Consider the following 1147453-nt stretch of genomic DNA (forward strand, 5'->3'; position numbering starts at 1 on the left):
AATTATAACATTGCTCTGTTGTTATGTGCCAGTTTACCCAAACATGTTTTGCAGAGGGATAAGTCTTATAAATACGTACCATATGTGGTAGAAATGGACAAGTCTGCAGTTACTGCCTTATGTGTCTCTCTCTGAAAGCTTTCTATGCTGTGAGTGAATGTGAACCCTGTGCTATATGTTACCACAACAAGAACATATCTATTCTTATTGTAAATACAAGTCTCATTTTTTAGTAAGCTGCTAGCAACCCTATCCCTGTAAGAAGTGTCCCAGACAGAAGACAACATCTGTGAGTACGGTAAGTACTTTGTAAGACATTAATAGAAATTCTCTGTAAGCTTACCATCTGGGAGTCTCTACTCATTTTGTCCCTTATATTTTCGGATACAGAGCAGCCTCCATATGGCAGGAGACCCAGTTTTCATTTTCTGCTTAGAAAACCCTAGTGAAAAATATAAATACATATTTAACCCCTTAATGACCGGGGTTTTTTCCGATTTTGCATTTTCATTTTTTGCTCCTTGCCTTCAAAAAATCATAACTCTTTCAATTTTGCACCTAAAAATCCATATGATGGCTTATTTTTTGCGCCACCAATTCTACTTTGTAATGACGTCAGTCATTGTGCCCAAAAATCTACGGTGAAATGGAAAAAAAATCATTGTGAGACAAAATTGAAAAAAAAAACGCAATTTTGTCAATTTTGGGGGCTTCCGTTTCTACGTAGTAAATTTTTCGGTAAAAATTACAGCAGATATTTATTCTGTAGGTACATACGGTTAAAATTATACACAACTTATATAGGTTTGATTTTGTCATACTTCTGGAAAAAAAATTGTAACTTCATGCAGGAAAATTAATACGTTTAAAATTGTCATTTCTGACCCCTATAACTTTTTTATTTTTCCGTGTATGGGGCGGTATTAGGGCTCATTTTTTGCGCCGTAATCTGAAGTTTTTACGGTACCATTTTTGTATTGATAGGACTTATTCATTTTTTCATGATGTAAAAAGTGACCAAAAATGCACTATTTTGGACTTTGGAATTTTTTTGCGCGCACACCATTGACCATGTGGTTTAATTAATGATATATTTTTATAATTCAGACATTTCCACACGCGGCGATACCATATATGTTTATTTTTATTTTTATTTACACTGTGTTTTTTTTTTTTTATGGGAAAAGGGGGGTGATTCAAACTTTTAATAGGGAAGGGGTTAAATGATATTTATTCACTTTTTTTTCACTTTTTTTTGCAGTGTTATAGCTCCCATAGGGACCTATAACACTGCACACACTGATCTTTCACATTGATCACTGGTTTCTCATAGGAAACCAATGATCAATGATTCTGCCGCTTGACTGCTCATGCCTGGATCTCAGGCACTGAGCAGTTATTCGGCGATCGGACAGCGAGGAGGCAGGTAGGGACCCTCCTGCTGTCCTGTAAGTTGTTCGGGATGCCACGATTTTGCCGCGGCTATCCCGAACAGCCCACTGAGCTAACCGGCATGGTTTCAGTTTCACTTTAGACGCGGCGTTCAACTTTGAACGCCGCGTCTAAAGGGTTAATAGCGTGCGGCACAGCGATTAATGCCGCGCGCTATTAACCACGGGTCCCGGCCATTGTTAGAGGCCGGGCCCGACCCGCTATGATATAGATCGGGAGCAGACACATGACGTTCCAGTACGTCATGTGTCCTTAAGGGGTTAGGGGTATTCCAGGCAAAAACTTTTTTTTATATATCAACTGGCTCCGGAAAGTTAAACAGATTTGTAAATTACTTAAAAAATCTTAATCCTTCCAATAGTTATTAGCTTCTGAAATTTTCTGTCTAACCGCTCAATGATGATGTCACGTCACGGGAGCTGTGCATGATGGGAGAATATCCCTTGCATGATGGGAGAATACCCCCATAGGAGCTGGACAGCTCCCGGGACGTGAGTCATCAGAAAGCAGTTAGACAGAAAACAGCAACTCAACTTCAGAAGCTAATAACTATTGGAAGGATTAAGATTTTTTAATAGAAGTAATTTACAAATCTGTTTAACTTTCCGGAGCCAGTTGATATATATAAAAAAAGTTTTTGCCTGGAATACCCCTTTAAGATAAACAGTTTTGAGACACAATAAAGTCAGCTGCTGTTGAGGTTACTCATAGGTTACTGTGCTCCAGTATAACATTCCCTCTGTGACATTAAGGCATACCCCTATAATGTGCATCTCAGTGTGCATAAAAAACAACATAAAAAACAAGAAATATTAGTAACAGTATATAGACTTAAAAGTAATGTGATCCTATACTTGTATTGTATATTAGAGAGCAAGCCCTATGGTTAAGTGTTAGTAACAGAATGTCATATGCCTTGTTTTTATATTGGTTTCATAATGTTTAATACTTTATACAACTGTAATTATGAATGAACACACACATACACACAGAGAGGCATATCTACTGAAAATGGCACCCATGATAAGCCCTGAAATTAACCCCCCCAGTCAATGGGACTTGATAAGTGAGTGGACTCCACTCAGTTCTTCTTCTCTTTACATTCTGCTTTGCTACCATGTATGCTCAGCGGAGATGCCAGGAGCTGGAACATGATATAGCAGGGCACATGTGGGAGCAGAAGAGGAACGGAAGAGCTCCGGCTTTCTTCACGGCTTCTTAATTGTTTTAGTACAGGGCAGGCACATTGGCAATATGAGTCACTTCATAGGGAGCCCTGAGGCAGCTTGGGTCCCTATGGCAGATTCCCTATAGAGTCCAGCCTTGCGGTCTATACCTGCCATGCCTGTGAAGAAATTTCCTTCCCTCTATTACTCAATGTTCTACATTAATTAAAAGGTTTATCAAGCGCTCAGAGAAGCAGGACACATAGCACACAGTTATATGCTCTGATCATTATTTCTGCTATTTATTGGTTGTGTCACTATTATATGGAGTATTACACAAAGAAGGCAATGGGGCAGAATACAATAATATTTTTACATGGAAACCCTGCTGTTAGACAATTTGTCCTTGAAAGCAGGATATCTAGGAAGCTTGTATAGTACAAAATATTATTCAAACTCTTTATGTTGCAAACTCAGCAAACAGGCCCTCTTAAGCTGGTGGACTACATAGAGGCTGTAAAATAACACGGAGATTACAAAAGAAAATGGCTTCCCTCACATGCCCTAGGTAGGCCACTGTACACACACACACACACACACACACAAATGAGGAGGTGCTTTCTCAGATCCACCCTCTCTAGTGGGAAGAAGTGGGGAAACACTGAGCAACAACATACAACAACATATCGGCCAACTTGGGTGGGGCTTATAGCCTTTCTCCCACCTCCCATTGCACGTGTACCTAGCCAAACTGGAGGTAACCCGAGAGCAGTCTGTGAGCCGGACTTAATGCTGCCGTAATTGCCCACTGGCCCCTGGTTTTGCTTATCATGCACAGGTAGGTTTAGTGTTAGGTCCCGCGCCACTTGAGAAACCTTGGTGTTGGTGTGAGGGCTCTGGTATGTCCTTCATCTAAGGATATACTGGCAAATGTCTCAATTTTAACATCAGTTTTGAGGGTTAGCCAATGTCATTGTTTACATCTACCACAGCAGGGGTGTGGAAATTTTATAAAAAACTACTTGTCCACGGGACTAAAATGGAGCAAAATCTACTTGTCCCTCATGACGATCCACTTGTCCGGCCAATTTTCGCTTTTACGCTCTCGTTTTTTCCTCCTCGCTCTATAATAGCCATAACTACCTACTATAATGTCACCTTTTAATTTTTCAATAACATATTCTCTGAACCAAAAAAATATTTAAATATATATTAAGGGAAGTGAAATTGAAATAGTAAAAGATAATTTTGCAGATTTGGTGTTTTCTTTTCTGCGCCATTTACCTTGTGGTTGAGGTAACATGTTAGTTTTATACTTTAGGCGCCTGGTTACAGCAATACCAGATTTGTATCGTTTACGTCATGTTTTACTAATTCTGGACTTTTTCTAATTTTTTTTAATTGCCATTTTTTAACCCCGCATACAAGGCTGTATGAGGGCTCATGTTTTGCGTCATAATCAGTTTTTTGTATCGGTACCATTTTGGTATTGATCTGACTTTTTAATCACTTTTTAACTTTTTTTTTCTGGGATATTATAAAAATTTCAAATCTGTGGTTTGGTATTTTTTTTACATTTACCGTACGGGATACATAATGTTATATTTTAATAGGTTGTACAATTACGCACGAAGTGATAACGAATATGTTTATTTTTATTATGTTTACATGTTTTTATATAGCAAAAGGGGGTGATTTGAACTTTTAACATGGAAGGGGTTAATGCAGTGGTCTTCAAACTGTGGCCCTCCAGATGTTGCAAAACTACAACTCCCAGCATGCCCGGACAGCCAACGGCGTGTGGAGGGGCACAGTTTGAAGATAATATGTGTCTTTCAAACTTTTATTAAAACTTTTATTTATTATTATTATTTTTTTTGACACTTTATTAGACTTATATGAGGAATCATTAGATTCCTCAGACAGATGAATAGAGATCTATTGAACTCCATTAATCTGTGTGCTCTGTGATCCATTGATAGAGCCCGGCCCAGCCAGGATCTATCAATGACAGAGCGGGACAGGAGGAAGCAGAGGTAAGTCCTCCGGCTACCTCCATAATGGATCGCCCCCCTGCGATCGCGCTGTGGGGGGGCGATCCACCCTACTAGCCCACCAGGGAGCGTTCACATCTCCCTTTAGATGTCGCTGTCAGCTTTGACAGCGGCGATCTAAAGGGTTAATAGCCAGCCGCGGCGATCGCCGCATGCTGGCTATTAGCGGCGGCCCCCGGCTACTGAGAACAGCCGGGGGCAGCAGAGTATGGAGCGGGCAGGAGTCCCGAGCCCGCTCCATACATACTGCAGAGCGCTGCAAGCATCTCCCCGTGCAGACGCGCGGGGAGTGAAGGCAGAGGATGCAGGTCTGCATGGGGAGAAATAAGCCACGCCCCCTCATCTCCCCCCGCACGTCTGCAGAGTAGGGGAGAGAAGACACATACACAGCTTCTCATCTCCCCTGCTCTGCTTCCGAGGACACAGGCTGCAGAGTATGGAGCGGGCAGGAGTCGGCAGCCCGCTCCATACAGACTGCAGATCCGCCGCACTTGTCAGGTCCGGCCCTGCTTGCCCGAAGCCGGGCTAAGGGCCGGACAAATTCACCTGCCCGGCGCCCAAAACTGCTAGTCCCGGGCGTCGGGCGATAGAAATTCCACATCCCTGCACAGTAATGCATCTAAATTCCTGTTCTGTATTATTCTAAGTGTTATACATCAACACCTTTTTATCTGGTGTAGGATGCCATTGTGGTACTTGTGGTCTGCTGCAGGAATCCTCTATTGTATGCATTTTATGCATACAAGTGTAGGATCTGCTCCCCCAGTATATATGCACAACTGCATCCTGCCATTTGAGGCCACGTCTTTGTTGTTTTTGTTTTCAAAAAGCTTTAAAAGAAGATTTCCCATTTTGATCATGGCCCGGAAAACATCTCGGTACACAAATTGTTTTTGGCCGCACTACATGTATTTATTTAAATACACAATGGGGTACTATGCACACAGACAAACTGATAAATACACATGAAGGTTTCTGCTGACTTTACATCATTAGATTTTCTGGCAGCAGAAAGTTCTTACGCTCACTGCCATAGCCTTAGCATGAACCGAAGCTGTGCCAGCATGCTTAATTTTCGAGGTTCCATGTGCTCAGCCAGCTGGGGCCTTTCACAAAGGGACCATAAATGCCGGCAGTGAAAACAACACTATTATTTGTTTGTTTTTTTATTAATCTATAACAATTATAAACAATAATATATTACATAATACATGAAAGATAGATCCAATAACCCTTTAACCCAACCCCTAACCTATCTCCCGTGGAGGGGAAAAAGAGAAAAATAACCCAATAAATCAACATAGAGTTATAATACCAGGCATCTCTTTCACAATGTAATAAGTATTCATGGTATGTAAGATCCAAAGAGATTGTTCTAGCGTTTTCTAGCATACAGATGTAGCTCCAAATAAAAAAGAAGAACTCCAGCCGAAACTAACTTATCCCCTATACACAGGAAAGGGGATAAGAAGCTGATGGCAGAGGGGGTCCTACCACTGGGACCTGCGTTCTCCGAAACAGGACCCAGCGCTCAGTGAGGAGCAAGTCCTGCAGACGACATGCACTTCATTCATTTCCTTGGTAGCACCGAAGAGACTCAAGTACAGAACTCCGGCATCTCCGGCGCTCCCATAGAAATGAATGAAGAGTGCACCGTCTACCGCTAGACGACACGTGCTCCTCACTGACAGCCGGGGTCCCTTTCTGGAGATTGCAGGGGTCCCAGCAGTAAAACTCCCTGCAATCAGCTACTTATCCGCTCTCCAGTGGATAGTGGATAAGTTAGTTTTGGCTGGAGTTCTCCTCTAAGAAACTGCTTTTCAGTTCTTCACAGATTCATCCAGGATTTCCCTGCAGCAACAACGTTTTCTGCATCCTCTTCTGGATGTGTTGCAGGACAATAATATCACCTACTGCTAGGGGTTTCCTTTTGTAGTGATGAGCAATAGGGGTCATATTCGAATTTGCGATATTTCACGAATATATTCATGATTATTCATCCTATGTTCGTGAAATTCGCATATTCGCTATGTTCATTTCCTTTTTGTTTCCATGCGAAAATTTGCTTGAAAAATTTGCATGCAAATTCGCATAAAAACTTGCATGTGAAAAAAAACTAAAAAAACGAATATTCGTCATTACGAATATATAGCACTATATTCTAAATATTCGCAAAATCGCGAAGTGCCAATATTCGCAATAAAAATTTGCATTACGAATATTCGTGCTCAACACTATCCTTTTGTAATGGTTGCTCGGTGTGATGGCTATTCTGCTACATGGTATTCTGCAAATTACCTCTCCTACATTACCAGACCGCCTGACCGGGACCAGCTGACTCTTCCACCTCCACTGGCACCAGCCTGGACAGTGCATGAATCTGCCTTGAAGAAGCAACATGTTCCTGTTCTGCCCACATATGGCCTTGACTTACTTGTCTTCTGTTACTTAGTTGCCTCCTTAGCCCTCTGATGTGGGGTCCCTGTGGTGCCTTCTGTCGGTTAGGCGTGCTACGTTGTTGTTACCTTTTTCTTGCATATTGTTTTATTACTTGATATAGTGGAGCAAAAAAGTATTTAGTCAGCCACCAAATGTGCAAGTTCTTCCACTGAAAAAGATGAGAGAGGCCTGTAATTTTCATCATAGGTATACCTCAACTATGAGAGACAGAATGAGAAAAAAAAATCCATAAAGTCACATTGTCTGATTTTTAAAGAATTTATTAGCAAATTATGGTGGAAAATAGGTATTTGGTCATTAACAAAAGTTCATCTCAATACTTTGTTATATACCCTTTGTTGGCAATGACAGAGGTCAAACGTTTTTTGTAAGTCTTCACAAGGTTTTCACACACTGTTGCTGGTATTTTGGCCCATTTCTCCATGCAGACCCTCCTCTAGAGCAGTGATGTTTTGGGGCTGTCGCTGGTTAACACAGACTTTCAACTCCCTCCAAAGATTTTCTCTGGGGTTGAGATCTTGAGACTGGCTAGGCCACTTCAGGACCTTGAAATGCTTCTTGCTAAGCCACTCCTTCATTGCTTGGGCGGTGTGTTTGGGATCATTTTCAGGCTGAAAGACCCAGCCACGTTTCATCTTCAATTCCCTTGCTGATGGAAGGAGGTTTTCACTCAAAATCTCATGATACATGGCCCCATTCATTCTTTCCTTTACACGTTTGAGTCGTCCTGGTCCCTTGGCAGAAAATAGCCCCAAAGCATGATGTTTCCACCACCATGCTTCACAGTAGGTATGGTGTTCTCTGGATGCAACTCAGCATTCTTTCTCCTCCAAACATGACGAGTTGAGTTTTTACCAAAAAGTTCTACTTTGGTTTCATCAGACAATATGACATTCTCTCAATCCTCTTCTGGATCATCCAAATGCTCTCTAGCAAACTTCAGATGGGCCCGGACATGTACTGGCTTAAACAGGGGGACACGTCTGGCACTGCATGATTTGAGTCCCTGGCGGCATAGTGTGTTACTGATGGTAGCCTTTGTTACTTTGGTCCCAGCTCTCTGCAGGTCATTCACTAGGTACCCCCATGGGTTTCTGGGATTTTTAATCACCATTCTTGTGATCATTTTGACACCATGGGATGAGATTTTGCCTGGAGCCCCAGATCGAGGGAGATTATCAGTGGTCTTGTAGGTCTTCCATTTTTTAATAATTGCTCCCAAAGTTGATTTCTGTCAGGATCCGGACTGGTATGCGGAGAGGACACGGGTGGTGGATCCTCTGTGTCAGTGAGGTGATGGCGTGGTCCGTACCAGGGGAACGGAATCTAAGGGGTTACTGGTTTTCACCAGAGCAAGGCAAGAGCAAGGTCGGACGTAGCAGAAGGTCTGGGCAGGCAGCAATGTTTCGTAGTCAGGGGCAACGGCAAGGGTCTGGATACACAGGCAATGGAACACACAGAAACACTTTCTCAGGGCACAGGGAAACAAGATCCGGCAGGGACAGGAAGGGGAAGTGGGTTTATATAGAGTGGGGAGTGTTAGGAACTAATTGGGCCAGGCACCAATTAATGGTGCACTGGCCCTTTAAATCTGAAAGACCCGGCTCGCGCGCGCCCTAGAGAGCGGGGCCGCGCGTGCCGGGACTGAGCAGAAGGACGGGGCTGGTGAGTGACACGGGATGCGACCCGCGGGCTGGCACGTCCCGCCACGGGGATCGCATCCCTGACGAGGGACACAGAGCAGCGCTCCCGGTCACACTCGCTGACCAGGGCGCTGCAAGCAGGGAAGTGATGCCGTGAGTGCTCCGGAGGGGAAGCGGGGCCAGGAGCGCTTGGCGTTACAGTACCCCCCCTTTGGTCTCCCCCTCTTTTTGGAGCCCAGGAACCTATGGATGAGCTCCTTGTTGAGGATATTGTCCTCGGGCTCCCAAGACCTCTCTTCAGGGCCACAATTCTCCCAGTCAACAAGAATTTTTTTTTTACCTCTGAGGCGAGGATTTCTTTTACCGAGAAGACGTCAGAGGACCCAGTGACAGGAGCAGGAACGGTGACCTTGGGGGAAAAGCGGTTAAGAACGAGAGGTTTGAGAAGGGATACATGAAAGGAGTTAGGAATACGAAGAGAAGGAGGAAGATGGAGCTTGTAGGAGACAGGGTCGATTTGACTTTTGACTCTAAATGGCCAGAGGTAACGAGGACCCAACTTGTAGCTAGGGACACTCAACCGAATATATTGGGCAGAGAGCCACACTTTGTCACCAGTGGCAAAGACAGGAGGAGTTCTTTTCTTCTTATCCGCATTTTTCTTCATGCGAGAAGAGGCCAGTGAGAGCGACTTTTGAATTTCCTTCCAGATAGTGGAGAAGTCACGGGTCAATTCATCTACGGCAGGAACTCCAGATGAAGTGGGGATGGGGAGGGGGGGAAGCAGGTGACGGCCGTACACCACAAAGAACAGAGACTTGGCGGATGACTCAGAGTTTTTGAAATTGTACGAGAATTCAGCCCAGGGTAACAGGTCGACCCAATCATCTTGGCGGGAGGAGACAAAATGTCGCAGGTAGTCACCAAGGATCTGATTCACTCTCTCCACTTGTCCATTGTCTGCGGGTGGTAGGAGGACGAGAAATTTAATTTTATCTTTAATTGATTACAGAGAGCTCTCCAAAATTTAGACACAAATTGAACGCCTCTATTTGAGACAATATGCGTGGGAAGCCCGTGAAGACGGAAAATCTGCAGAAAAAATTGCTTCGCCAACTGTGGCGCAGGAGGAAGGCCTGGAAGCGAAATAAAATGATCCAATAAAGAAAAACGATCAACGACCATCCAGATGACAGTGTTGCCATGGGATACAGGAAGATCAGTGATGAAGTCGATGGCTATGTGGGACCAAGGCTGTTCAGGCACCGGCAGCGGATGGAGAAGACCAGAAGGCTTCTGACCAGGGGTCTTGTCACGTGCACATACTGCACAGGCTCGTACGAAATCGGTCACATCCTTTTCCAAGGAGGACCACCAATAGTGTCTGGCGATCAACTGTAAAGTCTTTTTGATTCCAGCGTGACCAGCCAGAAGGGAGGAATGGCCCCATTTGAGAATCCGGAGGTGAAGACGGGGAGGAACATAAGTCTTTCCTGGAGGGGTAGGCACCAGAGAGCAGGGGCAGAAGAGATCAAACACTCAGGGGGAATGATGTGCAGAGGAAGGGCCTCGGCTTCAGAGGCATTGGTGGTACGAGATAGAGCATCAGCTCTGACATTCTTGTCTGCGGGACGAAAATGGATCTGAAAGTTAAAACGGGCAGAAAACAACGACCTACTAGCCTGGCGAGGATTTAGCCGCTGGGCGGATTGGAGATAAGATAGATTTTTGTGATCAGTATAAATGGTGATGGGGTGAAGGGATCCTTCCAGAAGATGTCTCCACTCCTCAAGGGCCAACTTAATCGCCAATAGTTCACGGTCTCCAATGGAATAGTTTTTTTCTGGAGGAGAAAAAGTTTTGGAGAAAAATCCGCAAGTGATATTTTTTCCTTTAGCGGATTTTTGAAGGAGAACAGCTCCGGCTCCAACAGAGAAGGCGTCAACCTCGAGGAAGAAGGGCTTCTGAGGATCAGGTCTGGACAAGACAGGAGCAGAGAAGGCCGCTTTGAGGTGGTTAAAGGCTTTCTCCGCCTGTGACGGCCAGGCTTTCGGATTAGCATTTTTCTTAGTTAGTGCTACAATAGGAGCAACGATGGTGGAGAAGTGGGTGTTACGCCGAGCGCTCCGGGTCCCTGCTCCTCCCCGGAGCGCTCACGGCGTCTCTCTCCCTGCAGCCCCCCGGTCAGACCCGCTGACCGGGAGCGCTGCAATGACATTGCCGGCGGGGATGCGATTCGCATAGTGGGGCACGCCCGCTCGCAAATCGCATCCCAAGTCACTTACCCGTCCCGGTCCCCGGCTGTCATGTGCTGGCGCGCGCGGCTCCGCTCTCTAGGGCGTGCGCGCGCCAGCTCTCTGAGACTTAAAGGGCCAGTGCACCAATGATTGGTGCCTGGCCCAATTAGCCTAATTGGCTTCCACCTGCTCCCTGGCTATATTACCTCACTTCCCCTGCACTCCCTGGCCGGATCTTGTTGCCTTGTGCCAGTGAAAGCGTTTAGTGTTGTCCAAAGCCTGTGTTACCTGATCTCCTGCTATCCATATTGACTACGAACCTTGCCGCCTGCCCCGACCTTCTGCTAAGTCTGGCCTTGCCTCTGCCTAGTCCTTCTGTCCCACGCCTTCTCAGCAGTCAGCGAGGTTGAGCCGTTGCTAGTGGATACAACCTGGTTGCTACCGCCGCAGCAAGACCATCCCGCTTTGCGGCGGGCTCTGGTGAATACCAGTAGCCTCTTAGAACCGGTCCACCGGCACGGTCCATGCCAATCCCTCGCTGACACAGTGGATCCACAACCCGTAAGCCGAATCGTGACAGTAGATCCGGCCATGGATCCCGCTGAGGTGCCGCTGCCAAGTCTCGCTGACCTACCCACGGTGGTCGCCCAGCAATCGCAGCAAATTGCCCAACAAGGACAGCAGCTGTCGCATCTGACCGCCACGTTACAGCAACTTCTGCCACTGCTACAGCAGCAACCATCTCCTCCGCCAGCTCCTGCACCTCCTCCGCAGCGAGTGGCCGCTCCTAGCCTCCGCTTGTCCCTGCCGGACAAATTTGATGGGGACTCTAGACTCTGCCGTGGCTTCTTGTCTCAATGTTCCCTACATATGGAGATGTTGTCGGACCAATTTCCTTCAGAACGTTCTAAGGTAGCGTTCGTAGTGAGTCTTCTATCTGGAAAGTCCTTGTCTTGGGCCACACCGCTCTGGGACCGCAATGATCCTGCCACAGCCACAGTCCAGTCCTTCTTCGCTGAAGTCCGTAGTGTCTTCGAGGAACCAGCCCGAGCTTCTTTTGCCGAGACTGCCCTGCTGAACCTGGTCCAGGGTAATTCTTCAGTAGGCGAGTACGCCATCCAATTTCGTACTCTCGCTTCCGAATTATCTTGGAATAACGAGGCTCTCTGAGCGACCTTTAAAAAAGGCCTATCCAGTAACATCAAGGATGTGCTGGCCGCACGAGAGATTCCTGCCAACCTGCAAGAACTTATCCATTTGGCCACCCGCATTGACATGCGTTTTTCTGAGAGACACCAGGAGCTCCGCCAGGAAAAAGACCTAGATCTCTGGGCACCTCTCCCACAGTATCCTTTGCAATCTACGCCTGTGCCTCCCGCCGAGGAGGCCATGCAAGTGGATCGGTCTCGCCTGACCCAGGAAGAGAGGACTCGCCGTTGTCACGATTCGGCTTACGGGTTGTGGATCCGCTGTGTCAGCGAGGGATTGGCGTGGACCGTGCTAGTGGACCGGTTCTAAGCGGCTACTGGTTTTCACCAGAGCCCGCCGCAAAGCGGGATGGTCTTGCTGCGGCAGTAGCAACCAGGTCGTATCCACTAGCAACGGCTCAACCTCGCTGACTGCTGAGAAGGCGTGGGACAGAAGGACTAGGCAGAGGCAAGGTCAGACGTAGCAGAAGGTCGGGGGCAGGCGGCAAGGTTCGTAGTCAGGATGGATAGCAGAAGTTCAGGTACACAGGCTTTGGACACACTAAACGCTTTCACTGGCACAAGGCAACAAGATCCGGCAAGGGAGTGCATGGGAGGAGATCAGATATAGCCAGGGAGCAGGTGGAAGCCAATTAAGCTAATTGGGCCAGGCACCAATCATTGGTGCACTGGCCCTTTAAGTCTCAGAGAGCTGGCGCGCGCGCGCCCTAGAGAGCGGAGCCGCGCGCGCCAGCACATGACAGCAGGGGACCGGGACGGGTAAGTGACCTGGGATGCGATTCGCGAGCGGGCGCGTCCCGCTGTGCGAATCGCATCCCCGACGGCCATGACAGTGCAGCGCTCCCGGTCAGCGGGACTGACCGGGGCGCTGCAGGGAGAAAGACGCCGTGAGCGCTCCGGGGAGGAGCGGGGACCCGGAGCGCTAGGCGTAACAGTACCCCCCCCCTTAGGTCTCCCCTTTTTTTTGTCCGGTGACTGCCTCCCCTGGGATGAGGACACCGGGAAAGAATGGAGGGTTTCCTCAACGGCAGGCAGTACAGCAGGAGTTGGAATGGGGAGGGAGGGCAGAGGGTGAAGCTTGGCACGGGGCAGGGAGACACAAGGACAGGAGCCATGAGGAGGCACAGAGGCTTGCCTGACGGGACTGGGAGGGGGGGAGAGGCACTTCCTGTGGCAGGCAGAGTCCCAGTTCCTGATCTCCCCGGTGGTCCAATCAAGGGTGGGAGAATGAAGCCGGAGCCATGGCAGACCGAGGAGGACCTCAGAGGTACAGCCGGGGAGAACGAAGAGCTCAATCCTCTCGAGGTGGGGTCCAATAGACATCAGGAGAGGTTCTGTGCGGTAACGCACGGTGCAGTCCAATCTGGCTCCGTTGACCACGGAAATGTAGAGCGGCTTGACGAGACGGGTCACCGGGATGCTGAATTTATTCACAAAGGACTCCAATATAAAATTTCCAGAGGCACCAGAGTCCAAGCAGGCCACGGCTGAGAGGGAGGAGTTGGCTGAAGGAGAAATCCGCACGGGCACCGTGAGACGTGGAGAAGCAGACTTAGAACCAAGAGACGCCACACCCACGTGAGCTGGGTGCGTGCGTGCGTTTCCCAGACGTGGAGGACGGATAGGGCAATCCACCAAGAAATGCTCAGTACTGGCACAGTACAGACAAAGATTTTCTTCTCTACGGCGATTCCTCTCTTCCTGGGTCAGGCGAGACCGATCCACTTGCATGGCCTCCTCGGCGGGAGGCCCAGGCGTAGACTGCAAAGGATGCTGTGGGAGAGGTGCCCAGAGATCTAAGTCTTTTTCCTGGCGGAGTTCTTGGTGTCGCTCAGAAAAACGTATGTCAATGCGGGTAGCCAAATGGATGAGTTCTTGGAGGTTGGCAGGAATCTCTCGTGCGGCCAGCACATCCTTGATGCGACTGGATAGGCCTTTTTTAAAGGTCGCGCAGAGAGCCTCGTTATTCCATGATAACTCGGAAGCAAGAGTACGAAATTGGATGGCGTACTCGCCCACTGAAGAATTACCCTGGACCAGGTTCAACAGGGCAGTCTCGGCAGAAGAAGCTCGGGCTGGCTCCTCGAAGACACTCCGGACTTCAGCGAAGAAGGACTGGACTGTGGCTGTGGCAGGATCATTGCGGTCCCAGAGCGGTGTGGCCCAAGACAAGGCCTTTCCTGAAAGAAGGCTTACTACGAACGCCACCTTAGACCGTTCTGTAGGAAACAAGTCCGACAACATCTCCATATGCAGGGAACACTGAGACAAAAATCCACGGCAGAGTTTAGAGTCCCCATCAAATTTGTCCGGCAGGGACAAGCGTAGGTTAGGAGCGGCCACTCGCTGCGGAGGAGGTGCAGGAGCAGGCGGAGGAGATGGTTGCTGCTGTAGCAGAGGCAGAAGTTGCTGTAACATGGCGGTCAACTGCGACAGCTGCTGTCCTTGTTGGGCAATCTGCTGCGATTGCTGAGCGACCACCGTGGGAAGATCAGCGAGACTTGGCAGCGGCACCTCAGCGGGATCCATGGCCGGATCTACTGTCACGATTCGGCTTACGGGTTGTGGATCCGCTGTGTCAGCGAGGGATTGGCGTGGACCGTGCTAGTGGACCGGTTCTAAGCGGCTACTGGTTTTCACCAGAGCCCGCCGCAAAGCGGGATGGTCTTGCTGCGGCAGTAGCAACCAGGTCGTATCCACTAGCAACGGCTCAACCTCGCTGACTGCTGAGAAGGCGTGGGACAGAAGGACTAGGCAGAGGCAAGGTCAGACGTAGCAGAAGGTCGGGGGCAGGGGGCAAGGTTCGTAGTCAGGATGGATAGCAGAAGTTCAGGTACACAGGCTTTGGACACACTAAACGCTTTCACTGGCACAAGGCAACAAGATCCGGCAAGGGAGTGCATGGGAGGAGATCAGATATAGCCAGGGAGCAGGTGGAAGCCAATTAAGCTAATTGGGCCAGGCACCAATCATTGGTGCACTGGCCCTTTAAGTCTCAGAGAGCTGGCGCGCGCGCGCCCTAGAGAGCGGAGCCGCGCGCGCCAGCACATGACAGCAGGGGACCGGGACGGGTAAGTGACCTGGGATGCGATTCGCGAGCGGGCGCGTCCCGCTGTGCGAATCGCATCCCCGACGGCCATGACAGTGCAGCGCTCCCGGTCAGCGGGACTGACCGGGGCGCTGCAGGGAGAAAGACGCCGTGAGCGCTCCGGGGAGGAGCGGGGACCCGGAGCGCTAGGCGTAACAGCCGTAGGGAAGAAAATCTTTGTCTGTACTGTGCCAGTACCGAACATTTCTTGGTGGATTGCATTATTCGTCCTCCACGTCTAGGAAACGCACGTACGCACCCAGCTCACGTGGGTGTGGCGTCTCTTGGTACGAAGTCTGCTTCTCCACGTCTTACGGTGCCCGTGCGGATTTCTCCTTCTGCCAACTCCTCCCTCTCAGCCGTGGCCTGCTTGGACTCTGGTGCCTCTGGGAATTTTATTCTGGATTCTTTGGTGAATAAGTTCTGCATCCCGGTGACCCGTCTCGTCAAGCCGCTCTACATTTCCGCGGTCAACGGAGTTAAATTGGATTGCACCGTGCGTTACCGCACAAAACTCCTCTTAATGTGCATTGGACCCCATCACGAAAAGATTGAATTTTTCGTCCTTCCCAACTGCACCTCGGAAGTCCTCCTCGGTCTGCCATGGCTCCAGCTTCATTCTCCCACCCTTGACTGGACCACCGGGGAGATCAAGAATTGGGGCTCTGCTTGCCACAAGAAATGCCGGGTCGGGCCTCAGTGTCTCCTCCTGTGCCTGGTCTCCCCAAGGCCTATCGGGACTGTGCCGTGCCTCCTCATAGCCCCCATCCTGGTGACACCCTGCCCCGTGCCAAGCTTCACCCTCTGCCCTCCCTCCCCATTCCCACTCCTGCTGTACTGCCTGCCTTTGAGGAAACCCTACAATCACTCCCGGTGTCCTCGTCCCATGTGAAGCAGTTGCCGGACAAAAAAGGGGGGAGACCTAAGGGGGGGGTACTGTTTAGCCGAGCGCTCCGGGTCCCTGCTCCTCCCCGGAGCGCTCACGGCGTCTCTCTCCCTGCAGCGCCCCGGTCAGACCCGCTGACCGGGAGCGCTGCACTGACATTGCCGGCGGGGATGCGATTCGCATAGCGGGACACGCCCGCTCGCGAATCGCATCCCAAGTCACTTACCCGTCCCGGTCCCCGGCTGTCATGTGCTGGCGCGCGCGGCTCCGCTCTCTAGGGCGCGCGCGCGCCAGCTCTCTGAGACTTAAAGGGCCAGTGCACCAATGATTGGTGCCTGGCCCAATTAGCCTAATTGGATTTCACCTGCTCCCTGGCTATATCACCTCACTTCCCCTGCACTCCCTGGCCGGATCTTGTTGCCTTGTGCCAGTGAAAGCGTTTAGTGTTGTCCAAAGCCTGTGTTACCTGATCTCCTGCTATCCATATTGACTACGAACCTTGCCGCCTGCCCCGATCTTCTGCTACGTCTGACCTTGCCTCTGCCTAGTCCTTCTGTCCCACGCTTTCTCAGCAGTCAGCGAGGTTGAGCCGTTGCTAGTGGATACGACCTGGTTGCTACCGCCGCAGCAAGACCATCCCGCTTTGCGGCGGGCTCTGGTGAACACCAGTAGCCTCTTAGAACCGGTCCACCGGCACGGTCCACGCCAATCCCTCGCTGACACAGTGGATCCACAACCTGTAAGCCGAATCGTGACAGTGGGGAATGAATTGACAATAATAATTTGCAAATCCGAGAAATCTTTGGATTGCTCGCAGACCAGTGGGACGAGGCCAATCCATTACCGCAGAAAGTTTATCAGGGTCCATTTGAAGACCTTGTCCAGACACAATGTATCCCAGGAAGGGAAGACTGCTGTATTCGAATAGACACTTCTCAATTTTAGTGTAAAGTTTATTTTGACATAATCGTTGGAGCACTTGACGAACATGGAGGCGATGTTCCTCTAGGTTGGTGGAAAAAATTAGGATATCATCAAGGTAGACTACCACACAGGAGTACAGCACGTCCCGAAAAATCTCATTAACAAAGTCCTGAAAGACTGCTGGGGCATTGCATAGACCAAAGGGCATAACTAGGTAGTCAAAGTGACCATCTCTGATATTGTCGTCGCCTGCTCGAATACGGATGAGGTTATATGCACCCCTTAAATCAAGTTTGGTGAAAATCTTGCCACCTCGCAGTCGGTCGAAGAGTTCGGAGATGAGAGGCAGAGGATAGCGATTTTTTACGGTAATTTTATTGAGGCCGCGGTAATCAATACAAGGGCAGAGAGATACATCTTTTTTAGCGACGAAGAAAAATGCAGCTCCAGCTGGGGAAGAGGATTTCCGGATAAAACCTCTTTTGAGGTTTTCTTGTATGTACTCAGACATAGCTTGTGATTCCGGGACAGAAAGTGGGTAAATCCTACCACGGGGCGGTGTAGTACCAGGGAGAAGGTCGATAGGGCAGTCATAGGGTCTATGCGGAGGTAAGACCTCTGCTTGTTTTTTACAAAAGACGTCCGAAAAGTCCAGATAGGCCTTAGGAAGACCTGGCAATGGAGCAGCCATGGGGACTTGGCAGGAAGAAACTGGGTGGAGACATCGCTTGTGGCAAGATGATCCCCAGCTCTTAATGTCCCCGGTGACCCAGTCGAGGCTAGGCGAATGATGTTGGAGCCAGGGCAAGCCCAGAAGAACTTCAGAAGTGCAGTTGGGTAGCACAAAAAATTCAATATGTTCATGATGGTGAACTTCAACAGACATGAGTAGCGGTTGAGTGCGGTAACGCACAGTGCAGACCAGTCTCTCTCCATTGACGGAAGAAATGAAGAGAGGTTTGACAAGACGGGTGACTGGAATGTTGAATCTGTTGACTAGGGAGGCTTCAATGAAACTTCCTGCTGAACCCGAGTCCAAGAAGGCCACAGCGGAGAAGGAAGTAGCTTTAGCGGGTATAGCAATCCGCACAGGTAAAGTCAATCGTGGAGAGGTAGAATTCACTCCTAGCAACGACTCTCCTACGTTGACTAGGTGAGTGGGTGCGTTTCTCAGACGCGAGGACGAATAGGACAGTCTTTTAGGAAATGTTCGGTGCTTGCACAGTATAGACATTGGTTTTCATTCCTACCGCGAGTCCTCTCTTGTTGGGTCAGGCGAGACCGATCCACTTGCATAGCCTCCTCGGCAGGAGGCACAGGAACAGATTGCAAAGGACGTTGGAGGAGAGGAGCCTGGGAGGAAAACCGCCTGGTGTGAACAAGATCCTTTTCCTGACGAAGCTCCTGGCGTCTTTCCGAGAAACGCATGTCGATGCGGGTGGCCAAATGGATAAGTTCAGGAATTTCTCGTGCGGCCAGGACATCTTTGATGTGACTGGATAAGCCTTTCTTGAAGGTCACGCAGAGGGCCTCATTATTCCAGGAAAGCTCAGAGGCGAGGGTGCAGAACAGGATGGCGTATTTGCCCACTGAAGAACTCCCTTGGACAAGATTCAGCAAAGCAGTCTCAGTTGAGGAAGCCCGCGCTGGCTCCTCAAAGACACTACGTACTTCTGAGAAGAAGGACTGGATTGTAGCAGTGGCAGGATCGTTGCGGTCCCAAAGCGGTGTGGCCCATGAAAAGGCCTTTCCAGACAGGAGGCTGACCACGAACGCCACCTTAGACCGTTCTGTAGGAAATTGGTCAGACATCATCTCCAGGTGTAAGGAACACTGGGACAGGAATCCACGGCACAGTTTAGAGTCCCCATCAAACTTGTCTGGAAGAGACAGGCGGAAACTGGGAGCAGCCACTCGCTGCGGAGGAGATGCAGGAGCTGGCGGAGGAGATGGTTGCTGTTGTTGCGGCAGAAGCTGTTGCAGCATAGCGGTCAACTGAGTCAGCTGTTGTCCTTGTTGCAAGATCTGCTGTGATTGCTGGGCGACCACGGAGGTTAGTTCAGCGACACTGGGCAGCGGGACCTCAGCGGGATCCATGGCCAGATCTACTGTCACGATCCAGAGAGGACACGAGTGGTGGATCCTCCGTGTCAGTGAGGTGATGGCGTGGGCCGTACCAGGGGAACGGAATCTAAGGGGTTACTGGTTTTCACCAGAGCCCACCGAAAAGCGGGATGGACTTGCAGCGGCAGGTAACCCCCAGGTCGTTCCACCCGATAGCGACTCAACCTCACTGACAGCTGAGACAGGCGCGGTACACAAGGACAAGGCAAGAGCAAGGTCGGACGTAGCAGAAGGTCTGGGCAGGCAGCAATTGTTCGTAGTCAGGGGCAACGGCAAGAGTCTGGATACATAGGCAATGGAACACACAGAAACGCTTTCTCAGGGCACAAGGCAACAAGATCCGGCAGGGACAGGAAGGGGAAGTGGGTTTCTATAGAGTGGGAGTGTTAGGAACTAATTTGGCCAGGCACCAATTAATGGTGCCCTAGAGAGCGGGGCCGTGCGCGCCGGGACTGAGCAGAAGGATGGGGCCGGTGAGTGACACGGGATGCGACCCACGGGTGGGCACGTCCCGCCACGGGGATCGCATCCCCGCGGAGGGACACAGAGCAGCGCTCCCGGTCACACTCGCTGACCAGGGCGCTGCAAGCAGGGAAGTGACGCACCGAGCACTCCAGAGGGGAAGCGGGGCCCGGAGCGCTCGGCATTACAATTTCTTCACACCAAGCTGCTTGCCTATCGCAGATTCAGTCTTCCCAGCATTGTACAGGTCTACAATTTTGTTTCTGGTGTCCTTCGACAGCTCTTTGGTCTTAGCCATACTGAAGTTTGGAGCGTGACTGTTTGAGGTTGTGGACAGGTGTCTTTTATACTGATAACAAGTTCAACAGGTGCCATTAATACAGGTAATGAGTGGAGGACAGAGGAATCTCTTAAAGAAGAAGTTACAGGTCTGTGAGAGCCAGAAATCTTTCTTGTTTGTAGGTGACCAAATACTTATTTTCCACAATAATTTGCAAATAAATTCTTTAAAATTCAGAAAATGTTTTTTCTCATTATGTCTCTCATAGTTGAGGTATACCTATGATGAAAATTACAGGTCTCTCTTATCTTTTTAAGTGGGAAAACTTGCACAATTGGTGGCTGAGTAAATACTTTTTTGCCCCACTGTATTTTCTCCCTTCCCTCCACTCTCCTTGTAACATTTCCCCTATGGTTGGGGAGTCTCTTTTCCACACTGAATTACATCATGCACCATGTCCTTCGGGATAAATGTTGTGTACTACATTGTTGATGTTTTGTATCTTTTTCTTCTCTCTCTCTCTTTCGCAAGATGTTCCTTTGACGGCACATTCTCCCTGCTGAGTCTTTTTTGGAGTATTTGTTACCCCTCTCTTAGCTAATTTTCTTTCGACTTTTATCCCCAACAGACACATACAAATAATTTTTTTGGTAATCTTCTTACTCTTCGCTCCTCTACCTCTGCCTCTTTGGGTCCTATCTCTTGATCAGATGACAACCCTGTTCTGCTATATCTCGTTTTCTGTGGCAACCATACGCAATTTTTACTGGGGCTTACATGAGCACTTATTGAAGCCTGTAGATGCTGTATTTATTGGCATTTCACCAGAGGAAGGACAGGCTGACTCGTCTTTAGGACATTAAGGCCTGTATCCTAAAATTGGAGGTGTCTCATTCCTTACCCCTCGATTCTGCTTTTGAATGCCCTTGTTGAAGACCAATCCCAGCTATGGTAAATTTCTTTAGCTGTAGTCAAGAAGCTCCAGTTATCCAAATGATTCTACTGTGAGAGAGGCAATAAGGCCCACTTTCTGCTGGCGTATCAGTTGCGGGATTGACAGGTTCAAGTTTCAATAAATGCATTTTTTATTCCTACAGACAAATCCATGACCTGATCTGTCCCAAGTTTTTCCCCCTTGAAGTCTCTGTCTAAGTGGCTTGTTGACCAGAGGCCTCATCTCTCTCTGACACTTGTTATAAATTTGGGTACATGCCTAAATGGAAACGTGATATCTGGGAGTTGGTACTCACTACCTATATTGACCTTGCAGGTGATCTGGAGAAAGGCTTTTAAATCCCCTGTTTGTATTCAGTATAAGGAGATTCAATACAAACTATTTATGAGCTTCCTTGTTACATATGTGGTGTCCCGGTACCGTATCCTATCCGATACCTGTGTATATAGGTCCCCTTACCCTGAGTCCCTAGGATGTCGGGGTCCTTATTGTTTAGTTCACCCCTAGTCGCCTCTCATCCAGATAGTAATTATCCAGTAACCATTTGGGATTTATATCTATAGGATTGTATTAATGTAAATAAATAGTTAATTACCTGTCCATGGCGTGGCAGGAGCTGCGGGTCACGTGATCAGGTGAACTCTATGTTTTTGTGCTTCAGGACCTTTGGAGGCCCCTATGACGTATATCTCCCATCACTCCTTGTAACGGTAAGTGACAGTTAATTAGTTAATTGAACCAGTGAAAACGGCCCTGCCCATATAAGGGAGTGGCGGCCATTGCTCTTCGTCTTTGCTCCTGCTCTCCTGACGAGGAAGGACCTATGCAGCTATCTCCTGCAGTGAGTAAGGCCCGAGCCTTGCGGCAACGGCTGATCGATTGTAAATTGAGAGTGTATCAATCCCTAAGCACTCTGCAAGATCACCGGACCTTATCTACCCCCTAAATCCAGACGGATCTGCAAAATTACCCTAAATTCAGAGACTGTATCTAAAGTCAAGGTCCGCAGCAACTGTCAGTCATTGCACTATATAGAGACTGTATTCTTGAGACTGTTATTGTGCATTGGATGTACCGCAAGCTGTTCAGTAAAGTTATCCAAGTTCAAGTACCTTGTGGACCTTCAGTCATTTTATACATGCACCTATCGTTACTGGGAAGGGCTGCAATATGCCGGAGAATTACCTCAGCATACTAGCCCTCAGCCTGGCGTCACGAACTATAGGGTTAACATTAACCCCTCATCTACCGAAACAATACCCCAGCTACCATACACCCCCCAAGGCCTACCACACATATATTTCTTTTTTGCCTTCCCAATACTTGCTGGCAAGATGGGATTGCTTCAGACACTCTTCTCTATTTTTTGGGGGATTTTGCCCTCAATAAAGGCTGCTGGAGTATGGAGCGTTTCACCATACGTTTGGTTCTTGATGTTGATGTCTCCCTCACTCCCTTGATGCCTCCGCTCCTTTTAAGAAATGAATGTCTTTTTTTTATTTTATTTTAAAATCTTTTTATGTTTCTCTTTCTCTGTGTTGTGGTTCTCCCACTCTTATTTGACTGGTAGGAGATGTGTTCTTTTTGATTTGCTCTACGTGTTTTTTTTCATTTTCTTGCCCACTGTAAATGTTTGTTCACACTGCTTACATAATTGCTACAGTGCCGTTTATTGCTGTTGTTTCTATGCATTATCTATTGCCTTTGTTTTTTTTCATATTTTGTGAATTTAATTTAAAAAAAAATTATCAAAAAAGGGGACACTAGAGATGAGCAAATTTTTGAAAAATTTGATTAGGCCGATTCTCCAAATTTTTCGAAATTTTTTTGGTTCGATCCGAGTTTCCCATCTGGTACTAGTATAGGAATTCTCTGTCTATGGTTTGTTGTGGCTCATGCCTTGTTCATTATTGTCAACTCTTATATATATTGTGTATTGTGTTTAAGGAGGGTCACTGGTCATTTATTTAGTGATTGTTTTATGCTTATTTGCTTCCACAGTCAGTATTGTTTATATATAACCTGTACCTTGTAGACAGGATTGTGTGGAGGGGGGGTTCATGGCCCCTCTCCCATGTTGTGTACTCTAGTTCATAGAGTTTTTTAAGTGATTTTAGCCTTGCTCTTTTTCTAATGTTATGATACAATTCAATAAAGTGTACACATTCTTTCATAATTGGTGTGCGCTTTTTGCAGTGGTTACTGTTGTTGGTTTAGACTGTGTTTTCAATTACTGATTAGCAGCACCCATAGGATTCTTACGAATAGGTTGAGCCCTCCTCTATACACTTACTTGCAACCACCTGATGACACCCTTGTCAAACACAGGTTTGGCCCTTCACTTGTTTTCCAGCTGACCCCTATTTGTCCTGATTTCTGCAGTCATACAGCATCATGAATTTACAGCGTGATACCAGACAAGTGTAGCTTCAGGGGAGCTGTCCTAAAGGAAAGAAACAATTCTAAAAACATCTTGAAGGATTTCTGGAATAGCAGTAAACAGTGAAGGAACTGAACATCAGTTTACACAGGTGAATTAAAAAGTGCATCATAACATGGCAGAACTTCAGGAGCTTTGTATAATCAGAAGAAAATTGCATTAGGATCATGCAGACACCCACCTGTGGCAGCTTCACAGAGCGATGTTCGCTTTGTGCAGCTGCCACAGGTGGGTGTCTGCATGAGATAATGTGGGGGTCCCCTGCGGCGGGACCCCTGCAATCACACATTTTATGCCCTATCCTTTGGATAGGGGATAAGATGTCTTAGGGCCGGAGTACCCCTTTAAAATGCAGATATGCGCTGCCAAATTTCTGCGGGATAAGCTCCTAGACTGGCATGCAACTTGGCAAGACTTTAGGGGATTATTTTGCTGCAAATCAGGTACAACCACTTGGATTACTTCCTGGTGAATGCTCAATAAATTGTGGGTGCAACAAGTTACTGTCAGCAGCTTCAGCATATAAAGGACATCATGGGAACCTGTTTCATTTAATATGAGATGATTCAACATCTTAACCCCTTAAGGACCAGGCCATTTTACACCTTAAGGACCAGAGCGTTTTTTCAAATCTGACCACTGTCACTTTAAACATTAATAACTCTGGAATGCTTTTAGTTATCATTCTGATTCCGAGATTGTTTTTTCGTGACATATTCTACTTTAACTTAGTGGTAAAATTTGATGGTAACTTGCATCCTTTCTTGGTGAAAAATCCCCAAATTTGATGAAAAAAATGAAAATTTAGCATTTTTCAAACTTTAAAGCTCTCTGCTTGTAAGAAAAATTGATATTCAAAATACAATTTTTTTGGATGCACATATACAATATGTCTACTTTATGTTTGCATCATAAAATTTATGAGTTTTTACTTTTGGAAGACACCAGAGGGCTTCAAAGTTCAGCAGCAATTTTGAAATTTTTCACAAAATTTTCAAACTCACTATTTTTCAGGGACCAGTTCAGTTTTGAAGTGGATTTGAAGGGTCTTCATATTAGAAATACCCCATGAAAGACCCCATTATAAAAACTGCACCCCCAAAGTATTCAAAATGACATCAAAATGACATCAAAATGACATCAAAATGACATTCAGTAAGTGTATTAACCCTTTAGGTGTTTTACAGGAATAGCAGCAAAGTGAAGGAGAAAATTCCAAATCTTCATTTTTTACACTCGCATGTTCTTGTAGACCCAATTTTAGAATTTTTGCAAGGGGTAAAAAGGAGAACATTTTTACTTGTATTTGAAACCCAATTTCTCTCGAGTAAGCACATACTTCATATGTCTATGTTAATTGTTCGGCGGGCGCAGTAGAGGGCTCAGAAGGGAAGGAGCGACAAATGGTTTTTGGGGGGCATGTCACCTTTAGGAAGCCCCTATGGTGCCAGGACAGCAAAAAAAAAAAAAACACATGGCATACCATTTTGGAAACTAGACTCCTCGGGGAACATAACAAGGGGTAAAGTGAACCTTAATACCCCACAGGTGATTCACGACTTTTGCATATGTAAAAAAAAAAAAAAAAAAAATTTACCTAAAATGCTTTGTTTCCCAAAAATTTTACATTTTTAAAAAGCGTAATAGCAGAAAATACCCCCCAAAATTTGAAGCACAATTTCTCCCAATTTAGAAAACACTCCATATGGGGGTGAAAAGTGCTCTGCTGGTGCACTACAGGTCTCAGAAGAGAAGGAGTCACATTAGATTGCATGCGCAGTGCCCCAAATTGGAAGTAGGAGGACCGACCAAGCATCTTTTTCCATCTCCCAGGTCCTAAAATTGATGCCATATACACGTCCACTGATAGGAATAGTACTACTTAACACACCTTATAATAACGCAGAGAGAGGCAACGCTGAGAGAGGAGTCTGAAGAAGAGGAGTCAGAGGAGGAAGGTGGCTTTGAGGAGGTGGAAGACCAAACACAGCAGGCATCCCAGGGGGCTTGTTGTCACCTTTCGGGGACCCTTGGTGTTGTACATAGCTTGGTGGAGGAAGAGACCTTCAATGACATCAGTGAGGACAAGGAACGGGACATAGTTAGCTTGGTATACAACCTTATGCAAATGGGGAGTTTGCAATTGTGCAAATGGACTGTTTGCTGTGCGTTAAACGGGGAGTTTGGTCTGTCACCGCGAAGCGGGTGTAACCCTACCTGATCGATACAACATCATACCTGATGTTTTAAAGCACGTTATTATGATTTATGCCCTTTATGGATTAAAACCAGACTCTGCATCAACTATGTAATTTTCCATTGGAGTTTTGCCATGGATCCCCCTCCGGCATGCCACAGTCCAGGTGTTGGTCCCCTTGAAACAACTTTTCCTTCACTATTGTGCCCAGAAAGAGTACCTGTGGGTTTTAAAATTCGCCTGCCTATTGAAGTCTATGGCGGTTCGCCCATTCGCAAACTTTTGCGGAAATTCACGTTCGCCGTTCACGAACGGAAAATTTTATGTTTGCGACACCACTATGAAGAACCAAGGCAAACGGAGAGACTCACAACCCCACTAACGGAGGAGACTCAAAAGACCCAGCCATCCTGTCCAGAGACAACTCTTTAAGTAGTTTCTCCTCCACCGCCTCCAGGCGAGCCAACGCCGAGACCAGATTTCGCACTACTCCCCCGGCAGGTGCCGACCCCGAAAACGGGATACGAAACCCTTCCGTAAAACCACTCCGCAACAGCTCCGCAGCCGCCCAATTTGGATAAATGGCGAGGAAAGGCTCCATCCTTGCCCCCTGTATCTCCCCTCTTCTGGTCAGCCTCTCCCTGCCTACCTTTCCCCCCGACGGAAACAGCAGGACAGCCCAAGCCCACCTCCGCAGCCGGAGCACTCATGCTTGAAGCAATTGGCCTCAAACTTGCAGCTCCCTTCATTAAATTGCCAACACACTCCGCTCCCCAATCCAGCCAACTGCCCAGCCCCGGTTCCTGAGCTGCCGTCACAGTCTTGAAAGGACTGCAGAGCTCCTCTCCCACGTGGAGCCGTCATAAACCGCATCCACAAACCTATATCCTTATGGTCCCACCGCAAATTGGGGCGCACCGCCATCCGCTTAAGGAATTGTTAATCTTACCTCAGCCACACCGTCCCCCCGTAAACCTGGTACGCCTCTCCAACTGTGTCCATGTAGCAAGAGACCAGAACAGTGCTCCGGTGACTTCCCTCCCACAACGCTGGCCAGAATCGCAAAGGCCTGAAGCCAATTGGAGAAATTCTGCGGTATCAACCGATTCCACCAATGCTCTTCCTCCTCCACTTTCTCCATCCGTTTAGACCTATCTGGCCGGACCCTATCTAGATTGAATTACTCAAGCGGCAGCAGAGAAAAAAATATCAACGTATTCCTGCTTCCAAATTTTTTCCTGTACCACCACTTTAAGGTGAGCCCCCAAGGAGGCCCTCAAAGCACTTGTACATCCGCCCCTAGCCATGTCCGCCAAGCGCACACCACCCCCTGTGTCCGAGGCTGCCACCACAGGGGAATACGCCGCTTGCCTTGCACCAACCATGCCAAGTGGAGCCGCCCCCGCTGACACTGCTGCCGCACGCTGCCCATCCACCGCACCAGCAGCGTCCCACACCAGAACCGAGGACCCCCATGCTCCCAGCCCACCACCCCACAACAGGGCCTGCATACCATTAAGAAAAAATTGCAACCCCGCCAACCCACCCGGATACCCCCATGAGCCTGCAAAAAAGGAGACAGTGGTACACTCAGCCGATCTCACCGGCATCGAACCAGCGGCCGTATCTCCAGCAGCAGGGCGACTCTGGACATCCAGTACTTGATTCTCGCCGGAAGAAGGAGGGGCCAGGGGAACCCTGCCCGTATGCACAGCAGCAACTCCAGCCGAGGTCCCGAGGAACAGAGGTAAGCAGAGGAAGACCTGCGGACCTCGCTACCATCCACACCCGCATCAACCACCGGGGAGAGTAGGGGAACACTCAGTGGGTCCATGGGCACATCAGGATCATCAGCCAGGAGAAGCTCATCCCCGCTGACGTCGCTAGGGGCAGGGCTGACCTCCCCACCACATACGGCAGCAGCCCCCCCCCCTCAACAGCAGCAGGAGCATCTTCATTTTGGGCCTGCCGGCCTCCCCAAGACGAGGAGGCCGGGGGACAGCATGAACCATGGCCCAGGTTACAACCAGGCCTCTAGGAACCCGCCCCCTCTGCTGCCAGAGCATGTCCAGATGATCCTCGCCGGGCTTGCCCTCACAGTGAAGTCCCTCCCCTTAACCCCCGGCCTTTTAACACCTCCCTAACTCCTCCTTTTCCTCATTTAAAACTCCTGCCAACTATTAACCCTTTCCCATACCTCATAATCCCCCTATCATCATGTGCCCATCCTGTCCTATTCTATCCCCTTCAGGGCTTCCTTTCTCTTAACTTTCTCTTCAAGATGGCGGTCACAGTGCAGTGCAAAGGGTTTACCTTCTAAACCCACTATGTTGTTTCCTGTGTGGCCTGGGAGATGTATGTCACATAATGGAAGCAATAATTGGAGTATGTATGCTGGGCTACCCTGGCATCACCTCAGTTTCTAGTACTTTCTCCATTCTATCAGGCACCAAAACGCCATGTGTTCCTTCTGCTAATAATAGCACCAATGCCAGGCTAAACAATTTTACCCTTAAGTTCTGCTCATCTCTGATCACAATGTACAAATCTATCAATGGACAGTATAGAGATTTTTTAGTGATATTTTTATACCTAGGCCGGGAGACTCTCTATGTCTAGAGGAAAGAAGGTTTTACGATCATTACAGACAGAGATTCTTTACTGTTAGAGCAGTGAAACTATGGAACTCTGCCACGTGATGTTGTGATGTCTGACTCAGTAAACCAGTTCAAGGGGGGCACGGCATGTTTTTCTAGAAAGATATAATATTACTGGTTATGGATACTAGGATTCTGTTGATCCAGGGAATTATTCGTATTGCCATAATGAAGTCAGGAAGGAATTTCTTGTTCTCTGCTTTGGGCAATTGGCATCAACCTCCTATTTTGTTGCCTTGCTCTGGATCAGCACAGTTGGGTTATAAGTTAAACTTGATGGATTTGTGTATTTTTTCAACCTTGCAAACTATGTATCCTAAAGGTAGGCCATCAATATAAAAACCCCATTAAAGGGGTAATTCAGGATATTTTTTATTTGACTATGCTACAGGTGCTGTAAAATTTTGAACATAATATAGTGTCTGTACCTGTGTTTGATGACTGGCAATTATTATGTGATCTTTGTCCCGATGTTTACTTTTAACAGCATACAAAATGAGTTGCAGTGCGTCCCGAGACATTACATCATTAGTCAGGTATGGAAAGGAAGCCTGTCTGCTTCAATGGGTGGAGCAACTGCTGGGTGGGGGAGATCCTTGTCCACAGGGTTGCAGGAAATTGTAGTTCATGAACAGCCCGCATAGCTCAGGTGTGCTGTTGTGGGTAGGTTTGCTAATGTGAGGAAGAAAGGTGACCTTAAAGGGGTACTCCGCCCCTAGACATCTTATCCCCCATCCAAAGGATAGGGCATAAGATGTCTGATCGCATGGGTCCCGCGGCTGGGGACCCCCGCATTCTACAATACGGCACCTACCTGTAATGGCTTCCGGAACCACTGGAGGCCTGTCATGCCCCCTCCCATAGACTTGCATTGAGGGGGCGGGGTGTGGCGTCACACGGGGGCGGAGTCGTGACATCATGATCTTCAGTCCCTGTGGTTCGGATGGTATTAACCTGAGGGCCTCCAGCGGTTCCGGAAGCCGTTAGAGGTAGGTGCCGCATGGTAGAATGCGGGGGTCCCCAGCGGCGGGACCCCCGCCATCAGACATCTTATCCCCTATCCTTTGGATAGGAGATAAGATGTCTAGGGGCGGACTACCCCTTTAAAATTACAAACAAGGGATCCTGGGACTTTTAGTTTGAGGGAGCGAACTCCAACAGGAAATAGCCATTTCACAAAAAGAAAGGAGCAGCGTTATGGGGAACTCACAACACAGCCACTGAACCCAAAGACAAGCACGGATCCTTTCTAAGTATGTTGATTACTGTCTGGCAGGTAAGTACTAAATTCACCTTATGGTGGATAACCCATTTAAGTATCTATTACAACGTTCTTCATGTTCCCAACCCATAGCTATGAAGGTCGGATAGCTGACCCATGATCATACTCTTTTTTAAAGATACAGTGGGATCAGTGAAAATGTCAAATATTTTAAACAATCCAGGTAGAAAAATTAGTAGTTGAAACAATGTCTAAATAAAGTAAATAAGAGTTACTTTGATGCCATATTACAGTGGTCCCCAAACTGTGGACCTCCAGATGATTCAAAAACTACAACTCCTAGCATGCCCTAATAGCCAATGGTTGTCCGGGCATGCTGAGAGTTGTAGTTTTGCAACTTCAAGAAGTCCAGAGTTTGGAAAACACTGTCATATTACATTCACATAATGCCATCTGGTGGCTTCAATTATAAAAGCAGTGTCTTACAATGTAATTCACTCCCACTTAAATTTACAGTATATGCCGTACAACTACTGTAAGATTCTGTGACAAAAGAAATTGTGTTATGTTCCTTCAAATATCATATACAGAAGTGGACAAAATTGTTGGTACCCTTCTGTTAAACACAGAAAAACTCCGAAATAACTTAAAACTGGCAAAAGCAATAATGCATAAAAAAATTGTGAAAATCAGACATTGCTTGTGAATTATGTTAATAATGAACCTGTCCTGGACAAAAATTATGGGACCTAAAAGTGAGGCAGTCACTACCATCCAGCAATTTCTGAATCTCTCAATATGACTTGTGGACTTGTCTCTGTGTATCTTGGCTCACTCCTAAGATTGTGCTCCAGCTGTCTCAGGTGTGAAGGTGTCTTCTCTAGACTGCAGGTATCTTGTCCCACTCCTCATAAGATACTGCTCCAGCTCAGGGCCAGATCATCATTGGTGCTCCTGGAGCGCCTGCTCTGGGCCCCGTGCCCGCAGGAGGCCCCGTCACATTCGGGACATCCCTGCTGGCTGCTCAGTAGTGGATCGGGGGGGACTGTTTTAAAGTGGCCAACAGTGACCAGCGGCGGCTCCTGTGGGCCCGGACACTTCTCCCCCTACTTTTTCTATTTTTCGTATTTCCTTACCTGGCCGCACTCGGCAGGCTCAGATAATGCATCGGGTCTTGTGGGCTGTGATGAGTGACGTCTCCTGCGGCTCCTCTGTGCAGCGTCAGGGACGTCACTTATCATTTCCTGCAGCCGCGCTGCAGGGAATGAGGAGTGACGTCCCTGACACTGCGCAGAGGAGCCGCAGGAGACGTCACTCATCACAGCCCACAAGATCTGATGCATCACCTGAGCCTGCCGAGTGTGGCCAGGTAAGGAAATACGAAAAATAGAAAAAGTAGGGGGAGGGGGAGCAATGAGCAGGGGAGGATTATGAGTGGGGGAGGGGAGATGAGCAGAGGGGAGGATGATGAGGCAGAGGGGGGGTAATGATGAGCATGGGGGGAATGATTGGCAGGGGGGTAATGATGAGCAGGGGGGAATGATGAGCAGGGGGGGTAATGATGAGCAGGGGAGGTAATGATGAGCAAGGGGGTAATGATGAGCAGGGGGGGAATGATGAGCAGGGGGGGTAATGATGAGCAGGGGGGGTAATGATGAGCAGGGGGGGAATGATGAGCAGGGGGGGTAATGATGAGCAGGGGGGGAATGATGAGCAGGGGGGAATGATGAGCAGGGGGGGAATGATGAGCAGGAGGGTGGAATGATGAGTAGGGGGAATGATGAGCAGGGGGGGGAATGATGAGCAGGGGAAAACACGGGAAAGGAGGTGGGTGGGGGGTAAATGTGGCACAGGGGCTGGTAAAAGGGGAGGAAGGAGGGGGGGCAAATAAGGCAGAATGGGGTAATGATGAGCATGGGAGGAATGATGGCAGGAGAGGTAATGATGATCAGGGGGGGTAATGATGAGTGGGGGGGTAATGATGAGCAGGGGGGGTAATGATGAGCAGGGGGGTAATGATGAGCAGGGGGGGGCAATGATGAGTGGGGGGGTAATGATGAGCAGTGGTTGGAATGATGATCAGGGGGGTGGAATGATGAGCAGGGGGTGGAATCATGAGCAGGGGGTGGAATCATGAGCAGGGGGGAATGATGAGCAGGGGAAAACATGGGAAGGAGGCGGGGGGCGGTAAATGTGGCACAGGGGCTGATAAAAGGGGGAGGAAGGAGGGGGGGCAAACTGAGGAGCAAGGGGAATCAAAGTTGGGGGGAAGATGAGGCATATAGTTCAGAGCTTCCAAGTCATTTATTTTCCTTTTTTTTTTTTCCTCAAATTTTCCTGTGGAAACGAGGGTGTGTGTGTGGGGGGGGGGGGCAGTGCGTGTTATACGCAGATAAATACTGTAATTCCCCACCCCCCTCACATTCAGCAGGACATCCCTGTGTCCTGAAAGATCTTTTTGGGACACAAGGATGTCCCAGTTACCTTTCTGCGGCCCCACGTTAACTTTTAAAAACGCAGGGGGCGCTGGGAGGTAGCATGCGCCCATAGGAGTGGTGCAGCGAGGACGCACGCATGATAACTTACCTGCACGTCACCTTCGGTGCTCCGACCACCGCTCCTCCGGTGGTCAGAGCACTGAAGTGGGGGCAGTACACAGACATACAGTCTCCAGCCATACACTGTATATGGCTGGAAGCTGTATGTCTGTGGGGGAACTATACTGCCAACCTAATGTGGGGGGACTACAACCTAATGCAGGGGAATTGCAACCTAATGTGGAGGAACTGTACTGCCAACCTAATGTGGGGGAACTGTACTGCACCTAATGCGGGGGAACTGTACTGCACCTAATGCGGGGGAACTGTACTGCAGCTAATGTGGGGGAACTATACTGCACCTAATGTGGGGAGAACTATACTGCACCTAATGTGGGGAACTATACTGCACCTAATGTTGGCGAACTATACTGCACCTAATGCGGGGGAACTGTACTGCAGCTAATGTGGGGGAACTATACTGCACCTAATGTGGGGAGAACTATACTGCACCTAATGTGGGGAACTATACTGCACCTAATGTTGGCGAACTATACTGCACCTAATGCGGGGGAACTGTACTGCACCTAATGCGGGGGAACTGTACTGCACCTAATGCGGGGGAACTGTACTGCACCTAATGTTGGGGAACTGTACTGCACCTAATGTTGGGGAACTGTACTGCACCTAATGTTGGGGAACTGTACTGCACCTAATGTGGGGGAACTGTATTGCACCTAATGTGGGGGAAACTACACTACACTGGGGGGGGGGGGGTTAGGGGGTGCAGTAAAGTGGAATAGTGGAGAAGGACCAGAGAAGGCAAAAGCACAAGAAAAAAATGCCAAAAAATTACCGTAACACAGGAAAAAGCAGTAGCAGTTTTTCTGTGTTTTTGCAGGTAAAAAAAAGGGGGAAACCTAGCCTTAGGGGTCTCTGGGAGCAGGAGTCTGGAGGAGGAATTAGGGGTCTGGGGGGCCAGAGGGGTCTAGGGGAATTAGGGCTCATCCACACTACGAACTTCTGCCAGCAGAATATGGCTTGTTTTCAATGGGATGCTGCTGCTCTGTGCACACTACGGAAGACACAGTTTGTGGTAGTATTATTTTTAGAGGGCATGATGTTTGGCAGTATAATATACAGGGTACACAGGGTTTGGCAGTGTTATATTTAGGAAGCACAGTCTCTTGAAAGGTTATAATGATTGTTGTCTTTATACAGAGGATGAGGATCGGCTGGCAAAGTGAGGAACCAATGGTGTCCAGGCGTCGAACTTTACAGAGGAAGATGGAGCTGGAAGAAGACATGGCGTCTGGACCAGATGAAGAAGAAAAGGTAGACGTCTCCTGTGAGTCATTTTATGTTTGTGTATTCTCATGACTGTCCCATTAGATCTCTCGTCACTTCTAAGTTTTGCAGTAATAATGGATGACACTGTACCCCAATTTGAGGCTCTAGCTGTTACAAAACTACAACTCCTATAATGCCTGAAGCTCTCCAGACATAATGGGTGTTGTAACTTTGCAACAGCTGGAAAGAGTGACTTGAACTGAAGTGATTTTAGACCATGCAGCCCATTTTATTTTAACGGGGGCCTGACTCCTGTGACACCCACCAAAAAAAAAAAAAAAAAGGCGACATGCCTAGGCCTATTTTTGGTCTCAGTCTTTTCCTTACTTGAAAGGCCCGCAACAAGTCTCAGTGGGGGGGGGGGGGGGTGCATCACAATGAAGTTCTCCATCTTCCAGGCAGTCTGGCCCTGCTCCAGCTGTCTCAGGTGTGATGGTGTCTTTTCCAAACTGCAGGTAACTTGACTCACTCCTCGTAAGATACTGCTCCGGCTGTCTCACGGGTAAAGGTGTCTTATCCAGACTGCAGGTAAATTGACTCCTCATGAGATACTGCTCCAGCTCTCTCAGGTGTGATGGTGTCTTCTCCAGACGTCAGGTATCTTGACCCACTCCTCACAAGACACTGCTCCAACTGTCTCAGGTGTAAAGGTAACTTCTCCAGACTGCAGGTATCTTGGCCCACTCCTCTTAAGATACTGCTCCAGCTGTCTCTGGTGTGAAGGTATCTTCTACAGACTCCAGGTATCTTGGCCCACTCCTAATAAGATACTGCTCCAGCTGTCTCAAGTGTAAAGGTGTCTTCTCCAGACTGTAGGTATCTTGACCCACTGCTCATAAGATACTGCTTCAGCTGTCTCAGGTGTAAAGGTGTCTTCTCTAGACTGCAGGTACATTGGCCCACTCCTCATAAGATACAGCTTTAGCTGTCTCAGGTGTAAAGGTGTCTTCTCCAGACTGCAGGTATCCTGGCCCACTCCTCATAAGATACTGCTCCAGTTGTCCAGGTGTAAAGGTGTCTTCTCTAGACTGCAGGTACATTGGCCCACTCCTCATAAGATACTGCTCCAGCTGTCTCAGGTGTAAAGGTGTCTTCTCCAGACAGCAGGTATCTTGAACCACTCCTCATAAGATACTGCTCCAGCTGTCTCAGGTGTGAAGGTGTCTTCTCCAGACTTCAGGTATCTGGGCCCGCTCCTAATAAGATACTTCTCCAGCTGTCTCAGGTGTGAGGGTGTCTTCTCCAGACTTCAGGTATCTGGGCCCGCTCCTAATAAGACACTGCTCCAGCTGTCTCAGGTGTGAAGGTGTCTTCTCCAGACTTCAGGTATCTGGGCCCATTCCTTATAAGATACTGCTCTAGCTGTCTCAGGTGTGAAGGTGTCTTCTAGAGATGAGCGAACTTACAGTAAATTCGATTTGTTACGAACTTCTCAGCTCGGCGGTTGCTGACTTTTCCTGCATAAATTAGTTCAGCTTTCCGGTGCTCCGGTGGGCTGGAAAAGGTGAATACAGTCCTAGGAAAGAGTCTCCTAGGACTGTATCCACCTTTTCTAGCCTACGGGAGCACCTGAAAGCTGAACTAAGTAATGCAGGAAAAGTCAGCAACCGCCGAGCCGAGAAGTTCGTGACAAATCGAATTTACTGTAAGTTTGCTCATCTCTAGTGTCTTCTCCAGACTCCAGGTATCTTGGCCCACTCATCATAAGATACTGCTCCAGCTCCAACTAGGATATTTAAAACTGAGCTTTCTATAGTGTGAAAGTGGCCTAAGAATACTAAAACCAGACAAAAGTACTAAAACAAAGCAGGCTAAAACCTATATATCAAACAGCACAGATAACCATAGTTAAAACTTAGGATACATATGCTCAGACAGACATAGCGAACATAATGCAAACATGGTCAGAGAAACAGGTGTAATTACTAGCCCAGAGCAGCACCTGAAGTGGCCTTATAAATCCTCCCAGTGCTAAAGGGTTAACTCTTTCCAAACCAGGGAGAATAAACACAGAAACTGTTCAGACACAAAGCTAATGTCTGAACAGGACCAAAAGCAGAAAACGTGAATTTGTTCTCTAACAGATTAAGCGTTAACAGGCAGCTGTATCCTCCTCTTTTATCTAGACTGCAAAATACACCAGCAAATCTTACTGCATAGCTAATAAGAAAAAAACCTGGTTTCAAATGGCAGGGAACGCTCAACCCCAAATGCAGTTGTGCATTTATGCTGGGGGAGCAGATCCTGCGCTTGTGGTCCGTTGCTATGGGCAATGCCCAACATAAAATGAATACAATGGGGGATTCCTGCAGAAGTGCCACAGTGGCATCCTACACCAGATGAAAGGTGGGGATGTGTAACATATAGAGTAATACTTACATTTCGGTGAACTACTATGATAGATATAAACAGTGACATATGACTAACCCTCAACACTGATGTTAAAATTGAGACATTAGCCAGTATATCCTTAAATGAAGGACATACCTGAGCCCGCACACCAATGCCAAGGTTTCTCAAGTGGAGCGGGACCTAACACTCTTATACTTGGAGGCGTATAAACTCCAAATCTAATGCACATTAATCACTATTATAGGCAACATGTAGGTTCACCTGTGAGGCCGGCAACATATCAGCCTACTTGGGTGGGGCTCATAGTCTGCCTCCCTCCTCCCATTGTATGTGTGCTCACTCACACTGGAGGTAACTGGGAGCAGGCTGTGAGTCGGACCTAATGCCGCTGTAATTGCCCACTGGCCCCTGGTATTGCCCATACAGCACAGCTAGGTTTATTGTTAGGTCCTGCATACTTCAGGCCAGAACAGAGCAAAAGGCTCCATTTTTTTTATTCAGATAGTCTATAGAATCAGCCCCTTCCTTTCACAGTCGGTACCTTTCAGAGAGGAAGACAGACTCTCTGCTAAAGTTAAAATAAAACCTGTTTCCCTGTAATATGAAGAGAAACCATTGTTAGTGCAGCATTCTCTTCTAACATTTGAGATAAGGCTTTGGTGCCACCTGCTGGATTTCTGTGATATTGAACACATGATTTTATCATAGAGCAAGACTATTAGTCATGCAGCCTCGAGTGCCTTATGATGCGGCAAATAACTCACACATTTTCCTTTGCAAATAGAGACAAGTTACTGAAATGTAGGTTTTATTAAAGGTACTTAAAGGGGTACTCAATGTCAATGTCTAAATGTGAAAATATTACATTGTAAATATTTTACTGTAATTAACCCCTTCAGGATGGAGCCCATTTTGGCCTTAAGGACCGGAGCGTTTTTTGCACATCTGACCACTGTCACTTTAAACATTAATAACTCTGGAATGCTTTTAGTTATCATTCTGATTCCGAGATTGTTTTTTCGTGACATATTCTACTTTAACATAGTGGTAAATTTTTATCGATACTTGCATCCTTTTTTGGTGAAAAATCCGTAAATTTGATGAAAAATTTGAAAATTTCGCATTTTTCTAACTTTGAAGCTTTCTGCTTGTAAGGAAAATGGATATTACGAATACATTTTTTTTTTGGTTCACATATACAATATGTCTACTTTATATTTGCATCATAAAATTGATGAGTTTTTACTTTTGGAAGACACCAGAGGGCTTCAACGGTCAGCAGCAATTTTCCGATTTTTCACAAAATTTTCAAACTCAGTATTTTTCAGGGACCAGTTCAGGTTTGAAGTGGATTTTAAGGGTCTTCATATTAGAAATACCCCATAAATGACCCCATTATAAAAACTACACCCCCCAAAGTATTCAAAATGACATTCAGTCAGCGTTTTAACCCTTTAGGTGTTTCACACGAATAGCAGCAAAGTGAAGGAGAAAATTCACAATCTTCATTTTTTACACTCGCATGTTCTTGTAGACCCAATTTTTGAATTTTTACAAGGGGTAAAAGGACAAAATTTTTACTTGTATTTGTAGCCCAATTTCTCTCAAGTAAGCACATACCTCATATGTCTATGTAAAGTGTTCGGCGGGCGCAGTAGAGGGCTCAGAAGGGAAGGAGCGACAAGGGGATTTTGGAGAGTACGTTTTTCTGAAATGGTTTTTGGGGGGCATGTTACCTTTAGGAAGCCCTTATGGTGCCAGAACAGCAAAAAAACCCCACATGGCATACCATTTTGGAAACTAGACCCCTCGGGGAATGTAACATGGGATAAAGTGAACCTTAATACCCCACAGGTGTTTCACGACTTTTGCAAATGTAAAAAATAAATAAAAAATTTTGCCTAAAATGCTTGTTTTCCCAAAAAATTTTTATTTTTAAAAAGGGTAATAGCAGAAAATACCCCTAAAAATTTGAAGCCCAATTTCTCCCGATTCAGAAAACACCCCATATGGGGGTGAAAAGTGCTCTGCTGGCGCACTACAGGTCTCAGAAGAGAAGGAGTCACATTTGGCTTTTTGAACGCAAATTTTGCTCTGGGGGCATGCCGCATTTAGGAAGCCCCTATGGTGCCAGGATAGCAAAAAAAAACCACATGGCATACCATTTTGGAAACTAGACCCCTCGGGGAACGTAACAAGGGGTTAAGTGAACCTTTATACCCCACAGGTGTTTCACGACTTTTGCATATGTAAAAAAAATTTTTTTTTTTTACCTAAAATGCTTGTTTTCCCAAAAATTTTACATTTTTAAAAAGGGTAAAAGCAGAAAATACCCCCCAAAATTTGTAACACAATTTCTCCCGAGTACGGCGATACCCCATATGTGACCCTAAACTCTTGCCTTGAAATACGACAGGGCTCCAAAGTGAGAGCGCCATGCGCATTTGAGGCCTAAATTAGGGATTGCATAGGGGTGGACATAGGGGTATTCTACGCCAGTGATTCCCAAACAGGGTGTCTCCAGCTGTTGTAAAACTCCCAGCATGCCTGGACAGTCAACGGCTGTCCGACAATACTGGGAGTTGTTTTGCAACAGCTGGAGGCTCCGTTCTGGAAACAGTGGTGTACCAGACGTTTTTCATTTTTATTGGGGAGGGGAGGGGGGCTGTGTAGGGGTATGTGTTTATGTAGTGTTTTTTACTTTTTATTTTATTTTTTGTGTTAGTGTAGTGTAGTGTTTTTAGGGTACAGTCGCACGGGCGGGGGTTCACAGTAGTTTCTCGCTGGCAATTTGAGCTGCAGCAGAAAGTTTGCGGCAGCTCAAATTTGCAGCCGGATACTTACTGTAAGCCTCCGTCCATGTGAGTGTACCCTGTACGTTCACATTGGGGGGGGGACATCCAGCTGTCGCATAACTACAACTCCCAGCATGCCCGTTGGCTGTCGGTGACTGCTGAGAGTTGCAGTTTTGCAACAACTGTAGGCACACTGGTTATGTATCACGGAGTTTGTGACCTAACTCAGTGTTTCACAACCAGTGTGCCTCCAGCTGTTGCAAAACTACAACTCCCAGCATGTACGGTGCATGGTGTACGGTGACTGCTGAGAGTTGTAGTTTGCAACAGCTGGAGGCACACCGGTCGTGAAACACTGAGTTAGGTAAAAAAAAACTCTGAGTTTCACAATCAGTGTGCCTTCAGCTGTTGCAAAACTACAACTCTCAGCAGTCACCGACAGCCAACGGGCATGCTGGGAGTTGTAGTTATGCAACCAGCAGATGCACCACTACAACTCCCAGCATGCACTTTAGCTGTTTGTGCAAGCTGGGAGTTGTAGTTATACAACAGCTGAAGGTACACTTTTCCATAGAAAGAATGTGCCTCCAGCTGTTGCAAAACCATAAGTCCCAGCATGCCCATAAGGGAATGCTGGGAGTTGTGGTGGTCTGCCTCCTGCTGTTGCATAACTACAGCTCCCAGCATGCCCTTTTTGCATGCTGGGAGCTGTTGCTAAGCAACAGCAGGAGGCTGTCACTCACCTCCAACGATCCAGACGCTGCAGGTCAGTCCCGCCGCCGCAGCTGCTCCTGGGGCCCCGATCCCAACAGGGGCGCCGGGGATCGGGGTCCCCAGCACCGGGGGTCGTCTTCCCGCACCCGCTCACGTCCTCCGGAAGAGGGGCGGAGCGGGTGCGGGAGTGACACCCGCAGCAGGCGCCCTGATTGGTCGGCCGGTAATCCGGCCGACGAATCAGGGCGATCGTGAGGTGGCACCAGTGCCACCTCACCCCTGCAGGCTCTGGCTGTTCGGGGCCGTCAGAGACGGCCCCGAACAGCCAGTAATTCCGGGTCACCGGGTCACCGGAGACCCGATTGACCCGGAATCGCCGCAGATCGCTGGACTGAATTGTCCAGCGATCTGCGGCGATCGCCGACATGGGGGGGCATAATGACCCCCCTGGGCGATATGCCGGGATGCCTGCTGAACGATTTCAGCAGGCATCCGGCTCCGGTCCCCAACCGGCTAGCGGTGGGGGCCGGAATTCCCACGGGCGTATGGATACGCCCTCGGTCCTTAAGGACTCGGGATTCAGGGCGTATCCATACGCCCTATGTCCTGAAGAGGTTAAAGGGGTACTCTGGTGCTAAGACATCTTACCCCCTATCTAAAGGATAGGGGAAAGGTGCCTGATCGCGGGGGTCCCGCCGCTGGGGACCCCTGTGATCTTGCACGCAGCACCCCGTTACAATCAGTCCCTTGAGCCTGTTCACTCCGGGTCTGATTACTGGCGATCACGGGGCCGGAGCAGCGTGACGTCACAATGCTCCGGCCCCGTGATCGCCAGTAATCAGACCCGGAGCAAACATGCTCCGGGGACCGATTGTAACGGGGTGCTGCGTGCAAGATCACAGGGGTCCCCAGCGGCAGGACCCCCGCGATCAGGCACCTTATCCCCTATCCTTTATATAGGGGATAAGATGTCTTAGCACCAGAGTACCCCTTTAATTACGGTAAAATATTTACAATGTAATGTTTTCACATTTAGACATTGACATCTTAATGGAACATTAAACAGAAAATAGACTAAAAAAAAGTCAATACCAGTTAATCCTTTCATCTTATTTCCTTTGATAGAGAAGATGTGGTTATAGTAGAAAATAGAGAAGATGGTAAAAAAAAAGTCTGGGGTCTATATTTATAAGAGTTTGATCTCTGGTCTACATACAAAATAAAATAAAAAGTTAGAATAAGGGAGGCGTAGCTCATATCTTACCTACTTTTGTCTAAAATCAGTAAGCAGCAAAGCATAGAGCATCACTACTCATTGTAGAGGAGGAATACAGACCTCAATGAACATGACAGAAGGCCCTGCTCCTCTCTGTTAAGTCCATGGCACCATACAGTGGGACAACATGGAAACTATATACTGGGCAGTGGGGAATACTGGTAATGGGCCTTTTGTCTAGAACAGCAAGCAGGGATGCATAGAGTATTACTGCTTAGTGTAGAGGAGCGGGGACTCCTGTCAAATGATAGGGATCCCTGATCTTCTACATAGTTACTATGGTGCCTTAAGCTAAGGCTCCATATAAACTACATACTTAGCCGCGAGACATTGTATGTCTTGCTACCCACGGGACACACATTAGACTGGGCACAGAGCTTATTCCATTGTTTCTTACCTCTGGACAGCACACATTCACTAGGCAGGCAATATACGCTCAGCCAAGTAAATGTGCACTAAGCTCAAGGCATACCATATATGCCTCTTCAGGAGCTGGGACTTCTGTCTTTGATAAGAGTCCTTGCTCCAGTCCCACTTTGTTTAAAATGACAAAAAATGTAATTAAAGATTCTGAATAATCAGATTGTTTTTTTTAAATCAGGATGTATTGCATAAATTCTCTTATTTTTGTTGATATTTTTTTTAACTTTACTTGAGTTGTGTACCACCTGTATAGGAGTTTTTTTTATTTTTTATTATTTTTTTTTTACATAATTTTAAGTAGCTTGGGCATTTTAAAGTGAACCTGTTATTGCAGGTGACTTTTCAGAAGTACCTACTCAACATGTGATCATTAAATGTTTTATATTTTGCATTTATAACCAGGCTGTGTGTCTAAATGTGTGTTCTGTGATCCTAGCTCCACATTAGGTGGACACTAGCTGCTATGATGTCTCCCATACACATAGTTACATAGTTAGTACGGTCGAAAAAGGGCATACGTCCATCAAGTTCAACCAGGGAATTGAAGGATAGGGGTGTGGTGGGATATTGGGGGAAGGGATGGAATAAACACAGCACACAAAGAATAAAATATTGTGCACCCCTCAAAGCACACCCTCAAAAGCAACAACCACAGCATGGAGGACAATAAAGAGGAGGACTGAGTAGTGTAAGCTGTAAATCCAGCACTCGGGTGAAGCACTAACACTAAAACTTACTGGAGCTCATTTCTCCATAAACTTCTATTGGCAACAGCATTTACCCTAAACCCTTAGTGAAGCTTAATATTAATATTCTCTCAAAACAGATTTTACTGCTAGATTGAGAGAAAATAAGTAGTCTGAAAAGCAGGGAAGTGGATCTGGCTCATCAGCGAAGAAAGAGCTTATCCTCTAATATGATATTATTATCTGTTTTGGGGCTACTGGCATATCCTCCTGGTATGTGGCAATCTGCATTAGCCTTATAAGAGTTTTTTTTCATTACTCTGGATCAACACAGTAGGGACACAATAGGGATATGGGTTGAACTTGATGGACTCTTGTCTTTTTTCAACATTATGAATTAGGTAACCATGTAACTATGTAACATGCTTCCAAGAGAAGGGAGACATTGATAATGCAATAAGTGCAGGATTATTATTATTATTTTTTTTTTTTAAACCTATCACTTGCCATACTACTATAATTGCTTAAAAAAGTAGGAATGTAAAAGAACACAGCAAAGCTCTTTAGTTTTATACCATCTGCCTAAATCACCATTGGAAATTGGTTTGTATACAATATTTGCTTTAACTTTTGGTTTAGTTTTATTACAAACAAAAAAAAAATTAGGATAGGATTAAGATAGAAATTGGAAAAAAAAAATTTTTTTAAAGTGGAAAGGGTCTATAGTAAAATGGGTATCTTTACTTTTGCTATTACTTTAAATATTACTCACTTCTTTATTATTCATGTTCTTATTTTTAAATAGTTTTGATTTTGGAACTGAGACATAGATTCTTAGGTATACACTAGATTAAGGAGCCATTCAAAGCTGTGTCTGGATGAAAGAACAATAACCTGTAAATCCTCCACTATTAGGCTAGGTTCAGACTACGGAATCTCTGGGCAGAAAATTTCCACCCGGAGATTCCGAGTGCGGCCAGCGCTGGCTGAATCAGTCGGCGCTAGGACCGCGCGGACACTGCAGTCTCCAATAGACTGCAATGTGTTCCACGCGGATTTCCGCCTGAAGAAAGAGCAATGCCTTTCTTCAGGCGGAAGTTTCCAAGCGGATTTTCCGTTCACAAATTCCGCTTCACAAATTCCGAAGTGTGAATTTGTGAACGGAAAACCATTCACTATACAGTACATTTTAGCAAGCGGAATTTCCGCCTGCAATTTCAAAACAAAATTGCAGGCGGAAATTCCGTAGTCTTAACCTAGTCTTAGGATTAGCTCTATATAGTCCAGGTTTCAGTTTGGCCCAAGTTAGCCCAGGTGTGGAAGGGCAGCTTATTGGTGGGATAACAAAAGGTGCAACAGGATCTTCAGGAGAGGTTGTGAGAAACATGTACTCTGCTGGGAGTTCTGCAGCCTTCATGGAACAGTACTGCTGGTGTGAGGTATTGCATATTGTTTTGGTTGGGTTACTGGTATGAAGTCACCTGTATTGTTAGGGAATAGGATCTTAAGCTAATGCTTTGATGAGCAGGATTTATTTTGTATGTTGTGTGCCTGAATGGGAAGGCTGTATTTTATTCAGAAGTTCTGTTTTCACCTACAGTCAAATGTTGGCACCCCTGAAATTTTTCAAGAAAATGAAGTATTTCTCACAGAAAGGATTGAGTCAGAAATCTGGGTTTGCGTCCGAGATCTAGAGTCTTCCACCAGGACAATGATCACAAACATACGTCAAAAAGCACCCAGAAATGGATGGCAACAAAGGGCTGGAGAGTTTTGAAGTGGCCAGATCTAAATCCCATTGGACACCTGCGGAGAGATCTTAAAATTGCTGTTGGGAAAAGACGCCTTCCAATAAGAGAGACCTGGAGCAGTTTGCAAAGGAAGAGTGGTCCAACTTTCCGGCTGAGAGGTGTAAGAAGCTTATTGATGGTTATAGGAAATGACTGATTTCAGTTATTTATTTCCAAAAGGGTGTGCAACCAAATATTAAGTTAAAGGGGTTATCCAGGAAAAAACTTTTCTTTTATATATCAATTGGCTCCAGAAAGTTAAACAGATTTGTAAATCACTTCTATTAAAAAATCTGAATCCTTCCAATAATTATCAGCTGCTGAAGTTAAGTTGTTCTCTTCTGTCTGACAACAGTGCTCTCTGCTGACACCTCTCTCTGTCTTGGGAGTAGAAGAAGTTTTCTTTGGGGATTTGCTTATACTCTGTACAGTTCCCAAGACAGGTGTCATCAGAGAGCACTGTGGTGCAGTGGTCCATGAAAATGAAAAATTGCATTTTTCATTTGCACAGTCCACTGTTCCAAAAGTCTGTAAAACACCAGTGGGGTGTAAATGCTCACTGCACCCCTCATTACATTACATGAGGGGGTAGTTTCCAAAATGGGGTCAGATGTGGGGGGGGGGGTCAACTGTTCTGGCACCATGGAGGCTTTGTAAACGCACATGGCCTTCAATTCCAGACACATTCTCTCTCCAAAAGCTCAATGGAGCTCTTTCTCTTCTGAGCCCTGTTGTGCGCCCGCAGAGCATTTTTCTTCCACATATGGGGTATTTCCATACTCGAAAGAAATTGAATTACAAATTTTGTGGGTCTTTTTCTCTTTTGAAATCTTGTGAAAATGAAAAGTATAGGGCAACACCAGCATGTTAGTGTACATTTTTTTTAATTTTTTTACACTAACATGCTGGTGTAGCCCCCAACTTTTCCTTTTCATAAGGGGGAAAAGGAGAAAAAGCCCCCCAAAATTACGGAAATACCCCTTAAGTAACCCTAAACTGTTGCCTTGAAATATGACAGGGCTCTGAAGTAAGAGAGCACCATGCACATTTGAGGACTAAGTTTGAAGTTTGCAATAGGGGCGGACCCGGATACAAGAATGGTGCTTGTCTCCACCAAAATCCTATGGCGGTGCTTCCCAAACAGGGCGCCTCCAACTGTTGCAAAACTCCCAGCCTGCCAGGACAGTCAATGGCTGTCTGGCAATACTGGGAGATTTTGCTTTGCAACAGCTGGAGGCTCTGTTTAGGAAACACTGCCGTATGAGAAGTTTTAAATTTTTATTGGGGGGGGACGACGACGTGTAAGGGTGTATGTATATGTAGTGTTTTAGTTATTATTTTGTGTAGTGTAGTGTAGTGTTTTTAGGGTACATTCACATGGGGGTTCACAGTGAGTTTTTCGTTGGGAGTTTGAGCTACAGCGGAAAATTTTCCACAGCTCAAACTTGTAAAAGAAAACCCACTGTAAACCTGCCCGTGTGAATGTACTCTGCACATTCACATGGGGGGGGGGGGGAGCCCCAAACCTTCAGCTGTTGCAAAACTACAACTCCCAGAATGCACTCACAGACTGTACATGCTGGGAGTCGTAGTTTTGCAACAGCTGTAGGCACAATGGTGGGGAACCACTGAGTTAGGAAACAGACTCTAGCTCAGTGTTTCCAACCCGTGTGCCCACAGCTGTTGCAAGACTACAACTCTCAGCATGCACTGACAGCCGAAAGGCATGCTAGGAGTTGTAGTTATGCAACAACTGGGAAAGAACAGTTTGGAGACTGCTAAGCAGTGGTCTCCAAACTGTAGCCCTCCAGATGTTGCAAAACTAAAACTCCAAGCGTGCCCAGACTGTCCTGGCATGCTAAGAGTTGTAGTTTTGCAAGATCTGAAGGGCCAGATGTTGCAGCACTACAATGCTCAGCATGCTTGACTGTCTGGGCATGCTTGGAACTGTAGTTTTGCATCATCTGGAGGTCTACAGTTTGGAAACCACTGTTTAGTGGTCTCCAAACTGTGTGCCCCTCCAGATGTTGCAAAACTACAACTCCCAGCATGCCAAGACTGTCCAGGCATGCTGGGAGTTGTAGCTCTGCAACATCTGAAGGGCCAGATGTTACAGAATTACAACTCCCAGCATGCCTGGACTGTCTGGGCATGCTGAGAGTTGTAGTTTTGCAACATCTGGAAACAACAGTTTGGAGACCATTGCACAGTGGTCTCCAATCTGGGGCCCTACAGATGTTGCAAAACTACAACTCCCAGCATGCCCAGACAGTCAAAGCAGGCCACAGTGAAGATCACTCACCAAAGAGTGCAGTCTCCTCCTCCGCCGCCACAGCTCTTCCTGTGCCTACTGCCGCTGCTCCAGAGCTGCCTGCCACTGCTGCCTGCTTGGTAAGACCCCCGTGCCCCTTTACAGCACCCCCCCTCCTCGCTCTGCCCGGACTTGTATGGGTGGGGGGAGCTAAACTTTAACCCCCCCCCCTCCTGCCATTGGTCAATCAGTCCTGACTGACCAATGGCAGGGGATAGGAGGAAGGAGGAGGTGGTGGCATTCCTGTCACCTCACTTCTATCCTTTAGGATGATCTGGGCTGTCTCTGACAGCTCCGATCATGCTTATTTTCCAGGCGATCAGGTCACCAGAGACCCGATCAGCCTGGAAAAGCCGTGATTCGCCGGTCAGAATTGACCAGTGAATCACGGCGATCACCGTTATGGTGGGGTCTCAGGACCGATATCAGCAGTCATCCCGGTCCCATTACTGCCCGGAAATACGGAGGTCGTACAGGTACGCCCTTCGTCCTTAAGTACTGGGCCGCGAGGGCGTATCCAAACGCCCTCCGTCCCCAACAGGTTAAGGACCCAGGGCGTACCTGTACGCCTGTGGAAATTCTGGTCCCACCGTGCTCCAGGCGGGGACCGGGAGGCCTGCTGAAATCATTCAGTAGGAACCCCATGCAAACTCTTGGGGGGTCCTGAGACCCCCCATATCAATTCAGATCGGCGATTTGTCGCTCCTTCCCTTCTGAGCCCTCTACTGCGCCCACCGAACAATTAACATAGACGTATGAGGTATGTCCTTACTCGAGAGAAATTGGGTTTCAAACACAAGCAAAAATTTTCTCCTTTTTACCCCTTGCAAAAATAAAAAAAATTGGGTCTACAAGAACATGCCAGTGTAAAAAATGAAGATTTTGAATTTTCTCCTTCACTTTGCTGCCATTCCTGTTAAACACCTAAAGGGTTAAAACACTTACTGAATGTCATTTTGAATACTTTGGGGGGTGAAGTTTTTATAATGGGGTCATTTGTGGGGTATTTCTAATAGGAAGGCCCTTCAAATCCACTTCTAAACTAAACTGGTCACTGAAAAATAGTGAGTTTGAAAATTTTGTGAAAAATGTGAAAATTGCTGCTGAACTTTGAAGCCCTCTGGTGTAAAAACTCAAATGTAAAAACTCATACATTTTATGATGCAAACATAAAGTAGACATATTGTATATGTGAACCCCAAAAAAATGTATTTTGAATATCCATGTTCGTTACAAGCAGAGAGCTTCAAAGTTAGAAAAATGCAAAATTTTCCTTTTTTTCATCAAATTTGGGGATTTTTCACCAAGAAAGGATGCAATTTACCACAAAAAATTACTACTATGTTAAAGTAGAATATGTCACGAAAAAACAATTTTGGAATCAGAATCATAAGTAAAAGAATTCCAGAGTTATTACTGTTTAAAGTGACAGTGGTCAAAATTGCAAAAAAAAGCCGAGTCCTTAAGGTGAAAAAGGGCTTAGTCCTTAAGGGGTTAAAGGGGTACTCCCGTGGATTTTTTTTTTTTTAAATCAACTGGTGCAACAAAGTTAAATAGATTTGTAAATTACTTCTATTAAAAAAAATCTTAATCCTTCCAGTACTTTTTAGGGGCTGTGTACCATAGAAGACATGATTTTGTATTTCTCTGATGTCATGGCCACAGTGCTCTCTACTGACCTCTGCTGTCCATTTTAGGAACTGTCCAGAGCAGGAGAAAATCCCCACAGCAAACATATGCTGCTCTGGACAGTTCCTAAAATGGACAGCAGAGGTCAGCAGTGATCACTGTGGTCATGACATCAGAGAAATACAAAAAGAAAATAATTTCCTCTGTAGTATACAGCCCCTAAAAAGTACTGGAAGGATTAAGATTTTTTAATAGAAGTAATTTACAAATCTGTTTAACTTTCTGGCACCAGTTGATTTAAAAAAAAAAAAAGTTTTCCACCCCCTACTCCACCCCAAGAGGAATATCCAAAGTCTAGTGTTAGTCCTGGTACAGGCTGGAGCTCGTCTCCTCAGCTCTGCTAACCTGAGGAGACCGATTCCAGTCAGTGTGAGCACATGCTTTGCAGGTCTCTAACCATCTGAGGTTTGCCTACATTTCTAGCACTGTTCCAGTCAAAGTTTCCCGGACGTCATGTCTCGGTAAAGCATAAAACACAAAATGGGAAGGGATCCTTTGAAACATTTTCCATAGACCACCCTTGTGAAAACCTCTGATAGATTGCTAAATTAATTTGGACTTAAGCTAGAACAGTGTTAGTGTACAATTTACAAGACCTAGTGAAAACACAGCAACCAAGTTACTATCCAAAGTATAGTGCAAGAACGAATCGGGCTATGCCTAGTGGGACCATGTAATTCCCAGGGTAGAAGGGTAACCCTAGCTTCTGAGTCTAAATGCATACTGCAAGGGAGGCACTTCACCAAAGGGCAAGTAGATCTACAAGTATCAGCACAACCAACATAAATATCTGCATGTTTTCCATAAACCCTGGCTTTAATTTAATTTTATTTTTTCCAGAGCCTTGCGTACAGATTACCGCTTCTTTGAAAGTGGTTTGTAGGAATATTTGCTGAAACACAGGGTTGCACTTCTCTTACCGGGTGATACTACAATCCTCATCATACACCTATACTACAGTTTATATAAACAACCCTATTTCTGGGTTCACAAACTTAACACTTTAACACTGGTTAGCTTGGCACACATGCCATATGTACAATTCCCTGGCACACAACACACATTTTGTGCATCTTTTAATCAGGGATTGTAATTCTGTGTGTATATAGTCCCATAAATGTTATTTCTCTATTAAAAACAGGCTAAACGCATTTCAGAACCCAAGAACGGCCTCTTCTTCAGTAGACACAGTTATAATGTAATCAATTATACTGTGGTTACTGAAGAAGGCACTGTGATAGGGTCACAAAATCAGTTTAGCCTATGCAACTGTCATACCCCAATTTATTACAGGAATACCATCTATAGTACTCATAGTACGCATGCATCCACCATCTAATGCCCATCTAGTAAGACGCTGCTGAATATGGCATTAGATAAATGCCATATGCCAAATGCCACTAGATAAAGACATCCCGGAAGTTAGCCTCCTGCAACCACAGACTTCACTGTCGTAATGACTAGTTTAACAATATGAAAATACATTGTCAATATAGTTAGCATTGTGATTTTATTTTCCTTATACTATTATTATATTATACAGCTATTAAGGTCCATATAAGTGTTTGAGCTATCCCTCATTCATCACATTATATGCAATGCATTTGACAGGTGTTACTTATGATTTTATCGTATGGTAATTTTATATCCTTGCATATTCAAACGTTTTTTAACATGCTTCAGTTGGTATCTTGAGAGGCAAGTTATTCCAGTATTATGTGTCTGTATTTAGTAGTTCAGTAGTATACAGCAAAGGAGAGAGGAGTGTAGAGGTAGAGAATTTAGTGTGCAGAGGTGAAGCCTGAACTGAGCCTTTAGTCATAAGGACCTAAACTCTAGTAAATAGTACCAGATACCCAGGTTTCCAGTCCTGTCCTAAGGGTTCCTAAAGAATTGCTTAAAAAATAATGTTGATCTATTATATCAGTCAAGAGATCTGAGGTTCTGCTAGACTGCAAGATTAAATCCCGAACCTTTTGGAAAAACCAGGTCAAGTAAATGTGGTTGGTGAGGTCACTAGTCAGCCTACATCTCACAGCTGGAAATTGTAGAGACAGAGAGAAAATGTCTTTGAGTGTTTCAAAGATGCCTATCTACTAGCTGACAATGTCTCACAAAAAGATATACTACCAAATAGTAGCCTCTGAGAGCCTTTCAGTTAGGTTACAATCTTACATCCTTGTGTTAAAAGAATCAGTGTTTAATCAGACCACACATCATTTACATATCTGCCTGAGACAAAACTACATGACAGATCTTGGAGCAATCTGATATTTCTATCTGGCTATCTGGATGCAATATTTATAAAAAACAATATTAAGAGGAATTGATCCTCTATACACTGTATGATTAACCACGGTATGTGTATATATATATAAATACAATACAATACAGGAATGTGGGTGCACTACTGTGGTAGATGTATACAATGACATTGGCTATCCCTCAACACTGATGTTAAAATTGAGACATTCACCAGTGTATCCTTATATGAAGGACAGGGTGTGTCCTTCATATAAGGATGCACTGGCAAATGTCTCAATTTTAACATCAGTGTTGAGGGATAGCCAATGTCATTGTATACATCTACCACAGTAGTGCACCCACTTTCCTGTATTGTATTGATCTTATTCTTACACATCCACACCGTTTATCTGGTGTAGGATTCTATTGTGGCACTTGTAGTCCGCTGCAGGCATCCTCCATTGTATGCATTTTTATGCTGGGGATCGCCCCTAGCAACGGACTACAAGGGCAGGATCTGCTCCCCCAGTATAAATGCACAACTGCATTTGGGGTTGAGCACCTCCAGCCATTTGAGACCATGTTTTTTGTTGTTTGTACGTGTGTGTGTGTGTATATATATATATATATATATATATATATATATATATATATATACGAAAGACAAAGGTGGTTTTGCAGCACTACTTAGCTTAATGAAAAAATGGTCGGGTGCCAGCTCCCAATGAACTTGATCAAAGTCCCAAAATTAATCCATCCAAAGAAATGGTGCAGCACTCCATGAGTAAATCCAAGGTGCAAAAAGATTTATTCACTTCACATATATATATATATATATATATTGTTACGCCGAGCGCTCCGGGCCCCTGCTCCTCCCCGGAGCGCTCGCGGCGTTCACCTTCTTGCAGCGCCCTGGTCAGACCCGCTGACCGGGAGCGCTGCATTAATGTTACCGGTGGGGATGCGATCCGCGTAGCGGCTCACATCCCGGTCTCCTCACCCGTCCTGTTCCCCGACGGCTCAGTCCCGGCGCGCGCGGCCCCGCTCCCTAGGGCGCACTGGCTCTCTGCAATTTAAAGGGCCAGTGCGCCACTGATTGGCGCCTGGCCCAATTAGTGCTCACACCTGTGCCCTCTCTATATAACCTCACTTCCCCTTCCCAGTATTGCCGGATCTTGTTTCCTTGTTGCCAGTGAAAGCGTTTCCTTGTATGTCCCAAGCCAATGTTCCAGACCCTCTGCCGTTGCCCCTGACTACAATCCTTGCTGCCTGCCCTGACCTTCTGCTACGTCCGACCTTGCTCTTGCCTAATCCCTTGTACCGCACCTATCTCAGCCGTCAGTTGGGGTTGAGTCGCTATCGGGTGGAACGACCTGGGGGTTACCTGCCGCTGCAAGTCCATCCCGCTTTGCGGCGGGCTCTGGTGAAAACCAGTAACCCCTTAGACTCCGTTCCCCTGGTACGGCCCACGTCATCACCCCACTGACACAGAGGATCCACCACCAGTATCCTCACAGTATCCGGATCCTGACATATATGCTACACTGTATATTTTATTTGTGTTTTTTGCTATGGATGTACGTGTATTCACTATGATATCTGCTTAATTATGTTAATTGCTGTTACCAAGTGGGTGGATATATAAAGCCCTTCCTGTTCACTATTTTGCACTTGAAAATGGTGGCGTGAGGCTACTGAAACGTTGTAACTACTTTTTTTGCACCATGGAAAAAACACTTTATTTTTGGGATTTAATTATCTGGTGTGCTGCACTTATCCTTTGCTTGGATGTAATATATGTATATATATATATATATATATATATATATTTGTCAATGAGTGCATTTTCTTCACAAGTATCTATATTTACACATTAAGACTTACACATATATCCAACTCATCAGTCTTTTACTGACAAAATTGATCCTATAGTGTCGAATAAGGTAATTTTTGTGTCTAATGCCGACAGTTTTCCTGGGGAAACATTGCATGCAACTTTGCAAAAAGTTGTGTTTTTTTCTAGTAAATGCATTGAAGCTTTAGATTGATCCCAACCTGGGCTGTAAGTGAACGTTCACTTCTTTTTCACAGTCTCGCTTTAAAAACTGAAGTTCCGTCAATAACTTTAACTGTAAAAGCCGTCAATAGACACGATGGGCTGCGTGTGGTAAATGATTTAGAAAATGACTTTCCCATTGAACAGCGTGATTGGAGGTCAACAGATGTCATTAAATCTTAAGACAGCATGGAGGCAAAAAATCAAAACACTCACCACATGAAAATGACTGGTTCTTGCCTTTGACTTCCAGAAATGTGATTTCGCCACAAATACCTGTTGGGAAAGTAAGAAGATTAATGCTAGTTATCCAGAGAACGACTTTCCCTTTCTTCACTCCAGAGAAAGTGGCGATTGATTCAACCCATTAGAGGGAGAACATTATGTACCATCAATTCTAGGGATGAGTAGCCTCTGTGATGAATCATTGAGAAACTTATGAAATGTTCAAGAAATTGATTATTTCTGTGTCAGGGATCCGAAAACACAGTCTTTAGGGGCAATAATTACTGGGGTGATATAATTATTACAATGGTACAAGTACAATTTAAAAGTATTGTCGGATGAAGACAACGTCTGTTCATATGCCCTATTAGGACATAGATTTCATAAGGATATGTCCCCTGCTCATGACCCCATCCAAGAGCCAGAATGACACAGAGAACTATTAATCTGAATGCTCACCATGTACTGTATAGTAACACTACATTCCTTGGTTGGCTGACTGCCTTGGGAGTTGATGATGTCTGCTCCCCTCCCTTCCCTCCAACCTGTTTTGACTGTATAGCACTTTGTATTCACGAATAAACCCGGATTTGAAAACCTCCATGCTGTGTCTTGTGGTGAGTGCAAAATAAATTTTTCTATTACCTGTATGCCTTGGGGCACTGGATTGGGACCTGCTTTGACCCTAATAGAGTAACGGCTTTACAGGGGTTTAGTGGTACCCCAGGGTGGGGTTAATGTTAGCTCTTGTGAGGGTTTTTTGTTGGATGGGGGTTCTCAGGCCCTGGACTGGTTTACAAGGTGGGTTTAGGCTGGAAACCACAGGGCCCCGGTGCAAAAATTGCCCTGGGCCCCCCTGTGCCAGGGTCTGACTGGGATCAATAAATTGGTGTGGGCATTTTAGAATAATCAGCATATATTTTTGGTGGTGGTCTGACTGCTGGGACCCCCAACGATCACCTTGTTACAAGTGGCTCTAAAGCTGTTGCAAAGCTACAACTCTCATCATGTCTGGAGAGCTTCAGGCATGATGAGAGTTGTAGTTTTTTTAACAGCTGTAGAGACACAGATCAGAATACGGTTTCATCCATCATGCCCACAGAACTTACAAATGACTACAGCTCTGATGGGACAGTCAGGAGAATACACAATGATATTGGTGACTTCAGCTCTGATGGGACAGTCAGGAGAATACACAATGGTATAATGACCTAAGTGACATCTTCTCTGTTCTTTCTTTTTCCTTTCTTCTTCATCTGGCCCAGGGGCCATGTCTTCTTCCAGCTACATCTTCCTCTGCAGAGTCTGATGCCAGAACATCATAGGCTCCTCACTTTGTCATTAAATACCCATTCTCTGTATGAAGACAATAATCATTATAAGCCTGCCACTCATTGTGCCCCCTACCCCAGTAGAACCCTCCCACACATTGCGTCCTTAAAAATAACCCTGCCACACACTTTACCCTCTGGATATAATACTGCCACACACTGTACCCCCTGAATATAATACTGCCACACAATGCACCCTCTGAATATAATACTGCCACACCCTGTACCCTCTGGATATAATGCTGCCACACACTGTACCCCCTGAATATAATACTGCCACACACTGCACCCTCTGAATATAATACTGCCACACCCTGTACCCTCTGGATATAATACTGCCACACACTGTACCCCCAGAATATAACACTGCCACACACTGTACCCCGTGAATATAATGCTGCCACACACTGTACCCCATGAATATAATACTGCCACAAACTGTACCTTTTGAATAAAACCCTGCCACACACTGTTTCTTCTCAGTCTAGCTGAATCCCATGCTGCACTGTCCTCCTCCAGATCCCTCTATCCTCCTCCTTCCAGAGGCTCCTCTATCCCCCCCCCAGACCACTAAGTCTTCTTCCTGGCTCCTCTGTCCCACCCCCAAAGTCCTTTCCACGCTCCTCTGCCCCCCTCCCCAGACCCCTAAGTCCTCTCCATGCTCCTCTGCTCCCAACCCCAGACCCCTAAGTCCTCTCCATGCTCCTCTACCCCCCTCCCCAGACCCCTAAGTCCTCTCCACGCTCCTCTACCTCCCTCCCCAGACACCTAAGTCCTCTCCACGCTCCTCTTCCCCCCCTCCCCAGACACCTAAGTTCTCTACATGCTCCTCTGCCACCTTCTTTATGCCCCTAAATCCTGCTCCAAAAGGCTGTCAGAACATAATAGGAGTTGTAGTTGTGCAACAGCTGGAGAGCAGCAGATTGGGGTACATCAATCTAAGCCAATATTCCCCAACTCATCAGTGGTGTATTTTAGTTTTGCTCTGCCCTAGGCTCACCCGCACCCAATCGGGCCCTGGCTCTCACCCCTCCGCATTGATGTTCAGTAATGGTATGTGTGTATGATAGATCTGTATATGACTGGTGGATGTATGATAGATGTGTGTATGAATGATAATTGTATGTACAATAGATGTCTGCATGTATGATAGATGTATGATAGATGTGTGTATGCATGGTAGATGCATGTACGGTAGATGTGTTTATGTATAATAGATGTCTGTATATGATAGATGTGTATGTATGATAGATGTTTGCCTGATAGATGTGTGTACATGATAGATGTGTGTATGTATGATAGATGTGTGTATGATTGATGTATGTATGATAGATGTGTGTATATAATAGATGTGTGCCATATAAGTCCCAGTCTGGCTTCTTTTTACAGCAAAGACAGAGATCACACTGGGAGTTGTTGTCCTACATTGTCTATTTCCTTTCTGAGATACAAAGTTAAAGGGGTATTTCAGAGGAAAACAATTTTTTTAAATCAACTGGTGTCAGAAAGGCAAACAGATTTGTAAATTACTTCTATATAAAAATCTTAATCCTTCCAGTACATATCAGTTGCTTTGTGCTCCACAGGAAGTTCTTTTCTAAATCTATTCTGCTCTTGACAGTTCCTGACATGGACAGAGGTGTCAGCAAAGAGCACTGTGGTCAGACAGAAAATAAATTCAAAAAGTACTCCTCTGGAGCATACAACAGCTGATAACAAGTACTGGAAGGGTTAAAGTTTTTAAATAGAAGTAATTTACAAATCTGTTTAACTTTCTGGCAGTTGATTTAAAACAAAAAAATGTTTTCCACCGGAATACCCCTTTAAAAGGGTACTTCAGAGGAAAAAGACATGTTTTCAAATAACTAGAGCCAAAAATATACACAAATAGGTAAATGTATTTTTATTTAAAAATCTCACACCTTCTACGACTTATCAGCTGCTGTATGCTCTAGAGGAAGTTGTGTCATTTGTTTCAGTCTAACCACAGTGCTCTCTGCTGACACCTCTGTCCATGTCAGGAACTGTCCAGAGCAGGAGAAGTTTACTATGGGCATTTGCTCCTGCTCTGGACAGATCCTGACATGGACAGGGGTGGCAGCATTGAGCACTGTGGTCACACTGGAAAGAACTACACAACTCCCTTTGGAACATACAGCATCTGATAAATACTGGACAGATTGAAAGTTTTAAATAGAAGTAATTTGCAAATCTGTTTAACTTTGGTGCCAGCTGATTTATTTTTTTCCCTCTGGAGTACCCCTTTAACTTATAACCCTGCAGCTCATGTGGGATGAAAAGACTGATCCTTGTGAAAAAAATTATCACTGATACAAATCCTTCCTAGAGACTAAAATAGTTTAAAAAAAAGTATAGAAAATCCCCCATAACAAAAACTCATCCCCTTTTCCTATTATTTTATTTTTAATTCCAAACTACAAGAAAATTTATATAACTGGTATTATCACATGCACAAATTCCCAATTTTTAAATACTATGTTATTTATTTATGCTGCCAAATGAACCCCCCCAATCCAACAAAATAAAAAATGGATCATAAACTTCTATCTACCCCAAAATACTACCAATAAAGAGTACAGATCATGTCACAAGAAAAGAGCCCTCAAATAGCCCCATAGATGTAAAAAATAAATAAAAAACTCATATAAATCAGAGCATCACACTACAAAAACTGTATATGAATGTAGTTTACCACTGTGCAGTTGCCAACAAAATGGCACTGCTGGTTAAAAGTTTCAATTGAAATATGTAAAAGTATTATTTAATATGCCATATTTCCTGACAAGAGAAAAAACAAAAAAAATGTATAAACTCCAAATATTAAAAATCAGAAAAATGTATTTAATCTCTTGATTAAAATTTGAAAAAATGAAAACTATTGGGTGACATATTCACAGCTAAACATCCTGCCCAATCTCTAATACAGTGTTTCCCAACCAGGGTGTCTCCAGCTATTGCAAAACTACAACTTCCAGCCTTTTGCCGTCCAGGCATGCTGGAAGTTTTAGTTTTGCAAGGCACCCTGGTTAGGAAACACTAATCTAATATCGTTATGAAATGCACCTTTATCAGTCCACCACTTGGTGGCAGTGCAGGACTTTTGTATTATATGCTTTTAGAGTAGAAATTAAACTATTCATGTTTTAACTATTTGATAAGATGAATTCATTACATCTGTACTTTACAAGAAGTTGTGCACTAAAAAAGCAAAATCCAAATAAAGACTGGAAACGAAAAAATAAACAATCAAGCTATCTAAGACAACTCATAAAGACATCTGAAGCAGTGAGGGGACAGGAAGCTGTTTGCATAATAGGTAGATTTAAAGGGGTTCTCCAATGGAAAAACATTTTCTTTTTCTTTTAAATCAACTGGTGCAAGAAAGTTAAACAGATTTGTAAGTTACTTCTATTAAAACATCTTAATCCTTCCAGTACTTATTAGCTGCTGTATGATCCAGAGGAAGTTCTTTTCTTTTTGAATTTATTTTCTGTATGACCACTGACCAGGAACTGTCCAGAGCAGGATAGGTTTGCTATGGGGACTACTCTGGACAGTTCCTGACATTTATAGAGGTGTCCGCAGAGAGCACTGTGGTCAGACTGGAAAGATCTACACAACTTCCTCTGGAGCATACAGCAGCTGATAAGCACTGGAAGGATTAAAATTAAGATTTTTAAATAGATGTAATTTACTGTTTTTTCTGAAGTTTTTTTATCTTTTGTTTTAAAAAACCACCACAAACAACTGCCCTGTCATTTTTGCATTTCCAAGATCTAAGATCCCAAGTTAATGTGGCTTTTTTTTTTTTTTTTTTTTCCCTTAAATAGTGGGTTTTAGTCTTGGTGTTTTTTTTTTTTCTTACATCATGTGACTTAAGGATTTCTATTAAAGTGGGAAGAAAAAAAAAAAACTAAAAACACCAGGAAGAACACCAATGCTAAACCCACATGGGGTTTTTAATGGCATTTTTGTTGCTCCCAAAAACTTCTATGGGTGGGAGAAACGCCAATATTTTTTCCATAAAAAGCTATAGTCCCAGCTTGCTGCGATTCTTGAAAACTGCCACTGAGCCCAACACCACAGAAAAATGGCAAAGTCGAGTAAAAAGAAACACAAAAGATAAAAATGGTAAGTGGGTTTGGAGTTTCATAAATCCCTACTGACTTTTCACTAACATCTGCCATGCGGCGAATTTGGTGTTTAAAAAAAAGTGGTAACAAGGCCCCAGGTCTCAAAAGGGCAGGAAAAGTCTACAGGGCAGATATATCAAAACCTGTGCATAAAAAGAGTGGTGCGGTTGCCCATAGTAACCAATCAGATCGATTCTTTCATATTTCAGAGACCTTTTTTTTTTTTTCTTTTTTTTTTTTAAGATAGAAGCGATCTGATTGGTTGCTATGGGCACAGGTTTTGAAAAATCTCCCCTGATGGTAGCCTTTGGTCCAAGCTCTCTGCAGATCATTCACCAGGTCCCCCCGTGTGATTCTGGTGTCCTTCGACAGCTCTTTGGTCTTGGCCATTGTGGAGTTTGGAGTGTGACTGTTTGAGGTTGTTGACAGGTGTCTTTTATTCTGATAACAAGTACAAACAGGTGCCATTAATACAGGTAACGAGTGGTGGACAGAGGAGACTCTTAAAAAAGAAGTAACAAGTCTGTGAGAGACAGAACTCTTGCTTGTTTGTAGGTGACCAAATACTTATTTTCCACCATAATTTGCAAATACATTCTTTAAAAATCAGACAATGTGATTTTATGGATTTTTTTTCTCATTATGTCTCTCATAGTTGAGGTATACCTATGATGAAAATGACAGGCCTCTCTCAACTTTTTAAGTGGGAGAACTTGCACAATTGGTGGCTGACTAAATAAGTTTTAGCCCCACTGTATGTGATGTACTTTTTTATGGTTTCTGCTCACCTCAAGCTGTTTTGCTCACCTCAAGCTGTTTTGTTAGGAGCACTCTGTGGCATCCACAATGAACTCCCTGTCTGCTGCTCCAGTCCAATATCTCAGAGCCATAAGGGATCATGGAGGCAAGAAATGCCACCAGACTGAGGGGAAACTCATTTTTTAATAGAACAATGCATCTTAACACTGTGTCAGTCATGTTGGCATGACCTGAAAAAGAGAGACTACCAAACAAGTGCACCTTCACCATCACTTATTACCACATCAGGTAAGTGCACCTTCACTGTCACTTTTTACCACACCAGGTAAGTGCACCTTCACCATCACTTATTACCACATCAGGTAAGTGCACCTTCACTGTCACTTTTTACCACACCAGGTAAGTGCACCTTCACGTCACTTTTTACCACATCAGGTAAGTGCACCTTCACTGTCACTTTTTACCACATCAGGTAAGTGCACCTTCAATGTCACTTTTTACCACATCAGGTAGGTGCACCTTCACTCTTACTTTTTATCACATCAGGTAGGTAATTTCGCAAAACCAGAGAGATCTCATGTGTTATAATAGATTTGAAGAAAAGGCAGTGATTTAATAATTTTCCTATTTGCATAGCAACAGTAAATTAATCTCCAAACTAAGACTATTGTGGTTACTATGGAGACAGTGGATAACTCCCTCTGTGCTGAAGGCCTGTCACCCAGGGGACTTAGCCTCTTAAATTCTGTTTTTGAAGCGATGAATAAGAAACATAACATTTTATATGAAATGTTCTCTACTCGCTCACTTTCTATACCATTATCAGTCAATAGTACAGAGCAGGAGTCTCCAACCTGCAGATCTTAAGCTATGCACTTGGGACTTCAGGCTCATTTATGTTAAATGCTGTGATGCTGTATTTTGGCTGTGGTGATACACAGGGCCGGATTAAGAGCATCATCGGCCATCATGGATGCTAAAGATTTTGATGGGCCTTTTTATTGAAGTATATAAAATGAAAATGCAATACAAAGCAATTTTGGCACATGTTTTATGCACATTAAATTACCAGGATGGCTGAATATATGTTAGTTTATGGAAACTTTGCATATCTGTATAGAATCACAGCATAGAACACACACACCGTGATGTCACGGTGCAGCAGCTGGATGCGGAAGTGCTGGGTGCAGGCGCGCAAGGGCGTCTACCGGAGGCTGACACGGACAGGTAATTGGCACTTATATAAATAGCGGTCGGCTCCCGGAATAGACACCGTGCCCTGTGATCAAGCCGCACGCGAAACGTGTTAGGGTGGTGTCACGCACCTGAATGCGGGCTGTCACGGAACTGGATGTGGATCCTCTACCTGTGTGGCTGATGACTCAGACCGTATCGGGGAACGGAGTCTAAGGTTGCGCTGGTCTTCACCAGAGCCTGCCGCAAGGCAGGATGGATTTGCTGCGGCAGGCGACACCCAGGTTGCTACCTCCAATACGGCTCGACCACACAGGTAACTGGGCAAAGCGAAGTACCGGAGGATGAAGCAGAGGCATAGTCAACGTAGCAGAAGGTCTAGGCAGGTGGCAAAGATTCGGAGTCAAAAAATGTAGCAGGAAGGTCTGGAAACACGGGTTGGCAAAACAGGCAATGGGAACGCTTTCTCTTAGGCAATGAGCACTGAAGATCCGGCAGGGGGGCGTGGGAGGTGCAAAAACTTATAACATGGTGACAGGTGCATTAACTAATTATGGGCGCACTGGCCCTTTAAATTTCAAAGCTCCGGCACGCGTGCGCCCAGAGGGACGGGGACACGTGTGCCGGGGCTGAGAAGAAGCAGCAGGAGTGGAGAGAGGTAAGGGACGGGCCGCGATTCGCATGCGGACGCGTCCTACGATGCAAATCCCGTCCCCGCCGGGAGTCGGGGACGCTGCGCTCAAGGCCGGAGTGAGCGGCCGGAGTGCAGCATGTTACAGTACCCCCCCCCTTAGTTCTCCCCCTCCTTTTATGGCTCAAGAATTTTTTGAGAAGATACTAATCCAGAATGTTATCCTGTGGCTCCCAAGACCTCTCTTCAGGACCGAATCCCTCCCAATCTACAAAAAAAAAAAGAAATGTCTACCTCGGATGAGCTTTTACTGTTAACGTTGTTGCAGACCTATTTTAACCCCTTAAGGACACAGCCCATTTTCACCATTTTTTGAGCATCTGACCACTGTCAATTTAAGCATTAATAACTCTGGGATACTTTTACTTATGTATTTGATTCTGAGATGGTTTTTTCATGACATATTCCACTTTAACATAGTGGTAAATTTTCGTCGATACTTGCATCATTTCTTGGTAAAAATTCAAAAATTTTATGAAAAAATGAAAATGAAGCATTTTTCTAACTTTGAAGCTCTCTGCTTATAAGGAAAATGGATATTCCAAATAAATTATATATTGATTCACAAATACAATATGTCTACTTTATGTTTTCATCCTAAAGTTGACATGTTTTTACTTTTGGAAGACATCAAAGGGCTTCAAAGTTCAGCAGCAATTTTTCAATTTTCACAAAATTTTCAAAATCGGAATTTTTCAAGGACCAGTTCGGTTTTTATGTGGATTTGAAGGGCTTTCATATTAGAATTACCCCATAAATGATCCCATTATAAAAAACTGCACCCCTCAAAGTATTCAAAATGACATTCAGTAAGTGTGTTAACCCTTTAGGTGTTTCACAGTAATAGCAGCAAATTGAAGGAGAAAATTCTAAATCTTCATTTTTTACACTCGCATGTTCTTGTAGACCCAGTTTTTGAATTTTTGCAAGGGGTAATAGATGAAAAATTCCCCCCAAAATTTGTAACCCAATTTCTCTCGAGTAAGGAAATACCTCATATGTGTATGTCAAGTGTTCGGCGGGTGCACTAGACGGCTCAGAAGGGAAGGAGCGACAATGGGATTTTGGAGAGGAAATTTTGCTGAAATGGTTTTTGGGGGGCATGTCACATTTAAGAAGCCCCTATGGTGCAAGGACAGCAATAAAAAAAAAAAAAAAAAACACATGGCATACTATTTTGGAAACTGCACCCCTCAAGGCATGTAACAAGGGGTACAGTGAGCCTTAACACCCCACAGGTTTATGATGACTTTTCGTTTAATTTGGATGTGTAAATAATAATTTTTTTACTAAAATGCTGGTTTTCCCCAAAATTTTACATTTTTACAAGGGGTAATAGGAGAAAATGCCCCCCCCCCCCCAAATTTGTTAGGCAATTTCTCCCGAGTACGGAAATACCTCATATCTGGCCCTAAACTGTTGCCTTGAAATACAACAGGGCTCTGAAGTGAGAGAGCACCATGTACATTTGAGGCCTAAATTAGGGATTTGCATAGGGACGGATCCGGATGCAAGAATTAGAATTGCCTCCAATACCAAAATTACCGTACGGCAGTGTTTCCCAAATAGGGTGCCTCCAGCTGTTGTAAAACTTCCAGCATGCCTGGACAGTCAATGGCTGTCCGGCAATACTGGGAGTTGTTTTGCAACAGCTGGAGACTCCGTTTTGGAAACAGTGTCATACGGGACATTTTTTTTTTATTTGGGGGGGGGGGGGGGGGGTGTATGTGTATATGTAGTGTTTTACTTTACACTTTTACACTTATTTTGTGTAAGTGTATTGTTTTTAGGATACATTCACACGGGCTGATTCACAGCGAGTTTCCCGCCGGGAAAATTTGCTGCATCTCAAACTTTAAACTCTCTGTAAACCCAACCGTGTGAATATACCCTGTACAATCACATGAGGCGAGGGGGGGGGGGGCAGGGGGGGCCTCCATCTGTTGCAAAACTACAACTCCCAGCATGTATGGTCTATCATTGCATGCTGGGAACTGGAGGCACACTGGTTGCGAAACGCTAGGTAAACGTTAGGTAACGAACTCTTAGTGTTTCGCAACCAGTGTGCCTTCAGCTGTTGCAAAAACTACAACTCTCAGCATGCAGTGACAACTGAAGGGCATGCTGGGACTTGTAGTTATGCAACAGCTGGAGGTATACTACTAACACTCCCAGCATGCCCTTTGGCTGTCCGTGCATGCTGGGAATTGTAGTTTTGCAACAGCTGGAGGCACACTGGAAAACACAGAGTTTGTTACTTAACCAGTGTGCCTCCAGCACACCAACTAAGTTTGTTTCCCAACCAGTGTGCCATCAGCTGTTGCAAAACTACAACTCCCAGCATGCACGGACAGCCGAAGGACATGTTGGGACGTGTTGGACATCGCTGTCTCCCACGATTGCCGGTCCCGGTACCTGCCGCCATCTTCCCCCCGCTCTGCCCCGACATCCAGGGGCGGGCAGAGCGGGGATTTCAACTTTGACCACCCCGCTACCAAACGCCGACCAATGACAGGGGATAGGAGCGAGGTGGCACGGCTGCCACCTTGCTCCTATCCCTAAGGATGATCGGGGCTGTCTCTGACAGCTCCGATCATCCCTATTTTCCGGGCAATCGGGTCACCAGAGAACCGATCAGCCATGAATCGCCGCGAACCCGGCAAATCCTTGTCCTTGGTCAGTCACTTACTGACTGGCCAACAATCAGCAGTAGTGTTGCTCGCTAATATTCGCAATGCAAATTTTATTCAGGAATATCGCATATTCGCAAATTCACGAATATTCGCGAATATAGTACTATATATTTGCAATTACGAATATTTTTTTTTCACAGTACATATCACAGTGATCATCCCTCTCTGCTTCCAGCTTGTGTGGTGTAAAGAAGGCTCTAATACTACTGTGTGAGACTGGCGTACAAATCTTTTGCATATGTGAAAATTTGCATATGCAAATTTCCGTATATGCGAATTTTTGCTTTTGCAAATTTCTGCATATGCGCATTTTTGCTTATGCAAATTTCCGCATATGCTAATGTTTGTATATGCGAATTTTCGCTGAAGCAAATTTTTTCATACGCAAATTTTCGCATAAGCAAATTTTCGCTTATGCGAAAATATAACGCGAATATTATGGTTATGCGAATTTTGCAAATATAGGACGAATATTCGTCCATATATTCGCAAAATATCGCGAATTTGTATATGGCCTATGCCGCTGTTACGCCTAGTGCTCCGGGCCCCCGCTCCTCCCCGGAGCGCTCACGGCGTCTTTCTCCCTGCAGCTCCCCGGTCAGTCCCGCTGACCGGGAGCGCTGCACTGTCATGACCGTTGGGGACGCGATTCGCACAGCGGGACGCGCCCGCTCGCGAATCGCGTCCCAGGTCACTTACCCGTTCCCGTCCCCTGCTGTCATGTGCTGGCGCGCGCGGCTCCGCTCTCTAGGGCGCGCGCGCGCCAGCTCCCTGAGACTTAAAGGGCCAGTGCACCAATGATTGGTGCCTGGCCCAATTTGCTTAATTGGCTTCCACCTGGTCCCTGACTATATCTGACCTCCTCCCATCTACTTCCTTGCCGGATCTTGTTGCCCTAGTGCCTAGTGAAAGCGTTTTGTGTGTTTAAAGCCTGTGTACCAGAACTTCTGCTATCTCCCCTGACTATGAACCTTGCCGCCTGCCCCCGACCTTCTGCTACGTCCGACTTTGCTTCTGCCTACTCCCTTGTACCTCGCCTATCTTCAGCAGTCAGAGAGGTGAGCCGTTGCTAGTGGATACGACCTGGTCACTACCGCCGCAGCAAGACCATCCCGCTTTGCGGCGGGCTCTGGTGAAAACCTGTAGTGGCTTAGAACCGGTCCACTAGCGCGGTCCTCGCCATCCCTCTCTGGCACAGAGGATCCACTACCTGCCAGCCGGCATCGTTACAGCCGCTCAATACTAATCAGCAGCAGGGGACCATTCTGATTGGTCCCCAGCTGCATAGTTTCATCGGTCAGCTGTTCAGAACAGCTGCAATGACTTTTCTATCACCATGCCAACGGACAAGGTGATAGAAAATGTATTGAACATGTATACATGTCCATTTGCGGGAAGGGTTTAACGTAAGGGCCTGGAGCTTCCGCTCCATCCGCCCCTACGTTAATCCGGCCCTGGTGATACACATGAGAGTAGTTAGTGCCATTTGGGCTTGCCCTCTGCATGAAGAATACAGGGATATTTTAAGTACAGGTCAGCTGGGAGTAGTAGTACTACAGATATTATGTCACATGGCAGGGTGGTGTAGCTAACTCGATGTTCCCTGTGAACTCAACTATCTTTTGTTAAATTAGTTATTTCCATAGTGCAAAGTGCGGGAATTAGACTTTACTAAAACACCGTATTCAAATCTTATACAATACAGTCTCTTTAAGGGTGGTTTCACACCACGTTTTGTACTTACGATTCCCGTATATGGCTGGGAGGAGGGGGCCCGCACTCAGCCGTATAGGGGAACCGTATTTAACGCATGTCTATGAGCTGACCGGAGTGAACTGCAGCCTCCGGTCTGCTGCGTTTTCGGCAGTATGCGGTTTCCCGACCATAGGCAAAAACGAATTCGACCACGTTTTTGCCTGCGGTCGGGAAACCGCATGTGGCCGAAAACACAGCCGTCTGGAGGTTGTGGTTCACTCCGGTCGGCTCATAGACATGCATTAAATACGGTTCCCCTATACGGCTGAGTGCGGGCGCCACGATTAAGCCCCGCCCCTCCTCCCAGCCGTATACGGGAACCGTAAGTACAAAACGTGGTGTGAAACCACCCTTACACAGTATTGGATGTTACAGTTTTCAGCCCAGATGAGCAAATATTTGGTTACTATCCCTTTAAAGTTATTTTTTCAGCAAATTTACTGAATTCAAAATCCCTGAGGTGCTCTTAGCATGTGGAAGTAAGTGCAGAGGTGAATGTAGATATAGACAGACTACAGATTTTGGCAGTCCAATAAGCCTGTTCTCTAAGGATAAGCGAATCGAATCTCACAAATCCGAATTCATTACGAAGTTCAGGAAAAATTCGATTTGCAATGAATGCGAATATTGCCGCGATTCGATCGGACAGATCGCTTCATTAAACTCCATTTAGTGCAGTCCAGGCTCCAGGGCATCTAAAATTATGGATCCACATGTGAGGACATGGGGCAAGGAATCCTGGGAAGGCGGGAGCAAGGGTAGGCTGGATGACCCTGAATCAAATGCAGGATGCAGCCTATCAGCAGCCATCCACCCCTGTGATGTCACAGCCCTATATAATTGGCAGCCATTTTGCGGCCAGTGACTTCAGCCTTTCATTCCAGAGAGATAGATAAGGACAGACAGCGCTGTGTGTTGGCCAGAAAAGCTTTTTTCTAGCAGTGATTAACCTCCTAGTCACATCAGTAGTGTTGCTCGCGAATATTCGCAATACAATTTTATTCGCGAATGTCGCATATTCGCAAATTCGCGAATATTCGCGAATATAGCACTATATATTTGTAATTACGAATATTAGTTTTAGTTTTTTTCACAGTACACATAACAGTGATCATCCCTCTCTGCTTCCAGCTTGTGTGGTGTAAAGAAGGCTCTAATACTACTGTGTGAGACTGGTGCTCGAATTTTCGCATATGCAAATTTTTGCTTGTGCAGGTTTTTCGTGTATGCAAATTTTCGCATATGTTAATTTTCGCATGCGCAAATATTTGCATATGCGAAAATAAAACGCGAATATTCGCGAATACATGACGAATATTCGTCCATATATTCTCAAATATTTGCAAATTCGAATATGGCCTATGCCGCTCAACACTACACATCAGCGTTCTGTTGCACAGAGGGACACAGAGCAGTGTGTGTTGCACAGAAATGCATTCTTACTGCAGCGATTCACCTCCCAGTCACTACAGTGTTCTATTACAGAGAGGGACAGAGAGCAGTGTGTTGCACAGTGTGTTGCACAGAACAGAAGCGATTCAGCTCAAGCACAAATCCTGCCTAGAGGCACTAATAGGGAAGGGAGTGAGATTGAGAGAGAAAGTCCAAATTTGGGTGTAGTACACAGCAACTGTGTGCTGCAGCACTGGTGTGTACTGCTGGTGTTGTACACAAATACTTTTTTAAGCATACTGGAGCGGATTGTCCTCCTCTCATAAGTGCACACCACATACATACATCTAAGTGATGTACTATTTTGTTTCTATTAAAGTATCAAGGGCCTAGATACTGTGAAAGGCCAGGAAAAGCTCTCACCGGCTGGTGTTTTACACAAATACATTTTTAAGCGTACTGGAGTGCATTCTCCTCCCCTCAAAAGTGCATACCACATATGTACATCTAAGTGGTGTACTATTTTGTTCCTGTCAAAGTCTCAAGGGCCTAGATACTTTGAAAGGCCAGGCAAAAGCTCTCACCGGCTGGTTTTGTACACAAATATCTTTTTAAGTGTACTGGAGTGCATTCTCCTCCCCTCATAAGTGCATACCACATACGTACATCCAAGTGGTGTACTATTTTGTTTCTGTCAAAGTCTTAAAGGCCTAGATACTTTTAAAGGCCAGGCAAAAGTACCCACCGGCTGGTTTTGTACACAAATACCTTTTTAAGTATACTGGACCGCATTCTCCTCCCCTCATAAGTGCATACCACATACTTACATCTAAGTGGTGTACTATTTTGTTCCTGTTAAAGTCTCAAGGACCTAGATACTGTGAAAGGCCGGGCAAAAGTACTCACAGGCTGGTGTTGCACACAAATACTTTTTTAAGCGTATTGGAGCGCATTGTACTCCCCTCATATACGCACTAAGTATGTCAGGCAGAGAAGTTGTCACGATGCCGGCTGGCAGGAGGTGGATCCTCTGTGCCAGAGAGGGATTGGCGTGGACCGTGCTAGTGGACCGGTTCTAAGTCACTACTGGTTTTCACCAGAGCCCGCCGCAAAGCGGGATGGTCTTGCTGCGGCGGTAGTGACCAGGTCGTATCCACTAGCAACGGCTCAACCTCTCTGGCTGCTGAAGATAGGCGCGGTACAAGGGAGTAGACAGAAGCAAGGTCGGACGTAGCAGAAGGTCGGGGCAGGCAGCAAGGATCGTAGTCAGGGGCAACGGCAGGAGGTCTGGAACACAGGCTAGGAACACACAAGGAAACGCTTTCACTGGCACAATGGCAACAAGATCTGGCGAGGGAGTGCAGGGGAAGTGAGGTATAAATAGGGAGTGCACAGGTGAACACACTAATTGGAACCACTGCGCCAATCAGCGGCGCAGTGGCCCTTTAAATCGCAGAGACCCGGCGCGCGCGCGCCCTAGGGAGCGGGGCCACGCGCGCCGGGACAGGACAGACGGAGAGCGAGTCAGGTACGGGAGCCGGGATGCGCATCGCGAGCGGGCGCCACCCGCATCGCGAATCGCATCCCGGCTGGAGACGGTATCGCAGCGCACCGGGTCAGTGGAACTGACCGGAGCGCTGCAGTAGCGAGAGTGAAGCGAGCGCTCCGGGGAGGAGCGGGGACCCGGAGCGCTCGGCGTAACAGTACCCCCCCCCTTGGGTCTCCCCCTCTTCTTAGAGCCTGAGAACCTGAGGAGCAGACTTTTGTCTAGGATATTGTCCTCAGGTTCCCAGGATCTCTCTTCAGGACCACAACCCTCCCAATCGACCAGAAAAAAGGTTTTCCCTCTGACCTTCTTGGGGGCCAGTATCTCTTTTACGGAGAAGATGTCCGAGGAGCCGGAAACAGGAGTGGGAGAAACAAGTTTGGGAGAGAAACGGTTGATGATGAGTGGTTTAAGAAGAGAAACGTGAAAGGCATTAGGAATACGAAGAGAAGGAGGAAGAAGAAGTTTGTAAGAGACAGGATTAATCTGGCACAAGATTTTGAAAGGACCAAGATAGCGTGGTCCCAATTTGTAGCTAGGGACACGGAAGCGGACATATTTAGCGGAGAGCCATACCTTGTCTCCAGGAGAAAAAATGGGGGGAGCTCTTCTTTTTCTATCAGCAAACTTCTTCATGCGTGATGAAGCCTGTAAAAGAGAATTTTGGGTCTCTTTCCATATGGTGGAAAGATCACGAGATATTTCATCCACAGCGGGCAAACCAGAGGGCAAGGGAGTAGGGAGGGGGGGAAGAGGGTGACGGCCGTACACCACGAAAAATGGGGATTTGGAGGAAGATTCAGAGACTCTGAAGTTATATGAGAATTCGGCCCATGGTAGAAGATCTGCCCAGTCATCCTGGCGGGAGGAAACAAAATGGCGTAAATAATCACCCAGGACCTGGTTAATTCTTTCTACTTGCCCATTGGATTGAGGATGATATGCAGAGGAAAAGTTTAATTTAATCTTGAGTTGTTTACAGAGAGCCCTCCAGAATTTTGACACGAATTGGACGCCTCTATCCGAGACGATCTGCGTGGGCAACCCGTGAAGACGAAAAATGTGTACAAAAAATTGTTTTGCCAACTGAGGCGCTGAAGGAAGACCAGGAAGAGGGATGAAATGTGCCATCTTGGAGAATCGATCAACGACCACCCAAACAACAGTGTTGCCACGGGATGGGGGTAAGTCTGTAATAAAGTCCATACCAATCAGAGACCAAGGCTGTTCGGGGACAGGCAGAGGATGAAGAAGGCCAGCGGGCTTCTGGCGAGGAGTCTTATCCCGGGCACAGACAGTGCAGGCTCGTACAAAATCCACAACATCCGTCTCCAGAGTCGGCCACCAATAGAAACGAGAGATGAGTTGCACGAATTTCTTGATACCCGCATGACCTGCGAGATGGGAGGAGTGACCCCATTTGAGGATTCCGAGGCGTTGGCGTGGAGAAACGAAGGTCTTCCCTGGAGGAGTTTGCCTGATGGAGGCTGGAGAAGTGGAGATCAGGCAGTCAGGGGGAATGATGTGTTGCGGAGAGAGCTCTACTTCCGAGGCATCCGAGGAACGAGAGAGAGCATCGGCCCTAATGTTCTTATCGGCAGGCCGAAAGTGAATTTCAAAATTAAATCGGGCAAAGAACAGAGACCACCTGGCCTGGCGAGGATTCAGCCGTTGGGCAGACTGGAGATAGGAGAGGTTCTTGTGATCGGTGTAAATAATAACTGGAAATCTTGATCCCTCCAACAGATGCCTCCATTCCTCAAGTGCTAATTTAATGGCTAGAAGCTCTCGGTCCCCGATGGAGTAGTTCCTCTCAGCCGGAGAGAAGGTCCTAGAAAAAAAACCACAAGTAACAGCATGCCCGGAAGAATTTTTCTGTAGAAGGACCGCTCCAGCTCCTACAGAGGAGGCATCAACCTCCAATAGGAAGGGTTTAGATGGGTCAGGTCTGGAGAGCACGGGAGCCGAAGAAAAGGCAGACTTGAGCTGTTTAAAGGCGTCTTCCGCTTGAGGAGGCCATGACTTAGGATTGGCATTCTTTTTGGTTAAAGCCACGATAGGAGCCACAATGGTGGAAAAATGTGGAATGAATTGTCTGTAATAATTGGCGAACCCCAAAAAACGTTGGATAGCACGGAGTCCGGAGGGGCGTGGCCAATCTAAGATGGCAGAGAGTTTGTCTGGATCCATTTGTAGTCCCTGGCCAGAGACCAAGTATCCTAGGAAAGGAAGAGATTGACATTCAAACAGACATTTCTCCATTTTGGCATAAAGTTGATTGTCACGAAGTCTCTGAAGAACCATGCGGACATGCTGGCGGTGTTCTTCTAGGTTGGCAGAAAAAATCAGGATATCGTCCAGATATACAACAACACAGGAATATAAGAGATCACGAAAAATTTCATTAACAAAGTCTTGGAAGACGGCAGGGGCGTTGCACAGGCCAAAGGGCATGACCAGATACTCAAAGTGTCCATCTCTAGTGTTAAATGCCGTTTTCCATTCATCCCCCTCTCTGATGCGGATGAGATTATAGGCACCTCTTAAGTCCAGTTTGGTAAAGATGTGGGCACCTTGGAGGCGATCAAAGAGTTCAGAGATGAGAGGTAGGGGGTAGCGGTTTTTTACAGTGATTTTATTAAGACCGCGGTAGTCAATGCAAGGACGTAGAGAGCCATCTTTTTTGGACACAAAGAAAAATCCGGCTCCGGCAGGAGAGGAAGATTTGCGGATAAAGCCCTTCTTTAAATTTTCCTGGATATACTCAGACATAGCAAGAGTCTCTGTGACAGAGAGAGGATAAATTCTGCCCCGGGGTGGAGTAGTGCCCGGGAGGAGGTCAATGGGACAGTCATAAGGCCTGTGAGGAGGTAAAGTCTCAGCTTGTTTTTTGCAAAAAACATCCGCAAAGTCCATATAGGCCTTAGGGAGACCGGTTACAGGAGGAACCACAGGGTCACGGCAAGGAGTACTGGGAACCGGTTTAAGGCAGTCCTTGGAACAAGAGGGACCCCAACTCTTGATCTCCCCAGTGGACCAATCCAGGGTTGGGGAGTGGTGTTGAAGCCAGGGTAGTCCAAGGAGAATTTCGGAAGTGCAATTGGGGAGGACCAAAACTCAATTTTCTCATGGTGAGGTCCGATGCACATTAGGAGGGGCTCCGTGCGGAAACGTATGGTACAGTCCAATCTTTCATTGTTAACACAATTGATGTAGAGAGGTCTGGCGAGACTGGTCAGCGGGATGTTGAACCTGTTGATGAGAGAGGCCAAAATAAAATTTCCTGCAGATCCGGAATCCAAGAAGGCCATAGTAGAGAAGGAGAAGGTAGAGGCAGATACCCGCACAGGCACAGTAAGACGCGGAGAAGCAGAGTTGACATCAAGGGCTGTCTCACCTTTGTGCGGAGTCAGCGTACGTCTTTCCAGGCGGGGAGGACGGATAGGACAATCCTTCAGGAAGTGTTCAGTACCGGCACAGTACAGGCAGAGATTCTCCATGCGGCGTCGTGTCCTCTCTTGAGGTGTCAGGCGAGACCGGTCGACCTGCATAGCCTCCACGGCGGGAGGCACAGGAAAGGATTGCAGGGGACCAGAGGAGAGAGGAGCCGGGGAGAAAAAACGCCTCGTGCGAACAAAGTCCATATCCTGGCGGAGCTCCTGACGCCTTTCGGAAAAACGCATGTCAATGCGAGTGGCTAGATGAATGAGTTCATGTAGGTTAGCAGGGATTTCTCGTGCGGCCAGAACATCTTTAATGTTGCTGGATAGGCCTTTTTTAAAGGTCGCGCAGAGGGCCTCATTATTCCAGGATAGTTCTGAAGCAAGAGTACGGAATTGTACGGCGTTCTCGCCAACGGAAGAATTACCCTGGACCAGGTTCAACAGGGCAGTCTCAGCAGAAGAGGCTCGGGCAGGTTCCTCAAAGACACTTCGAATTTCCGAGAAGAAGGAGTGTACAGAGGCAGTGACGGGGTCATTGCGGTCCCAGAGCGGTGTAGCCCACGACAGAGCTTTTCCAGACAGAAGGCTGACTACGAAAGCCACCTTAGACCTTTCAGTAGGAAACTGGTCCGACATCATCTCCAAGTGCAGGGAACATTGAGAAAGAAAGCCACGGCAAAATTTAGAGTCCCCATCAAATTTATCCGGCAAGGATAGTCGTAGGCCTGAAGCGGCCACTCGCTGCGGAGGAGGTGCAGGAGCTGGCGGAGGAGATGGTTGCTGAAGCTGAGGTAGTAGCTGCTGTAGCATCACGGTCAGTTGAGACAGCTGGTGGCCTTGTTGCGCTATCTGTTGTGACTGCTGGGCGACCACCGTGGTGAGGTCGGCGACAACTGGCAGAGGAACTTCAGCGGGATCCATGGCCGGATCTACTGTCACGATGCCGGCTGGCAGGAGGTGGATCCTCTGTGCCAGAGAGGGATTGGCGTGGACCGTGCTAGTGGACCGGTTCTAAGTCACTACTGGTTTTCACCAGAGCCCGCCGCAAAGCGGGATGGTCTTGCTGCGGCGGTAGTGACCAGGTCGTATCCACTAGCAACGGCTCAACCTCTCTGGCTGCTGAAGATAGGCGCGGTACAAGGGAGTAGACAGAAGCAAGGTCGGACGTAGCAGAAGGTCGGGGCAGGCAGCAAGGATCGTAGTCAGGGGCAACGGCAGGAGGTCTGGAACACAGGCTAGGAACACACAAGGAAACGCTTTCACTGGCACAATGGCAACAAGATCCGGCGAGGGAGTGCAGGGGAAGTGAGGTATAAATAGGGAGTGCACAGGTGAACACACTAATTGGAACCACTGCGCCAATCAGCGGCGCAGTGGCCCTTTAAATCGCAGAGACCCGGCGCGCGCGCGCCCTAGGGAGCGGGGCCGCGCGCGCCGGGACAGGACAGACGGAGAGCGAGTCAGGTACGGGAGCCGGGATGCGCATCGCGAGCGGGCGCCACCCGCATCGCGAATCGCATCCCGGCTGGAGACGGTATCGCAGCGCACCGGGTCAGTGGAACTGACCGGAGCGCTGCAGTAGCGAGAGTGAAGCGAGCGCTCCGGGGAGGAGCGGGGACCCGGAGCGCTCGGCGTAACAGAAGTGTTAGGATGTGAACAGAGGAGAGGCAGAGGCCTAAATTCATCAGGCAGAGGTCGCAGCAGACTAGGGTCGAGTGGCAGCAGGAGTCGCAAGGAGAGGCCTGAGCTCCCGATATCAGCTAGCGGTCGTGTCTCGACCAACAACCCATCTGCTGTCATCGATTGGTTAACATGATCATCCACTTCATCACAAGTGACATTTGATACCCCCAGTCAAGAGTTGATGGGTTCCTCAGACACAACCATCAGTTGGCATGGCCTGGGAGCAGTCCCTATCCTCCAATTGCCTCTGTCCTATGCTGTTTTCATCCCCCATGGAAGTATTCTATGCTGTGGGTTCAGCTCCACTTTTTAATAAGGCGATCTACTAGAGGATAGTCAGCAGCCCAGCCAAGAAGTGGAGGAGACTTCCCTGCTTCCTTCGCTAGGCGGGCAAGTAGTGATGAGGAGAGTGGCATGGTAGGTGGTGTTGGGAGTGTTCAGGCTCCTGAAGCACACACTGTTGAGGAACCTGAGGAAAACATAAATGACGTGCTGACACAACTCGATGATGAAGCCGATCGCACTTGGGAGCCATGTGCAGAAGGGGCTTCATCATCAGGAAAAGAGGGGGGCAGGTTGCCCATGAGGCAGCAGATGAGCCTGCAAAGGTGGTAACATGGTTGTGAGTCAGCATGGTGGCAGCAGTGGAAAGTCTGGAACCAAATGTGCCCGGGGTAGACCACCTGCTTTGCAGCAGCTCACCTGCCCTGGTGGAACAGGAATCCCTGGAGTCGGCAGCAGTAGCAGACAGTCAATGCGAACTGTTGGGGGGAATATCAGCTACTCTGCAGTGTGGCAGTTTTTCATCAAGTATCTGGAGGATGTTAACATAGCCACATGCAATTAAAAAAAAATCTTTAATCATTTACATTTTGAGGCTCTTTGGTCTGGTCAGGCTGCCGCCACCTCCATGCTGTATCATTCTGTCACCATATGATCTAATCTTGCTGCTGCCACCTCCAGTCTTGGTTATTCTGCCACATTTTGGTCTCCTCATGCTGGTGCCACCTTCAGGCTGTGTCATTTTGCCACCATGTGGTCTTCTCATGGTGCTGGGACATTACCTAAAACATTTTGTGGTAGCACTAGCTAACATAAATCTTGAATTAAAACTTGAAAATGTATCTTTTAATCTTAGGGATTGTGAGGCCCTATGGTCTAATCATACTGCTGGGACATTACCTAAAAATATTTTATGGTAGAACTAGGTACCAAAAATCTTCAGGAAAAATTTGAAAATGTATCTTTTAATCTTAGGAATTGTGAGGCCCTATGGTCCCCTCATGCTGCTGGGACATTACCTAAACAAATGTATGGTAGCACTAGCTACCAAAAATCTTCGATAAAAAATTGGAAATGTATCTTTTAATCTTTGGAATTTTTAAATTCGGACCAAACCAAATTTTTTCGGAAAATTCTGCGAATCGGCCAAATCTAATTTTTCAAAAATTCACTCATCTCTACTGTTCTCTGCTATACATGTTGACTTACTTGTTAACTGATGACATAATAACCACCCAGCACTACATCCAACCATAGGTCACTGAAGAGATTAGTGTACTGCAGGGGGACCCTTGTTCAGCCTTGTTTTTCTTTAACTAAAATGAAAACTACTTCTTGAAGCTGAATACTTGAGACAATTTATCCTCACAGCATGGACTGCAACAGGAACAGGGCAGTAATTTGCTTGTAGAACAGGATTTGACATGGAAATAACAATTTTGCCTAGGTGTCGGAATGCCTAGCAAGAGCAATGCTAGGAGATGTTGCTCTGGCAAAAGCCAGGCCTAGACTGGGTTTAAGTCCACCCCTTCTCCTGGGAGAGGAGGCCTGACTGAGATTTATCCCACAGTCATTGGCTTAGGAAGGATCATGTGCACAAGAAAGTCTAGTAGTACCAAATCACTAAGCAAAGGGGTAGTCAGTTTAGCATACACAGGATATAAGGAGTTAGTGCAAGAACAAAACCTCTATTGCAGACATTTTTGCAGTGGTAGCAACTTTAAAAAAAAAAATGTTCACAATTTTTTTTGCAATCTCAAACCAGCCTGGAACACACTTAGAAACATGTCTACATCTAAGCTACTTTGCTATTTATGAAGAACATGCATCTCTTTGATAAATGTGTGCAAAGTACACATGTAACATATGCCCAGGCAAATTTGGGTAAAAAGAACTTGATTTAGACAGACAATGATAAATCCCCTCCTTTAAAGGGGTACTCCGGCGCTAAGACATCTTATCCCCTATCCAAAGGATAGGGGATAAGATGCCTGATCGCGGGGGTCCCGCCGCTGGGGACCCCCGTGATCTTTCACGCCGCACCCATTAACGTGCTCGCTCCGGGTCTGATTACTGGCGATCACGGGGACGGAGCATAGTGACATCACGGCTCCGCCCCCGTGTGACATCACGCGCCATCCCCTCAATGCAAGCCTATGGAGGGGGAGTGTCCCACGAGCATGCTCCAGGGGCTGATTCTAACTGGGTGCGGTGTGGATGATCACGGGGGTCCCCAGCGGCGGGACCCCCGCGGTCAGGCATCTTATCCCCTATCCTTTGGATAGGGGGATAAGGTGTCTTAGCGCCGGAGTACCCCTTTAAGGCTAGAATTCTTCCAAAACATTATTTGTATGTTTCTGTATATAATATATATAGAAGTTTGTATTGTTCACACAAATAAACAACTCCATTAAGTATGGTGATGTTTTTTCAACCTTTTCATGGTCTTTTCGATTGCTTCTGACATAGTAGTGTGTGCAGACTTTTACAGGTGATTACAAACAGTACCAGAATGATGGGATTCAAAGTGACAGCCATTTGATGCCATTCTTGAGCTCAGATACCTGAAGCTTAATCCAGATGGAATCTGCAGACAAAGAAATCTGCTACTTACATACATGACTGACTGAGAATCAGGAAAATATTTTTAGTGTGTAAATATTTAAAACTTTACTGTGGCAGTAGCAGATATGAATAAAAAGGAAACACAAATAACCATTTAACTCTAATAGCTGCGAAGAAGACGTTCAGATCCTGTTATTTAGTCATTTATCAACAGTTTTGTCTTGGACATTTCTGAATCTCGATAAATAATTTAGTTTTTGCAAATGGGATATTCAAAGCTATTTCTGCAACAAATTGGACAAAAATATATTTCCGATATGTTTGATACTATTAACATATTAGTGCTAGGCCACTTATAAACCAAGTAGACTGTTGTCCCACAATTTCTCCTTTACCAGTTCTTTATGGGCTAGGCTCTCCCTCTATCAGTGTGCCAGACCATAATTTCTACATTTATATACTATGTCATATTACTTCTTTCCTAACTGTACTATTAACATCTTCCTTACCTGTCTTATGCATCCAACAACTTCTACCCTGACTGTCTTTACACCATATGTTCTAATTCTCCATTGGCTTTAATATGGTTGGGACAAGTCTTTCTGAACCATTCTGTATACAGGACTTCTTTAGCTATTCTAGGACTTTCTTTGCCAGCTCTTGCCTTCTCTTGCAATACCAAAGGTACGCTATTTGTTTCATCTCTCAGTCAATTCTGGTGGGCATATGCCCATGATTCTAAGTGCCAACAAGTCCTAGCCAGGGTGTTTAGATGCTGAGCGAGAGCAGAAAATACGTTTTTTCCTGCTCCTGTGCCTGCTGTTTCTGGCTCAGCCTATACACTGTGAGTAGTCCCCTTGCTGTTTCTTATACAACTGGCATGCACACTTAAAGGGAAACTGACAGTTTGGTCATCCGCACTAAACCCAATAAAGAGGGTTAAAGTGCGGGTGAACTGGATTAAAATTATGTATTACTTACCAGGATCCGTTGTTTGGGTCCGGAGATGCACTCTATTTTAGCCCTTGCTAATATGCTAACCTAATTTGCGCAATAGTGGGGAAAACTATGTTCTAAGCTTCCTGTCCTCTCTGCTCTAATATGCCCGCCCATCTCATAATTATTCATAAAGTATTTACCATTGTGAGTGTGAGGTGGGTGGACATATAGGAGGCAGGGAAGCTCAGATACACTGGCTCTATTGCGCATAGGAGTTAATTAATGTATTAGCAACGGGGGATAACATAGTGTGTATCTCCGGAACCTGACTTGGGATCTGGGTAAGTAATAAATTGTTTTAATCCAGTTTACTTGCACTATAACCCTGTGTATTGGGTTTAGTGCGAATAAACCAGCTGTCACTTTCCCTTCATACCTGTCCCCAGCCAATTACCAAAGGTCAATTCCTAATTAAGCAAAGATTACTGTAAAGGCATGATTCTTTTCCAGTCTGCCTCCTGACTTCTTTGCTTGATCCTCTGTACCTTGTTGCATCTCCTGTGTATGACCTGGACTATTGACCCTGAACCTAAGCTTCCACAAACCTTCTGCCTGTCTCTGAGCATGCTACTTTATTACCAGCCTACGATCTATGCCTGGACCAGCCCTCTGCCTGACTCTTTAGTGCCTCACACCAATATCTCCTGGCCTGCTGGGCCAGCTGTTAACCACAGTTGGACCAGTCATGTAGTAGAAAGTTAGTGGCCCAGCTTCCACATCCTAGAGTTGTAAAAAGGTTGACTACCAAGGGGCTGCTTACATTCTGTTCTCGACATTGGTTTAGTTAGTTTTGGTTTATAGTCTAGTTAGGTAGTACAGCGGGTCCACACCCATCAACTGTTATAGATTTATTCATGTTTAACTCACAAATAAAGAAATTATATCAGACATAGTATTTAAATAGCTGTTTGAAGACAGACTTCAACCCTCCAAAGAATGAATGGTGTCCCAAGAAGAGCCATACTGGTTCAACAAGAGCATGACACATTTTCTTTTATCAAGTTTTATTTCTGGACTGAAAAAGTCAGAAAAAAGGACAAGAAATGTTGAGAATTATTTACATTGTGTTTAATATATATATTTTTTTATTTCTCTTTCACAAAAAAATCCCCTTAAAATCCCAAGACAATTTTTCATAGACATATTTATTTTTTAATAATTCTGGGCAAAACAGGATTTTTTTTAACTTATCATACAATCACCATCTCCCAACACCTGATTTAATATTCCCTGCTTTGCACATAGAGAAGTGTTTTCATGTACATTGCACTTGAAAGTGTCCATCATTGTAGAAGAACTAAATATACAAGGCCTGTTCCTCAGAAGGTATGTATAGAATGGTTAGGCATGGATATGGATTTTGGTGAACTTCCCGTTCTGGTTTTATGCTTGTCCACATTTCATTTAGCTTTGAAACAGTCAACCACCAGAGAGCTACCGGGTATTCATTACTAGGTTAGAAAATCATTCCAGTTCCAACACAATATATATTTCACATAAACAGTACAACAGCCAATACCATTTCCCCTATCTTAACTTTTTTTTTTTTTTGTTAGAATTTTAGAGACAAGGTTTGCTGATTTACTGGCTAGGGAATATCTATCACAATAAACCAATTTGTCACATTTTTTGCACCAAGCTTCAGATGATATGTTGCCCTTTTTGCCCTATATTTGAAGCATTAGTAACCAATTTTAATGTAATTTCACATTTCAGTATTTAAGTGATCAAATCTAAAACTTAGGCAGGGGATCAAATTGTTGATGCAAGAACATTGAAGGTGTACTGCAAAATATTTTATTGTTATACTATAGTATTAGTGCTCCTATATTTGCTGAAAATAGGGCATTAAACAGCAAAGTGCTGGAAAGTGTAATTCATTCAAAATAGTATAGGCTACACCTCTAAAATAAGAGATTTTTTTTTCTTTTTGAGTGATTAACACAAAAAAAATTCAATAGGTAGCCAGTGCACTAAAGGGAAACATACTTTGACTGACAGGTAAGCAGGTTGTTCATCTGGACAGATAACAGATAATGCAATTTTATAGATCATAGCATCAGCAGACATTTTAGGGATCACAGGTGTTAGGAGAAGATCTCTGTGAGGGACAGTGATCAGTGAACGACAGATAGGAGTAGAACCATATACACAATCATTGTAATTAAAGCTGCACCACAGAGATAGTTCTGCATCTGTTCTGCACCTAATTTATTTGCAAGTTGAGCTTGACAGTTTTTTTTTTTTTTTGTGGTACACTAATTGTTGTAAAAAGCTTTTCCCAAAAAGGTGCTGTATCATTTTACAACACTGGGAAAAAGCATTTGCTTCTTCTGATACCTCTGAGTGCATATAAACACCAGCAGGCATATGTCAAAAACAAACACATTTTGGACCTTTTTTTCATCTAAAAATAATAATAATAATTACACTAGTGCAGTGTTTTTTTTTTTTTTTTTTTTTTTTAACAAGCTGTTACTTAACATCACCTGTTATTTATCCATTTAGGTTTAAATGAACTTTTCCCTTAAAACTGATCAAAAGTAGTTGGATACACTTCTAGGTGATCTAATAGTGTTATATAGGGCTTTACAGGATCTTAGACATTGATAAACACATAAATATTAGGCTACTGGGGAAGTAAAGGTATGGACCAAACCAAACTTTTTGGTGAATCGACAGAACTGAATTTTTGAAAAGTTTTCTCATCTCTAGTTGCTTCTAATACATATAACATGTACTGTATGGGTTTACTTAATTCCAGGACATGGCAAAAGCATCCACAACGTGACGATTACAAATGTTACAAGAAGAATGGCTTTGTATAATTTCTTATACAAATATTTTCTTATAGATACAACAGGTGCGGCACAGCTCACTTGGTCGCCCCTCCCGCTCCATGGACAGGACTGGACCACAGTCCATATAAACGTAGAGAAGAAATACATTTGTCCAGCGCAGGATATCAAGCAATACGGTTTTATTCAGGGGTAATGGTAAGTGATGACAAGGTGACGCGTTTCAGCCGCGTTCAGCGGTCTTAGTCATACATTAGTCATTTTCTTAGTTCATTATGGCATATAAAGTAAAACTCTTCAGAGTCATATGCAAGAAAATACATATCACAAAAACTTCATTATACAAATCTGCCTATAACCCTAATAAACTATATAGAGTCTGGGCCATCATAGACATAATGCAATATGGGGTGGGTTTTATCTGTGTTTGATAAATTAATGTATTTTGTAATAAGATATTTAACAGTTTTGGTGTGTGGAGTTAAGTGGCATGGGATGGGTTGGGCAATGGTATGTAACTTAAAGGGGTTATCCAGGGAAAAACTTTTTTTTATATATCAACTGGCTCCAGTAAGTTAAGCAGATTTGTAAATTACTTCTATTAAAAAAATCTTAATCCTTTCAGTACTTCAGAGCTTCTGAAGTTATGATTGTTCTTTTCTGTCTAAGTCCTCTCTAAAGACACTTTAGGAAACGCCCAGTTTAGAAGCAAATCCCCTTAGCAAACCTCTTCTAAACTGGGCATTTCCCGAGACAGGTGTCATCAGAGAGCACTTAGACAGAAAGGAACAACCTTAACTTCAGAAGCTCATAAGTACTGAAAGGATCAAGTTTTTTTAATAGAAGTAATTTACAAATCTGTTTAACTTTCTGGAGCCAGTTGATATATATAAAAAAATGTTTTTCCTGGATTACCCCTTTAAACAAAAAACAACTGAAGGTTTCTAAGTCTAACAAGAAATACTTTAAAGCATTTCTCAGTATGTAAATTCAAGTATTCAACCCAAAAAATGAGTGTAGTTTATTCACTAGTAGGCTGCACACTTATGTTAATTTGGTAAGGGGTAGAGTACGGGGAACATTTTATAACTGCAGCCTTTTACCCCCTAGCCCCCCAGAGATAGTTAAAAAAATGGCATATCTAATGCAGAGAATTTGGATAGGATAAAGACAGCACTGGATTCCTCCATCATGCTTGTGACCATCTAAAAGGGCCAATCCAGATACACATACAGAAGATCCCGGATTACAGCACCAGGACTGGAGACTCAGATTCTTAAATGGGACTGCTGTTTATTCAGTTCCCTATAGTGTAACTTTTGACATTAAAAATGCTTGATAAAGACATTTTTATGCTGAAATGTTTCACTATGGGGAGCTGAATGAATAGCAGTCCTATTTAAGAATCTGAGTATCAGGTCTTGGCGCAGTAATACAGAGAACTTGCTAGTTAATAGTCCTGTGATTACAGCAGCCTCAGCACTGTTGCATGTAAACTTTCTATTCTGTGTGAGAGGGTAGGGGGTAAGTTATATGAGCTAGCATTTCAGTGCAAACTATGACTGGTGACCAAGCTCCTCCTTTGTATCTATAACATGGCAGACATAGATAACTTTCAATTAGTGTAAATCATGAAGAAAATTAGGTCAGTGGAACAAACAATTGAGCTATGAGGATCTAGATGTACCCTTAAGTTTTTATTCTTCCTTGGCTATGTTCATGGAAACTCATTTGATAAGAACTAGTCTTAGCTGTTTTTTTTTCCCCAGTAAATTTTAAATTTTAAATGCAGTGCAGCAAAAACTGAAAAGGTGCATTTATTTAAAATATAAATGAAAGATTCTAAATTAAATGTGTTTTCCAGAACTTTAATATTGAGGGTCTTTCCTTGAGACAAGCCACCATTATTATGTTACACCCAACATTTGGCAGCTTTACATATTACCTGATTGAGAGCTTATTGAAGCTCATACAGACATAGTGCCTGATAAAGTCCCATTCACGTGAATTAGACTGAGCTGCAAAAAGCTGAAGTATGAGTAAAAAATTAAAGTGATAAATGAAGAGACCAGAGGGCTCGATGTAGCACCATGGCCCCTTCAATAAGCTGATTAACAGGGTGCCAGTAGTCAGATCCCCACCAAATTCATATTGAAAGTCTAATCTAAAGATAGATCATCAATATATAAATACCATGAAAAAAAAAATCTAAATTGTAATTTTGGATTTAATTATTCCCTTGAATTATATTTACTTTTCCAAGTATTAAACAAAGGACGAAAGTGTTGATGTGTAATAAATTTATGTCTAACATATTTAGAGAATTCTTTATACTTATAGGCCCATGCAAAGTGAAGCATGCTTATCCTTTAACTGAAGCAAAAACAAGTTTTGGTAATCTTTCTACATACAGTAAGTTTCCAGGTATTTTTATATTTCCACTTGGTTTCAATGTGCCAACTATAATACCCTCAGACTAGCTAAACCTTAGGGTGAGTAGGGTTAGGAAGATTTGGATACAAACAAAAAATATATAGATTTTCATTGTCTTGTACAATGACAAGGGCTTGTAGGCTCAGAGAATGCACTTAACATAAAGCCAGAGATTCATACCTACCTACGTACCGCAACCAACCAACCATCTTTGCATATCACTGTTATATAATCATCACACAACTGCATAAGAAATCCTTTAGTAGACTGGATCCATCGATGAACCCAACCTAATGGCTGTCCATTCAATCAACTTACCAGTCTGACAAATTGTCTTGAACATTTTAGAAAGTAGTTTACTTGATCAAGGGTTGATCACTTTGGCAGATGATCAATTGTCAATATTTGAAAACTCAACTTCTAGTATTGGCAAATGATAGCAAAGTATCAATCTATAGTGAACTCATGATAGGCAGTGATTTCCACAGCCTTCGGACATATTGTTGACCACTCACTTCCAGTATTCCATTATGGGCATATGCTTCCATGCCTCCCCTTTAGACTCTTACATTTGTCTTCATGACAGTTTTTTCACTTTTGGCACAAGATATAATAATGCCGGCATCAACCGTTTTTCATGGTATTGCCTGTACTTGTAGTTTAGGTAAGGGGATTGGCAGTGAGTGCTTTGGGGCTCTTCTGGAAGAAGCTCAGAGATGCGATGGAGGGGCCATTGAAATAATATCTGCTGTTGTGCAGCAAGCATGCCCCACCTTCATTTAACAACGATCATCCTCTTCTGTGTCACTTAATTCACGAGAGGCTATCACAGGTGGTATTCCTCCCTTTCTTCTACGACGATAGTGACCATTGGGCATCTGCCATCCTTGTCGTAATGGAGCACCACCAATGGTGTTAGAACGACCTAGACTGGTAGCCACAGCAACCTCAAAGGTGAGTGTGTCCTCAGTTGGACAGTCTGAGCTTTGCATCTCCTCGTGTAGGGCCAAATATGGCTCTGAGATATAGTGCTGAGGAGTTGACTGAGAGCTGTGATGCCCCTGGAGGGAGCAGGAAGACTCGCTCAGGCCTGGTTCACTAGGAAGAGGTGGTATATCATCGTTGCCATTGCGTGGAGGTGAGCTGTGTTTCTGTCGACGGATTAAAGAAGAAAAGGAAATAAGAGGTCTTGGGGTTGCAGGCACAGAAGGAAGTTGGCGTCGCCCACGTCTTGGGGTGCTGGTGTCAGAAGGAATGCAAATTTCATTCAATGAGTCAAGGATCTATTGGGAAAAAAACACACAAAAATGTAAATCAGGTTCAAAACAATTTAGATAATCACAAACATATCATTAAATTTAGGACAAACTTAAGTCATCATTTTATCTTGTTAGGATTTGCCGTCACTTTGCCATCAGTGTGCTCCAACCTATGAGACCACCACTGATCATGAGAATGAAGGGGATGTAGTGCTGGCCTAGATCTATATCCATTTTACAGGTTTACACAGGGACCTTCAGCCACCTGGCTTTAAATATAGCTAAAGTGTGGCCCAATTTGCATAGAAGGGACTTGCTGTAGTTCTCTGTCCAGCCATGTGGCTAAGAACCCTGCTGTGAAGAGCAACTAAAACAAAAGAGACACAGCGCTCCGTAGTGTGAGAACGTCAGGAACTTGGATATAAAGCCAGAATTAACTGGTGCTCATCAATGTTGGTTGTACTTGGTGTCTGCATAAATAGATAGATAATCGGGACCCTGCAGCCACTCCTGGCCTTGTAAACAGCAATAGCAAACACAGGCACTGGGACTCTTCTTAGAACAAAGGAAATTTGTTACCCATAATGCAACGTGTTTTGCGGAACATACGCGTAATCAGGCATGCCTGATGAAGTGGATATTCTGCAAAATGCTTTGCATTGTGGGTAATAAAGTTTGTTTGTTCTAAGGAGAGTCCCAGCACCTGTTTGATCCTGACGATTCCTCTGGAGGTGTGTTCTTTGTTACTGCTGTAAAGAGGACAACACAGAAGAGGATGTTGTCCCAAAATGTGTAATATGCTATTACTTAATGATATGAGAAAAATCATTTAAAGCCAGGTTCCCTTTTATCACTCTGGCAACATTCCAGGCCTTATGTACTATGTCATCTTTTATTCGATTGATCCATTTATCTTGCTTTCCCTGTTACTAGCAAGAGTCCTTTAGTCTAAAGGTTGAAGTTACACGCAGCAATTTCTCCTACTGTCTAATTTATCCTTGGGAAATCCATGTGTTTGCTTCCAAAACAACCCTATTCCAACAATAGATAAATGGAACTAATTTTCGGACAGAGAAAGTTCTGCAACATTCTGCCATGTATAAATATTGCTGAGTAAAAATTACAGTGTTGACATGGCCTAGAATCCATATAAAAATCCACAATAAAACTTATTACGGGAATAAGACTGCAGTGAACTGCTCATTGTTTACTGCGGTACCGTTTGGACTTTTGTTGTCCGGTTGGACTGCTTATACTCTAAGGCTGCTTTCACACTACCGTTTGTGCCCGGTAGTGTGACGCCCGTTGGAAGATAGCGGGAGAAAAATTTGTGCTTGTGACGTCTTTTTCTCCTGCTATCTTCCGGCAGAATAATGGGAGTCATAACGGACATTAGAGGAATCCCATTCAAATGAATGGTGTCTTCTTTGCCCGGTATGACTCCCATTAGGCTCTGTTTCAATAACGGATGTTAATGGTATTTAAAGTGGAAAAAAAGAGCCCTTAACGTCCGTTTGTATCGGAGCCTCATACATAGTGTGAAAGTAGCCTAAGAGCAGAGTCACTCATTTCCCCCTCTCCCTAGACATCTTGGATACTGTTTACCCTTCCTGTCAATTCAGCACCTGCAAATGGTTTAAAGGAAAATACCCGTACAGTGGGGTTTATTTACTAACGTGATCCCGACTCTTTTTTGTCAGGTTTTGCACCCAAATTGTGTTGCACGTTCCATGCAGCACAAATTGCGACCAAAAACAAAACCCTCCATTTTACAACAAAAATCCGAAAGGGGGCATGGTCATGGGATAAAGTAAGTGTTGCCACAGCAAAAGGGACGTGGCCCTGACATTTTTGAAAAATCCCAACATATTTACTAAGGTTTCCTCAGAAAATGTGGTGGATTTGAGCTGAGGAAAACCCAACAGATCAGAGCATGTGTAAAAAAAAGCAAAACATAGGGAAAAGTGCAAAATATAGGGAAACCTTAGTTAATACTTTGGGAAAATACCTGTCAGAAATCAAAACCCACAAAGAAAACTACACTCCACTCTTAGTAAATAAACCCCAGTGGAGTGTTGCCATATATGTATACGAGTAGCCACCTCTTGCCCAAAAACAAGAATTGCTACTATATTTAGTACAGATCCCACTGCAAGATCCATACACCAGTCTGACTGAAGCAAAGTCTTTTCCTTTTTCCTGTATTCTTACCTGCACAGTGCTATGGGTATGACCAGGTGATAGCTGGTGATCCCTATGCTCACATGCAGCTTGGGGGTTTCTCTCCTCTGAATTACAACGTGAAGGATCTGGAGATAAAAGGTGCTTCCTTTCCTTAGATCGACCCCTCTCTCTTCCTCCTGAACGGTGAGAGTCTAATCGATGGCCTGCAAGATAAAAAGAAGTCTGTTGTCTTTTTATGTCCTCTTAAAGGGGTACTCCGCCCCTATACATCTTATCCCCTAGGATAGGGGATAAGATGTCTGATTGCAGGGGTCCCGCCGCTGGGGACCCCCGCTCTCTCAGCTGCGGCACCCCAGACAACCGATGCACGGTGCAAACTTTGCTCTGTGCAGGATGACTATCAATGAGGGGTGGAGGCTTGTTATGTCACGGCCATGCCCCCTCAATGCAAGTCTATAGACTTGCATAGAGAGGGCGTGGCCGTGATGTCACCAGCGGGCACGGCCGTGACGTCAAAAGCCTCCGTAGTTGCACCAAGCGCTTTGAACAAATGCCAGTTGCAGCAGGGAGATCGCGGGGGGTCCCCAGCGGCGGGACCCCCACGATCAGACAGATAAGATGTCTAGGGGCAGAGTACCCCATTAAAGGGGTATTCCAGCCAAAGACATCTTATCCTCTATACTTTGGATAGGGGATAAGATGTCTTTTGGCCAGAATACCCCTTTAACTCCTGATGCAGTTCAATACAAAACATAAACTGTACTTTAAATGTAGCTTGAATTAGTACAGTCTGATGTAGTACAACTTAGATTAAGGAGAGGTAGAATCTATTCACTGTCTCTTTTACAGATTTTGCTTTTTAGCAGAAATATACTGTGGTGCTTTTGCACAAGAACTTTAATATATCTAAAGGCAGATGTGTAACACTCTGATGCACTACCTTAAAGTCCTAATTACTTTAGTGAACTAAACAAAACAAAACTGTAGAACTCCCCTCCACTTACTTTTGTGGCAAATTGGAACACTCTGAGTAGCATATCCAGGTGAAGTTCCTTGGATTTATAAGATAGGGATAAGTCCGACCAGAGGCAAAACTAGATCTAGAACTTAAAGGGGTATTCCAGGCAAAACCTTTTTTATATATATATCAACTGGCTCCGGAAAGTTAAACAGATTTGTAAATTACTTCTATTAAAAAATCTTAATCCTTCCAATAGTTATTAGCTTCTGAAGTTTTCTGTCTAACTGCTCAATGATGATGTCACGTCCCGGGAGCTGTGCATGATGGGAGAATATCCCCATAGGAACTGCACAGCTCCTGGGACGTGAGTCATCAGAGAGCAGTTAGACAGAAAACAACAACTCTACTTCAGAAGCTAATAACTATTGGAAGGATTACGATTTTTTAATAGAAGTCATTTACAAATCTGTTTAACTTTCCGGAGCCAGTTGATATATAAAAAAAAGTTTTGGCCTGGAATACCCCTTTAACTTCACTAAACCCCTTGAAGACAATGCTGGAAATCTTATTACTCTTTGCAGTGGAACTTTACTTGCTAGGCAACAGGCTTGAACATGATGGAGGTATGCCTGACATTAGCTATATCTAGGCTTACAGAACTCAATTTTTCCATGAATGAGTAGCCGATTAAAGCCAGGGCTAGAATACTTGAGAATCTGCTGTACATAAAAAAAAACTGTTGAAAATGCAATGTAAGACAAGTTTTAGCAGGATTTAACTCCCTACACACTGGAATTCAGGGAAGACACATTTAGAATCATGTACAATGCAGAAAACACGGCTACCTAGGCCTAAGGCATCTGAAATACACAATTTGCAATCTAGAAAACCTTATATTAATTTAAAGGGGAACTCTGGTGGAAAACGTAATTTTTTTTTTATTCAACAGGTGCCAGAATGTTAAACAGATTTTTTAATTACTTCTATTAAAAAATCTTAATCCTTCCAGTACTTATCAGCTGCTTTATGCTCAAGAGGAAATTGAGTTGTTCTTTTCAGTCTGACCACAGTGCTCTCTGCTGAAACCTCTGTCCATGTCAGAAACTGTCCGGAGCAGGATAGGTTTGCTATGGGGATTTGCTCCTGACAGTTCCAGAAATAGACAGAGGTGTCAGCAGAGAGCGCTGTAGTCAGACAAAAAAAAAACTCAACTTCCTTTGTAGTCTACAGCAGCTGATAAGTACTGGAAGGATTAAGATGTTTTAATAGAAGTCATTTACAAATCTGTTTAACTTTCTGGATCCAGTTGATTTAAAAGAAAAAAATTCCACTGGAGTATCCCTTTGAGCCACCCAAATAGGTTTGTTCATCTGGTACATCTGTGTTTGGCCACTACATAAGGATGTAAAAAAAAGCCACTTCTGCCTTCCTAGCAGAGACACTGGCAGACCAACCAGGTGTTTTTACTTTTTTGGTGGTTAAGCAATCTGCGAGTTTATAGGGCCTATCCTTTGCTTTTTATATTCTATTGTAGTTGTCAATCATTACTATGTAACTGAATGTATGAGATTATTTTTTTTAGATCCAAATATAGTACAGTCCACATGTGTCTGCAGTTTATAGTTTTATATTTAGTAATGGTGAATGTGGCCAATTACAGAAAAAAATTCAGGCAACAAAAACAGCAACACAGCTCTTAGCATTTGTTCATTCTCTGATCACTGAATATTTGTCAATTAGACACAGCAAAGCATGACAATTTTTGTTTGAGCGCAAAGAAACAGGCTTGTGGCTTCTTGAACCCAATAAGCTGCCTGCATTTTTATTGAGACATTAAAGGGGAACTCCGGTGGAAAAAAGTAGAAAACAAATGTTTTCAAATCAACTGGTGCCTGAAAGTTAAACAGATTTGTAAATTATGTCTATTAAAAAATCTTAATCCTTCCAGTACTTATTAGCTGCTGTATAAAACAGAGAAATTAGTGAATTTATTTTCTGTCTGACAACAGTGCTCTCTGCTGACACCTCTGTCCATGTCAGGAACTGTCCAGATTAGAATTACATCCCCATAGAAAACCTCTCCTGTTCTGGACAGTTCCTGACACGGACAAAGGTGTCAGCAGAGAGCACTGTTGTCAGGCTGGAAAGAACTTGACAAATGTTTGCTATGGAGATTTTCTCCTGCTCTGGACAGTTCCAAAAATGGACAGCAGAGGTCAACAGAGAGCACTGTGGTCATGACATCAGAGAAATCCAAAAAGAAAAACATTTCTACTGTAGTATATAGCCCATAAAAAGTACTGGAAGGATTAAGATTTTTTAATAAAAGTAATTTACAAATCTGTTTAACTTTCTGGCACCAGTTGATAAAAAAAAAAAAAGTTTTCCACGGGAGTACCCCTTTAACCCCTTAAGGACCCTTGATGTATGCGTATGTCATGACACCCTGGTACTTAAGGACCCATAACGTACGTGTACGTCATGGAGAATTCCGGCACCTGCCGCGCCGGGCGGGGATCGGACCGAGATGCCTGCTGAAATCGTTCAGCAGGCATCCCATGCAAACGCCCAGGGGGGTCATCAGACCCCCCCCATGTCGGCGATCGCGGCAAATCGCAAGTGAATTATTACTTGCGATTTGCGCAATTCCGGGTCATTACGGGTCTATAGTGACCCGGAATATAAGGGGGATCGCGGTTGTCTAAGACAACCACGATCCCCCTGAAGGCATAGGGTTGAGGTGGCAGGGGTGCCACCCCTCCTATCCCTGCTATTGGTGGTCTAGACGTGACCACCAATAGCAGATCGGGGACGGGGGGGTTAACTTTAGTTTTCCCCATCCTGCCCACCCACAATAGGCGGGGCAGAACGGGGAATGAAAGGAGACCGGCGCCAAAGATCCACTTACCGATCCGGGCGGGCGACGGAGGCTGCGGGCGACGGAGATCGGCGGGCGGCGATGACGTGCGGCTGGATCGGACGGAAGCCGGTGAGTTGCCTAGCAACATCTGGAGGGTACAGTTTGAGACCATTATACAGTGGTCTCTAACTGTAGCCCTCCAGATGTTGCAAAACTACAACTCCCAGCATGCCCAGACAGCTGTAGTTTTGCAATAGCTGGAGGGCTACAGTTTGAGACCCCTATATAGTGGTCCCTAAACTGTAGCCCTCCAGATCTTGCAAAACTACAACTTCTAGCATGCCCAAACAACTGTTTGCTGTCTGGGCATGCTGGAATTTGTAGATTTGCAACAGCTGGAGGACCACAGTTTGGAGATCACTTTGCAGTGTTCTCTAAACTGAAGCCCTCCAGATGTTGCAAAACTGCAAATCCCAGCATGCACAGACAGCAAACAGCTGTCTCGGCATGCTGGGAGTTGTAGTTGCGTACCTCCAGCTATTGTATAACTACATCTCCCAGCATGCTCTTCGGCGATCAGTGCATGCTGAGAGTTGTAGTTTTGCAACAGCTGGAGGCACACTGGTTGGAAAATACTGAGTTAGGTAACAGAACCTAACTGAAGGTTTTCCAACCAGTGTGTCTCCAGCTGTTGCAAAATACAACTCCCAGCATGCACGGTCTGTCAGTACATGCTGGGAGTTGTAGTTTTGAAACAGCTGGAGGTTTGCTCCCCCATGTGAACGTACATGGTACTTTCACATGGGCAGGTTTACAGTAAGTTTCCTGCTTCAAGTTTGGGCTGCGGCAAATTTTTTGCCGCAGCGCAAACTCCTAGCGGGAAACTCACCGTAACACACCAGTGCGAATGTACCCTAAAAACACTACACTAACACATAATAAAGAGTAAAACACTACATATACACCCCCTTATACAGTCTCCCCCAATAAAAATGAAAAACGTATTGTATGGCAGTGTTTCCAAAACGAAGCCTCCAGCTGTTGCAAAACAACAACTCCCAGCATTTCCGGAGAGCCACTGACTGTCCAGGCATGCTGGGAATTTAGCAACAGCTGGAGGCACCCTGTTCGGGAATCACTGGCGTAGAATACCCCTATATCCACTCCTATGCGATCCCTAATTTAGTCCTCAAATGCGCATGGAGCTATCTCATTTCGGAGTCCTGTCGTATTTCAAGGAAACAGTTTAAGGCCACATATGGGGTATCTCCGTACTACAAATTTTGGGGGTCTTTTTCTCCTTTTACCCCTTATGAAAAGGAAAAGTTGGGGGCTACACCAGCTTGTTAGTGTAAAAAAATAAAACATTTTACACTAACATGCTGGTGTTGCCCCATACTTTTTATTTTCAAAAGCGTTAAAAGGAAAAAAAAACACCCAAAATTCGTAACGCAATTTCTCCTGAGTACATAAATACCCCAGATGTGGGCATAAAATGCTCTGCGGGCGCACAACAAGGCTCAGGAGTGAGAGCGCACCATGTACATTTGAGGCCTAAATTGGTGATTTGCACAGGGGTGGCCGATTTTACAGTGGTTCTGACATAAACACAAAAAAATTAATGTGTAATATGTGACCCCATTTTGGAAACTACACTCCTCACGTAATGTAACAAGGGGTGCAGTGAGCATTTACGCCCCACAGGTGTCTGACAGATTTTTGGAACAGTGGTCCGTGAAAATGAAAAATTTAATTTTTCATTTGCACATCCCACTGTTCCAAAGATCTGTCAAACGCCAGTGGGGTGTAAATACTCACTGCACCCCTTATTAAATTCTGTGAGGGGTGTAGTTTCCAAAATAGGGTCACATGTGGGGGGGGGTCCACTGTTCTGGCACCACGGGGGGCTTTGTAAACGCACATGGCCCCTGACTTCCATTCCAAACAATTTTTTTCCCAAAAGCTCAATGGCGCTCCTTCTCTTCTGAGCATTGTAGTGCGCCAGCAGAGCACTTGACGTCCACACATGGGGTATTTCCATACTCAGAAGAGATGGGATTTCACATTTTGGGGGCATTTTGTCCTATTACCCCTTGTAAAAATTTTAAATTTGAGGGAAAACTAGCATTTTAGTGAAAAAAAAAGTCGTCAAACACCTGAGGGGTGTTAAGGCTCACTGGACCCCTTGTTACATGCCTTGAGGGGTGTAGTTTCCAAAATAGTATGCCATGTAGGTTTCTTTTTTGCTGTCCTGGAACCATAGTGGCTTCCTAAATGGGACATGCCCCCAAAAAAAATTTCAGCAAATTTTGCTTTTCAAAAGCTAAATGTGACTCCTTCTCTTCTGAGCATTGTAGTTTGCGCGCAAAGCATTTTACATCCTATTATGGGGTATTTCCATACTCAGAAGAGATGGAGTTACAAATTGTGGGGGTCATTTTGTCCTATTATCCCTTGTAAAAATTTTAAATTTGAGGGAAAACTAGAATTTTAGTGAAAAAAATAAAATAATTTTCACGTCCAACTTTAACGAAAAGTCGTCAAACACCTGTGGGGTGTTAAGGCTCACTGGACCCCTTGTTACATGCCTTGAGGGGTGTAGTTTCCAAAATAGTATGCCATGTGTTTTTTTTTTTGCTATTCTGGCACCATGGGGGCTTCCAAAATGTGACATGCCCCCAAAAAACCATTTCAGAAAAACTCACTCTCCAAAATCCCACTGTCGCTCCTTCCGTTCTGAGCCCGCTACTGCGCCCGCCGAACACTTGACATACACATATGAGGTATTTTCTTACTCGAGAGAAATTGGGTTACACATTTTAAGAAGATTTCTCTCATTTTACCACTTTTAAAAATTCAATAGAATTTTCTCCTTCAATTTGCTGCTATTCCTGTGAAACACCTAAAGGGTCAACAAACCTTTTGAATGTCATTTTGAATACTTTGAGAGGTGCAGTTTTTATAATGGGGTCATTTGTGGGGTATTTCTAATAAGAAGGCCCTTCAAAGCCACTTCAAAACAGAACTGGTCCCTGAAAAATTTTGATTTTGAAAATTTTGTGAAAAATTGGAAAATTTCTGCTATATTTTGAAGCCCTCTGATGTCTTCCAAAAGTAGTCGTGCCAGAAAGTTTAACAGATCTGTAAATTGTAAATTACAGCCAGGGACCTGCTAGTAAAGGCAGACATCAGCAATCATGCTGATGTCGCCCATTAACTCCTCAGATGCCGTGATCAATATAGGTCATGGCATCTGCAGCAATGCGTGTGTTTAAATTGATGATTGGATCGCCTGCAGCACTGCCAGGGGGAGTTAATCATCTAGAATGGTGGACGAAGGTCCCCTCACCTGCCTTCGTCTGTCTCCTGGGGCCTTCTGCTCTGGTCTGACATTGATCAGACCAGAGAAGAAGATCGACAATAATGCTGATCAATGATATGCCTATGCATAGCACTGAACAGTATTAGCAATCAAATGATTGCTATTGATAGTCCCCTATGAGGACACAAAAAGTGTAAAAAAAAGTTACAAATTTTTTTTTAAAAATGTTACAAAAATGTAAAAAATTTGAAAAATCCTCTCCCCCAATAAAAATGTAACTCATCCCTTTTTCCCATTTTACCCCAAAAAAGCGCAAACAAATTTAAATTGGGAGTTGTTTTAAGCAGTACAATAATAGAAAAGTAGGTAGTTATGGGTATAATTTTAATCATAGATAAATCATATGTGGATGTACTCAATCTGTGTGGAGGTCCGAGAACTTTTACCTGGTGGTATCCTCAACCCACCTTAAATATTTAGAAAAATAGAAAGTAGAGAAATGGCCAACCCCCAGTCCTTGAGAACCTCGCCATTTCTCTACTTTCTATCATTTTAATCATATTGACCCACAGAATAAAGAAAACATATCATTTTTACCGTAAAGTGTACAGCATGAAAACGAAACCTTCCAAAATGAGTAAAATTGCATTGCTTTTTTTAAATACCGTATTTATAGGCGTATAACACGTACTTTTTAGGCTAAAATATTTAGCCTAAAGTCTACCTGCGTGTTATACACCGATAAGCCGCTGCAGTTCAATGATTTAAAGCAGGCGCTTTAAATCAATGAACTGCAGCGGCTTTGCAGGTGCAGAGACCTGCCATCGCTGCCGGCTTCTCTGCCCCTGCCTGTCCTGGGGTCTAGAGCCCTGCTGCCGGCCCTTCTCTCCCCTGGCTATCGGTGCCGCTGCCCGTTCTCTCCCTCTGGCGGCCCGCTGCCGGCCCTTCTCTCCCCGGTGCCGCTGCCCTATTGCCGGCGCCAATAGCCACGGGGAGAGAAGCGGCGCCGGCAAAGGGGCAGCGGTGCCGACAGACAGGGGGAGAGAAGGGGCAGTGGCACCCATTGCCGGCGCCGCTGCCCCGTTGCCTCCCCCATCCCGGTTGTATAATTACCTGTTGCCGGGGTCGGGTCCGCACTGCTTCAGGCCTCTGGTGTACGTCCCCTGCGTCGTTGCTATGCGCTGCGAGATGCAATTACATAACTTGTCATTGCGCCGCACTGTGCAGTGCATAGCAACGACGCAGGGGACGCACACCGGAGGCCTGAACCAGCGCGGACCCGGCAACAGGTAATTATACAACCGGGGATGGGGGAAGCAATGTGCGCCGCTGCCCCTTCTCTCCCCCTGGCTATCGGCACCGCTGCCCCATTGCCGGCGTCACTTCTCTCCCCCTGGCTATCGGCGCCGGCAATGGGGCACTGATAGTCAGGGGGAGAGAACAGGCAGCGGTGCAGATAGCCAGCGGGAGAGAAGCGGCGGCAGCAGGGCTCTAGACCCCAGGAAAGGCAGGGGGAGAGAAGCGGGCAGCGACGGCCTCTCTCCCCCTGCCTTTCCTGGGGGCTTCTGCGGGGTCAGAAACAGTGTATCGGGGTATACGCATGCACAAAACTTTTTTTACCCAAATATCCTTGGTAAAATGAGGGTGCGTGTTATAGGCCAGTGCGTGGTATACTCCGATAAATATGGTAATTTTTTTTGGATTGTGCCATACATTTTAAGGTAAAATGAGTGATGTTATTACATAAGATAACTGGTCGCTCAAAAAACAAGCCCTCCTATGGATCTATGGATGAAAATATAAAAGAGCAGTGATTTTTAGAAGGCGAGGAGGAAAAAACAAAAAAGCTCAAATAAAATTGGCTGTGTCCTTAAAGGAGTAGTCCAGTCCTGAAAAACGTATCCCCATCCTAAGGATAGGGGATCAGTTTCAGAACACGGGGGGTCCGACCGCTGGGGCCCCCTGTGATCTCCTGTACGGGGCCCTGGCAGCCCAAGGGAAGGGGGCGTGTTGACCACCGCACAAACCGGAGATTGCCGAAGGCAGTGCTCTGGCTCTGCCATAGAGTTGTATTGAGGGGGCGTGTCAGCCGCTGCTTCATGCGGTGGTCAACACGCCCCTCTTCCCGCGGGCTGCCAGTGCCCCATACAGGAGATCTTACCCAGTGGTCGGACCCCCCCCCCCCGCCCCCCCCCCCCCCCGCGATCTGAAACGTATCCCCTATCCTTAGGATAGGGGATACGTTTTTCAGGACTGGTATATGGTGTCTCATCTGATTACAGGGATTTAGCAGGTCATGTAATGCAGTTATTTTTCTTATCTACAGCAGAATAAGCACCACATAACACCCCCCCCCCCCCCCCCACTGACCTTTCATTGACAGCTGTCCATCTATACACCATCTATATAAGCCAATAATTTCCCATTTGGGGAAAAGCAAACTACTACATAGCATACTACCTATATAATGACTGTAAAAGCAATCTGTGTAGACAAATACAAAATATAATTATCATATTAATGTACACTGCAGTGTCCAAATTGTTATCAACTCATAATTTCCATGTTATTCCCACCAACCTGTATCTGTATTGAGTCGATGAGTGGATAGTCTTAGAGAAGCATGGTAGCTGCGACGCTGCTGCTTGTACCCACTATCTAAACCACTTCTATCTAAAGTGAAGTCTTCTAGCCAGGAGCTACGTGCACGTTTATCCGCTGTTGTGGAGAATGAACGTCTCATGGAGTTGACATCAGATAGGACCTGCAAGGCCAAAATGAGCCAAAAAAAGGAAGAAAATATCTGCACGCATAACTCCTAAACAATACACAAATGTTCAATTATTGTGACAACAGTTCAGGGAACCTTTATTGCATTACAGCTAAGGTTTTTAACCTGCTCCATAGGCAAACAACACCTATAAAACTACCAGTTAGCGGCTTTGTCTACTACAGGTTATTAAAGGGATACTCCACTGCTGCAGTATTCGGAACATTTCGTTCTGAACGCTGGGTTCGGACTGCAGGGGTCGTGATGTCACGGCACGCCCCCTCAATGCAAGTCTATGGGATGGGGCATGGCAGCTGCTACGCCCCCTCCCATAGACTTGCAGTGAGGGGGTGTGGCCGTGGCGTCACAAGAGGCATAGCCATGTTGTCATGACCCCCGCAGCCCGCACCCAGCGTTCGGAACAAAATGTTCCAAACGCTGGGGCAGTGGATTACCCCTTTAAGTGAGCTGCCGTTTTTTTTTTTTAATTGTTTACCATATTAGCAAACTCAAAATTAAAAACTTAATTTTTGGAGTTTTTCATCAGAACTTTGTCTGAAGATTGGACCTCAATGAACTCTACTGGACATGCCATATTAGAAGATGGTGTAGATTAAAGAAGGGCTCCCCAAGGTATGCACCATAACAACACCTTCTGCAAACCTTCATTTTCATGTATCACTGCAGAAATTACAGGGCTGCAGAAAAGGTTTTCATATCACGAACTTAAATGGGGATTTCTGGGACTTTGTACATTGTTTAGTGGGAACCTCAATCACAGAGCCAGGGCTTCCAGGTCCTGTTCACTGTGTAAATTTGGGCATGGTGTCTCTGTTGTGCAGCTTATCAGCAGAGTGCCACTTGTTGGCACCCCATGTGTCAGATATAGATGGCCTATATTGAGGATAGGCCATCAGTCACAAAGTCCTGGAAAACCCCTTTAAAGTACTTGGGAAAAAAACTATGGGATTATTGATGGACAATTCCAAGAGAAAAACTTTATATTGGATCTACCATCCCCTTTTCCTTAAAGATAAACTTTTGGCTGGGGAGGAAAAAAAACACTTTTCTTTTCAAATACCTTAAAGAGGTACTCCGGTGGAAAACACATTTTTTATACTCCACAGGAGGTTCTTTTCTTTTTGAATTTCTTTTCTGTCTGACCACAATGCTCTCTGCTGACACCTCTGTCCATTTCAGGAACTGTCAAGAGCAGGAGAGGTTTGCTATAGAGATTTGCGTGTACTCTGGACAGTTCCTGACATGAACAAAGGTGTCAGCAGAGAGAACTGTGGTCAGACAGAAAGGAAATTAAAAAAGAAAAGAACTTCCTCTGCAAAGTACTGGAAGGATTAAGATTTTTAAATAGAAGTAAGTTACAAATCTGTGTAACTTTTTGGCACCAGTTGGTTTAAAAAAAAATGTTTTCCACAGGAGTACCCCTTTAAACCACTAATATACAGTAACTACAATTGTAGATAATTAATAAAATGAATGAAATAGACAGGTTTCTGATCCTGATAGACTCAAGTTATTCATAGAGATTTATTCCATCTATTATATATATTACGGGACATGCTCTAATATGGCTTTGCCATGTCAAGGGAGATCATACAGGGGCAAAATCAGTTTCTATAGGATTCTAGTATGTGCTGTATGTGTGCACTCTATGCAGGAGATTCATTAAAACTTGTGCAGGGGTCTTGATGAATTTCCCCCTTGTACATTTCATATACATACATAAGAAAAACCTTAACATACCTCTACATTAAATTAAAAGCATAGTGAGGTGCAGAATGGGTCCACAGGTCACTATGACTGGCCCATTATTAATCAGATGTTAAAGATTCACAATACATTCGTGCATGAGTCCTAAGGGAACTTAAAAGGGCGACAGTATTTGGCCATTTACAATGCATTCGGAAAGTCTTCAGACACTTTCACTATTTTAACATTTTGCTATGTTGCAGACTTGCGCTTATTTCAAAATACATGTTTTCCCCATCATTCTGCAATCAATACCTCATAACCTCAAATGTTAGAAATCTTTGTTAATTTATTGAAAAAGAAAAACTAAAATATTGTATTGACATAAGTATTCAGACCCTTTACTCAGTACTTAGTTAAAGCACCTTTGGCAGCAATTACAGCCTCATTTCTTCTTGGGTATTAGACCACAAGGTTTAGATTTGGAGATTTTCTGCCATTCTTCTCTGCAAATCCTCTCAGGTTGGATGGAAGCCATCGGTGGAAGCCATTTTCAGGTCTCTCCAGAAACGTTCAGTTTGGTTCAAGTCAGGGCTCTGGTTGGGCCACTCAAGGTCATTCACAGAGTTGTCCCTATGTGTTGTCTTGGCAGTGTGCTTAGTGTCATAAGTGGAGAGTTATCAAAACCTGTGTAGAGGAAGAGTGGTACAGTTGCCCATGGCAACCAATCAAATCGCTTTTTTCATTTTTTAAATGGCCTCTAAAAAAATGAAAGAAGCAATCTGATTGGTTGCTATGGACAACTGCACCACTAACAGAGTTGTTGATAATCATCCCCAAATGTCTTCTTTGGAGCTCAACCAGATTGACCATAGGGTTCTTGGTCACTTCTCTTACCAAGACGCTTCTCCTCCAATTACTTAGTTTGGCAGGTGGCCAGCTCTGGGAAGCTAGGTCTAGATCCTGGTTGTTTCAAACATCTTCTATTATGGAAATATGGAGGTCACTGAACTCTACAGGCAGTTCTTTCCTACTCATTGCTTGGTTTTTGTTCTGATATTCAATGTCAGATGTGAGACCTTTGATAGGGCTATTTCCATACAAAATTTAAGTTTTCATTTTTTATAAATTGTAAAAAAAAAATCTAAAATTTAGTTTTTACATTTTCATCATCAGGTAATGAATGTAGACTAATGGGGGGAAATTAGAATTTTTTTTATTTCATCACAAGGACTCAACATAAAATGAAAATTGAAGACTTCCCAAATCCATTGTATAAAATATGAAATTAAAATAAATGCTAAAATTATTTTCCAAAAATATCCACAAAAGGAATATGATAATTAAAGGGGAACTACTGAAAATTGAATTAACTTTATTTAAAATTCTTTCAATATAATTTCAGTATCGTACTATTGTTTTCAATTAACTTATTTTTAATTCATTACCAACATGTCAGTTTCATTGATTTTTTTCTAAAGGAAGACAAATAATTTTTGGTGTCGGTACTGTAGTTTCCCACTAATTATAAAGTGTAAAATAATTTTTTTACATGGTCCTGTGACCAAAAAACAAAATTGTCTCCATAAAGAGGGAGAAAACAAACTCAGAGGAACAAACAGAAGTACAAAACAACAAAAACAAGCAAAACAAAACCCTTGAAAACAAACAAAATGATAATTGCTTAATTCAACAAAAGAGCAGATAGACAAACAGGAAAAGCAGCAGATCATGTGTCTTACTGGTTGGATCGGGTTGAAACATAGATGAAATATCTTGCAGGAGATTGTTGGTTTGGAATCAAATAAAGTAGATATTGTGCCTTGTGGTTGTGTAACTTAGTAGACAACACTTGTGGTTGAGCATAGAGTGGTTGTGTTGTGTTGCTGTATTTACCTGGGGGTTCTCTGCCAGCCGTGGCATTGAAGAAGCTCTCACAGACGCTGGACGTTCCAGCATCTCCACTGGGGTGTAGCTGTCTCGGCTAGGGAGTTGCTCCCTGCTAAACTTTCTAACCTCTGGCTCCTGGAAATAAAGATACAGCCAGCTCGTGGGACCAGCTTTCCATTTCACATATTGTTTCCATTACCTGGTAGAAAAATGATCTCCATTCTGGTAGACAGCCACCCACTTCAGGGTCTGTGCCAGATATTCCATGATTAAAGTCACTAGCTAATATAGCCTACGGCACATTGTTACTGTGTGCACCAAGCAGGAACAATTTATAAATCTTATTTAATTCTAATTGTCCACTGCAGCGAGCTGGAGAGAGCTCACAACTATTGTCCACCTTCATGGATTATTCCCAAATGGAATTGTATGTAAGACTTAAAGGGGTACTCTGCCTATAGACATCTTATCCCCTATCCAAAGGATAGGGGATAAGATGTCTGATAACAGAAGTCCCGCTGCTGGGGACCCCCGTGATCTCAGCTGCGGCACCCCACATATCCGGTGCACAGAGCGAACTTTGCACTGTGCCGCATGACTGTCAAGGTGGAGCGGAGGCTCGTGATGTCACGGTCATGCCCCACTGGTAACATCACGCCCACACCCCTTCAATGCATGTCTACGCCCTCTCCTGTAGACTTGCATTGAGGGGGTGTGGGCGTGACGTCACGAGTGGGGCGTGACTTTGATGTCACAAGCCTCTGCCTCTGCACCCGGCGATCTAAACGAATGCCGGTTGCAGCAGGGAGATAACGGGGTCCCGCCACTGGATAGGGGATAAGATGTCTAGGGGCGGAGTACCCCTTTAAAATGCATCCAGTTACTGTTTCTCAAATGTGTCATTTTGATTTGGGGTCATTCCATTTGAGGTGTTTTTATTAACATTTATTGGGTTTCCTCTGTTTGCTTTTGATGTTAATCCTGTGTATGCAATTGTATGGTGAATCAGTATTTTTCACAGTAATGTTGGTATGTATATCTGGATGGATCATTTGAAGAATTTAAGTCACCATTTTGGAGACTATAAAGAGAATGTCCAACTTTGAGCACAATTTTTATGAGGTATTTCAGTGACCCCAAAATCTTGGTATAATGCTGGTGCTGTAAAAAAAAAATAGCTACACTCACCTGCCCCCAGTCCCTCACAGGTCCTGCAGCAACTCCTGCTTGGCTTCTTCTGGTTTCCTAATGCTCGTCTCTTCTTCTCACTTTCAGGATGAGAGGTCAGTGTAGGACCTGCCCACTTAGGCATCCCCAATGCTCATCTCTTCTTGATTCTGAGACAAGAGGTCGGTGCAGGACCTGCCTGCACCGCCAATCACTTGCCTTTGTGGCGGCCACTGATTGGCTAAGTGGACAGATCCTGCTCTATCTTGAAAGCAGAAAGAAGAGACAAGCATCGGGGGGCAAAAGGTACCAAATGGGTGTTGCAGAGTTACCTTATTGTTCTACAGCCCCAGTATTATATGAAGATTACTTCTGGAATACTTTTTTAAAATGTATCTATAGAATAAATCTACATATAAATTTGAGTAACATTGCGCATACATTACTTAACCTATCTTGTACTGATCCTGAGTTATAGTTTGTATAATAATGCAGAACTACGTTCATAATTTTGAAGGCTTGGGACCTGAAATGTTTTATCAGTCTCTACTGTTCAATGTCTGATCCGAGCTGATCTGGTGATTTGTATTCTAGGAAATGTTGTCTTTCCACAAGACACTGTAAGGTAATCTGATGTTAAGAATGGTAGCTATACTACTGCTTTGTAGGATCTCATATTAACTGTTCAAGATATTTCTAGTAATATTTTTTTGTACTTATTATGTAAAATACAACAATATAAATTAACTGCTCCATAGTGTTCATAAGTGGACATACAATTAGCAGTATTACTTTGCAGTGTCTTGGGCAATGACATTACATGGTGGTTACTTTGATCAATAGAAGAAGCCTTTAAATTTTCATCATAGGTATACCTCAACTATGAGAAACCTAATGAGAAAAAAAATCTAAAAAATCACATTGTCTGATTTTTAAAGAATTTATTTGCAAATTATGGTTGAAAATAAGTATTTGGTCAATAACAAATGTTCATCTCATTACTTTGTTATATACCCTTTGTTGGCAATGACAGAGGTCAAACGTTTTCTGTAAGTCTACACAAGATTTTCACACACTGTTGCTGGTATTTTGGCCCATTCCTCCATACAGATCTCCTCTAAAGCAGTGATGTTTTTGGGCTGTCGCTGGGCAACACAGAGTTTCCACTCCCTCCAAAGATTTTATATTTGGTTGAGATCTGGAGACTGGCTAGGCCAATCCAGGACCTTGAAATGCTCCTTACGAAGCCACTTCTTTGTTGCCCGGGCGGTGTGTTCGGGATCATTGTCATGCTGAAAGACCCAGCCACATTTAATCTTCAATGCCCTTGCTGATAGAAGGAGGTTTTCACTCAAAATCTCACAATACATGGCCCCATTCATTCTTTCCTTTACATCAGTTGTCCTGGTCCCTTTGCTTAAAAACAGCCCCAAAGCATGATGTTTCCATCCTTCATAGTAGTTATGGTGTTCTTTGGATGCAACTCAGCATTCTTTCTCCTCCAAACACGATGAGTTGATTTTTACCAAAAAGTTCTACTTTGGTTTCATCTGACCATATGACATTCTCCCAATACTCTTCTGGATCATCCAAATGCTCTCTAGCAAACTTCAGATGAGCCCGGACAAGTACTGGCTTAAGCAGGGGGACATGTCTGGTACTGTATGATTTGAGTCTCTGGCAATGTAGTGTGTTACTGATCATAACCTTTGTTACTTTGGTCCCAGCTCTCTGCATGTCATTCATTAGGTCCCCCCGTGTGGTTCTGGCATTTTTGCTCACTGTTCTTGTGATCATTTTGACACCACTGGGTGAGATCTTGTGTAGAGCCCCAGATCGAGGGAGATTATGGTCTTGTATGTCTTCCATTTTCTAATAATTGCTCCCATAGTTGATTTCTTCACACCAAGCTGCTTGCCTATTGCACATTCATTCTTTCCAGCCTGGTGCAGGTCTACAATTTTGTTTCTAGTGCCCTTTGACAGCTCTTTGGTCTTGGCCATAGTGGAGTTTGGAGTTTGACTGTTTGAGGTTGTGGACAGGTGTCTTTTATACTGACATCAAGTTCAAACAGGTGCCATTAATACAGGTAGGAGGACAGAGGAGACTCTTAAAGAAGAAGTTACAGGTCTGTGAGAGCCAGAAATCTTGCTTGTTTGTAGGTGAACAAATACTTATTTTACCGAGGAATTTACCAAATAATTCATTCGAAATCCTACATTGTGATTTCCTCTATTCTTTCCCCCCATTCTGTCTCTCATAGTTGAAGTGTACCTATGATGAAAATTACAGGCCTCCTTTTAAGTGGGAGAACTTTCACAATTGGTGGCTGACTAAATACAGTACTTTTTTCCCCAATGTATTTTTTATAGTTTGGTCATTTTCCCACGTGTTGATACCAAGTATGTTTATTGTTACGCCGAGCGCTCCGGGTCCCCGCTCCTCCCCGGAGCGCTCGCTTCACTCTCCCCGCTGCAGCGCTCCGGTCACATCCTCTGACCCGGGGCGCTGCGATTCCGCTGCCAGCCGGGATGCGATTCGCGATGCGGGTAGCGCCCGCTCGCGATGCGCACCCCGGCTCCCGTACCTTACTCGCTCTCCGTCTGTTCTGTCCCGGCGCGCGCGGCCCCGCTCCCTAGGGCGCGCGCGCGCCGGGTCTCTGCGATTTAAAGGGCCACTGCGCCGCTGATTGGCGCAGTGGTTCCAATTAGTGTGTTCACCTGTGCACTTCCCTATATCACCTCACTTCCCCTGCACTCCCTTGCCGGATCTTGTTGCCATTGTGCCAGTGAAAGCGTTCCTTGTGTGTTCCTAGCCTGTGTTCCAGACCTTCTGCCGTTGCCCCTGACTACGATCCTTGCTGCCTGCCCCGACCTTCTGCTACGTCCGACCTTGCTTCTGCCTACTCCCTTGTACCGCGCCTATCTTCAGCAGCCAGAGAGGTGAGCCGTTGCTAGTGGATACGACCTGGTCACTACCGCCGCAGCAAGACCATCCCGCTTTGCGGCGGGCTCTGGTGAAAACCAGTAGTGGCTTAGAACCGGTCCACTAGCACGGTCCACGCCAATCCCTCTCTGGCACAGAGGATCCACTACCTGCCAGCCGGCATCGTGACAGTAGATCCGGCCATGGATCCCGCTGAAGTTCCTCTGCCAGTTGTCGCTGACCTCACCACGGTGGTCGCCCAGCAGTCACAACAGATAGCGCAACAAGGCCAACAGCTGTCTCAACTGACCGTTATGCTACAACAGTTACTACCACAGCTTCAGCAGTCATCTCCTCCGCCAGCTCCTGCACCTCCTCCGCAGCGAGTGGCCGCTCCTGGGCTACGCCTATCCTTGCCGGATAAATTTGATGGGGACTCTAAGTTTTGCCGTGGCTTTCTTTCCCAATGTTCCCTGCATCTGGAGATGATGTCGGACCTGTTTCCCACTGAAAGGTCTAAGGTGGCTTTCGTAGTCAGCCTTCTGTCCGGAAAAGCCCTGTCATGGGCCACACCGCTCTGGGACCGCAATGACCCCGTCACTGCCTCTGTACACTCCTTCTTCTCGGAAATCCGAAGTGTCTTTGAGGAACCTGCCCGAGCATCTTCTGCTGAGACTGCCCTGTTGAACCTGGTCCAGGGTAATTCTTCCGTTGGCGAGTATGCCGTACAATTCCGTACTCTTGCTTCAGAATTGTCCTGGAATAATGAGGCCCTCTGCGCGACCTTCAAAAAAGGCCTATCCAGCAACATTAAAGATGTTCTGGCCGCACGAGAAATTCCTGCTAATCTACATGAACTTATTCACCTAGCCACTCGCATTGACATGCGTTTTTCCGAAAGGCGTCAGGAGCTCCGCCAAGATATGGACTCTGTTCGCACGAGGCGTTTCTTCTCTTCGGCTCCTCTCTCCTCTGGTCCCCTGCAACCTGTTCCTGTGCCTCCCGCCATGGAGGCTATGCAGGTCGACCGGTCTCGTCTGACACCTCAAGAGAGGACACGACGCCGTATGGAGAACCTCTGCCTGTACTGTGCTAGTACCGAACACTTCCTGAGGGATTGTCCTATCCGTCCTCCCCGCCTGGAAAGACGTACGCTGACTCCGCACAAAGGCGAGACAGTCCTTGATGTCTACTCTGCTTCTCCACGTCTTACTGTGCCTGTGCGGATGTCTGCCTCTGCCTTCTCCTTCTCTACTGTGGCCTTCTTGGACTCTGGATCTGCAGGAAATTTTATTTTGGCCTCTCTCGTCAACAGGTTCAACATCCCGGTGACCAGTCTCGCCAGACCCCTCTACATCAATTGTGTAAATAATGAAAGATTGGACTGTACCATACGTTTCCGCACGGAGCCCCTTCTTATGAGCATCGGATCTCATCACGAGAGGATTGAACTTTTGGTCCTCCCCAATTGCACCTCGGAAATTCTCCTTGGACTTCCCTGGCTTCAACTTCATTCCCCAACCTTGGATTGGTCCACTGGGGAGATCAAGAGTTGGGGGTCCTCTTGTTCCAAGAACTGTCTAAAACCGGTTCCCAGTAACCCTTGCCGTAACTCTGTGGTTCCTCCAGTAACCGGTCTCCCTAAGGCCTATATGGACTTCGCGGATGTTTTCTGCAAAAAACAAGCTGAGACTCTACCTCCTCACAGGCCTTATGATTGTCCTATCGACCTCCTCCCGGGCACTACTCCACCCCGGGGCAGAATTTATCCTCTCTCTGCCCCAGAGACTCTTGCCATGTCTGAATACGTCCAGGAGAATCTAAAAAAGGGCTTTATCCGTAAATCCTCCTCTCCTGCCGTAGCCGGATTTTTCTTTGTGTCCAAAAAAGATGGCTCCCTACGTCCTTGCATTGACTACCGCGGTCTTAATAAAATCACGGTTAAGAACCGCTACCCCTTACCCCTCATCTCTGAACTCTTTGATCGCCTCCAAGGTGCCCACATCTTTACTAAATTGGACTTAAGAGGCGCCTATAACCTCATCCGCATCAGAGAGGGGGATGAGTGGAAAACGGCATTTAACACCAGAGATGGACACTTTGAGTATCTGGTCATGCCCTTTGGCCTGTGCAACGCCCCTGCCGTCTTCCAAGACTTTGTCAATGAAATTTTTCGTGATCTGTTATACTCCTGTGTTGTTGTATATCTGGACGATATCCTAATTTTTTCTGCCAATCTAGAAGAACACCGCCAGCATGTCCGTATGGTTCTTCAGAGACTTCGTGACAATCAACTCTATGCCAAAATTGAGAAATGTCTGTTTGAATGCCAATCTCTTCCTTTTCTAGGATATTTGGTCTCTGGCCAGGGACTACAGATGGATCCAGACAAACTCTCTGCCGTCTTAGATTGGCCACGCCCCTCCGGACTCCGTGCTATCCAACGCTTTTTGGGGTTCGCCAATTATTACAGGCAATTTATTCCACATTTTTCTACCATTGTGGCTCCTATCGTGGCTTTAACCAAAAAAAATGCTGATCCCAAGTCCTGGCCTCCTCAAGCAGAAGACGCCTTTAAACGACTCAAGTCTGCCTTTTCTTCGGCTCCCGTCCTCTCCAGACCTGACCCTTCCAAACCCTTCCTATTGGAGGTTGATGCCTCCTCAGTGGGAGCTGGAGCTGTTCTTCTACAAAAAAATTCCTCCGGGCATGCTGTCACTTGTGGTTTTTTCTCTAGGACCTTCTCTCCAGCGGAGAGGAACTACTCCATCGGGGATCGAGAGCTTCTAGCCATTAAATTAGCACTTGAGGAATGGAGGCATCTGCTGGAGGGATCAAGTTTTCCTGTTATTATCTACACCGACCACAAGAACCTCTCCTACCTCCAGTCTGCCCAACGGCTGAATCCTCGCCAGGCCCGGTGGTCTCTGTTCTTTGCCCGATTTAATTTTGAGATTCACTTTCGTCCTGCCGATAAGAACATTAGGGCCGATGCTCTCTCCCGTTCCTCGGATGCCTCAGAAGTTGAACTCTCTCCGCAACACATCATTCCACCTGACTGCCTGATCTCCACTTCTCCTGCCTCCATCAGGCAGACTCCTCCAGGAAAGACCTTTGTTTCTCCACGCCAACGCCTCGGAATCCTCAAATGGGGTCACTCCTCCCATCTCGCAGGTCATGCGGGCATCAAGAAATCTGTGCAACTCATCTCCCGCTTCTATTGGTGGCCGACTCTGGAGACGGATGTTGTGGACTTTGTGCGAGCCTGCACTATCTGTGCCCGGGATAAGACTCCTCGCCAGAAGCCCGCTGGTTTTCTTCATCCTCTGCCTGTCCCCGAACAGCCTTGGTCTCTGATTGGTATGGATTTTATTACTGATTTACCCCCTTCCCGTGGCAACACTGTTATTTGGGTGGTCGTTGATCGATTCTCCAAAATGGCACATTTCATCCCTCTTCCTGGTCTTCCTTCTGCGCCTCAGTTGGCTAAACAATTTTTTGTACACATTTTTCGTCTTCACGGGTTGCCTACGCAGATTGTCTCGGATAGAGGTGTCCAATTCGTGTCTAAATTCTGGAGGGCTCTCTGTAAACAACTCAAGATTAAATTAAATTTTTCTTCTGCATATCATCCCCAGTCCAATGGACAAGTAGAAAGAATTAACCAGATCTTGGGTGATTATTTGCGACATTTTGTTTCCTCCCGCCAGGATGACTGGGCAGATCTCCTCCCATGGGCCGAATTCTCGTATAACTTCAGGGTCTCTGAATCTTCCTCCAAATCCCCATTTTTCGTGGTGTACGGCCGTCACCCTCTTCCCCCCCTCCCTACTCCCTTGCCCTCTGGTCTGCCCGCTGTGGATGAAATTTCTCGTGACCTTTCCATCATATGGAGAGAGACCCAAAATTCTCTCTTACAGGCTTCATCACGCATGAAGAAGTTCGCGGATAAGAAAAGAAGAGCTCCTCCCGTTTTTTCCCCTGGAGACAAGGTATGGCTCTCCGCTAAATATGTCCGCTTCCGTGTCCCTAGCTACAAGTTGGGACCACGCTATCTTGGTCCTTTCAAAATTTTGTGTCAAATTAATCCTGTCTCTTATAAACTTCTTCTTCCTCCTTCTCTTCGTATCCCTAATGCCTTTCACGTCTCTCTTCTCAAACCACTCATCCTCAACCGTTTTTCTCCCAAATCTGTTCCTCCCACTCCTGTTTCCGGCTCCTCGGACATCTTCTCTGTCAAAGAGATCTTAGCTTCCAAAAAGGTCAGAGGGAAAACTTTTTTTTTAGTGGACTGGGAGGGTTGTGGTCCTGAAGAGAGATCCTGGGAACCTGAGGACAACATCCTAGACAAAAGTCTGCTCCTCAGGTTCTCAGGCTCTAAGAAGAGGGGGAGACCCAAGGGGGGGGGGTACTGTTACGCCGAGCGCTCCGGGTCCCCGCTCCTCCCCGGAGCGCTCGCTTCACTCTCCCCGCTGCAGCGCTCCGGTCACATCCTCTGACCCGGGGCGCTGCGATTCCGCTGCCAGCCGGGATGCGATTCGCGATGCGGGTAGCGCCCGCTCGCGATGCGCACCCCGGCTCCCGTACCTTACTCGCTCTCCGTCTGTTCTGTCCCGGCGCGCGCGGCCCCGCTCCCTAGGGCGCGCGCGCGCCGGGTCTCTGCGATTTAAAGGGCCACTGCGCCGCTGATTGGCGCAGTGGTTCCAATTAGTGTGTTCACCTGTGCACTTCCCTATATCACCTCACTTCCCCTGCACTCCCTTGCCGGATCTTGTTGCCATTGTGCCAGTGAAAGCGTTCCTTGTGTGTTCCTAGCCTGTGTTCCAGACCTTCTGCCATTGCCCCTGACTACGATCCTTGCTGCCTGCCCCGACCTTCTGCTACGTCCGACCTTGCTTCTGCCTACTCCCTTGTACCGCGCCTATCTTCAGCAGCCAGAGAGGTGAGCCGTTGCTAGTGGATACGACCTGGTCACTACCGCCGCAGCAAGACCATCCCGCTTTGCGGCGGGCTCTGGTGAAAACCAGTAGTGGCTTAGAACCGGTCCACTAGCACGGTCCACGCCAATCCCTCTCTGGCACAGAGGATCCACTACCTGCCAGCCGGCATCGTGACATTTATGTTTATTTTTGTTTACATTACTTTATTTAAATAACAAAACTCAACTTTTATTATGGGAGGGGCTTATTCACTTTTATAAGCACTTTTTTCCCCTCATTATTTTATAGTCCCTATAGTGGACTATTACATGTTATGCCATAGAATCAATGCTCTGCTTATACAGGCTGCCAAGGCTGTTTGTATATTAAAAGTTTTGTTTTAACAGTGTGGAGGCAGTTGAGGGCCCTTCGACCTTCATGTCAGCTGCTCAGGACCCCACAATCATGCCAAGGAGGTCTTGATCAGCCCCCTGAGTTAGCTGGTAACAACATTTTTTTATTTTAGAGGCCGGAATTAACTGTGATCACGTCATCTGAAGGGTTAATGCTGATCAATCACACTGATGTCCAGCATTAATGGCAAGTTTTGGCTGCTGATAGCAGCCAGTACTCCCCTGGTATAAAGCATGCTGCCCTTTTGAGCACGCTTTATACACCCCACCCCGCGACCAGGGTGCACATGTATACCCTGTGTTGTTAAGGTGACAGAGATTGGTGGGGGTCTCAGCACTAAGTTTGTCTGACACATCAAAAGTTTTTAGAAATGACAGTAACATCTTAACGTGGGTGAGACCTTAACTATTACGGTGTTGTCTTAAGATAGACATTTCTCACCAGGATAGGTGATAAGTGTCTGAGATCGCTAGGAGTCTAAACACTGACCTAACCATCTAACCATCATGTAAAAGAAGGGTGTCTCCATTTGAATGGGCAAAGGTCTAGCATGCTTATTGACATTAAATTTCTATAGGACCAATGGAGATAGCCAAGTACAATTTAAATATGGCAGATATTTAATAGAGTGGCCAAGTGAATGCTTTTCTGCCATTTTACATTACATGTCTACATTATATGTAATAGATTTGCATATTTGGCAGTCTTTAAGTAGTAAAGAAGTGATATTTAATATAAGGTTATGCAATGGGTAGTGCTGAGTGGTCATTTTACCCTGACGGTTGAACCCTTCTGTGTGTGCATGGAGGCACTCAACAAAATGCTTGAGACTTGAAGACACACAGTGCAATGACACTGCAACAGGGACACACTTCAGCACTAATACCCTATGGTGTGGACAAAGCTGTACACTGCAGTGACCAGGCAGAATCAATGAGCTGACAACATGTTTCACATTGAGAGACTTAATATACTTCCATTCTTGTTGCAGACATGACAACTATGTACCAGGTGATAACATACTAGTGACAAAACATCTGGCACCAAACACATCAACATACTGCAAATTGTGGATGAGTACATCTCATGATATTATAATGTGGCATGTCTAGCATAATCTCATAACACATTCAAGATGTAATTCATGCAAGATACAAAACAAGACATTTCACATGTATTAAGAATACGTATAATTGTTAGAAATGCTGTCAATTAAAGGGTTACAGAGATTCTGAACCAAGGACCAGTTGTAATGGTGATATTGATACTGTTTAAATTACGAGGGTCTGACTTCTCTAGCAACCAATGAAACAACTATGCAAATAGTTTGGGGGAAAAGATTTCCTATCGACAGCTTGTATGCAACACCTTGTGTCTTTATGGTTACAGTCTACAAAACAAACTCTATATAGTAAGGTGCTGAAGTCCTATTCCCTTCTATCTATCCTTTATTAACATACATTCTAATGATAAGAATAAAGAACTAATCAGATGGAAAGAAGTATGACTGCAGGATCTACATAGGGTGTTTGTAGTCTGTTGCCATGGAAACACCTTGGTCTGCAAGGGGATTTCTAATTAAAACTATTTGCAATCTTGTTTCATATTTTATTTTAGATGTATTGGGGAAATAAAAACAGCACTTCAGGTTGGGTGTGGTTCTGCAGCTTAGTTCCATGTAAGTGAATGAAGCCAAGTTGTAATACCACACACAACCCAATGACAGTTGTGGTGCTGTTTTAGAAGAAATTTGCTCTGCTTTTCTATTCCTGGATAAAAATGAATGATCAATCTCCATGCTCTGGGATCTTGGCTAAAGGAGTGGAAAGAAAAACTGGTATAGGAGAGAAAAACACTTGCTTACACAAAGTCTCCCTTCACCATCACTTATTGCAACATTAGCCAATGTTCTGTGCTTTTTTTTTTTACTATAACCCAATGTGTCAGAAGTATATGTACCATTTGGGAGTTGTAGCAGACCTAAAGGCTTTATTAGAGGAGCAGACTGCTGCCTTATACGAGTGCTGATCGACAATGTAGAAATCAATGCTCATTTAAAGTGCCCTTCAAATGGGTCAAAAATTCATGAAGAGCCCATTTGAGTGGCTCTTCCACCATTGTTTACATGGGGAGATGTGCTGACAATGAACAATGATTTTTAATCCAACAGTCAACAAATGAATGTTTTTGGTCCATCAGCCAATCATTGGGTCTATTACAAGGGGCAATTGTTGACCAGTCTGGCTATTAATCTCCCCATTTAATACAGCCCTCACTCATTTATAGCTTTCTATTTTCAAGGTTGTTACTCTTTTAGAAAGATAATAGGGCAGATTGTCTTAAACTTAGCATACACTTAGATAAGACAGTCTAAGGATGCCCAAATTTTTGTCACGTTTTCTGTTTTACACTAACTATTAGTTGGCTTAGTTTGCGCTATGAATCTATTGAAAAAGTTTAGTCCAAATGTGGATTTTGAATTTAAAGGGGTACGCCACTGGCCAACATTCGGAACATTTAGTTCCGAACGCTGTGTGGGCGCGCTGCGGGGGTCGACCATGCCCCCTCATGACATCAAACCACGCCCCCTCAATGCAAGTCTATGGGAGGTTGTGTGGCATGATTGCACGAGGGGAGTGGTTCCCCCGCAGTGCGCACACAGCGTTCGGAACTAAATGTTCCAAATGCTGGCCAGTGGAGTACTCCTTTAAGGCCAAGCTCCTGCAAGTTTAGCCATTCTCCTTTCTCATAAAGACACATCTCCTTGTTGCATGAGCTTTAAAAAAGTGTCTACACTAAATAATACATTTGTGTAAAATGAGAGGTGCAATTTTTTTTTCTGGCACACAGCTCCAAATAACCTGCTTCTTTTAGTCATAGAATAGAAAGGACATGTCATTGAGACACGTTAAAAAGTATACATTGATGAGGATTCAGGCGCTGATACCCCCCACTAATCGGTAGGATGAACGGGAAGAAATGCTCAGCTGAGTGCTGTTTTTCACAGCTGTTCGCTGAAGATGGGCCCATAGACTTTCCATGGAGGTCACAGCGTACACAGCAGGGAGTAAAAGCACCAAGCTGAGCGCTTCTCTCCATTCTAGTGATCATCTAAGAACCTGGACCTCCACTAGAGAAACCTTTTGACATATCTCTTTGATATGTTTTCTGAAATGACATTAAAACTATAAAGGTGTATTCCAGCATTTTTTTTTCTTTAAATAAATATGCCCAGGTTGTTTGCTATAAAAAAAAAATAAATAAGAAAAAAAAAAACCTTTACTTACTTCCCATGCTCCGCTGGTGCCTCCGGGATCACTGCTCCGGTCCCTGGTACAATTCTGCCTGCAGCAGTGTCCTGCATTAGCAAGTGATTGGCTGAGCAGCAATGTGATCTATTGATTAGTGACCTGGCCTTCTTCCTGGTGCTGGGGCTCAATGTGATGCCGCTCAGCCAATCACTGACTGAGGTGGGACACCGCTGTGGACTGCAACCATTGGCACCAGAAGGTGGATCATACCAGAGACAAGAGAAGCAATACCAGAGGCAACAGGTATAAAAAGTTTTTTTTTTTTTTTTTTTGTTAAAGCAGACAGCCTGGGCATCTTTATATTGGAAAAAAAAATTCCGCCAGATAACTCCTTTAAGTTAAAAATACAAGTCACATGCAGAAAGCTCCATTGTTCCCCAATGTTGACTGCAGAATGGTATCATTTCTAGCTTAAAGGGGCCCGTAATCACAGCCAGAGCAAATGGGACTAGAAGAGGATGGCTCACCACCCAGGGGACTACATACGTGCCATAGGGGACACCTTTCAAATTTATTATGTTAACCATCAATGTCGGCAGGAACGTCTTTCTGGGATGGTGAGGAAGAAGATTTTACAATATATAACATGTTGTCATGGGACATATATAGTAAAATCTGATGACAGGTTCCCTTTAATGTGTATGCTGGGGATTTGGAGCTCTGTATCATTAAAAAAAAAAAAAACACCTAAATTCTTTAAAGATATAAAAAATTTATGCAAAATATAAAAGCTTTTTAGATAAAAAAAAAATAATTCACGGTGTTCACGGGTGAACGGCTGTGCACACTTGGCTTTTTGTGTTGGTAAAGCCTAATAAATACACATTGACCGTGTCATCTCCCACTCTTTACATGCCCAGATGCTCCTGAAACCTGTCAGGTTATCATTAAAGCCCAGAATAACAAAGTTAATGGGACGCCCTGACTCTAACTCTAAAAGCTATGTTTACCAGAGACAGCTGCTCTTCAAAGTCTTCATCATCTCTGTCCAGACACGGTGGTTGAAATATTTCTTCAGGGGACAAGGGACTGAGTGACGGGAAGGCGCCCCTAAAAAGACAGGCCACGTGACTCCGAGCAGTTAAACAGATCCGCCTCTGTAGCTACGTCTATTATTACTATGTGATAGATATACTGCTACACAGCTAACTCACAGGCCCGACAGAGTATCCTGCTGGAGGTACGGTAATGCTTTGGCATTGGATAAGATCTCCTCGGGTAATGATGATGCTTCCATTCTCTGAAACATTGGCGCATTTTTCTGTTTAGAAAAAAACAATTATTTTGATTATTCAAAGATAGGGCAATCAACCCAGACCCAGAATGGTAATATAGATAATAGTGCAGTTTTACTGTATTCATGTCCTGAAAATAATGCTTCATCTGTAAACATAGTGCCTTAGAGTCTTATTAAGGTTGCACTAAATCTATATTTAAAGGGCTAGAAAGTTAAACAGATTTGTAAATGACTTCTATTAAAAAATCTTTACCCTTCCAGGACTTATTAGCAGCTGTATGCTACAGAGGAAATTCTTTTCTTTTTGAATGTATTTTTCTAGAGTGCATCAGGAACTGTCCAGAGCAGGAGAAAATCCACATAGCAAACCTATGCTGCTCTGGATAGTTCCTGACACGGACAGAGGTGTCAACAGAAAGCACTGTGGACAAGACAAAAAAGAAATTCCAAAAGAAAAGAATTTCGTCTGTAGCAAACAGCTGCTAATAATTACTGGAAGGGGTTTAAATAGAAATAATTTACAAATCTGTTTAACTTTCTGGCACCAGTTGATTTAAAAAAAAAAAAAATGTTTCCTACCGGAGTACCCCTTTAAGTACTTGCTGCAAAGCATGAATTGATTCCAAGCTCTAAATTGGTTAAACTTTTATTTTTAAAGGGGGCAGCCCATAATAAGGCAAAGAGGGGGTTCATCTGCTTGGGATGTGCTAGAATGCTCTACCTGTCCATGTTTTAAAGGGGTACTCCGGTGGAAAAAAAAATTATAAATCAACTGGTGTCAGAAAGATATACAGATTTGTAAATGACTTTTCTTCCAGCCTTCCAGCCTCATCAGCTGCTGTATGCTTCAGATGAAGTTGTGTGGTTCTTTTCCAAATCCTTGTGTTACACTATGCGCTCCGGCCTCACATGCTGACCGTGAGCGCATGGTCTCCTTACCTTCTGCTGCCGACGGGGCTGGGACTTGCATCGCATGCAAGCCCCAGTCCATCACTCTCCGGGTGTTTCTCCTGCCTCTGCCTCCACCTCTCTGCTCCAGTGCGTGTGTCCCCGTCCCTTAGGGCGTGCACGCACCGGAGCTTTGAGATTTAAAGGGACAGTACGCGCATTAGTGTAACCACCTGTGGCTTGTTTATAAATTCCTCCACCCTCTTCATTTCTCTGCTGGATCTTTGTTGCCTTGTGCCCATGAGAAAGCGTTCCATTGTATTGCCTTGCCGTGTACTAGATCTCCTGCTCTTGTGACTTTACCTTGCTCCTCTGTCGCCTGCCTACTGAACTCCTGCTACGTCCTGACTACGCTACTGTGCCGCCTGCCCTGACCTACTGCTATCCAGACTATGAGTTGCATCATCCCTCCTGTGCCTCGCATCTCCTCAGCCGCCTGTGTGGTCGAGCCGTGCCAGGGTAGCGACCTGGGTGTCGCCTGCAGCTGCAAGCCCATCCTGCTTTGCGGCAGGCTCTGGTGAAGACCAGCGGCACCTTAGACTCCGCTCCCTGGTACGGTCCGAGTCATCTGCCACACAGGTCCAGCGGATCCACATACACCAGAGTTCCTGTCTTCAGAAACGTGAGTGTTACACCTTGTAGTAAACCTTGCCTGCTCCAGACAGTTCCTGACATGGACAGAGGTGGCAGCAGAGGGCACTGTGGTCAGACCAGAAAGACTACACAACTTCCTCTGAAGCAGATGAGAAGTAGTGAAAGGATTAAGATTTGCAAATAGAAGTAATTTACAAATATGCATAACTTTCTGGCAGCAGTTGCTTTGAAAATATTTCTTCCTCCAGAATACCCCTTTAATTGTATGCAAATGAACTCTCCTCCAGAAGATGGACCACTGTCTCTTTAGTGCCACCTATTGGAGAAGCCTTCCCAGTAAATCAGTGTCTAACCCAGTGTTTCCTATTCAGTGTACCTTCAGTTGTTGCAAATATATATTGGTTAAATAATTTGTATATTTATGGGTGAAAAAATGCTCTCGCTGCAGCTATTGCCTATGTGTCTCTGTGAGAAGACCAAATACAGGAAGGGAGGGTGGGAAAAGCAGGGCTCTGTGCAGGTTCCTGCTGTGTGAGCCGGGGGCATGTCACAGAGCCTCACTGCACAGAGCCCTGCTTGTCCTTAGTGTACAGATCCCTGCTTGTCCTCAGTGCACAGAGCCCTGCTTGTCCTTAGTGTACAGAGCCCTGCTTGTCCTTAGTGTACAGATCCCTGCTTGTCCTCAGTGCACAGAGCCCTGCTTGTCCTCAGTGTACAGAGCCCTGCTTGTCCTCAGTGTACAGAGCCCTGCTTGTCCTCAGTGCACAGAGCCCTGCCTGTGCTCAGTGTACAGAGCCCTGCTTGACCTCAATGCACAGAGCCATGCTTGTCCACAGTGTACAGAGCCCTGCTTGTCCTCAGTGTACAGAGCCCGCTTGTCCTCAGTGTACAGAGCCTTGCATGTTTCCCTACACTTCCTTTATTTGCTCTCCTCAACGAGACACATAGGCAATAGCCACAGGGATACAAATATACACATTTTTTAACCAATGAAAATGACAAACATACATATGATGTTATTTTCTACATTATAAAGGTTTTTGACAAATGACAAGTACACTTTAAACTGATTATGTATAGTCTTTGCATGGCTTCACATATGACCATACTTGTTTAAGCATATAAAAGAAACAGCAGCCTTTACATCCCTCCATTCGTGTTCTCTAAGTACACATATAATTACTCATCTAGCCGTACACATGCAGGTTTCCCAGAGGCCTTGCCATGTTGAGACAATTTCTCACCTGTTCCTCCAGCTGTTGTCTCTGTTTCTTTGCTTTACTCTGCTTATAATAGTCCATGATCATCATAGCAGCATAAATCTTGCCCACGGTCAGGTCAGTGGCTGGAAGAAACAGTTCAAAAGTCATCACTGACAAGTGTAAAATTATTATATCGCACTTGTATTGGGATTCCCTGTGTAGCCAGGTCACTGGACCTCTGATAGTCTAATCATTACAAGTAAATCACGATCAAAGAAACACTGCACTAATATATCATCTATTTATGGAATATACAGTCATGGCCATAAATGTTGGCACCCCTGAAATAAAAAATGATGTATTTCGAGCAGAAAAAGATTGCAGTAACACATGTTTTGCTATACACATGTTTATTCCCTTTGTGTGTATTGGAACTAAACCAAAAAAGTAAGGAAAAAAGCAAATTGGACATAAGGTCACACCAAACTCCAAAAATGGTCTGGACAAAATTATTGGCACCCTTTCAAAATTGTGGATTAATAAGATTGTTTCAAGCATGTGATGCTCCTTTAAACTCACCTGGGGCAAGTAACAGTTGTGGGTAATATAAAAATCACACCTGAAAGCAAATAAAAAGGAGAGAAGTTCACTTAGTCTTTGCATTGTGCGTCTGTGTGCCACACTAAGCATGGACAACAGAAAGAGGAGAAGAGAACTGTTTGAGGACTTGAGAACCAGAATTGTAGAAAAATATCAACAATCTCTAGGTTACAATTCCATCTCCAGAGATCTAAATTTGCCTTTGTCCACAATGCGCAATATTATCAAGAAGTTTGCAACCCATGGCATTGTAGCTAATCTCCCTAGGTGTGGACGGAAGAGAAAAATTAATGAAAGGTGTCAACGCAGAATAGTCTGGATGGTGGATAAGCAGCCCCAAACAAGTTTCAAGCTGGTCTGCAGGCTCAGGGAGAATCAGTGTCAGCGTGAACTATCGGTCGACATTTAAATGAAATAAAATGCTATGGCAGGAGACCCAGGAGGACCCCACTGCTGACACAGAGACATCAAAAAGCCAGACTACATTTTGCCAAAATGAACTTAAGTAAGCCAAAATCCTTCTGGGAAAATGTCTAGTGGACAGATGAGACCAAGATAGAGCTTTTTGGTAAAGCACATCATTCTACTGTGGAATGAGGCCTACAAAGAAAAGAACACAGTACCTACAGTGAAATATGGTGGAGGTTCAATTATGTTTTGGGGTTGTTTTGCTGCCTCTGGCACTGGGTGCCTTGAATGTGTAGAAGGCATCATGAAATTTGAGGATTACCAATGGATTTTGGGTCGCACTGTACAGCCCAGTGTCAGAAAGCTGGGTTTGCGTCCGAGATCTTGCGTCTTCCATCAGGACAATGACCCCAAACATATGTCAAAAAGCACCCAGAAATGGATGGCAACAAAGTGCTGGAGAGTTCTAAAGTGGCCAACAATGAGTCCAGATCTAAATCCCATTGAACACTTGTGGAGATCTTAAAAATGCTGTTGGGAAAAGGCGCCGTTCCAATAAGAGCAGTTTGCAAAGGAAGAGTGGTCCAACATTCCGGCTGAGAGGTGTAAGAAGCTTATTGATGGTTATAGGAAGCAACTTATTTCAGTTATTTTTTCCAAAGGGTGTGCAACCAAATATTAAGTTAAGGGTGCCAATAATTTTGTCCAGCCCATTTTTGGAGTTTGGTGTGACATTATGTCCAATTTGCTTTTTTTCCTCACATTTTTGGTCTAGTTCCAATACACACAAAGGGAATACACATGTGTGTAGCAAAACATGTGTTACTGCAATCCTTTACTGTGAGACATACTTCATTTTCTTGAAAAATTTCAGGGGTGCCAACATTTATGGCCATGACTGTAATTTTTTGTCGCCTTTAAAGTGGTATTCCCATCTGGGACATTGGAACTCCCACCTATCGCAAGAGTTCCTTGGACCCCTCCAGCATGTTTTTGGCCACTGTAGGTGGCTGAAAAGCCAAAATCAGCTGAAGTGGTTGAGTTATGTGTCTTGCGTTACTCCCAGTTGTTTACATAATTCCTGAAATTACGTAAAGAACGAAGCACGAAGGGGCTACAACATTTGTGCAATGCCACATAAAGTCAATAAGAGTCGCGTAAATTGAGTAACCTAACTGTTACGCCTAGCGCTCCGGGTCCCCGTTCCTCCCCGGAGCGCTCACGGCGTCTTTCTCCCTGCAGCTCCCCGGTCAGTCCCGCTGACCGGGAGCGCTGCTCTGTCATGGCCGTTGGGGATGCGATTCGCACAGCGGGACGCGCCCGCTCGCGAATCGCATCCCAGGTCACTTACCCGTTCCCGTCCCCTGCTGTCATGTGCTGGCGCGCGCGGCTCCGCTCTCTAGGGCGCGCGCGCGCCAGCTCCCTGAGACTTAAAGGGCCAGTGCACCAATGATTGGTGCCTGGCCCAATTAGCTTAATTGGCTCCCACCTGGTCCCTGACTATATCTAACCTCCTCCCTTGCACTTCCTTGCCGGATCTTGTTGCCCTTGTGCCTAGAGAAAGCGTTTTGTGTGTTTAAACCCTGTGTACCAGAACTTCTGCTATCTCCCCTGACTACGAACCTTGCCGCCTGCCCCCGACCTTCTGCTACGTCCGACTTTGCTTCTGCCTACTCCCTTGTACCTCGCCTATCTTCAGCAGCCAGAGAGGTGAGCCGTTGCTAGTGGATACGACCTGGTCACTACCGCCGCAGCAAGACCATCCCGCTTTGCGGCGGGCTCTGGTGAAAACCAGTAGTGTCTTAGAACCGGTCCACTAGCACGGTCCTCGCTATCCCTCTCTGGCACAGAGGATCCACCTCCTGCCAGCCGGCATCGTGACAGTAGATCCGGCCATGGATCCCGCTGAAGTTCCTCTGCCAGTTGTCGCTGACCTCCCTACGCTGGTCGCCCAGCAAGCTCGTCAGATCGCCCAGCAGTCGCAACAGATAGCGCAACAAGATCACCAGCTGTCGTACTTGACCACCATGACACAGCAACTCCAGTCACAACTACAGCAAGTACAGTCGCAGCTACAGCAGCAACAACCATCTCCTCCGCCAGCTCCAGCACCCCTTCCGCGGCGAGTGGCCGCTCCTAGCCTCCGCCTGTCCTTGCCGGACAAATTTAATGGGGACTCTAAGTTTTGCCGTGGCTTTCTTTCGCAATGTTCCTTGCACTTAGAGATGATGTCGGATCAGTTTCCTACTGAAAGGTCTAAGGTGGCTTTCGTAGTCAGCCTTCTGTCTGGAAAAGCCCTGTCATGGGCCACACCGCTCTGGGACCGCGATGACCCCGTCACTGCCTCTGTACACTCCTTCTTCTCGGAAATTCGAAGTGTCTTTGAGGAACCTGCCCGAGCCTCTTCTGCTGAGACTGCCCTGCTGAACCTGGTCCAGGGTAATTCCTCCGTTGGCGAGTACGCCATACAATTCCGTACTCTTGCTTCTGAACTATCCTGGAATAATGAGGCTCTCTGCGCGACCTTTAAAAAAGGCCTATCCAGCAACATTAAAGATGTTCTGGCCGCACGAGAGACTCCTGCTAACCTGCATGAACTCATTCATCTAGCCACTCGCATTGACATGCGTTTTTCTGAGAGGCATCAAGAGCTCCGCCAGGAAAAAGACTTAGATCTCTGGACACCTCTCCCACAGTCTCCACTGCAATCTGCGCCTAGGCCTCCCGCCGAGGAGGCCATGCAAGTGGATCGGTCTCGCCTGACCCTGGAAGAGAGGAATCGCCGTAAGGAAGAGAATCTTTGTCTGTACTGTGCCAGTACTGAACATTTTTTGGTGGATTGCCCAATCCGTCCTCCACGTCTGGGAAACGCACGCTCGCACTCAGCTCTCGTGGGTGTGGCGTCTCTTGATGCCAAGTCGGCTTCTCCACGTCTCACGGTACCTGTTCGGATTTCCACTTCAGCCAGCTCTCCCCTCTCAGCCGTGGCCTGCCTGGACTCTGGAGCTTCTGGGAATTTTATTCGGGAGTCCTTTGTGAATAAATTCCGCATTCCGGTGACCCGTCTTGTCAAGCCACTCCACATTTCCGCGGTCAACGGAGCCAGGTTGGATTGCACCGTGCGTTACCGCACGGAGCCCCTCCTAATGTGCATCGGACCTCATCACGAGGAGATTATATTTTTTGTCCTTCCTAATTGCTCTTCTGAAGTTCTCCTTGGACTACCCTGGCTTCAACACCATTCCCCAACCCTGGATTGGTCCACTGGGGAGATCAAGAGTTGGGGTCCCTCTTGTTCCAAGGACTGCCTTCAACCGGTTCCCAGTACTCCCTGCCGTGACCCTGTGGTTCCTCCTGTATCCGGTCCCCCTAAGGTCATTAAGGACTCTGCCTGCCACAGGAAATGCCCCTCCCCCCCTCCCAGTTCCATCAGGCAAGCTTCTGTGTCCCCTCATGGCCCTCGTCCTGGTGTCACACTGCCCCGTGCCAGGTCTCGCCCTCTGCCCTCTCTCCCCATTCCTACTCCTGCAGTTCTGCCTGCCGTTGAGGAATCCCTCCATCCTTTCCCGGTGTCCTCATCCCAGGGGAGGCAGTTACCCGATAAAGAGAAGGGGAGACCTAAGGGGGGGGGTACTGTTACGCCTAGCGCTCCGGGTCCCCGTTCCTCCCCGGAGCGCTCACGGCGTCTTTCTCCCTGCAGCTCCCCGGTCAGTCCCGCTGACCGGGAGCGCTGCTCTGTCATGGCCGTTGGGGATGCGATTCGCACAGCGGGACGCGCCCGCTCGCGAATCGCATCCCAGGTCACTTACCCGTTCCCGTCCCCTGCTGTCATGTGCTGGCGCGCGCGGCTCCGCTCTCTAGGGCGCGCGCGCGCCAGCTCCCTGAGACTTAAAGGGCCAGTGCACCAATGATTGGTGCCTGGCCCAATTAGCTTAATTGGCTCCCACCTGGTCCCTGACTATATCTAACCTCCTCCCTTGCACTTCCTTGCCGGATCTTGTTGCCCTTGTGCCTAGAGAAAGCGTTTTGTGTGTTTAAACCCTGTGTACCAGAACTTCTGCTATCTCCCCTGACTACGAACCTTGCCGCCTGCCCCCGACCTTCTGCTACGTCCGACTTTGCTTCTGCCTACTCCCTTGTACCTCGCCTATCTTCAGCAGCCAGAGAGGTGAGCCGTTGCTAGTGGATACGACCTGGTCACTACCGCCGCAGCAAGACCATCCCGCTTTGCGGCGGGCTCTGGTGAAAACCAGTAGTGTCTTAGAACCGGTCCACTAGCACGGTCCTCGCTATCCCTCTCTGGCACAGAGGATCCACCTCCTGCCAGCCGGCATCGTGACACTAACCAATATGGCTGCTTTCGACTTCCAGCCACTGACTTTAAGCAGCAGGGACTCACCATCTATTAAGTGAGCGCAGCGCCTGCTCTTACTGCATAGATTGTTAATTCTTCAAAGTGTAAATGTACTCTTTGGTGTGTTAAGTCCTGGGCAGCCAGGGCATCCTGGATGACTTCATACCATGAAACCGATCACAGTGTAGAGGTTAAATGCTCCATTTCAGGAATAACTCTAGATTTGTGAACTATTGCTTGTAAGCCGAGCAGTCTGTCTTCCATGCATTCAAGTAAGAAGCAAATGCCAACAAGGTGGGGCCAATCACATAAAGTGCCCACAAGGCTGAGCTGATTCCCTAAATTGCCCAGCATTTCCATCTCCTACAGAGGCAGACAGGCAATGACAGGATGGAGGACACTTGAGAGACAATAGAGCCTGCCCTGTGGGCATTTGTTGTGTCAGCAACAAGACTGATGGCATTCAACTAAGTTACAGCATCAGTGTCTGAAAGGTCTGCAATATCCATCAACTGCTAGAAACAATGAGGGGCATTTATCAACCCTTTTACCCGAGTTTTTCTGTTTAAATTTGTCGCAAAAAAGTCGCTACTGCGACACCGTGACTTTTCGTGCGACAATCATCTATCAGCAAGAAGAGGAAGTTTTTGTTTTTTTGACTACGGTACGTGGGTTTGAAAACTTTACTTGGTTTAGTCAGGTATTTATTAACTGCGACAGTCACAGCTGCACAATAAAATGTTGCAACGGCCGTAAAAATGACAAAATTTACTCCAGCTCCAACATGGAGCAGGAAAAGCTACTGCCGCCCGGGCTTCGACATACTTTCTCCCTGCTACCTTCACTTCGCTACAGGGACACTGCCAGCGCCCTGCCACTCTCACCTGCCAGCGCCACACAACTCCCATCTGCCTGCTAACTGTGGCAAGACTACAAGTCCCAGCATGCCCTTACAGTGAGGACACACTGGGAGTTGTAGTCTTGTAGCAGCGGGAGCTGAGTGGCGCGGGCGGGAGACAAGGGGGGATGTATATCAGTGTCCCCATCATTATTAAGTGAGGGTAGCAGGGAGGCCGTATGAGGAGCCCGGGCAGCTGCACTGTAATGTCAGCCCGGGCTCCTTATAACATATACCGGCGCCGCAGATTCCAAAACCTCCTGCTGTCATTTCACATTTCCCGCTGGGTTCTGTGATTGGCCAGGACCAGCAGCCAATCCAGGACCCGACCGGAACAGTGACATAACATTAGGGGATATAGGAGTCTGTCGGGGGGGGGGGGGGGGGGGCGTCAGCTCCCCCCCCGTGCCTGCCCCCCCCACACGCCTTCACCTGCTCTGTGCCCGTGAGTAACCCCCCCCCCCCCCCCCCCCGGCCTGCACCTGCACTGTTCCCGGCCTCCGTCCCCACCAGCACCCCTCCACTCCCCCCAGCCCCCGGCCTTCACCTGCACTGTGCCCGGCCTCCGCTCCCACGTCTTCGGTTGCGCTGGCCTGACGTCCCTCCGTCAGTGACGTCACTCGCAGGGCGCCCGGAGAGAAGGATCGCTGCGCTGGATGGAGTGTGTGTGCCTGTCTCTCTGTCTGTTTCTATCTCTGTCTGTGTGTCTCTGTCTGTGTGTGATTGTCTGTGTGTGACTCTGTGTGTGTTTGTGTTTGTGTGTGTGTGTGACTGTGTGTGTGTGACTCTGTGTGTGTGTGTGCCCGGGCTCCTTTTGCAGGACTACAACTCCCAGCATACCCTTACTGTAAGGACATGCTCGGAGTTGTAGTTGTGCAGTGCAGGCGAATGACAAGCTTGTCCCCTGCCCCCAGCTGCAGGACTATAACTCCCAGCATGTCCTTACTGTAAGGGCATGCTGGGAGTTGTAGTCCTGCAGCTGGGGGTAGGGGACAAGCTTGTCACTTGCCCACACATCTCCTGCACCACACAACTACAACTCCCAGCATGTCCTTACTGTAAGGGCATGCTGGGAGTTGTAGTCCTGCAGCTGGGGGCAGGGGACAAGCTTGTCACTTGCCCACACATCTCCTGCACCACACAACTACAACTCCCAACATGTCCTTACTATAAGGGCATGCTGGGAGTTGTAGTCCTGCAGCTGGGGGCAGGGGACAAGCTTGTCACTTGCCCAACATCTCCTGCACCACACAACTACAACTCCAAACATGTCCTTACTGTAAGGGCATGCTGGGAGTTGTAGTTGTGCAGCTGGGGGCAGGGGACAAGCTTGTCACATGCCCACATATCTCCTGCATCACACAACTACAACTTCTAGCATGTCCTTACTGTAAGGGCATGCTGGGAGTTGTAGTTGTGCAGCTGGGGGCAGGGGACAAGCTTGTCACTTGCCCCCACATCTCCTGCACCACACAACTACAACTCCCAGCATGTCCTTACTGTAAGGGCATGATGGGAGTTGTAGTCGTGCGGGACGGGAGATGTGCGAGCAGGTGATAATAAATGTACTAACCCATTTTTGGGGGGTTTTTTCTTCTCATTTCAGGTCCGTGTATCCTGTGGACTCCTTGGGATTCGGTGGACTACTTCGATGACCAGCGTTTTTCTTTGTTTGATTTTAATAAAATGGTTAACGAGGGCTTGTGGGGGAGTGTTTTTTGTAATAAAAGTTTTTTTTTAAACCCGTTGTGTTTTTTCCTTACTTTACTGGACAGGCTTAGTAGTGGAAGCTGTCTTATAGACGGAGTCCATTACTAAGCTGGGCTTAGCGTTAGCCACAATAACAGCTAGCGCTAACCCCCAATTATTACCCCAGTACCTAACGCCACAGGGGTGCCGGGAAGAACCGGCACCAACAGGCCTGGAGCGTCAAAAATGGCGCTCCTGGGCCTAGGCGGTAACATGCTGGCGTTATTTAGGCTGGGAGGGCCAGTAACAATGGTCCTCGCCCACCCTGGTAAGTCAGGCTGTTACTGTTTGGTTGATATTTGGCTGAGAATAAAAATAGGGGGGACCGTATGCGTTTTTTTTTTTATAAATAATTAAATATTTAACAAAAAAACACATAGGGTCCCCCCTATTTTTATTCTCAGCCAAATACCAATCAAACAGTAACAGCCTGACGTTACCAGGATGGGCGAGGACCATTGTTACTGGCCATCCCCAGCCCAAATAACGCCAGCATGTTACCGCCTAGGCCCAGGAGCGCCATATTTGACGCTCCGGGCCTGTTGGTACCGGCTATTCCCGGCACCCCTGTGGTGTTGGGTACCGGGGTAATAATTTGGGGTTAGCGCTAGCTGTTTTTGTGGCTAAGGCTAAGCCCGGCTTAGTAATGGACTCCGTCTGTAAGACAGCTTCCACTACTAAGCCTGTCAAGGAAGTAAAAAAAAAAAAAACACAACAGGTTTAAAAAAAAATTTATTACAAAAAAACTCTCCCCCACAAGCCCTCGTTAACCATTTTATTAACATCAAGCAAAGAAAAATGCTCCACCGAATCCGAAGGAGTCCACAGGATACATGGATCTGTAGAAGAAGTAACAAAAAAAAAAAGTAAGTACATTTAGGGAGAAAAAACTGTGTTAAAAAAATGGAATAAACACACATACACACACATATTATATATGCACATCTTTTTTCAAAGCTGCAAAGTGGTGTTCTGTAGTCATTATTTGGTTATTGCTTATGTGTGCTAAAAAAAATTTAATTTAAAAGTGATTTCTTGGTTTTTGCTCATGTAAGCCAAATTTATCAACCCCCTGTGATAGTATGATAAATATGTCGTACATAAGCAAAAAACAATAGCAAGAAAAAAATGACTACAGAACTTGCTTACCAAAGCAACGATGATAAATGTCCCCGAATATTTACCATGTTATGTCCCTTCATAACATGTTGTCCTTGTAGGCTGAATGGTCAGCTTATTATAGTAAACAGCTAACCAAAAGCTAAGCAAAGCCAAAAAGAGAAGATACAGCACTTTACTAGTACTGTCACTTTATACTAGCAATCAGTGGGTTGGGGAGGTGGGGGAGTCACTGGGGACCCCCCATGATCAGACATGCATGGTGTAGCCTATATGCCAACAATGTTTGTGCTATGACAACCAATTACATTTCTTTTATAAAGTATACAGTGATCCCTCGACTTATGATGGCCCCGACATATGATCATTTCAACATATGATGGCCTCTCAGAGCCCATCGTATGTTGAAGGCAGTATTGACATATGATGCTGCTGTGTGTCGGGGTCATCGTACAAACAGCTATCTGACAGTGCTGACAACTTCAGCAACTGACAGATAGTTGTTTAATGTGCCCCATGTGTCCCGTTCTGCCTCCTGTTACTCACATGCTGTCCTGCTAGCTCACGGAGGCTTCCACTGTGAGCTCTGTGTAAGCCCCGCCCCCCCAGAGCAGCCATAGCCAATAGCCTGCAGCATCTTGCTGCAGGCATCCAATGAGCTGCTGGCTGCCCTCCCCTTCCTTTCCTATAGAGCTGTAGTCACATACAATACATATACACACTATACTCCCCATACATCAATGTTTCCCTATCAGTGTGCCTCCAGCTGTTGCAAAACTATAACTACCAGCATGCCCAGACAGTCAATGGCTGTACATGCATGCTGGGAGTTGTAGTTGTGCAACAGCTGGCGGCACCCTGGTTTGTTAAACACTCCCCATACACTTCACATACAATGGTCATCCCAGAACCAATTGGCAGTTTCCCATAGAGATATGTATTCAACATACAATGGTTCCGAGGCCCCAGAACCAATTACTATTTTTACATAGACATATGTACTCGACATATGATGGTTTCAACATATGATGGTTCTCCTGGAACCAATTAATATCATATGTTGAGGGACCAATGTAATGCTCTGGATAAAGGTATGAGAATTAACTCATAATGGTATGGAAAATAGACATATATACAGTGGGGATCAAAAGTTTGGGCACCCCAGGTAAAAATTTGTATTAATGTGCATAAAAAAGCCAAGGAAAGATGGAAACATCTCCAAAAGGAATCAAATTACAGATTAGACATTCTTATAATATGTCAACAAAAGTTAGATTTTATTTCCATCATTTACATTTTCAAAATAACAGAAAACTAAAAAATGGCGTCTGCAAAAGTTTGAACACCCTGCAGAATTCATAGCATGCACTGCCCCCTTTGCAAAGCTGAGACCTGCCAGTGTCATGGATTGTTCTCAGTCATCATCTGGGAAGACCAGGTGATGTCAATCTCAAAGGTTTTAAATGCCCAGACTCATCTGACCTTGCCCCAACAATCAGCACCATGGGTTCTTCTAAGCGGTTGTCTAGAAATCTGAAACTGAAAATAGTTGAGGTTCACAAAGCTGGAGAAGGCTATAAGAAGATAGCAAAACGTTTTCAGATGTCAATATCCTCTGTTCGGAATGTAATTAAGAAATGGCAGTCATCAGGAACAGTGGAAGTTAAAGCAAGATCTGGAAGACCAAGAAAAATATCAGACAGAACAGCTTGCAGGATTGTGAGAAAAACTATTTGAAACCCAAGTTTGACAGCAAAATCCCTCCAGAAAGATCTGAAAGACACCGGAGTTGTGGTACACTATTCCACTATAAAGAGATACTTGTAAAAATATGGTCTTCATGGAAGAGTCATCAGAAGAAAACCTCTTCTACGTCCTCACCACAAAAATCAGCTTTTGAACTTTGCAAATGAACATATAGACACGCCTGATGCATTTTGGAAGCAAGTTCTGTGGACTCATGAGGTTAAAACTTTACTTTTTGGCCAGAATGAGAAAAAGTACGTTTGGAGAAGAAGGGGAACAGAATTTAATGAAAAGAACCTCTGTACAACTGTTAAGCATGGGGGTGGATCAATCATGCTTTGGGATTGTATTGCAGCCAGGGGCACAGGGAACATCTCACGAGTAGAAGGAAAAATGGATTAAATAAAATTTCAGCAAATTTTGGATGCTAACTTGATGCCATCTGTGAAAAAGCTGAAGTTAAAGAGAGGATGGCTTCTACAAATGGACAATGATCCTAAACACATCTCAAAATCCAGAGGGGATTACATCAAGAGACGTAAATTGAAGGTTTTGCCATGGCCTTCACAATCTCCTGACCTCAACATAATTGAAAATCTATGGATAGACCCTAAAGAGCAGTGCGTGACAGACAGCCCAGAAATCTCAAAGAACTGGAAGACTGTTGTAAGGAAGAATGGGCAAAGATTCCTCAAACAAGAATTGAAAGACTCTTGGCTGGCTACAAAAAGCGTTTACAAGCTGTCATACTTGCCAAAGGGAGCAGTACAAGATATTAACTCTGCAGGGTGCCCAAACTTTTGCAGACGCCATTTTTTTATTTTGAAAGTGTAAATGATGGAAATAAAATCTAACTTTTGTTGACATATTATAAGAATGTCTCATTTGTAATTCGATGTCTTTTGGAGATTTTTCCATCTTTCCTTGTCTTCTTTATGCACATTAATACAAATTTTTACCTGGGGTGCCCAAACTTTTGATCCCCACTGTAGTCTGTGGTGTTGACAGACTGATTGTGTTATATATCAATGGGATGACAGGCAGGGAAAACATGTGCCCACAAGGCCTTTACATATACCTACAACTTGTAACTGTCAATGAGTATTAAGGGCATTCATATACTTTTGAGTTAAGGGTTAAAGGAGTAGTCCAGTGGTGATTCAGTGGTGAGCAACTTATCCCCTATCCTAAGGATAGGGGATAAGTTGCAGATCGCAGGGGGTCCGACCGCTGGGGCCCCCTGCGATCTCCTGTACGGAGCCCCGACAGCCCGTGGGAAGGGGGCGTGTCGACCTCCGCACGAGGCGGCGGCCGACACGCCCCCTCAATACAACTCTATGGCAGAGCCGAAGCGCTGCCTTCGGCAATCTCCGGCTCTGCCATAGAGATGTATTGAGGGGGCGTGTCGGCCGCCGCCTCGTGCGGGGGTCGACACCCGCTGTCTCGGCGGAGAGCCGGGGCCCCGTACAGAGAGATCGCAGGGGGCCCCAGCGGTCGGACCCCCCGCGATCTCAAAATTATCCCCTATCCTTAGGATAGGGGATAAGTTTTTCACCACTGGACTACCCCTTTAAATAATCACTGTTGTTTCAACAAACTTTGCATAAATCAGTAGTACAAGCCAATATAAGACAAATTTGTAACATTACATTTTTTGTCAGAGAAAAATGTCTCTTTTTCCTCTAAGAAGGCTATTTTCCTGCTTCCTCCCCTAAACTCATAGTTCACTTTTAAAAACAACCTAAAGGTGGGTTCACACTACATTTTCACTGTACAGGTGCCGGATCCGGTGTGGGGGAGCGAAAACCGGGCGCTCCCGTATCCCAGCTGGACGTGGCCCGTATCTAATGCATTTCGATGAGCAGACCGGAGTCAAACGGTGACTCCAGTCAGTACATGTTACCCTGTATCCGGTTTTCTGACCGGACCTAAAACCGTAGTATCATTGAAATGCTTTAGATACTGGACGGGTCTGGCTGGGATATGGGAGCGCCCTGTTTTCGCTCCCCCCAACAGGATCCGGCACCCATACAGTGAAAACATAGTGTGAGCCCACCCTAATTCAGGAGATTGATAGTCAGCTCACTGAGGGAAGGGGTTATAGGGAGTCGAAAACATGGAGAAAGAGGTGGCTAACAGAGATCCAGAATTAGAAGGAGAATACAGAGGGAATGTCATAGTTTACAGTGAGTATTAGAGAGCACTCAGTGATTGATTCACAGTTTAGACTGATCAGTAATATTCTATAATGTCCTCCCTCCTGCTGCTGCTTTTCAGGTTATGCTATAGAGATAAAGGAAAGCAGGCTACCCTCCTATGGGTGTGTACATACTCTACCAACTAGCTCAGGAACAACTGCAATTTAGAGATGAATCCTACAGAGGGGAAAACTGCAGAAAAAAAAAACATATACAAGTTATATAATGGCCAGAAATAACGCTTCTAATGGACACACATCAGGTTATCCTGAAAAGTTACCTGAAACAACAGGCATGCTTAAAGCATTCCTCCAAATTCTACATTGAAATACTTAAAGGAGAACTCCAGAATATAAAAATTGTCCCCCATACTACCAGCAGTAAAAAAAATAAAGATGTACATGCCTTCCTTCACTCCCCCCGGGGCCTCCGGTAACCAGCTCCGGTCTCCGCCACGATCCTCTTCCTGGTTGCTGGTGGTCGGCGAGTCATACTTGTTACGCCGAGCGCTCCGGGTCCCCGCTCCTCCCCGGAGCGCTTGCAACATCCTCGCATTTGCAGCGCCCCGGTCAGACCTGCTGACCGGGTGCGCTGCAATACCTCTCTCAGCCGGGATGCGATTCGCGATGCGGGAGGCGCCCGCTCGCGATGCGCATCCCGGCTCCCGTACCTGACTCGCTCTCCGTCGGTCTTGTCCCGGCGCGCGCGGCCCCGCTCCTTAGGGCGCGCGCGCGCCGGGTCTCTGCAATTTAAAGGGCCACTGCGCCACTGATTGGCGCAGCTGGCTTAATTAGTGTGTTCACCTGTGCACTCCCTATTTATACTTCACTTCCCCTGCACTCCCTCGCCGGATCTTGTTGCCATTGTGCCAGTGAAAGCGTTTCCTTGTATGTTCCTAGCCTGTGTTCCAGACCTCCTGCCGTTGCCCCTGACTACGATCCTTGCTGCCTGCCCTGACCTTCTGCTACGTCCGACCTTGCTCTTGTCTACTCCCTTGTACCGCGCCTATCTTCAGCAGTCAGAGAGGTTGAGCCGTTGCTGGTGGATACGACCTGGTTGCTACCGCCGCTGCAAGACCATCCCGCTTTGCGGCGGGCTCTGGTGAATACCAGTAGCAACTTAGAACCATCCACCAGCACGGTCCACGCCAATCCCTCTCTGGCACAGAGGATCCACCTCCAGCCAGCCGAATCGTGACAGTAGATCCGGCCATGGATCCCGCTGAAGTTCCACTGCCAGTTGTCGCCGACCTCACCACGGTGGTCGCCCAGCAGTCGCAACAGATAGCGCAACAAGGCCACCAGCTGTCTCAACTGACCGTGATGCTACAGCAGCTACTACCACAGCTTCAGCAATCATCTCCTCCGCCAGCTCCTGCACCTCCTCCGCAGCGAGTGGCCGCTTCCGGCCTACGATTATCCTTGCCGGATAAATTTGATGGGGACTCTAAGTTTTGCCGTGGCTTTCTTTCGCAATGTTCCCTGCACTTGGAGATGATGTCGGACCAGTTTCCTACTGAAAGGTCTAAGGTGGCTTTCGTAGTCAGCCTTCTGTCTGGGAAAGCTCTGTCATGGGCCACACCGCTCTGGGACCGCAATGACCCCGTCACTGCCTCTGTACACTCCTTCTTCACGGAGATTCGAAGTGTCTTTGAGGAACCTGCCCGAGCCTCTTCTGCTGAGACTGCCCTGCTGAACCTGGTCCAGGGTAATTCTTCTGTTGGCGAGTACGCCATCCAATTCCGTACTCTTGCCTCCGAATTATCCTGGAATAATGAGGCCCTCTGCGCAACCTTTAAAAAAGGCCTATCCAGCAACATTAAAGATGTGCTGGCCGCACGAGAAATTCCTGCTAACCTGCATGAACTTATTCATCTGGCCACCCGCATTGACATGCGTTTTTCCGAAAGGCGTCAGGAGCTCCGCCAGGATATGGACTTTGTTCGCACGAGGCGTTTTTTCTCCCCGGCTCCTCTCTCCTCTGGTCCTCTGCAATCCGTTCCTGTGCCTCCCGCCGTGGAGGCTATGCAAGTTGACCGGTCTCGCTTGACACCTCAAGAGAGGACACGACGCCGCATGGAGAATCTGTGCCTGTACTGTGCCGGTACCGAACACTTCTTGAAGGATTGTCCTATCCGTCCTCCCCGCCTGGAAAGACGTACGCTGACTCCGCACAAAGGTGAGACAGCTCTTGATGTCAACTCTGCTTCTCCACGCCTTACTGTGCCTGTGCGGATATCTTCCTCTACCTTCTCCTTCTCTACTATGGCCTTCTTGGATTCCGGATCTGCAGGAAATTTTATTTTGGCCTCTCTCATCAACAGGTTCAACATCCCGGTGACCAGTCTCGCCAGACCCCTCTACATCAATTCTGTTAACAATGAAAGATTGGACTGTACCGTGCGTTACCGCACGGAACCTCTCCTAATGTGCATCGGACCTCATCACGAAAAAAATTGAATTTTTGGTCCTCTCCAACTGCACTTCCGAAATTCTTCTTGGATTACCGTGGCTTCAACGCCATTCCCCAACCCTTGATTGGTCCACAGGAGAAATCAAGAACTGGGGTACTTCTTGTTTCAAGGACTGTCTTACACCAGTTCCCAGTACTCCCTGCCGTGACCCTGTGGTTCCCCCTTTTACCGGTCTTCCTAAGGCTTATATGGACTATGCTGACGTGTTTTGCAAAAAGCAAGCTGAGACTTTACCTCCTCACAGGCCTTATGACTGTCCTATTGACCTCCTCCCGGGTACTACTCCACCCCGGGGCAGAATTTATCCTCTGTCTGCTCCAGAGACTCTTGCCATGTATGAGTACATCCAGGAAAATTTAAAAAAGGGGTTTATCCGCAAATCCTCCTCTCCTGCCGGAGCTGGATTTTTTTTTGTGTCCAAAAAAGATGGCTCCCTACGTCCTTGCATTGATTACCGCGGACTTAATAAAATCACGGTAAAGAACCGCTACCCCCTTCCTCTTATCTCAGAACTCTTTGATCGCCTACAAGGTGCCCACATCTTTACCAAACTGGACTTAAGAGGTGCTTATAATCTCATCCGCATCAGGGAGAGGGACGAATGGAAGACTGCATTTAACACCAGAGATGGACACTTTGAGTATCTGGTCATGCCCTTTGGCCTGTGCAACGCCCCTGCCGTCTTCCAAGACTTTGTTAATGAAATTTTTCGTGATCTCTTATATTCCTGTGTTGTGGTTTATCTGGACGATATTCTGATTTTTTCTGCCAACTTAGAAGAACACCGCCAGCATGTCCGCATGGTTCTTCAGAGACTTCGAGACAATCAACTTTATGCCAAAATGGAGAAATGTCTGTTTGAATGTCAATCTCTTCCTTTCCTAGGATACTTGGTCTCTGGCCAGGGACTACAAATGGACCCAGATAAACTCTCTGCCGTCTTAGATTGGCCACGCCCCTCCGGACTCCGTGCTATCCAAAGTTTTTTGGGGTTCGCCAATTATTACAGACAATTTATTCCACACTTTTCCACTATTGTGGCTCCTATCGTGGCTTTAACCAAGAAAAATGCCAATCCCAAGTCCTGGTCTCCCCAAGCGGAAGACGCATTTAAACATCTCAAGTCTGCCTTTTCTTCTGCTCCCGTGCTCTCCAGACCTGACCCATCTAAACCCTTCCTATTGGAGGTAGATGCCTCCTCAGTGGGAGCTGGAGCTGTCCTTCTACAAAAAAATTCTTCCGGGCATGCTGTTACTTGTGGGGTTTTTTTTAGGACCTTCTCTCCGGCGGAGAGAAACTACTCCATCGGGGATCGAGAACTACTGGCCATTAAATTGGCGCTTGAGGAATGGAGGCATCTGCTGGAGGGATCAAAATTTCCAGTTATCATATACACTGATCACAAGAATCTCTCCTATCTCCAGTCTGCCCAACGGCTGAACCCTCGCCAGGCCAGGTGGTCGTTGTTCTTTGCCCGTTTTAACTTTGAAATTCATTTTCGCCCTGCCGACAAGAACATTAGGGCCGATGCCCTCTCTCGTTCCTCGGATGCCTCGGAAGTAGAGCTCTCTCCGCAACACATCATTCCTCCTGACTGTCTGATCTCCACTTCTCCAGCCTCCATCAGGCAAACTCCTCCAGGGAAGACCTTCGTTTCTCCACGCCAGCGTCTCGGGATTCTCAAATGGGGACACTCCTCCCACCTCGCAGGCCATGCGGGCATCAAAAAATCCTTGCAACTCATCTCTCGTTTCTATTGGTGGCCGACTCTGGAGACGGATGTTGTTGATTTTGTGCGGGCCTGTACTGTCTGTGCCCGGGATAAGACTCCTCGCCAGAAGCCTGCTGGTGTCCTTCATCCTCTGCCTGTCCCCGAACAGCCTTGGTCACTGATTGGTATGGACTTTATTACAGACTTACCCCCATCCCGTGGCAACACTGTTGTTTGGGTGGTCGTTGATCGATTTTCCAAGATGGCACATTTTATTCCTCTTCCTGGTCTTCCTTCAGCGCCTCAGTTGGCAAAACAATTTTTTGTACACATTTTTCGTCTTCACGGTTTGCCCACGCAGATCGTCTCGGATAGAGGCGTCCAATTCGTGTCTAAATTCTGGAGGGCCCTCTGTAAACAGCTCAAGATTAAATTAAACTTCTCTTCTTCTTATCATCCCCAATCCAATGGGCAAGTAGAAAGAATTAACCAGGTCCTGGGTGACTATTTACGGCATTTTGTTTCCTCCCGCCAGGATGACTGGGCAGATCTTCTACCATGGGCCGAATTCTCATACAACTTCAGAGTCTCCGAATCTTCTGCTAAGTCCCCATTTTTCGTGGTGTACGGCCGTCACCCTCTTCCCCCCCTCCCTACTCCCTTGCCTTCTGGTTTGCCCGCTGTGGATGAAGTGACTCGTGATCTTTCCACCATATGGAAAGAGACCCAAAATTCTCTTTTACAGGCTTCATCCCGCATGAAAAGGTTTGCCGATAAGAAAAGAAGAACTCCCCCCATTTTTGCTCCCGGAGACAAGGTATGGCTCTCCGCTAAATATGTCCGCTTTCGTGTCCCCAGTTACAAACTGGGACCACGCTATCTTGGTCCTTTCAAAGTCTTGTGCCAGATTAACCCTGTCTCTTACAAACTCCTTCTTCCTCCTTCTCTTCGTATTCCCAATGCCTTCCATGTCTCTCTCCTTAAACCACTCATCATTAACCGCTTCTCTCACAAACTTGTTTCTCCCACTCCTGTTTCCGGTTCTTCTGACGTCTTCTCCGTGAAGGAGATTCTGGCCTCCAAGACGGTCAGAGGGAAAAAAAATTTCTTGGTGGATTGGGAAGGCTGTGGTCCAGAAGAGAGATCCTGGGAACCTGAGGACAACATCCTAGACAAAAGTCTTGTCCTCAGGTTCTCAGGCTCCAAGAAGAGGGGAAGACCCAAGGGGGGGGGGTACTGTTACGCCGAGCGCTCCGGGTCCCCGCTCCTCCCCGGAGCGCTCGCAACATCCTCGCATTTGCAGCGCCCCGGTCAGACCTGCTGACCGGGTGCGCTGCAATACCTCTCTCAGCCGGGATGCGATTCGCGATGCGGGAGGCGCCCGCTCGCGATGCGCATCCCGGCTCCCGTACCTGACTCGCTCTCCGTCGGTCTTGTCCCGGCGCGCGCGGCCCCGCTCCTTAGGGCGCGCGCGCGCCGGGTCTCTGCAATTTAAAGGGCCACTGCGCCACTGATTGGCGCAGCTGGCTTAATTAGTGTGTTCACCTGTGCACTCCCTATTTATACTTCACTTCCCCTGCAGTCCCTCGCCGGATCTTGTTGCCATTGTGCCAGTGAAATCGTTTCCTTGTGTGTTCCTAGCCTGTGTTCCAGACCTCCTGCCGTTGCCCCTGACTACGATCCTTGCTGCCTGCCCTGACCTTCTGCTACGTCCGACCTTGCTCTTGTCTACTCCCTTGTACCGCGCCTATCTTCAGCAGTCAGAGAGGTTGAGCCGTTGCTGGTGGATACGACCTGGTTGCTACCGCCGCTGCAAGACCACCCCGCTTTGCGGCGGGCTCTGGTGAATACCAGTAGCAACTTAGAACCGGTCCACCAGCACGGTCCACGCCAATCCCTCTCTGGCACAGAGGATCCACCTCCAGCCAGCCGAATCGTGACAATACTGTGCTCAGCCAATCACCGGCTGCAGTGAAGTCCTGACTTGGCCGGCGATAGGCTGAGTGGCAGTGTGAGAACTCTTCAAGACACAAAATTCTTCACTACACCGGCACCTGTTGCCGGGGTCGAAAACGTCACACTGCCGCTCAGCCTATCGCAGGCCGAGCCAGGACTTCACTGCGGCTGGTGATTGGCTGAGCGCAGTATGACTCGCCGACCACCAGCAACCAGGAAGAGGATCGTGGTGGAGACCGGAGCCGGTTACCGGAGGCCCCAGGGGAGCGAAGGAAGGTATGTACATCTTTATTTTTTTTTACTGCCGGCAGCATGGGGGACAATTTTTATATTCTGGAGTTCTCCTTTAACTTAACTTGGGACATCAGTCCTATGAGCTTCCGGGGAGTTGTTCCACCAAAATGTCAATGTCTTTTGTTCACAAATTGGTACTTTATTTCCCATTTAAACCCAGCTTCTCCATAAATTAAATTCCTTTATGAATTGTTATTTCAATGACTTATTATAAAAGCAGCATTCTAGCAGGTTCTTTGCTTCTTATCAGGTTTTATGCTTCTTAAGCCATTTTTCACATATTTTGCTGTCAGTCTGACACAGCAGGCAAACAAGTGAAAGTGCAGAAGGAGCCTCAACTAATTTCACACTGAATTAAAACCTGCTGTGCTTCAAATCACAGTGCATTGAATTAGACATAGCTGGTGAGGCTGACAAAGCTTACAATTCAATTTTCACTGCCACTGTAGAGGCTTTTACTGTAATGTCAAACATATTTTCATTCCCTTTATGGCTAGGATGAATAGGAGCAGTTTTACAACTACTCTTAAGGGGGTTTCCGAATCAAGAAAACAGGATGAATAGCCAAGGATATCGTAATAAACACATAAGTTAAGACTTATTGAGACTGGTGTTTTAGTCACCAGTTTAAACTGAAGTTTGTTGTGGCAATATCCCATGTTTTTATCTAATATGAGCAGGCATAAATTAAGCAGGTATTTCAGCTAATGCTCATTCTCTTTATTTTAGGGGATGGCAGAAGAGGTTGTTTGCCAGCAGTACTCATAACTGCACTTACTTTCCCTTACTTTAAGGGCAAACCAAGGACAACACCTACTCTTAGTGCTGCTAAAAGTAAACTGGACTTAACAGGTTGACACTGTGCTGGGGGAAAACTTACAGGACACTACTATATATGGCCTATGAGGGAGGAGAAAGGGTTATTGAGGCACCTCCTGCAAGGTGCTATGTGAGTGGAAAGAAAAGAAGCAGCAGCACAGCAATGAAATGGCTATACTAAAGGCTGAACTGCTGCTGCTGCTGATAATAATGATGATGACAAGCCTGCAGACTAAAGCGATGGAAGTTGGGGAGATTACATTTAGGAAGCAACACTGTGTACATACAGTCATAGGAAAACTAGTATTTATAGTAGGGACAGCTGTCCAGAAGCCTTATAGGAAACAGAAACCTTGATTTACCTTATATGCACAATGTGGGTATTCTGGAGAGAACAGATAGATTTACAGATTGTAGGTACACAGCCCAGACTCTCTCACTCTCTCCTGTGCATAGCACTAACTAAGCCTGATCTCCACTTTCTGTTATTCACTTTGGTGTCTCTGTTACCAGAGATGGACTCTGCCTAACAAAAGGCTGGGGACAGACATTTGTGGGGATGTGAGACACCTAGTGGCCAAGAATTTAAAGTTTTATTTTTGGTAAATGAAGTGACAAATATGAAATCATCTATACTATCAAACTGAGGGAAGCAGTTTGAAACAACAGTGACCATTTAAGTTTTAAAAATGTATCAGACAGATGGAGATCATTCTCACACTCAATAAACCCACAGCAAATTTTGCACCATTTTCATTGTCTAGTTAAACTTTGTTTGTTTTTTCTATAAATAATACAAAGAAAAAATCATGCCAGGTCCTTCCATTAGTTACTTCAAAGAGCAACATGGATCTGTTAAAAAGAAACCTTTTTAATAAAGTGACCTGACCTAGGTCTTCTACAACTGCTGTGCCATCCTCTTTTATGGTACGCTTACATGTACGCAGATTTGATGAGATTTGATGCGCAGGATTTAATGCACAGGATTTTCTGCTGCAGATTTCAATGTAAACTAAATGAGGCAGGGTTCACATCACATTTTTTAACCAATACGGGACCGCATACGGCTGGGGGGAGCTAAAACCTTGCGCTCCCGTCCCTGCCGTATGTCGCCCGTATGTAATTCATTTAAATGATCCAAGCGGAGTGAAACGCTGACTCCGGTCGGCTCATTTTTGCCCCATATGCGGTTTTCCACTGGACCTCAGGTGTGGGGGGTAACCACATACTGGGCAAAAATGAGCCGACCGGAGTCAGCGTTTCATCCCGGTCGGCTCATTGAAATGAATTCCATACGGACGGCATACGGCAGGGATACGGGAGCGCAAGGTTTTAGCACCCCCCAGCCGTATGCGGTCCCGTATTGGTAAAAACATGATGTGAACCCAGCCTAACTGAGCACAGTTTGTAATCGGCAGTTACAAATTCTGTGCATCAAATCTGCACAGGATCCTGCATGTGTGAACATACTCTTAAGAATAGAGCCAACTAATGACTTTCCAACTTTTTTCATCTTCCAAATATTGCTTCATTATTGGCTGTAAGCTCATATGGACAGGATGTAGTTTTCAATTTCTATTTTGCATTTGCATCATATAATGTGTGATAAGGCATTGCGCCATGGCTGCCACTGCAGCTTAGTTTCACAATTGTGGCATATTTCAGGTTGCAACACAACCACGTTCCCTTTCATTGCAATGCAGACATACAAATAGTGATCTTATCTCTAACCAAAGTGGCAGCAGAACATTAAAGTCAACTCATCCATTAGGGCCCTCATTCAACTAAAACTGCAATCTCTGAATCCTTTAAATAAGCAGAGCAACAGTAGCACAGCTAGGCTCAGTTGGTACATTATCTACTAAAATGCCAAAATGTAATATTTTCCCAATTGTTATAAACATTATGGGTTGCCCATAGCAACCAATCAGATCGCTTCTTTCATTTTTCAGAGGCCTTCTCAATAATGAAAGAAGTGATCTGATTGGTTGCTGTGGGTAAGTCAGCAACTTTTCCTCTGGGTGGGTTTTGATAAATATTAACGTTTTGCACTAGAAAATTCATTAAATTCTCACATCTTGGCATGGGCACAAGTAGGTCCAACATCTTTTGAGACAGATTTGGCCAAATTGCCAGGATTTCTTTTTGCAGCTCTGCATCCAGTTGTTGTCGGTCAGCTCCACCTGGAAGAACAAGATTGAAAAGAACCAATGAATGCCAAAATTAACATCAGATTTTGGGTGAAATAAGTCCCAGCTCAGTACCAATTGAGATGTACGTTTAAAACTGGACTACTTGCTAAGAACATGCAGTCTGATATCCTCCTTTAAAAGGTTGTACATATCAAACTGTATGTCCCTAACAATCTGAATGTTTCCGATTAGTTCAAACTTTAAGTTTAGCCCACATTAATACTAAGATTTTCCTAAAAATATTATATTATATTGTTTTATTATCCTTCAAACTTTTTTTTAAAACATCTCTATGGTTCAGGACTACAAACACATGAGTTGTCTGATACTGTAGACATTCGTCTTTCCAGGTACCATACAGTACACTTCATAGTTAGACTCTATCAGCTATCGACAAGTGGGAGATGCACAGAACATCCAATTAGGAAAAAGGGAACATACTTCACATTACATCTATTATGACATTTTTGGAAATTATTATTTTTTTTAATATCTTACCTTTGGCTATTTTGACATCCAGTGCTGTCCGGATTAGAGCCATAAGGGTGGATGTGAAATGCACTGTCATATCCTCTGTTACTGGCATATTCATCAGCACCAATCTCTGTACAAAAACACCGGGCGCCCAAGATATGGGATATCGACAAGGGGTCCCAAAGCAAACAAGCACACATAGGCACATAATCACTACACCATACACAGAACGAGCATGAAGACATCACTCTCCAAACTTCCCTCCTTATCCCCCAGCTCCACCCTACACCAGATAACTAAAATAGGTAAAATAACAGAGGGAGCATGCATGTTCTAACCTAACTATAGGTCATACCCAGCTATTTAAAGGTAAAGGGTGTTGGTATTGCTGGACAGCACACAAACAAGGCAAAGGTTAAACTGTCCAGAACCAGCTGGTTAGAGACTTATTTCCTAGTGATATAATTATGGTCTTGCAGTCATCAAGTCTACAAAGTAAATCTATGAGATATTTAAAAAAAAAAAAGACATTTAAGGTGCAACTATTAGAATATTAAAAATAAAAGTAATGGCAATGCTCAAAGGAAGTTTGTCAGCAGTTTTAGCCGTGAAAACTAATGGTAGTCCTGAACAGAGGCCAGGGAAAGGAGTAGAACTCGCAACTTGCACAACCAACAAAAATGTTTACTCTCCTGGCTAGTTCTCTGTAGGTGGGCTTTCCTTCTTAGATGTGCTAAACTACAGTATTGAGTGCCTCCTCTTAGCCATTATTGACAGCTCTAGAAGTCTTCTGATTGAACACTTGAGCTGTGAATCATAGCTGAGGGGAGGGGCTAGAGAAACTCAAATACAAGGAGTTTGGTGCAGCTAACAAGAAGAGCCCACCTCCTGGACACTTGCCTTGGTAGTGGTTGGGAGATTAAAGGGATACTCCCCTGCCCCAGCATTCCGAACATTTTGTTCTGAACGTTTGGAGCTTGAGGCGGGGGTTGTGACATCATGACCACGCCCCCTTGTGATGTCACACCACGCCCCCTCAATGCAAGTCTATGGGAGGGGGCATGACTAGCATCACGTTCCCTTCCATAGACTTGCATTGAGGGGGCTTGACGTGACGTCACGAGGGGCATGGCCGTGATGTCACGACCCCAGTCGCCCACACTCAGCATTCCAAATGAACGCCGGGTGTTGCACAGAGATCGTGGGGGTCCCAGCGGCAGAACTCCTGCGATCAGACATCTAATCCCCTATCCTTTTGATAGAGGATAAGATGTCTAGGGGCGAAGTACCCCTTTAAATAACATTTTTCTTTGGCATGTAGGTTTCATGACCAAAACACCAGGTATGGTTCAACTTCCTTCCAAAATCTCTGTACAGGGCTAAAAAATGATTTTTAAAAATGTAAACTAAGTGTTACCTATCAATGTTTTTGTATATGAAAATTTGGACATAACCTTGGCTTTTTTTTTTTTGGGGGGGGGGGTGTCACAAAAAAGTAAAGTTTTCTTTTAGTTAGCTTTAAAATGTAGTCTTGTTTAAGCATTTAACCAATAGTCTCCCTAAACTATTTATTTTTATCCAAATGGGTTGACAGGTCTAAGTTGATTCATTAATATATCTTTATAATAGTAGTAGCTCTATAACTGATCTAGAACACAAAATCCTCTGAATAGAATTTAGAATGCTAAAGGAGCATATGAACCTTCTGCGCGCTGTGTTATCATTGTTATCAAGATAAAAACAGATGTATTAAAGATACGCTCTAAAAATATATGCAGAAACTAAACGGCACAGAACTATAGACTTAAAAACAAGATGGTATAAAATTGGACATGCGGCCAACCCTCTAAAAATTAGATTGCATTATCATTAAATAGCTTAGGGTGCCCTGATCACACGCCTTTTTACAGTTTTTAATATGCCCATGAGGGTTTTTAATTAGTCTGACAATTCAGGGAATCAGTCAGATGGGCATGAGCTGAAATTGAATAATGAGAGTGAATATCCGGTGATGGGCGGGATTCTACAGTCAGGCATACATGCCCCTCAGTGTACAAGTCACACACCCCCTGACTGTATAATCCCTCCCATCACCCGATAGCCCCATTTTAAAAATTTCAGCTCACGCCCACCTGACTGGTTACCTAAATTGTCAGACAAACTATAAACCCTCATATCTCAGGAATCTGAGGACATATCAAGAATCTGTAAAAAGGTGTTTAATAAGGGCACAGTAAGCTATTTAGTGACATTGTTTGGGGTTAGCCACAGGTCCTCTTTAAAGGGGTACTCCTCTGCCCCAGCGTTGGGAACATTTTGTTCCGAACGCTGGGTGCGGGCTGCAGGGGTCGTGACGTCATGGCCTCGTGATGTCACACCATGCCCCCTCAATGCAAGTCTATGGGAGGGGGCGTGGCTGTCACCACACCCCCTCCCATAGACTTGCATTGAATGGGCATAGCATGGCAACCCCTGCAGCCCGTATCCAGTGTTGGGAACAAAATGTTCCCAATGCTGGGGCAGTGGAGTACCCCTTTAAATGTTGTTTCCATCATGCTTGCTAAAAGAACTAAGCATAGGTGTTACTGTAACCTCTTGTTCTAATTCTATGGCAGAAAACCCTTTAGCAATCAAAGCTATGGAGCCCTGGCCTTAATACAAAATAAGATGCACATTCGTGACTGTTTGAACATCCTAACTATCTAAGGATTATAGTAAAGGGACAGCTGTTCGGTACTTCTACAGAGTAGCCAGAGATAAAAAAAAATTGTCCAGTAAGTTGACATTTTAAGGAATTGGGCAGAACACTCATAGGGATATGTCTGGACTGTATTGTATTCTTAATGAAAGTTAAGACTGACAAACAAGAAATGCATGATAATACAATGTATAAACCAGGGGCATACACCCAACTTCCCAGCATTAAAGTATGTGCTTGGATTCACCTCTACCTTATAAGCCACTTTATTGGGACATCTTTTTCCAAGGCCTAATGGCGGTGACATGAGAGTCAGCATGTCATACATCTCTGTATAATGGATACGGCCACTGGTTATGGACAGGAGGAGCCAGAGAAGGAGGAAGGGAGTGAAGTGAGAACAATGGCGCAAGCAGTGAAGGGACAAAAGAAGAGCACGGCATATCCAAGGAAGCAAAAACCAAACCAACAAGAAAAGAATAACAAACAAATGTAAAAACAAACAGAAAACAGAAAAGAAAGAGGGAAACAGAAGAGAAGACGAAGGGGTTATTAAATGCCTTAACCCCAGGAGTAGATTCAGGCGGGGTTATACCGCACTCATGCCCTCAATTAGACCTTTTCCACCCACACCCAATTCGTCTCTTCTGTTTTTTTTTTTTTCGAGGAATCCTACTTCTCTATTGCAAGGATGTTGCAAGCAAGTCAGATACTTGTCTCCAGGCTCAGCTTCAGCAAACAGCTTCTCACGTACCAGCCGTCTCCATAATACTTACAGCCAGCTGCTACTACTGAGCTGAGAATATTGGGGGAGCCGTGTATCCCATCTGGGTATCAGTTAACTTTAACCAGAGGGTGCAGCTGTGATAATAGACTGTAAAGTAGGGAACCCGCAGTTGCTTCCTCCTGGCTGTGTGATGCTTCCTCCTGGCATGCACCAGTGCAAAGCATGCTCCGGAATGCATATAAGGAAAGTTTTCATGCCTTCTTCCTAAAAGTTCCTTCTGCTCATGCTAAGTTGCAGATTTCAGACTCAACCAGCTGCTGCCCAACACCAGTAACCCTGGACCTCTGGGTAGTGTGGATTCTTGAGATTATTAATATACATCTCAGATTCACAGACCCTAAGAATGATCAATTTACTTCTATTTCCATCCACATAGTTCAGTAGTACAGTTTTAACTGGCTATCAAAGCTACTTTATACTGTTCCCTATAATATTCCTAAGGTTAACAGGTACTCCGCTGCCCCAGCGCTGGGGATTCTTTTTCCAAATGCTTGGCGCAGGCGGCAGGGGGGTCATGATGTCACGACCATGCCCCTCGTGATGTCACATCATGCCCCCTCAATGCAAGTCTAAGGGACGGGGCGTGGTGGCTACACCCCCTCCCATAGACTTGCATTGAGGGGGTGTGGTGTGACATCACGAGGGGCATGGCCATGACATCACAACCCCAGCCACCCGCACCCAGCGTTCTAAATGAGCTTGCAGGGGTCAGACATCTTATCCCCTATCCTTTAGTTAGGGGATAAGATGTCTAGGGTTGGAGTACCCCTTTAACCCTTCTTTCTATACCACTTTGTCCTGATACATTAAACCTATAATCTCAAAACAATTACAGAACTATATTTGCATGTTCTTGAGTCCCAGGGCCTAGCTTGGGTGCAGCTGCTGATTTTGTGGGGCTGTTAGGGTGTGTATATCACTATATAAACCTGGAGGCAGCAGCCCGAGGTCCCTGGCATGGTGCAGTAGTGGAGCGGTGGAGGGGAAGGGACAGTTAGGTAAAGGGAGAGGTGGGAAGGTAGAGGTAAGCTATGCCCTTGCTGAGTGGAAAGGGCTGAGAGACTGGGCACCAAACCTTGCATGCCACCCTGTAGGGGCAGTTCTCTCCTAGGCCGAGCGGAGGCGAGATGACTCGGACTAATTTGTACATATCCTTATAGGGTATCCTGCCACTGGAAGAGAAGCACAGGCATGTTAAACAGAGCACAGCTCAAAATCATGAAGCTGGAGATACTGCCATGGCCAGAGGCAAACCCCCCCACAACTTCAATCACTGCACCATGAGAGCTCCTGGGGCAGCAATGTCAAACCCAGATACTGCAACAAGGCTGCAGGTGATTCTGGGACATAGACAAGGGCATTGACAAGGAAAGGAAACAAATAAAAAGTAATCGATACTGTGGAATAATACAGTTTGTAAAATGAAGACTAGTAAAGAAATATTGGACACTTGTTTGAACGTTTATAGAATCTATACTATACATTTAGGGGGAGATTTATCAAAACCTGTGCAGAGGAAAACTTGCCCAGTTGCCCATAGCAACCAATCAGATCGTTTCTTTCATTTTTCACAGGCCTTCATAAAAAGGAAAGCAGCAAGCTGATTGGTTGCTATGGGCAACTGGGCAAGTTTTCCTCTGCACAGGTTTTGATAAATCTCCCCTTTAAACTTTTTGGAAGCTAAATATACTGTAGCAATTTTAGGAAGGTAAAATTATTTACCATGCTGCTCTGTCATATTCAGCCCAGATCCGAACAAACTCATCCAGATGATGCGGACCCAAGATGGAAGAGTCTCTTGTCAAGTATTCAAAGTTGTCCATTATGACAGCAACAAATAGATTTAACATCTAAGGATTACACAAAAACATATATACATTTATAATAATTATATATGTTTATTACAATATTGCAACATACTACATGGGATGGGTCATTTTTGGAGCTAATAATAAAATCAAGAATGTCAATCTGTATGACTCAAATAACTGTTTGGAAAGTCCAACCAAGTACATTTCACTGGTGAAAGATTGAGAAATCAACATATCATATCTCTCTACCTATGCCATGTGCACTCTACTACTCTCTACTAGCACTACATGTATATTATGTCTACTGTTCATGTACTACTCTCTATATTGTGTACATGTGCAGTGCTGCTCTCTACCTTCACTATACTTACTGTACCTCTAACCATCTTAATTACATGTACTGCACTGCTCCCTACCTGAACTACAGGTACAGTACTGCTCTCCACCTGAACTACATGCACAGTACTGCTCTCCACTTGAACTACGTGTACTGTACTGCTCTCCACCTGAATTACAATGTAATGTACTACTCTCCAACAGAACCGCATATACTGTGTTGCTCTCCACCTGAACTACATGTACTGTACTACTTTCCACCTGAACTACATATACTATACTGCTGTCCACCTGAACTACATATACTGAACTACTCTCCACCTGGACTACATGTAATGTACTACTCTCCACCTGAACTACATGTACTGTACTGCTCTTCACCTGAATTACATGTAATATACTGCTCTCCACCGGAACTACATGTACTGTACTACTCTCCACCTGAACTACATATATTGTACTACTCTCCACCTGAACTACATATACTGTACTACTCTCCACCTGGACTACATGTACTGTACTACTCTCCACCTGAACTACATATACTATACTGCTCTCCACCTGAACTACATATACTGTACTGCTCTCCACCTTAACTACATGTACTGTACTACTCTCCACCTGAACTACATATACGGTACTGCTCTCCACCTTAACTGCATGTACTGTACTGCTCTCCACCTGAATTACATGTACTTTACTACTCTCTACGTGAACTACATATACTGTACTACTCTCCACCTGAACTACATATACTGTACTTCTTTCCACCTGAATTAAATGTACTTTACTACTCTCCACCTGAACTACATGTACTGTACTGCTCTCCACCTGAACTACATATACTGTGTTGCTCTCCATCTGAACTTCAACTAGATACACTGTACTGCTCTCCAACTGAACTACATGTACTTTACTAATCTCCACCGGAACTATGTGTACTGTACTGCACTACTCTCCACCTGAACTGCATATACTGTACTACTCTCCACCTGAACTATATATACTGTGCTGTTCTCCACCTGAATTACATGTAATGTACTGCTCTCCACCTGATGTATATGTACTGCACTGCTCTCCGCTGGAGATGAGCAAATCAAATCTGACAAATCCGAATTTGTTACAAATTTCAATAAAAATTTGATTAGCAACAAATGCGAATATTGCTAAGATTCTATTGCGCGAATCACTTCATTAAACACCATTTAGTGTGGTCCAGCCTCCAGGGCAAGGAATCCTGGGAAGGAGGGAACAAGGGTAGGCAGAATAAACCTGAATCACATGCAGCATGCAGCCTATCAGCAGTCAGTCACCCCTGTGATGTCACAGCCCTATATAATCGGAAGCCATATTGCGGCCAGTCACTTCATCCTTAAACTGCAGATAGATAGATAGGGACTGACAGCCCTGTGTGTTACAAAGAAAAGCTTTTTCCAGCAGCGATTTACCTCCTAGTCAAGTCAGTGTTCTGTTGGATAGAGAGCAGTTTGTTTGTAACACATTCTTACTGAAGCGAAACACCTCCCATTCACTGTCTACAGCATTCTATTATAAAGTGGATCAGAAAGCAGTGTGTTGCACAGAAAAACAGCAGCGATTCATCTCAAGCAAAAATCCTGCCTAGAAGCACTGATAGGGAAGGGAGTGAGAGAGTGAAATTTTGGCTGTAGTACAAAGCGGCTGTGTGCTGCAGCACTGGTGTATACTACTGGTGTTGTGTACAAAACTTTTTTAAGCATACTGTAGCTCATTTTTTTGCCCTCATAAGTGCATACCACATACGTACATCTAAGTGTTGTACCATTTTGTTCCTGATAAAGTCTCAAGGGCCTACATACTGTGAAAGGACAGTCAAAAGTACTCACAAGCTGGTGTTGTATACAAAAACATTTTTTTCACTAAAATGTTGGTTTTCACCCAAATTTCACATTTTTAAAGGGTCAATAGCAGAAAAGACCCCCCAAAATTAGTAACCCATCACTTCTGAGTATGAATGTACCCCATAAGTGAACCTGAAGATCACTACGGGCGAACTACAATGCTCAGAAGAGAAGGAGTCATATTTGGCTTTTTGAGAGCAAATTTTGCTCGGGGGGCATGTTGCAATTAGGAAGCCCCTATGGTGCCAGGACAGCAAAAAAAAACACATGCCATGCCATTTTGGAAACTAGACCCCTTGAGGAACGTAACAAGGAATAAAGTGAGCCTTAATAGGGGTTTTACGACTTTTGCATATGTAAAGAAAAAAAAATTTTCACTAAAATGTGGGTTTCCCCCCAAACTTCACATTTTTGCAAGGGTTAATTGCAGAAAAGACCCCCCAAAATTTGTAATCCCATCTCTTCTGAGTACGGAAATACCCCATAAGTGGACCTGAAGTGCACTGCGGGTGAACTACAATGCTCAGAATAGAAGGTGTCATATTTGGCTTTTTGAGAGCAAATTTTGCTCGGGGGGGCAAGTCGCATTTAGGAAGCCCCTATGGTGCCTGGACAGCAAAAAAAAAAACACATGGCATACCATTTTGGAAAATAGACCCCTCACAGAATGTAATGAGGGGTACAGTGAGCATTTACCCCCCACTGGTGTCTGACAGATCTTTGGAACAGTGGGCTGTGTAAAATTTTTCATTTTCACGGACCACTGTTCCAAAGATCCGTCAGACACCTGTGGGGTGTAAATTCTCACTGCACCCCTTATTACATTCCGTGAGGGGTGTAGTTTCCAAAATGGGGTCACATGTGGGTGTGTTATTTTTTGGGGGGTTGTCAGAACCGCTGTAACTATCAGCTACCCCTGTGCAAATCACCTCAAATGTACATGGCGCACTCTCCCTTCTGGGCCTTGTTGTGTGCCCCCAGAGCACTTTGCGCCCACATATGGGGTACCTCCGTACTCGGGAGAAATTGCATTATAAATTTTGGGGGGGGGGCGTTTTTCCCTTTTACCTCTTGTGAAAATGAAAAGTATAGGGCAACACCAGCATGTTAGTATAAAAATTTTTATTTTTTTGCACTAGCATGCTGGTGTAGACCCCAACTGTTCCTTTTCATAAGGGGTAAAAGGAGAAAAAGCCCCCTAAAATTTGTTAGGCAATTTCTCCCGAGTACGGCGATACCCCATATGTGACCCTATACTGTTGCCTTGAAATACAACAGGACTCCAAAGTGAGAGCGCCATGCGCATTTGAGGCCTGAATTAGGGACTTGCATAGGGGTGTTCTATGCCAGTGATTCCCAAACAGGGTGCCTCCAGCTGTTGTAAAACTCCCAGCATGCTTGGACAGTCAATTGCTGTCCAGAAATGCTGGGAGTTTTTGTTTTGCAACAGCTGGAGGCTCCATCTTAGAAACACTGCCGTACAATACGTTTTTCATTTTTATTGGGGAAGGGGGGTGGTAGGGGGGGCAGTGTACGTGTGTATATGTAGTGTTTTACTCTTTATTTTATGTTAGTGTAGTGTAGTGTTTTTAGGTTACATTCCCACTGGAGGCAGATTACACTGAGTCTCCCGCTAGGAGTTTGAGCTGCAGCGGAAAATTTGCTGCAGCTCAAACTTGAAGCGGGGAACTCACTGTAATCTGCCGCCAGTGTGAATGTAGCCTGTACGTTCACTTGGGAGGGGGGTCAAAACTACAACTCCCAGCATGGACTGACAGACCATGCATGCTGGGAGTTGTAGTTTTGCAACAGCTGGAGGCACACTGGTTGGAAAACCTTGAGTTAGGTTCTATGACCTAACTCAGTATTTCCCAACCAGTGTGCCTCCAGCTGTTGCAAAACTACAACTCCCAGAATGATTGCGGAAGGGCATGCTGGGAGATGTAGTTATGCAACGGCTAGAGACACGGAAGTACAACTCCCAGCCGTTGCCTTATGCTGTTCCTGAATGCTGGGAGTTGTAGTTCAGGTTCAGGTTGTAAATCACTGTCCAGTGGTCTCTAAACTGTGGCCCTCCAGATGTTGCAAAACTACAACTCGCAGCATGCCCAGACAGCAAACTGCTGTCTGGGCATGCTGAGAGTTGTAGTTTTGCAACATCTGGAGGGCTACAGTTTGAGACCACTGCTACAGTTTGAGACTACTGATCTACAACCTGAACCCCTCTAAATATTGCAAAACTACAAGTACCAGCATGCCCACACAGCAAACAGCTGTCTGGGCATGCTGGGAGTTGTAGTTTTGCAACACCTGGAGGGCCACGGTTTAGAGACCACTGTAAACTGTGGCCCTCCGGATGTTGCTAGGCAAAAACTCACCTGGCAGGACCCGCATGAATAGCTGCCGCCGCTGCCGCACGTGGGGGATCCCCGCATGGAGGATCGCGCTCCGGGATCGGGGATCCAGGTAAGGGACCTTCGGCGCCGATCCCTGGACAGTTCCCCCGTTTTGCCAGGACACCGATAGGTGGGCAAAGCGGGGGAACCGAACTTTAACACCCCCCCCCCTCCCCTGGTCTGCTATCCGTCGGTCGCTCGGGCCAAACAATAGCCACCAAACTCCTATCCCTTCAGGGGGATCGAGGGTATCTCGGACACCCCCGATCCAATCGCGCAGATCGCAGGTCTGAATTGACCTGTGATTTGGGCCCATCGCGGTCATGGGGGGGGGTCTCAGGACCCCTCTCGGCGATGTGCCGGGATGCCTGCTATTAGATAACAGCAGTCATCCCTCCCGGAACCCCACACCGTACATGTACGTCGCTCGTCGTGAAGGGGTTAAGCATACTGTAGTGCATTTTTCTGCCCTCATAAGTGCATACCACATACGTACATGTTCGTGATAAAGTCTTAAGGGCCTAGTTACTGTAAAAGGCCAACCAAAAGTACACACCTGCTGCTGTTCTAGACAAATACTGTTTTAAGCGTATTGAAGCATATTGTATTCCCCTCATATACACACTAAGTATGTCAGGCAGAGGAGAAGTGCCAGGACATGCACAGAGGAGTGACAGAGGCCGAAATTCGTAAAGTGCAGGCAGAGGTCGCAGCAGACTAAGAGAAACAGCAGGAGTTGCAGTGAGAGGCCTGAGCTCCCAGTATCAGTTAGCGGTCATGTCTCGACCAGCAACCCATCTGCCGTTATCGATTGGTTAACACGGTCATCCACTTCATCACAAGTGACATCTGATACCCCCAGTCAACGGTCAGTGGGTTCCTCAGACAACCCTCAGTTGGCATGGCCTGGGAGCAGTCCCTGACTTCCCATTGCCTCTGTCCTTTGCTGTTCCCTCCCCTACAGAAGTATCTTCTGCTGTGGGTTAAGCTCCACTATTCATTGAGGACGATCCAGAGGGAATTCAGCAGCTACTGCCCAGCCAAGAAGTGGAGGAGACATCCGCCGCTTCCTCCGCTAGGCGGGCAAGTAGTGATGAGGAGAGGGACATGGGAGGGGGTGTTGCAAGCGTTCAGGGTCCTGAAGCAGACACTGCTGAGGAACCTGGGGAGGACATCAGTGACATGATGATGATGAAGCTGATCGCAATTGGGAGCCAGATGCAGAAAGGGCTTTATCATCATCAGGAGAAGAGGGTTGCAGGTTGCCCGTGCGGCAGCAACTGAGCCAGCAAGGTGGTAGCATGGTTGGCAGTCAGCATGGTGGCAGAAGTGGAAATTCTGGAACCAAACGTGGGGGGGGGGAGACCACCTGCTTCGCAGCAGCCTACCTTTCTTGGAGGTAGTGGAACAGTGGTTGCTGGAGACGGCGGCAGTAGTAGTCAATTAGTGCAGACTGTTGGTGGGAAAATCAGCCACTTGGCGGTGTGGCTGTTTTTCATCAAGCATCCGGAGGAGGTTCACATAGTCACATGCAAGATGTGTTGGCAGAAAGTGAAGCGTGGCCAGGGTCCCAATGTTGGCACCACGGCCCTACGTCAACATATGCTGCGCCACCATAAAGCGGCCTGGGAAAACCGTGGCTCTGATGTGATGGTCCAGTCTGCTGCATAACCCAGTGGCATGCCGCTCCCTCTTTCAGCCAGCCAAGGCTCCACCACCTCAGCAGAAGGGAGCTGTGTCATACCCTCTTTCTGTTGCTCCAGATGCTCCTGCTCCTCCTACTTTTATTCAGTCATTCTGCAAGCAATCCATCAGCGAGCCCATGTCCAAGAGACAACAGTATGTGCCCACTCATCCAATGGCGCAGAAGCTGAATGTGCTCCTGTCCAAGTTGCTCGTGCTGCAGTCTCTCCTTTTTCAAGTGGTGAACTCTTTCAGAGAAATGATGGCTTGTGCCGAGCCGAGGTGGAGAGTCCCAAGCCCTCATTTCTTTGCAAAGAAGGCAGTACCCACCCAGCACAATTTTGTGGAAGAAAAGGTAGGCCAGTCCTTGAGCCTATCGGTGTGTACCATAGTGCATGGCAGTGCCGATGTCTGGAGCTGTAACTATGGTCAGGGACAATACATGTCCTTAACGGCCTGGGTGAATGTGGTTCATGCACAGCCACAACACCAACTTGGACAGGTCACGCCGCTTCCTCCTCTTCGCTCTCAGACAATTAGTCCTGTGACAGTGTGCGACTATGCCTCCTCATCCTCCACCGTGTCCTCAGCCTCCACTGCCCAGACAAGTCTCAGTGCCCCTTCAGCATACCATGTGTGCAGGGCACGGCGGTGTCACACTGTTCTTCACATGGTTTGCCTTGGAGAATGGAGTCACACAGGGGAGGAACTGCTAAAAGTCATTCATAAAGAAATCAGAGCATGGCTTACTCCACGAAAACTGGAAATGGGAACCATGGTGACTGACAACGGGAAGAACATCTTGTCTGTGCTGGGACACATGTTCAATCTGGTTGTGAAGCGGTTCCTTAAGTGTTCTCCCCATTTGCAAGACATCCTAACAATGGGAAGGAAACTTTGCATGCACTTCAGCCACTCGTACACCGCAAAGCACACCCTCCTTGAGCTGCAGCATCAGAACGGTATCTTCCAACATAGTCTGATTTGCAATGTTGCCACATGTTGGAATTCCACCCTCCATATGTTGGACCGAGGACAAACTGACTTACTACAGAGGCATCCTACGTAGTCAGTTTTCCGCCAACTCCAGGCTGTGCTATTCAGCCACTATATATGGTCTCCTCATGCTTCTGCCACCTCCAGGCTGTGTCATTCAGCCACTAAATGGTTTACTCATGCTGCTGGGCCTGGGACATTATCTAAAAAAAAAAATTATGTAGCACTAGCTACCATAAATCTTCAATTTAAATTAGAAAATGTATCTTTTAATCTTAGGGATTGTGAGGCCATATGGTCCTCATGCTGCCACCAACTCCAGGCTGTGTCATTCCGCCACTTTATGGTCTCCTCTTGCTGCCGCCAATTCTTGGCTATGTCATTCTGCCAGATTATGGTCTCCTCATGCTGCTGCCACCTCTAGGCTCTGTCATTGTGCTGCCATGTGACTACTTGTTAGATTGGGTTTTGTCATACACTATTAGTCATACAGTATTAGTTCAAAGTAAAAACAGGGACATTAAATTTGGGAATCTAATCTAAATCTTAAATTAAAAAAAAATCAATGTAAGCTTTTCAAGACTGAGGCCCTATGATTGTCGACATCATATTACATGTGGAATTATCACAAGAATCCAATGAAACAGTTTGGAGCGATAACAATGAACCATAACTGATTAATTGAAACATTTGCACTTCCAAAGTAAGGAGGGCACTGAGAGACAGGGGCTGGAACAGGTGGTATCTCATGCAAATAAATTTGGACCGAACCAAATTTCTTGGGAAAATTCAGCGAATCGGCCGAATCAAATTTTTCAGAAATTCGCTCATTTCTACACTCCACCTGAACTACATGTACTTTACTACTCTTCACCTGAACTACAACTATATGCACTGTACTGCACCCCACCTGAACTACATTTTCTGTACTACTCTCCACCTGAACTAGATGTACTGTACTGTTCTCCACCTGAAATATACATACTGCACTGATCTCCACCTAAACTACATGTACTGTACTACTCTCCACTTAAACTACATGTACTGCACTGCTCTCCACCTGAACTACATGTACTGTACTGCTCTCCACCTAAAATACATGTACTGTACTGCTCTTCACCTAAACTACATGTACAGTACTGCTCTCCACCTGAACTACATGTACTGTACTGCTCTCCACCTAAACTACATGTACTGTACTGCTCTTCACCTGAACTACATATACTGTACTACTTTCCACCTAAACTACAAAATTGTAATGCAAATCCACAGTTGCGCAGAAAAAAGCACTTGAATCTGTAAGTGCTGCTGTATTTTCTGCTGTGGATACTAACAAGTCCTGGGACTTGGGCCTTTGTTCAGCCTGCACCGTGCACCTTGCTTTATCCTGAATGTACTGTTCCTCTTCTGAACTCTATCTATCTATCTATCTCTATCTCTCTCATATTCTATCTATCTATTTATCTAGAAATGAGGAGATGAACAGCACACCAAAGTAGTAGAAAAAATTGCTGGCGGTGCACGCAGATACCGGAGCTCACCATCCATATCATCAAAAAAAGGAAAATTCTGCAGCACACAGATAAAGTGCAAAAAAATACGTTGTTTGCTGTGAAAACACTTTTTAATATGGAATAAATCACTTATTTTTTTGCACTTTATCTATGTGCTGCAGAATTATCTTTTTTTGATGATATCTATTTATCTTTCTATCTATGTCTGTCCAGGGATGTGGAATTCCTATCGCCCGACGCACGGGACATGCAGTTCCGGGCGCCGGGCAGGTGAGGACCTGACAAGTAAGGCGGCGCTCAGCAGTCTGTATGGAGCGTGCTCCCGACTCCTGCCTGCTCCATACTATGCAGCCCCCGGCTACTGAGAACAGCCGAGGGCTGCATAGTATGGAGCGGGCCAGAGTCGGGAGCATGCTCCATACAGACTTCTGAGCGTGAGGTGGAAATTTGCGACCCACGCAGACTTGCGACAGCTTCTCCCCAAATTTCCACCTCACACCGCCGCTAGTAGCCAGCATGCGGCGATCACCGCGGCTGGGTATTAACCCTTTAGATCACCGCTGTCAAAGCTGACGGCAGCGTCTAAAGGGACATGTGAGGTGGGGGGGCTCATGAGGTGGATCCCTGCTGTCCCGTGGCTCTGTCATTGATAGAGCCTGGCTGGACTCGGCTCTATCAATGGATCACAGAGCACACAGATCAATGGAATTCAATAGAACTCTATTGATCTGTATGAGGACTCTAATGATTCCTCCTAAAAGTCTAATAAAGTATAAAAAAAAGTTTTAATAAAAGTTTAAATGACAAAAATTAACCCCTTCCATGCTAAAAGTTCAAATAACCCCCTTTACCTATATAAAAACATGTAAACATAATAATAATAAACATATTTGGTATCGCTGCGTGCATAATTGTACGAACTATTAAAATATAACATTATGTATCCCATACGGTAAATGATGTAAATAAAAAAAAATACCAAACCACAGAATTGCAATTTTTATAATGTCCCAGAAAAAATTATTTAAAAGCGATTAAAAGTCAGATCAATACCAAAATAGTACCGATACAAAAACAGATTATGGCACAAAAAATAAGCCCTCATACAGCCTGGTATGCAAATGTTAAAACATGATGGAAACTATACAAATCTGGTATTGCTGTAATCAGGCCTAAAGTATCAAAACAACTTGTTAGCTAAACCGCAAGGTAAATGGCGTAGAAAAGAAAACCACCAAATTTGCTAAATTTTCTTTTACTATTTCACTTCACCGATTATATTTTTTGTTTCGGAGAATATGTTATTGAAAAACTAAAAAGGTATCATTATAGTAGGTAGTTATGGCTATTATAGGGCAAGGAAGAAAAAACAAGAGTGTAAAAGCCCGTACAAGTGGATCTTCATGAGATCGTCAAGTAGATTTTACTCCATTTTAGTCCAGTGGACAAGTAGTTTTTTTAATTATATTTCCACACCCCTGCTGTCTCTCTCATATTCTATCTATGTATCTCTGTCTCTCTCATATTTATCTATATATCTTTCTATCCATCCCATATCTATCTTGATGTCATTCTGTATTGTAGGATAACATGTAAGGTGTGTAACCCTATTTCTTTCTTTCAACAATAGACAATATGTAATATTTATTGTCTGTTGACATCCATATTTCTTGAAGCACCGGCTGTCATTATTTCACAGACGTGAGCTTCCTAAATTAATAAATAACTGAACATTTTTTTTGTAAATATTATCTAATGAAATGTTTCCAGACAGCTGTCTCTTAGTCTCTCAGTCTCTCATTCCCCGCTCTGGACTGTTGGGTGAATAAACCCAGTGCACAGACCTTAGAGGCCTCATTATATCAGACATGAAAAGGTTTCGCACTTATCTGTTTAAAGTGTCATTCTTTCTATGTCTGCTAGATGTTAGAGCGCTTCTGTCCGGTGGCAGATGCAGTTGAAAGGGTTTATGTGAATTCACACATGGCAGAAATTTCTACATCTACCTTATTAATCTGAAATATTCCCATTCTGATGAATGGACCTAGCGTTTAGTCACAGAAATGTTTACATAGAACAGCTAAACATAGGAGCAGAAAAGTCCCTTCTAGGTTTTCACCCTATATCCACTCTTGGATATAAAAGTTGGACTTTGTAACTAGATGGTACCAGGTTGCCTTTTAAGATTTTCCCCAATGTGGGTAGTGGCTGGCTGGAGGATCAGAAGACAATGAGGTGAGGCACCAAAGGGCCAGGCAAAGGCAAGTCAGGGTCCGGGGCAGATGGCAAGACAGTATAGTCAGGAACAGGCAGGAGGCACTTATTCAGGGTAAACTGACAGGTCAGGCATAGGAGAGTCAAAAAAGGACAGAAGATTCAGGCAAATATGCCACTAAATGGGTCAACCATGAATCAAAGGGCCAAACACAGAATAAAAGATCACCTTTACAGAATACCCCTGCTAGGGAATAAAGCTCAATATTTCTCTGGCATAGGTAAGTGGGTGGAACAGGTTTTAATTTGTAGTGTTGGGGACAGATAAAGAGTGTGTGCGCTGTCCCTTTAAGTGAAAGGGAGAGCTCATATGTTCTCTATGGACCAGACCAGGAACTGTAGGAGAAGAAGCAGCATGACTGCAGCTGACAAAAGTGAATGGGGCACGGACTGAGAACCGATGGCATTGAGTCACAGTACACTGGCAGGTGCCAACCTCCGCCATTACACAGGATTCATTCTCCAGAAACAGTGCTCTGCACAGTATTGGGGTTCAGTCACATTTAAGTGGAGAAGGTAGAGCTCCCAGGTACAGATCATGGACAAGAATGCAGCTGGTTCCTGCAAACAAGGTTTATCCTAATCCAACTCTTGTGGAAAGTACTGTATATTATGTATGTTTAGTATAATATGTTATGTATATTTAGTGTAATATGTTATGTATGTTTAGTATTATATTTTATGTATGTTTAGTATAATATGTAATGTATGTTTAGTTGTTTATGTTATGTATGTTAATTATATGTAATGTATGTTTAATATAATAAGTTATATATGTTTAGTATAATATGGTATGTATGTTTAGCAAAATATTTTATGTATGTTTAGTAAAATATGTTATGTATGTTAATTATAATATGTATGATTAGTATAAGTTCTATATTTTTAGTTGTATATGTTATTTATGTTTGTATATGTTTGTATGTTTAGTATAATATGTTAGGTATGTTTAATATTATATGTTATGTATGTTGTATGTTTAATATTATATGTTATGTATGTTGGATGTTCAGTATAATATGTTATGTATGTTTAGTTGTATATGTTATGTTTGTTAATTTTAATATGTTATGTATGTTTAGTATTATAAGTTATATATGTTTAGTATAATTAGTTATGTATCTTTGTATAATATGTTTGTATGTTTATTAGAGATGAGCAAACTTTCGAAAAATTCGATTCGGCCGATTCGGCGAAAAAATTAGTTTTGGGTCGAATTTATTTGCGGCAAATCTGTATTAAAAACGGCTATTTCTGGCCTACAGAGAGCCTCAATAGGGGTGTTTGCTTTGTTTTAACACATAGAGGGAGTGTGCTATGTTAGTGAAATAATACTGTTATTCAGTATGGCATGCATATTACAGGCATTGCTATTAGAATAACTGCTGCAGAGCGTCGATGTGGCAGCAGGGAGACCATATGGTGTCAAAATTGAAGAGGATAAAGAGATTTTTTCATGTCATTTTTATTTAATTTAATTAGAGTTTATTTTAATTTTTTGAGTACCCATTCTGGTGAGCATCGAGCTGACAGTCCTCCGCCAGGCGAGATATCACCTGTTCCAGCCCCTGCCTCTCAGCGCCTCCCCTGACTATGCAGTGCAAATGCTTTTTTTTTTTATTTAATCAGTTATGGTTCATTGTTATGGCTCCAAGCTGTTTCATTGGATTCTTGTGATAATTCCACAGGTAATATGACGTCAACAACCATAGGGCCTCAGTCTTGAAAAGATTACATCAATTTTTTAAATTTAAAGTTAAGATTTATATTAGATTCCAAAGTTTAATGTCCCGGAGGTGACAGCATCAGCATGAGGAGACCATAGAGCAGCATAATTAGAGTGCCTGGAGTTGGCAGCATCAACATGAGGAGACTATAGAGCAGTACCATGAGAGAGCCCGGAGGTGGCAGCATCAGCATGAGGAGACTACATGGCGGCACAATGACAGAGCGTGGAGGTGGTAGCATCAGCATGAGGAGACCATAGAGCAGCACAATGACAGAGCTGGAGGTGATAGCATTAGCATGAGGAGACCATAGAGCAGCACAATGACAGAGCCTGGAGGTGGCAGTACCAGCATTAGGGCCATTCCAACTGAGGGTTGAGTCTGAAGAACCCATTGACTGTTGACTGGGGGTGTTGGATGTCACTTGAGATGAAGTGGATGACCTAGTGAACCGATCAATCACGGCTGCTGGGTTGCTGGTCACGACACGACTGCTGGCTGACATCGGGAGCTCAGACCTCCCACTGCAACTTTGGCTGCCACACACCCCTACTCTGCTGCGACCTCTGCCTGTGCCTGATGAATTTAGGCCTCTGCCACTCCTCTGTGCACATCCTGGCACTACTCTGGCTGACATACTTATTGCGTATCTGAGAGGAGTACAATACGCTTCACTTCGCTTAAAACAGTATTTGTCTAGAACAGCAGCAGGTGTGTACTTTTGGCTGTCCTTTCACAGTATCTAGGCCCTTGAGAGTTTAACAGGTACAAAATAGTACACTACTTAGATAAAGGTATGTGGTATGCACTCATGAGGGCAGAAAAATGCTCTACAGTATGCTTCAAAAGGAATGGTAAAAACTTACATTGATGCGATCTAAGGTGATACAAGGTGCTCAACTCCAAGTGCAGTTGTGCACCTACGTTGGAGTGGAGGACCTGCACCTATGGATCACAATGTGGTTTCACAACTGGAATGGTGTAAAACACCAGCCAGTGCTTACTTTTGGCTGGACTTTCACTGTATCTAAGCCATTGACAGATTAACAGTTACAAAATAGTACTCTACTTAGATGTACATATGTGGTATGCACTTATGAGGGCAGAAAAATGTGCTACAGTAAACTTTAAAAAAGTATCTGAGTAAAAACACCAGCGGTGAGTACTTTCGCCTGGACTTGCAAAGTATCTTGGCCCTTCACAGATTAACAGGTACAAAAGAGTACACTACTTAGATGTAGGTATGTGGTATGCACTTATGAGGGCAGAAAAATGCTCTACAGTATGCTTAAAAAAGCACTGGTGTAAAACACCAGCAGGTGATTACTTTTGCCTGGACTTTCACAGTATCTAGGCACTTGACAGATTAACAGGTACAAAATAGTACACTACTTAGATGTAGGTATGTGGTATGCACTTATGAGGGCAGAAAAATGCGCTACAGTACACTTAAAAAAGTATCTGAGTAAAAACACCAACCGGTGATTACATTTGGCTGTCCTTTCACAGTATGTAGGCCCTTGACAGATTAACATGTACAAAATAGTACACCACTTAGATATAGGTATGTGGTATGCACTTATGAGGGCAGAAAAATGTGCTACAGTGCGATTAAAAAATACGTATTTTTGCACAACAACAGCAGTACACAACAGTGCTGCAGCACACAGTCGCTGTTGAGTTAAACACCAGCCGGTGATTACTTTTGGCTGTCCTTTTACAGTACGTAGGCCCTTGACAGATTAACAGGTACAAAATAGTACACCACTTAGATGTAAGTATGTGGAATGCGCTACATTACGCTTAAAAATACGTATTTTTGCACAACACCAGCAGTACACACTCTGTGTACTAAACCCCAAATTGCACTCTCTCACAGACTATTAAGAATGGACCGCTGGGTATTAAACCATCTACAGGCTAGAATAACCAGCAGATTTGTTGTGGAACAAAGACACAGAATTGCGCTGAAAAATTATTCCTGCCTTCTCTGCTAAGGTTTATGAAGTTGAGGCAGCTTGTTGAAATGTATGAGGCAAAACAGCTCTCTGCCCCTCTCTGTAATACAATGCTGTAGAAAGTGACTGGGAGGTTAATGGCTGCAGTTAAGGGTTTGTAAGCTTCAATTCGCTCATCTCTAATATTTAGTATACGATATTATTTATATTTAGAATAATATGTTTGTATGTTTAGTATTATATGTTATGTATGTTGTATGTTTAGTATAATATGTATTTGTTATGTATGGTAATTATAATATGTTATGTATGTTTAGAATTATAAGTTATGTATGTTTACTATAATAAGTTATGTATGTTTAGTTGTATATTTAATGTATGTTAATTATAATATGTTATGTAGGTTTAGTTGTTACGCCGAGCGCTCCGGGTCCCTGCTCCTCCCCGGAGCGCTCGCGGCGTTCCTCTCTCTGCAGCGCCCCGGTCAGACCCGCTGACCGGGAGTGCTGCACTGACACTGCCGGCGGGGATGCGATTCGCATAGCGGGACGCGCCCGCTCGCGAATCGCATCCCAAGTCACTCACCTGTCCCGGTCCCCGGCTGTCTCGTCCTGGAGCGCGCGGCTCCGCCCCTTAGGGCGCACGTGCGCGTGCGCCAGCTCTCTAAGATTTAAAGGGCCAGTGCACCAATGATTGGTGCCTGGCCCAATCAGTCTAATTAGCCTCCACCTGCTCCCTGTCTATATAACCTCACTTCCCCTTCACTTCCTTGCCGGATCTTGTTGCCTTGTGCCAGAGAAAGCGTTATAGTGTTTTCCTCACCAGTGTTCCTGACCTCTTGCTATCGCCATTGACTACGAACCTTGCCGCCTGCCTCGACCTTCTGCTACGTCTGACCTTGCCTCTATCTAGTCCTTCTGTCCCACGCCTTCTCAGCAGTCAGCGAGGTTGAGCCGTTGCCGGTGGATACGACCTGGTTGCTACCGCCGCAGCATGACCATCCCGCTTTGCGGCGTGCTCTGGTGAAAACCAGTAGCAACCCTAGAACAGGTCCACCGACACGGTCCACGCCAATCCCTCGCTGACAGAGGATCCACATCCAGCCTGCCGAATCCTAACATTAGTATTATAAGTTATGTATGCTTACTATAATTGGTTATGTATGTTTGTATAATATGTTTGCATATTTAGTATTATATGGTTATGTATGTTAGTATAATATGTTAAGTATATTAAGTATTATATGTTATATATATATTTAGTATAATATGTTTTGTATATTTAGTATAATATGTTGTATATTTAGTATAATATGTTATGTACGTATATTTAGTATAATATGTTATGTATCTATATTTAGTATAATAAGTTATGTATATTTAGTATATGTCATGTATGTTTAGTATAATATGGTATGTATATTTAGTATAATATGTTATGTATAACGTATTTATCGGCGTATAACACGCATTTTTTAGGCAAAAATTTTTAGCCTAAAGTCTATCTGCGTGTTATACGCCGATAAGCCACTGCAGTTCAATGATTTAAAGCGGGCGCTTTAAATCAATGAACTGCAGCGGCTATTGCAGGTGCAGAGACCTGCCATCACTGCCGGCTCCTCTGCCCCTTCCTGTCCTGGGGTCTAGAGCCCTGCTGCCGCCGCTTCTCTTCCCTGCTATCGGTGCCACTGAACCTTCTCTCCCCCTGGCTATCGGTCACTCGTCATTGCGCCGCGCCATGCAGTGCATAGCAACGACGCAGGGGACGCCACACCGGAGGCCTGAAGCAGCGCGGACCCGACCCCGGCAACAGGTAATTATACAACCGGGGATGGGGGAGGCAACAGGGCAGCGGCGCCGGCAATGGGTGCCGCTGCCCCATCTTTCCCCCTGTCTATCGGCGCCGCTGCCCCATTGCCAGGGGGAGAGAAGGGGCAGTGGCACCAATAGCAGGGGGAGAGAAGCGGCGACAGCAGGGCTCTAGACCCCAGGAAAGGCAGGGGGAGAGAAGCGGGCAGCGACGGCCTCTCTCCCCCTGCCTTTCCTGGGGGCTTCTGCGGGGTCAGAAACAGTGTATCGGGGTATACACATGCACACACACGCACCCTCATTTTACCAAGGATATTTGGGTAAAAAACTTTTACCCAAATATCCTTGGTAAAATGAGGGTGCGTGTTATAGGCCGGTGTGTGGTATACCCCAATAAATACGGTATTTAGTATTATATGTTATGCATATTTAGTATAATATGTTATGTATGTTTAGTATAATATGTTATGTATGTTTAGCTGTATTTGTTATGTATGTTAATTATAATATGTTATGTATGTTTAGAATTATAAGTTATGTATGTTTACTATAATAAGTTATGTATGTTTAGTTGTATGTTATGTATGTTTAGTATTATAAGTTATGTATGCTTACTATAATATGTTTTGTATATTTAGTATAATATGTTATGTATATTTAGTATAATATGTTCTGTATGTATATTTAGTATAGTATGTTATGTATATTTAGTATATGTTATGTATATTTAGTATTGTATATTATGTATATTTAGTATTATATGTTATGTATATTTAGTATAATATGTTATGTATGTTTAGCTGTATTTGTTATGTATGTTAATTATAACATGTTATGTATGTTTAGTATTATAAGTTATGTATGCTTACTTTAATATGTTATGTATGTTAATTATAATATGTTATGTATGTTTAGAATTGTAAGTTATGTATGTTTACTATAATAAGTTATGTATGTTTATTTGTATATGTTATGTATGTTAATTATAATATGTTATGTATGTTTAGTATCATAAGTTATGTATGCTTACTATAATATGTTATGTATGTTTGTATAATATGTTTGCATATTTAATATTATATGGTTATGTATGTTAGTATAATTTGTTAAAGGGGTACTCCGGTGAAAACCTTTTATTTTTTTTATTTTTTTTTAATCAACTGGTGGCAGAAAGTTAAACAGATTTGTAAATTACTTCTATTAAAAAATTTTAATCCTTCCTGTACTTATTAGCTGCTGAATACTACAGCGGAAATTCTTTTCTTTTTGAAACACAGAGCTGTCTGCTGACATCATGAGCACAGTGCTCTCTGCTGACATCTCTGTCCATTTTAGGAACTGTCCAAAACAGCATATGTTTGCTATAGGGATTTCCTTTTACTCTGGGCAGTTCTTAAAATGGACAGAGATGTCAGCAGAGAGCACTGTGCTCATGATGTCAGCAGACAGCTCTGTGTTTCAAACGGAAAATAATTTCCACTGTAGTATTCAGCAGCTAATAAGCACATGAAGAATTAAGATTTTTTAATAGAAGTAATTTACAAATCTGTTTAACTTTCTGGCACCAGTTGATTTAAAAAAAAAAAAAAAGGTTTTCTCCGGAGTACCCCTTTAACCTGTTGGGGACGAAGGGTGTATGCATACGCCCTTGCGTCCTGGTACTTAAGGACGAAGGGCGTATACATACGCCCGTGGGAATTTCGGCCCCCGCCGCGCGCCGGGCGGGGACCGGGCCGGGGTGACTGCTGATATCTATCAGCAGGCACCCCGTGCAAATGCCCAGGGGGGTCATTAGACCCCCCCATGTCGGCGATCGGCGCGAATCGCAAGTGAATTCACACTTGCGATTTGCGCTGATTCCGGGTCATTACGAGTCTATGGTGACCCGAAATAGAAGGGGGATCGCGGGTGTCTAAGACACCCATGATCCCCCTAAAGCGATAGGAGTGAGGTGGCAGAGTTGCCACCCCTCCTATCTCTGCTATTGGTGGTCTAGACGCGACCACCAATAGCAGATCTGGGGCGGAGGGGTTTACTTTCGTTTTCCCCGTCCTGCCCTCCCACAATAGGCGGTGCAGAACGGGGAAAACGAAGAGGAGCGGCGCCGGAGTCCACTTACCCCTCCGGAGGCAGTGGAGCGACGGGGATCGGCGGTCGGCAATGGAGATCTGCGGCGGCGTGCAGCAGAAGAGGACGGCTCCCGGATGCGACGGAAGCCGGTGAGTAGTTGCCTAGCAACATCTAGAGGGCTACAGTCTGAGACCACTATAGTGGTCTCTAGACTTTAGCCCTCCAGATGTTGCAAAACTACAACTCCCAGCATGCCCAGACAGCTGTTTGCTGTGTGGGCATGCTGGAATTTGTAGTTTTGCAACAGCTGGAGGTCTGCAGTTTAGAGACCACTGCACAGTGATCTCTATACTGCCCTCTAGATCTTGCAAAACTACAACTCCTAGCATGCCCACACAGCTGTTTGCTGTCTGGGCATGCTGGGAGTTGTAGCTTTGCAACATCTGGAGGTCCACAGTTTGGAGATCACTGTTCAGTGGTCTCTAAATTGTAGCACTCCAGATGTTGCAAAACTACAACTCCCAGCATGTACTGACAGACCGTGCATGCTGGGAGTTGTAGTTTTGCAACAGCTGGAGGCTCATTGGTTGGAAAATACTGAGTTAGGTAACAGAACCTAACTGAAGGTTTTCCAACCAGTGTACCTCCAGCTGTTGCAAAACTACAACTCCCAGCATGTACTGACAGACCGTGCATGCTGGGAGTTGTAGTTTTGCAACAGCTGGAGGCTCATTGGTTGGAAAATACTGAGTTAGGTAACAGAACCTAACTGAAGGTTTTCCAACCAGTGTGCCTCCAGCTGTTGCAAAACTACAACTCCCAGCATGTACTGACAGACCGTGCATGCTGGGAGTTGTAGTTTTGAAACAGCTGGAGGTTTGCCCCCCCCCCCATGTGAACGTACAGGGTACATTCACACGGGCGGGTTTACAGCAAGTTTCCTGCTTCAAGTATGAGCTGCGGCAAATTTTTTTCCGCAGCGCAAATTCCTAGCGGGAAACTCACCGTAACCCGCCAGTGTGAATGCACCCTAAAAACACTACACTACCCTACACTACACTAACACCTAATAAAGAGTAAAACACTACATATACACCCCCTTACACTGTCCCCCCCAATAAAAATGGAAAACGTATTGTACAGCAGTGTTTCCAAAACGGAGCCTCCAGCTGTTGCAAAACTACAACTACCAGCATTTCCGGACAGCCACTGATTGTCCAGGCATGCTGGGAGTTTAGCAACAGCTGGAGGCACCCTGTTTGAGAATCACTGGCGTAGAATACCCCTGTGTCCACCCCTATGCAATCCCTAATTTAGTCCTCAAATGCGCATGGAGCTCTCTCACTTTGGAGCCCTGTCGTATTTCAAGGAAACAGTTTAGGGCCATATATGGGGTATTTCCGTACTCGGGAGAAATTGCACTACAAATTTTGGGGGGCTTTTTCTCCTTTTACCCCTTATGAAAAGGAAAAGTTGGGGTCTACACCAGCCTGTTAGTGTAAAAAAAAATTTTTTACACTAACATGCTGGTGTTGCCCTTTACTTTTTATTTTCACAAGAGGTAAAAGGAAAAAAAAGACCCCCAAAATTTGTAACGCAATTTCTGCTGAGTACGGAAATACCCCATATGTGGGCGTAAAATGCTCTGGGGGCGCATAACAAGGCTCAGGAGTGAGAGCGCACTATGTACATTTGAGGCCGAAATTGGTGATTTGCACAGGGGTGGCTGATTTTACAGCGGTTCTGACATAAATGCAAAAAAATAAATACCCACATGTGACCCCATTTTGGAAACTACACCCCTCACAGAATGTAATACGGGGTACAGTGAGCATTTACGCCCCACAGGGGTCTGACAGATTTTTGGGACAGTGGTACGTGAAAATGAAAAATTTAATGTTTTTGTTTGCACAGCCCACTGTTCCAAAGATCTGTCAAACACCAGTGGGGTGTAAATGCTCACTGTACCCCTTATTACATTCTGTGTGGGTGTAGTTTCCAAAATGGGGTCACATGTGGGGGGGGGTCCACTGTTCTGGCACCACGGGGGGCTTTGTAAAGGCACATGGCCCCCGACTTCCATTTCAAACAAATTATCTCTCTAAAAGCCCAATGGCGCTCCTTCTCTTCTGAGCATTGTAGTTCACTGGCAGTGCACTTGACGTCCAAACATGGAGTATTTCCATACTCAGAAGAAATGGGGTTACAAATTTTGGGGGGCATTTTCTCCTATTACCCTTTGTAAAAAAGTAAAATTTGGGGAAAAACCAGCATTTTAGTGGAAAAATATTTTTTTTTCATTTACACATCTGACTTCAACAAAAAGTTGTTAAACACCTGTGGGGTGTTAAGGCTCACCGTACCCCTTGTTACGTTCCTTGAGGGGTGTCGTTTCCATAATAGTGTGCAATGTGGGGTTTTTTGCTGTCCTGGCACCATAGGGGCTTCCTAAATGGGACATGCCCCCCAAAAACCATTTCAGAAAAACTCACTCTCCTAAATCCCATTGTTGCTCCTTTGCTTCTGAGCCCTCTACTGCGCCCGCCGAACAATTGACATACACATATGAGGTATTTTCTTACTCAAGAGAAATTGGGTTACAAATTTTGAGAGGATTTTTTTCCTTTTACCCCTTGTAAAAATTCAAAAACTGGGTCTACAAGAACATGCCAGTGTAAAAAATGAAGATTTTGAATTTTCTCCTTCACTTTGCTGCTATTCCTGTGAAACACCTAAAGGGTTAACACACTTACTGAATGTCATTTTGAATACTTTGAGGGGTGCAGTTTTTATAATGGGGTCATTTATCGGGTATTTCTAAACAGAAGACCCTTCAAATCCACTTCAAACCTGAACTGGTCCCTGAAAAATTCCAATTTTGAAAATTTTGCGAAAAATTGGAAAATTGCTGTTGAACTTTGGTGTCTTCCAAAAGTAAAAACTCATCAATTTTATGATGCAAACATAAAGTAGACCTATTGTATATGTGAATCAATATATAATTTATTTGGAATATCCATATTCCTTATAAGCAGAGAGCTTCAAAGTTAGAAAAATGCAAAATTTTTGCATTTTTCATGAAATTTTTGCATTTTTCACCAAGAAAGAATGCAAGTATCGCCGAAAATTTACCACTAACATAAAGTAGAATATGTCACGAAAAAACAATCTCGGAATCAAATTTATAAGTAAAAGCATTCCAGAGTTATTAATGCTTAAAGTGACAGTGGTCAGATTTGCAAAAAATGCTCCCGTCCTTAGGGTCATAATGGGCTCCGTCCCCAAGGGGTTAAGTATATTTAGTATTATATGTTATGTATATTTAGTATAATATGTTATGTATATTAAGTATAATATGTTATGTATGTATATTTAGTATAATATGTTATGTATATTTAGTATTATATGTTATATATATTTAGTATATGTTATGTATGTATATTTAGTATAGTATGTTATGTTTATTTAGCATTATATATTATGTATATTTAGTATAATATATGTATATTTAGTATTATATTTTTGTATATTTAGTATAATATGTTATGTATGTTTAGTATAATATGTTATGTATATTTCGTATAATATGTTATGTATATTTAGTATTATATGTTATGTATATTTAGTATAATATGTTATGTAAGTTTAGCTGTATTTGTTATGTATGTTAATTACAATATGTTATGTATGTTTAGAATTATAAGTTATGTATGTTTACTATAATATGTTATGTATGCTTGTATAATATGTTTGCATATTTAGTATTATATGGTTATGTATGTTAGTACCGTATAATATGTTAAGTATATTTAGTATTATATGTTATGTATATTTAGTATAATATGTTATGTATATTTAGTATAATATGTTATGTATATTTAGTATAATTTGTATATTTAGTATAATATGTTATGTATGTATATTTAGTATAATATGTTATGTATGTATATTTAGTATAATATGTTATGTATATTTAGTATTATATATATTTAGTATAATATTTTATGTATGTTTAGTATAATATGTTATTCATCAGAATGGAAAATAAAAAAACATACAATATCGTTTGTATCCTTAGTATGGAGTAGATTTCACATTCGATAAAAGAGCAGATTGATAGTCAATATGCAGTGAGTGAGCTCAGCGTTTAAGAAGCACAAGTTCTCTTAACTTAAGTGTTTATGACACAGGGTAAGTACACATAATGTGAAAGAAGCGATAGACGTGCTGAACAAAATAGGTTAGTCATTTGCATTTGCCTGTCAAGCACTCGGAAAGAACAGACTTGGTGGAATAACACAATTCCCATTATCAGACTCTGCTGAATGTCATTGGTTGTGAACTACAGGCCTTACATTGAATCTCATTTGAGATAAACATACAACTGAGCGTAAAGTATTTAGAAAATTGAAACTATTACAAGAAAACCTAAGGTACCTTCCTATCTGATGCCTCTTTCTCTATCAAAGCATGAATAATACAGAACATAAGTAATGATATGGAGTTCATGTCAAGAAGAACTTGTTTCCCACTTCACTATTCACTGATTGGTTAATGGCTGGATAACTATAGTTCACCTTGGATACAACACACACAGCTAAATGCTAGTCCCACATTAACTCTAGGACTAAGGGGGTAATGTTTCTCCTTGTGTGGAGAATTATAGGTCATTTATGCTCCACTGGGAATTCTTGGAAGACTAGACAGGTAAAAGAGCTCTGACGTCACTTTTATCAATTGGTTTTCTCTTTAGGGCTTGTCTATATTGCGGACATTTACCCAGGGGAATTCAGTGGAAGTATGCTTGCAGCAGGTGCCGCCGGAGTCATCTGCGGTAGGACAGCGCGGATGTGTACCGTCTCATACTCGGTAATGCAGTCTTTCGGTGGATGTCCATTTTGCCAGCTAAATTCTGCTGCAGAATTCCACAGTATGCAAAGAGCAGGTGAATGCCATTGCTCTCTGCTGTAAATGAAATTCTGCAGTGGAATTCTGCCGGTTAAGTGTCTGCAGTGTAAACAAGCCCTTACAGTAAGTGTTTCACTCCAACCAGGAGTCTTGGAAGTTGACTGGGATTGTATGCCCAGTCAGAAGGAGAGAATTCCCATCTACAGAAGGTGATTACCCCTTGTCAAAGTCTTTATGACTCCCTCCTTATGGAGAAACAGTACTCCTTTAGTTCAATGATAGGATTCTCACTAGCCAGCCAGCACCCTGCTCTGTACTGACGAGGGGTAAAACCCCAAAACAGGCTGGAGAGACTTCTGGCTTAACATGCATTCCTAGTCAATTTCTAAGAATGCAAGTTGGAGTGAAACTCTGACTTTTCAAGGGAAAGAGTGGTGTGAGGGCTGCTTTTCATATCAATACTTCACATTAAATCTGAGCACAAAAGATAAAGATTCTGGAAGCTGTTCATGTACTCTCACTACCTCGGGGACCCTTAAAAGAAATGGTTGTCCAGAAGGTGCATACATTGCATACATTGTTTACTGATAAATAGCTGGCCATGCATGTCTGTGGCTATCTTCTAAGGAAGTCTTATAGGGGTATCCCAAGCTCAAAATATTATCTCAACATATCATCCCCCATCCACAGGACCACACCATTCATTGCTGGGACATCTTTTTCCCAGTATTACCCTGTGGATATAGGATAAAACTGTTGAAATGGGAATACCCCTTTAAGTAGTCACTGGCTCAGCTTTCTCCGTAACTTTTAAAGGCTATTTAGTTTTACTTTATTTGGTGATTTATTTTTCCAATTTAAAGGTAAGTATTTAACAATAATAAACAATACATCCAAGGAAACTTACCAGAAATGAGCAAAAGAAGATGAAGGAAACAAAATAGACATAGGCCAAGTCAGTCCCACAACGTTCATTCTCATTGTGCCCAGAGGCTGCACTAGTGTCTGGTTCACAACCCTTATCACCAAGACACGACAACATGATCTCCTGCCAGGCTTCACCTGTGGCACTCCTAACATCAAAATATGGGTAATACAGTTATTTTATAAATTTAACAATCAATATAAATGTACTTATATTCATTTACCACCCACCACTTCTCTGTCGGCATTCTTCCTACTGATCAATTGATGAGGAAAAACCCACAAATACAAGAGAACACAGTACATAGATCAAGTCCAGCACCTGTCTCTATGGAGCTGTAGTCGGGTGATTGTATCCAACTTTTTTTTTTTTTAACCATATTACAGTTTATATAAATTCATAAAAAGTTGAGTAACTCTGTATATACATTGCATTACTTATGGTCTAGTGATCCACATTTACAGTCTGAATTATAAACTCCTCAAAATTGAAATTGCATCACCTACTAGGAAAGGTCATGGGATTGTGGAAATCACTGAACTGATAGACATGTTAATGATACCAAATCATTAAAAAAAACATCATCTTGTTAATGTACCTGGAACAAAGACTAGAGGGGTTTGTACATTATGTCCTCCACACAATAATCCCAGTAACCAGTCCAGTACAAAATTCCAGGTCCAGTGTGACATTCCCTTGTGAAAGCCTCTTCATGGCATTGCCCACGTAGTCACCAGACAAAATTTCAGGTATCATTACATACAAAACAAAAGCTGGACTCATCACTAAAGAGGTCTTCTTTCCGGCCTTCATTGCTGAACAGCTCTGGCAATGACAGGAGGTCAATGGAACACTGGACATCTGACTTATAGCCCAAAGTCTTGTAAGCAACTTCTGATGGTTTGTGTAGACACTCTTCGAGGCCTTATCCTTGATATGTGATGTTCAATTTCACTCACAGAATGGATCACTATGCACAGTTCTTCTAATCTGATGATCGGTCCATGTGGGAGGTTCTCCTCTGTGCACCTCTTTCTGTCATTCGAGTTTGTTGCTAATCTCCCGACTTCTAGGACATGTAACATTGAACACTGCCAACATCTCAGCCATCGCACTTCGCAATCTAAATCAAGATTTTTCAGTACTAGGATTCTGCCCCTCTCAGTTTGCCATAACTGGCACATTGGCAAACAGAAGACCTGATCCAATTTCTGAGGTTTCCTGTGGCTGGAAAAATGTGCTTTTGATCTTAAATGCCATGGATTGGTGCTAGATGATTAAAACTTTGATCATTTGCAGATATTGGCAACACCTGCTACTTTCTCAATTTGCATAACGTGCATGGTGTTGCAAGTTTAATGTAATGTAGAGTTGCACATATATCTCTTGTGAAGTCAGAACAGTGATAAAATATTGTGTCCCTCTGTCTGTACATACTGTAGATCTCTGTATAGTGCCTGGTGTAAGGTATTCTCTTTCTGAAATATGAATCTCCAATGCAAGCAAGGAATGCTGGGAGATTAAGGTTTGTAGCTTGCAAAATTATGATTGTTGCACTGGCAAATACAAGTGACAATAATAAGGTTTGAAGTATCTCGTCCTTTATACATTCCATATGGGAATTGAAAAATGGTGATCAAAGTGGACATTCTTAAAAAAAAAAAAAAAAATTACGTATACACCAGTGGATAGCACTGGATGAGAGTTTATATGTGGAAAACCTTTATGGCTACTTTATCAGTCCTAACAACACTTTAAAGGTGATTGCGCTCCCTAACAGAACATGGTGACTTCTGCTTTTCTTAATACATACATATGTAATATTCTATTCTGACCAACCTGAAGAGGAGCATTAGAGAACTGAAGAAACTCCTAAAGTTGTTGTGTCTGTTGATGTGGCTGTCTTCTTCTAGACGGATGTTTCCAAATACCTAAACATATAAGGAACAGAAATGAATATACATAGTTATAGATTAGCGTTACCAGAGCATTCCGCAGTCACCTGTGGTCAGATACCCTTCATTACATGGTTGTAGCACATTAGTATGGTAACTTTTTCTACCTGAGCCATCGGCCTTGTGCTTCTTACAACTTAAAACATGATAGAAATAGTAGATTCTGTTTTCTTTACATAACATTATAAACTGTGTGTAGAAATACTTCATATAAAATCTAAGACTTTGAATATTTTTTTCCTACAAAATATATTCCATCAGAATGTTGTTGTGCTCCGGTTGTGCTGCTTCTACCTGCTCTTTGCATGTAACAGTAGCATATGTTTTCTATAGATATCTGAGAGTATTGGCCTCTCCAAATTGACATAGTATTGGCCCTTCTGCACTGGTTTTTTTAAGTCACCCCCAAAATTTTAATGATTATGGTATCCGCAGAAAATGGTGAAAATAGTAAGGGACCAAAGGAGTATACATTTCTTTATTAGCGATAAATCAAATTTAAAAAAGACTGGAAATGAGAACACTCCTTTTTCGGATTTAGTGGTAAAGATATGGGCTCAGTTTAACCTCTTGGGACACAGAGCGCATGCATACGCCCTGCATCCCCAATCCTTAAGGACTCAGTGCGTACCTGTACGCCCTGGTCCAGTATAACAAGTTTAAACCGTTCTCACCGGTGGAGAACGGGTTAAACACCGTGGGTCCTGGTTGCTACGGGCAGCCAGGACTCACAGCTAATGCCGGGCATGGCTGATCAGGCCGATGCCCGACACTAACCCTTTAGATGCCGCGATCAAAGTTGATTGCGGCGTCTAAAACGAAAGTAAAAGAATCCCGGCAGCTCAGCGGAGCTGATCGGGACTAGTACGTCAAAATCGTGTGGTCCCCATCAGCTTAACGGATGACGGGAGGGTCCTCTCTAGCCTCTCCGTTGTCTGATCGGCGATCTGCTGCTCCATGCCTGCGCAGCAGGCTAGAGCAGCAGATCGCCGGTTACACTGATCAGTGATGTGCAATAGCATAGCACTGATCAGTGTATGCAATCAGAAGCTTGCATGTTTTAGTCCCCTAAAAAAAGTGTTAAAAAAATTTAATAAAAGTTAATTAACCCATTCCCTAATAAAAGTTTAAATCCCCCCCATTTTCACATTTTTTAAATAAAATAATGTAAAAAAAAGAATAAAAATAATCATATGTGGTACTGCCACGTGCGTAAATGTCTGAACTATTAAAATATTAGGTTAGGTAAACCACAAGGTCGATGGCGTACACGTAAAAAAATAATAAAGTACAAAATTGTGCATTTTTGGTCACTTTACATACCATAAAAATATTAATAAAAAGCGATCAAACAGTCCCATCAAAACAAAAATGGTACTGTAAAAAAACTACAGATGACGGCACAAAAAATTAGCCTTCATACCACCCTGTACATAGAAATTTTTTTTTATAGAGGTCATAAGATGCCAATTTTAAAATAACTAATTTTGGTGCATGTAGTTTATAATTTTTTTAAGTATTAAAATAAAATAAAAACAATATAAATTGGGTAACCTTGTAACCGTATGGACCTAAAGAATAAAGATAAAGGTGTCATTTTTACCAAATATTGCACTGCGTAGATGCGGGAGCCCCCAAAATTTACTAAATGGCTTTTTTTTTTTTTTTGTTTCATCCCACAAATAATTTTTTATTTTATTTTTTTCGCCGCAGGTTATATTATAAAATAAGTGATTTAATTGCAAAGTACAATTGGTGATGCAAAAAAACAAGCCCTTATATGGGTCTGTAGGTGCAAAATTGACAGCGTTATGATTTTTTGAAGGGAAGGATGAAAAAAGCGAAAATGCAAAAATGAAAATTTGCCTAGTCCCTAAAGGGTTAAAGGGGTACTCCAGTGAAAAACATTTTTTTGGTAAATCAACTGGTGCCAGAATGTTAAACAGATTTGTAAATTATGGGGTATAAAAGCAGCGTTCTGGCTTCTTCTCAAGGTCTAGATATAACTATAAATGAATATGGATGAGGTTATAATATGGTTAATGAGTGGTTAGTAAGAAATTGGATGAGTGGAAAAGGAGATGAAAAGGGGGGAAGTTGTGAAAGGTGTAATTAGTGTGTTGAGGTAAGGTGCAACTATGTATGTGGAAATTGGTTCGGTGGTATATGGTAATGTGGTAGATGTATATGTAACCTAGTAATATGGTATGTGTATATGTAATTTAGTAATAATAAATAATTCAGTTAATGGCTATGTCCAAGGTACAACAATGTTTATTTAAACTAGATACAATATTAGAATAAAGTTACAAATAACTGGAAGTGCAGGATCCTTGCACTTTAAATATAATTTTAAATAAAATTTCAAATAAAATAGTTTCAAAATATTAATATGTCATATCATAGACAGCATTCAACAATAATATAGATCGAGGTGGTATATAGAGCAATTGGGGTAAATGCAGGCGCCCTGCAGTGCACTTGCAGGTGCTTGGAGACCCCCAAAATCAAGCCCACTGTCAGGGAAAATAAGCTCTATTGCGATAGATGTTATTCCAAGTCAATAAAAGTTAATCCTCCAATGTTAGTCTAATTCACACAGCAGATGGTCACAGAATCCGTGGAAGAATAGCACGGCGGCTATATAGTAGCGATCGGCACAGCGGCCTGCGGGGAGCGGATATGGAGCGGCACTGCGGCCGTCAGATGGTAGTAGAGACACGGCACGGCGGCCGAAAAAATAGGTATGGTACACTGTACCGCTTACCCTTAGATGTCCAAGCGTCTCCCAGCCGTGACAGCGATTGTAGCGGTGTCCGGGATTGCCGGCAGGCAGTCCTTTCATCCGGGGATGAGTCACGGTACGTTCGGGAGTTGGGTGCAGCAGTGTAGTGATGTGGAGCTCCTAGTTGAATTTCGAGCGCGCGCTCCTGGTATCCACGGCTGTGTGTGCTGTGACCACGGTGCGTGCAGCAGAGATGATACTGTGGTGTAGCTGATAGGAGTTGTTGGTATGGTGCTGTCAGTGATAATGGTCGATGGTGGTGGGGATCAGACGCGTTTCGGTCCGTCTAGGACCTTCCTCAGTGATCATAATGAATGCAATGTATATGGGTGCTATATATGTGCAAAATTGGCGGTAAAAACAGTCTCAGACAAAACCTGGTTAAGACTACTTGGACATAGACAGGTGTATAAATTGGAAAAACAGGAGTGGAGTTAATGAATTAGTGTGAAATGCTGGAATCTTGTGTGGCAATCAGTGTTGTCTATACTTTGTAATTGTATATATGTATATATGTATAAATGTACATGTATGTATGTGTATAGGATAGGAGAATGAATGTATGTATGTGTTTAGAATAAAAATAGAGTGTAATAACAAATGGATTGCATATTTATAATGTAGATGTAGCAGTTCATTAAATTAAAAGGCAGTGTGGGTGTATGAGGGTAAGAGGGATATGTATAATTATTCTAATGTAATGATTCAGTTGAATAATTAGCATAATTTAATACGGCCGCCGTGCCGTGTCTCTACTACCATCTGACGGCCGCAGTGCCGCTCCATACCGCTCCCCGCAGGCCGCTGTGCCGATCGCTACTATATAGCCGCCGTGCTATTCTTCCACGGATTCTGTGACCATCTGCTGTGTGAATTAGACTAACATTGGAGGATTAACTTTTATTGACTTGGAATAACATCTATCGCAATAGAGCTTATTTTCCCTGACAGTGGGCTTGATTTTTGGGGTCTCCAGCGCCTGCAAGTGCACTGCAGGCGCCTGAATTAACCCCAATTGCTCTATATACCACCTCGATCTATATTATTGTTGAATGCTGTCTATGATATGACATATTCATATTTTGAAACTATTTTATTTGCAATTTAATTTGAAATTATATTTAAAGTGCAAGGATCCTGCACTCCTAGTTATTTGTAACTTTATTCTAATATTGTATCTAGTTTAAATAAACATTGTTGTACCTTGGACATAGCCATTAACTGAATTATTTATTATTACTAAATTACATATACACATACCATATTACTAGGTTACATATACATCTACCACATTACCATATACCACCGAACCAATTTCCACATACATAGTTGCACCTTACCTCAACACACTAATTACACCTTTCACAACTTCCCCCCTTTTCATCTCCTTTTCCACTCATCCAATTTCTTACTAACCACTCATTAACCATATTATAACCTCATCCATATTCATTTATAGTTATATCTAGACCTTGATAAGAAGCCAGAACGCTGCTTTTATACCCCATTTTTTACCTCGAGTGTTGAGAGGATATCACTCCCTGGCTAAATTCTCGATCAGATTCTTGTGGCAGATCGAGTACCTCCACATTTTTAGATTTGTAAATTACTTCTATTTAAAATTCTTAATCCGTCCAGTACTTATCAGCTGTTGTATGCAGCAGAGAAAGTTATTTTCTTTTTCAATTTCTTTTCTGTCTGACCACAGTGCTCTCTGCTGACACCTCTGTCTGTCTCAGGAACTTTCCAGAACAGGATAGGTGTGCTATGACAGACAGACAGACAGACAGTGGTGTCAGCAAAGAGCACTGTGATCAGATAGAAAATAAATTAAAAAAGAAAATAACTTCCACTGCAGCATACAGCAGCTGATAAGTCCTGGAAGGATTAAGATTTTTTAATAGAATAGTTCTCTACAGGACATTTATTTAAAGGGGTATTCCGCGAGTTCGTTCTGTGCGTAATGACGGGCGATACGGGGGACGGAGCAGCGTGACATCATGGCGCCGCCCCTCGTGACATCACGGCCCGTCCCCTTAATGCAAGTCTATGGGAGGGGGCGTCTATGGGAGGGGACGCCCCCTCCCATAGACTTGTATTGAAAGGGGCGGGCCGTGACATCACAAGGGGCGGAGACGTGACGTAACGATGCTCCGGCCCCTGTACCGCTCATCATTACGTGCAGAGCGAACTCGCTCTGTGCTGTAATGATAGCGCAGTGCCGCATCGGGGATCCCAGGGGTCCCCAGCAGTGGGACCGCGGCGATCTAACATCTTATCCCCTATCCTTTGGATAGGGGATAAGATGTCTAGGGGCGGAGTACCCCTTTAAACTGAGTGAGGTTTTCATCGCTTTATATATATTTATGTTCAAACATATGTTATGATTTTATTTGTTTTATACTGTTTTCTTTTTGGCCATAATGTTGCAATGGCTTTGTCTATTGTATTGTAAAATTTCTTGAAAAAATTCAATAAAAACCATTTGATCATAGAATTAATTTTCAAAAACTTTTTTCACCGGAGTACCCTTTTAAGGAGATTTCTTTTTAATAAGAGGTTATATGAGTTCTATAAAATCTCTAAAAAGACTGGATAATAAACTCACCTGCATTCCAATAATGGCATAGATGAAGAAAAGCATAGCAATCAATAGACAGACGTAAGGTAGGGCCTGAAAAGAAAGATGCATAATTATTTATGAACAGAAGCGTAACCTAGGCCCCAAAGCAAAAATGCCCCATACTGGGGTCTTATGTCTGCACTATAGTTTTAAGCAACGTGAGAATCCTGTTTTTTTTGCACATGTAATATTACCTTGAAAGACTGGACAAAAGTCCATAATAGAATCCGAATCGTGTAACCCTGCCGGAGAAGCTTTATCAGTCGAGCAGCTCGAAACAGCTTCAGGAAACTCATATTAAAGCTGCTTGTGTTCACCAACTAGTTGAGACAAAAATAAAGACATTCACCATTGGGGAGATTTATCAAAACCTGTGCAGAGGAAGAGTGGTGTAGTTGCCCATAGCAACCAATCGGATTGCTTCTTTCATTTTCCACAGGCCTCTTTAGAGGCCTGTGAAAAATGAAAGAAGCAATCTGATTGGTTGCTATGGGCAACTGCACCACTCTTCCTCTGCACAGGTTTTGATAAATCTCCCCCATATGCCTATGATTTCAGTAAATATATTTGTCAAGTTGTTACCTATGCCTAGTATACCATGCTCCTATACATCATCATGAACAATGTAGGATGAGGGAAAAAGATATATTTCTACTGAAGGCTAGGTTAATACATTAGGGAAAATTTACTATTGAAAATGTTCCAGAATTCTTTCTACGAAAAAACTGTGCACATGCTGTTAGACTCTTACGCCTCAGACATATTTTGAGTCTCATCCAATTCTGGCATCTGACTTTGCTAGAAAGATGCATGCTTTTCATAATGCAACTTTTAGACATTTCTGCAATAAATAAAATTCTAAAGTTACATTCCAATATTGGAATAAATACTCACTATACCCCATCCTCCCGCTGGTCCCCTGCAGCTCCTGGTCACCTTTGTCCAGTTACCAAATTTTCTGTCCTCTTCTTAGCTGCAGCGGTGTCCCGTTTTGGCCAGTGACTGGACAAGCCGGCAGGTCATGTGACAAATGCTTGTCTCAGAAGGAGGAAAAAGACAGAAAATTGGGAAACCAGGTGGTGCCAAACAGGAGTTGAGGAGGACTAGGGCTAGGTACGTATAGTTTTTTTTTTTTTTTCGATTTTTATCCCCGGTCCCAGTAGGAAATACATTTTTTTCAAAATGCCATATAACTCCCTATTTTCTACTGTAGTGTCTACAGTAGTGCAACATTGTGTAGCACAATTTTAATGTAGCACTGCTTAGCATAATAATGAATAATTTGGAATAATTATGAATAATTAGGATATGTGGACAAAATCCCCTATTCACATGCAGTGACTAATGCCCGCACAATTTGCACAGTAATATATCAATTTTACAGGCATAATCGTGCTCCTATTGGCCACTGTGGTTTTGGCACCAAAAGAACCATTCTTATCATGGGACCAAATCCATAAGCAAGCAAATAAGTCCATCTTCTTAGGTACAGTCCATCTTCTTAGGTACAGTCCATCTTCTTAGGTACAGTAAAAGAAACCATATTGTCAAGGAAAACTTCAAATTAACTTGTTACGTGAAAACAGGCGAAATCTGAGCTTGCTCTTATGTACACAACCAATAGAACATGTATGTGTTGAAACTGATGGGACCATGATGTACCTCCTTGTGCACCATATATGGGCCCAGAAACACAGGGACTTTGTACTGATATACAGGCTCCATGCACGGAACATTCCAGTAGGTATTACACCTAAAGTTTTTTGGAATGTTATAAACAAATCTACAACCAGGCACCCAGCATCTTAACCTTAAACCATATAAGTGTCCAACAATAGATAATAGTAGGAGATATCAGTAACTTCTCACCTTACTGTCGGTAAGAATGATCTCCGTGATGCTGCCGATTACCGTAATAAAGTCAAAAATATTCCAGGTGTCTCTGAAATAATTCTGTGAGAAAACAGATATCATCTCGCATTACATGAAATGACTCAATATAACTAAAATATAGCTCTCAGCTGATACAACAAGCCTTGTATCACATCTAAAAAAAACATTATTTCAGAGACGATACATAAGTAATGGTTACATACCAAGAATCCAAACGCAATAATTTTCAGGATGCACTCCAGAGAAAATAGCATAGTAAAGGCAATGTTCAGGTATTTTAATGCCAGCTCGTACGTGTATGGAGCCGAGTAATACTGAAAGAAAGAGAAACAATACATTTGGGGAAGTGTATTTGACTGGTAAAGCTACTCTTTGAGATGACCGCCCAACAATGTCATTGGTCTTCTAGGAAAGGTCTATTCAAAAATGCAAAATAAGGCTATGTTCCCACACAGTTTTTTTCTGGCATTTGTTTTGGAAAACTGCCACTAGAGTTTCTAAGCCAAAGTCAGAAGTGGATCCAGTAGGAAGGAGAAGAAGTGGATCCAGTAGGAAGGAGAAGAAGTAGATCCAGTAGGAAGGAGAACAGTCCTTCCTTTATATTTCCCATTTCCTTTTAAATACACTTCTGGCTTTGGCTCAATAACTTCAGTGACAGTTTTCCAAAAAAACACCAGAAAAAAAAAAACCTGTGTGGAAACCTAGCCAAAAAATGGAACTGAAAATCTTTCACAGGAAATCTTGTCTAGTTAGGTGGTCCTCTCAAAGAGGTGGTATGGGAATTTTAATATTTACCTTATGAATCCCCACTTGATATCTTCCTTAATATACTATACAGCACAATATTCAGTATTTTTGATGAGCTCTTGGCTCAACAATCTGTTACTACCAGAATGGGTGCCTGACACTGTACACCGTATTGAACAACACATTCTAGGAGTACATTGCACCCAAATTTTGTCTGCCAATGTTTAAGACATATTTATGATATTTTAACACCAGAAATAATGCCTCTGTATAACACTTCAGACAGTTTTATCCAGTCTTACCCACAGTAAGTCCCAGTGCTTGACATGTCAGAGGAAGTGGTCAGTCCTGGGTCAGCTGACTTTCTGTGAACTACAGGATGACTTTATCACCTATGAGATTTCTCCTAGCGGTTCACAGACCCCTCCCCTCCTTACTCAGCTCTATCTGTATACACCTGCTGCTATATCTATGGGATCAGAATATACAGTAGTTATACACCTCCTCTCCAGCTCCATCTGTATATTGCCGCTGCTGCTGTGCTATCTCTATGGGATCAGGATATATAGCAGTTATACAGCTCTCCAGGCTGTGTTTACTCTCTGCATTCTTGCTGCATTTTTTTCTGCAATTTTTCTGAAATTGCAGAAAAATTGCACTATTTTATTACAGGTGCACAAATCGCAATAAAAATGCATCATTTTTACAGTGATTTTGGAAAATCACAGCAAAACATAGCCAAACTCAGTTAAAACAAAGCTACAAAAAGGCAGTAAAAATATGCAACATAGCCAGAAGACTTTAAACCTTCATAAAACAAAAACAAAAAAACCTCAGTTGTGATTATAGATCAAATCACTTTAGCCTCATGGCAATATTTCTCTAATATTTCACTTTGAATAATAAAACGGATACAAAATTGCACCTATGTGAACTGACACCAAGCCACTAATGAGTGTTAGCTGCTGATGTCTAGCCAGGCGATTAGATCACATAGCTCCACACCTACTCTGTGCAAAACCAAAGGATTCATAGGAGACATAGGCAGCATTAGGAAATCCTTTCTGGGATTCTGTGTGCAAAGAAGATGGCAGAAATCTCATGTCTACCACATCAGCTAAAACAGGTAAACACAGGGCTGGCCCAAGACATTGTGCTGCCTGGGTCCAGGAGTGAAATGCCCCCCACCAAAAAAAAAAAAAAAAGCATTAGGTAAACAGCAGTTCCCCCACATTAGGTAGGTAGCAGTTTCCCCACATAAGGTGGCATTGTTTCCCTCCATTAGGTAGCATAGTTTCCCCACATTAGGAAGCATAGATTCCCAACATTAGGTAGCATAGACTCCCCACATTAGGTAGCAGTTTTCCCACATTAGGTAGCAGTTTCCCCACGCCTTTGCATTCACGTCCAGGCAGTGGAAGAGAGAAGTGGTGTCTGGTAACTATAAAAGAAAGTATACTAAGCGATTGTCTGAGCTAGTAATTGGGTAATTGACTGCATACAATAGTAGGAAGTATACGAGTGTAAGTATAAAAGTGAGAGGGACTTAACATTCAGGTAGTTTAATTGACATTTTTTTTATTTTTATTACTGTTAAATTTTGCAATCCCCAAATCTAGGGTGGCCTCCATGTTTGAAAAGGCAGTCCAGTGTGCATCTTTCACAATGTATGCAATCCTTGAACAGCAGTTTGAGGGTGCATATTGTTATGAAAAATGTGTGCGAGTTGTTCATTTGAGGAGCAACTGGCAGCACTGAGATGCATTGAAAACTTGGAGAGGAGTCTGCTGCTCATTGAGTAAGTACTCTCTGGGGTAGAGGTGGGAGAGGATAGTGGGATGGAGGTGCAGGACAGTCAGGCAGCTAGCTGGGTTACAGTTAGAAAACGGGGTAGAGGGAAAAGTGTCAAGGAGGCTAGTCCTGAAATGACAAACCCCAACAAGTTTGCTCGGTTGGCAGATGAGGGGGATGCCATTTCAGAGCTAGCAGTACTGACCACCAGGGGCGTGTCTACTCCAGTAAGGAGGGAGGGAGGAGTGCAGGGAAGGCCAGACAGGTACTGGTAGTGGGGGACTCAATTATTAGGGGGACAGACAGGGCAATCTGTCACAAAGACCGGGATCGACGAACACTGTGTTGTCTTCCTGGCGCTCAAGTTCGGCACATTGCAGATCGGGTTGACAGGTTGCTGGGTGGGGCTGGAGAGGACCCAGCAGTCATGGTACATATTGGCACCAATGAAAAAGTAAGAGGTAGGTGGAGTGTCCTTAAAAATTATTTCAGGGACTTAGGCCGCAAGCTTAAGGCAAGGACCTCCGATGTAATATTTTCTGAAATATTACCTCTACCACGAGCCACACCAGAGAGGCAGCGGAAGATTAGGGAGGTAAACAAGAGGCTCAGAAGCTAGTGTAGGAAGGAGGGGTTTGGGTTCATGGAGAACTTTGCTGTCGGATATCGGCTCTACCGTAGGGGGCTGTGCTTGGGGAGAAGATGGCTAGAAGGGTGGAGGTTTAAACTAGGGACCGGGAGGAGGGAACCTAAAATCTAGAGGGGGAAGTTAGTGTAGATAGAGAGGGGGGACTTATTAAAGTACCTGGGGGTGGAGCGGAGGGAGGGGTTAGAATAGTTAAAGGACATCTGCAGCGCTCATACATTAAAAAAAACTTTACCTCATCTGATAACTCTTTCAAAGACCTTTCCAACGATACCTCATTTGACAAATTTGGCCCAGCCATTCTCTTGTAATTGCCACCTGTAGCAGTAAGCAGCCATGTCATAAAGACTACATTTCCCATGACTCCCTGCGCCAGCTTCCTGTTAGCTGCTGCTCTCCCTCCTCCCCTTCGCTCTCCGAAGTTTTCCGAATCTAGAGCGGGGAGGAACGAGGGCAGAGGCGGAGATTGCACGTCTGCAGGACATAAGCCACACCCTTTGGGTTCGGATATCTCACTTCACACCCCCCCGCTCTTACATTACACAAGAAGCAGGGGGAGAGCGGGGACGTATACAGCTCTGTACACAGCTCCATTCCCCGCACACAGCTCGGTACACAGCTCTATCCCCCGTACATAGCTCCATTCCCTCCCCCTGCTCTGTCTCCCCAGAATCTCATCTACGACGGGGAGGCTGCAAGTTTGCACGGGGAAAACACAGAGCGGGGGAGGGGAGAGAGGACATCCGTGCAGAGCTCCTTCACCTCCATAATGATGTGTGAGGAGGACAGACTGTACTGCACGGGGCTGAGGATTTCTGAGTGTGAGGAGGATAGACTGCACAGGGCTGAGGATTTCTGTGTGTGAGGAGGACAGACTGTACTGCACGGGGCTGAGGATTTCTGTGTGTGAGGAGGACAGACTGTACTGCACGGGGCTGAGGATTTCTGTGTGTGAGGAGGACAGACTGCACTGCACGGGGCTGAGGATTTCTGTGTGTGAGGAGGATAGACTGCACTGCACGGGGCTGAGGATTTCTGAGTGTGAGGAGGATAGACTGCACTGCACGGGGCTGAGGATTTCTGTGTGTGAGGAGGACAGACTGCACTGCACGGGGCTGAGGATTTCTGTGTGTGAGGAGGATAGACTGCACTGCACGGGGCTGAGGATTTCTGTGTGTGAGGAGGACAGACTGCACTGCACGGGGCTGAGGATTTCTGTGTGTGAGGAGGATAGACTGCACTGCACGGGGCTGAGGATTTCTGTGTGTGAGGAGGACAGACTGTACTGCACGGGGCTGAGGATTTCTGTGTGTGAGGAGGACAGACTGCACTGCACGGGGCTGAGGATTTCTGTGTGTGAGGAGGATAGACTGCACTGCACGGGGCTGAGGATTTCTGAGTGTGAGGAGGACAGACTGTACTGCACAGGGCTGAAGATTTCTGTGTGTGAGGAGGATAGACTGCACTGCACGGGGCTGAGGATTTCTGTGTGTGAGGAGGACAGACTGCACTGCACGGGGCTGAGGATTTCTGTGTGTGAGGAGGACAGACTGCACTGCACGGGGCTGAGGATTTCTGTGTGTGAGGAGGACAGACTGCACTGCACAGGGCTGAGGATTTCTGTGTGTGAGGAGGATAGACTGCACTGCACGGGGCTGAGGATTTCTGTGTGTGAGGAGGACAGACTGCACTGCACGGGGCTGAGGATTTCTGTGTGTGAGGAGGATAGACTGCACTGCACGGGGCTGAGGATTTCTGTGTGTGAGGAGGATAGACTGCACTGCACAGGGCTGAGGATTTCTCTGTGTGATGAGGACAGACTGCACTGCACGGGGCTGAGGATTTCTGTGTGTGAGGAGGATAGACTGTACTGCACGGGGCTGAGGATTTCTGTGTGTGAGGAGGACAGACTGCACTGCATGGGGCTGAGGATTTGTTGGTGAACTACAACTCCCAGGAGACTACTGAGATACAATATAGGTGTTGGTGAACTAAAACTCCCAGGAGACTACTGAGATACAATAGAGGTGTTGGTGAACTACAACTCCCAGGAGACTACTGAGATACAATATAGGTGTTGGTGAACTAAAACTCCCAGGAGACTACTGAGATACAATAGAGGTGTTGGTGAACTACAACTCCCAGGAGACTACTGAGATACAATATAGGTGTTGGTGAACTAAAACTCCCAGGAGACTACTGAGATACAATAGAGGTGTTGGTGAACTACAACTCCCAGGAGACTACTGAGATACAATAGAGGTGTTGGTGAACTACAACTCTCAGGAGACTACTGAGATACAATAGAGGTGTTGGTGAACTACAACTCCCAGGAGACAACTAACATACAATATAGGTGTTGGTGAACTACAACTCCCAGGAGTCTACTGAGATACAATATAGGTGTTGGTGAACTACAACTCCCTATATTGTATCTTAGTAGTCTCCTGGGAGTTGTAGTTCACCAACACCTATATTGTATCTTAGTTGTAGTTCACCAACACCTATATTGTATCTCTGTAGCCTCCTAGGAGTTGTAGTTCACCAACACCTATATTGTATCTCAGTAGTCCCCTGGGGGTTGTAGTCCATACACCAATCCAGGGTTTCCCATTCAGGGTGCCTCCAGATGTTGCAAAACTACTACTCCCAGCATTCCCTGGTTGGGAAACACTGGCATACACACACATAACAGGGACTACAAATCCCATCATGTGTCATTCAGGGGTCTCCCCCTCCCCCCCCCCCCCCCTGCAGTCTGTCCTCCTCACACTCAGAAATCCTCAGCCCCGTGCAGTGCAGTCTGTCCTCCTCACACACAGAAATCCTCAGCCCCGTGCAGTACAGTCTGTCCTCCTCACACACAGAAATCCTCAGCCCTGTGCAGTGCAGTCTATCCTCCTCACACACAGAAATCCTCAGCCCCGTGCAGTGCAGTCTATCCTCCTCACACTCAGAAATCCTCAGCCCCGTGCAGTGCAGTCTATCCTCCTCACACTCAGAAATCCTCAGCCCCGTGCAGTGCAGTCTATCCTCCTCACACACAGAAATCCTCAGCCCCGTGCAGTGCAGTCTATCCTCCTCACACAGAGAAATCCTCAGCCCCGTGCAGTGCAGTCTATCCTCCTCACACACAGAAATCCTCAGCCCTGTGCAGTGCAGTCTATCCTCCTCACACACAGAAATCCTCAGCCCCGTGCAGTGCAGTCTATCCTCCTCACACACAGAAATCCTCAGCCCCGTGCAGTGCAGTCTATCCTCCTCACACACAGAAATCCTCAGCCCCGTGCAGTGCAGTCTATCCTCCTCACACACAGAAATCCTCAGCCCCGTGCAGTGCAGTCTGTCCTCCTCACACTCAGAAATCCTCAGCCCGTGCAGTGCAGTCTATCCTCCTCACACACAGCAATCCTCAGCCCGTACACATCATTATGGAGGTGAAGGAGCTCTGCACGGATGTCCTCTCTCCCCTCCCCCGCTCTGTGTTTTCCCCGTGCAAACTTACAGCCTCCCTGTGGTAGATGAGGTCCTGGGGAGACAGAGCAGGGGGAGGGGATGGAGCTATGTTCGGGGGATGGAGCTGTGTACCGAGCTGTGTGCGGGGGATTGAGCTGTGTACCGAGCTGTGTGCGGGGGAGGGAGCTGTGTATAGAGCTGTATTCGTCCCCGCTCTCCCCCTGCTTCTTGTGTAATGTAAGAGCCGGGGGGGGGGAAAGTGAGATTTCTGAACCCAAGGGGTGTGGCTTATGTCCTGCAGACGTGCAATCTCAGCCTCTGCCTTCGCTCCTCCCCGCTCCTCCCTGCTCTAGCTTCGGAAAACTTCGCAGGGGGAGTGAAGCAATCCCCCGGCGCATTATGGGCATTTGTGACGTAGCGTCGACCAAGATGGCGGCTCCATGGAGAATAATAGGTCGACGCTACGTGAGTTAGGGGACCAGGAGGTGACTTCCGGTGGTGGCATAGCGGAGAAACGGGACCAGCCAGGTAATGGATCCCATTTAGAAACTTATATAGCTTGTTTTATTATTACATTTGGGCCCTAATTTGCTAGCGCTGCAGTTGTCCTTTAATAGGGATAGGCTTCATAGGAAGAAAAAAACATACACCATTGAATTGCATGTTGACTAATGCCAGAAGTCTGCCTAATAAAACAGAGGAACTGGAGTGGTTGATGTCGGAGAAAAATTATGACATAGTGGGTATAACAGAGACTTGGCTGGACGATGAAGACTTCCAAGGGGGTGGGTTTCAACAGCGCTGATCAGGAACAGGCACATCAGGTAAAGCAGAAAGATTTATTGGATAAAAGAATGCAAAGCTTTTCACCGCACGTTCACGGTTTCATCAGGCATGACAAGTAAGGTTAGAGGTGGATCTTATATATTAGGTCTTATTAACCCTTTCATAGGTCTATTACTTCTCAGAAAATATAATTATTACACAAGTTCTACCTATATACTAAACAGATACTTGCAAGGAAAATCTATAGTTATATACATGTACCATATATACTTGAGTATTAGCTGTTCCGAATATAAGCCGAGGGCCCTAATTTCACCCCAAAAACCTAGGAAAACGTATTGACTCGAGTATAAGCCTAGGGTGGGAAATACATCATCCCCCCTGTCATCATCCATCATCCCCCCCTGTCATCATCCATCATCCCCCCTGTCAATATCCCCCCTGTCATCATCCAGACCCCCCTGTCAATATCCCCCCTGTCCATGTGACCCCCTGTCATCATCCAGACCCCCCTTTCGTTTTCTTCTCACCTCCCCAGTTGTTGTTCTAGTAGCTGCAGGGACCGTCCAGAGAGGGTGAGCTGGGCCGTCCATCTTCACAGCAGGGACTGTCCGCATTCTGGTGGGAGGGTGAGCCGGAAAAGGCCGTCCATCTTCACCGAGAGGCCTTCTTCTCTGCTCCGGGCCATCCTCAGGACTAGTGACGCTGCATTGACGCCACCACGCATGGACGTCCGTGCGCAGCAGATGTCTGTGCTTAGGGACACCCCTGACGTCACATGTCTGCCCAGCATGGACATCCTTGCATGGGAGCATCAATGCAGCATCACTAGTCCGGGGACAGCGCGGAGCAGAGAAGAGTGCCTCCCGGTTAAGATGGACGGCCCAGACCAGCTCACCTTCCCCACTGGAATGCAGATAGTCCCTGCAGTGAAGATGGACGGCCCGAAGCGGAGAAGAGTGCCTCCCGGTTAAGGTGGACGGCCCAGACCAGCTCACCCTCCCCACCGGAATGCGGAAGGTCCCTGCAATGAAGATGGATGGTCCGGCCCACCCCATAACTCCCCCCCCCCCACCGGTATGCCTAAAGCAATATATTTTTTTGTTCACTCGAGTATAAGCCGAGGGGGCTGAAAAACTCGGCTTATACTCGAGTATATACGATATCTATAAAATATATATACCAAATATATAGAGAATCAAAAATATGTAAAAAACATACATATAGAATATATACCTATTAAATAGAAAGAAAATATAAATACATGAATGCATATAAAAGCATGGCAGTATAGCGGATGCACATATCTATGACTATAACAGATGTATTTTTATCCCACTAAACGAGATCAAAAACAGTTGGGTAGATCTATAAAGATGATCTGGCTATATATCAAATCCATTATCCATATGGTTTATTTTATAATGAATATTCTTTAAAACAAGACTTCAGAAAAAATAATAATGAAAGAAAAACACATAACTCTATACGCATCCAAACACATAACTCTACGCGCGTCCAGACATTGACGTAGAAATAATCCAAAATAAGAAATGAAATAAAATAGCTATACAAAAAACTATAAGATATGAACCCACAAAAAGGACCCAAAAAACGTGAAATCAGTAAATATCACAATATCGCTGCATGTGAATAGAGACCCAGGATCAATTTTAACACACATTTTCAATCATCTCATTAAGTCCCTGAGTTATCAACGTTTGTGGATCCAAAAAAAAAAAAGATTTATAATTAAAGATTGTGTCAATTGTGCCACACAATGGCCCTCATTTACTAAGAGTGGAGTGTAGGTTTCTTTGTGGGTTTTAATTCCCTACAATTTATTTTCCATAGTATTTACTAAGGTTTCGCTACATTTTCCACTTTCCCTCCCCTTTTTAAATTTTTTTTAATTTTTTATATACACATACTCTGATCTGTAGGGTTTTCCTCAGCTCAAATCCACCACATTTTCTGTGGAAACCTTAGTAAATATGTTGGGCTTTTGTGAAAAAGTCTGGAACAAGCCCCTTTTAGGAGACCACGCCCCTTTCCCCGGCGGTCAAGCCCCTTTTTCGGGTTTTCTTAGCAAAATGGAGAATTAGTCGGGTTTTTTTTTCGATTCTGGCGCAAATTCTGGCGCAGACAGAATTTCTGGCGCAATGCGACAGAATCTGGCGCACAACCCGACAAAACATGTCAGGTTTGCAATAGTAAATGAGGGCCAATATGCAATCTACCTTTTATCCTGCAGTTGCTGTTTGCAATACGTGGGACACACTGTACAGATGGTGCGTTCCCGTATGTGCAAACATAGATCAAATATAAAAAATAATTTTATAATGCACAGTGTCTCACGGCATTATTCGGTGGTACATAAAAATGATATAGATTCTCTATGTCTAATTATCCTTGAACAAATCCCAGAAGATTGCCCTAATAGTTTTCAACGTTTAATTAATCGTGAATCGTTTTGGATCCATAAACTAGCAACACTGATCCCTCAGGGACTTAATGAGATGATCGAAAATGTGCGTTATAATTGATCCTGGTTCTCTATTCACATGCAAAGATATTGTGATATTTACCGATTTTACATTTTTTGGGTCCTTTTTGTGGGTTCATATGTTATAGTTTTTTGTATAGCTATTTTATTTCATTTCTTATTTTGGATTATTTCTATGTCAATGTCTGGACGCGCATAGAGTTCTGTGTTTGGATGCACATAGAGTTATGTGTTTTTATTTCATTATAATTTTTTCTGAAGTCTTCTTTTAAAGAATATTCATTATAAAATAAACCATATGAATAATGGATTTAATGTATAGACAGATCATCTTTATAGATCTACCCACCTCTTTTTGATCTGGTTTAGTGGGATAAAAATACATCTGATAGCTTTATGCATATATATGCGCGTCCGCCATACCGTCATACTTTTATATGCATTCATGTATTTATATTTTCTTTCTATTTAATAGATATATATTCTATGTGTTTGTTTTTTACACATTTTATTCTCTATATATTTTGTATATATATATGTTATAGATAAATGTATATAACTAGAAAAAAAACAGATAGAGCAGCACTTCAATAGAGTAAACCAGTAGGGGTGCACGTCGGTCTCTGGGACCCTGGTCCTGGATCCAATTCACAGCATGAAAAGAAGGGATGACCCCAGCACTCCAATACGTAAAACAGAAGTGTCTTTATTCCATGAACAAAACTTGGTGCGACGTTTCTGTGTCCTCACAACACCATTCTCAAGCTAACAATAGTGATCTTTACAAAGTTTATATAGGATGAATCATGTCAAAGTTAATTACAAACAATTAAAAGTGTATACAAAATATTAAAGTGCAAACAGTGCATCTCATTACTATTCCTTTATTTTGTATGAGATACACTGTTTGAACGTTAATATTTTGAATATACTTTTAATTGTTTGTAATTAACTTTGACATGATTCACCCTATGTCACCAAAGATATATATAACCCTACATGTATAGTAGGTAAGGGTACGTATTTAAACCTCTAACACCAAAAAGAGAACCATACCACAACAACCAAAAAGTAAGAAAGTAATAGGATGTAAAAAATAAACTTTATTAATGCAATTTAATGAAGAAAATAATAAAAGATAAAATTAAAACAAAGAAGCAGTAGCAATAAATAGGCACAAAGATGTAGGACAATGGTAGGACCCAAGTACATAAAAATATACAAGTATAAAGAGTACATGCCACAGTGGCTGGTAGGGTACAAGAATAATACCTCCCAAAAGTATACAATAAAGGGTGCCAAACCATACCTACACCTGAACCCCTTTCTTACTTTTTTGTTGTTGTGGTATGGTTCTCTTTTTGGTGTTAGATGATTCACCCTATATATACTTTGTAAAGATCACTATTGTTAGCTTGAGAATGGAGTTGTGAGGACACCAAAACGTTGCACCAAGTTTTGTTCATGGAATAAAGACACTTTTCTTTTTTAAATGTATTTAACTATAGATTTTCCTTTGCAAGTATCTGTTTAGTATATAGGTAGAACTTGTGTGATACTTCTATTATCTGAGAAGTAATAGACCTATGAAAGGATTAATAAGACCTAGTATATAAGATCCTCCTCCAACCTTACTTGTAGTGCCTGATGAAACAGTGCAAGTGCAGTGAAACGCTTTGCATTCTTTTATCCAATAAATCTTTCTACTTTACCTGACGTGTCTGTTCCTGGTCAGCGCCATTGAAACCCATCTCCTCCTTTGAAGTCTTTACCTGCTATTGTTTGATTGGTTGGGGAGGCTGAAGACCTGGTCTCATTGCTCATCCACGCTGACCATTGTTGTGTGTGATCTCATACAACCCCCTATGGTAAGAGCTCCTATTCACATTGGTGGATTTCCTATAGGCGGTTTTATGCTATGGAGCGCTCTTCCATTCTTTTTTAGTTTTCTTTTTTGGTTGGACGATAGCTGTGACTGATCGGTCAACATAAAGGGTTATAGTCTATTCAGGAAGGATCAGACAAAACGGAAAGGGGGAGGAGTTTGTCTTTATGTGAAATCGAGTCTGAAGGATATATGTAAGGGAAACGATAATGTGGAGTCATTATGGGTAGAAATCTATGGAGATAAAGATAAAAAATTCTGATAGGGGTTTGCAATAAGCCACCGAACATAATGAAAGAGGCAGAAGATCAATTAATGAGGCAAATAAACAAGGCAGCAAATCAGAATGAGATGATAATAATGGGGAACTTTAACTATCCTGATATAAACTGGGAGACTGAGACCTGTGAATCTGTGAAGCAAACAGGTTTCTGACTATAGCTAAAGACAATTATCTGTCCCAAATGGTGCAGGGCCCAACCAGAGGGGTCGCCCTAATAGACTTAATATTAACCAACAGACTTGACAGAGTAACCAATGTACAAGTAGAAGGACACCTAGGAAATAGTGATCATAATAAATATCTTAAAATATCTTAAACTCTCACTGTAAGATGTACATACCTTTTGGGAATAAAATGGTCAGAAATATAAGAAAACCAATATGGATGAATAAAAATTTTAAGGGGGCAATAAACAACAAAAATAAAGCATTTAAACTACTAAAATAGGACAGCAGTGAAGAAGCATTAAAAAGCTATAGAGAAAAATTTAAAATATGTAAAAACGATAAAGAAGACATTATAAACGGGGATCAGGAGAAAGCTAATATATTAAACAAATTCTTCTCCACTGTATTCACAGAGGAAAATGAAATTCCAGGTGAAATACAACTCCCCATTACAGGTCACCTGTCTAACCCAGGAAGAAGTACAGTGCCGCCTACAAAAAATCTAAACAGACAAATCACCAGGTCCAGATGGCATTCACCCCCGTGTTCTAAAGGAATAAAGTTATGTAATAGACAGACCCCTATTATTAATATTCAAGGACTCTATAGTAACAGGGACTGTTCCCCAGGACTAGTGCATGGCAAATGTGGTGCCAATATTTAAAAAGGGGACAAAAGGTGACCCCGGCAATTATAGACCTGTTAGTTTAACCTCTGTTGTATGTAAATTGTTTGAGGCTTTTCTAAGAGATGCTATTTTGGAGAATCTTGATAAAAATAAATGTATGACTCCATATCAGCATGGATTTATGAGGGATTGGTCCTGTCAATCTAACCTGATCAGCTTTTATGAGGAGGTGAGCTCCAGACTGGACGAGGGAGAATCGCTGGATGTCGTATATCTGGATTTTTCCAAAGCATTTGATACGGTGCCACATGAAAGGTTGGTGCATAAAATGAGAATGCGCCGACTGGGGGAAAATGTGTGCAAGTGGGTAAGTAACTGGCTCAGTGATAGGAAACAGAGGGTGGTTATTATTGGTACTGATTGCGTTACTGTTACTAGTGGGGTACCACAGGGGTCAGTCTTGGATCCAGTTCTATTTAATATATTCATTAATCCCTTGCTGCAAAACGCTGTTTATAAACGGTGCTGCGGCACGGCAAGGTGATGAAAAAAGCTCAGGAGCTGAGCTCGCATCAGCAGCCAGAACCCATGGCTAATGCTGGATATCGCCGTTCAGGCAAATGTCCGGCATTAACTCTTTAGATGCGGCAATCAAAGGTGATCTCCGCGTCTAAAGTGAAAGTGAAAGCTTCCCGGCCGCTCAGTCGTGATGTCCCGATCAGCTAGGACGCATCAGTAGGGCGCCTTACCTGCCTCCTGCGTGTCCGATTGGTGACTGATTGCTCCAAGCCTTAAATCCAGGCTTGAGCAATCGACCGCCAATAACACTGATCAATGCAATACAATGCATTGCAATGATTGAATCAATGTACTGCATGTTATAGTTCCCTATGGGGGCTAAAACATTGCAAAAAAACTGCAAAATTGTAACAAAAACTTCAGATCATGTTGCAAAAAATGAGCCCGCACACTGCCCCGTATGTGGAAAAATTAAAAAGTTATAGTGGTCAGAAGATGACAATTTTAAACGTATTAATTTTCGTGTATATAGTTATGATTTTTTCCAGAAGTACGACAAAATCAAACCTATATAAGTAGGGCATCATTTTAATCGTATGGACCTACAGAATATAAATAAGGAGTCATCTTTACCGAACAAATGTGCTGTGTAGAAACGGAAGCCCCCAAAATGTACAAAATGGCATTTTTTTCTTACATTTTCTTTGCACAATGATTATTTTGGGTTTTGCCGTAGATTTTTGGGTAAAATGACTGATGTCATTACAAAGTAGAATTTGTAGCGCAAAAAATAAGCCATCATATGGATTTGTAGGGGCAAAATTTTAAGGGTTATGATTTTTAAAATATAAGAAAAAAAAACAAAGTGCAAAAACTGAAAAACGCTATGTCCTTAAAGTGGTACTCCCGTGGAAAACTTTTTTTTTTAATCAACTGGTGCCAAAAATGTAAACATATTTGTAAATTACTTCTATTAAAAAATCTTAATCCTTCCAGTACTTATTAGCTGCTAAATACTACAGATGAAATGGTTTTCTTTTTGGAAAACAGAGCTCTCTGCTGACATCATGACCACAGTGCTCTCTGCTGACATCTGCTGTCCATTTTAAGAACTGTCCAGAGTTGAAGAAAATCCCCGTAGCAAACATATACTGCTCTGGACAGTTCCAAAAATGGACAGAGATGTCAGCAGAGAGCACTGTGGTCATGATGTAAGCAGAGAGCTCTGTGTTTCAAAATGAACACCATTTCCTCTGTCCTACTAAAAAGTACTGGAAAGATTAAGATTTTTTAATTGAAGTAATTTACAAATTCGTTTAACTTTCTGGCACCAGTTCATAAAAAAAAAAAAGTTTTCCACAGGAGTACCCCTTTAAGTTAATGACCTTGTAGAGGGTTTGAATTGTAAAGTATCAATCTTTGCAAATGATACTAAACTCTGTAAAGAGGTAAACACAATAGAGGATATTGCACTCTTACAAATGGCTCTGGATAGGTTGGAGGTTTGGGCTGGGAAGTGGCAGATGAGGTTCAACACTGATAAATGTAAGGTAATGCACATGGGGAGGAAAAATCTCGGCTGGAATTATGTGATAAATGGGAGAACACTTGGGTCGACTGACGTGGAAAAGGACTTGGGAGTCTTAGTTAACAGTAAATTTAGCTGTGGTGACCAGTGTCGGGCAGCTGCTGCCAAGACAAATAAAATCATGGGGTGCATCAATAAGGGCATAGATGCCCATGACAAGGAAATAATTCTACCACTGTACAAATCACTAGTCAGACCACACATAGAATACTGTGTACAGTACTGGGCACCAGTGTACAAGAAAGATATAGTTGAGCTGGAGAGGGTTCAAAGACGGGCAACCAGAGTAATACGGGGAATGGGAGGAATACAGTACCCAGAAAGATTATCAGTATTAGGGTTATTTAGTTTAGAAAAAAGACGGCTTAAGGGAGACCTAATAACTATGTATAAATATATCAGGGGACTGTACTGAGATCTCTCCCATGATCTATTTATACCCAGGACTGTATCTATAACAAGGGGGCATCCTCCACGTTTAGAGGAAAGAAGATTTCTACACCAGCACAGACGGGGGTTCTTTACTGTAAGAGCAGTGAGACTGTGGAACTCCCTGCCTGAGGAGGTGGTCATGGTTAAAGAATTTAAAATGGGTCTGGATGTATTTTTGGAGAATCATAACATTACAGGCTATGGATTCTAGATCTATAGGGACAGAAGTTTGATCCGGGGATCTATTCTGATTTGGATATTTGGAGTCAGGAAGGAAATTTTACCTCGAGTATGAGGGATTTTTTACCATTCCTCTGGATAAACTCAGTAGGGACTCATTATGGTTATAGGTTGAACTTGATGGACTCTGGTCTTTTTCAACCTTATGAGCTATGTTACTTTAGGTAGCAGTTTCCCCACATTAGGTAGCATAGCCTCCCCTCCCCAACACACAGACACACACAGACACACACAGATAGACACAGAGACACAGACACACTCACCTGGCCTGCGCAGCGCTTCTCCTCTTTGGCGGTGGCCTGACAAGTGACGTCCTTCTGCGCGGGTCTGAGGAGGGACATCACTTGTGCGACGCCCGTCGTCAGACACGCAGGCTCACTGTGTTAAAGGAGAACTACGGGATTGAAAAATGTATCCCCTATCCTGTACGGGGCCCCGGCTCTCTAGTTAGAGAGGGCGTGTTGACCACCGCACGAAGCAGCGGCCGACACGCCCCCTCCATACACTGCTTTGGGAGAGCCAGAAATTGCCGAAGCAGCGCTTCGGCTCTACCATAGCAGTAAATGGAGGGCGCGTGTCAGCCGCCGCCTCGTGGGGTGGTCGACACGCGCTCTCTATGCAGAGAGCCGTGGCCCCGTACGGGAGATCGTGGGGGGCCCAAGCGGTCAGACCCCCGCGATCTGAAACTTATCGCCTATCCTTAGGATAGGGGATACATTTTTCAATCCCGTAGTTCTCCTTTAAAATAACAGTGGCAGCAGCAGCGCAACGGCAGGGCCGGCCTGACCATGGACCCAGGTGGCAAAAAAAGTGCCGCCCCTGAAAAACTGCCGCCTGGGACCATGGTCCCACCAGTTCCCAAGGTAGGGCCGGCCCTGGGTAAACACAAGGTATATACAAGAACCTTAGCAAAAAAAATCCTTAGCTGCTTCTTTGAACTTTCTGCTACTTGACTGGAGTGGAAAAATGTGACTTTAGATAAAAATCAATGATCTTCCAGAGAGAATCCTGTCCGGACTAGCAGTGAGCTGACTCTTGTTCTTTTTTGTCAGAACTTGCTAGAAATAAAAGTACAAGGCAACAAAAGAACCACATTGGCATTCTTACCTTCATCATAAGCACCACAGTGTTGAGGGCAATCATAGCCATGATGGTGTATTCAAATGATGGAGAGACCACAAAATGCCACACGCGGTACTGAAACGTATGGCGGTTCTGCGGCATGTAGCGGGTAAGAGGCTTGGCACTTATAGCAAAGTCGATGCAGGCTCTCTACGAAACAAGGTTACACATTTCTCAGCACAAAGAGAATAACATATTCCTATAATGCTATTGCACAGTCCTTTCAGCAGCCATAGTGTTATGTCCATCACTACACTATGATTCACATAGCATCTGTGGGATATTCATTAACCTCGAATACATGTTTCGGACCACAGTGTATCTAAATTTAGAATTGAAAGCGTGAGCGTTTATTTGTATTATCCATCTTTTTCTTTTCATGCAACCCAAATGTGTTCAGTGCGGGTTAGTTCTAGCATGCTGGCTCTTATTGGCATGGACTGTAATATAACAAAATATAGTCCCAGGAGCAAAATTCACTTGAGAAGGGAAATATACTGCAGAAAATAAACTTTACCAAAAAATCATGTGGCCCAGTAAAGACCAAGTCCTTCCTAACAAAGCCTTATACTTTATTAGCTTCCCTTTTAAAAGTACAGGTCTAACAACAGAACAAAACTCAGTAGTTTTTATTCTTATTGTGCACATTATTGATGCTTTATATGCACTTAATATTAAATATGTGTTGGAATCCAGATTTCAAACCAATGGTTGAAAAACTCTTTTTTTCATTCAAAACCCCACAATGTTTCCCCATAAAAACAGCTTATTCAGAGGTTTGGGACAGAATGTAAATAGCAACACTTTATGGTTAGACCAACGCTTTTTAAACTGAAGTTAATAAATTACACCATAGGGCTTTAGTAAACACTTGATAGGAAGGACTGGTTCTTTACAGGGCCACACTCTTTTGGTAAAGTTTATTTGCTGCGACTCTACATTTCTAGCAGGAAATACTACAAACCATGAGTATCCAAGCAGTGGGAAAAAGTTTTTTTTTTTTTTTTATCACAATATGGCTGTACACTTGGGGTAACATTTATCAAAACCTGTGCAGAGTTAAAGTTTATTTAAAAAAAAAAAAAAGAACTTCCTGTGGAGCATACAGCAGCTGATAAGTACTGGAAGGATTAAGATTTACATATACAGTCATTGCCGTAAAAGTTGGCATCCCTGAAATTTTTCAAGAAAATTAAGTATTTCTCACAGAAAAGGATTGCAGTAACACATGTTTTGCTATACACATGTTTATTCCCTTTGTGTGTATTGGAACTAAACCAAAAAATGGGAGGAAAAAAAGTAAATTGGACATAATGTCAAACCAAACTCCAAAAATGGGCTGGACAAAATTATTGGCACCCTTAACTTAATATTTGGTTGCACACCCTTTGGAAAAAAATAACTGAAATCAGTCGCTTCCTATAACCATCAATAAACTTCTTACACCTATCAGTCGGAATTTTGGACCACTCTTACTTTGCAAACTGCTCCAGGTCTCTCTTATTGGAAGGCACCTTTTCCCAACAGAAATTTTAAGATCTCTCCACAGGTGCTCAATGGGATTTAGATCTGGACTCGTTGCTGCCACTTCAGAACTCTCCAGTGCTTTGTTGCCATCCATTTCTGGGGGCTTTTTGACGTATGTTTGGTGTCATTGTCCTGCTGGAAGACCCAAGATCTCTGACGCAAACCCAGCTTTATGACACAGGGCTGTACAGTGTGACCCAAAATCCGTTGGTAATCCTCTGATTTCATGATGCCTTGCACACATTCAAGGCACCCAGTGCCAGAGGCAGCAAAACAACCCCAAAACATCATTGAACTTCCATCATATTTCACTGTAGGTACTGTGTTCTTTCTTTTGTAGGCCTGATTCCATTTGTGGTAAACAGTAGAATGATGTGCTTTACCAAAGAGCTCTATCTAGGTCTAATCTGTCCACAAGACTTTTTCCCAGAAGGATTTTGGCTTAATCAAGTTTATGTTGGCAAAATCTAGTCTTGCTTTTTTATGTCTCTGTGTCAGCAGTGGGGTCTTCTTAGGTCTCCTGCCATAGCATTTCATTTCATTTAAATGTCGCGCTGACATTGACGCTCCCTGAGCCTGCAGGACAGCTTGAATATCTTTGGGACTTGTGTGGGGCTGCTTATCCACCATCTGGACTATCCTGCGTTGACACCTTTCATCAATTTTTCTCTTCCATCCACGCCCAGGAACATGGGTTGCAAACTTCTTGATAATGTGAATTCAGGTAGAAGACAGACATGGTGCACATCTACAATCTTGCACAATGATCTAATTGCTTCTCAGCATAATTTCAAAAACTAACAGGTTGTTAGTATATATACGTTTTGATCAAAAAGTACAAAGCCCACTCGCCACTTCAAGGCCACCTATTTAGAGTGGGTACCTAACGTCCCTAGCATAAAATGGCGTAGCACTGGGCGGCGACCAACACCGCCGCGACACCAGTGTCCACAGGGGGATAGACCCACTGGCAGAGCGGCCCCAATGCCACTCAAACCAGTCCATGGGTCGCACCACCCCGCAGACACGGCGCCACGGCAACTTCTTGATAATGTTGCACACTGTGGACAAAGGCAAACCTAGATCTCTGGAGATGGACTTGTAACCTTGAGATTGTTGATATTTTTCCACAATTTTGGTCCTCAGGCAGCTCTTTTCTTCTCTTTCTGTTGTCCATGCTTAGTGTGGCACACACAGACACACAATGCAAAGGCTAAGTGAACTTCTCTCCTTTTTATCTGCTTTCAGGTGTGAGTTTTACATTGCCCACAACTGTTACTTGTCCCAGGTGAGTTTAAAGGAGCATCACATGCTTGAAACAATCTTATGTATCCACAATTTTGAAAGGGTGCAAATAATTTTGTCCAGCCCATTTTTGGAGTTTGCTGTGACATTATGTCCAATTTGCTTTTTTCCCCTCCCTTTTTTGGTTTAGTTCCAATACACACAAAGGGAATAAACATGTGTACAGCAAAATATGTGTTACTGCAATCCTTTTCTGTCAGAAATACTTAATTTTCTTGAAAAATGTCAGGGTTGCCAACATTTATGGCCATGACTGTAGAAGTAATTTACAAATCTGTTTAACTTTCTGGCACCAGTTTATTTAAAAAAATAAAATAAAATGTTTTCCAGCGGAGTACCCCTTTAAGGCTAAAAATGTGATGTAAAGATGCCCCAAACTACTGAACATGTATGGCCACCAGCTCTGGACACATTAGGTGGAAAATCAAAGAATACTAGTGGGGGGGGGGGGGGTTAATAAAAAGAGTGTAAAAGTAATATCTAGCACAGGAGCATTATTAATTAATAATGTCAACTAAAATACTGTCATGGGACGAGCCCTTTAAAATAGAGGTTAAATTGAGTAATTTTCTATAGAGAAAAATCTTTTATTCGTTCAATTTCTGAGAGTTCAAATCTTTCCATGCTATATTTCTATTGCGTTTTAGTCCTTGATATACGAAATATGTGAGACTTCTTTAATTAAAGGTGTACTTTGGGAAATATAAAAATGTTGAAAATTTTCAGAGCTAGATTAGATAAGCCTCACCTCATTCTTTTCAAGCCGACATTCCTCCATCATCTTATCTCCTTGCTCCTGAAAGGTGATGATGATAAGAGCCACAAAAATATTGACAAAAAAGAAAGGGAAAACTACAAAGTAGACGACGTAGAAAATGGACATCTCCATGCGGTTGCTCCGGCTTGGGCCTCGATCTTCTTCAGTCACATCCACAGAATGCTGCAGAACTCTAGGGGTCAGAGGAAAAAATGAAAACACGTCCCGGAGAAACATGGCTCCTCATCATCGTGCAATAGGCATAGGTAGTCATAGGCAAAATACTCACTGAGGCCATCCCTCCCCTGTGGACACTGTGAAGAGGGTAAGCAGGGCCCATATGATGTTGTCATAGTGGAACTCATGTCTCTTCCACTCTCTCCGTTTTACTTCCATCTTGTTTTTCTCATGGTCTATGTAACTTCCTCTAGGGGATAAAAAAAAAAACAGGGTGTCAAGCATTTCTTATGCACAGTATAGGGCAGTGGTCTCCAAACTGTGGACCACCATGTGTTGCAACACAACAACTTCAAGTATGGTCCGGACAGCAAACAGCTGTCTGGGGTCATGCAGGAAGTTGTAGTTTTGCAACACCTAAAGGGCCACAGTAGAAAGAACACTGGTATAGGATGTCTCAAAACAGTACAAGGGGTTATCCAGCAATATAAAAACACAACTGTTTTCCTCCAGAAATCCTGTCATCAGTTTGTGAATGATATTGCCATTAAATTAAAGTCTTAAATACCACAAACAACCAGTGAGCAGGTGTGGCACTGTTTCTGCAAGGTAGGGGCCATGTTTTTCTTATCTTGGATAATATATATATATATATATATATATATATATATATATATATATTATTACAGTTAAAACTAGTTTTTAGTTAAAACTGGTTTTCCCTAGTGAAAACTAGTTTTGACTAAACGCCTTTGTGAAAACTTTGAAAACTAGTATTCACTGCTTTTCCCCAGTGAAAACTAGTTTTGACTGAATGTCTCTGTGAAAACTAGAATTGACTGCTGGAAACAGTTTGAACTGAGTCAGTTTTGTTAAAACTATTTTCTCTACTTTAAACCAGTTTCAATTGACATTCATTGGCAGTAAATTCTAGTTTGTGCAAAGGCGTTCAGTAAATATTCTAGTTTGTACGAAGGTCGTTCAGTAAATATTCTAGTATTTAAGAAGGCGTTTAGCAAAAACTGATGTTTCAACAAAGGCGTTCAGTAAAAACTGATTTTAACTAGGAAAAAAAGTCAATTCTAGTTTTCACAAAGGCATTCAGTCATAATTAGTTTTCACTGGGGAAGATCAGTAGCAGTCAATTCTAGTTTTCACAAAGGCATTTAGTCAAAACTAGTTTTCATTAGAGAAAACCAGTTTTAACTGAAAACTAGTATATATATATATATATATATATATATATATATATATATATATATATATATCTATATATATTACTTTCTGTGTACAACTATAGTTTAGTTGTGTCCCCTAAAAATAAGCCAACACAGTCATAAGTGTGTAAATGTGTAAGCGCAAATGTCCAAATTGGGCCCAATTGGCCATTTTCCCTCACCAGGTGCCATGTGACTCCTTAGAGTAACAAGGTCTCAGATGTGAATGTCTTAAATTTGGGTGTTATCACTTTCACATTCTCTAATACTGGCCACTGGAAATCAAACATGGCACATCATGGCAAAGAACTCTAGACTTTAGATGACCCCCTCTTGGCTTAAGGCTGTCCGGGTATGCTGGGAGTTGTAGCATCGGGAGGTTCACAGTTTGGAGACCACTAAAAGTATGATTTAAGAAGTGTGCTTCCTAAGACCATAAAAAATGTAATCTCCGGCCTTGTTCCTGTGTTTAACTTCACAGCATGAATGCTGTCTCTGGTCTGCCCTTGTCATGATGTGCAGTAGACAGACAGTAATAGAATGATCCATTGATGTGAGCATTATGTATCTGAATTTCCTTGTGCATTTCTGGTTGCATTGAGAAGGAGGAACACATCCCTAGAGACACATTAATTCTCAAGACGTACATGCATTCTTTCTCTGTATCCTTTGAGCTGTCTGTGCAATAGAAGAACTTGCCCTTGAAGAGTTGAACAGCGATGACAGCGAATATAAACATGAAGAGTTTGTACACGATGAGGATGTTAAAGACGTTCTTCAAAGAGGTAACCACACAATCAAACACTGCCTGGGGAGAAGATCACACATTCAGTTTTCTTGTCCAATAGTCAAAGGAAGAACATAGGAACCACCCACTAAAAAGTAGATATTATTTACCATTACATACAGTTGTATACTAACATACATGCAGACTATAGGGCCCATTCACACTATGGATTTTACAAGAAGAATTCCCCTTGGTAAACACTGTGCAGCAACCTCCAATTGTTCTCCACTTGTTAACACTACAGAGGATAGTGATGAGTGGCAGGGGCTATATTCGATTTGCGATATTTCGAGAATATATGGACGAATATTCGTCCTATCTTCGCGAAATCTGCATATTCGCTATGTTCATTCACCTTTTTTCCATGCGAAAATTGTAATGAAATTCGTATAGTGTGCACGCGCAATAATATCTTTAAACTAACTATACCCTACACTAGAACCTATCTGCTAAACTAACCTACTTTTATCTAACATTAACTATCCATTCAGTATATAATTTGATTTGATTTAAAAAAAAAAAAAAAAGCACAGCACAACACAGACAGTGTTCAATCTCCTCTCACAACCACATGAAACTGGGGAAAAAAACATTGCTGGGAAGAATCTTATATAGTGAAGGGGTGGGACAACTTTCCTATTGGGTGCTAGGGATGTTGCTAACTTCTGACAACTGTATTTGCATCATTCTCAATGGCCTACAAGCTAAAAGAAGGGAGGGATCAGTGTCCTCTGGAAGTGCTGATATTTGCAAATATTTGCATATTTGCAGATACGAAATATTCGCGCTCCATTCTGACTCACTCAATAAATATTATTGGAGCCTTCTTTGGACCACAAGCTGGAGGCAGGGAGGGATGATCATTTTTTATTTTTTTACACAGTACACATCATTGTTGTGATGTGCGCTGTGAAGGAAGAAAAAACTAAACGAATATTCGGCATTATGAATATAAAGCAGTATATTCTAAATATTCAGGAAATCACTAAGTGACAATATTCACGGTAAAAATTAGCATTTCAAATATTTGTGCTCAACACTAATAGAGGAATGTGACCACAAAAGAAAAGAAAATCTGGCACAGCCACTGTACGTCCTATTCCAATCTTGCCTCTAATGGTATAGCCAGTGCTAGTATATAATGGAAAGGTATGCTGTTGATGGAGGTGCTACACGCATGAAAAAATGAATGAACAACGCAAACACTGAAGAGAAAGGTGCGGGCAACTCACCCGTTAGATTAATAGCAGCAGGATGCTTCAGTTCACGTCCATTCGGTGAACAAGCAGGGAGGCAGTAGATGGAAACGGGGGAATCAGGTGTCGGGCCACAGCTGTATCACACCGTTAGGTGCTTCATCAGGCCCCTGACGAAGAGGTCTGACGAAGCACCTAACGGTGTGATACGGCTGTGGCCCGACACCTGATTCCCCCGTTTCCATCTACCACCTCCCTGCTTGTTCACTGAATGGACGTGAAGTGAAGCATCCTGCTACTATTAATCTAATGGGTGAGTTGCTATGCACCTTTCTCTTCAGTGTTTGCACTAATAGAGGAAAGTCTGCTGCAGAAATGGACCCCATAAACATGTTCATTCTTTCGTTGAAATCCGTTCGGAAATGCATTGGTGTCTACTGAGGCGCCACATTTCTGAGCAGTTCCAGCTTCGGCTTTTTTTTGCCAGTGCCCGTTCCAGACGGATTCCATAGTGTGAATAGGCCCTAAGACCTTTAGTTGTCCTAAGTCAGCCTTTTTTCTAATACTATCTGGATTTGTCAAATGTGTTAAAGCTGTCAAAGCTCTGTAACAATCAATAAAGTTCTTTTAGTTTGAAAATTGTCTTTGAGCCCAACATATTTTATTGACATATGTAATAATAATAATACTTATGATCATTATTATTTATATAGAAAAGAGAAGTATCCAGCGCAGGATTGATGCAAACAGGAGCTTTATTCAATATCACATGGATAGCACAGAATAAACCAACGCGTTTCAGGTCAAGCTGGACCCTTAGTCATGGCAAGCTCCTGTTTGCATCAATTCTGCGCTGGATACTTCTCATTTCTACATGGCTACAGACTGGAGGCACTGCCGGTTAGTCCATGTGCAATGTGGGAGTGCTCAGCCAAGGTGAGCCGCCTAGTTCTCTCTTCTCCCTATTACCGGTATTTATATAGCACCAACAGATTCTGCAGCACTTTACAATTTTGGGGTAAAAATTTACACGTGTCGGACATTACAATATTACACACTAAATATAAAAATGTAAAAAAAAAACTTTGCCCAAAAAAACGCTTCATGTCAAATTTGGTGTTTTTTTTTTTTCTTTGACTTTTTGGAAAAAGTAAAAGTGGGAACACAGCCTCGGGGCTTATTTACACTCGCCTTGTATCAGACTCCCATTAATTTTAACTGCTGTGTGTACAAAAGAATTTTTGCTGTCTGGACTTGCTGGGAGTTGTAGTTTTGTAACAGCCCCCAGGCACACTGGTTGGGAAACAACTGCTCTATACTGTGCATCAAATGCTGACACATATTACAGTACAGGGTCATCCACCCCAGTCCTGCTAAACAAAACAAAACAAAAAAAAAAGCCTCCAGGATACACAAGATTTAGAGTTTATGGTTCAAGCGCAGCTACGATGGCACACTTATCATTGGAAAAAGATTCCCATTTAATGTAATCTATCCTAGGGCACAGGGTCTGGCCTGGCTTTGAAGCTGCAAGACTTTGATAAGTAATTCCTCAAATCCTTTTGTTGACACTCTCTTTCTTGTTACCTTCAGCTTTGGGAGACGCTTGATGGTTTTGAGCGGACGCAGCACTCGCAGAACGCGCAGAGACTTAATTGTTTTGATGTCCCGGCCTTTGTTAGTCCTAAGAGATATTCCGAAAGTAAATCAGAAACAATGGAAAGCAAAGAATGAAATGAGTTCTCTTCTCCTAAGACTGCCAGAAAGATTTACATCAGACACAATGCAATGACATAGTCTACATTCCCCCTGCTACGCAGAAGGACGGGCAGCATGGAATGTACTATTGTATGGATATAATACACAGAAACGATGTAGGTTTTGTTCTGCTTAAAGCCATCACATGGTCTGGTACAAACTGGGAATAGGTTCTTCGTAGGATTGCAATAACAGAAACACAACAGCTAACAATGCTGGTCTACAATGTTATAGACTGACTGAAATGAGTTCATTCTGAACAACATAAACTTATATTTACCCCAAGACATTCCTGGATGTTCCAAGAAATGACGAAAGATGGGAGATAGAAAGTGAGAGAAGGCACTAGTTGAGAATTAGGGATAAAAGTTGGAAATTGCCATGATGGCATTTAAGATTGACAACATCAAACAGCCTGTGGTGGACTTAAGTACTTACGCCAAGGCAAAAGCCACCAGGGCCCCCACTACTACCACAAAATCCAAGATGTTCCAGAGGTCACGGAAATACGAGCCTTCATGGAGAATTATACCTTGATCTATCATCTATAGAGAAGGTAAACGTGTAAACATTAGGTTTATAATATGGTAAATAATGATATTCTGTCTATGGGAGTATTTTTTATGGACATCAACAATCGTGATTTCACATTAGTATCTTTGACTTAAATGTCACCTTGATAATACAGTCCAGCAAGTTATAGAGCAGGAAGAGCTGAGTAGATTGATTCATGGCTTTGTGGGAAAAAATATCTGTAGAATGTTTCATTTATTCATTTAAACCTCTATGGATTAAGAATTTAGGAGTCCAGTGGGCAGTCCTGATCTGTGATTGACAGCCTTCACTGACTGTATGTATCCTTCCCCGTCAGATAAATGATTTTTTGCACCCATCGATCAAACCACAATACACACAACCTAACGCCGACCGCCCCCAAACTCCTCTCCCCCACCGGTCAGAGGACATCATTGAACATACCTTCAGGCACGGGTTGCCATCTCCATTTCTTTCCCCTGGCCAGGTACCTTTACATGCATGGGGCCCATTCAGCAGCAGCAGCAGTGGCTGGAAACAGGGCCAGAGGATCGGTGCAAATATCATTGTTGCAATCAGGCCAGGCTCAGTTTACTGGCGAGGGACCACGGTTGCAACACCCCTCAGGAGGGCAAAAGAGAGTGGGCACCAGGAGAAGGAGAAGGTAGTGGATCCAGGCTGCTGATTGGCTGGGACAAGCCATGCAGCCACAATCGGGCCCCCTCGTCCCATGGGCCCTACAGTAGTTTCATGGTCGGTCTCTACAGGTGGTATAACACTGTATACAGAGATAGCTGCAAGCCCTGAATAAATAAATTATTATTTCTATTCAATCTTTTTCTCATAAGACTATACGTCAATCTGCTTAGCTCGTCCTGCTATATAACAGGGTTCCTGCAGGTTAAAAGAGAAATATATATACAGTATATATCAATTACTCCTTGATCTGATGTCTGAATGTCTTCACGCAAACATACTGGGTATGGATGCACTGGAAAGTATTTTTTAACATTCCCAAGTAGGCTGAAATCTATGTAAAAAGTATTTATAAGATTCTTACTTTAATAACCATCTCAAAGGTGAAGACTCCAGTGAAAACATAATCAAAGTATCGAAGAACCTGTGTGAAAATAATAGAGAGCATGAACACATGCATAAATGGTTACTGTTGTTTTAAACAACATCCCTCCAGGACCACTAACCACTGAAAAAAAAAAACTAAGGTTTTTACCACTAGACGTCTCACGTCACTGCAATTTGCTGTCTCCTGCCTGTTGTTAGGCTCAGTCTGTTTCTTGTAACAGAAACTCCAAGATGAAACATAGAAAATTGGGGTGGGGCTTAGCTAGTGCTATGCAAAGAAGAGAGGGAGTTAGTCTGGACTGTGTACCTGCAATATGTAACTGTCTTCTCCCTTCAGAAAATCAAGATAATGATATTATCTACATTATATAAAAAGTTTTTGATAATGATAGGTACACTTTAAATACATGTGCCTACTACTGTTTGTGCACAGTTCTGCCTCGGGACTGTAAGTTCCTCTCCTCCCTCCCTTTAGTCTGCAGGTTTCTCATCATCAATAACATCAGCAGCAAAGGTTACGTGATTAGTGTAACTCTTTCCTTGCTGTGCTGCTGTAGCATACTGTAAACCAACTCCTATCACAATGGAGCATGTGCTGTCCTGTAATTGGCTAGAGAAGTAAGCAAAAGGAATTCCTTGTGTGTGTAATACTGGCAAACTGACCGGCTCTGGTATCACCTTCTGAAATGGATGGAATAAGAACTAGCTGTGCACCATAGAGGGCACTCTCAGGGGCTCAATGGAAGCAGCAGGGGCACTAAAATCACCTTTTCACTAAACCGATGTAAGAAAACCATGCAGGTTTTTAAAAATCTTTTAAAAGTACAGGTAAGCGGTAAGGCAAATGAACTTACCTTGTTGTGATCAGAGTTAGTCAACACAGGGTCTTCGGCCGCTAAAGCTATACTGCTCGCAGCAATCACAAGTAAGATGCTCATCTCAAAATATCGCAGGTTCACAATGTAGTGACATACTTTTCTTATCCTAAAGATAAAAATAGGTGTTTAGAAATAAGAAGACTAAGGATAGGTTGCCACTTTTTTGGGGGGGCAACTACGCCAATAATAACGCCCATTCTGCCACATGGCTTATTTATTTTATTTTTTGTGAAAAAATTCTGCCGCCAGATGTTAGCTGCAAGTCAATAGGGAACTGCAAAATGCCATATCCACTTGGTGTTTTTCAGTTTGGCATTTTTTTTAAATCCTTTTGGCGTTGTTCAGCTATTTTTGGCTCCTTGGCAGTTTTTCAAAAACAAACTCTTGTTGAGTCTTTGGCATTTCTTTTGGGAAAATCTTGACGTTTTCTTCCCATAGAAGTCTATGGGAGTGAAAAAACATTAAGAAAAACGGCATGTGGCTTTTAACTTTGGCATTTTTGCAGGCGGTTTTTATTCTCTTTTTTGTACTTTAGCGATCCAAAAAAAGATGGAGACAACTTTTTTAATAAAATTTTGTAGGGTACCATTAAAAAAAATAAAAAAATGTATTTAATGAAATTTATATTTTTAATAACAAATTTTTTATTCATTTTTAAACAGGGATCAATGTATGTGGGCCGGCAGGGAACTAAAAATGTAGCTGGCAATAATAAATATGTAGAAAGAAAATTGTATTTTGTTAAACCTTTTATTAGTAATGTACTGTATTTTAATAATGTGTTTAATAAAGTGTGTGTGTTTTTAATTTTTTTGACATTTTTTCTCAGTTTTTTACATTTTTTTAGGTAGCACTACTACTCCCAGCATGGAACAGACTGTTCCATGATGGGAGTAGTAGTACCTTTACTAATAGACCGATCACCCCATTTTTTTTTTGTTATCCAGCAAATTTTGAAAAAAAAACGCCAAAGTGGCCAAAAATGCAATTTCCACTCAAAGACAAAAATGCAAGAAAAAATGCAAGAAAAAACACAAAAACGTAGGGGAAATCAGTGGCAGTTTTTCTGGCGTTTTTTTTTTGTAAAAAAAAAAAGAAAAAAGACGCCAGAGAAAAAAATTTGTGGAAACCTAGCCTTATGGAAGTATTATATCTGGGGGGGAAAAAACAGGATCCTCAACAAACAGGAAACTGTTTTTGAGCCTAAAGGCCACATGGGTGGGTCACACAAATAATTTCATGAGTCTTTAGCATGGTAAAACAAGTGTTCACTCGTTCGTCTGCTGATCGATGACCCTATTATGCACTTCAGCCTGTTCAACTAATAATCGATCTGTGTAATATGGCCCTTACAATTGGAAGACATTGAGAAGTTGGACCCTCCCCACTTCCCCTCTACCACCACTAAGTCATAGTATTGTATGTTACTGTTTGTAAGGAGAATGCAGAATGTAAGATACGGACGTACGGGTTGGTAGAGCTGAAGATAAGCATTGAACTGTATGGCACAATGGCTTTGGGGGACTCTAAAAGTTTTTCCTTTCTTTTCACTGTCCTTTCTTCTCCATCCTCAGGTTCCTCATCATCCTTTCCATGTTCCTGAGATACAAGAGAAACCTCTCCATCTCTTTCTTCATTTGCTGTAGCAAGAAAAACATCAATAGTTAATATCTAGGAGGTAATACTGAATGCAGACAGATCGGCAGAGAGGCTGTATATATATATATATATATAAATATATATATATATATATATATATGAAAAAAGGAATACAAATATAAAAGGACAACACAGACAGCTAGATGAGTCCTCACTCTGTACCACGGTGCAGTCGGAAGGCATCCCAGCATCTGGTATGGTGATCACTGTGCTCTCTGTGATTCTCTCAGTGCTACTAGACACATCAGCCAAGCTACAGCTGGTGGGATTGGGGCTTTCCTCTTGACTTTGCATACTGCCCAGTAAGGCCTGCTCACTGCAATCCATGTCTGGGGGGCTGCCATTCTTCCCATGGTTCATTTCCTGCAAAGGAGCAGTGTTGGGACCAGTGCCCTCACATCCCACTGTCCTGTCATTTCTTCCACACCAAACAAATGGTGTGATGTAGCAAAAAGAAAAAATAATGAGAATACTGAGGGATGAGCAATGTCAATGAAGGAAAGACAGGATAATGCAAAAGCATATGTGGGTACTGCAAAGAGTTAAAATATTTAGATAAGTAATTGAAAGCAAATAAAAAATAGTAGGTAAAAAAATTATAATAATAGTAAAAAAGCAAGTTGCTGGCACTACATAAAGGAGTTCTTTAGGACTACTATAGTCTTAAAGGGGTACTCCACAACTAGACATCTTTTTCCCCTATCCAAAGAATCTCAGCTGTGGCACTCCAGACATCCGGTGCACAGAGCGAACTTCGCTCCATGACGGATGACTGACAATGTAGGGCGGATGCTGGTAATGTCACGGTCACGCCCCGCTTTTGAAGTCACGAGCCTCCGGCACTGCACCCAATGCTCTAAACGAATGCCAGGTGCAGCAGGGAGATTGCGGGAGTCCCCAGCGGCAGAACTCCAGCAATCAGACATCTTATCTTATATATAATATGTCTAGGGGTGGAGTACCGCTTTAAGGATGGCATTCAACTGAAGCTGGACTGGACTGAGCTGGAGTACCAGACATAGCCTTTATGAGAGCACTCAATAAGGTGCCAAAACTGCTTCAATCAGCTGATTAGGCAGGGTGCTAAGAGTCAAACCCCCATCAATCTGATTATCAGTAGTCCCAGAAACCTTTTTATTGTAAAACTACTGTCAACATTACTAACATTCAGAAAAGGTCTACGGAGCAATTCTCAGAAAATTGTCATACTTTCGAGTGTAACTGTTATTTAAAAAACTTTATGTATCATAGAGACATGTTAGAAGTTTTGATTGGTGGAGATTCAGGTGCTGAAATGAGCCAGCAAAAGGACTCAACTGAGCCCCCCCCCCCTCCCCCTCTCCCCTTGCATGCTTTGTGTTCTATATAGCCCGTGCACAGGGTAAAGCACTTAGGATCGGTGAGGGTCTTGGCATTGAGATCCCAGATAATCGAAACTACTTACATGTCTCTATGACGTGTCAAAAGTTTTTCTAAATGACTGGTACACACATACAAGATGACTTTGGCTATGTTCACACAGATGTATCTGCCACAGAAATCCAGATTCGGGACTCCACATGAAAATGCATTGCCGTCTATGAGCGGTCCTAATGTCAGCATGTTCTGCTGGCACTGTAGTCGGTGGAATGTCGGCTTGGAAATTTTCTGCGTGGACATTCCCCCTTGTGAACATAGCCTAAATGTTTTTTGCACCATACAAAGTACAAATGAATAATAAAAATGCTTTGCCAAGATGTCCATAGCCATTAAACATACAGTAAATCAGGTTAAAGGGGTACTTTGGTGGAAAACTTTTTTTTTTTTTTTTTAATCAACCGTGCCAGAAAGTTAACCAGATTTTTAAATTACTTCTATTTAAAAATCTTAATCCTTCCAGTGCTTATCAGCTGATGTATGCTCCAGAGGAATTTTTTTTTTCTAATTTCTTTTCTGTCTGACCACCATGTCAGGAACTGTCCAGAGCAGGATAGGTTTGCTATGGGGATTTGCTTCTGCTCTGGACAGTTCCGGACATTGCCAGAGGTGTCAGCAGAGAGCACTGTGGCCAGACAAAAAAGAAATTCAAAAAGAAAATAACTTCCTGTGGAGCATACAGCAGCTGATAAGTACTGGAAGGATTCTGATTTTTAAATAGAAGTAATTTACAAATCTGTTTAACTTTCTGGCACCAGTTGATTTACAAAAATAAATAAAAGTAAATAAAAAAAAGTTTTTCACCGGAGTACCCCTTTAAGTTAACTGATATGAGGACTATCAATGCAATGTATAGGAGATGACTGTAATGTGTGCATTTTCTATAGTCATGACCTGCAGAGTCCAAAAACTAAGGCAAATGTACCTCTCTTCACAGTGTCTCATGCAACTCTTGGTTGGCTCCTCTTCAGATCCTTGCACCTCCTTAGCTTCCCCATTGCTTTTTTCCTCAGTATGTATTTTTGCATCCCCCATATTCTCTTTGTCGAGTCCACCCTCCTGACTAGTCGTGGTGCTGTTAGGTGTGCTGGATGTTTCTCGGCCCTCGGTTCTAACTTTTTTGTGACGGCTTCTTCTCTGGCTCTGCCTCCTCTTCATGGCATCTTCGGGTGTTGTACCATTCTGTTCTGCATTTTCAGCATTCCCATGTTTAGATCTCTGTTTCCAGTGTTCCCTGAGATTTCTGTGAGAAGGGCTTTCTTCACCGGTAATGCCACTCTCACCGGGATTGACTCCCAGTTTTTCTTCTTGTCCATCTACTTTTTCTCCTGCTGACTCCTCTAATCCTTTGGCCTTACGATATATACTAGAATGAGGGTTCAATGCTGCCAGCTCTTCATTCTGCAGAGCTTCCTGACTGGACATCTGTATGTGCCTCCTTAGCTGGCTTGTACGTTGCTCCCAAATGGACATTTTATGCCGTTTTCTGCGATCATTCCTAGTTAGAAAATGTAGACTCTATTAACTAGAATTATCAGGGTATTCTATAACATTATTACACAAAAATGTAATGCCAACAACTAAAGAATCACTTTGATATATTTAGAATCAATTCAAAGGACTCAGCTGACTCCTATAGGGTGGGAGCTGCTCTTTGCAGTGATTCTTTACTCTAAATAATAGACAGGCATCCTGAGCATGGGACCTCCCCTCCCATTTGCACATAAAGTGACACATGTGCAATTATTTTCCCGCCGATACTGCATGGCGTGCCTGTGTGCCTGGCACAGCTCGTCAGCATTCAAGATGTCTGTGCCTTTTGATAAATGCCTGTCTGCCTTCAACTGGTACTGGCTGAAGTGGCCGTCGTGCAAAACTATGCAACTTTTTCAAACCTTGCAAGTGGAAACTGCATCAAGTGGCCTGGAGACGGATAAGGCCCATTGAATGTGGCTAAAGCCAAATCCAAAATCCATGGCATACAAAATAAAACTCTGAGGTAAAAATTCAAGGTACATTCATAGATTTCTGCTGCAGATTTACAACGACTTTTTCCAGCTGACAAACCTGCCATGCGAACATGTCCTTAAAAAAAACTTTTAAGATATATACTACTTGTAGACATTTCTAGGTACCAATTTTGTTTTTTCTCCTAACCACAATAATTACAAATGTACAAAAGGCACAATGGGGGAGATTTATCAAAACCAGTGCAGAGAAAAAGCTGACCAGTTGCTCAGAGCAACCAATCACATTTCTTCTTTCATTTTTGAAAAGGCCTCTGCAAAATGAAAGAAGCAATCTGATTGGTTGCTATGGGCAACTTTTCCTCTGCACAGGTTTTGATAAATCTCCCTCAATAAACTTACAGAAGATTAATCCTTAAAATGTATGTACAATGTTCTTCAAGGAGGATGTTCAGTTCATTTTACACTTATGTGTTTTCCTGAATATTTGGGCATAATCTTCTTGACTAATGTAAGGTGGGTGTTCATTTTAGCAATTTCAGGGTTTCATGTTTCCAATTAATGGTTAGTTAAGATTTACACCAAACATTGTGTTATTCTTTTAATGTTTACGTTGTACATTCTGTCAGAGCGGTAATTACCAATGATACCGATAAGGTGCTATGTCATTACATGAATCATCACTGTGACCGCACCCGAGGTTCCTACAATCATCAGCTGTTCTTGGTTCTAGGGAAAGACTTTGGAATCCTAACGGTTCATATATACTTAGGTAAAAGTTGCCCAAACCCACTGATTATAACATAGTCAGCTGTCTATTGTATATAGGGGCCATCATTTTTCACAGAAAATGCAGTGAGAGGAGGATCAGGCATGTTGGATTTAAAGCACCCTGTTTTCAGAGGAATAAGTCACCACCAGAAGAATCTTGCAGTTTTCTCTCATAAATATCTATAATATCCACATTTCTATATGAATTTGCCAAAAAAAAAAAAAAACTCTGTGTGAAAATACACTGTAATAAATTATAGATCGTGGTCAACGTATTACAGCTAGAGATGAGCGAACTTACAGTAAATTCGATTTGTCACAAACTTCTCAGCTCGGCAGTTGCTGACTTTTCCTGCATAAATTAGTTCAGCTTTCAGGTGCTCCGGTGGGCTGGAAAAAGTGGATACAGTCCTAGGAAAGAGTCTCCTAGGACTGTATCCACCTTTTGCAGCCCACGGGAGCACCTGAAAGTTGAACAAATTTATGCAGGATAAGACATCAACTGCCGAGCCGAGAAGTTTGTGACGAATCGAATTTACTGTAAGTTCGCTCATCTCTAATTACAGCTCTGGGGGGAGGGGATGGACACAATAACTGAAGTTTCATTTCTCTGTAGCTCCTCTCCAGGGGGGGATATGGTATCACATGAAATCAATATGCTGCACAAAGTGGGTCTTCTGGAGAAAGAGAGCATTGCTTCTTGGAGCCATTCTCTGCCCTGGCTAAATTACGAAGGTTCTCAGTGAGGAACTCTCCTCTATTAACGTAGAATACTCCAACAGGATATCTAAAACTGACTTTGGTAAACTAGTCAAGGTATTTTTTAGTTTGCAACAGGTTCTTAAATTAATTTTCCTAAGAGTATTTTACGGTACACCCCCCACCTATTCCCGGTGCATTAAAAAATTGTGTTTAGCCACTAAGCGACCTTTGGTAGAAAAATATATTTCTGAATTGTTGCTAGAAAATTTATTGGAGAGGTTTTCATATTCCTAAGTAAATGGATTTGTCATTGGGAGCATGCCATGGAAATGAGATTGGAGTGCAGCTTGATCACAGCCAGTTTTTCACATTAAGAAATAGTTCTTAAAATAAAGATGTTCTAATCATTCTAGGTCACCCAGCTGATGGCAGCCATTAAAAAGTCAATAAGAGCTCTCTGCTGATCATAAGCATAACTCAAGGAAAGTCTGAGAAAAAGTTGCATCCAAAATGTCCATGTGAGTTGCAGGAGTATAGCTAAAAGGGGTTTCGAGGTAGCAACTGGACCAAGGCTATGGTGCCTGAAGTGTCATTTGTTACAAAATAGGTCATTAATATTATAAATGAAATATGCTAAATAGGGGTCTCATACAAATGTTACATTGGTACCTGGTGAGTTACACCTCGGCTGGGTTGAATGGATGTTCCCTGTGGCCACATTTTAATCTATAGTATAGAAGGTATACATGGCCACAGGATACTTGTATAATACAGTTAACATGAGTGTTCAGAGGAATAATTATACACAATATTAAAAGACAACATGGAAAACAACATATCCGGTTTATAACTAACTCACTCAACAGATGATGCATTAGGTGCAGACATAGGGCTGACCTCCTTGGCTTTTTGAAGGGCATGTTTTTGGTTAAACGCCTCCTCTTCTTCTTGCTCATCCTATGGAAGATCAAGTAACAAGGAATCAGTTACTCTTTCAATTTTTTCTCAAATTTCTAAACTTTTTCTTACTTTTTACCCACATTTTGACCAAAAAACTCCACATTTTGACCAAATTTTATACATAGCATGTGCTTAACAGCGCTACAAGGAGCAAAGTCACTAACGTGAAAAATACCCAAAGGTCATTGTGCAGGGAGAAGGGAAGCTATGACTATCACATATTGTGCATAGCCAGATCCTGTCTCATCTATATGTAGAGATATCACCTTTTATTTATTTTTTCCTGTCTCTGATGGTAAGTAGATGACTGCTGAAAAGTTTTCTCTACGGAATGAGAAGTGTCCTCTTATCATCTTATTATTAGGCTTAATTGACAAAAATGTTTAAAATGTTTAGAATATTTTATAATAAGGGATTTAAAAGGTAAGAATAATTTGTTTTTATTTTAATAGATATTGGCCCTTAATTACTAAGAGTGGAGGTTTCTATGTGGGTTTTTATTCCCTACAATTTATTTTCCACTGTATTTTTTAAGGTTTCCCTACATTTTCCACTTTCCCTATACTTTTCTTTTTTTACACATGCTCTGATCTCTTTTCCTCAGCTTAAATCCACCACATTTAATGTGGAAGCCTTAGTAAATATGTAGTTTTTTTGCAAAAATGTCGGGAACACGCCCCTTTTCGGAGACCAATCCCCCTTTGCCCGGCGGCCATGCCCCTTTTTCTGGCTTTTTTCAATTCTGGTGCAAATTCTGGCACAAAATCTGGCGCACACAGAATTTGTGGTGCAATGCAACAGAATCTGGCGCACAACCCGACAAAACATGTCAGGTTTGCAATAGTAAATGAGGGCCATTAAGTTGATATATATTTTTTTGGGGTTAAGAAAACCCAGGCTATCATCACCGAATACAAGTTTTCTGTATGTTTCTGTAGGTTCAGGTATATGCAAAAAAAAAACTATTGTGGATGAGCACTTACCTTGGTCAGCTCCTGTGCATTGGCCAAATTATCCACAGCAATGGCAAGAAATACATTGAGAAGTGTGTCTGGTAGAGTTAAGGTTTAGATACATGAAATATGAACGTAATATTCAACAGATGAAATTATTGGCAATTTTATGAAAGAGAACATAACAAAGTACATCTGACATGTGGCTGAAAATCCTTGACAGCTTGTTGAAGATCACGCCACGAAGAAGCAAACAGTCTTACATACATTTTTTGTGACAAACTTAGAAAATGTTCAATATATGAGGTATATAATCTTATTCATTGAACAGAGGAATGGCCTACAAAAATCTATTGTGTCTGGCATTGTAGCACTCACGGTAGTAGTAGTAACGCTGCTGGATGAGGATCCTCCGACCTGTGTAGCTGATGACACGGGCCGTATCGGGGAGCAGAACTGGTCTTCACCAGAGCACGCCGCAAGGCAGGATGGGCTTGCTGCAGCAGGCGACACCCAGGTCGCTACCCCTGATACGACTCAACCACACAGGTAACTGGGCAAAACGAGGTACAGAAGGATGAGGCAGAGGTGTAGACAGAAGGTCAAGGCAGGCGGGAAAGGTGCGTAGTCAAATAACGAAGCGGAAGGGTCAAAATACACGGGCAAGGCAACAGACAATTGGGAACACTTAAAGGGGTACTCCGGTGAAAACCTTTTTTCTTTTAAATCAACTGGTGGCAGAAAGTTAAACATATTTGTAAATTACTTCTATTAAAAAATCTTAATCCTTCCAGTACTTATTAGCTGCTGAAAGCTACAGAGGAAATTCCTTTCTTTTTGGAACACTGATGACATCACGAGCACAGTGCTCTCTGCTGACATCTCTGTCCATTTTAGCAACCATGCATAGCGGATGTATGCTAAGGGCAGCATGGTGGCTCAGTGGTTAGCACTGCTGCCTTGCAGTGCTGGGGACTTGGGTTCAAATCCCACTAAGGACAACAATAAATAAAGTGTTATTATTATTATAATAACGTCAGCAGAGAGAACTGTGCTCGTGGTGTCATCAGAGAGCATTCCAAAAAGAAAAGAATTTCCTCTGTAGTATGCAGCTGCTAATAAGTACAGGAAGGATTAAGATTTTTTAATAGAAGTAATTTACAAATATCTTAATTCAGGAGAAACAAAAGAAAAACCAGGCACTGCCAAATCCACTTTGCCCTATACACCAACTCCAGATCTCCAACACAAAACCAAATCCCGGCTGCTATGTTAGCTGCTGAGCTGCGGTGCTGACCAACTATAGAAGATAGTCTCTGAACATCCACAATGTAAAAAGAAAGAAGTCGCACTCACCAGGGAAGATGTACTTCAACAGCATCTTTATTCCAACGGTGAACAAGTGTTAAAAACACAAATGAACAGTCCGGCATATTCCAAGCGGGGAGCGCGAGCAGCAGCTCAGACGCGGGGCATACCAATAGGAGGCGACTAGTTTTCATCAGACGCTTCTTCCGGCCACAGGTATACGCCTCCCTTCAGTGGTAGCCATGTATTTATACACCGGACCGTATATAGTGAACAATTAAAAAATATATAAATTGTGCAAAACAGTGAAAAATGTATAAAAAACAACAATACATAGCTTAAAAACACTAAAGAGATAAATGACTCACAAAAATGCTGAAAAATCTTGTCTTTCATTCATGCCCAGCGGCCCCATGGCATTAAGTTTTACTATCCAGAAAGCCTCTTGGCGCATAAGGAAAACATTTTTATCCATGCCAACGGGGATGCTGTCAATTCTCTAACCCGGCAAATTTAATGTCCCTACTGTTGCTGCCATGGCATTCAACCATATGGGCAACAAACCGGGGGGCTCCTTTGCCTGTCCGGAGAGAATATATATGTTCTCTCACTCGTGTACATAATTTACGTTTTGTTTTTCCCACATAAAATCTCTTGCAGGGACATAGTAAACAGTACACGATGTGAGTAGACTTGCATGTGATTAATTGGTTGACAAAAATATTGTGACCACCCAAGGAAAAATTTCTCTTTGGTAAATTTAGATTGCAAAAATTACATCCTCTACAGGGAAAATTACCCTTGGGTGCCAAGTTGTTCAACCAAATATCTTTTTGTTCAGTTTTCTTCTTAGATTTCTTAAGTACATCCCCAACAGTAGTAGATCTTCTAAAAGTGACAATTGGCTTCTCCTCCATACATTTTTTAAGATCTTCATCATTTTGGAGGAGATACCAATTGTCAATGATATTCTCTTTGATGATATTATTTATAGGAGAGTTAGCAAACGAAAAAACAATCCTTTTTTCTTTACTATTCCTAGTCTTATTCATTCTTCTTTTGGATGTTAATAAATCTCTCCTGTGTCTATTTTTAGTTCGGTCGAAAACCTTCCTAATAATCCCCTGGGGGGTAACCTCTCTTTTCCAATCTGTGGGTTAATTCCTCTGCCTGGGACAAAAAGGTGTCATTGTTGCTAATAACTTTTTAACCGTAAGAATTTACTGTACGGTATGTTATCTTTAAAAAGGGGTCAATTCAGGAGCTCGGAAGAGAAAGAATATCTCCTAGAGACCTCTACAATAGAGGACAATGTTATAAACTTAACCGATGTAACCCTGGACTCTAGTTGTATTTCGGTGCTGTCTAAAGGACTACATTTTGGGTTACATGACAAGTTTAATTCTACACGTTTTGACATTGATTTACATAAGGCCTTACGCAAAATATGTTTGAATAAATATTTCACCAGCATGAAAAAGGGAGGTGTTGATATAGCTAAAGTGAAAAAAATCTCTGGAAGGTGAAAAACCTTACTGTATTTCCAAATTAGGTTATAGTATGGCTCATGAATTTTCCCCTCAGGATCAGGATTGTGTTGAAATTCTTTGTGGGTTGATGGACGAACATGAATTGGATAGTGAGGTATCTAATATAGATGGAGAGGATTTATACACTCCGTCCTCTTTTTTCCGTGGTGGCAATAAATCCACTTTCTGTCCGCCCATCATACCTGGTAGCAATATTGATCTTTTTCATAAGGCTGTAAAAAGAGATGCACAAGCATTAATCTATCCATCCCCCCAAAATAATCTTTCTGCAAAAGAAACTAATGCATTAAAATGGTTAGGCTCTAGGAAGGACTTACTAATAACTAAGGCAGACCAGGGGGGAGCGGTGGTAGTTTGGAGTACTGAGGCACACCAAGCCGAGGTTGATCGTCAGCTAAATGACAATACAGTATACACAAAACTTAAAAATAATCCTACAGTAAAAACTACCGATCGCCTCCGCTCCCTCCTTAGACGCCACGTGGAAAAAGGGGACATTTCAGTCAAGACAGCTGAGAAATTGATTCTTAACAGTCCTAAGCCTGCTAGATGGTACGTACTTCCAAAAGTACATAAGAATTTAGATTGTCCTACTGGCCGCCACATAGTGGCTAGTATCGAGTCTGTGACACAGCCTCTTTCTAGCTACCTGGAGTGGTTATTAGCCCCGCTACTGAGTGGGATACAATCCTTATTAAAGGATACTAGCGAATTATTGAAGGCCTTTGATAATTTCATTTGGATGGATTCATTTCAGTTAACATCTATTGATATTGAAAGTTTATATACCGGCATCCCACATGATGCGGGTATAGGGGCTTTAGACAGTTTCTGCTAGAAATAGGGAAGTCCCAAGAATTTATGGACTTCGTTTGTGAGTCCCTACGCTTCGTCCTTGAAAATAATTATTTTCTACATAATGAGTGCTGGTACAGGCAGGCCCATGGCACAGCCATGGGCTCTCCTGTATCTTGCACATATGCAAACATTTTCCTCACTGTGCTTGAAAAGAAATGCATCTTTTCTATCTCTAATCCCTTTCTGAGACAGATTAAACATTTTTTACGATATGTGCATGATGGTTTGGTAATTTGGGACGGGACCGAGAACGAGTTCCAAGACTTCATCTGCTACCTCAATGAGAATAATGGAGCCAATATGTTTTTTAATAGTTGCTTTGGAGGACAAAAGTTAGAATTTTTAGATGTCAAACTGAGAATTGACAGCGGTGTGTTACAGACGGAGGGGTATAGAAAGGCTATTTCCAAGAATACTTTTTTACATTATGAAAGTTCCCATCCATCTTATGTTAAAGATAACATACCGTACAGTCAATTCTTACAGTTAAAAAGAGTTAATAACAACAATGACACCTTTTTGTCCCAGGCAGAGGAATTAACCCACAGATTGGAAAAGAGAGGTTACCCCCAGGGGATTATTACGAAGGCTTTCGACAGAAATAAAAATAGAGACAGGAGAGATTTATTAACATCCAAAAGAAGAATGAATAAGACTAGGAATAGTGAAGAAAAAAGGATTGTTTTTTCGTTTGCTAACTCTCCTATAAATAATATCATCAAAAAGAGTATCATTGACAATTGGTATCTTCTCCAAAATGATGAAGATCTTAAAAAATGTACGGAGGAGAAGCCAATTGTCACTTTTAGAAGATCTACTACTGTTGGGGATGTACTTAAGAAATCTAAGAAGAAAACTGAACAAAAAGATAATTGGTTGAACAACTTGGCACCCAAGGGTAATTTTCCCTGTAGAGGATGTACCGTATTTATTGGCGTATAACACACACTTTTTAAGCAAAAATTTTTTGCCTAAAGTCTACCAGCGTGTTATACGCCGATAAGCCGCTGCAGTTCAATGATTTAAAGCGGGCGCTTTAAATCAATGAACTGCAGCGGCTTTTGCAGGTCCAGAGACCTGCCGTCGCTGCCGGCTTCTCTGCCCCTGCCTATCCTGGGGTCAAGAGACAGCCGGCACCGCGGCCCCATTGCCTCCCCCATCCCCGGTTGTATAATTACCTGTTGCCGGGGTCGGGTCCGCGCGGCGCGACGAGTGACGTCACATTGAAGACGTCACTCATCACTGCGCCTCTCAGTGCATAGCAACGATGCAGGAGACCGGCACCGGAGCCAGAAGCAGCGCGGACCCGACCCCGGCAACAGGTAATTATACAAACAGGGATGGGGGGAGGCAATGGGGCAGCGGCGCCGATAGCCAGGGGGAGAGAAGCGGTGGCAGCAGGGCTCTAGACCCCCAGGAAAGGCAGGGGGAGAGAAGCGGGCAGCGAAGGCCTCTCTCCCCCTGCCTTTCCTGGGGGCTTCTGCGGGTTCCGAAACAGTGTATTGGGGTATACACATGTACACACACGCACCCTCATTTTACCAAGGATATTTGGGTAAAAAACTTTTTTTTTTTACCCAAATATCCTTGGTAAAATGAGGGTGCGTGTTATAGGCCGGTGCGTGGTATACCCCGATAAATACGGTAATTTTTGCAATCTAAATTTAGCAAAGAGAAATTTTTCCTTGGGTGGTCACAATATTTTTGTCAACCAATTAATCACATGCAAGTCTACTCACATCGTGTACTGTTTACTATGTCCCTGCAAGAGATTTTATGTGGGAAAAACAAAACGTAAATTATGTACAAGAGTGAGAGAACATATATATTCTCTCCGGACAGGCAAAGGAGCCCCCCGGTTTGTTGCCCATATGGCTGAATGCCATGGCAGCAACAGTAGGGACATAAAATTTGCCAGGTTACAGAGAATTGACAGCCTCCCCGTTGGCATGGATAAAAATGTTTTCTTTATGCGCCGAGAGGCTTTCTGGATAGTAAAACTTAATGCCATGGGGCCACTGGGCATGAATGAAAGACAAGATTTTTCAGCATTTTTGTGAGTCATTTATCTCTTTAGTTTTTTTAAGCTATGTATTGTCGTTTTTTATACATTTTTCACTGTTTTGCACAATTTATTTATTTTTTAATTGTTCACTATATACGGTCCGGTGTATAAACACATGGCTACCACTGAAGGGAGGCGTTTACCTGTGGCCGGAAGAAGCGTCTGATGACGCGAAACTAGTCACCTCCTATTGATATGCCCCGCGTCTGAGCTGCCGCTCGCGCTCCCTGTTTGGAATATCCCGGACTGTTCATTTGTGTTTTTAACACTTGTTCACCGTTGGAATAAAGCTGCTGTTGAAGTACATCCTCCCTGGTGAGTGCGACTACTTTCTTTTTACATTGTTAATTTACAAATATGTTTAACTTTCTGCTATCAGTTGCTTTAATAGAAAAAAGGTTTTCACCGGAGTACCCCTTTAATCTCAGGCTAAGGGCACTGAAGATCTGGCAGGGAAGTGTGGGAGGTACAGGGACTTATAGAATGTGTCAGGTGTTGCACATAATTATGGGCATACTAGCCCTTTAAATTACAGAGTTCAGGCACGCGCGACGGAGGAGCGTGGTAAGTGACAGGCTAGGATTCGCATGCGGTCCTGTCCCGCAATGCGGATCCCAGCCCCACCGGCAGCAGGGGAGAGCGGGGCAAAACGCTCACGGCCAGCGCAAGTGGCCGGAGTGCCATGTGTAATAGGCATCAGATATTGTAAATTTGATAATTTACACCTAACCATTTTTGGTGGGAGAACTGACTTATCCACATAAATAGAGGACAAGCAAACAGTCGCAATTTAACAGTGCACAATAAAGAAGACAAATGAGGAGATGGAGATCTATTGGGCTGTGGGATGAATAAAATAAAACATGATAGTGGTAGACTTATTAAGAAACCTTTTAAAGGGTACCTGTCTCTTTAGACAAAAAACTTCTGAGATGTCATAGTGACATGTCAGCACACAGATCCTCACCGACAAAGACACTTCTGACATGTTGCCTTAATTGTTAGAACTTTTTAGACAAGCATATTTTAACATTAAAGTAAACAGGTATGGCTTTGCCAACTTTTGGTGTAGCACTACAAGCTGGCCATCGATTTGCTGCCTTTTGGCTAAGATCAAGTGTAAGACTTTCTTATCAGTGGCTATGCCCTGAATTAATAAGTATGGGTGGGTACTGTATGTTAACAAGAAGCTTACTTTCTGGGTGCATGCAGGTAGGCCTAACTGCTACTTGTAGGTGATCCAGGCCTCTTGATCGAGGCTGCCCCAAATGCCTAAGAAGTGGTGACCATGGTGACCCTGAGATTGGGATCCCACTGAGTGGCTAGACAATATGAGTTAGATATTCAAGCCATATTCATAGTGAATTTCTTATTTATTTGAATTATTCTGTATGTTACTGTCACTGTCCATATTTGTTTGTCATAGGATCTTATCAGGATTCAACCATCACAATCTTTTGCCCCTGCAACATTGGCTTACAAGACTAAACTCAACTTATCACTCCTTGAACACTGGGGTAGTAGATCATTTGGAAACTAGAATAATATTTGCTCTGTTTAAGCATTGGGAAAGGATGCCCATCCATCTCTGATTCTTAAAAGAGTCTTTTAGACTAGTGGGTTGGGAAAGGTTTGTAGGTACCCTTCTTCTTTTGGTGAGTGCTTGTGATAATTGTGTGCTTTTTGTGTTTTACACTACACTTTTCTCTGATTTATTCTGAACAGCTGTGAAGTTTAAGAGTAATTTAAATTGTAACTTTGGGCAGAAACTCAAATAGGGAGAGATCTGTCCATCCGGGCAGGCTGATAGTAGGCTATAGTTGCAGGGAAAAGACTGTATTCTGGACCCCCTAGTAGTGCGGAGTATGGAACATTTGTCACCTAAAAAAATATACACATTTTTAACCAATGTATATTATAAATACAACTAAAACATTTTTGCAAAAGTGCCCATTTACCCACAAGTGAAAAAAGTAAGTCATTAATATAAAATGGAAGATGGCCTGTTTTCTTCAAGAAATCCTTCACAATCTCTAATCTCCACCAGGTACAAACCACCCCCTTATTTAGACTGAAGGCAACATAAGCATTTTCTCTATTTTGTCACTTAGTACTCCTGAAGTTTCCTTTCACCTTAGACATTTTTTTTCTCAGTTCACACAATTTTCGGTTTCACACACACGCTGTAATATGTGAAGAAGTCTGAGTAAAAAGTGTTTTTAAATTATTTACTGATGGTGACAATTAAAAGAAACCACAAAAGAATAAAACAGTGAATATGCATGTTTGTTCTGTTATCATGTGTGAATGCACAATGAATGTAAATTAAAACACAATGTGATACATTATCTAGATCAGGGAAAATCGGGGAGGATCAACGTGTTTAAAGAAAGTAATTGTACAATTGTACAAGAACTTGGTGATTTGCAGGAAAGGACTTGGTAAATCAAAGGGACTATTTACTTAAAAAGTAACCATCATTAGGAAAAACTTTTGACATGTCCTAGTGACGAAGTTTTGAATGGTGGGAGTCAGAGTGTTTAGACCTCCACCGATCAGGAAAACGCACAAACTTCTCCCAGCTTGAACAATCAGACCCCCGCTGATCCAAATTTTGATATGTTGATTTTGACATGTTGCTAGGACAGGTCAAAAGTTTTTCCTAATGATAGTGGCTATTTATTTAGACTAAATCAAATGTGATTGCTAATTCTAATGAATTGGGCCTATAACAAATTTTGGGAGTTTTGCAAATTTTGCTCATCTCTCAATATTCAATCTTTAATACAAAGATTTCTCTCATGCTGCACCTAACCCCTGTATACCTGCCTCACTAAATCACACAAAGTTTTATCCCTGTTCCTATCTCTATCTACTTTATAACTAGTAAAATATCATTCAAAGTTTTTATTAAAGTTGTTAAACCAGAAGAAAGGGAGAGGGATACAAAAATTAAAAAAAAAGGAAGGAGAAAAAAGTGTGTGGGAAAGGTAAGGTAAATATAACAACAAACAGTAGTTCCAAAAAGAAAGTGTACATCATATGAAGTAGGAATACATGTATCTCGGTGACAATGACATAGGTGAATAAAAATAAGAAAAATAAGAAAAAAAGCTTAACATTCACAGCAATATAAGTAACATGGAAACAATGCCCAATTAAAGAGAGAAAATAATGCTATAACAAAAGGCCATGTCAAAGGATAGACAAGAGGGCATTTAACTTGAATGGTCAGTACAACGACTGAAATCTCATTCATTTTAAAGGAGAACTACATCCAAATGAAATTACCTTTATAAAGCTGAACATGATAAAGTTATATAACTTTGCAATGTGAAGTGTAATCTTTTCTGAGCACATACCCTGTTTCTCTCAGCTTTTCCTCCAGGAAGAAAGTCCAGGAGATCTTATACCAATGATGACTAGCGTCTACCATAGACGACACTTCCCACTCCCTTCTCCTCAGTTCAGAGAGCTGACAGCTTCAGTGTGCTGTGTTTAAGTGTCCCTGATTGGCTGGAGGGCAACACACCCCTCCCTGCAGCTCACATAGGAAACAAGCCCAGTGTGTGAAGTTTTTTGCTCACTCAGCAGGATTTTCAAAGCCTGTTTATGGAGTCTATTGGGGTCTGATTTTGAAACAAATCAGCTGAGATGCCTTGTGGAGTCATGGTGAGCATATATATATATATATATATATATATATATATATATATTTCATTTAATTTATTTATTTTTATTTTTTTTAACTTTTGCTGGACATCTCCTTTAGGCAAAATTTCCACTTGGTTTTTTTTCTGGCAGTTTTTGTAATCCATAAGGAAGGAGAAGTCTAACTCCTTCCTTTATATGTCCAATTCCTTATGAATACACTTCTGGCTTTGGCTCAAAAACTGCAGTGGCAGTATTCCAAGAACTGCCAGAAAAAAAACAACTGGAAACTTAGCCTTAAAGGAGTACTCCGGTGGAAAACTTTTTCTTAAATGAACTGGTGCCAGAAAGTTAAACAGATTTGTAAATTACTTCGATAAAAAAATCTTAATCCTTTTGGTACTTTTTGGCAGCTGTTTACTACAGAGGAAATTCTTTACTTTTTGAATTTCTTTTTTGTGTTGTCCACAGTGGTCTCTGCTGACACCTCTGTCTGTTTCAGGAACTGTCCAGAGCAGCATAGGTTTGCTATGGGGATTTTCTCCTGCTCTGGACAGTTCCTGATATGGGTATCAGGTGTCAGCAGAGAGCACTGTGGACAACAAAAAAAGAAATTCAAAAAATAAAGATTTTGCTCTGTAGTAAACAGCTGCTAAAAAGTACTGAAAGGATTAAGATTTTTTAATAGAATTGATTTACAAATTTGTTTAACTTTCTGGCACCAGTTCATTTAAAAAAAAAAAAAAAAAAAGTTTTCCACCGCAGTACCCCTTTAAGCCTCCTCAATGGACTTATCTGTCCTCAGGATTCCTGTACAAGGATCCTGGATAGCACACCCATTGAATTCTGGGGCTCTACTTAAACTATAATAGATCCTTTTTTTGTCTAAAATTATTTTGTTACATGGCTTGCAATATTTCTTATTGCAAATGTGTCTTCCTACAAAGAAAATATTCATCCGCAGATCAAATACACAAAAGTCGTAAGTAGGATACAGTTTCCAAATAGCGTGAGGACGATGAAATAAATGGAAGACCACATTCCAGAACTGACTCCCCCCTGTGACCGGATACCATTGTACATCACCTCATTCCAATCTTCTCCAGTTAAAATCTAAATGAATGATACATAACACGGTCGGTAAAGCTTTCTTCATTGAATAACAAGCTATAATCTGTAGATTAATGCAAAATAGGGGGAGATTTATCAGAACCTGTCAAGAGGAAAAGGTTCTGAGTTGCCCATAGCAAAAATCAGATTGCTTCTTTTATTTTTTAGAGGCTTTTTCGGAAATGAAAGAAGCAATCTGATTGGTGGCTATTGTTGATGGGCGAATTTTGAAAAAATTTGATTTGGCCAATTCGCTGAATTTTCCCCAAGAATTTGGTTCAATCCGAGTTTATTTGCGGCAAATCACTATTAAAAACGGCTATTTCCGGGGTAACAGAGAGCCTCAATAGGGGTGTAGAACACTTTGCCTTGCCGTAACACACACATAGGGAGTGTGCTGGGGTAGTGAAATAATACTGTTATTCAGTATAACATGCAGATTACAGGCGTCCCTATTAGAATCACTGCCGCAGAGCGGCACAATGACAGAGTCTGGTTGCGGCATCACAATTGAAGAGATTAACAAGTTTAAACAGAAAACACGTACAACAGCTGAGTGCATCTATATTTTACTTTTTATAGAGAAATACGCCCCTATACGGCTGCAACAGAAACATGCGTAACACTCAATGTGTGTGTACATACCCCTGCTTTTACACTAACAGGCCACTATACGCTTGAAACAGAAAACACATACAACAGCGTAATACTCCCCAGTACGGTTGCACCAGAAATAAGCGTAACAATCTAGTGCATACATTTTTTAATGCTTTTCCCCTATTAGCTTTAACCAGAAAAAACGCAGGAGTGTGGAGTGTGTATATTTTTCACTTTCCCGCCTACCCACTTTCCCGCCTTCCCAGACTTCCTTGCCCCATGTTTTTACACATTTAGCTGCCATTTTAGCTCCCAGCCCGCACAAAATGTAGTGAATGAAGGGATTCGTTTCAATGAAGCGCGAGGAAATTCGGATTCATTCAGAATCAAATTTTTCATGAAATTCGGAATGAATTCGACTTTGTCATCTTCCATTCGCCAAGTTGCTATTGGCAACTCAGCAACTTTTCCTCTAGACAGATTTGAATAAATTGTCCCCTATAAGTGTATGATCAGGTTATGGTATCTATCCGACATACTATGAGCATAGCATTACCTGAAAGACCGTCATAATGGCTGCAGGAAATGTATCAAAGTTTGCAGAAGGGGTGCCATCATTGAAATTAAATCTGCAACCAAAGGAGATGTAATGTATTATGTATAGCAGCACAAAATACACAATCTTCAAACAAAAAAAATTTAAACACAAACTACTATGAAGTATAAGCAATATTCTCTGACAGAAAGGGGGATTTATCAATGGAGCAGATTATTGTTTAATGTGAAACCAGATGTGAAAGTATGAGTGCCTTAAAGCAGAGAATATTTCCTTTGTAGCTGTGAAGTCTTTCCTCCATGCTGGGTAATATTTTTGGGTGTTTGCCTCAAAGACCATGTTGCCCTAAGGCTATGTTCACACCTCGGAATTTCCGCTGCAGCAGATTGCCATTGAATTCAACGGGATTTTGTTACGCTTCCGAATTCTGTGTCCGCACAAAGAATGAACCTGTTCATTCTTTCTGCAGACTCGGCGTGGAATGCATAACCATCTATGAGACTCTGCATTCTCGTGGGATCCTAGCACCGGCAGTCTCCAGAATGTCAGCACTGAGATTTTCTGTGCATTCCAAATTGCACATTCCAAAGTGTGAACATAGCCTGAGAAAGTCTCTCCTATAGGAAGGCTGCAATACTGAGTTGCCAGGTTAAAGGAGTTTTACAGGATTTCTTCCAGAAGCAGCGCCACATCTCTCCATAGGTCGTTGTTGCATTTGCAGCTCAGCTCAATGAAGTATTTGACCAAACACAACCTATGGGCAGGTGACTCTATTTCCGAAAGAACGTAGCCATGTTTTTCGATTTCTGTATAACTCATACAATGACTATACAGTTTCAACACAATATCCGGCCTATGAATAAGACACAAAATAGTTCACTTGTTACTGGTCAGCTGAAGGTAACGTGTAAAGGGGTCCTCTGTGGCCCTGTCCTTACTACATATTTTTTCTACTCTTGGATGTCCTCCAGTCTGACTCGCCTACCTCATCTATGGTGGTATACTGTCTGTATTTTTCACTTTTAGTGTTTTTCACAGTTTGACAGCTTTTGCAGTCATATGTACCAGTGGTATTTGTATTGATGTTTATTATTAAGGAGGGCTGTGCTATATGCAGACTGGGGTTTAACTACCATTGTTCATTGTATTACTTCAGGACAGGTGCCTGTAGAGGAGGGGGTTCATGGCCTCTCCTCTTTGTTGTGCTTTGGGCCTTTATGGCCAATTTTAAATGGTTTTATTAAACTGTGTGCCTTTTGATATTTCACTATGTGTTAATAGTGCAATAAAGAGTATCCATGTATTTCCAAATTATGCATTTTGGTGTGCTGCTATTGTTTCAGTGTAGCTCTTATTCTCTATTTACACAGTGTGAAAGATGTCTTAGGCCATGTTCAGGGCATTACCATTTATGAAGATGGTGCATATTCAAGCGGTCCTAGCACTGACTCATTTTGCCGGCACCTACTGTCTATATTCCGCAGTGTGAACATACCCTTAGCGGTGACATATTTCTTATAATACATCCTTCATAGTTGACAGTTCTGCACATATTAACTTGATATAGGTAACAATCCTCAGCTACATGGAGATCAGGTCTAAAATATATTTGTTTTTCATGCAGACTATGGAAAGTCTAGTAAAAAGCAAATGGGAACTGTTTAAGCTGTTTTTTTTTTTTTTAAATAGAAAAATGGTTCTTGTATTACTCAGCTAATGGGTGGATCTCAATTGAGCTTTGTGCTAAAAAGCGTAATGCCATTCTCTTTTATACGCTTTCTCTTTTTCATATGCATTTTAACCTGTTATTTTTCTATCGCCTTAAATTGAGGCACTTTATTAATTATCTCCATTGTGGAGGTAAGCAGTGCTTACAGTATTCTAACACTTGCTGCCATGGACTTGATCAATATTACAGTTATTCATCAGTATAATTGGCGCTGGCCTCAATAAGCATGACACAGTGAACTAGATGAGGATTCGCTGGGATGGCTGCTGCAATGTTCCTGTGACCTTGCCGGCTTTCTATCTAATGCCGGTTCTATGTTAACCCTTTCAGATGGAAGAATAAATCATATCTTAGTATAGGATTTCAACAATAATCAAGGCTTCAGCAATGCAAGGACAAGTCGTATTATACAGTAATTCTTCCCTATAAGTAATGCTATAAATATCATCAAAATACAGCATTCTATATTTTTGCCTTTTCATGGAATCCAAGTCACATGGAGGTACAGAAGTGACTCATATAGGTCTATGAGTGCCCTATTAAGTCATATTAACTCAGAGCTGCACAAAACTTTAATATTCACAAAACAAGAAAGAAAGAGATCCAGCGCTCTGTTGGAGGTCCGTATAAAAATGTCTTCATTTATTAAGAATCCATTAAAACATTACAGTAGACGTCACAATACAAGAACAATAATTCTTGATGTGTCTGGTCATAAGCTCTAAAAACACATAGCTGAAAGAAAAGATAAAAAGAAAAAATGCTTGAAAAAATGCTTGAAATCTATAATTTCATTATACAGATTTAATTATACAGATATAAGGGGTTTAAAGCATTCTTTCTTTTTCTCTTCTCCTGTACAGCGCATATGTGATTCTAATTTGCTGTTCCATTACCATTTCGTGGTTCTAAGGGTTGATATATAAGAGTCTTACTGCTATGTGTTTTTAGGGCTCGTGACTAAGACGCAATCCCCCTCGAAATGCTTCAAGAATTATTGTTCTTGTATTGTAACGTGTACTGTAATATGTGTTATCTGGGACCTCTGACTGAGCGCTGGATCTCTTGTTTTCTGGCTTTGCGAATTTTACTCGCTGCACCTCTTAGGAGGATAGTAGTCAGAAAGCTGACATTTTCCTTTTGTTTTCAGAGCTGTAATATGGTCATGTACATGATCATTAACTTAAAGGGGACTTGTCAGGTTGAATAAGTTAACTGATCAGTAACTTGCTCATACTGGTTTTAGGAGTCTAACAGGCAGTCATTCTTAGTGATTGACAGTTATCTTTGTATATATACAAGGAAGGCTGTCACCCATTGTGTTTCCGTGCCTACTGGACTCCTGAGTCAAGGACAACTAACTCACCGTCTGCCTAACCACAATGGTACGGCTATCTGCTGCTGAATGCTTCCTGCATTCCTCATAGGAAATGCCTGCTCAACCGAAAAATGGTCATAGTGGTGACCCACCTAAGCCAGTGGCTGGACAGGCATATGTGTCGATAGCAGGAGTTATACCCATATGCTAAGTGCAACAAAATCTACTTTCTCTTCTTTTGGTCCCCACAGATGTGCAGAATAATATAGTTGGCTGTTTATTGAAGTGGATAAATATGCCCTGATTCACATCAACTTGTAATCAAATGTAATCACCCGTCATTTTTTACTTTGAAATCCAAAAAAAGTCAAATGATCCAAGATAGTACAAATATAACCTACCTGCCACCATACAGCTGCATTCCAAGCAGTGCAAACACAACAATGAAGAGGAATAGGAGGAAGAGCAGGCTGATAATTGACTTCATGGAATTCATCAAAGACACCACCAAGTTCCTCAAAGAGGCCCAGTATCTGCAGAAATACACAAAATTCTACCATCATCCTATGGCATAATTATACTGTAAATGACAAATATATTAAACAAGATATTACAATACAAAACAAAGAACACTTCAATTGCACTCACTTGGTTATTTTAAATATCCTTAAAAGCCGCAGAGCTCTTAAGACACTAATGCCAAAAGATGTCCCGGGTCTAAATATGGCCCAAAGGACTTCAAATATACTTCCAATTGTGACCTGAAAAAGACAATTTAAAGCAATAGGTTCACTGGTATTTACATTGAGGTAAATTGTTCAAAATTTCCAAATTAATCTAGAATTGATATATAGTTAATAAAACAAATTTTACACATATTTGTGAACATTGAAACTGCCTAGAACTATAGCCTGAGAAAGTGTAAAGTAGTAGAGTTTCTTCTTGTGGAGACCACTATATGGAGTAGAGAATAGACCAGGCATTGTGTCCTGGGGAAAAAAAGTTATGAAAATCAGCTTTTCTCCAAAGGAAGAAAGCTGTCTCTCCAGTGCCATCCATTTGAGGTGGCTAGCCTGTAAATCAATGCTCAACCCATACAGAACCTTGAAACATGACTTTGGGTTACCAGCCAAACCAAAAAGAAGAGGACCAGCCTTTAGACAGCTGTTTTGCTCCTTATCAGTACAGGGCAGGGTGCTGGTTTGTTGGAAGAATGACCATAGGATTGCATCTGAGAGGATAGTGTTACTCTTTGAGGAGACTGCAAGTTGGCATAGGAAAATTTGTCTGGCTTATAAGATTCCATATGCCATTGAGGATACAACCAATTAGGACATTTTGAGTTTATATAGGAGCTCTCTCATTCATAAACTCCAGCAATAGGCCAATGCAGGGAGTAGCTACAATGGATATCCTTCCCACTACAGGATTTGGTACATCTACATGTTGCATAGATAGATTGTTGACTGCAATACACGTTATGTAATAGTCCATATTCAATGTGGGAATATTTTAAACTGGACCAGATCCACCATCAAACTGCCTTGGTGTATCCTAATTCATTCATGGCTATCTTCTACTATCTAAGAGTCCTCCCTCTACTTGTTTAGCAAAATTAAATTGTAGCAGTGACTTCTGCGGCAAAGCAAGATGTACCTGTACTGTAATATAACTACTGTATTACTGCAATAGTGCAATGTATTGCCAAGTAAGATACAGTTTTAAATTTCCTTTTCATGGAAATGAAAATCCAGTTTCTTACCCCACAGTCGAAACAATTAAATGATGAGTGGAAGTAGAGGCGAGGTCCCATCCCATACATCTTAAGAGACATCTCCACCAAAAATAATCCAAGAAACAGGAATTCTGCATAGTCTGTTTAAGAAACAGATTCAAAACACTCAGATTAAATCAGGGATTAGACCAATGTCCAGAAAAATTTACAATAAAGTTCTGTTGGATAGATGGGATGTAAGACTAAAATCTCCCAAAACCACCTCACAAGTCATGTTATCTATAGCGCAGAACTACATTGTATGCTTCATTTTCTGCCATTCAGAGAGGTTGTCATTTCTTCTTCCCCACAGAAGCAATAAGACAATGTAAATCTGACAGCCTGTAAAAAAAATGTAGCTAAGATGGAAAATGTTTAAAGATCTTCCCCAAGCAGCAAAGTTTAATAATTAAATATATTGTGAACCACAATAAAATATTTAAGTATTTAAAGGGGCCTTACCAAGATTCAAACAAATTTTAAAAGTTTAATAAATAAACATATAAATAATATGTAAATATGTTTAACTACCTTTCTGTGGTATTTCAAGTTTTTTTTTTGCTTCAAATGCAAACTGTCTGCTCTGTGGTCTTCATGGCCTCATTCCATGTCTAGTGTACATCCTCTAACAGACTTCTGGCTCCTTCTGTACACTTTAGCTAGAAATTCAGCAAGCTCTATCTTCATTTACTATGTGGAAAGCTCCTGTAGGCAGGGTTATAGTCAAGAAAGTGTAATTGGAGGGAGAATGAGTTGGCTGAATTCCCAGCTAGAGTGTACACAGGAACAGGAAGTCCAAGGCAGAAAGTTTGGCTATCAAAGACAACAGACAGCTTGTATCAGAGTTTGCATCAAAAAGCATGAAAGACCACAGACACTGTAATCTACCTCAATGTTCTGTTGCTTTTTGCAGAACAGCTATTAATCTGTTGAGGTTTCTTGTGAAGTCTTTATTCTGATTTCTCAGTTACAGTCCTCTAGGTAATAAAGATAATGTTTATCTAAGGACAAAGCAAAAAATACACTTACATAGAATGTTTGAGAGCCAATAAGCTTGGTCATGGTGAACAATGGCCACACAGGCAGTGTTAAGGGCTACCACTGTTAAGACCATCCAGTAGAAAACTTGAGATTTGATCATATGGCGTATGGATATACGTAAGAGTCGTTCTTTGTGACGAAAATAAGATGCACCATCCATTTTGTTACTTTTAATACTAGCTCTTGCAAGAGGAGTGCCTACAAGGAGACATATGAGGCTGAAATTATAGCATATAGAGTCCATATAATTTACATTTTATTGCATTAATGGAAATCTACACCCACCAACAGAAGATATGTCAACACAATGGTCCTCATTTGTGTCTCGGTTCATGGCTTCTGTTCTACTTCGCTTAATTGTTGCTCTCCTGAGAACTATAGACAGAAAAAAGAGATTATAATCCTCTAATATATGGAAGAAAATAAAACATATTATTGTAGACACAGTACAGTTAGGTAGCTTTTTTAAGGAGCATCAAATATACAGTATACTACTATATTTTGAAAGACAAATCAGATCATTTAAGTCCCACCCTAGGTAACATTCTTAAAATGACCTTAACGTCTTTTATAACAACCAGTTTAAGATGGGGTTACATGATCCCATCCCTTTTGTATCTTAGATTATAGGACTGTCCCACCCAAATCTGAACAGTTGGCAAAGGGATAAGGTCTCAGAGGAAAGGAAGGGCTTGATGGCCTGAAAAATGAATAATCTCACCTTCTAAAGCAGAAGTACCAGAATTTTTATTTTCTTCAGCTAACATAACTTCCTCTGAATAAAGACAAAATAAAGAATCGTAAATGTAACAATTATAAACTTAACAGAGCACAAAAATTAGTAGCTGTACTATGGAAATTGGTTTAAGGATAGTCAAGTATAGCAAAAACCAATCTTGAGTGACCAAAATGTTGGGTTTTAGTCTTTAGTGGAAAACACTGGGGCACATATATTCATTAAGGAGCTGAAAGCAGTACTAGCATGTGGCAAATATAATTTCCAGTATAAATAGATGAAGGTCTAATAGTTTAGCGTCTAATTTAGTACAAATGTGGGTCAAATATATAAAGTGGGTGTAACATATGAAAACTTCATGACCTGCCTAAGGTTAGGTTTCCTTCACAATTTGTGTCTCCACGGCACGTATACGTCACAATGACATACTGACCTATCCAGGCCCTATTCATTTTAATGGCCTAAGCATAGTCAGATAGTGATTATATGTGGCTCATTTTCTGAGCATATACAAGTTTTGGCTTGGACTAGGAAGTGTGGCTTGCAGCACTTTCAGTCTAAGACAAAGTTTGGATACGTTCGGAAAATTACCTGAACATAGTCACTAGCTGGCTATACTCAGGCCACTGAAATAAATAAGGCTCATGTTTATAAAAAGCATGGATACATCAGCATGTCAATTTGACAGTTTTCTGACATATCTGAGTTTTGGAGGTACAAATCGTGATGTGAACCTAGCCTTAGAAAAGCAAATTGATTGTTTGATCACAGACCTCACCCATTCTACATAAAATAGAACTGCAGTTCCAAAACTCTTACTATGAATTGTAATATTATTCAATAACACCTACAAAGACTACTAGAAAAGATTTATCTCACCAGCTTTATCTATCCAAGCCCGATACCCGTTTAGTTCTCTCTCAATCTGCTGCTGCCTGCGCAACTTCATGAAAGCCCGTCGGTTCTCCACACGCTCTCTTTCTTTGGCAAATTCACTGAAATAAGACAGGAGAAAATTGTCATATGTCTCTGAAAGAACAGATTCCTTCAATACAGCAGCTTTGATGCATTGAGAAACTAGTGGCTAACAAAAGATAGTGACTCCTTTGCGGTCTATGGAGAGAGGGGGTCAAAGCTCTGGTTAGCCTTATCTAGCTTACCTAGGGGTGGTGTGAACCTGCTGAGCTCCTACTCTCTACAACAATTGTGTTGGCAATCAAGATAATGGAGGGTCAAGTAAAAAATAAAAGCCAATGATCACACCTGAAATGTGAGTGGACACATACAATTAATAATCCTTATGGTTCTGTAATAAAGGATATAGTCGTGTACAGTAAATCGGGGCTTTTAAACTATGGGGCAGGACCCTCATTAAAGAGTAATCAAGGCACCCCAGCAATTTTGCCTGAACCCACCAGCCTTGATTGATAGATCTCTCCCTGTTTGGCTATAGGTAGCATTGTACGAATCAAGTGTGGTGGGGCAGGACAAGCAACCAGGGACAGTTCCGATGGCTTGTGGTTAGGGATGCATGTAAATGAGGTTAGGTTCCCTTTAAAAGGTAATAAAATACATGCAGTGCCTGACATAAGTATGCACCCCCTTGGTCTTTTCTATAATTTGTAATAGTATAACCACAGATTTTAATTTATTTCATTATGGTTTTTTGTAATGGAATAACACAAAATAGTCCATAATTTGGAAGTGTGTTTGGGGGGGGGGGATATTACATGGATTTCAAGATTTACAAATAAATTGTGCTGAGTGGATATGTATTGTTACGCCGAGCGCTCCGGGTCCCCGTTCCTCCCCGGAGCGCTCGCCTCATCCTCGTTGCTGCAGCGCCCCGGTCAGATCCACTGACCGGGTGCGCTGCGGTCCCGCCTCCAGCCGGGATGCGATTCGCGATGCGGGTGGCGCCCGCTCGCGATGCGCACCCCGGTCCCCGTACCTGACTCGCTCTCCGTCGGTCCTGTCCCGGCGCGCGCGGCCCCGCTCCCTAGGGCGCGCGCGCGCCGGGTCTCTGCAATTTAAAGGGCCAGTGCACCAATGTTGGTGCCTGGCCCAATCTTCCCAATTACCAATTAGTGTGATCACCTGTGCACTTCCCTATATTACCTCACTTCCCCTGCACTCCCTTGCCGGATCTTGTTGCCTTAGTGCCTAGTGAAAGCGTTCCCTTGTCTGTTCCTAGCCCGTGTTCCTGACCTCCTGCCGTTGCCCCTGACTACGATCCTTGCTGCCTGCCTCGACCTTCTGCTACGTCCGACCTTGCTTCTGCCTACTCCCTTGTACCTCGCCTATCTTCAGCATCTTCAGCAGCCAGAGAGGTGAGCCGTTGCTAGTGGATACGACCTGGTCACTACCGCCGCAGCAAGACCATCCCGCTTTGCGGCGGGCTCTGGTGAAAACCTGTAGTGGCTTAGAACCGGTCCACTAGCGCGGTCCTCGCCAATCCCTCTCTGGCACAGAGGATCCACCTCCTGCCAGCCGGCATCGTGACAGTAGATCCGGCCATGGATCCCGCTGAAGATCCTACACTGGTCGCCCAGCTAGCCTTAAAGATCGCCCAACGAGATCAACAGCTGGCATACTTGACCTCCGAGGCACTGCGTATTCAGTCACAGATACAGCAGCTGCAGATACAGCAACAGCTACAGCTGCAACTACCATCTCCTCCGCCGGCTCCTGCAACTCCTCCGCAGCAACCGGTCGTTCCTAACCCCTGCTTGTCCCTGCCGGACAAATTTGGCGTAAAGATCGCCCAACGAGATCAACAGCTGGCATATTTGATCTCCGAGACACAGCGTCTTCAGTCACAGTTACAGCAGCTGCTGCCGCAGATACAGCAACTTCAGTCACAGCAGCTGCTGCCGCAGATACAGCAACTTCAGTCACAGCTACAGCTGCAACAACCATCTCCTCCGCCGGCTCCTGCAACTCCTCCGCAGCAACCGGCCGTTCTTAACCCCTGCTTGTCCCTGCCGGACAAGTTTGATGGGGACCGCAATGATTCTGCCACAGCCACAGTCCAGTCCTTCTTCACTGAGGCCCGTGATGTCTTCGAGGAGCCTGCCCGAGCTTCTTCTGCCGAGATTGCCCTGCTGAACCTGGAACAGGGTGTTTCTTCCGTTGGCGAGTACGCCATTCAGTTCCGTGCTCTTGCTTACGAGTTGTCCTGGAATAGTGAGGTTCTCTGCGCGACCTTTAAAAAAGGCCTATCCAGCAACATTAAAGATGTTCTGGCCGCACGAGAGACTCCTGCTGACCTACATGAACTCATTCATCTTGCCACTCGCATTGACATGCGTTCTTCCGGATGGCGTCTGGAGCTCCGCCTGGATATGGACTTTGTTCGCACTAAGCGTTTTTTCTCCCCGGCTCCTCTCTCCTCTGGTCCTCTGCAATCCGTTCCTGTGCTTCCCGCCGCGGAGGCTATGCAAGTTGACCGGTCTCGCTTGACACCTCTAGAGAGGACACGACGCCGCATGGAGAATCTTTGCCTGTACTATGCCGGTACCGAACACTTCCTGAAGGATTGTCCTATCCGTCCTCCCCGCCTGGAAAGACGTACGCTGACTCCGCACAAAGGTGACACAGTTCTTGATGTCAACTCTGCTTCTCCACGCCTTACTGTGCCTGTGCGGATATCTGCCTCTACCTTCTCCTTCTCTACTATGGTCTCCTTGGATTCCGGATCTGCAGGAAAAAATTTTTTGGCCTCTCTTATCAACAGGTTCTACGTCCCTGTGACCAGTCTCGCCAGACCCCTCTACATCTTTTGTATTAACAATAAAAGATTGGACTGTCTCATGCGTTTCCGCACTGAACCCCTCCTAATGTGCATCGGACCTCATCACGAAAAAATTGACTTTTTTTTCCTCAGGTTCTTTGGCCCCAAGAAGAGGGGGAGACCCAAGGGGGGGGTACTGTTACGCCGAGCGCTCCGGGTCCCCGTTCCTCCCCGGAGCGCTCGCCTCATCCTCGTTGCTGCAGCGCCCCGGTCAGATCCACTGACCGGGTGCGCTGCGGTCCCGCCTCCAGCCGGGATGCGATTCGCGATGCGGGTGGCGCCCGCTCGCGATGCGCACCCCGGTCCCCGTACCTGACTCGCTCTCCGTCGGTCCTGTCCCGGCGCGCGCGGCCCCACTCCCTAGGGCGCGCGCGCGCCGGGTCTCTGCAATTTAAAGGGCCAGTGCACCAATGTTGGTGCCTGGCCCAATCTTCCCAATTACCAATTAGTGTGATCACCTGTGCACTTCCCTATATTACCTCACTTCCCCTGCACTCCCTTGCCGGATCTTGTTGCCTTAGTGCCTAGTGAAAGCGTTCCCTTGTCTGTTCCTAGCCCGTGTTCCTGACCTCCTGCCGTTGCCCCTGACTACGATCCTTGCTGCCTGCCTCGACCTTCTGCTACGTCCGACCTTGCTTCTGCCTACTCCCTTGTACCTCGCCTATCTTCAGCATCTTCAGCAGCCAGAGAGGTGAGCCGTTGCTAGTGGATACGACCTGGTCACTACCGCCGCAGCAAGACCATCCCGCTTTGCGGCGGGCTCTGGTGAAAACCTGTAGTGGCTTAGAACCGGTCCACTAGCGCGGTCCTCGCCAATCCCTCTCTGGCACAGAGGATCCACCTCCTGCCAGCCGGCATCGTGACATGTATTCAATCCCTTTACTGTGAAGTCACAAGTGAAAGTCAAATAAATAGGGTCCGCCTGTGAGAGCTGCAGGGTTGGAGAACATCACTGAACAAACAACAGCATGAAGACCAAGGAGCTCACCAAATAGGTCAGGGATTAAGTTGGCAGATCTCCTAGAGGAGTACAAAGCAGGGCTTGTGTCACAATAAAAGGTATTTCACACTTTTAAAGTACTAAACATGTTGTGTTGGTCAAATAGTAAGTCAATTTAAGTGTATTTAATTCTACAGAATTGGCAAAGAATCCATGGAGTAAATATTTATGTAAGGCACTGTTAGGCATTTAATCATATATATTTCATGGCTTGGCCTAAGTCTGGTTGTACACTGGGCAATGCGGGTTGGCAAATCTAGACTTAGTAAGAACAGTAGTAAAAGAAATTTATAGTTATGGGATTACCTGCCTATATGGAGTTGAGCATATACACTCCCTAATCATCACTTGGAAGAAATATTCCCTCTACTTTTTATTATTCAGCAGAGCATGTATTTTAATGTAGAGAAGAAATTGGGATTCATACAACCAACTCATCCAGGTGAATAGACAGACTGAAGTAAACAGGTAGAAGCCCTTAGATCTCTGCATTGTCTGATAACAATATCATATTTTCCGGGAAGGTGGATCATTCCACTCTATATCCAGACAGCCACATAACTTTTGATGTAAGTAAAAGAAGAAAATGTACATGCATCCTACTGTAGTCAGCGTATATTTGAAGGCTGTATAATAAATACATAGTCAATATCACCAGCATAGAGAAATACTGTAGAGTACATCCCTTTGCATTATAAACAAATCTGCATTTACACAAAGCTTTTTAATGCACCACTAGGGATAAAGCAACAAGCCCAGCTACATAGCACAACTAAGCAAAATTTTGAATTCTACTGTATTCCCTATGGGCACTGCAGATATTTAAGGGTGCGGACCAATGCCTGGTCAGTACTCACCCATCAGATCCAAGCCCTCCTCCCCCACCCAAAACTAACATTGCAGCACAAACAATAAGCTGTTTACACATTCTGGAACTTTTTCTGTTGCCCTGGAAACCAAGTGAAATGCATAAAAACTGGGATAAGCAAATTCTAGATACAAGGGTACTGTTCTGTATATCACCAGGCATGTTTACATAAAATTGCTGCATTAGAACAGACAGCATGTGGAAATACAGCCCATAAACACTCAAAAAGAATACTTCTAACAAGCTACTTAAAGGAGTTAGGGGTGTGGGGACAGGGGCTTCCTAACTATGCTCATTCTACAGTATATAAAAAAAGAAACCTCTACTTACCTCCAGCACTCCCTGTGCCTCCAGTGTCCTGCCCTGGTCCCCGGTTGCAAGTCTCTTCCCGTGCTGCATTGTGATGCTTAGGTTTGAAATGACATTGGGGCCCAGTGTGTTATAATGCCATCCAGTGTTATAATTTCCCGCATTTGCCAGCGACTGGCTGAGCATCAGTATAACACACTGGCACCATTGGATTACTGGAGGTAAGTCGAGGTTTGCTTTCTTTACATACTGTAGAATGGGCATAGTTAGGAACCCTCCTCCCTCTGGATAACCACCTTTACCTGCCAACTCATCTCCTCTTATTTTCACCCTTTACTGAATGCCTGGGACCCAAACCCAAAGATGAACACAGCCCTACCTGCCATATCACCTGAGGTTGCCTCTGCCCTGTAAACCCTGTTTCACACATGAGGAACTAAACATTCCTATTTCCGCCTTTCTTTCCATAAATAGTCCAGGGCAAGATGGATAAGCATCCAAATTCTGTAAAGCCCACCATTCCTATTTGACAACCCCTCTCCTCTCTCAGTATTCCAGGAAAAAACTTCTTACTTACTTAGTTCTATAAAAAAATATTAATCCTTCCAGTACTTATCAACTGCTGAAGTTGAGTTGTTCTTTTCTGTCTAACTGCTCTCTGATGACACCTGTCTCGGGAGCTGTCCAGCATAGGAGCGAATCCCCATAGCAAACCTCTTATGCTCCAGACAGTTCCTGAGACAGACAGAGTTGTCAGCAGAGAGCACTGTTGTCAGACAGAAAAGAACAACTCAACTTCAGCAGCTGATAACTATTGGAAGGATTAAGATTTTTTAATATAATTCATTTACAAATCTGTTTAACTTTCTGGAGCCAGTTGATCTAAAAAGAAAAGTGTTTTCCAGGAATACCCCTTTAAAACTAGTTCTCACTCTACCCCTTTTCCACTCTTCTTCCTTGATGCCCATATCGTAGAGATCCCCAAGGATGGGAAAGAACATAGCTTATGCCCAAGCTAATGGCCTCTCCCTGATTATTGATAATGCAAAGCTCTATGCCAGACTTTTGGCAACCAGATTGTCTGGACTAGTGAGGCCCGAAATAATACCAAATGCTTTATATGGCAGCAGAGGCTTCCGGACTTCAGTAGCATGGCAGGGGCTCCTCTATTGTCGGATATGGGCTGTGTTCTGTGCATGACAGAACATGCACAGAACACAGCATTTATGCATCTAATGTTCTTCAATGAAATGCAGTGCGTCTTCAGTTTCCTATGTGCAGGGACTGCCGTAGAGCATCTGTGAAGGTGTCGTGAAGTGACATCATCACAGATGCTCTAAGCAATGGTAGCCCCCAGTACAAACTTCTTAAATGAATAAAATGAAAAATACTTTACACATGCAATAAATTCACAAATGATCTTAATTAGTGTAATATCGCAATTTTTGTATTATATATATATATATATATATATATATATATATATATATATATATATAATTTAAAAAAAGTGACACATTCCCTTTAAGCCTTCTCGCTTATGCACTATTACCAGAAAGCTTAAAATGCTAAAAAAAAAAAAAAAAGCCTTTGAGGAGGTGGTATGGAGTTTGCTAGCAGCCATACTAGACCAAATTGATCTTGGCCCTGCCATAAAGCAGCATAATATGGCTCTGTGGCCCAGATTTATCAAACTGTGTGAGAGAAAAAAATTGAGTGATTTTCCCACAGCAGCCAATCACAAGTCACACTCACTTTACCAGAGCTCGTTAGCTGAGCTGTGATTGGTTGCGGTGGGAAAATCACCCTACTTTTTCTCTCACACAGTTTGATAAATCTGCACTTATATGTGTGTATTTGCCCCCCTGACATTAAACATTGGTATAAGGCAGTGATTCTCCCTATCCCCCCTATATGTTCTCTATATGTAATATCTCCTGATATAAGAAGCTTAATAGTTGATGGATACCATCTTGTCTGCTCTGCAATGCAGATTACTTGCTCTTATTTCTAACTTCACCGCACACTTCCCTCCCTGCCCTTCTCTCTGCCATCCACACTTACACCTATTATAGTAAGGGTGCGTTCACACGGAGTAAATGAAGAGAAATTCACGCTGAAAAATTTACAGGCGGGAAAAATAAAAAAATTTCTGCGGGAAATTCGTGGGAAATTCGGGCGCAATTCGCACAGAATTGCGGGCGGAATTGCGCGCGGACATGGGGGAGAAAGAAGTGAAGGGTTTTTCAGCCATTTCCGTGCAAATTGCGTGCCAATTCCGCGCAAATTCCGTGGAATTCATCGTCGGAATTCTGCTAGCAGAATTTCCGCAGTGTGAACAGGACAGCAGAAATAACATTAAAGTCAATGGGCAGAGGAGATGTGCATTAAATTGTAGCGGAGAATTCAAGAGGAAATTCGAGGAAATTCCTCTTGAATTACTCCGTGTGAACCCTTAATAATTATAAAATTAACTGCTCCAAAAGTAAAGTCCTGAATGTCTCCTTGCCTCATACTCTCACAGTGACACTTTGTGCAAACTATCCATTCTCCTGGCAACCAGAATCTCTCCAATATTTAGGTACACATATACCCATGGACCTATCTGATCAATAAAAAGTCCCCCAAATGGACTTTGTGTGCATATTAGCATTCCCTACCAAACCTCTTGCTTTACCATCGCAAACCCATAGGGGTGGACAATAGCCCCCTCCTGCACGCTCAAGTACTGTGCATGACCGTAACGATTTTCAAGTTCCAAGTTTGCGATTTCGTCTTCTATAGTCATAGCTGCAAGAACAACATCTGTTATCTAAAGTACTACTGAAATAATGCAAAAGTGTTATTTTGTAAATGGAACTAATAGTATCGGTGCAAAACATATTCAAGACCAGACAGCTTATGTCTTCTGTAAAGGAAACAAAGCAGCCGACTTGTAGAACCATCTCAGATCTGCAAGCACTAAGGCTGTAGCGATGGTAATAGGGGAATAACATCAGCTTTATTTAGTATCAGCAGTACTTCAATTTGTGCGATCATTTGCTATATTGTATAGGTTATGTAAAAATATGACAGCATTGTCTAATGATCCTATCAAATACTGGGACGAACATGTGGTGCCCTGCAGGACAGTTGTAATTTCCACATGAGATGGGGGTTGAAGCATCTCTCCAGCAGTGTCCATGACAACTGTTATCAAATATTGGCAGCAGTGCATGTTGGGAATTCCTACTCTCCAAGGTCTCACAAAGGATGCACATGCTGTATAGTAATGTCTAGGAAACAGTAATGTTAGTGACTAGATAATAGGAAATGCCATTACATCACCAGTGCTTTTTATTCTTTTATGCAACTCTCAGAGTATACAACCATCATAGTACTAAAGCATGTATTCAAAGAATATGGTAGAGCAATGTCCTCTACAGCCAACTCTTTGTTCACTTGTTGAAGTAGCAGTAGAAAAAAATATATTTTGATGCTAGTGCTATTTGCTGAAAGATGGTATGACCCTTGCTTGGGCATGGCAGACAATAATAAAATTCTAATGGCTGAAGCCACCCCTTGGGGGAGCTAAGGAGCTTACTGCATACAGTGTTTACACTGAAATCAATATCAAAATAGAATGCTGTAAATATATGTTCCCAGCTAGTGGTCGCTGTTGGAAGCCAGAACTTTATTATTTAATTCCATGTCTATGTTGGACATTTTAAGATTTATTAGAAAATATGGATCCCTGATGGCTACAAAGATATTAAGCAATACTGATCAGTTTAATACCACATCCCACATGTGTATAGTGTGTGGTCCTGGGCTTCAAGCATCATTGTAAATGTATAACACAGGTTTAAATCTCCTGCTTCTGCAATCTAGCAAGCCAGGGACAGCCAGGGATCCAGAGAAAAATATAGTCCCCTGGGAGGTGCAGCAAAGTGGTCACCACATTCAGGGCTGTATAACAAAGGTAGTCACAGTGGTGTGCACAAAGCCCATAATAACATAGACAAAAAATGTATCTCTCTTAAAAGGGCTGAGTGCAAAAAACAGTTCTCGTAACAATATATCTCCTGAGGGTCTGCTGAAGCATGTCTTGAGCACGCGCAACTGCTGTCACCCATTCTGATGATTCTGTTGGTGTCCTAGCCCGGCCGCACATGATGTGAGTTTTTGCACTTTAATTAAAGAAGATTTTCCACTGCACCGGTGAGTGTTGCCATCTTCTTCTACGTATTGGATTTTACAATCAGGGCTGTAATGAGGCCTTCCCTGCTCTATACACGCCTACATAAGCAGGATTGACACCCCAGGTGTCGATAGTGTTTTGATACCTGACAGGTGATGGTAGAGTATGTAGTACAGTGACCCCCCGACATACGATAATTTCAACATACAATGGCCTCTCAGAGGCCATCGCATGTTGAAGGCATCATCAACATACAATGCTTTTGTATGTCGGGGCCATCGCACTGCCGGATAGCCGTTTACGGGGGCCCCGTGTGGTACGGTGATGGTCTCTTACCTGTCCCTGGCACTCCGAACCGTCCTCTTCAGGATCCCCTGCATCGACGTCGCTCTCCATCGCCGTAATCACGTCTCCGCGCACGCCGTCCCGTCATCCAAGAGGAGCGGTGTGCATAGCGACATGATGACGGCGATAAGGAACGACGATCCCAGGCAGCGGAGACAGTCTTGAGTGACGGGGACACCACGGGAACGCGGCGACAGCGATGGACGGCGACATCCAGGGCAGCGGTGACAGTCCGGAGCAGCTGGGACAGGTGAGTATACCTTCCTATATTTAACATTGCACAGATCCCTCAACATACGATGGTTTCAACAAACGATGGTTCATTTGGAACAAATTACCATCGTTTGTTGAGGGACCACTGTATGTACATTAATAAATATGAAATCATATATACAGGGGAGCTTGGGAGAGGGATAACTTATATACCTGTCTAATATTTTATTAATAAACCTTCCTAAAGGGTTGACTGGGTGGGATGAGATGGGGGTCTGCTGTAGAAGGTGTTCTCTTCAGTGTCCCTCACCAATGTGTAAAGTCACACAAGTCTCTGGAGCACAGGATCAGGTTAAGGACCCAGATGGTCGGCAATGTTCAGCAGATGTCAATGCGCATGCTCAGAGACTGACAGGACACGATCACGCCAATGTAGGTGTGAATGGGGCAGGAGAGGTCTCATTACAGTCCTGGGCGTGGTGACTACTTCAGAACCCTGCATCAACCAGGGGACTACTTGCTGTAAATTTGCATTCAGCGTGGAATGTTTTCTGGACATAGAGGCAAGGTTGAATCTATGGGCATCCACAGGGGGTTGAAGGGGGAGCACCAGAGCAACTCTCTCCACTACAGCCGCACATATATTTTCCCACACCAACTCTCCATTACTCCAGGGAGACAGGGAGCGGGGAGCCGTCAGCAGCTCTAACCCGACAACTGTGATGGCTGCTCCTGCAGGAGAATGGGAGAGGAAGCAGAGATGACTAAGGGAACGTTTTAGGTTCTGCACCAATATCTATCTATAAATTGTCTATGGGAACGCCAGAGGTACTTAAAGGGGTAGTCCAGTGGTGAAAAACGTATCCCCTATCCTAAGGATGGGGGATAAGTTTCAGATCTCCTGTACAGGGCCCCTGCTTGCTGGCCAGATATAGCGTGTTGACCATCGCACAAAGCGGCTGCCGACACCCCCCCTCAATACAACTCTATGGCAGAGCCAGAGATTGCCGAAGGCAGCGCTCCGGCTCTGCCATAGAGTTGTATTGAGGGGGCCTGTCAGCCGCCACTTTATGCGGTGGTCAACACGCCCCCTTCCCGGGGGCTGTCGGGGCCCCGTACAGGAGATCTGAAACTTTTCCCTTATCCTTAGGATAGGGGATAAGTTTTTCACCACTGGATATCTCCTTTAAAGGGGTTATCCAGGAAGAAACTTTTTTTATATATATATCAACTGGCTCGAGAAAGTTAAACAGATTTGTAAATTACTTCTATTAATAAATCTTAATCCTTTAATCCTGAGCTGCTGAAGTTGAATTGTTCTTTTCGGTCTAAGTGCTTTCTGATTACGTCAGTCTCGGGAACTGTCCAGAGTAGAAGCAAATCCCCATAGCAAACCTCTTTTACTCTGTGCAGTTCCCGAGACAAGCAGAGATGTCAGCAAAGAGCACTTTTGCCAGACAGAAAAGAACAACTCAACTTCAGCAGCTGATAATTATTGGAAGGATTAAGATTTTTATTATAGAGCCAGTCGATAAATAAAAAAATTTTTCCCCCTGGAATACCCCTTTAAGTCCATTATTCATGTACCTCCAGCTCTCCCATAGAGAATGCATAGAGCGCGTGCAGAGGAGAGTGCGTGCAAATGTCATCCCAGATTCTTCTAAGGTCAGCCTACTGCTCTATGCTATGCCCAGCTTGCTTTCAAATTCTATTGAATTTGTGAAGTCTTTTTGGGATCAGTAGTTTTCTCTTTTTATAGCTTTTTCTCTTCAAGATGGCGGCTGTAGTGTAGTGCATAGGACTTTGTCAGCCTCTAATATCCACCCCTCTGCTGTCTCCTGATTGGCCAGGGAGCTGTATGTCACATAAATGCAAAAAAAAAATGATTGGATAACCTGGGGTCGTGTGATCTTGCTGCTAGCTGCAAGGTATGCTGGGTTACCCTGACATCATCTCAGAATTCCTAGTACTTCTTTCACTTATTCATTCAGACGCCAAAACATCATGTGTTCCTTATCCCTTCTTTAAAAGTTTGAAAGCTCCGCAAGCCGACATCGTCTCAAAGTTCTGAGCAAGTTCCGGTACATAAAAGAATTGCAGGACAAATGGATGTTCCTTCAAATCTAAAGACTCACCCACAACAAGCTTATCTGAGGGGGAACTCCATTTTAGGAGTAGCCTTAATCTTATAACCTTATGGAAACAAATACTGGAGATCTTGCAATTTCTAAACATATTGCTCAATTATCATCCCCATTTCAGGTCTGCGTTTGCTTCTTACCAGCCCCGATCTTTGTACTATTAAGCATAGCATGTTGCTTTTGACAAAAAAAGACACAGTTAGCTCCAGACACACACAGGGATAAGGGGTTAACACATGCATAAACCTACTCCACAACCTACACACGCACAATGAACTGTCTAGGCTTGCAACTCACCTCTACAGGATATCTAGCAATAAAAATATAATCGCCCCAGAAGTAATGTACAATATTCAGTTCATTCTTTTTGTTCTTGATTGCTGAGATTAATATATATTTATTTACAAGTGTAAGCCTTTTCTTTCTTTAAATTATATACTTTCATTATGTCAAAATACTGTGCTATTATGTAACACTAAAAACAAGGTAACACTGAAAAAATGTCACCATGCCGGGATTGCTTTCCTTGTTGAGCTTTTTATAATGCAAAGTAGCCAGGTCACTTATGATGCAAACATAGAGTAGAGTATAATGATACATTCTTAGAATTAAATATGCTACTGTATAAAAACAGTGGTAAATCTGATATCAAACAGTAACCAATAAAGTGTTCTGTAACCTTTGAACTACAACATACATGCTAAGCTCTTGGCTTGCAGGGAAGTGAAACCAGGGGACCCTATCTAAGGCTAGATCCACATCTGCATTGGAGTCTCAGTTCGGGGATTCTGTCACAGATCTGTCACAAGTAAACAGAGCTGGCTTGTCTACTGCACAACACCAATAGAGCCCAAAAGACTTCACTGACTTTAAAGGGGTACTCCACTGTAAACATCTTATCCCCTATCCAAAGGGATAGGGAATAAAATGATATATCACGGGGGTCCCAACGCTGGAGACCCCCGTGGTCCCTGTCATTTAGTGCATGGAGCGAACTCCGCTCCGTGTCCGATAACTGGCGTTGCCGACCGCCACGCCCCTTCCATTCCCATCTATGGTAGGAGGCATGATGGCTATGTACTAGCTGTCACTCCCCATCCCATAGACATGAATGGAGGGGGCATGGTGTGACTTCACGAATGCAGAAGCTACAAGCTTTCATGTTCTGGACGTCGCTGCCCCTGCCGGCCTAGAGATCGTGGAGGTCCCCAGTGGCGTAACCCCCTCGATCTAACATCTTATCCCCTATTCTTTGGCTAGGGGATAACATGTTTACAGCGGAGTACCCCTTTAATAGGTTCTATCTGTTTTACTGCTGGGGTCTGTCTTTTTGCTGGATTTGAACCAGACAAAAAATGCTGTATTTTTTGTCCAGTTACTTAAATGCAACCTGCAGAGGAGACCCCAAATAGAGCCTCCAATACAGCATGTGAACCTAGCCTAACATGGTTTGTTTTCTTCCCAGAAGCTAAACATATTGGGGGAGATTTATCAAAACCTGTCCAGAGGAAAAGCTGCCGAGTTGCCCATAGCAACCATTCCGATCGCTTCTTTCATTTTGCAGAGGCCTTGTTAAGAATGAAAGAAGCGATCTGATTGGTTGCTATGGGCAACTTTTAATCTGGACAGGTTTTGATTAATCTCCCCCATTGTTTCTCTATGTGATCATTGGCTTTGAATACTAGATTATTGTTTCAGCCTTAAAGGGGTACTCCACCCCTAGACATCTTATCCCCTATCCAAAGGATAGAGGATAAGATGTCTGATCGCGGGGGTCCCGCCACTGGGGAACCCCGCAATATAGCATGAAGCACCCACCGTATCTGCTTACGGAACCGCTGGAGGTTCTGGCTCCCGACCATGGGGACGGAAGATTGTGACGTCACGCCTTCGCCCCTGTGTGATGTCACGACCCGCCCCCTCAATGCAAGTCTATGGGAGGGGGCGTGACGGCTGTCACGCCCCCTCCCATAGACTTGCTTTGAGGGGGCAGGGCGTGACATCATAAGATGTCTAGGGGTGGAGTACCCCTTTAAAGAAGCCAGCAGATGAATGTAATTGCAGGCTGCAAGTGTTCATGTCCCTCTAGACTCTTGAATCTTCTGGAAATGTTTTTGACTCCTTAGCTGACTTCTGGCATCATTCTGAACGCCTTTGAACATCCCAACCTAACTCATCTTAATCACTAACTTAACTTTTTAGCTAGATATCCCATAAAAGGTATTTTAAAGCCATTAGCTAAAGCAGAAAAGTAAATGTATTTCAATTTCATCCATCGCAGTGTTTATTAGTGTTGAGCGGCATAGGCCATATTCGAATTCGCGAATATTCACGAATATACGGACGAATATTCGTCATATTCGTAATATTCTCGTTTTATTTTCGCACATGCGAATATTCGCGTGTGCGAAAATTAACATATGCGAAAATTCGTATATATAAATAATTTGTGTAAGCGAAAATTCGCATATGCGAAAATTCGCATATGCAAATTTCGCATATGCGAAAATTCGCACACCGGTCTCACACAGTAGTATTAGAGCCTTCTTACACCACATAGGCTGGAAGCAGAGAGGGATGATCACTGTGATGTGTACTGTGAAAAAAATAAAAATAAAAAAAAAATTAAAAAAACGAACATTCGTAATTACGAATATATAGCGCTATATTCGCGAATATTAGTGAATTCGCGAATATGCGATATTCGCGAATAAAATTCGAATTGCGAATATTCGCGAGCAACACTAGTGTTTATCAGTATTTTCTAAAATAAAAATTCCATTGCATCATATCCTCCAATGGTATGATCTCTCCTATAGGAAGAGTCATTCAAATCAGTTATATATTAATAAACTATTAATAAAAATAACAGTGTAGTAGAACAGTACTTTTCAAAATTTCAGGTGGGACTTAATATCTGGTAAGACACAGGATCCAAAGCAATAGCTTCACTTATAATGCCAGACCTGCATTATCTGTGAAGGTTAGAAAGGGTAAGGAACCTGCAACAACAACATAATCACATGACCATGAGTCCATTGGTGCAGGACCAAGAAAGCAGTTCACCAGTACTCATTCTTTCCAAGCCGGGGTGGCTTGGAGCGAATAGGTGTGTTAAATGCTGCTGCTAGTAAGGGAAGGGCAATTGAAAAGGAAGAGAATGTAGTTGTCATAATAAGAGTAGGTTAGAATTTCAGTACAGTTTTATAATACCAGCATCTAAGACAATGGAGGATGAAATAAAGATCTCGGTTCCAGCCACCATTGTCTATGTCTTTCCTTTTTAATGTTGGGCTTCACACACATTTTATTAAGCAGATGTCTAGTCGGAACACCTTTGTCCTTTAGAGTTTTACTCACTGAAAATAACTTTTGACCTATCTATCGGACATGTCAAAAGTTGTTGATAGCACCAGGTCTCACTCCTGAGACCTGCAGCGATGTTGAATTATTGGCTGGGGAAACGGACGGCATCGTGTACTGCTCCCTGGCGGGCCTAGAGATCTGTCCATTTCTCTGCACAGAAGTCTATCTGATAATACCTTTGTTTAACTCATAATCCATGCTTGATAACCTTTTGGATACCTTCTTAATACAATTTACCTGCAGTAAAACATTAGACGTATTAAGACTTACCCAGACAGAACACCAAGAACTAGATTGAGGACAAAAAAAGATCCAATAATAATAAGAGGAATAAAGTACAGCCAGTTCCAGGTGGGTCCTAAGGCATCATTGGTCTACAAATAAGAAACATAAAGTCATTGTATGCACTTTAAACAAAATCTTCTCAAATCATCTTCTAGTGGTCAATCATATTGTAGTGTAATCCTTGTATGCTTGTCTCATCTTCAATCAGTCATATCCCAGACAACTCTAAAGATTGGAAGCACATTCTGTATCTCCAGTAATGTATCAAAAGATACAAGTGAAAGAGCATGCCTGCCATTTGGACTGCATATTGCAACCTCTATAAGAAAGTTAATATGAATAATGTATGACTAACCTTGCAATGACAACATTTATAGTCCAATTGACCTAAATTTAGATTATTCACTTTGAGTTATTCACAGCTTTTCACAAAACAATGAGCATATTTGCCAAGAATTAACCACACATGAGAATTAAAACATTTCTTGAGAAATCACTAATACAATGTAGTAATAATAATAATGATAATTATCATTATTATCATGTCAAAAATAGCATGGTTAGTAAAAATACAACATGAACACATCATAAGTTAATAAGTAAGAGTAAGACCTCATACACATTTGGTCTCATACTGTAACATCATATAACTTCTATTTTATACAAATGTGTTTATGTGTCTTTTTCATGTATTCATATGTGATAAGAGATAAAAAAAAAAAAAAAAATTATAGTCCATTAAATGGGGTATTGTTGAACTCTTCTTCATAAGAATCACCACTTCTTGGGAAGCAGAGGGTACCTTCGAGGGCCCCTTATATAGAATCCTTCAGAGTATGTACAGATCACATGCCATAGATGTTCAGGTATTTGCTGCTTTTCACTGCAAGCATTTCTTTAGGGGGCGGGCTTTCTTCCTATGGGGGAAGGGGCACCCATCTATCTAAAAAAGGACACCAACACTTACCTACAGGGAGCACATCCCTACCTAATGAAAGGGGAATCTCATCTACATACTGGAGGACCTATCTACCTACAGTAGGGCAAAAAAGTATTTAGTCAGCCACCAATTGTGCAAGTTCTCTCACTTAAAAAAGATGAGAGAGGCCTGTCATTTTCTTGAAGTCACTCCTTTGTCGCTTTGTGTTTGGGATCATTGTCATGCTGAAAGACACAGCCACATTTCATCTTCAATCCCCTTGCTGCTGTAAGGAGGTTTTCACTCAAAATCTCACAATACAGGTCCCCATTCATTCTTTCCTTTACACGGATCAATCGTCCTGGTCCCTTTGCAGAAATACAGCCCCAAAGCATGATGTTTCCACTGCCATGCTTCACAGTAGGTAATGTGTTCTTTGGATGCAACTCAGCATTCTTTCTCCTCCAAACACAACGAGTTGAATTTTTACCAAAAAGTTCTACTTTTGTTTCATCTGACGCTATAGCAAACTTCATACGGGCCCGGACATGTACTGGCTTAAGCAGGGGGACACTTCTGGAACTGCATGATTTGAGTCCATGGCGGTGTTGTGTGTTACTGATTGTAGCTTTTGTTACTTTGGTTCCAGCTCTCTTCAGGTCATCCACTTGGTCCCCCTGTGTGGTTCTGGGATTTTTGCTCACCGTGATCATTTTGACACCGTGGAGTGAGATCTTGCATGGAGCTCCAGATCGAGGGAGATTATCAGTGGTCTTGTATGTCTTCCATTTTCTAATAATTGCTCCCACAATTGATTTCCTCACACCAAGCTGCTTGACTATTGCAGATTCAATCTTCCCAGCCTGGTGCAGGTCTACAATTTTGTTTCTAGTGTCCTTCGACAGCTTTTTGGTCTTGGCCATAGTGGAGTTTGGAGTGTGACTGTTTGAGGTTGTGGACAGGTGTCTTTTATAACGATAACAAGTTCAAACAGGTGCCATTAATACAGGTAACCAGTGGAGGACAGAGGAGACTTTTAAAAAAGAAGTTACAGGTCTGTGAGAGCCAGAAATCTTGCTTGTTTGTAGGTGACCAAATGCTTATTTTTTCCACCATAATTTCCAAATAAATTCTTTAAAAATCAGACAATGTGATTTTATGGATTTTTTTTCTCATTATGTCTCTCATAGTTGAGGTATACCTATGATGAAAATTACAGGCCTCTCATCTTTTTAAGTGGGAGAACTTGCACAATTGGTGGCTGACTAAATCCTTTTTTGCCCCACTGTATAAGAGAATGTGTACCTTACTATTGGATGTTTTCTTGGCACTTGTTCTACTGAAAGTAAAAAAGGTCAAAATAGATGTGCAACTAAACTAATAATAATCTTAGCTATGAGAAAAGATTAGTCTTGAGACTTGAAAAGAGACTGTTCCAGGTGAAATCTCCTCAAAGACAAGGGGGCACTCCCTCCATCTGGAGAAAAAAACGGTTTACTCTCAAGGGGTGACACATCTTCTTTACCATAAGAACTGTGAATTTATGGAACAGTCTACCTTAGGAACTGGTCACAGCAGGAACAGTTGAAAGCTGAAAAAAGGGTTAGATACATTCCCAAAACAATATAACATTAATACTTATGCATAACTGTAAAATGAAATCCCTTTCCCTTCATCCAATCATACCCCTTCCCTTCAATTCATTGGTTGAACTTGATGGATGGATGTCTTTTCTCAACTATACTAACTCTGTAACAAGTATGTATTCAAGTTTAGTCAATAAGGATTTACATGTGGGGTTGAAATATGTATATACTGTACGTTATTGGACATACAATATCTGCAAGCACAAACACAGAAACTTGTTACATCAATTATAATAATGGGCTTATAATAAGATCATAATATATATAACACAGAAATATTAATCTGACTAGTAGTGTCTAAGGAGGAAAGAGGGAAAGTTCATGGAATGGCTCGATCCAAATGTCCCTTGATGTTTTAAAGGGGTACTCCGGTGGAAAAAAAAAATTCAAATCAACTGGTTCCACAAAGTTAAACAGAATTGTAAATTACTTATATATGGAGATGAGCGAATTTTTGAAAACTTTGATTCGCCGAATAAAAAAATAGATTTGAGCCGAATAAATTCTCAGCAAATTTTTATTAGTAATGTATTTTAATAATGTGTTTAATAAAGTGTGTGTTTCCCTTTTTTTTTCTCTATTTTCAAATATTTTTCGGTAGTACTACTAATCCCAGCATGGAAGAGACCAGGGCTGTGGAGTCGGTAGATAAATGTTCCGACTTCGACGCCGCAGTTTTTGTACTTCCGACTCCTACACCCCGACTCCGACTCCTCTGTATTAATATGCAAATGTATTTTATACATTCCTTGAAGGAAAGAAAGGCAATATACATACTGGCTGGGAAGCCTACAGTCTACTGCATTGAATAGTTTAAGCAAAAGACAAACACAATGAAAACAAAAAAGCTTTATTAATTTTTTGAAATTAATTTAATTAATCAAGTGGCTGGATAGTAGCAGCAGGCATAAACCTCTCGAACAGGAACTTTACAAGTTCTTCCAAGCTCTTCTAGCAGAGAGAGGTAGTTGGGCAGCAGAAGCTGCTGCCTTCTCCTTTTTGTGTGCTGATCTGCTGCTGAATATAGGGCAGTGGGAGGATCCAGGAAGGGGCATTTATTATAAAACATGATTTCCCTAGTAGAATCCCATAGTCATGTTTAAAGTTTAAGCTAACAATCAGAGTTTACAAGTTTTTATAGCCTTAGCTGAATGACAGCAGTTTTTCCCAATGGTTTACAGCTTCAGTCTTGAACTATTGACCCTCCCATTCCCTTCACTTATACAAGTGTCTCTAGTCCTGCAAAAAAACATATTTACTTAATCCCTTATCAGTGAGAGGCTTGGTTATCCATGGGTTCCCTGTAACAGCAGAACACAACACTATGGAAAGTATAAGTATTGCCGCTCCTAATTGTGCGTTGCATGCCATATAGTGAAGCACATGAAAAGCATGCTTCTTCACAGTCACTTAACGTGTTCGTTTTGCGGTTACGTGAGGCACTGCATGCATTGGTCTTTATTCTTACAGTAGAGAAGTCATTAATTATAACTTTTTGTGAATTGGGACATTTAAACTTGTTTTATTTTTTATTCCAGTCTAAATTTAGTAGGAGTCGGAGTCGGTGCATTGTTTGCCGACTCCGACTCCAGGTACCCAAAATTTTATCCAACTCTGACTCCTCGACTCCAACTCTACAGCACTGGAACAGACTGTTCCATGATGGGAGTAGTATTACCTGTGCTAATAGGCAAATTGCTCTGAGTGTCACTTCTGACACCCGCTGCGATCGTCCTGTATAATGTTTAGATGCATGCGGCTTTCTCGCATTTAGAGAGGACGATCGCATTGAGGGTCAGGAGTGATACCTGCTGTGATCTGTCCTTAACTGCAGGTACTACTGCTCCCAACATGGAGCACACTCTGTTCCATGCTGGGAGCTGTAGTACCTGCATTAATAGACAGATGGCAGCAAGTGTCACTTCTGACACCCGATGTGATTGTCCTGTATAATGTATAGATGCAGGCGGGCGGCTGTTCTTCTCTGGTCCCACTGTTGTATGAGTATATGTCGTATATATACCTATTATTCATATTTCCCACAGAGAGCTGTGATTGGCTGGAACCATCTGGCCAATCACAGCTCTCTGCGGAAAATATGAATAAGTGATGTGAATTCTATTCACATCACTGGTCAGAAGAGTATAGTGCAGAGATGCGAGCGCAGGAGAAAGCCGCTCCATCTCTGCAATAGAAAGGACAATCGCATTGGGTGTCAGGAGTGACACCTGCTGTGATCTATTAGTACAGGTACTACAGCTCTCATCATGGAACAGTCTGTTCCATGCTGGGGATAGTAGTACTACCTAAAAAATTTAAAAAATAGAGAAAAAAAAGTGAAACACACATTCATACACACTTTATTAAACACAATATTAAATGCATAACTAATAAAAACAATTATAATAATAATTATAAAAAATATAATTTTTACATTTTACATTTAAATGGCCCCTTTCTACATATTATTGTTTGCTGCATTTTTTGGTCCCTGTCTGGCCACACTTTTTTTTTTTTTGCCTTTTAATTTTCGGGAGCGGGCAGGGACCTGAAAATTCAGCGCTCAATATAAAAAATGGGGCTAAAAAAGTAAAGTGAAACTGTAAAAAATATATGATTTAGAACAAAAAAAATAAAAAATAAAAAAAAATGGGTGGGGTGGCTGATGTGTGGGAGGGAGGAACTTGGAACTGTGGGATTTTTAGTCAAAAAAAGAAAAGTCAAACAGGAAATTCTAGTTCACAAACAGCTAGCCACAGTGTTATGGAAATCTCACAACATAGCTATTTAGCCCCAAGACAAGCACAGATCCTTCCTAAGCATGTCCATTACTGTCTGCCAGGTACGTACTAAAATTACCTTATGCTGGATAACCTCTTTAATTTTTAAACAGGGATCAATTTATGTGGGCAGGCAGGGACCAAAAAAGGTAGCCGACAATAATAAAAATGTAGAAAGGGGCCATTTAAATGTAAAAAAATATATATTTTTTATATATTTTTTTATTAGTAATGTATTTTAATATTGTGTTTAATAAAGTGTGTGTGTTTCACTTTTTTCTCCCTTTTTTAAATTTTTTTTTTATGTAGTACTACTACTCCCAGCATGGAACAGACTGTTCCATGATGGGAGCTGTAGTACCTGTACTAATAGACAGATCACAGCAGGTATCACCTCTGACACCTGATGCGATTGTCCTTTCTATTGCAGAGATGGAGCAGTTTTCTCCTGCGCTCGCATCTCAGCACTATACTCCAGCCGGTCAGTGATGTGAATAGAATTCATATCACTTATTCATATTTCCCGCAGAGAGCTGTGATTGGCCAGAAGGTTCCAGCCACTCACAGCTCTCTGAGGGAAATATGAATTATATATATATATATATATATATATATATATATATATATACAGTACAGACCAAAAGTTTTGAAACACCTTCTCATTCAGAATTTTCTTTATTTTCATGACTATGAAAATTGTAGATTCACACTGAAGGCATCAAAACTATCAATTAACACATGTGGAATTATATACATAACAAAAAAAGTGTGAAACAACTGAAAATATGTCATATTCTAGGTTCTTCAAAGTAGCCACCTTTTACTTTGATTACTGCTTTGCACACTCATTCTCTTGATGAGCTTCAAGAGGTAGTCACCTGAAATGGTCTTCCAACAGTCTTGAAGGAGTTCCCAGAGATGCTTAGCACTTGTTGGCCCTTTTGCCTTCACTCTGCGGTCCAGCTCCCCCCAAACCATCTCGATTCGGTTCAGGTCCGGTGACTGTGGAGGCCAGGTCATCTGGCGCAGCGCCCCATCACTCTCCTTCTTGGTCAAATAGCCCTTAAACAGCCTGGAGGTGTGTTTGGGGTCATTGTCCTGTTGAAAAATAAATTTTGGTCCAACTAAACGCAAACCGGATGGAATAGCATGCCGCTGCAAGATGCTGTGGTAGACATGCTGGTTCAGTATGCCTTCAATTTTGAATAAATCCCCAACAGTGTCACCAGCAAAGCACCCCCACACCATCACACCTCCTTCTCCACACCAGCACACCTGTGAAGTGAAAACCATTTCAGGTGACTACCTCTTGAAGCCCAACAAGAGAATGCAAAGCGTGTGCAAAGCAGTAATCAAAGCAAAAGGTGGCTACTTTGAAGAACCTAGAATATGACATATTTTCAGTTGTTTCACACTTTTATGTTATGTATATAATTCCATCATAGTTTTGATGCCTTCAGTGTGAATCTACAATATTCATAGTCATGAAAATAAAGAAAACTCTGAATGAGAAGGTGTTTCCAAACTTTTGGTCTGTACTGTATATATATATATATATATATATATATATATATATATATATACACATATATATATATATATATATATATATATATATATATATATTTATATATATATGTATATAGTACAGACCAAAAGCGTCCCCGCGTGCCCGCTTCTATACATCATACAGGACGATCGCATCGGTGTTTGAAGTCACACTTGCTGCGATCTGTCAATTAATGCAGGTACCACAGCTCCCAGCATGGAGCAGAGAGTGCTGCATGTTGGGAGCAGTAGTACCTGCAGTTGAGGACAGATCACATCAAGTGTTACTCCTGACACCCACCGCAATCGTCCTATCTATTGCAGAGATGCGAGCGCAGGAGAAAACCGCTCGCATCTATACATTATACAAGACGATTGCAGGGGTGTCACTAATGAAGAAATTCGTTATTTAGAATCGAGTCGAAGTTTGGATTCGGTCCGAATCTAATTTTTCATAAAATTCAGAACTAATTAGACTTCGGCAGATTGGATTATTGATTTACCTATATATATATATATATATATATATATATATATATATATATATATATATATAAATCTTAATACTTTCGGTATTTATTAGAGATGAGCGAATCGAATCTGACTAATATGAATTTGTTATGGATTTCCTGAAAAATTTTGATTGGTAACGAATCTGAATATCGCAACGATTCAATAAAATGAATCACTTCATTAAACTCCATTTAGTGCAGTCCAGGCTCCAGGGCATCTAACATGGCATCACCAGGTGTGAGGACATGGGGCAAGGAACTCTGGGAAGGCAGGTAGGCAGGATCACCTTGAATCACATGCGGCATGCAGCCTATCAGCAGCCCAGCCAGCCCCGTGATGTCACAGCCCTATATAAATCGGCAGACATTGCTGCAGCAAGTCATACAAGCATTTTATTACAGAGAGAGAGAGTGTGTGTGTTCCACAGAGAAACAGCTCTACAGCAGCGATTCACCACAAGCCCAAATCACTGCAAAAAAGCAGTGACAGGGAAGGGAGAGAGAGAGAAAGTACACTCTTGGGTGTACTAATCAGCGACTCTGTACTGTTGCACTGGGGTGTGCAACAACTCTAAAGCTAATAGGGGCCAGTTAGGGTGAGCACTAAAAGTCATAGTCACCTGCTTTTAGTGCCTAATAATACTGTACCGGGCTGTACTACACAGCAACTCTGTATTGCAGCACTGGTGTGTACTACAACTCTCAAGCTAATAGGGGCCATTTTGGGTTAGCACTAAAAGCCATAGTCACCTGATTTTAGTACCCAAAACAGGTTGCATAGTAGAGTGTATTATCCTCCTCTCATAAGTGTAAACTGTATGTACACCTACGTGGTGTAGGTTTTTGTTCCCTGTTAAACAAATTTTGGCCAGTTACTGTGAAAGGCCAGCCAATGTTACACACTGTTTTTTGTAGCTTAAAACAGTCTTAGGTGAAGTGGAGTGTGTTATCCTCCTCTCATAAGTGTAAACTGTACATACACCTACGTGGTATGTGTTTAATTTTTCCTGTTAAACTAATTTTGGCCAGTTACTGTGATAGGCAAGCCAAAGCTACAAACTTGCGTACCCCTTTAAAGGAGAGTGATATATTTATAATCACATTGATTGTTTTATAGTTGCATTTGGATTATATATGTAGCGTTATTTTGGCACCTACAATTATGAATTATATAAGAAACTCTAACAAAATTACTCAATAATGACAATATTTCAAAAACATAAATTACAAATGAAAAAAAGCCTAGAAATAGCCTGACCCACTGAAAAAGCCCAAAACACTATTCTAAACAATGCTTGTAATAATCCGCATTAAGTTCCCATCAACTAATAAAGTTTAACAACATAGGCCAAGTCATTGCACCCATACAATATGAATGCAGTGAGATGATCACATCGACTGGGCACAATGCCCTCACACTCCTCCTCCTCCTTCCCTCTAAGTGCTGACACAGAACTCACAGCCTCATAATGATGAGCAGCATGGGAGCACAGCTGCTTGTGGCTTCGCTGACACTCCCGGCCTTTGCCAACTCACATTCACAGGCCAATTACATTAATTAACATGGGGAGGAAAAGGGGAGTGGAGATCTGGGTGGGTTTGGAGATAATGTGCAATGAATGAGATCATCCAGGAAAGAAGCTGCTAGTAGGACTCGGGTTCGTGCTGGGTAATATGGCACCAGCAGAAAAGTCTCAATAGTAATAAACTTTTTGTCAAGGGGAGAGGAGATCTTGCGATGCGGGGCAGAGGTTGGTGACATCACAATCATGCCCCCTCAATGCAAGTCTATGGGAGGGGGCGTGACGCCCCCTCCCATAGACTTGCATTGAGGGGGCATGGCCGTGACCTCACGAACCTCCGGTGCTGCACCAGATGCTCTAAACTTACACCTGGTGCAGCAGGGAGATTGCGGGGGTCCCCAGCGGTGGGACCCCCATGATCAGAGATCTTATCCCCTATCAAGGGGTACTCTGTTGCTAGACATCTTATGCCTTATCCAAAGGACCATGGGTTTCTGGCTGCTGGGACCCCCACGATCTCCGTGCAGACACCCGACGTTCTGAACGTTATGTTTATTATGCTGTGTTTCGGCTGCAGTAGTCATGACATCATGCCACGCCCCTTTGTGTGGTCAAGTCACGCTTTCTCCATTCATGTGTATGGGAGGGGCCGTGGTGGGGGTCCGGCCTATTCTTTGGATAGGGGACAAGATGTCTAGCAATGCAGTACCCCTTTAGGTAAGTATATATATATATATATATATATATATATATATATATATATATATATATATAAATTCTGTGATAGGATAAAACAAATGTTCCTACAAGGAAACTGTCCACATGTAGGCTAAATGCTTATATTATCATGTTCTTTGCTCCTGGTGATGACATCATTCATGTTTTGTTTTGTCAAGGTTATGCACACCTCAGCAACAACATTTAGCAGTAACGGGCTACATACTAGGTCTGTTTCAAGGCCTTAGGCATTTCTAGGGGATTTCTGTGAATCGATACACAGCTACGAGCAGAGCTGAGCAGCGACAAGAAGACATGAACAGGAACATTGTTCAGCCGCTATCCATTTGTTTCAGCCATCATGGAGTTTTCGCACCTAGGCTCCACTGATTAAACCTTCAGTTCTTAATTTTTCATAATGCATTGTTTGCTTAAAAAAAACACACTGCCTTAGTATAGAGGACTACAGTATCCAGGAAGATTATCAGAATTAGGGTTATTAATTTATAGAAAAGACTAGAAAATTTTATTGCATGGAAGGGAGCACAGGTGTGTTTCAATGGGTGGGGTCGCTGATGTGTGGGAGGAAGAAAAATGACTTCACACATCCAAACAAGGAATTATGGGACATGTAGTTGGAGGGAGGGAATCCCAACAGGAAATAGCCAGTTCACAAAAAGATAGCCACAGCATTATGGCTGACTCAGAACATAGCCATTTAGCTCCAAGACAAGCACGGATCCTTCCTAAGCAAGTCCATTGCTGTCTGGCAGGTAAGTATTAAAATCCCCTTATGGTGGATAACCCCTTTAAGCTTGAGCATATCTACATGTGTCCTTTTCTAGTAATGAAGGTTTATTTTCATTCTTCCATCCATGTAGAGCATAGTTATTACAAAAGTTCACTAAAGTAAATTTTTTCTAGTTTACAGTATAGTATGAACCAGCAGTATAGTACAGCTCAAGGCCTATTGTGCATGTCTGTGAGCCATCCTGTGATTTACAGAGGTATGCAGTGGTAAATATGCCGGAGATCTACACTCCTTCGAAAAGATGACCATACTCACAGCAAAATACACAGTAGGAACTTTGAAAGCATGGCTACCACTATGGTGGCTGTGACAATGGAAAGCAGTAGAACAAACAGGACACAGAATCAGGAATTAAAGGGGTTATCCAGCCAAAGAGCAGCACCCACATTCCATGCGGGGCTGTGTCTCCAGTCTCGAAAAACGTGATGTAACGCCAAGCCCCCTCGTGACATCACGCCATGCATGATGCGACGGGGGGGGGCATGGCGTTACGTCACGTCTCCAGTCCCGGACACAGAGAGCTTTCTGAGACTGGAGATGCAGCCCTGCATAGAGTGCGGGTGCTGCACGGAGATGGGGGGGTCCCAGTGGCGGGGGCCCCCACGATCAGACATCTTATCCCCTATGCATCCTTTGAATAGGGAATAAGATGTCTTTGGTTGGATAACCATTTTAAATACCCTATTGAAAAAAAAGGCATTTGCAAAAAAGCATATATTTACATTTTCTAACAAGGGACCTATTAAAGATCACTGCTTCTGTACCTATATTATCTTACCTGTAGTAAGCTATTGAATATTTAACAAAAATGCTGTAAAGGTAAACAAGAGCAAAAACTATAATAGTAGGTACCAACTTTATTATAGCAGTCGCATGAATTTTATATCAATAAGTGAAATAGTTTTATTTGGTCCTATGAGTTTTAATGGCATGATATGATTGGTTTCAATTGCATCCACTTATTTTTATAGAAGGTTGTACAGGGCGGCTACATAAAAAAGGAGGTTTTTCCACTAAAAATTTAATCATTAATGACTGGGGACAACATAGATCTTTGTCATTAGCCTTCTAAGGATTCTTATTTTAAAGTGACAACCAATACAACTGTTCTTCCTATTGGCAGCAAGGAATAAAATTATAATATCCATGTAAGGAAAAAAAAATTTAATGACCAAACTGTTGATGTTGCTCTAACACCTGATCTTCCTATGTGTAGTAATTTATATGTAATAGGTGGACATCCTATCTTTTTTTTATAGAGTGGCTATACATGTGTGCATCATGACAAGAACAAGGTAACCATAGAAATGCTGATTCTCTATACATCAATCATAAGGCACAGTACTAATCTATATGTCATTTAATGTTTAATTTGTTTCTAGTTTCAGTGTTTTCAGGTTTTAGGCTTCAGATGTTTTAGAGAAACAGTTTGCTTTAGTATGATCAAGTGCTTAAAGGGGTTCTTCACCCTTAGACATCCTATCCCCTATCCTTTGGATGTCTGATCGCAGGGGTCCTGCCCATGGGACCCCCGCAATCTCCATTCAGCACCCGGCGTGGTTGTGACGTCTTGCCACGTCCTTCCATTAATGTCTATGTGAGGGGGCATGATGTGACGTTACGAGGGGGCATGGTGTGATGTCACGACCACGGACGCCCAAATCCAGCGCTCTGAAAATAACTTTCAAGATGCCGGTGCGGGATGGAGATTGTGGGGGCATCCCAGCAGCGGGACTTCCGCGATCAGACATCTTATCCCCTATCATTTGGATACGGGATAAGATGTCTATGGGCAGTATACCCCTTTAACAGTGTACCAAGAATCATATAGAGTAATAGTCTATAACCTACGGATCCCCAACTGTTGCAAGACTGCCTAATGGCCACAAGCTGGAGATATAGCCCTTCACATGCTGGATCGCTACTTGCTCCAACTCAATTCTCAAGATTATCTCCATGGACTAAAATGGACCCTGTCTCCTGCATTGAGTTGGAGCAAGTGTCGGGCTTGGAGGTGAGGCATGCTGCCATGCACTTTTCCTGGTTATATGTTGGGATCAGTGGAGTTTTCTGCAAGGAAACCCTGACCAATTAAAACAGTTTTACATGTCTGCATGAAATGTCAAAGGTTTTTAGTAACGCTTTAAGGATGTAATACCTGTACAGTTTTAAAGTGCACGTCACTTGCTCCTGCCAAAGTTGGTATCAATAGCCCCCATACACTTTAGATAGCTGGCTGAACCTGACAAAGTTAACAGGTTTAGCTGACTTTAGTATAAGGTGTATGGCTATCTAAATGCTTAGACAAGTAACAGTTTCTCAGTAAGCTTCTTAGTCAATAGGGAATTGCAGCACAAGAAGTATCTCAATAAGAGAGTCAGCTGCCTACACTGGGATCTGCATGTAAAGGATTTACACCTTGAGAAGAAATGCATCAAAATTTTCTAAATAAAAGTAGCTGGAATGAATATATAACCTAAGCAAGGAGCTACAATACATATAAGGAGACACCAGCTAAATTTCCTTACAAATAACTAGTAACCCTCAGATGTGCATCAAAGAGAACCTCACTCTGTACTGACATGGGGAGACTCCAAAACAGGTGACGGCAGATGGATTTCCAGCTTTGCTAATATGTTAGTCAGGTTCAAGGCTTTTTTATAGGTCAGACAATGACTTACAGAGTAGATACCTTTAGGCAGCACTAGAGAGAGAATTGTCTTCCTTCTGTAGGAGAGCTAACTTGTGTATGACGCCTATAGTATATGATAAGTATCTCTAAAGAAGCTTGTGACCCAGCCGTGACACAAGGGATCAAAGACATAATCCTATTCAAGCCATCGGAAAATATCCTAATGCAATCACGTTTTTAATTGCTGGATTTCCTTTAGTACCTAGTACTAAAATGATGGATGATGTTCATAAAAAAATTGATTTGTTAGTGCTTTGAATATGTGCCCTGTGTACACTTACAAGTCCCAATTTCTGTAAGGGGTTATAATAATTTTCTATGGAAAGAACAGGAATAGTATTGTTGTGCAACAGAAACCTGAGTCCCCATTAAGGTAGAAGCACATGCGGCAGCTTTGTTGTACACATTTCTTCAACTGAAGGTCACCCAGATTCCCTTAAATGGGGTTGTTTGGTGGCAAGCACATGGATTTCTGCAAGCTCCATTTAAATAATAGGGACAGTCACAAAAACGAAATTATTATCATAGATCTAAAGGTCTCCATGCACTTTTGTCAAACCCACTAACTTTAGCAGGACCTGCTGACTATCTAATGTAATGGCCTCTATATGTTGGGGGAGAGAAGCATGTTGAATTTAAACAGACTAACAATTTTTTTTAACCCCTTAAGGACCAAGTCCATTTAGGCCTTAAGGACGAGGCCAATTTTATTTTTGCATTTTCGTTTTTTCCTCCTTGCCTTGTAAAAAGCATAACTCTTTTATATTTCCATCCACAGACCCATATGAGGGCTTGTTTTTTTGCATCACCAATTTTACTTTGTAATGACATCACTTATTTTAATATTACATGTACGGCGCAACAACAAAAAAATGTATTTATGTGGGAAAATTGAAAAGAAAACCGCAATTTAGCAAATTTTGGAAGGTTTTGTTTTCATGCTATACACTTTACGGTAAAGATGACATGTTTTCTTTATTCTGTGGGTCAATACGATTAAAATTATACCCATGTTATATGCTTTTCTATAATTGTATTGCTTTAAAAAATCTCTAACTATTTCAACAAAATTAGTGTGTTTGAAATTGCACTATTTTGACCACCTATAACTATCAAATTTTTCCATACACGAGGCAGTATGGGGCTATTTTTTGTGCTGTGATCTGTAGTTTTTATCGGTACCACTTTTGCTTAGGTTTTATTTTTATTTTTATTCTTTTGGGAATAAAATGTGACACCATTCACCGTACGGGATAATTAACAATATATTTTGATAGTTCAGACTTTTACGCATGCAGTGATACCAAATATGTACATTCTTTCTTTTTTTTACGCTTTTTTGGGGGTAAAATGGGAAAAACGGATGATTTACATTTTTATTGGGGAAGGGGATTTTTCAAATTTATTAACCTTTCTTTTTTAACCTTTTTTTTACATTTTTTTTTACACTTTAATAGTCCCCATAGGGGACTATTTATAGCAATCACTTGATTGCTTATACTGTTCAGCGCCATGCTTAGGGCATACTGATCAGTGTTATCGGCTATCTTCTGCTCTGGTCTGCTCGATCTCAGACAGGAGCAGAAGACCCCTGGAGATGGCTGGAGGAAAGTGAGGGGACCTCCGACTGCCATGCTGGATGATCGGATCCCCGCGGCAGCTCTGCGGGCGATCCAATAATTCATTCAAAGTACTGATCCGATGCTTGCGGTCATGACAGAGTTGAAATGTACGTTATGGTGCGTTAAGTACCACAGCACCATGACGTACATTTACGTCAATTGTCGTTAAGAGAGATTTGTTGCTGCCAGAGATTTCTGGCATCCCCATAGAAAAAAACATGAATGTTGTTCAGCCATGCCAAACGTTCATATGTATGGGGACATAGAGGGAGATAGCTGTTGGTTGAACAAACATGTTGCCAACAGGTGGCTATTGAAATGGCATGACCACCTTAAATGGGCACTGTCAGATTCAAAAACTTTTTATATGTTGTACATCTTGGCAAAACATTAACCTTACTTATATACATGAAAAACTGTCCAGAGTAGGAGCAAATCCTCATACCAAACCTCTCTTGCTCTGGACAGTTCCTGACATGGACAGAGGTGTCAGCAGAGAGCACTGTGGTCAGGCAGAAAGAAAATTCAAAAAGAAAAGAACTTCCTCTGTAGTACACAGCAGCTGATAAGTACTGGAAGGGTTGGGATTTTTTAATAGAAGTAATTTACAAATCTGTCCAAAAAGAGAAAAGATGCACTCATCACATCTCGTAGAAGATTATTTCTATTTACTGCAGTGCAGAAATAACAAGATCCTTGCAGCCAGTGATGGGAGTAAGTGCCGGACGCTGCAGACGTCTAAAGGTGTTTGAGATCTGGCCAAAGTACGGCACAAGAGGGGGTTTCTGTCACGTTTACCAGTGGTGCTAAGCACAACTGTATCTACCTTGCAACATTGTATAATTTATAAAACTGTTTAACTTTCTGGCACCAGTTGATTCAAAAGAAAATGTGTGATGTCCCAGTACGGGGTATAGTCCCTTATAGTACTTAAGCCCTGTCAGGTTGAGTACCTCTGTGTCCTAGGGGCTCTCCTGCAGTGTCTCCCCCATAGTGTTATATGTATTATGTATAAGGGACCTTTGAGGACCTTTGAGTTAGTCACATGATACTGTTGTCACATGTTCAATTCACATGTTTGTTACCCAGAGAGCACCAGCTAACCAGGTGACCTGCAGCTTGACCTATGGGCTCCTTGCTCGCTCAGCCCCCCTTTATAAGAGGGGGAGCCGTTACAATCTCTCTCTTTTATCATTCATTGCTCTTAGAACCTGAGGTCAGGTTCAGTCCAGATGTCTCAGAGCCAGTGTCCAGAACACCTGGAGGCCTCAAGCCTAACCTACAGCCACATGCCAGTAATTCAAGTCATCTCTGTCTGCTGTCAATACCTTCTGTCAAGTCAAGTGTATTATAGTCAGCGTGGCTGTGCTAACGACTGTCAAAGTTACTGCAAGTCCCAGCAAGCTGCAAGGTCCCCTGTGTTACTGGTCACCTCTCTGGGATCCTGGCCTAGCTGTAAAGACTGTTACCATCTGTCTACCTCAGTAAAGCTACCATTAACCTTAACCTGGTCTTAGACTATTATTACCCTGCCTAACCTAGGGATATCGGTGCTGCCGTTCGGGTGGTTACTGGGAAAACAACGCCCTGGGGTCACAAACATTTAAGGGTTAATAACAGCTGCCCCTGGGCTACAACATCTGCTCCATACACCTCATCACACCCCCGTGGCACACCACAAATGTTTTCCAGTGAAGTGCCCCTTTAAGAAACAATGGACAATTTGAGTTCCAGAAAAATATCTAGAGACAATTATCAATCTGTCTGAGACAAACCAGGGGTGATTTGCCCATAGCATAGCTATGAGCATATCAGCCAACTTCTGATGGATCGAGTTCAGATGTTAGCTCTACAGTGGGTATAAAAACTTTACAAAAAAAAAATACAATAATATTAGACATAAGCTTAGGCACAGAACTGGTTATAAAATAGGGAGGGGGCCTACAAAAAAAAAATATAAGTTTAAAAAGTAGCAAGGATTATCCAATAGGTGTCCTCATAGATTCACGACTACCCAGGAGAGGGGGCACATTGGATAAAATCATTAGATGCCTACCTCTGTCCCGAAAATGATAACTTTCCTCTTTTTTTTCTGAATATTACATGAAATTGTTCATTGTGTTGATACTGACATATCATTAGCACATATGCCATGTAGGTACAAGGTACAAGCACAAAAGAATGTGGAAACATGCCAAGTGCGGCATTACACATATAATTCTCTTCTATGCCGTCTTCAGGCTAATTGCTTTTAGCCTGGCAGCCATGGTTACAGAAGAGTACACCTATCTCCATAAGTGCAGCTGGGGCACGGTAGTCACTACAGTGATGATATGATGATATGAACCTGCAGCCTCCTACACCATATAAGTCATAACACTGATGAGGGAAATTACAGGGGAGTTGAGTTTCCTCTGTGCTCAGCTTCTAATCTTCTAAGATTACACAGATCGCTCTCCAAGAAGCTCTTCTGGTTACTAAGTGCTCAACCTCAACTTTCAGTGAGTATTAATTCAATTACGTAAATGTTGTGAAAAAATATGGCGGTTTCTGCATTTCAAGAAAAAACAGGATAGAACATAAAGATTCACAATTAACTAAACTTATCAAAAAATAACAATATATAAGCGATGCAGCATATAGTACATTGAGTCAATAAAATTAAGTATAGGTGAAGTATAGGATCAGACAATATAACGTGGTACTAATTTTTGTAGACAGTCATGTCCCAGCAATGTGGTGTCCCAGCACCAAAGGCTGTCCTGTGGGCTGCGGATCTCCTTGGGCATGCCTGCTGCTCCTGTGCGGGGCCCACTGTTATAATGTTTATCATGTTCAAGCACTTTATTATATTAATTATATTTACCGTACTCATTATGTTATTTATGTACTGCACAATGGAAATGTCTGCCCAATGGGAATCTCCAAATTCTCAAATATAAAGTGTAGGGGGGAGGAGTTGCCCCAGTCTAGTTCTGGACTAGTTCCAGTTCAGTGCTGAGCACAGTGTGGAAATGGAAGATGGAAGCCTGAGAAAATCTCTGAATCAAGTCACCCCTGCCATTCTGCAAGGAGTTAGTAATTGGAACTTGTCAGAGCCCTTGTCTGCGTGGGATTGCTTCAAGTCTCATTTCTCAAGTCTATAGAATTAATTCATATTTTCTGGGTGGCCACTGCAGTGTGTGGTTGCCTAGGCAGGTGCATCTGCGTCTCTGTAGAGGAGACGCAGACCTGCTCCTCCCTTTGGCTTTATTACCTCCCAGGCAGCCTGCTGCATTCGGCCCTTTGTACCGCAGTGGCTTGGGAGTAGAATGGGATGTCACGTCAGTGATGACGTGCAATGCGGTCCCGGCAGGCCGGCAGAGAGGAGCACGCAGGACATGTGCACGCATCCTCCTCAGTCTGCCTGTCGCCGAGACCTGGACCCGTGTTTCTGAGCTGCTGCTGCTGAATGTGGCAGCGCTAGGCCTCCTGTGCCAGCCCAGTGCCACCCACCATTTAGGTAAACTCCCCCACCCGCCTGCCCCCCCCCACCTAGATAACAACAGCATATACTGTATAACGCTTGGCAATGCGTTATATGTGCTAAAATTGTTATCCTCCCAATACCCGGGGGACGTTTGTGCCCCCAGGGGTGGTTAAGATATTAATTTATAATGTTTCCCCGGGCCGCCCGGAAAGTAGTCTCCTGGGCGAGGACTTTCACTTACCAGCTTTGTTCGCTGATGGCTTGAATGACAGCTCGCATCACTGCGCTGCTCCCTAAGCACACAGGGTGGGGCCACGGCCGCAGCAAACCGAGCTGATAAGTCCCTGCCCAGGGGACTACTTGCCGGGCGGCCCGAGGGGACTTTATAACTTGACATCTTCACCATCCCTGAGGGCCCAAACGTCCCCCGGGTATGGTGAGGATAATGATTTTAGCATACATAACGCATTGCCAAGCATTATATATTCAAAAATTCACCACCCCACCCACCTTCCTACCTAATTACTGCACCCTTAAATGGGTATTTCAGGTTAGGAAAATGTATCCCTTACCCAAAGAATAGGGGATAAAAGCTTAATTGGGGGGGTGGGGTTGTGGGATACATTTTTCTAACCCGCAGTACCCCTTAAGGCCTTAAAGGAGTAGTCTAGTACAGATCCCCCCCCCCCCATCATGCCAGGGCTGAAAAAAATATGAAAATAAACTTTCACTCGCCTTACTGCGTTCCCCCGGAGCGCCGCTACAGCTGATCGGTCCTCTGGTCCGTTTACTTCCTACTCCCATGTGCACGGATCGTCACACGGTGCTTCAGCCTATCACCTTCCGCATCGATGTTCCACCTTGGCAGGTGATAGGCTGAAGCACCGTGTGACAATCTGTGCACACGTAAGTAGGAAGAAGACGGACCGGAGGACCGATCGGCTGTAGCAGCGCTGCTGGGAAATGTAGGAAGGTGAGTGATGGTTTATTTTCATTTTTTTTCAGCCCAGGCACGATGGAAGAGGAATAGTCTGCACTAGACTACCCCTTTAAAATAGATGTGTCAACCAGATATTTTTTCAGCCATCATGAAACATACTGGTCTTACCTGGTGTCGCCCTTTTGGTGTCCCGGTATCACCTCTCCAGTCCTCCCCTGCTGTCTTCTTCCTGGTTGCATCAAACTGAAGCTCAGCTAATAGGCTGAGTGGCAGTGACAGGTTTTGAGCCCTGGCACTGGTCTTCTTCCTGGTGCCAATGCTCAATGCTACACATTGTCACTCAATTTATCACTGGACATGGCGGGACATCGCTTCGGCCAGCGATTAGCTATGACATGTTGACCAGGGTCAACCAGTAAGAAGACTGCAAAGGAGGACTGGAGCGGTGATCGGGACACCAAGGAAGCTGCAGCAGGTGAGTGCCATTTGTTGTTTTAGATGCTGGCAGCCCGGGCATAATGGAAGAAATTGTTCCACCAATTATACTTTGTAATGAAATCACTCATTATACCACAACATTTACAGTAAAACAAAAGTAAAATTATTTGAAGGGGAAATAAAAATACAAAAAGCCATTTTTGTAAGTTTAGGGGGCTTCTCTTTCTACACTTTAGGGGGCTTCTCTTTATTTCGTTATTGTTTAGGTCCATATGATTGCGATACACAATTTATATACTGTAGGTTTTCTATAGGTTCTATTTGAAAAATTAGAACTTTTTGTATGAAAATCAGTATGCCTAAAATTGTCCTCTTCTGACCCCTATAACTATTCTATTTTTCCATATACAGGGATGTATGAGGGCTCACCTCCAGCGTTCCCACTGTGCCCTTCTCCGGTCCCCGGGTGCAATCCTATTCTTGAGCTGCAGTGTGACGCTTGGGCCCGGGTAGACATTGGGCCCCAGTGTGTCATGCTGCTGCTTAGCTGGTCAAAGCGGGACATAACTACAGTCAGTGGTTGGCTCAGCAGCAGCATGACAAACTCTGCCAAGATGTCACCTGGGGCCAAAAACATGATGCAGCTCAGGAAGAGTCCCATTCATTTATTTTGTTTCTGTAAGTCCCAATTTCACTATTTCAGTAGGCAGACACTGCACTTGTCCACCATGATTTCAAACTGCAAAAGCAACTGGAGCAAAACTAGCCCATACAATCCTATGAGACAACCGATACATTTCCTGATCACATTACTTTTGGGCTGCAGAGATTGTGTGTGACTGTCCAGCAGGCAGGTAAAGAGAATAGTTAGTGCTGGGGATAGGATATGAAAACAGGATATGTGTTACGCCGAGCGCTCCGGGTCCCCGCTCCTCCCCGGAGCGCTCGCTACACTCCTCTCACTGCAGCGCTCCGGGCCCGGGGCGCTGCGATACCGCCTCTGGCCGGGATGCGATTCGCGATGCGGGTAGCGCCCGCTCGCGATGCGCACCCCGGCTCCCGTACCTGACTCGCTCTCCGTCAGTTCTGTCCCGGCGCGCGCGGCCCCGCTCCCTAGGGCGCGCGCGCGCCGGGTCTCTGCGATTTAAAGGGCCACTGCGCCGCTGATTGGCGCAGTGGTTCCAATTAGTGTTTACACCTGTGCACTTCCCTATATCACCTCACTTCCCCTTCACTCCCTCGCCGGATCTTGTTGCCTTAGTGCCAGTGAAAGCGTTTCCTTGTGTGTTCCTAGCCTGTGTTCCAGACCTCCTGCCGTTGCCCCTGACTACGATCCTTGCTGCCTGCCCCGACCTTCTGCTACGTCCGACCTTGCTTCTGTCTACTCCCTTGTACCGCGCCTATCTTCAGCAGCCAGAGAGGTTGAGCCGTTGCTAGGGGATACGACCTGGTCACTACCGCCGCAGCAAGACCATCCCGCTTTGCGGCGGGCTCTGGTGAAAACCAGTAGTGACTTAGAACCGATCCTCTAGCACGGTCCACGCCAATCCCTCTCTGGCACAGAGGATCCACTACCTGCCAGCCGGCATCGTGACAGTAGATCCGGCCATGGATCCCGCTGAAGTTCCTCTGCCAGTTGTCGCTGACCTCACCACGGTGGTCGCCCAGCAGTCACAACAGATTGCGCAACAAGGCCAACAGCTGTCTCAACTGACTGTTATGCTACAACAGTTACTACCACAGCTCCAGCAACCATCTCCTCCGCCAGCTCCTGTACCTCCTCCGCAGCGAGTGGCCGCTTCTGGACTACGACTATCCTTGCCGGATAAATTTGATGGGGACTCTAAGCTTTGCCGTGGCTTCCTTTCCCAATGTTCATTACACTTGGAGATGATGTCGGACCAGTTCCCCACTGAAAGGTCTAAGGTGGCTTTCGTAGTCAGCCTGCTGTCTGGAAAAGCCCTGGCTTGGGCCACACCGCTCTGGGACCGCAATGACCCCGTCACTGCCTCTGTACACTCCTTCTTCTCGGAAATTCGAAGTGTCTTTGAGGAACCTGCCCGAGCCTCTTCTGCTGAGACTGCCCTGTTGAACCTGGTCCAGGGTAATTCTTCCGTTGGCGAGTATGCCGTACAATTCCGTACTCTTGCTTCTGAATTATCCTGGAACAATGAGGCCCTCTGCGCGACCTTTAAAAAAGGCCTATCCAGCAACATTAAAGATGTTCTGGCCGCACGAGAAATGCCTGCTAATCTTCATGAACTTATTCACCTAGCCACTCGCATTGACATGCGTTTTTCCGAAAGGCGTCAGGAGCTCCGCCAAGATATGGACTCTGTTCGCACGAGGCGTTTCTTCTCCTCGGCTCCTCTCTCCTCTGGTTCCCTGCAATCTGTTCCTGTGCCTCCCGCCGTGGAGGCTATGCAGGTCGACCGGTCTCGCCTGACATCTCAAGAGAGGACACGACGCCGCATGGAGAACCTCTGCCTGTACTGTGCTAGTACCGAACACTTCCTGAGGGATTGTCCTATCCGCCCTCCCCGCCTGGAAAGACGTACCCTGACTCCGCACAAAGGTGAGACAATCCTTGATGTCCACTCTGCTTCTCCACGTCTTACTGTGCCTGTGCGGATGTCTGCCTCTGCCTTCTCCTTCTCTTCTGTGGCCTTCTTAGACTCTGGATCTGCAGGAAATTTTATTTTGGCCTCTCTCGTCAACAGGTTCAACATCCCAGTGACCAGTCTCACCAGACCCCTTTACATCAATTGTATAAACAATGAAAGATTGGACTGTTCCATACGTTTCCGCACGGAGCCCCTTCTAATGAGCATCGGATCTCATCACGAGAGGATTGAACTTTTGGTCCTCCCCAATTGCACCTCGGAAATTCTCCTTGGACTTCCCTGGCTTCAACTTCATTCCCCAACCCTGGATTGGTCCACTGGGGAGATCAAGAGTTGGGGGCCCTCTTGTTCCAAGGACTGTCTAAAACCGGTTCCCAGTAACCCTTGCCGTAACTCTGTGCTTCCTCCAGTAACCGGTCTCCCTAAGGCCTATATGGACTTCGCGGATGTTTTCTGCAAAAAACAAGCGGAGACTCTACCTCCTCACAGGCCTTATGATTGTCCTATCGACCTCCTCCCGGGCACTACTCCACCCCGGGGCAGAATTTATCCTCTCTCTGCCCCAGAGACTCTTGCCATGTCTGAATACGTCCAGGAGAATCTAAAAAAGGGCTTTATCCGTAAATCCTCCTCTCCTGCCGGAGCCGGATTTTTCTTTGTGTCCAAAAAAGATGGCTCTCTACGTCCTTGCATTGACTACCGCGGACTTAATAAAATCACGGTTAAGAACCGCTACCCCTTACCCCTCATCTCTGAACTCTTTGATCGCCTCCAAGGTGCCCACATCTTTACTAAATTGGACTTAAGAGGCGCCTATAACCTCATCCGCATCAGAGAGGGGGATGAGTGGAAAACAGCATTTAACACCAGAGATGGACACTTTGAGTATCTGGTCATGCCCTTTGGCCTGTGCAACGCCCCTGCTGTCTTCCAAGACTTTGTTAATGAAATTTTTCGTGATCTGTTATACTCCTGTGTTGTTGTATATCTTGATGATATCCTAATTTTTTCGGCCAATCTAGAAGAACACCGCCAGCATGTCCGTATGGTTCTTCAGAGACTTCGTGACAATCAACTCTATGCTAAAATTGAGAAATGTCTGTTTGAATGCCAATCTCTTCCTTTTCTAGGATACTTGGTCTCTGGCCAGGGACTACAAATGGATCCAGATAAACTCTCTGCCGTCTTAGATTGGCCACGCCCCTCCGGACTCCGTGCCATCCAACGTTTTTTGGGGTTCGCCAATTATTACAGGCAATTTATTCCACATTTTTCTACCATTGTGGCTCCTATTGTGGCTTTAACCAAAAAAAATGCCGATCCCAAGTCTTGGCCTCCTCAAGCGGAAGACGCCTTTAAACGACTCAAGTCCGCCTTCTCTTCGGCTCCCGTGCTCTCCAGACCTGACCCATCTAAACCCTTCCTATTGGAGGTTGATGCCTCCTCAGTGGGAGCTGGAGCTGTCCTTCTACAAAAAAACTCTTCCGGGCATGCTGTTACTTGTGGGTTTTTTTCTAGGACCTTCTCTCCGGCGGAGAGGAACTACTCCATCGGGGATCGAGAGCTTCTAGCCATTAAATTAGCACTTGAGGAATGGAGGCATCTGCTGGAGGGATCAAGATTTCCAGTTATTATTTACACCGATCACAAGAACCTCTCATACCTCGAGTCTGCCCAACGGCTGAATCCTCGTCAGGCCAGGTGGTCTCTGTTCTTTGCCCGATTTAATTTTGAAATTCACTTTCGGCCTGCTGATAAGAACATTAGGGCCGATGCTCTCTCTCGTTCCTCAGATGCTTCTGAAATTGAACTCTCTCCTCAACACATCATTCCTCCTGACTGCCTGATTTCCACTTCTCCAGCCTCCATCAGGCAAACTCCACCAGGAAAGACCTTTGTTTCTCCACGCCAACGCCTCGGAATCCTCAAATGGGGTCACTCCTCCCATCTCGCAGGTCATGCGGGCATCAAGAAATCTGTGCAACTCATCTCTCGCTTCTATTGGTGGCCGACTCTAGAGACTGATGTGGTGGACTTTGTGCGAGCCTGCACTATCTGTGCCCGGGATAAGACTCCTCGCCAGAAGCCCGCTGGTTTTCTTCTTCCTCTGCCTGTTCCCGAACAACCTTGGTCTCTGATTGGTATGGATTTTATTACTGACTTACCCCCATCCCATGGCAACACTGTTATTTGGGTGGTCGTTGATCGATTCTCCAAAATGGCACATTTCATCCCTCTTCCTGGTCTTCCTTCAGCGCCTCAGTTGGCTAAACAATTTTTTGTACACATTTTTCGTCTTCACGGGTTGCCTACGCAGATCGTCTCGGATAGAGGCGTCCAATTTGTGTCTAAATTCTGGAGGGCTCTCTGTAAACAACTCAAGATTAAATTAAATTTTTCTTCTGCATACCATCCTCAATCCAATGGACAAGTAGAAAGAATTAACCAGATCTTGGGTGACTATTTACGACATTTTGTTTCCTCCCGCCAGGATGACTGGGCAGATCTTCTACCTTGGGCCGAATTCTCGTATAATTTCAGAATCTCTGAATCTTCCTCCAAATCCCCGTTTTTCGTGGTGTACGGCCGTCACCCTCTTCCCCCCCTCCCTACCCCCTTGCCCTCTGGTCTGCCCGCTGTGGATGAAATTTCTCGTGATCTCTCCATCATATGGAGAGAGACCCAAAATTCTCTCTTACAGGCTTCTTCACGCATGAAGAGATTCGCGGATAAGAAAAGAAGAGCTCCTCCCATTTTTTCCCCTGGAGACAAGGTATGGCTCTCCGCCAAATATGTCCGCTTCCGTGTCCCTAGCTATAAGTTGGGACCACGCTATCTTGGTCCTTTCAAGATTTTGCGCCAGATTAATCCTGTCTCTTACAAACTTCTTCTTCCTCCTTCTCTTCGTATTCCTAATGCCTTTCATGTTTCTCTTCTTAAACCACTTATCATTAACCGTTTCTCTCCCAAATCTGTTCCCCCCACTCCTGTCTCCGGCTCCTCGGACATCTTCTCCGTCAAGGAAATTTTGGCATCTAAAAAGGTCAGAGGGAAAACCTTCTTTTTAGTGGATTGGGAGGGTTGTGGTCCTGAAGAGAGGTCCTGGGAACCTGAGGACAATATCCTGGACAAAAGTCTGGTCCTCAGGTTCTCAGGCTCCAAGAAGAGGGGGAGACCCAAGGGGGGGGGTACTGTTACGCCGAGCGCTCCGGGTCCCCGCTCCTCCCCGGAGCGCTCGCTACACTCCTCTCACTGCAGCGCTCCGGGCCCGGGGCGCTGCGATACCGCCTCTGGCCGGGATGCGATTCGCGATGCGGGTAGCGCCCGCTCGCGATGCGCACCCCGGCTCCCGTACCTGACTCGCTCTCCGTCAGTTCTGTCCCGGCGCGCGCGGCCCCGCTCCCTAGGGCGCGCGCGCGCCGGGTCTCTGCGATTTAAAGGGCCACTGCGCCGCTGATTGGCGCAGTGGTTCCAATTAGTGTTTACACCTGTGCACTTCCCTATATCACCTCACTTCCCCTTCACTCCCTCGCCGGATCTTGTTGCCTTAGTGCCAGTGAAAGCGTTTCCTTGTGTGTTCCTAGCCTGTGTTCCAGACCTCCTGCCGTTGCCCCTGACTACGATCCTTGCTGCCTGCCCCGACCTTCTGCTACGTCCGACCTTGCTTCTGTCTACTCCCTTGTACCGCGCCTATCTTCAGCAGCCAGAGAGGTTGAGCCGTTGCTAGGGGATACGACCTGGTCACTACCGCCGCAGCAAGACCATCCCGCTTTGCGGCGGGCTCTGGTGAAAACCAGTAGTGACTTAGAACCGATCCTCTAGCACGGTCCACGCCAATCCCTCTCTGGCACAGAGGATCCACTACCTGCCAGCCGGCATCGTGACAATATGTAGGGAGGAGATAAGGACAAGATATGAGGTGAGGAGATGAGGTCAGAATATAAGGACAGGATATGAGTATGAGAGATGACAATATAAGTACAAGAGATGAGGTTGGGATATGAACATGAGATACAAGGAAGGGATATGAGCGTGGGTTAAGAGGACAAAATACGAGGTCAGATATGAGGTCAGGAGGTGAGTTTGAGATATAAGGACAGGATTTTAGGTCAGGAGATGAGGTTGGTATATGAGGATAAAATATGATGGTGGGAGATGAGGAAAGGATATGAGGACAATATATGAGGTCAGTATGTGAGGATGGAATGGGAGGATGAGATATGAGGATAGGATATAAGAACAGGAGATGAGGACAGGATATGAGGTCAGAATATGAGGACGGACTATAAAGAGGGGATACGAGGATGGGATATGAGGTCAGGAGATGAGTTTGAGATATAAGGATGAGATATGAGGACAGGATATCAATACGGGATATGAGGATGGAATATGAGGACAGGATATAAGGACAAGCTATGAGGACAAGATTTGAGGATTAGATATAAGGTCAGGAGATGAGTTCAGGATATGAGGACGGGATATGAAAATGAGATATAAGGACATGAAATAAGTGTCAGGATATGAGGACAGGATATGAGGGCGGGATGTGAGAATGGGAAATGAAGATGATATATGAGGACAGGATATGAGAATGAGATATAAGGACAGAAAATAAGTGCTGGGATATGAGGACAGGATATGAGGGTGGGATATGAGGACGAGATATGAGGACGAGATATGAGGACAGGATATGATTCTTTTCCTCCCCCACAAGGCTTAGGTAAAAAGACTGGGCAATGCTGGGTACTCTGCTAGCAGGTTACAAATTATTTGGTCGAAAGACTCTTTTCAGTACAGAATTATTATTAAAGGAACAATTTATTATAGTACATACATTGTACAGCACTGTGGTCCAGCCCTCCATGGTTATACATTGGAAGACGGTCAGCACCGCAAATAAGATGTTGTCAAACTGAGTAATTCCATCATTGGGTCCAATCCATTCCTTACACGCATATCCATCTGGACATCTAGGTACTCCACAGGGACGAGGAGGATCCATTGCTTCCCATGCTATAGGTTGTACAAAAGAAACAGCAATGTTCAGTATCAGTCATTTTGCACATAACAAACAACCAGAAGACTAGAGCACTTAATTTAAAGGTGTACTCTGGTGGAAAATAAAATTCTAATCAACTGGTGCCAGAAAGTTAAATAGATTTATAAATTACAGTAACCCCCCGACATGTGATGTCCCCGACATATGATCAAATCAACATACGATGGCCTCTCAGAGGCCATCGCATGTAGATGTCAGCATCGACATATGATGCTTTTATATGTCGGGGCCATCGCATTAACTGCTATCCGGCAGCGCAAAATGCTTAAGCTGCTGTCGGATAGCAGTGTTATGTGCCCCAGCAGGTTCACTTGCCTATCCCTGCTGCTCCGGGTCCTCTCCGGGGTCCGGGCCTCGCTTTCCGGCGTCGTTATTACGTAGCTGCGCATGCCGTCCCGGCGCAACAACGTAATAACGTCACCAGAAAGCGAGGCCCGGACACCGGTGAAGATGCGGAAGACGCCGGAGGACCCAAAAGAAGACGCAGGAGCAGCGTGACCCCATCGGGAGTCCCTGGGAGACCATCGGGATCGGTGAGGACGCGGTCCAGAGTGCAGAGCGGCGGGGACACGTGAGTATTTAATGCACTTTTACATTGCACGAATCCCTCAACATACGATGGATTTGACAAACGATGGGTCGTTTGGAACGAATTACCATCGTATGTAGAGGGACCACTGTACTTCTATATAAAAAAGCTGCTGTATGCTGCAGAGGAAGTTGTATAGTTCTTCCTTATCTGACCACAGTGCTCTCTGCTGACAGAATGTCAGGAACTGTCCAGAGCAAGAGAGGTTTGCTATGGGGATTTGTTCCTGCTCTGGACAGTTCCTGACATGAATGAATACAGTGAGTTTAGTCTCCTCCCAGCCTGGCAGAAGTCCAAACTCAGGAAGTGTTTCTCTGCACTGAGCTTGATTGACAGCTGCACAGAGCCTCATTGAAAGCTCCAAATATTCTCACAGAGAGCTACACCGACTGACAGCTGCAGGAGAGCCTCACTGATAGCAACAAAGACTGAAACATGCTCAGAGCCTGAGGTCTTCTAATCATCACAGCTCTGCAACCATGTGAGGGCGGAAGTGCTCCCCCAGAAGGCTTCAGTGATGTCTTGCCTGCTGGGAAATGCCCACTTTCTCCTGCTGGGAAATTGCACTATGTGAGCAGGAAGAAATGTATGATACAGAGCTTTTTAAAACTCTGAAATTGTTTTTAAGGGCAGGAGGGGTGTTAGGAGTAGTTAAGGAACCTAGCCTGAGTTAGTTTAGAACAGTTTATTTGGTGACAGGTACTTTTGGTAAATTTTACACACCGATTTAGGACATGCAACTTTCCCAAACTTCGCATGATTTTACACAACAGCCATTCCAACTGGGACAAGGTGCAGTCAGCCAGACTGACTGCCCAGTGCGCTCTAGATTAGCTCCTTATACATTAGCTAGCATTTATCAAATGGCGCAGGCATCTTGATCAATTCTGACCAACTGCAACTTAGCTATACTAGTGCGCTACAAAGGTGGAGTTTTTTTTTTTGTAATAAATGACCTCCTTTAGCTATACAGTAGTTATGAACACTGTCAAGCATTGCCCACAATTGTTCCACTGTTTTTACTGATAATACTTTTTTCTTTTGCTTTTCAGGCAATACAGATGGGATATTGTGTTCCTTATTCCCTAGCCTTGGATTGTCCACCTAGCAAATGAGACTTATTAAACAATTAATAGTCAACCACTCAGCATGCAGCAACATAAATACTCAGCACAGACACTGCACCATGTGTTTTATTGTGTCCTCATTTGCCTGCAGGTAGGAGCTTACCTGTCTGCCCACCTTTTTTTGGAATCTTTAACTACTTGGTTATCTACAGAGCAAAGGGCGGTAAATGCCAAGCTGTTTGTGTGCACAATAATTTTATATGTTTAAGGGGAACTCCACTGCCCCAATGTTCGGAGCATTTTCATACGCTGGGCGGGGGCTGCGGGGGGTCGTGGTGTAATGACCATGCCCCTCAATGCAAGTCTATGGGAGGGGGCGTGGCAGCTGCCACCCCCTCTCCCATAGACTTGCATTGAGGCGGCGTGGCAGTGAAGTCATGACCCCTGCAGCCCACACCCAGTGTTCGGAACAAAATGTTCCAAACGCTGAGGCAGTGGAGTACCCTTTTAAAGGAGAGAGTGTAAGCACCCAGAAAAGACATTAGATCAGAGTTCCAGGTTCAATTCTGCCAAAATTGATCATGCTATATCTAAACCATCTAAAAAAAAAATGTCACATATGATATCTCCTTGTCTGAGTCTTTCCTCCACTTGTGAATATACCCATAGCTATGCTTTAACACGTTGTTCTCAACAGATACAATCTATACACTACTTATACATTGAACATGTTTCACAGACACATTAGGACAGTATAGTGTGCCGATACCTGACTGGTTCCTGTAACAGGCCTTGTGCAGTTTGCCGCTATAAAACTCAAGTCCAATAATTGCAAACATAAGAATGGCAAAAAAAAGCAGCAATCCGATCTGAAGCAGAGGGACCATGGCCTTCATTATGGATTTCAAAACAATTTGTAAACCTGGGAAGAACAAACACATTGTGAGAAAGCGACATAGAATGAAAATCCTCACATGAAGCTTTTGGCAGGGGCGACATTTGATTGTGTTCATGCTGAGATACATATGGGGACAAGCTCCACCCAGTTGTCAATCTATTCATATAATTGAAGGAAGAATAACAGAAATGTTATCACAATGGGAATGCAAATATTTTCTTAAACCAAACATGTGCTCTCTATACGATCTATTGACAAAACAAGCAATTCTTAGATGTATCTTACTTTCATCCAACGTTTGGAAAAATGATAATATTGGAAAAATGAATATTGTTTCATAAGCAAAAAACTAAACTTACTTGGGATTCCAGAGACCAGTTTCAGTGGCCTGAGCACACGTACTGCCCGCAAAGTACGCAGGTCTATGTGAGTATTGAAGTGAGTACCTGCCGTGGCCAAAATGCTGTAATAAAAACATAAAGGTATAAATACTATGTTGTACTAAACATTACAAAAACATCTGTACTGTGTTTCCTGGGCACTCCCTGAATATGTAGGTTCTTTGTCCTCTTCTGATTGAAGTATTGTATAACTTTTACGGAAAGTCACAAATGCTCTCTCTCTTGCAGGGTACTAAAAACTAATTACAAACGCTGTGCCTGTTTTTTTGCATCTGGTAGGATAGAAAATAATTTCCACATGGTAGGATATTGTAAAGAGATAGGTACACCACCACCCATCCGGGCCCCTCCTCTGGAAGGCTTTTTTCTTGTGTCGTTGTCATCTGCTCCTGAGCTGATCAAGACCAACAGGCCTGCTTATATCATCATTATCAAATTCCTCCTCATGGTCTCCAACATTGCTAAAGTCTGATCATGGGCTCTTTGCTCCCCCTCAGCAAATCCACCATGATGCCTTACAATATACTCACCATGCCTACCACCACCAATCCCACTAGTGCTATTGCTTAAAGGGGTACTCCGCCCCCTAGACATCTTATCCCCTATCCAAAGGATAGGGGATAAGATGTCAGATCACGGGGGTTCCGCCGCTGGGGACCCCCGGGATTTAGCCGTTTCTGGAACCGCTGGAGGTCCTCAGGCTGAGTCCATCTCGACCACGAGGACGGAGCATAGTGACGTCACGGCTCCGCCCCGTGTGACGTCACGCTTTGCCCCTCAATGCAAGTCTATTGGAGGGGCGTGACAGCTGTCACGCCCCTCCAATAGACTTGCATTGAGGGGGCGGAGTGTGACGTCACACGGGGGCGGAGCCGTGACATCACTATGCTCCGTCCCCGTGATCGCCAGTAATCAGACCCGGAGCAAACACGCTCCGGGAACTGATTCTAACGGGGTGCGGCGTGGAAGATCACGGGGGTCTCCAGTGGCGGGACCCCCGCGATCAGGCATCTTATCCCCTCTCCTTTGGAGAGGGGATAAGATGTCTTAGTGCCGGAGTACCCCTTTAACCACTAGTGATGAGCGGCAAAGGATGTATGCAAATTTGCGATATTTAGCGAATATTTGTACGAATATTCGCCCTACATTCACAAATTTCGCATATTCATAAAACTTTTTTGTGCATGCGCTATTATTTCTTTCAAATAGCTACTTTCCTATTGGTTGCTAGGGATGTTGCTAAACTCTGACAGCTGTATTTGCATCCTTCATATGGCCCACAAGCTTAAAGAAGGGAGGGATCAGTGTCCTCTGAAAGTACCGATATTCGCATATTTTTCGCATAAAATTAGCAGTCGCATATTCGCCTTCTTTGGACCACAAGCTGGAAGCAGGGAGGGATGATCAGTGATCACTTTTTATTTACACAGTACACATTATTGTGATGTGTACTGTGAAAAAAAGAAAACAAAACACGAATATTCATCATAATGAATATAATTCGGCATATTCTAAATGCTGATATTCACAAAAAATGCCGATATTCGCAAAAACTATTCGCTATTCGAATATTCGCACTCAACACTATTGGCCACTGCTTTCACTTCCGTCACCTTTGCACAACACACTCCAAAGGCTGACCATGACACAACACCTAATGCTAATGCTATCCTTCTGCTAAGCACAAGGGGGGGGGGAGCAAAGACAGGGATGATGAAAAGAAAGAACATCTAGGTTGGACATTTTCAACACTGCTATTGCTCCCCCCCCCCCACCTTGTGCTAAGCAGAATGATAGCATTAGCCATGAGGAGGTGTTGTGTCACGGTCAGCCTTTGGAGTAGAAATCCATTGACAATTGGCTCAATGTCATATAGTCAGCACAACTTCAGAGTCACTGGAAGAGAAGGATCTGGGTGTACTTGTAGATCACAGACTACAGAATAGCATGCAATGTCAGGCTGCTGCTTCCAAAGCCGGCAGGATATTGTCATGTATCAAAAGAGGCATGGACTCAAGGGACAGGGACATAATACTCCCCCTTTATAAATCATTGGTACGGCCTTACCTGGAATATGCTGTTCAGTTTTGGGCACCTGTCCATAAAAGGGACACTGCGGAGTTGGAAAGGGTGCAGAGACGCGCGACTAAACTAATATGGGGCATGGAACATCTTAGCTATGAGGAGCGATTAAAGGAGTTACAATTGTTTAGTCTTGAAAAGAGACGTTTAAGGGGGGATATGATAAACGTATATAAGTATATTAATGGCCCATACAAAAAATATGGAGAAAAACTGTTCCAGGTTAAACCCCCCCAAAGGACGAGGGGGCACTCCCTCCGTCTGGAGAAGAAAAAGTTTAGTCTCAAGGGGCGACACGCCTTCTTTACCGTGAGGACTGTGAATTTATGGAACGGTCTACCTCAGGAACTGGTCACAGCAGGAACAATTAACAACTTTAAAACAGGATTAGATACATTCCTGGAACAAAATAAGATTAATGCTTATGAAGAAATATAAAATCTCATCCCTTCCCCAATATCGCGCCACACCCCTACCCCTTAATTCCCTGGTTGAACTTGATGGACATATGTCTTTTTTCGACCGTACTAACTATGTAACTATGTAACTAAGTAACTTTTGGTGGTGGCAGTTTTCCCTACATTTTGCCTTTTTTATTTTTTTACACCTGCTCTGATCTGTCGGGTTTTCTACAGCTAAAATCCTCTACATTTTCTGTGGTTGGATTTTTGTGAAAATGTTGGCAACACGGTCCTTTTCTGTGACCACATCGCCTTTTCTTGATGGCTACGCCCCTTTTTGGGGTAAATGGAGAGTTGGTCAGGTTTTTTTTCATTTCTGGTACAAGGAGACAGAATTATGGCGCAATGAGACAAAATCTGGTGCACAACCCGACAAAACATGTAGAGTTTACAATAGTAAATCAGGGCCAGAATGTATGCACTGTACAAGAGCTGGGACTCCAATTTTTCTAAGACTCCCCTATCCTGTACCAAGAGGTGATGAATACAGTACTGTATGCTTTGCCACTTATTACATTCATGGAAGGCAATGCAAACAATACTGTGAGAAGTGCTACTCTCCTCTCATATCTCGGCCAGTAAATTTGCTGAATATCAGTCTGGTGCACTGTGCTAACAAGATGTACCACCACTGTGCTGAAGATAGTGGGCGCTACATCTGTACTTCCTTCTGTTTATCCCCTTTTGGCCTTCTGACACTGTATTTCAGATTTGTGTTTGAATCAAATGCTGCCTTATCAGACATTCTGGACTACTAGATATCAGTTTTATAAATAGCATTGAACATAAATTGCATAATACATATTGCTCAAAAAAAAAGAAAAAAAAGTAAACCTGTATACCTGATAGACAAGAAGATTAAGCTATACGAAACTGTTGTAAGGATCCTAGCAATTGAGAAAATACTAAATTGGGACATTGTTCAACTAATTTCTTTAATAATAGGCTTCAGTCTCCCTCCCTTCAGTGATTCCTACAAACTCTACAATTAGCAATCTGAAATGTTGTTCTCCAGCCAGCCCCTTCCAGCCAATCCATCTACTTGACAATGGCCATTAGTAAACTTGTGTAGTATAACAACTAACTCCTTACCTAATAATCTAGAAAGGGTTTGTTGTCACAACAGTAACAACTGTATTTAACATAAAAGTAATAAAAAACGCTGTATATTTGATATTGAAAAATGATAAAATAAATTAACATAAAAAAAATTGGAGAAGCGGAAAATGAGACATATCTGAATTTAAAATTGGCAAAAATAGCTTTGTTAAGAAAATAATATGGTATATGCTATGTACTGATTGCTATAATTTTTTTTTTAACTCTGTCCAGTTGTAGAAAGAGAGAAATATATAGTAAAATAAAGTCAAACTGTAACATCAATGAGCAACAGATGTCTGTCAACAGTGTGTTTATCACCGTTTCTTCTAAATGGGATATAGATTATCAAGGTAAAAAGGGATGTGGTCTCAAAGCTCAATGACCCCCACCGCCCCCCAAAAAATACTAGCAAATATTTTGGCTGACAGCCCCCCCCACCGCTTGTAAATCAGCACACACTCTATGCATAGGTACTGACATCTCCGATAAGCACAACCTCACAGATCCCCCTGTATACAGAACAGGTACGTCACAGAGACAGATGAAGGGACGGAGCCAGAGTGTAAAAATGACGTTGATATAGAGGATGCAAAAATACCTCATCAGGCTCCATTACTATTTTCTTAACTCGCCATTAACTCGAAAAATTGCTAAATGTCCAACTTGAATTACAGTACTACGATTGAAAATAGACCATGAAGGTTAAACAAGGAAAATAATTTGATGTGGATGAAAGGTTTGGGTATGGAAACCTTATATAACAATTCTATACTTCTATATACACACTAGTGGCATTTTGTTAAGAATTTGCTAAGCCAGTTTTGAAGCTCCTGTCTGATTTAGCTGTGAGCAGTTCCTGAGGTAGACTGTACGACTGTTCTTATGGTAACGAAGGCTTGTTGCCTCTGGACTTTTGTTTTGCTGATTTGAAGGGGGGATGTTAGTGACCTTTTATCTTTTCAGTCGGTTTACCTGGAACAGCTTTTTACCATATTTTTTTTACAGGCCATTTTTATACAAAAATATATACCGGTAAGTATATCTTATCTAAATGTCTTGTCCGAAGACTAAACAAATTTTATGTTTTAACCATTCCTCATAACTAAGATGCTTCATGCCCCTTATTAGTTTAGTTGCTCGCCTCTGTACCCTTTCCAGCTTCTGGACATCCCTTTAATAAACCAGTGCCAAAGCTAAATAGCATATTGCAGGTGAGGCTTCACCATTGGTTTATGTGGTAATATTATGTTTTTGTCCCGCATACTTAGTGTCACATACTTAGTTTATTTGATTCTTCCAATAGGTGGGGATCCTGACCTGAACGTGGGCCGGACCAGGTACCAGGTATGGTTTAACATTTGCATGTGCATCAAGTGATTGCACGTGTTTTGGTTTATATTATCTATGTGATTCTATATCTGCCCATGTGGCTCTCGTGAAAGGTTTAAATCAACAGCAAAGTCCTTGCTCTTGTCTGGAAATCACTGATAGCAACAGTGCACCTCGTATTAGGATTTCCACTACTCCCTATGAGAACTCATTAAATCACATGCAACTAACGGGATAATGGCATATATCCCACAGTTCATGTTTTTTAAGATCCAGCTGGGTAGTAACTCAGGATACAGATGGTTCGCTTCTTAATCCTTGTTTATTCATCTTTAAAGATTCATGATATCTTGGTACAAAATACAAAGCGGAGCTTGATATCAGATGTAGACTTGTAAGAGCTGAGTTGTCCTTCCTGCTCAACACCTTGGACACAAGTCCAAGGTGTTGAGGAGGAAGGACAACTCGGCTCTTAGACTGCTTTCACACTATAGAATTCTCTATTTTAAAGATCCTTTGTAATGACCCGTCAACAAAACCATTAAAAATGGCCATTAAATGGCCGTTACAAAATTCCATTATAATCTATGGGATTTTTACATTACCCGTTTTCACCCATCGTAGCTCGTTATTAATAACGGATGTTATAGTGTGATTGGAGAGGTAATGGGAGAAATAGTGCATGCACTATTTCTCCCGTTACTTTCTCCCGTCACAAAATAACGTCTGTTATTAATAACGAGCTATGACAGATTAAAGGGGTAATGTAAAAATCACATAGACTATAATATAGCAAAAGAATAGGACCTCCAACGTGTCGACGGGATTCAAAGTGCAGGACACACCAGTAAAGGGATCTGAGGTTTATTCACCTATGATGCAACGCGTTTCACAGATAGACTGCTTCACCAGGCATACTCAGGTGAGTACAAACACACAATATATAGGGCTCATGGATTAACCCTTAAAGGGAAACCTTAAAGGGACCATGATTCCATTACATACAAAGGGAATTTAAAATACACATAAAAAACGTCTATAATTACCAACTACCATTATTTTTTTTCTATGTGTATTTTAAATTCCCTTTGTATGTAATGGAATCATGGTCCCTTTAAGGTTTCCCTTTAAGGGTTAATCCATGAGCCCTATATATTTTGTATTCGTACTCACCTGAGTATGCCTGATGAAGCATTCTATCTGTGAAACGCGTTGCATCATGGGTGAATGAGCCTCAGATCCCTTTACTGGTGAGTCCTGCGCTTAGAATCCCGCCAACACGTAGGAGGTCCTATTCTTTTGCTACATTTATTTGGACGTGGAACAGCTGCAGACGCCTTGCTATTATTGCCTTTTCTCATTGTTGCACTTGGCTGAGTGTAACCTGCTGTGCTAAGCGCTACCTTTGATCAAGTTAACTGTGTGCAACAACGGTATCACTCTATGGAGCGCTGTCTGTCCTTTGTTTTAATAGACTATAATGGGATTTTGTAACGGCCGTTTAACAGACGTTTTTAATGGTTTTGTTGATGGGTCATTATAACGGATCTTTAACCCCTTCACAACCACGGATGTAAATGTACGTCCTGGCTTGGCGGGACTTCCCGCACCAGGACATACATTTACGTCCTATGTATGACCGCGAGCATCGGAACGGTGTTCACGTCATACATGGCAGGTTCCGGTTGCTAACAGCAGCCGGGGACCCGCCCATAATGGCCAACATCCGCAATCGCGCGGATGTCCTCCATTAACCCCTCAGATGCCGTGATCAATACAGATCACGGCATCTGCGGCATTGCGGTACGGTACTTTGATTGGATGTTCGCCCGCAGCACTGCCGTGGCGATTCGATCATACAGCATGGCGGCCGGAGGTCCCCTCACCTGGCTCCGTCCGTCTCCCGAGGTCTTCTGCTCTGGTCTAAGATCAAGCAGACCAGAGCAGAAGATCACCGATAATACTGAGCAGTGCTGTGTCCTATACATAGCACTGCACATTATTAGAAACCAAAGGATTGCTATAGATAGTCCCCTATGGGGACATAAAAAGTTTAAAATAAAAAAAAGGTTGAAAAATGTAAAAAAATAAAATAAAATGTAAAAAAAAAAGTAAAAAATCTCCTCCCCCAATAAAAATGAAAATTGTCAGTTTTTCCCATTTTACCCCCAAAAAGCGTAAAATATTTTTTTAATAAACATATTTGGTATCGCCGCGTGGGTAAATGTCCGAACTATTACAACATAATGTTAATGATCCCATACGGTAAATGGCGTAAACATTTTTTGGGGGGTTTGCCGTACATTTTATGGTAAAATGAGAAGTTTCAATTGGTCACGCAAAAAATAAGCCCTTATATGGGTCTGTAGATGGAAATATAAAAGAGTTATGGATTTTAGAAGGCGAGGAGGAAAAAAACGCAAAAATAAAATTGGCCTGGTCCTTAAGGGGAAAATGGGCTTGGTCTTTAAGGGGTTAAAACTGAGAAATCTATAGTGTGAAAGCAGCCTTACAAGCTCTTACCCCTGCCGCCCACACATAGCATTCTAAATGAACTCCGGGTGCTGTACAGAGATCGTGGGGCTCCCAACGGGATCAGACATCTTATCTCCTATCCTTTGCATAGGGGATAAGATGTCTAGGGGAGGAGTACCCCTTTAAGTAAGGAAAGGTTTTAGTTCCTCTCAAGAACCAGGCTTGGTGCTACATGTTCCTGGGTAGGCTTTCATAACTAACTCTGACAGATGATTACTCTCTATCTCACATTCAATTCTGAGAACCTGTTCTTTCTCCAGTTCTTTCAGTGCATATATCTGGTAACTCCATGTACATTTGTGAATCATTCTCGATCATTCATAATCCAGACAGATTTGACAAGAGAGGAATTAAAAAGCAATAATTATCTTATCAATTAAATACCCTCCAGATACAAGTCAACAACCATTATTTTAATAGCTGCTTCATACTACAACGAATTGTTGACTTCACAAATGATGCCTACCCAGCTGTAGCACCCGGCGTTTGGTCCCAGAATAACATTTGATGTTCATTAAATCTCCAAAATTAACTCTTTCCACCCTAATAGAAACCTCTAAACTTGGCTAAAGCTACACGGGTCCTGGCATAATCCACTGCCTCATGTACATGTGCTTCCAATGGGACGGCTTGTCATATTATTACATTTTAACAGCTGAGTCCGGGCTGTGAACATGCTAATTATTTTCTTGGCTCTGTCTCAGATCTTGTATCTCACACTTCACAGTATAACATTTGTCCCCAAATCTAATCAACTCAATTAATAAGTAAGAAAAGAATGCTGAAAAAATAAATAATGCTGAAATGTATTGCTTCATAAAGGTACTGTAAACTGGAGTCACATAGTCATAATGCAGCGGTATGATGGTCAGTGGTGTAGCTAGACTTTCCAGGATCCAGGGCAAAGATTACGTTTGCTGCCCGAGTGTCATACCGCAATAACCTAGTACAAGGGGTTCTTTACAGGTGACCACAGTCTAAATCTGGATTTCAGACACCAGCTGTCCAGACCTGGAAGACCTCCCAACCCAACTCTGTTGCGGCTCATAATTTTAATTTGCTTCCCACTATCCCCATGCGGATTTCTAAGGCACACTGGGGATACTCAGTGGTGCAACATATCTATTATAATTTGAGGCAAAAAAAGATAAAAGGGTTACTCTGCCCCCTAGAAATCTTATCCCCTATTCACAGGATAGGGGATAAGATGTCTGGTCCCAGGGGTCCCGCCACTGGGGACCCCCGCAATCCAGGCTGCGGCACCCCAGACATCCGGTGCACGACATGAACTTCGCTCCGTGACAGATGACTGGTGATGCAGGGTGGAAGTTCGTTACATCACAGCCACGCCCCCTCAATGCAAGTCTATGGGAGGGGGCGTGATGACCATAACGCCCCTCCCATAGACTTGCATAGAGGGTGCATACCGTAACGTCAGGAGCTTCCGGCACTGCATCCGACACTGTAAAGGAACGCTGGGTGCAGCTGGAGATCGCTGGAGATCGTCTGATCTCCAGCGGCAGAACCCCCCTGATCAGACATATTATTCCCTATCCTTTGGACAGGAGATAAGATGTCTAGGGGTGGAGTACCCCTTTAATAAGTTAATAACCCCATGTGCCATCTATTAATAGTAACTATCCCCATGTCCCATTTTTAATGCTGTTGGGGTTACTAATGTGTGGCACTTGAGGTGCACTTATAATGTGAAACACATCCAGTATAATCACTAGTTTAGTACCCCATGTGCCTCATATAATTAGTAAGTAACCTTATGGGTCTCATTTTATCTTCAACTGATGTTGAGCTTGGACCTTCACCTAAGGGCGGACCTGTATAGGTGGACTATTACTAAAAGTAGTTGAGTATCTCAACCCAAATGCAGAGTAAATGCTCTCTTGCAGGGGCCGGGTATCAGTAAAATAAATATTTCTATTATGGCTCAATCCTAATAATCGACCTGTGTAATAGGGCCAAAAATGTTTGTTCGTCGGCTGATTGGATCTTTTGTGCAGAGATTTCAATAATTGTTCTTGGCCACACATTGTCCTGTGTAAACAAGTCATGTGCAGCCAACAATGATGAATTTAAGGGCCACATAAATGAACTTGCGATTGTGCATGCGGCCCGGATGCATGATTGATGGAGCCTTGTGACTGCTCAGCAAACGAGAGCTGATCAGGCTGGGTTCACACCACGTTTTTGCCATATTATTTTCAATCAGTTTTTCTAAAGAAAACCGTGTGACAAAAAAACGTATGGAACCGTATGGTAAAAAGTAAACTGTATGCATTTTTAAATTGTATACTGTTTTCAAAAGTGCATATGGTTCCGTCCATTTTTATAAAAAAAAAAAGCAAAAAAAACATATGTTTTTGAAAATTTGGGCCATTTTTAATGGGAGACACATGTGTATGGTTCCATATGGGAAACAGTATACGGTTCTACTTTACATCCTAAAGTCCCCACCCAACACCCCTCCCATTAAAAATGGACAACATTTTCAAAAATGTATGTTTTTTTTTTTATTAAAATGGATGGAACCGTTTGCACTTTTAAAAACAGTATACAGTTTAAAAATGCATATGGTTTGCTTTTTTCCCATACGGTTCCATCCGCTATTTGAGCCATACGGTTTTCTTTAGAAAAACTGATTGAAAACAGTATGGCAAAAACGTGGTGTTAATTGGCACCCATTATTGTGGTTCATCTAAGAAGGCCTTAAAGGGTACTCCGGAGGAAAACATAATTTTTTTTAAATCAACTGGTGCCAGAAAGTTAAACAGATTTGTAAATCACTTCTATTTAACAAAAATCTTAATCCTTCCAGTACTTGTCAGCTGCTGTATGGTCCAGAGGAAGTTGAGTTGTATTTTGCTGTCTGACCACAGTGCTCTCTGCTGACACCTCTGTCCATGTCAGGAACTGTCCAGAGCAGAATAAAATCCCTACAGCAAACCTATCCTGCTCTGGACAGTTCCTGACATGGTCAAAGGTGTCAGCAGAGAGCACTGTGGTTAGACAGAAAATAAACTTAAAAAGAAAAGAACTTCCCGTTGAGCATACAACAGCTGATAAGTACTGGAAGGATAACATTTTTTAAATAGAAGTAATTTACAAATCTGTTTAACTTTATGGCACCAGTTGAGAAAAAATAATGATTCTATATGTAACTCACTAGGTCATGTAGATTCTTTACATTTTATGTGTCTAGCTGCTGTATGCTCCACGGGAAGTTCTTTTCATAAATCCTTCTGTTCTGCTGCTCACTCATTTTCACATCAATTGCTCAGGAAAGGGGCAATTCAAAGGCAAGCACTGAGTCCACCCACGCTCAACATGCATTCACTTCCTCCCTGAGTCTGCTGTGCTGTGCCTGGTTTCTATAACCAATCACTGCAGACTGCTCTGTAACACCTTCCTCTCTGTTTTAAAACAGTAGTCTGAAAGACAGGACAGGAGTGAGCACAAAGGAGTGCTATAGCCCTCACTTCCTTGGCTTTGTCCCAGCCTGTGTTTCAGCTGGGACAAAGATGATGCTGCAGCCGGACAAGATCATGTTCTGGATAGTATTGGGACTGCTAGAGGTCTATTTTATTTTTTATTTTATTTTTTATATCTGTAAAAAGGAGATAAAACATTTCTAAGAAGCATATTAGGAAGGAAGGCCTGAATGACGTGCACAAAGCACGATACGGACCGTCGCCCATTGTTTGGGGAAAACCCCCTGAACCATCTGTCTTGCCTCCCCGAATGTGTTTGTATCTCCGTGGTCAAATAAAGTATTCTAAATATAAAATTTTTGATGATGACAGCGCCCATTTACATTGTTGGCAGCCCCCTCCAGTGTTTCTGGCACATTCCCTGCCAGGGTCACCACAGTTGCACCCCTGAATTTTGCAACGTGATCCAGCTACCCCTTGTGGTTTTCATGGACCAGACTTAGATCACAATAAGGATTGATGGTGAAGTTAACTCAATTTAGAAGAACTACAAGGGGATACAGTTATCAAATGGAAGATAAAAGGCAGTTGTATTATGGCCATGTGAGCCATTGGCTACAATTATTTAGCCTCATATTTAGAGCTAGTCAATGCAAAGAAACTAATTTAGTCTTTTGGAAAAAATTCATTATGACGGGGCAAGTCCAAGTGCACCATGGTAAATGGCACTAAATGGCATCTTCTACCTGTGGCTCCTAATGTTTTCATAATAGCAGACTTACACACTTTGTTATTATCATACGCAAAAGCCATAGAGTCAGCTCTACTAAACCTGTAATCCTGTGAATGGATGGCCATGCATAAATAAAACCGACACAAGGGATGACAAAGAACACAAAAAGGATTAGTTGACTAATTCAAAGCAATGACTCTGTGGAACATCTTGACAGATACAAAGAGAATTCCTGCCACATAATTATTATGCATTAATGTCCTAATATATGCATTAGCCAGAACGATGGAAAAAAAAAAAGATTGACATCACTACTCTAGATTGATTTTACAATGAATGTTCACTACAACGTATTACGCCAAAGCTCCAGATCTCCGGGTTTACTGGTGCTACTCATTTCATGTATTGTACTTTTCTATCACATTGATCAGTATACACCGATAAACACACTGGTGTGGATAAAACTAATTCAATGGGAGATAAGAATGAGAAACTGTCACCATGTTTTCTCCTATAGATTAAACATAGGGCGGTCCATGATTCCTCCAGATAATAATGCAAGTAGATAAGTCCGGCACTGCTAGTCCTTCGGCAGCTGCAGACAATGGGGTGGACTAAATCACCTGTCCCTACAACATCCAACCTGGGTGCATACTTTAAAGGAGTTATCCAGGAATCGAAAAACGGAGCTTTTTTCTTTCAAAAACTGCTCCCTGTCTGTCTCCAGGTTGGGTGTGGTTTAGCAGATCTGTTCCATTGAAGTGAATGGTGCCAAGATGCAATACCACACCCAACCTGGAGACAGACAGGGAGCTGTTTTTGAAAGAAAAGAGCTCTCTTCTTCGATTCCTGCATAACCCTTATACAGTGGCAAAGTCCACAAAACCAGCATAATGGGGAAATGGTAAAAGTTGCACTCTCCGGTCTTTGAATATGCTTGAGAAAACGTTATTTATTTATTATGTTCCGCTGACCCTAACCCGCTGCACATGCATTTGCTTTTATGAAATAACGTTTTCTCAAGCATATCCACAGACCGGTGAGTGCAACTTTTTCCTTATCTCTATAATGCTGGTCCCTCCAGACAATGCTTGGGGTTACCTCTTATTATACCAGAATATAGGGGAGAATCACAGAACAATGAAATAGGATAATTCTTAGTAATCATTTAATACTAATTCTAATAATAACATTACTACTACTACTACTACTACTACTAATAATAATAATAATAATAATACTGCTTTCACTAATACATATACTACCACTTCTACTACTACTACAAAAAATAATATATATATATATGTATATATATATATATATATATATATATATATATATTATTGAAACTTGGTACACATGTTACTAGTATGTCAACTAAAAATATAGGATAGATAATTTAACCCTCACCTACCACCATTTGCGAGGGTCTGAGTTTTTGTTTAAAGTCCCATGCAAGTCTATGGCAAAATGTATGTTCCAGCATAACTTCCGTACAGCTGGAGATATTTTGATAATAATTGGTCACATGTTACTTATATGTCAAATAAAATATAGGATAGTTAAAGAGTAGCTATCACTAACATAAATTTCCCTAATCCCCCTCCCCATCTGTCCCTGACACCTCCGTCTATCCCTGTACATATTTCATTAAAATTCCCCCTAAAAATACCTTTTTTCAAACAGCTTTGGTAGCTCAGAGTTGAGCAGTCTCCGGAGGGCAGGAAGTGGGCGGCCCCGGCCAGCGTGACGTCATCTGAAGCCTGGCTGGGGATCGCCTCCGCCCGTCTTCCTGCAGTGAGAAGAGGCATATGAAGGGGGGCGGGGATATTCAAATTCTGCGCGCGGCGTCTCCGCTCTCGTCTCCCTCTCTATGTCTACAGCATGAGAGACTGCAGCACACGTGCTGCAGTGTGAAAAGGCATATGAAGGGGGGCGGGGAGATTCACATTCATATACAGGCAGAGAGCGAGCATTTTGTACCACGTTGTCCGGCCAGCAGTGGTCCAAACGTGCTCAACGTAAGGGGGTGAAAATGCTTCCTAAGCCATATAAGGTGACACCTAGTGGCCAGGTTTTATAGTGTGAAACTATTTTTGCATAATCTTTATAATGAAAAAAATGTACTTTAATGAGAGTACCCATTTAAATTAACTCTAACCTTCCCCCTTACATCCCATGCAGGTATATGGGGCTTTCTTTACCTTACTCCACAAGCTCCGCTCTTATCTCCTGGTGAGAGAGTAAGTCCGGCTTGCAAGCCACACCCTCCCTGCATGCCATGCCCCATCTCTTAAAGCAACGCCTACCTGTTAAGCCACACCTCTTTTATTTTCTACCCTTTTGGGTATCGGTCTGGCTGGCAAATCATGCCCACTCCCACAAAGCCATGTCTCTTTCTATTTTAGCTTACAATATCTTCATCACAACTATGCCCCACCTGAGGACTGGATAAGAGGACGGCATATGAATATCAGATATGAGGGTATAGGAAGTGAGAATATGATTACAGGATATGAAGATGGGATATGAGCTTGGGATATGAGGACAGGATATGAGGTTGGGATGTGAGGACGGGATATGAGGAAGAGATGTGAGGTCGGGATATGAGGTCAGAATGTGAAGATGGGAGATGAGGACAAAGCTTCCTCCTCTGTTGCTTTTTCTCCCCAACAAGGATTAAGTAGAAAAAAAAAACGGGCAACGCCGGGTACTCAGCTAGTATTAACAATAAAAAGAAGAAGAACAACAATAATAATAGTAATAATAATAATTAATAACAACAACAATAATATTTAAGGCAATAAATAAGCAGTGGGGGAGGGGATGCATCTTTTAAAAAACCAGAAACATTGTGAATCATCCAAAGCCTCAATATGCTCAATTATGTTATTTTAAGGTTGAATGAAGCCATTTTCCTGCTAATCTAAATTGTTTGGCAGTAAAGTAATAAGCTCTAATGGATGATCATCGCTGATGTATTCTGTCTGCAATCATTTCAGATCTCCTAAGTCCATTATCCATCACTTGGCGAATAATTGCGTGAAAACTACCGCTATGGCGTCTCATTTGTCGAAAATTTTCAGTGACAGTAACACAGTTCTGGCTGGGAGGAAGGGGTTAATGACAAAAGAAATAATAATAACACTTCTCCCTTCTCAGTAGAAAGTCACCTTTCCGTACCTCTATTCATTTGTATCCTTTGAATAAAGGTGACTGATTGTAAGCCATGCATCCTGTACTTCCGGCATATGGCACATAAATCATTAACATAGAATATTAATGAATTATTCATCCAAACCAAAGACTAAACACTTTGCTAATTGTCCTGGAAAGGAGGGAGACATGTATGTGTTTTATATGGGGGAAGGGGATGTGATTGAGACATTTAGAGGTTAAACGTATGTGACAAGTGCCGGCTTTAGTCTGATCAAGGCTTCGTATTCAGAAATCACAATAAATCAGAGGATTTGTATTTAAATAAGCACTGTCAGAATCTAAAACTTTTTATATGTTGTACAGCTTAGCAAAACATTACCCTTTCTAACATACTTCATAAAAACGCATCTCTTTTTTTTTATAGAAATCATGGCTTATAAAAAAAAAAGTCCACTAGGGGTCCCCATACCATCCAGAACATAATCCTTCCTGGCTGCAGCATTATCTTTGTCCCAGCTGAAGCACAGGCAGAGACAAAAGTCCAGAAGTGAGGGTGGGACTAGCACTCCTCTGTGCTCACTCCTGTCCTATCAGACTGCAGCATAAAAATAGAGAGGAGGGTGTTACAGAGCAGCCTGCAGTAATTGGATGAAGAAACCCAGCAGAGTCAGGGAGGAAGTAAATGCATGGTGAGGGCAGCTAAGTGCTTGTTTCAGACATGCACCCTCCTGAGCAGTGGATATCAGAATGAGTAAGCAGCGGAACAGGAGGATATGTTTGCCAAATACAGAAGCTAGACACATAAAAAAGACATGTAAAGCATCTGCATGACCTAATGACCATTTTCATAGCTCACATGTGTTGAAAATATGCAAGGTTTGGGTTTTGCACCACTTTTTCCACTTCTCAACATTTTTACCCCCCTTTTGCACCACAATGAAATTTGTCACACCAATTTAAAAGCTGAAACCATAACAAGAGTATGAAATAATTCAGGAGTCCTCCGAAAAAGATTAACCAGAAACATCACAATTTAAAGGGGTATTCCAGTATTATTTTTTATTTAACTATGCTACAGGGGCTGTAAAGTTAGTGTAGTTAATAATATAGTGTCTGTGCCTGTGTGTGACGGTTTTCTCACAATTCTTCTGTGATTTTCACCCCACTATTTATTTTTACCAACATACAAAATTACTTGTCTCAGATTTTTCCCAGGTTGCAATGTGGCCGAGACCTGACTCACTAGTCAGCTGATGACAGGGAGCCTGTCTGCTTCAATGGGTGGAGAGATCAATCTGCAAGTAATGTAACAGCTGTAGTCACCCTGACTGAAAACCACAGGTCTTTGAATGGATGCAGCTCATTTATGTTTCAATGGGTGGGGTGGCTGATGTGTGTGAGGGAGGAAAATAGAATTGTGGGATTTGTAGTAAAAAAAAAAAGAAAAGTCAAACTGGAAATAACAGTTCACAAAAAGCTAGCCACAGTGTTATAGTAATCTCACAACATAGCCATTTAGCCCCAAGACAAGCGCAGATCCTTCCTAATCCTGTCCATTACTGTCTGCCAGGTATGTACTAAAATCACCTTATGGTGGATAACCCCTTTAAATTCAATAATGATGTGAGTGAGAACACTCCTAATAAAAAAAGGCAAGTAGGTATAAATAGTAAATAGCTTTTCTCATGCTGATAAAGATATATTTGTTGAGTAAGTAAATCAAATATTTGCTTATTTTAGGCTGTGTTCACACGTTGCGTTTTAATTGCATGTTTTTATCACAATTTTCAGAATTGGCTGTAAAAACTGCACAAATTTTACAAATTTGTTTGGTATAAAAACTCAACAAAGCTAAACATGCTTTACTTAGAACAAGAATCATTGATGTGGTATATGAGGAAGGAAAGGACTGTTATAAAACCTCTGAAATGTGTTGTCGGTGCACTGCATGTATTTATCATAAAATCGGAAAATCCCTATACCATAAGTTGGGAACTTTGGACCATCATTTGTTCCACCTGGAGATATTGGTATACCTTAAAGGGGTACTCTGCCCCTAGACATCTTATCCCCTATCCAAAGGATAGAGGATAAGATGTCTGATCACAGGGGTCCCTCGCTGGGACCCCCCACGATCTTTGTGCAGCACCGTGCAGCACCTGGCATTCTAAACAGTAAGTTTAGAACACTGAATTCTGTTAGCGGGGGGTTGTGACGTCACGCCACGCCCCCTCCATTCATGTCTATGGGAGATGACATGATGGCCGTCACACCCCCTCCATAGATATAAATGGAGGGGGCGTGGCATGACATCACAAGGGGGCTCAGCGTGAGCGGGAGCCCAGCATTCTAACCATAATGCTTAGAATGCCAGGTGCTGCAGAAGAAGATATAGAAAGAGAAGATATCATTTTTACCGAAATATGCACTGCGTAGAAACGGAAGCCCCCAAAATTAACAAAATGGCGTTTTTTCTTCAATTTTGTCGCACAATAATTTTTTTCCATTGCGCCGTAGATTTTTGGGTAAAATGACTGATGTCACTGCAAAGTAGAATTGGTGGTGCAAAAAACAAGCCATCATATGGATTTTTAGGTGCAAAATTTAAAGGGTTATGATTTTTAAAAGGTGAGGAGGAAAAAACTAAAGTGCAAAAACGGAAAAACCCGGGGTCCTTAAGGGGTTAAAGGGGTTATTCAGTTTAGTAAAATGTATCCCATATCTAAAGGACAGAGGGTAAGTGTCAGATCGCAGGGGGGTACAATTGTTGGTACTCCCTATAAGGATAGGGGATAAGATGTCAGATCGCCGGGGTTCCGCTGCTGGGGACCCCGGGGATCGCTGCTGCAGCACCCCGCTATCATTACTGCACAGAGCGAGATCGCTCTGCACGTAATGACGGGCAATACAGGGGCCGGAGCATCGTTACATCACGGCTCCGCCCCTGGTGACGTCACAGCCCTCCCCCGTCAATACAAGTCAATACAATTATCCTGTGGATAGGGGATAATACTGTTTCATGGAAGATCCTGGTAGGGTGACTGCCATAATTCAAATATGCCAACAGTAAGCCACCTTTAAACAGTCTTATAAACCTATAAACAATCCTATGGCTAAGCACACATGTGATTTCATTGCAGCAATGAGGACTAGAGAATGTGTGGGGGAAAAAAGGATGGAGGAGTGGAATTCTAACTGTCCAACCCTTATGAACTATGACATTCCTATTCGGGAGAGTAGGGAAGTCACAATGCACATAATATGGTCAGTCGGTCCCACCAAAGTTGGGTTGTGCTAAAGTGACTGTCAGGTCTTAGATCCTGACACTATGGGCCCTGTCTATTATGAGGCAACATTATACCACTGCCTCTCATGCCTACAGAATATGCTATTCATGGGATCACACGAGTTACATGTACTTAGCAAAGGAATTTTAGTGCCTTCTTAACCCCTTAAGGACCAGGCCCATTTTGGCCTTAAAGGGGTACTCCGCCCCTAGACATCTTATCCCCTACCCAAAGGATAGGGGAAAAGATGTCTGATCGCGGGGGTCCCGCTGCTGGGGACCTCTGGGATCTCGGCTGCGGCACCCAGCTGTCATTACTGCACAGAGCAAACTCTCTCTGTTCATAATGACGGGCGATACACGGGCCGGAGCATCGTGATGTCACGGCCCCGTCCCTCGTAACGTCACGGACCGCCCCTTAATGCAAGTCTATGGGAGGGTGCGTGATGGCCGCTACGCCCCCTCCCTTAGACTTGTATTGAGGGAGTGGGCCGTGATGTCACAAGGGGCGGAGTTGTCACATCACGTTGCTCCGGTCCCTGTATTGCCCATCATGACACACAGAGCGAGTTTGCTCTGTGCAGTAACGACAGAGGGGTGATGCAGCCGAGATCCCGGAGGTCCCCAGCGGCGGGGCCCCCGCAATCAGACATGTTATCTCCTATCCTTTGGATAGGGAATAAGATATCAAGGGGGTAACCCTTTAAGGACCAGGCCAATTTTATATTTGCATTTTTGTTTTATCCTTCTTGCCTTCTAAAAATCATAAAACTCTTTTATATTTCCATCCACAGACCTATATGAGGGCTTGTTTTTTTTGCGTCACCAATTTACTTTGTAATGACTTCACTTATTTTACCACTAAATGTATGGCGTATCCCAAAAAATATTATTTATGTGGGAAAATTGAAAAGAAAACCGCAATTTAGCAAATTTTGGAAAGTTTAGTTTTCATGCTGTACACTTTATGGTAAATATTTTTATGGTAAATATTTATTCTGTGGGTCAATACGATTAAAATGATCCCCATGTTATATGCTTTTCTATAATTGTACCGCTTTAAAAAAAATCTCTAACTATTTTAACAAATTTAGTGTGTTTGAAATTGCCCTATTTTGACCACCTATAACTTTCTCATTTTTCTGTTTACTGGGCGGCATAATTTTTTGTGCTGTGATTTGTAGTTTTATCGGCACAAAGTTTGCTTAGGTTTTACTTTTTATTAATTCTTTTTTTAATAAAATGTGACAAAAAAGCAGCAATTTTGGACTAAATTTTTTTACGTTTACACCGTTCACAGTACGGGATAATTAACAATATATTTAGATAGTTCAGACTTTTACGCATGCGGCGATACCAAATATGTTTATTTATTTTTATTTTTTATGCTTTTTTGTCGGGAAAATGGGAAAAACTGATTATTTTAATTTTTATTGGGGGGGGGATTTTTCTAATTCTTTTACTTTTCTTTAATACATTTTTTTTTTTTTTTTTTACAATTTAATAGTCCCATAGGGGACTATATATAGCAATAATTTGATTGTTAATACTGTTCTGTACTATACATAGGGTATAGTACAGTATTATCGGTCATCTTCTGCTCTGGTCTGCTCGATCTCAGACCAGAGCAAAAGACCCCTGGAGACGGACGGAGGCAGGTGAGGGGACCTATGTCCGCCATTATGAATGATCAGATGCCTGCTGCAGATGCCGTGATCTGTATTGATCAAGGCATCAAGGCGATCTTGGATGTCCGCCATTACCGGTGGGTCCTGGGGGCTGACAGCAGCCGGGTCCTGCTGCGCATGACGTCATGGTGCGTTAAGTACCACAGCAACTGACGTACATTTATGTCAATTGTTGTTAAGGGGTTAAAGGGGTACTCCAGTGGAAAATATTTATTTTAAATCAACTGTTGCCAGAAAGTTAAACAGATTTGTAAATTACTTCTATTTAAAAATCATAATCCGTCCAGTACTTATCAGCTGCTGTATACTTCAGAGGTAGTTGTATTTCTTTCTGGAGTTATTTTCTGCCTGACCACAGTGCTCTCTGCTGTCACATCTGTCCATGTCAGGAACTGTCCAGAGCAGGAGCAAATTCCCATTGCAAACCTACTCTGGACAGTTCCTGTCATGGACAGATGTAACAGCAGAGAGCACTGTGGTCAGGCAGAAAAGAACTCCAGAAAGAAATACAACTTCCTCTGTAGTATACAGCAGCTCATAAATACTGGAAGGATTGAGATTTTTAAAATAGAAGTAATTTACAAATTTGTTTAACTTTCTGGTACCAGTTGATAAAGGTTTTGATACAACTCGAGAAGCCATGGGAGTTGCATAGAACAAAACTCCTCTCGTCTTCCGTTAGAGTTAAACTGAGTTCTTGTTCCCAGGAGATGTATTGTGGGAAGGGTGAGATTTCTAGGAGTGCGGAATAGTAGTGGGAGAGTTGTAGTTTGGAGACATCTTCGGAGAGGCAGGCCCTGAATAAGGAGAATTAGACAAAAGGAGCATGTGCTCCTAATTATGTGTAACTGGTGGAAATCCAAGTGATGTGGTTAAAGTCGGAGGATGGGAATCGGATGGTGCGGGGCCCTGGTGGAAGAGGTCCCGAAAGGTATGTTTTGAAAAGCGAAGCCAGGTAGTGTCTGCAGCCTTAAGAAGGAAGAAGTATATAGGGTGTAAGATTAGCTGGTTGGAGGAGGGGGAGCAGACACGGGTCAGGGGTTTGGTATAGAGATGCCCTAACTCTAAATGACCCTCTTATGAGCGTGTTAGAGGCAGAACGAGAGGGCAAGGTTTTAGTTCTAACCATTACTGAATCACCTAGACTTTTGACAACATTATTGGTGATTGAGTTTACTAACAGGGGACCTATGATACATAACATTCTCTCTTCTTCAATGACATTCCCCAATTGGTGTTTGCATCATTCTTTCCATTGGTGCATACTAATATCAAATTGCAGTTGCTGCCGCCATGGGATCTCATGTTGATTTATGACAACCTTGTTATTATTCACCAAGGCAGCCATATTGTCCTCCAGCATTTTTGAACAAATACCCTTAGATATGTTTTATGGCAGGTTATAACATTTCTAAAATAATCTCGCCTCTGTTCCTGTCTAACTGGCTTGTTCTAGATTTACATGTTACTTCCCGGTATTTATGCTCTTCTCCGTCGCTGTCATTAGGAACTGCCTTCTCTTCTGGGGATGAGGTTCCTGTACTGCTAACTGCTTCCTTTACTGCTTCTGATAACCTGACATCTTCCTTGCCTCTCTGACAGCTCCGCTGAATTGAGATGTGCAACTTACATTTAGCCTTGTGCACTTCCAAGCTGTTCAGTCCCATAATCTCTGAAAGATGTTGATTTCTAATTCTTGCACTTAGATTACAACAATGTCCTTTTTTTTCCATTACATTTTCATTAAATAGTTCACAAAGTTGCAAACAGACTAATGCGTTTCGAACATAGTCAGTGTTATCAGTCATAGATTCTTAAATCATTACCATCATTATAAAAACCTTTGACATGTCATACAGATATGTCAAAAGTTTTGATCAGTCGGGGTCTGAGTCTGTTTGCCTATTTAATTACATTGTAAACTTATCTAGACCTCACAGGCACTGTTGTCTGAAAACAAAGAGGAGAGGGTTACAGAGCAGCCTGCAGTGATTGGGTGAAGAGTTCCAGCACAGCAGACTCAGGGAGGAAGTGAAAGCATGGTGAGTGAGGGCGGGCTCAGTACTCGCCTCAGACACGCCCCTTCCTAAGCAGTGGATGTCAGAATGATTGAGCAGCAGAACAGATGGATTTGTTAGCCAAATACAGAAGTTAGACACATAAAAAAATACATGTAAAGAATCTGTATGACCTAGTGAGGAACATATATCAGCATTATTTTTTTCTGTGATATGACAGGTACGCTTTAAACACTTAATAGGTTTGTATCTGTATCAGTTGATAAGGTTATGTAAATCAGTCCTAAATGACCAATGAACCACATGAAGCCTTAATAAATCAACTAAGTTGGTCTTGTGATTACCTCTCTTTAGGTTTTGGTTCTACTGAACCACGGTTTATCAAACAGCAATGCAACCTATAAAAGTAGAAGTAAACAAGAATGCAGGGCACATACCATAGATTAAAATGGAGACCTTTATGACTCTGGATGACACTATCACACCCATTACCACATGAGAAAGTAGGACTTGATGTCTGTTTGCGCACACTTTTTTCTACAAATGTTAAAGGGGTATTCCAGGAAAAAAAACTTTTTTATATATCAAATGTCTCCAGAAAGTTAAACAGATTTGTAAATTACTTCTATTAAAAAATCTTAATCCTTTCAATAATTATCAGCTGCTGAAGTTGAGTTGTTGTTTTCTGTCTGGCAACAGTGCTCTCTGCTGATATCTCTGCTTGTCTCGGGAACTGCACAGAGTAGAAGAGGTTTGCTATGGGGATTTGCTTCTAAACTGGGCGGTTCCCGAGACATGTGTCATCAGAGAGCACTTAGACAGAAAAGAACAACTCAACTTCAGCAGCTTATTAGTACTGAAAGGATTAAGATTTTTTAATAGAAGTAATTTACAAATCTGTTTAACTTTCTGGAGCCAGTTGATATATAAAAAAAGTTTTTTTCCTGGATAACCCCTTTAAAGAAAGGATCCTTACATCAATTCTCACCACCCATCAATCTAAGGGACCAGGCCATTCTAGTGCTGTGTGCAGTCACATGTTCGCCCTTGTGCCCAGCAGAAATACAACAGCTTATCTTTATGTAGAATTTTCAACCAGACTCATGGGGTGTGATCGGAATATAGACGATTGCTCCTAAAGTCTCGTGCATATATCATTTCATACATACTACATAGTATACAGCAATACACAGTATATTGTATATGTAGTTACAATTGCAAATCTGGAAACATAAATAAATGATTGTATTCATTATGTCTGACTACTAAATGGATCTACAAACACGGACGCTCATCTTTTATGTATGGACGTTGCTTGCAATATACAACACTCCGGAAGACATATTAACATCCAACACGTCCAAAGAGACATTCAATGGGGTTTATTGATTAGTTTGTTTTAACATAGGTTACTGATTCTTTTAATATAATGCATACTAGAAGCCAGATATACAGGCCCCCAATGTACACCCATATGTCACACAAGCCCCAGAATCACAGCGTTCCTAATTAAAAGAGCGAACACCGTTCTTGGAAACGCACACTGAGGGAATGAAAAGCCGGGACCCTTGAGTATAACCGCGTCTGGTAGAAGCATTGCAGTCATGAATCTACTAACATCGATATATCACAGCACTTTATCGGCCACATTATTGCCATCCAGGGCCACAAACTGCAATTTGTAGTCAGGCAGAGGGAGATATAAACACTGAATAGGAAATGTACACTTAATGTATGCCTGTTTAGAACAATGAATAGGAAATTACTGTTTATTTACTATGTGCTTCTTAAAGGGAATGTGCCATGGATGTAAATTTTTGTTGAATTATCTACAATGAAAAGACAAGGAAATAGGTGTTGCTTCACTTTTTCAATGTTATATATTCAATTTGGTAGAAGGTTAGGAGGGCACTGCTTTTGCTTTCCATTTATTAATATGTAACTGGATGGTGGAGTAACTAAAGCGGTGTCAGTGGCCATAGCTGCTAATATTACTGTTCCCTGCCGTGGTGCTAAGTGATGTGAAATACTAGTACAATAATATAAATTGCTGAAGAGAAAAATCACTTGCACTCACCGGTCTAGTGGACTTCTGTGTTCCAGATTATCCATTATTCCAGGAGACGAATGAATGAGGGTGCTCAGAGGCTAACGGCTGTTTTCACGCACAGCCGTGCTCTTCTTCTGGAAGAAGCACATGGCTGTGCGCGAAAATGGCTGTTAGCCTCTGAGCACCCTCATCAATTCATCTCCCGATATAACGGATAATCCGGAACACCGAAGTCCACTAGAACGGTGAGTGCAAGTGATTTTTCTCTTCAGCAATTTATATATATATATATATATATATATATATATATATATATATCAATGTGACTCCAAGTCAGTCCCACTTCTGTGAAATCACACTGTCCACCTGTGCAAATGGAACAGACAACAGGTGAAAATTATAGGCAATAGCAAGACACCACCAATAAAGAAGGGGTTCTGAAGGTGGTGACCACAGACCACTTCTCAGTTCCTATGCTTCCTGGCTGATTTTTTGGTCACTTTTGAATGCTGGCGGTGCTTTCACCCTAGTGGTAGCATGAGACGGAGTTTACAACCCACCCAAGGGGCTCAGGTAGTGCAGCTCATCCAGGATGGCACATCAATGTAAGCTGTGGCAAGAAGGTTTGTTGTGTCTGTCAGCGTAGTGTCCAGAGCATGGAGGCACTACTAGGAGACAGGCCAGTACATCAGGAGACATGTAGGAGGCTGTAGGAGGGCATCAACCCAGCAGGACCGCTACCTCTGCCTATGTGCAAGGAGGAGCACTGCCGGAGCCCTGTAAAATGACCTCCAGCAGGCCACAAATGTGCATGTGTCCACTCAAATGGTCAGAAACAGACTCCATGAGGGTGGTATGAGGGCCTGATGTCCACAGGTGAGGGTTGTGCTTACAGACCAACACCATGCAGGATGTTTGGCATTTGCCAGAGAACACCAAGATTGGCAAATTCGCCACTGGTACCCTGAGCTCTTCACAGATGAAAGCAGGTTCACACTGAGCACATGTGACAGACGTGACAGATTCTGGAGACCCTATGGAGAACGTTCTGCTGCCTGAAACATCCTCCAGCATGACCGATTTGGTGGTGAGTCAGCAATGGTATGGGGTGGCATTTATTTGGGGGGTCCCACAGTCCTCCATGTGCTTGCCAGAGGTAGCCTGACTGCCATTAGGTACCGAGATTAAATCCTGAGACCCCTTGTGAGACCATATGCTGGTGCGGTTGGCACTGGGTTCCTCCTAATGCAAGACAATGCTAGACCTCACGTGGCTGGAGTGTGTCAGCAGTTCCTGCAAGAGGAAGGCATTGATGCAGTGGACTGGCCCACCCGTTCCCCAGACCTGAATCCGATTGAGCACATCTGGGGCATCATGTCTCGCTCCATCCACCAATGCCACGTTGCACCACAGACTGTCTAGGAGTTGGCGGATGCTTTAGTCCAGGTCTGGGAGGACATCCCTCAGGAGACCATCTGCCACCTCATCTGGAGCATGCTCAGGCATTGTAGGGAGGTCATATAGGCACATGGAGGCCACACACACTACTGAGCCTCATTTTGACTTGTTTTAAGGACATTACATAAAGTTGGATCAGCCTTTAGTGAGGTTTTCCACTTTGATTTTGAGCGTGACTCCATATCCAGACCTCCATGGGTTGATACATTTGATTTCCATTGATAATCTTTGTGTGATTTTGTTGTCAGCACATTCAACTATGTAAGACGAAAGTATTTTATACGATTAGTTCATTCATTCCGGTATAGGATGTGTTATTAAACCATCCTGTGGGCATTATTGGACATATACACTTTTTGTATAGTCAGTACAAAATCTTAAAGGAGATGTTCGGCGCAGACTTTTTCTATTCCGTCCTGCCCGGGCTGCAAAAAAAAAAGACAAAACAAACTTTCATTTACCTCCATATGTTCCCCCAGAGCTCCACAACACCTGATCGGTGAGCCAGGCTGTCTGCTTCCTACTTCCTTTAGCCCGGTACGTCACACAGCAATTCAGCCCATCACCGGCTGCATTGATGTGCTAAAGGAAGTAGGAAGTAAACAGCCCATCCGACAGATCAGCTGTAGTGGAGCTCCGGGGGAACATATGGAGGTAAGTGAAAGTTCGTTTTGTCTTTTTTTGCAGCCCGGGCAGGATGGAATAGAAAAAGTCTGCGCCGGACATCTGCTTTAAATACTTTTACTGTCTTTTGGACCAGGGCATTGCATAAAAAAATCTTTTCTGTGTCCTGACCATATTGTGGCTACCTTGCCAAGAATCTCTGTCTTATCACAGAAAAAAAAATCTTCTATATGTTACTCACTAGGTCTTTACATGTCTTTTTTTTTATGTGTCTAGCTTCTGTATTTGGCTCACAAATCCCTCTGTTCTGCTGCTCACTTATTGAAAAATCAACTGGTCAGGTTGGAGCGTGTTCAAGGCAAGCAATGAGCCTGCGCTCACTCACCATACATTCACTTCCTCTCTGAGTCTGCTGTGCTTGGTCTCCTCATCCAATCACTGCAGGCTTCTCTGTAACCCCCTCCTCTCTGTTTTAAGACAGGAGACTGATAGGACAGGAGTGAGCCCAGAGGAGTGCTAGTTCCGCCCTCACTGTGCTTCAGCCAGATAGGATTATGGATTATTATAAACCATTATTATTTATGAAAAGGAGATAAAAAAAAATTATGAAGTATATTAGAAAGGTTAATGTTTTGCCAAGAGTTACAACATATAATAACATTTTTTGATTCGGACAGGGCCCATTTAACCCCTTAAGGACACATGACGTACTGGAACGTCATGTGTCCACTCCCGATCTATAACGCGGGGCCACGGCGTGGCCCCGCGTCATAGCGGGTCGGGCCCGGCCTCTAACAACGGCCGGGACCCGTGGCTAATAGCGCGCGGCATTGATCGCTGTGCCGCGCGCTATTAACCCTTTAGACGCGGCGTTCAAAGTTGAACACCGCGTCTAAAGTGAAACCGAAAGCATGCCGGCTAGCTCAGTGGGCTGTTCGGGATAGCCGCGGTGAAATCGCGGCATCCCGAACAGCTGACAGGACAGCGGGAGGGCCCCTACCTGCCTCCTCGCTGTCCGATCGCCGAATGACTGCTCAGTGCCTGAGATCCAGGCATGAGCAGTCATGCGGCAGAATCATCGATCACTGGTTTCTTATGAGAAACCAGTGATCTATGTAAAAGATCAGTGTGTGCAGTGTTATAGGTCCCTATGGGACCTATAACACTGCAAAAAAAAAGTGCAAAAAAAAAGTGAATAAACATCATTTAACCCCTTCCCTATTAAAAGTTTGAATCACCCCCCTTTTCCCATAAAAGAAAAAACACAGTGTAAATAAAAATAAAAATAAACATAAATGGTATCGCCGCGTGCGGAAATGTCCGAATTATAAAAATATATCGTTAATTAAACCGCACGGTCAATGGCGTGCGCGCAAAAAAATTCCAAAGTCCAAAATAGTGCATTTTTGGTCACTTTTTATATCATGAAAAAATGAATAAAAAGCGATCAATAAGTCCTATCAATGCAAAAATGGTACCGTTAAAAACTTCAGATCACGGCGCAAAAAATGAGCCCTCATACCGCCCCATACACGGAAAAATAAAAAAGTTATAGGGGTCAGAAGATGACAATTTTAAACGTATTAATTTTCCTGCATGTAGTTATGATTTTTTCCAGAAGTCCGACAAAATCAAACCTATATAAGTAGGGTATCATTTTAATCGTATGGACCTACAGAATACATATCAGGTGTCATTTTTACCGAAAAATGTACTACGTAGAAACGGAAGCCCCCAAAAGTTACAAAACAGCGTTTTTTTTTAAATTTTGTCGCACAATGATTTTTTTTCCCGCTTCACCATAGATTTTTGGGCAAAATGACTGACGTCATTACAAAGTAGAATTGGTGGCGCAAAAAATAAGCCATCATATGGATTTTTAGGTGTAAATTTGAAAGAGTTATGATTTTTTAAAGGCAAGGAGCAAAAAACGAAAATGCAAAAACGGAAAAACCTCCGGTTCTTAAGGGGTTAAGCTACCTAAGGGTGCATTCACACTATGGAATGTCCGCCCAGAAAAATTCCATGCACAACAGGTGCCGTCTGATTCAGTCGGCACTAAGACCTCTCGGACATGTGCCCTCACCATTGGCCAAAAAAAACCTGTTAACCTGTTTAGAGTGTATTCACACTATGGAGTTTCAGAACTGAGAAATTCTGCTTGGAAATTCCTGTGCAAAATTGCAGAATTTCTGCAGTGGAATTCAAATTTTGTACTCCAAAAGAATGAACGTTTATTCTTTTGGTGGAATTCACTCATATGTGTATTGCCATCACCCTGGCAATGGTGCATGTCCGAGTAGTCCTAGCGGTGACTTGTTCTTTGTTAAAAGGTTTATTTATTTTTTAACAATAACAATTAATGGAGTTCTGTAGTGAAACATAACTAATCCCCTATCCAAAGGGATAGGGGATTAGTTATAGATCGCAGGGGGGTCCGACGCTGGGGCCCTCCGGGATCTTCTGAACAGTCTGCTGGAAGGGGGCCTGATGACCCCTGCATGGAGCTGCGGCAGACACGCCCCCTCAATGTATCCCATAAAGATACATGGAGGGGCGGGGCGGCCGCAGTTTCCTGCAGGGGTCAGAACAGCCGCTTCCAGCAGACTGCCTGGGCCTCGTTTAAGAGATAGAGAGGGGTCCCGATAAGTTATGTTTCACTGCACTACTCCTAGAGCCGTGGCCCCATGCAGGAGATCGCGGGGGGTCCCTATCCTGCGGATAGGGGATAAGTTGTTTTCGGCCTCAGGTGGCCTTTAAACAGGGAAAAGTAACAGTAGGCATGTCTGGGCATGGTGGGAGTTGTTGTCCTGCAACAGCTGGAGACACCCTGGTTGGGAAACACTTTTCTAAAAGATATAGAATGGTAACCAGTTATCAATGTATTCATACTTCAAGCTGTGCAACATTGTTACTTCTTATCACACTCATGGATAGTTTGCTTTTACTGAACACAACTGAATCTTCTTCTCTTGTAAGAAATGTAATGCTGCCTCCATCTATATAATGCATCACCATGTGGCACATTTTAATTTGTTTCCATTCACTGTTTTCATGTGCATAACAAAATAAAGCAAATGAAATTTCCTTCCATTCTGTCTGTGGGATGTAATGGCTACATCTATTACAGTTTTGTGCAAACATACTCCAAACATTTTACTAAAAGAGACAAGTATGAGCCTAACATAACAACATTCAGAGTACATCCATGGGAGGTGGGATGGTTTGGAGGGCCCCATAACTCTTTCCAATGATTTCCACACTGCTATCTGACAGCAGGAAGCAGGCACCTTCATATACAGTTACATTGGCAGTAAACATTCCAGTAAGGGATAAAATGAAGCCCCAGTTGATTTTAGGCTTGCACTTCCCACATATAACTGTTATGGTGAGTGCTCCGGTCTGGCGCTCTGACTGTGAGCGCTCACCTCCCCGCTCTCCTGTCCGGGCCGCGATTTGCATAGCGGGACGCGCCCGAGTGAATCGCAACCGGCTTCTGTCCTGCCTCCGCTCGTCCCTCGGGTTCCTGGAGCGCGCGCCCCCACCTCCTAGGGTGCACGCGCGCCGGCTGCCTGAAATTTAAAGGGCCAGTGCACCACTGATTGGTGCTTGATCCCACTGCTATGTTATATAAAGCAGCTCCTCCTTTCCTCCCTGCCGGATCTTCAGTGCCACTAGCCTGAAATTAAGCGTTCCCTATTGTCTGTTGCCTTGCCCGTGTTTATTGACCCTTCTGCTACGTTTTTGACTACGCACCTTTGCTGCCTGCCTTGACCTTCTGCTAAGTCCGACTACGCCTCTGCCTTACCCTTCTGTACCTTGTCTTAGCCCAGCTACCTGTGTGGTCGAGTCATATCGGGGCTAGTGACCTGGGTGTCACCTGCTGCAGCAAGCCCATCCTGCCTTGCGGCGGGCTCCCGTGAAGAGCAGCAGCACCTTAGACTCCGCTCCCCGATACGGCCCGTGTCATCTGCCACACAGGTTGGAGGATCCACATCCAGGACCGTGGCAATAACCAGCCTGTGTCTATATAAGAGTGCCACAAAACCTGACGAAGAAAGGGGTGCCTTGCGATGCCTTGCGTTGTCTCTGCCATTTTAAACAATAAACCAGTTTGGTTTTACCTTGGTCTACTGCTGTTAATCCGCATCAGACTGCTATCCTGCAGCGCCGAACCGCAATCCTCACCAGTGAGGGGCTTACACCTCTCCGACCTTCCTACTGGCAGACCGCCATCTTTGATGACCAGGACCGGGACGCTGGACTGCCGCAGGATTTCCCAGTGAGGAATATTTACCTCTACATGCGCACCGCAGTGTTGTGCCTGCAGCACAACACAGCCAGGTGAGTGTAATACCTCACTATCTGCCAGATACCTCCGACTATTCTATACAGAGCCATAGATAATTCAACATTTGGGACTATCTACACTTAGAGAGCGCCTTCCCTCTCTCTTTCTCTGTTCTCTTTTTTTATATATCCCCAAAACTTTTGTCACTCTACCATATCAGCACTTGTGATGCCAATGTGATGAAGGGTAAAAACCCAACATGCGTAATTGGTTCAATAAAATTTTATTTCATTTTACTACAACAATATTATGGAATCCATTGTGGGCTGCAGCACCTTCAGAGGGATTTCTTCATCTATCTTCACTTGATAAGTTTAAAAAAGTTACTTCCCATTTGGGAAAACATAATCACACAAAAATAATAATCATTTGCTGAGGTCTGAGGTGGTACAACTGAATCCCCCTAAGGAAAAGATTAATAACCTGCTATGATGTTGGATGTAGATGGTGACAAATTGATATAACGTATCAATAGAAAAAAGAGCTCAGCACATAATCAGCAAACCAGTATCTAGACCAGTGTTTTCCAGAGTGTCTCCAGCTGTTGTAAAACTACAACTCCTAGCATGCTGGGGGCACACTGGAAAACACTGGTCTGGACATCTGTAGCAGAAATGCTGGTGTACTCACTGATTTCTCCAATAGTAAATAGGGACTAATACATTATCCGCTTATTATATGCTTTGCATTGCCTGCATGGCTTGCAAAGCTTAAAGCGGGTACTCCACTGCTCAGCGTTTTAAACAAACTGTTCGGAACGCTGGAGCCAGGAGCTTGTGACGTTGTAGCGGTCAGAGGAGTAGGGGACCGCAGTGCAGGATTCAAGTACGGTACAGCAGACAATGAGTCTGAAGCAGAAACGGGTTTTATTAACCAACTGAGTATAATGGCCGGAGAATGATGTTAACAGAAATAACAGTTTACATAGATTTACAGCAAAGTTAACTGAAACGTGATACATAAAATGGCGCTCCCGCCAACGCACACACAGAAATAAAGGCTACTCTGCTATACGATCCTATCTGATTCCCGCTAACCGGGACACGTTGCTACGACGTACTGTCTAAGAGAACCTGCTCTATGCCCTACCACAGGTAAGCACCGGTGCACACTCACAGTTCTTTAGGCCACAGCTGCTTTATCTCAGTCTCTGTGATGGTGGTTGCAGTCAGGTCTCTGGATCTCTCCCTTGCTGTCTACAGCTGCAGTCTCTTATACACTGGTCTGGGTTTCTTTGCAGGTTGCTTATCTTGTTCTGTCACTTGGAGGTCACTGCAGCCTGGTCCCTTGCTCTGTAACTTGCTTGAGGTGTTCTCTGGTTCTCAGCTGCAGTCTGTAGTATCACAGTTCAGCTCTGTCTCCTCTGGCAGGATCCTGTTGCTCAGTCCCTGATCACTTAGTCTATTTTCCCTTTCAAGGCCACTTTATCCAGACTCTTTCCTCAGCTCTGCACAGCCATGGAGAGCCGAACTCCACACAGTTCCAGGGACTTCATGCTCCTCCTCCTCTCCAGAAAGATCTCTTCTCTTAAAGCAACAACAACAATTGTGTCTTATTCTCACTTACAACAACAGTGACATCTTGTGGCTGAAAGATGCATGACAGTCTGTGGGACTTTCTCAATAGAGGTACAGTGTAATGGAGTTTAGTCATTCAAGGGGCTGACCCCCTATATGCCTCCCCATTAAATGATGGTCATCCTCGGCCATCCTATATAGTCCATGGGGAAGAAAGTGATTATTACAACCTCTAACAGCAGCACAACATTGTCCACAACACATACAGGTGGACTAAACGAACTGTTCAGCATTGTACTTGTTTGGTGGAACCCCTACAGTAGACCTATTGGATCTCCAGAGGTCTTGGCTACCTGTAAGGGTCAATCCATAAGGAAAAGAAAATATCGGCACTCACCAATTCAGCTTGCAAGTCTTCTTTATTGAAGCATACTTACATATAGGGTACAGAAGAGAAGGGTAGTGGGGGGATAGTGAAAGGCGACCGAGCTCTTGTTTTGCACGCTTGGCGTGCTTCGTCCGGCCATATCTGAAGATACCTGTGACTGCTATTTGTATGAGTGAACCAAGTGATTTGCCTATCGCGTACCTGCACACCTCTCACGTGTGCAGGTGACGCGAGAGGTGGGGGAGTGCACTAAAAACAAGGTTTTAGAAGCATGCTGAGAGCTCTGTCCTATCGTTTAACCCAATATTGCCTGTGGCATTGGTTCTTATTATCCATAATGCTTCTATCCGCAGTAATTTATGTTCTGTCCGCTCATATTTGTTGTTAGTGATTTTCTCAATGCCTACGAAATGAAATACTTCAGGATTATTATTATGGACCTCTTTTACATGGGCTTGCAGACGAGACGCTCCTGGTCTGCCAGTGCGTATGGTATATAGGTGTTCCCTAATTCGCATCTGGAGCTGGCGTTTTGTCTGTCCTATGTAAAAGAAGTCGCATGGGCACATTATGGCATACACTACATTCTTGGTGCGGCAGGTGATCAAATCTTTTATGGTGTGGAACACCGGGCCCAGTCTTATATTTTTTGTTTCCCAGCAGTATTTACATTGATTACAGTTTTTGCACTTAAAATTACCTTTAGGTGCAATATCATCTAGCCAAGTTTCATTATTTTTATCAATGTTATTTCTCTTGCTATTTTTAAGTCTATACCCTATGGTGGCATTTTTTCTAAAAGTTATACGAGGTTTCATTGTGGCTCTTTTATTCAGATCTTCGTCGGCTTCCAATAGGAACCAGTTGCTCCTTATTGCTCTCTCAACTATTGCATTCATGGGAGAGTTCTGGAAAACAAAAGTAAATCTATCTATTCGTTTATCTACTTCATTAATAGCTGTTTTATTTTTTAATAAGTTTATTCTATTGAGATTTTCTGCTTTCAGTCTGCAGCGTTTTATTATTTCTTTTGGATAACCACGTTCTCTAAGCCTTTCCTCTAGTTCATCTGCCTGTATTTTATAAGTAATGTCACTACTATTATTTCGTTTTAAGCGGACAAATTGTCCATATGGAATATTATTTTTAGTTACAAATCTATGCGAACTATGGTAATGCAACATTGTATTTTCCGCAACAGGTTTTCTGTAATTTTCTGTTATTATGTGTCCTTCTTCTATAATGAGTTTCAGGTCTAGGAATTCCAGAGTGTTACCACCATAACGTTTTGGATTTCAGAATTAGAATCAATGATACCGAAAGGTATGAATGAGCATTGCAGTTTTAATGCATTCTCAGAGGTATTACCAGGTTGTATTATAGTAGTTATACTAGTTGGAATTATATATGCATGCCTACATAGAACTAAGAGTAGCTAATTAATGTGCACCTGTGTTAGTTCCTTTTAGTAGTTCGTGTTCCCGTCAGTCTTTGCGCATGATTAAGGGGCTCCGCCCCTTAAACGTTGTGCCATGACTGGTGAACATGCCTACAATGCTGCTGTTTTCTACTTTCTAAAATGAAGGTCCTTTGAGACGAATTATGTGCAATAAAGTCAAAGAAAATAAAATCGGAAGAATTTCCATTTCAAGAAACGTGAGTTATGTCTTTTAACCCCTTAAGGATCGAGGGTTTTTCTGTTTTTGCATTTTCGTTTTTTCCTCCTTGCCTTTAAAAAATCATACCTCTTTCAATTTTGCACCTAAAAATCCATATGATAACTTATTTTTTGCGCAACCAATTCTACTTTGTAATGAAATCAGTCATTTTGCCCAAAAATCTTCGGCAAAACTGAAAAAAAAATCATTGTGAGACAAAATTGAAAAAAAAAAAACGCTGTTTTGTAACTTTTGGGGGCTTCCGTTTCTACGTAGTAAATTTTTCGGTAAAAATGACACCTTATCTTTATTCTGTAGGTTTATACGATTAAAATGATATCCTACTTATATAGGTTTGATTTTGTCGTACTTCTGGAAAAAATCATAACTAAATGCAGGAAAATTAATACGTTTAAAATTGTCATCTTCTGACCCGTATAACTTTTTTATTTTTCAGCATATGGGGCGGTATGAGGGCTAATTTTTTGCACCGTGATCTGAAGTTTTTAGCGGTAACATTTTTGCATTGATAGGAGTTATTGATTTTTTCATGATATAAAAAGTGACCAAAAATGCACTATTTTGGAATTTTTTTGCGCGTACGCCATTGACCGTACGGTTTAATTGACAATATATTTTTATAATTCACACATTTACCCACGCGGCGATACCATATATGTTTATTTTTATTTTTATTTACACTGTGTTTTTTTATGGGAAAAGGGGGGTGATTCAAACTTTTAATAGGGAAGGGGTTAAATGATCTTTATTCACTTTTTTTTCCACTTTTTTTTAGCAGTGTTATAGCTCCCATAGGGACCTATAACACTGCACATACTGATCTTTCACATTGATCACTGGTTTCTCATAAGAAACCAGTGATCGATGATTCTGCAGCTTGACTGCTCATGCCTGGATCTCAGGCACTGAGCAGTTATTCGGCGATCGGACAGCGAAGAGGCAGGTAGGGACCCTCCAGCTGTCCTGTAAGCTGTTCGGGATGCCGCGATTTCGCCGCGGCTATCCCGAACAGCTCCCTGAGCTAACCGGCATGCTTTCACTTTCACTTTAGATGCGGCATTCAACTTTGAACGCCACGTCTAAAGGGTTAATAGCACGCGGTACCGCGATCAATGCCGCGCGCTATTAGCCACGGGTCCCAGCCGTTGTTAGAGGCAGGGCCCGACCCGCTATGACGCGGGGCCACGCTGCGGCCCCACGTTATAGATCGGGAGCGGACACATGACGTACCGGTACGTCATGTGTCCTTAAGGGGTTAAAGTCGCTCACTTTATGAGAAATGTATAGTTGGCGTGCTGCGAACACTTGATTGCCCTACATGTGTGTTATAATGTAATTGTCAATAAAATTTTAAAAAACTTATAAAATGCTTATAATTGTTCTTCAGTATACTATAAAAATGTCTGACTAAATCTTCTTTTAGATCGTTTAGTCAGATATTTTTATGGTATACTGAAGAACAATTATAAGCATTTTATAAGTTTTTTAAACTTTGTGAAAAATAATATTTGTGTCAGTCTCAAAACTTTTTTTTTCTATCACTGTATTGTAAACCTGACAACCTCATGCATGTTCAATAAAATTTTCTTTGTATCCACATTGTCTTTTGAAAACTTATTTTGAGACACACAATATTAAATATAAAAAATAAAAAAAATAATCCATTTTATGTCTCAAAAATGTACATAAAACAAAAAATGTTGCCCCTGCTTATTTGTATTGAATTTAAAAAAGAAAACCTCAACAGCTTGGCAGTTCATATGTCGTTTAGTTTAATGTCTGTAATTATTACAGATATGTAATTAAAGGGGTACTCTGCCCCTAGACATCTTATCCCCTATCCAAAGGATAGGAGATAAGATGTCTGATCGCGGGGTCCCGCCACTGGGACCCCTCGCGATCTCCCTGCAGCACCTAGTGTTCGTTTAGAATACCAGGTGCGGTGCCGGAGGCTCATGACATCATGGCCATGCCCCCTCATGACGTCATGCCACACCTCCTCAATGCAAGTCTATAGGAGGGGGCATGGCAGTTGCCATGCCCCCTCCCATAGACTCACATTGAGGGGTGTGGCATGAGATCAAAAGGTGTCATGCCACACCCATAGACTTGCATTGAGGGGGTGTGGTGTGATGTCACAAGGGGTCATGGCCATGACGTCATGAGCCTCTGATGCCCCACCCAGCATTCTAAACTTTGGATAGGGGATAAGATGTCTAGGGGCGGAGTACCCTTTAAGTCAGTGGACTTCTTTTGGGTCATTGCATGACCAAGCGATGGTGGAATTGCAGATGTGTGGGATGTGGGGTAGGTAAAAATAACTAATTTTGTTACGTTTAGTGCTCTCCGGATGTTTTCTAATGAATATTGAAGACAATGGAAGTACATTTTTTTATATTCATGTGCATATCTATTTTTCAGAGTATTTTGGTAAGAAGCAATCTGTCAGTATCCTTGTTACTAAACGATACCCTAGATAAACTAACATTAGTTCTACGATTTCTCTGCAGACTGTCTCCTCATGGTCATCTTTATTGCTTTTATTCCAATGAATACTCTCTAGACTCCATCACATCTGAGATTGGCAGGTCTGATTGCCAAGACTCTGTGCCGAGTTTCCAGTACAGATGTTTCAGAGACATACAGTATTCCCCTCATCAAATGAATATTTCATACAAAACTACCGAGCACATTCAGCCTAAAATATAAAAATAGAGCATGATCATACCCTGAGCTAAGTTGGTTTTATTTACAGAGCATTGTTTATGCATCCTTTGTCCTATTTGAGCTAGCTGTAAATAGGAGGATAAGACTAGAATGAGTTCACGAAGAATTCACCTTGTGATTATTCCTCACGTCACACTGTCTAAGATGGTGTGAAAGTCTTAAACTTTTACATCAAATAGTCAGGTAAGCCTGGTCCATGTGACAAAGCAACCACATGAATGCATTACTCAATGGGAAACTAAAGAACACTAATACTGGTAAATGTATTAAAACCATCTGAATAGTATTCTGTAACACAGTGCCACCTAACCAGGGGCTTTTGGCATCTGCAAGAAAGTCTTAGGAAGACTGATAATGTAGAATATTGTCTCCAATACAAATATTTACTACCAACCAATCAGAGGCCAAAGGTCGGTCACCGCTCATACTGTATGTATTGCTCCCAACCTTCAGCATCTGGGATATGGGTGGTGCTTAGCTTCTCATGGTGACAGTACTCACCATCCTTCTTCAGTCACTTTATATTCAGTACTGCATTGACCTCACAAGATTGGGAGGATCCTTGGCTTTCCCACAGCCTGCCCATGCAGTCAACTTATATTATGGAATCACACCAGTTTCTGTCCCCAATGGGTCTTATAATGGGAGGAAACTGGAGAAAGCATTGGGAGACCATGCTAACACCATGCAACTGTTTTGTTGCCCTGATCAGATCTGGGCCGATGCTACAACAACATTACAGAACTATGCTGGCCCTATAGAAAATTTGATCTTATTAAATATGTCCTGTGTCTGCAATGATATAACAAACGTATGAGGCAATTAAAAAGCTTGGGACCATGTCCTGTATGAGTGGAGGCAGACATTCTTTGCCAAGCACGCGTGTGTTTTTGAAGCAGAGGGATTGTTAGGCTGGTGCCAGATATCTGTGTCCCCCTACAGACATCTCTAGCAATGACTTCTCTTTCCTGAGTACAAAAGCAAAAGGAATGCTGAAATCCAACTGCCCAATCCTTCTCTCCCCCAATATCATCTTTTGGGGTGAGCAAGTTAAGCCTGCATTAATCTAATGTAGAAAGTTCTTTGCAGATTAGACATTTCTTAATAACTGCTGCTACTTGTGTATTTGTGTATTTTGTGTCTGCCTCGGAATAATTATGTGGGCACTATACTATGCCACTCCCTGAGAAGGCTATTGCACCCATGCATTTAACCATGATATCAGCAAAGTTCATGCCAAACTAACTTCCTTTTCAGGTGGCCATACACCTTCGATAGATGAACGATCAATCTGTTATTTTGCCTAATCCCCACCATTCATGGATGAATGTTCATGTGTTCTCAAAGGAGAGAGGTGGGGTAAGCCACTGTCAGACAGCTCTAGTGGTGGCTTATCCTCTGAGAACACAAGGGTTGGGAAGCTAAATCAAACATGCACAACCTTTCTCTACCTTGACATCCTCCAGCAGGGAGAGTTGGTAGGACCAATACACTTTAGACTGTAAGTAGGTCCTGCTGAAGTTGACAGGTCTGGCAGACATTTGATTAAAAATTATTGGGACTTTTACATTTTTCTGCTTAGTAATGTACACTGAATTACTTTCATACAGGATAGGGGACAGTGAAGCCCTGTGCTCACCACAACCGCTGTCCCTTCCTACATGGACGATCCACCCTATGTGGCGGCCTGCAACTGATGGTCCCTACACTCACCTAGACTATAAAGAGAAATCAGACAGACCAGGTCAGAACCAGACAAGCACATCAATGTCAGAATCAGAGTCTAGAAAGGAAAACCAGAATCAAGCCGGGGGTCAAATTCAGAGAGCAGCATCAGAGCCAGGTCAGAATACAAGACAGTACCAGATCACAAGCCATGTCAGAACAGGAGGTCTCAGCAGGTCCAATAGAGAATCGTAGGGCAGAAGTCAACAAACAGAGGTCAGGACCAGAGACTCTGCGGGATCACAAACAGGTAAGTTCCTGACAATGACCTTCCAAGTGGACTAAATTTCTGCCAATAATGCTCACTGTGACCAAGAATACAGTCTAAAACTTATAGGTGAAATTCTAATTCTAGAATTGCACTTTAATGATATATTTCTTAACTAAGCACTTGAGCATCATGCTTTTTGACTCACATTACTTCTGAACTCCTTATAAAAAAGAATATGGATGACAGGTTTGGCATGTCGACTTGTTCAAGTTTCCTTCTGTGACATTCCATTATCTCTGCATGGATTTCACTTGTAAAATACATTCAAGATGGATGAGTATAACTCATTTTGACTAAGTTATTTCTTACTGTCCTCAAAATAATAACAGTATGCTTCGAATGATTCAGGCTGACATATTGTGGAACTCATTATTTCCACAAAATCCAAACCCTACATCTATAAAACTAAGTTCAAGAAGCAATATTTGCACTTAGACTTACATTAAAATGTATTTCCAGAGATTCAAGGAAAAAACAGCATAGGTTTTGTGTCTCGGGTGTAGAATAATTCTACATCTTCTTTTGTTTAATAAAATCTATTGTAATTTCCAGTTTCCCGTTCTGCAATAGAAGCAGGGGGGGGGAAAAGGACAGACTACTAGATCTGTTACACAATGGACACCAATGGTGTCAACTGTCTCCACTAAGGCTAGGTCTGAGCCTCCATCACAGAATCTATTTAGTAGCGGATAATGGACCTGGTAAGTCTGCAGCACAACGGACTCCAATAACAGTGTAACCCCCCCCCCCCCCCCCCCGGTAGGGCTATATCAGTGTGTATAGGAGTTGTGTTTTTAATCTTCCTATTTGGTAGCCATGCTAAACTTTTATGATGGAACCTGTAGCATAACCCCATTCCAAAATTTAGACCACCACTGTACAGAATGTTATGACACATCTTATCGATATGACACAACCCTTTAAAGAATGATGCATACCAAAATATTGACTGTACACCAAAATCCTTATGTGAAGTCCAGCTATCTATCCTCCAGATGTTTCTTATATTCAGTTTTTGGGACTTCCTGTCAGCCATATTAGGTGTCCTATGGTTTATGTCACGTGGTCACCGTTAACTCTCATAGGTCACTCTGACAGAAAGTCACGATAAGATTAACTGTTTTTTTCCCATCCTTTACATACTTAAATGGGCATTGCCACTTAAAAAAAAAAAAACTTTTCACGTGTTGTAGAGAAATGTCAAAGTTTTCATTGGATGGGATCTGGGTGTTCAGACCCCAACCAATCGCTAGAATCAGCCAGAAGAAGAGTGAGCTAATGTGAGTCTAGAAGATTGCCTTGGTCAACGCAAATTTCTCTTTCTGCCTATTCTAGTGATCGGTCTGGGCCTGAACACTCAGACTCTAACTGGTAAAATGTTTGTCTTGTCTCTTGGACATGTAAAAAGTTTTTTAAAGTGACAGGTGCACTTTGATAAAACTTTCCCATTAGAGTGTAAAACAAGATCTACAATTATGTTTTATAGTGTACAACATTTCAAGGAATGCTGGTAAAAGTAATCATCAGTGAGGAATTAAGTAGGTTTGTGTCTTTATTTAGATTTCAATAGCAATATAGCTGGATGTCTGGGGCAGATATTTGTGTCACAAGCAGAAACAGGAGGTGGAACAGGCCCCCCAATCAGAATGTAGGCACATTGGGCCAATCAGCTCTTGATCTGTATACTATTCTTGATCTGTATACTATTTAAGGCCCCTTTCACACTACCGTTATGACATGGTAGTGTGACTGCCGTCAGTACAGCCAGGGAGAATAGCGGGAGAAAAAATAGTGCTTGCACCGTCTTTTTCTCCCGTTATTCTCTCTGAAAACAGTGGCGCCCGACAGACCGCATTGACTACAATGGGGTCCATCAGGACCCGTTGTTGCCTATAATGCCCCATCAAAATTACCGCCATCAAACTCCCCCCAAAAAAGAGAGCTTGACGGCCATTATTTACGGGGCACAATGGTAGTGTGAACGTAGCCTAACACAGGCTTCTGCTGGTTGCAGATGTTTATGTTTTACAGCAGATTGAGGACATTTTTTGACAACTCAGAATACCCCTTGAAGTAACTAAATCTATGGATTTTAAAGAGGTTTTCCTACTTTAGAAAGCGCTTATATATTGCAGATATAGGCCATTATTTTCTGACCATGTGGGACCACCCATATAGTCCTATAGGATAAAGGGGCTGCAGTACTAGTTTCCCACAGTTACTCAAAAGTTTAGCATGGTTACCAAACATCCTGCATTGCACAGTATTCCTATTTATTGTTGCTCGCGAATATTCGCAAGACAAATTTTATTCGCGAATATAGCACTATATATTCGTAATTACGAATATTCGTTTTTTTTTTTTTTTTTTACAGTACACATAACAGTGATCATCCCTCTCTGCTTCCAGCTTGTGTGGTGTAAAGAAGGCTCCAATACTACTGTGTCAAACTGGCGTGTGAATTTTCACATATGCGAAAATTAGCATATGCTATTTTTCGCATATGCAAATTTTTGCATATGCGAAAATAAAACGCGAATATTCGCGAATATATGACGAATATTCGTCCATATATTCGCGAATATTCGCGAATTCGAATATGGCCTATGCCGCTCAACACTATTCCTATTCCAGGGAAAAATAATATAATACAGTGAAACCTTTCCACACAATCATTGAGAAAACCACCATTAGATCTAAATCATATTGTTAGGGACCGACCAGGGGGACAGGGAGAGTGAGCCCTAAACTGACCTTAAAACATCTCTCCCTGCCTACTTGCCCACTCACCCTAAACGGTGAGTGGACATCTGGGAGCTGGTCCCTTCCTGCGCTAAAATACAGTGGCGTGAAAATAATAAACATAGTCGGTCACAGGCCAGAAACAGAAACCTACTAGACAATACAAATACTAACAGGGCAGAATATAAACTCACAAACAGAACAGAATATAGTGAATAACAAACAGTTCACTAAACCAGATATCAGATAAACGGCAGACATGATACAATGAACAAGACTAGGCATGATAGGAGTATACAGCAGAATCCAGGAGATGAAGGGGATAGCGGAAGAACTGAGAGCAAGAACACTAAACTCAACAGGTTTAGTAAGTTACTAAGAATTATCACAAGCAGGTACAAGTATAAAGGATCAGATCAACCAAACAGGATATAAATATAAGAGACTGTTCACACTGGGACACAGAACCAGGATACCAAACAGTAATATAAAATACAGAGCACAGGTAACAAGCAAGACTCAGACATAGTGTGAACACCGACAAAGCTGAACAGACACAATACTAAAATCGACTAATATAACACAGACTAAAATCAACAATAAACAAGACTATTTAACCATGGCTAAAACTCAGATGATATCATAGGACAAATATAAGGTGAATGCTCAACCAAACTTGGAAGTGTATTGCACAAACATACATACTCAATAACCACCCCAGACTGGCTTAAAATAGACAAACCATAGTTACCATTCGTCCAGAGCATTAACCATTCCCTATCCAGGTGGACTAGCCAACTGCCCTGAACAAACTAGTGTGTGAATACACACCTAAACAGAAAAATGCAAAAACAAATAAAAATACATTACACATATTTTCTGTGACAGAGTTTTAGAACTGTCATATACTGTACTATCTTCTTTGAGAAAACTATTACGCTATAAGAAATTTTTTTTAGTACAGTTTCGAGTGGTTGTCTAAAATTGGTTTCAATGTCTTAAGAATGACCTTTCATTTTAATAATCTGACAATTTATGGATCAATGTAAGAACATTTTCAGAGGTGGCAGCACCCTCTGACGCCACTGAAGAAATAATGACGTTGTTGTCTAGGCGATGGGTGACTGACAGCTGGCATCAAGTTAGTTGCTTCATCATTGAATCTGGGATTTGCAGCCATGAATTTCTATAAGACAAAGCCTTTTCAATGTGTACTGTATAATATAGCAATGGTTCAGACACAACCAGATTTAGCAGTAATTCAGAAAATGTGTGACGCATCCCAGGACAACAAACAAGAATGAATAACCTAATTATATTAAGTCTTGCCTAGATATCAAAGAAGGAGCCAAGGAATAAAAAAGATGAATGGTTGAATGTAAATATGACTAAAGCAATAATTAACTCTGGAAACAGATTTCCAACAACACTGGGAAGAATGATAAGGTTATATAGTAAATAGGCTCACTGGAAGCCATGCAAATTCAATAATTAATCCAATCGTGTTAGGAGGATTATGCTGGAGATACATTAAACCCGTATTTTGCTTCTCGATAACTTCTAATTCCTTTACAATGTCTTGCTACAAAGACATGCCGAACCATAAGCCAATGCAGGCAGCTATGTAATTCTTTCCGCCTTGCTTCCTGTATTTAATGGCAAGAGTAACGTAAGCTGCAGCATATAAAGATATACTACACAAAGAGAAACCTTACAGATTGTATTCACTCTAAAGAATATGGCTTTGGAAGGATTTGACTGCTTGACTTAGACTACAAGAATGTCTATTCATGTTAGCAGCATAATTTAAAAGGAAGTTTTTATGCTGCCTGAACCTTGAGTCATTGGAGCAATCCCAGGTGGCTTCATTTAGCCCTGTCAACCAGAATTGATAGATTTCTTCTTAAACCCAAACAGGGAGAAATCTATCAATCAAGAATAGTGGGGCAAGCAGAAGCCACTATAGAACTCCTTGATGACTTGTGGTTCAGGCAGCATGAAAGGAATGACAGATTCCCTTTAATAAAACCGAATATTAAAGTGCATCACATTTTTTTTAAAGGAAAACTGTCAGTAAACTACCCCCACACTAACCAGAGGTACGAGCTTATAGTGTGGGGGACGCTGATCAATTTGCTGCATACCATGCCCGGATCCATCCCACCTTTCTCCCGTTATCTGCATTCTTCTGGATATTCAAATGAGCTGCTGGGCGGGGTTACAAGGCTCTTTCTGGCACTCTGACGTGAGCGCCTCTCGTCTGCAGCGCCACCCGGCTTATGAATATTCCTCCCTTCCCTCCGACTGTTCCTCCCCTCCCCACTCTGTACTGGACTCCACTGAGGAGGGAGGGGATGAATATTCATAAGACGGGCGGTGAGGCAGACAAGCAGCGCTGATGCCAGAGTGCCCGAAGGTGCCTTGTAACCCCGCCCATGCCAATTGGCAGCTAATTTGCATATCCACAAAAAAGAGGTTAACGGGAGAATGTCGGGATGGATCAAGGCATGGTGGGCAGCAAATTGATCAGCATCCCTTGCACTACTAGCCAGTACCTCTGGTTAGTGCAGGGGGAGTTTACTGACAGTTTTCCTTTAAAACCATTTTGTTTTCAATTTAAAATTCTACCCTGATCAATTTCACAAAATATCTGTACATCATGGCACCTTGTATCTGGCATGGTAAGCCATGGCATGATAAGCCATGGCAGGATATGTTTAAAGTTTAAATATGTTTAAAAAACTCCAGTGCAACTAATCTTCTCCCCTATCCGCAGGATAGGGGATAAGCAGCTGATTGCGGGGACCCTCTGCAATTTCCGGGGGGACCCTGGCTCTCACAGAGAGGAGCCCTTGTCTACCGGTAGACGGCACGCCCTCCATTCATTTCTATGAGATGGTTCCCTAGTGCTGAACTCAGGTCTTTTCAGCGCTCCCATGGAAATGTATGGAGCGCATGCCGCCTACAGCACGTGCTCCACACTGAGTGCCAGGTCTCATCTTGGTGATCGCGTCCCAGGGTTCCAGGGCTTAGATCCCTCCCCTGCAATCAGCTACTTATCCCCTATCCTATGGATACAGAATAAGTTCATTTTTGCTGGATATCTCCAGACTCCAGACTGATGCAATCTGGAGTCAGAATGTGGGCAGTCCCATAGAATCTGACTCGAATTGAATTAGTCTCGGGGTAAGTGTAGGGCTACAAGATTGCCCTAGACATTGAAACATATCCTACTGTGGCACATTGTGACAGTGCCAATTTAATTTTAAGTTTCCCAAGGGAGATGAAGTTGTGTGACAATGACAAAAAATCCAACACAGCAAGTTGCTGGACGCTTTAGGTTGCAAAATGGTAAGATTATTCCACTATGTTACTATGACATTATGCAGACAATAGTTGCCATGGAGTCCTAGTCTAACAGGTCAAAGTTAATTCCATCCTCCGAGTATGATATTATGGTCTTTCTAAAAGTTTCAGGATGGCAGGGGAAAGGCCTTTTTTTTACAGTAACTTCATGGTGCCTATTTACAATGGAACCATGACTACTGTGGTGGATCCAGATGGAATACCTGATTTGGAATTGTGAACAAAGCATTACTTACATAATTCTCTACTTACCTATTTTCTAACTGTTAGCCTTGCCAGAAATAAGTCTGGCTACCGAAGACACTGCAAAGAACACACTGCAGCCAATCAGAGGCCTTACTGTTCTCATGCCTACGAATGCTCTGGAGATGTCCTTAGGGTAGTGCTGAGTGTGCGTCATGCACTCAGACAACCCCATTTAGCAAAACTGCAACTTGACTGAATAGGTGCTGTTCAGCGTTTTACCATCCAAAATTAATCCAAAATGATTAGTTCATTTAATGTCTGTCCATTTTATTCTATGAGGCCGTGCATATCTTATAGGAATAAGCAGACTTTGAGCCATCACAGACTGTTTAACCAAATTGTTATCCTAGGCAGCTGAATAATTACTCTGTTATGTACTGAATACACAAGTCAAAATGAGAAGAATTATGTTTTAATGATTATTCTATTAAATCCAAATAAGATTTCAGACAGAGTTTTTAATATAAATCTCGGGCTCCCTGCGGTGCAGAGAAACAGAATGAAAATTGTTAGGTAAGTGTCGAAAGGATTTCTACGTCGTAAGTGCCAGCCTAGTGCAACTAAGAAAAGTGATTTTTATGTTAATGCTTATGTGCTAGACATAGTAATTTTTCAAAGTATAATACTTAGAAGCAAATGTATACATGTTTATCAGTATAGCAAGGATTTTATACTTCAAATAAGCAGCTTATAAAAATGCATAAATCCACACATATCACAAAGTGAAAACACAACCAGTGGGGCAACATGAAACTCCTAGTCCCAATGGGAAATCTGAAATGGGACCTACTATTATGATTCAGGCCAAGGTAGACATTCTCTGTACTCCCTATAGAACTAATTAACATGGATAAGAGTTATGATTCTGTATTTTTGCTGTTGCACTCCTTATGGTAAATAAAAAATATTTCTAATGTAATTTGTTTAAAAAAAAAAAAAGAAGTTTTCTATCTTTTATTTGTGTTTAACCCCTTGGGGACCGAGCCCATTTTCTCCTTAACTCCTTGGGGACGGATTCATTATAACCCTAGGGACGGGAGCATTTTTTGCAATTCTGACCACTGTCACTTTAAGCATTAATAACTCTGGGATGCTTTTACTTTTCATTCTGATTCCGAGAGTGTTTTTTCGTGACATATTCTACTTCATGTAAGTGGTAAATTTTTGTCGATACTTGCATAATTTCTTGGTGAAAAATGCAAAAATTTCAAGAAATTTTTTTAAATTTTGCATTTTTCTAACTTTGAAGCTCTCTGCTTGGAAGGAAAACAGACATTCCAAATAAATGATATATTGATTCACAAATACAATATGTCTACTTTATGTTTGCATCATAAAGTTGACATGTTTTTACTTTTGGAAGACATCAGAGGGCTTCAAAGTATAGCAGCAATTTTCAGTTTTTTCACAAAATTTTCTAAATCAGAATTTTTAAGGGACCAGTTCAGATTTGAAGTGGACTTGAAGGGCCTTCTTATTAGAAATACCCCATAAATGACCCCATTATGAAAACTTCACCCCTCAAAGTATTCAAAATGACATTTAGAAAGTTTGTTAACCCTTTAGGTGTTTCACAGGAATAGCAGCAAAGTAAAGGAGAAAATTCAAAATCTTCATTTTTTACACTCGCATGTTCTTGTAGACCCAGTTTTTGAATTTTTACAAGGGGTAATAGGAGAAAAAGCCCCCTAAAATTATGTGTATAATATGTATCATATGTGTATGTGAAGTGTTCGGTGGGCGCAGTAGAGGGCACAGAAGGGAAGGAGCGACAGTGGGATTTTGGAGAGTGAATTTTTCTGAAGTGTTTTTTGGGGGCATGTCACATTTAGGAAGCCCCTATGGTGCCAGAACAGCAAAAACACCCCCACATGGCATACTATTTTGGAAACCACACCCCTCAAGGCACGTAACAAGGGGTACAGTGAGCCTTAACACCACACAGGTGATTGACGAACTTTCGTTAAAGTTGGAAGTGTAAATGAAAAATTAGATTTTTAACACTGAAATGCTGGTGTTACCCCAAACTTTTCATTTCACAAGGAGTAATAGGAGAAAATGCCCCACAAAATGTGTAACCCCATTTCTCTCGAGTAAGGAAATACCTCATATGTGTATGTAAAGTGATCTGCTGGTGCACTAGAGGGCTCAGAAGGGAAGGAGCAACATTGGGCTTTTGGAGAGCGAATTTTGCTGAAATGGTTTTTGGGGGCATGTCGCATTTAGGAAGCCCCCATGATGCCAGAACAGTAAAAAAAAAACCACATGGCATACTATTTTGGAAACTACACCTCTCACAGAACTTAATAAGGGGTGCAGTGAGCATTTATACCCCACTGGCATTTGACAGATCTTTGGAACAGTGGGCTGTGCAAATAAAAAAATGTATTTTTATTTTTATGGACGACTGTTCAAAAAATCTGTCAGACACCTGTGGGGCGTAAATGCTCACTGTACCCCTTGTTACATTCCGTGAGGGGTGTCGTTTTCAAAATGGGCTCAAATGTGGAGGGGGTCCACTGTTCTGGCACCATGGGGGCTTTGTAAACACACATAGCCGTCAATTCTAGCCTAATTCTCTCAAAAAGCCCAATGGTGCTCCTTCTCTTCTGGGCATTGTAGTTCGCCCGCAGAGCACTTTACTTCCACATATGGGGTATTTATATACTCAGAAGAAATGGGGTTACAAATTTTGGGGGGCTTTTTTCTATTACCCCTTGTGAAAATGAAAAATTTGGGGTAACGCCAGCATTTCAGGGGAAATTTTTTTATTTATTATTTTTTTTATTTTCATGTCCAACTTTAACGAAAATTTGTCAAAGACCTGAAGGGTGTTAAGGCTCACTATTCCCCTTGTTACGTTCCGTGAGGGGTGTAGTTTCCAAATTGGGGTCACATGTGGGTGTTTTTTTTCCCGTTCATGTCAGAACCTCTGTAACGATCAGCCACCCCTGTGCAAATCACCAATTTAGGCCTCAAATGTACATGGCGCTCTCTCACTCCTGAGCCATGTAGTTCGTCCGCAGAGACATACACATATGGGCTATTTCCATACTCAGAAGAAATTGTGTTACAAATTTTGGGGGTCATTTTCTCCATTTATCTCTTGTGAAAATGAAAAGTATGGGGCAACACCAGCATGTTAGTGTAAATTTTTTTTATTTTTTTACACTAACATGCTGGTGTAGCCCCCAAATTTACCTTTCCATAAGGGGTAAAAGGAGAAAAATCCTCCCAAAATTTCTAGTGCAATTTCTCCAGAGTACGGAAATACCCTATATGTGGCCCTTAACTGTTGCCTTGAAATAAGACAGGGCTCTGAAGTGAGAGCGCCATGCGCATTTAAGGCCTGAATAAGGAATTTGCAATAGGGGCGGACCCGGTTACCTACAGTAAAACCCTACAGCAGTGTTTCCCAAACAGGGTGCCTCCAGCTGTTGCAAGACTCCCAGCCTGCCAGGATAGTCTATGGCTGTCCGGCAATACTGGGAGTTGTGGTTTTGCAACAGCTGGAGGCTCTGTTTAGGAAACACTGCCGTATGAGACGTTTTTCATTTTTATTGGGTGGGGGGACGATGTGTAAGGGGGTGTATGTGTAGTGTTTTAATTTTTATTATTTGTTAGTGTAGTGCAGTGTAGTGTTTTTAGGGTACATTCACAGTTTTCCGCTGGGAGTTTGAGCTGCGGCGGAAAATTTGCTGCAGCTCAAACTTGTAGAAGGAAACCCACTGTAAACCCGCCCGTGTGAATGTACCCTGTACATTCACATGGGGGGGGGGGGCGCCCCAAACCTTCAGCTGTGGCCAAATGACAACTCCCAGAATGCACTGACAGACCGTACATGCTGGGAGTTGTAGTTTTACAACAGCTGTAGGCACACTGGTGGGGAACCACTGAGTTAGAAAACAGACTCTAGCTCAGTGATTCCAACCAATGTGCCTCCAGCTGTTGCAAAACTACAACTCCCAGCATGTACGTTCGGTCAGTGCATTCTGGGAGTTGTAGTTTTGCAACAGCTGGAGGCACATGGGTTGGAAACACTGAGTTAGGAAACAGACTCTAGCTCAGTGTTTCCCAATCAGTGTGCCTACAGCTGTTGCAAAACTACAATTCCCAGCATGGCCAGACAGTCAGGGATGCTGAGCGTATAGTTCTACAATATCTGGAGCTTCAGATGTTGCAGAACTACAACTCCCAGCATGCCTGGACAGTCTGGGCATGCTTGGAGTTGTAGTTATGCAACAACTGGGAAAGAACAGTTTGGAGACCGCTAAGAAGTGGTATCCAAACTGTGGACCTCCAGATGTTGCAAGACTGTCCAGGCATGCTGGGAGTTGTAGTTCTGCAACATATGAAGGGCCAGATATTGCCGAACTACACTGCCCAGCATCCCTGACTGTCTGGCCATGCTGGGAGTTGTAGTTTTGCAACATCTGGAGGGCTACAGTTTGGAGTTCACCACATAGTGGTCTCCAAACTGTGCCACTTCAGATGTTGCAAAACTACAACTCCCTGCATGCTCAGGCAGCCTTTGGCTGTGTGGGCATGCTGGGAGTAGTAGTTTTGCAGCTTTTAGAAGGCCGCAGTGAAGATCACTTACAGCGATCTTCACTGCAGACTTCTCCGCCGCACTTTCCGGCCACTCCAACTGCCGTCGCCGCCGCCACTGCTCCAGGATGCCTCCACCAGTCCGGGTAAGTCGGGCCATGCTCTCCCCCTCGCCGCACGTGTTCCCCCCGCTCTGCCCCGACTTCGATCGGGGGTTAGAGTTCATTTCCCCCCCCCCGCCCCCCTCCTGCCATTGGTGGTCAGCCTGACCGACCAATGGCAGGGGTTAGGAGGGGGTGGCAACATTGCCACCTCGCTCCTATGCTTTAGGATGGTCGGAGCTCCGATCATGCTTATTTTCCGGGAGATCGGGTCACCAGTGACCCGATTAGCCCGGATCGCGGGCAAATCGCAGGTCTGAATTGACCAACGATTTGCCGCAATTGCTGACATGGGGGGGTTGCCACGGGATGCCTGCTGATAGATATCAGCAGTCATCCCGGTCCGATCACCGCCCGGAGAGCGGTGGTGATCGGAAATGCGGAGGGCGTATGGATACGCCCTCCGTCCTTAAGTGACGGGACGCGAGGGCGTATGCATACGCCCTCCGTCCCCAAGGAGTTAAAGGGGTACTCCACTGGAAATGTTTTTTTTTCAATCAACTGGTGCCAGAAAGTTAAACAGATTTGTAAATTACTTCTATTAAAAAATCTTAATCCTTACCAGTACTTATCAGCTGCTGTTACGTTCCACAGGAAGTTCTTTTCTTTTTGAATTTCCTTTCTGTCTGACCACAGTGCTCTCTGCTGACACCTCTGTTCATTTTAGGAACTGTCCAGAGTAGGAGCAAATCCCCATAGAAAACCTATACTGCTCTGGAAAGTTCTTAAAATGGACAGAGGTGTCAGCAGAGAGCACTGTGGTCAGGCAGAAAGGAAACTCAAAAAGAAATTCCTGTAGAGCATACAGAAGCTGATGAGTACTGGAAGGATTTTTAAATAGAAGTAATTTACAAATCTGTTTAACTTTCTGGCACCAGTTGATTTGAAAAAAAAAAAAAAATAGTTTACCACCGGAGTACCCCTTTAAGGACCAGAGCATTTTTTGCACATCTGACCACTGTCAATTTAAGCATCAATAACTCTGGGATGCTTCTACTTATGCATTTGATTCAGAGACAGTTTTTTCGTGACATCTTCTACTTTAACATAATGGTACATTTTTGTCGATACTTGTATCATTTCTTGGTGAAAAATTCAAAAATGTCATGAACAATTAGAAAATTTTGCCTTTTTCTAACTTTGAAGCTCTCTGCTTGGAAGGAAAAAAGACATACCAAATAAATTATATATTGATTCGCATATACAATATGTATACTTTATGTTTGCATCATAAAGTTGACATGTTTTTACTTTTGGAAGACATTAGAGGGCTTCAAAGTTCAGCAGCAATTTTCAAATTTTTCACAAAATTTTCAAAATTAGAATTTTTCAGAGACCAGTTCAGTTTTGAAGTGGATTTGAGGGGCATCATATTAGAAATACCCCATAAATTACCCCATTTTAAAAACTACACCCCTCAAAGTATTCGAAATGACATTCAAAAGGTTTGTCAACCCTTCAGGTGTTTCACAGGAATAGCAGCAGGAGAAAATTCGAAATCTCCATTTTTTACACTAACATGTTCTTGTAGACCCAGTTTTTGAATTTTTTACAAGGGGTAAAAGGAGAAAAAGCCCCCAAAAATGTGTAACCCAATTTCTCTTGAGTAAGGAAATACCTCATATGTAGATGTAAAGTGCTCTGTGGGTGCACTAGAGGGCACAGAAGGGAAGGAGCGACAATGGGATTTTGGAAAGTGAATTTTGCTGAAATGGTTTTTGGGGGGGCATGTTGCATTTAGGAAGCCCCTATGGTGCCAGAACAGCAAAAAAAAAACCACATGGCATATTATTTTGGAAACTACACCCCTCATGGCATGTACCAAGGGGTACAGTGAGCCTTAACTCCTCACAGGTGTTTGATGACTTTTCGGTAAAGTCCGATGTGTAAATTATTTTTTTTTTTCATAAAAATTTAGTTTTTTTCCCCCCAAATTTTTACAAGAGGTAATACAAGAAAATCCCATTTCTTCTGAGTATGGAAATACCCCATGTGTGGACGTCAAGTGCACTGCGGGCGCACTACAATGCTCAGAAGAGAAAGAGTCACATTTGGCTTTTGGAAAGCAAATTTAGCTGAAATGGTTTTTGGGGGCATGTCGCATGTTTGGAATGAAAGTCGGGGGCCATGTGCATTTACAAAGCCCCCCGTGGTGCCAGAACAGTGGATCCCCCCACATGTGACCCCATTTTGAAAACTACACCCCTCATGGAATGTAATAAGGGCTGCAGTGAACATTTATACCCCACTGGCTTTTGACAGATCTTTGGACCAGTGGGCTGTGAAAATAAAATTGTTCATTTTTACGGACGACTGTTCAAAAAATCCGTCAGACACCTGTGGGGTGTAAATGTTCACTGCACCCCTTATTACATTCCGTGAGGGGTGTAGTTTCCAAAATGGGGTCACATGTGGGGGGATCCACTGTTCTGGCACTATGGGGGCTTTGTGAAATGCACATGGCCTTCAATTCCAGACATATTCTCTCTCCAAAAGCCCAATGTCGCTCCTTCTCTTCTGAGTATTGTAGACTTTACATCAACATATGGGGTATTTATACACTCAGAAGAAATGGGGTTAAAAGTTTTGGGGGGCTTTTTTCCTATTACCCCTTATGAAAATGAAAAATTTGGGATAACACCAGCATTTTAGTGAAAAAAATGTAAAAAAAAATTTTTTGCGTTAATGTCAGAACCGCTGTAATGATCAGCCACCCCTGTGCAAATCCCCTCAAATTTACATGGCGCTCTCACTCCTGAGCCTTGTTGTGCACCTGCAGAGCATTTTACATCCACATATTTGCGTTACAAATTTTGGGGGTCTTTTTTTCCTTTTACCTCTTGTGAAAATGAAAAGTATGGGACAACACCAGCACTAGTGCAAAAAAATTTACAATAACATGCTGGAGTAGACCCCAACTTTACCTTTTCATAAGGGGTAAAAAGAGAAAAAGCCCTCAAATATTTGTTAGGCAATTTCTCCCGAGTACAGAAATACCCCATATCTGGCCCTAAACTGTTGCCTTGAAATACGACAGGGCTCTGAATTGAGAGAGCGCCATGCGCATTTGAGGCCTAAATAAGGGATTTGCATAGGGACGGACCCAGAAGCAAGAATTACTCTTGCCTCCGATACCAAAATTACCCTAAGGCAGTGTTTCCCAAACAAGGTGCCTCCAGCTGTTGCAAAACTCCTAGCATGCCTGGACAGTCAATGGCTGTCCGGCAATACTGGGAGTTGTTATTTTGCAACAGCTGGAGGCTCCGCTTTGGAAACAGTGTCACACAAGACATTTTTTTTTTATTCGGGGGGGGGGGGGGGGGGAATTGTGTAGGGGTATGTGTATATGTAGTGTTTTACTTTTTATTTTGTGTAGTGTAGTGTTTTAAGGGTACATTCACACGGGCGGGAATTTACAGCGAGTTTCCCGCTGGGAGTTTGAGCTGCAGCTGAAAATTTGCTGCATCTCAAACTTGCAGAGAACAACTCGCTGTATATCCCTGCCCGTGTGAATGTATCCTGCACATTCACATGTGGGGGGAGGGGGGCAAACCTCCAGCTGTTGCAAAACTCCCAGCATGCCCTTTTGCTGTCCATGCATGCTGGGGGGGTTTAGTTATGCAACAGCAGGAGGCGTACTGGTGGCAAAACACAGAATTTGTTACCTAACTCAGTGTTTTGCAACCAGTGTGCCTCCAGCTGTTGCAAAACTACAACTCCCAGCTTGTATGGTCTATCAGTGCATGCTGGGAGTTGTAGTTTGCAACAGCTGGAGACACTCTGGTTGCGAAACACTGAGTTTCACAACCAGTGTGCCGTCAGCTGTTGCAAAAACTACAACTTTCTGTAGTTATGCAACAGCTGGTGGCATACTACTAACACTCCCAGCATGCCCTTTGGCTGTCCGTGCAAGCTGGGGGTTGTAGTTATGCAACAGCTGGAGGCACACTGGTTGCAAAACAGTGAGTTTGTTACTTAACTCAGTGTTTCTCAACCAGTGTGCCTCCAGCTGTTGCAAAACTACAACTCCCAGCATGCCCAGACAGCCGAAGGACATGTTGGGAGGTGTAGTGCAACAACTAGAGGAGAAAAGTTTTGAGACCACTGTGTGACTAACTGTAGCCCTCCAGATGTTGCAAAACTTCAACTTCAAGCATGCTCACACTGTCCAGGCATGCTGGGAGTTGTAGTTCTGCAACATCTGTAAGGGCTACAGTTTGGACACCACTGCACAGTGCTGTGAGTTGTAGTTTAGCAACAACTAGAAGGCAGTAGTGAAGATCACTTACCACTGATCTACAGTGCTGCCTCCACCGATGCCTACACCACCGCCTCCTTACTACTGCTGGCCCCGCCGCTGCCTGCCACCAGTCCCGCCGCTATCGCCAGTCCCTCGCCACTCCGGCACCTGCCGCCATCTTCCCCCTGCTCTGCCCGGATATCCAGGGCCGGGCAGAGTGGGGATTTCAACTTTTACCCGTATGCCCAAGATCCCCAACATGTTAAAAAAGCTGCCACTAGGTGTCTCCTTACAAGTCCAGAGCACATTTCCCCACATCTCTTGCACAGACTTTGGACTCCTGCTGGCCTGGCAGAAGACAAAATCAGGAAATGCAGCCTGGAGTGCTGAGGGGTGTGTGTGCAGCCTTAGCCAATTATAGCTCATCTCACACTGAACTGCTTTTGGCTGTGTGTAGCAGAGTGAGGGAGGAAGTTCTCCCCTGTATGGCTTCAGATGATGTCAACACCACTTCCCAGTCTGTGAATCTGACTGAGCAGAAAATATAGAGCAATATTAAGGTAGAAAACTAACAAACAATAAAAATAAACACAGGGGGTGGTTTATCATGATGGGGGCAGTGATCTTGGAGAATTATAAAATTTAACAAGATCATGACAGGTACTATTTAAAATACCATGGGTTGACCAATAATTCATCATATTGAAGGGTAGTTGTGGATTTATATCTCTGAAGCATGTAAGTAAAGATTGCCTGGTTCAGGACTCCATCCATAAGGTAGGTCACACCTACACAAATTGTCCATAAAATGTTTGTTTACTTCTACACAACAAAGTATAAAACCTAGCTTCTTATGATGCCTAGGGCAGCCTTCTTGTGCCACCCTGGGTGTCCTCCCTACAACCCTAAAGCTGGCACTGGAAAAGAAACAAGTACCAGTTGCCATATGAGAGGCAAGTAGTCAGTTGACTATAAAAAATAAAAAATAAGATTGCTTCATCATTTCTTAGGGTGCTCTGATCACACACCTTTTTACAGTTTACAGGAACTATACTGCTTGATGTTCACAACGTCACTTTCAATATCAAAACATCTCTATATCCATTAATTTGTAGTTTACATATTCATGGCCACACAATAGTGACATCCACAGCATTTAACAGCTACAGACACTTACCCTCTTTATATTCAGGAGGTAACCCAGAAGAAGCTGCAGATAAGTGAAACTCTCTGTTGAATTAAACATTTTTTATGTGATTTCAAACTGCTTACTTATATTACTTTTTCAGATCATGAGCATAAACTATTACATAAAAGCTTTTTTTTTTTTTATTGGAACTGTATGGGCATTCCATATATGCTATTCTCTAATCATTGTTCAACATAAAAATCAAGTTGTACTAAAAAAGATATAAAAAGCATAAGGCTGCCATAATAACAAACCCCTTTCCTCCTGTATAGTAGATCAACAAATACTGTGGACAAAATTTTTTCTACTGTGTATATACAGACGTTTCTCTGGTGCAGCTCCATGCTTTTTCAGTCCTGGGAGCTCTGCTGCTTTTTCAGTCCTATCTGTATTCACTTCCATTTATATATTTTTATTCCTCATTTTTTGTTCTACTTATGTACTTAGGTAAGAAAACGGTGCTCCAATAAAGGTATGCACCTGGTCTGAAACAATGTTTAGGTATGTCACTACAGTGTCACTGCAACATTCACAGGATCAGGATCCAAGGTTCCCTGCAGAACATTGCCCAGCGCATTACACTGCTTCAGCTCACTTGCTTTATCCCCATAGTGCATCCTCTTCTCCAGGGGAGTGACGCCCATGCAGCCAGCATCCCACAAGATTTAAAGGAAAATCTGATCCTGACACCTATTTTAGCCAGCGGTAACTTTATCAGCAGTTTGTTTATTACATGTCAGAGAGATTGGACCAGATGGGCGAGCCTTCTCTCCTCACGATAGGTAAAAAAGGGAACCAGCACCTTGTCCCGAGGAAGGGCCAACTCTGGGCCAGAAACACGTTGACATGCTTTTAATACATGCCATTTGATTATACCTTTTAAGAGCCTTGTCTCTTTACAACCGTCTTGATCCAGCGCTGCAAGAAAAATTCCCTTTTTTTTTTTACCTATTTGCACTATTACCACCGATGACTCCAGTGAGTGTTCGGAGGGATTGCTAGCTGCAGCATCCAAAGACCCATTCTACATGCAAGAAAAGGTGTGGTGTTCTTAGCACAACATCACATAGTGAGTGAGATTCACCCCGTTTTTCATTATTTTATTGCTCTACTATACTTTACTAGGGGCACATTCCCTGTTTTTTCTTTATCTCCTATATTCTCTCCTCACAAGAATTATTGACCCTTGTGGCCCTGTCACTAGTTGACTGGTTATCTTTCCTTGGAGCTTTTTTTGGTAGGTACTAACTACTGAATGCCAGTAATACCCCACACAATCTGCTTTGGAGATGCTTTGATCCAGTTGTCTAACCATCACAATTGGCCCTTTTTATAGTTGTTCAGATCTTACACTTGCTGGTTTTTGTCTGCTTCCAACGCATCAGCTTTAAAGGGGTATTCCAGTTTCATATGTCATGGTATGACATCACTAGGGGCGTGACATCATGTCCCCATCTCGGAGGCAGCGCCCAGCGCAGAATGCCGGGGTCTGAACCAAGATCGCGGAGGTCCCCAGGGGCGGGACCCCTGCAATCATACATCTAATCCCTTATCCTATAGGGCAGGGGTGTGAAACTCAAATTCATCGGGGGCCGCATCAGCAGTTTGGTCACCCTCAAAGGGCCGGTTGTATCTGTAGGACCCCTTCCCCTTTAAGAAGTGACTGTTCACTTGCTGCCTTATAAATCCCATCTCTTGACAGTTGTCATTGTAAGAAGATAACCAATGTTATTCACTTCATCTGTGGTTTTCACGTTATAGCTGGTGTATATAAATGTCTATTGAAAATGTATATTTTTGCATTTTTGTGTGAAGTCCCTAAGATATACATGCGAAAATTACACGATTGGCCTTGGTATATTATTAATAACTCTGTATGAATCTACAGATGTTCTTACAAGTTGTCGGGACTATTATGCATAGTCACAGTTCTTTTTCCCCCACAATAGCAGTCTAAATCTCGGATCAGGCAGGCATGAATGCTTTGTAATGTGACAAGTGAATTTTTTTCCTCCACAACGGGACGTCCACTGTCTGCTCCATACATCAAAGAGCAATACTCCATAGTGGGAGTTGGTAAGTGGTTACACAGACTGTAAAATGGAGCATAGAAAAAGACTCATGCTAAGACCTCGGGCAATGCATTTTACAATAACTCCACTTTAGTCTGGCCCTAAGCTTAACTGTTTATATCCTCTGAAGATAAATGAACCATAAAATATTTTTTACTGCTTGAAGGCTGAAACTTGACTTCATGGAGGCCACACAGCAAAGTCAGTGACGTGCCAAACAGTAATGGCAAATAGCTGCTAGGCAGGGGTTAAGGGAACAGCCTAATTGGGAGAAAAGATGCTACTGTACGCTAGTACAGGTTTCTCTGTCACTTATAAAGGCATCAGTTTTGTAAATGTCAAATAGTAGGGGGCGAGGAGTAACAGTTCATAAAACAGAACCATTTCACAGTCATAGATAAAAGGACTATATCAAAGCAAAACATCTAAACTAAGAGACCTCATCAACTTCTATGGGCTTCAGAAACAATCGGCCACCTTCCTTGGGCATTTCACTGTGTACAGATCCACTTGAAACAGTATTTGAAGGTATTAAAAAAAAATACAGGACTAAAGATTGGCAAAGGCAATCTGTGGTCTGAATGGTAATGTGCTGCTAATTTTTACCTGTCTTCGTGCATATCTCGTTTACTTTGGCAGTAAATATGGTCCTCTGTTGGGGAAATTAGCTAGGGGAAGTTGTCCACCTCAAATCAATAGGGCACTCAATTGAGTGGGGCGACATTCAAACTTATCCTGCAGAGATAGTCTCTATTCACTCTTAGTATGCTGCCCCATTACAATTCAAAAATGATGATGGATCCTAGGGACTTGCTTTTCTTAACAAATTTAATTTGTCTACCATGACTACCAAACAGAGGGAGAATCTCAACTCTGATTGAGTCAGTAGTTAAGGTTGTAACGTGCCATGGGTGTGGACCCACTGTACCACAAGTGGCAGCCGACCAGGAAGGCAGAATGGGGCAAACTGACACTTAGGCTGGGTTCACACTGCAGAATTTCTAGGCAGAATTTCCGTCGGAGATTGAGCCGGTGGCGCTAGGACCGAGCAGACTGCATTGCTGCCCTCATAGACTGCAATGCATTTCTGGGTGGATCTTTTGGGAGATCTGCTCTGAGATGCATTGCCATCTATGGGGATGGTAATGTAGTCCACGCGGTCCTAGTGCCGCCAGCTCGGTCTCCGTCAGAAATTCTGCCCAGAAAGTCCACAGTGTGAACCTAGCCTTAAAAATAGCGCCATACTCAGCAGAGATGATTAAGATGTTTATTAACAGAGCTGGTTCAAAGTTTAAGGGATAAGGCAACAGGCAAGTTCAGTAGACAGACAGACAAGCTTCAGGTCAGGCAGGCTACAGAGACCTAACATAGCAGGATGAACAACTAGAATGCAACTTGCTGAGGCCTCATGCAACAGGTGTGGTTGACTTACATAGGGAGTGCCAGGCAGAGATTGGAAAAGGATCCATTAGGGAGTGAACACTGGCTCTATAAAACTCAGCCAGTGCTCACACGCAGGCCATAGCGGATGGAGCGGAAACTGCAGCAAGAGAAACATCAGAGCAGGAAGACCTGGAAATGCAGCAGACACATGGCACAGGTAATGTTACCTGACGCTGGTAAGAACCAGGACACATGGTTCGCAGAGGGTCATAAAAGTACTCCGCAACCATGAATTTCCTGGCCTGGTTATTTGGAAGAGTTCTATAAGGCCTTTGTGATCAGCCCCTCTCTGAACTATCTACTTCAGTTCCCTGTAAAACTGAGAAACTACTGCAGGACGAATCAACCTAGCCTATGTCAAGTTACTCCTGAAGTCTAACATTTGATTCTGGTTTCTACAGTCCCATCTCACTGATCGATGGGTCTTAAGCTATTGGCAAAAAGACTTGTGGACAGACTCAATGTTGGTATGCCCTCGCTTATTGCTTCCTCACAAGTTGGCTTTCTTATGTCAAGGTCAGTGGGTACCAATATTAACCCCTTAAGGACACAGCCCATTTTCACCTCTAGGACGCAGCCCTTTTTTGCACATCTGACCACTGTCACTTTAAACATTAATAACTCTGGAATGCTTTTACTTATCAATCTGATTCCGAGATTGTTTTTTCGTGACATATTCTACTTTAACATAGTGGTAAATTTTTGTGGTAACTTGCATCCTTTCTTGGTGAAAAATCCCAAAATTTGATGAAAAAATTGAAAATTTTGCATTTTTCTAACTTTGAAGCTCTCTGTTTGTAAGGAAAATTGATATTACAAATATTATTTTTTTTGGATTCACATATACAATATGTCTACTTTATATTTTAATCATAAAATTGACATGTTTTTACTTTTGGAAGACACCAGAGGGCTTCAAAGTTCAGCAGCAATTTTACAATTTTTCACAAAATTTTCAAACTCGCTATTTTTCATGGACCAGTTCAGGTTTGAAGTGGATTTGAAGGGTCTTCATATTAGAAATACCCCATAAATGACCCCATTACAAAAACTGCACCCCCCAAAGTATTCAAAATGACATTCAGTAAGTGTTTTAACCCTTTAGGTGTTTCACGGTAAAAGCAGCAAAGTGAAGGAGAAAATTCAAAATCTTCATTTTTTACACTTGCATGTTCTTGTAGACCCAATTTTTGAATTTTTACAAGGGGTAAAAGGATAAAATTTATACTTGAATTTGTAGCCCAATTTCTCTCGAGTAAGCACATACCTCATATGTCTATGTAAATTGTTCGGCGGGCGCAGTAGAGGGCTCAGAAGCGAAGGAGCGACAAGGGGATTTTGGAGAGTACGTTTTTCTGAAATGTTTTTTTGGGGGCATGTTGCATTTAGGAAGCCCCTATGGTGCCAAAACAGCAAATAAAAAAAACATGGCATACCATTTTGGAAACTAGACCCCTTGAGGAACGTAAAAAGGAATTAAGTGAGCCTTAATACCCCACAGGTGTTTCATGACTTTTGCATATGTAAAAAAAAAAAAAAAAATTTCACTAAAATGTGTGTTTCCCCCCAAATTTCACATTTTTGCAAGGGTTAATAGCAGAAAATACCCCCCAAAATTTGTAACCCCATCTCTTCTGAGTATGGAGGTACCCCATAAGTTGACCTGAAGTGCATTACGGGCGAACTACAATGCTCAGAAGAGAAGGAGTCATATTTGGCTTTTTGAGAGCAAATTTTGCTCGGGGGGCATGTCGCATTTAGGAAGCCCCTATGGTGCCAGGACAGCAAAAAAAAACGACATTTTGGAAACTAGACTCCTTGAGGAACGTAACAAGGGATAAAGTGAACCTTAATACCCCACAGGTGTTTCACGACTTTTGCATATGTAAAAAAAATAATTTTTTTTTTACCAAAAATGCTTGGTTTAGCAAAAATTTAACATTTTTAAAAAAGGTAATAGCAGAAAATACCACCCAACATTTGAAGCCCAATTTCTCCCGATTCAGAAGACACCCAATATGGGGATGAAAAGTGCTCTGCTGGCGCACTACAGGTCTCAGAAGAGAAGGAGTCACATTTGGCTTTTTGGAAGCAAATTTTGCTCTGGGGGCATGCCGCATTTAGGAAGCACCTATGGTGCCAGGACAGAAAAAAAAAAACACATGGCATACCATTTTGGAAACTAGACCCCTTGGGGAACGTAACAAGGGGTAAAGTGAACCTTAATACCCCACAGGTGTTTCACGACTTTTGCATATGTAAAAAAAAATATATTTTTTTTACACTAAAATGCTTGTTTTCCCCCAAATTTTACATTTTTACAAGGGATAATAGCAGAAAATACCCCCCAAAATTTGTAACCCCATCTCTTCTGAGTATGGAAATACCCAATAAGTGGACGTGAAGTGCACTGGGGGCGAACTACAATGCTCAGAAGAGAAGGAGCATCATTGAGCTTTTGGAGAGAGAATTTGGCCATGTGCATTTCCAAAGCCCCCCGTGGTGCCAGAACAGTGGACCCCCCACATGTGACCCCATTTTTAAAACTACACCCCTCACGGAAGGTAATAAGGGGTGCAGGGAGAATTTACACCCCACTGGCATTTGACGTATCTTTGGAACAGTGGGCTGTGTAAATTAAAAATTTTATTTTTCATTTTCACAGACCCCTGTTTCAAAGATCTGTCAGACACCTGTGGGGTGTAAATGCTCACTGTACCCCTTGTTACATTCCGTGAGGGGTGTAGTTTCCAAAATGGGGTCACATGTGGGTATTTATTGTTTTGCACTTATGTCAGAACCACTGTAAAATCAGCCACCCCTGTGCAAATCACCAATTTAGACCTCAAATTTACATGGTGCACTCTCCCTTCTGAGCCTTGTTGTGCGTCCCCAGAACACTTTGCGCCCACATATGGGGTATCTCCGTACTCAGGAGAAAATGCGTTACAAACTTTGGAGGCTTTTTTTCTTTTACCGCTTGTGAAATTTTAAAGTATGGGGCAACACCAGTATGTTAGTGTACAAAAATGTTTTTTTTTTTACACTAACATGCTGGTGTAGACCCCAACTTTACCTTTTCATAAGGGGTAAAAGGAGAAAAAGCCCCCCAAAATTTGTTAGGCAATTTCTCCCGAGTACGGCGATACCCCATATGTGGCCCTAAACTGTTGCCTTGAAATACGCCAGGGCTCCAAAGTGAGAGCGCCATGTGCATTTGAGGCCCAAATTAGGGATTTGCATAGGGGTGGACAAAGGGGTATTCTAAGCCAGTGATTCCCAAACAGGGTGCCTCCAGCTGTTGCTAAACTCCCAGCATGCTTGGACAGTCAATGGCTGTCCGGAAATGCTGGGAGTTTTTGTTTTGCAACAGCTGGAGGTTCCGTTTTGGAAACACTGCTGTAGGATACGTTTTTCATTTTTATTGGGGGGGGCAGTGTACGTGTGTATATGTAGTGTTTTACTCTTTATTTTGTGTTAGCGTAGTGTTTTTAGGTTACATTCACACTGACGGCGGATTACACTGAGTCTCCCGCTAGGAGGTTGAGCTGCGGCTGCTGCAGCTCAAACCTGAAGCAGGGAATTCACTGTAATCCGCCGCCAGTGTGAATGTAACCTGTACATTCACATGGGAGGGGGGGGGGGGGGGGGGCAAAACTACAACTCCCAGCATGCACTGACAGAACGTGCATGCTGGGAGTTGTAGTTTTGCAACAGCTGGAGGCACACTGGTTGAAAAATACTGAGTTAGGTAATAGAACCTATTACCTAACTCGGTATTTCCCAACCAGTGTGCCTCCAGCTGTTGCAGAACTACAACTCTCAGCATGTACTGATTGCCAAAGAGAATGCTGGGAGATGTAGTTATGCAACAGCTGGATGCACGCAAGTACAACTCCCAGCATGCCGAGACAGCCATTTGCTGTTCCTGAATGCTGGGAGTTGTAGTTTTGCAAGATTTAGAGGGGTTCAGGCTAGAGATCACTGACAGTGGTCTCTAAACTGTGGCCCTCCAGATGTTGCAAAACTACAAATCTCAGCATGCTAAGACAGCAAACTGCTGTCTGAGCATGCTGGGAGTTGTAGTTTTGTAATATCTGGAGGGCTACAGTTTAGAGACCACTGTCAGTGATCTCTAGCCTGAACCCCTCTAAATCTTGCAAAACTACAACTCCCAGCATGCCAACACAGCAAACAGCTGTCAAGGCATGGTGGGAGTTGTAGTTTTGCAACATCTGGAGGGCGACAGTTTAGAGACCACTCTCTAAACTGTCGCCCTGCAGATGTTGCTAGGCAACAGACTCTGCACACGCGGCGTCATACTTACCTCCACCGCCGCCGTGATCACAGCCGCCGCCGCCGCCGGGTAAGTGGCCGCCGCCGCCGCCGCCGCTACTGCACGGTTCCCCCCGCTGTGCCCGGACACCGATGGGCGGGCATAGCGCGGGGAACCGAACTTTAACCCCCCCGCCCCCAGTCTGCTATTGGTCGGCCGCTCCGCCGATCAATAGCAGGGATAGGAGGGGTGGCAACCCTGCCACCTCACTCCTATCTCTTCAAGGGGGATCGAGGGTGTCTTGGACACCCCCGATCCCCCTTATTTTATCGCGGCGCCGCGATTGATGGGCAGGGGGAGAGCGCTCCCCCTGCAAACACCATAGATGCCGTGATCAGACTGATCACGGCATCTATGGGGTTAATGCTGCCGGGACCGGCGCGATCGCGGCCCCGGCAGCTGCGGTGGGACTCCGGCTGTGATTGACAGCTGAGTCCCACCCGCGATCTCCTGCGCTGCCCGCGGCAGAGCAGGAGATCGCTTGGACGTATGCATACGTCCATTTGCGCGAACGTGTAATTCGCCTGGACGTATGCATACGTCCAATAGCGGGAAGGGGTTAAGAAGGTATTGCTGGTGTTGGATAGACATTGCCCTGAACCAGGCACCTCTCATATACTCTTGGCCCTGGTTGCTAAAAAAGCATTTGACCTTTATGTGATGCTGGACTGTTTTGGGGTTAATAAGACCTTTCTGGGTAAACTGCTCAGTGTTTTGGATGTGAACCATCTCTTTTATTATTTCATATTAATATTATTATTATTAGAATTATTATTATTAAAATATAAATATAATGAGGCAAAATGGGTTAATCTTCAGTATTTACTTACAGTGATGACCATTTTCTGCTTTTACTGCTAACGTGTATTGCCATAGAGAGAGGTGATAGGAAGCTGACAGATACCACTCCTCAGTAACGGAGCGGACAATATTAAAATGGAATGCAAAATTAACTTGTGAGAGCTTGTTTTACCAACAAGCAGCAATATATATATATATATATATATATATATATATATATATATATATATATATATATAATGTAACAAAGATAAGCGGCACTGTGAAGGACTTCAAGTCCAAACCATCGGATGCTCAGCCAACTCCAGAGGTCCTGATCAAGGGATCCCTCCAATATAGATAGACGTCCAAATAAAGGAAAAAGGCGGCACTCCAAGTCCAAAAAAAGGTGATGATTTATTCACACATCTGTATAAAGTGCAACGTTTCAACCTACTCCATGAGGTCTTTTTCAAGCATATATATGTATATACATATATATATATATATATATATATATATATATATATATATATATACATACAGTATATAGCTGATGTATTTGTGTAGAGGTTACATAGTGACATGATGAGCGGTATTTAGCAGTACTATTTATTTGCACAATATGTGATGGCTTCATTTGTGTGTACAGTATTGAGATGGCATGTCATAAGACCATAATTGGTGGAAAGCCAACCTCTAGGAGAATAAAGGGTCCACAATAGTTTACTTAACATTTACTTAGCATTTACCTACTGTACAGGGAAGGGCAGCATAGCCTTATTGAAGTGAATGTGGCCATGATGCAGTTTCCTATACAACCATTCTGGGGAAGTACCTAACAATAAAAATTTTGGGTTGAAAGACCCCAAACTGAATCTTTGCCCAAAGTAAAAAAAGGTAAAAAGACTAGCTACATGTCTCATAATAAACTATTTTGCAGCAATCTCCTTTGTGCTATTAAGGACAATTTTATAATCTAGATTGGCTTTGCATGAAAGGCTAAGAGCTTCCATGTGCTAGCATACCCCCTCCAAAATAAGTGCACAACTGGAGTACTTAGCTCTTTTAATACTTTCCCTTGTAATATATAGATCAGTAGTGCAACTTCTCTTAACAACTCGCTTAAGACATACTGGTGCATGTTCCAGCAGTTACATTTTAATCTACTTAATATCAAATGTCCAGTGGAATGCCGCTCTGACCCCTGCACCATGTAACTGCATGTGGTGGTGTGGCCTTACTTCTAACTCCTAACATTTAGTTATGCCACATTAATGTAATATACTGCTAACATTGTGCTGCAAGAACTGGGATTGGAGAAAACTCTGGTTGCAGTTGTTTAACCCCTTATAGTCACAAGTAAGAACACCAAAAGAATGGAATAATAGATTGCCTGTCAGTTTTGCAGTCGCTAGTTTGCTTATCTGAATGGAGCAGCATTCAAGCATGTGCACTGCCACGAGAGCTGTACTCAACTATCTTCATCACTCTAATACAGAGTGAACGTAGGGACCCCATTCATGCATGACCCCAACTCCATTTAGGCAGGGGCACGCGGGACCTTCAATTTCATGCTCGGTGAGGGTCTCATCAGTATTTAGGTGATAAGATATAATCTCCGAATAAGACCTTTAACGTGGTATTCCAGATTTCTTTTCCTAAGGGGTACTCCGGTGGAAAACTTTTTTTTTTTTTTTTTAAATCAACTGGTGTCAGAAAGTTTAACAGATTTGTAAATCTGCTGACATCTCTGTCCGTTTTAGGAACTGTCCAGAGCAGCATATGTTTTCTATGGGGATTTTCTCCTACTCTAGACAGTTCTTAAAATGGACAGAGGTGTCAGCAGAGAGCACTATAGTCATATGTCAGCAGAGAGCTCTGTGTTCCAAAAAGGAAAACATTTCCTCTGTAGTATTCAGCAGCTAATAAGTACTGGAAGGATTAAGATTTTTTAAGAGAAGTAATTTACAAATCTGTTTAACTTTCTGGCACCAGTAGATAAAAAAAAAAAAAGTTTTCCACCGGAGTACTCCTTTAAGCCCTCGATGCCAAGTAAAAATACTGCGTAATATTCTTCTATTACCTGTTTAAAGGGGTTCTCCACCCACAGACATCTTATCACCTATCCATAGTATAGGAAATAAGATGTCTGATCACAGGGGTCCCACTGCTGGGACCCCCATGATCTCTGTGCAGTACCCAGCATCCTAAACAGTATGTTTTAGAACGTTGGGTTTCTGCGGCCGGAGACGTGACATCACACCATGCCCCCTTCTGGTGTCACGCAACGCCCCATCATGCCATTATGCCATGGCGCCTCCATTCATGTCTATGAGAGCCATGAATGGAGGGGGTCTTGTCTCCAGCCATGGAAACCAAGCATTCTAAACATATTTTTTTAAATGCTGGGTGCTGCACGAAGATCACGGGGGGTCCCAGTGGCAGGACCCACGCGATCAGACATCTTATCCCTTATACTTTGGATAGGGGATAAGATGTCTGTGGATGGAGTATCCCTTTAATGCATGAGTTCTGTAGTTCCAGTCTTTTTAGTTTATCTTTGGCCTATCTCCGCATTCCATGAGGCCACAGACAATATGTCATTAGTCACATGGTCTCCTTGGGAGCCTGGCTATGGTGAAGTGGGTGAGTGGATAGCATTACTTTAGTAATTACTTTCAACTATGCTATTTACCCATCAACTGGAGACCATGTGACTTATGATATAAAGTTTCTGGCCACATGGAATGCTGGGAAAGATCAGAGACAACAGTTAAATAAAAAGACTCTGTGTGTGGGTCCCATGAAAATGGGACAAAGTGACCCACAGAGGTAATAGAACAATACTACTCATAACATCATGGGATAAAAGAATGATAAAAAAAAAAATCCTGGAATACCCCTTTAAGGTTCTTAAACAAAAATGCTGGTCCTGGAGGGGTAAAGGGGAATCTGACAATCAAATAAATTATTAATTTTTTGATAAAAGACATAACTCAAGCAGGAGGTTCACTTGAATAAGAATGTATTACATCTAACGTACATTTATCTCCATATATTCTGGACATAAAGCATTTTGCCAATTTTCATCTTATCTTCTAGGTTAAAAGCTCATCAATATTTTCTTCACATTCTGGATACATATTTAATAGATTGGCTTCATGCTGTGCTGGTTATGGTCATGGTCATAATAAACAATAAAATAATGTAATGGTCATTTATATATTATTGCATTAATACGCATTTATCTGATTTAACTCCACTTTAGAGAAGGTTATTTGTGCAGTTTTAATGCAAAGAAAGACTTAAAAACACATATGTGATGCATCTTTCTGGGTCTTAATATGAATTGCTAATGTATATTATTCACAGCCGTGTGTTGACAATTAACATGCGATAGCTATTTTCAACCTGTTTTAAATTCACATAAGTGACGATTCAGAAGCACATATGGTACAAAACAATATACACCGCTCAAAAATATAAAGGGAACACTTAAACAACACAATGTAACTCCAAGTCAATGACACTTCTGTGAAATCACACTGTCCACTCAGGAAGCAACACTGATTGACAATCAATTTCACATGCTGTTGTGCAAATGGGACAGACAACAGATGGAAATTATAGGCAATTAGCAAGACACCCCCAATAAAGGAGTGGTTCTGCAGGTGGTGACCACAGACCACTTCTCAGTTCCTATGCTTCCTGGCTGATGTTTTGGTCACTTTTGAATGCTGGCGGTGCTCACTTTTGAATGCTGGCGGTGCTTTCACCCTAGTGGTAGCATGAGACAGAGTCTACAACCCACACAAGTGGCTCAGGTAGTGCAGCTCATCCAGGACGGCACATCAATGCGAGCTGTGGCAAGAAGGTTTGCTGTGTCTGTCAGCGTAGTGTCCAGAGCATGGAGGCCCTACCAGGAGACAGGCCAGTACATCAGGAGATGTGGGGGAGGTCGTAGAAGAGCAACAACCCAGCAACAGGACCGCTACCTCCTCCTTTGTGCAAGGAGGAGCAGGAAGAGCACTTCCAGAGCCCTGCAAAATGAACTCCAGCAGGCCACAAATGTACATGTGTCCACTCAACGGTCAGAAACAGACTCCATGAGGGTGGTATGAGGGCCCAACCTGCACAGGTGGGGGTTGTGCAGGATGTCTGGCATTTGCCAGAGAACACCACGATTTTCAGATTCACCACTGGCACCCTGTGCTCTTCACAGATGAAAGCAGGTTCACACTGAGCACATGTGACAGACATGACAGAGTCAGGAGACACCATGGAGAAAGTTCTGATGCCTGCAACATCCTCCAGCATGACCGGTTTGGCGGTGGGTCAGTAATGGTGTGGGGTGGCCTTTCTTTGGAGGGCCGCACAGCCCTCCATGTGCTTGCCAGAGGTAGCCTGACTGCCATTAGGTACCGAGATGAGAACCTCAGACCCCTTGTGAGACCATATTCTGGTGCGGTTGGCCCTGGGTTCCTTCTTATGCAAGACAATGCTAAACCTATTGGAGTTCCTGCAAAAGGCATTGATGCTATGTACTGGCCCGTCCGTTCCCCAGACCTGAATCCGATTGAGCACATCTGGGACATCGTGTCTCGCTCCATCCACCAACACCACGTTGCACCACAGACTGTCCAGGAGTTGGCAGATGCTTTAGTCCACGTCTGGGAAGACATCCCTCAGGAGATCATCCGCCACCTCATCAGGAGCATGCCCAGGCTTGTATGGAGGTCATACGGACACGTGGAGGCCACACACACTACTGAGCCTCATTTTGACTTGTTTTAAGGACATTACATCAAAGTTGGATGAACCTGTAGTGTGGTTTTACCACTTTGATTTTGAGTGTAACTCCATATCCAGACCTCCATGGGTTGATAAATTTGATTTCCATTGATAATTTTTGTATGAATTTGTTGTCAGCACATTCAACTATGTAAAGATGAAAGAATTTCATACAAAGAGCATTCTGCCTTTAAAAAACAAACTTTGGTGACCTAAGAAGCACACCACCAAGATGACAAAAACTTTGCAAAAAAGCATCATCTGGTGTGCGTTTTATCTTTCCTAAACATCTTATCCCCTATCCAAAGGATAGGGGATAAGATGTTAGATCGCAGGGGTCCAGCCGCTGGGGACCCTCGCGATCTCTGGGTTGGCAGTGTCCAGAACTTGCAGCTTGCAACTTGCAGCTTCCGCATTTGTGACGTCTCGCCATACCCCCTTCATTCATGTCTGTGGGAGGGGGCATGACAGCTAGTACATAGCCATCACGTCTCCTTCCATAGACGTGAGTGGAGGGGGCATGGCGACTGGCATCGTCAGTCATCGGGCATGGAGCGGACAGAGGTGCTGCCCGCGATCTAACATCTTATCCCCTATCCTTTGGATAGGGGATAAGATGTTTTCAGTGGAGTAACCCTTTAAGCTAACATCTGACTGCAGTATTCTTTCAGGCAAAAACTTGTAACATTAATAAAAAAGAAAAAGCCTAGAAAAATGCTACAAATGCTGTGTTTTTTCTAGAAAACAGTGATATGCAACACCTGCCTAAAGAAGCTGCATGAGATTAGAAAACACATGACTGCTTTCTTTAAAGAAACCACTTCATCTGCCAAGAAAACAGAGCTGAATTGCAATGCAACAAGACTCACCCGGATTCCCATGGAAAGGGTAACATAACTTTAGGAGGAATAGGCAGTAGAAATAAGAGGCACTCCTTTTCAGTGTGCTTAATATCTTGTGTATTCTTGGAGCAGTTAAAAGTTCAGCCTGGTTAGTGTATGGACATCACACTAATAGGATCGTTTTCACAGCCGTTTCACACCTTTGTGGTGTTTCTTCAGTCTGAAGAAACACCATGATGGTGTGAAACGGCTGTCCTTACAGGGGGTTCTTTTTAAGAGGAATAAGTATATGTGTGTCTGCCTTGTGTATTACCTTAAGAAGATGGGGTTTAGGAATAGATGCAATTTTCTGTCTTATCTCTCTATAATTCTTTATCTCACAGAACATCTGGAGGAAACATTTCCCTCCCAGTCACCCTATTCAATCTTTATTATACAATTGCTTATCTATTGCCTATATAAAAATAAATGTATTCTTCTACATCTCTTGTTATCATTGTATCTCTCTAGTTTGTTTGATATTGCCATTGTATATCTGGTACCATGTACAATTTTTTTTATTTATTTGAAGAATAACAGGTTGGCAATAACCCTCTAAGCCCAAGAGAAGGTCAATCCTCCAGCCATGGTTCCTTAGAGGTTTTGTCCACAGGAGGTTTTTCCTCTCCTGAGTGCTGGAGGATGACTCATTGAAATTCGAGGAATTGCTGTGTTTAGCGCAATTTCCTTATTTTTGCCTGGACTTGTAGTTCCAAGTTTTATGTTCATGGAAATAAATTGTGTGAAAAAAATTAGAAATTTATATAAAAAAAAGTCCATGGCATATAACCAAATACATGGCATATAACCTTTGGTATAACAGCTTTGGTTTGACAGTTCAAAAATCAGATACAAGTTAAAGGGGTACTCCGCTGCTCAGCGTTCAGAACAAAATGTTCCGAACGTTTAGAGCTGGCGCCGAGGCCTCGTGACGTCATGACCCCGCCCCCTCATGATGTCAAGCCCCACCCTCTCAATGCAGGTCTATAGGTTGGTGTGTGGCGGCCATTAAGGGGTAGACTTGCATTGAGTGGGAGGGGCGTTACGAGGGGGTGGGGCCATGACTTCACAAGCCCTCGGCGCCGGCTATAAGCGTGGTTTAGACTTCACCAATAGCCCTTTAACCTGTTGATAAAAATCCCTGTTTAACACTATGAGGTCACCTAGGAGTATATCTACTGTAAGTACTTTTAAGCTGTTTAAGGCAAGTTAATGTCAATGATATGGAAAGATATATAGCTATAGGTAAACAGATGGTACCCGGTGGTAACTAACAGCTTGTTTAAAACACATTGCCCTAGTGGATTTTTTCATGCTTTTTAATAAAGAAAAGGTCCAAAAATTATCGATTTTGGTGGAAGTTGCCTGATTCTGTTTATACAACCCTACAAAGTGGTCAAAAGATTATCCCCTTTTTTGGGAATAGCAACAGGAAAGTGGAGAAGCAGTGGGTTTTTATAAGCCATCAAAAATATCCCATTTTGAAGTAGCAACAGGATTGATGTCCTAGAAACTGCACACAACAAAAACCTATTTTTCCCTGCCCCTAGACACCTTTTCCCCTATCCAAAGGATAGGGGATAAGATGTCTGATCCCCACAATCTCTGCATCAGGTGCAGCGCCGGAGGCTCGTGACGTCACGGCCGCGTCCCGATTGTGCGGTCACGGCCATGCACCCTCAATGCAAGTCTATGGGGGGGTCGCAACTGCCGTCACGCCTCCTCCCATAGACTTTCATTGAGGGTGCGTGACCATGACATCACAAGCGAGGCATAACTGTGACGTCATGAGCCTCCTCCTCGCATCCTCGTCATCCGGCACAGAGCAACGTTTGCTCCGTGCCCCAGATGTTTGGGGTGCCGCAGCCAAGATAGCGGGGGTCCCCAGTGGCAGGACCCCCGCGATCAGACATCTTATCCCCTATCCTTTGGATAGGGGATTAGATGTCTAGGGGCGGAGTATTCCTTTAATACTGTGTAGCTTCACTAAATAACAACTTACTCATAAATAAATCATTGTACTATGTTTTTGAATATATAGCTAGTGTATTAACATTATTATTTGGCGTGATATTTTTGTTTCAATTATTTTAAAACTTTGGAAAGGCCATTTTTGTCACTGATAGCAAAGATAATTTTTACATGATTTTTTCTGAGAATTTCATGCAGACAGGCAGAGAATGTACACAATGATGACACTGCTCCCTGCTAAGCTGCTTACAACTTACAGAAATCTGTTAGAATGTGTAAAATGCGGAGAAATACTTAGTTATAACCTGTGATCCACAGAATAGCTCCCTCATCAATTACACCAAAACAAACGTAACAGGCGCTAAATAAAACATATGCACTGTTTCTGTAAGTCTACGAAAGAAGTGATACATTGCATTGTTGTTTTATTATGGAGTGCCAACTCCAATTCCCTTGCTGTTCGTTAAAGGAAGAGTTTTTTTTAAAGATATCCCAAAATGTTGCATAGGCTATTGTGCTATCTACTGGCAGTCAGTGCCTACCATATATACAGATCACGGACATAACACTAAACCCCTAATAGGATAGGAGAATTGAATAACATTAACTATATCATGACTATGGTACCTGTCAACAGGAGGGATATAATAGGCCAGTGAACATATTGTACCAGCCTGTACAGTGCACTTTCACAAGCACTATATTATGGCATAACAAAGAGGAATATGTGTTGTACTGTGATTGGCCAAATAGGTAAGGGAAAGAATTTTCATGTGTATGTACTGTAGTAAATCCCTACTTCTGAAATGGAAAGAATATTCTCAAGGGGCTCAATAAAAGCAATGAGATCACTAGAATCACCTTTTCCCCACTCTAAAGGGTTAATCTGACAAAACCATGCACTTTTTAAATAATAGGTACACTTTAAAACAATGAACAACCGAAAGTCTTCAAAATGGACGTAACAGTATTAGAATTAATAGGGTGCTTTGTTTTTTATATGATGAAACACTAGTTGATATTTAATAAATGAAAGAGAAAAGACATCACAGGCAAAAAAAAACAAGATAACTGAATAAAGATTATCTAATTCACAACATATCTCTAACAATGTCCTTATAATATGCAGATATTTGTATTGTAGCAGAGCTGCTACTTTGTATGGTTTAAAATGTTTCTATTTTTCAGATGTTGGCACCCAACCAATCTGGTATTGATAATCTATTGGTATAATTGGGGATAACGCGTTTCGGCATACCCTAATGCTTTCCTCAGGTCCACTTACAGTTCTGGCGCTGCCGCTGAAGCTCTTTGTGTAATCACACAAAGAGCTTAGGCGGAGGCACCAAAAACTTTAAGTAGACCTGAGGAAGGCATTAGGGTATCCCGAAACATGTTGTCCCCAATTATGCCAATAAAAGTTTTATTGTCGTGTGATGCTCGAGTCTTCTCTTCATGACTACAGTTGTGCAGCGCCTCCGCTAACCGATTTCTTTACCATATTCGCCTTTCCCTGATGAAAACTATAACCATAAAAGAGAATGAAATAGTGTAATATAGCTTTAGCATATTTTCAAATGTCATTCCAGTTTTGCAATTTATAGTTTATTATCTGCAGAAATGCCGAATATAAACACATGATAGATATTGTTGATAAAGTAAATAAGGCAAGATGAAGTAGAAATGTCAGGTATAATGTCTTATAGATAATCAATTATCATTCTAGGTATGTGATATATCTATGCAGGTATATCAACCTATGCAAATTCCCTACTGCATAGGTTGACATGCCTAGTGTGATAATTTTATACACTACCAATTGATTATCTATAAGACATTATACCTGACATTTCTACTTCATCTCGCCTTGTTTACTTTATCTGCAATATCTGTCCTGTGTTTATATCTGGCATTTCTGCAGATAATAAGGTATAAATTGTTAAACTGAAATAACATTTGAAAATACGCACATTAGTAAAATCTATATTATACTACATGTTCTTTGTTCTTTTTTACAGTTATAGAACATCTAGGATGAAGGAGATACTCATCAACCCCACAAATGGGCCAAATACCATACGAAAAGACACTTACCCACTAAGTACTACAATAAAGTCCATAACGTTCCAGCCGTTCCGGAGGTAAGAACCTTTGTGGAACACCAGTCCCAGAGCAACAATTTTAATTCCAGCTTCAAAGCAAAATATACCTATAAAATAGGGTTCGGTTTTTTCCTGCAAATATAAAAGAAGAGGAGTGAAAACAATAGTATCTACACATATCAAGCTTGTATTTCTTTCCAACTCTGCTTTACTGATATAGAATCAACACATAAAATAGCAATTTACAATGCAAGGAAGCAAGAAAAGGATGAGATACAATAGGTGAACGTGCTTATACTGTAAAGTGTACCAGCCCCAAGAAATTTTATCAAACAACCTTTTTTTTATTCTGATTTTATTATTTTTTTATTTAAATAACCTATAAACACTTAATGTATAATAGGTGCTGCTCAAGGGTCATTTCCATATAGGGTGGTTGCATGTTTTTGGATGGGCATCTTCCCAGCTGAGATGTCCATGATTGTGATTCTTCCCATCACCAACATTCCTGTTCCCTTGTGACTGTTATCCTGATCTCACCTGGTGTTACCTGATCTCAGCCTGTTCCGTGACTATTCTCTTGCCTGCTTATTTTGTACTAAACTGCCCTTATGGTTTGAGCCTCGTTTTATCTTACTGTGTTTCTGATTATTTTTATTTTTTTTGTACTGTGCTGTTCTCTTGGTTTTAACTTTGTGGCTTGTCCCTTGTTAATCGCTGGTTGCTGATTTGGTTTCTGATGTGTCCATGTGTTGCAGACCTGGCCTATCTGACCTTACTGATGCCTTATTCGCTTAGTGAGTGTAGGAACTGTTGCCTAGTTGGGGACCGCTGTTTAGAATGGATCATCAAAGTAGATGGAGACAGTGGTTTGAGGGTATGTTCAGGTCTGCACTGTTCCCTACCAGATGTGACACCCACCCAAAAAATATCACTTGTATAGAAATAAAGAAAACTAAAATATGTGCTGTGATTACAATTGGTTACCAAGTGCTTTGACACTCGGAGACAAGAATGAAACTGTAGTAATCTGGTTCAGGAGGGAGTAAATATGAGTCTGAGGGGGTGTGAATCAGGCCAAACTGAGCCTAGCATTCACACCCTTTTTTGAAATAATTAAAATTCACAACCACTTGACTAATTAGGGAAATGGGCAAAGAGTCAATCGAATGGAAAAATCCCTATGTCTCAGGAAAGAGGTGAAATAGCAACAAAATTAAATCCGGGATGGAATCAGGGCCCCAAAGCTACAAATTGATATAGCAAGCTTTTTATTTTTGCTGACCATAGGTCCTCTGTAGGGAGCATTCACATGATGTTTTGAGCCTCCATGGCATGGATCCGTCAGAAGGAGATCAAAATTGTCTGCTGACGTATCTGTTCTCGACTCGTCACGGACCTCTTCAATCCAGTGATCCTAGTGACTCCATTTGGGCCATTTTACAACTGTATCCAACTTTTGGCTTTGGCTAAAAGACATGGTGTGTAGTGTTGAGCGGCATAGGCCATATTCGAATTCGCGAATATTCACGAATATATGGGCGAATATTCGTCATATATTCGCGAATATTCACATATTCGTAATATTCTCGTTTTATTTTCGCATATGCGAAAAATTAACATATGCGAAAATTAGCATATGCAATTTTAACATAAGCAAAAATTAGCATATACGAAAATTAGCATATGCGAAAATTAGCATATACAAAATTAGCATAAGCGAAAATTCGCATATGCGAAAATTAGCAAATACTAGTTTTCGCATATGAGAAAATTCGCACACCAGTGTCACACAGTAGTATTAGAGCCTTCTTTACACCACACAAGCTGGAAGCAGAGAGGGGTGATCACTGTGATGTGTACTGTGAAAAAAAAAAAAAAAAAAAAAAAAACCGAATATTCGTATTTACGAATATATAGTGGTATATTCGCGAATATTCGAGAATATGCGATATTCGCGAATAAAATTCGCATTGCGAATATTCGCGAGCAACACTAATGGTGTGCCGCATTTATCAGTCTGAGCAAAAGTCTGAAAAATGACCAGAGTCACTAGGGTTGTTCAATTAAATGGGGTCTGTGCCAATTCCAGAACAGACACACCACCAGCTGTTTTTCAGCTTCTCCTGACTGATTTATGCTAAGGAGGCACACAAGGTAATGTCACTGCTCCCTTAAAAGAAGTATTTTTGGTTAAAAAAAAACAACATTGGTCATTTAATAACTATATGTGAATATGAGAAAGCCAGTATACAAATGGTGGATGTGCGGCTATGTGTGGTGTCCCGGTACCGCATCCTATCCGGTACCTGTGTATATAGGTCCCCATAGCCAGAGTCCCTAGGATGTCTTATTGTCTAGTCCACCCCTTGTCACCTTTCATCTAGGTATTAGTTGTCTAGTAATTATTTAGGATTTATATGTAAAGGATTGTATAAATGTATATAAATAGTTAATAACCTGTCCGGAGCGTAGCAGGACCTGCGGGTCACGTGATCAGGTAAACTCTATGGTTTTTGCTTAAGGACCTTTTGAGGTCCCTGTGACGTATTGCGCCCACTATGCTTTGTGACAGTGAATGACAGATATTCGGACCAATAGAAACAACCCCGCCCCTGCCCATGACCAATAGAAACCACCCCGCCCCTGCCCATGATTTCGCTCTCTTGTTCCCGGGCTGTCAAATGAGCAGGATCTGCGCAGCTATCTATTCAGAATCGCGAGCGTATCAATCCCTAAGCACTCTGCAAGATCACCGGACCTTATCTATCCCCTAAATCCGGACAGATCTTCGCAAATTACCCTAAATTCAGAGACTTGTATTACTATTCAAGGTCCGCAACAACTGTCAGTCACTGAACTATATAGAGACTGTTTGCATGAGACTGTTATTGTGCATTGGATGTACCGCAAGCATTTAAGTAAAGTTATCCAAGTTCAAGTACCTTGTGGACCTTCAGTCATTTTATGCATGCACCTATCGTTACTGGGAAGGGCAGCGATAGGCCGGAGAATTACCTCAGCATACTAGCCCTCAGCCTGGCATCACAAACTATAGAGTTAACCTTAACCCCTCATCTACCTAAACAACACCCCAGCTACCATACACCCCCAAAGGGCTACCACAAAGCGTTTTTGGCATTGCACAAACAGGATTCGGGTGTGTGCCTACTACACTTGCCACTAGTGAAAGCGTACTCCCCCCCAGAAAACAAACTTTATTAATGTACTGTGACTTATACTCTGGAGTAAGGGGTTGCGCACACGGTGCTGTGTGGAGGAAGTGCGCATGTAAAGTAAGGGGGAGGCGAATAGCACAGCGGAGCTACAAGCTGTGAAAGAAAGTACTGAAGTTAGCATGGGGCCTCCCTGCTCACGTGATCCAGAGACACTGCCCACCGAAGCTCTCGGTGCCGCGGCGGCCATTTTGTTGGAGCCTAGTGCCGGAAACCAACAAAGAGAGGAAGATCAGCGCAGGAAAAGGCGCAGAGTGCGACAAGGGGCTGGAAGCGGTAAAGAGCCGGAACAGTACGGGACTTTGAGACACCAGATTGCTGAATTGAAGTCCTATATAGAGTCACTTCAGCTACCGATCAACGCACTCAAATTTCAATTAAAAGCTGTTGAGTTTCAAGTCACCGCCCTCAAATTTGAAATCTACGCTCTCAAGTTCCAGATCAGAGAACTACTGCATATCTTCTGGAGACCTGGGAATTCGAGATCTATTTAAAGGGCCAGCATACCAAATACAGAAATGTCAGAGCCTGCAGCCCCACAGTCCCCATCTGAGCAGCAGGGGGGCGATGCTCCAGTGGCCCCACCAATGGGGTCTGCACCCCAAGTCAGAAGGGTGTTGCCGCCTTCACCAACACCTTCTACCTCACAAAGACGTACTCTACCTGTGATTCCATCAAGACCTCCATCATCGGCGGAGCAGGACCCACCAAGTCCACCTCCAGTCTCTCCCTATGTGTTGGGAGCCCCTGTTGCTGCACCTGTCTTCTTGGGGGAATCCTGTGCTTCCCACCTACAATGGTGAGCCTTTTACATTGACAGACTTTAAAGAAAAGTTTTACAGCCTCTTAGGATTTTATGCATTACCCCCTCACCAACAGATACAGCTGCTTCTGGGACAGCTCCAGGGACCTGCCTTGGAGGAATTGCGTACCTGGCCGGCGGCTGATAAAGCCACAGTGGGACAGATTTTTGAAGGACTCTCTCAAGTGTTTGAATCTCATTCTCCCTCGGAGGTACTCCTCAGACTATATGAACGACGTCAGAAGCCAGGTGAGACTCTCAGAGCATATGCAGTAGCTTTACAGAGTGCATTAGAGGTGGTACAAAAGTTGGACAGCATCACGCCTGATCAGGGCAATCGAGTACTGATGGACCGTTTTATAGAAGGGGCACTGAACAAATGAGACAAGGCCCAACTTAGGATGCTGGCCGTGCAAAATCCCGACATCGCTTTCCCAGCCTTTAAGAGACTAGCGGTTAAAGTAATAGAGTCGGGACCTCAGACAGAAGAGACTAGTGTTCCTGCTACCGAATCTCCGGGGCCTTCGCCCCAGCCGCCTGTCCTTTCTCAATCTGCCCCTTCAACACCTTCTTCTAGCCCTTGGACAGCTGACTTACAAGACATCAAACAAGACATTGAACAGTTAGCCAAGGCCTTTAAAGAGATGGCTGTATGGTCAAATCCTCCTAGATCTGCAACACCACCACCTAAGAAGGCTGACCCTCGCCCTGTTGGTCCACCTAGTACCCCTCCTGTGAGACCACCTGGGAGTCAGAGACTCATCTGTAGTTATTGTAACAAGAATGGACACTGGAAGAGCCAATGCTGGGCTTTAAACGGGCGTCCCCTGGGGTCGAGGACCACACCCCAGGAGTAGCGGCTGAAGGTCCAGAATCAACCAGCGACAAGAAGGGACTGTCTATGTATGTAGCTTCTTGTCCTTATGTACAGGTGATGGTTGAAGGTATCCGGTTACAAGCTCTGATAAATACGGGGTCTCAGGTATCCACTATTCCGCAGGGGTTTTTCTATAAGTATTGGTGCCCAGAAAGGTTGTGTGAACCTCAGGAAGCGGAGTTTAGAGTAATTGCAGGGAACGGGAAACCAGTACCCAGGCATGGCTACTGGGAGCCCACGGTGAAGGTGGGAAAGCATGTCCTAGAAAGGCAGGGTGTGATTGTCACCAATGTTAGGGATGAAGGGGCAGCTGATTTAATTTTAGGCATGAATATTATGAGGCACTGTTTTGATGATATTGTCTGTGCACTGCATGCATCTCTCCCTCACCTGTCACCCCCAGGCCGGCGAGCTGCCCAACACCACCTCAAAATCCTCCAAGCAGAACAGAAGTTTGTGAATCATCAAGGAGAAATCTGTCGAGTAAGGATTCAAGATATCCGAGCCGTTAGTCTACAGCCACAGACGGAGACAGTTATTTGGTGTCGTGCCCGACCAAGCGCTCTTGGAACCCCTTCTACTGGAAGATTGCCCCTTGGTGCGAGCCGCTAGAAGCCTGGTAACAGTACGTAATGGGAAGGTTCCAGTGAGATTTCTTAACCTCTCTCAAGTTGCGGTCCAACTACCCAAGTATACCCCAGTGGCTACCCTGCACCATTTGGATGTCAGAGATGTGGTCTCAAAGTTACAAGTGGCTCCACGAGGACCTGACCAGAATCCTGCGGAACCTTGGTGGAGCCCACTGCAAATAGGAGGCGAAGATACCTCCAAGGAACAGGTGGAAGGAGTCATCCAGGTAGCTAAGAGATATCAGGAAGCTTTCAGCAAGTTTCCCACCGACTTCGGCAGGATCACCATGATCAAACATAGGATTCTCACTGGGGACAATCCACCCATTAAAGAGAGACATCACCCTGTGGCTCCTGGGATGTATCAGACCATAAAGAAAATGCTTGTGGAGATGAAAGAGGCCGATGTCATCCAAGAAAGCCAGAGTCCTTGGACTGCACCTTTGGTCCTGGTGAAGAAAAAAGATGGGACTATCCGCTTTTGCGTGGATTACCGGAAATTGAACAGCATAACTCATAAGGATGCCTATCCTCTCCCTCGCATCGAATCTTTGACTGCATTGGGGTCGGCCGCCTACTTTTCCACACTGGATCTGACGAACGGCTACTGGCAGGTGCCAATGGTAGAAGAGGATAGAGAGAAGACCGCATTTGTGACCCCTATGGGTCTCTTCGAGTTCAAAAGTATGCCCTTTGGATTGTGCAATGCACCAGCTACTTTCCAACACCTGATGGAGCGATGCTTGGGGCATCTTAACTTCCAGAGTGTTCTGTTGTATTTAGATGATGTCATCGTCTATTCTCGGAAACCAGTACCCAGGCATGGCTACTGGGAGCCCACGGTGAAGGTGGGAAAGCATGTCCTAGAAAGGCAGGGTGTGATTGTCACCAATGTTAGGGATGAAGGGGCAGCTGATTTCATTTTAGGCATGAATATTAACTTCCAGAGTGTTCTGTTGTATTTAGATGACGTCGTTGTCTATTCTCGGACATATCAGGAACACCTGGACCACCTGAAAGAAGTTTTCCAAGTCCTTATCCAACATGGACTCAAGGTTAAACCTTCCAAGTGTCACTTGCTAAAGCCGCAAGTACACTATCTGGGACATGTCGTCAGTGCTCAAGGAGTCCAGCCTGATCCAGACAAAGTAAGTGCTGTGAAAGAGTGGCCTACACCCAGGACGGTGCGAGACGTCCAAAGTTTCCTGGGATTTGCTGCATATTACCAGCACTTCATCCCCCATTTTGCTCAAATTGCCGGACCCTTAACCGAATTACTGAGAGGGACTGCCCGGGATAATTATAATGGGAGGCACCCCATACAGTGGGCTGAAGAACAGGAAGATGCCTTTCGAGCCCTGAAATACCTCCTCACAGAACACCCCATTTTGGCATATCCCGATTACAGACTGCCGTTCCGTTTGTACACAGACGCTAGCTTTGAAGGTCTGGAGGAGGTCTTATCTCAAGTGCAAGATAGCAAAGAGAGGGTGATTGCCTATGCCAGCCGGCATCTCCGAGGTGCTGAGAAGAATTATGCCAACTATAGCTCCTTCAAACTGGAGCTTCTGGCCCTGGTCTGGGCCATTACTGAGAAGTTTAAGGACTATCTGGCTGCTACCCCTTTCACGGTCTACACTGATAACAACCCCTTGGCCCATTTGAACACTTCTAAGTTGGGAGCGCTGGGACAGCGTTGGGCCTCTCGGTTGGCCAACGATTTAAACATTAAGTATCGCAGCGGAAAAACCAATGTTAATGCGGATGTACTTTCTCGCATGGCCCCGGGAGAAGCACCTCCAGCTGAGGATGTGTGGGAAGATGTGGAAATGCCTCCCTTCTACCGAAGGTTCGTGAGCCAGAGTGCTCTAACTGCCCAGGCGGGTGACGGACCTGAATCTCCTAAAGTCCCTGAAGATCTATCCACCTGGAAGACACTTCAGGATGAAAGCCAGGTTATTGGGGACCTCCTAGACTATTGCCTCCACAAGAAAGTGCCCACTCGGGTGCGCAAGGCCCACGGGGACTTCGAGTTAAAGCGGCTGCGGCTGCGGAGGAATCGCCTGTTCCTGCATAAAGGGCTGGTCTACCGAAATTCCCTGGACCCAGTTTCCGGAGACCGAATACACCAGATTGTGGTTCCCAGAAGAGATGCAGCCATATTCGTGAATGCCTATCATGACCAATCCGGACACTTCGGGGTCCATAAGACAGAGATCACCGGATCTTATCTATCCCCTAAATCCGGACGGATCTTCGCAAATTACCCTAAATTCAGAGACTTGTATTACTATTCAAGGTCCGCAACAACTGTCAGTCACTGAACTATATAGAGACTGTTTGAACTATATAGAGACTGTTATTGTGCATTGGATGTACCGCAAACATTTAAGTAAAGTTATCCAAGTTCAAGTACCTCGTGGACTTTCAGTCATTTTATGCATGCACCTATCGTTACTGGGAAGGGCGGCGATAGGCCGGCGAATTACCTCAGCATACTAGCCCTCAGCCTGCCGTCACAAACTATAGGGTTAACCTTAACCCCTCATCTACCTAAACAACACCCCAGCTACCATACACCCCCCAAGGGCTACCACATATGTTTCTCTATTTGTGTTGTACATTATTAGTTAGGATTCTATGTTTCACAGTGATGAAAGGGAAGGGAAGTTGATGGAAGGACTCTACTATTAGTTCTAACTAAGTAAATATATGTAAGTTGAGCCATTCAGGTCACAGGAAGAAAGATTGGATAGAAAAACTTTCAAGCATCTTCAAATTAGTAGCCAAATACATCCGAGGTGTCACAGTTTATAACTGAAAGGCTCAGTAAAGGCCTGGAACCCTAGAAATATAGGTCACTAAATCAGATAATGATATGATGGAAGAAATTCAGTCCAGAGACTATAATACTTAGTATGCATTATTGTCAGCCAGAAGGATGTGCAGCTGGGTATTTATTTCATTCCTAAGACATAAAGAGGACATGTCAGCATTCCTGACGTGTATTTTTAGTAAATACTTGCATCTCCCAAAAATAACAATTCTAGAGCAACTTTCCTTGGAACTTTGCAGTGTGTAGTTCCTCTATTATTTCTCCTGGAAATGTAGAAACAAAATAACAACTGGTTACTTCTTCAAAGGGTGGTGTTGCTACACAGTCTGACACTGACAGTATTGATTGGCGAGTGTCAGACACACCCTATTGTACAGAGACCCTATTGACATGTCAAAAAAGCTGTCAGGCCTCCTAAAAGATGAAGGGTGCACATATACATCCTGTGTCCGATCCCAGTCCATGAAGCGTGCTCTGAGGCTGAGCACCCTTCATAGCCAGTTGGTCACAGTTGGGACCCATGGTTAATGGCAGACATTATCCAAATATATATATATCTATATTTTTTTAATTTAAAAAAAAAAATTTTGGGCTGTAGATTTTGTGGTCAAATGAGTGATGCCATTACAAAGTACATTTGGTGGCACAAAGAACAAGCCATTTTAAACAATATAACATTTCGGTCTCAATGGACCTTCATCAGATATCAGAGGGTTTGGATGTATATGGAAACGTCCGGCTGCAGGGTTACACGCAAGAAGTCAGTGCAACCTATAGTTGCTAATGGTATATCTTGATATAACATATACCATTAGTGACTATAGGTCACACTGACTTCTTGCATAAAGCCTGGCTGCCGGCCATTTCAATATACAGTGGGGCAAAAAAGTATTTGTATTTAGTCAGACACCAGTTGTGCAAGTTCTCCCACTTAAAAAGATGAGAAAGGCCTGTAATTTTCAGTATAGGTATACCTCAGCTATGAGAGACATAATGAGAAAAAAATATCCACAAAAACACTTTTCTTTATTTGCAAATGGTGGGAAATAAGTATTTGGTCGCCTACAAACAAGCAAGATTTCTGTCTCTTACAGACCTGTAACTTCTTCTTTAAGAGTGTCTTCTGTCCTCCACTTGTTACCTGTATTAATGGCACCTGTTTAAACTTGTTATCAGCATAAAAGACAGCTGTCCACAACCTCAAACAGTCACACTCCAAACTCCACTATGGCCAAGACCAAAGAGCTGTCGAAGGACACCAGAAACAAAATTGGAGACCTGCACCAGGCTGAGAAGACTGAATCTGCAATAGGCAAGCAGCTTGGTGTGAAGAAATCAACAATTATTAGAAAATGGAAGACATACAAGACCACTGATATTCCCCCACAATCTGGAGCTCCACGAAAGATCAAAATGATCACAAGATCGGTAAACAAAAATCTCAGAACCACACGGGGGGATCTAGTGAATGACCTGCAGAGAGCTGGGACCAAAGTAACAAAGGCTACCATCAGTAACACACTATGCCACCAGGGACACAAATCATGCAGTGCCAGACGTGTCCCCCTGCTTAAGCCAGTACATGTCTGGGCCTGTCTGAAGTTTCATAGAAAGCATTTGGATGATTCAGAAGAGTATTGTGTATCGTGTTTGGAGGAGAAAGAATGCTGAGTTGCATCCAATGAACACCATACCTACTGTGAAGTATGGGGGAGGAAACATCATGCTTTGGGGCTGTTTTTCTGCTAAGGGACCAGGACGGCTGATCCATGTAAAGGAAATAATGAATGGTGCCATGTATCATGAGATTTCGAGTGAAAACCTCCTTCCATCAGCAAGGGCATTGAAGATGCGGCTGGGTCTTTCAGCATGACAATGATCCCAAACACACTGCCTGGGCAACGAAGGAGTGTCTTCGTAAGAAGAATTTCAAGGTCCTGGAGTGGCCTAGCCAGTCTCCAGATCTCAACCCCATAGAAAACCTTTGGAGGGAGTTCAAAGTCTGTGTTGCCCTGAGACAGCCCCAAAACATTACTGCTCTAGAGGAGATCTGCATGGAGGAATGGGCCAAAATACCAGCAACAGTGTGTGAAAACCTTGTGAAGACTTAGAGAAAACTTTTGACCTCTGTCATTGCTAACGAAGGGTATATTAGAAAGTATTGAGAGGAACTTTTGTTACTGACCAAATACGTATTTTGCACCATAATTTGCAAATAAATTCTTTAAAAATCAGACAATGTGATTTTATAACAAAGTCCAAGTATGAGGCACAGCTCACTTGATCACCCTTCCTGCGTCTCGGACGAGACCGTACCACGACTCAAGCAACAATGGAACAAACGAAGAAGTGTCCAGCGCAGGTTCCAAGCAATACGAAAATTATTTATTCAGCATAACATAACATGGTGACAGATAGGTGACGCGTTTCAGCCACAATCTGTGGCCTTAGTCATACTATGACTAAGGCCGCAAATTGTGGCTGAAACACGTCACCTATCTGTCACCATGTTATGTTACCGCTGAATAAATAATTTTCGTATTGCTTGGAACCTGTGCTGGACACTTCTTCATTTGTTCCAATTTGATTTTATGGATTTTTTTTCTCATTATGTCTCTCATAGTTGAGGTATACCTATGATGAAAATTACAGGTCTCTCATCTTTTTAACCTCTTAAGGATGCAGGGTTTTTCAGTTTTTGCATTTTCATTTTTTCCTCCTTAGCTTTTAAAAATCATAACCCTTTCAATTTTCCACCTAAAAATCCAAATGATGGCTTATTTTTTGCGTCACCAATTCTACTTTGCAGTGACATTAGTCATTTTACCCAAAAATCCATGGCGAAACGGAAAAAAAATCATTGTGCGACAAAATCGAAGAAAAAACACCATTTTGTAAATTTTGGATGCTTCCGTTTCTACGCAGTGCATCTTTCGGTAAAAATGACACCTTCTTATTATTCTGTAGGTCCATACGGTTAAAATGATACCCTACTTATATAGGTTTGATTTTGTCGTACTTCTGGAAAAAGTCATGACTACATGCAGGAAAATTTATACGTTTAAAAATGTCCTCTTCTGACCCCTATAACTTTTATATTTTTCCACGTACAGGGGCGTATGAGGCAAAAATTTTTTCCGCCATGATCTGAAGTTTTTATCAGTACCATTTTTGTTTTGATCTGACTTTTTAATCACTTTTTATTCATTTTTTAATGGTATAAAAAGTGACCAAAATACGCTTTTTTGAACTTTGGAATTTTTTTACGTGTGCACCATTGACCGTGCAGTTTAGTTAACAATATATTTTTATAGTTCGGACATTTACACATGCGGCGATACCACATATGTTTATTTTTATTTTTATTTACACTGTTTTATTTTTTTTATGGGAAAAGGGGGGTGATTCTAACTTTTATTAGGGAAGGCTTGACTGCTCCTTCCTGGATCTCAGGCACGAAGAAGTCATTCACCGATCGGACACCGAGGAGGCAGGTAAGGTCCCTCCCGGTGTCCTGCAAGCTATTCGGGATGCCGCGATTTCACCGCGGCGGTCCCGAACAGCCCAACTGAGCAGCCGGGATACTTTTACTTTCGCTTCAGACGCGGCGGTCAGCTTTGATCGTCGCGTCTGAAGGGTTAATACAGGGCATCACCACAATCGGTGATGTCCTGTATTAGCCGGGGGTCCCGGCCGTTGATGGCCGCCGGGACCGACCCGATATGACGCGGGGACACCGGCGGAGCCGGCGGAGGACGTAAATATAAGTCCTTCGTCATTAAGGAGTTAAGTGGGAAAACTTGCACAATTGGTGGCTGACTAAATACTTTTTTTTCCCCACTGTACATTCAAAACCCTCTGCAGCAATACTGATATCTGATAAAGGTACAATTTTATTGTAATGTAAGGGATTGCTGAAATAAAAAAAATGCCTTGAAGGGTGCCCCACCTCTAGACTTCTTATCCCTTATACAAAGGTTAGGGATAAGATGACTGATTGGAGGGGATCATGCCACTGGGATGTTTAAAATGCTGGGTTCCCACAGCAGGGGTCCTGACATCACACCATGCCCCCTCGTGACCTCACGCTCCCCAACCCCCCCCACCCCCGCAGCGGGAACTCAGCGTTTCAACCCATAGACATCTTATCTCTTCTCCAAAGGATAGGAGATAAGATATCTGATCGTGGGGACCCACCACTGGGACATGGATGAAGGGGAGTGGTGTGACATCACGAGGGGGTATGGCATGATGTCACATCTCCAATCCCGGAAATTCCGAAATTGGATCAGCAGCCCGGCACATAAAGCCGCATGAAGATTGCGGGGGTCCCAGCGGCGGGCCCCCCACAATCAGGCATCTTATGCCCTATCCTTTGGAAAGGAGATAAGATGTCTAGCAGCAGAGTACCCCTTTAAGGCAACTGTCTTTGAATTTGATGGAAGCTGTATGGATCTCTATGCAGTGTGCAATGTTATGGCAGTAAGGAGAAACAATTCAGTTTTGGGCTTTTTGTTATGGTACAATAACAGTTGTGTGCCCTACTTCTATGTTGGATTTACTTTTATTGCTGATCTGTGAAACTCTTGGCTATAGTTGAGGAGTGCTGTGAATAAATTTTTCTACATTGTGTCCTAAACTGCAGTTTTTCTTCTGCATGTGAGTAAATTGAAGATGTAGCTTTTCCAGTCATCGTAATGGACTTGGGAAACTTCAGGAAATGGTACTGGATAGAATTCGCTTTCGAGAATAGACTTTGGCTCATTTAAAATCTAGACTTTAGCGTTTCCTACCCCAGCCACCAAGTCATATAGGAGGACAGATGGAATGATTCATCCAAATCTAATACCGGTTAACATGGCTGTTCTGGATGTTCTTTAGGTAAGTAAATAAAACAGTCTTAAAGTGATTGATTAACATTGCGTTTCCCATGATGCTTTTTTTGTAAGGTAATGCATCATTTCACTACTGGAACATGATGGCTTAGCTTGTGAGAAAAATGGCATTCTACCTTATGTTTTTTTTTTGTTTGTTTGTTTTTTTTCCCCTGGAGTAACACTCTAGGGTAAAAAACTTCACTGAACAGACATAGGCATATCTTTTAAGCCTTAAAAACGATGTCATTATAAATGAGTTAAAGGGGTTCTCCGGTGCTTAGACATCTTATCCCCTATCCAATGGATAGGGGATAAGATGCCTGATCGTGGGAGTCCCGCCGCTGGAGACCCCCGTGATCTTGCACGCAGCACCCCGTTTGTAATCAGTCCCCGGAGTGTGTTCGCTCCAGGACTGATTACCGGCGACTACAGGGCGGGCGGCGTGTGACGTCACGCCCCCGTGTGATGTCACGCTCCGCCCCTCAATGCAAGCCTACGGGAGGGGGCGTGATAGCTGTCACGCCCCCTCCCGTAGGCTTGCATTGAGGGGCGGAGCATGACATCCCACGGGGGCGGGGGCGTGATGTCACACGCCGCCCGCCCTGTAGTCGCCGGTAATCAGTCCCGGAGCAAACACGCTCCGGGGACTGATTACAAACGGGGTGCCGCATGCAAGATCACGGGGGTCTCCAGCGGTCTCCTTTGGATAGGGGATAAGATGTCTAAGCACCGGAGTACCCCTTTAAAAGATCACATTAGTAAAAAAAAACACTACTCTGCAAACAAATACAACTCTGTGTGACCTTCAGGTATCCAATAGTTAGTAATAATTTTAAAAGGGCACTGTAAGATTTACAAAAAATTGTTACATGTTGTACATTAACCTTTCTAAAAGACAACTAGGGGTCCCCATACCACCCAGAACACGATCTTGTCCGAATGAGGCATCATTTTTGTCCCAGTGGAAGTACAGTCATGGACAGGAAGTGAAGGTAGGGCTAGTACTTCTCTGTACTCAAACCCGTTCTGTTTATCAGACCGCAGCATGAAAACAGAGAGGATATATATATATATATATATATATATATATATATATATATATACATATATATATATATATATATATATATATATATATATATATATATTTGACCGTTTTGTATAATATGACCTAGTATGTATTTGTACATTTCCCAACATGCCCCTGCAATGGGACAAACCCTATGGGCTTTGCCTCCCTCTGTATACATGGCTGTTGACTGCACTCATTGAAAACATAAAATTGACATAATATAATATTCAGAAGCATATTATAATTTATTTGCACATTCTTTGCTTTAAAAATTAAATATTCTTATATAAATAGTCATTCTTCAGGGTCAAAATATAAAGTAAAACAATAGAAAATACAGTAATAGAAAGATGCTGCTGCACTGGCAATGAAGGTATCAGAAGACGTGGAAATTTATGGCCGTTTCATCAGCCAATTACAGAGATGACCACAATGAAATATGATTGACCGGGAGCCAGGGAATCAATTACTTTTTGTATGAAGACTTCATTATAATGCACACGGCCTGGGCTAAACGTTTCAAAGTCAATGATTCACTTTCAATAAGACAAAAATGCTTGTACCTATTGATCTGCTGCACAATAAGTCCTTGTTTGTGCCCTTTTAAAATTGTCTCAGCCTGTAAGCAATGTAGCACTAGAGTAATTTTTTTGTTACGTTGTTGAGTTGTTTTCCTTTTTTTTTCCCCCCCAACATTACATTTAACTGAGCATTTCATTTTAAACAGAAAACGTCTTTCCTTTAATGAAAATGTATGCAAATTCATAATGGAATTTATGTATTTATTTTTTATGGTATTGATCATATTTGCTTTTAGACACTATAGGAACCTTAAATGTTCTTGTCCGGGGATTGGAAATCTGTCTTGGTCATTTGATTGATCACAAACAGATGCATTTATTATAGTGACATCACAGTTATCAGAGCTCCCTATTGTAACGACATGTAAATTACTTCTATTAAAAATCTTAATTCTTCCAGTACTTATCAGCTGCTTTATGCTCCAGAGGAAGTTATTTTCTTTTTGAATTTATTTTCTGTCTGATCACAGTGCTCTCTGCTGACACCTCTGTCCATGTCCGGAACTATCCAGAGCAGGAACAAATCCCCATAGCAAACCTCTCCTTCCCTGGGACAGTTCCTGACATGGACAGAGGTGTCAGCAGAGAGCACTGTGGTCAGACAGAAAATAAATTAAAAAAGAAAAGAACTTCCTCTGCAGCATACAACAGCTGATAAGTACTGGAAGGGTTAAGATTTTTAAATAGAAGTCATTTACAAATCTATATAACTTTTTGGCATCAGTTGATTTAAAAAAAAAATTTTCCACCCGAGTACCCCTTTAATTACCAGACAGATAACTTACTGTTCTTACTAATATTTGGTTTTACTTCAACAGACAGAACTACTATTATGAATGTTATTTTTGTTTACTTTTACTTTGTTGTTGATTATGCAGTTCTAAAGGCTATGGACCACTTTGTAATGTAGGAACCATATTTATACATAAGTGGTTACCTTGAGTTACAAATGTCTGCAATCTCCATTCTATCATTCATTATCAGACTCCCTGATGCTTCAGTTTGCAGCCTGCATCTAGGTTCAAATTTTCACGCGGGTGAGTCCTCCCAGTATTATATGCTGGATGTGAGAGCTGGATGTTCAGGAGAATACAGTTTGTTGTGTCTGTTCTGTTTTCTTTCTTCACTTAACACAGCCCATGTAATTCTCCCCTGCTAACGCCTTGTACCTGCTTTCCACCCTATCTACAGCCTGTGTGTGCTGCCCTCCATGTATGCTCTCACCTCTGTCCACACTCTGAGCTGCCCATCAATGCTGCTAGCTCCATTCTAACACTGTGAGAGCTGAGAAAGCCTGGCTGACTGAATATCATTCTCCATGTAGCAGAAAAATGGGAGAACACTTTTAATGGAGACTATTTAAAAAGTTGCTCCATTTTGCACTCAGAAAGCAAATGAATAAATAAATAAATAGAAAACTCAGTGCACAGGTGTCCATAGCCTTTTGGCTCCATAGCAATAGATTCACAATATTATTGGATACAGGATGTTCCAGATTAAACACCATAACCTGGGAATAAACGGTTAATGACTCACTTACCAATCTACGAGACATAGGTGTCTTGTCGTCTCCAGGAAGATGCTGCTCCAGTGCGAGGACAATGCAGTTAGCGATAATTGTGGCAAGGATCATGTATTCAAATGGAGTAAAAAACAGTTAAGGAAAATATTGAAGTCTGGGAAACATTTCTACAGATAAATATGTGCAGATATTGTGCAATACATATACAGGGAGTGTGTATCTTTAAATAAATTGTGTCCCAAAGTACATTTAGGACTATCTCAAAGGGAAGCCAAGAGACACTTATGGAGCCACATAACCTTATTTCTTGTGACCAGTTGGGGCACAGGCAGAACAAGCTTTATTTGTGCCTTAAAGGGGTACTCCACTGCCCCAGCGTTCGGAACATTTTGCTTCTAACACTGGGTATGGGCTATGGGGGTCGTGATATCAGGATGTCACACCACAGCCTGTCAATGAAAGTCTATGGGAGGGGTGTAGCAGCTGCCATGCCCTCTCCCACAGAATTGCATTGGGGGGGCGTGGTGTGACATCATGAGGGGGCGTGGACGTGACATCATGACCCCCACAGCCCGCACCCAGCATTTGGAACAAAATGTTCCGAACGCTGGGTCAGTGGAGTACCCCTTTAAGGAAAGGTTTAACAATATGCCCCAATACCCTAGGTCCTTGATGTTATGCATTATCTCTAGCATGACAATAATTTATTGAAATTACCCTCTCATTCTGCATTTTTTCAACTAAATGTTCTTACGTATTATACATACTCTTAATCTGATTCTCCCGTTATTCCTTCTGTACAGTGCTGCCTTATTCTAGACCAGGCATAGGCAACCTTCAGGACTGCAGATGTTCTGGACTACATTTCCCATGAAACTATTACAGCCAAAATGCTGCAAAGCATCATGGGAGATGAAGTCCACAACATCTGCAGTGCCAAAGGTTGCCTGTGCCTGGTCTAGACCTTTAGAGATGATTACACGCACTGCTCCACCACCAATGGACTAAAGTGTAGTGTACCAGCGCCTACAGCATTATCATCACTCCTTACACATTGTTAAAGCTACTATATACACAAACTACAAGATAAATGATTATTATAATTTTTTAATCCATTAAATTGTCTACCATTCTTCATTGGTCCCCCCAAGTCTATTTTGCACATTCATCCTGGCTCTTGGTGTGGGATTAAAGGGGTTATCCAGGGGGGGGGGGGGGAATACTTCTATTAAAAAATCTTAATCCTTTCAGTACTTATGAGCTGCTCTCTGATGACACCTGTCTCAGGAACTGTCCAAAGTAGAAGCAAATCCACATAGCAAACCTCTTCTACTCTGTGCAGTTCCCGAGACAAGCAGAGATGTCAGCAGAGAGCACTGTTGTCGGACAGAAAAGAACAATTCAACTTCAGCAGCTGATAATTATTGGAATTTTTTAATAGAAGTAATTTACAAATCTGTTTAACTTTCTGGAGCCAGTTAATATATAAAAAAATAAAAGTTTTTTTTCCTGGAATACCCCTTTAAATTCATAAGTCCCTTGTCCCCTCTTACCCATAAAATTTTTGACACTTCTTCATAAGGGTAAATTAGAACTTTTTATAATAAATAACAGCAAACAAAACAGCAAAATATTTTTATTATTTGAAGCCGTAAATGTGTTTTCCCGGTCTTTACCATCAACCACCAGACACTTGTAACATTCTGCTTTGTACTTAGTTTCCTTTAATTAACTACTTGACAATAATTTTTTTTAATGATTTATTGTTTAACAAAGACCAGCCAGAGTAGTATTTCTACCCAAGGATTTGTTGTTTTGAGGAAGCCTGTGAAATGGTAGGTTAGTAAGGTATCCCTGCCGTTCTATTTTAGTTAAATAGCACTACACTCTATGGAGGTGTATAAAGAAGTCCTGAAGCGTCTCTGCAGGCTTCCTCCTTCAATGCAAAAGCTTGATTGAAGCTCACAAAATGCCACCAACATCCAAACAGGAAGGTAACATGAGGCTTTCCCTAGTACTCACAGAAGACCCAAAACAGCTTCATGACTGTAAGTGGTAGTAATGATCATCATGATTTTGTCCGTTTTCTTAGATATCACAGTGATCTCTAACCTACATATTTCTAGGTGTTGCTAAATTAAAAATGCCAGCATTCTGGGAGCTGCAAGTTTCACATTGGTGACTACTGCTAAAATAAATTGCCATGTATGTGACTCTCTCCAAAGAATGAACAAACCTATCTCAAACCAGTTTCCCCTGCTGTTGCCAGACATCACTAAGTATCACTGTCCCTACAAATATCCCTAAGATAACCCTGATATGCAAGCTAACCTTAACAGAGCAACATGCAGGCACTGGGACCCAAAGACCAGAACAAGCTTGATCAGAAAACGAGTCAAGGAACTAAACAACTGAATAAACCAGCAATTACAAAATAGAGACAGAAGGACCAAACAAGGATGGTGTCACGATGCCGGCTGGCAGGTAGTGGACCCTCTGTGCCAGAGAGGGATTGGCGTGGACCGTGCTAGTGGACCGGTTCTAAGCCACTACTGGTTTTCACCAGAGCCCGCCGCAAAGCGGGATGGTCTTGCTGCGGCGGTAGTGACCAGGTCGTATCCACTAGCAACGGCTCACCTCTCTGGCTGCTGAAGATAGGCGCGGTACAAGGGAGTAGGCAGAAGCAAGGTCGGACGTAGCAGAAGGTCGGGGCAGGCAGCAAGGATCGTAGTCAGGGGCAACGGCAGAAGGTCTGGAAACACTGGCAAGGGACACACAAGGAACGCTTTCACTGGCACTAAGGCAACAAGATCCGGCAAGGGAGTGCAAGGGAAGTGAGGTAATATAGGGAAGTGCACAGGTGATAACCCTAATTGGAACCACTGCGCCAATCAGCGGCGCAGTGGCCCTTTAAATCGCAGAGACCCGGCGCGCGCGCGCCCTAGGGAGCGGGGCCGCGCGCGCCGGGACAGAACAGACGGGGAGCGAGTCAGGTAGGGGAGCCGGGGTGCGCATCGCGAGCGGGCGCTACCCGCATCGCGAATCGCATCCCGGCTGGCAGCAGGATCGCAGCGCCCCGGGTCAGAGGACGTGACCGGAGCGCTGCAGCGGAGGGGGAGAAGCGAGCGCTCCGGGGAGGAGCGGGAACCCGGAGCGCTCGGCGTAACAGTACCCCCCCCCTTGGGTCTCCCCCTCTTCTTGGAGCCTGAGAACCTGAGGAGCAGACTTTTGTCAAGGATGTTGTCCTCAGGTTCCCAGGATCTCTCTTCAGGACCACAACCCTCCCAGTCTACTAAAAAAAAATTTTTCCCTCTGACCTTTTTGGCAGCCAAAATCTCCTTGACCGAGAAGACGTCCGAGGAGCCGGAAACAGGAGTGGGAGGAACAGATTTGGGAGAAAAACGGTTGAGGATGAGTGGTTTGAGAAGAGAGACGTGAAAGGCATTAGGGATACGAAGAGAAGGAGGAAGAAGAAGTTTATAAGAGACAGGATTAATTTGACACAAAATTTTGAAAGGACCAAGATAGCGTGGTCCCAACTTGTAGCTAGGGACACGGAAGCGGACATATTTAGCGGAGAGCCATACCTTGTCTCCAGGGGAAAAAACGGGGGGAGCTCTTCTTTTCTTATCTGCGAATCTCTTCATGCGTGAAGAAGCCTGTAAGAGAGAATTTTGGGTCTCTCTCCATATAATGGAAAGGTCACGAGAAATTTCATCCACAGCGGGCAGACCAGAGGGCAAGGGGGTAGGGAGGGGGGGAAGAGGGTGACGGCCGTACACCACGAAAAATGGGGATTTGGAGGAAGATTCAGAGACCCTGAAGTTATACGAGAATTCGGCCCATGGAAGGAGATCTGCCCAGTCATCCTGGCGGGAGGAAACAAAATGTCGCAAATAATCACCCAGGATCTGGTTAATTCTTTCTACTTGTCCATTGGACTGGGGATGATATGCAGAGGAAAAATTTAATTTAATCTTGAGTTGTTTACAGAGAGCTCTCCAGAATTTAGACACGAATTGGACCCCTCTATCCGAAACAATCTGCGTAGGCAACCCGTGAAGACGAAAAATGTGTACAAAAAATTGTTTAGCCAACTGAGGCGCAGAAGGAAGACCAGGAAGAGGGATGAAATGTGCCATTTTGGAGAATCGATCAACGACCACCCAAATAACGGTGTTGCCACGGGAAGGGGGTAAATCCGTAATAAAATCCATACCAATCAGAGACCAAGGCTGTTCGGGGACAGGCAGAGGATGAAGAAAACCAGCGGGCTTCTGGCGAGGAGTCTTATCCCGGGCACAGATAGTGCAGGCTCGCACAAAGTCCCCAACATCCGTCTCCAGAGTCGGCCACCAATAGAAGCGGGAGATGAGTTGCACAGATTTCTTGATGCCCGCATGACCTGCGAGATGGGAGGAGTGGCCCCATTTGAGGATTCCGAGGCGTTGGCGTGGAGAAACAAAGGTCTTTCCTGGAGGAGTCTGCCTGATGGAGGCAGGAGAAGTGGAGATCAGGCAGTCAGGTGGAATGATGTGTTGCGGAGGGAGATCAACTTCTGAGGCATCCGAGGAACGAGAGAGAGCATCGGCCCTAATGTTCTTATCGGCAGGACGAAAGTGAATCTCAAAATTAAATCGGGCAAAGAACAGAGACCACCGGGCCTGGCGAGGATTCAGCCGTTGGGCCGACTGGAGGTAGGAGAGGTTCTTGTGGTCGGTGTAGATAATAACAGGAAATCTTGATCCCTCCAGCAGGTGCCTCCATTCCTCAAGTGCTAATTTAATGGCTAGAAGCTCTCGATCCCCGATGGAGTAGTTCCTCTCCGCTGGAGAGAAGGTCCTAGAGAAAAAACCACAAGTGACAGCATGCCCGGAAGAATTTTTTTGTAGAAGAATAGCTCCAGCTCCTACTGAGGAGGCATCAACCTCCAATAGGAAGGGTTTGGAAGGGTCAGGTCTGGAGAGCACGGGAGCCGAAGAAAAGGCAGACTTGAGTCGTTTAAAGGAGTCCTCTGCTTGAGGAGGCCAAGACTTGGGATCAGCATTTTTCTTGGTTAAAGCCACGATAGGAGCCACAATGGTAGAAAAATGTGGAATAAATTGCCTGTAATAATTGGCGAACCCCAAAAAGCGTTGGATAGCACGGAGTCCGGAGGGGCGTGGCCAATTTAAGACGGCAGAGAGTTTGTCGGGATCCATCTGTAGTCCCTGGCCAGAGACCAAATATCCTAGAAAAGGAAGAGATTGGCATTCAAACAGACATTTCTCGATTTTGGCATAGAGTTGGTTGTCACGAAGTCTCTGAAGAACCATACGGACATGCTGGCGGTGTTCTTCTAGATTGGCAGAAAAAATTAGGATATCGTCCAGATATACCACAACACAGGAGTATAACAGATCACGAAAAATTTCATTGACAAAGTCTTGGAAGACGGCAGGGGCATTGCACAGTCCAAAGGGCATGACCAGATACTCAAAGTGTCCATCTCTGGTGTTAAATGCCGTTTTCCACTCGTCCCCCTCTCTGATGCGGATGAGGTTATAGGCGCCTCTTAAGTCCAATTTAGTGAAGATGTGGGCACCTTGGAGGCGATCAAAGAGTTCAGAGATGAGGGGTAAGGGGTAGCGGTTCTTAACCGTGATTTTATTAAGACCGCGGTAGTCAATGCAAGGACGTAGGGAGCCATCTTTTTTGGACACAAAGAAAAATCCGGCTCCGGCAGGAGAGGAGGATTTACGGATAAAGCCCTTTTTTAGATTCTCCTGGACGTATTCGGACATGGCAAGAGTCTCTGGGGCAGAGAGAGGATAAATTCTGCCCCGGGGTGGAGTAGTACCCGGGAGGAGGTCGATAGGGCAATCATAAGGCCTGTGAGGAGGTAGAGTCTCAGCTTGTTTTTTGCAGAAAACATCCGCGAAGTCCATATAGGCCTTAGGGAGACCGGTTACCGGAGGAACCACAGAGTTACGGCAAGGGTTATTGGGAACCGGTTTTAGACAGTTCTTAGAACAAGAGGACCCCCAACTCTTGATCTCCCCAGTGGACCAATCCAGGGTTGGGGAATGAAGTTGAAGCCAGGGAAGTCCAAGGAGAATCTCCGAGGTGCAATTGGGGAGGACCAAAAGTTCAATCCTCTCATGATGAGATCCGATGCTCATAAGAAGGGGCTCCGTGCGGAAACGTATGGCACAGTCCAATCTTTCATTATTTACACAATTGATGTAGAGGGGTCTGGCGAGACTGGTCACTGGGATGTTGAACCTGTTGACGAGAGAGGCCAAAATAAAATTTCCTGCAGATCCAGAGTCCAAGAAGGCCACTGTAGAGAAGGAGAAGGCAGAGGCAGACATCCGCACAGGCACAGTAAGACGTGGAGAAGCAGAGTAGACATCAAGGACTGTCTCACCTTTGTGCGGAGTCAGCGTACGTCTTTCCAGGCGGGGAGGACGGATAGGACAATCCCTCAGGAAGTGTTCGATACTAGCACAGTACAGGCAGAGGTTCTCCATACGGCGTCGTGTCCTCTCTTGAGGTGTCAGGCGAGACCGGTCGACCTGCATAGCCTCCACGGCGGGAGGCACAGGAACAGATTGCAGGGTACCAGAGGAGAGAGGAGCCGAGGAGACGAAACGCCTCGTGCGAACAGAGTCCATATCTTGACGGAGTTCCTGACGCCTTTCAGAAAAACGCATGTCAATGCGAGTGGCTAGGTGAATAAGTTCATGTAGATTAGCAGGAATTTCTCGTGCGGCCAGAACATCTTTAATGTTGCTGGATAGGCCTTTTTTGAAGGTCGCGCAGAGGGCCTCATTATTCCAGGACAATTCTGAAGCAAGTGTACGGAATTGTACGGCATACTCGCCAACGGAAGAATTACCCTGGACCAGGTTCAACAGGGCAGTCTCAGCAGAAGAGGCTCGGGCAGGTTCCTCAAAGACACTTCGGATTTCCGAGAAGAAGGAGTGTACAGAGGCAGTGACGGGGTCATTGCGGTCCCAGAGCGGTGTGGCCCATGACAGGGCTTTTCCGGACAGAAGACTGACTACGAAAGCCACCTTAGACCTTTCAGTGGGAAACAGGTCCGACATCATCTCCAGATGCAGGGAACACTGGGAAAGGAAGCCACGGCAAAACTTAGAGTCCCCATCAAATTTATCCGGCAAGGATAAGCGTATCCCAGGAGCGGCCACTCGCTGCGGAGGAGGTGCAGGAGCTGGCGGAGGAGATGACTGCTGAAGCTGTGGTAGCAACTGTTGTAGCATAACGGTCAGTTGAGACAGCTGTTGGCCTTGTTGCGCAATCTGTTGTGACTGCTGGGCGACCACCGTGGTGAGGTCAGCGACAACTGGCAGAGGAACTTCAGCGGGATCCATGGCCGGATCTACTGTCACGATGCCGGCTGGCAGGTAGTGGACCCTCTGTGCCAGAGAGGGATTGGCGTGGACCGTGCTAGTGGACCGGTTCTAAGCCACTACTGGTTTTCACCAGAGCCCGCCGCAAAGCGGGATGGTCTTGCTGCGGCGGTAGTGACCAGGTCGTATCCACTAGCAACGGCTCACCTCTCTGGCTGCTGAAGATAGGCGCGGTACAAGGGAGTAGGCAGAAGCAAGGTCGGACGTAGCAGAAGGTCGGGGCAGGCAGCAAGGATCGTAGTCAGGGGCAACGGCAGAAGGTCTGGAAACACTGGCAAGGGACACACAAGGAACGCTTTCACTGGCACTAAGGCAACAAGATCCGGCAAGGGAGTGCAAGGGAAGTGAGGTAATATAGGGAAGTGCACAGGTGATAACCCTAATTGGAACCACTGCGCCAATCAGCGGCGCAGTGGCCCTTTAAATCGCAGAGACCCGGCGCGCGCGCGCCCTAGGGAGCGGGGCCGCGCGCGCCGGGACAGAACAGACGGGGAGCGAGTCAGGTAGGGGAGCCGGGGTGCGCATCGCGAGCGGGCGCTACCCGCATCGCGAATCGCATCCCGGCTGGCAGCAGGATCGCAGCGCCCCGGGTCAGAGGACGTGACCGGAGCGCTGCAGCGGAGGGGGAGAAGCGAGCGCTCCGGGGAGGAGCGGGAACCCGGAGCGCTCGGCGTAACAGATGGAAATGTATGCTAGAACAGGGCACTATAATAAGTACGCACAATACTGCAAAATCCAGCGATCTTTAAAGAAAGGCTAACCAATCAGAAACTCCACTCTAAAAAAGCCTTGAGCTCAGCATGCATACCCAGTTGATCCACAGTAGTAAATCAGTCTTGCATAGCAACAACTCCAAACTAACAGAAGGCAGAACTTACTTTTTCTTACAATGTCACCCATGAAAACAAAGCAGAATAATATTTAATGTTGGTCATTGTAACGCCCCACTGGTGTTAACCCATTGTGCCTCAAGTGGCATTTGGCCAGGTGGGCAGAACAGGCAAACTGACACTAAAGATGGCGTCAGACTCAGAAGATCTGATAAGAAGTTTATGAACAGAGCAGATGCTGTGAAAACAGCTTGTTAAGGTGGCTACAGGTGCAGGCTGGTTGGATTAAAGATGCGAGCAGACAAAACGAGGTCATACACAGGATAGACAGGTCAGGTTCCAGGAGATGAGACAAAGTCCAGTAGACAGGTATGGTCAGAAATACAGGATCAAAAGACAGACAGACAGACAGGCTTCATAGATCTAGCAATGCAGAGTACACAACCTTGCTGAGGCAACAGGTGGAGCAGGTTTATATAGGGAGTGCCAGGCAGGGATTGGAGGGGGATCCATTAGTGATGCGCACACTGTCTCTATAAGATTCAGGCAGAGATCCCACATGGATCCTAGAGGACAGAGCAGGAACTGCAGCAGGAGACACACCAGAAAAGGAGGACTAGGAAGCACAGCAGATACTGTACATGATACTGCACACCATATACTGTACATACACAGAGAATGCCATCTGACACTGGTAAGAATCAGAACACATAGTAAGCTGGTGATTGCCAACCTTCTCCAAGTTATCATTTGTAGCTTCCATAACACTTCAACATAGATGCCATCCATTCAGCTATCTCACACACCACACCATATATTTAAATAACAATCTATATATACAGTGATCCCTCAACTTACACTGGCCTCAACATACAAGAGTTTCAACATACAATGGTGTTTTCTGGACCATTGTAACTTGAAAACAGACTCAACATACAATGCTACGGACAGTCCAGATCTGTGAAACGTGTCCATGGCCTGTAGAACTGACCAATCAGTGCGTGCACTGACTGGCTGTCTGGTAGCACCTCCTACAGTACAGGGAGGTATTACATGTTCTGTACTACTCTTTACCTGTGCCAGGGTTAGCTGCTCCTTTGGACACCAGGTGGGGCGTCTCTGTTTTACTTTTTTATGACATTGTGTGTACTGTACAGGACCCTGAAGAAGCTCCTGTCCTCTACATAGACAGTGATTACAGCTCCCCGCAGATCTTTCCTACTTTTATATGTAATGATTTGCTTTATCTATATTAGTCATCTACTTATTTTTCTTTAATCCTCACTTTATCCTATTTTCGGATGACATTTTGGTGGCTTCAGAACCATAGAATTATGGTCTCAACATACAATAGTTTCAACAGACAATGGTCCTCCTGGAACCATTAATATTGTAAGTTGAGGAACCACTGTATATAAAACTCAACGTGTGTGTATACATATGTGTGTATGTTTCAGCATGACTTCCAAACGGCTGAAGATATTAACATGAAACTTGGCACACAGGTTACTTATATATCAACAACAAATATAGGATAGGTAATTTAAGCCTTACCAACCCCTAATTGTGAGAGTCAGGGTTTTTGTTTAAAGTCCCATACAAGTCAATGGGAAATATATGTTACTGCATAATTTCTGTACGGCTGGAGATATTTCCATAATATTTGGTCACATGTTACTTATATGTCCACTAAAAATATAGGATAGTTAATTTAACCCTAACCTACCCTCATTTGCGAGGGTCGGGGTTTTTGTTTCAAGTCCAATGCAAGTATATAGGACTTCTGATGCCATCCTCCACAAGCTCTGCTCTGCATCTCTTGGTGAATGTGTCAGTCTGGCTGGCAAGCCACACCCTCCATGCATTCCATGCCCTATCTCGCAGAGACATGCCCACCCTTTAAGTCCACACCCCTTTTATTTTCAGCTTACAATATGGGGACGGGATATGAGGTCTGGATATGGGGTTGGGATATGAGGTTGTGATATGAGGACGGGATATGAGGACGGGATATGAGGTTGGGATATGAGGTCAGGATATGAGGACGGGATAAGAAGATGGGATATGAAGACGGGATATGGGCATGGGATATGGGGATGGGATATGGGGATGGGATATGAGGACGGGACATGGGGATAGGATATGAGGATGGGATATGAGGTCGAGATATGAGGAGAGGATTGGGGTTGGGATATGAGGAGGGGATTTGGGGTCTGGATATGAGGAAGGGATATGGGGTCGGGATTTAAGGACGGGATATGAGGACAAAAACTTCCTCCTCTGTTGCTTTTCCTCCCTCACAAGGATTAGTTAGGAAAAACCAGGCAGCACCAGGTACTCAGCTAGTATTAGAATAAAAAGATGTCAGCAAACATCTTTTGGTGGCCCTTGATAGGGATTAAGCACAGACTATTATGCAAAAATATTATTTCTTTAGTAGACTGCCAGAAACTCTGTGATGTCTACTTTTGGTTGAAAAATCAATCCACTATTGAAAGAAACAGTAGATTCTTGTGTTACCATTCCAGGCTAAAAGATACAAATGGTTTTTGTCAGCTGCTTAACCCAATATCCACCTCCATAGGGATTAATATGAATAACAAAGCAGATTTGAAAAGCAAAGCAGACCTATTACCTAATATGTATGGGCAGCTCACAGATAGGTCAGTAAAGCAATGTATCCTGAATACTGCTGTAACCTCATTGGCAACAGCATTGCAGCACATTGACTGAAGACACAGCTCATCTCTGCAGTTTCCCCATGCTGATGTCTATGGCTCCTTGCATCTCTCTCTCTTCCTATTCCCAAATCTCTACCACAACATTCACATTTTGCTGCCCCTTAGTATTGTCCAGGGGCTGCTGCCTTCAAAACTATCCCCCCACACACACACACACACACACAAAAACTAAAAATAAAAATAAACAACGATAAACAAATAGTGCGCAGATTATAGGAGCAACTCTCTTGGTGCCCCACTGAGTAATAGTGATCCGTAACGGCATTAACACAGTAACAGTATCTCCCTAGGGCCTCTACACAGTAAAACTTTTCCTCTTTGTGCCCACACAGCAATAGAACTCTGAAAACAAATAAAGTGCCCCTTTAGTGCCGAATACAAATACACAGTACCCCTTACACACACAAAGTTCCCCCAAAATGACCTTCTTACAATGTGCGTCTTGGCACAAAGTCTTTAAGTGATTGTTCAGTGAAGTTATGTTTTCAGACACTTATCCCCTATCCACACATAGGAAATAAGGGTCTGATCACAAGGGGGTCTCACAGCTGGGACCCCTGCAATCACATGTACAGGACCCTGACTACTTACCCGTCCTTAGCGCATTTTAGCCCCCACCTTCCTGGATGAATGCAAGTGATGGTCCGATCAGCCAATCAACAGCTGAGGCAGGACATTTCTGAAGCCATTGATTGGCTGAGCGGGCCATCGCTTGCGTTCATCCATGAAGGTGGGAGTTGCTCTGCTCCTAGGTTGTAAGTAGCCTGCGGTCAGACTCATCATGATCTGTGGATAGGGAATAAGTGTCTAAAAAGTTCAGTTCCCTGTCTACCCCTTTAATTTCCCTTTAGTGCTCTGGACATTTACAAAGTGCTTCATTAGTGCTGTTTCATGCAGTACCCCTTATTGTCCTCCAAACAAAAAAGTGCCCTAAATCCCCCCCACACACGAAGTATCACCATGTTGCAAAAACCCCACACAATGTGCCCTCTTACAGCCAAATGGCCCCACTCCCATAAAAACCAATGCTCACCTAAACCCATTCCCACAACGACCCATCCTGCCCACAGTCTCTTCTTGCTAGTGCCAAAAGCTTCAAGTGCATGCAGCCTACGAATTTGCATGACGGAGCTGGGATGGGAGTTCTAAAGTGTATACTGTAAGTTGAACGTGTATACTGTGAGTTGAACGGGTGCCAAGTAGGTGGCTAAAACCGTAAAATCACCCTCTTTGCTTTTCCCCGAATATTCAGTAGCCTCAATGAGAATGTGAGTTCAGCACTGGGAATAGACATTATTTAAGCAAATCGACCATATAGTAACAAAATAGCCTATATTATACATTAGGGGTACTCCGGTGATATTTTTATTATTTTTATTTTTTTCAAATCAACTGGTGCCAGAAAGTTAAAGAGATTTGTAAATGCCAGGAACTGTCCAGAGCAGGATAGTTTTTCTTTGGATATATGCTTCTAATCTGTACAGTTCCTGGCACTGACGGAGGTGTCAGCAGAGAGCACTGTTGTCAGATTTAAAAGAACTGCACAATATACAGCAGCTGATAAGTACTGGAAGGATTAATATTTTTAAATAGAAGTAATTTACAAATCTGCTTAACTTTTTGGCACCAGTTGATTAGAAAACATTTGTTTTCCACTTGTTTCCACCAGAGTTCCCCTTTAAATACAAAGCCTACTATAAAGTACTACATGCGTCTGTACTGCACATATAATCGGCTTCTCCTGCAGCTGGATGTTCTTACCAGTTACTTTATCTTTACATCGTAAACATCTAGACACCGCATGTTTTTTTTTAAAGAACTATAACATAATATAAGACATAGTTATCCAGTGCTTTGTGGCCCCTCCAGGTAACATGTACTCAGAGCGCTTATTTAATTTGCTCGCTATTGATTAAGGGGACTGAAATGAGAAATTGTATATTTTCTTGCTTGTCTTATATTGAAGTTTTAAAATGGGCAGTATTCAGTACTGGTATCTGCTTTATCATTGTCTCCAAAATTTACAAGATAGGTTAGTCCAATCATAAGGACAGTTATTCATGACGTATAGCTTTGCACACAGCACATTCTTACAGTCTATATAAACTCTTGTAACTGTTGTAAATACAGGAAGTATCATTTTGACTGAACTTTGTGTCAGTGTGATTTTCTTCTCTCGTGCAAACACTGATCCTGATACCTAATTTGGAAGGGGGCCGTTACTCATCTGATACCGAGTCCGGTACCAATCCATTTCAGCTGACGCCCAATGTGGGGCTCGTCTGGAATTTCTGTAATGGTGTCTTTTTACAATGGTACTGCTTATACAGTGTTCATAATGTGCATTTGTCTTAAAGGAGTACTCTGGGTTAGGGAAATGTATCCCCTATCCTAATTGTAGGGGATAAGTGTAAGATCACAAGGAATCCAACCGCTGGGACCCCTCGCAATCTCCAGTGCGGTGCCCTGGCTCTCTAAATGAAAAGAGCTGTGTTGACCACCGTACAAAACTGTGGCCAATATGCACCCTCCATGCATCTCAGTGGGAAAGCCAGAGCGCTGTACTCGGATATCTCTGGCTCTCCCATAGAGATGTATGGAGGGGGTGTGATGACCACAGCTTTGTGCGGTGGACGACATGCCTCCATTCATGAAAAGAGTCCAGGGGCCATACAGGAGATCGCAGGGTGTCTGACCACTGGAACCCCCGCGATCTGACACTTATCCCCTATCGTTAGGCTAGGCTTCAGCAATAAACACCTCATAAGCTCCTTCTGTCTCTACCTTACTCTACTCAAGTATCTATTCAAGCTTCAGTTCCAGCAGCATGGTCCTCACTAAACCATCCACAAAAATGCAAAGTGTACCTGGATACTGCAGTACTATAACCTAGAGCTCACCTGACTGGGACGCAATTTTGATGCGACAGATTTCCTGACATAAAGACAGTTGCGATGTAACAACTGCTTACCTGAGGGATACATATTTGTAATCTAGAAGAGTGTGGGGATTACCTGTATATAGTATTGGGGTCACCTTATTATCTGTGATCTATTCAGAGGTATACCTTTTACTCTTGTACATACTATATGCTAAATACTGTGTTCCCATATTTATTGTGTGATGTCATAGTATGTTAGCTGTATGATGATGTCACAGCAGTTAACATGTTTCCATCTCTTGCCTCATGGTTAGTTTAACAGATAATGCAAAAGTAAGCAATTTTGCAAATACATGTTATTAGCGAAATTGCTTACTTTTCATGTTGTGCCCATCTTCTGTTCACAATGCTGCTTGTTGTCTAGGATACCGACCACCGTTCTGCTGTTAGAATATCCGGGCTGGTGATGTCACTGGGCATGCTCTCAGGAGTACTCTTTCCTGCCCGGCCAGCTTCTGCATAGGACAAGAGGCTCACAGAGGGCACCAGGGCTTGTGCATTGTGCCTTGGAATCGTCTGTGAACTGTTTGTCAGACACAGAAGATGGTCAGGCAGAGGGACGCAGTCCTGAGAGAACTCCCTGCATTGCTACGTGGCCTGTGTAATTGAAATGTTCCACCGCCCCCACCTAAACCAGGAGGTGGAGCAGGATGAAGCAATGCGGGGAGCCGTACAGGCTAGGTAGGAAAATCTCTTTATAGAGCTGCCATCTACTGTATTTATCTGACTGGAACCAACTTGTGATGTCACCACAGCTGACCTGACAAAAAGACAATTCTAATAGCAAATCTGATTTACCTGACTTTTGGTGCCAAAGCCTTTAAAAGGAATGGAACATATAAATGGCAAACTTATCCTTCTCCTTCCTGAAGGATCCACTTTTGGCTTTGACCTAAGAGGTTTCGCAAAAAGCATTTTGTGGCAGGTTTTTTATACATACACAGTTTTTTGAGCCGAAACCAGTGGATTCAGAAGTAAGAAATAGTATCAGTTATTATATAATGCTTCTCATTCCTTCTTAATCCACTTCTGGCTTTGGCTCTGGCTGAGACCCCCCCGCGATCTCCCTGCAGCACCCGCATTCTATGTGGGTGCTGAATCTCCAGTTTCAGAAACCTCCGGGTTTCCAGGACTGGGGATGTGACGTCACGCCACACCCCCTCCATTAATGTCTATGGGAGGGGGCGTGGCGGCGAAGTGGAAAAAAATTTATTGTGCGACAAAATTTAAGAAATAATGCCATTTTGTAACTTTTGGGGGCTTCATTTTCTATGCAGTGCATTTTTGGTAAAAATTACATCTTATCTTTATTCTGTAGGTCCATTTGGTAAAAATGATACCCTACTTATATAGGTTTTATTTTGTATTACTCCTAAAAAAAAAAAAAAAAAAAACATAACTACGTGCAGGAATATTTATACATTTAAAATTGTCATTTTCTGACCCATATAACTTTTTTATTTTTCAGATCACTTTTTATTAATTTCTTCATGATATAAAAAGTGACCAAAAATATGCTATTTTGGACTTTGGAATTTTTTTGCGCGTACACCATTTACTTTAATGATATATTTTTATACAGTTTAATTAATGATATATTTTTATAGTTCGGACATTTCCACATGCGGCGATACCACATTGGTTTATTTTTATTTGCATTTTTTTTAATGGGAAAAGGGGGTGATTCTTACTTTTATTAGGGAAGGGGTTAAATGATCTTTAACCCCCTAGTGGCTATTACACTGCACATACCGATCTCATACACAGATCATTGCCGGGCATTGACATGGCAAAGATCAGTGTTATCAACGGTCGATTGCTCAAGCCTGGATTTCAATCGCCGATCGGACGCGACGGAGGCAGGTAAGGGGACCTCGGCTCACGTTCTACCTGATCGGGACCTCACAATTTCACCGTGATGGACCCGATCAGCCCGACTGAGCTACCGGGAAGCTTTTACTTTCATTTTAGACGCGGCGATCAACTTTGAACGCTGCATCTAAAGGGTTAATGGCGTGTGGCACAACGATCGGTGCCACACGCTATTAGCCCAGGGGCCCGGCTGTCATTAGCCACTGGGACTGACCCAGTATGACACGGGGTCACGGCGTGACCCCATGTTATATACCGGAACTGGGCGCAGGGCGTACAGGCATGCCCTGCGTCCTTAAGAGGTTAAAAGAGAACTGACACAAAAGCAGCAACAGAATGTTGCACGTGGAACCCCCTTTATAGTCCATAATTTTTTAACTCATCATGGTTTATGAAGTAAATAATAAATAAACCATATTATTCAATCTGCACCACAACCTAGTGTATCCTCTAAAATAATAAAATATTGTATGTATGTCCCCTATATCTTTGAACATATAAACACAATCCCTCCTCCCACCAGAGAAGAACGTTCTGGCATTTCTAGTTACGCTTGAATGAAGAATGATATTTGTTTAGCCGATGAAAGAGAATAAACTTTGAAAACATAATAGATAGATTGAATAGATAAAATATCAAAGGCCTCACCATCCAAATGCTAATCCAGTCTTCTCGTGAAACATTGCACTTTCTCCACTGACTCACCAGGTGGTGTTGGGGTTGACATTTCTCATGCTAATTAGAAGCTGAACAGATCCATTTTATAATTAAGTGATAAGGGAACATGTGATATAGTGTCTTGCGAAATGTGTCGCGGATAGATGTGCGGGACTGTGACCTGAATGTAAGGAAGCAGATGCAGACCTAAAGTAATGTTAGGTTAACTTACATACTTGAAGTCAACTAAAAAAGAAGAGATACAGGAGCAGCTTTACTCTTCTTAGTCACTTGCTTTTACCCTCAGCCAACCAGAATGTTCCTTGGTGGTTGGATCCGTACATATAGTACTCTGTAAGGACTTCCTGGCATCTCATGTGGTTACACAGTACTCACCCTCCTGTCCTAGCTTAAACACTAGTAAAATGGAAACCAGGAAACTATGGGACAGATATTCCAGTCCAGTATGTCTGAAATCTTGCTTGTAGTGCATTAACGAACTGGTAAAGATACCATAAACACTTTTGTCCCCTTGCAGGTGGTATAGCTACAGGTTCATGGTGCAAAAGCTCAGCTTGGGCCCTATATATTTTCACTTATAAATATGTGACGCCAGGGTACCGTTAACCTACACGATCTGAGAATGAGATAGCTTCTTGTAGGCCAAGCACGGGGACAAGGATGACAGTGATGCAAGGTTACCGATAACTATCTCAACTGTTGCAGGAATTAGCAAATCCGTGATAATACCAACTTTAGTGCAGAGGGCGGTGCAGGGTGGAACCTGGGGAGCCTGTCACCTTGCTGAGACTTGTAATAGGTGAAACTACAGATTAGTGATTATGACAGCCCAACGCTGGATTTAGAGACTTTGTGCTGATTGACTGACTGAAGACTATTTTTCTCCACAAGGACACTGTGCTCACTGCCAAGCTTTAACTTTCTGAAAAAAATTAAGATAGTTGAGCGCACAGTATAAGACACGAGGTTAACTGCAACTTCCTCACTCAAAGGAAAAAAAATAATGTATTAAAGAAAAATCCAGCAGAGCAATCCTCAGTGTCCCACTCAGCCTAGGCTGAGTAAATTATGGGTATATGGTTAAATTAATATCTGGAGCCAGCTAAACCATATAAATGTTTAATGAGTTCATATACATACATTGATCCTATTACAATAACTTACGCAGGGCCCTTGCGGTTCACTGTATAAAGGTATAAAACAAATAAATATAAACATTAAATTAAAATATCGGCTTGTCCCACACTTCATGTATGGATAAAACACAATATAATAACGAGTTCATTCCACCTGTAAAGATGGAATGGAGTAATTGCTTATCAAAAGATGAGTAATGATCGCTCAAATATAAAATGTAGCTACTTTATAATGATATATTCCACCTGTAAATGAAAAATAGTCCGCATTTAACTGGTTGGCAGCAATATGTCCCACCGCGTTGTCCGGTTCAGCTCCTGCTTGTGGTGGTTTGTCCTTCTCACTCCAGCCAGTGGTAGTTCACTCCAGTGTGTGGAGCTTATGCCATTTATTTCTCTATGTGCTGTAACTGTATGATATATCTGGAGTTCCACGTGGAATTCTGTTGGTCCCTCAAACGGCATGAACTTGCTATTATAGTGTGTTTTATCCATACATGAAGTGTGTGACAAGCCGATATTTTGATAACATTTTAATATTTATTTGTTTTATACCTATCTACAGTGAACCGCAACGGCCCTGCGGAAGCTATTGTAGCTGGATCAATTTATGTATATGTACTTATTAAACATTTATATGCTTTAGGCTTTGACTTTCACCTGCGTGCTGGGGTCTTCCTGAGATTGGCGTGGCTGCATACTTTTATTCAGGTCTCCTCACTCTGTTTCTCAGATCTTCAACTCCTAGACTCCTCTCACACACTCTTCTCTGACAATAGAACTGACCAGCTCCTCCCCACCTACACTATGTAAAGGTCAATGTTGGGGCTCTTATTGGGGCCTGAGGGTCACCTGGTCACTTTGCAGCATTCCCTTTATGGAACAGTACATAGAGCAGGACCGGGGCAGACTGACAGGTCGGGAACTTGGGCACTGCCCAAGGGTCTGGCCTGATGGGGGGGAGCAGTTTGTAGGTGACGCAGCTGTTATTTCCTTTTTTTAATCTAAATTAAAAAAAAAAAAAGATTTTCAGCTAAATTCCCCACCTAGTTGGCATCCTGCAAGTCCTGGTGGTTGGGCAGTTGCTGAGGAGCAGAACCTGCTCTGTATCTGCTAGATGTTGGTGGTAAAGGACCAGTGATGTTGCCACAATCATGTGACCAGTACATGCTGGGTAAGAGCTCAACAGTATAGAAGAGAGTGTGACTGAAGGATGTTTGAGGAAGATCATGTGACATAATGATGTGGAGGGGGGGGGGGGGAGGCTCAGTAGGAGGGTAATAATTCTGTCCCTGTATACAGTATATACCCATGTACAGGGTAGGTAATGTAATTGTACACAGTGACCCCACAATCAGAACAATGAGTGCAGTTCTGGAGTATACTCCTAATGTTATTCCTGAGTTACATCCTAGATTAATTATAGGATGTCACTCAGGATTAGTGTTGCTCGCGAATATTCGCAATACGAATATTGCATATTCGCGAATTCACGAATATTCGCGAATATAGCACTATATATATTCAAAATTACGAATATTCGCTTTTTTTTCACAGTGCGCATCACAGTGATCATCCCTCTCTGCTTCCAGCTTGTGTGGTCTAAAGAAGGCTCTAATACTACTGTGTGAGACTGGCCTGCGATATATGCAAATTAGCATATGCAAATTTTCGATTATGCTAATTTGTTGTATATGCTAATTTTCGCATATGTTATTTTTTCGCATACGCGAATTTTCGTGGATACTAATTTTCGCATACGCGGAAATAAAACGGGAATATTACGAATATGCGAATTTAGCGAATATATGACGAATATTCGTCCATATATTCGCGAATATTCGCAAATTCGAATATGGCCTATGCCGCTCAACACTACTCAGGATTAGGAGCAAGATCTGGTAAACGCCAGAGCTGTAATCGCTATTCTGCTGGTGGAGTCACTGTGTACATACATTAATTTACTTATCCTGTACTGATCCTGAGTTACATCCTGTATTTGAGCACGATGTATTTGAGCACTCAGTGGAGATGTCAGGGGGTCACAGTGAACAGGGTAAATGTAAAAAAAAATACCAAAGCCCAGGATTACCGATTTTAAGTCAGTTCATATATCAAAAAAAAAAAAAAAAAAGTAATAAAAGCGGTAAAATGGTACCAATAAAAAAATACAGATCATGGCGTAAAAAATTACCCACACACAGCCCTGTATACGGAAAAATAAAAGGGTTATAGCAAATACATTTTCTGACAAAAAGTTAATTTTAATAAATCAAAACCTATATAAATTGGGTATTGCTGTAATAAAGATAACTTGCCATTTGAACCGTAAAATACACTGCATAGATAAGCCCCCCCCCAAAAAAAAAAAAAAAATAAATAAATAAAGATGCAAAATTATGTTGTTTCTTCATTTTACAAATATTTTCCATATTTTCTTCATGTATTAAAATATTTGTTTTATTGTAGTTAGGTGGGGCATTTATAAAGGTGTGGCTTATACATGTGTGGTGTCCCAGCACCAATGGCTGCCCTTTGGCTTTAGACTGCTTCGAGCAGCGTTGCATCACAAGGGGTTGTGCCCACCAGAGACTTATTGTTATATCAATTGTGTTCGCACTTTATTGCAAAGTATTATTTGTACAGTGACCCCCCGACCTACAATGGCCCTGACATACGATCATTTCAAGACACGATGGGCATCGCATGTTGAAGGCAGCATCAACATACGATGCTTTTGTATGTCGGGGCCATCACATAAAACGGCTATCCGGCAGCGCTGACTGCTTCAGCTGCCATCGGATAGCCGTTTAAGGTGCCCCATGTGGTCCGCTGACGAGGCTCCGGTGCATCCTCTTCCGGATTCTCTGCATCGTCAGCGCTCTCCATCGTTGTCATCACGTCGCTGCGCATGCCGTCTCGTCATCCAATAGGAGCAGCGTGCGTAGCGATGTGATGGCGGTGACGGAGCATTGGGGACGCGGCGACAGCGATGGAAGGCGACATCCCGGATGACGAGCGGTGACGGTCCGGAGCGGTGAGGACAAGTGAGTACAACTTCCTCTACCAGTGGTCTTCAACCTGCGGACCTCCAGATGTGGCAAAACTACAACTCCCAGCATGCCCGGACCTCCTATACTTTACATTGCACGGATCCCTCAACATATGATGGTTTCAACAAACGATGGTCCGTTTGGAACGGATTACCATTGTATGTTGAGGGACCACTGTATATATGTTATTCCTGTGTTACTGTACAGTGAACCTCATGTGACCCTGCCTGCCAATGGGAACCCCTAAAGTTTCCCCTATGTAGTGTAGTGGGGGAGGAGTTGCCCCAGTTCCTGTAAGAGCTCATGCTGAGCTACAGTGTGGTTTAGGTGTGCTGTGTGTGGAAGCCTCAAGGGAAGGCCTAGCTCAAATCTATTTTATCTGGTCATTCTGCAAGGATCACTCTTCCAGTGGAAGTTCATGCGCGGCAGAGAAGGCTTCATTACCTTGACAGAACCCTACCTACCAGGATTCATATACCCATCTTACAAGTCAGTATTAATCAATTTGGTGAAAGCACCACAAGTCCCAGCAAAGCAACAGGGCTCTCAAGGGGTTACACTTCACTCTCTCACCCAAAACCAACTGTCCGTGTAATACCATCTACACCAAGCTCAGTAAACACAGTTATTCGTAACCTGACATCGGTGTGTTCATTTACTCCCCCGTGTCTGGCCCAGGAGAAACTATCTCCAACCTCGGACCATGTATAGGATAATGGTGCCCAAGCGTCACGAAGTGATCAGGTATTTCTCCGAACACTCCCGTGGCACCACACATGAGTTGGCGCATGGAGTGGCCCTATGATCCTCTATTTCACAGGGGCCCCATGAGTTGTCAGTCCATCCCTGCAGGAGGAGTTAGTTGGACGGTGTGTAGAGAGTAGAAGAGGATGAGAGGACACTGTGCAAATAAAGTTACCCATATTAACCAATCCAAAACTAAGGTGATTTCTTGTCAAGAGTGCAATATATTTCAGTCAGGAGTGGCAGTAGAAGAGAGGACTACAATCTTCTATATGGCAGTTGTAGCTAAAAGAGTGTGCCAGTGCCTCACTCCTATCCATAATGGGCTTCAGGTCAGGCCTAGTCATCAGAGTAGCTGAGTGGACTACAAACAAAGTTGCCTGCACCCTGCAGCTTCGGGCATTGCAGGGCATCAGGAGAACTACAAATCTCAGAAAACTAACTGCAAGCCAACCAGTGTAAACTGACCCCCTTTAGTAAAGTAACGTTAAAAAACTGTGAGCACATGGGACTCAACAAAAGGAAGACATGGGCCCCCATTCCACATCCAGGTCTAGTCTCAGGGTGATCCCTTTGAGACTTTGGTCACCTACCTTTAAGATGCAGGATTCTTATTACTGGAGTGTGACTTGAACTAAGTAAAAAGAGAGACATTTTCTCCATCTGTTTTAATTGTGTTTATTCTGCATGACACAGGGCAAAAGGGATAGCTGCCTCGGGCCTGGTCACACTTCAGCTTTTCATTGTGTGTGTGCCTTGAAAGGGGTACTCCACCCAAAAAAAAAAAATTTTTTCTAAATCAACTGGTGCCAGAAAGTTAAACAGATTTGTAAATGACTTCTATTTAAAAATCGTAATCCTTCCAGTACTTATGAGCTGCCATATGCTCCACAGGAAGTTCTTTTCTTTTTGAATTTCCTTTCTGTCTGACCACAGTGCTCTCTGCTGACACCTCTGTCCATTTTAGGAACTGTCCAGAGTAGAAGCAAATCCCCATAGCAAACCTCTCCTGCTCTGGACAGTACCTGATATGGACCTAGGTGTCAGCAGAGAGCACTGTGGTCAGAATAAAAATTCAAAAAGAAAATAACTTCCCGTGATTCATACAGCGGCTGATAAGTACTGGAAGGATTAAGATTTTTTAATAGAAGTAATTAACAAATCTGTTTAACTTTCTGGCGCCAGTTGATTAAAAAAAAATGTTTTCCAGTGGAGTACCCCTTGAAGTGAAGCACACAAAGTTGAAAGTACTTTCTGCCACCTTCTATCTCTCTCCTGTGGACAAGCTATGGATTTAGAGTGATTGATGAAGCCGACTCCAGCACACATAAGGAGACTCAGCTGACTCTCCCCTCTTTCCTCCAGTGACTGCAGACAGAGGGGGAGATTTATCAAATCCTGTCCAGAGGAAAAGTTGCTGAGTTGCCCATAGCAACCAATCAGATCGCTTCTTTCATTTTGCAGAGGGGTTGTTAAAAATCAAAGAAGCGATCTGTTTGGTTGCTATGGGCAACTGGGCAACTTTTCCTCTGGACAGGTCTTCATAAATCTCCCCCAGAGACTTGTGGAGGACACAGTAGAAGATCAGCTGTTCCCTCTGTGAACATTGCAGAGCACTTTGTAACAGGCAGGTATGGCTATTCCCTCGCTCAGCTGCTCTGTCTCCTCTGCCTGTGTAAATCAGAAGCCTAGGAAAGCTGGGTTGTCCCTGCAGCTGGCTCTGGTGGGTCTTTATGTGAATACACAGTATGTCCCCAAGGATTAGAGTATATAGGAAAGTTACGGATTTAAATGTTCATATGACATTAAACATGTTCTGTCTACAGTAATAAATAAATATCATCTGGACATTATATCAGTGCTCCATCATTTCTCTATATCGTTAAAGGGGTATTCCGGGCAAAAACATTTTATCCCTTATCCAAAGGATAGGGGATAAGATGTCTGATTGCGAGGGGCCCCGCTGCTGAGACCCCCGCGATCTCCCTGCAGCACCCACATTCTATGCTGGTGCTGAATCTCCCGTTTCGGAAACCTCTGGGTTTCCGGGACTGGGGACATGACGTCACGCCACGCCCCCTCTATTCATGTCTATGGGAGGGGGCATGATGGCCGTCACGCCCCCTCCCATAGACATGAATGGAGGGGGAGTGGTGTGACGTCCCTGAAACTCTGAGGTTTCCAAAACTGTAGATTTAGCACCCGCATAGAAAGCGAGTGCTGCAGGGAGATCGTGGGGGTCTCAGCAGCGGGCCCCCCGCAATCAGACATCTTATCCCCTATCCTTTGGATAGGGGATAAAATGTTTTTGCCCGGAATACCCCTTTAAAAGGGTACTCTGCCCCTAGACATCTTATCCCTATATTTAGAATGCTGGGTACGGGGACGTGATGTCATGGCCACGCCCCTCGTGATGTCACATCATGGATACTGGTAAAGTGCCTTCTGCCTTTGTGAAGGGTCTGTGGCCCTAACTACTATATGATGGCAGTGTGGGGACCTAAAAACCATATGGGGCCAGAGAGGGGGGACCTACCTACAGTGTGGGGGCCCTAACTACTACATGATGGCAGTGTGTGGACCTAACAACTAAAAACCTATTTAGAAAACACTAAAATAAGTTCTACATTGTCCTGTGATTTTTCTGTCTTCTATATTGTTCCATAGCTGTCAGGATACAGAGAAGAGAAGACTATTTCCAATTCCATGTCACTCAGCAGCACAGAAAAACATAACTTCATTACTCCCCAGAAGCAAGGACAATATCCCTTGACAGATGTAGAAATGTAGGCAGACGTGCACACAGCGCTTAGAAAAGAGGAAAAGCTTTAATAAATGTAAAACAGACGTGAGCAAAAGAAGAGAAAAGTACTAATAAGTACAAAATACCAGATATTCTGTACCTTATTCTACATGTAAAGCTATTCGCCATACATTGGTAGAGATGACAAAAAAAAAAAAAAAAAAAAAAAAATTACCTATTAAATAACCAACTGTTCAACAAAATAATATATGTACTAATTTAATATAATATATAATATATCATACTATATGTACCAAGATGATGTTCACAAACACATTTTTTGAGGTGTACTTTAAGGCGTAAAATGGCCACATAATTACACAAATATACCTATTGTACAGCCATTATTTGTTCTATTGAATTTAATGTGAAAATGCACATTTTGACATGTACTTAGAAAACATATAGAAATGCAAATGAGCTTAAAAAATGCTTAGGAAAACAAACAACATGCATAAAAAACACTCCAGAAAAAGAAAAACAGGATTGAGTTAATAAAATGGATATTTAAGAAATAAGTGGGAATGATGTGTACAATAGTTTAACCCCTTAAAGGGGTACTCCGCCCCTAGACATCTTATCTCCTGTCCAAAGGATAGGGGATAAGATGTCAGATCACCGCGGTCCCGCTGCTGTGGAGCCCCGGGATCGCCGCTGCGGCACCGCGCTATCATTACAGCACAGAGTGAGTTCGCTCTGCACGTAATGACGGGCGATACAGGGGACGGAGCAGCGTGACGTCATGGCTCTGCCCCTTGTGACATCACGGCCCGTCCCCTTAATGCAAGTCTATGGCAGGGGCCGTGACGACCGCCACGCCCCCTCCCATAGACTTGTATTGAAATGTATTGCCTGTCATTACGTGCAGAGCGAACTCGCTCTGTGCTGTAATGATAGCGCGGTGCCGCAGAGGGGATCCCGGGGCTCCCCAGCAGCGGGACCGCGGCGATCTGACATCTTATCCCCTATCCTTTGGATAGGGGATAAGATGTCTAGGGGCGGAGTACCCCTTTAAGGAATCAGAGTTTTTCTGTGTTTCCAGTTTCGTTTTTTCCATCTTACATTTAAAAAATCATAATTCTTTCAATTTTGCACCTAAAAATCCATATGATGGCTTATTTTTTGCACCACCAAGTCTACCTTGTAATGACATCAGTCATTTTACCCAAAAATCTACGGCAAAATGGAAAAAAAAATAATTGTGCAACAAAATTGAAGAAAAAAAAAAACATTTAGCAAATTTTGGGGACTTCCATTTCTACGCAGTACATTTTTCGGTAAAAATGACACCTTCTCTCTATTCTGTAGGTCCATACGATTAAAATGATACCCTACTTATATAGGTTTGATTTTGTCGTACTTCTGAAAAAAATCACAACTACATACACGAAAATGTATACATTTAAAATCTTCTGACCCCTATAACTTTTTAATTTTTCCACGTATGGGGCGGTATGACACAGTGGTCTCCAAACTGTCCTCCTCCAGTTGTTGTATTACTACAACTTCCAACATGCCCTTCCGCTGTCTGGGCATGCTGGGAGCTGTAGTTTTGCAACAACTGGAGGCACACTGGTTGGGAAACATTGTCTGTTTTCTAACTCAGTGTTTCCCAACCGGTGTTCCTCTTGCTGTTTCAAAACTATAACTCCCAGCATGCACTGACAGACCAGGTTTGCTACCTAACTCAGTGTTTTGCAACCAGTGTGCCTCCACCTGTTGCAAACTACAACTCCCAGCAAACCTTTTGATTGTCCGTACATGCTGGGAGTTGAACTTTTGCAACAGTTGGAGGCACACTGGTTGCAAAACTTTGAGTTAAGTAATAAACTCTCAGTGTTTTGCAACCAGGGTGCCTCCAGCTGTTGCATAACTACAACCCCCAGCATGCATGACAGCCAAAGGGCATGCTGGAAGTTGTAGTTTTGCAACAGCTGGAGGTTACATTCACAGAGGCAGAGGTTTACCATGAGTTTCTCACTGCAAGTTTGAGACGCAGCAAATTTTCCGCTGCAGCTCAAACTCCCAGCGGGAAACTTGCTGTGAACCCGCCCATGTTAATGTGCCCTAAAAACACTACACTACACTACACAAAATAAAAAGTAAAACACAACATGTAGACATACCCCTGCACATTTACCCCCCCCCCCCCCCACAATAAAAATGGGAAAATGAGAACTGTCTGGTACACCACTGTTTCCAAAACAGAGCCTCCAGCTGTTGCAAAACAACAACTCCCAGTGTTACCAGACAGCCATTGACTGTCCGGGCATGCTGGGAGTTTTGCAAAAGCTGGAGGAACCCTGTTTGGGAAACACTACCGTAGAGTAATTTTGGTATCGGAGGCAAGTGTTTTTCTTGCATCCGGGTCTGTTCCTATGCAATCCCTAATTTAGGCCTCAAAGGTGCATGGCGCTCTCTCACTTCGGAGCCCTGTCGTATTTCAAGGCAACAGTACTCGGGAGAAATTGCCTCACACATTTTGGGGAGCTTTTTCTCCCTTTACCCCATATGAAAAGGTAAAGTTGAGGTCTACTCCAGCATGTTATTGTAAAAAAAAATTTTTTTTTACACTAACACTTAAAAAAAAAAATTTACACTAACATGCTGGTGTTGCCCCATAATTTTCATTTTCACAAGAAGTAAAAGGAAAAAAAGACCCCAAAAATTTGTAACACAATTTCTCCTGAGTACGGAAATATCCCATATGTGGACGTAAAATGCTCTGCTTGTGCACAACAAGGCTCAGGAGTGAGAGCACTATGTACATTTGAGGCCTAAATTGGTGATTTGCACAGGGGTGGCTGATGTTTACAGCGGTTCTGACATAAATGCAAAAAATAACACCCACATGTGACCCCATTTTGGAAACTACACCCCTCACGAAACATAACAAGGGGTATAGTGAGCCTTAACACCCCAAAGGTGTTGGGAGAATTTTTGTTAAAATTGAACGTGAAAATTACATTTTTGTATTTTTTTCACTAAAATGCTGGTGTTACCCAAAAATTTTTCTTTTCACAAGGGGTAATAGGAGAAACACATCCAACTTTAACAAAACATCATCAAACACCTGTGGGGTGTTAAGGCTCACTGTACCCTTGTTACGTCCCTTGAGGGGTGTAGTTTCCAAAATGGGGTCACGTGTTTTTGTTTTTGTTTTGTTTTTGCTGTTCTGGCATTATAGGGGCTTCCTAAATGTAGCATGGCCCCCAAAAACCATTTCAGAAAAACTCACTCTCCAAAATCCCATTGTCGCTCCTTCCCTTCTGAGCCCTCTTGTGCACCCACGGAGCACTTAACATCCACATATGAGGTATTTCCTTACTTGAGATAAATTGGGTTGCAAATTTTAGGGTGATTTCTCTCCTTTTACCCCTTGTAAAAATTCAAAAACTGGGTCTACAAGAACATGCGAGTGTAAAAAAAAAGATTTTGCATTTTCTCCTTCACATTTGTAATATCCCAGTACAGGACATGTTCCTGCACTACACTTAGGCCCTGCCAGGTTGAGTCCCTCAGTGACCTGGGGGCTCTTTTGCAGTGTCTTCCTGCTGTTATCAAAGTGTTATTTGTTGTACTGTATGTATAGTCAGTATACATATGAATAGTTAGTACAAAGGACCTTTGGAGGACTCCAGTAATTTCATCTAAAGCAGTGTTTCCCAACCCAGTCCTCAAGGCACAACAACAGTCCAGGATTAAAATTTTTCCCTGTTCTATTCCAATGGAGTAACTGAAAAAAACTGGAATGTTGGTGTGCCTTGAGGACTGGGTTGGGAAACACTGATCTAAAGGACCTGTGGAATGTTACATGTTATGTTGTCACATGATGTTACCCAGAGAACACCAGCTTAACCAATGGACTTTGGTCCAGCACCCCCACTATATAAAGGGGCGGCCATTACAATTCTCTCTCTTATTGTGGTGTCCAGGTACTGGACATGGTCCAGTACCTTGTGTCATAAGTCCCATAGTCAGAGTTCCTTCGTCCTGATAGAAGTCTCTTAATGGGATAACCCCTAGTCGTCTCCTCCTTCTTTAATTTAATGTGTATATTGTATAAGGTGTTGCTAAGGTTAAGGACCTTCCAGGTCACTTGGTTGTGCCACCTGATGTACCACAATCCTTTGTAATAGGGCTGACAGGTTTACGGATCCAATAAGCTTTGAGCCTGCCCACTTGCCATATAAGGACGCTGCTTCCAATCATCTCTCTCTTGAGTTCCGAACTAACAGAGAGAACACAGCTCCGTGCTTACCTACAAGACAAATCTAGGCCTGAAGCCTATCTTTTCGGCATCTTGCTAACTGTGAGTTTATCCAACTCTCTCCTAAAATCCTATGTGAATACTGAACCTAAATCAAACCCCTAAATTCAGTGGAACAGCATAAAACAAGCCTCAAAGCTTATTCCTTACAAGGTCCCAACCATCCTGTGAGGAGCCTAAGTACTGGTCCTCTGCATAGACGGTTTGCTGATTTCATCCTGCATAAAATCTGCAGTAACGTTAATTCCAGTTTACTACAATCCTGGTTGTGGACAATCCTTTATTCCTCCCTATCGTTCCTGGGACAATTGGCGGTAGGATATATATATATATATATATATATATATATATATATGTATGAGGAGGAACCCGCACCCTGACGTCGACAGTTAAGGGTTAATGCAACACCCTTTCATCACCGCACAGCTTCACCCTATTGACCCTACACCCCCCAATCTACCGTATTATCTCTTATCACCTGCTACTGAGCACAGTAAACACCAGAGATCTCAGTGCTAGAGACCAGCATCTGGAAGGCTGCAAAGCTACAGTCATTCCAGTAAGTCAAAAGTCCATGTCTGCTGTCACTACAATTAGTCAAGTCCAACCAATAGTCAAGCCTGAAGTCAACTCTCTAAAGTCTATTGCAAGTTTAATTGGCCCGAGCACCCTGCATCAGGTCTGGAACCGGTGATGTCCATGTGAGCCTGTGAAGTGGAGTCGGCCGACTGAAACCTAGTTGCTTTTTTTTTTTTTTTTAAATTTGTATTCACATTGCTGACACCGTAATGAAGTAGTCATGGCTGTGTATACTGTCATAACACTGTAGCTAGTGACTGGACATCTTAGAATGTCCATCAAGAACTGGTACTTATGTCACTTTCACTTAGGCACATTTTGCATCCGCATTATAACCATTTTTTGCTGCTAATAATACAGCTAGTAATACAGAGCTAGTATACCCATATACTCATGTAAAACAGGCATAAGGGAGCTATCACATTACTGTACCCCTATGATGCAGTCTTTCGGTACAGTTTTTGAATAAAACAAAAATAGAAACTTTCCCACCATTATGATCCACTGCTGAGTGCTGACATTGGCTTCAAAAACTGCACCAAGGTACTACATCAAAACATTACTTGAGAAAGCGTCCTTATAGACACTGAATCAAAAACTCTTTTTTAAGCTGACAAGTTGACAGGTTATTGTGATAAGTGAAGGCTTATGGCGTTACAATACAATGCTGCATTGCTAAGCCACTTTGAGCTAATGTGGTGCTGTACAAAGCCTTATAGTAGAGAATATTGGCAGAAAAGCAGTAATACAGGTTCAGACATTGTATGATTTATAATAGCTAGTGAAACACAATCATATGAATACATGGCAAATGTAAAAAAATATATCTAAAAACCATGTGTGATATTACTAATATGTTATACAGCTCACCAAAAAAGGACTCTCATCTTTTGGAGGTGTTGTTCTCTTTTTAGCATACCATTTTTTGTTAGTCGGGTCTCCCAAAAAATAATCTGATAACAAGTCATCCTTCCTCTGGGCTCCCCAGTGATCCGATGTTATCTCCTGATCACTAATTCCTCTACAATGCCACTACATGTAAAATGAGGAATGCATGGCACCCATCAGCTGTCCAAGTTAGACACAAATATGTTGGGTTCTCTAGGACAAAGCAGAAAACACTGTTTTGCCTGCTTTCTGCTTCAAGTGGGCATTGTCACCAAACTTTTCTTTTTATATGTTATAGTACTACTGATTTGAAACATCTTTCTTATATATTTTATTAGTGATTTTTTTTATATGTTTATGTTTCTTTTGAAAATCCGGCCACTAGGGGTCTCCCTCCTAGGGCCAGCTGTTGAGCGGGATGAGGTCAATGCTGAATTCGGACTGATCCAGGCCTGGCATCGGTCCGAATTCAGTCAGCCAGTGCTCGCTCCCTGCCTGTCAATCAGACAAAAACTATTTTTAAGCTGTAGAAAAGAAAAAATTTAGGGCAGGAAGGGGGTTAGGGACAGATGGGCAATAGGTTGGGACTGAAAAAAAAAAAAAAAAAAAGATGGTGGGAGCGACTCTTTAATAATTCAACTCCCAATTCTCTCCTTTATTTATTTAAAGGGGTATTCCACTGTAAACATCTTACCCCCTATGCAAAGGATAGGGGATAAGATGTTAGATCACGGGGGTCCCGCCTCTGGGTACCCCTGCAATCTCTGCTGCGGCACCCTCCCATAGACATGAATGGAGGGGGTGTGGCGTGACATCACGAATGCGGAAGCTGCAATCTAACCCCCACGATCTAACATCTTATCCCCTATCCTGTGGCAATGTGCTTTACTCCCCGGCTCTCAACAGCTTTGTCACTCTGCCCCATAGACTTATAATGGACCAGTGAGACAAAGATTGCCAAGAGCTGGGAAGTAAAGTACGCCACCGCGTGCTTATTCCCACTGTTTTTTCTGATCTGTTGGGAACACTGAAATCCCAACTTTTGACATGTATATAATAATGTTACGTGGCAAACATATTTTACGTGACAAGGACAACTTAAACAGTAAAGCCCTACTCCGTTGATTATAAAGTCGACATAAGACCACGAAAAGACAATCGCAGCCTTTCTGAAGACCTCTGTGTGGGCCATGATAGAGCTGCTTGTTCTGGCTGACTGGCTGCCATAGGCAGTGGTGGGTTCGACTGACATAAATATAAGGCATATGAGTACCTTAAAAATGCGTATGTGGAGGAGTATAGATTCCCTCTTAACCTGTACAAATGGGGTAGTTTACAGAATATCAGGTTAAAGGGCCATAAATTGGTCATCACTGTAATACACATGCTTTGTTTCAATAGTGTGCATACCATCAATGTTGACACTATCCCTTTTCTTGATCTTGCCCCTTTGGAGGCAGTAGTGCTGTGATATCACCAAGAGTCAATGACCATTTTGATTTATTCCCTGTATATGAATTGACTATATTAGTTCTGTATCTAACAATACACTTATGCCCCAGATAACAGATACATTAATATATTATGACCAAACCTTTGATTGATTCAGCTGAAATCCACATAATCCTTTTTACACCATGAATTCAAATATTTGATTATAATACTTATTACGGTAAGACACGGGTCACAGGGTAGTCTCAAGAGGTCGGCTTAGAGGACACACCAGAGAACATAGGGTAATTGCCTCCATGATATCAGAATTTCTTTAACTACAATGCTAAATTGCTGGAATTTCAAAGCTTGACAGACCATAGAAGGGTTGTGATGAAGAGGAACTTTTGTTAAGGCTGAATGTATGTACGTTTTAAAGGAACGGACTATTCAAAGGAAGAGAAGAAAACACAAGAAGTGCTGCTTTCAGCTTCTGCGCTGTCAGGCTACTGATATGACTCTCCAGGAAAAGTCTTAAATAAAAGAGCAGTGAAGAAATGCTTTAAGGCTTGTTTGATCATCATATGCCATTCTGCACATCTGGCACCGCTGCATGAATACGTACAGTGTATCTGGAAAGCAAATTGTCTTCGCAGAATACAGAATGACTCTACGTAATAATCCTGAAATACCCTCTCAACAAAAAAGCACCGATGAACTGCGATCATTTTCCTGGGGTGTAAATGGGGTTCCCTATGGGACATGCTGTTGAAATAAGTGGCATCTTTTGCTGTCGTAAATTATTAGATACAGATATCATGACTACCGCAAAAATTACCATCACAGAAGAAAAAAAAACTCAATTTCTACCTAAGTTATCAACTAGATATGTAAAAATCAAACCCTGCATGTATCTACAGTTTTTTTTCCATTCTAAGTGGTCTACTCCTTGTATTGGTGATGGCGTTAGTTACAGGTCTCCATGGCAACATAAGTCTGCAGTATTTTCTCTGAACTGCACCTGCGTAATTTTTTTTTTGTTTTCTTTCACATTCAATTGGTTAGTGGTGAGAGACGGGGCTTTGAAGCGAGGTGATCTCTGCTAGCAGGACCTTTCATAGCCCATATACTACAGGAAGTCAACTGCGTGGAAATAATCCGCGACTTGCTTCCGTGCAGTATTGTTTATCTGGTAATGAAAGCTGTTCACATGCTGCGAGTCAACACACGTACTCTAGATATCAGGTCTAAACAGCGGAAATGTATCCTAACTTGTTTTTACATAGCAATTGGCCTCACTCCCACAGGAGATTATCTCTCTTATTTGGTATGAATAATCAATTGTTGGTATATTAGTGCATTATATTGTTTTGCATTGTGATATCTAAAGATATAAAGAAACTTATTTCAGGGGGATATGGAAGACCAGTGGTAGAGTAGATGATGGGGAGAACATCAGTCACAGTTGTGCTCACACTAACACAAGGGCTTCTGCAGGGTCATCGCACACTCCATGGGCTGTACAGTAGGTGTAGGTGGTAACGATTCCCCAAAGGAACATCCCATAATTTGCCCAGCCTGATGGTATGTGTGGTTCCCTTGACGTAAGGGTGCACATAGCAAGTCAGACACTGGAGTGGTAATAATTCTTATGACTCTTTACCTGAGATAGTATTTATTCTACTATATTACAATATAGAAAGCAATGATTGACCTTCTTGAAGTGAGGAAAAATACTGTGGTCCAAGGAATTCATAGACTTGGTTCCAGCCTACACTGTAGCACTAGTCCCAAGCTCTCTTCCTTGAGGGGTATGATGATGCTGGTTGGCTCCCAATGAATTTCCAAAAAAGTTTCTCTTGAGCTATAATGCCCACTTTTAGTGCAAGTTGTGTGGAAAAAATGTAGTTGGGGCTGCCACTCAGTTCCCAGGCCCTGTCTGAAGCTCTAAAGGGTCCCCCTAGTGTAGCTATGGGGCACGTGTCCAACTTCTCCCCCACAGACTTTATACACCCTACTTTAGCTTCTTTTCCACTCTTTTCTTCTTAGAGTAGATCTTGAATAAGTCATCAGGGCAAAGAAGACTCTTATGATTAGAACTTCAACCCCAAGCAACCCTGGGTTTTCAGCTTAACTATGGAAGATGGGAGTTAGGAGACTCCTCTCTCTTTCTTAACTTCCTCTCCCTGCAGAGATAGAAAAGGGTTCAGATCATGCCCCCCCCCCCCACTCTAGAATGTTCACTATACAAGTTTATGGGAATGTGTGTAGTGCATTGGTTAACCCAGTACATACCCAGAACATCAAAACATTAGCAAAAAACATTATAAAAGAATAAAAAAATATATATATAAAAGCACATAAAACAAGGCACACATTAAACTACATCTAATCACTCAACAAACAGGCCCTACAGAGTACACATAGTCACAGTATAAGCAGTAAATTAACAGTACATAAGGGTAGCTTAGGCCTTATTGGCCACCTCTGTGGGTTTTGGGAACTTGCACATGACTCCTTAAACACAAACACTTAAGTACAGATGGTAATGCCACCCCTCACTTCTCCATGGGTTAAGAAGATGTAAAGCTAAAGGTGGGTGTCTTGTTCTGAGATGCAGCAATGTTATGAAAAAATGAATTGTAAGACCACACTAAGCACTTCTATGGGTCCTTCACTGTTCTAACATACGTACTGAATGACCACAATCAAGTTTATCCCTTAATGGCGGCTGTTTAAGACTCCCATACACAATTTTCTCCATTGGTGGCCAACCCTACCTATTTCAGTGGGGCCAGATAACCATCAAATGTGTATGAAGGTCTTTAAATTCTCCCCTGACACATAATAACTGCGGAGATTAGAATCTGACATGTTGGCTTTTACGTTTGACAAGCTACCATCAGAGTTGTCTGGCAGTTGCTTATTCCTTCTGTCCCCCTCTATAACTCCTAAACATTCTGGTTCAACAAGTTGTATTGAAGATTTTCATGGTATATAAAGATACACAAGGTATTACGTAAAATATAAAGAAGTAATTAATGATACAACAAGGTGGCACATAAAGCAGATAGATCAATCTACTATAGTACAGTATATTGTACACAAAGTTATATTTAGAAATCTGCTTTTATGAGCTCTATACAATTTTACTAAGATCACCTTGAAAAGTAATTGCCTAGTATGATAGAAAAGTCATAGCAATAAAGAATAACAATTACCATAAATAGGTTCTACAACAGCAATGGGTTATCAGTAATGGTATAGAAGAAAGGATGTGACCTCTAGGTAAGTCATATAGTCAAATAATACATATTTCAATAAGATCGAAATGGGTTATATGACTGAATAAGGAGGTAATGTTCTGTCATTGGTATGCCTGTTGATGTAGGTCCTCCAAGGGTTCCAGACTGTATGAAAGCGTTTGGTATGGCCTCTCCCTACTGCCCATATTTCTTCCAATCTTCAAGTGTGTTTTATTGACACAATTAGTTCATATATTCCCGGGGAAATATGTGATTTCCAATGTCTCGCAAGTATTAATTTGGTTTTTGCATGCCAATGCTCTCTGGTGATTTGGGAATTTTTCTATATGTACAAATAGGAGAGCACGTTCAGGGGTCAGAGAAAAAGATATTCCCAGGACTGCTTTCAATAAATCTTCCACCGCTGTCTATTATCTTGAAATAACCAGGCGGGACCATAATATATATAGTAAAAGTCCTAAACATTCAACTGAGCTGAGTATTCATGTGTGTGGGGTGAACAGGAAGATAACCATTAACCAAGCAAACATTTGTCCAACAGCTTAAAGGGGTACTCCGCCCCTAGACATCTTATCCTCTATCTAAAGGATAGGGGATAAGATGTCTGATCACAGGGGTCCCGCTGCTGGGGATCCCCTGCAATCCCTCCTGCAGCCCCCTGAGTCATCATTGCACGGAGCTAAGTTTGCTCCGTGCGTGATGACTCACGATACAGGGGCCGGAGTGTCATGACATCACACTCCACCCCCTCAATGCAAGACTATGGGAGGGGGCTTGATGGCCGCTATGCGAGATTGCAGGGGTCCCCAGCAGCGGGACCACCACGATGAGACATCTTATCCCCCTTTGGATAGGAGATAAGATGTCTAGGGCGGAGTACCCCTTTAAAAGGTATATTAGCACCATCACTCTGTGGCAGAAATATACTTTAAAGGGGTACTCCGGTGCTTAGACATGTTATCCCCTATCCAAAGGATAGGGGATAAGACGCCTGATCGCGGGAGTCCTGCCGCTGGGGACCCCCGTGATCTTGCACGTGGCACCCCGTTTGTAATCAATCTGATTACCTGCGACCACAGGGCCGACGATGTGTGATGTCATGCCAACGCCCCTGTGTGATGTCATGCTCCGCCCCTCAATGCAAGCCTATGGGAGGGGCGTGATAGCATGAAACGGGGTGCCGCATGCAAGATCACGGGGGTCCCCAGCGGCGGGACTCCCGCAATCAGGCATCTTATCCCCTATCCTTTGGATAGGGGATAAGATGTCTACGCACCGGAGTACCCCTTTAAGCAGGACAATGTACCATACCACAACAGTCATATAGTCTTTCCAGAAACATGACTGAGTTTTCCTTGCTTCCCTGGCCTTTACAGTCCCCTAAATCATAAGCCTATAGTCCCTCTGTAGAATGGGCTTAGAAGCTAAGTTAGAATGGGCTGTTCACTTCCTGTCAGAATTTAGCTGACCTGCAACTGTCCCTGCAGATCGCAACGCACCAATTGTCAACTCTCGCGCTAGTTGTGCTGTTTATTATTGTTTTTGGCTCTATCATTGTCACATTTTCAACAAGCATTTGAGGATGGGGGAGGGTGGGGGCATACCCCCATGGACTGCATGATGATGTAGCATTGGTTGAGCCCACAACTTTAATATTAATATGTATTTTTTTTTTAGGAGGGTACGCATTCAGAAGTCTCTAATGCAGGGACCATTAAGGCATAGTCCCTACAAAATCTTGACATAAATCTTATATCTGTAAAGTTTTTTCAAGTTTAAAAACTACTTTAGATATACATGAATAGACTGGATATTTTAACATAATCACAAGATAAAATGATCCTTATTGAGGCCGTCTTATTGTGAAGTACTCGTGTTTATAGGCCTCTTAGATCTCATTTTCTGAAGCCATAATTCATTGAACTTGTCTCCTAATTAGCCGACTGGTAATTAAGTTCTCTCTTCAATGCACGAGATTAAAATATAAATCATATAGCGATCTCACTGACAGCAGATGGAAGAGAACACTCCTTTCCCTTACGTCCTAACCAGCAGCACAAGTGGGGTGTTCTGCCCCTGTGAAGCTGGCAGGACGGTGGAATTTTTAATTCCGCCCAAGCAATTTAAATTAATTAGCCCCCCCATAAAAGGCCTCCTCCCCTAGGCCATCTCGCTTTTTTTCTGTCCTGTGTAAGGACAGCAGGACGGTGCAGGCTCCTTTGGAGCCTGCCTGGATGTCTCCCCTGTATTGGGGAGATATTTTTGGGGCGCAGTACCTTTTTCAACTGCCCCCTGTTTTTTTCTCTTTATATTATCTGGGCCTCCGGCCTGGTTTATCTTAAAACTATTTGTTTTGACTATTTTATTGCTACAAGGATCCGGTGATCCCTCATAGCATTAGGGATGCCGCTGCGGTTTTTTTCTTACCCGCCTGGCGTCCCACGTGTCTCGGCGCACGCTCGCCTCCATTACACTGTGCGAGCCGTGGACCGGAAGTACGTCATCTGACGACTTCCGGTCCCGGCCTCACTTTCTTCAGCGCTTTGCGCTGCCTTTTAAGTTTTATACTTAGGTGAAAAGTCAGGCTTGAGCCCTTTCCTAGTTAGGGAAGGGCTCAGTGGATAATTTTTATTAAAATTCCCTTCCGGGGGTTTTCAGCCTTTTGCAGGCTGGTTTTCTCTGAAGGGGGCGGGGCTTCCGGGCCTTTTCCCATATAAAGACAGCTGAGACCTTCATTCTGTCTCTGCTGCCATCATAGCTAGTCCTATTTATAAGCCTAGCATTAGTGGTTAGAGCTCCTATCTGCATTATAGGTATCTCTCCCTCTCTATTTGGCGTTAGGGCGATAATAATTTTGTTTATTATCCCTAACTTATTTTCTTTCTTTCCAGAGTCATGTCTACTCCTTCCTCTAGTGACCCACACTCTGGTGGTCGTAAGGCTAGCGCCAAAAAAACGCCATCTAGCTTGCGCCAATTGCGGCACTCCGCTTCCGGACGCTTACGAATATAACAGGTGTCCCGGTTGCCGTCCACCCCCTAATCCAGCTGAACCTACTGTCCAGGACATGTTCATCTGGATGAAGGAGTTTATGGGAAATTCCATATCTGAAATTAAGAGTGCTCTTGTTCCCAAAAGAGCTAGAACTGAATCCACTCCTCCTTCTGTGGCGGAAGAATCCGTTATGTCGATCGATGTATTGGACCAGAGGTCATCTGTACAGTCTGAACAGCCTGTTGAGGTGAAGATGTGTCCGCCTCTTTTCCCTGCGGAAAAGACGCAGAGATTACTTAGGTCCATCCGGTCAAGGGACCAGGATGTTGACCAAGGGGAAGCCTCTGCATCCACCTCTAGAGAACCTTGGGTTTTCAAGGTGAATGATGCACGCAAAAAGATGATGAAGGCTGAGTGGAAGCACCCAGATAAACCTGCGCTTGTCACTCGTACCTTCAAGTTGATGTACCCTCTCTCGGACGCGGAATCTGATTCCTGGATGCCACCTCCTAAGGTTGATATGGCAGTAAATAAACTGTCCAAGAGAGTCTTGGTTCCCGCGGATGATGGAAGCAACCTCCAGGACCCGCTTGATAGGAAGGTGGATTCCCTTCTCAGACGCACATATTCAGCAGCATCAGCGTCTGCCTCTGTGGCTATTGCCTCGGGAGAAGTGTCTGACTTCGTGAAGGAGCGTGTGGAGCGCATACAGACTGAGATTGACAACAATGTCCCTAGGGAAGACATCTTGGACAGCTTCAAGACACTCCTCCTTGGTATAGACTTCCTCTGCGAGGCCTCCCAGCAACACCTTAAGCTAGCTGCCAAGTCCATGGCACTCGCTTCTGCTAGCAGACGTCCCTTGTGGTTACGCCCTTGGGTAGCGGACAACACCTCCAAGTTTAACTTGTGTGGGATGCCTTTCGAGCCTACTTGGCTATTTGGTTCTGAGCTGGATCGCATAATGGAAGGTTATGCTGACAAAAAAGGCAGGTGCCTTCCTGTTCAGGCCTTTCGGGGTAAAGGTAGAGCAAGAGGGGGGAAGTCCCAGGGCCCTCCTAGATCCCAGAGACGTCAGTCCTTTCAAAAACGTGGTGGAGGTCGCGGCCGCGGTAAAGACCGGAAGGCCGAGCTATGACTCTCCACTGACATCCACCAACGTTTTCCCTCTCCCTTCCCCTCAAGTGTTTGTTGCAGAGAATCTATCTGCCCATCCTCCTCCAGTAGGAGGACGTTTAAGTTTATTCCTTACAACCTGGATGCAAGAAATCCAGGATCCCTGGGTTCTGAAGGTTATTCAGTCGGGGTACAGGATAGAATTTACCTCCCCTCCCCCAAGGAAGTTTGTCTTAACAAAGTTACTTCCTCAGCCAAAACAGGCTGTCATAGAAACCTCAGTTCTCCAATACTTGGAAAAGCAAGCTTTGGAAGAAGTTCCCCCAGATCAAAGAGGATCTGGCGTCTACTCCCCGATATTTTTGGTTCCCAAACCAAATGGCGACTGGCGCATGATAATAGACCTGCGCTACCTAAACCGATTTATAAGGAAAAGGCGGTTCAGAATGGAAACCATTCGCTCGGTGGTCAGTATCCTGAACCCACAAGATCTCATGGTCACTATAGACTTGAAGGATGCATACCTTCATGTCCCTATATTTCCTGCCCACAGGAAGTTCTTAAGAATCGCCGTCACCATAAAAGGTATGGTAAGGCATTTCCAATTTGCTGTTCTACCGTTCGGCATTACCTCCGCTCCCCACACCTTCACAAAGGTGGTGGCTCCAGTTGTCTCTGCTCTAAGACTAAAAGGCCTAGAGATTGTTCCTTATCTAGACGACTGGCTTTTAAAAGCCGCGACTCTAGACATTCTTCAAGCTCATCTTCAACTGACCCTGGATTTTCTTCAACACCTAGGGTGGCTCATAAATTGGGAAAAATCCGAGATCATCCCATCTACCTCAAGAAGGTTTCTGGGGTTTGTCCTAGACTCCTCTCGGATGACGCTGTCTCTCACCCCAGAAAGGAGAGAGCGCGTCATAAGAGCCGCAGAGTTTTTGTCGGTACCACGCAGAGTGCCCATCAAAACTCTAATGAAGATGTTGGGCCACATGTCAGCGTCTGCAGAAGCAGTCCCCTGGGCCCTGTGGCACCTCCGACCTCTCCAAGATCAGGTCTTGACTGCCTGGAATCGCAACCCCAGTGGGTTGGACAAAAAGTGCACCCTGTCGTCCGAAGTCCGTGCCTCTCTCAGGTGGTGGACGAACCTGACAGATGGGAAGTCCTTGATTCAACCTCTGTGGATCACTCTGACCACAGACGCCTCCCTTCTAGGGTGGGGAGCCCATCTGGACGACCATCCGGTTCAGGGTACTGGACCCCTCAGGAAAGGTTACTCTCATCCAACATGAGAGAACTGAGAGCAGTTCGTCTTGCGCTCCTCCACTTTGCTCCCCATATCTTAGGGAAAGCAATAAGAGTCCGGTCAGACAACACCACTGTAGTGGCTTATATCAACAGACAGGGTGGCACAAAGTCCCAAGTGCTCCTCAGGGAGACCGGACTTATTCTATCATGGGCAGAGCTCAACCTATCCCACCTTGTTGCAGTCCACATCAAGGGGGATCTCAACGTAGTGGCAGATCGTCTAAGTCGCGGGCTTGCAGTCCAGGGAGAATGGTCTCTCAACGAGAAGATCTTCAGGAGGATAACCCTGAAGTGGGGTACACCAGAAATAGACCTCATGGCAACCCGGCTGAATGCCAAAGTGAGCAAGTTTTGTTCCCTTTACAAGGAGGACAATCCGGTGGCGATAGACGCTCTGTCCATCGCATGGAGGTTCAGGCTGGCCTACATATTCCCTCCACTTTCCATGATACCCAGGGTATTGATGAAAGTCAGGCAAGACCAGACCTCAGTGATTGCCATCATCCCATTCTGGCCGAAGAGGTCTTGGTTCACCCAACTCATGAGGATGAGTCAGGGGTGTTATTGGAGGCTTCCCCACGTGCAGAACCTTGTGTCTCACAACACAGGCTCCTGCCTAGATCTGAGGAGACTCAATCTGACAGCCTGGAGATTGACAGGACCCTACTAAGGAGTGGGCTTCCTGCGGAGGTCTTGAGAACTATTGCACACTCGAGAGCAGAGTCTACAAACAAGGTTTACTCCAGGATAAAGAAGATTTTCCTTCAATGGTGTGCAACGAAAGAGGTAGTTACCTCAGATCCTCCTCTTTCTGCAATACTGCGTTTTCTCCAGGATGGCCTTGACAAGGGTCTTAGCCCATCCACCTTAAAGGTTCAGGTCGCAGCACTCTCTGCCTTCCTAGGCAGGTCTCTATCACAAGAATCCCTGGTTAGAAGATTCCTCAAAGGGGCTGAAAGACTTAAACCTACAGTTCTCAGACCTATTCCCAGTTGGGATTTAACCACTGTTCTCAGGGGGTTATGCGCTCCCCCCTTTGAACCTCTGGAAGAAGTAGACTTTAGGTATTTATCCCTTAAAGTCACTTTTTTATTGGCCATAACCTCAGCCAAGAGAGTGGGTGAGCTTCAGGCCCTTTCGGCTTTCGAGCCTTACACTGTTTTTCTACAGGACAGAGTCCTGTTGAGGTTTTTACCTACCTTCCTTCCTAAAGTTCCGACTTTCTCCAATACCAACCAGGTCATTTCTCTTCCAGTTCTACTGCCTAATCCATCCTCTCCTGAAGAAGCGGTTGACCACACTCTGGACATCTCTAGAGCTCTCAGAGTCTATATCTCAAGAACTGGAGAATTCAGGAAGTCGGAACACCTCCTTGTCTCTTTTTCTGGAAAGAACAAGGGCTTGAAAGCCTCTAAACCTACCCTGAGTAGGTGGATTAAGGAGGCAATCCGAGAGACCTTCATAGTCCAGGAGCTAACTCCTCCTGCCTTTGTCACTGCCCATTCCACTAGGGCAGTCTCTACTTCCTTTGCTGAGAAAAGGTCTGTTCCTCTGGAACAGATTTGTGCTGCTGCTTCTTGGAGCACCCACAATACTTTTTTGAGTCATTACAGGGTTAATGCCAAACGATCGGAAGAGTTGGCCTTTGGGCAGTCAATCCTAAGTGCCACTCTGCCGTAGTCCCTCCCTATTTGTGTTGTTACTCGCTAAGTCCCCACTTGTGCTGCTGGTTAGGACGTAAGGGAAGCGTTAATTTTTAACGTAAATTTGTTTTCCCTTAGTCCTAACAGCAGCACACAAATTTCCCGCCCTAAAACTTTTTTGTTACTTGTTATTAAGCGAGATGGCCTAGGGGAGGAGGCCTTTTATGGGGGGGCTAATTAATTTAAATTGCTTGGGCGGAATTAAAAATTCCACCGTCCTGCCAGCTTCACAGGGGCAGAACACCCCACTTGTGCTGCTGTTAGGACTAAGGGAAAACAAATTTACGTTAAAAATTAACGCTTTGTTCCCTGTTGCATGAATATATTCTCTAACACAGCTGTTCCCAAACCATAAGCCCCCATAACCAGAGAGGCGCTGTGGATTCCACAAGCACAACATCTTTCAGGGCTTGTCCAAGATTAAAGGGATATTCTGGCCTTAAACATCCAAACGTTAGGGGATAAGATGTATGATTGCAAGGGTCCCGCCGCTGGGACCCCCGCGATCTCAGTGCAGCCCCCGGCATTCTGTGCCGAGTGCTGCCTCCAAGACGCGACGTCTTGCCATGCCACCTCCATTCATGTCTATGGGAGGGGGAGTGACGGCCTTCACGCCCCCTCCCATAGACATGAATGGAGAGGGTGTGGGGACCCCCGCGATCTCGGTACAGAATGCCGGAGGCTGCACCGAGATTGCATGGTCCCAGCGGCGGGACCCTTGCAATCATACATCTTATTCCCTATCTTTTGTATAGGGGATAAGATGGATAAAGCCGGAATACCCATTTAAAGAAACATGTCTGCTTCCTTCCAGAAACTGCACCACACCAGTTCAAAGGTTGTGTCTGGTATTGCAGCTTGAACAGAATGGAGATGAGATACAAGAAGCCATCAATGGACAGGGGTGCCAGGTTGTGGTACTTGAGAAAGTCGGCCCCACCTCTATGACACTTGACTGAGACATAAACAAGTGATTTTAATATGTTTGGCAACCACCATTAGCTCAAGGAATGCTACAGTTTGCTTTTATACCCTTAGGGTCTATTCACACATACAGTATTCTGCTCAGATTTGATGCGCAGATTTGATGCACAGGATATTCTGCTGCAGATTTCAATGTAAACTGAATGACTGAACACAGCTTCAAATCCTGTGCATCAAATCTGTACGTCAAATCTGCGCAGAATACTGTATGTGTGAATAGACCCTTAGGAGGAGATTTATCATTGCCTTCCTGACATTTTACTGGCTGAAATTTGGTGCAAAAAAAATTAAAATTGTGCAATTTCAAAATAGACAACTTTGGCAAAAGTGACTGTGAAATGCAGTACTTCATTCCTGACTATGCAGTGGAGATTTATAAAAAAAAAAAAAAAAGCCACAAAAATAATGTGCAAGCATTAAAAAAAAGCAAATTCATACCACCTCTGCCTTGCCTTAGAAAAATGAGTTTACAGGTTGCTGGGTGGGGCTGGAGAGGACCCAGAAGTCATGGTACATATTGGCAACAATGACAAAGTAAGAGGTAGGTGGAGTGTCCTTAAAAATTATTTCAGGGACTTAGGCCGCAAGCTTAAGGCAAGGACCTCCAAGGTAGTATTTTCTGAAATATTACCTCTACCACGAGCCACACCAGAGAGGCAGCGGGAGATTAGGGAGGTAAACAAGAGGCTCAAAAGCTGGTGTAGGAAGGAAGGGTTTGGATTCTTTGAGAACTGGGCCTACTTTGCTGTCGGTTACCGGCCCTACTGTAGGGACAGGCTGCACCTCAATGGGGAGGGTGCAGCTGTGCTTGGGGAGAAGATGCCTAGAAGGGTGGAGGAGTGTTTAAACTAGGGACTGGAGGCGAGGGAACCTACAACGAGAGGGAAGATAATGTAGATAGAGAGGGGGGACTTATTAATGTACCTTGGGGTGGAACGGAGGGAGGGGTTAAAATAGTTAATAGGGATAGGCTTCATAGTAAAAAAAAAAAAAAAAACATACACCTTTGAATTGCATGTTGACTAATGCCAGAAGTCTGTCCAATAAAACTGACAAACTGGAGTTGATAATGTCTGAGGAGGATTATGGCATAGTGGGAATAACAGAGACTTGGTTGCATGATAGCTGTGACTGGGCGGTCAACATACAGGGTTATTGTCTACAGGGCCGCCATCAGGGGGGTACAGCCAGTACTCCAGTAAGGGGCCCCATCTCACAGGGGGGGGGGGCAATCTGCTGCACCCCCCTGCAGCAGCCCCAGCACAGAATACTGCTGTTTAAGCAGCTGCCTCCTGCTTTCACTGGCAGCTGCAAAATACTTCCTGCCACCTGTCCTCTCCTCCCTGGATAAGGCTCTTACAGACGACAGCAGCACAATGGAGCGATAACTGCCGAACATCGGGCTGTGTATGGGAGGCAGAGGACCTTTGGTGATGTCATTACCATGTGATCAGTCACATGGGTGGGAGGAGCCTGACTACTATGCAATGGAGGCCCAGGAAGAAGTTCCTGTATAGGGGAATGTGTGTCATGTGAAGGTAACCTATACTACATACTCACACACAAATTACTATGTCTGTGTTTTCCAAACAGTGTGCCTCCAGCTGTTACAAAACTACAACTCCTAGTATGCCCAGAAAGCCAACAGCTGTCTGGGCATGCTGGGAGTTGTAGTTTTGCAACAGCTGGAGATACATTGTTTGGCAAACACTGCACTATATCATTCCCACACACTGCATTTAACACACCCACCACATTTATTGACTTAAGAATCAATAAATAAATGTCCAAACTATTCCAATATAACGTTAATTATCCCACACGGTCAATGGCATAATTGTTCAAAAATACCAAAGTCCACAATTGCTAATTTTTAGTAATTTCATATACCATAAAAAATAAATAAAAAGCGATCGAAAAGTCGCATCAAAACAAAAATGGTACCAGTAAAAACTACAGATCAAAGCGCAAAAGATGAGCCCTGACACATCCCAGTATATGGAGAAATGCTAAAGTTATAGGGGTCAGAAGAGGAGGATTTTAAGTATACTACTTTTTGTATAAACGGAAGCCCCCAAAAGTTGCAAAATGGCGTTTTTTTTACTGTGTATTTCATGGTAGCATGATTGATGCCATTACAAAGTAAAATTGGTGGCACAAAAAGCAACAAGCCTCATATAGGTCTGAAAGTTGAAAATGAAAAGTATTCTGGCTGTAATACACAAGTGGTATAAATCTCATGGTCGCAGCTGTCACAATCATGACTGAGCCCCCTGTGACCGGCCACCACTGCTGCCACAATATCTGGCTGATCTGCCGGCGACTGTAACTGTAAGGGTAAAATTCCAAAACAAAGTACCTACACAAAACAAAAAAAGGGTCCACATATCGCTAAAAGTTTATTTTGTTAACACCAACCAAATTATAAACATGTATATGAGGCATCAGGAGAAAACCACAAGTAATCAGAGGCCACAACACACATGAAATTCACAGATAATGGGGGAGATTTATCAAATCCTGTGCAGAGGGAAAGTGGAGCCGTTGCCCATAGCAACCAGATTGTTCCTTTTTTTATTTATTGTTTTAAATGCATCTGAAAAATTAAAGAAGCGATCTACAACTGCTCCACTTTCCCTCTGCACAGGATCTGATAATTCTTCCCCTTTATCTCTGAATAAAGTGGCAGGGGGGGATCAGTCGGGGGGAATAAAGTGGCAGGGGGGGATCGGGGGGGGGAATAAAGTGGCAGGGGGGGATAAAGTGGCAGGGGGGATCGGGGGGGGGGGGGGGGATAAAGTGGCAGTGGGATCAGAGGGGGGATAAAGTGGCAGGGGGGATCAGAGGGGGGGGATAAAGTGGCAGGGGGTGGGATCAGAGGGCAGGGAATAAAGTGGCAGGGGGATCAGAGAGTGAAAATAAAGTGGCATGGAGAGGATCAGGGGGGTGGCAAATGATATAGCACAGTGGGGAGTGGTTGAAATGGCACAGGAGGTTGATCAAGGGGAGAATGCATGGGGGTAGCAGCCCAATTTGTAATGCTGATACTGGTATCATGTTATACGTCGTAGGACATGTAACGCGATATGTGCAATTGGCGGTACTGTGAGGGGTGTCCAGGGGGCCCAGGCCTGAGCTGTGTAAGGGGCCCCAAAATTTCTGATGGCAGCCCTGATTGTCTATTCAGGAAGGATCCGCCAAAACAGAAAGGGGGAGGAGTTTGTCTTTATGTAAAGTCCAGTCTGAAGGCCGCACTGCGGGAGGATATACGGGAGGGAAACGATAATGTGGAGTCATTATGGGTAGAAATATATGGAGATGAAAATAAAAGAATTTTGATAGGGGTTTGCTATAAGTCACCAAACATAATGGAAGAGAAGATCAATTACCGAGGCAAATAAACAAGGCAGCAAATCAGAATGATGTGATAATAATGGGGGACTTTCTTCTCCACTGTATTCACTGAGGAAAAAGAAATGCCAGGTGAAATACAGTGAGATAAGGTAAACTCTCCAGTAACCCAGAAGTACAAAAAGTACAGTGCCGCCTACAAAAAAATCAAAATGGACAAATTCTGATGCCATATTTGGAGACGGGAATGAATTTTTACCTCAAGTATGAGGTTTATTTATTTATTTATTTTTTTGCATTCCTCTGGATCAACTCAGTAGGGACTCATTACGGTTATAGGTTGAACTTGATGGACTCTGGTCTTTTTTTGACCTTATGAACTATGTTACTATACTCTTGCTGTATGGGCCACTTTTCACTGGTATGTGCGGATTTAACAGGACTCAATAGGATAGTCTGCTGCACTATTAAGTCACCATAAATTTGTGTATAGCAGCAGAAAGCGGTCTGAGCTGAGTAATAAGTTGACTCTGTTCAGTCCATTGCTGTTTGCCACAGAATATGTGGGAATCCAGTTCTTGGCACCATGACGGATACTGTTGACTGACGGGATAAACACAATGTGAACCCAGCTTTATATTTAACAGAAGTGCTGGATTCATGGCTTAAATGGATTAGTAGTGCTTTATAATGTTCTCCATACTACTGCTGCTGAGGAAGTGCTATAGAGGTATAGGGGGGCAGGATTGTCTCCTGTGTGTGTGTGCGCAAAGTAGACACTATAGAAGCTAGTGCACACCCACTAGATTAGGGACAACTGAAAATTAGTGTGGGAGCCTTCAGATGAAACTGATGAAATATGTCAAGACCAAGTTGTATCGTGGCCAAAAATTTACATATTGTAAAGTTTGTTAAAAGTTTTACTTTACCTAATAGATTTTCTGCCCTAGCTCTGTATCTCAATATCTCTTGTCACCAACTGTACTAGCTATAATTTGAACTTGGCTCTAGTCCCCACACTGAAAATGTCATTTTAGTTGTATGAATTGTTTTCAAACGTTCACAAATGTAAAAAATAAAAAATTAATAAATAAATAAATATTAAGAAATTCTACAAATTATTATCACTTGTTGAATTTGAATATAACCTTAGAGTTTAAAAAAAAAGGTTGAGTTATAGAGGGCAAGGCAGGAAGAGCACAAAGACACAATCCAGTAATGTAACGGTGCAGAATTGGCCACTTACAAAAGAATCTGAGCTGAATTGGCAGAAGAAGTGCTTGTAATTGAGTTGCAGTGTGTTCTATGTTAATTTATATAGATTGATGAAGCACTTTTAATAGAGGCTGATGGCACAATGGGTTCTTCAGATGAGCTGTAGTTAGTGAGTGACGAATTTGTTCTTTCATCACAGAAAGTCAAAGAAAACACTAGTACAACTAAATAGTCATACATTTTCATAGATTGAAGTATATACAGTAAGAAGATAAGACACCTCTCTTAAGCTACACAGATATTTTGTACTCTGTAGGGCACTTCCATAATATGGCTCTGTACAACCTAAAAAGCTGTATTTAGGGTTTTGGGATCATACTGTGGTGCAAATGTATTATTGACTTTATTTGTTTTGGTGCAACACTTTGCACCTTTTTTTCCATTTTGGGCTGTTCATTGGTTGGAATTAGAGAAGGGCAGGGTCTACTGGGGTTCGCTTTTATTAGTTTATGGCAAAAATTGGCATTTGGAAGTGACCAAAAATGCACAGTTTTGGACTTTGGTGTATGCCATCAACTGTGTGGTTTAACTAACCTTATATTTTAATAGTTCGAACATTTACGCACGTGGCAGTACCACATATGATTATGTTTATTTTTTATTACATTGCAATGCTAATCGGTGCTCTGCTGCTCTAGCCTGCCATGGCTGGCCAGAGCCACTGAGCATTAATTGGACAGCAAGGAGGCAGGTAAGGACCCTCCTGCAGTCAACTCTGCTGATCAGGACCTGCGATTTTGCGGATGTCCCGATGAGATGCTCTGAGTTAACCGGCACCATTTACCTCGCATTTTAGACAGATCGTGGCGTCAAAGGGGTTAATGGCCATTAGTGCCCGATTGGCAATGCCCGGCATTAACCGTGGGTCCTGGCTGCTGATAGCAACCAGAACCCACCAGGTATGAAGCATGCTCAGCTCATGAGCACGCTTCAAACCCTGGTAACAGGACCAGGGCGTACAGATACGCCCTCAGTCCTTAAGTACCAGGATGCAAGGGCGTACCTGTATGCCCTTCGTCCTAAAGGGGTTACAATTTTACCATATATAATGCTGGCAACATGTTATATATATAGTAAAATCTTCTTCCTCATAATTCCTGAGAGATGATGGTGAGGATGTGATGTTTGAAAGTGTCCCCTGTATCCCGCAAGTAGTCCCCTCGGCGGAGAGCTATACTCACAGAGTCCCCTCTGTAATCATGCACCCTCAGTGTGATTGACAGCCAAGGAGTGGCCTGCGTCATTGCTTTGCTACATCTGCTTAGGAAGCAGAGCAGTGACAAGGGTCACCAAGCACTCTGAGGGGGTGTGAGTACAGTCAGAGCAGCGGTACTAGGTGAGTATAGCTCCCCATCCAGTAGACTACTTACAGGGCCTGTAGGAGACACTTTTAAATAATTTCCTCACCATCACTGCTGGCAGGAACATCTTCTGGGGATGGTGAGGAAAAAGATTTTACAATACATAATGCATTTCCACGCGTTACAGTATATAATGTGAAATCTGATGACAGGTTCCTGTTAAATTGGTTGCAAAGGTTAACACAACCCTAATATAGAGAATAAAACCCTATACCCAGAGCCTTAAAAACTTAAAAATGTCTATAGGGTATTCTCAGAAACAATCTATATGTATGTGCATAAAATAATATTACTGAAGAAGCAGTTTTATTCAAATGTGTTTACTTTATGGTGTCTTACTAAAGGTGCTAGCCAGAGAAGCTTCAATCTTGTAAAGTAAGAGAGAAAAAACCTTTAATGTATGAAATTCTATCTATAGTGTATAATAAATGTTCCGGGAAACAAATCCAATTGTCATCCAAAGTGCAAAAAAATATTTTTTTTAAATCTCTTTCAGTGAGGCTGAATTGCTGTAGGAGTTACTGACCTCCAGATCAATACTGAGTCGAACTGCGAGTCGTACCGCGCTAAAGGTGAGAAATCTGCCCTTCTTACCCTATATTTTTCCCTTCCTATAGAAATACCCTAATGGTCAGTGACATTATAATTATAATAATTGTAGGTATACACTGTATAAAAGCATTAGCAGGAGTTGCTTACAATATATTCCACTTTCAGTTGGTACCATAAAGGTGATATTTGAAATAAGCAAATCTAAACTTCTTTCTCCATTGATTCGCCAAACGCAAATTACTATAATTTGTGGCAAATTTCAAATCTGGGGAATCAATTTTGTCATCTGCAGATGCAAGGAACACTGTTAATGGAAACTGATGTCCAAGGCAAAAATAGAGTATCTGTACAGCATGGAGATTGCAATGCTCCAGTGGGTGTGGACCCGCTGTGCCATTTATCAGTTTAGCTTTGGGACAAATTTATGAGCAGAATCTAAGTGTTCCCCTGGTTTCACTCTTTATGCGCTCCAGGATGCGGAAGCTGGTCATTGCTGCAGAAATACACCAGGTCGCTACCACAAGAGTGGTCCTGTTAAGTGGCAGCTGGCCAAGCAGGTCAGAACATACTGGTGCCAAGCACCTGGGATATAGGCAGGGTGAGAAAGCTGACGCTAGATAGAATAAGCGCAGCAGCAGAGTCTGACTGACTAGATGTTTCGGCAGAGCTGGTGCTGTGGGACAGCAGAGCAGTATAGCACAGGTGTGGCTAAGAAAAATAGAGCAGAGGGTCAGGGATCCGAGTCTATTCCAGGAGAGGCAGGCAGGTACAGAGGGGTGAGGCTATAGACGTCAGGAACAAGTCAGGAAACTGGTACACAGGAACAAAACAAGTTGGAACATTCACTTTAGTAAACCTCCAATAATGCTCAGGCACCACAGGAAGGGAGTGACCACTTATTGGTCATGCCCAGTAGGGATTGGATGGGGATTCAATAAGGAGAGCACACTAGCCCTATACGTTCTAGCCATTGCTCACACGCGGCCCCTAGGGGCAAGAGGGGAAACTGTAGTACTGGCAGAAGCAGCAAGAGAGAATCCAGAGGAGAAAGACCAGGGTGCACAGCAGAAATATGGCACAGAGAATGTTGCCTGTTGCAGGTAAGAGCCAGTATGCCGATGCTAACCAATCAGCAGCGTTACAGAGATAGAACTCATTTTGCAAATCTACTGGGTTGTCAATAATAGTCAAACAGTTAAAGGATTATTCCAGGAATAAAAAACAAAACAAAAAAAACAGGCATTTTTTCATATAAAGACAGCGCCCCCTTGTCTCCACTTTAAGTGTGGTATTACAACTTGACTCCACTAATTTCAATGGAACTGAGCTGCAGAACCACACCCAAACTGGAGACAAACAGCAAGAGGCCTTTGAAAGATTTAGAATTTGTTAGTAGTAGAGAAGCCTGTGTTAGGGTACATTCACACGCGCAGATTTTCGCAGCATATTTAGCTGCGGATCCGATGGTGAAGGCCCTGCTCTATGCTCGCTTTACATGTGCCTGCTGGTAGCGGCAATACGCCGCTACGAGCAGACACACTGCAGCTCTCCCTGCTCTGAGCTCGGCAGAGAGCTCCCGCGATGTGCGAGTATACTGTGACTCGCACATGGCAGTGTGTCTGCTGGTAGCGGCGTATTGCCGCTATGAGCAGGCACATGTAAAGCCAGCATAGAGCGGGCTTTCACCAGCAGATTTGCAGTGTAAAATACACTATAAATCCGCGCGTGTGAACGTACCCTTTAACAGATTTTAATGTTGCAGTTATTAAACAGTGACCACATTAGAGAAGCATCCAGATCATCAAATATGATCCTATCCATCATTGTGGGGGGGGGGGGGGGGTCTAACCATTTGGATCCCCACTGATCCTTACTACAGGGGAAGAATGTGTTCTTCAAATGAATGGATGAATGAAGGAGCAGCAAGCATGTACATGCAAGCCAGTGCTCCAATAATTCTCTTTGGGACTTTCAAACATTGCTGAGTGCTACCTCTGTCAAATCAAGTCAAATCAGAGCATAGCATACTGCAGTGTTCTATTCTGTACAATAGAAATCAAGAAAATATTGGCTTACAATGTTAAAATTATTTTACCATCTATTACATTTTAGGAAATGCCCTCTGGGACCCCCATTGACCTTAAAAATGAGAGGCTCCTCTGAATACTGTCAAGTTCTGAGCTCAGCAATCTTTGCAACCCCTATGAAAATGAAGGGAGCACTGTCTCAGTGGTGGGGGTCCCAGCAGTCACATCCTCAGCTTGTTAGTCGGTATCAAAGGGTGTAACTTTTAAAAGTCGGATAACCCTACTAATAGAAACATTTCTCAAAAGGTACAATACAAATACATTGGGTAAATGATTGCATTCTTATGAGATAACTGCTCCAAAATACCCTCGGCTACTAAAGCAATCTGCGGCGTGTCAGCTCAGAGACCTGAAATATTACAAGGAATATTTCTTTGGCCTGTGAAATGATAAAAATATCACAGATCTTGTATATAATTATTATTTATCATTTGTGATATATGGTATACAGTATATACCTATTAGAGAAGACAATAGCCTCTTGTGACTGCACCATCTGGACTCCCGGCTGGTGAGGAGAGATCCAGCATTCCCAGCCTTTATTATGTGCTCAGGTTAATACACTGCACTTGTTATTGGAAAACTCCAAGTGTGATTATTTTCTCCAATGAATACAGGCAAAGACTGGACCTAAATCAATGACAACCTAAAGTGGAAATATAGGAACAATAATTATTTTGGAAGAACTTATAGATTTGATTTGTCCGATTTGCCGAATTCAGTTCGGTCTGGATTAATTTGCGGCAAATCTCTATTAAAAACGGCTATTTCTGGCCTACAGAGAGCCTCAATAGGGGTGTAGAACACTTTACCTTGCTGTAACATGCATAGGGTGTGTGCTGAGTTAGTGAAATCATACTGTTATTCAATATGACATGCAGATTAGAGGCACCGCTATCAGAATCACTGTCGCAGAGCGGCACAATGACAGAGCCTGGAGGTGGCGGCAGCATGAGGAGACCATATAGTGGCTGAATGACACAGCCTGGAGGTGGCAGAAGCATGAGGAGACCATATAGTGGCTGAATGAGATAGCCTGGAGCTGGCATCAACATGAGGAGAAAATATGGTTGCAGTATGAGACAGCCTGGAGCTGGCATCAACATGAGGAGAATATATGGTGGCAGTATGAGACAGCCTGGAGCTGGCATCAGCATGAGGAGAAAAATGGTGGCAGTATGAGACAGCCTGGAGCTGGCAGCAGCATGAGGAGAACATATGGTTGCAGTATGAGACAGCCTGGAGCTGGCAGCAGCATGAGGAGAACAGATGGTGGCAGAATGAGACAACCTGAAGCTGGCATCAGCATGAGGAGAAAATATGGTGGCAGTATGAGACAGCCTGGAGCTGGCACCAGCATGAGGAGAACATATGGTTGCAGTATGAAACAGCCTGGAGCTGGCAGCAGCATGAGGAGAACAGATGGTGGCAGAATGAGACAGACTGGAGCTGGCATCAGCATGAGGAGAAAATATGGTGGCAGTATGAGACAGCCTGGAGCTGGCAGCAGCAGGAGAACATATGGTAGCAGAATGAGACAGACTGGAGGTGGCATCAGCAGCATCAGGAGTCCTGAAAGTGAGCTGGTGACATAGTGGGGTGGTGGGTGGCAATACCAGTATCCGGTGAAAAAGGTGGGTGAAAAAGGGAGAACTTGGCATCAGATGTGTGGCATCAGGTGGGTGGCAGGATCAGAATAGTAGCTGAGGCAGGTAGGCAGAAGAAAACAGTCTCTTTTGTAAAAGTGTTAGTGTGCACAAGTAAGTATTGAGGATATGCATTTAGTAAAACTTAACTTTTAATAATATTCTTAGGATAAAATATATGTACCCAAAAATGTTTTGAGATCAAACAAAAAGAAAGGTGTGCAAAAAAACACCACCTACACCACCAAGTATTGATGTGATGCAAAGACCTTTAAAAGGTGGAAGGGAACAACGTATGGTTCATTGTAACCAGTTGGGGTAAAAACATCCCCTGTAAGGCCCTACACTCGCATTATTAATCCTTGGCAGGTGTTACTCGCCCTAAAAAGGGCGGCCCCACACAGGAACCTCTCCCTATTTCAACCTACAAACACTACCATATTACTAGGTTTTTAGGTGGAAATAGGGAGAGGTTCCTGTGTGGGCTGCCCTTTTTAAGACGAAATGGTACACCACATACCAGATGTATGTACGTGGTATGCACTTATGAGGGGAGAACAATGCGCTCCAGTACGCTTAAAACAGTATTTGTCTACAACACCAGCAGGTGTGTACTTTTGCCTGGCTTTTCACAGTAACTAGGACCTTAAGACTTTAACAGGAACAAAATGGTACACCACTTAGATGTACTACATCGTCTGCACTTATAAGGGGAGTACAATGCGCTCCAGTATGCTTAAAATAGTATTTGTTTATAACACCATCAGGTGTGTACTTTTGCCTGGCCTTTCACAGTAACTAGGACCTTAAGACGTTAACAGGAACAAAATAGTACACCATTTACAGTAGATGTACGTACGTGGTTTGCACTTATGAGGGGAGTACAAAGCGCTCCACAAAGCTTAAAACAGTATTTGTCTAGAACAGCAGCAGGTGTGTACTTTTGGCTGGCCTTTCACAGTAACTAGGCCCTTAAGATTTTAACAGGAAACAAAATGGTACACCACCTATGTACCCACAGGTTACACTTAATAGAGGACAATATGCTCCGCTACTCAACCAGTATTAGGCACTAATGGCAGGTGATTGTGGCTTTTAGTGCTGTAATCACCCTAACTGACTGGCTACTATTAGCTCTTTAGTTGTTGTACACACCAGTGCTGCAGCACATAGTCGCTGTGTACTACACCCAAAATTGCACTCTCAATCTCTCTCACTTCCCTATCAGTGCTTCTAGATTGGATTTGGGCTTGAGGTAAATTGCTTCTGTAAAAAATTATTTTCAGTGCAACACACACTGCCTTCTGTCACTCTCTTAGATGCCCTGGAGCCTGGACCGCACTAAATGGAGTTTAATGTAGCAATTCGTGCAAATCATGGTGATATTCGCATTAGTTGCGAAGCGAATTTTTCCTGAAATCGTAACGAATTCGGATGAATCAGATTTGATTCGCTCATCCCTACTATCAATACTAAAATAGAACAGTTGACTTACAAAAAATATAATGCAAGCTACAAAGGGCAGGGAACAGTTATGTATGGTCATGTATGGGTTCTAGAGCCCTGGAAAAAGAGGTATTATAAATGGCACATTATGGTAGTCAAGAGGAAGTTATACATACTGTACTGTGGCCCAGTGTGTATACTGTGTGTATTTACTAAACAAACATAACACATGACTGGATTAGGACTAGGTTTCAATTTTCTGGAACTAGTGACATCACCATAACAGGGCAGTGATGTCACCCAATCTGATATACTCTGCCAATGACCAAATGGCTTTCATGAGCTATTAGCATTTGGAATCAAGGGGCTCACACACCAGTTTAGACACATTTACCACCCACAATACAATTTTTCTAAAAAGGAAATTAAATGAAAGCAAGATGGCGGTCCTCTCTTTTCTCAATTTTGTGTCTGATCCCAATTTTGGCAAATTTAGCAAATAAACTAGATTATTGAAGAGTTTTACTTGCCTTGAGGACATCCAGAGTACAGTCTTTTTGGGCAAAATATCCACTGTTTTATGTATGTCCCTGGCCATACATACTAGGGAACAGCCAACTATATCAATATGTATGGTGACCTCCCAACTGTTCCTGCCAGCAGATGTTGGAGGCAAAAAAGGTTGAGCATGTCGAATTCCAGTTGTTGAAAATAAAAGGAAAAAAGAGAGGCGCGCTCCTGGTTGTTACGCCTAGCGCTCCGGGTCCCCGCTCCTCCCCGGAGCGCTCACGGCGTCTTTCTCCCTGCAGCGCCCCGGTCAGTCCCGCTGACCGGGAGCGCTGCACTGTCATGGCCGTCGGGGATGCGATTCGCACAGCGGGACGCGCCCGCTTGCGAATCGCATCCCAGGTCACTTACCCGTCCCGGTCCCCTGCTGTCTTGTGCTGGCGCGCGCGGCTCCGCTCTCTAGGGCGCGCGCGCGCCAGCTCTCTGAGACTTAAAGGGCCAGTGCACCAATGATTGGTGCCTGGCCCAATTAGCTTAATTGGCTTCCATCTGCTCCCTGGCTATATCTGATCTCCTCCCTTGCACTCCCTTGCCGGATCTTGTTGCCTTGTGCCAGTGAAAGCGTTTAGTGTGTCCAAAGCCTGTGTACCTGAACTTCTGCTATCCATCCTGACTACGAACCTTGCCGCCTGCCCCCGACCTTCTGCTACGTCTGACCTTGCCTCTGCCTAGTCCCTCTGTCCCACGCCTTCTCAGCAGTCAGCGAGGTTGAGCCGTTGCTAGTGGATACGACCTGGTTGCTACTGCCGCAGCAAGACCATCCCGCTTTGCGGCGGGCTCTTGTGAAAACCAGTAGCCTCTTAGAACCGGTCCACTAGCACGGTCCACGCCAATCCCTCGCTGACACAGCGGATCCACAACCCGTAAGCCGAATCGTGACAGTAGATCCGGCCATGGATCCCGCTGAGGTGCCGCTGCCAAGTCTCGCTGACCTTACCACGGTGGTCGCTCAGCAATCGCAGCAAATTGCCCAACAAGGACAGCAGCTGTCGCAGTTGACCGCCACGTTACAGCAACTTCTGCCTCTGCTACAGCAGCAACCATCTCCTCCGCCAGCTCCTGCACCTCCTCCGCAGCGAGTGGCCGCTCCTAGCCTCCGCTTGTCCCTGCCGGACAAATTTGATGGGGACTCTAAACTCTGCCGTGGATTTTTGTCTGAGTGTTCCCTGCATATGGAGATGTTGTCGGACTTGTTTCCTACAGAACGGTCTAAGGTGGCGTTTGTAGTAAGCCTTCTTTCAGGAAAGGCCTTGTCTTGGGCCACACCGCTCTGGGACCGCAATGATCCTGCCACAGCCTCAGTCCAGGCCTTCTTCGCTGAAGTCCGGAGTGTCTTCGAGGAGCCAGCCCGAGCTTCTTCTGCCGAGACTGCCCTGTTGAACCTGGTCCAGGGTAATTCTTCAGTGGGCGAGTACGCCATCCAATTTCGTACTCTTGCTTCCGAGTTATCATGGAATAACGAGGCTCTCTGCGCGACCTTTAAAAAAGGCCTATCCAGTTGCATCAAGGATGTGCTGGCCGCACGAGAGATTCCTGCCAACCTCCAAGAACTCATCCATTTGGCTACCCGCATTGACATGCGTTTTTCTGAGCGACACCAAGAGCTCCGCCAGGAAAAAGACTTAGATCTCTGGGCACCTCTCCCACAGCATCCTTTGCAGTCTACGCCTGGGCCTCCCGCCGAGGAGGCCATGCAAGTGGATCGGTCTCGCCTGACCCAGGAAGAGAGGAATCGCCGTAGGGAAGAAAATCTCTGTCTTTACTGTGCCAGTATCGAGCATTTCTTGGTGGATTGCCCTATCCGTCCTCCACGTCTGGGAAACGCACGCACGCACCCAGCTCACGTGGGTGTGGTGTCTCTTGGTTCCAAGTCTGCTTCTCCACGTCTCACGGTGCCCGTGCGGATTTCTCCTTCAGCCAACTCCTCCCTCTCAGCCGTGGCCTGCTTGGACTCTGGTGCCTCTGGTAATTTTATTTTGGAGTCATTTGTGAATAAATTCCGCATCCCGGTAACCCGTCTCGTCAAGCCGCTTTACATTTCCGCGGTTAATGGAGTCAGACTGGATTGCACCGTGCGTTACCGCACAGAACCCCTCCTGATGTGTATTGGACCCCACCACGAAAGGATTGAGCTCTTCGTTCTCCCCAACTGTACCTCTGAGGTCCTCCTCGGTCTGCCATGGCTCCGCCTTCATTCTCCCACCCTTGATTGGACCACCGGGGAGATCAAGAACTGGGACTCTGCCTGCCTTAGGAAGTGCCTCTCTCCCCCTCCCAGTCCCGTCAGGCAAGCCTCTGTGCCTCCTCATGGCTCCCGTCCTTGTGTCACCCTGCCCCGTGCCAAGCTTCACCCTCTGCCCTCCCTCCCCATTCCAACTCCTGCTGCACTGCCTGCCGTTGAGGAAACCCTCCATTCTTTCCCGGTGTCCTCATCCCAGGGGGGGCAGTTACCGGACAAAAAAAAGGGGAGACCTAAGGGGGGGGGTACTGTTACGCCTAGCGCTCCGGGTCCCCCCTCCTCCCCGGAGCGCTCACGGCGTCTTTCTCCCTGCAGCGCCCCGGTCAGTCCCGCTGACCGGGAGCGCTGCACTGTCATGGCCGTCGGGGATGCGATTCGCACAGCGGGACGCGCCCGCTCGCGAATCGCATCCCAGGTCACTTACCCGTCCCGGTCCCCTGCTGTCTTGTGCTGGCGCGCGCGGCTCCGCTCTCTAGGGCGCGCGCGCGCCAGCTCTCTGAGACTTAAAGGGCCAGTGCACCAATGATTGGTGCCTGGCCCAATTAGCTTAATTGGCTTCCATCTGCTCCCTGGCTATATCTGATCTCCTCCCTTGCACTCCCTTGCCGGATCTTGTTGCCTTGTGCCAGTGAAAGCGTTTAGTGTGTCCAAAGCCTGTGTACCTGAACTTCTGCTATCCATCCTGACTACGAACCTTGCCGCCTGCCCCCGACCTTCTGCTACGTCTGACCTTGCCTCTGCCTAGTCCCTCTGTCCCACGCCTTATCAGCAGTCAACGAGGTTGAGCCGTTGCTAGTGGATACGACCTGGTTGCTACTGCCGCAGCAAGACCATCCCGCTTTGCGGCGGGCTCTGGTGAAAACCAGTAGCCTCTTAGAACCGGTCCACTAGCACGGTCCACGCCAATCCCTCGCTGACACAGCAGATCCACAACCCGTAAGCCGAATCGTGACACTGGTGTGATACCGTTGAAGTAAAAGCGGGTACGTGCGAGTTAGATGCACCTTACCGTGTGTTACGCCGAGCGCTCCGGGTCCCCGCTCCTCCCCGGAGCGCTCGCTTCACTCTCCCCGCGGCAGCGCTCCGGTCACGTCCTCTGACCCGGGGCGCTGCGATTCCGCTGCCAGCCGGGATGCGATTCGCGATGCGGGTAGCGCCCGCTCGCGATGCGCACCCCGGCTCCCCTACCTGACTCGCTCTCCGTCTGTTCTGTCCCGGCGCGCGCGGCCCCGCTCCCTAGGGCGCGCGCGCGCCGGGTCTCTGCGATTTAAAGGGCCACTGCGCCGCTGATTGGCGCAGTGGTTCCAATTAGTGGTTACACCTGTGCACTTCCCTATATCACCTCACTTCCCCTTCACTCCCTCGCCGGATCTTGTTGCCTTAGTGCCAGTGAAAGCGTTCCTTGTGTGTTCCTTGCCTGTGTTTCCAGACCTTCTGCCGTTGCCCCTGACTACGATCCTTGCTGCCTGCCCCGACCTTCTGCTACGTCCGACCTTGCTTTTGCCTACTCCCTTGTACCGCGCCTATCTTCAGCAGCCAGAGAGGTGAGCCGTTGCTAGTGGATACGACCTGGTCACTACCGCCGCAGCAAGACCATCCCGCTTTGCGGCGGGCTCTGGTGAAAACCAGTAGTGGCTTAGAACCGGTCCACTAGCACGGTCCACGCCAATCCCTCTCTGGCACAGAGGATCCACTACCTGCCAGCCGGCATCGTGACAGTAGATCCGGCCATGGATCCCGCTGAAGTTCCTCTGCCAGTTGTCGCTGACCTCACCACGGTGGTCGCCCAGCAGTCACAACAGATAGCGCAACAAGGCCAACAGCTGTCTCAACTGACCGTTATGCTACAACAGTTACTACCACAGCTTCAGCAGTCATCTCCTCCGCCAGCTCCTGCACCTCCTCCGCAGCGAGTGGCCGCTCCTGGGATACGCTTATCCTTGCCGGATAAATTTGATGGGGACTCTAAGTTTTGCCGTGGCTTTCTTTCCCAATGTTCCCTGCATCTGGAGATGATGTCGGACCTGTTTCCCACTGAAAGGTCTAAGGTGGCTTTCGTAGTCAGCCTTCTGTCCGGAAAAGCCCTGTCATGGGCCACACCGCTCTGGGACCGCAATGACCCCGTCACTGCCTCTGTACACTCCTTCTTCTCGGAAATCCGAAGTGTCTTTGAGGAACCTGCCCGAGCCTCTTCTGCTGAGACTGCCCTGTTGAACCTGGTCCAGGGTAATTCTTCCGTTGGCGAGTATGCCGTACAATTCCGTACTCTTGCTTCAGAATTGTCCTGGAATAATGAGGCCCTCTGCGCGACCTTCAAAAAAGGCCTATCCAGCAACATTAAAGATGTTCTGGCCGCACGAGAAATTCCTGCTAATCTACATGAACTTATTCACCTAGCCACTCGCATTGACATGCGTTTTTCCGAAAGGCGTCAGGAACTCCGCCAAGATATGGACTCTGTTCGCACGAGGCGTTTCTTCTCCTCGGCTCCTCTCTCCTCTGGTCCCCTGCAATCTGTTCCTGTGCCTCCCGCCGTGGAGGCTATGCAGGTCGACCGGTCTCGCCTGACACCTCAAGAGAGGACACGACGCCGTATGGAGAACCTCTGCCTGTACTGTGCTAGTACCGAACACTTCCTGAGAGATTGTCCTATCCGTCCTCCCCGCCTGGAAAGACGTACGCTGACTCCGCACAAAGGTGAGACAGTCCTTGATGTCTACTCAGCTTCTCCACGTCTTACTGTGCCTGTGCGGATGTCTGCCTCTGCCTTCTCCTTCTCTACAGTGGCCTTCTTGGACTCTGGATCTGCAGGAAATTTTATTTTGGCCTCTCTCGTCAACAGGTTCAACATCCCGGTGACCAGTCTCGCCAGACCCCTCTACATCAATTGTGTAAATAATGAAAGATTGGACTGTACCATACGTTTCCGCACGGAGCCCCTTCTTATGAGCATCGGATCTCATCATGAGAGGATTGAACTTTTGGTCCTCCCCAATTGCACCTCGGAAATTCTCCTTGGACTTCCCTGGCTTCAACTTCATTCCCCTACCCTGGATTGGTCCACTGAGGAGATCAAGAGTTGGGGGTCCTCTTGTTCCAAGAACTGTCTAAAACCGGTTCCCAGTAACCCTTGCCGTAACTCTGTGGTTCCTCCAGTAACCGGTCTCCCTAAGGCCTATATGGACTTCGCGGATGTTTTCTGCAAAAAACAAGCTGAGACTCTACCTCCTCACAGGCCTTATGATTGCCCTATCGACCTCCTCCCGGGCACTACTCCACCCCGGGGCAGAATTTATCCTCTCTCTGCCCCAGAGACTCTTGCCATGTCCGAATACGTCCAGGAGAATCTAAAAAAGGGCTTTATCCGTAAATCCTCCTCTCCTGCCGGAGCCGGATTTTTCTTTGTCTCCAAAAAGGATGGCTCCCTACGTCCTTGCATTGACTACCGCGGTCTTAATAAAATCACGGTTAAGAACCGCTACCCCTTACCCCTCATCTCTGAACTCTTTGATCGCCTCCAAGGTGCCCACATCTTCACTAAATTGGACTTAAGAGGCGCCTATAACCTCATCCGCATCAGAGAGGGGGACGAGTGGAAAACGGCATTTAACACCAGAGATGGACACTTTGAGTATCTGGTCATGCCCTTTGGACTGTGCAACGCCCCTGCCGTCTTCCAAGACTTTGTCAATGAAATTTTTCGTGATCTGTTATACTCCTGTGTTGTTGTATATCTGGACGATATCCTAATTTTTTCTGCCAATCTAGAAGAACACCGCCAGCATGTCCGTATGGTTCTTCAGAGACTTCGTGACAACCAACTCTATGCCAAAATTGAGAAATGTCGGTTTGAATGCCAATCTCTTCCTTTTCTAGGATATTTGGTCTCTGGCCAGGGACTACAGATGGATCCAGACAAACTCTCTGCCGTCTTAGATTGGCCACGCCCCTCCGGACTCCGTGCTATCCAACGCTTTTTGGGGTTCGCCAATTATTACAGGCAATTTATTCCACATTTTTCTACCATTGTGGCTCCTATCGTGGCTTTAACCAAAAAAAATGCTGATCCCAAGTCCTGGCCTCCTCAAGCAGAAGACGCCTTTAAACGACTCAAGTCTGCCTTTTCTTCGGCTCCCGTCCTCTCCAGACCTGACCCTTCCAAACCCTTCCTATTGGAGGTTGATGCCTCCTCAGTGGGAGCTGGAGCTGTTCTTCTACAAAAAAATTCTTCCGGGCATGCTGTCACTTGTGGTTTTTTCTCTAGGACCTTCTCTCCAGCGGAGAGGAACTACTCCATCGGGGATCGAGAGCTTCTAGACATTAAATTAGCACTTGAGGAATGGAGACATCTGCTGGAGGGATCAAGTTCTCCTGTTATTATCTACACCGACCACAAGAACCTCTCCTACCTCCAGTCTGCCCAACGGCTGAATCCTCGCCAGGCCCGGTGGTCTCTGTTCTTTGCCCGATTTAATTTTGAGATTCACTTTCGTCCTGCCGATAAGAACATTAGGGCCGATGCTCTCTCTCGTTCCTCGGATGCCTCAGAAGTTGAACTCTCTCCGCAACACATCATTCCACCTGACCGCCTGATCTCCACTTCTCCTGCCTCCATCAGGCAGACTCCTCCAGGAAAGACCTTTGTTTCTCCTCGCCAACGCCTCGGAATCCTCAAATGGGGTCACTCCTCCCATCTCGCAGGTCATGCGGGTATCAAGAAATCTGTGCAACTCATCTCCCGCTTCTATTGGTGGCCGACTCTGGAGACGGATGTTGTGGACTTTGTGCGTGCCTGCACTATCTGTGCCCGGGATAAGACTCCTCGCCAGAAGCCCGCTGGTTTTCTTCATCCTCTGCCTGTCCCCGAACAGCCTTGGTCTCTGATTGGTATGGATTTTATTACTGATTTACCCCCTTCCCGTGGCAACACTGTTATTTGGGTGGTCGTTGATCGATTCTCCAAAATGGCACATTTCATCCCTCTTCCTGGTCTTCCTTCTGCGCCTCAGTTGGCTAAACAATTTTTTGTACACATTTTTCGTCTTCACGGGTTGCCTACGCAGATTGTCTCGGATAGAGGCGTCCAATTCGTGTCTAAATTCTGGAGGGCTCTCTGTAAACAACTCAAGATTAAATTAAATTTTTCTTCTGCATATCATCCCCAGTCCAATGGACAAGTAGAAAGGATTAACCAGATCTTGGGTGATTATTTGCGACATTTTGTTTCCTCCCGCCAGGATGACTGGGCAGATCTCCTCCCATGGGCCGAATTCTCGTATAACTTCAGGGTCTCTGAGTCTTCCTCCAAATCCCCATTTTTCGTGGTGTACGGCCGTCACCCTCTTCCCCCCCTCCCTACTCCCTTGCCCTCTGGTCTGCCCGCTGTGGATGAAATTTCTCGTGACCTTTCCATCATATGGAGAGAGACCCAAAATTCTCTCTTACAGGCTTCATCACGCATGAAGAAGTTCGCGGATAAGAAAAGAAGAGCTCCCCCCGTTTTTTCCCCTGGAGACAAGGTATGGCTCTCCGCTAAATATGTCCGCTTCCGTGTCCCTAGCTACAAGTTGGGACCACGCTATCTTGGTCCTTTCAAAATTTTGTGTCAAATTAATCCTGTCTCTTATAAACTTCTTCTTCCTCCCTCTCTTCGTATCCCTAATGCCTTTCACGTCTCTCTTCTCAAACCACTCATCCTCAACCGTTTTTCTCCCAAGTCTGTTCCTCCCACTCCTGTTTCCGGCTCCTCGGACATCTTCTCGGTCAAAGAAATCTTAGCTGCCAAAAAGGTCAGAGGGAAAATTTTTTTTTTAGTGGACTGGGAGGGTTGTGGTCCTGAAGAGAGATCCTGGGAACCTGAGGACAACATCCTAGACAAAAGTCTGCTCCTCAGGTTCTCAGGCTCTAAGAAGAGGGGGAGACCCAAGGGGGGGGGTACTGTTACGCCGAGCGCTCCGGGTCCCCGCTCCTCCCCGGAGCGCTCGCTTCACTCTCCCCGCGGCAGCGCTCCGGTCACGTCCTCTGACCCGGGGCGCTGCGATTCCGCTGCCAGCCGGGATGCGATTCGCGATGCGGGTAGCGCCCGCTCGCGATGCGCACCCCGGCTCCCCTACCTGACTCGCTCTCCGTCTGTTCTGTCCCGGCGCGCGCGGCCCCGCTCCCTAGGGCGCGCGCGCGCCGGGTCTCTGCGATTTAAAGGGCCACTGCGCCGCTGATTGGCGCAGTGGTTCCAATTAGTGGTTACACCTGTGCACTTCCCTATATCACCTCACTTCCCCTTCACTCCCTCGCCGGATCTTGTTGCCTTAGTGCCAGTGAAAGCGTTCCTTGTGTGTTCCTTGCCTGTGTTTCCAGACCTTCTGCCGTTGCCCCTGACTACGATCCTTGCTGCCTGCCCCGACCTTCTGCTACGTCCGACCTTGCTTTTGCCTACTCCCTTGTACCGCGCCTATCTTCAGCAGCCAGAGAGGTGAGCCGTTGCTAGTGGATACGACCTGGTCACTACCGCCGCAGCAAGACCATCCCGCTTTGCGGCGGGCTCTGGTGAAAACCAGTAGTGGCTTAGAACCGGTCCACTAGCACGGTCCACGCCAATCCCTCTCTGGCACAGAGGATCCACTACCTGCCAGCCGGCATCGTGACACCGTGGTTAGTTGTGCTGCGGGCACAACACCTTTGTAAGCCTTCAGATCGCAAGAAGCCGTTGGTATCCCGGGTCCGAGATCCTAGCGTACGGCGGCGTTAGGCAGGTGGCTGCCTCTGCATCCCTAACCGTGACTGGCAAGTCCGGTTCTAATGTGTAGGAATAGGGAGAAAAATTGGGATGAGATCCGGCGCCTCCTCCGATATAGTAAGTTGATGATTCGGAAATGAAGATTTAACAAAACTGCCATATTTAAAAAAGGCTGTTTTATTGGAGGGTGCTCCTAACAACTAACCTACCTGTGCATGATAGGCAAAACCAGGAACCAAATTACAGCAGTATTAGGCCTAGGCTTGTAGACTGCTCCCAGGTTAGCTCCAGTGTGAGTAGTCACACATACAATGGGAGAGGGAGGGACAGGCTACAAGCACTTGGGGTTGAGTATTTCTTGCCATTGCAGACCACGCAATTGTAAGTTGTTTTATGTCTAAAGCTTATACTAATGCACCCTTTTCATCATACTGGGTAGCATTAAGGTTTCACCTGTGAGGCCGGCACTATATCTAGCCAACCAGGGTGGGGCTTGTAAAACCCGTACCATCTGAGAAACCTTGGCGTTGGTGTGCGGGCTCAGGTATGTCCTTAATATAAGGATATACTGGCTAATGTCTCAATTTTAACATCAGTTTTGAGGGTTAGTTAATGTCATTGTTACATCTACCACAGTAGTGAACCTATATTGTGGTCCATAAATGCAGGACCTCTACCCCAGCTTACAGTGCATAACTGCACTTGGGGTTGAGTATTATCTGCCATTTTAGACCACATCGGTGAATTTGTCTAATGTTTAAATGTCATGCATCCACACGTTTATCATGTGTAGGATGCCCTTGTGGTACTTGTGACCGTTTGCAGGCATCCTCCATTGTATGCATATTTTATGCTGGGGATCGCCCATAGCAACGGACCACGAGTGCAGGAGCTCCACCCCAATATAGGTGCACAACTGCACTTGGGGTTGAGTATTTCTTGCCATTGCAGACCACGCAATTGTAAGTTGTTTTATGTCTAAAGCTTATACTAATGCACCCTTTTCATCATACTGGGTAGCATTAAGGTTTCACCTGTGAGGCCGGCACTATATCTAGCCAACCAGGGTGGGGCTTGTAGCCTGTCCCTCCCTCTCCCATTGTATGTGTGACTACTCACACTGGAGCTAACCTGGGAGCAGTCTACAAGCCTAGGCCTAATACTGCTGTAATTTGGTTCCTGGTTTGCCAATCATGCACAGGTAGGTTAGTTGTTAGGAGCACCCTCCAATAAAACAGCCTTTTTTAAATATAGGCAGTTTTGTTAAATCTTCATTTCCGAATCATCAACTTACTATATCGGAGGAGGCGCCGGATCTCATCCCAATTTTTCTCCGAATTCCAGTTGTTGGTTGACTGAGGGTTTGGTTGACAACTATATTATATATACCGTAGCCATTTTTGTCTTCAAATATCTGTTATTTACGTGTTATCTGTTATATTACATGTGCATTGTGTTTATTTACAGCTACCACTCAAATCAGCTCATTGTACAAATAGAATTGCACCAAGTAACACCAATATACTCTTATTTACTAAAAATATAATGCACCAAAAAGAGTTGTTGAAATTAAATGAAACTGTACATGTGGGAATATAATAAGGATCTATGTGTATTACAATATTAGAGCTAAAGGATAAGTTTATTGGGGAAAAGGTAACATTTAAAGGAAGCTTTAGTACACCGTTGGCCTCCAGCCTGAATAGAAGATGAGATACGGTTGGGTATGGAGGCAGACTAGTTCTGTATGGAATCTTGTGACACATTTGCCCACAGATGATGCAGCTGGGTCTGAAGATCTTACACACTCATAGGTTGCTGTAGCTGGCTTCTTGGCTGGTCCCATAAATCTGGTGACTGCGAAGGCCAAGAAAGTGTTGTAATCTGGCAAAGACATTCCTGGGCAACCCAGACCTTAGTGGATTCTTGTTCACAATACCACAAACGTGACTGTGACTGACTGTCAGTGGCAGGACATGGAATGAGCGCCAAGACACCAAATTTTCTTCTGCTCGGCACCTGGAAAGGATCGTGGCAGAGACAGAAGTGTGTAATGAAGATGCCACCTGTGTCTGGATGGTGGCCAAGGAAACTGTAGATGCTGCTTGTTGGCAGATCAAGCAATGCTGCCTACTGGTGATCTGTCTGGGTCATTTGGAGCCTGTTCATCCTAAAAGCTTGGTCAGAATGGCCTAGATAGCATGCCATTTATCAAACCATTTCGCTTAAACAAGTTCAAGGGGGGCCTGGATGTTTTGCTAGAGAAATATAATATCACAGGTACTAGATTTATGGGGATAGGACATTAATCCAGGTATTTATTTCATATTGGAGTTGGGAAGGAATCTTTCCTCTCTCATGGAGCAATAAGCATCAGCCTCATGGGGTTTTTTGCCTTCCTCTGGATCAACTCAGTAGGGTTCTAGGTTGAACTCGATGGACCCTGGTCTTTTTTCAACCCTACAAACTATGTTACATTGCTTTATCATACTAATGATGCGCCCCTGTCAAAGTCTGTTAAAGGGGTACTCCATCCCTAGACATCTTATCCCCTATCCAAAGCCGCTGGGGACCCCTGGGATCTCGGCTACAGGACCCACCTGTTGCGGCTTCCGGAAACACTGGAGGCTTCGGCTCCCGACCATGGTGGCGTGAGATCGTGATGTCACAACTCCGCCCCCGCGTGACGCCCCGCCCCTCAATGCAAGTCTATGGGAGGGGGCGTGACGGGTGTCACGCTCCCTCCCATAAACTTGCATTGAGGGGGCTGGGCATGAAATCACATGGGGGCGGAGTCGTGACATCACGATCTCACATCACCGTGGTCGGGAGGCATTAGGATGACAGCCTCCAGCGCTGCCGGAAGCCGCAGCATGTGGGTCCTGCAGCCGAGATCCTTTCGACCAGACCAATTTTATTTTTGCATTTTTGTTTTTTCCTCCTCGCCTTCTAAAAATCATAACTCTCTTATATTTCCATCCACAGACCCATATGAGGGCTTGTTTTTTGTGTCACCAATTGTACTTTGTAATGACATCACTTATTTTACCATAAAATGTACGGTGCAACCAAGCAAATATTATTAATGTGGGAAAATTGAAAAGAAAACCGCAACTTAGCAAATTTTGGAAAGTTTTGCTTTCACGCTGTACACTTTCTGATAAAAATGACATGTTTTATTTATTCTGTGGGTCAATACGATTAAAATGATACCCATCATTATATTCTTTTCTATAATTGTACCGCTTAAAAAAAATCTCAAACCATTTTAACAAAATTAGTATGTTTGAAATTGCCCTATTTTGACCACCTATAACTTTCTCATTTTTCCGTATGTTTAGGTTTTACTTTTTATTCATTTTCTATAATTTTTTTTTTAATAAAATGTGACAAAAAATCAGCAATTTTTGACTTTTTTTTTTACGTTTACGCTGTTGACCGTACGGGATAATTAACAATATATTTTAATAGTTCATACTTTTACGCACGCGGCAAAACCAAATATGTGTGTTAATTATTTTTTTTAATTTTTATTGGGGGAGGGGATTTTTCAAATTTTTTTACTTTTTTATTTTACTTTTTTTTACACTTTTTATGTCCCCATAGGGGACTATTCATTGAAATCAGTTGATTGCTAATACTGTGCAGTGCTATGTATAGGACACAGCTCTGCTCAGTATTATCGGTGATGTTCTGCTCTGGTCTGCTCGATCTCACGGCCGGAGCAAGGTGAGGGGACCTCCGGCCGCCATGCTGGATGATCGGATCCCCGCGGCAGTGCTGCGGGCGATCGTCCATTCAAACTACCGCAATGCCGCAGATGCCGTGATGTGTATTGATCATGGCATCGGAGGGGTTAATGGTGGACATCCACGCAATCGCGGATGTCCGCCATTACCGGCGGGTCCCTGGCTGCTGATATCAGCCGGGACCTGCAGGGCATGATGCGAGCACCGCTCCGGTTCTCGCGATCATGTCGGCGCGTAAATGTACGTCACGGTGCGCTAAGTACCACGTCACCATGACGTACATTTACGTCCATTGTCGTTAAGGGGTTAAATGGGAACTCCGGTGGAAACAAGTGGAAAAAATATATATTCAAATACATTTAACTGGTGCCAGAAAGTTAAACAGATTTATAAATTACTTCTATTAAGAAATCTTAACCCTTTCGGTACTTCTGAGCTGCTGTATACTAGAGAAAATTGTGCAGTTCTTTCCAGTCTGACAACAGTGCTCTCTGCTGACACCTCTTTCCATGCCAGGAACTGTGCAGATTAGAAGCAAATCCCCATAGAAAACCTCTCCTGCTCTGAAGAGTTCCTGACATGGACAGAGGTGTCAGCATAGAGCACTGTGGTCAGGCTGGAAAGAATGTCACAAATTTCTCTGTAGTATATCTGTAGTATACAGCAGCTGATAAGTACTGGAAGGGTTAAGCTTTTTTTTAATTAGAAGTAATTCACAAATCTGTTTAACTTTCTGGTACCAGTTGAGATGAAAACATTTTTTTTCCCCCGAAGTTCCGCTTTTACTGGCCAAAGTTAGCCAAGTACAGAGTTTGGAAACTCCCATAGAGAATGAATGGAGAATGCAACCACCACTCAGAGTGGGTGGGGAGGGGGCTCTATTGTGGGGGTTCCAGCAGTCTGACAAACTGATAATTCTCCCATATTCTGAGACTAGGGAATAATTTGCATTCATTTAATTTATATATCAATATATATTGGTGGCCAACCCCTCTTTCTTGTACAGAATATAAACTATGCACTGCACTATGACAGGAGATATGCCGATATTCTTTTGAGATGCTCCAGAGATCAATTTTCACATTTTCCCTTCTTCTCATGTGAAGCTTTCAATTACAAGGGTGGGATAATGGGACTTACAGCTGTTGCGTTCCCTCCACAGAGAACTGGTTCTGTTTTCATCTTAACTGATGTTGACATTGAAGTTGACATGAATAATTTCAGCTCTGTGTATATTTACAAGAGTAAGAATAGGGGGCACCTGTGCTTTATTGGAAAATGCAACAGGTGTCTATTCACTCAAAAAGCCGGGCAGTCCAGATGCCAGTCATCTGTCAGTGGTGACTTCAGGAAATAAACGCCATTAAACATGCAAAAAGGCATCTTTCATTGCCAAATCTTTGGAGGGATGGTATAAAATGCCTTTGGAATACGATACCTATCATTTAGACAAGTGTGATAAAACTATATATGTGTTATGTGATGTATACAAGGGCGGACTGACCGGCCAGTCCATTCGGACGTGGTCCGAGGGCCCGGCCGGGTAAAGGGCCCGCTGCAGCTGCTGAGAATCCAGGACACTTGTCCCGGATCCCCAGTCAGACAAGCGCTACTTTCTGCCAATGTTTTTTTTCTATGTAAATATCCCTAGAGACAGGCAGCAGCGCAGAGATGAAAGGTAACTCATTGATGGCTCCGCCCCCAGCACAGGAAGAGGACGGGGCCGAGAGCTGACAGGCCTCCCAGGAACACAGAGCGGCTTCAAGTGAGGGTGAGTGATGTCCCTGTGTCCTGCCTCTCTCCCCCCTGACTAGAAGTATAACCTGGGGCTGGGGGGGGGGGGGTGTAAAGTAGCAGCACAGTGGGGTCACTTTCCCTCCTCCAGTGTCCACAGGTCACCAACAGGTCACATTACCAGAACAATTTTTGGGAAAAATCACGGCAAAAATGGCGCGGTAAAACACGATTTTCCCCAAAAATTGTTCTCGTACCTGTTGGTGACCTGTTGGTGACCTGTGACCGATGACACTGGAGGAGGGAAAGTGACCCCACTGGGGTGACAACATGTGAACACACTGCTTGTTTATTTATCATTAACCCCTTAAGGGTACATTCACATGTACAAGATCTGCATATTTTTTGCTGCATATTTTGTGCAGCTGATTTTGCAACCCATTAGCTTTAATAGGTAACAAAATCAGCTACAGAAAATATACAGCAGATCTTATATGTGTGAACGTACCCTAAGGGCTCATTCACACGGCCGGATCTGCAGGGTATTTTACGCTGCGGATCCGCCGGTAATGGACCCTACAGGGTACCTCCATCTGTGCCTGCTCATAGCAGCAATCCACCGCTTTGAGCAGACACGCATTGATGTGACATTGCGGCCGCTCCCCCTGCTCCCTGAGCTAGGCTGAGAGCAGCTATGATGTGTGCAAGTATACTGTGCATGCGTGTGGTGACTCTCACATCAAAGCATGTCTGCTCATAGCGGCGGATTGCTGCTATGAGAAGGCACAGATAGAGGCACCCTGTAGGGCCCATTGCCAGTGGATCCGCAGTTTAAAGGAGTACTCCACCCCTAGACATCTTATCCCCTATCCAAAGGATAGGGGATAAGATGTCACATAACCGGGGTCCCGCTTCTGGGGACCCCCAAGATCGCCGCTGCGGCACCGCTCTATCATTACTGCACAGAGCGAGTCTGCTCTGTGCATAATGACGGGCGATACAGGGGACGGAGCAGCGTGATGTCATGGCTCTGCCCCTTGTGATGTCACGGTCCGCCCCCTTAATGCAAGTCTATGGCAGGGGGCGTGACGACCCATATACAGAAAAATGCAAGTTATAGGGGTAGGAGGATGATTAGAAGAATACAAATTTTCCTACAGAAAGCTATAATTTTTTAAAAGTAGTAAAATAATACAAAACCTATATAATGTGGGCATCATTGTAATAATATACTATTATTATCCTAAAGATAATGGCCCAGATTTATCAACCTGTGTGAGAGAAAAAATAGAGTGATTTTTTCACAGCAACCAATCACAGCTCAGCTAATGAGCTCTAGTAAATTGAAAGCTGAGCTGTGATTGGTTGCTGTGGGAAAATCACTCTATTTTTTTCTCTAACACAGTTTGATTAATCTGGGCCAATGTATAATTTTTGTGTAGTAACAAACCCCTCCAAAATGTGCAAACTGTGCTGTTTTTAAAAGAAAATTTGACCCACAAATATTGTTATTTGCTTTCGCCATAAATTTTAGTTAAATTAAAAACTACCTAGCTAGTTACCTGGATACTTATATACCAGGCTACCTAATTACACACCTACTTACATACCTACCAGGCTACCTACCTACCTGCCTTTTTACTGTGCACTAGGGCATTATAACAGTTCGGTGCCTATAGATGGGGAGATTGTGTAGAGGAGGGGAGGGCACTGGAAAAATGCAGAATGTAACATGTTTGTCTAACATATGTTTTGGCTTGAAGAAGTCGACATGGCGGTCTGATGCGGACAGAGAAGAAAACGAAAAAGGACGACACTGATCAGAAAAAATGTTGATTGTGAGTCCTCAAATGTAACTGTAATCATTTATATGGTATACACATCCTGTATAAAGTTGGTGTCTATCTCTATATGGTCCTGTATAATCACTTATATGGTATACAGATCCTGTGTACAGCTGGTATCTACCGCTATTTGGGAACTGTATGGGGGAATACTGGTGTGTGTATAGTGGTGAAATTCAGTACAGTATGTTGGTATTATCAAGTTATTGTGTGGTGGTATATATTTACTCCTAATATACAGGTATTATTGGTCATGGAAAATTATCTTACCTACGTTATATATATCATTTTATTTTGTATGTAGAAGTGGTGCATGAGGACGGATTTGGGTAGAATAGGGGTGGGGCAGAGGTGTGGCCAGGGGCCAACTGAGGGCCCTTGCTTTTTTTGGTCCGGGGGCCCTGAGTGTTGTCAGTCCGCCACTGGATGTATACGTGATTTATTGACAAACATTTCTAAGTAAATGTTGAAATTTGGGCCTACAATGGTATTCATTTTCACTGGCTTCGATAGAGTGTGACCTTCTTGCCTTGGCTTGATTGTCTAGTCTATGAAACATTTCACCACGTCACACAACAGCCGACATCTGAACATGGTATGCTAAGCAAAATCTGCCCATTAATGGAAACCTAACACTTTCGAAGACCTACGACATGTCATAGTGATATGTCAGAAGTTTTAATTGGTGGGAGTACAGGGGCTAAGACCCCCTCTTATTGTTGAAATCACCAACCTACTTTCAGCAGGATACAAAATAAGGCACTTTATATACATAAACACTAGTGATGAGTGGCATAGGCCATATTCGAATTTGCGATATTTTGTGAATATATAGACGAATATTCATCCTATATTTGCAAATTTTGCATATTTGTGAACTTTTTTTTCCATGCAAAATTCTTAATGAAATTCGCAAAATGTACATGCGCGATTATATCCGTCAACTAACTACTTTCCTATTGGTTTCTAGGGATGTTGCTAACCTCTGACAACTGTTTTTGCATCCTTTTCATTGGCCCACAAGCTAAAAGAAGGGAGGGATTAGTGTCCTTTGGAAGTGCTTATATTCACAAATTTTCGCATATTCACCTTCTTTGGACCACAAGCTGGAAGCAGGGAGGGATGATCACTTTTTATTTACACAGTACACAACATTATGATGTGTACTGTGAAAAAAAAAATAACGAATATTCGTCATAATGAATATATTTCGCTATATTATAAATATTTGCGAAGTGCCGATATTCATCATAAAAATTTGTTATTCGAATATTCGCGCACAACACTAATAAACACCTTCTTAATAAGCAGCAGATTTGATAATGAGTGCCACCAGCGCTGTAGTCCCACTGCTCCTCAGCAATAAACAGTTGGCAATTCCAGCCCTTCAAGATTCCCAAAATGCAAATAAATAGTTTCATTCTACAACCTTATTTGGTGCTGCTTTCTGGAGAAAAAAAGTGAAGAAATAGTAAAGAAAATGTGGATCTACCTGCCGCGACCCCATACTAGTATATAATAGGAAACTTCATTATCAGTAATTTACTTATTACAATGCACATGCCGTCAATGCAAACTCCCCACCATGCAAAGTCCTCAGCAGAATGCAGACTATATAGATTAGCATGGCTCATGTTCTTCGTATGGGGCAATAGCCTGCTGGTGGGCTGATAATAACTACACCTACTTGTCTTCTATATGATGGAATAAGTAACTTAAAGTGTACCTGTCATTTCAGCTAACTTTTCAGGGAAAGCTGTCAAATTTGGGTACATGAGAAGCAGCACTATTTCTGGCCAATATATACCTTGCATATGAAAATGTTTACTAGATTTTTGCTCTGCAGGCTCCATCTGTAATTTCCAGTTATCCCTGAGCTCTATGATGGCTCTCATGCACTGCACACAAACAGAAGAGAAGATTCTACTCTTCTATGTCTTTACAGCACACCCTAAGATGCAGCAGCATGGAGGACAATGTGGAGAAGTAATCAGGCGGTCAGGCAAGCAATCTTAGCAGTGAATAAAGAACTAGGATGAGATCTAATACGCACAGTAGACTTGTTTGTGTACTCTCTTTGCAGTCTCGGATTGATTCTTCAATCCCTACCTTTTCTTTCTTTCTCCTTACCCCTCCCCTCTCTACAGTTATGTATGGGCAGCCTATAAGCTGATCCCTCAGTGAGCTGGCAATCTGTCTGGAAAACAAAAGATGGAATTGTGCTGTTTTTCCGAGTCAATGAAAGTTTGGGCATTCAGGAGCATGAGAAAAGTCTGATAAATGGGAGAAATGGGAGAAACAAAACAGATGCAAAGTTTGTTATATTCGTCTCTACTTTTAGTTATACAATGTTTGTTGAAACAACAGCAATCAATTATACAATGTTTACAGTAGATATTGTAAACAAATCAGTGCAAAGGAAAAACTGACATAAAATGCATTGGTTGACATCAGTTTTTCATAAATTTGTTTTAGGAAGTTGTTAAAAAAAAAGTGCATTTTCTTTATCCAGTTTTATGATTCTTCAAATTATACTGCATTCACTATTGCTTCCTTTGCTTTGCTCCATCAAAGGAGCAGAATCATACAAATTATAGGCAAGGGTTCTTGATGTTTTTTCACCCTGGACACCAGTGGTAACAGGTAGACTCCAATGGCTTTACTGTGAGTTTAAAATTATAGAATTTTTCAAGAAGAGACCAGGACACTGAAGCATAGTCGACACATGGGATACATGTACTATGTAATTATTAGATACCAAAATATGCCAGATTTATAACAGTGGCTAAGGTTTCTTTATTTATCTGGTGTATTTGAAGACTGTTTAGTAGTCCATGTCTGCACTGTCCAATCTGAGTTTAGACCGACTGATAGTTGGTTTACTTTAGACAAACATAGTTTGCATTATTTTTTTTTTTGCACATGATGTCACATTTTAAGTCATGTGCCCTTTCTGACCATACGCAGTCCCTTCTTTCCCCAAAAATCCAAGTCCTCATGCCAAACAAGGCCCAGTAAAGCATCCACTAACCTCCCTCTGTGCAAGTAACACTGGTTCTTCTCAACCGTTTACAAAAGTAGCAAAACAGAACAGCACTGGTTATTAAGCTTCACTTTTATTTCTTCACCAAAAGTATGTTGGTAGAACCACAATGTGAACAATCCCCTGACATGCTGACCACTCCATCTGATGCATTTATGCCCAATAGGGCCATAGTCATAGGGTCTGATGCTATTCGTCCTTTACCTTATACTGCCAAATGTCAAAGCTCCAAATATCAGAAAACTGATGTACAGTTAAAACCTATGAAGTAATTGAGAAATAACTAGTTTTAGTGACGTTACTGGCTGAGGGAAGCAGAACTTTTCCGCAGTGGAGAGTTTAGCCAACATGCACATAAGGTAATGAAAGGTGAGGGGCTTCTGTACTGCGATGGGTGACCTACAAGCTGTGTAAGTGCTAAGAGGGCAATGTAGGTACTTAAAGGGGTTCTCCGGGGCTTACACATCTTATCCCCTATCCAAAGGATAGGGGATAAGATGCCTGATCGCGGGAGTCCCGCAGCTGGGGATGCCCGTGATCATGCATGCAACACCCCGTTTGTAATCAGTCCCCGGAGCGTGTTCGCTCCGGGTCTGATTACAGGAGACTACACGGCCGGCGGCGTGTGACGTCACGCCTCCGCCCCCGTGTGACGTCACGCTCTGCCCCTCAATGCAAGCCTACAGGAGGGGGCATGATAGCTACGTGTGCATGATCGCAGGCGTCCCCAGCTGCGGGACTCCCGAGATCAGGAATCTTATCCCCTATCCCTTGGATAGGAGATAAGATGTGTAAGCACCGGAGAACCCCTTTAAGGGACAATATTTTCTTTGTGGTGTCCCGGTACCGTACCTTGTACTGTACCTTGTGTGCTAAGTCCCCAAAGTCAGAGTTCCTATGTACCGGTAGGATCCTCCTAGTGGTATAACCTCTTGTCACCTCTTCCTTCTTTAATTTTATGATGTTTGATGTGTATAATTGAATATATTTTATTATATGTATAGTACTTACAGGACCATATGTCACATGACTAATAAGTCTAAGGTTAAGTTAAGCTTAAGGACCTTCCAGGGCACGTGATGTGGTCACATGATGTACCATAAAGCTTTGTGAAAGGACTGACAGCTGGTGGGAACCAATAAGCTCTAAGCCTGCCCCTCTCCATATAAGGGAGCGGTAAAACAATCATCACTCTCTTGGGTTCCAGTCTGTCAGAGAGAGAGGAGATCTGTGCAAACCTTCAAGACAAAACTAGGCCTGAAGCCTACCAATTCAGCAGCTTACTAAACATGAGTCTACCAAATCTAAAACCCGTTAATCCTGTGTGACTGCTGGACCTAAATAATTCCCCTAAAACCAGCAGAACAGCGTAATTCCAGACTCAGAGTTTATATACTACAAGGTCCCAACCAACTGTGAGGAACTTACACACTACTCTTCTGTATAGACTGTTTGCCGTTATCAACCTGCATAAAAGCTGCAGTAAAGTTATCTACAGTTTACTAAACCTCCGGTTGTGCACAATCCTTTATTCCTCCCTGTCGTTCCTGGGACGGGTGGCAGTAGGGTATATATCTATAGAGGAATAACCCGCACCCTGGCGTCACGACAGCTAAGGTTTAATCCAACACCCTTTCATCACTGCACAGCTACACCACCTACACACTACACCCCCAAGCTACCACATCTTTGTATAGACACTGCATGGTTAGCATGGATTTTCTTAGACACCCCAAAACATACTAATAGATGAATTTAGATTGTGAGCCCCAATGTGGGACGAGACCAATCTGAGTGATGACAAGCTCTGTACTGTGCTGCAGAAAATGTTGGTGCTATATAAGAAAATGAAATATTGTCTGGGCAAAGTGTTACCCACTACATATGTGGATTTTATACCCCTATGACCCTGGGATTGAATTAAATGCTTGAATTCAATGATTACGAGGGGGGTCCAATTCGTTTTTCCATATAGTAAATGTTCTCATAGTCTCGCCAATAGCAAAACTACATTTAAGCTTTTTTTCTTTATTTGATAAGCCAACAATCAGGGAATGTATGACTTTCCTAAGTATCATATTACTCCTTTCCAAAGATGACAACATTTTAATTAAAGTAAATCCATTAATTAAAGCTGCACTAGAGAAGGCACATTGAACTCCTACATTTAATCTGTGCTTCTTCTAAAGAAGGTTAAGAACGATTTCTAAGAATTTTTTTTACATTATCGGATATCATTCAGCTTTACTATAAATCTCTTGCTATGCAAATCTAAATATATGTAAGATTATCGGTATGCCCACTGGCATTAGCTGCACCTTTAAGTCAATAATGAATGGAGATTATTACAACGTGAACAAGACTCAAATTTATTACCAGAAACAAATGAAGGAGATGGAGAAAAGCTGTTTTCTAGCCGGGGCTTGGAAGGAATAGTACATGCAGCATCTGTACTCAGACAATTTGCAAAACTTACATCACACTGCTGTCACATCTGAGATAAAGTGAGGTAAATCAGGACGAATGTCCAGCCAGGACTGCAAGGTAATAACCCAATGCCGTCACACTTCCTCCGTCTTGGCTTCAGTGGCAGGAAAGCTACAGTATTATCGGTTACAGTTTATTCAGAAGATAAATATTCCTGACAGCAGAGCTGGAGCAATGAAGAGGGTGCGTCACATTCATTGTATACAGAATGCACTCTAGTATCATGTCGTAAAGGGAAAAAAAATTGATCTCTTACTGATTTTGTAAGTTGTCCCACTGACAAATAAATCAGTCTTCAATTTTAACCCTTTAGTGACGCAGGATGGACTGGTGAGGTGGTACTTAACGCACCAGGATATACATTTACATCCTATACATAACCGCGAGCATCGGAACGATGCTCGGGTCATGCGCGGCAGGTCCCGGCTGCTGATAGCAGCCAGGGACCCACCTGTAATGATCGACATCCACGATCGCGCGGATGTCCACTATTAACCCCTCAGATGCCGTGATCAATACAGATCATGGCATCTGCGCCAGTGAGGTCACAAAAATGGATGATCGGATCGCCCGCAGCGCTGCCGTGGCGATTCAATCATCCAGAATGGCAAACGGAGGTCCCCTCACCTGCCTCCGCTGCCTTCCACGGGTCTTCTGCTCTGGTCTGACATCGAGCAGACCAGAGGAGAAGATCGCCGCTAACACTGATCAGTGCTATGCCCTATGCATAGCACTGAACAGTATTAGCAAGCAAATGATTGCTATAAATAGACCCCTATGGGAACTATTAAAGTGTAAAAATAAAATTAAAAAAATAAAAAGGGCTGAGTCCTTAAAGGGTTAAAGGAGTACTGCAGTGTAAGACACTTATCCCCTATCCGCGGGGGGTCCAACCATTTGGACCCCCGCGATTTTCCGTACAGGGAACCGGCATTGGCACGGATAGGGGATAAGTGTTTTACACTGCAATTCTTGTTTAATGGTAGGTTTATTTGAACAGTAAGAGACAGAATAACAACAAAATAAAAAAAAACACAAGTTATGAATTGATTTGAATTTGAAATAAGCATTTGATCAATCAGCAATATTTCTGGCTCACAGGTGTCTTTCATACAGGTAACGAGCAGCGATTAGGAGCACTCTCTTAAAATGAGTGTTCCTAATCTCAGCTTGTTACCTGTATAAAAGGCATCTGTCCACAGAATCAATCATTTAGATTCTAAGCTCTCTACTATCACCAAAGAGCAGTCCAATAATGTCAGGGACAAGATTGTAGACCTACATAAGGCTGAAATGGGCTACAAACCCGGCCTGTCAGAAGTTTGCCAGGGAACACCTGAATGATTTAGAGGAGAACTGGGTAAAAGGATTAAGTTGGTATCAACTCAAGTTAACATGTTTGTAGGAGGAAGGATGTCTATGAACCCAAGAACATCATCATAACTGTTAAATATGGAGGTGGAAACATTATGCTTGGGGGAGGGGGGGTTCTGCTAAGGGGACAGGAAAACTTCACTGCATCAAAGGGACAATAGATGGAGCCACGTACCATCAAATCAGGCCCATCGCTACAGGACAGGCAAACCAAGCAATTGCTTGGGGCCCTGAGCTGGCTGGGGGCCCCCGAGCACAGCCAGTGCTTGTCCGTCCTGTAGCGACGGGGCAATTCCCCCCATCACCAGGGCCGGATTAACAATGGTGCTCTTGGAGCTTGTGCTCCAGGCCGCAGGCACCCAGTCAAACAAGAGGGCCCCCGAATGTCTGACATTTTTTTTAAAATAAACTAATAAAATAATCTATATCAGTGTTTCTCAACCAGTGGGCCTCTAGTTGTTGCAAAACTACAACTCCCAGCATGCCCGGACAGCCAAAGGCTGTCTGGGCATGCTGGGAGTTTTAGCTTTGCAACCTCTGTAGGCATCCTGGTTGGGAAACACTGATCTATTCTATCTGTGTGTGTATGATGCATGTACAGTATGTATTGTGTGCAGTATGTGTGTGTGTATGAAGCATGTACAGTATATAATGTGTACAGTGTGTTGCATGTATGAGGCATGTACAGTATGTAATGTGTACAGTATGTGTGTATATAATGCATGTACAGTATGTAATGTGTACAGTATCTGTGTGTGTATGAAGCATGCATGTACAGTATGTAATGTGTACAGTATGTGTGTGTATGATGCATGTAGAGTATATGTGTATATAATGCATGTACAGTATGTAATGTGTACAGTATCTGTGTGTGTATGAAGCATGCATGTACAGTATGCAATGTGTACAGTGTGTGTGTATGAAGCATGCATGTACAGTATGTAATGTGTACAGTATGTGTGTATGATGCATGTACAGTATGTAATGTGTACAGTATGTGTGTGTATGATGCATGTACAGTATGTAATGTGTACAGTATGTGTGCGTGTATGATGCATGTTCAGTATGTAATGTGTACAGTATGTGTGTGTATGATGCATGTACAGTATGTAATGTGTACAGTATGTGTGCGTGTATGATGCATGTACAGTATGTAATGTGTACAGTATGTGTGCGTATGATGCATGTACAGTATGTAATGTGTACAGTGTGTGTGTATGATGCATGTACAGTATGTAATGTGTACAGTGTGTGTGTATGATGCATATACAGTAAGTAATGTGTAAAGTATGTGTGTATGATGCATGTACAGTATGTAATGTGTACAGTATGTGTGTGTATGATGCATGTACAGTATGTAATATGTACAGTGTATGTGTGTGTATGATGCATGTACAGTATGTAATGTGTACAGTGTGTGTATGATGCATGTACAGTATATAATGTGTACAGTATGTGTGTGTATGATGCATGTACAGTATGTAATGTGTACAGAATCTGTGTGTATGAAGCATGCATGCACAGTATGTAATGTGTACAGTATCTGTGTGTATGAAGCATGCATGAACAGTATGTAATGTGTACAGTATGTGTGTATGAAGCATGCATGTACAGTATGTAATGTGTACAGTATGTGTGCGTGTATGATGCATGTTCAGTATGTAATGTGTACAGTATGTGTGTGTATGATGCATGTACAGTATGTAATGTGTACAGTATGTGTGCGTGTATGATGCATGTACAGTATGTAATATGTACAGTATGTGTGCGTATGATGCATGTACAGTATGTAAGGTGTACAGTGTGTGCGTATGATGCATGTACAGTATGTAATGTGTACAGTGTGTGTGTATGATGCATATACAGTAAGTAATGTGTAAAGTATGTGTGTATGATGCATGTACAGTATGTAATGTGTACAGTATGTGTGTGTATGATGCATGTACAGTATGTAATATGTACAGTGTATGTGTGTGTATGATGCATGTACAGTATGTAATGTGTACAGTGTGTGTATGATGCATGTACAGTATATAATGTGTACAGTATGTGTGTGTATGATGCATGTACAGTATGTAATGTGTACAGTATCTGTGTGTATGAAGCATGCATGCACAGTATGTAATGTGTACAGTATCTGTGTGTATGAAGCATGCATGTACAGTATGTAATGTGTACAGTATGTGTTGTGTGTGTATGAAGCATGCATGTACAGTATGTAATATGTACAGTATGTGTGTGTGTGTGTATGATGCATGTAGAGTATGTGGGGGAACTACTATACTGCACCTAATGTGGGGCAACACTGCTAGCCTAATGTGGGGAGAACACTGCTGCACCTAATGTGTGGAGAACTCTGCTGCACCTAATGTGGGAGGAACTGTGCCGCACCTAACGTGGGGGGAACTGTGCCGCACCTAACGTGGGGGAACTGTGCTGCACCTAATGTGGGAGCCTCGTATCGACGTTTGCTCACGTCGCGCTCCCAGCATTCAATGGCTGCCGTTACTACGTCCTGACGCTGGCCCTAGAGCGTGACGTGCATGAACATCAAGGGGGGGGGCCACCATATCCATTTTGCTTGGGGCCCCCAAATTCCTTCAAATGGCCCTGCATCAAATCTTGGGTGAAAACCTCCTTCCATCAGCCAGGGCATCCAAATGGGTTGTGAATATGTATTCCAGCAATGATTCATAATACACAGTCAAAGAAACATAGGGGTGGCTCAAAAAGAAGCACATTAAGTTCCTGAGGTGGCAAAGCCAGTCTCCAGCCCTTATAGAAAATCTATGGTAGGAGCTGGAGGTTAGAGTTTCCAATTGTCAGACTAAAACCTTAATGACATGAAGAGGATCTGCTAAGAGGAGTGAGACAAAATCCCTCCTGAGATGTTTGCAACTACAAGAAACATCTATGATTGCCAACAAAGGTTTTGCCACCACTTACAAAGTCATGTTTTGCATAGGGGTAAAATCCTAATGAAAATGAAAATCAATTCATAACTTATTTCAAATGTGTTTTTTTTAGTTTTGTTCTTTTGAGTTTTTTTGTTGTTATTTTGTCTCTCACTGTCTAAATAAACTGACCATAAAAATTATAGATTGATCATTTCTTTGTCAGTGGACAAACATACAAAATCTGAATAGCTGGATTTCCAAAGTGTCAACAGGAGTGCGGAATCCCATAGAAGTGTATTGGGCTTTCATTTCAGGCAGAATTCTGCCATGTGAATAGACTGTAAGGCAGAAAACTGAATCTAAAGAATGTCCAGGGTAGGGGAAATGCTAGGAACAATTGTGGATCTGGAGATAGGTAACTGAGCTTACTGTCTGTGATCCCATTCAAGAACACTATAGTCATCTTCTCCCCAGGATGAAATGGCTGCTTATAGGGAGCAATAGATTACATTCACCTACACATCAAATGGATTACAGCATAGGGCGCTAATGGATCTGCATTCAATAAGCTATTCCCCAGGGTTTCTAAAACATACAGTAAATCCTTGCCAAAGTGTTAGGAAAAGCAATGCAGTTAAAACGCTATGGATAAATGGAGTATAAGAACAAAAACCGTAATGGTGCTAAGTAAAAATTGTATTGCATAAGAATGGAAATCACATTCTTCACCTTATACCTGGGAGGTTTAAAGGATCTATTGCAACATGTAAGAAGCATTTCAAGTAACAGATGTCTTGTTATAGAGATACATCACCAAAGTACATATAGGGGACCAAAAAACACATAGGGCCTCATTTACTAAGCTGAAACCGACAGGTTTTTGTCTGGTTATTTTGGTGCAGAGTGTATGAGACATGTCTGCGCCAGTGTGCGCCTGGAAAATCCAACAAACCCAACATTGCACTGTAAAAAGCCGAAAAGGAGGCACGGTCTGTCGCAAAGGCGGCGTGGTCGGCCTAAAAAGGGGCGTGGTTTCACAACCTGGCCGATTTACTATTGAATTCACAGAAAATCCTGTGGGAAAATGGCTGAAAATATCGACCTAGAAAAAGCTGGTGAGAAAATGTTCCCGACTTTTCCCAATAGTAAATAGAGAGGAATCCTCTGAAACAACATTTCCCACTAGTAAAAACCCGACACTCTTAGTAAATGAGGCCCATAGTCATCATAGTCAAAAGAAAGACATTGTGTATCTGATTAATCCTTATGACTAAAAAGAGGCATGCCGGATGCTTGCACATATCTAGTGTGTTGTGAATAGGGATGTGTGCCCCAATCTACTAGTTATTTACACCAGATTCACACCAGCCAAAGGGAAGGTGAGTTAAGGATAGTCCATAAATCCCACAGCAATTATAACATATGCTGTAATGGAATAAAAATTATGTTTATGCCCCTAATAGCACAATAGTGTATCTACAGTAGCCAGAACAATTTCATATGCAAGATGCCTAAATGCGTAGGCAACATCCTATACAGAATGACATGCTGATCTTTTGCAGGTGCCATGAGATCACTTTTAGTAAGGTTTTATCAATTATGTACTGGGGCTCCAGGGCTTTCTCTATGCCTTAGGGTCGAGTGAGAAAATAAATATTGTAAGTGCCCTGACAATACACATTTGTATGCACTGTATGTCAATGGCTAGGTTCGAGGCTATGGACACCTTTTCACTGAAATGTTCTTATTATACATTTGTTTTGCGAAAACAAAATGTAGCAACATTCTAAATAGTTTTCTTTAAAAACTTCTTGCCATTTAGCTGCTGTTTAAAGAAAGGTAACCGAAATCCATCAGACAGTCTTTCTGCTCTTTCAGTGTTACAGATATATGTGTTCACACTAATCTCTAATTCTGTTACAGATTTATTCCAGCAACAAAATCTTTTTTACCAAAATGTCCAAACTGAATGCATGAAGAAAATAAACCTGTACCACCTGCACTTCCTTTCCCTCTGATAGGATGCTCTTCCTGGTTCTTGTACTCTACATGCCCCAGTGCAGCTTATTAAAAATATGCAGGCCACAGCAGTGTCCTGCCTCAGCAATGTTACATACTCGGCCTGGTCCTGGTCTTCTTCCTGGTTCTTGGGCCCAAATGCCGTTTAGCCAATCACTGGCCAAGGCAGGACACCTATGTGGCCACTGATTCAGTGAGCTACACTATGGCGTGTCAGGTAACAGAACCAGGAGAAGGATCACAACAATACCTTAGGCATCGGTAGAATGTGAGAGGTAAATTTTTTTCATGTATTTAGTCTGGGCATATTGGTACCTCTTTAGGCTAGGTTTCAACGCAGATTTTTTTTTCTGGCGTCTTTTGTAAAGCTGCCAATGCAATTTTTGAGCCAAAGCCATAAGTGTATTCAAAAGGAAATGGGAAATATAAGGGAAGGACATATACTTCTCTGTCCTACCAGATACACTTCTGACTTTGGCTCAAAAACTGCATTGGCAGAATGGGTTAGGCACAAACTTCTCCCAGCTTGCTGTCCTGCTCAGTGGAGGTATGAACACTCAGTCCCCCACTGATGAAAACTTTTTACATGTCTCTAGGACATGTTATCCACTATAAGGTGACTTCAGTACTTACCTACCAGACAGTAATGGACATGCTTAGGAAGGATCGGTGCTTGTCTTGGGGTTAAATGGCTGTGTTGTGAGTCCACCATAATGTTGCTGCTATAGTTTTTTTTGAAAATTATATTTCCTGTTGGGGTTCCTTCCCTCCATTTACAAGTTCCAAGATCCCTTGTTTGCATTTGTGAGGTCATTTTTCTCCCTCCCACACATCAGCCACCCCACCAATTGCAGCAAAGCTGCACCCCCCAGAAAATGACAATTTTAAACGTATACATTTTCCTGCATGTAGTTATGATTTTTTTCAGAATTACGACAACATCAAACCTATATAAGTAGGGTATCATTTTAACAGTATGGACATACAGAATAAAGATAAGGTGTCATTTTGACCAAAAAATGCACTGCGTAGAAACGGAAGCCCCCAAAATTTACAAAATTAAATTTTTTCTTCAATTTTTGCCGCACAATGATTTTTTTTTCCGTTTCGCCGTGGATTTTTTGGTAAAATGACTAATGTCACTGCAAAGTAGAATTGGTGGCACAAAAAATAAGCCATCAAATGGATTTTTAGGTGCAAAATTGAAAGCGTTCTGATTTTTAGAAGGGGATGAGGAAAAAATGAAAATGCAAAAACAGAAAAACGCTGAGTCCTTAAGGGGTTAACATATGCGAACATTCACATTTACGCATATGCAAAAAAAGCGAATATTCTCAATTTCGAATATATAGTGAATACATTCGCAATATTCGCAAATTTGCGATATTCACAATAAAAATTCTAAATGCGAATATTCGCGCCCAACACTAATCACCAATTCATGTTCTTGGGAAAAGCGGGTAATCTCATGCCATACATCTCAGGAGGATATGTTGAGTTTAGAGATAAGTTAGGAAAGGACAATTTTGTAACAACAGGATGGAGAAGGGAGTTGTTCACAGTGTGGACAGAGGGGAGAGCATACAAGGAGGGCACATAGGCTGTGTACAAGTGTAGAGAGAAAGCAGAGCACCCACAGCAAACCTTTAACCCCTGAACACACAGGCCTCACATTCAAATTGTATAACTGGGAGGGTCTCGTGCACATGGGAAGGATCTAAATTTAGGAACAGGCTGTGTACAAGTGTAGAGAGAAAGCAGAGCACCCACAGCAAACCTTTAACCCCTGAACACACAGGCCTCACATTCAAATTGTATAACTGGAAGGGTCTTGTGCACATGGGAAGGATCTAAATTTAGGAACAGGCTGCAAACTGCATTTTTAGGATTCTGAAAATGAATGAAGAGGCCGGAGAGGTTGGATTTTAATGCATGAGATGAGTGCTTCCCAACTGGCATGCCTCCAGATTTTGCAAAACTACAACTCCCAGCATGCCCGGACAGCCCTTGGCTGTCCGGGCATGATGGGAGTTGTAGTTTTGCAGCAGCTGGAGGTACACTGGTTGGGAAACAATGCATTGGAAACCCATTGAAACTGAAAATAAGAAACATATTGAAAATCCAGTGAAACTGAAAAAAAGATGTCTGGCAGCGGCATATGTTAAAATGAGATGCATGTTTATGGAGGGTAATCGTAGATCACGACTCTTGCCAAAACTATCAGAGATATGATCTCTGTTACTCAAATCCAGTGTGACAATATCACAGCATCAATGGTAAGAAAACAGGACGGGCAAAGTAGAGCTGAGTTTGTCATTGAACATAATCATAAACGTTATTTACAGGTATTTTCTTAGCAATGCCTGGCAATTCAGTCACATATTCAGCTCTGCTAGATCCGTATATATGTAACAAATAACAATTAGATTTCATCCATCTCCCCACTGCATACATACTACAGCTCTGATATAATGTGCTCAAGTTGCCGTTTCTGGGAAGAAGAAAAAAAAAAAAAAAAAGAAGAAGAAGAAAATGGAATCCTGCAGTTATAAGACACATTAGGTGTCTTAACTTTGGTCTCCATAGCAGTGAGATGCAAAACATAGTTGCCACGGCAACGCTTGACTGTTTAAATTCAGCACCTGACTGTTAAGACGCTCTGCAGCCGTCAAGAATGTGAACAAGGATGAGAATGCCCTCCAGTCAAAATGCAAAGATGCAACATGATGTAGGGGGGAGGGGGGGAGATGCTAAGATTGGGAAGAATCCAGATGAGCAGCCATCGGTGAGCGGGATCAGCAGCTCACAAAGCACTTGCTGTAATTGTTGCTTTCTGATGCATTGTGTTCAGATGTCGGCTACAATAAGTGACAGGCAGCTCTCTTCACTTGCATAAACCCGTATACAATATGCTGCACCATTAAACGGGTAGTCCGGGGAACTGAACTTATCAGACACTTATCACCTCCCCTATTCACAGGATAGGGGACAAAAGTCTAATCGTCGTTAGGGGGAGGGATTATGATTGCTGGAACCCCTCATGATCTCCTGTACAGGGCCCTGTCTACTTACCCATTCCCAGCATGCTACAGCCCCCACCTTCCAGGTCAAGAGCAAGTGTCAGCCTGCTCAGCCAATCACCAACGGAGGAGGGAGATCACAGTGGACGGTGATTGGCTCAGCAGCTGTCACTTGCGCATGTACGGGAAGATGGGGGCCGGAGCATGCCAGGTATGGGTAAGTAGAAGAGGCCTGTAGAGGACATTGCGCAAGGTCATACCACTGGGACCAGACACTTATCCCCTATCCTGTGGCAAGGGGAGAGGATAAGTGTCTGATAAGTTCCCTGGAGTACCCCTTTAATGATTAATAAAAAAAAAGTATACTTTGTTATAGTGTGGATGTACCACTTTAAAATGTTTATTAACACTTAAATCCGTCTGGGAGGTGCAGAGTTATGTTGGTAAATACCTTTATTCCTAATGCGCTCCAGCGCATATTGGAGACTGGGAGTTGGCTGGCCGGGCTCCCCTGGCTCATCTATATTCCGACCTCGGCCTGCCCCCGGCTTCATTATTCCAATTGTCTAGTCTCAGATCGCTAGGATGTAAGAGCCGGCAGGGGGTGGGGGTCTCACTACACCCGACTTTACCCTCAAGGACAGGATATTGAATTATATAAATATAGAATTTTGCACTAGCGGTACTGGGCTGTACAAACATGTCAAAAATCAGATTAACAGCTCCCTAAAAAACTTATAAACCCTCAGTTATTGTAGCAGGGATCTAAATCAATAAATGACAAGTTCAACAAAATCTTTTCCAAGAAAACGATATCTCTATCTGCTCAACTTCTACTCTACAACATTTTGGAAATAACCAATATTATTTGAAGCTGAACATCCCAAAAAAACAAGCAAAAAAAGGGGTAGGAAAACAGAACGGAGGGAAAAATAAGAGATGGGAAAAATAAGATATAAATGTAAAGCTCATTGTTTATCATATAATATTGTTATTTGTGATCACTATAAAAACATATATTATGAAAGCATTAATTATGCAAAAATGAGAATATATAAGTGCTGTGAATGTACAAGATAGTAACATGCATGCATATGTTCCCAAAAGTGTACAAGAAATGTAGAGGTAAGGATAAATGCAAAAGTACAAAAAATCCATTCCCATAATATGAACAGTGCAGTGGGGATTCTGCGGAGTCTTCTTTGGTTAAGTAATTTAAAGCCTAACACCAATAAAAGAAATCCTGTGAGTGCAGTTAAGCATAATCTCTTCACTCTGCGCAAATCATACAAAAGGTCCAGAAAGCCGAGGTCTGTATGGTTGTTTGCAGGTTCTAACAATGCATACATCAATTAGTTTTTTTCTTGACTGACCAAATATTTGCTTTGCAGGATAAAGAATCTGCAAAAAATAAATTAAACAAAATTATAAAAATTCACTGAAAGCCAAGATTCTTCATCTGTGTCAGCCATGCAATCCCCTTCAGTGCACATAACTAGAACAGCAGTATCAACCTCAGCTTCCCCAGCTTTCTCAGCCAGATCCCTTTGAGTGAGATAAGAGTCAGGAATCAGTTGCTTAAAGGGGTACTCCGGTGGAAAACTTTTTTTTTAAATCAACTGGTGCCAGAAAGTTAAAAGATTTGTAAATTACTTCTATTAAAAATTCTTAATCCTTCAAGTGCTTATTAACGACTGTATACTACAGAGGAAATTCTTTTCTTTTGGGATTTCTTTTCTGTCACGACCACAGTGCTCTCTGCTGACACCTCTGTCCCTTTTAGGAACTGTCCAGAACAGCATATGTTTGCTATGGGGATCTTCTCCTGCTCTGGACAGATGTATCAGCAGAGAGCACTGTGGTCGTGACAGAAAAGAAATCCAAAAATAAAAGAATTTACTATGTAGTATTCAGCTGCTAATAACTACTGGAAGGATTAATATTTTTTAATAGAAGTAATTTACAAATCTATTTAACTTTCTGGCATCAGTTGATAAAAAAAAAAAAAAAGTTTTCCACCTTAGTACTCCTTTAAAGAGGTACTCCTCCCCTAGACATCTTATCCCCTATCCAAAAATAAGACGTCTGATCTCCGGACCAGCCCCCCCGGGGGTGTGGCGTGAGGTCATGACCACGGCCGAAACCAGCATTCAGAACGTCAAAGTTCCAGCAGTCAGACCCCCCACAATCAGACATCTTATCTCCTATCCTTTGGATAGGGGAAAAGATGTCTAGAGCTGGAGTACCCTTTTAAACTCTTATTGTCATTTCACAAAACTTTTTACAAAAGAATAATAGTAGTGACTATAAGAAACTTTGTAATATATATGAAATATATCTTTATCCACTTCTCAGGCTCTTTTCCTTCTATAATCTCATCACTCCTCCTAAATTCATCACTCACTGAAGTGGACAGCTTACTGAGGAATCTGGTTACATGTTGCTCATAGAAGTCTACGGACAGGGGATGAGACAGAGCCAGCTTGTAGTGAGTGTCATGTCTCACACTAGTGCTTGAATCACAGCTTACATTGTTCAGTACTGCTCTACAATGTCCTGCATGCTGCTGTACTTGAGGGTGCACTATAGAAATATAGGAAACAGGATATCCTCTTTGTGTGTGGAATGTATGTGGAATATACATCATAGCAGATAATCTTCACTGAGGAATTCGGGAACAACTGACAATTAGAGATGGTGCCTACAGAGGAATAAACTGGTGAAAAATGTCATATACCAAAAAAAAAGTATACTTACCTTTCTCTCTGTCCCTGGTAGGTCTGTCTACATTTGTGGTGCTGAGGCCCAATATGTCAAAGTGCCTTTCAGCCAATCACTAGCTGAGGCGAGACACTGCTGCGGCCAGTGATTGGATAAGCAGCAATTTGTCAAGCAGACATTACGGTGAACTTCACTTCTTGGTGGTGGGGCCCAATACGCCCAATACGTCACATTGCTACTTAGCCAATCATAGCCAATCGTTGTCAGCCAGTGATTGGTTGAGCATAACAGAGACTGGGAGCAGCATTATTGGAGGCTTTAGGGGCAAGTGACAGGTAAGTAAAGGGTTTTTCTTTTTTTTTTTTGGCAGCCTGGGCAAAAAAAAACTTTAAATGAAAGTACAGTACACTGCTGCTTTATTAGAGGGTGTACTATAGAAATATAGGGAAACAGAATACCCTCTTCTTTGTCTTTGTGTGTGGAATGTATGTGATGTGAGACATCATAGCAGCTAGTCTTCACCGAGGAACTCGGGAACAACTGACAATTAGAGATGGAGCCTACACAAGAGTAAACTGGTGAAAAATGTAATATGCCATAGAATAAGATATAAGACTTTAATTCAGGTTATTAGTGGACTTAGATTTAAATAATAAGACAGAAGGGCTAATGTTTCTTCCTTCATACCTACTCGTGAATAGTGCACACTGTGATTATTAAATGTGTATGATAAACCACTGAGAGCATTTTGTTTTGATTGGTAGTATTATAGAGCATGTTCTCTACTGCAGAGCTATTTCGCCTCATGGATTAGTCCCATCATAGCACTGAGCTAAAGACCATGACAGACAACTAATACACTGTAATCAGATGGAACGGTCCCTTCTACTCTTAATTAGAGACACATCTACAAGCGCATATTTATAACATGACAATATTTTAACTCCCACAAGTTCACGACACGTGGAAACCGTGATGTGTCAATTTATGTAAAATGTTGCATGGTAGAAATATTCTGAGAAGACCTATTACTGTGATCTGTCTTAAACATCTCTGTAGGTGTGATACATAATGGTGTAACCGTCATTGTGGATCAGGACAATAAACTTTCCACCATCTTTGTCTCTAATCTGATAAGATTGTAACCATTTTGACCAGAGGACACAGTATCACATTGTGGAGATCCTCTTAGTATTTCCTGACAAATATGAGACAGATGTTAGAAATGCTTTGGATGTTGTTGCTCACGATCTCAAGGAACGTTCTCCACAAAGTCAATGCGCCTTCATGCATATGATTAAAATTACACATTATGTTCTCGCTGTACATGCTTCGGAGCATGGTGGGGGATTTGTTGGCCGAGCACTGCCTATCATTTTCTTATTACAATGCTTTTAGGTGACAAGGTTCCACATTTGGATCCCGTTATTTTCAACTCCACAGGAGAGCAACATTAAACGCTTATTTGCTTAAAATAGTTTAACTGCTTACCTACTGAATTTCATTTGTACTTAATACTAGTTATCAGCATTTCACAGTAAACCATAGCTAATAAAGGGTTCAAGACATACAAGGAACATACATTTAACACTGGGATGAACAGTATATTTTCTGTTCTGTCCCCTTGTCAGGTGGGTATGCCGCTTTATGGGCAGCATACTCTGACCATTAGCTATTCCAGTTTCATTATGGGAAAAATAAATTTAGTATTACTGATACAAGATTGTTTCTTTAGTCTATTTAGTATAGACATTAACAAATATATAGAGTACATATACTCCGCAACATTGAAATTGCAGCATCAAGAAGTAAAAGCCATATGCTTATGCAAGTCTAGGAAGTAGCAGGAGTCACCAAAATCTTCAAATGATCAAATTTTCTAATTTCCAATCTGCAGCATGTGGGAGGGGCTTCAATGATATAAAGGCCAAATCAAAAGGAAATTTTTGTCAGCCACATGAGAAATGCTCAGAATTCAGATCACATTGTGGCAGCCACGATGAATTGGACAGACTGTGGTATGGGACTGGGGGTGGTTAGATGTATCACCTCGTGATGCCAGGGCACAATTAACCTACATGGTCTGAGGATATGACAGCTTCTCCTGGGCTGGGTGCGGAATAATAAATACACCGATGCCAGGTTAAGGATAACTGTCTCTTTACTGATGATCGAAGTAGCAGATTTTTACAACACAGAAGTTTGTATAGAGAGATGGGCAGAGTTTAACCTGGGAAGCCTAACACCTTGCCGGGAGTTGTAGTGGCCGTTAAATGCAGCCTGAAAATTAGCGGCACCACACACTAACAAAGCTTTAACTTGACTGGAGTAGATATTTTCCCCATGGAGCTTTTGCTTACCGTCACGCTTTGACAATTCACCTGCACACCAGAGTCTTTTCCTGAGATTTTGTGGACTTCTTCTCCCTTTGGCTTCTCCTCAGCTTGATAGCTGGAACACACTCTCCTTTCTAGACTGGAACTGAACTGAACTGACTCTCCTTCCCCACTACACTACATTAAGGGCTAGGTTTGTTGGGGGTCTCCCATTGGGCAATAAGGGTCACCTGGTCACTCTGCCTCAATCTCTTAAGGGTACAGTGTTCAAGAAAATACATAACATAATATTGCAATATCACACAATATAATAAAGTGAAACAATACAGCAATGGGCCCAGTAAGCAGTCAGACAGGGTGTCCGAGGCAATAATTAGCCCACAGGACAGCCTTTGATACTGGGACACCATAATGTCAGTACAGTAGGGTTGTATGATTCCTCCTGTTCTTAGACATGCCAGCTATTGCAACTTGTTGCAGACTAACAGAGACATAACCTTGGTTTATCACTTTTGTAGATCCCTACACATTTTAACGTTCCCTGTTGCCGTGGCTCGGGATCAACAACGAACTGGGATGACGGAAAGAAGTGCACTCTGGAAGTATGCATTTTCTGATTAGAAAAATGGTGCAGTGACCCATTTTGCACTGCAAGTGAATTGGAATTTACATACCAAGCCCAGAGCGTCGAACAGTGTCTACACAAACCGTCAGAAGGTGTTTGCAATCCAGATGTTAAGCTAAAGGTGTTCCATTGACCTCATGCCACCACTTTTAAAGGCTATCAGATGGCAATGGGGGCTGGAATGGAGAGCTAGCCTCTCCAGTGATAAGTCCTGCTTTTGTCTTGCGATGATAGCCAGAGATTGTTCTGGAGATCACATGGGCAATGCCATGAAGAGGCCTTAACAAGTGAAGGTCACATCATTCCTATCAGGATTATAGTGTGGGGGTGGCAGAATGTATAGTAGCAAGACCCCTCTAGGAAAACAAAATGCCCAGCACAGCAACTTCTTCAGAATGATGCCTCTTTATTATATATGCACACGGTACATTAGACAAAGTAAATATTGATGCGTTTAGGCCTGACTAGCAAGCCTTACTCATACAAATTGTACAAAGACAACAGAATCCTATATAGGGGAGAGGGGCTGATGCCACGGCACAGAACACCCGTGCAATCACGCCTGCACCCTCCCCCCCCCCCCCAAACTCATAGTGACATAAAACCTATTCCGGCCCCCTTATTCCTATTCCGGTCTTAATTACAGGTACACTAACATTTTGGGATTACATTGACATGGTCAAGTAACAAGTGGTACTGCCATCTCTCCAATGTGTTCCAGGAGCCATTGTTCACAAAAACACCAGACTGCATGTTGCTAGTGCTACTGTGGACTAAGCATGTTACCATGGCCTGCAACATTTTCAGACTTCTCTTCCATCAATCACATCTAAGACAACATTGGTCGGCAATTGCAAAGTTGTTGCCGACCGGCTATCAAAAGCGGATCTTAAAGTGGTACTTAGAGATGTTGCGAATTGTTCGCCGGCGAACAGTTCCCGGCGAACTTAGCATGTTCGCGTTCGCATCGCCGGGCGAACATATGTGAAGTTCGATTCGCCCCCTATACTTTAACATTGCGGTAAACTTTGACCCTGTGAGTCAGAGTCAGCAGACACATTAGAGCCAATCAGCAGCAGTCCCTCCCTTCCAGACCCTCCTACCTCTTGCACGGACGCCATTTTACCCTCATTCGGCATGCTGCAGGCTTAGAAAGTGGAGGGACAGAGAAGCTTCTCCTGCTGTATAGGGAAAGCGATAGCTAGGTTGCTGCTAGGTGGTGTATTCAGGGTCCATTTTACTCCTAAAGCACTAGTGTAACATCTGCTTTAAGAACAGCACCCAAAAAAGCCCTTTTTAGGGCTCAAATATCAGTCCGTGTGTCTTGCAACAGCTGGAGGCACCCTGGTTGGGAGGGAACCGCTGGTTAAAAGGGGTACTCCAGTGTAAAACTTACGTTCCTTCAAGCAACTAACTACAGTATTAATAGGGCTATAAGTTTAGTTTGTGTGTCTTGCAACAGCTGGGGGCACCCTGGTTGGGAGGGAACCGCTGGTTAAAAGGGGTACTCCGGTGTAAAACTTAATTTCCTTCAAGCAACTAACTACAGTATTAAAAGGGCTATAAGTTCAGTCCGTGTGTCTTGCAACTGCTGGAGGAACCCTGGTTGGGGACCTCTGCTTAAAAGGGGAACTCTGCTGGCAACCTTTTTTGCTCATTGTCACACTAGTGCAAATCACATTTGGTGTGACAGTTGTTCAAATAAAATAAAAAAAATAAAATTTTTGGCTGTGAAATAAAACCAGTGCTGCCTAAAGGAGGTCTCTAACTATGTGCTGCCTAATATGGGGGAATCTATGTGCTGCCTAAAGGGGGGATCTAACTATGTTCTGCCTAATATGGGGGAATCTATGTGCTGCCTAAAGGGGGGCTCTATTGCTGCCTAAAGGGGGGGCTCTAACTATGTGCTGCCTAACATGGGGGAATCTATGTGCTGCCTAAAGGGGGATCAAACTATGTGATGCCTAAAGGGGGGATCTAACTATGTGCTGCCTAATATGGGGGAATCTATGTGCTGCCTAAAAGGGGGATCTAACTATGTGATGCCTAAAAGGGGGGCTCTAACTATGTGCTGCCTAACATGGGGGAATCTATGTGCTGCCTAAAGGGGGGATCAAACTATGTGATGCCTAAAGGGGGGATCTAACTATGTGCTGCCTAATATGGGGGAATCTATGTGCTGCCTAAAGGGGGGATCTAACTATGTGCTGCCTAAAGGGGGCTCTAACTATGTGCTGACTAAGATGGCGGAATCTATGTGCTGCCTAAAGGGGGGATCTAACTATGTGATGCCTAAAGGGGGGGCTCTATGTGCTGCCTAAAGGGGGCTAAAGCACGTTATTCCAAACCATTTAGGAATAATAGGTGATTTATGCCCTTTATGGATTAAAACCAGACTCTGCATCAACTATGTAATTTTCCATGGGAGTTTTGCCATGGATCCCCCTCCAGCACGCCACAGTCCAGGTGTTAGTCCCCTTGAAACAACTTTTAAATCACTATTGTGGCCAGAAAGAGTCCCTGTGGGTTTTAATTTAAAATACGCCTGCCCATTGAAGTCAATGGCGGTTTGCCCGGTTCGCCGGTTCGCGAACATTTGCGGAAGTTCGCGTTCGCAGTTCGCGAACGGAAAATTTTATGTTCGCGACATCACTAGTGGTACTCTGCCCCTAGACATCTCATCCCCTATCCAAAAGATAGGGGATAACATGTCTGATAACATCTCTGTCAGCTACTGGGACCCCACGCGATCTCCATGCCAGTGCTGCGGCGTTACGGAAGCCTTGGGCTCCTGTGATTGTCATGTTACACATTTCCCCCTCTAGTCATGTCTGTGGGAGGGGGCGTGACAACTAATACACAGCCGTCACGCCTCCTCCCATAGACATGAATGGAGGGGGCGCGGCGGCTGTGATCGCCAGTCATCCGGCACGGTCCGGAGTTCGCTTCGCTCATCGGAAGACTTGGGTGCCGTGGAGGAGATCCCAGGGGTCTCCAGCGACCAGGGCCCCCGTGATCAGAAATGTTATCCCCTATACTTTGGATAGAGGATAACATGTCTAGCTTCGGAGTACCCCTTTAATGATTTTCATGCCCATGTGGATTTAGCATGGCATAACATTCCACAGAAACCCATTGATAGCATGCCAAGGTGTGTGAGTGGATGTTTTTCTGTGTTTGTTGCTTATACGCTAAATAAATTGAGCTATTTTCATAACATGTCTATTGATCCCGTGATTTCCATAACTCTGTTTTTCTTTGTTTTTCTTTGTGTTTCGATTTTAATGTTGAGGAGGGTATGTATGGTGGAAACACCATTTATACAGGAGCTGGCAAGAATCACTGAACCACCAAAATGGGTTTTCAAAGGGAAGGGTAGTGGTGGTCTCACATCAAAGCTGTAGAGCTTACACTAATAAAAGGAAGACATTAAAGAGGTACTTAAAGTTTAGCAAGTGGCCAAGAAACTGAAAAAATAAGTATTATATCCTGTTACCATGAATTCATATCCTGATTTTCAATGTAACTAAAGCTACAGTGTAAACCATTCTGTCATTGGGAAATAGCAATACCCGTGCTGATTAAAGGGGTACGCCGGTGGAAAACATTTTTTTTTTTTAAATGAACTGGAGCCAGAAAGTTAAACAGATTTGTAAATTACTTCTATTTAAAAATCTTAATCCTTCCAGTATTTATCAGCTGCTTATACTCCAGAGCAAGTTCTTTTATTTTCTGTCTGACCACAGTGCTCTCTGCTGAAACCTCTGTCCATATCAGGAACTGTCCAGAGCAGGAGAGGTTTGCTATGGGGATTTGCTCCTACTCTGGACAGTTCCTGTCAGCAGAGAGCACTTACGTTAGACAGAAAAGAACAACTCAACTTCCTGGTGAGCATACAGCACCTGATAAGTACTGGAAGGATTAAGATTTTTTAATAGAAGTCATTTACAAAACTTAATGGGTTTTTCTAATGCGGTTTACCTAGATGCGTCGTGTGTGCACATGCTGCCAAGACTTCTACGATTTCAATTCCCGATTCGAATTCTGTACCGATTAAACAATTTATCAATTGTGAATCTACTCACGTAATATACAAAATAGATTGTAATAGCTGCAATGTATCCTATATCGGCAGCACTAAAAGAACTTGGAAAAAACGCATCCAGGAACATCTTAGAGCTATTGGCAGCAGTTCTTACACTAACGCATCAAATGTCTCCAAACATTTCAAAAATGTTCATGATGGTAATGTAGCCCACTTTTCTTTCTCAGGCATTGAGATAGTTTGTTCACATGACAGAGGTGGAAACCGCATCAAATCATTACGCAATAGGGAAATCTTTTGGATCTACTCTTTGCGCACATTTCAACCACATGGGTTAAATTTAAAATCTGACATCATTCTTCACTACTAATTATTTTTAGGTTGCCATTGATGCTTTATATATATTATTATCTATTGTATTATTTTTTATAATTATTAGTGTTTTGGCAACCTTCTTCCTCTAAATATATACTTTGTGTCTCCCTAAAAAATACACAGGTTTCATATATATTGTTTGCACTTATCTTGTAACTATGGTTATAGGTGTTCAATGATTTATGATTTTGTACCTGTTATGTATAGCAGATGGGTGTCTCTATTTTTGGAACGGACAGGGTTAATCCCTTGTTTGTAGGATAGAAATCTTACTCACCTGTTCCATTAGGAGACTGGGATTTATTCCCCTACCCTTCTGCTTCCCACCATGCATCTGATGAAAGGTCACATGACCTGAAACACGTCATGCTTGGCGCTGACTCCTGGAATTTTAAATGTTTGTCTTACTGAATTCTCTCCATGTCGATGATTTTACGTGGTTCCAATAAAGGTGAAGTTTCTTAATCGCTGGCATCTACCTGCTTTCTTCATTTACAAATCTGTTTAACTTTCTGGCACCAGTTGATTTAAAAAAAATTGTTTTCCATCGTAGTACCCCTTTAAATCTTATCCTGTTCAGTGGAATTATGTGCCTGATATGTTTAATGATTAATAAATAATTACTTTAGTTTTCTTCTCTTCTGTATCGGTTATCCCTTTTTTCTCTCCTAATGTGACTGTATTGTTACTACTATTGCCATTTCTATGTCTACGGTTGGACCTCTGTTCTATTTTTACAGTTTCTGTCTCATTTGATATAACATACTAAGTCCTTTTTTCACTCTTGTGACTTATCTTAAAGTTTGTTTATTCTAAAACTTAATAAATCTGTGAAAAATAAACTTTTGTTCTAATGCTATCATGAGCCCAAACAGCTTAGAGAGTTCTGATTACAAACTACACTGTTTTGTTTACAAACAAGCTCAGGGATAACTTAAATGGCCACTGTCAGATACAAAAACTTTTCATATGTTGTAAAGCATGTATAACCAATAGGTTTTGCAATTGCTTTCATTAGAAATTTTTCAGTATTTCATACTGAATAAGACAGTCAATCAACTGCCCCCCCCCCCTGCCTGCTTGGACACATACTAGTCCTGCTGTGTCCATGTGTCATCACCTATGTCATGGACACACTTCCTTGATTGACAGCTGTGAGCGCAGGGCTCACAGCTGGAGGAAAAATCCTCCCACTTTCAGCTTGTGTCCCGCTACTGTCAGTGAGGACAAGCTGGGAGTTGTAGTTTTGCTAATGCTAGGGGAGATGTGAGCAGACAGCATTCTGAGGGAGGGGGCGGAGACCTGCACAGTGAGGCCACACCCCCTCTCTTTGAGAGGAATTCTGACTAGTGAGCTAAATTAAAAATGTAATAATAAAAAAAAATAAAGCGCTAGACACATAAAAATTATATGGTCAGGATTAGGTACTGAGTGATATGTTAAAAAAAAAATCTTGTTGGATCTGACGGGTACGCTTTAAACTTCCATTTAAAATTTATCCTTTACTAGATCACATAGTTTGTCCATACTAGAGTGTTCAGCCATGGTATTGTCACCTTTAATCCTGGCTTCTGACACTTTTTGACCCCCCCTCCCCCAGTGGCTGCCGCTCTTTTCTGCATGCACATTTTACCCTTGGCCTGCCTCCCTGCTTGGCATCTTGCCCAACACTGCTCTCCTGCTGGGAGCTTTACTTTTGCATGGCACCAACATGTTAAAGCGTCAGTGTGCTGTTCTTCCCCAGTCAATATCCTGCCTCCCTAAGCTATTTTAAGATCTTTCATCTATCAATTCCTGCAAAGTATGAGAGTGTTTTACTGTTTTGATTGGTCAGTTTTTAACCTGGCTTGTTTCTTGATCATGTCTGTCTGTCTGTGACCTGTCCTGACCTGACTGGTACTTGTCATGAGAGCTCTGCCTGCATTACCTCCATATGTCTGTTTATGCTGTCTCCTTTCGTACTATGATTTTGAACCATCAGCTTTTGCTAGCAGGGATTACTTTGAGGATAGTAATGACCTGGAGGAACCCGGACATGAGGTCCAGATTCTGGTGTATTGGTTAAAGGGTGAAAACCTGGGAAATAATCTGCTCCTCAATTTAGACCCAAGACAAATCCATTGCAACCCAGGGGTTTAATATCTGCTGAGTGGATCTTGTATCAGGTACCTTTATGGGGAGTGGATCAAACACATTTCTTAAATTGTCTCCATATCTGCTATTAGAAATGTTGGGATATTCCCAACATCTCTGAGATCTCTGTCTCTACATACAATTCTGTCTCCCTAGTAGTGATAGGAGGACATCAACATTCCTATAAGTAATAATATTAGGCCACCTACCTAGTATGACCTTAATTTTTTTCCCCAGTCCTTTGTTGTGGCTCAAAAGAATCCATTGCTCTACTTGAAAACAAAATGCAATGAGAGCTAATCCCACAGTTAGTCATTACCCAAAATACCTGAAAGAGTCTGCATGGATGGTACGTGGGATAGGTGCTGATGGTATTTGCACAAGATGCTTTTTATTACATAGAATGTGTTAATCATGAAGACATTTTTTTATGTTAAGTGAAAGGATGAATCATTTTACCGTCATAGGGAATTCACCTGAAAAAAGGTCATGGGAACCTGCATAGAGGAAGCTGATGCTGTCTACAGCTTCGCTAATGATATCTGGGTCAATAAATGTCTTCAATGTCTTCAAGAGAAGTGTGTCAGAGCCGGTGAGAACAATGGAGCGCTCAGACACTAAACACAAACTATACTGCGGAGTAGACTGAGCACTAATACGAGGGTTCATCTATTCTGTGGATCCTCTTTATTATAAATATTGATTTGATGATACATATGGGGATTCTGCATATATAGTATTTACTATTCTTATTACTTGTATTTATTTGTCTCTTTTATGACTGTGTCTCTTCTAACTGTCACCCCCTAACATCACAGTATCAATGCCCTGCTACACAGATATTGGCCTAAAAGAGTACATCCTAAACTTTCTACTTGTTATATTCCTCAGGGTTGTGGCCTGTCAAGTGTATGACCCATAATTTTAGATGATTATGATGGTTGGCTGCATCACAATACCAACTTCCTCTTGGTTGCAGTCATAGGGCGAATAGGGGGAAATTTTTCAAAACCTGTGTCCAGAAAGAGTGGTATAGTTACCCATAGCAACCAAAGGGCCATCTTTAATTATTCTACCCCACCTAATACTTATTACCACACAATACTGCCAGACCATAATGTTATTGCATAAAAGTAGAGTCTAAGTGTTCCACTGTTTTTCACCCTCTATCCTGGTCCAGAATACACAAGATTGACTATGGCTGCAGGGGAGACACCAGGTCGCTACCGTAAGAGTGGTCCCGGATAAGTGGCAGTTGGCCAGGCTGGTCAGAACGTCCTGGTGTCAAGCAATTTGGTGCAAAGTAAGCTGTATGAAAAGTCTAAAGATGTGCCAAATTTATCACACAGCATGAGCCAGTGTGAAAAATGTAAAGGATTCTTAGCCTGTCTAGTCTCAGACTTCTACTGCTTGAGCATTACAAAGGATTAGTAAATCTGCCCCATTCATGTTTAACTCAATCATTTGGGTGGTACTCACTATTGTTTGTAAAGTATAGTGCCTTGTGGTACCCCCCCCCCCCCCCTCTCCTCCCTCTCTGTATGTCGTCTTCCCCTGTAATGGATATGTGAGTAGAAATAAGTAGAAAATACTCTGAAGACATGGTGAGTGACGACTATCTTTTGAAGTCTCTTTCATATTAGTTGTCTTTGTAACTTATTGACGTCAGAGCACCATTATATGCTTCACCCAGGGAGAAAGTCCGAGTGTCACGGTAGTGCCGAACTAAACTTTCTATCTGTGCATTGTTTGCAAAGTAGTATGATCGACAAAACAGATACCAACATTAGAGGGGAGGTCCATCAGGATAAAAAAATGGAACAAACAGTATTCACATCACTGATACCCCGCCTCTGCTGTTATGACGGTGCCTGGGCCCTCACCAATCTCCACCTTCTGTTTCCCATCTTCACACACGGGAAATGCCTGTTCAGCCAATCACTGCGATGACCGTTCTTGCTGGTGATCGGCTCAGTAGGCATTTACTGTGTTTTTAACTCCATCAGAATAGCAGCGGTTAGGAATTTGTGAGATCCTTTGGATAGGGGATAAGATGTATGATCCTGCCACTGGGGACTCCCGCAATCTTGGTGCAGCCCCAGGCATTCTGTACCGGGCGCTGCCTCCAAGACGGGGGACGAGATGTCATGGCCACGCCCCCTCATTAAATCATGCCACACCCCTCCATTAATATCTATGGGAGGGGGGTGACAGCCATCACGCCCCCTCCCATAGACAAAAATGGAGGAGCGTATAAAGCCAGAATACCCCTTTAATGGTGGAAGTAGAGGTAAGCAGCCGCCAGGACCTTTTACTACTACTTATCATGTATGAAGCAACAGAATCAACTGATTCAATCAAATTTGTCCAATATATTTTCATCCCAATAAAGAGTTAAAGGAATAAAAAGAAGAGGATGACCAGTAATAAGTTAGATAGGAGAATGGATATTTTCGTAAGCATTCTAGAAAGGGACTTTTCCTATACAATAGGTGCCAAGGATTATCATGCTTGACATCAGCAGATAATGGCTGAAACTAATTGATGTCCTGGCAAATTACAAATTTAGAAGACAAAACTACACACAGACATACGCGAATATAATGCTTAGATGCCGCACAAAACTCATGACATTTCTTTCCGGTAAACATCCAAGTTTAATTGGGTTTTCAGATGACACTGGGCATCTATTAAAAGCACCGACCATTACTGCACATGAACTTGCAACACTGAAGAAATATTAATTGTACTTGTAAAATGTGCACCGTGCCTCCAATACCTTCTATTAATAGCCATCTGTAATAGAGAATTACAGAAAATAGTTCACGCGACAGGGAAGCCGGACTCAGTGTGACAGGGCACTGCAGGGAGGGAGAAAACACTGAAACGCACCAACTCTGGAGTTCAAGCTGTGTCAGCGCACCAGCATGTACTGAACATTTGTCGGTAATCTTTAAAAGAAATGGCGCAATGAAAATGGAAATACATGCAATGTGTGAATGGGCAATTTTATGACTAGCTTCAATGTTTTCGTCTTGAATTACCATTGTCGCTGTGCTCCCAGCATGCCAGTGGTGAAAACAGAGAGGAAAAATGGGATTTCAGTTCTAGTTCAGATGGCCAGCTAAGACTTGTGCCTTTAAATCTGTTACATACATGAGTTATCACCAAATCCTAATACTTATGTCAACCACTGTTACTTTATTTATCACAAATGTCACAATATAGAGATAAAAATTATCAAGATGTCAAGATGAAAATTCACATAAGTAGTACCAGCACACATAGTATGGACATGATAAATTGGAGAGACCTTTGAACAATGAACCCTGGGTCCGACAATCCATAATGTGGTACATGCAGTGCACTAAAGGTGTATCTGAGGTAAAAAAATAATAATGATAAGGTATGGTAGGAAAATATACAGTATATAGTACAGTATACCAGAGTACAGAGGCACCAAAATAAAGCCAAAAACAGGGAAAGTAGATGAACGATTCATGCCATGTATAAAGTCAAACCCAGGTTTAACTACCCCAATGCAGGTTTCACTGTTGGGCGCTTCATCAGGGGTCGTCCAGAAAATTACAAGTAAAATACATAGAGTGCTGAAATGTAAATGGGATGACTTGACTACAACTACTCAGATTACAGCAATGTTGCTATTAGGTTGGGAGAGTATGAAAACATATATCTACATATCTCTCTCTAGTTCACAAGTATCCACATGTATTTTATAATCAAAACAGAATGACCGTAAAATTCAGGAGTTAGTCCGACGCAGAGAGGAACCATCAGGGAGCCAGATAAAATCAATGGATTTATTAGATGCAACGCGTTTCGCTGCGCATGCGCAGCGAAACGCGTTGCATCTAATAAATCCATTGATTTTATCTGGCTCCCTGATGGTTCCTCTCTGCGCCGGACTAGCTCCTGAATTTACGGTCATTCTGTTTTGTTTCTACTTCTACCCAGCAGGGCTGCAGTGGACCAATACATATATTCATTCTATGCTTTACCTTGTTGTGTGTGGGCGCACAACCAACTCTGGTAAGCGGCTTGGGAATTACCTTCCCCTTCCCCCACTAACAAGACCTGCTGATCCCGCACATGAGGCGCCTTCCTCCCTCTCTCTACACATATTTTATAATCCTGTTTCTTTAAAACTCTGCAGGAGTAAGAGACAATAGCTGCCCCCTGGCCTAGACATTAGATGTAAATTGGAGATGCACCTACAATATATCTCAAATCCTAGAGCACAATGTCCCTAGGTGTTGCTGGAGAACAGCCCCTTTCCGTGACAGGGCACAGCTCATGTTAATGGATCCTCTCTTAGTCTTTCTGTGGCACTGTTCAGCTGCTGCCAAGAGAACAATTTGCCATTTGGAGCTAGCGCTGCAGCCAGCCTACTGGAAATGACAATGTTCAAGTCTCACGAGATGCCTTCTCCCGCCTCACATCTGCAAATCAGTCACTGAAGGACATGAATATTCTGACATCACCTACCAGTCCTTTCCTCCAGAGACCGACACTTCTTTCCCAGCAAACACAGCACTCATTGCTTTACCAAGGGAATAACGCACTGTATAAACGTACAATATACATTTGATGAATGCCGATGAAGATTATATATGTGGGGTTATTAATAATTGATTGTTGCTTATTCTACATAATTATTCCAAACATTCTTCTTCTTTATTCTCTTAAGTTACATAAATGGGCGAATAAACAGGGAAATTTTCATCCTTAGATTTTCAGCTTCACATGCTTTTCCCCCTTTTTTTCCCCTGAATGTTTTACTTGTTTTTCCTTTACATGCATGCACGTGTTTATACAGGTCGTGAAACTTTGGCAGTTATTACTTATTAAAAAATTGCAGCCTAAAAAAACACTAAAAACCGGGTGATCAATATCATCACGTGGATTGTGAAAAAAATTGATAACCACCACCACTTTTTGGAAAATTTGCTGCCAAAGGTAAACAGGGTGGTGGAAAAAAAAAACTGAGAAATGAGCCTTAAATAAAGTGAAATGCATTTCATACATTTTTCACCTACATTTATACAGAATTCCAATAAAATTCCAGTGTCTAATAGCACTTTATCACTGACTTAAATGAAATGGGAAATTCAGGTTTTAGTGTTGTTAACCATATTTTTAAAGAACTTTTGGTAATGTTTATTTTTCATTTTAATCATATTATATTATAGTTTCCATTCTGGCCACTATAAATAGATAACACTGGATCCATCACCATTTACAACAGAGATCAGTATCCGCCCTCCCTGTAGATTGACCTCTAAAAAGTTCACGGAGAATGCCCAGTAGCATCTTCAATTTATGTGGATGGGATAGGTCCTGTCTATTATTGTCTATGTCCATGGGTCCTGAAGTAAAACATCAAAGTATGACTCCTCTTGGTGTCCGCAATTCATCGGAAACACATTGTGGTTGCTGTGGAGTTTGTCTTAAACAGTAGGGTCATGTGATCTCGGGCCTGTTTTAACAGCAGGTTAGCTATCTGACCCCATTCTGCCCCCCTGAACTTCTCACTCCATCCACATTTAGCAGGTATACCATATCAAACTATACAATTAAGATCTCAGATTACTTTGGACTCTCTAGACACCCAGATTTATCAAAATGTGTGAGAGAAAAAATGGAGTGATTTCTCCATAGCAACCAATCACAGCTCAGCTAACGAACTGTGGTAAAGTGAAAGCTGAGCTGTAATTGGTTGTTGTGGGAAAGTCACTCCACTTTTTCTCTCACACAGTTTGATAAATCTCCCACACAAGTCTATCTCTTATGTAGTTTGCAGATTGATGAAATGCGGCTCATTTCGACTTCCTTTGTTTCGCTGCAGCTTGGGTGCTGTAGCAACGTACTTATAATGTGACCTGGGGTTCAGGATAGCATATGGATTACCATGGTTACTATGCTCATATCTACCTGTATATTACTGTGTATTAGTTATGCATATGATTATCTATATTCCATTCAGACCATTGCTTTTGGCTCATTTGATTAAATCATTCTTATACATCATACACACTAATCATTATATTATATTACAATTGTATTTTATGCAACACATACGTTATATCTGGACCTCATGTTTTATTGAGATATATATATATATATATATATATATATATATATAATTATTATCTATGGCACATTGTTACATTGCTTTATTTTACCCTTTTGCTAGCTTTGTAATGTATTTGGTTTCCATCCATTTTTTGTTCATATATATATATATATATATGTATATATATATATATATATATATATATATGGTATGTCTATGACACGTTTAATACCTTAACCTGATGAAGAACCCTGTCCGCGTTAGAAATTCATGGTTATCAATGGAACTTTTACCGCAATAAAAAGCTTATTTATTATCCATCTCTCCGACACAAGCTCTATTTTTACATTATCTTTTTCAATCTGTGGGGGTTACCCCGAGAAGTTTCAGATCAATACTGGTCTGCGGTTCAGTATTCAGGTGGACGGAAGGCTGCTGTCTCTCTTTTTATCTTTTCTTTACAGATTTTCATTTCTGAAGTAAATTTTTCTTTAAATGCTGTTAAAGGGGTACTCCAGCACTTAGACATATTATCCCCTATCCAAAGGATAGGGGATAAGATGCCTGATCACGGGGGTCCCGCCGCTGGAGACGCCGTGATCTTGCACACCGCACCCCGTTAAAATCAGTCCCCGGAACTTGTTTGCTACGGGTCTGATTACTGTCAATCACGGGGCAGGAGCATTGTGACGTCATGCCCCCCGTGTGACGTCACGCTCCGCCCCCTCAATGCAAGCCTATGGGAGGGGGCGTGACAACTGCCCCCTCCCTTAGACTTGCATTGAGGGAGCGGGGCGTGACGTCACACAGGGGCAGAGGCATGACATCACTATCTTCCGTTCCCGTGGTCGGGAGCCAGAACCTCCAGCTCTGCCGGAAGCAGATACAGGTGGGTGCTGCATGCTATATTGCGGGACCCCAGCGATCAGACATCTTATCCCCTATCCTTTGGATAGAGGATAAGATGTCTAGGGGTGGAGTACCACTTCAAAACATCTCGAGCAAGATGGCAGACCCCGCAATAATGTACCAAAAAGTAAAATAAAAAAATGAAAATAAGAAAATAGAAAAAAAAGAACATAATAATAGCTTGCCAACACAAGTTCCACCCCACCATAAAGACATCTTGGTTGACCAAAGCATATTATGGATGCCTGGGCCCAATGCGCCAATATTCATTGTATCAGGCCCTATTCACCTACTGTTTGATTCCTAGATACACATTGAAAGCACGACCCAATGTATACCTATGACTGGAAGCTGTGAGAGATGGCACTGCATATGCATAAACTAGCAATAAACTCTCTTGTATAAATTGTATACAGTATGTGATAAACGTTTTATTGTATCAGTCTGTATAGTCTGTTCAGCTGCTCTATACTGGTACAATGTATGCACAAGGAAAATCTTTTACTTGGTATCCGCCAAAACATACACTAGTATGACAAGTCACCATTGAAAACAAGAAACATCTATTGTTTGGAACGGGAAAAAAATCAGTCTTTTAATGTGGACAGGTCATTACAGTATACATAGCATCTCTATCAATGGGAGGTTTCAGGAGTTTTTTCCTTGTCCTCTAGAATGTTCCTGGTTTTACCAAATGACACACAAGAAAAAACATCCTCCAAAACTAATGTGACAGCAACATACTGTGAAAGCTCTTTGAGTCTGCCACCAAAACTGCAATGCAGATGGTCATCTAAAGCAACTCCAACCTTAGGGACCTATAATAGTGAGGGATTTTCTCTCAAACAGGCCGATAATAGCTCTGTGTAATAGGGCCAGCGGTCAGCCAATGAAAAAGTAAACAACACTCGTCGGCTGATAGAAGGGTTCTTAGAAGTTTTAAAATCGATGGTTGCCACCGGCACATTGCCACATGTAATAGGGTATGTGCAGATGACATACCGGGGCTTCGCTCCCTAACACCATGTGTAATACAGTCCTTAGGGGTGTATGACACATGCAGATGCACAAAGATGCACAAGGCGCATGACCTGTCAATACTAAAGGGGATACCAACACGCCCTGAGGGCCTGGGCATCCCGAGCACCCGCAATTCCATGCTATGTGCCCAAACCTATGGAAAAGCAGCTGATAAGCATGTACCTACATGCCATAGTTTATCAGATTGACGGTGTTTTATGATAATATATTAGCACACCATAAGATTGTATTATTTGGACACCATATGGAACACCATGAGGGGAGGTGTCAATTCATGGTACTGCGTAGGATGTAAACAAACCTTAGATGGAAATTGTTCTAGAGGTGTTGTCCTCTCAAAAAAAGAAAGCTAAAATAGGATATGATAGAACTGAAACTGGGACCTATTTGTATCTGGCACAATGTTTAGTACGGTCTTCTGAGGTTCTATTGTTTCACAACTATCACAGCATGTCAATGAGATTATTTGGACCAGAGGCAAAAGTGTTCCATTTTCACTGAAAATTAAAAATGTCTCCTCTGGGTACTTTTCCTTCTTCTGAATCAACTGTATAGGAATTTCTGGATTTCATCCTGTAGCTTTATATTTTCTTTACGATCTCAGAGAGAGTAGCCGTCACATATCTGTAATACTCCGAGGCATCATAAAACTGCTTTGTGTCGCACATGACACCCATTACTGCAGTAAGGCCACTCATCTCACATTAGTGTTCTCTTATCAGATCCTTTTCTTAACTTATAATAATAATAAGTGGCCGATTTGTCTTGGTTGAATGCCTGTGTATATGAATGTTATAGCCGTCTGGGAGATAGGATTTAGAGCAATGAATATCAAATGAGTGAATATATGAGAAACCTTCAACAAGCTAAAATGAGGCCGGTATGAAGATTGACATAGATAAACACCTGAGAAATTGCATCAATAAAAGCAAATCCTTTCTCGCTCTTCATGTCTTGATCTTTACTATACTGGGACAATAACCTGTACATACTGTATCTTTGCTATAATAAATTATTGCATGGCATACAGGGGTACACAGGCATTACACACAAGCTTATCTTGTATTTTCTCAGCACCTCTGAAGACAACATGCCCAACACTACTCTTCCCTGACATCTGTCATTGGGGGAGAATTTAGAGGTTGTCATACATACAGTATTAGATGGTCAACCGATATCAACTAAATTGGCAGGTTCAGCTGGCTTTACAGTGTCAAAAGAGAACAGCACCTTTAAATGTAAGTATAATGAATTTGTAGTACCAGGGTACAGATTTAAAGGGGTTCTTCGACCTTAGAAATCTTATCCCCTATCCAAAGTCTGTTCGAGGGGGTCCCGCTGCGTAGGACCCGGTGTTCTAAACATTATGTTCAGAATGCTGGGTTCTGGCAGTGGTGGTCGTTACATCGCACCACGCCCCCTCAATTCATGTTTATGGGAAGGGGCATGACCTCCGCCCCAAACTCAGCATTCGGAATAAAAAGTTCAGAATGCCAGGGTGGCGTGCAGGAGATAGCGGTGGTTCCCAGTGGGGAGACTCCTGCTATCACATATCTTATTCCCTAACCTTTGGATAGGGAATAAGTTGTCTAGGGTGGGAGAACCCCTTTAAATTACTGGCGACTCTGTGGGGTTCTACAGAATTAGTGGAAATCCTGTGCAAGTCTAGTAAAAACATAGTTCTCTTTCCCTTTAAAAGACTACTGTCATTCAGAGAAAGTTTTGACATGTCATGCAGACATGTCAAAAGTTTAGATATAGCTGGATGAAGTACATGGCAGCACGCTTTTCTCTCCGGCTTAGTGCTCACTTTACCTTATTGCAGGAGACGGGCTCCATAGAATATCATGGTGGTTGTCTCCTGCGAGAGTGAGAGCCAAGTTAGAGGGTGAACTGCTCGGCCATCCTCTCCACCCAGCTATATCTAGAGATCATCCAATCACAATTTTTGAAACATCAAAGGTTTTTCTAAGTGACAGTAACCCTTAAAGTTCTGGATCAAGAAGACTCTGCATTGCACCAATTGCGTGTACAGCTACACAATTCAAGAGACTGAAAATGGTTGGAGATGTTCTAGCAGCCATATTGGTTGCTACATAAATTTTCCAGAAACGTCTTTTCTGGAAGCAAGATTTATTTTAGGATCTAGTCATTTTTATACAAAACAAAATTGGCGAAACATCATTGTAACTATAAATATTTCATTGGTAGAGCCATCTGTCCATATGGTACCATGTGGCAGACAATTCTGTCAGATATAATTTAAGTAGCATGCAGGCATATATTTGTAATATGTACTGGGACCTCTCATGCACATACATAGCAGAGGCTTTTCTAAGTCCTTCGTATTCTGTGCATTTTGTGTTCATATAGACCTTTCATGAAATACTTCACTTGTTTTAATAGCTGTTTATAGTTTGCTGCTTTTTTCAGTATTATTCTTAGTGTCTCTTTAAAATTTTAAGAAATTCTGAAGAAATGAAAGCACATGTTAATATTATATGTCCGTGGACATAATTACCATAACCTCCAGATCACAGGCTAATGCTTCAGGTCTCCATAGTTACTGCTTAAAACAAGAACGTGACCATGGAAACTAAACTTGTTCTATCTGTGTTTAAATCCTTGAAGAAAAATAAAACTGTATAGTTGACTCAAAAGAGGTAGAAAAAAAAAGATGACCTAGGGTGGTCAAAGAAAGATACTGAAGTATAAGTGTTTTTCTATGCAATATTTCACAATAAAGACATTGGTGTCCAGTATACAAATGTAGCTGCTCTCCTCTCTCTCTCCCAGCAAGAACACACAGCATAGTCAGGGAAGCATCAGCAGCTGGATTACATCGATCTAGTCAGATGAATCCACCTAACCTCTTGTATTGCCTCCCATTCTGAGACTCAAAATAACAGTCCTTTTTCAGTCTCAAAAATGGCCTTTTTTCAGTCAGGTTTTTTTTTTGCCCTTTTTGTCACAGTTTTTTCAGTGGCTATTTTTGCCTTTTTTGTGGTGTTTATATAGCCAGGATACATGCTAAATAACATGCTAAAATATGTGTCACGATTCGGCTTACAGGTTGTGGATCCACTGTTTCAGCGAGGGATTGGTGTGGACCGTGCCGGTGGACCGGTTCTAAGTGGCTACTGGTGTTCACCAGAGCCCGCCGCAAAGCGGGATGGTCTTGCTGCGGCGGTAGCAACCAGGTCGTATCCACTAGCAACGGCTCAACCTCGCTGACTGCTGAGAAGGCGTGGGACAGAAGGACTAGGCAGAGGCAAGGTCAGACGTAGCAGAAGGTCGGGGCAGGCGGCAAGGTTCGTAGTCAATATGGATAGCAGGAGATCAGGTAACACAGGCTTGGACAACACTAAACGCTTTCACTGGCACAAGGCAACAAGATCCGGCAAGGGAGTGCAGGGGAAGTGAGATATTATAGCCAGGGAGCAGGTGGAAGCTAATCAAGCTAATTGGGCCAGGCACCAATCATTGGTGCACTGGCCCTTTAAGTCTCAGAGAGCTGGCGCGCGCGCCCTAGAGAGCGGAGCCGCGCGCGCCAGCACATGACAGCCGGGGACCGACTTGGGATGCGATTCGCGAGCGGGCGCGTCCCGCTATGCGAATCGCATCCCCGCCGGCAATGTCAGTGCAGCGCTCCCGGTCAGCGGGTCTGACCGGGGCGCTGCAGGGAGAGAGACGCCGTGAGCGCTCCGGGGAGGAGCAGGGACCCGGAGCGCTCGGCGTAACAGTACCCCCCCCCCTTAGGTCTCCCCCTTTCTTTGTCCGGCAACTGCTTCACATGGGACGAGGACACCGGGAGTGATTGTAGGGTTTCCTCAAAGGCAGGCAGTACAGCAGGAGTGGGAATGGGGAGGGAGGGCAGAGGGTGAAGCTTGGCACGGGGCAGGGTGTCACCAGGACGGGGGCCATGAGGAGGCACTGAGGCTTGCCTGACTGGACTGGGAGGGGGGGAGAGGCATTTCTTGTGGCAAGCAGAGTCCCAGTTCTTGATCTCCCCGGTGGTCCAGTCAAGGGTGGGAGAATGAAGCTGGAGCCATGGTAGACCGAGGAGGACCTCAGAGGTGCAGTTGGGAAGGACAAAAAATTCAATCATTTCGTGATGGGGTCCAATGCACATTAAGAGGGGTTTTGTGCGGTAACGCACGGTGCAATCCAATCTAACTCCGTTGACCGCGGAAAAGTAGAGCGGCTTGACGAGACGGGTCACCGGGATGCAGAACTTATTCACCAAAGAATCCAGAATAAAATTCCCAGAGGCACCAGAGTCCAAGCAGGCCACGGCTGAGAGGGAGGAGTTGGCAGAAGGAGAAATCCGCACGGGCACCGTGAGACGTGGAGAAGCAGACTTCGAACCAAGAGACGCCACACCCACGTGAGCTGGGTGCGTGCGTGCGTTTCCTAGACGTGGAGGACGAATAGGGCAATCCACCAAGAAATGTTCGGTACTGGCACAGTACAGACAAAGTTTTTCTTCCCTACGGCGATTCCTCTCTTCCTGGGTCAGGCGAGACCGATCCACTTGCATGGCCTCCTCAGCGGGAGGCCCAGGCGTAGATTGCAAAGGATACTGTGGGAGAGGTGCCCAGAGATCTAAGTCTTTTTCCTGGCGGAGCTCCTGGTGTCTCTCAGAAAAACGCATGTCAATGCGGGTGGCCAAATGGATAGGTTCTTGCAGGTTGGCAGGAATCTCTCGTGCGGCCAGCACATCCTTGATGTTACTGGATAGGCCTTTTTTAAAGGTCGCGCAGAGAGCCTCGTTATTCCAAGATAATTCGGAAGCGAGAGTACGAAATTGGATGGCGTACTCGCCTACTGAAGAATTACCCTGGACCAGGTTCAGCAGGGCAGTCTCGGCAGAAGAAGCTCGGGCTGGTTCCTCGAAGACACTACGGACTTCAGCGAAGAAGGACTGGACTGTGGCTGTGGCAGGATCATTGCGGTCCCAGAGCGGTGTGGCCCAAGACAAGGCCTTTCCTGAAAGAAGGCTCACTACGAACGCCACCTTAGACCGTTCTGTAGGAAACAGGTCCGACAACATCTCCATATGCAGGGAACATTAAGACAAAAATCCACGGCAGAGTCTAGAGTCCCCATCAAATTTGTCCGGCAGGGACAAGCGGTGGCTAGGAGCGGCCACTCGCTGCGGAGGAGGTGCAGGAGCTGGCGGAGGAGATGGTTGCTGCTGTAGCAGAGGCAGAAGTTGCTGTAACGTGGCGGTCAACTGCGACAGCTGCTGTCCTTGTTGGGCAATTTGCTGCGATTGCTGAGCGACCACCGTGGTAAGGTCAGCGAGACTTGGCAGCGGCACCTCAGCGGGATCCATGGCCGGATCTACTGTCACGATTCGGCTTACAGGTTGTGGATCCACTGTGTCAGCGAGGGATTGGCGTGGACCGTGCCGGTGGACCGGTTCTAAGTGGCTACTGGTGTTCACCAGAGCCCGCCGCAAAGCGGGATGGTCTTGCTGCGGCGGTAGCAACCAGGTCGTATCCACTAGCAACGGCTCAACCTCGCTGACTGCTGAGAAGGCGTGGGACAGAAGGACTAGGCAGAGGCAAGGTCAGACGTAGCAGAAGGTCGGGGCAGGCGGCAAGGTTCGTAGTCAATATGGATAGCAGGAGATCAGGTAACACAGGCTTGGACAACACTAAACGCTTTCACTGGCACAAGGCAACAAGATCCGGCAAGGGAGTGCAGGGGAAGTGAGATATTATAGCCAGGGAGCAGGTGGAAGCTAATCAAGCTAATTGGGCCAGGCACCAATCATTGGTGCACTGGCCCTTTAAGTCTCAGAGAGCTGGCGCGCGCGCCCTAGAGAGCGGAGCCGCGCGCGCCAGCACATGACAGCCGGGGACCGGGACGGGTAAGTGACTTGGGATGCGATTCGCGAGCGGGCGCGTCCCGCTATGCAAATCGCATCCCCGCCGGCAATGTCAGTGCAGCGCTCCCGGTCAGCGGGTCTGACCGGGGCGCTGCAGAGAGAGAGACGCCGTGAGCGCTCCGGGGAGGAGCAGGGACCTGGAGCGCTCGGCGTAACAATATGGCCATTAATATGTCCATTCATTTAACAATTACATTCATAAAAATAATAAATTTTAATAAAAATCTGTTTGGATTTTTTGGGCGATTTTAGGGCCTAAAAAATGTCCATAAATGTAGAGTGCACATAGCCTAAAGGGGGATTATAAAGGGATATCTATAGTAAATATTTGTTAAAAGAGGATTCTAAGTGGACATTCTGCAGACAACGGGAAAATGCAGAATATGCCAATGCCAGCCGGTGTTGTAACTGTCCAGAAAAGCATCTCCATAGGTGGAAATGCATTTCCAAGCAGATTTCGCAGAACGAATTGACATGTAAATACTTTCTGAGGATGACGGAATCAGAGTTCATGTGGCAAATGTTTCAGAAATTCCACTGTGTGAACATAGCCTTAATAAACAGCCTTAGATCTTAGGATTTAAATATTTTTCTTTTCTATTCCAAAGGAGTAACTGAAAAAACTGTAATGTTGGTGGACAACGAGGACTAGGTTGGGTACCACTGGGGTCCTTGAAGCCTTAAAGAGATAATCCTCCCCCTAGACATTTTATCCCTTATCTAAAGGATAGTAGTGGGACCCCCGCGATCTCCCTACTGCCCCTGACATTTGTTTAAAGCATCAGGTACAGTGCCAAAGGCTTGTGATGTCACAACCATGCCCGCTCGTGATGTCACGACCACGCCCCCTCAATGAAAGTCTATGGGAGTGGGTGTGGTAGCTGCCATGCCCACTCCCATAGACTTACACTGAGGGGGAGTGGCCGTGATGTCACGAGAGGGCATGACATGACATCACGAGCCTCCACCCCGCATCGCCAGTCATCCGGCATGGAACGAAGGTTGCTCTGTACACCGGATGCCTGGGGTGCTGCAGCCAAGATCGCGAGGGTCCCCAGCAGTGACATCTTATCCCCTATCCTTCGGATGGGGGATAAGATGCTTGTCTTCAGTTTATTCTCCCATCTGTAGTAAAGCAAAGAAACATGTTAACCATCGTCTCTAATGGATTCATCAGTAAACAACTGACTAAATCCATCAATCCATAACCCACTTGGCAGTCGGGCACGGTTAGAAAGAGATGACAGCACCGAGATGTGCCTGGGACACTTCGGAGCAGTTTACAGACTATCTAGCTAACAGGAGAATTGTGACTTGTCTAATTAAGTTTATGATATATATATATCTAACTTAAGCCTCCTCCACAACGAGCTCAGGGAACAGCACTCCCAATCTGCTCCAGATTAACAGGCGGTTGACGTTGTCACTAAGAGCAGCATATGGGCTGTGAGTGCAGGTGAAACCATTCAGAAAGAAACTAGACGTATCTCACACCTACTGCACGGCTCAGCTAACTTACCGAAACCCTCATCAACACACAATTCTAGATCTGTTCCCATCAGACCAGAAGGCTTTCCGAGGTTTTCCGGGACAGACAACATATTACCAGCTGCCTGCTTACAATTCTGCAGTTTTTTTGTAATCTCATTTTTTTTTTTTTTGAAACACAAGGCGGGATGGGGGTGGAGAATTATCTGTATTGTCATGAGATGAATCAATTTACAAGATGAAGAAAGTGATGGAATTTTATTTTAACCCAACCTTGTACCCTTAGCTGCCCGGTTGACATATCAGGCACCAAAACTGGTAGTACAGATAGCTGGTGAATTAGGGGCTTCTAGAAGAATGTTTAAGGGTCTGAATCATTCAGAGTGGAATTTTGCTTGCAGCAAACTACGGCACAACTACAGAGGTTTCATAGCAGGACTACGAAGACAATTCAGGGTTCCAGCAAAATTCTGCCCAGAACTGCAGTACAGTCAATGCAGCCACTAAGCGCCAAATCCACCAGAGGCTGAAGTAACTGGATATTCTGATTGTAATAATTTAAAGTATTAAGGGCCCTAAAGAGATAAGGCTGTATTCAAATCACTTTTGGGTTGCGGCAGCCGGATCCTGGAGAATTTAAAAAATAGCTGCTGTCATATCCCCACTGCACCCGTGCCGCACCCCATTTATTTCAGAGCCTGAAGGGGTAAGCAAGGGGCAAGCCTAGCTGACTCTGTTGGGCTCAATTAAATGAATGGTGCACCACATGGGTTCCACCAGAATACCACAGCAGCCGGGTAACAAAATCTTGCCGGAGATTCCAAGTGCGACCAACCCTGACTGAGCCAGTCATCACTAGGACCACGCGGATATTGCCATTCCCATAGATGTTAATGTCTGCGGAGTGGATTCTGACATAATGTTCTGACATAATTATTTGATCAGAACTTTCTGTTGGAAATTCCGACTAGAGAATTCTGCAGTGTTAATGGGTTAACAAAAATGCATTCACCTGCATGTTAAACTTTATGCAGCGGAATTTCCCACCGAATGGAATGGAATATCTAGTGTAAACTTAGGGTCATCTTTAGGGCAAGTTTACACTATGGAAAAATGGAGGTGGAATCTGAGCAGAATTTAACTTGGACATTCCTCCTTGAATCAGACTTCCATTGATTTTAATTGATTTTCCGTTACCCTGTGCACAATTTTTGTGCTAAATTGTGTTGCAAATTTCATGGAAAATAAGCGTGGAAATTTAAACATAGCCTCACTTGTGTTCTTTGCCTGGGTAATTGCTTTAGAAAATACACAGGCTAACAATACTGAAATGAAATAATTTTATTACTTAATAAGGAAAACTGACATAATGGCAACTGCAAACCGTATTGCAACCTGATCTTGCGTTTCATACTCCAGTCCACACAAGAAAAAAAAACAACAGCATGTTTATATCATTATGCAGTGGTGAAAAAAACAACAACAAAAACCACAAAATTCAACTGAGACATGAGAACACTGCCTTCCTCCCATAAGGGAGAAGCAGAGTAACATGCCCCATAGACAGATGAAAAATAGCAGCTGTCACCTAGTTGTGTATAGTGAACTATAGCCAAGATTTAAATGTTTTTTTTAGAAGCATTTCTCATGATGTTATGGCATTCTATGGGTCTGTAATACAGACTCCCAGATAATCCATGTGCTGCCATGTGCGTATACCTCAATGCTGCTCGGCTCATCAGCGCCGGACTAAGCTTCCTTTGGCCCAACAGAAAAAATAATTTTAAGGACTTATCCTCAATTAATGCAGAACATGTTCTTGTCCACTTTAAATTTAATATTAAACATTTCTGATACCATTGTACACAGATGTTAGCATAATTGAGAAAAAAAAAAAAAAGCATTCAATAGGAACTGCCTGCAAATTCCTCAAGGACTTCAGACGAACGTCTAGCATCAGTAGGTTTATTTAGTATTACATAATAAAAAAATAAATTAAAATGAATAATGTGGTGATGGGGCTGGACCCCCTTCTTTAGATTGAATTATAAAGAGGCATATTATTGGTGGATCCAAGCAGTGGCTTAGAGTACAAGGAAGCCAACATCTGACAATGGAAGATCCAGAGCCAGGCTTGGAATATAAGGAGGTAAATAACACGTGAACATGCGTGAAGCGTGTATGTATGTAGTAAGTAGTAAAATGCAAATTTAGTAGTACATTACACATAGATAAAAGAAAGATACAAAAACAGCCTAGGCCTGTTAATATATATATATATATATATATATATATATATATATATATATATATATATATATATCTCCACAACAACTCCAGTGCAAAAAACTGGAATTTATTTTCTCATGTCACACAAAACAAGTAGCAATGTTTCAGCTCCTCAATAGAGCCTTTTTCATGGTGCTTGAAAAAGGCTTCATTGAGGAGCTGAAACGTTGCTACTTGTTATGTGTGACATGAGAAAATAAATTCATGTTTTTTGCACTGGAGTGCTGCACCATTGTTGTGGATATTTACTTGGACTGTGATCGAGTCGAGGTGCTGGCAACAGAATCAGATTGGTGAAGTAGTGCTGCACTTCTTTGAGGATATATATATATATATATATATATATATATATATATATATATATGCAATGGAGGCTGTGGAGTCCACTCTCACTGAACATCCAGGTAGCTCACCTGTGCCCGAGACCGGCCGGTACCGCACTCGGCCAAAAGTCCAATCAACAAAAGAAGAAGGTCCGGCATGTTATGTGGTGGATAAAATAAGCTTTCCTTTATTCACAAATCTTGACACGATTCACGTACAGAAAAAGGTCTGACGCGTTTCACCTACGTTGAGGCTTAATCATAGCATTTCATTCTGAGATCATGTGGATGACAATGCATCTAGTTACTCTCTCCACTTTGTAATGTTGCCTCCCTCAACAAAGATACAGTATTCCTTATGAATACCATACCAGTATACCAGACAAATGTAATTGTGTGTTACAGGACATGTGTTTCGCATAGACAGAGACCAATGTTTAACCAATGCTTGCTATGACAAGCCCTGTACAGTGCTATGGAATATGTTGGTTTAGTATGTGAAGAAAGGATTCTCATGAATGTCATCCACAAACCAATATCCTTTTTGTTGGCAAATGCATTTTCAGGCCAAACATAGTATTAAATATGAAATAGTGTCTATATATGGGGGCTTAGAAAGCGAAAACTGTTTATCAGGGAACAAAGAAAGGGCAGCACAACAGCAAACACTACTCAGCGAGGTCAAACTGTTTTCCAGCCATAGCAGTCAATATCGGAATAGTAGGGGGCTCTGTAATGTTCAGGGCTTAAGGTAAAGTTGCAGTTCTCAGAACCGGAGATGTAGAAATCACATAATGGGTAAATGTTTCGGCATGGTGGGTAGGCAATCACTCTCCACTTCCCCAGGGAAATATGTTCTTATGAGGCAACGCGGGCCTAAAATGTATACACACATGCGTCAAACTAGTGTTAAGAAGGAGGGACAATCGTGGCCTAAGACATGTAAAAATACATTTGAAGGAACCGTGACTGCCATTGAGTGCAATTGCAGATCATAATGGCCTGCACACAGCAGAAACACAGTAAACAGGCTGCAAAGACAAAGACTTATCTGAAATTCATCATACGGAATGGCTCATTTTCTCACTTACACCCACACAAGCATCCATATATTCACAGGCCAATTATCCTTCATTGCAGCAAAAAGAAGACGAGTAACACTGGTTTGTACCTACTGAATCCTCAGCATAGTGACACAGTGGCAAGGATTTTGGGTGGCACTGCCAATAAGGAAGCAGGAAACCTACTAACCGGGAACACACTTCTTGCCTCTCTGAGCACTAAAACTGGCTCTATGGTACTAGACAGATGGCAAGCTATTCTATGATGATTTGGCTTCTTGGTCTACATTGCATTTGCTTACCTTAGCATATTGGAGAGAATGGGCTAGAGAAGCCTCCTAAATCACACATAGGATTTGAAAGGCATTAGGCATACAGGACTGTATAAACTATAGAGATAAATTCCTAATATTTGGTCACAATATGATCCCTATGTGGGCCTACAAGAAGACTTTTATGGATACATCATTCATGCAATCATAGTGATCTGATAGCTGAAGTTTACAGGACCATGGCTCTCCAGCCAAACAGCTGGAGAGTCAAAGGATTTATTTTATTTATTCAACACTTTATTGAACCAAAAAGGTCAGGGATACAGAAAAGAAATGGCTTTGGGGAGTACATGAGAACAACAATGTAAAGGAATGAGACAATCATGGTAGCCCAATGCAAATCACCTCACGCAGGAGAAGAGCAGTAAATCAAGGATATGAACAATATAAAATGGTACAGGAAGGTATACACATGAGACATATCAGCAAACAGCTTGAGACGTACTTGTTATCAGAAGCGTTTAGTAGCAGAATACGGGGAACAGTAATAAAAGAGGAGAAGAAAAAGAAGAGTGGAGAACTAAGAACCGAACCAACCGGAGAACCATAGAGAAGGAGCAGGGAGGGGAACGAAGAATGGGGGGAGGAAAGGGCAGAGGGTGTAAAGGCAAGAAAGGAGATTAGAAGAAGAGGAGGGAAAGAAGAGGAGGGAAAGAGGGGGAGGAGTGTGCACAGTGCAGAAGAAGCAAAGAGAGAAAGGAAAAGAAAAGACCATCAAGAGGGCACTGAAGAGGGTGTAGTGAGACCGAATTGCAAGAATTGGGGAGAAGAGACAAAGTCCACCCAGGGGCACCAGCACACAAGATACTTCTCTGACTGACCATTTAGATCAGCCAAACATTTTTCCAGGCCCTGGATATAAAGGACTTCCCGGAGCCAGTCAGTGACTGTGGGAGGGGCAGTGGACTTTCAACGTCTAGGAACAACCCATCTAGCTGCCGCCACCAGCAAACCAGATAGACTCTTCCATAGAGACCCAGGGGGATAAAAGCAACACCTGCGGGAAAGGGGCCAATTGAGCACCCGTAATGTCAGCAATAAGTGTGCGCACAGCTAGCCAGAATGTCGCTAGTGCGATGCATGACCGCCAAACATGAGTTAATGTCCCAACCATTTGTCCGCATCTCCAGCACTGATCAGAAACAGAGGGATAAAACCGATGGAGAAGGGAAGGAACCCTATACCAGGGAGAGCACTTTATAGTTAGTATCCTGGAGAGCCACAGCCACTGAGGATTTGTGACAAAGCAGGAAGGAGGTTTCCCATTCTGCATCACTGGGGATGCAGCCAAGTTCACTCACCCACCCCTGCTGGTAAGGAAGGAGATTTCTAGAAGATTGGGTACACAGTAATGCGTATAGCTGGGATACCAAATGGTCGGTTTGTCGGAGCTCAGACATAAACTTTCAAATGCAGTAGGGTCCCAGTGAAAATCACCAGTCACATGCCATGTGGTACAGAAGTGTTGGAGTTGTATATCCTGAAAGGAACACAGCGGGGAAGGAGTAACCTCTCCAGTAATGTCCAACAGGAGTCTTAGAGAGGAGGACTGGAGGACCTTAAAGACCGGGAACGGGGTATCAGGATGAGTCGTCAGGAAACATCTAGTGGCAGCACTAGGGGGAAAGTCAGGGTTACCGAGTAAGGGGTCAGGGGGCCAAACGGCTGGAACAGATGGTTCCTAATCAGGTGCTGTTGACAGGTTTTAAGAAGGGTTCGGGAGATAAGGGGGAGGGCAGCCTTAGAGTTTCTGGTCCAAAACACTGGACAGATCCATGGTAGGGCCGTAAGTGGGAAGGGGGAGAGCTCCAACTCCAAGCGCACCCACAGTTTGACACGGGCGTAGTGGAAACTATCCAATATGCAGGCGGCCGAGGAGGCCAGGTAGTAAAAATAGGGATCTGGGAACATTAAGCCCCCGTCCAATTTAGGCTGCATTAATGTGTCTCTAGCAACACAGTGGCGGAAGTGTGACCAAATGAATCCTGAGAAAATAGGCACAGGGCAACATCATGGGCAGCGTTTAGAACAGATAAAGCAGATGGGGAGGAGGTCCATTTTGAGGATATTAATGAACCCAATACAAGAAAAATCCTTACAATCCCAATTGCTGAGGTCCGCTTTAAATTGGGCAAGCAGGGGAAGGAGATTCAGGTTGAAAATACAAGACAGGTCATGTGAGACTATAACTCCAAGATACCTGAAAGACAAAGGATGCCTGGCGAAGGGGAAGGTTGCGCTCAACCTCTGAGCTACAACAGGGTCAAGAGACACGTTCATTGCTATACTTTTAGTACAATGAATCTTATAATGACTCATCAACCCAAATTCCTCAAGGACCGACAGGAGTGTCGGGAGCGAGGTATCCGGGGAGGAGATATAAAGGAGGAGATCATCTGCGAAAGCAGAGCATTTGAAGTGCATATCCTTCACCCGCATACCCTGTATCTCTTCTCTGGGTGGAGGCAAATCGCCTGCAATAAATGTTCCATGACCAGCACGTAGAGTAAAGGGGAGAGAGGGCAGCCTTGTTGGGTACCATTGTATATCTGTAAGGGTCGAGAGAGAGCAATTAATACGCACTCTCACAGTGGGATTACTATACAAGGTAAATATACAGCCTAGGGCCAAGACACCCCTCAGGAACCTCCAGGAGAAAGGGGAGGAGAGACAAGGGAGGAGAGAGAAGGGGAAAAACAGGAATAAACAATGCACAATAACATAATGCACAATAAACTACAAATCAAGCCAATGGCGGCAATATGGCAGCGGATATCCTCTACCAAGAACCTACGCGTGGCGTAGGAGCAACATGTGGGGATACGGGAAAAACAAGCCATGTCAAACAACAAAAGGGTGCTAGAGAACCCCGTATGACTGCAAAAAGAACAAACAAATTATGCAGTTGGTCAGAGGGAGTGAAAACATAGGACCAAACAAAAACCATTAGCATTAGTCAGGTATTATAGTCAACAGTCCTGTTGTCAGGCCATGGGGAGGGTCTCCCCTGGCATGATGATCACAGGTTGAGGGCCACAGCAGTAACGTCCAGAAATAGTAAAGCAGTTAAAGCAGCAGCAATCAGGAACAGGTGGCTGGAATAGGAACAAGGTGTCATGGAGAACGCTTAGATCCCCTGCCAGATCAGGAGGAGTTATGTGGTCGTCGCCTGGAACGTTGAGGGCTAGGAGTAGTGGGGATGAAGGGATGTCACCACCCCAGCAGGTTGAAGGAAAGGATATTTCAGAAGTTCATCCCACTGTGGCAGAGTCAGGGGGGAAGACCCAAAGCATGTAGGAACTGCGGGAGATCAGATGTGTGTCGCATAGTCACTACTTTATCCTCTGTGCAAACCGACAGGGCAGATGGGAAACCCCAGCATTGGGGGCACAATGCACGGTGCGCTCTGACAATCTCGATGGGGGTACGAGCTGGGCGCTCAAGAATGGAGTTAAAGAACCCTGTGAGGACAGGTATGAGGTCAGGAGGATGGACAGCCCCCAGATGCGAATATTCTTCCTGCGGTTCTGATTTTCCAAATCATCAAATTGGGAATGTAGGAGTTGTTGATGTTGGGTCTGCTTGGCAATCACTTCCTGAAGGCTGTCAACCGTCTTCTGGACAGAAAAGCAGAAGGTCATGGACCGTGGTGGTCAGGGCGGTAACCTCTTGTTGTACTTCATCGAGGTCCTGTCGCCAGGCGGATTTACTGTAAATTCTGTCGCTAGAGAAAAAAGGTCTTGCTTAGACGGGAGCAAAGTGAGCAGGGCACACAGCTCCAGATGACCACTCAAAATTTGCAGAGGCTCAGTAGGGGGCAGTTCTGGAGGCCTATGTGGGAGGGGGGGCCCGGCTGAGATTCCCAGCACACAGCAGGCACAGTAGGGGCAGGTCGCACACCAGTAATGACAGGATCCAGTTCTGTTAGAGGCCAGGATGACATACTGGAGGAACCCCAGGAGGGGTTAGGGGACAGGGCTGGTGGCTCAAAAGGAGGGATCAGCCTCCCTGTGCTGCTCTGACATAGTGGGGGTGTCGGAGAGCAGGCCAGGAGAGGTGTGCAGCATTCAGGGGGCTCTAAGTCCAGGAGGTGGATAGTAGCTGGTGGGGGAGAAGATGTCAGCTCACCCCGCAATGATCCGGCTGGCGGTTGCTGGTCCACGGCAGAAGGCAGTGCCGCTTGCGCTGCAGGCGCAGCTGAGGAGGAGAGCTGCGTGGAGGAAGATGGCGCCAGCCAGGGCCTCTCACTTCAGCTGTCGGGGATTCCAGCGGGTGGGAAGAGAAGTTAGAGATTGGAACCCCCGATTCAGGGGGTTCCAGTGCCTTTGTGCCCCTTCCAAGTCCTCTTATTCTCCATAGTGGAAGAGAAAGGTCCCACAGTGCAGCGATCGGGTACGGAGCTCACAGAGCACACATCTTCACGGCAGCATGGCTAGACACGAACCCCCCCCCCCCCCCCACCTCCAAAAGTATTTTCTAAATAATTACAGCAATAGCAAAACAGAATACTTGTGGATGGCATGTTACATAGTTACATAGTTCATAGGGTTGAAAAAAAGATCAGGGTTCATCAAGATCAACATATTTTTTTATGTGACTTTTGAATAATGTTTGTCTTATTTTCTTTGATTTTGGTTTTCTATAATGTTAGTGTACAGTCACAGGAGACTGAGTACCCTTGACATGGGTTGCAACCTTGCATTTTTGGCAAAATATCAACTAATACCTTATGTTTCTTATGTCTAGTATACATTTTTTTTCATGATGTGGTCAGGCCTTATGATGCTGGGGCAGCTTGGGGTGCCAATACTTTGTGAGGTGCACATATAAGATGCTGGGCAGCCCACCTGATTCAATAGTATGGGCATCACTAATAAGCTGTAATCCAACATGGTGCTCTGCATGCTGTCATGTACCTGCCACCCTTTGTATGCCTTATCTGTGTGCAATTATAGTACTAACTATAGCATTGTGGCTGGCCTGCATCGTGGTGGGAATAGGTGTTTAACTTGCCCTTGTATCAGTAACCTAAGTAAGGCCTTTCTTTGTGATTTTTCAACATATATATCTCTATTATGTCCCTACTGAGTTGATCTAGAGGAAGGCAAACAAACTTGTGCGGCTGATGCCAATTGCCCGATACAGGGGGAAAAATTATGAACTATGCAACTTCCCGACTCCAATATGACAATCAGAATAAATCCCTGGATTAATGTTCTGTCCCTATAAATCTAGTATAAATAAGCTGTAATGTTATTACTCTCCAGAGGTTGAAGTATCCACCTCCGTTAGATCTCCCATAGTCAACCAAAGTTGAAAACTTCGATCAACTACTGAAAGGGATCTTTGATCATTAAGAAAACCATTGTTTTTTCTCAACTATGATCAACAATGATCAAGTATAACATTCAACCTAAGATCAGTCTTGGAATCTGTGAACAAAATAAGCAACCACCTCAGAAATCAGTGTCTTATCTAACATTATAAGACCAAGAAGGACCAAATTCAATAGATGCAACAGTGACAAAGAAACACGTAACGTGTTGACAGATCCTATGTCCTGAGGTTTCAGGAGCTTTGCAAACACTACTGGATACAAAATGGATATTCAATTTTCTAATAGCCTAGGCAAAGCAAACACTATTAATCTCTTTAATGCATTATTGAAGAAGGCAGACGGTTTAGTGTATTATTTAAGAGACAACAATATATACCCTATGAACACAATTAGGTTTAGCCATGTTTTCTCTGATGTGTCCTAGCTATCAATACCCCCCCCCCCAGTGAAATTCATTTAGTGCAGGCTGGTGTCATCACTCTCGTATAATTCACAACATTCGTGAACTGCAAACTTTTCACTTGGGAAGAAAGATCGCTAAGACTGGGTTCACATATATCAGTTCTCCGGCATGGTTTCCCTCTGGCATGAGCTGGAGGGAAACTGATGCTGGAACTGATCCCATTTATTTCAATGGGACAGTTCACAATCATCCAGGGTCTCAATTTTGAGGCCGGATGGTTGGACGCACCAGAGGGCACCGGATAGGGGAATGCAGCTTGCTGTGTTCCCCTGTCCGCTGTCCAGAAACAATGGATGCCGGATGCCATACAACTGATGACAATTTGTCATCAGTTGTGGTATCAGTTGCGTCAAGATCTAGGCTGAGTTCACCTATGTGGGATGCCATTCATTAAAGCAGATCTATCATTAGGAGAACAGGGGTATAGACAAGCCAATGACTAGATAGGGCTATGGCTAGATGGTCATCAGGATTCTGGATTTTATTACAATATTTCTCTCCAATGGCAAGATATTAGCTTTTTTGTCAATATACAAATTAGGCTAAAGTGCCCTTGGGGTGTTACCCAACACAGCAAGAGCCCAGATAAGTCTAGCCGATGTCTACATTAGAAAATTTCCTTTGAAATAGGCATAAAACCATTTAAGTTCATTCCTGATCTATTTCGGTAATAAAGATTTTTAGGAACAAGAAAAAAAATGCCAATATCATCACTCCTAATGGAGTCAGTTGGAAAGTCAGAGGCAACATTCTCCAAAGTCTGGAATCAGAGGCATAAATTGGTCTCTTATGGGGAAGATGTGCTTTGGCACCGGGGCTCCAGTGCAGCTGCTACATCTGCACCCCTATAGTTACGCCCCTGTCCGGAATCAAATAACCAAAGACAATTTATCTAAAAAAAGCTAACAGCATCCACAGGGTGCAGAGAAAATGCAGATGTCTCTTCCCCCCAATGTTTAAAAACCACGTTTTGACCCATGCAGATTTTTTCCCCCAAAAAACCCTGCACAGGTCGAAATGCAACTGTTACACACTGGAGGGAATAAACACCTGCATTTTCTCTAAACCCTATGAACGCTGTCGCTTTTTCTTCAATTTAGTTTTTTGTATAAATTGCATAATATCTTGTTCTGCGCATTAAACAAGCTTCAAAATGTTCTGTGGTTAAAGTTGTGGTAACCACACAGAGATGGGGCAAAACACAGATAATGCAGTATGTCCTCAGGCCCATATTCTTTTTACGGAAACAACTTAGGGTTCCAAAGCCCTCTCTATAATGTTATCACTACATAATAAAATAGTATATGTCATTGAAATGTTAAATGGGTATTCTGGTGAAAAATTTTTTTTTCATATCAACTGGCTCCAGAAAGTTGAACAGATTTGTAAATGACTTCTATTCAAAAATCTTAATCCTACTGGCACTTGTCAGCTGCTGAAGTTGAGTTGTTCTTTTCTGTCTGACAACAGTGCTCTCTGTTGACACCTCTGTCTGTCTCAGGAACTGTACAGAGCAGAAGAGGTTTGCTATGGGGATATGCTTCTACTCTGGACAGTTCCTGAGACAGACAGAGGTGTCAGCAGAGAGCACTGTGGGCGGACAGAAAAGAACAACTCAACTTTAGCAGCTGATAAGTACCAGTAGGATTAAGATTTTTTAATAGAAGTAATTTACAAATCTGTTTAACTTTCTGGAGCCAGTTGACATGAAAAAAATAGTTTTTCACCGGAATACCCCTTTAAGTTACATTATTAATGCCAACAACAATTTAGCTTTACATCAAATAAATCAGAATTAACTGAAGCTTTATAGAAAGTTCAAAGGGGTTTGGAGAAAATACTGGATAGAAATGCAATAGAATATTTGACAAAGCTCTTATTATCTGTATATACACCAGACAAGCAAATGTTAAAATAATACCATAGTATCCAATATTAATGTTCTTTCCATTTATCAGCTATAAATATCAACCTTTTCCACCATTTTTTTTTCAATTTGTAGAAATTCTTGCTTCTTTGGGGGTTAATTTCAACGCTAAAATCATCATCTAAATAACTAACGCATTTCGGCTTACTCAGCCTTACAAGGCTGAGCATGTTTTGGATGCCGATTTTGATGTTTGAAAAAATATATTTTTGCTATATTCTGCTACTCCACAGCTATCCATGCACTCTTTACAGAGGTGGAAGTTTGCTTATCTATCTATTTATCTATTCTGTCTGTTTGTTCCAAACTTCTAGCAAATGTTGGTTATCCAGTTTTGGTTATCAAGTTATGTGAGGGAGCATGACTATGGCAGTATCAGACTATAAAGAGTTTGTTTGTAGTCTGTAACCATGGAAACACTTAGGAAAACAGAGAATCTATAGAAGCAAAATGTTAGAAAATGTTGAATTAAAGGGGTTATCCAGGAAAAAAACTATATATATGTGTGTGTGTGTGTGTCAAATATATATCAACTGGCTCCAGAAAGTTAAACAGATTTGTAAATTACTTCTATTAAAAAATCTTAATCCTTTCAGTACTTATGAGCTTCTGAAGTTAAGGTTGTTCTTTTCTGTCTAAGTGCTCTCTGATGACACGTGTCTCGGGAACCGCCCAGTTTAGAAGCAAATCCCCATAGCACACATATTCTAAACTGGGTGGCTCCCGAGACACGTGTCATCAGAGAGCACTTAGACAGAAAAGAACAACCTTAACTGCAGAAGCTCATACGTACTGAAAGGATTAAGATTTTTTAATAGAAGTAATTTACAAATCTGTTAAACTCTCTGGAGCCAGTTGATATATGTATAAAAAAAAAGTTTTTTCCTGGATAACCCCTTTAACCCCTTAACGACACAGGACGTAAATGTACGTCCTGGTGAGGTGGCACTTAACGCACCAGGACGTACATTTACGTCCTAAGCATAACCGCGGGCATCGGAGCGATGCCTGTGTCATGCGCGGCTGATCCCGGCTGCTGATCGCAGCCAGGGACCCGCCGGCAATGGCCGACGCCCGCGATCTCGCGGGCGTCCGCCATTAACCCCTCAGGTGCCAGGATCAATACAGATCCCAGCATCTGCGGCAGTTCGCGATTTAAATGAACGATCGGATCGCCCGCAGCGCTGCTGCGGGGATCCGATCATTCATAACGCTGCACGGAGGTCCCCTCTCCTTCCTCCGTGCGGCTCCCGGCATCTCCTGCTCTTAGTCTGTGATCGAGCAGACCAGAGCAGGAGATGACCGATAATACTGATCTGTTCTATGTCCTATACATAGAACAGATCAGTATTAGCAATCATGGTATTGCTATGAATAGTCCCCTATGGGGACTATTCAAGTGTAAAAAAAAATTTAAAAAAATGTAAAATGTAATATTTGGGGGTAATATTTTACCCCCAAAAAGCGTAAAAAACATTTTTTATAGACATATTTGGTATCGCCGCGTGCGTAAGTGTCCGAACTATTAAAATAAAATGTTAATGATCCCGTAAGGTGAACGGCGTGAACGAAAAAAAAAAAAAAAGTCCAAAATTCCTACTTTTTTAATACATTTTATTTAAAAAAAATTATAAAAATTTATTAAAAGTTTTTTATATGCAAATGTGGTATCAAAAAAAAGTACAGATCATGGCACAAAAAATGAGCAACAATAATATAAAAGTATATAATAATGTGTATCATTTTAATCGTATTGACCCTCAGAATAAAGAACACACGTCATTTTTACCATAAATTGTACGGCGTGAAAACAAAACCTTCCAAAATTAGCAAAATTGCGTTTTTCGTTTTAATTTCCCCACAAAAATAGTGTTTTTTGGTTGCGCCATACATTTTATGATATAATGAGTTATGTCATTACAAAGGACAACTGGTCGCGCAAAAAACAAGCCCTCATACTAGTCTGTGGATGAAAATATAAAAGAGTTATGATTTTTAGAAGGCGAGGAGGAAAAAATGAAAACGTAAAAATTTTATTGTCTGAGTCCTTAAGGCCAAAATGGGCTGAGTCCTTAAGGGGTTAAGGACCCAGCCCAAATATACCTTAAAGGGGTACTCCGCCCCTAGACATCTTAGGGGATAAGATGTCAGATCGCCGCGGTGCCGCTGTTGGGGAGCCCCAGGATCCCCGCTGCGGCACCGCGCTCTCATTACAACACAGAGCGAGTTTGCTCTGCACGTAATGACGCGCAATACAGGGGCCGGAGCATCGTTATGTCACGGCTCCGCTCCTCGTGACGTCACGGCCCGCCCCTTTCAATACAAGTCTATGGGAGGGGGCGCGGCGGTCGTCTCGCCCCCTGCCATATACTTGCATTAAGGGGACGGGCCGTGATGTCACGAGGGGCAGAGCCGTCCCCTGTATCGCCCGTCATTACGCACAGAGCGAACTCGCTCTGTGCTGTAATGATAGCGCAGTGCCGCAGCGGGGATCCCGGGGCAATTTAAGATTTTGCATTTTTTTTTTACTTTGAAGCTCTCTGCGTATAAGGAAAATAGACATTCCAAATAAATTATACATTGATCCACATACACAATATGTCTACTTTATGTTTGCATCATAAAGTTGACATGTTTTTACTTTTGGAAGACATCAAAGGGCTTCAAAGTTCAGCAGCAATTTTTCAATTTTTCACCAAATTTTCAAAATCGGAATTTTTCAGGGACCAGTTCAGTTTTGAAGTGGATTTAAAGGGCCTTCATATTAGAAATACCCCACAAATGACCAAATTATAAAAACTGCACCTCTCAAAGTATCCAAAATGACATTCAGTAAGTGTGTTTACCCTTTAGGTGTTTCACAGGAATAGCAGCAAAGTGAAGGAGAAAATTCTAAATCTTCATTTTTTACATTCGCATGTTCTTGGAAATCCATTTTTTTTATTTTTACAATGGGTAAAAGGAGAGAAATCTTCCTAAAATGTGTAACCCAATTTCTCTCGAGTAAGGAAATACCTCATATGTGGATGTCAAGTGTTCGGCGGGCGCAGTAGAGGGCTCAGAAGGGAAGGAGCGACAATGGGATTTTGAAGAGTGAGTTTTTCTGAAATGGTTTTTGGGGGGCATGTCACATTTAAGAAGCCCCTATGGTGCCAGAACAGCAAAAAATGGCATACTATTTTGGAAACTACACCCCTCAAGGAACTTAACAAGGAGTAAAGTGAGCCTTCACACCCCACAGGTGTTTCACGACTTTATGTCAAAGTTGGATGTGTTAATAAAAATAAAAAAATTTCACTAAAATGCTAGTTTTCCCCCAAATTTTACATTTTTACAAGGAGTAATAGGAGAAAATGCCCCCCCAAAATTTGTAACCCCATCTCTTCTGAGTATGGTAATACCCCATGTGTGGGCGTCAAGTGCACTGCGGGCACACTACAATGCTCGGAAGAGAAGGAGTCACATTTGGCTTTTGGAAAGCACATTTTGCTGAAATGTTTTTTCTAGGGCATGTTGCATTTAGGAAGCCCCTATGGTGCCAGAACAGTTAAAATCCCCCACATGGCATACTATTTTGGAAACTACACCCCTCAAGGAACGTATCAAGGGGTACAGTGAGCCTTAACACCCCACAGGTGTTTGATGACTTTTCGTTAAAGTTGGATGTGTAAATGAAAAAAATATATATTTTTCACTAAAATGCTGGTTTTCCCCCAAATGTTACACTTTTACAAGGGGTAATAGGAGAAAATGCCCCGCAAAATTTGTAACTCCATCTCTTTTGAGTATGGTGATACCCCATGTGTGGGCGTCAAGTGCACTGCGGGCGCACTACAATGCTCAGAAGAGAATGAGTCCCATTTGGCTTTTGGAAAGCACATTTTGCAGAAATGGTTTTTGGGGGGCATGTCGCATTTAGGAAGCCCCTATGGTGCCAGAACAGCAAAAAAAAACACATGGCATACTATTTTGGAAACTACACCCCTCAAGGAACGTAACAAGGGGTCCAGTGAGCCTTACCACCCCACAGGTGTTTGACTACTTTGGATGTGTAAATTATTATTATTATTTTTTTTTTACTAAAATGCAGCTTTTTCCCCCAAATTTTAGATTTTTAGAAGGGGTAATAGGAGAAAATGCCCCCCAAAATGTGTAACCCCATCTCTTCTGAGTATGGTAATACCCCATGTGTGGACGTCAAGTGCACTGCGGGCGCACTACAATGCTCAGAAGAGAAGGAGTCACATTTGCAAATTTTGCTGAAATTGGGGGGCATGTCGTATTTAGTGCCAGAACTGCAAAAAAAGTTTCAATTTGTACATACATTTCTTTGGAATAAGGTCATACCTCATTTCTGGACCGGTCACAGAAGAACAGGAGTGCAGTCAGGGGCCTTGAGCTTCAAAATCGCTGCCTGTGGAGCCAGAGCAGTGGGACCCCCCCTCAAGGGGCATTACATGGGGTAATTAATAAACGTTACGTGGGGTAAGTTACTAAAATAGGGTACAGTGGGACATAAAATTATAAAACAGGTTATGTTCCCAGAATGATGACCCAGAGCATAGCCAAAACTAAAGAATATGCCCACCCCAAACCCTATGCTCTGAATCATCATTCTGGGAATGTGATGTGTGTGGCCGTCCCTAACCTGTTGCCTCAAATGCGCACCCCGCTGTGGTGGAGAGGGAGCGCTGCGCATTTGAGGCAACATAAAAAGTCCCCGATGATAGTGACTCAGTGACCCATGACCCGTTTTTTTTTTAAAATACCCCCAGAGGACTTTTTTATTTAAATTTTTTTTTTTGATGAAAATTTTTTTGGGGCAATTTAGTGGTTTTATGGGGTTAACATTTAGAATGTACTCTGGACTTGGTACATTGGGGTCAAATTATGGAAAATGTTAATGAAAAGTGAAAATTTAGTACCGCATGGAAGTGTGATACTCCCTGAAGCAGTTTTTAATGCAGAGGCCCGGATGATCGGGGCAAGTGTCACATTGAAAGGTGGTATCCTTCCGTATCCCCCTCCTGTGACACATTCTGCATTTTTTCTGGGTTCGTCCCTTCTTTCCAGTGTGGGGGATCTCACCTGGAAAGTGTTGGCCTGGGACGATCCTGGCACCTATAACTTCAGTTCCTTGGGAAGACCGGCCTGCTCTTTCCCGGTCAGCAAAGATCAGGACCTTTAGGACTTCTTCTTGGAACTGAAGGAATGTCCCTGTGCTGCCAGCGTTCTGGTACAGTACAAAAGAGTTGTACATGGCAACCTGTACCAAGTAGACCGCAAATTTCTTGTACCATAAATGTGTTTTCCGCATGGCGTTATATGGCTTCAGGATTTGATCAGAAAGATCAACTCCCCCCATATACTGATTGTAGTCCAGAATACAATCGGGCTTGAGGACCGTTGTTGTGGTACCTCGCACAGGGACAGGTGAGCTGTCGTTGCCATGAATTGTGGTCAGCATAAGGACATCCCTCTTATCCTTAAACCTGACCAGCAACAGGTTTTCATGGGCAAGGGCACGGGACTCACCCTTGGGCATAGGTGCCTGCATAAATTTTAGAGGGAGGCCTCTCTGATTCTTCCGCACGGTCCCACAAGCGGAGGTGGATCTGGCGGCAAGGGATGTGAAGAGAGGGATGCTGGTATAAAAGTTGTCCACATACACGTGGTAACCCTTATCCAGCAATGGGTAGATAAGGTCCCAAACGATTTTCCCGCTAACACCCAGAGTGGGGGAAAAATCTGGGGGTTCAATACGGGAATCTCGTCCCTCATACACCCTAAACTTGTAAGTGTACCCGGAGGTACTCTCACAAAGTTTAAAAAGCTTCACACCATACCGTGCCCGCTTTGAGTGAATATACTGGCGGAATATGAGTCTCCCCTTAAAACTGATGAGAGACTCATCTACAGAGAGCTCCCTAAGCGGTACGTAGGGCTCCAAAAATTTGGCCCCAAAGTGATCGATGACCGGCCTGACTTTGTAAAGCCGGTCATAGGCGGGATCACCTCGGGGTGGACATGCCTCATTATCTGCATAATGAAGGCATTTCCGAATGGCCTCAAACCGCTTCCGTGCCATGGCCATACTGTACAGCGGGGTCTGGTATAGGACGTCCCCGCTCCAGTACTGCCTGACACTTGGCTTTTTGACCAGGCCCATGTGCAGCACGAGGCCCCAAAATGTCCTCATTTCGGCTGCACTGACGGCGTACCATTCATTGGACCTGGCCAAAAAATAATTAGGGTGGTGGGTGATGAACTGCCTGGCGTACAGATTTGTCTGCTCCACCTTTAGATTGACCAGGCTGTCACTGAAAAAATAACTGAAAAAGTCAAATTCAGTGAACCCAGCCGTGTCAATCCGGATTCCGGAGTCGCCAACAAACTCAGGAATCCGTGGCTGATAACCCTCTGGGGGTCTCCAGACAGGTTCACTGGAAGGGGGCTCCGGTAAAATCGCCTGGGGGGGTCAGACTCCTAGTGTCGCTCGTACTAGTGCCGGCCACTGGGCCACTTTCATGGGGGGTGCGTGGCCTCGCCTGTAGGCGTCTCCGCCGCCATGCAGGGGGCTCATCATCACTGCTAGATGATGAGGAGGACGATGAAGAACACAGGAATGTTGGATCATCATCGTCCACACTGACAGATTCGGAGTCGGAGGCAAGAACAGCGTATGCCTCCGCTGCCGAAAATGCCTGGCGAGTCATCGCCTTTTTCTACGGTGGAGGGGGAGGGGGGTCGGTGGCGGGGGGGGGGGGGAGGGTGTGTTTGTCGGGGGATGTATGTAGTCAGTGCATGGTGTAACTATTAGATATAACGGTGTGTGATTAAAAATCACAAACCGTTTTATAAGGGAGGAAAAAAAATTGCGGACAAAAAAAAAAATGGGGGGGCAAATGCAGCGTCCTGAACCCCTAATAGGGCCTGAGTCGCACTGAAAAATTTGTGGTGGACCCTTGGGGACCTATTAGGGGGTCAGGGGGGGGATATTTTTTTTTTTAACTTTTTTACACTCACTCCTACCTTGCCCTGGAGTGTATTATTTCCCTGCTCTGTCCCTGCAGATCTTCTTCCCTGAGGGGGCTCTGATCGCACAGAGGGGGGGTCCCTGGCACCTTCGAGCAGCTTTGCCCGCTGACTGATCTCAGTTAACGGGCAGAGCTGCAAGAAGATGCAGTTAACCCCTCCCCTGCCGGCTGCTATTGGCCGGACGATCGTCCAGCCAATAGCAGCGCTCCTGGGGGGGTGACAAAATAGCCACCTCCCCATAGATACAGTGGGTGATAGGGGGTGTATTGTACACCCCCGATCACCTTGTATCCCTGGGTCATCGGGTCACACGTGAACCGTATGACCCGAATCCCGGCAGATCGTTAGTGTGAATTCACCACGATCTACCAACGATCGCCGACAAGGGGGGGTCTGATTACCCCCCTCGGCATTTGCACGGGATGTCTGCTGAACGATATCAGCAGGCATCCCGGTCCGGTCCCCGCCCGGCGAGCGGCAGGGACCGAAATTCCCACGGGCGTATGGATACGTCCTGGGTCCTTAACCCCTTAAGGACCGGAGGTTTTTCCGTTTTTGCATTTTCGTTTTTTGCTCCTTGCCTTTAAAAAATCATAACTCTTTCAAATTTACACCTAAAAATCCATATGATGGCTTATTTTTTGCGCCACCAATTCTACTTTGTAATGACGTCAGTCATTTTGCCCAAAAATCTATGGTGAAGCGGGAAAAAAAATCATTGTGCGACAAAATTGAAAAAAAAAACGCTGTTTTGTAACTTTTGGGGGCTTCCGTTTCTACGTAGTACATTTTTCGGTAAAAATGACACCTGATATGTATTCTGTAGGTCCATACGATTAAAATGATACCCTACTTATATAGGTTTGATTTTGTCGGACTTCTGGAAAAAATCATAACTACATGCAGGAAAATTAATACGTTTAAAATTGTCATCTTCTGACCCCTATAACTTTTTTATTTTTCCGTGTATGGGGCGGTATGAGGGCTCATTTTTTGCGCCGTGATCTGAAGTTTTTAACGGTACCATTTTTGCATTGATAGGACTTATTGATCACTTTTTATTCATTTTTAAATGATATAAAAAGTGACCAAAAATGCACTATTTTGGACTTTGGAATTTTTTTGCGCGCACGCCATTGACCGAGCGGTTTAATTAATGATATATTTTTATAATTCGGACATTTCCGCACGCGGTGATACCACATATGTTTATTTTTATTTTTATTTACACTGTGTTTTTTTTTTTATTGGAAAAGGGGGGTGATTCAAACTTTTAATAGGGGAGGAGTTAAATGATCTTTATTCACTTTTTTTTTTCACTTTTTTTTTGCAGTGTTATAGGTCCCATAGGGACCTATAACACTGCACACACTGATCTTCTATGTTGATCACTGGTTTCTCATAAGAAACCAGTGATCAACGATTCTGCCGGATGACTGCTCATGCCTGGATCTCAGGCACTGAGCAGTCATTCGGCGATCGGACAGCGAGGAGGCAGGTAGGGGCCCTCCCGCTGTCCTGTCAGCTGTTCGGGATGCCGCGATTTCACCGCGGCTATCCCGAACAGCCCACTGAGCTAGCCGGGATGCTTTCGGTTTCACTTTAGACGCGGCGTTCAACTTTGAACGCCGCGTCTAAAGGGTTAATAGCGCGCGGCACAGCGATCAATGCCGCGCGCTATTAGCCACGGGTCCCGGCCGTTGTTAGAGGCCGGGCCCGACCCGCTATGACGCGGGGCCACGCCGTGGCCCCGCGTTATAGATCGGGAGTGGACACATGACGTTCCAGTACGTGTTGTTTTCTGTCTAACTGCTTTCTGATGACTCACGTCCCGGGATCTGTGCAGTTCCTATGTGGATATTCTCCCATCATGCACAGCTCCCGGGACGTGACATCATCATTGAGCAGTTAGACAGAAAACTTCAGAAGCTAATAACTATTGGAAGGATTAAGATTTTTTTTATAGAAGTCATTTACAAATCTGTTTAACTTTCCGGAGCCAGTTGATATATAAAAAAAAGTTTTTGCCTGGAATACCCATTTAAGTACCAGAAAGCCAGGGCGTATCCATACGCCCTAGGTCCTTAAGGGGTTAAAAACTTTTAATTGCATAGTATTCATGGCTTTCTTTTCAGCATGAAAAAAAAAATCAGACATGTTAAAACAGGATAATCAAGAGGCTGCCATGGTAGCATCTAATATGTATGGCGGTGTTTCCCAACCAGCGTGCCTCCAGCTGTTGCAAAGCTACAACTTCCAGCATACCCGGACAGCCTTCGGCTGTCCGGGCATGCTAGAAGTTGTAGTTTTGCAACAGCTGGAGGCGCACTGGTTGAGAAGCACTGATGTATATGCCTGGTTAAAGGGGTTATCCAGCATTAGAAAAACAGAGCTCATTTCTTTTTTTTACAGCATCACCCTAGTCCTCAGATAGTGTGTGGTATTGCAGGTTAGTTCCATTGACATAAATGGAGCCAAGTTGTAATACCACAACCTGAGGACAAGGGCGGCGCTGTTTTTGGATGAAATTAGCTCAGTTTTTTTCTATTACTGGATAACCGCTGGATTTTCAGAGAACCAACGTTAACCAGTACAAATGTGTAAATGATATTTTCTGGGCTTTTATACTATTAGTCTTTGTTAGGATATTGGCTCCTTTAGTACTAGTAACAGATAAATGATCACAATTTACTGAACAAACGATCCTCTACTAAATGACAAAACAATTGATTCATTTGTGGAATAGCATTTCAATATGAGATGAGTACAGATGAAAGAAAATAGGAACAGATGGTGCCTTTTTGTAAGACTTTAAGTTGAAGAATAAAATTAAATGTTAACATAAAACATTTAACTACTTTAGAACTTTTTCATCGTTCATTGTTCTTGGAAGTGAGCCCTTGGTGCAGTGAATCATCTACAGTACAAGGTGGAGGAGCAGAAAACCTAATCTCAGGAAGAATTTGGTGCTTTTTAAAGGGATATTCTTTTTTTTTTTTCATATCAACTGGTTCCAGAAAGTTAAACAGATTTGTAAATTACTTCTAGTAAAAAATCTTAATCCTGCCAGTACTTATCAGCTGCTGAAGTTGAGTTGTTCTTTTCTGTCTGACAACACTGTCCGGAGCAGGAGAGGTTTGCTATGGGGATTTGCTCCTGCTCTGGACAGTTTCCAAAACAGACAGAGGTGTCAGCAGAGAGCAGTGTTGTCAGACAGAAAAGAACAACTCAACTTCAGCAGCTGAGAAGTAATGGTAGGATTAAGATTTTTTCATAGAAGTAATTTACAAATCTGTTACAAATTGTTTTTCACCAGAGTACCCCATTAAGGAGGGATATGTATCTTTATAATATTGACATCCCTACTAGGACATGTGGACATAGTAACATCGTTTGTAATGCCAGTCCAGGCCACTAACCTGCATGTTGATCCAGACGAAAAACAAACAAAAAAAAAAAAAAAAAGAGTCAGATGCCAATTTATTTTGTAACTCTAAATCCCTGTATATCCCTGTATGAGTTAGGCTGGGTTCACATCATGTTTTGTCCCATACGGGACCGCATACGGCAGGGGGAGCTGAAAACTTGCGCTCCCGTATGCGGTCCCGTATGTAATTCATTTCAATGAGCCGACCGGAGTGAAACGCTAACTCCGTTCGGCTCATTTTTGCCCCATATGTGGTTTTCCACCGGACCTAAAATCGTAGTCGACCACAATCTTAGGTGGGGTGGGAAAACCGAATACGGGGCAAAAATGAGCCAACCGGAGTTAGCGTTTCACTCCGGTCGGCTCATTGAAATGAATTACATACGCGACCGCATACGATGGCATATGGGAGCATAATTTTTCAGCTGCCCCTGCCGTATGCGGTCCCGTATGGGACAAAACGTGATGTGAACCCAGCCTAACCCTTCTCCAGAATCTAAAGCCTATGACTTGGAATATTTTTACACTGGAAGTATTCAGGCATCTTTTGAACTATTTCCAGGAGTTCACCATGACCACATATGGAGTATTGTGTCCAATTTTGGGCACATAAAAAGGACATCGCTTAACTGGAGCCAGTGCAGAGGAGGGCAGCAAAGATAGGTAATGGTATGGGAGGGTTATAGGACCAAGACAGGTTATCAAGCTTGGGGTTAGTTTGGAGAAAAGACGTCTTTGGCCCCACCCCTGTGTGACATCACACTCCGCCCCCTCAATGCAAGCCTATGGGAGAGGGCATGATTAGTTTAATCTCTTAAAGGGGTAGTACGGATAATTATTTCTTCAAGGGATAGAAAAGTAAAAGAAAAAACATGTGTTCACTCCCTGTTACTGATCACCCGCTTCTGCCATTATGGCGGTGCCGGTCCATATTTCTAAGCACTTCCTGACTCAAAAGAAACGCCAGCATGGCCAAGCACTGGCCACAGTAGTGATGATCACCTCAACCAGGGATAGGCTGAGCAGGCATTTTCTTCATGTCAGGATTGAGAGCAGGGAGAGCTCAGCAGTGGAGACTGTCATTGGCAAGAGATCAGCTGCAGTTGAATACATGCATTTTTTTTTTTTACTTTTCTATCCCACCCTGAGTGCCATTAAATGTATGAATAATAACCCAAGCTACTGGCTATAAACAAACCCTGTGTAGCCTTCTCCTGCTCTCATGTGTTACTCCCTGCCATCTGATAATGATCCTTCTTCTTGAATACTTACAAAGAGCAAAAAGTGGATAACACATTTAAAGGGCCTTTAAAGGGGTATTCACTATAAGTTGATTTTAGTACTTACCTACCAGACAGTAATGGACATGCTTAGGAAGAGTCCATGATTGTCTTTGAGCTAAATGGCTGTGTTGTGAGATTACCATAATAACACAGTGGTATCTTTTTGTAAGCTGTTTATTTCCTGTTGGAGTTCCCTCCCTCCAACTACAATTCCCATGATCCATTGTTTGTAAATGTGAGGTAACTTTTCTCCCTCCCACACATCAGCCACCCCACCCCTTGAAACACAAATGAGCTGCATTGCATGCAAAAACCTGTGGTTTCTAACTAGGGTGCCTCCAGCTGTTGTAAAACTGCATTTCCATGCAGAAGGATCTCCCTCCCACTTAGTGGTCACTCCACCCATTGAAGAGAAGATAGGCTCTCTTTCATAACCTCACTAGTGATGTAATATATCTGGCCGCACTGCAACCTGGGAAAAGCTGAGACGACACTCATTTTGTATGCTGTTAAAAATATTGGGGCAAGGATCACATAAAAATTGTGACACCACCATCAAACACCAGTACAGACACTATATTATGAACTACACTAACTTTACAGCCCCTGTAGCATAGTCAAATAAAAAAAAATCCTGGAATACCCCTTAACATGGGACGATTATCTAAGCTCCGGAAAGTTAAACAGATTTGTAAATTATATAAAGGAGTTGGAGAGGCTCTTGTCTAACTACCCACCAAATAAACCCGGGCTACCTAATTAGACACCTATACCCAAGGTGTCAAAAAGTAGTTTGTCTATAGAAATAAGTATATTAGGGCTCAGGGTTTGAGACAACTGGACATATAGTAATTCAATTTATTAATATTATGCAATGTGACAATAGATTATAAAATATGAGATAATAAAATGCAAATAATAGTGTCTGCGTCTCACAGGGCCCTTGTGTAGGTGCAGCACCAACTATTATAAGCTAAAATATATGTACACCATAATGTGTAAAATATTAAAAATTATTTTAAAAATTAAGACCACCATATAATATAAGTGATATGACTATACAGGGAGAGGAATCTGGGTGGGAGAGTCTTAGTCCATCCACAATCGTCAATTATCTCCTCTCTTAAGAAGTACTGCAAGTTATGACAGATTCCAGTATAGTTGTAACCAATAGCAACCATAAGGTTAGTAACCCATAGCAACCATTTAAATGTGTCCCCGTAATAACTATTGAGACCACCAGTTTACTTGCCCTGCTTAGCAACTAGCAGTCCGATACCGGAAAACATAACTGTCAATCACCCGACACCCGGTAAAGGAGACATCCGCGCCTCATTGCCACGAGGACGCCACTGGCTTACCAACATACTCACCTGCAGAACCGCTGCAGTACCACCACCCGGAACCCACTGTCATCCAGCATTACCACTGTGGGAGACGGCCGAGTCTCCGGTGATGCTGTCTCATGCCCCGAGAGCCACTCAGTGTTAACACACTGTGGGATTCCATAGCGCAACTGGAGGAGATTGCAGCATCCCCGTGAAGTCCAGCGCATCAGTGCCCGGGAGCGGTGAGATACAAAGTATCCCAAAAATATGCATGCATACTAACAGTGACTGTACACAAGCATATACGTTGACCATTGTCTGCAAATAGCAAGTATATGAACATTATCTGCTAAGGTGTTTGATTGCGAACTACTGCTATAGCCGGACACATTTAAATGGTTGCTATGGGTTACTAACCTTATGGTTGCTATTGGTTACAACTATACTGGAATCTGTCATAACTTGCAGTACTTCTTAAGAGAGGAGATAATTGACGATTGTGGATGGACTAAGACTCTCCCACCCAGATTCCTCTCCCTGTATATTCATATCACTTATATTATATGGTGGTCTTAATTTTTATAATAATTTTTTATATTTTACACATTATGGTGTACATATATTTTAGTTTATAATAGTTGGTGCTGCACCTACACAAGGGCCCTGTGAGACGCAGAAGCTACTATTTGCATTTTATTATCTCATATTTTATAATCTATTGTCACATTGCATAATATTAATAAATTGAATTACTATCTGTCCAGTTGTCTCAAACCCTGAGCCCTAATATATATATTTCTATAGATTTGTAAATTACATTGATTAAAAAATCTTAATCCTTGCAATAGTTATTAGCTTCTGAAGTTGAGTTTTTTTTTCTGTCTGACTGCTTTCTGATGACTCACGTCCCGGGAGCTGTGCAGTTCCTATGGGGATATTCTCCCATCCTGCACAGCTCCCGGGACGTGACATCATCATTGAGCAGTTAGACAGAAAACTTCAGAAGCTAATAACTATTGAAAGGATTAAGATTTTTTAATAGAAGTAATTTACAAATCTGTTTAACTTTCCGGAGCCAGTTGATATATAAAAAAAAGTTTTTGCCTGGAATACCCCTTTAAAGCGCTCATCCCCAATATTTAGCCTGTGTAAAAAGGGTCATCGACCAGCCAATGAATGAGCAAACACTTGTTCTTTGACTTTTGCCTTTTATACGGCCGTGTAAGTTATCGCTATTGGCTGCACATCGCCCCGTGTAAACAGAGGACCTACACCACTGATTGAGCCTTGTAAATGGTCAGTGAGATCGACCCTCATTGCTTGCTTCCAATTAACCCATATAGAGGGGCCCAAACACATGGCTGTAGGATCAGACTATGCTGGGTTTGCTTGATGTCTGTAATCATATAGAGAAATAAGTCTACATCAGAGATACATTCACAAAACCATAGGATATTTCAAATCAAAACAAATTGCATGGGAGTTTCATTTTTCTAATCTTTTGGAGCAATAAAATAATCTGATTACCAGAGTAGACATAACCTTTAATTATAGTCTCTCAGGCTGCCAAGATAGCTGAGTGTTGTAAGACAAATGTAAAATGGTTTCTGCTTAAAATAGGACAACGGGTAGAGCTGAGTATTAGGTTTGGGCTTATCCCATTGTATTGAGATTGAAGGCAGTCTCTGTTAATATATATATATATATATATATATATATATATTAAGTTGGCCAGCACATTCTGATATCAAAAAACTGCATGGACCCGGCATACAGGTGCACGCTGCTAGGCTAAATATACACCAACAGGAGAATACAGCAGCACACTACTAGCACAAAGACACAGATAAAACATGAAATACTCTATTGCTACAATGCAAAAAATGAAAAAATTGAGGTGCTTTACTCACCATTTGGCCAAATAGTTTGGCCCATCCCACCGCGATAAGGTGACCTCATTGGTCTGTGAATGTGCCTCTGTGCAATCAGTTACCAGGTTTGTAAGGTCTGAAACATGCAGCACCTTATAAGATGGATGGGGTGCAGGAGCCAACATGGAGGTAGCCACTCCGCCCATATGTACAATACAAAAAAGGATAAGTTGGCCAGCACATACTGATACCAAACTTCTGCCTCGACCCGGCATACAGGTTCACGCTGCTAGGCTAAATATACATAAATAGGAGAACACAGCAGCACACTGCTAGCACAAAGATACAGATAAAACATGAAATGCTATATTGCTAAAATGAAAAAAATTAAAAAATTTATTGCACAGAGACACATTCACAGTGTAGGGTCTGTCCCAATGAGGTCATCTTATCGCGTTGGGATGGTCCACATTATTTGGCCAAATGGTGAGTAAAGCGCCTCAATTTTTTTATTTTTTGCATTGTAGCAATATGGCTATGGAGGGGGCATGGCGTGACGTCACGTCCCCAGTCCCGGAAACCCAGAGGTTTTCGAAACTGGAGATTCAGCACCCACATAGAATGCGGGTGCTGCAGGGAGATCGCGGGGGGGTCTCAGCAGCGGGCCCCCCGCAATCAGACATCTTATCCCCTATCCTTTGGATAGGGGATAAAATGTTTTTACCCAGAATACCCCTTTAATGTAACCATCCCCTATCTAGCCTTACACAGTCATTATGCTGAAATGTTACATTTTTCAATTGCACAGGTTATGCAGGCATGTGCCCACATCAGTCAAAAAATGACATAAATGCACATGTAGCAAATCTGAGCATACTATAAAGTAACGGCCACCATATAAAATGCATAAGCTGTCATGCCCCTCTCTTCTAGGAAGTAAAGGCTCTTTTCCTGGCATTAGAGTCACACCATTTTCAGAAATAGATAAAAATATACTGCGGAGCTGCTGATCTGCTATCACTTGCAACTCTTCCTATGTAAATCAGCAATTGGACTGACTGTTAATTGCAGTGTGAACCCTGAATAAAAATAGAGCAGATGATCGTAACCTCTTCACAGTCATTGTCTGTTCCCGGGTATCTCCTGCATACTGTATCAGTCTTTAGTGCCCACAGTAATAACTACCTTTCCTTATCTACAATGACAATGTTTGTGGTTTTGTAGTACTGTCAACATTTGTGATGCACCAAGAGCATAACATTAAAGTATCCCAGTCATTTAACAAAACCTTTGACATGCAAAAGAGACAAAACTTGCAACATGCAACAGTCAGGGTCTCAATTTTCACCCCCCATGGATCACTAGAAGAGTAAAGTGCAACCATGCGCTTCACTCCCCTGGTTGTTGAGATATCCATACAGTTGCAGTAGACATTTTCCATAAAATTAAAATGGAGCGTGTGTACTGCAACTGGATGGAGATCAAAGCAGACCAGAGAGTGAAGCACACAGCTTAGCACTTCTTTCTGCCCATTTTAATGATCGGTGAGGGTCTAAACACTCAAATCAAAAGTTTTGTTAAATGAGAGTGATACTCTAAGGCTATGTTAAAACATGTATTATTGCACTACACAGTATTTAAAGGGAGTGTCTTATGAAGGCATTCCCGACAATCTAGCCAGGACCTTGAGAATGGCATAAATGATGGAGGAACAGTTAGGCTGTCTGTACTTGATAGAAGACAATGGCAAAACATACATCTGCGCTTACTGTATAGTGCCTTAATTATAGGGGTACTCCACTGGAAAAAAAAATATATATATATATATATATATATATATATATATATATATACATATATATATATATTTTTTTTTTTTATCAACTGGTGCCAGAAAGTTAAACAGATTTGTAAATCACAAAAGCGAAAGATGTCCAGCGCAGCGAAGGCTCAAGTACAAAAATTCTTTATTCTGGCAGCACACAGGTAAAATGAACAGCAGTGACGCATGGTATGACTACAGATTCTAATTTATTTAATTGGGATTTAATGTAATGGACCAACACAAAACAGTTCATCATTTAGAAGTGGGGTTTTTATGAAAAAAAATAAAATCTGAAAACATTTGGGTGCATATGTATTTGGGTGCAGTTACTGTGAAACCACTAACAAAGATCTAGTACGACTAATTTCCTTCATAAATCCCATTTGCAAGTCACATAATTAGTGCCCACCTATCTGCAATTCAATGTCAGTACAAACACACCTGTTCCCAGAAAACCACAGTTTGTTAGAAAGCATTACTAAACAAATAGAAACATGAAGACCAAGGAGCTCACCAAAAAAGTAAGGAATAAAGTTGAGCAGAACTACAAAGCAGAGTTATGTTATAAAAAATGATACCAAGCTTTGAATGAAGCTCCATAAAATCCATCAGCAGAAAAAATTGGCACAACTGCAAGCCTACCAAGACAAGGCCATTCAGAGAAGAAGGTTACCAAGAGGCCCATGGTAACTGGAGGAGCTGCAAATATTAACAGGTGAGGTGGGTGAATCTGTCCACAGGGCAAAACCACAAATCTGGCTTTTATGGAAGAGCAGCAAAAAGAAAGATGTTGTTGAAAATAAACCTGTTTGGGGTTTGTCACAAGCCATGTGGGAGACACAACAAACACGTGGAAAAAGGTGGTCTGGTCAAATGAGACCAAAACTGAACTTTTTTTGCCTCAGTGCAAAACGCTGTGTGGTGAAACCCACTACTACCATCACCCAGAGCACACCCTCCTTACAGTGAAACACAGGGGTGTTGGTAGCTTAATGCTGTGGGGATGCTTTACAATAGCAGGTGCAGGAAACCCATCAGTATTGATTGAAATATGGATGGAGCCAAATATAGGGAAATACTTACCAAAAATCTGCAAAAGACTTGGGGCAGAGGTTCATCTTTCAGCAGGACAATGACCCTAAACATTCAGCCATAGCTACAATGGAAGGGTTTAGATCAAAGAATATTCATGTCCTAAATGGCCCAGTCAAAGCCCAGACCTGAATCCAATTAACCCCTTAAGGACTCAGCCCATTTTGGCCTTAAGGACTCAGACAATTACATTTTTACGTTTTCATTTTTTCCTCCTCGCCTTCTAAAAATCATAACTCTTTTATATTTTCATCCACAGACTATTAGAGGGCTTGTTTTTTGCACGACCAGTTGTCCTTTGTAATGCCATCACTCACTTTACCATAAAATGTATGGCGCAACCAAAAAACACTATTTTTGTGGGGAAATTAAAACGAAAAACGCAATTTTGCTAATTATGGAAGGTTTCGTTTTCACGCCGTACAATTTATGGTAAAAATGACGTGTGTTCTTTATTCTGAGGGTCAATACGATTAAAATGAAACCCAATATTACATACTTTTATATTATTGTTGCGCTTAAAAAAAATCACAAACTTTTTAACCAAATTAGTACGTTTATAATCCCTTTATTTTTATGACCTCTAACTTTTTCATTTTTCTGTATAAGCGGTGGTATGGGGGCTCATTTTTTGTGCCATGAGCTGTACTTTTTTTTTATACCACATTTGCTTATAAAAAACTTTTAATACATTTTTTATAATTTTTTGTCTAATAAAATGTATTAAAAAAGTAGCAATTTTGGACTTTTTTTTTTCCGTTCACGCCGTTCACCGTACAGGATCATTAACATTTTATTTTAATAGTTCTGACATTTACGCATGCGGCGATACCAAATATGTCTATAAAATTTATTTTTTGCGCTTTTTGGGGGTAAAATAGGAAAAAACTGACATTTTACTTTTTTATTGGGGGAGGGGATTTTTCACTTTTTTTTTACTTTTACTTTTACATTTTTTGACATTTTTTTTTTACACTTGAATAGTCCCCATAGGGGACTATTCATAGCAATACCATGATTGCTAATACTGATCTGTTCTATGTATAGGACAAAGAACAGATCAGTGTTATCGGCGATCTTCTGCTCTGGTCTGCTCGATCTCAGACCAGAGCAGGAGATGCCGTGAGCCAGACGGAGGAAGTTGAGGGGACCTCCGTGCGGCGTTCTGAAAGATCGGATCCCCGCAGCAGCGCTGCGGGCGATCCGATCATTCATTCAAATCGCGCACTGCTGCAGATGCCGGGATCTGTATTGATCCCGGCACCTGAGGGGTTAATGGGAGACGCCCGCGAGATCGCGGGCGTCGGCCATTGCCTTTGGGTCCCTGGCTGCGATAAGCAGCCGGGATCAGCCGCGCATGACACGGGCATCGCTCCGATGCCCGCGGTTATGCACAGGACGTAAATGTACGTCCTGGTGCGTTAAGTATCACCGCACCAGGACGTACATTTAAGGGGTTAAAGGGGTACTCCGGCAAAAAACATCTTATGCCCTATCCAAAGGATAGGGGATAAGGTGTATGATTGCAGGGGGCCTGCTGCTGGGGAGCAGCGGCGGTATCTGGAACACGGAAGCTTGGAGCTTCCATGTTCATCACATCACGCCACGTACTTTGCGTCACGCCTCCTCCCATAGACATGAATGAAGGGGGCGTGGCAGTTGTATTTGCCAGTCACCAGCATGAATCGGAGTTCGCTCTATGCACGGATGACCGGGACCCCCACGGTTATACAAAAACTATTTTGAGATCTTGCCATAGATTTTTAAAGTGTTGCTCCCGCTAAAAATACCTTATCCCCTATCCTTAGTATAGGGGATAAGATGTTTTTTGCCGGAGTACCCCTTTAAGAATCTAAGGCAAGACTTTAAAACTGCTTTTCAATCTGACTGAGCTTCAGCTTTTTTTTTTTTTTTTGCCAAAATGAAAGGACAAACATTTCCATTTCTAGCAGGTGTAAAGCAGGTAGAGACTAGTGTTGCTCGCGAATATTTGCAATTCGAATTTTATTCGCGAATATCGCATATTCGCGAATTCGCGAATATTCGCGAATATAGCACTATATATTCGTAATTACGAATATTCGTTTTATTTTTATTTTTTTTTCACAGTGCACATCACAGTGATCATCCCTCTCTACTTCCAGCTTATGTGGTGTAAGAAGGCTCTAATACTACTGTGTGAGACCGGTGTGTGAATTTTCGCATATGCAAAAATTTAAATATGCTAATGTTCGCATATGCGAATTTTTGTTTATGCAAATTTTTGCATATGCGAATTTTCGCATATGTTAATTTTCGCACACGTCAATATTCGCATATGCGAAAAATAAAATGGGAATATTACGCATATGCGAATATGACGAATATTCGTCCATATATTCGCGAATATTCGCTAATTCGAATATGGCCTATGCCGCTCAACACTAGTAGAGACATACCCCAAAAGATTTGCAGCTGTAATTGCTGTGAATGGGGGTTCTACCAACAGTTTTCTTTGTTCAGATAATAGTTTTTGTCACAATAAAAACTTATTTTATACTTGTTGTGTTGTTCAAATGTTAAAATCTATTTTAGTCTATTTGAATTCCAGTTTGTAACAGTAGCAAAATGGGCAAAGCGTTATATGTGGTATTAGCAGTTGTATCTTTAGATTAGATTTGTAATGGACAGATAATGTGCACTGTGGCCCAGATTTATCAAAGAATGTCTACGGTAGAGCTATTTTCCCACATTTATTTGGGTGGTGGGTTTGACTAGCGTGCATCTTATTTATCAAGAAGGTGCCGCAGGATGATGAATTTTGCGCAGCTCTGCTGTGGTAGGAAAATCTCTACCACATACACTTTTTCTAGACTCTTGTGAGGGAGGGAAGTAGACACTTTCCTGGGTCCTGAATTTGGCAGGTTAGGTGTTTTAACTTACTTTCACAGAGCTGCCGGGACATTTTTACTTGCATTTTAGACATTACAATCAAATTTGATTGCGGTGTCTAAGGGGTTAAAGGAAATCTGTCATCAGAATCATCGCACTAAACCTGTTACACAGGCTTGTAGTGAATCCTGATTAAAACGCTTCTTACCTCACTAAAAATGGTTCAGCGGTTCGGCAGATATCTTTATCTTTAGTTTTATGTCATTCCCTGGCTTGGGGCTCAGTGGGAGGTCCGCATCAGCGCGGACCCGGCTATACGTCATTTTAGCCGGGCGGAGCGGCCACCCGGCACATGAATATTCATGAATGTATCATCGCAGTCTAACTCCTTGTTATTGGTCACGTGGGGAGCGCCACGCATGCGCAACGTTCCGTACACCCAGAATCGGCGTTCTCCTCCGGCTTCACTCGAGCAGAGGCCCAATACAAGTAAGAAGACGGCCTGGATGAGCGAAAAGCCGGGGGTGGGAGGAAGGGAGGGATGGAGGCAGTGGCGTTGCTAGGGTTGGTGTCACCCGGTGCGGTAGAAAATGGTGTCACCCCCATACCTCCCCCCTCCCCCTCAGTAAGTTTTTAGCCTGTTGTGACAGACACCACTGTTGTAGCGCATTGTGAGAAATTCCAGTATAATAATCAGATATACCAGTTGCCACAGAATAGGAAAGTGTTAAAGAAGTTTTCACCATTTAAATATACAGCTCCCAGAATTACTTAAAGGGGTACTCCACTGGAAAACATTTACTTTTATATCAACTGGTGCCAGAAAGTTAAACAGATTTTTAAATTACTTCTATTTAAAATCTTAATACTTACAGTACTTATAAGTTGGTGTATGCTCCACAGGAAGTTGTGTAGTTCTTTCCAGTCTGACCACAGTGCTATTTGCTGACACCTCTGTCCATGTCAGGAACTGTCCAGAGCAGGATAGGTTTACTATGGGGATTTGCTCCTACTATGGACAGTTCTTGACATGGACAGAGGTGTCAGCACAGAGCACTGTGGTCAGACAGAAAAGAAATTAAAAAAGAAAATAACTTCCTGTGAATCGCTTATACAGCAGCTAATAAGTACTGGAAGAATTAAGATGTTTAAATAGAAGTAATTTACAAATCTGTTTAACTTTGTAGCACCAGTTGATTAAAAAATAAGTTTTCCAGTAGAGTACCCCTTTGAGCAGTGGGGAGGTTATGCTGGGAGTTGTAGTTTCACTGACCTAACTGTAGACCTGACAAGCGACTACAGCTCTGATAGGACATAGTGAGGAGAAGGTACAATGGTATCAGTGAATACAGGTGACGTCTTCTCTATAGTGAGGAGAATACACAATGATATCAGTGACTACAGGTGACGTCTTCTCTATAGTGAGGAGAATACACAATGATACCAGTGACTACAGGTGACTTCTTCTCTATAGTGAGGAGGATACACAATGATATCAGTGACTACAGGGGACGTCTTCTCTATAGTGAGGATAATACACAATGATATCAGTGACTACAGGGGACGTCTTCTCTATAGTGAGGATAATACACAATGATATCAGTGACTACAGGTGACGTCTTCTCTATAGTGAGGAGAATACACAGTGATATCAGTGACCACAGGTGACGTCTTATCTATAGTGAGGAGAATACACAAGGATATCAGTGACTACAGGTGACGTCTTCTCTATAGTGAGGAGAATACACAAGGATATCAGTGACTACAGGTGACGTCTTCTCTATAGTGAGGAGAATGTACAATGGTATCAGTGATTACAGGTGATGTCTTCTCTATAGTGAGGAGAATACACAATGATATCAGTGACTACAGGTGAAGTCTTCTCTATTGTCTTCCCTTATCTAATTCAGATGGTACATACCGCCGGGACTTGTTCCAGCTAAAAGTTCTGTCTGTAGAATGTGACGCCCAGACGTCTCCTCACTATTTCAGCGCATTCTCATCCTCTATATGAAACAAAAATTATTATAAACCTGCCAGACACTGTATCCTCTAAATATAATACTACTATACTCTTTGATTATAAACCTTCCATACACCATACCCACTGAATATAATACTACCACACACTGTACATTCTGAATATAATACCAACACATACTGTACACTCTGAATATAAATCTGCCACATACTGTACCCTCTGAATATAATACTACACCATACTGTACCCTCTGAATATAATACTACCACCCACTGCGCCCTCTGAATATAATACTACCACACACTCTGCCCTCTGAACATAAATCTGCCACATACTGTACCCCTGAATATAAATCTGCCACATACTGTACCCTCTGAATATAATACTACCACCCACTGCGCCCTCTGAATATAATACTTAGAGATGAGCGAACTACAGTAAATTCAACTCGTCACAAACTTCTCGGCTGGGCAGTTGATGACTTTTCCTGCATAAATTAGTTCAGCTTTCCGCTGCTCCGGTGGGCTGGAAAAGGTGGATACAGTACTAGGAGACTCTTTCCTAGGAATGTATCCACCTTTTCTAGCCCATCGGAGCACCTGAAGGCTGAACTAATTTACGCAGGATAAGCCATCAACTGCCGAGCCGAGAAGTTTGTGACGAATCAAATTTACTGTAAGTTCGCTCATCTCTAATAATACTACCACAAACTGCGCCCTCTGAATATAATACTACCACAAACTGCGCCCTCTGAATATAATTCTACCACCCACTGCACCCTCTGAATATAATACTACCACAAACTGCGCCCCCTGAATATAACATTGCCATACAGTGCACCCTCTGAATATAATACCACAACCGCGGTAACACCCCTCAACATCCATTAGCTGATGCTATTACCACGGGAGAGGGGTATTGGTGGTGTTGCTAGTGGATGATGGGGGTGTTGCTGGAGCATGATGAGGGTGCTACTGGCCATCCCCCCTGGCAGTATCACCCCCATCATCCATCGGCAGGATCATCCTCCTGGCAGGATCTGCTGATGGAGGTGCTACTGGGGGGGGGGTTTGCTGGTGGATGATGAGGGTGCTACTGCCGGGGGGGGGGGGGAGCATTGGGTAGGCAGCAGTTCCCCCACATTAGGTAGGTAGCAGTTTCCCCACATTAGGTAGCATCTTTTCCCCACATTAGGCAGCATAGATTCCCCACATTTGGTACCAGTTCCCCCACATTAGGTAGGTACCAGTTACCCCACATTAGGTAGCAATTTCCCCACATTAGGTAGCAATTTCCCCACATTAGGTAGCACAGATTCCCCACATAAGGTAGCATAGACTCCCCACATAAGGTAGCATAGACTCCCCACATTAGGTAGCAATTTCCCCTCATTAGGTAGCATAGATTCCCCACATTCGGTAGCATAGATTCCCCACATAAGGTAGCATAGACTCCCCACATAAGGTAGCATAGACTCCCCACATTTGGTAGCATAGACTCCCCCATAAGGTAGCATAGACTCCCCACATTAGGTAGCAATTTCCCCTCATTAGGTAGCATAGATTCCCCACATTCGGTAGCACAGATTCCCCACATAAGGTAGCATAGACTCCCCACATAAGGTAGCATAGACTCCCCACATTTGGTAGCACAGATTCCCCACATTAGGTAGCATAGACTCCACACATTTGGTAGTAGTTTCCCCACATTAGGCCGCAGGTTTCCTTGCAAGTTCCCCACAATGGGTCAAAGTCTCCCCCCACACAAAAAAAAAAACACATACAACACAGAGAGACACACACACACAAACACACACACACACAGTCAGAGAGACACACACTCACAGACAGACACACACAGAGTCACACAGTCACACACACACAGAGTCACACAAACACACAGAGTCGCACAAACACACACATAGTCACACAGTCACACACACTCAGAGAGTCACACACACAGAGTCACACACACACACACAGAGTCACATACACACACACACACAGAGTCACATACACACAGTCACACACACAAGCATAGATAGAGACAGACACCCACACTCACCCATCCAGCGCAGCGCTCCTTCTCACTGGGCGCCCTGCGAGTGACGGAACTAACGTCCTCCTGCGCGGCCATGCGGTGTGACGTCAGGCCGTCGCAGACGTGGGAGCGGAGGCCGGGCACAGTGCTGGTGAAGGTGAGGGGGGTTGTGATGACGGACGGGCGCACAGTGCAGGTGAAAGGGGGGAGGGTGTTGCTGACGGACGGGCGCATCGCACACACAGTGCAGGTGAAGGCGGGGGGGTGCCGGTGTAGCTTGGGAGGGGGGGGGTGCTGCGGAGCGTCTTGGTGTCACCCCATTAGGTTGGTGTCACCCGGTGCGGGCCGCACCCCCCACACCCGGGTCGCAACGCCACTGGACGGAGGGTGTTTTTATGCACAAACTGATGGCACATGCAGGATATATATAGATATATATGTGTGCATATATTCATGTGTATGTATATATATATATATATAGATATATATATATATATATATATATATATATATATATATATGCACACATGAACATATGCACACACACACACATATATATATATATATATATATATATATATACACACGCATGAATATATGCACACATATATATATATATATATATATATATATATATATCCTGCATGTGCCATCAGTTTGTGAAAAAAACACCCTCCATCCCTCCCTTCCTCCCACCCCCTGCTTTTCGCTCATCCAAGCCGTCTTCTTACTTGTATTGGGCCTCTGCTCGAGTGAAGCCGGGGGGAGAACGCTGCTTCCGGGTGTACGGAACTCGGCGCATGCGCGGCGCTCCCCACGTGACCAAAAACAAGGAGTTAGACTGCGATGATACATTCATGAATATTCATGAGCCAGGCGGCCGCTCCGCCCAGCTAAAATGACGTATAGCCGAGTCCGTGCTGATGCGGACCTCCCACTGAGCCCCAAGCCAGGGAATAACATAAAACTAAAGATAAAAATATCTGACGAACCGCTGAACCATTTTTATTGAGGTAAGAAGAATTTTAATCAGGATCACCCGCCCTACAAGCCTGAACATAGACCAAATGTTTATCACATGTTCAGATACAACGTTTCAGCAGTATCACACTGCCTTTCTAAAGGCAGTGTGATACTGCTGAAACATTGTATCTGAATATGGGATATTAAAAATCAACTTGCATGCAATTCCTTGGTGTGCTGCTGGACTTTTCTGTTGGACATCTCTATATAGTCTGCGACTGGGACGGTTTGAACTAGCCTGCACCCTCCAACCGCATTCTACTTTGGTTATGCTGCCTCAACATCATTTTGCTATGTATATATATATATATATATATATATATATATATATATATGCAAAATCATAGGCATTTCCCATGATTTTGCATCTGCATCACTGGACTAATACGGCTACTCCGTAACATGATGATGATAGATTAGATGACACTTTTATGATGATAATTTCTTTTTAAATGAGTATTAGCTAAGATGCCATACACAGCATGTAACTATGCAACTATACAAAAAAAACTTGACAAAACTTCTTTACTAAAAAAAATGAAGGAAAGCAATAAAGATGGAAGGAAAGCAATAAAGATGGAAATGAGATCATGTGAAAATAAGCAATCTGTTAAATACTCTGGGATTCACAGGGATTTTTTTTCCTGCCTAAGCAGCACCATAACACTTTCTCTTGTGAAGTTGCAGATTTTTACACTTTCCACATGCAAGAAACATTATTTAGCAGTTTTATTTTTTATGCCTCATAATGGCGGATTTGCTTGCTATTACCTATAAGAATAGTTCCTTAAATACATATATTTTCAACTCAGTTTCTGCTTTATTGTGTCCTGCCTTTTAAGCTTTGCTGTGACCTGGATTCTGGTCTTCCAGCCGTAGGAGAAGGAATCTTTTCAGTTTTCTAGCACGGGTGTATGAGTAGTGGGTGCCACCATTGGTGTGATAAATGATTTCTTTCAGGGTTAGGGCGGATTGCAGTGAAGTGCATATCAATGAATCTGGGCCTCTGGGCATCCACTCTAGCAATAAGAATCCATTATTTGGCTTAAGCCTTCTGATTTATATATTTTCCTAAAAGCCATTTCTAGCAGAGTCGAGTCACTGCACAAAACTGTTTGTTTTTTTTCAACATACTTGGTTTACATTCCAAAGAGTTTAACGGAAACTGTGGGCAGTATAAAACTGGTGCAGGTTGTGCCATCCCGGCACACTATGAATTACTCTCGAGTCTTTTAGAGTCATCGTAGATTTAAAATGCCACCAGGACCTGGGTACTTAGTCCTTGGGACAGGTCCCAGCGGCTGCTCCCTGCCCTGCCAGCACTGAATCACTTAGGAGCTATGAACTTCTGAGCTGTTTTTGTGGCAAAGGCAATTTACAAGTTCTGGCAACATGTATGAATATGATTAAACGTATCGTACACGGTGGTAACAGTTTGAATAATAACACACTGCACTAGTGTATTTTTATACGTTTTTAAAGAGAACCTGTCACTAAATAAACTTTTCTAAATTAACTCAAGCTATGTTCCCTAACTACTCCTAACACCCCCCTGCCCTTAAAAATGTTTAAGAGCTTTAAAAAGCTGTGTATCATACCTCTCTTCTTGCTCACATAGTGTGAGCTGCCAGCAGGAGGATGTGGGCGTGCCCCAGCAGATGCTACGTCTCTGAAGCCTGCTGGGGGGTCTTCGTCCACCCTCACTTCGCCGAGGAGAGCGGCGGGGGTGGGGGTTGAGTGGGGTTTGATGTGCGAGTGAGCCCGCATTTGCAGAGCCCCACATGTCCTCACTGCAAAAAGCCCTGCTTGTCCTCACTGTACAGAGCCCTGCTTGTCCTCACTGCACAGAGCCCTGCTTGTCCTCATTATACAGAGCCCTGCTTGTCCTCATTGTACAGAGCCCTGCTTTTCCTCACTGTACAGAGCCCTGCTTGTCCTCACTGCACAGAGCCCTGCTTGTCCTCAGTGTACAGAGCCCTGCTTGTTCTCACTGCACAGAGCCCTGCTTGTCCTCAGTGTCCAGAGCCCAGCTTGTCCTCAGTGTCCAGAGCCCTGCTTGTCCTCAGTGTCCAGAGCCACGCTTGTCCTCAGTGTACAGAGCCACGCTTGTCCTCAGTGTACAGATCTCTGCTGGTCCTCAGTGTACAGAGCTCTACTTGTCCTCAGTGCACAGAGCCCTGCTTGTCCTCAGTGTACAGAGCCCCACTTGTCCTCAGTGTACAGAGCCCTGCTTGTCCTCAGTGTACAGAGCCCTGCTTGTCCTCAGTGTATACAGCCCTGCTTGTCCTCAGTGTACAGAGCCCTGCTTGTCCTCAGTGTACAGAGCCCTGCTTGACCTCAGTTTACAGAGCTCTGCTTGTCCTCAGTGTACAGAGCGCCGCTTATCCTCAGTGTAGAGAGCCCTGCAGGGTATGTGAGTGGGCACAGTGCTCCTGCCTGTCTGATTGACAGGCAGGGGGCTGCGCTGAGCTGGTCACGTGCTCAGCCATCAGTCTGCGATTTCTGACTCACTGCCAGGCCAGTGTGAGTCCAAAATCAATGCAAAAGCTTGCGGCCAGGTACTCCTAGGGAGACCCCTAGCGGCCACATTTTCAAAATTTAAATGGACATACAAGGAGGCATTTTTTTTAAATAGAATCCTATTAGAAAGTTGCTTAATATCTATAACATATAACATGTCTAGGAACGGAGTACCCCTTTAGCCTAATATACTGGGTTATAACATGGGTTAATAACTGTAAAAGAAAGGGACATTTAGGTACCGTATGTCCAAAATTCTGCCTGTTACAATTACATTTTCATTGTACTCCAGGGCACATTGGAGGCAGGCAGTTGGCTGCCCAGCACCCTTGTCTCAGCAATATTTTGCCCACAGCTCACCCTCTATGGTGGTGTGAGGACCAGGGGTGGTGAACCGCTACAGTGGGCCCTCATGTCACGGAAGCAAGGGGGTCGGAGGTGGAGTATTGATGAGGCAGGGGAGTTGGCAAAGCCCTCTTCCCACATTCAATGCACCCTAAAGAACAATGAAAATGCAATTGTAGGGGCAGAACTTTGGACATATGGCTCCTAAAAATGTAAGTTACATTATACAGCTATTCACCCTCACTATAACCCAGGATATTGGGTTTGGTGTGAATGAATAGCTTTCAGATTCTCCTTAAGGAGGTTACCACATACATTTCTGTCCCCTGGCCCTCACATTACAGAAGGGGGGGGGGAATATGGATGAGGCAGGAGAGTTGGGTAAGCGGCCTCCCCGCCTTCAATGCCCCCTAAAGCGTAATGAAAATGCAATTGTAAAGGGCAGAACTTTGATCTAAAAATGTAAGTGACCCTTTCTTTTACAGCTATTCAACCGCACCTAACCCCGATATATGGGTTTCGTGCGAGTAAGTAGCTGACAGATTCTCTTTAACTTTCCCTAAGGAGAGTTGCCAGCAGCAGTAATTTTATCATTCAATATATATTTGAGACCCTGTGTCATAGAAATAAAATTCTGACTACTATAAAGATATATCATGAATTTGCTGTAAACACTATTTGAAAAAAAGGGGGGGTACCAAATGCCTCTAGACTAATACCATAAAATGGTACATGATGATGGAATTACAGAAAAAATAAATAAATCGGACTGTGCTTCACTTTAAATGATGTACAAATTTAATATAAAAGATATTACAAATAAGACATAAAATAAATAATGCAAATCTAATACATAAATGCCTCCTACCACAGGGCCCTTGTGGGGAGGTATGATATTTGAATACAAAGCATATATTAAAATTTTTTAAAATATAGCATGTGAATTACGTTCTACCGCTATCCCAATATATTGCAAACCGACATAGTGTACTTTTGTGCGGTACACTCCGTTCTCATGTGATTTAGAACAGTTCACAAAGTGATATAGTTACCAACTCCTAAGGGTAGTTTTGGCTGGACGTCCGAGAGATGGATATGTGAGGGCTGTGTCCAGCGCTAGCGTGCGCATACGGTGACGGGCCCGGATGCCACAGGCCAAAAAGGTCACCGGTCACGGAGTAATTGCAGGCTCGATGGCAGATGTAGTGGAGGCTGTGTCCAGCGCTGGCATGCGCTTGCGGTGACGGGCCCGGTTGCCGCAGGCCGAAGAGAAGTCACCGGTCACGGAGTGGCTCCGGAGGTGGAGATGTACTCGGAGATAGATGGATCTTGCTCCGGAAACAAGGAAAGGAAAGCCTCGTGGAAGATCTCTCGGCGTCTGGTGGAATGGCGGATGAATTACAGCCAGGTGTAAAATCAGCAGATGATGGAGTTGTGTCGGAGGTAAGTGATGGCGGTTTGTGGATTGCGGTGGTCATGCGGTAAATATTTCTTTCTCTAGACGCGTTTCAGGGTACTTTATATACTGAGGAAAGGGTCATATATAAAGTACCCTGAAACGCGTCTAGAGAAAGAAATATTTACCGCATGACCACCGCAATCCACAAACCGCCATCACTTACCTCCGACACAACTCCATCATCTGCTGATTTTACACCTGGCTGTAATTCATCCGCCATTCCACCAGACGCCGAGAGATCTTCCACGAGGCTTTCCTTTCCTTGTTTCCGGAGCAAGATCCATCTATCTCCGAGTACATCTCCACCTCCGGAGCCACTCCGTGACCGGTGACTTCTCTTCGGCCTGCGGCAACCGGGCCCGTCACCGCAAGCGCATGCCAGCGCTGGACACAGCCTCCACTACATCTGCCATCGAGCCTGCAATTACTCTGTGACCGGTGACCTTTTTGGCCTGTGGCATCCGGGCCCGTCACCGTATGCGCACGCTAGCGCTGGACACAGCCCTCACATATCCATCTCTCGGACGTCCAGCCAAAACTACCCTTAGGAGTTGGTAACTATATCACTTTGTGAACTGTTCTAAATCACATGAGAACGGAGTGTACCGCACAAAAGTACACTATGTCGGTTTGCAATATATTGGGATAGCGGTAGAACGTAATTCACATGCTATATTTTAAAAAATTTTAATATATGCTTTGTATTCAAATATCATACCTCCCCACAAGGGCCCTGTGGTAGGAGGCATTTATGTATTAGATTTGCATTATTTATTTTATGTCTTATTTGTAATATCTTTTATATTAAATTTGTACATCATTTAAAGTGAAGCACAGTCCGATTTATTTATTTTTTCTGTAATTCCATCATCATGTACCATTTTATGGTATTAGTCTAGAGGCATTTGGTACCCCCCCTTTTTTTCCTTATATATTATTTTGTACTAGTATTTTTTTTGGTGTAAATACTTTCCATTTAGCCTCGATTAATTTATATTGAGAGCTGCACATACCCCAATTTTTTTTTCGATTTAAACTATTTGTAAAAAGCTTGCAATATAGATGACTTTGCTGGGTACTTTTGGTGCAGGATTGGATGTAAATAATTTGATGAATCCATCCTTTTATGGCTAAATATAAGATATTTTAGAGCTCTGCCAATTTACATTATTATATTAAGTATCTTAACCACACTGTTTATGAAATATGCTAATAAACGTATTGGGAAGTGTAAAAAAAATGTGCAGAGCGCGGTTTACATGTGTATGATAAGTAGCTGCTGGAGGCAATCTGTTAAAGAACACCTAATACGCAATAATAAAATCTGTAATCATGCGACAATGTCGTTTCAGCAGAAGGTTAAGAATCTGTAAGCAAGAAACAGAAGGACGGAAGTCATATTGAAAGTGTCCAGCATGTACTGTACTAGATGTGTATGGATTATTCATCTGCATGTCTCTCTGCCGGGAATTGTAAACTATTTATACAACGTTTATAATGAGAGATCCTAGAAATGAACAATTTAAATGGGCACTGTCAGAATCAAGAACTTTTTATAAGTTGGTAAAACATTAATGTGACGGACTGACCAGGGACCTTTTAGTGCCCCCCTCTGCCAAGAGCGACTTCTTCCAGACGACAAGCCCCAGCATACCACCATATCTCTAGGCAGAACTAGAGAATATCGCATCGCCTTATCCAAAGAACCAGGCAACACCAGTCTTCAGGTATAAAAATTAATCTCCTTTTATTGAGGAACAAGTGTCTCCTTTTATAGGAAGGAAATCACAGGGGGAGGAGCAGTAAAGACAATACAGGTGACAGTAAGTCTGGAAGATAACCCAATGTATCCCCTATAAGGTGGACTGTGTGCAGAATGTGGACCGTGTGCAGAATTAGTGCCTTGTGCAGAATGTGGACCGTGTGCAGAATTAGTGCCTTGTGCAGAATGTGGACCGTGTGCAGAATCAGTGCCTTGAAAACAGCAAATAAAGGTATTTGAATAAGATATCCAACAAGGAGCTTTATGTCACTGGACAGCATTAACTGAGGGGCACGAACTGTGGAAATAGTGATGTCCTAAAATCCATCAAAGTCCCGGTCTTACTCATGCCCACCCCTGAAGATAGTCCGAGTTCCGCTCAGTCACTCTTCCATAGTCCTCTGGGAGCCCAGGCAACAATAGCGAAGGGGTTTGGTGTCTCTAAGAACCATCACAATTAACCTTTCTAATATACTTAAAAAAATAATAATTATCTCCTTTTCCTAGAAATCATGACTTATAAAAACATCACTAGGGGACATAGCACTATAATATCCAGAACATAATCCTGTCCGGCTGCAGAATCATCTTTGTCCCAGCTGAAGCGCAAGTTAGGACAAAGTCCAGAAAGTGAGGGGGGACTAGCACTTCTCTGTGCTCACTCCTATCTAAAAACAACGAGGAGAGGGTTACAGAGCGTCCTGCAGTAATTGAACGAACAGACCCAGCAGAGCTCAACAGACTCAGGGAGGAAGTGAATGCATGGTGAGTGAGGGTGGCCTCAGTGCTTTCCTCAGGCACGCCCCTTCCTGAGCAGTGGATGTCAGAATACATGAGCAGCAGAACAGAGGAATTTTTGAGCCAAATACAGAAGCTTGAGACATTAAAAAAAGACATGTAAAGCATCTGTATAACCTAGTAAGTAACATATAAGCATTATTTTTCCTTTATTATGACATGTACACTTTCAAGAGCATTTCTACCTAAATTTTAAAATTAGTTTGACCTTCTAGAAACCTGACAGCTACACATTTCACCTACAGTTGCTGCTACAGGGCAAGTTCTGAACATGCATATGAACAGGCAAATGGGTTACACGAGTTTACATGGCATCCCCCATTACTACAGATGTAGCCATGGTTATCTTTAAAGCAAAAATAAACAGTGGCACACTAAGTGAAAAATAGAAAGGTGATTTATTTCAAAAAAACGTGTTAGGCAACGTTTCAGCTGGCTCACCCAGCCATTTTCAAGCCTGGTTATCTTTAGAGATGAGCGAATTTTTCAAAAATTTGATTCTTCCAATTCGCCAAATTTTCCCAAAAAATTTGTTGCAGTCTGAATTTTATTCGCGGCGAATCTCTATAAAAAATGTCTATTTCTTTCCCTTGCATGTTAAGGCAAGGGAAAGTGTTCTACAGCCTCAATAGGGGTGTAGAACACTTTCCCTTGCTGTAACATGCATAGGGTGTGTGCTGGGTTAGTGAAATAATACTGTTATTCTGTATGACATGCAGATTAGAGGCGTCGCTATTAGAATCACTGTCGCAGAGCGGCACAATGACAGAGCCTGGAGGTGGCATCAGTATGAGGAGACCATATAGTGGATGAATGACACAGCGTGGAGGTGGCGGCACCATGAGGAGACCATATAGTGGCTGAATGACACAGCGTAGAGGTGGCGGCAGCATGAGGAGACCATATAGTGGCTGAATGACACAGCGTAGAGGTGGCGGCAGCATGAGGAGACCATATAGTGGCTGAATGACACAGTGGTGGCAACAGCCTGATGAGACCATAGGGCCTCACATTTGAAAAGATTAAAGATATTTTTTAACATTTAAATTGAATATTTCAAGTACATGTTCCTAAAAAGTTTTATTTAATTTGCCAGTAGCATGAGGAGACTGCATGGTGGTGCAGTGACACAGCCTGGAGGTGGCAGAAGCATGGGGAGACCACATAGTGGCTGAATGACACAGTGGTACACCACTTAGATGTACGTACATGATATGCACTTATGAGGGGAGGACAATGCACTCCACTACGCTTAAAACAGTATTTGTCTACAAAACCAGCAGGAATCTACTTTTGGCTGGCCTTTCACAGTAACTAGGCCCTTAGGACTATAACAGGAACAAAATGGTATACCACTTAGATGTATGTATGTGTTATGCACGTATGAGGGGAGTACAATGCACTCCAATACGCTTAAAACAGTATTTGTCTACAACACCAGCAGGTGTGTACTTTTGGCTGGCCTTTCACAGTAACTGGGACCTTAAGAATTTAACAGGAACAAATTGGTACACCACTTAGATTTACGTCCGTGGTATGAACTTATGAGGCGAGTACAACGCGCTCCACTACCCTTAAAACAGTATTTGTCTAGAACAGCAGCAGGTATGTACTAGGCCCTACACTAGGGTGTACTACACCCAAAATTGCACTTTCTCTCTCAATCTCTTTCGCTTCACGATCAGTGCTTCTAGGCTGGGATTGGGCTTGAGGAGAATCGCTGCTGTAATACACCCACAATTGCACTTTCTCTCTCAATCTCTCTCCCTTCCCTATCAGTGTTTCTAGGCTGGATTTGGGCTTGAGGTGAATCACTGCTGTAAAAAAAGCTTTTCTGTGCAACACACTGCCTTCTGTTCCTCTATCTCTCTCTGCAATAGAATGTTGACGTGACTGCCCGCAAGATGGCTGCTAATTATATAGGGCTGTGACATCACAGGGGTGGCTGGCTACCCTTGTTCTTGTTCCCAGCATTTGTTGCCCCATGTCCTGACATGTGGAGCTGCCGTCTTAAATGCCCTGGAGCCTGGACTGCGTTAAATGGAATTTAGTGAAGCAGTTTGTGTGATTGACTCACGGTGATATTCGCCTTTGTTGCAAAGTGAATTTTTCCTGAAATTTGTAATGAATTCAGATTCATTAGATTCAATTCGCTCATCTCTAGTTATCTTGAATGTGTTAACCCAAAACGGCAATGTGTTGTTTTGGGATATCCTAAGGCACCATAGATTATTATTTTATTATTATTATTATTTTATATATTTATTAGATATTATTTTATAGATTTTTATAAATGTAGCATGCACAATTTATCTTCATTGTTGCCCACTCATAAATGTATGCATCCTATAACAATATAGCTGCTCTGTTGTGCCTTCAGGCTCAGAACAGCTGCCATTTCTTCAGTTGAGTCCACGATAAGAATGATCATTAATGTGAAGCTTTAGTGTGAAATCACTTTGTTCTTCTTTCATACATCTGTTATTTTAGTTATTGTTTTTTTGCACCTGGATGTTTCTTTTGTGTTCATTCTCTGTGCTTATCTTTTCTTCAATGCTCCTGTTGACAGACCTTTCCTGTCAATAAGAAGTGCTGGCAATAAGAAGTGACAGATCTCCATCCTCCATACATTTCATGGGCAATTAAAGGGGTACTCCGACCCTCATACATCTTATCTATCTAAGGATAGGGGATAAGATGTCTGATCAAGGGGGTTCCACCTTTGCAAGCTCTCCGCAGCACTGGAGGCACCAAGTGTGCAGTGTGATGACCACAGGGCCGGAGTATCGTCCTTTGGTTAGGGAATAAGATGTATTAGGGCCGGAGTACCCCTTTAAAGGTATTGGACTGGCCTGTGCATCTAGGGAAGTGTGGATTTTGCACCAGTTGACAAACTACACCACCTAGCACAGTGCTTGTCAGGCAGTGTGCCTCCCGCTGTTGCAAAACTACAACTCTCAGACAAAGCCAATGGCTCTCTGGGCATGCTGGGAGTAGTAGTTTTGCAACAGCAGTACTCACACTTGGACTTTCTTTCCCTTATTTGTCTGGCCAATCACAGGACAGCACCTACAGTCATGGCTGTAAATGTTGGCACCCCTGAAATTTTTCAAGAAAATGAAGTATTTCTTACAGAAAACTATTGCAGTAACACATGTTTTGCTATACACATGTTTATTCCCTTTGTGTGTATTGGAAATAAACCAAAAAAGGGAGGACCAAAAATCAAATTGGACATAATGTCACACCAAACTCCAAAAATTAGCTGGACAAAATTATTGGCACCCTTTCAAAATTGTGGATAAATAAGATTGTTTCAAGCATGTGATGTTCCTTTGAACTCACCTGGGGCAAGTAACAGGTGTGGGCAATATAAAAATCACACCTGAAAGCAGATAAAAAGGAGAGAAGTTCACTTAGTCTTTGCTTTGTGTGTCTGTGTGTTCATACCCTAAGCATGGAAAACAGAAAGAGGAGAAGAGAAGAGGACTTGAGAAAAATATCAACAATCTCAAGATTACAGAGATCTAGATTTGCCTTTGTCCACAGCGTACAACATTATCAAGAAGTTTGCAACCCATGGCACTGTAGGTAATCTCCCTGGGCATGGACGGAAGAGCAAAATTGATGAAAGGTTTCAACGCAGGATAGTCCGGATGGTGGATAAGCAGCCCCAAACAAGTTCCAAAGATATTCAAGCTGTCCTGCAGGCTCAGGGAGCATCAGTGTCAGCGCAAACTATCCGTCGACATTTAAATGACATGAAACGCTATGGCAGGAGAGCCAGGAGGACCCCACTGCTGACACAGAGGCATAAAAAAGCAAGACCACATTTTGCCAAAATGAACTTGAGGAAGCCAAAATCCATCTGGGAAAATATCTTGTGGACAGATGAGACCAAGATAGAGCTTTTTGGTAAAGCACATCATTCTACTGTTTACCGAAAATGGAATGAGGCCTACAAAGAAAAGAACACCTACAGTGAAATATGGTGGAGGTTCAATTATGTTTTGGGGTTGTTTTGCTGCCTATGGCACTGGGTGCCATGAATGTGTGCAAAGCATCATGAAATCTGAGGATTACCAACTGATTTTGGGTCGCACTCTACAGCCCAGTGTCAGAAAACTGAGTTTGCATCCGAGATTTTAAGTCTTCCTGCAGGACAATGACCCCAAACATACGTCAAAAAGCACCAGAAATGGATAGCAACAAAGCGCTGGAGAATTCTGAAGTGGCCAGCAATGAGTCCAGATGTAAATCCCAATGAACACCTGTGAAGAGATCTTAAAATTGCTGTTGGGAAAAGGTGCCCTTCCAATAAGAGAGACCTGTAGTAGTTTGCAAAGGAAGAGTGGTCCAACATCCCGGCTGAGAGGTGTAAGAAGCATATTGATGGTTAGAGGAAGCAACTGATTTCAGTTATTTTTTCCAGAGGGTGTGCAACCAAATATTAAGTTAAGGGTGCCAATAATTTTGTCCAGACCATTTTTGGAGTTTGGTGTGACATTATGTCCAATTTAATGTTTTTCCTCCTTTTTTGGTTTAGTTCCAATACACACAAAGGGAATAAACTCGTGTATAGCAAAACATGTGTTACTGCAATCCTTTTTGTGAGAAATACTTCATTGTCTTTAAAAATTTCAGGGGTGCCATAATTTACAGTATGCTAGTATAGATGTCATCATTATTGGAGGGGGGGAGGGTATTAATGCACTGCCTTTGCAAGAGGCTACGTGAGCATAAAGGAAAACAGAAAATAGGATCCCAACAAGGCCTTTGTTAGCACCTCTGATCCAAGCAATGAACTGCCGCTGTTGAGGATAATAACAAGGTAAGTGGAGGGGGGGGGGAATACAGCAAGGAAAGGGTAGCATCACCATAGCTGCCTTGGTCTAAGCTGTGAACTGCTGCTGATAATGTTGATGATAACAAGCTACACAAGGTACAGCTTCCCAGAGCTTTATGGGTGGTAAGAGATAAGAGGAAAACCTTGATTAACCTTTTAGATACAGCATGGAGCCTCTGGAGCAGGCAGACAGGCTTAGAATGCATTTACATATTTCAGACTCTGCTGCACATTGCACAAGCGAAGCCCAATGCCCAATTTTTGTTTTCCATCCTGATTTTTCTGGGGCCCATAGGACAACGGTCCATACACTTGACTGGCCCCACGCACACCCCTTCTTATTGGTTAGACCAGCAGCATTGCGTAGTGATGAACTACACTGGAACCTGCAGGGCAGTCGCTAGGGCAACATGAAACACCACCAACCACTCGACAGAGAACCAGAGGCAGTGCTTGAGTCAAACCAGGTAAGTTCATTACACTTTGTATGGGGATCTGAAATTCACAAATAGGGAATGCTATTTCTAAGAGTAATCCCGGAGTTGGTGATCACTGGACTATCAGACCAGGAAATGCCCGGTAAAGGGACCAAGGAGTCAGGCAGAAGCAAGGGGGTCTGGGTCATACACAAGTGAGGCATCAATGTACAGAGGATCAGGCAGAATAAAGAATGTTGTGGTCAAACACTGTACCAGACCTGCCAGTAAACAACACACTAACCTTTGTTCAGGCAATGGTGGGGTAGGTTAGGCTGCTTTAAATAGGAAATGATCTGTGGTGTTTGGCTGTGAGTGACAATTTTGGCCCTTTAAGTTAAAGCAAGCATGCAACAATAGAAAACTACAGAGACAGCAGGAGCAGAAGTTTGAGGAGAAGGATTGGGCTGGATGAAAGCACCAAACACCGATGGGGATGAGCCGCCAGCAAATGGACATCATAAAAGTGTTCCCCTCATTCTGTTATCTAGGATGGAGCTAAAAGAAGGAGTCCTCGCTTTGGGGCATCCCTTGACTCTGTAATAATACAATTCAACACTGCATTTAAAAATGGGGGTGTACCAGCTTTTTTCATTTGTGATATCTGCTTGTTCCTGTGTTCCACCCCCCCCCCCCCCCCCCCCCCACTGATCAGTTAAATGTTGCCAAAGCCACCAAGTTCAATAGAGTCATCTTGATGGCTGAACTTAAAGACGTTGAATAAAATTAGAACAGCATTTCAGATGTTCCAAAAACAGCGCCAATCATCTTCATGGACCAGGTTTCGTATTAGAGCCCAGTCCCATTCAAGTGAATGACTGATTCTGTAAAAACAGGTGATTCTAATCTCATATAAATGCTCTGAATCGCTTTAAAAGAGTGTCTGCACCATTTAATATTATGTTAGAACCCGAATGTTTAAATAAAACCTTACTAAGCCCTGATGAGAAAGCTGGCTCTCTGCTAGTAATATTATTTAGCTGAGGATAAACAGATAAGAAATGATTTGCAACTTTATGACTTATTACTGACTACAGTACCTGGTTTCTGAAACAATTTAGCTGAAATATAAACAGATGGATACTCCCAATAGCATATGGTAAAGAGAAGCTAAAAATTCAGCAGATATCACAAATTGTACCAAAGTGAAAAAAAAATACCATTAACACCCATTGAGCACAAACAACAGTAATTAAGAATCAAATTAACAAATCTCATCAAATGAATCTGTTTTATACAAGTCTTTACTCTTAGTTGTTATATTGTAATAATTTTACAAGGTACACTAACACTATTCTCCCAGTGGATATGTCGATAAAATGGCTGGACTCAAGTTTTAGGATCCCTTTGCTATTGGCAAAATATACCTGCAGGCTATAAATGGAGAAGTAAAGGTATCAGCTGGAAAAAATCTAGTATGGATGTATAAATAGACAATGTCATTTCAGCAAACTGTGCATAAATCTCCCTTTCTATCCTAAACTTTAATTTTGAAAAAAAAAAAAGAAAAAAAGCAAAACCATAAAGACAGAAAAGCAGCTCACTTATGGATCACATCACATGCTGCTCATACTGCTCTTAAGAGAGAGTAAGGGTAAGAGCAAGATGGGAACAGAACGAGACTGCAGAGAGAGAGTACACAGAGATTACTGTAAGTATTAAATCTCATATTAGTGCTTGATTCGTAGCTTACACTGCTCATTACTGCTTAGTAATGTCTTCCATGCTGTTGCTGCTTCTGAGGGTGTCTATAGAAATATAGGGGAGCAGTATTGATTCTTCTGCATGTGCAGTGTACGAGACATCACATAGGCTGGGGACCACCCACTAGCTCAGGATGAATTGAATATTAGAGAGGATGCCTGCATAGCAGAAATCTAATTAAAAATGGCGCAATGAAGTTACGTATTGGTCACAAATAGTGTTCCACCTCATTTACACACAAAAGCTTTTCCTGAAAAATAACTTGAAAGGACCAGTATGAATTAATTCTCCCAGGTAGAAATTACATCATCAAAATCAAGTAACTCACCCAAAACAATAATAGGTTTGAGTTGCTTAAATGAGGTTTTCCAGCTTCAAATTAAATCTCCCTTTTGAAAGCTGGAAAAAATGACTTGCCTGACAATATATATATATTTTTTTTTTTTTTTTTTTTAGTGCCACCTCTGCGCAAATAAAGAATGAAAGGATACACATATAAATCAATGGGCTGTCAGTGTAGTGTACGGGCAGGTCAGGTCTACTAAAGAGAGGGAAAAAAAACTCTTGCTTACCGATGGAGGTCTGGATTCCCCTCTATTAACCTAGAATGCTCTAATGGGTTTTCAAAATCCGACAACCACTTTATTACAGGATGAAATTACAGACTAAATATGAGAAGAGGGCATATACTTGTGTCCCCATGACATAACCAAACAAGAGTAATAACACTCTAAAAGATTTAACATGGGGCTCTATAATGTTTTCAGAGCTGCTCTTATTACGTTGCACTTCTAATAATGTTTTGTTTTATCTTATGTGTTTTTTTTTTAAATTAATTTTAAGTGTTATGGAATTTGATCTGTATCCGATACAGTAAAACTTGAGCAGCAGTATCCAGGCTTAATAAATGCATGCTAATAGAAATGGAGCCTGTCTGGTGAACGTCATACAATTACATGGTAGAAGTGTTGTTTGGTAGTTATTATTTATTATTAGAACATACTGACATATTATACAGTGCTGGAAATGTAATTAATTAATTCCTGCTGGTCCTTGCCCCGGAGGAGTTGGCAATCTAATTTTACTGGTACAGATACGCATGCCGACCAAATTTATGGGAAGCCAATTAAGCCACGATTATTTTGTGTAACTGAATGGAAGCCAGAATATCCAAAAAAGGAATGCAGAATAACATAAAGTTTTATTGTATATCACATTCCAATCACAAGCCAATGCAATGTCTAAATATGATCATACACATTAGATAAAAGTTGGTAAATACAGACAATTTTTGCAGCATTGGCTCACAGTATACCGTATATACTCGAGTATAAGCAGAATTTTTCAGCACAATTTATCGTGCTGAAAACGCCCCCCTCGGATTATACTCGAGTGTCAATCCCTTTCAGTGGTCTTCAACCTGCGGACCTTTAGATGTTGCAAAACTACATCCAGACCCCCCCTCCTCCTTTAGTTTTCTACTCACCTCCCCTTGGTGGAAAGGAAGGGTGAGCTGGTCCAGGCAATCTATGCTGCAGGGACCGTCCAGTGGGTTGGCTGTCCATCTTCACCGGGAGGCCCTGTTCTCCGCTCCGGGCCCGGCCCTGGACTAGTGACGTTGCAATGACGACTACGCACATGGACGTCCCTGCGCATTAACGTCGCTGTGCGTTTTCAAGGCAACGTCACTAGTCCGGGGCCGGCCTGGAGCGGAGAAGAGGGCCTCCCGATGAAGATGGACAGCACGGAACGACTAACCCTCCCACCGGACGGTCCATGCAGCATAGATGGCCCGGACCAGCTCACCCTTCCTTCCCACCGAGGGGCGGTAAGTAGAAAACTAAAGGGGGGTCTGGATGATGACGAAGGCTCAACAGTGGTCTTCAACCTGCGGACCTCCAGATGTTTCAAAACTGCAACTCCCAGCATGCCCGGACAGCCGATGGCTGTCCGGGCATGCTGGGAGTTGTAGTTTTACAACATCTGGAGGTCCGCAAGTTGAAAACCACTGATTGAAGGGATTGACAGACGGTGATGATGAAGGGGGGGGGGTGATGACAGGTCATAATGGCGGGGGTCTGTATGATGACAGGGTGATGATGACGGGGGTCTGGATGATGACGGGGGTCTGGATGATGACAGGGTGATAATGATGGGGGTGTTAATGACGGGGTCTGGATGATGACAGGGGGGGATGATGTATTTCCCACCCTAGGCTTATAGTCGAGTCAATAACTTTTCCTGGGTTTTTGGGGTGAAATTAGGGGCCTCGGCTTATATTCGAGTATATACGGTAATATTTATGGGGGACTTTGCATGATAGATGTCAGAGTAAAGAGGGATAAAGCATTTGACTGACTGTCATATACAGTAATACACACAATCAAACTACACAAAAGTTGTGGCCACTTAATGACAAATAAGGTAAAAATAATAAAATATAGTAAGCATATTTTACTGTACAGGAGCTTTGCAGGAGCGCCTTACAGTATTGTATGGTTCCCCAGGCAACTGCTGCACCTGTACACATTATTTATTCCTAACACAATATCTGTGTGGGTAAATGCAATTAATGTAAACCTCTGTGCTATGTAATGTGTGTAATAAGTGTTATTTTCTTTTGATCATAGCCTAGAGATTCTATATCTAACACGATCTATTACAAAGAAGCGGAAGCCTGTTTTTTTTATTTTTTTACATTTTTTTATATTAACCACATTTTTAAGGAGCCTCTTGAGATTTTAATCACAGATATAGAATTACTTGCTAAAATTTTAGGAACATTTGCAACTAACAAATAATATTAATTGTATTCTTACACAATACCATGCCTGGCACAAATTCTCTATCAGGGGTGAGGAGCTTATCACATTGTTCAGTCTGAGCTTCGTAATTCATATTATAATGCCATAACTGAAGAACAGCCATACCAGCTGAAGGAGAGGTTACAGGGGGTTTCCTATTTTTAACTGTCTAATAAATGAATAAAAAAAATATGTATTTTTATATCTAGATTTCTATTATATCTATATTTAGAATCTCTATTCTTTTTTGTTGTTGTTCCTCTGCTTCTGATGTGAACTACCTACTCTGTTGTCTTCATTGCCCCATTTCCTTTTTCCTTCTTCTGCTGTACACTCTAGCTTGGAATTCAGCCAGCTATGTCTACCTACTATGTATGAGGCTCCTCTGAATGTAGTGGGTGAGTTATAGTCAAGAAGGTGTAGTGGAAGGGAAATAGAGTTGGCTAAATTCCCAGTTCTTAGATATTTTGTACAGTAGGAACAGGAAGTCTGCTACACGGTGATCTCTAGACAGGACGTGGGGTAATTGAGACAACAGACCCGCCAGTTTGTGTCAGAAGCAGTATGAAATGTAAGAAATGTAAAAACCACAGAAAGGTAATAAAATTACTTTATTTAACAATATATAAAAGACTGGAAATAGGATCATAAGGCCATGGTCGCAGCCCTGAGATAGCGGGGGTCCTGATGTCATCATGTCACACCACGCTGCCCTCCATTCATGTCTATGGGAGGGGGTGATGGCTGTGCACTTGGGGATAAGATGTCTAATGACGGAGTACCCCTTTAACTTCACATGATCTGTTTTTGGTATTATCTTCATGGAAAAACTGTACCAATGATCTGCATAAGATTACTTTCTTTTCACAGGAGCTGAATATTCTTTATAAGAACAATAAGCAAATGCTACAAAATATTAAGGACAATGTAATATATTCTACGGATTAACCATGGGACATTTTTGCAAGGTCTCTTTCCTCCCGTACAAAACTTATACAATCCATAGTTTTCTGCAGAATCTGTTATATGTCAATACAAGTTAAACACCTCTAGCCTATTTTAGTGTTATATCAGTGGTACTGTAGCTACATATGTTTGTTTTATCAATTTTACTTTTTATTAATATTCATAATGTTTATTATTCACAATTTTTTTTCCTATATTAATATTATGAAAATATCCTTGAGCTTTTTCAAGGGCCCTGCAGTTAGCTCTTAAGTATCAACTTCTGCACTTTTCATAGTAAATGTATCTATTTTGCAACATTATAACAACACAACCAGACTGATTTGACACTTATTTTAAACACTATTCACTCTATTTACTATACACTAACACGAGGATCTTACTAGAGGACAGAATCAATCTCTTTTTCAATAATTTAATAATATATATTTACTTATTAGACAGTTAAAAATAGGTTATATTGTAAGAAAAACTCTTTATATAAGGAGAGTGCAAATTGTAATACACCCTGTTCACACTGGTGTGGTGCTGTGCGGCGTCCGTTGCTGCCGTGGCGCCGTGTCTGTGGGGAGGTGCGACCCGTGGACTGGTTTGAGTGGCATTGGGGCCGCTCTGCCAGTGGGTCATTCCCCCTGTGGGCACTGGTGTCGCGGCGGTGGTGGTCGCCGCCCAGTGCTACGCCATTTTATGCTAGGGATGTTAGGGACCCACTCTAATTTGGTGGCCTTGACCTGGCGAGTGGGCTTGTACCTTTTGATCAAAATGTATACTAACAACCTGTTCGTTTTTGAATTTATGCTGAGAAGCAATTAGATCAAATTACAATATGTAGATGTACGACCATGTCTGTTTCTTCTACCTGAATTCAAATTGTAATACCATTGTGTGCTATAGGGGATTGTCATATGTAGAATAAATGCTGTGAATATTATGCAGCACGAAATCTGCAGCAAAAATCATGAGGTTTTGCTGTGGATTCGCAGTGCTCTCACAGCAAAATCCTCAGCATTGCAGATTTTGGATTTTAACTTTCCCATTGAAATCAATGGGGGGAAATCTTTATGAAATCTACAATGTTTTTGACCCCTATGTTAACATACTAATTTCATTTTTACCGCAGGTCAATTCCCGAATGTTGATTTTTTTTTTAATATGGTTGATATTTTAAAAATATTTCTGGACGGAAATTCTGTGGGAGAAATATACAGCACATTAAGAAGATGTCCAGTGCTTAGAAATGTATCCCCTTTCCTGCGGATAGGGGATAAATGTCTGATCATGGGGGGTCCGACTGCTGGGACCCAATGCAATCTCCCGTACAAACACTCCCCTGTGTTTTGACCAGCTGAGGAGCTGGGTACGAAACGTGCTCTACTAGCACGAGCTAGGGCCGAGCCCTGGCCCGTACGGAAGATCTGAGGGGCGTCCCAGTGGTTGGACCCAGTGAACAGACATTTATAGGGGATACATTTCTTAGCAATGGACATCTTCTTTAAATTAGGTTCCTACTTGACAGTTTTTTTTTTTTGGGGAAAAGCCAGAAGTGTATTTAAAAGGAATGGGAAATATAAAGGAAGGACTTATACTTCTCCTTCCAACTGGATTCATTTTTTACTTTGGCTCCAAAACTAAAGTGACAGTTCTCCCCAAAGAAAACTGGCAAATGAAAAATTAGCCTTACACTAAGTATCAGCTACATGTAAGAGCCAATTATCTCGAAAATGGCTGGATAAAATATAAAATTTTACAAATGTGGTCAATACTATGATTTATGTTTTTAGATTATGTTTTTGATTTAAGAAAAAAAAATTAATTATTATTTTTTATAACTGCAGTCAAAAAGTCTGACCTGAGGTGTCATAAATAAACACATGAATTCTGAATACTTATATGAGTTAATATATCTCTTCCACAGCCAAGTCATGATGAGCCCAGACAGTCTGGTGACCTCTGCACTGCACAATATCTCAGCAATGCAATATAAGCCCATAGCTAAACCTGCTAAGTAGCACAAGATAAATGAGAAATACATCATTTACCGCTCAATGCCAAATCTTCAGACGCAGGAAAACTCCAGGAGTTCATTAACAATGCATTTTCTTTAACCAGCATTCATTGTGTTCGGAGGCATGTTAAGAATGGTGAACTGGAATTAGGCAGTGATTGCAGTTCTTTGTTTTAGGTGGGGACTGAAAGCAATTCCTAGTTAGTTTTTTTGTTCAGTTTTTTTTTTCGTTTTTTTGCCTTAATTTAGCTTGTTGTTGTTACCAGTACTTGAGGACATAAAGGCCCCCAGTGTGTTTAGAGCAATTATTTATATTCAGTATCAGTTCTTTAAAACTCAAGCGGAAAGTGAAGGCATTCAGAAAACAGCGCATCTATAAATGGCTAAGTGAAATATTTCTCACTCTTCTGCCACCTACGGCAAAATATTTGCTTTGCCAGCCTGCGGAATTCTAATAAGTGAGGATCAGGTTTGGTTTGTTTGCACATTATCCTAGTCAAAATGGCACAAATTTCTGAGCCAATAAGTATGGTTATCACCATTAACAGAATAACAAAACAAATAGCTGCATAAATAACTAATGGTCCTTGTATATTTCTTTATTAATTAATAATTTCTTTATTTTTTTTTTTTTATGATGTTAAATATCATTAGCATTGAATGTTGCTGTGGAATTACTATATTTGGCTGAGACTATGGGAGCCATAGAAATACAAGTATTTGAACTACTGAAGTTTGTACATCTGTGACATATGACGGCTCTCGCTCCTGTAGCCTATACGGGCCTTTTACTTGCCTCTTTTGTCCTACATGTTAATTGCTGTATCATTCAAAAGGTTGTAGGGATAGAAAGAAAAGTAAAGTAAAGAGTGGTGCTTCCTAGTGCCAAACAAGAACTAATCTTAAAGGGGTACTCCGGCGTTTAGACATCTTATCCCCTATCCAAAGGGTAGGGGATAAGATACCTGATTGCGGTGTGATCTTGCACGCCGCACCCCATTTAAAATCAGTCCCCAGAGCGTGTTCGCTCCGGGTCTGATTACTGTCGATCACGGGGCTAGAGCTTTGTGACATCAAGGCTCCGCCCCGTGTGACATCACGCTCCGCCCCCCTCAATGCAAGCCTATGGGAGGGGGCGTGACAGCTGTCACGCCCCCTCCCATAGGCTTGCATTGAGGGGTGCGGAGCCTTGACGTCACAACGCTACGGCCCCGTGATCGACAGTAATCAGATCTGGAGCGAACATGCTCCGGGGACTGATCCTAAACGGGGTGCAGCGTGCAAGATCACGGGGTCCCCAGCGGCAGGACCCCCGAGATCAGGCATCTTATAAGATGTCTAAACGCCGGAGTACCCCTTTAAAGAGTACAATAGTGATTATGCATAGACCCAACTCTATGTAGCATCTGTCCTGCACATTTACTCTCTGAGCTGCTGCACTGTGCAAGGGGGAGATTTATCAAAACCTGTGCAGGGGAAAAGTTTTTGAGTTGCCCATAGCAACCAATCAGATTTCTTCTTTAATTTTGCAGAGGCCTTGTTAAAAATGAAAGAAGAAATCGAATTGGTTGCTATGGGCAACTCAAAAACTTTTCCTCTGCACAGGTTTTGATAAATCTCCCCCCAAGAGATTTGATACATGGATCCTGTAGAGTGCCAGGCTCCATGAACAGGTAACTTTTTGCACAAGGACTGGCGATGATCCTTTACTTAGGATTCATTGCAACCCATGCCTACATCAAATCCTGTCAGATCTTTTCAGTCTGACACAGTGCTCTCTGCTGCCACCTCTGTCCATGTCAGGTACTGCCCAGAGAAGGAGAGGTTTGCTATGGGGAATTGTTCCTGCCCGTTTGCCTCTTGATAAAGCTACATCTGTAGTGAAACATGTCGAGGGGGGCAGTGTAAAAGGTTTTAGTTCAGGTGCCAACAGTCCTTTATCTCCCCAAGTCAGGGGTGTTCCTGCAGGCACCCCTTATTGGAATTTAGACTGATATACTTTTTGGACCGGTCGGACTAGATGGCACCTGTATATTTTAAATAATACAAGTTTGCTGAATAACAAATAAAGATTGCACTTTTAATCACAATTGTAGGTGTATGGGAAGAAAGGGTCTGTTTTGGATCACCTGTTGGTGATCAATAGGGATATTTTCATAGTTCAGACATTTATGCTCGCAGCGATACCACATATGTTTATTTCTATTATGCTTTCATATTTTTATATGGAATTTGGGAAGAAGGAGGTGTTTTAAACTTTTAATAAGGAAGGGTTACTGGGTGTTTTTTTTAAACTTTTATTAAACTTTTTTTTACACTTTATTAGTCCCCTTAGGGGACTTTTAGGAGGAATCATTAGATTCCTCATACAGATCAATGTGGTTCCATAGAACCACATTGATCTGTGTGATCTGCGCTCCATTGATAAAGCCTGGTCTTGCCAGGCTTTATCAATGCGAGAGCCGAGACCAGAAAGAAAGCAGAGGTAAGCCCTCCGGCTTCCTCCACAATGGATAGTCCATCATCCCACTCCCACCCCACCCCCACGCGATTGCACTGTGGGGCGACGATCTACTCCACAAGGGAGTGTTTACAGGGTTTTTCATATGCCGCTGTCAGCTTTGACAGCAGCTATCTAAATGGTTCATAGCCGGCCGCGGCGATCACCACATGTCGGCTACTAATGCTGGTCCTCAGCTGCAAGAATCAACTGAGGGCGGGCCGGTATGGCGCAGGCTCGAGTCGGGAGCCCGCACCATCCCCCGTTAACGGCACAAGGACGTCCTTGGTCGTTAACCAGTTAAGACCCACTGATTGTGGGATAGTCTATGAAATGAAATATTCTACAAGTTCTCTGGGCAGGGAACTGGAAGGAGTGCTAAGAACAATTATGGTGGCTCATGAAGAGCTAAGGGAAAGCAATGCATTCTGGGAATTGTAGTACTAAAAGTACTGTAGTACTGCTCAATCATGAAGTACAAGCAGGAAGTACCGGACCCCAAAATAAATAGATTTTTGGTAGTCTTAAAACTGGGGCAGACAGTTTGGAGTTATCCTAAAGTAATGAGTACGATCAGCAACATAAGTATATTTTTACCTATAACCTCACCACCTGGCAGTATTATAATGGGAGGGGGAGGGGTGGGGGTCATTAAAACGGTGACAGATTCCAATATTTATAATTTCATAACCAGGGCAGATTTTCACTCTCGTAAAGTAGACAGTGAAGTATTCCATTGGCCGACTGAATTTAGAAAGCTTCAGAACTTTAAGGAATTGACACACAAAGTATATTAAAGGGGTACTCCAGTGGAAAACAATATTTTTTTTTAAAATTAACTGGTGCCAGTAAGTTAAACAGATTTGTAAATTACTTCTATTTAAAAATCGTAATCCTTCCAATACTTATCAGCTGCTGTATGCTCCACTGGAAGTTATTTTCTGTATGCATTTCTTTTCTGTCTGACCACAGTGCTCTCTGCTGACACCTCTGTCCATGTCAGGAACTGTCCAGAGCAGGATAGGTGTGCTATGGGGATTTGCTCCTACTCTGGACAGTTCCTGACATGGACAGAGGTGTCAGCAGAGAGCACTGTGGTCAGACAGAAAAGAAATTCAAAAAAGAAAGGAACTTCCTCTGCAGCATACAGCAGCTGATAAGCACTGGAAGGATTAAGATTTTTTTAATAGAAGTCATTTACAAATCTGTTTAACTTTCTGGTACCAGTTGATTAAAAAAATTTTTTTTTTCACCGGAGTACCCCTTTGAACATTGACACAATACTTGTTACTTTTACTTTACCTTTGAAGGACCTGTGGTCTAGGAATTCTTATTCATAATTAGCATGGAACAAACTATGACATTTAGATGTAATAACCATGACTTAGGGCTTTTAAGAGTCATAAATTCTATAAAATACTTGTTGGATGGACTTGGAATCTTTCTATTGAGATGTAATATGTATCAGTACCATTACTAATCTAAATAAGAAGCTTACACTGTGGGGTGTTGGTTAAATGTATATACTGTAGCATGCACATAGTAGACATATCTGGGGCTTAGAGACTGGGTAGCGGTAATAAAATGATATTTTACACCATACATAAATGCAAGTAAGTTTATTCCTTACATCACTACTCCTACAGTACATGAAGGGGGGGGGGGGGTCACCCCACATACAAATGCCAATGAAGTAGGCTTGAGGCTTCCTGAATACTAAAACTTTATAAGGCTGGGTGGGTTCGCACCTAGTATTTTGGTCAGTGTGTTAAACTAGAATTGGGTCCAAAACATAGAAAAAAAAGTGCATCTTTCTATGTGTCAGTTCCAATCCAGACTTAAGCTACATATGTTATAATAATAATAACAATAATAACAATACATCTATTTATGTATTTATTTATTATATAAATACTATGTGTAACTGCAGCCTTACTGTGGTGAAGCAAGTTCCGTGCTCAGAAATGGTCAATGCTGGTTGAAGGAGGAAATGAAAGGATTACATCTTCAAAATATTTTATTGATCCTCTATTGCAAGGGGTTGAAGGGGTTGAAGACATATTGATCCTCTATTGCAAGGGGTTCAAGGGGTTGAAGACATAGGTTGTGTTATTGATGTTGATACAGTTCCTCGACCTTGATGTTGATACAGTTCCTCGACCCTTTGGCTCTCCACTGGTTGCCAAACTATGACTCCCAGAATATATCAGTGTTTCCCAACCATAGTGCCTCCAGCCTGGAGAGCCAAAGGCTGTATGGGACATTAAATGATTATGCATAGAGCATATAAGAGTAACAGGAGAGTCCATATTCCTACAGTCTACTCCTTAAATAGTCAATACAGGGTGGGCCATTTACATGGACACACCTTAATAAAATGGGAATGGTTGGTGATATTAACTTCCTGTTTGTGGCACATTAGTATATGTGAGGGGGGACTTTTCAAGATGGGTGGTGACCATGGCGGCCATTTTGAAGTCAGCCATTTTGAATCAAACTTTTGTTTTTTTCAATAGGAAGAGGGTCACTACAGGGCTCAGGAGGGAAGGAGGTCTGAACTGACCAGCAATTTGCGGCCATTGCCGATATGAGGGGGACCCCCCTCGGCGATGTCACGGGATGCCTCAATGATTTCAAGGACTGGGGATTTCAAGAGGTTAACATTTTTAAGGTATATGAAGTGACCAAAAATGCTAAATTTGGGACTTTGGTATTTTTTTTACGTGTATGCAATCGACCGTGCGGTTTAGCTAACCTTATATTTGAATAATTCGTACATTTACACACGCGGCGGTACCACATATGTTTATTTTTATTCTTTACTAAATTATTTTATTTTAAAAATGGGAAAAGGTTGGGTGATTTAAACTTTTAATAGGGAAGGGGTAATGAACTTTTATTTTTACACTTTTTTTTTTAGCCTCCATAGGGGGCTATAACATGCAATCTACTGATTGTATACACTGATCAGTGCTATGCCACAGCATAGCATTGATCAGTGTTGCCGGTGCTCTGCTGCTCCTGCCTGCTGAGGCAGGCATGAAGCAATAGATCGCCGATCGGACGACGGAGAGGCGATTTTGTCGTGATAGTCCCGATCAGCTCCGCTGAGCTTCCGGGATTCTTTCACTTTCGTTTTAGATCGCGGCGTCTAAAGGGTTAATGCCATGCATCGTCCCGATCGTCCTGGCTGCCTGTAGAAACTGGGATCCACCAGGTATAACCCGTTCTCCGCTGGTGAGAACAGTTTAAACATGGTAAACGCAAGCAGGGCGTACAGGTGTGCCCTGAGTTCTTAAGGGGTTGAAGACATAGGTTGTGTTATTGATGTTGATACAGTTCTAAAATCACCATCACAACCACTAAAGCATTGATGCCCAACCTTAGGCTCCCCAGCTGTTGCAAGACTACAACTCCCAGCATGCCCCACCAGCCAAATGTTGTATGGGACATTATAGGATAATGCATAGTGCCCATAAGAATGATAAGAGAGTCAATTTCCTTACAGCCTAGTGCTAAAATAGTCTATAGATTAAACAGTGTTTCCCAATCAGGGTGCCTTGAGCTGTTGGAAAACTACAACTCCGAGCATGCCCGGACAGCCGAAGGCTATATGAAACATTATAAGATTGTGCATACAGCACATAAAAATGATAAGAGAGTCCATATCCTTACAAGTCTATAGATTAAAACAGTGTTTCCCAACCAGGGTGCCTTCAGATTAATTAAAGGCTGTCCGGGCATGCTGGGAGTTGTAGTTCCGCAACAACTTGAGGCAACCTGTTTGGTAAACACTGGATTAGAATTTAAAGACATAGGTTATGTTATTGATATTGATACAGTTCTAAAATCACCATCACAACTACTAAAGCATTGATGCATTGATGCCCAACCTCCCCAGCTGTTCCAAAAACTACAACTTCCAGCATGCCCGGACAGCCAAAGGCTGTATGAAACATTAGAGGATTGTGCATAGAGCACATAAGAATGATAAGATAATTTATTTCTTTACAGCCTAGTCCTAAAATAAAGTCTATATATTAAAACAGTGTTTCCTAAACAGGGTGCCTTCAGATGTTGCAAAACTAAAGGCTGTCTGGGCATGCTGGGAGTTGTAGTTTTGCCACACCTGGAGGCCGTCCGTTTGGGAAACACTGGCGGCCTCCAGGTGTTGGGCATCACTGCTTTAGTGGCTGTGATGGTGTATTAAAACCAGTAACTTAACCTATGTCTCCAAATTCTAATTCAGTGTCTCCCAACCAGTGTGCGTCCAGCTGTTGCAAAACTACAACTCCCAGCATGCCCGGACAGCCTTTCAATAACACAACATAGGTTGTGATTTTAAAACTGATACAGTTCTAAAATCACCCTCACAACCACTAATCACCCTGCCCAACCTTAGGCTCCCCAACTGTTACAAAACTACAACTCCCAGCATGCCCGGATAGCCAAATGCTGGATGAAACATTATAGGATAATGCAAAGTGTCCAGTCTAGTCCTAAAATAGTCTATAGATCAAAACATCCCATAGATTAGAACAGTGTTTCGCAATCAGGGTGCCTTGAGCTGTTGGAAACGACAACTCCCAGCATGCCCAGATAGCCAAAGGCTTTATAAAACATTATAGGATTGTGCATAAAGCACAAAAAAAAAAATAATAATTATAAGAGAGTCCATATCCTTACAGCCTAGTCCTAAAAAAGTCTATAGATTAAAACAGTGTTCCCCAAACAGGTGCCTTCAAATGTTGCAAAACTAAAGGCTGTCCAGGCATGCTGGGAGTTGTAGTTCTGCAACACCTGGAGGCAGCCTGTTTCAGAATCACTGGATTAGAATTTCAAGACATTGGTTATGTTATTGATATTGACACCGTTCTAAAATCACAACCACTAAAGCATTGATGCCCAACCTTAGGCTCCCCAGCTGTGGCAAAACTACAACTCCCAGCATGCCCCGACAGCCAGAGGCTGTATTAAACATTATAGGATTGTTCATAGTGAGTGCCCATAAGAATGATAAGAGTCCATTTCCTTACAGCCTAGCCCCAAAATAGTCTATTGATTAAAACAGTGCTTCTCAATCAAGGCGCGCTGAGCTGTTGCAAAACTACAACTCCCAGCATGCCCCGACAGCCAGAGGCTGTATGAAACATTATAGGATTGTGCGTAGTGCCCATAAGAATGATAAGAGTCCATTTCCTTACAGCCTGGTCCCAAAATAGTCTATTGATTAAAACAGTGTTTCCCAATCAAGGTGCCCTGAGCTGTTGCAGAACTACAACTCCCAGCATGCCCCGACAGCCAGAGGCTGTATGAAACATTATAGGATTGTGCATAGTGCCCATAAGAATGATAAGAGTCCATTTCCTTACAGCCTGGTCCCAAAATAGTCTATTGATTAAAACAGTGTTTCCCAATCAAGGTGCCCTGAGCTGTTGCAAAACTACCACTCCCTGCATGCCCGGACAGCCTTCGGCTGTCCGGGCATGCTGGGAGTGGTAGTTTTGCAACAGCTGGAGGCACACTGTTGGGAAACACTGGATTAGAATTTGGAGACATAGGTTAAGTTACTGGTTTTAATACACCATCACAACCACTAAAGCAGTGATGCCCAACCTAAGACTCTTCAGTTGCAAAACCACAACTCCCAGCATGCTTGAAGTTGTAGTTTTGCAACAGCTGGAGAGCCACCGATTGCTGATCCCCGCTCTAAGGAGAGAGTTTCTGGGTCGGTGCCCTGCAGTGCAGCCTCCCTATTCCATACCCAGGGTGATCTGCTGTCCATGGTGCTGAAGTGCGCTCTGAAGCACTGCACGTCGCTTCTCTTTCCACCTGTTGGCAAGCAAAGGCTTTAATGCAGACAGAGGACGATTTGTCATGGCTGCTGGAATTGAAATCATTGCATGGTATCACTGTAGCATTGCACATAGAGAAAGATGTCTGAGCATCAGGGTTTTAATAATTCATCATTGCGATAGAAAGAAGTGGGGGCTGCGCAGCACCCATAGCACCCCCCTCCTTATCCCCCACCACCCTTTCAGAACAAGGTGAACTTCTACTCTATACAATATTAGGGGAAGGGGGGTCGGGGGAGAGACTTTCCCAATTCATTATCAGGGCATCAGACTGGACTAGAACCCTTTGCATGTCTACCAAACCATTCCTAAAATGTATCAGACTCCATTACAAAGTGTTAAATGTCAAGCTTCAGGTCAACGGACAATGCAAGCCCCCCCCCCCCCCCCCCCCAATACCCACGCAAGTATCTTGGCCTTACCTGTAGTGGACCTCTCATAGACATTGCAGCAGAGATATTAAAACTGGGCATTAACCCATACCTGCCCAGAGAGCAGAAATCCCACATTTCCACAACACCTAATAAAGGATATGGCCAGTCGATGAGCTTCTTAGCATATTTCCTAATGATGTTGTCTTCTCCAAAGATGAATAATGACCTGTTCACTGTGAAGCAATTCTGCCGGACAGGGATGGGGTTATATAAAGCCATGGTCCTTGCCCTTTGGGCTTTGGATTGCTTGAAAGCTGCCTGGGTCCCCATTTGGGCAGCTGGGGACCCTTGGAGAGTCTTGCTCCTTTCTGATCCTCCATCTCCGGACCCCAATCTCCCAGCCACCGCCTCTCCAAAACGAGCCATCCTGGAAGTTAAAAGAAAAGACAACAGATGAAAGCTTGACCCTTCCAGATGAAGAGAATGAGCCAGATGATGATGATGGTCAATAGCCAGCAACAATACAATACTCACTCTGTATGGGAGATGTGTCTATATGTAAATCCCCCAGCCTTTAGAATTTAGAATCCAAGGAAATGTGTCTTGCAGCCCACGACGGCTGCTGATGCTACAAAGGATTGTATAGATCTAGTAGCCAACTGGTTAATCAGCCTGTAGACCCTCTATATCACATACTAAAGGGGCACTGCACCTTGGAAACAGTGCACACATGCAGATCTGAGATTATCATTGTAGTTCAGAAGCAACAAGATTCTATTCACAGAAGGACACGTCCCAAAGCCCAAGGGGGGCAGGCGATGCTGGAGTAACAGATCTCATCACGTGTAGCTAAAACCAAATACACAACTGCACCCCCCACCTAAAAATATAAGAAACCCCTCACCAGGTGCCCCAGCATGGCACCAAAGAAGTGAAGGGGGAGGAAAGGCAGGTAGCACTGCAGCACAGAGATCTGATGGGAACTTCCTGACAATGAACCTGGATTGTACTGACAGTCACATGCAGGGATGGAGTGCACAAAGGAGGAGAGGGAAATGTTACACACAGGGACACACCAGAGACACTGGGCAGCCTTGGGTGGGGGAAATAAGACACAATGAAATCACTTTCCAGCCAGGCAACAAATAAAAAGGAGAAAAGCAACAGCACATGCCATGGAAGTCAACCAATGAGACCCTGGAAGGAGAGGCACAAACCCTGCATTCAATCTGGAGACCCTCTCTGGATCCTACCGTGCAGAGCTGAAGTGGGTTGGAAGTATTCACATGTAGATCCGCTGCTCCCAAAACGCCTCTGATTCACACATAGCATTGTATACACACACACTTCCTCATGGAGACAGTATAGGACATGCATATACCCCACCCCCTACACTTTCATCTAGCCCAGTGATTCTCAACCAGTGTACCTCCAGCTGTTGCAAAATGACAACTCCCATCATTTCACAAAAACCCTTATTTATAATTTGTTGTATGAAGGTATTGAACTCCAGTTGGGCTCTTAGATTCTTAGTATACATACATTTCAATACAATAGAAACACCTGTAGCTTATAGAAAGATATTATACATGAATGTTATGTTTATATATTAATCTTCTATTCGAAAAGAAATGTATCACCATCTTGTGTTATATATAGAAAGACAATTATTAATCGTGCATGCTCATTATGATGTGATCTATCTATCTCATATCTATCTATCTCATATCTATATATCTCATATCTATATATCTATCTATCAATCTATCTCATATCTATCCATCTCATAACTATATAACTCATATCTATGTCATATCTATCTCATATCTCTCTCTCCATCTCATAGCTATCTATCTCATATCTATCTATCTCATATCTCTCTCTCCATCTCATAGCTATCTATCTCATATCTATCTATCTCATATCTCTCTCTCCATCTCATAGCTATCTATCTATCTATCTCATATCTATAATCTATATATCTCATATCTATCTCTCTATCAATCAATCTATCCCATATATATCTATCTCATATCTATATAACTCATATCTATCTCATATCTCTCTCTCCATCTCATAGCTATCTATCTCATAGCTATCTATCTCATATCTATCTATCTATCTCATATCTATCTATCTCATATCTGTCATATCTATCTATCTCGTATCTCTCTCTCCATCTCATATCTATCTATCTATCTATCTATCTATCTATCTCATATATTTCTATCTATCTATCTATCTCATATTTATCTATCTCATATCTATCTATCTATCTATCTCATATCTATCTATCTATCTATCTATCTATCTCTCATATCTATCTATCTCATATCTGTCTATCTATCTCATATCTGTCTATCTATCACATATCTATCTATCTCACATCTAGCTATCTAGCTCATATCTAGATATATGTGTGTATATATATGTATATATATATATATATGTGTATATATATATATATATATATATATATATATGTTCATATACATCATATCTTATCTATCTCATATCTAGATATATGTGTGTATATATATATATATATATATATATATATATGTTTATATACATCATATCTTATCTATCTCATATCTATATATCTATCATCTATGATCTATTTCCTTATACAGTCATTGATCTACATTTAATCTTATCTATCTCTCTAGTCATCTATCTATATCATTATCTATTGATATATTCTTTAAAATCTCTGCTTACTATCTATTTCTATCTATCTATTTATCTATCTAAAAGTCCCAAAAAAAAAAAAAAAGCAGCACTTCAAATAATCCAGAAAATGAAGAATAGTAGGTGCCCGTAGTTATAGGGACCTTGTTTAAGTTTTCTTGACTTAATAAAACAAAGAAAGGACCGCAGCACTCAGCTTCAATGCCAATAAAAGGGGTTTATTCCATCCCCAGGAGGACAGATAAGGTGCAACGTTTCAGTGGTCTCTCAGCACCATCCTCAGACATCAGGAGAGACCACTGAAACGTTGCACCTTATCTGTCTTCCTGGGGATGGAATAAACCCCTTTTATTGGCATTGAAGCTGAGTGCTGCGGTCCTTCCTTTGTTTTATCCATCTTTATATCTATCTCTATCTATATCATATCATTAAATCATGTTTTTATTATATTTTATATATCTGATTCTGTGGCAGATTTGAAAATGTAATTAGTTTTCTTCCGTTTTCACTGAACTCTCTGCTAAATCAGTGAGTTGTGATTTCCATGCAGCCCTATGGAGACACACAGATGACCCAATGTGATATCATGATGTCCCCGCTTTATAATCCCATTATCCCAAGCTATATCTAACTGTATAACCATGATGTGCACATTCCTGTAGAAAACAGCAAAGGAAATGCCCACTAGCTGCATGAGGTCAGATACAGTATATGGGACTGGTAAATAAACCTATACTCCATTACTGATGAGCGGCAGGGGCCATATTCAAATTTGCAATATTTCGTGAATATATGAATGAATATTCGTCCTATGTTTGCGAAATTCGCATTTGCTATGTTCGTTCTCTTTTTTTCCCCATGGGAAAATTCATAATGAAATTTGCATAGTGCACATGCACTATATTGTGAATATTCGCAAAATCGCGAAGTGACGATATTTGCGGTAAAAATTCATATTTTGAATATTCGCGCTCACCACTATACTTCATCAGGTAAATAACACTGAGATAAAACTGAAGTTCGGGGTAGAGTTTCCAGTATCCGTGCTCCAATACCACTTGTAGACAGCAGAGGGTGACACCAGTTATCTACACTCCTGTCAGTCAGAATAAGGGCTGGACATGTGTGCCCCCATAAAGGAGATGAAGAAGAAGAAAAATAACTGTGCTTCTCAGAACGCTGGCTGTATTGGCTGTATAGATTTTCTAAAATATTTTAGATTTTTTTAATTATTGGACATTATTCGGCACGGGAGAACCTTGTTAGAGAAACAATCCAGATATCTCGGGAAGGTCTGGCAACACATAGGCAAGAAATACAGCTCCATTTTGTACTGCCCTCCTGTCTTTTAGGACAGCTGATACAAGGCTTCCATTCCATTCACTCCCTTTTGTGTCATTCTAAGAGATCACTGCAGGAGAAGAAGTTAATGTGATCAGCCTCTAATAAGATGATTACATTTGGCTTCCTGTTAGTAGGAACAGACCTGCTATAAGCCAGGAGGTTCTTAGAGATGCACAACAACAGTGGAGTATAAAGGCAAAAACGTATATGCTATGGACAATAGGGATTAAAGGGGTAGTCCAGTGGTGAAAAACGTATCCCCTATCCTATGGATAGGGGATAAGTTTGAGATCGCGGGGGTCCGACCGCTGGGGCCCCCTGCGATCTCTCTGTACCGGGGCCAGGCTCTCCGGCCAGATAGCGGGTGTCGACCCCCGCACGAAGCGGTGGCCGACACGCCCCCTCAATACATCTCTATGGCAGAGCCGGAGATTGACGAAGGCCATAGAGTTGTATTGAGGGGGCGTGTCGGCCGCCGCTTCGTGCGGAGGTCGACACACCCCTTTCCCGCGGGCTGTTGGGGCTCCGTAGGATAGGGGATAAGTTGTTCACCACTGGGTTCACCACTGGACTACTCCTTTAACAGGAGAACACAGACACTATGGATGGATATCAAGAGAATCAGCACAGAGGGCACGTGGTGTGAACAGGCCCCAAGACAACTCGACCACCAAGGACTGGGCAGCATTATAGCGGTCTACACTGTAGTAGTGTTAGCGCAACACTTCTCTAAAAGGAGATGTTGTACAGTGGTCCCTCAAGTTACAATATTAATTGGTTCCAGGATGACCATTGTATGTTGAAACCATTGTATGTTGAGACCATAACTCTATGGAAACCTGGTAATTGGTTCTAAAGGCACCAAAATGTCATCCAAAAATAGGAAAAAGTGAGGATCAAAGAAAAATAAGTAGATAAAAATAATATAGATAAAGCAAATCCTTACATATAAAAGTAAGAAAGATCTGCTGGGAGCTGTAATCACTGTCTATGTCAGTGTTTTCCAACCAGGGAGCCGCCAGCTGTTGCAAAACTACAACTCCCAGCATGCCCGGACAGCCTTTGGCTGTCCGGGCATGCTGGGAGTTGTAGTTTTGCAACAGCTGGGAGTTTTAGTTTTGCAACAGCTGGGGGCACCCTGCTTGGGAAGCACTGGTCTATGTAGAGGACTGGAGCTTCTTTGGGGTCCTGTACAGTACATGCAATGTCCTAAAAAAGTAACATGGAGTCGCCCTCACCTGGTGTCCAAAGGAGCAGCTAATCCTGGCCCTAAGAGTCGTACAAAACATGTAATACCTCCCTGTACTGTAGGGGGCACTACCAGACACCAGTCAGTGCATACACTTCAGTAATACAGGAGTTTTATCAGTGAATGCCCATTTTGATTGGTCAGTTCATTGACACATTTCACAGATCTGGACTGTCCGTAGCATTGTATGTTGAGTCTGGTTTCAACTTACAATGGTCCAGAAAAGACCATTGTATGTTGAAACTATTGTATGTTGAGGCCATTGTAAGTTGAGGGATCACTGTATACTAAATGTGTTTAACAATTTATAGATGCCCTCAGCAGCATTGCCATAGGCAAACTAAGCCAGTGACACTAGTATACTACAGAGAGAAAACAACATGACAATACCCTGTCAATGTATAAAAGCAAAGCTGAGAATACATGTAACATTATTAGGTATTATGTAAATAAAACAATACATCTCATAAGCAGAACATTTCTGCTGTCTGCTGCCCAAGAGAGTTCGAGCTTTTCACATATTCCTTCTTCTAAATAACAAAATGATACTAACAAAAAGAAAAAATATTAAGGTTGTATGAGATTAGAAAACGGTGTCTGCTTAATTCCAGATAGAGCCCAGTATTGTGCAAGGGCTGAGTGTAGAATTGCAGCTTAAAGGGGTACTCCACTGAAAAACATATATTTTTTTAAATCAACTGGTGCCAGAAAGTTAAACAGATTTGTAAATTACTTCTATTTCAAAATCTCAACCCTTCCAGTACTTATCAGCTGCTGTATTTTCCAGAGGAAGTTCTTTTCCTTTATTTCCTTTCTGTCTGATCACAGTGCTCTCTGCTGACACCTCTGTCCATTTTTTGAACTTTCCAGAGCAGAAAAATATCCCCATAGCAAGCCTCTCCTGCTCCAGACAGTTCCTGAAATGGATAGAGGTGTCAGCAGAAAGCACTGTGGTCAGACAGAAAGGAAATTAAAAAAGAAAAGAACTTCCTGTGGAGCAAACAGCAGCTGATAAGTACTGGAAGGGTTACGATTTTTAAAAAGAAGTAATTTACAAATCTGTTTAACTTTCTGGCACCAGTTGATTTAAAAAAAAAAATGTTTTTTAGGGAAGTACCCCTTTAAGGTTAGATTCACACTGTCAGTGCACCCGTTAGTCATATCCGCTATCATCCCGCAGAAAACAGGAAAAGACATATAGCTGATGGGCTGATTTGTGTATGTGTGTATGTGGGTGTTTACTATTAACCAACTTTTTTGTAATGTGTATGGCGTCACTTGGGTTCAAATCCCACTAAGGGCAACAATAAATAAAGTGTTATTATTATTATAATGTCAGCAGAGAGAACTGTGCTCGTGATGTCATCAGAGAGCATTCCAAAAAGAATACTTCCTCTGTAGTATTCAGCAGCTAATAAGTACAGGAAGGATTAAGATTTTTTTAATAGAAGTAATTTACAAATATGTTTAACTTTCTGCCACCAGTTGATTTAAAAGAAAAAAGGTTTTCACTGGAGTACCCCTTTAAAAAGAAATGCTTCCACATACAATCCCAGTGGAAAGGATGTTTTGGGTACATGGGGGCTCATAGCTGCATTTAGAATATGCCACATGGGCTTTCCCAGTGCATATGTCAAATGTGTACTTTGATCACAACGTGGACCCAAGATTGCAAAAAAGAAAAATGTTTTGGTGTTATAAAACATATGCACAAACCATAACTACCTTATTAAGGTGGTGAGTACGCTAAAAATCTTTTTAGCTGAAAGATATAATAAGTGTTGTATCTCACCATAGTGCTGATTTATACTATTCAGTACTGCTATATATTGTCCTCCATGCTGCAACTACTTCTGAGAATATAGAGGTATAAGGGAGACATAGAGATTAGGCTCAACCCACTAGTTTAGGTAATGAAAATTAGAAATGAAGCCTGCAGAAGGGAAAACTAGTGAAAAAATGACACAAAGTTATATATATCATGTCAGCAATATGACAACTTATCATTTAACTTTTGTTGGATGGGTAGTGGTTATTTGAGCTATAGATTTTATGTCTAGAGAAAAAAATTTTTGTTCAGTTCTTAAAAAATGAAAAAAAAAAGATATGTTTATTATAAAAAAAAAAAATAAACAATTATGGGAGGTAATGGAGTTTTCTATGGGAAGTAATGGAGGTGCCTTCTTTAATTTTAGATCTTTTGATCTTTGTTGCTTATTGTGCTGCAAAAAGACATCATTTTGAAGCAGTTGAGACCTATAACATTTTAGGATTAAAGGGGTACTCCGGTGGAAAACATTTTTTTTTTATTTTTTCAAATCAACTGGTGCCAGAAAGTTAAATAGGATTGCAAATTAACTATATTAAAAAATCTTAATCCTTCCAGTACTTATCAGCTGTTGTATACTACAGAGGAAGTTGTATAGTTCTTTTCTGTCTGACCCTAGTGCTCTCTGCTGACACTTCTGTCCATGTCAGAAACTGTCTGGAGCAGGAGAGGTTTGCTGTGGGGATATCGTCTGCTCTGGACAGTTCCTGACATGGACAGAGGTGACAGCAGAGAATACTGTGGTCAGACAGAAAATAACAACTCAATAACGTTCTCTGTAGTATACAGCAGCTGATAAGTACTGGAAGGATTAAGATTTTTTTAATAGAAGTAATTTACAAATTTGTTTAAACTTTCTGGAGCCAGTTGAGGTGAAAAATATTGTTTTCCACCGGTGTACCCTTTTAAGTACTTTACATCATTCAGTTTCCTTCAAATGTTTACGTAATTAGAATTGTTGCACCCGCCTGCAAAGAGGGCAGCCCTTGTGTTAGTTTTAGGTTTACTGGAGTTACTGATAAGCCATTAGAAATGGTACCATTACAGATAGCAATTCCAGATAGCATTACATGTAAAACAATTCCTAAAATCGGCATTTTAGGTAAGATGAGATACTTCACAAGCCTTTTGTTACATTTCATACATGTTTATGACTAGTTGCCTTCAGTAAACTACTTATGGATTTCTGTCACTATCTATAAGGGTAGTGAAAGGTATTATGTATTTGCTGAAGGTCTGTGATCCCAATTAGAGATGAGCGAACTTACAGTAAATTTGATTCGTCACGAACTTCTCGGCTCGGCAGTTGATGTCTTATCCTGCATAAATTAGTTCAGCTTTTAGGTGCTCACGTGGGCTGGAAAAGGTGGATACAGTCCTAGGAGACTCTCTCCTAGGACTGTATCCATCTTTACCAGCCCTCCGGAGCACCTGAAAGCTGAACTAATTTATGCAGGATAAGTCATCAACTGCCGAGCCGAGAAGTTCGTGACGAATCGAATTTACTGTAAGTTCGCTCATCTCTAATCCCAATAGAAAGCCTCTGTAATGGCAGCAGTCACCAAAAGATGATATTGGGCCACCACCTGCCTAATACGTTGAGACACAAAGTCTTGTACTGTCTTCTGTAAAATGCCAACCACTGCTCAAGGCATATGAAGAACAGCTACAGACCTATACAAACAAGGGAAGAAAGAGGATACCTTCATAGCTATCCATGGTTACCAGGATTCAATTGATCTCTTGTTTGGACAATTTAATATTCATGCACAGATTTCCGATGTTAGGAGCTCATACAAGAAATAGAAGCTTCATTATCTGAGAAGACTGAATAAATGTAGAAGTCTATTTTACCCCTTCCTTTCTGTGGCACGATGCAGTAAATGGTTTAATTATAGACAGATAGGGAGATTTATCAAAACCTGTGCAGAGGAAGAGTGGTGCAGTTGCCCATAGCAACCAATCAGGTTGCTTCTTTCATTTTCCACAGGCCTCTTTAGAGGCCTGTGGAAAATGAAAGAAGCAATCTGATTGGTTGCTATGGGCAACTGCACCACTCTTCCTCTGCACAGGTTTTGATAAATCTCTCCCAGAGACCCTATAAAGATCCAATCTATAATGACCAGGGCTTACTGACCCTATGACCCCGCTGAACTCTGAACCCAATGATATGGCAGTAAAGCAACAGCACGCAGTCCTACAGAAAACCTTCCTTTGTTACTGGGTTCTACGAGAGCGAGAGGGTCCTTTGTTATTTTAACCCAATAATTTCCAGAATAGAATCATTTTATTCCACACATCTGTATTATGCAGCAGTATCTTTTATGTGACCCAGAATGCTATATACTGTTAATACATTTATTTTTTGAAATAACAAGTTGGTAGCCTTGGCTGCCCTAGAGAAGGGATACAAACATATCTACAGTATAAAAGTGGGTTATCTGAATATTTAAATGTATAACCTTTAAGTGATTCGTTTGTAGTGGTTATCCAACCATTGGGACCCCCACTGGTTAGGAGAAGAAGGGTCCCTTGTCCCTGAAGTGAATAGATTACAGCACATCACTACAGCAATGGCCAAACATGTCCACTGCTGGTACAATCACCAGAGGGACAAGGGACCCTAGCAGGTGAAGACTAGCTGTTGTGATGTCTCCCATAGACTGCACACACAAAAAATAAGAGGATCCTGCTCTCTTATGTATCAGTATACACCCTAAGAAGAAGCAGAATCAAGGACATTATAGAGCAGTACAAAGCAGTCTAAGCTGTGACACAAGCACTGAGGTAAGAACTTATACTTACTGTAAGGTCCTGTAGTCTGTGTGCTTCTGGCTCCACCCAGCCACTTGTCCCTTCTCTCCCTCACCCCCTCCCCTTTCCATAAACTTGTATGGGCAGCATGTGTAATATCTATATTCCATGTTTTTCTGTGTTGGTGTGTATTCACACCCGCTTTTCATGCCTGACCAGTATTTGCATGTTGTGTGATTTGGTCAGACTAGTGTTAAAGTTTGCAGCCAATAGGCTTCCGGGTGGGGTTATATAGACTTCAGCTCTGCTGGTATTGGATGCTGCTAATTGCACTATGTTTGCACTATGTTTCATAGCACCTTTGTCTGTTCACATATATCCTGAGTTCAGTTATGGCTTTTTATCTTGTATCCATGTGTCTAAATTGTTGCCTTGTTATGTTTGTACTTTGCTCTGGGTTTTAGTGTAATGCTTTGTGTTTATTAAGTGTACCTTGGCTAGACCCCTGTTCAGATTTTATTCTATCTGTCCTGTTTTGTTCTTGTTAGTGTTACCTGTTTGGCTCTTGGACTCTGTTTAGACTTATTCGGTTCTCAGTGCAGTGTTCGGCATTTAGAATTCTGGTTTAGGAACTTGACCCATTTTCCTCTATGTTATGAAATTTGGCTTTTGTAGTTCCCGTATTCCTTTATATTATGGAGTTTGTCTTTTGAAGTTTTTCTTGTATTTGTCTAGTGTGAATTGTGTTCTAGTATCTTGACCTGTCTTGTGTCTGACTTCAGTTAACACGTTCATCCCCTGCATATCCTGGTCCTGTTTAGTCCGTGTTAAATTTAACCTGGTATTCAGTTCTGTTCATATTTTTTATATCTGTTTTTCTTGTCTCTGGTTCCTGAACTGATTGTCAGTATACCATATCTTGCCTTGATATTCCTGTTTCTTGGTTATTGTGTTAACCCCTTGTGTTCTTGACATGTACACCCACTTTGTACAGTTCCTTTAATATTTCGACTCTGACGCTATGGACCGTCTTTGTGGTTATAGATCCATATTGTATTTAAGGATTCCCCTTGCATTTATTATAATATTGGATGTATATACACCATGTGAGGGACAAAGCAGCGCACAATAAATTTTATTGGTGTTTTGTTGGACTTTTGTGTATAACAGATATGCAACAGGAAGGGATAGGGGCTGTGGGTGAGATTAGGGATTTATCACTTTCCTGTCCAAACGTGACGTGACCATGACACTCATTCATGACAGCATGTAATCTAATCCTTCAGTGGGTTAATAGGGCTCTTTGGACAAATTTGAGCTGTTTTGCTGAGTGAATGCTGAGTTTAGAGGGGTACTCCGGTGGAATAAACTTTTTTTCAAAAAGTTTTAATCAAATGGAACCTGAAAGTTAAACAGATTTGTAAATTACTTCTATTAACCCCTTAAGGATGCAGGGTTTTTCTGTTTTTGCATTTTAATTTTTTCCTCATCACCTTCTAAACATCATAACGCCTTAAATTTTGCACATAAAATTCCATATCATGGCTTATTTTTTGCACCACCAATTCTACTTTGCAGTGACATTAGTCATTTTACCCAAAAATCCACGGCGAAAAGGAAAAAAATTAATTGTGCGACAAAATTGAAGAAAAAATTTAATTTTGTAACTTTTAGGGGCTTCCGTTTCTATGCAGTGCAATTTTAGGTAAACATAACACCTTATCTTTATTCTGTAGGTCCATACTGTTAAAATGATACCCTACTTATATAGGTTGGATATTGTCGTACTTCGGAAAAAAATCATGACTACATGCAGGAAAACGTATTTGTTAGAAATTCTCATCTTGTAACCCCAATAACTTTTTTATTTTTCTGCGTACGGGCCGGTATGAGGACAATTTTTTTGCGCTGTGTTCTGAAGTTTTTATCGGTACCATTTTTGTATTGATTGGTCTTTTTGATCGCTTTTTATTCATTTTTTCATTATATAAAAAGTGACCAAAAACACGCTATTTTGGACTTTGGAATTTTTTTGCGCGTACGTCATTGACCGTGCGCTTTAATTAACAATATATTTTTATATTTCGGACATTTCCGCACACGGCAATACCACATATGTTTATTTTTATTTACAAAGGGGGGTGATTCAAACTTTTATTAGGGAAGGGGTTAAATGACCTTTGTTAACTTTTATTTTTTTACTTTTTTTTTGCAGTGCTATAGCTCCCATAGGGGGCTATAATACTGCATACACTGATCTTTTACACTGATCCCTGCAAAGCCATAGCTTTACATGGATCAGCGAGATGGGGGCTCGATTGCTCAAGCCTGTAGCTCAGGCTTGGAGCAATCAAACGCCGATCGGACGCAACGGATCAAGGTAAGGCGGTCAACTTTGATCGCTGCGTCTGAAGGGTTAATAGCACGCGGCACAACGATCGGTGCCGCACGCTATTAGCCCAGGGTCCCGGCTATGGTTAGCAGTTGGGACCGACCCGGTGTGATGCGGGGTCACGGTGTGACCCCATTTTAAACATCGTTACCAGGCAAGGGGAGTACAGGTATGCCCTTCATCCTGAAGGAGTTAAACAAAATCTTAATCCTTCCAGTACTTATCAGCTGCTGTATGCTCCAGTTCTTTACTTTTTATATGTATTTTCTGTCTGACCACAGTGCTCTCTGCTGACACCTCTGTCCATGTGAAAAACTGTCCAGAGCAGGAGAAATTTGCTATGGGGATTTGCTACTGCTCTGGACAGTTCCTGACATGGACAAAGGTGTCAGCAGAGAGCACTGTGGTCAGACTAAAAAAAAAATCAAAAAGAAAAGAACTTCCTGTGGAGCATATAGCAGCTGATATGTACTGGAAGGATTAAGATTTTTTAATATAAGTAATTTACAAATCTGTTTAACTTTCTTGCACTAGTTGATTAAAAAATGTTTCCACCAGAGTACCCCTTTAAGGAATGGAGGAGCCTAATAAAAAAATAAATTATATCTACAATAACACACAGCACAATAATGTGTAAATTCCAGGAGAGCAAGTGATAATAAATAGGGGAGTAAAGACAAGCATTTTTCTCTGAAATGATGCATTACAAAGTTTTTTATATTTGGTTATACTATGGATTTATGCAAAGTTTTTTGGAAATGACAATGCCTATTTAAGTGATATAAACCAATACACCACAGAGCTCTACCTCCACCATATGTTGCATATAAATAGGGTACCATAAAGCGTCTGACAGGTTTCCTTTAGGGTTGAACCTTAAACTGTTTTAGAATTACAATCTCATTGTTTATTGATGAAAATACCCAATCGTGCAACAATTCATTGTTGGTAACATTTTCAGACATAATCAATCAATACGGATCGAAGAGCACTTGATTTTTTTCTACAAGTATTATCATAAATTTATACTGCTAAATAGGGGGATGTAACCGCAGGGAAACAGTCCAGATTGTAAATCAATTGTGTCGGACTGTAAGTTGAATTCTTTTAATTCCTTTCCCCAAGAGTCATTATCAGCTTCAGGCTTAGAAATAGCGAGTAAAATTGGCAATTTTCTTAATACACCTGTCTCCAAAGTACAGCCAATGTTTTACTGTTTCATTTAAAGTTTCTCTAAAGTAAAAAAAAATAAAATTATAGGAATTTAACCCTACATGCATCACAGGTTTCTGAAGAATGCAAATAATAATAATAAGAACCAACATGTATCCAATACACTGAGAGGGCCCTGTCAATAAGAGCAGGGGACACCACTTATTCAAAGAGGGGATTTTTTGAACGCAAATATGGCAGTTTTCTGCCAAACAAAAATTGATGACTTTTGTGTGGACCTCATTTGTACAAAATATTGCAACTTTTTTACATCTCTTTCCCACTTTTTTATGATTGCAACTTTTTCAGATTTTACACCTCTTTCCCACTTTTTTTATGATGACAAAAGTAGGTGGGGCTACTGAGAGAGACAACGCCTACCACAACCCAATATATTTGTTATAGTTAACTCCAAAAAATGTTGAACTTTATGGCAGAAATCTACAGCAGCTAAAAATGTAATACACAGACAGAGAAAGATGCATAAAAATTGTAGAGTCCTTACACCAGTACATCTTTGCATGAAGACCACGGGGAAGAGTTAGTAAGCCATGCCAGCGGTGCAGATGCTTAAATGTTGCCAATTTTTTTTAGCATAAATGGTAGGGGGCTCCTAGCTGGCATATATTTATTTGTGGGGAACAAGGACAGCCATGGATTTAGGCGTGCACCTCTTAGTAAATCCAGAAGGCCAAAATGGGTGGAGCTTTACTAATGTGCGATGAACCAAAACTTTGAAGTTAGTAAGTCTCCCCCTCCCCCTCCCCCTCCCCCTTCTACCAAAGTATGAAACAGATCTCTACATAAATTAGTTTGTTGACTGGTTCGAAAAACCCATAGTATTCATACCATAGACCAGTTTTTCCTAAGCACGGTCCTCAAATACCCCTAACAGGTCATGTTTTTAGGATTTCCTTAAAGGGGTATTCCAGGCAAAAACTTTTTTTTATATATCTCAACTGGCTCTGGAAAGTTAAACAGATTTTTAAATTACTTCTATTAAAAAATCTTGATCCTTCCAATAGTTATTAGCTTCTGAAGTTTTCTGTCTAACTGCTCAATGATGATGTCACATCACGGGAGCTGTGCATGATGGGAAAATATCCCTTGCATGATGGGAGAATATCCCCATAGGAGCTGGACAGCTCCCGGGACATGAGTCGTCAGAAAGCAGTTAGACAGAAAACAGCAACTCAACTTCAGAAGCTAATAACTATTGGAAGGATTAAGATTTTTTAATAGAAGTAATTTACAAATCTGTTTAACTTTCCGGAGCCAGTTGATATATATATATATATATATATATATATATATATATATATATATATATAAAAGTTTTTGCCTGGAATACCCCTTTAATCTTTCACAGATGATATAGTTATGGCCAGTGCATCAGGCATCAACACAATTATATCACATGTGAAAGACTAAGGAAATCCTGAAAACATGACCTGTTGGGTGTACTTGAGGCCTGTTCTTGAGAAACACTGCCATAGACTTTTTTTTTATTATTATTTGAGCTTCTATTCTGTGTCTGACTGATGCCCATATTGGTATATGTATACACTCAGATCCATCCCCGATGAGTAGAAACATCAAATTAACATAGTAAGCTCCAGGCCCATACAGAGATTAGACTAAATGCTACTTATAATACCAGTGTCAAACATGCCATTAAGCACATAATGACAAACAACTAAACTCCTGAAGTCATGTATACAGTATATACACTCCTTAATGCTGAAATTGCAACACCAAGGTTGTAAGGTTATGTAAATCGACGAGGTAGAATGAGTCACTAAGATCTGCACATGATAGAAGGGGCTTTAAAGGGGTTCTCCACCATAAGGTGATTTTAGTACGTACCTGGCAGACAGTAATGGACATGCTTAGGGTACGTTCACACAGGTGGATTTTTTTTGTGGGATTTCCGCTGCGTATTTGAAAGACTCTTCTCAGCTGTCCACAGCAGATTTTCCGCAGCGGAATTTACGCAGCGGAAAATCCACCGCAAGCCCCATTGAAGTCAGTAGGGACTGCGGCAAATTTTCCGCAGCATAAATTCCACCACGGAAAATCAGCTGCGGACAGCCGAGAAGAGCCTGCCCACTTTCAAATACGCAGCGGAAAACCCGCAAAAAAATCCGCTCGTGTGAACGTACCCTTAGGAAGGATCTGCGCTTGTCTTGGGACTAAATGGCTATACTGTGAGATTACCATAATACTGTGGCCAGCTTTTTGTGAACCTGTATTTCCTGTTTGACTTTTCTTTTTTTTGCCTACAAATCGCACAATTCCATTTTCCTCCCTCCCACACATCAGCCACCCCACCCATTGAAACATAAATGAGCTGCATCCATTCAAAAGACCTGTGGTTTTCAGTCAGGGTGCCTACAGCTGTTGCAATAGTTGCAGATTGATCTCTCTCACCAAGCGATCGCTCCACCATTTGAAGCAGACAGCCTCCCTGTCATGAGCTGACTAGTGAGTCAGGTCTCGGCCACATTGCAACCTGGGAAAAATCTGAGACAACAGTCATTTTGTATGCTGGTAAAAATAAATATTGGAGTGAAAATCACAGAATTGTGAGAAAACCATCACATACAGGTACAGACACTATATTATGAACTTCACTAACTTTACAGCACCTGCAGGATAGTCAAATAAAAAAAAATCCTGGAATACCCCTTTAATGGTATAAAGGCTAGATTGAAAGTACATTTTTTTTGCTACATGAAACCTCATATTAAGTCAGTAAGTTTTGATTATATGATGCCTCCTGTTCATTCATATAGCAGTTATCCCCACTTGTTGCAAACTAAGAGGGGCAGAATCCATGAACTGAGAGACCTTGGTTTATTACTTCTGAGATAGCTATGCATGTAAAACCAAGAATATAAGCTCTGTTGAACGTTGCATGTCCCAGTGGTTGGGAGACCAAAGATGAACTGGAATAGCAGCAAGAGGAGAACCTCTGCATGAACGGATCATTAGATTAGAAGAATGGTGCATAGCAAAATCGGATGTCACATACAAAGCCTGGGGCATCAGACAATGTCTACACAATCAGATGGTGCTTATGTAGAGCAAGACAGTAATGGAGACTGGAATGGAGATCTATGTTCTTCAGCAATGAGTCCAGTTTTTGTCTCTGATGCAATGATAGCAGGAGATTGGTCTGCAGACCATGTGGGCAACGCTTTGAAGGGGCCTTTACAAGGTAATGTTACAATAATCCTACTCCTGGGATTATGGTGTGGGGTGACATAATGTACGTTAGCAAGACCACTCTAGTCTTCATTTTAGGTGAACCGGCTCTAGAAAGTTAAACAAATATGTAAATTACTTCTATTAAAAAATCTTAATCCGTTCAGTACTTATGAGCTGCTGAAGTTGAGTTGTTCTTTTCTGTCTTAGTGCTCTCTGATGACACCTGTCTCGGGAACTGTCCAGAGTAGAAGCAAATCCCCATAGCAAACCTCTTCTACTCTGTGCAGTTCCTGAGACAAGCAGAGATGTCAGCAGAGAGCACTGTTGCCAGACAGAAAAGAACAACTCAACTTCAGCAGCTGATAATTATTGGAAGAATCAAGATTTTTGTAATAGAAGTAATTTACAGATCTGTTTAACTTTCTGGAGCCAGTTGATATTTAAAAAAAAAAGTTTTTTCCTGGAATGCCCCTTTAACTTAGGTATGGCACTTTATATTAAACATTGTAATACAGTAAAGTTTTAGGGGTGGGTTTCTAGAAAGGGTTTATTTTACCCTGGCATAAGGCCCCCGTGGGTTTGGTAATTATATAACAATGCTAGGCCACATGTTGCTCATGCCGTCAGCAGTCTGTGTGGCCTAAACGTGCAGCCATGCACATCTAAGATGTCATTGGTTGACAATTGGAAAGAAAGATGCCAGTAAAGAGCTTGTTGATTTGTGTGACCAAATACAATCATCATTGTAGAACATTCTTCAGACAACCATTGATAATCTCATTGATAACATATGAAGGCATGTAAGTGCGTGTATGTCTACTTACCCAAATCCCTTTGAGGAACTCCATTTCATCCAGTTGAATTGCCTTATAGGGTACATTCTCTCAATTTATACATTTACAATTTGTGAAGAACAAGGAGAGAGGACATGGGATCAGAACAGTAATAACAAGTTAAAGGGGTACTCCGGGAAAGTTAAGCAAAATAAAAATGCCCCAAACCCACCACAATACCTGTTCTGTGTCTCCTGTAGTTATCAATGTGGTTTTGGGAGCTCCTTTGGCCCCTGATGTCTCCTAAATACTTTTTCTCCTTGTTTTCAGCACAGACTACAACTCCCAGAAGTCAGTGCAGCTCTGAATGATGGCTGCCAGCCAATTGCTTTCACTTTCACTATCTGTGTGCATGCTATGTTGTAAACAGTCAGCCTCACACATTACATGTCTTTTCTTTTAAACTATCCTTTCCCCCAGCAATAAATCATACTGTAGTCTGAATGGCAGCAGTCAGTGATTAGATCTATGTAGACAAAGGGTAGAGATGAGGAGAATGATAATCTTTACTGAGCTTCTCTCATGGCACACAGGGAGAGGAGGGGAGGGGAGGTGTGGCTGTACAGCAAGGGCTCTAGACCAGACAGAGATCACATGGTGTTGTCTTGAAGGGAGGGGACAAGGTGAATTTGAGAATTACATATTTCTCCCACTCCCTGCATGTAAGTGACAGCTGAAAGAGGAAAACTGCTCTATATAGCTAATGAATGGTATTTAGACAATTACATAGCTTGGTGAGAGGGAAAGGGTGGGCTATGCGTTTAGTTCCCTGGAGTACCCCTTTAACCCCTTGGGGATGGAGCCCATTATGACCCTAAGGACGGGAGCATTTATTTCAAATCTGACCTTTATCACTTTATGCATTAATAACTCTGGGATGTTTTTACTTATAAATTTGATTCTGAGATAGTTTTTTCGTGACATATTCTACTTTACGTTAGTGGTAAATTTACGTCGATACTTGCATAATTTCTTGGTGAAAAATTCAAAAATTTGTGGAAAAAATAGAAAATTTAGCATTTTTCTAACTTTGAAGCTCTCTGCTTGTAAGGAAAATGGACATTGCAAATAAATTATATATTGATTCACATAAACAATAAGTCTACTTTATGTTTGCATCATAAAGTTGACATGTTTTTACTTTTGGAAGACATCAGAGGGCTTCAAAGTTCAGCAGCAATTGTCTACTTTTTCACAAAATTTTCTAAATTTGAATTTTTCAGGGACCAGTTCAGTTTTGAACTGTATTTGAAGGGCCTTCATATTAGAAATACTCCATAAATGACCCATTAGAAAAACTGCACCCCTCAAAGTATCCAAAATGACATTCAGTAAGTGTGTTAACCCTTTAGGTGTTTCACAGGAATAGCAGCAAAGTGAAGGAGAAAATGAAAAAATTTTTTTACACTCGCATGTTCTTGGAAACCCAGTTTTGACAAGGGGTAATAGGAGAAAAAGCCCCCCAAAATTTGTAACCCAATTTCTCTCAAGTAAGGAAATAACTCATATGTGTATGTGAAGTGCTCGGCAAGCGCAGTAGAGGGCTCAGAAGGGAAGGAGCGACAATGGGATTTTGGAGAGTGAGTTTTTCTGAAAAGGTTTTTGAGAGGCATGTCACATTTAGGAAACCCCTATGGTGCCAGAATAGCAAAAAAAAATAAAAAATAAAAAATAAACAAGCATACTATTCTGGAAACTACACCCCTCAAGTCACGTAACAAGGGATACAGTGAGCCTCAACACCCCACAGATGTTTGACGACTTTTCGTTAAAGTTGGATTTGTAATTCAAAAAAAAAAGTGCAGTTTTTTCCCCAAATTTACAATTTTTACAAAGGGTAATGGGAGAAAATGCCCCCCAAAATTTGCGACCCCATATCTTCTGAGTATGGAAATACCCCATGTGTGGATGTCAAGTGCACTGTGGTCGAACTATAATGCTCAGAATAGAAGGAGTCACATTTGGCTTTTGGAAAGTAAATTTTGCTGAAATGGTTTTTGGGGGGCATGTCGCATTTAGGAAGCCCCTATGGTGCCAGAACAGCAAAAAAAAAAAAAACAACACACGGCCCAATATTTTGGAAACTACAGACCCTCAAAGAAAGTAATGAGGGGTACAGTGAGCCTTAACACCCCACAGGTGTTTGACGACTTTTTGTTAAAGTCGGATGTGTAAATGAAAAAAAACTTTTTTTCACTAAAATTATGTTTTTTCCCCAAATTTTACATTTTTACAAGGGGTAATAGGAGAAAATGCCCCCCAAAATGTTTTACCCTATTTCTTTTGAGTATTCAAATACCCAATGTGTGGACGTCAAGTGCTCTGCTGGCGCACTACAATGCTCAGAAGAGAAGGAGCGCCATTGAGCTTTTGGAGAGAGAATTTGTTTGAAATGGAAGTAAGGGCCATGTGCGTTTACAAAGCCCCCCGTGGTGCCAGAACAGTGGACCCCCACATGTGACCCCATTTTGGAAACTACACCCCTCACAGAATTTAATAAGGGGTGCAGTGAGCATTTACACGCTACTGGCGTTTGACAGATCTTTGGAACAGTGGTCTGTGCAAATGAAAAATAAAATTTTTCATTTTCACGGACCACTGTTCCAAAAATCTGTCAGACACCTGTGGGGCATAAATGCTCACTGCACCCCTTATTACATCCCATGAGGGGTGCAGTTTCCCTAATGGGGTCACGTGGGGGGGGGGGATCCAGTGTTCTGGCACTATGGGGGCTTTGTAAACACACGTGGCCTTCAATTCCGGACAAATTTTCTCTCCAAAATCCCAATGACGCTCCTTCTCTTCTGAGCATTGTAGTTTGCCAGCAGAGCACTTTACATCCACATATGGGGTATGTTCTTACTCAAAAGAAATGGGGTTTCAAATTTTGGGGGGCTTTTTTCCATTGTAAAAATGAAAAATTTAGGGTAACACCAGCATTTTAGTGAAAAAATTTTTTTTCTTCATTTTCCCATCCAACTTTAATGAAAATTTGTCAAACACTTGTGGGATCTTGAGGCTCACTATACCCCTTGTTACGTTCCATGAGGGGTGTAGTTTCCAAAATGGGGGCGCATTTTTTGCGTTTATGTCAGAACCGCTGTAAAATCAGCCCCCCCTGTGCAAATCACCAATTTAGGCCTCAAATGTACATAGTGCGCTCTTACTCCTGAGCCTTGTTGTGCACCCGCAGAGCATTTTTCACCCACATATGGGGTATTTCCGTACTCAGGAGAAATTGCGTTACAAATTTTGGGGGTCTTTTTTTCCTTTTACCTCTTGTGAAAATAAAAAGTATGGGGCAACACCAGCATGTTAGTGTAAAAAAATTAATTTTTTTACACTAACAGGCTAGTGTAGACACCAACTTTTCTTTTTTTCATAAGGGGTAAAAGGAGAAAAAGCCCCCTAAAATTTGTAGTGCAATTGCTCCGAAGTACGGAAATACCCCATATGTGGCCCTATACTGTTTCCTTGAAGTACGACAGGGCTCTGAAGTGAGAATGCGCATTTGAGGACTAAATTAGGGATTGCATAGGGGTGGACATAGGGGTATTCTACGGCAGTGATTCCCAAATAGGGTGCATCCACTAGCTGTTGCTAAACTCTCAGAGTGTCTGGACAGTCAATGGCTGTCCGGAAATGCTTGTAGTTGTTGTTTTGTAACAGCTGGAGGCTCCATTTTGGAAACACTGCCGTACGATACGTTTTACACTCTTTGAGAGGGACAGTGTAAGGGGTGTATATGTAGTGTTTTACCCTTTATTATGTGTTAGTGTAGTGTAGTGTTTTTAGGGTACATTCGCACTGGTGGGGTTTACGGTGAGTTTTCCACTAGGAGTTTGCGCTGTAGCGGAAAATTTGCCGCAGCTCAAACTTGAAGTAGGAGACTCACTGGGGGACAAACCTCCAGCTGTTTCAAAACTACAACTGACAGACCATGCATGCTGGGAGTTGTACTTTTGCAACAGCTGGAGGCACACTGGTTGGAAAACCTTCAGTTAGGTTCTGTTACCTAACTCAGTATTTCCCAACCAGTGTTCCTCCAGCTGTTGAAAAACTACAACTCCTAGCATGTACTGATCGCCGAAGGGTACACTGGGAGATGTAGTTATGCAACAGCTGGAGGTACGCAACTACAACTCCCAGCATGCCGAGATAGCTGATTGCTGTTTGGGCATGCTGGGATTTGCAGTCTTGCAAGATCTGAAGGGCCACAGTTTAGAAACCACTGCACAGTGATCTCTAAACTGTTGCCCTCCAGATGTGCAAAACTACAAATCCCAGAATGCCCAGACAGCAAAGTGCTGTGTGTGCATGCTGGGAGTTGTAATTTTTCAAGATCTGGGGGGCCACAGTTTAGAGACCACTGCAAAGTGATCTCCAAACTGTAGCCCTCCAGTTGTTGCAAAACTACAAATCCCAGCATGCCCAAACAGCAAAGTGCTGTGTGTGCATGCTGGGAGTTGTAGTTTTGCAAGATCTGGAGGGCCACAGTTTAGAGACCACAGCACAGTGATCTCCAAACTGTATCCCTCCAGTTGTTGCACAACTACAAATCCCAGCATGCCCAAACAGCAAACAGCTGTCTGGGCATGCTGGGAGTTTTAGTTTTGCCACATCTGTAGGGCTGCAGCTTAGAGACCACTGTATAGTGGTCTCAAACTGTAGCCCTCCAGATGTTGCTAGGCAACTCACCGGCTTCCGTAGTCTGCACGTCGTCGCCACACCAGGGCGCCGCCTGTCATCGCCACCTGCTGCCTCCGCCAATCGTCGCCCGCTGCCACCGTCGATGGTAAGTGACCTCCGGCACCGGTCATCTACGGTTCCCCTGCTCTGCCTGGACAACAGTGGGTGGGCAGGGCAGGGAAACCGAACGTTAACTCCCCCCCCCCGGCCCCCGATCTGCTATTGGTCGGTCGCTTCTGATTGACCAAGAGGAGGGATAGGAGGGGTGGCATCCCTGCCACTTCACTCGTATCCCTTCAGCGGGACCGGGGGTGTCTTGGACACCCCGATCCCCCTTATTTTCCGGATCACTGGAGACCTGTATGACCCGGAATCGCCACAAATTACCGGTGTGAATTCACCTGCGATTTGCGGCGATCGCAGACATTGGGGGTCTCAGGCCTCCCTGGGCATTGGCACAGGATGCCTGCTGAATGATTTCAGCAGGCACCCCTTCCGATCACCGCCCGGCGAGCTGCGGTGATTGGAAATACGGAGGGCATACAGGTACGCCCTCCGTCCTTAAGTTCCGGGATGCGAGGGCGTATCCAAAACGCCTTCTGTCCCCAACATGTTAAAGGGGTACACAGCTGGAAACATTTTTTTCTATTTAAAAAAAAAAATCTTAATCCTTCTAGTACTTATCAGCTGCTATCTGCTCTACAGGAAGTTATTTTCTTTTTGGATTTCTTTCTTTCTGATCACAGTGTTCTCCATTGACACCTCTGTCCATTTTAGGAACTGTCCAGAGCAGGAGTAGTATATTAGTAAGTCTAGTATTAGTAGTAAATATAATACTATTTTATTTTTCCTTTTTGTACCTATTATTATTATGTGGAGCCTTTGTAATAACAATAGCAATATAACATAGGAATATATCATGAATGAAGCTGATTGTTATTTATGGGTTCAGCATATGCAAATGTGACTTAGACCTTATTTTCTAATGGAAGCAGGGCAATGCATGCAAATTTATGACTTACTTTGATATAATTTGACATATGTTTTTTGCCATACATTCTATTTATATTTATATAATAAATCCTTTTTTCCCATACAGTTAAAATATACAGGTATTTAGGTATTCCTGTTGCAGCAGCATAACTTTTGCTGTAACCAGTAAAACACATGTATGCCCACAGTGCATGGCAAAAATGTGGTGTGAACGTAGCTTAAAGGTATTTCCTTACAAACTCGTAGCGTGTTGCCCGCTGTGAGTTTGAAAGGGGGCGGGGTGTCTGCTAACTGTCTGTGGAAAATTTTTGGCAGCGGCAACTCCACTGCGAAAAATCCGCCGCAGACCCGATTGAAGCCAATAGGGTATGCGGCTGATTTTCAAAAGCGTAAATCCGGAGCTGAAAATCTGCTGCATAAAGCCAGCGAAGACCCCACTCCCTTTTAAATTCACAGTGGGAAACATGCTGCGAATTTGTAAGGAAATATTGTGTGAACATACCCTTAGGGTTTGTTCACATTACATTATGGTCCTATACTTAGAATATATGCTAGGTAAAGCTTCCTCCCTTTTGGCCTCTATTGGGGCAGTATACTATACATTGGTATGCTATTTTGAATCCGATAGCATTGTTGACTACACTATGTAATACACTTGCATAAAGTATAATAAAAAAAATAAAAAAGTGTTCTGCATGGTACAGTTTTTTAACAATACAAGCTTATGTGTAAATGACCCAAGGCCTACCTGGTGAATGATATAAAATCCCTGGGTTCCAATGAATATGGCACAGAATTTGGGAGTTGAGTTTCAGGGATCCTAGCGTTTTAACCATGACCATGCGGACATTGCACTTTGAATCTATGGCTGGAAATTCCATTGTAAGAACCTAATCTTTAGAGTAGTCTCTGCTAGAAACATTAGAAAAATCCAAATGTAGTACCAATGGGGTAGACAATTAGAACAATCTGACAGGCAAAGGTCAGGTGGAGTTTAGTCAAAGTGGTAGAAAGGCCTAGGTCTGTGCAGGCAATTGATGGTCGAGAGGCCAAGGTAGGCTGCAGAGGATCAGACTAGGTCAGGAAAAAAATCTCGGTCAGGAAAGGAGAAAATAGATCTGTAGGACATCTTTGCTCAAAACAGGAACCTAAGATCCTTACTACTTAGACAATGATGGAAGATGGAGCCTATACTAGCCTGGGGTGAAAATGTATTGGAAGAGGAAGCATATCATGAGCACTCACTGACCCTTTAAGAGGCAAGGAGACATACAGATCACAAACAAATACTCAGACACAGAACACAAACAGGGAAGCGGGGTCAGACAAGATCGAAACCAGGAGGACTACATGGCACAAAACTGCAGGTTAAAGAATGGTCAGGGACTAGCAGAAGTCAGATTAACAAAATTAGCTGCCAGAAACATATGCTGGTGGGGTGAGGAAAGACTGCAATCACAAGCAGGGCTGGGACACACTGCAGGGTTTTAAATACCACGCCAGCCACTGATGATTGGCTCCTGGGTGGCCAGAATGCCGCATGTGATGCCTGGTCAGCAGCAATCATTACAGGTGTACTGGATGTTTTTTTTTTTCCCTTATTAAACAAGAAACATTAATAAAAAGAGAGTTGAAGAGAAAACATAGGGAGAGATTTATGAAATCTTGTGCAGAGGAACAGTGGAGCTGTTGCCCATAGCATCAAAGCTTTCACTCACTGCATTTACTGGGCTGGTAGCTTTGCACAAAGGTCCCTGCTGCTGGGCAATTTCAGTCTAATGTCGACATTTCCAAATTCGAATTAGGATTTAAACTTGTAACAAACCTGACAGGCAGATTTGAATCTATGGAGCAAAATTAAGTCATGGTCATATGTTATAGGGGTTAAAAAATCTAGCCTATGGAAGAAGAGAAATATTGTACCCCAATAAAGGGCCAGGCATTATAAAGAACTTGATGCAGACCAGCAGTCTACAATTTATAGATCACCAATTGTGGTCTGTTAGCTTAAATATGTGAATTGTAGATTCACCAGAGCTGGGGAGCCATAAGTTCAAGAATGTTACTTTAGACCTAATTTTAATTTAGGAAGTATTCATTCATGGCATACAGTACACAATTTAACCTTCAATGTAAACAATGCAACTCATAGATGGTAGAGATTGATACATTATGATGGCATGTATGAATAGTACCCTATTATAATCTACAAATTACATATTCTTCTGTTAATACAGTTAGAATGGATGGATTGTCACCTGGTGATCAAAAGTGGTAATGCATTTTATTCATACCTCTTCAGAGGTTTTGGATTTTAAAGAGCACATGGTATACTACAGGTTGGTATAGATCAAGAAGCACTATCTTAGGATAGGGGATAAGATGTCTGATAGCAGGGGTCCCGCTGCTGGACGACCTCCTGCAGTACCAGGAGTCCTAAACAAACGCTGGGTTCCTGTAGCAGTGGTTGTGACATCACAGCCACACCTCTCGTAGTGTCATGTCACGTCCCCTCCCTTCATGTCTATGGGAGAGGACGTGGTGGTTGACACACCCCTCCCATAGACATGAATCGAGGTGGCGTGGCATAACGTCATGAGGGACATGGCCATGACATCACGATCATGGCCTCCACCTCCGAGGGTTCTGAACAAAATGTACCCTTTTAGGGTGAAAGTGGAACACAGGGCCCTTGTGAACCTTATAACCAGTGCAAATGTAAAAGCAATTTTTACATTAGTGCTGCTGAAGAAAGGATAGTAATCCTGAAACACATCCAGCCAATACATTTTTAGCCATATATCATAACTGGAACATCATTTACATCTATAGCTAAAATCACTGCAGTGTGTCACGAGTGACTGACAGTGGGAATCCCGCAGGTAACTACAAGTTTTGGCATCCTAAAAATACTGTCTGAATACCCTTCCTGCAAAAAAGGAGAGCTAGAACTTCTGTTTAATCAATCTATGAACTGAACCTTCACTCCTGCTGGAGTATAAAAATTTAGATTATCTTATATCGACTTACCATCCATGAACCAAGACCAATTGCTGAGCAGGACACTGGGCAATAAGTAAAAATTGCTATACAAACAACCCGTATCTCTATCCCATCGCCGCACAGACAGCTTGCATCTTCACTCCTGCCAGAGTATAGAGTCTGAACCTGCCCAATATCGGTGAACTTTGCTAAAAGTCCGGTAGAACACACTTTGGCCGGTTCGGTTCTGTAGAACTTGCTAAAAATAACAATAACAGCGACATGACAGAAAGGAGAAGGAGGAATGATAACATAACCTCAAGGAATCCCATAATTTATTTTAAACAGCTCTCCCAGCCAATCAGGAAGCAGAACAGGGATGATATCAAAGTTACTATGGCAGCCATTGTAGAAATAGCAGGTGTTAGGTGAAGATCTCTGTGAGGGACAATAAGCAGTGAACGGCACATGTGGGAGTAGGACTATACATTCATAATAATTTTAGAAAGGCAGCAGATAGTGTTCTGTATCTGTTTTGTCATCACAAAATCTGTTTTAATTGGAAGTGTGACAGATATTTGTTTTACACTTATAGTGAAAAAGCAGCACAGAGGGTTTTTCCAGGATGCCAATCCTGTTGCTTTGCCCCAAAATGGGAATCATTTTTCACAGCTTGTAAACACCACTGCTTCTACACTTTCCAGGCACAAAACCTGTTGCAATTCCAAGAAAGGAATAATAAGACAACTTCCTCCGATACCTGTGTGTGCATACACACACTGGCAGGCATCTGGATCATATCTGGACATTAATAAAAAAAAAAAGCATAAATAATCCATTGGTGCAGTATTTTTTATTCCAAATGTTAGTTACCACTGTACCATCTGTTTACCCATAGGCATACATGTTTTTGTAACTTAATAACCAGCTAATTTGCCTTAATAACAGCTCAAACATTCATATATATATATATATATATATATATATATACCAAGTTGACCTAATAGTGTTACACAGGGATTATAAGGCTCTTAGACAGTGAAATATACACTTTTCTGGACTTAACTGGTGAAGTACAGGTTCAGGCAGAACTAGTTCAGTCAGAATCAGATCTTTTTGCCAGAGTTTGGCAAACTAGCAGAACCGGACATTTGAATAGTTCACTCATCTCTAGTTCAATAATCCTAAATGTTTTAAAGACCTTTGGTGAAGTAAATGGTAACACAAGCACCTCACATTAGTTTAGAACAATGACCATTAGGCTGAGTTCATATAACGTTAAAGTTTTAGCGCATATTTTATTTTACACATTGATTTTCAAGGAAAATGCGGGAATTACCCATAAATTTAAATGTACACCAAATTTTACACTGTAAGAACCCAGCCTCAGAGCTCATGCACTTGGAGAAGCCCTGTTAATGTAGCCTTTATAGTTTATTAGTAGAGATGTCCCGATACCGATACTAGCATCGGTATCGGGGCCAATACTGGCCATTTCCATGGTATCGGGGACTCGTTCAATGTCCCCGATACCATGTCCGATACCTGCTGCTGCTCCGCTGCCCCTTTCTCCCGTCTGCATAATGGCGTTCTATCAAGGAGCATGTGACATACACATCACTCCTCCTCCCCTGCGCCCAGCATAACACTACAGAGAAAGAAGAGTGGCGTGTATATCACATGCTCCTCCATAGAACGCAATGATGCGGACGGGAGGACGGAGCAGTGGAGCGGCAGCACCCGACAGAGGACAGCCACAGGTGAGCTGTCCACAAGGGTGAGGGCTGCAGTCTACAGGGGGCCCTGATGTCTAAAGGGGGCCCTGCTAATGTCTAAATGGGGACCTGCTGTCTAAAGAAGGGTCCTGCCAATGTCTAAAGGGGGCCCTGCTGTCTAAAGAATGGTCCTGCTAATGTCTAAAGGGGGCCCTGCTGTCTAAAGAAGGGTCCTGCTAATGTCTAAAGGGGGCCCTGCTGTCTAAAGAAGGGTCCTGCTAATGTCTAAAGGGGGCCCTGCTGTCTAAAGGGGGTCCTGCTAATGTCTAAAGGGGGCCCTGCTGTCTAAAGGGGGTCCTGCTAATGTCTAAAGGGGGCCCTGCTAATGTCTAAAGGGGGCCCTGCTGTCTAAGGGGGGGGCTGCTAATGTCTAAAGGGGGCCCGACTGTCGAAAGGGGGTGTGCCCTGCTAATGTCTAAAGGGGGGTCCTTCTAATGTCTAAAGGGGGGGGCCCTGCTGATGTCTAAAGGGGGGCCCTGCTGTCTAAAGGGGGGCCCTACTAATGTCTAAAGGGGGCTCTGCTGTCTAAAGGGGGCAGGAGGGGTCCTGCTAAAGTCTAAGGGGGGCCCTGCTAATGTCTAAAGGGGGAGCCCTGCTAATGTCTAAAGGGGGCCCTGCTAATGTCTAAAGGGGGCCCTGCTGTCTAAAGGGGGGCCCTGCTAATGTCTAAAGAGGGGCCTGCTGTCTAAACGGGGGCCCTGCTAATGTCTAAAGGGGGGGCCTGCTAATGTCTAAAGGGGGGCCCTGCTAATGTCTATGGGGGGGCCCTGCTAATGTCTAAAGGGAGGCCCTGCTAATGTCTAAAGTGGGCCCTGCTGTCTATAGGGGGGCTTCTAATGTCTAAAGGGGAGTCCTGCTAATGTCTAAAGGGGGGTCCTGCTAATGTCTAAAGGAGGCCCTGCTAATGTCTAAAGGGGGCTCTGCTGTCGAAAGGGGGCCCTGCTGTCTAAAGGGGGGGGGGCCCTGCTAATGTCTAAAGGGGGCCCTGCTAATGTCTAAAGGGGGCCCTGCTGTCTAAAGGGGGGGCATGCTGATGTCTAGAGGGGGCCCAGCTAATGTCTAAATTGGGAGCCCTGCTAATGTCTAAAGGGGGATACTCCCTACTATTATAAGCAATCTTACAGCAGGGTCACCTGCACTAACTTGAATTAATAGGTAGATAGTGCAGGTGACCCGGTTTCTACCGCTGCTCACCATGTGAACATCAGCACGATCTCTGCGGAGACATTGGTTTTGCCGCCAACGCAAATTCCCTGTTCTGCCCAACGGAGAAGAGATAAATCTTGGCTCATACTACAGCAGTGGCCTCCATTGTACACAACAAGGACCCACATATCAGCAGGGTAAGCAGCACCAGAAACCGGGTCACCATGCTGTCAGATTCCCTTTAAAGGGGTACTCCCCTGGAAAACTTTTTTTTTTTTTTTTTTAATCAACTGGTGCCAGAAAGTTAAACAGATTTGTAAATTACTTCTATTAAAAAATCTTAATCCTTCCAGTACTTTTTAGGGGCTATATACTACAGAGGAAATGGTTTACTTTTTAGATTTCTCTGATGTCATGACCACAGTGCTCTCTGCTGACCTCTGCTGTCCATTTTAGGAACTGTCCAGAGCAGTATATGTTTGCTATGGGGATTTTCTCCTGCTTTGGACAGTTCCTAAAATGGACAGCAGAGGTCAGCAGAGAGCACTGTGGTCATGACATCAGAGAAATCTAAAAAGTAAACCATTTCCTCTGTAGTATATAGCCCCTAAAAAGTACTGGAAGGATTAAGATTTTTTAATAGAAATAATTTACAAATCTGTTTAACTTTCTGGCACCACTTGATTTAAAAAAAAAAGTTTTCCCTTTAAAATAAAAGTACTCGTACTTGGTATCGGCGAGTACTAGAATTAAAGTATCGGTACTCGTTCTCAGTCTTAAAAAAATGACATCGGGACATCACTACTTAGTATGTGTCCTGCCATTTAGGCTCAGTTAGACTTCATGAATGTGAAGATATTATCTCCCTGAAACGTTGCTTGTAGAAAATACCATCTCTATATAAATGGAATCCAATGGAGCACATCGAGATTGTTCTTCTGTCACATTTGTGCAACTTGAGATGGAAATATCCATATTAATTACTAAGTGTTTACTTATGATTATATAGGTTTTACCAGGTTAGTCACTTATCACCTGAACACAGGATAGTCGATGTCTAATCCTCTGGGGTCCCATTAATCATGAGAACAGGGGCTGAATGCCCCCCATTTGAATGAAACAAAGTTGGGTTGAGTATGCATGCTGCTACTCTATTCAGTCTCTACAGGACTGACAGAAATAACAAACTGTCTCATGAAATCAGACACTTTCCATACACCCTATTAGAAGATATGGAGATATACCCCACTTTCTTTATGAGCCAGAATGTAGAGCTGATCTGTATGAATTGCTCCCATAGATGTCATACTACATTTCCTCTTGTAGCCCCCATTTGAGGAAAAATAAGATGTTTGTGAAGGTGTCGGTGGCAAGACCCGGGCCGATCAGGGGATCCAGCATTCTGCTAGGGGCTGTCTCTGTTGACAAAACCCCATTATGAGATTAGCTGAGGAAAAGACTGGTCTGAATAATCACAATCTGTTTACTGTGCTGCAGAATATGTTGATGCTACAGAAATAATGGGCATAAATGAAACCTATATTGTAGGATAAGGTTCGTAACTGTAAATGGATCGAGAACCTTATAATTTGTGTCACCTAAAATCTGTTTCTGAACAGTTAAGTACAACTACCCAGAAGCTATGGATTTAATTGATTCTCCGAAATTTCTTTTACTGCTAAATTTTTTTTTTGTCTAATGACAATGAACAGCTAGATTAAAACATTAACTATACTTTACCTCTTTATTAAATTGTATGCTACAGAACTGTTTAAAGTTCAGGGACATGAAACCAATGAGAGTTACATATCCAGTACTGTAATTTTGCCTTTTTTATGAGCTGCTTATAGAAATGACACAGCAGTTATAACGTGGCAAACGTGTAATCGTATCCTTCAGCAATCTTGTTATGGTAAACTTGTGCCGTTGATGGCTTTTCATACGGTCCATTGCCCGACGTCTGAACTCCCCCCATTTCCACCTACCGCCTCCCTGCTCGGCCACCAACTTGCCGTGATCTGAGAAGCTCTGAAGCCATTATCTGCCATGAAGCCATTATCTGCCTTATATTCCATACGTGCAGCCAGCACCGCCAGCAGCATCTTTCGCACTCCTCCACACATCATGCATCCTTGGTTAGGAAAGTAATCGTGCTATACACAGTGACAGTGCCAGTGTCACGTACCGGCAGGACTGGTAGTGGATCCTCTGAACCAGAGAGGCGATGACGCGGGTTGTACCAGAGGACCGGTTCTAAGTGGTTACTGGTTTTCACCAGAGCCCGCTGCAAGGCGGGATGGACTTGCTGCAGCGGTAACCACCAGGTCGTATCCTCCAGTAGCAACTCGACCTCTCTGGTGGCTGATATGGCGTGGTACACAGGGAGCAGGCAAGAGCGTAGTCAGACATAGCAGAGGTCAGGGCAGGCAGCAAGGGTTCACAGGCGAGTATACGGTAGCAATGGGTATGGCAGCTGGCAAGGCAATAATCACTTAAGGGAACGCTTTCTCAGAGGCACAAGGCACAAAGATCCGGCAGGGGCAGGAAGGGGCAGGTGCCTTTTATTGGGAAATCATAATGGGAGGTGTGGAACCAGCGCACCAATTACTGGTGCGATGGCCCTTTAAATTTACTGAAGCCGGCGCGCGCGGCCCCACTCTCTAGGGCGCGCGCGCCGGCTTCAGTAAATTTAAAGGGCCATCGCTGGGACCCAGGAGCAAGGAGCACCACGCGGGGAGCAGGTGAGATGAACGGGGACGCGGCGAGTGAGCGAGGACCAGCCACCACGCTAGCCGTGTCCCTGCCACAGTGAGACCCGCGCTCCCGGTCAGTGTGTTTGACTGGGAGACACCGGGACCCCAGCACGGAGGACACAGGCAGCGGGCGCTCTGGTCTGGAGGTGGAGACCGGAGCGCTCGCTGTGACAGCCAGACTCTGTGCTCTATTGTGAAGATATAAGTATACAATGCATTGGCCAATAATGGAGCTTGTAAGCACCTGTTACATACACTGATGTATAATCTGGGCAGATGACATCATAAATAATAATATGTACGTAAAAAAAATATAGGCTATTCGTAACCCAAGTAATTTACACCTAACGGATCAACTTGTGAAACTAAAGAGAAAGGTGCCATAAAACTTAACCTTTATTTGGTTACAATAAAACTACACCAGATATTAATAATGTGTATGTGTGTCAAATCCTTGTACTATCACCAAAAATAAAGAAAAACAGGGAATGTTCCAATATATATGCTGCTCCACAATCAGTCACAATAGATAAATAGCGATTACACATCAGATCATCACCTTATAGATAGAATAAATATTTTTATGCCACTTTGCTACTAAACCAACGCGTTTCTGTTCAGTCAAAATATCACATATAGGATAATGTATGGAGATACAGTCCTCTAGATACACATATGATAAGTGTTCTGTGTGGGATGTCAGGAAGGAATGTATAGTGATTAATGGTCTAGTGTCAGGATATGGTGATATTAATTAATGTATATTACTGACTGGATATTATAACAGATTAGTATAGTGTTAATTAATAATAAATATTGAATTAAATTGATATAGTACTAATAAATAAATGATAAATAATAGATACAGGATAAGTGATAAAAGTGATAATAATATAAATTTTAATTATTTGGTATTGCGTGTGCGGCTGTGCAGGGCCCTTGCACTAACCACACCTTTAAATACTTGGTTAACACAAATAAAGCATATAATATATAATATCATTAAATAAGTGATAGATATAAGTATAGGCAATAAATAGCTGCAATAAAATTGATGCGATAAAATGAGAGATCAGCAGTCCTAATTGCAATAGCTGGAGATAGAATAGTTAATATTAAGGTGATACAGTTCAATGTGAGGGAATATTGCTTGATTCCTCGATGGTTATCCACTGCAACAAAATTCAAAGTTCAAAGTGCTAAGCAGTATATGGTGGAAGTTCAAGGTGCTACAAAATGTATGATTATGATCCTCCACTGAGTTAGTAGATGACTTAAAAGAGGTTGTTGTAGCAATTGTAACAGAGGACTATTGTAGCAATTGTAACAAAGTTCATGTAAAAGTTGTTGGTGCACAGCACCGCTCACCGCTTCCCTGGTGCGCTCCATTGTGTAGTACGGTCCTTCTTGTTCTCAGGCTGGCACAACTCCGCAGCTGGCCTGATGGAAAAGCCTGGGATCTCCCTGCACTGGCTCAGGATCTTGCTGCCAGGAGTTGGTAGATGCCGTAGAGCCAGTATGCAGTGGAGACGGTGTACTGCGCTGGGGGAAGGCTGCACTTGGATGGTCCGGAGGCTGGTTCAGATCTGCGTCTGGCCGATGGATAAGGCAGGTGCAGGTGAGCGGTGGATGTGCTGGGAAGATAGTGGAACCGCGTCCTTGTGCAAAAATGCGCGCTCCTAGGTTTAGCAGTGGTTCAAGCAGTTGCAAATGGGATTTAGCTGATTGGACTGGGTATACTGCCAAACACGTTTCGGGGTGTCCCCTTCTTCAGTGGCTATATATTTAGCCACTGAAGAAGGGGACACCCCAAACGCGTTTGACGCAGATCTGAGCCAGCCTCCGGACCATCCAAGTGCAGCCTCCCTCCAGCGCAGTACACCGTCTCCACGGCATACCGGCTCTACGGCATCTACCAACTCCCGGCAGTAAGATCTTGAGCCAGCGCAGGGAGATCCCAGGCTTCTCCACCAGGCCAGCTGCCGAGCTGTGCCAGCCTGAGAACGAGAAGGACCGTACTACACATCGGAGCGCACCAGGGAAGCGGTGAGCGGTGCTGTGCACCAACAACTTTTACATGTACTTTGTTACAATTGCTACAATAGTCCTCTGTTACAATTGCTACAATTGCTACAACAACCTCTTTTAAATCATCTACTAACTCAGTGGAGGATCATAATCATACATTTTGTAGCACCTTGAACTTCCACCATATACTGCTTAGCACTTTGAACTCTGCATAGCACTTTGAACTTTGAATTTTGTTGCAGTGGATAACCATCGAGGAATCAAGCAATATTCCCTCACATTGAACTGTATCACCTCAATATTAACTATTCTATCTCCAGCTATTGCAATTAGGGACTGCTGATCTCTCATTTTATCGCATCAATTTTATTGCAGCTATTTATTGCTTATACATATATCTATCACTTATTTAATGATATTATATATTATATGCTTTATTTGTTTTAACCAAGTATTTAAAGGTGTGGTTAGTGCAAGGGCCCTGCACAGCCGCACACGCAATACCAAATAATTAAAATTTATATTATTATCACTTTTATCACTTAGCCTGTATCTATTATTTATCATTTATTTATTAGTACTATATCAATTCAATTCAATATTTATTATTAACTAACACTATACTAATCTGTTATAATACCCAGTCAGTAATATACGTTAATTAATATCACCATCTCCTGACACTAGACCATTAATCACTCACTATACATTCCATCCTGACATCCCACACAGAACACTATCATATGTGTATCTAGAGGTCTGTATCTCCATACATTATCCCATATTATACTTTGACACGTAGGGTTAACGTATATCATACAGTACCTTGATACTCATTTATCACCTATTAGTGTGAGCCCCCACCTTCAGTTTATTTTTTCTAGTAGTAGTTTTGTAGGGTAGTGATGTCGCGAACATAAAATTTTCGGTTCGCAAACCACCATTGACTTCAATGTGCAGGCGAATTTTAAAACCCACAGGAACTCTTTCTGGCCACAATAGTGATTTAAAAGTTGTTTCAAGGGGTCTAATACGTGGACTGTGGCGTGCCGGAGTGGGATCCATGGCAAAACTCCCATGGAAAATTACATAGTTGATGCAGAGTTTGGTTTTAATTCATAAAGGGCATAAATCACCTAACATTCCTAAATGGTTTGGGATAACGTGCTTTAGCCCCCTTTAGGCATCACATAGTTAGATCCCCCTTTAGGCAGCACATAGATTCCCCCATGTTAGGCAGCACATAGTTAGAGCTCCCCTTTAGGCAGCACATAAGATTCCCCCATATTAGGCAGCACATTTGAACCCAAGGCCCCAGCGTTGCAAGGCAGCAGTGCTAACCTCTGAGCCACCATGCTACCCTTAGCATACATCTAATATCCACGGTTTCTAAAATGGACAGAGATGTCAGCAGAGAGTACCAGAAAAATTAGGCATGTAAACCTGCCTGGAAAATTTGTGACAGTTGTGCAAATTTTTTTAATTTGCACAACTGTCACACCAAATATGATTTGCACTAGTGTGACAATGAGCAAAAAAGCTTGCCAGCGGAGTTCCCCTTTTAAGCTGTGGTCCCCAACCAGGGTGCCTCCAGCTTTTGCAAAACACACTGACTGATATATTTCAGCCCTTTGAATACTGTAGTAGTTAGTTGCTTTAAAGAAAAAAAGCTTGCCAGCGGAGTTCCCCTTTTAAGCAGTGGTACCCAACCAGGGTGCCTCCAGCTGTTGCAAAACACACGGACTGATATCTTTCAGCCCTTTGAATACTGTAGTAGTTAGTTGCTTGAAGGAGCTTAATTTTTATACTGGAGTACGCTTTTTAACCAGCGGTTCCCTCCCAACCAGGGTGCCTCCAGCTGTTGCAAGACACACGGACTGATATTTGAGCCCTAAAAAGGGCTTTTTTGGGTGCTGTCCTTAAAGAAGATGTTACACTAGTGCTTTAGGAGTAAACTGGACCCTGAATACACCATCTAGCAGCAACCTAGCTATCGCTTTCCCTATACAGCAGGAGCAGCTTCTCTGACCCTCCACTTCCTAAGCCTGCAAAATGCCGAATGAGGGTAAAATGGCGTCCGTGCAAGAGGTAGGAGAGTCTGGAAGGGAGGGACTGCTGCTGATTGGCTGTAATGTGTCTGCTGACTATGACTCACAGGGTCAAAGTTTACCGCAATGTTAAAGTATAGGGGGGCAAATCGAACTTCACATATGTTCGCCCGGCGATGCGAACGCGAACATGCTAAATTTGCCGGGAACTGTTCGCCGGCATACAATTCGTGGCATCTCTAATCAGGGGTTTAAACAGCGCAAATAGTGGTTTACACTATATATACTTCACTCAATAAGGGATATTAATTAGATAACTTGCAGCATGTGGCCACGGTAGGAGATTTTTAGTATTGATAATAAGGTGCAATATCCAATAGCAATAACAAACATAAGAACCAGCAGCAGGAATGATAGCCTGCTGCATAGGCCGGTGCCCAATATAGGGGGTGATTAATGGTTCAATCTCCTCCCAACACTTATAAATTCCACTGGAGAGATTCCAACAATGGAGAATAATAGGCAAGTAACACGCTGCTAATTAGACGTTTTGATGCCTAGCATAATCCTACACATGTTTATTCCCTTTTTGTGTATTAGAACTAAACTAAAAAACGGAGGGGAAAAAAAATTGGACATAATGTCACACCAAACTCCAAAAATGGGCTGGACAAAATTATTGGCACCCTTAACTTAATATTTGGTTGCACACCCATTGGAAAAAATAACTGAAATCAGTCGCTTCCTATACCGATCACTAAGCTTCTTACAACTCTCAGCCGGAATGTTGGACCACTCTTCCTTTGCAAACTGCTCCAGGTCTCTCTTATTGGGAGGGCACCTTTTCCCAACAGAAATTTTAAGATCTCTCCACAGGTGTTCAATGAGATTTAGATCTGGACTGGTGCTTTTTGACGTATGTTTGGGGTCATTGTCCTGCTGGAAGACCCAAGATCTCGGATCTCGGACAGTGCGACCCAAAATCTGTTGGTAATCCTCAAATTTCATGATGCCTTGCACACATTCAAGGCACCCAGTGCAAGAGGCAGCAAAACAACCCCAAAACATCATTGAACCTCCACCATATTTCACTGTAGGTGCTGTGTTCTTTTCTTTGTAGGCCTCATTCCATTTTCGGTAAACAGTAGAATGATGTGCTTTACCAAAAAGCTCTATCTTGGTCTCATCTGTCCACAAGACATTTTCTCAGAAGGATTTCAGCTTACTCAAGTTCATTTGGCAAAATGTAGTCTTGGTTTTTCATGTCTCCGTGTCTGCAGTGGGGTCCTCCTGGGTCTCCTGCCATAGCGTTTCATTTCATTTAAATGTCGACGGATAGTTCGTGCTGACACTGATGCTCCCTGAGCCTGCAGACCAGCTTGAATATCTATGAAACTTGTTTGGGGCTGCTTATCCACCACCTGTACTATCCTCGTTGACACCTTTCATCAATTTTCTCTTCCATCCATGCCCAGGGAGATTAGCTACAGAGCCATGGGTTGCAAACTTCTTGATAATGTTGCGCACTTTGGACAAAGGCAAGTCTAGATCTCTGGAGATGGACTTGTAACCTTGAGATTGTTTTTTCCACAATTTTGGTTCTCAAGTCCTCAGACAGTTCTCTTCTCCTCTTTCTATTGTCCATGCTTAGTGTGGCACACACAGACACACAATACAAAGACTAAGTGAACTTCTCGGCTTTTTATCTGCTTTCAGGAGTGATTGTTATATTGCTCACACCTGTTACTTGCCCCAGGTGAGTTTAACCCCTTAACGACGCAGGACGTATATTTATGTCCTGCCCGGCTCCCGCGATATAGAGGCGGGATCGCGCCGCGATCCGGCATCATATCGCGTCAGTCCTGGCACTCATCAACGGCTGGGACCCGCGGCTAATACCACACATCGCCGATCGCGGCGATGTGCGGTATTAACTCTTTAGAAGCAGCGGTCAAAGCTGAGCGCCGCTTCTAAAGTGAAAGTGATCCAGCTGCTCAGTCAGGCTGTTCGGGACCGCCACAGTGAAATCGCGGCGTCCCTAACAGCTTACAGGACACCGGGAGGGCCCTTACCTGCCTCCTCGGTGTCCGATCGACGAATGACTGCTCCGTGCCTGAGATCCAAGCAGGAGCAGTCAAGCGCCGATAACACTGATCACAGGTGTGTTAATACACGCCAGTGATCTGTGCAAGAGATCAGTGTGCGCAGTGTTATTGGTCCCTATGGGACCTATAACACTGCAAAAAAAAAGTTAAAAAAAAAGTGTTAATAAAAGTCATTTAACCCCTTCCCTAATAAAAGTTTGAATCACTCCCCTTTTCCCATAAAAAAAATAAAACAGTGTAAAAAATAAATAAATAAACATATGTGGTATTGCCGCATGCGTAAATGTCCGAACTATAAAAATATATCATTAATTAAACCGCACAGTCAATGGCGTATGCGCAAAAAAAATTCCAAAGTCAAAAAAAGCGTATTTTTGGTCACTTTTTATACCATTAAAAAATGAATAAAAAGTGATCAAAAAGTCAGATCAAAACAAAAATCATACCAATAAAAACGTCAGATCACGCCGCAAACAATGAGTCCTCATACCGCCCTGTACGTGGAAAAATAAAAAAGTTATAGGGGTCAGAAGATGACATTTTTAAACGTATACATTTTCCTGCATGTAGTTATGATTTTTTTTCCAGAAGTACTACAAAATCAAACCTATATAAGTAGGGTATCATTTTAACCGTATGGACCTACAGAATAATGATAAGGTATAATTTGTACTGAAATATGCACTGCGTAGAAATGGAAGCCCCCAAAATGTACAAAATGGCGTTTTTTCTTCGATTTTGTCGCGCAATGAGTTTTTTTGTCCGTTTCACCATGAATTTTTGGGTAAAATGACTAATGTCACTGCAAAGTAGAATTGGTGATGCAAAAAATAAGCCATAATATGGATTTTTATGTGGAAAATTGAAAGGGTTATGATTTTTAAAAGGTAAGGAGGAAAAAACGAAAGTGCAAAAACTGAAAAACCCTGAGTCCTTAAGGGGTTAAAGGAGCATCACATGCTTAAAACAATCTTATTTTTACACAATTTTGATAGGGTGCCAATAATTTTGTCTAGACCATCTTTGGAGTTTGGTGTGACATTATGTCCAATTTGCTTTTTTCCTCCCTTTTTTGGTTTAGTTCCAATACATACAAAGGGAATAAACATGTGTATAGCAAAACATGTGTTACTGCAATCCTTTTCTTTGAGAAATACTTCATTTTCTAGAAAAATTTTAGGGGTGCCAACATTTACGGCCATGACTGTAATATATATATATATATATATATATATATATATATATATATATATATACAGTATATATATATATATATATATATATATATATATACACACTGCTCAAAAAAAAATAAAAAGAACACTAAGATAACACATCCTAGATCTGAATGAATGAACTAATCATATGAAATACTTTCGTCTTTACATAGTTGAATGTGCACACAAAAATCACACAAATGTGCAACAAAATCACACAAAAATTCTCAATGGAAATCAAATTTATCAACCCATGGAGGTCTGGATATGTAGTATCACTCAAAATAAAAGTGGAAAACCACACTACAGGCTGATACAACTTTCATGTAATGTTCTTAAAACAAGTCAAAATGAGGCTCAGTAGTGTGTGTGGCCTCCACGTGCCTGTATGACCTCCCTACAATGCCTGGGCATGCTCCTGATGAGGTTGCGGATGGTCTCCTGAGGGATGTCCTCCCAGTCCTGGACTAAAGCATCCGCCAACTCCTGGATAGTCTGGACGTGCCGTTGGTTGATGGAGCAAGACATGATGTCCCAGATGTGCTCAATCGGATTCAGGTCTGGGGAACGGGCAGGCCAGTCCATAGCATCAATGCCTTCCTCTTGCAGGAACTGCTGACAAACTGTAGCCACATAAGGTCTAGCATTGTCTTGCATTAGGAGGAACCCAGGGCCAACCGCACCAGCATGTGGTCTAACAAGGGGTCTGAGAATCTCATCTCAGTACCTAATGGCAGTCAGGCTACCTCTGGCCGCTGTGCGGCACCCCAAAGAAATGCCACCCCACACCATTACTGACCCACCGCCAAACCGGTCATGCTGGAGGATGTTGCAGGCAGCAGAACATTCTCCACGATGTCTCCAGACTCTGTCACGTCCAGTGGCGAATTTGCCAATCTTGGTGTTCTCTGGAAAATGCCAAACGTCCTGCACAGTATTTGGCTGTAAGCACAACTCCCACCTGACACTATGCCGACAGACACAGCAAGCCTTCTTGCCACAGCTCACATTGCTGTGCCATCCTGGATGAGCTGCACTACCTGAGCCACTTGTGTGGGTTGTAGACTCCGTCTCATGCTACCACTAGAGTGAAAGCACTGCCAGCATTCAAAAGTGACCAAAACATCAGCCAGGAAGCATAGGAACGGAGAAGTGGTCTGTGGTCACCACCTGCAGAACCACTCCTGGGGGTGTCTTTCTAGTTGCCTATAATTTCCACCTGTTGCCTGTTCCATTTGCACAACAATATGTGAAATTGATTGTCAATCAGTGTTGTTTCCTGAGTGGACAGTGTGATTTCACAGAAATGTGATTTTCTTGGAGTTACATTGTGTTGTTTAAGTGTTCCCTTAATTTTTTTGAGCAGTGTATATATATATATATATATATATATATATATATATACACACACAAAACGAAGTAGAGCTCCTCGTAGGGCAACATGTCTGATTAATGGAGAGTTGTAAGTAAAGGGACAGACACAACCCCCATGCAGGCAGAGTATAAGTGGTGCACCCTTCTGAATGTCAGCACAGAATCAATGTCCACCAAATGGTAAGTTGAGAGAAGAAAAACTAGCTATACGGTGCATTCCAGTAAGATGATAGATAATAGCACAAGAAACTTTTATTGGAGAACCAAACACTATGCATTTCTGGGCATAGGAGCCCGCTCATCAGGAGTACTGGCACTGACCAGGAAGAACAATAGAACAAGGAGACTTGGTAGAACCCAATCCACACTTGATTATGTTTTTATCTTTATTTTTATTTTTTTATTTAAACTCATTGAGTGGAAAAGTTACAGGCTTTTTAAGGGGTATTCCAACTTAAAACACATTTCCCCTACCCACAAGATAGGGGATAAGTGTCAGTTCATGGGGATTTTGACCAATTGGACCCATGCGACCTTATAAACAGGGACCCGAGTCACACTTCAGAATGGAGCACCACACCGCTCATCTGTGATGCCATTTTATTCATTGTCTTTTGGAATGCCGGAGATAGCCAATAGCTCCCATAGGCCGTAAGTAGACCAGCCACATGCATGCATGACCCGCTGCTCCCTTTCGAGTTGTGACTCAGACCCCTATTGTTGAGACTGCCCTGTCATGTGACACTTATCCATATCCTATAAATAGGATACACATGTTTTAAATTGGAATCCTCCTTTAAATGCAGTTTTATGTCCCCCAGGGAGGCACCAATTATTCTAGATATGTTAATTGCCTAAAGAAAACTGGTCCCCTCCATAAGGTTCTGTGTTTTGATTGAAAAGCATTAACCCCTATGAAAATAAATAACTATGTAAATATAACCCATTAGAATGTCTTAAACATGCTTTGAAGTGCATGTGCACATTATGCAAATTATCTCACTCACCACAGGAGTTGGATCTGGACATCCCATTAAGCACCAATCTGGTACCTTCCCATAATTCCAAGCAGCATACAGTGTCAGAATGCAAGATTTCCTTGGGGCTTTGACTTAAAACCAGTGCTGTACACAGGCACATGATAAAACAATTATCACCCTACAAACTTTTTTTTTTTATTTAATTTGTTATACTTACATAGTTATTTAAATGAGTTTTCTGGACTTTTACCAGAATTGATCAAGGTGTTGAAAATGCATAGAAAAAAACGATACTCACCCCTCTGTTGGCTCCCCTGACAGCTTCACTCCAGGCTGCCTGACAGAAGTGCCCCAGTGACATCACCATACACTGTGCACAGGATGCCACAGTGGGCAGAGGGGTGAATAAAAGTGTTTATTTTTAATTTTTCCACATATTCCTTGATTCCTTGAAGTATAAGTGAATATAAGAAATTCTGTAATATGTCTTCTTAGAGAAACTTCTCTTTCTTCACTTTCAGATACCCCCTCACACACACACACACACACTCCACCATCACTTACACTCATCATTCTCTCATAAAAACTATATATAAAAAAAAATCTGGAGATCGGTTAGCCATCTAAGTTGCCCAAATATGTCTACAGAGAGGGGAGTGGGCAAGAGTCAGACCCAGCTGAAGACTATACTAAGTATTATATCTCACCCCAGCACTTGGTTCACAGCTTACACTGCTCAATACTGCTTTATAATGCCTTCCATGCTGCTACTTCTGAGGTTGTGATATAGAGATATAGGGGAGCATGATCCTATATTCTCTCTGTACATTATATTGCTTATACCATACCAGTTAGTCCCCACCCACCAGCTCAGGGAGAACTGAAACTTAGAGATGGTTTTTGCAGAGGGGAAAACTGAAGGAAATGCCATATACAAATTATATAAAAGCGGGAAATATTGATTATCCTCATGTACACTCATGACATTGTATCCTGAAAAAAGTGACCATTTAAACTGAACAATACCAAATCTTCATTGCAGTAGTATATTGACATGGACATGCTTTACCCAAGGTACTCCAACTTCTTTATAAGGCCCCCCTGTCATTTAAAAAAAGGCACCGAGACCCCGACTGATGAAAACTTTTGACATGTCATTTTTTTTAAATTAATTTTTTTATGACAGTGTACTGTAAATATACCAAATTCTATGCAAAATTATACATGATACCAAGATTTGCCTCAGTAATATAAACTCTAAAGCATACACGTGTGTAATAGTGAAATAAAATACATTATAGATGTATAGAAAAACTGACCATCAGGAGGTGATACATTGTTACAGATTATATCAGGATTAACAAGTATGAATTATTAGACTTATTCTACTAATAATAGGCAATCTTCTGTCTAGAAAAAACATCCCATTATAGGGCACTGCAATAGAGATGGGACACTAGTACAGAGACTAATCAGAAATGATGGCGTTCTGAAATGACTTAATGAAGTCGTAACAATCAGGCTGACAACGCAGCTAAATTTACACCACCCTTCACACGCATAACATGTATATTAAAATTGTTATGACTGGAGGAAAGATGAGCAATGTCCTTCAGTATTATTGTCACTTCCAGGACTCTTAACTGAGTTGTCATGGAAAAATTAGCCACTTTTTTTCCAGAATATATTTTCTATTTGGAAATATTTTCAGAGGATGAAGAATTTATTCCTAATTCTAGTTTTAAGACCATATTTTCAGGTCTTCACATGGTTCCTTATCTCTGTGCACTCAAGTACTGCCATCTGCTGGTAACTGAGAAACCTGTCAGCAAACGCACAGATTATTGGGAAGATGAGCTGCTTTTTTTCATTGCATCAAATATATACTGAATGACTAATATTAGCAAGAACAGGGGAAAAAACATTTGATAAGAATCCTGATATTTATCTATAGATTGACCTATCTCACATCTATTTTTAGTAACTTTAAAATCTATCTATCTTATAACTATCTATCTATCTATCTAGAAATCCTAATAAGCAGCACATCCGTCCAGAAGACCAACGTATAAGGTGCACGCTATCCTGGTCAGGGAATCCAACTTAAATCCAATAGAAAAGATCGCAGTACACATAGAGTTCCATAAAGTGCAGTGTTTATTGTGCGGCGTGCTTGAGAATGGAGACGAGAGGTCTCCGAAACGTTGCACCTTATGTTGTGATGACACAATAAACACTGCACTTTATAAAACTCTATGTGTGCTGCAATCTTTTCTATTGTATCTATCTATCTATCTATCTATCTGTCTATCTATCTATCTTATAACTATCTATCTATATCCAAATAGGGAAGCAGTACGTCACAAAGAAGTATAGAAAATATAACGGTGCATGCAGAGTCCAGACCTGGGTCAGGGGTCCATATAATTACAGAAAAATCCGCAGCACACAGATTCCAAAGAACTTCAAAAATGTATTCCAAAAAAGTCAGTGTCAATAGCAATGTTTCGGATAGCTCACCTAGCCATTCTCAAGCTCAGTACAACAGTGGGCATTACTCACTTAAATAAGGGTACCAATTCAGTACCAGCAGTGAACATAATTAATCAATAAAGTGAAATAAATCCATAAATTCACATCTAATATAAAAAAAAAAAAAACAATCCAGATCATACAGTGCATATACAGCATGGGTACAGTGTACGCCAATATATTGAGTGTATTACAGTATCACCCTCACCTTATTAAAATCCCTTAAGGATGTTGATTAACTTAATCAATCCCATCCTTGTGAATTAAAATCATAACTCTTGCAGTTGCTATGGGATTCCACACTCACCGGGACATGTGCGTCTCCGTTGTTTGTAAATAGATCCAGTGCACTCAGCGCGTATGAGCAATCTTTTCTATTGTATCTATCTGATATCTATCTATATGTCTATCTATCTATCTATCTATCTATCTATCTATCTATCTATCTATCTATCTATCTTATAACTATCTATCTAACTGAATATCTATCAATGCCAGACACCAGCAGCACACAGAACTTGGTGCAAAAAAATGTGAAAATTTATTGCATCATTCCAGTATTACAGAAGCAATGTTTACGCGATCTCTAGTCGCCATTTTAAAGCTCCTACGAGAGGTTGTGGAAACGTTGCTTCTGTAACACTGGAATGATGCAATACATTTTCAAATTTTTTTTGCACCAAGTTCTGTGTGCTGCTGGTGTCTGGCCTTGATATTTAGTTGTGGGCCACTCACCAAGGCTCCCAACCAGTGTGCACCATTTACGTTTTTTTACTTACTTAATTGTGCTGCTCTTCTGGAATTTGAACTGTCTATCTATTCATCTATGTCTGTCTATCTATATCATATCTATCTATCATGTCTCTATCTACACCCCAGTGAGGGTGAGAAAATCACAGTGATCTAATTTATTCTGTCAGATGCCTAAAACAAGGCAACTTCTTTTCTGTTCCCTCTCGCAGCATTTTTCAAGCAACAGGTAACAGGAAGTGACACATATTTCTTCCATGTGCATACTGATATTCACTCTTCTCTCTTGAACATGTTTTAACAGTGCATAAAGTGATATAATGGCTGTAGTAATATATATATATATATATATATATATATATATATATATATATACTCATATATCCATAAAACAACCCTGTGTGCCGTGCCATTCAAATAATTGCAGTACATTATCATGATATATAAAAGGTTTTCTGGAGAAAATAAACTGGTGGTACCCCTGTGATCAGCAGGCTGGCACAGTCACAGTGCCGAAAGTGGCTGAAGTAGTTGGCTCTATATTCTGTGCAGAGCAACTCCCATTAAATTGACCAAGAGGAAGGGCGCATGGGAGTCGGTCGCACCTAATGTGAGCTCCATGCCGACTGCAGGATTCCAGCTACTTTTAGCGCTGATTACAGCTTCATAGCTTTGGGACTACTCTCCGGTGAACGATGAGTGTCTCCCGGACCGGCAGAAATAAGCAGAAGCCACTTTCACAAGGACTTTCTCAGTCCATTCCGGACATTTTTAAGTCCAGCTCCAGTGACAAGATGGCTGCCGCAAGCTCCCTCGTGTCTGAGGAGAACTCGTAGGATGAACGCGCGCCACAAGCAGAGGACCTGACGCCAGCGGCGATGTTTCGCTCCATACAGGCCAAGTTTAAGAAGGAGCTGGCTCAAGCGGTCACACAGTTTATCGAGCAGATACAGGATCTTACACAATGGGTGGCGGACACTGAAACTAAGATCGATGACCTGGCTGACGCTCTGGAGGCGGATCGCCCCAATATTGACGTTCATGCTCAGAAGATAATGGCGTTGGAATACAAACTAGAAGACTTAGAGAACAGGTCGAGGAGGGCGAATCTGAGACTGAGGGGTCTACCGGAGTCGGTGTCTGATATCACTAAGGTACTCACTGACTTATTCTATGAACTTGCCCATCACCTTGAGCCCGAAATGTTGCGCTTTGACCGTATACATAGAGCGCTTGCAAGGCCCAAAAACACCGAACTCCCCAGAGACATTATCCTTAAGCTGCATTATCCGGAGGTCAGAGACATATTGCTAACGGCTGCCCGTGGGCGCCAGACTCTGCCGGGTCTGCCGCCGACCACCATACTCTACTCTGATTTAGCCCCGACCACGTTGGCCCGCCTCAGGGATTTTCGCCCTGTTACCTTGGCCTTGGTACAGCGGAATATCAAATACCGTTGGGGTTTTCCATTTTCATTGTCCTGTCAGATAAACGGCCATTCCTATACCCTCCGTAACTTGAAGGAAGCCCTTGAGTCCCTCTCGACCGAAAACCTGCAACCAGTGGACATGCCTCCTTTGCTACAGCGACCAGCACGTCCATCTCGGTGGTGGATTCCTGTGGGCCGTAATCGCAGATCCCCTATTGTGCCCTGATTGTGCCTGCCGTAATGGGAAACTGCTTTGTGTTACCTTACTTTGACTGACTCTCTGGCTTTGCGACACCCATCTACACCTCTTACCTGGCATTCCTATTGGACTGTGTCCTATACCTCCAGAGTAGTGATGGATCCCAGTCTGGACTAGTGTGCCTGCAGATGAAGATGGAAAGGGAAAGAACGGCGGGTGGTGGCGGTCACCATCCCGACTTTCCTCGTCTAAGACTATATGTTTTGTTTTTTTGTTTGTCCTGTTTTTTGTTTGTTTTTTGCTCTTTTGTTCACAGGTACTACATGATGCGGAGATATACCCTTAGGACTGCTAATTCTATGACTGGTACAGTGTTGCATCCGTTCTTGATATTATCGGTACCGCTATGTATATTGTTGGTTTTTAGCAGGTATCTTATATTATTATGTGTAATGTGATATCACACAACGTGCGGGGATTCAATTCCCCACATAAGAGAGGGAAAGCTTTCAGAGATTATCTGAAACTCCGTCCTGAGGTTATTTGTGTCGAGGAGACACATTTCTCTGTAAACTCCTCTCCCACCTTTTTTCATAAGTCATACAAACGTTTTTATATGTCTACATATACATCGAAATGTAGGGGGGGTTCTTATTCTACTTCATGATTCATTTCCAATGGAGGTTGAGGATGTGATGATTGATGGGGATAGTCGTTACGTTATACTTCTGGGCTCTTTTTATGATCGTCGAATATGTATTATTAACTCATATGCTTTTACTGACACGCCCACTGCTTTTTTAAATTCTATGTGTACACTGTATGGCTCCCTGGTCTGCGACTGGCTTATTTGGGCTGGTGACTTTAACTTTGTCATGCATAGCACTTTGGACCATTCGCACGCCGCGCCTATTCGCAGATCAGGGACCCAGCAGAAACGTCTTCAAACTTTATTTGTTGATAATAGTTTAGCGGATACATGGAGGGAACACAATGGTGGTAATAGAGGCTATACGTGTTATTCTCCCTCTCAAAGTACATACACTAGAATTGACTGGATCTTGACCAATAAGCCCCTCCTGACTAAACTCCTTTATGCCAGACACGTTCCCTGTGTTTGGACAGACCATGACGTGGTTTGTGCTGCCTTCCATTTAGCCAGCACGTCCACGATACCATTTAAGTGGAGGTTGAACGAGGTGTTGCTTACCATTCCTCGTGTGAAGGCACAGTTGGAGAGTGACCTCTCCTTGTTTTTTGCACAGAATGACAGTCCCGACGGTGACCGTAGATGGATATGGCTTTCTCATAAGGCGTATATGAGGGTTGCATAATTTCTTTAGCCACGGGGTTGAAGAAGGACCGCGGGGCGACATTGACGGCCCTGGAGGCTAAACTACACCGGTTGTCACTGGCCCACCAGCATCAGCCCTTACCGTATGTACGGTATATAAAGAGCTGTGTGACACCCGGGTGCAAATTGATGCTCTTTTGTCTACTACAGTTGAGAAAGCCCTACGATGGACTAAATCCACGTATTAGCAATATGCTAATAAGTCAGACCGCTTGTTGGCATCTATGCTGCTCAAAACGGCTTCTTTTAATAATAATAATAATAATAATAATAATAATAGATGTGCGAACACCCGGGCGCAACTGCAAAGTGTGGAGCTTTGAAGTTGCGCCCGAGTGTTCGCACATCTAACCCATTTACACTGCCTTTTATGACTTCTATACTTCCCTTTATTCTTTACCTCCTTCTCTGGCTACTAATGCTTCCTCCCTTGACTCATTTCTTGCTACTGTACCTTTACCCTCTCTGGATCCTGGCGCTTTGGAGACACTTAATGCCCCTTTTACTATACAGGAAGTTACTGACGCTATAGATAGTCTTAAAAATGGGAGGTCGCCGGGGCCGGATGGCTTCTCAGCTGCCTACTATAAAAAAATTTCATCCATATTGGCACCCCATCTTACCACTCTTTTTAATTCCCTACACACGAATGTACCTATATCGCCTGACTTTTTAGACGCCCACATCACGGTCATACCGAAGCCCCATAAGGATCATTTGTATACAGCCAACTATAGGCCTATTACTTTATAAAATTTGGACACCAAGCTACTTATGTCTATCTTAGCTACCAGATTGAACTGCTATCTCCCTTCCTTGGTGCAGGCTGACCAGGTGCGCTTTGTCCCGGGTCGACAGGCCCCGGACAACGTTTGCTAAATAGTGAATCTGATCAACTGGTTGAACGTTACCAGAACGCCTCTATTGGCCCTAGCGTTAGACATTCAGAAGGCGTTTGATAGCGTTACATGGTCCTATATGTTTACTGTATTACATAAATTTAGTATTCGAGGGTCATTTATTACCATTCTTAGACACATATATTCTACTCCCCAAGCCTACCTTAAACTACTCTTCACCACTCCAAAACCCCCACATATCCATAGGGGGACGAGGCAGCGAGGCCCCCTGTCCCCAGCATTATTCGCACTCATGATGGAGCCCCTTGCGGCACATATTAGACAAAATGTGGAAATTTGTTTGTGGATGATTTTTTACTTACAATTATGAATCCTATGGTGTCACTGCCTAGCTTGATGTCAGTCCTGGAGGTTTAGTATTAATACTGCGAAATCAGAAGTAATGTACTGTAATGTCCCCACTCACATTAGGCATCTAATTACTCTAAACTTTGGCTTCAGGGACTCCTCTGATGGTCTCCAATATCTGGGGGTTACATTGACTGATAATTTTTCGTCTCTGTACGGGGCCAATTATGTCCCGATCTACCACTCATTGAGAGCTGACCTGAAGAAGTGGGACCTCCACTATGTGTCCTGTGTTGGTAGAATTAATGTTATTAGGATGGTGCTGTTGCCCAGGATAATGTACCTATTTAGGACACTGCCTATACTGGTACCTAGGAGAGATTTACTTGTTTTACAGAAAGACGTAATGACATATATTTGGATGAACAAGAGGCATAGGATTGGCAAGTCAGTTATGCATTATCATAAAATAATGGGTGGGTTGTCTGTCCCCAATCTGCTCAAGTATTATTATGCAGCCCGTATTGCCCAACTTGCCCAGGTTAATATTGAGCAGGGTGCCCCTCGTTGGGTGGGTTTGGAGGATAGTCTGATTGGACCCCACTCGTTGAGAACCCTCATGTGGACGGGGAGGCAGTTTCGGCCCTTTTACCGCCCTCCGCTCTCGTGACCTTACATGAGTTGGCTCTTTGGCGCCAGGTCCGTTTCAAGTTCTCCCTCCAGTCTTCTCCTTCTCCTTTGCTCTCCTTCCTTCTTCACCCTTTCTTTCCACCGGGCGTCTCCCCAGCAGCATTTAGATGGTGGATTGCTAACAACCTTACATGTCTCCATAAGCTGTTAATAGGCCACTCCCTTCCCACATTGTCTGTGTTATGCCAACATTTTAGCATCCCGCCTTCGGAACACTTTAGAGCCAGGCAGATTTGCTCCTTTTACAGTTCTCTGATCCGACCTGGCACTCTGGTTGAACCCACCTCGTTTGAGAGGTTTATGCTGTATACCCCTAAGGCGACAGGGCTTATTTCCATACTTTATGCCCACTTTAATGCACCCCCCCCCTGACGCTAAGCTTAAATTTATGTTACAGTGGGAAGCGGATCTACGGACCACGCTGTCCCTGGACCAGTGGAAGGACTGTTGCACCACTATTAGCAAGGGCAGTTGGCAGACTTCATTGTCGGAAACCTCTATTAAAATAATGCATCGTACCTACAAGGTTCCCTCTGTGCTTCATACTATTTACCCGGAGGTCTCGCCTCTGTGTTTCAGGGGTTGCGGTGCTAGGGGTACTATCTGTCACACATGGTGGGAATGCCCGATAGTGCAGGCCCTATGGTCGGATGTTTTAAATATGTTGTCCTCCCTTGTACCTACTGGAATACCTAGAGAACATGTGTACTGTCTGTTGGGTCGTAAATCTGCTAGAATGCCGTTATGCACCTTTAAGCTAGTACAATTTATATTTCTGGCTACTCGTATTTACATAGCTTCCCAGTGGAAATCACCAACTCTTCTTACCTCAGCTGTAATATCTTGGGTTAATGCTATAATGTTAAATGAGAAGTTGATGGCAGTTAGGGAGGACAGGGTTGGTTTGTTTAATAGTGTCTGGGAACCGTGGCTCTCTTCTAGATACTGTCCTGATATGTCTCATACTTTTTCACTGTCTTGATGTGTGTTTAGGGGGGGGGGGAGATGGGGGAACGGGGCTAAATTTATAGGCGGTTGGGTGAGCACACGTCCTAAGGGACTGGTACCGGTTATGGTTCAGTATTAATGCTATGCTGCACACTATGTATCGTTGATGTCATACTGTACTCCTCCTTAATGCTTTTTTTATTGTACTGATAATCTATGTACCTGATTGTTATTGTTTGTTCTTTGGTCTATGGACCGATTGTTACTGTAATTCTCTTTTGTAAGCCTTTATGAGAAACTTTAATAAAGCTTCACCGTTTGATGGTTAAATTGACCATGAGTTGTGCTGCAGTAACCTAGTGCCACCACTAAACAGAGTACAAAGCCAATTGCTTCCTACATCATTCACCACGGCAATGTCGTTCAGCTGATTGGCAGGGTCACTATGTGCCAGATCCCCACCAATCAGCCACTGATGACTTATCCTGTGCATAGGCCGCTCTGCCAGTGGGTCGTTCCCCCTGTGGGCACTGGTGTTGCGGCGGTTGTGGCCGCCGCCCAGTGCTACGCCATTTTATGCTAGGGACGTTAGGGACCCACTCTAAATAGGTGGCCTTGACGTGGCGAGTGGGCTTTGTACTTTTTGATCAAAACGTATATGCTAACAACCTGTTAGTTTTTGAAATTATGCTGAGAAGCAATTAGATCATTGTGCAAGATTGTAGATGTGCACCATGTCTGTCTTCTACCTGAATTCACATTGTGTTTTCTATCCCCTCTTTTTTTTTTTGAACATGTGTCTGCACTCTTCCCCACCCCTTCAGCCCAACCCTATATAAGTAGTAGTTAGCTACACATGGGCCATTTCTTTCCTAGCAGCCTCCCAGTCTGACTGGGAGAGCATGGTAAGTGAGCTGTAGCACCCTGTTCACACTGGTGTGGTGCTGTGCGGCATCTGTTGCTGCCGTGGCACCGTGTCTGCGGGGAGGTGCGACCCATGGACTGGTTTGAGTGGCATTGGGGCCGCTCTGCCAGTGGGTCGTTCCCCCTGTGGGCACTGGTGTCGCGGCGGTGGTGGCCGCCGCCCAGTGCTACGCCATTTCATGCTAGAGACGTTAGGGACCCACTCTAAATAGGTGGCCTTGACGTGGCGAGTGAGCTTGTACTTTTTGATCAAAACGTATATACTAACAACCTGTTAGTTTTTGAAATTATGCTGAGAAGCAATTAGATCATTGTGCAAGATTGTAGATGTGCACCATGTCTGTCTTCTCCCTGAATTATCCAGTGCATAGGACATCAGTTTATTTTCCCTGAAAACCCTATTTTCAATATACCATAAACCTAAGAGGCTGCAGTTTGGCATCTTGTGTATCACACTGTGCATACCAGGAGCAGCAATGTGCATTGGTTTAGGCCTGGCTAGTGACAGGAATTCCCAGAGTTAATTTCAGGTATTCCTGCAGAGCATCTGTATTCAGGATCTAGGCATTTACTTAACAGACAGATATTTATGGAAATGTATGCAGCCACTGAGGTCACTGCTGTGGCCAGTGATTGGCTGAACAAATAGTTCCTGCAGGGTCGACATGTCTCTGGAACCAGGAATCAGCGATGAGCGTTGAGGAATAAAAGCTCTTAGAACTGCAGTGGCAGGAGATTAAAGGGGTAATCCACCATAAGGGGATATTAGTACGCACCTGACAGACAGTAATGGACCTGTTTAGGAAGGATCTGCACTTGTCTTGGGGCTAAATGGCTATGCTGTGAGATTACCATAACACTGTGGCTAGCTTTTTGTGAACTGGTAGTTCCTGTTTGACTTTTCATTTTTTGACTACAAATCCCACAATTCCATTTTCCTTCCTCCCACACATCAGCCACCCCACCCATTGAAACATAAATGAGCTGCATCCATTCAAAAGACCTGTGGTTTTCAATCAGGGTGCCTACAGCTGTTGCATTAGTTGCAGATTTATCTCTCTCCAACCAAGCGATCGCTCCACCCATTGAAGCAGACAGGCTCCCTGTCATCAGCTGACTAGTGAGTCAGGTCTCGGCCGCATTGAAACCTGGAAAAAATCTGAGACAACTGTCCTTTTGTATGCTGTTAAAAATAAATATTGAGGTGAAAATCACAGCAGAATTGTAAGAAAACCGTCACACACAGGTACAGACACTATATTATGAACTACACTAACTTTACAGGCCCTGTAGCATAGCCAAAAAAAAAAAAAATCCTGGAATACCCCTTTAAGGCAGGTCAGGGTCTCAAATACACCTTCAGGGTTGGGTCACGCATAACAGATCGCTGGTGACCCGATCCATAGTGTGCCTCCAGCTGTTGCTACCCCCGCTCCACCCTCTGGCCTGCTTGCAGCGGCAATCCACCGCTCCGAGCAGCCACACAGAGACCTGTGAGTCGCCGAGTGCACTGCACTGTACTCAGACATCACAGAGCAGCCGCGATATCTGAGTACACTGTGCATGCGCGTAGCGACTCGCAGGCCCCTGTGTGGCTGCACAGAGCGGTGGATTGCCGCTGCAAGCAGGCCAGAGGCCAGGGCTAGGCAGGGTGAGTGGTGGCAACAGCTGCAGGCACACTATCGGTTGGGTCCCTGGTGGATCCACAGCGTAAAATACTCTGCTGATCCATTACGTGTGACCATACCCTTAGGGTATGTTCACACGTACAGTATCCTGTGCAGATTTGATGCTGCAGATCTCAATGTTAACTAAATGACTGAGCACAGCTTCCTATCTGCACTTACAAATCCTGTGCCTCAAATTTGTGCAGGATCCTGTATGTGTGAAAAGACCCTTAAGGAGAATCTGTCAGCTCTACACAATGCTTAGAGTTGAAGTGTCAAGGAGGAGGTACTAAGCCACAAGATGCACACCTCCTCCCTCCCTGCCTCAACTTATTGACATACAGGGCTCGGTTGCCAGCGCAGATCCCTGCATGTGAATCAGTCAAGGCAGGGAGGCTTCAGTCAAAGCTTCAACTCTAAAGGGGTTTTGTCACCATGAACACTTATGCTCAGGACTCCTGAAACTCCTATCGGAATGAACCAGCAGTGCCCATATCACACCACTACTCAATTCATTGTCTAAGACAGCGCCAACTATAGCCAATCACTGTACTTTTTTTTATCTTTGGCCACACAGTGACGTCACAACAGCAGAGTGATCATCGAGTTAGTAAAGTTACAGCAAAATTATGCAAATTATGCAATGATGTCTCAGCAGTGGGTATATAAACTTAATGATGTCACAGCACAGGGGTAATACCATGAAAACAATGCTACGGATCCTGTAATAAGAAATTAAGGGTGGATTGATTGATAAATGGGAGGGTATAAAGGGCACCAAATGGGAGAAGTTTTACCATTATAAATCATGCCAGAATGCTGAGATACTGAAATTTTGGGATATATTAACCTCTTAAGGACACAACCCATTTTGGCCTTAAAGGATAATTTTCATGCTTTACATACTTTCCTATTATTGCACTGCTGCTGCTATGTTTAAAATTGCCCTATTTTGACCTCCTCTAACACTCTTATTTTTCTGTATACAGGGATGAGAGAGGGCTTATGTTTTGCGCCATGATCTGTATACTTCTTTTTAGCGCTTTACCACTTTTGCGTATATGTGACTTTGTGATCGATTTTTATAATTTTTTTTTTTTTTTTGCAATATGATGAAACCAAAAAGCAGAAATTTGGGATTTTTTTAAAAAGTTTATAGCGAGTTATATTTTTTATAGTTTGGACATTTACACACGCGGCGATACCAAATATGCTTATTATTTATATTTTTTTATGCTTTTATGGCACCCTTTCAAAATTGTGGAAAAATAAGATTGTTTCAAGCATGTGATGCTTCTTTAAACTCACCTGAGGCAAGTAACAGGTGTGGGCAATATAAAAAATCACACCTGAAAGCAGATAAAAAGGAGAGAAGTTCACATAGTCTATGCATTGTGTGTTTGTGTGTGCCACACTAAGCATAGACAACAGAAAGAGGAGAAGAGAACTGTCTGAGAACCAAAATTGTGGAAAAATATCAACAATCTCAAGGTTACAAGTCCATCTCCAGAGATCTACATTTGCCTTTGTCCACAGTGGGCAACATTATGAAGAAGTTTGCAACCCATGCCACTGTATCTAATCTCCTTGGGTGTGGATGGAAGAGAAAATTTGATTAAAGGTGTCAATGCAGAATAGTCTGGATGGTGGCTAAGCAGCCCCAAACAAGTTCCAAAGATATTCAAGCTGTCCTGCAGGCTCAGGGAGCTTCAGTGTCAGCGTGAAGTATCCGTTGACATTTAAATGAAATGAAACGCTATGACATGAGACCCAGGAGGACCCCACTGCTGACGCAGAGAGATAAAAAAGAAAGACTACATTTTGCCAAAATGATCTTGAGTGTAGTGTTGAGCGGCATAGGCCATATTCGAATTTGCTATATTTTGCGAATATATGGACGAATATTCATCATATATTCGCTAAATTTGCATATTCGTAATATTCGCGTTTTATTTTATTTTAAATTAACATGTGCGGAAATTAGCATTAACAAAAATTAGCATAAGCGAAAATTCGCACATACGGAAATTAGCATATGCAAATTTTTGCATATGCGAAAATTCGCACGCCAGTCTCACACATTAGTATTAGAGCCTTCTTTACACCACACAAGCTGGAAGCAGAGAGGGGTGATCACTGTGATGTGTACTGTGAAAAAAAAACCGAATATTCATAATTAAGAATATATAGTGCTATATTCGCGAATATTCGCGAATTCGTGAATATGCGATATTCGCGAATAAAATTTGCATTGCGAATATTCGCGAGCAACACTACTTAAGTAAGCCAAAATCCTTCTGGGAAAACGTCTTGTGGAAAGATAAGACCAAGATAGAGCTTTTTTGTAAAGCACATCATTCTACTGTTTACCGAAAATGGAATGAGGCCTACAAAGAAAAAGAACACAGTACCTACAGTGAAATATGGGGGAGGTTCAATAACGTTTTGGGGTTGTGACAGAACCTATAGGGTCAAAAGGTTCTGACAGGTTCTTTGTTGTTTTTTTGTTGCTGGGTTACGCCCGGCTGTCTGACTGGTCAACTGACCTTGATTGGAGCACCTGTTCTGGCTCCATATAAGCTGGCAATCTACTCCCAGTCAGTGCTTGCTATAGAGCTCAGTTTGTACTCTAGCTAGCTGTCTTCTGTATTTGTTATATCTGGCTACTTTATAACCTTTGGCTCCTCTCTCTGACTATTCTCTCTGGTATTAGCGATTTTGTACTGTGACATCTCCTGGATTCAGACATGGATTGTTGACATTGGACTTATTGTGTGAGTGTTTAGTCTTTCTTGTTAGTCTGTTATCCTACTGTCCCCGGACCTAGTCTGTGTCATTGTAGTATATTATTTTGACAATTTCGCCCCTCACGTATATAGAAAGGGACTTTCTCCATGGTTGTGGACCTGTTATTTAGGACAGGTTCGCAAGTAGGCAGGGACAGGGGGAGTGGGCAAGAATAGTGCGCACTCCTTTCCCTGCCCAGACGTGACAGGTTGTTTTGCTGCCTCTGGCACTGGGTGCCTTGAATGTGTGCAATGCATCATGAAATCTGAGGATTACCAATGGATATTGGGTCTCACTGTGCAGCCCAGTTTAAGAAAGCTGGGTTTGCGTCCGAGATCATGGGTCTTCCAGCAGGACAATGACCCCGAACATATGTCAAAAAGCACCCAGAAATTGATGGCAACAAAGCACTGGAGACTTCTGAAGTGGCCAGAAATGAGTCCAGATCTAAATGCCATTGAACACCTGTGGAGAGATCTTAAAATTGCTGTTGGGAAAATACCCAAAGCAGGGGCGAACACAGACAGCAGAGGGTCCCTGTGCAAAGAATGTATACATCAATTTTTCAGGAACCCACCCCCCCCCCCTTCATATGTCTCTTACTCAGGTGGACCCCCATATTTCACTTTTCAGGGGAGCCCCCCCATATCGGTTGCTCAGGAGGACCCCCCCAATATCAGTTGTTAATTATTTATTAAGGCCCCCCCCCACATTAGGTAGCATAGCTTCCTCACATTAGTCAACATAGTTCCCCCACATTAGGTAGCAGTTTCCCCACATTAGGTAGCATAGTTTCCCCACATTAGGTAGCAGTATCCCCAAATTAGTTAGCATAGATTCCCCACATTAGGTAGCAATTTCCCCACATTAGGTAGCATAGCCCCCCAACACACAGACACGCAAACACAGACACACACGCAGACACACTCCTCACAGCACTTCTTCTCTGGCGGTGGCCTGATGAGTGACTTCACTGACATCCTCCTGCGTGGGTCTGAGGAGGTACATCACTTGCGCGATGTCCTTTGTCAGACCCAGGTTGGCCCGCTGCACTATTATGCACCACAGCCGCTTTAGAACAGTGAGCAGCAGCGGCACAATGCTGCTGTTCATGTGTGTGTCGTGTGAGGGGGCCCGCCGCCCTTTCAAAGTGCAGCAGGCCCCCTCACACGCTAGGCCCCTGTGTAGCTGAACCGGCTGCACAGGCATATATCTGCCCCTGACCCAGAGGCTGTCCAAGCATGCTGGGAGTTGTAGTTTTGCAACAGCTGGAGGCTTCCTGGTTGGGAAAAACACTATGGGGGGATATTTATCAAAACCTGTCCAGTTGCCCATAGTAACCAATCAGATCGCTTCTTTAAGTTTTCAGAGGCCTTTTCAAAAAATGGGAAACTGGCCCCCTTTTCCTACGGAATGCAAGCTACAGCCAGTAATTCACAGATTATGTAGCAGGGTGAAAAAATTTCCCATTTTGCCTAACTTATTTTTTTCTTTATTTGCTCTTTCTACTAGCTCAGTATTAATCATCAAATACTCATTTTTTTGCATATAAATAGTATCCCCTTCCCCCAAGTGTTTCCTCCTCTCATAAATATGCAGAAAAGTTTGTGGAATGAGTACTGAAAAGCATCTGGTATTCTGCAGCGGTAAAATAGGTGTGGGCTGGCATAAGGCTCCATGTAAATTTATTTTTTTGTTATTTAAAAAAAAATAATTATATCAGTGTTTGCCAGCACCTATAAATATATGAAAGATATAAAAAAATAAAAAAAACTGCTGTTTCCATATCGTACAAGTGCAGCTGTATTAAACCAGTGACGTTTAGGCAGAAGAAAAAGAAAACATAAATAAAAATCAGATATACCCGAGCTGTAACTATTCATATACAAACCCACTCCGAGAAGTGCCCTTTTAGTTATTGGCTGCTCTACCAGAAAGTGTTTCAAAACATGTATTTCTAGTATAATTATACATCTTTGTCAACTATAGACATATCCCTGATGTTCAGAACTAGTTTATGTTGATTCTATACTACTAAGCAAATGTTATCACTAGGGATGCACCGATATATCGGCGGCCGATACATATCGGCCGAAAATAGCTGTTTCGGGGAAATGCCGAAACAACTAAAAATGTGCCGATAATGACCCACCTCCCCTGCCCGCCCACAGCACAAGTTACAAACACTGCCAGCGGCAGAGGCACCCGTGGGCGGTGCAGGGGGGGCCGGCCGCACCGGGCGCAACATTTGGGGGGGGAATACTTCTTTTTATGTGCCCGGACCGGCTCCCTTGTGTGGCTGCAGGCGGGGGCCGACCAGAGCATATAAAACCTAATACTGTATACTAAAAACCAGGGGCCTCCAGCTGTTGTGAAACTACAACTCCCAGCATGCCCGGACCGGCAAAGTCTGTCCGGGCATGCTGGGAGTCGTAGTTTCACAACAGCTGGAGGCCCCCTGGTTTTTACTATACAGTATTCGTTTTTATATGCTCTGGTCAGCCCCCGCCTGCAGCCACACACGGGAGCCGGCCCGGGCACATAAAAAGAAGTATTCCTATCCCGGACATCCCTGTGTCCCGAAAAATCTTTTCGGGACATAAGGATGTCCGGCGGTCACTCACCATTCCCCGGCGTCCTCCTGCGATCCTCCTTCGGTCCCTTGCTTCTCCGCCTCTATGGTCGTACGCACGGGACGTCACTGACGTCCCGTGCGTACAACCATAGAGACGCAGGAGGACCGCAGGATCGTCGCAGGAGAGCGCACGCTGGCGGGGCCTGGCAAGTGACCGCGTCATCTTCTTCAGTGTTCCGGTCACCGCTCCTCCGGTCCCGGCTCTCTGAGGGAAATATAAATGAGTGAGTGGCCGGCCGGAGAATAGTGCAGAGATGTGGAGCGCAGGAGAAAGCCGCTCCATCTCTGCAATAGGACGATCACAGCGGCTATCAGTAGTGATACCAGCTGTGATCTCTTCTTACCTGGAGGTACTACTACTCCCAACATGGAGCACACTCTGCTCCATGCTGAGAGCTGTAGTACCTGCATTAATAGACAGATCGCAACGAGTGTAACTTCTGACACCCACTATGATCTGTCTATTAAGGCAGGTACTACAGCTCCCAGTATGAAGCAGAGTGTGCTCCATGTTGGGAGTAGTAGTACCTGCAGTTAAGGAAAGATCACAGAGGACATCACTCCTGACACTCACTGTGATCCTCCTGTATAATGCATAGATGCGGGCGGATGCTCTTCTGTGGTCCCCTGCACTGACGTATATACAGTGGGGATCAAAAGTTTGGGCACCCCAGGTAAAAATTTGTATTAATGTGCATAAAGAAGCCAAGGAAAGATGGAAAAATCTCCAAAAGGCATCAAATTACAGATTAGACATTCTTATAATATGTCAACAAAAGTTAGATGTTATTTCAATCATTTACACTTTCAAAATAACAGAAAACAAAAAAATGGCATCTGCAAAAGTTTGGGCACCCTGCAGAGTTAATATATTGTACTGCCCCCTTTGGCAAGTATCACAGCTTGTAAACACTTTTTGTAGCCACCCAAGAGTCTTTCAATTCTTGTTTGAGGTATCTTTGTCCATTCTTCCTTACAAAAGTCTTCCAGTTCTTTGAGATTTCTCGGCTGTTTGTCACGCACTGCTCTTTTAAGGTCTATCCATAGATTTTCAATTATGTTGAGGTCAGGAGATTTTGAAGGCCATGGCAAAGCCTTCAGTTTACGCCTCTTGATGTAATCCCCCATGGATTTTGAGGTGTGTATAGGATCATTATCCATTTGTAGAAGCCATCCTCTCTTTAACTTCAGCTTTTTCACAGATGGCATCAAGTTAGCATCCAAAATTTGCTGAAATTTTATTGAATCCATTTTTCCTTCTACTCATGAGATGTTCCCTGTGCCACTGGCTGCAATACAACCCCAAAGCATGATTGATCCACCCCCATGCTTAACAGTTGGACAGAGGTTATTTTCATTAAATTCTGTTCCCCTTCTTCTCCAAACGTACCCTTGCTCATTCTGGCCAAAAAGTTAAATTTTAACCTCGTCAGTCCACAGAACTTGTTTCCAAAATGCATCAGGCTTGTCTATATGTTCATTTGCAAAGTTCAAACGCTGATTTTTGTGGTGGTGACGTAGAAGAGGTTTTCTTCTGATGACTCTTCCATGAAGACCATATTTGTACAAGTATCTCTTTATAGTGGAATAGTGTACCACAACTCCAGGGTCTGCCAGATCTTTCTGGAGGGATTGTGCAGTCAAACGTGGGTTTTGAATTGTTTTTCTCACAATCCTGCGAGCTGTTCTGTCTGATATTTTTCTTGGTCTTCCAGATCTTGCTTTAACTTCGACTGTTCCTGATGACTGCCATTTCTTAATTACATTCCGAACAAAGGATATTGACATCTGAAAACGTTTTGCTATCTTCTTAGCCTTCTCCAGCTTTGTGAGCGTCAACTATTTTCAGTTTCAGATTTCTAGACAACTGCTTAGAAGAACCCATGGTGCTGATTGTTGGGGCAAGGTCAGATGAGTCTGGGCATTTAAAACCTTTGAGATTGACATCACCTGGTCTTCCCAGATGATGATTGAGAACAATCCATGACACTGGCAGGTCTCAGCTTTGCAAAGGGGGCAGTGCATGCTATAAATTCTCCAGGGTGCCCAAACTTTTGCATACGCCATTTTTTTGTTTTCTGTTGTTTTGAAAGTGTAAATGATGGAAATAAAATCTAACTTTTGTTGACATATTATAAGAATGTCTAATCTGTAATTTGATGCTTTTTTGGAGATTTTTCCATCTTTCCTTGGCTTCTTTATGCACATTAATACAAATTTTTACCTGGGGTGCCCAAACTTTTTATTCCCACTGTATACACATATTCCTATTTCCCACAGAGAGTTGTGATTGACTAGAACAATCTGGCCAATCACAGCTCTCTGAGAGAAACATGAATAGGTGTATATATACGGCAGTGCAGGGGACCACAGAAGAGAGGCCGGCTGGCTGCATCTATACATTATACAAGAGGATCGCAACGGGCGATCTGTCTATTAGTACAGGTACTATTACTCCCATCATGGAACAGTGTGTTTCATGTTGGAAGTAGCAGTACTACCTAAAAAAAATTGAAAAAATAAAGAAAAAAAGGGAAAAAAACACATTTTGTCTATTGTCGGCTACATTTTTAGGTCCCCACCACATAAATTGATCGCTGTTTTAAAAATAAAAATTTTGTTATAAAAAAGATAAATTTCGTTAGATAAAATTTTTTCCTTCACTACTGTATCTTTTTTTTATTTTATTTTTTTTAATGGTACCCTACGAAATTTTATTAAAAAAGGGTATCTCCATCACTTTCTTGGATTGCTAAACCGCCTGCAAAAACGCCAAAGTTAAAATCCACATATCATTTTCCTTGGCGTTTTTTCACTCCCATAGACTTCTATGGGAGAAAAACGCCACGATTTTTTTGTGTTTTTCACTTTTTTTCTTAAATTTTTACATTTTTTTAGGTAGTACTACTACTGCCAGCATAGAACACACTATTACATGATGGGAGTAGTAGTACCTGTACTAATAGACAGATCGCCCGTTGCGATCATCCTGTATAATGTATAGATGTGGCCGGCCGCTCTTCTATGGGCCCCTGCACTGCTGTATATATACACCTATTCCTATTTCCTGCAGAGAGCTGTGATTGGCCAGATGATTCCAGCCAATTACAGCTCTCTGTGGGAAATAGGAATATGTGTATGTGGTGTCTGGGGTGTTGCAATGATATTAGAGGGTCTGGTGGTATTAACCCTTACTTGTCGTGACGCCAGGGTGAGTTTTGGAGGTCATGCCGCCAACCGGCCCACAAACAGCAGGGATAATAAACGGACTGTCCAGAGCAGATTTTATGAGATAACTGGGAACTTTTACTTGAACTTTTATGCAACAGTCTTTACAAGTATACAGTGTCTCTCGAGGTAACCGGGATGCAGGTTCCTCACAGGCTTTGCTGGGACGGATAGTCTTTAGCTTTAAGCAGGCCATGGTGCTACTAATTCTAAGATTTGAGTGAAATAGTAGCCACACAGGATTTGTAGGTTGAGCTTTATAACTCACGGTTTTAGTGGCTGCTGGTTCTTTAGGCTTTGGTTTAGATGAATTGCATGAAGATATGCTGATTGTGCTTGCTTGATAGTCCGGAACTAAGAGCAGGAACTAAGAGAGAGAATTTAGTGACTACAGCCCCTTATATACAAGGGGGGCTGGACTAATCCCATTGGTTGCAAAGCCTGCAAGTCCTGAACCCAGAGAACTCTGGGTACATCACATGACATTAACACATGACCCCGGAAGGTCCTAAATATCTATACAACCATTATGATATACCATGTGATCTTGGTAGGTCCTATACATTTGTACACTATACAAAAATATATTTATATGAGATGACCAAGGGGCAAATCCAGCAGGAGAACCCTGTGGAATGGAGGGACTCTAGTTGAGGGGACTTTAGACAGGGACTGGCCCAGGTCCTGTACCGGGACACCACATGTATGTATACAGCAGTGCAGGGGACCATACAAGAGTGGCCGGATGCATCTATACATTATACAGGAGGATCACAGTGGGTGTCAGGAGTGACATCCGCTGTGATCTTTCCTTAACTGCAAGTACTACTACTCCCAACATGGAGCACACTCTTCTCCATGCTGGGAGCTGTAGTTCCTGCATAAATAGACAGATCTCAGCGGGTGTCAGAAGTTACACTCCCTGCCATCTGTCTATTAATGCAGGTACTACAGCTCCCAGCATGGAGCAGAGTGTGCTCCATATTGGGAGTAGTAGTACCTGCAGGTAAGAACAGATCACAGCGGGTATCACTACTGACACCCGATGCAATTGTCCTGTCTATTGCAGAGATGGAGCAGCTTTCTCCTGTGCTCGCATCTCTGCACTATACTCTGGACGGCCACTCACTCATTCATATTTCCCTCAGAGAGTGGTGATTGGCTGCAACCATCTGGCCAATCACCACTCTGGGTGGAAAATATGAATGAGCGATGTTCTATTCACATCACTGGCTGGAGTATAGTGCAGAGATGCGAGCGCAGGAGAAAGCTGCTTCATCTCTGCAATAGACAGGACGATTGCATCGGGTGTCACGACTGACACCTGGGGAGATATGTCTATTAGTACAGGTACTACTACTATTCCCATCATGGAACAGTCTGTTCTATGCTGGGAGTAGTAGTACTACCTAAAATTTTAAAAATAGAGAAAAAAAGTGAAACACAATTTATAAAAAATGTATAAAAATTTTGTTATAAAAATATATATATATTTCGTTAAATACAATTTCTTTCTATCCATACTAAGTCCTTTTTTTTTTTTTTTTTTTTTTTTTTAATACACAACAAATTTTCGGTACCCAAAAAAAAAAAATGCCCATTATTTGGGCCAAAAAAAAAAGTTTTGTAAATATTTTATTACCTCTTTTCATGTGACACCACTAAAGAAACGACATTCGGCTACATTGTAAAGTAGTGCATGCACAGCCTGTATAACAGTGTTTAATGTTGCCCCCCCCCCCCCCCCCCCCCCAAAAAAAAAAAAAAAATTGGGGGAACTCCAGTGGAAAAAACATGTTTTCAAATCAACTGGTGTAAAAATGTTAAACAGATTTGTAAATTACTTCCATTTAAAAATCTTAACCCTTCCAGTACTTATCAGCTGCTGTATACTACAGAGGAAATTGTGACATTCTTTCCAGTCTGACCACTGTGCTCTCTGCTGACAGCTCTGTCCAGAGCAGGAGAGGTTTTCTATGGGGATAAAATTCTAATCTGGACAGTTCCTGACACGGACAGCAGAAGGCACTGTTGTCAGATCGAAAAGAACTACACAATTTTCTCTGTAGTATACAGCAGCTGATAAGTACTGGAAAGATTAAGATTTTCAAATAGAAGCAATTTACAACTTTATGGCACCAGTTGATTTGAAAACATTTGTTTTCCACTTGTTTCCAGTGGAGTTCCCTTTAAAATTGGTTGTTATCGCTCGCGCACTGTCTAATACAGGTCACTAGAAGTTCAACATGGCACCTCATGCAAAGAACTCTCTGAGAATCTGAAATAAAGGATCGTTGCTTCACATATGTGAAATATTGTATAAATGTGTATTATGTTGCATATTGAGTTCTCAAATTGAAATATATTGTATCAATAATTTACTTCTAAATAAATCTTAAAGGGGTACTCCACTGGAAAACATTTTGTTTAATCAACTGGTGCACGAAAGTTAAACAGATTTGTAAATTACTTCTATTAAAAAAATCTTAAACCTTCCAGTACTTATAAGCTGCTGTATAATCCACAGGAAGTAATTTTCTTTTTGAATTTCCTTTCTGTCTGACCACAGTTCTCTCTGCTGCCACCTCTGTTCAACTTTCTGGCACCAGTTGATTAAAAAAAAAATGTTTTCCAGTGAAGTACCCCTTTAACCCCAATGTTTCACACCACTGCATGATTCTATCTGGTAAAGAAGCAGCTACTTTAGAATTGTATCATATGGGTTTGTTGCTAGAATGAATCTGCAGCGTTCTGCAAATGCATCTGGATGAATGTGAGATGTGCATCTAACCAGAACATTGTGCTTGAGCGAAAGTGACATCACTGAATCTGCATCTCTCTAAATGGTTGGAACAGGATGTTGCTTCCAGTTATGTGAACCAAGTGCTCAACTGTGACAAAATGAATAACACATCGGCCATTCCTAATGCCTTGACGTCTCTTTACTGGGGGTTATAATTTCTTTTAAATTTCAAGTTCAATGGTCACATAAAATAACTGAATAACTCCCCAAAAAGCCAATAGTGTTATATTGTATGTCAAAATGTAAGGCTGGCCTGGTAGAGGTGTCCCCAAGTTATTGGTAAGGGGCAGCTTTGAAGGCAGTTTATGTAATAGTGACTATACGGTATATTCGGTATGCATAGTTTGTCGGCACTTCGTTGTAGAGCTGGTGCTCGTGGATGAGATAGTCAATAGGATAAGAAAGGGATCCCAGCACTCACCAGATGATGCAAAAAGTTCAGATTTATTTGTTGAAATACATCTTAAAGTACAGGACGCGTTTCGGCAGTGTATGCCTTCCTCTGGCAGAGGACTGCAGGATGACATATTTTTCTTACTCCCTTCATGTATGTGACAACTGAAAGAGGTGAACTTGCTCTAGATAGCTAATGAATGATATTTAGACAATTTAAATAGGTTGATGGAAAATGGTGGGCTATGGATTTAGTTCCATGGAGCACCCCTTTAACAGTCGCAAGGCTAGTTCACCAATGCATTTAGAAGACCAATGTCTGTCCTGGTAACATCGTTCAGCAGGTCAAGTGGCTGTAATGTCAGTTACATATGTATAACATATACATAAACTGGGGTGTGATTATATATAAGAATGTATAGAACCTTGGTTACATGACTCACCTCAGTTAGTTCCTATACAGAAACTACTAGAAGGCTGAGGGAGGAATCTCCCAGTCCAATCATCTCTCCCCAGAGGGCTGGAACCAGTTTAGTCAGGTTTTGTGTATGGCAGGGGTATGGCAGGGAGGTGAGGAACCTAATGGCCACACACAGCTCCCTAGACGGGCAGGAGGGACACCCCGAAGGGCTACAGCACAATGACCAAATCTATTTAGTGTACATAAAAAGGAACACAAATGTGAGCCCAGTGACAACACATAAAGAATAAATAAGTGGATGTACACAGTGTGATACTGCCTGAACATCCGTCCGGATCTATAAAAATTCCTCTGCAGACCAACAGCCAGGTGAGTCATCATTCAGGTGGGGTCGCTACTCCCAATTGAATTCCGGTACCCTGGGGTCACCACTCCCAGGGAACTTTTGCACCTTGGCTTTTACCCTTCTTGAACCTTAGGGCGAGATCCAGAGAGTACAGATCACTTCAGAGTCTGACGCCAGGCCATATAGCTGACCCTGGTACACCTGCACCACTCTGTGTGGTTACTCATCCTACTTTGGTGGTCCACCACACCGCCAACTAACAGGAAAGCTACTACACTTGAAGACACAACCTTGAGAGTTGTCATTTGAATAGGCAACTCTATGATTCCAGAAGCCTGCCCACTCTACAGCGTGTGTCTTCTTGTTTTGGGGAGGGGGGAGGGGGTGGATGTGCCATTGTACAGTTAGCATGAGGCTCCAGAGAGTTCTTTGGTTGGCTTTGTGGTTGGTGGCCTGGTGAGTTATTTCATTGGTTTCTTGGTGGGCGTCTTATAGAAACGTTTTAAAAATTGAACTGTGATCTGAATTATTGTGATCAATTCTGTTTTCATAGCAGCTCAGCTTGTCATGTTCCATTCCTTTCTATACATCTGTCCCAAAAAAACTTAACCTCCCCACAGTAATTGTAGCAATCATTGAAGTTGTGCTCCTCAAACAAAACCCGTCAACAATGGGGCGAGGGAGTGGTTTAAATTTAAACCATACCATATATTACGAAGAAAGATAATACACTGCATATAAATATAAATCTTTACCACCGTAGCTCGAAATCCTTTGTCTGGATATGAAAAGCATCTGTAAGAGCAGAGGAAGACAGGAAGTGATTTTGGCACTAACCGGTTATTTTTATTAGGATTCTAGCAATGTCATTTGCACATATGCCATTATTAAACATGAATACCTCTCCCACGTGAACAACACTTCACAATGGGGAGATCAGCACAATTGAAGCATTAGCAATTTGTGTTCACTAAAATTACCAGACACCCATTAACACCGCGGATTACAATACAGTCTTCTGTACGGGACTGCTGTAGACGTAGTTACCTGACAAAGACACGGCAGAGTGGGGCAGTCACTAGGATGAATCTTGTGTAAACCAAGCCTAGTCATTAACATAGCTGGCATGCTGGGCTCCCTGACTTGGATACCTTGTAAATGTACAATCTCTTTTGTATAGGAATCTACTATAAGCAAAATAACAGCTTGCGTCATTGTGTGGGCTGTGACAGCCCCATTGTTCTCACTCATTCTCTTTATTGATAGATAACTGCATGGATATATACCTTACTCAACAACAATGGCAGCATTCCGGAATTATAAAAAGGGGAGCTTTACAGGCCCATATGCAATTTTCCAGGCTTATGAAAAATAATGCAGCTAAAACAAATCCATGTTTGTTAATCCTGATCTCTTAAAAAATAAAATAAAAATCAGTTTTATAAAATAACAAATAGCCATACTGATCTGCGGAGGTACACATTATCAGATAGAAAGTGTCAGTGGCATGACAGCACCCAGGGCAAGGCAAATTATTGCTTCACCCCCCAAAACCAGCTTATAAATGTAAGAGAGTGATGATAAGGCACACAATGCATGCATCATTGCTCACAGGTATTTTATCAAGGGTGACATATTACTACTGCAGTGACTAAATAATACTATCATACAGTAAAAGGGGTACGCCACTGGCCAGCGTATTAAGTAAATGTTCCAAACGCTGTTTTCGCACTGCGGGGGTCAGTACCCCTTTAATCAATAAAAATCACCATATTCTGACCAATAACACCACTATACAAGGGACAAACACTACCCCCCCCCCCCCCACACACACATAGTGAATGAATGCCAACATACTGATACTCATCCCTCCCTCACCTCATACAATGGTCATAAAGTTGTTTTGGAGTTGTTCTCTTTCCTTTTATTTGCACATTTTCAGCACATTCTCTACCTTTTCCCTACCCCCTATGTTACGCTACTGTTGTAGAGAACAGGAGTAAGGAGTCCGGACAGCACAGGATTCCCTGGCTATGTAGGTAAGTTTTGCAGCACACTAAGGCTGCATTCACATCTCGGTTTTACACTACAGGTGCCGGATACTGCCAGATACTACGGTTTTAGGTCCGGTCACAGAACTGGATACGGGTAAAAAATGAGCCGACCGGAGTCACCGTTTGACTCCGGTTGGCTCATTAAAGTGAATGGAGTTCAGTGCTGGTCCGGCTTGGGTACGGGAGAGCCTGGTTTGCCCCTCCCCCAGCCGGATCTGGCACCCGTAGTGTAAAACCGAGATGTGAATGCAGCCTAAGCTATTGGCATCATAGAATGTACGTACAGGAGCAGAGACTGCTATTTACCACCAGACTTTCTGTTCCTGTCCAATACTAAGTGGCGATGTGCACATTGTTTGTATCCTTACACACTTTACATTCTAAGGTGCATAAAATTGGAAGATCGCTGTTCATTAGACTTTGTGCCCCTAATAATTTTGTGCCAATAATAATTTTGCGCCCACACTGCACACTGCCCACACTGCGAAAATAAAACGCGAATATTATGAATATGCGAATTTAGCGAATATATGACGAATATTCGTCCATATATTCGCGAAATATCGCGAATTCGAATATGGCCTATGCTGCTCAACACTATTGCTAAGTGCCAGTCCTGTGGAACAATTCCTGTCATTAAAGAAAGTCATAGAGAAATAGCTGCTGGCACTGGTTATGCATTAACTGAGTTGCAGAACAAACAGTCTTGTAAGCAGTATGGCGTGCACAGGGTGAGCTCCCGACATCGCAGGTGCTCCGTACGGTAAGAGAAAATGAACACATCAAAAAAGAAAGACCGGGGGCACTCACGATTACGGTGATCAGGTATTGCTTCTTTATTCTCACGGTGCAGATAAAATCCTGTACAGTGGGATGTCAGGCAAAGTGTCAGGCAATGATAGCTGTTATGTGCTCCCGGCACTTCTTCAGGTTTCGCCCACCTGGATGCGGTGGGTCAGGTAAATACTTCCTGGCTGCCTACGTCAACAGGTGAGGGCATTCCAAACACTACACAGGTAATTCATAAAATCTTAAGGGATAATTACACAACAAAATAAAACATTACAGCAAAGTGTATATGTAAGGAAAAAATATATACAAAAAAAAAATATATATATATATATATATATATATGATCATTTAATGCACACAACCAGCTCTACACAAATACACTAAGGTCAAGGCGATCATTAAGACCCAGACTCCCTTCTGCATTTGTCCTAATGATCCACCTTTCATCGCATTGTAGAAGAAATTTCAGTATCTTTGCATTTCCCCCATGCTCATTTATAACATGTGAGATCAGTCTCGGAGATCCTTATTTTGTAGTTATTGAATGTATATGTTCTCTGACCCTGATGTTTAGCACTCTTATGGTGCAGCCTATGTAAAATATCTTGCAGGGGCAAGACGATCGCATAGATTACATAGCTGGTTCTATAGCATATTGCATCTCTATGGATCACTCTCTCTCCACCCAACACAACATTTTTGTCAGTACAGACCTTGGTACACCAATTACAAGTGCTGCATTTATGCATGACGGAGGATAATGTTCTCGACAACCAAGCTGCTTTTTTGGGTATGGGTTCAAACGCATTCCATACTAGTGAGTCCTTTATGTTTTTTTGCACTTCTTAAATGCGATAAGGGGTTCTGGTTTGCCAAATCGGCTAAATCTGCATCATTCTGAATAAGGAACCAGTTATTGTTAATGGACTTTTTAATCTCCCTTGCCATCGGGCAGAACCTGAATGAGAAAGAAAAATGTGGTTTGGTTCCAGGGGTGGCAGAGGAGGCTGGGGTACATGAGACATCTGAAGGCCTGATGTTCTCAACTCTGGAAAAACTAAGTGCCCACTGAGTAATAAGCAAATCCTCTGAGGGTATTCTCTCACTTTGAGAGTTGCTCTTATATTTACAGTTCTTTCTCCCCATTAGCAGTTCCTTCCTGATCTGTATTTTTTAGCTTGTTCCATTGCCTTATTAAGTATATGTTAGGAGGGGTGTGGCTTGGGGCTTGCCGCGGATGACTGCTTAGGCTGAGAGCTTGCATCGCCAACAACTAAAGCGACCAGTGGACCTTCCACAGCGACTTTTTCCCCACTTAACTGCTCCTACATCCTCACTATGCCCTCTAGAAACAGAAAGAGGGGGAAATCCGGAGTGAAACTCCGCAAACTTACAGATTTCTACTTATCTGCGGACCCCCTGGAATCTCAAGATGGTGCTGATGCTTCTTCCCTGGCTGCTTCTGAGTCCTCAGACTCACGCCATAGCACAGGACTGCGCATGCAAACTTCTTAGTCGGACCGTAGAAGTTCATCAATGCCCCCATCTTCTTCGCCAGCTGACCTGGCATCCTCTACTAGGAGATTGCCGCTGAGAGGTGGTGGTCTCCGGCATGACACAGACAGCTGTTGTCTCGGCTTCCGCATCTCCCCTCTCTGGGAGTCCAGCAAAACAACGCCAGCGCCTCCATGATACAATGGTGACACTTCTGTCCCTCTTGTTGCAGACTGTCTAGCTAGTCACCCCACTAGTTATGGCCCTGTGATGGAGCTTACATTGAAGAATATGTTAGTGGCATTGCAACAGTCCATTCATATGGACATAGCAAGTATGCTTAAACCTGTGAAAGCTGACATCACTGAAGTGAAGCATAGAGTTCGCAATGCTGAAACAAAATTGAGTGAATTTGCTGCATTCCATAATGCTTTAATTGATGCCCATTATGAGTTAGAATCTGAAGTTGCTTCCATGTGGGCTAAGATGGCAGACTTAGAAGACAAGTCTTGCAGGAATAATGTTAAATTGAGAGGGGTGCCGGAGTCCAAATCCCCCTCTGCCCTCAAACCATTCCTACAAGATTTCATCAAACTGGTGCTGCCTAATTGTACTCCACTAGACTTAACAATTGATAGGGCAGAAAGGGTGCCAAAACCGAGTCACCTAGCAGAGGACATTCCCCGAGATGTATTGACTAGGCTGCATTACTTCCACATTAAGGATGAACTTATGGCCACTTCTGGCAAAATTCCTCTGGAGACTTTGGAAAAATCACCCTCTTCACGGACTTGTCAGTGGCAACTCTTCAACAAAGGTGCCTGTTCTGCCCTATCACATCAGTTCTAAGAAATAACAAGATGATGTACCGATGGGGATTCCCTGTCTGTCTCTTGGTCCAGAGAGACATTACCCTATATGTCATTAAAGGAGTAGTCCAGTGGTGACTCAGTGGTTTACAACTTATCCCCTATCTTAAGGATAGGGGATAAGTTGCAGATCGCGGGGGGGTCCGACCCCTGGGGCCCCCCGCGATCTCCTGTACGGAGCCCCGACAGCCCGCGGGAAGGGGGCGTGTCGACCTCCGCACGAAGCGGCGGCCGACACGCCCCCTCAATACAACTCTATGGCAGAGCCGAAGCGCTGCCTTCAGCAATCTCCGGCTCTGCCATTGAGATGTATTGAGGGGGCGTGTCAGCCGCCGCCTCGTGCGGGGGTCGACACCCGCTATCTCGGCAGAGAACCAGGGCCCCGTACAGAGAGATCGCAGGGGGCCCCAGCGGTCGGACCCCCGCGATCTCAAACTTATCCCCTATCCTTAGGATAGGGGATAAGTTTTTCACCACTGGACTACCCCTTTAAAACTGTTGAGGAGGGCCATCAGTTGCTTGCCAAATGGAACTTGCCTGGAAGACAGGACATAGCTTCTTCCCGCTTCTCCCCGTCGTGAGTGGATTCGGGATGGAAGATGGTGGGATCAGTAAAGTGAGTCCACAACTGCTATTCCTGGCACGTATTGGCCTGACTGGCTGTTCCGGCACAAGTGGACTATGCTCCTCTCCAAGTGTTCTGCATCTGCAGACTTCTGCAGGATCTTCCGATCTGCTTTTGTTTGCTTGCTTTGTGTTGCGTTTTATTTGTTTTTCTTTCAGTTGGACGTTCCCTACGCACTTACCTGTCTGGCTGACATTATGTACTTCTCCATGTGTGGTATACTTTCTATAATGCATTGTCCATTGATAAGTCATGGTGTTGAAACTCATATCTTTTAATGTAAATGGACTCAATAGCCCCTATAAGAGAGCTTTACTGTGGTTGGAAATGAAGCAGTTAGCGGGTGATGTGTTCTGCGTTTAGGAAACGCATCTCATACAGAAGGATGCTCATAGGGTTAAATATGCTAATTATTCTAATATCTTCCAACATTCTCCTTCTAAAGTCAGAGGTGTTCTCACTATCAATGAAGAATATGATAGCTTTTACGTTAAAAACCTGTATTGCAGATACACAAGGCCGGTATGTTATAGTAGTTGGTAATCTTAACAATGTCACATACACCACTGTCTCTGTTTATACCCCCAATAGGGGTCAGAGGAGATTTCTTCATAAGATTCTCAAAAAGGTTGAGAAATGTCGGGAGGGTAGATTGCTAGTGAGGTGATGGCGGTGTAGGTGGAGAGGCAAGATGTTGTTAACCCCTAATGTTTGATACACCAGAGTGATTTTTGGGTATCGGAACCTCACGAATGGTATCTCCGCTATTCCAATGGCTAGGCAGTGAAAGGAGAGTCCACAACCAAGTTATGGTTTAACGGAGGCTTTAATGTGATGTCTGTGCTTTGCTGTCCTCAGCAGAATTGTAATGGCTGCCCCCTTATATAGAGGGGGGCTGAGCCAAAGCCCATTGGTCAAGCTGCGGGTCATAGGTTAAGCTGGGGCTCTCTGGGTAACATCGTGTGACAACATAACATGTGACATTCCACAGGTCCTTCAGAAATCTCACAGGTCCTTTAGACTAGCTATACATTAATGCACTGACTATAATCCTATGACAATAAATGACACTTATAATAACAACAGGGGAGACACTGCAGGAGAGCCCCCAGGTCACTGAGGGACTCAACCTGACAGGGCCTAAGGGTAGTACAGAACCATGTTCTGTACTGGGACATTGCACTAGTATGTGGTGACTGCAACACTGTGGTGGACCGGGAATGGGATTGCACTACGGGTTTTCACTCAGTCTTCTTTGATGTCATTAAAATTCTTCATGGTACAGATCTGTATGATGTTTGGAGAGCCCAACACAGTGGCGAGAGGGATTACACTTTCTTCTCGTCTTCCCATAATAGCTATTCCAGACTGGATTTCTTCCTCCTAGATAGGAAATTATTATTAGACACGATCTCTTCCACTATTGAACAGATCAAGTGGTCTGACCATGCCCCTATAACTATTTCTATTAAGGAAAGTGGCAATGTCCCTTTGATGTACCTTTACAGGATGTATATGGAAAGAAAAAACACAGAGATGGCGCCTTGATGGTGCCTTTACCTTTGCTAAAAAGAGCGTTAGATAGGCAGAGGTATTAGGAAATGAAATGCCTGCTCACCTTGTCAAGTTGTGCTAGCGAGCAGGCACAACTCTGGACAGCGCTTGGGGGGGGGGGGGAGTGCGGCGGGAATCCCAATGCCGCTGGAGGTCTCCTCTGCTACTGGATCTTCTCCGCTGGCCGTGGATGTTCTGCAGGAGCTGATTACTGCTAGTACCGTTAGCTGGAAAAGCGGTGCTACAGGTAGCAGTGCTGCGGGAAGAGGTGCTTTGGTCCTCCGATGTTAATCGCAGGATGCGGGCAGAGGTATCCAGATGCGGGGCAGATGTCGGGAGATCCCTGCATCCCTCAGCCCTTAGGATTAGACGAGCTTGGATGGTGGTAGGGGTCACACGTCTCTCTGCACGTGTAGTGTGCAGGGGTTGGTGGAGGACCACTTTAATTGACCAGGAGCAGCTGGATGTCGGAACCGCTGGAGAGCGGTAAAATACAATGGAAGGAGTGCGGGGTGTCTCTGGCAGGAGACTTCCCCAAAAATGCCGACAGTGCTGGAGCGCTTCACTGGTACTGGTGAAATAGAACTGCAGACTGCAGTATTAAAATCCAATAGGTATTTATTAGCTATGATAAAGTTAACAGAAAACAAAAAACAGGGGGGGATAGCAATCTTGTACGGACTACGCGTTTCGAAAGGTATCCCTTTCTTCCTCAGGCCTTGTTTATCTTCCCATGTTTATTACATTTTTTATTTATTATCATGGACATAACATGTTCCTTCAGCTGACTGGGAGGTCTACGAGGCCAATTTTGCACTTCCTTACTGACATGTTCCTTATGTCCTTGTTATATCTACTCTTGAAAAATGGAAACCTTTAGCGAAACCTTTTACTTATTGTATTATTGTACTAATGTACTATATGTAAAACTTGGATATTTATTTTGCTTTTGTATTATGCAACATGTTTCATCCTTACTATTAAACAACCCTTTAGTTACTGTGCCTGACTCAAGAAGTCCTCCTCTTTACTGTTTATTCTCCGTAAACACAAGAACTGCCCATAGGGCACAACTGACTTGACGTGCTCGGGGTGATAGCTGTTAAAGTGGAGGAGTGAATTACAAGCCGTAGGCTTGCGGTATCCCTTAGTAATTACACTTCCCTCCTCTATCACCACGAGCACATCAAGAAATTTCAGTTTGCCTCCTTCTATTTTGAAAGTAAAACTCAGGTTCATCTTACAGATCATACGGATACGAATTCCTCAAATTCCAGGTCGGATCCTGTCCACAACATAAAAATGTCATTGACAAAGCGATGATAATGTACAATAAATTTCAGGTAGGGGTTCATGGCTGAAAAGACATACTTTTTTTTCAAAAGATGCTACATATGGGCTTGCGAGCCCCCCCCCCCCCCAATGGATAATCCACTGATCTGATCTGTTTATACCGCGTCTCACCAAACCTGAAAGTATTACATCATAATCAAATCATCAAAGTCAAAATCAAATAAAGTGCATTACAAACAAAGTCAATGAGCTCTTAAAGCATCAGATCACTCAAAAAACTAAACTGTTATATGATGCTCAGTATCTCATCCTGATCATGTACAAGTACTATTTTATGTGTCTATGACCTACATTTCTCTCAGAATTAGCTTTATTTCTGAAATACCTTAGCCTCCCTGGCGGTATGATTCTGTCTGGAAATTTGTACCAAAAGCGGTACAATTTTTTGCACTGAATTTCACATCTCCCCCCGCCCATTTCACATCTCCCCCGTCACATTCCCCCTCTCCCTTGTCACATCCCCCCCGTAAAATCCCCCCCCCTTGTCACATTCTTCCCCCTCCTTGTCACATTCTTCCCCCCTTGTCACATTCCCCCCTTGTCACATTCCCCCACTTCATGTTACATTTCCCTCCCCCTGTCACATCCCCCCCTTGTCACATCCCCCCCTTCATGTCACATTCCCCTCCCCCCGTCACATCCCCCCCAGTCACATTCCCCCCTCTGTCACATCCCCCCCTTGTCATATCCCCCCTTGTCACATTCCCCCCTTGTCACATCCCCCCCTTGTCACATCCCCCCCTTCATGTCACATTCCCCCCTCTGTCACATCCCCCCCTTGTCATATCCCCCCTTGTCACATTCCCCCCTTGTCATATCCCCCCTTGTCACATTCCCCCCTTGTCACATTCCCCCCTTGTCACATCCCCCCATTGTCACATCCCCCCCCCCCCCCCTGTCACATTCATCTCCCCCCCCCCCCCCTCACCTGCAGCAGCATACACTAGGTTTGCCGGGCAGATTTCAAACCTAGTGTATTTGATGCAGAACAAGCCCTTTCCCCTTCAGCCAATCACAGGCTTTACACCACTGCGGCCTGTGATTGGCTGAAAAGTGAAAGGTCCTGTAAGATGAATAGTGAAGAGAGCAGGGACCAGAGCGCACGGAGGGGAACGACATCTTCAGGGACCGGGATTAGGTGAGCAAAAGGTTTTTTTATTTTACTACTTTTTCCTTTTACACTTAGCTCAGTTTTTTTCTAACAGGGTGCCTCCAGCTGTTGTGAAACTACTCCCAGCATGCCCGGACAGCCTTTGGCTGTTCGGGCATGCTGAGAGTTGTAGTTTTACAACAGCTGGAGGCCCCCTAGTAGGGAAACACTGACTTTTAGTATTTTTCTTTACCTGCTCTGGCCGGCCCCCGCAATGGGAGCTGACCCAAGCAGATAATCGCAAGTTTTCCCGGGGGGCCGCATCGCTATATCTCATTGCTTTTGCGATATATCGTGCAGCCCAGCCGGGAACTCTGCAATTCTACCCTGAGCGTGACTCGGGGTTACCGATCCTGGCAGGGAAAATTAACCCCGAGTCACACTCGGGATTACCGCGCAGGAGGGTAATCTTGTCCACGAGAAGCAGGGGGGAGGGGGGGGTAACCACTGTGATAACCACTCCCCCTCCTCCCCCTCCCTCTCCTCAGTCCAGTGCTTCCCAACCAAGGTGCCTCCAGCTGTTGCAAAACTACAGCTCCCAGCATGCCCACACATCATTTGGCTGTGCAGGCATGCTGCAAGTTTTAGTTTTGCAACAGTTGGAGGCATATGATTGTAGCCCCCCTTTATTACACACACACACTGGCTTCATATATTCTTACACTTAGATAGACACACTGATATACACATATATCCACACACACATACATGCAGGGACACTTACTTTTTTTGTCTGCAATGCAATGTTTCTGCCTCTCTCACAGCAGACATCAGTGAGAGCCAGGCAGCAGTCTTCCTGCCCCTCCCCCTCTCCTTCTCTTCACATGCGTCTGCAGTGTGTACAGCCCCTCCCCCATCCAGGATGAAGCAGTGTTCACAGAAGGACTGAATGCATTCCAGAAGGCAGGGGGGGGGGGGGGGGGGGGCAGTTCTTTGACTGGCTTTTTCAGTATGAAATACTTACAATTTTCTAATGAAAGCAATTGCAAAACCTATTGGTTTTGCATGTTTTACAACCTATCAAAAGTTTTTATATCTGACAGTGCCTATTTAAGTTTTCCCTGAATATTGCAAAAAATTTCTTATGGTTGCTACACTTCCCTCCTGGGGAATACTAGTATTAACCCCTTAAGGACCGGGGTTTTTTCCGTTTTTGCATTTTCGTTTTTTGCTCCTTGCCTTTAAAAAATCATAACTCTTTCAATTTTGCACCTAAAAATCCATATGATGGCTTATTTTTTGCGCCACCAATTCTAATTTGTAATGACGTCAGTCATTTTGCCCAAAAATCTACCGTGAAACGGAAAAAAAAATCATTGTGCGACAAAATTGAAAAAAAAAAACGCAGTTTTGTAACTTTTGGGGGCTTCCGTTTCTACGTAGTAAATTTTTCGGTAAAAATGACACCTTATCTTTATTTTGTAGGTCCATACGATTAAAATGATACCCTACTTATATAGATTTGATTTTTTCGGACTTCTGGAAAAAATCATAACTACATGCAGGAAAATTAATACGTTTAAAATTGTCATATTCTGACCCCTATAACTTTTTTATTTTTCCGTGTATGGGGCGATATGAGGGCTCATTTTTTGCGCCGTGATCTGAAGTTTTTAACGGTACAATTTTTGCATTGATAGGGCTTATTGATCGCTTTTTATTCATTTTTAAATGATATAAAAAGTGACCAAAAATGCACTATTTTGGACTTTGGAATTTTTTTGCACGCACGCCATTGACCGAGCGGTTTAATTAATGATATATTTTTATAATTCGGACATTTCCGCACGCGGTGATACCATATATGTTCATTTTTCTTTTTATTTACACTGTGTTTTTTTTTTATTGGAAAAGGGGGGTGATTCAAACTTTTAATAGGGGAGGAGTTAAATGATCTTTATTCACTTTTTTTTTTCACTTTTTTTTTGCAGTGTTATAGGTCCCATAGGGACCTATAACACTGCACACACTGATCTTCATTATTGATCACTGGTTTCTCATAAGAAACCAGTGATCAACGATTCTGCCGCATGACTGCTCAGGCCTGGATCTCAGGCACTGAGCAGTCATTCGGCGATCGGACAGCGAGGAGGCAGGTAGGGGCCCTCCCGCTGTCCTGTCAGCTGTTCGGGATGCCGCGATTAGCCGCGGCTATCCCGAACAGCCCGACTGAGCTAGCCGGCCACTTTCGGTTTCACTTTTAGCCGCGCGGCTCAGCTCTGAGTGCGCGGCTAAAGGGTTAATAGCACGCGGTGCCGCGATCGGCACTGCGCGCTATTAGAGGCGGGTCCCGGCTTCACTATGACGCCGGGCCCGCCGTGATATGACGCGGGGTTACTGTGTAACCCCGCGTTATATCAGGAGAGCAGGTCCAAGGGCGTACCTGTACGCCCTTGGTCCTTAAGGGGTTAAGGGATTCTATGTCTAAAGAGCAACTTTTCATTCTGTGGCCAGTTGAACACCTCTAAATTCAGGAGAAACTCATTGGTGTCCTTAACAAAACATGGTATTTATCTCAGGAGAGGGTGCAGCAGCCAATCTATGTATTTGGACAGGTTTTCAGTTAGTGACCCCACCCCGGAGACAATGGGTCTCCCTGGTGGCGACACCAATGTTTTGTGCGTTTTAGGCAAAAAATACCAATTAGGAATATTAGGAATTTTAGGATGAACTGAAAAAAAATTTCAGCAGTTTGTTGAGAGAGGAGTCTTCTTTCTACACAGGACCTCAAAAAAGGATTGTAGTTTCGGGGTGAGTTTAGGCAGCGGATTACCAGGGATTTTTTGTTAGAACCTAGCGTCCCCTAGCTGTCCTTCTGCTTTGAACACATAATATTCTTGGTCCATAAGCACCATGTTTACCCCTTTATCTGATTTTTTTCATTAAACATATCCTAGAGGACATTAAAGCACTGCGTTACCCCTTGGATCCCCCTAATTTATCCCCCAGTGAAAAAACTGCTCTGGAGTTGATAAGAAATCGTAAGGACATTATAATAAAAAAAGATCTGATAAAGGGGGTAACATAGTGCTTATGGACCGAAAATATTATGTGTCCGAAGCAGAAAGACAACTAGGGGACACTAGATTCTATCAAAAAATCCCTGGTAATCCACTGCCTAAGCTCACCTTGAAACTGCAATCCTTTTTGAGGTCCTGTGTAGAAAGAAGAGTCCTCTCTCAACAAACTGCTGAAAATTTTTTCCAGTTCGTCCTAAAATTCCTAGTTTTAGGAGGGAAGTGTAGTAGTCATAATAGAATTTTTGCAATATTCAGGGAAAAATCAAGAGTTCATTGATTTTTTTTGTAGTGCACTTTATTTGATTTTGACATGTAATACTTTCAGGTTTAGGGAGACGTGGTATAAACAGATCAGTGGAGTAGCCATGGGGGACCCCAGTGGCTTGTACCCTGGCAAACCTCCATGTAGCATCTTTTGAAAAAAAGTATGTATTTTCAGCCACGAATCCCCCCTACCTGAAATTTATTGCAAGTTATCATCGCTTTGTGGATGACATTTTTATAGTGTGGACAGGGTCCAACCTGGAATATGAGGAATTCGTATGCGTATTAAATAAAAAAAATTAAAAAAAAGTTTACCTGCGTTTTTCAAAATAGGAGGAGACAAACTGGGATTTATTGATGTGCTTGTGGTGATAGAGGAAAGAAGTGTAGTTACTAAGGGATACTGCAAGCCTACGGCTTGTAATTCACTCTTCCACTTTAACAGCTATCACCCTGAGCACGTCAAGTCAGCTGTGCCCTATGGGCAGTTCTTGCGTTTACGGAGAATAAACAGTAAAGAGGAGGACTTCTTGAGTCAAGCACAGGACCTAACAGGAAGGGACTGCTAACAGGGAGAAAGAACCATAAATATAAGAGCAACTCCCAAAGAGAGAGAAGACCTTCAGAGGATTTGCTTATTACTCAGCGTGCACTTAGTTTTTTCAGAGTTGAGAACATCAGGCCTTCAGACGTCTCATGTACCCCCACCTCCTCTGCTCCAATTCATTTACCCTCTACCCCTGGAACCAAACCACATTTTTCTTTCTCATTCAGGTTCTGCCCATTGGCATATTAAAAAGTCCATTAACAATAACTGGTTCTTTATTCAGAATGACACAGATTTAGCAGATTTGGTGAATCAGAAACCGCTTATTGCATTTAGGAAGTGTAAAAAAATAAAGGACTCATTTAGAACTTAGAACCCATCCCCAAAAAACCAGCTTGGTTGTCAAGAACATTATCCCCGGCATGCATAAATGCAGCACTTGTAATTGGTGTACCAAGGTCTGTACTGACAAAAATGTTGTGTTGGGTGGAGAGAGAGTGATCCATAGAGATGCAATATGCTATAGAACCAGCTATGTAATCTTTGCGATCGTCTGCCCCTGCAAGATATTTTACTTAGGCTGCACCATAAGAGTGCTAAACACCAGGTTCAGAGAACATATACATTCAATAACTACAAAAAAAGGATCTCCGAGACTGATCTCACATGTTATAAATGAACATGGGGAGTTGCAAAGATTCTGAACTTTTTGGGTCTAGAGAGAATAATCTCAGTAACAGGCATGGATAAACGAAGATTTCTTCTACATGGCAATGCAAGGTGGATCATAAGTACAAATGCAGAAGGGAGTCTGGGTCTTAATGATCGCCTTGACCTTAGTGTATTTGTGTAGAGCGGGTTGTATGCATTTAATAATCAGACACAAAAGTCAGAGTCAACAAACCACGTCAAAGCCAGGAGAGGGCAGAAGTACCAAATCGCTATAACCAGAGGGAAGTCGAGTAGGAAGCCAGAAGTCAAGGATTCCGGGTAATAAAAAAGATCCAGGGAACACACGCTAGCTACTAAGTCAAAAGACTGTTTCAAAGGCGCTGACTGAGAGTCAACTGCTGGGTTAAATAGGTAGGCCACAGGTGCTCAGTCAGTCAGCTGACCAGCCAGACAGCAGGGTGTAACCCGGCAACCAAATTAACAAAGAACCTGTCAGAACTCATTAACCCTGCAGGTTCTGACACTTTTGTTGGGTAATTATCCCTTACGATTTTATGAATTACCTGTTTGGAATGCCCTCACCTGTTGACCTAGGCAGCCAGGAAGTATTTACCTCCCCTCCCGCGTCCAGGTGGGCGTAACCTGAAAAAAGTGCCAGGAGCGGCACGAAATAGCTATCAATGCCTGACACTCTGCCTGGCGTCCCACTGTACATCATTTTATTTGCACTATAAGAATAAAGAAGCAATACCTGATCGCCATAATCATGATTGCCCCCGGTCTTTCTTATTTGCTGTGTTCACCTGTCATTATAGAGTCTTTACATTTTTAGAATAAGGGTCTTTCTAGCTCAGTACTTCATTTCTTCAAAACCCTGGGATGGATGCCATCTGGGCCAGGTGCTTTGTGTGTTTTTAAGTTACTAAGGCAGCTCCACACTTTTTCTTGGTTTAAAAAGGTGAAATTTGCTGAAGAATTTACTTTGTTCCCTTCCCTGTTAACTGATATTGGATTTTCCTTTGTAAATACCGTAGAGAAGTAATATAGTAGATTGGCTTTTTCCTCATCCTCTTTCGCCATTACACCCATATAATTTCTAGAGGGGCCAAACTTTTCAGTTTAAACTTTATGATTTAGGTAGGTGAAGAATATTTTGAGGTTCTTTTTACTTTCTATGGCAGTCGTTCTCTCTGTTGCAATTTTTGCTAGTTCTATTTCTTTTTTACAAATTTTAGTTTGCCCCTTATCATTTTTTTATGTTTCCCAACTACTTTTTGTTTAAGTAGTCTGAAAGCTTTCCTCGTATCATTTATCACATTCCTAACTGTTTTGTTTAACCACATTTTTTTCTTCTAGCCCGTTTATTCCAGTAAGGTAAATGTCGTTCACAATATCTATTTAGGATGCTCTTAAAATTATCCCATTTAGTTTGTGTACTTTTATTACTTTCCCATTGTGAATATATGTGTGTTTTACAGACATGCCTAAAAAAAGTCTTTAGAACCAGACACTGCTTTGACAGGATCCACATGGTCTGTAGCAAGCCAGAACTCTAAATTCAAGTCCTTTCTGGCGGCTTGGTTTATGCCCTGTGAAATATCACTTCCCTTTTAAATGTACAAAGTTGACATCAGTCTCTGTAAAGTCTAAAAGTCCAGGTTGCAAAAAAAACCTTACTGGCATCTCAGAATCACGGTGTGACACTCTGCAGGCTTTCGTTACCACAGTGATTTTCAGTTGGTGCTAAATATATGAGCATGAAGAGTTAACTTGAAATAATGTATATAAACAAATTAGGTGATGTCTGGGAAATATGTTCCCAATTATAATGATGTATAGACCATGCGATCTAAAGGATTTTAGTTGCATTGGTAAAGGTGTACCGATGTAAATTGTAATCAAACTTTTTAAGTTTTTGTTTTTTGCATTAAAGGGGTACTCCGGTGAAAACCTTTTTTCTTTTAAATCAACTGGTGGCAGAAAGTTAAACATATATGTAAATTACTTTTATTAAAAAAAAATCTTAATCCTTCCAGTACTTAATAGCTGCTGAATGCTACAGAGGAAATTCCTTTCTTTTTGGAACACTGATGACATCACGAACACAGTGCTCTCTGCTGACATTTCTGTCCATTTTAGCAACCATGCATAGCAGATGCATAGCAGATGCTGGGGACTTGGGTTCAAATCCCACTAAGGACAACAATAAATAAGGCGTTATTATTATTATAATAACGTCAGCAGAGAGAACTGTGGTCGTGATGTCATCAGAGAGCATTCCAAGAAGAAAAGAATTTCCTCTGTAGTATTCAGCAGCTAATAAGTACAGGAAAGATTAAGATTTTTTAATAGAAGTAATTTACAAATATGTTTAACTTTCTGCCACCAGTTGATTTAAAAGAAAAAAGATTTTCACCGGAGTACCCCTTTAATGTCAACTCAACCTGCTGATTTTGGATGGATTGATTGACCATTCATTGTGTATGGGAGTCTCAAAAATCTCCCGCAATGTCAAGTTTCAGAATAGAAAGGTCAGGCATGTTAGAATTTAACATGTGTGATCTGTTTGTTCTCAGATGAGATAAGCTATTAACAGAGGTGTCTGGCAGTGGCTTTATCCCCTTACTACTTTTGGTGCACATTCATGGTTAACTAAGCTGAATGTGCATGAATACGTGGATCAGGTGAACAGTTGTCAACCAAACAAGTATTCAGTCAGCCGCGATTTAAAATGTATTTTCAGCTGTAGCTGAACTTAAAGCACGACTGTCTCTAGGAATTACCCCCTAAAACTATGCCCAATATGTAAAAGCTGTCTAGTTGTGTGATGCTGACACATCTTTGGCTGCTTAATCGGTGCCTTTATGATCCAAAAAACCCTTTTGTTCGGAGTCAGCAACAGTCAGAGAGGCATGGCCAGTGGTCCACAATGCCTCCTGGCCGCCACGCCTCTGTCCTATAATTCAGCACTTTCCCCACTGTGTAATTGACACACAGGTCTTTAGCGAATGCATCCTTGATCTCTTCTACTGGGCGTGGCAAGATGTCTCAGTGAGCACTCACTACCGATGCCTCCCTGGCATGAGCTAATGTCTAACCACTGAGACCCCCTACAATCTCCTGTACGGGACCGTGACTACTTGCATGTCCTCAGGACATTCTGGCTCCCCACCTTTCTGGACAGACACAAGTGACAGCCCACTCAGCCAATCACTTGCCGCAGCGATGCCCGCCTCAGCTGGTGATTGGCTGAGCGGGTTGTCACTTGTGTCTGTCCAGAAATTTGGGGGCTGGAGTGCTCCAAGGACATGTAATTAGCCAGGAACCCATACAGGAAATCATGGGGGCCCCAGCAGTCGGACCACATCAACTGTGATCCTGTGGCTAGGTGATAAGTGTCTAAAAAAGTGCATTTCCCTTGACTACCCCATTAAGGAAAATACTACAGATACATCATTAACTGTGTTTTATGGAGATATTGATGGCTTATCTTAAGAATAGGCCATCAGTCAAAGATGAGTGGGGGTCATACACAGGCCCGGCGCTTGCATTAAGCAGACCATGCGGTCGCTTAGTGGCGTACGGAGCAGGGGGCGGAAAAATCAAGGACTTTTTCTTTTTTTTTAAACTGTGTTGCGTCGCCCGCTGCGCATCATGAGCAAGCCTGCAGACTTCACGGCTTCAAGTCTGTGCAGTGGCATAGCTCCGCAGCCCGCCCCAGCCCCCCCCCCCCCCCGTCCTCAGCGGTCCTCAGCTTCACCCCCCGGTCATGGGCGTAGGCACTGGGGGGGACACATCCCCCCCAGAAAATCAAACGGGTAGGACAGATCATGGGAGAATCCCCGCCAGGTCTGCCCGCAGACTGCGGTGCGCAGGGATGTGCACACATAGGAGTGAAAGGGGGCTGGAGCCCCTGACCTTTTCCTCACCTGCCCTTATAGTGCCCTCACAAAAGGAGCTGCAGACTCAGGGTGACAGGAGCAGTAAAATGATCTTTTGTTGGGGAGTTGAATGTGGTTTGATGCAGGGTGCTGTGCCCTTCCTGCAGGAAGGGGGCGCCACTTACCCTGTCATAATCTGCCATTTCTCTTCTCCTCTCCACACGGAGGAGACAAGGGCAGAGGAGGCAGAGAGAAGCCCCGCCCACTGTCTGTCCGGCCAAGAATCTCCAGCCTGTGCAGAGAGGCATGGGGCCCTTACTGTAAGTGATTGTGTATTTATGTGAGTGATTGTATGTCAGTTTGTGTGTCTGTATGATGTGTCTATATGGGTGTTTGTGTGTGTATATGTGTCTGTCTGTATGATGTGTCTATGTGTGTGTGTGTGTGTGTGTGCACCTCTATGTATGTGTCTGTGCAGAGGGGGATGGAGCCTTACTGTTAGCATGTAAGCAATTCTGTGTATATGTGTGAGCAAGTGAATCTATGTATGTGTATATAAGTGAGCAAGTGAATCTATGTATGTGTATATAAGTGAGCAAGTGAATCTATGTATGTGTATATATGTGAGCAAGGGAATCTATGTATGTGTATATATGTGAGCAAGTGAATCTATGTATGTGTATATATGTGAGCAAGTGAATCTATGTATGTGTATATATGTGAGCAAGGGAATCTATGTATGTGTATATATGTGAGCAAGGGAATCTGTATGTGTATATATGTGAGCAAGTGAATCTATGTATGTGTATATATGTGAGCAAGGGAATCTATGTATGTGTATATATGTGAGAAAGGGAATCTATGTGTGGTAGCCCTTGGGGGGGGGGTGTATGGTAGTGGTGGTTTGCTATAGGTATATAAGGGGTTAATGTTAACACTAGAGTTCGTGACGCCAGGCTGAGGACTGGTATGCTAAATCAGTGTTCCAGCCTATCGCCGCCCTTCCCAGTAACGATAGGTGCATAAAATAACTGAAGGTCCACAAGGAGATTTGAACTTGAACTTGATTAACTTTTACTGAAGTGCTTGCAATAACCACGGCACAGTAACAGTCTCATACAAACAGTCCTTAGGTTGCTTAGTGACTGGCAGTAGTTGCGGACCTTGAGCTAGACATAAAGTCTCTGAATTTAGGAAGAGATTTGCAGATCCGTCCGGATTTAAGGGAGTTATTAGGTCCGGTGATGCTGCAGAGTGTCTGGGAATTGATACACTCTATAGTTATAATTGTTCAGCCGTTGCCGCAAGGCTCGGGCCTAACTCACTGCAATTACTGCTGTACAGGTCTTGCTTGCTTGCTTGCCCAGGAACAAGAGAGCTGTTGCTAGCTTAGCAACCCAGGAACAAGAGAGAGAGAAGATGGCCGCCACTCCCTTATATGGGCAGGGGGCGTGGCGAATCTGATTGGTCTGAACGTCTGCCATTCACCATTACAAGGTGTGATGGGATTGCTTATATCACAGGGCCTCCAAAGGTCCTTAAGCTAAATACCATAGAGTTCACCTCGTCACATGACCTGCAGGTCCTGCAACGCTAATGAAAACAAGTAATTAACCTTTTATTTACACATGTTATTCTATTTACATTAACCTATGAATAAATTAGAGATCTATACACTAGAATAGAGGCGACTAGGGGTAGATTAACTGACAGGGATCCCTACGTCCTAGGTACTCTGGTTATGGGGACCTATAAATAAACAGGTACCGTATAGAATGCGGTACTGGGACACCACATATGTATGTGTATATATGTGAGCAAGGGAATCTATGTATGTGTATATATGTGAGCAAGGGAATCTATGTATGTGTATATATGTGAGTAAGGGAATCTATGTATGTGTATATATGTGAGCAAGTGAATCTATGTATGTATGTATATGTGTGATTGAAATATATATATATATATATATATATATATATGAGCAAGTGAATCTATGTATGTGTGTATATATCTGTAAGTGAATGTATGTGTGTACCTGTATGTATGATGTGCCTGTTGGCTATAGTTGTTTGTATATATTCCATATTATATGTGTGTCTGTGTATTTATGTTTCTTAATGTATATTTGTACCTGTATGTATGTGTCAGTGTCTCTTTGTATGTGTGTATATTACCTATGTCCTGTATGTGTGTATATTACCTATGTCCTGTATGTGTGTATATTACCTATGTCCTGTATGTGCTTTTATGTTATGTGCTTGTATGTAATGTATGAAGCACATTATTAGGGAATTATTAGAGAAATGGAAGCACAATTATATAGGGAATTAATAGAGAAATGGAAGCACAGTATATAGGGAATTAATAGAGGAATGGAAGCACAATTATATAGGGAATTAATAGAGAAATGAAAGCATAGTATATAGGGAATTAATAGAGGAATGGAAGCACATTATATAGGGAATTAATAGAGAAATGAAAGCATAGTATATAGGGAATTAATAGAGGAATGGAAGCACATTATATAGGGAATTAATAGAGAAATGAAAGCATAGTATATAGGGAATTTATGGAAGCACAGTATATAAGGAATTAATAGGAGAATGGAAGCACAGTATATAGAGAATTAATAGAGGAATGGAAGCACAGTATATAGAGAATTAATAGAGGAATGGAAGCACAATTATATAGGGAATTAATAGAGAAATGAAAGCATAGTATATAGGGAATTTATGGAAGCACAGTATATAGGGAATTAATAGAAGAATGGAATCACAGTATATAGAGAATTAATAGAGGAATGGAAGCATAATATATAGGGAATTTATGGAAGCACAGAATATATTTCATTTATATTGGAACATTATATTTTTATGTATTCTGGCACTGTGTATAGATCCTTAATGGTGGCACAGTATACTTAAATAACAGTGGCACAGTATATAGTTCATTAATGGTGGCACAGTATATAGGGAATTAATAGATTAATTTGAATGGTGGCACAGTATATGGATCATTAAGGGGGGTACGGTATATAATTAAAGGGAAACTGACAGGCTGCTTACTCGCACTAAACCCAATACACTAGGTTACAGTGCAGGAGAACAGGAGAAAGATAATGTTATACTTACTAAATGTGGACCAGCCGTTTTCTAGGTATTGCTCCACATTGCTAGTATGCGAAGTCAGTCTTGTGCGCAATGGATGCGGAGCTTCCCTGCCTCCATCCTGTATGCTGTGCTATACCTGGCCGTCTTTGTATATTTATAATTATTTTTTCTCCAACTCTTGTATATTGCAGCATGTAAGCATATATTTGTGTGGTGTCCATCTCTTCAGTGTAAGAACCAGAGCTGTGTGGAGATTCCTGCATAAGGTGGGTGATGGGTGCTGGGTGATTGGGGATGGGTGCTGGGTGATTGGGGATGGGTGCTGGGTGATTGGTGATGGGTGCTGTGTGATTGGGGATGGGTGCTGGGTGATTGGTGCTGGGTGAGGCCGGGTACAGTGCACGTTCTGTCATATAGAGGTCAGACCGGGGCATATAGGAGGAGATTTATTAAAATCTTTGCAGAGGAAAAGCCTTCTGCAAAATGAATGCAGCAATCTGATTGGTTGCTATGGGCAACTGCACCGCTCTTTCTCTGCACAGGTTTTGATAAATCTCCTCTATAATACATTATATTATAGGGCAGCTGTCACATGTTTTCTGTAAATAAGACTGACACCACAGCCAAAGTGTATATACACATGGCAGACCTTCATAGAAACTGTTCTTGACTTTATTTTACAAAAACACCAAACTTTATGGGGGCTAGGAATGTCAAGGGGGCCTGGCGGGAGTCCACTGTATCCCTGGGCCACAGCACATCTCCCCTGTGACGTCACTTTGCTTTCTGGACAGTCTGGCAGACGTTTTATACATTTTGAGAAGTGTCCTTTTTTTTAACTTGAGCCCCTGCCCTCCTAAATGTCTGTGCACGTCCCTGGAGGTGCGGACCGCACCGGGTTACACCATAACCCATGTGCGCCCGTGCATGACAAACTCCCCGCCGCCCGCGCACCTGTCTAACATAGATTCTTTTTTAAATTACCCTCCGCCGCCGCATGGATGACCCAGAGAGACGTCATTTCTTCAGGCATTCCCTGCGGCCCAGTCCCGCAGAGGCTTGCTGGGAGATGACCCGACGTCACGCCCCAGTGACGTCAGACGTGAAGTGGAGCGCGCATAGCAGAAGGGACTGCTGTAATGGCCGCCGCCTGTCTGCTGCCTGCAGGACTGACCTGCAGACCACCGGATGTCCTGGTTCCTTCTGAGGCTGGTAAAGCACCCATCCACCTACTTTACACCCCTTTCACCTACCTAACACCTGATCCTGGTAAGCCCATGCCAGGGAGAAACGGGGTGCTGGGGGGGGGGGGGGGGAGGCTCTAGGCTTGGGGGAGGGGGGCTCTAGGCTTTGGGGGAGGTTTTTTTTTGTAGAGCTAAAAGATGATCAGGGCTCTTTTTGGGCCTTGCTGCCAGGAGGATGGTGCTGCCAAGGGATGATGGGGTTGCTAATGCGGAGGGGTGGGGGGTCAGTAGCACCCTCATCATCCGTCAGCAACACCCTCCCCCCAACAGTAGCACCACCATCAGCAGGTTACCACATGGGAGTATCTCTGGTGTTACATAGGACTGCAGGTGACAGCTACTACATTATCTGTACTTAGAGAGTTATCACTGTATTATCTATGGTGTTACATAGGACTGCAGGTCACATCTACTACATTATCTCTACTCAGAGAGTTATCACTGTGTTATCTGTGGTGTTACATAGGACTGCAGGTCACATCTACTACATTGTATGTACTCAGAGTTATTACTGGGTTATCTGTGGTTTTACATAGGACTGCAGGTCATATCTACTACATTATCTGTACTTAGAGTTATTACTGTGTTATCTGTGGTGTTACATAGGACTGCAGGTCCCATCTACTACATTATCTGTACTTAGAGTTATTACTGTGTTATCTGTGGTGTTACATGGGGGGGAGGGGTACGGGGGTGTCGATTTTTGGGGCGGGGGGGGGGTTGCCAAAATGAAGCTTCGCTTGTGTAGCCAGAAATCCTTGCACCGGCCCTGGTCATACACCAGAGCTGCTGATCAGAAACATATCCCCTATCCTGTAGACTAAAAAAAGTTCACTTCCCTGGACTATTCCTTTAACTAATTTTTTGGAAAATCTACAGTTCATAATTCTACTATTCAGTAAATGTGCCAACATAACATTTCTGTCCATGGTCATTGACCAAGTAAAATAACTGCACAGCAGTCAAAAATGAGGCATTGATTCCAGTGGCAAGCTTTAAATAGTCACATTATTGACTGCCATAAGTCAACAGGCTATTAAACAGCCGACTGACATAATGGGATAATATGGAGTCAAACTAGCAGCCCGGCGTGTTTTATCTGCTCTCAATGTACAGTGAAATTACGTTTACAATAATTAAAGGTTTGCTCAGTCTCCATTCCTAAATATGCCACTCTTCCTCATTAATTTCCATTAGTCCCATCTTGGAGAACTAATTTGACCTAAAGCAATTTAGTAGGTTATGCTATAGAAAGACATTGAAGGTATCAAAATAAAGACAGATTCCAGTGACTTTGTTGGGGATACATACAAGAAGTATCACAGGGTGGCAGTCGAATGACTATGCAGAAAATTTGTCCAAAATTTGTAAATTGCACAATAGTGTGGCTGTTTTTTTTTTTTATTTTTTTTTCCGTACCTTCAGCCCCTTTTTGGTCTTTTTTAAAGGCTGACAACATAAAAATATGGTACCCAGTCTGATAAGGGAACTTTAGCTCTACTTGGCTACAGTCACCAGCTAAGGCTATGTTGTTGCTACGTTGGTCATATACACTTGGAAACCTCTCATAAGCATATGGAATAAATAGTTTTTAACTAGATAATCTCTTCAAATTTTTCCCTTGACAGTTTAGCAAAAAATATTGTTATGATCACTGTCACATTAGGCAGGAAAAAGTGTAGCCCTGAGCTCACCCAGACCCTTTCTCCTGCCTTTTTGGGTGCCCACCTCCTTTATAGGCTGGCCCTACAGGGGTGTGGAAATTTAATAAAAAACTACTTGTCCACAGGACTAAAACAGAGCAAAATCTACTTGTCCCTCATGACGATCCACTTGTCCGGACCTATTTTCGCTTTTATGCTCTCGTCTTTTCCTCCTCAGCCTATAATAGCCATAGCTACCTACTATAATGATACCTTTTAATTTTTTAATAACATATTCTACGAAACAAAAAATAAATAAAAAATATGTATATATATATATATATATATATATATATATATATATATATATATAATCAGTGAAATCAAATTGAAATAGTAAAAGATAATTTAGCAAATTTGGGGTTTTTCTTTTCTACGCCATTTACCTTGTGGTTGAGGTAACATGTTGTTTTGATACTTTAGGCCAGCCTGATTGCAGCAATACCAGATTTGTATAGTTTCCGTCATGTTTTACTAATTTTAAAAAAATTCAGAACTTTTTCAATTTTTTTAACCCCTTGGGGATGGAGCCCATTATAACCCTAACGGGAGCATTTTTTGCAATTCTGACCACTGTCACTTTAAGCATTAATAACTCTGGGATGCTTTTACTTTTAATTCTGATTCCGAGGTTGCTTTTTCATGACATATTCTACTTTATGTTAGTGATAAATTTTTGTCGATACTTGCATAATTTCTTGGTGAAAAAATCCAAAATCTGATGAAAAAATTTAACATTTTGCTTTTTTCTAAATTTGAAGCTCTCTGCTTGTAAGGAAAACAGACATTCCAAATAAATTATATATTGATTCACAAATACAATATGTCTACTTTATGTGTTCATCATAAAGTTGACGTGTTTTTACTTTTGGAAAACATCACAGGGCGTCAAAGTTCAGTAGCAATTTTCCAAAATTTAAAAAATCGGAATTTTTCAGGGACCAGATCAGTTTTGAAGTGGATTTGAAGGGCCTTCATATTAGAAATACCCCATAAATTACCCCATTATAAAAACTGCACCCCTTAAAAGTATTCAAAATGACATTCAGAAAGTTTGTTAACCCTTCAGGTGTTTCACAGGAATAGCGGCAAAGTGAAGGAGAAAATTCAAAATCTTTCTCGCATGTTCTTGTAGACCCAGTTTTTGAATTTTTACAAGGGGTAATAGGAGAAAAAGCCCCCCAAAATTTGCAACCCAATTTCTCTCGAGTATGGAAATACCTCATATGTGTATGGCAAGTGTTCGGCGGGCGCAGTAGAGGGCTCAGAAGGGAAGGAGCGACAATGGGGTTACATTTAGGAAGCCCCTATGGTGCCAGAACAGCAAACAAAAAAAAACCACATGGCATACTATTTTGGATAATGTTGTAATGGGAGAAAATGCCCCCCAAAATGTGTAACCCCATTTCTATGGAAATACCCCATGTTAGGACGTAAAATGCTCTGAGGGCAAACTACAATGCTCAGAAGATAAGGAATCACATTTGGCTTTTGGAAAGCAAATTTTGCTGAAATGGTTTTTGGGGGACATTTCGCATTTAGGAAGCCCCTATGATGCCAGAACAGCAAAAAAAAAAAAAAAAACATGGCATACTATTTTGCAAACTAGACCCATCAAGGCATGTAACAAGGGGTCCAGTGAGCCTTAAAGAGGTACTAACGTGGAAAACTATTTTTTTTTTTTTTTTTAAACTGGTGCCAGAAAGTTAAACAAATTTGTAAATCACTTCTATTAAAAAAATCTTAATCCTTCCAGTACTTTTTAGGGGCTGTATACTAAAGAGAAATCCAAAAAGAAATGCATTTCCTGTGATGTCCTGACCACAGCGTCGCATTATAGGCAGGTTCCGGTGCGCACACCTCCCAACGTCAGAGGAGGGGGCGGACCGTGCTCATACAAGCGTCAGCTGTAGCTGCCCGGAAGTGGGCGTGTAAGTAAGTTAATCGCCATATTGGTTAATGGCAAGCATAGTGCTAATGTAGGGGGAGCTAAGGGCAAGACAAAAAATTACTACTCATCCATATGATTTTGTGATCATGGCTTGCAATAGAATGTAAATTTTTTTTACACTAACATGCTGGTGTAGCCACCAACTTTACCGTTTCATAAGGGGTAAAAGGAGAAAAATACACCCAAAATTTGTAACACAAATTTTTTAGAGTACGGAAATACCCCATATGCCGCCCTAAACTGTTGCCTTGAAATAAGACAGGGCTCTGAAGTAAGAGAGTGCCATGCGCATTTGAGGCCTAAATAAGGAATTTGGAATTCCTAAATAAGGAATAGGGGCAGACCTGGTTACAAGGATGGGGCTTTTTCTCCACCAAAACCCTACAGCAGTGTTTCCCAAACAGGCTGCCTCCAGCTGTTGCAAAACTCCCAGCCTGCCAGGACAGTCTATGGTTTTCCGGCAATACTGGGAGTTGTGGTTTTGCAACAGCTGGAGTCTCCGTTTAGGAATTACTGCCGTATAAGATGTTTTTCATTTTTATTGGGTGGGGGGGGGGACTGTATATGCAGTGCTTTACTTTGTATTATTTGTTAGTGTAGTGTAGTGTTTTTAGGGTACTTTCACACAGGCGGGGGTTCACAATAAGTTTTCCGCTGGGAGTTTGAGCTGCGGAGGAAAATTTGCCGCAGCTCAAACTTGCAGAAGGAAACACACTGTAAACCCGCCCGTGTGAATGTACCCTGTACATTCACATGGGGGGGCGGGCACCTCAATCCTTCAGCTGTGACAAAATGACAACTCCCAGAATGCAGACAGACCATACATGCTGGGAGTTGTAATTTTACAACAGCTGTAGGCACACTGGTGGGGAACCACTGAGTTAGAAAACAGACTCTAGCTCAGTGATTCCAACCCATGTGCCTCCAGCTGTTGCAAAACTACAACTCCCAGCATGTATTGTCTGTCAGTGCACTCTGGGAGTTGTAGTTTTGCAACAGTTTGAGGCACACAGGTTGGAATCACTGAGTTAGGAAACAGACTCTAGCTCAGTGTTTCCCAACCAGTGTGCCTACAGCTGTTGCAAAACTACAATTCCCAGCATGCCCAGACAGTCAGGGATGCTGGGCGTGTAGTTCTGCAATATCTGCCCCGACTTCGATCGGTGGGCAGAGCGGGGGAAATTAAATCTAACCCCCACCCCCAACTGCCATTGGTCGTCAGCCTGACTGACCAATGGCAGGGGATAGGAGGGGGTGGCAACACTGCCGCCTCGCTCCTATCCTTTTGGATGGTCAGAGCTGTCTATGACAGCTCTGATCATTCTTATTTTCCGGGCAATCGGGTCACAACCCGATTGGCCTGGATCGCGGCAAATCGCCAGTCCGAATTGACCGGCAATTTGTTGCGATCGCCGACATGGGGGGGTCTCAGGACCCCCCTAGGCATTGCCATGGGATGCCTGCTGATACATATCAGCAGTCATCCCGGTCCAATCACTTCCCGGCGAGCTGCGGTGATCGGAAATACGGAGGGCGTATGCATACGCCCTCCGTCCCCAAGGAGTTAATTGCCATTTTTTGACCCCTGTAGCTTTTTTTTCGCATAGAAGGCTGTATGAGGGCTAATTTTTTGCACCATAATCTGTTTTTTGTATTGGTACCATTTGGGTATTGATCTGACTTTTTATTTGCTTTTTAACTTTTTTTTCTGGGATATTATAAAAATTGCAATTCTGTGATTTGGCTTTTTTTTTTTACATTTACGTCATTTACCGTATGGGCTTCATAATGTTATATTTTAATAGTTCGTACAATTACGCACGCAGCGATACTAAATATGTTTATTATTATTATTATGTTTACATGTTTTTATATAGGAAAGCGGGGTGATTTGCACTTGACATGGAAGGGGTTAATGTGCGTCTTTTAAACTTTTATTAAAACTTTTTTTCTTGTTTTGTTTTACACTTTATTAGACTTTTAGGAGGAATCATTAGATTCCTCATTAGATTCCTCATACAGATCAATAGAGTTCCATCGTACTCCATTGATCTGTGTGCTCTGTGATCCATTGATAGAGCCTAGTCCAGCCAGGATCTATCAATGACAGAGCCACGGGACAGCAGGGAACAGAGGTAAGCCTTCCGGCTACATCTATAGTGGATCGCCCCCTGCGATCATGCTGCGGGGGAGCGATCCACCCAACTAGCACACCAGGAAGCATTCACATGTCCCTTTAGACGCCGCCGTCAGCTTTTAATAGCCAGCATGTGGTGATCGCCGCGGATGGCTATTAAAAGCTGACTGCGGCGTCTAAAGGGACATGTGAATGCTTCCTGGTGGGCTAGTTAGAACAGCCGGGGGCTGCAGAGTATGGAGCGGGCACGAGTCGGGAGCCCACTCCATACAGACTGCTGAGCACCGCCCTGCTTGTCAGGTCCGGCCCTGCTTGCCTGAAGCCGGGCTAAGGGCCGGAAAAATTCACCTGCCCGGCGCCCGGAACTGCATATCCCGGGCGTCAGGCAATAGAAATTCCACATCCCTGCCCTAACAGTGCAATGAGAAGATAAGTCAGATACAATAAACAAACACTATACAGAAGTCATGGAAGCAGGTCAGGACACAACGGGTTAACAGGCATAGCACAAGAAACAAAACACAGGTGATAAACAAACAAATAGTAAAAAGGAATCAGATGGGCCAAATCCAAAAACCTTGAGAGCTCACAGTACAAATGTAGAAAACAGAAGAATAGTCAGATCACTTAGCCAAGGGTCAGATATACAGGATAGATCAAGCAATTGTAATGCAAAAGCTAGTGCAAAAAAAACTCAAACACAGGCAAAGAGTAACAAACTGACAACTTATATCTCACCTGAGAAGGATTTGAAACTGAGAACTGATGTAGTTGGCCTGCCATCTAAGCCCTCTGATTGGCCCCAGGGTTGCCATAGCAATGTAAGATGCATCATCCAACTGAGGAGGAATTAACCCTTTTTCCAGAACCAGATCTACCAATTACAATTATGCTATGAGCCTGAAGGTTTGTGTGTGAGTTTTGGCATACAGTAGTTGATAGAGCTATCTAATGCAGTACAGCACCATTATGAAAGAGTATGTCTAGGCACAATATCACTGTTTACAAAATAGCTATAAAAAAAAAACAAAAAAAAAACAGGGCATTATTTTTTAATAACATTCTTCTTTATTATTCTACAATCATTTATTTGAAACTGTAAATGCCAAAATTCAGAGATCATTAATGCAGAGCACCAAAAAAAATATATGCAGGAAGGGTCAACAGATAGGAGAGTTTAACCATTAGAATACAAGAATTGTCCTTAAAGCTAATTTTTAAATACTGAAAACTCTGGAGTTATTTTACTTAGTCCCATCCTATAAAATTATTCTGGCTGGGGCGGGAACTGCCGATAGCCCCATTAACTTGAATAGAGCAGTGCTGCAGGTCTCACTCGTGCTGCCTGCCCCAACCTGTTTGCTGGTTTCTGACCATGCATGTACATTGCCAGCCCAAAATCTTGGGCAGTACCAGGACTTGTTTTTACCCGTCCATTGTTGCTACTCGCTGGAATCTCTTGGCCTTTATGGCCACCCACCACCTAGATGAGATCATTCTCATAGGAAGCGAAGAATAAAGGAGTTATCCACCATAAGTTGATTTGAATACTTTCCTGCCAGACAATAATGGACATGCTTAGGAAGCATCTGTGCTTGTATTGGTGCTAAATGGCTGGTGTTGTAAGTCCAACTTAACACTGCTGCTTTCTTTTTGTGAAATGGCTATTTTCTGTTGGAGTTCTCTCCTTTCAACTACTAGTCCCAGATTGCTTGTAAGTATGAGGTCAATTTTTCCCCTCATACATCAGCCACCCGCCCCAATGCAGCACTTCTGAACTGCCTTGCATGCTGTGCTGTAAACTACAATTCCCTGCAGCCCTTTGGATAATGATCTCACTCCCTACCAGCGGTTTCTCCACCCATTGAAACTTAGACTCCTTTTCAACACCTGACTAGTGATGAAATGTCTCGGGCCGCACTGCAACCTGGGAAAAGTTGAGATAACACTCATTTTGTATATTGCTAAAAATGAACATTGGGGCAAAGGTAACATGAGAATTGTGAGACCAGCCATCAAGCACAGGTTCACACTATATTATGAACTACACTAACTGTACAGCCCCTGGAACACAGTCAAATAAAAATAAATCTTATGGTTGCCCTTTAAATCCTCATAGGAGAGGGTGAAAGCCTGAGGGTTATTTGGTAGCCACCCTTAAACTGGTTAGGTGGTACAGTTCCTCAGCCACTTTTGGTTACACAAACATATACACAAAATGTATGCAAATCTTTACTTGTTGTATGTGTCTGACATTGGCTTCCACTTTAAAGAAAACATATACTGAATGGTATATATTTTTTGTTCTTGCAATGAAAAGCATGGGCAACTAAAAATACTATACCAATGAACAGGACATAAATTGGCATAAGTTTGGACACATTGGAAAGATATGTTGGAAAACTTTGTAGCACAAAAGACACAGGTAGTACCCGAACCGGGCATTATATATTTTTTTCAGTTTTTATACCAGAAACATATCTTGTATCTATCTTGTATTACTGCCCTTTGTGGTAGAGACTGAAGGAGAAAGAAGAAAACAGAGGGCTCCAATGTGTAGAACAAAGGATGATAAGGGGGAGCCCCTTAGATATGAAAAATACTCACCAGATGGTGTTGTGCTAGAATGGAGGCACAACACTCGTAAGCACAATCTCCTTCCGGAGGTGATGATAAATCGAAAGTGGACCTCAGCTTATCCCGTCCAGGCAGCAGCGTGGGACAAAACAATGGCGGATATTCACAACAGGTGGATGTGAAGAGGTGGTGGGATATATCACAGCGCTGTCCAAAAGCCAGGTAAAAGAGTATTCTTTTTATTTTAGCGTATAACGCATTTCAAGGACGCTCCGTCCTTTTCCTCAGACATCAGACTTTGTGGTATAATGAAACCCTTGCCGTAATGAAAACTTTCCTACATTCATAATAACCATTTTGTCCATAGATGACTCCACTTACCGATGTTCTCTTTCAAGCCTTACTTTTTTGAAGCCTGTATTGGCAATGATCTGGGATTGTTTGGTACAAAATGACCGTTGTATCTTGAATTATACTCAGTTTATGTGTATTGATTTCCCGAAATTTTAGTTTACATAGTACTTTGATGTGGAATTCAGTCAAGAATGGTTCTCAGCAAAAGATGCAGGGGGAAAAAAATGAAATCTTATGTTTAGAACTCACGTTCCTAATCATTTCATATGAAGAATAACCAGGGCTAAATTGATCTATATGAGTGCAAATTGCCTAGAGACAAATGAGTCATAGTAATAAAGTGTAATGGATTCAGATAGTCCCTCTAATATTATGTATCAAAGGAATACCATGATCAAACAGTGCCAATCAATTATTTACTTGACTGTATTAAATAAATCTGAGCACTTTGCTGGAATAATGTATGCATTCAAGTAAGTAAATTCTATGTAATTACGTTATTTACAAAAGTATCCAAACGGAAAATAGTTTTTGCTACGCCCTCATAATTTCCCAACATACCTGTTTTAATTCCTATGTGAGCATTAAGGGGAGTGTTAACTGGAATAAAAGCTGGTAAAAAGTGTTTTTATGCTATATTTTTTGCAATTTGTTATTGTTAATATGTATTTATTGAGTACTTCATACTGATTTGAGTTAAGCTTTTAACATCTTTATAAAAGAGAAAAATTTAATATACAAAATCAGGCAAACTCATGCAGATTTCAGGGCTTTCTAGGTTATGGTGTTCCAAGGCAACATGGATAAGTATACTTTGTGCCTATCAAGCCAATGAAGGGGTAGACAGGGGGTCAACAGGGATTCTGCCACCCATGGGCCCACGTACACATGAAGCCAGCCACAGCCCTTCCACAAATGGATATTTCATAGAAGTCATGCTTATCACTTTTTTTTAGATCACAGGTGATAGCAATGTATATACAGGGTCTGCCACTTACTCTACAGCAGGGGGGGGGCGATTGGTGTGATTTGGTACTGGTGCCAAGTGGTAAGCCACTGTAGAGTAAGTGCCAGACCCCGTATATACATCAACTATTTTCATTCTTTCATTGTGGTTATACTTTATCCTCTGAGCACTGGATGCCTTTTCTATTTTTCACTTTTGTGAACATTTGGGATGACCTGGAAATGTCCTAGCGCCCTCTGCAGATGTGGATACTACTAGTAGTGGAGGTAGAAGTTAAACACATATACAGTGGGGATCAAAAGTTTGGGCACCCCAGGTAAAAATTTGTATCAATGTGCATAAAGAAGCCAAGGAAAGATGGAAAATTCTCCAAAAGGCATCAAATTACAGATTCGACATTCTTATAATATGTCAACAAAAGTTAGATTTTATTTCCATCATTTACACTTTCAAAATAACAGAAAACAAAAAAATGGCGTCTGCAAAAGTTTGGGCACCCTGCAGAGTTAATATCTTGTACTGCCCCCTTTGGCAAGTATCACAGCTTGTAAATGCTTTTTGTAGCCAGCCAAGAGTCTTTCAATTCTTGTTTGAGGTATCTTTGCCCATTCTTCCTTACAAAAGTCTTCCAGTTCTTTGAGATATCTGGACTGTCTGTCACGCACTGCTCTTTTAAGGTCTTTCCATAGATTTTAAATTATGTTGAGGTCAGGAGATTGTGAAGGCCATGGCAAAACCTTCAGTTTACACCTCTTGATGTAATCCCCCGTGGATTTCGAGGTGTGTTTAGGATGATTATCCATTTGTAAAAGCCATCCTCTCTTTAACTTCAGCTTTTTCACAGATGGCATCAAGTTAGCATCCAAAAGTTGCTGAAATTTTATTGAAACCATTTTTCCTTCTACTCGTGAGATGTTCCCTGTGCCACTGGCTGCAATACAACCCCAAAGCATGATTGATCCACCCCCATGCTTAACAGTTGGACAGAGGTTCTTTTCATTAAATTCTGTTCCCCTTCTTCTCCAAACGTACCTTTGCTTATTCCGGCCAAAAAGTTAAATTTTAACCTCATCGGTCCACAGAACTTGTTTCCAAAATGCATCAGGCATGTCTATATGTTCATTTGCAAAGTTCAAACGCTGATTTTTCTGATGAGGATGTAGAAGAGGTTTTCTTCTGATGACTCTTCCATGAAGACCATATTTGTACAAGTATCTCTTTATAGTGGAATAGTATACCACAACGCGAGGGTCTGCCAGATCTTTCTGGAGGGTTTGTGCTGTCAAACGTGGGTTTTGAATTGTTTTTCACACAATCCTGCGAGCTGTTCTGTCTGATATTTTTCTTGGTCTTCCAGATCTTGCTTTAACTTCCACTGTTCCTGATGACTGCCATTTCTTAATTACATTCCGAACAGAGGATATTGACATCTGAAAACATTTTGCTATCTTCTTATAGCCTTCTCCATCTTTGTGACCAACTGGTCTTCCCAGATGATGATTGAGAATAATCCATGACACTGGCAGGTCTCAGCTTTGCAAAGGAGGCAGTGCATGCTATAAATTCTGCCTAATCTGTAATTTGATACCTTTTGGAGATTTTTCCATCTTTCCTTGGCTTCTTTATGCACATTAATACAAATTTTTACCTGGGGTGCCCAAATGTTTGATCCCCACTGTATATTGAAGGCCCACTTGGCTTAGAGGTGTTAATTACTTGGATTGAAGTGCTACCAATTTTTTAGTTCTTTCGGTGTTTCTATCCTAAAAAATTGAATGTACTCCAAAATGGTAACAATGGAAACTACATTTTGTTGGGCAAAAAACAATCCTTGCACAATTCCATTAAAGTGGGTTATCTGACCACTGGGGCCAGACCTCAAACCCCCCCCCCCCCCATTTCCCACACACAAACATACTGGTGCTGGATACCACAGTTGCTCAGAGGTGCTGTGGGCTCCATCCTTTGAGGGATAACAGCTATTTTGGCAGCACAGGGGTTCTACACAATATTGGGCAGGTTAGTGTAATGTTATGGTTCACTGTCACTGTATATTCACTAGACATACAAAATGCACAAAAAAGAATTATTCCTGCAATTCCTGCCTTACTCTTCATCACCCACAAGAATCATGTTTTCTTTTTTTTTTTATAGCAAATAGAAGTATGAAGTATATAAAGAAATCTTATGTAGGTGTTCCAGGGCATCATCTATGCCCCTTGTAATGGGTTTGTTTATCTTTTCTTCTATAAGTAGCTCCAAATTGTCCCATCATTAGCTGTGGCTTTGCTCCTTTCCATGACAATGCCTGCGCAGTAGGTGGGGAAGACAAGCCATTAGTATTAGATTATGTACCTACATTTTCTATTTTTGCTTAGTGACCTGACTATTCTCTGCCTGCTGATTTTGTACCTCGTCACTATCTTGGTTGTAACCTGGCCTGCCTGATTTTGCTTTGTTGGTCTGTTTTTCAGTTTGCTGTTACCTATTTTGTGCTCCCTGATGTGTGCTTTAGTTAACCCTTTTGTGCTTAGGGCAGATCATCAAGTATTCTCTATGGGACTGACAAACGTTGCCGTTTTCAGAGAGGCATTTTGGCAGCCTCATAGAGCATAAGTAAAGTACTGGCCACGCATGCGCAGTGCAGTGCATACCTGTTATTATGGGGACAATTTTTTCCCATTGTAATGAGAAAGATCTGGTTATGACTTTTCAAGTGTTTTTCTAGTGTTTGTCTAATTAATTTTAGGTCTGGGTTGTCGTCCCTGTTTACCACATCCAACAGAGGCTGGAGACCGTTTTCATAGTTTTCTGTCTTTTACAGTTGCTGTGGCAACGCAAGTAGATACTTAACTTGATGGAGTATATTTTTGTCTATTTTCTTTTAGCAATGCAGCCCTCTTTTATAATACATATAGATTTATATTTCTTCCATATTTTAACTTTGACGCTAAATCTGACAAATCCAAGTAATGGTTCCTGTGAAGCTTTTGTGATACAAACACATTGATAAAAGGAAATGTACAAAATGCTCCGAACTCAATTAATTATTTTTCCGTATTATTTCAATATATAAAAAATATTTAATTTCATTTAATCTTTTATTGTTGGGGAAAAAAAACTCACTATACAAACTTTTTGACATGTCGCACAGACATGTCAAAAGTTCGAATCGGTTGTGGTCTTAATGTTCAGATCACTATATCAAGACGGGTACAGCGCATGGTAATGTGCTCTACTCCTCGGCTGTCTGTCTTCTCCATCCATTGTAAGTCTATGGGGCTGTCTCCTGCAACTGGACAGAGAATATAGCCAGGAGTGAAGCAAGTAACTGTGCACTTCATCTAACTGTGCACGGGGGGCCTCAACCAATCAAAACTTTTGACACTTCCCCGCAATATGTTAAACGTTTTGCATAATGACAGAAACATTTGAAAGGCTATGGACCCCTTTGAATGTGAATGCATATTCATTGCTATTGCTTTATACTTAATATGGTGCAAAAATACTTTCTTCCTAGGTTTCTTTATTAAAAAATGTGTTTAGTTTCTGTCCTGCAGCCTCTGTAATGCCCTCTGTTAAAAGATGTCCATAGCCTTTTACTTTTATTGGCAGCAAAATTACCAGCAAAACAAAAGTGATATCTTACCTAAAAGAGTATTTTGGGGAGGAGAGATTGGAATGTAGGAGCAATGGGAAAGGACTCATGTCAATAATTGTTACGCCGAGCGCTCCGGGTCCCTGCTCCTCCCCGAAGCGCTCGCGGCGTTTCTCTCCCTGCAGCGCCCCGGTCAGACCCGCTGACCGGGAGCGCTGCACTGACATGGCCGGCGGGGATGCGATTCGCATAGCGGGACGCGCCCGCCCGCGAATCGCACCCCAGGTCACTTACCTGTCCCGGTCCCCGGCTGTCATGCTCTGGCGCGCGCGGCTCCGCTCTCTAGGGCGTGCGCGCGCCAGCGCTCTGAGATTTAAAGGGCCAGTGCACCAATGATGGTGCCTGGCCCAATCACCCTGATTAGCTTGCACCTGTTCCTTGCCCTACTTATACCTCACTTCCCCTGCACTCCCTTGCCGGATCTTGTTGCCTTGTGCCTTGAGTAAGCTTTACTGTGTTACCCATACTGTGTTCCAGACCTCCTGCTATTCCACCATTGACTACGAACCTTGCCGCCTGTCCCGAACTTCTGCTACGTCTGACCTTGCTCTTGTCTACTCCCTTGTACCGCGCTTATCTCAGCAGTCAGAGAGGTTGAGCCGTTGCCAGTGGATACGACCTGGTTGCTACCACCGCTGCAAGACCATCCCACTTTGCAGCGGGCTCTGGTGAATACCAGTAGCAACTTAGAACCGGTCCACTGACACGGTCCACGCCAATCCCTCTCTGGCACAGAGGATCCACCTCCAGCCTGCCGAATCGTGACAGTAGATCCGGCCATGGATCCCACTGAGGTTCCCCTGCCAGTTGTCTCTGACCTCACCACGGTGGTCGCCCAGCAATCCCGACAGATCGCCCATCTAAGTCACCAGCTGTCGGAAGTGTCCACCATGGTACAGCAACTTCAGTCGCAGCTACAGCATCTGCAACAGCAGCTACCATCTCCTCCAACAGCTCCTGCACCTCCTCCGCAGTGAGTGGCCGCTCCTAACCTCCGCTTGTCCCTGCCGGACAAATTTGATGGGGACTCTAGACTCTGCCGTGGTTTTCTGTCACAATGTTCCCTTCATTTGGAGATGTTGTCGGACCAATTTCCTACAGAACGGTCGAAGGTGGCTTTCGTGGTCAGTCTCCTGTCTGGGAAGGCTTTGTCTTGGGCCACACCGCTCTGGGACTGCGATGACCCTGTCACCGCCTCTGTACACTCCTTCTTCTCTGAGGTTTGCAGTGTCTTCGAGGAACCAGCCCGAGCTTCTTCTGCCGAGACTGCCCTGCTGAACCTGGTCCAGGGTAATTCTTCAGTAGGCGAGTACGCCATCCGATTTCGTACTCTCGCTTCCGAATTATCTTGGAACAACGAGGCTCTCTGCGCGACTTTTAAAAAAGGCCTATCCAGTAACATCAAAGATGTGCTGGCCGCACGAGAGATTCCTGCCAACCTGCATGAACTTATCCATTTGGCCACCCGCATTGACATGCGTTTTTCGGAAAGACACCAGGAACTCCGCCAGGAAAAAGACCTTAATCCCTGGGCACCTCTCTCTCGGTATCCCTTGCAATCTACCCCTGTGCCTCCCGCCGAGGAGCCTATGCAAGTAGATCGGTCTCGCCTGACTATTGAAGAGAGGTCTCGCCGTAGGGATAAAAATCTATGTCTGTACTGCGCTAGTACCGAACATTTCTTGGTGAATTGCCCTATTCGTCCTCCACGTCTGGAAAATGCACGCACGCAACCTGCTCATGTGGGCCTGGCGTCTCTGGGTACGGAGTCTGCTTCTCCATCTCTCTCTGTGCCCGTACGGATTTCTCCTTCTGCCAACTCCTCCTTCTCTGCTGTGGCCGTCTTGGACTCTGGTTCTTCTGGAAAATTTATTCTGGCCTCTTTGCTTGATACGTACTGCATCCCGGTGACCCGTCTCATCAAGCCGCTCTATATTTCTTCGGTCAACGGGGTCAAGCTGCACTGCACTGTGCGTTATCGCACAGTGCCCGTGCTTATGAACATTGGACCACATCTCGAGGAAATTGAATTTTTGGTTTTGCCCGGCTGTACCTCTGAAATCCTCCTCGGTCTGCCATGGCTCCAGCACCATTCTCCCACCCTTGACTGGAACACCGGGGAGATCAAGAATTGGGGTCCTGCTTGCCGCAAAGAGTGCCTCACGTCTGCTCCCAGCCCCGTCTGTCGGTCCTCAGTGTCTCCTCCTGTGCCTTGTCTCCCCAAGGCCTGTCAGGACTGTGCCGTGTCCCCGTCCTGGTGACACTCTGCCCCGTGCCAAGTCTCACCCTCTGCCCCCCCTCCCCATTCCCACTCCTTCTGTCCGGTCTGCCATTCATGTTAAAACCCAGGACTTCACTGTCCCCCAGAAGGAGACTCTACAATCGCTCCCGATGTCCTCGTCCTCTGTGGAGCGACATCCCGACAAAAAGAGGGGGAGACCTAAGGGGGGGGGTACTGTTACGCCGAGCGCTCCGGGTCCCTGCTCCTCCCCGAAGCGCTCGCGGCGTTTCTCTCCCTGCAGCGCCCCGGTCAGACCCGCTGACCGGGAGCGCTGCACTGACATGGCCGACGGGGATGCGATTCGCATAGCGGGACGCGCCCGCCCGCGAATCGCACCCCAGGTCACTTACCTGTCCCGGTCCCCGGCTGTCATGCTCTGGCGCGCGCGGCTCCGCTCTCTAGGGCGCCCGCGCGCCAGCGCACTGAGATTTAAAGGGCCAGTGCACCAATGATGGTGCCTGGCCCAATCACCCTGATTAGCTTGCACCTGTTCCTTGCCCTACTTATACCTCACTTCCCCTGCACTCCCTTGCCGGATCTTTTTGCCTTGTGCCTTGAGAAAGCTTTACTGTGTTACCCATACTGTGTTCCAGACCTCCTGCTGAGGATCCACCTCCAGCCTGCCGAATCGTGACAATAATGAAGCAAGACTTAAGTAATTCTAAAGGTCTTAGAAGATGCTTGTACAACTGTCCCCCACAACCACCATCACCACAACCACGTTGACGAATATTATAGTACTAATAATACAAGGCCCACATAATACTGCCATACCATGACCACTGCATGGTTACAGAATAAAATTACTGTTACGCCGAGCGCTCCGGGTCCCCGCTCCTCCCCGGAGCGCTCGCTTCACTCTCCCCGCTGCAGCGCTCCGGTCACGTCCTCTGACCTGGGGCGCTGCGATTCCGCTGCCAGCCGGGATGCGATTCGCGATGCGGGTAGCGCCCGCTCGCGATGCGCACCCCGGCTCCCCTACCTGACTCGCTCTCCGTCTGTTCTGTCCCGGCGCGCGCGGCCCCGCTCCCTAGGGCGCGCGCGCGCCGGGTCTCTGCGATTTAAAGGGCCACTGCGCCGCTGATTGGCGCAGTGGTTCCAATTAGTGTGTTCACCTGTGCACTTCCCTATATCACCTCACTTCCCCTGCACTCCCTTGCCGGATCTTGTTGCCATTGTGCCAGTGAAAGCGTTCCTTGTGTGTTCCTAGCCTGTGTTCCAGACCTTCTGCCGTTGCCCCTGACTACGATCCTTGCTGCCTGCCCCGACCTTCTGCTACGTCCGACCTTGCTTCTGCCTACTCCCTTGTACCGCGCCTATCTTCAGCAGCCAGAGAGGTGAGCCGTTGCTAGTGGATACGACCTGGTCACTACCGCCGCAGCAAGACCATCCCGCTTTGCGGCGGGCTCTGGTGAAAACCAGTAGTGGCTTAGAACCGGTCCACTAGCACGGTCCACGCCAATCCCTCTCTGGCACAGAGGATCCACTACCTGCCAGCCGGCATCGTGACAGTAGATCCGGCCATGGATCCCGCTGAAGTTCCTCTGCCAGTTGTCGCTGACCTCACCACGGTGGTCGCCCAGCAGTCACAACAGATAGCGCAACAAGGCCAACAGCTGTCTCAACTGACCGTTATGCTACAACAGTTACTACCACAGCTTCAGCAGTCATCTCCTCCGCCAGCTCCTGCACCTCCTCCGCAGCGAGTGGCCGCTCCTGGGATACGCTTATCCTTGCCGGATAAATTTGATGGGGACTCTAAGTTTTGCCGTGGCTTTCTTTCCCAATGTTCCCTGCATCTGGAGATGATGTCGGACCTGTTTCCCACTGAAAGGTCTAAGGTGGCTTTCGTAGTCAGCCTTCTGTCCGGAAAAGCCCTGTCATGGGCCACACCGCTCTGGGACCGCAATGACCCCGTCACTGCCTCTGTACACTCCTTCTTCTCGGAAATCCGAAGTGTCTTTGAGGAACCTGCCCGAGCCTCTTCTGCTGAGACTGCCCTGTTGAACCTGGTCCAGGGTAATTCTTCCGTTGGCGAGTATGCCGTACAATTCCGTACTCTTGCTTCAGAATTGTCCTGGAATAATGAGGCCCTCTGCGCGACCTTCAAAAAAGGCCTATCCAGCAACATTAAAGATGTTCTGGCCGCACGAGAAATTCCTGCTAATCTACATGAACTTATTCACCTAGCCACTCGCATTGACATGCGTTTTTCCGAAAGGCGTCAGGAACTCCGCCAAGATATGGACTCTGTTCGCACGAGGCGTTTCTTCTCCTCGGCTCCTCTCTCCTCTGGTCCCCTGCAATCTGTTCCTGTGCCTCCCGCCGTGGAGGCTATGCAGGTCGACCGGTCTCGCCTGACACCTCAAGAGAGGACACGACGCCGTATGGAGAACCTCTGCCTGTACTGTGCTAGTACCGAACACTTCCTGAGAGATTGTCCTATCCGTCCTCCCCGCCTGGAAAGACGTTCGCTGACTCCGCACAAAGGTGAGACAGTCCTTGATGTCTACTCTGCTTCTCCACGTCTTACTGTGCCTGTGCGGATGTCTGCCTCTGCCTTCTCCTTCTCTACAGTGGCCTTCTTGGACTCTGGATCTGCAGGAAATTTTATTTTGGCCTCTCTCGTCAACAGGTTCAACATCCCGGTGACCAGTCTCGCCAGACCCCTCTACATCAATTGTGTAAATAATGAAAGATTGGACTGTACCATACGTTTCCGCACGGAGCCCCTTCTTATGAGCATCGGATCTCATCATGAGAGGATTGAACTTTTGGTCCTCCCCAATTGCACCTCGGAAATTCTCCTTGGACTTCCCTGGCTTCAACTTCATTCCCCAACCCTGGATTGGTCCACTGGGGAGATCAAGAGTTGGGGGTCCTCTTGTTCCAAGAACTGTCTAAAACCGGTTCCCAGTAACCCTTGCCGTAACTCTGTGGTTCCTCCAGTAACCGGTCTCCCTAAGGCCTATATGGACTTCGCGGATGTTTTCTGCAAAAAACAAGCTGAGACTCTACCTCCTCACAGGCCTTATGATTGCCCTATCGACCTCCTCCCGGGCACTACTCCACCCCGGGGCAGAATTTATCCTCTCTCTGCCCCAGAGACTCTTGCCATGTCCGAATACGTCCAGGAGAATCTAAAAAAGGGCTTTATCCGTAAATCCTCCTCTCCTGCCGGAGCCGGATTTTTCTTTGTGTCCAAAAAAGATGGCTCCCTACGTCCTTGCATTGACTACCGCGGTCTTAATAAAATCACGGTTAAGAACCGCTACCCTTTACCCCTCATCTCTGAACTCTTTGATCGCCTCCAAGGTGCCCACATCTTTACTAAATTGGACTTAAGAGGCGCCTATAACCTCATCCGCATCAGAGAGGGGGACGAGTGGAAAACGGCATTTAACACCAGAGATGGACACTTTGAGTATCTGGTCATGCCCTTTGGCCTGTGCAACGCCCCTGCCGTCTTCCAAGACTTTGTCAATGAAATTTTTCGTGATCTGTTATACTCCTGTGTTGTTGTATATCTGGACGATATCCTAATTTTTTCTGCCAATCTAGAAGAACACCGCCAGCATGTCCGTATGGTTCTTCAGAGACTTCGTGACAACCAACTCTATGCCAAAATTGAGAAATGTCTGTTTGAATGCCAATCTCTTCCTTTTCTAGGATATTTGGTCTCTGGCCAGGGACTACAGATGGATCCAGACAAACTCTCTGCCGTCTTAGATTGGCCACGCCCCTCCGGACTCCGTGCTATCCAACGCTTTTTGGGGTTCGCCAATTATTACAGGCAATTTATTCCACATTTTTCTACCATTGTGGCTCCTATCGTGGCTTTAACCAAAAAAAATGCTGATCCCAAGTCCTGGCCTCCTCAAGCAGAAGACGCCTTTAAACGACTCAAGTCTGCCTTTTCTTCGGCTCCCGTCCTCTCCAGACCTGACCCTTCCAAACCCTTCCTATTGGAGGTTGATGCCTCCTCAGTGGGAGCTGGAGCTGTTCTTCTACAAAAAAATTCTTCCGGGCATGCTGTCACTTGTGGTTTTTTCTCTAGGACCTTCTCTCCAGCGGAGAGGAACTACTCCATCGGGGATCGAGAGCTTCTAGCCATTAAATTAGCACTTGAGGAATGGAGGCATCTGCTGGAGGGATCAAGTTCTCCTGTTATTATCTACACCGACCACAAGAACCTCTCCTACCTCCAGTCTGCCCAACGGCTGAATCCTCGCCAGGCCCGGTGGTCTCTGTTCTTTGCCCGATTTAATTTTGAGATTCACTTTCGTCCTGCCGATAAGAACATTAGGGCCGATGCTCTCTCTCGTTCCTCGGATGCCTCAGAAGTTGAACTCTCTCCGCAACACATCATTCCACCTGACTGCCTGATCTCCACTTCTCCTGCCTCCATCAGGCAGACTCCTCCAGGAAAGACCTTTGTTTCTCCTCGCCAACGCCTCGGAATCCTCAAATGGGGTCACTCCTCCCATCTCGCAGGTCATGCGGGTATCAAGAAATCTGTGCAACTCATCTCCCGCTTCTATTGGTGGCCGACTCTGGAGACGGATGTTGTGGACTTTGTGCGAGCCTGCACTATCTGTGCCCGGGATAAGACTCCTCGCCAGAAGCCCGCTGGTTTTCTTCATCCTCTGCCTGTCCCCGAACAGCCTTGGTCTCTGATTGGTATGGATTTCATTACTGATTTACCCCCTTCCCGTGGCAACACTGTTATTTGGGTGGTCGTTGATCGATTCTCCAAAATGGCACATTTCATCCCTCTTCCTGGTCTTCCTTCTGCGCCTCAGTTGGCTAAACAATTTTTTGTACACATTTTTCGTCTTCACGGGTTGCCTACGCAGATTGTCTCGGATAGAGGCGTCCAATTCGTGTCTAAATTCTGGAGGGCTCTCTGTAAACAACTCAAGATTAAATTAAATTTTTCTTCTGCATATCATCCCCAGTCCAATGGACAAGTAGAAAGAATTAACCAGATCTTGGGTGATTATTTGCGACATTTTGTTTCCTCCCGCCAGGATGACTGGGCAGATCTCCTCCCATGGGCCGAATTCTCGTATAACTTCAGGGTCTCTGAGTCTTCCTCCAAATCCCCATTTTTCGTGGTGTACGGCCGTCACCCTCTTCCCCCCCTCCCTACTCCCTTGCCCTCTGGTCTGCCCGCTGTGGATGAAATTTCTCGTGACCTTTCCATCATATGGAGAGAGACCCAAAATTCTCTCTTACAGGCTTCATCACGCATGAAGAAGTTCGCGGATAAGAAAAGAAGAGCTCCTCCCGTTTTTTCCCCTGGAGACAAGGTATGGCTCTCCGCTAAATATGTCCGCTTCCGTGTCCCTAGCTACAAGTTGGGACCACGCTACCTTGGTCCTTTCAAAATTTTGTGTCAAATTAATCCTGTCTCTTATAAACTTCTTCTTCCTCCTTCTCTTCGTATCCCTAATGCCTTTCACGTCTCTCTTCTCAAACCACTCATCCTCAACCGTTTTTCTCCCAAATCTGTTCCTCCCACTCCTGTTTCCGGCTCCTCGGACATCTCCTCGGACAATTTTAGCTGCCAAAAAGGTCAGAGGAAAAAATTTTTTTTTAGTGGACTGGGAGGGTTGTGGTCCTGAAGAGAAATCCTGGGAACCTGAGGACAACATCCTAGACAAAAGTCTGCTCCTCAGGTTCTCAGGCTCTAAGAAGAGGGGGAGACCCAAGGGGGGGGGTACTGTTACGCCGAGCGCTCCGGGTCCCCGCTCCTCCCCGGAGCGCTCGCTTCACTCTCCCCGCTGCAGCGCTCCGGTCACGTCCTCTGACCCGGGGCGCTGCGATTCCGCTGCCAGCCGGGATGCGATTCGCGATGCGGGTAGCGCCCGCTCGCGATGCGCACCCCGGCTCCCCTACCTGACTCGCTCTCCGTCTGTTCTGTCCCGGCGCGCGCGGCCCCGCTCCCTAGGGCGCGCGCGCGCCGGGTCTCTGCGATTTAAAGGGCCACTGCGCCGCTGATTGGCGCAGTGGTTCCAATTAGTGTGTTCACCTGTGCACTTCCCTATATCACCTCACTTCCCCTGCACTCCCTTGCCGGATCTTGTTGCCATTGTGCCAGTGAAAGCGTTCCTTGTGTGTTCCTAGCCTGTGTTCCAGACCTTCTGCCGTTGCCCCTGACTACGATCCTTGCTGCCTGCCCCGACCTTCTGCTACGTCCGACCTTGCTTCTGCCTACTCCCTTGTACCGCGCCTATCTTCAGCAGCCAGAGAGGTGAGCCGTTGCTAGTGGATACGACCTGGTCACTACCGCCGCAGCAAGACCATCCCGCTTTGCGGCGGGCTCTGGTGAAAACCAGTAGTGGCTTAGAACCGGTCCACTAGCACGGTCCACGCCAATCCCTCTCTGGCACAGAGGATCCACTACCTGCCAGCCGGCATCGTGACAATTACCTTACTGAATAAAAAACACTATGCAAGGACCACATATACGCTGGATTAATTGAAAGGCGAACGCCTCTCATTAACTCCAATGCAGTGGAGGCAGGGTATGATTTCACATTAGAGTAGCACATACAATCCCTCCCCAATAGTCTTGTTTACTTTTAGCACCTTTTTTATCTGTCCCGCACTCCATGAAGACTTCTTCCAGTCACGACGACCCAGATATCCTTGGCACCTTACTTTTCTGCCATCATCCCTACCTTTCCTAACCTACACAAACTCCTTATCCAGCTGTTACCCCCAGTTGTGCGCCCTTTGTGGTCTTTTAACCTCTATTATTGTTCCAGCTGTGTTGCGCAGTGTCCCCAATACTGTATCCAGTCAGCACCCTTGGAAGTAATAGTGAAAAACATGTAGGGGCCATTTACTAAGGCAAAACAAGCTTAGTTAGCGGCTTATATGCCAAAAAGTCACAGAATTTGTGGAAAAATGAAGGGAAAAAAATCTGCAAAGTGTGTGACTTTTCAGCAAATATGCTTCTCACACCAAGTAGGAGGGAAGGACCCTGGAAGCGAGCTCGGCCTCACATAGAGGGGGGCGTACTAGGGGTGGGCCCTTCTCACATGCAACTTTAGGGCAGATTTGCAACACCAAAATTCCCAGAAAGCAACGCTAGCTCATAGCTGGTGTATATTTCTGCGCTGGGAGCAACAGCAGCCACAGACCTGCTGAATTAACTAGGAGGCGTGCACCTAAATCTAGCGGCCTGAAAATGGGTAAAGCACCAAATGCCGCATATAGTGAATGACCCCCAAAGTGCCCCTAAAAGTGATAGTTTCAAACAGACAGTTCCCCATATTATTCTCTAATGCTGTGAGAGTAATAATGCCCCAGATGGCAATAGGTAATCACATAGCAAATGCTAATGTGGAATTTGACTCAGTTTAACTTTCTGGCAGCAGTTGATATGAAAAAAATTGTTTTTTCCGAAGTACCCCTTTAACTGAGTGCCGTTCAGTTCTTGGGATAGAGAAAAAGATACCTGGCAGCTAGGGATGAGCGAATTGAATCTGACAAACCTGAATTCATTACTAATTTCAGGAAAAATTTGATTTGCAACAAATCCGAATATCGCCGCGATTCAATAGCAATAATCACTTCATTAAACTCCATTTAGTGCGGTCCAGGCTCCAGGGCTTCACATGTCAGGACAAGGGGCAAGGAACGCTGGGAAGGCAGGAACACAGGTAGGCAGGATGACCATGAATCACATGCAGCCTATCATGTCACAGCTCTATTTTATTACAGAGAGAGAGGGACAGAAAGCAGTGTGTGTTGCACAGAAAAGCATTTTTACAGCAGCGATTAACCTCAAGCCCAAATCCAGCCTAGAAGCACTGATAGCGAAGGGAGAGAAATTGAGAGAGAGTGCAATTTTGGGTGTAGTACACAGCGACTGTGTGCTGCAGCACTGGTGTGTGCAACAACTGAAAAGCTAATAGTAGCCATCCAGTTAGGGTGAGCAAAGCACTTAAAGTCTTTTAGTGCTATTAGTGCCTAATACAGGTTGCGTAGCGGAGCATATTGTCCTCTATTAAGTGTAACCTGTACGCACATAGGTGGTGTACCATTTTGTTTCTGTTAAAGTCTTAAGGGCCTAGTTATTGTGAAGGCCAGCCAAAAGTACACACCTGCTGCTGTTCTAGACAAATACTGTTTTAAGCATAGGTGAGCGTATTGTACTCCCCTCACAAGTGCACACCACGTAGGTACATCTACATGGTGTACCATTTTGTTCTTATTATAATTCTAAGGGCCTAGTTACTGTGAAAGTCCAGCCAAAAGTACACACCTGCTGCTCTTGTAGACAAATGCTGTTTTAAATAGTGGAGTGTATTGTACTTCCCTCATAAGTGCATACCACATACATACATCTAAATGGTGTACCATTGTTTCCCCGTTTTAGTCCCAAGGGCCTAGTTACTGTGAAAGGCCAGCCAAAAGTGCACACCTGCTGGTGTTGTAGACAAATACTGTTTAAAGAGTAGTGGAGCATATTGTACTCCCATCACAAGTATATACCACGTAAGTACATCTACGTGGTGTACCATTTTGTTCCTGTTTTAGTCCTAAGGGCCTAGTTAATGTAAACGGCCAGCCAAAAGTACACAACTGCTGGTGTTGTTGACAAATACTATTATAAGCATAGTGGAGCGTATTGTACTCCCCGATTAAGCGCATACCACGTACGTACACCTAAATGGTGTACCATTTTGTTCCTGTTAAAGTCTTAAGGCCCTAGTTGCTGTGAAAGGTCAGCCAAAAGTACACACCTGCTGGTGTTGTAGACAAATACTGTTTTAAGCATAGTGGAGCGTATTGTCCTCCCCTCACATACGCACTAAGTATGTCAGACAGAGAAGTGCCAGAATACGCACAGAGGAGTGGCAGAGGCCTAAATTCATCAGGCACAAGCAGAGGTCACTGCAGACTAGGGGCAAATGGCAGCAGGAATTGCAGCCAGAGGCCTGAGCTCCCGGTATCAGCTAGCGGTCATGTCTCGACAACAATCCATCTGCCGTCATCAATTGGTTAACATGGTCATCACAAGTGACATCTGACACCCCAGTCAACAGTCAGCGGGTTCCTCAGAAACAACCCTCAGTTGGCATGGCCCGGGAGCATTCCCTGTCCTCCCATTGCTTCTGTCCTATGCTGTTCCCTCCCCCACAGAAGTATCGTATGCTGTGGGTTCAGCTCCAATATTTAGTGAGGACGATCTACTAGAGGACAGTCAGCAGCTACTGCCCAGCTAAGAAGTGGAGAAGACATCCGCTGCTTCCTCCGCTAGGCGGGCAAGTAGTGATGAGGAGAGTGGCGTGGGAGGTAGTGTTGCGAGTGTTCAGGCTTCTGAAGCAGACACTGTTGAGGAACCGGAAGAGGACATCAGTGACATGCAGACACAACTCGATGATGATGAAGCTGGTCGCACTTGGGAGCCGGGTGCAGAAGGGGCTTCATCGTCATCAGGAGAAGAGGGTTGCAGGTTGTCCATGAGGCAGCAGTTGAGCCAGCAAGGTGGTAGCATGGTTGGCAGTCAGCATGGTGGAAGAAGTGGAAAGCCTGGAGCCAAACATGCCCGGGTAGACCACCTGCTTCATGGCAGCCTACCTTCTGGGGAGGTAGTGGAACAGGGGTTCCTGGAGTCGGCGGCAGTAGCAGTCAATCAGTGCGGACTGTTGGTGGGAAAATCAGCTACTCAGCCGTGTGGCAGTTTTTAATCAAGCATCCAGAGGAGGTCAACCTTGCCACATGCAAGATGTGTCGGCAGAAGTGAAGTGTGCCAATGTTGGCACCATGGCCCTGCGTTAACATATGCAGCATTACCATAAAGCAGCCTGGGAGAACTGTGGATCCGATGTGGTGGTCCAACCTGCTGCATCACCCAGTGGCACGCCGCTCCCTGTTTCAGCCAGCCAAGGCTCCACCACCTCAGCCAAAGGGAGCTGTCTGTCATACCCTTCTTCAGTCGCTCCAGATGCTTCTGCTCCTCCCACTTCAAGTCAGTCATTGCGGCAGCAATCCAATGGCGAAGCCATGTCCAAGAGACAACAGTATGCGCCCACTCATCCAACGATGCAGAAGCTGAGTGTGCTCCTGTCCAAGTTGCTAGTGCTGCAATCCCTCCCCTTTCAAGGGTGGACTTTGCACCTTGCAGAGAACTGATGGCTTGTGCAGAGACGAGGTGTAGAGTCCCAACCCGTCATTTCATTGCAAATAAGGCAGTACCAGCCCTGCACAATTTTGTGGAACAGAAGGTGGGCCAGTCCTTGAGCCTGTGGGTGTGTACCAAAGTGCACGGCAGCACCAATATGTGCAGCTGTAACGACGGTAAGGGAAAATACATCTCCTTTATGGCCCACTGGGTGAATGTGGTTCCTGCACAGCCACAACAGCAACTTGGACAGGTCGCGCCGCTTCCGCCTCCGCACTCTCAAGCTATTGGTCCTGTGACAGTGTGCGCCTCCTCATCCTCCACCATGTCCTCAGCCTCCACTGTACGGACAAGTCTCAGTGCCCCTCCAGCATACCATGTGTGCAGGGTACGGAGGTGTCACGCTGTTCTTCACATGGTTTTCCTTGGCGAACGGAGTCACACAGGGGAGGAACTGCTAAAAGTCATTCATGAAGAAATAGAATCATGGCTTACTCCACGAAAACTGGAAATGGGAATAAAGGTGACCAACAACAGGAAGAACATCTTGTCTGCGCTGCGACAAGGAAGGCTGAGCCCTGCGCCTTGCATGGCACATGTCTTAAATCTTGTTGTCAAGCAGTTCCTGAAGTGTTCCCCCCATCTGCAAGACATCCTATCAATGGGAAGGAAACTTTGCATGCTCTTCAGCCACTCGCACCGCAAAGCACACCCTCCTTGTGCAGCAGCGTCAGAACGGCATCCCCCAACATACTCTGATTTGTGACATTTCCACACATTGGAGTTTCACCCTCCATATGTTGGACAGACTATATGAACAGAGAAAAGCCATCACCAATTTCTTGATGATCCAAGCATATAGGGATACTCCCCTGTGTAACTTCGTTGTCAACCAGTGGCAGCTCCCCAGGATTACAGTAGTCATTCCCCAGGATTACAGGATGAACGATGTCATTCCACTGCTTCATTTACTACAATATGTGTTGGAAACGATGGCTGGTCAGGGCACTGGAGACGTGGTGCCTACATCTCATGGCCACATGAGCCTGGTGGGGGCTGAACTGGAAGAGGAGGTGGACGGGGAGGGGCACAGTGGAGCACAGTTTAGGTATGACAGCACAGGAGAGGAGTAGCAGGAGCAGCTGGAGGAGCTAGAGGGTGATGAGGAAGATTAGACAGATGACCTACACACCGTGGCAGTATGCAGTAGAGATGGAAGCAGGGAGTCCCTCCAAGTCACTTGCACAAATGACACAATGCATGCTCACTTGCTTGCGTAGTGACAGCCGAATTGTCACCATTCAGCAGCAGGATGACTTATGGCTCACCCCCTTATTGGACCCTCACTACCGGCACAAAATGGGAGCCTTTATTTACACCCACTGAGAGGGAAGACAAACTGACCTACTACAGAGACATGCTACGTAGTCAGTTAGCTGATGCCTATCGACGCCAACGTCCATCCTCTCACATGTCTGACTCGGGGGGGGGGGTCTGCGCTCACCTTCCACTGCCATGGCTGTTGGGGAGGGGTGGGGTGGCAGGAGCAGTGCCAGCTCCATCAGCAGCAGCCTGAGTCTACAGTCACTGATGAGTAGCTTTCTTCACCTGCATAGTGAAGCAACTCATCAGCAGCAGGTAGACCTGGAGCAGGACCTGAACCAGCAGGTGATGGCATACCTTGTCATGATACTGCCAACACACCTTGAAGATATGCTGGACTTCTGGGCAGCCAAACTTGATTTGTGTCCGCAACTAGCAGAGTTTGCCCTGGAAAATCTGTCCTACCCGGCCAGTAGTGTGCCATCAGAGTGGGTGTTTAGTGCTGCGGGGGGCCATAGTAACTCCAAGGAAAACTCGTCTGTCCACGAATAATGTGGAGAAACTGACCTTTGTGAAGATGAATCAGGCATGTATCAGCCAGGATTTTCACCCACCAATGCCTGATGCATCAGAGTAGACTGACCATGGTGCCACACTAACACTTCACAATATGGATAGTGCCAAACAGATTAAAGGTGCTGCTCCTCAGTTACAGAAATTCCTCCGCATCAGACCACAAGTAAGTATTGAGGATATGCATTAGCTAAAACTTAACTTTTCTTTGGATAAAATACATGGATCCCAATTTTTTTTATATCTAAGAAAAGGAAAGGTGTGCAGAAAACACTATGTGCCACCTACACCACCAAGTATTGATGTGATGCAAATACCTCTAAAAGGAGGAAGGGAACAACGTATGGTCCATTGTAACCAGTGGGGGTAAAAACTTCCCCTGTAAGGCCCTACACTCACATTATTAATTCTCTTCTCAGCAAGTGTTACTTGCCCTAAAAAGGGTGGCCCCACATAGGAACCTCTCCCTATTTCCACCTACAATCACTGCCAATTCCCAGGGTTTTTAGGTGGAAATAGGGAGAGTTTCCTGTGTGGGGCCGCCCTTTTTAAGGTGAGTAACACTTGCCAAGAAGGGAATTAATAGGGTGAGAGTAGGGCCTTACAGGGAAGTTTTTACCCCCACCTGCTACAATGGACAAAACGTTGTTCCCTTCCACCTTTTCGAGGAAAGTGTTACTCGTCTTAAAAAGGGCGGCCCTACTAAGGAACCTCTCCCCATTTCCACCTACCTAAAAATCCTGGGAAATGGCAGCGTTTGTAGGTGGAAATAGGGAGAGGTTCCTGTGTGGGGCCACCATTTTTAGGGCGAGTAATACTTGCCAAGAAGGGAATTAATACTGCGAGAGTAGGGCCTTACAGGGGAAGTTTTTACCCCCACCGGTTACAATGGACCATACATTGTTCCCTTCCACCTTTAGAGGTCTTTGTATCATATGAATACTTTGTGGTGTATGTGGCACATGGGTTTTTTTTGCACACCTTTCCTTTTGTTTGATTTTCAAATAATTTTGGGTACATATATTTTATCCTAAGAATATTATTAAATTATGTTTTACGTAATGCATATCCTCTGCCTACCTGACTCAGCTATTATTCTGATCCTTCCACCCACCTGATGCCACACATCTGATGCCAAATTCTCCCTTTTTACTCACCTTCATCACCAGGTACTGGTATTGCCACCCACCGTCCCACTCTGTCACCGGGTCACTTTCAGGACTCCTGATGCTGCTGATGCCACCTCCAGGCTGTCTCATTCTGCCACTATATGTTCTCCTCATGATGATGCCCGCTCCAGGCTGTGTTATTCTGCCACCATATGTTCTCCTCATGCTAATGCTAGCTCCTGGCTGCCTCATTCTGCCACCATATGTTCTCCTCATGCTAATGCCAGCTCAAGGCTGTCTCATACTGCCCCCATATGTTCTCCTCATGACGATGCCAGCTCCAGGCTGTCTCATTTTGCCACCATATGTTCTCCTCATGCTGATGCCAGCTCCAGGCTGTCTCATACTGCCACATATTTTCTCCTCATGCAGATGCTAGCTCCAGGCTGTGTCATTCCGCCACTATATGGTCTCCTCTTAATGCTGCCACCTCCTGGCTGTGTCACTGTACCCCCATGTGGTCTCCTCATGCTGCTGGCACATTAAATAAAACTTTTTAGGTTCATCTATTTGAAATCTTCAATTTAAATGTTGAAAAATATTGTTAATCTTTTAAATTGTGAGGCCCTATGGTCTCGTCAGGCTGTTGCCACCTCCAGGATGGGTCATTCAGCCACTATATGGTCTCATCATACTAATGCCACCTCCAGGCTCTGTCATTGTGCGACTTCTAATAATGACGCCTCTAATCTGCGTGTCAGACTGACTAACAGTATTATTTCACTAACCCAGCACACTTCCTATGCGTGTTACAGCAAGGCAAAGTGTTCTACACTTGTGCAAAGTGTTCTATTGAGGCTCTCTGCAGGCCAGAAATTGCCATTTTTAATAACAATTCACCACAAATAAATTCGGACTGAAACTAATTTTAAGGGAAAATTCGGTGAATCGGCCAAATCGAATTTTCTGGCAGCCTTTCTAAAGGCAAAGGTTGTACTCTCAAGACTTCTTGTTAAAGGGGATGTAATGAAATTAAAATAAAGCAATCTGGGACACAGTCCTAGTTCATTTTTGCAATATCAGTTCATGAAGACAATACATTTTGGCAATTTGCGCTTACCTAAGGCTGTTGCGCTAAGACCACAACATCTAAATCAGCATGTAGTTAAATGACCATTGGTCAGCAGCCCTGGGCAGACCCGATAGCTTCAGGAGCTTTGGCTATACACACTGTATAAGGAGGCTATACACACTGTATTAGGAGGAATGTGAGGCAAATGGTCCCAGATTTATTCCAGCTTGTTTTATGTAATTTATCTTGGAATAAATCTTTTTACTCTGGAGAAGCGCCATCACTGGGATCATTTGCCTATTACTGTCATCCTTATACAGTGTGAAAGAGGATGGGAATTCTGGACGGAGGTACAATATCGGGTATGGTTCTCCGTCATACTAGCCTTATGAATAGATAAAGTCAAAGTAATAATGATCATCACACACAACAGAGGGAATTCAAAAACACACAAACCCACCTGTTACTCAGCACAAACCTCAACACCCGCATATCTCACCAGCTTATAAAACCCTATCAGAGAAGATTTGCTGAAAAGTAAAATAACATGTATTCTTGATCCTGTTGCAGCGATTGTTAGATTGCCATGAGCTAGATGTAAATATTGCAAGATGAATTACTATATGATGTAGCTTAGTAAAAAAAAAAAAAAAAGAAAGAATGTTCTTACAAAGATGGAGAGTACTGGCAGCATGAAAATAACAAACTACAGCAAGAGAAAATGCATTTACATTCCTGATATCTGTCATACAATGAAAGAAAGGGAAAATAAAAAGCTGAAAATGACAAATTTCCTTTTATACATTTTATACAATATAAAGATAGCTATATGTACAGAATAAGATACAAAAATTACATGATGTAGATAGACGTATATGAGGTATAAAAAACAATGGATTAAACAGTGGTGAGATGGTCAGCGAAGATACTAGAGTATGACATGGCACCAATTGTATATATGCCAAAAAGACTGACATGTGCTGTGGGGCCCTATTATATGAGCAATATAAAACTGTGCTTACCTCCTACTTTTACAGCCACTGCAACATTGGGACAGGGGAAGCAGTCTGTGGGCAAGTCTATTCCATTCCCATCAAAGGGGTATTCTGCCCCAGACATCTTATCCCCTAACCAAAGAATAGAGGATAAGATGTAGGATTGCGGGGGTCCGGCCACTGGGACCCCCCCCCCCCGCGCAATCTCCGGCCCGGCACCCCGGCGCTCGACCACAGCCGTCACACACCCTCCCAAAGACATGAAAGGAGAAGGCTTGAAGTCATGACCATGTCTGCACGAAACCAGCATTATTAACTTAAATGTTCAGAATGTCTGTGTGCCGGGACAGAGATCTTGGGGGTCCCAGCAGCCTGGATCTCAATGATCAGACATCTTATTCCCTAGGCTAGGCTTTCACTTGTTTCCCTTTTCTTTTTTTGTGTCAAAACAGCCCAAATAACGTTAAATCAGCCACATGGCATTTTTCTCCTTTTTTTTTTTTTTGCGGCAAAAAAATGTACCCAAATGGTAAAGCCACTTTTTTCCCTCTTCATTGACGCTTCTGGGCTCAGTGGCAGTATTCAAAAATGACTATGGCATTTTTTGCCATTTTTTTCTCCCATAGACTTTCATGGGAGAAAAAAGAACACCACAGGGGTGATATGATCAACTATTTATGTATACAAATGGCCCATGCAAAAAAATATGAGGTATAACTTTCAGGTAAAACCTCCTCAAAAGACAAGGAAGCACTTCTGTCTGGAGAAAAAAAAGGTTTAGTCTCAAGGGGTGAAAATCCTTCTTTACCATAACTGTGAATTTATGTAACAGTCTACTTCAGGAACTGGTCACAGCAGGAACAGTTGAGAGCTTCAAAACTGGGTTAGATACATTTCTAGAATCACATCCCCTTCCCCTTATTTACCCATACCCCTTCCCTTCACCTCCTTGTGTGAACTTGATGGACATATGTCTGTTTTCAACCATACTAACAATGCAAGAAAAACGCCATGTGGGTTTACTATTGTTTTGACATTTTTGCCCAAAAAAGTTTCAGTGCCTATGGAGTTAAGTAGTGATGAATAGCATAGCTACTTGCCTCCTCTGGCCGTACAGTTTACAGCGGTGCAATATCGGAGCCCGAACTTCCGTCACTTTACTGACAGGAGTTCTTGCTGTGCCAACATGTAGACAGCCACAGGTGCAGCTCGGACTGGGCAAGAGGTATAAATTAATCGTTGTTTTAGTGACCAAACCCCCCCTTGTCCATGTCCATGTCTGGTACTGTCGAGAGCAGGAGAAAATCCCCATCCGCAAACTTATCCTGCTTAGGACAGTTCCTGACATGGACAGAGGTGTCAGCAGAGAGCACTTTGGTCAGACAGAAAAGAAATTCAAAAAGAAAAGAACTTCCTCTGTAGTATACAGCAGCTGTACAGTATACAGTACTGGATAAGCAGCTGATAAGTACTGGAAGGATTAAGATTTTTAACTAGAAGTAATTTACAAATCTGTTTAACTTTCTGGCACCAGTTGATCTAAAAAAAAAAAAATAGTTTTCCACGGAGTACCCCTTTAACTAATGATGCAGCTAGTGTGAGCTGCCATTCAAGGTAGGAATACCACCATGCATGTTCGATATTCCTACCTACCTTGGAGCATGTCACAATGTTTCTTTAGCACTGTAACACATCTAACTTTTTGTCGGTTCATGTAGAGTATAATGGCAACATTGCACCACACTGCACATCTTGACCTTTGCTCTGCTACATTTATTATGAAGTCAGGGTCTGTCTGAGGTTTGGGATACATTTACAGTAATCAGAAAATGTATTCATTGTCCTAGACTTTTTTTTCCCATTATTTATAGGGTATCGACGATGAATTTATTATGCTTTTGCAATGAAGAAAGAGAAAAAAGCATAAGATGTCAAATTTAATACAAATATTAGGAGAAGGAAGGGACAAATGATAGACAGAATGGAAGGCTGGATAGTAAGAAATATAGATGTATAACTGAGAGGTAGATACTGAGAACCAAAACAGCAAATAAACTATAAAAGAACAGGAGTGGTCCAAGGACAGATCCCTGAAGTATACAAAAATTGCACAAAAGTGACGGGCTTGAGTCATAAATATCTTTTATACAGGGTGATTATTGACCATTCGTAAAAGATTCAGTGATCATCAATGGCTCATTTGTCAGCTGATAACTGGAATTATGTGGGTCTATAAATCCTCATTGGTGGGTGTACATCCTCTTGTGTAAACAGTGTAAAAGTGGCCCACAATGATACATGATCCCTGCAAGGATGCTCAAAAAATTATTAATGCACCCTGGTTGCACTCATTTAGCTATATTAAAGGCCTTTTTAAATGTTTTAATCTGCTAGATTGGCGATCCGATTGTGGATGTGTTGGCTCATACCAGATATCTTACCGGAAAGATACTAAGAAATCCAGGAGAGCATGTTATATGTAGGCAGATAGACTCCAGAAAGAAAGAGGCTCTCAGCACTCCAACTACTTCTTTAACATAACAGCTTTATTTGGAAAATAATAAATAAATTACATTGTGGACTAAAAAAAAAAAAAAAAAATTAGTACTTGGACCCGCCTGGAGTTTCTCTTTTTTCATATGTTCGTACCTGCGTCTCGGTTTCAATGCCCTTGTACACCTGGCCAGCTCGGACTTGGACTTACAACGTGGAGGTGTGAGTGGATAAATCTCTTTGTATGTTAAGGACTGAAGGCCTTATATGTAAAGCCAGGGAAGATAAAGGTCAAAGAAGTAGAGCATGGTGTCATAATGATCAACAACTCTGCCAGAACATACTAATCTCATTAGCTATGGGGGGAATGTATCAAGAGAAGCAATTATCTACACAGTTTGAAGTTGCTTATTTGGAGTACTTGTGCCAAATTTATTTAAAAAAAAAAAAAGTGTAAGATAAATTCCACACAGCAGACCTGATAGCAAGTGATAGCAAAATGATAGTATTGATTTGCGACAAAATGGAAACATGCTCTGTTAGCACATACATAACTACTACAAATCACATATGTAATTTTGTTCTGCTACGTATAAAGCCTGATGTGCTGTATTTGTGCGAGGGGCGGAAGTAATTATCGCTCCCTGCACTTCCAGGTGGGGCTCATTGGGAACAGGTGGGGGCGTGTGTATATAACTTCCCCCTCTCCTACAGGGGCGGAGCACGTGTCGTTTGTGGAATCTCTGCTTCCTGTGGCAGGCTGGTGTTTGAATCTCCCACAAAAATCTTCAGAGCTGCTGCTCACGGTGCGGAGGCCTCGCTGATCATGAGTCTGGGGGGTGCAGGCGCGGCATTCCTGGCAGCTCCGCTGGCTGTCTTATCTGGGGATGCTGTGTCTCACTCTGATTATAAGGTAATATTGGGCAGGTATGGTTCTGGCTGGCTCGGCCTGCAGCGGTAGTGGGGGCCAGGAGCGGCAAGCAGGTGAGTTAAATCGGTGCTGGGGGTGGTGCGGCCTCAGCATTTTGCGCAGCCCGCTAGCTGCCTCATGGCGACATGTGGACCGCCCGCCACCCGCACAGCTACAATTGTCTATGCCCTTGGGACAGGTTGCGGCAGCTGCCCAGTCCTCGTTAGGCGGTCCTGTCAGCTTGTCTGCTATCGTTAATCTAAAGTATAGTGTAATGCTCTGCGGAGGGTTGTTTCAATATAAAGTTTGCTGTATACAGTGTGGTGCAATGCTCTGCAAAGAGTCGTTTCAATATAACTTTTGCTGTGTGGTGCGGTGCTCTGCGGGGTATATGGTGCCCTTGCAGTATACGGTACAGTGTAATGCTCTGCAAAGGGTCTCGTTACAATATAACATGTACTGTATAACGGTATAGTGCAGTGCTCTGCAGATGGTCTCGTTACAATATAGTATACATGATATACAGTTATGGTGCAATAATCTGCAGATGGCCTCGTTACAATATAGTATACATGATATACAGTTATGGTGCAATAATCTGCAGATGGTCTCATTACAATATAGTATACATGATATACAGCTATGGTGCTATGCTCTGCAGATGGTCTTGTTACAATATAATATATACTATATACAGTATAGTGCTATACTCTGCAGATGGTCTCCTCATTATAAACAAACTTTATACAGTTAGTGCAATGCTCTGCAGATGGGATGGTTTCAATACAACATATTATATAGGGCATAGTGCAATGCTCTGCAGAGGGTCGTTACAGTTAGCATGTCCAGTGTGGTGCAGTGCTCTGCGAAGGGTCTCGTTGCAACACAGGGTGGCATTTACTGTTTGGTGTGGTGCAATACTCTGCAGAGGATCACGTTGCAGGGTAGCATATGCTGTGTGTGGTGATGCAGTGCTCTGTAGACTGTCTTGTTTCAATATAGTATATAGTAGGGTGCAATGCTCTGTAGAGATATAACATAGGCTACATCCAAATAAATCATAGTATACACAGTGTTATTTGCACGATCATGGTATCCATACGGTTCATACGCTTGGTTTATTATGGGCATACACGCATTACTGTTACAAGGTGCACACGAGTAGAGCATCTTCACGGTTTGATAACTCCATGAGTTTCTTATTGTCCGTACTCTCAAGGTTAATTCATACGCTTATGGCACACTGCTCGTACGCGCATAGTATGTATACAGTTTCATGTGCTAATATCATTATATACGGTACATATACTCACTGACGATACATTCACAGCATTTATACTGGGCAAACTCGTTTATGCTGTTCACCTCATGGTTATTCTCTCACTCACTGGTGTTTTACACGGTCCACAAACTTGGCATTTATGCTGTTCACATATTCTTGGCATGTTCACGGTCTTACGTTCTTTCTACCATGTCAAGTTCATGGCAATCAAACACCTCGTAATTATCAGTGGTTCATACGCTCAAAGTATCATTCGGTTCATATGTTAATGGTATTTCATACTGGTTACAGCAGTATACTGCCTATAGCAATTATACGGTTCATACACTCATAGCAGTTATAGTGGTCACACTCTCACGGTTCTTAAGTTGTTCACATGTTCACCGCATTGTTCATACGGTTCATACACTCATGGCGGTTGTATTGGTTGCACGGTCATGGTTTTGTTGTTCACGCGTTCACCGCATTCATACACGCAGGTTTTATACGCTCATGGCAGTTACATTGGTCACACGGTTATGGTTTTGTTGTTCACACGTTCATCGCATTCATACATGCAGGGTTCATACGCTCATGGCAGTTATATTGGTTACACGGTCATTGTTTTGTTGTTCACACGTTCATCGCATTCATACGCTCATGGCAGTTATATTGGTTACACGGTCATTGTTTTGTTGTTCACACGTTCACCGCATTCATACATGCAGGGTTCATACACTCATGGCAGTTATATTGGTTACACGGTCATTGTTTTGTTGTTCACACGTTCACCGCATTCATACACTCATGGCAGTTATATTGGTTACACGGTCATGGTTTTGTTGTTCACATGTTCACCGCATTCATACACGCAGGTTTCGTATGGTTCTCACACATAGTGACATGCTGTTTCGTGCAGTTGTGGCCACGCGCTCATAGCATGTTCACAGCATTATACTGCTCATAGTACTCATACCTCATAGCGTCATACCACATATTAATTCGTAGCACATATGCTCGACGCTTATACTGCACATGTACTTGTAGCATTTATACTGCACATACACATGGTCTACATCAGGCACATACGCTCTTAGCATTGATATCGTAAGTATACTCATAGCATTATACTGCTCATAGTATCATACCACTATACGCTCATAGCATTTATACCACATACACGCTCGTTGTATTCATACCACAGACATGTTCACGTCATGTATATTGCACATAGAAATGTAGCAATACACTACACGGACATTCGTAGCATTCATTCTGTACATACGATGGTAGTAATTATTATGCTGACACGTTTTTGTACTTATTCTGCGTACATGTAGCATTCATTCTGTTATGTTATCTGCACTAATATCCATAGCGTTTACTGTACATGGGTAATGGTATTTATTCTGCATGTTCATCCATAGCGTCTACACTACACACATGCTCCCGTAGCTTTTACTGTACGTATGTTTATAGCATTCATTCTGTGTATTCGTGCATAGTCTTTTATACGGAAAGTTCACTCAGGTTTGTCAGGATGTAGCCCTATTGCCTGACTCCTCTTCAGGTTAAGGGGTCAATGTCGGTTGCTACTGACTCGTTCAGAGCAATCGCATTGTTGTTTATTGTCATGACCTGACAAGTTCTCAGGTCAGATACAACCTCCTCTGTTGTATTTCACGACTTCTTTATCAGTTAGTTATAGTACACATATTCAACTATCTGGCACAGGTACTCGTTCAAGGGTGGTCATCATTTTAGTGGCACTAATCGGCTGTTCAATACCCGGTCACCTGACTCAGGGTTGTTACTGACTCACATTCAGAGCAACCAATTTCAGGAAAAGTCACAATGTTAACCTGTTGCCTGACTCCTCTTCAGGTTAAGGGGTAATGTCGGTTGCTACTGACTCGTATTCAGAGCAATTTTGTCGTTGGTGTATTTGTTATGACCTGACACGTTTTCAGGTCAGATACAACCTCGTCTGTTGTATTTCTCGATTATGTTATTTCGTTATAGTACACAGATTCAACTCTCTGGCATAGTTGCACGTTACGCTCATAGTCTGGTTATGTTCATAGCTTTATTTTGTTGTACTGCACATGGGTAATAGTTTTTCTGCATTTCCATCCTTAGAGTCTACACTACACATATGCTCCCGTAGCTTTACTGTACTCATGCTCATAGCTTTCATACTGCATATTCGTGCATAATGTTTATACGGAAAGCTTATACAGCTTTGTTAGGATGTTGCCCTATTTGCCTGACTCCTTCAGCTTAAGGAGTTAATGTCGGTTGCTACTGACAAATTTTCAGAGCAATTACATTGTGGTTCATTGTCACGACCTGAGACGTTCTCAGGACAGATACAGCCTCCTCCGTGGTATTTCATGACCATGTTATCAGTTACTTATAGTAGACATATTCAACTATCCGGCATAGTTGCACGTTGTCTATCTTTTTAGATATATGTTTACATTTTATTTTCTAGGCATGTATGAGGTACTCATAATGATGTTAGAGCATAAATTCATAACGTTCCTTACGTTTTCACGGTACTTACGCTCCCAGCTTGTGTATGATACATGCACCAGTACACAGCATTCGTTGCATACTACCATAGTTGTATGCGGGTAGGTTATGTGCATTCGTTTCTAGTGTTGAATAGCAGTTGCACCTCTGGATGTACATGTATTTACAAGACACGATTACAGTATTCATATGGTGCTTACATTCATTGCAGATATATCGAGCACATATTCTTAAACCTCCTACGTCTGCAGGGGGGGATGCACCACATAGGTTATTGTTAGACATGTCTCAGAACAATAACATATTGAGTAGCGACTTGTAGTTGGGTATACTGTTAGCAGGTTATGCCGTACATACGGTTAACATGTTTCATGCGGTGCACACAGGGGAGGTAGATCCTTTGCTTAGGGTATTGGACACAATTGGTCATTTTTGTTACTGACACGCCTTCAGAACAACACGCCAGCTTCATACAGGTATCTTGTCATGAATACTCATGATGTTACCCCTGACTCCTCTTCAGGTTAAAAGGGGTAATGCCAGTTGCTACTGACTCGTTTTCAGAGCAATTTTGTCGTGTTATATTTGTTATGACCTGACACGTTTTCAGGTCAGATATAACCTCGTCTGTTGTATTTCTCGATGACTTTATAATTTCGTTATAGTACACAGATTCAACTATCCGGCATAATTGCACATTCTCTTTTAAGGAGGGCCAGCATTTAGTTGCAGATATATTCTGCATTTAATACACAGTTTCATGACTCATTTCTTTAGGATCGGGGATTGAATCATGGTTGCTGCTGTCTCATTTCAGAGCAATTGATTTGACATGGTTATGTAGGTAATCTGACACGTTTCAGATAGTATACAATCTCAATATGGCATTTCACACTTACGTATTTGAGGGAAAAAAAAAGTGGTTTACAAAGACCTGTGACGTTTACAGGCACAATGATTTCACAAAGACCTGTCATGTCTACAGGCTCGATGGTTCCGCGGGGACCTGTGACGGGTTCAGGCACGACGGTGTCACAAAGACCTGTCAGGTCTACAGACATGAAGATTCATCTAAACACTGGTCACGTCTACAGATACGTTGCTCTCGCAGGGAGCTGTCATCTGCAATGGGTCATCACTTCCAAGTCCAGTTGGGTCAGTACAGTGGCTAGTTAGGTATGTCTGTTACAGTCTCAATCAGGTAAGGTGCCTTCGTGAACCTTGTCATGCGACATGACCCACGCGGTCTATCAGGTAGATAGGTATTTCTTGTCATTTACCTGTCAGTTTAGTTTTTGCCTCTTAAATAGCAGGGGATTGGTGCTTGTCAGACCTGCCATGAAGTTAGCCTTTCCGTGTCCATTTGAATTAATGTCACAAGTAGGGATGGTGATGGGTATAGTTCAGTTAGTATTTGGCAGGGAAGGTTATTCTCAGGTTGATTCTTTACAGATGGACGTTACTACCACGGTTTCAAAGGTATGGTTACCACCTCTAGTAGTCACTAGTTGGTCAGGGCTACTCTTTCAGCACACTAGGTATAGTCTACTTCGGGTATGTGAAGATTGATGCTGGATGTAGGATGTTTTATTTCAGGAATTGTATTCATCCTAGCATGGTTGCTTTTTGCCCTCTATAGGCGAGCCCTCATTGCGCGGTTATGGCACAACTCAGACCGCTATGCTAGGGTAAGATCTTGTATAGGTATGTAGGCAATCTTTCCTGTCACTAGTACACGTATGGAGCCCCGATCACAAGTATAAAGCCTGATGGGCTGTATTTGTGCGAGGGGCGGAAGTAATTATCGCTCCCTGCACTTCCAGGTGGGGCTCATTGGGAACAGGTGGGGGCGTGGGTATATAACTTCCCCCTCTCCTACAGGGGCAGAGCACGTGTCATTTGTGGAACCCTCCCAACCCTCCCTTATCTTATTCCTTCACTATAGTGCATGCCCTCTATAGGCGTGCCCTCATTGCGTGGTTATGGCACAACTCAGACCGCTATGCTAGGGTAAGATCTTGTATAGGTATGTAGGCAATCTTTCCTGTCACTAGTACACGTATGGAGCCCCGATCACAAATTACTTTTAACAAAAGAACTTACAGCTACACCCTGTGAAAAGGTGCAAATGTGGCAGCCATGGGAAATTAAACAGGCTGTGGTATGGTACATGACTCGGGGCAGTCAGATGTATCACTTCGTAACACCAGGGCACCGTTAACCTAAATGGTCCAAGAATAGGACAGCTTCTCCTGGGCCAGGAGTGGGACAATAAATACACCGAACCAAGTTATGGATAACTGTCTTTACTAAGGCAGGTGTAGATGTTACAATCCTCACAGTGCAGATTGGAGTAGTGGAGCCATGGCTCCCTTGGGAGCCATGTAGACTTGATATGACTTGAAGTATTTTATTTGGGACTTTAGACTTAATCCTGAGGCCTCCCATGCTGACTAGGGTTCTGATAGTGTCCAACTAATGCTACACCGCTAGGGTATGAACTATCACTTTGTGGCCCATCGACTCACCAGGTATTGTGCTCACAATAAGGAATTTCCAACTCCTCCTGGGTGGGAAACACGTGCGCGGTCGCTTGCTTGAAGATTTATTTTAGGCTTCTCTTGAATCACTAAACCCTGGGCGAAAGCCCGGGGTAAAAAAAAACCCTGATTAATCAACCCCTAAAATAACTTTTATTAGTAATATATCATATAAAATGTCCCCAAAAGAAATATTTAAAATTGACACCGGCAGGTGGTGACAGTAGTATTGTGTTATATATTTTTTAGTAGGCACACCGTGCTCTCTCATATAAACTCTCGCAGCTGGCCTGCAGAGTACCGTTCCTCAACACCCCTGTCTTAGTGTCTATTAAAATGAATCAACATGCAATCCCCTACATTTTTCACCGTTAGCACGGCTTCTTCCAGAGGTATATTGCGGCATCTGGAGGACAAAATGCCGGTAATATTTATAATAGAGCCCATGATGCCATCACTCATGGCCTTAATTTGTAAGCCAATCCACAAACGGTTTATGGAACAGGGCTGTTACGCCGAGCACTCCGGGTCCCTGCTCCTCCCCGGAACGCTAGCGGCATTCCCCTCTCTGCAGCGTCCGGGTCAGACCTGCTGACCGGGAGCGCTGCACTGACACTGCCGGCGGGGATGCGATTCGCATAGCGGGACGCGCCCGCTCTCGAATCGCATCCCAAGCTACTCACCTGTCCCGGTCCCCGGCTGTCGCGTCCTGGCGTGCGCGCCAGCTCTCTAAGATTTAAAGGGCCAGTGCACCAATGATTGGTGCCTGGCCCAATCAGTCTAATTAGCTTCCACCTGTTCCACGTCCATATAAACTCACTTCCCCTTCCCTGCTTTGCCGAATCTTGTTGCCCTTGTGCCTAGAGAAAGCATTTACTGTGTTTGCCATACCAGTGTTCCAGATCTCTTGCTATCACCATTGACTACGAACCTTGCCGCCTGCCCCGACCTTCTGCTACGTCTGACCTCGCCTCTGTCTAGTCCTTCTGTCCCACGCCTTCTCAGCAGTCAGCGAGGTTGAGCCATTGCCGGTGGATACGACCTGGTTGCTACCGCCGCAGCAAGACCATCCCGCTTTGCGGTGGGCTCTGGTGAATACCAGTAGCAACCTAGAACCGGTCCACCGGTACGGTCCACGCCAATCCCTCGCTGACACAGAGGATCCACATCCAGCCTGCCGAATCCTAACAAGGGCCAATTACTTCACCAATGGTAGCAGTGGTAAGAAAAGAGACCTTACCTAAGTACCACTCGTATTGTGCCACGTCACTTACTCCCCTTGTATGTCGGGATTCCCCGCACATTACTGTGCGACCGTCCATTATCAATGTGCGACACAATTATGCGCCACACTCACTTCTGATGCACTGAACATACTTGAGTGAGCACTGACTGAATAACTCCTCCCCCTACACTATATATATGGTCTAGCTAGGGCAACCAGGGTCAAATAGGTACTATGGGCAACCAGGGTCAAATAGGTACTATGCATCATGCCTCCTTACAGATATCCTGTACATTTCTTAGCGGTACAGTGTAAAACAATATAAATTAACAGACAAAGATTACAATGAGAAGCAGGGCCTAGTGCAGGCAACTGAAGCAGTGTTTACCTGACAGGACGCACTTTGGTACTGGGACACCACACAAAATTCTGGCACACTTAAGTCTTTGCACAAAAATTGGCTCCTAAAATAGACTTGGAAACTGCCACTACTAAAGATAGTGGGTTCACCATATAAACTGTGGTAACTTTTATTAGTAAACTTATGCTTATAAAATGGAGAGGCCAACAAGGAGCCAGTCACAAGTGGTCATCCAGCAGTAAAGAAAATGTTTTTAGATGAAAAAAAAAAAAGAATGAATAACACAGGAGCTTTATTTAACACTATGCCACTATGTATTATATGGTCCCACAACACGTTTCACCACAAAGAACGTGGTGGTGAAACAGGTTGGGGGACAAATGGGGCAAATGTCAAATGGCTATTAGAGTTTAAATAAAAATGTTTGTTAAATAAAGTTTTCCCATCCCTACTGCATCTTTTTTTTTTGGTACCCAACAAATTTAGAAGAAAACGCCAAAGGGGCCAAAAATGCAATTTCCACTCAAAGGAAAAAAGGCCAGAAAAAATGCCAAAACATAAGAAAAACCTGGGGCAGTTTTTCTGGCATTTTTTCTGCCATTTTTTTTTAAGTGTAAAAAAAAAAAAAAAAAAAAAAGTGGAAACCTAGCCAAAATTTCCAGACCAACAGGAAGCGACTAGTCACAGCAGCTAGAAGCGACCTCGCAAGTGTTCCCCACCCAGGAAATGTCAGAAATGTTCTCAAATATATTGTCAAGATTAGACAGATATGAGCTACAACATACATAGTCACTGTCCTCGAGAAGATCAGCCAAAGACCTTAAGCGAAAAGGTTGCAGACCATCCTTGTTTGATCAGTTGGGATACAACCTCTGGGACCTGGCACAGAGGCTCAAAATATTGGCGGCTTTGCACAATACTGCAGCTTGGTTCCATAAGTAAGTGTAAAGAAAATCCAATTTGATCCACCTTGACTTGTTAATCTATATATACATGGCTCAAAAAAAATAAAGGGAACACTAAGATAACACATCATAGATCTGAATGAATGAACTAATTGTATGAAATACTTTCGTCTTTACATAGTTGAATGTGCTGACAACAAAATCACAGAAAAATTATCAATGGAAATCAAATTTATCAACCCATGTAGGTCTGGATATGGAGTCACACTCAAAATCAAAGTGGAAAACCACACTACAGGCTGATCCAACTTTGATGTAATGTCCTTAAAACAAGTCAAAATAAGGCTCAGTAGTGTGTGTGGCCTCCACGTGCCCGTATGACCCCCTTACAACACCTGGGCATGCTCCTGATGAGTTGTCTTCCCAGACCTGGACTAAAGCATCTGCCAACTCCTGGGCAGTCTGTGGTGCAACGTGGCATTGGTGGATGGAGCATGACATGATGTCCCAGATGTGCTCAATCGTATTCAGGTCTGGGGAATGGGCGGGCCGGTCCATCTCATCAATGCCTTCCTCTTGCAGGAACTGCTGACACACTCCAGCCATATGAGGTCTACCATTGTCTTGCATTAGGAGGAACTCAGTGCCACCGTACCAGCATATGGTCTCACAAGGGGTCTGAGGATCTCATCTCGGTACCTAATGGGAGTCAAGCTACCTCTGGCAAGCACACGGAGGGCTGTGCGGACCCCAAAGAAATGCCACCCCACACCACTACTGCCCTCATGCCAAACCAGTCATGCTGGAGGATGTTACAGGCAGCAGAACATCCTCCATGGTGTCTCCAGATTGTCACATGTGCTCAGTGTGAACCTGCAAATGCCAAAATGTCCTGCACGTTATTGGGCTGTAAGCACAACCCCCACCTGTGGATGTCGGGCCCTCATACCACCCTCATGGAGTCTGTTTGAGTGGACACATGCACATTTGTGCAAGGTAATTTTGCAGGGCTCTGGCAGTGCTCCTCTTGCTCCTCCTTGCACAAAGGCACAGGCAGCTGTCCTGCTGCTGGGTTGTTTCCCTCCTATGGCCTCCTCCATGTCTCCTGATGTACTGGCCTGTCTCCTGGTAGTGCCGACATGCTATGGACACTATGCTGGCAGACACAGCTACCACTAGAATGAAAGCACTGCCAGCATTCAAAAGTGACCAACACATCAGCCAGGAAGCATAGGAACTGAGAAGTGGTCTGTGGTCACCACCTGCAGAACCACTCCTTTACTGAGGGTGTCTTGCTAATTGCCTATAATTTCCACCTGTTGTCTTTTCTATTTGCACAACTGCATGTGAAATTGATTGTCAATCAGTGTTGTTTCCTGAGTGTTGCTTAAGTGTTCCCTTTATTTTTTTGAGCAGCGTATATAAAACTCAATGGGGGACATTTATCATTAGGTGTCTATTGTAGACTCAGATCTACCCCTTTACACTGCCTGTCTAATTTACACTTTTGCGCAAAATTTACTAATAATGCGCACGTCCTGTGATAAATTTTGCGCAAATATAGAAACGCCCTCCCTCGCTCTACCATGCACTCCTTCTCTACCTCACACATCACAGAGCTGCTCTTCACAGACCTGTTGCATTTTCCCGTGGTGGGCCCACAGAATTCTGACTTCCCTCCTATCCTCCCAGGTTAGTGCCATCTTATATTTCCAAGTTGCCTTATACTAGAATTTTTAACATGTTTTTAGGCTAATTTCCTTTTTTCATGTTACTTTCCTACCTATGTTAATAAGGTGCTATGGCCGACCCTAATGCTTGTGAATTCTCTTCAGAGGTTGTTTCCTCTGATCTCCCTGGACCCTCACAGGGTTCATCCATTACAAGAAAGAAACAACGTGGTTATGTGAAGAGGTAGGCATCTAAGGGTGCATGCACACCACGTTTTTGCTATACGGTTCCCGTATACGGTTTCAAGTTAAAAACCGTACGGAACCGTATAGAAAATCGTATACATTGACATAACATTGTTAACTGCATGTCAAACGCATCATCCGGTTTAGTCTGTTTTGCGTCTTATACAGTTTTGTCTATTTTTTTACCCGTACCCAAAACCGTAGACTACCACGTTTTTTTGGTCTGGGGGAAAAAAACCGTATTAAACCGTATACTTTTTTTTTCTTTTAACATGGGAGTCAATGGGAACTGTACAGAACCGTATGTGCGTACGGTTCCATCCGGTTTGCACCATACAGTTTTTGACTTTGCACAGTTTTTTTTCTTGGAATTTCAATCAAACAAGTGAAACTTTATTCAAAATGGAGTGAAAAGTTAAAAACGTATACTTTTTTTTCTTAAAAAACAGATGCAACCGGACATCATTTTTCAAACCGTATACGGTTTTTAACCACATACGGGTTGTAATTTGTACACACGTTTTGATACAGTTTAGTCAGGTTTTGAGGAATCCGTTTTTCATCAAAAACCTGATACGGGAACTGTATTGCAAAAACGTGGTGTGCATGCAACTTAATTTGAATTGCAAGCTAAATATATATTGGCCCTTATTTACTAAGCTAAACCAACCAGTTTATGTAGGGTTGTTTTGGCGCAGAGTGTTTGCGACATGTCTGCGCCAGTCTGCAACAGTGTGCGCCAGGAAAAACCGACAAACCCGACATTGCACTATGAAAAGCCGAAAAGGGGGCGTGGTCGGCACAAAAATGGGTGTGGTTTCACAACCCGACCTAGTTACTATTGAATTCACAGAAAATCCTGTGAATAAATGGCTGGAACTTTCCACCTAGAAAAAGCTGGTGAGAAAATGTTTCCGACTTTTCCCAATACAGAGGAATTCTGCAAGTCTGAAACAACATTTCCCGCTAGTAAAAACCTGACACTCTTAGTAAATGAGGGCCATTGTCTTGTGTATTGTTAGGGGGTGCAGAGAGATTTGGGAATGGTAGGGATGATCTGTGTGTTCCTAATATATATTTTTTAAAAAGGGGTTTGTTGGCATGGGCATGACAAATTGTCGTTTTCCTGGGTGGGCCCGCGTTATTTTAAATTTTTTTTATTTCTTTATATATTTTTTTTTTTATTAAAGCTACCTTCCCATATTGCACCCCCTGAACCCGACCACCGGAAACCCCCAGCCTGCCGAACTGATAATTGGAGAATGTTGTCATCATGACGTGCATCACTTGCATAGCATTTTTGCATAATTGGAAATAAGCAAGCTTACAGACTTCAATTACTTCCAGTACTTATCAGTTGCTGTATGCTGCAGAGGAAGTTGAGTTGTTCTTTTCTGTCTGACCACAGTGCTCTCTGCTGACACCTCTGTTCGTGTCAACAACTGTCCAGGGTAAAAGCAAATCCCCATAGCAAACCTCTCCTGCTCTGGACAGTTCCTGACAGAGACAGAGGCGTCAGCAGAGAGCACTGTGGTCAGACTGAAAATAACTTCAGAACTTACTATGTAGTATACAATAGCTGATAAGTAGTGAAAGGTTTAAGATTTTTTTAATAGAAGTAATTTCCATATCTGTTTAACTTTCTAGCACCAGTTGATTTGAAAAAAAAAAATTTCAACTGGAGTACCCCTTTAAGTAAAGCCACTGTACGTGTCCTGCATGGTAAATTTCAACAATTACAAATGCTTTGAAAATCTTAAACTATAATTGTATATGTCCCAAAAGAAAAAAAAAATGATATGAAAAAATTAAACATGATCAAGTTTAGTTAATATTTGTCACATACTGTAGTATAATAGTCAGTCTATGGCAAAAAGATTAAATAATTGGAGGTGGTCTAAATCAGAATTACATATTGGTGGAAAGATTTTGACAGCTTTTTACATGTCCTCCTAGATGGTATATATTTGCTCAATTTAATCGGGACTTGCGCAAAGTTTGTGCATGTAAACATTAAAGGGGTATTTCAGGAAAAAACTTTTTTTTTATATATATTAACTGGCTCCAGAAAGTTAAGAACACGACCCTTTCCTCAGTAGGTCAGCATACATGCCTACTGTGGAAAGGGCCGTGTTCTGCTTGTAAGAGCCCTGAAACGCGTCTAGGTGTATGATTTTAGCACCGATATTTCACTCACCTCTGAAGGATCGATTGTGGGTCAAACCAGCAATACCATCTAAGTCTACACATCCAGGCGGCGTTGCCAAGCGCCTGAGATGTCACACGCCATCAGGATACCACGAGGTCTGCACCGCTAAGATTCCAACTGCAGCGAAAGATCACGGGAGCGGCTATCATTCACACTGGTCTGTGGCAGGCAGACCGCCGCGGTGACGCATGCCAGCGTCTTTTCACCACCCGAGATTTGCGGACCTCACCAGTTGTCCTCAGGTGACGTTACAGTGGGACTCTATTCAAGCTGGTAAATATTAACCCACCCATTCCTTTCAGTATATCAGGATTCTATATCAGTTACGGGACTTTAACACATCTCTGGATTTCCAGTTACCAGACTATTGAAAGTGATATATTTTATTATTTTTTTTTATATTTTATATTATATTTTTGTAAAAATATCGGTGTTTATATATTGCAAGTGCATGTTTAAATCTATTTCTTCTCCTCGGCACAAGGGCCCTGTGCAACGAGGCTAAGTCATATCAATTGACATTTTATATATTTTTAATAAAATTATATCCTATATTTGAAGCACGATCCAGCTATTTATTTGTATTATTTTTCATCCATGTATCAGGTAACTGGTACTAGTCTTGAGGGGTTGGTTACTGTTTGAAAATATTGTTTTAAATTTCCAGCACCTGGTGTAGGTGCACAACCTCCTTACCTCGGCTAGTTAATTGTGAGCTGCACAACCTTTTTGTTTCAGATTTGTAAATTACTTCTATTAAAAAATCTTAATCCTTCCAATAATTATCAGCTGCTGAAGTTGAGTTGTTTTTCTGTCTGACAACAGTGCTCTCTGCTGACATCTCTGTTTGTCTCAGGAACTGCACAGAGTAGAAGAGGTTTGCTATGGGGATTTGCTTCTACTCTGGATAGTTCCCGAGACACGTGTCATCAGAGAGCACTTAGATAGAAAAGAACAACTCAACTTCAGCAGCTCATAAGTACTGAAAGGATTAAGGGGGAGATTTATCAAAACCTGTGCAGAGGAAAATTGCCCAGTTGCCCATAGCAACCAATCAGATCTCTTCTTTCATTTTTCAGAGGCCTTGTTAGAAATGAAAGAAGCGATCTGATTGGTCTTTTTTATCTTTCTAGAGCCAGTTGATATATAAAAAAAAAAAGTTTTTTCCTGGATAACCCCTTTAAAGACACAGTTGATAAATCGAAGTACACTGCATAATCAGCTCTACCGCACACAGTCACATAGAATTCCACATTAAAACATATCAAAAAGTATGCAAAAAAACATGGAAAAAACTGAATTGCGCAATTTTTTTTACACAATATAGACAGTGAAAACAGTGTATAAATAATGATAAATATCCCCCAATGTGTGTGTGTATGTATGTGTGTATGTATGTATGTGTATAGGTAATTTAACCCTTACCCACCCCGATTTGCAAGAGTCTGGGTTTTTGTTTAAAGTCCCATACAAGTCTATGGGAAATATACTGCATAACTTCAGTTGGAGATATTTCGATAATACTTGGTCACATGTTACTTATATGTCCACCAAAAATCTAGGATTAATTAATTTAACCCTAACCTACTCTTATTTGCATCGTTCAGGGTTTTTGTTTAACCCCTTCAGGACACAAGGTTTTTTCCGTTTTTGCATTTTCATTCTTTCCTCATCACCTTCTAAAAATCATAACGCTTTCAATTTTGCACCTAAAATTCCATATTATGTCTTATTTTTTGTGCCACCAATTCTACTTTGCAGTGACATTAGTCATTTTGCCAAAATATCCACGGCGAAGCAGGAAAAAAATTAATTGTGCGACAAAATTGAAGAAAAAATGCCATTTTGGGGGCTTCCGATTCTACGCAGTGCATATTTCGGTGAAAATTACATCTTATCTTTATTCTGTAGGTCCATATGGTTAAAATTATATCCTACTTATATAGGTTTGATTTTGTCATATTTCAAAAAAAAAAAATCATAACTACATCCCGGAAAATTTATACGCTTAAAATTGTCATCTTCTAACCCCTATAACTTTTAAAATGTTCCACGTACGGGCTGGTATGAGGGCTAATTTTGGGAAACGTAAACTGATGTTTTTTTCGGTACAATTTTATATTGATCGGACTTTTTGATCACTTTTTATTCATATTTTCATGATATAAAAAGTGACCAAAATTTTGCTATTTTGGACTTTGGAATTTTTTTGCATGTACATCATTGAGCTTGCGGTTTAATTAACGATATATTTTTATAGTTCGGTCATTTCTACACGCGGCAATACCACATATGTTAATTTTATTTACACAGTTTTTTAAAATGGGAAATGGGGGGTGATTCTTGCTTTCATTAGGGAAGGGGTTAAATAAACTTTGTTAACTTTTCTTTCAAACTTTTTTTACGCAGTGTTATAGCCCCCCCCCTAGTGGCTATTACACTGAACATACCAATCTCATACACAGATCATTGCCGTGCATTGACACGGCAAAGATAAGTGTTATAGGCGGTCGATTGCTCAAGCCTGGATTTCTTGGAGCAATCAATCGCTGATTGGACGTGACGGAGGCAGGTGAGGGGACCTCCGCTCGTGTTCTAGCTGATCGGGACATCGCGATTTCAGGGCAATGGTCCCGATCAGCCCGACTGAGCTGCTGGGAAGCTTTCACTTTCATTTTAGATGCGGCGATCAACTTTGAACGTCGTGTCTAAAGGGTTAATAGCGCGCGGCACAACGATCGGTGCTGCATGCTATTAGCCCAGGGTCACTGCGTGACCCCGCGTTGTATACGGGTCCAGTCACAGGACGAACAGGATTAATGCCAGCACCGCTGATTGGGATGATGCCCGGCATTAACCCTTTAGTATTCAGTGAAAGTAAAACTATCCCAGCAGTTCAGGGGGGCTGATTGGGACTATCGTGACAGAATCGCAATGTCCCGATCAGCTTATTGGATGACAGGAGGGTCCTCACCTGCCTCCTGGTCGTCCAATCGGCGATCTACTGCTCCGAGACTTAAGAAAAAAAGTTTAAATCGTTAAAAAAAGAGAGAATACATGTGAATAAAAGTTTCACCCCCTTTTCCTATTTTTTTTTATAAAATAATTTAATTTTAAAAAAAAATCATATGTGGTACCGCAGCGTACCTAAATGTCCAAACTATTAAAATATAAAGTTAGCTATACCACACGGTCGATGGCGCACACGTAAAAAAAATACCAAAGTCCAAAATTGTGCATTTTTGGTCACTTCATATACCATAAAAATATTAATAAAAAGCGATCAAAAAGTTCCATCAAAACGGCACAAAAAATGAGCCCTCATACCCCACGCAGAAAAAGAAAAAAGTTATAGGGGTCAGAAGATGCCAATTTTAAACATACTAATTTTGGTGCATGTAGTAAAAAATGTTTAAAGTAGTAAAATAAATAAAACCTACATAAATTTGGTATCCCTGTAACCGTATAAACCTACAGAATAAAGAAGGTGTCATTTTTACCGAAACATGAACTGCGTAGAAACGGAAACCCTAAAAAGTTGCACAATTTCACCCCACAAATATTTTTTTTTTTGTTTCGCCGCAGATTATGTTATCAAATAAGTAATGTCTGTAGGTAAAAAATTTAGCGCGTTATGATTTTTAGAAGATAAGGAGGAAAACTCTAAAGTGCAAATTCCTGAAGGTGAAAATTTAAGTCCAATGCAAATCTATGAGAAATGTATGTTTTAGCATAACGTCTGTATGGCTGGAGATATTTTGATAATACATAGAAACATAGAATGTGTCGGCAGATAAGAACCATTTGGCCCATCTAGTCTGCCCAATAATACTTGGTCACATGTTACTTATATGTTACATATATGTCAAACAAAAACACATAATAGTTAAATTAACCCTAACCTACCCTATGCAAGTACATAGGATTACTGGTGCCTTACTCCACAAGCTCTGCATCTCCTGGTGAATGTCATTCCGGCTGGCAAGCCACACCCTCCACGCATTCCATGCCCCATCTTGAAAATACCCGCCCACCCCACAGCCACACCCCTTTAATTTTCCTCTTACAATATCTTCAACACAACTCAGCCCCACCTGAGGACGGGAGATAAGGATTGAAAAATGTGGATTAGACATGAGGATAGAATATGGGGACGGGATATGAGGTCTGGATTTCAGGTTGGGATATGAGGAGGGGATTTGGGGTCAGGATATGAAGAGGGGATATGGGGTCAGGATTTGAGGACAGGATGAGAGGACAAAGTTTTCTCCTTTGTTGCTTTTCCTCCCCCACAAGGATTAGGTAGGTAAAAACGGCAACGTCGGGTACTCAGCTAGTACAAAATAAAACATGAGTCCTGGGGGCAGGGGGAGTGTCCTTTTTATAGGCGTTGAACTTATTTTGTAGTTTGGGCAAAATTAAAGGCCAGTTTCTGGTTATTTTTTTTTCTAAATAATGTATGACTTTCATTATATGTGTTTATTCTGCATATAGCAGATTGTGACCATGTGTGACAAATACTTAAGTCAATAAATACTTTTCCTGATTTCCTTTTACCGAAACATTAGACACGTGGGTGGGGTAATTCTTTATATTAAATAAAAATGTAAAATCTGCATTAAACACCATTATCTCTACAGTTTACACACATTATAAAGATGTTTGACCTTCCAGCCCACGAAACTGTAGAGAATTTTATGCTGAAATGTAAATATTAGGACACAGTTAATCTTGTATATCTGTATTTTGCTGTAAATTTTACTTAATTTCTTGTTATCTAAAAATATCAAATCAAACTGTGAAATAAACAGCAGAAACCTCCCAGGGAAGCAATCATGAGAATTAATCTGCAGGTCAGAACATAAGGTCGCATATATTTTAATGGGCACTGTTATTTTAACAAACTTGATATCTTATTAAATGGGCACTGTCAGATTCGATAACTTTTTAAATGTTGCACATCTTGGCAAAACATTAAAGAGTACCTGTCACCAAACTAAACTTTTAATATATTGTTCCTTATATAATTATAAGACACTTTGCTATTTACTTACTGTTAAAATTCTCAACTTTTATATGTTTTTAATGTGATTGGGAAAATGGCCACTAGGTGGCTCTGTTCTGTTTCCTGCCGCAAGTCAAACAGTTAGCTTGGTCTCCTCCCAGCCTGGCAGGAGACCAAAATCAGGAAGTGTGTGCGGGGCTACAGTGATGTTGCGCCTGCTGGTGAACGCCCACTTCCTCCTGCCAGGAGCTCACACAATGTGAGCAAGGGGAAAGGTATGAAACAGAGGTTTTTAAAGCTGGGAGGGTTGCTAGGACAGGAGGGGTGTTAGGAGTAGTTAGGGAATATAATCTGAGTTCGTTTAGAAAATAGGGTTTGATGACAAGTACTCTTTAACCTTTCTAATATACTTCATAAAAATGTTATTCTCTTTTTATAGAAATTTTGGCTTATAAAAAAAAGACCATTAGGGGTCCTCATACCATCCAGAACATAATCCTGACTGGCTGCAGCAGCATCATCTTTGTCCAAGCTCAAGCCCAGGCATGGATGAAGTCCAGGATGTGAGGGCGGGACTAGCACTCCTCTGTGCCCCTTCCTGTCTATAAGACTCCTGTCTGAAAACCGAGAGAAAGGGGTTACAGAGCAGCCTTCAGTGATTGGATGAAGAGACTCAATACAGCAGACTCCGGGAGTAAATGACTGTATGTTCAGTGAGGGCGGGCTCAGTGCATGCCTCGGGCATGCCCCTTTATGAGCAGTGGAGGCCAGAATGAGTGAGCAGCAGAACAGAGGGATTTGTGAGTCAAATACAGGAGCTAGACCAATAGAAAATACATGTAAAGCATCTGCATAACCTAGTTATTAACATATAGGCATTATTTTTTGTCTGTGATATGACAGGTAAACTTTCAGGATTGCTCAATCTTTGTATTATAGTCTGGTGGTATAAACCTCAGGCTACAAAACTGCTATTTGCTTGCTTGTATTCATATTGTTTTCACTGATGTCAATATATGCATACGGTCCATGGTCCCAGTGTTCCAAAATTTATGTTAAAGGCTATTCCAGTTTTTTATTTTTTTTTTATTTGACTATGCTACAGGGGCTGTAAAGTTAGTTTAGTTCATTCAGTGTATAGTGTCTGTACCTGTGCGTGACGGTGGTCTTGCAATTCATCTGTGATTTTCACCTCAATATGTATTTTTAACAGCATACAAAATTACTCAGGTATCGGAATTTCCCAGGTTGCAGTGCGTTAAGACCTGACATCACTAGTCAGTTGTGCGCAGGGAGCCAGTCCTGCTTCAATGGGTGGAGCGACCGCTGGGTGGGAGAGAGATTATTTTGCAACAGCTGTGGGCACCCTAATTAGAAAACACTGAATGGATGCAGCTTATTTATGTGGCAATGGGTGGGGTGGCTGATGTGTGGGAGGGAGGAAAGTGACCTAAAACTTACAAGCATGGAACTATGGGATTTGTAGTTTGAGAAGCAACTCCAACAGGAAATGCCAAGTTCACAAAAAGATACCCTGACAGTTATGTACTAACATCACCTTATGGTGATAACCCCTTTAAGTCTCATATTCTGCATAATTCTCAAAGTTGGGGTAAAATCGATGCTTAGCACCTGATATGTAAAAACTACCAAACCCTAAAATTAGAGTAAAATGCAAAAGATGCTTTTGGGTGATACAATATTGTAAATATTGTATCACCCAATATTGCTCAAATATAAAGGTCCTGAGGATTGGCACTACCAGTCATTACATACCTGTGCCTCTTGGTTCTTGGAAGAGCTGCAGTGCCCACTAAGCTGCTTAAACCTTATCGAGGTGCTCTGTCGTTCATAGAGAAGTCATCAAATTAAAAAATTTAAGGGTGAATTAACCATGGCACTCTGAGAGAGTGCCGTGGTTAAAGGGGTTGTGCGCTGCCCTGCCTTTCGGAGCTCCGCTCGCAGCTTCCGGAAGTTCATTACTCCGAACGCCGTGTGCGGGCTTCCGTGTTCGCGGCCGCCGGGCGTGACGTCACGCCCGGCACCTTTTCCAAAGTCTATGGGAAGGGGGCGTGACAGTGGTCGCGCCCCCTTCCCATAGACTGTCGTTGAGGGGGTGGGCGAGACGTCACGAGGGGGCGGGCGAGACGTCACGAGGGGGCGGGCGAGATGTCACAAAGGGGCTGGGCGTGACGTCACCCAATATTGCAATGCAATGCTACAGCTTAATAAAGGGGTACTCCGGTTGAAAACTTTTTTTTTTTAATCAACTGGTGCCAGAAAGTTAAACAGATTTGTAAATTACTTCTAATAAAAAAATCATAATCCTTTCTGTAGTTATTAGCTGCTGAATACTACAGAGGAAATTATTTTCTTTTTGGAACACAGAGCTCTCTGCTGACATCATGACCACAGTGCTCTCTGCTGACATCTCTGTCCATTTTAGGAACTGTCCAGAGCAGCATATGTTTGCTATGGGGATTTTTTCCTATTCTTGACAGTTCCTAAAATGGACAGATCGATAGAAACAGACAAAAAGATGGTAACACCCAACTTATTCTACACCCACACAAGTGTACAAATAAAACTAGAAGCAGAAAAAATTGTTACAAAAATATAAAGTACTTAAAAATGCTATTACATCATAACTAATTGAATTCAAGATCATAGTCAGTTTTTACAGTAACACAATACAATATTATACCATCCCATAAGAAAACTACAAGAACCAGACATCTCTTTTTTGTGCTGAACTGAATTTCTTCCCTACATCATAACATAATACAATTTAATATGAGGGTCTATATTCAGGGGTGAAGTAAATAAGACTTCCACCAGCCATACAAAGCCCAAACATTATTATCAATTACTTACATTACCGAGCAGCTTGCAGGATGGGCGTCATGCAGAATTTACGGAGTTAGATGTACGGTAAGTTGAAATAACACATGGGCACCGATGAGAACTCGCCTCTCTGAGCTTCTTCTGCCACTACAAGGCGCACAGACACACAATGCCAATAGTGTTTATGCAAGAATGAAGACTGATTGCCCGAAACGGTGAAACAGCCCATGGTTACGGACACAGTGGCACAAACTGTGAGGATTTATACGCATCTGAGAATACACTAAATGTCCTAGCAGGGGATTTATGGAATAGTTGTACTTATTCTGCATTCACATTTTGTAGGATGGACCCTTTCATCCGTCAAGAGCTCATTGAATCCATCAAGGGCTGGATTTGGGATAGTGTCAAGTTCAGCAATAGTAAAATTGGCAGCAGGGCTGAATTTCTATAGATGGGTACAGTAAATGAAAGTGATGTTCAGGTTCAGGCGGATGAAACTAATAAATGTCTTAAATCGTTAATTTTGATCATACTGAGTTTCAGACTAATCCGGCTGAAGCCTGCGGTAGTGCACTTCACTCCCTAGACTTGGCTGACTTATAAGGCTAGGTTCACACTGTGGAATTTCTGGGCAGAATTTCTACCGGAGATCAAGCCGGCTGCACTAGGACCGCACAGAGTGCATTGCTGTCCCCCTAGATGTCAATGCATTTCTGAGCAGATCTTCCAAAAGATCTACCCAGAAATGCATTGCCGTCTATGGAGACGGCAATGCAGTCCGTGTGGTCCTAGAGCCGTTGGATAAATCTTTAGCAGAAATTCTGCCCAGACATTCCGTAGTGTGAACCCAGCCTAAGGGTCTATTCACACAGCAGAATTTCTGTAAGCAGAATTTCACCTAAAATTAAAGCCCATCGACGTCTATGGGATTCCGCCCTCCCATTCACACTCCTGAATTTTCCCAAGCGGATAGAAATCTATGGGCTTTAATTTGAGGCGGAAATTCTGCCATGTGAATAGACCATAAGGCTAGGTTCCGACTAAGGAATCTCCAGACGGAAAATTTCCATCTAGAGATTCCGAGTGCGGCCAGCTAGGATTGCGCAGACATTGCAGTCCCCGATAAACTGCAATGTGTTCCGCGAGTATATCCGGCTGAAGATTGCGCAACACCATTCCTCATTCCAAATTTCAAAGTGTGAATTGATGAATGGAAAACCCATTCACTAGCATAATACATTTTAGTAAGCAGAATTTCTGCCTGCAATTTCAAAGTGTAATTGCAGGCAGAAATTCAGTAATCTGAACCTTGCCTAACTCATGATTGCAGTGGATCTCAGGATTGGTCTCGTGACTGGTCATAGTCACAGGTCTAAGGTCTCAGGCCATCAAAAGAGCTCAGATGTTCTGTTGTGCATTGTTGCATTATTCATGCCATTTGATGTGTATCTGCTGTATTCAAGTCATAGTTTGATACCCTGCATTGTCTCCTGGTCATGTTGCTTATTAAGGGTGTTTAACCCCTGTCTCAGACTCCACAAGGCATGAACTATACAAGACCTCTGATAGTGTCCTGTGGTAATTTGCACCTGATGTTAAGATTGGGTGTAAAGAGACACAACTGCACACCATGGGTTGTCAGACTGCAGTACCAGGCTTCACCTACAGCGGTCGCCTTTCCTGGGTGCTAACAAAGGCTCCAAGTACTCAAATATCCCCAGGATTTATTGTAGGGATTTCACAAGCAAAAACGAATGATGGCTCAATATTAACTCCTTAACGACATAGGACGTCCTGTTGCCCTGGTACTTAAAGCACTAGGCATACATTTATCAGCAGCCAAGGACCCACTAGTAATGGTGGACATCAGCAATCGTGCTGATGTCCGCCATTACCCCTCAGATGTCATTATCAATACTGATCAAGGCATCTGCAGCAATGCGGTACTTGGAATGGATGATCAGATCTGATCATCCAAGGTGGCGGACAGAGGTCCCATCAACTTCCTCCGTCCATCCTCCCAGGTTCTTCTTGATTATCGATTGCTGATAATACTGATCAGTGCTATGCATATGCATAGCACTGATCAGTATCTGCAATCTAAAGATTGCAAAAAATAGTCCCCTGTGGCAACATAAAAAGTGTAAAAAAAATTTGTAAAAAGCCCCTCCCCCAATAAAAATTTAAATGGCCCTTTTTTCTATTTTACCCCAAAACTGTGATAAATAAAAAATTATAAAGATATTTGATATTGGCACATGTGTAAATGTTCGAACTATCAAAATATGTTAATGATCCCATACAGTAAACGGCGTAAACTTTTTTAAAAAAAATCCAGGATTGCTGCTTTTTTGTCACCTCACATTCCCCCAAAAATTCCTAAAAAACTAACAGAAAGTCACGTATACAAAAAATGGTACCGATAAAAACTGCACAACACGGAGCAAAAATGAGCCCTCATATAGCCCCGTATAAGGAAAAATTAGAGTTATAGGTGCTTAAAATAGGGCAATTTTAAACATACTCATTTTGTAAAAAAAAAATAAAAAGTTGTAGTTTTTATCAAAGCAGTACAAGAATAGAAAAGTATCTAAACATGGGGATCATTTTATTCGTATTAACCACAGAATAAACGAAACCCTCTCAAATTAGCAAAATTTTAAAAGTTTTCTTTTCAATTTCCACACATAACTAATATTTTAGGGGTTTTGCCGTACATTTGGTAAAATGAGTGATGTCATTACTAAGTATAATAAGTCACGCAAAAAAAACAAGCCTTCACATGGGTCTGTGGAAGGAAAATTCTGATTTTTAAAAGGCGAGGAGGAAAAAATGTAAATGCAAAAATAAAATTGGCTAAAGAGAGGTGCAGGAAGAATTTAAATTTGGAAAAGGTATGTGGTTGGAATTTCAGGGTTTAAAAAGTGCCATATGCGGGTCACTCAGAGACAGGGGTAATCGGATAGTGGAAGTAACTGAAACTATAAGAAAAATGTAGGAGGAAAAAATAGTAAAGAAAGTTATGGCAGTAATTTATACCGAAATAACGAAAAATAAAGAAAATTACTTAAAACATAAATGCTTCCAGCAATGGGACGAAGAGTTAGGGGAGAGAAACAAATGCGGTTGGATCAATGTATTCAGGAATATAAAAAGAATTTCCCCAAGTTTAGACCATCAACTGATACAATGGAACATAGTATATAGAATTTATTATACACCAAAATTATATGGGAATGTGAAAAAATACAAGAATATTGGGTGTCAATAATTGATGATATCGAGAGAAAAATTAAATATGAGATAAAAGATGATATAGCTTTGATTATCTTGGGTGATGACATAAAAGTAAATAAAACAACAACAAAAGAAAGAAACTACTGATGATGCTCTTTTATGCTAGATTATTAATAATCAGGAGATGGCTGGCCCCAACTAAACCAGAGGTATGGGAGTGGGGGGAGGTGACAGGAAGGTTATTTGGTTAAAGAAATTAGAGTTTTTTTTTATTTTATTATTGTTTCATTATTATTAATGTAATGTATATTATTATCACACTGTTCCATGATGGGAGTAGTAGTACCTGTACTAATAGACAGATCACCCATTGCGATCCTCCTGTATAATGTATAGATGTGGCCAGCCGCTCTTCTATGGTCCCCTGCACTGCGGAATACTGTATATACACCTATTCATGTTCATATGGTTCCAGACAATCACAGATCTCTGTGGGAAATATGAATATGTGTATATACGTCAGTGAAGGAGACCAAAGAAGAACGGCTACCCGCATCTATACATACACAGGAGGATCGCAATGGGTGTCAGGAGTGACATCCGCTGTGATCTTTCCTTAACTTCAGGTACTACTACTCCCAACATGGAGCACACTCTGCTCAATGCTGGGAGATGTAGTACTTGCATTAATAGACAGATCGCAGCGGGTGTCAGAAGTTACACTCGCTGTTATCTGTCTATTAATGCAGATACTACAGCTCCCAGCATGGAGCAGAGTGTGCTCCATGTTGGGAGTAGTAGTACCTGCAGTTAAGAACAGATCACAGTGGGTATCACTACTGACACCCGCTATGATCGTCCTATCTATAGCAGAGATGGAGCGGCTTTCTCCTGCTCTCTGCATCTCTGCACTATACTCCGGCCGGCCACTCACTCATTCATATTTCTCTCAGAGCTGTGATTGGCTGCAACCATCCAGCCAATCACCACTCTGGGCGGAAAATATGAATGAGAGATGTTCTATTCCATCTCTGGCCAGAGTACAGTGCAGAGGTGTGAGCGCTGTATAGAGCCGCTCCGCATCTCTGAAATATTATGGACAATCGCATCGGGTGTCACGACTGACACCCGGGGCGATATGTCTATTAGTACAGGTACTACTACTCCAATCATGGAACAGTATGTTCCATGCTGGGAGTAGTAGTACTACCTAAAAAATGTACAAAATAGAGGAAAAAAAAGTGAAACACACACTTTATTAAAAATGTATAAAAATTTAGTTATAAAAAATATAAATTTTGTTAAATAAATTTTTTTTCCATCACTACTGCATCCTTTTTTTTTGTTACCCAACAAATTTTGGGTACCAAAAAAATACTGCCTAGGTGCAATTTCCACACAAATGAAAAAACGGCAGAAAAAACGGCAGCAAAAACACCAGATGCAGGAAATTGCACTGGCGTTTTTTCAAGTCTTTTTTCATGCGTTTTTTTCCAACCCAAAAAGCGCAAGACAAAAAACCAAGTAGAAACTTAGCCTTACTGTGGTGAATAGCTGGCCCTAATTGGCTGAGATTGTTACTGTGGGGAATGACTAGCCCTAATTGGCTGAGACTGTTAGGACATGTTCACACGGCAGAATTCCCATGTGGAATTCCGCAGTGTCAGAGTCTGCTGTGCACATAGTAGAATTTCCGCACTTGAAACATCTGGCATGGAAATTCAAATTCCAGTGTTCGCAGAAAGACTAGACACGTCTAATCTTTCTGCAGACTTCGCATGGATTGCATTCACGTCTCAGAGACAGCGCATTCCTGGCCAGTCCTAGCTCCAGCATGTCATGCCGGTGCTGCAGAGATTTTCAGTGCATTCTTACATGTGAACATAGCCATACTGTAGCTACTCACCAGTCCTTGACAGAGAAAAGACAACCAACTCATATAGAGCAATTAAAGGCACGGTAACATTAAATAGCTAATATGATCACATGTGAATCTGGACTAATGTTCCCTCTTTGTTACTGAAAGCTGTCCACAGACATTCTCCTATATACCTCCTGCACAGAGTGCAATCATATATTCTTCTGTTGCCTGTATGGACCCACAGGAATAAGTTCCCTGCAATTCCCCTGCAGCACCACAACAGGAAAAATGTGATATTACACTGGGTCAATAATATGGTTATTTCTGAGAAGCTTAAAGGGGTACTCCAGTGGAAAACAAGTGGAAAACAAAAGTTTTCAAATCGACGGGTGCCAGGAAGTTAAACAGATTTGTAAATTACTTTAAAATCTTAATCCTTCCAGTACTTATCAGCTGCTGTATACTTCACAGGAAGTCTTGTTGTTTCTTTCAGTCTGACCACAGTGCTCTCTGCTGACACTTTTGTCAATGTCAGGAGCTGTCAAGAGTAGAAGCAAATTTCCATAGCAAGCCTCTCCTGCTCCGGACAGTTCCCGACATTGACAGAGGTGGCAACAGAGAGCACTGTGGTCAAACTGGCAAGAACTACACTTTCTTTCCACCGGAGTACCCCTTTAATGCTCTAAGAGCCGATACCATAGACAGATTCACTAAAATATTGCAGCTCTGGATATCCTCCCCCATGCTACAGATATGTCTTTTTATCTTTCTCTATGATGGAACCCCCACCCCACATCCCTGCTTGGGTTTTTGATATTTCCTTATCATTCTTCCATCTACTATGTATACATACATTTTGTTACTTGAGACATGACGGGTCCTCCAAAGAGAGGTGGGCTTTCTTACATTTTTATAGATAGCAGTTTTCTGTTTTATTAGATTGGGCTTTATAACTGGCATCTTCACTTAGAGGGGTATTCCGCCCCTAGACATCTTATCCCCTATCTAAGAGGATCGTGACGTCACAGCCCTGGTCACTCATGATGTCACGCCCCACTCCCTCAATGCAAGACTTGCGTTGAGGGGGCGGGGCATGACTTCATGCCCCCTCCCATAGACTTGCATTGAGTGGGTGGGGTGTGATGTCATGAGGGGGGCGGGGCCATGATGTCATGATCCTCCGGCCCCTGCATCACCAGTCATCAAGCACGAAGCGAAGCTCCGTGCATCAGATGACAGCGGGTGCTGGAGGAGAGGTCGCAGGATGCCCGTGATCAGACATCTTATCCCCTATCCTTTGGATTAGGCTGCATTCACACCTCGTTTTCACTGTACGGGTGCCGGATCTGGCTGGGGGAGGGGAAAACCGGGTGCTCCCGTACCTCAGCCAGACCAGCGCTGAATTCCATTTACTTTAATGAGCTCATTTTGACCCATATCCGGTTTTGTGACCGGACCTAAAACCGTAGTATACTACGGTTTTAGGTCCAGTCAGGAAACCGGAATACGGGTCAAAAATGAGCCGAACGGAGTCAACGTTTGACTCCGGTCTGCTCATTAAAGTAAATGGAGTTCAGCGCTGGCCCGGCTGGGGTACGGGAGCACCTGGTTTTCCCCTCTCCCAGCCAGATCCGGCATCTGTACAGTGAAAACGAAGTGTGAATACAGCCTTACATTTGTTCATATTAGATCAAATACTCAGCACTTAGTAGAGTATCAATTAGTTTTGTTCCATATGGTTCATAGTGATATTGTAACACAAAGGCCCTCATTTACTATTGCAAACATGTTGGGTTGTGCGCCAGATTCTGTCACATTGCGCCAGAAATTCTGTCTGCGCCAGATTTTGTGCCAGAATTGAAAAAAACCTGACTAACTCTCCATTTGGCTAAGAAATTCAAAAAAGGGGCGTGACCGCCGGGAAAATTGGGCGTGGTCTCCGAACAGGGGTGTGTTCCCGACATTTTCACAAAAACCCAACATATTTACTAGGGTTTCCACAGAAAAAGTGGTGAATTTGAGCTGAGGAAAACCCTACAGGTCAGAACATGTGTTAAAAAAAAAGCAAAATGTAGGGAAAATGGAAAATGTAGGGAAACCTTAGTAAATACCGTGGAAATAAATTGTAGGGAATTAAAACCCACAAAGAAACCTACACAACGCTCTTAGTAAATAAGGGCCAAAGTATATTGGGCCTTCAGACACTGCAATACAATCAGGTAACAACACAATGAAAATGCAGAACTGCCCCATTAACCAGAAGAGCCGCACATTCTTCTCCTACAGGTTATTATAAACATTTCCTTATTAAGCATGGCAAAGTATCTACATCCACGTGGCTACAAGTGAAAACAATAGTCATACTATGGCAGGAGAAATGTTATCCAGACCTGTCTAGTAAGTGTGTAAATGTCCAGTGTTCTTTTTCCAGGCTCTAATGTAGAATCCCAGATGAGAGCTTCTTTGACTGTCACAGTTTCCAAAACTTATCTTGAAAACTATAATTCAAATGTGATACCTCCATCTTAGAGGTAAGCAAAATTTGGTGTGGTATTTCAGCCTCTTAAAGGGGTACTCCACCCTTAGACACCTTATCCCCTATAAGATGTCTGATCATTGGGGACCCCTGCGATCTCCCTGCTGCACTCGGCATTCGTTTAGAGCATCGGGCGCAGCGTCGGAGGCTTGTGACATCATGGCCATGGCCGATCGTGATGTCATGGCCACGCCCCCTCAATGCAAGTCTATGGGAGGGGCGTGACGGACATCACACCCCCTCCCATAGACTAGCATTGAGGGGGTGTGGCTGTGATGTCACGAGCGGGGCGTTACCGTGATGTCACAAGCCTCTGCCCCACATTGCCAGTGATTAGGCAAGGAGCGAGGTTCGCGCCGTGCACCAGATGTCTGGGGTGCCGCAGCCGTGATCGCAGGGGTCCCCAGCGGTGGGACCCCCGCGATCAGACATCTTATCCTCTATTCTTTGGATAGGTGATAAGATGTCTAGGGGTGGAGTACCCCTTTAACGATGTCCATACCGTTTCTATTTCAATGACTGTGCCTGTTTTAACCAAAAGATTAGGCTTCTTATTCTAGTTTCGACATTGTTCCCATAATTTGCTCTTCTTAGCAGTGGCTACTCAATGGGGGAGATTTATCAAAACGTGTCCAGAGGAAAAGTTGCCGAGTTGCCCATAGCAACCAATCAGATCACTTCTTTCATTTTTTTTTGAAACGGTCTCTGAAAAATTAAAGAATCAATCTGATTGGTTGCTATGGGCAACTCAGCAACTTTTCCTCTGGACAGGTTTTGATAAATTTCCCCCAATATTCTTAAAGTAAAGTGCCCTTTATGTCTGCACACAGTGTGCGCATATGGCAGGGGGGAGCTAAAACCTTGCGCTCCTGTATGCCTTCGTATGCGCTCCTGTATGTAATTCATTTCAATGAGCCAGCCTGAGTGAAACGTTCGGTCCGGTCGGCTCATTTTTGCGCTGTATGCGCTTTTTCACCGGACCTAAAACTGTGGTCAACCACGGTTGTAAGTCCGGTTGTAAAAGCGCATACGGCGCAAAAAAGGAGCCGACCGGACCGAACGTTTCACTCCGGCCGGCTCAATTAAATGAATTACATACAGGAGCGCATACGAAGGCATACAGGAGCGCGAGGTTTTAGCTCCCCCCTACCGTATGCGCTCCCGTATGGGAGAAAACGTGATGTGAACCAGCCCTAAGAAGAATAGCTTCTTATTATGACATGCATAGCACAGTTTTGCATTACTTGAGTTGTCTGTAACAAAAAAAGGCCATTCTATTAAAATAGTCACTCCAGTTCTAGTGAGCTAAGTGAACACTGAAACAGGGGTCCCATATTAGCCCCTAAATGGCTGAGTGGGCCATCGCTTGCACTCATTTTTAAAGCGGTACGCCACTGGAAAATATTTATAATAATATAAATCCTTCCAGTACTTATCAGCTGCAGTATAATACAGAGGAAGTTCTTTTCTTTTTTTAATTTACTTTTTGTCTGACCACAGTGCTCTCTGCTGACATCTCTGTTTATTTTAGGAACTGTCTAGAGTAGGAACAAATCCCCATAGGAAACCTATCCTGCTCTGGACAGTTCCTAAAATGGACAGAGGTGTCAGCAGAGAGCACTGTGGTCAGACAGAAAGGAAATTCAAAAAGAAAAGAACTTACTCTGGAACATATAGCAGCTGATAAGTACTGGAAGAATTAAGATTTTTTAATAAGTAATTCACAAATCTGTATAACTTTCTGGCTCCAGTTGATTTAATAAAAAAAATGCTTTCCAGTGGAGTACCCCTTTAAGTGGGGGGAGCGGGGTGCTCCAAGGATGGTTAAGCAGTGGGGCCTCACAAAGGAGAACAGAGTGGGGTCTCAGAGATAAGACCCCCCCCCCCCCATGATCACATAGGGGATAAGTTCAGCTCCCCAGAGTACCAGTTTTAAGACACATACATTTTTAAATATTAGATTTTCATTTTTCCCTCCTCTCCTTCAAACTGCCATAACTGTTATTATCTAAAGAGCCATATGAGGGCTTATCTTTTTTACTTTATATTGACTGCAAAACAGTTTGACTTTTTGATTGCTTCGTTATTCGCATATTCCTTATATTCGGTTGTTTTATGCGCATATGCGAAAATGTATGCGCATATGCGAAATCTATGCGCATATGCGAAAATATATGCGCATATTGGCGAATATTGAGCCCTCCCTTCTTTTATGGTATAGGGAACTAATGGGCTAGTGCATGAACTCTGTGATTTTTTTGCCCATTGAAACCAATAGGCCCATTGTGGTCTATGGGGATCTCATGGTATGTAAAACTGTAAGATAAGCAGGAGGGTCTTGGCAGTAAAGTGGATGGGAGACCCTGGTGGTGGTTTACTTGTGATTGACAAATGTAGGTGAATTTGTAATTAAGAAAGCCTTTGAACCATGGGAACTAGGTCAATTGGCAATTAACTGAGTATTTGAACAGTGGGAGCTAGGTTAATGGGGCACCAAATATGGGTATTGGAGTTAATTGAAACTGGATGTAATGTGTAAGGCTGGGTGTGAATTAATGAATGGGAGGTTAAGGAACATAGGGGGAGATTTATCAGAACCTGTGTAAAGGAAAAGTTGTCCAGTTGCCCATAGCAACCAATCAGATCGCTTCTTTCATTTTGCAGAGGCCTTGTGAAAAATGAAAGAAGCGATCTAATTGGTTGCTTTGGGCAACACAGCAGCTTTTCCTGGAAATAGGCCAATTGGTTTCAACAGGCAAGAAAATCAGAGTTAATGCACTAGCCCATTAGTTCCCTATACCATACACTTAACCTGGAGGCTGACGTCACACTCAGCCTCCAATAGCATTCAGACACGCCAAAATTCAAAAGTTTAATGTAATAATGTATTCATGGTTCTTTGTATATATCAAACACTGTATCCGCACACTATAACTTGGACCTTAGGATGGAGGGAGCCCCTCCGAAGCGCTTAGTCCTTATGTAGTACCACTTTTAATGATATTAATAAAAAATTTGATACAAGCTACTCCGGACTCCCGTGTCATCACGCCGCCAGAGTAGCGCTTGCAGTGCCGAAGTCGGTTTTCTTTGGAAGAACAAGGGAACCCCTGCCAGGATTCCTGTCCTCCACATCTGTATCCCTGCAATACGATTAAAATGTCCATGTCTAGATATTTTTGTACCGCTTAAAAAAATCTAAATGTTTTTGTATAAAATCAGTAATCTAAAATCGCCCTATTTTTACCACCTATAACTTTTTAATTTTTCCGTATATAGGGGGGTATGAGGGCTCATTTTTTGCGCGTCATCTGTACTTTTTATCGATACCACATGTCCATATTTAAAACTTTTAGATCATTTTTTATAAATTTTTTTTGGAATAAAATGTGACTAAAAACCAGCATTTTTGGATTTTTTACATTTACGCCTTTCACTGTACGGGATCATAAATATTATATTTTTATTAAAAAATGTTTTCTGAGGGTAAAATGGGAAAAACGGACAATTTACATTTTTATTGGGGGAGGGGATTTTTCACTTTTTTATTACTTTTTATTTTTACATTTTTCAACTTTTTTTTTTACACTTTTTATCTATAGCAATCATTTGATTGCTAATACTGTTCTGTGTATCAGTCATCTTCTGCTCTGGTCTGCTCAATCTCAGACCAGAGCAGGAGACGCCAGGAGAAGGACAGAGGCAGGTGAGGGGACCTCCGTCTGCCATTACAGATGATTGGATCCCCGCGGCAGCAATGCGGGCGATCCGATCATCTAATTTCACATGTGCACTGCTGCAGATGCCGTGATCTGTACTGATCACGGCATCTGAGGGGTAAATGGCAGACATCCGCTTGATCGCGGATGTCGGCCATTACCGGCGGGTCCAGCCGTGTATGACGCCAGCACCGCTCTATTGCTCACGGTCATACACAGGAGTCCACGAACAGTATTCTAGCTCCTATCACGGTGGTCTTCAACCTGCAGACCTCCAGATGTTGCAAAACTACAACTCCTAGCATGCCCGGACAGCCTATCACATTATCCACCACAAGATACTGTAGGGAGCTGCACTGGGAGGAATCTTATATAGTGAAGGGGTGGGATACTTTCCTATAATGGTTGCTATGGATGTTGCTAACCTCTGACAGCTGTATCTGCAAAATTCTCATTGGCCCACAAGCTTCGCGAATATTCGCGCACCAGTCTCACATAGTAGTATTAGAGCCTTCTTTGGACCAAACACAAGCTGAAAACAGAGAGGGATTATCAGTGATCACTGTAATGTGTACTGTTAAAAAAAAATAATAATATAAAAATATATAAAAAAAATATTCGTAATTGCGAATATATAGTGCTATATATTCACTGCTGCATCTGCCCCACTGCCCCTGTGATTCGCTGGTCAGTCCTGGCCAATCGCAGGGGATAGGAGGAGGTGGCACCCCTGTCTCTGATCATCCCTATTTTTCGGGCTTTCGGGTCACCAGAGACCCGATCAGCCTGGAATCACTGCAAATCGCCGATCTGAATTGATTGGCGATTTGTGGCGATCAGGGCCATCTTTAATATCCTAGCAACACCACTGCGTCCTAAGGCTTTGCGTGACTGTGCCATCACACAGAAGCAGAGTATGGTGGGTGCGGAGCGGACGATCATGCTGCTGGTCTGAGCTGAAGTGAAATCAGTAACAGCAGAGTAGACTAAAGAAGGCCAGAGAAGAGTTTCACAAGATATATGGGGGAACTGTAGATATATTGAGCACTATATGGGGGCACTGTATATATGGGGGCAGCCAGCAGGGGCACTGTATATATGCGGGCACTGAATACATTGGGTACTTTATGGTGGCTGGGGGCACTGTATATATGGGGCCAGGGGCATTATATAGGGGCACTGTATATTTTGAGCACTATATGGGGTACAGGCACTATATGGGGGCACTGTATAGTGGGTGCTGTTATTGGGGGGGGGGGGTTGGGGTGTCAAAATGTAGCTACGCTTGTGTAGGCAAAAATCCTTGCACTGGCCCTACACGGAGCGCTCCATTATCTCCAGCAGTGGCCACAGTGGGGGGCCAAAAAAAATTGCTTGCCCAGGGTCCAATCAAAATAATGACGGTCCTGATGTTATCTAACATTTATTTACAGCAACAGTGTGACCTTTATTGAATGTGAACATCTAGCAAGAATTTGAAGTGAGATACAAAGGAGTTAAGGCATAAATAATATATTTAGCTATGCAGAAAAACAAAGGACTCCCACTAGGACTCAATCTCCCGTTTAGACATTGAGTCATGAGAATGGTAATTAATACATTAAAAGTAGTTAACACCAAGTGTGGATTAAAATAAGTCATTTGTGAATACAGTGAGTAGGACAATGCCTATACATCACAGATAGCACCTATTGAAATGTGTTTCATCTAGGAACATTAACTGTACAGTACTGGGCAAAAGTTTTAAATGGGCACTGTCAGATACAAAAACTTTGATATGTTGTAAAGCATGTATAACCAATAGGTTTTGCAATTGCTTTCATTAGAAAATTTTCAGTATTTCATAGTGAAAAAGCCAGTCAATCAACTGCCCCCCCTGCCTGCTTGTGCACATACTAGACCTGCTGTGTCCATGCACCATCACCTATGTCATGGACACACTTCCTTGATTGACAGCTGTGAGCGCAGGGCTCACAGCTGGAGGAAAAATCCTCCCACTGTCAGCTTGTGTCCCACTACTGTCAGTGAGGACAAGCTGGGAGTTGTAGTTTTGCTAATGATGGGGGAGATGTGAGCAGACAGCATACTGAGGGTGGGGGCAGAGACCTGCACAGTGAGGCCACACCCCCTCCCTTTGAGAGGAATTCAGACTAGTGAGCTAAATTAAAAGTATAAAAAATAAATAAAGGTGCTAGACACATAAAAATTAGATGTACATGGTCAGGATTAGGTACTGAGTGATATATATTAAAAGAAAAGTTTGGTTGGATCTGATGGGTACCCTTTAAACAGGTGTCGAAAAAATGCTAAATAATAATAATTTCAAAAAGAAGAGTTTATTTTTTATCATTTAACAAATTTCAAAGTGAATTAACAGAAATGCCAATTAAATTCTGAGCCAGTTAGATGCCTCTGTGATGTTATTGCAAGATGAACAAGTACCTACCTATATTTTTCAGCATTGAGGACACCTTTAATCCTGACCAAATCCTCAATTCCAAGTGTTGAAATAAAACCCCAAACTTGCAAGCAACTTCCACCATGTTTCACTGCTGCCTGCAGACAGCCATTCTTACACCGCTCTCCAGCGATTTTCACTGGTTTCTGCCATATCTGAGCTTATGGACATCTTTCTATTTCAAAGGGAAGTAAGCATGATGTATCTTTAATCTTCTGCATTAGGTTTTCTTAACCCACTGCATCGACTGCACTGCAACTTTATTTGCCCCTTTCTTAGTTCTTTGTCAAAAGAGCTTGAACAGGACAACCCTTTAAAACCCAGTCTGCTTTGAAATCTTTGCCTGGGAGACATCTTAGGCTCCTTTCACTATATTATTGTTCCGTTTAGGAACTTCCGTCAGAAGTACCGTCACTATATCGGGGAAAAACGTCCGTTACAAAACCCCTGATGGCCGCGACTAAATCGCATTGCAGCCTATGGGGTTTTGTAACTGCCCGTTTGCACCCGTATATGCCCGTAATTCCTTACGGACTTTTTATAGTGAGGGGACATTGTGGCGGAAAAATTACTGCATGCAGCAATTTTTCCGCCACGATGTCCCGTCACTGTATAACGTCCGTAATGAATTACGGTCATATACGGAGAATCTTGATTCTATCCATATTTCTCTTTTGTTCATTAATTTTGCATTTTGTTATTTGATTAAAGAAATAAACTATTTATATTTATATTTTTGCAAGCATTTCTATCATGCAGCATATTTTTTACATCTCCCCATTGATTTTTACTGTATTAAAGTGTTGTATGTAGGCATCTTACAGGAGCACACGCACAGTCTATGACTCAAGAATACAAAACCATTAGCATACTATATGCCATGGTACAGCCACTGGGGCTCATAAACCTTTTGTTATGGTCCAGAACTGATGTCCCTGACATGGGAAAGCCAATAGTAGAGATTTTTCTTTGATGCAAATCCATACATTATCATAAAAATAATGCCTGACTGCCTATGTAAAACACTTTTATACTAGATGTACTGCATGTTACATAAGAAAATGAATCATCGTGAGTCAATGATTAATCTATAAGTTTTGTTGATGAGTCTTGAGCTCTAGAATATAGTATATGATGCTTTGTAGCAACATCTTGGCAGTATCTGGGCTACATGTGGCTTTACCAGGTTCTATTAACCTGTGTAACATATTTCAACTCGCAGACAGGATTCTCTCATTGGAGACCAGGAGGATGCGGGGAGCTGACCTGCTTCACAGTAGTCAGTCTCAGAGGTGAAGAGAAAGGCAATCCAATTATCTCTAGAACAAGCTAATAAATGTGTTAAATATACAATGACATTTAACAGCTGTCAAGTGGGAGAGAAGAGTTTTGCTAACACTGCTCAGGAACTGATTTGCCACTGAATATTAAGACAAAGTTTATTCTCACAAATGGCACTTAAATGTATCTCTGCTTTGTTCCACCCACTGATATCATCTTTTTGTTGTTCGACTAATTCGTTTTGTGATAATGACATTAAAAAATATCATAAATTCTTTTTTCTCTTTCGGAATAACAATGGATTTCTGTATAACCAAGCACAGTATTGTCATTCATTAGACAAGATGAGAGCCAAGCAGAAACACTGGATAAGGATCGTATATTGCTCTGGATGGATGGAGAATGACGATAAGGTAGTGCCCGTCTCAGGCAGAATATGGTAACTCTTACACAACTGATCGTGGGTGGGTCAGACACAAACAGCAAGGAGCTCTGTAGTAAAATGGCTTATTGAACTCTTATTTTCCAATAATGGTGAACATAGAACATGTAAAGGTAACAAACCCTTTCCGGTTCTCCTAACTACCTGCAACAGGAAATACTACTGTCCATCCCAATTTCACAACATTTCTATTTTTCTCACACTTGAGGAAGACTTGTGGATATCACATGACTTTGCAGGTTCTCTCAAGTCATGAAAATGGGGACAAGACCAACATGGAATGAGTTTCTTTCAAGGCTCCATATCAGAATCATGATTCCGGATAAGATGCCTGATCGCGGGGGTCCCACCACTGGGGACTCCCGTGATCTTGCATGCAGCACCCCGTTATAATCAGTCCCCGGAGCATGTTCGCTCCGGGGTCTGATTACTGGCGATCATGGGGGCCGGAGGATTGTGACATGAAGGCCCTGTCCCCATGTGACACCACGCTTCTCCCCCCTCAATGCAAGCCTAAGGCAGGGGCAGCTGTCACGCCCCCTCCCATAGGCTTGCATTGAGGGGGCACAGCGTGATGTAACACGGGGGCGGGGCCGTGTCGTCACGTGACGCTCCGGCCCCCTTGATCGCCAGTAATCACACCTGGAGCGAACGGGGACTGATTATAACAGGGACCCCCGCGATCAGGCATCTTATCCCCTATCCTTTTGAAAAGGCATAAGATGTCTTAGCGATGGAGTACCCCTTTAAAGGCATTATCCAGAAATAGAAAAACAGAGCTACTTTCGATCAAAGACGGCTCCCCGTCTGTCTCCAGGTTGGGTGTGGTTCTGTAGCTCAGTTCCATTTAAGTGAATGGAGCCAAGTTGTAAAACCACACCCAACCTGAAAACAGTCATGGAGCTATTTTTGAAAGAAATTAGCTGTGTTTTTCTCTTAAGACAAGTACGCCTAGCAAAAGTGATATTTTGTGGCCCATTAGTTAGATAAACTAACTATACTACTATAGTGTACAGTGTAGTATAGTTAGTTTCTTTATTGGAGCCCTTATGAGCCAGTTATCAGCTCCATATAGGTACTTACCAAAGGTGCACTGGAATGAGAAAAAAATGTGTGTGTGATGGTATGACTGGTTTGGGTTCCCATCTCTAGAGCTACCCTAATAGTAAAACTCTCACATATCACCTCACATAAAGAGGTACAATTTAGCTCCCTAGTGGCCAGCTGTATTAGGGACCAGTCCAGACTTAAGGGGAAAATCGGGCCCAGGATCGGTGCTGCCAAATCGTCAGGAGGCTTTAGACTACATGGATGACTTGTCATTAGTTTCAAATATTGTTATAGATGTAGCTATTCTGTGCTGTGCATATAATTTAATTAAACCAAAAAGAAATAATATAAATGATTGGATGTTAAATTCATATAACCATATAAGACCGCAAAATGTTGAATCCATTTGTTCTGCACATATATAAATTTATTCAACTTTGTCTTGCTCATTGGAAGCCATCTGGTCTGAGTTCTTCATTCCCTGGTGCACAGTTTGTACCCTGCGTGTGCGTCTGGATTGTGACTGGTTCTCTAACAGGACTCTATTAGCTCTGCCCTTTCCCTCAGGAGACAGCACAGCTGTCCTCACATTTCCAACTCCAGCAGCAGATGCTTTAGTATGTCACTGACATATTAAATGGAAACAATGGAATCTAGATATAGAAGTAGATGTAGAAACATCTGTAACTTATGAGCACAGTGGAAGTATTTTTCCATGTTATTGAAAGCACAAAACAAAATGGTGCAACTTTACTACTGTCGGTATTTGATGTCTCTTTGTATTAATGTTGTGACATTCAGTCAGAAAACATCATCCAAAGGAAATTTTAAGTTAATTGAATTTGAAGTGATTCTTCAGTTATATTCCATGGCCTTAAAGGGGTTCTGCCCTGCCTTCCGGAGCTCCGCTCGCAGCGTCCTGAAGTTCATTACTCCGAACGCTGTGTGCGGGCTTCCGTGTTCGAGGCCGCCCCCTCGTGACGTCACGCCCGCCCCCTCGTGACGTCACGAGGGGGCGGCCTCAAACACGGAAACACGGAACTTCAGGACGCTGCGAGCGGAGCTCCGGAAGGCAGGGCAGTGGAAAACCCCTTTAAGGCCATGGCATAACATGGAAGCCCGCACACAGCGTTCGGAGTAATGAACTTCCAGACGCTGCAAGCGGAGCTCCGAAAAGGCAGGGCAGCGGACAACCCCTTTAAAAGGGTACTCCGGCCCCAAGACATCTTATCCCCTATTCAAAGGATAGGGGATAAGATGTCTGATCACGGGGGTCCCGCCGCTGGGGACCCCCGCAATCTAGCATGCACCGCCCACCTGTAGGCACTGCTAGAAGCGCTGGAGGCTCTCTGTGTTATGCCTCCCAACCACGGGGACGGAGTATTGTGACGTCACGACTCCACCCTGTGTGATGTCATGCCCTGCCCCACCCCCTCAATGCAAGTCTATCAAAAATCCTCTTTCTTTCTGCCATGTTTTTGCTTCTGCTGGATTGAACCATCTGACATTTTAGTTCTAGACGAGCCAGACTTTTAGCAAAGTTCTACTGCTTCGGTTCGCTCATCTCCTCTCCTAATCCTAGATAGAGCTGGGATTTCAATTATTTGGTTACAAGTCAATTTGCTTAGCTGTTCCTGTGCAATTTACAACACAACCCTTATGTTTTCTGTACAATATAATTCTTTCAAAAATTTTTAACTTACTTTTTTCAGTTTGAGGCTTCAAAAAACAATACAATATTTCTTTGATGTATATACATATATTTTTTAATTTATTCTCCGCATTTTCTGTGAAACTGAATGCCTGCACCAGTGCTAGGCTTAATCACCCGAGTCTCTTTCGGCACACCTGTACTGATTGTGTGCGCATTCATCCGGTGCTGTAACGTGACATTCCCGTAATTATGTTGTCTTTAGTATCAACTTGTTGGTGATTATTTTTGCATTTTATATGAGTTTTCGTAAAGGGAAATGCTTGGAAATTGGTTATGTTTTTGTTCATGTTAATTCTTAGCATTTAACGCTTGTTTTTTTAATTAATTGCTTTTAGCCAAACAAACATTAAAGATTACAGCTCAAGATGAGGTACGTAAAGCATGAAAGGTAAAGTATAGGCTTTAGTAGCTACAGAAAGTTTAACCTGTTAGCATCTCCTGAATGTGGTCAGATCTACACAAAGGCCTAGATTTATTAATTTACTGAAGACCAAAAGTGTCTGTTCTTGCCCATAGTGACCAATGAAATCACAGCTTTCATGTTAACAGAGCTCTTTAACCCCTTAAAGATGCAGGACGTAAATGCACGTCCTGGTGAGTTGGTACTTAACGCACCAGGACGTACATTTATGTTCTATACATAACCTAGAGCATCGGAGCGATGCTCGGGTCATGCGCGGCAGGTTCCGGCTGCTGATAGCAGCCAGGGACCCGCCGGTAATGGCAGACATCCGCGATCGTGTGGTTGTTTGCCATTAACCCCTCAGTTGCGTGATCAATACAGATCACGGCATCTGCAGCGCTGCGGTCACTAAAATGGATGATCGGATCGCCCGCAGCACTGCTGCGGTGATCCGATCATTCAGAAAGGCAGACGGAGGTCCCTTAGCCTGCCTCCGCTGCCTTCCATGGGTCTTCTGCTCTGGTCTGAGATTGAGCAGACCAGAGCAGAAGATGACCGATAATACTGATCAGTGCTATGTCCTATGTATAGCACTGAACAGTATTAGCAATCCAATGATTGCTATAAATAGTCCCCTATGGGTGTAAAAATTAAAGTAAAAAATAAAAGTAAAAACTTAAATTGTCCCATTTTCCCTATTTCACCCCCAAAAAGTGTAAAAAAATTATTTAAAAAAATGTATATACATATTTGGTATCGCCGCATGTGTAAATATCCAAACTATTAAAATATAATGTTAATGATACCGTACGGTGAATGGCGTTAACGTAAAAAAAAATTATAAAAGTCCAAAATTGCTGCTTTCTTATAACATTTTATTCCCAAAAAAATTGATAAAAAATGTATTAAAAGTTTTATATAAGCAAATATGCTATCAATAAAAAAGTACAGATCACAGCTCAAAAAATGAGCCCTCATACCGCCGCTTATATGTAAAAAGTTATAGGTCTTCAAAATAGGGGGATTTTAAACGTACTAATTTGGTTAAAAAGTTTGCGACTTTTTTAAAGCGCAACAGTAATAGAAAAGTATGTTATCATGGGTATCATTTTAATCGTATTGACCCAAAGAATAAAGAACACATGTCCTTTTTACCGTAAATTGTACGGCGTGAAAATGAAACCTTCCAAAATTTGCTAATTTGCGGTTTTCTTTTCTCTATCGGCTCCATTGGGGGACACAGACCGTGGGTGTATGCTGCTGTCTCAAATTTTATTCGCGAATATCACATATTCGCGACTTCGCGAGTATTCGTGAATAGAGCACTATATATTCGTAATTACGAATATTCGTTATTTTTTTTTTGTTTTTTTTTCACAGTACACATCACAGTGATCATCCCTCTCTGCTTCCAGCTTGTGTGGTGTAAAGAAGGCTCTAATACTACTGTGTGAGACTGGTGTGCGAATTTTCGCATATGCGAAAATTAACATATGCGAATTTTTGCTGATACAAATTTTTGATATGTTAAATTTCGCATATATGAATTTGCGCATACGCGAAGTTGCGCATATGCGAAAATAAAATGAGAATATTACAAATATGCGAATATTCGCGAATATATGACAAATATTCGTCCATATATTCGCGAATTCGAATATGGCCTATGCCGCTCAACACTACCTGTCGGCAGCCTTCTGCTGCTGGCGGGGAGCTTGCCCGCTCCCTCCCCCTGTCATGTGCACGTTCGCTCGGGGCTGGGAGAAAGAACGGGCGCCTTTATCGGCCGCCATTACCACGGCTGCTGGCGGGGAGCTCGCCCACTCCCTCCCCCTGTCATGCGCAAAGCCCTCGGGGCTGGGAGCGGGCTCCATTATCAGCCAAACATGTACTTCGGCCGCGAGCGAGGTCGGAACTTGGCTCCTCGGTGGACATCAGGATGCCTGTCTCCACATCTCATTGTTTCCCGGTCATCAGCGGTACCTCCACTCTACAGTTCCGGACGGTCATTTTCTATTGTGGCTATCCATTTCGGTCTGGCCACTTCTCTGCGGACCAAAGTCTTGGCGCCTGTGATAGCCTTTTTTACAGACAACAGTTGTTTCCGTGATTCCTTATTTGGACTACCTCCTGATCTGAGCTCCAGCAGGACCCAGATCCTGGAGAGTCTTAGTCTCAACTTCCAGACCTTGTCTCACTTCGGTTGGATGGTCATTTGGGACAAGCCCAACCGCTCTCCTGGGGCTCCAGTTCGATGCGGCCTCTGCCCGCTTTCGACTCCGCCGACTCTTTCAAGAGTCTGATGCATTCGGCTCCCTGCTCCAGTTTACATTCGCTTTTGCATGGATGTCCTGGGTCGATTGGCGGTGGCCGTGGCCTGCCTTTTGCCCAGTTTCATCACCAACCTCTTCAACTGGTGATTTTCTTCCGGTGTGACAGGTCTCCATTGTCTCTCGGCCGCAAGATCGTTCTCTCTCGTCAGTCTTGTTGGTCCCTTCCATGGTGGCTTCGTTTCCCCCCTCATTTTTTTCGGGGGTGTCCCTTCCTGTCTGTCCCTGCCTATCTGTCAGGCTGGGGAGGTGTTTTCAGGGACCGCCCGGTCTGGGGTCTTGGCCTTCAACATTTTGGGGGCTTAGGGCAATTCTTTCTTTGAATGCTTCTTGGGAATTTCCCTCCTGGGCAGAACTCAGGTTTCCGGCCATCTCAGTTATCTTCAGTCTGGCTGTCCCTGGGATGTGATTTCTAGGCCGGTCCTCAGCCGTCCAAGACCACTGGTCCCTACATCCAGGGGTGTTTGCTGTGATCTGCAACACCTGGGGCGCTCCAGGAGTGGATCTCTGCTTGTCCCGCCACAACCGAAGCGTTCCTCTCTCTCTTGGTCGAGCCTTGCCCTACCTTGTCTATTTGGTGGGCGGGTTTTGCCCTACCTTATCTGTTTCCTCCCTTTCTTCTCCTTTCGGGGTCCTGAGGAAACTCTCAGTAGGACGTTTCAGCCATTCTAGTGGCCCAGCCTGGGCCCAGCGGGCGTTGTAAGTCTTCATGGTCAGGCTCATGAACGACTTAACGTTGCGCCTTCCCTATCATCCAGACCTCCTATCTCAGGTCTCCTGTGCCACCCCTATTACCGTCTCTGCTTTGACAGTGTGGTGGTCGAGATCGCGGTTTTAAGAGTCGCGGTTTCTCTTCCCAAGTCATTTGCAGCATGCTCAGGGCTCGTTAGTCCTCCTCGACAAAAATTTACCACCGTTCCTGGTGGTCTTATTTTAGTTGGTGTGAAGCTCAGGTCTTGTGTCCTGTTACCTTTTTGATTTCCCATCTTCTCTCTTTCTTGCAGTCGGGATTGGAACTGGGGTTGTCTCTCAGTTCCCTTAAGGGTCAGGTTTCAACCCTTTCTATTCTTTCCAGCGTCCTCTAGCTTCTAATTCTCATGTCCGGACCTTCCTTCAAGGAGTGGCGCATGCTGTCCTTCCTTATCGGTCACCTTCTCCCCCTTGGGACTTGAATCTGGTTCTGGGGGTACTCCAAGGTGAACCTTTTGAACTCCTTGGAGGTGTCCCTGTGCCTCCTTTCTTGGAAAGTGGCGTTTTCTTGTTGTTATCACCTCCATTTGCAGAGTATCTAAATTGGGAGCTCTATCCTGCCGTACTCCGCTTCTGGTGCTTCACCAGGACAAGGTTGTCTTCCGACCAGATCCTTCCTTTTTGCCTAAGGTGGTTTCGGCCTTTCATCTCAATGAGGACATTGTTCTTCCGTCATTTTGTCCCGCTCCTTCTCATTCTAGGGAGCATTTACTCCACAAACTGGATGTGGTTAGGGCTGTTGGGTATTACCTCTCTATCTCTTCTTCTTCTCGTCAGTGCGATTCCTTTTTCGTCCTTACGGAAGGTCGTCGTAAGGGACAACCTGCTTCCAAGGCCACCACTTCTCTGTGGATCCGGTCTGCCATTTCGGAAGCCTATCGCTGTAGGGGGAAGACTCCTCCCTTCAGGGTTGTGGCTCATTCTACCTGTTTCTGTTGGGGCATCCTGGGCTCTCCAGAACAAGCCTCTGCCTCGCAGATTGCAAGGCGGCTACTTGGTCGTCTTTTCTCACTTTCTCGAGGTTCTACCGGTTTCATACCTTTGCATCGGCTGATGCTAGTCTGGGCTGTAAACTGCTGCAGGCGGCAGTGGAACAGCCATCTGCCTGACTGATTATCTGCCTACCCAAGGGACGGCTTTGGTACGTCCCACGGTCTGTGTCCCCCAATGGAGCCGATAGAGAAAAGGAGACTTTTTAACACTTATCGTAAAATCTCTTTCTTGAAGGATCCATTGGGGGACACAGCTCCCACCCTTTTGGGTTTCTCTTTGGTTCTCTGTCCGAAGGCGTGTTCAGTTGTATCTTTTCTTCTGTTCTCGGACAGTTCGTGTTTTTTTTCCTTGACCTGTCGGTCCTCTCCTATTGCTCTAGTACTTAAACTGATTACCTCAGGGCCTGGAGGTGGGTATATCCTGCTGGGAGGAATCGACTTTCTTGTTGCCATAGTGTCACCTCCTAGAGACTGCAGCATACACCCACGGTCTGTGTCCCCCAATGGATCCTTTGATAAAGAGATTTTATGGTAAGTGTCAAAAAATCTCCTTTTTAATTTCCCCACACAAATTGTATTTTTTTGGTTGCGCCAAACATTTTATGGTAAAGTGAGTGATGACATTTCAACGGATAACTGGTCGTGCAAAAAATAAGCCCTCACACTAGTCTGTGGAAGAAAATATAAAATAATTATGATTTTTTGAAAGCGAGGAGGAAAAAAACAAAAACGTAAAATTGTCCTTAACCCCTTAAGGACGCAGGGCGTAAATGTACGTCCTGGTGCGGTGGTACTTAACGCACCAGGACGCACATTTACGTCCTGTGCATAACCGCGGGCATCGGAGCGATGCCCATGTCATGCGCGGCTGATCCCGGCTGCTGATCGCAGCCAGGGACCCGCCGGCAATGGCCGACGCCCGCGATCTCGCAGGCGTCCGCCATTAACCCCTCAGGTGCCGGGATCAATACAGATCCCGGCATCTGCGGCAGTGCGCGATTTGAATGAATGATCGGATCGCCCGCAGCGCTGCTGCGGGGATCCGATCATTCAGAACCGCGCACGGAGGTCCCCTCTCCTTCCTCCGTCCGGCTCCCCGCGTCTCCTGCTCTGGTCTGTGATCGAGCAGACCAGAGCAGAAGATCGCCGAAAACACTGATCTGTTCTATGTCCTATACATAGAACAGATCAGTATTAGCAATCATGGTATTGCTATGAATAGTCCCCTATGGGGACTATTCAAGTGTAAAAAAAAATGTAAAAAAATGTAAAAGTAAAAGTTAAAAAAAAGTGAAAAATCCCCTCCCCCAATAAAAAAGTAAAACGTCCGTTTTTTCCTATTTTACCACCAAAAAGCGTAAAAATTCTTTTTTATAGACATATTTGGTATCGCCGCGTGCGTAAATGTCCGAACTATTAAAATAAAATGTTAATGATCCCGTACGGTGAACGGCGTGAACGAAAAAAAAGAATAAAAGTCCAAAATTCCTACTTTTTTAATACATTTTATTAAAAAAAATTATAAAAATTGTATTAAAAGTTTTTTACATGCAAATGTGGTATCAAAAAAAAGTACAGATCATGGCGCAAAAAATGAGCCCCCATACTGCCGCTTATACGGAAAAATAAAAAAGTTATAGGTCATCAAAATAAAGGGATTATAAACGTACTAATTTGGTTAAAAAGTTTGTGATTTTTTTAAGCGCAACAATAATAGAAAAGTATGTAATAATGGGTATCATTTTAATCGTATTGACCCTCAGAATAAAGAACAAACGTCATTTTTACCATAAATTGTACGGTGTGAAAACGAAACCTTCCAAAATTAGCAAAATTGCGTTTTTCGTTTTAATTTCCCCACAAAAATAGTGTTTTTTGGTTGCGCCATACATTTTATGATATAATGAGTTATGTCATTACAAAGGACAACTGGTCGCGCAAAAAACACGCCCTCATACTAGTCTGTGGATGAAAATATAAAAGAGTTGTGATTTTTAGAAGGCGAGGAGGAAAAAATGAAAACGTAAAAATTAAATTGTCTGAGTCCTTAAGGCCAAAATGGGCTGAGTCCTTAAGGGGTTAACCCCTTAAGGACTCAGGGTTTTTCCGTTTTTGCACTTTCGTTTTTTCCTCCTTACCTTTTAAAAATCATAACCCTTTCAATTTTCCACCTAAAAATCCATATTTTGGCTTATTTTTTGCGGCACCAATTCTACTTTGCAGTGACATTAGTCATTTTACCCAAAAATGCACTGCGAAACGGGAAAAAAAATCATTGTGCGACAAAATCGAAAAAAAAACGGCATTTTGTAACTTTTGGGGGCTTCCGTTTCTACGCAGTGCATATTTCGGTAAAAATTACACCTTATCATTATTCTGTAGGTCCATACGGTTAAAATGATACCCTACTTATATAGGTTTGATTTTGTCGCACTTCTGGAAAAAATCATAACTACATGCAGGAAAATTTATACGTTTAAAAATGTCATCTTCTGATCCCTATAACTTTTTTATTTTTCCACGTACGGGGCGGTATGAGGACTCATTTTTTGCGCCGTGATCTGAAGTTTTTACTGGTATGATTTTAGTTTTGATCTGACTTTTTTATCACTTTTTATTCATTTTTTAATGTTATAAAAAGTTACCAAAATACGCTTTTTTGGACTTTGGAATTTTTTTGCGCGTACGCCATTGACCGTACGGCTTAATTAATGATATATTTTTATAGTTCGGACATTTACGCACGCGGCGATACCACATATGTTTATTTTTATTTTTTTTACACTGTTTTATTTTTTTTATGGGAAAAGGGGGGTGATTCAAACTTTTATTAGGGAAGGGGTTAAATGACCTTTATTAACACTTTTTTTTTACTTTTTTTTTGCAGTGTTATAGGTCCCATAGGGACCTATAACACTGCACACATTGATCTCTCATCCTGATCACAGGCGTGTATTAACACGCCTGTGATCAGCATTATTGGCGCTTGACTGCTCCTGCCTGGATCTCAGGCACGGAGCAGTCATTCATCGATCGGACACCGAGGAGGCAGGTAAGAGCCCTCCCGGTGTCCGATCAGCTGTTCGGGACGCCGCGATTTCACCGCGGCGGTCCCGAACAGCCCGACTGAGCAGCCGGGATACTTTCAGTTTCACTTTAGAAGCGGCGGTCAGCTTTGACCGCCGCTTCTAAAGGGTTAATACCTCACATCGCCGCGATCGGCGATGTGTGGTATTAGCCGCGGGTCCCGGCCGTTGATTAGCGCCGGGACCCACGCGATATGATGCGGGATCGCGGCGCGATCCCGCTTCATATCGCGGGAGCCGGCGCAGGACGTAAATATACGTCCTGCGTCGTTAAGGGGTTAAAGGCATATTCCAGGATTTATTTTTTTATTTGACTATGCTACAGGGGCTGTAAAGTTAGTGTAGTTCATAATATAGTGTCTTTACCTGTGTGTGACGGTTTTCTCACAATTGTTCTGTGATTTTCATTCCAATATTTATTTTTACCAGCATACAAAATTACTGTTGTCTCAGATTTGTCCCAGGTTGTAATGTGGTGGAGACCTGACTCACTAGTCAGTTGATGACAGGGAGCCTGTCTGCTTCAATGGGTGGAGCGATCGCTTGGTGGGAGAGAGATCAATCTGCAACTAATGCAACAGCTGTAGGCACCCTGATTGAAAACCACAGGTCTTTTGATGGATGCATCTCAATTATGTTTCAATGGGTGGGGTGGCTGATGTGGGGGAGGGAGGAAAATGGAAATGTGGGATTTGTAGTCAAAAAAAGAAAAGTAAAACAGGAAATACTAGTTCACAAAAAGCTAGCCACAGTGTTATGGTAATCTCACAACATAGCCATTTAGCCCCAAGACAGATCCTTCCTAAGCATGTCCATTACTGTCGGCCAGGTACGTACTAAAATCACCTTATGGTGGATAACCCCTTTAAGGCCCAAATGGGCTGAGTCCTTAAGGGGTTAGGATAAAAAAGCTGAGTTGTGATTGGTTGTTATAGGTGAAAAGTGATAGTTTTGGTCTCTGGCAAATTGATACATTTCAGCCAGTAAGACTGTTCTGTACTTTTCTGGTGAACAATAATCACAAATGTTAGCACAATCTTTTGGGACTGTCTTATTACAAATCATAAGGGTCTGGGACTCATAGCTTAGCAGATTTACTATAATAATCTACAACAGGAATTGGCATTACTTTTTCCTGAAATAGAAACATTTATAGAAACATATAATGTGTTGACAGATAAAAACCATTTGGTCCATCTTGTCTGCCCAAATCTGTGTCAATTCATAGCTGGAATAGATTTCAACTGCAGGTGCATGGACAAAGATGTATTAAATATATAAAGATAAACAAAAAGCCAAGGAGCCTCCAAGGGAGCGGTGGACATCAACAGGCGCTGGATACACTCGTGGGGTAGTATACACTTTAATCACCCATCATGCAACGCGTTTCACAGATTATCTGTTTCATCAGGCATTGATGGGTGATTAAAGTGTATTCTACCCCACGAGCGCCTGTTGATGTCCACCGCTCCCTTGGAGGCTCCTTTGCTTTTTGTTTATCTTTCCTGAGGTGGAACGGCTGCCGACACACTTTCACACAAGCCTTTTTCCATTGTTACACTTGGCGAGTGTAACATCCTGGTTGAGCATTGTATTTACCTCTGTTCACCCCTGTATTTTTAAGTGGTAATGCGCTAGGTTGCGCCCTCTCTATTCCTTTGCTAAATATGTAAAGAGACTTACACCTTTATATACATTTGGCACATTCTAATACAGCAATCAATTCATCAAGACCTGCATAAAAAATATAAAAAATAAAACCACCACAATTGATAAACTTACAGCCAACACTCTTTTTTTATACTGCAAATTATAGTGGGGGCGTCTGCTTCTAGTATTAAAGGATCCTCAACAATTAATGATCCTCATGAAAGATGAATAGGTCAAGAGATAATGGGACAGATTAGTTAATGTCTCTTTTCTTTGACTTTGGTGTAAAATGTGAAATAATTCAGCACATCTGTATAGGAGATGGGTGTAAGGGGTATTCCGGCCCTCAGTGCTTGGTTTGGAAACATCTCTTTGACTCTTGACACCAGAGAATAAAAGCATGTTTCTACATTATGGAAGCACAGGCAGATATATATGAAATGTACCATGTGTCTCCTCGCCCTAACAGCTATCTAACAGTGTCAGCAGTTGGGAATGTGAATTGCAGCTGACAGATTCCCTTAAAGCCAGTGATGATCACTCTGTATACAATATATTTTTCAAGATAACCAAGCAATGATGTGATTTCCCACAGAAAGGGAAAAGAGGGTGAATTCAATCTTGGAATAACACCTTATGAGTTTTCTTATGGCATAAGTTTTAGTAAATCTGGTGTTTGTGGAAGGCCACGCCCCTTTCCTATGAGACCCACTTAAAGCTTAGCCCCACCCACTTGGTGAATGCGATGTAAAGCTGTAAAGAGGCACATTTTTGTGCAAATATGTGCAAATTTTCACACCAGAACATTGGCTTTATTCATTGTCCTGTTCGATTCCACAACTGAGGACATATTTTGCTCCAGTATTACTGATCACTCACAGCACATGCTTTCTTTTAGTCTGAGTCTCACTATAAAAGCTTATGCTCTTACGCTATCTCAAACAATCTCTAAATGACAACCTGGGAAGGCTTCTTTCTCCACATATGCCATCCTCCCACAGTAGCTTTACATGCACCATACCTCCTCAGGTGGCCAGGCACTGTTTTGGTCTTTTTTTATGCTCTGCTTCATGGTGGCTATCTAGACCCAAGTCTTGTCTCTCATTAACTTGTTGCAAACACACTACCCTGATATACCAACAAACAAAAAAAACACTTTTAAAGATGCACCTCAACCCCGCCTTGACGAGTTCCAGCACCAAGTAATAAGAAAACACCACATAATGGCCTTTCCTGATTATCACTAGTGTTGCTCGCGAATATTCGCAATTCGAATATTATTCGCCAATATTGCATATTCGCGAATTCGCGAATTTCGCGAATATAGCGCTATATATTCGTAATTACGAATATTCGTTTTTTTTTTTTTCTTCACAGTACACATCACAGTGATCATCCCTCTCTGCTTCCAGCTTGTGTGGTGTAAAGAAGGCTATAATACTACTGTGTGAGACTGGCGTGCGAAAATTCGCTTATACGAAAATTAGCATATACTAATTTTCGCATATGCGAATTATCACACATGCGAATTTTCACATGTTAATTTTCGCATCCGCGAATGTTCGCATATACGAAAATAAAACGAGGAGATAACGAATATACGAATATTCGTGAATATATGACGAATATTCGTCTGAATATTCGCGAATTCGAATATGGCCTATGCCGCTCAACACTAATTATCACCTCTTTCATGTGCAAGACATCCTAATGTCCTCAGCTAACAAAGGAATGGTAACACCATGGAATCAATTTCTTACCAGCTCCTACTCTACATGCTAGGGGGAGCTTGGACTCTGCAGATGCAATGGCATAAACATTACAATACAACCTGGTTTGTATTGTTTACAGAATGATCATATTCAAAGTGGTTTTGCCATCTGAAGAAGTTATCCCCTATCCACAGGATAGGGAATAGCAACCTGATTGGCAAGGGTCCAACAACTGGGATCTAGTGTTGAGCGGCATAGGCCATATTCGAATTCGCGAATATTCGCGAATATATGGACGAATATTCGTCATATATTCGCATATATTCGCATATTCGTAACATTCTCGATTTATTTTCGCATATGCGGATATTCACGTATGCGAAAATTAACATATACGAAAATTAACATATACAAAATAGTTTTTGCAAAAATTCGCGTATGCGAAAATTCGCATGACAATCTCACACAGTAGTATTAGAGCCTTCTTTACATCACACAAGCTGGAAGCAGAGAGGGATGATCACTGTGATGTGTACTGTGAAAAAAAAAAAAAAAAAAAACGAATATTCGTAATTACGAATATATAGCGCTATATTCGCGAAATTCGCGAATTCGCGAATATGCGATATTCGCGAATAATATTCGAATTGCGAATATTCGCGAGCAACACTACTGGGATCCCTGTCGATCCCTAAAACGGGGACAAAATTGTCCCCAGAATGAATGGTGCACATTGCACATATGTGACCAGTGCTCCATAAATTTTCTAGGGGGCCACCAATATTGGAAATGTTTGGCAGCCTCATAGAGAATGAATGAAGTGCTGACCATGCACCATTTATTCCAGGAACACTTTTGACCTCATTCTTGTGACTAGGGGGACCCCCACCGATCAGCTTGTTTTCTTGCTATTGGGAAGGTACAGAAAACCATGCTTTCACAGTGCATTGCCAAGTAACAAAATTGTGACTAGGTAAGAGGGTGATGTAGATGCCTGCAGATCATCCACATTTAGTATAGCCTTAGCCTTAACTTATCAACCAATTTGCACAATAAGAAAAAAAAATAAGGGTCCTTACATTTCTAATTAATTTCAACTTCAACTTGAAATAAATATTTTGACAAATTCTGAAAATCTTAAAATTTTTTCCTCTATGGATCCATGTCCAATACACAGTGAACAGTAGAGTACTTTGTTTCTACAGCTTCCCTTTTACCAAAGATGTGTACAGTCAGGAATAGATTCAATAAAAGAATTCATACACCAATGAACCTACCTTCACGTAGGGATATAATTACTGTATCTCAATCTCGGGTCATCCACACCAGCCCTCTGTAAAGTATCAGCCACAAAGAGAAATCCCCCGGCTTCATTGTGCCATGTTTCTGCAGGGAAGCAAGTAAATGTCCAGACCTCTATAAAAGGTAATGAACACTTAGCATTCTTTACATTTGTTTAGAAGAAAAAAAAAATCTCATTCTGCTCTCCTATAGAGAATACAGTATCAGAGATCGCTGGGCATCCACTTCTCTTCTACAGCATTGTGGATCTAACCTAAAATTAAGAACGGCACAGAAATGGCTTAGCTTGCTTTCCAGGTCCCAGACTGCACACTACATTCTAAAGGAGAAAAGTTCTGCTTATTAGCAACACAAGACAACTTTATTATGTATCTCTTGCATCTGGGGCTTTGATGTATGGAGCACGGCTGTTCCTGTCTCTCTTAAAATATGATTCCATTAGTGGAAAATGTTTTTTGTCACACTGAGTTATGCAGATTTGCATTAAAGGAGCTCACAAGAGGCGTGTGTAGTCTGCAGGAATAGAATGGATTCTAATTATCCAATAGGACAGAATATCGCTTCTCGGCCTTTTAGCAAAGATCAAGTGTAGTATCTGTTCTTATCAGTTTCATGCCCGTGGTAGGCGACGCTGGTGAGGATGGGTGCTGCATGGTAGGGGGCAGGTGTACCGGGGCATTCCGGGGCTGGTTCTGAGGAATCAGCTCGACTGCTGCCCCGATGTGACCTGTTTGCTCCGGGTCTCGCCATGAGGCTGAGAGGGTCTAGAGCCGAGGTACCTTAGTGCTTCGGGGAGTGGTGACCCCGAGGTGCTGAAACTAACTGGGAGTATTGGCTCACTGAGTGGAAGCACGGGCACCATGAACTCTTCTCCTTTTGGCACTCACCTCTTGATTCTCGGCCTTCTGGCTAGGATCAGAGAAATTTTTATAGAACCAGTCAGATGTCTGGGCAGATGTCTGCACACATTCACTTATTTATTTATTATTTGTCACTGTGTCACTTTTTGCGTGTTGTGTGTTCACAGGATTGTTAGGATGCGGTAGCCCTTCTGGGTGTCCCTCCAAGTGGTCTAGGGGAGGTGTGTGTGGCCATTAGGTTCCGCACCTCCCTGCAAAACCCCCAGGTACTCCTGCCTGGGCAGGGTAGGGAACGTTAACTGCTCTGCGGGCCGATACCTTGGCTAACACCAAGGGGGATGCCAGGAGCATTTGAAGTCCCTTAGTAGCTTTGGCGAAAAGGGACATCGAACCTGGAACCTTACAGGTACCTTTGGGCCCGGAGGCGAAGAGTAAGGTTTGTTGAGGGGCCTTTCTCCTATCGGAGAAGTGCTTGCGATAGACCGCATCCTTTGTGCAAATTTTTTTAGCATAACACGTTTGCACTTTTTCTTGCACTTTGGGTGATTCGAGAGCATGTTCCTCGGCTCTTAGATAAAAACAGGATAGGCAGCCGGGTGGCTACACTTCCAGAAGTCCAATTTGCTTCATATCAGGCTAGTGCCTCGGGCACATATGCTGAAAGATGAGAACATTCAACAAGCGAGATACGTGTCAAACATTTTTTTTCTGTAGAGGAAAAAAAAACATTGTGGAGAAAAGTTCCATCATTTAAGTAAAATGATTTGTGGGATAAATGAAATGGTTATTGCTACTATAGAGGGCGTACAGTATGGGTTTAGGAAGAAATACTTAAAGGGGTACTCCACTGCTCAGTATTTGGAACAAACTGTTCCGTACGCTGGAGCCAACACCGGGAGCTCGTGATGTCATAGCCCCGCCCCCTCATGGCGTCACGTCCAACGCCTCAATGCAAGTCTATGGGAGGGGGCGTAGACTTGCAATGAGGGGGCGGGGCTATGCCATCACAAGCTCCCGGCGTCGGCTCCAGCCTTCGGAACAGTTTGTTCCAAACGCTGAGCAGCGGAGTACCCCTTTATAGGGGTACTCCAGTGGAAAACATTTTTCCCTTTTTTTTTTATCATCTGGTGCCAGCAAGTTAATCAGATTTGTAAATTACTTCTATAAAAAAAATCCTTCCAGTACTGATCAGCTGCTGTATACTACAGAGAAAGTTCTTTTCTTTTTGAATTTCTTTTCTGTCTGACCACAGTGCTCTCTGGTGACACCTCTGTCCATGTCAGGAACTATTCAGAGCAGGAACTAACCCCAATAGCAAACCTCCCCTGCTCTGGACAGTTCCTGACATGGACAGAGGTGGCAGCAGAGAGCACTGTGGTCAGACTGAAAAGAAATTCAAAAAGAAAAGAACTTCCTGTGGAGAATACAGCAGCTGATAAGAACTAAGGATAAGGATTAAGATTTTTTAATAGAAGTAATTTACAAATCTGTTTAACTTGCTGGCACAAGTTGATTTAAAGAAATAGTTTTCCACCGGAGTACCCCTTTAAACTTTATTAGTACTGAAAATAAAAGCTAGCTTGGTTTATGGCATTATTCTCCCATTATTCTGTCTTCTTCTAGTATCCTTTTAGGGGCAGTTGGTATCCAATATTTTGATCTCTGGGACCCCCGCAATCTCCAGAACAGGGCCATGATGAGGTTGATAAAACGTCCAATACATGCAGATGGTAAAGGTAGGTAAAACAAATTCAGGTCAGCACTCCAATTTGGCAACAGGAGAGTCAGTTTGGAACAAGAGAGGTCAGGCAGAATTGAAAACCAGGATACAGGTTCGGGTCAGAATATACTGGATATTAGAGTCCAAATGGCACACCTGTAATAAAATCACCTGGCCAATTCCAGCACAGTCTTCCTTTCCTATTCGACAAAGCAGGCACAGTTCATCATCACCTTGATGACATCCCTGTGACAGGGGCGGACACAGAGAGCATAGGGCCCCTGTGCAAAGAATGTGCCTGCCCCCCCCCCCCCCCCATACATCAATTGTTCAGGTAGGAGATAAATATGAGATATGAGATAAATAGATAGATAGATATACAGCAACAGAAGAATGCAGCAGCACACTGCCAGCACAAGGATATAGGTGAAACATGAATATGCAGTTAAAACATGGAGAGCTCTACAGCTATGGTGTAATAGATGCAAATGTGAAACTATGAAATAGTGAGGCACTTAGCTCACAAATTTGTCTCCGCCGGCGGTCAAATAGCTTGGACCGTCCCACCGCGATAAGGTGGCCTCATTGGGACGGACCCTACACTGTGAATATGCCTGTTACGCCGAGCGCTCCGGGTCCCCGTTCCTCCCCGGAGCGCTCGCCTCATCCTCGTTGCTGCAGCGCCCCGGTCAGATCTCCTGACCGGGTGCGCTGCGGTACCGCCTCCAGCCGGGATGCGATTCGCGATGCGGGTGGCGCCCGCTCGCGATGCGCACCCCGGCTCCCGTACCTGACTCGCTCTCCGTCGGTCCTGTCCCGGCGTGCGCGGCCCCGCTCCCTAGGGCGCGCGCGCGCCGGGTCTCTGCGATTTAAAGGGCCAGTGCACCAATGATGGTGCCTGGTCCAATCTTCCAATTACCTTGATTAGTTTCCACCTGTGCACTCCCTACTTATACCTCACTTCCCCTGCACTCCCGCGCCGGATCTTGATGCCCTTGTGCCTAGTGAAAGCGTTCCCTTGTTTGTTCCTAGCCCGTGTTCCAGACCTCCTGCCGTTGCCCCTGACTACGATCCTTGCTGCCTGCCCCGACCTTCTGCTACGTCCGACCTTGCTTCTGTCTACTCCCTTGTACCGCGCCTATCTTCAGCAGTCAGAGAGGTTGAGCAGTTGCTAGTGGATACGACCTGGTCACTACCGCCGCAGCAAGACCATCCCGCTTTGCGGCGGGCTCTGGTGAAAACCAGTAGTGACTTAGAACCGGTCCACTAGCACGGTCCTCGCCCATCCCTCTCTGGCACAGAGAATCCACCTCCTACCAGCCGGGATCGTGACAGTAGATCCGGCCATGGATTCCGCTGAAGTTCCTCTGCCAGTTGTCGCCGACCTCCCCACACTGGTCGCCCAGCAAGCCCGACAGATCGCCCAACGAAATCACCAGCTGGCATACTTGACCTCCGTGACACTGCAACTTCAGTCTCAGATACAGCAGCTTTAGTCTCAATTTCAGTCACAGCTACAGCTGCAACAACCATCTCCTCCGCCGGCTCCTGCAACTCCTCCGCAGCAACCGTCCGCTCCTAACCCCTGCTTGTCCCTGCCGGACAAATTTGATGGGGACTCTAAACTCAGCTGTGCTCTCCTTTCTGGAAAGGCCTTGTCTGGGGCCACACCACTCTGGGACCGCAATGATCCTGCCACAGCCACAGTCCAGTCCTTCTTCGCTGAGGTCCGTGGTGTCTTCGAGGAGCCTGCCCGAGCTTCTTCTGCCGAGACTGCCCTGCTGAACCTGGCCCAGGGTGTTTCTTCCGTTGGCGAGTACGCCATTCAGTTCCGTGCTCTTGCTTCCGAGTTGTCCTGGAATAGTGAGGCTCTCTGCGCGACCTTTAAAAAAGGCCTATCCAGCAACATTAAAGATGTTCTGGCCGCACGAGAAACTCCTGCTAACCTACATGAACTCATTCATCTTGCCACTCGCATTGACATGCGTTTTTCCGGATGGCGTCTGGAGCTCCGCCTGGATATGGACTTTGTTCGCACGAGGCGTTTTTTCTCCCCGGCTCCTCTCTCCTCTGGTCCTCTGCAATCCGTTCCTGTGCCTCCCGCCGTGGAGGCTATGCAAGTTGACCGGTCTCGCTTGACACCTCAAGAGAGGACACGACGCCGCATGGAGAATCTTTGCCTGTACTATGCCGGTACCGAACACTTCCTGAAGGATTGTCCTATCCGTCCTCCCCGCCTGGAAAGACGTACGCTGACTCCGCACAAAGGTGACACAGTTCTTGATGTCAACTCTGCTTCTCCACGCCTTACTGTGCCTGTGCGGATATCTGCCTCTACCTTCTCCTTCTCTACTATGGCCTTCTTGGATTCCGGATCTGCAGGAAATTTTTTTTTGGCCTCTCTTATCAACAGGTTCAACATCCCTGTGACCAGTCTCGCCAGACCCCTCTACATCAATTGTGTTAACAATGAAAGTTTGGACTGTGCCGTGCGTTACCGCACGGAACCCCTCCTAATGTGCATCGGACCTCATCACGAAAGAATTGAGTTTTTGTTCCTCAGGTTCTTTGGACCCAAGAAGAGGGGGAGACCCAAGGGGGGGGGTACTGTTACGCCGAGCGCTCCGGGTCCCCGTTCCTCCCCGGAGCGCTCGCCTCATCCTCGTTGCTGCAGCGCCCCGGTCAGATCTCCTGACCGGGTGCGCTGCGGTACCGCCTCCAGCCGGGATGCGATTCGCGATGCGGGTGGCGCCCGCTCGCGATGCGCACCCCGGCTCCCGTACCTGACTCGCTCTCCGTCGGTCCTGTCCCGGCGTGCGCGGCCCCGCTCCCTAGGGCGCGCGCGCGCCGGGTCTCTGCGATTTAAAGGGCCAGTGCACCAATGATGGTGCCTGGTCCAATCTTCCAATTACCTTGATTAGTTTCCACCTGTGCACTCCCTACTTATACCTCACTTCCCCTGCACTCCCGCGCCGGATCTTGATGCCCTTGTGCCTAGTGAAAGCGTTCCCTTGTTTGTTCCTAGCCCGTGTTCCAGACCTCCTGCCGTTGCCCCTGACTACGATCCTTGCTGCCTGCCCCGACCTTCTGCTACGTCCGACCTTGCTTCTGTCTACTCCCTTGTACCGCGCCTATCTTCAGCAGTCAGAGAGGTTGAGCCGTTGCTAGTGGATACGACCTGGTCACTACCGCCGCAGCAAGACCATCCCGCTTTGCGGCGGGCTCTGGTGAAAACCAGTAGTGACTTAGAACCGGTCCACTAGCACGGTCCTCGCCCATCCCTCTCTGGCACAGAGAATCCACCTCCTACCAGCCGGGATCGTGACAATGCCTCTGTGTGAACAATTCAGTAAGCATGGCAGGGTCTGGAACATCCAAGACACCTTATACACACACCTGATAGAGGTGGGTGAGGTGCAAGGCCAACATGGAGGTAGTCACTCCCCCGTATGTGCAATACAGACAAAGAATAAGTCAGCCAGCACTTTAGTTGATACCAAACTATTATATGGACCTGGCCTACAGGTGCACGCTACTAGGCTAGATATACAGCAACAGAAGAATGCAGCAGCACACTGCCAGCACAAGGATATAGGTGAAACATGAATATGCAGTTAAAACATGGAGAGCTATACAGCTATGGTGTAATAGATGCAAATGTGAAACTATGAGATAGTGAGGCACTTAGCTCGCAAATTTGTCTCCGCCGGCGGTCAAATAGCTAATGAGGCCACCTTATCGCGGTGGGACGGTCCAAGCTATTTGACCGCCGGCGGAGACAAATTTGCGAGCTAAGTGCCTCACTATTTCATAGTTTCACATTTGCATCTATTACACCATAGCTGTAGAGCTCTCCATGTTTTAACTGCATTTTCATGTTTCACCTATATCCTTGTGCTGGCAGTGTGCTGCTGCATTCTGCTGTTGCTGTATATCTAGCCTAGTAGCGTGCACCTGTAGGCCAGGTCCATATAATAGTTTGGTATCAACTAAAGTGCTGGCTGACTTATTCTTTGTCTGTATTGCACATACGGGGGAGTGACTACCTCCATGTTGGCCTTGCACCCCACCCACCTCTATCAGGTGTGTATATAAGGTGTCTTGGATGTTCCAGACCCTGCCATGCTTACTGAATTGTTCACACAGAGGCATATTCACAGTGTAGGGTCCATCCCAATGAGGCCACCTTATCGCGGTGGGACGGTCCAAGCTATTTGACCGCCGGCGGAGACAAATTTGTGAGCTGAGTGCCTCACTATTTCATAGTTTCACATTTGCATCTATTACACCATAGCTGTATAGCTCTCCATGTTTTAACTGCATATTCATGTTTCACCTATATCCTTGTGCTGGCAGTGTGCTGCTGCATTCTTCTGTTGCTGTATATCTAGCCTAGTAGCATGCACCTGTAGGCCAGGTCCATATAATAGTTTGGTATCAACTAAAGTGCTGGCTGACTTATTCTTTGTCTAGATAGATAGATAGATAGATAGATAGATAGATATAAGATAGATAGATAGATAGATAGATAGATAGATAGATAGATAGATAGATGGATATGAGATAGATAGATATGAGATAGATATGAGATAGATATGAGAGATAGATAGATAGATAGATAGATGGATATGAGATAGATAGATATGAGATAGAAAGATATGAAATAGATAGATAGATATTAGATAGATATGAGATGGATATAGATAGAAAGATAGATAGATAGATAGATAGATATGAGATAGATATACAGATATATAGTGAGGCGAGATTCAGGTCTGCACGGTTCTCTACCCTGGACATGACAACACCTTTGCAAGCCCCGCTTAGATAACAAGGAGTGGGTGAATAGCTTTATATATATATATATATATATATATATATATATATATATATATATATATGTAGGTAAGCTAGGATAGGTATGGGAATGCCCAACCTGGTTCCTCTGGGAGTTTGTAGGTAAGACATTGCAATTTGTAAGTAAAATATCATAGAAAGAGCAGATGATGCATTGTGGTGCTAACACACTAGCTGGGTGTAGTGAGGTGAAGTGTAGTGACAACAAATGAAGTACAGTGGCCCAGAAAATATTACGTATTTCCGTGTACAGTGAGTGAAGATTACATCTTATATAGGACAAACTATCCTATCGAGATCCCTTTTGTCCTACTCCACCTGATGCTGCTGGTCCCTAGGATATTAATATCAGGTACAAAGATAAAGACGAAATACAGTGGTTAGAGATGAGCGAACTTACAGTAAATTCGATTTGTCACAAACTTCTCGGCTCGGCAGTTGATGACTTATCCTGCGTAAATTAGTTCAGCCTTCAGGTGCTCCGGTGGGCTGGAAAAGGTGGATACATTCCTAGGAAAGAGTCTCCTATGACTGTATCCACCTTTTCCAGCCTACCGGAGCACCTGAAAGCTGAACTAATTTTTGCAGGAAAAGTCATCAACTGCCGAGCCGACAAGTTCGTGATGAATCGAATTTACTGTAAATTCGCTCATCTCTAACAGTGGTGCTGATCTGGCTCTAGAAAGAATAGTTAGGCCTTCGGATGACAGAAAAAGCTACCAATAATTTGGCACATACAAAGGATGATAAGACAAATCCTTGAAAAGTTATTGCAACAATTACTTAGGTTAAAATGTTTTTTTTCTAGCAGTTATCCTGCAATATATGAAAATGTATATTTTTTATATCAATAATATCACTGTATGGGCTTTGACTTTTATTATAATAATAAATCATCTATGTATAGTTGAAAACATGACATTTTAAATGTTTCCATTCTGATTTACATACAGAATTTTTTAATTACTATTTCAGAAGGTTTTAGCTGAATTTTCTGTCGTGTTAGAAAGCGGAGACGCATTCTTCATTTCCAGTTAATACTATCAGCAGTCATGTGGGAACGTATATGAATCGCTTCCTTCAGACAGACACGGCTTGGAGGTGGGGATGGCATATTCTATTATTTTCCATACCTCTGATTACATAACCAACAAACCAGAATGTGTCACAATTATTGAGACAGAACAGAATATGCCCTGGGGTGCAATGTGTTTACTTCGTCAAAAAGGAGACTATCTGGATGATTACTCTGCTAAATGGGTTGTATTTTACCAATGTAGGTGAGCTCAGATTTGGACAGATTCTGGAATTCATAAACATTAACCATTTTAAAGACAAATTGCTGTTCTTAGACATTTTCAAGCCACTAAAAGAAGTAGTTATAGCTGAAGTAGCTGGAGCTAGATTGCTAATCTATATACATACAACTCAATGTATGTGTGTGTGTGTGTGTGTGTGTGTGTGTGTGTGTATGTGTGTGTGTATGTGTGTGTCTGTTCCAGCATCACGTCCAAACGGCTAACATGAAACTTGGCACACATGTTACTTATATGTCAACAACAAACATAGGATAGGTAATTCAACCCTTACTCACCCCCATTTGCCAGGGTCGGGGTTTTTGTTTAAAGTCCCATACAAGTCTATGGGAAATATATGTTACTGCATAACTTCCAAACGGCTGGAGATATTTCGATAATACTTGGTCACATGTTACTTATATGTCCACTTAAAATATAGGATAGTTAATTTAACCCTTAATTACCCCATTTGTGAGGGTCGGGGTTTTTTTTTTAAGTCCCATGCAAATCAATGGGAAATGTATGTTCCCACATAACTTCCGTACGGCTGGAGATATTTCAATAATATCTGATACACATATTACTTATATGTCAAATAAAAAGATATGATAGTTAAATTAACCCTTACCTACACCCTTATATAAAAGATGGGTTTTTGTTTCAAGTCCCATGCAAGTATATGGAACTTCCAGTATCTCTCTCCTCAAGCTCCGCTCTGCATAACCTGGTGAATGTGTCTTTCCGGCTTGCAAGCCACATCCTATCTCACAAAGACACGCCCACTGTTTAAGCCCCACTCCTTTTATTCTCTATCCTTTTTATGCATCGGTCTGGCTTGCAAATCACGCCCAGTCCCACAAAGCCACGTCCCCTTCTATTTTCAGCTTACAATATCTTCATCACAAATCAGTCCCACCTGAGGACAGGATATGAAGATGGGATATGAAGTTGGGATATGAGGATGGGATATGAGGTTCGGATATGAGGACAGGATATGAGGTCGGGATATGAGGTTGGGATATGAGGACAGGATATGAGGATGGGATGTGAGGTCGGGATATGATGTTGGGACATGAGGACAGGATATGAGTGCGGGATATGGGGACGGGATATGGTGTCTAGATATGAGAACAAAAAATATGAGGTCGGAATATGAGGAGGGGATTTGGGGTCGGGATATGAGAAGGGGATATGGGGTCTGGCTTTAGGGAGGGTGCATGAGGACAAAAGCTTCCTCCTTTGTTGCTTTTCTTCCCCCCACAAGGATAAGGTAGGAAAAACCAGGCAGCGCCAGGTACTCAGCTAGTCGATATATATATATATATATATATATATATATATATAACTCAACGTGTGTGTGTATGTGCGTGTGTATGTATGTGTGTGTGTGTGTGTATGTTCCAACATCACTTCCAAACCTCTAAAGATATTAACATGAAACTTGGCACACATGTTACTTATATATCAACAACAAACATAGGATATGTAATTTAACCCGTACCCACCCCCATCTGCGAGAGTTGTGGTTTTTATTTAAAGTCCCATACAAGTCTATGGGAAATATATGTTACTGCATAACTTCCAAAACAGCTGGAGATATTTCGATAATACTTGGTCACATGTTACTTATATGTCAAATAAAAATATATAATAGTTAAATTAACTCCTAACCTGCCCCCATATGTGAAGGATGTGGTTTTTGTTTCAAGTCCCATGCAAGTATATAGGACTTTTGGTGCCTTACTCCACGAGCTCCGCTCTGCTTCTCCTGGTGAATGCGTCAGTCTGGCTGGTAAGCCAAACTCTCCCTGCATGCCATGTCCCATCTCACAAAGACATGCCCACCTTTTAAGCCACATCTCTTTTACAATATCTTTACCACAACACAGCCCCAACTGAGGATGGGATATGAGGATTAGAAATGAGGATTAGCTCTAGGGACGGGATATGAGGACGGGATAGGAGGTCAGGATATGAGGTCGGGATATGAGGACAGGACATGAGGATGGGATATGTGGTCGGAACATAAGATCGGGATATAGGGACGGGATATGAGGTCGGGATATGAGGACAGGATATGAGGATGGGATATGGGGACGGGATATGGAGTCGAGATATGAGAACAAAATATGAGGACAGGATATGAGGACGAAATATGAGGAGGGGATTTGGGGTCGGGATATGAGGAGGGGATATGGGGTAAGGATTTAGGGATATGAGGACAAAAGCTTCCCCCTTTGTTGCTTTTCCTCCCCCGCATGGATCAGGTAGATAAAACCGGGCAGCAATGGGTACTCAGCTAGTGTTTGATAAAAGTAAATAAAATCTGTTTAAAGGGGTATTCCAGTGGTGTCCTATTTTGATCAGTCATTGGTTGAAGAAGGAGAAAGCAGGCAGGGACGACCCATGAGGGACTGAACATCGCTGGAACTGAAGCTGCAGGGTTCCATGGTGGGTATGTATCACTTTTTTCTTATTTTTACAACATGACCAATTTTAAAAAGATGATGATTATGCCGGATTACCCCTTTACATACATCTGTTAAACATATAAAAAATATGAGAAAACTAAAGGGGGTTGACTTTGTTGTAGATTCTAAGAGAGAATTTATCATTCTCTGCACCTGCGCAGTGCCTCAAAATCAAGCAATTTTTTTAATTTATATTGCGAAAGCCCCATCTTTTCCCAAAATTCTGGCACAATTTCTTCACTCTGTGTAGGTGCAGGTTATAATAAACCCCCCTTAAGAATCTACAATAAAATCTACTTTTAAACAAATTTAATACAAAGTACAAATTAGAAAGAAATACAAAGATGTGCTTACTAGATTACCTAACTTTTAATTTTTTTTTTTTTTTACAATCCATATTAAAAAAATTGTTAAATATTTGAGGTTTAAAATTGTAGCACACATATTAGAGTGACAAAAGTCCCCTCACTTTTCAGCTATACTGTGTGAAATGGGACAGGATCATCAGAGTCATCATTAATGGATGGGGAATTTATCATCAGATTTCTCTACTGGAAGCTAATAAAAAGTTTTATTACAACACTATACTCACACAAGTTATAGATTTTACCTGCAACTGGCACCTGTACACAACAATATTTTTCACAGTGATTTCTCCTGGAAGGGGGAATTCTTTCATACTTTATCTAGGATCAGGCTTCTCGGAAGGAATTTCAATCTGTTCTTGGTATTCGCTCAGAGCAAGATGGGACAACAGCCTCCCTCTAACTCATTCCAACAGAACACCCTCAGCTGTCAGCCCAATTTTTTTGTGGTCCCACACTAGCTCTCATCCCTGTCTCTGTGAAACTTCGACTCTGAACATCACCTTGTTTTTTTTTAGAACTGGCTTGCTACTGCATACTTACAACCTACTCATGAAAAGGCTTCCACCAGTGGCTATCATAGTGGACAGCTACAACATAACTACATTGATGGGGTTTCTGATCAACTTTAAAACAATGAAGAAGGTATGCAACAAAATGGCCACCAGGAATTCCATCCCACTGCCATTGCAAGACAGAGAAAAGTGACAGCCAGTGGTTTCTATGGGCCACAGGCTCCAAGTGTGAACAAGACACCTAACCAACAAAAGACAAACAAATGCTTCACACAACATTGTATTTAAATGCATAAGTGTCTTCCTCTTGTGCTACACAATGCATGAAAATAAATCTCAGTTGCTTCCCTTGACATTGATGCTATAAAAACATTACTCTCACTCAGTTATGGAGCTATTATGCACCATGCAGAAACTTTGTGAGTCTGGGATGTGTCTTGGAATCTGTGTGGCACTTGCTAAGATTATGTTTAGACTGAGTCCCTATACAAAAGACATAACTCAAGGCATTTAGGGTGTGGGGGAAGGGGGGAAGGTTGCATGGATTGCTTTGCGTGTACATAGCCCTGGATGGCAAGGAAGTAATGACATGAAGGGTAGCATAAGTTACAAAGAATCTATGGGCAGTTGTAAGCAAGTGGTTGGTACAACCCCATGAGGGATACATAGGTGGTGAGTGCTGTGGCAGGGTATAACCTCCCTGAGAACGACAGTGGCACAGAAGTCATCTTTGGCACAATCGGACCCTCTGGGGGCTAGTTGATTTGCTCACAGTCCTCTTGTATTAGACTGCTATGTAAAGTATTAACCCAACCCCAACAAGCATATCGTATCACCTAAAGTGACTGTAAATAGCAAGGAACAATTTATTTAACAAAAAACATTTGCACCTTTCCAGAAACAGATAAAAACAGAACCATTCCAGAAAAGTCATTACAGTTTACTAATAAACCTAAACCAGTTTCACTTTTATGAAGAATATGGGAAATATGAGTCATTTCTGAAAATCCCTGAATTTCTGATTTTGTGGAGGTGGTCCTCCTCTCCATAGTTAACCCAATATAGGAAAGGGGGGAAAGTCCTATATATTTTCTCTAGAGGATGGATAAGATGATAACCAAACACCACATTGCCTGCTTGCTGGGATGGCATGGTAACATACAACAATCTGTTTTCCCTATGTGTTTATGTATGCAGGGTTAATCCCATTATCTCCCTTGCTATAAGGTGGCTGCAGGGCAGCTGTGTTGCCTGAGGTAAGATTGCAGTTTTATATTTGTTTCCATATATTCAGAGAACATCTCAGTTCATCTCCAGAATTTAAAATGATGCTCTTCGAAAATCTGTTGTCTTTCAACGAGTAACACAGTCAATGTAGAGTAGATTATAAATGGAGAAAGCATCAGTGTGTACATTAAGGCCGCCTAAGGAGCCATGTAGAAATCTTTGTATTGTCAATGCTACCAGAAAAGGAGCTAACTAGGAAATGTTCCTTTAATTGGGTAACATGAGTGCAACTTCTATATGAGACAGAACCGTCATTGCATATTGACATGTATGAGGCACAGAAGGATAATCAGGTGGCAACGGAGTGTCAGAACAAGCAAGTCAGCGAGTGATGGCAAGTCACAAGTCCAAGCCGACAAGAGAGAGAGAGTAACAAAACCAAGGACTAAGGCAAGAACCAGAGTCCAGATACAAATCAATGGAGGCAATATATACTCAGGCAAAGGTTGTGAGGCTCTTGCTCATTTAAATAGGCTATCATAATTGAATAGAGTCCAATTGCCATGACCAGACTTCCTGATTAGTAATGCTTTTGCTTCACACCATGACAATGTGGCCAGAGGCATAACTTTTTCTGCTTGGCCCAAATGCAAAATCTGCCCCATGTGCCATTTTTAATACTGGTCTCTTAGGCACTAGTGTTGAGCGGCATAGGCCATATTCGAATTCGCGAATATTCGCGAATATATGGACGAATATTCGTCATATTCGCGAATATTCGCATATTCGTAATATTCTCGTTTTATTTTCGCATATGCGAATATTCGCGTGTGCGAAAATTAACATATGCGAAAATTCGCACACCAGCCTCACACAGTAGTATTAGAGCCTTCTTACACCACATAAGCTGGAAGCAGAGAGGGATGATCACTATGATGTGTACTGTGAAAAAAAAAAAAAAAAAAAAAACCTGAACATTCGTAATTACGAATATATAGCGCTATATTCGCGAATATTCGCGAATTCGCGAATATGCGATATTCGCGAATAAAATTCGAATTGCGAATATTCTCGAGCAACACTATTAGGCACCAGGGCCCCGGTGCAACTACAACCTCTGCAGCCTCTATAGTTATGCCCCTGAATGTGGCGCACAGGAGAATGGCGCTGGATGGAGCCACAATACCTAACAGTAGCCTCCTTTGTGCCCTTCCCAGGACATCCTTTATGAGCAGAATTGGTATGCTGCTTGAGTTTAAGCGGTACTCCGGTGGAAAACCTTTTTTTCAAATCAACTGGTTCCAGAAAGTTATACAGATTTGTAAATGAATTGTATTTTAAGCCTTCCAGTACTTATCAGCTACTGTATGCTCCAGAGGAAGTTGTTTAGTTCTTTTCTGTCTGACCACAGTTCTCTCTGTTGCCACCTCTGTCCATGTCAGGAAGACAACTGGAGCAGGTAAGGAGACCTCTGGCCTCCAAGTTGGATTATTGGATCCCCGCGGCCGTGCCTCAGGCGATCCAATCATCCATTCCAACTCCTGCAGTGCTGCAGATGCCGTGATCTGTATTGATCACGGCATCTGAGGGTTTAATGGTGGATATCAGCGCAATTGCTGCCAGGACCTGCCATTCATAATGCGAGCACCAGTCCAGGGCTCGCATCATGTACAGGACATAAATGTACTTCCTGGTGCGTTAAGTACCAGGACACCAGGACATACATTTTTGGACCTGTGTCCTTAAGGGGATAAAGGACAGGGCTGCAAAATTAGTTTATAGGGTGTTTTTGTCAGTATGCGCTGGGAATCTCTGTTAATCTGTACAGCCAATACCACACTTATTGTTAGATATAGTTTTTTATGATCAGCAGCTGAATGTAATTAATTAAAGATTAATCCTAAAATATGCTGAATCTGATTTAATAGCACATAATAGAAAACAGATTGTATGCTAAATTTATCTGTGTTTGCCTTCCCAATATAGCAGGACATGTGTTTTTAAGATTTGTTGTAAGAACTGTTATAAACAGCAATGCTATACTTATCAAATATAAGATGTATTGATTATACATATCTGAAGTGTGAACAATTACAACACTCCCACATTGTAGAAGATCACACATTGCATACACCACAATTAGGATTATGAAATCACTGTAAAGTGTGATGCTCAGTCACATGGTAACATTTCATAGTATTCACTGTTCCTTTTATTAATTTATTCTCCACATCTCCTGATTGGCTGGAAAGTAAGCATTGTCAGGATAACTATTGGTTCTTAAAGGGGTTATCCAACATAAGATAACTTTAGCTATTAAGTGTCATACAGTAATGGACATGGTTACCAAGGATCTGTGTTTATATTGGTGGTAAATGGCCATGTCCTGTGTCCCCCATCATGCTGATGGTATGTTTTTGTGAACTGGCTGCCTGTTTCTGTTGCCTTCTTCAGACTACAATCCCCAGGATCCTTTGTTTAAATACAGGAGGTGACTTATTTCCCTCCCACAAATCTTTCTCCCCACCCCTTGTAGCATCGGTATGCGCCAGTAACATTATCAGGGGGCTGGCTTCACACACAACAGACAAAGCAGCTTAGCCCCATTTTAGCACCTTACTTGTATAGTCTCGGGCCGCACAGCAATCTAGAAAAGGTCTGATAAAACACTCATTTTGTAAGCTGCAGAAAATTTACTTTCAGGTAAAAGAAAGACAAAAAAATATGATACCAGCAACCAAACACAGGTAAATTAAGTATATTAGTAAGTAGACTAACTTTTCTGCCCATCTTACATCAAAGAAGCAAAAATCTTGAAATTCCCCTTTAATACACGTACAGATGTAAAACACGCCAAATTACCGTAGTAGTAGGACTTCTTTAAAGGTCAGTGAGCTGCAGGTGTGAGATGATGCATAAAAAAACTGTGTGCATCACCGCTCACAATGTTCACTTGCAAATGTTAAGTAAGAGGAGATGCATTCAGTACTGTACACATCACCATTCATTAAGTGTATATTAACCTGGCTGGGTGCTTACTTAGGTCAGCAGGGATGCATATAGCACTTTAAGCTGTAATGCTGCTGGTTGGCAACTACCTGCTTACCACATGTCCTTTTTCTTACCAGCGTCGGGCAACATCCTCTGTGCCATGAGTCTTCTGTGCTTCCTGGTCTCCCTGCTAGGGTGTGTCTCCTGCTGCAGTTCCTGCTCTGCCCCCTAGGGACGCGAGCACTGGCTAAATGTTATAGAAACAGTGTGCACTCACTAATGGATCCTTCTTCTATCCCTGCCTTGCACTCAATATATAAACCTGCTCCACCTGTTGCCTGATCCTTTAGCAAGGTTATGTATTCAGTACTGCTTAGGTATCTGTCTGTCTGTCTGTCTGTTGATCCTGTATTCCTGGTCCTGCTTGTCTATTGGACTTTTCCTCTTTCTCAACCTGACCTGTCTCTTCTGTTGAGGAACTTGGACTGTCTACCATGATTCCTGTCTGCTTGCAGCTTTTTCCAGCCAGCCTGCACCTGTAGCCATCATGGCTAGCTGTTGTCAAAGTACCTGCTCTGCTAACAAACACCTGTTCAGTTCTGCTGCATATGATGCTATCTTTAGTGTCAGTTAGTTTGCCCCTTCTGCCAGGTGTGACGACCGCGTCATGTCACGAGGGGACGGAGCCCTGACATCACGACATCACGATACTCTGGCCCCTGTATGCTGTATATATTTATCTGCTCAGCTCTTCATACTCTATAATGTGGTGTCGATGAATTAGATAGCATTTTCATGGCAACACATTCCCTTTAAGTAAACACGGCTCAGCTATGTCAAGGGAATTGCTTCTTCCCAGCTACAGAAGTGTTGCCAAAAGGGATTCCTTTAAGGACAGGCAATGGGCAAAAAAAAAATCTGATGAATGTGAGTTGGGTGTGAAATCCATATTTCTATCATGTTAGTGGCATTGACAGACTTGTGTGGCACGACTCCTATTTGTGATTGGTGCTTACATGGCATGTGTTCAGCTTGTGAATGGCGTGTGTGGCATGTGTGACTGGCACATTTGGGACATATGTCCAGCATGCAGGTATCTGGAGTATGGCTAGTTTCCAGTGTCTGAGTGACACGTGTGGCAAGTGTGCATTTGAAAGATATTTTTTATATAGGAAGAATATATTTTTCCTTTGTGTGGTGTTAAGGACATTAAAGGAGTAATGCAGTGAAACATAACCAATCCCCTATCCAAACGATAGGGAAAAAATGGTAGATCGCTGGGGTCCAAATTATAAAACTAAGGGGGAATTTATAATTATTATCTGTCGTGGACGTGTTTTACAGTCAATGGGGGAATTTATCAAGGGATTTAGATATGTTTTTTTGTGGTGAAAAGATGCAAAAAAAAACACACAAGCACTGAGTGTGCCTTTTTTGCACCTTTTCACAGCACAGCAGATTAATAATAAATCACTGTAGACAGTCAAATCTGTGTTAGTGGATACAGTTGTTAGGAATACATCATTGCGGCAAAAAGTATCAAGTCCCCACCAGGCAGGGACAATACATTTGATAAATGACTAAGCACAGGCAAGTAGTTTAAACCCTTGGGCCCCTTTCACACTACCATTATTTTCCTGCAAAAACTCCCGTCATGAACTCCCGTCAGAAAGTCCATAAAACGTCTGTCAAAAAATCCCATTCATGTCAATGGGATTTTTTGACCATTCTTTAGCATCAGTTATGTCCCTTTATGACTAACGTCCGTTATTTTTGACATTTTTGTGCAAATAACGGTACATTCACAAATTTTTGTCCCTTCAAAAATAACAGTGGAATAACGGATGTTAAAATTTTAACATTAAAGTCTATGGGTGACTTATGTTCACAAATGACATCCGTTATTGTCCGATATTTTTATGTTCCATTATGATCCATTATTGCTACTGAGCATGCTCAGTACAGCATCACAATCAGGAAGTCACATAGAAAGAAAATAACAGACATAAAATAATGGTGCATGACGGATGGCACACGTCTCTTATTTAGACAGAATGTCCGTCAATATTGGTCATCAGTTATCATCCGTTGTATACAGTTATTTAAGCTATTTTTTCATGACCCGTTATTGCCAAACAACAGGTGTCAGAATGCAGGGACATAACGGCAGTGTGAAAGGGGCCTTATATGATACAAAACTATAATAAAGTTGTAGTCTTATGGCACAAAAAACAAAGCGTTCGGCACAGTAAAACCATGATGATTTCACTTAAATCCTGCACAGCTATGACGGACACCTGATACACCCCTCCGGGGTGCTCAATCAGAAAGAACATCCATGATATCCAACACAATAGAATGATGATTGCACTCACCAGTGTTGGTGCAAGAACGGTAGCTTTTATTTTCAAGCATACAGCATTGGGATCTCTTGGCTTCCCTCATCCCAATGCTGTCTGTCTGCTGGTTGCACCGTTGAAAATAACAGCTACCGTTCTTGCACCGACACTGGTAAGGGCCATCATCATTCTATTGTTTTGGATAAAGTTGTAGTTTTGCAACAGCTGAAGAGTCATAGGTTGGGGCTTGCTGCCCTAACATGGGACCCTCTATATGGTACACAACTACAGCTCTGAGTTTTATTAAATGTGCATAAGACCCTTCCCCCAAAGAAAAAAAAATTATAAGTTACCCTCTTTTCCCATTTTATAAATAAAAAAAAAGTAAAACAATTGAATAAATAAACATATTTGGTATTGTTGTGTGCGGGAAATGTCTGAAAAATTTCCAAAATTGCAGATTGTTGCTCACATCACATAAAAAAAAATGCAAAAAAAATTACCAAAACATCACATATACGCAACAATGGTACTGTTAAAAACTGCAATTAAAAAATTATCCCTCATACAGCCTCATATATGGGAAAATAAGAATGTTATAAAGGGTCAGCCATGCAATACAGCAACACACAGCACTTTACACAGCCACTTTTTCCTTTATTACATAAAGTGACAGTGCTGAGGTAATTTTCCCCAGCAGTCTATGGATGAGACAAATTAACCATATGCTGTGCGCCATTTCATAAATTTGATGCACATCAGCGTTTTCACAGCAGAAAATTATTGATTGTAAAACATGTCTACCACAAACAATAATTGTGAATTCCCCCCTATATTTAGCTGCAAGCTGTATGCCAATACCTCAAACTCCCGAAGCACTACTTCATACTATACAAAGGGGCAGGAGGACAGAAAAATCAGCCTCCAGGTAGGCAAAGAGGAGGGGTAATCTTTAAGGGGGTTAACTGTGCTGGGAGTGCGGAAGAGTTGACAAAAGTGATTGACCACAATATGGAGAAACCAGAAGATGGTTTCACTGTTCAACCAACAACTTTCTTAGGTGTCTGGTTACCTAAAGTTACTTTGGCTCCACACAACAGACTCTGGGGGAGGTGGAGACTCTCAGTGGGGGTCAAGTGGACTCGGGGAGGATGAAATTAAGGCTGAAAAGATGTAAATAAAGTTTATCCTGACCCAATTACAAATGGGATATGCACCACTTGAATAGATAATATGTGTGCGGAACACATATGTCTTCCTGACCTGACTGGTGGATGTCACCTAGCATGTCTGCTCCGGGCTCACTACTCAGGGTTAAATGTACAATCTATTGCGCTGTAATATACTGTCTGTGCTCTTTTATGCTTTATTGTGCCTTAAGGGGTTAACCTTTCTGTGCAGGAGGATACTGAAGAGATCACATGCCTGCTTCAGCCAATAAAGGCTGCTGCCCTGCTCTCCTTAAGTCTGGGAGCTAGACTGGGAGGAGCTAGTTTGTTGTGAGTTGTGTGAAGAGTCTAGTAAGGAGAGGAGAGTGGAGGTCACCTTCAGACCTCTGCTGTGGACCTGTATCTCTCCAAATGGTAACAGGCCTAGGAGATCCAGTTGCTGCACCAATCTGTTACTAGCGACAGCACCCTTCAGAGGATACCGCTGACCAGACCTTGCACTGTCCAAGTCAAGTACAGGCATGTCAAGTTCCGAAAGGATAGCAGGAGAAAGAAAGCATCAGGCAACTCTGGTTACATTAGGTCCAGTGGTCCAGTCTGGCAGTAAGCCCTGATATAGGATTCCTAAGTGGAGAGCAGAGTCAGTGTTTGTCTGCTCCTGAGTCTTATACAAACTACAAAGTCAAGTTCAGATCTGTCTGAAGTAAATCTCAGCAAGCTAAGTGAGTGAGGACTACAAGTCCCATAGTGCCTAGAAGCAACTGTGATCCCTGAAGCATTGCCCAGTGAACTGTTGAACTGTTCCTGTATACTTTGCAAGTTCCTGAGTAAAATTGAGTAGTGCTTGGCCCAGGAAGCTACTACCCTTGGAGTGTGGAGGTCAACACTACCCTGGTGTCACAAACTTTAATCCAGTCACAGCATCCCACCAGTATTACATACACGCCATCTCCCCAATTTGCCACCACATATATAACAGAATTAATAATAATATTAAATAGAATTTTCTTACTATAGATATCATCCTCTAAATGATGTTTTTAATCCACTGCATAAGCGCATTTTTATTCCTACTGTATGCCCCGTGCACACATCATACAGTATTATAGTTTAATAGAGAGCCATTTTAACAAAGGCATTTAAGTAGCTTATTGCCATGGCAACAAAGACACTATATCATCATATAATAGTTAGCCTCAGGTGAGGCAGCCAATGAGTGATTATTTGGTGTTTTATTTTTAGCAAACTGTCAACCATATATGAAATGATCAGCCAAAATTACCCACTTCTCATAAATAAACTACCGAGATAATTCACTTCAAATGTATCTGAAATAAGCAGCGAAATGAAGGAGAACGAAATACGAGAGCGCTGGGGTTAGAACCCGAAGCCTTTTAAACACATTTGCTTTCTGAAAAATGCTGCGCACAATTTAAATAATAACATTTACTAACATGATATAATGCAATATAACTATGTAACTGCATGGTAAACAGTGGTGGGTACATTATATAAGGGGAAATGTTGATTCACAAAACACTAAAATACACACACACACACACACACACTTATATTACATAGAACGCTTACAAATATAATTAGAAGAAACATATCTCTAGAGCAGTGTTTCCCAACCAGGGTGCATCCAGCTGTTGCAAAACTACCACTCCCAACATGCCCGGACAACCAAGTGGTAGTTTTGCTACAGCTGGAGGCACCTTGATTAGGAAACCCCATTTTACAGTCATTAAAGGAGATTCCCTATAATAACAACTTATCATCTATCCAGAGAATAGGGGATAAGTCTCAGATCTGTTTGGGACTAACCTGTGGGACCACGACATATCACAATAGAGTGGTTGGATGGAATGGTGAAGTAGTTTAGCTATGTTCAGTTGTGTCTTAGAGTTCTGAAACAGTGGTAGTGTGTGTGCCTGACTGCTGCTCTATACAGACAGGGGCAGTCGGGACTCCTGTTCTTGTAATCTACGGACTCCCTGCACTCAGACCTTAACCAGTAAGACAGTTATCACCTAGGCTAAATTACATGTAGACTTTTTGTAGTACTACTGTAAATAGTATCTGGTTCTGATTTAAGGGTTAATTTTCTTGTGTTCTTTATAGCATCATGCTTTGAGGTGACAACGCCTGGTTCTATCAGCAGGGTTGACCCTAGAGCCTATTACATCTGCTCTCAGCATCCCCACCTATCACAGGTAAACACAAACACCTTGCTGGTCTGCTCAGGCCTTGCTTGTGTTCAGTTCATCTGCACAAGCTATTGCACAGCTACTGTTTTTTTTTTATCCTGAGTTTTCTGACCTCATCTTCCTATATGTTTATTCTCTGCTTAGTGATTTGGTACCTATGCTGCTATTTAGATTTTGACCCTGCTTTTTAGACTACACTATTTCTGTATGCTTCTTTATCCTCTGTGTCTTGTTAGTGCTTGTTATCCATGTGTGTCCTTACCTGTTTCTTTGACCTCTGTATAGTTTTGTTTATTGTTTTAGACCATGTTACACCCTACATTTAAGTCCAGTGCAGGGACTGTCATCCAGTTTTGGATATGCAAATAGGCAGAGAAAGTGATTCTGGATGAGAGCAGGGTCACTCTTCTACATGCCCAACGTAACAGTGTTCAATGGGATTTAGATCTGGACTCATTGCTGACCACTTCAGAACTCTCCAGCGCTTTGTTGCCATCCATTTATGGGTGCTTTTTGACATGTGTTTGGGGTCATTGTACTGCTGGAAGACCCAATATCTCTGACACAATCCCAGCTTTCTGACACTGGGCTGTACAGTGCGACCCAAAATCCATTGGTAATCCTCAAATTTCATGATGCCTTGCACACATTCAAAGCACCCAGTGCCAGAGGCAGCAAAACAACCCCAAAACATAATTGAACCTCCACCATATTTTACTGTAGGTACTGTGTTATTTTCTTTGTAGGCATCATTCCGTTTTCGGTAAACAGTAGAATGATGTGCTTTACCAAAAAGCTCTATCTTGGTCTCATCTGTCCCCAAGATGTTTTCCCAGAAGGATTTTGGCTTACTCAAGTTAATTTTGGCAAAATGTAGTCTTGCTTTTTAATGTCTCTGTGTCAGCAGTGGGGTCCTCCTGGGTCTCCTGCAGTAGCATTTCATTTCATTTAAATGTCGATGGATAGTTGGCGCTGACACTGATGCTCCCTGAGCCTGCAGGACAGCTTGAATATCTTTGAAACTTGTTTGGGGCTGCTTATCCACCATCCAGACTATCCTGCGTTGACACCTTTCATCAATTTTTCTCTTCCATCCATGCCCAGGGAAATTAGCTAAAGTATCATGGGTGGCAAACTTCTTGATAATGTTGCGCACTGTGGACAAAGGCAAATCTAGATCTCTGGAGATGGACTTGTAACCTTGAGATTGTTGATATTTTTCCACTAATTTTGGTTCTTCAGTCCTCAGACAGTTCTCTTCTCCTCTTTCTGTTGTCCATGCTTAGTGTGGCACACACAGACACACAATGCAAAGACTAAGTGAACTTCTCTCCTTTTTGTCTGCTTTCCGGTGTGATTTTTATATTCCCCACACCTGTTACATTCCCCAGGTGAGTTTAAAGGATCATCACATGCTTGAAACAATCTTATTTTTCCACAATTTTGAAAGGGTGACAATCATTTTGTCCAGCCCATTTTTGGAATTTAGTGTCACATTATGTCCAATTTGCTTTTTTCCTCCCTTTTTTGGTTTAGTTCCAATACACACAAAGGGAATAAACATGTGTATAGCAAAACATGTGTTACTGCAATCCTTTTCTGTGAGAAATATTTCATTTTCTTGAAAAATTTCAGGGGTGCCAACATTTATGGCCATGACTGTGTGTGTGTGTGTATATATATATATATATATATATATATATATATATATGAAAAAAATTCTAAAAAAATGGTCCAATGCAAATAAAATTCTAAAAAAGTCCTAAAAAATCTGTTATTTTTATCATAAAATTAGCCTTTTTTTCAGCTTCCAGATGAGCTTTAACCCCTTAAGGACGCAGGACGTAAATGTACGTCCTGGTGAGGTGGTACTTAACGCACCAGGACGTACATTTACGTCCTAAGCATAACCGCGGGCATCGGAGCGATGCCCGTGTCATGCGCGGCTGATCCCGGCTGCTGATCGCAGCCAGGGACCCGCCGGCAATGGCCGACGCCCGCGATCTCGCGGGCGTTCGCCATTAACCCCTCAGGTGCCGGGATCAATACAGATCCCGGCATCTGCGGCAGTTCGCGATTAAAATGAACAATCGGATCGCCCGCAGCGCTGCTGCGGGGATCCGATCATTCATAACGCCGCACGGAGGTCCCCTCACCTTCCTCCGTGCGGCTCCCAGCGTCTCCTGCTCTGGTCTGTGATCGAGCAGACCAGAGCAGGAGATGACCGATAATACTGATCTGTTCTATGTCCTATACATAGAACAGATCAGTATTAGCAATCATGGTATTGCTATGAATAGTCCCCTATGGGGACTATTCAAGTGTAAAAAAAAATGTAAAAAAATGTAAAAGTAAAAGTAAAAAAAAAGTGAAAAATCCCCTCCCCCAATAAAAAAGTAAAACGTCCGTTTTTTCCTATTTTACCCCCAAAAAGCGTAAAAAACATTTTTTATAGACATATTTGGTATCGCCGCGTGCGTAAATGTCCGAACTATTAAAATAAAATGTTAATGATCCCGTACGGTGAACGGCGTGAACGAAAAAAAATTAAAAAAGTCCAAAATTCCTACTTTTTTAATACATTTTATTTAAAAAAAAATTATAAAAAATGTATTAAAAGTTTTTTATATACAAATGTGGTATCAAAAAAAAGTACAGATCATGGCGCAAAAAATGAGCCCCCATACCGCCGCTTATACGGAAAAATAAAAAAGTTATAGGTCATCAAAATAAAGGGATTATAAACGTACTAATTTGGTTAAAAAGTTTGTGATTTTTTTTAAGCGCAACAATAATATAAAAGTATATAATAATGGGTATCATTTTAATCGTATTGACCCTCAGAATAAAGAACACATGTCATTTTTACCAGAAATTGTACGGCGTGAAAATAAAACCTTCCAAAATTAGCAAAATTGCGTTTTTCGTTTTAATTTCCCCACAAAAATAGTGTTTTTTGGTTGCGCCACACATTTTCTGATATAATGAGTGATGTCATTACAAAGGACAACTGGTCGCGCAAAAAACAAGCCCTCATACTAGTCTGTGGATGAAAATATAAAAGAGTTATGATTTTTAGAAGGCGAGGAGGAAAAAATGAAAACGTAAAAATTAAATTGTCTGAGTCCTTAAGGCCAAAATGGGCTGAGTCCTTAAGGGGTTAAAAGATACTGTATGAGCATAACTTAAAGCAATTTCAGTGATTTGTACACAATAGTGGACTGCAGCGGTCAGTCGATAGTTTAAATCAATCTGTAGAGCTATAAAATGTCTAAAAGAAGCCCTAGTCTTATACTATGAATAGCTTGTATGTTGTCATTATGGAAACCATTATGTTCACAGTAAAAAATGATGATGAAAATGATGAAAATGAGATTCAACAGGTTATTATAAATTGGGTTTCTGATGCTAACCCAATCTGTTTGCCAGGCCAACTTCTCTTTAATTGGTGCTGGACCCTTTAGTGCTGGACATGCTTTCCTTGCACATCTAATTCAATTTAATACCTGTACAGAAATCTAAACTTAGCTTTAAGGAACAGCCAGGAAATTACCCTAGAGTCATCTATGGCTACTATGTCCAAGGGTTGTACCATAAAAGCAGACAGAGGCCCAGAAAGCTGGGGACTGGGCAGGTAACAGGCAGAAGATCTATGCAGGCAGATAGTAGGTCACGACAGGCAGAAAATGTAGAAATTGGTCAGCAAATCAGGTCATAACCAAGAAACACAATCTAAAGTAAGCCTTTGCAGATCCCAAGGTAAATCGAATTCTGTTGCTCAAGCAAGGGACCTATCCGGAGAAGTCTTTTTTAGATAGGGTATAGTACTAGGACATTCGTGGAGGAAGGAGCATGCACTAGCCTTTAAATATTCAAGAGCTGTCCAGTGTGCACTCTTAGCTTCTCCAGGAGGACAAGAATGGCAGCACCGCATTAGAGAACCAGCAGGGAGCAGCATTTACCATGTGGACTAATCAAGCAATTTTGTCAGCCAGTGCATGAAGTGAGATGCCAGGAACACTTTAGTCTACTTACTGGTTTTTATAGAATATCTTTCCATAACACTTTTTATGTCAATTTGCCATTTATACCTAATTGTTATTTTAATTAAATTTTAAATATGATAGAACTTACCTAGTCAGGTTTGGTTTTCCATAACCAGACATAAAAATTCTGCTCTTGTTGTATTAGGTTCAGGCAGCTCAGGAGCTTAAAACTGGCTGAAGAAATAAGATTTTTATCAACTCCAATGGGATCCATAGAGAATCATGTTGATAGGACAGCCCGACTAATGCTTTTTTTTTTTCCAGTTAAAGTGCTAACATATTCCATAGTGATACACACACATTCTCACATTAGTCCCTGTCCCCTGACAGATTCCCAGAAAAAAACATACAGAAACACAAGGAGAATAGACAAACTCTGTGTACATGTCCTCAGTCAAATTTCTTCTCAGTATCCCAGTGATAAAAGTGTTATTCGATGAGCCATGGTACTGCTCATGGGAAATGAACAGGTTAAAAGGGTATTCCAGCTCCAGAAAAAAAAGTAAAGTTAATCAAGGCAGTATCAAAAGTTCAAATAAATTATACTAATCTGCCCTGATCCTCCACAGCTGCCAATCTGACAGATCCTGGTCCCCACCACTAAGTGCTACCTCCTGGTTCTTGTGATACTTCAATACCAACACAACTTATGGTAAGGATAGTAGGTACCAAAACCTTACAACGATATAGAGCTCTTGGTGATAAGAATTGAGTTTCAAGCACCACTTAGTTTAAACACCATTCGAGTTAGATTAAAACATAGCTTTTACTGATATTAGTAAAAAAAAATAATGAGGGGTACACACATGAATTGGGGGCATAAGGAAAAAAGGGGTACAGGTGAAACCCTATTCTTAGCGTCCCTAATCAGTTCTACTCCTAATATAAGTGTGGAAATAGAAAAAGAACAATATAGAGGGGGGTAGTACAATACAATCTTAAAATTGTGGTAGGTCTCTTTTACCTACGCGTTTCGCCCTCCTTAATGAAGGGGGGACTCATCAGGGATAAGAGAACCACAAAACATAAATGATATAAATGGGTGTACCTGATAAGACATATACAATAAAGTAATCAATAATATGATAAAGGGTAACAGAAATTAGCAGGCGTCTTAGAGAAGAAGTCTGTGTCAGTCTTAGTCAGAGATATGTCTTAGAGATATGGTGCAATTTACATAATAGATGATGCAGATATAGTGAACATATATATCCAATATGTGATACAGATGCATTAATGATACACATCCACTATAGAAGTTGATGGCTTCAGAACCCTCTGAAGCCATCAACTTCTATAGTGGATGTGTATCATTAATGCATCTGTATCACATATTGGATATATATGTTCACTATATCTGCATCATCTATTATGTAAATTGCACCATATCTCTAAGACATATCTCTGACTAAGACTGACACAGACTTCTTCTCTAAGACGCCTGCTAATTTCTGTTACCCTTTATCATATTATTGATTACTTTATTGTATATGTCTTATCAGGTACACCCATTTATATCATTTATGTTTTGTGGTTCTCTTATCCCTGATGAGTCCCCCCTTCATTAAGGAGTAGTGTTGCTCACGAATATTCGCAATTCGAATATTATTCGCGAATATCGCATATTCGCGAATTCGCGAATTTCGCGAATATAGCGCTGTATATTCGTTACGAATATTTTTTATTTTTTTTTTCACAGTACACATCACAGTGATCACCCCTCTCTGCTTCCAGCTTGTGTGGTGTAAAGAAGGCTGTAATACTACTGTGTGAGACTGACGTGCGAACATTCGCATATGCGAAAATTAGCATATGCGAATTTTCGCATATGCTAATTTTAGCATATGCGAATATTCACATATGTTAATTTTCGCATGCGCGATTTTTCGCAAATGCGAAAATAAAACAAAAATATAACGAATTTTCGAATATTCGCAAATATATGACGAATATTCGTCCATATATTCGCGAATATTCGCGAATTTGAATATGGCCTATGCCGCTCAACACTATTAAGGAGGGCGAAACGCGTAGGTAAAAGAGACCTACCACAATTTTAAGATTGTATTGTACTACCCCCCTCTATATTGTTCTTTTTCTATTTCCACACTTATATTAGGAGTAGAACTGATTAGGGACGCTAAGAATAGGGTTTCACCTGTACCCCTTTTTTCCTTATGCCCCCAATTCATGTGTGTACCCCTCATTATTATTTTTTACTAATATCAGTAAAAGCTATGTTTTAATCTAACTCGAATGGTGTTTAAACTAAGTGGTGCTTGATACTTCAATACCGCAGGAATTGCATTTTCAGCCAATCACTGGTCGCACTTGTCACGATGCCGGCTGGCAGGTAGTGGATCCTCTGTGCCAGAGAGGGATTGGCGTGGACCGTGCTAGTGGACCGGTTCTAAGCCACTACTGGTTTTCACCAGAGCCCGCCGCAAAGCGGGATGGTCTTGCTGCGGCGGTAGTGACCAGGTCGTATCCACTAGCAACGGCTCACCTCTCTGGCTGCTGAAGATAGGCGCGGTACAAGGGAGTAGGCAGGAGCAAGGTCGGACGTAGCAGAAGGTCGGGGCAGGCAGCAAGGATCGTAGTCAGGGGCAACGGCAGAAGGTCTGGAACACAGGCTAGGAACACACAAGGAACGCTTTCACTGGCACTAAGGCAACAAGATCCGGCAAGGGAGTGCAAGGGAAGTGAGGTAATATAGGGAAGTGCACAGGTGATTACCCTAATTGGAACCACTGCGCCAATCAGCGGCGCAGTGGCCCTTTAAATCGCAGAGACCCGGCGCGCGCGCGCCCTAGGGAGCGGGGCCGCGCGCGCCGGGACAGAACAGACGGGGAGCGAGTCAGGTAGGGGAGCCGGGGTGCGCATCGCGAGCGGGCGCTACCCGCATCGCGAATCGCATCCCGGCTGGCAGCGGGATCGCAGCGCCCCGGGTCAGAGGACGTGACCGGAGCGCTGCAGCGGAGAGAGAGAAGCGAGCGCTCCGGGGAGGAGCGGGGACCCGGAGCGCTCGGCGTAACAGTACCCCCCCCCTTGGGTCTCCCCCTCTTCTTAGAGCCTGAGAACCTGAGGAGCAGACTTTTGTCTAGGATGTTGTCCTCAGGTTCCCAGGATCTCTCTTCAGGACCACAACCCTCCCAGTCCACTAAAAAAAAATTTTTTCCTCTGACCTTTTTGGCAGCTAAGATTTCCTTGACCGAGAAGATGTCCGAGGAGCCGGAAACAGGAGTGGGAGGAACAGATTTGGGAGAAAAACGGTTGAGGATGAGTGGTTTGAGAAGAGAGACGTGAAAGGCATTAGGGATACGAAGAGAAGGAGGAAGAAGAAGTTTATAAGAGACAGGATTAATTTGACGCAAAATTTTGAAAGGACCAAGATAGCGTGGTCCCAACTTGTAGCTAGGGACACGGAAGCGGACATATTTAGCGGAGAGCCATACCTTGTCTCCAGGGGAAAAAACGGGAGGAGCTCTTCTTTTCTTATCCGCGAATCTCTTCATGCGTGAAGAAGCCTGTAAGAGAGAATTTTGGGTCTCTCTCCATATGATGGAAAGGTCACGAGAAATTTCATCTACAGCGGGCAGACCAGAGGGCAAGGGAGTAGGGAGGGGGGGAAGAGGGTGACGGCCGTACACCACGAAAAATGGGGATTTGGAGGAAGATTCAGAGACCCTGAAGTTATACGAGAATTCGGCCCATGGGAGAAGATCTGCCCAGTCATCCTGGCGGGAGGAAACAAAATGTCGCAAATAATCACCCAAGATCTGGTTAATTCTTTCTACTTGTCCATTGGACTGGGGATGATATGCAGAAGAAAAATTTAATTTAATCTTGAGTTGTTTACAGAGAGCCCTCCAGAATTTAGACACGAATTGGACGCCTCTATCCGAGACAATCTGCGTAGGCAACCCGTGAAGACGAAAAATGTGTACAAAAAATTGTTTAGCCAACTGAGGCGCAGAAGGAAGACCAGGAAGAGAGATGAAATGTGCCATTTTGGAGAATCGATCAACGACCACCCAAATAACAGTGTTGCCACGGGAAGGGGGTAAATCAGTAATAAAGTCCATACCAATCAGAGACCAAGGCTGTTCGGGGACAGGCAGAGGATGAAGAAACCCAGCGGGCTTCTGGCGAGGAGTCTTATCCCGGGCACAGATAGTGCAGGCTCGCACAAAGTCCACAACATCCGTCTCCAGAGTCGGCCACCAATAGAAGCGGGAGATGAGTTGCACAGATTTCTTGATACCCGGATGACCTGCGAGATGGGAGGAGTGACCCCATTTGAGGATTCCGAGGCGTTGGCGAGGAGAAACAAAGGTCTTTCCTGGAGGGGTCTGCCTGATGGAGGCAGGAGAAGTGGAGATCAGGCAGTCAGGTGAAATGATGTGTTGCGGAGAGAGTTCAACTTCTGAGGCATCCGAGGAACGAGAGAGAGCATCGGCCCTAATGTTCTTATCGGCAGGACGAAAGTGAATCTCAAAATTAAATCGGGCAAAGAACAGAGACCACCGGGCCTGGCGAGGATTCAGCCGTTGGGCAGACTGGAGGTAGGAGAGGTTCTTGTGGTCGGTGTAGATAATAACAGGAGAACTTGATCCCTCCAGCAGATGCCTCCATTCCTCAAGTGCTAATTTAATGGCTAGAAGCTCTCGATCCCCGATGGAGTAGTTCCTCTCCGCTGGAGAGAAGGTCCTAGAGAAAAAACCACAAGTGACAGCATGCCCGGAAGAATTTTTTTGTAGGAGAACAGCTCCAGCTCCCACTGAGGAGGCATCAACCTCCAATAGGAAGGGTTTGGAAGGGTCAGGTCTGGAGAGGACGGGAGCCGAAGAAAAGGCAGACTTGAGTCGTTTAAAGGCGTCTTCTGCTTGAGGAGGCCAGGACTTGGGATCAGCATTTTTTTTGGTTAAAGCCACGATAGGAGCCACAATGGTAGAAAAATGTGGAATAAATTGCCTGTAATAATTGGCGAACCCCAAAAAGCGTTGGATAGCACGGAGTCCGGAGGGGCGTGGCCAATCTAAGACGGCAGAGAGTTTGTCTGGATCCATCTGTAGTCCCCGGCCAGAGACCAAATATCCTAGAAAAGGAAGAGATTGGCATTCAAACAGACATTTCTCGATTTTGGCATAGAGTTGGTTGTCACGAAGTCTCTGAAGAACCATACGGACATGCTGGCGGTGTTCTTCTAGATTGGCAGAAAAAATTAGGATATCGTCCAGATATACAACAACACAGGAGTATAACAGATCACGAAAAATCTCATTGACAAAGTCTTGGAAGACGGCAGGGGCGTTGCACAGGCCAAAGGGCATGACCAGATACTCAAAGTGTCCATCTCTGGTGTTAAATGCCGTTTTCCACTCGTCCCCCTCTCTGATGCGGATGAGGTTATAGGCGCCTCTTAAGTCCAATTTAGTAAAGATGTGGGCACCTTGGAGGCGATCAAAGAGTTCAGAGATGAGGGGTAAGGGGTAGCGGTTCTTAACCGTGATTTTATTAAGACCGCGGTAGTCAATGCAAGGACGTAGGGAGCCATCTTTTTTGGACACAAAGAAAAATCCGGCTCCGGCAGGGGAGGAGGATTTACGGATAAAGCCCTTTTTTAGATTCTCCTGGACGTATTCGGACATGGCAAGAGTCTCTGGGGCAGAGAGAGGATAAATTCTGCCCCGGGGTGCGGTAGTACCCGGGAGGAGGTCGATAGGGCAATCATAAGGCCTGTGAGGAGGTAGAGTCTCAGCTTGTTTTTTGCAGAAAACATCCGCGAAGTCCATATAGGCCTTAGGGAGACCGGTTACAGGAGGAACCACAGAGTTACGGCAAGGGTTACTGGGAACCGGTTTTAGACAGTTCTTGGAACAAGAGGACCCCCAACTCTTGATCTCCCCAGTGGACCAATCCAGGGTTGGGGAATGAAGTTGAAGCCAGGGAAGTCCAAGGAGAATCTCCGAGGTGCAATTGGGGAGGACCAAAAGTTCAATCCTCTCATGATGAGATCCGATGCTCATAAGAAGGGGCTCCGTGCGGAAACGTATGGTACAGTCCAATCTTTCATTATTTACACAATTGATGTAGAGGGGTCTGGCGAGACTGGTCACCGGGATGTTGAACCTGTTGACGAGAGAGGCCAAAATAAAATTTCCTGCAGATCCAGAGTCCAAGAAGGCCACTGTAGAGAAGGAGAAGGCAGAGGCAGACATCCGCACAGGCACAGTAAGACGTGGAGAAGCAGAGTAGACATCAAGGACTGTCTCACCTTTGTGCGGAGTCAGCGTACGTCTTTCCAGGCGGGGAGGACGGATAGGACAATCCCTCAGGAAGTGTTCGGTACTAGCACAGTACAGGCAGAGGTTCTCCATACGGCGTCGTGTCCTCTCTTGAGGTGTCAGGCGAGACCGGTCGACCTGCATAGCCTCCACGGCGGGAGGCACAGGAACAGATTGCAGGGGACCAGAGGAGAGAGGAGCCGAGGAGACGAAACGCCTCGTGCGAACAGAGTCCATATCTTGGCGGAGTTCCTGACGCCTTTCAGAAAAACGCATGTCAATGCGAGTGGCTAGGTGAATAAGTTCATGTAGATTAGCAGGAATTTCTCGTGCGGCCAGAACATCTTTAATGTTGCTGGATAGGCCTTTTTTGAAGGTCGCGCAGAGGGCCTCATTATTCCAGGACAATTCTGAAGCAAGTGTACGGAATTGTACGGCATACTCGCCAACGGAAGAATTACCCTGGACCAGGTTCAACAGGGCAGTCTCAGCAGAAGAGGCTCGGGCAGGTTCCTCAAAGACACTTCGGATTTCCGAGAAGAAGGAGTGTACAGAGGCAGTGACGGGGTCATTGCGGTCCCAGAGCGGTGTGGCCCATGACAGGGCTTTTCCGGACAGAAGACTGACTACGAAAGCCACCTTAGACCTTTCAGTGGGAAACAGGTCCGACATCATCTCCAGATGCAGGGAACATTGGGAAAGAAAGCCACGGCAAAACTTAGAGTCCCCATCAAATTTATCCGGCAAGGATAAGCGTATCCCAGGAGCGGCCACTCGCTGCGGAGGAGGTGCAGGAGCTGGCGGAGGAGATGACTGCTGAAGCTGTGGTAGTAACTGTTGTAGCATAACGGTCAGTTGAGACAGCTGTTGGCCTTGTTGCGCTATCTGTTGTGACTGCTGGGCGACCACCGTGGTGAGGTCAGCGACAACTGGCAGAGGAACTTCAGCGGGATCCATGGCCGGATCTACTGTCACGATGCCGGCTGGCAGGTAGTGGATCCTCTGTGCCAGAGAGGGATTGGCGTGGACCGTGCTAGTGGACCGGTTCTAAGCCACTACTGGTTTTCACCAGAGCCCGCCGCAAAGCGGGATGGTCTTGCTGCGGCGGTAGTGACCAGGTCGTATCCACTAGCAACGGCTCACCTCTCTGGCTGCTGAAGATAGGCGCGGTACAAGGGAGTAGGCAGGAGCAAGGTCGGACGTAGCAGAAGGTCGGGGCAGGCAGCAAGGATCGTAGTCAGGGGCAACGGCAGAAGGTCTGGAACACAGGCTAGGAACACACAAGGAACGCTTTCACTGGCACTAAGGCAACAAGATCCGGCAAGGGAGTGCAAGGGAAGTGAGGTAATATAGGGAAGTGCACAGGTGATTACCCTAATTGGAACCACTGCGCCAATCAGCGGCGCAGTGGCCCTTTAAATCGCAGAGACCTGGCGCGCGCGCGCCCTAGGGAGCGGGGCCGCGCGCGCCGGGACAGAACAGACGGGGAGCGAGTCAGGTAGGGGAGCCGGGGTGCGCATCGCGAGCGGGCGCTACCCGCATCGCGAATCGCATCCCGGCTGGCAGCGGGATCGCAGCGCCCCGGGTCAGAGGACGTGACCGGAGCGCTGCAGCGGAGAGAGAGAAGCGAGCGCTCCGGGGAGGAGCGGGGACCCGGAGCGCTCGGCGTAACAGCACTGTTGACCTGCCATAGCAAGTGATTGGCTGTGTGGGCAGTTCCTATGGGTTGGAGTGTCACAGGTACCAAAAAACAACAAGGACTGGGAGCTGTTAGATTGGCAACTGTGGGGATGGGTACAGGTGAGTATCATTTGTTTTTTTATTTCTATATCACCCTGACTGCATTTTTTTCTGGTTTTGAAATACTCCTCTTAATTGTATTTATTTATTTGCAGTATAAATGGGAATTTTTTTTATAAGCAAAGTATTTTTTATGTCAATAGGAGAGTCAAGACTATGTTTACATTATGTTAGAATATTGTTTGCTGTCTATGCCAAGAAAGCTTCTTTAACTTGAACATGTCCATAGCCTTTAAGGTGCCCAATAATGTATGCCAAAAAATTTTTCCTTTTGGTAAATGTTCTGCAGTATGCATAACATGGGGTCTGTTGATGCTGTAAAAAGCAGATATTAAATAATAAACACAGCTATTTCATTATGATCGCACAGGCAGATAACTTTAGGCAGAATTGTTGTATTATCGGCCTATTCCTTTAGGACATGTAGCTCAATTAAGTGCAAACTGTTGCTGCTGCTGCCGCTTAGAGTAAAAATCTAACTTATCAGGCTTAGGGCAACTAAGAAATGGCTGTGTACTTACATAATATCTAATGAAGCCAGAAGCGTCGCTGGATCACTACACTAAACTGTTGACAGCAGGAGTATTTTTGGAATAAGTGAAAATGCTTGCGAAACACTGTTTTTCTACAGAACAATTAGTTAATTCTTGTCAACAGGCAGAATATATAATCATATGTGGGATGAAATCCCTCCGCCGCATACTGTATCAGGGGCAATCTGTTTCAAAAGAACAGATTTTTAAGGTCACTTTGCCGGATGCCGTATAGCCTGAGCATAGAGTAATGACGGGGGTTTGGTCTAATAATTATTAAGCCTATCAAAAAGACAATTAAGTGGAAACCTTGAGAGTTTGCATGTCTTGTTCTCTTGCCTCCCTTGCAGCAAATTATATCAGCTCTACAAGTAGTGAAATGTAACAATTACTAATGGTTTTATGAACGACAACTGTTTTCTAATTAAATTCCACCTGAGCTTCATTTTGTTATGCGGAGAAGAAAACTGTAATTGAGCGTTATTTGTATAATATCGAAATAACATATTCTTATGTAAACTTTGCATTATATTGTAGATACAACAACAACAACAACAAACCATTGTAGCGCGCTTTGCTTACAAAGGGACTCAAAACACAGTCAAAGAGAAAGCGATCAACATGTTACAATATCCTGTGTAGACAGCAAGTATGCTATTTGCCCTCAAATGCTAAAATAACCAGCCACGTTTTGAGTCTTGCTTAATCGTGTTAACACCAAAATAATGTATACGTGTGTCATTCAGGTCTTATGGAAGTATGGAGCGGGTTTGGAAGCTGAATCTGCTCCCTACACGATGGGTGCCAGCTGCCATCTTCAACTGGCATCCGCTGATTACGCTGATCCCACTTGTAACCCACCAAATGCCATGGTTGAAAGTGAAGTTGAAGGAACGTTTTGGCTTTTTTTTTTCTAAATTACCCAGTGGAAGGATAAAAAAAAACAAAAAAACTATACTCACCCCTCAGCTCACTGCCATACCAATGCCTCTCTAGTGTCCCTGGAAGAAGTGCCCCAATGAAGTTCTATAGCCAATCACTGGCCTCTGAGGTCACATGCAAATGAGGACTAAATGCATGCTTCATTACATAGTTACATAGTTACATAGTTACATAGTTAGTACGGTCGAAAAAAGACATATGTCCATCAAGTTCAACCAGGGAATTAAGGGGTAGGGGTGTGGCGCGATATTGGGGAAGGGATGGGATTTTATATTTCTTCATAAGCATTAATGTTATTTTGTTCCATAAATGTATCTAATCCTGTTTTAAAGCTGTTAATTGTTCCTACTGTGACCAGTTCCTGAGGTAGACCGTTCCATAAATTCACAGTCCTCACGGTAAAGAAGGCGTGTCGCCCCTTGAGACTAAACTTTTTCTTCTCCAGACGGAGGGAGTGTCCCCTCGTCCTTTGGGGGGGTTTAACCTGGAACAGTTTTTCTCCATATTTTTTGTATGGGCCATTAATATACTTATATACGTTTATCATATCCCCCCTTAAACGTCTCTTCTCAAGACTAAACAATTGTAACTCCTTTAATCGCTCCTCATAGCTAAGATGTTCCATGCCCCATATTAGTTTAGTCGCGCGTCTCTGCACCCTTTCCAACTCCGCAGTGTCCCTTTTATGGACAGGTGCCCAAAACTGAACAGCATATTCCAGGTGAGGCCGTACCAATGCTTTATAAAGGGGGAGTATTATGTCCCTGTCCCTTGAGTCCATGCCTCTTTTTATACATGACAATATCCTGCCGGCTTTGGAAGCAGCAGCCTGACATTGCATGCTATTCTGTAGTCTGTGATCTACAAGTACACCCAGATCCTTCTCTACCAGTGACTCTGCCAGTTTAATCCCCCCTAAGACATACGATGCATGCAGGTTATTAGTACCCAGATGCATAACTTTACATTTATCCACATTGAACCTCATTTGCCAAGTGGATGCCCAGACACTTAGTCTATCCAAGTCATCCTGTAACTTATGCACATCCTCTATAGACTGTACCGTGCTACAAAGCTTGGTGTCATCTGCAAAGATTTAACAAGTTTGGTTCCCTGCACAGTTAAAGGGGGTATTCCGGCTTTATACATCTTATCCGCTATCCAAAGGATAGGGGATAAGATGTATGATTGCAGGGGCCCTGCCACTGAGGACCCCCGTGATCTTGGTGCAGCCCTCGGCATTATGTGCCGGGCGCTGCCTCTGAGACGGGTTTGTGATTTCAAATAGTGATGTCACACCACGCCCCCTCCATTAATGTCTTTGGGAGGGGGCGACACCGAGATTGTGGGTGTCCCCAGCGGTCCTTTGGATAGGGGATAAGATGAATAAAGCTGGAATACCCCTTTAACTGCTGGAAAGGCTGCTGTGGAAGTAAGAACTCTCCGATGTCTAGGATAGGTGGGATCGAGAAGGGGGCTTCAAGTATTCCTAACTCATATCATGTAAAACAAAGAAAAACAGGCGCTCCCTTGTGGAGAATCAACGGGATCACAGGTGTGTGGGAGGGGAGGGTAAAAGTGAAGGCTCACCCTGCCAGGTTGTGTACATTCCCACACAACCAGGATATGCGTTTGATAAGATGATCCTGGTCTGCAGCCTTCCTAAAAACAGTAAGGAGATATACGGCAAACTTTGAGGAGGATAGGAATTCCGGCGCTGACCAAGGAGGAGACAATGGAGCCAGGTGTGTAATGAACAGATTTAATCCAATGCGACGCGTTTCACCGCGCTTGAAAGCGCAGTGAAACGCGTCGCATTGGATTAAATCTGTTCGTTACACACCTGACTCCATTGTCTCCTCTTTGGCGTATATCTCCTAACTCATATTATGAAAGGGGGCTAAGATATGCACAGGGATCTGATGACGAGAGAAGACATAAAGTCAAGCCAAGGACTTGATATCAAGAATCAGTCATCAATTACTCCAGCCAAAACTAATTGGCAGGTTCTTATTCTTCCAAAGGCGAGGGATCACTGTTCTAGCTGCCAGGAGAAAACTGAGAAGAGATTATGACACATGCTCATTTTTATTAGGGTTTACTTTCCAGCTAAACTTACATAGAGCAACACAGGCCATTTCCAGTGGTAAACACAGTAAGATGCCTTCTCTAGAGTGTCCACCAAATGATGTTGTCTAAGCAAGAGGTCATCCATAAGTTACAATGTTATCTCTAATCTCAGTGCCCAGCTCTGCATATCATTAGCATAGTAGCGGCTCATTTGCATATTGCTGTAATAAGTCAATAGAGAAGTCTATAACATTTTCATTTGGCTGCTACTTGCTTGATGCTGGGGCTGTTACTGTTCATGTGGAACGCTATACTGGCAGTATAGAGGCACTGTTTATGCGGTCATTGATGATGCTAATATAATAATGTACTTGTGGACGAGACTCAGATAGAAATGTCTGCACCTAGAAAAGTAGAACACATTCGATGATGATTCTAAAAAGTAGGAAACTACAGTGGTCCTTCAAGTTATAATATTAAGTGGTTCCAGGACGACCATTGTATATTGAGACTATAACTCTATGAAAACCTGGTAATTGGTTCTGAAGCCACCAAAATGTAATCCAAAAATAGGAAAAAGTGAGGATTAAAGAAAAGAAAGTAGATAATTAATAAGTAGATAATAATAAGAAAGTGTCACATGGTAGGGGAAACAGTGCACTCCTGTATTCACCGATAACCCCTGTCCTTGCCTATTGCGTGATCGCCCTAAATGACGATTCTACAACTAGAAGAGAGTCTCTACTTTGACTAAGTGCAGGGATGACTCAGGTAAAAACAACAAACAGTACACAATAAAGTAAAGGTCATGGAGGAACAGTCAGGACACAATGGGTTAACCTGCACTGGAAAGTCAGCAAGCCAGATCAAAAAGCAAATAGGACAACAGAAGTACTGAATCATATAGCAAAGGATTAACCAAATATTAGAGCCAAAGTCACAGAACCAGATGCAAGATATAGCTAGCTGCAGAGAATAATACTCTTTCACAGGCAAAGTCTGAGGAACAAAGAGCTTAAAGGGGTACCCCGGTGGAAACGTTTTTTTCTAATCAACCGCAGAGGAAGTTGTGTAGTTCTTTTGTCTGACCACAGTGCTCTCTGCTGACACCTCTGTCCATGTCAGAAACTGTCCAGAGCAGGAGAGGTTTGCAATGGGGATTTATTCCTGCTCTGGACAGTTCCTGACATGGACAGAGGTGTCAGCAGAGAGGACTGTTGTCAGACTGAAAATAACTATACAACTTTTTCTGGAGCATATAGCAACTGATAAGTACTGAAAAGATTAAGATTTTTAAATAGAAGTATTTTAAAAACATTTTAAACTTTTTGGCTCCAGTTAATAAAAAAGAAATAAAAAAAATTAACCCTTTAAATAGACACAACTCATGATTGGCTAGGATATAGCCATGGCTACATATGATGCTGCAGCCAGACACTAAAGAAGTTTAACCATTCGGGCCAAAGCAGGTCGAGTTGTTACAGAAAGTGCTGCTGGAAGCTGTAAATCACAGTGATGTGTGTAGAGGACAGGAGCTTCTTCAGGGCCCTGTACAGTAAACACAGTGTCCTAATAAAGTACGATGGAGCTGCCCTCACCTGGTATCCAAAGGAACAGCTAACCCTGGCACAGGGAAAGAGTAGTACAGAACATGAAGTACCTACCTGTATTGTAGGGAGGCGCTAGCAAACAGCCAGCCAGTGCATGCACTTCAGTAATACAGGGGTTTTACCAGTGAATGCCCATTCTGGTCGGTCCTTCCAGCCATTGACAAGATTTGCCGATCTGGACTGACGGAAGCATTGTATGTGGAGGCTGATTTCAGTATACAATGGTTCAAAAAAGACCATTGTATGTTGGAAATATTGTAACCTGAGGCCATTGTAAGTTGAGGGATCACTATATGATGTAGGTGTAGCTTGTAGCTTTTGGGCCTCAATTCAAAATCTGCAACAGGGCCCCATATGCCAAGTATAATACTGGTCTCTTATGGGGCAGATGTGCAACAGGGCCTCGGTGCGACTGCTACCTCTATAGCTACGCCCCTAGATAGACTGCTCATTGATGGTGCTCTAACATCAGACAAAGAATAAAATACATTTTCCCCAATAAATAATGAGACTCTTGACAGCTTTTTGGACATCTGTTGGTCCAGACTGCACACTGAAGAGCATTGCCTTGGTCCATAACCTTAACCGACGTCCGTACGATCAGCTTCTACTATCAACGCCGGATGGAAGAACGTGGTTGAAGGGAGCAAAAGAAAGCCAGGCAAAAAATAACTTCAAACCTTCATCTGGCAAGTAACATGATTTCTTTTTCTCCTACTTGTTAAAACAAGGCCTCCAGTCACACATGCTAATGTAATTCATTGTTTCCACTGCATTGGAAATGCAGACTCTGTCAGACTGCCCAGAAGGTCTGAACAACTCACTCAGAAATCTCATAAAGAGTGTTAGGAGTCTGGAACGCGTCCATTGGCATTTTGGCATGCCGTAACGTTCCGCACACATTCTCTGTCCCTGGAAGGGGTGATGAATGCTGCAAAATCAGCCCGGGAAAAGTATATACAGTATCTAATAGGATGTTGAATTCATAGCTACCGCATGGGATTATTACTTTACATGAAACGTCTAGTACACATAGAACTGGGGATCGCCCGCGTAGTCTGTGTAGATTGCAAACTCTTTTGATGCCACAATCTCTCATCGTGTCAACTTTGGCATCTTTCTGGGCTGTGTGCCTGCAAGCTTGACACTCGATAGCAAATTACTCCGTTTCTGTTCTAGCCCGGAGTACACAGATATGGCATCTGGATATGACTATTTATCATTTGTGCGCATATTATTTACTAATGCGCGATATTATATGGGACAGTGAACAGCAGTGTTTCCAACCAGCGTGCCTCCAGCTGTTGCAAAAACTACAACTCCCAGCATGCCCGGACAGCCTTCGGCTGTCCGGGCATGCTGGGAGTTGTAGTTTTTGCAACAGCTGGAGTACACAGACATGGCATCTGCATCTTACTATTTATCATTTGTGTGCATCATCTTTACTGATGGCGAAGGCATGAGATTATATAGGACACTGTACAGCGGTGTTTTTAACCAGTGTGCCTCCAGCTGTTGCAAATACCCAACTACAACTCCCAGCATGCCCGGAGAGCGAAAGGTTGTAATAAAGTGCCTGCTGTCAAGTAGTGATAAGCGGCAGGGGCCATATTCAAATTTGCGATATTTTGCGAATATATGGACGAATATTCGTCCTATGTTCGCTAAAATTCGCATATTCGCTATGTTCATTCTTATATATTTTTTTCCCATGCGCAAATATATCTCACCTAAAAGAAGGAAGGGATCAGTGTCCAGTCTGGAAGTGCCGATATTCGCATAAAAATTTTCATTAAAAAAAAATTGTCATTATGAATATACATATCGCTATATTCTAAATATTCGTGAAATCGCAAAGTGCCGATATTCACTTTAAAAATTTGCATTTCGAATATTCGCGCTCAACACTACTGTCAAGGTGACCTCGTAAAATAAGCTCAAAATCATACTGGAAAAATGATAAGTGTTGTGGATGCGGGGGCTTTTCTAGACACATCAATACGGTCAAAGTGGTTGTCTTAAAAAGGTTAAAAAAAAAATATGATACTTTATTATTTAGGCACAATTCACTTTAGGAGATATTGACAAAATTGTAAGCAGCAAATGAGTATGTTTGGGGTACTGTGGGACATTCCCTAGCCCTTAAATCAGTTTTTTTTTTTTTTAAAGCTGTGCGGCTCCAGCTGTTGCAAAACTACAACTCCCAGCATGCCCAAACAGCCGAAGGAATCTAGCACTAAACAGGAATCTAGAACAAGTGAATGGACGGTTGTCCAGTGGTGAACCTAGTGGTGAACAACTTATCCCCTATCCTAAGGATAGGGGATAAGTTGCAGATCGCGGGGGGTCCGACCGCTGGGGCCCCCTGCGATCTCCTGTACGGAGCCCCGACAGCCTGCGTGAAGGGGGCGTGTCGACCTCCGCACGAAGCCGCGGCCGACACGCCCCCTCAATACAACTCTATGGCAGAGCCGAAGTGCTGCCTTCGGCAATCTCCGGCTCTGCCATAGAGATGTATTAAGGGGGCGTCGGCCGCCACTATTGAGGGGGCGTGTCGGCCGCTGCTTCGTGCGGAGGTCAACACCCGCGAGAGCCTGGCCCACGTACAGAGAGATCGCAGGGGGCCCTGGACTACCCCTTTAAGTCAATCCCAGTTATAAGTAAAATCCACAGAGGTGCTTTACACTGATTCTGAGGTACATATTCTCATTATTTTCAGGATTAGTAGGGGTCCCAGCAGTCGGACCCCCACCAATCAGCTTGTTATGACCTAACTTGTGGATAACAGATAAGTATTTGAGATAGAATATATCATTAAACTTTCCCTAGAGATCCTCCATGATTATGGAGGGATGTGTAAGATGGAAAAAAAGAAAAAATATCTAAATAAATAATGTATTAACTATTATTATTATTATTGATGATTGTTGATGTTGTTGTTGTTCAAATTATTATTATTATTTCCCCACCCCTGTTTACTATGTGTGTGTGTGTGTGTGTGTGTGTGTGTATATATGTATATATATATATATATATATATATACACACACACACACACACACACACACACATATATACACATATTTATTTATAAATCCGCCAGATAAAAACCACTGTAACCTAAAATATTATAGCTATGCTTAACAAAAAAAAAAACACACTTATTACCTTTTTTTCTAATTTCATACTGCAACAAGTGTTTAAGGTTTCATGGAAAAAAAAGATGCAAACATTATATAACTAAGTGGGAAACAAAGTTTTTAGAATCTCATTTGCTAAAAATAAAATTGATCATGGTCATAAACAGGAGAAACTGACTTGGTCTTGAACTGGTTAAATACAATAAAAATTGACTGTTGAAAATGTATTTAAAAATAAAATAAAATTGCTGTATTCCCAAAGGTGGCCAGAAGGTGGCGATACAAATCACTCAATATATTTTCATTGTCTTAATAGTTGTTTTTTGTTTTGTTCTAGTATTTTTTTTTCTCTTTTGGTTTTTAACTGTTACACTCGGTTTTTAATGTATTTGGATAATGCTTTATTCTTGATCAAGACTGAAGTTTACATATTATTGCCTTAGTCTATGTGTCGTTTTCAACGCTTGCAGCAGCTGGCAGAGTGACAGTCAGTAACAAGGTCTATTGTTTAGTGGATATAACACTTCCTCAGCTTTATAGATTGTTCATATGGAATTCTGCTACAGTATTTGTTTTAGCACACTATCATTCAGTGTATATGGGATCCCATTGTAATGGGAATCATTGTTTATGGCAGTGTTTCCCACCTTGGGTGCCTCCAGCTGTTCCAAAACTACAACCCCCAGCATGCCCAGACAGGCTTTAAATAAGTTTAATTTATTGATATTTATTAATTTATTTTTACAGTGCTTTATTTGAAAAATTTTAAAAGGGGTGATTTAACTATTATTATTTTTTAATCTTTTTTTACTTTTATTTTTAAGATGTATGGGGACCCCCGTGATCTTGGTGCAGCCCCTGGCATTCAGTGCCGGGCGCTGTCTCCAAGACGGGGACATGGCATCACGGCCATGCCTCCTAGTGATGTCACGGTGATGCCGGGGGGTGCACTGAAATCACAAGGGTCCCCAGCGGCAGGACCCCTGCTATCATACATCTTATCCCCTATCCAAAGGTATAAGATGCATAAACCTGGAATACCCCTTTAACCTCCCTGGCGGTATGATTATGTATGAAAATTTGTACCAAAAGCTGTACAATTTTTTGCATTGAAATTTTCACATCTCCCCCCGCCCATTTCACATCTCCCCCGTCACATTCCCCCTCCCTTGTCACATTCCCCCCCTTATCACATTCTCCTCCCCCTTGTCACATTCTCCCCCTTATCACATTCTCCTCCCCCTTGTCACATTCCCCCACCTTGTCACATTCTCCCCCCTCCCTTGTCACATTCTCCTCCCCCTTGTCACATCCCCCCCTTCATGTCATATTCCCCTCCTCCCTGTCACATCCCCCCCTTGTCATATTCTTCCCCCTTGTCACATTCCCCCCTCTGTCACATCCCCCCCTTGTCACATCCCCCCCTCTGTCACATCCCCCCTTGTCAAATTCCCCCCTCTGTCACATTCCCCTCTTGTCACAATCCCCCCCTCTGTCACATCCCCCCCTTGTCAAATTCCCCCCTGTCACATCCCCCCCTTGTCAAATTCCCCCCTCTGTCACATCCCCCCCTTGTCACATCCCCCCTCTGTCACATCCCCCCCTTTGTCACATTCTTCCTCCCTCCATGTCACATTCCCCCCCCCTATCATATTCCCCTCTCCCCCTTTGTCACATTCGAGCACCCCCCCCCACCCCCTTTGTCGCAGCAACACACACTAGGTTTGCCGGCCAGATTTCAAACCTAGTGTATTTGCTGTGGAACAGGTCCTTTCCCCTTCAGCCAATCAGTGGCTTGACACCACTGCGGCCGGTGATTGGCTGAAAAGGGAAAGGTCCTGCAAGATGAATAAAGAAGAGAGCAGGGACCAGAGCGAACGGTGGGGAAAAAGCATCTGCAGGGACCGAGACTAGGTGAGCAGAAGGTTTTTTTATTTTCCTCCCGGTGGCCTTTTACACTTAGCTCAGTGTTTTTCTACCAGGGTGCCTCCAGCTGTTGTGAAACTACTACTGCCAGCATGCCCGGACAGCCTTTGGCTGTTCGGGCATGCTGAGAGTTGTAGTTTTGCAACATCTGGAGGCCCTCTGGTTGAGAAACACTGACTTTTAGTATTTCGGGAGCCGACCCGAGCAAATAATCGCATGTTTTCCCGGGGGCCGTATCGCTATACCGCAAAAAGCAAAAATCGCGATTCGATTGCTTTTGCGATATATCGTGCAGCCCGGCCGGCAACTCTGCAATTCTACCCCGAGCGTGATTCGGGGTTACCACTCCTGGCAGGGAAAATTAACCCGAGTCACGCTCGGGATAACCGCTAAGGAGGTTAATGCTTGCAGTGTGCAGCTGTACTTTTAGTGTTTGCATTTGCACATCTGTGCATTTATCTCAGTTGTTTTGGATGTCTTGATCATTATATTTAGTTTTTTTTTATGCACCATTATATTTTTTTTAGGGCATAAAAACGAATGGTACCTTTCCTGCAGCTGATGGTGGTTGTAAAACATAAAAAATCTTTATTTCTTAGCCTAGTGTCAAGGAAGCGGAGCAAAACTGCTCAAGTGCCATATGAGTGCATTGTCTTTCTTGAAAGGTCTTTATCCAAGCCCAGGAAACAAAAGTAATTAACATCTTTGCATAAAATAAAGGATGTGTAATGTAAGTCAACTTCAAATGTCCCCTTTAAAGGGTTCCTCCACTGGCCAGCTTTCCGAACATAATGTTCTGAACCCTGGCCAGTGGAGAACCCCTTTAAAAGACCACAAAAGGCATCGCTCACTGTGCAGGACTTCATCTATTACATAAGTCATCCAGTCTTTTCACACTTGCTGCATAGATAATTGGAATAACTGGAACTTAAACGTATATGTTTTCCCGTATGGAACTGTATACATGTGCGTTTCCCATTGACGTCCATGTTAAAAAAACGTATGCGGTTGCAGTACGGTTTTTAAACCGGAGACAAAATCATGGTCAACCACTGTTTTGACTCCGGTTTAAAAACCGTACTGCAACCGCATACGTTTTTTTTAACATGGACGTCAATGGGAAACGCACATGTATACGGTTCCATACGGGAAAAACGTAGTGTGAACCCAGCCTTACAAGGGCTGTGTTGAGGAAATATCTGGAAATGGTTATATGGTAGGTCTGTAGGTAATACCATCAGACAATGGATTTTACATGGATTTTATTGTTTAATCTGTATGTTTTCGGCACCCAAATCCACATACTTTCTTTATCTAAACCACATTCCCTCATTTTAAAAATGAATTTACATTGTTATCTATACAATACGTAATGTTCCATATGCAGAGTTGCAAACCATGGGATGGAAAACAGTAACCAGAATGTGGATTAGTCCCATTGAACATGGTTAAATCCACATACAAAACCACGGCAGAATCTGTGGCATAAAGCTGCGTCAGAAATTTAATGGTTTATGCCTGAAATATCCTTCATATGCAAAGGGTCTACCTTGGCAATGAAAGCATATAGGAAAAGCACAACATAAAAACTGTTCCCATTTACAAAAACTGGAAATTTCCACTTCCATCCCACAAACACAAGGGTACTTACTCCCATTCTTTCCGCCGGGCTTGGGGCGTGCTTTGCATCTTGTGGGCCTCGTGAGCTTTTATGATATCCTTCTGTTCTATCAAGCCTCCTCTTCTTCTCTTTATGACATGAGGGCTCAATGGAAAGTCAGAGTCTCCTCCAGTGGTCACCTCGAACATGCTATGCCCTTCAAAAGGAAAGTTAGTCTCCGCCTCCTGCGCACGGAGATCGTACAAGGCATCGTAACTTGCTGTGCGTGACACCAAAGTCTCCGAAATAGTGTCTGGTTCCAAAAGGTTGCAAGAGTGAGTAGCTTGGGTTAAACCCAGTCGATGCTTTCGCCAAGTCTCCACCTCTGGCAGGGCCAGGACATACCTATGAGTGTCGGCATTTAAAGTAGATATTCCTAGAGGGCTGGAATGGTCAGGCTCGTCAAGCGTGTGAGCACTGGTGGAGCAGGAGCTTAATCCTAGCATCTTTAATACCATCCGAACACATTTCTCTGCAGAAAATACTAAAAAAAAGAAGAGAGATGGAAGTTACAATAGTTTTAATCAACACTGAGAGGGATTATTCATACTCATCTTAAACCCCTTCTTCTTAACAATCTGTTTCTGAGGCTACATATACACTACATTTGTATAGAGAGAAGAAAATATCACGTAGGAGGAGCACAGGGTTAACAATTGTATTATTGTACTTACGCACAATAGGACATTGCTTCCAAAAAAAAATGAGTATTATCATTGCCTGGTGGAATCAGATGAGAGGTGAAGGCTGTTTATAAGGAAAGCTTACATTTTCTATTTAAACGTTCCAGGGATAGACTCTTTGTGTGGTTTATGTGGAAGGTAGATGGGTCATGAATCGCATACAAGCATTCTCCAGGGAAAAAACATAAAAATAAAATGGGCAGTGACACGAAATGCCTCCTTGAAACAACTAAACATTGGTATACAGATACTGCATAGAATGTATAGTAAATCGTAGCATTACTCTTAAAGGGATTGCTAAGTGGGGTATTTTAGTTTCTTTAAGCGTGGCATGCTAGCTTTAAAACATAAAATAAGTATTACTGCCATTTTGATGGTCACCAGGTCAACACTGTTCGCCACTTTCTGTTCCCAACACCCAAAAAAATGGCTGAAAATAGCAGCTCAGCCTATCACTGACAGAGGAGGATCATCATTGTGATTGGTTGACAGGAATTTCTGGACATTTCCGGTAGGTTGAGATGGGACAATAAAGTAAAGATTCAGCAGGGACCCTGTGAGTAGAAGATCAGTGGTCGTGAATCTGTGAAATGAGTAATCCTTTTTTTTTCAGTTTTTGTCCAGTTTACAGTTAAAAGGCAGCGATCACGCTGATTTCCACAGGTAACCCTTCAGATGCAATGATCAATACTGATCACAGCATCTGAAGCAGTTGCGGAGCTTTGGTGACACTCATCAGACCACTCGCAGCGCAATTGCCGGGGTCTGATGAGTGAATTAAATTAATTCAATGTGTCCTCAAGGCCAAAATTCCACCATTGACTGTGTCCTTAAAGGGGTACTGCGCTAGAAACCACTTATCCCCTATCCAAAGGATAGAGGATAAGATGTTAGATTGCGGGAGTCCCGCCGCTGGGGACCCCAGCAATCTCCGCTGCGGCCCCCTGTCATTCGGTGCACGGAGTGAACTCAGCTGCATGCCCGATGACTGGCGATGCAAGCCTCCACGCCCCCTCCATGTCTATGGGAGGAGGTGTGACGGCTATGTACTAGCCGATCGCGGAAGCTGCAAGCTTCTGTGTTCCGGACGCCACAGCTGCCGGCCAGGAGATTGCGGGGGTCCCGCCGCTGGGATAGGGGATAAGATGTTTCCAGCTAAATACTCCTTTAAGGGGTTAAAATTGCCCTATTCTGACTCCTATAACTTTTAAATTTTTCTGTACATGGGGCTTTATTGGGGCTGATTTTTTGTGCTTTAGTTTTTATTGGTATTATATTAGTTTAACTGGGCCTTTTTTTATGGTTTATGAAGTGACCAAACATCAGCAATTCTGGCCTTTATAGTTTAAGAGTTCATAGATTTTTTTTGCATGTTTTAATTTATAAAATGGGAAATGGATAGTCCTTTAAATTTTTATTAGGGGATGGGCTTATTTATATATTTTTTAAAACATTTGGTACACATTATCAGCAGTCTGCTTGTACAGGCTGTCAAGCCTGCCAAGGCAATGTGTCAAAATAAACCTTAACCCCTTAAGGACCCGGGCTTTTTCCGCTTTTTCATTTTCAATTTTTCCTCCTTAACTTTAAAAAATCATAACTCTTAAAAATTTTCACCTAAAATTATATATAATGGCTTAATTTTTGCGTCACTAATTCTACTTTGTAATGACATTAGTCATTTTACCCAAAAATCTACGATGAAACGGGAAAAAAAATCAATGTGCGACAAAATTGATGAAAAAACACTATTTTGTAAGTTTTGGGGGCTTCTGTTTTTACGCAGTACATTTTTTGTCAAAAATGATACCTTATCTTTATTCTGTAGGTCCATACGGTTAAAATGATACCCTACTTGTATAGGTTTGAATTTGTATCACTTCCGGAAAAAATCATGAATACATGCAGGAAAATTTATACGTTTAAAATGGTAATCTTTTGACCCCTATAACTTTTTTATTTTTCTGTGTTCAGGGCGCTTTGAGGACTCATTTTTTGCGCCGTCATCTGAAGTTTTTAGCGGTACCATTTTTGTTCTGATCAGACTTTTTGATCACTTTTTATTCACTTTTTTGTGGTATAAAAAGTGATCAAAAATGCGCTATTTTGGACTTTGGAATTTTTTTGCGCGTACGCCATTGAACGAGCGGTTTAAAAAGCGGTATATTTTTATAATTCGGACATTTCCGCACGCGGCGATACCACATATGTTTATTTTTATTATTATTTACATAATGTTTTTTTTATTTTTGGAAATGCCGGGTGATTCAAACTTTTATTAGGGGAAGGGATAATTGAAAGGGTTAATGATTTTTTTTACACTTTTTTAATGCAACATTATAGCTCCTATAGGGGGCTATAACATTGCATTAACTGATCTTTTACTCTGATTGATCCATCTCCATAAGAATGGATCAATCAGGGTTTTCGGCGATTGAATGCTCAAGCCTGGATCTCAGGCTTGAAGCATTCATTCGGCGATCGGACAGCACAGGAGAAGGTAAGAGACCTCCTCCTGTGCTACAGCTGTTCGGGATGCCACGATTATACCGCGGCGATCCCGAACAGCTCCCTGAGCTAGCCGGGCACTTTTACTTTCGTTTTTAGCCGCGCGGCTCAGCTTTGAGCGCGCGGCTAAAGGGTTAATAGCGCGCGGCACAGCGATCAGTGCCGCGCGCTATTAGAGGCGGGTCCCGGCTTCACTATGACGCCGGGCCCGCCGCGATATAATGCGGGGTCACCGTGTGACCCCGCTTTATATCGCAGGACCGGGACTCATGACGTATGCATACGTCATGGGTCCTTAAGAGGTTAAAATCAGACAAATTAAAAAAAGGAGTATGTTCTCACAACCTGACCTATTCACTACTGAATTCACACAAATTCCTGTTAATAAGTGGCTGGGAATTCCCACAGAAAAAAAAAGATGGTCGGAACTTTCCAAACCTGTGATACCCCTTAGTAAATAGAGTGGAATTCTACAAGTCTAAAACAACATTTAACACTAACAAAAATCTAACACTCTTAGTACATCAGGGTGTGGTAGCCCTTGGGAGGTGTATAGTAGTGGGGATGTTGTATCGGTATATGAGGGGTTAATGTTAACCCTATAGTTCGTGACGCCAGGCTGAGGGCTGTTATGCTGAGGTAATTCTCCGGCCTATCGCTGCCCTTCCCAGTAACGATAGGTGCATGAAATGACTGAAGGTCCACAAGGAGATTTAACTTGAACTTGAACAACTTTACTTAAGTGCTTACAGTACATCCAAGGCACAGTAACAGTCTAATATAACAGTCCTTATATTGCTCAGTGACTGACAATTGTTGTGGACCTTGAGGTATTAAGAAAGTCCCTGAATTTAGGGTAGATATTGCAGATCCGTCCGGATTTAGGGGTTAAATTAGGTCCGGTGATGCTGCAGAGTGTCTGGGGATTGATACACTCTCGATTTAGTATTGATCAGCCGTCACCGCAAGGCTCAGGCCTAACACACTGCGAGAATAGTTGCGCAGGTCCTTCTCGGTTGACAGCCCAGGAACAAGAGAGATGCTTACTGCTTGGCTGCGCAGGAACAAGAGAGAGAATAATGGCCGCCGCTCCCTTATATGGGCAGGGGGCAGGGTGAATCTGATTGGTCCGAATACCTGTCATTCACTCGTACACAGAATGATGGGATTGCATAGGTCACAGGGACCTCCACAGGTCCTCAATAGTGTTGAGCGGCATAGGCCATATTCGAATTCGCGAATATTCGCGAATATATGGACGAATATTCGTCATATATTCGCGAATATTCGCATATTCGTAATATTCTCGTTTTATTTTCGCATATGCGAAGCTTCGCATATGCGAAAATTAACATATACCAAATTAGCATACGCGAAAATTCGCACATGCGAAAATTCGCATATACTAATTTTCGCATATGCGAATTTTCGCATGCCAATCTCACACAGTAGTATTAGAGCCTTCTTTACATCACACAAGCTGGAAGCAGAGAGGGGTGATCACTGTGATGTGTACTGTGAAGAAAAAAAAAAAAAAACGAATATTCGTAATTACGAATATATAGCGCTATATTCGCGAAATTCGCGAATTCGCGAATATGCGATATTCGCGAATAATATTCGAATTGCGAATATTCGCGAGCAACACTAGTCCTCAAGCAGAAATACCATAGAGTTCACTTAGTCATGTGACCCGCAGGTCCTGGTACGCTACGCGCAGGTAATTAACTAATCATTTACATTTATATAACTATATTTACATAAACATTGCATAAGTTACTGGTTTACTAGATGGAAAAGAGGTGACAAGGGGTAGACTATACAACATGGACCCCTATGTCCTAGGGACTCTGGCTATGGGGACCCATATACATAAAGGGACTGCATAGGATGCGGTACCGGGACACCACAAGGGCTTATGTGATATTATTGAGTTGAGTATATAAGATCCCTCTAGTCGTGGCAACAGGCAGCCAGAATTTTATTATATGAAGGGATTGTCATAGTGCTGTGCTGTGATTGTACAATAAAAATAATGGATATTGATCTGCCCAATCCTCTTTCACTGCTGTTCTGGCATTCTTTGACCCCACTGGTCAGTGCTTCCTACCTAACTTCTCAGCACACAGAAAATGCCCACCAAACCACAGTGGTGACCTGCCTCAGCCTATGAGTGGCCATTTCCTGTTTGGATGCATGCAGATTTGTCCCTGTTAGAATAGCAGCAGTGGGAACTGGTAGATCCTGTATTTATAATTTTTAAGCTAGCCTAAACTTTGAGTATTTTCTATTTTTTTTTAGCTGGTTAAAGGTGTACTGCGCTCCTTGACATCTTATCCCCTATCCAAAGGATTCATGTCTAAGGGAGGGGGAGTGACGAGTGACCACAGTGGTCACGTTCCCTCCTATAGACATGAATGGAGGGGGAGTGACGAGTGACCACAGTGGTCACGTTCCCTCCTATAGACATGAATGGAGGGGGAGTGGCGTGACCACTGCCATCCAAACCCAGCATTCTGAACATAAATGTTCAGAATGCTGGGGTGCCAGCCCAGAGATCACGGGGGTCCCTGCAGCCAGACCCCCGCGATCAGACATCTTATCCCCTATCCTTTGGATAGGGGAGAAGAGGTCTGGGGGGGGTGGAAATATCCCTTTAACTCTATGTCTATAGAGCTAATTTTGGATCCCTCTCAAGAAAATGGAGCTACATTCACTATAAAGACATATTGAGAATTTACTTAACACAGAGCTTTGGACATACGAAATCAAACTTTCTTTGTACTCGTTGGCTTTTTACATTAGATTTTTCGATAATAAACTTTCTCTGCCCTGTCAGGACTAATTTATATATAGCTTCTTTTTACCAATGAGAATTAATGCACTTCCACTGCTACGCTTTAGTATGCGTGCATATCAAATTTATGCAGATCCTATTAACATTTCGAAGAAATTGACTTCCCTGGGAAATTAAAATGGCAGATACAGTGAAGGAATCGCCATGGTAACGCCTGAAGCCAATTAATGTAAGTGCCTCGAAAAAAAAGCTAAGTATGAAAAATAAAAATAATCACCAAATATAAACAAATTGAGCTATTTATCAAAGTCAAACATATTACAAAACAAAAAATCGCCAGCTCTTTGTTCTATGCGGCAACAGAGCTGGAAAATTTGAACTATTATCGTTTTTGTTGGTTTATTATACAAGAAAGAGACGATTACAATGCCAACAATTACATACAAGTAATTTGTTTTAACGGGAAAGGAGCATTACTGAAGTTGTCAGGAAAGAGCTCTCATTACTGTCACCAAAGACATGATACGGGGAGATATTGTTTACCTTTGTGTGCAATGTAACGTATTAGGACATTATTAGGAGGCTATGGAAGTGGCCTGAAGGCATTTACAGCCAGACTTAAATTTGACTCATTTCTTATTTATGGGTACTGTGAACAATAAGTAGTGTTTTTTTCCAGTTGCTGTTTACCCCATACAATCCAACCCAAAGATGGTTATGCTGTACCAGTTAATTGCATAGTTAATATTAATATTTATAGTGGCTGTAAAGTTAGTGTAGTTCATAATATAGTGTCTGTACCTGTATTTGATGGCTGGTCTCACAATTCTTATGTGATCTTTGCCCTGATGTAAATTTTTAGTAGCATACAAAATTAGTGTTTCAGGTTTTCCCAGGTTGCAGTGCGGCCGGAGACATTACATCACTAGTCAGGTGTCTGCTTCAATGGGTGGAGCAACCACTAGGTGGGAAGGAGATCAATCTCCGCAGGAAATTGTAGTTTCATGATCAGCACTCATAGCTCAGGTGTACTGCAAAGGGTGGGGTGACTGACGTGTAGGAGGGAGAAAAGTGACCTTACACTTACAAAGGATCCTGGGACTTGTAGTTGGAGGGAAGGAACTCCAACAGGAAATAACTATTTCACAAAAAGAAGGCAGCAGCATTATGGTGGACTTACAATACAGCCATTTAGCCCTAAGACAAGCATGGATCCTTCCTAAGCATGTCCATTACTCTCTAGCATGTAAGTTCTAAAGTCACCTTATGATGGATAACCCCTTCAATACCATGAATATTATGAATAACAAGATAAAAAAAAATCTAATTCAGTCCAAATAAATTTGATCTAAATGAAAAGTTCCTTGATTTCCCTGAAAAGTTGTGTATGACACTCTGTAGTACTCTAGGTATCAGATTTTTTAGATTTATCATATGCAGGGTAGGTTTCCCAGAAGCAGCAGTACATTGTGAAACATGATGGACAAGGCAGGAGATGTGCCGATGTATAGGACTAGTAGTAGCAGCAGCAGTTTAGTATGGAACATGATAGACAAGGCAAGAAATGTGTAGCTGTATAGGACTAGTAGAAGTAGCAGCAGTTCAGTATGGAACATGATAGACAAGGAAGGAGATGTTTCGCTGTGTAGGGCTAGTAGTAGTACAATAGAGGATCCGACAGTACAATAAATTGAAAAGAGGAATTCACAGACCTGTATCAGTTGTTATTTCTTCATTTATTTTCAAGTAGCATATGTTTTCAAGTAGCATTACAGCATATTTTGGTTCATTCAGAGTACAGAGCCATTGCACCAATGTCCATAGCCAAGTCTGATGCTACGTTTAGGGGAGGATCCCCTTAATCATGCCTAGTACCCTGTTTCCCCGAAAATAAACCCTACCCCGAAAGTAAGCCCTAGCAGGATTATCAGGGTGGTCTGCAATATAAGCCCTACCACAAAAATAAGACCTAGGCCAGGGGTAATCAACTGGCAGACTGCCAGGTGGGGGGCACTGTAGGAGTGTGAAGGTTGACGAGGGAAGGGGAGGATGGGGGGCTGTAGCAGTGTGGAAGATGGGGGGGTGCGACATCCTCCACACTGCTACAGCCCCCCATCCTCCACACTGCTACAGCCCCCCATGTTGTTCAAGGTACATACCGTAAATAAATAAGCCCTACCCTGAAAATAAGCCCTAGTGTGTTTTTTTGTGACTAAAATTAATATAAGACCCGGTCTTATTTTCGGAGAAACACGGTAATAGTAGTCATAGTAGCAGCAGCATTTCAGTATGGAACATGATAGACAAGGCAGGAGATGTTTGGCTGTGTGTGGCTAATAGTAGAAGAAGCAACATTACAGTATGGAACATAATGGAAAAGGCAGAAGATGTGAGGCTATGTAGGGCTAGTAGTAGTAGTAACAGCAGCAGTTCAGTATGGAACATTATAGACAAGGCAGGAGATGTTCGGCTGTGTAGGGCTAGTGGTAGTAGAAGCAACAGTACAGTATGGAACATGATGGAAAAGGCAGAAGATTTGAGGCTGTGTACAGCTAGTAGTAGTAGCAGCTGTTTGGTATGGAACATGATAGACAAGGCAGGAGATTTGAGGCTGTGTAGGGCTAGTGGTAGTATCCGCTGTTTGGTATGGAACATGATAGACAAGGCAGTAGATGTGGGGCTCGAAGTAGTAGTAGTAGCAGTAGTAACAGTATAGCATGGAACATAATGGACAAGGCAGGAGATGTGTGACTGTTTAGGATTGAGGGAGCAGTGCTTGTTTACATACACTGCCCCAGGGACACTAAATGCATTGCTGGCATCCCCTAGATCAGTGATGGCAAACCTTTCTGAACTCGAGTGCCCAAACCCTAATGCATGCCAACTTTTTTCCCTCAAAGTGCCAGTACAGCAATTAAATCAGAATACTGATGTGTGTGGGGTGATGTATGTTTGAGGTGAGCTGTGTGTGTCTGCGATGTGCTGTGTGTTTTTGAGGGGTGCTGTGTGTGAGAGGTGATGTGTATTTGCCTGAGGGGTGCTGACTGTGGGGGTGATTTGTGTGTGTGAGGTGCTGTGTGTTTGAGGTGCTGTGTGTGGGGGTGATGTGTGCTGTGTGGGGGCCTGCTGTGTTTATGTGGGTGTGTGGGGGATGGGGTACATAATACACACATAACATAAAATACATACATAATACATTTAAAAAAAAAATTCTTATTATTTCAGCTACTGGGTTGGATGCTAGGTCAGTGCTGTAGTAATTTTTAGTATATTTGCTGGTAGAAGAGCACGGACTGCAGAGAGTGAGCCGTGTCCTGTGTACTAGAACAAAGTGAAAAAAGAAAGTTGCCTCTTTCAAGGTGCTTGTAGTTTTAAAACATCAAACCTTTAATCTGTATACATAAAAAATAGAAAAAGGTGGACATCAATCATCATCTTAAGAGCTAAATGTAGCTCTTAATCATGGCTACATGTAGCCCAAAATGCACTGGAGTTTCACTTTTCTTTTATGATGTCCACCTTCTTCTATTTTTAATGCATACAGTTTAAAGGTTTGATGTTTTAATACTACATGCACTGTTATCCTGGGAAGAGCTGGAGGCAACTTTCTTTTTCTTTTGTTCTGATTCATAATACATATATACATACGTCATACATACATAACATACACACACACACATATATATGATCTTAAATAAATATATATATATATATATATACACACACACACACACACACATCATACATACATAATGCATAAATGCATACTATATGCATACATACAAACATCATATATATATATATATATATATATATATATAATACATGCATAAATCATACATATACAATACATACATCATGCATATACAATACATACATCATACATATATAATACATACATCATACATACATATGCACATCATACATAACAAACACACAAATCCATAATATATACATATACACATCATAAATACATCATACATACACACATCCTACATACATAACATATATATATATTATACATATATATACATACATAATGCATAAATACAAACATCATACATATATAATACATACATACATGATATATACATATGCACATCATACATAATACATGCACACATCATACATACATCCAATCATACATACACACATCAAACATCCATAATACATACATCATACACACCATACATACATAATATACACATCATACATACATCCCACCCCCTGCACTTTTCTCACCTGAGGCAGCCATGTCGGGGTCCAAGGAATGGACACTCGGCTCCAGGAGTTACGGCCAGGATCATCACAGGAGGTGGAAGCAAACGTGGGCAGCTGCGCGGGGAAGCCCCTGCGCCTGCAGTTAGCGCAGCAGTGTGCACGGCCGGTGAAGAGGGGGATAGAGCGGCCCGGAGGAAGGGGGATAGAGCAGCCCGGAGGAAGGAGGATAGAGCAGCCCGGAGGAAGGGGGATAGAGCGGCCCGGAGGAAGGGGGATAGAGCGGCCAGAGGAAGGGGGATAGAACGGCCGGAGGAAGGGGGATAGAGCGGCCCGGAGGAAGGGGGATAGAGCGGCCGGAGGAAGGGGGATAGAGCAGCCGGAGGAAGGGGGATAGAGCAGCCGGAGGAAGAGGAACAGTGCTGTGCTAGGCTGATAATACATTCCCGAGGGGGAGGGGCCCAACCGGTATTGCGGTATGGGGGAAAATTCATATCGTGCAGCCCAAAAAATTTGGTATTCGGTATGAACCGGTATACCGCCCAGCCCTAGATATACCTATGGGAAAGAGGGGGGTTGTAGCTCTGCATATACCTATGGGAAAGAGGGGGGGTGTAGCTCTGCATATACCTATGGGGAAGAGGGGGTGGGGGGTTTAGCTCTGCATATACCTATGGGAAAGAGGGGGTGTAACTCTGCATATACCTATGGGAAAGAGGGGGGGTGTAGCGTAGCTCTGCATATACCTATGGGAAAGAGGGGGGGTGTAACTCTGCATATACTTATGGGAAAGCGGGGGTTACCTGGCTACCTACCTACCTTCCCTTTTACTGTGCAGGACACCAAGGAGGGCATTATTACAGTTTGTGGGCCTATAGATGGGAAGATTGTGTAGAGGAGGGGAGGGCACTGAAAATATGCAGAGTCTGACATGTTTTTCCTGCAGATGTTAAGAGATCCACATGGCGGTCTTATCCGGATGGAGAAGAAAAGGAAAGAGGACACCGCTGATCAGAAAAGACGTAGTTGTAAGTCCCAAAATGTAACTGTTATCACTTAAATGGGATACACATCCTGTGTATAGCTGATATCTACCACCATATGGTCCTGTATATAATCACTTATATTGTATACAGATTCTTTATAGTATACTGGTCTGTATATAATGGTTTTATACAGTATGGCGGTATTATCCAGTTATTGTGTGGTGGTATATATTTATATAATACCAGAATTATTGGTCATAGAAATTCACCTACGTTAAAGTGTTTCTTACATATATAAATTTTAGTTTATTGTGTGTGGGATTTGGGTGGAATAGGAGCATAGCAGAATATTGACGAGCTGCAGAGCCTAGCAGGGGCCCTTGCCTTTTTTTTGGTCCGGGGGCCCCGAGTGTTGTCAGTCCGCTCCTGGGGGAAGGGGAGGGAGGGGGTGTAATTAAAGGGGGTGCGTGTGTGTGTGGGCGGGGGGGTGCCAAACAAAGGGTCCGCCCCAGGTGCCAAATGCTCTAGTTACGCCCCTGGGTCATCTATCTTTATGCAGACAGACTACTCTGTATTTTGCAGCATACTGAATACCAGCTGTAAAGCTTGTCGGTATCCAGTATAGGAGATCACCATTGCACCTCTACAGCCTTTAGCTGATAGGAGTTGTAGTTTTGAAACAGCTGGGGGTACAATCTTTGTAAAACTCTGTGTTAGAGCTGTGTATTCTTCAGCTGTATGCCTCCAGCTCTTGCAAAACTACAGACAAAGAATGTGTGGACATACTGGGAGTTGTAAGTTTGCAACAGCTAAAGGCAACACTGCTCTAACACAAAGCTTTCTCTGACTCCCGAATTACAAAGAAGTTGATCAGACATTCAAGAGTCTGTGAAAACTGAATGACAGACACACATAGAGACAGCTATGTTGATTAGTAGAGAAGAGCGAATCGAATCTGACGAATCCGAATTCGTTATGAATTTCCTGAAAATCTTTATTTGCATCGAATGCGAATATCAACGTGATTCTATCTCGCGAATCTCTTCATTAAACTCTGTTTAGTGCGGTCCAGTTTCCAGGGCATCTAAAATGGCAGATCCACATGTGAGGACATGGGGCAGGAAATCCTGGGAAGGCAGGAATAAGGGTAGGCGGGATGACCGTGAATCACATGCACAATGCAGCCTATAAGCAGCCAGTCACCGCTGTGATGTCACAGCCCTATATAATCGGCAGCCATATTGCGGCCAGTTATTTTATGCTTACACTGCAGAGAGATGGATAGGGACAGACAGCCCTGTGTGATACACAGAAAAGCTTTTTCCAGCAGTGATTTACCTCCTAGTCAAGTCAGAGTTTTGATTGACAAAGAACAGTTTGTTTGTCACAGAAAAGCATTCTTACTGCAGCGATCTACCTCCCAGTCACTGTCTACAGCATTCTATTATAAAGAGGATCAGAGAGCAGTGTGTTGCACAGAAGAACAGCAGCGGTTCAGCTCAAGCACAAATCCTGCCTAGAAGCACTGGAAGTGAGATTGAGAAAGTGCAAATTTGGCTATAGTACACAGCGACACTGCACTGGTGTCTATTGCTGGTGTTGTGCACAAAAACTTTTTTGAGCGTACTGTAGCGCATTTTTCTGCCCTCATAAGTGCATAACACATATGTACATGTAAATGTTGCACCATTTTATTCCTGATAAAGTCTTAAGGGCCTAGATACTGTGAAAGGACAGCCAAAAGTAGTCACCTGCTTGTGTTGTACACAAAAACTTTTTTAAGCATACTGTAGCGCATTTTTCTGCCCACATAAGTGCATACTACATACGTACATCTAAGTGTTGTACTATTTTATTCCTGATAAAGTCTGAAGGGCCTAGACACTGTGAAAGGACAGCAAAAGTACTCATCGGCTGGTGTTGTACACATACTTTTTTAAGCGTACTGTAGTACAGTAGCACATTTTTCTGCCCTCATAAGTGCATACCACATACATACATGTAAGTGTTGTACCATTTTGTTCCTGATAAAGTAAACAGCTGTTGTTGTACACAAAAACTTTTTTAAGCATACCGTAGCGCATTTTTCTGCCCACATAAGTGCATACCAAATATGTATATCTAAGTCTTGTACCATTTTGTTCCTGATAAAGTCTCAAGGGCCTACATACTGTGAAAGGACAGCCAAAAGTACTCACCGGCTGGTGTTGTACACAAAAACTTTTTTAAGCGTACTGTAGCACATTTTTCTGCCCTCTTAAGTGCACACCACATACGTACATCTAAGTGTTGTACCATTTTGTTCCAGTAAAAGTCTGCTGCTGTTCTAGACAAATACTGTTTTAAGCATAGTGAAGCGTATTGTACTTCACTCATATACGCAGAATAAGTATGTCAGGCAGAGAAGTGTCAGGATGTGCACAGAGGAGTGGCAGTGGCCTAAATTCATCAGGTGCAGGCAGAGGTCACAGCAGACTAGGGGCGAGTGGCAGCAGGAGTCGCAGCGAGGGGCCTGATCTCCTGGTATCAGCTAGAGGTCGTGTCTTGACCAGTAACCCATTTGCCATCATCGATTGGTTAACATGGTCATCTACTTTATCACAAGTGACATCTGATACCCCCAGTCAATAGTCAGTGGGCTCCTCAGACACAACCCTCAGTTGGCATGGCTTGGGAGCAGTTCCTGTCCTCTCATTGCCACTGATACTGTGAAAGGACAGCCAAAAGTACTCACCGGCTGGTGTTGTACACAAAAACTTTTTTAGGCATACTGTAGCACATTTTTCTGCCCTCATAAGGGCATACCACATACGTACATCTAAGTGTTGTACCATTTTGTTCCTGATAAAGGACAGCCAAAAGTACACACCTGCTGCTGTTCTAGACAAATACTGTTTTAAGCGTAGTGAAGCGTATTGTACTCCCCTTATATACGCATTAAGTATGTCAGGCAGAGAAGTGCCAGGATGTGCACAGAGGAGTTGCAGGGGCCTAAATTCATCAGTCGCAGGCAGAGGTCACAGCAGACTTGGGGTGAGTGGCAGCAGGAGTCGCAGCGAGAGGCCTGATCTTCCTGTATCAGCTAGCGTTTGTGACTCGACCAACCCAGCAACCCATCTGCTGTCATCGATTGGTTAACTCGGTCATCCACTTCATCACAAGTGACATCTGATACCCCCAGTCAACAGTCAGTGGGCTCCTCAGACACAACTCTCAGTTGGCATGGCCTGGGAGCAGTCCTTGTCCTCTCATTGCCTCTGTTTTATGCTGTTTCCTCCCCTACAGAAGTATCTTATGCTGTGGGTTCAGCTCCACTATTCAGTGAGGACGACCTAATAGAGGACATTCAGCAGCTACTGCCCAGCCAAGGAGTGGAGGAGACATCCGCCGCTTCCTCCGCTAGGCTGGCACGTAGTGAAGAGGAGAGTGACGTGGGAGGTGGTGTTGCCAGCGTTCAGGGTCCTGAAGCAAACACTGTTGAGGAACCTGAGGAGGACATCAGTGACGTTAAGACACTTGATGATGATGAAGCCGATCGCAATTGGGAGCCGGGTGCAGAAGGGGCTTCATCATCATCAGGAGAAGAGGGTTGCAGGTTGCCCTTGAGGCAGCAGCTGAGCCAGCAAGGTGTAAGCATAGTTGGCAGTCAGCATGATGGCACAAATGGAAATTCTGGAGCCAAACATGCCCGGGGAGACCACCTGGTTCACGGCAGCCTACCTTCCCCGGGAGGTAGTGGAACAGGGGTTCCTGAAGAAAGCAGCAGTAGCAGTCAATTAGTGCAGACTGCTGGTGTGAAAATCAGCTATTCGGTGGTGTGGCAGTTTTTCATCAAGCATCCGAAGGAGGTTAACATAGCCACATGCAAGATATGTCGGCAGAAGGTGAAGCATGGCTAGGGTCCCAATGTTGGCACCAAGGCCCTGCGTCAACATATGCTGCGCCACCATAAAGCGGCCTGGGAGAACCGTGGCTCTGCTGTGATTGTCCGGCCTGCTGCATCACCGAGTGGCACGCCGCTCCCTCTTTCAGCCAGCCAAGGCTCCACCAACTTAGCCGAAGATAGCTGTGTGTCTGCCCTCCCTTTGTCGCTCCAGATGCTCTTGCTCCTCCTACTTTTAGACAGTCATTCCGCCAACAATCCATGGGCAAAGTCATGTCCAAGAGACAACAGTATGCACCCACTCATCCATCTAGTGCTGCAGTCCCTCCCTTTTTAAGTGGTGGACTCTGCACCTTTCAGAGAACTGATGGCTTGTGCCGAGCCGAGGTGGATAGTCCCAAGCCGTCATTTCTTTGCAAGGAAGGCAGTACCAGTCTTGCACAATTTTGTGGAAGAGAAGGTGGGCCAGTCCTTGAGCCTGTCGATGTATACCAAAGTGCATGGCAGCGTTGACGTCTGGAGCTGTAACTATGGTCAGGGACAATACATGTTCTTTACAGACCACTGGTCACACTGCTTCCTCCTCCACGCTCTCAGGCCGTTTGTTTTGTGACAGTGTGTGACTCCGCCTCCTCATCCTCCACCGTGTCCTCAGCCTCCACTGCATGGACAAGTCTCAGTTCCCCTTCAGCATACCATGTGTGCAGGGCACGGCGGTGTCATGCTTTTCTTCACATGGTTTGCCTTGGAGATCAGAGTCACACAGGGGAAGAGCTGCTAAAAGTCATTCATAAAGTAATCAGGGCATGGCTTATTCCACGAAAACTGGAAATGGGAACCATGGTGACAGACAACGGGAAGAACATCTTGTCTGCGCTGCAACAAGGAAGGCTGAGCCATGCGCCCTGCATGGCACGTGTTCAATCTGTTTGTCAAGCGGTGCCTGAAGTGTTCCTCCCATTTGCAAGACATCGTAACAATGAGAAGGAAACTTGGCATGCACTTCAGCCACTCGTACACCGCAAAGCACACTCTCCTTGAGCTGTGGCGTCAGAACGGTATCCCCAACATAGTCTGATTTGTGACGTTTCCACACGTTGGAATTCCACTCTCCATATGTTGGACTGACTATGCAAACAGAGAAAAGCCATCACCGATTTCTTGATGATCCAAGCGGATAGGGGTACTCCCCTGTGTAACTTCAATGTCAACCAGTGGCAGCTCATACGTGACACCTGCCATTTGCTCAGGCCCTTTGAGGAAGCCACATTATTAATCAGTTGCCAGGATTACGGGATGAACGATGTCATTCCACTGCTTCATTTCCTACAACACGTTTTGGAAACAATGGCTGGTCAGGGCACTGGAGACTTGGCGCCTATATCTCACGGCCAAATGAGCCCTGTGGGGGCTGAACTGGAGGAGGAGGGGCACAGTGGAGCACAGTTTAGGTTTTCGCGAAAATGGGTGGCTTTTCTAGTCATCTGAGAAGAGAGGAGGAGCAGGAGCAGCCAGAGGAGCTAGAGGGTTATGAGGAAGGCAAGACAGAGGACCCAGACACTCCGTGGCAGTTTGCAGTGGAGATGGAGGCAGGCAGTCCCTCCGAGGCACAAATGGCTCGATGCATGCTCAGTTGCTTGCATAGTGAAACTTAACCAGCAGGTGGTGGCATACCTTGACATGCCCATGCCAACACACCTTGAAGATTCGCTGGACTTCTGGGTAGCCAAACTTGATTAGTGGCCACAGCTAGCAGATTTTACCCTGGAAAAGCTGTCCTGCCCGGCCAGTGGTGTTCCATCAGAGCGGGTGTTTAGTGCGGCGAGGGGCCATAGTCACCCCAAGGAGAACTTGTCTGTCCACGAAAAATGTGGAGAGACTGACCTTTGTGAAGATGAATCAGGCATGGATCAGCCAGGATTTCCACCTACCAATTCCTGATACATCAGAGTAGATTGACCATGGTGCCACACCCACACTTCACAAATGTGTTCATTTTGTTCTCTAAATATGAAATGTAGAATTGTAGAGTTAGCAGGTAATATTATTAATGTGAAACACTGTATTACATGCAGATCCTCCCATGTGGTATACGCATTGGTATGTAAATGTGAATTATTTTATATTGGGAAGACAAAAAGGCCTTTATTTCACAGATTCCGCGAACATGTTCGATCCCTCAGGACCGGCATCGGAGCCACTAGATTTATACAACATATTAATGAATTTCATTCTAGAGAAAAATATGGATTCCGTTTTGCCGGGCTCGAAAGGATCAAACATGGATATGCTGGGAAAAATAGAGAAGAAATACTATTAAGAAATGAAACGAAATGGATTCTTCGTTTAGAAGCAATGGGGCCTGTAGGTCTTAATGAACGTACTGAACTCAGTGCATTATTAACATAAACAGAAATCTTAGGTGTATCACACAGTTGTTTTTAACATTTTAATTGCACTTACCTTTTGTTTGGTTCATTTCTATGACAACGGAGGGGAGGGTTATTTAAATGTGTTTCCGGCTGGAAGACGATGTGGGCCAGTTGAAGCATATCTTGCGAAACGGCACCGTAGCCCCGAACTAACGTCCCCCTGTGCTCTGTCCACCCATGTCTTGCACTGTTTATACCCTTCATGGATTAATAAAGAAGCTTGAAGTTTACGTATTTGGTGGGTTGCCCTGGTTTTCTTTTCTCTTTTCTATTGAATATTTGCATTGGACTTTGCTATTACCAGTGAGCACCATCAGATGTGGTTGACCCAGCAGAGGCATTGGATGTCAGGTGCTAATAATTAGGCGAGCTGTGCCGAGTTTTTCTCTCTACTATTGAATATCACAAATATGTATATTGCCAAACAGATTGAAGGCGCTGCTCCCTAGTTACAGACATTCTTCCGCATAAGACCTTTTTTACCCACCTTCGTTACCGGGTACTGGTATTGCCACCCACCGCACCACTCTGTCACCAGGTCACTTTTGGGACTCCTGATGCTGCTGCTGCCACCTCCAGGCTGTCTCATTCTGCCACCATATGTTCTCCTCATGCTGCCGCTACCTCCACGCTGTGTCATTCAGCCACTTTATGTTCTCCTCATACTGATGCCACCTACAGGCTATGCCATTCAGCCACTATATGTACTATTCATGCTGCCGCCAACTCCAGGCTGTGCCATTCAGCCACTATATGATCTCCTCATGCCGACGCCAACTCCAGGCTGTGCCATTCAGCCACTATATGTACTACTCATGCTGCCGCCAACTCGAGGCTGTGCCATTCAGCCACTATATGGTCTCCTCATGCTTCCGCCACCTCCAGGCTGTGTCATTCAGCCACTATACGGTTTACTCATGCTGCTGGGCCTGGGACATTACCTAAAAAATTTTATGGTAGCGCTAGCTACCATAAATCTTCAATTTCAATATGAAAAGTCTCCCTTTTTTTTAGGGATTGCGAAGCCCTGTTGTCTCCTCATGCTGCCGCCAGCTCCAGGCTATGTCATTCTGCCACTATATGGTTTACTCATGCTGCTGGGCCTGGAACATTACCTAAAAAATGTTATGGTAGCACTAGCTACCATAAATCTTCAATTTAAATTTGAAAATTCATCTTTTAATCTTAGGAATTGTGAAGCACTATTGTCTCCTCATGCTGCCGCCAGCTCCAGGCTGTGTCATTCAGCCACTAAACGGTTTACTCATGCTGCTGGGCCTGGGACATTACCTAAAAATATTTTATGGTAGCACAAGCCACCATAAATCTTCAATTTCAATTTTAAAATTCATCTTTAATCTTAGGGATTGTGAAGCCCTATTGTCTACTCATGCTTCAGCCACCTCCAGGCTGTGCCATTCAGCCACTATATGGTCTCCTCATGCTTCAGCCACCTCAATTGTTGATTTGTGCATTGGAGTACCCCTTTAATGTTAGGGATTGTGAAGCCCTATTGTCTAGCACTAGCTATCATAAATCTTCAATTAAAATGTGAAAATTCATCTTTTAATCTTAGGGATTGTGAGGCCATATGGTCTCCTCATGCTGCCTCCAATTCCAGGCTGCGTCATTCAGCCACTATATGGTTTCTTCTTGCTGCCGCCAATTCCAGGCTGTGTCATTCTGCCAAATTATGGTCTGCACATGCTGCTGCCACCTCTAGGCTCTGTCAGTGTGTCGCCATGTGACTCCTTGTTAGTTTGGGTTTTGTGGTCATACAGTACTAGTTCAGAGTAAATTCCAGGACATTAAACTTGTAAATCTAATATAAATCTTAAATTTAAATAAATCGATGTAATCTTTTCAAGACTGAGGCCCTATGGTCGTCGACGTCATATTACCCGTGGAATTATCACAAGAATCCATTTAAACAGCTTGGAGCGATAACAATGAACCATAACTGATTAAATGAAACATTTGCACTTTCACAGTCAGGGAGGCGCTGAGCGGCAGGGGCTGGAGCAGGTGGTATTTCGCCTGGCGGAGGACCACCAGCGCGGAGCGATAACAATGAACCATAACTAATTAAATGAAACATTTGCACTTTCAAAGTCAGGTGGGCGCTGAGAGGCAGGGGCTTGAACAGGTGGTAACTTGCCTGGCGGAGGACCAGAATGGATTATCAAAAAATTCTAATAAATTCAAATTAAATAAAAATTACATTAAAAATCTGCAACATCCAGAAGCTCTGCAGCAGTGATTATAATAGCGATGCCTATAATCTGCATGTCATACTGAATAACAGTATTATTTCACTAACACAGCACACTCCCGTGTTAGGACAAGGCAAAGTGTTCTACACCCCTATTGAGCCTCTCTGTAGGCCAGAAATAGACGTTTTTAATAGCGATTCACCGCAAATAAATTCAGATTTTTTCGGAAAATTTGGCGAATTGGCCGAATCGAATTTTTCAGAAATCGCTCATCTCTATTGATTAGCATCCAGCTTTACTAGGAACAGATAGAAAATGTATGCATAAAAACTACTGCGCAGTGATTTGCAGGCTGCTCCCAGACTCAGAGCAGATGAGTCATCCACAGTGAGGGAGAGAGACAGACATGCCCCCTCCACAAGGCAAGAACACAAAGCAAGTGAGCAAGAAATAAATGCTATTTGCTTGGGATGTATAGGTCCTAGATACATAAAATATATATACATGATCAGGATTAGGTATTAAGTTACATATAACTTTTTTTGGCACTATGACAGGTACGCTTTAAGGGTGTGTTTCGGATGGTTCATGTAAAGTTGTACGCTATTACCATAGTTTATGTTTATGTACCGAATTGGTATGAGGTTCCTGAACTTTCCAACTGTTATAAAAAAATTCTTGTAGGTGGATAAAAGATTAACCCACTCTCTTACACACATATAGTAGGCCTTATAAATGTTCTGTAGCTAATTCCTTACATTGCCATTTACTGATGTTTTATAAACTGGTTGCAAATATTTCTGTAGAAGAAATGTATGGAATTCATCAATATGATTAACTTCAAGTCTTACAGATAATAAAGTTTGACTAATTAAACATTATTCCATTTATTGCTTTATTACAATGGTAGTATTCATACCCTGTCAGCATCCGCTTCAGGCCAGCATTGCAATAAACAGGATTTGATCATCACAGGATTTGGTGGATTATTAACAATGATGACTTTGATATTATCCTTCACAAAAAAGCTTCATTCACTGATAATTACTAAATTCTTGGAACATAGACCTGGAAAAACAATGTAGCACTGAACAAAATGGTTTCTATGGGAAATTAGGAAACTTTACTGTTCCAGTTTAGTTTGGAGCAATAAAGGGGGCGCAAGATTCCGGCTGTAACCTGTAACACAATAAAACTGACTAGAGTATTTATAGAAACATAGAATGTGTCGGCAGATACTAGCCATTTGGCCCATCTAATCTGCCCTGTATTCTAAATACTTATGAATCGTACTTGTCCCTACCTTAAATGAAGGATAGCCTTATACCTATCTTTGTCTTAACTGAAGGATAGCCTTATGCCTATCCCATGCATGCTTAAAGGGGTACTCCGCCCCTGGACATCTTATCCCCTATTCGTTTAGAGTGTCGGATGAACTTCGCTCTGTGCCGGATGACTGGCGATGCGGGTCTGAGGCTTGTGACGTCATGACCACGCTTCCTCAATGCAAGTCTATGGGAGGGGGGCATGATGGCCATCACGCCCCCTCCCATAGACTTGCATTGAGGGGGCATGGTTGTGACGTAACAAGCCTTAGACCCGCATTGCCAGTCATCCGGCACGGAGCAAAGTTCATTTGACGCTCTAAACAAGCGCCAAGTGCAGCACGGAACTGGGGACCCCCGCCATCAGACATCTTATGTCCTATCCTTTGGACTTGCATTGAGGCGGCACGGCCCATAGACTTGCATTGAGGGGGCATGGCCGTGTAGTCACGAGTGGGGCGTGACCGTGACGTCACGAGCCTCTGCCCAGCATCGCCAGTCATCAGGCATGGAGCGACGCATCGGATCTCTGGGGTGCCAAAGCCAAGATCGCAGGGGTCCAGCCACTGGGGACCCCCGCAATTTCAGCTGCGGCACCCCAGACATCCTTTGGATAGGGGATAACATGTCTTGGGGTGGAGTACCCCTTTAAACTCCTTCACTGTGCTTGCATCTACCACTTCTGTATGACAGCTATTCCATGCATCCACTACTCTCTCAGTAAAGTAATACTTTCTCCTATTACTTTTAAACCTTTGCCCCTTAACCCAAAACTATGTCCTCTTGTGGTAGTTTTTCTTTTTTTTCTTCTCCTCCTTTATTGTGTTGATTTCCCTTTATATATATATTTAAAAGTTTCTGTCATATCCCCTCTGTCTCGTCCTTTAACCTATCATCTCTAGAAAAGCTTTGTCACACAATCCAGTGTAGAACACCTTTTTTTTATATACACGCCATTGATGATGCATGAACCACTAACAAATAATAGTAGATTTATGCTCTGAAGCCTGCAGAGCTGGGAATCAGGATCATTACAAAACATCATGCAATGTATTAACAAAGTTACTAAGCTTTCTATATGCAGTAGATATAGGGGGGATTTTTTAAGCATGGAGTATAACACGCCAATTTTAAGTAACAGCCCTTTTAGTGTAACATGGGGAAGATGTATTAAAAGATACAAGTCTCCTAGTTTAATACATTTCTTTCATTCTCTGTGCGTCAGACAGCTGGGACCACGAGAAGATTGCCAAATTGAGGTGTAAGTTATGTTAAGCCCTGCCTTTTTTTGTAAACGGTGGCATAAGCAAAAAGGCAATAAGTCATCATTTTTGTGCAAAACACCGCTAATGCAAAAAGTTATGATTTTAGTATGCCAGAATAGCCTTCAGAAAGTCCATACTAATTCAATATTAGCAGGAACTATAAGGGGCATATCCACTTATTTGTAAAAATAAAAAAAAAAGTTTGACATGTCCTAAATGATCGTAAGATACATTCATGAAATAAAATCGGCTAGGCGCTTTACTCCCCGGCTCACTGCCTTTCTTGTCTTGTGAGTCTATGGAGACTGACTCCTGCAATGAGATAGAGATTTCAGCAGGCCAGAGAGAGAACCACTCATCTGTGTGCTTGTCCCTGCTGTATCTAACCATTGAGGGGGAGACCCTGTCTAATCAACAGTTTTGAAATATTTCTAGGGCATGTCAAAAGTTCTTAAAGTGACAGTAACACTTTTTAACCATTATTATATAAAATAATGCAACTTTTCAAATTACAATTGCCCTCATGTATGGAACCATTTTTATGTATGAAACCTGTTGTGTTTAAAGGGGTATTCCGGCTTTATACATCTTATCCTTTGGATAGGGGATAAGATGTATGATCGCAGGGGTCCTGCCGCTGGGGATCCCCGCAATCTCGGTGCAGCCCCCGGCATTCTGTGCTGGGCGCTGCGTCCGAGACAAGGACGTGATGTTACAGCCACTCCCCCTAGTAACATCATGCCACACCTCTCCATTCATGTCTATGGGAGGGGGCGTGATGGCTGAATGGCGCCCTGGCTCTCCTCTTAAATGTGATGTGGTGACCACAGCACAATGCAGCAACCGAAACACCCCTCCATTCAGCTGGAGTGCTGCACTCGGAAATCTCCGGCTCTCCCAAAGAGCTGCATGGAGGTGCTGTCGACACCACTCTTTTCATGTAGAGATCGGGGGCTCAGTGTGGGAGACTGCGGGGGATCCCAGCAGTCAGATACAACCCCCACCCGTGATACATAGGGGTAGATTTATCAAAACTTGTGCAGAGGAAAAGTTGCCCAGTTGCCCATAGCAACCAATCAGATCGCTTCTTTCATTTATCAGAGGCCTTGTTACAAATGAAAGAAGCAATCTGATTGGTTGCCATGAGCAACTGGGCAACTTTTCCTCTGCATAGGTCTTGATAAATCTCCCTCATATAGTGCAGATGATAGCATAGGAGATATCATTGGTGAGATTAATACATGCTCTAGGGTACTAAACATATAATCTCATACGTAGAGTAGTCACCATCATTAGTGTGGTAAATATAATATACTCCAATAGTACAAATGATTTTACATACTGGTAGATATGCAGAGAATATATCCATAATGTGAGGAGAACTACAGTGTTCAGAAGGTCACAAAAAAGATATACCCAAATCTCTTTAAGATACCATATCAAGAATGCATCAGCTTCATTTAATCATGCACCATAGTTGACCACATGCAGTCTACTCCTGCCCTCCGACTGATCTAAACACAGTAAGGACTACAATGATGTGCCCCCGTGTCATCCAATACTGTATTAAAGTGCATAGATTTATCTGATCATGCAAGCATTCTCCAAGGATGTGTTGCCCAGTTATATTTAGCAGTCCTTGAAACACTCCAGATATAGTAAGACAAATATTCCATTCCTATGACAAATCCAAGTACTCATCTCATCTATAATGCCTGTTCTCATTTAGAATGGGTAAAGAGGCACGGAACTAAACTAATAAGGGGCATGGCACATCTTAGCTATGAGGAAAGAATACAAGAATTACATTTGTTTAGTCTTGAGAAGAGATGATTAAGGGGGTGATATGATCAACTTATTTAAGTATATATATATATATATATATATATATATATATATGGTGACCCTGTACAGAATCACGTGTTCTTCTGTACTCCTACCCATCCTGTGTGGCAGATGCTGCTCAATGTTCGTCATGGGCCACCTCTCCTCATAACTCTCTATCATTCACAGTATTATGCACAGCTATGCGATGGTAAATGTAATGTATTTTCTATGCACTGTTACCTTAAGAAATCTATTGATGCTAAGGACCTTGTTGTTAAAGGGAGTATGCAGTGGTGAACAGGTGACTTATCCGGTCAATGGGATCTCTCTAAATTGCTCCCATATATAGTGAGGTCAGGGTTCAGCTCTCTATTGAGCTCTAGCTCTCTCTTGATATTAAGTCTTTGCTGAGATACAGTTTGGTGAGGAGTGAAGTCTGTCTGTGAGGTGGATCTGAAAGGAGGCCTGAGGCCTAGTCCAACAACCACGCATCTACTACAAGTTAACCCCACTACCGAGGTGCAAGTCAAAGCCTTGCGGTAAGCTTACAGTTTTTGGGATATTATACAAGTCAAGACCAGCAAGTTAGTCAAGTCCAAGTCTCTAAAGTATAACGTGGGCTGAATCAGTCATATAAAGCACAATCAACTATAAGTCTCAGCAAGCGATAAGCTTCACTAAGTTCCCCCTGCAACTCCTTCACGTTAATCTGAGCTGTAGCGGATTGTACCATCTTTCCAACCTCAGTAAAGCAAGCAAGTTAACCGTAACCTTGCGTCGGAGTGATTATTTGCCCTGTGCCTGGCACAGGGGAGGCTGGCCTACCTCAGGTGGTGTATAGGTCAACCATGCCCTGGCATCCCGATAAGGTTAATTACACATTACCCCCTCTGACACCACATATTAATGGTCCATACAAAAAATATGGTGAAAAACTGTTTCAAGTAAAACACTCTCAAAAGACAAGGGGGTGCTCGCTCTGTCTGGAGGAAAAAAGGTTTAGTCTTCAGAGGTGACAATCCTTCTTTATCATAGGAACTGTTAATTTATGGAACAGTTTGCCTTAGGATCTGGTCACAGCAGAAATAGCTGTGGGCTTCAAAACAGGGTTAGATACATTCCTAAAACAAAATAAAATTAATCATATCCTCCTTCCCTTCACCTCCTTGGTTGAACTTGATGGCCATATGTCTTTTTTCAACTAATTATGTAACTATGTAACTATAAACTGTCCCAACGTGTTTTTCTGGCCTCACTCTTCAGGGGATGATCCATCCATGCAGATTTTGCAGGGTGGATAGAGGCTAAGAGAAATCAAAGGTACAGTATAAGTTCATCAACTTTGTTTTAAGAAATATGATCATTCTGCTAGTTTACCTAAAATATGGTGGGAGATGAAAGCCAGGAAATATTTCCATTCACTGACTTCCACTCCTTCCGCACACAATAATTTCATCATCCCACTGACACCTACCACCCTCCACCTGTCCCTTTATTAAATGCACAAAGTAACAAAACTGGGAATTATCTCCTTATACTGCAATCAAACAAGTCATATTCTGTGAAAGATTAGAGCTGCTTTGTGCTACAATTTACACCTTCCGCTGCCGCTCTTTGCCTGGGCTTATTCTTTGCCTTTTTTTTTTGTCATATTTTGTTTTAAATTGTTAGTTTATTCTTTTTGAAATTCACAGTTAAAACATTCTAATCCTTTGTAATGCTCTTATAGAATTCTTAGCTTTCATAATGATAGGAATTGTATATAAAAAATACATTATCTTGCATTACCATGTATTCCAAATTTAAACATTGGTAACAACTATAACATTAATTTATGAAAAGTTGTTATGGCCTCACTACCAGTTAGTGACTGTTATTGCTGGATACGAAAAGCAATATGTAGTCATTGATTTAGGCCTCATGTACATGTGAACATGGCTTCTACAGTGGTACATGGAGTCCCTGCAGTTTCATACTGTGTCACTGTATCAGGCTGGGTTTATATAGCCTGTACATTGGGAAAGCTCCTGTCGTACAATGTCATAAACATGTCTATAGGCTTCCATTGGAAGATAGAGACTAAAAAAGTGTCCTATCGGTCTCGGTTTGGCCAGTGTTTGTAAGTATACAGCAAAAAATGTATTATGTACTCAACATCTTAGTGACATCTGCCATACATGTACGACAGATGTGCCCTGAGGAAGTATGTGAAGGACTGAGACTGCTTCACACATGGCAGGTTGTGGCTATTGTCACCAGCCCTTGCTGGTCCCATTCTCTCGGTTAAAAAAAACTATGCAGTACTGCTCTCTCTAGGGAACTACATTGTCAGCAAATTAATCGATTTGGGTATTGATCAGTGGGTCAGGAAAGCAAGGGGAAATAAGCAGGCGAGCTATATACTCTACAATGCCATTACTACATAGGAGAAAAGCATAAACAATGGGAGGTCCTTTGCTTAAGCTCAGCCTCCATCACGCCTGGAGAAGAAGTCCTGTCTGAACGTATCAGTCTACAGTTAACTAGCAAAGTGGTATGAGCCGAGGAGCAGCCTAATTCCCTCTTCTGTAGACTATGCCTTAAGACCAACTGTGTATGTTTACAGCTGAAATACCCTGGTCATCCTGTCCACTACTAAAGTCAATATTACATTTGAGAGAGAGGAAAAAAGGATTCATCTAGTCATTGAGGAAAAGCTATATAGGAGCTCTACTGCATTCTAGGACCTAATGGGCTTAAGGCCAGGTCTAGTCATCCAGGTGGCTATAGGTACTTCATCTCAAGTCGCCTGCACCCCACAGATTGGACATTGCAGACCAAGGAAATAGTGAGTATGACAAGTATGAGAAACCAGCTGAGATCCAACCAGTGTGAATACGCCTTTTTTGGAGAAGATGGACTGCTATTATCATTACCTACTGAGGCTTGAGAAAATAAAGGAATGGGGGGGGGGGGGTAATCTTTTACGGTATACATTTTTTGCTAAAATGTGGGAACCATTGCTAAATAAAATTTTCCTGCCTTGCTGATGCAAGTTAAGAGAGGCTAAATTTGTTCATCTTCAATCCATGTGTCTGGTTCTGCACCTCATTGCACCATCAGGGCACCCCAACTTCCATCACATCTGACACCACCTTAGGAAGGGTCCTGGGGGAATCTACCAACATCATCAGTGCAGCCCCCTCTAATTTGCTCCAGCCCATAGAGCATGGGGATAACTTGTGGGATCTTTTGTACCCTCCTGGCCATAACCCAACTGTGTCACCACTGCATCCAGCCAGCGAACAGGTCCTGTCTCCTAACTGTGCACTAATACAATATACCTGTGGTAAGTGCAGTTCTACATTGTTGAGGTTGTTTTCTATTAATTAATCAAGATAATCCAGATTAACAGTCTATAGATTATACCCAGACAGGGTTCAAAGCTATACAATGAATAGTGGCCTGCACCTCCGACCTGCTGGCAGGAGCATAACTATAGGGGATGCAACTACAACCAGGTCCAGGAGCCTGAGGGGACCTTTTGGTCTCTCTTTCCTATATGAAGAGACTAATACTATAAATAAAGCATTATAGTTGTGGGCCCTGTTACAGATTTTGCTTTGGTGCCTTGCATCCTTAAGATACACATCTGCCCCCTGGAGCAGTATCAAAACTGATTCACTGTGTTCTATCTAGTACAAGGCCTGAGGGGTAGAGCATTATACGGACCATTTGTTGGTGGTTCTTTATCATGTCCTGCACCAGACATGACATGACGTACACATCTTGCCTGGAGTATTTCTTAGAGCAATATTTGTCTAGGGACATCCATTCTGTATTGCTATCAGTGACGTAACTGAAAGATTTCCCGTTGATTGCTTATGGTGCTAGTCACACTTGCATCTGTCAGATATCACAAATAATAAATTAAAAGATTGGGGAATATATGCTGGGCTCAATTATACTACTGACAGTAAAAAGGTAATGTTAGAGAGAGATCTATGTACAGCTGTCTATGAATTCTGCACAGTGCATATTAGAATTGTCATTATAGATCTGGTGCATACACAAGGCTTATGGGATGATAGTCATAACAAACATGGTATTTGTCACTTTAGTATTACAGTTCTACTAGTCTCATTGTATTAATTGGAAGCCACAGTGTCTAAAGGCTACATACTCCCCGCAATGGTTTATTCTCTACGACTGAGGAGTTAGCTGTCACTGATACAGAAAGGTTATATTCTAGAGGTATAGCTAACACATAACAGCCAGAGTAATATGTGCTGCGATGACATCTACCGCCTCAGCCTTGGTTCTCTTCAATCATATATTCCCCATTGTTCTCTAACACCCCTCCCCAGAGGAAACTCTTGCAACATTCCTTTCAAAGTTTACCACTGTTTATACTCGAGGAAGGTATTTTTGGAAATGTTCCCCAGACAAAAAGACAACGAGAAGTCAAGTGCATATTTGAAAATAATCTTTTTCCTTTGCCGGAGGTTTGCTTGAATAGATTTTTATTTTCCCTGTATAGTATTTCATTGCATATTCTTTCAGTATCGTGCTTGTATAGCAGTAGGTCTGATGTATGTCTTGTATCAATAAGCAGATGCAAATGTTTGTATTGCACAGGGAGCTTTGTATGATACAAAAATGCAAGAAATTCTTACTATATATAAAGAGCACAGATATGAATAAAACCGCAGTCATATTCTTTTCACTATTGAACTTTTATGTTTGCATAATTTATAATTATGGTTAAGTATTAATATGCTTGTATGGCATGTCAATTTGAGAGACGGTGAAGTAGTCTGTGAAGTAGTGGCTGAGAATGGGAATAAATATACATATAAACTGCATAAGTGGGGTACTAAGATGATGTCTCCAGAGTGCTGCTAAGCCATAGGCAAAGCGGATACTAGGGCACACCAGTCAGCACACTAACAATTTAGACATAGAGAACATTTCCTCTGTAGGCGCTGCAATTTCCAAGAGATCCCATAAACAACCAGATGGATCCTTGGGTAAAATAACTTTTATTAAAATAAACAATAACGCATTTCAGGTTGATACCCTTAATCAGATTGGCCCCTTCCTCAGATTGGTACCCAATCTGAGAAAGGCACCAATCTGGGGAAGGGGCAGAACAAGGCAGAGACAGGGAAGGACACCGCTTAGGAAAGGGAAGAATCGGAAAAAGACCTCTACGTTCTGCCTTCACATTTTCAGTGTTTTAATTATCAGTGTTTCCTTGTATACTGCAAAAAAAAAAAAGCTGACAATAGGGGAAAATTAAATGAATGACAGTGTATCGAACAACTATCATGAAGAACTTCCAGGAGGATGAAGAGTTGCATTCTGAAACCACTCTGCATTCTGAAACTAACAGAGCCCATTCCACCCCTAGAACCAGACAAATGAATGCTCTAGTTTGCCTTTAGTTTCATATCTTCATTTATTGCATTACAGCTGTATAGCTTTTCATGTTCTATCTATATACTCATGTTTTATCTATATACTCATGTTTCATCTATATCTTTGTGCTAGCAGTGTGCTGCTGTATTCTCCTGTTGCTGTATATATATATATATATATATATATATATATAAATATATATCACATTATAGAAAAGTAATCTGATTTCGGTAGGACTAGACGAAGATCAAATGTAAGTGGAGGCCTCTCAACTCTCTTGAGAAGGATCAAGCATGTGGGGTTTCAACTGCCCAATCCTTTTTGTTCTCTGCAAGAGAGGATGCTGCCATAGGAGTCTGGCAGAAGCGTACTACTTCTCTCCATTTAGAAAACATAAAGACTCAGCCAAGCCGAACATGTAAGTGTGTAAAAGGATAGGGAAAAATAGCTGTGTGCCGAATAAACGCTTGATCCACATCTATTATGTATGTATGGGAACCTTTAAATGATCACTTTGCCAAAGCAGCTATACACGTTTAAATCCATGCTGGTTGTTACAATCATTTGAACTGACCATACATGATCGATGACATCGGGTAAATAAACAATAATCTTTCTGAGAATGTTCTGGGAACATTCTCCCTCAGAATTTTGGTAGATGAAAGACTATGGGAAAATGTAAACATAGCCAACTTCAATGCAGTCAATACCAATCTGCCATCGGTCGTCTTAACGGATTGTAATTTATCAAAGTTCATCCAACAAATGATCACTTTAGTTAACATTGTCCACTGTTTTCAACATCATCTACCAGAAAAACATGTTTGGTCATACATAAAAAAAAACCTAGACAAAATTGACATGTTCTTCCAGGTCCTGGTTCATACCTTCACATCTAATTTCATCCAGCCATATTTGTTAAGGGATTGTTGGTGAATTCCAACTGGATCCATGGACAATCAAATTTTATGAACTAGTCGAGATGTGAAACACAGATTGGGCATGTTGGATTTTAAAGGAGTACTCTAGTGCAGTAAAACTTATCCCCTATCCAAAGGGGGTCCCAGGGGTTGGAAACCAACACAATGTATCTCCAGCTCTCCCATAGAGATACATGTCGGGGGCATGGCGGCAGCCACTTCATGCAAGGGTCGACACGCCCCCTTTCTGGGGACTCTCGGGGTGCAATGCATGAGATTGTGGTGGCTCCCAGTGGTCAAACCACCTGCAGTCTAAAACTTATGCCCTATCCTTTGGATAGGGGATAGGTTTCACTGCACTGGTGCACTCCTTTAACATGGCCAAACCCTTGCTTACCTGTGAGATAAAAAAAAGTCACAGGCGTTTATATGTTTGTTTATGTGTGGAATATCGTGGGTAGTTTATATAGAACTAGAAGTCCTGGAATTTTATTATTTTTTTTTTGTATGTATGCTTTTGGAAAATTTTAAAAAGAAAAAAAAATTAGAAAAAACAACACCACAAATGTCTAGCACGGCTAATGCTCTCAGAAAAAGATTTTCATAGTGTTGTAAGTCATAATTTAGCAAGGAAAATTCAAAACAATGTCTTAAGTCAGAATTAAGAATTAAGTCAGAATTCTAACTCTTTATTACAAAACCTTGCGTTTTTACATGGCCCCAGGGCTTTTCCATAATGTACAACCCGAAAATGAATTTTTAACCCATATACATAATTTAAGTGTGAACTGCTGTTAGAGATGAGCAAATTTTTAAAAAATTTATTTGCAGCGAATTGCTATTAAAAACGGCTATTTCTGGCCTACAAAGAGCCTAAATAGGCATCCGCATGAATCCGCAGCACACAAATCCGTGATAAAAGTGGGAATTTATTCCATAGTGCAGTGAATATCACATAGCAACTTTTCAACCAGCTCTCCTGTTTTTTTTTTTTTTTCTTCAAGCTCACTGAGCTTGAGAAAGACCAGGAGATCTGGTTGAAACATTGCAATGTGATATTCACTGCACTATGGAATAAATTTCCACTTTTTTCACAGATTTGTGTGCTGCGGATTCATCCATTTCTTCTAAATAGATAGATAAATAGATTCAAGATAGATAGATATGAGATAGATAGATATGAGATAAATAGATAGAAATTAGATAAATGGATAGATAAATGGATAGATATTGACATAGATGCAGCACACCACGTAGGTAGAGTTGATGGAACAAGTTTATTCCATGATGTATTACAGACAACGTTTCACCAGCCTTACGCATGTTACGCCGAGCGCTCCGGGTCCCCGCTCCTCCCCGGAGCGCTCGCCACATCCTCGCTACTGCAGCGCCCCGGTCAGATCCACTGACCGGGTGCGCTGCGATACCGCCTCCAGCCGGGATGCGATTCGCGATGCGGGTGGCGCCCGCTCGTGATGCGCACCCCGGCTCCCGTACCTGACTCGCTCTCCGTCGGTCCTGTCCCGGCGCGCGCGGCCCCGCTCCCTAGGGCGCGCGCGCGCCGGGTCTCTGCGATTTAAAGGGCCACTGCGCCACTGATTGACGCAGTTGTTCTAATTAGTGTGTTCACCTGTGCACTCCCTATGTATACCTCACTTCCCCTGCACTCCCTCGCCGGATCTTGTTGCCATTGTGCCAGTGAAAGCGTTTCCTAGTGTGTTCCTAGCCTGTGTTCCAGACCTCCTGCCGTTGCCCCTGACTACGATCCTTGCTGCCTGCCCCGACCTTCTGCTACGTCCGACCTTGCTCTTGTCTACTCCCTTGTACCGCGCCTATCTTCAGCAGTCAGAGAGGTTGAGCCGTTGCTAGTGGATACGACCTGGTTACTACCGCCGCTGCAAGACCATCCCGCTTTGCGGCGGGCTCTGGTGAATACCAGTAGTAACTTAGAACCGGTCCACTAGCACGGTCCACGCCAATCCCTCTCTGGCACAGAGGATCCACCTCCTGCCAGCCGAATCGTGACAACGCAGGCTTTCTCAAGCCACCGACCGAGGCTCCATTGCGCGTGCACCCCATCTACACCTGGACTTTTTACTTGATGTGCTGCTAATATTGGGACTTTGTTAGATAGATAGAAAGACAAACAGACAGACAATCAGATAGATAGATAGATAGATAGATAGATAGATAGATAGATAGAAAAAATGTACAGTAAAAGCAATTATTTAAAGATGTTGACTGGATGTTTATAACTGTATATAAAGGTGCTGATATTTTATAGAAAATTTGAGAAAACTTAGATAGATATATGTTTCCTAAAGGTTATATTTGTCATACAGGTGACACAGTACACAGAAGTATACATAGATCCTGTGATTTGATCAGTATGGGGTACATAACAAGTGTATGGCAATCATATCACAATCACACATATGATTGAGGCTATTACCCAAGTGATCATGTTCGTCTCTAGGCGATGGCCTTTGGTGGCTATGATGACAAGCCTTCAGCTCACACTGACTCATTAAACAGTATGATTTTCTATATGTTGTTAGGAGTAATGAGCAGAAATCTGAATGTAATGTCTCAATGTAAATCATAGCTTGGAGTTTTAGTATCAAGCAAAAATAAGATGTATTAGTATTGGATGGTTCTCATCTAAACAATACCTTCTCAAGCTAAGGCTGGGCCCACATTACTTTCACAAAGCACTGAGGAAATTGTGGCAAGCTATATACAGTATGTCTGCCGGAAAGTTGTAGTACTGCTTGGTAGAATGCAAATACAGGGATTAGGAGTCTAGATTTTATTCACTTCATCCATATAAGATTCCATAAAACATAAGGTAACAAATGTTCCAGTCTTAAATGGGCCCTGTCAGATTCAAAAACTTTTTATATGTTGTACATCTTGGCAAAACATTAACCTCATATATACCTAATATACTTCATAAGAAAATGTTATCTCCTTGTTATAGAAATCATGGCTATTTAAGAAATAGGGTCCCTTTTAGAACATAATCCTCTCTGGCTGCAGCATCATCTTTGTCCCATCTGAAGCACAGGCCGGGACAAAGTCCAGTAAGTGAGGGTGGGTCTAGCACTCCTCTGTGCACACTTCTGTCCTGTCTATCAGACTGTAGCATGAAAACAAAAAGGAGGAGGTTACAGAGCAATCTGTAGTGATAGGATGAAAAGTCCCAGACTTAGGGAGGGAGCCTGCCTTTCACATGCCCCTTTCTGAGCAGTGGATGTCTGAATGAGGAAGCAGCAGAACAAAGGGATTTGTGAGCCAAATACAGTAGCTAAACACATAAAAAAGACATCTGCATGACCTAGTGATTAACAATAGGACATTTCTTACGGGGCAGAAAGATCTTTGGGGCCTCTTCACCTCTTCACCCATTCAACTTACTCCCCTGGCTGGGGAGACCCAGGTAGGGAATTAAGACAGAACTTTTTTCCAAACACAGTCAGCAAGGATTACATAGGGTTAGAAGACATAAAATAAGCATGATGCCCTTCTTCTGTCAGATACGGCAGACATTTTCCAGCCCTTGGTGCTAAACAATCTCCAATCCTTGGTTCTAAAGATAAGAAATTTAGTTAGATTTCTTCATAAACGATATCATATTACACCATTATAGGCTAATGTTTGTAAACCCATCAGAGTCACAACATTGTTTTTGTTGTTTATGATATTTATGCCTCAGCTTTTTTCCAGATAATGAGGTGTTAATTAGGGAAGCCCGAGACAAAGCCCTCCCGCGCGCGCAAACATTTATCACAAAGGCTGCTTTAGAACAAAATGAAATATGTTCCCTTCCAGCCAGTCATAAGTTCTAGCTTATTGGAGTCTGAGTAACAACATTGTTTCCCTTTTCTTCCCCGCACAATAGAATAAGAAAAAAATCTGCAAATATGTTAATACAATTACAAGAAAACAAAATCTGAATATCAACAGCAATGTCAGCGCCATAGAGAAAAGAGCTGGGGGAGGGGGGGGGGGGGGGAAGCTGCATTATATTTAATAAATACTATTCACTATTCAGTATTGAAGTACAGGTATATCGTTTTCTTCTTACTGAATTTATGTTATTTATATTCCAGGGCATAATGCATAACGAAAGCTACGTATTAAAACGTGAAAAGTGTAAGAATCATTTTGCTGCTTTTCCACAATTCGGTTTTTCAGTTACTGAGGTTGCCCCTGAACATTCCCTTTTAATTTATATAGTAAGTCAAAGAGATAGGTTGTAAGAATAGGTTAGGTGGGGGTCGCCCACTGGGGCCCTCACTGTTGCTAGAATGAAACTCAAATGGATTATCGGAAATATATGTTTTTAACAGCACCATTTATTGCTAATGGGGCTAAATCAGAGAACAGGGACTCTCGTTGTTTGCTGCAGTAGTGGTCCCAGCGATTGAACCCTCCATGGACTTTAAGAACCTGTGTGACGATAAGTCGATTAACCCCTTTAATAGTAAAAGCCCAAAATTGACTTAAACATGATAAAAAAAAAAAGTAGAGCAAGGAGTATATAAAACCATAAATTAACAACAGTTCTTATTTATCGCATTTACCATGAATGAGTGCTGTTAACAGGATGAAACACGTTAGCATTTCATTTAATTTTTTTATGTATTCCTTTTTTAGTCATATTTAATATGATGTTGAACTTTTTACGTTTTACAAGCTGAAGATATTCCTCTATTTTCATCATTATACCATTTGCAAGAAATCGACCCGTGACTCACATTCATCCGTGTTTCCAACTCACGGCTCATGTTCCTGTGGGGACCTGACTTATGATATTTTTAATAAATTTCCCTTTATTATAACTTCATTCATAAAACTGAGTCATTTGACAACAATTTATAGTTTATAACATAAAAAGTTTAGTAAGGCTGCCTTATGGGACCATTTGTACTCTCCGTACTGTGGCACAAGTACCCAAATCACTCACAGTTCTGCCTGAGCCAGACTTAGAACACTAGGAGATCAGATTGTAGTACAGGTTATAAAGCCATATTTAAATGTGAACAGGTTATACAGCCATAGATTTAAATGTGAACAAGGCGGAATTACTGTATTATGCACGTCTGAGAGACCTGCTTTAAAACCCTTTAAAATTATAATACATTTACAGCTCTGTAGTCTTCAGCCAAAAATATTATTTAGGATTCCAAAGTTAGCCTAAAGCTTTTCCTTCTCAAAAGTATTGATAGCTCTTTTCAGTAGAATGGGTATAGATGCAGAATCCTTTTTGCAGTGGGAGGACATTATACCCTATAATGTTTATATGTAAGCTACTCCTGGAGAAAATAGCTGACGTGCTAATTACTCATATTGTTGTCCGGAAAAATAAACAACCTGTGTATGGTTTTAAAAAGTATAATAAAACAACTTAGCTGATTCAATGTTATTAGCAATTTGGCAGAGATTTTCCATATCAGATGTGCTTTTTCTCTTGTAAGCTGTGATGTCACGTCACAGGCTCTGGAAGAAGTCTGCTCCATCTCTCCTCCCCTCTCCCCTCCTGTCAGCAAGGGACAAGACAAGTGATGTGAATGGGTTTGCTGGTATTAGTGCTTATTAGATTTGTGACTATTATTAGATAAGTGTAATGTCCCAACTGGTGTGGACCCGCTGTGCCACTTACCGATTTGCTTTGGGCCAAACTTGGGAGCAGAGTCTAAGTGTTTTCCTGGTTTTATCTCTTTATCCTCATCCAGGATGCAGAACCTGGACTCCAGCTGCAGGGGATACACCAGGTCGCTAATGCAATAGTAGTCCTGGGTGAGTGTCATTTGGCCAAGCAGGCCAGAATGCCCCAGAGCTGAGCACCAAGAATACAAGCAGGTAGGGCGAGCTGACGCTGTAGATGGTATTAGAACAGTGTTTAAACTGAGCTGTAACTGTTAGAATAGCAGCTCAGATGCCGCCAGGTGGATCAGGTTTGATTAGCAGACATAGGCATGGGCGTCAGTCCAGGTTATACACAGGAGAATCAAGCAGAGGGAAAGGGATGAGGCAAAAGCAGCGTCAGGATATCAAGCTCAAGTCAGACACATGGATCAGCAGTACAAGATGCAGATACTGTCGCTGTGTAGTGGGGAAAAGAATGTCCGCAGCCTATAGCGAGTAAGTTGACTTATTATACTCTGTGACGTCATTCACAGGCTGTTTATTTCGCTGGACAACCCCTATAAGTCTAAAAAGAAGATAGAAAAACCCTTTAAAAGGTAATCTGTCATCAGGTTAGGATATTATAACCTGATGATAGAGGCTAATTGGGTCCATTACTATAAGCATTATAGTAAATTTAATGTGCCATTCTAGTGCATCATTTATCTGTTATGTCAGTTTCTTAATATACAAATTAGGTCATTTGCTGCACTGGGGGCATTCTTTTATCCCAAGGCGCTACCGCCCGCTTTTCTAAAACACCTCCCAATAAATACTGAGCCACCCCGTTGCAATAACTTAAAGGGGTATTCCAGGATTTTTTTTTCCTTGACTATGCTACAGGGGCTGTAAAGTTAGTGTAGTTCATAATATAGTGTCTGTACCTGTGTGTGATTGTTTTCTCACAATTCTTCTGTGATTTTCACTCCAATATTTATTTTACCAGCATACAAAATGACTGTTGTCTCAGATTTTTCCCAGGTTGCAATGCGGCCGAGACCTGACTCACTAGTCAGCTGATGACAGGGAACCTGTCTGCTTCAATGGGTGGAGCGATCACTTGGTGAGAGAGAGAGAGAGAGAGATCAATCTGCAACTAATGCAACAGCTGTAGGCACCCCGATTGAAAACCACAGGTCTTTTGAATGCATGGAGCTCATTTATGTTTCAATGGGTGGAGTGGCGGATGTGTGGGAGGGAGGAAAATGGAATTATGGGATTTGTAGGCAAAGAAGAAAACTCAAAAAGGAAATACCAGTTCACAAAAAAATAGCCACAGTGTTATGGTAATCTCACAACATAGCCATTTAGCCCCAAGGCAAGCACAGATCCTTCCTAAGCATGTCCATTACTGTCTGCCAGGTACGTATTAAAATCACCTTATGGTGCATAACCCCTTTAACCCAAGGCCACTCAATTGTCTATGCAATTCCCTCCAGTTATAAAATATGCTCGTAATTGTAACATGTGATCCTACACTACAAAACTGTATTTGGAACTTGTATGTTTCATTCTCAGATAACAAAATGTTTGTAAACCTTTATTTAAAGGATATGGAATCTCTGATGGGTGGAATAAGCGTTTTTAATCGCTGCCTGTCAACATGATAGTTCAAAATGACCTCCCCCAAAAATCCACAAAAAAAGTTTAAGTATTAGATTAAGATTATTAGATTAGGTTGAAGGCTTTGTGATTATTGGATAATATATAATTTACATATAAAGCCCCAATTTAATTTTCATGCAAAAATTTGAGGCACCTTCCTGTGCTTTTGTCATTTCTTTAAAGGGGTATTCCAACATTAGGTGAAATAAAAAAAAAAATGCTGCAGTAGCAAATAGCATTGCTTACTTGTCTGTCACTGTTCTAAAACCACAAAAATCCATTTGTTTTGGGGTCTTAGTCCTGTACTTCCTGGTTGTCCTTCCTGTTTGAGCAGTTTCTTAGTACTACAATTCCCAGAATGCATTGCTTTCCCTCAGCTTTTTATCACAGTCCTCCCATCCTGCCTACTCCCTTTCCACAGCACTCCTGCCAGTTTCCCATCCAGAGCTGCCACAGAACATCTAATTTCACAGCAGACCATTGCACAATCCATGAGGTTGCACCACCTACTGCATTCATCACCTGTCTGCTTCTCTGTCTGTGCCAATGACAGGACAGCATGTTGTAAACACACCTAATTCTCCCTAAATGTCCCCATAAAGATGTATATGAGTTTGTGTATACTGTATAATGTAATTGTGTAAATTTGTAATATAAAGGGCACTATTATTTGCATACGTATTTAAAAACACAGAAAAACGAAGGCACAAGACACATTTTAGGCAACTATTTGGGAAGGGTTCCATTGCCTTCATGTACTTACAGCAGGCATCTCCAGTTACCAGGTGCTGCTTTACACAGTTCCATTAACATTTAAGCCCATCTGGAGAGTTTCTTTATGCTGTGAGCTGCGTGATGCTTTACAACTGTGTGCCAACTTTGAGTCTTTCCTTAGGTTTTAATGCAGAGAACTCAGAGTAATCGGAAGATGATATAATCGGAAGATGTTATAAAAGCTCTGTGAATCCCTTCATTCTTTCTTCTTGTGAGAAGTGCATTTAACTTTTGGAGTAGCTTATGTTATAAAATCAATTAGTTGGCGCCCGGGAATATTAATCCATGGCTTTATCCATAGCTACAGCTACAGCCTGTGTTAACTGCTGAAGCTTAATTGTAAATGCATATTTTTACATAACTGCATTTGATACAGACAGCCTGACCAGCATTGGTGTTGCTAGCACCTGGGGAAAGGGCACATGCATAGGATTTTCTTGCCCAGTTCCCAGGGTGTCTTGGCATCAGCAATCACCACATTTAAAGGAGAAATGCGGCACAAAACTTTTAAGTATGCCTGTGCCCGGGCTGCAAATAAAAAAAATAAAAAAAATCTTTAACTCACCTTCCTAAGCTCCCCCCGTTGTGCCGATATCAACGTCCCATTCCTCCGAGACTGCTTTGCTCCCTGCTTCTTAGGCTCAGAACATCACACTGCGGTCAGCGTATGTCCCACATCGGCGGTGATAGGCATGATAGGCTCCTTACATGACAGTGCGCTCAGCCTATTTTTGGCAGAGGCGGGACATCGTTGCTGCTGGCGAAACGCTGACTGCAGTGTGACATTTCAAGCCTAAGAAGCAAGGAGCCAAGCAACGCCGGAGGAATGGGATGCCGATACCGGTATAACGGGGGAACTTAGGAAGGTGAGTTAAAGTTTTTTTTTTTTTTTTTTTTTTGCAGCCCAAGCACAGGGAAACTTAAAAGTTTTGCACTTGTCTCATGTCTCCTTAATCCTCCCCTCTTGTTTCCTGTGGCCCCAGGTATCTTCAGCGTCTACCAACACTCCTGCTACCCATGATGCATACTGCCTTCATATCAATGTTTCTGTCACGATTCGGCTGGCAGGAGGTGGATCCTCTGTGCCAGAGAGGGATTGGCGTGGACCGTGCTAGTGGACCGGTTCTAAGCTGCTACTGGTTTTCACCAGAGCCCGCCGCAAAGCGGGATGGTCTTGCAGCGGCGGTAGCAACCAGGTCGTATCCACTAGCAACGGCTCAACCTCTCTGACTGCTGAAGATAGGCGCGGTACAAGGGAGTAGACAAGAGCAAGGTCGGACGTAGCAGAAGGTCGGGGCAGGCAGCAAGGATCGTAGTCAGGGGCAACGGCAGGAGGTCTGGAACACAGGCTAGGAACACACTGGGAAACGCTTTCACTGGCACGATGGCAACAAGATCCGGCAAGGAAGGGAAGGGGAAGTGAGGTTATATAGGGAAGTGCACAGGTGAATTCACTAATTAGAACCAGGCGCCAATCAGCGGCACACTGGCCTTTAAATCGCAGAGACCCGGCGCGCGCGCGCCCTAGGGAGCGGGGCCGCGCGCGCCGGGACAAGACCGACGGAGAGCGAGTCAGGTACGGGAGCCGGGATGCGCATCGCGAGCGGGCGCCTGCCGCATAGCGAATCGCATCCCGGCTGGGAGAGGTATCGCAGCGCAATCGGTCAGCAGGTCTGACCGGGGCGCTGCAATTGCGAGAATGTTGCGAGCGCTCCGGGGAGGAGCGGGGACCGGAGCGCTCGGCGTAACAGTTTCCTTTTACTGACTGATGTTCTATCTACTCAGAATTTCCTAATAGCAGAACAAGAAGCCCCGCCATACACTGTAACAGACTGCAGGCACTTCAGGCCGTGATTTTAGTGCTCCTAATGCTGTTATTGAGCCACTGAGAGTCCCCTCCATGGTGCTTAGATGTTATTCATTCTCTTAATTTCAAGAGCTGGACTGTTTGAAAGCAGTACTCGCATGGACTTCATTTTCTTTACTCCTTTAGCCAATCACAGAACAGTAACTACTCATCTCTGTTATGCCATGACAAAGTGCTGGAAAAGGTGCACTAAACTGAACAAGCTGGCACTGTGCTGGGTAGATCATTTATAGTTCACAAGTATAGATGATATGTGGGGGAGGGGTTATTGATACACTTGTTTTGCAAGGTGGCATGTGAGGAGAAAGGACAACAGCAACAGCATTACAGCAAGGAAGAGCACTCTGTTTAGAACAATTATTGAAATGCTCATAATAATGAATGAAGGAAGGAGGGAGAGGGATTCCATTCAGGAGGCAGCTCTGTGTATGGAGTAAGGAAAGAAGTATTTACACAAAGTTGCCCAGAACTTTTTGGGTGATCAGAGATAAGTGTGAAGCCTTGATTTACCCTTTTAGGCACAGTGTGGACTCTCTGTAGGAGACAGACAGGGTCAGTTTGCATTCACACAAGCAGGTTTTCGCTCTCCTTCTCTTCCACATAGCAGTAGCTAGACCCCATTTTCCACTATGTTCTTTTCTGGTCTCTCTGCTGCTAAAGATGGAATTCTAACAACAGACAGTGGACAGCTTATTGCAAGAAAGTGAGGCACCTTGTGGCAAAGATTTAGGCTAGGATTCCACTGAGGTTTTTGTAAGCTGAGTTTTTTTAGACTTATAAACGCCAGAAAAAATGCCAGAAAAACGGTCACTGTTTTTCCCTGCGTTTTGGCGTTTTTTCTGACATTTTTACCTTTGTGTGGAATTTGTCTTTTTTGGCCCCTCTGGAGATTGTTTCCTAATTTGTTGGGTACCAAAAAAAGAAAAAAAAATGATGCAGCAGGGATGTAAAAAATGTATTTAATGAAATTTTTATTTTTTGTAACAAAATTGTAATAAATTTTTAATAAAGTGTGTGTGTTTCACTTTTTTTCTAAATTTTTAACATTTTAGGTGGTACTACTACTCCCAGCATGGAACAGACTGTTCCATGATGGGAGTAGTAGTACCTGTACTAATGGAAAGATCGCCCCGGGTGTTACTACTGACACCCGATGCGATCGTCCATAATATAGCAGAGATGCGGAGTAGCTCTATACAGCGCTCGCATCTACGCTCTGTACTCCGTTCGGCCAGTGATGTGAATAGAAAGTCACTTATTCATATTTTCTGCCCAGAGTGGGGATTGACCGGATGGTTGCAGCCAATCACCGCTTTCAGCGGGAAATATGAATGAGTGATGTTCTATTCATATCACTGGCCGGATTATAGTGCAGAAATGCGGAGCAATAGAAAGGATGATCACAGCGGATGTCAGGAGTGATACCCGCTGTGATCTGTCCTTAACTACGGGTACTACTACTCCCATCAAGGAGCACACTCTGCTCCATGCTGGGAGTTGTAGTACCTGCATTAATAGACAGATCGCAGCGAGTGTCACTCCTGACACCCGCTGTGATCCTCCTGTATAAAGTATAGATGGGGACGGCCGCTCTTCTATGGTCCCCTGCACTGATGTATATGTACACCTATTCATATTTCCCACAGAGAGTTGTGATTGGCTGGAACCATCTGGTCCATCACAGCTCTCTGCGGGAAATATGAATAGGTGCACACATAAGGCAGGACAGGGGACCATAGAAGAGCGGCCGGCCGCATCCATAAATGATACAGAAGGATCTTAACGGACCCGGGCGATCTATTAATTAGTAACGGTACTACTACTCCTATCATGGAGCAGTGTGTTCCATGCTGTGAGTAGTAGTACTACCTAAAAAATGTTTTTAAAAAAAGTGAAAAACACACACACACTAGATTTTTATTATTGTCGACTTCATTTTTTTTGCCCTGCCCGCACACATAAATTGATCTCTGTTTAAAAATTTATAAAAATTTAGTTAAAAAAGAAAAATTTTGTTAAATAAAATTTTTTCCATCACTACTGTATCCTTTTTATTATTATTTTTTCTAATGGTACCCTACAAAATTTTCATTAAAAAAAAAAGGTATCTTCATCACTTTTTTCCAAAGTCCAAAAAAAAATAAAAACCGCTGGCAAAAATGCCAAAGTTAAAACCAACATGGCGTTTTGCTTGGCGTTTTTGCTCTCCCATAGACTTCTATGGGAGGAAAACACCACAATTTCTGTGTAAAAAACGCCAAACTAGGTTTTGTAGGGTGTTTTGGAAAACCAGCCTCTGAGCCCAAAATAGCTGAAAAAAACCAAAAGGATTAAAAAAAAAACGCCAAGTGGATCTGGCATTTTGCAGTTTACTATTGACTTGCAGCTAACAACTGGACGCAGCGTTTTTTTTTTGCTGAAAAAACGCAGTGCGGCAAAATTGGTCGTTTTTTACAGAATTTCTGCTAGAAAATCCTCAGTAGAATTCCAGCCTTAGGGCTTCTGGTTTTAGGAGTCCTTTTGGTAAAGCAAGTGATTTACAAATATGTGGAATCCCATATGAATTGGAGCTGTTCTAAATGTCAGTGACCATTTGAAGAAAGTGAGAGAAAATATTTTTGAAAGTACTTTAGATTTAGTATTCATTGGACTATGTAGATGTGAATGAATTCAACTCTCTTTTCGGATAAACTAAATCCATTTCTATTTACAGTACATAATTAAGTTAATAGGCCAATGTCGGGTAAATTAGAGGCTCAGAAGTGGAGGGATGTAATTGCTTAATTAATTTAATACATGCAGGAGCATGTAAAACAAAAAGGAAAACGTAAGAAAACAAGTTAACCAATTTCCAAGACTTGATATTAGCTTATACAGAAAAAATAAGCACCTCTGATCAAGATGGCACATAGTCAATGGAGTGTAGACAATATAGGTACCATTTTTGTTGCTTATGTACCAGTACGGAAAGTGGTTAAAGGTGTAATTAATCGAAATTTGTCCTGGCCGAAATGGAATCTTGACCATGTTTTTTTTTTTTTTTTTACTCCGATTAAGACTTATTAACACAGCAGAGCCTAAAGTAATTCATTAAGAGCACAAAGTATCTGACAAAGATGGAGGCAGGCCAATATGTGTCAAATGGAAGGCAATTAGCATTTCAATGGATTTTGCATGACAATAACTGCAGGTAATTATGCCATTTAATAGCTTTTAGCTCCTGTTAATTAGATGCTACATACCACAGTCATACAGATGTTAAGCATACAAGCAAACGACTTATCCACATATAAAACAATTATGTATAACACAGCAAAGCTAACCAAATTATGGTAATGGATTCATGTACATTCAGTGACTTGGAATCAAGCTGCTAGGAAATAGATGCTGATCAAAATGGAACAAAAGAAAAAAAACAGGGAATTATTAATTATATCCATTGCAAGCAGCATCTGGACCGATCATGAAGGAGTGACCCCTATTAATTGGGAATATGTTCTACTCAATTGTTTTCATTCGAATGGTAAGGGTAGGGTTTAGTCATCTCTGTTCTTCCAGTCTGTTGGGTTTATTATGCTGAGTAATCTATGAGTGACTGAAAAGTATAAAATTGGCTCTAGCTCAGACATTTTGCAAAGAAAATAGACTGTCAGATGAAACAGATAATGTTTCTCTAAGGGCTCATGCAAAGGACTACATTACAGCTACATATTATCACAGAGAGACATGAGGCTGCCACTGTACCTCCACATTCCTCCAATGTCATAAGAGTTCTGTAGACCATGCTCCAATAATTACCATAGGTTACCCCCTAGAAGCATTGACCTAGGGAAGAAAATCTGCATACATGCAATAAAATAATAATCTTTATTTATAAAACATCAACATATTTTACATTATCCAATGAGGCTTCTAGAGCAACATATAAATGCTCATTATTTATTAATGTATTCATTATTATTTAAAGAATTAGTTGCACAATTGCTTTTGTATGTTTTGCCATATTCTCCGGGGAGCACATTACTGCAGCACACGGAGTAGTTCCCTGCCCAACCTATATAAATTCAGTAACTACCAACACTTCAATATCCTCGAGGATATTAGACCGCCACCCCAGAAAAATTCACTAAATGCATACAGATCAGATAAAGATGAAACTTGTGGTTTATTTAAAAAGTACAACGTGTTTCAAAGACAATCCAGCTTCTTCCTCAGGTACAGCATATATACTGTAAGTGAATAAGACAGCTCCTGGTATACATTGAAGCACTTGGGTTTGCCTATACTTCTGCACTACATTATCAATTATAAGTGACTGGGCAACAACTCTAGTCAACCACTGGCCATTCTAGTGACCCGCCAAAGCCAGTTATTGGCTGAAAAAGCATTGGCACCAGCAAAACAGCACTGACGGCTAGTATATGTTTTTTTCATCACATGCTTTTAAATATAAAATTAATTATTCAAGCAGCCTCTTTACTGAAATGTTCTAATAACAGGTTGATATACATACCCACTTTTTAGCTCCCCTTGTATGCTATCCTCTGTTACATATACAGGTCATAAGAAAATGGTGTATTTAAAAATTCATGAATGGAGAAAAGTTTAATCCAGTATGGCAGGAATTAACAGCAACAATTTTTTTTATTATTTTCAAAATTAAAAGCATATCCAACATGAAAATAGTGACAACTGAGTCTGAAATGTTTCAAATCATTATCCTTAGTCGTAGGGCTAGTCTTAGTGCGATGATTAACACTAATGATGCAACACATGTCAGATTAGGTTGTCACTGTGTTCGTGTTGGATATGCTTTAATTTCTATATAGAATTAAGAAGGTTGAATTAGCTACTAATTCCTGCTGCGCTGGATTACTACTGTATTTTCTCCCCAATTAATTGGTGGCCAACACGGTTACGTCTCAAAATAAGGCTTGTGTCTCTTTTTTCTCTACCAGAATGTGGCCCTTATGTCAGTACAATGCTTGTATGGAGGAAGAACTACATATTCTCCCTTGAGGTAACGGTACCTTTGTAAATAGTTTCCTGTTAATTTAAATTGTGATACTTTTATTTGCTTTGCCTTGGCATTTATCTGTATATTAATGTATAAGATGTACAGTATATACTGTATACTTGTTAAGCTTGCATTGATGCAGGATCTACTTGATGGTAGGCTACAAAATCAGGAGTCTTCTTTGCATCAGGACACAAGTATATGTTCTGCAAGAGAGGAAGGGGGACTGTGAGTTTCTGAAGCACTGCTGAACTGAAAGGTTACAAAGACCTCTGTAAGGCTGTGTAAGAGGGTTGCCTGTGCTGAGAAGTGAAAAGAGCAGTTCAATTGCTTTACTAAGAGAGGCCTGCTTGTCATGGAGCAGTAAGTAAGCTAGTAAAGTGACCATTTTTGGGTGGAGTTGCCAATGCATGACCATGGATAATGGCGGCTCTTAGTGTTCTTCTGGACTGCTGCTAAAGTGATAAAGACTGTAGAAGTGTATGGTCGGCATAAAAATGTTTTGATCTAAAGAGACTTCTGGGACTTAAAGGGAGAAGTCAGCCTAAAATTGGAACCTAGAACCTGTAGAGGGTGATCGTTGGTATGCTTCCAACTTTGGAGGAAGGCAGGAAGCCTTGACGGGGATAGCATAGGACTGGAGGGGCACATGACAGGGTGATTGTGCGGGTATGGGAAGGGTTAAGCTAGGGTGTTAGACAAGTGTTAGGGAGGGGTTTAGTGGGGGTTAAAAGGCTGGGGGCAGGGAGAGGGATCACAGTCAGCTAAGTGGCCAGCTAAGACGTTGGAGCGCTTGTCGCCCGAGTCTTCCCCACGCTCCCGGCGCCGGCAGTGGAGTCCTTCTGGGGCTTCCCCAGCCCCCCTCTGCTGGCCACTCCGGCAGGTCAGGAGGGTTGAGGTCCGGGGCGCCGTCTGCTGATGCTGTGGCTGTGTTGGTGCCGAGGGGCCGGCATGGAGCTGGTGCGGCCCTCGGGCGGCAGGAGGAGCCTGGCAGATGCCGCACAGGGTGACGTATATGTTTGCTTTGAGGGTCCTTTGGGGGCACACCTCAAATCGGAGGTCCGGGAAAAGATATGGAAGAGGGAGTATGTGGACATTTTTTTTCCTTTTTCTTGCTGCCTCTTGAGAAATTTTATTTGGACAAGGATCGGGCGGATGAGGGTAAGCGGATGGGGAAGCTGGAGGAGAAAGAACGCCGCTGGTATCAATTGATACCGCGGACTTTCCCAAATTGGCTTCAGGCATTCACGATCTTGGCCAGTGTGGTGGGGGAGAAGTCACCGGAGCACTGCTCTGCTATATGGATGCAGTGAGAGAGGCATACCGGGTTTATAGGGTGATGGTATGGCTGCGGTACAACAAACAATTCCACCAGCGGATGGCGGTGCGCCCTAGGTTGCGTTGGGATCACAAGGGCATAGGGCTGTGGATGTGGCTCATGGTGGCTCCTCGGGGGGGTGGGCGCCTGCAGCCCTTTCGTGATGGCGCCAGAGGTTCCGGGGTTGGCGGTCGGCAGGGCTGCAAGTTTGGAGCGGAGTGTAGTTTCAAATACGAGTGCTCTGGTTGTGGGGGGAGGGGGCCAACATGGGCTGTCCCGCTGCTTCCATCGGAGGAAGGGTAGGACTGGAGAGGTTGGCCAGAAGAGGGGCGACGCCGGTTTGGGTGGAAAGGATGGAGCCTTTCCGCACCCTGTCCCCAAAAAGGGCAGCTCTGGATGTGTTGTGGCTTGTTTTTTTGGAGGGGTTTCGTATTTCATGTTCGGGGGGGGGGCGCCTTCAGGCGGGTGGTGCGCAATTTGGTTTCAGCATTGACTCGGCCGACAGTGATGGAAGAGAAGTTGGGCAGGATGGCTGGGCCATTTGATTTTCTGCCGTTTCCGGTGTTGCAGGTTTCTCCTTTGGGGTTGGTTCCCAAGAAGGAGCCCAATAAGTTTTGCCTTATTTACCACCTCTCGCATCCTGGGGGGCGGGGGCGGTGAATGAGGCATTGATCCGGCCCTCTGTACGGTGTCTTATACTTCTTTTGACTCTGCACTGGTGTGGGTGCGGCATTACGGGAGGGGGGCTCTTTTGGTGAAGACGGACATCGAGTTCATCCTTTGTTGTTGGGTTGTTGTTTGGGGGATCGTTTTTGTGTGGACTTCTGTCTGCCGATGGGGTGCTCCATTTTGTGCACGTTTTTTGAACAGTTCTGTACCTTTTTGAAGTGGGTTGTGCGTCGGGAGTCTCAAGTGGACTCTATGTTGCACTACCATGATAATATCTTGTTTTTGGGCCCAGCGGGGTCCTGGTTCTGTGTTCTTTTGCTGCAAGTGATGGAGCGCGTGTCACATTGGTTCAGAGTCCCGTTGGCGCCAGAGAAAACGGAAGGGCCGGTCACGTTGGTTAAGTTACCCGAGGACAAGCTGGGGGAGCTGCAGGAAGCTATGGCGCGGGCAAGTCGGGCACACAAGTTGCAGTTCATGGAGGTTCAGTCTCTGCTGGGCCGTCTCAATTTAGCTTGTGGGATCATGCCCATGGGGAGGGTTTTTTGCCGTTGCCTTTCTGCAGCTACTGCGGATGTTGCCAGGCCGACTCACTATGTTAGGTTGACAGCGAGGTTGCATGCTGACTTAGGCGTCTGGATGGATTTTCTGGGCCGGTTAAACAGATAGTTGGTGGTGATGGAGCTGCCGGTCTCCAGTAGCGACTTGGAGCTGTTCACAGATGCTGCTGGTGGCTGTGGGTTTGGGGCGTATTTGTAGGGTCGGTGGTGTGGGGCAGTGGCCGACGGCTTGGCAGGGAATAGGGGCTTACTGGGAATCTAGCTCTGCTCAATCAAGCTCTGCTTTAACGATTGTGGTGGCCGTGGAAGTGTGGGGGGATTTGTTCTGCAATCTGAAGATTTGATTCCATTGCAATAACATGGGGGTGGTTCAGGCCATTAACAGTCAGACGGCAAGCTCCACGCCTGTGGTTAGTTTACTTTGCCCTCTAGTGCTTCGGAGTTTGGAGCTAAGCTCACATCTAGTTGCTTTGCATGTGCCTGGGGTTTCGCTGACACTCGGTTGCAGTGGGACCAGTTTCGACAGCTGGCGCCGGAGGCTGAGTCCCCTGTCTGCACTGGCTGTGGAGTCTGGTTTGTCGATCGGTGTGTGGGGTTTGCCTGTATTGTTTGTTTTCTTCTTGTCTTTCCAGATGCTTCTATGTCTTTGTTCCACAACAACTGGTCTGCGGGTTATACTAGTCTGTAGATGGTTTAATCCATACCCAGCAGTCAATTCCTAGTAGTATTTGAGATAGAGTCTTTTAGTAATTTTGGTTTTAGTACACAGTGACTGTGTACTGCAGCACTGTTGTGTACTGCTGGTGTTGTGGGCAATTTTTTTAAGCATGCAGTGGCGCATTTTTCTGCTCTCATAAGTGCATACCACATACCTACATCTAAGTGGTGTACTATTTTGTACCTGTTAATCTGTCAATGGCCTACATACTGTGAAAGAACAGCCAAAAGTAATCACCGGCTGGTGTTTTAGTCCAATACATTTTTAAGCATACTGTAGAGCATTTTCTGCCCTCATAAGTGCATACCACATACCCACACCTAAGTGGTATACTATTTTGTACCTAATAATCTGTCAATGGCCTACATACTGTGAAAGGACAGCCAAAAGTAATCACCGGCTGGTGTTGTACTCAAATAATTCTTGAAGCATACAGTAGTGCATTTTTCTGCCCTCATAAGTGCATACCACATACCTACATCTAAGTAGTGTACTATTTTGTACCTGGTAAACTCTCAAGGGCCTAGATACTGTGAAAGGCAAGGGAAAAGTAATCAACGGTACTAAAATACCTTTTTTTAAGCATACTGTAGCACATTTTCCTGCCCTCATAAGGGCATACCACATACCTACATCTAAGTAGTGTACTATGTTGTACCTGTTAATCTGTCAAGGGCCTACCTACTGTGAAAGGACAGCCAAAAGAAAATATGGTCTCCTCATGCTTCAGCCAACTCCAGGCTGTGCCATTAATACACTATATGGTCTCCTCATGCTGCCACAAACTCTAGGCTGTGCCATTCAGCCACTAAATGGTATCCTCATGCTTCAGCCACGTTCAGGCTGTACCATTCAGACACTATATGGTCTCTTCATGCTGCCACAAACTCCAGGCTGTGCCATTCAGCCACTATATGGTCTCCTCATTCTTCAGTCTCCTCATGCTGCCACAAACTCCAGGCTGTGCCATTCAGCCACTATATGGTATCCTCATGCTTCAGCCAACTCCAGGCTGTGCCATTCAGCGACTATATGGTTTACTGATGCAACTGGGCCTAGGACATAACCTAAAAATATTTTATGGTAGCACTAGCTACCATAAATCTTCAATTTCAATTTTAAAATTCATCTTTTAATCTTAGGTATTGTGAAGCCCTAGTGTCTACTCATGCTGCCGCCAGCTCCAGGCTATGCCATTCAGCCACTATATGGTTTACTGATGCAGCTGGGCCTAGGACATTACCTAAAAATATTTAATGGTAGCACTAGCTACCATAAATCTTCAATTTCAATTTTAAAATTCATCTTTTAATTTTAGGGATTGTAAAGCCCTATTGTCTACTCATGCTGCCGCCACCCCAGGCTATGCCATTCAGACACTATATGGTTTACTGATTCTTCTGGGCCTAGGACATTGCCTAAAAATATTTTATGGTAGCACTAGCTACCTTAAATCTTCAATTTCAATTTTAAAATTCATCTTTTAACCCCTTAACGACCAGGGACGTAAATGTACATCCTGGCTTGGAGGTACTTTGTGCACCAGGACGTACATTTACATCCTGTGTATGACCGCGAGCATCGGAGCGGTGCTCGTGTCTTACACGGCAGGTTCCGGCTGCTATCAGCAGCCGGGGACCCGCCGGTAATGTCCAACATCCGCGATCACGCGGATGTCTGCCATTAACCCCTCAAATGATTGCTATAGATAGTCCCCTATGGGGACATAAAAAGTGTAAAAAAAAAGTTGAAAAATGTTAAAATAAAAAGTAAAAAATAAGTGAAAAATCCCCTCCCCAATAAAAATGAAAATTGTCAGTTTTTCCCCATTTTACCCCCAAAAAGCGTAATTTTTTTTATAAACATATTTGGTATCGCTGCGTGCGTAAATGTTCGATCTATCAAAATATAATGTTAATGATCCTTTGCGATGAACGGCACAAACGTAAAAAAATAAAAATAGTCCTCCAAAAATGCTTCTTTTTTGTCACATTTTATTTAAAAAAAAATTATTCAAAATGATCTAAAAGTTTTATATATGCAAATGTGGTATCACTAAAAAGTTACCCCATTATAAAAACTGCACCCCCCCCCAAAGTATTCAAAATGACATTCAGTCAGCATTTTAACCCTTTAGGTGTTTCACAGGAATAGCAGCAAAGTGAAGGAGAAAATTCACAATCTTCATTTTTTACACTCGCATGTTCATGTAGACCCAATTTTAGAATTTTTACAAAGGGTAAAAGGAGAAAATGTATACTTATATTTGTAGCCCAATTTCTCTCGAGTATGCACATACCTAATATGTCTATGTAAATTGTTCGGTGGGCGCAGTAGAGGGCTCAGAAGCGAAGGAGCAACAAGGGGATTTTGGAGAAAATGTTTTTCTGAAATGGTTTTTGGGGGGAATGTTGCATTTAGGAAGCTCCTATGGTGCCAGAACAGCAAAAAAGCCCCACACGGCATACCGTTTTGGAAACTAGACCCCTTGAGGAACGTAACAAGGAATTAAGTGAGCCTTAATACCCCACAAGGGTTTCACGATTTTTGCATATGTAAAAAATATATATTTTTTTTCACTAAAATGTGTGTTTCCCCCTAAATGTCACATTTTTGCAAGGGTTAATAGCAGAAAATACCCCCCAAAATTTGTAACTTCATCTCTTCTGAGTATGGAGGTACCCCATAAGTTTACCTGAATTGCACTATGGGCGAACTACAATGCTCATATTTGGGTTTTTGAGAGCAAATTTTTCTTGGGGGGCATGTAGCATTTAGGAAGCCCCTATGGTGCCAGGACAGCAAAAAAATAAACACATGGCATACCATTTTGGAAAATAGACCCCTTGGGGAACGTAACAAGGAGTAAAGTGAGCTTTAATACCCCACATGGGTTTCCCGACTTATGCATATGTAAAAAAAAAAATGTTTCCACTAAAATGTGTGTTTCTCCCCAAATTTCACATTTTTGCAAGGGTTAATAGCAGAAAATACCCCTCAAGATGTGTAACCCCATCTCTTCTGAGTATGGAGGTACCCCATAAGTTGACCTGAAGTGCACTACGGGCGAACAACAATGCTCTGAAGAGAAGGAGTTATATTTGGCTTTTTGAGAGCAAATTTTGCTCGGGGGGCAAGTCGCATTTAGGAAGCCACTATGGTGCCAGGACAGCAAAAAAAACAAAACACATTTTGGAAACTAGACCCGTTGAGGAACATAACAAGGAATAAAGTGAGCCTTAATACCCCACAGGGGTTTCACGACTTTTGCATATGTAAAAACATTTTTTTTTTTCACTAAAATGTGGATTTCCCCCAAATTTCACATTTTTGCAAGGGTTAATAGCAGAAAAGACCCCCCAAAATTTGTAACTTCATCTATTCTGAGTATGGGAGTACCCCATAAGTGGACCTGAAGTGTACTGCAGGGGCGCTACAATGCTCAAAAGAGAAGGAGTCACATTTTCAAACTTTGCTGAAATGGGGGGGACATGTCGCATTTAGGAAGCCCCTATGGTGCCAGGACAGCAAAAAAGCAAAAACAAATGGCATACCATTTTGGAAACTAGACCCCTTGAGGAATGTAACAAGGGGTAAAGTAAGCCTTAATACCCCACAGGGGTTTCACGACTTTTGCATATGTAAAAAAAATAATGTATTTTTTTTTCACTAAAAAGTGAGTTTTCCCCAAAATGTTACATTTTTACAAGGGTTAATAGCAGAAAAGACCCCCCCACAATTTGTAAATACATTTCTTTGGAGTAAGGACATACCTTTTTTTTTATGATAATGGCTTGGCAGTCAGGGGCCTTGAGCTTCATATGGAGCCAGGATGTGGGACCCCCCCTCAAGAAGCGTTAATGGGGGAGCACTGAGCCCTAAAATAGGGGAACACTATGGGGGACAACGGGCCGTAACTGGGGTATACAGGTGGGGTACAGAGGCCCGTAATATGGCGTACAGTGGGCCAGAAAATTATAATAAAAAAGGATATATTCCCAGATTGAGACCCAGAGCATAGCCAAAACTAAAAAAAATAAGCCAGTCCCAAACCCTATGCTCTGAATCATCATTCTGGGAATGTGATGTGTGTGGCCGTCCCTAACTGATGCCTCAAATGCGCACCCGCTCAGGTGGAGAGAGAGCGCTGCGCAATTGAGGCAACATAAAAAAGTCCCCCATGATAGTGACTCAGTGACCTATGACGCATTTTTGAAAAAAACACCCCCAGAGGTCTTATCAGGTTTAAAAAAAAATATTTTTTTTTAGGTTTTGGGGCAATTTAGAGATTCATGGGGTTAAAAATTTAGAATGTACTCTGGACTTGGTAAATTGGTCAAATTATGGAAAATTAACATAAAAAGGGAAAATTTGAGGGCTCCATGGAAGTGTGATACTCCCTGAAGCAGTTTATGCAAAGGCCCGGATTATCTGGGCAAGTGTCACATTGATATATGGTGTCCTTCCGAATCCCCCTCCTGAAGCACACTCTTTTTTTTTTCTGGGTTCATCCCTTCTTTCCAGTGGGGGGGGGGGGGGGGGGTCACACCTGGAAAGTGTTGGCCTGGGACGATCCTGGCACCTATAAATCCAGACCCTTGGGAAGTCCGGCCTGATCTTTCCCGGTCAGGAAAGATCAGGAACCTTAGGACTTCTTCTTGGTACTGGAGGAATGTCCCTGTGTAGCCAGCATACTGGGATAGTACAAAAGCGTTGTACATGGCAACCTGTACCAAGTAGACCGCAACTTTTTTGTACCATGCCTGTGTTTTCCACATGGCGTTATATGGCTTGAGGACTTGATCTGAGAGATAAACTCCCCCCATATACCGATTGTAGTCCAGAATACAATCAGGTTTGAGGACCCGTCCCACGGTACCTCGCACAGGGACAGGGGTGCTGCCATTCCCATGAATAGTGGTCAGTATAAGGACATCCCTCTCATCCTTATACTTCACCAACAACAGGTTATCATGGGTGAGGCCACGGGACTCACCCTTGGGGATAGGCGTCTGGACCAAATTTATAGGGAGGCCTCTCTGGTTCCTCTGCACAGTCCCACAAGCGGACGTGGGTCTGGCGGAAAGGGATTTGAACAGAGGGATGCTGGTATAAAAGTTGTCCACGTATACGTGGAAACCCTTATCCAGCAATGGGTGCATAAGGTCCTAAACGATTTTCCCGCTAACACCCAGAGTGGGGGAACAATCTGGGGGTTCAATACGAGAATCTCGTCCCTCATACACCCTAAACTTGAGAGTGTACCCGGAGGTACTCTAACAAAGTTTATAGAGCTTCACGCCATACCACGACCGCTTCGAGGGAATATACTGGCGGAAGATGAGTCTCCCCTTAAAACTGATGAGAGACTCATCTACAGAGAGGTCCCTGAGCGGGACGTAGGCCTCCAAAAATTTGGCCCCAAAGTGATCGATGACCGGCCTCACTTTGTAAAGCCTGTCATGGACGGGGTCACCTCGGGGCGGACATGCCACATTATCTGCATAATGCAGGCATTTCCGAATTGCCTCGAACCACTTCCGTGTCATCGCCATACTGTAAAGCGGGGTCTGATAGAGGACGTCCCCGCTCCAGTACTGACGAGCACTTGGTTTTTTGACCAGGCCCATATGCAGCGTGAGGCCCCAAAATGTCCTCATTTTCGCTGCATCAATGGCGTACCATTCATTGGACTTGGCCAAAAATGAATCGGGGTGGTGGGCAATGAACTGCTGGGCATACAAGTTTGTTTGCTCCACCATGTTATTGACAAGGCTGTCACTGAAAAAAAACAAAAAAAAAGTCCAGATCAGTGAATCTAGCATGGTCAATCCGGATTCCGGAGTCGCCAACAAACTCCGGAACCCGTGGCTGATAACCCTCTGGGGGGCTACAGACAGGGTCATCGGAAGGGGGCTCCAGTGCACTTGTCTGGGGGGCCATTGCCACTCGTACTAGTGTCGGCCACTGGGTCACTCCCATGGGGGGGTGCGTGGCCTCGCCTGGCGGCGTCTCCGGAGTCGGAGGCTAAAAAAGCGTAAGTCTCCTCTGCCAAAAATGCCCGGCGGGCCATCGCCTTTTTTCTACGGTGGCGGGGGTGGGGAAGGTGTGTGTGCAGGGGGGGGCAGGGAAGTGTGTAGTGTGTGGTGCTTGGTGTAAACTTACAGGGAAAAATAAAAAGCTGCGGCCAAAAAAAAAATGGGTGGCACTCACAGCACCCTGAACCCCTAATAGGGCCCAGGGTCACACGGATCAGGTGACAGCGGACCCTTGGGGACCTATTAGGGGGTCAGGGGGGGTTTACTTTTTTTTCTTCTGTTTTTTCACTTTTACTGTTTTTTCACTTTTACTTTCTTTTGATTCCCTATCTGTCCCTGGAAAAAGCTCACCCTGATCTAATGGGGTCCTCTTCTTCCTGAGGGTCTCCGATGCTCCAAGGGGGATCCCGGTCCTTATCTTCCATCACTGACCCGAATGACTGGAATCGGCGCAGATCGCTGGCGTGAATTCGCTTGCGAACTGCGCCGATCGCCGACATGTGGGGGTCCCAAGACCCCCCTCTGCATTTGCACGGCATGCCTGCTGAGCAATTTCAGCAGGGATGGAGTTCCGATCTACGCCCGGCGAGCATCGGAGACCGGAATGACTCAGGACGTATGCATACGTCCTGGGTCCTTAAGTACCAGGGTCCCAAGACGTATGCATACCTCACAAGTAGTAAGGAAAGAAAGAATTAGTGGTGCACTGCTGGCTATTCGATTAATGACATAATCGCATGATGCGGCTCCATGGAATGGATAACAAGTATGTGCTGACAACGGTGGCGCAGATCAGTCCAGTATAACACGAATGCAATAGTGTAGATAAAGAAAAAAATTACTTCGCACTCACTGGGATTCTTGTAGCTTGATGGATTTAATGCATATGCAAACAACAATTCACAGCATGGATGCCAGTGAGGAAGAACGAGACAGAGCAGTGGCATGCGGGGGGAAGTCCTTAGGGTAACGGACAATATCACTCACCTTAGCTTCATCAGGCCCCTAGTGCATCCAGGTCAGAGGGAGTGTTTTCTAACCAAGGTCTCGGGATGGGGGAGGGTGGGAACAAGGGAAGAAGGGGGAAAAATAAATGTGCAAACCAAAAGTTAAAAAGAACCTTAACTCTGTAAATGCAAAATATCACTAGATGCTGTATACTATCATAAAAAACGATTACAAAAATACATTGTATTCATTCCGGTCGTTCACTCCTAACGGCGTGGTGGCATCTAAGTGCAAGATCCAAAATGATTTCCTTCTGAGGAGTTCTTCATTTCTGTCTCTACCTCTCCCAGGATATAGGAATCTCTTCAGTGAGGCAAAATGCAATCCTTCAGTTTTGCGGTTATGCACATCTGAATAGTGTGTTATGAATCTGGGAGCTCCTATTCCGATCCAAAGGGAACGTATGTGTTCCCTTATTCTGTGAGAGGTCGGACTGTCTTGCCAACATAGAAAAAAACACATTGGCAGGTAATAACATAAACCGTGTAAGTGTAATGGCACGTAATTAACTGTCTAACATCTATCCAATGGGGTCCCAACTTGATTGTTCTTGTATTAAGATTGTATTTGCAGAATGAACAAGACCCACATAGAAAATTTCCACGGGGTTTGCTTTCTGATGGCCAATCTTTATTCTTAGTTTCAAGCCTTCGTCTAGTTTTAATGTAATTCTGTATCATTCGATTTTTTAAATATAATTAATTATAGGGTGATGCTGGGTTACGTCTTTTTAAGTCAGGGTCCTGTCGACTAAAAATTTATTGTTTAAAACTGCTTTTCATATGGTGTCATTCATAGCTGTATTTTGAAACCAAAAAAATTTCTCTATTGGTTTCCTTTGTTATTTTAGTTCGCAATAGCTGACTTCTGGGGATTAGATCTTCTTTTGCTCGAGCGATTGTTTCCAGGAGATATAGAACCTGTTGACCAGGGGTAACCCCCTGTTCACAAAAACCCTTATTAACTCCTACCCCTAAAACTTAGCTTTTATTGAATTATAAATAATATGCAATGTATTGTGTGATGAAGTATAATAAAACCACAATCCGATAGTGGGTATGTCAATATGTGTATATATTTTTTCCTCTTTCACAGACACCTGTGTTTATGTCTCGTGGATGAACAGTCACCAGTGGCCTGCCGAAACCCTGGTTAATTGTATCACACTAATAGAATCGCAATTAAAACCTAACACTGTCCCCGCTACATGTTTCGTTACTTCAGTAACGTCCTCAGGAGGAAACTGGCATCAGCCTGTTCACACACCTATCTCTCTTTTTATAGGCACTCTAAGTATAGATGTCCCGCCCTCTGATTGCCTCCTGGCCAATCAGAGCGGTGCCTCGCGCAGTTCTATAAGGTTACCTCATCTGCGTCTAATCTTCTTATAATTCGTCCTATCTGGATAACCAATGTTGTTACTCCCTGCCGGAAACATCATTTTTCCACGTCTGTGACTTCTTGCAAACTCGGTCGCATTCACGGCTCAGTAACTCGTACATGCACAGATCGCCGATCAACTGACGGCACTCGCGCATGCACAGAAAGTCCTTTTCCGCACTTAACCTCCGTCGTGAGAATATACTCTTACAACGGGGAGAGTGTGTGCGCATGCGTATGGACTTTCTCATTGTGTCCAGTATAGACCTCTGCTCTTCTATGTTATTAAATAGTATATCTCAACTAATAATATTATGACACGATTTACAGTCATTCCAAGTTAGGCATATCTTTATAGTTATGTTCCCAATGTAACTGCTTCGTAATTAGTATCTTATATTCTTTATATTGCACTTTATAAAATAGGATGCCTTAACTGTTTACATTTCTTCAGTATAATTGGTTATTCATTAAATTAGAATGCTGGATGAGCATATCCCACTGTAATTATTCAATTATCATCATTAATTCAATTATTCCGGATGAGTAATTCTTTATCAGATTATAGGCATAACCACCTATATTCCTTATAATCCACTATATGATACCAGGACCACACTATATTGAGGCAATTCCAGGTGTGAAAACAGGCAACCAATTAAATGACTCACATAATACTTTTATGTTTTAAGGAATTATAGAACAAGTAATTATCACGTCACAACTTTTAGTCCCTGTACTTAAAGAAATGCCGCAAATGAAAACCCTTTGTTAAGGCCATTAGGTGAAAAGCTTTTCAGCCTTTATATCCACTTAGCTTCCTCCCTTAGGAGGGCTTTATCAATATTTCCCTTCCTTGGGCCCAGTGTCAACTGACATATCCCCCAAAATCTCAAATCTTGTCCTCTGCCACCATGTACGGCATGCATGTGTCTTGACACCGATGTATCCACTCCTGTTCTGATGTTACTTAGATGTTGACCTATCCTTCTCCTAAATTGCTGGGTGGTCTTTCTCACCTATAGTTTCGGGCATCCACAACACGCAATATAGACAATGTTTTTTTTACTTACAATAAATGAATTGTCTGATCTTATACTCACAGTTGTCAATCGGATTTTTTATTCTAGGCACCAGGGTGCAGAATCTGCACTGGCCACAACTATGGGAGCCGATTTTCTTGCTCTTTAACCAGTACTCTGGTCTGTCCTCCTGGGGTAGATGGCTCCTTATAAGGAGGTTTCTCAGATTCTCACAGCCTCTATCAGGTCCCCATCACCTGATAGTAAATGCCAGTGTCGGCGTAGAATTTTCAAAATTTAATTAGTTTTTCCATCATATGTCCCAATACATCAGATGACCTGTTGTGAGGGGTGCTGTCCTATTTTATTTTGTCCCTCCTCTCACTTCTCAGGGCCCTATTTTACCTGATTTTAAAAATCTTCTTGGGTAAACTCGTTGTCTAAACCGATGGAATAATTCCCTACTCTCTTCTTGGAAAGATGTTTCTTCCGAACAATTTTGCCTTGCCCTCAGGTATTGACCAATCGGGATACTCCTCCTCAGGGATCCCGATGCCAGCTGTCCCAATGCAGTAGGGTGTTCACCGACGTGGGCTTCCTGTATATGGTCATCTGTAGTTTTTTCTCTTGATCCACATAAATGTGGATATCTAAGAAATTGATGGACTAAAAAGCTAAGTTTTAGGGGTGGGAGTTAATAAAGGTTTTTGTGAACAGGGGTTTACCCCTGGTCAACAGGTTCTATATGTTTCTGACCCTAACCCATTCTGGGGATTTTTGTTTTTTGGTTATTTCTAAGAGAGATTCTGTTCTCACTATTTACCCCAATTGGCCGGCACATGATTAGTGATGACCGGATTTTTTGTCGCAACATCCGATCCTAGATAAATTGACAGCTGAAGCCTCACAGGTGTTTTCCACAAACACTCTTCCCCTAGATCCAAATAATATACATCAAGCTTTCAAGAACATCTCTAAGACTTAGAAGAACTGTATTAGGTCCTGGTGGGAGGTGGCCAGCTTTGAGACCTACCTACAACAAAAATTGGTATATAGGGGTCTCAGAATACACATAATACCAAATTCCCACAGAGAGGATACAACATTCTTGAAGGGCTGGGAGCAACTCCAAACGGCAAACTCCCTACGTTTGATAGCATATCTGCTCGAATACGAGAGGAAATATCTGGCACAAGTTAATTCAGAACTGGAGAGTCAGATTAAGGACATCCAGAATTTTATAATACATCCGGAATTTGTAATACTTGAAAGCAGACTCAAGACCCATTTAGAACAGTATAAAGGGGAGATAAAAGAAAATACATTTTTAGGGGACTACATAGATTTTGCCTCTGTCCAAGTGTATACCTATAAAAGTCAAAATCGTGGTCAAACTAGACCCCTACCAGCTTCGGTTTACAGTAACCAAATTAGGACATACTCTGAATCGAATACGTCCGGTACAGAGGGTGGCTTCTCTGATACAAGTGGACCTCAGCAACCACAAGGTAAGAGAAAAGCTAAATATTATAGGGGGATGCAACAAGGCAATAAAAGAGCCTTCCAACCAGAAACCTATAGGGCATATACACAACAAAATCAAGTATGCCCAGGACCCCCACAAATAAACAGAGAAATACTGCCAAATCTGGCCAGCCCAGGGGCAATGGCAAGTGGTGGTGGTCTATCATCATCTGCTGGGCCATTTGGACCACCGTTCAGTCTGGGAATGCCCATTGGTGGCCAGCTACCACCACGGCAAGGGGGCAACAGGGCAGAGGCGATTCCAACAAGCCAGACAACTATGCAGATGTTTCTAGCAAAGGCCCCCGCGCAAGGAGGAATGCCTTTTTTAGGTCTTCCCCCAACAATGTAGTTGGGGATGACGAACAGAGTGCGAGTAATGGGTGTGGAGTAGAGTCACAAGCATACAATCTCTCTACACGACAATTGAGTGATGTAGAAATCAAACTGTTTTGTCGTGGCCTGTCCTTTGCACCTATATCAAGTTTTAATAAGTTCAATTGGGTCACAGCCATTAATTTGTTTGCCAGGAAGGTTGCATTGCGCAAGTGGCATGCCCAACATGATTCGGACGCACGATCCTTATTACAAAGAGATGAGCAGGTTCGTAATGACCTCCATGAGTTATTTCTAGAGAGTGAAGGCTACCCAATTCAATTTGTGGCCCCATTTACCGATTTGAAGCCCAGATCCCATTTCACCCCACAGTTCTCACAATTCCCAAATGTTGAGATGTTTGTGGAATTGGTGACATGCGATATTGAGAATATCAGGGATCAGAAATAGATAGGGCCAACTAATCCAGCAATTGAGAGAATAGAGGGCTGATGACACAATAGTCATCAAGCCCTCAAATAAAGGCGGTAATGTCGTTGTGCTAGACAGAATACGGTATTTGGATATGGTAATGGGTCTTTTTTCTGACTCTGAAAAGTACGAAGTCCTGCCGTCAGACCCCCCACAGATGTATCTGGAAGCATATAAGTAATTGTTGGACGAGGCCAAAACCAAGATGTTAATATCAGAACAGGAATTTAAATTTATCTTTAACCCACACCCCACTATAGCCACCTTCTATGCTCTCCCCAAAACGCATAAATGTACAAGCCCCATTAGGGGATGCCCAATTGGGTCGGGCAATGATTGCCTGACCCCGGGGGGAGCATGTATCTAGATTATGTGTTTGCACCTTTTGTCACCTCTCTTCCTTCACATCTACTTGACACAAAAGACACGCTCACTAAAATTCAGGATATCACAGTCACTGATAATATGATTTTGGCCAGCCTGGACGTAGAAAGTTTGTACTGTAACATCCGTCATGATCTAGGCCTTAAAGCCGTTAAGCACTTTTTGAGCACTAGGAGCACTTATTAGTCAGAGCACAACGATTTTGTTTCTGCACTTTTGGATTTTGTACTAAAGCACAATTATTTTCTTTTCAATGGAAAATATTTTCACCAGACACAAGGCAACGCCATGGGTGCGTCATATGCACCTAATTATGCAAATTTATTTTTGGGGTGGTGGGAGGACACAGTAGTTTTTGGTGACACTAAGTTTATACACAGAGTACATTTTGTTTTGGGGATGTTATATTGATGACGTCTTCATTTTGTGGGATGATGGTGGGATCTGTTCTGTCAATTTGTTAAAACACTATAATGAGATAGGGATGTCGTTCACTTCGGAAATCCCGATTGGTCAATACCTGAGGGCGAGGTGAAATTGTTCGGAAGAAACATCTTTCCAAGAAGAGAATAGGGAATTATTGAATCGGTTAAGACAACGAGGTTACCCAAGAAGATTTTTAAAATCGGCCTAACATAGGGCCCTGAGAAGTGAGAGGAGGGAGTTCCTGGGACAAAATCAAATAGAACAACAACCCTCACAACAGGTCATCCAATGTATTGGGACATATGATGGAAAAACAAATGAAAATATGATGGAAAAACGAATGAAACATATGATGGAAAAACAAATTAAAATTCTACGCCGACATTGGCATTTACTATCAGGTGATGTGGACCTGATGGAGGCTGTGGGAAGAAATCCGAGAGTGACATTCCGGCAAGGACCCAATCTGAGAGACCTCCTTGTAAGGAGCCATCTGCTCCAGGAGGACAGACCAGGGTACTGGTTAAAGAGCAAGATAATTAGCTCCCATACCTGAGTCCAGTGCAGTTTCTGCTCCCTGGTGCCTAGAATCAAAAAATTCACAAATCCGGTTGATAACCGTGAGTATGAGATCAGACAATTCATTAATTGTAAGTAAAAAAACATTGTCTATATTGCGTGTTGTGGATGCCCGAAACTATATGTGGGTAAGACCACCCAGCAATTTAGGAGAAGGATAGGTCAACATCTAAGTAACATCAGAACAGGAGTGGATACATCGGTGTCAAGACACATGCCTGCGGTACATGGTGGCAGAGGACAAGATTTGAGATTTTGGGGGATATGTCAGTTGACACTAGGCCCAAGGAAGGGGAATATTGATAAAGCCCTCCTAAGGGAGGAAGCTAAGTGGATATACAGGCTGAAAAGCTTGTCATCTATTGGCCTTAAGGAAGGGTTTTCATTTGCGGCATTTCTTTAAGTACAGGGACTAAAAGTTGCGACATGCGATAATTACTTGTTCTATAATTCCTTAAAACATAAAAGTATTATGTGAGTCATTTAATTGGTTGCCTGTTTTCACACCTGGAATTGCCTCGATATAGTGTGGTCCTGGTATCATATAGTGGATTATAAGGAATATAGGTGGGTATGCCTATCCAGGACTATAATCTGATATAGAATTACTCACCCGGAATAATTGAATTAATGATGATAATTGAATAATTACAGTGGGATATGCTCATCCAGCATTCTAATTTAATGAATAACCAATTATACTGAGGAAATGTAAACAATTAAGGCATCCTATTATATAAAGTGCAATACAAAGAATATAAGATACTAATTACTAAGCAGTTACATTGGGAACATAACTATAAAGATATGCCTAACTTGGAAGGACTGTAAATCGTGTCATAATATTATTAGTTGAGATATACTATTTAATAACATAGAAGAGCAGAGGTCTATACTGGACACAATGAGAAAGTCCATGTGCATGCGCACACACTCTCCCAGTTGTAAGAGTATATTCTACTCACGACGGAGGTTAAGCGCGGAAAAGGACTTTCTGCGCATGCGCGTGTGCCGTCAGTTGATTGGCGATCTGTGCATGTACGAGTTACTGAGCCATGAATGCGACCGAGTTTACAAGAAGTCACAGACGTGGAAAAATGACGTTGCCGGCAGGGAGTAACAACATTGGTTATCCAGATAGGACGAATTATAAGAAGATTAGACGCAGATGAGGTAACCTTATGGAACTGCGCGAGGCACCGCTCTGATTGGCCGGGAGGCAATCAGAGGGCGGGACATCTATACTTAGAGTGCCCATAAAAAGAGAGATAGGTGTGTGAACAGGTTGATGCCCGTTTGCTCCTGAGGACATTACTGAAGTAACGAAACCTGTAGAGGGGGCAGTGTTAGGTTTTTATTGCGATCCTAATAGTGTGATACAATTAACCAGGGTTTCTGCAGGCCACTGGTGACTGTTCATCCACGAGACATAAACACAGGTGTCTGTGAAAGAGGAAAAAATATATACACATATTGACATACACACTATCAGATTGTGGTTTTAATAAACTTCATCACACGATACATTGCATATTCTTTATAATTCAATATAAGCTAAGTTTTAGGGAGTTAATAAGGGTTTTTGTGAACAGGGGGTTACCCCTGGTCAACAGGTTCTATATGGTTCTGACCCTAACCCATTCTGGGGATTTTTGTCTTTTGGTTGTTTCCTTGGGATAGCCTCTTTATTTTAACCGCAGAGTCAGCTTGTCCACCTGAGCATGGAATGTAAATTCATCTGTGTTGATACGTTTCAAGTGGATGAGCTGTCTGTACGGGATACTGTTTTTAACCCGTACTGGGTGCCGTAGTGCATTTTTGGCAATGAATTTACAATATCCAAAAGTTCTAACTGCACTGTCAATGATCTCTATTTTGACATCCAAAAAGTCTAATGTATATAAACCGAATACTGATGTAAACCGCATGTTTACAGTGTTCTCCGTATTAAGATAGTGGACAAATTCATGAAACTTTTCTTCAAGGCCGTCCCATACTAGGAAATCGTCATAAAAAAAAATCGATGAAACAAATATATGAAACAAATGGATTTCTTAAAGATAAAATATAACCCTGTTCAAAAACTGCTAGGAAAATATTTGCATAGGAACAGCTGATGGTCGTACCCATCGCTGTTCCGAGTTTCTGTCTGTACCAGACATTCTCAAACTGAAAGCAGTTATTGGAGAGGATTAATTCTGGGAGGATTAAATTTGAAAGGGTTGCCTTTGAAAGGGTTGTAAATAAATCACCATCCGTATTTTTACTCTGGGGGGGATTTCATTCCCCTGCCAATTCTGATAGAGTTAACAGACACCGATTTTCTGTGTCTGTGAACTCCAAGACTGGACGGAAACCTAATGGGCCAATAGTGCATCTTTGATCACTTTCATATTGATTGGGTGGGTTGGGGTTTTTATTGCTTTTAATAGTGTGGAAAAAAAATGTAAGGTTAATTTTACAAACAGCTTTGAACTCAAATAATGTACTATTAAAGTAGTACTCCGGTGGAAAACTTTTTTTTTTTTTTTTTTTTTAAATGGTGACAGAAAGTTAAACAGATTTGTAAATTACTTCTATTAAAAAAATCTTAACGCTTCCAGTACTTATTAGCTGCTGAATACTACAGAGGAAATTATTTTCTTTTCTTTTTGGAGCAGTGATCTCTGCTGACATCATGACCACAGTGCGCTCTGCTGACATGTCTGTCCATTTTAGGAACTGTCCAGAGCAGCATATGTTTGCTATGGGGATTTTCTCCTACTCTGGACAGTTCTTAAAATGGACAGAGATGTCAGCAGAGAGCACTGTGGTCATGATGTCAGCAGAGAGCTCTGTGTTCCAAAAAGAAAATCATTTTCTCTGTAGTATTCAGCAGCTAATAAGTACTGGAAGGATTAAGATTTTTTTATAGAAGTAATTTACAAATCTGTTTAACTTCTTCTCTTTCCCCTTTGGGTTTTCTTCTAAAGGGACCCGTGCAGACTGGTCACTGGTAACATGTTGATGGCTGCTGGTAGAGTCTTCCGAGGCACTGGATTCCGACTTGGTCATCATGTAATCAGTAAATTTGGCCTTCTTTTTCTCATAAGTTGTCGTTTATTTTGTAGAACAATTCCTGCGCTTTTATTGGGGTGGTTATGGCTCCATGTGAACAATTATAAAAAAAACTATTGCAAAAATACATTGTACTCATTCCAACCGCCCAATTTTTTCACACTATTAAAAGCAATAAAAAACCCAACCCGCCTAATCAATATGAAAGTGATCAAAGATGCACTATTGGTCCACTAGAAAATCTGTGTCTGTTAACTCTAACAGAATTGGCAGCGGAATTAAATCCCCACCAGAGTAAAAATACGGACGGTGATTTATTTACAGGAGGCAACCCTTCCAAATGTAATCCTCCCATTCAGCCTGGTGGGGCCATTGACCTATTTCAGAAACAAAGAACCCCTCAGAAGGGAATAGTTTTGGATCTTGCACTTAGATGCCACTGGGTTGTTAGAATTGAATGACCAGAATGAACACAATGTATTTATGCAATAGTTTTTTATGATCATATACAGCATCTTGTGAAATTTTGCACGTACCGTGTTAAGGTTGTATTAAAAGGAGTAGTCCAGTCCTGAAAAACGTATACTCTATCCTAAGGATAGGGGATAAGTTTCAGATAGCGAGGGGTCTGACCGCAGGGACCCCCGCAATCTCCCGTACGGGGCCCCAGCAGCCCGCAGAAAGGGGGCATGTTGACCACCACACAAAGCGGTGGCTTACACGCCCCTCAATACAACTCTACGGCAGAGCCGGAGCCCTGCCTTCAGCAATCTCCAGCTCTGCCATAGCGCTGTATTGGGGGTACGTGTCCGCCGCCGCTTCGTGCATTGGTCGACACATGCTATCACGCCGGAGAGCCGGGCCCCATACGAGAGATGACGGGGGTTCCCAGCAGTCGGACCTCCCACTATCTGAAACTTGTCCCCTATCCTTATGATAGGGGAGACGTTTTTAAGGACTGGACTACTCCTTTAAATTTTGGTTTGCACATATGTTTTTCCCTCTCCTCCCCCCCCCCCTCCCTCCTTCCCTTGTTCCCTCCCTCCCCCATCTCGGGACCTGATGAAGCTCAAGCGAAGCGAAGATGAAGCTGAGCGACACTGTCTGTTGCCCTAAGGACTTCCCCTTGGACGCCACTGCCCTGTCCAGTTCTTCCTCACTGACATCCATGCTGTGTATTGTTGTTTGCATATGCATTGACTTCATCAAGCTGCAAGAATCCCCGTGAGTGCGAAGTCATTTTTTCTTTATCTACACTATTACACTTTTAACAAACTTTGCATAACGTAATAGTTTAAGCCAATATATGAATCCTTGAAATAAATCTTAACAGAATTTTTTTTTATTGTTTTATACTTTGAGCTTCCTTCTCTACTCCTTCCTCTTAAATGCTTTATTCACTCTTAAAAACTGCTCATAATCCATTAAGTAATGAAATTAACTATTAGCTCATTTGAGAGATCAGGTTACATTTTTCCAAAGTCTATGGAGAAAGAATGTGTCGGCTTGAAGAAGTGCAAGACAGTGCGAAACAACTTGTCCCAATGTGCCCCTGCCTCCGCTATTATATGCCTACACGCTTTTGAATAAACCTGTGGATGGTGAGTGCAGTCTCCTTTGGAGTCTTTTTTTGCATGCCGAGTGAGACAGAGATGCTTTTGATAGATCTAGTAAATCTTCTAACTCTCCTTAGTGCTTTATTCCCATCTGATGATGTGCTATAAAGGTATAGGGGAGCAAGATCCCCTCTTTTGTGTATGTGCAGATTTTGGGAGACACTGTAGCAGCTAGTCTCCCCACACTAGTTTAATGGAAATGTAAAATTATAAATGGAGCTTGCCAAGGAAAAAACTTGAAATTCATATAATTCACATAAATTCACATAAAAATTATATAATGGCCAGTTATAGTACTACTCCTTATGAACACATACTTAGTTGAAAGTACGGGTACCCTCTTTTAATCTTGGGGATTAAACAGTTAATACATTTCCCTCTATTCCAAATCTGTGCTATATATTCATTAGCAAATAAATCTTAAAATCTGTCAATGAATTTATAGGCACATATTAAAACACATACAGTATATACATACTTGGTTCAATGTATATACTCAATCATCAAAAGCATGTTATTTTTTCTAAATGAAAGCAAATATGATACAGTTATCTCTGGAGCAGAATTTATATCAAGCATAACTCATGAAAAAAGAGTGATGGTTTTCACACTCTTTAAATTGTTGGCTGTAGAATAGAAAATCCCAAATGCTCCATGAATTAGCAGGCGCTGCCAGAAATGCAGAACCATATTTAGTACAAATAACTCTGACATGCCTTCAATGAAATCTACTCTATACCCTTCAGCCATATGCTGTAATGGTTATGAAATATGAAAAAAAGTAACTACAGTGTTTAATGTGGAAATAAGGAAAGAAAAAGATCTGTAATATTCACAAAGCCCATTTCTGTATAAAGAGCTTGCCACAGGGATAGGCTGCATTTTGATTAGCGGATATGTAAATCACCTTTACTAAGCTTATTTGGTCTATATGTAAAGTAATGGCCCCCTATGAGGATATAGTTGCAGACTAAATTAGTAACACAAAAAAGGCCTATCCTTTTTTACACACAATATTGACATGGTAAGCTTAGACAATAATATGAAGAATGTAGACACGGCACTCACCTCTTGTGCATAGCTTCTTTTTCTTTATTAATGACAGTGCATACACTTACAAGCAGTGGAGAGGGAGCGGGAGTTGTGGACAGGTAACATGTGCATTCAGGACAGCTGTTTCATGCATTAACATGCACTTCGTTCTTTAGCCAACGCTACAGTAAGAGCGTATTGATGCACAAAACAGCTGTTTCTATGGCCCCTGTTGTCTTTTTATCAGCCCCCATTGCTTGTAAGTGTATGCACCATCTTTAAAGGGGTTATCCACCATAAAATATGTACATACCTGGCAGACAGTAACGGACATGCTTAGGAAGGATCTGCGCTTGTCTTGGGGCTAAATGACTATGTTGTAAGATTACCATAACACTGTGGCTAGGTGTTTGTGAACTGGTATTTCCTGTTTGACTTTTATTTTTTTTACTACAAATCCCACAATTCCATCTTCCTCCCTCCAACACATCAGCCCCCCCACCCATTGAAGCATAAATGAGCTGCATCCAATCAAATCAGTGGTTTTCAATCAGGGTGCCTACAGCTGTTGCAGATTGATCTCTCTCCCACCAAGCGATCCCTCCACCCATTAAAGCAGACAGGCTCCCTGTCATCAGCTGACTAATGAGTCAGGTCTCGGCCGCATTGCAACCTGGGAATAATCTGAGACAACAGTCATTTTGTATGCTGGTAAAAATAAATATTCGGGTGAAAATCACAGAAGAATTGTAAGAAAACCGTCACACACAAGTACAGACACTATATTATGAACTACACTAACTTCACAGCCCCTGTAGCATAGTCAATAAAAAAAATCCTGGAATACCCCTTTAATAAAGAAGAAGAAGCTATGCACAAGTGGTAAATGCCGCGTTTATATTTTTCTTATTATTAGTTTTGAGGATACTGTTTTTAAAGCTGACCACAACCTCAGAGTGAAGCATAGGTGAGCATCCGAAGCAGCGTGTCTCCGAAGTTGGACGTGTACGGAGACACTAAAAGCAGTGCCTGATCCTACCTCTGTTGTGTATGTGGATGGTAAACTTAGTGGTTACACCTCATGTGAAAGGGAACCTGTCACCGGAATTTACCTTATATAACTGCAGCACATCTTGTAGGGCAAAATAAGATTTCTAACCATATCCTGATGACCCCCTAAGCATCTGCCATAGTAAAAAAAATTAAAAAAATTAAGTAGTTTTAAAAATGTCCTGTGCCATATGGTAATGAGGGCAAAGTAGTCATTGGGATGTGAGGCAACCTGAGGTAGTCACGGCGCATCGGGCTGTAATCACACCTGCTCATGTGTGATTACAGCCCGGGTACAGCCAACATTACTGCTCTGCTTCCTCTCTTCACTCAAATCTTGTGCTAGCCCAGAAGCAGCTTCATGTCCAGGGATATGCTACTTCTGAGCCTACACAAGATTTCAAAGAAGAGCATTGACATTTTGCCCTGCCTGGGCTGTCAGTTAGGTGCTGTGACTACTTTGAGATGACGCACACCCGATAGTTAATTCAGCCAAGAGTTATCTCTCCTAACCTTCCCATTTACATGAACATTCAGCACAGCCAAATGTTCATGTTTCCTCTACTGGGTAAGGAGGCGTAACCCGCAGCTAGACAGCTGTAGCTCTGGTTTATTCCTCAAAGAAAAATAGGGTCAGGTGGTGGAAATCCAGCACAACTGACTCTTCTTTCCACCTACTTTTTCTGTTGCTGGAGAACAAGGACTGTTTCTCTGGAGACTGTCAGCCGAAACAGTCAAAGGTGGCAGGTTTGGCCAACTTTAGTTAAAGGTGTATGGGAATCTATAGTCTACAATCAAGAGATGCCTTCCTGAATGCAAATGTTTTATCTCAAGAAGCAAAGCACTGGAAAGGGCGCATTCACATTAGGGAGTGTCATTTACATTCTGTGTATAGCATCTCCAACTAATTCAGTCAGAATCAGTTGTTACTAGGACTACATAAAGTTGAGCAATTGTATTTTTTCCTTTTTTTTTTTTTTTTTTTTTTTTGCACTACAAGTGATTTTTCTCTGGCTTTATGGGTCTTACAATCTTAGGATGTGAGGAAAAAAATAAAAGCCAAAAAATCAAATTGTTGGGGGGGTCAGGAACAGTTTAAACCGTGGGATATATAAATACAGAGAGGGTATTTGGATAGAATGACACACTTTTCAGAAACCTCAATACAAAATAAGGAGTTGTCCAGTTTAGAAAAGACATTTCCCATCCCCCGTTTAGTAATTTTGACTTAAATAGAGCAGAGGCAGTCAGCTTGGAGAATCTGACTGACCTGTCCTTTATTATACAGAAAGACCTTTGATTTAAAGGGGTATTCTTGGATTTGTTCTTATTTGTTTGTGCTACAGGGGCTGTAAAATTTGTGTAGTTCATAATATGGTGTCTGTACCTGTGTTTGATTGTGTGGGGTGGCTGATGTGTGGAAGGGAGATAAGATACCTCACACTTATAAACAAGGGATCCTGGGTCTTGAAGTTGGAGGGAAGAACTCCAACAGGAAATAGCCATTTCACAAAAAGAAAAAAGTGTTATTGTGGACTCACAACATAGCCACTTAGCCAAAAGACAAGCACAGAATCTTCCTAAGCATGTCTATTACTGTCTGGAAGGAAAATACTAAAGTCACTTTATATTGGATAACTTTCATAGAAAAATGAATGTCGGCACTCAAATCTTCCGTATTTTGTTCTTTATTGTATATACTCACATATTACATAGGACAGGACGACATATGTAGGGGGGGTACCACAAGGCGAAGGCGACAGCACTGTTTCGCTCAGTGAAGAGCTTCAACTGGCCTCAACTTCATTATGGAGTGTAGACACACTTATACAGGTGCTAATCAGTATAACTACCATTCACCATTCTGAACACCTCACGTGACTACATGACATAACGGCTCAGAGGTTCGTGTCAGATAAAGGAATTCATGTCTACTCTATCATTTAACCCTAGAGGACCTGATGCTTCCATTCTTAGTATCCACCATGTTTCTCTCTGCAACAATTTCTTGTCTCTTTGTTTTTCTGGTCTAGAATACACCTGCTCTATACCAGCAAATCTAAGAACCTCAGGTTTCCCCCATGGATATCACTTACGTGGGACAAGAGACGAGGCACTCCTTTCCCAGTACGTAAAGAATAAAAATGCTCTCTTATGTGAGTATATACAATATGTATATGTGGATATGTACAATAAAGAAGAAAATGTGGAAGATTTGGTGAGTGCCGACATTCATTTTTCTATGAAAGTATATTTGTCAAGTTGAAGCTATTTTGTCAGAACACCACGTTATATTCCATAACATTGAATGCTGTTGGCCACATATTGGCGAAAGACGGGTCCTGGTGGATCGCAGTGCCGGACTATTATCTGTTTCTGTTTTATATTGGATAACCCCTTTAAATTCAAACAGTGTAATGCATTATTTCCCCTGTGGTGGTGCTGCAGGGAGCCAAAACACTTAGAGGGAGATTTATCAAAACCTGTCCAGAGGAAAAGTTGCTAAGTTGCCCATTGCAATCAATCAGATGGCTTCTTAAATTTTTCAGAGGCCTTTTCAAAAATGAAAGAAGCGTTCTGATTGGTTGCTATAGGAAACTCAGCAACATTTCCTCTGAACTGTTTTGATAAACCTCCCCCTTTCTGTTTGGTTTTCCCACGTATTATCCACAGGGGGTTCCAGAAAGGTAGCCTTTTTGATCTGCTTCTTGTACTCTACAAACAAGTAGGGATTGTCCAAAATAGTAAAGCACTTTGAAGTACAAATAATAAAGCCAGGATACCACTTCAAGTACAAATAATATTTGCTCAAAAGGATTACTTAGTATACGTCAAGAGAGGTTTATGTGGTCTTAGTCATTTACAAATGAGTCACAGCTCTTAAGGTATTTCTAGAGCCTAGTTTACATTATTTTAGAGCCTAGTTTACATTATTTTAGTGCACTCCAAATGTCTGCATAGTACACCAAAATTAATGTAACTGCCGGTTATAGATTCCACAAATTAGTGACAGTAGAGTTGTTCTACATCATGTCCTTTTTCTCCACCAAAGTAAACATGGTCATTAAGGCATTAAAAGTATTTTTAAGTCATTTCTGTCATGCCTCTTTACAAATGATGCACCATACCGAGGTGATCACAGACTGCAAGAGCCCACAGCTTCCAAAAGTCTGTCAGCCATTCTCAATTATATCAGGTTCTCAAAAACAGACTATTATCTATTGGACAGCAAATGAAGAAAAAGTGCAGGTGCTGGAGATGATGGGAATGGCTGGGTTCCATCACTTCAATTGTCTGTTCTCTTCACTTTGTCAGATAGACTGTGTTGACTCCAGCTGTAAGTTTTACATTCCGGGGACCAAGCTGGAGGAAGATTACAGCAGTTAGAATTTATGGAACATAACCATTGATGTTCTGAAGAACGACAGGGCCAAAAGACTCATCACTATCAATCCTTTTAATAACAAATAACTACACCTGGGTCAACCACCTCACCAGTGATAACTTCAAATGCTGTCATATGTCTAATAAAAATTAAGTATTCTTGTGTTCGGTAGGTAGCACCTTCATATTTTTGTGTTACTGGGAAACCCCTTATATATTTTTGTCATTATATTGCTGCATGTCAGGAGTCGCACCGCGGTCAGACATGCTGGGCGCGGACGCAATCCTCCGTTGCCTGGCGTGGTCCACACTGCGATTCGCATCCCACGATGCGATCGCATTCAGCACACTGCTCCTTACCTCCCCAGTCATCCCCGTGTCTCCTCTGCCCTATCTGCTTGACGGTGCGTGCATCCCCGCCTCCTAGGGCACGCGCGCGCCGGCTCTGTGAAATTTAAAGGGCCAGTACTCACCTAATTGGTTATTGCTACTCCATGACTCTATATGTATAAGCACTTCCTTTTGAACCTTGCTGGATCTTTGTGCAATTATTGCCTTAGAGAAAGTGTTCAGTTTGTGTCTTGCCTTGCCGTGTATATGACCCCATTGCTACGTATGCCTTCTGACCTCGAGCTACGTGACCTGACCTTGCTGCTGTGCCGCCAGCCCTGACCTCCTGCCTGTTCTGACTTGTGTGGACGAGTCGTGTCAGGGGTAGCACCTGGGTGCTGCCTGCTGCAGTAAGTCCATCCCGCTTTGTGGTGGGCCCTGGTGAAAACCAACAGCACCTTAGACTGCTACCTGGTACAGCCCACACCAACATCCACACAGGTTCAGCAGATCCACTTCACCTCTTCCGTAACATTGCACTTCCCTTGTGAGGAAGAGAGAGCTGTTTGCTCCCTTCTAGGTGATCATACACATTCAACGAAAGTCCACTAAATCTGCTACTTTTAGCGAGATAAGCCTAATAACATGTATTGGAGTACCCTCCAATGGACAATGTCAGCCAAAAGATAGATTGGGCAAGGGAATAAGTCAATGACTTATTTCCTTCTTCACACAGACTTTCTTGACCAGGCCAAGTTTGCCTCGTCTGCTAATCTTATGGATTAATTTGTTGATGCCACGTCATCTTCCTCTGCTTTTTAATGTTGAGCCAGTTGTTCACAACAGTTTTTGTCTTTGCCAGATTAATGGGTCCATACCAGATTTTGTTGTGTTTGGTGTTTCTTCCTGCTATTTACATGTCAGATCCCAAAAATGTTATGTGTTGTTACTGATGAAAATTAAAGACCTTTTGTAATATGTTTAAAACTTTTTGAATATTTAATGAAGAAAACAGCAGCTTAAAATCCCACCATTAAGGGTCCCCATAAATACTGGAACACTAACCAGTCCTGCAGCAGAATCAGGCTTGTCCATGAGTCATGGACAAGAAATGACTCATGGAAAAGGTTGCATGAGCAGGTGCACCAATCACCTCCCACCACCACAAGGAAGGACACGCCCACTTCCCCTGAGAGTATTTCTAACACTGTGAGCTACTAAAAATAAGTATTTTTATAATAACTATAGATAATAGAGGCATAAAAATTAGATGTACATGGTCATAATTAGGTACTTAGTAACATATTATTATTATTACTATTATTTTTTTCTGTGGGATCTAACAGGTATGCTTTAAGGATTCATTGCTGGTTATATTGTCTGCTGCAATGTGTTCTCTGTTTTTATGTCCAGTCTGCCTTCATGTGATGCCATCACTTTTTTTGTATTAGAAAATGTTTGTCTGGCAGTTTACTGAGTTCCCTGGTTCTGCTGTTGTCCTGCTTATGCTATGTTTCCACAGCAGAATTTCCATGCAGAATTCCGCCAGATAATTCTGCTAGGAAATTAGGCAAACTTTTCTGTGCATTAACAATAAGGATTCCACTGTCCCATTCACACAGCTGAATTTCCTCAGCATACATTCCGCCATGTGAATTTCCCAATCCGGATTCCGTGAAATTACAAATCAGGTCTTTAAATTTTGTGAAATTCCATTCAGAGCCCCATTAAAGTTAGTGGAACTCTGAATTTCCGTGTTTTGAAAGTACAGAAATTCTGCCTGAATTCACGCGGCAGCCCCTAGTCATGCGGCAGAATTTCCGCTCATCTGCCCCAATTCTGCTTCCACTTTTGAGGATTTTGTGTTGAAACGTGTGGAATCCAAATGGAATCCAAGCTTAAATTCTGCAGACGTGTGAATGGGATTGTGGACTCCCATAGAAGTGTATTAAGCTTTCATTTGAGGAGGAATTCCGCTTGAGGAAATTCTGCCGTGTGAATAGACCCAGTCTGCTTTTCTGTGCGGAATAGCAGAAAGTCAGCTGAATGAATATAGTCTTTAATGTGGTCCTCCACTCTTGCTTGCTGTTAGGCATCCCATGCAAATGCCCATGGGGGTCCTGAGGCTCCCCCATGTCGGCGATCGCTGCAAATCAATTCAGACCGACGATCTGTAGCGATTCTGTGGCGATTCTGGGTCATACGGGTCTCCGGTGACCCGGTGACTCGGAAAATAAGGGGGATCGGGAGTGTCCAAGATACCTTATTTTCCTGAAGGGATAGGAGTGAGGTGGCAGGGGTGCAACCCCTCCTATCCCTGCTATTGGTCGGTCAGATGTGACCGACCAATAGCAGATCGAGGGTGGGGGGGTTAAAGTTCGGTTCCCCGGTTCTGCCCAACCACAGTAGTGTGGGCAGAATGGGGGAACTGTCCTGTGACCGGCGCCGGAGGTCCACTTACCATCAGTAGCGGCGGAGGCGACGATCGGCAGCGTCAGTGGGCGGCGATGACGTGCAGCTGGCTCCATGGTGCAGACTACGGAAGGCGGTGAGTTGCCTAGCAACATCTGGAGGGCTACAGTTTGGAGACCACTATACAGTTGTCTCTAAACTGTAGCCCTGCAGATGTAGCACAACTACAACTCTCAGCATGCCCAGACAGCTATTTGGGCATGCTGGGATTTGTAGTTTTGCAACAGCTGGAGAGCTACAGTTTGGAGATCACTGTGCAGTGATCTCTAAACTGTGGCCCTCTAGATCTTGCAAAACTACAACTCCAAGCATTCCCACACAGCAGTTTGCTGTCTGGGCATGCTGAGATTTGTAGTTTTGCAACATCTGGAGGGCCACAGTTTGGAGATCACTGTGCGGTGGTTTCTAAACTGTGGCCCTCAAAATCTTGCAAAACTACAACTCCCAGCATGCACAAACAGCAAACGGCTGTCTTGCCATGCTGGGAGTTGTAGTTGCGTACCTCCAGCTGTTTTATAACTATATCTCCCAGCATGCCCTTCGGCGATCAGTACATGCTGGGAGTTGTAGTTTTGCAACAGCTGGAGGTGCACTGGTTGGAAGATAATGAGTTAGATAACAGAACTTAACTGAAGGCTTTCCAACCAGCGTGCATCCAGTTGTTGCAAAAGTACAACTCCCAGCATGGTCTGTCAGTGCATGTTGGGAGTTGTAGTTTTGCAACAGCTGGAGGTTTGCCCCCCCCCCCCCCCCCCCCAGGGTACATTCACACGGGCAGGTTTACAGTGAGTTTCCTGCTTCAAGTTTGAGCTGTGGAAAATTTTCTGCTGCAGCGCAAACTCCTAGCAGGAAACTCACCGTAAACCCCCGCCCATGTGAATGTACCCTAAAAACACTAAACTACACTGCACTAACACATAATAAAGGTTAAAACACTACATATACACCCTCATACACTGCCCCCCCCCCCCCCCCCCCCCGCCAATAAAAATGAAAAATTTATCGTACGGCAGTGTTACCAAAACAGAGCCTCCAGCTGTTGCAAAACAACAACTCCCAGCATTTCCAGACAGCCACTGACTGTTCAGGCATGCTGGGAGTTTAGCAACAGCTGGAGGCACCCTGTTTGGGAATCGCTGGTGTAGAATACCCCTATGTCCCACCTATGCAATCCCTAATTTAGCCCTCAGATGTGCATGGCGCTCTCTCACTTTGGAGCCCTGTCGTATTTCGAGAAAACTGTTTAGGGCCATGTATGGGGTATTTCCGTACTCGGGAGAAATTGCATTACAAATTTTGGGGGCTTTTTTTCCTTTTACCCCTTATGAAAAGGAAAAGTTGGGGTCTACACCAGCCTGTTAGTGTAAAAAAATTTAAAAAAATGTACACTAACATGCTGGTGTTGCCCCATACTTTTTATTTTCACAAGAGGTAAAAGGAAAAAAAGACCCCCAAAATTTGGAACACAATTTCTCCTGAGTACGGAAATACCCCATATGTGGGTGTAAAATGCTCTGCAGGCGCACAACAAGGCTCAGGAGTGAGAGCGCACTATGTACATTTGAGGCCTAAATTGGTGATTTGCACAGGGGTGGCTGATTTTACAGCAGTTCTGACATAAACGTAAAAAAGTAAATACCCACGTGTGACCCAATTTCTGAAACTACACCCCTCACGGAATGTGACAAGGGGTATAGTGAGCCTCAACATCCCACAGGTGTTTGACGAATTTTCGTTAAAGTTGGATGTGAAAACGAAAAAAGGGAAAATAGAAGAAATGGGGTTACAAATTTTGGGAGCCATTTTTCCTGAGTAAGGACATACCCCATATGTGGATGTTAAGTGCTCTGCGGGCGAACTACAATGCTCAGAAGAGAGGGAGCGCCATTGGGCTTTTGGCGAGAAAATTTGTCTTGAATTGAAAGCCACATGTGTTTACAAAGCCCCCACAGTGCCAGAACATTCCAACCAAATTCTCTCTCCAAAAGCTCAATGGCGCTCCTTCTCTTCTGAGCATTGTAGTGCGCCAGCAGAGCACTTGACATCAACACATGGGGTATTTCCATACTCAGAAGAAATGGGGTTATACATTTAGGGGGGCATTTTCTCCTATAACCCCTTGTAAAAATGTTAAATTCAGGGAAAAAACTGCATTTTAGTAGAAATTTTTTTTTTTTTAATTTACACATCCGACTTTAACAAAAAGTCATCAAACACCTGTGGGGTGTTCAGGCTCCCTGTACCCCTTGTTACATTCCTTGAGGGGTGTAGTTTCCAAAATAGTATGCCATAGGGGCTTCCTAAATGTCACATGCCCCCAAAAGCCATTTCAGAAAAACTCACTCTCCAAAAACCCATTGTTGCTCCTTCCCTTCTGAGAGTACCCTTTAGTGTACCCACAGAGCACTTGACATACACATATGAGGTATTTCCTTATTCAAGAGAAATTGAGTTACAAATTTTAGGGTGATTTCTCTCCTTTACCCCTTGTAAAAATTCAAGAACATGCAAGTGTAAAAAATGAAGATTTAGAATTTTCTCCTTCACTTTGCTGCCATTCCTGTGAAACACCTACAGGGTTAACACACTTACTGAATGTCATTTTGAATACTATGAGGGGTGCAGTTTCTATAATGGGGTCATTTATGAGGTATTTCTAATATGAAGGCCCCTCAAATCCACTTCAAAACTGAACTGATCCCTGAAAAATTCAGATTTTGAAAATTTTGTGAAAATTGCTGCTGAACTTTTAAGCCCTCTGATGTCTTTTTAAAGTAAAAACATGTCAACTTTATGATGCAAACATAAAAGTAGACATATTGTATATGTGAATCAATATATAATTTATTTGGAATGTACATTTTCCATAACTTAATGACCACAGACGTAAATGTGCATCCTGGTTTGGCGGGACTTCCCCCACCAGGACATACATTTACGTCCTGTGTATGACCGCGAGCATTGGAACGGTGCTCGCGTCATATACGGCAGGTTCCGGCTGCTAGCAGCAGCCGGGGACCCGCCTGTAATGGCCGACATCCGCGATCACCCAGATGTCCACCATTAACCCCTCCGATGTCGTGATCAATACAGATCACGGCATCTGCGGCATTGCGACACTTTGGTTGGATGATCGGATCGTCCGCAGCGCTTCTGCGGGGATCCGATCATCCAGCATGACAGCCGGCTGTCTCCCGGAGTCTTCTGCTCTGGTCTGCGATCGAGCAGACCAGACCAGAGCAGAAGATCACCGATAATACTGAGCAGTGCTGTGTCCTATGCATAGCACTGCACAGTATTAGCAATCAAACGATTGCTATAGATAGTCCCATATGGGGACATAAAAAGTGTAAAAAAAAAAAAAGTTGGAAAATATAAAAATTTTAAGTAAAAAAAAAAGTGAAAAATCCCCTCCCCCAATAAAAATGAAAATTGTCAGTTTTTCCCATTTTACCCCCAAAAAGCGTAAACATTTTTTTTAATAAACATATTTGTTATCGCCGCGTGAGTAAATGTCCGAACTATCAAAATATAATGTTAATGATCCCGAACGATGAATGGCGTAAACGTAAAAAATTAAAAAATTCCACAAATGCTGCTTTTTTGTCACATTTTATTCAAAAAAATTTATAAAAAATTATCTAAAAGTTTTATATATGCAAATGTGGTATCTAAAAAAAGTACAGATGACGGCACAAAAAATGAGCCCTCATACCGCCCTATATACGGAAAAATGAAAAAGTTATAGGTGGTCAAAACAGGGCGATTTTAGATTACTGATTTTGTACAAAAAGTTTTAGATTTTTTTTAAGCGGTACAAAAATATAAAAGTATCTAGCCATGGGTATCATTTTAATTGTATTGACCCACAGAATAAAGAACACATGTCATTTTTACCATAAAGTGTACACTGTGAAAACAAAACCCTCCAAAATGTGCAAAATTTTGGTTTTCATTTAAATTTCCTCCCTAAAAATATTTTTTTTGGCTTCGCCGTACATTTGATGGTAAAATGAGAGGTTTCATTACAAAGTACAATTGGTCACGCAAAAAACAAGCCATTATATGGATCTGTACATGGAAATATAAAGGAGTTATGGATTTTAGAAGGTGAGGAGGAAAAAAAGAAAATGCAAAAATAAAATTGGCCTGGCCCTTGAGGTGAAAATGGGCTTGGTTATTAACCCCTTAAGGACCGGGGGTTTTTCCGTTTTTGCATTTTCGTTTTTTGCTCCTTGCCTTTAAAAAATCATAACTCTTTCAATTTTGCACCTAAAAATCCATATGATGGCTTATTTTTTGCACCACCAATTCTACTTTGTAATGACGTCAGTCATTGTGCCCAAAAATCTACGGTGAAACGGGAAAAAAAATCATTGTGAGACAAAATTGAAAAAAAAAACTTTTGTAACTTTTGGGGGCTTCCGTTTCTACGTAGTACATTTTTCGGTAAAAATGACACCTCATATGTATTCTGTAGGTCCATACGATTAAAATGATACCCTACTTATACAGGTTTGAATTTGTCGCACTTCTGGAAAAAATCATAACTTCATGCAGAAAAATTTATACGTTTAAAATTGTCATCTTCTGACCCCTATAACTTTTTTATTTTTCCGTGTATGGGGCGGTATGAGGGCTCATTTTTTGCGCCGTGATCTGAAGTTTTTAACGGTATCATTTTTGCATTGATAGGACTTATTGTTTTTTATTCATTTTTTCATGATATAGAAAGTGACCAAAAATGCACTATTTTGGACTTTGGAATTTTTTTGCGCGCACGCCATTTACCGTGCGGTTTAATTAACGATATATTTTTATAATTCGGACATTTCCGCACGCGGCGATACCATTTATGTTTATTTTTATTTTTATTTACACTGTGTTTTTTCTTTTATGGGAAAAGGGGGGTGATTCAAACTTTTAATAGGGAAGGGGTTAAATGATGTTTATTCACTTTTTTTTTGCACTTTTTTTTTGCAGTGTTATAGGTCCCATAGGGACCTATAACACTGCACACACTGATCTTTTACATTGATCACTGGTTTCTCATAAGAAACCAGTGATCGATGATTCTGCCGCATGACTGCTCATGCCTGGATCTCAGGAGGAGGAGGCAGGTAGGGGCCCTCCCGCTGTCCTGTCAGCTGTTCGGGATGCCGCGATTTCACCGCGGCTATCCCGAACAGCCCACTGAGCTAGCCGGCATGCTTTCGGTTTCACTTTAGACGCGGCGTTCAACTTTGAACGCCGCGTCTAAAGGGTTAATAGCGCGCGGCACAGCGATCAATGCCGCGCGCTATTAGCCACGGGTCCCGGCCGTTGTTAGAGGCCGGGCCCGAACCGCTATGACGCGGGGCCACGCCGTGGCCCCGCGTTATAGATCGGGAGTGGACACATGACGTTCCAGTACGTCATGTGTCCTTAAGGGGTTAAGGGGTTAAAAGCAGAGAGTTTCAAAGTAAAAAAAAAAATGTTGAAATTTTTCATCAAATTTTGGAATTCTTCACCAAGAAATGATGCAAGTATGAACGAAATTTTACCACTAACATAAAGTAGAATATGTCACGAAAAAACAGTCTCGGAATCAGAATGAAAAGTAAAAGCATCTCAGAGTTATTAATGCTTAAAGTGACAGTGGTCAGATGTGCAAAAAATGGGCTGGGTCCTTAAGGAGAAAATGGGCTGGGTTCTTAAGGGGTTAAGAACAGGGCCGGACTGGAACTAAAAACCAGCCCTGGAAAAATTAGCATACCACCCCCACAGCACTGCATCACTGTGGCAGCCGGCTGCAGGGAAGAGACAGGGAAGCCTGGCATTTGATTTTCTTTGAGAGAATGCTTCCCATGATTTGTATTGCAGGAGTGTTTAGGGACGGGGGGGGGGGGGGGAGATTTATTAAAACCTGTCCAGAGAAAAAGTTGCTAAGTTGCCCATAGCAACCAACCAGATCACTTCTTTCATTTTGCAGAGGCCTAGTTAAAAGGAAATAAGCAATCTGATTAGTTGCTATGGGCAATTTTTCCTCTGGATAGGTTTTGATAAATCTCCCCCTTGGTCTCCAAACTGTGGACTGCTAGCTGTACCAACTATGGTCTGGGCATGCTGGGAGTTGTAGTTTTACTGGGAGTTTTACTTTAGCAACAGCTGGAGAGCCACAGTTTGGAAACCATTGATAAAGGAAGAGATGTGTCACCCACCCAGCTTGGACCCACCCCGAGGACTAATTACTGGGGTTCCAGTGGCATTTTCAAACTAAGATTACTCTAAATGACCGAGGGTAATTTATAGTGTACTGGGATCCTGATGCCTGCACCAGTTTCATGCTGCTGTTGTTTGGGCAGCATAAAACTGATAGCAGGTTCCCCTTAAAGGACAATTGTCACGTTTAAAAACGTATCCCCTATCCAATAGAACTATATGGAGAGGCGTGGCGGCCTCCGCTTCGGGGTGGGTGAGGGTGGTGTTGGATAGGGTGAGAAGGCAGAGAGTAGAGGCCAAGGTGAGTGTCCTGTCTGTACAGCTCCAGGTATAGCCTCCGGACCTCCGCTGAGTCCACTCACTGTGTCAGCCTGTCAGGAGTGTCAGGACCTGTGTGTGATGTTGCTGCTGCGGTGCACACAGGTCCTGACACTCCTGACAGGCTGACACAGTGACTTGTTGGTACTCATGCAGCCTGTCCTCCAGACACTGTTGGCCCACAGGGCGGGCGGCCTACCAGGAATTTTCCCTAATGGCCTAAATTCTCCTGTGCTGGTGCTGCAGGTGAATTGAGAACTTACTGTCCCGTTTATCCACAAACACCAGCTGTTTGCTGGGGGTCTCAGAAAAAGTTAAACCCTTTGAGATCTTGTAGTCAAGAAAACCTTCTGTAAAGAACCCCTTTGACTGATCCTTCTACAACAGAATTGGATTATTGTCATTGACGCTCACATAAAAATCAGCAGACGAGAAGTGTTTGTCTTTTTTATAGCATAAAGTTAAAGGAGTTATCCACCATAAGGTGATTTTAGTACGTACCTGGCAGATAGTAATGGACATGCTTAGGAAGGATCTGTGCTTGTCTTGGGGCTAAATGGCTGTTGGTGTTGTGAGATTACCATAACACTGGGGCTAGCTTTTTGTGAACTGGTATTTCCTGTTTGACTTTTCTTTTTTGCCTACAAATACCATAATCCCATCTTCCTCCCTCCCACACATTGAAACATAAATTAACTGCATCCATTCAAAAGACCTGTGGTTTTCAATCAGGGTGCCTAGAGCTGTTGCATTAGTTGCAGATTGATCTCTTTGCCTCCAAGCGATCGCTCCACCCATTAAAGCAGACAGGCTCCCTGTCATCAGCTGACTAGTGAGTCAGGTCTCGGCCGCATTGCAACCTGGGAAAAATCTGAGACAACAGTCATTTTGTTTGTTAAAAATAAATATTGGGGTGAAAATCACAGAAGAATTGTGAGAAAACCGTCACATACAGGTACAGACAATATATTATGAACTACACTAACTTTACAGCCCCTGTAGCATAGTCAAATTCCTGGAATACCCCTTCAAATATATATATGAAATAATTCAGCTATTCTGTCTTTTCCTGTTCATTAATATGTTTGGGGCAGGTGCCAATGCATCTGTATCTAACCTGATCACAAATGCTGAGCTAAGGACTATTTTAAAGTGCAGTTCCTAATGTGTTATTTTCTCTCTATTTCCCTGGCTTTTGCAGTATTGTGCGGTTGATATCATACATGTATTTCTTTCCAGCATTATTTGTGCATTTAAAGTGCTTGGTTTTAGTCTATTTTGTTCCCCGTTCTTCACTAATTTCTTGGTGTGTATTTTGTAGATGCTGTTTTATCTGGTCGCTTTGTTTCTTTGATTCAGATTCTGTTCCCTGCTCTCGTTTCTGGGCCTGGGTGCCTGCTTGTAGTGTTGAGCGGCATAGGCCATATTCGAATTCGCGAATATTCGCGAATATATGAACGAATATTCGTCATATATGAACGAATATTCGCATATTCGTAATATTCTTGTTTTCGCATATGCGAAATATTCACGTATGCGAAAATTTACATTTGCGAAAATCAGTATATACAAAATTAACATAAGCAAAAATTTGCATATTGCGAAAATTAGCATACACAAACTTTCGCATACACGAATATTCTCACGCCAGTCTCACACAGTAGTATTAGAGCCTTGTTTACACCACACAAGCTGGAAGCAGAGAGGGGTGATCACTGTGATGTGTACTGTGAAAAAAAAAAAAAAAAAAAATATTCATAATTACGAATATATATAGCGCTATATTCGCGAATATGCGATATTCGCGAATAAAATTAGCATTGCGAATATTTGCGAGCAACACTACCTGCTTGTTGTGCTGCTAGGGTTATTTTGCAGATTAGGGTTATCACAGGGGTACTGTATCCGTAGGGATAGGCTTTAGTAATAGATGCTAGGTATAGTGTTCAGGGACAGATAAATTAAAATATTAGGGATAGCCAGCAAGCACCAGTTTTTTTTAGTTTTCATTATCATAATTATTTGCTTAAATTCCCATCTTTCATTTGTAATAGCTATTCTTGTTATTTGTACCTACCAGTATTGATACATGCATTTACGTTTTTGTTTTTTTCTTGCAACTGTCTGCTTGTCATACAATTCAGCCCTATTGTTAGTCCTGGGAGTATCAAGTACTGGGAGCCACAGAGAGGGGACTATAGTTATGGTCCAGTTCTACCATCTTGTGACCAGCCAGCTTTGTTGCATATAGACAATATAAATAATAGAAAAATCTAAGCAATTAATTTAAAAAATAATAATAATAATTTACAGATTAAGGAAACCATTATCTTTCTATTAATCAGCATACATATCATACAGGTATGGGGCCACATATGGTACCATGTGACTGTCAGCATGCTTCAATGGAACTCCTACACCAATTGAACATGCATGCTAAAATCACAGACAATTACGGACAGTATGGTTCATGTTAGCCTGACTTTTTTTTTTTTGTTACAAACTCATTTTAGAGCAGAATTAATTTGGCGCTGTCTGACACACGCAGAATTCTCTTTGTCAGTGGATATATATTCTTCCCTGTTATCAATTTGAAAAGCAGAGCAAAACTTAAGGAGGTAGCAGGAACTTGCGTGGCACTCACCGAAACGGACACAATACAGGTGCGGTGACTTGAGGTAAAATCCTTTATAAACCAAGATGCAACGCGTTTCACTGTGCAAGTGCAGCTTCCTCATGCCTCTTGGTTAATAAAGAATTTTACCTCAAGTCACCGCACCTGTATTGTGTCCGTTCCAGTCAGCACCGCGCAAATTCCTGCTACCTCTTGAAGTTTTGCTCTGCTTTTCAAATTCCACCAGGAAGGCTGCAGACGGGAACTTTTGATAATCATTACGTGCTGTCCATTATTGTGTATGTCGGTACACAACCGGAGCTGGTAAGCGACCATCTGTACCTCCTTTGACTTCCTTTCCACTCCAGCACGTGTGATGGACTCCACATGGAGTGCCTTTGTTTCTTGTTATAGGCTGTTATCAATTTGTCAGACCGTTGCCAGATCCGAGCATAGAAAAAGCATTATTTGTGTGTTCCGGAAATCCTGCAGCTTAAATCATAGGGGTATGTTACTTATTTGTTGTTATTATTTAATTTTTTTTCACTTTGCATTAACATTGTCCTATAACACGTCCTCAAACATCAGTAGCATTGCATTTGCTAAATGGAGCATCACTGACCAACAAATTAATATTTTGCTGATTCCTTTGAGAAAATATGAGTTCTACAGGGAAATCATCATATGAGGTGAATATGTTATAGATTCGGATTTAGAAAATCCATAGCTGATAACAGTGCTGCAGAAAAACAGGTCTGCACAGAATCCATGCAGAAACTGACATGAACTATGGTTTATGAATCCAATTTATGTTGCAGAAGCATTGCACATTTATTGTAGTTTTTCACCATTGACTTGAACTGGGAAGTGAAAACGTACAATAAATATTGTTGCATTTTTTGTAATAGAAACACTGTGGATTCACAGGCACAAAATTCAGATATCTTTTTTTTTTGTCTCTTTACATATTCCTCACTAAAATCTGAAGTACTAAATTCAGGACAATTCTACACCAAAATCTACATGATTGTCACATCCAGCAGGGAAGAAAGCAGCCCTAATAATGCCCACAACTTCTGTTCCTGCCAACTTGGCAATTCGCCCTAGGTAGTGGACTCTCAACTGGACGACGGATCCTGTTCTGCACTAAGTGCAGGGGTGTAAGAAGAGTACAAAACAGATAACAAACACTGTACAGAAGTCAAAGATCAGGTTAGCACACACTAGGTTAACCAAATCACAAACTAGGGAGCACAATACTGCAAACAGACAGATTGACAAATAAAGTGAGCCAAATAGGTCAAAGTCAAAACCAGACAGTAATGCAGTACCAAAAAATTAAGCGGAGGGATAGTCAAAAGCAACCAAGGGTCAAACTAAATGGACAAGGCACAGAACAGCAGGCTAAAGAATGGTCAGTAAACAGGCAGAAGTCAGAGAAACATGTGAGACACAGCAGACTAAAGCTAGAGACACAGGATTGAACTGTAATCACAAGCAAAGCTGGGACATATAGCTGAGATTTTAATATCCCTTCCACTGCTGCTGATTGGACCATTGTCTGTAAATCCTGAGTGGGTAGGGCGCAGGATGTAAAGCTTGGCCAGGTGTAATCGATACATTAATTTTAACCTAACACAAAAAAACATAATTTCCATCCCATGTAAATGTAGAACAACTGCACTTGTGATGAACTCTGGGAGATCTAAATGCTGCGCTACTAACATAGGCAGAAAATCTTGCCTTTTATATCTAACAAACGCACACACAAAACATACACACATCATATACACTGGTAGCACCAGATGGTAATAGAGAGGAACAAACAGATGAAGCATGGTAAGGCAGTCATGGACCAGACAGTCAACAAACAAGCAGTAGACAGGTAAGTTCAGTTGGCGTGAAAAAGCGGCATTGCCATGTGCTGGTTATTACATTTTGAGAAACATTGCAAATTTTCTAGTTCCAGGTTACCCTGACAGGTTTTGTAATTACACTTCTATTTCACATCACCTTACAATGCATAGGGTAAAAATACAATCACATGTACAATCACATATTAAAGGGGTACTCCACTGGAAAACATTTTTTTTTTCAACTGGTGCCAGAAAGTTAAACAGATTTGTAAATTACTTCTATAAAAAAAAATCTGAATCCTTCCCGGAAGTTATTTTCTTTTTGAATTTCCTTTCTGCCTGACCACAGTTCTCTCTGCTGACACCTCTGTCCATTTTAGGAACTTTCCAGAGCAGAAGAGGCTTTCTATGGGAATTTGCTACAGTTCCTGACATGGACAGAGGTGTCAGCAGAGAGCACTGGTCAGGCAGAAAGGAAATGCAAAAAGAAAAGAACTTCCTGTGGATTATACAGCAGCTGATAAGTACTGGAAGGATGAAGATTTCTTAATAGAAGTAATTTACAAATCTTTAATTTTCTGGCACCAGTTGAATAAAAAAAAAATGTTTTACAGTGGAGCACCCCTTTAAAGAGTTCAAACTAATAGAGATTAGGACAAACTAAAGTTTTTTTCAAATGCAACTAATTTTGAGACACATTTATCCTCCAGTTCTTGTCATTCATGTACTTTAAAGGAGTACTCCCGTGGAAAACTTTTTTGTTTTTAAATCAACTGGTGCCAGAAAGTTAAACAGATTTGTAAATTACTTCTATTAAAAAATCTTAATCTTTCCGGTACTTTTTAGGGTCTGTATATTACAGAGGAAATGGTTTTCTTTTTGGAACACAGAGCTCTCTGCTGACATCATGACCACAGTGCTCTCTGCTGACATCTCTGTCCATTTAAGGAACTGTCCAGAGCAGCATATGTTTGCTATGGGGATTTTCTCCTACTCTGGACAGTTCTTAAAATGGACAGCAGATGTCAGCAGAGAGCACAATGGTCATGATGTCAGCAGAGAGCTCCATGTTCCAAAAAGAAAATAATTTCCTCTGTAGTATTCAGCAGCTAATAAGTACTGCAAGGATTAAGATTTTTTAATAGGAGTAATTTACAAACCTGTTTAATTTTCTGGCATCAGTTGATTAAAAAAAAAAAAGTTTTCCACAGGAGTACCCCTTTAAGGTACGGATGTGGTAATATGCTGCACAGTGGGTGTAGCCGCCGACCCTATCCACCCCCCCCCCCTCCCCTCCCCCAACAGTACTGCAGCACAGTCTCATTGTGGCAGCAACAGCATCAGCTGGGTCATGGTCTTCAAGCTGCTGAGAGTGGGCAGCTCAGTATAAATAGAGGAGTTTTTATACACATGGTCTGGCTATGTACTGGTTTTGCATGTTACTATGCAGACATTTCACCAGCCAAAACAATAATATTCAAATGGAACAATAGTCATGCTGCAAAGAATGCAAAAGCTGCAAAGCATGTAGCCTACATCAAGTAGACATTAAAGGAACCTGTCAACAGGAAAACAAAGGTACATAAAAAAAAAACAAAGCTAGATAGGGCTTGTCATCACGATTCCAGGCATACCTTTTATCTCCATAGTCCTTTCCAATGCTGAGATATACGGTAAGCCTTTTTGTTTATATGCACGTGAGGCTCAAGTGCTTAGGGTGCAAAGTGGAGCACAGCAAGAACCTAGGCAAGTTTAGCCCACACCGCCCTTATCTAGTGGCTGTCAATTAGGGATGAGCGAATCAAATTTGACAAATCGGAATTCAGTACGAATTTCTGGACAAATTTGATTCGCAACGAATGACGGGCTCAGTGCTTGCCACGGACATACCCCTTCCTGAGTAGTGGATGTCAGAATGAGTGAGCATTAGAGATGTCGCGAATTGTTCGCTGGCGAACAGTCCCATGGCGAATTTAGCATGTTCGCGTTCGCATTGCCGGGCGAACATATGTGAAGTTCGATCCGCCCCCTATACTTTAACCTCTTAAGGACCAAGGACGTATAAGTACGTCCTTGGTCCTGCTACCGTGATATAACACGGGGTCCCACGGTGACCCCGCATCATATGACGGCGGGCCCGGATGGGACGCCAATCAATGCTTGCTGTTGCCACAACCAGAATGCCATCATCGCAGAGCTCAGCAGTGTGGCATTTTTTTTGTGTGTCTGCCTCTGACAACAGCGAGGCCATTTGCAACATGTGCCAGAAGAAACTGAGTCGTGGGAAGTCCAACACCCACCTAGGCACAACTGCTTTGCGAAGACACATGATGTCACATCACAAACGCCTATGGGATCAACACGTCAGTACAAGCAGCACACAAAGTCAAAGCCGCCATTCTCCTCCTGGTCCAGCATCTTCAGCCAGGTCAACCACTGATGCCCTCCTTGCCCACTCTCAACCATCCGCCTCTCCGTCTCTCTCCTTGAGCAGTTCCTGCTCATCTGCCCATAGTCAGGTGTCTGTCAAGGAGACGTTTGAGCGCAAGAAGACAATGTCTCAAAGTTACCTCCTAGCCCGGCGTCTGACAGCTGGCTTGTCGGAACTGCTAGCCCGCCAGCTTTTACCATACAAGCTGGTGGAGTCTGAGGCCTTTAAAAAAATTTTAGCCATTGGGACACCGCAATGGTAGGTACCCTGCCGAAATTTTTTTGCACAAAAGGCAATCCCCAACCTTTACTCCATTGTGCAAAAGGAAATGATGGCATGTCTGGCACACAGTGTAGGGGCAAGGGTCCATCTGACCACTGATACCTGGTCTGCAAAGCATGGTCAGGGCAGGTATATCACTTACACTGCGCATTGGGTAAACCTGGTGACGGCTGCCAAGCATGGAATGCGTGGCTCTGCAGAGGAGTTGGTGACACCGCCACGACTTGCCAGCAGGCCTGCTGCCACCTCCTCAACTCCTCCTACTCCATCCTCTTCCATAACATCCTCGGCCGAGTCCTCTTCCACTGCTGCGTCTTGCTCCACATCACCGGCACCCCCAGCTCCCCAGGTGCTATTCCACATCCCGGATACGGCAGTGTCACGCCATCTTGGGGTTGACTTGCCTCAAAGCGGAGAGTCACACCGCACCAGCACTCCTGTCGGCCCTGAACGCACAGGTGGACCAGTGGCTGACTCCGCACCAACTGGAGATCGGCAAGGTGGTTTGTGACACTGGAACAAATTTGTTGGCGGCATTGAGGTTGGGCAAGTTGACACATGTGCCGTGCATGGCACATGTGTGTAATCTGATTGTACAACTCTTTGTGCTCAAGTACCCAGGCTTACAGGATGTCCTGAAGCAGGCCAGGAAGGTGTGTGGCCATTCCAGGCGTTCCTACACGGCCATGGCGCACTTTTGAAAAGGATTTCTTTGTATTTTTCACCGTCCTGCATTATAGAGTCTTCTGGACTTTATGATAATTTAAACTTGAATTTTCAATAGTATTAACCATTACACAAAGGAACGCTTGTTGCGTGTGATTTTTTAACTTAAATTTTCAAAAGTAAAATACAGAGAGGGAAGAAGTTTCTTTATTTGATGAAAAATTTTATTTAGAAAATAATTTATTTGTCTGTTTCTCCATCCTGCATTAGAGTCTTCTGGACTCTTGGATATGTGCTTGTTCTAATATTTCAGCCATGTGTACATGCCTAATTTTTCTGGCCTCTGGTGCTGCACTTTTTCTCCTTTTGAAAAGGATTTCTCTGTGATTTTCACCGTCCTGCAATATAGAGTCTTCTGGACTTTCTGATAATTTAAACTTGAATTTTCCAGAGTACTAACCATTACACCAAGGAACGCTTGTTGCGTGTGATTTTTAAACTTACATTTTCAAAAATAAAATACAGAACAAAAAATTTTAATTAGAAAATAATGTCTTTATTTCTCCATCCTGCATTATAGAGTCTTCTGGACTCTTGGATATGCGCTTGTTCTTATTTTTCAGCCATGTGTACATGCCTAATTTTTCTGGCCTCTGGTGCTGTACTTTTTCTGCTGCCGCAATTTTTCTGGGCACTGCTACAGCTCCGGCTGCAACAATACCAAATTTTTGAGCCATGTGTACATGCCTAATTTTTCTGGTACTCTCTGCTGACATCTCTGTCCATTTTAGCAACCGTGCATATTAGATGTATGGTAAGGGTAGCATGGTGGCTCAGAGGTTAGCACTGCTGACTTGCAGCGCTGGGGCCTTGGGTTCAAATTCCACTATGTGCTGCCTAAAGGGAGGCTCTAACTATGTGCTGCCTAATATGGGGGAATCTGGTACTCTCTGCTGACATCTCTGTCAAACTATGTGCTGCCTAATATGGGGGAATCTATGTGCTGTCTAAAGGGGGGATCTAACTATGTGATGCCTAAAGGGGGGCTCTATGTGCTGCCTAAAGGGGACTAAAGCATGTTATTCTAAACCATTTAGGAATAATAGGTGACTTATGCCCTTTATGGATTAAAACCAGACTCTGCATCAACTATGTAATTTTCCATGGGAGTTTTGCCATGGATCCCACTCCGGCACGCCACAGTCCAGGTGTTAGTCCCCTTGAAACAACTTTTCAATCACTATTGTGGGCAGAAAGAGTCCCTGTGGGTTTTAAAATTCGCCTGCCCATTGAAGTCAATGGCGGTTTGCCCAGTTCGCCGGTTCGCAAACTTTTGCGGAAGTTCTTGTTCGCGGTTCGCGAACCAAAAATTTTATGTTTGCGACATCACTAGTGAGCAGCAGAACGGAGGTATTTATGAGCCAAATACAGAAACTAGATACATGTAAAAGGCATGTAAAGCATCTGCATGACCTTGTGAGTAACACTACTGAAAACGTTGCCTAAACAGTTTTACTGCATGAATATTGTGAATCTCAGATGACTCCTTGTCGGGCCCTTCACTGTCTAATACAGTGATTCCTAACCAGGGTGCCTTCAGCTGTTTCAAAACTACAACTCTAAGCATTCCCTGACAGCCTTACTCCACTTTATCTCCTGCATTTATGTGTTATCAGTGGTTTGCACTAGTTCCCTAGCTACCGTGACAATCCAATGGCTTATCACTATCAGGTTGGAAGGGGGGTGGAGGGGAGTCCTCTAACCGCCTAGATGATGAGGTCACTAATAACTGTGGCATCAAGGGGGCTAAACAGCCAAGATTTGAGCCTTGCTGCTGGTGGAGGGTGCCAGCTCCAGCTAGTTAACAACTAGCACCCACTGGCATCTTGACATAATAATACATATATGTCTGAAAGAGGGTAATAGAAACAAAATAGCATTTAAAGGTGGATTTGCTTTAGGTTTATTGCTTTCCCTATCATGCTCTAGTAGTGGCAATTACAAACCAAACAGGAAACGTTCATTGTGTACAAGTTAGGATAAAAGTAAAGGTTTGAAATCAAGGTATAAAGCACATGAAAAACGAACGTACAGAGAGTGTTATGTTTACCATGAAGAACAGCCTCATTACTATGTACTGACAGTAATCCTGCCAACAATCCTGACAGCACTCCGGTGCTTTACTATAGCGAGGCAAATTTGTTTATATAAAGTCCTAAAATCAATCAATCTATCAAGATGTGGCTTGCAAGGTGTAACAAATGGAGCTGTCAGGAATTTGCAGGACATGTTTGAGAATTAATCGACTTCTATAAAATGCAAGGGAGAATATTAGCCCTTTATTTCATTTCCCTTCTCGAAAGCCTTCTGCTGCAGGAAAGTTTCCATTCCTCTTGATGTGAAATCCCTTGGGATTTTCAGGGATTTTCAAGAAAAACATTCTGAGCACTTGTCATTGAGTCTATAATAAATACTGTAGTAGTTTTTTGTAAAAATTCTAGTTCTAACTCACCTTGTGCCCTCCAATGACTTGTAGAAAGGGATATCTGGTCCCCTACACATAGCAACATCCTAAAGGAGTATTCTCTATTTAGCCTTTTATGGCATGTCAATAAAATATGCCACAAAAATATGTAAACGTAGAGGTGGCTGCACATATGTATGTCTTTCTCTACTCACTTCTATAGGAGTCACATAACAGTGAAGTATACTTGGGGAACCCCTATTCTAAGGAAATTTAGTCTACCACTTTAAAGGTAGGATCACACATGCCGTATTTTGCTAAGTATTTGCTGATGCATATTTTCCTACCCATTGAAGTCAATGGGTAGCAAAATCGGCAGCTGCTTTTGATACTCATTCAGGCCAGGGACTAGTTTCCCATGTTGAATATTGAATCAACACCCCAGCTGCCCCAGCATTCTGAACAAAAATATTCAGATAGCCGGAGTGCTGGGCCGGAGATCGCAGGGGGCCCAGTGGCTGAACCCCCCGCGATCACAAATCTATCCCCTATCCTTTGGATAGGGGATAAAATGTCTAGGGTCAGAGTACCCCTTTAAGAAAAGCAAGAAAGAGAGGGAATCCAAATGTAGGTACATTGTAAAAAAATCCATGAATTCTTAAAAATTTTAATCACTGCTGCAGACGTAAAAATTGATCAATCCATTCTATCATCTCTGCCGACAAAATTGTTCCTACAGTGGTACTTTTAGTGCATGTTTTCTGCATCACTACAACATCACAATATGCAACTAGAAACACTTTTGCCTAGTAGCACAATATGCTACTTTCCATGACGAACACAAGGTCAATATTCTTAATCTACATTTTTTTGGAACTGTTTTGAGCAAAAAGTTACAAAAAGGTGTAACAATTGTATCACGTTGCTAGATTTTTGAACCAGGCTTCACCTTTAGCAGTCATCTTTGCTGCTTCCTAGCCATAGCTCCCAGTACTCTGAACCCCCCCCCCCCCAGGACTTATTGTAGCGCAAAAGAGGCTGACCAGTCATCAGACACGCAAAGAAATCATACAAGTAGGCATCAACATCAGAAGCAAATGCACAAAATGGTAACTCATAATTTGATGGCAGGAACTGATGTTAGTGGTCTGCCAGTTGGCTCAAGTGGAGTACAAATGAAAGACAGAGGGTGGAAGACTAACAAACAAGACAACACGGTCTACAGGGAAACAAACTGAGAACACCATTGCCAGAAAACTCTAAAAGCAAAAACTCTGAGATCCACAGAGAAACAAGTAAAAAAACTAAATAAAAGTAATTTCTGTTCCAATCATAAATATGAAACAGCACAACATGAAACAGCCAGAAATTGGACAAACATACATAGATCTGATGAACAACAAAACCCTACCTGAAAGCTAGAAAGTTGAAAAGGCCTCAAAGCCAAACCAAAGCAGAACACAGGCATGGATCCATTACTCCAACATCAACCAAGACTGCTACCAACAACTGGAAGATGGTAGACATTTGGGTTGATTTATTTATTTTGCAAAAAACAGAGGCTATTGGTCTACTGATATTTTTATGAAGTGTGTTAGAAATTATGATGGTTTTCAGAATATTTAACCCTATTTTGAGATAGCACGAGTAAATTGAGTTTAGTCATTTTTAATGCAATATTTTTGTGTTAAGGCAACAAGGGGGTGGACAGTTTTTCCCAAATTTCATATTGGGAAAAAAACATTACCCAAATATTGAAGAAAAAAAAGACAACATTTAGCGAATGTTCATCATTACACTGTTATATTATTTGCATCCTCAAGCTTTGAATTTGTTGCCAGGATTTCAATGACCTTTAAAGCTAGTCATTATATAGATTATGAAGTACAGGATGAAATCCTGTTTGTGGAAATCCAAGTAAAGATAAGGGTCTGGTATGACCCTAATTTACCTTTCAACCAATATAGAATATAGTAGCTATAAAGCTAGTCTGGCTTCTCCAATCTCTAGATGCAACAACAATAAACCTTAAAAGGGTAGTCCTGTGAGAAAAAACTTATCCCCTATTCTGATAAGTGTCTGATCATGGGGGATCCGACCGCTGTCGCAAACTACTGCCCGGCACCCCGACCGAGGTGTGGGATAAACCCGACCCCCGACCTGTGAATAGGGGATAAAATGTTTTTCGCTTGACTACCCCTTTAAAGAGTTTATCGAAGACTAGACCAAAAGTTGTGCTTTTTCTCCAGAAACTGCATGGCTCTTGTCATATGCTGTATCTGGTATTGTAGTTCATGCCCATTCTAGTTAATTAGAGTAAACTGCAATACTAGACACAGCCTGAAATGGTACCTGTCATTAGTAATAGAAATGAATATGTTATAGATTAGCCTATTTGTATTAATTTTCTGTATTTCTTCCTACAGAAATTTTGTAACTTTATTAGTTAAATTAACCTTTAAAAGTTTGGCCACCAGACATCCTCCCTGTGGTCCTTTCCGCAGTCCTGCTTGTAGATTGTCTCCTGCAGCAGCCTGGCAGAGACGAGAGTCAGAAAATGCAGGCAGGATCTCAGCTCAGCAGAGTGTATAGAGCTGAATATTTCAGCTCCTGTTCCCTATAAACTGAAAAAGACTGTAAGGTCATGATGCCTTCAGTGCATAGTGCTAAATATTGTCCTGAATATTTTGCTAAATATTTCAGCCCCCTTTGCAAGCTGCTGGGCAGAGCTGACACACTGTAGTTTTCAGGACTGAGAGCTGAGGGAGGGGGAAGGAGGTGGTGCGGTCTCAGCCAATTACATCCAATCTCACACTGAACTGCTCTTGGCTGTGTGTAGCAGAGTGAGTGAGGAAGTTCCCCCCAGCAGGGCTTCAAATGATGTCACACCTGCTGGGCAACACCCCATTTCCAGTCTGTGGAGCTCAGTGAGAATGAGCATAAGATAAGAAGATTTCTACCAGCACAAAGCAAGGTAGAAAACTAAAAAAATGATAAAAAAATAAAATAAAGGCAGGGGGTGGTTTATCATGATAGGGGGGAAGTGAACTGCGAGGATAAAAAAATTATCAAGCTCATGACGGGTACCCTTTAAGACAAGAGTGGCCGTTGGCTGTCAGGGCATGATGGGAATCAAAGTTTTGCAACAGCTGGAGAACCACAGGTTGGGGAACACTGTTCTGGGTCAATCATTGGTGGAACCAATGGGATTTAAATGAAAGAACTAAAGTTTTTGCCAGTAAACAACTCAATGCACAGTATGGTCCGAAATAAAAGATTATTATAAAACAAATTATCATCTAGCTTCCAAATAGAAAATAAAATGTTATAATACAGAAATAGTAAGGAGTAAGATCTTTCCTAACACATTTCTGAAGGAGAATGTTGTGATTATTGTCTCTGAGTCATTACAGAAGTGACACTTTCTATCCTTGACAGATAGCATTCATAGTCACATAGTGATATTGGCAATGTCAAGGGCAGAAAAGACTTAGCACTGAATTGTATGCTGAGGATCAAATTGTTTGCAATGTTCGGTAATTGGAGACTAATAATCAGAAACCTTCTTTTCTTTAAATGTGTTTGCGATATGACCATTGCCAAACTGGAGTAACATACTGTAATATACTGTAATAAGGAGGAATAAAAAGGAATAAAAAAAATGATAGCAATAAAGAAATAATGTATAAAGATTTAAATGAATTTAAAATATTTTTTAATATGTGCTTGAAACCCTATTGGGGAATTCTCACGTTGGGCAGGGAGAAGGCAAAGCGTATCTGTCTTAAATATCGGATCCACAACCACGAAGACGGTCCCTTGCCTGTCTGCATGCAGGGGCTTCAGGGTCAAAACAATAAACTAGAGGTATACAGTCAGGGAAATGGTCAGGAATACAGGAGAAGACAACAACTCTAACAACACAGGAAAGACTAACTCTAACAGTACAAGGGAAAACAGACAAAAAACATAAATCACAAGTCCACAACTGAATCAGAAAGCGAGGAAGAAGTCCAGAGATATAGCGCCAAAGTCAAAAACCAGAAAGCTGAATCACAACAGAATGCTAGCTGCAGAAGTAAACCTCTTTCATTGGAAAACTCTGGAGGCACAAAGAAGGTTTAACCCCTTAAGGACTGAGGGCGTACAGGTACACCCGTGGGAATTTCAGTCCCCGCCGCTAGCCGGTCGGGGACCGGACCGGGATGCCTGCTAAAATAATTCAGCAGGCATCTTGGCACATCGCCGAGGGGGGTCCTGAGACAGCAAACGCCTGTCTCGGAATGCTGGGAGTTGTAGTTACATACCTCCAGCTGTTGTATAACTACATCTCCCAGCATGCCCTTTGGCAATCAGTACATGCTGGGAGTTGTAGTTTTGCAACAGCTGGAGGTTTCTCCCCCATGTAAATGTACCGGGTACATTCACACAGGCATGGGTTTACAGTGAGTTTCATGCTTCAAGTTTGAGCTGCAGCTCAAACTCCTAGCGGGAAACTCATCGTATGAATGTACCCTAAAAACACTACACTAACACATAATAAAGGGTAAAACACTACATATCCACCCCTTACACTGTCCCTCCCCCAATAAAATGAAAAACGTATCTTACGGCAGTGTTTCCAAAACGGAGCCTCCAGCTGTAGCAAAACAACAACTCCCAGCATTTCCAGACAGCCACTGACTGTCCAGGCAGGCTGGGAGTTTAGCAACAGCTGGAGGCACCCTGTTTGGGAATCACTGGCATAGAATACCCCTATGTCCACCCCTATGCAATCCCTAATTTAGTCCTCAAATGTGCATGGCACTCTATCACTTCGGAGCCCTGTCGTATTTAAAGGAAACAGTTTAGGGCCATATATGAGGTATTTCCTTACTTGGGAGCAATTGAGTTACAAATTTTGGGGGGCTTTTTCTCCTTTTACCCCTTATGAAAAGGAAAAATTGGGGTCTACACCAGCCTGTTAGTCTAAAAAAAAAAATTTACACTAACATGCTGGTGTTGCCCCATATTTTTTATTTTCACAAGAGGTAAAAGGAAAAAAAGACACCAAAATTTGTAACACAATTTCTCCTGAGTACAGAAATACCCCATATGTGGGCGTAAAATGCCCTGCGGGCGCACAACAACCCCATTTTGGAAACTACACCCCTCATGGAACATAGCAATGGGTATAGTAAGCCTTAACACCCCACAGGTGTTTGACAAATTTTAGTAAAATTTAGATGGGAAAAAAAAAAAAAAAAAATGTTTTAACTGCTTGTGTTACCCAAATTTTTTCATTTTCACAAGGGAAAATCAGGGGGGGGGGGGGAAACTAAAATTTGTAACCCCATTTCTTCTGAGTAAGAACATACCCCATATGTGGATGTAAAGTGCTCTGCGGGCGAACTACAATGCTCAGAAGAGAACGAGCGCCATTGAGCTTTTGGAGAGAAAATTTGTCCAGAACGGAAGGCCATGTGTGTTTACAAAATCCCCATAGTGCCAGAACAATGGACAGCCCCCCCACATGTGACCCCATTTTGGAAACTACACCCCTCACGGAATGTAATAAGTGGTGCAGTGTGCATTTGGGGTGTAAATGCTCACTGCACCCCTTATTAAATTCTGTAAGGGGGTGTAGTTTCCAAAATGGGGTCACATGTGGGGGGGGGTCCACTGTTCTGGCACCATGGGGGGCTTTCCAAATAGCCCCCGACTTCCATTCCAAACAAATTCTTTCTCTAAAAGCTTAATTGCACTCCTTCTCTTCTGAGCATTGTAGTTCGGCAGCCGAGCACTTGACGTCCACACATGGGGTATTTCCATACTCAGAAGAAATGTGGTTACAAATTTTCAGGAGCATTTTCTCCTATTACCCCTTTTAAACTGTAAAATTTTGGGATAAACCAGCATTTTAGTGAAATTTTTTTTTTTCATTCACACATCCGCCTTTAACGAAAAGTCATCAAACACCTGTGGGGTGTTAAGGCTCACTGCACCCCTTTTTACGTTCCTACATAGGCTGCTGCCACCTCCAGGCTGTCTCATTGTGTTGCCATGTGATCTCCTCATGCTGCTGGCACATTAAACTTGTTAATCTCTTCAAAATCTTCAATTGGTCTCGTCAGGCTGCTGCCACTTCCAGGCTCCAAAGAAACGGGTTGGAGTGATAAAAATAAACCATAGCATGGCACATGTGTTCAATCTGGTTGTCAAGCGGTTACTTAAGCCTTCCACCCATCTGCAAGACATCCTAAAAATGGCCAGCAAACTTTGTATGCACTTCAGCCACTGGTACACAAAGCACACCCTCCTTAAGCTGCTCGTCGTCATATATTGAGGGGTGTAGTTTCCAAAATAGTATGCCATGGGTTTTTTTTTTTCCTGTTCTGGCACCATAGGGACTTCCTAAATGCAACATACCCACCCCCTGCCCCCCCCCCCCCCCCCAAAACCATTTTAGCTAAATTTGCTTTCCAAAAGCCAAATGTGGCTCCTTCTCTTCTGAGAACTGTAGTGCGCCAGCAGAGCACTTGAACTTGACGTCCACACATGGGGTTACAATTTTTGGGGGGGCATTTTCTCGTTATTACCCCTTGTAAAAATGTGAAATTTGTGGAGAAAAACAGCATTTTAGTGAAAAAAATATTTTTTTACGTTCCATGAGGGGTGTAGTTTCCAAAATAGTATGCCATGTGTGTTGTTTTACTTTTTTTTTTTTTTTTTTGCTGTTCTTGCTGTTCTGGCACCATTGGGACTTCCTAAATGCTACATGCCCCCCCAAAAACCATTTCAGCAAAATTCACTCTCCAAAATCTCATTGTCGCTCCTTTCCTTCTGAGCTCTAGTGCACCCACAGAGCACTTTACATCCACATATAAGGTGTTTCCTTACGCCAGAGAAATGGGATTACAAATTTTGAGGGGGATTTCTCACCTTTTACCCCTTGTAAAAATTCAAAAATGGCTCTACAAGAACATGCGAGTGTAAAAAATGAAGATTTTGAATTTTCTCCTTCACTTTGCTGCTATTCTTGTGAAACACCTAAAGGATTAATAAACTTTCTGAAAGTCATTTTAAATACTTTGAGGGGTGCAGTTTTTATAATGGGGTAATTTATGGGGTATTTCTAACATGAAAGCCCCTCAAATTTACTTCAAACTGAACTGGTCCCTGAAAAATTCAGATGTTGAAATTTTCGTGAAAAAATGGAAAATTGCTGCTGAACTTTGAAGCCCTCTAATGTCTTCCAAAAGTAAAAACATGTCAACTTTATTATGGCAACATAAAGTAGACAGACATATTGTATATGTGAATCAATATATAATTTATTCCGAATATCCATTTTGGTTGCAAGTAGAGAGCTTCAAAGTTAGAAAAATGCTAAATTTTCATGAAATTTGGGGATTTTTCACCAAGAAAGGATGCAAGTAACGACCAAACTTTATCACTATGTTAAAGTAGAATATGTCACGAAAAAAAATCAGAATAAACGGTAAAAGAATCCCAGAGTTATTAATGCATAAAGTGACAGTGGTCAGAATTGCAAAAAATGGCTCAGTCCTTAAGGTGAAAAAGGTCTCAGTCCTTAAGGGGTTAAAAAACCAGCTACACAGGGGCAGACAGGGCCAGCTCTGCCTATAGGCAAAATAGACAGCTGCCTAGAGCACCCTCTTGATGGGGGGCACCACTCTGCCTGCTGCAAGAAAGTTAGACAACCAGCATCCGAACCACTTGCTCAGACAGCAGCATGAGGAGGAGGTTTGTTACAGTGTATCACCCCAGTAGTAAGCTAATAACATGAGGAGGGGGCTTGTTACAGTACCCCAGAAATAAGGTGAGGTGTGCCAATGGGCAGAGTCAAGGGGAAGGCAAAATTAGCTTTTGCCTAGGGTGGCAAAAATCCTTGCACCAGCCCTGGGTGCGGAATCAGACAGATCAGCTGTCCACAGCCACAAATTGGCTATGGTGTTGCCACAACAATCAAATTAAGCCAGACCCCTCAGGTCAAACACTGACAAGTCATTACAGGAATTTTGAGTTATTATAGACAGTTCCCAGTTTGGCATCCCGATCTCTTAACCAAATCAGTTACAAAGAGCATCTCTCTTTTACTCTCAGTAGGTTCTGCAAGTGTGTGCATTATATTAGCCACCCATGCAGAAAAATCTTCTGCCATTATGCCCAGGTGGCCAGAAAATAAAACAGCATATAGATTCACCTGTCGACGCTCACTTGGTGTCCCGATACCACAGCTCCAGTTCTCCAGTGGTGTCTTAGTCACTGGCTGCATCGATGTCCCGCATAGGCTGAGAGGCCGTGTGATGCATTGATCCCCAGCGACCAATGCCGGGGCGCAATGCATCACATTTCCGTTCAGCCTATCACCTACCAAGGCGGGACATTGATGTGGCCAGCTATTAGCTGAGCCATAGTGGGAAGTGTTTAGCACGGGTGTTACGCCGAGCGCTCCGGGTCCCCGCTCCTCCCCGGAGCGCTCGCTACACTCTCCCCGCTGCAGCGCTCCGGTCAGATCCACTGACCCGGGGCGCTGCGATTCCGCTTCCAGCCGGGATGCGATTCGCGATGCGGGTAGCGCCCGCTCGCGATGCGCACCCCGGCTCCCGTACCTGACTCGCTCTCCCTCGGTCCTGTCCCGGCGCGCGCGGCCCCGCTCCCTAGGGCGCGCGCGCGCCGGGTCTTTGCGATTTAAAGGGCCACTGCGCCGCTGATTGGCGCAGTGATTTCAATTAGTGTCTTCACCTGTGCACTTCCCTATATCACCTCACTTCCCCTGCACTTCCTTGCCGGATCTTGTTGCCATCGTGCCAGTGAAAGCGTTTCCTTGTGTGTTCCTAGCCTGTGTTCCAGACCTCCTGCCGTTGCCCCTGACTACGATCCTTGCTGCCTGCCCCGACCTTCTGCTACGTCCGACCTTGCTTCTGTCTACTCCCTTGTACCGCGCCTATCTTCAGCAGCCAGAGAGGTGAGCCGTTGCTAGTGGATACGACCTGGTCACTACCGCCGCAGCAAGACCATCCCGCTTTGCGGCGGGCTCTGGTGAAAACCAGTAGTGACTTAGAACCGATCCACTAGCACGGTCCACGCCAATCCCTCTCTGGCACAGAGGATCCACTACCTGCCAGCCGGCATCGTGACAGTAGATCCGGCCATGGATCCCGCTGAAGTTCCTCTGCCAGTTGTCGCTGACCTTACCACGGTGGTCGCCCAGCAGTCACAACAGATAGCGCAACAAGGCCAACAGCTGTCTCAACTGACCGTTATGCTACAGCAGTTACTACCACAGCTTCAGCAGTCATCTCCTCCGCCAGCTCCTGCTCCTCCTCCGCAGCGAGTGGCCGCTCCTGGTCTACGCCTATCCTTGCCGGATAAATTTGATGGGGACTCTAAGTTTTGCCGTGGCTTTCTTTCCCAATGTTCCCTGCATCTGGAGATGATGTCAGACCTGTTTCCCACTGAAAGGTCTAAGGTGGCTTTCGTAGTCAGCCTTCTGTCTGGAAAAGCCCTGTCTTGGGCCACACCGCTCTGGGACCGCAATGACCCCGTCACTGCCTCTGTACACTCCTTCTTCTCGGAAATCCGAAGTGTCTTTGAGGAACCTGCCCGAGCCTCTTCTGCTGAGACTGCCCTGTTGAACCTGGTCCAGGGTAATTCTTCCGTTGGCGAGTACGCCGTACAATTCCGTACTCTTGCTTCAGAATTATCCTGGAATAATGAGGCCCTCTGCGCGACCTTTAAAAAAGGCCTATCCAGCAACATTAAAGATGTTCTGGCCGCACGAGAAATTCCTGCTAATCTACATGAACTCATTCACCTAGCCACTCGCATTGACATGCGTTTTTCCGAAAGGCGTCAGGAGCTCCGCCAAGATATGGACTCTGTTCGCACGAGGCGTTTCTTCTCCTCGGCTCCTCTCTCCTCTGGTCCCCTGCAATCCGTTCCTGTGCCTCCCGCCGTGGAGGCTATGCAGGTCGACCGGTCTCGCCTGACACCTCAAGAGAGGACACGACGCCGCTTGGAGAACCTCTGCCTGTACTGTGCTAGTACCGAACACTTCCTGAGGGATTGTCCTATCCGTCCTCCCCGCCTGGAAAGACGTACGCTGACTCCGCACAAAGGTGAGACAGTCCTTGATGTCTACTCTGCTTCTCCACGTCTTACTGTGCCTGTGCGAATGTCTGCCTCTGCCTTCTCCTTCTCTACTGTGGCCTTCTTGGACTCTGGATCTGCAGGAAATTTTATTTTGGCCTCTCTCGTCAACAAGTTCAACATCCCAGTGACCAGTCTCGCCAGACCCCTTTACATCAATTGTGTAAACAATGAAAGATTGGACTGTACCATACGTTTCCGCACGGAGCCCCTTCTAATGAGCATCGGATCTCATCACGAGAGGATTGAACTTTTGGTCCTCCCCAATTGCACCTCGGAAATTCTCCTTGGACTTCCCTGGCTTCAACTTCATTCCCCAACCCTGGATTGGTCCACTGGGGAGATCAAGAGTTGGGGGCCCTCTTGTTCCAAGGACTGTCTAAAACCGGTTCCCAGTAACCCTTGCCGTGACTCTGTGGTTCCTCCAGTAACCGGTCTCCCTAAGGCCTATATGGACTTCGCGGATGTTTTCTGCAAAAAACAAGCTGAGACTCTACCTCCTCACAGGCCTTATGATTGTCCTATCGACCTCCTCCCGGGCACTACTCCACCCCGGGGCAGAATTTATCCTCTCTCTGCCCCAGAGACTCTTGCCATGTCTGAATACGTCCAGGAAAATTTAAAAAAGGGCTTTATCCGTAAATCCTCCTCTCCTGCCGGAGCCGGATTTTTCTTTGTGTCCAAAAAAGATGGCTCCCTACGTCCTTGCATTGACTACCGCGGTCTTAATAAAATCACGGTTAAGAACCGCTACCCCCTACCCCTCATCTCTGAACTCTTTGATCGCCTCCAAGGTGCCCACATCTTTACTAAACTGGACTTAAGAGGTGCCTATAACCTCATCCGCATCAGAGAGGGGGATGAGTGGAAAACGGCATTTAACACCAGAGATGGACACTTTGAGTATCTGGTCATGCCCTTTGGCCTGTGCAACGCCCCTGCTGTCTTCCAAGACTTTGTTAATGAAATTTTTCGTGATCTGTTATACTCCTGTGTTGTTGTATATCTGGACGATATCCTAATTTTTTCTGCCAATCTAGAAGAACACCGCCAGCATGTCCGTATGGTTCTTCAGAGACTTCGTGACAATCAACTCTATGCCAAAATTGAGAAATGTCTGTTTGAATGCCAATCTCTTCCTTTTCTAGGATATTTGGTCTCTGGCCAGGGACTACAAATGGATCCAGACAAACTCTCTGCCGTCTTAGATTGGCCACGCCCCTCCGGACTCCGTGCTATCCAACGCTTTTTGGGGTTCGCCAATTATTACAGGCAATTTATTCCACATTTTTCTACCGTTGTGGCTCCTATCGTGGCTTTAACCAAAAAAAATGCCGATCCCAAGTCTTGGCCTCCTCAAGCGGAAGACGCCTTTAAACGACTCAAGTCTGCCTTTTCTTCGGCTCCCGTGCTCTCCAGACCTGACCCTTCCAAACCCTTCCTATTGGAGGTTGATGCCTCCTCAGTGGGAGCTGGAGCTGTTCTTCTACAAAAAAATTCTTCCGGGCATGCTGTCACTTGTGGTTTTTTTTCTAGGACCTTCTCTCCGGCGGAGAGGAACTACTCCATCGGGGATCGAGAGCTTCTAGCCATTAAATTAGCACTTGAGGAATGGAGGCATCTGCTGGAGGGATCAAGATTTCCAGTTATTATTTACACCGACCACAAGAACCTCTCCTACCTCCAGTCTGCCCAACGGCTGAATCCTCGCCAGGCCCGGTGGTCTCTGTTCTTTGCCCGATTTAATTTTGAGATTCACTTTCGTCCTGCCGATAAGAACATTAGGGCCGATGCTCTCTCTCGTTCCTCGGATGCCTCAGAAGTTGAACTCTCTCCGCAACACATCATTCCACCTGACTGCCTGATCTCCACTTCTCCAGCCTCCATCAGGCAAACTCCTCCAGGAAAGACCTTTGTTTCTCCACGCCAACGCCTCGGAATCCTCAAATGGGGTCACTCCTCCCATCTCGCAGGTCATGTGGGCATCAAGAAATCTGTGCAACTCATCTCCCGCTTCTATTGGTGGCCGACTCTGGAGACGGATGTTGTGGACTTTGTGCGAGCCTGCACTATCTGTGCCCGGGATAAGACTCCTCGCCAGAAGCCCGCTGGTTTTCTTCATCCCCTGCCTGTCCCCGAACAGCCTTGGTCTCTGATTGGTATGGATTTTATTACTGATTTACCCCCTTCCCGTGGCAACACTGTTATTTGGGTGGTCGTTGATCGATTCTCCAAAATGGCACATTTCATCCCTCTTCCTGGTCTTCCTTCAGCGCCTCAGTTGGCTAAACAATTTTTTGTACACATTTTTCGTCTTCACGGGTTGCCTACGCAGATCGTCTCGGATAGAGGCGTCCAATTCGTGTCTAAATTCTGGAGGGCTCTCTGTAAACAACTCAAGATTAAATTAAATTTTTCTTCTGCATATCATCCCCAGTCCAATGGACAAGTAGAAAGAATTAACCAGGTCTTGGGTGATTATTTGCGACATTTTGTTTCCTCCCGCCAGGATGACTGGGCAGATCTCCTTCCATGGGCCGAATTCTCGTATAACTTCAGAGTCTCTGAATCTTCCTCCAAATCCCCATTTTTCGTGGTGTACGGCCGTCACCCTCTTCCCCCCCTCCCTACCCCCTTGCCCTCTGGTCTGCCCGCTGTGGATGAAATTTCTCGTGACCTTTCCATCATATGGAGAGAGACCCAAAATTCTCTCTTACAGGCTTCATCACGCATGAAGAAGTTCGCGGATAAGAAAAGAAGAGCTCCTCCCGTTTTTTCCCCTGGAGACAAGGTATGGCTCTCCGCTAAATATGTCCGCTTCCGTGTCCCTAGCTACAAGTTGGGACCACGCTATCTTGGTCCTTTCAAAATTTTGTGTCAAATTAATCCTGTCTCTTACAAACTTCTTCTTCCTCCTTCTCTTCGTATCCCTAATGCCTTTCACGTTTCTCTTCTTAAACCACTCATCCTCAACCGTTTTTCTCCCAAATCTGTTCCTCCCACTCCTGTTTCCGGCTCCTCGGACATCTTCTCTGTCAAAGAGATCTTAGCTTCTAAAAAGGTCAGAGGGAAAACTTTTTTTTTAGTGGACTGGGAGGGTTGTGGTCCTGAAGAGAGATCCTGGGAACCTGAGGACAACATCCTAGACAAAAGTCTGCTCCTCAGGTTCTCAGGCTCTAAGAAGAGGGGGAGACCCAAGGGGGGGGGGTACTGTTACGCCGAGCGCTCCGGGTCCCCGCTCCTCCCCGGAGCGCTCGCTACACTCTCCCCGCTGCAGCGCTCCGGTCAGATCCACTGACCCGGGGCGCTGCGATTCCGCTTCCAGCCGGGATGCGATTCGCGATGCGGGTAGCGCCCGCTCGCGATGCGCACCCCGGCTCCCGTACCTGACTCGCTCTCCCTCGGTCCTGTCCCGGCGCGCGCGGCCCCGCTCCCTAGGGCGCGCGCGCGCCGGGTCTTTGCGATTTAAAGGGCCACTGCGCCGCTGATTGGCGCAGTGATTTCAATTAGTGTCTTCACCTGTGCACTTCCCTATATCACCTCACTTCCCCTGCACTTCCTTGCCGGATCTTGTTGCCATCGTGCCAGTGAAAGCGTTTCCTTGTGTGTTCCTAGCCTGTGTTCCAGACCTCCTGCCGTTGCCCCTGACTACGATCCTTGCTGCCTGCCCCGACCTTCTGCTACGTCCGACCTTGCTTCTGTCTACTCCCTTGTACCGCGCCTATCTTCAGCAGCCAGAGAGGTGAGCCGTTGCTAGTGGATACGACCTGGTCACTACCGCCGCAGCAAGACCATCCCGCTTTGCGGCGGGCTCTGGTGAAAACCAGTAGTGACTTAGAACCGATCCACTAGCACGGTCCACGCCAATCCCTCTCTGGCACAGAGGATCCACTACCTGCCAGCCGGCATCGTGACAACGGGCGACCAGGAAAAAGACACCACTGGAACTGGAGTGGCGATACCAGTACACCAAGGGAGTGTCGGCAGGTGAGTCCTGTTTGTTGTTTTATATTTTGGCCGCCCGGTCATAATGTCAGAAAATTTTTCTGCATGGGATATTTCCTTAAAGGGGTACTCCAGTGGAAAAAATTTTTTTTTAAATCAACTGGTGCCAGAAAGTTAAACAGATTTGTAAATGACTTCTATTAAAAAAATCTTTACCCTTCCAGTACTTTTTAGCAGCTGTATGCTACAGAGGAAATTCTTTTCTTTTTGAATTTCTTTTTTGTCTTGTCCACAGTGCTCTCTGCCGACACCTCTGTCCATGTCACGAACTGTCCAGAGTAGCATAGGTTTACTATGAGGATTTTCTCCTGCTCTGGACAGTTCCTGATACGGGCATCAGGTGTCAGCAGACAACACTGTGGACAAGACAAAAAAGAAAATAAAAAAGAAAAGAATTTCCTGTGTAGCATACAGCTGCTAAAAGTACTGGAAAGATAAAGATTTTTTAATAGAAGTCATTTACAAATCTGTTTAACTTTCTGGCACCAGTTGATTTAAAACAAATTTTTGCAATCCTGGAAAGATGAGTGGTGTCTGGAAGATATCTACATGGCTATCTGGGCCAGATGGAAAAAGGACATAGGATAAAACTCTGGTAAGGCTAATATGAGTTATTATCCTAAAATATAATAGCCTTTGTCACTTTTCACCCCCCATCCGGTATTACCTAATTTCATTATCCACCTTCAATCCTTATTTCTGTATTGTGCAGATGTTAGTTACATTGACAAAGATCCTCTGCTCTCGAGGAAAAAGAATACAAAACCTTCCCTTACATAGCTAATGCACGACTTCTGCTTATGTGTACAGTCATGCCATTATCCTGTGATAATGACCATGATAACATGGTGACCCCAGCTCTCTCGAAGAAAGAAAAAATTATCATGAATGGAAATTAAAAAATTCTACTTTCTGGATAAAAATTCAATTATTTTTCTGGATAAAAATTGAAGTATCTGGAGATTAAATGGGCACTCTCATTAAAACTAAAAAAATATTACTTGTACTTTGTTTTTAAAAAAATGTTTTCTATGTTTTATTTGTGCTTAAAAAAAGCTGCCACTAGGTGGCCTGGCAGAAGTCAAAAATAAGGAAATGCTAAAGGGGGGGGGGGGGGGTGCAGCCTTATCCAATCAGAGCTCATCTCACACACTGAACTGCTCTGGGCTAGGTGCAGCAGAGGGAGGAAGTTCTCCCCTGTATGGCTTCAGATGATGTCACGCTTGCTGGGGAATGCCCCTTCGCAGTCTGTGAACCTGACTGAGAATGAGCAGAAAATACAGAGCAATATGAAGGTAGAAAACTAAAAAATAATAAAAATAAAGGCGGGGGGGGGGGGGGGGGGGTTTATCATGATGGGGGCAGTGAACTGGAGGATTATAAAATTTAACAAGATCATGAAAGGTACTCTTTAAGGATCTAAAGCAAATATCCAACACTTATGCCAGAGTCCCAGAAAGAATTAATGAACATGATATACAATAAACATATATATATATATATATATATATATATATATATATATATATATATATAAACATTGACACAACCCAGACCGTACAGCTATAAACAGAAGACCCATAAGTTCTGGATATCTCAGGACATTCCTAGAAATCTGCAGACTCATTTTCAGAGTTCATGGCATCTAAAAGGTTAATGGCGTAAATCAGTGGCATCACTGCTCTCCGTCATTAGCGTTGGGTGTCTGGCTACTGATAGTGGCTGTCACTCACTGCCTATGAAGCAAGCGCAACTTAACGCTCTACTCAACAGAGTGCAGTAGGTCAGACCACTGGAACACCTTTCCTCTATGCTGTGGATAGGGCATAAGAGTTAGAAACACTAGAGTACCCCTTTAAACACACACACACACAAACTTGAAATTGCAAACCAAAATAAAGCCAATATCGTGCCTGTGACATCAGCTAAAACAGGATAGCACAAGTCATACACAAGAACTTCTACATTATTCTCAAATAATAGCCTATGCTGGACAATATAGGTAAGAGAAAAAAAAGAAAACAAACCTTTCCCAGAGTGCTTCTTTTAAAGTCTAAAGTCTTTAAAAGGGAGGGGTGTTGGGGGGTTGAGGATGAACAGGGACCGCAAGTTGACCGCTGGGACCCCCTGCAATCTCCTGCATGGTGCAGATGAGGCAGGGGTTGTCAAGTGCCCTCCATTCATCTCTATGGATGTACTAGTGTATCTCTGGCTCTCCCATAGAGATGCGTGGAAGGCAATTAAAATGTATTTTATCAAAAGGGTGGTTTCATGTTAGAAATATAATGGTTTAGGGTTGGCAAGAATATAGGCTTGTTGTTGTTGTTTTTTTTATTCTCCATAAGTTTTATTAGGCTGTGTTCACATTCTTCGATTTTACTTTTGCATAATCATTTACCCTGTAAACCCTGCAGAACATGGTAAAAATGTGGTAGAACCACACTGTGTGAACACAGGCGTAGAGAAAAGCATAGTCTAGCAGTGTGAAAATCTAGATCTCAGAAGTTCGCACTAGTAACATGTAAAACTGATCAGCTGATCTGCTTTTCAGGTCGATACAGGAGCAAATTTGAAAATATTCCACTTTCGCAGAACCTCATGAACAGCCCAATTACACTGCAAAATTCAAGCCCAGAAATACATTTCACTCATCTCTATTAGAACTTGAAGATCCATTTCACTGAAGACAATCTGTCACAGGAGAACAATTTTCTTTCAGATAGACAAAGGTCTTTTCCAATAAGCTCCTTACATTGCTGGCAGAAAAAAGATTGCCTGTCTATTTCCGAACAATAGATACAGGAGGAAACGTATATGTGATAAATATAGATAGACAGACGATATATATATGTGATAGAATAATGATGTAAAACATTGGAACTTGCAGTATTTATCATCCCGTTTGTATCAGTTTTCTGGCACAGTTGCATTGAAAAGAAGGAAGTTCATGGGGTACATCTTCCGCCTATGTCTCAACCTTTTTCTTTTTCTTAGGCTATGTTAACACAAGGTGGATATGCTTCAGGTTTCCTGCAGCAAAAAATCATGAGCTTCTCTACACCAACATCCACAGAAGTAAATGCTTGCTGAAGTGGACCGATTTTGGTGTGGATTTGGTGCCTCACAATTTGGGCCAAACCACGCCCTCTTGTCAGATAAGGTACATGATGTATATGCTATCCACAGTTGCAGATTTTACCGTCGATTTTACTATGATATCCACAGTTATGGATTTGATGTCGATATTGAAGTCAAGGGGGGAATAAGCAGCATTTCCACAGTATCACCCTACAGGCTACAGCTTTGAACCATACAGAAGGCAATGTTTATGAGTTGATTTTTATCACTGTGGACAAGACTCCTACAGATCTCATTGATTATGCTGTTTCCATAATACACTGTGGATTTTCCTTTTTACCAAGGTAGTGCTCTATCACTTAAGTACAAAAAAAAAAGGACGAGGTCTATCTCAGGCCCTTCACAAACCTTCCCTTTCCCTCCAGGCCAAATGGCACCCGCAAAGGTTCCAGGATCAATGGGGGAGATTTATCAAAACCTGTGGACAGGCAAAGTTGCCCAGTGGCCCATAGCAACCAATCAGCTCACTTCTTTCATTCTTAACAAGGCCTGTGGAAAATGAAAGAAGCAATCTGATTGGTTGCTATGGGCAACTGGGCAACTTTGCCTGTCCACAGGTTTTGATAAATTTCCCCCAATGTCTCTATTGGCAAAGCTCAAGGAGGACCAACATTGCTCCCAGCATCTTCCTGGGCAGCAACCCAACTATCAGCCAAGAAGCACAGCAACTGGTTGGCATCCCTTAAGATAGGGAGTTACAGTGGGGCCAGAGACCTCATGACCACACACTTCCCCTGGACCTCCAGGAAGGACATCCCTAAAGGACACCATACCCTTAAACACAAAATAAATAAATAAATTAGCTGTGGGATATCTCCCGGTCATCTGGCCAGATCTATAAGAATTCCTTTAAGTGACGAGCAGCTAGAAGGCCAGGAAAGTAGAGGTGCCCAAATAGTGTGAAAGTAAAGTACATGCAAGTGCCATCACAAGTGAGTTCCACCACCAGAGGTCACCACACTGGGGCATTTCTGCACCTCGACTCCTACTCTTCCTGTCCATTATGGCCAGGTCACCTTGGTGTAGTCGTTAGGCCAGCCCATGTCCACCTAAAGCAATACTACTCTGTGGGGGGAGATTTATCAAAATCTGTCCAGAGGAAAAGTTGCTGAGTTGCCCATAGCAACCAATTAGATCACTTCTTTAACTTTTCACAGACCTTTTCAAAAATGAAAGAAGCAATGTGATTGGTTGCTATGGGCAACTCAGCAACTTTTCGTCTGGACAAGTTTTGATAAATCTCCCCCTGTGTGTAGATCCATTCTGTTACCTCCAGTAAAAGGCCACTAATACTACATTCAAGCGATTGAACCTTCAGTATGCTTCCCATGCCGCTGAAGTGATTGGGCCTACACATTTTCCAGAAGTGTTACAATACCGCATTTCACATTTTTTGCCCGTTCTCTAAAAATATTTCTGAAGAAAAAAGAGGTACTTTTTCTTTGTCCCATCATCAACATTTCAACAATGTAGCATTAAGTGACTATAAAGTTTGTGTGCAATTCTTCTTGGTAGAGCAACAAACCGCATGCATGACTAATAGTACCTAAAACTATGTTTTGAATCTATACCATATGGTTCTTAAAGGGGTACTCTGGTGGAAAACATTTTTTTTTTTTAAATCAACTGGTGCCAGAAAGTAAAACAGATTTGTAAAGCACTTATTAGCAGCTGTATGCTAAAAATGAAATCATTATAATTTTGAATTTCTTTTTTGTCTTGTCCACAGTGCTCTCTGCTGACACCTGATGCCCGTATCAGGAACTGTCCAAAGCAGGAGAAAATCCCCATAGCAAACCATTGCTGCTCTGGACAGTTCGTGACACGGACAGAGGTGTCAGCATAGAGCACTGTGGACAAGACAAAAAAGAAAATCAAAAAGAAAAGAATTTCCTCTGTAGCATACAGCTGCTAATAAGTGATGGAAGGATTAAGATTTTTAACTATAAGTAATTTACAAATCTGTTTAACTTTCTGGCACTTTCATTAAAAAAAAAGTTTTCGACTGGAGTACCCCTTTAAGTATTGGAAAAACTCTTCACCTTTCCATTCTCAAACAAGTGTTCAACTCACATAACCCCATGCTTGTGCCAAAATGATGTAACCTTAACCCCTTAAGGACCCGGGTTTTTCCGTTTTTGCATTTTCATTTTTTCCTCCTTACCTTTAAAAAATCATAACTCTTTCAATTTTGCACCTAAAAATCCATATGATGGCTTATTTTTTGCGCCACCAATTCTACTTTGTAATGACATCAGTCATTTTACCCAAAATCTATGGCAAAACAGAAAAAAAATTATTGCGAGACAAAATTGAAAAAAAAACGCCATTTTGTAACTTTTGGGGGCTTCCGTTTCTACACAGTACATTATTTGGTAAAAATTACACCTTATCTTTATTCTGTAGGTCCAGAAGATTAAAATGATTCCCTACTTATATAGGTTTGATGTTGTCGTACTAAGGCAAGTAGGGATCCTCCGGCTGTCATGTAAGCTGTTCTGGATGCCGCAATTTCTCCGAGGCGATCCCCAACAGCTCCCTGAGCTAACCGGCATGGTTTCACTTTCACTTTAGACGCAGCGTTCAACTTTGAACGCCGCATCTAAAGGGTTAATAGCGCATGGCACCGCCATCAATGCCGCGCGCTATTAGCCACGGGTCCCGGCCGTTGTTAGACGCTGTGGCCCGGCATTATAGATCGGGAGCGGACTCATGACGTACGCGTACGTCATCGGTCCTTAAGAGGTTAAAGGGGTTATCAAGGCATAGAACAACAGAACTAATTTCTTAAAACAAAACAAAAAAACGCTCCCTGTCTGTCTCCAGGTTGGGTGTGTTATTACAACTTGGTTCCATTCAGTTCAATGGAACTGAGCTGCAGAACCACACCCAACCTGGAGACAAACGTGGCACATTTTTTAAAATAAATTAGCTTCGTTTTTCTATTTCTGGATAACCCCTTTAAATTTATAGAATTTTGTGATGCTAATATTATCCCACAGGGGATGCTACCCTCAATTGAAAATCTAAACTTACCCCAAGCCTTTAGAATTTGAGTGCACTTTGAATGTTTCTTAACCATCCCTTGTGAGAAAATACCCATTTATAATAGTATCAAAATATTACTGTTACGCCGAGCGCTCCGGGTCCCTGCCCCTCCCTGGAGCGCTCACGGCGTTCTCCTCTCTGCAGCGCCCCGGTCAGACCCGCTGACCGGGAGCGCTGCACTGACGCTGACGACGGGGATGCGATTCGCATAGCGGGACGCGCCCACTCGCGAATTGCATCCCAAGCCACTTACCTGTCCCGGTCCCCGGCTGTCACGTTCTGGCGCGCGCGGCTCCGCTCTCTAGGACGCGCGCGCGCCAGCTCTCTAAGATTTAAAGGGCCAGTACACCAATGATTGGTGCCTGGCCCAATCAGTCTAATTAGCTTCCACCTGCTCCCTGCTGATATAACCTCACTTCCCCTTCCCAGTATTGCCGGATCTTGTTGCCTTGTGCCAGAGAAAGCGTTTTGTGTATGTCCCAAGCCTGTGTTCCAGACCTTCTGCTGTTGCCCCTGACTACGACCCTTGCTGCCTGCCCTGCCCTTCTGCTACGCCCGACCTTGCTCTTGCCTTGTCCTTTTGTACCGCGCCTGTCTCAGCAGTCAGAGAGGTTGAGCCGTTACCGGTGGATACAACCTGGTTGCTACCGCCGCAGCAAGACCATTCCGCTTTGCGGCGGGCTCTGGTGAATACCAGTAGCAACTTAGAACCGGTCCACCGGTACGGTCCACGCCAATCCCTCTCTGACACAGAGGATCCACCTCCAGCCTGCCGAATCATAACAATTACATGATCCCAATCCATATTTTGGATTCAAAATAATTCAAAGAAACCTCTCCTGAGCCAGAAATGCACCACAATTGTATCTCTGTGGTCCACGAGCATGGCGAAATTCCATTGCTGCTCCACACTACAGTTTTGTGATGTACCACAATTGTGCCGCCATGGATTACACAAAAAAAAACAGTTTTTACCCTTTTCTCATATCAGTTCGTTCAACATTTTATTACATCTTTTTAACGATTTCTCCATGGAAGTCCCTACGTGATGGAAAGTGTGGTGCTGCTACCCTCCTAGTCTATACTCTAGTGCAAACTGGGTGACCGAACTTCCATTTTGTGCCTTGTCTTGTGCAATTTATAATGTGGATATTATGTACATATTGTTTAGTATTGTAACCATTTAGTACTATATACTATCCCAGTCACTCGGCACTGCAGTGTTTGAGACTTTTTCCATCTATACTGTAATGTCCGTTTGTTTTGTGTTTTGCAATTTCCTGCTTTGGGGCCTGTTCAGACCAGGTTCAGATTAGATTTGTGTCTGAACAGTTTCTTTGTTTATTCTCCCTGGTTTGGAAGAGTTAACCCGTAAGCACTGGGAGGATATATAAGACCTCTTCAGGTGCTGCTCTGGGCTGGTAATTATACCTGTTACTCTGACCATTTTCATTATGTTCACTATGTCTATCTGAGCACATGTATCCTGAGTTTTATCCCTGATTATCTGTCCTGTTAGATTTAGCTTGTTTTGTTTTAGTACCTTTGTCGGGTTTTAGTTTTCTTATGTTGTTCTTTCTGCATATGCTTTGTGTTTCCTGAGTCCGTATTCACACTGTGATTTTGTCAGTCCGGTTTTGACCTAGTTTGATCCTGGATCTCCTAGGATAGAGTCCTGTTCTGAGCCTTGTGCTAATCTGTCTATCTAGGAGTGAGTGAGCCTTGTGTCTGTACCCGTGTTTGCTTGTATTTAGGATTTTTGTTTCCTCCTAGGCTAGTATCCTGATCACACTGTGGAGTGTGCCCGCTAGCAAGGAGCCTATTTGGCTTTAGTATTGATGTCCCTCCATGATTGCAGTGGGGTGTCCAGTGTGTTCCTTGTTCAGAGTCCAATGTGAACAGTGCTGTTGATTTCCTGACCCAATTAGTGACTGTTTAGTTCTGACATTCAGTTGCCCTGTTCCCCCCCCCTGCATCTCCTGGTGTAATTTTGTCATTCATTTTTTGCATTAAAAATTTATGCCGTTCTTCGTACATTGAAAATATGAAAATATCATTACAACTTTATTGTGACATATACTTACTAATTTTTATCTCTTGGTTGTGTACTAATATTGTATTTATTTATTTTTAGGAGTTGAGTTAAGAATTACTTTTTTATTTGGTTGCATGCAGGGGCCAAGTCCTGGGAAAGAAGTGTATGAACTCACCCAAGGTTTCCACTCAAGGGCTCGTCCTGTAGGACTCCTTGTTGCTAATGGGAACAGTGTTCCTGCTGTAAAATAAGTGCAGGAACTCCGTTCCCATGTGTTCCTGCTGGACTTGAGCCCAGGTTGCCGTATGCTTATTGCTATGTTCAGGAGGGTCTGATATAGCTTATTCACTGCTATATTCAGGTGTTGATGTGTGTTTTTAATTTACTCTATATATTTTTTGCCTTAGACTTGTACTATAAAAGTTTTCTACATATTTATACATATATTGGCAGTTGTGCCTTTTTTTCCTTTCTGTCTTTTTCTTGTGATTAGGACTTAAATAGAGTATTGGTACCATATTTAGAATGTTGGGTCCTACGGCAAATTTCTTCATTGTCTTCCAGAGGAACCTCCACTCCACCCTGGTCCTTCATAACTCATTACAAGCCTAAAGTTGTAAAGTTGCTAACAGTTTAGCTTTTTTTGTCTATAATTGTGACAGTCATTAATCAAACCCCATTTGTTTAGTTATCAATGCAAAAATCTAAATAATTAAACAGGCTTCACCTACGCTTTCTCCCTGCACTGTGGATGTTTACTCCACAGTACCAACTGCTTGTGTGTTATTAGCTTAGTTAGATTGTGTTTGTCTATAACTGTGACAGTATTTTATTAGCAATACAAAATGCATACTTCAGTCACTGCCCTTCCACAATGTTCCCACTGTTAAAGAAGTAATATCCATCTGGAGGAATGTGCAATTAATAAGCAATTCTACATGGAGACATGTGCAAGGATAATTGTTAAGGCAAGGCCAATAAAAAGAGATGTACTATCTGCTGAATTACCCTTCCTACCGTAACAATGTGAGCTAAAAAAAGGAACAATCAGGAGTTAAAAATAAATGTGAACATAGCTTGGAGCTCGGTTTCATCGGTTGTCAGTGTTTGACTTATCACCATGAAGACATTACTAGCGGATCAGCAGGCGTCTTCTTATCCCAGACTGCACTTTTTACACAATTTTAATTACCAAAAAATAAAGTCTGTACACATGCGGCGCTGAAAGAGATTTGTGTTTATATGGCACACACTGTGCCCCTTGTAATAAGAATAAATGCATACACAAGACTTCTAACATTGTGGAAATCATCAGTAAATAAAATATCTGTGGACCACCTACGTGGCTAGGGAGGAAGTCATTCTAGCTTCTTCGAGGAACATTAAATATTTTCACAGAGCTGTCACTCTGGCTTTACTTTATGTTACTACATTTTTTGCTGTGCTGTCAGGGGGCCATGGCAGGTTTATCCTATGACAGCTATAGAGCCAAGACTTGTAGAATGCCTCAGCAGGGGTCACATATAAGAAAAGACTTCTCCATACATAGTATTACACAACGGAGGCTATATTTCTATTCACAATTTTCCAGCTTCCAGAAGGTTGTGCGCTATTGACAGAAACGCTGGGGGATTAAGATATGGTTGTATTTACATTTTTACAACGAATTCTGCCTTAGAGGCTCTGGCAGTACATTCTTAGGCTTCAAGTAAATGGTCCAAATTATAGTGTGGTAGCGGGGTGTGATGAGGGCAAATGTTAACCAAGAGGCAGATGGCATCAACCCCTTGTATTCATGACGCCAGGGCGTGGTTTAGCCTAAAACCACCCAAAGGTATACCACTTGATCCTGGGCTAGGCACGGGGGCAATAAAGACTCCGACGCCAAGTTACGGACAACAGTAGCTTTACTTAGGGTAGACACTTGGTAAAGTCTATACAGTTCAGTCAGGGCCCAAGGAGGTGGACAGTGCCGCAGAGATATTAAAGGGGTATTCCGGGCAATGCGGGTGCTGCAGGGAGATCGCGGGGGGGGGGGGGGGGTCTCAGCAGCGGGCCCCCCGCGATCAGATATGTTATCCCTTATCCTTTGGATAGGGGATAAAAGGTTTTTGCTCGGAATACCCCTTTAACCCCTTAAGGACCAAGGACGTACCGGTACGTCCTTGGTCCTGCTCTTCTGATATAACGCGGGGTTACACAGTAACCCCGCGTCATATCACGGCGGGCCCAGCGTCATAGTGAAGCCGGGACCCGCCTCTAATAGCGCGCAGCGCCGATCGCGACGCCGCGCGCTATTAACCCTTTAGCCGCGCGCTCAGAGCTGAGCCGCGCGGCTAAAAGTGAAAGTGAAAGTTCCCGACTAGCTCAGTCGGGCTGTTCGGGATAGCCGCGGCTAATGGCGGCATCTCGAACAGCTGACAGGACAGTGGGAGGGCCCCTTCCTGCCTCCTCGCTGTCCGATCGACGAATGACTGCTCAGTGCCTGAGATTCAGGCATGAGCAGTCATGCGGCAGAATCGTTGATCACTGGTTTCTTATGAGAAACCAGTGATCAACATAGAAGATCAGTGTGTGCAGTGTTATAGGTCCCTATGGGACCTATAACACTGCAAAAAAAAAGTGGAAAAAAAAAAGTGAATAAAGATCATTTAACTCCTCCCCTATTAAAAGTTTGAATCACCCCCCTTTTCCAATAAAAAAAAAAACACAGTGTAAATAAAAATAAAAATAAACATATATGGTATCACCGCGTGCGGAAATTTCCGAATTATAAAAATATATCATTAATTAAACCGCTCGGTCAATGGCGTGCGCGCAAACAAATTCCAAAGTCCAAAATAGTGCATTTTTGGTCACTTTTTATATCATTTAAAAATGAATAAGTCCTATCAATGCAAAAATGGTACCGTTAAAAACTTCAGATCACGGCGCAAAAAATGAGCCCTCATACCGCCCCATACACGGAAAAATAAAAAAGTTATAGGGGTCAGAAGATGACAATTTTAAACGTATTAATTTTCCTGCATGTAGTTATGATTTTTTCCATAAGTCCGACAAAATCAAACCTATATAAGTAGGGTATCATTTTAATCGTATGGACCTACAGAATACATATCAGGTGTCATTTGTACCAAAAAATGTACTACGTAGAAACGGAAGCCCCCAAAAGTTACAAAACAGCGTTTTTTTTTTTCAATTTTGTCGCACAATGATTTTTTTTCCCGCTTCACCATAGATTTTTGGGCAAAATGACTGACATCATTACGAAGTAGAATTGGTGGCGCAAAAAATAAGCCATCATATGGATTTTTAGGTGTAAATTTGAAAGAGTTATGATTTTTTAAAGGCAAGGAGCAAAAAACGAAAATGCAAAAACGGAAAACCCCCCGGTCCTTAAGGGGTTAAGGGCTTGCTGGGACTTGTAGTAGGACTGGACAATTGAATGCAGACCATGCTGACTTGACAGATGACAGGGACTGACTTGACTTGACTCATAAAGCTGTGACTTTAGCTTACTTGAAATGATGGTGGCTGCAGGACTGGACTTTGAGGCCTCCAACACTCTGGACACACATACTAGGCGACTGCGCTGGACCTCAGCAGGAAGCAAGAGAGAGAAGAGAGAGAAGCTCCACCCAGGGCTTATATGGGGGAGACTAGCAGGGCGCTCATAGGTCACTCTTGGGATCACCTGGTCACCTCGTGGATAACAATTGCATGACATAACTCTTAAAGATACAACACATTTTATAATACAATACACTGCAGAACATAGGTACAGGGGGGAAACAGGTGCAAGGGGCCCTGGGGACACTGAAGGAGGCTGCCTGACAGGGCAACAGGGGTACAGGGTAACATCTCCAGTACAGGGCCACTACAATAATTCTCTGCATGAGCTGAATATCAAAATCCATGCTTTGGGAAGAATTAATGCTGAAGGAAAAAGAAGGAAATTAGAGGCTACTGCTAAAAACAACCAGATAAATACTTAATCACTTCTCCTGCATTGTGGATGTTTACGCAATGTACAATGTAATTGTTTGCGTGTTTATTAGTTTAATTACACTGTCTTTGTCCACAACTATGGCTTAAATGGGTAGTCCACCCCTAAACATCTTATCCCCTATCCGAAGGATTTTTAAATAGAAGTAATTTACAAATCTGTTAAACTTTTTGGCACCAGTTGATTTAAAAGAAAAAAAAATTCCACTGGAGTACCCCTTTAATGGCATTGTCCACAATTATAAAAACTTGGCTGCCCTCTTCTAGAATCGGTGCCACCCCTGTTCATAGGTTCTGCCAGGCATTGCAACTCTGCCCTATTGACTTTAATGTAACTGAGCTGCAGTACTAGACACAACCTGTGAACAAGTGAGGCACTGTTTCTGGAAAAAAGCAGACACTGATTGACACTGATTGACTAAGCTAGATTCAGAAAGCAGGAACTGATGCATATGCCCATGTTTTTGCGCTATACATATTGGGGTTTATTTACTAAGAGTGGAGTGTAGTTTTCTTTGTGGGTTTTGATTTCCGACAGGTACTTTCCCTAGTTATTTACTAAGGTTTCCCTACATTCTGCTTTTTTTCCCCAACTGTTCTGATCTGTAGGGTTTTCCTCAGCTCAAATCCACCACATTTTCTGTGGAAACCTTAGTAAATATGTTGGGATTTTTCAAAACTGTCAGGGACACTCCCCTTTTGTCGGGACCACGCCCACTTTATCTCATGACCATGCCCCCTTTTTGGGTTTCTCTTGTAAAATGGAGGGTTTTGTTTTTTCTGGTCGCAAATTGTGTAGCATGAAAAGTGCAACACAATTTGGGCACAAAACCCGACAAAAAATAAAAAAAATAAACCCCATTGGGAGTTGTTTGGCACTATTATTTAGCACTCACTGACTTATCTGGGACTCTTCTAGATTCCCATATGTCTTCTTCAATTTTATACCAAATCAGACTGAGGTGGCCTGCATCATTGTATGCTGCATTACAGGTATCCTCCCTGAAAACATTGCTTTTAAGACAGTAGAATATCCAGGGCCGGCGTTAAGGCAGGGCAAACCGGGCAATTGCCCAGGGCCTCCATCCCCACAGGGGGCCCCTTGCGGGCTGCTCAGTGGCGGATCAAGGGGGGATCCCCCACTGAGCACCTGCAAGGGGCCCCCTGTCACATTCGGGACATCCCTGTGTCCCGAAAGATCTTTTCGGGACACAAGGATGTCCCGGTTACCTTTCTGCGGCCCCGCGTTAATTTTAAAAATGCAGGGGCCACAGGGAGGTAGTGCACGCAGGGACGTCACTGACATCCCATACTGCCAACCTAATGTGGGGGAACTATACTGCCACCCTAATGTGGTGGAACTATACTGCCATCCGAATGTGGGGCAACTATACTGCCAACCTAATGTGGGGGAACTACAACCTAATGTGGGGGAACTATACTGCCAGCCTAATGTGGGGGAACTATACTGCCAACCAAATGTGGCGGGACCTATACTCCCAACCTAATGTCGGGGGACCTATACTGCCAACCTAATGTGGGGGAACTATACTGCCAACCTAATGTGGGGGAACTGTACTGCCAACCCTAATGTGGGGGAACTATACTGCCAACCTAATGTGGGGGAACTATACTGCCAACCTAATGTGAGAGACCTACACAAAAATATAAAACTGTACTATTCTGATCCCTATAACTCTTTTTTTCTCTATATATGGGAATGTATGAGGGTCATTTTTTGCGCTGTGATTTGTAGTTTTTATCGGGACCATTTTTGTTTTGATGGGGCTTTTCAATAGCTTTTTAGATATTTTTTTATGGTATTTGAAGTGACCAAAAATGTGCAAATCTGGTTAGTGCAATATTATGACTTTTAGGGCCCCACTTTTAGAATCTTTGCATGTGAAGTGAATGGAGCTATAATACCACACGCAACATGAGGATAGGTGCGGAGCTGTTTTTCAAAGAAACTAGCTCTGGTTTTCTAATCCTGGATAACCTCTTTAAAGAGTCCCTCTCTTGATCTTGTTAAATTTTATAATCCTCCCAGTTCACTGCCCCCATCATGATAAACATCCCCCTGCCTCTAGTGTTTTTTTTCTAGTGTTTTTTTTTTTTTTTTTTTAGTTCTCTTCCATGATATTGTTCTGTATTTTCTGCTCAGTCTCACTGACTGGAAAGGGGCGTTACCCAGCAGGCTGTGATATCATCTGAAGCCATACAGAGGAGAACTTCCTCCATCACTCTGCTACACACTGCCCAGAGCAGTTCAGTGTGAGATAAGCTATGATTGGATAAGGCTGCACACACACCCCTCAGCATTTCCTGCTTTTGGACTTCTACCAGGCCAGCATGAGTCCAAAGTTGTGAAAAAGATTGGGGAAAATTTGCTCTGGACAAGTAGGGAGACGCCTATTGGCAGCTTTTTTAAACACAAATAAAACTTTTTTTAAACAAAGTACGTTAGAAAGATTTTTTATTTACCATAAGGTTTTACTGACAGTGCCCATTTAAAGGTTAACCCATAATGTGTGTTGCCTGTTAAAGTAAGGTTGCACACAGAGTTTAGTTTTTCACTAGGCACAAGTAGCCATTGTCTATGGATGGTGTGAGTATAAAGATGTTTCTTCCTAGTGGTCGGGCTGGATGATGTTCATGTAGTAAAGTTTGGACGGTTGTCTCCATTCCATGGGTGGATAGAAGAATGGCATTGTACTAGACCATATCTGGTAAACTTTGGGTATTCATTGTGTTGACTAACAGCTGATCAGAATATTATTGGAGGGAACATTTTGGTTTTACAGGTTCTTGGCTGTATATGGCTTCATTGGGGTCTATTCACATGGCAGGATTTCTGCTTGCGGAATTCCACCTCAAATTAAAGCCCATAGATTTCTATGGGATTCTGCACTCCCATTCACACTTCTGAATTTCCGCTTGTAAGAGGGAATTAAGTAGTGTGAGTGGGAATGCGGAATCCCATAGAAGTCTATGGTCTTTAATTTGAGGCAGAATCCCGCAATACGGAAATTCTGCCTTGTGAATAGACCCTTTTACTGTCTACCAGAAACCTTCTTTGTTTACATAATATTGTATATAAAAGTAGTTTTTTTCCATTTTTATTATGTACAACATCTTTTAATACTGCCATCGTTATGATGATAAAAAAATTATGTGAAAAAGCAGTGAGTCAGTATAGAGCATTCAGTAGGTGGGCTGACTCAAGGCCTGAAAAGAAAGTTAGGGAAGAGCGGTAGTGTTATCAGCACTGAGAAGTGTGAAATATATTAATTGAAGCTTCAAAAACCATCAGCAATAAAAAATAAAAAATAAAAAAAACTTGGGCATACATTTCAAAGATTTAAAATAGATTAAGAATAAAAGATTTTTCTGCTGACTTTTCAAAATAAGGTGTTATGCATGTAAATAATGGGTAATAGCAGTATTTATGGCAATTACAGGAAAGGCGCCTCACCCTGATGAAGGGGCTTATACAGCCCAGAAATGCGGTGAACATAGTAAAACTATTTGCACTTTAGATGTATACCTTGCTTTAAATGCTGGCAGCACAGAGGATACTTCCTTACACTTGTTCATACTTTCTCTCTTCTGTTTATTATACGCTTGATGTCCTGAGCGTGGGAAGATACAGCAGCTGAAGAAATCTTTCTGCTATGGTGAATGCTTTAAGAGTTGTGTCTCCTATTGCATAATGTTCTTAGGTAAGAGCATTTGTACCCATCCCTATACTACTACTCCAACCATCGGTTTATTAGTGTCCTGTGCTTCTTGTGTTTTTTTTGTTCCATGACCTGTATTTGGAATCTTTCACCAGTTATCTCCCTCTGTAAGCTCTATCCATTATTATCAGTTTTCCCTGAGCTTCAGAGTGGATTAGCTACTATGATGTCTCCTACACAAAGCAGACATAGAGAAAAAGAAATCAGAAGTTTTCAAGTTCACCAGATGTGGCAGCAGAGAGTAGAATGTGTGTGTGTGTGTGTGTGTGTGCGTGTGTGTATTTTACCAGTTGCCGACACATGGTAGAATACAAAAAGGACAATAAGCAATATATAAGCAAAATTCTAGTACCTCAGTGATTATTCAGGATATACTTTACCAGACCACAAGAAAATACTTCTAGTGGAATAGATATTTTTTTGGTCACTTTTGGAGTCAGATTTTCCTACTAAATAATATACATGTTAAGTACTTGCGTTGATAGAATAGCTGTGTGTTAACACAATAATTTTCCATATTATTTGTTAATTATAGATTGTGGTTTGGATTGGGTTTCCAGACGTAGAGACTTTCCCAGATATGCCACTTTTGGACAGCAATCTAGCTCTTAGGCGAATAATAAACAATCATTGTTGTGTAACTGTAGACTATGCATTCTCAAGCACTGAACGTTCACAAAGTCTGAGACTTCGCAATACAAATAAAGGAGAAAAGCCACCGCACATACAATGAGTCATGAATAAGGATCTCTATCGGCAAAGCCTGCTTTACAATAGTTCATTTCTTTACATTAAAAGGGAAGCTGCTACTTCTTTCGTAAATGGCCTTGAGCTTTACTGTTCTATTAGCCCCATCTTCTAAAATAGATTTTTTTATTTTTAAATTCTTATAACAATCCTATGTCGGTGGCAATAGGGGAAGGAACTTTATGATATATAAAATGTATATGATGTGCTTTTTTACCAAAGTCTCTACTTTGTCTCTATTATTTACCATATCAAAGATTACTGTTTCCTGTTAGTGAATCTGACATATTCAGCCTATGGATCATAAAAAGGGGGAAAAAATAAGGTAGAAGGCAATATTCTTCATTTCAGGTAGAAAAATCCCTTCTTTGTACCAAATCTGGCGTTGGATTCCCTGCGATTAATAGGATTAATGATCCTACTCCAGAATCTGGGGACTATGGGGAGATTTATGAAAACCTGTGCAGAGGAAAACTTGCCCAGTTGCCCATAGCAACCAATCAGATTGCTTCTTTCATTTTTCAGAGGTCTTCTTAAAAATGAAAGGAGCAATCTGATTGGTTGCTATGGGCAACTGGGCAAGTTTTCCTCTGCACAGGTTTTCATAAATCTCCCCCTGAAACTTGTATGTTATTACTCTCCAGAAATTCACCCAGGCCTTGTTTGATGTTTTATATTGAGTTCACCATGACCACCTCAGGCAGAGAATTCCACAGTCTCACTGCTCTTACAGTAAAGAACCCCCATCTGTGTTGGTGTAGAAACCTTCTTTCCTCTAGACATAGAGGATGCCCCCTTGTTATAGATACAGTCCTGGGTATAAATAGATAATGAGATCTCTGTACTCTCCCCTAATATATTTATACATCCCTAAACCTTCTTTTTTCTAAACTAAATAACCCTAAATCTGATAATCTTTCTGGGTACTGTAGTTCTCCTATTCCTCTCCAGCTCCGCTATATCTTTCTTGTACACTGGTGCCCAGTACTGTACATGTACACAGTATTCCATGTGTGGTCTGGACTAGTGATTTGTACAGTGGTAGAATTATTTCCTTGTTGTGTATATTTATGCCCCCTTTGATGCCCCCCATGATCTTATTGGCAGCAACTGCCCGACACTGGTCGCTACAGTAAAATTTACTGTCAACCAAAAACTCCTAAGTCCTTTTCCATGTCAGTTGTTGCCAGTGTTTTTCCATTTAATACATATTCCAAACCTGAATTTTTCCTCCCCATGTGCATGAACATTTATCTGTGTTAAACCTCATCTTCCACTTCCCAGCCCAAGCCATAAACCTATCTAGATCAATTTTTTAACAGTGCACTGTCCTCTATTGTGTTATTTACTCTACAGCTAAAAAAAATTGACATGCCACAGACATGTCAAAAGTTTTGATCGGTCAGAGTGCTAAGGCCCCCACCGACCTCTAGCTAGAACCAGGAGAAGATATAGCTGCCTGTGTGCTTTCAGTCCCCAGTTCACTACTCCATTGGACTCATTGAAGAAGATGGGCTCCATAATAAGGGCCGCTGAAGTTAAACCTTTTTTTAACCTTTAGAGGATGCAGGAAGCACCTGTAAGCCCTGTCTGTCTGACTACTTTAGCAGATCGGCCCATTGCAGGCACGTTGGCCTTTAGAGGGCATCCAGCAGGCATGAAAACCAATCAGCACCCTGCATTCACATTGTGGGGGTGCTGATTTGAGGGCTTATAGTCACCACTTCAGTCACTGAACCTCTTAAATACCATGATTGCTGATGTAGGTCATTGACTGTGACTTCCGGCTGCTGAAAGCAGGCACTCACGTATTTGGTAATGTTCACACAATGTGAGAGCCAAAATAAATTCCAAACGCTGAACAAAATATTGACGCTAAATACTGTGGGTGAATGTGAATTCTACCTGAAAATACTGACCAAAATACTGTGTATGAACCCAGCCTGAACTGCCACTTAATTTTATGGCAGTAATAATTACACCCATAAAAAGATCGTATTTCTGAACAAATACAGTTTTACCACTGCATTCAACAGAACTCAATATTAAAATAAAATTAAAAAAAATCTAAAGAAGTTTATTTTTTTTTATTGGCGGGTTATGTCCCATACCTAGCTTGCAGGCAGGATGTATCCCTGATGAATATTGGAGTACATAAAATAGCAAATGTTGAAGCTAGAAGGCTAACTACAATAAGCCCATATGTGTATTGTAGTGATATAATTAAGTTATTAAGTAATGTGTTGTAATCTTTGAAGTATATTTAGTTTTTATAGAGCAATATTAAATTAACTGAAGAGCATTAAATAAATGACTTTCCAACACACAGCCTCAAAATGAGAATCTCTGATGAGTTTAATGTTTCTTAAATCCTCTGTATTTTCTCCCTTGATTAATTAATGGAACACGTGTTAGTCAAAGCATTTACTGCTCTGGATCCCAATGTTACTAGCTCTTCTACTGGAGCGTTTTAAAGGGGTACTCCAAAGGATAGGTGATAAGATGTGTGATCACGGAAGTCTAGCCACTGGGACTCCCCAAGATCTCCAGGCAGCACCCTGGTGTTCTGAACATTTTTGTTCAGAATGCTTGGTTCAGGCGGCCATGGTGGTGATGTCAGGCCACGCCCCCTCCATTCATGTCTATGACATCCCGACCACAGCCATCCGAACCCAGCATTCTGAACAAAAATGTTCAGAAGCCATGGTGCTGCCTGGAGATCTCAGGGGGTCCCAGTGGCTGGAACCCCCTCGATCAGACATCTTATTCCCTATCCAAAGGATGTCCAGGGGTGGAGTACCCCTTTAAATCCCTGGTGAGTGAGGCTGAGGTGAGCAGTAGTAGAGGTGGGAAACTGCTGATTGCTAGCTGTGTCTGGGCCACAGGCAGTCTTGGGCCTGTGATCTATGAGGGTCCAGGAGCAGCATGGGACCTCTGTGTTCTGTCCCAGCTCAGGCGTACACATCAAAATGTCACTTGTTGTGTGTGAGAATGTACCAGGAGTAGTCCCTGCCAATCTAAGAGCAAAATGAAGGTGAGTACATAGTATTTATTTATTATTTAGTGGGTTATCTAAATACACAGGGGAGGGAGTACCAATCTACCTCCAAGGGGTACCTTTTTACCTAATGGGGGGTATCTAACTTCATGGGGCACCTCTCTACCTATTGATGTACCTACTAGGGGCAACAGCCTACTGTGTGTTGAGGGGCACCTCAGGGGCGTATATACAATTAGGCCCACAAGGCACTGGCCTAGGGTGACAGAAATGCCGTCCGTCCATGATACATCACTGCTCCTCATGTCACAAGGTTTGGGCACTGCTCAGGCAGGAAGGAGAGGAAGGTCGCCCTGGGGAAGAAGCTGTTCTGGTGGTGCTGGTTAGTAAGCCGCTTCTTGTGGACTCTCTCAATTCCCTGTCCCACCTGAGCAGGGAGCAGGAGGATGATGCCACCACTGCTCTGAGAAGAGAAGCTCCCCTGTGTCAGCCGCCTGCCCCAGAGTCCTCACACCTGCTGCCCTCCCTAAGCCCCAACAACCTGCCCGTCCTGTCCAGCCTTAAGAATCACAGGAACACCATGCTGCAGTGCCGAGAGAGCAAGACCTCGGGGTCAGCCCAGGACCGGGGGGAGGTCACCGAGCAGCTGGCCAATCTCCTGAACTCCCTGTCGACTTTAGAGGTGAGAACAGGCCTTCTAGGTTGAGTGGTGCTCCTGCCCTGATCTTTACTACTATAAGTCCCATCTCCCAGTGTCACTACAAGGCCCATCATAACCTCCCAGTGTCAGTACAGGTCCCAGAATCACATTCCTGTGTCACTACACATCACAGCATGTGTCACTTCAACTGAACCCCCACATTTTAGCAGGGTCAGCCCCCCATCTAATATTTATGGGCCTCCTGAACCCGACAGCAGATGCTGCGAAGACTCATATTGTATATGAGTATATTGGATATATTGGATTTTGATGGCCAGTATTAGGCTGGGTTTACACTACATAATCTGCAGCCGGAAAATTTTCAGCCCGAGGTCCTGAGTGCGGCCGACGCTGACTGAATCAGTCGGTGTTTGTACCTCACGAATATTGTAGTCCGATAGATGGCAATGTCTGTGGTATTGATTCCACCAAAACATTTAGTGTGTTCAATGTTCTGGCAAAATAGTTTGATCAGAATTTTTTGATGGGAATTCCACCCAGAAAATTCCACAGTGTGAATGGTTAATGGAAAACCCATGCATGTTACCTTCAACCAGTGGAATTTCAGACCGAAATTCCTGAGAATTCCGGTCGGCAATTTGGTAGTATAAAGCCGGGCTTACTGTCATATATCATGGCAGATTACTACCCCCCTCCCCATTTGAAAAGACATGCAAGCTTGTGCAGAAGACTTAAAGGTAGGAAGACAATGTAATAGAGCAGCAGGAAATGCTAGCAGAATGCTTGGATGTATAGGGAGAAGTATAAACAGTAGAAAGAGGGAAGTGCTCATGCCGCTGTACAGAACACTGATGAGGCCTCATTTGGAGTATTGTGCGCAGTACTGGACTCCGTATCGCCAAAAGGATATAGATACTCTAGAGAGAGTTCAGAGAAGAGCTACTAATTATGGATTGTAGGATAAAACTTACCAGGAAAGGTTAAAGGACCTTAACATGCAGGCCCGTCGCTACAGGACAGGCAAACCAAGCATTTGCTTGGGGCCCCGAGCTGGCTGGGGGGCCCCGAGCAGAGCCAGTGCTTGCCCATCCTGTAGCGATGGGGCAATACCCCCCATCACCAGGGCCCGATTAACATTCGTGCTCTTGGAGCTTGTGCTCCGGGCCCCAGGCACCCAGTCAAACAAGAGGGCCCCCAAATGTCTGACATTTTTTTTAAAATAAACTAATTTGCAGCTTTGGAGTTCTTCTCACCTCACCACAATCAGGCTCCCCCCACCCCCGCTGCACTTGGTATCTTCCCTCAGCCCAGACTCTTCTCTCAGCCTCTGAGCAGGTGGAGGGGGAGGGGGGAGGAGAGAGCTGTGAGGAGAGGAGACCGCAGAGGCTGTACAACATGGGGCCTGACTATAGTAGGTGTCCCTGCATATATATATATATATATATATATATGTATAAGCATGTGTGTGTGGATATATATATGTGTGTACATATGTGTATGTCTATGTACTGTGCCTGTGTGTGTGTTACTACTGTGGATGACTATATGTAAAGTGCATGTGTGTATCTATATCAGTGTATCCCAACCAGGGTGCCTCCAGTTGTTGCAAAACTACAACTCTCAGCATGCCAGGACAGCCAAAGGCTGTCTGGGCATGCTGGGAGTTGTAGTTTTGCAACCTCTGTAGGCCTCCTGGTTGGGAAACACTGATCAATTCTATCTGTGTGTGTATGATGCATGTACAGTATGTAATGTGTACAGTGTGTGTGTGTGTGTGTGTGTGTGTGTGTGTGTATAATGCATGTACAGTATGTAATGTGTACAGTGTGTTGTGTGTGTATGAAGCATGCATGTACAGTATGTAATGTGGACAGTATGTGTGTGTATATAATGCATGTACAGTATGTAATATGTAAAATGTGTTGTGTGTGTATGAAGCATGCATGTACAGTATGTAATGTGTACAGTGTGTGTGTATATGATGCATGTACAGTATGCAATGTGTACAGTGTGTTGTGTGTATGAAGCATGTAGAGTATGTAATGTGTACAGCTTGTGTGTGTATGATGCATGCACAGTATGTAATGTGTACAGTGTGTTGTGTGTGTGTATGAAGCATGCATGTACAGTATATAATGTGTACAGTATGTGTGTATATGATGCATGTACAGTATGTAATGTGTACAGTATGTGTGTATAATGCATGTACAGTATGTAATATGTACTATGTGTTGTGTGTGTATGAAGCATGCATGTATAGTATGTAATGTGTACAGTATGTGTGTGTATAATGCATGTACAGTATGTAATATGTACAGTGTGTTGTGTGTGTATGAAGCATGCATGTACAGTATGTAATGTGTATATAATGCATGTACAGTATGTAATGTGTACAGTGTGTTGTGTGTGTATATAATGCATGCAGTGGTGGATAAAGGGGGGGGGGTAAATTGCCCCCCCCCCAGATTAATTTCCCCATCACTTTCAAGGACATCCCTATTAAGGACATCCCATGCCCCTGTTAGCCCACTGACGTGCCGTGCGTGCGCCCATTGGAAAGCAACGCGGAATAGCGGAGCAGCGAACAGGACATGCGCTGGCCAGCATGGTAAGTGACCAGCGGCACATCAGCTTCAGTGCTCCGACCACCGCTCCTCCAGTCCCGGGACCTACTGCTATGGTGGCCGGACCAGAGGAGCAGTGGTCGGAGCACTGAAGTAGGGCAGTAATCAGGCATACAGCTTCCAGCCATACACTGTATGGCTGGAGGCTGTATGTCTGTGGGGGAACATACTACACCTAATGTGGGGGGGACTATACTGCACCTAATGAGGGGGAACTATACTGCACCTAATGTGGGGTAACTATACTGCACCTAATGTGGGGAACTATACTGCACCTAATGTGGGGAGCTATACTACACCTAATGTGGGGGAACTATACTGCACCTAATGTGGGGGAACTATACTGCACCTAATGTGGGGGAACTATACTGCACTTAATGTGTGGGAACTATACTACACCTAATGTGGGGGAACTATACTGCACCTAATGTGGGGGAACTATACTGCACCTAATGTGGGGGAACTATACTGCACCTAATGTGGGGGACTATAATGCACCTTATGTGGGGGAACTATACTGCACCTTATGTGGGTGAACTATACTGCACCTAATGTGGGGAGAACTATACTGCACCTAATGTGGGGGAACTATACTGCACCTAATGTGGGGGAACTATACTGCACCTTATGTGGGGAACTATACTGCACCTAATGTGGGGAGAACTATACTGCACCTAATGTGGGGGAACTATACTGCACCTAATGTGGGGAACTATACTGCACCTAATGTAGGGGGACTATACTGCACCTAATGTGGGGTAAACTATACTGCCAACCTAATGTGGAGATCTATACTGCACCTAATGTGGAGAACTATACTGCACCTAATGTGGGGAGAACTATACTGCACCTAATGTGGGGAACTATACTGCACCTAATGTTGGGGGACTATACTGCACCTAATGTCGGGGAACTACAGCCTAATGTGGGGGACTGTACAGCACCTATTGTGGGGAACTATACTGCACCTAATGTGGGGAACTATACTGCCTAATGTGGGGGAACTATACTGCACCTAATGTGGGGAACTCTACTGCCTAATGTGGGGGAACTATACTGCCCCTAATGTGGGGGACTATACTGCACCTAATTTGGGGGAACACTGCTAGCCTAATGTGGGGAGAACTCTGCTGCATCTAATGGGGGGGGAACTCTGCTACACCTAATGTGGGGGGAACTCTTCAGCACCTAATGTGGGGGGAACTGTGCCGCACCAAACGTGGGGGGAACTGTGCCGCACCTAATGTGGGGGGAACTGTGCCGCACCTAACGTGGGGGAACTGTGCCGCACCTAACGTGGGGGGAACTGTGCTGCACCTAACGTGGGGGGAACTGTGCTGCACCTACTAATGTGGGGGCCTCGTATCGACGTTCGCTCACGTCGCGCTCCCAGAATTCAAGGGCCGGCGTTACTACGTCCTGACGACGGCCCTAGAGCGTGACGTGAGTGAACATCAGGGGGGGCCTCCATGTCCATTTTGCTTGGGGCCCCCAAATTCCTTCAAACGGCCCTGTTAACATGTATAGCTTGGAAGAAAGAAGAGAAAGAGGGGATATGATAGAGACTTTTAAATACATAAAGGGAATCAACACGGTAAAGAAGGAGAAGATATTTAAAAGAAGAAAAACTACCACAAGAGGACATCGTTTTAAATGAGAGGGGCAAAGGTTTGTGCAGTAATATCACGAAGTATTACTTTACTGAGAGAGTAGTGGATGCATGGAATAGCCTTCCTGCAGAAGTGGTAGCTACAAATACAGTGAAGGAGTTTAAACATGCATGGGATAAGCATAAGGCTATCCTTCATATAAAATAGGGACAGGGACTATTCATAGGATTCAGATTATTGGGCAGACTAGATGGGCCAAATGGTTCTTATCTGCCAACACATTCTATGCTTCTATGTCTATGTTTCTATGGCTAAGATAGCTGATGGCCATTTGATTGACAGCTATTTTACGTGTTTGGCCAGCTGAACTCAAAGTCGGGGATGTAGAAATAGGATGTGCTGTGGTAGTATCTGCACATGGTGCTGCCACAGGACAAGACTCCAGTATTATAAGACATATACAGGTGAGACTCGAAAAATTTGAATATCGTGCAAAAGTACATTGTATTTCATTAATGCAACTTAAAGGGGTACTCCGGTGAAAACCTTTTTTCTTTTAAATCACCTGGTGCCAGAAAGTTAAACATATTTGTAAATTACTTCTATTAAAAAATCTTAATCCTTCCAGTACTTATTAGCTGCTGAATGCTACAGAGGAAATTCCTTTCTTTTTGGAACACTGATGACATCACGACCACAGTGCTCTCTGCTGACATCTCTGTCCATTTTAGCAACCGTGCATAGCAGATGTATGCTAAGGGCAGCATGGTGGCTCAGTGGTTAGCACTGCAGCCTTGCAGTGCTGGGGCCTTGGGTTCAAATCCCACTATGGGCAACAATAAATATAGAGTTATTATTATTATAATGACGTCAGCAAAGAGCACTGTGCTCGTGATGTCATCAGAGAGAATTCCAAAAAGAAAAGAATTTCCTCTGTAGTATTCAGCAGCTAATAAGTACAGGAAGGATTAAGATTTTTTTAATAGAAGTCATTTACAAATCTGTTTAACTTTCTGGCACCAGTTGATTTAAAAGAAAAAAGGTTTTCACCGGAGTACCCCTTTAATAAAGAACAGTGGACCAACACCAGCAGATAACATGATTCCCCAAATCATAATAATTGGGCACATCACGGCTTGAGCTATCTTGATTTGCATGTAATGAGTCTCTCTAATATATTAGTTTCACCTTTTAAGTTGCATTGCTGAAATATATGAACTTTTTCACCATATTCTAATTTTTTCGAGTTTCACCTTCAAAAACTTCAAAAAAACATGTCTGCTCATAGACTTACATTTACCGCTGATTTATAGGTGGAGATGCTCCTTATACACACAAGCATTTATTTTTTTATTGTCTAGGATACTGGAGTATAGAAAAGATTTTACAATGCCAGTGAGCAGCGCTTCCACAAATCTTTTTTTAAACCAATTCAGCAGATTGGATGCCAACATGTTTTGTAGAAACAGTTAGATAACATCAGGTCTGTGTAGGATGTAGGTAATTTTAGTCCAAACAGAATCATTCTTCGAAAGGTTCTATTTCCAGGGATCATTTACCATTGGGAAAAACACATACATTATTTCATGAAAAAATCTGGCAAGTGGCAATAGTACTGGATACTGAATAACCTAAGGGTTCTACAAAATGGCCATTATTTACTAAGAGTGGAGTGTAGGTTTCTTTGTGGGTTTTAATTCCCTGCAATTTATTTTCCACCGTACTTACTAAGCTTTCCCTACATTTTCCACTTTCGCTACACTTTGCTTTTTTTTACACATGCTCTGATCTGTCTGGTTTTTCTCAGCTCAAATCCACCACATTTTATGTGGAAACCTTAGTAAATTTATTGTTTTTTTGTGAAAATGTTGGGAACACGCCCCTTTTCGGAGACCACGCCCCCTTTCCAGGCAGTCACGACCGTGGCGCCCACTTACGCCAATTTGTTCGTGGCCCACATGGAAGAAACCATGATCTATGTGTCTCCCCACTTCAGCCATGTGCTGAAGTGGTGGAGATACATAGATGACATTCTACTGATTTGGACTGGTACAATTGACCAACTGCATACATTTCACAATTTTCTTAATTCCCTGGTCACTAGCATTGAATTCACTCTGACTCTTTCCACGACTCAGGTACAATTTTTGGATACTACCATCAGTATAAATAATAGGACGCTCATTACTGACATCTACACAAAACCGACAGATGTGAACTCTATATTACGTTACGACAGTCAACACTCACGTAGTATGTTACGATCACTCCTGACGAGTCAGATGATGCGAGTTAAGAGAATTGTGAGCAATGAGGACAACATTGATGATGCTTTAGATCGCATGTGTACTAACTTTAAAAATAGAGGTTATCCACGATCTTTATTAACCATTTGCAAAAATTAAGTACGAAATTTAGACAGACATAAACTATTACAGACTAACACAGGAAAGAAACAAGAAAATAGAATTGCCTTTGTAACTACCTATTCTGACGCATCCCAGAAAATTGCATGTATTGTGAGGAAACACTGGCAGATTTTGAGCACTGGATTGCCACATATACCAGAAATGACTAATCCTCCACTTTTATCTTTCCGCAGAGCGACTAATTTAAAAGACAAACTAGTTAAGTCTGATGTTTCCCTTAATAAACCAAATCAACGATACTTGACAGTAGCGAGTAAGGGCTCTTACCCATGCTGCACTTGTGTGAATTGCACATATATGATGAAGGGAAAAGAGTTTACACACCCACAAACTGGTAAGAAGTATAATAACCGCTATTATCTTACCTGTAACTCCAACCATGTAATATATATTCTACAATGTCCTTGTAACCTCATATATGTAGGTGAGACTACATTAGATGCTAAGACTAGATTGAATCAACACCGTTATTCTATCCGCAAAAAGAGAACTGATTTGCCAGTCCCCAGCCACTTTGTAGAATTTGGACATCGTGAAAAAGATCTAAAATTTATGCTAATAGATCATGTACCGGTACCTAAGTGGGGCGGGAATAGAGTGGCTATACTTAAACGTAAGGAATTGCAATGGATCTATGAACTTAATACTTTGAAACCCTCTGACCTTAATGTAGATTTTCATGTAACACAAGAAATCTATAATGCATAACCATATTGGATCTACTTTTGCTTGCTACCTCTCTGTATTTTTGACTGTATATTTTGCTTTTATTTATTCTTTTTTCCAATTTTATTTCAGATCACTGGACACTGGAGATGGGATACACTCACAAATATTTATACACTTTTTATTTAATGACAGCACACGCCCCTACAGCAAGAACCTCATCTACATTTAATCACCTAACCATCAACGCATATGATAGCCACCCGAACAACACAGAAGAAAAGAGGCTGCACTTCTTCCTATGGTGCCAAACAGCGCCCCCGAAACCCGGCTCATCAGGGATACTGGTGCTCTGGAGAATAGGAGGTTCAGGTTCGCTAGACGGGGACGGGGCTCCGCCCTCCGCCTGGCCATACCTTGCGCTTGATCGTGCACTGAAGATTGCTGTGCTACCTACGAGTATGTGTATGGGTGTGCCCATAACCAAGATGGTTGACAGTGTTTACGTCCTTGGTCTTGCGCATGCGCCACGGCACTTGACACGCAGGATCACATGATACTCTATTAGAGTCGCTGCTTCCTGGTTCCTGTTTGTTGGCGTGTGCTGTCTCCCTTGGTAATGGCATCCTCGTGGCCACTTTTGTATATATTCCTGGTGAGTGGATTCATCTCCCCGCCCAGTTGATGATGATTTTAATATTCACCTGTGCACAACTATTATGTAATTATAATATACACTTTTATACTATATATGCGGATCCATATCTGAGCGTGATCAGTTTTCCAGACCATGTACTCAATGTGTATGTGCATCTTAAACACTGTTTTATGATTATATTTATTATGATTCATGTACTTTTTCACTTGTTTGTACACTAATTAATTTATTAGATACTAATGATTGTATACCCTATATATATGTATCACTGTGAGTCATTTGTTGCTTTAAAATGGCTGGGTGAGCCAGCTGAAAGGTTGCCTAACACGTCTTTTTGAATAAATCACTTTTTTTTTGCTGACACCTGGTGTGCCACTGTCTATTTAATTTTCTATATATATAATATATATTTGTATCTTTTAAGGAAAATCTACCCAAATAGCCAACAGATAGTGTTTCTACTATAATTATTGTATATGTGTTTACTTACACTGCAGATTTAAGTTTCTAGCTATCTTTTTCTCTTTTCTCTCTTTTAGTTAGAGTGTGTTTTAGTTAGTTGTATAGTAAACATCTTTATTTCTGCCAGTATTTGGATGTGTAGTGTTGATTTGTGCATTGGATATTAGGATATAACTCTTCCAAAATTCCTAAAATAGGTTGATCTGTGGGATGTTTATCAATGCATTTGGTCTCCGGTGATACAGCTGGTTAAGTATCTGCTGTCTGTGTGAATATATATTGTATTCACTAGTCCGCATGGTGGCAGCCATTTTGTGTCTCAGATGCATGGTCTGCGGATATTTAATTTGTTGTATAACCTTTGGAGCCTAATACAATTCTTCCCCTAGCCACGAGCCACAAGAAGTGGTGTGTGTTCATGTGCCCGTAGCAGCTGGTAAAGAGCAGAGGTCAAAAGAGCAATGGGGGTCATAGCAATGGTACCCAGAAACCCACAGTAGTAAATGGCAGGTGGAGGTGAGTAGTAGCTATTCAGGAAAGCAAGTTGTTACCTTAGGCTAGTCTCCTTGTGGCTTGACATGACAGGCAGTTGTGGGGACAGAGTGCCCAAATGCCCGCAGTACTTTCTGGTAGAAGAGCGATGGGGGTGGTAATGTATTCCTACAAAAGGTTCCCAGAAGCTCACAGCAGTGAAAGGCAGGGTTAGGGGAGCAGTAGTTGTTTGGGAAAGAAACAGCCCAGGGCTGCTCTTAGCAAAGACCTGCTGACGTCAGAGGACAGAGGTCAGGAGCCCAATGGGGGTGGTAGTCCATGCCTGTACAGATTGCTCAAATTCCATCCCACACAAGTAAAATTTTCCACCAGAATACAATTCCTCATCTGCTATGGAACTTTCAATATGGGAATAGAGCAGTGTAATTCCCACTGAAATAAATCAGAGAGGAGGCAGCTGTAAGTGAAAGCTACAGTAGGTGGAATCTCCAAAGTGTGAACGGGGGCCTTACAATGAACATGCCATAAAATCTAAGGGTGGTAGGAAGAGCTGGAAAGATCAAATTAGTTTTGCTTGGGGGGGGGGGGGAGAGATTCTGTGTTGTGCCATTCCTTTGTATGGAAAAGTTTGAACTAATTGTGATACTTTTCTAATCAGTGGGGACAGTGTCAAACTTATTTAGCTGAGAGACTAAGTCCGGGCACATGCACTATCCAAGCAGACAGAAGATTCACATCTAAGTCCCCTGACATCCACAGTGGAGACACACGCCAACAGACAACTCTCGGCGAATTCCCAAGAGTGACAAGAAAAAAAAGTTTGCATGCGCAGGGTGGAACAGGCATAGGAGGACTGTTTTTGTCATCAGATGACGGGGACTGTAGGAATTGGTAAGAGGACACATACTTATGTCCACACAGATATGTTTTATTTAAGTCTAGATCCGGTCACGTCAGGGAGTGATAAGTATGGATCTGAGCTTGCCAAAACCCTTTTTCCCTGCCTTTTTGGTGCCTGTATTGAGCAATGACTTCGTGGGATAGAGTGGGGCTCAACGGCGCTGATCGGAACAGGCACATCAGGTAAGGTAAGAAGGGTTTATTAATTAAAAATGTGACACGTTTCACCAGGCATTTTAGGGTGCCGACCTCCTAAACAGGTTGGCCCCAACCAGAGTGCCAGTCCCTTTTCACATATGGGCAGGGAACAGTGAAGCTCTAACTCACCCACAGCCACTGTCCCTACCTATTTACCATCCGCCCTAAGTGACGGATCGACAACCACGATGACAAACCCTCCCTGCTAAGTGCTGGGGCAGCGTTGTCAAAACAATAAAATATAAAACAGCTGAGTCGAGAAACAGCTAGAAATACTATCAGCTACATAGCCTTTCATGCCACTGCAGTAGGCTTCATCCTGGAAATAGCAATCCCATATCAATCCTTCCGATTGACCAGGTGCCCGAAAATCTCACAAATAGATTTGAAGCACTGGTGAAGAAAGAAATGTTTTGGATCTATAACCTGGCTTCATTGCAACCACAAGGCCTGAACGAAATGAAGGAACTTATCCATTAATTCCACTACCCATGATGTCCCTCTTTCTCACCACCCTGACAGCTGGTGCTCGGTTGGACATGTATAAAACAACCCCTGTTTATGGGGAGAAAGAGGGTTGCAGATCCCCTCGAAACACATTGTCAACAGTTTTGTACAATAAAAAACACTGGTTGACACCATCTAGAAGTTTGGCATCTTTACAACTTCATTTCCTGATCCAGCAAGCATCAGGCAAGTGTCCTTTTCTCTTAAACCTCACCAAGAGTGCGGATATCTACATCACTACCAACCGCCCCAGGACGCTGGGTACGGACAGACACAGGCTGCTGCTGATTCCTCCACACTTAAGGCTAATGAAGGTGTTGCGCTCGGAGCGTAACACACCAAGGTGAGCAGCTAAATTATATATTCGCAATGCGAATTTTATTCGCGAATATCGCATATTCATGAATTCATGAATATTCGCGAATATAGCACTATATATTCCAAATTATGAATATATTTGTTTATTTTTTATTTTTATTTTTTTCACAGTACACATCACAGTGATCATCCCTCTCTGCTTCCAGCTTGTGTGGTGTAAAGAAGGCTCTAATACTACTGTGTGAGACTGGCGTACGAATTTTCGCATATGTGAAAATTTGATTACGCTAATCTTCGCATATGCGAATTTTCGCGTATGCAAATTTCTGCATATGCAAAAATTTAATGCGAATATTACGAATATGCGAATTTAGCGAATATATGACGAATATTCGTCCATATATTCGCAAAATATCGCGAATTGGAATATGGCCTATGCCGCTCAACACTACTCCTTTATATCTGCCACCGTGAGGTAACGGCGCAGGGTGTGCCAGTGTATGTCCCTATTTTCCTTTTGTATGAAGTTGGAGAAACAGCTAGAGGCACACAGAACTCACAAAAGTAAATCTAAACACACACACAGAAATTGGGGTCAGACTAGCCGGGTCAGCAACTGGAGATAGCGAAGTACCAAAACACCAGAGCAGAAGAAAGGTCAAAAGCAGAGCAAAGATCAATATCCAGATAACAGAGAACAAACAATGCTGGTTTCTCAAACTAAGTTTTTTCATTGCAACTGCAAGCAGAATGAGCTAGATTTAAGTAGCTATCCTCAGGTGCAGGCTTAGCCTGGTTAGCTGCTTACAGCCCAGATTGGCGAGGGCGTAGCCATGCAACCAGGCCAATCCAAAATTCAGAGAAGTTCTCCCCTTCGGGTCAAACACAGGTGAGTCATTACATCCCTACTTTAATAAAGTGCAGGGCATAGCAATGTCCAATACAACACACAAACATCATGCAGAAGTCAGGAAAGCATCTCAAGGTGCAACATTAACAGGCACAAAACTAGAGGCAAAACATTGTAAATAGACAAACTGAAAGATAAAGAGAAGTCAGACGGGTAGAGTAAAAACCTAGATAGCAGCTCAGTACCATTTCGGAAAGCAAAGAAAAGTCAGGTAACAAGCCAAGGTCAGAATACATAGGATCAGCATGGCAAAGAACAATACAGGAACTAGCACAGATAAGCTCTAACACAGATAATAAGTAGAAGCAGACTGAAGCTTTATAAAGACCTGTTCAGGAGGGTGGGGATGCTAAGGCTGGAGCTGATTGGCCCTTCGCCTGCAAACCCTGAGTGGCTAAAGCTTAGCCTGTAATGCCTGGCCAGGTGTGCAGACGAAACATGGGGGAGGCAAGTGTGTGCAGTGGGTGATAGTACCGGATGCCTTAGTATAGGTAGCAGTGTGTGCTGTGGCTTTACAATCCTCGGTACTAAGTTGTGTTTTATACTAATTGAATAGACGATACCGTGGTTGCATATGGACAGTCCCTATTATTATTATTATTGGCAGAGACCATATCTGGCTATAACTGTCTTACTCAGGTTTATTGCAGCCCATTGATGCTCTGTATGACCATAAAACAAAATAATTTCTACTGTAGATACTTAGACAGAGATGTGATAATATAAATTAACATCATCAGATGACAGCGACCTGCTGTTTTTTTTTTTAATCTAGTTACCAATATTTCAAATTTTTAGTTATTGTTTTAAGAGTTTATATAATAAAGGTAATTTATAGGGGGAGGGCCATATCGGAAGGCCTTACAGATCTTTTAAGTAGCAATATCAGCCCCCTTTAATAACCCCCCTTAGGTAGTAATATCATCCCCCTTTAATAACCCCTTTAGGTAGTAATAGCAGTCCCCTTAATGACTCCTTTATATAGTAAGAGAAGACCCCTTTAGGTTGTAATAGAAGCGCCCTTTAGTGACCCTCTTTAGGTAGTAAAAGCTGTCCCCTTTAGTAACCCCCCCCCCCTTTAGGCATTAATTGCAGTCCCCCTTAGTGACCCCTCTTTAGGTAGTAATAGTAGTCCCCTTAGTGACCCCCCTTTAAGTAGTAATAGCAGTCCCCTTTAGTGACCCCCTTTAGGTAGCAATAGCATTCCCCTTAGTGACTCCTTTATACAGTAAGAGCAGACCTATTTAGGTTGTAATAGCAGTGCCCTTTAGTTACCCTCTTTAGGTAGTGAAAGCTGTCCCCTTTAGTAACCCCCACCCACCCCTTTTATGCAGTAATAGCAGTCCCCTTTAGTGACCCCCCTTTAGGTAGTAATAGCATTCCCCTTAGTGACCCCCCCCCCCTTTAGGTAGTAATAGCAGTCCCCTTAGTGACCCCCTTTAGGTAGTAATAGCAGTCCTTTTACTGAGTCCATTTTGGTAGTAATAGCAGTCCCTTTAGTGACCCCCCTTTAGGTAGTAATAGCATTCTTCTTAGTGACCTCCTTTTGGTTGTAATAGCAGTCCTTTTACTGAGTCCATTTTGGTAGTAATAGCAGTCCCCTTAGTGACCCCTTTAGGTAATAACAGCAATCCCCTTAGTGACCCCCTTTACATTCCTAGCCCCATAAAAGTTGGTGCTTTTGTAAAATAAAGTCAAGAACAGTTTCTATGAAGGTCTGCCATGTGTATATACACTTTGGCTGTGCTGTCAGTCTTATTTACAGAAAACATGTGACAGCTGCCCTGTAATACACTGTATTATAGAGGAGATTCATCAAAACCTGTGCAGAGAAAGAGCGGTGTAGTTGCCCATAGCAACCAATCAGATCGCTGCTTTCATTTTGCAGAAGGCTTTTCCTCTGCAAAGGTTTTAATAAATCTCCCCCTATATGCCCCGGTCTGACCTCTATATGACAGAACGTGCACTGTATCTGGCCTCACCCATCCCTAATCACCCAGCACCCATCCCCAATCACCCAGCACCCATCACCAATCACCCATCACCCATCCCCAATCACCCAGCACCCATCCCCAATCACCCAGCACCCATCCCCAATCACCCAGCACCCATCACCCATCCCCAATCACCCAGCACCCATCCCCAATCACCAATCACCCATCCCCAATCACCCATCACCAATCACCAATCACCCATCCCCATTCACCAAGCACCCATCCACAATCACCGAGCACCCATCACCCAGCACCCACCTTATGCAGGAATCTCCACACAGCTCTGGTTCTTACACTGAAGAGATGGATACCACACTAATATATGCTTACATGCTACAATATACAAGTTGGCAAAAAAAGAATTATAAATATACAAAGACGGCCAGGCATAGCACAGCATACAGGATGGAGGCAGGGAAGCTCCTCCTCCATTGCACACAAGACTGAAATTGGATACTAGCAATGTGGGGCAATACCTAGAAAATGGCTGGTCCACATTTAGTAAGTATAACATTATCTTTCTCCTGTTCTCCTGCACTGTAACCTAGTGTATTCGGTTTAGTGCGAGTAAACAGCCTGTCAGTCTCCCTTTAATTATATACCGTACCCCATTAATTCCCTATATACTGTGCCACCATTCAAATTCATCTATTAAAGGACAACTGCAGCGCAATATACACTTATCCCCTATCTACAAGATAGGGGATAAGTGTTTGATCGCGGGGGTCCGACCGCTGGGACCCCCCATGATCTCCCTAATGGGGCGCTGCCATTAGCGCTCATAGTGAGCGCTAAGGCGCGTAGCGTCGACCTAGAGGTCGACGGTGACGCCCCGTCTCCTCTCCGTCTCCTCCCCGTCTCCTCCCCGTCCCCATACAGTTCTATGGGGGAGACGGGGAGGCACGAAAGCTGCCTCCCCGCCTCTTCCATAGAGATGTATGGAGGAGGCGTGCCGCGAACAACGTCATGCTCCGGCTGGCACGCCCCCTGCACGGGACAGCCGCGGCCCCGTACAGGAGATCACAGGGGGTCCCAGCGGTCGGACCCCCCGCGATCAAACACTTATCCCCTATCCTGTGGATAGGGGATAAGTGTTAATCACGCTGCAGATGTCCTTTAATTCCCTAAATACTTTGCTTCCATTAATTAACTATATACTGTGCCACTGTTATTTAACTATACTGTGCCACCATTAAGGATCTATACACAGTGTCAGAATACATAAAAATATAATGTTCCAATATAAATAAAATATATTCTGTGCTTCCATAAATTCTCTATATAATGTGCTTCCATTCCTCTATTAATTCCCTAATAATGTGCTTCATACAATACACACAAGCACATAACATAAAGACACATACAGTACATAAGAAATGTACACACATACATAGAGACACATACATACAACATGGAATATATGCTAAAAGATATAGCCAACAGGCACATCATACATACAGGTACATACATACATTCACTCACAGATCTATACACACACATATACATACATTCACTTGCTCACATTATATATATGTGTGTGTGTGCGTGTATACATATATATATATATATATATATATATATATATATATATATATAAAGGGGTTGAGTATTTACCTCTGGGTGAGGCCACCACTCCTGGTGTAACGGAGCTTCAGAAGGCCATTAAGCACTCCGCGGGCATTCTGGGTAGGGGAATATGCAAAGCAGCTCATTACATCACCTTTTCAGGTAATGTTCCCTGGTATCAGCTTAGCTCCTGTTAAGGAATATAAAAAGCTGATCGGGATTTTATGCCAAGCCAGACTATATATATATATATATATATATATATATACACACAGCATGTATGTATATATATATATATATATATATATATATATACACACACACACAGATTCACTTGCTCACATATATATACATGTCACGATTCGGCTGGCAGGAGGTGGATCCTCTGTGCCAGAGAGGGATTGGCGTGGACCGTGCTAGTGGACCGGTTCTAAGTTACTACTGGTATTCACCAGAGCCCGCCGCAAAGCGGGATGGTCTTGCAGCGGCGGTAGTAACCAGGTCGTATCCACTAGCAACGGCTCAACCTCTCTGACTGCTGAAGATAGGCGCGGTACAAGGGAGTAGACAAGAGCAAGGTCGGACGTAGCAGAAGGTCGGGGCAGGCAGCAAGGATCGTAGTCAGGGGCAACGGCAGGAGGTCTGGAACACAGGCTAGGAACACACTAGGAAACGCTTTCACTGGCACAATGGCAACAAGATCCGGCGAGGGAGTGCAGGGGAAGTGAGGTATACATAGGGAGTGCACAGGTGAACACACTAATTAGACCAACTGCGCCAATCAGTGGCGCAGTGGCCCTTTAAATCGCAGAGACCCGGCGCGCGCGCGCCCTAGGGAGCGGGGCCGCGCGCGCCGGGACAGGACCGACGGAGAGCGAGTCAGGTACGGGAGCCGGGGTGCGCATCGCGAGCGGGCGCCACCCGCATCGCGAATCGCATCCCGGCTGGAGGCGGTATCGCAGCGCACCCGGTCAGTAGATCTGACCGGGGCGCTGCAGTAGCGAGGATGTTGCGAGCGCTCAGGGGAGGAGCGGGGACCCGGAGCACTCGGCGTAACAGTACCCCCCCCCCTTGGGTCTCCCCCTCTTCTTGGAGCCTGAGAACCTGAGGACCAGACTTTTGTCTAGGATGTTGTCCTCAGGTTCCCAGGATCTCTCTTCAGGACCACAGCCCTCCCAGTCAACCAAAAAAATTTTTTTCCCTCTGACCATCTTGGAGGCCAGTATCTCCTTCACGGAGAAGATGTCAGAAGAACCGGAAACAGGAGTGGGAGAAACAAGTTTGGGAGAGAAACGGTTGATGATGAGTGGTTTAAGGAGAGAGACATGAAAGGCATTGGGAATACGAAGAGAAGGAGGAAGAAGAAGTTTGTAAGAGACAGGATTAATTTGGCACAAGATTTTGAAAGGACCCAGATAGCGTGGTCCCAGTTTGTAACTGGGGACACGGAAGCGGACATATTTAGCGGAGAGCCATACCTTGTCTCCGGGAGCAAAAATGGGGGGAGCTCTTCTTTTCTTATCGGCAAACTTTTTCATGCGAGAAGAAGCCTGTAAAAGAGAATTTTGGGTCTCTTTCCATATGGTGGAAAGATCACGAGTCACTTCATCCACAGCGGGCAAACCAGAGGGCAAGGGAGTAGGGAGGGGGGAAAGAGGGTGACGGCCGTACACCACGAAAAATGGGGATTTAGCAGAAGATTCAGAGACTCTGAAGTTATACGAGAATTCGGCCCATGGTAGAAGATCTGCCCAGTCATCCTGGCGGGAGGAAACAAAATGCCGTAAATAGTCACCCAGGACCTGGTTAATTCTTTCTACTTGCCCATTGGATTGAGGATGATAAGCAGAAGAGAAGTTTAATTTAATCTTGAGTTGTTTACAGAGAGCCCTCCAGAATTTAGACACGAATTGGACGCCTCTATCCGAGACAATCTGCGTGGGCAAACCGTGAAGACGAAAAATGTGTACAAAAAATTGTTTTGCCAACTGAGGCGCTGAAGGAAGACCAGGAAGAGGAATAAAATGTGCCATCTTGGAAAATCGATCAACGACCACCCAAACAACAGTGTTGCCACGGGATGGGGGTAAGTCTGTAATAAAGTCCATACCAATCAGAGACCAAGGCTGTTCGGGGACAGGCAGAGGATGAAGGAGACCAGCAGGCTTCTGGCGAGGAGTCTTATCCCGGGCACAGACAGTACAAGCCCGCACAAAATCAACAACGTCCGTCTCCAGAGTCGGCCACCAATAGAAACGAGAGATGAGTTGCAAGGACTTTTTGATGCCCGCATGGCCTGCGAGGTGGGAGGAGTGACCCCATTTGAGAATCCCGAGACGCTGGCGTGGAGAAACGAAGGTCTTCCCTGGAGGAGTTTGCCTGATGGAGACTGGAGAAGTGGAGATCAGACAGTCAGGAGGAATGATGTGTTGCGGAGAGACCTCTACTTCCGAGGCATCCGAGGAACGAGAGAGAGCATCGGCCCTAATGTTCTTGTCGGCAGGGCGAAAATGAATTTCAAAGTTAAAACGGGCAAAGAACAACGACCACCTGGCCTGGCGAGGATTCAGCCGTTGGGCAGACTGGAGATAGGAGAGATTCTTGTGATCGGTGTAAATGATAACTGGAAATTTTGATCCCTCCAGCAGATGCCTCCATTCCTCAAGTGCCAATTTAATGGCCAGTAGTTCTCGATCCCCGATGGAGTAGTTCCTCTCCGCCAGAGAGAAGGTCCTAGAAAAAAAACCACAAGTAACAGCATGCCCGGAAGAGTTTTTTTGTAGAAGGACCGCTCCAGCTCCCACTGAGGAGGCATCAACCTCCAATAGGAAGGGTTTAGATGGGTCAGGTCTGGAGAGCACGGGAGCAGAAGAAAAGGCAGACTTGAGCCGTTTAAATGCGTCTTCCGCTTGGGGAGACCAGGACTTGGGATTGGCATTCTTCTTGGTTAAAGCCATGATAGGAGCCACAATAGTGGAAAAATGTGGAATAAATTGTCTGTAATAATTGGCGAACCCCAAAAAACGTTGGATAGCACGGAGTCCGGAGGGGCGTGGCCAATCTAAGACGGCAGAGAGTTTATCTGGGTCCATTTGTAGTCCCTGGCCAGAGACCAAGTATCCTAGGAAAGGAAGAGATTGACATTCAAACAGACATTTCTCCATTTTGGCATAAAGTTGATTGTCTCGAAGTCTCTGAAGAACCATGCGGACATGCTGGCGATGTTCTTCTAAGTTGGCAGAAAAAATCAGAATATCGTCCAGATACACAACAACACAGGAATATAAGAGATCACGAAAAATTTCATTAACAAAGTCTTGGAAGACGGCAGGGGCGTTGCACAGGCCAAAGGGCATGACTAGATACTCAAAGTGTCCATCTCTGGTGTTAAATGCAGTTTTCCATTCGTCCCCCTCCCTGATGCGGATGAGATTATAAGCACCTCTTAAGTCCAGTTTGGTAAAGATGTGGGCACCTTGAAGGCGATCAAAGAGTTCTGAGATAAGAGGTAGGGGGTAGCGGTTCTTTACCGTGATTTTATTAAGTCCGCGGTAATCAATGCAAGGACGTAAGGAGCCATCTTTTTTGGACACAAAGAAAAATCCAGCTCCGGCAGGAGAGGAGGATTTGCGGATAAACCCCTTTTTTAAATTTTCCTGGATGTATTCAGACATAGCAAGAGTCTCTGGGGCGGACAGAGGATAAATTCTGCCCCGGGGTGGAGTAGTGCCCGGGAGGAGGTCAATAGGACAGTCATAAGGCCTGTGAGGAGGTAAAGTCTCAGCTTGTTTTTTGCAAAATACGTCAGCATAGTCCATATAAGCCTTAGGGAGACCGGTTACAGGGGGACCCACAGGGTCACGGCAGGGAGTACTGGGAACCGGTTTAAGACAGTCCTTGAAACAAGAAGTACCCCAGCTCTTGATCTCTCCTGTGGACCAATCAAGGGTTGGGGAATGGCGTTGAAGCCACGGTAGTCCAAGGAGAATTTCGGAAGTGCAATTGGAGAGGACCAAAAACTAAATTTTTTCGTGATGAGGTCCGATGCACATTAGGAGGGGCTCCGTGCGGTAACGCACGGTACAGTCCAATCTTTCATTGTTAACACAATTGATGTAGAGGGGTCTGGCGAGACTGGTCACCGGGATGTTGAACCTGTTGATGAGAGAGGCCAAAATAAAATTTCCTGCAGATCCGGAATCCAAGAAGGCCATAGTAGAGAAGGTAGAGGCAGATATCCGCACAGGCACAGTAAGGCGTGGAGAAGCAGAGTTGACATCAAGAACTGTCTCACCTTTGTGCGGAGTCAGCGTACGTCTTTCCAGGCGGGGAGGACGGATAGGACAATCCTTCAGGAAGTGTTCGGTACCGGCACAGTACAGGCAAAGATTCTCCATGCGGCGTCGTGTCCTCTCTTGAGGTGTCAAGCGAGACCGGTCAACTTGCATAGCCTCCACGGCGGGAGGCACAGGAACGGATTGCAGAGGACCAGAGGAGAGAGGAGCCGGGGAGAAAAAACGCCTCGTGCGAACAAAGTCCATATCCTGGCGGAGCTCCTGACGCCTTTCGGAAAAACGCATGTCAATGCGAGTGGCTAGATGAATGAGTTCATGCAGGTTAGCAGGAATTTCTCGTGCGGCCAGAACATCTTTAATGTTGCTGGATAGGCCTTTTTTAAAGGTCGCGCAGAGGGCCTCATTATTCCAGGATAATTCGGAAGCAAGAGTACGGAATTGGATGGCGTACTCGCCAACGGAAGAATTACCCTGGACCAGGTTCAGCAGGGCAGTCTCAGCAGAAGAGGCTCGGGCAGGTTCCTCAAAGACACTTCGAATTTCCGAGAAGAAGGAGTGTACAGAGGCAGTGACGGGGTCATTGCGGTCCCAGAGCGGTGTGGCCCATGACAGAGCTTTCCCAGACAGAAGGCTGACTACGAAAGCCACCTTAGACCTTTCAGTAGGAAACTGGTCCGACATCATCTCCAAGTGCAGGGAACATTGCGAAAGAAAGCCACGGCAAAACTTAGAGTCCCCATCAAATTTATCCGGCAAGGATAGTCGTAGGCCGGAAGCGGCCACTCGCTGCGGAGGAGGTGCAGGAGCTGGCGGAGGAGATGATTGCTGGAGCTGTGGTAGTAGCTGCTGTAGCATCACGGTCAGTTGAGACAGCTGGTGGCCTTGTTGCGCTATCTGTTGCGACTGCTGGGCGACCACCGTGGTGAGGTCGGCGACAACTGGCAGTGGAACTTCAGCGGGATCCATGGCCAGATCTACTGTCACGATTCGGCTGGCAGGAGGTGGATCCTCTGTGCCAGAGAGGGATTGGCGTGGACCGTGCTAGTGGACCGGTTCTAAGTTACTACTGGTATTCACCAGAGCCCGCCGCAAAGCGGGATGGTCTTGCAGCGGCGGTAGTCACCAGGTCGTATCCACTAGCAACGGCTCAACCTCTCTGACTGCTGAAGATAGGCGCGGTACAAGGGAGTAGACAAGAGCAAGGTCGGACGTAGCAGAAGGTCGGGGCAGGCAGCAAGGATCGTAGTCAGGTGCAACGGCAGGAGGTCTGGAACACAGGCTAGGAACACACTAGGAAACGCTTTCACTGGCACAATGGCAACAAGATCCGGCGAGGGAGTGCAGGGGAAGTGAGGTATACATAGGGAGTGCACAGGTGAACACACTAATTAGACCAACTGCGCCAATCAGTGGCGCAGTGGCCCTTTAAATCGCAGAGACCCGGCGCGCGCGCGCCCTAGGGAGCGGGGCCGCGCGCGCCGGGACAGGACCGACGGAGAGCGAGTCAGGTACGGGAGCCGGGGTGCGCATCGCGAGTGGGCGCCACCCGCATCGCGAATCGCATCCCGGCTGGGGGCGGTATCGCAGCGCACCCGATCAGTAGATCTGACCGGGGCGCTGCAGTAGCGAGGATGTTGCGAGCGCTCCGGGGAGGAGCGGGGACCCGGAGCGCTCGACGTAACAATACACACACACACATATATATATATATATATGTGTGTGTGTGTGAGCAAGTGAATCTATGTGTGTGTGTATATATATATATATATATATATATATATATATATACATACACAGTATGTATATATATATATATATATATATACACACACACAGATTCACTTGCTCACACATACACACACACACATAAATGTGTGTGTGTGTGTGTGTATATATATATAAGTAAGAAAGTGAATCTGTGTGTGTGTGTATATATATATATATATATATATATATATATATTCAAAAACAATGCAGCACTACTTCACCATTAGATGCCCGATGCCAGCGCCCCGACTCGATCAAAGTCCATGTAATAGAAAACAATGGCGCAGCACTCCAAAATTGCACAAAAAAAAGTGTAAAAATGTATTCCTTCATGTCAAAATGTAAAGCGACGTTTCAGCTCCCCAATGGAGCTGAAACGTCGTGCTTGAAAAAAGCTCCATTGGGGAGCTGAAACGTCGCTTTAAATTTTTACATGAAGGAATACATTTTTACACTTTTTTTGCAATTTTGGAGTGCTGCGCCATTGTTTTATATATATATATATATATATATATATATATATATATACACATGCTGTATATATATATATACACACACACACGTAGATTCACTTGCTCACATATATACACACACATATACATAGATTCACTTGCTCACATATATAAGCACATACATAGAGATACACACACACACATATATACACATCATACAGACACACTGACATACAATCAGGAAGGGCGCCCCCTTCCTGCAGGGAGGGCACAGCACCCTCCATTAAACCACATACAAATCTCCCCAGCAATGGATCCTTTTTACTACACCTATCACCCTGAGTCTGTAGCTCCTTTTGTGAGGGCACTATAGGGGCAGGTGAGGAAAAGGGCAGGGGCTCCAGCTCCTTTTTACCCCTATGTGTGCACATCCCTGCCCTTAGTGACCCCCTTTTAAGAAGTAAAAGCAGTCCCCTTAGTGTCCCCTTTAGGAAATAACAGCAGTCCCTTTAGTGATCCCCTTTAGGTAATAATAGCAGTCCCCTTAGTGACCCACTTTTGGTAGTAAAAGCAGTCCCCTCTTTTCCCCACTTTTCTGCTCTTTTCTCCTCTGGAGTGTGCTCTGGCGCGTGATGCCATCCCACATGCGCCGGAGCACAGACTGGAGCGCAGAGGAAGAAATGCTCTGGCTTCTTGCGGCTGTCTACATATCACAGGCAGCCACAAGAGGGATTGACAGGTTGGTGAGCCAATGGCTCTTCGCTCTGTCAATCAGCCAAGTGACGCAATTAACTATATGTGCGTCTGTAAGATGCGCTTATAGTTAAAAGAGTCCCGGACCTGGCTCTGCAGAGTTATGATGTGGACAATGTACACATTGGGGGAGATTTATCAAAACCTATGCAGAGGAAAAGTTGCTGAATTTCCCATAGCAACCAATCAGATCGCTTCTTTCATTTTTCAGAGGTCTCTGAAAATGAAAGATGCAAGCTGATTGGTTGCTATGGGCAACTGGGCAAATTTTCTCTGCACAGGTTTTAATAAATCTCCCCCATTGTCACTAACTCAGGGGGCAAGTTAGGCAGCCTGGAGGCCCCCTGAAGCACGAGGCCTTAGGCGGCAGCCTAACTTGCCTATTGGAAGAGCCGCCTCAGGGCTTCAATATGTAAGTGCAAAAATAGACTCCTGTTTGCACTATGCGTAGTGCGATTTTAATAAATATTTTAAACACTTTACTGGATGGCTCTTGCTAGCAGCGCCCTATAATCCTCCTGGAGGTTGGTGTTTTAGGAATCACCTTATGGTAGTATCTCTAATGGGCAGCTCACCGTGACTCTACCTTAAGAGCTGGATGCATACATCTTATAACAAAGTGGAGAAGAACAATAGATCACATCCTCATACACTGCAGAGAGAACAAAGATAGCTATATATAGCAGAGTAAGTCTTTTATAGAAATTTGAAGGTTAGTTCTTTTTACAGAGTTTCTCACAATTCAATAAATTGCTTTCTTTTTGTAGGGAATATTGTGTGATGTTAACAAAATGTATGGGCTTAAAGGGGTTTTCCCTTTCACTTTTGAGAGTAAAGTATTGGCCATAAACAATTTATAATAATGGCCTGACCACGGTGACCTCAGGGAATACAACAAATAGGTTTAAGTCCAATTTACAGGCCTCAGATTCACGTCCTCTCAGCACACCACCTATGTGAAAAAGTCAGCCAAACACTTGCTACTTCATTTGTTACAAAACCTTCAGCAGCAAGAATTACAACTAAACATGTTACATCATATAATGTATTAATATAGTTATATATGATAATATACCATAATATAATATACAATATTATATACTATATAATATGTTATATATTATACTATCAGTTACCCATATCCTTAAGGAAGGATTTATCCTTGGAAAACCAATTGATTACAACACTGTGGTAAGCTTTGGCACATGAATATCTGGTGCTACCAAATGTAAAGGAACAGTAATAGACTGTGGAATGAATTTGTTAAAGATTGGGTGTTTTATATGCTAGTCTTAAGGGAAAGCATGTCGGAGTAAGATGCCAAAATTGTATTAAGTAGCGCCCGGCTTTGGGCAAAGATGCTACCTAAGGCTGGTGCACCCTCTGACAGTAAAGGTGCCTATACACATTAGATAGAAGTAGGTTGATGGTTAAACAACAATTGACTGGATGATCGAACGGTGATCAATCTTTTTGCCAGTGCAGCAATTTTATTTTAGCATGTTATTTTGTCAGCATACACTTCAGTTCATAGGCACACCTTTCTAAATAACAGGCCATGATTATCTCATCTTCTTCCTTACTATATCTCGTTACTTACCAACTATCTGATAAAGGTCACTTATACAGAAATGCAATAAAAATTCTGTAATTTATGGGTTGCTAATAAAGATTACACATACTTCATTTGGAGTACCAAGTATTTCTATGAATTTCACGTATGAAGGTGTGGGATCCCACTTGAGCACCTTGAAATTTACTAGGACTGCCATATTTCTATTGTCACTATTCCATAAAGCTCAGATTGGTGGAGTGCTGCAGTGATGGTTGATCTTCTGGAAGTTCTTTCCATTTGCACACAGCTGACCACAAGGTTCTTGGTCATCTGTCTTACCAAGGCCATTCTCCGATGATTACATAGTTTGGTGGGGCAGCAGCTCTAGGAAGAGACTACTCTGGTAGCAGCTTATCTTGCAGGGCATTAAAGGGATAGGCCATCAATATCTGATTGACACCCTGCACGCCTGACAAACAACTGTTCTGCAGAGCCACTGCATCACACTGCACAGTGAACAACACAGCAGGAAATAGAAGGATCCGTATATTGTGTAGCGGCTGTACCAAGTTACTGGTGCTCAGATCCCATTCACTTCAGTAACCCAGCATTCCCACTACACAATTTACAATGCTTTCTGCTTCTAACTCCATTTAGTGCGAGTGCTGAAAAGCAAGAGTGCAGGGTGTTAGAACGCAGACGATCAGATACTGATGGATGAGGATAGGCCATCAATATGTTGTAACTAGAAACCCCTTTAAGATGGGGGGGGGTCCTAAGATGCTAGTTATGTAGCCACTGGCCCTGTCCTACCCACATAAATTACTTGTAGATATGTTTGTATGTGTAGCAGGGGATGTGTTTATCAATGTAACACGAATAAGAGAGCTATAAACCATGTTAAGCAGCTGTTTATGTCGGCTCACTGTCAGCACGGCCATATCTTTTGTCAAGGATTTCACGCATGAATGTTTATATTACTATGAATGAATTGTGAGCAGATGTCTTATTGGTCTTTATAACCTTTTGACTTTATGAAGTATGCTCTCTGAAGTGATCCGGCACTAGAGGGACCTACGGTACACTACAAGTAGTATGAAAACAACTTTACCAACTCATTCCTCCCATCATAAAATCTGGCCATATGGCCATATTGTGAGTTGTGTGGAATTGCTTTCTGGGATTCATAGTTCAGCAATAGGCTACCCAGTTAAATTTTATCCACAATTGTTCTTCATTTCCAGTAGATAGGACAAATGAATGGCAGAAACTGGGATTGAATCACAGTGCAGTTAAAGCTCTGAAACCCAGAATAAAGTGGTATTCTGCTTCACTGTCTGAAGCCAGGGATTCATTATCAAAATGGACATGTACTTTACAATCACAACTCCCACGGCTGACCAGCCCACAGACATTTACCGCTAGCATCAACATTTATTGTAACTAAATTAAGTGGAAAGTGCTATTTGTCCATCGCTTCCAAAGCCAAATGATCTGTTCAGAAATTCTCAGTCTAAAGGAGAGACTCAGCATCTCAATGCATCTACTAGAGCCAGGAAAAATACAAAGATAAATGGAGCCTGTTACATGAGTATAAATATGGCAGAATTATTTCTCTATCCACAACAAGCCCTTATAATTTATCATTCCCACTTAGCTGTAGACATAGAAGCCTCGTGTTAGGAGACAATTACTGGATCAAGAGAAAATTAATGCAACAGATCAGATATTATATGTGGAGTGTGAATGAGTCTATTCCAATATCATTTTGGGTTCATCCTATGATAAATGCACCTGTAAAGGCATCATGTTTCGTAGTAAGTTAAAGGGGTTAAATGAGACTGGAAAAATATGCCTGCTTTCTTCCAGACATGCCATTAATTTTGTCCATAGGCTCTTTCTGATATTTTAGCTCAGCCCTACTCAAGGCATCTGAACTAAACTGGAATATCAGAATTGTCAGATTTCTCAGGTATCACAGACAAATAGTTGTATATTGAAGAGATCTTGTAGAGCAGTTCTCTTCTCTGGCTCATAGAAAGAAGTCCCTAGCAGGGGACCTCCCTCTATGAGGTCCAGATGCCCTAATAGGGTGCATGTATAGGGTTATCCTCAAGGGCTAAAAGCTCACAAGTCCTGTTTAAAAAGTTATTTTGGAACCACCCACCCCCCTCCCCCCTCTCCCTCCCAAGGAAACTTTTGTTCATGACCAGCAGCAATGGTCCACTATAATTTAAGGCTGAATCAATGGCAATGCACCCTCTAAAATTATCAAATAAAATCAAGTCAACTTGGAAAAGCATCAAATAAATATTAACATACAGCCCCATATTATTGAGCTATAAGGCAGCCAGTTTATATTTACAACAGGATAATTCTATCATATGCCAGCAGTTAGGTTAATATAGTGGAGATCATTTTCTAAATCCCTGAGAGTCTGTTAGGGGTTAATACATGATAGGAATTTAAGGGGTTAATACATGCATGTCTGGTGCTCTATGGCAGTAAAAGAGTCTGGTGGTCTGGTACAGTTTAAACGTTAATGTAAGAATCCATGTTTTTTGCCAGTATCCCTGAAGGTCTAGAGCAAAGAAGAGGTTAATGACAATATCTCTGGTGGTCTTGGACAATTAAGAGGTAAATGCAAGGATCCTGGTAGACTAAAAAAGTGAGGTGGTTAATGTAAACATCCTTAGTGGAAGGCAGTGGAAGAGTTAAAGGGGTTAGCCACCTTCTAAGTATTTTTTTAAAGGCCCCCTCCCCCTCTGTTTCCGTGCTGACCCCCTGTTCTGCTTCCATCTTGTGTTCTGCCCTTGGGGTGTCACGGTACAGTATTGCATACCGTACCTAGTGTAGAGGTCCCCAAAGTCAGAGTAACTACGTTCAGGTAGGGTTCCTCAGGTGGGACAGCCCCTAGCTGCCTCTCCTCAAGTCTATCTCTCGTGATAATATATGTAGATATTTAATAATTATATATATTTTATAGTAATGTATAGTACTTACCTTGTTCAGCATCGCAGGACCTTCGGTCATGTGACCATGCTAACAACCTCTATGGTATGTTGGAGGACCTTTGGAGGTCCTTGGGTCACATGTTACCCACAAATCTTTGTAATGGTGATTGACATCAGTATGGACCAATTAGCATTAGTCCAGCCCCTGCCCATATAAGGGAGTTGCATCCAATTATCGCTCTCTTGGGTTGATGGTCTCGTGGATGCCGGACTAAAAGGACGGTGCTATGCAACTTTCATAGACACGCTAGGCCTCAAAAACCTGCCGGCCTCAGCTGAACCAAAACCTTGAGTTCAAATCTAAATCCCTGCTAATGATAGCGTGACTACTGGACCGCAACTAAACCCCTAAATCCAGTGGAACAACGCACAGTACTAAAAGACTCTAAATGCTAAAGTCACAACCTTTGTCAATCTCCAAGGAAAGCTGTTGTTATGCTTAGAGACTGTTATGTTATTGAAGCTTGCAGAAAACCTTCAGTAAAAGTTAATACGGTTTCAGAAAAGTCTCCGATTGTGGACATTCTATTATTATCTACCTCCCTATCGCTCTTGGGAAGGGTGGCGGTAGGACAAGCCTTACTGAGGAGCCCTCACCCTAGCGTCACGAATAGCAGGGGTTAACAAGCACCCTTTAATAACCGCACAGCTACACTCCCCATACCCTACATCCCCCAGACTATCACACCCTTGACAAAGAAGCAGAAGTCATGTGACTGCTACAGCCAATTAGAAGCCTCAACGGCCATGCTCCATACTCCTGGCATCATGGCTTCCATCAATGAGTGGTAATGCCAGCAGTGCGGAGTGTGACCGCCAAAGACTGGAGTACCAAACGGAGGCAAAACAAGGGGTCAGAGCAGAAACGGAGGGGAGGTAAGTAACAGTTTATTATAATTAAAATTTGGGGCCTTTAAAAAAAGAAGACTCCCTGTAACTCCCTGTAACTTCCTGTACTGATCAAAGAGGTGCATGCAGGGAGGGGATAGAGAGCACTATGCAGCTGTAACTGACTGTACTGCCACACAATTCTTCCTGTGATTAGGCAAAGCAATTCAGAAGCACTATGCCTGATCATTAAAGCAAGAGTCAATGTTAGTGTAGTGAGAGGGTCTTATGGGCCTAAGGGCACAGTTGTAACTATAGCTACATGTCTCTCATAGTCTTCATGAGGCAACCTGTTTAAAATTAGCAAAACAACTACTTCAAAACATCAAGTATGTTTATGGTACATAACATTATTCTGTGGCCATCTTACACATTTTCACTTTCACACATTTGCTCTGTAATAAGCAATATGATCCCTCAGTGAGAAGTTTTGACAAATGTCATACCTCATAGTTATAGTTTATCAGGAAGTACAGAGATTCTGGGCAGGTTTGGGCATTTTTTGGGCATTTTTAATGCAAATATGATATATTGTAATTTTTTTTATATTTGCTAAATACTTACTGAATTATGAAAGAAATGTCAAGATGGGGGCCAAGAAGGAGTAGTGGTGGAGGTTTGAGCAAGTGAGTATCATTTTTTTTACTCTAGCTGGCTCACTTAAAATATATACCTCACCATTGGGAACATACCTCAAACATCATCAAAGTTGATTTGTTAGAGTATTAAGATTTGGAAACTCTATGAAAACTCATGAGAGATTGTTAGTGGCATACAGCAATCCAGACTCTACCTCTGGGACTCCCGGCACTACATGATCAGAGCTTAAGAACTTAACCATTAGACTTATGTTTATGCAAACATGTGACACATTAAAAATTGGCTCTCACTCCCCATCAATCATTACTGAGCTCATTATGCTTTAATTCTGTTTTTGTCTCCTGCCTGACATGTTTCCTTATTTTTACATTTGTAGAATACTTTAAAGGGGTATTCCAGTTTCAGAAAATGTAATTTAAATACGACTAACACCCAAAGATAGATAACTTACTAATATAGTTCTATAACAAATTGTTGTGGCTTCAGCATGCTTTTGTTCATTTTAGTGTGGTGTTGTCTCAAGCTCCTGGCTCCTCCCCTTCTCCCAAGACAAGGCACCATCAACTGCTGTCTCAGGAACTATGGCTGTATCTGGTCTCTGAGCTTTAGCCCCCCCCCCCCCCATGTCACCAACTCTGACCAGCCCCTACAACCTACATCATCATTTCCCTCTCATATACCGTATATACTCGAGTATAAGCCGACCCGAATATAAGCCGAGGCCCCTAATTTCACCCCAAAATCCCAGGAAAAGTTATTGACTTGAGTATAAGCCTAGGGTGGGAAATACATCATCCCCCCCTGTCATCATCATCATCATCACCCTGTCATCATCAACACCTGTCATCATCCCCCCTTCATCATCCCCTTGTCATCATCCCACACCCCTCCTTCATCATCCCCTTGTCATCATCCCCTTGTCATCATCCCCACCCCCCTTCATCATTCCCACCCCCCTTCATCATCCCCTTGTCATCATCCTCTTGTCATCATCCTCTTGTGAACTATCCGCCCTCAGTGGTCTTCAACCTGCGGACCTCCAGAGGTTTCAAAACTACAACTCCCAGCAAGCCCGGGCAGCCATCGGCTGTCCGGGCTTGCTGGGAGTTGTAGTTTTGAAACCTCTGGAGGTCCGCAGGTTGAAGACCACTGCGGCCTTCGACATCATCCAGCCCCCTCTCACCCCCTTTAGTTCTGTACAATACTCACCTCCGCTCGGCGCTGGTCCGGTGCTGCAGGACTGTCCGGTGAGGAGGTCGTCCGGTGGGATAGTGGTTCCAGGCTGCTATCTTCACCGGGGGCGCCTCTTCTCCGCGCTGCGGGCCCGGAATAGAGGCGTTGCCTTGACGATGACGCAGAAGGACGTTGGTAATGAACATACCTCTGCGTCGTCGTCAAGGTAATGTGACTATTCTGGGGCCGGGCCCGAAGCACGGAGAAGAGGCCTCCCCGGTAAAGATAGCAGCCCGGAACCACTATCCCACCGGATGATCTCCCCACCGGACAGTCCTGCAGCACCGGACCAGCGCCGAGCGGAGGCGAGTACTGTACAGAACTAAAGGGGGTGAGAGGGGGCTGGATGATGTCGAAGGCCGCAGTGGTCTTCAACCTGCGGACCTCCAGAGGTTTCAAAACTACAACTCCCAGCAAGCCCGTACAGCCGATGGCTGCCCGGTCTTGCTGGGAGTTGTAGTTTTGAAACCTCTGGAGGTCCGCAGGTTGAAGACCACTGAGGGTGGAGAGTTCACTCGAGTATAAGCCGAGGGGGGTGTTTTCAGCACAAAAAATCGTGCTGAAAAACTCGGCTTATACTCGAGTATATGCGGTACACATATATATCTATATTGGGATATTTAGGTCAAAGGATGTGTTCAAAACATGCTGCCTTGTGCTGAAAAAATCCACAGGTCCACAGGTAGAGGAGCAGACAGCAAATGAATATAAGGTGCTGCAATCTCACCGCACATATATAATAGTGTTAGGCATGAATATTCGCAATTACGAATATTCATAATTTTTTTTCCCCCACCAAATACACCACAGTGATCTCATCCCTCCCTGCTTCCAGCTTGTGGTCTAAAGAAGGCTCCTATACTATTTACAGTATTAAACTGGTGAGAGAATAATCGCAAATATGAGAATATGCGAATATTCGGGAATATTCTCATATTCGTGAATATCATCACTAAAATTAGATACATGACAATATTCAAAATGAAAAATGTCATAGACCCATTATCACTTCTGTATAGATCAAGAATATTAGGTGATAGATGGATAGATAGATAATATAGATAGATAGGTAGATAGTTATCCGCATGCGCATACACGAATGCGCATACGCACATGCTCATTTACGCAAAGCGAAAATAACCGTGAATATATCGAATATGCGAATTTCACGAATATAGGATGAATATTTATCCATATATTCACGAAATATGGCCAATTCGAATATGGCATGTGCCGTTCATTATTAATATATAATACCTTAGTGTATGTACAGATAGAAAAGTGACACATAAGATAGTAAGTTATACATGTTTAAAGGGGTTTTTCAGTAAAAAAAAAAAACTTGACGCCAAAACGGGGCACTGGATCTCAAAGAAAGTGCATGCTGCAGATGGCACACGCTACATTAATATCTATGGAAGAGCTCCAAAGATACCCGACTAAGACACATGAGCATCTCCAGTGCTTCCATAAAGATTAACGGATCATGTTCTGTTTGCAGCATGCATTCTGGAGATCACAAGGGGTCAAAGCAGTCAGACACCGCTGATCAGACACTTATCCCCTTCGATGTATGGAACACATAAAAGTGCAGGATATTCTCCTCTGTGTGTGTGTGCAGTGTATAGAGATATAGAAGTGCAGGATCTCTTCCTCTGTGTGTACAGTGTATAGCGACATAGAAGTACAGGATCTCTTCCTCTGTGTGTACAGTGTATAGAGACATAGAAGTACAGGATCTCTTCCTCTGTGTGTACAGTGTATAGAGATATAGAAGTGCAGGATCTCTTCCTCTGTGTGTACAGGGTATAGTGACATAGAAGTACAGGATCTCTTCCTCTGTGTGTACAGTGTATAGAGACATAGAAGTACAGGATCTCTTCCTCTGTGTGTACAGTGTATAGAGACATAGACGTGCAGGATCTCCTCCTCTGTGTACAGTGTAAAGAGACATAGAAGTGCAGGATCTCCTCCTCTGTGTGTACAGTGTATAAAGACATAGAAGTGCAGGATCTCCTCCTCTGTGTGTACAGTGTATAGAGACATAGAAGTGCAGGACCTCCTCCTCTGTGTGTACAGTGTATAGAGATGTGGAAGTGCAGGATCTCCTCCTCTGTGTGTACAATGTATAGAGACATAGAAGTGCAGGATCTCCTCCTCTGTGTGTACAGTGTATAGAGATATAGAAGTGCAGGATCTCCTCCTCTGTGAGTGTCCAGTGCATAGAGACATATAAGTACAGGATCTCTTCCTCTGTGTGTACAGTGTATAGAGATATAGAAGTACAGAATCTCCTCCTCTTTGTGTACAGTGTATGGAGACATAGAAGTGCAGGATCTCCTTCTCTGTGTGTACAGTGTATAGAGACATAGAAGTGCAGGATCTCCTCCTCTGTGTGTAAAGTGTATAGAGATATAGAAGTACAGGATCTCTTCCTCTGTGTGTACAGTGTATAGAGACATAGAAGTTTAGGATCTCCTCCTTTGTGTGCAAAGTATAGAGACATAGAAGTGCAGGATCTCCTCCTGTGTGTGTGCAGAGTATAGAGATATAGAAGTGCAGGATCTCCTCCTCTGTGTGTACAGTGTATAGAGATATAGAAGTGCAGGATCTCCTCCTCTGTGAGTGTCCAGTGTATAGAGACATAGAAGTACAGGATCTCTTCCTCTGTGTGTACAGTATATAGAGATATAGAAGTACAGAATCTCCTCCTCTGTGTGTACAGTGTATAGAGACATAGAAGTGCAGGATCTCCTCCTCTGTGTGTACAGTGTATAGAGACATAGAAGAGCAGTATCTCCTCCTCTGTGTGTACAGTGTATAGAGACATAGAAGTGCAGGATCTCCTCCTCTGTGTGTGTGTGCAATGTATAGAGATATAGAAGTACAGGATCTCTTCCTCTGTGTGTACAGTGTATAGAGACATAGAAGTTCAGGATCTCTTCCTCTGTGTGCAAAGAATAGAGACATAGAAGTGCAGGATCTCCTCCTCTGTGTGCAGAGTATAGATACATAGAAGTGCAGGATTTCCTCTGTGTGTACAGTGTATAGAGACATATAAGTGCAGGATCTCCTCTGTGTGTACAGTGTATAGAGATATAGAAGTGCAGGATCTTCTCTGTGTGTACAGTGTATAGAGACATAGAAGTGCAGGATCTCCTCCTCTGTGTACAGTGTATAGAGATATAGAAGTGCAGGATCTCCTCCTCTGTGTACAGTGTATAGAGATATAGAAGTGCAGGATCTCCTCCTCTGTGTGTGCAGAGTATAGAGACATAGAAGAAGGGCTGGTGTGAGGTGCAGAACTGCGTCCTATGCAGTTCTGAGTTCACTCCTCCCCTTAGCTGTCCGGAGATTTCCAAAGTTACAGCGAGGGGAGGGAAAGGCAGAGCTCTGCCCCTCCCTCAGGAGGAGAGGAGGGACCTACATTTTCACAGGCCCACTCCTGTTACCTCAGCCTCGCTCAGGGACATAGATTTTCTCAGCTGTGAAAATCCACGTTCCTCCTACTGACAGGAGAGGGACTGTGAAAATCTATGTCCCTGAGCGGGGCTGTGAAAATGAGCGGGGCTGTGAAAATGAGAGGGACTGTGAAAATTTACGTCCCTCCTGCAGACAGAAGCGGGGCTGTGAAAATCTACGTCCCTCCTCTCCTACTGAGGGAGGTGTGAGGAGGGAACTGTGTACGGGTACAGAGCTGCGTCCTGCCAAGCTCTGCCTTCCTCTCCCCTTGCTGTATTTTCGGAAATCTCCGGACAGCTGAGGGGAGGGGCAAATGCAGAACTGCATAGGACGAATTTCTGCACCTCACAGTTAGAAAGATAGATAACCAGCATCTGAATTACTCACTCAGCAGCATAAGGAGGTTTGTTAACGTGTGTGACCCCAGTAATAAGCTAAATACATGAGGAGGGGACTTGTTACAGTATGTCACCCCAGTAGTAAGGGGTATACCCACTGCCACCCCTCTGTCCACCCCTATGTAACCCCTGTCCACCCATCTGTAACCCACATCCACCCCAATGTCTATATGTCACCCCTGTCTACCACTCGTCCACCCCTCTGTCACCCATGTACACTCCTCTACACCCATCTGTCACCCCCTACACTCCTCTTTCACCTATGTACACTCCTCTGCCCACCATATACACCCCTCTACACTCCCCTGTCATCCATGTACACCCCTCTGTCACCCATGTACACGACTCTACACCCCTCTGTCACCCGTGTACACGACTCTACACCCCCAACACCTCTCTGTTACCCATGTACACTCCTCTAGGAGTAGGAGACATTAGTAGAAGACATCTAGGACGTAGGAGACATTATGTGTGGCAGGATCTGGAGGCTGATGCTGGGAAAGTGTGGAGCCTAATAGGTTTGTTTTGCAGGTTTTGCGGTGAAGAGTTGTGGCTGGAAGAAATCGTCATGATGGCCCGGACCAGAGGGAGAAGAAAAGGGACATCATTTGTGAGTTGCTGTATATAGCAGTACTGTAATCTACATAGCCAACAGATATATAGGTATTGTGGTCGTGTGGTCGTGCGTTATTCATTATTCGGTAGGGGTGCCCCCCCCCCCAAAAAAAAAAAATTCCTGAGGGGTGCCCGAGCCAAAAAAAAGGTTGGGAACAACTGCCATAGACATTAGGCTCCACCCACCAGCTCTGGGAGAACTAAAATTCAAGCCTGTAGTACAGAAATCTGCTGTGGAAATATAAACAAAGTAACAGTTTGTAAGGTTGAAAAAAGACAAGAGTCCATGGAGATCAACCTAAAATACCATATACAAAAGTTGCTAGGTTGTTTTTCCCAGTCCTTTACACAAATAAAAGCAGACAGAAAATATTTGATATAGCTGGAAAAATTGAGAAAATGGGCTAAGTGGCAGAAAAAAAATAGCTGAGCTCCAGAGAAAAATATGTTATCTCCTATCCACATGATAGGGGATAAGTAGCTGATCGTGGGGGTGGATAGGGGATAAGTTATTTTTCGCTGGAGATCTCCTTTAAAGGAATAGTCCAGTAGTGAACAAGTGGTGAACAACTTATCCCCTATCCTAAGGATAGGGAATAAGTTGCAGATCGCGGGGGGTCCGACCGCTGGGGCCCCCCGCGATCTCCTGTACGGGGCCCCGACAGCCTGCGCAAAGGGGGCGTGTCGACCCTCGCACGAAGCGGCGGCCGACACGCCCCCTCAATACAACTCTATGGCAGAGCCGGAGTGCTGCCTTCGGCAATCTCCGGCTCTGCCATAGCGATGTATTGTACTTTACCCCAGATGTCATCATTTTAAAGGCACACCGCTTTACTAGTACATCAAACAGATAACTGGAATAAAGGTGAGTTTGCAGTGATGCATTGCGTATATAGATCACTACAGGTGGGACAGTAGCAGCCATAAGAGAAGACCGGGACAGAACCCAGCCACCAGCTGTCTGACAGCACTGCAGATCATTTTCCACTTCACTGACTCCCATTCTTAGTTTACGGACAGTCTGTATAAATAGTAGGATTTGGCAAGCATCTGTTATGCCCTGACGAAAAAGGTCAATTCTGTGAATGTTTTAGTATTTGTTCTGTTAAAGGGAATCTGTCACCAGATATATGCCGCCCTATCTGACAAGGATCCCAAGTTAAATGCTATTGTACTTTTCTTATAAGGCACTAAACATCTGAGGAGACCACTGTGAACTACTGTGTGAGTGCACACTCAGTAGTCTGTGATATTAATGAGTGGTCACTCTGGCCCATAATTGGCGGCCTTCTTTCTGTGATCAGACTTGTGGGACGCTGTCAATCACTGGTGTATGGGTCAGCTGGAGATGTCGCTCATGAATATTTCAGATTACCAAGCGCGCACCTGCTCAGTAGTCCGCAGTGTCCGCAGCCTTTGATTTCTGCAACTAAAAATAAGTTTCATTCCTCAAAGGATTGGGAATTTGTTTAAGATTGTGGGGGGCCTGACCACTGCCCCCCCCCCCCCATGATCCCCTGCGCAGCATCCTGGCTCTCTCTAGGAGAAGAGTGTTGACCCCTGCACGAAGCGGCGGCCATAGCGCTCACTCCATTGGCCGCTGCTTTGCGCTGGGGTCGACACGCTCCCTTCCTAGGGAGAGCTGTGGTGCTGCGCAGGAGATCACGGGGGGGTCTCAGCGGTCGTTTGGCTAGGGGATATGTTTTACTGTACCACAGTACTCCTTTAGCATTAACTGCTATGAGAACCTTATAAAACACAGTCCACAGTCCTCAGTGTCCTACCCAGAAAATTAGTATGTGAAGGATATCAGGCTCAAATATATAAATAGGTATATACAAATTTAATACCAACAGTTATCAAATACAAATGACACAAATAAAATAAAATGCCAATAAAAAGAATCTAAAAATTTAACAATCTGCAGGGCCCTTGCGGTTTTTAAGATATCCGGACTAATTGGCAGGGGATATTCCACTGGTCTCTCTCAAATAATAGAGTCCACCTGTAATAAGGATGATACAGAGTCCACCTACAATAGGAATATTCACACAAGCCAGAAGATAAATGATAGAAGTCCACCTGTAATAAAAAGTGTTCTCACAAACTGTGGATATAATTGGTATAACTGTGCCGGCATTGGCTGATAGCCACCTGTAGGAAAAAAAATCTATAGTTCCACCTAGTAGATGTCCACCTGTAAAGAGGATAGACAGTTCCGCCTTATGCAATAGGTAGTTCCATTTTATTTATAGATAGCCGATGTGTCGGGGTCTACCTGCGGGAGAAAGATCTGTTTGGCATTACGAGCCACTCACCGCACCACGTTGGAGCTTCTGTCCTTGCTCCAGTGCTGCAGCCAGTGGTGTTTGCTGTAGCCACACACCGATGGCATCTGATGTTCTCCACGGCCGCACGCTGGCGAGCTTCTGGCAGTTGCGGTCAGCTGACTGCAGATCAGCTGACTGTGGGGGCGCGCGCTACCGTAGATGTTCAAACTTAAAGGGTAGCTCCCACCAACCCTCTTTTTTTTTCTGTCCCTGCCTATTGCCCTTCTATCCCTAACCCCCTCCCTGCCTTTATTTTTATATTTATTGACTAATAATTGCCATTTTGTCTGCCTGGTAGTGTGCTCACTACCAGGCAGACTTCCCCAGCAGGCACCACGTCACTGATGCCTGCTGGAGGCGACTTCCGCCCTTAGTTCTAACAGGGTGCCTCCAGCTGTTTCACAACTACAACTCCCAGCATGCCCTGACATCTATTAGCTTACAGGGCATGCTGGCAGTTATAGTGGGGAAACAACTGGAGGCACCCATTCATACCAACCTCCTGCCCCCACCCCCCTCCCCTCACCTCCGGTCGCTCAGATGGGGAGAAGAAGCCGGGACCGCGAACTCTGCGCTGCGCGGCAAGCTGCGGAGAAACGGGGAATCCAATTCAGTTACCGGAGTCTGCAGAGAGAGTGCAGACTCCAACTGGGCTGAGGTACAGACTGCGTGCATGGTGCGGCCAGGGCGGCTGCTCCTGGACTTTACTGCGCTGGCTTCCTGCCTGTTTGATTGACAGACAGGAAGCCAGCGCGCAGTGAATGAATTTCGACTCATTTGCCAGGCTGAAATGAGTCGAAATTCTGTAGTGACGTCACTGCAGAATGCATTCGGCCACTAGGAGGGCGACCCCTAGTGTCCGAATTTAAAAGTGATTTTAAACTGTTTTAAAATCACTTTTTTTAATTAAACTATATTAGAGATATGTTGCAGTACTACAACATATCAATTTTTTGTTTTCATGACAGTGCCCATTTAAGGGAGCATTAGATGGCAATAGATGTAGTTATAGTTAAAAGTTAAATATAGGTGGGTAAAGGTGGCTGGGGGTAGCAATAGTTAACCCTGCGGAGTGTTACATTTTTAGATTATTTTAATCGTCATTTTATTTTATTTGTGTCATTTGCATTTGATAACTGTTGGTATTACATATGTACATACCTATTTATATATTTGAACCTGAAATCATTCACATACTCATTTTTTGGGTAGGACACTGAGCACTGTGGACTGTTGTTTTCATTATTGTTTTCAGTATCTCTCTTTGGGTGAGAGGATCACAGTTAACCTCGTGTCACCTGTTGTGAGCTCCACATCTTTTAACGTCTTTGCTATGAGAACCTGTTGCATGCAATACACAATATTTTTAACCCCTTAACGACCACGAGTGTATATTTACGCTCATGGCCAGCTCCCGGTATGTTACGGGCGCTCAGGAGATTAGTGCGCTTCGTACCTGCTGGGTTGTTATCAGCAGCCAGGACCCACAGCTAATACCGGATATCGCCAATTGGGCTGATGTCCGGTATTAACCCTTTAGATGCAGTGATCAAAGTTGAGAGCATTGTTCAATGTATGCAATCAAAGGATTGCATGTAATAGTCCCCTATGCGGGCTAAACAAAATGTAAAAAGTAAAAATGTAAAAAGTGAATAAATGTGATTTAACCCCTTCCATAATAAAACTTTGAATCACCCCCGTTTTCCCATTTCAAAAAAAAAATATGCAAAAATTAAAATAAACATATGTGGCATCGCTGCGTGCGTAAATGTCCAAACTTTAAAAATATAATGTTACCTAAACCAATGGCATACATGTAAAAAAATTCCAAAGTCAATAATGGTGTATTTTTGGTCACTTTGTTTACCCTAAAAATTTTTTATAAAAAGCGATCAAAAAGTCCCATCAAAACAATCATGGTACCAATAAAAACTTCAGATCACAGCACAAAAAAATAAGCCCTCATACTGCCCTGTATACCGAAAAATAAAACGGTTATAGGGGTCAGAAGATCACAATTTTAAACATCCTAATTTTGGTGCATGTAGTTATAATTTTTGTTATTTATTAAGTAGTAAAAAAAAAGAAAACTATATAAATTGGATATAATTGTAACCATATGGACCTACAGAATAAAGATATGGTGTCATTTTTACCGAAAAGTGCACTGCGTAGAATTGGAAGCCCTCAAAAATTACAAAATAGAGTTTTTTTTCCAATTTTGCTCCACAAATCATTTTTTTATGGTTTTGCCATACATTTTTGGGTGAAATGATTGATGTCATTACAATGTACAATTGGTGGCGCAAAAAACAAGCCCCCATATGAGTCTGTAGGTGCAAAATTGAAAGCGTTCTGATTTTTAGAAGGTGAGGTAGAAAATATAAAAGTCCAAAAAAAAAACTCTGGTCCTTGAGGGGTTAAAAACCTTTACGTCTTTATTACTTATTATCCTTCAGAATGGTGACATTGGGGGAGATTTATCAAAACCTGTACTGAGGAAAAGTTGCTGAGTTCCCCATAGCAACCAATCAGATCGCTTCTTTCATTTTTTAAAAAGGCCTCTGAAAAATGAAAGAAGCAATATGGTTGGTTGCTATGGGCAACTGGGCAACTTTTCCTCTGAGCAGGTTTTGATATATCTCTCCCAATGTGATTATAATGTTCTCACTGCTGTTATTGATCCCCTGAGAATCCCCTTTGTGCATAGCCATTTTTCATTTCCTAAAATATCAGGGGATAGAACCTGAAAAACATATTAGCCCCCAGCCAGCTGAGAGACAAGATAAAACTTACATCTAGACCAGGACTCCCGCCTGGATGCTATAAGTGCAATGCTACGTCCTAAAAATGCTGTTCTGTCATGGGGAATGGGATCAAGGAGTACACCAGGAAAGTCTTGCGAGACTCCTAAGGCGAATCTCCTAAGCACTGAAACGCGATGTGCCTTGATACTATGATTCAATAAAAGATTCATATGTTTAAAGGGGTAGTCCCCTGGGAAAAAAAAACATTTTTTAAATCAACTGGTGCGAGAAAGTTAAGCAGATTTGTAAATGACTTCTATTTAAAAATCTTAATCTTTCCAGTACTTATCACTATATGCTCCACAGGAAGTTCTGCTATATGCTCCACAGGAAGTTCTTTTCTTTTTGAATTTCTTTTCTGTCTGACCACAGTGCTCTCTGCTGACACCTCTGTCCATGTCAGGAACTGTCCAGAGCAGAATAGGTTTGCTATGGGGGATTTGTTCCTACTCTGGACAGTTCCCAAAATGGATAGAGGTGTCAGCAAAAAGCACTGTGGTCAGACAGAGCGTGTTCGCTCCGGGTCTGATTACGGTCGACCGCAGGGCCAGTGGCCTGTGACGTCACGCCTCCGCCCCCTTGTGATGTCACGCTCCGCCCCTCAATGCAAGCCTACGGGACTCCTGCGATCAGGCATCTTATCCCCTATCCTTTGGATAGGGGATAAGATGTGTAAGCACCGGAGTACCCCTTTAAGAAGCATGCTTGGCTTGGCTGAGCAAGCCAAGGAAAGGAGACAAGCTGGCCAAGGAACAAAGGGTTGCAAATCCAACAGTCAAGACGCCTACATATATGTTACACTGTTGGCAGATCACACCGAAATCTTGTTAATATTATTAGATGACTGTGAAAAAACCTGTTTAGGGATTATCAGAATGTTCATAACAAAAGGCATTTGAAAAGTCTTCAGACCCTTTCACTTTTTCACTTTTTTGTTGAGACGTTCTGCTAAAATTTAAAAATATATAATTTTCCCCCATGATTCTGCTTTGAATACCCCATAAGAACAAAGTGAAAGCAAAACATTAAACATATTTGCTACTTTATCAAAAAGGAAAAACTAAAATCTTGCATTGACATAAATATTCAGACCCTTTACTCAGTAGTTGAGGCATCTTTGCCAGTGATTACAGCCTCCAGTCTTTCTGGATATGATGGGTATGGGAACACAGCTGGATTTGGGGAATTTCTGCAGTTCTGCTCTGTAATTTAGCTTATGCTATGTTGGATGAATAGGTGGAAGCCAATTTCCAGTCTCTCCATATTCTTTAGGATCAAGTCAGGGCTGTGGCTGGGTCACTCAAGAACATTCACAGAGTTTCCCATAAGCCACTCCTGTTGTAATGTCTGTTTATCTGTATTTCCTGCTTTGGGTCCTGTTCAGACATTATGTCTGAACAGTATCTGTGTTAATTCTCCCTGGTTTGGGAAGAGTTAATGCTTCCAGCCTATGGCATCCTGAGTGGGGTTATTTAGACCCTAGCACTGCTGGAACTCTCTGCTGGTGATTAGACCTGTATTCTGGCCATGTTGGTATTATGTTAACTACCGTATTTATCGGGGTATACCATGCACCGGCCTATAACACTGGCAATCGGCGCCACTGCCCGTTCTGTCCCCCTGACTATCGGTGCCGGTAGCCAGGGGGAGAGAAGGGGCAGCGGCACCCATTGCCGGCGCCGCTGCCCCGTTGCCTCCCCCCATCCCCGGTGGCATAATTACCTGGGTCGGGTCCGCGCTGCTGCAGGCCTCCGGCGCGCGTCCCCTGCGTCGTTGCTATGCACGGCGCGGCGCACTGACGTCATGCGCCGTGCAGCGCATAGCAACGACGCCGGGGACGCACGCCGGAGGCCTGCGGCAGCGCGGACCCGACCCAGGTAATTATGCCACCGGGGATGGGGGGAGGCAACGGGGCAGCGGCGCCGGCAATGGGTGCTGCTGCCCTTTCTCTCCCCCTGGCTTTTCGGTGCCGCTTCTCTCCCCCTGGCTATCAGCGCCGGCAATGGGGCGCCGACACCGATAGTCAGGGGGACAGAATGGGCAGCGGCGCCGATAGCCAGGGGGAGAGAAGGGCCGGCAGCAGCACTCTAGACCCCAGGAAAGGCAGGGGGAGAGAAGCGGGCAGCGACGGCCTCTCTTCCCCTGCCTTTCCTGGGGGTGTATCGGCGTATAACACACACATAGACTTTAGGCTAAAAATTTTAGCCTAAAAAGTGTGTGTTATACGCCGATAAATACGGTATGTCTCTGTGCACATATCCTGAGTTTTAACCATGGTTATCTGTCCCGTTTGATATATAGATTTTAGCCTGCTTTGTTTTAGTACATTTGTCGGGTTTTATTACTTGTGTATGTTTGTTCTGCATTTTGCTTTGTGTTGTCTTAGTTTGTTTTCACACTGTGCGTTATGTCAGTCCTGTTTTTACCTTGTTATCCCGCAACTCCGAGTATAGAATCCTGCTCTGAGCCTTGTGCGAATCCGTCTTTCTAAGAGTGAGTTAGTTTTGTGTCTGTGCCTATGTTTGCTTGTATTTAGGTATTGATGTCCCTCCATGCTTGGAGTGGGGTGTCTAGTGTGTTCCTTGTTCTGAGTCCAGTGTAAACAGTGCTCTTTATTTCCTGACCCGTTTAGTGTTCTGACATTCAGTTAACCTGTTCATCCCCTGAATCTCCTGGTTTTGTCTGCTGTAAACTTATCCCCATATCTAGTCTTGTTCATATTATCATATCTGCCGTTAATGTTGATGCCGGTTTCTGAACCGTATGTTAGTATGCTATATCCTGCCTTGTTTGTATTTAAAGATCTGTTGGTTGGTTATTGTATTCCTGTTATGTTCCTGACTTGTTCCCCAACATGTACAGTTCTATTTGATTTGTTGACTTTGACACCCATGCGCAAGGAAGGGACCAGCTCCAAGTTGTTGATCCGTCATTTAGGATGGATGGGCAAATAGGCAGGGAGAGTGGTTTATAGGGACAGCTTTAGGGCTCACTTCTCCCTGCCCCCAGTTCATGACACCTGTGTTGTTTTAGCTGTGTACTTAGGATTATTGTCTTGTTGGAAGATGAACCTTCAGCCCAGTTTTTAGTCCAGAGCCCTCTGCATCAGGTTTGAGCATGGTTTCATCAGACCAGAGAATCTTGTTTCTCATAGTTTGGGAGTATTTTATGTGTTTATTTTTTATTTTTTTGCAAACTCCACTTGGCTTTCATGTGTATTGAGGAGAGGCTTTTTTTCTGCTATAAAGCCCAGATTGGTGAAGTACTGCAGTGATGATAGACCTGGACATTTTTACCATTTGTACACAGGAGCTCAGCGAGGGTGACTATAGGGTTCTTGGTCACCTCTCTTACCAAGGCTCTCCTATCCTGATTACTACAGCCAGCTCTATGAAGAGTCCTGGTTATTCCAAACATCTTCAATTTAAGAATTATGGAGGCCACTGAGCTCTTAGGAACTATCAGTGCAACATCAGAGCTAAAACCTTTCTCCAGATCTGTTTCTCCCCACAGTTCTGTTTGTGAGCCCTATAGGCAGTTATTTCCTCCTCATGGCTTGTTTTTAGCTCTGATATGCATTGTCAGCTGTGAGACCTTATATAGACAGGGCTGTGTCTTTCAAAATCCTGTCCAATTAACTGAATTTATCACAGCTGACTCCACATAAAGAGCAGAAACATCTCAGACATGATCAATAGAAATAGGGGAGGTCTTTAGAACAACATAGCAAAGGGTCTGTTTTTACATTTTCATTTTGGGGTATTGAGTGATGAATGATGGGGCAAATTTTTTTATTTTTGTACTTTAGAACACGGCCGCATTATAGAAAAGGATTAAAGAAGTGGAAGAGTGTACTTTCCAAGTGAACTGTAACTGATCTGTGGTGCACAGTAGAAATAATAAGTGCCTATCAGGAAAATAAGCTAGAAATCTATTACAAAAATTATACTTAAAACTCTTATAGTAAGTAAAAGTTTATAGGTGGCATGGCTGACACCCAGTGATTCCTGTAGCTCCTAAAGGAATGTCTTCTAAGCGCATTTAATCCTATATTAAACACTTCTAGACTCATAATGCAAACACTTAATCCAACATCAGCCATGGTGAGCAAACGCTGATCTATTCTTTTTGTCAGATGTTTGAATATGTCTTACATGAGTCTGACAAAAATTCCAAACAGTCTTTGAAAATAGAAAAATAGAAAATAAAATAAAGTATTTAAAAATAAAAATACAACAAAGAACATTTGATAATTCTACTCAATCACACATAAGTCTCATGCAAACACCTGTACGGGGCACACAGAGCTTCTGCAGCTCCATATTACACAGGGCCGGCACTACAATGGGTCATGCTGGGTCCGTTGGACCCAGGCGGCACCTTCACAGGGGAGGCACATTGCCGCCCGGATAAGATTTTTTTACCCACCGTGACCCATGAGGGACCAAGGGTGTATGGAGCCCGCTCCATACCCGGTGACCCCCAGCTGTCACTAGTCGCTGGGGGCCACCACTAATAGCCGGCATGCAGAGATCACCGCAGACAGCTATTAGCCCTTTAGATTGCCACTGTCATAGCTGACAGCGGTGTCTAAAGGTAGCTTTAAACCATCCCAGTGGGGTGGATGCCCCCCCCCCCCCCGCAGCACGATCACAGGTTAGAAGTAGCCGGACGGCCTACCTTTCCTCCCTGCCTTGATAGAGCCTGGCTGGACCAGGTACTACCAAATGATCACAGAGCATACAGATCAATTAAGTTCTATGGAACTTCATTGATCTGTATGAGGAATTTACTGATTCCTTCTAAAAGTTCTCTAAGGGACCAAAAAAGTGTCAACAAAAAGTTTAATAAAGGTTTAAAAAAAAAAAACACATTAACCCCTTCCATATTAAAAGTTCAAATCACCCCCCTTTTTCCATTTTCCATATAAAAAACATGTAAACATAATAAAAATAAACATATTAGGTATCACCACGTGTGTAATTGCCCAAACTATTAAAATATAACATTATTAATCCCATACGGTAAATGGCGTAAAAGTTTTAAAAAAAAATACAAAACCTCAGAATTGCAGGGTTTTTCTTATGTTCTCCTGATATGCAATGGCATAGTATTTTTTTTTTGGGGGGGGGGGGGTGCAGCATTTCCCTCCTGGACCAAGGCAGCACAACGTCTTGGGCTGGCTGTGATATTACATATTTATTTAGCGCTCAAATAAACCATATAATAGTTCTATAGAAGTACTATACGTGCTCATGGGCCCATAAATGTCTATAGATGCTGTGACACCCCCCCCTCCGAGGCTCTGTGACACACCCTGCTCCCCCCCCCCCTCACACAACAGGATGATTGACAAGCCAGAAGCCTGCACAGAGCCCTGCTTGTCCTGCCTTCACTTCCTGTATATACATACACTCCTCATATAGACACACACAAGCAATAGCTGCAGAGACAGCATTTTTTTCTACATTATATCAAAAGTTTTTGTTAACAACAGCTACAATTTAAACAAATCTAGAGATCGATTCTTGCTCTTACTAAGTTCTAACTTTATCAGATTCCTCAAAGGTATGTTATAAACATTATCTGTAATAATGGCAATACATTTCAGATAGTGCACTACTATCTTTCCTGGTCCCCACATACACATATACACTTGGCTCAAAGAAGTTGCTGAAATCTGTTTGTGGCTTACTCCCCCAAGAGCAAAAGCATGAGTCCTATTTAAATCTAGTCGAACATCTGTCATTGAGAGTTGGTAGACTACGGTTGCCCGATTCTGACAAAATTGGCCAGTTCAGCCAACTTTAAAGGGGTTTTCCCATGATTAAAGATTTACCATACCCTTAGGATAGTGGCATACAACACAACACTTGTAAAACGATGGTGGCACAGTAGGATCCCACTATCGATAACATACACCCCGACAGTATAATAACAATAATTTGACACTCAAATAAGATGCATATGGTGCATTTATTGAATTGTAAGCCTTTAATATCCTCAGTAGATACAGCTTATTGTATTTCCCTATCAACATAAAGCGGTCTGCATCATTTTTCATAAAAAAAAAATAAAAAAAAAAATTATGAAACGGCCCCAGAAAACACCACAAAAATGGTTCTTTCGCTGGAAAACACTGTTAGACAGTGTTTACAAGGCAGAATTTCTGAGCAGAATTGGGCCTTATAATTCTACTCAGAAATTCTGTTGCACCCATTGTTTTTAATAAGGGAACATTCCCTAAATGTGTGAACATTCCCTAAATATTTTGCCATGTGAACATAGCTTTAAGGAAATTTCTTAAAGTATACAGCTACCACAAATTACTAAAAAGTCCCAAAACTTCTGATTTGCACATAAATCATGATATTTTTTATTGATCTGATTTTCCCTCACCAAATGGGTAAAGCTTGCTGCAGAAAGGGCATGGATTCAGGAGAAAAGGGTGTGGTCACCAAGAGTGCAATTTACTTAATCTTATGCCTGCTAGCAGGTGTAAATTTTTGTTGAAATCTATGGTAGATGCGAGACACCAATTTGTCAACCCACACACCATTGCTGGTAGCTGCCCATCATCTTCCTCTCACTGTCTCAGTGGACCAAGAGTTCAAGGGAATCTGTCAGCTTTGAATCATGCTCAGAGCTCAAGTGTTATGGTGACAATGCCAAGCTGCTGAATGCAAACCTCCTTCTTCCCCAACCCCTACTCTCCCAGCTGTGAAAGATTTACATACAGGGCTCAGTGCCAGAAGCAGAGCAGGGGTTGGGTTTGGGAGGAGGCATGCATGCCCAGCCTGGCCTGTACTACCTTTGAGCTTGAAAGGAAAACATCATTTTATAACTTTGCAAACAGCAATTAGCTAGGAGACAGGTACCATTTGTGTTATGTCCCTATCGGCTTTTATCTTATGTCTGCAGCTCTGAGCATGATATAGAGCTGACAGGCTGTTCCAAACGTTGGAGCTGGCACCGGGAGCTCGTGACATCATAGCCCCGCCCCCTAATGCCATCACGTCCCACCCCCCTCAATGCAAGTCTATGGGAGGGGGTGTGACGGCATGAGGGGGCAGGGCTATGATGTCACGAGCTCCCAACGCTGGCTCCAGTGTTCGGAACAGTTTGTTCCAAACGCTGAGCAGAGGATTACCCCTTTAAGGGTCTAGTAACACGAACAGTATTCTGCGCATATTTGTACAGAATTTGAAGCTGCAGATTATATGCTACAGATTTCAATGTTAACTAGATGACTGAACACAGCATCTAATCTGCAGCTTCATATTTGATGAGCAGGATACTGTACATGTAAATTGATTCAAAAGACAACTTTTGTAAGTATTCGACCACATAGAGAGAGTGCAAATGGACTGTAGGGGGCTAGGTGGTGTTATGGATGTCTGGATATCACAGGAGCACTCCTCGTAGGCTAGATGTAGCAGTGGAGCTAGTAAATAGTTAAGTCAGGCCCCTCCTTGTGTGGTATGGCAGTCAATAGAGTCCCCCCCTTCGCACTGAGAGTATTTCTCTCCCTTCCCTCTTGGCCATTTGGTTTGCAGTAGGTCTTTGTGTGGTTTTGTGTGGTCACAACTGGTGGTTTTTACAGAAGTTATCTGTGGTAAACAATAGCTGAGAAAGTGGACTTTGCTGCTTGGAGTCTGTCGGTCGGTATAACGCTTCCTTGGCTGTCGTTTATGGTGTTCCAAGATCAGTAAAAGTTATCGGTTGAACTGTTGTAAAGGATTTCAAATAAAAAAGCTATGTCCGACCATTGTCCAGAAAAAAGTTAAGATTTGTCTTGAGTCAATTATTTACATACAACTAGGTAGTAGGCCACACTCTGTGTGCAGTCTTATGAATAGCACCTACAGTACTTAATCTCTAAATGAGTGACAATGGCTAATCTGTACAATAGCGGGCAGGTCCGGTTTGTCATCCGTGGGCAACATCTGCTGTTGCTAAGCAGCTGCTGAGACATGTTTGGGCTACTGCAAACAGCAAAGAAATTAATCATTAGGGAATCTGTAGATAATTGCATTGGCTTAAGCTGGAGTTTCCCTTTAAGTCGGCACTGCACACTGATAAACTGTGACCAGTAGACAAACACATAGTAAGTGCATTATCTATTCCATTCCAGCTTGTTATCAATCCTTTCTGTCGGCTCCAGGATGCATTGTGCTATTATCAATAAGTAATTAGTCATTCCTAGTCCTGAGAATAGCTTTTCAATAGCTCCTGTGAATGCCAAATCTGTCACTTATTCAATTAATTTGGTATAATTAAATGAGAACTGTAGGTAAGTAGAATGTGATCGCACATAGAGAAGTTACATTATGCATCCATAACAAAAATGAGTGGGTGAGTCATTTGTCATTAAAGAAAGGGGAGATATAGTCTCTCTGTGATCGGAGAAGGTGTTTTATACCAGGCTAAGAGATGTCCATGTGTTAAAAATATTTGCCGTTCCTTATTTAAGGATAACCGGGAAAAGAGTGCTGACCGCTCCTCACCCTGTCCTCCTGGAGCACCTGTCCCTGCTTCCAAACTTATGTTCTTCTCTGACTGACCACAGCTGTTCTACAACCTTACCCATTCTAAAACCATAAGGGGAGATTTATGAAAACCTGTCCAGAGGAAAAGTTGACCAGTTGCCCATAGCAACCAATCAGATTGCTTTTTTACTATTAAGAAAATGAAACAAGTGATCTGATTGGTTGCTGTGGGCAACTTAGCAACTTTTCCTCTTGACGGGTTTTGAAAAATCTCCCACATATACAGTATGTAACAAAGCTGGCCATATATCCAAGATAGCTGTTGGCATAATCCTCCTTCAGCTGTCAACTATCTTTCTGGTGTCAGCACAGCTGGTGCACGTGATCGCATCAAAGCCAAAATCCTAATAGTGAAAGATCCCAGCACTCACCAAGCATTATTCACATCTGGTCATGGTACAGGTAGGACACTTTTGGGAAACATTTCGGAGACAGCTGAGGAAGACCTGCTGAGCTGAAACACATCCTATCTATCTGTACCTGTACCATGATCAGAGGCAAATAAAACACTATAGTTATTGCATCCTACTTAGAAAGTGCTAGGATCTTCTTACTATTAGTAACTATCTAGCTCCCTATACACACATAAACTTGGCCGATGCATTCTGTTGATATGGGGGGGGGGGGGGTTTAAAGGATCGTCTTTTAAAAATAAAAGGACTGGGCAAGAAGACATTGGGTTGTAAAACACTGATCTATGAGATGGTGGCTAACAGACCATGCATTCTATTCAAAAAGTATTTGACTGACAGCTATCCAGGATATTCGGCATACATAATAAACTAATGTGCAGTGGGCATAAAACAAATAATATTATACATAGTCAGTCACATGGCAGAAACATAACGGGAAAAGTACCAAACAAGCACATATACAAGACAGAATATATTCAGGCAAACAGGGAAATATCTAAAGTACTAACAAGCAGAGCAGAATATAGTGTACTAACAAACAGTTCAAAAACCGGAATCCAGATAAAAGGCAGATATGAATAAATGAACTAGGCAAGGTATAAAATGAGTAAACATCGGAGACCAGGAAATGCAGGGGATGAACAGAAGAACTAAGTGCTAAACACTAAACTGATCAGGAAACAGAACACTGTTCACACTGGACACAGATAACTAACATAAACAGATTGAGTCCAGAGGACACAGATCAGTGAGTAAGCACAGAGGACACTATAGACCAATGGTAAAGCACAGAGAAAATTCTAGATCATGTACTCTATGATCAGTGCATGTACTATAAACCCTAAAGGTTAGCAAACTCTGGACACATACTAAGAACAGACCAGACACCCAACTAAACAAAAGGAGTAGACAGCATAATAACTCCAGATAGACTTCTAGTTAGCAGGCACACTCCACCGTGTGATCAAAATACTGGCCTAGAAGGAAACAAAAATATAAAACATGAAACACTAGACTGAGAAACGGATGAGTCTGAACAGACTCCACAAAATCAAACTCCACAACGAGGAGGGACACAGGTCAGGATTCTCACAGTGTAAACACGGTCTAAGAAACAAGGCTAAAGCAGAACAGACATACAAAAACCGACAAATGTAACACAGACTAAAATCTATAATAAACAGGACTATTCACCATGGTTAAAACTCAGAAAAATTACATTATAAATACAAGGTGCATGATTAAGCAGATATGGAAGTTCAATCAGCACCAACCAGAATGCAGCAAAGCTAGGGTTTAAATAGCCACACCCGAGTTGCAATTGGCTCAGAGCATTAACTTTTCCAAGCACAGGAAGAATTAGAACAGAAACTGCTCAGACAACAATACCATTGTTTGAACAGACCCCAAGACATAAAAATACAAAAACAGACATTACACGTACTCAACTTACAATGCAACAAACAGTCCAGATCTTTAAAATGCGTCAATGGCTGGAAGAACTGACCAATAAAAATGGGTCAACCCATGGGCCGACCATGGGTATAATGACTTGAACTGGCAGCATCATAGGGATTTATGATACTGTCAGGTCACATTATCAGACCTGATGTTGGTGTGGTAAATTTAAGCCATAATAAGGAAGTAAAAATGCATTCTTAGAATGCTCATCTAAAATAGGCCTTCAGAAGCTGAAAGTAAGAGTGGGTCCAAAACATAGAAGGCGTGCAAATCTTCCCATCATAGTTTTCTCTGTGAGTTCCCCTTGTAGCTCTGGCTGAAATATACTTATGTAAAATATTCACCATAAAACTGCGAATACATGTGAAAGTAGCCTCAAATAAAGGTCATCTCTAATATGACTGATCATGATTTTCAGTGCCACATTTTTTACATGCACCACTTTTATATATCTACCCTGGAGTGTGATATGCCAGTTTCATACAGTATACCCATGGAGTACAGCACAATGCCTGCATTTAACAAAATGCAAAGCTCTATGCAGACATAGGCCCAGATTTTCTACCTGGATTCACATTGTGATTTCTATCCCCTCCTTTTTTTTTGTTTGAACATGTGCTGCACTCTTCCCCACCCCCTCAGCCCAACCCTATATAAGTAGTAGTTAGCTACACGTGGGCCATTTCTTTACTAGCAGCCTCCCAGTCTGACTGGGAGAGCATGGTAAGTGAGCCATTACACCTTGTTCACACTGGTGTGGTGCTGTGCGGTGTCCGTTGCTGCCGTGGCGCCGTGTCTGCGGGGGGGGGTGCGGCCCATAGACTGGTTTGAGTGGCATTGGGGCCGCTCTGCCGGTGGGTCGTTCCATCCTGTGGGCATTGGTGTCGCGGCGGTGGTGGTCGCCGCCCGGTACTGCGCCATTTTATGCTAGGGACGTTAGGGACCCACTCTGGATAGGTGGCCTTGACGTGGCGAGTGGGCTTGTACTTTTTGATCAAAAATTTATACTAACAACCTGTTAGTTTTTGATATTATGCTGAGGAGCAATCAGATCATTATACAAGATTGTAGATGTGCACCATGTCTGTTTTTCTACCCGAATTCACACTGTGATTTCTATCCCCTCCTTTTTTTTTTTTTTCTTTGAACATGTGCTGCACTCTTCCCCACCCCCTCAGCCCAACCCTATATAAGTAGTAGTTAGCTACACATGGGCCATTTCTTTCCTAGCAGCCTCCCAGTCTGACTGGGAGAGCATGGTAAGTGAGCCATTATACCTTGTTCACACTGGTGTGGTGCTGTGCGGTGTCCGTTGCTGCCGTGGCGCCGTGTCTGCGGGGGGGGGGGGGGGGGTGCGGCCCATAGACTGGTTTGAGTGGCATTGGGGCCGCTCTGCCGGTGGGTCGTTCCCCCCTGTGGGCATTGGTGTGGCTGCGGTGGTGGTCGCCGCCCGGTGCTACGCCATTTTATGCTAGGGACCCACTCTGGATATGTGGCCTTGACGTGGCGAGTGGGCTTGTACTTTTTGATCAAAAATGTATACTAACAACCTGTTAGTTTTTGATATTATGCTGAGAAGCAATCAGATCATTATAGAAGATTGTAGATGTGCACCATGTCTGTTTTTCTACCCGAATTCACATAGGCCCAGATTTACTATTGTAGGCTTTTTTCCCTATTTGGATTTTATTGTTTGGCTATGTTCACACAGTGCAATTTCCACAGTTCAGAAAAAGCTCAGTTCAGCTAAACTTGCTGAACAGAATTGCAGAATTCCACCAGAATTCTAGTGGAATTTCAGTAAAAATTCGGTGTTCTCAGAACACAGAATTCAGCCAAAATTTAAGCCCCAATGAACTCAATGGATTTTTGATGCTGTCTAAATAGGAATCCAATTAAAATCAATAGGGAATTAATTACAGTGAACATAGCCTTTCAGAAATTTTACCTTATGAACATAGGGGGAGATTTATCAAAACCTGTCCAGAGGAAAAGTTGCCCAGTTGCCCATAGCAACCAATCAGATTGATTTTGCAGAGGCCTTGGTAAAAGTGAAAGAAGCAAAGAAGCAATCTGATTGGTTGCTATGGTCAACTGGGCAACATTTCCATTGCACAGGTTTTGATAAATCTCTCCCATAGTATTTGAGTGTTAGGCTGGAATTCCACTTGTTTTTTTTTTTTTTGTTTTTTTTTTGTGTGGGGGGGAAACCCATAGAAAAACGCCAATTCACCCGCATGGTGTTTTTTCGGCCAAAAAACGCTGCGGCCAGATGTTAGCTATAAATCAATGAGAAATCGCAAAATTCTTTTTCCACTTGGGGTTGTTCAGTTTGGCGTATTTATTTTTTTTTATCCTTTAGGCGTTTTTTCACTCTTTTTTGGCATTTTTCAGTTCCTTGGCAGTTTTGCTAAATCCCAGCATGTTGAGCCAATGGCGTTTTTCTCCCATAGAAGTCTTTGGGAGTAAAAAAAAAAACACCAAGAAAGACGCCCATGTGGGTTTTAACTTTGGCGTTTTTGCAGGCAGTTTTTATTCTTTTTTGGTCTTTAGCGACCCAAAAAAGTGATGGAGATACATTTTTTTATAAAATGTAGCCGGCATTTTTTAGGTAGTACTACTACTCCCAGCATGGAACACACTGTTCCATGATGGGAGTAGTAATACCTGTACTAGACAGATTGTCCAAAGTCCGTTGCGATCCTCCTGTATAATCTATAGATGCGCCAGTTGCTCTTCTATGGTCCTCTGCACTGCCGTATATATACACCTATTCATATTTCCCGCAGAGAGCTGTGATTGGCCAGATGGTTCCAGACAATCAAAACTCTCTGTGGGAAATATGAATATGTGTATATATACGTCATTGCAGGGGACCATAAAAGAGCAGCCGGCCGCATCTATACATTATACAGGAGGATCACAGTGGGTGTCAGGAGTGACATCCGCTGTGATCTTTCCTTCACTGCACGTACTACTGCTCCCAAACATGGAGTACACTCTGCTTCATGCTGGGAGCTGTAGTACCTGCATTAATAGACAGATCGCTACAGGTGTCAGAAGTTACACTCGCTGCAATCTGTATATTAATGCAGGTACTACAGCTCCCAGCATGGAGCAGAGTGTGCTCCATGTTGGGAGTAGTCGTACCTGCAGATCGTCCTATCTATTGCAGAGATGCGGAGCGGCTTTCTCCTGCGCTCCACATCTCTGCCCTATACTCCGGCCAGTGATATGAATAGAACATCACTCATTCATATTTCCCTCTGAGAGCAGGGATTGGCTGCAACCATCCGGCCAATCACCACTCTTGGCGGAAAAGATGAATAATTGATGTGAATTTCTATTCTAGTACAGAGCAGAGATGCGAGCGCTGTATAGAGCCGCTTAGCATCTCTGCAATAGATAGGACCATCACATCGGGTGTCAGGAGTGATACCTGCTGTGACCTGTCTATTAGTACAGGTACTACTACTCCCATCATGGAACAGTCTGTTCCATGCTGGGAGTAGTAGTACTACCTAAAAATGTTAAAAATAGAGAGAAAAAAGTGAAACACACACTTAAAAATGTATTAGAATTTTGAAAGAAACGCCAAAGGGGCCAAAAAATGCAATTTCAACTCAAATGCAAAAACACCAGAAAAAACGTCTGCACTGGCGTTTTTTCTGGCATTTTTTTCAGTGGAAAAAACGTAGGGAAAAAAAACAAGTGAAATCCTAGCCTTAGGATGGGTGGAGTATGAGTATTTGTACACCACCAGAGCATTGGGAGATATTCAGGCCATGTTTGAAAAATAAATTTGAAAAGCTTTTATTGGTTGGGGATCAGTGCTGAGACCCCCACTGATCAGGAGAACAAGTGGGGAACAGCGGCGCACTTTACTGCCCGGCTCTCAGCAATCTTTGTCTTGCTGTCCACTAAACTTATAATAGAACGGCAAAACATAGAACACTAAGAGATACCTCACACTTATCCTCGCTCCTTCTCCTGAACAATGGGGAACCCGACCAATAAAAACTTTTGAAATGTCTCTGTGACGCGTCAAAAGCTTTTAGACAGATCCCATTCAAGGGCTAAAACCATTAGGTTTCCTTACATTTCTCCTGTGTTTACATGGACTTTTATTAGTTGCCATTTTTGAATGGAATTTGTATGCAAGAAGGAATTAAAGCAGTGAAGATTTTATACAGGCAGCACTGCATTGTCTGAGTAACGTAACACATTTATAAACTCACTCAACAGTATGTATTTGATAATTGTATGTGTAATATGTGATATAGCAATAAAACGTTTATACGTTCAAACATCACATCTTACTAACATCACATCTTACTAATATCACATCTTAAAATCCCCCAATGATCACTAAGATGAAGTGGTCCTTGGTGCTCCTCTGGTAACAGTTCTCCTTTTATCTCTCCCAACTCGTGTTGCTATGCCAGCTGTTCCCATCAGATATACCTCTACCGATCCACTTGTTATTTTTGTAATAATTTTGTGAAATGAGGATTTATCTTGTATTAGAAAAACATAGATGCTTTCATAGAGTGCGCATTATATGGACAAAAAGAATTGGAGAGCTTCTTTAAAGGAAAACTGTCATCCTGATCACCCACACTAAACACAATACACTGGGTTATAGTGTGGGTGAACAGGAGTCCTGAGATATGTCCCCCAGAAGCTTGTCTGCTAAATTCAGTGAATCGCGCACAGGGGGTGGGGTTCCACCAACTTAATTTGCATATTAATTGTGCTTGACTCCACATCCTAGTAAAGTGAAGTCACAGACAATGAATATGTAAATTGAGTGGGCAGAGCCCCGCCCCCTGTGCGCTATTCACTGAATTAAGCAGAGGATCTTCTGGGGAACATATTTCAGGACCCAATGGACATATTTAATTAAGTGAACCCTCATTGGACTCTTGTTCACCCACACTATAACCCAGTGTATTGTGTTTAGTGTGGGTGAACAGGATGACAGTTTTCCTTTAATCATTGTAAAGTTGTATAGCAGGCGTTGGTATGTTCTGTGGACAAGGGGAATAGCTGTAAGAGTGCCATCTAATGTAGCCATCAAAACAAAGTCTTGATACCTGAGGGGCCCAAAGGTCCCTCTACTGCATAAATATCATATGGCAAATGGGAGGCCCTATTACAAATCTTACAATTATGACAACTGACCAGAAGAATTATGTGGCCTATACAGTAAGGGTATGTTCACACAATGGAATTCCCCACGGAATTCCGCGGTGTGAACTTAACATTAGTGTGAATGGGTCTCCGCAAGACCCGTTCACACTGCAGAATTTCAGCGGCGGACAATTTCGCCACTGAAATTGTTCAGCGCAAAGAAAGAACATGTTCATTCTTTTAGCGGAAGTGTGCGAGCACTGCATAGCCGTCAATGGGGATGGCGCAGTGCCGCGTGGTGCCGGCTGCCAGGCTGAATCTCCACTCGCTGAATTCAGCGAGTGGAGATTCCGTTCACACACTGTAGTGTCAACATACCCTGAGGCTTCTTTTACACTGCTGTTAGTACACGGCAGTGTGATGGCCGTCAGGGGAGCCAGGCAGAATAGTGGGGGGAAAATTACTGCCTGTGCCTTCTTTTTCTCCCACTATTCATAACGGCGCCCAGCAGACCCCATAATAGTAAATGGGAGCCGCGGGAACCCATTGTTGCCCGTGGTTCCCCATCATGAGAATGGCCATTAAAGTCACAACAAATAGACTTTGACAGCCGTTCTCGACGGGGAGCAACGGCAGTGTGAAAGGGGCCTTAGTCAATATATTAGCTATGAGTAATATGACTTCACTATAGGAAAATAAGGGCTTTTTCCTTCTCTTACAATAGTGTATTAGATAAATAAAGGGGCGACGTAGACAATTCCCATTCTAATGCATTTAGGATATGAAGAATGTCTAAACATCTTCCTAATTTAAATATCACATAGCCGTTTGTGTATTCAGGCGGAGGTTCAGCTGGATGCACCGCATCAAATCAAAGCAGCAGTGAAACAGTTGAAGGTAATACTCTGTCACATGATCCTCCAGTTTCTACATGGACAGAAACTTTTGATTGCATATTACATATACGCGCTAATTCACAGTCGCCATGAACTTCTTAGATGCAGGGGCCAGCAGTTAGGGTCTATTCACACGGCAGAATTTACGCTTTTGGAATTCCACCTCAAATTATAGCCATAGACTTCTATGGGATTCCACACTTCCATTCACACTTCTGAATTTCCGCTTGCGGAATTCAGCAAGGGAGAATTTAGAAGAGTGAATGGGAGTACAGAATCCCATAAAAGTCTATGGGCTTTAATTTGAGGCGGAATTCCGGCCGTGTGAATAGACCCTTATTGTATCTTTTTAATACTTTCCCATAATATCTTGCACTGAGTTACTTTACCGACCACATAGAAGTATAGACAGTGTAACAGAGAGACCCCTGGTGAGTGCTACCCACAGTCCAAGGATAAAGCATCCAATTCTCGGATGATAGTCATCTTCAAATATTCCTCCTACCATTGATTTTCATTTTCTTCCACAAAACGACATCACTCTCCTAGGAGGCATTGACAGTACTGTTCACCCTGACATTCTTTTCTTATTGAATACAATGCAAGAATTTGTAAACACTGACATACAGACAGAGCAGTAGGCCACGATAAGTAGGGGAGGGATTTAAATGGGGGTTTAAAAAAGGGCAGCAAAAAAAATAAAAAAACACTACCCATGTGAGCAGAGCAGCCAGTGTTCCTAGCAGTCATGTGTCCTACACTGACATCATACCTCAGGTTTGTGATTGGCTGCAGCTCTGGTGCCAATAAATCGAGTCATCACACCATTCCTGGAAAGTAAACAGAGACTGGCGAGAGACCACCAGGACATCATAAATTGAGCAGCAGGTGAGTACTCTTGTTTTATTTTTATATTATTGCCAGTTTATTTGTTTTTTTTGTCTTGTTCTGTTTTTACCTATTGGACAACCATCTTTAACGATGATGTATCTGTTATTCAGGGCTAACAATCCCTATTGGCATGTCAATGGGCCTATAATGTCAGCACTTGCTACAAGACTGTGAATCAGAAATTCATTCTGCAACCTGTACACGTAATTTTTAAAGGAAATTGGTCATTCTGTTCATGCTGCCCGAACTATGAATCATCACCCGACCAGCCTTGATTGACAGATCTCTTCCTATTTGGGTATAAGGAGACATCCAAGACATCCAAGGTCAGTAAGGCAGGAAGAAGCTGATGGGCACTGCACCCAATGACTTGTGGTTCAGGCAGCATGAAAGGGATGACAGGTTCCCTTTAAATATCAGGACAATCACATTACTGAACATCATCACAGTTTCAGGTGGTCTACCTAAAGTCTACTGAACCTAAACTAAACCCCATTATTGTGATATAGGTTTGCTCAGTAGATCTGTGGACCATGTCTTGCCTCTATAATAGGATCATCTACATTCAGGCCTTATTCCATTGTAGAATGCTATGGTTAGATACCTTCCAACTGGTTGCTAACATAGAACTATAGTTTGCATTGAACAGTTCAACAAACAGATATCATATGCATTTTACGATAAGGCTTTCTTCACAACGTGTTCTGATATGGCACCTTTATAAAATACATACAAATAAAAAAATAGCCTATTTGTAACACACTTTACCATTAATGATTCTATTGCTGTTGTTGGTGTTTTTTTATTTACTATCATTTTGTACTGAGAAAAATGTAATGAAGGAAAACGGTCACCCGTTTACCCGCACTATAACCCAATACACCACGTTATAGTGCAGGTGAAAAGGAGACCGATGCGGGGTCTTGGACTGCTATACCTACATGCAGTCCAGAGCCCCGATCCCCCAAATGTCCCCCTCTTCTAGCGCTGACTTGCACTTTGAGGTGGGCCCACCGGCTAGATTTAAGTATTCATAAGCGTCGGTCACGTAAGCGCTCAGTAAGCGGGAGCGCTAACGTGACCAGCGCTTATGAATATTTTAATCTAGCCGGCGGCCCCGCCTCAAAGCGCAAGTCAGCGCTGGAAATGGGGAACCTTCGGAAGAGTGGGGCTCCGGACTGCAGGTAGGTATAGCAGTCCAAGACCCCGCATCGGTCTCCTGTTCACCCGCACTATAACCCGGAGTATCGGGTTATAGTGCGGGTGAACGGATGACCGTTTTCCTTTAAAGATGCATTTCTAAAACCTATAGTCTTAATAGGATGCTGTAAGTTCTATATTATGCTTAGAGTTTGTGTCAGGGAGGCATCGTTCAGCCGCATCATGCACGATGGATGTACAGGACTTGGTTTCTAGCACTAAGAATTGTATATCCATCAGTAAAGGTTAAGAAGGAAGGGGTAGGGATGCTGCAGCTTGGCAACATCAACTTCATACTTGTGCACTGAGTATAATATAGAGCTGACAGATTCTCTATAAGGTAAAATAGTAATATGCTCCAGATCTCTTATCTTGCATGCCAGTTTTAGAAACCCATATTTATATAAGACTATAACCCCAAAATATTAAAGATAACTTACTAATATAGTGTTACCACAAACTGTACTGTCTTCAGCATGCTTTTGCATGATTCATCCCTGACAGTAAGTTGTGTAGTTCTTTCATTTTCAGTGTGGTGTTGTCTCCTGCGCCCTCTCTTCCAAGACAATGCATTATAATCCATCTGCTATCTCAGTAGGCTTGGTTGGATCTTGTCTTTAAGCTCCAGCCCTGCCCCCTCATTTATGTCACCACCTCTAACCAGCCTCTACCAGCCTCTACATAACCATCTCCCTGTCTTAAACACACACACACACACACATATATCTATCTATCTATCTATCTATCTATCTATCTATCTATATATATATATATATATATATATATATACATATATATACACATATATACACAGTGGGGCAAAAAAGTATTTAGTCAGCCACCAATTGTTCTCACACTTAAAAAGACAAGAGAGGCCTGTAATTTTCATCATAGGTATACCTCAACTATGGGAGACATAAAGAGAGAAAAAATCCATAAAAATCACATTTTCTGATTTTTAAATAATGTATTTGCAAATTATGGTGGAAAATAAGTATTTGGTCACCTACAAACAAGCAAGATATCTGGCTCTCACAGACCTGTAACTTCTTCTTTAAGAGTCTCCTCTGTCCTCCACTCGTTACCTGTATTAATGGCACCTGTTTAAACTTGTTATAAGTATAAAGACACCTGTCCACAACCTCAAACAGTCACACTCCAAACTCCACTATGGCCAAGACCAAAGAGCTGTCAAAGGACACCAGAAACAAAATTGTAGCCCTGCACCAGGCTGGGAAGACTGAGTTTGCAATAGGCAAGCAGCTTGGTGTGAAGAAATCAACTGTGGGAGCAATTATTAGAAAATGAAAGACATACAAGACCACTGATAATCTCCTTCGATCTGAGGCTCCACGCAAGAACTCACCCCGTGGTGTCAAAATGGTCACAAGAACAGAGAGCAAAAATCCCAGAACCACACAGGTGGACCTAGTGAATGACCTGCAGAGAGCTGGGACCAAAGTAACAAAGGCTACCATCAGTAACACACTACGCCGCCAGGGAATCAAATCATGCAGTGCCAGATGTATCCCCCTGCTTAAGCCAGTACATGTCCAGGCCCATCTGAAGTTTTCTAGAGAGCATTTGGATGATCCAGAAGAGGTTTGGGAGAATGCCATATGGTCAGAGGAAACCAAAGTGAACTTTTTGGCAAAAACTACATTTGTGGTGTTTGGAGGAGAAAAAATGCTGAGTTGCATCCAAAGAACATCATATCTATTGTGAAGCATGCTGGTGTACACACCATGCTTTGGGCAGTTTATCTGCTAAGGGACCAGGATGAATAATCCGTGTAAAGGAAAGAATGAATGGGGCCATGTATCATGAGATTTTGACTGAAAACCTCCTACAATCAGCAAGGGCATTGAAGATGAAATGTGGCTGGGTCTTTCAGCATGATAATGATCCCAAACACACCGCCCTGGCAACATAGGAGTGGCTTCGTAAGAAGCAATTCAAGGTCCTGGAGTGGCCTAGCCAGTCTCCAGATCTCAACCCCATAGAAAACCTTTGGAGGGAGATGAAAGTTCGTGTTGCTCAGCAACAGCCCCAAAACATCACTGCTCTAGAGGAGATCTGCATGGAGGAATGGGCCAAAATATCAGCAACAGTGTGTGAAAACCTTGTGAAGACTTACAGAAAACGTTTGATCTCTGTCATTGCCAACAAAGGGCCAGACAATGTGATTTTATGGATTTTTTTTCTCATTCTGTCTCTCATAGTTGAGGTATACCTGATGATGATGAAAATTACAGGCCTCTCTCATCTTTTTAAGTTGGAAAACTTGCACAAATGGTTGCTGACTAAATACTTTTTTGCCCCACTGTGTGTGTGTGTGTGTGTGTATATATATATATATGTATATATATATATATATATATATATATATATATATATATATATCTTTATTGGGACATTTAGGGGGAATGGGGTGTCTTTACAGCATGGTGATTTGTTCTGAATAGTGCCACAGGCAGAGGAGCAGGTGGGGAATAAATGCAACAGGTGCTGCAGCCTCACTGATTATACATACTCTGCTGTAAAATTAGATGCTCTGAGACAGCTCTTGCAGGAAACTGGCAGGGATGCTATAGGAGGAAAGTAGGCAAGGTGGAAGAGCTGTGGTTGGAGAGCTGAGGGAAAACAATGCATTCTGGTAGTTTTAGTACTGAAAAACTACTTAATCAGGAAGTACAATCAGTAACTACAGGACTAAATATCCCCCCAAAAAATTATTTTTGGTGGTTTCAGAATTATGGAAGGTTGGTAAACAATGCTTAAGGCTTCTGCAGCATTTATATATTTTTTACATGATGTCAGAGTACTCCTTTAATAAATTTGCCACATCCATGCACCAAAATATATGCCAGCTGCGAGCTGGCGATGAATCATGCTATAAATAACATACATTTTCTGCTGTTAACTATAATAAATGTTTCAGGTGATAGGAGGCCAAGACCCTCCCCTTAATCCCCAGCCACTGAAAGTGGTACCAGCAGCAGCAACTTTTGTACGTAATGAACATGCTTAGGAAGGATCCATGCTTGTTTTGGAGCTAAACATCTATGTTCTGAGTTAACCATAGCCACAACTATCTTTTTGTGAACTGGCTATTTCCTGTTGGAGTTTGTCCCTCAAACTACAAATCCCATAATTCTGTGAGTGTAATTGTCAGGTCACTTTTTTCCCTCCCACCCATTGAAACACACCGGGGCTCCCTTTTATGCAATAGACCAGTATTTTCTAACCAGGGTGCCTCCAGCTGTTGCAAAACTACAATTCACTTCAGAATGGTATTCCTCCCACCCAGCAGTCCCTCCACCCATTGAAGCAAAAACAGGCTTCCTCTGAACACCTGAGTAGTGACGTAATGTCCGGGCTGCACTGCACTCCAAAAAAAAATCTTGGGACGAAAATCACTGAATAATTGCAAGATCACCTTGAAACCCAGGTACAGACACTATATTTTGAACTACACCAACTTTACAACCCCTGTAGCAAAGTCAAATAAAAAAAAAATCCTGGAAAACCTGAAAATCCTGGCAATAAAGAAAAAAACCTGCATGAAACTTAAAAACGCCATTAAACAGATTTTAGGTGTAAAACCAAGCTAAGGGAACATCTGAAATCCTATAAAGAAACACTCAACGATAATTTAATTCATTCAGCTCATGCTAACGCTCTCCCAGTGATCCGTACAGTACGTTCCATGGAGCCTTTTGGCAGGTGGCAGAACATGTAGGGGGTCATTTTAATTATTGGTGTCTCTTTTAATGCTACTTACCTACCACAGAGGCCTGCGCTGTAGAAGATAACAACCCATGGGAAGCCGGGCTGTCAATCACTGCCCTATAAAGTTCTACCCCACTAAACAGGTGCCTGCTCCAATGGCAGAACTGAAATTATTACTTAGCTGTGCTACCCAAGAGGCTCTGACAGCTGCGCTTTCCCCTAGTAGAAGATGTCTACTCTCAAGTAAAGAGTGTTAGACAAAATGGTCCAGAGGGCGCAGTGATAAAGATTTCGGGTCAGGTCTCTTATACGAATTCTCAAATATTAGTACACGTCCAGTCTTCATTAACTAATAAGTATGCAAATCCCGTCCTGCTAATTACAACATGTTGCTCTCTCCAAATTAATTTGCAGACTTTTTTTCCGCCTTTTTTTTTTTCCCAACAAGATCGATGGGGAATTAACTCTGTTGTATTCTTGCCAAAAAAAATTGTAGCGGATTAAATTTCACCTGTTGCCAGACGCTCACTTTCAGTTACTCAGCAGGATGAAACAGTGACTGTGCAAAACCTCGAAACGAGCTCATCAGTCCATGGGATTGACTCTGGTGTAGAACTACAAGTACCAACTAATTCCAGGATCACCTAAGGCATGCTGAGCCTTATGGTTCTAAAGGTTGTCTATTCTTGGTATAGGAGCATGCTCGTATAATAAACAAAGTCCCTTGTACGTAAACTATATCATGATATGTTTTGGGGGGGTTATTTAGGGGGAGGCTAGTTGCAAGACGTGTGATGGTTAATGCATGAAGTGAGCGGCGCAGAATTAATTAACTGCAGATTTATAAAGCCTCTGCTTACTTGCTGTCTTTCATTGGAACCCCCTAAAATTCAGTTGTCATAGCAATGATTTCTACAAACCTAGAAAAGCCTAATACAACAACATGCATGTATCCAGAAAGGAAGAAAAAAAATTACAGGAACATCGAGATATCGACAAAAGTCAAGTTACGGTAGGATCTTCTCGACTCGGCGAATAAATGCAGATCACCTTGCACCATTATAAATAACAAGTAACAGCCGACACTGTGCGCTCCCGAGTCTATAAAGTTGATAAAAGAATCTACGTTGGTTTTCATTGCAGGCGCTAACTGTGGCAGAACAAAGGGGGGGGGGGGGGGGTGATTGCGAGCTCTGATCAGAATGTGATGAAACACAATGGTAAAGTTTTAGACCTGCCACAATGCTTTCCCTAGGGAACGTAGGGGGTCAGTAGAACTCTTTAAAAAAAATGAAAAAAATAAAAACACATATAGTATATACACTGTATATATAATATAATCTAGTATGCATATCAATCAAGGACCCTGGCATATTATCAATACAGCCTGAAGTGTACGTTGCCTATACCTATTTATCTATCTATACATTGCCACAAAGGGTTAACCACGAGATCCCATTGATATGTCATTTTCAATGAAAGAAACCACAATTATTATTTCTGCGCTAGCAATGGGTTTTGTCAGCAAGATTTGTTAAAGAGAGCAATTTACCGAAGCTGTCACCACAACAGGTTGTATTTGCAGCTCCAGCCAAAAGGGATCCTATCTGGAGTCTATAGCCTACTGAACAATAATAATAATCATCATCATAAACGTCACTATCTCCTATGCTAAAGCAAATTAAAGAGAAGACACTACTAGCTCTACATGGAGTATATAAAAGAAAAATACATAGCAGCTTACCTTGACTTAATTCATGGTTTCTCCGGTCAGCTTGGTGAGGCTGTGGGTTATGCCAAAGGAAATCATTTCTAATATAAAAGGATTTAAAGACAAATAAAAAATAAATAAAAAGAAAAGCCAGGAGGAGAGACGGGAAAAAGGGAGGAGATAAAGCAGGAGGGAAAAAAAGAATGAGAAAGAAAAGAGAGAAAAGACAGTTTCTCCTGCCCACACTGAAATAGGAAATCACTGACAATCAGCAAAAGGGAAAAGCATACACATGAACATACCAGAGGGGGCAGACAGGGTATGAACACAGAGCGAAGCACTAAAGCTTCATAAAAGCACAAACCAAGAGAAAAAAAGAAATAAATATATAATATATTTATATTCCCGGCACACGTGAAGCTGGAGCAGCTGGGGGTGACGCTAGGGTTCTGCATTTTTATAATGAGTGCATTAAACAGCGGCACGCCTGCTCATGTGGGTCAGACGCGGTCTATAGTAGATACTGACCTATATGAATCACTTTGGAGCTTGATGGTTCCCCTATACATGTGATGGCGGACGGTATTGGATGGAGCTCCGGGACGTACCGCAGACTTTGCCGTTGTGATCTTTAAGGAAATAATAAATATTTACTATAAAATATAAAAATAAATAAATAAATAAACAAATAAATATATCAATAAATATATTCTTTCTGGTGCCGGTATTAAAAAAAAAACCCTAATACAGCCCCCTTTAAGTACTTATACCAGTGATTCCTAACCAGTGTGTCTTCAGCTGTTGCAAAACTACAACCCCCACCATGCCCGGACAGCCTTCGGCTGTCCGGGCATGCTGGAGGTTGTAGATTTGCAACAGCAGGTTCGTAGTTTGCAGCTGAAGATTAGCCGCAGAATTTAATAGTTTAAAAACAAAGGAACAGATTGGCGCTCTAGGTGCTTTTACCCAATATTAAAGGGTTTATGCAACAGTGATGAGCGGCATTGCCCCTATTCGAATTCGCGATATTTCTCAAATATATAGGCAAATATTTGTCCTGCATTAGCGAATTTCGCGTATTCGTTATATTCGCATATGTGAATATTCGCCTATTTGCGTATTCGAGGAAGAAAACAGTGAGGCGGTGGGCAAACTTTACTACTGGTTGCTCGGGATGTTGTTGATAACCACAAGTGAAGAGAAGGAATATGCAAATATTCAAATAGGCGAATATTCACATATGCGCATATTCGGAAAAAAAATCGAATATTTGCAATTTCGAATATATAGCGAATATATTCGCAATATTCGCGAATTCACGAATTTGCAATATTCACGAATTTGCAATATTCGCGATAAAAATTCGAAATGCGAATATTTGCATCCAACACTCTCCAGGAATAGAAAAACAGAGCTAATTTCTTTCAAAAACAGCTCCACATCTGTCCCCAGGTTGTGTGTGGTATTACAACTTGGCTCCAATCACTTCAATGGAACTGAGCTGCAGAAGCACACCCAACCTGGAAACAGTCTGGGAGCAGTTTTTGAAAGAAATTAGCTCTGCTTTTCTATTCCTGGATAACCCCTTTAATTAATGTGCGAAAGGGGATATGTGCAGTGCCCTCACCTGGTAGTGTTTTTCTGCGAGCGCAGCACCCCCATTTACATGTAGAATTTACAGGGGTGCCGATGGCTGCCGGTATCCTCTCGTCACGTGCTGCCGGGTAGTCTGAGCTAAGCTCCAAGAACCACTGGAGCAAAACTGGATACTTGTCGGACACCAGTTGCTGGTATAACGGATGAATAAAGACTAGTCCCGGAGCATAAACCGGAATGTTATTTTATTAATAGTACAGATGAAACATTACAAGGGGTGTCTCCCCACCTCTGACAACTTGATGACACGACGAAGAGGGAAAATGGCACCCGAAACGCGCCGTCTGTACTATTAATGAAATAACATTCCGGTTTATGCTTTAGGATTGTTCTTCATTCATCCATTACACCCCCAACCGGAGCACAGACGAGTATACAGTTTTTCTCAGTAAGTTTTTGGAGCCTAGGTCAGACTACTTCTTTTGGACGGATCTTTATGCCCGCGTGTGATGAGAGGATTCCGGCAGCCATCTGCACCCCTCAAAGACCATTGATACCCCTCATGAGCATCTGTAAATTTTACATGCACGTGGTGGTGTTGCGCTCGCAGTGGAACACTACCAGCTGAGTGCACTGCACATTCCACCTTTCTCACACCTAGGCTATGTTCACACCTCGAAATTTCCGTATAAAGATGGGGAATTCCGGGCAAATGATACGGACGAGGAATTCCACATCTTTCTGCATATACGCGTAATTTCAGCAGAATTCATGCCAAATTCATGGGGAAATTCGGCATTAATTCTCCAAGCATGGAAAAAGGTGCTTTCATTCATTGTTTCTGTAAAATTTTTTGTGGAATCCACGCAAATTCAGCATGAAATTCACAGCAATTCCATATTTTGCAGAGAAAGAAAAGCTCCATTCACTTTAATGGGCTTCCACATTCGAATTCCCCAAAGATGTAGGACAGGACCTTTCTATTTGTGGAATGCGGAATGCAGAATTTTTGCAGCGGAAAGACTGATGCAGAAATTCTGAAGTGAGAATGGGATTGTGGAATCCCATTGAATTTTAGAATTCTGTAAACACATGCAGAATTTCCATGCAGAAATCCATGCGGAAATTCTGACGTGCACATAGCCTTATTGATATTGAGCATTTAGAGCGCCATTCTGTTTGTTTGTATATAAAGTTTGAATCATAACTTTGTGATTTAGGGGGAGATTTATGAAAACCTGTCCAGAGGAAAAGTTGCTAAGTTGCCCATAGCAACCAATCAGATCACTTCTTTCCTTTTTAACAAGGCCTCTGCAAAATACAAAAAGTGATCTGGTTGGTTTCTATGGGCAACTCAGCAACTTTTCATTTGGGCAGGTTATGATAAATCTCCCCCTTATTTCCTACTGCTGAGTTGAAAAATCGGCAACATATTTTATTATCTGCCAATTACATATAATAAAAAAAAAAAATACAACACGATTTTTGCTATGTGAACCCAAACTAATACTTAAGACAGTGGGAAGATGCAGAGTGCAAGATGCAGGGTGCAAAAAATAAGGGTATGTTCACACAGTGTAAAAATGGCGTATTTTATTTTAAGCATGCCAATTTTACAATTTCTATAACAAAAATGCATGCATAAAATGCAGTATGCACGAGTGTGAACATACCCTAAATGTGGACACATGTACACCAGTATTCGGTGCAATCCATACAAAATGTATAGAAGGGCACTCATTCAAGTTTGTAATACACTCTACTATGCATGGATTGGTCCAGCAGATTAAAAGTTCTGCCTCCCGGTAGCTGCATTGCTACAGCGCTTCTGTGCGCAATGCAGGCGGGAGCCGGCTTGCGGAGCTCCCCTGCCTACTCTCTGTGCAGTGCTATGCCCGCCCCTGAAATAAATATTCTGTTTTTTACACTATAACTTCCTAGTTATGTAAGAGCCTGTAGTCACGTGGGCACTTTGCTCTTGTAGCAGAGCGTAGGTGCCACAAAGCGCTTCTATGCCCACAGACTCTCACAACACTAGGATGTTGAAGAAATTAGAATATTCATCACATGGGCAAGCATAGCGCTGCATAGAGAGGAGGCAGGGAAGCTCGGCAAGCCGGCTCCCTGCCTTCATTGCACACAGAAGAGCTGTAGCAATGCAGCTACCGGGAGGCAGAACTTTCTTTATTAATTATTTAACAACATAATGAGGAAGCGCTTGTGTTGTAATGGTTCATACTTACGTGAAGGAGAGTAAGGAGACCAGGAGCATAGGTATCACCTTCCATTTCAAAGTGGAGAACCTGAAGAAGGGTGAGGAATGTAATTCTTTTTCAGCAAGCTCCACGCCCGCCACATGCCTGTGACTGAGCTTCGAGATGCGACCAGAAACATTGCATCAGGGAAGGAGAACGTGGAGCTGCTAGACCTAAAAACCACCGATCCAGATGCTGCCGATAAGTTCCTGTCAGGTATCACTAACACCCTGCAGGTAAGAAAGGGATGGACGCTTCCCTGATGGTAAAGGTGCTGCACTCTGTTCCCAGGAGTAGCAATTGTTTGCTATACAGACTGTTTTCTGAAGATCGCACTTTTAGGGTTATCCAGGAGGCCTGAGGCTTTATGAACTGTTATAAGGTTTGCAAGAAAATGCCTGATTATAAACTCGGAGAGGATGTCTGTCCAGGACTGCCGGAGCCTAGTCCGCAGCCTGCTCAGAAACTATTCTATCAGGGACTGTCTGTACGTCATGTAGAAAGTGAATTAAAGGGATACTCCGCCCCCAGACATCTTATCCCCTATCCAACGGATAGGGGATAAGATGTCTGAACACGGGAGTCCTGCCGCTGGGAACCCCCTGCGATCTCTCCTACAGCAGCCCCTGTCATCTTGTGCACAGAGTGAGCTTCGCTCCGAGCCTGATGACTGGCGATGCAGGGGCCGCCACGAGTGATTACAAATAAAATTATTTTTACTTAAAAAAAATAAATAACATTTGGCAATAAGAACAACTCTGACCTAAGAGAGAGAAACTCTGGATCATCGCAGTCTCATTTTAGTGTGGACTTGATGGTCTGTGTCTTTTCAAAGCAATCACTTATATAACTATTTTACCAAGCGTTGAGTCCCACTCTTCCTTCATTAGAACATTTTACTTCTATTTTAAAAATCCTAATCCTTCCAGTACTAATCAGCTGCTGGATTCTCCACTGGAAGTTCTTTGCTTTTTGAATTTCTTTTCTTTCTGACCACAGTGCTCTCTGATGACACCTCTATCCATGTCAGGAACTGTCCAGCAGTGGCGTCGCTATGGGGGGGGGGGGGGGGCAGAGGGGCTCATGGCCCCCCTTAGATCAGGCCATGCCCCCCAATTTAAAATAAATAGGGATGTCCCGATACTAGTATCGGGGCCAGGGGCGGACTGACCGGCTGGGTAAAGAGCCCGCTGCAGCTGCTGGGGATATCCCTGCCATGCTCCTGCTCTGCATATCATTAGCAGAGACAGGCAGAGCAGGGATGAAGGGTACCTGATGATGACTCCGCCCCCAGCACTGGAGAGGAGGGGCCGAGAGCTGACATGCCTCCGGAACACAGAGCAGCTTCATGTGAGGTGAGTGATGTCCCGTGTCCTCCCTCTCTCCCCCCTGATCAGCAGTATATCCTGGGGCTGGGTCATGTGTATAGTCCAGAGGGGTCACTTTCCCTCCTTCAGTGTCCACAGGTCACATTTAGAGATGAGCGAATTTACAGTAAATTCGATTCGTCACAAACTTCTCGGCTCGGCAGTTGATGACTTATCCTGCATAAATTAGTTCAGCCTTCAGGTGCTCCGGTGGGCTGGAAAAGGTGGATACAGTCCTAGGAAAGAGTCTCCTAGGACTGTATCCACCTTTTCCAGCCAAAGGGAGCACCTGAAAGCTGAACTAATTTATGCAGGAAAAGTCATCAACTGCCGAGCCGAGAAGTTCGTGACGAATCGAATTTACTGTAAATTCGCTCATCTCTAGTCACATTATCAGAACAATTTTTGGGAAAAATCGCGGCAAAATTGCGCAAATTTTTTCGTAAATCACGGTAAAACCGCACAATTTTTGCCGCGATTGTTCCATAAGTTGTTCTGGTAATGTGACCTGTTGGTGACCTGTGGACACTGGAGGAGGGAAAGTGACCCCTCTGGAAGGACAACATGTGAACACACTGCTAGTTTATCATTAACCCCTTAAGGGTACATTCACATGTACAGGATCAGCTGCATTTTTTGCTGCATATTTTGTGCAGCTGATTTTGCAACCCATTAGCTTCAATAGGTAGCAAAATCAGCAGCAGAAAATATACAGCAGATCCTGTACGTGTGAACGTACCCTAAGGGCTCACTCAGGGGTGGATCCACAGTGTATTTTATGCTGCAGATCCCCCGACAATGGACCCTACAGTGCTGCCTCCATCTGTGCCTCCTCATAACGGCAATCCGCCACTATGAGCAGACACTTTGATGTGTATACTCGCGCACATCATGGCCGCTCCTGCTCTCTGAGCTAGGCCGAGAGCAGCCGCGATTTGTGCGAGTATACACATCAAAGCATGTCTGCTCGTAGTGGCGGATTGCTGTTATGAGCAGGCACAGATGGAGGCAGCACTGTAGGGTCCATTGTCGTGGGATCCATCCGTGTAAATGAGACCTAAGGACACAAGGCATATGTGTACGCACAGTGCCTGCTCCCACTGTGTTGTATAAATCATTAGCTAGAACCCTCGGCTAATGCCAGACATCACCAATCAGGCTGATGTCCGACATTAACACTTTAGATGCCGCTATCAAAGTTGATGGTAGTGTCCAAAAGTTTTAACGCCTTAAGGACCAACTGTTTTTCTGTTTTTGCACTTTTGTTTTTTCCTCACCTTTTAAAAATCATAACCCTTTAAATTTTGCACCTAAAAATCCATATGATGGCTTATTTTTTGCGCCACCAATTCTACTTTGTAATGATGTCAGTCATTTTACCCCAAATCTACGGCAAAAACGGCAAAAAAAATCATTGTGCAACAAGAATGTATGAAGATTTTAAATTACATTTTTTTTTTTTATTAAACATGTTCTGCACAGTGTGTGTGTATTTATTTATGATATATATATATATATATATATATATATCACACAAGAAAACGTCCGGCACTCGGGAAGATGCAGGTCAATGGCTTTATTCACACGCTTAAAGGCAGGACACAATCTAACGCGTTTCGCACGCTCGGTTGCTTAGTCGTAGATCCGAGCGAGCGTGCGAAACGCGTCAGATTGTGTCCTGCCTTTAAGCGTGTGAATAAAGCCATTGACAAGTTTTACCTGCATCTTCCCGAGTGCCGGACGTTTTCTTGTGTGACTTCTATTAAGCCGGGAGCGAAGCCGGTGTTCGTGGCACGGGGTCGTGCAGCACACGCGAGAGTGGTGAGCGGCCTTACTTTGTCTGCACAATATATATATATATATATATATATATATATATATACACATACACACATTTTAAAATTGCCCCCCCCCCCACTTTTGTCACTGGCCCCCCATGTGCCCCCCCTAAATATGAATGCTGGAGACTCCACTGCTGTCCAGAGTACAAGCAAATGCCTATAGCAACCCTCTCTGACTCTGGACAGTTCCTGACATGGACAGAGGTGTCAGCAGAGAGCACTGTGGTCAGACAGAAAGGAAATTCAAAAAGAAAAAAACTTCTTCTGTAGCATAAAGCAGCTGATAAATACTGGAAGGATTAGGATTTTGAAATAGAAGTAATTTACAAATCTGTTTAATTTTCTGGCACCAGTTGATTTGAAAAAAATAAAAATAATACGTACCCCTTTAAAGGCAAATCTAGATTACTGTCTTCAATCCTCCATCATTGACAAAATGTCCTCTATTTCTTGCAATTATTGACCTCAAAAAAACCTAAGAATCATTTGTTGGATTGTTTGGAAACACTTAGGGACTGGATGGACTTGAAATAAGTATAGTAGCTTAAGTAAAAAAAGGTCCTATTAATCAAGAGATGTGATAATAATTCCATTCTTCATGGAGGTTTTTAAAGGGGTACTCCACTGCTGAGGGTTTTCCATGTATATTGTGCCTTGCAGGGAGTTGTGCTTACCTGCACATTTCAGCTGGTCTATTGTCTTTTGTAGCTCTTCTTTTGTGACCCTTTTGTTGCTGGTCGGAAGTTTGGGATTCTTGCGATTCCTCTAGCCTGCTTAATGTCGGCCATGTTGTGAGCGCCACGTCACTTACTCAGCTGTGGTGTTTTCTGCTGCACCTCCTCCCAGCTGCCGCTCTGCCCCTCATGAATATGGTAATCACATTCCCACTTTTCATTGTCTGTGGCAGTCATTGGCTAATGATCAACCAATAGCTGTTCAGAACGGACTCTGCAGCACCTTACTTCTTCCTTGTTGTCTGTTCCTTGCTGTGCAGCATCCCTAGCAACTGACTTACTTATGACAATACTCGTGCAGTGCTGAGGGACTACTACTACTCCCATCATGGAACAGGCTGGTTTCCATGATTGGAGTAGTAGTTCCCCAGCTGCTGGAGTCTGCCGTCGGTTGGGGAGACTACATTAGTGTTTTGTACTACTACCCCCATCATGGAACAGAGTATGTTCCATGTTGGGGGTGGTAGTACAGGGGCTGAAGGATTGATCGTACCGGGTATCAATTCTGACACCCGATGCGATCAGCAGTTATAAATCAGGGGAGAGAGCGGCATGCTGCGCTACTCTGCGATATATATACTGTTTAAACTTTCATTTTAAAATCTGGTAATCTGGTAAATCTGGTAAAGAACTGGTAAGCTAAATATAATGATTTGCACCATATAACTATAAAAAAAAAGAACCATCGGACAAACCCTTTAAGGCGTGTGATGAGGGGAGGGTAATTTGCTGAGTATGGGGAATCCCAGGAAACAGTTCATTTAACCCCAAGACCATGGGAAAGAAAAGGAGAATGAGATCGAATGTACTAGAAAAGTTTGGTTGATGTGAGGTTGAAGGCTAAATCATGATTGACCATAAGGACAAAAACCTTCAAAGAGTCTGTAGTAGGTTCTGAAGGAAAGGTAGTTACAGGTAAGGTGATCTTTATCAGAATATAATTTGCAAACTTTACTATTAAACTTTATTAATATTAGTTTATTGTGGATATATCCTATTTTTGATTTCTGATCTGGATAGCTAGAGGGAGGGCAAGAATTAACAAAAAGGGGGAAACAGTGGACATCCTTGACGTGTTCCATGCACTAATGAGAACAGGTGGGATAAATAACCATTGTATTTAACATAAGCAGAGTGGGAACTGTATAGGCATTTTATCCATTTAAGGAAATCGTGTTTTAAGAACCATAAAGAGATAGGACCAGGAAAGAGAGTTACAGTCGTATGCACAAATTTCCATGATTTTCATTTATAAATAATTGGGTGTTTGGATCAGCAATTTAATTTTGATCTATGAAATATCTAAAAGACACAGTAATATTTTAGTAGTGAAATGAGGTTTATTGAATGAACAGAAAATGTGCAATCTGCATAAATGCAAAAGTAGACAGGTGCATTAAAGCACCCCAACAGAAATAACACACCAGTATTTAGTTTCTCCTCCTTTAGCAGAAATAACGTCCTCCAGACGCCTTTTATTGCCTGTAATGAGGCAGTTTGGGTGCACGGGTCCCTACATGGCTGCTGGTAATATGCCGAGCACAGGTAATGGGAATTATTGGACATTGGTCTTTACTTATTACCATATTTTTCCCGTATAAGGGTGCGTTCACACGCTCTTTGTTTTTGCGGGTTTTCCGCAGCGTATTTGAAAGAGGCGGGCTCTTCTCGGCTGTCCATAGCAGATTGTCTGCGGCGGAATTTACGCTGCGGAAAATCCGCCGCAGTACCTACTGACTTCAATGGGGCTTGTGGCGGATTTTCCACAGTGTAAATTCCGCTGCGGACAATCTGCTATGGACAGCCAAGAAGAGCCCGCCTCTTTCAAATACGCTGCAGAAAACCCGCAAAAACAAAGAGCGTGGGAACGCACCCTAAGACGTACTTTTTCTTCCCCAAAACTGGGGGGGGAAAAGTTGGTGCGTCTTATACGGCAAAAACACATTAAAACCTGTCCTATCACGGCGGCCATCAACGGCCAGGACCCGCGGCTAATGCAGGACATCACCGATCACGTTGATGCCCTGTATTAACCCTTCAGACGCGGCAAGCAATGCTGACCGCCGCATCTGAAGCGAAAGTGACACTAACCCAGGAGGGACCTTACCTGCCTCCTCGGTGTCTGCTCCGTGCTGGGATCCCCTGCATGGCCGTTGCTCTCCTTCATCATCATCACAACATCGCGCACGCCATCCCGTCATCCAATAGAAGCGGCGTGCGTAGCGACGTGATGGCGGTGAAGGAGAGCGAGGATACCGGGCAGCAGAGATGTTCCGGATCGACGGGGACACCACGCAGCAACAGTGATGGAGGGCGACATCCAGGGCAGCGGTGACGATCGGTGACGGGTCCGGAGCGGTGAGGACATGCGAGCATTACCTCCTATACCAGTGGTCTTCAACCTGCGGACCTCCAGATGTTGCAAAACTACAATTCCTGGCATGCCCGGACAGCCAACGGCTGCTGGGAGTTGTAGTTTTGCAGCATCTGGCGGTCCGCTGGTTGAAGATCACTGTCCTATACTTTACATTGTATTCTAGATTTTCCTCCATTAAAATAAGGTGCATCTTATATGCCGGAGCGTCCTATATGGCGAAAAATACGGTAATTATTTTTCCTACCTTACCACTGATTGTCCAAATGGAGGTTTATGTGCTTGTTTATCTGGCACATTACTGAAAATGTAATCTGATTATTGGCCTGGGATAGGGGATTTATTTGTTCATTTGTTTGTTGTCATTTAGATTTTCTGTGGTACTTTGCATATATTTTTGTGATTAATCAAGGAATTTTGGATTGATTCATTTGTGTATATATAAATATTTGTGGTGACAATTGTAGGTGTATATATATATATATATATATATATATATATATATTTATATATATTTATATATATATATATAAATAATCTGTAATTAGGGTCCTGATCCTGGATAAAGGGATTTTAGTAATTCCTTCTTCCAGATATATATACAGTGGGGATCAAAATTTTGGGCACCCCAGGTAAAAAGTTGTATTAATGTGCATTAAGAAGCCAAGGAAAGATGGAAAAATCTCCAAAAGGCATCAAATTACAGATTAGACATTCTTATAATAGGTCAACAAAAGTTAGATTTTATTTCCATCATTTACACTTTCAAAATAACAGAAAACAAAAAAAAACAGCGTCTGCAAAAGTTTGGACACCCTGCAGAATTTATAGCATGCACTGCCCCCTTTGCAAAGCTGAGACCTGCCAGTGTCATGGATTGTTCTCAATCATCATCTGGGAAGACCAGGTGATGTCAATCTCAAAGGTTTTAAATGCCCAGACTCATCTGACCTTGCCCCAACAATCAGCACCATGGGTTCTTCTAAGCACTTGTCTAGAAATCTGAAACTGAAAATAGTTGATGCTCACAAAGCTGGAGAAGGCTATAAGAAGATAGCAAAATATTTTCAGATGTCAATATCCTCTGTTAGGAATGTAATTAAGAAATGGCAGTCATCAGGAACAGTGGAAGTTAAAGCAAGATCTGGAAGACCAAGAAAAATATCAGCCAGAACAGCTCGCAGGATTGTGAGAAAAACAATTCAAAGCCCATGTTTGACTTCACAATCCCTCCAGAAAGATCTGGCAGACACTGGAGTTGTGGTACACTATTCCACTATAAAGAGATACTTGTACAAAAATGGTCTTCATGGAAGAGTCATCAGAAGAAAACCTCTTCTACGTCCTCACCACAAAAATCAGCGTTTGAACTTTGCAAATGCCTGATGCATTTTGGATGCAGGTTCTGTGGACCAATGAGGTTAAAATTGAACTTTTTGGCCAGAATGAGCAAAGGTACTGCCTCTACGGCGTGCCTCTACTTGCAGTGCTCCGGTCGGCACTGCTGACCGCGAGCGCTGCTCCCGTGTCACCGGTGGAGACGCGATCCGAGGCACGGGACGTGCCCGCTCTCGGATCGCGCCCAATGTCTCTCACCTGCCCCGTCCTCCTGCTCAGTCCCAGCACACGCGGCCCCGCTCTCTAGGGCACGCGCGCGCCGGGTCTCTCAGATTTAAAGGGCCAGTGCACCATTAATTGGTGCCTGGCCCAATTAGTTCCAAGCACTCCCAACACTATATAAACTCACTTCCCCTTCCTGTCCCTGCCGGATCTTGTTGCCTTGTGCCAGTGAAAGCATTCCCGTGTGTCCTTAGCCTGTGTATCCAGACCCTTGCCATTGCCCTTGACTACGAACCGTTGCTGCCTGACCTGACCTTCTGCTATGTCTGACCTTGCCTTTTGCCTAGTCCTTCTGTACCGCGCCTGACTCAGCAGTCAGTGAGGTTGAGTCGCTATCGGGTGGAACGACCTGGGGGTTACCTGCCGCTGCAAGTCCATCCCGCTTTGCGGCGGGCTCTGGTGAAAACCAGTAACCCCTTAGATTCCATTCCCCTGGTACAGCCCACGCCATCACCTCACTGACATAGAGGATCCACTACCTGTGCCTACCCGCATACCACTCCAGATCCTGACAGGTACGTTTGGAGAAGAATGGGAACAGAATTTAATGAAAAGAACCTCTGTCCAACTGTTAAGCATGGGGGTGGATCAATCATGCTTTGGGGTTGTATTGCAGCCAGTGGCACAGGGAACATCTCACGAGTAGAAGGAAAAATGGATTCAATAAAATTTCAGCAAATTTTGGATGCAAACTTGATGCCATCTGTGAAAAAGCTGAAGTTAAAGAGAGGATGGCTTCTACAAATGGATAATGATCCTAAACACACCTCGAAATCCAGGGGAGATTACATCAAGAGGCGTCAACTGAAGGTTTTGCCATGGTCTTCACAATCTCCTGACCTCAACATAATTGAAAATCTATGGATAGACCTTAAAAGAGCAGTGCGTGACAGACAGCCCAGAAATCTCAAAGAACTGGAAGACTATTGTAAGGAAGAATGGGCAAAGATACCTCAAACAAGAATTAAAAGACTCTTGGCTGGCTACAAAAAGCATTTACAAGCTGTGATACTTGCCAAAGGGGGCAGTAGAAGATATTAACTCTGCAGGGTTCCTAAACTTTTGCAGATGCCATTTTTCTGTTTTCTGTTATTTTAAAAGTGTAAATTATGGAAATAAAACCTAACTTTTGTTGACATATTATAAGAATGTCTAATCTGTAATTTGATGCCTTTTGGAGATGTTTCCATCTTTCCTTGGCTTCTTTATGCACATTAAAAATTTTTACCTGGGGTGCTCAAACTTTTGATCCCCACTGTATATACACAGGGCACATATAGTTATTATACTGTATATACAGCCCCCTTCACATCAGACTACAGATTGTCCCAATGATATTCAGGTGTGGAGACTGGGATGGCTATTCCAGGACATTTGGGGGCATTTATCGTAGTCTTTAGAGATGTTTATGTGTGTAGATTTGTCTCTATTTTGGCGTAGCACTGCACTTCAGGCTATGTTGTGCGACTTTTTGGTTTACACCTTTTTTTTAAAAAAGAGAGTACAGACCAGCTGTTAAGGTTAGCCTCGTGCAGTGGTAATGAATTTATCAACTGTGACTTTTTTTTAAAAGGCGCAAAAAAGGCGCAAAAACCACCAAAAAAGTTGCAAATCTACACCAGTCATGCAAAAAAAAAAACACACAAAAAAAAAGAAATAAAAAATTAACTACATCACACATATCTTAGTAAATGCCCCCCATTGTACTTGTTCCTCTGCATAAATGCCAGAGTAAATTTTGAGCAGCGTTTTGGGTCATTGTTTTGTTGAAATACCCAGCTTCGGCGTAATTTCCACTTTGTGACTGATCCTCTACATTATTCTCAAGTATCTGCTGATACTGAGTGGAATCAATGTGACCCTTAAAGGGGTACTCTGGTGGTTAACCCCTTAAGGACTCAAGTTTTTGCACTTTAGTTTTTTCCTCCTTACCTTTTAAAAATCATAACCCTTTCAATTTTCCACCTAAAAATCCATATTATGGCTTATTTTTTGCGTCACCAATTCTACTTTGCAGTGACATTAGTCATTTTACCCAAAAATGCACGGCGAAACGGAAAAAAAAATCATAGTGCGACAAAATCAAAGAAAAAACGCCATTTTGTAACTTTTGGGGGCTTCCGTTTCTACGCAGTGCATATTTCGGTAAAAATGACACCTCATCATTATTCTGTAGGTCCATACGGTTAAAATGGTACCCTAGTTATATAGGTTTGATTTTGTCGTACTTCTGTAAAAAATCATAACTACATGCAGGAAAAGTTATACGTTTAAAAATGTCATCTTCTGACCCCTATAACTTTTTTATTTTTCCACGTACAGGGCGGTATGAGGACTCATTTTTTGTGCCGTGATCTGAAATTTTTATCGGTATGATTTTTGTTTTGATCGGACTTTTTGATCACTTTTTATTCATTTTTTAATGGTATAAAAAGTGACCAAAATACGCTTTTTGGACTTTGGAATTTTTTTGCGCGTACGCCATTGACCGTGCGGTTTAATTAATGATATATTTTTATAGTTCGGACATTTACGCACGCGGTGATACCACATATGTTTATTTTTATTTTTTTTACACTGTTTTATTTTTTTTCTGGTAAAAGGGGGGTGATTAAAACTTTTATTAGGGAAGGGATTAAATGACCTTTATTAACACTTTTTTTTTACTTTTTTTTTGCAGTGTTATAGGTCCCATAGGGACCTATAAAACTGCACACACTGATCTTCTACACAGATCACAAGCGTGTATTAACACGCCTGTGATCAGCGTTATCGGCACTTGACTGCTCCTGCCTGGATCTCAGGCACGGAGCAGTCATTTGCCGATCGGACACCGAGGAGGCAGGTAAGGGCCCTCCCGGTGTCCGGTCAGCTGTTCGGGACGCCGCGATTTCACCGCGGCGGTCCCGAACAGCCCGACTGAGCAGCCGGGTCACTTTCACTTTCGCTTTAGAAGCGGCGGTCAGCTTTGACCGCCGCTTCTAAAGGGTTAATACCGCACATCGCCGCGATCGGCGATGTGTGGTATTAGCCGCGGGTCCCGGCCGTTGATGAGCGCTGGGACCGACGCGATATGATGCGCGATCCCGCTTCATATCGGTTAAAGGGGTTAAAGGAAATCTGTTATCAGAATCAGCCGCACTAAACCTGTTACACAGGCTTGTAGTGCGGGTGATCCTGATTAAAACGCTTCTTACCTGGTTAAAAATGGTTCAGCCGTTCTTAAGATATCTATATTTTTAGTTTTCTGTTATTCCCTGGCTTGGGACTCAGTGGGAGGTGTTATCATCTGGGACTCGGCTATACGTCATTCTAGCTGGGCGGAGCGGCCGCCCGGCTCATGAATATTCATGAACTTATCCACACAAATATATCTATATATAACCTGCTCTTTCCTTCAGTTTGTGAATAAAAACACCCTCCGTCCCTCCCTTCCTCCCACCCCCGGCTTTTCACTTATGCAGCCCGTCTTCTCACTTGTATTGGGCCGCAGCTCGAGTGAAGCCGAGGGGAGAACGCCGCTTCCGGGTGTACGGAACGGCCCACCCCACCAGACCGAGAAAAAGGAGTTAGACCACGAGGATAAGTTCATGAATATTCATGAGCCGGGCGGCCGCTCCGCCCATCTAGAATGACGTATAGCCGAGTCCCAGATGATAACACCTCCCACTGAGTCCCAAGCCAGGGAATAACAGAAAACTAAAAATATAGATATCTGAAGAAGCGCTGAACCATTTTTAACCAGGTAAGGAGCGTTTTAATCAGGATCACCCGCACTACAGGCCTGTGTAACAGGTTTAGTGCGGGTGATTCTGATGAAAGATTTCCTTTAATATTTTGGCTATATTGCATCTTCTTTTAATGTTCATGTTTTTTGCTATTGACATGTATTATATGTTTGTGTAGCATGTGTCTTTTTTTCTTACCTGTTTGTGGGCCAGGAAGTTCTGTAGTTCTGTGCTGGATCTCTTACTGTTGTCCACAGGTTAGGATTAGGCTGTGGACAACATGTCATGGCTTTTTTTTTCTCTGTTCTTTCAGAACTGCATGAGAGAAATGAGCCACGCCTCCTCATCTCTCCTCCTGGAGGATGCAGGTGTACATGAGAGAAAGAAGCCAGAGCAGGGGGAGAGAGAGGACATACACATCTCCTCAACTCCCCTCCCCCTGCTCTATCTTCTGAGGACGCAGGTCTGCACTGAAAGAAGACAGAGAAGATAAGAGTGTTATCTGAAGGGGAGGATAACAAAGTGCATGGGCTGGGGATGTATAGACTGCAGGGGAATAAATCTCGAGGATGATTTCTATGTGTGAAGGGGGGGGGGGACTCCTGAATGACATGCTGTGAGTTGTAGTCACTGTTGTGTGTGTGTGTATGCTAGTGTTTACAAACCAGTGTGCCTCCAGCTGTTGCAAAACTACAACTCCCAGCATGCCTGGACAGACTTTGGGCATGCTGGGAGTTGTAGGTTTGCAACAGCTGGAGGCACACTGGTTGGGAATCACTGTTCTAGCCTATTCAGCATACACATCATGTTACACCAGTGTTTCCAAACCAGTGTGCCTCCAGCTGTTGTAAAACTACAACTCTCAGCATGCCCTGACAGCCTTTGGGCATGCTGGGAGTTGTAGTTTTGTAACAACAGGAGGCACACTGATTGGGAAACACTGGCCTAGCCTATTCAGTATATTACAAACAAAGTGCATTGTTTTCCAACCAGGGTGTCTTCAGCTGTATCAAAACTACAACTCCCAGCATGCCCGGAGAGCTTTTGGCTGTTCGGACATGCTGGTAGTAGTAGTTTTGCAACACCTGGAGGCACCCTGGTTGGGAAACACTGGTGGATGCCCTATAGAGGTGTGGTGAACTACAACCCCCAGGAGACTACAGAGGCAGCATGCTGGTGTTATACCACAGACTGAAGACACCTGAATGACACATGCTGGGAGTTGTAGTCTCTTTTGTATATGTATGCCAGTGTATCCCAACCAGGGCTGATTATATTAGTGTGCTGTGTATAAGGGGGCCAACCCAGGAAAACAGTAGGGTGGGTAATGGGCGGAACAAAGAACAAAAAAAAAGGAGCCGCCCCAAACCAGCAAGGCATGTGGCATGCTGGGATTTGTAGTTTTCAGCACAGCAAGAAACAGGAAATAGAAGCAAAGATAGGAAAGCAAAGTGGGGGATAAAAAGACAACAAAGAACAGAAACAGAGTAGCCTAAACAACTAGAATAGAAATGAAACAAAACAAATAGGGTAAGTCAAAAACGGAAAAACACGTTGACCACCGGAGTAGCCCTTTAACTTTAACAAGACTCCCAGTACCGGCACTGGCCACACAGCCCCACAGCATGATGGGACCTCCAACAAATTTTACTGGGTAGCAAGTTTTTGTCTTGGAACACTGTTTTCTTTTGATGCCATGTATAGCGCTCCTTGATATGAAATAACATCTATTTTGTTTTTATTAATCCACAGCACTCTTTTCCAAAATGAAGCTGGCTTGTCAAAATGTGCATTTGCTTGATCCAAACACCCAATTATGCCTAAACTTTTGCATAAGGTTGTAAATGCTTCCTCCATGTCAAAGGATAGAAGTATTATTATTATTTTTTTTTTTTTACGAAGAACATGATGACTAGTCGGATCTTGTCTACTGCTTGTCTGCAGGGAGTAAAATCTATTTGGCCTATTCCTATCAATGTTCTGAAATCTCTACTTATTGGTGAAGCAAACATTTTACCTAGGCTCTTAAATGACTACCCCCCCCCCCCCCCCCCCTTGCGATCTCCATTCCTGTGATCTCGAAAAATTATTTTCAGAATGCTGGGTTTGGGCGGCCATGTTTGTGACATTAAGCCACGCCCCCTCATGCCTTCATGTCACGCCCCCTCCATTCATGTCTATGGGGGGGGCATGGCTGCTGCCACACCCCCTTCCATATACATGAATGGAGGGGGCATGGCGTGACGTCTTTGGATAGGGGATTAGATGTCTACCAACAGAGTACCCCTTTAACATCAATGTTAATGGTATAAAGGAAGCATAATTTTGTTACTGTATGTATTGATGGAAATAAGTTACTTGGCCAATTTTGTAAGAAATGTCTGAATACATCCCTCATAGAATGAGCAAATTTCCTAAAATTCAACTTTGGTCCAGTTAGTCAGATATGATTCAGTCTCAATAAATTTGATCCAAATTAAAAGTGTCCCATTGCCCTGAAAAGTCATGTGGTCTAGGTAGGGTTACAAGTTAGTACAGTATGGAACATGCATGGATAATAATGTCAGCTGTGTAGGCCTAGTAGTAGTGGCTCCCATTTTGAGAGATTTATCCAAAACAAACCCCAAAATATTTGGATTTGCCGAATAGCTGAATTTTTGGTAAATTAGGAAAAAAATTTATGTGATCTGTGCCAAATCGATTTATTCATCCCTACTCACCAATCCAATTTTGGAAGAAGCAAAAATGAGCAGAAGGAATGTCATGTTATGGCACATACAGTATGTATCCATATGTCTTTCAGCGATATGGAATGAACTGCTAATGTTAATTCCAGGAACAGAGCCCATTGCATATGACTATTTAAAGAGCAATTAAAGCTTTCTGAGGCACAAAATCTAGAAAGCAATGAAGCTATATTTAGAAATATAATATACTTTAAAGAATGCCATATTTTAATGCTCTGTGGGGGACATTTTAAAAGCTGGTGCACAAGAAAATTGTATGGTAACAGGATTTATTTGCTCTCATGTTGTAATTTACAATAGAGAAATAACAGATAAAAGCAGATATACAATATATATGTATATATGTATGCACTGTATCATTGTCATGAATAAAGTCATGAATAAAACCCTAAATAAATTATGTAGGAATGGCATGTTTACTGTCGCAATGAATAGAACTCCTACTAAAAGGGCCGGGGATACAGGTCAGGATACAAGAGGTAACAAAGTAACAAACAGACAGGGAAATAGCGGCAAGTACATAACGAACAGACAACAGCTTCAGGACCAAAGCAATAAACGGCAGGCATGAGAATGTGAACAAAACAGGAAATCTAGTGGCAAGAATAAACAGGAATAAAGGTAACTATATACAGTAGTTCAGGATAGACAAGTACTGGATAACACAGAATAGAAACACAAGAACAAAACCAGACTCCAAGCTAGGGACAAAGCAACAAGCTATAAAACAGACCTAACCATAGAGGAGGACCAGGATTCACAGGTACTAAATAACACAAAACTAAAAACAGGAACCAAACCAGACTCAGGGCCAGGGGCAAAGCAATGCTATGGATAAAAGCCTGATCATTGAGGAATACAAGATACAGGTTCACCAAACAGATACTAACAAGACAGGACAAAAACAACCATAGGACAGACAGAATAACCGCGCAATCAGAACAAGACTAAAAGCTAAACAAATGGTTCAGAATAAGAGAGCCAAGGCTAACACAGTTACCAACCAACAAAAACAAATGGGGATGAAACCAGAGCTAAGCTCTACTGAACTAAAAGACAAAGTGAAATCAGCAGCACCTGAGCAGGAGAGGTTTGCTCTGGGGACATCTCCTGCTCTGGACCGTTCCTGACATGGACAGAGGTGTCAGCAGAGAGCACTGTGGTCAGACAGAAAAAAACAACTCAACTTCCTCTGTGGTATACAGCAGCTGATTAGAACTGAAAGGATTAAGATTTTTCTATAGAAGTAATTTACAAATCTGTTATTCTGTTATACTGGAACCAACTGATTTGAAAAAAAAATTCCATCGGAATACCCCTTTAATAAAACATATTAGCCAAACGTAATAATCTCGGTAATGTCTGATGAACTGGTATATGGGCAATTTCTGCATGGGTGGAATTACTCTTAAAAGAGTTGTGTCATCTGTGATGGACTATTTATCACATGGTGCACTCTTTTCAGTGGTTGCCATGAAACATTTCATCTCCACTGCAACAGCCACTACTACAGAAATAAGTGGTCCCTATAAAGCTTCCCTGAACAACAAAAACTGATTCTCATGAAGTAGAAAAGTTTGCCTTGTAGCCATCGGTTAATTCCCAGGCAGGCTACATTCTAAGAAGGGGTTTCTCAGGGAGAACAACCTGTGGTCTCCAGACTGTAGACCTCCAGATGTTGTAAAACTACAACTCCCAGCATGCAAATTACCAAGAGTTAGAGGGAATAAGAGAATTGCATAACCTAAAGGTTGTTAAAGCCAAAATGCACATGTACGGTAATTTGTAATCAAAACCCAGAGCTGCTCACTTAGTTTAAGAATTCTACAGATATTACAATTGTCAGTCCAGAACTATTCAATAATGTGCAATTCAGCACCCGTGCTGCACCAACAATGGGGCTTCAATAGGAATAATCATATTTACGAGAAATAATGCTGAGTGCCAAAAAAAAAGTAATAAGAAACAGATAATATTGATATTTAATGTCCCTACACATTTCAGCTAAATGAGCCTCTTCAGGGAACAGAAGTAAAGATGTGTAGGAAAGGATAATGCCACCCAGATGGCTTGATGAAACTGGATGACAACTGATTATTCTAGAACAGCATAGCTGTAGTGAACCGTAGATATTTGCGATAAGGGAGCTGGCAGTGCCCATGGGCAACATGAAACTAGTAGCATGATCCCTTTAATATAAGAAAATAGGCAGCTGTAGGGTACAAACTGGTACTTTAACAAGTGACATAACATGTACACAAATGGAAGAAAAACATGTAAGAGAACATGCAAATGTTGTCATTGTATACAACAAAAAGTCACAACTGAATAATAACACATTACACTCTAGGCGGCATATCCGGCGCATCAATAAAAAAGATTGATCATCTTATAGGAGCAGTAAACCTGCTTGAAAATCTTAGCTTATCTGGGGACTTTATTTTTGTTTAAATGTATTTTCCGAAAGGCAACCTCCAATTTAGATGCAGAACACGTCCTATCAGGTCTGTAGAACACAAGCCAGTAAAATGCAGGAAAATGGAGATATAGGGGTTTACAGTCCAGGCTCTAAACAGATTCCACTTTTTCCAGATATGACATAGCGTAAAGTAGAGGAACTGAAATGTTGACATTAAACATTAAGGTTTGGCTTGAGTGTGTGTGACATTTTGAATTATTAAACATCATATAAACAGAGTCATTTGCATAACCCGCTATGTATTTTCATGAAGTATTAAAATCATTTCATCATCAGCCGCAGCGCTCCAATTGATTCAATGAAGAGACCAGTCTGCTCTCCAGCATTAAAAAAATAAATAAAAAACCTCAAGCGCTTCACTAAAGAATATTAATTTATCTGACCTTTGTTTAATAGTCTTTATCTCAATGTATTCATTAGAGGATTCACTTATCCTTTTGATAATCCTTTAAAAAGGGCAAGCTGGGAAAACAGTGCATTGGTGGGGGTGGGGATAACTGCATCTACTATGCTTTACTTAAATTGTAATGGTTAGTATTGCTACATAACTCATATTAATTTAAGTTTAGCAGTTCATAGGCCTCAAAAAAGCATAGTCACATTTAAAAAGAAAAATATAGTTACATAACATAAAGAACACAACATAAAATAACATCATACTCACCCACTGATCCCCACAGCTGCTGTTCCGACAGCAACTGGTCCCCACTGGTGGTTTCTGTGACATATGCAAAGAAGAAAGGAAGAAAAAAGAGAAAAACTGGTAGGACGGCGCTTTGCGTAATTCTGTGAGAGAAGATGTCCCTTAGAGACCCCCTTCAGTAACCTCTCTCACCTGGAGTAGGATTTAGTTTATGCGTATCACCCTTATATATCAGGGGTACAGTGGTGGTCCTAGGTTGGTAGCCAGCAGTGGTATGACTGGAATCCTGAGGTCCGGATCCTGTATAGTAGCTATGGTTCTCAGAGGGAAAAAGAACTGCAATAACTTGTTTTGTTTTTTTATATCATGTATCAATAAAATTTGTAGATACTCTTAATCTTCAAGTCTAATCTGTGAGGGTAGCGCCACTGCAGTGCTTTTTTCCTCCGAGAACCTTTCCTGTGACATGTCCTCCTATCTGCCTATTCAGTCAATTACTGGCTGAAGCAGTGTTTTAACTTGGAGCTGGCAGTCGTGGTGGCGTTGACGCATCACAGGAAGTAGTGGTGATAAGTGCGGACCAGGAGCTGTTGGAATGGAAGCTGTGAGGAATCAGGGTAGATGAGTATGACTTTCTCTTTTTTGTGTTTAATGCGCCCCCAACCAAACATTAAAAAAAATTCTGTTCTGGGACAACCCTTTTAATGTTTGGTGTCAACATTTGACATTTATGCTGAGAAGTTCTATAAACGTACAAGTCAGGTGTGCCCATTGGCTACTACTGTAATAGTGAGGTGTTGTGCCACGGCCGTTGCTGCTGTGGTGCCGTGTCTATGGAGTGGCTAGATCGGGCAGCATTGGAGGCTAGATCGGGCAACAATTGGGGCCATAACCCCTATGGGCACTGGTGTCGCAGAAGTGGATTTCACACTTAGTGTCACTTGATTTTATGTTAGAGACCCACTACACACAGATGGCCATGACTAGGCTAGCGGACTTGCACATTATGATCATAACGTACACTAACAATGATATATATATGTATATATATGTATATATATTTCGATTTTTTAAAGGGATTTCGGAGGGCACAGTCTTTATTATTGTCTATTTTTTGCAATGGATCAGTGGCAATATATTAGCGGTTCAGTAGCCGTAGGTGCCTTATTTCTATATCACTGCCGTGGTGCTAAGTGCAAAAGGTACTAGTATATCCAATAACATTATTGAAGAAATACACTTGCACTAACCGGTCTTGTGATTCGTAATATTCTGGATTATCCGTTCATGCTGGGAGACATGGAAATGAGGGCACTCAGAGGCTAACAGCCGTTTTCGCGCACTGTGCGTAAAAACGGCTGTTAGCCTCTGAGCACCCTCATCTCCTTGTCTCCCAGCATGAACGGATAATCCGGAATATTAGGAATCACAAGGGCGGTGATTGCAAGTGTATTTCTTCAATAATGTTAATATATATATATATATATATATATATATATATATATATATATATATATACTGAAAAGCACAGGATCTTTGTGCAAGAAGTAGATGTGCGACCATGTCTGTTTTCCTCCATAAGACATAATTTTATTGAAAAAGCAGTTTTTCATTTATCAGTAAAAAATAAATAAAACCATTTTACTGTCACCAGCCAGATGACATCAGGTGGGTTCCGCTTTGTAGTCTTCTAAAGTTTCTCTTCAGCACAGTTCTAGAGAGATTGTAAAAAGGAAACGAGAAAGCAATGTGCCAATATTTTCCTATAACTGTATCAGCCAAATGTTTTACTTGGTATGTTTTGGAGCACCACCAGAACCCCACCCTGTGTCCATTCCCATTCACTTCACATAGTGCCTATGAGAGTCCTTCATTCAGAACCTACATCAATGAAAGGGGTTGTCTAGCATGATCAGTGCTTCCTGGTGCCCATCTCAACAAACGTGAAATGTCGACTCAGCCATTCAGTAATGAACCTTAGTCAGTGTCTGGCCAAATGGGCATTTCTTTTAGGGTATCAGGAAGCAGAGTATGGCTTCTTTTATTTTTAAGGCAGGCTAAGCCTTTTTTATAGTGCCAAAAAACCTGTTTTATTTTCCCTGTGGGATATTGGTTACTTGCTTTCTGGTTAGTCTGCACATGAGCTGGGTCTCAGCAGTGGGGTACCTTGTGATAGAGGGGATTCTCACAATAAACGGCATTGGCCATGTGCCTTTTGTCATGCAACCCCTAGCAGGCGAGGGCAGCTAGTTCCCCCCTTTACCTACCACATGTCCCTGTCCATAGTGTTGCATTAGCACTCCAGCTATATTTCCTTTGCTAAATTATCTTCACATGTATTATTTCAATCATTCTGTATTTCAATAGTCTCATAATGTCTGTGTGGTATGCTGGCATTATCAATTACTCTTTTCTGACTTGCGTTAAACATTGTAGTCTTTTGTTGGTTTCTATTTACGCTTTATGTACATTCAATGGTCAAGTGAAACGTGGATGTAAACACTATAATCAAGGATCACTTAGAAGTGTAAGCATTGTTGACAGCAAGTTAGTCTGTTGTTGAGAAATGGACCTATGGCACTTAAATAATAAATTTACAATGACATTTTGAAATAGTGAATGGATATTACTAGATAGCAGTGTACAAAAATGTAACAGTTGTAGGTGCTGGAAAAGAGATGTAGAGTAGATACCTAGAAGGTAAGTACAACCCTTTATGAAAATTGTCATCAAACATTACATCCTTGAAAGTTCTTCTTGCGGTCGGTGAATGCTGAGCAGGTCGTCACTTGCGCTTATCCAAAAAGGTGGATGCCGGAGAACGCCAAGCATGAGTAAGTAGACAGGGCCTTCATAAGGACATTACTGGGGGTCCCAGCGGTCAGCCCCCCCTGTGATCACAGGAGGGGAGCCTGAAGAAGCGGACCTTCCGCCAAAGGCATTGTGGGTAATAAATCCCTTATCCTCACCTTGGTCTCAGCGCCTGATTCATCCTGCGGGTTGCTGGAGGAGTTATTTTGATATCATTCGAATGTTGGCATGGAGTTGCTGCCGAGACCCGTTTATTATACACGTTCTTCCCCATTGTTGTAATTGGATGGAGTACAGCGCAGTTCACATTGAGCCTTTTTCCTCCATCCTAAGGTATTACACTACGGAGTGCATCCTTCTGTTTTTTATTCCCCTGTGATCAGACGCTTATCCCCTATCTTGTGGAAAGGGAATAAGTGTCTGATATGTTCAGTTCCTCCGCTGCTAGACAGTACTCCGCTGCTAGACATGTTATCCCCTATCCAAAGGATAGGGGATAAGATGTCTGATCATGGGCCCCTGGGTTTCTGCGGCAAACATCGGGTTTCTGCAGCAGTGGTCATGACGTCATGGGAGTGTTATAGATATATGAACATATATGGATCATTATGAGTAAAATCCTCCTCCCTTGTGGGCAGACTTAGTATACATTAAATTGTGAGTGTATCCTTTCCTGATTGGATGCTCCATGTGTATATATGGTGTATTCTCCCTACACTCCATCTCTGCAATAGCATTCTACTGTCAGTAGTTCTAAATATAAATATATTGTGAGAAAGTGAAGGGCATGGTGGTTGATGGGCGATATGTGTCAGCAAGGCTCCTGGCTTTGGTGAAGTAAAAGCCGGTATTTATTCAGTGTCTGTGCTGCGATGCAGTCTAACACTGTGGCCGTAGTATGGCTGAAAGGCCAATCCGGGACGGCTCTTACTGGGAATGACCAAGTGCAGGGTGGGGGTCATTCCCCACAATCCAGGCCACCTTTTGTTGGACTTGAAGGCAGCCTGCTTCACCAGCTGAGGGGGATTTGCTAGTTGCAGCTCACACTGTCAGAGAGAGCTGCATATGGAGTTTGTCCCTCCAACCTCGTTTGCTCTAAGGTTGGAAGCTGGTAAACAGCCTGCCTGGAGGCCTGGAAAAGACTTGCTTGATGCCGCATGGCATGGATTCCGGTGTGAACAAACAAAGGAAATAACAGGTGGACTTTTGTTACGTTTTCCTTCTGTTCTGCATGTAAAGACTGTTTGCTGTGTGCAAGTGTAAATTGAACACTGAACTTTGATTTGAAAAGTACTATTTCCTTGTCTCTATACTGCAACCGCACCTATTTGCAAGAGCGAGTCATCACAATATGTATATTTAGGTTCAAATTAAGGTGACTGCAGCACCCCAGAGTAGCAAAAGGAGTATTGTAGCTTTAATCCAGCAAGACAAAAAGGTACAACGTTTCTCACACCACCATTTTCAAGCCAAAGTGCTAGTGATCAAAGGCAATTTAAATAGCCAACATCATGTGAACAAGTAATTTGCATACATCATATACAATTAAAGTGTCTAGTGCATAATCAAGTTCATAAATGGTATAAATTGGGGACACCACATTGTGTCAGTAATAAAATGACCGTGATGTCAAAGTGAATAGTGTAAATAAAAAGAGTAATCAAAGAGCAAAGTGTGGTGTCCCCTATGTATTCCATTTGTGTACATGATTATGCACTGACTAGACATTTTATTTCTATATGATGTGTGCAAATTAATTGTTCGTGGGATGTTGGCTATTTAAATTCCTTGGATCACCTGCACTTTGTCTCAAAAATGGTGGTGTGAGACAACAGAGACATTGTACCTTTTTTGTATTAAAGGATTAAAGCTACACTACTCCTTTTGCTACTATGGTGTGCTGCAGTCTCCTTTATTTGAATCTGCATTATTGGACCTAGGACCGAGGTCCCTGAGACAGGCGGCACCCACAACTTTGTTGTTAGATTTGGAGTGCTGCTCTTTCCTCATTTTTTTTATATATATATATATATATATATATATATATATATATATATATATATATATATATCCAGTCCTGTGAATTGTACATTGTATCTTGGTGTAACCAGTATTCCCTGCAAACTCCATCTCTAAATTAGTATTGTACTGTCATTAGTTCTAAATATATATAGTTCCAGCACTGTGAATTGTACAGTACATTGTATCTCGATGAAGCCATATACACTCAATTCTTTGACCATGATACTGTGCACTGAAAAATACCCAATTTGATAATATTTAAAATCAAATCAACATGTGCCAGAAAGTTATACAGATTTGTAAATTACTTCTGTTTAAAAAAAAAAAAAATCTGAAGCCTTCTAGTACCTATCAGCATACTTTGTATGCTCCAAATGCCCTGGGAGTTGCAATTCTGCCTTCCTAGTGGTTGCCACAGTAAAGATCCCCCCCACCGTCGTTTCCCTACCTGTGCTGTGATCTCCGTTGTCTCCAGGATGATCTTCGGTCCCCACACATTTAATGGTCAGGTACCGCTCTCCATCTTCTCCCCCCGTTCTGCCCGACATCCAGGGGTGGGCAGAACGGGGGTTGCCATGGCAACCCACTGTCCTGCGCTGCCATTGGTAAGAATCAGTTCTGACCAATGGCAGGGGATAGGAGGATATCGCAGCACTGCGACCTCGCTCCTATCCCTCAGGATGATCAGGGCTGTCACTTACAGCTCCGATCATCCCTATTTTCCGGGTGATCGGGTAACCAGAGACCCGATCAGCCTAAAATAGCAGAAAATCGCATGTCTGAATTGACATGCGATTTTCTGCGATTGCCGACATGGGCGATGTGACGGGATGCCTGCTGAATGATTTCAGCAGGCATCCCGGTCAGGTCCCCAACCGGCTAGTGGCGGGGACCGGAATTCCCACGGGCATCTTTAAGGACTCGGTATGCAGGGCATATGCATACGCCCGGCATCTTGGAGAGGTTAAATTGCATCAGTCCTGGGTTAAAAGGTACTCCGGTGGAAAAAAAATATTATTTTTTAATCAACTGGTGCCAGAAAGTTAAACAGATTTGTAAATGACTTCTATTTAAAAATATTAATCCTTGGCAGAGAGTGTTGCATCTGTGTGCTCGGGGGGCGGTCCTCCGAGTACAGTGTGTTCTGCGGGCGCTGTGGGGCACTCCTTTGTGAGGGGGGGGAGTGTCCGGGCGCCTGGATCAGCTGCAGAGCCCGTACAGTCGGGCAAATTAAGCACTGGCACTGTGGGAGGAGCTAGGGTGCGCCCGGTGGGGCAGCCCCAGACTCAGGAGGAGACATCAGCCATGGAGGAGGAGCCATCAGCGCTGACCCCAGCAGCTAGACCAGTACAGAAAACCTATATTAAACCAGCAACACTACAAGTCCCAGTCAGCCCAGAATTTGTTAGGCAGGATGATAAGAGTGTGTGGTAGCCCTTGGGGGGGTGTATGGTGGTGGTGGTATGGTATAGGTATAGAAGGGGTTAATGTTAACCCTAGAGTTCGTGACGCCAGGCTGAGGGCTGGTATGCTGAATCAATGTTCCGGCCTATCGCCGCCCTTCCCAGTAACGATAGGTGCATAAAATAACTGAAGGTCCACAAAGAACTTGAACAACTTTTTACTGAAGTGCTTGCAATATCCACGGCACAGTAACAGTCTCATACAAACAGTCCTTAGATTACTTAGTGACTGACAGTTGTTGCGGACCTTGAGTTAGTAATACAGTCTCTGAATTTAGGATCTGATTGGTCCAGACATCTGCCATTCACTATTACATGGTGTAATGGGATTGCTTAGGCCTCCAAAGGTCCTTAAGCTAAATACCATAGAGTTCACCTAGTCACATGACCCGCAGGTCCTGCAACGCTATGGAAACAAGTAATTAACCATTTATTTACATATGTTATTCTATTTACATTAACCTTTGAATAACTTAGTGATTTATACACTAGAATAGAGGCGACTAGGGGCAGACTGGATGACAGGGATCCCTACGTCCTAGGGACTCTGGCTATGGGGACCCATACATAAATAGGTACCATATAGAATGCGGTACTGGGACACCACAAACCCCCCTACTAAAGATAAGTCGGCCTCGACGTCTGTCCCCTGAGACAGAGGGACTAGGACTAGAACAGGATGCTATAGATCAGGATGATCTGTACTTTTGCTATACATCCTAAGTAGACTAAACACACTTTGATGCTATCTAGACAATTGAATGCTATATAGACATTTGAATGCTATCTAGACAATTGAATGCTATCTAGACATTTGAAGAAGCTATCTATCCATTAGTTTCTAACTTCCTATACAACTTTATTAAACTTATTATACATTTTGAAGCTAACTAGACAATTAAATAGCTACCTAAGACATTAGTACAGCTCTCTATACAGTTAGCTTCAAGCTGACTAGACATTTGTATTATCTCACACATTTCATAAGCCAACAATAAGTTACCTGTTAGTTAGTACACGAAGGGTATACTGGCTAGCCGGAAGCTACGTCACAGCAAGGGTGGCTGCTAGGGTCTATCGACTACACGCTACTTACCCCTAGAGCACTTCCAAAACAACCTATCCTGGTTATTCTTAGAATTATGTGTTTAATTCTGTATCAGCAAGAGCACCTACTGGCCAGGCAGAGCATCTCACACACGCAATGAAAGGAGAAAAGAAGTGTACCTAATAGTGGCAGGAATTAGGTATTAATATGCTACAATTCCTTAAGTGTTTTCTTAAGTGAGATATTTATTTGTTTTTGTGTATGTACTAGAAATTTTGAAGTAGTACATTAAGTGAGTAATCTAGGGTACTGAAAAGTGATCGGCAGAGCATTGAAGTGGGTTATTAAAGGTACTATGTGTGCAGGTACTAAATATGAGTCCATGTACCTGATGGCTAATTTGCCCTGTGTAATCCTTTGAGACCGCCGCAACACCACCTCCGAGTCATCAGGAGTTCCTTCACTTGAGGATTCTTCAAGAACTTCAGCCCCCGAGGGACCAGCTGGAGGGCTGGAAACAGGAGCAACTTCTTCGGTAGAACTGAGGGGTTCTCTTAAGACAGACGAAGTAGTGGCTTCAATGTCCGGAGCGGTCACTGGAGCAGGACTGAGGTTGGATGTAGCGACCAATGGTGGTTGACATGGGGCAACAGCTACTGGCAACTGACTGGTTGGTGTAACCAGTGTCGGCTGACTGGATGGAGCTGGGAACGGTATGCCCCAATACATGGTAGGCTGCTGGGAACAAAGGAACGTCCATAGTGGGATGAATTCCTTCTCCCGGCACATACTCTCTCACAGGCCTTGTCGGAGGTGGAGTAGAAGTAGCAGGAGGATCAGGAGGAGTAGGAGGAGATGGGCCAGGCATATCTTCTTTCCGGCGCACTTTTATCCTATTCCGGTGAACCACCTGTGGCTCGAACCCGTCTTTTTGTATCTCATACACGTCCGTTTCAGGGTAAGGACTGCAGTGATGGTGTATGGCTCCGTTTCCAACAGGGAGTCCAATTTATGGGTTCTAGGAAATTTTCTGAGCCACACTTTATCCCCAAGCTGCAAGGGCTGAGCCGAAGCATGTCGATTATAGTCTTTCTGCTGGCGCTCATGAACTTCACCCATTTTCTTCTCAACAATGTCCTTGGCTTCCTCAATTCTTCGTCGATGCTCTGACACCCAACCTTGGGAAGCCTGAGGAGAATTGTTGAAAGGTGGCTGTAGGCCAAAGTGTCACGATCACACCCTATCGGTCCAGCCAAGACATTAGAGAGAGTGTGATGGTGCAAGGGTTAAGGCCACCAGACCTCTGGGTATCCACTACTAGTCCCAGCAAGTCACCAAATTAACCCTTATATAAACGTGTTTCCACCAGAGCTGCCTTCAGAAAGGTGAGCTCATATATTTAGAGATCAAAGACCAAAGCTGATTAATTAAACATTTAATCTGATAAAAATATATAAAAGAGTTTAGCAAGGCAAGTTCAGAAAACAAAAGATGAAGTTCTTACAGCATGATGATATAGCAGTCCATGGGAGTGAGTTCCAACTGTTCTTAGGATGGTCTTGTCAGCTTGTTGCACAGCATTGAACAACCAGTTGAGTCCAGCATTTTAAATCTTATCTGCTTCTTTGGAGGGAAACTCCATTCCCCCCCCTCCCCTCTGATCCCACTAGGTGGGGCATCTCTCTTCCTGACTAGTGTTGAGCGGCATAGGCCATATTCGAATTCGCGAATATTCGCGAATATATGGACGAATATTCGTCATATATTCGCGAATATTCGCATGTTCGTTATATTCTCGTTTTATTTTCGCGTTTGCGAAAATACGCGTATGCGAAAATTTACATATGGGGAAATTCGCATATGCGAAAATAACATATGTGGAAGTTCGCATATGCGAAAATTAGCATATGCGAATTTTCGTATATGCGAATTTACGCACGCCAGTCTCACACAGTAGTATTACAGCCTTCTTTACACCACACAAGCTGGAAGCAGAGAGGGGTGATCACTGTGATGTGTACTGTGAAGAAAAAAAAAACGAATATTCGTAATTACGAATATATAGCGCTATATTCGCGAAATTCGCGAATTCGCGAATATGCGATATTCGCGAATAATATTCGAATTGCGAATATTCGCGAGCAACACTATTCCTGACCCCTTATCTGTTTGATTATATGATGGGACCAGAGTGCCCTTACATCCTGCTGCTTCAAAGGAGATACAAACAAACAGCCAGACCCCCAATAAAATGCAATACACAAAATGGATACACCGTCTGAATGACCCCTCAACCATGTCTTGGATAATACATGTATGATAGCTATCACGCCCCCTCCCGTAGACTTGCATTGAGGGGCTGAGTGTGACGTCACACGCCGGCGCAGGCGTGACGTCACACGCCGCCCACCCTGTAGTCGCCGGTAATCAGTCCCGGAGCGAACACGCTCCGGGGACTGATTACAAACGGGGTGCCGCGTGCATGATCCCGGGGGTCCCCAGCGGCGGGACTCCCGCGATCAAGCATCTTATCCCCTATCCTTTGGATAGGGGATAAGATGTTTAAGCACCGGAGAACCCCTTTAAAGCCATGGTTCTTCCAGGGATGATGTCCTCTGTATCCACCACTTCAGGCCACACAAAGGTAAAGGTGAAGGAGGCTCCAGAATCTCACAAACCCACTGTCACCCGGTCACCCACAGTTACATTCTGCAGGTTATCCGCTCTTTTCTCCACCGCTCCGGACACCAGAAGAACGGCTGTGTGTCCTCCAGTTACTGGTGGAGAATTCTTTTTGTTGGGGCAAGTGGCACTCAGATGCCCAATATTGTTGCATTTGTAACATCGGCGAGTGTCCTCCCTGACCCAATGTGGCTCCTGTTGCTTTTGGGAATGATGGCAAGAATTTCGCCGGCTGACCTGGTGGTGCTTTGTGGTTGTGTGGCTCCCCTCCAGGTACTTGCTCCAACTTGTGCAGATCCACGCTCTCATGCTGGTGCCCGGTTATTGGCAAAGTCATCTCCAAGTTCTGTTGCTTCCGTTGCTGTCTTGGGCTTGCGGTCCAAAATCCTCTCTCTGGCTTCAAAGCTCCGTGTTTGGAGAAACTGATCCAGGACCATCAAGTCCTCCAGGGCCTCATAGGTAGTGACTTGTAGGCCCCCAGTCCATTGCCTGAATGCAGTCCTTAGCTGACCTGCATGTTCAGTGCAGCTTTCTGTGGCGCTTTGTTGCAAAGTCCTAAATCTTTTCCGATAAGCCTCTGGAGTCAGATTAAAACTTTTTAGCAGGGCAGATTTTATTGCCTCCTAGTCCTGGTCATTTTCAGAGGGAAGCGAAGCAAACACATCAAGAGCTTTCCCTCACAGCCGTGGGGTTAGATATCATCCCCACTGTTCCTTAGGTAGATGGAACTGCCGGCAAACCTTTTCAAATCCCCTCAGGAACACATCCAGATCACCATCTTTCTCTAACATGGGGAAATGTTCCAAGCGGGGTTTGTGGTCTCCTTGATCCTGCACATCACTCCGTGCGGATGAAGCATCCCCTCTCAGCCTCAGAACCTCCAGTTCATGCCTCCGCTGGGCCTCTCTTTCTGCCGCCTCTCTCTCTCTGCAGCTCATATCTGTGCCTCTCTCTCTGCGGCTCGTGCCTCTCTCTCTCTCTGCAGTTTGGTACTGGAGAAGCAGTTGGAGTTTCATATTGGCATCCACATTCCCAAGGTGTTGTAAGGCAGTCCGCATATAAGAGTCCAAGGCCTCATGTGGAATACTGTCCTGATGGGGAGTAATGTTGTATTCCCCAGGAGATATCAGTCCTTGGATGGCAGTCCCAGCTGTAGGACTTTGTCTCATGTCACTCAGCTCTTCTGCACGGGCATCATACTCCACAAGATCAGCAATAAGTTGTTCCTTGTTCTTTTCTGCAGTAGGGATGTCCTTTTCTTGGCACTTAGCTCCAGTGCAGGCTTGGACTGCTTGCGATATGCCTCCATATTTCCGAGATGAGACAGAGGAGGTAAAACAGGAGATGGGGAGGACAGAACTGTCTTGCACTCTTTTTGAATGTCTTTTAAACCAGCACTGAGCTCTGTCTTTGGAATTTACACACAAGAATATGTATGCAATTTCTTTTTAGTGCTAAGATTTCCCTACAGGTAAAATCCAGCAAGCACTAAAATTCTCTAAATATATCCCGACGCTGCCACCAGTTGTCACGATCACACCCTATAAGTCCAGCCAAGACATTAGAGAGAGTGTGATGGTGCAAGGGTGAAGGCCACCAGACCTCTGGGTATCCACTACTAGTCCCAGCAAGTCACCAAATTAACCCTTAGATAAACGTGTTTCCACCAGAGCTGCCTTCAGAAAGGTGAGCTCATATATTTAGAGATCAAAGACCAGAGCTGATAAATTAAACATTTAATCTGATAAAAGGCATCACAGTGCTATATATATATATATATATATATATATATATATATACAGAAACAAATGACATACAGGTATAAAAATATATAAAAGAGTTTAGCAAGGCAAGTTCAGAAAACAAAAGATGAAGTTCTTACAGCATGATGATATAGCAGTCCATGAGAGTGAGTTCCAGCTGTTCTTAGGATGGTCTTGTCAGCTTGTTGCACCGCATTGAACAACCAGTTGAGTCCAGCATTTTAAATCTTATCTGCTTCTTTGGAGGGAAACTCCATTCCCCCCTCCCCTCTGATCCCACTAGGTGTGGCATCTCTCTTCCTGACCCCTTATCTTTTTTATTATATGATGGGACCAGAGTGCCCTTACATCCTGCTGCTTCAAAGGAGATACAAACAAACAGCCAGACCCCCAATAAAATGCAATACACAAAACGGATACACCGTCTGAATGACCCCTCACCCATGTCTTGGATAATACATGTATGTTTCCATAATCAGGCCTTGGGCCTGACACAAAGGTTCGATCCTTTGGCAATTGGCCGTGTCTGCCCATCATCAAGAAAAAGGGCGTATACCACGTAGAGCAGTGGACAGTGTTGTTGTAGATTTCCAGGAGTTCTGGCAGCAGCTGAGGCCACTCTTCGTGCTTCGAGACAGAGGCTGCTCTGAGCATCTGGATGAACACTTCGGCAGGGGGTGCTTCTCCCGGGGCCATGCAAGAAAATATATCCGCATTAACATTGGTTTTTCCGCTGCAGTACTTGATGCTAAAATCATAGTTAGCCAACCGAGAGGCCCAACGCTGTTCAAGGGCTCCCAACTTAGCAGTGTTCAAATGGGTCAAGGGGTTGTTATCAGTGTAGACCGTGAAGGGAGTAGCAGCCAGATAGTCCTTAATAGCCTCCTCAGTAATAGCCCAAACCAGGGCCAGGAGTTCCAGCTTGAAGGAGCTATAGTTAGCATCATTCTTCTCAGCACCTCGAAGATGCCGGCTGGCATAGGCAATCACCCTCTCCTTGCCATCTTGCACTTGAGACAAAGCCTCCCCCAGACCTTCAAAGCTAGAGTCTGTGTATAACCGGAACGGCAGGCTGTAGTCAGGATATACCAATATGGGGGGTTCCGTAAGGAGATACTTCAGGGCTCGAAAGGCATCTTCTTGTTCTTCGGCCCACTGGATGGAAAGCCTCCCATTATAATCATCCCGGGCAGTCCCTATCAGTAATTCGGTCAAGGGTCCAGCAATTTGCGCAAAATGAGGGATGAAACGCCGGTAATATCCAGCAAACCCCAGGAAACTTCGGACGTCTCGCACTGTCCTGGGTGTAGGCCACTCTTTCACAGCACTCACTTTGTCTGGATCAGGCTGGACTCCTTGAGCACTGACGACATGTCTTAAGTAGTGCACTTGAGGCTTTAACAAGTGACATTTAGAAGGTTTAACCTTGAGTCCATGTCGGATAAGAACTTGGAAAACTTCTTTCAGGTGATCCAGGTAAGCATATCTCCTTTAGGCTTTGGAAAATAGCTGATGCATTGCACAGTCCAAAGGGCATACTTTTGAACTCAAAGAGACCCATGGGGGTCACAAATGCGGTCTTTTCTCTGTCCTCTTCTGCCATTGGCACCTGCCAGTAGCAGCTCGTCAGATCCAGTGTGGAAAAGTAGGCGGCAGACCCCAACACAGTCAAAGATTCTTCAATGTGTGGGAGAGAATATGCATCCTTATGAGTTATGTTGTTTAGTTTCCGGTAATCTACACAAAAGCGGATGGTGCCATCTTTCTTTTTCACCAGGACCAAAGGTGCAGCCCACGGACTCTGGCTTTCTTGGATGACATTGGCCTCTTTCATCTCCACCAGCATTTTCTTTACGGTCTGATACATCCCAGGAGCCACAGGGCGATGTCTCTCTTTAATGGGTGGATTGTCTCTGGTGAGAATCCTATGTTTGATCATGGCGGTCCTGCCAAAGTCTGTGGGAAATTTGCTGAAAGCTTCTTGATGTTTCTTAGCTACCTGGATGACTCCTTCCACCTGTCCCTTGGGGGTATCTTCGTCTCCTATCTGTAGTTGGTTCCACCAAGGTTCCGCAGGGTTCTGATCAGGTCCAGGTTGGACCACCTGTGACTTCGAGACTACATTTCTGACGTCTAGATGGTGTAAAGTAGCCACTGGGGTGTACTTGGGTAGTTGGACAGCAACTTGAGAGAGATTGATAAGTCTCACTGGGACCTTCCCATTCCGTACGGTTACCAGGCTTCTAGCAGCTCACACCAAGGGACTACCTTCCAGCAGAAGGGGCTCTAAGAGCGCTTGGTAATCTTGATTTTTCACCCCGGGGTGGGGCACGGCACCAAATAACTGTCTCTGTCTGTGGCTGTAGACTAACAGCTCTGATATCATGAGTCCTTACTCGACAGATTTCTACATGATGATTTACGAACTTCTGTTCTGCTTGGAGGATTTTGAGGTGGTGTTGTGCGGCTCGCCAGCCTGGGGGTGACAAGTGAGGGAGAGATGCATGCAGTGCACAGACAATATTATCAAAACAGTGCCTCATAATGTTCATGCCTAAAATGAAATCGGCTGCTCCCTCATCTCTAACATTTGTGACGATCACTCCTTGCCTTCCTAACACATGTTTTCCCACCTGCACCGTGGGCTCCCAGTAACCATGTCTGGGTACTGGTTTCCCGTTCCCTGCAATTACTCTGAAGTCCGCTTCCTGAGGGTCAAACAACCTTTCTGGGCCCCAGTATTTATAGAAAAACCCCTGTGGGATAGTGGATACCTAAGACCCCGTATCTATCAGAGCTTGTATCCGGACACCTTCAATCCTCACCTGTACATACGGGCAAGCAGCTACATACATAGACAGTCCTTTCTTGTCTCTGGTTGATTCTGGACCTTCAATCTCTACTCCTGGGGTGCGGTCCTCGACCCCAGGGGACGCCCGTTTAAAGCCCAGCGTTGGCTCTTCCAGTGTCAATTCTTGTTACAATAACTACAAATGGGTCTTTGGCTCCCAGGGGGTCTCACAGGAGGAACACTAGGTGGAGTGACAGGGCGAGAGTCAGACTTCTTAGGTGGTGGTGTGGCAGATCTGGAAGGGTTTGGCGTACTGCCATCTCTTTAAAGGCTTTGGCTAACTGTTCAATATCTTGTTTAATGTCGAAGGACCCTGAGAGTCTGTAGCAGGAACACTAGTTTCTTCTGTCTGAGGTCCCGACTCTATTACTTTCACCGCTAGTCTCTTAAAGGCCGGGAAGGCCATGTCGGGATTCTGCACGGTCAGCATCCTAAGTTGGGCCTTGTCCCATTTGTTTAGCGCCCCTCTATAAAACGGTCCATCAGTACTCGATTGCCCTGATCGGGCGTAATGCCGTCCAACTTCTGTACCACCTCTTATGCGCTCTGCAAAGCCACTGCATATGCTCGGAGAGTCTCACCTGGCTTCTGGCATCGTTCATAGAGTCGGAGGCGTACTTCCGAGGGGGAGTGAGATTCAAACACTTGAGAAAGCCCTTCAAAAATCTGTCCCACTGTGGCCTTATCAGCCACTGGCCAGGTGCGAAGTTCTTCCAAGGTGGGTCCCTGGAGTTGTCCCAGAAGCAGTTGTACCTGTTGATGAGGGGCAAGTGCATAAAATGCAAAGAGGCTGTAGAATTTTTCTTTAAAGTCTCTTAATGTAAAAGGATCACCATTGTAGGTGGGAAGCATAGGGTTCCCCAAGAAGACAGGTGCAGCAACTGGGGCTCCCAACACATAGGGAGAGACTGAAGGTGGACTGGTTGGGTCCTGCTCCGCCTGTGTTGGAGGTCTTGCTGGCATCATAGGCAGGGTGCGCCCTTGGGAGGTCGAGAGTGTTGGTGAGGGCGGCAACATTCTTCTAGCTGAGGGTGGAGACCCCGTTGGCTGGGCCGCTGGAGCATTGCCCCCTTGCTGTTCAGGTGGGGACTGTGGGACTGCAGGTTCCGACATTTCTGTATTTGGTAGGCTGGCCCTTTAAACAGACCTTGGATTCCTAGGTCCCAGGGAAATAGTTCTTTATGGTTCTTTAATCTGGAACTTAAGAGCATAGATTTCAAATTTGAGAGCGGTGACCTGAAACTCAACAGCCTTTAATTGAAGTTTGAGTGCATTGATCGGCACCTGTTGAGGCACCTTCCTCAGAGGGCAGGGCTAGACCAGGGCCGGACGGAGACGGGGACCATATGGATCAATCAGAATCTAAGAAAAGGTCCAAAAGCGGTCCTGCCTTCTCTTCTTCTTCGGGGGATGAGGGGGCTAAGAAGAAGGGGAAACAGAAATAAAAAGTGAGGCCATCTAATTTAATCACCCTGTATGGCGGCACTCACCCCATTGACGCTGGCATCTATTAACTTTGCCAGCATAAAGTCTGATACAGCTAAATTTGCAGCCTTTGATTTTCTCGGCCGTGTTGAAGCCGACATTTTCTTTTTACAGGAGACCAGTTTGTCAGATCTAGCCTCCCTGGTAAAAGCCAGGAGAGAGTGGAGGCGCGGTCCCTCACACTGGTCTCTTGCGGCTGAGCCGTATAGTGGGGTGGCGGTCCTTTTTACCGCTCCTGTTGAATGCCGACGGGTTATTGAATTAGAAATGGGGAGGTGCCTAATCTTAGATGTTTTCATGAAGGGACAGGAGCTCCAGCTCATTAACATCTACGCCCCGCAAACTAAGCGGGGTCGTAAAGATCTCTTCATGAGGATTAAGCCCTTTCTTTTTACGAGTCGGCAAGTGATTTTTGGAGGGGACTTCAATAATGTCACGAGGTCCCAAGATAGGAGAGGCTCCAATGGTCCGCTGACTTGCGATAGTGTGGCACTGATTAGCATAGCTAGAGAAGCTCGCCTTGAGGACGCCCACATCCGGAGCCCCTCGGGCCACGCGGGTTTCACCTATCACCTAGTCGCAGGTCTAGGATAGATAGGTTTTATTTAAAGGAGGAAGCCGTCTCTTCCGCAGTGTCCATGGTTGAGGTGGAGTTCTCCGATCACTGTATGATTTTGTTTTCCCTGAATGTTTCAGAGACCCCCCGGATGGGAAAAGGTTATTGGAAGCTGAATTCGTCCCTCCTGGAGGAAGCAGAGATAAGACAGTCCTTTGAGGATTTTCTTCAGAGTCAGGTACCTTTACTGGGACTATGTAGTAGTAAGTCAGAGTGGTGGGAGATATTCAAGAAGCGGGTTGCGGGGTTCTTCCGCCAGCTCTCGAGCCTCAGGTCCCTGAACAGGTATCGCCTGTATCAGGGTCTGAGGAGGAAACTCGAACTTCTCATCTCGACTGGAGGTAGCCGAGAGGATATCTCCAGAGTGAAGTCCTTGCTGATGAGGTGTCAGTACGATAGGCACGCATCTTTGGTTTTTGAGAGGGATTACGGGAGGTATCGCTCACCCGACCCTTACAGAAACTGTAAGATGTCATTGAGTAGTAAAGTGGTGAATCGGTCCAGATCAGGGATCTTGGAGGTCTTCAGATCCTTCTACTTGCACCTCTTGGGAAGGAAGGATCTGGATCGGGATGTGATGTCGGGTTTCCTGGCTGAAACCATTCCTGAGCCAGGGGAAGGCCCCTCTCTTGGCGTTTTGGCAGAAGAAATCAGGGAAGAGGAAGTGAGACTGGCGATCGAGGGGCTTGCCAGGTCCGGATGGCTTAACATCCGAGTGGTACAGGACCTTTAAGGAGTCTTTAGCTCCCCTCTTGACTGAGGTATTCAATGAGTGTCTCTCCTCGGGCACTCTGCCGAAGTCAATGAGGAGGTCAGCCCTGATTCTTCTGTCAAAGGGTAAAGATCCTAGCCGTATTGAAAATTGGAGGCCCATAGCTCTTCTCAATATGGACAGGAAGCTTCTGGCCAAGATACTGTTTAATCGGCTAGTGAAGTTTGCACCCCGGCTCCTTTCGGGGGCTCAGCACTGCACTGTTCCAGGCCGAAGCACCTTAAGTGCTGTCCTTAGTGTCAGCGAGGCAGTGGAGCGGAGTTGTCCAGGTTTCTGGAAGGGGTACTTGCTGTCCCTGGATCAGGCCAAGGCATTTGATTGGGTGAACCACGAGTACCTCTGGTCCGTCCTCCTGAGATATGGCTTACCATGTACTTTTGTTAATTGGCTTAAGATCTTGTATGCAGGGAAGAGAGTTGGTCTGGCCGCTCTTTTGAAGTGGGGTCCGGAGTCCGTCAGGGTTGTCCTTTGAGCCCGCTTTTAAACGTGTTCGCAATCGATCCCTTCGTCCGGAGGGTAGATTGTGGGTCATTGGCGGGAGTCGGGATGAGTCTGGCGGAGCTGGATGTAACCCAGAGAGTGGTGGCATACGCTGACGATGTCACTATTTTCGTCTCCTCGAGAGAGGAGGTCGATGTGGGGATGTTGGAGGTGGACCGCTACTCAGAGGCATCCGGGTCTAAGATCAACCGGGATAAATGTGAGAGTCTCTGACTGGGAAGGGGGGATCCCACGTTTGATCTCCCGGACACCTTTTCAGGGCCCCAAGAATCAGCAAAAGTCTTAGGCATCATATTCGGCCAGGATGATTATCCCACCAAAAACTGGGATGGTAAGCTCCAGGATGCCACTCAGAAGGTGGACCAGTGGAAGGGTTGGTCATTGACCCTCAGGGAAAGGGTACACCTGATCAAATCATACCTGCCCTTGTTTATCTATCTGGGTGTCAGGATCTGGGCTGGTAGCAGGTAGCGTAGGCTAGTGGTGGATCCGCTGTGCCAGAGAGGTGAAGACGTGGGCCGTACCAGGGGAACGGAGTCTAAGGAGTTACTGTTTTTCACCAGAGCCCGCAGCAAAGCAGGATGGGCTTGCAGCGGCAGGTAACCCCCAGGTCGTTCCTCCCAGTAGCGACTCAACCTCTCTGGCTGCTGAGATAAGGCAAGGTACAAGAGGATCAGGCAAAGGCGTAGTCGGACAAAGCAAATGGTCAGGGCAGACAGCAATGGTTCACAGGCGGTAGTCAGTAGCAATGGGTACGGCAATAGGCAGGGAACACAGGAACAAAGAACGCTTTCTCTCAGGCACAAGGTAACAAAGATCCGGCAGGAGGCTGTGGGAGGAGATGGTACTTATAGGCAGTGCACAGGTGAAGCCTAATTAAGTCCAAGCAGCACTGCCTCTCACAAACCTTAACCCTTAATTAACCATATTGGATCAGGCACCAATTACCGGTGCACTGGCCCTTTAGATCTAAGAGTCCCGGGACCAAGAGAGCGGGGGCACACATGCTGAGATGCCGGAGCGCAGCCTGGGGACACACGCCGTAAGCGCTCCGGTCCAGGAGCAGGGACCGGAGTGCTCGGCGTTACAGTACCCCCCCCCCCTTTGGTCTCCCTTTCTTCTTGGTACCTAGGAACCTGAGGATGAGGCTGCGGTCCAAGATGTTCTCCTCCGCCTCCCAAGATCTCTCCCCAGGACCACAGCCCTCCCAGTCAACCAAAAAAAACCTTCTCCCCCTGACCACTTTGGTCGCCAAAATCTCCTTGACGGAGAAAATGTCAGAGGTGCCAGATACTGGGGTAGGGATGACATCCTTGGGGGAGAAGCGATTAAAGACCGCCGGCTTGAGAAGGGAGACATGGAAGCTGTTTGGTATCCTCAGGGAGGAGGGAAGATGGAGCTGGTAACAAACTGGATTAATCCTCTTCTTGATCTTGAAAGGTCCCAAAAAGCGAGGTCCCAATTTATAGCTAGGGACTCTGAAGCGAATGTACTTAGAGAGCCACACTTTGTCCCCGGGGGCGAAAATTGGTGGAGTCCGACGTCTCTTATCCGCCTGGGTCTTCATGGGGGAGGAGGCCTGTAGAAGAGAAAGACGCGACTCGCGCCAGATAGTGGCAAAGTCCTGGACAAGCTCATCTACCGCAGGCACTCCAGAAGAGGAAGACAAAGGCAAGGGTGGCAAGGGGTGACACCCGTAGACAACATAGAAAGGAGATTTATTGATAGCAGATGATTCCTTATGATTATACGAGAATTCTGCCCACGGAAGAAGGTCGACCCAGTCGTCATGACGAGAGGAGACAAAGTGACGGAGATAGTCTCCCAGGATTTGGTTCACACGTTCCACTTGTCCGTTGGATTGAGGGTGGTATGACGAAGAGAAGTCCAATTTGATTCTTAGTTGTCTGCAGAGGGCTCTCCAGAATTTGGAAACGAATTGTACCCCTCTATCGGACACAATATGAGAAGGGAGTCCATGCAAGCGGAAGATATGGCGCAAGAATTGCTTAGCCAACAGGGGGGCAGAAGGAAGAGACTGTAATGGAACAAAATGTGCCATTTTATAGAAGCGGTCCACAACCACCCAGATTACGGTCTTGCCGTGGGATGGAGGTCAGTAATAAAATCCATGGCGATATGGGACCATGGAGACTCTGGAACTGGGAGAGGTTGAAGCAAACCTGCAGGCCTTTGGCGTGGGGTCTTGTCTCGAGCGCAGACTGAGCAAGCCTGTACGAAGTCAGCCCCATCTTTCTCCAAGGAAGGCCACTAGTATCTTCTGGAGATCAGCTGAGAAGTTTTACGGACTCCTGGATGGCCCGCAACCAAGGAAGAATGTCCCCATTTAAGCACTTTCAAACGGAGATGGGGAGAGACATAAGACTTCCCGGGAGGAAGACTACGCAGATCCGCAGGAGCCACGATAACCAGACGTTCTGGTGGAATGATGTGTTGTGGAGTGACTTCAACCCCAGCGGCATCAGAGGAATGGGAAAGAGCATCTGCACGGACGTTCTTGCTTGCAGGTCTGAAATGAATCAAGTAGTTAAAACGGGCAAAGAATAATGACCAACGGGCTTGGAGCGGATTGAGTCTCTGTGCAGTTTGGAGGTAAGAAAGATTCTTGTGGTCGGTGTAAATGATCACTGGGTGAGCAGACCCTTCTATAAGATGCCTCCACTCCTCTAGAGCCAGTTTTATGGCCAGAAGTTCCCTGTCGCCGATGGAATAATTTCTCTCCGCCGGGGAGAAAGTCTTGGAAAAGAAGCCACAGGAAACAAATTTACCCTTCTGGGTCTTTTGAGTGAGCACGGCTCCAGCACCCACAGAGGATGCGTCTACCTCCAGGAAGAAGGACTAAGATGGATCGGGCCTGGTAAGGAGCGGAGGCAAAGGCTGACTTGAGAGAGCGAAAGGACTCTTCGGCCTGAGGAGGCCAGGACTTAGGATTAGCCCCCTTTTTAGTCAAAGCCACGATGGGTGCCACAAGAGTAGAGTAGTGAGGGATAAATTGTCTATAGTAATTGGCGAAACCAAAGAATCTCTGTATGGCCTGTAGACCGGTAGGACGAGGCCAGTCCAGAACTGCTGAGAGTTTAGCAGGATCCATTTGAAGACCTTTAGCGGAAATGATGTACCCCAGGAAGGGCAGACTGGTTTGATCAAATACACACTTCTCAAATTTGGCATAAAGGCGATTTTCCCTCAGACGGGAAAGCACTTGGCGGACATGAGCATGGTGTCCAGATTGGTGGACAATATAAGGATATCATCCAAATAAACCACCACACACGTGTAGAGCAGGTCTCTGAAAATGTCATTGACGAACTCCTGAAAGACGGCAGGTGCATTGCAGAGTCCGAAGGGCATTACTAGATACTCAAAATACCCGTCACGGGTATTAAAGGCAGTCTTCCACTCGTCACCCTCTGGAATCCGGATAACATTATAGGCCCCTCTCAAATCCAGTTTAGTGAAAAACTTGGCGCAACATAGGCGATCGAAGAGTTCTGAAATCAGGGGAAGAAGGTAACGGTTTTTGATGGTGATGCTGTTGAGTCCACGATAGTCGATGCACGGACGCAGAGTACCATCTTTTTTAGAAACAAAGAAGAAACCTGCACCGGCAGGTGAGGAAGACTTCCTGATGAACCCTCTCTGCAAATTCTCCTGTAGTATTCGGACATGGCGGGAGTCTCTGGAGGAGAAAGAGGGTAGATCCTTCCCCAAGGTGGTGCGGTACCAGGCAGCAAGTCAATTGGGCAATCATACGGCCTGTGTGGAGGCAAGACCTCGGCTTGTTTCTTACAAAATACGTCCGCAAAGTTGACATATGGTTCAGGTAGACCTGGAGGAGGAGAAACGACTGGAGCAGACTTGGCAAGGACCGGCTTGAGGCATCTGCCGAAACAAGAAGAACCCCAACTTTCTGCGGAGATCCGCACTGATACGGTGAGGCGTGGAGAGGTAATGTTCACACCCAGTAACGCCTCTCCCACGTTAACTAGGTGCACGCGTTTTCCCTGACGCGGAGGACAAAGAGGACAGTCCTTTAGGAAATGCTCCGTACTAGCGCAGTACAGACAGAGATTCTCGTATCTCCAGCGAGTCCTCTCTTGTGGGGTCAGGCGAGACCGGTCCAGCTGCATGGCTTCCTCGGCGGGAGGCCATGTAGAGAGCTGCGGTGGACGCTGGAAGACAGGAGCCAAATGAGGATTGCGCTTGGAGCGAGCACTTCCTTCTTCTTGTAGCAGTTCCTCACGTCTCTCGGGGAAACGCATATCAATCCTGGTGGCCAAGGGGATAAGGTCACTCAGGGTAGAAGGCATTTCCCGTGTGGCAAGAACATCTTTTATGTCACTGGACAGACCTTTCTTGAACGTGGCACAGAGCGCTTCAGTATTCCAGGACAGTTCCGAGGCCAGAGTACGAAAACGGATGGCGTATTCGCCCACATAAGAATTTCCCTGATTCAGGGTCAACAAGGCAGTCTCTGCTGAGGCAACCTGGGCTGGTTCCTCAAAAACACTCCGGAATTCTTGGCAGAAGGACTGGACAGTAGTAGTGGCTGGATCGTTGCGGTCCCAAAGCGGTGTGGCCCAAGCCAGGGCCTTCCCGGTAAGCAGACTGACTATAAATGCCACCTCGGCACATTCAGTAGGAAACTGGTTGGCCATCATCTCCAAGTGAAGAGAACACTGTGACGGGAACCCACGGCACTGCTTGGATTCTCCATCGAATTTGTCTGGCATGGACAGGCAGTATCTGGAGCTGTGGACGGCAGCAGGCTGAATGGGTGGCATAGGAGCAGGCGGTGGAGAAGGTTGCTGCTGGGCTGTCAGAAGTTGCAGTATCATGGCGGACATCTGGTTCAGCAGTTGACCTTGCTGTGTGATCTGCTGAGATTGCTAGGTCACAATAGTGGTAAGGTCAGCGACACTTGGCAAAGGCACCTCAACGGGATCCATGGCCGGATCTTACTGTCAGGATCTGGGCTGGTAGCAGGTAGCGTAGGCTAGTGGCGGGAGGTGAAGACGTGGGCTGTACCAGGGAACGGAGCCTAAGGAGTTACTGGTTTTCACCAGAGCCCGCCGCAAAGCAGGATGGACTTGCAGCGGCAGGTAACCCCCAGGTTGTTCCTCCCAGTAGCGACTCAACCTCTCTGGCTGCTGAGATAAGGCAAGGTACAAGAGGATCAGGCAAAGGCGTAGTCGGACGAAGCAAATGGTCAGGGCAGGCAGCAACGGTTCACAGGCGGTAGTCAGTAGCAACAGTTATGGCAACAGGCAGGGAACACAGGAACAAAGAACGCTTTCTTTCAGGAGCGGGGACCGGAGCGCTCGGTGTTACACTGGGCAGTGTATGTATCTTGCCAGAGGCTTACTACACTAGGATCTACAGCCTGTTTTTCCAGATGTTATGGGGGAACAGGATGAACCTAGTCAAAAGGGAGGTTACGTACCGCACGAGGAGACTAGGGGATTTATCTATGGTAAACCCTGTGGTGTTCTTAACGAACACCTTCTTGAAAGCCAACATCTCAAACCTCTGGTCAGAGAGGGCTTCTCCATGGGTACTCTCCTGCAGGGAATGGTTTCGGCCTTTCTTCCAGGAATGGGAGAGAGGAGGGCGAGTGAAGGACCTCCGTACGCCCATTGGATATCTTCCGGCTTACGCTACCCCGACTCTGAAGGCGATACGTCGGTGGGGTCTGGGAGTGTGGGAGATCAGGACCCAGTCAAGGCAGTTCCTTGACAAACGGGTTCTGTTGACCCACTTCCAGAAGCCTTTGGCGCTCAGGCACTGCCCAGGTCAGGATCTGAGGGTGGAGTTTTATCTTTTGAACATGAAAAGGATCCCCCAGAAGTTTTGGGACTTGGCCTGGCGCTGCTTTCAGGGGAAACTATATGTAAGGGACAACCTGAAGTGCAGGAACTCTGATGACCGGGGATGTCCCCGAGAAGAGTGCGGGGACGCGCTGGAAAGCATGGACCACTTCCTGCTTCATTGTCCCTTTAATATAGGGGTTTACAACTGGGTTGGTGCTTCCATCGGCTGGAGTCAGCTTGCCGGCCTTACCTCTCTGAAGTGGGCTTATGGGGCAATTAGCAACCTGGGTGGCCGAGACCGGGGCACTTTATTCTTAGTTAGCTTAGTGGTTAGGTTCTACACGTGGAACGCACGGTTTAGTGTCAACCCAACAAAAAATTCTCTCCGATGTGGAGGTCTGTAGGAATATCACCAGTGACCTCGGGAAGATCAGGTCTTTGGAGTATGGCAGTCTTGGTACCAGTAAGGCTTCTCTCCTATGGAGAGGGTTTTCTTTTGATGTGCCCTAGGTACTAGACCTTTTGGGTAGAGTGCCTTTTATTTTGGTTAGGGGAAGTGTTATAGGGATAGAGAGAGGGTGAGAGTAGGGTCAGTTTTAATGGAGGGATAGAATTAGGGAGAATTGTAGGGGGAGTTAGGGAAAGAGTTTAAAATTATTTTGATGTATCAAGTCTACCATCCTTCTTCCCGGTGCTGGGCTAATGCATGTGCATGCTAGCTCTGTTTTGTTTTAAGCTGATACGTTATGAAGGGCTTACAGGGGACCAAACTTGGGCCTAAAGTGGGTTGTGGTTTAGTGTGCATAAGTTTGTGTATAAGTTGGTTGGGAGGAGTGCTAGGTGGGGAGGTTGTATTTGTGGGTGGTGGTGTTTTTGTTTATTTGTTTGCTTTGGGGGGACCTGACATGGGTCAGTTAAGGACAGGATTTTGTGAACGGTATGGACTCTGACCCATAAGCAGGAGGGGTGGTGTGGGTGAGTACACAGTTTTTGTGTAGGGTTTTTTCTCGTTTATTTATTAATTTTTTTTTATCCCCTAGGGTTTTCTGTTGATTTTGTAAAAAGGTTTTCTGTAGTGCATATGTTTATTTATGCATATGTTTATTTATATGTTTATATATTTGTTTGTTTATTTATATTCTATATTGTTTTGCCAGTCAGACCAGTTATGTTGATATGTGGTTTATTTGGTTTATTTCAGTTGATATGTGGTTTATAGTGTTGAGCGGCATAGGCCATATTCGAATTTGCGATATTTCGCGAATATATGGACGAATATTCGTCATATATATGCTAAATTCGCATATTCGTAATATTCGCGTTTTATTTTCGCATATGCGAAAATGCGCATATGCATAACTTCGCATATGCGAAAATTTGCATATGCTAAAATTTGCATAAATGAAAATTTGCATATGCGAAAATTTGCATATGCGAAAAATCGTATGCCAGTCTCACACAGTAGTATCAGAGCTTTCTTTACACCACACAAGCTGGAAGCAGAGAGGGATGATCACTGTGATGTGTACTGGGAAAAAAATAAAAAAAATAAACGAATATTCGCGAGCAACACTAATTGTTAGTATGCAAAGTCAGTCTTGCGCACAATGGAGGCGGAGCTTCCCTGCCTCCATCCTGTATGCTGTGCTATGCCTGGCCGTCTTTGTATATTTATAATTCTTTTTTTTTGCCAACTCCTGTATATTGTAGCATGTAAGCATATATTTGTGTGGTGCCCATTTCTTCAGTGTAAGAACCAGAGCTGTGTGGAGATTCCTGCATAAGGTGGGTGATTGGTGATGGGTTATTGGGGATGGGTGCTTGGTGCTTGGTGCTGGGTGCTTGGTGCTGGGTGATTGATTGGTGATGGGTGATTGATTGGTGATGGGTGATTGGTGCTGGGTTATTGGGGATGGGTGATTGGTGCTGGGTTATTGGGATCGGTGATTGGTGATGGGTGATGGGTTATTGGGGATGGGTGATGGGTGATTGGTGATTGGTGATGGGTGCTGGGTGATTGGTGATGGGTCCTGTCATATAGAGGTCAGACCGGGGCATATAGGGGGAGATTTATTAAAACCTTTGCAGAGGAAAAGCCCTCTGCAAAACGATCTGATTGGTTGCTATGGGCGACTGCACCGCTCTTTCTCTGCACAGGTTTTGTATAAATCTCCTCTATAATACAGTATATTATAGGGCAGCTGTCACATGTTTTCTGTAAATAAGACTGACAGCACAGCCAAAGTGTATATACACATGGCAGACCTTCATAGAAACTGTTCTTGACTCGATTTTACAAAAACACCAACTTTTATGGGGATAGGAATGTCGAGGAGGCCTTGCGGGAGTCCACTGTGTCCCTGGGCCGCAGTCCATTTGCCCATTAAGTCTGGAAGACGTTTTTTAAATTATGAGAAGTGCCCTCTTTTTTTACTTGAGCCCCTGCCCTTAAAAATGTCTATGCACGTCCCTGATGTTATGATGTAATTTTTTTTTTGCTTGTTAAACCAATAAAATATTTCAATAAAAAAAAAGAAGAGAGCTGCAGGGCCATATCCGCCAGGTCCTCTGCAGGAGACCCAGATAGAAGGCCTTGGCGGAGCTGAGAAGCCCAGACTGAAATGGCTTTCGATACCCAGGCAGAAGCAAATGTCAGAAGTAAGGAGGATCCTGCCGCTTCAAAGGCGAATTTCGCCAGATTTTCAATTAGTTTGTCCGCCGGATCTTTGAAGGAAGCAGCGTCCGCCAGAGGCAGAGTAGTTGCTTTTGACAGGCGGGAGACAGGTGGATCTACAGTTGGTGGAGATGTCCATCTCGCAATGAGGTCTTTGGCAAAGGGGAACTGAGCCTGAATCTTCTTAGTGCCCTGAAAGCACTTGTCAGGATGTTTCCAGGAATTCTCCAGCAATGCGTCAAATTCAGCATGAGAGCTGAAAGCCTTAGGTGCGGGACAGGAGCGATGAAAGGAAACTTCTGGAACTGCGTCTGTAGAACCTGGGTCCTCGAGGTGAAAGGTATCCCTTATGGCTGATACCAAGGTGTCCACCATGCCGGCCATATCAGTTCGGTCCTCTGAGTCAGAACCTGAAGCCTCATCTTCCGGGTCCCTAGGAGAGAGGGAGCGGGGGGAGGTAGCCTTGGATGAAGGCGATGCCGACCTGGTACGCAGATCTGGAGACCGAGAGCTGCGACCAGGAGAATGACCCCTAGGAGAGGGGCGCTGACGAGGTGCAGAAGTAGAAGGGCGATACCTATAAGGAGAGCGCCAGTTCCTACTAGCGGACTCTGGAGAGGAGTCGGAGGACTGACCCCTATGACGCTTGTGAGAGCGCCTAAAATGTGGAGAGGGTGAGAGAGTCCCCCTAGAGGGTTGGCGTAAGGGGGGACCTCTCCAAAGAAATCACCACAGAACGGGAGACCCGTGCTAAGTCAGAAATAGACTGGGAGATGGAAGACACCCATTCCGGAGGGTGAGCAGAGCCCACGGGGTCTGGTGGAGTATCCTGGGTAGACATACCAGGAGGGACGGGGGGTGCAGTGGGGCAGACAGGACAGGTAGGTTCAGCCGAAGCAGGCATTTTTGATTTACATTCCGTACAGGTATAATAGGTGACCAAGGTCCCTGGCACCTGACTGGAGGGAGGAACAGTTCTGGGTTCGGACATAACTATTTAGAAAAAATACGTTGAAAAGGTCTCACCCGGCGTCTGTGTCCCCTTGCAGAGAAGCAACAGCTGTGAGGAGAACTCTGGTCTGTAGCCGAGAGGTGAGGAAGGAGAACTGGCCAAAGAAACAAAAGGGGCCGTCCAGAGGCAGGATGCTTCTAATTGGCTGCACAGAGGCGCATAGGTTGCAAATCCCGCCGGGCAGGAGAAGGCGGGGCTAAGTCCCGGCAGAAGCCCGTGGCCATTAAATGAAATTTCTCCCCAGACAGCTGGCAAATGCTATATAACAGGGTCTCCAACCTGCGGACCTCCAGATGTTGCAAAACTACAACTCCCAGAATGCCCGGACAGCCGTTGGCTGTCCGAGCATGCTGGGAGTTGTAGTTTTGCAACATCTGGAAGTCCTCAGGTTGAAGACGACTGCTATATTATAAAGCCTGGAGGAAGGGGGAGCCGTGGGAAGCGAGTGCGGCACTGCCGACAGAGGAAATGTGTGAATGAACCCGGCGCTCCATTCACATCGCATGAGATGCAGGTGAAGCAAAAGTGCCGGGCGTCTGAGAAGGAGCAGCCGGCTCAATAGTGAGAAATGTATAAAAAAAATAATAGATAACCTCGTTCCCCACCACAGACAACACCCCCCCCCCCCTAATGTCAGGTTAGCCGAGCAGGCAGAAACCAATGGGAATAAAGGAGTGGGCACTGAATAGGGGGACTCCAGAGGTGCAGAATGTAGCAAACCTGCAAGAAAAAAGGGGAGAATTCTCACCTTGTCTGTAGAAACTTACCTATGAAGTCTTCTGTCAGCATTTTGTCACCTGCATCATGCCGGGCTGAGACAGCGAGACGAGCAGGGAAATAGGGGAACCCGAACCCATGAGGTACAACCCCAAGCGCTGACCGCTGGCGAGAAGGGGTTGACCATACATGACTTGATGTCTGTGCCCCTTCTTTGCAAATGGGGAAACAGTGAACACCGGGTTCCTGAGACCCCACCTAAAAAAGAAAAAATAAAGGGAGAGAAAAGTCTAACTAAACGTCCCTAACTAAGAAATAAGAAATGAGCGACCAGGTCTGGAGAACACCAGACCAGAGTCTGCTTCCTACAGACATTAAGCTAAAACTGATTAGCTCAGGTGCCTGTAGGCGGGTATATCCTGCTGGGAGGGGCCGACTTTCTTGTTACCATAGTGTCAAGCCTCCTAGTGACAGCAGCATATACCCAAGGTCTGTGTCCCCCAATGGAGCCGATAGAGAAAGGAAGGTGATTCAAATAAAATAAAAATAAAAAAGAAACACATAGTAAGCTTGTGCACAAATGCCAAAAACTTTCTTCTAGAAAAAAAATAGTTCCTGGCAGAAAAAAGTCCAGCACATATGATCAACTGATACAGTATACTTAAGTCTGCCGTCAGCCATCGTGATCAATCGTTTGTGAATAATTTACAGAGGATGGCCAGACCAAATGGCCAAAATGGGCCATATCAGCTGACCATTATATTAAAGGTGTCAACAGATATTACCATACCTGAGTGGGGAGCTATACTCGCCTAGTCTCGTCGGTTTTGGCTCTAATTCCTCCCCCTCAGTGTGATTGACAGCTCTTATCCCCACTCAGCTCTCTAAGCAGACAGAGCAGAGTGATGACGCAAGCTGAGGCCGGGCTGTCACTCAAACTGAGAGGGCGTGATTACAGTCAGAGAAGATTGGACTAGGTAAGTATAGCTTCCGACCCAGGGGACTACTTAAAGGGGTACTCCGCCCCTCCAAAGAAGAGGGAATAAGATTTCTGATTGCGGGGGTCCCGCCGCTGGGAACCCCCGCGATCTCTCCTGCAGCACCCCCTGTCATCTGGTGCACAGAGCGAGCTTTGCTCCATTCCGATGACTGGCGATGCAGGGGCCGGAGGATCGTGACGTTAGGAGGGGGTGGGGCAGTGACGTCACGATCCTCCTCTCTTCACCTGCCTTCTGACCGGCTCCAGAGATCTTCTCCTCTGCTCTGCCATCTGGCAGACCAGAGAAGTAGATTGTCGATATTACTGATCAGTATTAAAAATCAAAAAGATAACTATTAACTGTTACAGTTTAATAATGGGAATTAGTAACTTCCTCTAATAAACAAATGAGTTCCCCCTCTTTTCCCATTTTACAAATAAAAAAATTGTAAAAAATAAAATAAATCAACATATTTGGTATAGCCATGTACAGAATAGTCCGAATCATTAAAAAATAATGTTAATGATTCCATACGATGAACAGCACAAAGCGTAAAAAATAACAAAGTCCAATGCTGAATTTTGATCACATCCGGGGGAAAAAAAAAGGTATAAAAAGTCATCAAAAATCACATATACGCAAATGTGGTACCAATAAAACAACAAATCACAGATTAAGTGTCCATACAAGCATAACTATATGAATAAAACATGTCCAGGGGTTAAATGTGAGTGCAGGTGCAGTGACCATGAAAAAAAAAAAAGATATATCATCCACCTCTATTAGGTGTATATAAGGTGCCTTGGATGTTTCAGACCTTGCAATGCCTGCTGTACTGTTCACACAGAGGCATATTCACAGTGTAGGGTCCGTCCCAGAATGAGGTCACCTTACCGTGGTGGGACGGTCCACGCTATTTGGCCGCCAAATTTGCAAGCTAAGTACCACATAATTTCATAGTTTCATATTCTCATTTATTGCACTACAGCTGTATAGCTTTTCATGTTCCATCTATATACTCATGTTTTATCTATATACTCATGTTTTATCTATATCTTTGTGCTAGCAGTGTGCTGCTGTATTCTCCTGTTGCTATATATATATATATATATATATATATATATATAATCTTTTTTTTTTTTTTTTTACCCCTTTTGGACCACAGGGTTTTTCATTTTTGCACTTTCAATTTTCTACCTACAGACTCCTATAAGGGCTGTTTTTTTTTCACCACATACTGTACTTTGTAATGATATCAATCATTTCACTACAAAATCTAGAAAAAGAAATATTTGGGCAATATTGAAAAAAACAAACGCCATTTTGAAACTTTTAGGGGCTTCTGATTTTACACAGTGCACTTTTCGATAAAAATGACACCTTATATTTATTCTGTAGCTCCATACGACCCTCAAAAGTTGCAAAATTGCGGTCTTCTTTTTAATTTCCTGCTGCAAATAATAATTTTTTTTTGATAGTACCGTACATTTTATGTTAAAATGAAAGGCTTCATTACATAGTGCAGTTGGTCGCAAAAGAAACAACAACTCATATGGGTTTGTGGGGGGGAAATTTAAAAGATTTATGGCTCTTAGAAGGGGAGGAGGAAAAAAATTAAAACGTAAAAATGTAAATTTCCTGTGTCCTCAAGACCAAAAAAGGCTGTAACCCTGAAGGGGTTAAAACTGTAATCTTCAAATCCTTTGTAAACCCCCAGTATATAACTGTGCATAGTGTAAGTAAAGTACAGTACAGCCATTACAATGGATACACATACACGTGATGTCATCTGCTGTGACATCACACATCAAAGAGACTTTCTCCAGGGTAGAATCCAATCCTTAACACTTATTTCCTCGGTTCGGCGGGTGAACACGTTCTCCTACTAGACCTGCGCTTATATTGCAAATTGAAGAGAATTTTGTCTATTTAGGCAAAAGGATCCTGTAGGGACGGCGACCATGAAGCTAAGAGGTAGGAATAATGAAAACTTGCACAATTTCAGTTTATAAATGGATTTAACATGAATGTATTAGTGTAAAGTTAATATAGTACAGTTCCGAACGCTTGGAGCGGGCGGTGGGGGGCGTGACATCACGGCCACGCCCCCTCAATATAAGTCTATGGGAGGGGACGTGCTCTCCCATAGACTTGCATTGAGGGGGGGTGGCATGACCTCACGAGGTGCTTGGCTGTGATGTTACGACCCCGTCACCCAGCGTTCTGAACGAAGGCTGGGTGCTGCACAGAGATCACTGGGGTCCTAGCCGCGGGACCCCTGCGATTAGACATCTTATCCCCTATCCTTTACATAGGGGATAAGATGTCTAGGGGCAGAGTACCCCTTTAAGTCTCTTACCACAATTGGGTAGAGGTTTACTCCTGTGAGATAAATTATTTGTGAATCAATGTTTTACAAATAATAGTCACACATAAATTTACAAAAAGCTTCCTACAGTGTTCAATGACCATACTTTGTGTGAATTTATATATATACATAAACACATGAATGAATATAGATTTAATATATTGTATCCTGTCGCTATTTTGCAGATATCCCAGTTCTTTCGGTGCCTGTCGTGTGTCTCATACATTATGTGACGAGTTTCCTTTGGCGGTATACTAACCTATATCATTATAAGGTCACTCCACCATATTATGAGATCCATAAAATACCTGGGAAGAAGATTAAGCACCGTGGTCAGCGAGCAGATGTGGCTATTGACATGGCTTTAGGTGACAATTCAGACCCACATGAATCCAGGCACAGCGATCATGTGACAGTCACCATGGCGGATAACCAGATGGATTTACCAACAACCTCTGAAGATGCCTCGGAGCCCAAAGTGTCTTGGCTGCAGCGGACTTGGCAATATGCTAAAAGCAAACTGAAGTGGCCCAATTATGTATCCAATGTGTGGGTTGGAGCATGGGCCATGGCCAAATGGACAGTAACCGGCATGATGACCACATTCAAGATGCCATTTTACTTCCTACATACACAGCTAAGAAGTATTACAGCAAAGGCCATTGACGATCAGTGTGAACCAATTTAACTAGACAGCTGATTGGGTCACACAAGATCTACATATGGTTGGGGGTGGGGGTGGGGAGGAGCCCGAAATGCAGCCACCTCCACGTGGTGGGCTCTGGGTCACTTGATACATTAACAAGTGAGCGAGGAGCTGCATAATTCAAGGCACATTTCCCATATTGGACATACAGCTTGTAATGGAGACAGAAGATATTGTCCACCTAGAAACAAATTTTGCACATAAGTGGGAAAACAAGCCCCCCCTATTGGATGATTAAGGAATCAGAGATCTGTAGAAGGGGAGAGGTGGATTCCCAGGAATGGAGGATGACAATATATCTCTAGCATAATATCTCTGGATAAGTGGATATGGTAGAAACTGTATCATTATTATTATTATTACTATTATTAACCCCTTAAAATGAGAACTCCGCTGCTCAGTGTTTGAAACAAACTGTTCCAAACGCTGGAACTGGCGCCGGGAGCTAGTGACGTCATAGCCCCACCCCCTCATGATGTCATGCCCACCCCCTCAATGCAAGTCTATGGGAGGGAGCGTAGTGGCTGTCATGCCCCCTCCCATAGACTTGCATTGAGGGGTGGGGTGTGACATCATGAGGGGGCGGGGCTATGACATCAGGAGCTCCCAGCACCAGCTCCAGTGTTCGGAACAGTTTGTATCAAACACTGAGCAGCAGAGTATCCCTTTAAGGACCTGTGACGTAAATGTACATTACGACGCAGTCTTCTGGGATCACCACGTCTCTGAGCGCGGTGATTGGGCCGGGATGAATGCTGTTATCTAACAGCAGCAACCTCAGCATACCACCCAGGGACCCCCCTTGTAGGCGATCGCTGTGATTCATCAGTCAATTCTGACCGATGAATCACGGCTTTTCCAGGCCAATTGGGTCACTGGTGACCGAGGAAATATGGGTGATTGGTGCTGACCGAGACAGCACCAATCACCATTGTACAGCTGGAGGGCAAGAGCGGGTACCAACCGTGTAGTGTGCAGCGGCGGGGATCGCTTACTGGTGTGGCAGGAAATGACTGGCAGCAGCAGGAGGTGAGGCCTGTGTGCCTCCTACTGTTTCATAGCTACAACTCCCAGCATGCACAGCCAAAGGGCATGCTAGAAGTTGTAGTTATGTAACAATTGGATGCCCATAACTACAACTCCCAGCATGCCCTTCGGCTGGCCAGGCATGCTGGGAGTTTTAGTTCGGCAACAGCTGGAGACACCCTGGTGGGGAAACACTGTGCTATACAGATGCAGGGGGGCCGGTATGAGAATAGCTCTTAGTGTAAGATTATATGGGAATGGGAATTCAAGTAGAGAAAGACATGGTCGCACATCCACAATATGTATTTTGATCTACAGGGTGGGTGTAACACCAAGCGCTCCAGGTCTCGTTTCTCTCCGGGAGCGCTCGCGGCGTTACACTCCTGCTTGCAGTGCCCCGGTCAGACTCGCTGACTGGGAGCGCTGCTCTGTGTCCCTCGGCAGGGAAGCGATTCCCGCGGCGGGACATGCCCGCCCGCGGGTCGCATCCCGTGTCACTCACCGGCCCCGTCCTTCTGCTCAGTCCTGGCGCACGCGGCGCCGCTCTCTAGGGCGCGCGCGCCGGGTCTCTCAGATTTAAAGGGCCAGTGCACCATTAATTGGTGCCTGGCCCAATTAGTTCTAATCACTCCCTACACTATAAAAACCCACTTCCCCTTCCTGTCCCTGCCGGATCTTGTTGCCTTGTGCCCTGAGAAAGCGTTTTGTGAATTCCCTAGCCTGTGTATCTGACCTTCTGCCGTTGCCCCTGACTACGAACCTTGCTGCCTGCCATGACCTTCTGCTACGTCTGAGCTTGCCTTTGCCTTGTCCTTTGTACCACGCCTGTCTCAGCAGCCAGAGGGGTCGAGTCGCTACTGGGGGACACGACCTGGTAGTTACCGCCGCAGCAAGTCCATCCCGCTTTGCGGCAGGCTCTGGTGAAGACCCGTAACTACTTAGAACCGACCCCCAATACGACCCACGCCATCACCTCTCTGGCACAGAGGATCCACCTCCAATGTCCTCACCAGCCGCTAGTTCGGATCCTGACAGTGGGCCATTTCTATGGATACACCATAATAAAATGGGAATGGTTGGTGATATTAACTTCCTGTTTGTGGCACATTAGTATATGTGAGGGGCGAAACTTTTCAAGATGGGTGGTGACCATGGCGGCCATTTTGAAGTCGGCCATTTTGAATCCAATTTTTGTTTTTTCAATAGGAAGAGGGGCATGTGACACATCAAACTTATTGGGAATTTTCCAAGAAAAACAAAGATGTGCTTTGTTTTAACGTAACTTTATTCATTCATGAGTTATTTACAAGTTTCTGACCACTTATAAACTGTGTTCAATGTGCTGCCCATTGTGTTGGATTAACAATGCAACCCTCTTCTCCCACTCTTCACACACTGATAGCAACACCGCAGGAGAAATGCTAGCACAGGCTTCCAGTATCTGTAGTTTCAGGTGCTGCACATCTCGCATCTTCACAGCATAGACAATTGTCTTCAGATGACCCCAAAGATAAAAGTCTAAGGGGGTCAGATTGGGAGACCTTGGGGGCCATTCAACTGGCCCACCATGACAATCCACTTTCCAGGAAACTGTTCATCTAGGAATGCTCGGACCTGACACCCATAATGTGGTGGTCACCATCTTGCTGGAAAAACTTAGGGAACATGCCAGCTTCAGTGCATAAAGAGGGAAAAACATCAATATGTAGCAATTTCGCATATCCAGTGGCCTTGAGGTTTCCATTGATGAAGAATGGCCCCACTATCTTTGTACCCCATATACCACACCATATCATCAATGTTTGTGTTCCAACAGTCTTGGAGGGATCTATCCAATGCGGGTTAGTGTCAGACCAATAGTGGTGGTTTTGTTTAACTTCCCCATTCACATAAAAGTTTGCCTCATCACTGAACAAAATCTTCTGTGTAAACTGAGGGTCCTGTTCCAATTTTTGTTTTGCCCATTCTGCAGCACCTGAAACTACGGATACTGGAAGCCTGTGCTAGCATTTCTCCTGTGGTGTATATAGTAGTATATAGCAGTGTATACGGATACTGGAAGCCTGTGCTAGCATTTCTCCTGCGGTGTTGCTATCAGTGTGTGAAGAGTGGGAGAAGAGGGTTGCATTGACAATCCAACACAATGGGCAGCACATTGAACACATTTTGTTAGTGGTCAGAAACTTGTAAATAACTCATGAATGAAGAAAGTTACGTTAAAACCAAGCACATCATTGTTTTTCTTGTGAAATTCCCAATAAGTTTGATGTGTCACATGACCCTCTTCCTATTGAAAAAACAAAAGTTGGATTCAAAATGGCCAACTTCAAAATGGCCGCCATGGTCACCACCCATCTTGAAAAGTTTCCCCCCTCACATATCCTAATGTGCCACAAACAGGAAGTTAATATCACCAACCATTCCCATTTTATTAAGGTGTATCCATAGAAATGGCCCACCCTGTATTTGCTTCTCAGCATGAAATCAGTAGTGATGTCGCGAACATAAAATTTTCAGTTTGCGAACCGCAAACGCGAACTTCCGCAAAAGTTTGCGAATTGGCGAACCGCCATTTACTTATGGGCAGGCAAATTTTAAAACCCACAGGGACTCTTTCTGGCCACAATAGTGATTTAAAAGTTGTTTCATGGGGACTAACACCTGGACTGTGGCGTGCCTGAGTGGGATCCATGGCAAAATTACATAGTTGATGCAGAGTCTGGTTTTAATCCATAAGGGGCATAAATCACCTAACATTCATAAATTGTTTGGAATAACATGCTTTAGCCCCCCTTTAGGCATCACATAGTTAGATCCCCTCCTTTAGACAGCACATAGATTCCCCCATATTAGGCAGCACATAGTGGGATTTGAACTCAAGGCACTGCAAGGCAGAAGTGCTAACCTCAGAGCCACCATGCGAACCTTACCATACATTTAATATCCACGGTTGCTAAAATGGACAGAGATGTCAGCAGAGAGTACCAGAAAAATTAGGCATGTACACATGGATGAAAAATTTGGTATTGTTGCAGCCGCATCTGTAGCAGCAGCCAGAAAAATTGCAGCACCAGAAAAAGGGCAGCAGCAGAGGCCAGAAAAATTAGGCATGTACACATGGATGAAAAATTGGGTATTGTCGCAGCCGCAGCTGTAGCAGCGGCCAGAAAAATTGCAGCACCAGAAAAAGTGCAGCAGCAGAGGCCAGACAAATTAGGCATGTACACCTGGCTGGAAAATTTGGTATTGTCGCAGCCGCTGCTGTAGCAGCGGACAGAAAAATTTCTGTTTGTTTTGCCAGGCAGAAAGTGCCCTAAAACATTGCGGCTTGAACCCTAGGTGGTGGCGGATAAGTCACGCAAGTCATCCGGCATTCAGCGTTGAAATACAGCAGCGTGTGGACCATTTTTAGCCCAAGGCAGCTCATCTGATCAGGCCTTGTTCAGTCAAATGTATCGCCCAGTGTCAGTCCCTTCGGGATCCATCCCTCATTCATCTTAAGAAAGATGAGGTAATCCAGACTTTTTTGACCAAGGCGTCTCCTCTTCTCAGTGACAATACCTCCTGCTGCACTGAAGGTCCTTTCTGACAGGACACTTGAAGCGGGACAGGCCAGAAGTTCGAGTGCAAATTGGGATAGCTCAGGCCACAGGTCAAGCCGGCAAACCCAGTAGTCAAGGGGTTCATTGTTCCTCAGAGCGACGATATCTGCGGTTAACCACTTAAGGACCTAAGGCGTATGAATACACCTTGACGTCCTGGTACTTAAAGACCCAGGGCGTATCCATACGCCCGTGGGAATTTCGGTCCCCGCCACGCAAATGCCCAGGGGGGTGATCAGCCCCCCCCCCCCCCCCCGATCAGCGCAAATCGCAGGTGAATTCACTTGCGATTTGCGCCGATTCCGGGTCATACGGGTCTATGGTGACCCGGAATAGAAGGGGGATCGCGGTTGTCTAAGACACCCACGATCCCCCTGTAGGCATATTGGTCAGAGGCGACGACCAATAGCAGACCAGGGGGGTTAACTTTCGTTTTCCCCGTCCTGCCCACCCACAATAGGCGGGGCGGAACAGGGGACCGGGCACCGACGTCCACTTATCCTACGGAAGCCGGTAAGTTGATCTGGAGGGCTACAGTCTGAGACCGTGGTCTCTAACTGTAGCCCTCCAGTTGTTGAAAAACTACAACTCCCAGCATGCCCAGACAGCTGTTTGGGCATGCTGGAATATATAGTTTTGCAACAGCTGGAGGGCTGCAGTTTGAGACCACTATACAGTGGTCTCTAAACTATATCCCTCCAGATCTTGCAAAACTACAACTCCTAGCATGCCCACATAGCTGTTTGTTGTCTGGGCATGCTAGGAGTTGTAGTTTTGCAACATCTGGAGGTCCACAGTTTGGAGATCACTGTGCACTGGTCTAAAAACTGTAGCTCTCCAGATGTTGCAAAACTGCAAATTCCAGCATGACCAGAAAGCAAACAGCTGTCTCGGCATGCTGGGAGTTTTAGTTGGGTAGCTCCAGTTGTTGCATAACTACATCTCCCAGCATGCCCTTCGGTGATTAGTACATGCTGGGAGTTGTAGTTTTGCAACAGCTGGAGGCACACTGGTTGGAAAATACTGAGTTAGGTAACAGAACCTAACTGAAGGTTGTCCAACCAGTGTGCCTCCAGCTGTTGCAAAAGTACGGTCTGTCAGTACATGCTGGGAGTTGTAGTTTTGAAATGTACAGGGTACATTCACACAGACAGGTTTACAGTAAATTTCCTGCTTCAAGTTTGGGCTGTGGCAAATTTTTCGCCGCAGCGCAAACTGCTAGCGGCAAATTCACCGAAACACGCCAGTGTGAATGTACCCTAAAAACACTACACTAACACATAATAAAAGGTAAAACACTACATATACACCCCCTTACACTGTCCCCCCAATAAAAATGAAAAACGTCTTGTACGGCAGGGTTTCCAAAACGGAGCCTCCGGCTGTTGCAAAACAACAACTCCCAGCAATTCTCCTGTATGTATTCGGACATGGCGCGAGTCTCTGGAGGAGAAAGAGGGTAGATCCTTCCCCTAGGTGGTGCGGTACCAGGCAGCAAGTCAATTGGGCAATCATACGGCCTGTGTGGAGGCAAGACCTCGGCTTGTTTCTTACAAAATACGTCAGCAAAGTCGATATATGGTTCAGGTAGACCTGGAGGAGGAGAAACAACTGGAGCAGACTTGGCAAGGACCGGCTTGAGGCATCTGCCGAAACAAGAAGAACCCCAACTTTCTGCGGAGATCCGCACGGATACGGTGAGGCGTGGAGAGGTAATGTTCACACCCAGTAACGCCTCTCCCACGTTTACTAGGTGCACGCGTTTTCCAAGTATAAAAGAGCAAAAGGTGAGAGACTATCCGATGGCGCCTTCCTGAATGATTCAAAATTGCCGTGAGTTTAAACAAGGCAATTTTATTGGAAATAGTGCTATTTCCAATAAAATTGCCTTGTTTAAACTCACGGCAATTTTGAATCATTCAGGAAGGCGCCATCGGATAGTCTCTCACCTTTTGCTCTTTTATACTTTCTATACCGGACTGAGAAGTTACGGGAATCGGATACCGAGGCTGCCACCTGTCACCGAGTCTATATGCCATCTCAGGTGTTGTACTCTTAGTACAACACCACACGGTAAGGTGCAATTTATCCATACACCTTTCTTGTTCATCCCGCAGTATTACACCAGGAGCGCACCTCTTTTCTTTTTATAATTGTTCCACGCGTTTTCCAAGATGCGGAGGACGAAGAGGACAGTCCTTTAGGAAATGCTCTGTACTAGTGCAGTACAGACAGAGATTCTCGTATCTCCAGCGAGTCCTCTCTAATGGGGTCAAGCGAGACCGGTCCAGCTGCATGGCTTCCTCGGCGGGAGGCCATGTAGACAGCTGCGGTGGACGCTGGAAGACAGGAGGCAAATGAGGATTGCGCTTGGAGCGAGCACTTCCTTCTTCTTGTAGCAGTTCCTCATGTCTCTCGGGGAAACGCATATCAATCCTGGAGGCCAAGTGGATAAGGTCACTTCCCGTGCGGCAAGAACATCTTTTATGTCACTGGACAGACCTTTCTTGAATGTGGCACAGAGCGCTTCATTATTCCAGGACAGTTCCGAGGCCAGAGTACGAAAACGGATGGCGTATTCGCCCACAGAAGAATTTCCCTGATTCAGGATCAACAAGGCAGTCTCTGCTGAGGCAACCAGGGCTGGTTCCTCAAAAACACTCCGGAATTCTTGGCAGAAGGACTGGACTGTAGTAGTGGCTGGATCGTTGCGGTCCCAAAGCGGTGTGGCCCAAGCCAGGGCCTTCCCAGTAAGCAGACTGACTATAAATGCCACCTCGGCACGTTCAGTAGGAAACTGGTCGGCCATCATCTCCAAGTGAAGAGAACAATGTGACGGGAACCCACGGCACTGCTTGGATTCTCCATCGAATTTGTCCGGCATGGACAGGCAGTATCTGGAGCTGTGGACGGCAGCAGGCTGAATGGGTGGCATAGGAGAAGGCGGTGGAGAAGGTTGCTGCTGGGCTGTCAGAATTTGCTGCATCATGGAGGACATCTGGTTCAGCAGTTGACCTTGCTGTGTGATCTGCTGAGATTGATGGGTCACAATGGTGGTAAGGTCAGCGACACTTGGCAAAGGCACCTCAACGGGATCCATGGCCGGATCTTACTGTCAGGATCTGGGCTGGTAGCAGGTAGCGTAGGCTAGTGGCGGGAGGTGAAGACGTGGGCTGTATCAGGGAACGGAGTCTAAGGAGTTACTGGTTTTCACCAGAGCCCGCCGCAAAGCAGGATGGACTTGCAGCGGCAGGTAACCCCCAGGTTGTTCCTCCCAGTAGCGACTCAACCTCTCTGGCTGCTGAGATAAGGCAAGGTACAAGAGGATCAGGCAAAGGCATAGTCGGACGAAGCAAATGGTCAGGGCAGGCAGCAACGGTTCACAGGCGGTAGTCAGTAGCAACGGGTACGGCAACAGGCAGGGAACACAGGAACAAAGAACGCTTTCTTTCAGGAGCGGGGACCGGAGCGCTCGCCGTTACACTGGGCAGTGTATGTATCTTGCCAGAGGCTTACTACACTAGGATCTACAGCCTGTTTTTCCAGATGTTATGGGGGAGGTGAAGGACCTCCGTACGCCCCATGGATATCTTCTGGCTTACGCTACCCCGACTCTGAAGGTGATACGTCAGTGGGGTCTGGGAGTGTGGGAGATCAGGACCCAGTCAAGGCAGTTCCTTGACAAACGGGTTCTGTTGACCCACTTCCAGAAGCCTTTGGCGCTCAGGGACGGCCCAGATCGGGATCTGAGGGTGGAGTTTTATCTTTTGAACATGAAAAGGATCCCCCCAGAAGTTTTGGGACTTGGCCTGGCGTTAGTTTCAGGGGAAACTATATGTAAGGGACAACCTGAAGTGCAGGAACTCTGATGACCGGGGATGTCCCCGAGAAGAGTGCGGGGACACGCTGGAAAGCATGGACCACTTCCTGCTTCATTGTCCCTTTAATATAGGGGTTTACAACCGGGTTGGTGCTTCCGTCGGCTGGAGTCAGCTTGCCGGCCTTACCTCTCTGAAGTGGGCTTATGGGGCAATTAGCAACCTGGGTGGCCGAGACCGGGGCACTTTATTCTTAGTTAGCTTAGTGGTTAGGTTCTACACGTGGAACGCATGGTGTTTAGTGTCAACCCAACAAAAAATCCTCTCCGATGTGGAGGTCTGTAGGAATTTCACCAGTGACCTCGGGAAGATCAGGTCTTTGGAGTATGGCAGTCTTGGTACCAGTAGGGCTTCTCTCCTATGGAGAGGGTTTTTGTTTTGATGTGCCCTAGGTACTAGACCTTTTGGGTAGAGTACCTTTTATTTTGGTTAGGGGAAGTGTTATAGGGATAGAGAGAGGGTGAGAGTAGGGTCAGTTTTAATGGAGGGATAGAATTAGGGAGAATTGTAGGGGGAGTTAGGGAAAGAGTTTAAAATTATTTTGATGTATCAAGTCTACCATCCTTCTTCCCGGTGGTGGGCTAATGCATGTGCACGCTAGCTCTGTTTTGTTTTAAGCTGATACGTTATGAAGGGCTTAGAGGCGACCAAACTTGGGCCTAAAGTGGGTTGTGGTTTAGTGTGCATAAGTTTGTGTATAAGTTGGTTGGGAGGAGTGCTAGGTGGGGAGGTTGTATTTGTGGGTGGTGGTGTTTTTGTTTATTTGTTTGCTTTGGGGGGACCTGACATGGGTCAGTTAAGGACAGGACTTTGTGAACGGTATGGACTCTGACTCATGTGCAGGAGGGGTGGTGTGGGTGAGTGCACAGTTTTTGTGTAGGGTTTTTTCTTGTTTATTTATAAAAAAATTTATCCCCTAGGGTTTTCTGTTGATTTTGTAAAAAGGTTTTCTGTAGTGCATATGTTTATTTATATGTTTATATATTTGTTTGTTTATTTATATTCTATATTGTTTTGCCAGTCAGACCAGTTATGTTGATATGTGGTTTATTTGGTTTATTTCAGTTGATATGTGGTTTATAGTGTTGAGCGGCATAGGCCATATTCGAATTTGCGATATTTCACGAATATATGGACAAAGATTCATCATATATTTGCTAAATTCGCATATTCGTAATATTCGCGTTTTATTTTTGCATATGCGAATATGCGCATATGCATAAATTAGCAAATGCTAAAATTTGCATATGCTAAAATTTGCATAAATGAAAATTTGCATATGCGAAAATTTGCATATGCGAAAATTCGTACGCCAGTCTCACACAGTAGTATCAGAGCTTTCTTTACACCACACAAGCTGGAAGCAGAGAGGGATGATCACTGTGATGTGTACTGGGAAAAAATAAAAATAAAAAAAATAAACGAATATTCGCGAGCAACACTAATTGCTAGTATGCAAAGTCAGTCTTGCGCACAATGGAGGCGGAGCTTCCCTGCCTCCATCCTGTATGCTAGGCTATGCCTGGCCGTCTTTGTATATTTATAATTCTTTTTTTTGCCAACTCTAGTATATTGTAGAATGTAAGCATATATTTGTGTGGTGCCCATTTCTTCAGTGTAAGAACCAGAGCTGTGTGGAGATTCCTGCATAAGGTGGGTGCTGGGTGATGGGTGCTGGGTGATTGGTGCTGGGTTATTGGGGATGGGTGATGGGTGATTGGTGCTTGGTTATTGGTGATTGGTAATTGGTGATGGGTGATTGGGGATGGGTTATTGGGGATGGGTTATGGGTGCTGGGTGATTGGTGCTGGGTTATTGGGGATGGGTGATTGGTGCTGGGTTATTGGGGATGGGTGATGGGTGATTGGTGATGGGTGCTGAGTGATTGGTGCTGAGTGATTGGTGATGGGTTATTGGGGATGGGTGATGGGTGATTGTTGATGGGTGCTGGGTGATTGGTGATGGGTTCTGTCATATAGAGGTCAGACCGGGGCATATAGGGGGAGATTTATTAAAACCTTTGCAGAGGAAAAGCCCTCTGCAAAACGATCTGATTGGTTGCTATGGGCGACTGCACCGCTCTTTCTCTGCACAGGTTTTGTATAAATCTCCTCTATAATACAGTATATTATAGGGCAGCTGTCACATGTTTTTTGTAAATAAGACTGACACCACAGCCAAATTGTATATACACATGGCAGACCTTCATAGAAACTGTTCTTGACTCGATTTTACAAAAACACCAACTTTTATGGGGATAGGAATGTCGAGGAGGCCTGTTGGGAGTCCACTGTGTCCCTGGGCCGCAGTCCATCTGCCCATTAAGTCTGGAAGACGTTTTTTAAATTATGAAAAGTGCCCTCTTTTTTTACTTAGAATGTATTCTATGGAGAAAAAGATAGAGCAGAGCTCCTCATAGGGCAATACGTTTGGAACAATGTAAATATGTATATGGTGAGGCTGTAAAACAAGTAAGTAGTCTCGCTCACCTTGTACTGTTGTGTATATAGACACAACAGCAATAAGCGCGTGGTTCAAAGTGATGGTGGAGCAGCTTCCTGGAATCGGCAGCAGGTGAAACCTGTCCGAGGTATTTGATGCAAGTGCTGGTGCTAGGCAGGAAAGGTACCAGGTTCTATAGCGCAATCCACCACTCAGGCAACTTCTTGGGATAAAAGGTTCGATTTATTTAGCCAAAAACATAACGCGTTGCGAAGGTTTAGACCCTCTTCATCAGATGTACAGGCAATGTATGACCATGGTTAAACAGAGCAGGTTTAAATGTGAAACAAGGGCGCCAAAAAGCCACTAGGCTCCGCCCCCTAGTGGGCGTGGGGACTGTCTCGCATACATAGAATCAAGCTAAGTTAAAAGATACTTCAAAATAGCATACAATCATGCTGCAGTAACGTCTATACAATAAATACTATATATAGTTTTAGGGTGCGTTCCCATAGGGCGTATACGCAGCGTATTTGACGCTGCGCAAAATGTATGGCAGCAGCGGGAAATACGCTGCGTATCCCTTGCTCACTATACACACAGGGCTTTCCAGGGGGCAGCCCTATGTGTGTAGTGAGTTTTGGAGGCGGGGCCGTGTGCCGGCATATCTGTGACACGCGGCTCCGCCTCCAAAACTCACTACACACATAGGGCTGCCGCCGGAAAGCTTTGTGTGTATAGTGAGCAAGGGATACGCAGCGTATTTCCCGCTGCTGCCATACATTTTGCGCAGTGTCAAATACGCTACGTATACGCCCTGTGGGAACGCACCCTTAAAAAGACTGGTTATAAGATACGTTGGAAATAGCAGTGTGTGTCTGTCGGCGTTCCGCTTTCATTAGCGGAGCCGCCGGCAGTGTGCGCATGCGCGAACTCGGGAAGTTAATAATGATGACGGAAACCTAGTAGCACAATGTAGCGGAACGGCGTGTGTGCCGCTGGTACATTGTGTCAGCTTATAGGGAATGAGTGGGCTGCGGGGCACATAGACAGTGTCCTGCAGTGACCCACCCAAAACACCGTAAATGATGAAATGGATTATGTTAAGATAAAATGGAATAGAGGAAATGAATGAATGAATGAAGATGGGGCCGATGTGGAGCTGCACTCTATATATATATATATATATATATATATATATATATATATATATACACATACACAAACTCATGTACACACACATATACACATACACACAGAACATCGGCACTACATAAGTATAGTGTGCAGGATAGTCAGCACATGTGATCAGCATACAGCCAGCATCACATGTGTCAGCCTATATAGTTAGCAATGCATTGTCAGCATATATAATAGGATTAAGGTGAAGTGGAAGGATAATTTGAATGTATATGATAATATAAAAGGAACATAATAAAATATATATGTTACATGGTATACAGGGAAAGAAAAATAAATAAATAAATAAATAGAAAAAAACAACAAATAACAAATAAATTAAATACAAGTATGTTTGTGTTCGTATTATTATGATAAATATATTAAAAATACCATTAAATTGAGAAAGAAAACCATAGCGTGGGTACTGGAGGACGGAGGATAATATAAATGACAGGACTCCTAACGGATGATATCCATTACTTCGTTCAGTCCATTGGGTATTAAAGAATTTAATTTATATATCCAAAATGATTCTCTCCGTTGTAGTTTTTCAAACCTATTGTATGTATCCTCTGGAATGTGTTCTAAAATGGTTAAGGAAAAAGCTGAAAATTCCTTATTGTGGTATTGTGTTGCGTGTCTAGAGACGCTGTGTTTGATAAATCCTTTATGTACGTTGGATCTGTGTTTGTTCATACGTAGTCGCAACTGTTGAATAGTGCGACCTACGTATTGTAGTTTGCAGTCGCATTCTAATAGATATATCACATGGGTTGTAGAGCAGTCCATTCTAGTTTTAATAGGAAAATATTCCCTGGTGGAACTGCAAAGGAAATCTTTTTTACCGTTAGTAATGTTTGCACAGCATTTGCATGTTGTCTTATAACATTTGTAATTCCCTGGGGTGAGATGGTTAGTTTTGCATTTGTTAATGGATTCTTCTTTTAGACGACTAGGTGCCAGTATATTCTTCAACGTTTGGGCGCGTCTATAAGTAATAGAAGGTTGATTGGAAATATCGTTTTTCAGGAGGGGGTCTTGTAGTAAAATGTTCCAATGTTTATTCAAGATACTGCGAATGCTGTTGCGTGATGCGCAGTAGGTCGTGATAAAGTTATTTTTGAAAGTGTCTTGGTTTGCTTCAATGGGATGATCATTCACTATGATGGGTGTCTTCTTCACGGTTGTTCTAGGGCCTATTAGGGCTCGTTGATATGGTGCTTTGATGATCTTTGACGGGTATCCCTTCTCCGAGAGTCTAGTTTTTATGATTTTGCTCTGTTCCTTATAATCCGAGATATCAGAGCAGTTCCTACGGACTCTATGGAACTGACCGTATGGAATGTTTAACTTCCATTTTTTATAGTGACTACTGTTGAAGGAGAGGACACTGTTACAGTCTACTTTCTTAAAATAGGTTTTAGTGATGACTTTGCTGTTATGATTAGATAATTCCAAATCCAGATATTCTATAGAGGCTTTGCTACTTTTTCCAGATAATGTGATGTTGAAATTGTTGTTGTTGAGGTATTTTTTGAAATCTGTAAATTCCTCCTCCGTTCCTCTCCAAATAAATAACAAATATAACGTTTATAAAGTTTTATCTTGTTCTTCCAAGGGTGGTTGGTGTAAATGAGGGATTCTTCATATGACCCCATATAAAGGTTAGCAAATGCTGGCACAAAACGGGTACCCATTGCGGTCCCCTGGGTTTGTAGGTATATTTTATTATTAAAAGAAAAATAGTTGTGATGTAGAATATACTGAATGCTATTGCAAATAAATTCTTTTTGTACTGATGGCATTGAAAGGTCTTGGTTTAGAACTTTTCTGATGACACTTATACCCTTATCATGTGGTATGTTGGAATATAATGAAGAAACATCTAATGTGGCCCATATGAAATCGGGTTCCCATACGAAGTCCTGGAGTAATTCTATTAAGGTGGGTGTATCCTTGAGGTATGAATCTAACTTTATCACATATTTTTGTAAGATGATGTCAATATACTGGGAAAGATTACTAGAGATGGAGTTAATGCCTGCTATAATTGGGCGGCCTGGAGGGTTAACTGTACATTTATGTATTTTAGGAAGATGATAAAAAATCGCGGTTTTGGGGTTTGTAATAGTGATGAAATCCTTCTCTTTTTTATTGAGAATTCCATCATTAAAGGCTTTTTTAATAAGGTTGGCGAAGGTGACAGAATATTCCACTGTTGGATCGTGGGGTAAAGTGATGTAATATTTAATATCTCCAAGTATCTTCATGGCTTCCTGTATGTATGCTTCTCTATCTTGAACAATGATCCCTCCCCCTTTATCTGCGTTTCGAATTACAATATTGGGATTTTTAGAGAGGGACTGTAGTGCTTCTTTCTCTTTCTGGTTCAAGTTTGATTGGAAATGATCACATTTACTGAGATCTCTCAGGTCCGATGCAACAAGTTCATAGAAAGTCTCAATGAAGGGACCCCTATGGTAGACCGGATAAAAGGTAGATTTGGGTTTGAGGGAAGTGGTGATAGGTGGTGGGTTCAATACATTTTGGATATCAGATTCTTTGGGTTGATCTGAATAGTGAGTGTTGGGCATATTGAAATGTCTGGTAAAAGTTAGTTTTCTTATAAATTTATTCAGATCAACATAGACATCGAACTCGTTAATTTTACCAGCTGGACAGTATGATAGACCTTTATTAAGGAGTTGTAGTTCCATTGAGTTAAGAAGATATGAGGATAGATTGAAAATTTGTTTATACTCAGTAGGTATTAATGTTGATGGACCTTGTTTTTCTTTGATTTTGGAATGAGAGTTTCTTTTCTTCTGGCTCCTCCTACCCCTTTGTCCTCTTTTGGTTTTTCTCTTTCTTCTTCCAATTCCTTCCGTTTCTGTGCCCTTGGGCTGTAGTAATTGGTGATGTAGGTGGTCATTGGGTCTTTCTTTATGGAGTACGTCGGGGCCGGGGTTAGGGCCGTTGGTAATTCTAAAAAAAGTGTGGAATGTGTAGAGGAGCGGTTGTGGGGAGGACTGGGAGTATGAGGGGATGAATTATTCTCCGCAATGGAGATAGTTGAAGAATCAAGCTCAGACGGTTGGGTCTCACAGATAGTGATGAGGGATAGATCACTGGCTGAAATGTGTTCTGAAGACCGTAGTTCTACTGGCAGTGTGTCAGAGAAAAAGGTCAAGGGTAGAGATAGAGATGAGCATATTTGTGCTTGTTCAAATATTTTATCTAGTTCTTCTTTATTTATAGATGTTTGGGAAGCCGATTGATGATTGCTGGGAGGTTTGGGAATACCAAGTGTTGATGGTACCTGTGTAGATGTATATTATAGGGCAGCTGTCACATGTTTTCTGTAAATAAGACTGACACCACAGCCAAAGTGTATATACACATGGCAGACCTTCATAGAAACTGTTCTTGACTCGATTTTACAAAAACACCAACTTTTATGGGGATAGGAATGTCGAGGAGGCCTGGTGGGAGTCCACTGTATCCCTGGGCCACAGGCCATCTGCCCATTAAGTCTGGAAGATGTTTTTTAAATTATGAGACCGAGATAGAAGGCCTTGGCGGAGCTGAGAAGCCCAGACTGAAATGGATTTCGACACCCAGGCAGAAGCAAATGTCAGAAGTAAGGAGGATCCTGCCGCTTCAAAGGTGAATTTCGCCAGATTTTCAATTAGTTTGTCCGCCGGATCTTTGAAGGAAGCCGCGTCCGCCAGAGGCAGAGTAGTTGCTTTTGACAGGCGGGAGACAGGTGGATCTACAGTTGGTGGAGATGTCCATCTCGCAATGAGGTCTTTGGCAAAAGGGAACTGAGCCTGAATCTTCTTAGTGCCCTGAAAGCACTTGTCAAGATGTTTCCAGGAATTCTCCAGCAATGCGTCAAATTCAGCATGAGAGCTGAAAGCCTTAGGTGCGGGACAGGAGCGATGAAAGGAAACTTCTGGAACTGCGTCTGTAGAACCTGGGTTCTCGAGGTGAACGTATCCCTTATGGCTGAGACCAAGGTGTCCACCATGCCGGCCATATCAGTTCGGTCCTCTGAGTCAGAACCTGAAGCCTCATCTTCCGGGTCCCTAGGAGAGAGGGAGCGGGGGGAGGTAGCCTTGGATGAAGGCGATGCCGACCTGGTACGCAGATCTGGAGACCGAGAGCTGCGACCAGGAGAATGACCCCTGGGAGAGGGGCGCTGACGAGGTGCAGAAGTAGAAGGGCGATACCTATAAGGAGAGCGCCAGTTCCTACTAGCGGACTCTGGAGAGGAGTCGGAGGACTGAACCCTATGACGCTTGTGAGAGCGCCTAAAATGTGGAGAGGGTGAGATAGTCCCCCTAGAGGGTTGGCGTAAGGGGGGACCTCTCCAAAGAAATTACCACAGAACGGGAGACCCGTGCTAAGTCAGAAATAGACTGGGAGAGGGAAGACACCCATTCCGGAGGGTGAGCAGAGCCCACGGGGTCTGGTGGAGTATCCTGGGTAGACATACCAGGAGGGACGGGGGGTGCAGTGGGGCAGACAGGACAGGTAGGTTCAGCCGAACCAGGCATTTTTGATTTACATCCCGTACAGGTATAATAGGTGACCAAGGTCCCTGGCACCTGACTGGAGGGAGGAACAGTTCTGGGTTCGGACATAACTATTTAGAAAAAATACGTTGAAAAGGTCTCACCCGGCGTCTGTGTCCCCCTGCAGAGAAGCAACAGCTGTGAGGAGAACTCTGGTCTGTAGCCGAGAGGTGAGGAAGGAGAACAGGCCAAAGAAACAAAAGGGGCCGTCCAGAGGCAGGATGCTTCTAATTGGCTGCACAGAGGCGCATAGGTTGCAAATCCCGCCGGGCAGGAGAAGGCGGGGCTAAGTCCCGGCAGAAGCCCGCGGCCATTAAATGAAATTTCTCCCCAGACAGCTGGCGAATGCTATATAACAGGGGTCTCCAACCTGCGGACCTCCAGATGTTGCAAAACTACAACTCCCAGCATGCCCGGACAGCCGTTGGCTGTCCGGGCATGCTGGGAGTTGTAGTTTTGCAACATCTGGAAGTCCTCAGGTTGAAGACGACTGCTATATTATAAAGCCTGGAGGAAGGGGGAGCCGTGGGCAGCGAGTGCGGCACTGCCGACAGAGGAAATGTGTGAATGAACCCGGCGCTCCATTCACATTGCATGAGATGCAGGTGAAGCAAAAGTGCCGGGCGTCTGAGAAGGAGCAGCCGGCTCAATAGTGAGAAATGTTCCCGGCAGTATAAAAAAAAATAATAGATAACCTCGTCCCCCACCACAGACAACACCCCCCCCTAATGTCAGGATAGCCGAGCAGGCAGAAACCAATGGGAATAAAGGAGTGGGCACTGAATAAGGGGACTCCAGAGGTGCAGAATGTAGCAAACCTGCAAGAAAAAAGGGGAGAATTCTCACCTTGTCTGTAGAAACTTACCTATGAAGTCTTCTGTCAGCATTTTGTCACCTGCATCATGCCGGGCTGAGACAGCGAGAGGAGCAGGGAAATAGGGGAACCCGGACCCATGAGGTACAACCCCAAGCGCTGACTGCTGGCGAGAAGGGGTTGACCATACATGACTTGATGTCTGTGCCCCTTCTTTGCAAATGGGGAAACAGTGAACACCAGGTTCCTGAGACCCCACCTAAAAAAGAAAAAAGAAAGGGAGAGAAAATTCTAACTAAACGTCCCTAACTAAGAAATAAAAAATGAGCGACCAGGTCTGGAGAACACCAGACCAGAGTCTGCTTCCTACAGACATTAAGCTAAAACTGATTAGCTCAGGTGCCTGTAGGCGGGTATATCCTGCTGGGAGGGGCCGACTTTCTTGTTACCATAGTGTCAAGCCTCCTAGTGACAGCAGCATATACCCAAGGTCTGTGTCCCCCAATGGAGCTGATAGAGAAAGGAAGGTGATTCAAATAAAATAAAAATAAAAAAGAAACACATAGTAAGCTTGTGCACAAATGCCCAAAACTTTCTTCTAGAAAAAAAAATAGTTCCTGGCAGAAAAAAAGTCCAGCACATATGATCAACTGATACAGTATACTTAAGTCTGCCGTCGGCCATCGTGATCAATCGTTTGTGAATAATTTACAGAGGATGGCCAGACCAAATGGCCAAAATGGGCCATATCAGCTGACCATTATATTAAAGGTGTCAACAGATATTACCATACCTGAGTGGGGAGCTATACTTGCCTAGTCTCGTCGGTTTTGGCTCTAATTCCTCCCCCTCAGTGTGATTGACAGCTCTTATCCCTCAGCTCTCTAAGCAGACAGAGCAGAGTGATGACGCAAGCTGAGGCCGGGCTGTCACTCAAACTGAGAGGGCGTGATTACAGCCAGAGAAGATTGGACTAGGTAAGTATAGCTTCCGACCCAGGGGACTACTTAAAGGGGTACTCCGCCCCTCCAAAGAAGAGGGAATAAGATTTCTGATTGCGGGGGTCCCGCCGCTGGGAACCCCCGCGATCTCTCCTGCAGCACCCCCTGTCATCTGGTGCACAGAGCGAGCTTTGCTCCATTCCCGATGACTGGCGATGCAGGGGCCGGAGGATCGTGATGTTAGGAGGGGGTGGGGCAGTGACGTCATGATCCTCCTCTCTTCACCTGCCTCCTGACCGGCTCCAGAGATCTTCTCCTCTGCTCTGCCATCTGGCAGACCAGAGAAGTAGATTGTCGATATTACTGATCAGTATTAAAAATCAAAAAGATAACTATTAACTGTTACAGTTTAATAATGGGAATTAGTAACTTCCTCTAATAAAAAAATGAGTTCCCCCTCTTTTCCCATTTTACAAATAAAAAAATTGTAAAAAATAAAATAAATCAACATATTTGGTATAGCCATGTACAGAATAGTCCGAATCATTAAAAAATAATGTGAATTCGGGTAGAAAAACAGACATGGTGCACATCTACAATCTTGTATAATGATCCGATTGCTTCTCAGCATAATATAAAACTAACAGGTTGTTAGTATACATTTTTGATCAAAAAGTACAAGCCCACTCGCCACGTCAAGGCCACCCATTTAGAGTGGGTCCCTAACGTCCCTAGCATAAAATGGCGCAGCACCGGGCGGCGACCACCACCGCCGCGACACCAATGCCCACAGGGGGGAACGACCCACAGGCAGAGCGGCCCCAATGCCACTCAAACCAGTCTATGGGCCGCACCCCCCGCAGACACGGCGCCACGGCAGCAATGGACACCGCACAGCACCACACCAGTGTGAATAAGGTGTAATGGCTCACTTACCATGCTCTCCCAGTCAGACTGGGAGGCTGCTAGGAAAGAAATGACCCATGTGTAGCTAACTACTACTAATATAGGGTTGGGCTGAGGGGGTGGGGAAGAGTGCAGACAACATGTTCAAAAAAAAAAAAAAGAGGGGATAGAAATCACAGTGTCAATTCGGGTAGAAAAACAGACATGGTGCACATCTACAATCTTGTATAATGATCCGATTGCTTCTCAGCATAATATAAAACTAACAGGTTGTTAGTATACATTTTTGATCAAAAAGTACAAGCCCACTCGCCACGTCAAGGCCACCCATTTAGAGTGGGTCCCTAACGTCCCTAGCATAAAATGGCGCAGCACCGGGCGGCGACCACCACCGCCGCGACACCAATGCCCACAGGGGGGAACGACCCACCGGCAGAGCGGCCCCAATGCCACTCAAACCAGTCTATGGGCCGCACCCCCCCGCAGACACGGCGCCACGGCAGCAATGGACACCGCACAGCACCACACCAGTGTGAACAAGGTGTAATGGCTCACTTACCATGCTCTCCCAGTCACACGATGAACGGCACAAAACGTAAAAAATAACAAAGTCCAATGCTGAATTTTGATCACATCCGGGGAAAAAAAAAGGTATAAAAAGTCATCAAAAATCACATATACGCAAATGTGGTACCAATAAAACAACAAATCACAGATTAAGTGTCCATACAAGCATAACTATATGAATAAAACATGTCCAGGGGTTACTGAGTGCAAGTGCAGTGACCATGAAAAAAAAAAAAAGATATATCATCCACCTCTATCAGGTGTATATAAGGTGCCTTGGATGTTTCAGACCTTGCAATGCCTGCTGTACTGTTCACACAGAGGCATATTCACAGTGTAGGGTCCGTCCCAGAATGAGGTCACCTTACCGTGGTGGGACGGTCCAAGCTATTTGGCCGCGAAATTTGCAAGCTAAGTACCTCATAATTTCATAGTTTCATATTCTCATTTATTGCACTACAGCTGTATAGCTTTTCATGTTCCATCTATATACTCATGTTTTATCTATATACTCATGTTTTATCTATATCTTTGTGCTAGCAGTGTGCTGCTGTATTCTCCTGTTGCTATATATTTTTATATATATATATATATATATATATATATAATCTTTTTTTTTTTTTTTTTACCCCTTTTGAACCACAGGGTTTTTCATTTTTGCACTTTCAATTTTCTACCTACAGACTCCTATAAGGGCTGTTTTTTTTTTCACCACATACTGTACTTTGTAATGATATCAATCATTTCACTACAAAATCTAGAAAAAGAAATATTTGTAGGGCAATATTGAAAAAAACAAACGCCATTTTGAAACTTTTAGGGGCTTCCGATTTTACACAGTGCACTTTTCAATAAAAATGACACCTTATATTTATTCTGTAGCTCCATACGACCCTCAAAAGTTGCAAAATTGCGGTCTTCTTTTTAATTTCCTGCTGCAAATAATATTTTTTTTTGATAGTACCGTACATTTTAGGTTAAAATGAAAGGCTTCATTACCAAGTGCAGTTGGTCGCAAAAGAAACAACAACTCATATGGGTTTGTGGGGAGAAAATTAAAAAGATTTATGGCTCTTAGAAGGGGAGGAGGAAAAAAATTAAAACGTAAAAATGTTAATTTTCTGTGTCCTCAAGACCAAAAAAGGCTGTAACCCTGAAGGGGTTAGAACTGTAATCTTCAAATCCTTTGTAAACCCCCAGTATATAACTCTGCATAGTGTAAGTAAAGTACAGTACAGCCATTACAATGGATACACATACACGTGATGTCATCTGCTGTGACATCACACATCAAAGAGACTTTCTCCAGGGTAGAATCCAATCCCTAACACTTATTTCCTCGGTTCGGCGGGTGAACACGTTCTCCTACTAGACCTGCGCTTATATTGCAAATTGAAGAGAATTTTGTCTATTTAGGCAAAAGGATCCTGTAGGGACGGCGACCATGAAGCTAAGAGGTAGGAATAATGAAAACTTCCACAATTTCAGTTTATAAATGGATTTAACATGAATGTATTAGTGTAAAGTTAATATAGTACAGTTCCGAACGCTTGGAGCGGGCGGTGGGGGGCATGACATCACGGCCACGCCCCCTCAATATAAGTCTATGGGATGGGGCGTGCTCTCCCATAGACTTGCATTGAGGGGGGGGTGGCATGACCTCACGAGGGGCTTGGCTGTGATGTTACGACCCCGTCACCCAGCATTCTGAACGAAGGCTGGGTGCTGCACAGAGATCACTGGGGTCCTAGCCGCGGGACCCCTGCGATCAGACATCTTATCCCCTATCCTTTACATAGGGGATAAGATGTCTAGGGGCAGAGTACCCCTTTAAGTCTCTTACAGCAAGTGGGTAGAGGTTTACTCCTGTGAGATAAATGATTTGTGAATCAATGTTTTACACATAATAGTCACACATAAATTTACAAAAAGCTTCCTGCAGTGTTCAATGACCATACTTTGTGTGAATTTATATATATACATAAACACATGAATGAATATAGATTTAATATATTGTATCCTGTCGCTATTTTGCAGATATCCCAGTTCTTTCGGTGCCTGTCGTGTGTCTCATACATTACGTGACGAGTTTCCTTTGGCGGTATACTAACCTATATCATTATAAGGTCACTCCACCATATTATGAGATCCATAAAATACCTGGGAAGAAGATTAAGCACCGTGGTCAGCGAGCAGATGTGGCTATTGACATGGCTTTAGGTGACAATTCAGACCCACATGAATCCAGGCACAGCGATCATGTGACAGTCACCATGGCGGATAACCAGATGGATTTACCAACAACCTCTGAAGATGCCTCGGAGCCCAAAGTGTCTTGGCTGCAGTGGACTTGGCAATATGCTAAAAGCAAACTGAAGTGGTCCAATTATGTATCCAATGTGTGGGTTGGAGCATGGGCCATGGCCAAATGGACAGTAACCGGCATGATGACCACATTCAAGATGCCATTTTACTTCCTACATACACAGCTAAGAAGTATTACAGCAAAGGCCATTGACGATCAGTGTGAACCAATTTAACTAGACGGCTGATTGGGTCACACAAGATCTACATATGGTTGGGGGTGGGGGTGGGGAGGAGCCCGAAATGCAGCCACCTCCACGTGGTGGGCTCTGGGTCACTTGATACATTAACAAGTGAGCGAGGAGCTGCATAAATCAAGGCACATTTCCCATATTGGACATACAGCTTGTAATGGAGACAGAAGATATTGTCCACCTAGAAACAAATTTTGCACATAAGTGGGAAAACAAGCCCCCCCTATTGGATTATTAAGGAATCAGAGATCTGTAGAAGGGGAGAGGTGGATTCCCAGGAATGGAGGATGACAATATATCTCTAGCATAATATCTCTGGATAAGTGGATATGGTAGAAACTGTATCATTATTATTATTATTACTATTATTAACCCCTTAAAATGAGAACTCCGCTGCTCAGTGTTTGAAACAAACTGTTCCAAACGCTGGAACTGGCGCCGGGAGCTAGTGACGTCATAGCCCCACCCCCTCATGATGTCATGCCCACCCCCTCAATGCAAGTCTATGGGAGGGAGCGTGGTGGCTGTCATGCCCCCTCCCATAGACTTGCATTGAGGGGTGGGGTGTGACATCATGAGGGGGCGGGGCTATGACATCAGGAGCTCCCAGCTCCAGTGTTCGGAACAGTTTGTATCAAACACTGAGCAGCAGAGTACCCCTTTAAGGACCTGTGATGTAAATGTACATTACGACGCAGTCTTCTGGGATCACCACATCTCTGAGCGCGTTGATCGAGCCAGGATGGCTGCTGTTATCTAACAGCAGCAACCTCGGCATACCACCCAGGCGGGTCCCGAGGCCCCCCTTGTAGGTGATCGCTGTGATTCATCAGTCAATTCTGACCGATGAATCACGGCTTTTCCAGGCCAATTGGGTCACTGGTGACCGAGGAAATATGGGTGATTGGTGCTGACCGAGACAGCACCAATCACCATTGTACAGCTGGAGGGCAAGAGCGGGTACCGACCGTGTAGTGTGCAGCGGCGGGGATCGCTTACTGGTGTGGCAGGAAATGACTGGCAGCAGCAGGAGGTGAGGCCTGTGTGCCTCCTATTGTTTCATAGCTACAACTCCCAGCATGCACAGCCAAAGGGCATGCTAGGAGTTGTAGTTATGTAACAGGTGGATGCCCACAACTACAACTCCCAGCATGCCCTTCGGCTGGCCAGGCATGCTGGGAGTTTTAGTTCGGCAACAGCTGGAGACACCCTGGTGGGGAAACACTGTGCTATACAGATGCAGGGGGGCCGGTATGAGAATAGCTCTTAGTGTAAGATTATATGGGAATGGGAATCAAGTAGAGAAAGACATGGTCGCACATCCACAATATGTATTTTGATCTACAGGGTGGGTGTAACACCAAGCGCTCCAGGTCTCGCTTCTCCCCGGGAGCGCTCGCGGCGTTACACTTCTGCTTGCAGTGCCCCGGTCAGACTCGCTGACTGGGAGCGCTGCTCTGTGTCCCTCGGCAGGGATGCGATTCCCGCGCGGGACGTGCCCGCCCGCGGGTCGCATCCCGTGTCACTCACCGGCCCCGTCCTTCTGCTCAGTCCCGGCGCACGCGGCCCCGCTCTCTAGGGCGCGCACGCGCGCCGGGTCTCTCAGATTTAAAGGGCCAGTGTACCATTAATTGGTGCCTGGCCCAATTAGTTCTAATCACTCCCTACACTATAAAAACCCACTTCCCCTTCCTGTCCCTGCCGGATCTTGTTGCCTTGTGCCCTGAGAAAGCGTTTTGTGAATTCCCTAGCCTGTGTATCTGACCTTCTGCCGTTGCCCCTGACTACGAACCTTGCTGCCTGCCCTGACCTTCTGCTACGTCTGACCTTGCCTTTGCCTTGTCCTTTGTACCACGCCTATCTCAGCAGCCAGAGGGGTTGAGTCGCTACTGGGGGACACGACCTGGTAGTTACCGCCGCAGCAAGTCCATCCTGCTTTGCGGCGGGCTCTGGTGAAGACCCGTAACTACTTAGAACCGATCCCCCAATACGACCCGCGCCATCACCTCTCTTGCACAGAGGATCCACCTCCAGTGTCCTCACCAGCCGCTAGTCCGGATCCTGACAGTGGGCCATTTCTATGGATACACCCTAATAAAATGGGAATGGTTGGTGATATTAACTTCCTGTTTGTGGCACATTAGTATATGTGAGGGGCAAAACTTTTCAAGATGGGTGGTGACCATGGTGGCCATTTTGAAGTCGGCCATTTTGAATCCAATTTTTGTTTTTTCAATAGGAAGAGGGGCATGTGACACATCAAACTTATTGGGAATTTCCCAAGAAAAACAAAGATGTGCTTTGTTTTAACATAACTTTATTCTTTCATGAGTTATTTACAAGTTTCTGACCACTTATAAACTGTGTTCAATGTGCTGCCCATTGTGTTGGATTAACAATGCAACCCTCTTCTCCTACTCTTCACACACTGATAGCAACACCGCAGGAGAAATGCTAGCACAGGCTTCCAGTATCCGTAGTTTCAGGTGCTGCACATCTCGTATCTTCACAGCATAGACAATTGCCTTCAGATGACCCCAAAGATAAAAGTCTAAGGGGGTCAGATTGGGAGACCTTGGGGGCCATTCAACTGGCCCACGATGACCAATCCACTTTCCAGGAAATTGTTCATCTAGGAATGCTCGGACCTGACACCAATAATGTGGTGGTCACCATCTTGCTGGAAAAACTCAGGGAACGTGCCAGCTTCAGTGCATAAAGAGGGAAAAACATCAATATGTAGCAATTTCGCATATCCAGTGGCCTTGAGGTTTCCATTGATGAAGAATGGCCCCACTGTCTTTGTACCCCATATACCACACCATATCATCAATGTTTGTGTTCCAACAGTCTTGGAGGGATCTATCCAATGCGGGTTAGTGTCAGACCAATAGCGGTGGTTTTGTTTAACTTCCCCATTCACATAAACGTTTGCCTCATCACTGAACAAAATCTTCTGCGTAAACTGAGGGTCCTGTTCCAATTTTTGTTTTGGCCATTCTGCAGCACCTGAAACTACGGATACTGGAAGCCTGTGCTAGCATTTCTCCTGTGGTGTATATAGTAGTATATAGCAGTGTATACGTATACTGGAAGCCTGTGCTAGCATTTCTCCTGCGGTGTTGCTATCAGTGTGTGAAGAGTGGGAGAAGAGGGTTGCATTGACAATCCAACACAATGGGCAGCACATTGAACACATTTTGTAAGTGGTCAGAAACTTGTAAATAGCTCATGAATGAAGAAAGTTACGTTAAAACCAAGCACATCATTGTTTTTCTTGTGAAATTCCCAATAAGTTTGATGTGTCACATGACCCTCTTCCTATTGAAAAAACAAAAGTTGGATTCAAAATGGCCAACTTCAAAATGGCCGCCATGGTCACCACCCATCTTGAAAAGTTTCCCCCCTCACATATCCTAATGTGCCACAAACAGGAAGTTAATATCACCAACCATTCCCATTTTATTAAGGTGTATCCATAGAAATGGCCCACCCTGTATTTGCTTCTCAGCATGAAATCAGTAGTGATGTCGCGAACATAAAAGTTTCGGTTTGCGAACCGCAAACGCGAACTTCCGCAAAAGTTTGCGAACCGGCTAACCGGGCGAACCGCCATTCACTTATGGGCAGGCAAATTTTAAAACCCACAGGGACTCTTTCTGGCCACAATAGTGATTTAAAAGTTGTTTCATGGGGACTAACACCTGGACTGTGGCGTGCCTGAGTGGGATCCATGGCAAAATTACATAGTTGATGCAGAGTCTGGTTTTAATCCATAAAGGGCATAAATCACCTAACATTCATAAATGGTTTGGAATAACATGCTTTAGCCCCCCTTTAGGCATCACATAGTTAGATCCCCTCCTTTAGACAGCACATAGATTCCCCCATATTAGGCAGCACGTAGTGGGATTTGAACTCAAGGCCCCAGCGCTGCAAGGCAGAGGTGCTAACCTCAGAGCCACCCTTACCATACATCTAATATCCAGGGTTGCTAAAATGGACAGAGATGTCAGCAGAGAGTACCAGAAAATTTTTCATGTACACATGGATGAAAAATTTGGTATTGTTGCAGCCGCATCTGTAGCAGCAGCCAGAAAAATTGCAGCACCAGAAAAAGGGCAGCAGCAGAGGCCAGAAAAATTAGGCATGTACACCTGGCTGGAAAATTTGGTATTGTCGCAGCTGTAGCAGCGGACAAAAAAATTGCAGCACCATAACAAGTGCAGCAGCAGAGGCCAGAAAAATTAGGCATGTACACATGGATGAAAAATTGGGTATTGTCTCAGCCGCAGCTGTAGCAGCGGCCAGAAAAATTGCAGCACCAGAAAAAGGCCACAGGTCAACCTGGCACACCCAGGCCACAGGTCAACCTGGCACACCCAGTAGTCAAGGGGTCCATTGCTCCTCAGAGTGACGTTATCTGCGGTTAACCACTTAAGGACCTAAGGCATATGGATACGCCTTGACGTCCTGGTACTTAAGGACCCAGGGCGTATCCATACGCCCGTGGGAATTTCGGTCCCCGCCGCGCAAATGCCCAGGGGGATGATCAGACCCATCAACACACAACCACCAAACCCCCCCCCCCCCTGTCGGCGATCGGCGCAAATCGCAGGTGAATTCACACTTGCGATTTGCGCCGATTCCGGGTCATACGGGTCTATGGTGACCCGGTATAGAAGGGGGATTGCGGTTGTCTAAGACACCCACGATCCCCCTGTAGGCATATTGGTCAGGCGATGACCAATAGCAGACCGGGGGGGTTAACTTTTGTTTTCCACGTCCTGCCCACCCACAATAGGCAGGGCGGAATGGGGGACCGGGCGCCGACGTCCACTTACCCGTCCGGAGGCTACGGCGACGTTGGTCGGCGGGCGGCGTGACCTGCATCTGAAGAGGACGGCTCCCGGGATCTTACGGAAGCCGGTAAGTTGATCTGGAGGGCTACAGTCTGAGACTGTGGTCTCTAACTGTAGCCCTCCAGATGTTGAAAAACTACAACTCCCAGCATGCCCAGACAGCTGTTTGGGCATGCTGGAATATATAGTTTTGCAACAGCTGGAGGGCTGCAGTTTGAGACCACTATACAGTGGTCTCTAAACTATATCCCTCCAGATCATGCAAAACTACAACTCCTAGCATGCCCACATAGCTGTTTGTTGTCTGGGCATGCTAGGAGTTGTAGTTTTGCAACATCTGGAGGTCCACAGTTTGGAGATCACTGTGCACTGGTCTAAAAACTGCAGCTCTCCAGATGTTGTAAAACTGCAAATTCCAGCATGACCAGAAAGCAAACAGCTGTCTCGGCATGCTGGGAGTTTTAGTGGGGAACCTCCAGCTGTTGCATAACTACATCTCCCAGCATGCCCTTCGGTGATTAGTACATGCTGGGAGTTGTAGTCTTGCAACAGCTGGAGGCACACTGGGAGTTGTACTTGCATAAGTACAACTCCCAGCATGCACGGTCTGTCAGTACATGCTGGGAGTTGTAGTTTTGAAACAGCTGGAGGCTTGCCCCCCCATGTGAATGTACAGGGTACATTCACACTGACAGGTTTACAGTAAATTTTATGCTTCAAGTTTGGGCTGCGGCAAATTTTTCGCCGCAGCGCAAACTCCTAGCGGGAAATTCACCAAAACACGCCAGTGTGAATGTACCCTAAAAACACTACACTACACTAACACATAATAAAGGGTAAAACACTACATATACACCCCCTTACACTGTCCCCCCCAATAAAAATGAAAAACGTCTTGTACGGCAGGGTTTCCAAAACGGAGCCTACAGCTGTTGCAAAACAACAACTCCCAGCATTTCTGGACAGCCACTGACAGCCACATGCTGGGAGTTTAGCAACAGCTGGAGGCACCCTGTTTGGGTATCACTGGTGTAGAATACCCCTATGTCCACCCCTATGCAATCCCTAATTTAGTCCTCAAATGCGCATGGTGCGCTCTCACTTCGGAGCCCTGTCGTATTTCAAGGAAACAGTTAAGGGCCATAGATGGGGTGTCGCCGTACTTGGGAGAAATTGCACTACAAATTTTGGGGGTCTTTTTTTCCTTTTACCGCTTGTGAAAAGGAAAAGTTGGGGGCTACACCTGCCTGTTAGTGTAAAAAAATAAAATTTTTACACTAATATGCTGGTGTTGCCCCATACTTTTTATTTCCACAAGCGGTAAATGGAAAAAAAAATAATAATTTGTAACGCAATTTGTCCTGAGTATGGAAATACCCCAGATGTGGGCGTAAAAGGCTCTGCGTACGCACAACAAGGCTCAGGAATGAGAGCGCACCATGCACATTTGAGGCCTAAACTGGTGATTTGCACAGGGGTGGCTGATTTTACAGCGGTTCTGACAAACGCAAAAAAAAAAAATACCCACATGTGACCCCATTTTGGAAACTACAACCCTCACCGAATGTGACAAGGGGTATAGTGAACCTGAACACCCCACAGGTGTTTGACAAATTTTCATTAAATTTGGGTGGGAAAATGAAAAAAAATATTTTTTTTCACAAAAATGCTGGTGTTACCCTAAATTTTTCATTTTCACAAGGGAAAATAGGAAAAAAGCCCCCCCCCCCCCCCCCCAAATTTGTAGCCCCATCTCTTCTGAGTAAGAACATACCCCATATGTGAATTTAAAGTGCTCTGCGGTTGAACTGCAATGCTCAGAAGAGAAGGAGCGCCATTGGGATTTTGTAGAGAAAATTTGTCCGGAATTGAAGGCCACATGTGTTTACAAAGCCCCCTTAGTGCCAGAACAATGAACCCCCGACACATGTGACCCCATTTTGGAAACTACACCCCTCACGTAATGTAATAAGGGGTGCAGTGTGCATTTACGCCCCACAGGTGTCTGACAGATTTTTGCAACAGTGGTCCGTAAAAATGAAAAATTAAATTTTTCATTTGCACAGCCCACTGTTCCAAAGATCTGTGGGGTGTAAATACTCACTGCACCCCTTATTAAATTCTGTGAGGGGTGTAGTTTCCAAAATGGGGTCACATGTTGGGGGGTCCACTGTTCTGGCACCACGGGGGGCTTTGTAAACGCACATGGCCCCTGACTACCATTCCAAACGAATTCTCTTTCCAAAATTTCAATGGCGCTCCTCCTCTTCTGAGCATTGTAGTTCGCCAGCAGAGCATTTTACGTCCTAACATGGGGTATTTCCATACTCAGAAGAAATGGGGTTACAAAGTTTGGGGTTCATTTTCTCCTATTACCCCTTGTAAAATTGTTACATTTTGGGGGGAAACTGCATTTTAGTAAAAAAAAAAATGTTTTTTCATTTACACATCCAACTTTAACGAAAAGTTGTCAAACACCAGTGGGGTGTTAAGGCTCAGAGGACCCCTTGTTACGTTCCTTGAGGGGTGTAGTTTCCCAAAAATATGCCATGTGGGTATTTTTTGCTGTTCTGGCACCACAGGGGCTTCCTAAATGCGACATGCCCCCAAAAAACCATTTCATAAAAGTTGCTTTCAAAAAGCCAAATGTGACTCCTTCTCTTCTGAGCATTGTAGTTCGCCCGCAAAGCATTTTACGTCCTAACATGGGGTATTTCCATACTCAGAAGAGATGGGGTTACAAATTTGGGGGGGCATTTTCTCCCATTACCCTTTGTAAAAATTGTAAATTTGGGGGGAAAACTGCACTTTAGTGGGAATTTTTTTTTTCCATTTACACATCCGATTTTAATGAAAAGTTGTCATACACCTGTGGGGTGTTAAGGCTAACTGGACCCCTTGTTACGTGCTTTGAGGGGTGTAGTTTCCAAAATGGTATGCCATGTGGTGTTTTCTGCTGTTCTGGCACCATAGGGGCTTTCTAAATGTGAAATGCCCCCAAAAAACCATTTCAGTAAAATTCACTCTCCAAAATCCCATTGTCGCTCCTTCCCTTCTGTGCCCTCTACTGTGCCCTCTACTGTGCCCATCGAACACTTGACATACACATATGAGGTATTTCCTTACTCGAGAGAAATTGGGTTACAAATTTTGGGGGCTTTTTCTCCTATTACCACTTAAAAGTTCAAAAACTGGGTCTATAAGAACATGCGAGTGTAAAAAATGAAGATTTTGAATTTTCTCCTTCACTTTGCTGCTATTCCTGCGAAACACCTAAAGGGTTAACACACTTACTGAATGTCATTTTGAATACTTTGAGGGGTGCAGTTTTTATAATGGGGTCATTTGTGGGGTATTTCTAATATGAAGGCCCTTCAAATCCACTTCAAAACTGAACTGGTCCCTGAAAAATTCCGATTTTGAAAATTTTGTGAAAAATTAGAAAATTGCTGCTGAACTTTGAAGCCCTCTGATGTCTAGTGTTGAGCGGCATAGGCCATATTCTAATTCACGATATTTCGCGAATATATGGACGAATATTCGTCATATCTTCGCAAAATTCGCATATTCGTAATATTCGCGTTTTATTTCCGCATATGCGAAAATTCACGTATCCGAAAATTAGCATATGCAAAAATTAGCATATGCGAAAATTTGCATGCCAGTCTCACACAGTAGTATTAGAGCCTTCTTTACACCACACAAGCTGGAAGCAGAGAGGAATGATCACTGTGATATGTACTGTGAAAAAAAAACAAAAAAAAAAACGAATATTCGTAATTACGAATATATAGTGCTATATTCGCGAATTCGTGAATATGGGATATTCGCGAATAAAATTTGCATTGCGAACATTCTCGAGCAACACTAGTGGTTTATTAGGTTTATTCCAGCTTATTTTTTTTTTAGAATTTTTTTTTTATATATATATTTTTTTGTTTGTACTCTATGTTTTTGTTTTGTTTTATTGTTTTGTTTTCTTCTTGTGTGTTTCCCAAGTATGGATGTTTTGGAGTTACAGCCGGGTAGTGCTAATTTATTTATTTTTTATTTATTTATTTATTTTAAGCCAAGTTGTGCTATTTTTATGTTTATTTTTATGTTCATTTTCGGTATGTGTGTGTCAGTGTGCTGCTTTGATAGTTTGGTTAGGTAAGTGGGTTTATTTATTTATTAATTTTTCTGTTAAGCTGGGCTGGCCGGTTAGGCAGGGTTTTGTTTTTGATTTATGTTATAGCTGGTTAAGCTTGTTTTCTTTTTCTTTTTTCTGTATTGGATACATTTTGTATTTTTATAATAAAAAGAGTGTCAGCAGAGAGCACTGTGGTCAGACTGGAAAGAACTTTACAACTTCATGTGGAGCATACAGCAGCTGATAAGTGCTGGAATGATTAAGATTTTTAAAGAGAAGTAATTTACAAATCTGTTTAACTTTCTTGTATCAGTTAATTTAAAAAAAAAATTTCCACTGGAGTACCGTAGTGTGTTCAAAGTCACCTTGTTGCAACACAGGAACTCTAGGATACACAGTTAAAGAACTCATTCACTCATCAGATACAATACTAAACATAATTCATTGAGCCTTTCAATACCTAATGTCACAAGGACTGCATGCATGTTTATGTACAGTACATTACACCTTCCTTTGTTACCGCTTCTTATGAAGAATTGACAGGGAGGTGAATGACTTTTTGTTCTGTTCCCTTGTAATTCTGCTCTATGATGGGCAGTAAATCCTAGCAGTAGTGCTACCTGACAGGTCTTCCCCCCCAAGAGGCTTCCACATGTCAATGCGGCTCTGCAGCGCTGTTGTTTTTCTTCCTCCTGTTACTTCTCATACATAAAATTCAAGCCCTGGATGTCTAGAAACCAAGGCGATGTGCGCTCATTGGCCGCAAAGAAAAAAAGTTCAATTGACATAGCAGTGAAGCAAAGTGGGGATATGGAAAGAGAAAAGAAAAAAATCATGCTACAATACAAAAAATGTATTATTATGATTAGAGAAGAGCGGATTTTTTAAAAATTAGATTTGGCCGATTCGCCGAATTTTCCCAAATTTTTTTTTGTGACGAATCTCTATTGAAAATGACTATTTCTGGCCTACAGAGAGCCTCAATAGGGGTGTAGAACACTTGCAGTAACACCTTGCAGTAACACCCTTAGGGAATGTGCTGGGTTAGTGAAATAATACTGTTATTCAGTATGACATGCAGATTAGAGGCATCACTATAAGAATCACTGCCGTAGAGCGGCACAATGACAGAGCCTGGAGGTGGCATCAGTATGAAGAGACCATTTAGTGGCTGAATTACACAGTGTGGAGATGGCGGCAGCATGAGGAGACCATATAGTGGCTTAATGAGCTCAGGCCTCTCGCTGCGACTCCTGCTGCCACTTGTCCCTAGTCTGCTGCAACCTCTGCCTACGCCTGATGAATTTAGGCCTCTGTCACTCCTCTGTGCACGTCCTGGCACTTCTCTGCCTGACATACTTAGTGTGTATATGAGGGGAGGACAATGCGCTCCACCACGCTTAAAACAGTATTTGTCTACAACACCAGCAGGTGTGTACTTTTGGCTGGCCTTTCAAAGTATCTAGGCCCTTAAGACTTTAACAGGAACAAAATGGTACAACACTTAGTTGTATGTATGTGGTATGCACTTATGAGAGAAGTACAATGTGCTCCAGTACGCTTAACAGTATTTGTCTACAACACCAGCAGATGTGTACTTTTGGCTGGCCTTTCACAGTATTAAGGTGTGGTTGCCCAATACAGGAGGTGGTACCCCATGCTCCTGCTGTCCTGTCAGGCAGCCTCCTTCAGTGTCCCCAAGGCCCCCTGCACTTGTTTCCCCATTGAAAATATGTTTTACCATGGAAAGTGTTATAAAATGTAATGTTGCTTTAAGAGTTATACCATGTGATATGTCATGTGATTGTTACCCAGGAGGTACCAGTGACTAGATGATCCCAAGAGTGACCTATGGGCTCCATGCTAGTCTCCCCCATATAAGCCCTGGGTGGAGCTAGCTTCTCGCTCTTGGAGCTTAGAGCTCTTGCTTCCTGCTGAGGTCCAGTGTAGTCGTGCCTACTGTGTGTGTGTTCAGAGTGTTGGAGACCTCAAAGTCAAGTCCTGCAGCCACCATCAAGTCAAGTAAGCTAAAGTTACAGCTTTATGAGTCAAGTCAAGTCAGTCCCTGTCATCTGTCAAGTCAGTGTGGTCTGCATTCAATTGTCCAGTCCTACTACAAGTCCCAGCAAGCCCTTAAGGTCTCTGCGTCACTGGTCACCTCCTTGGACCCTGGCTGAACTGTATAGACTTTACCAACTGTCTACCCTCCGTAAAGCTACCATTGTCCGTAACTTGGCATCAGAGTCTTTATTGCCCCCTTGCCTAGCCCAGGATCCAGCGGAATACCTTCGGGTTGTTATAGGCTAAACCACACCCTGGCGTCACGAATACAAGGGGTTAATGCCATCTGCCCCTAGGGTAACAACATCTGCCCTGCAACATACCCTGCCACCACATAGGCCCTTAAGATTATTTTTTTTTCAATTCTTTATTTAATTTTCCAATAATGACATAAAAAAGGCGTAGAACAGTAAGTCAAAACAGGCTTTGGACAATCGTGACAGAGCATCCAGTACGGTCAGACAGGATTACATAACTGTCCTGGCTCAAATTACATATCTAGCAATAGCTCCTTCAAGCCCATTAGTGTGATAACAAAAGGTTATAGGTTGGTATCCGGGGGATCGTTCCTAGCTGCTGGAGCGGCTTTTAACCTGTAGGATAAGTATATTTACCAGATCCCACCAATTCAGCTTTAAGGCCCTTAAGATTTGAACAGGAACAAAATGGTACACCACTTAGATGTACGTATGTGGTATGCACTTATGAGGGGAGTACAATGCGCTCCAGTATGCTGAAAACAGTATTTGTCTAAAACACTGCAGGTGTGTACTTTTGGCTGGCCTTTCACAGTAACTAGGCCCTTGAAACTTTAACAGGAACAAAATGGTACACCCCTTAGTACGCACAGGTTACACTTAAAAGAGGATAATATGCTTTTACTGCTCTGCTCACCCTAACTGGCTGGCTACCATTAGCTTTTCAGTTGTTGTACACACCAGTAGTGTTGAGCGGCATAGGCCATATTCGAATTCGCGAATATTCGCAAATATATGGACGAATATTCGTCATATATTCGCGAATATTCGCATATTCGTAATTTTCTCGTTTTATTTTCGCATATGCAAACATTCGCGTATGCGAAAAACCATGTGTTAAAATTCGCATATGCGAAAATTCGCACACCTGTCTCACACAGTAGTATTAGAGCCTTCTTTACACCACACAAGCTGGAAGCAGAGAGGGATGATCACTGTGATGTGTACTGTGAAAAAAAAAAAAACGAATATTCGTAATTACGAATATATAGTGCTATATTCGCGAATATTCGCGAATTCGCGAATTTGCGAATATGCGATATTCGCGAATAAAATTCGCATTGCGAATATTCGTGAGCAACACTACACACCAGTGCTGCAGCACACAGTCGCTGTGTAATACACCCACAATTGCACTTTCTCTCTCAATCTCTCTCCCTTCCCTATCAGAGCTTCTTGGTTGGATTTGGGCTTGAGGTGAATCTCTGCTGTAAAAATGCCTTTCTGTGCAACACACTGCTGTCTGTCCCTCTCTCTCTCTCTCTGCAATAGAATGCTGATGTGACTAGCTGCAAGATGGTTGCCAATTATATAAGGCTGTGACATCAAAGGGGTGGCTGGCTGCTGATAGGCTGCATGCTGCATGTTATACAGGGTCATCCCACCTACCCGCCTTGCCTTCCTGCCTTCCCAGAGTTCCTTGCCCCATATCCTCAAATGTGGATCTGCCATTTTAGATGCCCTGGAGCCTGGACCACACTAAATGGAGTTTAATGAAGCGATTCGTGCGATCGAATCACGGCGATACTCACATTCGTTGCAAATCTAATTTTTCCTGAAACTCGTATTAAATTCGGATTCGTCAGATTTGATTTGCTAATCTCTAATTATGATATGAGTTTGGGAATACTGTATTACATTAGAACAGTGTTTCCCAACTAGTGTGCCTCCAGCTGTTGCAAAATTACAACTCCCAGCATGCCGAAGGCTGTCCAGGCACGCTGGGAGTTGTAGTTTTGCAACAGCTGGAGGAAGTCTGGTTAGGAAACACTGTATTAGACAGTGAGGGGCCCACCAAAGAGTCATCTGGGATTTACAATATGCATTCAGTAAAACTGTATAGACAAAGTTTTCAGTAGTGTTACTCACAAGGTCATGCAGATGCTTTACGTGCCTTTTACATGTATCTAGTTTCTGTATTTGGCTCATAAATCCCTCCGTTCTGCTGCTCATCACTCATTCTGACATCCACTACTCAGGAAGGGGTATGTCCGAGGCAAGCACTATGCCTGCCCTCACTCACCATGTATTCATTTCCTCCCTGAGTCTGCTGTGCTGGTTAATCCAATCACTGCAGGCTGCTCTGTAACCCCCTCCTCTCTGTTTTCATGCTGCAGTTTCATAGACAGGACAGGAGTGAGCACAGATGAGTGCTAGTCCCGCCCTCACTTACTGGATTTTATCCCAGGCTGTGCTTCAACCGTGGCAAAGATGATTCTGCAGCCGGACAGGATTATGCTCTGTGTGGTATGGGGACCCCTAGTGGTTATTTTTTAAAAGTCAGGATTTCTATTAAATGGAGATAAGACATTTTTTATAAGGTATATTAGAAAGGTTAATGTTCTTTTTGTTTTTTATAACAAGAATTTTTATTAATTTTGTCGATGAAAAAGTACAAATGTACAACAATAAAAGACACTAGGTACAGAGATATCTGCCTAAAAAATAGAAAAATATCATAGGTATTAATTCTGAGTGCCTTTGTAATCAAATAAACTTTAACCCGATAACGACCACGGACGAGTATAGACGTCCAGGTTGGCGGGCGTTCCCGCACCTGGACGTCTATACTCGTTCATTATTCTCGTGGGTGCTGCCCAGTGCACCCACGAGATCGCGGCAGGGACTCGGCTGTATCACACAGCCGGGACCCTGCTGCACTGCCAGGACCGAAGTAAACTTCGGTCCCGGCAGTTTTAACCCTTACAGCCGCGGTCGGAAGTGACCGCGGGCTGTAAGTGTTATGACAGAGGGAGGGAGCTCCCTCTGTCTCCTCTGCAGCACCCCGCATCGCGATCGCGGGGTGCTGTGTGTGGCCGTGGCTGGCCGGGACCTGCCGCACTGCCGGGAGTGAAGTTCACTTCACTCTCGACAGTTTAACCCTTACAGCCACGGTCAGAAGTGACCGCGTGCTGTAAGGAGTTCTGACAGAGGGAGGGGGCTCCCTCTGTCTCTCCTGCAGCACCCCGGAGCATCGCGGGGTGCTGCTGCATACCTGGGCAGCCGGGGGTCCTACAAAGACCCCCAGGTCTGCCCTGGGTATTGCCTGTAGGACGTGCCAGAGGCACGTCCTAATATGCTGCCTGCTAGTGAAAACTGGCAGGCAGCATATAACTGCAATGCTTTGGAATACTAAGTATTCCAAAGCATTAAAAAGTGTAAAAATAAATAAATAAAATAAGTGTCAAAATAAATAAAAAGTGTAAAAAAAGAAAAAAAAATTATAGATATATATTTGTGTGTCCACTCATAGCGGCGGATTTCCCGCCAGCAGTCATGAGCGGACACACTGAGCTACCCAGCCGCAGCAGTGATGGATATATTCGCCATGAGCGGGTGCTTATTCTCACAACATGGCGGATATATCTATCAGGAGCCTTAACTGTCACAGACAGATGCGTTATACCCCCAGCCAATAACTGGTCCCTGGTCCAGCCAATAACTTCTAGGGGTGCGGTATATAAATGGGGTCACTTGTGGGGGTGGGGGTACTGTTCTGCCCTGAAAGCCAAATGGCGCTCCTCTCCTTCTGAGTCCTACCACGCGGCCAAGGAACCATATATGGCCAAAGTGGGTGTATTTCCGAACATGGGACAAGCAGCTAAATAAAATATAGGGTGCATTTCTTTCAATATCAGAAGTGATGTACAAAAAATATGCCCCCCAAATGATGCATTTGTGAAAAATTGCAAATTTCGAATTTTTTACACTGACTTTGTAATAATTCCTGCCAAAAACCTATGGTGTTAAAATACTCACTGTACCCCCTAGCGAATACCTTGAGGGGTCTAGTTTTTAAAATGGGGTCATTTGGGGGGGGGTGTTCCTATGTTCTACTACCTTTTAATTTCTGCAAACCTTGCATAGCACACAAAAAAAGATGTACTTTTAAAATTTTCAAAATTTCAAGTTAAATTGTTAGAGTTATTCTCTAATAAAGACAGACATCCCCGATTTGAAAAAATAGGCCTGGTCTTTCAGGGGCGTACAGGTTTATTTGTATTGGTCCTTAAGGGGTTAAATGGGTACTCCGGTGGAAAACTTTTTTTTTTTTTTTTTTTTGTTTAAATCAACTTGTGCCAGAAAGTTAAACAGATTTGTAAATTACTTCTATAAAAAAATCTTAATCCTTCTAGTACTTATTAGCTGCTGAATACTACAGAGAAAATTCTTTTCTTTTTGGAACACAGTGCTCTCTGCACATCATGACCACAGTGCTCTCTGCTGACATCTCTGTCCATTTTAAGAACTGTCCAGAGTAGAAGAAGATCCCCATAGCAAACATATGCTGCTCTGGACAGTTCCTAAAATGGACAGAGGTGTCAGCAGAGAGCACTGAGCTCGTCATGTCAGTAGAGAGCTCTGTGTTCCAAAAAGAAAATAATTTCCTCTGTAGTATTCCGCAGCTAATAAGTACTAGAAGGATTAAGATTTTTTAATAGAAGTAATTTACAAATCTAGGTAAGGAAGTTGTTGGCACTACTCCACCTATGGGGTCACGTCACTCAAGGGCTGGATCCTTGCCAAAGGACAGCGGGCATACAGCAGACTATCCGGTGCACATAAATAGCAAGGCAGATGCAATGTCAAATAAAGAATGAACAGCATGGCACTCAGGAAACTTCATGCAACCTGCAGCTTTTACAGACTGTTGGTTTGTGCATCCTTGTGTACCCCGCTCCCAGCAATAAAGCTGCAGGTTGCATGAAGTTTCCTGAGTGCCGTGCTGTTCATTCTTTATCTAATTTACAAATCTGTTTAACTTTCTGGCACCAATAGATTTAAAAAAAAAAAAAAGTTTTCCACCGGAGTACCTCTTTAACTATGTAACTAAAATAATACATACCGTATATACTCGAGTATAAGCCGACCCGAATATAAGCTGTCATCATCACTCTGTCATCATCCCCCCTTCATCATCACTACCTGTCATCATCCCCCCTTCATCATTACCCTGTCATCATCCCCCCTTTCATCATCACCACCTGTCATCATCACCACCTGTCATCATCACCGCCTGTCATCATCACCGCCTGTTATCATCCCCCTGTCATCATCCCACACCCCCTTCATCATCACCACCTATCATCATCCCCCTGTCATCATCCCACACACCCCCTTCATCATCACCGCCTGTCATCATCCCCCTGTCATCATCCCCCTGTCATCATCCCCCTGTCATTATCCCCCCCCCCTTCATCATCACCTGTAAATCCAGTGGTCTTCAACCTGCAGACCTCCAGATGTTGCAAAACTACAACTCCAGTTTTGAAACATCTGGAGGTCCGCAGGTTGAAGACCACTGCGGCCCTCGTCCTCATCCCTCCCCTTTAGTTCTCTATTCACCTCCCCTCAGTGGGAAGGAAGGGTGAGCTGGTCTGGGCCATCTATGCTGCAGGGACCATCTGGTGGGGAGGGTTAGTCATTCCGGGCTGTCCATCTTCACCGGGGGGGCCCTCTTCTCCACTCTGGGCCCGGCCCCGGACTAGTGACGTTGCCTTGATGACGACGCACAGGGAAGTTCATGTGCAGGGACGAACGTCCCTGTGCGTCGTCGTCAAGGCAACGTCACTAGTCCGGGGCCAGAGGGGAGAAGCGGGCCCCCCCCGGTGAAGATGGACAGCCCGGAACGACTAACCCTCCCCACCGGACGGTCCTTGCAGCATAGATGGCCTGGACCAGCTCACCCTTCCTTCCCACCGAGGGGAGGTGAGTAGAAAACTGAAGGGGGGGTCTGGATGATGACGAAGGCGAAGGAATTGACAGGCAGAGAGTTCACTCGAGTATAAGCCGAGGGGGGTGTTTTCAGCAGGAAAAATCGTGCTGAAAAACTTGGCTTATACTCAAGTATATACAGTAACTTATTACACTCTTAAAAATTGTAAATAAATGCACAAATCCAATAGGAATACGGTTATCAGAAGGTTCCCTGGAATAACTCTTGTGACAGAGAAAATATATTGAAATTTTTGGGTCTCACAGTTGAACAGTATTATGTTGCCCTTTTAACCATACATCCCACCTTGAGAAAAAGTTGTATTCTTTATACAATGCTGCAGAAATCTTATACTCATGCCAGCAATTAAAATTGATTGTGTATTTAATCTCTTTAATAGACGGTATAACATTAGTAGACCAATTTTTAACTATGTTGTGTCGAGTTACAATCAGGGTGTGACTAATAATGGTAAGGCTGCGTCTAATATGACTGGAAAGCCACATAAGTGGGAGAGAAAATTACCAACCTTCTCCAAAATGGAAGTAATTTGGGGCATTCCCACCATATGTGTAAGAAAGTACCAGGATTTGGACATCGCCAACAGCTTCCAGAGAATGAAGAGAATTGAGCCAATCGAGAAGGATTAAGATACCAGAATTTTCTTGGAAACTTCTAAATGATTAACACATCTAGGGAATTTAGACAGCGTTGAGTGTGCCACTCTCCATTGGTGTTGTGATAATGCGTTGCCTTGGTCCAACTCCCATTTAGATTTCATAGAATCAAACATTTGTGTTGGAGATTTAATCAAGAACGCATTGCACCAAGATATGCCCTTCCTTGTGGAAATAGATTGAGATAACCAAGACAATAGTTTTGAAGCAGTATGATTGTGAGGTGGGTTTAATGAGTGCAGAGCATGGCGAATTTGTAGGTATCTGTAAAAATTCTTATTAGTTATAGAGAAATTGTTGTGTAATGTTTCAAATGGTGTGCAGAAGACACCATCCCAAATATCGGCAAATTTGTGGATGCCTTGTTCTACCCAGTTTGAGATAGATAGGTAGGGGATCAGGGCAATTAAAACTTTAATAGGGGAGAGTAATGGATCTATTTGGAAGAGTTTGTTGGAGAGTATGTAACAATTCCATAATGAAAAAATCACATTTAACCCCTTAAGGACCGGGGGTTTTTCCGTTTTTGCATTTTCGTTTTTTGCTCCTTGCCTTTAAAAAATCATAACTCTTTCAATTTTGCACCTAAAAATCCATATGATGGCTTATTTTTTGCACCACCAATTCTACTTTGTAATGACGTCAGTCATTGTGCCCAAAAATCTACGGTGAAACGGGAAAAAAAATCATTGTGAGACAAAATTGAAAAAAAAAACGCCATTTTGTAACTTTTGGGGGCTTCCGTTTCTACGTAGTACATTTTTCGGTAAAAATGACACCTTACCTTTATTCTGTAGGTCCATATGATTAAAATGATACCCTACTTATACAGGTTTGAATTTGTCGCACTTCTGGAAAAAATCATAACTTCATGCAGAAAAATTTATACATTTAAAATTGTCATCTTCTGACCCCTATAACTTTTTTATTTTTCCGTGTATGGGGCGGTATGAGGGCTCATTTTTTGCGCCGTGATCTGAAGTTTTTAACGGTATCATTTTTGCATTGATAGGACTTATTGATCGCTTTTTATTCATTTTTTCATGATATAGAAAGTGACCAAAAATGCACTATTTTGGACTTTGGAATTTTTTTGCGCGCACGCCATTGACCGTGCGGTTTAATTAACGATATATTTTTATAATTCGGACATTTCCGCACGCGGCGATACCATTTATGTTTATTTTTATTTTTATTTACACTGTGTTTTTTCTTTTATGGGAAAAGGGGGGTGATTCAAACTTTTAATAGGGAAGGGGTTAAATGATGTTTATTCACTTTTTTTTTGCACTTTTTTTTTGCAGTGTTATAGGTCCCATAGGGACCTATAACACTGCACACACTGATCTTTTACATTGATCACTGGTTTCTCATAAGAAACCAGTGATCGATGATTCTGCCGCATGACTGCTCATGCCTGGATCTCAGGCACTGAGCTGTCATTCGGCGATCGGACAGCGAGGAGGCAGGTAGGGGCCCTCCCGCTGTCCTGTCAGCTGTTCGGGATGCCGCGATTTCACCGCGGCTATCCCGAACAGCCCACTGAGCTAGCCGGCATGCTTTCGGTTTCACTTTAGACACGGCGTTCAAATTTGAACGCCGCGTCTAAAGGGTTAATAGCGCGCGGCACAGCGATCAATGCCGCGCGCTATTAGCCACGGGTCCCGGCCGTTGTTAGAGGCCGGGCCCGAACCGCTATGACGCGGGGCCACGCCGTGGCCCCGCGTTATAGATCGGGAGTGGACACATGACGTTCCAGTACGTCATGTGTCCTTAAGGGGTTAAGGTAGGGTGGGAGGAAGAGACCTTAGTGGTAAATAATTGAGCTGCTATTAGAATATTAGAATTACCATTTAATGTGAAAGTTTCCATAACCACCCACAGCTTAGAGGTATCATTGTTCCTTAAGATTTTTAACTGGTCTATGATAGCAGCTCTATAATATTGAAGAAAGGTTAATGTTTTGCAAAAATGTACAACATATAAAAAAAAGCTTTTAAATCTGACAGTACCCATTTAAGACAAGAGATGAAGGCCTGTCCTTTATGGTTACAATTAGCCTTCCAACATATATGTATAGTACAGTAGTATGGCGTGCATAACTTCAGATATTAATAATACTTCAAACTGCATAGAAACCTTAAAGAGTACCTCTCATGATCTTGTAAAATGTTATATTCCTCCCAGTTCACTGCCCCCATCATGATAAACCACCCCCTACCGTAATTTGCATTCTTTTTTAGTTTTCTGCCATGGTATTGCTTTGTATTTTCTGCTTAGTCGCAGACAGATTCACAGGCTCCCCAGCAGGCGTGACATCATCTGAAGCCATAAAGGGGAGAACTTCCTCCCTCACTCTACTATAAACAGCCCAGAGCAATTCAGTGTGAGATGTGCTATGATTTGCTAAGGCTGCACAGACCACCCCTCAGCCCTCCAGACAGCATTTCCTCATTTTGTATTTCTGCCAGGAGCCCAAAGTCTGTGCAAGAAATGGGGGGGGGGGGGGGGGGGCTGTGATCTGGACAAGTAGGGAGACACCTTGTGACAGCTTTTGTAAACATAAATAAAACATAGAAAACTTTTTGTGAAACAAAGTACATTAGAAAGATTTTTTTTATTTACCGTTAGGAGTGCAATAGCAAAAATAAGTTTTAATGACAGTGCCCATTTAATAGGGGTCCATATAGAATTGTAGGCCTTGGTCTTTTTCTGAGACTATTCAGTATTCAGTAAACATTTTTCTCACTCTGGGGGAAAGTCCTGTCCTGCATTAAACAGACAACCATGAAAGGAGTATTCCAATGTAAAAAAAATAAATAAATAGTGCTGAGGCTGTAGATAAAAGGGAAAACAATTATACTTACCTACCCATGGTCCCCTGCAGCTCATATTTATCTGCTTCCAGACTTTCACTGCTGCTGACTTCTGCCTGCTTTGAAGATAAGAGCTCAGGGCAAGACCTACCATCTGGGCCAGTGATTGGATAAGTGTGCAGGATCTGCAGGAAACCAGGGAAAGGTAAGTGTCCTGTTTTATTATAATTTTTTTCTACAGCCCCAGACCTTCTATTTATGTATTGTATAAAAAAAAATGCTGGAAAATCCCTCTACACCATGCACATTCTGATTAATGTTTAGTTTTAGTTGAGCTGCAGGATGTGATTTTATTGGCAAGATTTTTTTAAGTGGAGAACCCCTTTAATAGGGTGTTATGATGCAATCACATCTATTATGTACAACAGCTCTCCAAAAGTATAGCAGTTAAGGAATTTGTTTTTTGTTTTTGTTTCTTAAAGGGTATTCTAGTATTCTGTAAATAGAGTTTATATATTATATAGTGAAATTATGTAAGTACCTAATTTGTGTTATATTGGTATTCATGTTGCAATTTCAAACAGTTTGCAACATTTCTGATGGCAGTCAGTGAATTAGTTTTCATACCCAGTATTGTATATCCCATGTTATTACCGTGGTGCTTAAACAAGGACACGGGGTCAACCTTGAAAAAGCTCAAAAGCAATATTTCCAGGACAGGTTTCCTCTTAGTTGAAGGGAGCTGGAGGGTCATGTGCTCCAGCTAGTGTGTGTGTGTATGTCTGTGTATTTGTGTGTGTGTCTGTGTGTGTGTGTGTGTATGTGTGTACGTCTGTATATTTGTGTGTGTCTGTGTATGTGTGTCTGTGTATGTCTGTATATGTCTGTGTATGTCTGTGTGTGTCTGTGTTTGTGTGTGTGTGTATGTCTGTGTATTTGTGTGTGTGTCTGTGTATGTCTGTATATGTCTGTGTATGTCTGTGTGTGTCTGTATGTGTCTGTCTGTGTGTGTCTGTATGTGTATGTCTGTGTGTGTGTGTGTGTGTGTATGTCTGTGTGTGTGTGTGTGTATGTCTGTGTGTATGTGTGTGTATGTCTGTGTGTGTGTGTGTGTGTGTGTATGTCTGTGTGTGTGTGTGTGTGTGTGTATGTCTGTGTGTGTGTGTGTGTATGTCTGTGTGTCTGTGTGTATGTCTGTGTGTGTGTGTGTATGTCTGTGTGTGTGTGTGTGTGTATGTCTGTGTGTCTGAGTGTTTCATTTATCCAAAGATGTTATTTTCATATGACTTTGCTTACGCCCAGCATCTCAGTGATGTTAAAGATATACATTCTACATTTCAAGAAGCTTGGATAATATTTAGGGGTTGCACACATTGATCACTTTTATCTCAAACTAGTGACATTTCTAATATTCTGATTTTCAGTTTTGAGATATGAATAGAAAGAAAAAAGAAGGGACAAGGCCAGCGCACCCTGTGCACAATTATCTGGTGGTGGGAAAAAGGTACAGTAAACAAAAACTTGCTCCCCTTTAAATGTTGTGCTACGAGCACAACATTGACGTTCGCCCTGTATTTACTGCGTACTGTAGGTTCCAGCCGCAGCCCGTGTCAATCAGTCCCCAGAGCCCTGGGGCGGTGTGAAGCGATGCTGGTTCTCACGTGGTCCGTGTGAGAGAGAAGAAGACACTCAGGTGGCACTTGCTGGAGGTAAGTAGTGATTAACCGACAGATGGACAGTAAATTAATAAAGAAAGTAGGCTTTATTAACCAATAAGTGAGCAATATTCAGGATCCCAGGGGCTCTGCCATACACCTTTCAGGATGCAATACATGCACTTAAAATTGTCCCCTTCTCTAAACAGTTGAATATTCCTCAACGAGAATTGAAATGAATGAAAAGGGTTGCACATTTTGCCAGCCTCTTAAAGGGGTTATCCAGGAAAAACTTTTTTTTATATATCAACTGGCTTCAGAAAGTTAAACAGATTTGTAAATTACGTCTATTAAAAAATATTAATCCTTTCAGTACTTATGAGCTTCTGAAGTTAAGGTTGTTTTTTTCTGTCTAAATCCTCTCTGAGGACACCTGTCTTGGGAAACGCCCAGTTTAGAAGCAAATTCCCATAGCAAACCTCTTCTAAACTGGGCGTTTCGCGAGACAGGTGTCATCAGAGAGGATTTAGACAGGAAAGAACAACCTTAACTTCAGAAGCTCATAAGTACTGAAAGGATTAAGATTTTTTAATAGAAGTAATTTACAAATCTGTTTAACTTTCTGGAGCCAGTTGATATATATAAAAAAAAGTTTTTTCCTGGAATACCCCTTTGAATGTTCCCTTTTGGCATGAGGCAATTGTAAGTCGATGGGCTCCAAAGAATGATTTGGATATGCCACAGCTTCTGAGCATTTACCCACATGCAGACATCAAAAAAGGGCTCTCATAGGTGCTAAGAGATACCTTTGGTATCTGTCAGAAACAAACGTAGGATTGGCTTTTTTGGACGAACGTATTACTCGGCTGATAAGGAAAATATAACTAAAAATTTAGAAACCAAACCTGCAAATAAAAAGGAAATGAAATTAGGGTAAAAACCTAGGTTATGAAGGAAAAGACCTGAGCAATTTCGTTACAAATAAAACAAAGACGTTCTTTGAATTGTTTGGGATCCACGATGTGACAGAATACTGCTGTGATTCTCTAAGAAGCCATGAACGCTCTTAAAGGGGTACTCCGCCCCTGACGCTCCTCCAAAGGATAGGGGATAAGATGTTAGATCGCCACGGTCCCGCTACTGGGGACCCCGGGGATCGCCGCTGCGGCACCCCGCCATCATTACTGCACAGAGCGAGTTCGCTCTGTGCGTAATGACGGGCGATACAGGGGCCGGAGCAGAATGACGTCATGGCTCCGCCCCTCATGACATCACGGCCCGTCCCCTTAATGCAAGTCTATGGCAGGGGGCGTGACGACCGCCACGCCCCCACCCATAGATTTGTATTGACGGGGTGGGCCGTGACATCACGAGGGGCGGAGCCATGACGTCATGCTGCTCCAGCCCCTGTATTGCCCGTCATTATGTGCAGAGCGATCTCGCTCTGTGCAGTAATGATAGCGGGGTGCTGCAGCAGAGATCCCCAGGGTCCCCAGCAGTGGGACCCCGGCGATGTGACATCTTATCCCCTATCCTTTGGATAGGGGATAAGATGTCTAGGGGCAGAGTACCCCTTTAAGGTGGTCAATGATACTGCAGAAAGAAGAATTGCTCTGATAAAAAAGTTTAACGAATAGGTCAAGGACGAACAACAAAAACAATTCTTGTAGAGGGTAGCTGAGCAGCTCAGAAAAGTCATCACCAAGCTAACAAATTAAGGGATTGCATCGTTCAAAGTTAATATAACACATTTTGCCTATCATAATACCCATTAATCTTAGTGTCTAGTTTTAATATTATTTTAAGTTTGTGATTTCTAGTTTTCCCAATTAAAATAATTAGAGATGAGCGAAGTTACAGTGATTCGATTCGTCACAAACTCATCGGCTCGGCAATTCCTGACTTTAGCCTGCATAAATTTGTTCAGCTTTCAGGTGCTCCAGTGGGCTGGAAAAGGTGGATACAGTCATAGGAGAGAGTCTCCAGCCCACTGGAGCACCTGAAAGCTGAATTTATGCAGGATAAAGTTAGCAACTGCCGAGCCGAGAAGTTCGTGACGAATCGAATTACTGTAACTTCGCTCATCTCTAAAAATAATTAACATTGAAAAATCGTATTATTTTGCCTACTTTTACAAAACTGATCAAAGTGTGCAACCTCTAAATATTGTCCAATCTTGACATTTGGAATATATATCTTTTACATCCCTGAGACTCGGGGTGTAAGTCTGCAAAAAATTTTCCTTTTTGTTTTTTGCCTTGCAAAATGAAACACCCTAGTGTATTTCTGTGTGTTTGTTTGTGTGTGTGTGTGTGTATGTTTGTGTGTGTGCGTGTGTGTGCTTGGGGGGGGGGGGTCCATTAGCAATAACAGGTGATATAAAAAAAAGTGTTTAAAATATTGTGAGGGATACAGACAATTTTGGAGGAAACCTGAGATTGCATAATAGAGGAGAACAGGGTCACCCAACAGCGGTTGTACTAAGGGTCGGCGTTAGGACATGGCAAACTGGGCAATTGCCCAGGGCCCCCATCCTCCAGAGGCCCCCCTGCGGTTGCTATAGTGTTTGTAGCTGGGGGAAGCAGTGTAGCCCTGCAGCCAGCAGCATCCAGGATTGAGCTTCGCTGCAGAGTTCAATCGCATAGTGCTGGCAGTGAGAGGCTCCTTTAACACCCCCATCTCCTACTCCTCCTGCTGCTGTTAGATGTCGCACAGTTTAACTGCCTGTCGGCCGACGATGGGGTGGATGGTCTGCAGGCACCAGGAGGCATGAATATCTAGCAGCTCCTGAAGTATTTAATGCACCCAGCCAGCCTTCAATAAAAGTAAGTAGATGTAATGTGTAGATGTATATGTGTGATGTAAACAGTTTATCTGTTACATGTATTTGTGTATAGTGTCCTATTTGTGTGTGTAATGCAGGTATGTATTAGTGTTGCTCGCGAATATTCGCAATTCGAATATTATTCGCGAATATCGCATATTCGCGAATTCGCGAATTTCGCAAATATAGCGCTATATATTCGTAATTACGAATATTCGTTTTTTTATTTTTTTTATTTTATTTTTTTCTTCACAGTACACATCACAGTGATCATCCCTCTCTGCTTCCAGCTTGTGTGGTGTAAAGAAGGCTGTAATACTACTGTGTGAGACTGCCATGCGAAAATTCGCATATGCTAATTTTCGCATATGCGGATATTCGCGTTTGCTAATTTTGTATATGCAAATTTTCACTTATGTTAATTTTCGCATACGCGAATTTTCGTATATGCGAAAATAAAACGAGGAGATAACGAATATGCGAATATTCGCGAATATATGACGAATATTCATCCATATATTCGCGAATATTCGCGAATTCGAATATGGCCTATGCCGCTCAACACTAGTATGTATATACAAATGTATGATATAGGTGTAAGTGAGTATGTATGTGTTGTATGTTTGCATGTGTATATGTATAGTTTTTTTTTAAATATATGTGATATACAGTGGTGCATCTGTCACTTTCTGTCACTAGGCCTACCTAAGGCCCAACCATAGTGCAGCAAATATCGCAGCCGTGGCAAAGTCTCATGGCGCTAACATTTGGGATATATACATATTGGGGGACATGTATCAAAGATTTTACCCCTGTTTTGTGTGTAGACATGGGTCCTGGCAGCGGTATTAGACATGGATCCTGGCAGCTGATAGCCCACATCATAGCAGGGGAGAGGACGCAGGGCATACAGGTATGCCCTGTGTCCTTAAGAGGTTAATAAACTTGCAACACTCTTGGCATGCTACACCCTGAATTAACTAAATGTGACTGACTTGTTCGGCTTTTGGGGTCCCACTTTTAATTTTGCCCAGGGCCACATTAGGTCTAAAACCGGCCCTGGCTGTACTGCTGGGCAGGCTGATGATTGGGCCATTGAATTGAATTACAAATCTCCCTATGCACATCATCATACATGGAACTGATAGTAATACCATTAACTTTTATTTTTTATAAAGCCTAGTTTTTCCCAGTAAATCTGGATACATTTCTGTTTTATTTCAGTCAATAAAAATTACCTGACACAGTGACCAAACCTGGTGAGAAACCTAGCCAGACATGCACAGATAACCTTGGAAGACAGAAGGTTGGTAAGGACACTTACATCTACTGTGTCACTGATTCTCCATGTGAATCAAAAATGCTGTATACTTCTAGCGCCATTTATATCTAATATTTTTCAGATAACAGATGCAGTGGAGATAGTATGCACATTCAAGGTGAAAATTTTTTTTTGATTTTTTTTTCATATCAACTGGCTCCAGAAAGTTAAACAGATTGTTACGCCGAGCGCTCCGGGTCTCCACTCCTCCCCGGAGCGCTCACGGCGTTCTCCTGTTCGCAGCGCCCCGGTCAGACCCGCTGACCGGGTGCGCTGCGATAATGTCCCCAGCCGGGATGCGATTCGCGATGCGGGACGCGCCCGCTAGCGGTGCGCATCCCGACCCGTTCACCAGACTCGTTCCCCGTCTGTGCTGTCCCGGCGTGCGGCCCTGCTCCCTAGGGCGCACGCGCGCCGGGTCTTTGTGATTTAAAGGGCCGGTGCGCCACTGATTGGCGCATGGGTTTTAATTAGTGTCTTCACCTGTGCACTTCCCTATAATACCTCACTTCCCCTGCACTTCCTTGCCGGATCTTGTTGCCATTGTGCCAGTGAAAGCGTTCCTTGTGTGTTCCTAGCCTGTGTTCCAGACCTCTTGCCGTTGCCCCTGACTACGATCCTTGCTGCCTGCCCTGATCTTCTCCTACGTCCGACCCTGCTCTTGTCTAATCCCTTGTACCGCGCCTATCTCAGCAGTCAGAGAGGTTGAGCCGTTGCCGGTGGATACGACCTGGTTGCTACCGCCGCTGTAAGTCCATCCCGCTTTGCGGCGGGCTCTGGTGAAAACCAGTAGCAACTTAGAACCGGTCCACTGACACGGTCCACGCCAATCCCTCTCTGACACAGAGGATCCACCTCCAGCCTGCCGAATCCTGACAGTAGATCCGGCCATGGATCCCGCTGAGGTCCCGCTGCCAGTTGTCGCTGACCTTACCACGGTGGTCGCCCAGCAGTCGCAACAGATAGCGCAACAAGGCCACCAGCTCTCTCAACTGACTGTGATGCTACAGCAGCTTCTACCACAGCTTCATCAACCATCTCCTCCGCCAGCTCCTGCACCTCCTCCGCAGCGAGTGGCCGCATCCAGCCTCCGTTTATCATTGCCGGACAAGTTTGATGGGGACTCTAAACTTTGCCGTGGTTTTCTCTCGCAATGTTCCCTGCATTTGGAGATGATGTCGTACCAATTTCCAACTGAAAGGTCAAAGGTGGCTTTCGTGGTCAGCCTTCTGTCTGGGAAAGCCCTGTCATGGGCCACACCGCTCTGGAACCGCAATGATCCTGTCACTGCCTCAGTACACTCTTTCTTCGCGGAGATTCGAAGTGTCTTCGAGGAACCAGCCGAGCTTCTTCTGCCGAGACTGCCCTGCTGAACCTGGTCCAGGGTAATTCTTCTGTGGGCGAGTACGCCATCCAATTCCGTACTCTCGCCTCCGAATTGTCCTGGAATAACGAGGCCCTCTGCGCAACTTTCAAAAAAGGCCTATCCAGTAACATCAAAGATGTGCTGGCCGCACGAGAAATCCCTGGTAACCTGCATGAACTTATTCATCTGGCCGCCCGCATTGACATGCGTTTTTCCGAAAGGCGTCAGGAGCTCCGCCAGGATATGGACTTTGTTCGCACGAGGCGGTTTCTCTCCCCGGCTCCTCTCTTCTCTGGTCCGCTGCAATCTGTTCCTGTGCCTTCCGCCGTGGAGGCTATGCAAGTAGACCGGTCTCGCCTGACACCTCAAGAGAGGACACGCCGCCGCATTGAGAACCTATGCCTGTACTGTGCCAGTACCGAACACTTCTTGAAGGATTGTCCTATCCGACCTCCACGTCAGGAAAGACAGCTCTAGGTGTGAACTCTGCTTCTCCACGTCTTACTGTGCCTGTGCGGATTTCTTCTTCTACCTTCTCCTTCTCAGCTGTGGCCTTCTTGGATTCCGGATCTGCAGGAAATTTTATTTTGGACTCTTTCGTTAACAGGTTCAACATCCCAGTGACCAGTCTCGCCAGACCCCTCTACATCGCCTCTGTTAATGGTGAAAGATTGGACTGTACTGTGCGTTACCGCACGGAACCCCTCTTAATGTGCATTGGACCCCATCATGAAAAGATTGAATTTCTGGTCCTCTCTAACTGCACTTCTGAAATTCTTCTTAGACTACCTTAGCTTCAACGCCATTCCCCTACCCTCGATTGGACCACCGGGGAGATCAAGAACTGGGGTAATACTTGCCACAAAAAGTGTCTTATGTCTGCTCCCAGTCCTGTCAGTCAAAACCCTATGGCTCCTCCGATACCTGGTCTCCCCAAGGCCTATCTGGACTATGCTGATGTTTTTTGCAAAAAACAAGCAGAGACTTTGCCTCCTCACAGGCCTTATGACTGTCCTATTGATCTCCTCCCTGGTACTACTCCACCCCGGGGCAGAATCTATCCCCTGTCTGCTCCGGAAACACAAGCCATGACGGAGTACATCCAAGAAAATTTAAAAAGGGGATTTATCCGCAAGTCTTCCTCCCCTGCTGGAGCTGGATTCTTCTTCGTCTCCAAAAAAGACGGCTCCTTACGACCATGCATTGATTACCGCGGTCTTAATAAAATCACTATAAAAAAACGCTATCCCCTACCTCTTATCTCAGAACTCTTTGACCGCCTATGTGGCGCCAACATCTTTACCAAATTGGATTTAAGAGGTGCATATAATCTCATCCGCATCAGGGAGGGGGACGAGTGGAAGACCGCATTTAACACCAGAGATGGACACTTTGAATATTCGGTTATGCCTTTTGGGCTTTGCAACGCCCCTGCCGTCTTCCAGGACTTTGTAAATGAAATTTTTCGTGATCTTTTATATACCTGTGTTGTGGTCTACCTGGACGATATTTTGATTTTTTTCTTCCAACCTAGAAGAACACCGCCGGCATGTCCGCATGGTTCTTCAGAGACTTCGGGACAATCAGTTATATGCCAAAATGGAAAAATGTCTCTTAGAATGTCAATCTCTTCCCTTCCTAGGATATTTAGTCTCTGGCCAGGGACTCCAAATGGACCCGGACAAACTATCAGCCGTATTGGATTGGCCACGCCCCTCCGGACTCCGAGCTATCCAACGTTTCTTGGGGTTTGCCAATTACTACAGACAGTTTATTCCACATTTTTCCACTATTGTGGCCCCAATTGTGGCCCTAACCAAGAAAAACGCCAACCCTAAGTCCTGGCCTCCTCAAGCGGAAGAGGCGTTCAACCGAATCAAAACTGCCTTTTCTTCTGCTCCCGTACTCTCCAGACCTGATCCATCTTAACCCTTCTCACTGGAGGTAGACGCCTCCTCGGTGGGAGCTGGAGCTGTACTCCTACAGAAAAATTCTTCCGGACATGCTGTTACTTGTGGTTTCTTTTCTAGGACCTTCTCTCCGGCGGAAAAAAAACTACTCCATTGGGGATCGAGAACTACTGGCCATAAAACTGGCTCTCGGGGAATGGAGGCACCTGCTGGAGGGGTCCAAATACCCAGTTATTATATACACCGATCACAAGAATCTCTCTTATCTTCAGAAGTTGAGTTGTTCTTTTCTGTCTGACCACAGTGCTCTCTGCTGACACCTGTCTGTCTCAGGAACTGTCCAGAGCAGGAGAGGATTGCTATGGGGATTTGCTCCTACTCTGGACAGTTCCTGAGACAGGCAGCGGTATCAGCAGAGAGCACTGTTGTCAGACCGAAAAGAACAACTCAATTTCAGCAGCTGATATGTACTGGTAGGGTTAAGATTTTGTAATAGAAGTAATTAACAAATCTGTTTAACTTTCTGGAGCCAGTTGATATGAAAAAAAATGGTTTTCACTTGAATACCCCTTTAAATACATAATTGTTCACATTCTGATTATATATATTCTCTACCCTTTCTACTGTACATGGATATATTTTTTTCCATTTTATCTCTTTTTATATAATATTGCCAACATACGTTAAAATACATATATAATAAATGAAATTTCTTTTCCCCATTTTTTTGTTAATAAATAACCTTCCATGTTATCAGCATGCGTTATGTTACCCAGATGCAGCATTCCCCATCTTACATAATAGTGTGTCAATATAGCACAACTAAAGTATGATAAATATGTCCTTGCTTGCTGTCAGGAGACCCTATATAACATTGCTCCTTTTAGTTACTGGCAGTACAGGCTCCAAACACAAATAATGCTCTATTCCACAATATGTCTGAGACGGTGCCGGCAATCTTGCTCAGTTTCATTTGTTTTCTATACAACACAAGGAATGATGAGGCGTCAGCCTCCTATAAACAACCTTGAACTTCAATTACGTTTTTTCCTACGAATTATACAGTTTCATACCGCAATGTTCTGCAAGAACAAGAAGCTTGAAACATAAAGTATCGACTTAAAAACTAAATCATAATTGGCGGAGACATCACATGACTTAGACATATTGATTTGCATCTTTTTGGTTGTCACATGGTCTATCTGATAGGATGCATAATTCTTCACAATTCTTCCTAGGAGCAGCCGGCTCACGTCACAGTCTGTATGTAAGAGAGACGACTATTTAACAGACAGAGCGTGCCGAACAAGACCAAATTACAAAGTATTTCATTTTAGTTTTTTTTAACTACTTTTAACCTTGTAGAAGAAAAATAAAGGGAAAATTTACGAGTAAAATGCACCAAAATTCTGGATTAAATTCTGGATTAAATAGCTAGATAAGGTTAGTTATCTTGATTCTGGGCATACCTTTTTTATTTTTAGTAGTCCTCCCCATCAGTGAGTTATAAACCTTTTGGTTAATATGAAAATTAAGCTCAATTGCCCAGGGGGCGTTTTCTTGCATGGCAAGAGCCCAATTAAGTATGTCTCATGTCCTCTTTATCTAATGGTTGTCAATCAAACAGGGTAGGCAGATACGTCATAATAAAGAGGAGATGAGCTTTACTTTCCAAGGATTCTGCCATGCTGGGGAGGGTCCTCTAGGCACTCGGGCCTCATTTGCATGTTAACAAAAAAGGTTATATCTAGGCACTGGAGTAGACTACTGAAATAAAAAAGAATGACCAGAATCTTGATGACTAGCTCTATCTAGCCATAGTGTTATTTATCCTACTGTTTTTCTGCTGACAGTTTTACTTTAAGGACGTTACATAGCCTATTTTAACCTTCAGGCTTTCCTCAATTAAAGTTAAAATCATCACCCTGTTCAAATAAATAAATTAAATAAAAAATATATTTCATATGTCCACATGCAGAATTTTTTGAACTATTAAAATATAACTGTAACGGTCTTAACGTAAACAGCTGAGAGGTGGATCAGCTGTCCTGTGTGGACAAAGACTGAACTGTACCAGGGAGTGGAGTTTAAGGTTCCGCTGGTTCTCACCAGAGCCCGCCGCAAAGCGGGATGGACTTGCCGCGTCAGGCGGCACCCAGGTCACTACCCCTGGCACAATCAGTCCACACAGGTTGCCCAGATGTAGCTTGGCACAGAATATAGGCATAGTCAGACGAAGCACGGGTCAGAAGGCGGGCAGCAAGGTAGCGTAGTCAGTTCACAGGCACTAGGTCAGGAGGTAGGCGGCAAAGTAGCAAGGTCAGGTCACAAGCGGGAGGTCAGGAACACAATAAGGCCCACACAATAAGATGCTTTCTCAAAGGCACTAAGCACAAAGATCCGGCACCATAATTGGGAGGTGCAGGAATAATTTAGGGTCCATTCAACAAGGAACCAATGATGGGCATACTGGCCCTTTAAATTTAGTAACGCCGGCACACGCGCGTCCTAAGGACAGGGGACGTGCAGGGACCAGGAGGAGGTGAGGAGATGCTTGGGGCTCGCATTAGTTCCACATAGTGAGTCCCGGAGACACCGATACAGACAGCAAAGGTACGCTCACAGCCGGACAGAATGGCCAGAGCGTTACCCGTGGCAACGCTCTGGACACGCGTGTGGGCGCATCCCGCACCCCAAGTTCCGGGGCCAAAGGAGACAAGAGAGAGGGGATGCTCACGGCTATTCATTCTGGCCAGAGCGCTGCCCATTACAACAACATTATTGATCCCGTACAGTGAATAGCGTCCATACAAAACAATACCGAAATGTTGCTGATTTTTAGTCAAATTTCACCCCAGAAATAATTAAAAAAGAATTAAAAGAGAATTAAAAAAGTCACATCTAAACCAAAATGGTAACAATCAAAATTACAGGTCACTGTGCAAAAAATTACGGTAGCCCTCAAATACCCCTATAAGCAGAATTTTTTTTTTGCTGTTGGGGGTTGTTTCCACAAATAATACTTTTTTCAGTTGTGCCATATATTTTGTGATAAAATTAAAGGTGTCATTACGAAGTACAATTGGTTGTGCAAAAACAAGGCTCTGTGAATGGAAAAATGAAAAGGTAATGTCTCTTAAAATGCAAAAAGGAAAAAATGAAAACTCAAAAATATTAATTGGCCTGGTCCCTAAGGTCAAAATGGGCCTGGTAATAAAGGGGTTATTTGTTTTTGTTTCCTCATATTCTAAGAGCCATATCTTATTATTTGCCCATTTGCTAAGCAGTGTGATGGCTAGACTTTTTGATCACTTTTATTCCATCTTTTGGGAGAAAGCGATAAACATAAAACAGAAAATGTGTCTGTCATGACCGACGGGATTGACAGGGAGAGTGAGCCCTAAACTGTCCCTAATAACACTCTCCCTGCCTACATGCCCATCCGCCATACATGCGAAAATTCGTAATGAAGTTCACATAGTACGCATGCGCAATTATATATTTCACCTAAAAGAAGGGTGGGATCAGGTGCCCAGTCTGGAAGTGCCGATATTCGCATAAATATTCACATACATTCACATAAAAAAGGTTAAAGGGGTATTCCAGACCAAAACTTTTTTATATATATTTAAACTGGCTCCGTAAAGTTAAACAGATTTGTAAATTACTTCTATTAAAAAATATTAATCCTTCCAATAGTTATTAGCTTCTGAAGTTGAGTTGCTGTTTTCTGTCTAACTGTTTTCTGATGACTCACGTCTCGGGAGCTGTCCAGCTCCTATGGGGATATTCTCCCATCATGCACAGCTCCCGGGACGTGACATCATAATTGAGCAGTTAGACAGAAAACTGCTAATAACTATTGGAAGGATTAAGAATTTTTAATAGAAGTAATTTACAAATCTGTTTAACTTTCCGGAGCCAGTTGATATATAAAAAAAAGTTTTTGCCTGTAATACCCCTTAAAAAAGCAATATTCGTAATTACAAATATATATTACTATATTCTAAATATTCTTGAAATCACGAAGTGCCAATATTCAAGGTAAAAATTTGCATTTCGAATATTCGCGTTCAACACTAAAGCAGAACGGACATGCAATAATCCTAAAAACCAACAAAAGTACTACAGTCTAATAAATTAACCATGATTAAAATTCAGAAATATTACAAGAGAAATACAAGGTGCATGATAAAGCAGACATGGTCAGAATTGCACAAATCACCAGCACAGAAATCAGGCCGAGCTGGGGATTTAAAGCCACACCCAAACTGCAGTAGGGTGAAAGCATTAACTCTTCCAAGCCTAGGAAGAATTAGAACAGAAACTCCTCAGAACACAAAAACCGGTGTCTGAACCAGTGTCAGACACAAAGACAGAAAAACACGAAAACACAAAAACAGACATTACAGTGTCATTGTTTTGTACAGACGAAATCATGGATGATTTTATATTTTGCATTTATTACAGATGCATTCCAGCAATATGTACTTTGCTTATGTACATAAAATATATTTTATTTTGAAAATTGCTTTGACACATTTTACGTGACTTTTCTTGGCCATATACAGTATAATCATGATCATTCATATAATACACATTATTGACAATGGAATATAAGAGGTTAAAAGGCCAGAATTAGAGTTATCTTTAACACCTATAACAGGAGCATATTAATCTGACACCTCATTCTCATGGCACAGGTCATCAGCTCCTGAAGATGGTATTCATGGGATATTCCTTTTAAATAGTTCCCCCTTATTCAGAACACACTTCTGGCTATTTTCCAATCTATACACCAAAGCTTCTGTCAGGAAAAAATACAAAAATAACATTCAGAATCCAAGAAATTGGTCAAACACAGCCAATGATCAGGAGCCAAAGTGGGTACTCTGAAATAGCTGAAATCAGATTATTGGAAACGGCATAGTCAGAAGTCAGACTTAGGATCAGGAACTAGAGTGGATGTCAGCCAGGTCAGAGACATACACAAAATCACAGTAAGGAACAATCTTGGAGATCACGCAAGGTCAAACAAGATTGATCTGTTGCAGTTTAAATAGCCAGGGTCCAGCAGGGAAGGGGCTGACTGATGAGTAGCCAGGAAAACAAGGAGTATCAGCTGAAAGTTGTTGTCTGCTGAGAAGCAAGTAGTGGATCGGAGGAGGATCCTGACAGCTGAAAACTGAGCAAAAGAAATGTTAGCCTCATGTGTGTCCACCTGTGCCCAGTGTTAAAACTAAGATATATTTGAATTTTTTTCTGTGAATAGTCATATTAAAAAAAGTTTATATAAAAGTCTGATTAAAATAATATGTCAATGTTTGATGACATTTTCCACTTAAAGTATAAAGTTAAATATACAGCTGTTCCGGAAAAGAAATGGTACATTTGAATTCTTTATCTTCATCATTTTTTATTCTGTCCCTTGCTTCTGGCATCTGCTCCCCAGAGCCAGCCGTGTTCTGAACCAAGTGATTGATTCCCTTACAGTGAATAGCCCTTTTATCATACCAACAAATGTTCCATGTCACTGTAGAAACGGAAAAATAATAGTGTGTAGTACATGGCACATGAATATCACATAAAAAGTACTCAATATGAGCACTAATATAGAGTTGATCTAACCTCTGTTGCCATAACAGCCTCTAATCTTCTACAGTAATCTTCACATTAGGACATTGCAAGAATCTCCATTCCTTCAGCCAATTCAGCCGATGCATGATTTTGTAGATCAGCACTCGCTCAGTGAGCCTGTTACAAGGCTTATCTATTATGCGGGGGCACCTCAGGCGTGACCAAGCGGTAAGGCCGCGAAACGGACCCGTCACCATGTCCTCAAGCTCTGAGGAGCCCCTGCATGTTTTGTCTCTAGCATTAATGTGTTTCACTGTCACGATCCCGGCTGGTAGGAGGTGGATCCTCTGTGCCAGAGAGGGATTGGCGAGGACCGTGCTAGTGGACCGGTTCTAAGTCACTACAGGTTTTCACCAGAGCCCGCCGCAAAGCGGGATGGTCTTGCTGCGGCGGTAGTGACCAGGTCGTATCCACTAGCAACGGCTCAACCTCTCTGACTGCTGAAGATAGGCGCGGTACAAGGGAGTAGACAAAGGCAAGGTCGGACGTAGCAGAAGGTCGGGGCAGGCAGCAAGGATCGTAGTCAGGGGCAACGGCAGGAGGTCTGGAACACGGGCTAGGAACAAACAAGGGAACGCTTTCACTAGGCACAAGGGCAACAAGATCCGGCAAGGGAGTGCAGGGGAAGTGAGGTGATATAGGGAAGTGCACAGGTGGGAGCCAATTAAGCTAATTGGGAAGATTGGGCCAGGCACCATCATTGGTGCACTGGCCCTTTAAATCGCAGAGACCCGGCGCGCGCGCGCCCTAGGGAGCGGGGCCGCGCGCGCCGGGACAGGACCGAGGGAGAGCGAGTCAGGTACGGGGGCCGGGGTGCGCATCGCGAGCGGGCGCTATCCGCATCGCGAATCGCATCCCGGCTGAAGGCGGACCCGCAGCGCACCCGGTCAGTGGATCTGACCGGGGCGCTGCAACAACGAAGATGAGGCGAGCGCTCCGGGGAGGAACGGGGACCCGGAGCGCTCGGCGTAACAGTACCCCCCCCCTTGGGTCTCCCCCTCTTCTTGGGGCCAAAGAACCTGAGGAAAAAAAACTCAATTTTTCCGTGATGAGGTCCGATGCAAATTAGGAGGGGTTCTGTGTGGAAACGTACGAGACAGTCCAATCTTTTATTGTAAAAACAATAGATGTAGAGGGGTCTGGCGAGACTGGTCACAGGAACGTAGAACCTGTTGATGAGAGAGGCCAAAAAAAATTTTCCTGCAGATCCGGAATCCAAGAAGAGCATAGTAGAGAAGGAGAAGGTAGAGGCAGATATCCGCACAGGCACAGTAAGGCGTGGAGAAGCAGAGTTGACATCAAGAACTGTGTCACCTTTGTGCGGAGTCAGCGTACGTCTTTCCAGGCGGGGAGGACGGATAGGACAATCCTTCAGGAAGTGTTCGGTACCGGCATAGTACAGGCAAAGATTCTCCATGCGGCGTCGTGTCCTCTCTTGAGGTGTCAAGCGAGACCGGTCAACTTGCATAGCCTCCACGGCGGGAGGCACAGGAACGGTTTGCAGAGGACCAGAGGAGAGAGGAGCCGGGGAGAAAAAACGCCTCGTGCGAACAAAGTCCATATCCAGGCGGAGCTCCAGACGCCATCCGGAAAAACGCATGTCAATGCGAGTGGCAAGATGAATGAGTTCATGTAGGTTAGCAGGAGTCTCTCGTGCGGCCAGAACATCTATAATGTTGCTGGATAGGCCTTTTTTAAAGGTCGCGCAGAGAGCCTCACTATTCCAGGACAACTCGGAAGCAAGAGCACGGAACTGAATGGCGTACTCGCCAACGGAAGAAACACCCTGGGCCAGGTTCAGCAGGGCAGTCTCGGCAGAAGAAGCTCGGGCAGGCTCCTCGAAGACACCACGGACCTCAGCGAAGAAGGACTGGACTGTGGCTGTGGCAGGATCATTGCGGTCCCAGAGTGGTGTGGCCCCAGACAAGGCCTTTCCAGAAAGGAGACCACGGCAGAGTCTAGAGTCCTCATCAAATTTGTCCGGCAGAGACAAGCAGGGGTTAGGAGCGGCCGGTTGCTGCGGAGGAGTTGCAGGAGCCGGCGGAGGAGATGGTTGTTGCAGTTGCAGCTGCTGTAACTGTGACTCCAGTTGCTGTGTCACGGTGGACAAGTATGCCAGCTGGTGATTTTGTTGGGTGATCATCGTGGAAATGTCGGCAAGACTTGACAGCGGCACCTCAGCGGAATCCATGGCCGGACGCTGCGGAGGAGTTGCAGGAGACGGCGGAGGAGATGGTTGTTGCAGTTGCAGCTGCAGTGTCAGTGGCAGCAGCTGCTGTAACTGTGAGTTCAGTTGCTGTTCCACGGAGGACAAGTATGCCAGCTGGTGATTTTGTTGGGTGATCATCGTGAAAATGTCGGCAAGACTTGACAGCGGCACCTCAGCGGAATCCATGGCCGGATCTACTGTCACGATCCCGGCTGGTAGGAGGTGGATCCTCTGTGCCAGAGAGGGATTGGCGAGGACCGTGCTAGTGGACCGGTTCTAAGTCACTACAGGTTTTCACCAGAGCCCGCCGCAAAGCGGGATGGTCTTGCTGCGGCGGTAGTGACCAGGTCGTATCCACTAGCAACGGCTCAACCTCTCTGACTGCTGAAGATAGGCGCGGTACAAGGGAGTAGACAAAGGCAAGGTCGGACGTAGCAGAAGGTCGGGGCAGGCAGCAAGGATCGTAGTCAGGGGCAACGGCAGGAGGTCTGGAACACGGGCTAGGAACAAACAAGGGAACGCTTTCACTAGGCACAAGGGCAACAAGATCCGGCAAGGGAGTGCAGGGGAAGTGAGGTGATATAGGGAAGTGCACAGGTGGGAGCCAATTAAGCTAATTGGGAAGATTGGGCCAGGCACCATCATTGGTGCACTGGCCCTTTAAATCGCAGAGACCCGGCGCGCGCGCGCCCTAGGGAGCGGGGCCGCGCGCGCCGGGACAGGACCGAGGGAGAGCGAGTCAGGTACGGGGGCCGGGGTGCGCATCGCGAGCGGGCGCTATCCGCATCGCGAATCGCATCCCGGCTGAAGGCGGACCCGCAGCGCACCCGGTCAGTGGATCTGACCGGGGCGCTGCAACAACGAAGATGAGGCGAGCGCTCCGGGGAGGAACGGGGACCCGGAGCGCTCGGCGTAACATTCACCTATATGCCGTGTGAGTAAATCCACCATCACTTTGCCTAAAAACCAGGTTTGAGAGCTATGTTATTCTTATCTATTCTGGATATTATCTGCTATTTTCTCTATTACGTTTGAGCACCCCTCGGATCCATTTAAGCCTGCACAACACCACTTCAGTGCTGTACAGTTCCGAAGCTCTTCTGCTCCATACCCCGATTTGCTCTACTCCTATAGATGTCAGTTTAATATTTATTATTTTATTAGTTGAATGCATTTAAATTAAGTAAAATATGGTAGGCATTGAGAAGGAAGAATATATTACTATGGGTGGAAGCGGAACGTTAATAATGAAACCGTGATCCCGATGATCATTATCAAGAATTTTTTAGTCTGCATATGTTCCCTCAGAATTGTAAAGTCTGTCTGATCTTTTTTTTTTACTTTATTTCTAGACAAACTGGCATTTTAATTCCACTCGTGTCAGAAGATTGTATTTTTTATCTTGCGGCTTTATAGCTTTCCTCCTCTCTCTAATACATTGCCTTGCTTTATTAACTAATCTGGTCACAATGTAGGAACAGAATTGTTGGCACATGAGATCGGCGAACACGAGTGTTTATTGTGAGATTGCCGAGCTGTTTGTACTGTGATAAACAGGTTGTTGATAGAGATTTGGCATTAAACAAATCAACATTAAAAACATTTCATAAAAATATTTTTGTAAAATTATTATTCTATTATGATGTTTAATGTAAAAAATTAAAAATAAAGAACAGAAAGAGACCAAAGTAAATGGTGGGAATAGTAATTGGGTTGCCTAAATAACTCAAAGAATAAAGGTTTGACTGGGGTTACAAGTTACAAATGCTTAGGCCAACAGGACCCTTCAGTAGGCACAAAATGGGCCAACTATAACTTTAAGTATTAAAGGAGTTCTCTGGGATATGGAAACTTATCCCCTATCCTAAATATAGGGGATAAGTTTCAGATCGTGGGGGGGTTCCACCACTGGGGCCCCCCGTGATCTCCTGTGCGAGGCCCCCAGCTCTTTGTCAAAATAGCGCGTTTCGACCACCGCATGATGCGCAGGCTGACACGCCCCCTTAATACATCTCTACGGGAGATGTACGCCAAATGCAGCGCTCCGTCTCTCCCATAGAAATGTATTGAGGTGGCGTGTCGGCAATGCGTCATGCGGTGGTTGGACATAGCCCCTTGCCGCTAACTGCCGGGGCCCCGTATGGGAGATCACAGGGGCCCCAGTGGTCGGATAACCCGCAATCTGAAACTTATTCCCTATCCTTAGGATAAGGGATACGTTTTCATATCCCGGAGTACTCCTTTAAAAACTGTATTTTGTGCAGGAGTAGGAAGCTCTGTCTAGTGTGCAGCTGCGAGAGTGGGGACAATGGCGCCTCTGATAAAGTATTTAGGAGCCAAATTAAGAATTGAAGTAATTTTGAAAAACCATGCATGGTACTGTTTTCATGAAATGTTAAGAGGTATAGTATTAAAGGGGCGGTATGAGGAGCACCTGTTGTACTTCCTGGTGCTCTGCCTCCACTCTTGGCACATCTCAGAAGTATACCTTCTGTGTACTAACTGGTGGCTACTGTCATACTAAAGTGTGAGTTGACTGGTGCTGCTGTTATAATAGTTATAAAAGCCTGTGGGCTGGTCATTGCTGTTATACTGGACAGTCGAATGACTGACGGCTGCAGTTAAGCTATATTGTAGACTGACAGTTATGCTAGACCTCAGCACACCATGTAACATGCATATGGGAGCAGGGACTCCTATCAAAGGACAGATTCCCTGCTAGTGTACAATAAGTGGCAAGGCTTACAGTACTAAATGCATCCACACTCACTTTACATGTACAGAGTGAGTGAGGATGTATACAGCATTCCCACTAACCGTCAGGCTGCCATACACATTTTTTAGCACGAGGGCCAGGAGAAGGTATTTTGGTGCCCTAAGCACATTAGATATGTGGTGCAAGCCCCACCCTCAAACACACACACACACACACACACACACACACTGGAAAACAAAAGATACACAGTTACCAAGGACAAATAATATCACCACACACATTATCATCATTGTTACTGAGAAAATCCCTGTCTACCAAGCCCAACATTACCAATAATACAGTATACAAACAGGTGCACATATTATTGCCCACATATTACCATTAAATACATGGAATTACAGTATATACTAGCTCTACACAGGCTGAGCAAAACGTATTATAGTTATTATAGTGAAGAATAATCCAGTTACCTACAAGAGACATCTTTTCTCCTTTTTGATGTCTTTTCCATCTGACCTAAATCGCCATGAAGACTTCCATGGCATATTGAGACCCTTTTTTATGTATTTTAATTGCTTTAATTCAACAAAATTATTTTTAACTAAATAACATAACCTGTGGAGATCTACATGGCAGTGCCACGGAATTCTGCCTCCATCATAAAGTGAAAGTCTTCTACTGTTTGCTAAGTAAAAAGAACTGCGAGTTACCATTGTTGGGTTATCTCTGTCTAATAATTTGGGCCCCAAGCATTAGACAATATACAAAGGGAGTGCCTATAAGGACTACTACCACCATCTTACCTAAGAAAGTACAAACGCATCACATAACCATAACACCCCACCCCAACCCTCTCTGCAATGTGTCAGCCACAGCAATGTCCCTCCTTGGTCAATGATAGGCTGAGTGCAGTGTAATGTAATGGACCCAGGCTGGCCTTCTTCCTGCTGCCCGGGCCTGTTAGATAACATAACTGCTCAGCCTATGACCGGCCTCCGATTAGATGAGTGTAGTGTAAACTGTCGGGCCCCAAAACCAGGAAGAAGACCGAGGCCGGTGAACGGGAGACTGATATCGGCAGCACCAGGGGAGCGGCAGAAGGTAAGTTAAAGGTTATTATTTTAATGGTGGCAGATAATATAAATAAATCATGTGGCGGGAGGGGTGCTCCGTGGATTTTTTTTTTTTTTTTTAAATCAGCTGGGGCCAAAAAGTTTAGAGATTTGTAAGTGACTTCTATTTAAAAATCTTAATCCTTCCAGGACTTATCAGCTGCTGTATGCTCCACAGGAAGTTATTTTCTTTTAAAATTTCTTTTCTGTCTGATCCCAGTGCTCTCTGCGGACACCTCTGTCCAGAGCAAAAGCAAATCCCCATAGCAAACCTATTCTGCTATTCTGGATAGTTCCTGACATGGACAGAGGTGTCAGCAGAGAGCACTGTGGTCAGATTTGAAAGAACTACACAACTTCCTCTGTAGTATACAGCAGCTGATAAGTACTGGAGGGATTAAGATTTTTTAATAGACGTAATTTACAAATCTTTTTAAAGGAGTACTCTGGTGCAGATTACTCCTGCTCTGTCCTGCCCGGGCTGCAAAAAAAATGAAAATAAACCATCACTCACCTTCCTGGGTTCCCGCGGAGCGCCACTACAGCTGACCGGTCCTCCGGTCCATCTTCTTCATACTTCCGTGTGAACGAAGCTTCACATGGTGCACAGCCTATCGCCGGCCGCCGTGATGTTCTGCCTCGGCCCATAATAGGCTGAGCACCATGTGACGCTTCGTTCACACGGAAGTATGAAGAAGATGGACTGGAGGACCGATCAGCTGTAGTGGCGCTTCCTGGGAACCCAGGAAGGTGAGTGATGGTTTATTTTCATTTTTTTTGCAGCCCGGGCAGGACAGAGCAGGAGTACTCCTTTAACTTTCTGGCACCAGATGATTTTAAAAAACAAATTCCACTGGAGTACCCCTTTAAGAAAAAAAAAAACTGTGTGAAAGAAGCAACCATAAAAATCAGAAATAGATGATGGACTGAAGATAAATTATGTAGTGTATACTAGGAATAGTGTGTAGATGTGCAATGCTTTACAATATGCTGCAAATATACCAGCAGCTGAAATAGCTGAAGCTGCTCACATACTAAGTACCAGAAGCTGCATATCTCATATTCCATTTGCATTACAGTCCTGATGTGTCCTCTTCAGGATATATAATGTAGGGGGGGTCCCGGCTTCTGTGAACCCACACTACCTCAGTGACTTATCCCGGTTGCTGTAGAACTGAAGAAAAAGACCATTTCAATAATTCACATGGCAATGATTCTGTCTAGTTGCTAGGCAACCAGTTTTTTTTCCCCCTCAACCAATGGTGAGACGAAATGGAGAGCGGATAAAGTACGCCTGTTCCCAGCCGCATAAAGTTTAAGGACACATATTTGTACAATAAGTTGCTGTATTTTTATTGAACATTTTTCATAATTTTGTAAAATTCTATTTTTTTCCCCTGAATCTCAGAAAATCAATCAAAATGTGCTTTTACGTGAGGAAAGCTACATCTGTATGCTGACAATCTGTTGACATGGCTATTATACTGTTTATTGTACTGGCTATTGTAGTGGCTATATTGTGTTCAGATTCCTAAAATCTAATGCGGAACAATTCTTTAAAATAAACAGACCGTGACACGTCCGGATTACACAGAAGCCGAATTAGTGTTTCCCCACTAGGGTGCCTCCAGCTGCTGCAAAACTACAACTCCCAGCATGCCCGGATAGCCAGTAGCCTCTTGTTGCGGAATGGTTATCTGGCCTGATATATGATGGGTAATGGGTCACACTTCATGGTGAAATCATCCAATTTTAAAGCGTACCTGTCATATCACAGAAACAAATGATGCTTCTATATGTTTCTCACTAGGTCATGCAGATACTTAACATGTCTTTTCTTATGTGTCTAGCTTCTGTATTTACAACAAAAGGACCTATGGGTGGAGGGTTAATTATCTCAATACTATTTACAATTGATCAGTTGATTGCTGCAATATCATATCTAATGCATGTATCCACATGCTAGTGCTTTATATATGATAATCGGACTGCAGCCGAGGCAATGAAATCATATATAAAGCACTAGCATGTGGATACATGCATTAGATATGATATTGCAGCAATCAACTGGAGACATATACACTGATAATTTTAAATGAGTTGGCAATAAAAGTTATATTTTAGGTTTCATAATTAATTTAGTGGGTGGTAAATTTAGGGTTCTATTGATCACTCCTGTGATCAATTGTAAATAGCTTCTGTATTTATAAGTTTAACATATACGCATTCAGATGGTGTATAAGAATGTCAGGCAGAGAAGTTCCAGGACATGCACAGAGGAGTGGCAGAGGCCTAAATTCATCAGGCAGAGGTTGCAGCAGACTAGGGCAAGTGACAGCAGGAATTGCAGCGAGAGGGTTAAGCTCCCGGTATCAGCTAGCGGTTGTGTCTCCACCAGCATTATATCTGCCGTCATTGATTGGTTATCCACTTCATCACAAGTAACATCTGACACCCCCAGTCAACCCTCAGACACAACCCTCAGTTGGCATGGCCCGGGAGCAGTCCCTGCCCTTCTATTGCCTCTGTCCTATGCTGTTCCCTCCCCCACAGAAGTATCGTTGCTGTGGGTTCAGCTCCACTATTTAGTGAGAACGATCTACTAGAGGACAGTCAGCAGCTACTGCCCAGCCAACAAGTGGAGCAGACATCCGCCGCTTCCTCCACTAGGTGGGCAAGTAGTGATGTGGAGAATGGCGTGGGAGGTGGTGTTGCGAGCGTTTAGGCTCCTGAAGCAGACACTGTTGAGGATCGTGAGGAGGACATCAGTGACGTGCAGACTTAACTCAATGATGCTGAAGCCGATCGCACTTGGGAGCTGGGTGCAGAAGGGGCTTTATCATCATCAGGAGAAGAGGGTTGCAGATTGCCCGTGAGGCAGCAGCTTAGCCAGAAAGGTGGTAGCATGGTTGGCAGTGAACATGGTGGCAGAAGTGGGAAGTCTGGAACCAAACATGCCCAGGGTAGACCACCTGCTTTGCAGCAGCCTACCTTCCCGGGAGGTAGTGGAACAGGGGTTCCTGGAGTCGGCAGCAGTAGCAGTCAATCAGTGCGGACTGTTGGGGGGAAAATCAGCTACTCGGCGGTGTGGCAGTTTTTCATCAAGCATCCGGAGGATGTTAACCTAGCCACATACAAGATGTGTCTGCAGAAGGTGAAGCATAGCCAACAAATAAAGCGGCCTGGGAGAACCATGGCTCTGATGTAGTGGTCCAGCCTGCTGCATCACCCAGTGGCACGCTGCTCCCTGTTTCATCCAGCCAAGGCTCCACCACCTCAGCCAAAGGGAGCTGTTTGTCATACCCATCTTTTGTCGTTCCAGATGCTCCTGCTCCTCTTACTTCGAGTCAGTCATTCTGCCAGAAATCCATCAGCGAAGCCATGTCCAAGAGACAACAGTATGCACCCACTTATCTAATGCCACAGAAGCTGAATGTGCTCCTGTCCAAGTTGCTGGTGCTGCAGTCCCTCCCTTTTCAAGTGGTGGACCGCGCTGAGGTGGAGAGTCCCAAGCAGTCATTTCTTTGTGGAAAAAAAGTAGTACCAGCCCTGCACAATTTTGTGGAATAGAAGGTTGGCCAGTCCTTGAGCCTATCGGTGTGTACCAAAGTGCACGGCATCGCCGACGTGTAGAGCTGTAACTATGGTCAGAGACAATACATGTTCTTTATGGCCCACTGGGTGAATGTGGTTCCTGCACAGCCACAACACCAACTTGGACAGGTCACGCCGCTTCCGCCTCCACGCTCCCAGGCCGTTGTTCCTGTGACAGTGTGCCACTCTGCTTCCTCATCCTTCATTGTGTCCTCAGCCTCCACTGCACGGACAAGTCTCAGTGCCCATCCAGCATACCATGTGTGCAGGGCACGGCCGTGTCAGGCTGTTCTTCATTCACATGGTTTGCCTTGGCGAACGGAGTCACACAGGGGAGGAACTGCTAAAAGTCATTCATAAAGAAGTTGAATCATGGCTTACTCCACAAAAACTGGAAATGGGAACCATGGTGACCAACAAGGGGAAGAACCTCTTGTCTGCACTGCATCAAGGAAGCCTGAGCCATGCGCCCTGCATGGCACACGTGTTCAATCTGGTTGTCAAGCGTTTCCTGAAGTGTTTCCCCCATCTGCAAGACATCCCAACAATGGGAAGGAAACTTTGCATGCACTTCAGCCACTTGTACACCGCAAAGCACAGAACGTCAGCGTCAGAACGACATTCACCAACATAGTCTGATTTCCACACCTTGGAATTCCACCCTTCATATGTTGGACCGACTATACAAACAGAGAAAAGCCATCACCGATTTCTTGATGATCCAAGTGGATAGGGGGACTCCCCTGTGTAACTTCAATGTCAACCAGTGGCAACTCATACGTGACACCTGCCGTTTGCTCATGCCCTTTGAGTAAGCCACATTATTAGTCAGTCGCCAGGATTATGGGATGAACGACGTCATTCCACTGCTTCATTTCCTACAACACATGTTGGAAACGATGGCTGGTCAGGGCACTGGAGACATAGCCCCTACATCTCACAGCCACATAAGCCCTGTGGGGGCTGAACTGGAAGAGGAGGAGGACAGTGGAGCATAGGCAAGGTTTCATGAAATGGGTGGTTTTTCTAGTCATCTGACAGGAAAGGAGGAGCAGGAGCATGCTGTGGAGCTACAGGGCGAAGAGGAAGGCGAGACAGAGGACCCAGACACACCATGGCAGTATGCATTGGAGATGGAGGCAGGTAGTCCCTCCGAGTCACTTGCACAAATGGCACGATGCATGCTCACTTGCGTGCATAGTGACCGCTGAATTGTCACCATTTGGCAGTGGGATGACTTCTGTCTCTCCACCTTGTTGGACCCTCGCTACCGGCACAAAATGGGGGCCTTGTTTACAACCATTGAGAGGGAGGACAAACTGACCTACTACAGAGACATCCTACGTAGTCAAATGGCCGATGTCTATCTGCGCCATCGTCCATCCTCTCGCAGGTCTGACTCGGGGGGCCCTCTGAGCTCACCTTCCACTGCCATGGCTGCTGGGGAGGGGAGGGGTGGGAGGAGCAGTACCAGCTCCATCAGCAGCAGCCTGAGTCTACAGTCGCTGATGAGTAGCTTTCTTCACCCGCATAGTGAAGCAACTCAGCAGCAGCTGGTAGACCTGGAGCAGGACCTGAACCAGCAGGTGGTGGCATACCTTGACATGCCCATGCCAACACACTTTGAAGATCCGCTGGACTTCGGGGCAGCCAAACTTGATTTATGGCCGCAACTAGAAAAGTTTGCCCTGGAAAAGCTGTCCTGCCCGGCCAGTAGTGTGCCATCAGAGTGGGTGTTTATTGCGGTGGGGGCCATAGTAACCCCAAGGAGAACTTGTCTGTCCACGAAAAATGTGCAGAGACTGACCTTTGTCAAGATGAATCAGGCATGGATCAGCCAGGATTTCCAGCCACCTCATGCATCAGAGTAGATTGAACATGGTGCCATACCAACACAGTATGGATAGTGCAAAACATATTAAAGGTGCTGCTCCCTAGTTACAGAAATTCCTCCGCATCAGACCAAAAGAAAGTATTGAGGATATGCATTAGCTAAAACTTAACTTTTCTTAGGATAAAATATATGGACGCCAATTTTATTTTTTTTAATCTAAGTAAAAAAATAAATAAAAACACCATATGCCACCAACACCACCAAGCAGTAATGTGATGCAACGACCTCTAAAAGGTGGAAGGGAACAATGTATGGTCCATTGTAACAGGTGGGAATAAACACTTCCCCTGTAAGGCCCTATTCTAGCCCTATTAAATCCCTTCTTGGCAATTGTTACTCACCCTAAAAAGGGCAGCCTCACACAGGAACCTCTCCTTATTTCCACCTAAAAACACTGCAATTTCCCAGGTTTTTTAGGTGGAAATAGGGAGAGGTTCCTGTGTGGGGCTGCCCTTTTTAGGGTGAGTTACATTTGCCAAGAATGGAATTAATAGGGCGAGAATAGGGCCTTACAGGGGAAGTTTTTACCCCCACCTGCCACAATGGACAATACGTTGTTCTTTTCCACCTTTTTGAGGCAAGTGTTACTCGTCCTAAAAAGGGCGTCCCCACACAGGAACCTCTCCCTATTTCCAACTAAAAACCCTGGGAAATGGCAGTGTTTGTAGGTGGAAATAGGGAGAGGTTCCTGTGTGGGGCGAGTAACACTTGCAAAGAAACGAATTAATAGTGCGAGGGTAGAGCCTTACAGGGGAAGTTTTTATCCCCACTGGTTACAATAGACCATATGTTGTTCCCTTCCACCTTTTAGAGGTCTTTGGATCACAGCAATACGTGGGTGGTGTAGGGGGCACATGGGTTTTTTTGCACACCTTTCCTTTTCTTAGATTGAATTTTTTTTTTAACCATATATTTTATCCTAAGAATAATATTAAAAGTTAGATTATACGTAATGCATATTTTCAATACTTACTTGTGAACACCAACACTTTGACAAAAGAGACAGTTTTCTTCTGCCTTCCTGCCTCAGCTACTATTCTGATCCTGCCACCCGCCTGATGCCATACATCTGATCCCAAGTTCTCCTTCTTTCACCCACCTTTGTACCCGAGTACCTGTATTGCCACCCACCACCCCACTCTGTCACCAGGTCACTTTCAGGACTCCTGATGCTGCTGATGCCACTTCCAGGCAGTGTCATTCTGCCACCATATGTTCTCCTCATGCTGATGCCACCTCCAGGCTGTGACATTCTGCCACCATATATTCTCCTCATGCTGATGCCACCTCCATTCATCCACTATATTGTCTCCTCAAAAATGAGAAAAATTGCGGTTTTCTTTTCAATTTCCCCACACAAATAGTATTTTTTTGGTTGCGCCTTAGTCCTTAGGCCAAAATGGGCTGAGTTCTTAAGACATTTTCATTTTATAATTGATGAAAAGTGACTTGTAAAATGTTAAATAAAATTTAATAGAATTTGAATAAATAATTTTGATACACAAAAGCCAAATAAGAAATACTTAATGGAAGGCAACTCTTGTCACTATATTCTCATGGCATGAAGGACATTTCCAAAACAATTTGCATGTCATACTGAATAACAGTATGATTTCACTAACAAAGCACACTCCCTATGCGTGTTACAACAAAGCAAAGAGTTCTATACCCCCATTGAGGCTCTCTGTAGCCCAGTAATAGCTGTTTTTAATAGTGATTTGCCACAAATAAATTTGGAACAAATCAAATTTTTTCGGGAAATGCAGTGAATCGGCCAAATTGAATTTTCCAAAAATTCGCTCATCTCTAGCCTAGACCAAAGAGCTGTCGAAGGACACCAGAAACAAAATTGTAGACCTGCAACAGGCTGGGAAGACTGAATCTAAAATAGACAAGCAGCTTGGTGTGAAGAAATAAACTTATTAGAAAATGGAAGACATACAAGACCACTGATAATCTCCCGCGATCTGGAGCAAGATCTCACCCCCTGGTGTCAAAATGATCACATGAACGGTGAGAAAAAATCCCAGAACCACACGGGGGGACCTGCATACCTCATTCCTGCAGAGGAATTTGCTTTAAAATACGCTTCCATAGACGAGGCTATTGTTGTGATTCTGCGCATGGGGGGAGGAGCTTCGTTGTCCAAGGCCGATATAGCGGATGCCTTCAAGCTCCTTCCCATAATGCCAGAATTGTGGAAATGGCATGGGATCAGATGGCGGGACAAATATTTTTTTGCAGTCAAGTTAACATTTGGGTCCAGAAGCAGCCCATGGTTATTCAACAAGTTTGCGCAGGCTTTGCACTGGCTGCTGGAACACATGATTGATTGTTCCCATGGAATACATTACTTGGACGATTTTGTGTTAATTGAGCATTGCCAAAAGCCTCACAGAGATCTCAACGTATTGTTGGCTGCGTTTCAGCAGTTAGCTGTCCCAGTGTAAAGTAAAAGGTGAAAGGTCCCAGTAAGTCCCTAACGTTTTTAGGCATAGTCCTTGACACTCAGGCTATGGAAGCTCTGAAAAGCTCTCTCGCATTAAACAAGTCATTCATAATCTGTTGATTTCCCTACGTTGAACTTCAGTCAGTTCTAGGAATTCAGAATTTTGCGATGAGAGTCATTCCCCAAAGTAGGACGTTCATTTCTAGACTATTAATGTCCTCAGTTCCAGGCCAGAATGATGTGGTGCAATTAGATTAGAGGCATGCAGTATGAGATCTTTCCATGTGGGACACATTTTTGTCTGACATTTTTGTCTTTCTTTGATCCAAAGGATAGGGGATCAGATATCTGATTGCGGGGGGGCCCGCCGCTGGGACCCCCCCCGCAATTTCCCTCCAGCACCCGCATTCTATGCGGCAGCTGCATCTCCAGTTTCGGAAACCTCTGGGTTTCTGAGACTGGGGACGTGATGTCATGCCACGCCCCCTCCATTTATGTCTATAGGAGGGGGGGGGGTGACTGGTCTCCAGAGTGGACCTTAAAGAAGTAGCATGTAAGGCCAGACATTGATCTTTGAATCTCATTCACATTCTGTGGCATACAGTTCTGTTGTTCTGGTTTTAAATTTCCTGCATGTGCCACTTACATATAACATATGTGTACAACATATGTGAACTAATTATTGTCTGACCATGTGACCACACCAAAAACTAGGTGGGTCTAGCATTTAGGTTAAATTCAGACTATGACCAGATATATAAGAGGTAGGATGCTCTAGTGCAGTGGTACTCAACCGGTGGACACCAATTCAGATCCGGACCACGTCCGCCAGTCATCCGTACCTCCGACCGGTTCAGGGAACCGGCCAGACTTGGCAGCCGCTGTCCTGGCATTCATATGTATTGGTGTCTTTTAAACACTGATACAAATGAATAGATGGCAGCACGATTAGCGTTGCCTGCATCATCTGCTCTAGCCAGGCCTGACAAGAAGAAGCCAGAGCAGTAGAGCAGCGCGGGACCTGGGACAGAGAAGCAGCAGGATCGGGCCATCAGCGGGGCCAGCCATCTGCGCCTGGCTCCATAAAAGGGAAAGTAAGAATGATGCAGTGGTCTTGAGGGGGTGGTTATTGGGGTAGAAGGGGATAAAGGGGTCTGGGGGAGCATTAAAAGTGAAAACATGAATGATGCAGGGGTCTTGGGGGGTGTTAGGACAGAAGAGGATAAAGGGGTTGGAGGAGCAGAAAAGTGAAAAAAAAGAATGATGTAGGGGTTTTGGGGGGTTAGGGCAGAAGGGGATAAAGGGGTCTGGGGAGCAGAAAAATGAAAATAAGAAGGATGCAGGGGTCATTGGGGGGTGGCGGTGTTAGGGCAGAAGGGGATAAAGGGGTCTGGGGGGGGCATAAAAATGAAAATAAGAATGATGTGTGGTGAGCCATGGGGTGTGAAGTATGGGGCCGATGTTGTAGGGGGCAGATAGTGTTAACCCCTAGATTTTCGTGACGCCAGGGCGTGGTTTTACCAAGAACTACCCAAATGGTAGCAGCACTAGTCCTAGTTAGGCAGCGCAAATAAGAGTCCAAGGCGAGGTCAGGTTTAACGGTAGCTTTACTGAAGCAGACAGATGGTACAGTCTTTACAGCTAGGCCAGGATCCCAGAAAGATGACCATTAACACAGCTTGCTGGGACTTGCAGTGACTTTGATAGACTTTAGGACAGCCACGCTGACTATAATAGACTTGACTGAAGATAGTGACAGCAGACAGAGATGACTTGACTTACTCAGTTGTGGCTGTAATTTAGACTCGAGGCCACCAGATCTGCTGGACTCTGGCTCCGAGACGTCTGGACTGGACTGTAACAAAACATGTGACTTTAACATGTGACAACATTATCATGTGATCATTAACCATGTGACCATATCAAAGGTCCTTTACACATAATATACAACTGTACAGTGCAGGTGAGCCCTGGGGACGTGCAGGGACTCAAGCTGATAGGACTTTGAGATGCATATCCCAAACTGGGACATCACAGATGCAGGGTTCTTGGGGGTGGGGGGGGGGGGGGGGTTAGGGCATAAGAGGATAAATTGGTCTGGGATAAGAATGATTCAGGGGTCTTGGGAGGGTGTTAGGGCAGAAGGGGATAAAGGGGTCTGGGGAGCATACAAGTGTAAAGAAGAATTATGCAGGGGTCTTGGCGGGTGGGGAGTGTTAGGGTAGAAGGGGACAGAGGGGTCTGGGGGGGGAAGAAAAGTGTAAAGAAGGATGATACAGGGGTCTTGGGGGGCAGAGGAGTCTGGAGGAGGACTTAGGGGTCAGGGGGTGATGAGTCTGGGGGGATGTGAAGGAGGGGGGGAAGATGGGTCTGGATGAGGACCTAGGGGTCTGGGGGGACTTAAGGCCCATCTACATTGAGGACATTCCTCCGGCGGAAACTGCTTGCAGCAGAGTCCAAATATTTTCATTGGTTTTCTGCTGCTCTGCGCATACTGTGGAATCGCCACAGAGGAATTCAACCAGCAGAATGGACGTACACCCAAAGAACGAACATGTTCGTTCTTTAGGTGGACTTCCATTCTGCTGGTGGAATTCCACCGGACCGCTTTGTTATCTATAGAGATGGCACACGTCCATGCAGTCCTATCCTGCAGCAAGCAGACATTCCACCGACTAAATGTCCACAGTGTGGAGAAGCCCTTAGGGGTCTGCAGGAGGAGCGGAAAATGGTTCTGGGGGAGTACAGGGGTGGGATTCTGACAGAGGAATCAGTTTAAGGCAGTATTATTTTTAGAGGTCATGATGTCTGACAGGGTTATAATGATTATTGTCTTTATACAGAGGATAAGGATATGCGAACAAAGTAACCAATGATGTCCGGGCGTCAGACTCTGCAGAGAAGATGGAGCTGAAAGAAGACAAAGACCAGAGGAAGAAGAAAAGGAAAGACAACAGAGAAGACGTCTCCTGCAAGTCATTATACAATTGTGTATTCTCCTGACTGTCCCATCAGAGCTGGATTCCAATACTACTCCAAACTCCATGGAGGATAATAGGCGGTGCCAGTAAGGTGATCCAGGGGTGATAATAAAAACTTATTTTATTAAAACATGCTATGCGTTACAAAACCGAACCAGTTTCGTACCGCATAGCATGTTTTAATAAAATACGTTTTTATTATCACCTCTGGATCACCTTACTGGCACCACCTATTATCCTCCGTGGAGTTTGAAGTGGTATTGGAATCTATTATTCACGCTTGGGAGCATGAGGAGGAATGTGCAGCAGCCTTAAATGACTAAGTGCATATGCGTGTTGTGCCGGAATTTGCACAACCGTTTTAGGTGAGTTGATGCTTGGCTCACTTACTTTTAATTTTTATGCTGAAGGTGTCACACTAGGGAATCTTTGGTATTTTACCATCAGAGCTGGAGTCAGCTTTTCATTTCTGCAGTGATGATGGGTGGCACTGTACTCCTATCTGTGTCTGTAGAACTGTTACAAAACTAACAAATCCCATAATGCCTGAAGCTTTGCAGACATGATGGGAGCTGTAGCTTTGCAACAGCTAGAGAGCCACTTAAACTGAAGTGATTTTAGAGTATGCAGCCTATTTTATTTTCATGGGTGTATGACTTCTGCATAGTCTAATATGCCCGGGCCTATTTTTGCTCCCAGTCCGGCCCTGGAAGTATGTGTATTACAGGAATTTCCCAACCATTATCTCTACAGTTGTTTCAAAACCACAGCTCCCCGAATGCTCTTCTGTCTGTATGATGGGAGTTGTAGTTTTGCAACAACTGGATGGTTGAACACACCAGAGGGCACCAGACTTGCTGCATTTCCCTGTCCGCCGTGCAGAAACAATGGATGCCGGACGCCATACAACTTGCATCGAGATCTAGGTTAAGTTAACCTATGCTGGACATATGTGAATACAATACAGGAATATGTGAACCCAGCCTTATAAAGTTGTAAGGCTATGTTAACACTCCAGAATGTCCACATAAAAAATCTCTGTGCAGACGCTCTGCAGACTGTGGGCGTTGGCATAACATGCTGGCACCAGGACCGCACGGAAATGCGCCGCCTCATAGACGGCAATACATTCCATTTAAGGTATGCAGAAGGAATGGTCATGTCCATTCTTACTGCGGACACATGAATCGGAATTTTCGCGCCAGATGTGTGCACAGTGCAGCAGAATCCAATTGAAATCAATGAGACTCTGCTTCTGCGGAATCTCTGACATGTGAACATAGCCTAAGGGTTAATGTTTTGGGGGTAAAGGGATTTGGTATAACCGAAAAAAATCTCTATTTATTCTGGGTGTAGGAGTCCAGTGAGCGGGCTCACACAATGATTGACAGCCTTCCCTGCATTACCATACATAGAGGTAGCTGTCAATCACTGATTTGGACCACCCAATGGACTCTGAGGCCCAGAATGAGCAGATACTTAACCCCTTAAGGACACATGACGTACTGGAACGTCATGTGTCCGCTCCCAATCTATAACACGGGGCCACAGCGTGGCCCCGCGTCATAGCGGGTCGGGCCCGGCCTCTAACAACGGCCGGGACCCGTGGCTAATAGCGCGCGGCATTGATCGCAGTGCCGCACGCTATTAACCCTTTAGACGTGGCGTTCAAAGTTGAACACCGCATCTAAAGTAAAAGTGAAAGTGTGCCGGTTAGCTCAGTGGGCTGTTCGGGATAGCCGCGGTGAAATTGCGGCACCCCGAACAGCTTACAGGACAACCGGAGGGTCCCTACCTGCCTCCTCGTTGTCCAATTGCCGAATGACTGCTCAGTGCCTGAGATCCAGGCATAAGCAGTCAAGCGGCAGAATCATCGATCACTGGTTTCCTATGAGAAACAAGTGATCAATGATAAAGATCAGTGTGTGCAGTGTTATAGGTCCCTATGGGAGCTATAACACTGCAAAAAAAAAGTGAAAAAAAAAGTGAATAAAGATCATTTAACCCCTTCCCTATTAAAAGTTTGAATCACCCCCCTTTTCCCATAAAAAAAAAAACACAGTGTAAATAAAAATAAAAATAAACATATATGGTATCGCCGCGTGTGGAAATGTCCGAATTATAAAAATATATCATTAATTAAAGCGCACGGTCAATGGCGTGCGCGCAAAAAAATTCCAAAGTCCAAAATAGTGCATTTTTGGTCACTTTTTATATAATGAAAAAATGAATAAAAAGCGATCAATAAGTCCTATGAATGCAAAAATAGTACCGTTAAAAACTTCAGATCACGGCGCAAAAAAATTAGCCCTCATACCGCCCCATACGCGAAAAAATAAAAAAGTTATAGGGGTCAGAAATGACAATTTTAAACTTATTAATTTTCCTGCATGAAGTTATGATTTTTTCCAGAAGTACGACAAAATTAAACCTATATAAGTAGGGTATCATTTTAATCGTATGGACCTACAGAATAAATATCAGGTGTCATTTTTACCGAAAAATTTACTACATAGAAACAGAAGCCCCAAAAGTTACAAAACTGCGTTTTTTTTTCAATTTTGTCTCACAATGATTTTTTTTTCAGTTTCACCGTAGATTTTTGGGCAAAATGACTGACGTCACTACAAAGTAGAATTGGTGGCACAAAAAATAAGCCATCATATGGATTTTTAGGTGCAAAATTGAAAGAGTTATGATTTTTTAAAGGCAAAGAGCAAAAAACAAAAATGCAAAAACTGAAAAAACCCCGGTCCTTAAGGGGTTAAATGAATAAAATGCAAGTTATACTGAATCTTTGTCCATAAAACTATTTATCAATCAACTCAGCATCTCCTGCTCTAAAACATGATACTATGAGATCCGACTGCTTGTTCAATATAACAGGTTCACTTCAAATACGGTGCAGTACAGTAGATGGGACTGAGCAGAAAAAACTATAGAGAAAGAGCTAGAGGAGCTGTAAAATTTAAAGTTTAATCAATATTACTCTGAAATCCACCAAATACATAGAAAGTGTATTCCCAAGATTAGTAGATCTGTATAAACACAGCAGCCAGACTCAAATATGGATCTGTAACAATTGTTAGCACAGATTATACAACAGCAGAGATCAATGTATCACACGCTGAGTGCAGAAAAAGATGTTACCAAACAATAGGACAAAAGTAAAAAAAATATAGATTCTAAGTCTGTCAAAAGCCATGTATAAAATAAATCATTAAGTACATTAAACTGAGAGGGAAATAATGTCCTAATAGTGGACTATGTTCCCAACAGTGCAGTGCACCACAAATTGTGTCTGCACTAGATTTACGGTGCTTTGCACCAAAGCTAGTATACAAATCCAGAAAAGGGCATGGTCGGTCGGAAAAGGGGTGTGGTCAGTCAAAAAGGGCGTGTTCTCACAACTAGACCTATTTACTATTTCAATCCTGGAAAATTCTGTGACTAAATGGCTGAAATTTAGTCCTATCTATACCAGAGATGCGGAGCGGCTCTATAGCGCTCGCATCTCTGCTCTGTACTACAGCCGGCCAGTGATGTTAATAGAACATCACTCATTCATATTTTCCGCCCAGAGTGGGGATTGTCCGGATGGTTGCAGCCAATGACCGCTCTCAGAGGGAAATATGAATGAGTGATGTTCTATTCATGTCACTGGCCGGCCGGAGTATAGTGCAGAGATGCGGAGCACAGGAGAAAGCCGCTCTGCATCTCTGCAATAAATAGGACGATCACAGGAGGTGTCAGGAGTGAGTACACTCTGCTCCATGCTGGGAGCTGTAGTACCTGCATTAATAGACAGATCGCAGTGAGTGTAACTTCTGACACCTGTTGTGATCTGTCTATTAATACAGGTACTACAGCTCCCAGCATGAAGCAGAGTGTGCTCCATGTTGGGAGCTGTAGTACATGCAGTTAAAGGGGTTATCCAGGCAAAAACTTTTTTATACATATATATATATCAACTGGCTCCGGAAACAGATAAAACAGATTTGTAAATTACTTCTATTAAAAAATCTTAATCCTTCCAATAGTTATTAGCTTCTGAAGTTTTCTGTCTAACTGCTGAATGATGATGTCACGTCACGGGAGCTGTGCATGATGGGAGAATATCCCTTGCATGATGGGAGAATATCCCCATAGGAGCTGGACAGCTCCCGGGACGTGAGTCATCAAAAAGCAGTTAGACAGAAAACAGCAACTCAACTTCAGAAGCTAATAACTATTGGAAGGATTAAGATTTTTTAATAGAAGTAATTTACAAATCTGTTTAACTTTCCGGAGCCAGTTGATATATAAAAAAAAGTTTTTGCCTGGAATACCCCTTTAACCTCTTAAGGACCCAGGACGTATGAGTACGTCCTGGGTCCCGGTCCTGCGATATAACGCGGGGTCACACGGTGACCCCGCATCATATCGCGGCGGGCCCGGCGTCATAGTGAAGCCGGGACCCGCCTCTAATAGCGCGCGGCACTGATCGCTGTGCCGCGCGCTATTAACCCTTTAGCCGCGCGCTCAAAGCTGAGCCGCGCGGCTGAAAACGAAAGTGAAAGTTGCCGGTTAGCTCGGGGAGCTGTTCGGGATCGCCGCGGTATAATCGCGGCATCCCGAACAGCTGTAGCACAGGAGGAGGTCTCTTACCTTCTCCTGTGCTGTCCAATCGCCGAATGAATGCTTCAAGCCTGAGATCCAGGCTTGAGCATTCAATCGCCGAAAACACTGATTGATCCATTCCTATGGAGATGGATCAATCAGTGTAAAAGATCAGTACATGCAATGTTATAGCCCCATATAGGAGCTATAATATTGCATAAGAAAAGTGTAAAAAAAATCATTAACCCTTTCAATTATCCCTTCCCCTAATAAAAGTTTGAATCACCCGGCATTTCCAAAAATAAAAAAAACATTATGTAAATAATAATAAACATATGTGGTATCGCCGTGTGCGGAAATGTCCGAATTATAAAAATATACCGCTTTTTAAACCGCTCATTCAATGGCGTACGCGCAAAAAAATTCCAAAGTCCAAAATAGCGTATTTTTGATCACTTTTTATACCACAAAAAAGTGAATAAAAAGTGATCAAAAAGTCTGATCAGAACAAAAATGGTGCTGATAAAAACTTCAGATGACGGCGCAAAAAATGAGTCCTCAAAGCGCCCTGAACACAGAAAAATAAAAAAGTTATAGGGGTCAAAAGATGACCATTTTAAACGTATACATTTTCCTGCATGTATTCATGATTTTTTTCGGAAGTGATACAAATTCAAACCTATACAAGTAGGGTATCATTTTAACCGTATGGACCTACAAAATAAAGATAAGGTATAATTTTTGACAAAAAATGTACTGCGTAAAAACAGAAGCCCCCAAAACTTACAAAATAGTGTTTTTTCATCAATTTTGTCGCACATTGATTTTTTTTCCCGTTTCAACGTAGATTTTTGGGTAAAATTACTAATGTCATTACAAAGTAGAATTAGTGATGCAAAAATTAAGCCATTATATATAATTTTAGGTGAAAATTTTGATTATGATTTTTTAAAGTTAAGGAGGAAAAATTGAAAATGAAAAAACGGAAAAAGCCCGGGTCCTTAAGGGGTTAAGGAAAGATCACAGCGGATGTCACTCCTGACACCCTCTGTGATCCTCCTGTATAATGTATAGATGCGGACGGCCGCTCTTCTATGGTCCCCTGCACTGACGTATATATATATATATATATATATATACTCCTATTCATATTTCCCACAGAGAGTTGTGATTGGCTGGAACCATCTGGCCAATCACAGCTCTCAGCAGGAAATATGAATAGGTGTATATATACGGCAGTGCAGGGGACCATAGAAGAGCAGCCGGCCGCATCTATAAATTATACAGAACGATCGCAACGGACCCGGGGCAATCTGTCAATTAGTACAGTAAAAACTAAAAGAAAAATAGCCAGCACAACTATCTAATACATGGGTGCACGCTGCTGTGGCAAATACAAAGCATGCAAAAAAGAAGGTTGCAGCAGCACTCTTGGTCAAAAAATGGAGGCTCTTAGCGCACTTTTTGATCAAAATGTGTCCCCATCCACCACGCGGAGGTGGAGTGTTAGGGTTCCATCCGAAATGAGGCCACCTTGTTTTTGCCAGGGCTGTGGAGTCGGAGTCAGAGTCGGAGTCGATGAGTCGGACGAAATTTTGGGTACCTGGAGTCGGAGTCGGCAAACAATGCACCGACTCCGACTCCTACTAAATTTAGATTGGAATTTTAAAAAAAAGCAAGTTTAAATGTCACAATTCACAAAAAGTTATAATTAATGAATGCTCTACTATAAGAATAAAGATCAATGCATGCAGTGCCTCATGTAACCGCAAAACGAACATGTTAAGTGACTGCGAAGAAGCATGCTTTTCTTGTGCTTTACTATTTGGCACACAACGCACAATTAGGAGCGGCACTACTTATACATTCCATAGTGTTGTGTCCTGCTGTTACAGGGAACCCATGGGTAACCTAGCCTCTCACTGATAAGGGATTAAGGAAATATGTTTTTTGCAGGACTAGAGACACTTGTATAAGTGAAGGGAATGGAGGGTCAATAGTTCAAGACTGAAGCTGTAAACCATTGGAAAAACTGCGGCCATTCAGCTAAGGCTATAAAAACTTGTAAACTCGATTGTTAGCTTAAAGGGGTACTCCGCCCCTAGACATCACGAGGGGCGGAGCCAAGATGTAGTGATGCTCTTGCCCCTGTATCGCCCGTCATTACGCACACAGCGAACCCGCTCTGTGCAGTAATGATAGCGCGGTGCCCCTTTGGAAAGGGGATAAGATGTCAGATCGTCGGGGTCCCGCTGCTGGGGACCCCCGGGATCGCCGCTGCGGCACCTTGCGCTCATTACTGCACAGAGCGAGCGAGTAATGACGGGCGATACAGGGGCCGGAGCATCGTTTCATCACGGCTCCGCCCCTCATGATGTCACGGCCCGCCCCCTCAATACAAGTCTATGGGAAGGGGCGTGGGGGTCGCCACGCCCCCTGCCATAGACTTGCATTAAGGGGGCGGGCCGTGATGTCATGAGGGGCGGAGCCATGATGTCACCCTGCTCCATCCCCTGTATAGCCCATCATTACGCACAGAGCGAACTCTCTCTGTGTAGTAATGAAAGAGCGGTGCCGCAGTGGCGATCCCGGGGGTCCCCAGCAGCAGGACCCCGGCGATCTGACATCTTATCCCCTATCCTTTGGATAGGGGATAAGATGTCTAGGGGCGGAGTACCCCTTTAAACTTGACTATGGGATTCTACTAGGGAAATCATGTTTCATAATAAATGCCCCTTCCTGGATCCTCCCACTGCCCTATCTTCAGCAGCAGATCAGCACACAAACTGTTCAATACAGTAGACTGTTGGCTTCCCAGCCAGTAGTCCTGTGGTAATGACATGTATGTTGCCATTCTTTCCTTCAAGGAATGTATAAAATACATTCACATATTAATACAGAGGAGTCGGGGAGTCGGAACATTTATCTACCAACTCCACAGCCCTGGTTTTTGCTGTGCAATTTTGGGGGAGTGACCACCCTCTGTAGCTGTGCACCCCTCCCTGTTCACAGGAGGTTTTATAAATTGATATTGGATCCAACATGTCACCCAGTCAGAGGCAATATGCCCAGGTGAGTGGAATGAGTGTTAGTGTCCCATCCGAAATGAGGCCACCTCATGGATGAGGGACACGTTTTGATCAAAAAGTGCACTAAGAGCCTCCATTTTTTGACCGAGTGCTGCTACAACCTTCTTTTTTGTATGCTTTGTCAATTAGTACAGGTACTACTACTCTCATCATGGAACAGTGTCTCACCATGGAAAAATGTAAAAAAAAGAAAGAAAAAAAAGTGAAAAACATACACACACTAAATTTTTATTATTGTCGGTAAAATTTTTAGTGCCCTGCCCACACACATAAATTGATCCCTGTTTAAAATTGAATAAAAATTTTGTTATAAAAAAAATTTTTGTTAAATACTATTTTTTCCATCACTACTGTATCTTTTTTATTATTTTTTTTTAATGGTACCTTACGAAATTTTATTAAAAAGATTTCGCCATCACTTTTTTGGATCGCTAAAGTACAAAATATTATTCCAGCATTCCAGCATACAGGAGTGAAAACATGGCAAGAAAAACGCCATGTGGGTTTTAACTTGGGTTTTTGCAGGGGTTTATTTAAATTTTTTGGGGGACTTTTTTTTGGTAAATTTCGTAGGGTACCACTAACCTCTTAACAACCAAGGACGTATATTTACGTCCTTGGCCGGATCCCGCGATATAACACGGGGTCACGCGGTAACCCAGCATCATATCGGGTTGTCCCGGCATGTATCTGAAGCCGGGGCTAATAGCGCGCGGCAGCGATCGCGGTGCTCTTTATTTTTTTTTTGTTCAAGAATCGTTTTTATTAAGATTTTACAACACAAAATGAGCCGGGTTTTCCTAGTATAAACAGATCAACCAGAATGCAGCAAACATAACCACAGTGTACAAAGAAAAATAAAAGCAAGCATCGAGTCCAACTTTTGGTACATGTAAGTGGTACATGGATAGTTCCTCTGCCTGTGGGATCTAAGGAGGATGGGGCCAACCTTTGCAAGTTAGGGCCATACGGATTTAATAAGTAGGAGGAGGGGGGATGGGAGAAGAGAAAGGTGGGGTAAATGAGAGATGAAAGGGAGATATATGAAGGTATAGTTAAAGAGAAAGAAGGAGGAAGAGGTAAGAAGTCACGGTACTTTGGCATATTTAGACGACAACCAGGTGAGCCATTTGTTATGAAAGGACACATATGAGGAGTTCCCAAGGGAAATAATCTTTTCATAGGAGCAGGTAAGATTAATAGCTGCAATCAGAACAGAGATATCAGGAACATTTGAGGATTTCCAGTGTTGCACAAGTAAATTTTTCGCTATGGCACACATAATACACATAAGACCTTGATGAGCGCGTGGAAGATGGTTCAAATTTAATAATAGGAGTTTTTGTTGTGGTGACCCGTCAATTTGCCCTGGCATCAGAGTATCAAGAATAGATCTGAAACCAGTCCAATAGACTAGGATCAATGGACAATTTCACAGTGTATGGAAGAAGGTGCCTCGGTGACCGCAGCCTCTCCAACATCTATCAGAGGCCGAGGGGTAAATAAGGGCCAGTCTATCAGGTGTGTAGTACCAGCGTAGCGTAGTTTTAGTGACAGTTTCGATATGCAATGCGCATTTAAGGCATTTTTGTGACATACTAAAGGCAGATAACCATTCTTCGTCCGTGAAGGTAAGGCCTAGATCTATTTCCCAGCTGCTAAGGGAGTGGAATTTTTGAAAAGAGGTTGTATGTTGAAGGATATTGTAGAGGCGTTTCAATCCCTTCTTGCCCTTGGACACGTGGATGTAGGCAATCGGGTCTTGCATAAGATGGAGGGTGTGAGTGTCTCAACCAAGTGTCGGACTTGGAGGTATTTAAAAAAATTGGACATCGGTATATTGTAGTGGGTCTGGATTTGAGAGAAGGGCATAAGTCCATTCGCATCGTATAAGTCGCCCACAATAGAAAGACTCCGGTCAGCCCAGTGTCGTAAATCCATCTCAGGAGTAAGGCTTGTAAAAATGAGAAAGGCAATGCATGTTTCAATTGGTGTGTAGATGCTTTTGCCCTACGACGAAAATGTATCCAGGCCTCTATGGAGGCTTTTACTATAGGACCTATATTTTTAGGTGCTGGTATACGCCAATACGGTGTAATCTGGTAAAGAGAAAGGGTGTGTCATGGTCTTCTCCAAATGAATTCAGGGGGTAGCGTCAGTCAGTTGGAACCAGTCTTTGAGGGAAGAAACCACGGAAGCTAGATAGTAATGTTTCAGGTCTGGTAAAGCCAAGCCTCCCGCTTTTCTGTCTCTGGTCAAGATGGATCTTGCCACCCTAGGTTTGCTGCCAGCCCATACGAAGTTGGAGAGTGCAGCGTGTGTTTGGTGAAAGTAGGAATCAGGTATGGAAATTGGAAGGGTGCGGAATAGGTACAGAAGTCTCGGTAGAAGGAGCATTTTAAAAGTTGCTATGCGTCCTATCCACGAGATTTCTTATTTGGAGAGTCAGGTCAGCTCAGTTTTGATAATAGCAAGGAGTGAGAGGTAGTTTAACCGATACAAGTCACCATGGGATTGGGTCAATGTAATGCCGAGGTATTTTATGCCATGAGTCTGCCAATCAAAGGGGTACCTAGCTTTCAGAGTAGAGACCAGTGGGGCTGGGATATTAATGGGAAGGGCTTGGGTCTTTAATGAGTTCAGATGATAATAGGACAGTAATCCGAAGTGTTCAAGTAAGGCCATAACTGATCTTAGGGAATTTTCTGGGTTAATGAGGGTTAAGATTACATCATCGGCATATAAGGAGATGACATGGGGCCTACCTCCCACCGTTACCCCAGTGATGTGCCTGTTTTCCCTGATGGCTTGGGCTAGGGTCTCCATGGCTATTATAAATATTAGGGGGGACAGGGGGCATCCCTGTCTCGTTCCGTTGGTAAGGGTAAACTCAGGGGACAAGGCTCCGTTAACATAAATCCTAGAAGTAGGGTTGTTGTAGAGAGCTGCAATAGCAGAGAGAATAAGGCCGCTGAATCCCATTTTATGTAAAACCGAGAAGGCGAACGACCACCGGAGGCGGTCGAACGCCTTCTCAGCATCCAGGGCCAATGCCAAGACCGGAACTCCATTGGAGTCAGCATGGTGCAAGATCCCCAACATGCGTCTAGTATTGTAGTATGCTTGTCTGGCAGGAACAAATCCTGCCTGATCAGCGTCTATCAAGGAGGGTAAAAAAGTGGCGAGTCTAGACGCTATGATTTTGCCAAAAATTTTGACATCCAAATTCAGTAGTGAGATGGGCCGGAAGTTTTGGGGACTATCGGGGGATTTACCTGGCTTGGGAATGGTAACTATCAGAGCCTGCATGTTTTCTTTGGGGAATGAGCCTTCAGTCAGGGCATGTTGAAAGAAGTTGCATAAATGGGGAGATAAAATAGAGCTAAATTGTTTATAGTAGTGGTTTGCAAAACCGTCCGGTCCTGGAGCCTTGTCCCTAGGGAGTTGTTTTATAACCGACATTACCTCTTCAGGGGACAGTGGGAGGTTAAGTTTGAGGAGATGTTGTGGGGCGAGGGAAGGGATTTTGAGGGAGGCCAGAAACTGGTCAGTCAAGTCCTCTATATCAGGGGGATTTTAGGCGTGCGGCCAACAATTTGCCCGCCCTGTTGCTCTGTGAGTAATAAGTCGCTTTAGTTTTACGCAGAGACTTTTCATATGATATGAGCAGGAGAGATCTAAGTTCCTGTCTAAGGTCACGTACCTTGTTAGCTAGTGATTCAGAGGGATTAGTCTTGTTTTCCAGGTCAACCCTACGTAGGTTAGCTAGTGTAGCAGTCAGTTGACAATCTCTCTGTCTTTTCAGTATAGCCCCTTGTTTAATGAAGGATCCCCTAATGTAAGCCTTATGGGCATTCCACAGGGTGGTTGGGCATGTCGGGGGAATGTCATTTGTGTGGAAGTAATCAGTCAGGTCCTGTTCTATAGCCTGTCGGGAGGCGTTGTGCGATAGGAGAAAAGGATTGCTGCGCCATAAGAAGGTGGGGTGGGAGTTTAAGCGTTCTGTTAACGTCAGAGTTATGGCAGCGTGATCTGACCATTGTATTGTTTCAATGGAGGACTCAGTGACCAGGGGAAGGACAGACCTGTCTACTAAAAATAAATTGATTCTGGAGTACACGTTATGCACTCCAGAATGGAATGTGTAATCTCGTTCCAAAGCGTGGTGGGCACGCCATATATCGTATAACTCCTCTTTCCAGAGAATGTCAGATAGAGAAGCGTGGTGCCTAGAGGGGTTAGAAGTCGTGTCAATGGAAGGATCAACTGTGATGTTACAGTCCCCGCACATTATCAGGCCACCTTCACATATATGACGTACCTTACGTAACAATGAGCGGAAAAACCTCAGTTGGGAGGAGTTTGGGGCGTAAAGGGACACGAGTGTGTAGAGAATATTATTGAGCTTACATACTGGGATAATAAACCTGCCCATCGAATCGCAGTGTTGTGAAATGAGTGTGTAGGCCACTGTATTTCTGATTGCTATAGTGACACCCCTTGATTTGTTGTGGAAATTTGAGTGAAAGACATGTGGGAAGGCTCTATGTGTCAGTCTATGAGTATCCGCAGGGAGCAAATGGGTCTCCTGGACACAAACAATATCCCCTCCTAGAGTAACAGCATGTTTCCTTAGATGGGCCCATCGCATCGGACTATTGAGCCCATTTGCATTAATGCTTACCACTTTTAACACCATTATACACCAGTAAAAAAAAAACAATCTATAGGATAAGTGTAGTGTGAAACTTAAAAGAAAGGGAACACCTCCCAGCTAGGGCGTCCCTCTCGAAGTTACACAGGCAGGGGGAGAGAAAATGTAGTGTGCACGGCAATCTTGGACTTGAGAAAGGAACAAAAAACTGAACATAAATACTATACAATAGAACATTATGTAAAAGATACAAAACGCAACAAAGAAAGATGGAAGTCCATCTATCGGAGTGGGGTCAGAGTCCCGTCTGCAGCCAAGTGCCACAGGCATCAAAGAACAGTCCGAGCATAGAGCATCCCGGAATGTAATAATTTTGCGCTAAGCATCCAGTCATCCATGAGAAGTGGACCAGTCCTCCGGAATTTTCTTAGGGGGTGAAGTGGAAGGAACCAGAGTAGGTATGTTCCAGCTTTTCAGTAGAAGAGTGCCTTCATCAAGGGATTTAATCATGTGAAGTTCATTGTTACGATGAACCAAAATGCGGACTGGGAACCCCCACCGGTATGGCATATTCGCTTGACGGAGTGCAGAAGTGACAGGGGCTAGAGATCTTCTGAGCTGCAGGGTAACAGCGGAGAGATCGGCAAACAACAATACTTTTTTTGTTTACGTTTTTTTCTGGAGAAGGACAGCAGCTCTTCCTTTACCCGGAAAAAGTGTATCTGGGCCAGTATGTCCCTTGGTACAGTGTCTGCCAGGTGTTTAGGTCTAGCAACCCGGTGCGCCCTGTCTATTTCCAAGTCAGAGGCAGGAAGGTTGGGCAGAACAGCTTTAAGGAGGGACTTGACATATTTTGGTATATCTCGGGGTGAAACAGACTCAGGTACTCCCCGTAGCTTGATGTTATTTCTTCTCCCTCGGTCCTCTAAGTCGGATATTTTGCCCTTAAAGGGGTACTCCGATGAAAACCTTTTTTCTTTTAAATCAACAGGTGGCAGAAAGTTAAACATATTTGTAAATTACTTCTATTAAAAAAATCTTAATCCTTCCAGTACTTATTAGCTGCTGAATGCTACAGAGGAAATTCCTTTCTTTTTGGAACATTGATGACATCACGAGCACAGTGCTCTCTGCTGACATCTCTGTCCATTTTAGCAACCATGCATAGCAGATGTATGCTAAGGGCAGCATGGTGGCTCAGTGGTTAGCACTGCTGCCTTGCAGTGCTTGGGACTTGGGTTCAAATCCGACTAAGGACAACAATAAATTAATAAAGACTTATTATTATTATTATAACGTCAGCAGAGAGAACTGTGCTCGTGATGTCATCAGAGAGCATTCCAAAAAGAAAAGAATTTCCTCTGTAGTATTCAGCAGCTAATAAGTACAGGAAGGATTAAGATTTTTTAATAGAAGTAATTTACAAATATGTTTAACTTTCTGCCACCAGGTTGATTTAAAAGAAAAAAGGTTTTCACCGGAGTACCCCTTTAACCCCTTAAGGACTCAGCCCATTTTGGCCTTAAGGACTCAGACAATTAAATTTTTACGTTTTCATTTTTGCCTTCTAAAAATCATAACTCTTTTATATTTTCATCCACAGACTAGTATGAGGGCTTGTTTTTTGCGCGACCAGTTGTCCTTTGTAATGACATCACTCATTATATCATAAAATGTATGGCGCAACCAAAAAACACTATTTTTGTGGGGAAATTAAAACGAAAAACGCAATTTTGCTAATTTTGGAAGGTTTCGTTTTCACGCCGTACAATATATGGTAAAAATGACGTGTGTTCTTTATTCTGAGGGTCAATACGATTAAAATGATACCCATTATTATATACTTTTATATTATTGTTGCGCTTAAAAAAAATCACAAACATTTTAACCAAATTAGTACGTTTATAATCCCTTTATTTTGATGACCTCTAACTCATTTTTTGTGCCAAGATCTGTACTTTTTTTTGAAACCACATTTGCATATAAAAAACTTTTAATACATTTTTTATAATTTTTTTTTTAATAAAATGTATTAAAAAAGTAGGAATTTGGGACTTTTTTTTTTTTTCCGTTCACGCCGTTCCCCGTACGGGATCATTAACATTTTATTTTAATAGTTCGGACATTTACACACGCGGCGATACCAAATATGTCTATAAAAAATGTTTTTTACGCTTTTTGAGGGTAAAATAGGAAAAAACGGACGTTTTACTTTTTTATTGGGGGAGGGGATTTTTCACTTTTTTTTTACTTTTACTTACATTTTTTTTTTACACTTGAATAGTCCCCATAGGGGACCATTCATAGCAATACCATGATTGCTAATACTGATCTGTTCTATGTATAGGACATAGAACAGATCAGTATTATCGGTCATCTTCTGCTCTGGTCTGCTCGATCACAGACCAGAGCAGGAGACGCCGGGAGCCGGACGGAGGGAGGTGAGGGGACCTCCGTGCGACGTTATGTATGATCGGATCCCCGCAGCAGCGCTGCGGCCGATCCGATCGTTCATTTAAATCGCGCACTGCCGCAGATGCCGGGATCTGTATTGATCCCGACACCTGAGGGGTTAATGGCGGACGCCCGTGAGATTGCGGGCGTCGGCCATTGCCGGCGGGTCCCTGGCTGCGATCAGCAGCCGGGATCAGCCGTGCATGACACGGGCATCGCTCCGATGCCCGCGGTTATGCACAGGACGTAAATGTACGTCCTGGTGCGTTAAGTACCACCTCACCAGGACGTACATTTACGTCCTGCGTCCTTAAGGGGTTAAGCAGAGAGACCTCTTCTTCCAGGTTTGTATGAGCGTCTGTGAGGTCATTGTGAGAGCTTGCAAAGTCCTCAAATTTATACTCTATATGGTCTACTCTGGTGCCCAGATCTCCCAGTTCTGAGCGTAGGGGATGAAGGAGGGCTTGAATGTCTGAGAGGAAAGACCTGCGTTGTATCAACATCATCTCTTTCATCGTATTGTCAGTGACATTGGCTACAGGCCAACGCATCCCCACCATAATCAAGAGGGTCCGACCCCTGGGAAGGTGAGCACGGGCCCCCCCCCCCCCCCCCAAAAAAAAAAAAAACTACAACTCCCAGCATGCCTGGACAGACTTTGGTCATGCTGGGAGTTGTAGTTTTACAACAGCTGGAGGCACACTGGTTGGGAAACACTGGTGTATGCCCGGTAGAGGTGTGGTGAATTACAACCCCCAGGAGACTACAGAGGCAGCATGCTGGTGTTATACCACAGACTGAAGACTCCTGAATTACACATGCTGGGAGTTGTAATCCCTTTTCTGTGTGTATGCCAGAGTTTCCCAACCAGGGCTGAGTTATATTAATGTGCTGTGTATAAGGGGGCCGACCCGGGAAAATAGTAGGGTGGGTAAAGGGCGGAACAAACAAACAAAAAAAAAAAAGGAGCCGCCCCAAACCAGCAAGGCATGTGGCATGCTGGGATTTGTAGTTTTCAGCACAGCAAGAAGCAGGAAATAGAAGCAAAGATAGGAAAACAAAGTGGGGGATAAAAAGACAACAAAGAACGAAAATAGAGTAAAAACAACAAGAATAGAAATGAAACAAAACAAATAGGGTAAGTCAAAAACGGAAAAACACGTTGACCACCGGAGTACCCCTTTAATTCCTGTAAAATCTTGTGTTTTGCTTGTTTGGTTTGGCACAAGCTATTGATGATTTGTATTCTATTTGTATACCCATGTTTTTTTAGTTTTTTTTCTTTTAACACTGAGTATGTGCGACACATTTTCCCGTGCGACACAAAAAAAACATGCGAAAGAAAATGAACCGACACGTGCGACACATTAGTAAATCAGCTCCCAGAAAAAGAGGATTGAAATCTAAAACACTCCAGAAAGAACACTCGGATTTTAGAAAATCACGGCCATAGTGTTTATAAATAGTGTATCTACAAATACAATGACAAATACCTTATTCCCAAAGAGCAGATCGTAATACTTTATGATGCAGCAAGTTCTAAAACCATTGTAAATCAGCTGGACTTGTGAAAAGATCCTGACAAGTGCCCTTTCCTTTGGCATAATGTTGATACAATGCAGACCCAAGAGATCTTCACTTAGCCTTTACAAAAGGGTACGACCCTGGTGACTTTGATAGTTTCTTGATTATTTTTAAAGGGGTATTAACCCCTTAAGGACCGGGGTTTTTTCCGTTTTTGCATTTTCGTTTTTTGCTCCTTGCCTTTAAAAAATCATAACTCTTTCAATTTTGCACCTAAAAATCCATATGATGGCTTATTTTTTGCGCCACCAATTCTAATTTGTAATGACGTCAGTCATTTTGCCCAAAAATCTACGGTGAAACGGAAAAAAAAATCATTGTGCGACAAAATTGAAAAAAAAACGCAGTTTTGTAACTTTTGGGGGCTTCCGTTTCTACGTAGTACATTTTTCGGTAAAAATGACACCTTATCTTTATTCTGTAGGTCCATACGATTAAAATGATACCCTACTTATATAGATTTGATTTTTTAAGACTTCTGGAAAAAATCATAACTACATGCAGGAAAATTAATACGTTTAAAATTGTCATCTTCTGACCCCTATAACTTTTTTATTTTTCCGTGTATGGGGCGGTATGAGGGCTCATTTTTTGCGCCGTGATCTGAAGTTTTTAACGGTACAATTTTTGCATTGATAGGACTTATTGATCGCTTTTTATTCATTTTTAAATGATATAAAAAGTGACCAAAAAAGCACTATTTTGGACTTTGGAATTTTTTTGCGCGCACGCCATTGACCGAGCGGTTTAATTAATGATATATTTTTATAATTCGGACATTTCCGCACGCGGTGATACCATATATGTTCATTTTTCTTTTTATTTACACTGTGTTTTTTTTTTTATTGGAAAAGGGGGGTGATTCAAACTTTTAATAGGGGAGGAGTTAAATGATCTTTATTCACTTTTTTTTTTCACTTTTTTTTTGCAGTGTTATAGGTCCCATAGGGACCTATAACGCTGCACACACTGATCTTCTATGCTGATCACTGGTTTCTCATAAGAAACCAGTGATCAACGATTCTGCCGCATGACTGCTCATGCCTGGATCTCAGGCACTGAGCAGTCATTCGGCGATCGGACAGCGAGGAGGCAGGTAGGGGCCCTCCCGCTGTCCTGTCAGCTGTTCGGGATGCCGCGATTAGCCGCGGCTATCCCGAACAGCCCGACTGAGCTAGCCGGCCACTTTCGGTTTCACTTTTAGCCGCGCGGCTCAGCTTTGAGCGCGCGGCTAAAGGGTTAATAGCGCGCGGTGCCGCGATCGGCACTGCGCGCTATTAGAGGCGGGTCCCGGCTTCACTATGACGCCGGGCCCGCCGCGATATGACGCGGGGTTACTGTGTAACCCCGCGTTATATCAGGAGAGCAGGACCAAGGGCGTACCTGTACGCCCTTGGTCCTTAAGGGGTTAAAGGGGTATTCCAGGATCTTTTTTTATTTGACTAAGCTACAGGAGCTGTAAAGTTAGTGTAGTTCATAATATAGTGTGGTAGAGGGTGTGAGATGGAGGGCAGATGTAATTACCCTAGGGGCAGATGGCATTAACCCCTTGTATTCGTGATGCCAGGGTGTAGTTTATCCTCAATACCACCCGAAGGTATACCGCTGGTTCCTGGGCTAAGCACGAGGGCAATAATGACATCAAGTTACGGACAACGATAACTTTACTGAGTGACAGATGGTACAGTCTATACAGTTCACCCAGGCCCACGGAGGTGACCAATGACTTCAGAGACCTTAAGGGCTTGCTGGGACTTGCAGTAGATTTGGACAATTTTAGTGCAGGCCACTCTTACTTAACAATAGATGACTGTGACTAACGTGACTTGGGACTGACAATGCTGTGGTTGTAGCTTGCTTATATAATTGTGGCTGCTGGACTGACTTGAGGCCTCCTATGGACTCCAGACACACTCTAGGACTTGACTGTACTGCAACTCAGCAGAAAGAGAGCGAAGAGACTCCTCCCAGGGCTTTTATAGGGGAGACTCTGGTGGGGTCCCATAGGTCACCCTTAAGTCACATGGTCACTGATACCTCTTGGGTTACACTCACATGACAACTCACATGACAACTGGTGCTCACATGCATGTTAACCTCTCTTAAAGTAATAACACTTTCTATATGAATTATAGAGTATAACACATGGCAAACAATATATATATATATATATATATATATATATATATATATAGATGTATAAGGGGACAGGTGTAGGGGGGCCCAGGGAACACCGTAAGGAGGCTGCCTGACAGGGCCGCAAGGGTAGGGTGCACAACTCCCGTACTGGGCCACCACAAACTCCCCCTCTTAAACACAGCCGTCCTCGGCACCCAGTCTGGGAGGGCGGACGACTCGAAGGTGCCACTGGGGCCTGGTGATGACAGTTGCTTGGGCATTATTAACGAATGTCCTTCACAGGTCTGAATATGAAGTCATAACTGGGGACGAGTCCATGTAGCACTTTGTGAAAATGTCCATACATGCTCCTTGTGATAATGGGACATAAACATGTGGGATTCATTACCCTTGTAACGGCATTCTTAACACAATTTAACATACTTAAACACATTTGTTGCGGATTGGGCTACCGGAGACTCTCTACCCAATGCCTTAGCTTCTGAGTCTCATTGGCACTAGCTACTTCTCCCCAGAACTCTATACATCTTTTACACCATACAACAATGTTAACTTTATATACAGCAACTCTGCCTCTATACGTGCTTTATTTCTATCTCAGGGGAACCTTCTGGCCAATAGAGTAGCCTGTACACATGGACTGGAAAAACGATTAGACATACAGTCATGGCCGTAAATGGCCGTATTCAAGAAAATGAATTATTTCTCACACAAAAGGATTGCAGTAACACATGTTTTGCTATACACATGTTTATTCCCTTTGTGTGTATTGGAACTAAACCAATAAAGGGAGGAAAACAAGCAAATTGGCCATAATGTCACATCAAACTCCAAAAATGGGCTGGACAAAATTATTGGCACCCTATACTTAATATTTGGTTGCACACCCTTTGGAAAAAATAACTGAAATCAGTCGCTTCCTATAACCATCAATAAGATTCTTACTCCTCTCAGCCGGAAAGTTGGACCACTCTTCCTTTGCAAACTGCTACAGGTCTCTTTTCTTGGAATGGCGCCTTTTCCCAACAGCAATTTTAAGATCTCTCCACAGGTGTTCAATGGGATTTAGATCTGGACTCATTGCTGGCTACTTCAGAACTCTCCAGCGCTTTGTTGCCATCCATTTCTGGGGGCTTTTTGACGTATGTTTGGTGTCATTGTCCTGCCGGAAGACCCAAGATCTCGGACGCAAACCCAGCTTTCTGACACTGGGCTGTACAGTGTGGCCCAAAATCCGTTGGTAATCCTCAGATTTCATGATGCCTTGCACACATTCAAGGCACCCAGTGCCAGAGGCAGCAAATCAACCCCAAAGCATCATTAAACCTCCACCATATTTCACTGTAGGTATTGTGTTCTTTTCTTTGTAGGCCTCATTTTGTTTTCGGTAAACAGTCGAATCATGTGCTTTACCAAAAAGCTCAATCATGGTCTCATCTGTCCACAAGACCTTTTCCCAGAAGGATTTTGGCTTACACAAGTTCATTTAGGCAAAATGTAGTCTTGCTTTTTCATGTCTCTGTGTCAGCAGTGGGGTCCTCCTTGGTCTCCTGCCATAGCATTTCATTTTATTTAAATGTTGACAGATAGTTTGCGCTGACACTGATGCTCCCTGAGCCTGCAGGACAGCTTGAATATCTTTGGAACTTGTTTGGGGCTGCTTATCCACCATCCGGACTATCCTGTGTTGACACCTTTCAGCAATTTTTCTCTTCTGTCCACGACCAGGGAGATTAGCTACAGTGCCATGGGTTGCAAACTTCTTGATAATGTTGCCCACTGTGGACAAAGGCAAATCTAGATCTCTGGAGATGGACTTGTAACCTTGAGATTGTTGATATTTGTCCACAATTTTGGTTCTCAAGTCCTCAGACAGTTCTCTTCTCCTCTTTCTGTTGTCCATGCTTAATGTGGCACACACAGACACACAATGCAAAAACTAAGTGAACTTCTCTCCTTTTTATCTGCATTCAGGTGTGATTTTTTATATTGCCCACACATGTTACTTGCCCCAGGTGAGTTTAAAGAAGCATCACATGCTTGAAACAATCTTTTTTTTCCACAATTTTGAAAGGGTGCCAATAATTTTGTCCAGACCATTTTTGGACTTTGGTGTGACATTATGTCCAATTTGCTTTTTTTCCTCCCTTTTTTGGTTTAGTTCCAATACAAACAAAGGGAATAAACATGTATATAGCAAAACATGTGTTACTGCAATCCTTTTCTGTGAAAAATACTTCATTTTCTTGAAAAATTTCAGGGGTGCCAACATTTACGGCCATGACTGTATGTTTATTAGACAACTGTAGATTGGTAATATACATCCTGGCTACAGTCCTAACTAGCTATTGCATGTGACTAGTCTATATCCAAGCTCTATGTACAGCACTAAATTAGTTATGTGTGAACTGATTAGATTGGACTATATATTTGTACAACTTTATACATGGTACTGTGATAAGCCTTGTGGGGTGTAGGGTAGCTGGGGTGTTGCTGAGCAGGTATCAGGGGTTTATTAACTCTTGTCACGCGTGACGCCAGGGTAAGGGTTAAATGCTGAGGTAACGTTGGGCCTATCGCCACCCTTCCCAAGAGCGATAGGTGATTGCAGAATAATGGATTGTCCACAACCAGTGCTTAGCTGAAAACTTGTAGAAACTTTACTGAAGATTTTCTGTAACATGCAGCAATAACAACAGTCCAGATAACAGAGTCTATATACAGCTGAAGCAGCGATTGACAGGTGGTTGGGACCTTGAAAGTTCTCTTTAGTTTGGGAGGATTTTGTAGCATAGATCCGCTGGATTTAGGGGTAGGTTTAGGTCCAGTGATCTTGCGGAGTTAGCGGGGAATTGTAAGAACTAACACAGTCTTTATCGTAGGCCGAGGCCGCAAGGCTTAGGCCTAGTAATTGTCTTTGGAAGTTGCGAAGGTCCTTCCTCATCCAGAGTCAGCAACCCAAGAGAGAGATTATTGGCTGCAGCTCCCTTATATGGGCAGGGGCTGAGCGGTTTTGGATTGGTCCATAACAGTTGTCCCTCACCGTTACACGGCATTGTGGGTGATCACCTGACACAAGAACCACCGAAGGTCCTCCAACAAACCATAGAGTTCTGAACACTGAGTCACATGACCTAAGGTCCTGCAACGCTAACAGGTAGGCATTTAAATATACATATTTACATTGCTATTTATATGAATATTAGCTAACTGAGGGGTGACGAGGGGCTAACTAGAAAAGAGGGTCCCCACCATTCCTAGGAACTCTGATTTTGGGGACCTCTACCAAGGTACGGTATGCAATACGGTACCGGAACACCACAGTACCGCGACTTATTCTCTGCACCTAGCTGGTATTTGATCCTGCATCGACCTTTGGGATCTGCGCAACACCATCTCTGGAGAAACTGTACCTCTTGAGGTTTCTGGAGCTCTTGGGACTTCTGGCGTTGTGCTCTTCCTCAGCAAACTCAGGAGCTGGTATTAGTTCAGGACTGGCTGGACTGTGCTGGAGAGGCTGGAGACAGGGTTGGCACTCTGGAGACTGGTGTTTAGGCCGGAGCCAATGGTGACATGAGGGAGCACCTTCTTCCCCTGTCAGGGAAGTCCCATCCCTTAGTTCCAACAGTCCAGTCATCTACAGATGTGCCCAGGCCTACTCCTATTGTTGAGGAGGTTTGGCCTAATCAACAGGCACCAATGTCTATTCCCCCCAGTGGCGCAAGCTGCTACCGTGCAAATGGTGGTCACCATCCGCCCCACCATTACTGAGTCTACCTTGTTCTGGGTGAACTGGAAAACCCGAGTGAATCCATTAGAGGGGGCACAGTCCCGTTACATGTCCCAGACTCGGAAACAGTTCCTGAGCTTTTTCTGAGGTGCAGTCAAGCCTAAGAGTGTGTCTGGAGTCATAGAAGGCATCAAGTCAAGTCTGCAGCTACAAGTCTAAAAGTAAGCTAAAGTCACAGCTCAGTCTGTCTCCAGTCAAGTCAAGTCAGTCACTGTCATCTATTGTCAAGTCAACGTGGCCTGCACTAAATTGTCCAAAACCACTGCAAGTCCTAGCAAACCCTTAAGGTCTCTGAAGTCACTGATCACCTCCGTGGGCCTGGCTACACTGTATAGACTGTACCATCTGTCACTCAGTAATGGTACCATTGTCCGTAACTTGGCGTCTGAGTCATTATTGCCTCCGTGCCTAGCCCAGGACCCAGCAGTATACCTTTGGGTGGTATTGAGGATAAACCATGCCCAAGGGTTAATGCCATCTTCCCCTAGGGTAATTCTATCTGCCCTGCATCACACCCTGTACCACAACAGTAAGCATGCTCAAGACCGAATAGTGGAGAAGCAATGTCGGAGAAAGCAAACAGGGCAATCCCAGCAGAGTTTAAGTCAAAACGACATAAGGCCAATCTTGATCCAGTTAAGGTAATAATATCAAGGACCTTTGCATCAGAAGCACACGTTCCCAAATAGCAACATGTCCTCGACCTTCTTTCTGTCTTGACCATGCAAATTGCTGTGGGCTGTTAATTTAATATAAAGGAAACATTCAACAGCATGAACTTACTGTCTGAATTACCAATCAGATTAACATAGTTTAATAAGGCCAGCTCCGACTCTGCGGGTAGGAAATTGTTCATTTCATTACATTTCATAAGCCACCTTGTAGTTTTGTTTCTTGGAGGGGGAGAGGTGGGCTATGTGTCCTGTTCGAACTACTGGTCTCAGCAGAGGCTTTAGCAAAGAAAAAGGAGCATGTGCATCATGTATTTTCAGCGTTCTCCATGGACAAACAACCTAGTGAAGGGGGATATTTCCCCACTTAGCAGCCTGCTTTTCAAGCAACCTGGGTTAGTCCAAGATAGCCAAATTGAGTGCTTTATCTCATATGCAGTCATGGGGCTCCGTGTCGTGCCCAGTTAGTGCCTCAAAATTAATCAGAATTAGGCTCTATTCAGATTCAGGCTATACTAAGATTCCAACTGCGACTGAAAGAAGTTGGCACTAGGACCACGAGGACATTGCCATCCCGATAGACGCCAATGTCTGCGGTGCAGATTCCAACAGAGTATTTAGCAATTTCAATGTTCTACCAGAATTTTTAGATGGGAATTTTCTCATGGAAGTTCCTTCCAGAAAATTCTACAGTGTGAATGGTTTAATTCACCCACATTTTACCCTAAGCTTTATCATATATTTCTACAGTTTTTAAGGCATTTTTGGCAGCATAGTTTATACATGTGAAGCTCATATTTTAGTGTTTCACCCATAACAACTGCACCTCCAAAAGCTGCAATCCAGATCTGCAGCTATTTATGGTAAAAATACATGCGGTTTTTAAAAACGCTGCACATGAGCTCAATATACGTAGAATATTACTTACCCAGATAATTCAATATGGTTTTCCCAACCCAGCAGACCCAGGCGGAGGTCAGACCTTCAGTCTATTTCTCTGGTGTTGGGGATGAGTAACACAATTGCTGCTGACAAAGCCAAATTAATTGATCATCCTTATCATAAATGCTTGTTTAGAACTGAGCGAATCCCAGCACTATTTTCCTGACACACACTATGGCTGAGTTTCTATGGTAATAAAGCCAGCAGTTATCATGGTAACTAAGGTTTTGTGAGCCTCTTCCATCCATTTATAAAGCACTTAGTAAAATACATTTTGCAGAACAGAACGTTTTGGTGAAAGTTTGATTCAGTAAAGATTGCAATAGTCGAGATTGCAAAGATTGCATTAATGCTAAAGCCGGTCAGTTTCCGATATCAAGTGCTGCGAGCTGTGCGGTATCAAGTGCTGCGAGCTGTGCGGTGTCAAGTGCTGCGAGCTGTGCGGTATCAAGTGCTGCGAGCTGTGCGGTATCAAGTGCTGCGAGCTGTGCGGTATCAAGTGCTGCGAGCTGTGCAGTATCAAGTGCTGCGAGCTGTGCAGTATCAAGTGCTGCGAGCTGTGCAGTATCAAGTGCTGCGAGCTGTGCGGTGTCAAGTGCTGCGAGCTGTGCGGTATCAAGTGCTGCGAGCTGTGCGGTATCAAGTGCTGCGAGCTGTGCGGTATCAAGTGCTGCAAGCTGTGCGGTATCAAGTGCTGCGAGCTGTGTTGTATCAAGTGCTGCGAGCTGTGTTGTATCAAGTGCTGCGAGCTGTGTGGTGTCAAGTGCTGCGAGCTGTGCGGTATCAAGTGCTGCAAGCTGTGCGGTATCAAGTGCTGCGAGCTGTGCGGTATCAAGTGCTGCGAGCTGTGCGGTATCAAGTGCTGCGAGCTCTGTGATATCAAGTGCTGCGAGCTGTGCGGTATCAAGTGCTGCGAGCTGTGCGGTATCAAGTGCTGCGAGCTGTGCGGTATCAAGTGCTGCGAGCTGTGCGGTGTCAAGTGCTGCGAGCTGTGCGGTATCAAGTGCTGCGAGCTGTGTGGTATCAAGTGCTGCGAGCTGTGCGGTATCAAGTGCTGCGAGCTGTGCGGTATCAATGAGGGACATTTATCAAGGGATTTAAGCTTTTTTATTTTTTGCTTACAGAAGTCGCACAAAAAGTTGCAATTGTGCCTAAGCAATTTATTGTGCGACTTTTGTGGATAAGCAAAAAAATCAGCCCTACCTAAGAAATTTTCAATTTTCACTTTGCAGTGGCCGCAAATTTAGCACGTAAGCGAAAAATCGCAAGCCCCCTTCAAAAAGTCGCAAGTTTAAACCAGGTCAGACCTGCCTTTGACAGCAACTGCAACTTTTGTTCGACTTTTTGCGCAGCTCCGCTCCCTGGCCACCCCCCAACATCTATCACCCGCTTGGTAGATATTGCAGAACTACAACTCTCAGCATGCCCTTACAGTGAGGACATGCTGGGAGTTGTAGTTCTGCAATACCTAGCAGGCAGGTGATAGATGCGGGCAGGTGGCCGGGGAGTGGAGCCTGCCGTCAGGAAAATTAAACTACAGCATTAAGTAATTTCATATCTCCCGGGCAGACCTGTAATTGGTCCAGACTCCCTGGCCAATCACAGCTGCCATAGGGAAATATGAAGTTACAGTGTCGTAACTTAATTTTCCCCACTGGGAAGCCAGGGAGCGGAGCACAAGCCGTCCGCTTCTCTGGCTTTCTTGTCACACACCAGCTCCTAACTACTACAACTCACAGCATGCCCTTACAGTAATGACATGCTGGGAATTGTAGTGGTGCGGCACGGGTAGGTGGAAGTTGTGCGGGCGGTTGACAAGCTTGTCACCCACCTGCACATCTCTCCCACACAGCACGACTACATCTCCCAGCATGTCCCAGCACGACTACAACTCCCAGCAAGAGCATGCTGGGAGTTGTAGTCATGCAGCAGGGGCAGGTGACAAGCTTGTCACTCATCTCCATTGCACGACTTAAGATCCCAGCATGCTCTTGCAGTAAGGGCATGCTGGGAGTTGTAGTCCTGTGGCGGGGGTGGGTGTCAAGCTTGTCACCTGCCCTCGCTGCACGACTGCGACTTCCAGCATGCCCTTACTGTTAGGGCATGCTTGGAGTTGTAGTCCTATGGTGGGAGCAGGTGACAAGCTTTTCACCTGCCCCTGCTGCACGACTACAATTCCCAGCATGTCCTTGCAGTAAGGACATGCTGGGAGTTGTAGTCCTGTGGCTGGGGCAGATGGCAAGCACATCTCACGCCTGCCCGTGTCACAAGACTACAACTCCGAGCATGTCCTGACTGTAAGGGCATGCTGGGAGTTGTATTCGTGCGGCAGGGGCAGGTGACAAGCTTGTCACCCGCCCACACATCTCCTGTCCGTGCTGCACGACTACAACTCCCAGCATGTCCTTACTGCAAGGGCATGCTGGGAGTTGTAGTTGTGCGGTGTGGGTGACAGGATATGTGAGAGCAGATGACAAGCTTCTCTGGCCCGCCTGCACATCTCCCACCAGCCCGCTGTCGCATGACTACAACTTCCACCATGCCCTTACTGTGAGGACATGCTGGGAGTTGTAGTCGTGCGGCGCAGGCGGGATATGTGTGAACGAGTGAAAATAAATATACTAACCTATTTTCTGTGGTTTTTTTCTTCTCATTATAGATCCATATATCCTGTGGACTATTTAGGATTCGGTGGACTACGTCGATGACCTTTTTTTTGTTTTTTTTGTTTAATGTTAATAAAATGGTTAACGAGTGGTTGTGGGGGAGTTTCATTTTGGAATAAAAGTTTTATTAAACGTGTTGTGTTTTTTTTTTATTTACTTTTCAGGCTTAGTAGTGGAAGCCGACTTATAGACGAAGCCAATTACTAAGTCGGGGCTTAGCATTAGCCACAAAAACAGCTAGTGCTACCCCCAAATTACCCCGGTACCCACCGCCACAGGGGTGCCGGGAAGAGCCGGTACCATCAGGCCAGAAGCGTCAAAAATGGAGCTCCTGGGCCAAAGCAGTAACAGGCTGGTGTTATTTAGGCTGGGGAGGGCCAGTAACAATATTCTTCGACCATCCTGGTAATGTCAGGCTGCTGCTGCTTGGTTGGTATCTGGCTGAGAATAAAAATAGTGGGAACCTTATGCTTTATTTATTTATATTTATATTTAATTGTTTATGAAAAAAACATGTGGGGTTTTCATTCTCAGCCAGATATCTCACATTTTTTTCACAGCTGTGACTTACGGAGGGGTTACAAAGTGGTGTTCTGAAGTCCTTTATAGGTTTTTGCTTATGTGTGCTAAAAAAAATGGTATTCAAAAGTCATTTATTGGTTTTTTGCTTATGTGAGCCAAATTCATCAACCTCCTGTGATAGTATGATAAATATCACATGCACTGTATAAAGAACGGAAAGCAAGGGCACTCACCATGGATGCTAGACTCTTCTTCATTTGACGGTTTCCCAAATACATCGAGGTGCAAAAAGGTACCTGCGGACAATCAAACAGGGATCCTTCTGAGAGGCCTATAATAAATATATAATAGATAATAAATATGTCACAAATAAGCAAAACCAAAGCAAAAAAAATGACTACAGAACTCGCTTACCAAAGCAACAATGATAAAGGTCCCCCAACGAGTTTACATTTACTGTTATGGTCTGCTACATTGTTTTGAAGTGTTTTCTAATGTTTTTACTGATCTGTCCATGGGTTCTGTCTCACATTGGATCTCGTGCACGAAGAGGCTAGATTTTTGGGCTTGCCTAAATGTTTTTGTAATGGTGTTAGAAGCACTAGTCCCATTGACTGCTTTTATTAACCTCTTAAGGACGGCGGGCGTATCCATACGCCCCTGTTTTAACCCCTTAAGGACCGGAGGTTTTTCCGTTTTTGCATTTTCGTTTTTTGCTCCTTGCCTTTAAAAAATCATAACTCTTTCAAATTTACACCTAAAAATCCATATGATGGCTTATTTTTTGCGCCACCAATTCTACTTTGTAATGACGTCAGTCATTTTGCCCAAAAATGTATGGTGAAGCGGGAAAAAAAATCATTGTGTGACAAAATTGAAAAAAAAACGCTGTTTTGTAACTTTTGGGGGCTTCCGTTTCTACGTAGTACATTTTTCGGTAAAAATGACACCTGATATGTATTCTGTAGGTCCATACAATTAAAATGATACCCTACTTATATAGGTTTGATTTTGTCGGACTTCTGGAAAAAATCATAACTACATGCAGGAAAATTAATACGTTTAAAATTGTCATCTTCTGACCCCTATAACTTTTTTATTTTTCTGTGTATGGGGCGGTATGAGGGCTCATTTTTTGCGCCGTGATCTGAAGTTTTTAACGGTACCATTTTTGCATTGATAGGACTTATTGATCACTTTTTATTCATTTTTAAATGATATAAAAAGTGACCAAAAATGCACTATTTTGGACTTTGGAATTTTTTTGCGCGCACGCCATTGACCGAGCGGTTTAATTAATGATATATTTTTATAATTCGGACATTTCCGCACGCGGTGATACCACATATGTTTATTTTTATTTTTATTTACACTGTGTTTTTTTTTTATTGGAAAAGGGGGGTGATTCAAACTTTTAATAGGGGAGGAGTTAAATGATCTTTATTCACTTTTTTTTTTCACTTTTTTTTTGCAGTGTTATAGGTCCCATAGGGACCTATAACACTGCACACACTGATCTTCATTATTGATCACTGGTTTCTCATAAGAAACCAGTGATCAACGATTCTGCCGCATGACTGCTCATGCCTGGATCTCAGGCACTGAGCAGTCATTCGGCGATCGGACAGCGAGGAGGCAGGTAGGGGCCCTCCCGCTGTCCTGTCAGCTGTTCGGGATGCCGCGATTAGCCGCGGCTATCCCGAACAGCCCGACTGAGCTAGCCGGGAACTTTCACTTTCACTTTTAGCCGCGCGGCTCAGCTTTGAGCGCGCGGCTAAAGGGTTAATAGCGCGCGGCGCCGCGATCGGCGCTGCGCGCTATTAGAGGCGGGTCCCGGCTTCACTATGACGCCGGGCCCGCCGTGATATGACGCGGGGTTACTGTGTAACCCCGCGTTATATCAGAAGAGCAGGACCAAGGACGTACCGGTACGTCCTTGGTCCTTAAGGGGTTAAAGTCCTTAAGGACTGAGGGCGTATGGATACGCCCGTGGGAATTCCGGTCCCCACTGCTAGCCGGTCGGGGACGCCTGCTGAAATCATTCAGCAGAAATCCCGGCACATTTCCGAAGGGTGTCCTGAGACACCCCCTTATGTCGGCGATCGCAGGAAATCGCATGTCAATTCAGACATGCGATTTTCTGCTATTCCGGGCTGATCGGGTCTCTGGAGACCCAATCGCCTGGAAAATAGGGACGATCGGAGCTGTCAGTGACAGCCCCGATCATCCTAAGGGATAGGAGCGAGGTTGCAGCAGTGCCACCTCCTCCTATCCCCTGCCATTAGTCAGCAATGAGTACTGACCAATGGTAGTTGAAGACAGGGGTTTACCATGGAAACCCCCTCGCTCTGCCCACCCCTGCATGTCGGGCAGAACGGGGGGAAAAGATGGCGGCCGGTACCTGTGAAGAAGAAGCGGTGGGGACCGGCGATCATCGGTGGCATCAGCGGAGATCAGCGGCGCAGGTAGGGAGGCGACGGCGTGGAGCATGAAGGGAGGCGGCAGTAAAGTGATCCTTACTGCTGCCTTCCTAGTGGTTGCCAAACTGCAACTCCCAGCATGCCCAGACAGCCTTTGGCTGTCTGGGCATGCTGGGAGTTGTAGTTTTGCAACATCTGTAGGGTCACAGTTTGGAGAGCACTATTACAGTGGTGCCCAAACGGTAGCCCTCCAGATGTTGCAAAACTACAACTGTCAGCATGCCTAGACTGTCCAGGCATGCTGGGAGTTGTAGTTCTGTAACATCTGTCCCTTCAGATTTTGCAATTTTCATGAACATTTTGAAAATTGCTGCTCTACTCTGAAGCCCTCTAATGTTTTCAAAAATAAAAATATGTCCATTTTATGATGCCAATATAAAGTGGACATATTGTATTTGTGAACCAATATATAATTTATTTGGAATATCCATTTTCCTTACAAGCAGAGAGTTTCAAAATTAGAAAAATGCTAAGTTTTCATGAAATTTGGGGATTTTTCACCAAGAAAGGATGCAAGTAACAATGAAAATTTACCATAAAATAAAGTAGAATATGTCACAAAAAACAATCTCGGAATCAGAATATTCGATAAAAGCGTCTTAGAGTTATTAATGTTCTTTTCTGTCTAAGTGCTCTCTGGTGACATGTGTCTCGGGAACCGCCCAGTTTAGAAGCAAATCCCCATAGCAAACCTCTTCTAAACTGGGCGGTTTCGGAGACACGTGTCATCAGAGAGCACTTAAACAGAAAAGAACAACCTTAACTTCAGAAGCTCATAAGTACTGAAAGGATTAAGATTTTTTAATAGAAGTAATTTACAAATCTGTTTAACTTTCTGGAGCCAGTTGCTATATATAAAAAAAAGTTTTTTTCCTGAATAACCCCTTTAAGGTGAAAAAGGGCTCAGTCCTTAAAGGAGAACTACGGGATTGAAAATGTTATCCCCTATCCTAAGGATAGGGGATAAATTTCAGATTGCGGGGGTCCGACCGCTGGGGCCCCCCTCGATCTCCCGTACGGGGCCCCGGCTCTCTGGTTAGAGAGGGCGTGTTAACCACCGCACGAGGCGGCGGCTGACACGCACCCTCCATTTACTGCTATGGGAGAGCCGAAGCGCTGCCTTCGGCAATTTCCGGCTCTCCCATAGCAGTGTATGGAGGGGGCGTGTCGGCCGCTGCTTCGTGCGGTGGTCAACACGCCCTTTCTAACCAGAGAGGCGGAGCCCCGTACGGGAGATCGCGGGGGGCCCCAGCGGTCGGACCCCCCGCGATCTGAAACTTATCCCCTATCCTTAGGATAGGGTATACATTTTTCAATCCCGTAGTTCTCCTTTAGAGGGTTAAGTGACATTATCCTGGGTTTGAGTTGGTTACCTTGGGAGCCCTGTCTACATCATATAGATCATTGCAGAGTGTCAATGTTGTGCTGTTGCATCAACAAAGTAATAAAAGAGAGGCCCACCTTTTCCATGTTTTTGGGGCATATCAGGGTGGTGCAGTGTGAAAAATACAAATCAATCCAAGAACAACAGTTAACCGCATGAGTTAACCACCGAAAAAGCAGGAGGAAACAGAAAAACTTATTTACACTGAAACCTCTTAGAGAAGCCACCCAAATTGGTAAACTAGCACCAGATTTATCAAATGCCATGTTACCATGTAATAAATTTTGGGGGAGATTCATCAATCTCTGATGATTGCTGGACACGAGCAGTGCGGGAGAGCTGGAAGGTGCAGTGGCGTGGGGGGGGGGGATGGGCAACGGACTGTATCGCGCTGTGACGCGCTTCGTCAGGCCCCACAGGGGCCTGACGAAGCGCGTCACAGCGCGATACGGTCCGTTGTCCATCCCCCCCCCCCACGCCACTGCACCTTCCAGCTCTCCCGCACTGCTCGTGTCCAGCAATCTATATGTCTTCAGAGGATTGATTAAATAAAAGCCTGAAGATTTCAAGATGCAACCTACCTGGTGAGTGCTTCGTTTGTTCTCTATTACACTGTTCTTTAACAAAAATGTGGATTTGTAAATTAGAAAGAAACAAGATTTTTTTACATTTAATTTGGAACAATTTAGTAAATGTAAAGCAGGGCATTAATAAAATTAAGACCCCCGCAGGCGCTTGGGGGACCAGTGACAAAAGTCGGGGGGTAATTATAAAAGGTGTGTGTCATGATGCCGGCTGGCAGGAGGTGGATCCTCTGTGCCAGAGAGGGATTGGCGTGGACCGTGCTAGTGGACCGGTTCTAAGTCACTACTGGTATTCACCAGAGCCCGCCGCAAAGCGGGATGGTCTTGCTGCGGCGGTAGTGACCAGGTAGTATCCACTAGCAACGGCTCAACCTCTCTGACTGCTGAAGATAGGCGCGGTACAAGGGAGTAGACAGAAGCAAGGTCGGACGTAGCAGAAGGTCGGGGCAGGCAGCAAGGATCGTAGTCAGGGGCAACGGCAGGAGGTCTGGAACACAGGCTAGGAACACACAAAGGAACGCTTTCACTGGCACAATGGCAACAAGATCCGGCGAGGGAGTGCAGGGGAAGTGAGGTATACATAGGGAGTGCACAGGTGAACACACTGATTAGAACCACTGCGCCAATCAGCGGCGCAGTGGCCCTTTAAATCGCAGAGACCCGGCGCGCGCGCGCCCTAGGGAGCGGGGCCGCGCGCGCCGGGACAGGACCGACGGAGAGCGAGTCAGGTACGGGAGCCGGGGTGCGCATCGCGAGCGGGCGCCACCCGCATCGCGAATCGCATCCCGGCTGGAGGCGGTATCGCAGCGCACCCGGTCAGTGGATCTGACCGGGGCGCTGCAGGAGCGAGAGTGTAGCGAGCGCTCCGGGGAGGAGCGGGAACCCGGAGCGCTCGGCGTAACAGTGTGTTTGTATGTATATATATATATATATATATATATATATATATATATATGTACAGGGGCATAGCTAGAAATCACAGGGCCCCAATGCAAAAAATTGCTCTGGGCCCCCAAACCCCCCACTTTCCAGACAACTCCCTTACCCGGCATCGGCTGTCACATATCAGTGACTACAGCCAGTGCCAATACACAATGATATCAGTGACTTACAGGCAGGGCCGGACTGGGACCAAAAATAGGTCTAGGCATTTTAGAATAAGCAACCTTTTTTTGGTGGAGGTCTGACTGCTGGGACCCCAACCGATCACCTTGGTTTAAGTAGCTCTCCAGCTGTTGCAAAGCTACAATTCCCATCATGTCTGGAGAACCTCAGGTATGATGGGAGTTGTAGTTTTGTAGCAGCTGGAGAGCTGCAGATTGAGGTACAGTTTCACCCATCATCACTACGGAACTTACAAGTGACTCCAGCTCTGATTGGACATTCAGGAGAGTACACAGTGATAGGAAAGACCTGAGTGACGTCTTCTCTGTTGTCTCTCCTTTTCTTTTCCATGTGGTCCAGATGCCATGTCTTCTTCCATCTTCTATGTAAAGTGTGATGTCTGCACATTGGTTCCTCACTTTGTCAGCAGATACCTATTCTCTGTATGAAGACAATAATCATTATCACCCTGCTAAATACCCTACCCGCTGATTATAATACTGCCATACACTGTTCCCTCTGAACAAAATACTGCCACACACAGTATCCTCTGAATATAATACTGCCACACACAGTATCCTCTGAATATAATACTGCCACACACAGTATCCTCTGAATATAATACTGCCACACACAGTATCCTCTGAATATAATACTGCCACACACAGTATCCTCTGAATATAATACTGCCACACACAGTATCCTCTGAATATAATACTGCCATACACAGTATTCTCTGAATATAATACTGCCACACACAGTATCCTCTGAATATAATACTGCCACACACAGTATCCTCTGAATATAATACTGCCACACACAGTATCCTTTGAATATAATACTGCCACACACAGTATCCTCTGAATATAATACTGCCACACACAGTATCCTCTGAATATAATACTGCCACACACAGTATCCTCTGAATATAATACTGCCACACACAGTATCCTCTGAATATAATACTGCCACACACAGTATCCTCTGAATATAATACTGCCACACACAGTATCCTCTGAATATAATACTGCCACACACAGTATCCTCTGAATATAATACTGCCACACACAGTATCCTCTGAATATCATACTGCCACACACAGTATCCTCTGAATATAATACTGCCACAAACAGTATCCTCTGAATATAATACTGCCCACACACAGTATCCTCTGAATATAATACTGCCACACACAGTATTCTCTGAATATAATACTGCCACACACAGTATCCTCTGAATATAATACTGCCACACACAGTATCCTCTGAATATAATACTGCCACACACAGTATCCTCTGAATATAATACTGCCACACACAGTATCCTCTGAATATAATACTGCCACACACAGTATCCTCTGAATATAATACTGCCACACACAGTATCCTCTGAATATAATACTGCCCACACACAGTATCCTCTGAATATAATACTGCCCACACACAGTATCCTCTGAATATAATACTGTCCACACACTGTACCCCCTGAATATAATACTGCCACACACTGCATCCCCTGAATATAATACTGCCCACACTGTAGCCCCTGAATATAATACTGACACACACTGTACCCCCTGAATATAATACTGACACACACTGTACTCCCCTGAATATAATAGTCTGTAATATATTAGTTTATTATAATATATATATAATAGTCTAGTATATATATAGTCTATAATAATGATGTCTGTGTATATATGATGTGTGTATGATGTCTGTGGATATATGATGTGTGTATGATGTCTGTGTATATATGATGTGTGTGTGATGTCTGTGTATATATGATGTGTGTATGATGTCTGTGTATGTAATGTATGATGGGGGGGCAGCGGCGGGGGTATGTATGATGTGTGCATATGTATGGTGTATATGTATGGTTTGAGTGTATGTGTGATGTGTGTATGATGTCTGTGTTATATGTATGGTTTGAGTGTAAGTGTGATGTGTGTATGATGTCTGTGTATGTGTGATGTATGATGTGTGTATGATGTCTGTGTATGTGTGATATGTGTATGATGTCTGTGTATGTGTGATGTGTGTATGATGTCTGTGTATGTGTGATGTATGATGTGTGTATGATGTCTGTGTATGATGGGGGGGCAGCGGCGGGTGTATGTATGATGTGTCTATGTATGATGTATGTATGTAATGTATAATATAGGGGGCAGTGGGCGGTGTATGTATATGTGTATGTATGATATGTGTATGCATGTATGTTTTGTACAGGGGCGGACTGACAAGTGCTGCCGCCAGTTGTGCTATTTTTTTTTTTTTTTCAGTGGCTTCTGGCCCCCCGCACTAAATTGCACCCCCAGAATCCCCCCCTTCATACTCACCTGACGACCAAGAGCCCCACGGATGCATGCAAACACACCCGAACCAAAACTACAACTCCCAGCATGTTGCACCATAACCTAAACTGAAGAACTATAAAGTGTAACATGCTGGGAGTTGTAGTTTTGGTTCAGGTCAGCTGCAGAGCCATAGGCTGCATCAGGGCATGCTGGGTGTTGTAGTTACTAACTGCAATTCCCAGTATTCCTTGACACAGCCTATGGCTCTGCAGCTGACACGAACCAAAACTACAACTCCCAGCATGTTACACAATAACCTTAACTGTAATACTATACAGTGCAACATGCTGCAACACCCACACAACCATAGGCTGTATCAGGGCATGCTGGGTGTTGTAGTTATCTAGTAACTAAATGCAACTTCCAGCATTTACTGACACATAGAGTAAATAAAATGCAGCACATAAACTGGAGAAGCAGAACCATCCCCCCCCCCCCAGTAACACAGCGCTGTTCAGTGGTTTCCAATCAAAAGACTCCATAAATAAGTCCCTATGAAGACTAAAAAATAGTGATTAAAATATTTTAAAAAGTGCGTATATATGTGAATAAGCCCCTTTCCTAATAAAAGTTCCAATAATAAATGGTTCTGATAAAAACTACAGATCACGGCACATAAGATTACCCTCATACATCCCTGTATATGGAAAAATTGGCGTTATAGGGGTCAGACGGGGGGGGGGGGGGGGGGGCCTCAGGTGTAAAAGGAGCTACAGCTCTCTCCCACCCCTAATAGCCTGGCATGCTGCGATCACCGTGGCCGCTATTAAACCATTAGATCACCGCTGTCTAAGTTGACAGCAGTGTCTAAAGGGATTTTATAACCATCCCTGGTGGTCTAGTGGGGGGGATCAGACTATTTTGGTTGAAATCATTTCATCTACCAGGACAAGTGGATTTTCTTGAGGGGCAAGTAGATTGTGTTCCACTTTAGTCCCTTGAACAAGTAGTTTTTTATTTTTATTTCCACACCCCTGTGTATATATTAATGATTATATCTATATTGTATAGAAATGTATAGTACTTACCTTGTTCAGCGTCGCAGGACCTTTGGTCATGTGACCAAGTTAGTACCTCTATGGTATGTTGTAGGACCTTAGGAGGTCCTTGGGTCACATGTTACCCAGAAATCTCTGTAAAGGCGATTGACATCCGTTTGGACCAATTAGTGTTAGTTCAGCCCCTGCCCATATAAGGGAGCTGCATCCAATTATCGCTCTCTTGGGTTGCTGCTCTCGTGGATGCTGGACTAACAGGACGGTGCTACACAACTTTCAAAGACACGCTAGGCCTCAAAACCTATGACCTCAGCAGAACCAAAAATTGTGAGTCTTATACTAATTCGTGCTAATACTAGCCTGACTACTGGACAGCAACTCATTCTCCTAAATCCAGTGGAACAGCGCAATTTACTAGAGACTCTTAAAGCTAAAGTCCCGACCATTGTCAATCTCCAAAAGGAAGCTGTATTGATGAGAGACTGTTATGTTAATGAAGTGTACAGAAAATCTTCAGTAAAGTTAACGCTGTTTGCAGAAGCTTTCCGGTTGTGGACAATCCATTATTAGTCTCTATTTAAACTCAGTATCATCTACCTCCCTATCGTTCCTGGGAAGGGCGGCGGTAGGAAAAGCTTTATTGAGGAGCCCCCACCTTGGCATCATGAATAGCAAGGCTTAACAAACACCCTTTAATACCAGCACAGCTACACTCCCCATACCCTACACCCCCCAAGCTACCACATAGATATAGACAGACAAACAGAGATAGATAGATAGATAGATAGATAGATAGATAATGTGAATGAGGTTTATTAACCTGACATCAAAAAAGCGACGTTTCAGCTGCCCGCTTGCAGCCGTTCTCAAGCAGGCAGCTGACCGTCGCTTTTTTGATGTCAGGTTACTATTTGGGATGCTACAGTACTTTTTCTTTTGGTGTGGATATCCTTGTGACCCCTAACCTGGGACATTCCACTGCTGGCACATGTTTGATGCTTCATCTGTGTATTAATGCTTCTCTATTGGACTTGATAGATAAAAATGAAACAACGTTTCAACCAGCTCTTTTTATAGCTTGAAAAAGACCAGGAGAGCTGGTTGAAACGTTGTTCTTGGACACTCTGTTGTGATGGAATAAACCACTCTATTTGTTTCACGGACATTTGTGTGCTGCGGATATTCCTTCTTCTGTTGATAGATAGATAGATAATCTGACAGCAACATTAGACTTTGCCATAGATGTTGCAGTAATTGATATAGAATGTTCGTTCCAGTAGCTTATACAGCATCGCTATGTGTATTTATATCTTCTCTGGTCTCTCTCCCAATCTAATGGAAGCAAAGGATAAAAGCAGAGAAAAGCCTTTCATTCATCTCCAGTTCATACGTTCCGGAGTAGCTCCTTCTGTATATTTATGAGGAACCTGTCACAGAATGTCAGCTCGGTTTTCTTCTAGGAAGCAGGAGTGTGTGTATTCTCATCTGTGAGCTGGCTGTATGTTCAGAAAGGAGACAAGAGCGCTGTCAGCTCCGAGCTAGGAATTCTGCGCTACGTTACACGGAAAACATATGACCCTGACGTCTTAAGACATGAAGTAGCCAGTGGCTCTGTGACATTCCATGACCTCAGTGTACCATAGATTAGTTATTTACCACATTTTAGGTCCACGTGTTTGTGCTGATGAATTTCTTATTATATACTTAAAGGGTGATAGTCTTTAACCCCTTAAGGACGCAGCCCATTTGGGCCTTAAGGACGCAGACAATTTTATTTTTACGTATGGAAAGATAGAGAGGTATATGTATAGTGTATATGCATAGTGTATATGTATAGTGTATATGTATAGTGTATATGCAAATGAATGGTGGCTGTTGTGTGTGTGTCTACTATGTTGCAAAATGAATCAGGTGTTGCTGAACTAACTACTGCAATAGATGTGTGAATTAAAATTGATGTACTAAATGTCCAGGGTACAACACATTTATTAATCAAATAAAAACAAAATAATTGTTGAGTCAATTTAAACAGTATGTAGAAGTGTGGAGTAAGAGTGCAGGGCCCTTACACTCTTTCCCACCTGTTGTAATTAAAGGTACAGATGAATATATAAAAAGATGTGAAATAAAACACACAGTATATGTGATTAGATGACAATCTGAGGGGGTCTCGGTCTTTGTGATAATGCTGGTAATGCTCGGTGCTCCTTGGTGATAGCCGTGGAGCGCTCTGCGATAGCTGTAGGTGGTGACTTGAGATTGTGAATCTGGTGGTGGTCTCTAGAGAGGTGTGTCAGGCAGTGTGAGAGTAATCAGACGTGTTTCGGACTGTCGTAGTCCTTCCTCAGTGATCACTGAGGAAGGACTACGACAGTCCGAAACACGTCTGATTACTCTCACACTGCCTGACACACCTCTCTAGAGACCACCACCAGATACCCCACGTTCACAATCTCAAGTCACCACCTACAGCTATCGCAGAGCGCTCCACGGCTATCACCAAGGAGCACCGAGCATTACCAGCATTATCACAAAGACCGAGACCCCTTCAGAGACAGAGACCGACAAATCCAGCGCACGGACTAGGCGTCCGGCCTATCGGCAGACAGACCGCACCGCCAGGACATTCCAGTGCCATGGACATCGGGACCCCATCTCGCAGAGCCTCGCTCCACCTACCCACAGGACAGGTAAGCGGTCCACAGTACCGAAGACTTTATTTTTACGGCCGCCGAGCCGCCAATTCATTTGCACTATTGCACAGCCGCCGCGCTGTGTATGCAGGAACCATCTAACTATACCTTCAGTAGAGACATTGTTATCTATACCCCTGAACCTACGCATTAAGTGACTTGTTATTAATCCCCACCACTGTACTTCATTTAAAAACGGCCGAGCCGTACCTCTGTTTTTCCTGCAACGGTGGGCCCCAGACTGGGGGTCTCCAGAAGTTGCAAGTACACATAAGTGGATCTGCCTCTAACCACCACTGAACTTTCAAACTGAGAGTGTTTTGTCATCTAATCACATATACTGTGTGTTTTATTTCACATCTTTTTTATATATTCATCTGTACCTTTTAATTACAACAGGTGGGAAAGAGTGTAAGGGCCCTGCACTCTTACTCCACACTTCTACATACTGTTTAAATTGACTCAACAATTATTTTGTTTTTATTTGATTAATAAATGTGTTGTACCCTGGACATTTAGTACATCAATTTTATTCACAAATCTATTGCAGTAGTTAGTTCAGCAACATCCTGATTCATCTTGCAACATAGTAGACACACACACACAACAGCCACCATTCATTTGCATATACACTTTACATATACACTATACATATACACTATACATATACACTATGCACATACACTATATATATATATACACTATACATATACACTATACATATACACTATACATATACACCATACATATACACTATACATATACCTCTCTATCTTTCCATACTTGATCACCAGCCTTGCATCTAATAAGCATCACACATCCTCTGAGTCATTCTCTAAACTGCACTATCTATATTCGCATCCATCACTTTGTATCCATTCATCCATTCAACTCCCTGCATCATCTTTTATTCCAGCCACTTCACACCCTTTATTCCCCAGTCCTTGAGATCTCATCCACTACAATCACTACTTTTCCTTTAATTTCAAGGTGGTCTGAGGATTCCACCAGGATAGAGATCTCGGACAATACATACTAAGCAGATCGAGTACCTCCAACTCAGCTTTTTCAATTTTATTTTTACGTTTTCGTTTTTTCCTCCTCGCCTTCAAAAAATCAATACTCTTTTATATTTTCATCCACAGACTAGTATGAGGGCTTGTTTTTTGTGCAACCAGTTGTCCGTTGTAATGCCATCACTCACTTTACAATAAAATGTATGGGGCAAGGTTTCGTTCTCACGCCGTACAATTTACGGTAAAAATGACATGTGTTTTTTAGTCTTTGGGTCAATACAATTAAAATGATACCCATGATTATACACTTTTCTATTTCTGTTGCGCTTAAAAAAAATCACAAACTTTTTAACCAAATTAGTACGTTTAAAATCCCCCTATTTTGAAGACCCATAACTTTTTCATTTTAGTTATAGGGCTAATTTATAGGGCTAATTTTTTGCGCCGTGATCTGTACTTTTTATTGATACCATATTTGCTTATATAAAACTTTAATACATTTTTTATAAATTTTTTTGGAATAAAATGTTATAAAAAATCAGCTATTTTGGACTTTTTTATTTTTTTTTACGTTCACGCCGTTCACCGTACGGTATCATTAACATTTTATTTTAATAGTTCAGATATTTACGCACGCGGCGATACTAAATATGTGTATAAAATATTTTTTTAACACTTTTTGGGGGTGAAATAGGGAAAATGGGACAATTTACGTTTTTATTGGGGGAGGGGGTTTTTCAAATTTTTTTACTTAATTTTTTAACTTTTTTAACTTTTATTTGTACACTTTAATAGTCCCCATAGGGGACTATTTATAGCAATCACTCGATTGCTAATCCTGTTCAGTGCTATGTATAGGACATAGCACTGATCAGGGTTATCTGTCATCTTCTGCTCTGGTCTGCGGGAAGGCAGATCAGAGCAGAAGACTCCCGGAAGGCAGCGGAGCCACGTGAGGGGACCTCCGTCTGCCGTGCTGGATGATCGGATCGCCGCGGCAGCGCTGCGGGCGATGCAATTATCCATTTAAGTGACCGCGCTGCTGCAGTTGCCGTGATGTGTATTGATCACGGCATCTGAGGGGTTAATGGCGGAAATCTGCGGGATTGCGGGTGTCCGCCATTACCGGCGGGTACCTGGCTGCGATCAACAGCCGGGACCTGCCGCGGTTATGCTTAGGACGTAAATGTATGTCCTGGTGCGTTAACCCCTTAAGGACCGGGTTTTTTTTTTCGTTTTTGCACTTTCGTTTTTTGCTCCTTGCCTTTAAAAAATCATCTTCTGACCCCTATAACTTTTTTATTTTTCCGTGTATGGGGCGGTATGAGGGCTCATTTTTTGCGCCGTGATCTGAAGTTTTTAACGGTACCATTTTTGCATTGATAGGACTTTTTATTCAATTTTAAATGATATAAAAAGTGACCAAAAATGCACTATTTTGGATTTTGGAATTTTTTTGCGCGCACGCCATTGACCCAGTGGTTTAATTAATGATATATTTTTATAATTCGGACATTTCCGCACGCGGTGATACCATATATGTTTATTTTTATTTACACTGTGTTTTTTTTTTATTGGAAAAGGGGGGTGATTCAAACTTTTAATAGAGGAGGAGTTAAATGATCTTTATTCACTTTTTTTTTTCACTTTTTTTTGGCAGTGTTATAGGTCCCATAGGGACCTATAACACTGCACACACTGATCATTGTTATCCCATAGGGACCTATAACACTGCACACACTGATCTCCTATGCTGATGACTGGTTTCTCATAAGAAACTAGTGATCAACGATTCTGCCGCATGACTGCTCATGCCTGGATCTCAGGCACTGAGCAGTCATTCGGCGATCGGACAGGGAGGAGGCAGGTAGGGGCCCTCCCGCTGTCCTGTAAGCTGTTCGGGATGCCGCGATTAGCCGCGGCTATCCCGAACAGCCCGACTGAGCTAGTTGGCAACTTTCCCTTTTAGCCGCTAAAGGGTTAATAGCGCGCGGCGCCGCGATCGGCGCTGCGCGCTATTAGAGGCGGGTCCCAGCTTCACTATGACGCCGGGCCCGCCGTGATATGACGCGGGGTTACTGTGTAACCCCGCGTTATATCAGGAGAGCAGGACCAAGGACGTACCGGTACATCCTTGGTCCTTAAGGGGTTAAGTACCAACTCACCAGGACGTACATTTACATCCTTCATCGTTAAAGGGGGACTCCGGTGGAAATTTTTTTTTTTTTTTTTTTTAAATCAACTGGTGCCAGAAAGTTAAATGACTTCTATTAAAAAATCTGAATCCTTCCAGGACTTATTAGCTGCTGAATACTACAGAAAAAATTATTTTCTTTTTGGAACACAGAGCTCTCTGTTGACATCACGAGCACAGTGCTCTCTGCTGACATCTCTGTCCATTTTAAGAACTGTCCAGAGTAGGAGAAAATCCCCATAGCAAACATATGCTGCTCTGGACAGTTCCTAAAATGGACAGAGATGTCAGCAGAGAGCACTCTGTTCCAAAAAGAAAAGAATTTCCTCTGTAGTATTTAGCAGCTAATAAGTACTGGAATGATTATGATTTTTTAATTGAAGTCATTTACAAATCTGTTTACCTTTCTGGCACCAGTTGATTTAAAAAAAAAAAAAAAGGTTTTTCACCGAAGTACCACTTTAAAGGACAACGGCAGTGCAATATACACTTATCCCCTATCTACAAGATAGGGGATAAGTGTTTGATCACGGGGGGTCAGACCACTGGGACCCCCCACGATCTCCTGTACGGGGCCACGGCTGTGCCGTGGCTCTACCGTGCAGGGGGCGTGACGTTACGGCTGGCACGCCTCCTCCATGCATCTCAATGGGAGAGGCGGGGAGGCAGTGTCCGTGCCCCCCGGCTCCCGCATAGAACTGTATGGGGACGGGGAGGACACGACGCGCCTCTAGGTCGACACGACGCGCCTTAGCGCTCACTATGAGTACTAATGGCGGCGCCCCGTTAGGGAGATCTTGGGGGGTCCCAGTGGTCGGACCCCCCGCGATCAAACACTTATCCCCTATCTTGTAGATAGGGGATAAGTGTATATTGCGCTGCAGTTGTCCTTTAAGACCTTTGCAGAGGAAAAGTCGCCCAAAGCAGCCAATTAGATTGCTTCTTTAATTTTTCAGAGATCTTTTCAAAAATGAAAGAAGTAACCTTATTGGTTGCTATGGGCAACTGGTCGACTTTTCCTCTCCACAAGTTTTGATGAACCTCCCCCACAGAGTTTGGACTTTTTTCATACAACAGAGACACCTGAACCAGTGTTTTCCAACCAGGGTGCCTCCAGCTGTTGCAAAACTACAACTCCCAGCATGCCCAGACAGCCTTTGGCTGTCTGGGCATGCTGGGAGTTGTAGTTTTGCCACAGTTGGAGGAACTCTGGTTGGAAAACACTGTACAGAACACTTAAAATATAACATGATGTGACTGCCTCCACTTACTGCATAATGGGGGAGATTTATCAAATCCTGTGCAGAGGAAAAGTAGAGCAGTTGCCCATAGTAACCAATCAGATCGCTTCTTTCATTCTTAAAAAAAAAAAAGCCTCTGAAAAATAAAAGAGATCTGATTGGTTGCTATGGGCAACTGGTCAACTTTTTCCTCAACACAGGTTTTCGATAAATCTCCCCCAATGTGTTTTTGCCATGTAAAACATGAAGCTTAGTACAGGAGGTTAAAGATACCAAACAATAGGTGGTATAAAGTTTAACAGTGTCTAGACTGGAGGAAAATGTAGCAACACATTAGGGAGATTTCTCATTGGATGTACAGTGGTTTTATTGGGGGAGATTTATCAAAATCTGTGTAGAGGAAAAGCTGCAGAGTTTCCCATAGCAACCAATCAGATCGCTTCTTTCATTTTTGAAAAGGCCTCTGAAAAATGAAAAACGGGATCTGATTGGTTGCTATGGGAAACACAGCAGCTTTTTCTCTGGACAGGTTTTGATAAATTGCCCCCATTGTGTCTATGGGGGCACATATAACATCACTCTGTTTATATATTAGAAAGGATTAGTTAGTCTGCCCCACTGTGTTACTATTGGGTTAGTAAACCTTTAAAGGGGTACTCCAGTAGAAAGGGAAAAAAAAAAAAGAATTCAAATCAACTGGTGCCAGAAAGTTGAACAGATTTTTAAATTACTTCTATTTAAAAATCTTAATCCTTCCAGTACTTATCAGCTGCTGTATACTACAGAGGAAGTTGTATTTCTTCCTGGAGTTCTTTTCAATCTGACCACAGTGCTCTCTGCTGACACCTCTGTCAGTATCAGGAACTGTCCAGAGCAGGAGAGGTTTGCTATGGGGATTTGCTCCTACTCTGGACAGTTCCTGAGGTGTCAGCAGAGAGCACTGTGGTCAGACTGAAAAGAATTCCAGAAAGTAATACAACTTCCTGCGGAGCATACAGCAGCTGATAAGTACTGGAAGGATTAAGATTTTTAAATAGATGTAATTTAGAAATCTGTTTAATTTTCTGGCACCAGTTGATTTGAAACAATTTGTTTTCTTTCCACCGTAGTACCCATTTGAGGGTAGGGTCACACATAGTCATTCCTGCAGCTGAAATACCACTTGCTGCTCTGGGATTATTTCCTATCCTCACAGACTGAGCTGATGAGCTTTTGGTCCTCACTCTGTGCCTCTCACCTTGTCCTCCAGGGTAGAATCCTCTGCACCCTACAACGGAAACCCAGCCTCACGTGCTCCCAGTCATGAGGCTGTCCTCCCTTCTGCGTTCCCCCTCCCCCCCCCCCCCCCCAATCCTTTCCTCTGCCTCCAGGTTACAGAAGCATGGCAAAGCAAGAGGTTACGGAAACTGTAGACCAGTCTACTTCATGAAAACAAGCACTGTTGTATTATATACAGTATACTTTATGTATTATATATTGAGATATATACATAGCAGTTTATATATAGAAAAGAACTGGAGGTCCATGCAGCACTCCTGCCAGATTGCTTCTGTTTATTGTAATATTTAAAACATCGCAGGATGGGTGCAAAGAGCAGAAAGCATCAAATGCGTCACCTGTCCTGTAATGTTTTTAAATATTACAATAAATAAAAGCAATATGTTACAAGAGCTGCCATGGACCTCCAGTTCTTTTCTTCCCAGTATCAAGACCCCTTTCCATGCCCATCCGTGCGACAGCAGGATAATCTGGGTGAGCTGACTTTGTTAGTTTATGTATAGTAAGAGTAGACATAGTAGGGGGCATGGTGTCCTAGTGGTTAGTTCAGTGGAGAGCACTGCTTCCGCCACGCCCCGACTACCGCCACGCCCCTCCCATAGACTTGCATTGAGGGGGTGTGGCCGTGACATCACGAGCGGGGCGTGCCCGTGATGTCACAAGCCTCTGCCCTGCATTGCCAGTCATCTGGCAGGGAGCAAAGTTCGCTCCGTACACCAGATGTCTGGGTCGACGCAGCTGAGGCATAACCCCCGCGATCAGTACCCCTTTACATTTCTCATACTCTCCAGAACATTACTATCTTAACCATAGACGTCTATGCTCGTCCAATGGCCGTTAACGGGGTATGACGCGGGCTCCCGACTCGAGCCTGCGTTATACTGGCCGTCCCCCAGCTGATTTCTGTAGCGATCGCTGCGGCCGGCTATTAACCCTTTAGATCGCCACTGTCAAAGTGGACAGCAGCGTCTAAAGGTGCCTGTATCCAGTCCCTGGTGGTCCGGTGGGGTGGATCCCCCCCCCCCCCTCGCCCACTACTGAATTAAATTAAATTAAATTACCTCTCCTGCTGCGGCGGCTCCAGTGCTCAGAATGATAAAGCCTGGTAGGGCCAGGCTTTATCAATCGAGCGCAGAGCACACAGATCAATGGAATTGTATGTAATCCCATTGATCTGTATGAGGAATCAAATGACTAAAAGTGTAAAAAAAATAAAAAAAGTTTCAAAAAAGTTTAAAAACATACACATTAACCCCTTCCTTATTAAAAGTTTCAATCACCCCCCTTTTCCCAAATTCCATATAGAAAATATATAAACATAATAAAAATAAACATATATGGTATCACCGTGTGCGTAAATGTCCGAACTATAAAAATATATTGTAAATTAAAGCGCACGGTGAATGGCGTATGCACAAAAAAATTCCCAAGTCCAAAATAGCGTATTTTTGGTCACTTTTCATACCATAAAAAAAGGAATAAAAAGCGATCAAAAAGTCAGATCAAAACAAAAATGGTACCAATTAAAGCTTCAGATCACGGCGCAAAAAAGGTGCCCTCATACCACTCCGTACACGAAAAAATTAAAAGTAATAGGGGTCAGAAAAGGAGAATTTTAAATGTATTAATTTTCGTGCATGTAGTAATGATTTTTGCAAAAGTATGAAAAAATCAAACCTATATAAGTAGGGCATCATTTTAATCGTATGGAACTACAGAATAAAGATACAGTATCATTTTTACAGAAAAATGTACGGCGTAGAAGCCCCCAAAATTTACAAAAATGGTGTTGCTTCTTCAATTTTGTCGCACAATGATTTTTTTTTTTACGTTTCGCCGTAGATTTTTGGGTAAAAGGACTGATGTCATTACAAAGTAGAAATGATGGCACAAAAAAATAAGCCCTCATATGGATTTTTAGCTGCAAAATTGAAAGGGTTATGATTTTTAAAAGGTAACGAGGAAAAAACGAAAGTGCAATAACAGAAAAACGCTTGGTCCTTAAGGGGTTAAATGCCTTCCTATTTAATTGTAAAATTAGACATGAGTGGGTTTGACTGACGTAGGAGAGGCGGACATGCATTTGTTATGCTAATATATACTGTAAATTAGTATTTAAATATAAATGGGTGTGACTCCCTACGTTGCTCTGACCAGACTGAGTGACTCCTTCTCCTCTTCACGGGACATTCTAAGACTGAGCGCACTTTGAGAAATCTAGGCCATCGACAGTCATGACTTTTTCTCAACAAAAGCCTCTCCCTTCTTAGTTCTATGGTAACCTACTTATCTTAATGAATGGAACCTTTGCCATAAGCAGCTCCATAGAAGAAAATAAAGACATTATATTAAAGATTAATTGTATTTCACAGATCCCATCAGCCGGGTCCATAATAATACTATTAATATTGAGCGTTATTATGAAATAATATAATACAGCAGACGTTGTGCTATATTCATGGTTTCTAGTTTACGAGATTTCAATGAGTCACTTCCCAGGTCAGTAAACACTGACAGTGTCTTAGTCTCTGCATGTCCTATGAAGCAAACATCCCTCTGAGCCACAGGGGGCATCATTCTGGCTGACTGTAATTACCAACACTTCAGGGGATGAGGTCGGCCAGAACACTGGGGGTCCTGTCATATGCCATCCCACCCCAACTGTAAGTGGAAGTTCCTCTCTTATGTCTGATCTGCCATATGTTCATCCTCCTGCGATATTGACTGGTAAATGACACCATTTTAAGGCAAGCCGTAATGATTTCCTGGGCAACTAGAATAAAGAAACATGATAGATTTTTCCCACTTCAAGTTACTTTTCTGCTTTCCTGCCTTACAAAACATGATTGTTCCGGAAATAGTTGCTGCAAAGTCTTAAAGTACTTTTATAGCAAAAATCTACTAGCTAGCAGTTGTTTCTTACCTTGAAACATGCGTACGTTTTCATTGGTTACTTATTATTTCTTCTAATAAAAGGCTGTGCAGCTTTGCAAAGTATATTACAAAGATAAATTAGGCCATAATCCCATAAATTCTATTCTAAAATATTATTTATGCTCTCAAAATACATATGCATTGTTACTGAGATGGTAATAAAAAAAAAAAAAAAAAACAACAAGACCCATAAAGAGGCCAGGAAGAGAAAAAGTATAACATCCCATACAGCTTAGGCTGCATTCACACCTCGTTTTTTTACATACGGGTGCCGGATCCGGCTGGGGGAGGGGCAAACCGGGCGCTCCCGTACCCCAGCCGGATCAGCCCGTGACTCCATTTACTTTAATGACCCGACCGGAGTCAAACGGTGACTCCGGTCGGCTCAGTTTTGACCCGTTTGCGGTTTCCTGACCGGACCTAAAACAGTAGTATACTACGGTTTTAGATCCGGTCCAAAACCGCAAACGGGTCAAAACTGAGCCGACCGGAGTCACCGTTTGACTCCGGTCGGCTCAGTTTTGACCCGTTTGCGGTTTCCTGACCGGACCTAAAACAGTAGTATACTACGGTTTTAGATCCGGTCCAAAACCGGATACGGGTCAAAACTGAGCCGACTGGTGTCACCGTTTGACTCCGGTTGGCTCAATAAAGTAAATGGAGTCATGGGCTGATCCGGCTGGGGTAGGGGAGCGCCGGTTTGCCCCTCCTCCAGCCATATCCCGCACCCATATGTAAAAAACGAGGTGTGAATGCAGCCTTAAAGGGGTTGTCCAGTGGAATGAGTTAAAGGGGTTATTCAGAAATAAAAAAACAGACTTAATTTCTTTCAAAGACTGCACCCTGTCTGTCTCCACTTTGGGTGTGGCATTACAACATGGCTCCATTCACTTCAATGGAACTGAGCTGCAGAACCTCACCCAGTGGTTGGAGACACTTGGAGACAGACAGGGAGCCGTCTTTGAAAGGAATTACCTGTGTTTTTCAATTCTTGGATAACCCCTTTAATTACTATTGTCCCCAGCCTGCCTACAAAAATAGTAAATACTTTTCTTGCTCCCTTGTAGCTCAAGAATCGGGGCGCCCCCTCCTCTGTCAGTGAATCTGCTTTCCCCGAGCTGCAGAGCCTATCGTCTACAGCCAGGGGAACTGACAGTGACAGTGGAACTGAGGAGGGACACCACTGCGGTCATTGATTGGCAGATCGGTGCTGTGATGTGACATCTTTAGCTCCAGCCGGCTCCACTAAAGCAGACTATCAGAGATGGGGCACCAAGATCCCAAAGCGACAATGGAGCAACAGAAAATGAGTTAAAGTGTTTGTTATTTTTGTAGGAAGGGAACAATAGTGAATTAACTCATATCACAGGATAACCCCTTTAAGTGACAAAGTGTATTGAGTGGATGGACCAAGGGTATACCACTCCAGCTTAATGACAAATCTGGGACTACTACTTCCATTAGCAAGTCAGTCATGTGACCATGTTGAATCCTCTATGGTTTGTTAGAGGACCTTTGGAGGTCCTTGGGTCACGTTACCCATAATTCTGTGTAAAGATGATTGACAGCAGTATTGGACCAATTAGCTCTAGTCCAGCCCCTGCCCATATAAGGGAGCTGTAGCCAATTATCGCTCTCTTGGGTTGCTGCTCTCGTGGATGCTGGACTCAGCACAAAAGTAAACCGTGAGTTCTAAACTAATCCCCGCTAAAGCTAGCGTGACTACTGGACCGCAACTAAATCCCCTATATCCAGTGGAACAGCGCCTATCAGTTTAAAGACTCAAAATAACTTAAGGTCCCAACCTTTGTCAATCTCCAAGAGAATTTGCACTTGTAGAGACTGTTCCTGTTGTGAAGTTGCATAAAATCTTCAGTAAAAGCTCCAACTCTTTTCAGCAAACTCTCCGGTTGTGGACATTCCATTATTCTCTACCTCCCTATCGCTCTTGGGAAGGGTGGCAGTAGGACAAGCCTTACAGAGGAGCCCTCACCCTGGCGTCACGAATAGCAAGGGTTAATCAGACACCCTTTAGTCACCGCACAGCTACACTCCCCATACCCTACTCCCCCAGGCTATCACACATATGAATGGGAATATGTAGTATATGGATATTAATTGATAAGAAAGGAGGGTGTTAAATTATGGATTGTCACTCCATCACATTAAACTTCCTGGGAGTGATAAGGGCTTTTTCTAAAAAAAAAAATAAACAAACCTACTTTAACAGAGCTGCAGTGATAAGTTAGCTATGGATTAAAAAGGGCAGAGCGGAAATATTGGAATACCAAATGAAAGAGAAATTAAGAGGAAAGCAGATGCAAACAAGAACCAACTAAGCATGGAAAGACATTAACATGAAAGGGCAAACTGTTTCGTCAAACAAGTCAGAGAAAGGATCTACTGACAGAATAATCACAGAGCACAACAAAATGAGTTGTGTTATGATGACATGTGAATGGGGCAGAGTGACAGATGAGCAGCTGAATGCCTGATAAGTAGGGTGCACGGGATTCACAGAATAGCACATTTAACATCAGCCCATGTAGATGCCGCAGACATTTTGCACCGCACCTCTTGCTATAAATACCATTCTGCTTTTAGACTATGTTGGTAATGAACAAGGACAATTTCAATATTTTTAACATGGGACATAAAAGCATTTTAGAAGAAATATGAATTAGTCTTGAAACATTGTTAGAACCTTATTATGATAATTTGTGGTGACCCAGTGGGGCAGAACAGATATCATTGCAAGGAACAACAGTTAGTTGTAGTCCCACACGAATTACAGTTGCTGGTGGTAAAGAGTTAAAATGTGTCAGTGAGTCAGTGTGTTAGAGTTAGTTCCTGAGATGGTTGGATCTCTGAGAGGAGAATCACACCAGTTGGGTTCCAGCAGTAGAATGCAGTCTGTACCCAACCAAGGTTCTATAAAGGTTGCAGACAGCTAACCGGTCCTCAAAATTGCTCCCCCCCCCCCCCCCCCCCCCTCAGACTAGAGACGAGTAACTGGTCGACTGTAGAATGTAGCGGTCAAAAAGAAGAGATGTCCGTCAGGAAGCATTGAGAACTAACTTGGCAATAATTTGTGAAGACTCAGACTCGAACCTTAGACCCTAAAATTTTAATTTGAGAACATGTGGTCAGGGAAAGCTGGGTATTTAGGGAGAAACACTTACTCATATTATGCTTCACCAGACCAAAAGACTCTGTAGTGGGATAAGGCAAATTCCTCTGTTTATACACTGCTCAAAAATAAAGGGAACACTTAAACAACAGAATGTAACTCCAAGTCAATGACACTTCTGTGAAATCACACTGTCCACTCAGGAAACAACACTGATTGACAATCAATTTCACATGCTGTTGTGCAAATGGAACAGACAAAAGGTGAAATTTATAGGTAATTAGCAAGACACCCATATTAAAGGAGTGGTTCTGCAGGTGGCGACCACAGACCACTTCTCAGTTCTACCTCAGCCTTTGTGTAGGGAGAAACAGGAGGAGCACTGCCAGAGCCCTGCAAAATGACCTCCGGCAGGCCACAAATGTGCATGTGTCCACTCAAACGGTCAGAAAAAGACTCCATAGGGGTGGTATGTGGGCCGGATGTCCACAGGTGGGGGTTGTTCTTACAGTCCAACACCATGCAGGACGTTTGCCATTTGCCAGAGAACAACAAGATTAGCAAATTCGCCACTGGCACCCTGTGCTCTTCACAAATGAAAGCAGGTTCACACTGAGCACATGTGACAGAGTCTGGAGACGCCGTGAAGAACGTTCTGCTGCATGCAACATCCACCAGCATGACCGGTTTGGCGGTGGGTCAGTAATGGTGTGGGGTGGCATTTTTTGGGGGGGCCGCACAGCCCTCCATGTGCTTGCCAGAGGTAGCCTGACTGCCATTAGGTACCGAGATGAGATCCTCAGACCCCTTGTGAAACCATATACTGGTGCGGCTGGCCCCAAGTTCCTCCTAATGCAAGACAATGCTAGACCTCATGTGGCTGGAGTGTGTCAGCAGTTCCTGCAAGAGGAAGGCATTGATGCTATGGACTGGCGCGCCCGTTCCCCAGACCTGAATTCCGACTGAGCACATCTGGGACAACATGTCTCGCTCCTTCCACCAATGCCACGTTGCACCACAGACTATCCAGGAGTTGGCAGATGCTTTAGTCCAGGTCTGGGAGAACATCCCTCAGGAGACCATCCGCTACCTCATCAGGAGCATGCCCAGGCATTGTAGGGAGGTCATACGGGCACGTGGAGGCCGCACACACTACTGAGCCTCATTCTGACTTGTTTTAAGGACATTACATCAAAGTTGGATCAGCCTGTAGTGTGGTTTTCCACTTTGATTTTGAGTGTGACTCCATATCCAGACCTCCATGGGTTGATAAATTTGATTTCCATTGATCATTTTTGTTTGATTTTGTTGTCAGCACATTCAACTATGTAAAGACGAAAGTATTTCATACAATTAGTTCATTCATTCAGATCTATGATGTGTTATCTTAGTGTTCCCTTTATTTTTTTGAACAGTATATATCTCCAGCACATTCAACAGCACACAGCTTGACATTACTCACTTTTGTCCTTTTGTTTGATGCCCACATGCTGATTTTACTTATTTACTTAATATGTACTGTGAGGACATACCCTACAAGTAATCTTCATGTGTAAAAACTGAAAACACTACACCAATAAGGTTTAGGTTTATTTCTGTAATATGTGTTTTTTTTTTTATGCAATTTCCATCGAAATCTAAAAATAGGAGCAAATGATCAAGGATTCCACTTAATAGTTAGTAATAGTAATAATACCATCATTACTCAAAAGAATGCAAAAAAAAAGTTTCTCTAGGTCTAAAATTACCCGCAGTCTCACACACGTTTTCTAATAATAAAGCCGACTGTTAATGATGAGCCTTTGAGTCACAACAGTGTAAAATAAGTAATATAGGGAAATACATTTCTAGGCAGTGGAGGAGCAAATCTCTATAGGTAATGAATTGGAAGCCCGTGGGTACCATGACAGCAAAGATGAGTCATTTACTGAAATGAATTAGCGTAAAACTCTATAGATGTCTCAAATCCATGTGCAGAAACTATGAAAAAAATGAAAAGGAAAAAAATTATCAGTGCACATCTCAGATAGAAGCTTTTCCAGGACTGAATTAATGAAGCGTAACCATCATTAAACCTAGAGAAGTGTAATACAGATTAGGTGCGGTCAACAACCCCCGCAATAGTCCAGTATCCACTAAATAATTCCCTATAAAAGCTAAATGGTGCAATGAGTGTAAATTGGTATAGTAAGAGATAAACATAATAATATACAGTAAATAAAAGCATAAAATTAATTGAAAATAAATCTTGTCAGCAGAATAGCTGTAGAGTCAGAGGTGCTGATCGTAAACCAAACCTGACTCTTAGTCCAACAAGCTACATAAGAAAGCAGGAATGGGTGAAATGGTTTTCCACAATAATTTATGTTCAAAATGTGCATTTTCATTTAAAAAAAATATATAACCGAGGAATATTGTTACATTTCTGTCACATATTTTAATCTCTGTTGCTGCACATTTTGCCATAGTTTTGGAGAAGTCAAAAACCAATCCAGCAACCAGGGGAGTAGGTGGAAACCATAGGGCCCCGATGCAAAAAAGTTTAGTTGGTTTTATAATGTGTGCATGAATCTTAGTTTAGCATGTGGTATGAGTGTATGAAGTCCCGTGCGGTAATTGTATTAATTTATTGTGTGCTGCTTTCTAGCCTGTGCTGTGTTAATTGTTTGTATGTTTATGATGCAGATTGATTGGTAATACAGTTATTTTTAATAAAAAAATAAAAAAGATGGAAGCATGTTTGGGCCATGCAGACTGCTTAGAGTAGCAGAAGCAACATGCATTCTGGCATTGTTGTGTTGAAAAGCCGCACCTGGAACACTTCATAGAAATGGTGGTACCACTGGTTCCACAACCAAATAAATGTAACACCAAACTGTTAGAGTACCTGGAATGAAGACTAGAGGGGTCTGTCTCCTGTACATTATGCTACCCAACACCATAATCCCAGAAGTAGGAACGGTGTGACATTCCTTTAGGAAGGCCTCCTTATGGCATTGTCTAGGTGAACACAAGCAGGACTCATTGCTGAAGAGGATGGATCTCCATTGCAGCCTCCATTGCTGTCTTGCTCTGCACCATTATAGCTTTTGAGAGTCTGATAAAAAGCAAAATAAATATATTAAAGTATCTGCACTGAATGGGGTACGATATATAAAGTGGAGTGGCAGCTCCAAATGCAATAAAAACAATACGGAATCCTGTGTATAGGAGAGCTGCCACTTCACTTTGTATATCGTACCCCATTCTGTGCAGATACTTTTATATGTTTTACTAGCTGAATACCCAGCATTGCACGGTTTTTCCTTCCTAATCCTTGTAGGGGAGGAAAATCAACAAAGGTGGAAGCTTTTGACTTCATATCCCGTCATCATATATTTTTGTCATATCCCAACCTCATATCCCGTCCTCCTATCCCGATCTTCGATCTTGATCTCCTATCTCGACCTCCAATCTCGAACTCCTATCTTGACCTGTAATATGTGACCAGGTATTGAAATATCTGCAGCCGTACGGATATTATGTGAGAACATACGTTTCCCATTGATTTGCATGGGACTTTAAACAAAAACCCCAACCCTCTCAAATGGGGGTAGTTAAGGGTTAAATGAACTATCCTATATTTTAAGTGGACATATAAGTAACATGTGACCAAGTATTATCGAAATATCTCCAGCCGTTTGGAAGTTATGCAGTAACATATATTTCCCATAGACTTGTATGGGACTTTAAACATAAACCCCGCCCCTGGCAAATGGGGGTGAGTAAGGGTTAAATTACCTATCCTATGTTTGTTGTTGACATATAAGTAACATGTGTGCCAAGTTTCATGTTAATATCTTTAGCCTTTGGACGTGATGCTGGAACATACACACATACATATACACACACATACATATACACATACATACATATATACATACACACACGTTGAGTTTTATATATATATAGATAGATAGAGAGAGATTTTGCTTTTTATCAGACACTAGCTGAGTACCCGGCGTTGCCCGGTTTTTCCTTCCTAATCTTTGTAGGGGAGGAAAATCATCAAAGGAGGAAGCTTTTAACTTCATATCCCATCCCCATATATTGTTGTCATATCCCAACCCCATATCTTGTCCTCATATCCCGACCTCATATGGACTTAGACCATCTAATATAGGAGTTTAAAAACCCACAAAAAAAAAATATATATATATATACACAATTAAAGGAATATTTAAAAGTTTAAAATGCATTGCATATTCTAAAAATCCTTGTGTAGAACTGTAAAAACAAAAAAACAGAAAAGAAAATAGTTTAACCTCTTAAGGGCCTGTGAGCACTGCGCCCGGTCCCGGTGTTTAAAACACACACCGAGTTGGTCCGGCTGCTATTGATAGCCGGGACCCTGGGCTAATAGTGCGTGGCCCATACCGGTGTGCCGCCCGCTATTAAGCCTTCAGACTTAACTTAATCAAACAATCAAAGTTAATCGCCGTGTCGAAAATGAAAGTAAAAGCTTCCTGGCAGCTCAGTCGGGCTGATCGGGACTATCGCGATAAAATAATGATGTCCCGATCAGCTAGGACGCGAGCGGAGACCCCCTTACCTTGCTCCTTTGACGTTTGATTGCTCCAAGCCTAAGCTTGCAGGGATCAGGGTAAAAGGTCAGTGTGTGCAGTGTTATAGGTCCCTATGGGGGCTATAACACTGCAAAAAAAAAAGGGGGAAAAAAAGTGAATAAAGGTCATTTAACCCCTTCCCTAATAAAAGTTTGAATCACCCCCCTTTCCCATAAAAAAAAATAAAACTGTGTAAATAAAAATAAACATATGTGGTATCGCCACGTGCGAACTATAAAAATATATCGTTAATTAAACCGCACGGTCAATGGTGTATGCGCAAAAAAATTCAAAGTCCAAAATAGCGTATTTTGGTCACTTTGTATATCATAAAAAAATGAATAAAAAGCGATCAAAAAGTCCGATCAATACAAAAATGGTACCGATAAAAACTTCAGAACACGGCGCAAAAAATTAGCCCTATACTGGCCCGTACGCGGAAAAATAAAAAAGTTATAGGGGTCAGAAGATGACAATTTTAAACGTATAAATTTTCCTGCATGTAGTTATGATTTTTTTCCGAAGTACGACAATATCCAACCTATATAAGTAGGGTATCATTTTAACCGTATGGACCTACAAAATAAAGATATTGTGTAATTTTTACCGAAAAATACACTGCGTAGAAAAGTTACAAAATTAAATTTTTTCTTAAATTTTGTCGCACAATTAATTTTTTTTCCATTTCGCCGTGGATTTTTGGGTAAAATGACTGATGTCACTGCAAATTAGAATTAGTGGCACAAAAAATAAGCCATCATATAGAATTTTATGTGCAAAATTGAAAGCATTATGATTTTTAGAAGGTGATGAGGAAAAAATGTAAATGCAAAAACAGAAAAACACTGAGTCCTTAAGGGGTTAAGCACTCCCCACCACGTTAAGCTGTGCCTTTGCCAAAATCACTCGCTTTTGATCGTTTTTACACATCCTCTTGGCTGTTGGTTATTCTGTGAGTCACACTTTTTCAGGAGTGATTTTGGAAGTAATTTCTGCTTTTTGTCAAGAACACGTCCATTTTTTTGTAGTAAAAACACTCTGAGTGTTTTCAAAAGTGTAGGTTTTGCGGTGTAAAATTTGGGCGCAGAATTTGTTGCACGGATGGTGCGACAAAAATGTTGGCGCATAAACCGAGAAAAAAAGTCAGTTGGACTTTAGTCAGTCAGGGCCACTGAGTTTTATATATATATATATATATATATATATATATATATATATACATTCCATCTTTTATCTGCACTATAAGAGAATACCTGCAGTTATCCCCCAGTGCACCTACACATAAGCTTCCATACTCTTCTATTTTATATCATCCACTCAATAAACCATACATTTATTATCAACATTCATTCATTTTATGTTATTTCACCAATCCTTTGTGTTAAGGACCTCGATACAGGTTCCCTGGGAACTCTTTGAAGACCGTTTTTTGCACTTGTTTGACTTAGGTTAAAATTTTTAGGGGCATTTGGGTATATATGCCTGATTCCGGTTAACCTCGAGTTCTTCACCCAACTTTGTTACATTCACCTGTCATTTCAGTTCATAGTTGTTCTCCCAACCACTGGAACACACAACGTTAAACACTGCCGACATTTTGGCTGAACCAAGGTCTCTCAGTTCAAGGATTTTGTTCCTCTCAGTTTGTGACAAGTGGTGATAACTGGCATGTTGATGAATAGGAGGCATCACACCGTCATACTGTACTGACGTGATTCAATCACTGAGGTTTCATGTGGAAGAAAAAGGCTTCTTTCGATCTGGATTTTATACCATTAAAAGAAAACTGTCATCCTGTTCACCCACACCAAACCTAATACACTGGGTTATAGTGTGGGTGAACTGGAGTCTGTTGAGGGGTCACTGGCAAACATACGTACCTTAGGTCTGGAGATGAGTCCCATCGAAGATCCTCTCCTATCTTCACTAAATTGCGCGCTGGAGGTATGTCCTGTCAGCTGTATTTGCATATTCATTGGCGCTGGTCTCCGCATCCTAGTGCTGGTCACATGAGCGCATTCGCCGAGTGACCAGCATTAGGACGAGTATTTGGTTTAGTGTGGGTGAACAGGATGACAGTTTTCCTTTAAAATCCCTCACACATGCCACAGATTGGAGCTAGGTGCTTGAAAATGTCCTCATTTGGAGATCTTAGTGACACCTGCTGCTTCCATGATTAGCATATTCTTACGGCTTGTCCTTCTTGGTGTTGCAATTTCTATGTTGAAGAGTGTAAGTACAAAGCATGGATTTTGCAATGGTTATGTGGTCCCCAAATGTTGATGAGGTAGCCCAGTGCAGAGGTGGCCCTTCTGTACACTATTGATCTTATCAGGTAGACTCAGTCCCAGTCCCCTGGCCCCCACATTCCTCAGAACTCTTATTGCCATAGAGTTCATGTATTGGACTAATGTGTTAATAAGAGTCTGTACCTTTAAATCCTGTTGTTAAACATAGTGTGACCAAGGAAGGTGTAAGTGACCAGGTGACTTTTTGGTGACCCATGGGACCCCTCCTCCCTTATATAGCAGGGAGGATCTAGTTCAGTGGAGATGAGTCTGAGGTGCAGTTGAGTGAAGACCTGAGAGTCTGGTGTTCCTGAGGGAGATCAAGGCCTAACTACGAAGCCCCCTGCAGATGAAAGTCACAGCCTGGTAAGCACAAATACAGGGGAGAAGTCCAGTCAGCATAGTCAAGTCTAAAGTCCACTACAAGTCCCAGCGAGCCAGCAAGCCTCCTTGAGTTCACTGGTCATCTCCTTGGGCCTAAACTGAGCTGTAAAGACTTTAACATCTGTCTGCCAAATGTGAAGAAGAAATCCAGCTCACCACTCCAATATAGTGCACGATCTGTGCCCGGCATGGCACACAATATGCAGAAAAGAACGATGATCTCACCTAAAAGAGAGAAACTATGCTTGAATGTTAACATATGACAGTCCATAGAATATGGTAAAAGGACATGACAATAGAGTTATTGTTTGTACCAATGTAGGAATGCAAACACCTATCCGAAGACAAATACTTCCTCACACGAACATTGATAAATGTCCCTCTATGAACAAGGTGGAGGAAACCAAGGCTATTAAAATATGTAATGTAGGTTTAATTTCTTTAAAGGGGTACTCTGCCCCTAGACATCTTATCCCCTATCCAAAGCACCCCCGTCATCTCTCTGCTTTGTTTAGAGTGTCGGGTGCAGCACTGGAGGCTCGTGACGACACTGCCGCGCCCCCTCTATGCAAGTCTATGGGAGGGGGCATGATGACAGTCCCATAGACTTGAATTGGGGGAGTGTGGCCATGATGTCACGAGCGGGTGTGGCAGTGACGTCAGGAGCCTCTGCCCTGCATCGCCAGTCATCCAGCATGGAGCAACGTTCGCTTCCTGCACCGGATGTCTGGGGGGCCGCAGCTGAGATCGCGGGTGTCCACAGCGACGGGACCTCCGCGATCAGACATCTTATCCCCTATCTTTTGGATAGGGGATAAGTTGTCTACGGGCGGAGTACCCCTTTAAAGAATGTGCTCATCTGCAGGATCTACCAACAAATAATGTTGTGTGTATAATTTGTCCCACGTATTTGTATTAACATTCAGATACACAGGCTTTGATGTTGGATTTTTTTTATACCAACAAAATCTTGAGGCAATTTCCACAGACAAACATATTCATAGCAAAGCAACACGATAAAGTGAGAGAGTGAGTGTTAAATCCTTTTACTTCTCTGTGAATGTTACATAAAGTTTACCAATTCTTGTACTAAGAGAACTACATACAATAAGAAAATACTGTAGAAGGACATACAATGCATACAATAAGAAAATACTGTAGAAGGACATACAATGCATACAATAAGAAAATACTGTAGAAGGACATACAATGCATACAATAAGAAAATACTGTAGAAGGACATACAATGCATACAATAAGAAAATACTGTAGAAGGACATACAATGCATACAATAAGAAAATACTGTAGAAGGACATACAATGCATACAATAAGAAAATACTGTAGAATGACATACAATGCATACAATAAGAAAATACTGTAGAAGGACATACAATGCATACAATAACTGTTTACCATATACTCAGGGTCTATTCACACGGCAGAACTTCCGCTTGCAGAATTCCGCCTCAAATTAAAGCCCATAGACTTCTATGGGATTCAGCACTCCCATTCACACTTCTGAATGGGAGCGCAGAATCCCATAGATGTGTAGTATGGAGTGTGATGCAGGGCAGATGGAATTACCCTAGGGGCAGATGGCATTGTTTGTGATGCCAGGGCGTGGTTTATCCTTAATACCACCTGAAGCTATACCGCTGGATCCTGGGCAAGGCACGGAGGGCAATAATGACTCAGACGCCAAGTTCCGGACAACGGTAGCTTTACTGAGTGACAGATGGTACAGTCTATACAGTGTAGCCAGACCCACGGAGGTGACCAGTGACTTCAGAGACCTTAAGGGTTTGCTGGGACTTGCAGTGGTTTGGGATAATTTAGTGCAGGCCAGGTTGACTTGACAATAGATGTCAGTGACTGACTTGACTTGACTGGAGACAGACTAAGCTGTGTCTTTAACTTACTTGTAGACTTGTAGCTTGTGGCTGCAGACTTGACTTGAGGCTCCTATGACTCCAGACTCTTAGGCTCGACTGAACCTCAGCAAAGACTCAGGAACTAAGAGAGAGAAGAGACTCCTCCCAGGGCTTTTATGGGGGAGACTCTGGTGGGGTCCCATTGGTCACCCTTAAGTCACCTGGTCACTGATACCTCCTGGGTAACAATCACATGACAGCTCACATGACAACTGAAGATCACATGGGAACATTTCTTAAAGGTATAACACTTCTTTATACACTTTACAGCATAATAAATGGCAAAACATATGTACATGAGGGGACAGGTGTAAGGGGCTCCGGGGACACTGCAGGGAGGCTGTCTGACAGGGCAGCAAGGGTGCGGGGTACCAACTCCTGCACTGGGCCACCACAGAAGTCTATGGGCTTTAAAGGGGTTGTCCACTGCCTTAACCTACTTGTGGCAGTTAGTTAGCTCTGTGGCTATATGTTATTATGGCTTTTTTTTCCGGTTGCTCACGGTACTGTATGTGGTGTTTTTCTTACCTTGGTTCCAGACCCGGAAGCTGGTTTCTTCATTTGCTTCCTGCCTTGCCTCCACCACTTTTTTTTTTTTTATTCCGCCGCCATCTTGCCATCGGGACGTCACCGTGGAGAGTGGTGTGTGGGAGGCCGGCCTGCCCCTCGCTCCGTACGTGCTCGCCCCCCGTGTGACTGAATCCTCTGTCGTCATCAGCGCGCACCTCCTTACTTTCCGCTTCTTCTAAGCTGAATGCGGATTGGGCTGCTTTCGGCGAATCGGATCCCGTGATGGGCGCATGCGCAGTTCGTCCTCGCTCAGGAGGGTCATCTGCGCATATGCCATTGTGATGTCAGCCTCAGGCCTGACGCGCTGGGGGATTGTTAACCCTAACCTTGCCAGAGGGGAGTCCCAGCTGTTGCCAAACTACAACTCCCAGCATGCCCAGACAGCCTTCGGCTGTCTGGGCATGCTGGGAGTTGTAGTTTTGCAACAGTTGGAGGCACCCTGGTTGGGAAACACTGCAATAGCAAACCTTCGGGAGCTGTCCAGCGCTCAGGGACTCCCCTCTGGCAAGGTTAGGGT

The 1147453-nt window shown here is 43.6% G+C and overlaps 1 protein-coding gene, 3 long non-coding RNA genes and 1 pseudogene across 4 annotated transcripts; 4 read left to right on the top strand and 1 right to left on the bottom strand.

Moving 5' to 3' along the window:
* The first annotated feature begins 233 nt into the window (after positions 1 to 233).
* LOC130282934 (uncharacterized) lies at positions 234 to 43667 on the top strand. The gene is made up of 3 exons (XR_008846558.1): positions 234 to 298; positions 33214 to 33327; positions 43189 to 43667. It is a non-coding gene; the product is annotated as an uncharacterized LOC130282934 (long non-coding RNA).
* A 36911-nt stretch (positions 43668 to 80578) lies between these two features.
* Positions 80579 to 958535, bottom strand: CACNA1E (calcium voltage-gated channel subunit alpha1 E). Its single transcript, XM_056531933.1, has 48 exons — positions 958318 to 958535; positions 768641 to 769133; positions 548654 to 548920; positions 368747 to 368852; positions 352289 to 352428; positions 278759 to 278862; positions 278271 to 278423; positions 275621 to 275799; positions 248531 to 248634; positions 232925 to 233040; positions 232031 to 232084; positions 231595 to 231684; positions 231298 to 231507; positions 230257 to 230369; positions 229143 to 229255; positions 228896 to 229027; positions 225448 to 225520; positions 224180 to 224297; positions 213783 to 213850; positions 212699 to 212796; positions 209325 to 209897; positions 207139 to 207401; positions 206793 to 206964; positions 205301 to 205430; positions 204424 to 204483; positions 203268 to 203374; positions 203110 to 203121; positions 202659 to 202755; positions 199736 to 199896; positions 197984 to 198121; positions 197686 to 197887; positions 194091 to 194255; positions 177513 to 177623; positions 177286 to 177369; positions 175611 to 175736; positions 175402 to 175467; positions 169893 to 169984; positions 168036 to 168201; positions 143490 to 143617; positions 141234 to 141330; positions 138307 to 138412; positions 137692 to 137799; positions 115334 to 115434; positions 112465 to 112571; positions 112261 to 112360; positions 94788 to 94971; positions 85092 to 85267; positions 80579 to 82904 (listed from the first exon to the last, which is right to left on the bottom strand). Exons 2-48 carry the CDS (start codon positions 769105 to 769107, stop codon positions 82401 to 82403), a joined length of 7041 nt encoding a protein of 2346 aa, XP_056387908.1. The 5' UTR covers positions 769108 to 769133; positions 958318 to 958535; the 3' UTR covers positions 80579 to 82400.
* On the top strand, positions 391632 to 393147 carry LOC130282937 (uncharacterized). Its single transcript, XR_008846559.1, has 2 exons — positions 391632 to 391769; positions 392806 to 393147. It is a non-coding gene; the product is annotated as an uncharacterized LOC130282937 (long non-coding RNA).
* Positions 722511 to 735033, top strand: LOC130282938 (uncharacterized). Its single transcript, XR_008846561.1, has 4 exons — positions 722511 to 722736; positions 725097 to 725209; positions 731026 to 731151; positions 734703 to 735033. It is a non-coding gene; the product is annotated as an uncharacterized LOC130282938 (long non-coding RNA).
* On the top strand, positions 723170 to 723345 carry LOC130283609 (U2 spliceosomal RNA; annotated as a pseudogene).
* Positions 958536 to 1147453: the final 188918 nt, after the last annotated feature.

This window comes from Hyla sarda, chromosome 7, assembly GCF_029499605.1.
Source record: "Hyla sarda isolate aHylSar1 chromosome 7, aHylSar1.hap1, whole genome shotgun sequence".
In the NCBI taxonomy this organism is placed as follows: domain Eukaryota; kingdom Metazoa; phylum Chordata; class Amphibia; order Anura; family Hylidae; genus Hyla; species Hyla sarda.

Excerpts from the sequence above, each read along its gene's own strand:
- CACNA1E (XM_056531933.1), bottom strand. The coding sequence starts at position 769,107 with ATGGTATTAAAGATGCTAGGATTAAGCTCCTGCTCCACCAGTGCTCAC. Across the intron at positions 204,484-205,300 it reads CTAACTCTGATCACAACAAG|GTTCTTCGATACTTTGATTA; the intron begins GTAAGTTCATTT and ends ATTTTCACACAG. Across the intron at positions 168,202-169,892 it reads TCTCTAATGCTCCTCTTCAG|GAGTGCCACAGGTGAAGCCT; the intron begins GTTGGTCAGAAT and ends TTTTGATGTTAG.